The 1,114,438-nt window shown below is 44.4% G+C and overlaps 1 protein-coding gene and 2 pseudogenes across 1 annotated transcript; 2 read left to right on the top strand and 1 right to left on the bottom strand.

The window, feature by feature from the left end:
• Positions 1–246,842: 246,842 nt before the first annotated feature.
• LOC147707736 (uncharacterized) lies at positions 246,843–798,119 on the bottom strand. Its single transcript, XM_086925663.1, has 20 exons — positions 798,024–798,119; positions 789,857–789,928; positions 785,585–785,705; positions 767,914–768,016; positions 745,718–745,843; positions 720,806–720,922; positions 638,860–639,020; positions 578,866–579,006; positions 534,090–534,192; positions 529,119–529,244; positions 524,597–524,770; positions 513,965–514,221; positions 509,273–510,325; positions 422,420–422,525; positions 412,931–413,050; positions 410,073–410,075; positions 303,324–304,826; positions 294,796–294,918; positions 271,933–272,061; positions 246,843–247,061 (listed from the first exon to the last, which is right to left on the bottom strand). Exons 1-20 carry the CDS (start codon positions 798,040–798,042, stop codon positions 246,843–246,845), a joined length of 4,776 nt encoding a protein of 1,591 aa, XP_086781789.1. The 5' UTR covers positions 798,043–798,119.
• Positions 259,706–264,901, top strand: LOC147707737 (mediator of RNA polymerase II transcription subunit 8-A-like; annotated as a pseudogene).
• Positions 798,120–873,657: 75,538 nt separating the features above from the next.
• On the top strand, positions 873,658–874,185 carry LOC147707735 (KRAB domain-containing protein 2 pseudogene; annotated as a pseudogene).
• Positions 874,186–1,114,438: the final 240,253 nt, after the last annotated feature.

The following is a 1,114,438-nucleotide window of genomic DNA, read 5'->3' as shown; positions in this document are numbered from 1 at the left end:
ATTACTTGTACTCAAATCAAAGAAAGCTTTATTCCATTTTGCAAGGTATAAAATCATAAATGCTCCATATAAATATAGACATCATCATCTCATAAAAACATTAAATAGTCATCAAACATTAAAAGGATTAGGAAGACATTAAACTGGTACATTTATCAGAATAAAGCATTATTTAAACCACACCATAATGGATAATTAGTCTGTTAACATTAACTTCTGCTTCTTCAGAATACTTTTTAGGAAACCCATCATGACCATAATACATTTATAATGTCCTAATTGTAACAGGTTTAAGTACGCTGGTCTACACTGTCGCCAGTAGCCCTCTCTCAGATATTGTTTGATCCACCTTCTCTGTTCTTTCCGTAGTATTTACAGAATAAAGTCAGATGAAATTTGGATTGGGTAGACTGATTATCACATGGGCATGATACCAAAGCTCTTGACCGGTCATTTCTTACTGGAAAAGTTACTAAGCTGAAAAATTGTTCAAATCTGAACCTTGTCAGTATAAAACGATCAAAACCCACTCAGCAAATTGAAAGATAGGGTTGCATCATCAGGCTACACAACGTCATTTGATGTTGGATTACTGTACTTTTCAGGAATTCACTTGTTGATCTTAGCATTTCAAAGTGGGTCATACATATTCTTTTGAGGCTCTTCCTCGAAATTCCGCAGTTCAATTCAGGGTTACTATAAAGTTCTGGTTTTTGTAAATTAGTGAGTGTATTCTTGACATTGGCTAACCACAGAATATTATTAGCTTTGTCCAACGCCATCGCATCCTTTATGATATCCCTGTTAAAACACAGGACTTCCACCGTCCATACCCTGTGCCAGAGTAGAATTGGCTGCAACCTAATTAGATCAGAAATATATTCCAACCCTACCTCTGCATGACAATTAGATATAGACACACCCTGGGGAAGTGATAACAAATATCTTAGAAACGCGTTCTCGACTAATTGAATGGAGGGTGCATTCTGGATCCCCCAGACTCCAGCCCCATATAGGGCTATACTCCTGCATTTGGCCATATATATTTTTAACAAGATTTTGGGGGTCTTTTGCCTAGTTGCTTGGCAAAATTCATTAGGGCAGCTATTGATCGTTTAAATATCAGGGTCCTAGATTTTATGTCTGCCACCCATGAACCTGAACCATCCAGTAACACCCCTAAGTAGGAAAAACTCTTGTTACACTCAATTGAGAGTCCATCCGTCTGGATTACCATGTTTTTAGCACGGTTTTTCCCGCATTTCATCATAAATGACTTTTTGGCGTTAATGTTTAGCCCTCTTTTTTCCATGAATTGATTATATACTGATAATGCTCTTCTGGCACCTATCAAAGTGCGGGCCATAAGCACTGCTTCATCCGCATAAAGGAGTGAGACAGCCTGCTTCTTCCCATATCTGGGAGAATCAATTGTGCTGGCCTCCAATTCCCCCTCCAGATCGTTCGTGTAAATGGAGAATAGGAAAGGGGCCAGCACATAGCCCTGTCTCACACCCTTTTCGATGCGGAAAGGCCCTGTGCATTCTCCCTTATTTTTATATCTTACTCTGGCTGTAGCCCCGGAATACAACTGACGTAAGAATATTATTATAGCTGGATCCACACCTATGTTTTCCAGTGTTTTCCACAACATTGCATGGTCTGCACAGTCAAACGCCGCTGTGAGGTCGACAAAGATGGCGTATAAGGATTCTTTCTTGACTCGAGTATATTTCCCCTGGATTATTACAAAATTGAGCACCTGTTCCGCTGTCCCCATTCCCTCTCTAAAGCCATATTGAACAGGACTTGAGATATTGTTATCACTTGTCCATGTTTGAAGTTTCTTTAGAACCACTCTGCCTGCAATCTTCCTAAGAGAGTCCAGTAGGGAAATTGGTCTATAGTTAGCTGGACTCTCTCTATCTCCCTTTTTGTAGATCGGTATAATTACAGATTCAGACCAGGTTTTAATGAAACCCATTGCACAACAAGCCCGCAAGACACGTGTGCAAATCGGGGCCCAGAGATCGGTCATCGTTTTGAATATATCATTAGGTATTCCGTCTGGGCCGGGGGCTTTATTGCTTTTACTCTTATTTATTGCCATTATGACTTCAGCATATTGGATTTCTAGATCTATCGGTGTTTATTCCATTATGGGTACATCCACCTCAGGTATTACGTCAGTAAGGCCGTCCTTTCCCCCCTCTTTTTTATAAACCTTCGAAAAGAAGTTAATCCAAGTGAGTTAATCTATCGCTATCTCTATTCGACAGATGTCTTCCTTTTTAAAGTATGGGGCGTTCACTGCTTCCCAGAACAATTTGGGATTTCTGCTTTCTGACGCATTTACTAAGTTTTGCCATGCTAATTCTTTTAGCTCTCTTTTTTCCAATGGGACCTTGCTTGTTTGTATGCCCTTCGGTAGTCCCTTATTAGCTCATTATCTCTGGGTTTGGCACTAAGCGCGTTTTTAAGTTTAGCATAAACCTTTGTGCAGTGAGTATCAAACCATCCAGTGGTCTTATCACAGGTTTTGTTTTTGCTTTTAGCAAGAGAGTCCTGGATTACCATGTAATCTGTCCAAAAGCATCTAAGATTTCTTTGTGTGTGGATTCCTCGTCTAAACAGACCAGAATATGTGACAGTGATGGAGCAAGGATTTGCACGTTATGCGACTTGCTTGGATTCAAACCCCTCGCCTAACCTTTAAAATAGTAACCAACTCGTTTCGTGTATTAATATCGCACTTTCACACTACAGGCGGGTGTCCCAGAGACGCTTGCTTATGTGTTTTCTAATCCTAACAAAGCTTGCACACTGACTGGTCGCTGCTAGGCGGGATTTCAGTCTGCGCATGCGTCGGTCATACCAATGTGATGTGACGCACTCGTAGTTCTGGAGGGATTTTTTCGCACATGCGCATTATTGCAAACATGGCCGCTTTGTTATTAACATGCATCTTGCTTGCTATCGCTGCTATTGCACAAATGTCTATTTCTGCCTAACTCTTAACGCTATAGATATTATAAAGTAAGGGGTTGTAACGACCGGGTTCTAGACTAGATGGGATCAGCTCCTGAGAGCCCCTCCAACCCAGCCGGAACGTAACCACCTCCCTCCTCAGGACCATCTATCCAGGCACCTGGGTACCTACCTGAGGATGGGGGACTCGCAATATACAAGCTCATATCATTAGAAACACCACTAAATCTATAGGGATTACTAGGAATACTCACTGATTACTAAGGACGTCCATGCCCTACACCACACTCATACCTCATAGTCTCGCGACCACATGGGTCCAGACTAATCTACCCTGGGGCAGTTCTGATTATCTACCATTACACACTGATCACCATCAGTGCTCACTCGACACACAATCCGGCGTGCCTTACACACTGAGCTGCAGCCTCAGTGCTCACTCTCTTTCTATTGTGTCCACAATCCGGCGGAACTAAACACTGGTCTCCCCCCCCAGTGCTCGCTTACTTACTTTCCGGTCCACAATCCGGCGGACCTAGGCACCAGTCTCCCACCTGGTGTTCTCATTAACGCCGCTTACCAATGACGACCACTTTCCTATAAATACCTTTAGCTCTCTCTATGTTGGGAAGTCTCTCTCACTATCCACTAAAGGTTTGCTACTACAATAATATTATGGGATGGCCGAATTACTTAGTATGTACTTTATCCCTCAGTTCCAGGGCTTCTCTCTCTCCCTAATTATTCAGTTATCACTTACCTGATCAGGGGTAGCATCTGTTCAAACAGTAATACCTGACTAGGAGACAAGGTTACCTCCACTGTGTGGGGACAAAAGATATACACACTGTCTGCAAGAGTTATTCCCTGATTTAAGCGCTCCTACTCCCTTTTGATCCATCAGTTGCTACACAGCATATGGTTAGAAGAAAGGTTAGCTCTATCTTAAGAACAACACATGCACACTGGTTCACTAAGAACTGGGGTATCTTTATTACAATAACAATACACATACATAAATCTGCGGGGTCCCTATGACTAACAGGAACTTTAACACACCGCTGAAAGAAAAGGATTAGACATACAATAGCCTAGGGAATAAGAACAAGATTAAGGTGTAAGTGTAAAGTGGACTAGTTTAGACTACTCTGTAGTGCACTGTTCTGTCGAGAATAGTGTCTCCCCAGGGCACTCGAAATTAAATGTTCAATAGTTTGTTCAATAAAGTTCAAAAAAGTTCAAAAAACATGTAATTCTGTTTCAAAGCTTTTCTTTACTGATTATTCATTTCATGATTCATCTCATGGTGTATGATTATTCAAATCATTGGCCCAATGCATTTCGGGCTGTGCCCTTCATCGGGGGCCCTGTGCAATTCTGTAACAATGACAAATAAAGTACAGTTTCAACAAACAAAATGTTATCTCTACATTTGTTCAAGTAGGTATAAGCTCAGTCAAACATTGTGCATTTTTTCTATACATGCAACGAAGGAAGGAAATGGGTGTCAGTGGTATTATAGAATGGGAAACACTAATGGTGTGAAAAAATGAGTGCTCTGTATACGATGATGGTCGTGAATGACGGTGAATTGGGGGTGCCTAGGGAATATTAATAACGGTGTGAAAGTGCTCTGAAGGTTCACAAAATCTAACCTGGTCTGACGTTTGTGATGCCACACAGGCGTCAGATAATATCTGTAACGGAAAAACGAGACAGGAAAATGCAATAGTGAGCTGTGGTCGGTCTACGCGTTAATCTGAAAATGAAACGGAAATCGGTTAACGAAGCTCGTCTCCGTTTAAAAAGCGGGCTTACCGGGTAAAGAGTACTCGTCGGGTCCTAGATGGGATTCCGGTAAAGCTGTGTGCGTTCGAAAATTCTTCCGCGTTCAGTGGTTTGAATGCGGGCGGAAAGTTCCTATATTGTCAGGGTGAAGCTGATTGGCCGGGTGTGTGCGTTGTGCCAAATGTTACCATTGGCTACCCGTGAATCACGTGTCGAAAACAGTCCGTGACGTTATGTTTACAGATCGAGTGTGTTATCTGATGATCGCGTGGATAGGAAGAATCTATATGTGATACGTAATGTTCACTCGAAGGGGTACAATACTGTGAAGAGGGAACGTGGATGAAGAACAGAGTGGAGAAATGAGTGGAGAAATGAAGATAGAATAGCAAATTAAAATTAAATAAAATTAAAAATAAAGTACATAGTGTGTGAATGCTAATTAGTGTGGTAAACTCATATCTATAAACTTTCACACCAGTAGCATGTGTTCAAATGACAGGGAAATTCATTTTATCAAATCGTAATAAAACCTTTATCTACAAATAGCAACTGAATTCCAAACGTTCATTGAGACCTCTTGGGGTTGTGGATGACAGTCTATTGATCCAATATAGTTCGCGTCTTAACAAGTATTGGTCATTGTCTCTTCCTGGAAGTAATGGTGCTATTTCTAAAATGCAAAACTTCAGTTGGCTGGGATTGTGGTGATGTTCATTAAAATGTACTGCCACGGTGGATTTGCTGGATTTGAGGCGAATGTTACTGCGGTGTTCTGTCAGTCTGGTTTTTATTTTTCTGGATGTCTTGCCCACGTATGGGAGTCCACATGGACATTTAAGCATGTACACTAGGTTGGTGCTGTCACAAGTGCCATTAACTTTCAATTTGATTTTACTTCCACTAGATGGATGGTTGATTTCATTCCCTCTGATAATGGAATTACAATTTCCACAGTTGTGGCAGGCCAACGTGCCTTTATATGTAGTAGGAGTTTGCATGGTTTTTGGTTTCAATAGTTCTTTGAGATTTCTCGTCCGTTCATATGCAAATCTGGGATTTGAAGAAAAAATTCCCTTAAAATCGTCTTCCAAGGCCAGTAACGGCCAGTGTTTTAGTATGATTTTTTTGATGTTATAACTCCTGGTGGAGTATTTTGAAATGAACACGGATCTCCGTTCCTCCCTTGGAGTGGATGGTATCAAAAGTTGTTGTCTGTTCATTTGTTTTATTCTCTCCACAGCTGGTTCCAGTATGGTTGCAGGGTATCCCCGGTCCCTGAATTTCTTGATCATGTTTTCTTTCTGCTCTTCATACAATTGTGGTGAGGAGGTGATGCGTTTTACTCGTAGCAGTTGGGAGTAAGGAAGATGCTTTTTTAGTGGAGGTTGGTGGAAACTTTGGAAATGCAACAAGTTGTTTCTGTCTGTCAGTTTCTGAAATACTGTAGTGTGTAGTTTGTCTTGTTCTTTGATGATTAGTACATCCAAAAATGATAATTGTTTGTGGTTGATGTTGTAGGTAAATTGGATCCGGTCATTGACATTCTTGAGATTTTGAATGGCTGATGTTAGTTCGGTGGTTGATCCTTTCCACAGTAGAAAAATGTCGTCTATGTATCTTTTGTACAATATGAGATTGTCTTTCCATGATGGATTATTGAGAATGTGCTCTGTTTCATAGAAGTGCATGAAAATGTTTGCATATGCCGGGGCGGCACAATTTCCCATGGAGGTCCCGTTGCATTGTCCAAAAAATTCATTATTGTACTGAAAATAACTGTGGAATAATGTAAAATGCATTAATTCCATGATTAGCAATTTCAGATTTGTTTCGACCGTTTCACTGTTAATTAGTGTGTTCTCAAGTGCTGTTAGTCCTAAGTCATGAGGAATTGAAGTGTATAATGCCTTCACATCGATGCTGGTCAGGATCATCTCAGTGGTGAATGAAGACTTGTGCTCTTCTAAAATGTTCAAAAAGTGGGTGGTGTCCTCGATGTATGTCGGAATCTGTTGTACTAATGGTTGTAAATGTTTGTCAATGAATTTTCCTACTGGTTCATGGATTGAATTAACTGTAGAAACAATTGGCCGGAATGGAGGAACAGTGGGGTGCTTGTGTATTTTTGGAATCATGTAAATATAGGGTATTGATGGATTCTGTTTGATGAGGTATTCTTTTTCTTTGTTGCCAATAATTCCTGTTTCAATTGCTTTTAGAATAATGGTAATCAAGATTTTTTTGTATTCGTTGGTTGGGTCTCCTCTCAATTTCATGTAAGTGTTATTGTCGTTCACATGGTCCTTCACGTTCGTTTCATAAAACTCGGTGTCCATGATTATAAGGGCGCCGCCCTTATCTGCCTGACGTATGGTGATGTTTTTATTCTCCGACAAATTTTGAATGGCCATTCTCTCCTTCTGGGTGAAGTTGGTTCTTTTGGGTCTGGGTGCTTTGAAGATTTTTAAGACGTCTTGATTTACTACTTTTTCGAAGGCGTCAAGTACCTTATGGCTCACTGGTGGTATGAAACGGCTGGGGTTCCTGAGTCCTCTCAGTTTGTCTATTTCGGTGTCTGTAATTGGTTTTTCTACCACATTAGAAAAGAAATGTCTGAGGCGTAAATTCCTTAGGAATTTGTAAACACAGATTTGTGTTTCTAATAAGTTCGAGTGGTAAGTAGGGATAAATGATGTGCCTTTTTGTAGAGTTTTGGTTTGAAACTCGTTGATGTTCTGGCTTGAAATGTTAATTACTAGGTCCTGTGACTTCTGGTGTTCTGTGCTATACTTTCTGGTTGTTGATCTCTTGTTCTTCCTGCTTCTCCCCCTCCTGGTTCTTTTGGGCGTCCATGGCCTCTCTCTAAAAAAGGAGTCGATGTGGTAGTGGAAGTTGTTGCTTGTTGTTGGTTTGAGTCAAGTGTTTGATTTTCATCTCTGGATCTTTGAACATTTCTTGAAGTTGTAGGACCTCTTCTGTTGGATTGTGAATCATCTGATGAAGTCTCGTCCGATGATTTATACTGAGGTTTTTGTTGTCGTCTGCGGGCATATATATCTGCCCAATTGTATACTTCTCCGGTGCGGTAATCAGTGGTGTCCCTTTTAAACTTTCTAATTTTACGTTCATTTATCTCTTTGGTGTAAATATCAAGTTGTTTATTGATGTCTATTAGTACCTCGTCCCATTCCTCCTTGGATAACATGGTGTTTAATTCATCCTTGAGTGTGGCTGTTTCTTTATTTAAATCTTCAATAAGTTTGGCCAGTTCTTCTATAATAAGTAGTATTAGATCAAGGGAGCACTTATTCAATATTGCGAACCATTTTTCTGTGAAGCGAGCATTATTCTTACACAAGGTTGATTTAAGGGATATCCGTAGACCTCGTGGAATTCGCTGTGCCTTGTGATACTTTATTAAAGTACTTGCGTGTAATCGTTGGTTAACTATGCGTTTGGACATGTATAGTAGTTGCTTAATGTTTGCTTGCGTTGAACCTGTACTGGTGCCGGGGCTTTCATCCTCCTGAATTAGAGCGTAGATTCTCTTTGAATCATCTTCCGTGAATGCCAAAGTGTCGGCTCTTTTATCAGTTGAGTGAGATAGGTCGTCAAATTGCATGATGTTCTTTGGGTGCTGTATCCACTGTTTTTAGTACAGAAATTTGTGAAATCATAAATCCAAACAAATTTCTGTACTAAAAACAGTGGATACAGCACCCAAAGAACATCATGCAATCTTCCGTGAATGCCGACACTTTGGCATTCACGGAAGATGATTCAAAGAGAATCTACGCTCTAATTCAGGAGGATGAAAGCCCCGGCACCAGTACAGGTTCAACGCAAGCAAACATTAAGCAACTACTATACATGTCCAAACGCATAGTTAACCAACGATTACACGCAAGTACTTTAATAAAGTATCACAAGGCACAGCGAATTCCACGAGGTCTACGGATATCCCTTAAATCAACCTTGTGTAAGAATAATGCTCGCTTCACAGAAAAATGGTTCGCAATATTGAATAAGTGCTCCCTTGATCTAATACTACTTATTATAGAAGAACTGGCCAAACTTATTGAAGATTTAAATAAAGAAACAGCCACACTCAAGGATGAATTAAACACCATGTTATCCAAGGAGGAATGGGACGAGGTACTAATAGACATCAATAAACAACTTGATATTTACACCAAAGAGATAAATGAATGTAAAATTAGAAAGTTTAAAAGGGACACCACTGATTACCGCACCGGAGAAGTATACAATTGGGCAGATATATATGCCCGCAGACGACAACAAAAACCTCAGTATAAATCATCGGACGAGACTTCATCAGATGATTCACAATCCAACAGAAGAGGTCCTACAACTTCAAGAAATGTTCAAAGATCCAGAGATGAAAATCAAACACTTGACTCAAACCAACAACAAGCAACAACTTCCACTACCACATCGACTCCTTTTTTAGAGAGAGGCCATGGACGCCCAAAAGAACCAGGAGGGGGAGAAGCAGGAAGAACAAGAGATCAACAACCAGAAAGTATAGCACAGAACACCAGAAGTCACAGGACCTAGTAATTAACATTTCAAGCCAGAACATCAACGAGTTTCAAACCAAAACTCTACAAAAAGGCACATCATTTGTCCCTACTTACCACTCGAACTTATTAGAAACACAAATCTGTGTTTACAAATTCCTAAGGAATTTACGCCTCAGACATTTCTTTTCTAATGTGGTAGAAAAACCAATTACAGACACCGAAATAGACAAACTGAGAGGACTCAGGAACCCCAGCCGTTTCATACCACCAGTGAGCCATAAGGTACTTGACGCCTTCGAAAAAGTAGTAAATCAAGACGTCTTAAAAATCTTCAAAGCACCCAGACCCAAAAGAACCAACTTCACCCAGAAGGAGAGAATGGCCATTCAAAATTTGTCGGAGAATAAAAACATCACCATACGTCAGGCAGATAAGGGCGGCGCCCTTATAATCATGGACACCGAGTTTTATGAAACGAACGTGAAGGACCATGTGAACGACAATAACACTTACATGAAATTGAGAGGAGACCCAACCAACGAATACAAAAAAAATCTTGATTACCATTATTCTAAAAGCAATTGAAACAGGAATTATTGGCAACAAAGAAAAAGAATACCTCATCAAACAGAATCCATCAATACCCTATATTTACATGATTCCAAAAATACACAAGCACCCCACTGTTCCTCCATTCCGGCCAATTGTTTCTACAGTTAATTCAATCCATGAACCAGTAGGAAAATTCATTGACAAACATTTACAACCATTAGTACAACAGATTCCGACATACATCAAGGACACCACCCACTTTTTGAACATTTTAGAAGAGCACAAGTCTTCATTCACCACTGAGATGATCCTGACCAGCATCGATGTGAAGGCATTATACACTTCAATTCCTCATGACTTAGGACTAACAGCACTTGAGAACACACTAATTAACAGTGAAACGGTCGAAACAAATCTGAAATTGCTAATCATGGAATTAATGCATTTTACATTATTCCACAGTTATTTTCAGTACAATAATGAATTTTTTGGACAATGCAACGGGACCTCCATGGGAAATTGTGCCGCCCCGGCATATGCAAACATTTTCATGCACTTCTATGAAACAGAGCACATTCTCAATAATCCATCATGGAAAGACAATCTCATATTGTACAAAAGATACATAGACGACATTTTTCTACTGTGGAAAGGATCAACCACCGAACTAACATCAGCCATTCAAAATCTCAATAATGTCAATGACCGGATCCAATTTACCTACAACATCAACCACAAACAATTATCATTTTTGGATGTACTAATCATCAAAGAACAAGACAAACTACACACTACAGTATTTCAGAAACTGACAGACAGAAACAACTTGTTGCATTTCCAAAGTTTCCACCAACCTCCACTAAAAAAGCATCTTCCTTACTCCCAACTGCTACGAGTAAAACGCATCACCTCCTCACCACAATTGTATGAAGAGCAGAAAGAAAACATGATCAAGAAATTCAGGGACCGGGGATACCCTGCAACCATACTGGAACCAGCTGTGGAGAGAATAAAACAAATGAACAGACAACAACTTTTGATACCATCCACTCCAAGGGAGGAACGGAGATCCGTGTTCATTTCAAAATACTCCACCAGGAGTTATAACATCAAAAAAATCATACTAAAACACTGGCCGTTACTGGCCTTGGAAGACGATTTTAAGGGAATTTTTTCTTCAAATCCCAGATTTGCATATGAACGGACGAGAAATCTCAAAGAACTATTGAAACCAAAAACCATGCAAACTCCTACTACATATAAAGGCACGTTGGCCTGCCACAATTGTGGAAATTGTAATTCCATTATCAGAGGGAATGAAATCAACCATCCATCTAGTGGAAGCAAAATCAAATTGAAAGTTAATGGCACTTGTGACAGCACCAACCTAGTGTACATGCTTAAATGTCCATGTGGACTCCCATACGTGGGCAAGACATCCAGAAAAATAAAAACCAGACTGACAGAACACCGCAGTAACATTCGCCTCAAATCCAGCAAATCCACCGTGGCAGTACATTTTAATGAACATCACCACAATCCCAGCCAACTGAAGTTTTGCATTTTAGAAATAGCACCATTACTTCCAGGAAGAGACAATGACCAATACTTGTTAAGACGCGAACTATATTGGATCAATAGACTGTCATCCACAACCCCAAGAGGTCTCAATGAACGTTTGGAATTCAGTTGCTATTTGTAGATAAAGGTTTTATTACGATTTGATAAAATGAATTTCCCTGTCATTTGAACACATGCTACTGGTGTGAAAGTTTATAGATATGAGTTTACCACACTAATTAGCATTCACACACTATGTACTTTATTTTTAATTTTATTTAATTTTAATTTGCTATTCTATCTTCATTTCTCCACTCATTTCTCCACTCTGTTCTTCATCCACGTTCCCCCTTCACAGTATTGTACCCCTTCGAGTGAACATTACGTATCACATATAGATTCTTCCTATCCACGCGATCATCAGATAACACACTCGATCTGTAAACATAACGTCACGGACTGTTTTCGACACGTGATTCACGGGTAGCCAATGGTAACATTTGGCACAACGCACACACCCGGCCAATCAGCTTCACCCTGACAATATAGGAACTTTCCGCCCGCATTCAAACCACTGAACGCGGAAGAATTTTCGAACGCACACAGCTTTACCGGAATCCCATCTAGGACCCGACGAGTACTCTTTACCCGGTAAGCCCGCTTTTTAAACGGAGACGAGCTTCGTTAACCGATTTCCGTTTCATTTTCAGATTAACGCGTAGACCGACCACAGCTCACTATTGCATTTTCCTGTCTCGTTTTTCCGTTACAGATATTATCTGACGCCTGTGTGGCATCACAAACGTCAGACCAGGTTAGATTTTGTGAACCTTCAGAGCACTTTCACACCGTTATTAATATTCCCTAGGCACCCCCAATTCACCGTCATTCACGACCATCATCGTGTACAGAGCACTCATTTTTTCACACCATTAGTGTTTCCCATTCTATAATACCACTGACACCCATTTCCTTCCTTCGTTGCATGTATAGAAAAAATGCACAATGTTTGACTGAGCTTATACCTACTTGAACAAATGTCGAGATAACATTTTGTTTGTTGAAACTGTACTTTATTTGTCATTGTTACAGAATTGCACAGGGCCCCCGATGAAGGGCACAGCCCGAAATGCATTGGGCCAATGATTTGAATAATCATACACCATGAGATGAATCATGAAATGAATAATCAGTAAAGAAAAGCTTTGAAACAGAATTACATGTTTTTTGAACTTTTTTGAACTTTATTGAACAAACTATTGAACATTTAATTTCGAGTGCCCTGGGGAGACACTATTCTCGACAGAACAGTGCACTACAGAGTTGTATTTAACCCAAGTACAGTGGGTCTAACCTCAGGGGCACCACCCACCTTCAATGAACTTACCAATACATTAAACCAAAGGAGTGCGCATCCCAACTTCCAATTGGATTTATGATTTCACTAGTTTAGACTACCTCACCTATTAGAAGGAAGATTTCTCTCTGTCTCTGGTGGGATCAGGGCTCTCTCTGTCTCTCCCTCCGTCACCACAGCTCCACGCCTCTGGCTCAATTAGTTCAGCTGACAGCCTCAACTCCTCCATCTGCTTTAATGCATTCTGATAGTCTCTCTCCAGCTTCAGCAATCATCTGCCTTCTTTCTCCATTCCAGAAAACCAATAGAACTGCACTGTATTCTGCAGCTCCAGCAGACATCCTACTCTCCACTCTTCAAGAACCAAACTGACCACTCCTCCTCTTCTGCACTTCGCTGATATGGATTCCTCTCCCCTCATGGAAATTTCCAACAGAGGGCTGCCTCCCACCGAATTCCTGTGCTAGCTCCAGAGCTCTCTGTGCAACCGCAGTGGCCATCTGCTTGTTACGTCTGGACCCAAGAGACAAACACATTCTTCCGATAAGAACCAGTCCTGGCCGGTTTTCCCCTAGCACACAACAGCCTTAACTATAAACATTACCTTTCCCCTTGAAGCATCTCAGCTCTATCAAAATGGAGTCTCTCTAGTTCTGGGCCTTGTAGGCCTGAGAAGGATGAAATAACCCTTAGCTCTGTCAGAGTACCTACATAAACCATACCAATGTGTAATATAAAGTCAGGACCACAGGATCCAACCTCTACTATAGGCAAAATAATGAAAGGCAAAGCCAATAGGCAATAGATGGATTAGAGTAAGGGATCTATCATCATATAAAGCAGCTATCCTCTTCTAGGTCTGGAAGAAAGGGCTTAAAAGGGAAGAATACAGCCTATATGTGTGAGCAAGCTTAAAGTCTTTATCACTCCGAAATAGAGCCAAAAAGCCTGTCAAGACAGGGGTGTAATATAGCCAATCACGGTATACAGTGTAATCATTTCTTTCTGTGTTCCTAATTTGTTTTTGCTTACTTTTCATGTACCGCGTATCTGCGGGCCTGGGAGTGGGGAGCCTTTCCATCTTGGAAGTCTGAGTGGAACTGACCACGTGACAAGAGAACCTAGTCTTGCAGCAGTGGAACTCAGCCAGCTGGCTGCCGAAGCTGAGATGCTCCTGGGAACCTGCACTCTGACCCAGCGAGAAGAAGCTGTACTACACCTAAAAACGATACAAAATTGTTAGTCCACTGTGTGTCCTATTGTTCTCTTTTACACGTATGCCATGGGAACTGGAATGTAAGGGGTGGGTACGAAAAATGAATATTAATTGTTGGAACACCAAATTCTAGGTAGTAACAATGACCTAACCACCTCACTTGTCCAATCCAAAGTTGGGGATCCTGTCACTTGCAACATTTGTGGGTGGTCCACTGACCCGAAAACAGTATAACTAGCCTAGGTTTAGCTAGAGAAATTGTCCGACTTGTTCGAGTAGCTGACCTGTCACCGACCCTACGACTCTATAGGTGATTGATACAGAGAGCTGCGGAGCACTCTGTCCGTAATTTCCACAAACTCACTGGGGTGGAATAGTTTCAAGTGCTGGCGAAGCACTTTGCTGGGAGATTCGAAAACCCAATCGGGGTTATTGGCAGATTACATGCAGAGAGGGAGTAGCGCAGGCGTTGCATCCGAAGCTGCAGGTGTTTGGTCGTACCCTTTGATGAGCCCAGTCCTGATCCAAATCCTGAGGGGTATCCTGTCTTGACGGTCCATGAGCTGTACCTGCTCGCCTACTGGCATCCTAAGTCCTTGTCCTCGCCTTTTTCCCAACTGACCCGTGGCCAGGGTTAGTCCTCATTCCCGTCCTAGGTAAATATATATCTGTGGGTGTCCGTCTATCCTTACTCTTTTCCTCTCCTCCTTTAAATAAAGCATCATTGCCTATGTTATTTTCCCTGTCTTTTCCAAAGGATTTTACATGCAAGCTGTTTTATTAGTTATGTTCCATTTTTTCCCTTACCTGTAGGATATTATTGAACTGTTTTACTTATTCAGTGTGATCTATCCTTTAGAATCTATGCTTTAAATAGTAGATAGAATAAGGTCTGTTTTAAATCACTGATGAATTCTAGAACTCTACTAAATAGTATGTTCTTTGCCACCTTACCTGCCTTAGTATAAGCCTGTAAACTGAATAGCATGTTCCCTGTTACCCTTTTCCTGTAGTTTGCTCGCACTCAATGGTGCTCACTCTCATTCATAGTTACATTATAGTCCTGATTCTAGTTATTGATATTCTAATCTGTATAAACTTTATTCTCATGGCATATGGAATTTAACTTTTACTATATAAAGTCTTGAAAACCCTTCAGGTGTCTGTGGTTATTACAAGAAGTATAAATCGTTATTCAAATGTACAAGGTATTCTGGTTAGCCTTATCTCCTACCCCTGCTAGCTCCTGATTCATCGTGAACATAGTTACCTGTGACAAGGATTGGTAAGTCAGGTACACGGGAAATAATAGTAAAGAAAACACAAGAATTACTGATAGTGATGTGTAAGCTCGCCCGATTCACAAGAATACAGTGCTAAATGCGTTATGGGCCCAAGTGCGTACAATTTGGTGAAATAAAGAGTCGGTTTACCTGCGCGCTCTATCAGTAATTTTTGGTAGCAGTAGTATGGTTAGGACTAGTTAAGATAGGCGGATAAGATTTTTTGTGAATAAACCGTGAATCTATAACATGTGCTGCTAAAATTTTATTGCTGCTAAAAATATATATATTTTTAAAAACCGATCGGAAAGATTGCTTTGAAAATGTTATAAAATGTTTTGAAATTATCTTTTATGAAATGCTGCTATATTATTGCATGTGATTAACAAATTGTTAGTAATTGTTATATGTTGTCTGGAAGTACCCCGGGGGAAGAATAGCGGGTGGTGAGGAGAATCCACTTTGCAGTAAAGTCAGTGGCTCGAGGAAAATTAGTGCATGGTTAAGTAAAACTGGAAGCGCTAATTAGGGTTTCTGCATAAATAATTGAATAATTGACAGCAACGAGACTGCTAATAGAAACTTCGGTTGTGATATTACCTAGTAAGGGTCACACAGGGAAGGAGTAATAGAGTCATCGGAGCTTGAGTCATAGCAAAAGAGTGCGCTGGTGAAACTTTTGACTTAGTATATATCCCGGAAAGAGTGGATGAGTCGAAGAAGTAACTGGTTCTCTAATGCTTGTGTGAAAGGGTAGGCAGAAGGATCTATCTGTAGTGAATGAAAAGTAGACAGAAGTGGTTTACTTGCAGTAAAACAAAAACCTTTTTTCTGTTTAAGACACTCAAGCACAGTGGCGAATGTTATACGTTGTTAACTAAATTGAGCACTTGCACTTTAAGAAAAATTCAAAGTTTCCGTTACCTTGTGAAGGAGGGAGTCGGTCGCAAGGCTGCGGGGACGTCACTCCGTGCCGCGCTGGTATTGGTTGAAACAGTGGGCATGTAACGAAGCTGGTATTGTAAAGGAGGGGTGATTGCCGAAGCGTGAGACCGCGTCTCGCGAAAAGGCCGCGCACCCATTGGCTGAAATTATTTGCAATTAGAGCGTTGATTGGTTAGTGAAGTTTATAAGACGCTCTGGTATTGGAAGTACATTTATAAACAAAGATTTCGCAATCCGAGTTTGAAGACAGCTTGGAGAGGTGTATGTGGTATCCCGAATTCTTACCTGATCCGAAAAATCTAGGTTTTCATAAGGAGCAGATGCTCAGAGGTAGACCTTACAATATGTACGGAAGCAAGAGGAAAATGTCATTTGCCGAAAAGATCAAGAATTATTTCAAAAAAGACAAGCCCGTCAGAACTAGGGAGTGTGTAATCATTCCACCACCTAATACTCCCGCATCATTTATGATGTTTGATAAAGGGTATCATACTTGCGTGTGGTTGGAGAACTGGGCGAAGTATACTGAGGATGATGGGATTCTAGCTTTTCCTGTAGATGGTTCATTCAATGGTAGAATTTTGTTTAATTTGAGGACCCGAATGAATGACTTACATCCCCGACCCAGATTCACTCAATATGAGGCTCTAGAGGAGTGGGAGATTGAGGCTCTAGAGCGAGATAGACCCAGGATGGATAAGGGAGTGAGTAAATGGTATCCGAAATTGCAGCGAGAAACCAAAGAGAAGAAAATGAAACAGTGGAGACAGAACATGATGGTTGAGGGACTATTTCCAATGTTTGGGATGGAGAACCCTGCGGGAGGGAAATGTACTGAGAAAACCCGACACCTGATGGCTGCAGGTGAATCAGAAATTGAGTATCTAGAGGATTTATTTATGAAAAATCCCCCACCATATGTTGAGGAGCCTAGATCCCTGAGTACCAAAAACCCATTTTCAGACGTCCAAGAAGTAGAAGGGCCAGTGAGACAGATACAACAGGTATAGGTAATAGACAAACTAATAAGGACGGATTTTGTAGACCTGACACCACTGTCCCAAATTATAGACCATTCGGTGATGAAAGACCAGTTATGACAGTCCCAACTGCCCCGAGTCTGTATCCACCTTTAGTTCCGCAAGTATTACATGACCCATCCATTGAAAGGGAACCAGAAAGCAGTATACCACGGACAAGACCTCAGACTAGGACAAAGGAAGTCTTGATTGAAACAGCTTCAGGTACCAGGACGCTACAGTGGTGACTCCAGAGGAACTAGATCGATGGACCTGAGAATTAGAAAAGGAAACTCCACAGCCCAAACCATTAGATATTTACAAGCTAAGAATAGAAATAGAAGAACTAATGGCTGGGAATGTGGGACTAGATCAGTTGAATACCTTTGATGAGGATGAACTTTTGTTCATCTGTAAGAGCCTGACTAAGAATACCAGAGTGTTTCATGAGAAACTAATGGACACAGCTGCTAATATGGGAGTAGACATCAGTAAATCTAAGGTGTTACAGAAGCCCTACAGAGCAGAATTTTCAGACAAAGACTTAGAACACATGAATGTGTCTGGGAGAAAGGTACAGATAAGGGAATTGTTAAACCTGTTACAAAAATGGGGAGATTTAGACAGATGGAAAACCAGGTGGGCAAAGAAAAAGGAAGACAGTAGATCCAAGCAAACATCCTCTGAATATGCCCTAAGGGAAGCTGATAAAGCAGAGACTTTGTGCCCTATGAGAGAAGTGCCAGGAGGGAAATATGTACATGTTCCATGGTCCCGACAAGACATAGTATCTTTCACAAATGATTTCCCAAAATTAAGAGAAAAACCTGTGGAGTGCTACCGACAGGTCGAGAGGTTTGTTAAAGTCCAAAAATGCCTCTTGAAAGACCTGGATGGGTTCTTTGACATAGTAGTTCCTGTAGATCTGTGGACAGACTGTAAAATTGCTGTTGATTGGCCCAGTGAAGAATATCCCAGAGACCCTAGAACCGAAGCACCATCTCCAGACGTAATGAGACAGTATGAGAAAGTAATACTGCATTTGAAAGGGAAAGTGCCAGCTAAAGAAACTGATTGGACCCGTATAGATAGAACTACCCAAAATCGTGATGAGACTGTGCATTCCTATTATGAGCGACTCTTGCAGGTGTTCAAGACCTACAGTGGAATCAATAACATTGAAATGAAGGATATGACTTATTTCATTTACCGATTTGTGTTGGGATTGAGGCCTGAAATCTCACAGTGGATTAGAGACAATAAAATCTGTTGGCAGGGAAAACCCATAGATGAGGTCCTGAAGTACGCCAAGTACTGCGAGGACGAGATGGAAAATAAGCGAAAGGCCCTAAAGGAGAAGGTGATGTGGGCTCAGGTGAAATTGGCGGAACAACAAGAAAAGCAGTTAAGTAAAATAAATAATAACACCCCGAATACAGGTACTGGGGGAGGAGGGAAACCCCGAACTAAAATGAGTCAAGAGGAGGCTATGAAAAAGTTTCCCTGTCACGGGTGCGGTCAGATAGGGCACTGGAGAGACGAGTGTCCAATGTTGCAGCATGGTAACCTGAAAAATAATGATTTAAATCCACAGGTGCAGAATGAGGGGCCACGAAAAACCCAGCAACAGGTAAAACAGAATCAGTTGCCTCGTGCTCCTAGGCAAAATTTAAGGCACAAGGCTCAGCAGAATGAAGAGGTTGAGGTATGGGAAGGAAGGGAGGATAGAAATGCAGCAACCTCGCAATTCCTGTTGAATGATACATTCCTCTGTGATGAACCATACTGACGGGGCCTGAGGGGGGAGGGGGAGGAGTGCGTGCTTGGCGCCTCCTTACCGGTAGACCAGACAGGGCCATACATTGAAGGAAAGGTTGAAGGAAATGACGTCACCTTTCTGTTGGACACTGGTGCTACCCGTTCTACTGTGAGAACAGCAGACGTTCCTAACCTACCCCTCTCGGGAGAAGCTATCCAAGTAGTGGGCGTGTCAAACCAGATAATTAGAACTCCTGTAACTGAACCAATGGAGATTTCTATAAGGAACTTTAAAGAGATGCACAGATTTGTCGTCTGTGACTCCAGTCCTGTGAATTTGCTGGGACGTGATTTGCTGTGCAAAATGAACCGTACCATCTTTTGCACACCAAAAGGCGTTGAAATTCAGACCCCAGATGAAGATGGACTTTACAAATTAATGTTACTAAGGCCTGACTCAGAAATAAAGAAACTGACAATACAGGACTTACCTGAAGAACTCCAACAGAAAGTGATACCAGATGTGTGGGATTTCACTGGGAGAGATGTGGGATTAATGGCAAATGTAGACCCAGTTAAAATAGCCATTAAGTCAAATGCAGTTTACCCAAATATCAAACAGTATAAAATGAATGCAGAAGTGAAAGCCGGAGTTGCTATTGAAGTAAAAAGATTGCTAGAAGCTAACATTATACAGGAAGTAATGAGCAGTCCTTGTAATTCACCCATAATTGGAATTAAAAAGCCTAGTGGAAAGTACAGGGTAGTGCAGGACCTGCGAAAGGTAAACCAGATTGTTGTACCTTGCTGTCCTATTGTACCAAACCCTGCAGTGATCTTGTACCAAATTCCATGGAATGCGGAATGGTTTACCGTTATTGACTTGTGTCATGCATTCTTTTCCATTCCATTGCATCCAGACAGCAAATTTATTTTCTCATTTGAATTTGACAGTCATGTCTATGTCTGGAATCGTGTTCCTCAAGGGTACACAGAGAGTCCTTCAATTTTCAACCAGATTTTAAAAAGATGCCTTGAATCACTAATCTTGCCTAGAGAATCAGTTTTGGTCCAGTATATAGACGACCTCCTAGTGGCGTCTAAAAGTCGGAACGACTGTGTTACTGATACCATTGCATTGCTGAATCATCTAGGCAAAGGAGGACATGAAGCATCACCTGACAAATTACAGTTCTGTAAAAACTCAGTGAAATATCTGGGGCACCAGATAGAAAAAGGTATCCGGAAAGTCACTTCAGAGAGAATTAGAATAATTCGAGACATGGAGTTACCCAGAACCCAGAAAGAAGTTAGAATGTTCTTAGGAGTTGTAGGATACTGCAGACAGTGGATTGTGGGATTTGCTGTTCTAGCAAAACCATTAATAAAGATGACCAAGAAAGGAGCAAAAGATCAAGTTGAATGGGATGATGAAAGTATGACATCCTGGATAAAATTACAAAACTGTCTGTGTTCAGCTCCTGCATTAGGAATGCCTGACTATTCTAAAAACTTTGACCTGTTTTGTGATACACGAGACAATTGTGCACTCTCAGTCCTAACCCAAGAACATGGTCTGACCAGACGTCCGGTGGCCTATTTTATGGCTACCTTAGAACCAGTGGCTGCTGGATTGCCTGGATGCCTGAAAGCAGTAGCTGCAACTTGCACTAGTCTAGAACAAAGTGAAAGCATTGTTATGGGACATCCTGTAACTGTATATGTTCCACATTTAGTTGTGATTCTGCTGACCCGCACCAAGACTCAGTATCTCACACCCAGTCGGCTGACTAAGTATGAGAGAATTCTTTTAGGTGCAGAAAATGTGATAATTTCCCGATGTAACATACTAAATCAAGCAACCTTGTTACCAAATACCCAAAGTGCAGAAGTTGAGGGTGAAATTGAGCATAATTGCATTGACCTAACTGAATATAGCACTAAACCACGACCTAATATAAAAGAAACAGCCTTGCCAATAGAAGATCTTGAAATGTTTGTGGATGGCTCATGTTTAAGACATGAGGATGGGGGTCTGAGTGTTGCCTATGCTGTAGTCACTCTGGAAAAGACACTAGAAGCCTCCTATTTAAGTGAAATAAAATCAGCACAAGTAGCTGAATTGATTGCATTGGCAAGAGCCTGTAAACAAGGGAAAAATAAGAGAGTAACCATATATACTGACAACCAGTATGGTTACGGGGTTGTGCATGACTTCGGCCAGTTATGGCTGCAAAGAGAATTCATGACTTCCTCAGGCACCCCTATTAGAAATGGAAAAGTGGTACAGAACTTACTGGAAGCAATCTAGTTACCCAAAGAATTGGCGGTGGTCAAATGTGCTGCTCACAAATCTGGAAATGATGATGTGACAGCTGGAAATAGATATGCTGACCAAATGGCCCAATATTGTGCACGACACAAAATGTCATTAAATATCAAATTGTGGGGAGGCGGAAACAGCTGCCAACTTATGGTGTTTGAGAGTGTATCTAATTTTGAGGAACTGAAAGGGTTGCAAATGGCAGCAGAACCAGAAGAACAGGAAAGATGGGAGAAGGATGGCTGCCGGCCCAGGAATAGAGATGGTGTCATTGCTTGTAGTGATGGTACGCCTGTGTTGCCAGATAGTATAGTTGCTCCAATGGCCAGACTAATACACGGAGACTCACACATAGGGAGGGATGCGATGGTCCGTGTTTTCAAAGAAGTATGGTACAATTCGAAGTTCAGGAACATTGCAGATGCACTTTGCCAGAGGTGTTTAACTTGTCAGCAGTTTAACCCTGGGAAGAGAACAGTAGTGTTACAAAGTACAATTGGAAAGGCAGAAGGTCCTTTTATCAGACTGCAGGCTGACTTTATTCAGTTACCCCTGTGCAAAGGATATAGGTACGTTTTGGTTATAGTCTGCCTATTCTCAAGATGGGTGGAGGCCTATCCAGCAAAGAAAAATAATGCTATCACTGTAGCCAAATTGTTACTAAGGGAACTGATACCTAGGTACGGTTTTCCAGACACGATTGAATCGGACAGAGGTGGGCATTTTGCCAATGAAATATTAGATGAACTTTATAAAGCATTCAAAATTACCCAAAAACTACACTGTGCATACCATCCAGAGGCTTCTGGAGTAGTCGAACAGGTGAATGGCACTATAAAGCCAAGATTGGGAAAAATGTGTAACTCTACAGGATTGAACTGGATAGATGCTTTACCCCTTGTCCTGATGGGATTGAGAAGCATTCCAGACCGAAAGACAGGCCTGAGTCCCCATGAGATACTAATGGGGAGAGTGATGCGACAGGCATGGGTACCAGGACACAAACTGCTAAGTATTTCTGATGATTTGGTACTAGAATACTGCAAGCAGCTGGGTGACCAAGTGCGTTCTATCTCTCACCAGATTGAGGAAGACGCCGTCGCCTGGCCACCAACTCCAGTTCATAATCTGAAACCAGGTGATTGGGTTATGTTAAAGAAACACACCCGGAAGAGTTGCCTTGCACCGAAGTGGGGAAAACGCAGACAAGTCATCCTTGTCATCACAACTGCAGTAAAGTGTGCAGGAGTGCCAAAGTGGATCCATGCCAGTCATACCAAGCGGGTGAACGAAGAAGAAGCGACTGAGGCTGAAGGTTGTGCAGCTGAGGGGTCTCCAGATGAGGGTCCGGAACTAGCTGATGTCGAACAACCGAGCACCAGTCAAGACGAATGGTTCCCAGCAGACGATCTGATTCTTGATCCAATAAGAACCAGAAAATACTCCTACCTAGATAGAGAGTGGGATAGTGAGGACGAGACAGGAAAAGACGGAGATACTCAGGTCATCAAAATCCATGTCAGACCTGCTGAAGAACACGGTCAGATAGGGACAGACCAAGTCATCGACACACCTCCAAAGACTCCAGAAACTGAAAAGGGACAGATAGTAATTAGGGCTGAGGTTCATGCGGAAGAAAATCAAGGGTTCGAAGTGCATGAACAGGAACAGATAGAAATAGACGAACGTGTTCAGGAGACAGAGTCTGAAACGGTTGAAAGTCAAAGTCAAATCCAAAGTACCCCTGAACAAGGCCAGCTTAGAGACCAGGCGGAAGACGCTAAAGTAAGACCTGGAACTAGTCAGACAGGAAGGGACGAAGATACCGTCAAAGAAAAGGTACCACAACTGAACGAAAATAAAAGAGCTTGTGAGGAGAGCCAAACTACAGTAACAGCTAAAAGACTCAAGAAGAAGAAAAGTGAACCCAGATTCATAAAAAGACTGAGACTAAGATTGAAAACCGTAGAAGAGAAATTAGAAGACCGAAAAAGGGCTGCTAGTGAAAAGGAGAAAACAGGAGCCCAGCCGAATAGAAGAAGTACCTGGATAAAAAGACAAAACAAAAATTATCGAAACCCTGAATGGACTTACTTGGTGTTAGAGGAATTTGAAGATCTCGAAATAGGTGACGAAAGTGAGGAAGATCTGATTGCTGATCGGGTTTCTGAAGAAGAAGATGCAACCTGAAAGAACTTAGCCTGTGTAAGCCACTTGTGAAGAGACACAAAGAGGGGTTGGAAAACTTCGTTTAAGCCACAATGTCTGATTCAAATGTGAATGGAAGACCTAGACGAAATTGCTGTAAAACATGCTGTAAAATATGCTTATGTAGTGTAGCAATAGTATTGATAATATGGATAGGACTAACAGTCTTAATACCTTTCATGATAAGCAAAGACTCTAACCTGTACCCTACTAAACAAGTGACGGAAGACTCAGACATTCAACCGACAGAAGGAACACCACGATGTGTTGAAAGACGTGAGAATACATTTAGCCTTAAACAAACAAACCCAGGCGTAGATGCATCATATGAGGGAGGACTACATTATCACAGAATCAAAAACAGAACACATTTAAATGTATTTGCAAATCTTTTAGTACACTATGTAGAAGCAATGGAAATAGAAGACTATTATGTATGCATGAAACTACCCACTTCTGTAGCTGAAGGTGTGACCTATCACCATCTACCCCTAACCTATGGAATTTCCTGTAGTACATTAGCAAGCTTATTTTACAGAAGCACCTTACAGTATTACTATTCAAACTCTGACGTAATTTTTTCTGAGCTTCCTATTCGGGGAAACCTGAATATTGTACATATTAAAAGTGATGTGACTCGTTATATGGGAGAATATTTTCTGACTATAGGTGACATAGATTTAAATGAAGCACACAGAAATAAGTTGACCTGTTCAGTACATGAACAAGAGAAAATGTTTTTGAAAATGGCAGAAAAGAGAAGAGACAGTTTCCAAAGAAAGGCAAATGATAAAAGACAGAGAACTCCTAAGTGGGCAGAAAACATGGAAAGCACCTCAAATGGTGAAGCTAATCCTGCACTGTTGTTGGACTTTGAAAGAAAGGGGAAACTTTGCCTTCATAGGGAAAGGACTAGTTATTATAACAATGTATTCATCGGTTCCAGTGAATGCGAACACATTTACAAGGTAATTGGAGGTTGGGGATTCAAAAATGAGTCAGAACCTGTGTTTCCTGGAATATATTATATATGTGGAAACAGGGCTTATTTCAAATTGCCAGATCACTGGTATGGAAGCTGCTATTTTGGCATTGTCTTCCCGAAAATATACCACGTGTACAACGCCGCTGGAAGCAATGAAAATACTAATGGTTTAGTACGTAGTAGAAGAGAAAGTGTAGGAGAAATAATAGGTGATATATTTAGTGCATTGATACCTGGAGTGGGAGTGGTTCTGAATACACATCGAATTTGCAAATTGTCTACAGTAGTGGATCGGTTATCAACTGACACTGCTGCTGGATTCCTGCTGGTCAATACAGAATTGGTTGCGATCAGATCAATGGTTTTACAAAACCATCTTGCTCTTGATACCTTATTAGCAAAAGAGGGCGGAGTCTGTAGAATGTTGAAAGCGCAACATTGTTGCACTTACATTCCAGATAAGAGCATTGAAATTAAGAAATATGTGAGGAACATTACTAATTTGGAAAAGGAACTCAAACCACTGGAGGTTGACAGTGCCTAGAAGAGACTAACTGATGGTCTCTCCTCTGTAGGTAGTTGGTTTTCTAACATAGGTAAAAGTCTTGTGAGTAAAATACTGATGCCAATAGCTGGAGTAAGTTTGATTGTGCTGATCATAATAATTTGCTGCAAATGTCAAAAATGCAGAAAGAAGTATACTGTGAATAAGAGAGGAGTGAAAAGGAATGTTGATGAACTGGAATTAGAAGAGCTGAGAAATCAGATTTACAAAAGAGCCAAGAATTCCCATCCTAATAAGGATGCAGAAAAAAGGCTCAATAACAAGTTTGTGGAGATTGAAATGAATGAGATCTGAAAGAGAAAGTTGGCATCTGTTTCCATTAATAGTGATGATAGTAAATATCATCAAAGAGGGGATTGATGAAGCAAGGATTCACACGTTATGCGACTTGCTTGGATTCAAACCCCTCGCCTAACCTTTAAAATAGTAACCAACTCGTTTCATGTATTAATATCGCACTTTCACACTACACGCGGGTGTCCCAGAGACGCTTGCTTATGTGTTTTCTAATCCTAACAAAGCTTGCACACGGACTGGTCGCTGCTATGCGGGATTTCAGTCTGCGTATGCGTCGGTCATACCCATGTGATGTGACGCACTCGTAGTTCTGGAGGGATTTTTTCGCACATGCGCATTATTGCAAACATGGCCGCTTTGTTTTTAACATGCATCTTGCTTGCTATCACTGCTATTGCACAAATGTCTATTTCTGCCTAACTCTTAACGCTATAGATATTATAAAGTAAGGGGTGTAATATAGCCAATCACGGTATACAGCGTAATCATTTTTTTCTGTGTTCCTAATTTGTTTTCGCTTACTTTTCATGTACCGCGTATCTGCGTGCCTGGGAGTGGGGAGCCTCTCCATCTTGGAAGTCTGAGTGGAACTGACCACGTGACAAGAGAACCTAGTCTTGCAGCAGTGGAACTCAGCCAGCTGGCTGCCGAAGCTGAGATGCTCCTGGGAACCTGCACTCTGACCCAGCGAGAAGAAGCTGTACTACACCTAAAAACGATACAAAATTGTTAGTCCACTGTGTGTCCTATTGTTCTCTTTTACACGTATGCCATGGGAACTGGAATGTAAGGGGTGGGTACGAAAAATTAATATTAATTGTGGGAACACCAAATTCTAGGTAGTAACAATGACCTAACCACCTCACTTGTCCAATCCAAAGTTGGGGATCCTGTCACTTGCAACATTTGTGGGTTGTCCACTGACCCGAAAACAGTATAACTAGCCTAGGTTTAGCTAGAGAAATTGTCTGACTTGTCTGAGTAGCTGACCTGTCACAGACCCTACGACTCTATACGTGATTGATACAGAGAGCTGCGGAGCACTCTGTCCGTAATTTCCACAAACTCACTGGGGTGGAATAGTTTCAAGTGCTGGCGAAGCACTTTGCTGGGAGATTCGAAAACCCAATCGGGGTTATTGGCAGATTACATGCAGAGAGGGAGTAGCGCAGGCGTTGCATCCGAAGCTGCAGGTGTTTGGTCGTACCCTTTGATGAGCCCAGTCCTGATCCAAATCCTGAGGGTTATCCTGTCCTGACAGTCCATGAGCTGTACCTGCTCGCCTACTGGCATCCTAAGTCCTTGAGGGTCCTTGTCCTCGACTTTTTCCCAACTGACCCGTGGCCAGGGTTAGTCCTCATTCCCGTCCTAGGTAAATATATATCTGTGGGTGTCCGTCTATCCTTACTCTTTTCCTCTCCTCCTTTAAATAAAGCATCATTGCCTATGTTATTTTCCCTGTCTTTTCCAAAGGATTTTACATGCAAGCTGTTTTATTAGTTATGTTCCATTTTTTCCCTTACCTGTAGGATATTATTGAACTGTTTTACTTATTCAGTGTGATCTATCCTTTAGAATCTATGCTTTAAATAGTACATAGAATAAGGTCTGTTTTAAATCACTGATGAATTCTAGAACTCTACTAAATAGTATGTTCTTTGCCACCTTACCTGCCTTAGTATAAGCCTGTAAACTGAATAGCCTGTTCCCTGTTACCCTTTTCCTGTAGTTTGCTCGCACTCAATGGTGCTCACTCTCATTCATAGTTACATTATAGTCCTGATTCTAGTTATTGATATTCTAATCTGTATAAACTTTATTCTCATGGCATATGGAATTTAACTTTTACTATATAAAGTCTTGAAAACCCTTCAGGTGTCTGTGGTTATTACAAGAAGTATAAATCGTTATTCAAATGTACAAGGTATTCTGGTTAGCCTTATCTCCTACCCCTGCTAGTTCCTGATTCATCGTGAACATAGGTACCTGTGACAAGGAGTCAGGTACACGGGAAATAATAGTAAAGAAAACACAAGAATTACTGATAGTGATGTGTAAGCTCGCCCGATTCACAAGAATACAGTGCTAAACTCGTTATGGGCCCAAGTGCGTACAATTTGGTGAAATAAAGAGTCGGGCGACCTGCGCTCTCTATCAGTAATTTTCTGGTAGCAGTAGTATGGTTAGGACTAGTTAAGATAGGCGGATAAGATGTTTTGTGAATAAACCGTGAATCTATAACATGTGCTGCTAAAATTTTATTGCTGCTAAAAATATATATATTTTTAAAACCGATCGGAAAGATTTGCTTTGAAAATGTTATAAAATGTTTTGAAATTATATTTTATGAAATGCTGCTATATTTGTTTTTACAGGGTCTAATGTACTCCACTTCAGTGCAACCCCATTGTGGCGTGCCAGTGTTACATTTTGCGTCCAAGCCAATGACTCAAAAGTCGAAGATTTATTCAATTCCGATAAAGATAAATATAGGCTAATTGACAGATGATAACTAAGGCCATTTATATGGGTCACAAACTTATCAACCCTATTAGAGTGTTTATTAGGGACTAATATAAAATCAATAACCGATTGAAAACTCCGTGATACAAATGTTGCACTGAACTCAACCGTTGGTGAGGACATCATATTTGCAAACCCAAGATCCAGGGTAGCCATGATATTATTCCTTTTTTTCCCTTACTTGTACTCATCTCTGGATTACGATGTGATCAGTCGTGGGCCAATTTGATGGGAATAAAGCTTCTTTGTTTATTCTCCAACTTGTCTTTCTTATATATTTGGAATTTGTTACCAAGGAAACTTACAACATATTTTGGCGACAATATTTTTTTGGGATTGATTGGACTGCAAATATTAGCGGCATCTACGAATTGACCCACTGACCCTCGCTGCTTTATCTTACTTCTCCGGATTTGTGCTCTACTTTTCCTGATGTAACCGTGTATGTAATCGTGAAGAAATCGTAGATTTGTGAGTAAATTATCCACCTGGTCATGTTTTCTATCACACAGTTTGATGTGCATCTTTAGAAAAACAGCGATCGTACTCACTGTTGTTGGATGACGCTGCTTTTGTTATATTATGGGCACGTGATGGTATGACATGAGATGACACGAGACCGTAAGTTACGGTCTCGTGTCTGTCTCGTGTCATATAAGGGTAACGTATGTTCCAGATTGAGCATTATTTGAAGTAGGGAGGTTGGGAGGTTTGGAATGGAATGCGGGCATTACCGTATGGCCGGGAACTGAGGAAGACGTATGAACCTAATAAACCTTCGAAGATACTTTTCCTGCCTCCTAGTATCTTTCTTACACTGGTGACAACAAGGAAGACGGCGACGGGTCTATTATATCCAAGATTCGGATATGGATATTTGAATTTTTATTGGTTTTGATTTTTATTCTACATGAATTAAATTTGCATGCCAAACGATGATGTTTTGCTAAACGATGGTGTTTAGATTCATGGATTCTCATCGTTTTGCGTGAGCTTTCATCTCTGAAAGTATCGTCAATCTATTATATTTTATTTTGCTTACCGAGAGATTGAGGGTTTCACGGCTCGAGCAAGTAACTCAACAGTATGTGAGCGCGAGTTTGTTTTGACGTACCTGGTGATCTCGAGCTAACAGCAGTCTCGTGAATGAGCTCGATCATCTTTAGAAACAAAAGACGTAAACGTAAGACGCTCAATTAATAAGATCTATTTCCAACGAAGTAGCCGCCATCTTTGATTCTTCATTTATCCCACGAAGGAATCGATTGTCTGTTTTATCCTGGCTAATTTTCAAAACTGGACAAAAGAAATAGGGTAGTATTTTTGTTGTTGTTGTCATTTTGTCACCGTTCTCTTGAATTCTTGATTGAAAAGGAGTTTCATTCTTATACTAAAACAATCTAAGAGTGTCCCTATAGCATATATCTAGAAGACCAGTATAATGGTCCAAAAGAATATATGCGTCCACAATAGGACGTGTGAACACACATAACCTTTATGTTTGTCTGACAACCACAAAAACCATAGAACCTTCTTGTGTAAAGGGAGCTGAGTGCTTAGGAACAAAGATCAATAGTCTTAGTAATATATCCACACAATTTAGACAGAACACAAACTGTGCAACAGGTTACTAACTTGACAAGATTATGGTTAAAACATGTACATGTTTATTCTGCATAGTTTCATTATAAATATACACAAAAACAATTGCATATAACAATAAAAAGTCAGTACATCATAAAATGTATAGGAAAAAGTTAGTTAAAAAAGTTTACACATCAATGTATTAAAATTGTTCAAGAGAACAAAAGTCGACGCAGCGTTTCGGTGTTGGTAATGGGCACCTTCTTCAGGACTGTTTCTCTACAAAGAGATACATAATTACCATACAGAAAACATAGCAGTTCAAAACTCTACATAGTAAAACAAACTTAAAATTAGAATTGTTCTGTCAGACTAGTAGTTCATGATTCCATTTTATGCAAATCCTTTATGTAGGGGGCTATAAACCAGTATTACATTCACATATTTCATACTTCTGAAAAACTAAAATGTCTCTCTCTCCTACTGGTTCATGTTATGGTTGGTTATGGTTATCGAACATATAAGGTTCTCAGTGAGTTCCACTTTCTATTACTTACAGAGACAATGTAACAAAAAGTTGCTACGTCTCTTACCTTAAATGAAAAAGCTCAGGGATTAATCAGAGTCAACTTGCAAAGTCGCGTCCTCATATGGCGTTGCGACACTGTTCAAGTATTTGTACCAGTGTTTCTGCATAGTACTATTCATGCAGTTTCTAAACGGGTAAACGCAGATATTATTGCTACTGATAGGTATGTATTCAAATTATTAAGCGCTTTTCACAGTAGAGATGGCAAAAAATACCTGTTTAAATTCTCAAAGAAGTCCACCCTGCCTTGGGGGAGCCACCAATCTTAATTCAGGTGCTTAATGTCTACAAAGAACACACATATTTCACTTAGTGTTTTGTTGTCCTATAGCTTTAGCAATTAACTCAACTAATATGATAGCACTCACCACCTATCTCTTGTGTAATCAAGAATCTCTGTAGCCGGGCCTGTAATACTGTATTCCTCGGCACTCTTAAACTCCGGGGGTGACCTCCGGTTCAAAAGGCGATCTGAAAGTTGGAAAAATATTTTTGAAGTTTTTCACTGTTTCATTTTATAATCAAGAAAAAATTACGAATTTTTTTTGTTTAAAGTACCAACTTTCCTCTTGATCTATCATTGACAGTTAATTCTCATTAATATTATTAAGGGTAATTGATAAATTGGCAATTTTTTCTTTCCTAAACTCATGGGGCCTAGGGATTATAATACAGGGACCCATTACTACATAATTTATGATGGTAGCCATAAATAGATTGTCATGTATTCAAAATAAGCTCTCAGAGTGATGGATGCCTCCCTAGTGACATATGCCTTTTGAAACACTTGTGATATTTAATGCAAGTATCGCCGATATATGCTTGTGCTATTTAATGCACTTTTGTGGTTGTCAGACAAACATAAAGGTTAAGTGTGTTCACACGTCCTATTGTGGACGCATATATTCTTTTGGACCATTATACTGGTCTTCTAGATATATGCTATAGGGACACTCTTAGATTGTTTTAGCATCTGTTATGTTATGTTATGTTATGTTATGTTATGTTACTGGGGGTTTTGTAAAGCGCTCAGCTGCTCCGAAGAGCGCCCCGGCGCTGCAGATCAAAAATAAATACCAGCAACTAACAGAAATACCACCAGCAACGCAAAGTACTCAGAGGAAACAGAATTATTGGGCAAAGAGAAGAGTCTTAAGCTCCTTTCTAAAAGTGAGCAGGTTGGAACTGGCACGTAAGGTCAGAGGTAATGTGTTCCAAAGACGAGGGGCAAGGTAGCTAAAGGAACGACCTCCATATCGTGCACGTCGCACTGCCGGCACGATTGCCCTGGCCTTGGCAGCGGAACTCAAGGGTCTAGATGGAAGGTAGAAATTGACCCTTTTTTGTAGACACACTGCACCGAAGTTATGCAGAGCCTTGAACGCTATTGTTAAGGTCTTGAAGGTAATGCGTTTGCGGATCGGCAGCCAGTGCAGAGTTTTAAGAAGGTCGCTGGCCCTAGTTCTTCTGGTTAGACCGAATATGGCTCTGGCTGCCGAGTTCTGGACGACCTGTAGGTGAGTCAGGAGATACTCGGGGATACCCAAGTAAAGGATGTTAGAGTAGTCCAAGCGCGAACCTATCAGAGCCTGCACCGTGATCTTTCTGTGCTCCAAGGATAGGAACGGCAGAAACTTTCTCAACATCCTTAAGATGGCAAAGCACTTACCCGTCAGACCTGCTACTTGGGCCTTAAAGGAGAGAGTATTATCCACCTGAATGCCCAGATTCTTAGCTGTTACAGAATCGCTGGCTGGCGGGAACATGGCCAAAGGCCACCAGTGCTTCCATCTCGGGTTGGCGGGACACCCAAAGAACAGGATCTCGGACTTGTCCGAGTTGCATTTGAGGCCGCTTTTCCCGAACCAGTCAAACACAGCCTCAAGACACCTAAGGATGGCGGCTCCGTCAAAATCACAGCCCCTGTCACATGTGAACAGGAGCTGCGTGTCATCCGCATAGGAGACGATCTGGGCCCCATGCTCCTCCACTAGCGCCGCTAAGGGTGTCAAAAAGATGTTAAAAAGAGAGGGGCTGAGTATAGATCCCTGCGGGACCCCTACCTCAAGCTGCGGCATTGCGGCGGAGAAAGGGGGAGCCCAGATCGTTTGTCTGCGGTCAGCCAGAAAAGATTGAAACCATTTGTGCACCGTTCCCCTAAGACCAATCTCCCAGAGTCTAGTAAGGAGAAGGTCATGGGGAACGGTGTCAAAGGCCGCTGACAGATCTAGCATGATAAGCATGGCCTTTCCACCACTGTCCAGAGTTTCCTTCACAGCCTCGGTCACCTCGAGTAAAGCGGTTTCTGTACTCAGGTTGGATCTAAACCCGGACTGTGACTGGTGAAGTAAGGAATTTGACTCTACAAAGTGGGATAGGGTGGTGTGCACATGCTTCTCCCCTATTTTCGCCAGAGCAGGCAACAGCGAGATTGGCCTGTAATTGGAGTGCAGTTTAGGATCCACATTGGGCTTTTTAATAAGAGGAAGGACGAGGGCCTGCTTCCAAGAAGTGGGAACCTTGCCGGTGCTCAGGGACAGATTAATGATGGGGTTGATGATAGGATTAAGAACGGGAGCCAAGGTCGCAAGACATTTGGCGGGGCAAGGGTCAAGCGGAGAGCCTGATTTCAGTTTGGCCAAGAGGTCCAACGAAGTATGGAGCTCTAGGACAGGGAAACAGTCAAGAATGGGACCGGTTATAATTTTGTCCGGATCGGATTGGTGTAACCAGGAAACAAGAGGATCATCAACCTCAGGGCTGGAAGTAGGGACATTGTATGTTCCTTTCAAGGCTGCTTGGATCGTGAGAATTTTGTTGGTGAAAAATTCTGCTAGATCAGTTATCCACGGTTCAGAAAAGGAAGACGTGGGAGTACAGCAGGTGGGAGCGATAAACTCTTTGACAATCTTGAAAATCTCTTTACAGGAGCTATCTGCTTCCTCAATCCTTCTGGCTAGAAAGGACTTCTTTTCTGCTGTAATGTCCCGGTGATATTCTTTCACCGCTTCTCTATAGGACTGTTTAGAGGTCGCATCATACTGCCTCCGCCAGTCTCTTTCGAGCTTCTTTCAGTGCCTTCTTTTGCCCGCCAAGGCAGCGGAAAACCAGGGGGCAGAAGCTTTTACCAGCTGTGATCTAACCTGGCGAGGTGGCGCAAGGGCTGCCAGGCGTGCCGTGAGCCAATCCTGAAAGCACTTAACATCGTCCTCTAGCCTGCCTGTGAGTACACACGGATAGGTCTCTAAAGCCAGAGTGAGCATGGCTGGAGAGATTTTGTGGAAGGCTCTGGAAGTACGTGCTTCGTGCATCTGACCATTGCGTGGGGTCACTGTGTGATGTGCTATCTGGAAGTCAGCTAAGAAATGGTCCAACCAGAGGACTGGGGCAAGGGAGGATAGGGTCACTGGGGCAGTAGAGAAGATTTGGTCTAAAATGTGCCCTTTCTCATGTGTAGGTGCCTGTAGGTACATGTTGAACCCCGCGGAGGATGTCGTGTCTAGAAATTTTTGCACTTCCGGGTCCTCTGCCTTGTCCATGTGGATGTTAAAGTCCCCTAGGACCAGGCAGTGTCTTGCCCTAAGGCTAAGTGTGGAAATGATCGAGAAAAGGTCCTCGGTAAATGAGCCGAGAGGGCCTGGGGGTCTGTAAAGTAAAAGCCCAAAGCAGGATTGTTGGGGAGAGAGGGCCAGGGAGAAGGCTAGGATTTCACAGCCCGGTAGATTGTCCACAGGCAGGATCGTGCAGGGGATGTGTTTATTAATAATGAGAGCCACACCGCCCCCCCCCGCCCATGCTTCTGTCTCTGCGGAAAATCGCATCGCTCGGAGGAATGGCTATGGCCAGATCAGGCTCAGAGCCCTCGCCAAGCCAGGTTTCCGTGAGGAAGAGACAGTCCATTTTCTCATGAGCAAGGAGGCTATAGATGTTGAGGGCGTGTTGGGGCAGTGACCTGGTGTTCAGTAGTGCGCATCTGCTGCTTATAGGGGTGGGATTGCAAGGGGGAATGCCGGTGGAGCCAGGGCACCACCCACATATGGAGCAGTTAACCAGGTCCCCTGCAGAGTTTGGAATCACTCGCTGACAGGGAGCAGTATATTTGTCGTAGGAAGTAAGCTCCTCTTTAGAGTAAGTCCGCATCGTTACGTTGATAACCCACCTGGCTCGCGCCCTAAGCGCCTCCTGGACGCTGACGGGCGCAGACGGGCTGACTCAGGCTAGACTCTGGCGCTGACGAGGCGCGTCCACAAACGCGTCCGCTAGCGCGGAGGGTAACCGTATCCTTTTATGTGGGAGACTAGAGCGCTCTCACCGCTCTCACCCCCACTCGAGATGGCCGCCGTTGTGGATGTTAACCCTGCTACTCGGTTCCTTGCCCAGAAATCGGCAGGGACTGTGAGAATGCGGTGGAAGTGAGTGTAAGTGAGTCAATTGAAATGCTGAATGCACACAGAGTGAAAAAAACACAATTTAAAAATATGGCGATTAAAAGTTAAAGTTGCACGCAAATAGCTCCAATGACTAGTCGCGTGATCAGCGCTTTAGAGGCAGAATGTAGTGCTGGCAAGACCCTCAAGATCTCGCGTCTGCTGACCCAGGGGCTCCTTTTATGCGGGAGACTAGAGCGCTCTCACCGCTCTCGCCCCCACTCGAGATGGCCGCCGTTGGGGATGTTAACCCTGCTACTCGGTTCCTTGCCCAGAAATCGTCAGGGACCGTGAGAATGCAGCGGAAGTGAGTGTAAGTGAGTCAATTGAAATGCTGAATGCACACAGAGTGAAAAAAACACAATTTAAAAATATGGCGATTAAAAGTTAAAGTTGCACACAAATAGCTCCAATGACTAGTCGCGTGATCAGCGCCTTAGAGGCAGAATGTAGTGCTGGCAAGACGCTCAAGATCTCGCGTCTGATGACCCAGGGGCTCCTTTTATGTGGGAGACTAGAGCGCTCTCACCGCTCTCGCCCCCACTCGAGATGGCCGCCGTTCGGGATGTTACCCTGCTCCTCGGTTCCTTGCCCAGAAATCGGCAGGGACCGTGAGAATGCGGCGGAAGTGAGTGTAAGTGAGTCAATTGAAATGCTGAATGCACACAGAGTGAAAAAACACAATTTAAAAATATGGCGATTAAAAGTTAAAGTTGCACGCAAATAGCTCCAATGACTAGTCGCGTGATCAGCGCCTTAGAGGCAGAATGTAGTGCTAGCAAGACGCTCAAGATCTCGCGTCTGCTGACCCAGGGGCTCCTTTTATGCGGGAGACTAGAGCACTCTCACCGCTCTCGCCCCCACTCGAGATGGCCGCCGTTGGGGATGTTAACCCTGCTACTCGGTTCCTTGCCCAGAAATCGGCAGGGACCGTGAGAATGCGGCGGAAGTGAGTGTAAGTGAGTCAATTGAAATGCTGAATGCACACAGAGTGAAAAAAACACAATTTAAAAATATCATTTTTTAAAATCTTTCCCCTGGTCCCATATGTGTTCAGTAAGGGGGCCTCCTTAAATTTCTCTCTGTTTCATTCTTACAGCCATATGAAGGATTGATTAGTTTTCCTCGATAAAATTATCCAACCACTCTCCATTTCAACCATTTTCTACTTATTATATATATATATATATATATATATATATATATATATATATATGAAGAAGCCATTTCCCACGTTGTTAAGGACTTATTAGTAAATTTTCAACTGTAATTTATATATATATATATATAAAATAAAATAAAAAGGAAAAAAATGAGTGCAATTGTTCCTCCTCCTTTATTTTTAGCAAATAAAGGTGAACCACCTATGGACTGGGAGGTTTGGGAGCCTGTTTTTTGGCGTATGTGGAGGTTTTAGAAGGAGCAGAGTGCGAATCAGAAAGGAAACTCTCACTTTTGAAACATTGTCTTGGCGGAATTGGTTTAAAAGAATTTTTTTTACTTTACCTGCGTTAATTAATCCTGGTGAGAAAAATGTTTATGACTATGCCTCTGAACAAATGAAAATAAGATTTGGAAAAAAAGAATATTGTATTGGAAAGATTTGTTTTCTATTCTTGCAAGCAACATGCTGATGAATCTATTGAGGATTTCGTATCAGCCCTCGGATCACTTGCTGTTACTTGTGATTTTGAACATATCACTTATGAACAAGTGTTGAGAGATCAAATCCTAATGAGAACAAATAATAAAAAAGTTCAGGAAAGACTATGGACAACATCAGATTTGTCCTTAAATGCAGCCATTGAAATTGCTAGATCTATTGAACATTCTGAGAAGTTTGTAAAAGAGATAAGAGGAAACGAGAAAGGAGATGTGTTTAATATCTCGAAAGATGGAGATAAACTAAAGAAGTTTGCTTCACTAAGGAATGAAAATCCGAATAAAAATGATTGGAAGTCTAAATACACTAAGAATGAAAAGAAGAATACTCAATGGACCTGTTTCAGGTGTGGGAGTCCAAGTCATTTGGCTAATTCAAAAATGTGTTGGGCTATTGCAAAAATGTGTTCTAAGTGTAACAAAAAAGGGCATTTCAGCAAATTTTGCAAATCTACTACTAAGAGAGTAAATATTATTCAAGATTCTGAGGATTATGAGTTACTTTATGAAAATGATATCAATACTGTGATCAACATTTGTGGTAGTGAGGGTGTGAGTAAGTTTCCACCTTGTGATGTAATTATTGATAAAATGACTGTAAATGTTTTAGTTGACTCGTGCGTGGTACACAAATGTAGTAAAAAAAAAATGGCCAAGCAAGGAATTATTTAAACCTGACATTTCTCCTGGTGGTTACACAGGACACAAAATTGATTTGGTGGGTTTCTTCTGGAGAAATGTAGTCTTTGCAAACCAGTCGATTTTAGGAAAAATTTATGTAGCAAAATCCAGTCAGTCCCTCCTGGGATGGCCTCACCAAGAACAACTGGGAATTAAGCTCGACCCAAGAGCTGATCCTCCTGTGTATGCTATCGAGCACAATATCCTTGCTGAGCAAGATTGTATGTTAAATCAATTAAAATTAAACTTTCCTGATGTTTTTTGCGGGAAAATAGGGGAATATCAAGGATTTAAACATGTAATTAAATTGAATGATGGTGTAATACCCGTTCGGCACAGAGTGAGAAATGTTCCCCTCACGTACAGAGATAAACTCAAAACCTTACTCAAAGATTTATGTGACAAAGACATTATTGAACTCATAGAGTCGTCACCTTGGGTTTCTCCGATTGTTATTTTGGTTAAATCCAATGGCAAACTGAGACTATGTGTAGATCTTTGTAGTCTCAACAATTCTATTGGAGTTGATGCGCATCCCTTGCCAAATCTTCACGAGATGGTTTAAACGCGGGCTGGTGCAGAGGTTTTCTCATGTATTGATTTGGCTAGCGCGTATCACCAGGTGGTTTTGGATGATGAATCTAAAAATCTTACTGCGTTTATCATGCCTGAAGGTCTTTTCAGATACAAACGTATGCCTTTTGGGTTGTCAAGTGCTGCCTCAGTCTTTCAAAGATTGATGAAAGAGACTCTTGAAGGTTTAACGGGTGCCATCTCCTTTCAGGACGATAAACTTGTGTTTGGGGAAAATGTTGAAGAACATGATAAAAACTTAAAAGGGGTAATAACAGCATTATCTACTAAAGAACTTACTTTACGCCTTGATAAATGCAAAATTAGAGCAAAGGAAGTGGAGTACTTAGGGCATACCATCAGTGGTGCTGGAATGCATGTTGAAAGCATTATCAATGCACCTGTACCGTCTTCTAAGGAACAATTAGTAGCATTCTTAGGATTGATAGAATTCTATGCAAAATGTATACCTAATTTTTCGTCAAATGTAGATCCTTTTAGATGTCTTTTAAAGAAAAATGCAAAGTTTTTATGGTCTTGTGAGATGACAGAAGCATTTCAAAATCTTAAAACATTTATTGTAAATGCACCATGTTTGAAATCATTTTTCATTGGGAAAAAAATGTACCATTATGGTTGACGCAAGCAATATAGATTTAGGTGCTGTCGTCATGCAAAGTGACTGTGGGAAGGAATGGATAATTGCATATGCTTTAAGAGCATTAAGAGATGCTGAGAAGTATTATTCAGTTATCGAAAGGGAACTGTTAGCTTGTGTTTGGGGGGCAGAACATTTCAAAACATTCTTATGGGGGACTAAGTTCACAATAAAAACTGATCATAAACCTCTTATCTTTATGATGGCACCTGGTGGGGGACGAACAATGTCTGCTCGTCTCGCTCAACTGGCATCCAGACTACAGTCTTTTCAGTATCAGATGGTGCATGTAAAAGGAAAAGTGAACATTCATGCGGATTGTATGTCTAGGTTACATTCTTCTTTTGAAGATCGCATAGAGGATGATGAATGTGAAGTTGCATTTACATCTCAAGATGTGATGTTAATTTATGGGGACAAAATTGATTTGAGTGAAGAGTCTTGGTCAAAAGAACTGCAAAAAGATGTGGAATTGTCTAATGTCAAGAATTATATTTTGCAAGGTGGGCCTGAACAAAGGAAACTTTCCGGTGATATGATGAGTTATGCTAAGGTGCAAGATGAGTTAGCTGTTGAGAATGGGTTACTTATGAGGGGAGACAAGTTTATTCCTCCCCATTCATTGAGAGATATCATTATTAGCATTGCTCTTGAAGGACATTTAGGGATTTCTTTTACTAGAAGGCGGATAAGGGATTTTTTTCGGTGGCCTTGAATTGATTGTTGTGCGGAACATTTTATTCGGAGTTGTACGAATTGTGTTAACAGTGATAAATCTGCTGTAGCATTGCGATCTGAAGGTTGTCCAGTGGAATATCCATCTGGTCCATGGCGTAAGCTTGGTCTCGATAATATTGGACCTTTTGGGGTCTTACCTGAGCAAGAAAGATTTGGATTTTGTCTTAATAGACAATTTTTTTTAAATGGCCCGAAGTTAAAATGGTAAGGGACATCACGTCCAAGAATATTATAGAATTTTTGGATGAGGTCTTTTGTAGAGAAGGAATTCCAGAAGAGGTGGTTACTGATAATGGGCCACAATTTATCAGTAAGGAATTTGAGTGTTTTATTGCAAAATATGGCATAATACATAAAAAAATTGCTGTTTTCCAACCAGAGGCCAATGGCCAAGTTGAACGGTTTAATAAAGTGGTTAAGGAAGCTATTCATCTTTCTGTCAAGGGTAATTTGAATTGGCGTTTTTTTTTTTTATTATTGACAATTTGAGCGGTATCAAAAAACAAAAATACAAGTAATTATACAATAGTTAATGCAGCACAATTCATAAAAGAGATCATATCTGTTCATACATACAAATCGAAATTGGTACAACAAGCAGAATGGATGACCAAATACAGACATAAATATATAAATATGTAGAAAAAGTTAAAATTTGATCATCATTGCACATAACCTCCTAACCCCTTAGAGTTATACCAACAGTTAATAGGTTATGTCAAGACAAGTTCATTATAACAATCTAACCCAACTAATTGAAGAAAAAAATTGAAAAAAAAAAAATTAAGATACTCTGCCCTCCCTCCATTCTTTCAACGGGGCCCACATTTTGCGTCCAAAATCTCGCAGTTTCCTACCTTTATGTAAATAAAGCATAGATTCTATATTATGGATTACGAGGAGCCTGGTCAGCAACATTGAAAATGTCGAAGTAGAGGGGTCCTTCCATGCAGCTGAGAGCAGGATCCGTAGAACGTCCACAACCAGAAAAAAAAATGCTTCAGTTTCACTGCTACTAAGACCCAGCTTGCTGTCGATTCCAAGAATCATCACTGTTGGGGATAGACTGATCTTCGAGCCTAGCAATCCCTCTAGGAATTTCTCGGTTTTGATTGCAGTAAGTTTGTCGCAGAAAAAAAACATATGTAACAAGTCAGCCGAGCCTTGCTGACATCTCGGGCAATTACTATCCATCCTCATACCCCAGTCGTATAACTTAGAAGGACTATAATATAAATTGAAAACAGTTTTAAAATGCTGTGCCTTCAGATTGGAGGACCTGAGCACCTGCTTGTCCAGAGATAGCGCTTTATCGAGATCTACATCTGGATCTTTCAGTTTAGCTGCCCATGCTACCTCATGTTTCTCCAAATCATCTGGCAACTTTTCAATTAACTCCTGATAGATACCCCTGATCCTATCTCCGCCCTTCAATAGACATTCAAGTATAAAACTACGAGCGCCAAGAGCAGCGGCCGATACATCAGCCTTGAGCGTTCGCGAGATCTGAAGGTACTTGAAGTTGTGGCCAATGGGCAGATTGTATTTCTGTTGCATGGCATCAAGAGTCATAATCTTACAGTTAAATAATACATCCCCCACTGTCTGGATGCCCTGTTGTTCCCATATTTTCCAAGCCCCGTCTGCACTCAAGTTCGAGAAGAACCCTGATTTCCACAAAGGAGTATGTATGTTGATTCTAGGAATCTGTAAGGATTTTTGTAGTATTTTCCAGAGATTCCAGGCACCAAGAGGAACCTTGAGCCTGGTTTTCTTAAAAAATCTACGACCAGTTTTTCTTAATAATGCACCTACGGCTTCCTTCCCCATTAAGAGCTCATATATTGAGGGGAGGGTATATAGATCAGAAGTCGGGTCCGGAATGTGTCTCTCTCTAAATGTAGGTTCAAATAAAACAGACATCTGGGTCAATAGATAGGCCCAATGATAAAATCTTATATTTGGAACTCCCAGACCTCCATGTTCCTGAGGGAGAGTCATGTATTTAGCTGCCCTCCTTATCTTGCCATATTGCCACAGGAAGCTTTTGAAGATAGACTCAGTCTTTTTTAACACTCCCTCCTCAATTAAATAGGGGATGGATCTATATAAATAAAGAAGTTTGGGCAACATAGAACATTTGTCCTACCTATAAGGGATAGATGCAACAAATCCATACGCTTTAGGTCTGTCTCGATTTTTTTGAGGAGTGGATTAAAATTATCTTGTATGATTGACCCTGTATCTGCATTATTAATTACTCCGAGATAAGTAGCAGAGTTGACATATCGTTGATCCGTTTTTGCTATGTTCTTAGAGCATATCACCTGCGTTTTAGCCTCATTTAAGCGATACCCAGAGTTATATCCAAATTGCTTGGTAACCTCAACTAAAGTACGCATGGTCTCTGCAGGATCTGATGTAATGACTGCCAGATCGTCGGCATATGCTAGTATTTTGCTCTCAAACCCGTTGGTTATTATGGGTTTGATACTATTATTCCCTAATATCTGCCTAACCAACGGGTCGATATATAATGCAAATAAAATGGGTGAACAGGGACACCCCTGGCGGGTACCCCTGTTTATCATAATTCTATCTGAACTCAGACCCATCATCTGGATACGGGCCATCGGGTCACGATTCATGGCCCTGATAGCCGTCAGAATCTTAGGGCTGAATCCTCTCTCCAAAAGTACATCCCAAAGATATTGCCACCTAACGCGATCAAACGCTTTTTCTGCGTTGATGAGAATCATGGCGACTCCCCTCCCCCCCTCAGCATGGGCCTCAAACAACGAAATAGCTCTTCTAACATGGTCTGTCACACCGCGACCTGGAATGAACCCATGCTACCAGGGGGAGACGAGTCCACCAATGATCCTCCCTAACCTCGTGGCCAAAATGTTCGCATATATCTTATTGTCAGAGTTTATAAGAGAGATCGGCCTGTATGATCCAGTACTCTCTTTTGGCTTTCCCTTTTTATGGAAGACGACTATATTAGTATCCCTATATAAAAAACACAAGAGGGAGGTAGAGCAAAAAGGTTGGATTCCTGCTCCACAAAAATGCTTAAGTAAACAACGAGAATCCAACGCGGAGAAAGGGAGGGGGGATGAGTGATCGACAGATGTTGAAGCACTCAGTGTTTTGTAAAATACCCCTCACACACCAAAAGGCCCCTTGGTGTCATGCTTCATCATCGGGGTCTTCGCACCCCTCTAACGGGATGCGGCGTGCTGAGACCAACGACTACGCGGGAGCACTTATAGATATGACTATGTGTGGTGTGAAGTGTGTGGGGTGTATTTATAAGTGAATGGTGGGGTGTGGTGAGAAATTAAAAAGTACCTGGCACATGAGTATAAAGAAAAAAACTTTTTATTCTGAACTCTGGCTGGTACTGTTAAAAGAAGTGCAGTGTGAGGTCGAATCTGTTATATTAAAGAACAGGACCTCTGGTGTGCGTCGACATGTTTCGGAGGTAAGCTCCTTCTTCAGGACGGGGGCACAACTTCCCCACCTTACTCACGTATTCTTAATAAAACTAGCTGTGTATTTACAGAAAAGTGAATTTTTAAGGCTAAGTGTGCCTACAGGGGTCTGCTACAAGTACAATGACCTGTAGAAAGACAAAAAGGAGAAAAATAAACTAATGGTTACCCATGTAGCGGGTAGTTCAAGCAGGTGCAGTCACCTGGAACCTCACCATTTGCTTGTAATAAGCTCTGTTGAAAGAAGGGTGCTCACAACACATACAACATATAACACAAAAGTACTAGGAGTTACTGGCAATGTTAATCATACTTGTGAAGCTTGCTTGCTGGCTTCATGAGCATAAAGGAACGTCAGGGGTGTTGCTTGATTGCAATCTGTAGTGATGAATGATGCAGGTTTTAAGAAATCATTCTCACTTACTTAGGAGGAGAGGTTCAGATGGCCGTTGTATAGTTGTTCTGGTTAATACTCACAAAATCAGGACGCAGTGGTCACCGTCTTACCCCTCACGCTGCTCCGCTGTTATGAGGTGGTCAGAGGGTTTTGTGCTATTTATACCCTGTATTGTAATTGGGCGGAAACGTCTGTATGCCCAAACAAGGGTATTCCGCTCTCTGTTGTTAATTACATACCCATGTATGGGGCATCCGCTCCTCAGCCATACATAATACTTGTATGTCCGACACGGACTCACATGGGACCAGCGTCGATGAGCGCGTGTGTTGCTCTCAGGCGCATGCGCTTAGATTCTGCACTGATTTTCCATCGCGCATGCGTGTTATACTGCTGCGCTCGGTTGTTGGACACGTGTTTTTTGCGCATGCGTGCCTGTTCTCTATGCACTGCGGGGCGAGGGTAGTGTTTCGTAACCTGATTCGATGGTTTTTAAATTACGAGGGAGATAATGTTGCAAAAATAGTAGTGGGGGCCCACAACCATATCGTTTACAAGGCTAAGAACTATGCAAGTGGTTAGTTGGTTGGATCAGTATATCGCATGTCTATAATGGTGCATCTTAGTTGGATAATTGACCCCAGGGCACCTCATCATTAAGCCCGATTATATGGGTGCCAAGTCTGAATACCCATCTTTGTTCTTTTTGGAAGAGACCGTCATCAGAAGGCAGCTGCTCTATGATGGTCCAATTTAGATCATTTACACAGTGCTGTGCTGTCAGGTAATGCGTTGCCGTTTTCGTGGTGCTTTTTTTACATCGCACATTGCTCTTGTGCTCATTCATTCTTGTCTTCATGGCCCTTGTGGTCATTCCTACATACTTTATAAGATAGACCACGTTTTTGGAGTTACAGTTGGAGAACCTCCTTTGCTCCCATATAGTTCCATTGCGGAAAGTAAGTTTGGTGCTCTTCTGTGTCAGGTGGCAGCTGCTGCAGTTACCATCATAGAGCATATGGTTGTGGGCCCCCACTACTACTTTTGCAACATTATCTCCCTCGTAATTTAAAAACCATCGAATCAGGTTACGAAACACTACCCTCGCCCCGCAGTGCATAGAGAACAGGCACGCATGCGCAAAAAACATGTGTCCAACAACCGAGCGCAGCAGTATAACACGCATGCGCGATGGAAAATCAGTGCGGAATCTAAGCGCATGCGCCTGAGAGCAACACACGCGCTCACCGACGCTGGTCCCATGTGAGTCCGTGTCGGACATACAAGTATTTTGTATGGCTGAGGAGCGGATGCCCCATACATGGGTATGTAATTAACAACAGAGAGCGGAATACCCTTGTTTGGGCATACAGACGTTTCCGCCCAATTACAATACAGGGTATAAATAGCACAAAACCCTCTGACCACCTCATAACAGCGGAGCAGCGTGAGGGGTAAGACGGTGACCACTGCGTCCTGATTTTGTGAGTATTAACCAGAACAACTATAAAACGGCCATCTGAACCTCTCCTCCTAAGTAAGTGAGAATGATTTATTAAAACCTGCATCATTCCTCACTACAGATTGCAATCAAGCAACACCCCTGATGTTCCTTTATGCTCATGAAGCCAGCAAGCAAGCTTCCCAAGTATGATTAACATTGCCAGTAACTCCTAGTACTTTTGTGGTATATGTTGTATGTGTTGTGAGTACCCTTCTTTCAACAGAGCTTATTACAAGCAAATGGTGAGGTTCCAGGTGACTGCACCTGCTTGAACTACCCGCTACATGGGTAACCATTAGTTTATTTTTCTCCTTTTTGTCTTTCTACAGGTCATTGTACTTGTAGCAGACCGCTGTAGGCACACTTAGCCTTAAAAATTCACTTTTCTGTAAATACACAGCTAGTTTTATTAAGAATACGTGAGTAAGGTGGGGAAGTTGTGCCCCCGTCCTGAAGAAGGAGCTTGCCTCCGAAACATGTCGACGCACACCAGAGGTCCTGTTCTTTAATATAACAGATTCAACCTCACACTGCACTTCTTTTAACAGTACCAGCCAGAGTTCAGAATAAAAAGTTTTTTTCTTTATACTCATGTGCCAGGTACTTTTTAATTTCTCACCACACCCCACCACTCACTTATAAATACACCCCACACACTTCACACCACACATAGTCATATCTATAAGTGCTCCCGCGTAGTCGTTGGTCGCAGCATGCTGCATCCCGTTAGAGGGGTGCGAAGACCCCGATGATGAAGCATGACACCAAGGGGCCTTTTGGTGTGTGAGGGGTATTTTACAAAACACTGAGTGCTTCAACATCTGTCGATCACTCATCTCCCCTCCCTTTCTCCACGTTGGATTCTCGTTGTTTACTTAAGCATTTTTGTGGAGCAGGAATCCAACCTTTTTGCTCTACCTCCCTCTTGTGTTTTTGATATAGTCTAGGCAGCGCACAGCTTTGGGAGTTACACTCTCATCACAACACATAATCACTTACACTAGGCAGTTACAGGCATCAGCGGTCTCCTAAAGATGGAGGACGAACACGGCCTTACGTTTGGTGAGGAAGAAATTGATAAAATTCTAACGGCAATCAACCCATTCGAGGGCCTTGGCAACCCAGAGACTGGCCCTAACATCAATGATTGGAATGAAATAGTTAACCTTAGACGCAACCAAATAAAAGCAGCGCTACATGGTTTGTTAATGACGGAATACTAGGTATGGGCGGAAAATCCGTTCCGCTCGCGGATTTTGCGGATTTTCGGGAAATCCGCAATCCGCGAGATTCGCGAATCTCCCGCAAAATCCGCAAATCCGCGAGCAGCGGATTTTGCTCGCACTGCTCGCACTGTTCGCGTGAGTTCGCGGCTTCCCAGTACAACTTCGCGCCCCGCGAATAAGTGCAGAAATACGATCTTAGCAAAACTGAAACTACTTGCCAGGTTCAAAAGTTCAGGCTCATCATTAGTAGCCATTTCCTGTAGTGCTTCCTGAGGGGCCCCTCCAGAGTTCAGTTGCCAGTTGCAACTATTATGTGACCCTGCTCTGAACCTCAGAATAGTTACACATATGCCACAAAGGTCCTGAATTACAGCTAAGGGAGACAAGCAGGAGCCAGGCTGGAAGTTAAAATCCATTAATCAGCCCCTAATTCATTATTGTCAGTTGGGGCAGGGCAGGTGTTGTAACTAATTTTGCAACAATGAAAGCACTTAGCAAGTGCAAAAGATCACTAATCAGGGCGCACTAAGGAAGCAGGTGCCAGCTAAAAAAATATTCTGTGACACATTAAACAGCCCCAAATTAATTCAGGTCACTTGAGGCAGGGAAGGTGTGCTTTGCTTTGCCGAAAATAATGTACACTGGACAACCAGAGGGTGTGGTGATGAAACAGAGGGTGGCATGGGTGGGCCAGAGGGTGGCATGAGTAGTCAGAGAGTGGCAGTGGTGACAGAGAGTGGCAGTGATGAAGAAGAGTGTCCCAAACAGGCTGGACACGTAGAAACAACAAGTTCGCAAAACTTGCGACCCGACAGGTAAGTTCGCAAATTGCGAAATTGTAAAAACCCTCGCGAACTGGCAGAAACACGGGCGAACACAAAAAAAAAAAATCTGCAAATTCGCGGGAATTCGCGGATTTTGCGGATTGCGAGTTCGCAAATCCGCAAAATTCGCGAACGCGAGATCCGCAAAATTCGCCCATGCTTACGGAATACCTCAGGAATAAGATGGGACCACCAGGTTTGATCGTCAAGAACGAACCATTTATTTTCCAATCAGACACACAGTTCAAAAAGAAGTGGTCATTGATCTCCTGGCACTGCACCAGGGACTGGCTAGTCCTTATTGTAAAAACAGCAGCTAGAATCACTCAAGAATTGAAGATTGAGATCCAGAAAATTGAGGTACAACTAAGCACCTACATTTCACCAGCCGACCTTAAGATTTGACTAGATGAGCTCAACCAACAGATGACCAAGTTTGAGTACACACTAAAACAGAGCAAGTTCAATAAATTAAGAAAGGACAAGGATAAATTTACACCGGAAGGAGCATACCCATACACCAGAGCTGATTATGTGCCTAAGAATCAGAACAGTGATGTGGACAGTGATGGGTCAGACAACAGTTCATCCAGCTCTAACTCTAGCAATGGCCAAAGGTATCGACCGAACAGAGGCGGCTGGAGACAAAAAAGACAGCAGTTCCCGAGACAAAGAGGGTGGAGAGGGTACCCACCCCAATTCCCACAATACATGGGGCCCACACCATTTCCCCCGTTCCAGTTCGGCCACCCAACGAACGTTCAGGGATACTCACAATGGAACCAGGATTTTGATGGTGGTTTCTACGGCCCACAACCTTTTTTAGGCACACGCCCGGGGACACGGGGAAAGAACCGGAAGGGCAACAATGTCACATGGGAGGACAAAGACCAAGGGAACCCCCGGCAAACCAGGAGCATGACAGGCTCCCTACCCAACCAACCATCAACCAGCAACCAGAGAGGGACCTAGTGGAGAATCTCACCCTAAAACCACTGACAGAGATACAGAAAAAAGTGCTAAATAAAGGCCTTGGCTTTGTGCCTACACAGAAACCAGACATTTTTAGGGTGAACATTGAGATGCAAGAATTCATACGTAAATTGAAATTACAGGCTTATTTCATGGACAAACCATCTCCAACACCAACAACTGATACTGGCCTCAGACCAAAATCTACTTTTACCCCTCCGGTCTCCGTGCTCCCAATTGAGCTACTAGCTTTTGAAAAAGCTCTTATGACAGAAGTCAACAAACTGGATGTGTCCTCCACACGAACATTCTACAACACAACCAGGGAAGAACAACAAGCTACAAAAGCTCTATCAGAAGACGCAAGCATTACTATAAAACCAGCTGACAAAGGCGGAGCCATCGTCCTGCAAACCACAGAAGCATATGACAACGAATGTATGAGACTGCTGTCAGATAGACGCAACTACATGATTCTCCAACAGGACCCTACTGAGAGCCTCAGGATTAAAATCGGAGGTATGATTGAAGAAGGCCTAGCACACGATTGGCTGAGCAAGAAGGAAGGGGAATTTTTGGAGCAGAAAAAACCTTGCATCCCCTATTTCTATTGCATCCCCAAGATCCACAAGAACCTCACCAACCCACCAGGGAGACCGATAGTATCCGGCATCGGCTCAATCCTGGAACCCCTGTCAAAATTTGCTGACGCTTTTCTGCGACCATTGGTACAATCAACAAACACCTACCTCAAAGACACCAAAGCTGTCTTACAACTGCTACAGGATACAACATTTGACCCTCAGACCCAACTCCTAATGAGCCTAGACGTAGAAAGTCTTTATACTAGCCTACCTCACGATGAAACACTCCTGATCATCGAGGAAGTCCTTTTCTCCACACAATGGAAATATCAAACACCACGAGGGCTAGTTCTGGAATGCATCTCATTGGCTCTGCAAAAAAACTTCTTCCAATACAAAACCACGATTTATCAGCAGTGCCATGGGACCACCATGGGCAGTACTTTTGCTCCAAGTCTGGCCGGACTCTATGTACACCACCTCGAAACCACCAAGATTCTTCACAACCTGAATCCATACAGATCTAATATAAAATGCTGGAGGAGGTACATAGACCACATCCTAGTCATCTGGGAGGGTGACCGACAAACCGCTGAAAATTTCCAAGCATGGTTAAACAACCAGAACGCCTTCCTAAAATTCACGAGCTCGATCTCAGACCACATGTTGGTCTTCTTGGATCTAAATATATACGCAGAAGAAGGATGTTTAAAAACCACTACCCATTTCAAGCCAACATCCAGGAATTGCCTGCTAAGATTCGATAGCTTTCATCCCAGGCACCTGCGAGAGAACCTACCTTATGGACAATTTCTACGCCTCAGGCGTAACTGTACAGATATGTCCAATTTCAAATTGCAGGCAAAAGACCTGAAAGAGAAACTGAAACTGTGAGAGTACCCCACCAAAATCATTGACAAAGCGATGAAGAGGGCTAAGAACAATAACAGAGAGGCACTATTGGAAGAGCGACAAGAAGAACAAAATGAAAACAAACGGCCATTTTGTGTGACGACATTCAACACCATGTCCAACGAAGTATCCAAAATTGTCAACAAACACTGGAGGATACTCACATGTGGCAACCTGAACCTAGAAAAACCATTGTTCGCTCATCGTAGGGGACGCAATCTTAGGGACATGCTGGTACATACCAGACCTAAACCAACAACGATTGCCATACAACCATCCATAGGCATTCAAGGTCATTTCCCTTGCGGTAACTGCAGCAGCTGCCACCTAACACAGAAGAGCACCAAACTTACTTTCCGCAATGGAACTACATGGGAGCAAAGGAGGTTCTCCAACTGTAACTCCAAAAACGTGGTCTATCTTATAAAATGCCCCTGCAATCTCGAGTATGTAGGAATGACCACAAGGGCAATGAAGACAAGAATGAATGAGCACAAGAGCAATGTGCGATGTAAAAAAAGCATCACGAAAATGGCAACGCATTACCTGACAGCACAGCACTGTGTAAATGATCTAAATTGGACCATCATAGAGCAGCTGCCTTCTGATGACGGTCTCTTCCAAAAAGAACAAAGATGGGTATTCAGACTTGGCACCCATATAATCGGGCTTAATGATGAGGTGCCCTGGGGTCCATTATCCAACTAAGATGCACCATTATGGACATGCGATATACTGATCCAACCAACTAACCACTTGCATCGTTCTTAGCCTTGTAAACGATATGGTTGTGGGCCCCCACTACTACTTTTGCAACATTATCTCCCTCGTAATTTAAAAACCATTGAATCAAGTTACGAAACACTACCCTCGCCCCGCAGTGCATAGAGAACAGGCACGCATGCGCAAAAAACACGTGTCCAACATCCGAGCGCAGCAGTATAACACGCATGCGCGATGGAAAATCAGTGCGGAATCTAAGCGCATGCGCCTGAGAGCAACACACGCACCCATCGACGCTGGTCCCATGTGAGTCCGCGTCGGACATACAAGTATTATGTATGGCTGAGGAGCGGATGCCCCATACATGGGTATGTAATTAACAACAGAGAGCGGAATACCCTTGTTTGGGCATACAGATGTTTCCGCCCAATTACAATACAGGGTATAAATAGCACAAAACCCTCTGACCACCTCATAACAGCGGAGCAGTGTGAAGGGTAAGACGGTGACCACTGCGTCCTGATTTTGTGAGTATTAACCAGAACAACTATACAACGGCCATCTGAACCTCTCCTCCTAAGTAAGTGAGAATGATTTATTAAAACCTGCATCATTCCTCACTACAGATTGCAATCAAGCAACACCCCTGACGTTCCTTTATGCTCATGAAGCCAGCAAGCAAGCTTCACAAGTATGATTAACATTGCCAGTAACTCCTAGTACTTTTGTGTTATATGTTGTATGTGTTGTGAGTACCCTTCTTTCAACAGAGCTTATTACAAGCAAATGGTGAGGTTCCAGGTGACTGCACCTGCTTGAACTACCCGCTAAATGGGTAACCATTAGTTTATTTTTCTCCTTTTTGTCTTTCTACAGGTCATTGTACTTGTAGCAGACCGCTGTAGGCACACTTAGCCTTAAAAATTCACTTTTCTGCAAATACACAGCTAGTTTTATTAAGAATACGTGAGTAAGGTGGGGAAGTTGTGCCCCCGTCCTGAAGAAGGAGCTTGCCTCCGAAACATGTCGACGCACACCAGAGGTCCTGTTCTTTAATATAACAGATTCGACCTCACACTGCACTTCTTTTAACAGTACCAGCCAGAGTTCAGAATAAAAAGTTTTTTTCTTTATACTCATGTGCCAGGTACTTTTTAGTTTCTCACCACACCCCACCACACACTTATAAATACCCCCCACACACTTCACACCACACATAGTCATATCTATAAGTGCTCCCGCGTAGTCATTGGTCGCAGCACGCCGCATCCCTTTAGAGGGGTGCGAAGACCCCGATGATGAAGCATGAAACCAAGGGGCCTTTTGGTGTATGAGGGGTATTTTACAAAACACTGAGTGCTTCAACGCTATATTAGTATCCCTCCATGTTTCGGGGATTTTGCCCATGCAGATAATCCCATTAAACAGATCTAGTAATAGCAGAGCGACTTCAGCCGACAAATATTTACAGAGCTCCAGGGGGATGCTATCAGGGCCAGCAGCTTTACCTGCAGCCAGATTAGATAATGCTTCCCGTACCTCTTCAGTTGTTATATTGCACTCTAGGTTTGCCGCCTCAAGTGGCTCCAACTTAGGACCTGAGTCCGGGTAATGACTATCCAGGCCGTCCAAACATGCATCCCCTGCTTCTTCCCTACATAGATCTTGATAACATTTTGCGAATACCGATACAATGTCTTGAGATTCGACAAAGTCCTGTCCCTCATCATGTATGCTAGTAATTAGATTTTTAACGCTGTCTTGCCTGATTCTTAGGGTTAGTGCCCTCCCAGCCTGCTCCCCTGTCTCGTACATTTTCTTCCTGTACGTCCAATATTCTGTTGAAGCATTTTCTGCCATCTGTTTCTATAATTCAGCTTTGCTCAAGCAGATTTTGGTTTGGCTCTCATTACCTTCTCTCCCTTGTGACAAGTCAAAACAGTGCTGCTCTTCTGCCTTGACCAAATCATCTAGGAGCTTAATCTTCCCATCCTGTTATTTTTTCCTTGCCTGGGAGGTATAACTAATGACTTCCCCTCTTAATGCTGCCTTGAAAGAATCCCAGACCGAGTTTCTTGAGGCACTGTATTGATTTGCATCAAAAAACTCGCGAGCCCATGTTCGTAAATGTTCCACAAATAGAACATCGGCCAGTAGTTTTGGATTGAATGTCCAGGGCCTTCTCTTTCTAGCCACTCCTATACCGTTTTATCTAATTACCAGTGGGCTATGATCTGAGAGGACCTTAGGGAGCTTCATAATATTAACCTTCCCAATTTCTCCCGATGATATTAAAGTGTAGTCTAATTTACAGTACTTTTGGTGGAGGCATGAGAAATAAGTAAAACCTGGATCGTCCGGATGTTTTGTCCCCCATATATCAGTTAGGCCGTGTGATTGCATCGTTGATAAGAGTGCCCTGGAAACTCTTGGCTTTCTACCAGTATACGGTACATTTTTAGTCAGATCTAATGAGCTGTTAAAATCGGCACACACCAGGATAGGTACAGGCCAGGTTGACAGTTCCCCCTCCAGTATCTCAAATACTGCTGGGTCATCCTGATTTGATCCGTAGATCCCACAGATTGTTAAACCACACCCTAGTTTTGCTATAGCCCATCTTCCCGAGGGATCCGATTTAGCACGTTTAGCCCCCCCCAGGATTGTTTTACCTAAGATTACTACCCCCCTTATTGTTGAAGTCTGAGAGGAACACAACAGTATCTCAAAACCACCAGCCCGTAACAACTTTCTTTTTGCCCAGGGCAGATGTGTTTCCTGCATACACAAAATGTCAATGGGTTCGGATTTAACAAACTCTGCCAATCTGTCTCTTTTTCGCCAGTCATTCAGCCCCCCTATATTGATCGAGTATATACTAAGACTTGACATCTTTATTTTTCGATCGTCTCCTAGTTTTTGGTACCTGAAATTGATTGCAAACACTGACCATTCTATATGGATTATACCTCACAAATCTAAGTTTTATACCGCCCATTCTCAATTTTTTTTATGCTTTCCCCCCCACACTCCACCACCTGTGACCCCTTCACTCACCCTTAGAACCCATCCCAACCTCCCTCCCCTCTCTCCCCTCCCTCTCCCTCTCCCTCTAGAAGCGCTCAGACCGAGGTCTGTGCGTTGATGGAAGGGTGCAGCAGCGTGGTTCGTGGGTGCAACTGCAATTTCAACAACAAAACCATTTACATAACATATCCTACCCCCAGAACCCCCCGACCCCCTCGCCAAACTCAACAGAAAATAAAGAAAAGAGAAAAACGAATGTCATTTCAGTCCTTATATCCCACCTCATTTCTCGTCTACTTTTTCTCAATTTTTATTGTTCACAAAGAGTCCAAAAACTCCTTTGCCTTCACCTTCGATGAAAAATATTGAGTCTTGCCTTCCCTCACTACCTTGAGCTGTGCTGGATTTACTAAATAGACCTGCATATGCTTATCCTGGAAGGGCTTGATCAACTGCCGAAGTCGCCATCGCCTCTCGACCGTTGCGTGGAAAAAGTCCGGTCTGACCAAAAAAGACAGACCCTCACTAGTTCTTTTTGCATCGGGTCTAGCCTTATCAGATATGATTTGTCTGAGGACAAAGTTTCCGAGAAAAATGAAGACTGCCCTTGGCTTGTCGCTAGCTGCCCCTGGGCGGACTTTGAACGGAGTACGATGGGCTCTCTGAATTTCAGATGACCAGTTCCAGTCTGACAGCTCCGGGAATGCATTTTTAAATAAGGTGATCATATAGGCCCTGATAGCTGACCCCTCGACCCCCTCCGGAACCCCCAGGACCCGTAAGTTGTTGCTTCTTAGTCTATTTTCCATATCTTCCAGCTTCCACTGGATATCGACAACCTGTGCAGCCTGAGAGTCAACTTTGAGTGAGGCCGAAGCAGCTTCTGATTCGGTCGCCACAATCCGTTCCTCTAGGTTGGAAACCCTGTCCCCAACGTTGGCATGAGCTTTCGACAGTTTTCTAACGACACCTTGCAGTTTGCGCATTGCTAACTGTGATTTCCTCGTGTCCTGTCTAGCTTCTTCCCTGTGCGTAAGAATAGTCTGATATGTAACGTCCAATAGAGGAGGATGGGAGGCAGGTGCCTCGGCATCCTGGGTACCCTGAAGTGGCATAGCTGAGGAGTGGTCCCAGGTCAAATCCATGTGCGATGGAGTGTGGACCTTATCCTTACCAGCAGGTCTTTTAGCTGTGTTAGGGGGGGGTCTGATCCAGATCACTATCCGTCTCTATGTTGCTACCCTCTTGAGAAGAGCTCCTTTCTTAGTCAGACCACTCTGCCTCTTCAGATAGGGAATAGAAGCATTCACTACTGTCCTTCTCTTTCTCCTGCTCACTCTCCAAGCCTTCCGCTAGGGTCATTAGGGCGAGAGGAGGACATAAGAGTGTAATGTCTTTCTCACTGCCACCAACCTCTTTCGCCCGCTCCCGGCCTACAGCAGCATCTAATAACTCATTGTTTGTCAAATCCGATATGCATGCTGTTTTACATATAGCGCTGACATTAGCATCTTTGTTGGTTGCAGACCCACTGACTTGTTCCTGCTCAGCCGTCCCTGTCCCAATAGGCTCGGGGGTCCCCTGGGTTACATCTTCACCCCTTACATCAGACAGATCATCAGAAATCTCACCAGTCTGCTCAGTTGATGTACTTTCAACATCCCCCAACAGTGGTACATGTGCAACGCTAGTACCTGAATGTTGTGTTGCTTCCCTGACTGGTGAATGAGGTGCTGGAGTCGTTGCAGTTTTCTGACTTTTGCCACTGTGAGCAAGCATCTCCGATATTGAAGGAGTCTGCCTTGATCGCATCATGACCCGTTTACCTCCTTTTGTCTGTTCGGGCGTTTCTAGTTGTTCCGTTGGTGTCTCAGTCTCTGGAATAGTTTCCTGTAGGTGTACAGTATTCATCGTTGCATGGGGAGCGGCCTGAGCAGCCTGTGCTTTCCTCTTCGTGGCAGCTGCAGCTTTGGCCGCCGCACCGGAGGCCGACTTCAGAGCCATCGTCACCGCCGTCCGTTTCAAACACTGTCCAAACAGGCAGGATCCGTTTCCGAGCACTGACTCCGCTCGGGGGTGAACCGCCACCGGACTCCGCCCAACACACCGACGCCGAGCCCAGAACGACAGAGCTGCCGTCAGCAGCCACAGGATCCCGACTGCTCTGGCTGCCCCCGGGGATTGTTTCCACCTGCGGGCTTCTGCGGGACGTGCTGCCGTTTTACCGTGGCAACGACAGCCAAACATGGGTAAGCGGGTTTTGTCCCATATTAGACCAGCAGTGAGTAGTGACTACTCCCGTACAGGGGTGAGGGATCTGGGGGGTATGTTGCACCACATCGCGCTGCTGTTCCGCGGCTCCTCTCACTCAGCCGCCATCTTGCTAATTTGAATTGGCGTAATGCATTTCAATCTATGTTGTTATCTTATAGAACATCACCTAATTTTGGTACTCTAGTCAGTCCATTTGAGCTCTTAATGGGTCGGAAACCAAGTACTAGACTTACTCTATGGTGGTTAAAAAAAAATCCTAATGATAGTTGTAATTTCTCTAAGGTTGATTATGATTTGGTTCATAGTAGAGTAAGTGCATACAAGGAAGAAATGAAAAAACAAATGGAGAAGAAACAAGGGTCTGTGAGTAAGCAAATAATTTCCATCGGTGATCTTGTTCGCATAAAGAAAAAAGAAGAAGTTGTGAAAGGAGCTCCGATTTGGTCACAACCTAAGAGGGTTATAGAAGTTTTTAAGCATTCTGTTAGGATTGAAGGGGGTAGTGTGTGGAATTTGAATAGAGTTTCTATATTTAGAGGAAAAGAAGTTATTGGATCTGATGGTGACAGCAATGTGTTTTTAGACGTTAAATTAGACAGCGACCAAACTTTGCATCTAAAATCCCTTGTGATTCTTCAAAAAGAAGTGTCAGGGAGGAGGAGCTACGACAGCAAACAAGATGGCTGCTTAGGTTCCCGGCTCCGCCGACCTCCGTATTCCGCCACAAGATTCTGTACGATATCCTGATCTTACACCCAGCCTCTGCCTGGATGAAGTGTTCCTATTTCCGGTGGTGAAATCCCCAAGCTTTTATCGGTTGATTTCACAAACTTACACCGAGTTAAAGATCGTGGCCTGTTCCAGCGGTGAAGCCGAGGCCTCGAGTAACTGCATGGCCGAGTTGCAGTGCAACAACATCGGCTGAGATACCCTGGCAGGTTCCGGTCCATCGTAAAGGAGACTTTGTCTACGCCCGAATTTGGTGGCGAATGTTTTCCTTGCCCAGCGTTGAGAGAGAGGTGACCTGCTGCTCCTGATTGTGTGTGGGGATCCCCGTACCGCGGACCCGGTATAGATTCCTGCCGGGGTTTGGCGGTTCGGGACCCCGGACTGCGGTGCTGTACCGGGTTTTCCCGGCTGTGGATAACCACGGGTCGCCGTCCACGCTTGCCCTCTCATTATCCTGTTCGTCCCCCCTGAAAAAGCCAGATTCACCCGGGGAGTCGATTGTGCCTGCTACCGAACTTGATATCATGGATCGAACGGCGTCTGGGCTAACGCTGAGGTAATTATTGGCAGAACTTTGGGCATTTCACGCGCAAGTGGATGTGTTAATGACTAAAATGGATGCAAGTCTGACTGGGATTCTGTTCAAGGTACCGGACCCTGCCCCACGGTTGAACCAGCGAACAACAACCACTCAAGCCACGGCCATTTTGACTTTGTGCGAGGACCCCGTGTTGGACCAAGAAAGGATGTTAATATCGAATCCAACGGATGGCGCCCTGGAAGATGGTGTCCCCGAGACCATGAGTGTATCACCGTACCTTTCATCATCGTTGACTTTGGAGGTATCGAATGGCGTTCCCCCCCCGGAACCCTGTGTTGTAAACTCTTCCCTCATCTTGTGGTTTAATACCCCTTTTCCGGACGTTCAACGATTCCGGGGCAAGAAACATGGGGACAGTCCAGCTAGGAGAGGGGAATTTTCCGCGTGTGAAGTCCTCGTGGAGTTACTAGCTACATAGGGTAACGGTTTGACTTTCGATGCTTTTCCTCTCGTCTATGACTTGTTTGTGTCCTCATGGGTTTCGCTAGGGAGGGTTCGTGTGCTGACTCAAAAGGGTCAAGGTTGAGTCAATTGAATTGGGATGGTTTGGAACACTTGTTATGAATGTTTGAATTGTAACCGTTTAATTATAGAGGCTGGGCGGTGTATCACGGTGCCCCTTATTGTCTTTTGAAAGAGTTGCTTTACGTTCGTCTTTTGCGGCAAGGGGTGTCTGTGTTTTGGCGGGGGAGCCAAGGGGCCGGGAACATCGTATGACTATGCCCTCCTCCATTCTTCTTCTTCTTCCTTCCTTTAGGGTTTAGGTTAAAGGGGCGACAGGCATGCTGCTAGTGGGGTTAGGCAATAGCCATCGGCAGGGGTGCGGGGTGGGGGGGTTGGAGTTTTTTTTTTTATTTTTCCCTTTTTATTTTCTATGGCCTTTTTCTCCCTTCCCATATATTCCTTTAGGATCGGTATGGTCTGTGCTTTATTTTGATTTCACTGTGATCTGAAATTAGTGTCCATGCTCCTCGCGTTAGTCGACTTTTTGGGTGGGCGTTCACGAAAATGTATACTGTCTTGCTGTTTATACTGAGATATGAGCATTAACGCCAGAGTTCCACGAATGGCTGTTTCTACATGCATGTCCTGTTTTCTTGGCCTGTCCCCCGTACCCTATTGTTAGATTGTATGGCACCTGATCCGATCATTTAAATAATATAAAAAGAAGACCTTTATTATATCCTGTGAACTATCAATGCATTCTAATACAAGATCCATCCTGAATCGCTGCCAGACCTCAGGGTTGTCGGCTGAAGAGCTGTGTTGTGTTATGATAAATCGAGTTCTACTTCTGTTTAGCGGCCGGCCCCTGCGGTTGTAGGCCCATACTTGTATTTTATGAATGCTGCAATAAAGGTTTTTAAAAAAAAAAAAAAAAAAAAAAAGAAGTGTCAGAGCTCATCGCCTTCCTGTAAGTTACAAAGATTTTGTCATGAATTGAATTATAACAAAAATGAAATTTGCTATACATTTTTAATTGTTACTTTATGTTTATTCATCATATGCACATATCAGTGTATGCATTATTGTTCTTGTTTTTTTTAAATTATTTATAAAGGGGGAAGGTGTGTTATATTATGGGCACGTGATGATATGACATAAGATGACACGAGACAGCAAGTTACGGTCTCGTGTCTGTCGCGTGTCATATAATGGTAACGTATGTTCCAGATTGAGCATTATTTGAAGTAGGGAGGTTGGGAGGTTTGGAATGGAATGCAGGCATTACTGTAATGACCGGGAACTGAGGAAGACGTATGAACCTAATAAACCTTCGAAGATACTTTTCCTGCCTCCTAGTATCTTTCTTACAACTTTCTTTAGATTTGCGCATGCTGTCTTCCTTCCAGCTACGATTGTCCGCTCTGAAGTATGACGTTGTGTCTTTCACGCTAATGGAGTAGGGTCTGACACGTGATTTCGTCATCACGTTTTAGCGGCCAATTTGGGTGGTTGAGAAGGATTTCATTGCAATTATTGTAATTCATGCAGTTTTCTTCAGGGTTTGATCGGACAGTTTTCTTCAGCGCTTCAGCTATGCAGTTAATGTGATTCAAGCATTACTCTTCAACGTTTAATCTGAAAGTTTTCTTCAGTGTTTAAGCAATTATTACCAAACTTAGACATCATTTTCATTCGCATTGTGCTGGTAATTTAATTATTTTACAAGTATATTTTGAGCATTTACAAAAACCACAGTTGATGGACAGAATGCAGAACAATGTCATACATTCACCCCAGTACAGAGATCTGGGTCTAAATCCATCGTTTTTTTTGCACTCCACACCACCCCAGTTCAGACATGGCCATATGCAAATCAGTCTGACCCTGTGCCTCATGGGAACAGTCCAGGCCGAACTGCCAAGCTGCCAAGCCATGCCTTCCCTGGACCGGAAACAAGCTTCCGAGGACCGGTGTCTGGCATTCCAGCTGTCTTCAGCCCGGCTTGCTTGAATCCAGTGGTGTGGAGAGCATTTAAACATTGGAGAATTCAGGAAGAAACTTCAAACTGTTAATTTGTTTTTCTATACAGTATTTTCTTTTCACTATGGCAAATTCAAATAACAGCATCTTGTCTCCTCCTTGTTTTTTGAAGATTCCAGGTAAGCCACCTACTCCATGGCACAAATGGTTGAGAGTTTTCACTAATTATTTAGAGGCTATAGATGCTCTTGAGTACTCTCCTTATAGGAAAAGAGCAATTTTATTTAATCATTTGGGTGATGCAGGACAACAACTTTTTGCCAGTTTACCTGTAGTACAAAATCCATCTTCTGATGACACTTGTAATGTTTATACTGAAGCATTGGCTTGCTTGGGCAAACAATACAAAGATGAGCCATCTATTATGGTTGAACGTCATGTTTTCATAAAAAGGAAACAATTACCTGAAGAATCTATTGAGGATTTTTTTGCAACTTTACGAGTTCTTTCTTCTAAATGCGAATTTGGATCTTACCTTGATACTGCTCTTCGCGATCAGTTGGTGTTTAATTGCATTAACAAAAAAATTCAGGAACGTATTCGGACTTGCAAAAATCCTACTTTAGATGAGGCCAAGCATAGCGAGGGAAGCACCACGGCACGATTACCCCGCTAATTTCCGCGATCGTCACTTTACATGCACTAAGATGTAATGGAAGTCCCCTGAGGAAGGGCGATAAGCTTGAAATGCATTGGGCAATACTAGCATTCTAAAATACGAATACTATATGTTTTGAACATTCATGAAAATAATGACATGTTGCTTGAAAACTTCGCTATGAATAAATGAATTAATGAACATTCAACAAAATTGTATGAAAATTTATGAAAGTTTGGAAAGGAGTGCATGAATGGAATGCATCTTGTGTTACAGGATACATATCTTTACTTTGAAATACTCTAATCTTGGAAGCCCAGCAAGATTACCATTCACTGCACCAACGACAGTATCACAATTCTAAATCAACCTAAGTTAAAAATACTCACCAGGAGTGCGGAACCTACAACAAATAGATTGCAAAGTGTTAATTGGCCCAATTGCAATTGATGTTATGGCAGATTCTGGTTCGCCAGTCACTATTTTGGATGAGAAAACGTTTTATAACTTGTGGCACAACAAAAAGTTACTTCCTACAGATGTTAACCCCAAGGCGTCTGGTGAATACGACATTATCATGCGTTGATATGTTACTGATACTATTGATTTTAAAGGCAGTGTCATTCACACTAAGATTTATGTTCCACTTAATGGAAGGGACATCTTAGGATGGTGAGATCAAGCTGGTTTGTGTATAATATTGAAACCTGGTCATCCTGAACCTGTTGTACTTGGGGGTTTACCAGTATTTGCTATTGATGAGAACAAAACACAGGACTCCACTTTATGCATATTATTTGATAAGTACAAAGCCATTTTCAGTCATGATATTGGTTTGGTCAAAGATTTCAAACACACTATAAAATTAAAAGAGAACGTTTTTCCCGTAATTCAGAAAGCACACCCTGTACCCCTTTCTGTCAAAGATGATCTTAAGAAACATCCTGACCAATTGTGTTCTCAAGATATATTTTGTCCAGTCGAATCGTCTGAATGGGTTTCGGCTGCGGTTTCTAGCACGTAAACAATCAGGTGATGTTCGCTTAAGTGCAGATTTAAGAGTTTTAAATCGTAATATTGTAACTGATGCTCATCCTTTGCCTAAAATTTATGACATGCTTGCTAAAATAGGTCGTAGCAAATTCTTTTCTACCATTGATTTACGCTCGGCCTATCACCAGATTCCTTTGGCTGAAAAATCACAACCTCTAACCACTTTTGTAACACCATTTGGAGTTTATATTTACAAAAGCCTTTCTTTTTGCTTAGCATCTTTAGCCAGTATATTTCAAAGACTGATGGACACCATTTTTGATAATTGTCCTGGCATTCAGGCTTTCCAAGATGATATTCTTGTCCATTCAGAATCATTGAAACAACATTATGTTTTAGTTGAGAAGGTTTTGAGTATTTTACAAACTCATGGTTTGACTGTCAATAAATAAAAGATGCAATTTTCTGGCTCAGGATGTAGACTATTTAGGTCACAACTTATCTAGTGCGGGTATTAAACCTAAAACTTCATTACTGGATGCCATTAAAAATGCGCCTTGCCCATCGGACAAAGATTCTTTAAGAGCATTCCTTGGGTTGAGCGAATATTATGCTTGCTTTATTAAAGGGTATGCTTTAGTGGTATAACCTCTTAGGAATTTGTTAAAAAACATGCTAAATTTGAGTGGACAGCTGAAACACAGGATGCTTTCACTACTGTCAAAGAAATGATTATCAATGCTCCAGCAATTAAACCGTTCACACATGGTGTTCAAAGCATAATAACGGTTGATGCCAGTGGTAAAGGTCTGGTGCTGTCCTGAGCCAGCTGGTTAGCGGGCAAGAATGCACAATTGCATTTGCTTCTCGCCCGTTGACATCTGCTGAACTCAATTATTGCTCCATCGAGCGTGAAGCCTTGGCATGCACCTGGTCTGTGTAAAAGTTTTGGATGTACATCTGGAGAACAAAATTTCAGTTATACACTGATCATAAATCTTTAATGTACATGCTAGATGAGAGTTCTTCTAATAAAGCATATTCTCGTCTTGTCTGGTTATTGGCAAGGCTTCAAGAATTCAATTTTGATATTAAGTATCTTCCGGGTGGGAAAAATGTTCGGGCAGATTGCCTGTCACGCATTCCTCTTCCTATTCAGGAGTCTGTTAATTCAGATGATGAGATTGAGTGTGTGTACTCAGTTGAAGATGTTGTACAAAACTACAAAATTACACAAGAAGATTGGGTGCGCAATTTTGAGCAGGATGATTATTTACAGAATGTTAAAAAAAATTTGATTAGTGGATGGCCTATGGATAGAAGTTTATCTGTAGAAGAATAATTTTTTTTGCACAAATTGCTCCTGAATTATCATTTTCTAATAACATTGTACTGCGCCAGGATACGTTTATTCCTCCTAGAGGTATTAGGGACTGCATAATTTCTTTGGCCCGCGAGGGGCATCCAGGTACCACTGCCACTGTGAACAAAATAAAACAAAGTTATTGGTGGCCTGGTATAGGCAATCAAGTTAAAACACAATAACCAGCGCCCCGAATGTATTGGTTCAGACAAACATTGGAAGTCATCTAATTCGCCTCTTTGTCCTGTTGAGTGGCCTAGTAGAGCTTGGAAAAAAATTGGCCTGGATTTTTCTGGTCTCTTTTCAGTTTTTAATTCAGGCAAGGAATATTTAATTGTTGTTATTGATTATTTCTCAAAATGGATTTATTTTGCTTTTGTCAAAACTGCAGATGCCAACTCTGTTATTTTATTTGTACAACGTTTATTTTATACTGAAGGTACACCTGAGGAGCTTGTAACTGATAATGGATCACATTTTACTGCTCATGACGTTGACTTGTTTATAATCAAATTAGATGTCAAACATACTTTAGTTCCTTTATACAGTCCATCTTGAAATGCACTTGTTGAGCGTGAAAACCGTTTGTTAAAAGATGCTGTACGAACAGCTATAGCTAGTGGATTAAACATTCCCACATTTTTATTTCACAAAGTTTGGAACTACAATTGTACACCTCATAGCACCACAATTATTTTGAGAAGGTGGGTGTTTTTCATAAAACCACTTCATTACACAATCCAAGTGGGAACAGCGCTGTGGAAAGATTTAATTGAGTGATCAAGGGTGTTGTTCAGTCGGCGTGTAATGCTAGTCTTGATTGGGAAACTCAATTATTCAAGGCAGTGTGGGCCTATAGAGTGACAAAAAATGAGTGCATTGGCCTTTCGCCATTTGCGATGATGAGAGGACGTAAACCAAGGTCCAAATACAATCCTATTTGGTGTTATCATTATACTGTGTGCCATTGGTCTCCTTCTGCAGTTTGTGATAAATTAGTAGAACGTCATGCGAAGGCTAAGGCTTACAGTGATAACAAATGTGGATCCAAACCTGCATGTGTAGATATTGGTGATTGGGTCCGTATTAAAAAACCTTGAAGGTGAAAAAGGGCGAGAGCCGATTCTTTGAGCCGGAGGAAGTAGTGGAAGTACTCAATAATGCTGTGAGAGTTAGGAGTGGAAAGGTGTGGAACATGCATGACATTGCTTTAACTTACAAGTTGTTTGCAGACGTAAGTTCACAAACAAAAACTCCTGGCAGTTTTCATTGGTCGGATGATGACCTGGATTATAGTAATGTGGGTATGGATGGTGCTATCATGAATACTCCAAGTGATGAAGTGGTGGAAAATTTTAGTGTTCCGTCTCAGTTAGATACTCATGAGAGTTATGCGAATGTGGATGGTGCAAGTGCTTCTTCGTCTGCAGCTCCCCTGCTAGACAGAGAAGTGAATTGTGAAGAGTCTAACCTTTCTACATCTGAGGTTATTGACCACAAGTTTGGAAGATCCAGAAGACCTCCAAAGTGGTTGGAGGAATATGTAGAGGAAGGAATCAAGTCTCTGGAATCACAGTAACTGTGTAAAGCATTGTAACCATTTTTGATTATAAATATTGTAAGTAATTATTGTATAGTTATTTTATTATAAGAATGGGGATGTGTTGTATTGTTGCTTTAAGTATTGCTAGGTAACTAGCAATATTCCATATTAGAATTGTTATTTTGTTAAGAGGAATGCACTGTTCACTTTAAGTTACCGGTGCAGATGAGCTGGAAGGTTTTCTATAAGCTCCAGACAATAAACCAGTACAAATACTTCTTGCCTTGGGAATTTGTACTTAACAGTGAGATCCTGAGCATGTGAGATCCGAGTCTGTACAAGGTGGTGCATTTCTTGGACAGAGGCCAGATAGATGCGCGCGTGGACCGCTTTCGCTGCCTCCTACTTCCGTTTTCCACTTTTAGGAATGGTATGTGGGAGCTGGTGTGCGATTCTTCTTATGTCATTGGAGTTCAGCAGCCAAGCTGAGTCTTACGCATGTGCTATCTTGGCTCGGAGTCAGCCATGTTGATTGAACTCTGTGGATTTCAGTGGCGGGGAGAGCTAGGAACAAGAGGAGATGTGCAGGTAAAATGTGGAGAGTGATAATCGAAAGGTATCATGCAAAGGCAGACCGAGGGGTAAGGACCGCTCCTTGAGCCAGGTGAAGGAAACTTAAAGTGACGAGGCAAGTAGTGTGGAGAAACTTTGAAGAGCACCCAGAGGCTGCTCGAGGAGCGTAACCACATTGGTTGTAGTATATAGAATAACTTTGTGTGTTTATTCTGTTCTAGTTCCTTAGAACCATTAGGCTGTTTGCAGCGGTGCGCATGGTGCCAGCTGCATTCCTCGTCGTGGATCATTAAACACAGCGCGGTCGCTTTCAGTTTAGCGGCTGCGCTTGTTTTTTTCACTCCCCAGCTAACTCCCACGGCATCCAGCTGTCGGGAGCGAGCAGTAGCGCGCAGGGTGCCAGTTGCATTCCTCGTCGTGGATCCTTAAACAGCAGGTCACTTTCCGTTTAGCGGTTGTGCTTGTTTTTTCACTCTCCACTTCTCCTCTCTGCCCATGCCTCCCTCCTCTCCTTCCGCCCCTGCAGCCTCTTGACCTTTTCCAGCAGTTTCACATACGTATTTTCTCTCTTCCACCTCTTTTCTTGGTTTGATTTCCCTTTACATCTTCAATCAATGGCCCCATATGCCTTCCCCTCACCCTCATTCCCCATGCCCACTCATGTTAACTCAGTCTTTACATCCGCTCACAAATTCCTACCTCAGCTCTGCCTTGCCCCCCCTTGGCTTCCCTCTATCCTCCTTTCTCTCTGACCTCCAAGCTGTAGATGCTTTCCTTGCCCACTTCATAACCCTTAACTTCACCTCCCACGTTGCTTCTACGAAACCACTCCGCACTACCCTTTTAACCCTCACCCGGAAAATGTATTCAAACTCCCTTACACACACTTCCTCCCACACTCCCTTTCGCTGTCCTCCCATACTCATTTGCCCCCGACACTACAATTCTTTGCTTGAGTCCTTTCTTGCCTCTATAACCCTCACTGGGTCCCCATCTCACTTCCACGCCCCTCCCCTCGTGCATTTACCCCCTCCTTTTACTTCCCGCCAAATCCTCACCGCCCTACTTCGCCTTCCTCATTGCTCATCTCTTCCTTTACCGCCTCCCTACATCCTTCATAACCACGCCCATTCCTTCACTCACCTTCACCATCTTTACTCTCCATTCCCTGTTCCACCAGCCATAAGTCACCCCTTCTTGCCCTCGTTCAACCCCAGCTCTCTTCCACTAAGATCCACTCATCCCGTTCTCCCCATCATACTAACTTACCCCATGCCCACTCATTCCTTCGCCCATTCTGTGTCCTCGGTGTTGTACGTGTAGCAAGTGCTCCGCGTTTACCTTGTATTGTGTGCTTAACTCTATGTACTCTCTTCTACTGATACTTGATATACATGTACTCGGATATTTCTATGTCTTTTCACGCTTTTTAAACACGCTACCACCACCTGAATGACTTCCATATTGACATTGCATGCTGGATGTGTACTCTGTACTTATTTCTGTTCATTACATCTGTGCTGTGTGGCAGTCGTGTGCGCATGCTTTGTGCTTGACATGTTTTCTGTGCAATATACTACTATCTTGTGTTTCGTGGCCTGCCTTGTTCTGTGGTCTCGGTGCTGTACATCTATCGCTCTCTTACCTGTGTTTTACATGCACCCTTTCTGCCCCGGGCTTTGCGTACACTAAGCTATAAGTATGTATTGCCACAACAGGGCCCTACTGTGAACTCTGCTGTGCATATCTTTTACAACATTGTGCCATGTGCTCCATGTGTGGTGTATATTCTGTGTTCTACACTTACTCTGTGCTATACACACATGCACTCTGCTCAACGTATACCATGTTTCCTGGGTTTTACATGTATTTGTGCTCACTGCAGGGGACTGTGTTCAACCTCAAGGTCAAAGGTCAAAATCCAGTCAAATTTACTCAGCCTTTCATCCTTTCTGAGGTCAAGAAAATGAGTACTTGAAGTAAATGATGTCCAAGGAAATTTTGAGTAGAGTAAGTGTTTCTTTATTTCAAGTTCAGAAGCACCCACAATCAGATGCTCCCGCTGCATACCAGGATCTCTGACAACTGAATAACGTTGTCAGAATCCTGGCATGCAACGTTCAGCACCGGATCATGGAACATTGTTTGAAAGCATACATGACACGAGACAAGACCCTCGAGTCAAAGTACTGGCACGAGGATGCTAACCATTGTAAACACTACAACGTCTCCATCCTCACAAGAAACTATGGGGCATATTATCAAGGGGGTTTATCTCCGCTTTTTTTGGCTTTAAAAGCCAAGAAAGCGGAGATAAAATTATCTCCCTATTACCAAGCTGTCGCTAACACCAGTTAGTGACAGCTAATAGGAGATAGCAACCATCTTGGGCCCCGCTTTGCATGTCAGTGATATTTATCACTAATGACATGCAAAGTGGGCGTGCCAAGATGTTAGCGACTGGAAACAGTCCCTAACATCGCTATCTCCTATTACCAACTTTTGGAGATATTCGCGCTAAGCGCGAATATCTCCAAAAGCCAACACCTACCCTGAGCAGTTCTTAGCCATGTTATCCAATGGGAGGTGGATAACATGGCTAAGAGCATTTGCTCGATAATGCATGAATATCGCTGACTTTTCAGCGATATTCATGCATTGCGGCCGTTTTTTATCGCATTTGCGATAAACCTTGCTAATAGCAAGGTTTATCTGCGATAAAAATCGCCGATGTGCGGCGATAATTTTTGTCTCTAAACAAGTTAGAGACAAAAATTATCGCTAGTTGTTGGTAATATGCCCCTAAATACAAAGAACAACTGAGATTAGAAAACTAAATAAATCATAGTATTATTGATATAAAATCAAATGAAACAAACAAACTTATAAGAGGCGATAAATTACAGCATCATGTCGGAGCTGGTGTGCTATTCTTCTTATGTCACTGGAGTTGAGCAGCCAAGCTGAGCCCTAGGCATGTGCTGTCTTGGCTCAGAGTCAGCCATGTTGATAGAACTCTGTGGATTTCAGTGGCGGGGAGAGCTAGGAACAAAAGGAGATGTGCAGGTATAATGTGGAGAGGGATAATCGAAAGGTATCATGCGAAGGCAGACCGAGGGGTAAGGACTGCTCCTTGAGGCAAGAAGTGTGGAGAAACTTTGAAGAGCACCCAGAGGCTGCTCGAGGACCGTAACCACATTGATTGTAGTACATGGATCAACTTTGTGTGTTGATTCTGTTCTAGTTCCTTAGATCCATTAGGCTGTTTGCAACTGGCTGCAGTTAGTACTCTTATTTTGGTGTCGGTCTTGCTGGTTGGAGTGTTAACGTATTTCTTAGTGCCCTCAGACATGTATAGCCTGTTTTTACCCACCCCTGCTTAATATTTACTCTCTGTCGCCTCTTTTCACTTGCCTAACGGTTCCATTTTTCGTTCTCTACTGCTGAGCTTCCCCTGATGTTATCAGGTGCTCCATGGTAGATACTACAAGTTTGCAAATATTGCATTTTATGGTAACTCGAGTGCTGTTTTAAGTGGATCTGAAAAGAAGTAAACTGCCCTCATTTACAATGAATGTAGTTGTCTCTACTGCATCCCAAATGTGACTTGCTTAAGGCGAGCCTGTGTGAAATGCTCTAGATGTATTGTTAGCATGTTTGTATTTAGAGAGTAGTCAAACTTAAAAAGATATAGTTCTCCCTTCTACGCATTTCGATTTGTATTGTTAACGTTTTACATTTATAAAAATAAACACGTAAAATAAGTATTTTCTGTATGGTAATATTTGCTGTCATTTGACCACTCCCCCCACCCTAGGTAAAACCTAGCTGCTACCAACCCTTCCTCCTTTTTTTTAGGAAACACCATAGAATATGTGCCTGTGTCTGTAACCCATGATTTGGCGTACAATATTGTTTTAAATCCTTTTCATCCAGAGAGAGAGAGAGAGAGAGAGAAAAGAGAGAAGAGAGAGCGATAATCTCTTTCTAGACGTTGAAATGAGCCTGTTAAATCTCTAGTTCTCCTTTGCCTGCACACTCTTATAAAATCTGAAATGTATTCATTGACGAGTGAGATTTGGCTCTACAGTTGGTTATTGTGAAGCAAGTGGACTCGAGAATGTAGTAGGATGCGCTACAGTTAAGAACTTATAAATAAATAGTTGTGTAATATTCTTTACTTTAAGTGCTGCCAAATCCACAAACATGGGGCATCCAGGTATTGGTTACTCTTATAATGCATATTGCATCAGTTGTGGAGCTTAGGAGCCTGTCTCTTCAGCGGTAGAAGGAGGGGTGAGAAGGGGTGGAAATGTATAGTAACGTTAACCTTCCCACACACGTACCCACACCCACATCCACTGATACTCACGCACTGTACCTTTGGTCATTCTCCAAGGTTTCTGCCATCAGTCTAAGCCCTCTGTTACCTCGGGCCAACCAGTCACTAGACAAGTTTTGTTTCCTCTCATAATGTTTTCCAGGGTGCAAACCATCTGCCATTGGCTGCAACTTGTGCACCTGCTCCATGGGTATGCTTGTGCCCCTTATCAAAGTAACTGTCATCACTTCTATTAAGAACTTCTGTGTTTTTGCACTTGAGTGTTTGGTCTTCAGTGTGGAGCCTCCACTTATAATCACTACATATAATTTTGTGTTGGATCACTTTTAACTTGTGGCTACTTGCGTTGGCACACTCCTTCAGCTTCCAGCTCACATTCTTCGCTCTGCTTTCTTCTTTCCTGAGCTTCTCTGATACACTGTCCATTGTACTGTGTAATTTGCCAGTATCTCCACAAGGGTTTGCTCCTCATTTATAGTCCAGGGGTTCCTCCTTCTTTCCCTTCATGCAACCTCTTGTTTTTTGTTTGTTTGTTTTTTGTCCATTATGAATGGGAACAGCGGGTACTTAGTGTCTTTAGTATGAGGCGTGGGTATGCACATGACTTTCGGTAAGTAGAGTTTCGGTCTCTTCCAAGCATCAGATGTCTGATTCAACCTGATTGATGATGGACTTAACTTCTTCAGGGGGGCGGGGGCAGGGGCAACAAGCTCATTTCCCTTGCCATTCTTCTCTTCTCATGCCTCTACTCATATGTGCATGCTCTGACAGCACTAGCAACAAATCCTTAATTCTAAACACCACCCCTTGGTCTCTGCATGTTTGCCAATCCAAGGCAGAGCGTCTTCATCTTTTGGGTAGAGTTAGCCAGGGTGCCTTCATGAATGAAAGAAGACGTCAGCATTCAAACTAATATAGACCATCTGCATTTGAATGATAGTTTAAGGTCGAGCCTAGCGGAGCGCGCATGCACTGCTCAATGGGGAGGCCTCTTGGAATCACTCCAGACTTTTTTTTTCAAGTTTCCAAAACCTTTATTACTGGTTTAAGGTGTCTGACACAGCTCATTGATTGATTGATTGATTGATTGCCTACAACCATATCATGGCCGGCAGCGCCTTGTTATTGTCATCAGGCATCAAATATCAAGCAACATAGTCAGTGTGATTTTGACACAGCAAGCCGCCTACAACCACTACGGGCCAGCCGCGTTTCATAAACCATTAGTTTAACAAACAGCTGTATTGGTTGGTAGGAAAAACAGAAAGAATCAATAAGGCTTATCATATGACTCTTACTTGAAGCATGCAGTTCTCGCTCCCGATTCAGCGCTACGTACTATGTATTGTGTTGTAATACAGCACACATGACATAATTATTTCCTGGAAAGATAAAAGAACGCCAGAGAGCATATCCAGGACCCTCCCCCCGCTGACATCCCCACATTCTCTGAAGACAATAACATTCAAACAGTGTCAACAATGTTATGAACCTTGTGGGTGGCAGTAGACAGTATCAATACAAGGTAATCCATGTATAGGCTTACTAATGGTCATTCTCCTGGGGCCTTGTCAATAAGTAGGATGTTAGCGGCGACCATATGTCTCTAGGTCTGGATGCGCTAGGTAACAGTTCGGCATGAATGGCAGACTGTTCTTGACACTATATCATATCAGTAAGCCAATCCTTAAATTTGGGCGCTCCCCCCCTGCTCCACCTACAGGCTTCCCGTCTCTTGGCCATCAGTAATGCAAGGGCTATGTATCGGCGATGTGCCAGTGGCACTTTTTCTACATAACTCAGCAAAGCCAGCTGTGGCGTAGCTTCTATATGCGCAGTGATCATCACGGATACTAAACATCTAGGCCATGGCTGTTGTAAAAGTGTCTGCAGTGGTGCAAGTATCGGAGGCTCATCTGGAAAGTCGGCTATAGCAAAGGGTTCACCCACGCGGAGTCACTGGGACCTGGGTAGTATCAGTACTGAGAAAGGAGGGTCCCAGCAATCAGCAACAAATTGAAACAATTAAATAGCAATGGAAAAACTCAATGGGCCTGCATTGTTATTTATTCACAATGTAGGCATATGTTAGTCATCATCAATTTAAATACACAATCACAAATTATTACATAGTGCCCCTGGAAGGGAGGGAAGTGGTATAGTGAAGGTAGTGTGGGTATGGGATAGCGACAATATAAAAGACGGCCAAATGGCGTCACTGTACTATGTATCAAAATCAGACATAGACAAAGAAAAGGACCATTGGTTCATTAAATCATTAAGTAAAGATCATGCTCCACATATCACATTAAATGACTAAATCATGGGGTGAAGCTGAATAAACATAAAAGCTGCCGACGTATCGACCCTCTAGTAATTGCAGGCGTTAGTTGTAACCTTGCTTCAGGGTCTTCATCAGGATGGGGACGGGGCAGGCAACCGAAGGTTGCTCATCTCCAAGATGGATGATGGGATTGAGAATACTTTCAATTGAAGAAATGCTTCAGGTCATTAATTAATGATGTAAGACGGCCCTCAAGTAGAAGTTAGAGATAGTGTAGACACTTGAGTTCAGGGCAGAGTTCGGTGGTCCCGTAGCGCGTTGTCGAGTCGTCGGGAAATTACAGTCGGGGGCAGAGTGAATCTGTCTACGCCTCGACTCACGAGTCGATGCATAGACAGATTCACTCTGCCCCCGACGGCGCTGAATGTTGCATGCCAGTATTCTGAGTAGAGTAAGTGTTTCTTTATTTGAAGTTCAGAAGCACCCACAACCATATGCGCCCGCCGCATACCAGGATCTCTGAAAACTGAATAACGTGGTCAGAATCCTGGCATGCAACTTTCAGCACCGGATCATGGAACATTGTTTGAACGCATACATGACACGAGACAAGCACCCTCGAGCCAAGGTTCTGGCACGAGGAGGCTAACCATTGTAAACACTACTGTACTATTGAGTTGGTTAACCAATAGACGTCTGTTATTTAGCCAAGATGCCCCTTTGCGGTTGAAAGTGCGCTTTACAAATATACATTATGTTATGTTAGTATGATGAACTGCCCCACCTAACAATAAAAACTATAACAAAAAAGCATTAGAACAAGCAGGGAAAAATTGGCAGCACTGCATAAACAAAAAAACTAGACACATTTTTGGTGTTAATTCTGTTTTTTATTAGGGTACTTCCGTTGTATATAATGTTTTGTAGGTTATAACTCTTTTCTTATTATAACTTATAACTTTTAAACATGCTGCACAACATTCACAATGCTCTACAACACATATTAAAAACGTTAACAAAGCCTATAGCTTTGTCTAAACACTTATAAGGCCCCAAAGTCGAAACCTATTGGCTATTCCAATGCTTGTTTGAATTTGACCCAGTCTAGCTTGATCAGATACCTACAGTTAGTGCTTGCATTTTTTGACACAATTTTCAAGTAAAAATGCATATGCCCAGTTGTACTTATTATATTTTTGTCATTTTGGTGTCATTTTATTCATTCAAATATTCTCTATGTTTTTATTAAGTTGGTTTGGCATTTTGACTGGTTGTGCTTTCCCTTTATTTCAGTTTGAATGCTGCATACATTCTTTACACATTGCCTTTAAGTTGAGTTTGAGGTTCTGGGGGGATATCGGATAAATAAAAAAAAAACTGAAATTATAGTGTGCGGGGGTATTAAGCCTGTCATTCATCCCGACCTAAAGTCTTGCATTAATAATAAACCCAAAAGATACTTGGGGATATGGTTTTCATCTTCAGTTGCTGATCTTTATAGTTTGAATTTTGTACCAATGCTGCAGAAAGTCCGAGTAATGTTTGAAAGATGGAATTCCCTACCATTAACTATTATGGGACGTATTGCTCTAATTAAGATGCCTGTTCTTCCGCTGTTCAACTTTTTATTTTCAACCATTTCTTGTGCCTTGCCTGGCTCATTCTTCTCTAAAGCTGAATCTTTGTTCTCTTCCTTTATATGGGCTAAAAAGACACCACGCATTGCTTTGCACACTTTATTTGAGGATAAGGAACAAGGAGGGCTTGCTCTTCCCAATCTGAAAGACTACTATAATGCTTATTTGGCTCAATTTTTGACTAGATTTAAGGACAATACCCAACAACTTTTTATCAATTTTTTCTTTGATTTGATTTGTAAAGAAGCTCAGATTCCCTCACCGCTTCAAGTTTTTAAATCACCAAAAACAGTTAGGTATAAGGTTTTGCACTGGTTTTTTAAAAGATGCACAGCACTTCTAAAGAGGCACTCTCTCGCATTTCTCAATATATTCTCGTCCATTAGCGCCGTTTTTTCATTCTTTGGGGTGGATATTAATTTGGAGCTAGTAGAAAAGTGGCAGAAAATAGGGTTCAGGAAACTGGATGATTTTTAAAAAAATGATACCTGGATTATGGTATCAGATTTGGCGGCCCGGGTTCGGGGTAATTTTTTATTACTGGGCTCATATAAGCTGATTCATGGTGTCTTGCTTCAATTAGATCCCACACATCTTTCCCCCCCTGATTCACTATTCACTGAACTTTTTCTGTCAAAACTAGAAAGGAAGCCAAGGGAGTGGAAACGGTGTTTAACCATGAACAGGGATCTGAATTTATGTGACAAAGCATGTAATAAATGGCTAGACCAGGAAAGCATGGTATTAACGCCCGCCTTATGGAAAAGAATTAATGTGCTGAATTTCTCTGCATTAAGAGGGGCCAATTGGCGCAGAATGTTGTTTTTCAGTAAATGGCTTCTGTATTTTACCCCGGTTAAAATTAAGAAGATGTATCCTGAATGCTCTTCGAATTGTTTTAGGTGTTTACAGCATGATTCTGCTAATTGGTCGCATGTGGTTGCTAAATGTCCTAAAATTGTTCCTTTTTGGGAAAATATATTCATGTTTCTGCAAAACCAGTGCGAAATCCCAATCTCTGTTAACTATAAAATGATTTTGTATGGATTCGACCCTGAAATAATGCTAGAAGGGCAATTAGTTAAATTCATATATATCGCTATGGCTGTGGCAAGATCATTAATTCTTCAAAATTGGCGATCGCAATATTGCCCCAACGTACATGAATGGCGTTATAAAATGCAAAAAGTGAGAAATAGCGAACAAGTGTATGCTCAAAGAGTGGGGTCGATTCGGAAGTTCGAGAAAATATGGGTTTCATTTTGTATTGATGTTAATTAAGCCTGAGGGCATATATGTTTTTACTGTCATGGTGATATATGTGTTTTCTAATTTTTGATGTTCTGTGCACATTCGGGTTAATTAACGTTATGCTTTTTTGTGTCCAAGACTTCAATAAAAATCATTTAAAAAAAAAAAACTGCATACATTCTTTACACATTGCCTTTAAGTTGAGCCTGACTGATTTGTGCTAAGCTACCAGTGTTAAGAACAGGTTTTATTTAGTGATATCAGTGGTTCATCCTGACAAGGACTGTGATTATTATTTGAAGTGAATTATCACCCTTTTCAACTAATACTACAATTTTGTATAGTATACTTCAAGTACAGAATATACTAAACTCTCGGTCACTTTGAATTACAGAGAAGAAAGAAAGAAACACAAACCCTAACCGGTTTTTACTACCTTTGAAGTTCTGGAATCCTGGGAAAATCCACTCGTCATAGCGGGTCCGGTCCCCCCTATGCATCCAGTAATTGCACTTTACAGCTATATCGGGCGTGCTGTTTTAAAGCATTTTTTTTTACTAATACACCTCCAGCAACAGCCGTCTAGAGACCCTACCTGCTGTGCTTGCATATGTAGCACTCACCATTTAGATACAAGCCCGACTCGGACCCCTGCCACAGCTTCAATCTCAGTGTCTGCATCGACATCGACATCGGCTCCAGTTTCAGGAAGAATGGCTCCTAAGGTTCCGCCAGCACCCTCTGCAGCCGCTCGTGCAAGGGCCGCCAGACAAACCCAGAGGGAGGCAGCCGAACGCCGCGACGTGGGCAGACAGAATCCCGGTTCTGAAGAGCGAGATGCCGGGCGTCAGAAGTCACCTGAAGTTTCTGCCCCTCCACAAGCACCCAGGACGGAGAAGATTGGTATGTCGGATCCGGCCGGGGCCCGGAAGAAAACCGCCCGTAAGGAACCAACCGGGCCATCAATTGTGGACCTGATGCGGAAGGGCTCGAGTCTGCACCCGGGTCATGAGAGGCAGCATCAGGGTTCACCCGCACTTTGCAGCAACAGCCCCGCGCCGACTGCTATTATTGAGAGCACAGTAGCAGATGGGAACAGCAAAGAAACTGATCCAGAAACCGGACTTGCTCCTCGAACTGAAACTGAAACTGAAGGAACCCCGGATGGCTCAGCAGAGACACCTGAGATTGTTGAGGTGAGCAAATCATCAAATATGCCAAATATGCCAATTCTACACACACAGAGTAATATTGTGACTATGTATGTTAATGGGGGGCCTGAGTTATCGGAAGATACCCCCAGCTCGGGGGAGGCTGAGGACATTATTAATTTTGGAAAAGACATTGGTGCAACCGATGAAACCGATGAAACAAATAGCGGCCAGGTGCAAATACAGGCTCAAGGAGACCCTGGGGGTCCCGGCTCTCTGATCCCGGATATGGCCATTGTAGTGGGCCAAAGTGCATGCCCGAGTCCCTGTATCAGTGAGCAAACTACAGATACTGCAGCAGGGGGTGCCCCAATACAGGTACTCTCTGATACCACTACTGACTTCTCCTTGGATGCTGGCATTGCGGGCACCACTCGTGGGGTCTTGGAAAAAGATTCAGAAAAGGAGACCACAGACTTTTTTTCATTCTCTGATGATGCCGAGCTCGAGGATGAATGGGGGGATACATCGTGTCTCACGGATGAATCTGATAGCCAATCTGAAGCGGATGATGCCCAGACTGTCAAGCCCAAGCAAAAAACAGCTAGAAAACGGATTGGCAGGACCCATGGGGTAGGCCTCGACTGGGATCATTCGAACACTGAGCAACTTACCCCTTTGGTTCTCTCCACTCATGGTGCAACTACTGCCCCAACATCAGTATCTGCCCCACCATATATAGATGCTGTACTACAGGCAATTGCAGCCCATCGAGAAGAGACCTCCCAGGATGGACGAAAAGCACAAACAGCACTTCGAAAGGTGCAAGGTGTAGTGAGAAAATTAGTAAAGACATGTGGATCATTTGGCGATCGGCTAACCGAATTAGAAAATAGAACCTTAACAAATGAGACTGAGGTGGTCGCCATCAAGGAACGAGTTGAGTCCAATGAAGCACAAATTGGGGACATTCGTTGGAAGTTGGAGGATTTTGAAAATCGACAACGCAGGAACAACCTCCGCATTTTGGGTGTACCCGAAAAGGCAGAGGGGGGTGATGTTCGTTCCTTTGTTATCACTCTGCTACGAGATTCCCTCCCCGAGCTGTCAAATTGGAACTGGGATGTCGAGATACAGAGGGCACATCGGATGCCACTCACTCTGAGAACCCCCGTGAAACCTGGCGCCTATCCCAGGGCTATTCTAATTTATTTTGGGAATTTCCTACTGAGACAGGCGGTCGCTGAGAAAGCTAGACCAGAGACCAAACGTACCTTGAAAGACATCTCCTATTTTACGCGACCCGATTTTTGTCATACTACAGTCGAGAGGAGGTGGAGGTTACGCCAGCTCATCAAACCTTTTCAAGAAAAAAAGGCGACCGTTTATCTCAATAACCCTGCACGCCTAAAAGTCATTCTTGGGGGTCAGGCACGATTCTTTGATTCTGAAATCAAAGCCCAAGAATATTTGAATAGTTTAACATAGGCAGAAGTCCAATGAAACGAGGGGTAAAGTGAATTGCTGGTTTGGGTACCTAGTGTAACGCAAGTACTGAATCAGCATTGTGTACAGATGAATTACTTGTCATTAATAGGCCACATTGTGAATTCTAGTGTTTTTGTTTTTCCTTTTTTCACTTTCTTTACTTTCTTCACTGTTTTTTTTTTTTTGCGTTGTAGTTCAATGTTAGCTAGCTTACAACCTTAAGCAATCTGAAGGATAGTATGAAGTGGACTGTTTTTTTTGTACGCTTATTGTACGCTTATTGTGGCTCATTATGAGTTATGAGTTATGAGTTAGTAACAATGAAACAAAGTTTATGTAGCTGGTCTGGTGTTATAGTCGAGCTCTGTCTTATTTTTTTCTTCTCGGCTTGTAAAAAGTGATGTTTTTGTTAGCACGTAGGGGGGGGGGACTCGGTTGTTGGGTCCACATACATCGCTCTTAAGACTCTGATGGAGTCTGTTTGCCTCAATGTGGGAGCGAGGGAGGGGACGAGGGGGGGGGGGAGGGACAGAGATAGGGGAAAGTGGGTGGGAGATGGGAGAAAACACAAAAAAAAGAAAATAATTCCAATGCAAAGGAAAAAGCACTACTCTTATAAAGTCATTTCTTTTAAAACAAACATGAACTCAGAGATAAGATACAAGGGAATAATATTCAGCATTCAATGGAGGGGATAACCGTTTGGAGTTGGAACGTTGCGGGGCTCCTAGATAGGGGTAAACGTGGCCGATTTGCTGAAATAATTAAGCGACACTCACCAGACATTATATGTCTACAAGAAACCCATCTGACTTGGAACAACAGGAGTTTTTTACAAATCCAGGGGTATGATATCCTAGTAACCACAACACATACAACGAATACACGGGGTGTTGCTATTCTAGGTAAAAGGTTTCTAGGCAAGCCGGTTAAACAGGCCCGGGACCAATATGGCAGATGGGCAATAGTCGAATTGACTCTCGGAGTGACAATATGTTCGGTCTATGGCTCTAACCTGGACGACTCATCTATATTTGAGACATTAGAAACTGATCTAGCAGAATGGCCCACCCCATTAATCCTTACAGGGGACTTTAATATCTCATTAGGCTCAGACCTCAGTAACATAATCAGCTCAAAGTATTCTGGCCGTAAACCCAGGGTATTCAAAGCAATTAGTTCATTAACAACTAGTCATAATCTCGTAGATATTTGGTCCCTAAAACGTCCTGAAGATCCAGGATACACATTTTTTTCTCACCCTCACAATAAACACACCAGGATTGACTATATTTTCACTACTAGACATATTTCAAATAAAGCCACCATTACAAAATACCCGAAGCTAATTTCAGATCACAATATTTTGGCTTTGACAGTAACTATGTCTCCTACAGCCCGGAAGACTCGAAACTGGACATTTGATCGGAAATTGCTGGCCAATAGTGTCAAAGTCAAAGTCAAAGTCAAAATAACTTTATTCGGTTGTTCGAATTGACAACCATAAAAGTATTTGCACTACAGATAATAACATGACATACACACAATCTTAAAAAAATCATAATCGATTACAGATAAAAAAGATCACAGAGTTAAAAATACTGCACTATATCAAGATATTGGAGGCCCTTTAAAAATAGTATTCTTTTGACAATAGATTTAGATATTACAGTCAGAGATAATTATCCTTCCATACTGTTTCTGAATTTGATCGCCATTTTCAAAAAACCACAAACAAATAAAGTGCAATCACAATTTAGCAGCTGTAAAAAATGTTGTGCTGGACGATATTGACGAAAGTTCAATTCTTTCAAACAGGGTTTCAAGCATAACTTCCTTGGTACAGCATAAAAAGGGCAGAAGAACAGAAAGTGTGCCAGGTCTTGCGGAGACTTTTCGTCGCAGCCGCAAGCTGGCAACACTTGACCTCTATGGGAACCCCTAGGTACCGCCAACATAAGATGAAACAAGTTGAACCTGAACCTAGTTAACAAAAAACGGTCATAGCTTGACATTTGCCATGTCAGGTAGGGTTCCGTAAGTAAAGTGCTTTTAATTAGTATGTGATTGCGTACACTTTCTTTTTTTAATTCACATGATTCCCTTTCCTGTTCTCTTAAATCAATAAAAGCATTTTTAATTAAAATAAGATCCAATTTAATAATGGATTCCGGACATAAAAAGAGTTCAGGACGGCCTAAATCAGAAAAACATTTCAATAAATATTTGAGCCAGGGAATTTCCATCCTGTTATCCCATGTAAGAGCTTCCTTTAGAATAAGCTTGGTCAGCGGAATACTGTCATTTAACCAGCTATTCATCCAGCATAACATGGGATTCAGAGCAATTTTATCACTAACATACGGAACCCCCAGTTCTTCATGCACAGAAAAATTTGCTGTACCCCTTGGAACCCTTAAAATCTGTTTTAAAAAATTGTTTTCAACTATCTGAAGTACGTCCAAGGGAACATATCCCCATATTTCACTGCCGTAACAAGCTGTGGTTACACTTTTGGCCTTGTATAATTGGAGTAGCGCGGTGACTGGACAATTTCCCAGTTTTTTAGAGAAATCCAATATAGCCGCATTTACCCTTGTAACATCTCCCTTTTTTTTCTGTATCACGGGTCCCCATTTAAGTTGACTGTCAAAGAGGACCCCGAGATAGGAAAATGTATGCGTTACAGGTATTTCCACTCCTTCTACATTTAGGCGATTTGGTTTCTTAAATCCTTCACCGATCTTCATTATGTAGGATTTGGTGTTGTTAATACTTAAATCTCTAGTTTTCATAAATGTGTAAAAGGAGTCTAATAATATTTGAAGTCCGTTGGCCGTTCTAGATAAAAGGACTGCGTCGTCCGCGTATAATAAAACAGGCAGACCTTTTCGGCCAATGTAAGGATAGTCTGTGTTGGTGCTTAAGAGGGTCTCTTCCAGATCATTAATATATAGATTGAAGAGGAACGGGGCCAGAATACACCCTTGCCGAACGCCCCGAAACACTCCAAAATCTTTGGTAACTTTTAGATCCTGGGTATATCTAACATTCGCTTTGGTGTCTGAATGTATATCTTCTAACAGGTTTACTAGATTTTTGTCGACGCCCATTTTTTCCATGGCGCACCAAAGTTTCCCACGGTTCACACAATCAAAGGCCGAAGAGAGATCCATAAACGCCATATGGATCGTTCCTCTTCGTGCCTTGGTGTACTTCCCGGCTATGAGGTACAAATTCAGACATTGGGAAATGGTAGAATGTCCAGGCCTAAAGCCATACTGGATTGGCGATATTATATGATTTTCCTCTGCCCAACTAGTCAATCTATTTAGAATTACTCCTCCTATCACTTTTGCCACAGAGTTTATTAAAGATATCGGTCTGTAGCAGGCCGGACTGCTACGGTCTCCCTTCTTGAATATAGGGACTATTGTAGATACCCCCCATGACTTAGGGCATCCACAAAGCACAGCTGCATTAAGTACAGCTGTGAGTACCGGCGCCCATAGTGCTTCCCGTGACTTAAAGAGATCAGGCGGAAGTCCATCGGGGCCCGGTGCCTTATTATTTGACAGGCCTTTAATTCCTTTAACTATTTCCTCATTTGAGAAGCATAGAGATGTATCTCTGCCTATACCAGGATTATGTTCTGTCTGTGAAACATTATTTATAAAAATAGAACTAAAATGGTCTATCCATTCGTCCTCTGAAATGTTCGTGCCCACATTTGGGATGGGAGGACAGTCAAATATAGGTTTGTTAATTATCTCCCAAAACTTCGAGCTATTTTTTAAAGTCTCGGGCTCTAGGAGTGATTCCCAAACACTTTTTTTAACTGCACGCTTACGGGTAGCCAGAGCTTTCTTATATTCAGTCCGCAAGCCCCGGATGATCAATAGATCTCTTGGTTTTGTGTTTAAAGCTTTCTTGAGCTCGCGACTGACCTTTAAGTTTGCTGGCCAATAGTGATTATATTAAGTATATCAGGAGTTGGACCCAGGGTTATTTTGATATGAATCGATTTAGCGCCTCCAGAAACATAGTTTGGGACAGCTATAAGGCCGCTCTTAGGGGGGAAACCCTTAGTTATGTAGCGAGGCTACAGAAGCAACAAGCCTCCGAGCACCACAGAAAAATCTCAGAACTAGCTAACTTAGAAACAGCACATATAACTGCAATCGCTGAAAATAGGAGCTCAGATGGGTCACATATACTACGTCAGATTTTAATCTGTAAAACAGAGCTTAATAAAGTATTAACACAAAAATCGGCAGAATCCTATAGATCTCAGCGCAAGAACTTATATGAGAATGGTGAAAGGGTAGGGAAACAATTAGCCCTACGAACCAGACAGCAGGCCTCTCTGAACGCAATCTCCTCAATAAAAGAGAACAACGTAGAATACACCAAAATAGAAGACATACTTAAAGTGTTCCAGGGGTATTACCAAAACCTATATCAAGAGGATCAGGATCACAACAGTGAAGATGTCAAAACCTTTCTCACTAGTTTCCTATCCTACCCAGATAAAAGCCTTGATAATTCCACTAAGAATGATCTAGAGAACGAAATCACCATCTTAGAGCTTGAACTTGCTTTGTCAGAACTGGCGTCCGGGAAAGCAGCTGGCCCTGATAAAATTCCCTTGGAATTATATAAAGTCTTAGGCAAAATAATACTCCCTTTTTTATTAGACCTTTTTCTGGGGATACAATGGAGCGGAAGAACACCAGAATCTTGGAAGGATGCCAGTATTATTATCTTTGCTAAGAAAGGCAAACCAGCCGACTCCACTGCTTCATACCGTCCCATCTCATTAATTAACTCTGACTCCAAACTTTATTCAAAGATCCTGGCCAACCGACTGAGTAGAGTCATTGCACAACTTGTCAGTCCATGGCAACATGGCTTTATCCCTACGAAAGGTACTACCGATCATACCCGCAGAGCAATCACAATCTTCGACATCACATCTGCAACAGGGGACCAAGCTTCAATGATCCTTCTCGATGCCGAGAAGGCATTCGATCGGGTGTCTTGGGAATACCTGTGGGTGATTCTGGAACATTATAACTTTGGGGCTGCATTTATAAGAGCAGTTAAAGCTATGTATTGTAATCCATCAGCAAAATTACATTTAATGGGGCAGGAATCAGGCTTGATAAATATTACAAGAGGAACGAGACAAGGGTGCCCATGCTCGCCAATTCTCTTCGCCCTGTACATTAACCCTCTGATTCTAAATATTCTCGCCAACCCCAGAATTCATCCTGTGGTAACAGGTATCTTTGAAACTAAAGTCCTGGCCTACGTGGATGATGTCACCATTTTAACACCTGATCCGGAGACAGCCCTAGTAGAGATAGAGGCAACTGCACTCTTATTTGGGTCTTATACAGGATATTCCTTAAATAGGAATAAGACAGTAATCTTATGTACACAAAACACGATTTGCTCTGACCCCAGGCGGGTCTATAAGGCCACGTATCTCGGAGTGCAGATTGCTGCCGAAACTCAAAACATTGTCAAACTTAACTATGAACCCCTTATTGATATAATAAGACAGGATCTTGCTAGGGTAAATAGCCTTCACCTCACCATCATAGGTAGGGGGAATTATATTAAAATGACCATTTTCCCCAAAATTCTATATTTATTCCGTACCATCCCCCTATTAGTAGATGATAAATTTATCAAAATCCTCAACTCCCAAATCTCCAAATTCGTCTGGCAATATGGCAAGATAAGAAGATCACTAAAATACCTGTCTCTCCCTTACAATCGAGGTGGTCTGGCTATCCCTCAACTGTTCCTATACTATTGGGCTGCATATATTCAGCAATTTGCTCCCTTGGTTAGTCCTTTACAGAATGAAGCAGGTGCCGACATTCCATCAATATACCAGTTGGCCCTTGGCTCTAAAGCCAGAGGACTCCTACTCAGACACTACGATCCTGGATACTATAAAAAAGTCAAATTCAAGATTGTTACAGGGGCTTGGAAAGCTTGGACTAAAATAACAACATTTTTGCAAATTCCTAAATACACCCGATATTCCCCACTTTGGCAATCCTCTCTCTTCTCGCAAAACATTAATGATGGGACTTTTGCCAACTGGAAGAGTTATGGAATTACATCTCTTTTTGATCTTCTAGGCTCCGAGAAAAAACTTAATTTTAGTTTCCTCCAGACTCAATATTCTATACCCAGCAGCGATTATCTTAAATTCCTTCAAGTTAGATCAAGCATTAATCATTTGCTTCCCAACATAAACTGGAACAGAATACCCCTATTGGAAGATATTCAAAAATCTTCTTCTAGAATAGGGACATTTTATAATGCACTACTTGCTAATACACCTGATGATATTGAACGTACAGAAGTAACCTGGGCTAGCAAATTAAACAATCCAGATGTGGACCTAGACAAGGTATTGACAATGGCCTCCCAATTCTTACTTTCCACCAATCTTAGAGCTCAGCTGTACAAAACAGTTTATAATCTCTATTATACACCTGCCAAGTTGTATGCCTGGGGGAAAAATGACAGCGACCGTTGCCCCAGGTGTAAAAGCGGACCTGCGACGCTTGTGCATATGTTCTACGAATGTGACCGCTTAGGGCTTTTTAAGAAAATGATTTGGGAGTTTTGGAGGGAGGTGTTTGGACGAGAACTGCCGGAATCACCAACTATTTTTATGCTGGGATATGATTGTACTTTGAGATTGCACCACAGTGAGGTAGTAATGTTATTTATCGGCTCTGCTGTATATCGCATTATCTTGGCTACTCGTTGGAAAGAGGAAAATCCTCCATGTTTCCAAAACTGGCTTGCTAGGTTCCTGGCAGTTTATAACTATGAAACAGCGATTTATGCTACTAGGGGGCCTAAGTCCAGGATGCGGGGGGAAAAGATCTGGTCTCCTATCACGGCTTGGTCCACTCAGTCTTTGTTTAATTGATATGTATTGCTTCCTAATATGCTATTAGTATCTTTTCGACTCATGTATGTAATCTATTCGTATTTGTCGTTTTTGCATTTCTCTGCTAGATAAACTATATAATGTGTTTTCTTTTATATTTAAACAATATGGATGAATTGGAATGAAATTATTTTCTAAAAAAATAAAAAAAAAAATAAAAAAAAGGGAGTGGAAACGGTGTTTAACCATGAACAGGGATCTGAATTTATGTGACAAAGCATGTAATAAATGGCTAGACCAGGAAAGCATGGTATTAACGCCCGCCTTATGGAAAAGAATTAATGTGCTGAATTTCTCTGCATTAAGAGGGGCCAATTGGCGCAGAATGTTGTTTTTCAGTAAATGGCTTCTGTATTTTACCCCGGTTAAAAGTTAAGAAGATGTATCCTGAATGCTCTTCGAATTGTTTTAGGTGTTTACAGCATGATTCTGCTAATTGGTCGCATGTGGTTGCTAAATGTCCTAAAATTGTTCCTTTTTGGGAAAATATATTCATGTTTCTGCAAAACCAGTGCGAAATCCCAATCTCTGTTAACTATAAAATGATTTTGTATGGATTCGACCCTGAAATAATGCTAGAAGGGCAATTAGTTAAATTCATATATATCGCTATGGCTGTGGCAAGATCATTAATTCTTCAAAATTGGCGATCGCAATATTGCCCCAACGTACATGAATGGCGTTATAAAATGCAAAAAGTGAGAAATAGCGAACAAGTGTATGCTCAAAGAGTGGGGTCGATTCGGAAGTTCGAGAAAATATGGGTTTCATTTTGTATTGATGTTAATTAAGCCTGAGGGCATATATGTTTTTACTGTCATGGTGATATATGTGTTTTCTAATTTTTGATGTTCTGTGCACATTCGGGTTAATTAACGTTATGCTTTTTTGTGTCCAAGACTTCAATAAAAATCATTTAAAAAAAAAAACTGCATACATTCTTTACACATTGCCTTTAAGTTGAGCCTGACTGATTTGTGCTAAGCTACCAGTGTTAAGAACAGGTTTTATTTAGTGATATCAGTGGTTCATACTGACAAGGACTGTGATTATTATTTGAAGTGAATTATCACCCTTTTCAACTAATACTACAATTTTGTATAGTATACTTCAAGTACAAAACCTATGTTAGACTACGCATACGCACCACTGTGCCTTAGAGTGAAGTTGTGTATTACACAAGGCAGGCTAATTAAAGAGACAGCGCAGAGGGTGACAACAGCAACAGCCCGGTCTTAGTAGATGTGGCTGTGCGCTGTGTTTTCTCCCTTCTCTAACCCTGTGCATAAAATATGATTGCTGTGTTGCATGAAAAAAATGTAAACTGTCCCTATGTTAGGCATCTAATAAAAGGGGGGTGGGATCAACAGAAGGAAGAAATTCAGAAGTAAAGGGTTAAAAGTTAATCTAATGGTTGTAGTGCAAAGGGAATTAAATAAACATAACAGAAGTCAATGTTCAGGTAAAAACAATGGTCAGAACTTATATAAATAAATTGCTAACAATAATGCCAGATTTATCTGGCAAAAACAGGTGATGGTGTTGACGCAAAGTTATCATAATTGATTTGTACTTAATATTACATTAACTTGTAATATGCTTAACTATTACTTGTATGTGTGCACACATTATTTTACACTTAGATTTAGTGAAACAAGTCATTTATTTGTTTATGATTTAGCGAGAGCTGGGAAATGTGTATCTTAACATTGCCATATGTGGGCCTAGATGCCTGACTCCGTTTGTAAGTCAATGTTGTATTTTCGCTTTCTGTGCATTTTGTGTTAGGCACCATAGTCACTGTGTTTTCATTAAAAATGTTTTTGCTGTTAGCTTGTTGTGTGAAGGTTACATTTGTTGCAATTAAATTGGTTTGCTGATGATTCTCAGCACCTGCATAGGATGGGAGGCAGAGGAGGTGGATACTCCTTTGTGAGATACCTTAAAGGCCACGATGATGAAAGAGTGAAATGTGTATCTTAACATTGCCATGTGTGGGTCTGGATGCCTGACTCAATTTTTTAGTCAATGTTGTATTTTTGCTTGCTGTGCATTCTGTTTTTGGCACCAGAGTCACTTTGTTTTCATAAAAAAATGATTTTTAACTTGTTGTGTGAAGGTTACATTTGTTGCAATTAAATTGGTTTGCTGATGATTCTCAGCAACTGCACGGGATGGGAGGCAGAGGAGGTGGATACTCCTTTGTGAGATATCTTGAAGGACATAATGATGAAATATTTTGGCATTGTATTATTTGTGAGAAGGAGGTCAACACTAAGTACAGCAGAAACACTGATTATTTATTGGTTCTTACACGTGTGAACCTGTGGAATGTATTTCTTTATCTTAATTTCATATTTTAACTGTATGAAGTGTTTTAGATGGTCAGGACATTTGACCCTGTCCACCTTTGCAGGTGAACTTCCCCTTTCCCTTTCCCTCTCTCAAGACTCAATGCTCCTTATATTTTGGCTCATAGTCGTACAAGCAAGTACATTTCTCATTTTCTTGATTGGAACCTTCATTTGGTTCTACTTTCAATGCTATATATGCCGACACCATCTGCTTCACACATTTCTTGGTTACCCACAACCTTAGCTTAGCATAAGGGTATTTCCCTTTATGGCAACAGAATGTTATCCTAATTTTCATATACTGTCTTTAATAACATGTATTTGCATTTGCTGAAGTGACTTGCCTGGATTATATTCATACATGCTGTATTCAGGTGACTATTGATTTATGCCTTACTGATTTGATTTGAGATTTTAACCTTACTAATTTGAAAATAAACCTTCATGGTTTGCAAAAGTACTTTTCACTGTTGTTCCTGTGGGGCAAATAAAGCTTTTTTTAGCGCTTTTGCAGACTTTTTATACAACTATTAAATTTTATGTTAATGGGTGGACAGGTCCCGGATTCATTTCGGGAAGGAACAGTGGTAAGCTTCCTTAAAAAGGGTAAACCCCCGACAGACCCGAACTCATATAGACCCATCACGTTATTGAACACGGATTATAAAATTATTACTAAACTAATATCCACTCGTTTTAATTCTTTTTCCGCAGATTTGATTAATGGAGATCAAAATGGTTTTGTTGCCGGAAGGCAGCTGTTGACTAATACTCATTTTTTAACGGAGGCTCCTGATTTTTTTGAAGCACAAAAGGTTCCAGCATTAATTTTATTATTTGATGCTGAAAAAGCTTTTGATTTGGTGGTATGGGAGACACTTTTTGTTATTTTACACCATTTTTGCATTCCAGACGTAATAATAGATTTAATACGGAATCTTTATTCTGGGGCTAGGGCCAATATTATTATCAATACAGAATCAGCGGGACTTGTTTCGGTGAAACGTGGCACCAGACAAGGTTGCCCACTGTCCCCGATATTATTTGCTTTTTTTATAGAGCCGTTAGCTACTGCAATTAGGAAAGCTCCACTGTTACTTCCCCCTATTAACTTAATGCCTAAAATCAAACTTTACGCAGACGATATAATCCTGCTAATTAGGCCAGACATACAATGTCAAGCTCAAGCCCTACAAATTTTCGAAGAGTTTGAGGTTCTGGGGGGATATCGGATAAATAAAAAAAAACTGAAATTATAGTGTGCGGGGGTATTAAGCCTGTCATTCATCCCGACCTAAAGTCTTGCATTAATAATAAACCCAAAAGATACTTGGGGATATGGTTTTCATCTTCAGTTGCTGATCTTTATAGTTTGAATTTTGTACCAATGCTGCAGAAAGTCCGAGTAATGTTTGAAAGATGGAATTCCCTACCATTAACTATTATGGGACGTATTGCTCTAATTAAGATGCCTGTTCTTCCGCTGTTCAACTTTTTATTTTCAACCATTTCTTGTGCCTTGCCTGGCTCATTCTTCTCTAAAGCTGAATCTTTGTTCTCTTCCTTTATATGGGCTAAAAAGACACCACGCATTGCTTTGCACACTTTATTTGAGGATAAGGAACAAGGAGGGCTTGCTCTTCCCAATCTGAAAGACTACTATAATGCTTATTTGGCTCAATTTTTGACTAGATTTAAGGACAATACCCAACAACTTTTTATCAATTTTTTCTTTGATTTGATTTGTAAAGAAGCTCAGATTCCCTCACCGCTTCAAGTTTTTAAATCACCAAAAACAGTTAGGTATAAGGTTTTGCACTGGTTTTTTAAAAGATGCACAGCACTTCTAAAGAGGCACTCTCTCGCATTTCTCAATATATTCTCGTCCATTAGCGCCGTTTTTTCATTCTTTGGGGTGGATATTAATTTGGAGCTAGTAGAAAAGTGGCAGAAAATAGGGTTCAGGAAACTGGATGATTTTAAAAAAAATGATACCTGGATTATGGTATCAGATTTGGCGGCCCGGGTTCGGGGTAATTTTTTATTACTGGGCTCATATAAGCTGATTCATGGTGTCTTGCTTCAATTAGATCCCACACATCTTTCCCCCCCTGATTCACTATTCACTGAACTTTTTCTGTCAAAACTAGAAAGGAAGCCAAGGGAGTGGAAACGGTGTTTAACCATGAACAGGGATCTGAATTTATGTGACAAAGCAAGTAATAAATGGCTAGACCATGAAAGCATGGTATTAACGCCCGCCTTATGGAAAAGAATTAATGTGCTGAATTTCTCTGCATTAAGAGGGGCCAATTGGCGCAGAATGTTGTTTTTCAGTAAATGGCTTCTGTATTTTACCCCGGTTAAAATTAAGAAGATGTATCCTGAATGCTCTTCGAATTGTTTTAGGTGTTTACAGCATGATTCTGCTAATTGGTCGCATGTGGTTGCTAAATGTCCTAAAATTGTTCCATTTTGGGAAAATATATTCATGTTTCTGCAAAACCAGTGCGAAATCCCAATCTCTGTTAACTATAAAATGATTTTGTATGGATTCGACCCTGAAATAATGCTAGAAGGGCAATTAGTTAAATTCATATATATCGCTATGGCTGTGGCAAGATCATTAATTCTTCAAAATTGGCGATCGCAATATTGCCCCAACGTACATGAATGGCGTTATAAAATGCAAAAAGTGAGAAATAGCGAACAAGTGTATGCTCAAAGAGTGGGGTCGATTCGGAAGTTCGAGAAAATATGGGTTTCATTTTGTATTGATGTTAATTAAGCCTGAGGGCATATATGTTTTTACTGTCATGGTGATATATGTGTTTTCTAATTTTTGATGTTCTGTGCACATTCGGGTTAATTAACGTTATGCTTTTTTGTGTCCAAGACTTCAATAAAAATCATTTAAAAAAAAAAAAAACTGCATACATTCTTTACACATTGCCTTTAAGTTGAGCCTGACTGATTTGTGCTAAGCTACCAGTGTTAAGAACAGGTTTTATTTAGTGATATCAGTGGTTCATCCTGACAAGGACTGTAATTATTATTTGAAGTGAATTATCACCCTTTTCAACTAATACTACAATTTTGTATAGTATACTTCAAGTACAAAACCTATGTTAGACTACGCATACGCACCACTGTGCCTTAGAGTGAAGTTGTGTATTACACAAGGCAGGCTAATTAAAGAGACAGCGCAGAGGGTGACAACAGCAACAGCCCGGTCTTAGTAGATGTGGCTGTGCGCTGTGTTTTCTCCCTTCTCTAACCCTGTGCATAAAATATGATTGCTGTGTTGCATGAAAAAAATGTAAACTGTCCCTATGTTAGGCATCTAATAAAAGGGGGGTGGGATCAACAGAAGGAAGAAATTCAGAAGTAAAGGGTTAAAAGTGAATCTAATGGTTGTAGTGCAAAGGGAATTAAATAAACATAACAGAAGTCAATGTTCAGGTAAAAACAATGGTCAGAACTTATATAAATAAATTGCTAACAATAATGCCAGATTTATCTGGCAAAAACAGGTGATGGTGTTGACGCAAAGTTATCATAATTGATTTGTACTTAATATTACATTAACTTGTAATATGCTTAACTATTACTTGTATGTGTGCACACATTATTTTACACTTAGATTTAGTGAAACAAGTCATTTATTTGTTTATGATTTAGCGAGAGCTGGGAAATGTGTATCTTAACATTGCCATATGTGGGCCTAGATGCCTGACTCCGTTTGTAAGTCAATGTTGTATTTTCGCTTTCTGTGCATTTTGTGTTAGGCACCATAGTCACTGTGTTTTCATTAAAAATGTTTTTGCTGTTAGCTTGTTGTGTGAAGGTTACATTTGTTGCAATTAAATTGGTTTGCTGATGATTCTCAGCACCTGCATAGGATGGGAGGCAGAGGAGGTGGATACTCCTTTGTGAGATACCTTAAAGGCCACGATGATGAAAGAGTGAAATGTGTATCTTAACATTGCCATGTGTGGGTCTGGATGCCTGACTCAATTTTTTAGTCAATGTTGTATTTTTGCTTGCTGTGCATTCTGTTTTTGGCACCAGAGTCACTTTGTTTTCATAAAAAAATGATTTTTAACTTGTTGTGTGAAGGTTACATTTGTTGCAATTAAATTGGTTTGCTGATGATTCTCAGCAACTGCACGGGATGGGAGGCAGAGGAGGTGGATACTCCTTTGTGAGATATCTTGAAGGACATAATGATGAAATATTTTGGCATTGTATTATTTGTGAGAAGGAGGTCAACACTAAGTACAGCAGAAACACTGATTATTTATTGGTTCTTACACGTGTGAACCTGTGGAATGTATTTCTTTATCTTAATTTCATATTTTAACTGTATGAAGTGTTTTAGATGGTCAGGACATTTGACCCTGTCCACCTTTGCAGGTGAACTTCCCCTTTCCCTTTCCCTCTCTCAAGACTCAATGCTCCTTATATTTTGGCTCATAGTCGTACAAGCAAGTACATTTCTCATTTTCTTGATTGGAACCTTCATTTGGTTCTACTTTCAATGCTATATATGCCGACACCATCTGCTTCACACATTTCTTGGTTACCCACAACCTTAGCTTAGCATAAGGGTATTTCCCTTTATGGCAACAGAATGTTATCCTAATTTTCATATACTGTCTTTAATAACATGTATTTGCATTTGCTGAAGTGACTTGCCTGGATTATATTCATACATGCTGTATTCAGGTGACTATTGATTTATGCCTTACTGATTTGATTTGAGATTTTAACCTTACTAATTTGAAAATAAACCTTCATGGTTTGCAAAAGTACTTTTCACTGTTGTTCCTGTGGGGCAAATAAAGCTTTTTTTAGCGCTTTTGCAGACTTTTTTATACAACTATTAAATTTTATGTTAATGGGTGGACAGGTCCCGGATTCATTTCGGGAAGGAACAGTGGTAAGCTTCCTTAAAAAGGGTAAACCCCCGACAGACCCGAACTCATATAGACCCATCACGTTATTGAACACGGATTATAAAATTATTACTAAACTAATATCCACTCGTTTTAATTCTTTTTCCGCAGATTTGATTAATGGAGATCAAAATGGTTTTGTTGCCGGAAGGCAGCTGTTGACTAATACTCATTTTTTAACGGAGGCTCCTGATTTTTTTGAAGCACAAAAGGTTCCAGCATTAATTTTATTATTTGATGCTGAAAAAGCTTTTGATTTGGTGGTATGGGAGACACTTTTTGTTATTTTACACCATTTTTGCATTCCAGACGTAATAATAGATTTAATACGGAATCTTTATTCTGGGGCTAGGGCCAATATTATTATCAATACAGAATCAGCGGGACTTGTTTCGGTGAAACGTGGCACCAGACAAGGTTGCCCACTGTCCCCGATATTATTTGCTTTTTTTATAGAGCCGTTAGCTACTGCAATTAGGAAAGCTCCACTGTTACTTCCCCCTATTAACTTAATGCCTAAAATCAAACTTTACGCAGACGATATAATCCTGCTAATTAGGCCAGACATACAATGTCAAGCTCAAGCCCTACAAATTTTCGAAGAGTTTGAGGTTCTGGGGGGATATCGGATAAATAAAAAAAAACTGAAATTATAGTGTGCGGGGGTATTAAGCCTGTCATTCATCCCGACCTAAAGTCTTGCATTAATAATAAACCCAAAAGATACTTGGGGATATGGTTTTCATCTTCAGTTGCTGATCTTTATAGTTTGAATTTTGTACCAATGCTGCAGAAAGTCCGAGTAATGTTTGAAAGATGGAATTCCCTACCATTAACTATTATGGGACGTATTGCTCTAATTAAGATGCCTGTTCTTCCGCTGTTCAACTTTTTATTTTCAACCATTTCTTGTGCCTTGCCTGGCTCATTCTTCTCTAAAGCTGAATCTTTGTTCTCTTCCTTTATATGGGCTAAAAAGACACCACGCATTGCTTTGCACACTTTATTTGAGGATAAGGAACAAGGAGGGCTTGCTCTTCCCAATCTGAAAGACTACTATAATGCTTATTTGGCTCAATTTTTGACTAGATTTAAGGACAATACCCAACAACTTTTTATCAATTTTTTCTTTGATTTGATTTGTAAAGAAGCTCAGATTCCCTCACCGCTTCAAGTTTTTAAATCACCAAAAACAGTTAGGTATAAGGTTTTGCACTGGTTTTTTAAAAGATGCACAGCACTTCTAAAGAGGCACTCTCTCGCATTTCTCAATATATTCTCGTCCATTAGCGCTGTTTTTTCATTCTTTGGGGTGGATATTAATTTGGAGCAAGTAGAAAAGTGGCAGAAAATAGGGTTCAGGAAACTGGATGATTTTTAAAAAAATGATACCTGGATTATGGTATCAGATTTGGCGGCCCGGGTTTGGGGTAATTTTTTATTACTGGGCTCATATAAGCTGATTCATGGTGTCTTGCTTCAATTAGATCCCACACATCTTTCCCCCCCTGATTCACTATTCACTGAACTTTTTCTGTCAAAACTAGAAAGGAAGCCAAGGGAGTGGAAACGGTGTTTAACCATGAACAGGGATCTGAATTTATGTGACAAAGCAAGTAATAAATGGCTAGACCATGAAAGCATGGTATTAACGCCCGCCTTATGGAAAAGAATTAATGTGCTGAATTTCTCTGCATTAAGAGGGGCCAATTGGCGCAGAATGTTGTTTTTCAGTAAATGGCTTCTGTATTTTACCCCGGTTAAAATTAAGAAGATGTATCCTGAATGCTCTTCGAATTGTTTTAGGTGTTTACAGCATGATTCTGCTAATTGGTCGCATGTGGTTGCTAAATGTCCTAAAATTGTTCCTTTTTGGGAAAATATATTCATGTTTCTGCAAAACCAGTGCGAAATCCCAATCTCTGTTAACTATAAAATGATTTTGTATGGATTCGACCCTGAAATAATGCTAGAAGGGCAATTAGTTAAATTCATATATATCGCTATGGCTGTGGCAAGATCATTAATTCTTCAAAATTGGCGATCGCAATATTGCCCCAACGTACATGAATGGCGTTATAAAATGCAAAAAGTGAGAAATAGCGAACAAGTGTATGCTCAAAGAGTGGGGTCGATTCGGAAGTTCGAGAAAATATGGGTTTCATTTTGTATTGATGTTAATTAAGCCTGAGGGCATATATGTTTTTACTGTCATGGTGATATATGTGTTTTCTAATTTTTGATGTTCTGTGCACATTCGGGTTAATTAACGTTATGCTTTTTTGTGTCCAAGACTTCAATAAAAATCATTTAAAAAAAAAAAAAACTGCATACATTCTTTACACATTGCCTTTAAGTTGAGCCTGACTGATTTGTGCTAAGCTACCAGTGTTAAGAACAGGTTTTATTTAGTGATATCAGTGGTTCATCCTGACAAGGACTGTGATTATTATTTGAAGTGAATTATCACCCTTTTCAACTAATACTACAATTTTGTATAGTATACTTCAAGTACAAAACCTATGTTAGACTACGCATACGCACCACTGTGCCTTAGAGTGAAGTTGTGTATTACACAAGGCAGGCTAATTAAAGAGACAGCGCAGAGGGTGACAACAGCAACAGCCCGGTCTTAGTAGATGTGGCTGTGCGCTGTGTTTTCTCCCTTCTCTAACCCTGTGCATAAAATATGATTGCTGTGTTGCATGAAAAAAATGTAAACTGTCCCTATGTTAGGCATCTAATAAAAGGGGGGTGGGATCAACAGAAGGAAGAAATTCAGAAGTAAAGGGTTAAAAGTGAATCTAATGGTTGTAGTGCAAAGGGAATTAAATAAACATAACAGAAGTCAATGTTCAGGTAAAAACAATGGTCAGAACTTATATAAATAAATTGCTAACAATAATGCCAGATTTATCTGGCAAAAACAGGTGATGGTGTTGACGCAAAGTTATCATAATTGATTTGTACTTAATATTACATTAACTTGTAATATGCTTAACTATTACTTGTATGTGTGCACACATTATTTTACACTTAGATTTAGTGAAACAAGTCATTTATTTGTTTATGATTTAGCGAGAGCTGGGAAATGTGTATCTTAACATTGCCATATGTGGGCCTAGATGCCTGACTCCGTTTGTAAGTCAATGTTGTATTTTCGCTTTCTGTGCATTTTGTGTTAGGCACCATAGTCACTGTGTTTTCATTAAAAATGTTTTTGCTGTTAGCTTGTTGTGTGAAGGTTACATTTGTTGCAATTAAATTGGTTTGCTGATGATTCTCAGCACCTGCATAGGATGGGAGGCAGAGGAGGTGGATACTCCTTTGTGAGATACCTTAAAGGCCACGATGATGAAAGAGTGAAATGTGTATCTTAACATTGCCATGTGTGGGTCTGGATGCCTGACTCAATTTTTTAGTCAATGTTGTATTTTTGCTTGCTGTGCATTCTGTTTTTGGCACCAGAGTCACTTTGTTTTCATAAAAAAATGATTTTTAACTTGTTGTGTGAAGGTTACATTTGTTGCAATTAAATTGGTTTGCTGATGATTCTCAGCAACTGCACGGGATGGGAGGCAGAGGAGGTGGATACTCCTTTGTGAGATATATTGAAGGCCATAATGATGAAATATTTTGACATTGTATTATTTGTGAGAAGGAGGTCAACACTAAGTACAGCAGAAACACGGATTATTTATTGGTTCTTACACGTGTGAACCTGTGGAATGTATTTCTTTATCTTAATTTCATATTTTAACTGTATGAAGTGTTTTAGATGGTCAGGACATTAGAAGTGTCCAACTTTGCAGGTGGACTTCCTCTTTCCCTTTCCCTCTCTCAAGACTCAAGGCTCCTTATATTTTGGCTCTTAGTCGTACAAGCAAGTACATTTCTCATTTTCTTGATTGGAACCTTCATTTGGTTCTACTTTCAATGCTATATATGCCGACACCATCTGCTTCACACATTTCTTAGTTACCCACAACCTTAGCTTAGCATAAGGGTATTTCCCTTTATGGCAACAGAATTTTATCTTAATTTTCATATACTGTCTTTAATAACATGTATTTGCATTTGCTGAAGTGACGTGCCTGGATTATATTCATACATGCTGTATTCAGGTGACTATTGATTTATGCCTTACTGATTTGATTTGAGATATTAACCTTACTAATTTGAAAATAAACCTTCATGGTTTGCAAAAGTACTTTTCACTGTTGTTCCTGTGGGGCAAATTAAGCTTCACAATCAATGATATATTGCTGAATTTATGATTTTAGCCTCAGTTCAAGCTAAAGCTCCATCCTAGTAGACAGAACCGAGCTTCAAGTTTGTGTCAAATTTGTGCGCTGCAAACGCCATCCTTATCTATCCCCCTATCAATGGCAGGAGTCTTCCATTCCATGTAAGCTGACAATTTTTAAGTTAGAAATAAAAACTACATAAAATAAGAGTGGTGTGAAATAACTACCATGAATGAATTATGAATATATAAGCCACACTAATTAAAAAAAGGCGGTGGGGTCGCACACTACTCACACACCGGCGGAAGTCGCGAACACTTTACTACAATGACCAGAGTCCTTAGGGACAACTTCCGCCGGTGTGTGAGTAGTGTGCGACCCCACCCCCTTTTTGTAACTTAAAGCTCCCTTGAGCAGCGGGCTGACGAGCCTGGGATCCCGCACTTACGCGCCGGAGTGGTACTATACCTGGCAGATATTTACAGCCATCGGCGACCCCAGAACACTGCCTATCCCTGCTGACGAGGGTTGAAAACCCGAAACACGTGTCCAGGGATGGCGAAGACAGCGAAGATAGCAAGATCGAAAGATGATGCATCGCGAACACTTTACTACAATGACCAGAGTCCTTAGGGGCAACTTCCGCCGGTGTGTGAGTAGTGTGCGACCCCACCCCCTTTTTGTAACTTAAAGCTCCCTTGAGCAGCGGGCTGACGAGCCTGGGATCCCGCACCTACGCGCCGGAGTGGTACTATACCTGGCAGATATTGGCAGCCATCGGCGACCCCAGAACACTGCCTATCCCTGCTGACGAGGGTTGAAAACCCGAAACACGTGTCCAGGGATTTCGAAGACAGCGAAGATAGCAAGATCGAAAGATGATGCATCGCGAACACTTTACTACAATGACCAGAGTCCTTAGGGGCAACTTCCGCTGGTGTGTGAGTAGTGTGCGACCCCACCCCCTTTTTGTAACTTAAAGCTCCCTTGAGCAGCGGGCTGATGAGCCTGGGATCCCGCACCTACGCGCCGGAGTGGTACTATACCTGGCAGATATTGGCAGCCATCGGCGACCCCAGAACACTGCCTATCCCTGCTGACGAGGGTTGAAAACCCGAAACACGTGTCCAGGGATGGCGAAGACAGCGAAGATAGCAAGATCAAAAGATGATGCATCGCGAACACTTTACTACAATGACCAGAGTCCTTAGGGGCAACTTCCGCCGGTGTGTGAGTAGTGTGCGACCCCACCCCCTTTTTGTAACTTAAAGCTCCCTTGAGCTGCGGGCTGACGAGCCTGGGATCCCGCACCTACGCGCCGGAGTGGTACTATACCTGGCAGATATTGGCAGCCATCGGCGACCCCAGAACACTGCCTATCCCTGCTGACGAGGGTTGAAAACCCGAAACACGTGTCCAGGGATGGCGAAGACAGCGAAGATAGCAAGATCGAAAGATGATGCATCGCGAACACTTTACTACAATGACCAGAGTCCTTAGGGGCAACTTCCGCCGGTGTGTGAGTAGTGTGCGACCCCACCCCCTTTTTGTAACTTAAAGCTCCCTTGAGCAGCGGGCTGACGAGCCTGGGATCCCGCACCTACGCGCCGGAGTGGTACTATACCTGGCAGATATTGGCAGCCATCGGCGACCCCAGAACACTGCCTATCCCTGCTGACGAGGGTTGAAAACCCGAAACACGTGTCCAGGGATGGCGAAGACAGCGAAGATAGCAAGATCGAAAGATGATGCATCGCGAACACTTTACTACAATGACCAGAGTCCTTAGGGGCAACTTCCGCCGGTGTGTGAGTAGTGTGCGACCCCACCCCCTTTTTGTAACTTAAAGCTCCCTTGAGCAGCGGGCTGACGAGCCTGGGATCCCGCACCTACGCGCCGGAGTGGTACTATACCTGGCAGATATTGGCAGCCATCGGCGACCCCAGAACACTGCCTATCCCTGCTGACGAGGGTTGAAAACCCGAAACACGTGTCCAGGGATGGCGAAGACAGCGAAGATAGCAAGATCAAAAGATGATGCATCGCGAACACTTTACTACAATGACCAGAGTCCTTAGGGGCAACTTCCGCCGGTGTGTGAGTAGTGTGCGACCCCACCCCCTTTTTGTAACTTAAAGCTCCCTTGAGCAGCGGGCTGACGAGCCTGGGATCCCGCACCTACGCGCCGGAGTGGTACTATACCTGGCAGATATTGGCAGCCATCGGCGACCCCAGAACACTGCCTATCCCTGCTGACGAGGGTTGAAAACCCGAAACACGTGTCCAGGGATGGCGAAGACAGCGAAGATAGCAAGATCGAAAGATGATGCATCGCGAACACTTTACTACAATGACCAGAGTCCTTAGGGGCAACTTCCGCCGGTGTGTGAGTAGTGTGCGACCCCACCCCCTTTTTGTAACTTAAAGCTCCCTTGAGCAGCGGGCTGACGAGCCTGGGATCCCGCACCTACGCGCCGGAGTGGTACTATACCTGGCAGATATTGGCAGCCATCGGCGACCCCAGAACACTGCCTATCCCTGCTGACGAGGGTTGAAAACCCGAAACACGTGTCCAGGGATGGCGAAGACAGCGAAGATAGCAAGATCGAAAGATGATGCATCGCGAACACTTTACTACAATGACCAGAGTCCTTAGGGGCAACTTCCGCCGGTGTGTGAGTAGTGTGCGACCCCACCCCCTTTTTGTAACTTAAAGCTCCCTTGAGCAGAGGGGCTGACGAGCCTGGGATCCCGCACCTACGCGCCGGAGTGGTACTATACCTGGCAGATATTGGCAGCCATCGGCGACCCCAGAACACTGCCTATCCCTGCTGACGAGGGTTGAAAACCCGAAACACGTGTCCAGGGATGGCGAAGACAGCGAAGATAGCAAGATCGAAAGATGATGCATCGCAAACACTTTACTACAATGACCAGAGTCCTTAGGGGCAACTTCCGCCAGTGTGTGAGTAGTGTGCGACCCCACCCCCTTTTTGTAACTTAAAGCTCCCTTGAGCAGCGGGCTGACGAGCCTGGGATCCCGCACCTACGCGCCGGAGTGGTACTATACCTGGCAGATATTGGCAGCCATCGGCGACCCCAGAACACTGCCTATCCCTGCTGACGAGGGTTGAAAACCCGAAACACGTGTCCAGGGATGGCGAAGACAGCGAAGATAGCAAGATCGAAAGATGATGCATCGCGAACACTTTACTACAATGACCAGAGTCCTTAGGGGCAACTTCCGCCGGTGTGTGAGTAGTGTGCGACCCCACCCCCTTTTTGTAACTTAAAGCTCCCTTGAGCAGCGGGCTGACGAGCCTGGGATCCCGCACCTACGCGCCGGAGTGGTACTATACCTGGCAGATATTGGCAGCCATCGGCGACCCCAGAACACTGCCTATCCCTGCTGACGAGGGTTGAAAACCCGAAACACGTGTCCAGGGATGGCGAAGACAGCGAAGATAGCAAGATCGAAAGATGATGCATCGCGAACACTTTACTACAATGACCAGAGTCCTTAGGGGCAACTTCCGCCGGTGTGTGAGTAGTGTGCGACCCCACCCCCTTTTTGTAACTTAAAGCTCCCTTGAGCAGCGGGCTGACGAGCCTGGGATCCCGCACCTACGCGCCGGAGTGGTACTATACCTGGCAGATATTGGCAGCCATCGGCGACCCCAGAACACTGCCTATCCCTGCTGACGAGGGTTGAAAACCCAAAACACGTGTCCAGGGATGGCGAAGACAGCGAAGATAGCAAGATCGAAAGATGATGCATCGCGAACACTTTACTACAATGACCAGAGTCCTTAGGGGCAACTTCCGCCGGTGTGTGAGTAGTGTGCGACCCCACCCCCTTTTTGTAACTTAAAGCTCCCTTGAGCAGCGGGCTGACGAGCCTGGGATCCCGCACCTACGCGCCGGAGTGGTACTATACTTGGCAGATATTGGCAGCCATCGGCGACCCCAGAACACTGCCTATCCCTGCTGACGAGGGTTGAAAACCCGAAACACGTGTCCAGGGATGGCGAAGACAGCGAAGATAGCAAGATCGAAAGATGATGCATCGCGAACACTTTACTACAATGACCAGAGTCCTTAGGGGCAACTTCCGCCGGTGTGTGAGTAGTGTGCGACCCCACCCCCTTTTTGTAACTTAAAGCTCCCTTGAGCAGCGGGCTGACGAGCCTGGGATCCCGCACCTACGCGCCGGAGTGGTACTATACCTGGCAGATATTGGCAGCCATCGGCGACCCCAGAACACTGCCTATCCCTGCTGACGAGGGTTGAAAACCCGAAACACGTGTCCAGGGATGGCGAAGACAGCGAAGATAGCAAGATCGAAAGATGATGCATCGCGAACACTTTACTACAATGACCAGAGTCCTTAGGGGCAACTTCCGCCGGTGTGTGAGTAGTGTGCGACCCCACCCCCTTTTTGTAACTTAAAGCTCCCTTGAGCAGCGGGCTGACGAGCCTGGGATCCCGCACCTACGCGCCGGAGTGGTACTATACCTGGCAGATATTGGCAGCCATCGGCAACCCCAGAACACTGCCTATCCCTGCTGACGAGGGTTGAAAACCCGAAACACGTGTCCAGGGATGGCGAAGACAGCGAAGATAGCAAGATCGAAAGATGATGCATCGCGAACACTTTACTACAATGACCAGAGTCCTTAGGGGCAACTTCCGCAGGTGTGTGAGTAATGTGCGACCCCACCCCCTTTTTGCCACACTAATTAATTGCTGCCTTTGACTTGCAGGTGAGGTATAAGAAGGGTCTTGAAAACACCAGTCAGGAGCAAGATAGTTAACATAGTCAAAACACTCTTATAAACCTAAAATGTGGGACTAAAGACAAATGTCATGTTCCATACACACTGAAAGTAAACGATATAATCTGCCCATCTTGGAAGATTAGAAAACCAACAATGGTGTCATCCAAAAAGGTTGCACCCGTGCTTCCCAAAAATGAGAGTATCTGGCCTTTAAAAAATTGTTCAAGTATTTACTAAAGACCTAAAAAAAGAAGCTGTATATTCTATAATTGTATATGAATTACTTATAACTAAAAAAGCTAAAGTAAACTATTGATTCATCTAGAAACATAGAAAAATAATACTTGCCGTGTCTACTATTCATGACCTTGCCTTCTATGTGCAGCTTGAACTGTCAGGAAACCAGCATGAATGTACATTTCATAAAATGAACAGACTTATTAAGATGCATTGAAAAGCTTGTATAGGTGTCTTGAAAAGCATGTTGCATGTCTGCTGTTCCCAAATCAGCCAGGTCAGGTAATAGTTACAACTTTACCACACAACTGGATCTGATGAGACATATTTTGTTTAGTCCCTAGCTGAAGCAGAAAAAGTAATTAGAAAGTGGGCCATTCTGAAATTTCAGTAAAGCATGGGGTTGCTGCACTCACCTACTCTATACATTTGCATTTACTCAAATTCAGCAGTGAAGATAACTTGCTGGCGTGGGTGGAATTTTGATCTCTTGTGTGACTGCTAATGGAGGCCATGAGATATGTCAGGATTAGGAGGTCATGAATGGCAGAGTGTAGAGGCAATCCACCCTTTATCTTCCTGAATCAAGTTTATATACCAAAGAATTGGGGCATTGTTACAATGTAAGTGTGCATGTTAATGAATACTGGGCCACTGCATTATTAGATTCAGGCTGCAGACAGTCTGTCGTACAAGTGGAATTGATTAAGGAGTCTCAAATTATCCCAGGAATATTTGTTAATATACATTGTATACATGGGGGTCTAAAGACATACCCGTGGCTATCCTCTCCATAACTCCCCTTAATGATTCCTCTGCCACTATAGAAGTAGGGGTCCAACGTAATTTTCCAGAAGACCTTATGATAGGAACAGATAATCCAGCCTTTCTGGAAGTGTTCTTGTCTACCGTAGGAAAGGTCCCAGCAGATAAAGATGAAAAAAATAATGTTAAATCCAAGACCGCCCTTAAAAGTCAAGAACCTTAGTCCTTACATAGGAATTTCCGTCACACCCAATTGAATGATGCCACGTTGTAAAATGAATGGCAAGAAGCCCAAAATAATGAGAAGATCCCTAGTAGCAGATGCTCTCAATTCATTATAAGAAAAGGCCTATTACATAGGACAGGACAGGCCGGAAACAACCCACAGTTTTTAGTACCCAGTGATTTAGGGATCAAATCCTCTTCTTTACCAATTCACACCTTATGGCAAGACACACGGGCACTCATAAAAGAACCCAAAGTATTCTTAGATACTTCTCCTGGCCTGGAATCTATGTAGCCATTAAGTCATATTGACAAACATTTTAAATATGTCCGAAAAAAAATCCCTATCGTCCGCACCGGTACCACTTCAACCTCTTCCAAATATAGGAACACCTTTTGAACATGTAGGAATGGATATTATAGGTCCCCTCCCAAAGTCCAGTAAGGGAAACACTCATGCTCAAGTAGTGGTGGACTATGTTACCCATTATCCAAAGGCTTTTCGATCAAAAGCCCCACTACCAAAACCATTGCTGAGAAACTGATTGAATACTTCTCTAGAGTGGGGTTTCCACGTGAGATACTCACAGATCAAGGCACCCCATTTGTCTCTCGTCTTATGAAACAAGTTTGTAAGATCTTACATATAAATCGTATAAAAACTTCTGTATATCATCCCAAACAGATAGCTTATCCTAGAGATAAAATGGGATGCTTAAACCCACTTGCTAGCTAGAGAAGGAAGGCAATGCGATCAAATCGTTTCACTTGCCTTCTTTGTTATCCGAGGACAAGTACAGACTAGTCTTGCTGTTCTTCTTTTGAATTGCTGTATGGGAGATAACCCAGGACCCTTTTGGAAATGACCCAGAAAGCCTGGGGAAAAAGACTAAGGGGAGGAAGCGGGGAACCTGTTAGAATATACTAAACAATTAAAATCCAGGATAGGAAAACTTCGGGGGATAGCCCATTCCAGTCTAGAAAAAAGAAGATAAAGGAAAGAGACATTCTATAATAAGGGGAAGAGGTGGTGCCATCTACAGTTAAAAGATTGGGTATTAGTACTCTTACCCACAATCCCTGCCAAGATTTGTTCGGAATGGAAAGGGTCCTGCAAAACAGTAGCAAAAAAAGGGAAAATAACCTACAGACTCCAAATTTTCCCACGAAAACAACAAAATTATCATAGTAACCTACTTAAGAAATGGTTAGGTCCACCACTCCGAAGCGCTCAGGCAAGTAAGTAATTTGCTTTATTGCATGATTAATTATAACCTTTACAAACAAATAAAACATGTGTTTGAGAAAACAAAACAACATCATTATTAATACTAAAATTGGTTAAGTGCTTGTTTAAAAATTACAGTATTTCCATAAAATTGCAATGAAGTAAAAACTGGTGTGCGAGACAGCCAGTAAGGAAGGTCAGATAGCGCAAAATACAGCATCTGTCGGAATGCTAATTACTGGGGACTCCTGTGTAATCCCAGTTCCTTTGAAATTAGTATTAAGGAATTTGATCTTGATAGTGTTTTAGATTGTAGCAGGCGACAGAAAGTTTATTGTTGACGATAGCAGTCTGTAGTTCATCATCATTTGCTCTCCTGATTCGTTGCGCCCCTTGCTGAATAAATCCCACATATGTAATCATCTTGTTCCCTGCCCCATGTTGTTGAGCCTGGGATGACACAAAAAAATCATATAAATAAAATTTATGTCACTGTGCTAGCTACCAGCCCAAGGTGGCCGCAAGTGAGACTCCAAGGCGCTCAGGTGATTCTAACTACGAACCCACCCCTTTGTGCCCTATACAACTTGGTGTTTAATGAAACGTTAACCACTAATCAAAAGACCACCTTAACAAGAGATTCTTCTCCTTTGCTCCTAACTGTTTTCGGATAGACCCGGTAGGATGACTTTGGCTGAGTATTCCATGATAGCATCTCTGGGAGTGGTAGTTAAGCAAAAACTATACCAAATACTGGCTGCCTGAAGGGAGGCCATTAAAACCAAGATAGAGTACATGTTAGAGTTGGTCTTCACCTATTGTACTAGTTGCCAAACCAGATGGTTCTATAAGGTTTTGCATCAATTTTAGAGCGATGAATTCCATCTCCAAATTTGATGCATACCCTTTACGTAGAATAGATAAGCTTCTGGAAAAATGTGGAGAGGCACAATACATATCCACATTAGATTTGACAAAAAGCTACTGGCAAGTACCCCTTAGACCAGAAGACCAGGAAAAGTCAGCCTTCTCCAAGCCAGAAGATCTATATGAGTTCATCGTTCTTCCCTTTGGTTTGCATGGGGCTCCACCCACCTTTTAAAGACTAATGAACCAAGTTCTTAGGGAACACCAATCATATTCCTCAGCCTACCTAGACAACATGGTAATTTTCAGCCCTACCTGGGAAGGCCAACTTATATATTGTGGCAAGATACTCCACATGTTCATTGATGCCAATTTTCATATTAATGTAAAGAAATCCAAAATTGGTTTCCATAAAGTTAAATATTTAGGATATCTACTAGGAAATGGGATGATAGAATCACAGGAGGAAAAAGTAATAGCCACCCTAAACACCATCTTCCCCACTACAAAAAGAAAACAAGAGCCTAAAAAAGGGGTGTTTAAACAGATTCTACTTAACCCCTCAGCCAAACTCGTGAGGCCTTCTACCTTCTCAAACAACCTATCACCACTAGTCCAGTATTAGCCTCCCCAGATTTTGATAGACCCTTCATCCTACAGACTGCCGCCTCTGCGATAGGGGTGGGGGCTGTCTAGTCAGATTAAGAGCAACAATCCTTGTGTTCTTAGATGGTTTCTATCTCTTCAACCATTCCAATTTGAGGTTCAACATCAAAAGGGCTCGACAAATAGCAATGCTGACTTTCTAGGGTCCCTCTTTTTCCTGAACAGAAAAAGGTAAGGGGCGAGGTGTGTCACAGAGATTGCGACCCAAAACTAGGAGGGGATGACATTTTAGAGCAGCAGTTCCCAAACTGTGCGCCGCGGCACCCCAGTGTACCGTCAGAACGAGTCTGGGGTGCCGCAAACACATTGACACCAAGCACCTGCCCAGGATTTAAAAGGCTGTGCCTGCCCGTGGCACACGCAGTGTCTTTTCAAAAGGCAGCCACCTTAGTGCCACATTAGGCACATCACCACATTCTAGTTGTGGGGACCCCAGGAGAGTCCCCAAAGTCCGGTGCCACAAATCACTTCCGGCCCCCAGAGGAGGTACTTATACCTGCCCCTGCCCATCTGGCCTTCCTCTTTGTCCTCCTGGTCACGCCGTCGAGAGGTACTGGTCTGGCATCTGCTACATGCTGGTTACATCCCCTATTGCTTGGTGTCGGTTGTATTGCGTTGTTGGCCGGCCTATTCTGGCTTGCGGTGAGTCTGGGCCCCTACCTCCCTGCAGTGGGAGACAAGCCCACGTGTGTGAGGTAATTGTGATGGGGTCGCTGCATTTTGCAGGTGTGTGGTCCTCTTGGGCACCACATTCTCGAGTGGATAGGTCTCGTTGGCATTGCTTTTCATGCTGATGTTGAACTGTAGCTCAGAGCCTGTGCTGTTGATCACCAATGTATAGACCGAAGTACCTTCGCCTGCGCCAGGTCCTGACTGGGAGGTGTTCAATAGATTCCAAGACTCTGGCGGTAGACTGGGCGGGGAGAGAGTTGAGTTGTGCTGTGTTCAGTTGTGCTGTGCTCCCAGCCGGGCTCAAGGGGTGATTGAGGTCTGGTGGTTCGATGGTGTGTTCATTTTTGGAGGGGGAACAGTAGAGCAGCGGGGTAAGTGCCTACCCCACTTGCTGCACTCCCATGGCTCTGCGCAGCAACAATGATTGCAGATACGGGAACAGGCATTGCTGTTTGTCTGTTTTTCCGGAGAAGATGGGCTGAGTGATTGAGCCCAGTGCAGTGAGAGCGTTGATGCATTCTTCAGTACCAGCAGCGGGCTGGCTTTGAAGGTTGAATTGTAGGTTGGAATTAAGATGTTGGGGTTCCTCCTGCTGGAATGTGCTGCAGCATTGAATACAAAGTTGGTTGTCTAGTTGCATGCAGGCACCAAACCGTTGCGAGGTCTGGGGCCCACACTTGACATAGAACGGACGTGGCCACAGAACGGTTCTGTGTGCACATGTGGAGGTCTCACTATTGCCCGTTTCGCCCCTACATGGGCCCTGCCTCAAGCGGTTTTCCCCAAGGTCTATTGCTGTTGACAGAGTGGCACGGTATTCATTTGTGTACCATCTAGATAATGACCCCCCCCCCCCAAAAAAAAAATACAATTACTCTGGCTCATCATCTTCTAGTGGGTAGCTGTTGACTGTAAGATTCATTGTCGCCCCTTCTGTCAGTCCAAACCTGGGGCAGAGTGCCAAGGAGCCTATTCCTTTTGGTGTTAGTATCTTCTGAAAAGTCCACTGTGAATAACACATGGTTGATCCCGCTGTACCTAGCTATGGAATGGACTCGCTCAGTGCCGGGTTAGACCCTGACTCACACCCTATTACTGTATTTACTTGCATGTGCTATATTATAGGCTTACTGGAGGATGCTTTGTATTGGTGTTAATTTTACTTTTGCAGGTTGAGAATAATAAAATAAACTTGTACTTGGCTGTCGCCAAACTGATAAGGGGCTGTGTTTCTTTGTGAAAATGATGATTTGTCTACACTGTTGGTGGCTAACACAGAAAACCAGAATGTGTCTAGGGTGGGCAGCGCAGTAGGCGAGATGGGACCATTCACAATGTGTGCAGTTCCAAGGGTGGTCAAATGCAACCTTATGCATCGTACGCATAAAGGCATTCAGGAAGGCTACTAAGTGGTCCTTTTCAACATGCTCTGGTACCCCTGAAAGGTGTAGATTGTCTCCATGACTGCAGTCTTTAAGAGCGATAAACGTTTTGAGCAGTTGATTCAAAGTCAAAGTCAAAGTCAAAAGTTTTATTTGCATAATTAGTTAAAATTGTTACAAAATTCGCATAATAAAATAACAGTGCAAAATTTAAAAATACTGAAATTAGTGTCTCTCAGTCTCTCTTTTTGTTGGGGACTGGGCATAATAAAATTCAGGGGTTAGGGTCAACCAGTTCTCCCGCCAGCTGGCTGGGCCAGGGCCGGTCCTAGCCATGGGCGGTATGGGCAGCTGCCCAGGGCCTCGCGCTCAGGGGGGCCCCGGGCCGCCGCCGGCCCTGCAGTTGCAATATGATTGATTTCATGGCCTGGGCTGGGGACAAGCGCTGGCGCTGCGCACTGCTTTCGTCCGCGGGTCCGTCAATTGAATAATCTCGAGTGTGTGTACTTGTCAGGGGGGCCCCGCCGGGAATAATAAAAAGGAGGATGATCATGGCATGGCATGGCCTGTGGACAAGTGCTGCGCACTGCTTCCATCCGCGGGTCCGTCCGTCATAAATAACATCAAGAGTGTGTACTTGTCAGGGGGGCCCCGCCGCCGGCCGGGCCTCGCAGTTGCGGCCCGGGAAGAATAATAAACAGTATGATGGCATGCAGCATGCATTGGCCTGGCCTGGGGTCTGACAAGCGCTGCGCACTGCTTTCGTCTATCGAGAGTGTGTCAGTGTTATACGTGTTTGTTTCTCACTCAGTCAGGGGGGGCCCGCCGCTGCCCCGTGTTTAATGTGTTGCGTAACTGGTTCTCTGCACTACACCTTCGTTCGCAAGCAGCCCCGTAGTGAAAGCGGACAGGGTGAACAAAAAGGGGGGGGTGTGATGTTGGTGGATCACCGTGACCGGAATGAAGAGGCACACTCGGGGGTCCTTCTTGGGGAAGGCCTATAGTTTTTCCGAGCCGTGGGTGAGCCGTAATTACGCGGGGAGTCGCCAGCAAACAGACAGAGCTTGGCCTGCGGATTTTGGGGAAAAGCGCACAACAGCACAGTGCAGTGCATTCTTCCATCCGGTGGTCCGTGAGAGTGACGGCCGTCCAATAAATAACATCGAGGCGGGTACAATCGTCATCATTTTTTCATTCTGCGAGGTGTTTGACTTTGAGCAATTTGATGCCTGCACGCACGCACCCCCTACCCCACCACCTAGCTTGGTTGGTGGTGTGTGCGCCCTGTGGGTGACGACGTGACTGACGCAGGCGTCGCCGGCCTGCCTTGAATCTTCTTCTCAGTCAGGACTGACAGTGGCAGTGGGTCCAAGGGCCGTCACTCTGGTTGCGCGCGAAAGCGCTACCAATGACGGCCCTGGACATGATTTTTTGGGCCAGCCCCCGCTCAGTGTGACGCACTCAGCATGTGCACACGCCTGCCATACGTGACCTGGGCTGAAAGTCAGTCAGTCACTCACACGCACCTCAGCACCTGCACTTAACACGGGCAGCGGGCCGTGTGGTGAGGGCTGGGCAGGGCTGCAGCAGGCCAGGCAGGAGTCGGACGACGTCATCTCGGGGCCCCGACCGTCCTCCTCCCCGTTGAGTCCGTGTGGTGTGTTGTCTGTAAGAGTACGAACGTTAAGGTAAGAGACGCCAGACACTTTAGGGTGTGCTACAGGTAGTTGTTTATGTGTGTGCATTTTAGCAGAAACTAGATATTATCTGTTGCAGTTCTCCCCCCAGTCCTGCTTTCGCAGTCTCTGCTTCTGTACCTGCTTCAGCTTGGCCATCTTTGCTTGTTCCAGGAGGTATGAGTTACTCAAACTTTAGCTTGGGCTGTGTATTATCTGTTTTCCCCATGTTACCTTACGGATGTGGGTATGAAGGCGTCACAATTCACTTTGTCTCCTTAGTGCTTCTTTTGTGGGTTGAAGCAATGTCCCTGTTGCATGCTTCCCCAGCCCAAAGGCTCAGGCTAAGGCACGCTCTTAATTGCACCATCACTTGCTTCCCTCCGCATTATTTTACCCACACAGGGCCATGCAGTCACTTTTGTATAAGTATTCTCCCCTCCCCTTATTGGGCACTTTATCTGCTAGTGTGCTCAGTTGCAGCTGTACTAGGCCCAGAGGATCTCGCAATTCTGACTGCCTGTTGCGTGCTCCGCTGTCCTGCTCTTGCTGTCCCAGGACTGGCTAGTTGTCTTTCCAGTAGTCTCTAGCCCTATGCACTGCGTCACACTTTCTGTTGCGGTATGTCCCCACTCCTTGGCCTCCGGTGTGACATTTGTGGCCCTCTGCCTCTCATCTTCTTGTGTTAGTTGGGCCGCCACCGCAGCTCTTCAGCAGTTCTGCTCAGCCTACAGTAAATGGCGAGCCCCTGCCAAGCCCCGGTCTCTCACAGTGCCTATATGAGTGGTTGGCTCCTCTCTGCTGCAGCTGTGCAGTCACAGTCTCAGTCCCTGTTCCTGAATGTGTCAAGGCCCGGGAATTACATTAAGGGGTCTTTGGATTTGTACATAGTCATAAGATATTCTGCTTCTTTTTTGAAAATCCTACAGGATATTTCCTATGTTGGCTTGCAGTCTAGGGATGGGATCTGTGCTCAAATGTTCATAGTATATTGTATCTGAGAGGAGTTTCCAACATTGGGTACGGTAATAGTCTTTTTTCAAAAGGATGATCACTGCGCCTTGGTTCGCTGGTTTTCTTATTGGATGGGTCTTTTACATCAGTGAGTTCTTTTTCAACCTCTGGCCTGGGCAGTGTGGGCACTTTCTGTAAAGTATCAGGGCTCCTACCTCCATTAGCCCCACTTATCCCCACCTTTGTCTTAAAACACATTTTCTTCACGGAATCCAAATCATCGTTATTTATGTCTTCTTTCACTGATAATTCCTCCTCCTCATAATCCAACAATTCGTCCTCCAAACATGCAACGTTTCATCATGCAAAACCTCACTTGTACTTGGCACCACCCAATCACCCACACCCTCATCATCCATTAAATACAGATTTTTGTGTTCCCTCCAAGCTGATGTCCCCAAGCCACCCCAGACTTGACTGGTATCCGCATGTCACCTCTGGATACTCCAGTGTTGCTGGATGAAGCTATTCCGCCCAAATCTCCAAAACTGGGCATTATGGCACACACAGGGTCTCACAAAACTGTCCTGACTTAATTAATGATGCATTTGGCGCTATTCCTGAAACAATGCCCAAATGTGGGTATTATGTTACCTGTACGTCAAATGTCCTTTCCTTTGAGGAGTGGTGGGGTCAATCCAGCACTTCATCTTTCCTGGGCTGGTGGAATGAGCGGTACCACTAACTGGGATAATCGAAAGCATGATGGCAGTGCCACATGAGGTGGACTTGAAATGAAGCGATTTAAAGCACATTATTTTTTTAGAGACTTGTCATAGGAGCAGGGCAGTGGTTGCCGCTGTGAAGCCAGCTGTGAGATGCCATGGTGATTTAACTTCCTCTGTACTAAAGAATAGCAGTGCGCAGCAGCTGTCATGGAAGCTAGTAAAATGTTAGGCAGCATTTGAAGATGTGTCATTGTTAGATTTAAGGTTGCAATAATTTGCCGTACAGTCTCACCAATTAATTTGCGAAGTCACTTTCTGTGATGTCACTTAGAGGGGCCTCACATCTTCCCTTTCGCCCAGGGCCTCAGAAGGCCTAGGACCGGCCCTGGGCTGGGCCTCCTGTTCTGTTAGTTCTAGGCATTTTCTTGCTTCTGCCATGAATGTAGCTCCACGGCATGCCAGGATTATGGAGGAGCCTCCAAGCCAGCTTGTTCAGTTCAGTGGTGTTTCCCTTCAATATCCTTCATGGCTACAGTCTCAGGGGTTCGTTTTCCGTTTATGTTCATCGTTTCCTTTGTTTCCCAGCCTCGAGCTGCAGCCGTAGAGGGGCAGGAACAGGCGGATTGCCAGAACTTTTAAATTGTTTATCAGGACCATGTATCTGGGTCAGTACTAAATCTCATTGCGTTGAATATGCAATTTAACTGGTGCTCATGTACAGCTCTCTACCATCTTTGCGTAGCTCCTTTTCTCAAAGTTTTAAATTGTTGTGGATTCGAACCAGATGCCTGTTAGTGGATGCAAGGGCCAAACTTTTTTTATGGAACCAATGTAGATAAGACTTGCAGGTGGAGCAGGTGGCCGCATGCCCAAGAGGGCACTGGAATATTGTAGCCCCCCCCCCCCCCCCTTTCGATTCAATACTGGGGCACCAGTGTCTTTAAGTGGTCTTGTTATAACAAGGAGCTTCAGACCTTCTGCAGACAGTACTTGGGCAGTTAATAAGGCGAGGCTTCAATCCTGGCAGTGGCAGCCAGCTCATCTTTCTGTAAAGGATTCATGACTGCAGATTATGCGAGGCCATGTAAAAAAAGCACCTTATATGATGTTCCTTCTTAAAGCAAGAGGCTTTGCCATGCGCTGAAGCGTTACGGTAAGTGTGCAGGAGGACTATGGGAATGGTGCGTGTTACCATTCTTGAATGTGTATCCTCAGTGAGACAGGACAATGTGGAAACAGTTCATACTGCTCTTTTAAGTCTCTTGGCTTGGTGTTCTGTTAATGACTATCTAGTTTCAGATCAAAGGGCCAAGTTGCCTAATAACTGATATGCCCCCTTTTAGTACCCCTTTTGAGTTTCATAGTCGGTCATGCCTAGCTTGTTGCAGTTAGGCGGGACAAGTGGCTGAATTCCCGGTAGTTTATCCTTTGAACTGATGTTTTGTCTCTGGCACATGCAAGTAGACTGGCATGCTTTTGTGGCCCCGGTATTGTAATAGATACGCCACATGCTGTGTGAAATAATAATATTAATACTGATACTATAAAGCGCGAACAGCTACCTCACGAGGAGGTGTCCCGGCGCTGATTGAATATTGTGCCATCACAAGAACAATGGTTTTGTGGTAAAAGCTTGAGTTTTGGGGTAATGGTGCTGCTATAATGGGCAAACCTTCATTGGGATGTTTGTTGCATTATTTTCACTTGGGTCCATGCAGCGTCTGTAACTCGAGCGGTACAGTACTTGGGGAGGTGATGTGAGAGTGATTTTGACGTGGCATTGTGTGGATGGGTGGCCCTGTGGGATGCCACTAGCTGGGTGGGCTTAGGCATACATAAGTGTGTCTTAGAGCCGATGTATATTTAGTCCACAGGCAAACTGCAGCTGCATCCCTTTGGCTTGAATTAAAACTGAGGCAGACGAATGCTCAGGCACAAATTCTTAATGCAGCATGCCTTGAGGGCATCGTGCTGGGAGAGGAGGAGTGCTGTTTTTTTAATTCTTTTGACATGATATTTCGCTGCTTGGCCAACTAAGTGCTTGTGCCACCACAGGTGATCACACTTTGTCTTCATTTACTTTATGGAAGGGATGCTGCCACTGTACAGATGGAGCAAAACGTTAATCTGCTGTGGCCAGGAGGGCTCGCCGATCAGGGATAAATCTTTCTCACAGTTGGGGTAATGACTCGCGATCTGAATGTAGAAGAACGGCCGCCCTCATCGCCGCCACCGATGACATCCGAGCCCTGATGGACAATGGAGAAACAGCGGCCCTCATCCTCCTAGACCTCTCCGCGGCATTCGACACGGTCTGCCACCGCACCCTAGTACGGCGCCTCAGCAACATCGGAATCCAGGACAAGGCACTGGAATGGATCATCTCCTTCCTCAACGGAAGAACACAGAGAGTCCGCCTACCACCGTTCAAGTCAGAGGCCTCCGAAGTCATCTGCGGCGTCCCTCAAGGATCATCTCTGAGCCCCACCCTCTTCAACGTCTACATGAGCCCCCTCGCGGCCATCGTACGCAAACACAACCTCAGCATAATCTCCTACGCCGACGACACCCAGCTGATCCTCTCCCTGACCAACGACCCCACCGCCGCCAGAGCCAACCTGCACGAAGGGATGAAAGAGGTAGCCGAGTGGATGACGACCAGCCGCCTGAAACTGAACTCAGACAAGACGGAGGTCCTCATCCTGGGCCCCTCACCCTCCGCCTGGGACGACTCCTGGTGGCCTCCCGCCCTGGGCTCCGCACCCAAACCGACAGACCATGCACGCAACCTGGGCTTCATCCTGGACTCCTCCCTCTCCATGACCAGGCAAGTCAACAACGTCTCCTCGGCGTGCTTCAACATCCTACGCATGCTACGGAAGATCTTCTGGTGGATCCCCACCGAGACCAGGAAGACCGTCACCCAGGCCCTCGTCACCAGCCGACTGGACTACGGCAACGCCCTCTACGCCGGTACCACCGCCAAGCTCCAGAAGAGACTCCAGCGGATCCAGAACGCCTCAGCCAGACTCATCCTCGACATCCCACGAACCAGCCACATCTCCGGACATCTGAGAGACCTTCACTGGCTCCCCGTCAACAAAAGAATCACCTTCCGCCTCCTCACCCACGCACACAAAGCCCTACACGACCAAGGCCCGAGCTACCTCAACAGCCGGATCAACTTCTACGCTCCCAAACGCCACCTCCGATCAGCCAACCACGCCCTCGCCACCGTCCCCCGCATCCGAAGAGCGACTACAGGAGGAAGGTCCTTCTCCTACCTGGCCGCCAAGACCTGGAACTCCCTCCCGACCGACCTGCGCCTGACCCAAGACCACCTCTCCTTCAGGAAGAAGCTGAAGACCTGGCTGTTCGAGCAGTAGCGGCACCCCCCCCCCCCCCCCCAGCGCCTTGAGACCCTACGGGTATGTAGCGCGCTTTATAAGTGTCACTGATTGATTGATTGATTGATTGATTGAACGGGTTTCAGATAACCGAGGTGTAGTGTGCGTAGGGCCACGGAATTGAGAACAAACACCGCTCTGCTCCGCCACCCGCCTCTACCCCCCCTATTAACAATTCATTATAAATGACATAAAAGTAAAGAAAAAACACTTACCTGGACTGCAGCATCCCTGGGCTGCCCTCCTCTTCCTCGCCGTCTCTGCAAAAACTGTGCATGCGCACTCACCAGCCCATGCACATTTCTCACAGTAAATGCGCGGGCGCGCCCCCTTTGGCAGTTTTCGCAGAGATGGGCAGCCCGGGGAAGCTGAAATCCAGGTAAGTTGTTTTTCTTTACTTTCATGTCATTTATAATTAATTGTTAATAGGGGGGGTGGAAGCGGGGGCCAACTCCGCTCCGCCGCCGAGTGTGCGGAGATTTGCCTTCTCCGCGGAAAGCGGAGGAGGCAAATCTCTGCACAAACCTCTGTGCCGCCCGGGCTTAGTTTCAGACACTTATTTAATATCAAATAACATAAGGGTAACAAAACTCACATTGCAAAAGTCCCCATAGACGTAGAAGAGCGCACAATGGGCCCCTATTTGCTGCTCTTCCCAGGTTCTCATAAAAGCACCGTATGGCTTCCTGGTATAAATCTGGAGGTTTCTTTTGGCAAATGCCTCATAAGTTTATGGTTTAATATTGGCTTAAAAGAGAGAGATCGTAAGGGACATTCTACGCAACCTGCTCACATAATGGCAGGTCTACTCAGCCATTCATCCTTCTGAGGTCGATAAAACGAGTACCATTGAGTTTAGTATCAAGAAACATCGGTATTCAGCACCAAGATACCCTTCAGGTGACCGTGCTCACAAATGCACGTTATGATTAGCACAACCAACCGCAATACTCGTAGGCTTGTCACTAGGTCTTCTGATTGGCCACCTTACCTCGTTACGGTTAGGGACAAGAACACATGAGATATTTGCATCCGCCAATCCCAGCTCTGAGATGACTAAGCATGGTCTGATGCACTAGGTAAACCACGCTTTGTTTTAATTAAAAAACTGGGTTTTAAACGGGATCAGCGGCGAACACACCCTTGCCCCACCACACAGACAGAAGTACTCCTGGTAAGGGCAATCCTGGTCTCCATAACAATCTCTCAAAAAACGTCCAAATATACAGTCTCTTCTTAACCCCTTCAAATCTCATGATGAGCTCAGCTCGTCATGAGCCACGGTGCTCGTGTGCTCATGACGAGCTGAGCTCGTCATGACCTTTAGAACGCTCGCACGCTGGGCTAATTCCCCTGCTGTGCGAACGTTCTGAAGAAACGGGTGAGCACACGACCACCGTGGCTCATGACGAGCTGACCTCGTCATGAGCACAGGGGCGCTGTGCGTGCCCCCCAGCACAGCATGGGAATTTGCCCAGCTGCGAAGGGGTTAATGTGTTCCTTCCTGGAGCGTCAGTTAACACAAGGAACCCTCTGGTTTGTTGGTTGTATTGATAGATTGACAACATTATAGTTTAATAATTCAAACACTAGAGAGAGTTTTATAGAGTGGATATCTTGACCACATGTATTTCAAGGTGCCCTTATGTCAAATGAAGGTACAAGTAAAATTCAGACAATTGCCTAGGATCACTCAATTTGGTCAATCAGGGAAGCCATGATTAACCCCAGATTTATGGTTTCACATTACACAAGATGTCCCTCCTCGAACAAGTAGTTCTGCAGGAAGTCTAAAATAAGTCTCCAGGCCATCCAATCACTAGCAAAAATGTAAACAAAGCCAAACAAATCAAGGTACTTACTTACTGGCATATGCACAAAAGACAAACATTCACGGAAATGTGCTAAAAGAATGCATGTTACAGTTTACCCGCCTTACTACCATTGTAGCTAGGCGGGTTGCGTAAGCTTGTCTTCCTAAAAGTAGGCTGTGGGTCCAAGGTTTTGGAGAAACACTGGGTTAGAGGTATACGGTCACATCTATTAGAAAACATTCAGCATTCCCATAATTTAATAAAGGGCATGTCGTCTGTACATATGGTTCTCCTCCTGTTCTCTCCATCCCAAAAGCTCTGCCATCCACTGTCTGCATTCTGGTATACATTTGCAGAGGTTTGGCACTGGGCTACTTAGCTAGGGTGGGAACATCAGCATGGCAACACAGCATCTAAATGTCATAATCAGACTGTGGTGGGCTTGCAAGCAATAAGGACAACAAAATGAAGCAGAATACTGTGGTGTTGTATCCTTGCCCCCACACTATACTCTGAGCCTCTGTACTTTGTAACTTCTTTATTTGCACATATAACATGGAATGGAGAGCATAGGGCGCCGAGCGTCTGTCCTTAACAAGCTCCGGTCGCCAACTGCCGTTTTCCCCGTTCGCGCCTTCTCCAAAGCTCCTCCCGCGCATGCGCGCGCCTCACGCTCCAGTCTATGACGTGACGCGTCATCGCGTTCACGCTCATAGACTAGAGCGCATACTACATATCTCCCCCTTTTAACAGATAACAAAAAACATAAATCCCCAGCTCTATCTGTGTGTCCATGGTCCCCACTGTGTGTCTCTAGAGGGCACCCGGAGGTGGCCCTGCATGTGACTAGTGTCCACTCATTTCAAAGTCTCTATATCGAGAGGGCACAGTGACTGCCCTGCCACTACGGGTGTGTCTTACCGGCATGTTCTCTTCCACCTCTCTCTCTCCTCGTGATTTCTCTCCATCTCTCTGAACTCCACTCTGCACTACACCAGCCGGTGTACCGTCTCTGTCGTTAGACTCTGTGTTGGTATTTTCCGCTTCACTGTCCTCTCCTACTCCATCTGACGGGACCTCAGCGCTGTGCCCTGTATGGGGTCTTGCTTCTTGGGAGTCCACCTGTATCTCTTCCTCCTCCGATTTGGGCCACACTACTATCTTGTTGACTCTGGCCATGCGGTCTTGGGACCACACCCTGCCGTCGCTGAGGAGAGCCGCCCTGCCTCGCACTTCTTTGACCTGTAAGGGCTGGCTGTACTTGCTTTCACCTTTCTTTTGTATGGTAGGGAGTTTGACCCTGACCCATTCTCCTTCTTCCAGCTCTGTTCCCTTCGCATTGCGACGTTTGTCGTAGTGTGCCGCATAAATCTTCTGGGCCTTCTCCAAGTTGTGTTGGACCACCGCGGGGGACCATTTGCTGGTGATGGTCTTCTCCCTCCACACTACGTTGTCCCGGGTGAACGGATGTCGTCCTCTTAGCACTTGGAATGGACTGTACCCCACCACCGTGGGAGTGATCCTGTAGGCCCACAGCATACTCATCACCTCGGCCTCCCAGTCCTTTCCCTGCGTGATGGCTGCCTGTATGGAACCCATCAGCACGCGGTTGAACCGCTCCACTTGGCCATTGCATGCCGGGTGATAAACTGCCGTGTGTTTTGACTCAATCCCGTTCCTCCTCATAAACTTACTCCATTTGTCCGAGACAAACTGCGGTCCGTTGTCACTGAGGATACATTTGGGTATGCCTTCTCTTAGGAACAAGGATGTCAGGAATTTCAGTATCGTGTCCGTGTCCATGGACTCCTGTATGTCCACTTCCGGCCATTTAGAATACTTATCTATCACCACACATAAATACTTGTTCACGCCTCTGCTGTCCAGGACTGGCCCTAGTATGTCGATGGCCACGTTCTCCCAGGGGCTTTGTGGTGTGTCAAACTTTCCCAAGGCTGGTCTGAGTGGCCGTAGCACCTTGTCCGCTCCTTGGCACTGCCCACACTCCCTCACTTGTCTTTCTATGTGGACATCCATGCCTGGCCACCAATACATTTGCTTGACTCGTGCCTTGGTCTTTACAATACCCAGGTGTCCTTCATGTAGTTGTGTCAACAATCTGGGTATTAGTGATTCTGGTGGTACGACCTTTTCACCTCTGTAAACGAAAATCCCCGAATCACTCAGGGACAGCTCCTCTCTTATTTCATAGAATCTCCGTACCCCTTCAGTGAGCTTCCTTTTGTCAGGCCAACCAGACGTTAGATGTCTCTTTATCTCTACCTTCTCGGCATCCTGCTCGTAAGCTGCCGCCCATTCCTGACCGCTTATCGTCATCTCATGGTCCTCCATGCTGGCCACCATCTCTTCTCTGTCCGGGGCTTCCTCCGGCGCATCTTCCATCGCCGCCGCCCTGCTGAGGTAATCTGCAACCCTGTTTTGCGTACCAGGTAAGTACTCCACGTCATAAGTGTAATCGAGTAGCTTCAGCGTCATTTTTGCTATCCTCGGGGTCGCTGTCTCGTGGCCCGAAGACGTCAAGACTTTGATCAGGGGTTTGTGATCGGTTTGAAGTTTGAATCTGGTGCCCCACACGAACTGCCGAAACTTGCCCATGGCCCATGTGACCGCCAACATCTCCTTTTCAATAACGCTGTACCTTTGTTCCGTCGGGGACAGCGCACGTGAAGCAAAGCTGATGGTTTCAGTGGATCCATCATCCCTTTCCTGTGCCAAGACCGCACCTAAGCCCTTATCGCTGGCATCCGTCGTCACTATGGTTTTGCCCATGGGGACATACCCTTGCAGTGGAACAGCTTGGCTGATGCAGTCTTTTATTGTGTCAAATTCCAATTGCGCTTCTGAGTCCCAATCAAACTTAGTCTTGTCTCTGATGAGTTGCCTCATCCTGTATGTCCTGGTAGCAAAATGTCTCACAAACTTGCTATAATACTCGGCCATCCCGAGGAATGACCGTACTTCTTCCTTGGTGCTGGGAGCTTTGGCATTCCTGATGGCTTTCACATTTTGTTCCTTGGGTGATATGCCCAGCGTGCCGATTTCGTGACCCAAGTATGTCACTGAGTGGGTTCCAATCTTACATTTGCTCCATTCCGCTGTCAACCCTTTGCTTTGTAGCACTCCCAGGACTCTATGTAGCTTCTTGTCGTGATCATCCTTGGAGGAACCCATCACTAGGATGTCATCCTGAAAGTATTGTACACCCGAGATGTCCTTGAACAGCCGATGCATCAGCTTCTGAAAGACGGCCGCTGCCGATGCCAGGCCAAAGGGCATCCTCCTGAACTGGTAGCACCCAAAGGGCGTAATGAAGGCGGTGTACTTCCTACTCGAGGGATGCAGCTCAATCTGATGGTACGCTGACGTGAGATCTATGGTGGAGAAGTGGGTTACGCCTTTTGTCCTAGCCAGCATCTCCTCGATCCTGGGAAGAGGAAATCTCTCCACTATGAGGTTTTTGTTGAGCTCGCGGAGGTCAACACAGAGACGAACCTTTCCATTTGGCTTCTTTACCACCACCAAGGGCGAAAGCCACTCCGCGCTGTCCACCGGCTCTATGATGTCCTGCTCCTCCAGCCTCAGAAGTTCCTGTTGTACTGCCCCGCTTGTAGATATGGGTATATTCCTGACTTTGTGTACCACTGGTACTGCTCCCTCCTTGAGGACCATTTTGTGGACGAACTTGTCCAGTTTGCCGACTGTGCCATCAAAAACCTTGGGGTATGCAGATTTCCAATCTTCTTCTTTCGTGAGGGGCCACTCGTCCGTCAGCAGTATCTGTTCTTTCCCACCTGGGTTGAGTATGATTCCTAGATCCCCTGCATCTCTCCATCCCAGTACTGATGGGCCCTTCTCCGCCACGTACAGGGTGCATGTGGCCGACCTTCCTCTGAATTCAAATGTGAAGTCTCGGCACCCCACCAGTGGAATGGCATTCTCTGTGTACGAGATGGGTTTGATGTCCGGTGGCCATAAGTCTGGACCCACTACCGGAGCGAAGTCTTCTTCCCATATGGATCTTTGCACGATGGTCCAGGGAGATCCTGAATCGACAGCCACGTGCACCTTCACTCCCCCTATCAGCATATCCGTGCGAGGTTTATCTCTTCGCTTGCCAGCAACCTCCAGCACTTGGTCCTCAATGCATAGTACCAGATCGCCATCTTCCAAGTCGTCTTCCTCGCTGATGTCCGCAGTGGCTGAATCGACACACTTGTCCGTGGACTTCTTCCCCCTCTTGCGGCATACCTTTTCAAAATGGCCGACCAGGCCACAAAACGCGCATCTGGCGCAGAACGCGGGACAGCGTTTATCCTGGGCCGAATGCGCCGTGCTGCCACATCTGTAACACGAGAATTTGTTGTCCGTGCTGGGGCGGACCGTCTGTTTCCCGGTCCATCTCGAATCCTTCCTCTGGTCTCCATGCGTCCCCTTGTATCTACTGGACTGTGATGCCTCGTCGATCTTGTTGATCATCTGCCTCGGTGCACTCTCTCGTTTGGCTGCATCTGCCCCACGTTTCGACATTTCCGCCTTTTTTACCATCGCCACGACTTCCTTGAGTGATGTCTCGTTCTGCGCCCATAATTTATCTTGAACAGCCCTGCTGGTGGTGTGCATGACGATCTGATCTTTTATGTACTCATCCTGTAGAGTACCATACTGGCACGTGATGGCCAGACGTCGGAGCGCTGCCACATAGTCATCTATGGATTCGCACACCTCTTGTTTTCTCTGTTGAAAGTTATAACGGTCTATGGAGACGCAAACCGCTGGACGGTAATGGCTGTCCAAGTCATCTAACGCATTTTTGAAGACATCTGTCTCCGTTGCGTCCCTTTCCTTGGGCACCAGGTTCTTGAATACTCTCACCCCTTCCGGGCCTAAGTTGTGGAGTAACAGTCTCTTTTTCCTTTCTGGGGTGTATTCTCCCTCATTTTCATCCTCAAGTGCCTCTATGTAGTTTTGAAAGTACTCCTTCCAATCTTCCCATTTTAACTGGGGTTCCCCTGGTCTGGGCAGGAATGGGACGGGGGCCATCAGGGCCGACGCTTGATTCGCCATCTTAGCCTCACCTCTGGGATTTACCGCCTGGTTATTATGTTGGGCGAGTACACCGGATGCTCCTGCACTCCCTGCCGTGTCACTTTGCCCTCTTGGACTACCTGGGGTATTGTCCCTTACAGCCTGCGTGGGGTTGTCCGTCTGCGCCCCTTCCTCTTGCTTGGGGGTAGTGCCTTTGGCTGCCAGGGTGCTGGCTGTGGGCTCTATTCCTTGGGGCAGCACTGACCTGAGTGTTTGAGCTGTATGGTGTTCAAAATCGTGCTGTTGCGCTGCTGCCACGCCCTCTGCTCCTCCTTGTTGCTGTTCTGTCCTTCTGGCTGGTGTGGGGCTGTTAATGGGTGCCTGCTCCTGTCCACTGTGCTCAGTGGTGTTCGTGGTCCCAGCCTCGTCGCCAATGTGGTGTTGTATCCTTGCCCCCACACTATACTCTGAGCCTCTGTACTTTGTAACTTCTTTATTTGCACATATAACATGGAATGGAGAGCATAGGGCGCCGAGCGTCTGTCCTTAACAAGCTCCGGTCGCCAACTGCCGTTTTCCCCGTTCGCGCCTTCTCCAAAGCTCCTCCCGCGCATGCGCGCGCCTCACGCTCCAGTCTATGACGTGACGCGTCATCGCGTTCACGCTCATAGACTAGAGCGCATACTACAAATACTAGGCACGCATGCCCCCCTGATCGCATTAAGATGGTAGGGTGTTGGGATTTGCAATGCTATAGCGTTACATTCGCCCATATAGGGGCAAAAGGGTACTTTGACAGGAAACTGTGTAAATAGAGTGGGTTTTTAAGAAGGTTTTCCTTTTAGCTATTTCTATAGAAGATGTTCTCTCTGAAACATGAGAGTATGGGAATGGGATCCTGCATTTAAGCAAAAAAAAAAGTTGCCATTCATTCAGATGGGTTGCGTTAGTTTGTCATTCTAAAAAGTGTGCTGTTACTCCAATAGTGTTCAAAAATATGGATTTGGAGCACAAATGCTGACAATTACCTGAACACATTTCGCATTCATATTTAAGAAGGTGCAGTTAAATTTGCACATATGTTTTACTCCACATCCTCAAATCCAAAAGCATTGGCAAACCTTTTGACTCTCTACTGTCATGATTGCCTGTCCCGCTGCAGGATAACGCAGGCACCGGCAGAGGAGTATAAAGCTCCTTCGATATCTCACTAGGACTCTTCTCGTTCTAGTGTTTGGGTCCCATTTTCCTCACTTCCGGGTTCTTCGTTGTGTGTCTGGTTCACCGTCGGGAGTTCCGAAGTCTCCTGCTCTCACCACATTGAGCCCGCATCCCTCAGGCAGTTTCCTGACTTGTCTGCTCACGTCGCATTGGTTCCTCTGGCCCCTCAGGCAGCACAAATCCAGCTGTAGGTTATGTTTTGTTTCCCTGAAATACAACAAATAAAGTAATTAGTGAAAAGAGGTCAGTGTATTCTGCTTCAGATGTTTTTTAAGTTGATAAGAGAATTATACTCATCCGAGTGGAACCAGGTCCCTGGAGATCCGTTTTCTTTCCTGTTTTCCTTGCCCCTTTATGTTCCTGCAGGCAAAAGGAATGAAACAGTACCCTTAAAGTGGATAGGCTGGTACACACTTTTAGTAATTTAAGTATTGGGGCATTTAGAAGATTTACAGTTCAAGAATTCAACATTAGGAGCAAATAGTCTCAGGTGGGTGTTAAAAAGACATTTCACTGCTAATCACTAATCCCTGATCGAAAGGTACCTTGTATTATTCTTTTATTTTCTTCTGTTTAGACCAAGACTTGTGCTCTCTGCTAATTAGTTATCATCATTTGGTGGAAGGAGGGAACACTAGGTAGGGCTTCATTAATTATATAAAGATTGTAGACTGGGTATTGTAGTACTATTGTACACCTTAAAATCTTGTCACTTACACGGTCTATCTCTTTTCAGGTAAGGCTGTTTCCTGGTTGCACGATCCCGTTCTTGAGTGTCGTCCGACGTGGGACGTATTTTTCTTTTCACCCCTACCTTCCCTTCTTTCCCCGGTTTACTGTCGTGCTTTGACTTGGTTGGGTATAGCAATGACTAGGGGAAGTCGGGACCTCTCATCCTTACACGACGTTCCTGCAGAAACGTAAGTAACTTGACATATACCTTTAGCAAAAGCTGTCTATGGGCTACATACGCCGGGGTGGGGACATCAACATGGCGACACAGCATCTGAAGATCGCGGTCAGACTGATGGGTTTTGTAGGCAATAAGGATATGAAATATGGCAGAATATTAGGGGTAGCCTTAGGGGACCTCAGGTCTCACCTTTGTCTTGGTTTAGGTGAGGAGGCTCACCTGGCGTCCTCGTAAGGACATGAAACAGCTTTAATTCGATACATGTCATATGCCATCGGTCACAAGACTCCCTCCTGTCCCCGCCCAATGACCCTCTCCAGGGGGTCTATATCCCACTTGTTGGTGCGGCACAGGGTTATCAGTTTGAACACTCAAATTTGGGACTCATCAAGTGGTGGGGAGGGAGAAAGGCTTAGTCACCCCCCAAATGTAACTGCACATATTTGCACACAGTGCACAAAGCACTTGCTGGCGCTGCACATGGTTATCAGTTTGAACTCTCAAATTTGGGACTCGCCAAGGAGAGGGGGGGCAAACAAGGGCTTAGTCAACCCCCAAATGTAACTGCACATATTTGCACACAGGGCACAATAGATTATATCATCCAGAACTGTGGTTATGAAAAGAGCAGTGGTTTTAAATTCCCTATGGGGTAATGTTTCTTGCTGGCTCTGTATTCCCATACAATTGGAGATCAGCGGGTAGAGATAAGGCTATTGTGTTGGCCACAAACAATAACTTGTTAAATATCCTGATGGCCCTGGTGTTGAATTCCACTATGCTTACCAGCGAATCCTGAAATCAGGGCCTGGGCGGTGAAGGGTAAATACAGAGCTCAAACATCCCCTAATCAGAAGGTCCATAGTGGCATTAGATATGGGATACATGCCAACTCCCTGGGTTATTCGGAGGAGGCCCAGGTTCACCTGCCAAAGTTGGGCATGGACCTGTTCTTGTTTGACCTGGGTGAAGCACTGGTAACAGCAGGTTGTAAGCGAAAAAAGTTTCCTGCCTTGGTGAGGGGAGCCCTGGATGTGACGGCTGCCACATCCAGAGCATTGGTGGAGTTACAGGGTGATCCGGAGGCTGAATGGCACAAGGGGTAACCTCTTCAGGAGCACAATAGGGGTGCCTATGTAAAATCCCAGGAGCCTTTACGGCAGGACCCTGGATGAAAATGACGGTGCCACGCCAGTCCTTCGAGTGGTTGTAAGCCTGAGCAACCGGGGGTTTGTCTTGCAACGCTCCATCTCTAAAAAGGCGATGGACTGGTGGTCCGTGGTATTTAAGGGGAATAATCCCCTCATAAATGGTAGCACCGACTAGGTTGGCCACAGTGCAATTTAATTCATCAGGCAGGTAGGGTAACTTAGGTTAGTCACTGCTGCCTGCCCTTGGATTGCCCGTAAGTTAACCCACCACACTGGCATACTTCTTGTATGAAATAAAACTGCAGCAAACATTTTTCCAACACACCTGCTTTGTGTGATTATTTATTGCAGTGCATGCTATGTTCATTATGCGGGGGAAGGTTGCCTATATCGGCACTATGATTTTTTATTGCATTCTCTACAATAGATCTCACTTGGTGGCGAGGCTGGTGCCACTTAAATCATTCATCATTCCTCTGGAAAGCTGTAAGCTTATTGCGGTCGGAGCCAGAGTTTTCCATTTGCAGGCTCCCTGATTTTCTGGCTGTCTTGGATACCCAAAAAATCTGGACCACAAACAGTAACATTTAAAATAACAAATGTTATTCATCGTAATGCATAATGGTGAAAACGCAGTCATTTTTCAGAAACATTTTGGGCAAGTAACAAACTCATGCATGCTTTTTAAGTTATCAGGAAGGCATTTTATTTGTAGCTTTTTGCATATACTTAATGACCCAGGCTGGTTTTTTGATTCATGCTGTGTTTAAAAAGAAACTCTGTACAAATAATTGCTTACACTGTCATCTACTGAGCAACTTCCTTCACGAACAATCAGTGTAAGCACCTTTTTTTTCTTTTGTGAAAGGCTCACATGAACATAAAGTATAAAATCCAACCTGTGCCCGAAAAATGCTCTAATGGCTTCACGCAGTGAGACCACAGACCGTCTAATTAGTAAAGAGTATCATCTGACACCTTTATAATCCTGTCGGACAAAAATACAATTCTACACCATAAAAGTCATCATCCGAGGAATCTGAAAGCTAATCTCCCCTATGGGCAACTACTACAAATACGTAGGAATTGTACCGAAATAAGGGACTACGACAGCCACACACAGACCTTTTGTGAAGAAATGAAACATAGAGGTTATCCCAAAAAGCTTCTCAAGCATTCATATAAAAGGGCCCGATTTACACCACGACATTGCCTTTTTGAAACTAGAGAGAAGAAAGAATTGGATCGTCCGGTCTGTGTGACTACTTTTGGACCAGACACGCATAAAATGCGTCAAACAGTGCTGAAGAACTGGCACCTTTTGGAGGGATTGGAATGTACATTCCCTCACCCAAAATGTGCTTACAAAATGAATAAAAGCATAGGGCAACAAATTGTCCGCGCAGACATTTCATTACCAAAACAAAAACATGATCTCCTCTCTCTTTGGAATATGAAACCATTGGAAGGACACCACAGATGTGGCAACTGTGTTGCATGTGCCAACACTGTTGAGGGAAAGGAATTTCAGCACATGAATGTGAAATGGAAACATTCTACTTTCTCTAATTGTAAGACCAAAAACATAGTTTACCTAATCATTTGTCCGTGCGACAAGATCTATATCGGGAAAACAAACCAACAGGTTAATGCACGCTTAGGCCAGTATAAATCACGGCTAAAAAGGAAAGTACATGCCGCCCCTATGGTCGAGCACTTCATTGAAAAGTCACATACTGACAACGATTTTAAATGGTCTGTACTGTTCACCATAAACAATACACAGTGCCCTCTTGATGTCGACAAGGTGTTGCTGAAAAAAGAAGCATACCTTATCTTGAAATTTAACTCTACCCTAACTGGGTTAAATAGTATGTCTGAATTAGCTAGAGTGTGACAACGTCTGCAAATTGGATTAATTGATCTTTAATAGTTCCTGATAAATGTGCCCGGCCATGCTGCTGCCCATAACACTTAGATTGACACCCATATTCAGTCGCGTATACCCACCAAAACCAATGTGGTCCTCTCTACTAACCATAAAGAACTACGTCTCCCAGAATTTTTGAGGGCTCATCCTGCACCCATAATTCAATTCCAAGATGGAACCCGCGGCTTCCTCACTCATTCAGATGGCTCCCGACTTGAAGCGGAAGCAGATGACTGCGCGCTTGGCAAGAATCAACTACAAAGTAAGCACTTGTCCGATCGCTTAAAACCGAATTTAGAAGCTGATCCCCCATGCGAGATAGTAACCCTTTCTCCTCGCGTCTCATTCATAAACAGCGTACAGCGTATACAATCTGGACCGCCACTCACGTATATTCACCAGAGAGCCTCAAAACAGGGATTGAGTGCGTTACGAAGACCACGAATAAACAAAGGTATGACGCCCACGCCAAGCTATTTAACAAACTTTGTGTTACTCATTAAATGCCGACCGAGCTTGATACATATCTGTTTCAACAGATAATCAACACACGTAAGCCGTGAGCGGCACGACCATCCGAGCAGGACTACATAACACTAGAAATGAGGTATGTGACCCTCTGTATTAACAGTTACAATTAGCTTGCAGTCTTCCAGTGCATAAACGAAAACTGATAGTGATAGCCGTTCTTTTAATCTAGGAGCAGCAGCATTTAAACATGGCCGTACGGGCGGACTAAACACCACACGCCCCCCCCCCCCCGTTTGGGAAGTTCGAGAATACACCACTTCTCTTCTGATTGAAGAACACAGGCACATTTTGGCATGGAATAACTTTGGATATAAGGGAGAGACGAGGCCCTTAGACTTTTAACTAAAAGTCATTATTCTTTACATCCCACACAGATTATTCATAAGGCCCTGATGAGAGTTCGGGAACCCCTTTGGCCCTAACTTGAAACGCGTCGGCATTCCAGCGGGAACAGAGTAATATATTGAGTACACATTAGGATTAATGAAATAGTTCTCAATGTTCCTGGGCTTTTGACGTTGCCATGAAATTGATGTTTGTTTGAAAATGATAATTGTAATGTTTATTATTTAAATATTTGTTGGATGTTCTCTTTTTTTTCCCAATTTTGTGAATAATTCTTTAGTTTTATATGTAATGTATGTAAATGTATGAAATGTATATATATGCGCTACATGATAAGGTGTACTCTTTTTCTGCCTAAAGCACGTTTGAAATTTTGCTAAAAATAAAAATCAAGTGGTACAACTTAAGGTACCTGATCGAACGAAATTGAGTTTTAGTTTGGTCGTGATTTGATTAATTTCGTTACAATAAATAAGGAGGGGCGAACTTTTTAAAAATAGCATTTTCTGAATTGTGACTTCTGACTTTAACAATAAAGAGGATATTATATTGCAATTCTTTAGACATCAGACATGGCATTTCTACTTGCTCCCAAGCAAAAGGTATCACTTCTAAAATGTTATAAGGCAACCCAATGTTATCCTATGGGAGAGGTAGGCTTCACAATAGTGAACAATGAATTTGTTTTTTTTTCACAACCAGGACGCGTAAAACATAAAGGTACATGTTCCACTTCTTAAATACAATGCACCCTGCCATATGGGCTGTTTAGGGCCTACCTTAGGCAGGACTTATATGTATTAAAAAAGGAATGTTGGCCTGGCAAGATGTTTATTTTTCCTAATTAAATTGTCAGTTTACAAATGCACACAACCTGCAATGACACATGTTTAAAAAGGCTACTTAGGGGGCGTGGCTAACAGCCGAAGAACATGGCCGCAGCCTAGAGAGGCTTCGAGACCCTCTACTGTGCCCTGTTGATCTGATCATTAATCCGGCAGCCTACCCACCTGAACTTTGAGGCTGAGTTGGCGGAAGGCCTGCAGTATCGGGTGAGTGACTCCGAACTCGATAGGAGGACTTGTGTGGCAATGGCAACACGTTATCCTACAGCGGCCTAATAACGTAGCAGTGCACCGGGACCTGAAGTTCGGAACATATCCGGAGGAGGAAAGCGGGCAGCTGCGGTGGGCGGGGGCGGAGAGCGGCTGGAGACGGAAGGAGTGAAAGCGGCATAAACCCCTTCCTGGAGTGCACCTTGTAAGGTCTCGAGGCTCCGACTCCAGTGGACAGGCACGGTAGGCGCTTCAGTCTAACATCCCGCCGCCGCTCGCGGGCCACAGTAACATCACGCTACTGCCAGGAACGGGTGGGCGTTACAGATATCATTGGTCGCTTAAACTGTGACTCATCATCCTGATGCCCGATGTTACTCACGCCTTATTTTTCTGCAATATGTGCCCTTAAAATGCTGGTGTAACGGGGATAATTCACATCCATTGCTGTGAGGGCTGTTGAGGAGAAGTGCAGTCTGGTGCCATTGCTGCTGCATAACAAAAAGATCGTGGACCAAGGTGTCCTAATACTACAGAGCCCGTGTCAGTGGCGTGTAGGAGTGACTTTTTTGAGGATAGCTCTGGCCCGGAAGGGGTGCGAGTTGGGATTGTGGGACGGGTGCAGGGGTGTGAGAACCAACAGGCCGCGTGGGCCATAGTTGCCTGCAGGCAGGCGGCGGTGACTGGCGCTCCTGGCCCCCCCCCTTACTCAAGGACATTGAGTGCACGCAAGCCAGGTGCCACAATGAGCAACAGAAATCCCAAGGGCCTCAACCATTCCAAGCTGGACAAATACGCCTTTACGAAAGCACAGACAGACCCTTTATCCAAGGATACTCCTTCACCTGATGGGGCTAGTGCTGATGACAAACATGAAGTGACTTTGCATACATTATGACTACCCTAAATAAAGTGAATTCACGTATAGGCACTTTGGCGGTGGATCTTGCCTTAATTCGCGCTGACTTCAATAAAATGTCCACAAAATTGACTGAGGTTAAAGCTACTATGGCCACATTGACGACCAGCACGACCACCCTTAAAAAGCAAGTGCAGCAGCTCATGTCGGACAACAAATTAATGGCAGCTAAGCTGGAGGACCAGGAGGGGCGATCGCAACGAAACAACATTCGCATTATTGACCTTCAGGAACGGACAAGTGGCCCAGCCCTTGACCTGTTTGTTGAAGAATTAATCACAACTCACTTTCGGCCACGTGTCCAATTACTTCTCCGTCGAAAGAGCACATCGGGTCCCCAGAGGTAGACCTAAGCCGGGGGCTCCACCGCGTCCAATATTGGCCCGCATTTTTTATTTCAGGGACAGAGACGTGATATTACAAGCTGCCCGTACTGCCCCTCCAATACGGATAGACAATGCAACCATTACAATATTTCCAGACTACACTGCGAGAGTCAAAAAACAACGGCGAGGATTTCTTGAAGTCAAAAAGGTTCTCCGTGACTGGAGAATCAAATATTCCATGCTTTTTCCGGCCAAATTGAGGGTGGAAGCTGAAGGTAAAGCATGGTTCTTCGTGTCAATAGAAGACATCCAGGAGTGGTTGGAGGGATGGCGTAAGGCCACCCGAACAGGAAGATCAGAAGGAGATGACGCTCGAACCAGGAATCACGAGATGGGGGACGAACAGGAATAGGCCTATGTAACGGAACATGCACTATGCTCAAAGGAATTAGAGACAGAATGAAACACAGCAATGGCCTTGCTGGCATCTGATTGTAAAACTGGCCTTTGGGATTGGTACGCCATTGCCAGCAGAGGCTGCCGAGGTGCTGGGATACAAGTCCAACAGCGGACAGAACTTGCCTGGCTACCCATGAGGGCAGGGACCAACCATAACGAGAACAATGTATCCTTGCATAACTTGACCGATTTGGTCACATAACTAATGGGGAAGGCGATGTTTACTACAGGTTTGGAGGGGCTCTGGGGGGAGGAGGATGTCTACTCTCACCCCCGCCAAATGGTAAATGGGAAGGGTAATGAGCACTCTGCACAGTTGGGGTGACGGGTAGTTTTGAGTCCGTCAAGCAGGGAGGCTGGGGAGGGGGGTGGATAGGGGGGAAATGTTCTGTTGGCATTTTATGTTCTTAGTTGCGATTTTTATGAGGGCATATATGGCATGCTATTTAGCTACGATTGTTTGTTTGATATGCAGCGGAAGTGATCCTATAGCGATACATGTTACCCGTGCCAAAAAAGGTTGATGCAGGCACAACAAGGGTCTAGTTCGCAGATACCCCGGATGTCCCCCATAACTCCTTTGTTGCTCATTACATGGAATGTTCATGGGCTGGGAGATAAGATTAAGCGGGCTTGGTCTTACAATACTTAAAGAGGTGTGCGCTGGCGGTAGTCTTTATACAAGAGACTCATTTTGTAGGCTCCGCCTGTAAGGAAATGAACCGCTGGGGGTTTCAAATGGTGGCACACTCTGAGTTCTCTTCGGGTTCAAGGGGTGTTGGTATTTTAGTGCGTAAACACTTTCCCCTAATAATGAAGCAAACTCGGACAGATGACCAGGATCGATTTGCAGCTATCACTTGTCAATGGGAAGGGAAGATGTTCAATATAGTGTCAGTGTACATTCCTCCAGCCCTCCATTCTGTGGTACTCCCAGCACTTAGTGCATTTCTATTGGATCTCCCAATGGGGGAAATGCTAATTGGTGGGGACTTTAATACTATAGTTGATGGCACCCGGGATCGGCATCCTCCAAAACTGAATGTGGCAGGCACCACACGCATGGAGGGATTTCTGGATTTTTTTACAACTGCGGATAGTCTTGCAGGTGTGGTAAGCGTTGAGATCTGTCCTAGAGGTATTTCAGATCATTCCCTGATAACATTAACATATACGAACCATCACAAGGCACGACAATGTGTCTACCCCGTGTATCCTGGGTATCTGCGTGTTCCTGACATTTCTAAAAGCATTGTTAAGGCAACACCCCACTACTTTGAGGAAAACGCTTCATCAGTTCAGTCCTCTGGTACTCTTTGGGAGGCGTATAAAACGGTGATCCGTGGGCAGGCCATCTCCTCTATTGTAGGTCATAGGAGGGAAAAGCAAGCGGAGCTGGAAGCTATAGAATCAGAATTGGAAAGAGCTACTGCTCAGCATGCGCAGAACCCGTCCCAGGAAACATCCCACACCCTACGTAATAAACAATGTGAAGTTAGGGAATATCAGCAAGAGATGGTTAAGGCTTGGCTACAAGCTACGAAGCACAAGATGTATGAAATAGGAGATAAGGCAAGTAAACTTCTAGCCTGGCTTGACAAGAAGGAGCGTGCACAGAGAACTATAGCGCAGCTGCGCACTCCCGATGGTTCCCCGATGGCTGCGTCAGAGGACATAGTGAATATATTGGCAGGGTATTTCGAAAGGGTGTACGAGTAACAGACTACCATAGAGACGGATGAGGATCAAACTTATATTAAAGATATCCATATGCCTAGGCTGTTCCCAGAGGAGGCCCTCACACTGGAGGCTGACCTGACGATCGAGGAACTGAAGGTGGCTATTGGCTCCCTGCAGTCGGGGAAAGCAGTGGGTCCTAATGGTTTGCCCATTGAACTATATAAAAAGACTGCCAACACAATTGCCCCTTATCTATTAAGGATGTATCATGAGAGTCTAGAAGCAGGGGAGCTCTCGCGAGATCAACAAATTGCCACCATAGTGACGATCCCAAAACCGGGTAAGCCCCCAGAGGAATGTACTTCCTATCGCCTGATATCGTTACCTAATGCCGAAGCCAAAATATTAGCCAAACTTTTAGCAACACGACTGACCCCACATCTTGCAGCCCTAATTCACCCAGATCAGTCCGGGTTTATGCCTCATAGGAGCACTGCTCTCAACTTAAATCGGCTGCATGGAGAATTGGCTTGCATGTCATATATTCAGGAACTGGCAGTTATCCTTTCCCTCGATGCACAGATGGCGTTCGACATGGTAGAGTGGCCGTATCTTTTTGCAGTCCTTAGACACTTAGGCTTCGGCCCAAAATTCTGTGCATGGATACAGTTATTAGACACTAAACCCCTGGCTCACGTGGTGACCAACGGACATATCTCAAGAGATTTCCCGTTGATGCGTGGAACCCACCAGGGATGTCCATTATCCCCATAACTTTTCACACTAGTGTTGGAACCCCAGGCGGCATGGATCAGGTGGGAGCCAATGATTCGAGGGCTCAGGTGGACACCGAACTGGGAATACCGCATCTCCCTATATGCGGATTATGTGCTGTTGTAGCTAACATCCCCTAGATGACCCATTCTGGTGTTACTAAATATTTGCGAGATATTCGGTCAGGTGGCTGGTTACACCATTAACTGGTCCAAATTGATTTTATTTATATTACATGTCCCACCACCGGTGATTCCAGAGAATTGCCCGCTGCAGATCACTGAGGTCACCTTCAAATATTTGGGCATTTATGTCTCACCAAAGCCCGACAACTTTTTTCAGAGAAATCTTAGGCCCCATGGAGCGGTTTAGACGGAACACAACGGTCTGGCGCAATTTACCACTGTCATTGCTGGGAAAGGCAGCGCTGTTTAAATTATGGCATTCCCGCGTTTCTTGTATGTTTTGGAGAATACCCCCTTTCGCTTACCACCGAGCTACTTCAAAACGATAGCGTCGGAAGTCTCTAGTTTTCTATGGGGGAATAAACCTGCGTGCATAGCACAAGTCAGGAACTGGTATGATGGCGGTATAGCCCTTCCGAATATACAATTGTACTACTGGGCAGCTCAGTTGAAAGTAATTGACTGATGGATACATGCTTTACAGACTGACCCAGCGTTTCAGGCAGATCGGCAAGGAATGGGAGAGGAATTGGTCATGTCCGTACTCTACAATAGAAACAGATCCAGACTGCTAATTGGGCCAACTGCACACACAGTTAGTATATGGTACAAGGCGCATGCTAAGTTAGGATGGCAGAGGGTCTTCACGCAAATGACACCACTATGGACCTCACAACGGCTAGGGAGACTTAGAAACAGTAAGGGCTTTAGTAAATGGGATGCCGTGGGCATATCAACGGTGGGTGATCTTTGGAAGAAGGGCAAAATGGTCATGTTTAAACATCTAAGGGCTCAGTATGAACTCGCCTCCTCGGAGGTTTTCAAGTACACACAGATTAGGCATGCACTGCAGGCAGTTTTGACTTCAGGCACCACCTTACCGGAACCTACTCCACTAGAAGATAGATTATTGATGGAAGATGTGCAAAAAAAGGCCATCTCCTTCACTTATCGTAAGTTAGTTAACAACCTGCCGGACCCCATGCTGACACTTAGACAAAAATGCTCTGTGAATTTGGGAGAATTTGATGACTTGGATTGGCAAAGGGCACTATCATGCAATACCCTCACGTTTAAGGTTGGTACAATTAAAAATACTTCATCATACATACTACACTAGAGTGACCCTTTACAAAATATGGACGGCTTCCCATCAGTTCTGTTTGAGAGGTTGTGGGGAGGTAGGTACTTTCTACCATACTATCTGGTAGTGCCCGAAGATTATGGCATACTGGGTTAAAATAATGAGGACTGTATCACAAACTGTGGAGGTGTCTTTGACTCCGGAACCAAAACGATGCTTACTAAATATGTGGGAACCGAATGATCTGAACCATCCAGTGCAGGATTGGGTAACGTTGGGATTGATGTTTGCTAAGCGAAATATTGCGAGGAGTTGGGGCTCAAGGGAGTTACCTAAATTGCAAGAGTGGTGTAAAGACATGGATGAAGCTATGGTGGCGGAGAGGGCGGCATATGTACACAGAGGGTGTCCTCAAAAATGGGAAAGCGTTTGGGGAGCCTGGAATAAATTCAGAGGATATATATGTGAGCCTTCACGCGTGGAGATTGACCAGATGTCTGAATAAAGGAGATGGGGGGGACCGAAGTTGATGTATTATTTGTGGGATCGTTCCTATTGCCATGGGTAAGACTGATGTCAGGTATGTCATAACTATGTATGCCTGGAGATGTTGATCAAATTGTAACATGTGTGATTTTATGATGCCCCAAGTTTACAATAAACAAAACTTAAAAAAAGAAAGGCTACAATAAATGCTGCAGACCCACGAGTAGCATTTCATTTAGGGGCCCTGAGTACATGTTGCACCACTATACTTATAAGTAAATTAAATGTGGACAATCAGGTGTAGACCACTTTCATCATTTTTATGAAAAGAACACAAACATTTTAGCACTGGTGAGCAGTGGTGAAGTGCACAGAGCCCCGATTCAAAGAAAAACGAAATTTAGAAACACAAGAGGAGTAGGCAAAATATTTTGGGGAAGACCTCCCTAAGGCTGACAGTAGTATAGATTTTTGTTGGGTATTGTGAGAACTAAGATCTGCGTGGCACAATGCTCTCTTTTAAATAGTTTGGGTAATTCTAGCCGTCATAAAATTGTGTATTATTACAAAATATTTTAGTAACCTTGTCAGATGATTTCGATTCTCAGACAATAAAATGGGGCATTATGTTAGATACTAGTATTGACGTTTCTCAATTAAGTGGAAAAAAAAAAATTCCGCAAACTTGAAAATGCGAAATTGCAAGACCATATTTATAACACCACAAAAGCTATCTCTGTAGGAGTGCAGAACAAATGCTAATTTGTCAGGCTGTGTAATGCCTGGGGCAGATATAATACATACGTTTGCTGGTTTCCCCAAGCATCAAACCTGTTGGCTGGGAATATTTGGCTTTCATGGTAGTCTATTAAATCTACATATGAAAGGATCCTTGAAATTAATAATGCTAGAGGTCTGGGATGGGGTCGATAACGTAGCCATGGATATATGCACATTTTGTTAAATGATTTTTGTAGCTATTGTAACTGCCCGCATATGCATAGCAGAAAGTAGAATAGATACCTAATCCACCTACTTTTTCACAATGGCAGGCTCGTTATCTTGCTAGCTTCGAAACTTGCTTTATATAAATGTAAGGAGAAAGTCACTTGCAAGATGATTAAGGTTTTGCTACCTCCACCCTGATGGCTTGATTGCATTTTGTTTGATAAGGAGTAAATCGTGAATTCGTAAATTTTCCTTATTATTTATATCTCAGTCATAGGAATGTATTATTTTGTGTAAATATGTAAAGAGCATACATTTTCAAGTTATATGTACTATTATGCCCTATAAAAAATAACCTTCCACTCAGAGCTCTTCGATGTAAAGAATAAAAAAACATCAACAGTCTGTGGCCAGTGTCCTTCCACTGGCTGCAGGCTTCTTCCAGATACTTAAAAAAAATCAATTTTGACATACCTGTAGTGTTGCGCTCTTGTTGCCGCGCACGGCGTGAGGCAGCCCTTTTGAGAGCCGACTAGAGAGAAGTTCACGGAGAGCTCTGGACGTTCCAGGCGCTCTCCTGCTGTGAAAATAAATGTAGCTCTCCAAATCCTGACCTGTCTCCAGAGCCTCATTGGGGGTGATCTGGGAATTTGCAGTGGCTACCAGGCTGGGCTCCTGTAGAAAAAAAACCCGAAAGAAACACAAGCAAAAGAAAATCAGACCCACCGGGCATAGTGGTGACACCACGAGGGGCAGCAAAAAAGGGGAGCGAAAAAAACTGCAGGAGAGCATGACAGAGGGCAGTACCACGATGGGCAGGCAACCAGGGAGAATAAGCTTAACCAGGCACAACAAGCAGCACACGAACGCAGCAGTCCAGAAGGCTACTCCACGGGGACACCCACCATCATACGGGTAAGGAGGTAGCAGAAAGGGGAGGACACCTCACCAGAAGACCCATCGCAGGCACCCAGAAAATACCCAGGGCCCTGGCGGAGTTAGGGCAACACGGAGAAGGGGGTGCCTTAGAGCCCCAACCGACCCAGACGCACGGAGAGAGTGCAAGCGCGCCAGGCAGCCCAAGGGGACAAGAGACAGAGCCGGAAAGACGTGACGAAATGAGCGCGCAAGCGTCCTCACTCACGAAGCCAATCCCGTTCTTACCCAAACCGGTTGAACCCTTAATGAAGTGGGAGGATTGGTGAGAATATTTTATGAATTACATAGAAGCCCTGGAAGACGAGAAAGGAGAAGCATACCCCAGCAAGAGAAAGAAAAGAATATTGCTACACAACTTGGCCCCAGAAGGGATCAGGGTCTTCCAAAATCTAGTACCCACCCCCAGGCAAGCTGCAGATGACGACGTGTTCTGACATGCGATAGAGGATCTAAACAATCACTATCGGCCAGCAGTGTGCACGTCCATAGATATATATGTATAACTTCCAACAAAGGAAACAGGAAATGGGCAAATCTATAGACGACTATGTAGCTGCACTAAGAAAACTGGCGATCACGTGCAAATTTGGTGTCTTGCATGATGAATTTATAAAAGACCAAATAGTCATGCACACGATAAACAAAGCAGTCCAAGACAAACTATGTGTGAACGGAGATGTAACACCGAAGGAAGTTATTACCATGGTGAAAAAGGCGGAACTATCCAAAAGATGCGCTGACGCAGCAAAAAGAGAATCCACCCTGAGGCCCATGGTCAATAAAGTCGATGAAGCAGAACCATTAGAGAGAAACAAAGCCACGGCAACGGAAGGGAAAGCGCCGAATAGGTGGACAGTAAGACCAACACAGCAAAAAAGACAGAACAAAGAAAGCACAAACACGTGCTACAGGTGCGGAAGCCAGTCCCATGCGGCGTACGACAAACGCTGCCCGGCGTTTCGAGCGAAATGCATGTACTGTGGGATAGTAGGACACTATGAAAAAGTGTGTCTCCACAAGATGAAGAGACCAACGGTGAAATACGTGACGCATGAACCGGAGGAGGAAGGTGAAAGAGAACAGGATGAAAAGGATAACGTGCTGTGCGTCGGAGAACAAGTACTAGGCATTGACTGCAGACGCTCCAGGAAACTACAATGCGACATAGTTATAGGAGGGATACCGATTAAAATTGTAGCGGCCTCGGGCTCCCGTTACACCATCGTCCAAAGAACAGTGTGGAGCGAAAACTTCAAACCCAGCCTGGGACCGCATCTGGAACTTCCGGACATAAGGAGAATACCACGCCGGTATCCCAAAAAATGAGGAACATACCCATAGAGGTCAGGGAAGCAGTATAACAAGAGTTGCAGAGACTGGAAGACAATGGGATCATTGAACCCATAAACTACTCGGAGTGGCTAGCTCTGTTGGTGGTAAGGTCCGTCTATTCGTGGACTTACGCGAGCTAAACAAGTGCATAATCGTGGAGAAATTCCCGTTGCCGCAGATAGAAGAAATGCTGGCGAAGACGAAGGGGATAAAGTGGTTCTCCACCATTGATCTCACATCAGCCTATCACCAGATAGCACTACACCCCACGAGCCGGAAGCTGACGTCTTCGGATGCTACCAGTTCCGCCGCATGCCCTTCGGCTTAGCGTCGGCAGCGGCTGTGTTTCAAAAACTTATGCATAAATTGTTCAAAGACATAGAGGGCGTACAGTACTTCCAAGATGACATATTGGTGAAGGGCAAGGATCAAACCGACCATGACAAGAAGCTGGCCAAGTTCTGGAAGGTAATGGCCTCACGGCTGAATGGGATAAGTGTCGGGTCGGAATGACATCAGTTACCTGGGCAGAAGATGCACCTAAGGACTTCAACACAATAAAGGAAGACATCAGCAAGGCCGTACCCCTTCAAGGATATGATCCTCATGGGCAGTCCATATTAACTACAGATGCCAGTGAAAGAGAACTAGGAGCAGTCCTTATGCAGGAAAGGAAGAATGGAGAAGTACCCTCAGCTTTGCGTCCAGGTCCTTATCCCCAATTGAACAGAAATTCAGTGTAATAGAAAAGGAGATGCTGGCGGTAGTGTGGGCCATGGGGAAGTTCCGCCAATTCTTGTGGGGCACGAGGTTCAAGCTCAAGGCAGACCATAAACCCCTGGTCAAAGTACTCACGTCAAGTGGCCATGCCAGCGCAACACCTCGCATCGTCAAGATGACTCTGAAACTGTTAGACTACAGGTATGATGTGGAGTATATCCCAGGGACAAGGAATAAGGTAGCCAACTACTTCAGTAGAGCATCAGCGATGGAGGAAGCCCCGACCGGCGCAGACGACAGAGGATCTGGAGAAAGTGATAAGCGGCCAAGATTGGACAAAAGCCTATGAAGATGATCCCAACATCAGAGATGTTAAAGAATTCCTGCTACAAGGATGTCCGGAAAAGAAACATCTACGGGCGGCACTCAGGAAATTCTACGAGGTGCGCGAGGAGTTCTCCATAGGAGATCAGGGGACATTCCTGTTTAGAGGGACAAAGTGGTTCCCCCAATGACATTGATACCTCACCTGTTAGCTGTACTGCATGAAGGACACCTGGGTATCGTGAAAATGAAGATGAGAATGAAACAGATGTACTGGTGGCCAGGAATGGACATCCAGGTTGAGAGACATGTAAGGGAATGTGACCAGTGCCAGAGAGCGGATAAGACTCAAACACCAGTAAGACCATCTTTAGGGAAATTCGCCAACCCTATGAATCCTTGGGAGGAAGTGTCGATAGACATTCTGGGGCCAGTCCTAGATAACCAGGGTACCCTGAAGTATGTGTGTGTCCTAATCGACAGGTATTCAAAGTGGCCCGAGGTGCACATACAAGAGGAGATGGACACGGAAACAGTCCTCCGATTCCTAACTGTCGTATTCCTCAGAGAAGGCATACCCCGATCCATCTTGAGCGACAATAGTCCACAATTCACCTCGGAAAAATGGTACAAATACATGGAGTGGAATGGGATCAAGATGAAACATACATCCATATACCACCCAGCCGGCAACGGCCTAGTTGAAAGGTTTAACCGTGTCATAATGGGTTCTATACAAGCTGCCATTGCGATGGGCAAGGACTGGGAAAAAGAAGTGCAGAGTATGTTGTGGGCTTACCGAGCAGTGGTGCAGCACAATTTGGAGAAAGCACAAAGAATATACACCGAGCACTACAATAGGAGACGCAATGTGAAGGAAGCCTCTCTTGAAAGAGGGGAGTGAGTCAAACTGGCCCTGCTGAGAAGGAAAGGGGACAGCAAATACAGTCAACCCATGCAGGTAAAGGAGGTGTATGACAGGGCAGCTTTGCTTAGCGATGGAAACGTCTGGTCCCAAGACCGCATGTCCAAATGCAACAAGATTTTGCAGTGGACCAATGAAGAAAGATCGAAGACATCACAAGACCAAGCCCCACCCACAGACAAGGAGGTACGGTGTGGAGGAGAAGAGGACCAAGGGGCAGGAGTGAGTGGTATGGAGTTCGAGAATGGAGACAACCCCATTGCAGGAGAACATCAGGAAGAGGTTGGTGAGACTCCAAGAAGAGAGAGCCCTCTGATAATCGAAGACAGGCTGGCGAACCCGGCGGAGGGCAACCCAGGGAATGCCTCCTCCACTCCAGTAAGACGTACAAGGGCAGGCAGAGCAGTTGTGAAGCCTACCAAATACTGAGACTATGAACTGGGAGATGGGAGATGAGTGTGATCTGATGATGGACTTTAAAATTTCTATTGTTATGTAAAGAAGGGAGATATGTAGTGCCGCGCTCTAGTTGCCACGAACGGCGTGATGACGTGGCGCGAGGCGGTCATTTTGAGAGCCGACTAGAGAGAAGTTCACGGAGAGCTCCGAACATTCCCGGCGCTCTCCTGCTGTGAAAATAAATATAGCTCTCCAAATCCTCACCTGTCTCCAGAGCCTCATTGGGGGTGATCTGGGACTTTACAATACCCTCTTCGAGAATGCATGTCTCTGCTGCTGTGTCCTGCTCTCTCTTCTTGCTTTTGCCACACCTACCCCACCTCTCCCACTGCCCATTGTTGGTGCTCTCTACCCCTACCCCCCTCCTGCTGTTGCTTGCCACAAGTCACTCTTGTTTCTTTCCCACCCCGTCCCGCTGTGCGTTATCACTGCTTCTCCTCCCCACCCTTGTGTGTCTTTTTGTATTCATGCCCCCCTCTCACTGTTGCTTGCCACATGACACTCTCGTGTTTTTGTATTTAATTTATGCCTCCCCTTCAGTCTTAAAAATGGTATTACGATTCTTTTGAATACGTGTAAACATTTTTGCAACGTTTACAATCTTAAATTTGCTTCATAATATATATTAACTAAATGATTTTCTTTTAAAATCAAGGTTACACGGAACCCACTCCTTCACCTTGCAACATGTCTTTTGCGCCAGGTTTCTGCTTTTTGGTGAAAAAATGTTTTCCTTACAACCGGCATATGACGTTCCAATCCTTTCTACTGTCACACTACGGCTCTCCAGAGAGGGTTGGGGCAGGTGTGCGTACAGGAACGATCTACCATGAACATTACAAACCTCTGAAGTTCGTGGATGGGGAGATTTAGCAATGACCAATGATATTGAAAAAAATCCCTAAAGCAAATAAGTATGGTGGCGACATGCAGGGGTAGCTTTTTTTGTTGTTGAACTGACGTTGGTCAAGATGTAGATGTGATTTTTATAGTGGGCATATCACATGAGATTTGCCCCTGCCACATTAGACCCACTGTCCCCTCACCCTTACTTTTTTACCCCCAAAAATCACACCAGGCAAGTGTTTGGTCTTCACTGCATAGTATTTATTAACTTGTTAGATACCGCAATCTTTATTGTTGATGCACTGTCAACACTTGACCACATTTATTACCAAAAAGCCACACACATTGATACAAGCAATAAGGGTCATATTATCAAGAACGGCGATAAAATTAACGCCGCTTTAGCAGCAGGAAACTGACGCTAAAGGGGCAGTAATGGGCTTAATAATATGCCCTAGAGCAGTGTTTCCGAAACTGTGGTCCGGGGACCCCCAGGGGTCCGTGGCACATTCCCAGGGGGTCCCCAGGCAGCAGTTTGAAAAGCACTGCAAAGTTCCTGGTAAAACTAGCTGTTTTTGAGCAACAATAAAAGTGTCATGAAAATGCCAGTGATTAATGTATCTGCTGGAGAGAGTTGAGAGTTTTGTCCAGTGGCAGCTTTGACTTATCTAATGGAGCACAGAGGTTAATATGCCTCCTGCAAAGAACATGTACCATACATTTTGAAAAACAGTATTTTATGTGCAGGGGTCAGTGGGTTACTGCTTTTGTTACTGGGCAATTCATAAGGGACAATCGTAATCTAGCACAGTGACTTATAAACTCTCATCAAAGAGCTGCGTGCAAACTGCATGGTACAAGTTAGTAACTTATGATTTTCCCCAGTCTATAATTATCCGGATGCTGCTAACAAGGTTTATTTGGATGGAAATACATTTTTATTGTTAAAGTCAATGCAAACCACTGTGTTATGTTCTGAATCCTGAGTTTGTGCTTCACCAGACCAAGCACTCTTTAAAAATGCCTAGCAGTATGAATGACATGTGAATCCTACACCTTTGCCTTATGTAACATTTTCTATACATTAATTTTCATGTATGATTCATTGTCTCTATATGTGTGTGATGTAAAGTGCTTTGACATCCTACAATGGTAGAAAAGATGCTATAAAACAAATGAAATACATGTGACAGATGGGCTATGGAGAGATGAGAGGCACTGTTGGAGGGTGATAATAAGGGAATCATTGAAGAACCCCAACAAAGATTGTTGCATCCTGGTGCATAGTTAGGTCTTCATTTACTTTTCTTTAAAAGCTAATACAATTCATTATAAAATGATAACTGTTTTGTAGACTGCACCATTGTTTCCTAAATCTTTTTGGTGGGCGAGCCTCCCAAAGCCCCCTTTGTAGTGGTCAGGCCCACTCACAGCACTTGGTGTGCACCAAATAGGGACTGGTCTGAGAACATTTGCCAGGGCTGCTTTGGGTTTCCAGGCTGGCCCTGGCAGGAGCAGTAGCCTCGTACTGCGAAATAAAAGCAACCATTCAAAAGTTAGTCTTGGAGATGCAGCACCAACCTTCCCATTAAAATGTTTCATATTTTTGCAATTTCTTTCAATATAAAATACTAAGGGGATATTTACAATAGAATTGGCGAAGCATGTCGTTAGCCTCCTTGGCTTAACAACATGCTCCGCCACTTCAGAAATGCAGGGCTGCACCATATTTACAAGAATATGGTTCAGCCCTGCATTTCCCCCTGCACTGGTGCTACACTTAGCAGTGTAGTGCCAATGCAGGCACCCTTGCACCATAGTGCAAGGGTGTCTTCGTTTGACTGCCTGCACATGAACAATTTTGAAATGCTGTTTTGTCACTTCTATGCGTGCTGCCTAATGCACTCCCGAACCCAAAAAGGATTAGTGGTGGATTAGGATAGGGAAGTATGAGTTAAAGTTAGCGGTCCAACTTTCTAAGACAATCAAAATCCTTAGTTTACAGCAAAAGAACATAGATCACACATTATAGTCATTACATTTGATGCTATAGTAATACTAGACAGCCTCCTCCAGCACGGTCATAACATAATAGCAAAGCGATTCAATGGCAACAGTTTGAACAGACTTTTATTGCCTTGCTATGAAATCAATCATTCATACTCCCAGGAGATCCAGAAAGTTGCGGCCACATGGGTTGGTGGAGAGAGAACAGAACATCTTATAACTGGTTAGAGAAAAATACTACCTAAAGACGCTTCAATAAATCTCCGGGCAAGCATAAATCACTGTAGGGAGAGCAGAACATCTGATAACTAGCGAGAGAAAAGTACCACCTAATGGAAGCTTCATTGAATCTCCGGGCAAGCGTAAATCACTGTTAAGACTTAGTCAGATATACATACAGGTGTTCCATTTAGTGGGGAAGCTATACTCTGAATAGTTAAAAAATCTTTTGCAATTCTTATTTTAAAGCATCCATCAATGGAATTTTTAGAAAACATATTAAATGCTGATTCAGATTAACTGGATATGATAGATCCACAAGGGCATTTGTGGTGTTAGCTGACGGAGGGGTAAACGAGGGGCTCACATAAAATCACATGATATGATAGGTGATTTATAATGCACACACGGACTCCAAGGAGTATCCCTGTGCAGGCGTAGAGAGGACGCCAGGGAGTGAATTAGACTTGCACAAAGAACCAGGTTTTCAGTTTCTTCCTGGACAGCACTGGAATACTTATCAAGCATAGCTCCATCTGGAGCTGAGTCCATGCTGTTGCGCCCAGGAATGCTACCCCCTGATCTTTGACGCTGAAACTTTGGGATCACTCTCCGAAATTTGTTGGTAGATTGTAAGGGGACTGAAGAGGCTGCACGGGATCGTACATGCACAACTTTAAAGCTGAAATCTTCACTAAATGGTAGCCAAGAAACAAACAGCACATGAAAGTGAGGAATACACTATTCAATCCAACATACCGTACAGGTACCGCAGGCATGAATAGGGGACGAAGGAAAGAGCAGCGGATCTCTGGTGCGGGGAACGGTTAAATTGAGCAAGTGAACTTACCAACCGGCTCCGATTACCTCTACTTCCTTGTGGATTACTCTGTCCTGCAGTGCAATTCAATCTCCTCTCATGCGTTCCCTCACAAGGAAGTATTCTGAAAGATGAGAAAACCTGAAGAAGGATCCCACTCTGTTACAGCCTTGCATACAGCCACCCCACCCATGTCCAAAGCGTTGCACTTGCACTCAAACGGAAACTGATGGAAAAACAAATAGCACCCTGAAGGTATCGCTCAGCCAATCCAGATGTTGCTTTCTTGCTATTACACAACAAGAAAGCAGCACCAGGATTTGCTTGAGCAGGCACACTCACTGCTCATTAGGAGATCGGGGAATGCAGCTTTGATCAACCCCCGGTACCTAATGTGCAAGTGAAGCGAGTCCTCTAGTGAGCATGTCTGGCTGGTCGGAGAAAGGAAGCCAGCCAACCTGACATAAGCATTTTGGGCCTAGGTGCTCTATACTACTGGTGTGTGGTGTCAATATCATAGAACCCCCATCCACTTCACAGCCGCTGACGTCCGCGGTTGACTACTGACTGCCGCAGGTGCATGAAAATAAAGGAGGAAAGCAGGCAAAGTCAAGTGTTTTTTAAAAAAAAGTTAATATAATATATGCACATGAAAGGGGGATATAGGGGCACAAATATGAGGGGAGCAACGCCCCAGTGCTCAAAAGCAGAACCACCTCCGGGAAGCACTCTTTAAAGTGACCGCTGCCTGTCATACCTGGCTCCCTTTTAAAAAAATTCTTTTACAGCCCTTTGTTGTCTGCTGCTGAAATCTGTATGAGATGTCGGACCTTTAGGGTTCTCGAAGCTGGATGCCAGGAACATTAATTCTTAATTTTGACATTTTTAACCATTAGAATATATTATAATTGTTCAATGTATGTGGGGCAACTCCTTAATTCACTCATGCTACACCACCCAGCTGTGGTTTTAAAACGTGACTGCATGATTCCCATTATAAGGTGTGCTGACCTGAAGTGTGAATGGCCACCGATTTCCAGCCAACCTCTTTTGTACGAGACTACGTATAAATATCCCAATAAACGAGGGAGCTGCTGCTTTCAAACCATAACCTGAGCCCCAGTGATGCAACCTACACACAGTGTGCCGAATATTAAGTGCGCCATGCTTTCTCTATTGGTTGCTGTCTCTCGGTGTTCTGCTGCATACATATCAATAGACCCAATGCAAGTGACAGACTCACGATTTTTTAAGGAAAAACTGGCTTTATTTTAGCTGTCTCTTGTCTGAAATGCCTGTGCTTCATTAGAAGCCAATAGGGGAAGTTCATTCCGCCAATTTCTTTGTACAAAATCTCCAACTTTCTCTTTCTGAAATGTTAGCATGTATGCTGTTGCCATTGTCTAGAGGCCTGGCTTTGGAAGGAGCTGTACATTTTTTGCATTATCACGAGGATTTTTTTCCGGTAAATGATCTCTTCGAATTATGAACGGTTACAGAGCATCTTTTTAAAATGCACCAATTTCACCACTGCTCAACAATGTCTGCTTACTATGCTTTCACCAGCTCTTTTTATTTACCGTAAGCAATGTTGAACACTGGCCTTCCGCTGTGCAACATCTTTAAAAATCATTGACAACGCCAATAGGTCTCCCGTATATTTGTGTTTCCAATGCTTTGGCCAGCATTGACCGCATTATAGTGTTTTTAATACTTTAAGCCATGTTGCACAGCAGCTGAACTGCTGTACACCATGTAAAAAAACATTGAGAAAGCCAATAGATTTTGCTTAGGTGGCTTTGCGAGTGCTTGTTTCTTTTTCATCTATTCCATTGGCCTTTGGTGTGTATCACCACTTGTTGCATGCTTTAGTGTATAAAATGATGTGATCTACCAGCTTTCATTTCCCTTTAGCAAGAAAGTGGAGTATTATGCAGTGAGGTTGGTTAGGCTTCCCTATACAATGCTCTAACAAAGCCCCAACTAAGGCCCAGATTCATCAAACTAAAATCCGCTCGCAAAGGGGCAGATTCTCAGAATCTGCCCCTTTGCGAGCGGTATTTTTGCATTTGGGATGCATCATCCCAAATGCAAAAATCGCAATTTTAGAAATCGCTAAATTTCGATTAATTGCATTTAAGGAATCTCAAATTGAGATTCCTTAAATGCAATGCATGAAAGTTTTTAAAATAGCGAAATGCTAATAGGGCACGCAAATTACCATGAAGTACAACTTCATGGTAATTTGCAAAAACTTTGAAAAATGCACTAAAGTGCAATTTTCAAAGTTTTATGTTGCGCACACACGCCCTAAGGGCATGTGTGTGAACAACATATGTGCACATATCAATTTCAGGGGTGCAACAGGGATGTCCTTTGGACACCCCTGCACCCTTGAAATCGCAATCTCAATTTGCGAATCGCTAATTGCGATTCGCAAATTGAGATTGCCTTCCTATTCATTCCTATGGGCCTCTAGGCCCATAGGAATGAATGGGGAGATATTCCTTAATTGCGACTCGCAATTTGCGAGTCGCAATTAAGGAATTCTAAGAAATCGCTATTTTTTAAGTAATTTCTTGATGCATTCCATTTTGCAATTCCTTAATAGCGAATCGGTATTTTTCGCTATTAAGGAATCGCAAATTGGGTTGTTGATGCATCTGGGGTAAGTCCTTAGGGTTCACACTAATACATCCTTAGCTCAGACCTGGTAGTGTGGCAGAGAGCAGTCAGGCATTACTAGAGGAAGATGTGTTAAGTAATTCAGAGTACCAACAGGGACCATAAATAATTGACATGACTCGAAAGAAATCTGACACAGATTTATAAAAATAAAGAGTTTTATATAAATGTAAACAGCAAAACAAATACAATCGGATGAATTTAACTGGAGAAATGGATTTTTAACGCCTTAACTGCGGCCGTTATTTCGGTGCAGTGCGGGCATTCTAAAAGGTGGGTGGGGCCGCGTCGGCCATTGGCCGACGGCAGCACTAGCAGGTAGCAAGCCGACGGCCGACGGCAGCAATCAACGGGCTAAAAAAAAAAAAATCAGTGCATTTTACTCTTGCAAAACCTTAATGTTGCGGTCAATAGGAAAACAGCAGTGGGGATTGGTCACTTGCAGGTCAAGTTCAGCAGAAACCAGTGGGTGGTAAGGTGATGCGAGTTCCAGGACCAGGGTCCAACAGTCAGTTGAATTTCACCTGGCTCATACAGGCTAGGTGCAGAGTTGCCCTGGCTGTCCCTGGTGCTGAAGTGAGAGCCGCAGGTTTGCTGGGTTTACCACTTAGATGGTGCTGGTAAGGAAACAAATGCAAACACTCGACAACGGGGCCACTGAGCTGAGGGTCCCTCGAGGCACAGTGTCGAACAAAGGTAGTGGTAGCCGGACTGGCCACCAACAAGCCTTGGAAGCAGCAAGCACAGACTTGGGTTACTTCAATGTCCTGGAATCTGTGGGAAAATGGTAGCCACCTGAAACTTGCTGGAGGTCAGAAATACATTTTGCAAAATGCACCAAACCATTTACTTTTGGGCATTCCTTTGGCGGGCCTGGAGGCCATTGATTCTTTGGTTCTGGTAGCGTGCTTTACATGTGAGCTGCAGGGGACTAGTACCTCTAGTCCAAGGGAGTTCTGGTGTTGCCTTTGGCTTACAGAGGGGTTGTTCTTTCTTTTGGAACCAGTCTCTGTTGCTGGGTGAGCCGCATTCATGCAGTCGCAGGGTGGTTGCCAAAGGGACAGGTTCTTTGCGCCTTTGCTTTGTTGAGGACCTGAAGTTGCATACTCGGGTCTCTTCTTTGTCCTTGGGTGCAAGTTGTTCAGATCTGGGATGCAGGAGAGCCCGTTAAACCCTAGATTTAGAGAAGTCAGGTGTGTGGGTGCTGCGCCAAATCCGTCCCTGAGGTGACCACTTCCTGTGGAGGGTGGCATTTTTTCCACCAGAAGCCTCTGTTCTGCCACTTTAAAAAACGCCAGAACTCTTCTTTGACTGTACAGACCAGGTAGCCCACCCTAGGGGCGTATCTAGCCTTCTGGGATGAACACTTCCTATCTAATTTTCCTGCCTGTCTTGGTTGCAAATGTGCATGGGCAGGGGATGGGCTTTTTCCTTCTCTGCTAAGAAGTCTGATAGCATATCAGAGGCGGTGCTTGCTTTGAAGCTCAACACATTGATGTGTGTTAGAACTGGCACCATTGGCGTGGGTCTGCCCTGCATTTTTTGCCTATGCCTCCTTTGTTTTTACTGTCTGTTGGACTCCGTTTTGATGGTCTAGATGCTTTGGGCACTTTGCCACTGCCGTTCAGTGCCACAGTGCTCCCTTTGTAAGTTTTTGTTATGGATTGGTGTTTTCATGATTGGCTGATTTGATTTACTAGTGAGTCCCTAATACAGTGGACTTTGTGGGCCCAGGGCCGGTAAATCAAATGCTGCTAGTGGGCTGCAGCACTGACTGTGCCACCCACATAAGCAGCCTGTAAATGTGACTCAGATCTGCCACTGCAGTATCTGTAAGCAGTCTAGTACTGCCATGTCGACTTAGTGTGTGCCCACTTGCCAGGCCCTACCCTTCCCTTTTCTTACATGTTAGTCACCCCTAAGGGGGGCAGGGTGTAGTGTTTGTGAAAGGTAGGACATGCCCTGGTGCGCATAGCATGTCGTGATAGTGAAATACTGCCTTTTTTGTTTTTCACTATTGCAAGGCTACCTATTCCCATAGGATAGAATGGGGAGTTTGCTTATAACATCTTATATACATAATTACCCCTGGGAACAAGGTAGGAAAATTTAGTTTAGTATGCCTGAACTCAGAATGTTAAAATGCATCTTTTAATGAAGGTGATTTTTACATTCTGTGTTTGAAAACACCACTTTTAGAAAGTAGGTATTTTCTTGCTTAGCCATCCAGTGTGCCTCTGCTAGGATTGCCTATTGCATGTCTGGCTTTGGATGACGGGCTTGGGAGGAGCAGTGGGTCCAGAGAGTCCGATGGGTCAGGGCTGGGCTGAATAGACCAGGGCTGCATTTAGAGTAGGGGGAGAAGATGTCCTTTCCCCTGAATAGGCCTGGTCTGCTTTCCAAATGATGTCTCCACCGCCTGCCAGGAAGCTGCACCAGAGAGGACAGAACTGGTTTTGACCCAGCACAGGGCTTCTCTGCCACCAGAGACCAAATGATTTTGTAGTACAAACATTGGCGCCTAGGCTCCAGAACGTTAGATCATTTCTGGGAATCAAGAGGAACCTTTGCCAAGGGGAAGAGCCAACAGAAGCGGAGGAGGAATACTGCTCCTTGCTAGTTGCTGTTCGGGGTTGACCTGCAGTGGCTACTTGCTGGCAAGAAAAAAAGAAAAGGACTTTTCTGCTTGAAGAAGATCTCGAAGGGCTTCGATTGAGCTTTCCTACTGTTCTGAAGTCTCAGGGACACAAAGACTCCACCACCAGCTCCCCTGATCTTCCTTGCTGGGAGTTCTGACTTGCTAAGAGGTGCCTGCTATTGTTTTTGACCTCTGGAGCCTGTTTGCCGCTGGGAAAAGTAACGCAACTTCGAAAAGCAAGACGCATCCGCACCTGTTTCCGATGCATCACCGAAGAAAGCGTTGCAGCGCCTCCCCACAGCTGGAGACATCCACGCACGCCGCATCGAGTGCACGGATCTCCGAAGTCCAAGATCACTGCACCGATTTCAATGCAAGGCCTGCTGTGCAGCTGCAAGAATCCACTCATCGTTCCAGATCGTCGCATCGCATCTAAACGCCAAGTTTGTCTCATCGTTGGGGGACGCAGTAAGAAACCGAAGGATCACCTCCCCACGAAGTAAGAAACAACGCATCACCTCCTCTCCGGTAAGGAACCGATGCATCACCTCTCCTGCGCAGCAGTAAGGAACTGATGCATCACCTCCCCCAGAGCAAGTAACCAACATCACCTTCCCTGAGTGTAAGGAACCGACACATGACCTTCCCTGAGGTCCTTTTCATTTGTTTGCATGACGCATCCAAGGTACTTTGTGTGAAAAGTGTTGCATCTGTAATTTGCTTTGAACTGAACTATTTCTACCATCTGAAAGTCATATTTTTATCATTGTATTCTCGATTTTTGGTGTTTGGTCTTGTTTTGGTTTAGATAAAGATTACTTATTTTTATAAACAGGTGTAGTGGCCATTTGTAATGTTTTCACTGTATTACTGTATGTGTTCACAAATGCCTTACACACTGCCTCTGAGATAAGCCTTTCTGCTCGTGCCAAGCTACCAAGGGGGTGAGCAGGGGTTATTTTAGAAGTGTATCCCCCTTACCCTGACTACAAGCAAGGGTCCCTATTTGTACAAAGGTACCTGCTCCTGCCGACTAGAGACCATTTCTAACAATGTGCTACTTCACTAGCCATCCTGTCTGGGAGGGAGGTGACACCTCCCACCAAGGCAGGTCTTTGTTTCTGCCTCCTAAGAGAGTTCACAGCTCTTGGCAGGGGGTCAGATTCCTGTCTTGGTGGCAGCAGCTGTAGGCTGTCAGCCAGGGCACAGTAACGGCTGAGGCAACCAGGTGGGCACCTTTAAGGTAGCCACCTGGGAGCATGTCACATTAAATTTGACCTTGGGAAAAGATAGGGGTTGATGAGACAAGTTGTTTTATACCAAGCATGACATATTGACATATTTCATTGGACCATAACGGATCTAGCAACCTCGGGATGCTCAGGTGCCAGCCTGTATTATTCTATGCCCCCCTGAACACTTATAGTAGCCCTTCAAGGAAAGAGGCTACTATAGGGACATATAGGCTTGCATATATATGTCCACAACTTTAATATAATGTATTCTGCCTTTTGGGCTCAGGAGGTCTACCTTAAGGGTTAAAAATAGTGCTGTGACCTTGCCACTCATGGGGGCATATCAGCAACAAGAAGCGATAATTATAGCGTTTTAACTTAACACCAGCTATCGCTGGATTTTATCGCAGAGATAGCGCGCTATCAGCAACACTTATCTCCAATGCGATAGGAAATCCAGCGATAGGAGCGAAAGTGTGCGATTATTGCTGGAAACCCAGCTATAACAGCACAGCGATAGTCAAATCCTTGTTTATAGGGCAGGGCGAACACATCCCTACAATCCACCTCCCATTGGATATAATGGGGAAGTCAAATTGAAAGCAGGCATAAACAAAGCAGCGATAAGCGCGGTTATCGCTATTATTATCGTCTCTATGCGGGTTTGCCGCCAGATTGCTGATAGGAGTAAGTTGTGTTAGCAACATGTCTCATGTTATTTTAGAGAGAAACGCCCACTATGCATCTCATTAGCGTTGAGATGCTGGGCGTTAAGGAAACAGGCGCTGAGGCATGGATTCACGCGATAGCGTGACCTTGCTGATCACACGATAAAATTATCGCCGCTTTTCGAACGCTAAAGAATGCGATCATTTTATCGCGGCGCCTTGATAATATGCCCCATTGTGAGGGCAAAGCAGAGTTTGAGTAGTTTGCACTGCTCACGCAGGGCCTCATATACTATATTTTAATACACAGCAACACCGCAAGCCTCCCAGCTGCACTGTGGTGCGTCAAAATAAAAGGGCAGAAATGCACCGTATGGTGCATTCCTGTCCTCCTTTGCGCCGGCGCACAAATAGTAGCTGTGCATCGACGCAGACTCGCTTGCGTCATGTTGCAAGGATGCCTGTGTTGTGGGAATGATTGTTGTTGTGCAGGAAGGGACACCTTCCTCCACAAAAAAAATAATTGATGGCATTTTCCTTTTTCTATGCGTGCTGCAGAATGCAGCATTCATAGAAAGAGGAAAATACTAAGAGAAATACAAGTATTTCTGCTTGTTGCCCCACTCCTATGCCTCTCCTAGGGAGGAGTAGGATTCTGAAGCATTCCCAGCTTTACAAAACGTTTTTAATCTGGGAGTGTGTCACTTCCATGGGTGTTGCGTGGAACACCCACAGAAACACCCATTGAACACCTGTTTCACCAATATTTACAAGGCCATGAAAAGGCACACAGAGAAACTATATGTTGCCTTGTACACATGGCAAATCTATTGCTCTGCCGTGCCCCAAAGAAAGTGAGGCACGGGCAGCACAATGGGCTTGTAAATGAGGCCTGCTGTCATTTGTTTACTTGGATCACTCAGGGTGGCACAATCACTGCTTCAGGCACTTGTAACCCCTTTAATTCACATGCCCTGCGTACCACTGGTCCACTTACCAAGGACTTATATGAGGGTTAAAGTCCTTGCCAAATGGCGTTGCCAATTCACATATATCTTATTTTAGGGCGAGAGCACTGGCACAGGGGCCTCATTAGCAGGCTCCAAAAATAGTGTTGGGTGGCCTTACAAAAAGGGCACTTTTCTACACCTGCATATTATCAGATGTTTGTCCCAATTCCTTGTAAATGTGAGGTCACGAGAATTATAATTAAATTTGAGGTTGTGAGAATCATAAAATAGTCTGTTTCAGGAGTAATTCTCCTTAAATAGTTTTGGCACACCTTCACCTTGTTCAGTTGGCTTCTATCCACTTTCCGATGTGTATTTTACCTTTTATATCTTCCAGTTTCACCTCTATAGCAAATCTGACTTGTTTGAAGGTCTATGTGTTAACAGACTGGATTAATTGGTGTAAAATAGCACAACAATAACATGCCACAACAAAAAACAACAATAGGCAGAATTATAGAAAGTGTTCTTAGGTGTGGATATCATTTTCTTTTAATTCTTCTGATATATAACATAGTTTTTCGTCCTACAGGATAATCACAAAGTCCAAAATACGTCTCAGTTTCCCTTTTCCTTTCTCTTCAGGACAGTGTTATGCAGCGACTTTTCCTGGCCATGTTCACACCAGAATGTATCGCAAAGAGAACACAGGTAATTGTACATTAAGTGAAAAGAAAGGGCCCGATTCACAGAACTAACTTAAGACAAAATCCTAAACTTACTACCATTTTGGTATTCACAGAAGGCACTTACTCATTTTTGTATTCACAGAATGGACTTACTCATTTCGGTATTCACAGAAGTTAGGAGTCCTAACTTTAGGACTTCTAAATGGCTTCTGTGAATACCGAAAATCTTAAAGTTAGGATTTTTCTTAGTTTAGGAGTAGTAAAGTTAAGAGTCCTAACTTTACTACTCCTAAACTGAGAAAAATCGTAATTTTAAGACTTTCGGTATTCACAGAAGGCATTTAGGAGTCCTAAAGTTAGCAGTCCTTAAGATTTTGTCTTAAGTTAGTTCTGTGAATCGGGCCCAAAGAAATCTAAACAACTCTGCTTTTTCCAGTCGTTTGTACCTGGCGTCTTGTAACTAATAGCTACTCAGTTTACAGTCTCTGTAGGGCATTCTTGCTCCTTCCACTATTTCTTTCCTGGTTTCCTATCTCGTTCTTTATCTAAATTAGTCTCTTGTCATCCTATATCTTCCTTTGCTTCCCTCATAACTTTACCAAGGGAGAAAAATAAAATTGTGAAAAACTAGCTTCTCGTTGCGATCTTTCTCTCGCTCTTACTATCATTTTCCCACCTCAGCTAGATACCTTGCTATGACTGATTTCTAGAATTAATGCTTTCTTGCCCCAAGTATGTAGAGCATCCATAACCCTCCTTCCTTTCCCCATTTTGCTCCGCACACTCACTTGTAACATAGCTCGTCCCGAGCCGTAGAGAGAATCTGGTGGGCATGCCTAATTATCAATCCCAGTCTTCTGTCCCAATGAACGCTGATTCTTTTTTCTGTCTTTTTCTCGGTTCTATTGAATGTTTGTTGGGTCTGGGTTCTTTGTTTCAGGCTGTGCATTCCCTTTCTCTCCTCCCTTGAGGCTCCGCTGGTGTTGCCTTCTGTCCTTAGGGCCACTCCTGATCTTCTTTCACGTTGGCATTGTAGCTCCATGGCCTCCCTGGGGAAAGTCCTTTGTTGTAGATTTTTTATCAGTCCTAACTCCTACTTTCTGTCACCTGTCTTTGCTTCCATCCAATCTTGTTGTGGTGTGGTTATACTTCTCTTTTCATATTTGCCTCCTTACTTCTTTCCTCTCCCTTAACTACCACTGTTTTCCTTTACAGGAACTGCTGCTGTTCCTGGATGGAGAGACCACTGAATGCTGTGTCCAGGTTCCTATGTGGGACCAACTGTGCTGAACCTTGGTTTTCCAGGGATGGAATGTTATTTCCTACTGAGGGTTCTTGCATTCCGATCTTAATGGAATGTATGACATTACAACGCAAACACTTACAACGCATGATTTTACAACGCGGTTTTTACATCACAACTACCATTTCATCGCATGATTTGACAACGCATGCCAATACACCGGATTTTTAAAAACTACCATTACCACGCATTCCATTACAACGCATGTCTTTACAACGCATACCATTGAACAATGCATAATACTTTTAGGGCAACAGTAGGGTAAGTGTTGGATAGTGTAGGGGTAAAATTACTATTACCACTCCAGTGAGTGCAACAGTCGGGTAAGTGTTGGATAGTGTAGTGGTAAAAATTACATTCCCACACCAGTGAGTGCAACAGTAGGGAAAGTGTTGGATAGTGTAGGGGTAAAAATGTATATTCCTATTGACCCCAAAACCAATACTCACCCTAAAACAAAAAAAATCTCCTTACTTACATTATAATGCTTTGTAATGGCATGCGTTGTAATGGAATGCGTTGTAATGACATGCGTGGTAGTGACATGCTTTGTAATGGCATGCGATGTAATATCATGCAATGTAAAGACTGTTGTGTTGTAACTGTTGCATTGTAAAAGCAGTGTGATGTAATGGCTGCGTTGTAATGGATGTTTCTGGCCGTCACCGCGCAGTAGAGCGATTGACCCCAGCGCACCGATTTGTAATGAAGTGACCCCTGAAGAAGGGTCCTTTTTTGACCCAAAATGCATTGGGACATGAGAAAGAAATGTGTTACTTATCTGTAACTGCAGTTATCCAGTATTGGTGTCTTTCATAGATTCACATGCCTGAATCATTCCCCGTCGTCGAGACGGGAGTCTCTGGTATATAGAAAAGTAATGTCCTATAGACATATATAGAGAAAAGTAGGCCTAAGGGCCTCACCTTAGTAGCCTATCTATGTCCTTTTGTAAAAAGGACCAAACTCTAGAAGAGAGCCAATCAGCTATCACTTCCCTCTAGAACCTTCCTGTCAGGGGCCTCAGTCCCTCAGATTTTCGTACGCACTAAGCTAAGTAGGCGTGACACTGGTAGAGAGAGAGAGAGAGAGGTGAGTCCTTCCAGGGAAGGCGGGAGGGTTGCATGTGAATCTATCAAAGACACCAATACTGGATAACTGCAGTTACAGGTAAGTAACACATTTCTTATCCAGTATTATGGGTGTCTTTCATAGATTCACATGCCTGAATCAGAGTAGCAAGCAATATATTTTGCTCATTTCTGATGGAACAGTATATACAAGTCCTTAGATAATACATATCATGCGACTATAAACCATCAATAGGCATCAACAATAAGCATTAGCAAAGAAATGTGTATACCAGAAAAGGATGGATGATGGAGGAAGGCTCACCTTACTGGAATAGATGGCCTAGCACTGCTTGTCCCACTGCCGCATCCTTCATCAGCTCTGTATCAAGGCAGAAGTGCCTGGTGAAGGTATGCGGCAACTTCCATGTTGCCGCACTGCAGATGTCAATAAATGGCACTCCTGCAAATAGTGCCATAGATGTAGACATAGCTCTTGTAGAGTGTGCCCTGATTTTAGAGTGTAAAGGCTGTCCGGCTCTGTCGTGACAAAAAGCAATCGTCGAAGAGATCCATCTGGAGATGCTTTGTTTGGTAATCGGTAGACCCTGCCTAGATCTACTGAAGGCTATGAAGAGTTGATAAGAATTTCTGAAATTCTTGGTCTTATCAATATAAAACTTTAGACATCTTTTAAGGTCCAATGAATGCAGCGATCTCTCAGCTGCAGTGCTGGGATTTGGAAAGAATGATCTGAGAATCACAGGCTCATTTAAGTGGAAGTCCGACGGGACCTTAGGAATAAACCTAGGATTGGTTCTTAAAATCACCCTGTCGTCCTTAAACTGCAGGAAGGGATCTTAGAGGGAAAAAGCCTGCATTTCACTGACCCTCCTTGCTGATGTAAGCGCCAGGAGGAGAGCCGTCTTCCACGATATGTACTTTATGTCCGCCCTGTGAATGTGTTCAAAAGGGTGTTTCATCAGTTGGTTAAGAACCACATTGAGATGCCATGTTGGAGGGACCATCCGTACTTGAGGGAAAGACCTTTAAGGAATTGTTTTATTAGTCTACTAGACCAGAGGGAGGTCCCTTTCGAGGATCTTTTAAATCTTGATATCGCCGCCAGGTGTACCTTTATGGAGGAGTGGGCAAGGCCCGACTGCGCCAGATGTAGCAGGTAGGGTAAAATTTGTTCTGGAGAGGTGGAAAAAGGACGTAGACCCCTGCCCGCACATCAGATGCAAAAGCGTTTCCACTTCTGGGTATACGTCTTGTTAGTGCTGTCCGCTCTTGCTTTGGCCAGAATATCCTTACTGGGGAATGTTTAGACTGCTGAATTCTCTGTACTCAGGAGCCAGGCCGATAACCTGAGAGATTTCAGATCCGGATGTTGAACCTGCTTGTTGGTCATCGTGAGTTTAGTGGGGATGTAATCCAAAAGTTATTCATTTGTAAACCACATTCCTTCTTTCAAACGTTGTTGGCGTGCAAAGCTTGCTTCGCTCTTCGTCTCATTGCGCTGCAACATTACTAAACAACGAAGGACCCATCCTAGGTTCCACCAAGCTGCACAGCCTCATCACTGCCTGAATCCAATGAACCAAATTCATCTCTTTTAAGCTTCGTTTTCCATTTTTTATCACTAATTTTCATCCTTTTTTCTTTTATTCAATTCATTTTATTCAATCCATGTTTCAACTTTGGTGTTCAAAAAGGCTCAGAAGCATAAGGTGGGTTCCATGTCATAATTTATTTAGTTGTTACAGACCCAATGCATTTCGGGAATGAATTCCCTTCATCAGGGGCATCTAAAAATATACACAAATATGTTCGTGCGACAGAGTCCTCTGCCTGCTCAGCGCGTCTGTGATGACATTGTCCTTGCCTGGGACGTACTCCGCTTTCAACGATACGTTGTGGAGAATGAGCCAATTGCAGATCTTTTGCGATTCGCGAGAGAGTGTTAGCGAACGCGTCCCTCCCTGTTTGTTTAGGTAGTGCATCGTCGTAGTGTTGTCGGTCCTGACGAGCACTAGAGAGTTCTTGATCCTTGGCAAGAAGGACTACAAGGCAAGGAAAACGGCCCTCAGCTCCAGTAGGTTGATGTGGAGCTGCTTTTCCGGCTCTGACCATCTGCCACTGATCCTTAATTCCTGTAGGACTGCTCCCCAACCCTCCAGGGAGGCGTCTGTTGTTATGACGTGAGGAGCTGCTGGAAGCAGGAACGGCAATCCCCGCGAGAGGTTCTTGATTGACCTCCACCACTGCAATGCCTTGGTGATTTGCATTGTTATCGTTATGCCGTCTTCGAACGATCCTGTGCTTTGCGTCCACTGTCTGGACAAAGCCTCTTGAAGCAGACGCATTCGAAGACAACAGTGCGGTACGAGTAGGATGCACGAGGACATCATTCCCAAGAGGGATTTGATGCATCGGACCGGAAAAGTTTTCTTTGAAGCCACTGATGCGGCCAGAGAGACAATCTTGCGTTTCCTCTCCTGAGATGGGAATGCCTTTGCATCTTCTATATACAGTGTCGCTCCAAGAAAGGTGATGACCCGGGAGGGATGCAAAGTGGATTTTTCTTGGTTGAGTGTAAGACCCAAGTGTTTGAAGAGATTCAGACAGGCGTTGGAAGATTTGGTTGCGCTTGCCAAGGATGGCGCCTTCACCAGCCAGTCGTCTAAGTATGGGAAGACTTGGTGGCCATGCTGCCTGAGGAATGCTGCCACCGGGGAAAGACACTTGGTGAAGATACAGGGCGCCGACTTGAGGCCAAAAGGGAGGACACAGAATTGAAAATGCTGGCCCGCCACTGCAAAATTCAGGAATTTTCTGTGAGCTTTGTGGATTGGGACGTGAAAGTATGCGTCTTGTAGGTCCAAAGACGTCATGAAATCCCCCTCCTCTAGGAGACCAAAGATCTCCTGAATCGTGACCATGCGGAACGACTGCCTCTTTAAGAATGCATTCAGCGCCCTGAGGTCTAGAATGGGCCTCCATTTCTTCTCCTTCTTTTGAATCAGGAAGAAGCAGGAGTAAAATCCTCTCCCCTGGTGAGCCGACGGTACTCTCTCTATTTCTCCTTTCTTGAGCATAATTGAGATTTCTTGAAGAAGTCGACGCAGGTTTTTGTGTCGCATTGGGTGAGGAGGAGTTTTTGGAGGGATATTTTCGAATTCTATGGAATGGCCAAATTGAATCAACTGAAGGACCCACTGGTCCGTTGTAATTCTTCTCCAATTGTTGAGGAAATGGGTCAGTTTTCCTCCAATTTTCAAAGAAGGAGATGAGGGATGGACTGGCTGTAGGAATAGGTCATTGGCATCCGCCAGTGTTCTTCCGTTGGTTTTTGCCTCTAAAGTTGGACTTCCCATAAGAGGACTGCCGTCCTTGTTGTTGTTGACGTTGCTGGTATTGGGATTTACCCTGGTTATAAGAATACGAGGATCTGTTCTGAAAATTACTTCTGTAAGAGGATTGTCCTCTTCCCCTGTTCCCTCGAAAGGACTGGTTTTTAAATTGTAGCATGCCAAGCGCTCTTCCCGTGTCTGTGTCCTTTTTTATTGCTTGAAGAGCTTCATCGATTTTGGCTCCAAACAGGTGTTGTCCATCATATGGCATGTCTAAGACTTTAGATTGCACCTCCTGTCGAAATGAGGTAGCCTTGAGCCATCCCTGCCTTCGCAATACCGCTGCCCCTGCCAGCTGTCTGAATCCAGTCATTGCTACATCCATAGCACAGTCAATCAATTCAGATGCCGATGTTTGACCCTCATGAAGAAGAGATTGAACTTCCTCTTTTGTGGTGTCTGGCAGTTCAGATAAATACGGAGCAATATCTGCCCACAACTGCCTATTATACCTTCCTAAGAGCCATTAGTATTTGCCACTTTCACTGTCATTGCTGACATGGAGGAAAAACGCTTTCCTATATTGTCCAGTTTCCTGTCCTCCTTGTCTGGTGGAGCTGTCAACGGAGAGGAAGGATTCCTTGAATTTTTCTGTGCCGCCTGTGTCACCACAGAGTCCGGTTTGGGGTGTCCTGTAAGGCAGGTTGGTGCCGATGTTGGGGCCTTGTATTTTTTGTCCAGCCTTGGAACAACTGCCTAATCTCAGGCTGGAGTCTGCATCAACCGCACACCCTGATCCTATATATGATCGATTATCGGAATTGATCTCACTGTTTTCTTAAGCGGCTGCTTAAAGTCATATAGAAAACAGTCTTTTTCCTGAGACTCCATTGTTGCCGCCCTCTCCACCAGATTGTGGAAACCACCTATGTCCACAGGAGGAGAATCTGAAGTAGCTGGCTCAGTGGATGCTGGAGAAGAAATGATGTAATCATCATCGTCATCATGATTAGATTGGTCATCGTGGACCTCACCCTCTCCTGGTTGTTCTTCCTCAACGTCAGATGATTGAGGATCTGGCAATGGTTCCCTTTCCCGTTGGAGCACCAAGGATGGTGGCCTAGGCCGTGGAGACGGAACAGTCCCCGCTGCTGGAGGAGCTGATGACTCTGGGAACCTTTGTTTATAGTCCTGTATTAGAAACCTCAAATCAGACACTATAGATGCTGGTAGACAGACCATGGGCGTAACCTGCGTCTGAACCTGCGTCTGAACAGTATGCTCTTGGGCAATTTCCTTGTCCGAGCTCTGGCATTTGACCACCAGATCAGATGGGCTGTGAGCCTGCATTATATCCTCCTCATCCGACTCCTCATCTTGCAGGAGACAAGCTGGAGGTAAACCTTGCACTCAGCTTGGGGACGTCAATTCCCGTGTGACTGCTGTTTTTGAGATCTTTACCCTTAGAGAAGCGGGTTGTGACTCAGCTTCAGTCGTCAATGAAGGGCTCGTCGACGGCAGGATCGTGGACGACGTATTGTCCACAGATTGTAGCTCTTGGAACTTTCTCGTCGACGGGGGAATCGTCGTCGACTGTTTCCACTGAGTCGTCGACGACGTCTTTGTCGACGGAGTGGCCGTCGACGGTATGTCCTTCGTCGTCGTCGCTTTCATCGACGATGCCTTCGCCGACGATGTCACTGTCGACGGTGCCTTCTTCGTCTTCGATTCCTTAGTCGACAGCACACTCGTCGACGATGATGTTCTCGTCGACGATAAAGACGTCGACGGCGCTAGCTTCAACGTCGACACTGACGTCGTCACTGATGTCGTCAACGAGATCTTGGGCGTCGACGACAATTTTTTTATAATAATAATCGACCACAAGGGCTTACCCGCCGTCGATGATGGTGTAGTCGTCGACGATGAAGTGAACGACGGCGATGCCGTCGTCGTCGATACTGTCGTCGTCGAGACGTAGACAGGAGACATAGCCTTCTTTTGCACCGATGATGGCGTCGACGAGGTCGTCGTCGACGACGGCGCAGGCTTTTTGAAGGTATGAACCTCCTTGTCAGATGCTGATGACTGGGCCTCTGAAGATTTTTTTGTAGCCTTCTTTGGAGGAACGTCTGGAGGGCTAGGGGAAGCCATCCTTGGCCTTTTTTTTTTATTTTAAGTTTTTTTTCCCCCCTTTCATCCCGTGGTGGTGGGAAGAGGTAGACCATCAAAGCATACATCAAACAAGAACATAGAGAAGAAGATTATATAAGCATAACAAATATGATGAGAAAATAATAATAAAAATTAATTAATTAGTTTGCAACCCATTTTTCAAATGGTGCCCAGTTCTTAGACGCGATTAGGCGTCTTCTCTTTCCTCTGAAGGGCTGAACTGAAGTCTCGAGTTTATACCAAGCCAGCATCCTGGCTTTCCAATGACAAAAAGTAGGAGGTTCAGGATTTATCCAGAGCGACGTAACACAAAGTCTAATCATTGCCATAGATATAAAAAGAAAAGCTTGTGAATGTCTTGTTTTTTCCAAAGCCATAGAGTATTCATAGCCAGTGATTACCATTTCAGCGGTTATTTTAACAGAAATTTGAGTAATCTGCATGAGAAAAGTTTCAATTTGATTAAAGAAAAGAGATAACTCCGGACAACTGTAAAACATATAAACAGAATCTGCAGAAAGAAATTTATATCTTGCACAAAATGACCCTTTACCCCCACAGACCGCCCCCCATTTAACAAGTTTTGACGGTGTGTAATACAGATTGAACATGGACATATAACTTTGAGATCGAAGGGTGCCTGATACCAAAACCGACCTGGCTAATACAAGTGGATATTTTAGATCAATAATATGTACTCCAAATTTTGTCGCCCATTTGTTATTCTGATAATTAAAGTCATCAGGAAGTTGAGATAGAAAAGTTTGATATAAGTTGCTAATTTTCATTTTCCTTCTAATAGATTCAACCATGACAAGTTTTTGAAACATTGTTGGGTGTTGAGGAAGCTTTTTATCTCTTGAAAGATCATTGGGAGTAGTCCAGAAGCTGTTAATGGGGTATAGTACATAATCTTAGAAATGTGAAAATGTCGTCGTACTTTTTGCCATATTGAAAATAATGCCCATAATACCTTAAATTTGTTTTTTTTAAATAACTAGGTTCGAGTATACGAGCAAGTACCCCTTTTATAGGGTCTCCCAAGGATATTGAATATATTGAAGGAGAAAGATGAACTGGAAGTTCAACAGCATCCCCAAGAAGAGGGACAGCAAAATGTTGAACCATGGCTGCCCAGTAGTAAAGTGTTAAATTTGGAACTGTCCACCCCCGCGGTCCTGTGGAAGGCATGTCCATTTAGCTGCCCGTCTTGGTTTACGATATGACCATAAAAATAGTTGGCATATTCTTTCCGCTTTCTTCAAAATTAGAGATGGTAACGCGTATATTTTTCATCGAAAAACAGTTTGACTGCAATTATATTTGTTATAAAAGGTTTCATGTTCATTTAGGGCTCTTGGTCTTTTACCAAATATTATGGCTGCCTCCAGAATGAAGTTTGTAACTTGGAATATATGTGGGTTAAATGATCCCAAGAAACGCAGAGTTTTCTATGAGTTGCTGAAGGTAATGCAGGTGGATATTATCTGCCTGCAGGAAACCCATATCCCATGGGGCAATCGGGCATGTCTTAGATTTTTGGGCTACGAGTTAGTGGCCTGTACCCGACAAACCTCTACAATCAGGGGAGTTGCTATTATTTTAAAGACTGGGCTAGGACTTGTTAAAAGAGTAAAACAAGACAATTTTGGTAGATGGCTAATAGTAGAATTATCGATTAAGGGCCGTCTTTTTTCTATTTGTTCAATATATGCCTCTAATCTAGATGACCCAGAGGTCATATGGAACCTAAATCTAGAGCTAGCTATGTGGCCTCATCCGTTGTTTTTTTGTGGAGACTTTAATATAAACATTCCCACTCATTTAGATATAATAAAAGATAATATATATGTTGGACGAAAGCCCCAAGTGTATAAGGCACTCCGGACTCTCCTGGTTGAACATGGGTTGTCGGATACATGGCATTATCATCATCCAAATCAAGAGGGTTTTACTTTTTATTCGATACCCCATAACAAAATGGTCCGCATTGATTATGTTTTCACCTCTCTCCAAATTGTCGGATCTGGTAAGATTGAAACAAGAACAATATCTGATCATAACCCTATTCTTTTTAGCTTTCCTTGGGATCGCCCAATTAATCAAATTAGATCATGGGCATTCGATAGGAAACTCTTAACTGACAAATTATATCACGAACAACTCAATTCATGGATCTCAGAGGTTTTTTTTAATTAACACTGGTACTGTTCCGGCCTGTATTGTCTGGGATACATTCAAAGCCGCATTACGCGGCGAAACCAAAAGATTTGCCTCTTATCGTTGGAAGACTGAGCATCAGGCTGTAAAAACTAGACTTACAGCTCTCCAACAAGCTGAATTGGATCTAAGCTCTAATATCCGTAAGGGAGAAGACATAGCAGCCAGCATGAAATTAGTTGCTATAGCCAAATCTAATTTATTAGAACCCTTATACAAAGATATAGCAACTAAATACTTTCAATTTCGAACCACCATGTATGAATTGGGTGAAAACTCTGGTAAGGTCTTAGCAAAACGTCTACAACAAAGGGCCATAGCCAATCAGATTATTAAGGTCAAAGATAGTTCTGGCACTATTCAGGACACAATTCCCGGTGTTTTAGATGTTTTTGCTGACTTCTACTCAACTTTATATACGGAAGAAACCAATATAACCCTACAGCAACAAACTGGGCTAGATCAATTTTTCCAATCTTTGGATACTCAGAGAGTTACAAATGACCAGAATCAAATCCTGGCTGAACCTATCAGCTGGGAGGAAGTTCTGATCGCCATGAAATCTCTTTCCAATGGTAAAGCTGCAGTGCCAGATCTTATTCATCTCGAATTTTATAAGACCTTCTCACATCTATTCAGGCTGCAAATGCTAGAAGTCTTTCGTCTTGATCAGTCTGGATCAATTCCTGATTCATGGCGACACTCGACTATCGTACTTTTTAGAAAGAAAGGTAAGGATGAACTAAACCCAGCTTCATATCGACCGATTGCATTAATCAATACAGACAGTAAAATCTATTCAAGGATACTCGCCTTTCGCTTAAACCAAACAATTCTCCCTTTGGTTTCTATCCATTAACACGGGTTTATTCCCGATCGGGATACGACTGATCACATTAGGCGAGTAGTGGCACTCCTGGATTGGGCAAGGACCACAAATTCTGCCCTCGGGGTGATCCTGTTGGACGCTGAGAAGGCGTTTGACAGGGTCTCCTGGGGGTATTTGTGGTCCGTTACGTCCTGGAAGGGCTATACACCCAAATTTATCCAAGCTCTACAAGCTCTGTATATATCTCCAATGGCTAAAATCCGTATCTCTGGTAATGAATCACACTATTTTTCTATCAGCAGGGGCACCAGGCAAGGTTGCCCCTGTTCTCCCCTTCTTTTTGCGTTATTCATTGACCCGTTTTTATGTTTAATAGAAAACTCCCAGCTCATTACCCCTGTTACAGTGCATGGAACTAAATATAAGTCATTGGCATATGCGGATGATATTGTAGTTCTAACTGACAATGTCCCCCAATATTTTCCTGCACTGGAGATTTTGGCAGCTCAATTTGGTATAATCTCGGGTTACAAATTAAATATCGCAAAAACTCAAACTTTACAATCCACGGCTAAGCCTATTTCGCAAATTCCTATTACTACTGTTGCAACATATCTTGGGAGTTCAAATCTCACCTGATGTAGATCAGATTTTAGATTTGAAATATTCTTCCACTATTGATTCTCCTCATAACAAATTGAAACGTTTTGATCACCTACATCTCTCGCTGTTCGGCCGGTCTAATATCCTCAAAATGTTTGTTCTCCCTACATTTTTATATTTTTTTAGATCTATCCCATTATTAATACCATCCTTGGCCTTTTTAAAGACAGCTTAGAGGAAACTGAAGAATTCTCACCTTCTTCTGAAGATTCCAAATTGTCTCTGTCCTTGAGCCTGTTAAGCCAGAGTAAAAGACATCCTTCTCTGTCTTTAAGCGTTTTTGTAGAAAATGTTCTACACATTTTGCAATCCTTTGGTGAATGGTCTGGATACAGGCAATATAAGCAGGTCTTGTGCTGGTCTTCCACATGTAACCTCTTTTTACCACAAGAACTACATGCTCTGAAGAGACCTTTCTTCTGACGATCAGCCATATCTACTTTCTCATTAAGGTAGTCCAAAATTGTGAAGAGAAAAGTTTGAAGAAAGAAACCTGAGGGGAACTCAGGTGGAGACTCCCTTAGCACAATGTGTGGTAGAAAATCTGAGGGACTGAGGCTCCTGACAGGAAGGTTCTAGAGGGAGGTGATAGCTGATTGGCTCTCTTCCAGAGTTTGGTCCTTTTTACAAAAGGACATAGATAGACTACTAAGGTGAGGCCCTTAGGCCTACTTTTCTCTATATATGTCTATAGGACATTACTTTTCTTTATACCAGAGACTCCCGTCTCGACGTCGGGGAATGATTCAGGCATGTGAATCTATGAAAGACACCCATAATACTGGATAACTGTCAATGCTTATAATTTGGAACTCGAGACAAAGTAAAATCTACATGTTGCTATGGATGAAAATCGAGCATCATAATAAAATAATCATCAGACTACATTAAAGCTTTATGAAATTCATTGTTTATCCTGTTGAATCAGCACATAAACTATTCATAATTGCAAAGTGCTCCTGCCTGCAGGAAGGCTTCACTTCCCAGCATTCTTGACCATTTGTATCGACGGCACCCAAGGACACGGCGCACAGGCAAGGACACACACAGAAGAATTTGCCATTATTGTACATTAAAAGTGTTCTACTAGAGTGCATACTGGCCACATCGTTATTATTTGTAATGGATGTTTCCCATCTTAATGACCACCCTCCATTCTCAGGCTGATCTTCATTCATTTAACAAAGTTCACTCCGGTTGGTCCCACCTATGACAAGGTCTCAAAACCCACCCTAACAGTTGTATCTCTCTGTTGAGCCCTGGACCCTCCTCTGGGCAGACCCATGTTCTCTTTGACCATCCTACCTCAGCTGATATCTTTCTGTCCGATCGCAGAGGCAAGTGGCTCTAGCTGGTCTTCCCACCTGGAGAACTTAACACCCTTCTACTTTAAAAAAAAAATGTCACTCTTCTGTTTTTCCTTGGTATGTGCTTCAGTCTCTACTAGTCGTTTGTTCTGCCTGATCTCCACATTTGTTTCGCCTTTGCTAACATGGTTCGCATCCTTTTCATTCTGTCCCTATTGGAATAGAACCCATGCCATGGAAAGACGGACATCACTGTCCGGGACTGGTAGGCCTAACTAATGCTTGGGAAGTGGCTGGTTGCAATGATGGAAGATGAACTGAACTGAAATATACTGAATGAAACTGCCACTGGAATGAGGTAGAAGGAGAATGCGTTATCTGGTTTGCTTCCAGCTATTGAAATCACTACTATTTCCATAGGCAGGAACACATGATGGGGAAATGGGATAAGTAAGGTTGATTGGGATGACCACTGGCAGGGGAAGGTATAAATCGCAGTTGCACTAATCATTTATTCCTGTGCTAGACTGCACTTTTTTTGTATTGTTTGTTTGGGCGGTGTCCGCTTATTTCTATGCTTAAAATGAACAAATAATATAAAAAATACTACACAAAAAGGAATAGCTCCCATGTCATAGGGTAGGTCTCTTCCAGTTGTTATCTAGATCTCGTACAGTACCTCATCCCATTATTCCCTCAATCTTGGAATTATCATAAAATGAGCCTTACAGCGTTTCCCCTATTAGCTTTTTTTATTTTATGCAATATTGCTGGAGTGTGGTGCCATCTATAAAGTGTCTTTGTCATAGAATCCCTCCTCTGGTTCTCACCAGTCAACTTGCTAGAGCACAAAATTATGTTTGCCCACTGTTGCTCCCCCATAATGATTTCCATATCCTTCTCCCCATAAACTAGGAAAGGCTATTTGAGCATCCCAATAGCTCAAGTACTCAATTTATATATGTGAAAGTTGGGTCATTATTTGAGAGAGGACGAAGCGCAGTGTCAATAATAAACACAATCCTTGTCAGGATGTACCACGACCATCACTAAATTAACCTGTGATTAACCCTCTGGAACTTTGGTACAAAAGCAGTTAGGTTTAACTTAGAGGCAAAGTGTGAAGTATTATTGCAGCAGACAAACAGTAATAAAGTGATTACACAACATATGAAAAAAATCCCAAACCAATTTAGAAAAATAGAGTACATTTTAATGAAGAAAATGACATAAAAGCAAACCAAATTCAATAGTTACAACCAGGAGAGTGAATCTGGTAAAAATGGTTATTTTCCCAAAGCTTTCATATTTATTTTCAACTATTCCTTTATTATTCCCACAGAAAGACATAAAAAAGATACAGGGCAAAATTGGGAGCTTTGTGTGGGTGGACAAAGGGGTCCGCTTGACCTGGAAGAAACTTAGAAGGAAGCTACTAAAAGGCGGGCTTGCCCTCCCTGATATTAGCCTCTATGCAGTGGTATATCAGTTTAAGAGTCTACGTATGTTACTCGTGAGACCCGATGACTCACCCTGGGGTAAACTGTTGCAAGAAATGGTGAGAGTGGAGGGGGGAAAGGATGAATTCATGTATAAATTTGGATCTCCAAGATTTTTTAAGAGAGTGCGATTAAAGATTTTAAAAACAGCCCTAGAGATTTGGTACAGGGTAAGGATAGGTAGTGGGATTGGGTACTACTCGGAATCATCTCCAATTTGGGATTCGCCCGGTACTCCGGACTGTCTAAAAGACGCCCTGGCATTGCCTATTAGAAGAGATGGAATTTTGAAGTGGAAAGATTTAATGGATGAGGAAGGGATACACCCATGGGAGTATTTGAAGGTGAAGGTAGGGAATCATTTTTCAAGGTTTAAGTACCTTCAATTGGTGTCTTGGCACATAGTGGAACAGGGGGAGATGCGGAGTAACGAGGTAGTGGAAAGACTTAGTCGATCATCCATACCCCTTGTAAAGGAAATTTCGGTATGGTACCAACAGCTGTTAAAGGGCGAAGATATGTAGATACCACCGGCTGAGGGGGTATGGAATAATTCTTCACTGGCAACACAGGCAGAGGGCATGTTCGAAAAATCCTTGAAGATCTTATATAAATATGTCAAGCCTGCCTGCCTGAAAAAGAACCACTTCTTTGTAACCAACAGGCTCTACTATACCCCCTACAAAATAGGGAAGTTTGCCCCGGTCCCCCCGCCACAATGTCCGAGGTGCCATGAAGCGCTGGCGGATGACATCCATATGTTTGTTGAATGTAAATAGCTAGAGAAATGTTGGAAAGAGATAGGCCAGGTTTTGTCAGGTCTTTTTAGCACTGTGATTAATGTAAACTCCTCTCTGATCATCTTCGGGGATGGTGGGCTGTCTTATCAGACAGTCACTTTGAAAGAGAGAGGGCTTCTTCTCTACTTGATCTTATTAGCAAGGAGGGAAATTTGTAGGAGGTGGAAGGATCGCCTCCCCCCAAGTAGCGAGGACTGGCTAAATGCAACATTCAATATGGCCCGGTTGGAATATGAAAGGGCAGAGGAGAAGGCATCTAACATCTAGCACCCTCTAATGAGATGGGGAAGGAACCTAAGGTTGATCCGGACACTCCAATGATTACACCATGTCCCCGGTACTAAAGGGGAGGAGGTCTGGTGACCCAAGTTACAGTGTGGTCAGCCTGGTTGCCCACAGTGAGATAGTAAGGCTGTAAATGTTCCACAAAGACTTGACACGGTCAGATGAGGAGTAAAAAAAAACAAAAAAACAAATAAAAACAAAAAAAATAGTTACAACCAGAGATTTTGATTTTTAAAGTTTTAATGAAAATAGCGACAAGAAGCAGAAAGTGGAACTCGCGGTTACGTGGTTGTGCCACAGGTGCAAAGTCACAAGGTCAGGCCAGCCGTGTTGGAGTACAGGGACAAGCTTAGTCCGCTGAAGAGTGCCCTTCTCAGGTCCAGAGGGAAAAGTTCCATTCATGTTGGAGGAGACTACTAGGAGAGGCTTTCGGCATTAAAAAAAGGTCGATCGGTGTGGTCAGTCGTTGCTGTAGCTTAAAGATCTCGTTGTTACTGGAGCCTTTTGGTGGATGTGCAGACTGTAGCTGTTGGCACGAAATGCAGGTCTCGCATTGCTAATCATCACAGACGCTCACTGTCAGCACGAACAGCATGTCTTGCTAGAACATGTTCTAGGAGCTTTTAAGGCGTGCCCTAGGGGTGTCTTATAATAATTAAAAAATAAGTTATACTCCTGGCAAAGAGTTATATTTTACCAGGTCGAAATATCAGTTTAAAACTGCATTACAGGCTGCAGTGGCTGGCCTGATATATGTTAATGCTACTTTGGTGCAGTGGTGCAATAGATGCTGCAGGCACACTAGTAGCATTTTACTTACAGGCCCTGGGGACACGGAGTACTATTGACTAGGGACTTACAAGTAAATTAAATGTGCCAATTTGGTGTATCACGATTTTATTATGTTTGAGTGAGAGAGCACTTTAGCACTGATTAGCACTGCTAAAGTGTACAGTGCCCTAAAGCTAACAAAAACTAATTCAAACTGGAGAGGTGAACGCAAAAGGTTTGAGGGTCTACCAGTTAAGGGTGTCAGGTTTAACAATATGTTTCAATACACCATATAGGATCCCCCCTATTCCTTAAGCAGTTTTTCATTCTCGGTCATCTGACTGGTTGACCCTTTTGGTTCTTTGTATGGTGCACCCAATGTTTAAAATGCAAGTAGATAAACCACTCTGGGGCATATTACCAACGTTTAGCGATATTTATCGCTAACGATGCTTAGCAACACATTTTTTAACGCTAAGCATCGCCGGAAATTATCGCAGAGATAACTTGCTATTAGCAAGGTTTATCTCAGAAGTGATAAAAATCTTCGCGCTAACTGACAATTGAGAGATTATCGCTGGAAAACCAACGATAATCTCTCAAAGTTTGGCGTTAGCTTGATGATAGGGGCTCACAAACTTAGCCATGATATCCACCTTCCATAGGATATCATGGCTAAGTCAGGAAAATACCAGGTGTAAAAAAAGCAGTGCTAACCGCGGTTAGCATTGCTTTTTTATCACTAACAGGGTTAGGGAAATCCTTGATAATAGGAGAAATGTCACTTAACAACATTTCTCCTATTATTTTTCTCTGGAACGCCCCCTTTACATCTCATTAGAGATGCAAGGGGGAGCGTAGACAAAAAAGGTGCTAACATGCGAATTTGCGTGTTAGCACCCTGTTGCTGATAGGGAGATAATTTTATCTCCGCTTTCTTGGCTTTTAAAGCCAAAAAAGCGGAGATAAATCCCTTGATAATATGCCCCTCTGTTTTTTCTAGGCCATAAGCCATTTTATGGTAAGTACACAGCTGCCGAAGAAGTTGCTCAGTTTTAGCATTCTCTGGGCCTTCCATCTCACAAGTCTTTCTTATCTAGCCCAGGCCTGTATATGGCAAGGCCAAGATTCTCCCCGATTGTTCCCAAACTCTAAACATTGTCACTGTAATAGGGGAAATGTGAAGATTTTCTGCTCTCTGCTGCTCAGTATTTGTTGCATGTGCCACTTGGTATTGGCAGGACATATTTGAGGTCCTGGCCTCATCTCAGTATCTACCTTGCTTGATGAAATGAGTTTTGGCCCTTCTTCACCTCCCCCCAGATAAACCTATTACAAATTGTCTGAATTTTATCTATGCAGGATCTGTCTGGCCACAATGGCACTGCTTGAAACAAGTACAAGACCTTTCACACAATGGTATAAATCTGGCAGATATGAAAGTCCAATATAATACCCTGCACCTGTCTAGCATGATTAGCTCTAATCATGCCAGACATTGTGGGGGTGAGTTGCATCCCTCGATACCCAATTGACCTGTCACACCACTGGAAGGGAGTTTACTTCTAAAACGCTTTAAAATATTATACACAAATGTTTAGGTTCAGTGCTTCAGACTTAAAAATGTTTATCTTAAATCCTGAAACTGCTCCGTACATCACCAGTTCAACCAATTAAGCAACGAGAGAGTCTTTCCACCTTGACGAACAAGTTACTTACCTTCGGTAACGATATATCTGTAAGAAACATTAGTTAGTGTTAGATTCCTTACCTTAGAATATCCCCAGGCGTCAGTCTGGATCCGGAAACTTTTGCGTAGCAGTACCCCTGCGCGTCGGTAGGCGTCGTCTGCAGGCGTCCCCTGCGGCTCCGCGTCCGTCGTCGGCGTCGTGCGCCGTGATGACGTCGCTGGAGTACATAGACGCCGCCTCCGCGCGCTGACGTCAGTTCTTTGCACACAGCATTTCCGCGCCAGGAGACGCAGAGCCATGAGAGAACCAACACTGGTGCCATGTAAAAACTAGGGCCCTGAAAAGGGATGACCTTAACCCTAGGTATCAGTTCGCAGAACGGGGAGGATGGGTGGGTTCGGTAAGGAATCTAACACTAACTAATGTTTCTTACAGATATATCGTTACCGAAGGTAAGTAACTTGTTCATCTGAAAGAAACACGTTAGTGTTAGATTCCTTACCTTAGAATACATACCCCAGCAATACCAACCCCGGTGGTGGGTCTGCGAACCAATACAAACTACACCAGAAAGTCCTGGAGGACAGAACGGCCAAAGAAGCCATCCCTCCGGACTTGACTGTCCAGGCAGTAGTGCCTCGCAAAGGTGTGCAGCGAGGCCCACGTAGCCGCTTGGCAAATGTCCTGCAAGGGGACTCCCCGGCCCAGGGCAGTGGTAGCCGCCGTGGCCCGAGTGGAATGGGCCCTCAGCCCAACAGGAGGCTCCTTCCGAGCCAAAGAGTAGCACGCTTTGATGCAGAGGACGACCCATCGAGAGATGGTTCGTTTACAGACCGCCCGTCCCTTCTTCGCACCCACGTAGCCAACAAACAGTTGGTCATCCACCCGGAACTGGCGTGTGCGATCCATGTAAAATGAAAGCGCACGTTTTGGGTCCAGACGATGGAGCCGCTCTTCATCCTTTGAAGGATGCGGAGGCGGGAAGAAGGAAGGGAGGGTGATGGACTGCCCGATATGAAAGGCCGAAACAACCTTCGGCAGGAAAGAAGGTCTAGTCCTCAGAACCACCTTATCAGGATGAATGGACAGGAAAGGAGGTTGGACAGAAAGAGCCTGGAGCTCACTCACTCTCCTGGCAGAGGTGATGGCAACCAGGAAAGCCGTCTTTAAAGTCAGGAGACGGAGAGGACAAGAATGAAGGGGCTCAAAGGGAGCACACATTAGAAAGGTCAGAACCAGGTTCAAATCCCACTGAGGCATCACAAACGGAACAGGTGGAAACATGTGAGTGATGCCTTTCAAGAATCGAGTTACAATCGGGGATTTGAACAAAGAAGGCTGATCAGGAAGCCTTAAAAAGGCTGAAAGGGCAGAAAGGTAGCCCTTGATAGTGCCCAGAGCAGAGCCCTGCTGGGCAAGAGAAAGAAGAAACAGAAGAACCTCCGAAAGAGGGGCAGAAAGAGGATCCACAGCCTTTGCTGTGCACCATGCCACAAATCTGTTCCACCGGCAGGCGTATACCGACTTAGTGGAGGGACGCCTGGCTGCCAGAATAACATCACAGACTTCAGGAGGCAAGTCAAATGGCCTCAACTGCCGCCGCTCAATCTCCAAGCATGGAGGTGGAGACTGGACAGGTTCGGGTGGAGGACCGTCCCCTGCTGCTGCGACAGAAGGTCCTCCTGAAGGGGCAGGCGGATCGGGGGACCGACTGACATGCTGAGTAGCTCGGGATACCAGTATCTTCGAGCCCAGTCCGGAGCCACAAGGATAACTTGGGCCCGGTCGCGCCTGATCTTCTTCAGCACTCTGGGCAGAAGTGGTATAGGCGGAAAGTCGTATAACAGACCGCAACTCCACTCGCGCCGAAAGGCGTCGCCGTGCGAGTGCCGTCTTGGAAACTCCAACGCGCAGAACTGATGACATTGCGCGTTCTCTTCGGTGGCGAATAGATCTAACCAAGGCTCTCCCCATTGCAGAAAGATGCCTTGCGCCACGTCCGAGTTCAGACGCCATTCGTGATCCATCGAGCACCGACGGCTGAGTTCGTCCGCCCTGGCGTTCAGAGAACCTGCCAGGTGTTGAACCGTCAGAGTCACGCCCTGACGTTCCAGCCATTGCCAGAGGCGCAGAGCCTCCTGGCAAAGGGTCCACGACCCCACACCGCCCTGTTTGTTGCAGTACCACATGGCGGTGGTGTTGTCGGTGAACACCTGCACCACACTCCCGTTGACAAAGGGGAGGAATGCCTTCAGTGCCAGACGAATCGCCCGCAGCTCCAACAGGTTGATATGGAGCCGGGACTCCGCCGGAGACCAGATGCCTCTGATCTCTGCCTCTCCCAAGTGGCCGCCCCAGCCCTGGAGGGACGCGTCCGTCACGACAACGTGCTCCGGTTGGGGAAGGGAGAGGGACTTGCCCCTGACCCAATCGCGGTCCGTAAGCCACCACTGCAGTTGTCTCGCAGTGCCCTCCGAGATCAAGACGTGGTCGGACAAGTTGCCCTGATGCTGGGCCCACTGAAACTTCAGGTCCCACTGCAGAGCCCGCATCCGCCACCGAGCGTGATGCACCAGAAGGATGCAGGAAGCCATCAGTCCCAGCAGCCGCAGCGTCAACCTGACCGAAACCCGGGATAGCGGCTGAAAGATGGGAATCAAAGCCTGAATATCCCGAACCCGCCGTTCCGGAGGATAAACCCGAAACTGCGCCGAGTCCAGAACCGCTCCGATGAAAAGGAGCTTTTGAGAGGGACACAGGTGTGATTTCGGCACATTGATGGAGAACCCCAGGTCGTGCAAGAGGTCTGCCGTCATCTGAAGGTGGTGGACGACTGTCTGGGGCGAGCCCGCCTTCAACAACCAGTCGTCTAGGTAGGGGAAGACTGAAACCCCCAACCTGCGCAGATGGGCTGCGACCACCGCCATCACCTTTGTGAACACCCGTGGGGCGCTGGTAAGGCCGAAGGGAAGCACGATAAACTGAAAATGCTCCTGGCCTACCGTGAACCGCAGGTAACGCCGGTGGGCCGGCAGGACGGGGATGTGAAAATAGGCGTCCTGCAAGTCCAACGCTACCATCCAGTCTTGTGGGTCTAGAGCAGCCAAGACCTGAGCTAACGTCAACATCTTGAACTTCTCCTTCCGGAGGAAGCCGTTGACGTTCCTTAGATCCAAGATAGGACGTAGGCCCCCCTTGTCCTTCTTGGGCACCAGAAAGTAGTGGGAATAACAACCACGCCCTACTTCCGGCCCAGGAACGCGCTCGATGGCCCCCTTGGCCAAGAGGGCAGTAACTTCCTCCTGCAGAAGTGTCAAGTGGTCCCCCGACACACGGTGGTTCTGCGGTGGCATGGCTGGAGGAGAGGTCTCGAAGGGGAGGGAGTAGCCCCTTCGGACGATTTGCAGCACCCACCTGTCCGAAGTGATCGTGCGCCAGTGAGCGTGGTGATGGCGAACCCTGCCACCCACTGGCGACACATGGGGCCGAAAGCACGGACTAGGAGGATTTTGGGGTAGATGCTGCGGGGGAAGGTGTGGTCTGACCCCGCCGTTGTCCCCGACCGCCACCACGGCGGTTTCCACGGCCGCCACCGCGTTGGAAGGATTGTTGCGGCGCGTGGCTGGCAGCACGTGTGGGGGCGCCCCTTCCTTGGCCACGAAAGGGACGAAACGAACCCGGTTGCTGACGCTGGGTCGAGAGACCCAAGGACTTGGCCGTGACCCTGGAGTCCTTGAAGCGTTCCAGCGCGTGGTCCGCTTTGTCACTGAACAGGTGACAGCCATCAAACTGCATGTCCATCAGGGTATTCTGGACATCAGCCGAAAAATTGGCGGATCTCAGCCAGGCGTGGCGACGAATCGCCACCGTCGTAGACATAGCTCTGCCCAGCGAGTCGGTCGTATCAAGACCACACCGAATTGAATATTTCGCTGCATCTCGGCCCTCAGCCACAGCCTGACCGAGCTTTGCCCGCACCTCCATGGGGCATTCTGGCAGCAGCTCCGCGACCGTATCCCACACAGAGTGGGTGTAGCGGCCCAAGAGGCAGGCGGTGTTGCAAGACCGCAGGCCCAAACTAATGGACGAGAAGACCTTTTTGCCAAACTGGTCATACCTCTTGGATTCCCGGTCGGGCGGGGCCGACGGGAATGCGGACTGGGAGGTCGAGGCCTGGATCACCAGACTCTCAGGAGTGGGGTGGGTAGACAGGTACTTGGGGTCGTCCGGACAAGGACGGTGGCGCCTGGCCACGTTCCGATCAACAGGCGCACCTGAAGCGGGCCTGGACCACGTGCCCAACAGAACGTCAGACAAGGCTTCATTAAACGGCAGCAGTGGCTCCAGTGGGCATGACTGCGGTTTGAAGACCTCGGTGAGGATGTTAGGCCTCACGGCCGCGACGGGGAGCTCAAGGTGTAAGGCCTTGGCAGCCCTCATCAGCACCACAGAATAGGCAGCTCCCTCCACCGATGCCACGGTTGGAGGAGAGATCAAACCAGGGTTAGGAGAGTCGTCCAAACCACTGGCATCCCCCAAGTCACCTGTCCAGTCCGGGTCATACTGGCACTCGCGAGCCAGAGGGTCCTCGGACCCCTCCCAACCTTCACCGTACTCCTCATCCTCTCCGTATTCGGAGTCAATGATGAAGACCGGCTCCTCGGGGTTCATGGGCCCCATCGGCGCCGGGACCGGCGTCGAGCGACGCCCGTCCGGCGCCGCGTCCGGCGTCGGAGAAGGTAGGGGGACGGCGCCGCCCGGAGCCGGCGTCGGAACCCCACCGCCGGCCGGAACCGGCAGCGGAGAACCGGCGCCGCGCGGGGGCGGCGTCGGGGGTAACCCCGATGGCAACGGCGCCGGGGAGGCCGGAAGACCAGCCGGCGCCGATCCCGAAGGCCCCTGCGGCGCCGGGGTCGGAGCCGTCGGCGGCGCCGGGGCCGGAGCACCCGACGGCGCCGAGGCAGGGACACCCGAACCGCTAGGGCCCCCAGACGGTAGCACTGGGCCCGAAGGCGCCGTAGGCCCCGTCGGAGAAGCGAGCGCCCTCATGGCCATGAGGAACGCCTCGATCTCCTCAGGCGTCGCGCCATGCCCAGGGACCGGAGGGTATGAGGCAGGCCGCGCCGGCGACTCTCGCGGAGCCGCGGGGTTGGGGTCACCCGAGCCCCCGGCCGCATCGCGCGAGCGTCGGGGGGAGTCGGGGGTACGATGACGACGCCCCGACTTCTTGTGCTTCTTACCTGACGAGCCTGACGAGTGGTGTCGACTTCCGGAGCGCCCGGCGCGGCTCCGCGACCGCTCCCTCGAACGCTCTCTCGACCTCCGGCCGGACCGGGACCGCTCCCGGTCCCGACGTGGGGCCGACACCCGGAGCTCCAGTAGCTTGCGGGACCGCTCCCGCCTAGCCTTGTTGGTAAGGGCCCGGCAGTCGACGCAGGAGTCCACGTCGTGGTCAGGGCCCAGACACCGGAGGCAGAGGCGGTGATGGTCTGTGACCGACATCGTGCGCTCACAGTCATCGCAATTCTTAAACCCAGGCATCCTATCAGGCACAGTAGAGGAAAAAACAATCGAAAAACTTGGTCAAAGACCGGAGTACTGCTCTTCAGATCTGCGTCCACTGGCGCGGAAAAAAGAAGAACTGACGTCAGCGCGCGGAGGCGGCGTCTATGTACTCCAGCGACGTCATCACGGCGCACGACGCCGACGACGGACGCGGAGCCGCAGGGGACGCCTGCAGACGACGCCTACCGACGCGCAGGGGTACTGCTACGCAAAAGTTTCCGGATCCAGACTGACGCCTGGGGATATTCTAAGGTAAGGAATCTAACACTAACGTGTTTCTTTCAGATAAAAATAACAGGATGCCTTCTTCGAGAAGCATGACTTTAAACTCATCCTTCTCCTAGTTTAATATCAATGTAATGCTTCTATCATACCGAGCTAGTGGTTTCACTGTCAGCACGAAAAGTAGAGGACAAAGAGGACATCTTTTTAGCATTCCACTAGTTACATGAACCTCACATCTAGCCATTCAAGCGTATTTGACCTGAGGGTCTTTTGTAGTAAGGCATTGCCCAGGCCAAGTACCGGAGATCCACAATACCCCTGATTAAGAATCCTCCAAGAATGATGATACCTTTCAAAGGCTTTCTTATTATCCAATGCGAGTTTGACAAATACTCTACTAATATTCCTTGCTATGTCGATAAGGTGGACCACTTCCCTAATGTTGTTTTCTATTTGCCTTTGCCTCACAAAGCCAGCCGGGGTTGTGTTGATGAAGTGAGGCACTTGGCTGAGTAGACCCTCACAAGGTAGAGTCTTTCTCAGATTTAGAAAGCACTAAAATCAGTATCTTTGCCATTGAGTGAATGACTGACTCCATATTCTCTGTCATTAAATACGTCTGCGAATAAGTCTCTTTTAAAACCTGTGAACCCACCCGGACCCAGCCTTTTCCCTGTTTTAAGGCTCCTGATTGTTGGGCTTCAGGTCTTTGCTACAAATCCTACTTTACGTCTAAACTTTAATTTATTAGCCAGCAGCGTCCACACTTTATTTTGCCCTTCGCAGTATTTTTGCTGAAGTTTCACTTATGATGATTCTGCCTCTGCATCTCAGTATACTTACATAGACCTCTACATTGAAGCATCCTTCCCAACTTTGTACATGCCGGTGTTTCCATGTGTTAGTAAGTAAAAGCCAGATTCCTGGTGATAGGTGTGGCTGGATTCAAGAGTCTGCTATATTGGACAAATTACTTCCTAGTTTAATTTTTGGATATCAAACTGGGTGTTTTCAAATAAATGAAAATTAAAATACTAAATGGTAAAAACATATATTTGTTTTAATTAACAAAGAGTAACATTTAAAAACATCTTTTGTAGACAATGTCTGAGCCAAACTCATAATATTCGTCTCTGCTGATCCAGGCTGTATCAAAAGAAGGTAACTGTGCCAAATAGGACCCCCCAGTCCAAGCAGCAAATTCCTGATCAGGTAAAACTGCAACAGACACAGAGTCCACCAGATCTAAAGGCATCATAGAACAAATTTCATTTTGCAGTCGTAAAGAAAATCCAGGCAGCTGGCTACTTCCACCTAAAGGAAACGAATTATATAAAATCGAAATCATTAATATCAAGCTTCACTTTCTGCTCTAATGCATGTTACAGAAGCATTTACATATTACAAAGCATTCAAAAATATATTTGCAAATCGAAAATCTTTGCTCGTCTAGTTTCACTCACACCGGATGCACACAGACAATTGGTAAATTGCCAGATGCTTAGGAGTAAGCCAAAAAATTGTACACATTTCAAGCAAACCTCAAGAGCATGCATGTGTTGCTTGTGGCCATCGAAATTTACGTTTGTTCCCCACTGAACATGTGCAGTTTGCATAATGTGCCAAATATTCATGCGTTGGATTATGGCACTCGTAATATTTTACCCAATACTTAAAATAAATGTAAAAAATAAAAATGTCTTAGTATGCACAATGTTTCTCTTCAGGAGGTAGACAACTGCACTGTACAGCTCTCAGCCTCCAGAGTGGCAATGAGATCTACGCCTTCTGGGTGAGGCCCCAGGTGGTGAGTGACACCAGCCGAGGCAGTGCTCCGAAAGAAGTGTGGGTGTAAACCCAAGATACTACTGGCCATCTAGTCCACTGCAGCTAAAAGGGGGGGAGGGGGTGAAAAAGAGGTCTTGTGAGACTGAATTATATGCATGTGTATGTGGGTGAGAGTGTGTGTGTGTATGCGTATGTGAGTGTGGCAATGTGTGTGTTGGGGCAGTACCATCATCCGGTGGTTACCAATGACATCCGGTGTTCTCCCCTGGCTCAAGCTGGTCACACATTCCTTAAAGTGGGAATAAAGGAGACATCCTCGACGTCTGGTTGCGAGGCTAGAATACAATGGTGATCCTTGACATTTGGTGGCCATCTCTCACATAAGTTGTGTTAGAAATGGGATTTCTGCTTGGCTGAAGCTTGCGCCAAAGCCAGGCAGAAACCACCACTCCAGTCAGGGCAAGGGAGTTACACGCCAAGATAACCCCTGCTCACCCCCTTGGCAGCTTGGCACGAGCAGTAAGGCTTATCCCGGAGGCAATGTGTAAAGAGTTTGCACAACACACACACAGCTGCAACACACTAGGCACACCACAAAAAGGAACTCCACACAAGGTTATATATATAAATAGCCTTTGTATTACCATACACACATTAGATCATAATCACACAATTGCAATGTGCCAACTGGCACTGGGCAGTATTCACAGGGGATGATTTACACCAGACAGGGCCACGTGGGCCACTGTCAGAATCAGCACTTAGTAGAAATAGCACTTAGTAGAAATAGCACTTCTAGAACATAGAATCATTTTAGCACAACTCTCTTTGAGAAACATATTCACTACTCCCTCCACCCCCTGGTCCGGGTTAACCTCTGGCCAATCAACTAGTGCATCCGAACAGTCATCCACAAAATGCCCCCAACGCCGGTGAGATGGTTTCCAACGGTCCCTGAACTTCAACCTGTACTCCTCCTCTTTGGAGCAAGTGACCATGCATTGGGAACTGGGAATGGGATTTCCTGCACTGGGCTCTATATTGCTGCTTCCACTGGACTCCACCCTCACTGGGGAATCCAGAAAACTACCATTGCGCTCAGGGGATAATCTACCCTCCAGAGCAAATTTTTCTCTGGTGAAGGCCCTCTCAGCCTCCTCCATCCTCTCCTGCGCTAAGACCCTCTCAGTCTCTAGATTTTGCTTTTCAAGGCCCAACGCCTTAAGACTCAACTCCTGAGCCCATAATGCCTTTTGCTCCTCGAAGGCTAACTTCCTATTCTCCAACTCCAATTTCTGAGCTTCCATATACTCATAGCTCTCCTTCTGGAGTTTCTCTAAAGCCAAATGATGCTCCCTTTCTTCCCTCCTATCTACCCACTCCTCTGGGAACAGGGAAAGGGATGGGGCGCTGCCCCGACACTGGACGCAGCAAGGGACTCCCTATCTATGGGGTTTTCACTATCTACTGGCATCCATGTCCTGTCATTTCCTTCCACCTCTTCAGACTCTTCAGGATTCCCCTCAGATCCACCACCCTCATGGCGTGCCGCCCGGAACCTCTCCTCCGCACTGCTCTCACGTTCCCATTCATCCTTCTGCTATTGGATTAGGTTATCCCTAAGCTTGGACTGGGTGTCTGACCCACTCACTGCTATGTCTCACTCTTCACAGAACTCTACCAACTCATCCATACTGTATCTAAACGGATCACAGAAATTAAAAGCAGACTCCATCTTGGCAGGACGCTCAGAGACACGTGCAACACAGGGGACCTAACTGTCTAAGCTAAAGCAAGAGTACACAATTTAAAAATGACACTCTTAGGAGAAACAATAGAATAAAACTCAAAAACAATAATTCCCAAACATGTGATTATCTAAATGCAAAGTTTGTAGTGCAAGCAGTTGTCGCTGTGGTATTGCGCAAAAAACAAGTCCAAATCCTTCCGCTGGTTTCCAGTGTTAGAAATGGGATTTCTGGTTGGCTGTGGCTTTAGCCAAAGCCAGGCAGAAACCACCACTCTAGTCAGGGCAAGGGAGTTACATGCCAAGATAACCCCTGCTCACCTCCTTGGCAGCATGGCACAAGCAGTAAGGCTTATCCCGGAGGCAATGTGTGAAGCGATTGCGCAACACACACACACACAGCAGCAACACACTAGGCACACCACAAAAAGGAACTCCACACAAGGCTATATATAAAAATAGCCTTTGTATTACCATAAACACATTAGATCATAATCACACAATTACACTGTGCCAACTAGCACTGGGCAGTATTCACAGGGGATTATTTACACCAGACAGGGCCACGTGGGCCACTGCCAGAATCAGCACTTAGTAGAAATAGCACTTAGTAGAAATTGCACTTCTAGACCATAGAATACTTTTAGCACAAAATAACAAGTGTAGGACACAACCAGTAACCACTGGTAAAAGGTAGGTACACACTACGCAATACTAATCACCATAGGCATAGGTTACGTTGGGAAACATAAAGCATAAACTATACTAGGCAAAACAACCTCCAAAGCATGAAAACACAGTTAGAGGTATCACAGGCATAAAGGAAGTGCACATTACGCAGAAATCACATTAGGTATTAGGTAATTATCAACATAACCACAAATCACCAATCACCTTGCGCAAGAATCACAGTAGGTACTGGCCCAGGCCAACTGGCCTTCCATAGGGGCTCAAATGCCCGATGTCCAGAATGTCAGTGCCCCAAAGATCAAGCCCAACCGTGGCAGCTGCCCACTAATTGCTGGGCAGCTATGATATGACAAAGAGGGGCACTGGCACTCTGTGTGCCCTGTTGCGTCAACCTGCGTAAAACGTTGCAGCTGCCCTCTGCCAGGCGGGGCAGCTGTGAGAAATGGGGCATGGACACCTCGATGCCCTCACGGTGGAGCCTACAGGCTCTGAAACAAATATGCCCCCCTAGAACAAATTAGCGTAGGCACCACTGTGGCCTTGACCCCTCACTGGGGCCCTCCTAAACGAAAAATATGCCCAGCGTTGCAGTGGCCCGCTTTGGCGGCACCACTGAGGAAAACTTAGCCCCCTCACAGGGGACAAACTGTTCTCTAACGTTCCAAAAGTGAAGACCTTACTCACCAGGCTTCAGGGATGCTTCCTTGGTCTCCCTCGTCGTCGTCGGGGTTCTCCTCGGCATGCAGGCGGAGCTCTCCTCTAACCGTAGTAAGTCCTCCGAGTCTCCAGGCTCTTGGGCAGCACGCGGGGCTAGCCTCAGGAACCGGAGCCCCGCCCACCCCTCCATTCACTCGTCGCTCCTCCCTGGGCACCACAAAGCTCTCCCTTGCTCTTGGGGGTCCCGGGCGCAAGCCCCACCTTTCTCTGTGTCCAGGAGCGCGGGGTGGGCTTCCGTCCGCTTCCGGTTTACTTCTCCTGTGGCAGCCAATAGTAGCCGGGCCCTGGGTGTCGAGCCTCCGGCTCAGGGACGCCTTCACCAATGGCTTCTCAGCTCTTCACAGTCGAGCCCCTGGGTTGCTAGGGGACGCCCAACGCTACAGCCAATCCCAGCGTGGCGATCCCCTGATGTCAGCAACAGAGGGGGAGTGGCACTCACGAAGCTCCCGGGCCGCTGGCGGTGATTTCAATACGGGATAGGCTCCCGTTATAATTGAATACAAAGTCCCTGGCGGGGTGGGCACCTGCCAGGGGTATAAACCGTGGCACAAGGTCCCTGGCAGGATGGGCACCCGCTAGGGATATAAAACGAAGCGGGGAAGGCACCCGCTCTGGAGGTATCGGCGCGGGGTGGGCACCCGTGCCGAAAATCAGCAAAAGTGGGGGAATCCCTACGTCGGGATTCCCTCGAAAAGGGATCGTACTTCAGCGCTGCACACCACCAGCTCCTTTCTTGTTGCCCTGAGCAAAGCGCTCTTCCTAATAAAAGTAAAGCGCTCTCCACAATGAAAGTAAAGCGCTCTCTGGCGCTTCTCCACAAGGACCAAATACAGCACTCACAGGCTCTTGAAGTCCCAACTGCAAAAAGTAAAGTGCTCCCAAGTGCTACAGTCCAAGAACACGTCCTTTAGAATGTAAGGGGGGGCAAAGGCTGGGCCCAGGGGCCAGCTCACAGGCCCTCCAGCAGGGCGGCAGTCCCCGGTACTGGTTCCTCTTGGCGCCCAGAAGCAGCAGCAGACCCCCCTCAAGGGCCCTCCTCAAGTTAGGATCCAGAGAACATTTTACCTGGGGTCACAGCCCCTTTTTATACACATTTTCTTTTGTCTAAGGCTGTAGGGCAGGGGGAGAACCAGTTACAACTGGTTCTTGAGCACTTTGTTTTGCTCAGCCCCTCTCCCTATTCACAGGACAGGCTAGGGACATCAGACTAACCACAGGGGGTGGAGCCAGCATTGTGGAGGGAAGGCACAGCCCTATTCCGGCCCCAGGTGCAACTCCTCCCTCCCATCTACATGCAGATCTCCTCATTCACCACCAGGCAGACCCATCCTGACTCCTGGAGCCAGGCACACCAGTAAACTCCAGCCAATCACAAGCCAGACAGTCAATTCACGTTCACTGCACAGACATGCCAACTTCTAAAAGTGAAACTTCTACACTAGACACATTAAATCTGCGCACACCGTCGTGCAGCATTTAATCTCACGAGTTCGCACATACCAAACTCGCCCCTGCACTCCTCTCAAATCAGGAACTACCATGGACACACATATCCCCCATGCATTCCTATGGGAAGGCAGGCCAATCTCACAACATGCACTCAGTGCGCACGCACTTTACACTGGGACACCGCACGCACTTTACACTGGGACACAGTGTACAGTGCGCAGAAGCCAAAAACAACTAACACCAGGTCACATTTAAGCAAAAAGTTTAGGGGTGAACCTGATAAAAGGGCCAAGTCCAACAAGTTGGCTTTCCTGACATGGGGGAGCATCCCTAAACCTGGCAGCATTCACTTACATTTGATGGTATCGATCTGTGATACCCGAGTGTCAGATACAGATTAACCACTAATCTGAGACCCTGTATCCACAGGAAAAAAGAACAGTCCCCCTATCTCTCTGGAATAGAGTGTCTGACTCTTCAGCAGGCTACTCTTTTAACGGAAGACAGGGGAAGAATTCTTTGAGTGACCACATCAAAACAAAGACAGCTGGGATTTTGACTCCCCAAAACGAGACAAAGGATCTTCTTTTATCTTTCAAACTGTAACACATAAACGAAATAACCACCCTATTAGTATAACATATTTTTCTTATACTTATTCCACTCACCTCCCCTTATTTAAGGTGCATTCTACATTGAGGGTCCAGCACTCACTCACCATGAATTCTCCCAGAATTTATTCTCCAAAAATATAGGAGTTGAAGTCACTCCCAGTATGGCTTCCTTTAATATTGGTATTCTCTCAATGAAAACCAGAAAGTTCAAGAACAATCAGTCCCCCCAAAAAATAACATGATGTGATCACAAAATTGCGAAGGTTTTCATCAGTGCACTGACCTTGATTCAAGCGTTCTGACGTGGAATCCTCAGGGAGGGACAGAAGGGAGGCAAAGGGGGAGTGCGAACAGAGAATCCAGCGAAGTGCCAGTGGAAAGTCTCGTAACCGCCAAGGCTATGTGGTGCAAACAAGAAAGGAAAACAGGAAAAAGGGCGGTACGATGTCTGCACAGGTACAGCCTAACAAAGTTTGCCAGGTAGGCCGGTCAAGCCGGACGTGGCTCCGGGCCAATGCTCAACCAGAACAAAAACAGCAAGGGGTTGCCAAGAAACACAGAAATCCAAAACGGAGGAGTCATATTACGATTCAAAAACCACAGGGCGTGGTCACGATCCCAAAATGGAAAGGTAAACCAAGCATTGGCTTAATGGCGCGGAGTGGTTTTTAAGCGCTCTGCAAGGGACTAGGGCAGAAAATAAAGAGGATTGCTTAACCCTCATAGAGAATGCACTTTAACCCCCTCTGATTCTATTACAGATTACCGAACATGAAGCTTGAGGCCTGACAGTTCTCCCATCCAAGGGTCTATTTATCGAGCAGAGTTTTGAAGGATGGAGGGCATGAAATCTGGGTACTAAGATGGGTGCATGTACTTGATCTGCAGGTTCCCAGGAACAGTCTTCTGGAGAGTATCCCACCCAGTCGAGAAGATACTGCAATTTGTCTTTATATCTTCATGTATCTAAAATGTACCTAACTTCATACTCTATTTCATCTTGTATATTTATAGGATGGGAGGAGGTTCTGGGCTTGATAAGGAATCATACACCTTCAGTAAGGAAGTGTGAAAAACAGGATGAATATGCATTTCTTCAGGTAATTCTAAATTCAGGGTGACAGGATTAAGCACTTTAATCACTTGGTAAGGTCCTATGTATCAGGGTTGTAATTTTCTTGGACCAGTTAATCTTATATTTTTTTGTGCCTAACCAGACTTGATCTCCTGCCTCATACAATGGGGCTGGACATCGATGTTTGTCAACCTGTTGTTAATCCTTAGCATGTTACAGTTCTGGTTTTGCTTTGTCCCATAGGCTCAAAAGTGTGTCATGATGTATTTTGACAGCAGGTATTCCTGATAATCCCAATGGAAATCTGGGATGATACCGGTAAGTGAAGTAAAAGGGTGACCCCTTAGTGGAGTCCGTGGTGTTATTGTATGCAAGTTCTGCTACTGGGAGAGCCTGAACCCAGTCACTTGTAAAAGTACTTAAAAGACAACGCAAATACTGCTCTAAAGGTTGATTAGTCCTCTCTGTTTGTCCATCAGTTTGGGGATGCTAGGCTGTGGATAATCGATGATCAATGTGTAAAGCCTTGTATATCCTTTGCCAAAATCGAGACACAAACTGTGTCCTTCATTTAGGCACTATAACAGAGGGCATTCCATGTAACCTTACTCTTTGTCCAATGAATACATTTACTAATTCTTTTGCGGTGAGGAGCTTTTTTAGAAGGGAAAAAATGAGTCATTTTAGTTAGCATGTCCACAACTACAGAAATAGTTGTATAACCCTGAGTTAAGGGAAGATCAGTTATAAAATCAATCCATACTGACAGAGTGCCAGGGTATCTGAGGAATAGACAAAGGATGTAACAATCCAGCAGGGGCACAATAAGATGCTTTTTGTGTATCACAGATAGAGCAGGTTTTAATGAAATCATGTATATCTTGCGCCATCTTTTCCCACCAAAACCATCTTTGACAAGTCTGTAAGGGTTTGTCTTCACCAGGATGTGCTGCCAAGGGACTACTATGACACAATTGCATGGCATGGTGTTGCAAATCCGAAGTAGGTACTCGTAACCTATTCTCATGGTAAAACAATCCTTTGTCTATACTATTCACAGGGTTATTTACCCTATCTTGAATTGGAATTTCTGAGCAAGCCAAAGTCACTTGATTAAAAAATTCAGTAGAGTCCTCAACTGTTTTGTGCCCCACCCCGATGATTCTTTGACGTGGTATGAAAGAGATAATGGACTCTGAGACTATTTTATGTTCTTTACCCAATCTGGACAATGCATCTGCTTTGCCATGTTCTGCACAAGGTCAGTAGGTAATAAAATCATATTCACTAAAAAAAACACAACCTGTCTCATTTGTCTAGGTGTAAGAGCTCGGGCTGATCTAAGTTTCTGTGATCTGAATAGATGGTGATGGTGTGTGGTGACCCCAACAGTTAATGCCTCCATTCCTGAAAAGCAAGTTTTATAGGCAATAACTCTCGTTCTCCAATGATGTAATTCTGTTCCACAGGTAAGAGTGTTTTTGAAAAATAAGCAATGGGATGTAAACAACCGGTCTTTTTGTCTCATTGCGATAACACTCCTCCCACTGCATTTTGTGAGGCATCTGCCTCTACAAAATATGGCTGTGTATTGTCTGCATGTCTTATAACAGGAGCTGTAGTAAATCATTTTTTGAGTTCCAAAAATGTTTGTTCAGCTTCACTGGACCACAAACAGGCAATACATTTGTGCAACAACTTGGTGATAGGAGATATGATGTCAGTGAAATGATCAATGAATCTCCTATAGAAGTTAGCGAAGCCGATAAAGGACTGAACTTCTCTAACAGAACTAGGACTAGGCCATTTCACCAATGCAGCGGTCTTTTTTGGATCCATATGGATTCCCACAGGAGAAATAACAATTCGTAAGAAATCCACCTATGAAGCACGGAATGTAAATTTTGTCCAGTTTAGCAAAGAGTTGGTTCTCTCTGAGCCGCCGGAGAATCATTTTGCCATGCATCTCATGTTCTGCATCAGACTGAGAGTAAATGAGGATATTGTCTATGTAAACGATAACACATGCATCCAAGTATTCCCAAAGGATCTCAATTACAAAGAACTGAAATGCTGCTGGAGCATTACAGACTCCGAAGGGCATCACACAGTATTCATATAGACCAAACTTGGTACGGAACTCCGTCTTCCACTCATCTCCCTCCCTTACCCTAATCAAGATATAGGCACCTCTGAGGACCAGTTTGGTAAACATCTTTGCTCCTTCTCACCTGATCCAACAGAACTGAGATAAGTGGAAGAGGGTATTTATTCTTAACAGTTACCTTGTTAAGAGCACCATAGTCCAAACAGGCTCTTAAAACACCCTCTCGTTTGGATATACAAAAACAGAGGAGATGAGACAGGAGAGGTGGAATGTCTAATGAACCCTCGATCTAACATATCTTGGATATATTACCGAAGATATTCTGTTTCAGGCTTTGTGAGGGCATATATGTGACTTACTGGTAACTCTGCTCCAGGTACCAGATTTACTCTGCAATCGTAACTCCGATTCGGAGGCATACCTCATCAAACACCTCTCTATATTCTGCAAACAAAGGTGAACCGTCAAGGGAATTCATTGGACTACCCATCACAGCACATAAAGAAGTTTTCCAGTCCACAGCTTCTTGATAACAGCGCAACATACAGAATGGTGACCTCAAGGTGGCCGTGCGGGAAGCCCAGTCAATAAGAAGGTTAAGTAATTGTAACCAGGGAACCCCAAATATAGCTACAAAACTGGGTGTATCAATTAAATCAAAACTAAGAACTTCTGAATGACCATTATCGCATAACATTTGATAAAAGCAAGGATGTGTATCAAGAAAGCAGGTTTAGTCCATTGTAATTCTTGTGGAAATTCTTTATTCAAAAGTTTGTGCAAAATCAAAAGAACAACCAGCCAAAGTGTTTCATTCCCAAGATACATTCCTGGAACTTCGTCAGGGCTCTATAATGAGAAAGGCTAGTGCACGGTAAACATACATCATGTATCTGTTGTTGCCATAAGTTAGAAGGAAAGGTTTAGACGCTTATCAAGGTGTCAGACTATGTGCTTTGAATTTTCCTTTTAACTCAGTCTTGCTGGCCCTTTTGGGATTGCGGCACATCCAGGCCTAAAGCTCAACAGTCAGGGGCAGATCCAGGAAGCCCACTTCTACAGCTACTGCTTTTATCTGGTCCCTCCCCCAAACAAGCGACACATGACGTGATCAGTAAAATCGATATTCAAGACTTGTTGGTGGCCCCTGTGGCAGGTCCTTATTGCGGCAGGCACTCTGACGAGACTGGGTGTTCACAATGTTGTCACAGCTGGCCTATTTCTGTACGACCTGTAGATGACCAGCCTGGGGGCACTCCTGTCAGGCCTGGGGAGCAGCCAACCAGAATACCTTCTCTAACCTTCGGTGCATTAGCGAGCATTGACACCGACCTGTTCTCCCCTCGAAGCTTTGGCGGACAGGTCTACTTCACCAACAGCTCTCTATGCCCAGTGCACAGCAGCTAGCTATGGGCCGCCTTCGCTCAGCCTCCCTTCAGGATGGCCCTCCTCAGGGTGCAGCTAGGGGAGCGTCTGGAGCTGTGAGGAAACCCTCTGAGCCTAACTGGGCAGAACGTTCGGCAAAGCTGGACTCAATGCTGGCTGCTGTGGAATGGATAGGCGCAGCGTTGGACCATACCAGAACCTCTCTTGAAGGCAGAGTAGGCAAGCTCACCTCCGACTTCAAGCTTCTGCGTGCAGACCACCAAAAACAGTCTGAACGAATGCAGGGGGCAGAGGTCACATTAGCAGAACTACAACCTAAAACCCGCAATTACACTGCAACTCAGCAGGATCTGCTCTACCGAGTCTGCCCCCTCGAGCAGAAACTAGACGACGCAGAGGGTCGCTAGCATCGGAACAATGTGCGAGCGATAGGCCTACCGGAGGGAACAGAGGGTCAGGATGCAGTAGGATATGCAGAGACCTAGTTAAAAGAGTTGCTTCCCCAGGAGCCACTCTACCCGCCGTTTGTTGTTGAACAAGCGCACAGGGTCCCTGCTCAGAAAGCACCTCCTGGGGCTTGCCCACAGCCTTTCCTGATTCGCCTGTTGTAAATCACAGTTAAGAGGGGAGTGCGCCAGGGCTGAGTCCTGGCACCGACTCTGTTCCTCTTGTACATAAACGACCTCGTTAAACACCTCCAAAAATCTTCCCATGATTCGCCAAAAATTGGAGGTAATTTTATCTGCGCTTTAATATTCGCAGATGATACTGTCCTGCTGTCCCAAACACCCAGTGGCCTACAGTATCTACTTCATAGCCTCAAAAAATATTGTAAAGCAAAAGGCCTCAAGGTTAATCCAACCAAAAGAACATGAGGCCACACAGAAGATTTAAGAACTATACCTGAAAGGCACAACTTTGAAACGTGTATCGAACTTTATATACTTGGGAGTCACTCTAGATTCTAAACTTTCCTGGGCCCCACAAATAGAGAAATCAAAGGCCATTTTAATGCAAAACTCTATTCCCATTGTAAAAAAGCAAGCTGCAACGTCCTCAAAAGTAATTACTCCCGCGCTTGAAGTATACATCCCAAACTGCTGCTTTGTATGGTGCAGGGATATGGGGAGGCGGTTCTCTCAAATCCCTAACCACTGGTGAAAATAACATTTTGAGAATGTTTGTGGCCCTTCCTCAACACACTCTACTGATTCTTCTGACCTATGACTTGGGTATCAAACGCTTGGAGCACCTAGCTATCTGGAGAACCTTGCCATTCTGGATCAGAACTTGGACAACACCAGAATGAACTGTTGGAACTTGACACCCAAGTCACTTTCCCTTGGTCGATCCATATTAGAACATGGCTCTTTGATCTATGTCTGAGCAGATATGGGACGAATCCGAGACTGCTGACTCCTGAATCAAAACGTGAGATTAAGCTTATATTCTGGAACTTTATTAGACACAAGGTAAATTCAAACAGTACATTGGATAGGATCACCACGCAATTCCTCCAGTTTAAAACAACCCCCTATTTTGAGCCATTTCTGGATGAAATAGACCCACAACTGGTAAAGTGTTTATATCTGAAATTCAGATATGAAATGTTGTTCATCTCTAAATAGACAACGTCACACTCTACGGAGGGGGAGTCTCACTGTAGTTTATTCCAGTTGAGAGATGATGAGGATATCTCACACATTTTGGTCTTTTGCCCAGTATATAAATCATCAGAATGATGTGGATAAAACTGATAGGCAGGTGCCTTAGTGTCAGGAAACTGAATGAAATGCTGCCAATATTAAAAACAGACATCTCCCACCTCATAGTATTTGGACTCAGCCGATTCCTATTGACTATTATTTTATAAGGAAAAAGAGAGGGCAGAAATTTTAATTCTATAACTAGGACGCCAGGCCGAAGCTTCTACTTAGTGGCTATGGTGCACTATTCAGTATGAATACTTAATGGGAACAGACACCTCAATCATACACCATACTGCTACCCTCGAATTATTACTTGGTGGAGATAATAACCTTATATCTTTAGGAACATTTGCCTAGATAGGCTCTGAAGATGGCAAAACAATTTAGTGGGGTAGATAGACTGGAAGGCTATCATTTAAGTTTGTATGGTATTGAAAGTGAAATTGATAGTGTCTGTGTAATTACCCAAATATTTTTATCTGTCATCTACTTTTATAAGCTTCTATATTTTTAGAAATATTTTGATGATCTTATGAATTGATAGGCCCGGTTTCACATAGGCATTTTATTGAATTTACTTCTAAGAGCATGTGAACACTATCAACTTTTGCACCTTTTGCACACACACTCTAATCAGCTTACACTGATGGTCGAGCATAATGGACTATCGTAACAACTGCGCCATTGCACATCTATTGTATACGCACTTCAACCGAAATCGATGCTTGGTATAAGACAAATAGCAGCATGCTGCTCATGTATTGTACAAGCACTTTACATAGTAGTATGATAATAGGTTAGCCTTTAGTCTGTTGAGGCGACCCCGTGGGACTCATTTAAATCCATTGTGAATTTATACAAAACAGATGTATACTGGTATGCTGTAGCGAGCAACGGATGAGTGTTTTCTTAAATTCCTAAGTATGTACTGTATTTTATTTGCTTTTTACTTTTATGGCCTCACAGGCCAAAATAAAGTATTTTGATGATGATATTCGCCTGTTGAACTTCTGGGACTGGGATGCAGTGCAGAGGGAAGTTGGGAGACACCCGGACCCCAAGGTACAAAACGTCTCAGTCTCCCTCTTTCTGGATTATACTGCACAGGTACAGAGGGGACGCCCCAAATTCGGAGCAGTGAAACGTCAGTTGAAAGTTCAAGACCTACACTACTCGTTGCTGTTCCCGGTCCGCATTACAGTAATCCATAACAGCACATCGCGGTTCTTCGACTCCCCCTCCGATGCTTATGACTGGCTGTAGGAAAGTGGGCTGGAAACACTCCCTAGGCCCTAGGAAGACCCCTCTGCACAGAAGAAAGACAGGCTTGGACGCCGAAGGGTTAGGGGTGGAAGATCGATACTGCTGATCTCGCCCATCAATGCACCAGACCCAGAACAGATCCTATCAGAACGCCAGGCCACACTACGTATTGCATTGACCTTTCACTCCACAAGTTATCTGAGTCCACCTCTCCATCGCCTTCCAGTTCTAAAGTGGACGAAGATTCTTTGTAGGCCTGGTCCACAGATCCAGACTCTCTTTGCCCTCCAGATATCACGCCTCAGACGTCAGACAATATCGAATAGCACAACAGACTGTACCAAACTACAGAATAGATATTGATTGCGTCTCAGGCTAGAGGTGCCCTGATATGGGTGAAAGCAGGGATCCCAAGGGAGGAAGACGAGGTTGTGGTCGACCCTGCAGGGCGCTCTGTTTGTATCAAGGGTAGACTCAACAGGCAGATTCTCCTGCTATGCTCAATTTATGCTCCCAACAATGATCAGAGTGCGTTCCTCAGCAATCTTTCCAACACGCTATCCAGATGGGGAGATATCCCATGGCTACTGGGTGGGGATTCAGCTCAGTCTTGGATGTCTCGCTCGATTGCTCTTTCCCACGTCTTACTCGCACCTCTGCCTCATCAAACACGCAAGCTCTGTGCTCCTGACTGAGGCACTGGTCTCTGATAGATGTATGGTGCGCACGTAACCCGTATCTGAGGGTATATTCCTTCTACTCACTGGTTCATGATATCCATGTGCGACTGGACTGCATTCTAGCAACAGCAGCACTGCTCTCATTAATTCATGACACAGACTACCTACCCATTCAGATCATAATCTGCAGATCATGTCATTGGGCTGGGAGGAGAGGTCCCCCCTGATCCCTACCTGGCGATTACAGACGGCAGCGCTGGAAGATCAAACCTTCCGCTGCGCAGTGAAGGCGGCATTGCTTGGGTAAGGCTGCTCCTAAAGGCATGGCATGGTGAGCAAAAAAACGATTGATTTAGGCCCGGATCTCTGTACTGGGGTGATTGTATGACATTGTTCTGCATTCTGTCCATCAATTGTTCTCTTTGTTCTTTTTGCATTTGTCACCCCAAGTGGGACGGGTATGCCCAGACGTGCGTCCAGTGCTCTCCATGCCACTAGAGTCAAGGTATCCTGGCTGATGAGGGATGAAAGCCCGAAACCGGTCCCTGGGATACTTGTTTGCAGTCCAGGGAGGGCCTGGCCTATCAGTGCGGGCTGGACTGTTCCCATCGGGCGCAGGGTCAAGACTGATTTACATATGACTGGGTCCAAACTGGAATGGCATGGTGAGCAAAAAAATTATGTCATTAGGCCCAGATCGCTGTACTGGGGTGAATGTATTACATTGTTCTGCATTCTGTCCATCAATTGTTCTTTTTGCATGAGTCTCACCTGGAGCATCCGCAAACAACTAGATGCCTCCCTCACCACCAAAGAACGGAAGCTCCTTCATTGGGAAACCCTGTCGGTCACATGCCCGAGGCTCGGGAACAGCTCAGGAAGCTGTGAGCGAAGCAGCTAGAAATGCAGAACAGTTAAGCTGTCACAATTACCTTGCCCACTCCGCCCACCCCCACTCTTCATCTGACAGGACAGGTAGGCTGCTCACATTCCTTTTCAGCAGGAAAGTCCACACCACCCCCTACATGCCTTTAGGAATGAGCTCGAGCAGATGACGCACACTCAGCTGGGCATTCACGAGGCCACGACCAAGCATTACACTGCACTTTATGCATCCAGTGCGCACTGTGACTCCCAACACATAGGTCCTTTCCTAGACTCAGTGCAACTACTCACTCTATCCGTTGATCAATTTCTAGAGTTAGACTCCCCCCCTATTGGTAGAGGAGGTCCGGGAAGCTCTTGCGTCTTTAGCATCTGTAAAAAAACGGGACTTGAGGGGTTCACTACTGAGTTTTTCAAGGCTTACGCAGAGACCCTAGTACCACATCTACACATACTCAAAATATCAGTGCTTCAGAATGCAACCCTCCTCCCTCTCTCTGCGTAGCTGACATCGTCTCCCTGTTGAAGCCAGGGAGGGACCCCATGGCCCTGGGGTCTTACAGAACTCTGGCGATCCTGAACACAGATTATAAAATTCTGACGAAAGCACTTGCTAACCATCTTGCACCCTATGTACCCTCTCTGGTACACTTGGATCAGAATGGTTTCATCCCTGCCCGAAACACTGCGCTCAACTTTCGTCGCTACTTCAGGGTAGCTGAATATGCCCCACTGAGCTGGCCACAGTTGTGATGCCTTGTGCTCCACTTTGAGAGGGCATTTGATTCTCTTGAGTGAGACTAACTCTTTGCTGTGCTACCAAGGTTCGGCATAGGCCCCTATTTTCTAAGGCATGGTTCAGCTATTGTATAAACGCTACATGATTCGCGTGAAAACTGGTCCTTACATATCGGACAATATCCAGGTGGGTCGCGGGACTCGTCAATGCTACCCCCTTTCCCCACTCCTTTTCTCCCTGGTGGTGGAGCCCCTGGCGGTGTTCATTTATGCCCGGGTAGACATGGGTATTCCCCTGGGTGTCAGCACGCATATGATCTTCTTGTATGCTGATGACCTCTTATTATATGCAAGAGACCTCCACACTATACCCCACTCGCTTTACTTTGCGCTATCACAATCCGCCGAAGTATCAGGGCTGAGAGTCAATGCAGTGAAATCCACCCTCTTCCCGTTCTCACTGTCTACTCCTGATCCCGGGTACTCACTGGGGGAGGTCCCAGTGCCATGGTGCACAAGCACATTTAGATACTTAGGTATCCACATATATCGTACCAAAACTGACCTGTTCAATGGAAACATTACTAGAGCCACCTCCTCTATTTACTCACAGATGGCATTCTGGAGGACTCTCCCTCTGTCTATCTGCGGTAGGGTAGCCCTCGCGAAAATAGTGATCCTCCCACATCTTTTTTACTATTTTGCGACCTTGCCTCTTTATATTCCCCCCTCCTACTTCAGTAAACTGGAAGCAATGGTCAGGGATTTACTATGGGGAACGTCCAGACACAGGGTCTCAATTAAGAAGCTATATTTGCCGGCAGGGCAGGGTGGGCTAGCGATGCCTGATTTCAAGCACTACTAATTAGCAGCTCAGCTGCAATGGGCAGCTAGATGGCTAGCCTCTAGACACCTGTCAGACACTGCCACACTGCAACCACCAATGGAGCTCCACACTTTGCTCAGCATGTTTCACCCTTGCGCTAAGCCAAGAAGAGCGGACTCGTTGCTGCTCTCCATAGCGTACAAAAGCCACAGCAGAAGGCTATACATCACTCGTGGCACCACACCTTATGCCCCGGCTGTTCCTTTACTGTGGTCACCAAGGGAAGGGTCATACATCACAGCAGCGGAACTGCGCAGTTGGGAAACAGCAGACATTCACCACACAGGGGACCTTTTTAGAGATGGCGCCTAAATCTCATATACAGACCTAATCTCAGAAGATAACCTACCCCAGGGGCAATTCTTAACACACTGTGTGCTCATTGCTTCACTCTCAATCAGAAGGGGTAACCTAGCAACAGAACCCCCCACACACCACCTGTTGCAGTACTTGCACATAATGGGCACAGGGGGACACTTGATACGTTGGTTTGCCTCGTCCCTTCGTCAACACACTACAATCCAAACTGACCCCCCTGAAACAACACTGGGAGGAAGATCTAGTCTGTGCCCTGTCGGAGAAGTAATTGGTGGCAATCCTGAAAAGCCCAACACGAGTCCCTCGTAATCAGCGCTTCCGGCAGATTCAATATTTTATCTTCCATCGTGCATACCTCTCCCCTCCCAGATAAACAAGTATTTTCATCGCGCTGACTCCAGTGTCCCAGGTGCCACCTAACAGATGCAGATCTGCTACATAGGATATGGTATTGCTTGTCCCTGGCTAAGTATTGGACTGACATAGCGACCACTTTATCCCACTACACTAAACGTATAATTCCCTTTCACTGGGAGGTGTACGTTTTGCATCTCTTTAAGAGGACCAGGAAACACAAGGTCACCTCACGATTCTTAGACCTGGGTCTAGTCACGGCAAAAACGCCTGAGCAGCAAAAGATGGAAAGCGCCAGTGGCGCCCCATGCATTTGCCTGGTGCGCTTGTTGCTCAACTGGGCCAGAGCAGAGGGGGTAGATCTACAGAGCGAGGACCTGCTGGGGCTACATAAGTTTTCCTTAGCTATAGACTGGGGGGCTTTCGTGGAGGAATTACTGAAGATGGCTACATCCTCAGTAGACACTCGGGAGGAAACAGGGGGCTCATCAGCGCTAGGGTAACATGCCACTATCGCTACTGTGCCGCCCCATAGGGGGCGCCTCCCTTCAATCCCTGCTCAACCTGGCGCATCATACATTCTACTGCGCGCTACAAGCAGTTAGGCACTTGATACAACACTTTACTGCCTCAGGTCACAGCCGGTTACCCCTTTCCCTCAGTTAATCTATCTTGTCCTCATTTTGTTGTACCCTCTGCCCACTGTTCAGCGATCACACCACACATAGACCGGCGCTGTGGTGCACAGCAGGACGGCGGAACTTACACTAGCATTCCCTCCCAGACGGCCTGGTGTAACTGATACCCTAATTTTTTTCATACTGGACACATTACCACCTGCTATCATAGCTATATCCTTCAGCACTAGATTTGATATTGTATTATCCCCAGAACATGGTGTTGTTGATCTTTTATTGTACTGCATTGTTAAAATTGTAAATGACAATAAAATATTTAAACAAAAATTAAGGTAACTCACCTTCTTCGTAGTTTATTACACTTTTTAATTTTGCTGTTTTGGAAAGGGATTAGAAATGAAAAAAAAATATATATATATATATTCACTACCTGAGAGAACAATATTTTCTGCAAAGGTCTTCCTTAAGTCTACATCAGAACGGAGAAGGGAGCGAACCAGGCTCTCGTGAACACCATAATCATGTTTCCCAGTTAGTTGTGGCTTGAAGAAAACTTCAGCTGTTCTACAAAATAAAAATGCACAAGATCGAGGAAGTTATATTTGTAAGACTTTCAAAATAATAAAAAAAAAACATTTTAAGAAAACAAATTCCACTGTGTTTACTTCTATATATATAGCAACCCAATGGAATCCAGAATTCCGCAAAGAGCCAGTAAAAAAGGACTGACCATTTTAACAGCTTCGTCGCGGCAGAATGACGTATATGCAGTTCGTACGGTCCCTGGCTGTGAGACGCACACGCCCACCGTGATGTTGGACGGCCGCGGGACGTCTGACGCTTAGAAAAGTTTACTACATATTGTAGCACTAGGAGGTTTTGCTTCCCACCCATCAGTTGAATGGCTGTTTTATGCACTATGTAGTGAAAGGAGGTGTAATAAATTACTAAGATTTATTGTTAATGTCCCATGTTTTCCATTTACCTCTGGAATTTGTCTTCTCTAATTATATCCATTCACACCGGCGGCAATGCTTCCAAATGGATAGTAATACTTCTTGACTCAGAAATCCATCAGTTTCTGTCCAAAAACACACTGGATGGAACAAACTTCATTCAAAAGCATTGGTCATGTTGTGACATGCCCTCTATCATTAGGACATGGCTGAGTAGGCTTGTCTATGACCAAAACAGGGCCCTAGCCCATCTGTACAATTAGCCTTCAGGTGTAAAAAATGATGCATTCTCATAAACCCTCACAGCTCTCTTAGGCGAATAGGGAGTAGCACTTCAAGCTTCTTACTTTAGCTTTGCATGACCTTTTTTAGGTCTCGCCTATCCCATTCCACAAGGAATGGATAGGGGAGAATTATAGGGTTGGATCAGGAAAGCTGTAAATGTATGTAAATGTATAGGCATTTATATAGCACACTACTTACCCGGAGGGTCCCAAGGCGCTTCGACCGCTGCGAAACCCTTCCTGGCTTCCCTGAGAGATGGTCCCTTAATGGGTATCTCCAGGGTGAGACCAGGAATCCCCGGCGGTCTGGTGGGGCCGTTAGTGAAGATGAGGCAAGCTAATGCCCAGAGTTGCCGAGTGTGATCGCTGATCAGAGTGGGCACCGAGGCTAGAGAATTATCGAGTCCGCTGACCCTGGTCCAGAAACCTGCCGCGCCGGGAATCGAACCCTGGTCCCGGGCCGTCCTCTGCTCTCGGGTCTGCCGCCTCTAACCAGTGAGCCACACTGCTAAACCAGGCGGCGGATTTCGACGAGTGCATGGGCCCATGCACGCGCTTGCCGTTTGCTGCCACAGCAATGCCAAGAGCTTCACACTTCAAAGGAATGCTCTCCCCCGCCCCTATCTCCCCCCCACCAGGCTCACGCTTCTCCAGCGCGCATCCATTCAACCTGACATCTCGCTTGTCTTGTCTTTCTTTTGAGTGACATCGGACTCAATAGCGCTTCTGTACACATGAATAGAATAACGTTTGAGTGACATCGCACTGAAATGTAACATAGTGTTGCCCATGAATATAAACGTTTGAGTGACATCGCACTCAGGGACATCGCACTGAAATGTAACATAGTGTTGCCCATGAATATAAACGTTTGAGTGACATCGCACTCAAATGTAACATCGCACTCAGATGTAACAGCGGGATTGTTCATTTTGATAGAACCCTTTGAGTGACATCGCACTGAAAATGTCCAATGTCAATCTTGCGCTTGTCTTTCTTTTTTTGAATGACATTGGACTCAATAGCGCTTCTGTACACATGAATATAATAACGTTTGAGTGACATCGCACTGAAATGTAACATAGTGTTGCCCATGAATATAAACATTTGAGTGACATCGCACGCAGTGACATCGCACTGAAATGTAACAAAGTGTTGCCCATGAATATAAACGTTTGAGTGACATCGCACTGAAAATTTCCAATGTCAACCTTGCGCTTGTCTTTCTTTTTTGCGATGTCACTCAAAGTTCATGTTAAGATAGAAAAGTTTGAGTGACATTGCACTGAAAATGTCAAATTTCAACGTGACATCGCACTTAAAATGTCAAATTTCAACCTCACGCTTGTTGAGAAAGCACTTTTCAAAACTCAGTCATGCGCTTCCTTCCACTTTCATTCACCCATTATTCATCCATCCATCCACTCACTCTCCATACATCCACACTTTCATCCATCCATTCATCCACCCACCATTTCAACCGTCCATCCATACAGCCTTCCACACTTTCATCCACCCATCATTCATCCATCCATCCACCCACTCTCCATTCATCCACCCTTTCATCCATCCATTCACATACTCACCCTTTCACCCGCCCATCCATACAGCCTTGAACCCTTTCGAATATAAACGTTTGAGTGACATCGCACTCAGTGACATCGCACTGAAATGTAACATAGTGATGCCCATGAATAAAAACGTTTGAGTGACATCGCACTCAAATGTAACATCGCACTCAGATGTAACAGCGGGCTTGTTCATTTTGATAGAACCCTTTGAGTGACATCGCACTGAAAATGTCCAATGTCAATCTTGCGCTTGTCTTTCTTTTTTTGAATGACATCGCACTGAAAATGTCCAATGTCAATCTTGCGCTTGTCTTTCTTTTTTTGAGTGACATCGCACTGAAAATGTCCAATGTCAATCTTGCGCTTGTCTTTCTTTTTTTGAGTGACATCGCACTGAAAATGTCCAATGTCAATCTTGCGCTTGTCTTTCTTTTTTTGAATGACAGCCCACTGAAAATGTCCAATGACAACCATGCGCTTGTCTTTCTTTATTGCGATGTCACTCAAAGTTCATGTTAAGATAGAAAAGTTTGAGTGACATTGCACGGAAAATTTGAAATTTCAACTGACATTCCACTGAAAATGTCAATTTTCAACCTCGCGCTTGTTGAGAAAACACTTTTCAAAAGTCAGTCATGTGCTTCCTTCCACTTTCATTTACCCATCATTCATCCATCCATCCACCCACTCTCCATACATCCACACTTTCATCCACCCACCATTTCAACCGTCCATCCATACAGCCTTCCACACTTTCATCCACCCATCATTCATCCATCCATCCACCCACTCTTCATTCATCCACCCTTTCATCCATCCATTCACCCACTCACCATTTCACCCGTCCACCCTCCGACTACATCCTCTAACTCCACCCTCTGACTACACCATCCAACTCCACCCTCCAACTCAACACTCCAAATCCACACTCCAAATCCACCCTCCAACTCCTTCCTCCAACTACAAATCCACCCTCCAAAAACACCATCCAACTCCACCCTCCAACTCCAACATCCAAATACACCCTATAAATCCACCCTCCAACTACAACTCCAGCCTACAAAACCACCCTCCAAATCCACCCGCAAACTACAACTACGGATTCCAACTCCACCCTCAACATCCAACTCCAACCTACAACTCCTCTATCCAACTCCGCCATCCAACTCCAACCGCCAACTCAACTCTCCAACTCCACCATCCAACTCCACCCTCCAATTCCACCCTCCAACTCCACCCTCCAACTCCACCATCAAACTACGCCATCCAAATCAAAATCCTACATCCAAATCCACCCTCCAAATCCACCCTCCACCATCCAACTACACCCTCTAACTCCACCCTCCAACTCAAACTCCACCCTCCAAATCATCCCTCCAACTCAAACTCCACCCTCCAAATCATCCCTCCAACTCAAACTCCACCCTCCAACTCCACCCTCCAAATCATCCCTCCAACTCAAACTCCACCCTCCAACTCCACCCTCCAACTCCACCCTCCAACTCCACCCTATAACTCCACCCTCCAACACAACCCTCCAACACTGAGGTAATTGAAATTTTTATGGTCAGGTATGTCCCCTAACGAGTACCCCATCGTCTCCATGTACGAGTTAAAGTGCATGTAACTTCCCTCCGCAACCGAATTTGAAGACGCAAATACATTTGCGTCCAACGTTAACATGTCCTCTTTCAGATTCACCATAAATGGATTGATAATTCAGTTCCTAAGTATGCCGTGCCACCGTCTTTACATGGTAAACTTTCACGTTTTCCTGGCTCTGCCGAGTTAGGCCCTGATTCCTGCCATTGAACCACTTTCTGTCTCTATCTCCGACAGCTGCAACGTGGAGATGAAATGCATCCCTGACCTCTGCCTTACTTCCTGCCAAGCGAGCGGTGCCCGGCTCGGCCTGGTCTGCCTGCCAAAAACAGTATTTTGCCTTCAAGTTATCAGCGTAGCCAGCTCAACCTCCTCGAAAACACATTCCTGTCTAGTAAAATAAGTAAACAGTTCCCCGACTGCAGAGTGAAGGGCCAAGCCTTCCTGTCCTCCTCATGTAATTCATTGCTCCCGTTACCATGGTAGGCCCTGGCTCCGCGCATTTGCACCTAGACACGCATACATTCAGTATAGAATAGCCTCTGCCCGAAAGACCTTTTACTCCAGATTAAACATCCTCCAGACACAAGATATCAGATATGTTTTAGGAACAGGTCGATCTGACATGCCAGACTTATGTCTCTTCTACTAGTGTTAAAAGTCAGACCCTTAGCTTCCTTCAGATGCACGTCAATCACACGTCATATTAGCTGCGCGCGCATTCAGGCCACAGGTTTCAGCTGACTCTGCAAGAATTCTCTAAGCATCCACCCACTTATGACACTTTTCTGTGACGTCTCTAGTTCACGCCTCTGTGCACACCCATGTTCACGCCTTTATACTACGCACATGTGTTCTTATCATATACATTTCACTTGTCACGCCTACTGTATCCACTGCCATTGTGTCATTTTACTATATATGCCATGTACTGTGAATAAATCGTTGACATCTTTCCTGACATCTTCCCTTGCATATCCGAACCCTTGTATTGATGGAATAGATCTCCATTGACTCGAGTCATTTTGAATTAAAGCCCTTTCAGACTCAGACACCCCGGACTCTGCCTCTCTTTTTATTGAGCTATTCTTTAACCTGAAATCATATGGAAAACTTGTACGGTAAAATATTTACCACATAATTTGGCGCCCGAATAGGGACCCCTCCCCCACCCCACGCGCCGGTGATGCGTCGCAGGCCTTGCCCCCTGCCACGGCCGTGACGGACCCCATGCGCATCTGCAGGATTTCCTGTATCTCCCTCAGGCCCACGGAGGTGACGGAGACTGCGGTCGACATCCAGACGAGGCGGTGAGGAGTGCGGAGGATCCCGACCAGAGCCCAGCCGAGAGAGCAGTGTCCGAGGTGTCGAGAGGCCCACCTGTAGTGCCGAGGCGCATGCGTAGTGCGCAGCAGAAGCAGTGACGTCAGTCCAGTCCAGTCGAGTTTCCAAGGCCTTCCGTTCTGTGCTTCCCGGTGAGTACCGTTGCTGGGGACGCATCAAGACGGGTGCATTAATTTGTATCCGGTCAAGACGGGTTTGGGTACACAGATCCGGTCTGCACTGTTTTAGCAGTGTATCTGTGCTGTTTAGCAGTACATCGAGTTATTCTTGTATTCAACGGTTCAATTTTGTTCTCGTTATAGAATAAGTGGGTAGTCAATATCTGTTCGAATTGTTTCAATGTGTTTAATGTCGTGGTATGAATGACTGTTTGCATATTCTATTGTGTTTATTGTGTCCGATTTAGAGGCAGCAATGCCTTTGTTCTCGAAGTTACGACAGATAGGGACTAGGAAAGGGATACTTGAAGAAGCAGTTCCCATCCCACCCAGGGACACTCCTGGACATTTTATGTACCACAAGCATGGCTTAGATGCCATATTATATCTAGACTTGTGGGTGGATTACACGAAGGACTTGGCAGAGAATCAGAGATGGCCCATTACAGGGACATGGGATGCCGAGTGCATCATGAGAGTAGAGGAAGCGTTGTGGAAAAAGAAAGCCAGACAATCACAGAAAGATGCCATTGAATTGTGGCGTAAAGAATCACATAGACGGACAGAGAAGGCACTCAGAAAAACAGAGAAAAGTAGAGAAGATTCCGAAAAAGCCAAAGAAAAAGAACTACTAGAAGAAGGAGAACGAGTTAGAATGGAACAACATGATAGACAGAGTAATGCCATTATGACAGGACTGTATCCAGTCCTGGCCGAGGGCCTGCCCAAGGCGACCCCGGAAATACCGAAAGATCTGCCCCCTCCATTGGTTCCGACTAAATTACGTCATAAGACCGCAGCAGACATTTTCCTTTCTTCCTATTTAGACGACGTAGCTCCCGCATATACCAATGCACCTGCCCGTGTACCCGTACCACCTGCTGACAATAACCTACCCCACGATAATCTGCCCTCAGGTCCGCAACAGCAAACCCCTCCCGCACCACATCCCGCACCTGTTGTCACTTCCCCTATTGTTCTACCTGGTATTCATCCGCTTAATCCTTTTGGGCCTGGCGCTGTTCAGGGCCCAACCCCGCTACAAATACCGACCCTACACCCAGGTTGTGCTCAAGCCTCCGCCTCAGGAGGTGCTACAGGAGGTTATCACACCCCGCCACAGTTACAACGTGTGACAATGAGAGAATTCGCAATGTCGCGAACACCTAAAGGAGCTCCAGCCGAAAAGCTTAAAGAACAGCTTACTGATTGTAGATATGACACAGTGCCTGGCAGAACAGGACCCATGTTGTTAGCGTCCCTACGTTTAAGACGTGTTACAGATTATTTAATTTTACTGCCTGAAATGCCAGACCATCTAGACAATATATATCATTTTATCAGAACAGGAGAAAGACCGGAGAGTATTAGTGAAGCCATGTCATATCAGAAAGTTGAGACAAAAACATTACTTTTGCGATTCTTGATTAATTTTTTGATAAGGGAACAAGATCAGTCCGGTTTTCCACCAGAAGAGATGGAGAAGTTGTCAAAATGGAGTCAGAATATTGCAGAATGTAAACATGATAGAGAGAATTGTGTACATGCTATGGTTAGAAAGATCCGTAAAGAAATAATAGCAATACATGCCCGTCGAGAGCCAGAAACGCAACTTGAGTCAGACAACAAAGAAACCTCAGATGAGGAAGAACCAGAGACTACAGCAGAAACCTCGCAACTAGCAAATAGAGACATGATAGCATATGCAGGTAGAGAGAAATTCCCTAGACCATCTCCTCTTGATAGGCCCTTTGACAGACCCATTCGTTTAGAAAACAAGAAACGTTACCTTTGTCCGATACCAGAGCGATATTCCCTTGAGCATATATTCCAAAATACTGATAAAGTACTGAAAGACAGAGTAGGTTATCACGAACGCAATACCTTACGTGATCGGGAACTAGCCCGGTCCGCAGTACAGTGGGCCGGGGATGACAGCATATACAAAGACGATTTAGTAGTGCAAACATTTTTAAGTCTCACTCCAGAAGAACAGCGACTAGCTGGTATATACATGACCCAACATCTTATTATACAGTATGAAAACCAAGCATCCGATCCAGGTCCCTTATACAATTTATTGCAAGACTTACTCCTGAGAAGATGGAGAGGCCTAGGTACCGATTTAATTGAAATGATTTTAGAACAACGTCACAAATATAGAACTTTCTTGACTCCACATCTTGTTTCCGTCCCACCCCCAGTCAGGCAACCATATCACTTAGACAAACAGAATCCTTTACGAGAAGTACATCCAATCCGGAAACCTGATGATACCCTTGAACGTGTGTTCGTATACACGCCCATAACTAAAATGGAATTATTGGAAATGAAGAAAATAGTGCCCAGTCATGATAAAGACACTGCAGGTTTCCACCGTGAAATTAAAGACATGTTACTCATGGGAGATTACACTTATCCCGACATTATGAAAATATTGAAAGTGTTACTGCCTGCCAGTATTTACGAGAAACTAAAAGAAAAAGAATGGGAGGTGGGAGACAAAAAGATTAATTGGGATGCATTAGAAACCGAGGAAACTGGTCGTACCCCGGGTTTAGGACTTGGGGAGAAAACTAAAGCATTACCAGGTTTATTAGTACAGGTTTTGCCTAGACTGTTAGCAACTAAAAAGGAGGATTGGGATGCAATCTCAGCCTGCAAACAGAAACACGACGAAGACACTAGTGATTTTTATTCCAGATTCGAGAAATGTTTTATTATTAATAGTGGCCTGAAGACAAGTAGCGAGTCATACCCACACCTTTTTGTGTCAAAATTAGTCGAGAATTCTCTGCCTCAGGTTAAGAACCGTGTATTGAAAGTCGAGAGTACATGGCAAGCCAATACGCCATCCCAAATGTTACAAATGTTACAATACCACCAGAACAGAATTAGAGAGGAACATGATCACGAACAGAGACGTATGAAAGACACGAAAATGAAAATGTTAGTTGCTCAGTCGGTTCCAGCAGATGGTCAGAAAAAGGGCGCGACACAGTCAAATAATTCAGCGGCTCCCGTTAAAGGGACATGCAACTATTGTAAACAGCCAGGTCACTATGTAAACGATTGTGCAGTTCTGAAACACAATATCGCTACAGGAAAAACTAAAGAGAGACCACGTCCGCCCAGACAGGATCAGGTCCAACAACATGTTCCACAAAATGTACAACCTATGCATGTTCCACAGCAGGCCATAGCGGTACCACAGCCCCAACCCATTGCCGCTACTCAGCATGTCACACAGCAGATGTACCAGTATGCCCAATCTGATTACCCCGATTATCAGCAATACACATGAAACAGCCTAGAGAGGGAGGTTGGCTTGCCTCTTATTGAAGTTCCTGTAGATCAAGAGGGTCCTTATGAACATAGTCAAGTATTAGGGAAAGATAGAAAGTTTTTGATTGACACAGGGGCAAGCAGAACAACCATCAGTCATGAAGAGGTTCCAGGGGCACCCCTCTCAGGCTCACAGAATGTTTCCCTTGGATTTTCAGGAAAGCCTATTGTTAATGAAGTATCGAAACCAGTACCCCTTGCAGTTGGTCCATTGTCCCGAACTACAGATTTATTACTCACGAAATCATGTCCAGAAAACTTGCTTGGTATTAAGACCCTGAAAGCTCTAGGAGCTGTAATTTGTTGTTCTCCGGAAGGAGTCAGGCTGTTCCTTCGTGACTTCAAGGGCCATTATGTATTGAGAGATTTTGATCCCAGGTTACAGAATGTTCCTGCACATTTATGGGCTAAAGGCCCCACTGATGTAGGTTGTATGCACATTACTCCGTACCGTGTCACACTCAAGCCAGGAGTTATACTACCACGTATCCGACAATACAAGTTACCACCAGATGCTGTAGTGGCTTTATTGAAAATCATTGACGAGCTCATTGCACAAGGAGTGGTTGTAGAAACCGACTCCAATGTTTGTAATTCTCCTATCATTCCGATTCTTAAACGTACTGATCCAAGTGCACCTCCAGTCTATCGACTGGTTATTGATTTACGTGAATTGAATAAATGCATTGTACCACAGTATCCTGTGGTCCCGGATATCTCTTCATTATTGACAGGCCTTGATTCAGAGGCGACGTTCTTTACTGTAATCGATCTCAAGAACGCCTTATTTAGTGTCCCCATTGATCCGGAAAGCCAGTATCTTTTCGGATTCTGTTTAAATGGCCGAAGCTTCAAATTTGCACGCGCACCTCAAGGATTCACAGAAAGCCCCAGCATCTACAGCCAAGCATTGAAACGACAACTTGACAATATTCACATGCCTCCTAATACTGCCCTATTACAGTACGTCGATGATCTATTGATCACCGCCCGAAGTGAACCAGATTGTGAACAAGCCTCACTGACAGTTTTGTTTTTCTTGGTGGACAAGGGACACAAGGTGTCTCCTTCGAAGCTACAATTCTGCGCCCAGCAAGTAGTGTACCTTGGGCACTTGCTGTCCAAAGAGGGGAGACAGCTGACACCAGATCGCATACAGTTAATTGCACATCTTCCACAACCCAAGACACAGAAAGAAGTACGAGCCTTTATTGGACTTACTTCTTATTGCAGACAATGGATTCCCCAATATGCATTTCTAGCTAAACCACTCATACAGTTGACAACACAAGAGGCAGCGTCTTCGACTGTCCTCCCTTGGACTCAAGAACATACACAAGCTTTTGACGAATTAAAGAAAGCCTTATGTCAAGCACCAGTGTTAGCAACACCATGTTACAGCAAACCTTTTACACTTTTTGTCACAGAACGCGATGGCACAGCGTTGTCGGTTCTCACTCAGCTTCAAGCAGACAAACACAGACCGTGTGCTTATTTTTCGAGTACATTGGATCCAGTAGCCCAGGCCTTGCCTGCGTGCTTGAAATCAGTTGCAGCAACAGCTCTAGCAATCAGACAAAGTGATTCCATTGTATTGGGACACCAAATGACAGTACAGGTTCCGCACTCTGTGGAAGTTCTCCTAAACAGAACACAGACCCAGCACTTGACCATAGCACGACTGACAGGTTATGAACTGACATTATTCCAACCACACATAGAAATCAGACGTTGTAATACACTGAATCCTGCTACACTTTTACCATCAAGCACAACAGATCCTACTCCACATGACTGCGTAGATGTAGTTGACAGAGTTACGAAGCCCAGACAAGACTTGACAGATGTCGCATTACCCGATCCAGACCTGACACTTTATGTGGATGGTTCATGCATGAGAACAAGTACAGGAGAGCTAGTGGCCGCATATGCAGTGACCACTGAGACTGAAGTCATAGAAACACATCGCATTGACACCTTGTCAGCCCAAGCAGCAGAGCTCATTGCTCTGACCCAAGCCTGTATACGAGCCAAGAATCTTAAAGTAAACATATACACAGATTCACGTTATGCATTCGGAGTCGTACACGACTTCGGTGTCCTCTGGCAAGAGAGAGGTTTTCTGACCTCTCACGGAGCCAAAATCCAGCACGGTCCCCTCATTCAAGCACTGTTGGAGGCAATACATTTGCCTACAGCCATAGCCATCATGAAGTGTAAAGCACATACAAAGGTAACAGACAAGATTTCCCAGGGTAACGACTTTGCAGATCGGACAGCGAAACATACAGCACAGACTCATACTCATACGTCTGATGTGACAAAGACTGACGTATCATCACTGACACACAGCATGACAGTCAGGGACCCCGCACTAGATGTCATTGACATACAGACACATGCTACTGCAGACGAAATCAAGAAATGGGCTGAACAAGGAGGGGTCCAGACCGAACAGGGTTGGATGACGAGGGGAAAGAACACATGGTTCCTCCCCGACTCTATGGTTCAAGTTGTCATCAATACTGCACATAGTCCGGCACATTTAGGTGAAAAAGCTATGTTAGACAGTTTACAGAATCTCTGGTTCAACAAGCATTTACGAGCAGCAGCAAAACAGAAAGTGCGTACCTGCATGATCTGTTGTCAGTTCAATCCAGGAAAAGGGATTCCCGTAGAGCAAGGTGGATTTCATCCTCCTGACTATCCTTTTGAAGTCCTCCAGATGGATTATATCCAGATGGACAGGTGCTGAGGATTTAAGTATGTCCTCGTAGTTGTATGTGCCCTATCCCGATGGACAGAAGCATATCCCGTTCCAGATTACACTGCCCCGACCACTGCCAGGCAGCTGGTTCATGAGTTCTTCCCTCGATACGGTGTCCCCCGTGTCGTGTATTCAGACAACGGTCAGCCATTCTCGTCTGAACTTATGAAGCAAGTCTCGCTTCTATTGGGGTACCAGTGGAAGTTTCACTGTGTCCGGCATCCAGAGGCAGCAGGTCTCGTGGAGCGCCACAATCAGACTCTGAAAACTCGTCTTGCAAAAGTGTGTAAAGAGAAAGGCGTAGATTGGATAGTAGCATTGCCAGTTGCACTGTTTTATATGAGAATGGTAGCCCATTCTAGGACAGGGCTATCCCCGTATGAGGTGGTCTTCGGTAGACCTCCTAATATGTGGGGGATGCCTCTGCCGAGAAAAATCACTGATGTTGAAAGTACTATGCTGACAGATTACCTTGCTTCCTTGATGTCTGCACTACAATCATGTCGTTCACAGGTTGCTGCAGCCTTCCCAGACAACACCGAGGTGAAGCCACACGAACTGGTCCCGGGGGATATTGTGGTTGTCCGGAACTTTTATAGGACGAGCCCTTTGGAGCCCCGCTGGAAGGAGCCGAAGATTGTTTTGCTAACAACCCGGACTGCTGTGAAACTGGAGGGGAGGAAAGGCTGGGTGCACTCCAGTCATGTGAAAAGATTCCATGGACTCCCGCCAAACCCTGATTCCCAGAACTCTCACATACCAGAGACAGATACAAAACTCCCCTTTCAAGAGAAAACTCCCCAAGAGGAGTACAGACAGAAATTGAGGTCTAGTAAGTCAGACAGTTTAATTGTTTAAGTCCCCTTCTGGGTGAAGCGGTTAGGCAGTTTCTGACAATGTACAAGTTAGACCCAAATAGAGAGAGAGATAGACAGGAGATCTTGAAAAGAAAACATTACTGTAAAAATCTCCGTAGTAGGTGCATCTGCACCCTGATTATTATGTTTCTTCTGAGTCTTACGTTAATTGGCATCAGTTTGATGTTGTACATGTATTTTCCGATTGCACATTCTTTTTCTAATGACACTGCAGAGCACACGTTTAGTGAACTACCTCCACACGAACTGTCCTATCGACTTGCGCTGCGCAACAATACATTCATTCGTATGTTACACCATTCTCACCAGATCGTCCTTCCTGAGGGACCGCACCCAGGCGGTTCGGTTGGGGGATTTCTCGGCCACCCAACTCAAAGTCACTTGTGGTGTCCCCCAGGGCTCTTCTCTTTCCCCCCTCTTGTTTAATCTCTACATCTATCCTTTGATTGCTGCACTTCAACAACTGGAGGTCACTGTGTTTAATTACGCAGATGACCTCCAGCTTATCTTTAATCTGTCTTCTTCCCCTCATTCTATCTCTAATTTTCAGTCAATTATGATTTTCATCAGAGACTGGATGAACCACAACCATCTGAAGTTGAACCCAGATAAAACAGAATTGGTCCTTACGGGTGGGTCCTCCAGTCCCTGGAACTCTTCCTTCTGGCCTTCTTCTTTGGGTTCCCCTCCTGCACCTTCTTCCTCAGTTAAAACTCTGGGCATTAAACTTAATAACCACCTCAATCTTCATTCTCAAATTACTTCTGTGGTTTCTTCTTGCTTTTTTATTCTCCGAACTATCCGCTCTGTCTCTCGCTTTTTCTCTCCTCTCGCACTTAAGCTAATCATGTCCGCTCTGGTTATTTCCCAGCTGGACTACGCCAATGCCCTCTACAACGGCATCCCAGCGTATAGCCTGCGGAAGCTCCAGCTGGTTCAAAACCAGGCGGCCAGATTGGTGTATGGCCTCCCCCGATCCTGTCACTCTACTCCCCTGCTGAAAGCACTACATTGGCTACCTGTGAGGGAGCGTTCCCTCTTTAAAACCGGATGTATGGTCTTTCAGGCGCGCCAAGGGACTGCCCCGGCCTTCATCTCCTCCTTACTTAAAGAGTACATCCCTGTCCGCGAGCTTCGTTCATCCACACAATCACTCCTTCAGGTTCCCCGGTACAGACGCAAGAAATGGGGTGGAGCCAACTTTTCTTTTTTGGCACCCTCCTTTTGGAATTCCCTTCCCGATCACTTGCGCCTGGCCACACATTACTCCTCCTTTCGTAAAGATCTTAAGACCCTCCTTTTTACCCAGGCCTTTCTTAATGTAAATTGATCTTTTTTACTCTCTATTAGTCCTGGATTTTTACTGCTAATTGAGCCTCCAAAGCGCCAAGAAACCGCATGGTGTACGCTGCGCTATATAAATATTTTAAATTCAAATTCAAATTCAATTCAACAATGCTACCAACTGTTGGATATGTGGCCGACTCCCTCCCTATCAGAACTACAAGGGAGCTCTGCCCCTCTTTCCTTACCCGTTTACACATAATGGTTCCTGTGGTGCATGGTTTAGTTTAATATCCTCTTTAGACACTGAATCAAGGGTTTCCCAAGGCAAATGGATATGGGGGAACCTGAACACAGTCATGAACAAAGCATGTTTCCCAGATGAAGAAGGTCTTCCACAAATGACAGGGACCGATCTAGAAAATGAAGTGTATGGATTAGGCAATTTTACACTCAACCTCATGATTCTAAATGTTCAGTCAGAAACTAGTCCAGACTTGCCATCCATATCAGTTTTACCAGCTAAAGGTGTATTATGCGTCAGAAAAAATGGTTCAGTACATCTAGGCCATAGTGATTGCACTACTGTGGTCGAATTCAGTGATGAAGGCAAGTCTACATTCAAAGCTTCCCGACATTCCTATTTCATTTGTGGTCATACAGCTTATGTACGTTTACCTCTAGACTGGGATGGTACTTGCTTCATTGCATTCTTATTGCCACCAGTTTTTCTAGCCCCATCTGATTATCACAGAAATTCCCGCCTCAATCTCGTAAGGCACAAAAGAGATCTTCCATTCGTTGATTTTACCGAAACCGCATGGGAACAATATACAGATTTCAATAAGGGATTCTTTCCCTATTTAGGCACAGTCTCCAATAGTAAATTGATACGCAAATTAACCAGAATTCTCGAAGCAGTAGTGAATGAGACTACTTCAGCTTTGGGCAACTTAACAGAGGAGCAGTCTGCTATGAGACTTGTTGTTCTCCAGAACCGCCTTGTCCTTGACGTCATCCTGGCCGATAGGGGCGGGGCTTGTAGAGTCATCGGATCCAGTTGTTGCGTGTTTATTCCTAATAACGCGCCATCAGTCTATAAGGCTATTACCAGACTTCATGAAATTGCCCATCAGATACACCAGAACCCAGGCTCCTGGACTTGGTCCGGTTGGCTCTGGAGTGTAATAACCGCCTGGGGATGGAAGCTATTGTCATTCCTAGGGATTATATTGGCCATTGTGTTCAGTTGTTGTTTATGTCTTCAATGTGGGCCAGCGATTTGCGGCTTGTGCGCCACAGCTTGTATTCCCCGCTCAAGTTCACGTTCCCATTCCCGATTAAAGCAAGAAGAACAGATGATCTTATACGAACAGATAGATGGTCTCATGAAAATAGATATATCCTAATGGGTCCGTAGGGGACAAGGAGGGAATGAGGTAATTGAAATTTTTATGGTCAGGTATGTCCCCTAACGAGTACCCCATTGTCTCCATGTACGAGTTAAAGTGCATGTAACTTCCCTCCGCAACCGAATTTGAAGACGCAAATACATTTGCGTCCAACGTTAACATGTCCTCTTTCAGATTCACCATAAATGGATTGATAATTCAGTTCCTAAGTATGCCGTGCCACCGTCTTTACATGGTACACTTTCACGTTTTCCTGGCTCTGCCGAGTTAGGCCCTGATTCCTGCCATTGAACCACTTTCTGTCTCTATCTCCGACAGCTGCAACGTGGAGATGAAATGCATCCCTGACCTCTGCCTTACTTCCTGCCAAGCGAGCGGTGCCCGGCTCGGCCTGGTCTGCCTGTCAAAAACAGTATTTTGCCTTCAAGTTATCAGCGTAGCCAGCTCAACCTCCTCGAAAACACATTCCTGTCTAGTAAAATAAGTAAACAGTTCCCCGACTGCAGAGTAAAGGGCCAAGCCTTCCTGTCCTCCTCATGTAATTCATTGCTCCCGTTACCATGGTAGGCCCTGGCTCCGCGCATTTGCACCTAGACACGCATACATTCAGAATAGAATAGCCTCTGCCCGAAAGACCTTTTACTCCAGATTAAACATCCTCCAGACACAAGATATCAGATATGTTTTAGGAACAGGTCGATCTGACATGCCAGACTTATGTCTCTTCTACTAGTGTTAAAAGTCAGACCCTTAGCTTCCTTCAGATGCACGTCAATCACACGTCATATTAGCTGCGCGCGCATTCAGGCCACAGGTTTCAGCTGACTCTGCAAGAATTCTCTAAGCATCCACCCACTTATGACACTTTTCTGTGACGTCTCTAGTTCACGCCTCTGTGCACACCCATGTTCACGCCTTTATACTACGCACATGTGTTCTTATCATATACATTTCACTTGTCACGCCTACTGTATCCACTGCCATTGTGTCATTTTACTATATATGCCATGTACTGTGAATAAATCGTTGACATCTTTCCTGACATCTTCCCTTGCATATCCGAACCCTTGTATTGATGGAATAGATCTCCATTGACTCGAGTCATTTTGAATTAAAGCCCTTTCAGACTCAGACACCCCGGACTCTGCCTCTCTTTTTATTGAGCTATTCTTTAACCTGAAATCATATGGAAAACTTGTACGGTAAAATATTTACCACAACACAACCCCTCAATGCCACCGCACCACTCAATGCCACAGCACCACTCAAAGCCACAGCATCCCTCAACGCCACAGCATCCTGCAACGCCACAGCATCCCGCAATGCCACAGCATCCCACAACGCCACAGCATCACTCAATGCCACAGCATCACTCAATGCCACAGCATCACTCAACACAACAGCATCACTCAACACAACAGCATCACTCAACGCAACAGCAGCACTCAACGCAACAGCATCACTCAGCACCACTGAATGCCACAGCGCCACTGAATGCCACAGCACCACTAAATGCCACAGCACCACTGAATGCCACAGCATTACTCAATGCTACAGCATCACTCAATGCCACAGCATCACTCAATGCCACAGCATCACTCAATGCCACAGCATCACTCAGCACCACTCAACGCCACAGAACCACTCAACACCACAGCACCAATCAATACCACAGCACCACTCAATACCACAGCACCACTCAATGCCACAGCATCACTCAGTGCCACAGCATCACTCCGTGCCACAGCATCACTCAGCGCCACAGCATCACTCAGTGCCACAGAATCACTCAGCGCCCCTCAACGCCACAGCACCACTCAATGCCACAACACCACTCAACGACACAGCATCCCTCAACGCCACAGTATCACTCAACGCCACAGCATCACTCAAAGCCACAGCATCACTCAGCGCCACAGCACCACTCAATGCCACAGCACCACTCAACGCCACAGCACCACTCAACACCACAGCACCACTCAATGCCACAGCACCACTGAACGCCACAGCACCACTCAATGCCACAGCATCACTCAACGCCACTGAATGCCACAGCATCACTCAGCACCACTGAATGCCACAGCATCACTCAGCACCACTGAACACCACAGCATCACTCAGCACCACTGAACACCACAGCATCACTCTGTGCAACCATTCAACAACTGGTTCAAATATGTTCTCTCAATGTTTCAAGCTTTATTACAAATGTCACTAAAAGATGTTAATATTTCACTTCTGTTCTTGGATTTTCGTCACAATAAAATACACTGAACATAATCTTCACATAAGGGATTTACAAAAGTTTAAGCTACTGCCATTAGAAATTACAATAACTTTTATTTAAGTATGAATTATTTAAAACAATTAAAAGCCATTGTTATTTGTAATATCAATACATCTAAGTCACGTAAATACAACACATATTGCATTACAAATGCTATATGTATCACAGTTGCGAAAGTTAAAACTATTGGCATTGTAAATGACAAAGCTATTAATTTAGCTATTTTCAAAACCAACACATACATTTAAAAAAAATCATTTAAAATACCAATAGCTCAAACTTTCTCAATGCAAGACCTATTGCATTGCAAATGCTTGTTTCCTTCTGCACCTATCTATTGAGCAGCATAAGCATTTTTGCAACTCTGTTGCTATCTTGCTACCCTGCACGAAGCCAGCTTTTACAAAGTGTGCTTTCCAATTACTTGCCTTTTCACACATAACCTTGGTTCTATCCAAGGCCAGAATCTAGTTCAGACAGTCCCCATCACCTTGTACCATCATTATGCTTCTCAAATAATCCGACAAACTGACAAACTCTTATTGGAACTGACAATATGCCAGGTAGGATTCCACCATATATGTACAGGTAGGGCTGAAGCTAAGCTAGGTGGCATGACCTGGCAAGGTTGACTAGGTTTTTTGCATTCCAGCTCACAGTTCCTTTGTTGCTTATATGGTTTACTAACCCCTTGATACACTGAACACAGACTGGGATACACCCAACTATTACAAAACTAGTTTCTGTGGTCCATATGAATCATGTTAGCGACCCCTGTCAAGAGTGTCATGGGTTGCCTGCTTCTTTTGTTACCACTGCCCAAAGCTACCTATGGCTAGCCTTAAAAGAGCATGATTAAAGTGTAACATTTACATTCTTCAGCAGCATAGTTCGCTTACACTACACAGTGAAACAGAATTTGCTGTTTCCACAAACCTTGTACCTTCAGAATCTAATATATATTTGAAAGGATCATTGATAAAATGTAGTTTGGCACTACCAAATCAAATTCAGATGGCAAATTATTGTATAAAAAAAAGAATGTTCTGTATTTACCTGAAGCGTTCATCCCCTAGAATGATGGTTTGTCCATCTGGCAAAGTGTAAGGCACATATGTAAATGGTTCAGTGTCTGCGTTCATAGCCACATAACAGCATGTCTCCTTCATTTGCTGGACAATTTCTTGTTTGGCACTTGCTTGTAAGAGGTCTTTCTTCTCCAGTAGCTTTAATAAATCAGGAAAGACACAAACTGTAATGAGAGTGTGGTTGCCCCACTCTGAGTCCCCAATCCTGTCTAAATGATGCAGAGCTTGGTTGGCTTTAGGGAATCACGTGATACAACTAGTAAGGTTAAATTATTATATTTACATGAAGTAGCCACTTCTCCCATTAGTAGGTGTTTCGCACTGTTTTGTACATCATACAAGAAACAGACATAATTGATACAAGTCAATAGGAATCGGATGTATATATCCAATTTTCATATGATGCTTAAAACTGGTTGTAGGAAGTCCACACTTCTGTGTGGCTTTCCCATAAGTTTGTTTTACTGTTTTGGGACTGGAATTATTGGTATTGTAGGATTCATTGTTCTGGGAGACTGCTAACCAGACTAAGTGCATGTGTTCTGCCTTTAAAACCAAGACAAAGACACGCCATATGTGACTTATCACTGAAACACTTAACATAACTGTAATTGTGAAATGATAGACCATATCTCTGTATAAGCCACTCCTATGCTTTAACAGCATACCAGGAATTCCGAAAAGCTAAATAAAAAGAGATATAATATCGTGCTAGATATACATTTACATACACCTCTCCCTATTTAAAAAACAACTACCTGAAGATATGCCTTTATACAGTATCTTGTGGAAGGCAAATATAGCTTCTATTCAACTGAAGTAAACTGAAGACATAAGAACGGCATTAGCATACGGTCATTCCCGGAACTCAGCAATATCTATGCAAACTGGAATTCTAATTAATTTTGCTTGTGTGCATCAACATTTGTATACATCAAAAGTTCAAAATTAGCTTTATTCTATTTTTGTTGCAAAATCATAAAAGCACATATAAAAAACAGTCAATAAAAACATTAGAAAGATTTAAAAGTACCACTCACAAATATTTTCACTAAGCTAAAATTGATCATGTTGAACAGAAATCAAGTTGTGTCCTGCAGATCAAAATTTAAGAAGATAATAAAAAGCATACAAAAATGAACAACCTTGCTACTGTAATTTTTTGAACCAATATTGAATAGCTACAATTAATTATTTTCATGAAATTCACAGGGGACTGCAGATGAATCACCTACAGAACATAGTATTCCTCAGGCCAATGAGTATCCTCAAATAGGAGGAGACTGCTTTTATGATACATTCTGTTTCCAATTGTTTCAACTTAACAAAAGCTGCTCTGCATCCCCTTATTCCCCATTTAACAAGGATTGGCTTCAAAAACCTTTTCCTAGGGGTAGCATAAAATTTACAGAATAAGATGCAATGAATATTGGTTTGCTGAGATCAATCATCGCATGGGCACTTCACTAAATGTTTAGACCAGTCATTACAGGTGGGAAATGTCACCAGGCGGAAGTAAGTATCCACCCTAAATCTTGTCAGCAGAATTCTTGAGAAAGCACTAGAATCTAGCAGTAAATAAGGCTGGATTCCTACATGGGAAATAAGCAATTGGTTCGCCATGGCAGTTTGCTTGCCCTTTTCAACGTGCCACCTCTCCTTATCTAGATGTTCCAGAATCAATCTTTTAAGCGTGCGTCTTGGAACTTTTTCTAGACATGTGGGATTATCAAAGAATTATTTGTGGCCAATGTTCGATGCCATGGTTTTAATATACTTTAGCCATTTAATATTTACGGCTCCGTCTAGCGATAGACAATCTAAAACAACATCTCTATTTAGGGATGTTTCTGCGGTTACCCAAATTTTGGGCCATAGGAGCAGTGGCGAAGATTTAATCGTATCCTCAATAAATGGTAACCCAACTTCATTATGGCTGAAATAAATGGGCATGGATTTAGGGGCTGCCAGTAGATAACGAATAAAGTCGTTTTCAGTGTGTTGTATCTGCTCCACATTAACAGTCCCCCAAAGCCCTGCCCCATAAATGCCAGTGGGAACACATTTATTTTTATAGATTTGAATAAGTTCACGCACTGGTCGCCCACCTAGTTTCCTGGCAAAGTTTATCAGGGCGCCATTTGCACTACTAAAGGCCGATTTTCTTGCAAACACTGCCTTGTTCCAGCTCCCTCTGCTATCAAAATTTACTCCCAAGTAAGAGAAGCTACTGGTGTTTTCGATCTTGTGTTTTCCCAGAAAAATTGGCTTGCTTGATCTTATCGAGGTACTACATGGCATAGAATATGTTTTCAAGACATTTATAATTAGCCCACGGGTACTCATATAGTTTGAAAATTCAACCACAGCCCTTTGTAGGCCGATGACAGTATGTGACATTATAGCTGCGTCATCCGCATACAAAAGGATTGGGATAGATTTTCCTCCCACAGCAGGATGGTCAAACGGAAAATCCTTGAGGTGTTGTCCCACGCTGTTGCTATATAGGGTAAAGAGGAAAGGTGCCAAAATGCAACCTTGTCTCACACCTCTTTTGATGTTGAATTTATCAGAGCAGGCTCCCCCCCTCCCATACCGTACTCTGGCCCCTGCATCCCTATACAGTTCCTTAATAAATGTTAGGATCCGTTGGTCTGTGCCCATATCGCTCAATGTCTTCCATAACATGGAGTGATCCACACAGTCAAACGCGGAACTGAGGTCCACGAATGTGATGAATAGACTTCCTCTCTTTGCTTGGGTATACTTGGCAGTCAACAATGCCAAGTTTAGGCCCTGTTCAATCATGCCCTTGCCAGTACGGAAACCGTATTGAAGAATGGTGATAATTTCTTTTTCCTCTGCCCAAACCTGCAACCTGTTAAGAATTATCCCGCCTGCCACCTTCATTAAGGCATCTAGGAGAGAAATAGGTCTATAGCAAGCAGGGTTGTTCCTATCCCCTTTTTTGAAGATTGGTATAACAAATGCTTCTGGCCAAGTTGGAATAAAGCCAGAAGCATTAGCGCAATTTAGGAAATTAGTTTACAATGGTGACCATAGAGATAACTGAGATTTGTATAGGTCAATCGGAACACCGTCCAGTCCCGGTGCTTTCCCCGAAGCGCTATCCTTTATTGCCTTGACAACCTCCGCGTGCTCAAAAAAACACCCCCAATGGGAACATCTATGAACGTTCCGTCTCTACAATTGACACCGTCTGATTATTAATGACGTTCTTAATCTCAGGTACATTCGGATTGTTGTATAAATTAGAGAAATGCTTAACCCAAGTGTCCCCTGAGACAGCTATGTCAATTATACCTGTTTCTTTATCTGATAGAAAAGGGGCGTTTAATGTTTTTCAAAAAGCTATATTATCATTTTTTAAGCATGCCTCGTGAAGGTTCTGCCAGATTTCATTTTTTAGCTCTTTTTTCCTTTCAGTCAAAGCTGCCTGGTAAAGTTTTCTAGTCTTTCTTACCAGCTCCAAAGATCTGGGAGTTTCATGTAAAACAACTTTCAAATGTTGGTGTGCCCTAGAACAAGCTTTATCAAACCAGCCCTTAACTTTGTGTGTGCAATTTTTATACTTCTTCGTCAGCTGTTTTTTAATTTCGCACGTGATTTTACCGAAGGCATCAATAACTTGATGATTACCTTCAGATGGAGAGAGGCAGGTTAACAGCTGGTCATAGACTTTGGTAAATAAATTTTTGCATAAAACTTTCAGAGTTTACATTTGCCCATTTAACGGAGTAACCATTAGTACTTGCCAGGTTAATCGGGGCATTATAAGTAACTTTATTGATTATTTCAGTTCCCTTTGCTTTCAAACAGGAAGAGATGGGATAATGATCACTCAAGGCGGCGTCTAATGTCTCCCATGACAGGACCAATGGGCTATATCTAGCGGATAGGAGGGTAAAGTAAATAATAGAGTTTACCCCTCTCCCATTAAAGGTTGATTTAAACCCCTCCGCTGGTGAACAACTTTCATTGATATAGCCCAGATCAAATTCATATATCAAGGAATTTAGCAAATCCCCCAGCCTGGAATGAAAAAAGTGAGTTGATGGATCATCCCTGTTCCCCATCAGGGGACAGATGCCAGTTGCATGACAAATACAAAGGAAACAATTAAAATCACCCACCCATAAACGTGCCAAATCCCTATCCCCTGCTTTATCTAGAACCCTTAACGACTTTCTAAGACTAAGAATGGTCCCTTCCCATAAAGAAGCATGGGCGTTGTTATAGAAGTTTACAATGGCAATTTTCTTTAGGCCCGGCCAACTAACTAACAGGATCTGGTAGCATTCTGCTGAGATGAAGTTGAAAACAGTTATCCCAGATGAATTAGAAATATAGGTGCATAAGCCCCCTTTATTTCTGCCATGCTGACTTACAATAGCAGGTGAGTTAAAGGTTTGATATCCCACTAAGTTTATCTCTTTGGCCGTCCAAGTTTCTTGAAAACACAAAATATGGTATTTATTGACCATGTCTACCCACTCTAAGCGGTCCACTTTATCCTTTAACCCCGCTAGATTCCAAGACATGATCATCTGGCCATTGAAGACATTCTTATCAGCAATAACAACCTCTCCCGCCTTAGATATTTTATAAGGTGACCCTTCCTTCCTGTTTGTCACATAGTCAGCTCTGTATATAGGTGAATCTCTGTCCTTCACAGTCTCTACAGTCCTACTAGGGAGTCAGTCTACCCCCTCCAATCTGGAGGGTGTGGCAAATGGAAGGTTGCAACATTAAAAACAGGACCCGCTGTGGACTGTCTATTCGGGTACCGTATTCTGTGGATAAAAATAACTAAAATCACGGGTAGAAATACCTCCCTCATAGCTCTCAGGGTACCAGTCTCTAATGTGGTTTGTTGCCCTACGATCCCTAAAGTTAATGATGATGATATCCCCCTGTATGTCCTTCGGTCTTTGTCCCTCCCAGCCTAGTCTTCTAACGTGTAGAATTTCACCATCTATATAGGAAGGTAATGGCCTGTTCTTTCTCAGCCAATACACTACCTTATTCTTAAGGTCCTGGCATCCTTCAGCTTTCTCCACTAACAGCTCCGGTACCCCAGTGAGTACTATAACATAAGGTACCGCCTCTGGAGGGAGATCTATTTGCTGGGCTTGTCCTCTTAGGTTTTTTATCCAGGTGAGACCTACTTGCAGTATTTCCATACTCATGTCCTTGCTTGCATACTAACCCTTTGTCTCTTACTTCCCTATTTTTCATTTGTTAGAGAACTGTATTCGTGATTGGAGTAACTGTAATATTATCCCCGACACGAGGTGTCAAATCCATACTCATCGTGGGTTTAGTTGTTTTTGGCATGGACACTGGGACAATAGGGATCGGATCACGAGTGTTAACTAACAGTTCCTTAAGTAAGTCAGTATTGGCATTACTCGATTCTTGAATGGACCCCACTTGCTCTGCCATTCTCTTTACCCTCTCAACCAGTGGTAATAGTAAGGATTTGACCAATTGCTCTATATTTCTCATAGGATCCTGATGACAATGGGAATGTGTACACAAATGATCTTGGTCAGGTTTACCTTCTACAAGACCCTTATTGTTCGAAGGGGTCGTACCCAATTTAGATGTTTTTGCTCGTCTTCCTTTTTGTCTATTCCCCCCACGCTTTCTTTTAATTGGCAAATCTTAACCCTGGTAATGTGGTTGGAATAGTCTTCTTGTTGGGGGATTTACTAGATATCACTAGTATTTGTTCCTCAGAAGAAATTTCAGTTTGGGATCCTATACTGATATCTGTGATATTAGGTTCCCTAGTTCTGGCTGGTGATGCTGATAGATCTTGGAGCTGTGGAGGAATACCAATATCACTTAGTTGTTCTATACCAGTGCCATGATGGGATGGTGTGGTTGCTAGCTGAATGAGTCCCAGGGAAGAGCATTTATTCAGCAATTCGCAGGATAGGCGCCGCTCCGTGAGTACAATTTCGCGTTCTAACACTGAAGCAACCCTTGTGATGAACTGGTCAGAAGTCTTTCTGACAGACCCACCCACCAGAGACTTTCTGCCTATACTAAGCCGGGTATTCATGTTATGTAATATGGTTACAGCAGAACATACAATTATGGTGTCCAATGACCCTTATATTAACACATATAGTGCACAATAGAGATATGCTCTTACTATAACGTCCAGTGTCCCGGATGAGCAATGCAAGAGGGGGGGCCCAGTCTAGCCTTGGCCAGCCCCGGACGGCCACAGACGGTCCCGCCCTTGTCCCGGGCTTCTTCCGGCGCGTCCCGCGCTTGTCCACGCGGGACGAGGGATCAGGCGTGTCTTTATGCGCCTCCGGGCGCATGCAGATTAGGCATCCTGCCCCTGAGGATCCTGGGGCTTGTAGGCGGCAGCAGCAAGCGGACCGGCGGAGCCAAGCCCGGCCGGTCGATGGTGTAACCAAGCGGTAGGAACAGGGGGCCGGAGCCAAGCCCGGCCACGGGAAGGGAACAGCGAGTCCAGAAAAACAGTCCCACAGTAAAAACTACAGCGTCTGGCAGGCACCGGGTAACTCGGCCCCAGGCATGTCTTTATGCGCCTCCTGGCGCGTGCAGATTAGGCGTCCTGCCCCTGAGGATCCTGGGGCTTTTAGGCGGCAGCAGCAGGCGGACCGGCGGAGCCAAGCCCGGCCGGTCGATGGTGCAACCAAGCGGTAGGAACAGGGGGGCGGAACCAAGCCCGGCCACGGGAAGGGAACAGCGAGTCCAGAAAAACAATCCCACGGTAAAAACTACAGCGTCTGGCAGGCACCGGGTAACTCGGCCTCAGGCGTGTCTTTATGCGCCTCCTGGCGCGTGCAGATTAGGCGTCCTGCCCCTGAGGATCCTGGGACTTGTAGGCGGCAGCAGCAGGCGGACCGGCGGAGCCAAGCCCGGCCACGGGAAGGGAACAGCGAGTACAGCGTCTGGCAGGCACATATAAAACGTCCTTTAAGATGCAGCCCTGTTATATTACAGGACCTCTGGCAGAACATGTAACCCCCAGTCTTCAAAGGTCAAATAAATGTTCAAAAATAGTTCAAAGTTCATTTTCAAATTATACGTGACTGAAGGGTACTCTTTTCAGAGGCAAAATATCCATCACCCTATCCTTAGGGAACTAGAGGTCTTGACTACTGAAAACCAACATCAATGTAGTGAGGTCCGGCTGCACACATTTCCTATGAAGCACCACAAGAAATGTTATACCTGCAGATCCAAGACAGACGCCACCCCTCTAGATGCACAAGAGAATGTTTAGTCGCTTGGTACAAATAGACACCATGTCACACCTTAGTTCCCCCAGAGGCAGACTGCGAAAACAAGCACACATCTTCTATAACTTACTCACTTCTTCCAAGTCTAGTTGTATTCTGAGGAACTTGTGGTGGGAACCATTTTCATAATGTGAAGAAACTCATGACTGGTGATACCTTCTTATCCTGTCAACAGAATTCCCACAGCCCAACTGGTTATCTTTTGCAGTTCTTCCTCTTACTTGACTGCAAGTGACTCCCAGAAGTCCATATTCTGTCCCCATCCAAAATGGCAGAATCATTGTTGCCATGGACAGGGCTTTGAATTCCCACAAAAGTATTGTCCTAGGGAAATGAGGGAAAAACACCTGAAGAGCAGTCCTGCGGGTTTTGAAACTAAGCTTCAACCTTTTGGTAACCAAGACAGTTTGACTGGAAGTGAAGCAGCTTCAGAAGTTCCCTGCCGTTATAGCAGTGTAAATATAATATACTGAAAGGTTCGAGGCAATTCATTGTCAGGCTCATCTGCTAATCCTGTCCATTCTCCTCTTCCATATCCAGATATGTGTCCTCTGGTTTCTCCTCCAATCCTTCCTGTCATCAGGCCTAACTCTATTATCTTCTACGGTGAAGACCTTTTCACACCACAATCAAGCAGTTATCACTGGAGAATGAGAAAGTTTAGCAGTGCTGAGTTATTTAATGCTACCCTCACAGGCAAAGCAAATCCAAATGTTAAAAAAACACATTTGCAACACATCTAACAAATGAATTTATTTTTACCACAGTCACAGATGATCTAAGTAGCATTTTACTAGCATGACTCATGAAAATGGACTTTTGGGAATACAACCAAATACTGCTATCTACAAGGACTTAATGTTTATTTTAACTTCCTGTGCTAGATTGATAATTGCTAGGGCTTGGATTTCAGACAAACCACCATTGGTAACCGAATGGTGGCTCTTGATAAATGAGATATATGATATGGAATTTTCATCCGCAAAAATCCGAGGGAAACGATCCTTGAAGAAAGTGGATGAAATATGGGGTATCTTGTTTCTTGTTTCCTCCTATCGAATGAACGACTTTTTCTTTGTTATATTAGATCTGGGAATAGCTCCTATTTTCTTTCACTTTATTATTTAAGGACATGGATTTATAGCCTTTCCGCGCAGGATTTGAACTGTTTAGCACTAATCTGACTATGCTGTTTAGTAAACTCGAGGGATGACATTTGCCGATTAAGGATGCTGTTTGGCTAAGATAACTACGAACCCGGCTATTAACATTTGGGAATCCTTATTCATATGATTACATTTTGGTTTAAAAGCTGGCAGCGAGCTCATTTGATGCGTTTCAAGATGAAACTGACATATTTTTCTCTGATATACTGTAAATCCTTTGCCTATTCGCTATTTGACTACCGGCCAGATTCATCAAGGTAAGGAATTGCGAGCCCTTAATAGCGAATTTTAAGGATTCGCTATTAAGGACTCGCAAAACGGGATTCATGTAGGAATCGCAATTGAATTTGCAATTCCCACTGATTCCTTATTTGCGATTAGCTAATTGCTAATCGCAAATAAGGAATGACTCCCCATTCATTCCTATGGGCCTAAAAGGCCCATAGGTTCTGACCTTGTAAGGTGCCTAAAAGGCCCATAGGAATGAATGGGGAGTCATTCCTTATTTGCGATTAGCAATTAGCTAATCGCAAATAAGGAAGCGATTTCAAGGGTGCCAGGGGTGTCCAAAGGACACCCTGTAGCACCCCTGAAATGTAATCTACATTGGTGTTGCGCACACACATCTCCAAAGAACATGTGTGTGTGTAACATGCAATTTAGAAAAATGCATTTAAATGCATTTTTTCTAAGTTTTCGCTATTTACCACGAGGTTTCACCTTGCGGTAAATAGCGGCCCAAAATTGCGATTTCGCAATTTTAAAATGGTTCATAAATTGCATTTTAGGAATCTCAAATAGAGATTCCTTAAATGCAATTCCTCACAAATGTGCGAATTCTTTAATAGCGAATTTTGCAGTTGGGATGATAAATCCCAAATGCAAAAATTGCACTTTCAAAGGGCCAGATTCTCAGAATCTGGCCCTTTGCGAGCACAATTAAGCTTGATGAATCTGACCGTAGGTCTTTAAGGAATTGTATGTACTATAATTTTTTATTCTTTGAAAGTGCTTTATTTTTGTAATGAATGATTGCTTGTGCTGTCAATAAAAAAAATAAAAAATAAATAAAAATAAAATGGACTTTTATTCATAAGCAGACTTTTGCTATTGGACATCCTTCTTCACTTTTAGCAGTGAAACAAGCATTTGTCACTGCACGATCATTACAAAGAAAATAGTGGGCATACACAACTTTTGCACATTATTCTCTCAGGCCTGCTGGACTCTAAATCACTACTTAGCACACGTAAAGAAGGCTGTTACACAAGTCAGAGCAGTTCGATTTGACATAGGCCTGCTTGGAGCAGGAGAAGCAATTCTGGAAGGAACACTTTACAGTCACACATCTGGGTGCTGTATATGTACACTACATCTCACTTGTGCTAGTTAATGTGTATGCCACTGGTGCCTCTCTTACATCATGTTACTATGGCCTCAACATGGTGTACACTTGGCTAAGCCTCATTTGGCATACTTAATAATTCCGAACCAAAGGCCTTCCTTCACCCCAGAAGTAACAAGGCAGAGTTTGAAATCCTGTGTCTTTGTTTTCTCTCTTATCCCATACCAATGCCTCACTCCTACCACTGGCTCTCATGTTTTAGTATGTGTGAGGACAGTGAGAGATGTAAAAGAACATTGCTTCCGTTGGTACATGTGCACAAGTTTAATGCTCATCTACCACTGATTGATTACGTTATCTAAAAGGCTTTTGTAGCTATCTCAGAGATTTAGGACTGGACAGGACAAAGGTATGCAGCATCTGAAGGAATTAATACACTTGGTTGCAGCAGGATGCAAAGGTAGAGAGGTCCACCTCTGCATTGGCTATGCGACTTACATCGCCCCAAAAGAATGCCAGGGAGAATGGAAGTATGTCAAGTTAGCAGCCTTGAAAGAAATTTACTTTGTCCCTGGTCTTCCGGTGACTGTAAGGCAGGATAGTTTTCTGGTAACAGTTTTTTTTTGCATTTTAAATAGTGGTGCCGGAATCGTCTTCTGCTTATACACAGAGACTAACATGGACATTCATTACACCATATGGTCAACTGAAAAAAAAATCATATCTCTAGTTACCTTAATCTACCTTTGACCTTAATTCTGCTTTAATCAAATTTAAATTGATTTGTTTCTTGATTTTAATATCATTTGTTGCTACTTAAATACTAAAACGCATTTCAGTGCCCCCATGATTAGCGTTCTGACCTTGTAAGGTGCTAAATTAATAATTTGGTTGGGCCCTTCAACAAATTAATACTCCAGAATCTCACACTGAGGATTTGCCAGTTTCTAAACGTACCAACCATATATTACAGATATACAATGTGGAACAGAGAGAGACACATATATTTTTCCAGCACCACATTATTTGGTCGAATGGACGGGTCTGCACAAGAATTAAGGCCACGTTTCTGTGTTCATCAATTTTGCTTCCAGACCACGCCATATACTAAGGTAAACTGATCAAACTCCAGTGTCAGGAGGCAGAGTACAAATGCTCCAACGCACTTCTAAATAAAACGTGCTCCTGTTACCTTTCATGTTTATTTATAATTTAGGGCTAGGTGTACGTACAACTGGTCGCGAGCTACTAGTCGCAACTTGCGACCAGTGTGGTAATTTGCGAAGTGACCTATGTACTAATAGGTCATTTAGCAAATCACTGATCCATAGTGGGTTGCAATTCAACCTACCTCATGAATATTAATGAGGTAGGTCGCAATTTGTGACGCACTAGGATTCGCTGCAATCCAGGGATGGTGGCCTGCTGGGATCAGCAGACAACCATATCCGTTATTGTTTTTAAATGAAGCAATAATTCTTTTTTTTGCAGCCTGTTTTCCTTAAAGGAAACGGGATGTGTTTATAAACAAAAACAAAATGTTTCATTTTAATGTGCATAATGGTTTTGGATCCCCTTTTGGAATATCTCTCTTTCCTTGTGGAAAGGTGTCTATTTTGTCCATTACAATCTTGCTATTTGCACAATATGTCTTCTCTTACTTGGGCTTAGCACTTTCTTATCCTGTTCGCAGGGTTGCTGGACCTTCTTCTGCGTGTTCCAAAAATCCTTACTTATATATCCTTCGGTCTTAAGCAGACAAGATGTGTTATGTAATGTGAGGTTAAAAATAAGTTTGTGTATGACCATATTATTATCTTTACAGCCTTGAGGAAGTCACGGATGTGACGAAACACATGTTGGCTGTTCCCGTGTTCTGTTACAATGGCTCGATCACGTTATCACAATTTAAAAGACTTTTTTTTTATTTATTTGACTGAACCTTTTGTGTTTTCAGTCCTGACTAATATTGTTAAAGAGAGCTTTTAGCAAATTTTTTAATTTTGTATGGAATACATTTATAAATATTTAGATAATAAATTCTCTGGTGCTTTCCTGTGTTAAAGTAGACCTAGGTCTCATTAGTCTTGACCTAATAATGTCAATTACTTAAATTCTATAGATTTGGAGTGCCGGGGTATATCATTTTGTATACTATTTTCACGGGTTACCTGTGTTTTCTGCACTCAAGGTAGTGGGGTGTTCTCTACCCTGAGTAGCACAGTTTTACAAATACTCTTGCCTCTTGAATTGTATAAACTGTTACTTGTACTTGATAGCCCATTCCGATTTGTTCAATCATTGATTTGCGACCCCTGTATCCACCACTACCATCCTGTGACTTGTACGCCCTTCCAAATACTGAATCGAAAATAGGCTGCAAACCCAAATTGTGATTCAGTACTGTGTTATCGAATCGCAAGTTGGGTTTGATACATTAAAAAAATCCTTTTTGCATTCGCGGATCGGGCCATTTTTTACTTCAAAAGGCCTTGTATATCCAGTCTTTAATTGTTCAAAATGATTCACTAGACAGAAGTGAAAATTCCTTGTATAAATTCTCGTTGAGGCTACAGAAAAGTGCCCCACTACTACTGCTGAGATTTGACTCAAACCTCACACAAATTTCAGCTACAGCCTACTTAAAACCTATATTATACTGGATCAAAGACTATCTTTGGGAGATAGTGACCAATTGTTTGGCATCTACAATTCCCTCGGTCTCTCATGAAAAAACCTTGTTGTCCAGGTTATGATTAACTGAATATTGAATATTGACTGAATCCTTCTTATATACCTGAAGGTGCCCGACAAACTTTGTTATTGGAATGCTGGTTTTTGCACTAGAATCCCAACTGTTCCCTTGGCAGTCTCACAATTTGAAGAATTCATGGACTATATAAATGCCCCATTTTCAAGATCCCTGTTTATTAAGTTTAGGCTAGGGATCTTGTCAATTGCATCGTTCCCATGCTCGTGGAGCAAAAACAATGGTATTTCCAGGAACCTATGTCCTATGGACTTTCAAGCCTGTTGAAATTGAAGAACATGGTTTATTCTTCTATCATGCATATATAAAACACCGTGCTTGTTGGATTGCTCCCTTGTCGTCTTTTCGAGCTTGAAATTCTTCATATAGCCTTGACAATCTGCAAGTCACACAATAGGTGCAACATTGTATATTGTCTACATTCAATTTGGCACATTAGAATAAAGGCTGATCGGACAAATATGTTATCTTCAGGGTTATTTTAAATGTTTTAATACTTTAACAATTGTACAGTTTCTCCTTTGTATGCACTGTGTACTTTAGGTCTACCTACAATATGGGCAAGTTTTAGGGCGGTGCAACTGGTGCGGCAGCACTGGGTGCTGGCCTGGAGGGGGGCAATGATCTCAGGGGGCAGGGGTGCTGTGTTGATCAATAACTTAAGATTTAAAAGAACCTGCTGCAGAGTTCCTTGTGTGTCCAGCTTTCAGGCAGTAACTCTTGTGATTAATGTTCTGCTAGAGAGAGAGAGATCAGAATATTGTCTAGTTGCAGTTTTGACTCACCATAAAGTAGCCAGAGGGTTAATATGCCTGCTGCAAAGAACAGATCTGAATCTTATGTGAATACCTGAGTGGATTAGTAAAGCCAGCTTTTACCAACGCTTCAAACCAATGAAATGTATGTTAGAGAGAGCGGCTATGGAGAGATGAGGCGCACTTTTGCTGGGTGGCAGTAAGGGAATCTGAGGAGGAGGTCATGGTGTGCGTTGCCAAAAAATATTGTCACACTGGGCTCCACCAACACTAAAGTCAGCCCTGCCTACAATAGATATTGCTTTTGAGTATCCCCGAACAAGTGTGTATTGCTAGACTTCATGGGCGGCAAAGCGGACCATTTTAGAGCTTATTTGTAGGTTTGCTTTTGAGGTTTTTGTCCGTCTGGAAATTGTTTTAGCATGGAGGTACTCAGTGGAGGCTCCTCTATAGGGGCGTTTGGGCGCAGCCCCCCTGCTTTCTCGCCGTGCGAGAAGGCAGAAACAAATGGTAGTCATTACCGTAATAACTACCATTTGTTTCTGTCTTCTCGCACGGCGAGAAAGCAGAAGTTCCTGGTTGGGGGTGGGCGGTCCTGCTCGAGGGCAGGGGGGAGTGGCTTGCCCACTGTTGTTAATACTGACTGTTTGGGCAGCCTGAGGCCGCCGAAACAGTCAGTATTAATAACAGTAGGCAAGCCACTTCCCCCTGCCTTCGAGCAACACCGCCCACTCTCCCTGTTCTCTCTGTATGGTGCAGCATACAGAGAGAAAATGACCCGGGTTGGGTAGCGGCCTGACCAATCAAAAACGCTGTGGTGGAGGGGAGGGAGGCTGCCTGCAGCCTTCCTGATGACGAGCCCAGAGGAATTCAAATGCAGCGACGGCGGGAGTCTCCGGGACTCCACTAAAAGTGGGCGGTAAGTTTTACTTTTATTTTATTTTAATTTTTTCCTTAAACCCCTCCCCCTCCCATCCCCTCTGCGGCGCGACTACCCCATTTTCATCCCCCCACCCGCCCGTAATGCCGGCCGTGACTGTTCTTTTGCCTCTGATTATTTTTAGCTGCTGTTAATATACACTGCCAGCAGTCTTTCATATGCATGTGCATGTTTGTTAATGTGTACTTTCATAGTTCCCTGAACCGAAATAAAGTTGTCTTTTGATAATTTGGGTACCGATTTTGTCTCCCCTATATTTCTATCCAGCATGCTTGTTCGTCTGTATTAGTCACTCCACACTTAGAAAAACGTCTGTCAACCAGGGACCAATTGATAACGAATATAAGCATACCATGTCAAAAGCACTGTGGCACATTTGAGTCATTATCAAAAATAAAAGTTCCTCAACAGAACATGGGTGGAAGATTCATTGTAGATCATTCAAGAACCTTGTGTGTTTACTATTTCTTTTGATCTAGAAGAATATCAACGGTTTTGGATCGGGAGAGGCTTTTATAATAGTTAGCTTTATAGTGCAACAAACATGCTGGTTTAAGACAAGTTTAGACATTTTCTGCAGAATGAAGTTGTTCCTAAATGTGTTTCGTGGCAGTGACTTAAATGCACAAGAAACTTGTGTGAACTTTAGATGAGGCACTGGGGCTCTTTTCTTTCACACTCTCTTGTCGCTGTATTTCAGTGAGGGGTTATAACATTGGGGGCACCCATGGGCGGTCTTACATGCTTTGGATACACTCTTGTCAAATGAGACTTGCACAGAAACACTGAACATCAGCAATGTCCTTAGCAGGCAGGAACCCCAACCCTCGGTGCATGCGGTTGTACATAAGAATACTGTTAAGAAATACCGTTACATAGACATATTGTGTTCTAAATATCATCCACAAAGTATGGTGTAGATCAGGGATTTCCAACGAGTAGCATGGGAGCTATTGGTAGCTCGCCAGTACCTTCAAAGTAGCTCTCAGAGGTGAAGTCAAGCCCAGTAGCTAATTCATAGAGTAGGTGCCTATTAAAGAAGGCAGCACTGCTCATCTCAAGAACCTTAGAGTGACAGCGAGCCAAACCTATGGCAGTAGCTCATACTAACACTCAAACACACACTCTGTCTGCCTGTACAGCCTGCCATATGACAGTTTGTATCCAATCTCAATATAATTCATTTATGTGCGCATCCATAATAACCACTATAGCTACCTGAACACTACATCTGGTGTCAAGGACGGCCAAATGTGTATGTATGTAGTCCCCATCATACGGGTGTTATCTCTGGCATAATTGTGGCAGTTTTTGGCATAATAGTGCCAATGGCATAATAATGGTTATGTCCTTTGTGCCACAGGGCATGTCAAGATTTTAATGTTACGTTATAAGTCAGGTGAAGGCATTTAATATTGACGAACTTTATCCTGGCTTGTCCTCTGATAACCATGCCAGGAATACTTGGGTGGTCACTACTAATAAACCTGCTTAGGGTGGTCATAGTGTAGTCACTATTTAACAGTTATAGAATTTGCTTGTAGCTCATAAAGGCTTTCCTTGAGCAGAATTACCTTCCTCTCACTACAGAAAAAGTTAGAGACCCCTGATCTAGTTTGATTACCTCAAACTAGAAGCATACGCATTCTGATTATACATTGATGCTGACCTGATTTCTTCCTCCTGTAAGCCATAAATGTTTGGAAACCTTTATGATTTAATAGTAATATATCTCTCTCATTTTTGTGGAGCCTAACTTGCTTTACACAATATTGAATGTATTTATTTGTTGAGGAAACTCAGGTGTGAAGCACCAACATCCTTAGGGGATTAACACTCTGTTAATGCAGGAGCAGTGAGGAGGAAGGGTTAGACCGGGCAATCAGAACATTGTCCGGCAGGCCAGTTTCTCACAACATTAATGCAGGTATTGCTTCTTTTCGCCCCTGGTCCTCACCATGTGTTTACCCTTGAAATTCTTTTTCTTTTAGTGTGGGTATCTGAAAACGCTTTTTTAAATATACTTTAAAAATAATATAAGAAAGGATCAATCAATATACTTATAAAGCACACTACATACCCGTGAGGGTCTCAAGGCGCTGAGGGGTGGGGGGGGGGGCAATGATACTGATCGAAGAGCCAGGTCTTGAGGAGTCTTCTGAAGGCCAGTAGGTCTTGGGTCTGCTGTATGTTGGTGGGGAGGGTGTTCCAGGTCTTGGCGGCCCGGTGGGAGAAGGATCTGCCACCGGTGGTCGTTCTCCTGATGCGGGGTACTGTGGCGAGGGCGAGGTCGGCGGAGCGGAGCTGGCGGGTGGGGGTGTAGAAGCTGAGGCGTCTGTTGAGGTATGCTGGGCTGGTGTTGTGGAGAGCTTTGTGTGCGTGGATGAGGAGCTTGAAGATTATCCTCTAGTTCACGGGGAGCCAATTCAGGTCTCTCAGGAGGGGTGCGATGTAGCTGCGGCGGGGGATGTCGAGGATCAGAAGTGCTGAGGCGTTCTGGATGCATTGCAGTCGTCCCAGGAGCTTGGCCGATGTTCCTGCGTAGAGGGCGTTTCCGTAGTCCAGTCTGCTGGTGACGAGGGACTGGGTGACTGTTCTTCGAGTTTCGGTGGGGATCCACTTAAAGATCCTGCGGAGCATTCAGAGGGTGTTGAAGCAGGATGAGGAGATGGCGTTGACCTGTTTAGTCATGGAGAGGGTGGAGTCAAGCATGACCCCTAGGTTGTGTGCGTGATCAGTGGGTGTTGTGGCGGTTCCCAGTGCAGTCAGCCACCAGGAGTCGTCCCAGGCCGAGGGGTGTTTCCGAGGATTTGGAACTCCGTCTTGTCAGAGTTCAGCTTCAGTCCTCTGTTTCTCATCCATTCGGCGACGGCCTTCATGCCTTTGTGGAGGTTGGTTTTGGCGGGTGTGAGGGTGTTTGGTGAAAGAGAGGATCAGCTGAGTGTTGTCGGCGTAGGAGATGATGTTGAGGTCGTGCTGTCGGGCGATGTGGGAGAGGGGTGCCATGTAGATGTTGAACAGCATCGGGCTGAGGGAAGAACCCTGGGGTATGCCGCAGATGATCTCGGTGGCACTGGAGCGGAAGGGGGGAAGGCGGACGCTCTGGGTTCTGCCAGAGAGCAAGGACGTGGTCCAGTCCAGGGCATTCTCTTGGATTCTGGCGTCGTGGAGGCGTTTGCGTAGTATGTTGTGGCAGACCACGTCGAAGGCGGCTGACAGGTCCAGGAGGATGAGGGCCGCTGTTTCTCCATTGTCAAGCAGGGACCTGATGTCATTGGTGGTGGCAATGAGGGCATTTTCTGTGCTGTGGTTGCTGTGGAACCCGGACTGGGATGGGTGCAGGATGCTGTTCTCATCGAGGTAGCGGGTCAGTTGTTGTTGACGATTTTCTCATTGACCTTCGCCGGGAACGGGTGCAGGGAGATGGGTCGGAAGTTCTTGAGGTCCTTGGGATCTGCCTTGGGTTTCTTGAGTAAGTCTTTGATCTCTGCGTGCTTCCAGCTTTCCGGGAAGGTTGCTGTCTCAAAGGAGATGTTGATTACTTTCCGGAGATGGGGTGAAATGGCTGTGCAGGCCTTGTTGAAGACGTGGTGAGAGCATGAGTCTAGCGGTGATCCAAAGTGAATGATGGTCATGATGTCGCTGGTGTCCTCGTTGTTGATGCTGGTCCAGGAGAGCAGGCGGTTGGTGTGGGTGGTGGTCCTGGGGGCGGTGATTATCGGGCGGTAGTGGCGTTGAAGCTGTCGTGGATGTCGGCGATCTTGCGGTGGAAGAAGGTGGCCAGCAAGTCGCAGAGGTCTTGCGAGTGCGGGATGTCGTTGGTGTTAGAGCTGGGGTTGGAGAGTTCTTTCACGATGTTGAAGAGCTCTTTGCTGTTGTGTGCGTTGTTATTTAGGCGGTCTTTGATTGAGGCCCTCTAGGCAGTTCTGATGAGTTGATGGTGCCTACGGGTGGTGTTCCTGTGGGCTTCGTGGCTATCCGGTGTTCGTTCACAGAGCCAGTTCTTCTCCAGTTTTGGCATGTTCGTTTGGAGGCCTGGAGGTCTTCGTTTAACCAGGTGGCTTTCTTGCTGGTGTGGCTGTTGGAGGGTGTCTTAAGTGGGGCGAGGGTGTTGGCGCAGTTGTCGATCCATTGTATGAGGTGCGGGAGACTGTGTTTGGCGGTGAAGTTGGCGGGTGGGTTCTGGGTGTGGGTGGTGGTTTGCTGGTCTGCGGAGACTTTGCTCCAGCCACGTCGAGGCATCTGTTGGGTGCAGTGGTGCGTGGTGGGCTTTTTGAAGGTGAAGTGGATGCAGTGGTGGTTGGTCCACTGGGGTTCGGTGGTGTGGTTGAAGGTGACATGGGGGCTTGTGGTGAAGATGGGGTCAAGCGTGTGGCCGGCGGTGTGGGTGGGTGTTGTCACGAGCTGTCGGAGTCTGAGGTTGACAAGGTTGTCGATCAGGGTGTTGGTGTCATTGTTGTTCTTGAGGTGGAAGTTCAGGTCCCCAAGGAGGATATAGTCCGTGGAGACGAGGGTGTGTGTGTTGATGAAGTCGGCTATGGAGTCGCTTAACTGCGGTTGGGGTCCGAGGAATATGTAGACGAGGGTTCCTCTAAGGGTGGTGTTGGGGTCAGTGTAGATTTGGAAGTGCATGTGTTCAGGTGTGCTGAGGGTGTCGTCGGTGTTTTGGTCGAGACTCTGAGGGTGTTCCTGCGATTCCTCATCCAACGCCGTTGGTACTGTCCCTGCGGGTGATCTTGTAGCTGTCCGGGATGGCTACGGCGATGTCGGGATCTGAGGTGGGGTTCAGCCAGGTCTCCGTCAGGAAGGCGACGTCTATGGAGGTAGAGTCGAGACAGCCTCAGAGTTCGACGGCATGTTTGCGGGCAGAGCGGGTGTTGAGAAGAATGCATCTGAGGTAGTTGGGTTCTTTGGTTGGTGGTTTGGTGGGCCGGATGCTGGTGAAGCTGCAGTTCCGGCAGGTGAAGGGTCCTTGGATTGCGCTTCGGGGTGGCCTGGTAGCAGGTGTGTTCTCGCCCGGGGTTGAGTGCGTGGAGGGCGCTGGCATTGTAGCGGAGTCGGGCGTTGTGGTGTTCGTGGGGGCCAGGGTTTCTGGCGCTGGGAGCGGTCCAGGCACGGACGGGCGCAGACAGGCTTGCCTTAGGCGCGGCCGCACATCATTCACCATAAGTAGGGGAGGTGAGAGGGAGGAGCAGTTGGGAAGGGGGAAGGGCGAATGGGCGAGCGGTGGGGCGGTGCCACATGGGACGCAGTGGCGGGGAAAGTGGCCGAGAATGGCAAGCGGGGAGAAACGGTCACAGAAGCTGAAAATACATTACAATAAGGATGGTCACAGAAGCACTGACTGGGTGAGAGTTTTCTGCTTAATTCAGAGACTCTGTCCCTCACCACCCCTTGTTGCAAATATTTTTGTCCACCCTAAGCGTGGAAGGGTATACTCAGATGTGAGTCCCTTGCTCATTGCACCATCAGGATTCAAGCAAACCGGGCCGAAGACGGCTGTAATGCCAGAAACCGGTCCCCGGGAGCTTGTTTCCTTCCCAGTGTAAGAATTGGCTTTTGTAGTTTGGTTTGCCCTGTTCCCATCATGCACTGGGACAGGAACAGACTAATTTGCATACAGCCATGTTCTGAAACTGGGATGGTGCAGTGAGCTAAAAAACGGTGTTGGATCTAGCCCTGATCTCTTGACTGGGTGAGAGTTTTCTGCTTAATTCAGAGACTCTGTCCCTCACCACCCCTTGTTGCAAACACAGAAGCAAATGGGGCACAATACAAGATACAATACAGATGCAAGACTGGAACGACGAGAGGGCGAACGGGGGGCGGGCAGCGGGGGAAGCAGCGGTGGGAGAGTCGCAGTAGCATGCGGGAAGGACGGTCACAAAATACAGGCACTGAATACAATGGAAGACGGTCACAAGCAGAAGGGGCACAATGCAAGTACAATACAGAGCAAGTCTAGAACAGGGGGGGCGGGCCACAGGGGAAGCAGCGGCGGGGAGAGTGGCAGTAGCACACAGGAAGGACGGTCACAAAATACAGGAACAGAATACAATTGAAGACGGTCACAAGCAGAAGGGGAACAATGCAAGTACAATATAGAGCAAGTCTAGAGCAGGAAAGCAAACCTACGGCCTACCACTGGCCACCAGAGATGAGGCGCAGGTGGTAGCCTGCAGGTGGAGGCGGGCCTCGATTACCCTCAGCGGCAGGGGCAGCTGGTCAGATACACAGGCGCAGTCAGGTGGGGCTGCGCGGCGTGGGGGGCTACCTCCCTGCAGAGAGGGTTAAGGATGTAGGAAGTATATCTGGAGCTGGTTTTCTAAGGAGAGGTGGGTAGAAGGATTAGATATTTTATATAGCATGACTTCTGGAATTCTTGTGGTTAAAGTACAGAAGATGACCTTAGGAGACTAGAATTCTAATCAAGACAGCCCCACTAAAGCAAACTGTGTGATTGTGGCCAAATGCCTGTATCTCCATATCATTTATTTCCCTAATTTGTAAAATAGGCATAATTTGACACACATTGCTATAAGACATTTAATTGCCACTTGCAGGCGTTTTTACGCAAATCCCATAACAGAACTTCAACAAGGTATTAAAAACATAAAAAGAGAACTTCAGACAACAGCAATATGTACTATTACGAACGATACATGTATAACATTAACACCACAGTTAAAACACTTTTGGCACTGCATCTAAAAGTCATGCTTTCCAAGCCACCAGGTTTTCCTCAAGTTGAGAAACTGTCATGTTAATGTTTTTCATCATGTTCAGATTAACTGCTGATTTTTGTCTATAGCAACTCATAGTACACGTTGGATAACACACTTAACAAACCTTTCTGAGATAGTTAGTGAGGTCCTGCCCAGCTAAATTCACTCGTTGAACTGCATGAGTAAGTGCATATCCTTCATATATTGGAAGCGTATAAGTAACTTCATCGCCAGATGAAAATACAACACCTAGAAAATAGTAAATATGTTAACCCAAAGTGCTTTCTAAGCAAAGGTAAATCTTACTGACATGTTTACGTTTGTATCTGCAAAATAAAACATGTACGTCGCATTAAATAAAGGACAATCAGGTTCAGGTATTTGGCTAAAATTTAGACGCTTTCCACAATGGAAACTAGGCATTCAGTCACTGTCACTTGAAGCACTGACCTTTATAGTTTCTCCCATTCCAGGCACTAATGTATGAAAAGTAAGGCACTCATTCTGAAGTTGGGGACAGGAACAGTCCACAACTGACCATGTCTAAATTAACTTATCAGTCCTTTCAAAATGTGATGGAAAATGTTTATCTTGGATCCTCTGGGTACGGATGCTTTACTAACTTCCCTATTTTGGGTAGGTGAGTGGAAGCACGTGGTGAGGCTGACCCTGAGTACCGGCAGTCTCAATGGCCTCACAAGAAGACTAATTGAAAAGCCAAGTCTTCAGCTTCTTGAGGAATTCAAGAAATGAGAGACCCTGATGTGTTAGGGGAGGTCGTTCCAGGATTTGGCTGATTGGTAGGAGAATTATCGACCTCCTGTTCTGCTTCTGTGGATGCGGTGTGTGTGGGCGAATGAGAGTGATGCTGAGAAAAGTTGTCTTGTGGGTTGGTGGAAGTGAAACCGGTGATTGAGGTATGTGAGTATCGCAATTACACTCTGTGGACAGGGAGGAAAGGCAGGTAAAGCACACACACACCTTAAATCTCTCCGTTGTATGCATGGACACCGGTTTGCATGGAACAGGAGGCAAAGGCACTACATCACCCAGAAGTCCATGGGGCGCAGCAGGGGAAAACAGACCTGCCGTTCTCAAGGAACTCGCCCCTATAAAGCATCTCTTCCTCCAGAAGAAGGTGCTTGACTATTTGGCCCGTGTTAGTCAAGAAAGTGGAAGGTATTTCCAGATGGATGTTCATTTGTTTTGCCCTTGATTCAGCTGTTTTTCCGAGGATTCCGGAATACATCGAGCACTGCGTGTGCTATTTTCAAACCCCATCCTTTGGCCCAGGCTCCCGGCTTGGGGATTTTTCACGTATCATTCAGCCCAGGCAGGGAGGAGAGCCAGAGCGCGCTCCTCTCTAACGCAACTTTGTTTTTTTGCTGCAGTGTGCTGGGATTCAAATCAGCGCTTCCTCCTGGCATGCATTTCTGCGGTATAGTTTAATACAACTTTGGGGCATATTACCAACAACTACCGATAATTATCGCTATGTTGGTTTAGCGGCAATATTTTTATCGCCGAGCTGCGGCGATTTTTATCTCTTAGGAGCCTTGCTATTATCAAGGTTTATCTCCTAAGTGATCAAAATCGGCCGAAATGCATGAATATCGCTGTAAAGTCAGCAATATTCATGCATTACCGAGCTAATGCTCTTAGCCATGTTATCCACCTACCATTGGATAACATGGCTAAGAACTGCTCAGGGGCAGGTGTAAGCTTTTGGAGATATTCGCGCTTAGCGCGAATATCTCCAAAAGTTGGAGATAGCGATGTTAGCGACTGTTTCCAGTCGCTAACATCTTGGCACGCCCACTTTGCATGTCATTAGTGATAAATATCACTGACATGCAAAGGGGGCCCAAGATGGTCGCTATCTCCTACTAGCTGTCGCTAACTGGTGTTAGCGACAGCTAGGTTATAGGGAGATAATTTTATCTCCGCTTTCTTGTCTTTTAAAGCCAAAAAAGGGGAGATAAACCCCCTTGATAATATGCCCCTTTGTTCTTTCGCCGCAGCGCGCTGGTATTCAAATCAGCGCTTCCTCCTGGCACGCATTTCCGCGGTGTAGTGGTACCAATGCCAGGTGTAGCTCTACTGCTGTGTTTCTAACAGCGATCAGAGTATTGGCATTTTAGGACACTTCTGCTGTGAATTTGAACAGCGGTGAAGTGCCCTCTTCTAAGTTTGAATTTGACATTGCTTTCTTTTGGAACGTTACCTTGGAGCTCGCAGGAACCAGGCATTTCCTTTTGGGTCCTAGGAGGTCGTGGAGTTCTGGAGGATTGATGTGCCATACTAATTTCAAGAGTGTAGCTGCTGGGCTCCTTGTGAGTGTATGACATATAACTTAAACTGTTGAGTGAGCCTGTAGGTGTTTTTCTGTGTTGCTTCTCATACCTGTTTCTCTCTTGTGTATGCAGTTTTATTACAAAGAGGGACAATGTTCTGAAACCTAGACCAGACCTAGGAGGACAAGAGCTATCCCTGCAGAACTGTTTGTTATTTTATCCCCTTCCCTTTTCCCCGGGGTGCTCCCTTCCACAGCAGTGTTTTTCTACTCTGTGGGAGATTCTGTTCAGGGGAGTAGGGAGACTCTTCGACAAGCCATAGTCCCCGCTTTGCTGCTACGAAAAAGTTAGTGGCGTTTTTCCTTTCTTGTGCTACTGACAGCCTGACAGAATATTCTGAAACCTAGGCCAGACCTAGGAGGACAAGAGCTATCCCTGCAGCAGTGTTTGTTATTTTACCCCCTTCCCTTTTCCCTGGGGTGCTCCCTTCCATAGCAGTGTTTTTGTACTCAGCGGGAGATTGAGTTCAGGGGAGTAGGGAGCCTCCTCGACGAGCCATCATCCCCGCTGGCCGCTACAAAGAGGTTAGTGGCGTTTTCCCTTTCTTGTGCTACTGACAGCCTGACAGTGAGTTGTGTGCTGGGTAGTGAGTTGAACTCGTGAGAAGTTTGATTTGGCAGCGCTTCTTGATGGGGAGGCAGTGGAGCTCTCTGAGTAGTAGTGTGTTGTGGGTTCGGTGCGAGAGGTCGAAGGTGAGTGTGGCAGTGTTTTGGATAGTTAAAATATGTGAAGAAGATTGGTTGGGATGCCAGCGTAAAGTGCATTGCTGTAGTCCCATATGCTTGTGATTGAGGCTGATGTGATGCTGTGTCTGGTGTCCATAGGAGCCACTTGAAGATTTTACACAACATGTGGAAGCATGCGAAGTTGACGGCATTGACCTGGGACTTCATGGTGAGGTTGGTGTACACGATAAGGCCTAGGTTCCTAGCATGGTCAGTTGGGGGTTGTGTAGGTCAGATTTCGGCGGGCCACCAAGTGGAGTCCCAAGAAGAGGTCTTATTCCCAAAGATCAGCACTTCAGTTTTGTTGGTGCTGAGCTTGAGTTAGTTTTCTTTCTTCCAATTGGCCATGCTGGTCATGCAGTTTGAAGTTTGTCTTGGTGGTGATGGTGTCGTCTGAGAGGGAAAAAACTAGCAGGGTGTATTCAGCATAGGAGATTGTTGATTCCATGGGATCTGATGATGTTAGCCAGAGGTGTCATGTAAATGTTGAAAAGTGTGGGACTGATTCCGGGGATGAGGTCCTTGGGTTATGATGTTAATGGCAGGAGTCTGATTCATTGAGGAAGGAAGCTATACCTTTGTGTGCTGGCCCTTGGATTCCTGCTGTGTATAGTCTGGTGCTGAGTGTGTAGTAGAAAACGGTGTTGAAAGCAGCTGAGAGGTCGATGAGGATGAGGGCGGCAGTCTGTCCACAGTTGAGGATGAATAGTATGTCATCTGCCACAGCGGTGAAGGCTGTGGTGGTTTTGGAATCCTGAGTCGTCCAGTAGTTTGGGGCTTTCTAGGTGGTCAGAGAGTTAAATGTTGATGGTCTTCTTGATGACTTTGGATGGGAATAGGAGCAGGGAGATGCTTCTGTAGTTAATGAGTACTTCGTGGTGAGGGTTTTTTAAGGAGGGCGACAACTTTGGGTTTGTTTCCAGCTATCTGGGATGGTGCTGTCATGAGAGAAGGGCTGATGTTGGAAGGGAGCACAGCACTGATCTCAGCTCTTCCAAGGTTGTAGATATAGTGGGGGTCGGGGTCTGTGGGTGCCCCTAAGTGGACTGCCATCATTATTGCTGCAGTGTCCTCGATGGATAGAGGATTCCATGCTATCTTTTGGTAGGCTTTGGTTGATGAGGGTAGTGGGCTGGGAAGGTCGAGAATGGGTGGGCTGGGATTTAAAGTTGCTTTAGATCTTGGTGATTTTTTTGTGGAAGTCAGAGCGGTTGCGGTGCTGATGCGGGATTGAGCTAGGTCTTGGTGAGAAAGAAAAGGTCTGGTGTATTGGAGTCAATAAGGCCCCAAATCTCTGTTAGTGCTTGCCAAGTGAGCATGTTCAGGAGCATGCATGCGAGTGAGCGTTATTGTTCAGAGTTGGTCTGTGGAAATGTGTGAGTGCTTGTCTTGAGTTCTAACGTGGTGAGAGGTGCGATGTGCGTCTGGGCAGTGGGAGCGGTGTGTGGAGGCGTGTTAAGTGACTTTGAGAGCAGGCAAAGGCACCCACCAAGTACTGATGTGAGGCTCAACAGCAACGTGTATGGCGGCATCCGGGGTTTCAGCAGGTGGAGACTTCGGCAGTGTAGCTGCAGGAGATGTTTGGCCCAGAGTTCCTGGTGCTGGGCGTGGTCCATGCTTAGACGGGCTCAGAAAGACTGGTATTTTACTGATCTCTGTTGGTTGTTTACTATTAAGAATAGAGGCAGTTGGACAGAAAAAAAGTCCCTAAGCCGAAGAAGACTAGCCCTAGGGCTGATCTCCAGTGCCCTCAAAGTACATACACATATAAGTATACACTAAAGTATATACAAGAGGTCTTGAATGCTTGATCTAAAAAGGGCAGAGGTGTAGCCACAACGACAAGAACCCCTCTAAGAATAAACACCTTGGACTCATTCTCCACTCCTACGGTGGAAATGATAATCTTTCAACTGAAAGCCCCAACCGATATAACCTGGAAGGGAGCCCTTGTCTATCGCCCTCTGGAAGGGAAAAAAGACTTCAGCACTAGGCTAATGGAACAAATATTTACCTCATATCTTAACGTTAGAAAAATTCCTGCTTCAAGGAGACTTCAACTATCACATAGATAACTAAACTGATACTGACACTATGCGGCTACTAGCGGATATGAAGTCCCTCAGTCTCCATCAGTTGGTGTCAGGCCCTACCCAGATGGGAGGGCATACATTAAATCTAATTTTTACTGATGTCATTAACTTAGCAGTAGACACTCCAGCCGAGCAGATATGGACCGACCACTTCTCCATTGACTTCCACATAGATATTAAGACCCATAGGAAACCTACAGTCAAAAAAACAAACTCACAAGACATTGGAGGAAGGTAGTGCCCTCTGCCTTTTTCCCGGTCTTTATCCCTCCTACTATTACCGGACCCAAAGATATTCATCTGGCTCTGACTGCCTTCACAGATTCACTCATAAAAGCCTTAGACTCCATTGCCACGCCAAAAAAAACTAAACCACAAGGAGAAAATACTACCGCTCCCTGGTACTCTGAATCTCTAATGAAGGAGAAAGCCACAGTAAGAAGACTAGAATGCAAATGGAGGAAATCTAAAAACAATAAGGGCAAACTTGTCTATAAAGCTACCCTGAGGACATATCCAAATTACTGTAATTCAGCCAGAAGAACTCATACAGTGGAAAGAATTATATCCGCAAAAAACTCATCAATGGAGCTTTTTAAAATTCATGAAGAACTCACGAACCCAAACAGTGGCAATCATACGATACTGGTGTCACAATCTCATTGCGACAATCTCGCAGCCTACTTTGAACATAAAATCAATAGTATTTACAGCTTGCTTACAAATAAATCAGCCCCTATAAGCCAGGAACCACAAGGGGCTCTACAGTCTTGCACGCTGGAATCCTTTAGTAGACAGAGGACCTAACTCAGGCATCCATAAAATCTGGGTCCCTGGAAGATCTGGCCCCCCCATGTGGTTGCTACCCTGTTCCCCATTCTGTGCACCCCGATTACAGACCTATGCAACCTTTCCCTACAGCAGGCTACAATTCCTTGTAAATGGAAGACAGCGTGTATTAAGCCTCTTCTAAAAAAAGCCACAGCAGATCCGCAGAACATGGCCAATTACAGACCTATCTCTCTGCTTCCTTTCGTCTCCAAAATTCTAGAGTCTTCAGTAAACGCCCAGCTAGTATCATACCTTGAATCTAATCATCTGCTGGATCCCTCGCAGCCAGGTTTTTGTGCCTCACACAGCACCGAGGCTGCTCTAGTGGAAGTGAAAGACACAATTAAACTAGCACTAGACCAAGGATCCTCGGCCATGCTGGTACTTCTGGATCTTTCAGCCGCATATGATACAATCTCACATCATATCTTAGTACAAAGACTTAGGGAGCTTGGTATCAGAGGTAAAGCCCTTGAGTGGCTGAAGGACTTCTTGTCAGAGCATACTAACTAGGTCTATCTGGGCGTTCTTCCATTGGCATCCACAACCCTTAATAAGGGGATTCCACAAGGCTCAATTCTAAGCCCCACTCTATGCAATGTGGATGTGGCCCCTCTGGCAAGACTTATAGGATCATGTGGATTTGAAACCATCTCCTAAGTGGATGACACATAACTGGTTATCACCATGGACCATGATCCAACACTGACCAAATCTAAATTTAAGAAACGCTTATTAACAGTAGCCACATGGATGTTCAAAAACTGTCTACAAATTAACATGACCAAAACAGAGATTCTTCTGTGCTGGAAGGCACACACAGGCTGGTCAGTCGACTGGTGGCCATTGGAGCGGGGCCCTCCACCCATTCCCAATAAATATGCAAAGAACCTAGGAATGCTGATTGACGACAATCTCACTATGAGTGAGCATGTCAAAACGGTCACTGGACCCTGTTTTGGTCTTATGCAATCCCTTAAAAAGATCTTTCAATGGACCCCTATCCATGCCAGGAAACCTTTGCTAGAGGCACTGATAATAAGCTGCCTAGACTATGGCAATGCCCTTCTGGTGGGTATCAATGAAAGCCTCCTAGCCAGGTTTCAGGTGCTGCAGAACTCTGCTGCTCGCTTGGTCCTGAATCTTCCCCCCGTTCCCCGTTGGAGCTCTCTCTCCGCTCCCTTCATTGGCTCCCTATCAAAAAGCACGCCCAAGCTGTGCTTGGTTTACAAGACCCTGCCTGGAAATAGTCCACTCTACCTTAGGCATAAATTGCAGCCATACATTCCAGCTCGTCAGCTTAAATTGAGTGATCTATTACTTCTATGCCCCAAACGCATTCGAACAACCAGGTTTGGAAGCCGATCCTTCTAATTTCTGGCCCCCCATCACTTGAATCAGTTACCTTTATCTATTCAAGCATGCTCTGTCACTCTGTCTTTACCACTTTCAAAAAACCTCTGGAAACATGGTTTTTCACTCAGTAAGCTCTCCATCTACAGCTAACCCCTGCTGCAAAGGCGCCTAGAGATCCCCTCAGGATGATTTGTGCACCTAACAAATGGAATAAATCAAATACATTGGCACAGGTGGTGATACAGTTGTTGAACATATATGTGTTGTTTATGAGGTTGTTAGTAGGATCTGGGTACTTTAGTTGGAGGGCATTGAGCCATTCTGTTTCTTTAACTTTCTCCCAGCAGCAGCTTGTGGTCTTGCTAGACTTTGTAGAGGTGGTTGGTGGCCCAGCTATGTGGAAATGGATGATGAAGTGGTCCCTCCATGTGAGTAGAGTGATGTGGCTGATGCTAAAATTGTTGCTGGTGGAGAAGATGGGTCCAAGGTGTGTCTGGAGATGTGGTTAGGCCTTGCACGAGCTGGGTGAGGCCAATGTTCTGTAAACGTTTGAGCAAGTCCGTGGAGTTGGGGTCTGTGGGGTAGTTGAGATGAAAGTTGAGATCGCTTAGCATTATGAAGTCTCTGGTATCCATGGTGAGGGATGTGGTGAGGATGATGAGGAGGTTATTGAGGTGGATGTGAGGTCCTGAGGTCCGGCAAGCAATGGTGCCTTTGATAGTGGTTTTACTGTCTGTCTAAAGCTTAAGTGCATGTGTTCCTTAAAACTGGCTTCTAGGATCAGTGTAAGAGGTACACTTGATGATATCTTTGTGGATGATGGCGAGTTCTTCTGGTTTATGGAGTTGGTCCTGATGGATGATTTTGTTTCCAGTAGGTATGGCTGATTGTCTGGGGCTGATGCAGGGTTGAGCTGGATCTTGGTGAGAAAGAAGAGGTCTGGTGTATTGGAGTCGATAAGGTCCCAAATCTCTATTGAGTGCTTGCCGAGTGAGCATGTTCAGGAGCATGCATGCGAGTGAGGGCTATTGTTCAGAGTTGGTCTGTCGTGATGTGTGAGTGCTTATCTTGAGTTCTAACGTGGTGAGAGGTGCAATGTGCGTGTGGGCAGTGGGAGCTGTGTGTGGAGGCATGTTAAGTGACTTTGAAAGCAGGCAATGGCACCCACCATGTACTGAGGTGCGGCTCAACAGCAGCGTGTGTGGTGGCATCCGGTGTTGAGCAGGTGAAGACTTCGTCAGTGTAGCTGCAGGAGATGTTTGGTCCAGAGTTCCTGGTCCTGGTGGTGGCCCAGGCTTAGACGGGCTCAGAAAGACTTGTCTTTGGAGAGCTACAGCCTCCATTGAATAGGGCCTTGGAGAGTGGGAGGAGCAAGAGTGGGAAAGGCTGGCGGGCAGAAAAAGTCCATGAGGAGCAGAAAGACAGAAAAGTGTAATCAGCGGAGCAAGTCAGGGTGCAAATACTGACAGAATAGTCCAAGATGCAAAATGAAGCAGTAAGAGGTGCAAAAGACGCAAAAACATGCAATTAAGAGGAACAAAGGGAGCAGTTAAACAGAGACAGGAGGCAGATAGAACAGATGGCACAAACAAAGAAAAAGTAGTTGCCGAGTTGGGGCAGAACCAGCAGCTAACAGGAAAAACAACACTGGTCAAAAGGGCCTGGTGAGATCAACATTGAAGCAGAGGAGCGATGCCTGGGCACTTACTCCTATTCTACAGGATTCATCAGTGATGTAGTGATTAAAGTGGAGACACTACAACTCTTTCCTACTTGGCAAAGAGCATCGTTGGGGTGGTGCTGATGGATACAGGGATGTTGATCCAGGTTCTTGGAGCGCAGATGGTAAAGGCCTGCTGTCTTGTTTTTTCTTTTTTACACTTCTTAATCTGCAGTTTGATGGTGTTCTGGCTTCGGGGGTGTGACTAGAACCACCAGAGCTAGTGAGCCTGTCTGCAAGATAGGCAGACATGCTGATCAAGAGGACTTTGTTAATGATGCAGCTCAATTTGACGATGGTTCAGGCCGGCAAGGACAGGCAATGGAGTTACATCAGGATGATTGTGATGTGATCATATTTCTTCAGGTGCTAGATCAGATGTGGTATGGCATGAAGGATGCCTTTAAGGGGTTGAATCTGGAAGTCAATGAAGCAGAAAATGACCGCCATCACCGCAAGAGTGTGAGGGTTTGAACAGCAGTTCTGAATTCGCTTTCTAGAAGAAACTATTTGACTTTCTTTAGAAGAGAGAGCTGCTACGGGGCCATCTTTGTTTTTGCGGCAATGTTTCTTCTGGGCGAAAATTATGTTCAGGATGAATCCAAGAGCATTCAGTGAAAGTTTGTACTGTTTCCTGTGTGTTCTTCTTGGCAAATAACTGGGAATCTCTCCCTGATGCATTGAGCTTCATGCAGGCGCTTGACATTCAGGTCTGGATGATGTGCAAGAAGTATTAAAAGCTTTGGACATATGAAGCACAGGATACTTTCAAGTCGCTGGCATATTGGTGAATTTTGATGCTGTTATCTGTGAACAGAGCACCAAGTGACTCCATGTTATGGTGAAAGATGACAAGAAGTAGTATGGAACCCTGGGGAACACCAGCTGATAGAGATCTTTTGAGACCTGGAAGTGTCCAGGTGAACAAGCTGGTGTTGGTTGGAAAGTTATGAGGAGAACCAGTGAAGGTCATTGCCAATAAATCCCATTCAAGATTCCAGGGTGCATATGAGGGTGGAATGCTCTACTGAGCTGCAGGCAGCTGAGAACTCTTGCAGTATCAGGAGACAGGTTTCTCCTTCATTTGTGGGTAAGAGGGCATGTGCTATGATGTCTAAAGCAGCGGTCTCCATGCTGCAGCACAATGTATAGCCAGACTAGTAGTCGTGCAGGAGACGATTATCATTAGTCTGATCATGGAGTTGAACTACTTTTCAATGATCTTCACATTGAATCGGAAGTGAGTGATGACCCCTTGGTGGGCGAGGTTATCAAGGTCTAGTGTAGGTTTCTTTAAGGGTTGAAGGATCTGGCCTGTCTTGAGAGTTTCTGGGAAGATATCTTGAGTGAGGGAGGTATTGATAATGGAAAGTAGAGAACATCCGCAGAGAGAGCTTTGATGAAGGATGAAAGTAAGACATAATGGGCCAGATGTACATTTGCAAGCCCTCCAAATCCAATTCAGTAAATCAGTAAGCGCTAAAACCCTTGTCCTATGTACTAAAAGCATTTGGTGATTCAGGAAAATGTTTCCAAATTGCTTAACGTGATTAGAAATGAATATCAATTTGGTATTTGGTAGGGACTTATTATAGGCGCACCTTTGAAATACTGAATCTGTATGCTATGTATCAATGTTTTGAGACTAAATCAGATTGCAAAACATTGATATTCTACAAGCATCTCAAAGGAGGTGCTAACCCATTTGCAAAAGGCAACAGGTTCCCTTAGAACCCATGCACCTTTGTGAATATAAAAATAGTTTGTTTAAGAGGAGGTTCAAAGGACCACTGCCTCCTCTTAAACAAACTAAAAAAATAAACTTTTCTTTTCACACGCATCCTGCTTTCCTTTAAGGAAAAGAGACTGCATTAAAAAAAATAGATAGCTTTATTTTAGAACAATCACATATAAGGTGCACTGCTCAACCCAGCAGGCCACCATCTCTGTGATGCCAGAAAATCATAGTGGGTTGTAATTTGCGAAGTGCCTCATTAAAATTAATGAGGTAGGCCGAATCGTGACCCACTATAAGTTGGTATTTTGTGAAGTGACCTATTAGTACATAGGTCAGTTCACAAAATACCACACTGGTCACAAATTGCGACCAGTAGTTAGTATGTCTGGGTACTTTTTCATAAGAAGTGGCTTTGATGAATTTGAGTATGTCAGCAAGATCTGAGAGGGATAGGGTTTGAAGGATGACCATCGCAAGATTCTATGGGAGGAATGTGTGTGAGAAATGAAACAGGCTTGGTGTTGTTGATGAGTTATTGGGACTTCTGTACACTACAGGTAGAACAGGTATGCAAGTCTGATGCTTATGTGTGAAAGGTATAACAGTCAAGGAGCATGTGGTGACTAGATCTGACCTCTGGAAAAGTAGCCAAGTCTAGTAATGTCTGTCTACGGGATCTGCGAAGGTGCCAAACCGGGGTGCCAACTGGCCGAGGAGGACTAACACTACTCAATATTCAATGGGTGGCCAGTCTATACAAACACTGGTGATTCATTCACATCACTCTAATGCATCAACACAAGTAACATTCAGTGAAAGCAAACAGGTAATACGTTTAGGAATTAATTTAGGGAGAAGTGAGGATAAAGAGAACAGCTAACACTGACATTGGGCCCTCCACAGAACGATTGAGTGACAAGCTATGACAGCTTTCTTTGATTTATTATCTCATTGGAAAGGTGTGCACAAGTAATTTTGTTCTGGTATATTTCACACATTATATCAAAATATCAGTAGAAGCGTGTTTGATATGTAAAACCAGATGTGTGTGCAGCATAATGAGAAGTTATTAAGGTCTTTAAAGCAATTTATGCCAATGGGGCAGCCTTAATAATCAGTAGTTTATTTCTCATACTGACAGCCTAAACATCTTGTCCTCATAATGCAAGAAATAAATATGCATAGTCAAATAATGTTTTATGTTGAAGGCATGACCAGAGAAAAATGTTATTTGAATGTTTGTGGTTCATACACAGGTACAGCAAACACTGAAGAAAACAAAGAATGCAAATGTGTATGACCATTCCGTTTTGCGAGTAGCAATTTGCCCCTCAATTCCTGCAAGCCTTAGTTCACCCTTACTTGCCGTCTCGTCTTCTTCGTTCCACTACTCAGGCAAAATTACGGTTTCAAGAATTAGACTATCACAGATGGGTGGGTGATCTTTTGCTTGTTTGGGCCCTTCCTTGTGGAATTCTCTCCCCATGCCACTCCACAATGAAACTGTCTACGGGAACGTTTGCAAACGTTTAAAAACATGGCTGTTCAACCAATAAATCTCTGCTCTCCTTCTGTTCCTCTCAGGCTGGTGCGGGAAACCCTTGCTGGGTAGCTGTGCGCCTTACAAAATGAATTAACATAACAACATAACAAAATGGAATGTTCTAATGTGTCTCAGACACATTTCGCGATTCCCAATGGGATTGCAAATGACCTGCCCCATCAATACTCATGAGGCAGGTCGGAATTTGCGACCTATTGGGAATGGGCTACAATTACAGAGATGGTTGTCTGCTGAAGACAGTAGGCCACCATGTTTGTGTTTGCTTTTTTAATAAAGCAACTTTTTATGTGTTTTTAAATGCAGCCTATTTTCTTTCAAGTTAAACGGGATGCATTTAAAAGAAAAAAATGAAAAGTTTTCTTTTAAGTTTTTAAGGGCGGGCAGTGGTTCGTGGAACCACTGCCTGCTCTTAAAAAATATTTTCGCTGCCAAACACATAAGGAAAGAGGTCCTTTGGGGACCCCTTCTTGTTTGCGACTGGCTTACCACCAATTTGAAATTGGTGGTAACTGCGGGTCATATGTATCAAGCTAAATTGCAATCGTAAATGTTGAATTCACAATTTAGCAGTGTGCAATGTATCACACAAAAACCCACTCTCAAAATAAGGAATACCAACATTTGCAATTCTCTATTTTGCCAATGCATTTTAGGAATCGCAAAGTGCGATTTCTTAAATGCAATGTAAGAAGCACAAAAAAGTGCGATTTGGCCTTAAGGAATCGTAAATGACCACCAACTTCAAGTTGGTAGGAATTTGCAGTTTTCTTAAAAAAGATCTTTTTGATTTTTTTAAAGTGCCTTATGTCGCACATACATGCCCTTAGGGCATGTATGTGCGCGAAATGTTTAAACATGCATATTCCAGGGGTGCAACAGGGTGTCCTCTTGGCACCCTTGCAACCTTGAAATTGCATTCTCAATTTGATATTCTCTAATTGCTAATCGCAGATTGAGAATGTCTTCCCATTCATTCCTATGGGCCTGCTAGCCCATAGGAATGAATGGGAAGGTATTCTTTAATTGCAAATCTCAATTTGCGATTCGCAAATAAGGAATATGTAGGATTCGCAAGATGTTTCGCAAATCCTTCATACATTGCATTTTGCGATTCTCTAATTGCGATTCACAAGAAATCGCAATTAGGGATTCGCAAAATTCGTTTTTGATACATACGGCCCTGCGATTGCAAAACAATTGTACATCCCATTGCGACTCACTATTGGGAAGGGACGCCCTTGGCACGTCCCTTCCTAATAGTGACTTGCAAACCCTATTTTGTACATGCTACAACCCTTTTTAGTGTTCGCAAACTTGTTGATTTTCCATTCTGCTAAAAAAGGCCATACATCTGGCCCTTAATGTGCAAGAGTGACTCGATTTGCGGCTTTCAATCAATTGCCTATAAACAATTCAGAATAATACCTCCATCATACTACCTGTGGTTCTTCCAGATGAATACAGAGCCAGTGATGCCTGCACAGCTACAAAAGCAAAGGGGACTTGGAAAACCTCAAACATGACATCAGCCATCTGCGACTTGCTCCTTCGATCCATGGCTGCCTCAGTCAGCATGATTGGATGTTCTTCAGGATTAACACGAAGCTGGTCATAGAACGTGTAGTGCCAAATCTGCAGAACATACACACTTTATTACAGTCTTCGTACCTTTGTTGATCACAAAGACAAATGAAGCACTATGGTTTGGTGGTAGAGCTCAATCAATTCCTAAATAAAATAGATATTGGGGACACGAGAGGCCAGTACACATGTCTTTTAAGCCATGTAATTGGTACTTTTTAAGGAGAACATCATGGCATGTAGAGGTTATCCGACAGTTAGCATACGTCATTTCCGCTAGTCACTGGAATCTTACATTAAGATAGTCCTTGTCTGCACATATGAATGTACAAGTGCGAACTCCTCAATATTTCTGAGCCGATCAAATAGGTACACAACTGAAGGTTTGTCAAGGCTTCGCTGTTAGGATTATTGCTGCAGAACAATTATGTGAACAGCACACACATTTCAGATTACTACTAGAGTGCCAGCACGTTGAATGATGCATATAAAGTACAAGGGAACCCAATTTGAATTGGTCAGGGACCTTGGGAGCTAACTTATTATAAGAGACAGTGGTCCCCGAGTTAGTAAAGAATATAGTTGAAATCAATAAAGCCCCAATTGGTACTATATTTTAGCCGTTATCCAGCCGGATAGGGGCAGTTTAATATGCAAATAAATGAAATAAAACAAATGTGAATTTATTACAGTGGGACACAAGCCTGTATCCATGAACTCACATAGCAAACAAACATGGTGAAAGGCTCAGGCAGCTTGTAGTTTGTATCAAATAATTACAATAAAACAAACAACAATTGCAAAAAGGTCACCTTTAGACATAATCTATATATATAAAAACGAATGTATGTCTGTCTGTTTGTCCTTTATGCATTAGTACACCATTCATCCGATCGCCATGAAACTTTGGGAAGTTGTTGAGTACACTACCACGAAGGTTTCTGGCAAAAATAAAAATAATAAAAATAAAAATTAAAAAAAAGAAATTGTTAAAAGTTGTTGAGTACACTCACGCGAAGGTTTCTGGCAAAAAGAAAAAAAAAGAAACATTTGTTAAATATCGCCCCCCCGGCCCTCCAGGGCCCTCATAATCTTTCCAATACTGAATGTTTACAGTTTCCGGTGCGACTCGCTTTTGCAATGACCATCAACAAAGCACAAGGACAATCGCTGCAAGTGTGTGGACTAGATTTGGAGAATCTGTGCTTCTCACATGGACAACTGTATGTGGCCAGCTCACGCGTCGGAAACCCTTCTGATTTATTCGTGTACGCACCAGACGGAAAAACAAAAAATACAGTGTATCCACAAGCACTCAAATAAATAAACAGAATTAAAACAACACTTTAAAATGTTTTCCATATTAAAATGAAAAAGTGTCAATAAAAATGACACAATGTAAATTGAATGTTATCATAACAAGTTTCCCTAAATTTCCTTTCTTCTGAGATCGCAGCAATGCGTGACGGGTAAGCTAGTATCATATACAAATCACTGTGTATAAGGTTGACAACTTTGCCGACGGCGTTTCAATCCTTAATCAAGGGATGTTGGATCATCATCAGGACTTTCATCTATAGTGCCTGAAAACAATTGCCTGTAATTTACCGTAGTGTTGCCTTGTCGGCAAGACAGTATGCTGTTGCTCCAGGGTTGCAGGTATCACCAGTCGCAAGATGTGCACCTAATCAGGAATAATCTAATGGGGCTGAATGTTCAGCCGCACTCGGGGCTGGCAGTGAGCTGGCCTCGAGGTCTTTAATTCAGTGCCGGGTCGGAATTAAGGGTTGCCTGCAATGTGAAACCTGTTCTCTCAATCGAGTGAAGGCGGCGTACTGGTGTCAGTGCAATCTGGAAAATTGTCAGGCGGGACTTGCAATGCGAAATCTGGTATTGAGGATGTAGTGCGCAGTCGGGCTGGTGCATCAGTTCCAAACAGCTGCAAGGTTGCAATGAGGAGTCCAGTCTCATTGTCGAGGCTGCTGTCAACTAGGGCTGCGAGGGAATTCGACAAGGATATGTCACGCAGTTTGGGTGATGCAGCGGTTCTGAAGAGTTGAGATGTGATGTGGATCTTTGCGATGTGTCCAAACCACACAGCAGCAGCAAAGCATCGGTTCTGCTTGGATTTGCACTGTGCAGTAGAAGAGATGCTTTGGTTCCTCTGGATCCGCAGAGGCTGACACAGCACCTTAGGCTCACTTCCAGGTGGCCAGTACTGGGGTGCCACCACTTGGCAAGGTAGACTCACAGATGGCAGAGTCCAGGTGCAGATGAAAGGTTGTTGGAAGCCAGTTATGTCCCTGAGGCTTCAGATCACGAGGCCAGTAAACTAGTACTTGGAGTCACTCTGGGTTCAATAGATGCAGGTCCAGCTGTTCTCATCCAGGCAAGAGAGCAACAGGCAGCAGTTCAGCACAGCAGGGCAGCAATACATTCGGAGCAGCAGTTCAGCAGAGGAAAGTGGCAGTCCTTGTAGTAGCACAGAAATCATTCTTCCTGGCAGAACATCCACATGTCCTGAAGTGTACTAAAGAGTTTGTGTCTGAGGTCCAGTCTTATACATAGTTGTGCCATATAAGTAGGGAGAAGCTTCTAGAGGCTTGTCTTTGAATTAGACATGTGCCCTGCCTTCCTGACCCTGTCTTCAGAGTAACTACAGTTGTATAAGCCCTTTGTGTGGAGGCAGGACACAGCCTATTCAAGTGTAAGTGGGGCTGGGGTCAGCTCCTTCCTCCCATCATGTCAGTAGTGGCCCCTCCAGTCACAGCTAAGCTCCCCATTGTGTGAGGCTGTCCATAAGGAATATACAAATCCCAACTGTCACCCACATCCAGTCATGTGACCCAAAAACAAGCTTCAAGTAGTAAATGGCTGAGGCAAGAAAATGCCAACTTTCTACAGTGGCATACGTTAGGATTTTAAATTGCAATTCCAGAGACACCAAACATGAAGGCATTACCTGTTCTCATTTGAAAATTACGTTTATAAAATATAATAAGGTAATTCCAATGTTACCCTATTTGAGAGGTAGGCCTTGCAGTAGTGAAAAAGTTAAGGGGTTTTCACTACCGGGATATGTAAAACATAAAAGTACATGTTTTACTTTTTAAATACACTGCATCCTGTCCATGGACTGTCAAATGCCTACCATAGGTGTCATATATGTATTAAAAAGGAAGGTTTGGGCCTGGCAGAGGGTTTACTAAGACAGGTTGAAATGGCAGTTTAAAACTGCAGACAGAGGCTTTGCAATGGTTGGCTTGAGACATGTTGAGAATGCCACTTAAGTTGGTAGTACAATTAGTGCTGCAGGCCATGTAGTAGCATTTAATTTACAGGTCCAGGGCACAGGTAGTACTACTATACTAGGGACTTACAAGTAAATTAAAGATGCAAATTGGGTATAAGCCAATGTTTCCATGTTTTAGGGAAGGAGCACAGGAACTTTAGCACCTGTTAGCAGTGGTAAAGTGGTAAAGAGCGTAGGATCCTAAGGCCTGCAGAATTCAGGAGGTCTGAAGGCAAAAAAAGGTAGGAGAAAACCATGCCAAGGATGCCAGTCTAACACCCACCATTCACATAAGGGTTGCAAAGAAACAACCCATGGGAAAACACATTCTATAGTTAGTTTTAGGATGTGGTCCTCTGTGGGTCTGGCCAAGAAGTGGGGAATATGGAAACATGTATAATGTATGCTGTGGAGGGTTTGCCCCAGTGGAGCCACAGGCAAGCCATGTGATGAGGCATTATACCTCCAGTAATATTTTACTCTCTAGCACTAAGCAGTGTATTATTGGTAACTAACTAAATTACCATTTGTGTGAGTGGAGTTCTTTATACATACATGCAAGCTTTAAACAATTTTTAATTCAGATGATTTGGAAGCTGGTTTATACAACTTTTACAAAAATGTGCACATCAGATACAATTACATTTCAGGTGGACTACAGGGAGGTTCGAAATTATAGCCATGGTTCATTAGTACATTTCCGTTTAGGCAATGTTTAACTTGATTATACATGTACTGATAGTCATACAACTGATTACAATTCAGTCACTTTCTGTCAAATAGATTTACTGTAATCAATCAATCAGATGTTTGTTAAGCTCTACTACTCACCCATAAGGGTCTCAAGGCGCTGGGGGGTGCAGGTTCCAGTCCATCAAGGAGGGGGTCAGTCGAAGAGCAATGTCTTGAGGTTTCTCGTGAATATATGGAGAGCGATGTTGTCTGTCTGAGGTGGAGCAGAAGGACGTTCCTGGCTCTGGCTGTGAGGAAGCAGAAGGAGCTGCCTCTCGATCTGGTCTTTCTGGTGCTGGGGACCACTGCATAGGTGAGCTGGGATTGTAGGGTCCTTTGGGGTGTGTCGAATTTGAGTTGGCTGTTCAGGTATGCTGGTACAGTGTTGTGGAAGGCCATGTGTGCATGGATGAGAATCTTGAAGGTGATTCTAGCCTCGATGGGGAGCCAGTGGAGTGTGCGCCGGTGCTGGGAGATGTGGCAGTGTCTTGGCAGGTTGAGGAACAGTCTTGCAGCGCCGTTCTGGATGTGTAGTGTAGTTCCTATATTCCCAATAGGCTCTGCACATTGGAATAATATATCCTGTAGTTTAGAAGTAGGACTGAGGTCTACTAGGCCTCTACTGGTTATATTAGCCTTAATTGTGAGTGCCAGCTAGCTCAGAGGTCACTAGAAACTTTCTCGAGTAAACAAGAAGGGATTAGTTTCTGACAATCGCATAAAACATGACAACTTTGTTTCCCAAGAATAAGAAATCAAATGTCTAGAGTCGCGGAAATATTAGATAACTATTTCACACAGTCAATCGTGCATGCTTAGTTTCACCATAGAGAGACGGGTGTTTTCAATGAAAAGGTATTTATTGAACAGTCTTCTTTCTCAAGCATTGAAAATGAACTGCTACAATAGAAAAGCTTACTATGAAGTACAATGAATATAATACGAACAGTATTATAAAGTAGTACTGTAAAAGCATGATATGGTTTCTAAGCCATAAAGTGCATAAAATGTATAAAATACATAAAATACATACAGTGATAAAGGGATGACTAAAAGTACTCAACTGGTGCTTCTTAATACGCCTACCCCGGTGTACCTAATCTATGTCTAGCACGAGGGAGGAAGTATAAGAGGAGTAGCTTAAGTTTTAGGAGTTCTCTGCCAGGAATCTGATTCCAGTAATTCTCTAAGAGGTCTAATCAGCTCCGTACCTTTGGTTCTAGAATGAAGGAGGTCTTGTATCTCATTCTCGGGACTCGATTTCCCAGATACCCGCAAAGGTAGCCTGGAAACACTGGAGCTGGATTTCTCTGCAAGAGAAATGACAGAGTCTCGCAGTGCGTCTGCTGGAGAGTCGGCTTCCTTCGGCACTTGCTGCTGCAGGGCGTCGGGCAAGTACATAGTCGATCTGCTCCAAACCACTGTGTGTTTGTTTAGGCAAATCAAGGCATATTTATACTTTGAAGGTGCTGAGTTTGACGCATGTTCGGACTTAATACGCCGGGAGTTTTAGGAGAACTTAATATTCAAGCAGGGGGAAGTCCCGGGCTGCTGAAGGCGGGTTTTTCCAAGAAAACGTTGTTAATTCTTGGAGCTTAGTGGAAGTATCCATGCCGTATTTGGGCTGTATGGTTTAGGCTAAATATGGAAATGATTTCTATGCCTATATAAGGAAATGATAAAGTATACCTATATAAGGGCATGAATCGGGAAATTTATACTAGGGTCCGAGATTCCTTTACAACAGATGTTTTGAAGCTTGCGGGTGAGGTTTTTGTTTATTACGGCCTTAGAGTGCGTTGCCGTAGTCGAGTCTACTGGTGACGAGGGCGAATCGACGGTCTTTCTGTGATCGAGGGGGATCCATTTGAAGGTCTTACATAGAAGTCAGAGAGTTTGGAAGCAGGAGGATGCAACAGAGTTGATCTGGAGGTCCATTTTGAGCTCGGAGTTAGGATGATTCCAAGGTTGCGTGTGTGGTCCGTGGGGGTGGGTGGGCTTTGAGGGCGGGGGCCACCAGGTGTCCTTCCAGGTGTCGCGGTTTGGGCCCATGATGACTACTTCTGTTTTGTTGGTGTTGAGCTGTAGGCAGCTGCTCTTCATCCATTTGGCTACGGCTTCTATTCCTTTGTGAAAGTTGTATCTGGCGTTGTTGGGTTCCTTGGATAAGGAGAGGATGAGTTGGGTGTCGTCTGCGTATGACACAATGTTGAGTCCATAGGTCCTGACGATGGGGCAAGCAGAACTATGTAGACGTTGAAAAGCGTGGGGCTGAGGGAGGTCTCCTGGGGGGCTCCGCAGGTGGTTGGTGTGGGGTCCTGTACTGTAGGTGTGCTGCAAGGATAATTAGACAAACGTGTACATGAATACAATATTGTGGCTCTACCTATGGGGCCAGATTTAAAATGACCTCCTCATGTCATGGTGCTTCAATTTGATCTCCTTTTGTTTCAATACAGAAATTAGCTGCTTTCACAGAGTGCATAACTCCACTGGTGAACTTCTTCCTTTGAGCATGTTTTGCCTAGTGTCGTGTTAGAGTGCAGACAGCTCTACTGTGAATCTTTCTCAGATTAACTTGTAAAAATTTGGCCTTTGGAGATGTTTGCTGCGACTCGACAACGTGTCATGATAGCTAAGGAATTCCAGAGTTAGGATGACTTTAACACATCTCTAGCAGGGTCTGCTGACCTGATCAGCATTGTCTATATGATCACATCCCTCTTCCACGCTCCCAGTCCCCTACTCATGACAAAGGCTCAAACTTTAATTGATCATTGCCAGGCAGGACTATGTAGAAACCTCAGAACCTTTTACAGTGAAGCCAAACTAAAGCCTTAACCTACTAATCCCAATACAGCTCTCCACCCTTTTCCAAAATCACCTTAATTATGCCTCTCCGGAAGTTGTACTGAATGATATTATGAAAGTATTTCAAGATTTATCAAGGTATGGTTCTTTTTTAGGAGCAAGGCATATGTTCTGCAGTTTATGCTCGCTAACCTTTTGCAGCACTCTTAGCAGGGGAAACATCCTTAACAACGCAGGCATTACACCGCGCTGCTATTACGACGCTGCCTTTACAACGCAAGTCGTTACGACGACTTGCGCTGGCGGGCGCTATTGGAAAGGGAATAGTTAATTTTCTATTCCAACACCTTCCCTACTGTAACGTGGGCTGGAGTTGGAATTGAAAATTAAACTATTCCACTATCCAGCCCTTACAGCGCAAGTCGTTGTAACGACTTGCGTTGTAAAAACAGCGTTGTAACGGCACGCAGTGTAAAAGCCCGCGTTGTAATGCCGTACATCCTCTTAGCAGCGTTCTCCATGCCATTTACGGGTTAGTGGAGAGAGAGGTCTTAAATACTTCTGCCCACCTTGGGCACACCACATTGGGATGCAGGCAGGACTTAGGCAAGAACTGATGAGAGATGCTGCATTGCTTTATGTTCTGGGGCCCACCACACACTGAGGCAGGGAGTCTACCTATAAATTGGCTATCCCATTGTCTGCTCAGACCATGCAAACATAGGTTGAAGCCCCACTGAAAATCCCCTCATGCTCTATTTTGTGCTGTGCACAGTGGAGAGTTGTGGCATGCCCGAATCATCAATAAACAGCATAATTGACCACCCGTCGGTGCACCCTAAGATCATAGAAGTGTCAGGTAAAGTAGTAGAGAATCTGGAGAGGCATACAAAGCAGGATATTGCTACTAAGAACTTTTCATTTGCAGGTGAAGCTGTACATGGGCTCCAGAGATTGCTCTTTGGCTTTTGAGGCTATTTCTGATGATTTGAGGGTGAGCCTGGAAATTGTGAGTCAGACTTGGGCATTTGGACCTATGCCTGCATTTCAGCTTTGCCTGGACATTTACAGCTATGTGTTTTTATGGGTGATGGCTGAGCCTGGTGAAATGATGGCAGACACTCAAGTTTCTGCTTCTGATTAGGTATTTGAAGCTCTTCTGGACATTTGTTCTATTACTGGGTCTGGCCTTTTGCATCTATTTCTTGGCAACTGAGGGTTCAATTGTGCATTTGTGGGTCTACATGGTGGCATGTGATTGTTCTCTGACATATTCCTGACAGATCACAACAGTATGCATGTTTATATTTGGAAAGTATCTATAATAGATGTAAATCTGTCTTTTAAAACTCGGGTAGTGTTACTTCATGTGATCTCATAATGGTCCAATTTTTTGAGATACTGCCTCCTGTGATTTTCTGAGGAGGCAAAGGTCATGTGATGTCTATTCTGAGGTGTCATTGGAGTAAAATGGCATATGATGTCACTTTTACTCAATCGGACACTTTAGCAAATTGACGTGATGTATTGTTTACTCAATTGTTTGCATCTGTGTCTGTTGACATTGTTTTTTCTTTGCATCGCTTCCAGTCCAATAAAAGCACTTGACTGACTGACTGATAATGCTCATCTCTGCTGACTAGATGATTTCCAGGGCTTTAGCCTTTTCGGTTATATCTGTGGCAAAACATAAGCAGTCCTCTGAAAACCCTTGCAGCACACTGGCATCTGGATACTAATGAGCAATGTTGAATTAGAAATAAAAGGAGGGATTAGTTTAGAACTTCTCCAAACAGTGCACTCATTGAAAGGAGATCACCAAAGACACTTTGACAGTACTCCAGTAGTGGCTGGTGTTTTAAAAATAAATAAATAAATAAAATAAAAATAATCACATTTAGGATAAAGGGGAGTCAGACATTTCCAATGCAGATACCGAAGCAGGCGGTTCACAAAGGTCACCCCTGTATGTATTCCAGAGTCCCCAGACCTTCCCCCACTTGCCCGGACAACCCCTAGCTACATATACATTCTTTTCACGCATCATGCACCAATCTAGGTCCTCGGACAATTTGGAGAGGTCTGGGGCTCGGGTGGCTCCCCACAGTTGTGCAATGTTCCGCTTTGCCACCATACATGCCAGGGTCACCCACTGTTTCTGCGAGGCATTCAGATCAGTCGGCTCCCACACATTCAACATGCACCGATGGGCCTCTAACGGAACCTCTATCCCCGTCACCTCTTTCATTACCTCATGGATTTTGCACCAATACACACTAACAAATTTGCAATGCCACAGTACATGGAGGAAGGTTCCCAGCTCACCACAACCTCTCTTACAATCACCACTCACTCCCCGTCCCATCTTAACCAGACGAGGCCCAGTTATGTAGATCCGATGCAGGATTTTTAACTGAACCAGTCTGAGTCTCATCTGGATAGCAACTACCTTTGGGGAGGAGACTGCTTCGACCCAATCTTCGTCATCCAATATCAGACCATCCTCAGTCCACTTTTCACGCAGCCTCTTTAAGGGATCATCCATATGGTTAACAAGCTTCCTATATATTAGGGAGATAGTCTTTTCAGGCAGGTGGCCATCGAGCACTCGGGTCTTCGAGAGGCGATGCCTCTGGGAACACCTCACCTGTGCGTGGCGGTGCTCCCGGTTTTGGCCGACCTCCTGGCACCCTGTGTGCCCGCTCGATTGTGAAAAAGTTGCTGAGGCCCCTTCGCTTCAGATGGTTGAGCACAATATCTTCCACAAAAAGATCAGGTGTTTGGCCTTCTGCTTTCTCCGGCACACCAAGGATGCGTACGTTATTTTGCCGATTACGCCCTTCGTAGTCATCCAGTTTTTGGCGGGTATCTTCCCGTGCCGCCTGCAGATCACGCACTTCCCTTTGTAACTCCACCACATCATTCACCAAGCTGGATGTTTTAATGTCCAGGGCTTTGACCTTTTCGCTGGTTTTAGCGTGGTCAGTCCTCAGCAGGTTGACTTCCAACTTCACAGAATCCAACTTGGCGTCAAGTGCGTCCATTTTACCGACCATGGCGGCCTGGATGTTATTTATCGCCGCCAAGAGGTCTGTCCTTGTCGGCTTGGCAGTTCGCTTAGTGGGTCCCCTCCGTGCGGCGGGGTCCTCCTTTGCTCCGAGGGCGATCCCTTGGGCTGAACATGTCAGTCTATCTTGTGGGTCTGCACATTTTTCAGCCCACATCCTGATCTCGATGCAGGTTTTTCGGCTTCCGGCTTCGACGCCATTATAGTATTTACACCTCGCCAAGTGAATCACTTTAGTACCCCAGGGCACCACAGTATCTCCACTACCGACTCTCAAGCCCAGCACGGAGGGCAGCTTTCAATTATCTTCGCCAGACTTCTAGCCAAAGTCATTGCATCTTCAGCAAATGAGTTTCGGTTTCGGTTGTGGCTGCAACTTCCGGTTGGACTCTCAACTAGAGTCCAGGTGCACGAAGCACCGGGGTCCCCGGATGAGGTGGGGTGTAGGCCTCAAAACTCACGACGGCGTTTCGATGGGTAGGGATGCTCGATTCAGTCCCAAATTTCACCAGGGGGATCAGCGTCTTTTTCTCTACCGATTGTAGGGTTCGGGCGTCAGGATTGATTCAGGATAGGCTCGACGGAGGGACGGAGGCTCCTGAGCTAAGACTTCACGCGGCCATCTTGGTCACGTGCTTGGCTCCTCCCCAGTAGTGGCTGGTGTTGACGAAGAGTGGCGGGGTGGGGTGGGTGGATGAGGGTGAAGCTCTTCTGCTACTTTTCTTGGCAGGTAAAGGCTACCAGACTCCACTGCGGCCAATCCTGAGGCTGCTCTCATGCTTATGGTGGCAGCATGAAAGCAGCGCCAGAATTGGCCTGAGTGCCATGAATTTGCGCTCCAAGTTGGACTGGGAGCCTGTGCCTGCTGTCTCCAACCCTTTTTGTAAAGAAGAGGAGTTTGGTCCTGGGGTGCAGGGGTAGCTGGACCAATTGAAATATGAACAATAGAGAATTTGCTGGCCCCCACGTGGATACTTGTTTCAAATTTTAAGAAAACACAAACAAAGAAATTATCTTCTGCTTGTGGAGGTATTTTATTTAAACCTTTTAGAATTTTATCAAGTTTCTTTGTATATTTTCATGGGTGAGAAAGATACTTATAAACCACATTTATACATATATACAACTATTATACAACAAACATATATACAAATATAGACAGTTTATGTACAATCTTCTTTTTCAAAAGCAACGATTTCACAAACAATGACTCTTTGCGAAATATTTCTCACTTATAATTACCACAAAATGAGATAGAAGCAAAAAAAGGCAACCAAATTATTATAAGAAAGGTAAATATCCACTTTGGAGAAAAAGTCAAAGTGATAAACAATAAATTCTTGTTCACTTTCTTTTAGTGCCTGCCGACGCGTTTCGAATCTGGAGTAAAATTACAGATTCTCATCAGGGCTCTTTCATTGGGGGTAATCTGAATAAAGAATGCAAAAGAAGATCATTCAGTAACTAGATCAAGATAGAAATGACTTGTTCTCCCCTTTTAAAATTGGATGTCACTAAGCATGTTACCTTAAGCTGTGGGCAACGCGGTCCCGCGGGTCCAATACATGTAACGAAGCTAGTGAATTCCTGGGTCCTTTTAGTGTAACTGTGGACCTAATGTACGGAGTAAGGGATATTTTACTATTTACATCAAGGAACAACAAAGACAGCCTGTTTTTCAGACAAAAAAGCGATAAGTCCATACCTATAATGGTGTGGTCAGCGTGAGGGGGTTCGTTTGTTCTATTTTCGCTCTTCGCACACACACGGGGATTCCAAAAATATTCTGCAAGGTACAAAGAATAGTGCTCCTGAAAGCCCATTCTTTTTCTTATTAATATTCTACTGGGCAAAAGCCTCGAAGAAGCAGGACATACCTGTATTGTTTTCTTTAACTGCAGAGAACGTGTTTTGATCCTCTCCGATCTGGCACGCCTCTGTTATTTCAATTCCGCCGCGTGGGACAGTAATTCGGCGTCCTCTGCGGTGTTGGAGACAGCGTGTCGAATCGCGCTGTAAACCTACATTGGAATTGTTTGGATTTAGTGGGAGCAAAAATAGGGAATCGCAAAAAATCGGTATCCCCCACCCACACTCACCTTCCTCTCACTGTGGCTTTCTCTAGCAGCAAACCTTCCACCTTTACGGGGGCCATGTTTGGCTCTTCCACTATATGTAGTGAGTTGGCATTGCAGCTTGAGTTGGATACAGCTTTAGTGCGCATGATTGTTTGGCTGGCCTGAGACGGCCGGCCAAAACCGTCATGACACTGACAACAGTGCCTCTACTTCTGCAGCCTGTCATCTCCCATGGCCTCGCCCTAAAAGACTCGTCGGAAAAGGAAAAATAAAAACTATAATAAAACGTGTTTATTATCATTTTATTTTTTCTTTCCTGCCATTTTAAGGCAGCTGGCGGGGGGGGGGGGTGATGCTCAACCGCCATAGCGGAGGAGCCACGGCTGCAGTACTCTGTGGTAAATTATGCGTAAACCACTTGAACCTTGCACCTTGCACTCCTTAACCTTGTAGCCTTGTAGCCTTCTTCAAGTGATCTTGAGATTACTAATCACCAGCGCTTAGACTATTGATTGCCAGGATTGAGCTCCTCATTCAGCCACCTTGGACCAGCAAGATGATAGACAAAGACACCAATGTAGTTTTCTGTTTGAGAAGGCTGAGGCTTAGAGAAACTATACCAAATGGAACTGAATACTTTGCTGATTTTAGCATGCAGGGAAGGAGTAAAAAGGTAGGTGTAGCAAGTGGTGCCATGATACTGAACACCTTGAACATGGACCTCAGGAAAGAGCCCAAATGCTCTCAGGCAATGGGAGAGAGACACAGTACCACAGTAAAGAAGGAGGAGATTATCAGGCCTCTTGCAAGGGCTGTTCAACTCTGAATCTTGGTGCTTGGCAGTAGACAAGGAATAAGAAGAGGCTTGTTATGTTTGATTTGTTTCTTCTTGACCCTGGGCCCGGAATGGGTGGGAGAGTCCTTTGTTACCACCTTTCCCATTGACTGAATGTGAGCCTGGGAGTCTTGGCCCCAGTACTTGGGAGTCATAATCTTGGCCTCGCACTCCCTTTAAGTGTCTGCACTGCCTCTACCGACATGCAAAGAAGGCTTTTGAGATTAATTTTACACATCACCCAAACTTGTTATGGAGAAAGGTCACTGCAAATACATTTCTGTACTTAACACAGCTGCAACGTGCTACTTGAATTCTTTTTTTCACAGAAATAGTTGAATAATGTCAAATAAATGACTGCGATAATAGATTTACCAGGATCCTAAAGTTTCTGGATTAAAATAAAAATTAAATGACCTAATGTGTTCCAAGCAACTACGCCGACCTGTTGTTGCCCATCTAGTGCGGAGATGGGGCTCCATGGCAAAAGACATATAGGTGCCACCCATCTCCCTTCAAGGGAAATAAACATTTCTGCGTCCTCTATGATAGCTGGGGGTTTTATTATATAAGATGAAGAATCTGCGTGATAAAGTATTCAAAATTAGGATACTTACCTTATGGCTGTAACATGTCATTCTGACTGGGGAAAAATAAATAGGACATAGTCCTAATGGTGCTTGTACACTCATTAGAAAGTGCAGACGGTATCACTATCATAAGTAGAAGAAGTAAGCTGCATCAGTACTCTTTAAATAACGGAAGATACTGGAAGTTATGGTGTAATGGCGGTAGGGGTAATTAATATAAGTATAGTTATTAAGGCCCTATGTTTTACAAATAGAAAATGATTCAATTTTTGATTAACAGAATAATACCATGTGACTCAGTGTCTTTAGGTCCCTGTTACTTTTTATGTTTTTGTTTCGTTACTGAATGTGTAAGTCTGTATTAGCTCTAAATATAACGTTCATTAGCATATTATATGGGTCAACCAATCAATCACAAATTTATGAGTGCAGCACATCATCTGTGAGGGTCTCGAGGCGCTGGAGGTGTTGACAACTGTGTGGTGGTCCAATACCTCAAACAGCCAGGTCTTTAGTTATTTCCTTAATTGCTGGAGCGTTGGTGCGGTCCTGAGGTGCAAGGGGAGTTTATTCCATGCCTTGACTGCCGGGTGTGAGAAGGAGTGTCCTCCGTTGTTTGTTCGGCGTGTCTGTGGGGTGTCTGCGAGGTAGAGGGAGGCAGATCAATGTGTCTGGTCAGTTGATGGACGGTCAGCTGTTTGTTTATTTATGCTGGTCGTTTATTGTGCAAGGCTTTGTATGCTTTTGCCTTAGTAAATTTACTTCAGCACATATTTATGTATTGGTTTTTTGTGACATTGTGACACTCATTGGCTTATTCTTACTTTGTTGGTGGGCTTACTTTCCCTTTGTTTTAGTTAAGTCTGATAATATTGCTCAAGAACCTTGGTTTGGAGTATATTGTTTGTCATCCCTGGTTCTTGTTCTAGGGTCGCCCTTGTGGTTAGTCACTTTGTATGCTTGGGTTAGCACCTTGAACTGGCATCTCTTCTGAATAGGGAGCCAGTGTAGCTTCTTGAGATGGGGTGTGATGTGGGTCCTTCTGGGGAGGCCAATGGTGTGTCTTGCCACTGAGTTTTGTATTGTCAGGAGTCTCTTCAGATGGTATCCAATGATGGGTGGGTATGTACAGGATGTTTCCATAGTTATGAGATAAGGTTGCAAAACTCAAGCTGCTAAGTTATTAAGCAATAGATACAAAAAAGATGTAATGTGACTTCCCATCTATACTGCCAATTAATGTATTGGTGATAAAGAATACAATTTTTGTATCTAAATTTGAAGTTTGAGTATTTATTTGCTGATTAAAATGGGAAAAAGTTGCTTTGCCACCATTTTGAGAGAATTGAGCTTTTTTGTCCCGAAGAAGTTTGTTTTGAAATAAGATTTCACTAAAACGTGCATCAACATTTTTAAACTCAATGAATGAATGAAGGGATTTATTGAGCACACGGATACTCCACCATGTCCCGGCGCTGGGCAAGTGGAAAATGTCGAGGTCCATGAACAATTATTCTTTAAACAGGTAGATTTTCAGTTCCTAATGGAATAATTTCATGTCTAACTAATAGACATCTCAGGGGAAACTGAAGATCATTCCATAGCTTGGTCGCCAACAGTGAGCAGACAGACCCACCCCACCTTTTCTTTTTTGCGCATGGGACGGGTAGAAAATGAGCTGATTGCAAACGCAATGCTCTTTGCGGGCAATATTTGGTCAACTTACCTAGCAGATAGGCGAGCACCGTTATATACAAGGATGAGTGTGTGACTGTTAGTGCTTTAAAGATGATCCTCTTCTTCACCAGCAAATAGTGTACCTGATTGCGATAGTGAGTGATTTAAGGTGTGCTTTGGAAGCTTATATAGAAGTCGAATGGCCATGTTCTGGAATTTTTATTGTCTATATTTCAAGTAGTCTGGTATTCCTATATATAGCAAATTTGCGTAGTCCAGTCTAGATAGGATCAGTGCCTTGACGACGTTTTTTTGAGCATCCCTGGGTAACAGTTTAATAAATGTCCTCAACATTCGAAGGATCTGGCACACATTTTTTACTATAACAGAAATGTATTTATTTGAGAGTTAAATGATTGTCCACTATGACTCCTAGATTTCTCACTCTGTCAGTAGGGGTGGGAGCGAGACATTGGGATGGCCAGGCCCCTGACCAACCTTGTTTGGGGACTGATTCAAATAGCAAGACCTCCGTCTTGTCTGGGTTGCATTGTAGTGCGTTGGATTTGAGCCAACCCAATACTGCCGTCACACAGGCTGTAAAGTTTTTCTTAACCTCATGGTCGTTTCTGTTGTAGGTTAGCAGCAGTTTGGGTGTCTTCATCATTGGGGACCGCCTTGATACCGAAGGATTCTTCTATAAGGTGTGCCAGTGGAACCATATGTATAATAAAAATAGTAGGGCTCTGGGCTGAGCCTTGGGAGTCGCCGTATGTGACTGGGTTTGTTTCAGAGTGGAACGTTTGAGCCAGACTGCCTGTCCCCTGTGTTTTATGAAGGATTTTAGCCAAGCAAGGCCTTACCATCTAATGTAAATTTAATGGAGTCTGTAATCTCCATCAGCGTGGATTCAGTGCTGTGCCGGGTTCTGAAACCGGACTGTGAGGGGTGAAGAAGGTTAGAGGTTTCCAAGAATGACGTTAGCTGGATGTTAACTGTCTTTACTAAGATCTTAGAAGTTCCTGGAAGGAAAGATATTGATCTGAAATTTGAGTGTATTTCTGCGTCTGCATTAGGTTTGATAATAGTGGGATGACATTAGCCATTTTCCATGCAGAAGGCCCTAGTCCTGTGTCCTGGGAGGTGGTAAAAAGTTATTGGTAGATGGGGCTCAAATTAGTCCCTAACCACCTCAGAACTTGGGGGCACTTCATGACTCGGGGTAATCACTGCTTAGGCAAGCTCACATAGAAAGAAGGACTTTGATGAAATCTCTTTGATGTATGCGATTACTGAGAAAAACTGGAACATATGCAAAGAAATTAAATTAGTTACAAATCATTTTCCAAAAATATTAATTAAAAGGTTTTGAAATAATCAAATCAAAATAAGGACAAACTCATTCTAAGATGACCGCCGAGAAGGAGCCTCCGAGTAGGAGCTCCCGGTTCTGGGATTACCTTTTGGTTGATATCCCTATCTAAACTGCCCACCGGCATGCCACCTTCATCCCACTGCTCAATCGCTACGACGGCACTCATCTAAAGAATATTTTGGAACCTCTAACCTGATGAACTTCTCTCCGCGACGACCAAGGCACACAGCTGCACTGCCTGGACTGCCAGGAAGGCGCCCTGCCCATCGCTGCGCACCCGGGGCTCTTGACTTTGCTCCATCGATGTCGGAGCCTGCCGGGGGACGTGTCTCTGTGTTTCTGGTGCAGTAAGTTGAGGGATGTGTTGACGCTGATCGAGCAGTGCCATCGGCACCGGACAGCAATGGACAAACAGGAAAAAAAGAAGGGAAAATGGCGGACGCTAGGCGCTATGATGGACCCCAGCCCCAAGTAGTGCTAGGGTAACAAACCCATTCAGTCGATCTTTGCTTTTCCCTCCAGACCGCAGATCTGCAATCCCCTAGTGTGGGTCACACCGCGAGGTCCGCTGCACACCTCCCTGCCTGTGCGATGGATGCCAGCGTCAGTCTGAGGCGGCCGAGACGAATCGCACCTGCAGCCCTTCTGCCCCAGTGATCCTACCTCTGAGAGAGAAGGAAAGGGGCTCGACCTCGGCGAATTGTGGCAGAGACAAAACGGGAATCGGGCGCTGGACGAGGTGGGAGCTCATGAAGTTGGGCTCCTGACTTTAAAATGGCGCACGGCTGTGACACTATGCACCACAAAGCTCTCCACTGTGCCCCGGGCTCCGAACATCACGGACACTGAAATAAAGATAACAAAAAAAATTAAGGAATAATATATAAAAATATATATTTATCAAAAAAAAAAGCGAGAGGAGAAACAGCTGGAAGCCTCCATTGATGTCCTCATTATTCAGGTTGGCGACTTGAAGAAATCCCTCGCTAGCTTCATCAACAAGCTTGAGAACGAGTTTGAGCACCTTCCCTGGCCGTCTGTGCTGTACAGCTTTTGCTTTCTGGACAGCTCACTCCTCTGAGTAAGCTGCTGAAGAATGACAAGACTCCTCTGCTGATGATCCAGGTCATAATCCTGATTATCCTGTCTCCAGCCTTCGATGTGGAGATCATGCGGTTGACGGAGGGACGTGTCCCTGTTTTCAGCCATGAGGTGGTCCCAGACCACTCGAGGACCTAGCCAGACCCTGAGAAGGAAGAAAAGGAGAAGCAACTGAGCACAGAGGCAGCTCGTCTCATCCCTGATGTGGCTGTGAAACAGATTCAGTGGCTTAATAAGATGTGCAGTAGTCTTCTGGAGAAGATCAGCAAAGAAGAACGGGAGTTGGAAAGGGGTGATATTCCTTTAGTAATGCATCACATGGACAGGGAGTGACAGTCCAGAAGGATCCCTCGTTTGGTCTGTTGAAGAGCCGCCTCTCCGCCTTCTTTCCCTGGCGCCTTGACAGGGAGTGTCAGTCCTGAATGACCCCCTCTTTTGGCCCGGTGAATAACCTCCTCTCCGCATGCTTTCATTGACGGCGCTTTACAGGCCCGCTGTCCTCTGGGGAAGTGATCTGATCTGAGGTCAACTGTCCCTTTGACTGGTAGTGAGCCTTTCGGCGCCGACTTTCTTCATGATGCCTTCTTCTTCTTATGTCATTTTTCTCTTTCTTTGCCTAATTTGAAATGTATTAGTCTTGGTATCCCGGCTCTCACCCTAACTAATTTTTCTTTATCAGACGCCTACCATTGCATTGTAATTTTTACTTGTTCTTAATTCATGTTACACTCATTTTTCCCCTCCTGATACCTACCATTTGAATGTTATTATTGCCTGTTTCTAATATTTCTTGCATCTCACCATAATCTGGTCACGTCCCATCTGAGCTTTTGCCTCCCCATGACCTAATGGTTCTGCTTCTTCCGCACACTCCCCCTTCAACTCTCTCGCTGTTCTCCCTCTTATTTTTGACATCTTCCCCCCTTTTCAACCCTGTCTCGTGGCTCACCACTTTGTCACCTTCTCCTCCCCTGTTGTGTTTACTCTAACTAAGGTGGCCAACTCTGAACTTTCCCTCTGTACTCCAACCCTTCCCTATCTCAACCCACAATAATCTATATCTCTTGCCCCAGCTTTCAGCCTAACCTCTCTCACTCTCTGACTTCTCTCACTCCCCCCCTCCATCTCTCATCCCTCTATTCTCTGTCCCGCCCATCCGAACATCTCAGTTGTCTCACAATGCCTCCCTACAATCACACAATCACTCCACCCGACTAATTAATCACCAGGTTTGGCATCAACTCGTGGACCATCCTTTATCCTCCCAAACTCTCTAAGAATGCCAAGAAAAACCTTCAACATAAACTCTTAATTCGTCACCAAGAAACCCCTTTTTTAAACAATTACCTTAGCCTCACATCCATTGTCAAAACAAATTACATCTTCTACTCTAAACGCCCCTCTAAATGGAAATCTTCCTCCGCCACTTACCCATAACTAAATCTATCAAAATCCCTTATGGCCTGAAACTATCCACCACTCCATCCCCCTCTTTTGCTGGAGATATTGACATCTCCATCTTCAAATCAGGAAACATCCTCATTCAAGCCTCTGAAAATCACCTCACCATCTTCGAACACTCACTATTTCAACCACCTTTTCGATCTACTTTCCCCACCTCCTCCTTCGCCCTCATCCGTGCAAACACTTGAAGTCCTCACAACGACACTACTCCTGACTCCAGCCCCACCTCCCCCCGAATGCCTTGATATCCCTGAAGTCTCCCTTTCCCAGTCCTTGCATCCCACCGCTAATACTACACGTGCTCTCTCGCTTATCCCCTCCCCTTCTTATCTGACCCCCACCCTTTCCACTCCCTCTGATTCTCTCCCACCCATCCCCAAACTCTTCCCTGTTACCCCTCTTATCCCCTCCCCTTCTTATCTGACCCCCACCCTTTCCACTCCCTCGGATTCTCTCTCACCCATCCCCAACCTCTTCCCTGTTACCCCTCTTTCCTCCTCTCCCCTGCTGCCCGATCCCTCTTCTCCCCTCCCCCCACCCTCTCCTCTACCTCTGACCCCCTCACTCTCATCCCTAACCCTGCCCCCCTACCTCACTTTCCTCCTCTCCCTCAATGCATCATGCCCCTACTCCGGCCCTCCAACACACTGAATCCCCTCACTCCTTCTCCCTTGTAACGCCACGATGTGCTCCTATTCCATCCTATCTTATCGATCCTCAACTCCAAAGACATGATTACTCCTCTCGCCCCCAGTCCCCCCCTCCTCCTCCCATTGCATCCATCAAACCTCTAGTTTAGTGGACACTCACACAATCATCCTTCAGGTCGGATCCGGGAACCCCCCTCTCATACCGCCTCCGGGGTTCCCTCCTCTCCCACCGCCTTTCCTTTCCCCCCCAGAAAATTTGGAACTAACCCACATCTCCACGATCCCCCTTTCCTCCATATCGTCCTCCTTCTTAACCCAATCGCTTTTTAACATCGAACTCCACCTCTCTATCCTCTCTTTGGAACTCTCATCCCTCAGGAAAGACTTCATCTCCCTATGTGATACTAATCCTTCCTACCATCCCTGCTCCTTTGATGACCCTCCTCTTAACTATTCTCTCCCTCCTCATCAAGGCACCTCTCCTCCTGACTCCCTCTATGAGGGACTCCCCCGTAACTGCCTTCCCATCCCTCCTCCTACCTCGTCCAACCCTGCCTCCCTGGACCTAGGGGTCCCTAAGACTGCCTACCCCCCTACCCACTGACCGTTGATTCTCACATTCCTCTTCCCTCCTCTTCGGCGTCCCCTGGGTTAAACCTCATCACTTCCGCCGCTGGCTCACCCATGTCCCCCCCACTATCTCCTGCGACCGCGGACAAAGATATTCCTCACTTCTCTATTCCTGTGATACTGAGAATCAGCCACACCCCATCTCCCCTCGTTCACCTAGGCCTCCCCCGCAACGCACCACTATCTACTCTGATACTACTCCTTCCATCAACCCCAAACCCCTTAATTGCATGCTCAGCAATTGAAATCTCGGAGACTATCCTCAGTGAATCCATTGACATAGCCTTTCTTACGGAAACCTGGCTCAAGGCCCACTCCTCATCTATACTCAACATGCTCTCCCCCCCTGGTTATTCTATCCTCAGAAAAGATAGGCCTGTCAAAATCGGGGGGGGGGGGGAGGGAGAGAGGTGTCTTGCCAGCATTTATAAAGATGACCTCCCTCTCACACTTGTCATGAACTCCGATCAAACCACCTTTGAATACCTGGTAGCCGAACTTATTGTTCATGGGGGCCCCCCCTATCCGGCTACACAATATCTATCATCCCGCTGGTGACCCTATATCGTTTGTAGATGAACTGTCTGACCTACTTTCCCTAGCCTCGATTTCCTACCCCAATAACATTTTCCTCGGTGACTTCAACATTCATTGGAATAATAATATCGGCCCCTCGGTTTCAACCCTACGACAAAGGATCCACATTAGATGCCATAATCACTAGCAAAGATTTAGCATCCCTCTCGCACATTGTCCCCATTGACTGGTCGGACCATTACCTCATCCTCTTCACGATCAACAGATTCACTCCTCCCCCTCCCCCCACAAACCTTAAACTTAAAAAATTAACCAGAAACCTCCAACTTATTCCCCCAGGCGTACTTGAGTCTAAACTCAGAGCCAAACTTCAACTCCCTCCTCCCTCACAAAATGCCAACGATATTACTGAACACTACAACAAAACAATCACCGAAATCCTTGACCAAATTGCACCAGCTAAACTTAAACCTCTAAAAAAACATCCCTTCCAAATCCTGGTTTAATGCTGAACTCAACAATGAGAGACGTGCACTCAGACTGTTCGAGTGCTCTTGGAGACAACACCCCTCTCCCTCCAATCTCGCCCTCCTCAGATCCGCTAGGTCAAACTACAAAAAACACATCCTTTGTGAAAAGGCCTCCTTCCTCCGCGCACAACTCGATCGAGCCAAGAATAGACCCAGGGACTTATTCAACATAATAAAAAAACAATCCGCTTCTGCCACCCCCAAGTTGACCGCCACCTACGAAAATTCCGAAGTAATCACAAATTTTTTCTCTGAAACAATTGCAAAGATTGACGCATCCTTTGCTCCCACTCCCCCCCACAATGTGTCTCACCCCTCCTTGTCCTTCCTCCCTTGACACCTTTCTCTCCTTCGCTCCCCCGTGATCCTCTCAACCCCTCGGATCCTGCCCATCTCCCGTTCAAGGTCAACCCCCAGGATCTTCGCCCCCGTAGCGCTAAACCTAAAAACAATTCTTCCTGGCTTCATTTTAGCCCAGTTACAGAGCAAGAAGTTCTCAACATCATCTCCAAGCTCAAACCCTCCTCTCATACCTTCGACCCACTCCCCGCCAATTTGGTTCAAGATCTAAAGCATATCATCACGCCTTATTGGACTACCATCATCAACGCCTCCCTGTCTACGGGTTGTGTCCCTGTTTCCCTCCAGTTGGGCCAAATCTCACCCATCCTTATAAATTCCACAGCGGACCCTAACGACCTAAACAACCTTCGCCCCATCTCTAATCTTCCTCTTCTCCCTAAAGCCCTCGAAAAATGCGTCCTACACCAACTTGACAAACACGATGACTCTTTCTCCCTTCTGGATGTATTGCAATCAGGTTTCAGAAAGGGTTGCAGCACTGAAACTGCAATGCTAAACATAGTTGATGACATCCATCGCTCCCTTGACAAGGGTGAGGCTTCCCTTCTCATCCTTCTTGACCTTTCTGCTGCCTTTGATACTGTCAAACACTCTACCCTTCTCGATACTCTCAAAGTTCGGTTTGGCCTCAATGGCCTCGTTCTTGAATGCTTCACTTCCTTCTTCCAGCACAGATCCCAACAAATCAAAATCAGCAGTTGCCTCTCTAAACCTATGCCTGTCTCCCTGGGTGTTCCCCAGGGGTCTATTCTCTCTCCCTCTCTATTTATCCTCTTCATGGAGCCCCTCACCCTCATTCTAAAGAAAGCAGGCATCAACTACCACCTCTATGCAGATGATACACAACTTTACTGTAAAGTTAAATCCCATGCAGACATTCTACACCTCAACGACACGCTAACTAAGATTCAATAATGGTTCCATCACAACCACCTGAAACTCAACCCTAATGAAGTAATTCTCTTTGCCCCCAAAAATAACCGGCTCCCCATTCAACACTGGCTATCTGGCCTTAATGCTCTCCACTGCTCCCTCTACTTCTCTAGCGCAGTCAAATCTCGTGGAATTAGCATTGACCAAAACATCAGCCTTTCACATAAAAAACGCTGCCAAAGGAGCTCTCTTTTCACTTCACCTCAAAAAAATCAAACCCTTCATCCCTGCTGATGACTTCAAATCTGTCGTCCAATCATTATTACAGGCCAGACTCGACTACGGCAACGCTTTGCTCTTAGGCACACCAAAAGTTCACCTAGCCCCAATCAAGGCAGTCCTTAACCTTTCAGCCAGGCTTATCTCTGATACTAAGAGGCGGGATCATATCTCTCCCATCCTCAAAGATCTTCAATGGCTTCCCCTTAATGGCAGATCCATCTACAAGAACGCCTGCATTACCCACACAGCCTTGCACCTTCAAACCCCACTGTATCTCTCCCAAAAACTCCACAAAGCTGGCTGCTCCAGAGAATTGAGAAGCTCCAATGCCCTCATGCTGGTCCCTCCCTTGGTTAAAAAGAAATCAACTCAAGCACGCTCTTTCTCCTGTAACTCGCCCAACATTTGGAACTCTCTCCCCAAAGATCTACGTTGCAACCCCTCATACTTCAGCTTTAAAAAAGGTCTCAAACGGCAACTTCTCCTCAAATATTGGGGTCCTTAATCCTGTTTACCTCCTAGGTGTTTCCTTACCTGGCCCTTTTGTCATCGTGTTACCTCTCCGCTTCTTACCTGACCGGCCACCCCAGCTTAGCTCCCCACATCTACCTCTTTCCTCCTTCCTCCTTCCTCTAGTTCTCCTGTTCTCACCTCACTCCTCTTCATGTTCTCTTCTCTCCTTTTTCTCTCCCTAATCCCCACCTGACCCCTATTTCCTCCTCCCATCTACTCTGGCCTTCGCCACTTACTCTGTCATCCAATGCCCAATCTGGTTCTTATTGTTACCTCCTACATCTTTTATTTTTATTTATCGTACCTTGCTTTTCGTTCTCATATCTTACCTTTCCTTTTTGTTTTAATTTATTATTATATTATGTGATCTTTTCCCTCTGTAAAACGCTCTGATACCCTCGGGTCTTGCCAGCGCTATATAAAACTGCTTGAATAAATACAAATAAATAAATAAATCATATTCGTTTTGAAATGATACATGCTACAAATGGGAATACATTATGTTTTACAAGAATAAAAGAATTGTTTCGAGGATTTTGAGCCTTCCGGTAACCCTAGTATACCAGTATACTTGCCTATCTGCAAGAAAAAACAATAATGGCAGGTGGCACCCTGATGAACAAACAGCAAACTTGGGGACAACAATGCCCTACAAACCCTCCACTGTCGTCATGTCTTGCAGCTCCTAGTAGCCTTCAAGTTGATAGTTTGGCAGTGAATGTGGCGTGTGACTCAACTGGATAAAGACACGTGGCAAGTCTTAAGAAAACTAGTTTCCATTAAAATTACTGTTTTCCATAATGTATTTTAATATTTACATAGGAATGTAAGCACTTTCCTCGTCGTCTTGTGTCCAGCTCGTAAAAAGGAAATTAATTTACACAATTCATTACCTCATAAATCTAATTGGTTGAGTCATTAAAAGTAGCTATCTAAAATTCAAAGTTAATTGAAAACAACATCTAAATTGGCCCTTGAGGTTCTATTAGTCAATAAGATACCATGTTAAAGAGACTTGCAAAAATGTGCATTGATCATTGTAAAAAATCTTCATTTTTTTGGGGAAAAAATCCTCAGGCTCTTCAAGTCCAGATTTTTCACTTTGCATTTTAGGACTTATAGTCCTGGTTCAATAATGTGTAAACAGAACTACAAGTCCCAGACTTTAAAATAAAAATTTCGACTGGATGAGCAACTCATGCAGAGCCGTTGAACCCAGTTCTACATCTCTTTTACAGAGAAAGAAGATGAGAGAAATGTTATAATTAGGGGTCTGGAGTAATGCACAGTTACCGGTATTGCACACATACCAAGCAGAAATCGGGAAATGTTCATTGTTTTGCTTACAGTACATTTCATGATTTTACAAAAATACACATTACGAACTATGGATATTTCACAATATCAGTTGCAGTAAGTACGTGGATGGAATGGGAATGGAAGCAAAATTGCCGAATGTAAAATAGCCCGATCACTGAGAATATGGAACAAGGTGAAACAGTAGTTTTAGCGAACAATGTACCTTTTCAAGGTCAGTCCAATCTGTCACAATGCCATGGTGAATTGGATACTTGAGGGTGAGAGTACTTCTTGCGTGTTGAGCCTCATGCCCGACATAGATCTCCTTTTCAAAACAGGTTGATTCTGTCCCCTAAAAAAAAATCAAAATATATGCATATATACCAAAACATTTATTAGATCTTGTCTGTCAACCTTGAAGGTCTGCCAGGCTTCTGTACTAAACAAAAAATCATGAAAAGAATGTGAACATTCTTATGCATAAACAGAGGGGCATTTCATATTTTACTTCTGCCCCAGGATAATATTCAACATGGGGGTAATTGGTTGGCCCACTTCAGCCCCTGGCTAATGTGTCAACAACATACTTTAGCCTTGAGCTCTACTGCTTTGTGAGTGATGGCATTTTGTCTCATCATATATGCACCCAAGTGTACTTTATTGGCAGGGTTCATTGGTCACTCCTTTACTGCCTCACCCCTCCTCCCGCACACCCTTGGGGAGGGGGGGAGGGGGGCAAGGGTGCAAGTGTGAAGCACTACAGCTTTTGTTACTGGGATCGATATTGCAGAAATGCTGCAAAACTTGCCCCTCCCACCCCACTCCTAAAAAACCAGCCCGACCCTTCCAGCCTCCTGGAAAAACACCTGATGCCCGCTACAACCTGTCCGGCCCTGTTTATATTTCTCGGTGTCTGCTAGCTCACATGCCAATTTTTTTGGCAAATGTACACATATTAAGCACGTCCGATGCTTGCAGCAAGTTGATTCCGTATGCTCGTGACTGTTTATTCCCTGAAATAATTTACCATGTGAAGATTGGGATAACCCTGCTTTACTGATACCATTATGATTGACGGAGGACTCCACTACCCCTGGAACCTCTAAAGACGCTTCGATCAGCTATTCTTCTCCACTTCTAAAGACTATAACATACCCAGCTAAGACGGGTTGAACTAACATACCCATACGTGATTGAAATTTGTGGATTTATCACCACATCGTTCATGATTATAAATTCAATCTTAAGCCCTGAGGAGTCGCAGTGATTTGTTTCCCACGCGACGAAACACGTGTTGGCTGGTTGTGGAACTAATAAACTGTTATCTATCTTCCAAGAAACGGAACTGTATTGCAATTGTCTGAATGAGTGGCTCTATGCATAGAATGTTATTCATGACATAACTACTGTTTGTTACACCTTGAATGTTGTGTGCGAGGGCATTGCTGTATACTTTCTTATAATGACAGGTATTTCTATATCTGCACCTTTCCCGAATGAGAGAAATTAACCTGCATCTGGTAAAGGTCTACCTAATGCAAGATGGTGTGTCGCTGTTGAGCAAGCGTAAAATCTTAGCTTACGATAGTCTTTGGAGCTATTTGACAAAGCAAAAAAAAAGATGGACTTGGAAAAAGGCTCTGTCACTTGGGGTGATTATGAGTTGAAAATAACTGAAAGGTTAGGTTAAATTTTAATTTCTAAAAGGAAAGGCACTTGACGGATTTATAATCACTAGTTTAAAAAGAAAGGGGGTTCGAGGGACCATGGGGCAAAGACAGCTACTGGGTCCCAACAAAGGTGGGTGGATTTGTTTATGACTGGTTTCCTGGGATCCGTCCTGTTATGGATTTACATACTGGGTACACCATTTCTGCACTTGACTTTTAGTATAGCGAGGACAAGCATTAAAAAGGCTTTTCAGGGAAGTAGTGTGAGAGCGAGAACCACAACAAACAGAATAAGTTTTGTCTAGCCCAGTTCTTATATTTTGATTAGAAAGGTACTTTAATCACATAGCATGAGATGATACTACACAAAGCAATTAGGGTGATTAAACGCAGGGCAGTAATCCTGCTTGCGATCTTTAGTAGGGTGCTACACACTCTGGTACCCTCCCCCTCTAATGGAGTTTGCCAGCATATATAATCCCCTATGTGTAACAGACAAGGGACTGCTGAGAAACAGGCGCAAAGAAAAAACAGTCCTACTCAACTTAGTTGGGAACGATTTAACTTATGCCACATCTGTCTCGAACTTGAGTAGCTCCTCTAGTGTTTGAGGTGAAGTGAAGTCTCAAAAGTGAAAAAGAAATGCCCACTGGGGCTCAACATGGGGTAGTAACACACTAGATGAGGACTTATATAGAAATGTCAATACCATCTTGTCAGATGGAAAGGTACAATAGTCATCCTTAGGATGATGTACAATAGCAAGAATTCAAATCTGGCATAGGTCTACAGCAGGATATTGCATGTAATAATTGGTAAGATGCATGTACAAACTTTTTTCAACAACACTGAAGCATGAATAGCTATGATGGAAAGACCATAGCCCTGTAAAATAGTTTTTTCTTGAGAAAGAACTTTAAGTGTACCAGCTGAAGAATACCAGCATGTTTTCCGAATTGCAAGCAATAATTTTGGATTAATTAGCGGCTGTGTACACTACATGGCTTCTGCCTGACCGACTAAGTGTTTTCTACTCATAGAGGGAGTTTGTTTGGATTTCAAAAAATGTATTTAACATAAAAATGTAAGTGGGTTCCACTTATTGTTGAAATCTAATAAACAGAAAACGAAGGACAGCAGTCCTGACTCATAATGGCTTACTGAAGCATTTAACTGTTAATCTACACATGTAAACAATATCTTCAATAATTGTAATAATCTAAAATGTAGACTTGAAGACCATGAGCCTGACAGCATCTTGAGCAGGCCGAGATTCCATTTTATGTATTTTTGCAAAATCATCAACATGTCTGCCTTTGACACAGATGTTGCCTGCCCTTATCGTTCCAAGAACCTGTGAAAGTGTCAATTCACTCAGACATAGACATCAATAAGACACCTGATGCAACATCAGTCTGGAACAAGTGCCTTTTTATCTCTATTTCAAAGTCAAACCAGATTGACAGCCAAAACAGTGTATTCAGAATTTCGGTATTTTGAACTTATTTGTTTATAAGAATGTGTCTTAGATTAGCATCCCAATGGTCATTGCTTATACTACACATTTGTAACGTGATATTAGAAATTCCTACTTGGGTGATTCATTCTGGATTTGGCTACCCTGAAAGAAATAAAGTGACAATTAGATAAATCTAGATGCCCCTGGCCATGGATAGAGATATACCAAAATAATTTTCACAAGTAAAAGGTCCCCTTCTAAATGACCGTATGATAACAAACTTCAACCCCAGTCTAAAAATAAAACTTGTGGTTGATGGAAGTCCAGTTGGCATTGGGGAACTTCTCCAAGAAACATGTACTGATGCCTGGGCCCCAGTAGCATTTGTAAGCTGAGCCGTCCCAGAGACTAAAGCAGAAGAAGAAGTGCTTGAAATCAAGCCGGCTATGCCTATTTGCTCCTGTATTTGCACGGATAGGAATTCTGAGTAATGACAGATCACAAGCTATTGATGTATCTCTTTGCAAGAGCATTCCTTCACCACACCGGAGATGGAAAAATGGATCCTGCAGCTACAAAAGTATCCAATCAATGTGACATACCGCCTGGCTATGATAACACAGCTGGCTTACTCCCGCGACACCCACGCAAGTAAACACTTACTCCTGCAGGTTGAAGAAGATGCCATCTTTGTAGTGCAAATCTCCCTGTAAAAAGTAGCAGAAGCCATAGCTTATGACTCATACCTCACCTAACACTTGAGGGTAACATCCTTTACAACGCGGATGTTACAACGCGTTGCCATTACAACGCAGTTGTAACACTGCAACTACCATTACAACGCATGGCATTACAATGCATAAGCTTTTACCATGCATGTCTTCACAATGAATTTCGTATGTATTTACATGTAGGTATAAGGTAAGTATAGGGTTTAGGGTGAGTTTGATGGTATAAGGGTATAGATTTTGGAGTGGCAAGGTTACATTTGGGGTTTAGGGTGGATTTTGGTTTTGAGTTCCCAGGGTTAATTTTAAGATTTAGGGTGGGTATGGGTTTTGGGGTAGCAAGAGATAATTTTAGGGTTCAGGGTGTGTTTGGTTTTTGGGGTGCAAGGGTTAATTTTGGGGTTTCTGGTGGGTATGGGTATAAGGGTGTCAGGGGTAATTTTAGGGTTCAGAGTGAGTTTGGGTTTGGGGTTCAAGGGTTAATTTTGAGGTTCAGGGTGGGTATGGGTTTTAGTTTCTCAGGGGTAATTTTAGGGTTCAGGGTGAGTTTGGGTTTTGGGGTGCCAAGGTTAAATTTATAGTTCAGGGTGTGTTTGGGTTTTGGGGTGCAATGGTTCATTTTAGGGTTGAGGGTAGGTATGTTTTTTGGGGTACCAAGGTAAATTTTAGTGGTATGGGTACTGGGATAATAAGGGTAATTTTAACAATTTTGGGGTGGTATGAATATTGGGGTAGTAAGAGTAATTTAAGTGTTTTGGGGTGATCAAAAAAATAATATATATATATATATGTGTGGCGTGCGGGGAAATCACGGCTTCGTTTCAAGGAACAGACTTCACTCAATCAAAAAGGTTTGCAGCCTATAAATACCAGGAAGCCTTGCAAAATAGTTAATTTACTTAACGCCCACTGGAGGACTAAATAATTAAAGGAACAATTAATCACCTAGTATAAGAGGCGGAACCGGCTGATGTCTGGAAAAACTTTCCCCCGAAGAAGGCCGATGGAATGGCCGAAATGCATTGGGACTCTCAACTTGTAAACCTTGAAATAAAAAGAGATCTTCCGTGATTAGTGCGACTCATTCTTCCCTCTTCTGGGTAAGGTGTCAAGAATTGATTTACGGCTTGTCCTGCCGCGGAGCCAAGCACCTCTCCAAGAGCGCCAGACCTGCCCGACAAAGGACGATCGAGAAATCAGCTGAAAGCTTCAAGGGCAGTGGCAGCCACCAGGAACCTGATTCTGGTTCGAGTCCCCATCGCGCACAAAAGTGGCGTGCGGGGAAATCACGGCTTTGTTTCAAGGAACAGACTTCACTCAATCAAAAAGGTTTGCAGCCTACAAATACCAGGAAGCCTTGCAAAATAGTTAATTTACTTAACGCCCACTGGAGGACTAAATAATTAAAGGAACAATTAATCACCTGGTATAAGAGGCGGAACCGGCTGATGTCTGGAAAAATGTTCCCCCCGAAGGCCAATGGAATGGCCGAAATGCATTGGTTCTATCAACTTGTAAACCTTGAAATAAAAAGAAATCTTCCGTGATTAGTGCTACTCATTCTTCCCTCTTCTGGGTAAGGTGTCAAGAATATATATATATATACAACGCAATCTTCATAACCTCCAGCTTCTCGGCGAAATGAAGACACGGACCCCAGGCTGTAGTAAGGGAGAATTTATTCAACCTCTCAGACGACGCGTTTCGAGCAACTAGTGCTCTTGATCACACACCATACACCTGGTCAGCTAACAATTAAATACTTTTTTTTTAAAGTGATGCTCCACCTCTTTAGTGAGTCACGTGTTTTATAAACATAGATGAAATACTAGTCTATACACCGCATGAATGCAGACAAAAGACCAATAAGGGCACAAAAAACAATATAGCTGCATAACTGCATAATCTCCTTCAGTCATATACAGTATGACATAAAATACCCTGGAAATGAAATTTCATAACTGTTACATATATATACACCCAATCAAGTGAAACAATGTATGTACAAATAAATATAGATCTATTTACAATAATTACATATAATGTACAAAAAATGCCAAGAATTTAATTTTTTGGCCTTGATTTACATAGCACTATATCAGGTCTAAGTTTAAAACATATATAAACAGTTTCAATCCCTGTATATGGTAAATGCAATTTTGTTGTTATCAGTTCTAAAGTGCTCTAAATGCCCTAAATGCCTGCGTGATACTCATAACCATAACTAATTGGTGATTAAAAATTGCCTAAAAAATGTGATTATGAAAAAGTGAAGAAAAAACTTTTTTGAAAGAATTATTATTAATCAATATATACAAAAGTTCATCCGGATGTACACCAATAACGGATCAATAGTATCAGCTGTACATTTCATCATAGTTGAATTTTCACATCAACTTGTTCACCCATGGAGCAACAGGGGCCAATCAGGTTTCAAAATTCTTATAGAGATTCAGTTCTGGAAGTCCTTAAAAAATAAAAAACATAAATTTGTGCTAAATCAACCAATGATGAAACTACTGAAAGACACATACTCGAATATACAGTTGAAACAACTACAACAAATGGTGTAAATCTTCTGTGGTTTTAAGTCCATTTGGGTATTTGCTATCAAGCTCCACTATATATTCTGTCTCTTTCTTCCTCAGTAATTTTTCTCTATCTCCCCCTCGTTTGAGAGGGGCCACTGCATCTATGACAAAATATGTCAAGTTATTCAGATCATTGTTATGAGTTGATCTGAAGTGGCGGGCTACGGGGTATGCACTGTCGTTGTAGACTATTGCACGCAAGTGTTGCAGAATCCTGACGTGCACCTGCAATTTGGTACTACCTATGTACCGTAAGCCACAGGTGCACGTCAGGACATATACTGCAAAGTCACTATGGCAATTGTAGTTCCCACGAATAGCTTTACTGATTGGACTGAAAGGCGTATTGTAGTGCGTGGTGTTGACACCAAATTTACACGCCCTACACGAAGAGCATTTGAAAAAACTATCTTTTTGTTTGAGCCAGGTGCTGCCACCACCTAGCTCAGGACTAGTTTTCACCAAACTGTTGTGCATGCTTCTAGATTTTTTATAGGTTATTGTAGGTGTAGTGGGCAATGTATCACTAAAGAAACCATCGGTCATAAGAATTGGCCAATGTTTCTTTACAATAGACCTTATTTGTCTTTCCTGTTTACTAAAGGATAAAATCAAGCGAGGAGTATTGCTATTACTTTCTGATTCTGGTGCTTCAGATTTCAACAGAGACTCCCTAGATCTTTCTCGACTGCGTATCAGTGCACTTTCCAAAATTTTATCACTATATCCTCTAGCTTTGAGTCTGGAGATGGTGTTCTTAGCCTCATTTTCAAAACCCTCTGGAGTGCTGCTGATTCTTTTTATCCGCAGCAATTCTCCATAAGGAACATTGGCAATAACATGTTTAGGATGTTTACTACTGGCATGCAATATTCTATTCCCGGCCGTGGGTTTCCGGAATAGCGGTGTTGTCACCATGTTGGTATCAATGGTGATATGGACGTCTAAAAAGTCTGCCTGCAGTTTGCTTATGTTGGAGGTGAAGAAAAGATTTTCCTGATTCAAATTCAAAGCATCAACAAAATTAGAAGCGCTTTGTTCATCACCTTCCCATATGCAGAACACGTCATCTATGAATCGCATCCAGTATTTAACATGTTTGAATCCAGGTGTTTCGATGAGACCATGCCCCTCACACCAGCCCACGTGTAAACACGCATAGCTGGGGGAGAAGCATGATCCCATGGCCACACCTCTGATTTGTTTCCAAACTTCTTTAGCAAACATGAAAAAATTGTTGTGCAAGCACCAGTGTATTAATTCACATAACATCTTATTGTGACTGTAGTATTCGCATGATCTTAACCCCAAGTACTGTCGAATTGCTTCAATACCGTTGGCATGGTCTATAGAGGTATATAAAGACTCGATGTCAAGAGTCCTCAGACACCAATTGTCCTGCCATTGGATCGAGTTAAATTTATTCAAGAAGTCACCTGTATCTTTCAGGTAACTTGGTAAGCCTTTGACAATGTCCTGTAAAAAGAAATCAATGTACCGGGAGATATTTTCACCAATACTGTTAATGGCCGATAATTTTGGTCGGCCCGGTGTTGGAACTTTCTGTTTATGCACCTTAGGAATCAAGTACAAAATAGGTAATATCGGATGTTCCACATGTAAAATGTCAAATTCTGTTTGTGAGATGGAATTGTTTCTTTTATATGTTAATAGCATCTTTTTAAGTTCATCCTTTGCTTTTTTATATGCCATTCCATTCGATCTCACATAACAATTGGCATCATTCAATTGTCTCATTGCTTCAACAATATAATCTTTCTTCTGCCATAAAACAATATTTCCGCCTTTGTCGGATTTGTTCACCACCACTTAGTGGTTTTGACTTAACTTTTATATATATATATATATATTCACTGAAAAAAACATAGGTTTCACACATGTTATAGTTAGCTGGAGATTTCACTCATACAAAACCATAGGAATTCCCCTGTTATAGTTAGTTCAGCTAACTATAACTCGCGCGCCCGCAATGCACTGCTGATCACGTCACATACTACATCACTCGTGACATGGTCAGTGACATCACTGATGACATCTCAAATTACATCACTGATGACATCACTGATGACATCATCCAGTGAATGTGTGTTTTTCTGAAATTTAAATATGTTTTATATATGTATATGTCAAGGTCAATGGAAGAATAAATGGGTAAATAAGTGTCTAAATGTTGTTGTTTTTTTAAATTGATTGTATAACTGACTTATTAAGTATATGTTAGTGAATACATGTATTAGTGAGTAAAGTTTAAATATGTAATTATCTGTATGAGTGGGAGGATGGGTTAATAAGTACCTACATGAGTGTTTATATGGGTTATTAGTTGTTTTTTTGGGTATTAAAATGAGTGTCTGTATGGTTTGGTGGGGTATTACTTAGCGCACAGATGCATGAATGACTGACTCACTGTTTGTATGTGTTTTGAAGACAGCATGTGTGCAGGACTGTATGGGTGGATTGTTGTGTGTATGGGTGTGTTCGTGAGTGAATGACTGCCTCAATATTGTCTTTATGAGTAAGTACATATGTTTTAAACTAATATATGTGAGTATTGATGTTTTTAAGTAAGAATATATGACAGTGACAGATTGGAAGAGTTCCTGTATAAATAAGTATGTGTTTCAATAAGTGATTGTTTAAGAGAGTAAGTATGTGTATGTTTCTGTAGAAATAAGTGTAGTGGTGTGTGTAGAGCTGTATATGCAAGTAAATGGATGTTTATTTGCATGTGTGAATAACTCTATGTATAAGTGTAGGTGTGTAACAGGATGTATAGGTGTATGAGTACATATGATGAGTGAGTACATGTATGAGTGACTATATAGAACTATTGGTGAATGAGTGGATGTGTATGTAGATTTTTAAATTACTGAATAGGTTGTTCTAACTGGTATTGGTATCTCCATTTTTTTGAAAATTTTAGGTTCTATTTTTGAATGTGTGTCTATCACAGGTTATATTAGGGTGAGAGGAGGTCTGCCACTCTTTCACAAGGATGATGTCATCAGTGATGTCATTTGAGATGTCATCAGTGATGTCATGAGTGATATCACTGACCATGTCATGAGTGAAATAGTATGTGACGTCATCAGCAGTGCATTGCGGGCGCTCAAGTTATAGTTAGCTGAACTAACTCTAACGGGGGAATTCCTATGGTTTTATATGAGTGAAATCTCCAGCTAACTATAACGTGTGAAACCATTGTTTTTTTCAGTGAATTTGCAAGGTTTTTAAATGCTAATTCCTAACTATAGCGTGGCTGAAACCTATGGTTCTTTTCAGAGAATTTCGAAGTTTTGTAAATGATTATTTTTAAATGTATAAATTATTTTATTTCTTTGTTTTTATACTAATTTCTCACATTTTTTAAAAAAATATTTACATTTATTTTATTTTATAAATTATATTTCATATTCTTAATGTAAAATAAAAACAAAACTAAATCCCCAATTTTTTTTTGATAAATTTTTTCGCCATTTTTTTCCAATTAAAATCTGTATAATTCCTTTTTCATATTTTTTTGGTAATCGCACTGTACGCGTACAGTGATCGCACCACACTTTCTACAGTAAATGGTCCTCTGCGCATAGCCGCGCACTCGTTACGGATACGCTTTGACCTTCCACATCGCATCAACGCTTCTGCGTGACGTCATGTACGGCACCCCGCAAGCGTACGGCGCAAAAGTTTCTAATTGTTCAAATACATATATTTATGTATTTAATGTACATATTAAGAGAAGACATTATCTAGGACAATCATGATTTTTTAAACTTTTAATAAGCGATTATTACTTTCAAAAGCAATTACGCAAATCACAGAGGTACGTCGTACGTAAGCGCACTGTAAGCGTACGCAAACTCATGTGACCATAAAAGCAGAGTTTTGATTGGTTCATAATACTTCCTATTCCATCTGTTGAAAGACCCCTCTCATTTTGATCATCCTACTTGGACTTTCCCAGGAAAAAACATCTATTCAGTGGAGCTGTAGTCTTTTAGAACCAAACTCTATAATGGCTGCTCTTTTTGAGACTTCATCAGTACATTCCTCTGAGGAAGATTTTGTTACTGAGCCACATCAGAAAAAGAGAAAAGAAGCTTTCATTTGGAAGTTTTTTCCATTTCCGGAGGGACAGAAAAACGTGAATGTACCGAAAGTAACGTGCCAGATCTGTGAGGTTACACTTTCCAGGGGTGACCCCACTAAAAAGTACTCTTTTGAGACAGCATCAATGGTTCGCCATGTCAAAAATTTGCATCCAAATAATTATGGAAGGATGGCAACACAAAGGTTCCAGGAGAACCCTCAACCTGCAGTTCCTTCTACCTCAACTGCACCACCACCTCCTCAGAGCAGTCCGCATCCTATTATTGTGCCTCAGTTTGCGGATCTTACAATTCATTGTACATTTTGCAGATAACTCCTTTGTTACGGTGAGCAGTCTATTGACCTCATTGTGAAGAGCAAAGAAGAGCACTGTTGCCCAAAACAATAATATATTTTTTTCTTTTTTGTTCCTGTTGCAGTTTTTTTGTTTCCAGTTTCATTTTTTTGGTTTAAAAAAAAACAACAAAAAACTTCCTGAAAAAAGAAAAAAATAAATAGAAAACTAAAAAGAAAAAATAAACACTTCTCTTCAGAACTACCTCCACTGGCTTAAGAAAGAGCTATATTTCTATATTAGTGTGTAAAAGTTTGTCAGAATGAATGTGTAGTGCATAAATGAACGAATGAATTAGTAGTGTATGGTGAATGTGAAAGTAAAAAACTATAAGGGAGTGCTACAGCATAAATGTATAGGGTGTTTACCTATAGTATACTGTAGTACCTCCGAAGCACTTCAATGTAACATATCCATATAAATAAGTTACAAGTCTATGCTTCAATTTGCACTGTTAATGAAACTGCCTGGGTGAATTTGTATGTTTTAGGAGCAGATTTACAACCCCCTTGTGCCTCTTTTACACATCTTTTCCGTCACTTTTGTGATGCAGCGGCGTTGCAAAAGTTGTGCCATTGTGTCTCATATGTACAATGTGATGCATATGGAAGGTGCATCACATTCTAAAGGCCTGCGCCAGAAAGAGGCTTTCCTGCGCAGAGGGGGGGGGGGGGAGGGAGTGGAGGTGTTCTAGCATAGGAACACCTCCTAAAAGTGATTGAGTGAAATCTATAGGATTTCATTCAGTCACTTTTACGCCTATGCTACGTCAAAACCCTGCACCAGCTTGAAACAGGTGTAAGGATTGACACAGCTTTCTGGGCATAGACCCCAAGAGCATTGCTGGAGCTGCGTTGCACTTGGAACTCAAGTCAAGCAATACACCACCTTCACAACACAAATACATCACATAGCTGTGCCGTTTTTGCTCTATAATACGCTACATTGTAAATACGGTGCATCCATTGTGGTGATATCACAGTGTCATCCGTATATCCGTATCAGTGTCTCACTTTGTGTATAAGTGGCTGCATGGGGTGGTGAGTAGCTACATGAGTGTCTATATGGGTTATTAGTTGGTTTTTTGAGTATCAGAATGAGTGTCTGTATGGTTTGGTGGGGGGTATTACTTAGCGCACAGATGCATGAATGATTGACTCACTGTTTTTATGTGTTTTGAAGACAGAATGTGTGCAGGACTGTATGGGTGGATGAGTGTGTGTATGGGTGTGTTAGTGAGTGAATGACTGTCTCAACAGTATCTTTATGAGTAACTACATATGTTTTAAACTAGTATATGTGAGTATTGATGTATATAAGTGAGTATATGAGAGAGTGAGAGATTGGAAGAGTTCCTGTATAAATAATTATGTGTTTCTATAAGTGATTGTTTAAGGGAGTAGGTATGTGCATGTTTCTGTAGAAGTAAGTGTAGTGGTGTGTGTATAGCTGTAAATGCAAGTAAATGGATGTTTGATAGTTTATTTCCATGTGTGAGTATGTGTGCGAGCAACTCTATGGATGAGTATCGGTATGTAACAGGATGTATAGGTGTATGAGTACTTATGATGAGTGAGTACATGTATGAGTTACTATGTAGAACTGTTGGTGAATGAGTGGATGTGTATGTAGAGGTTGGAATTACCTAATAGGTTGTTGTAGCTGGTATTGGTATCTCCATTTAAAAACAATTATAGTTTCTATTTTTGAATGTGTGTATCAAAGGTTATATTAGGGTGAGAGGAGGTCTGCAACTCTTTCACTAGAGTGATGCCATCAGTGATGTCATTTGAGATGTCATCAGTGATGTCATGAGTGATATCACTGACCATGTCATGAGTGATGCAATATGTGACGTCATCAGCAGTGCATTGCAGGCGCGCGAGTTATAGTTAGCTGAACTAACTATAACGGGGAATTTCAAAGGTTTTGTATGAGTGAAATGCCCAGCTAACTATAATATGTGTGAAACCTATGGTTTTTTCAGTGAATTTCTAAGGTTTTTTTAATGCTAATTCCTAACTATAAAGTGCCTGAAACCTATGGTTTTTTCAGTGAATTTCAAATGTTTTTAAATGCTAATTCCTAACTATAACATGTGTGAAACCAATGGTTTTTTCATTGAATTTGCAAGATTTTTAAATACTAATTCCTAACTATAAGATACCTAAAACCTAAGTTTTTTTCAGTGAATATATATATATATATATATATATATATATATATATATATATATATATATATGCACTGGAAAACTAAACACCCACTTCCCTTACAAAAAAAGGGAAAGTTTTATCTCTACAGCCACTCTTATTTTTCACCTTGTTCACTTTCCTGTCAATCAACACATCATCCACAAATACACACACCTACGTACTGCTTTTCTTGGCTGGGATTATCAATTATTCTTCTTTAATACAAATTCAAAGTCAAGGCCCTTTATTCAGCCTTCTTCGTAACTACTACCCATCAATAGCAGTGGGTAATTTCCACACTTCCATACTTTCTACCGTCCTTACTACCGCACACTATGTGTACTTTATGCACTAGCTTGCTTCCTTAGATATGCTACTCGTTTCTCTTGCTCCCACTGCAGAATCCAACACCCTATCTGTGTAATGAGCTGGAAATCCAAAGATTCTCTTCACTGACAAGGCAGTGGGTAGTTTACGTGTCTCCAACCTTCATCTTCCACTCAATCAACACATCATCCACACATACACACAACTACTTGCTGCATACATTAGCTGTGATTATCAACTATTCTTCTATTTCATATACCTATTCAAAGTGCAGGCCTTTATCGAACAATTTTATTGTAACAAGTTCCCCAGCCGAAGACATTGTAAATTTGCACACTTGCTCCCTTTCTTGGCTGGGGTTATCAATTATTCTTCAATTTCATATTCTGATTCAAACTCAAGGCCCTTTATCAAGCCTTTTTGTTGTAACTACTGCTGCAGGAATTCTGCTCCTACGCAGAACTGTGCATAAAGACTTAGGACCTCAATGAATTATGGTGTACCAAAACTCACCTTAGTACCCAAACCCCCTACCAGACTAGCATTTAGTGACATATTGGTTCTTCGTCATATAGCAAAAACACCAATGGCTAGTCAACCCAGAACATGCGACTTGGATTACCTCAAGTAAGGTAGATTAAAAGAGCACTCTTTCATTAATCCAGGCAGAAATAATTCTAATTCTGCCTGCTTGATGTCAAGATTTGTCCAGATACTGCATTTTGGTATAGAATGTATGCTTGAATAATTGTGAGTGCATGATTGGTATTGCATTTTTTGTGTTTGCATAATCCGGGGTTGCTTTCTTTCCTTTTTGTAATAATTGTGTGTATTTGTTGTAATATGTATTTTTCACAAAATAATATATAACAAAAAAAATGAAAATATGTTTAAGAAATGAAAATGAATAAAAATACAAAAATAATGAATTTATAAGAAGTACAAATGACAAACAAAAGAATGATGAAATAAAATACTAAAATGAAAATGATACTCATTAGTCCAATTGTTATTGTTGTGCATGAATAAAGGAAATTAATGTAAACCATGTATATAATGAAAAGTATATAGGTCTTGAGGGAATTTCTTTAGTATTGGTTACCTTTCTCTCCCCTCTTTTCCCTGACCTTAAAGTAACGTTAGAGGGGTCCCCTCCTATATGTATCTTCATTCCGAATAACAGACACAGTATCCAAGATAACCTTGATGTTCCATGCTCTCACTATACACACTAAACTAGCGAGGCAGTCTAGAAATGTAGCATAACAAATTATTCTCATGTGAAACAAAATACTCAGCCTTCTCTAAACAATATCAAAATTGCGTGTCGTGTGCAAAGCAGAGCAGGAAAGCAAAAATGGTGTTTAAGCTTCTAATGAACCAATGCTAAATTAACACGGTGTGAGTGTAAGGCTCAGTCCACGACACCCTCCCTCGATAGAACCACGTGATATAAACGTGGGCCAACTAGGAACGCAGAGTCCAAGCCTGAAAAGCAGAGTCAAGCTCAAATTTGCATAAAAAATTATTCGCTGTTTGATAGAAAACAGTAACTAAATAATAAAGAATAGGTAGAAAAATCAAAGAGTCTTAATCTAACAGCGTATAAGCACAGTATGTAGCAACAGCCTCCAAGAGGAAGTCATTGTTCTCATCTGAAAACATTTCAGCCATACAATACAATAGAGGGAATGAACATACTTGTTCCTCAATGACCGGAGCCTCTATCACCATCGGAGGGAAACTCGGGTCATCTTCAATGTAACTGCGTGCCAAGAAGTCATGCGCCGCTGCAAAAACATTCCAACATCCCATTATTCCATGTATCGCTGCTAAAGCCATAATCCCGCCGCCAGAACAGAGCAAGTCATGAACCACTAGGGGGCTCATCAGCTGGTCATAATCTGCGTTGGGAGACACCGTACTGCAGAGACACAGATCCAGGGCCCAGTCGAAATCGCAGCTCAGGCAATGGAAGACAGGTTGAACGCATGTGAAAAAGGAGAATCGAAACGATAATCCATAAACTGCACTCAATGTAGCCAGAGGCAGCGCTCCGTAATAACTAAGCATTCGGTTGCGGAGCAGCAACAGCCGAGAAATATTGTCGTGTGTTGGAGGATGTGCATCCATAATTAAGTAAACAAATTAATAGAAGCACACTGGCAACTAATGCGACTATTAAGAGGAATCCACCAAAGATGCTGGAAAAAATCGAATGAAAAAATGACGAAAAGACACCAAATATAGTTTCAAAAGAACTCACAAGACCACTGCTTCTAACTTTAAAAAAGGAAGGTAACCCCGTAGTCAAGGACGCATTAAAGATACTCTGAATTAACTCCCCAAAATACAAAGGCACGTCTGTATTTAATAAATCATACACTTCTGTGCAGGTGTTTACTACATGAAGGACAAATGTTTCTCTAGCAGATGTAAGAGCGACCTCTTTTTTGAGACAATAGCGCTCTTATACGGCTCACTTGGTTGACTCTTCTTTCAAGGTCGGAATCGACGGCCAGATGGAAACATCCAGCTTCCCACTCAGAGGAGTAAACACAACTTTTTTTTAGCAAACCACACGCTCAGTTACCGTAATCATGTAACTGATGCCTGGTAACATTGCACAACAATCTGCATTATTTAAAATTAAATAAATCAGGTTTCCAGTAAACTGAACGATAGTATGATAGCAGGTGTTGCAGTGCCTTTCAAAACTCACACCATATTAGGCGCATCTTGATTACAAGAGCCATGCAATTGTATGTGTCTACAAATTAAGGAGTAATGTGGTGCTATTGTGTGATCCTCGCCATTCACATAGACTTCTTTTCCCTCCCTCAGACACCCATATGTAAATGATAATAACCAAGCTTAATGGAGATAAGCGCTGCCTAAACATCCATATCTGCCTATTGCATAGTATTACATGCAAACTTCAAACGTAAACAGGCTAAAGAGTAACGTTATGATACCATGGATAAGCTACACAGCTGAATCGGATTTCCAATGAGTGACCACTTCTAACCATTCTCATAGCGCGCCCTGTGCTCTGATTTGACAGTGAGAGAGTGATCGCACCATAGTTTGTACTGCTAATCATTCTCAGCATACGCTACAAATACGCTTTCACGTTACGCGTCGCATCAAAGCTTCCGTGTGACGCCATGTACGGCGCCACGTACGCAAAGACGCAAATGTTTTTAATTGTTTAAAAACATATATTTATGTATTTATTGAACATACTAACAGAACACATTATCTAGGATAATTCTGATTTTTTTTTTTTAAAGTTCCAATAATCCTACATTACTTTTAAAAGCAATTACACCAATCGCGATAAAAAGTCATGCGTACTCGCCTCCTAAGAACACAGTAATAACAGTGTAACAGTACGCAAAGCCATGTGACTTTAAAAGAAGACATTTCATTGGTTCATAACACTTCCTATTACAACTGTTGAAACTTCCGTCCCATTTTAAAAATTCTACTTTGACTTTCTAAAAAGAAACATCTCTTCTGAGACTCTTGTCAAATAGAACAACGTTTACCATATTAGCAGCAATGGACTCATCTTCCAGCCATTCTTCAGAAGAATATTTCATTCCTAAAGAAACTCAAAATAAGAGGAAAGAAGATCTAATTTGGCAGTTTTTTACTTTTCCAGAAGGGCAAAAAAAAAGTTAATGCTCCAAAAGTAACCTGTAAAATTTTCCAAACTCTTTCAAGGGGTGATCCATTTAAAAAATACTCCTTTAGCACAGCAAATATGGAGCAACACGTAAAGAACTTACACCCCAACAACTTTGCTCGAGCTGCAACACAGAGGTTGAAGGACAACCCACCTGCTACTGCACCAAGCACATCAAATGCTGCACCAGCATTTTCAGCAAACAGTCGACGCACACAAATTCATCCTAATTTTGCTCAAGTTAAAATTCTATACATTTATTGCAATAAACTTTTGTGTTATGGGAAACAGTCTATTGACCTGATAAAATGCAGGAAGCAGGAGCATCACTGTCCTCGACATTACTTTGTTTTTCCATTCTTTTCTTCCTGTTGGACACTACCAAGCCCCCCATTATAGAAAAAAATTGTACACAGAAATTAGCGGTTAATCACGATGGGTCAGTCAGAGTCACCAAATATTTTGGGTAGAAATGACAAGCAGAGTCGTTTGCCAGACGACTCTCGCTTTTTGCCTCATGCTAGCCGAGTGATAGACGAACCTCTGCTTGTCATTTCTACCCAAAATATTTTATGACTCTGACTGACCCATCGTGATTAACCGCTAATTTCTTGAAAGTATCTATATGTACCACATTTGAACCAGATCGTACATTTGGTGTTGCTTCAAAGAACTTTGAACCATTCTTACAAGAGTCCCCTTCTAAGAAAGATACGTTTCGTGACTCTTAGCAATCCTCTCAGCGTGATTTAAAAAACCACCTCAGAGCGTAACTCCATCAATTCCACTAAGACCATTTACTTCCTCTGGTCCTCTCAAGGGGTTTTTTCCTCAAAAATAACTAGTCCTGATGATGGTCTTGTTGACGACAGCCTAAAAGACCGAAAAGTCGACCTGTAGATCATCTCCCTAGGCATTTTTGCCACAGGATACCTAGATATATTTTTGTATTTGGTTTCCTTATATATACCTTTGGAGTTGATTTTACTGTTATGAATTGTCATTGAAATGCATATTTGTTGCTCTTCATAATAGTCTTTGTATTGTTTTGTTCAACCTGTATCCCCATTTAATTAATTTTCTCTTTTTGTGATTCATATCAATATAAATAATCCTTTTAACTTTACACCCTTCCTTGCTGTGTGCCTCATTTTACTTGTCATTTTTTAAATTTGTCAACAATGAATGTATTGTCATTTGATAATAGTGTCTAACCAAGTCATTCAGTTATCCTGAGGATACTTTGGGTTCTATTGTTAGAACTAAGAATCTAAAAAATAATTGAGTAAGATTCTAAACAAAATCCCTTGTAGCTACTCTTTACCTTGACTACCGACCACCCAAGCCTACAAGGGTAAATTTGGTTTCCACGTTTGTCTACACGATATTGACAGGGCAGCATTGCTCATTGAGATAGCAGCATTGTATGAGCAACTAGAAACTATGGGTGAACAGGATGAAAAAACATGATTGACTAATGAAATGAATGCACGTTTAAAAAAAGAAGAAGGAAAAAATCAAAGAAAGAAAAACGTACAAATTTCAAAGGGATCATAATGACTTCGAATTGGGTCAGATTTTTACATTTTCCAGAAAGTACGATCCAATGCGAGGATCTGCCTCCAAACCCCCACCGAAGTTCAAACAGAGTAGAAGGCAGAAAGAACAAACAGACTCCTCAGTCTCAACATTGAGTTCGGATGTGGACACTGAATCCGAAACTGAACGCCGGAACAATGCGGTCATGGGTGCCCAGACCAAACCGTCACCAGGGCAGGAAATACGTTTTTTATGCCAAGAAAGGTTGCAGACACTGAGGGCCTGTACTCAACAAAACTACAGCGTCAAAGGGCCAACTATAAGCGGCGGCAAAGGTACAGGGCTAGGAAGAGGCGGGAACAATCAAAAGCCAAAGAGGGGCAGGGGTCAGGGAACAACGAACCTTTAACAACAAGTGGTCAACAAAACATGACAATAATTAATCTGACACCCCTCAAACTCACCACCAAGGAGGAAAATATTCTCAATTTGGGACTTTCCTATATATTTATATTTATTTACTTACCTTGACAACTTTTACCAAGTATATGCCTATACCACACATGCATTTGTATTGTAATAACATTCAAGGTAAAGGTATATGCGTGGTAAAAGTTTACATTGTAATTGCAACATGTTGCAACAACACTTGCGCTGTAACAACTGCGTTGTAATGGCATGCGATGTATTTGTATGCAATGTATCGTCATGCATTCAACACTTGAAGCATCAAAAGAGAATCCACTAAAATAAGAGCAACAAGTGGAGGCCTACTTCTTTATGATTATAACACAATCTTTTTTTTACATGATCATTTTATTATGTTTTTGTAGTCACTGAAAAAATTCTACTTGAAAATAGTATTGGAGTTTTGGCCTCACAAACTGGTGAAATTGTTGGTCCTGAGGAACTGGTGGTGATAGAACAACAACACCGAAATGCTGCGTTGACGAATTGTTTGGATTACCAATAAAAAGATGCAAAATTGTTTTAGGATAAATATAGTGTTCACTACTATGCATTGATGTATTGGTAACAGAACCCATATGTAAAGGTTGGTAAGATATGTGACAATTTAGTCATAAGGGAAACACATTTACATTTATTTATTGTGATTTAATATCGAATCGGTTTTGACAAATGTTTTAAGGAATGCGTCATTACTATAAATTTGAAAATAAAAATCAGAATTTAGGGCCTCATTACGATGTCGGTCAGAAAGCATCCGCTGGACAGTCGGAATGTCCTAGACCGCGTCGGAAGCCTTCCGACCAACTCGGTCAGAATCGTGGTTGGATAGTAATCTCGCGGTTCTTCCGAATCGGTTCCGACTGGCTCTCGGAGAAGTCGTGTCAGTCATAACAGCATCATGCAGCTCTATGGACAGTGTTTCTGACTGACCGATTACGATGTCTATTTACAATAGTCTTTCTGAGTCAGCCTATCTGACACAAAAAAAGCGTCAAAAAGTGACTTTGGGGGCCTGCGGCATCCAGTTGGGGCCCGAAGGACGTCAGCAGAGACACATGCATTATTATCAACAAATTGTCCCATGCATTTCGTAGAAATGTTAAGTCAAATCTTAAACATGTCTGATACCAGCGGCATTGCACATGTATTTAGGACAATTTTATCGGTACTATTATCACCCTTTGAAGCAGTCCTGAGCATCTTCCTGAATTTCGTGCACTCTGTGTTCGGCAGCCTGCCTCTCATCTTGGGACTCGTAGCAGGAATTCTATTTTTGTTCCTTCTGCTCCGATATGGCAAGTCCAGTCACAAGCAATACCCAGGTTACCATGGAACAAACGATCCTGGCAATGCGGTACAGAGATAGGATTACCAAAGTCCTCGGATTGGCTCGGCTAAGAGATCTGAATACCACATGGTTTCTTTCATTCAGACAAATCTGGCAAGATTGAATCCTACCTGTTCTACGATGCCTGCTCTGCGGAGAAGAATGCGTGTTAGACGTCTGTCTCACACTCCCATCAGCAGTACCTATGAATGTCGATACTTTGCTTGGTTCGGTAACGGCTCATGCAACGTGTTGTCCCCAGCGGCTACCAATTCTGATGACGGCATTCGTTGAGACGTCACAGCAACATGCTGGCAGTGAGGTACGAGATGAAAGCGGCACACAGGTACAACATTCTGTGACCATTGCTGATCTAGACAACGATGACTGCAATGCATCTCACATATGCACTATTTCAACTTTTTCGGACATGGTCCAACTTTCACCTACTGTTGTAGACAAATTCTTTGCCAGCCTATCTGAGTTAATGTTCTCTCCTAACAATGAGAATAACTTTTGAAAACATGAGCACACAGCGTTCCCTGAACTTTGAATTCGGCCTTCAGTTTTGATAAACAGAACTTCTAAACCTTTGGAACTATTTTTTCCTCAAACGAAATTATTTTTTCTCATTCCCAAAATTTTACTTTTTTTGGCACAGAGTAATCTGCTTAAAGTAGAACTATTCTTAGAGAACAAGATTTCTATTTTTAAGGAAAAATTCTAGAGACAATATTTGAACTCAGCCTCTAGCACATGTACAGTCTTGTATAAATATGTGATGAAATGGTCTCGACCTTCTCTTCCGTATTAAGAGCCATTTCATAAATGTAACTTTTCGTGATTCATTCAGTCAGCATTTCAAATGTAAACTATATGCACTGTTTGAAGGATACCACTGCTTAGAAAACGTACAATACAATACTCATTTTTCGCATATAAACCATTTCAAATGCATTTTATGTATTTTTGGGTGGGATTGTAAACACATGCTTAGATATGTTATACTTGCTTTAGTACTTAGTAAAGATGGACATTCTACGTGGAGTGGGTGTTGTAGACAAATTTAGGGCTCTAGTGTAATTTTCCCGATTCATGCCCTTATATAGGTATAACTCATCATATCCTTATAAAGGCATCAGAATCATAACCATATTTAGACACGTCCAATGCAGTCCAAATACGGCATGGCTACTTCCACAGATTCCTAGAAATCACAACGAGTTCTTGGAGAGACCAAACCTCCAGCAGTCCGGGACTTTCCCCTGCTTCTGTATTGATTTGTCCTAGAACTCCTGGAGTCCTAAAAGAAGTGCGAGTTCTTAGTGACCTATTATGTCCAACCTTACGTCAAACTCGGCACCTTCCAGGTATAAATATACGAGCATCTGCCCTAGCAAAACACACAGTGGTTTGGAGCAGATCGACTAACTACTTGCCAGACGCCCTGCTGTAGCGATTGCCGAAGGAAGCCGACCTTCCTGCTGACGCACTGAGAGAGACGCTGTTTTTTCTCTTGCCGAGAAATCCAGCTCCGGTGTTTCCCGGCTACCCTTGCTGGTTACTGGGAGATCAAGTCTTGAGAGAGAGATACAAGACCTCCTACATTCTATAAACAAGGTACGGAGCTGATTATACCCTTAGAGAATTCTTGGATAGATTCTTGGCAGAAACTATTAAACTCAAGCTACATCTCACTTACTCCTTTCCATGTACTAGGCTTAGGTTAGGTACACCGGGGTAGGCGTATCTTAGAAGCACCAGTTGAGTACGTTTAGTCATCTTTTATCATTGTATGTATTTTATCCATTTTAAATATCTTATGGCTTAGAAACCATATAAATGCTTTTACAGTATTATTTCATAATACTCTTTTTACTGTACGCACTTTACTTTATGACAAGTATTGTGATTGTAGCAATTCACTTCTCTTGCATGAGAAAGAAGACTGCTCAATAAATAACCTTTTTATTGAAAACGCCCGTCTCTCTATTTCTCTGCACTTCTAGTGAAACTAAGCATGCACGATTGACTGAGTGAAATAGCCATCTATTGTTTCCGCGACTGAACACTCTACTTGTTTGATTTATTCTCCACTCTTTACCTAATCTCCCCGGGGCTGCACGCATTTCAAACATGTGTGGCCTCTGCATGTTTTATTTTCTTTGTCCTCCGCCGTTTACCTAATCTTCCTGCATCATATTATCACCAGTTACTGCACAATATATTAGTTTTCTCAATAAACGAATCATAACACTTTTATAAAGTTTCAGTAACTTATATTGCACAACCGCTCACCAAGATAAAACTTACAACAAAACATGAATATTAATCACATAGGCGAAACCTATTGCATTTTCCAATGCTTGTTAGTTACAGTGACTTCTTCTTCACCATCAAACGCTGACCCAGAACAAAAACTTAAAAGCACAAAATAGAGAAGGAAGGCAGTAGAAAAATATAAGTAAAAAGTGACAAAGTGAAAAAGAAAGGACGATAAAGATCCTGAAAGAGGGGGATAACGTTTCAGGACGTGTGGAGCAGTGAAAGCACAAATTAAGCACAAATCGTTATGTAATGACATTTTCACAGTTAGCCAGTGTATACGTCCTGTCACAATTACCTTCTCTTTGGTGAATCCTACAACAGTAGGAAAGACAGTAATGGGTAAATCATGTCCGGCAAAGCCTGCTTTCATCAATACTGACCCTACATCGAGTACAACTGGAGTTTTGAAATCACGTAGCTGCGAATGAACAAATTAATTTATTTAGATATTTTAAATATCCACCACATATGAATTGTCCAGCAACAGTATGTCAAATAAGAACATAAAAAAAGAAAACCAACAAAGCGTCAGGGTAATATGGATTTAAAACCAAGATAAAGTGCATACATCCATGGATACAGAGTGCAAAAAGGATACCTTCTTTACACACAATAAACAACAATGAAAGTTAGAGAACAACAATGATACAGTTGAATCTGTTGCTCAGATAGCAGTGCTTTTCAGTCCAACGTTTTAGGGTTAGAAGGCTTAATATTCTTGATAGGGCCTTGGATATGTTCCTTATAGTCTGTGATTACCAAAAGTCTTAAAATTAGGATTTTTCTCAACTTTACTACTACTAAATTGAGAAAAATCAAAATTTTAAGGCTTTCGGTATTCACAGTAGGCACTTAGGAGTCCTAAAGTTAGGAGTCCTAACTTTACGACTACTAAATTGAGAAAATCCTAATTTTAAGACTTTCGGTATTCAAAAAGGCATTTAGGAGTCCTAAAGTTAGGAGTCCTAACTTTACTACTCCTAAACTGAGAAAAAGCCTAACTTTAGGACTTTCGGTATTAACAGAAGGCATTTAGGAGTCCCAAAGTTAGGACTCCTAACTTCTGTGAATACCGAAATGAGTAAGTGTCTTCTGTGAATACCAAAATGAGTAAGTGCCTTCTGTGAATACGAAAATGGTAGTAAGTTTAGGATTTTGTCTTAAAAGTTAGTTCTGTGAATCGGGCCCAATATTTTGTTTCACAGGAAGCCAGTGGGGATCCCTCGATAGGAGGGTAATATGGCAGTGATTAAGCTTCAGAAAGATTAAGGGGGCTGCAATTCTGAACTATTTGGAGATTTAGAAAGTCCAACATAGAGGGAATTGGAGTAATCTGGCCATGCTATAACCAAAGCAATTACAACTTGGATGAGAGGATCTCGGGTGAGGAACTTCGAGATTTTCCTTATCCTACGGAGCTGTAAAGAGCAGATGAAATCACTGCACCAATTTGGGGACTCATTGACAAATGACTGTCAATTAAGACACCAAGGCTTTTTACGGATGTCTTAAGGGACGGAGGGTCTCCCATCTTGGAAGGCGAAAAAGAGGCGTTCCAGTAGTTGATCTTTGTAATGCTAATCTACGTTTATCCGCGTTAAGTGTAAGATGTTACCATTAATCCAATCCCAGATAAAATGCTTGTTATTTTGAAAGGTTTCCTTTGAAGTCAGAGAATCATCTATCTTGAACAATAGTTGCATATAATCAGCATAGTTTTAAATTGTGCAATTCAAATTTTAGTGAGCATGGCTTAGGGGATGAATGTATATATTAAAGAGATGAGGTGAGCGGGAGGATCCCTGAGATAGTCCACATTCCAGGTAGACTTTATGTGCCTTTAAAGGAGTAAGGCAAACTGATTAAGAGCGTAATGTATTTGTGCTTTTAAAGTTAGCCAGTGGAAAAGGACAGTGTTTTGTGATCATGTAATGATTTTTCTTAGCATCTAATTTGGCGCGTGACCTGTCCTTGGGTTCAAAAGACATCATAAAGACAGAGCCAATATGTCTTTAAAACACCGTTGGCAACTGCCTAGCAGACCGAAGGTAAAGAGTGTGCCTAGAAGAGGGGAGGAGGGGCATTTAACTACTGAACAAAAGGATTTTCCCTCAAAATAAACATTGACAAAGCACATACGTGTAATACAAGTAGAATTTGCTGAACAATAAGAACCATGAAAGAACTAAGGAACTGACTGTGTCTGAAATAGATTAATTTACACTACAATTAATATGTATTTGTGATTTGTTTTGCATTGTGCACCACTCACACCACACTTCACATTACTAAATAGAGGACTTGTATGTCCTGTGTACAGAGACAAGAGAATCCTTGTTACCTGAGGGCTGAAACGGGAATTTAAACATCATTTCTGACAATTTATTCTAAATCATATAATTAACCTAATAATTATACGTTAATTTGCATCATCATTTATTATTGTTTTACTAATAATCTACTCATCTACTCCATAAAAATATTTCTTCTATAGTATATTGCAGAATACTCAAATATGTTGTGTAATGTCTCTCAAACCATGTCTTTGCATTCTGAAGCGTACATATTTTCTGTAGAAAATATCAATTGCTGTTTCTCATGTATTATGCATGTACTCCACAATTCAAATGCATCTGTATACAAAAGAATATAAATAATTGAATAGTGTTATTCATTGTGTCACATTACGACACATAACTGACTACATTAAATATCTTATATTGCAAGACAATTATGTCCTAGATACTTAAAGTCTCTATTACTCTCCACTGATGATACAAAGCAATCGGTGTAATCAGAACTTGTTGCTCTAGCTGTCCGTGCTCTGTTACACAATTTCACCTGGATGTAAATGTTAGTCAAGTCATCATTCCTGGCCATCACCCGTCTACATGATCATGTGTATTATGCAAATCTGCTCCATTAGTAGTATTAATAATTTTCATTAAAAATATAGTCTATCATATCATAATTTTGTTTCTATTAATAGTGCTGCCATTCTTGCACCACATGACTATGTATTTATGTCTCCAAACATTATTGAGCATAATCCACGAACATGGTCATTTCATAGCACCATCTTACTAATATATTTTCCCTTTACATGATTACATTTCAGTTAGCATTTTCTGTGAACATTGTACAGTCTTCTACTATAATTTTTCCACTATAATTTTTCCACATATGGGGCCTATTCACATATGAAAATCTGTGCAGAGATCTCTACACACACAGACTTCATCCTACGCCTGGACAGGAATCTTTGCCTGGATGTTATTAACCTTTGATGTGTGGCAATATCTGCCTAGTAGTAGGATTTAAAAGTCTCCACTTACTTATACAAGAGGATGGAGATGCTTCCAACTTAAATTACGACCATAAAGTTACTACCAGGCTGTAACTGTAGGACAGGTATTTTATATTTCTACTTATATTGGATGTCTCTGCAGGGGAGGTGGAGATATCCACCTTCGCTATGGAAAACAGTTGATTTGGCTGTTGTGGGATTTAGTCCAATTAATGCTCATTCAATTGTTTCTACTCCTCCAAAATGACAAATGAAGGTGTACAAGCTTGTAACATGAAAAGTTTTTAAAAGGAAAAAGGGGAGGTCAAAAAAAGTGTATTTCCCAAGTTAATTCGCATAGGAACTTTGAACACGATTACAGCCCAACCCGCTGAATGGAATTACACCAAATTTGACAGAAAGCTAGCTTTTGGCCCGCAGATTTTGCTTTTTGTTATAAATGGTGGTGTAAATTCGTTCAGCAGTTGTTTAGAAATTTAAGGGAAAAAATATAGATATCTGTGGCCACGACAACTCAGCGAACAATAACAAGCTTGTGCAGAGAAATGCAGAGCTCTGATTGGCTGCCAACACTTGAACCAGGAAGTGTTGGCAGCCATCTTGGGACTCACAAAAAAACATTTAAAAAAAGAAAATTGGGCAGGGTAGGAATACTCTGACTTCCAAGTCTTTGGGACTCCCTGGGGCTCTGCCAGGCCAAAAAAGCTTTTTTTCTTGAAAACATTGCTGCAAAATCACAATATTTGCGGAAAAAAAACAAGCACTTACCTTTAAGTAACCCGCCTGGGCGCATACCATAACAATAGGAGGGGGTGCATAGGGCACCTCTTCTAGGGCTTATATTAGCCCTGGGGCCCTCACCTTCCCTGGGTACTGCTTTCAATGTATGTGGGGGGTGCCAACAAAGCACCCCCATGCCGCCACCTCCCAGGGGCAAATGTCTATAAATAAATGCAGAGGGTGTACTGACCCCCAACAACCCCGGTGACCGCCACCTCCCTGGGGCACTTAAAAATATATACATGGGCGGGCCTGTTGACACCCTAGAGATCGCCACCTCCCCGGGGCTAAACATATATAATGAATGCGGGGGCGTGCAGCCCACACCACAGCCCTAGGGACCGCCATCTCCCCAGGGCAAAACATTTAGCTAGTGAGGCCGTACGGGGCCCCCCGTATTCACACTAAATGTTTTGCCCTGGGGCTAAATACTATAAAGGAGGGGGGACAGCGCAGCTCCCCTTATGGAGCCATGGGTGGCCCTGGGGACTGCCACTCCCCAGGGCCGGCTCCTGCTCTGTCACAGGGTGCCAACCCTCGGGAGGTAGCTGTTTGCTTTTGGTTGGTGGGAGCTAAGCAAAAGCAAACATAACTCCACTTTCTGCAAGTGGAGGCTGTCAAACCTTGTCATCCTTGTCATCTTTATGAATGTACTCTATGAATAAATCGTACAAGGTAGGGAGTGCCTACATTACAAATATGTTTTAGATCATCACTTACAAGTTTGGAGCCAGGATGTTTTCAAAAGGTTAATAAAATTAATTATTGAGTATGGTGAAGGTGCACCTGCATACAGCTCCTAACAGCACTCAAAGAGTTGTACATGAATCCCTAGGAGTTTGTAGGTTTGGGTCAACGGTTTATAACTTGAATATGTTGATTTGTTCTAATGGTTACTCATATAAAGGGGTGCTGGGAGAGGCAGAACAAACTTTCCGGCTGCAGAGGGGTAAAACTCAGACACTGGATCTCCCGAGGGTATTGAAACCTATATACACATTACAATTACACTCATGGAAGCACACAAACAGCGAGATCTGAACATATGGACATGGAACGTGAATGGTTAGGGTAGCAAAATTAAGTGCACAATAGTTCTCCAGTGCCTGCGTCAGCATGCCCCACAGCTATTGTTGATGCAGGAAGCACATATCTGTGTAACCGCTATAAGACCGTAGACAGGTTTGGTATACTCTGCTGGCACATGCAAGCTACACAGCAGACTCAAGAGGAGCAGGCCTTCTAATCAAGAAACCAGTCCTGTTTATCCTTCACCGCACATGGCTTGACACCTTCTGTCGATATGTGGCCCAGTCAGGACACTGGGAGGGTGTTACACTCAACATCTGCTCCTTATACATACCACCCAAACTCCATGCAAGGACCCTCCTGGACATTAGTGCCCTTATCTTAGAGCTGCCATCTGGGATTCTTATACCGAGAGGTGACATAAATGCTGTAATTGAGGCTGGGACTGATAGAGAAAGGCTGCCCCACAGTATGAGCCAGGACCTTTACGGCCCTTACTAGAAGCAATGAAACTGACTGATTTATGGCGTGTGCACAACCCTTAGCAACAACAGTACACATACTTCTTGCCAAAGCGCAGTGGTGTTATGTATGGTACGATGTGTACCTGTTAATGCTTTGGTAGTTCTATATGTTTTGCATTTTATGCAATGATGTGATGATATATGTTGTTTTACCCTTGCACTAACAGGACAACGAGTACTATTTCAAGGGCCACATATTATGCATCACAATGTTTTCTTTCATGATGTTTCGCAACATAACAGTCGTTCTTTTATTGCATGCATTGTGAGGATTTTGACAATTGCCCAGTTGGCAAAGTAACCACTGGTTTAAGTTGTCTTTGTCTATGGTTTATGTATAATATACTCTGTATTTTTAAATAACATTGTGTGGAGTCTCCTTTGGTGGTTAATTATTGTGTTGCTGTGTGAGTGTGTTGCACAAACATGTTACACATTGCCTCTGGGATAAGCCTGACTGCTCTTGCCCAGCTACCAATGGGGTGAGTACGGTTATCTTTGGTGTGTAGCTTATTTGCCCTGACTAGAGTGGTGGGTTCTGCCTGGCGTAGGTGCTTACTCTAGCCAACCAGAAACCCAATTTCTAACAACTTATATATGTATTTCCGGGATACACAGCAAGTTCCATAGGTGGTAAGTACACTATAGGGGCTGAACACATGGCCATTCACTGAGCAAAGATTCCAATGAATTAATGGGTCTCGAACTGTTTTCTCTTATATGTGGTTTCATAGTAAGAAAGTTAGTTCACATTTTGGATTATATTTAGGAGAAGAACTGTGATTTGTAACAGGCTCTGACAGATTGTTTACTGAGAGCAGGGATTCTATAATACGAGTTGTTGTTTAACTTTGTACATAGCCACTTTTAGCACCTTGTTCACGCAAGGCACCACCCGCACTGTTGTCACCATTTAAAACTAATGTTGTGGTTATGCATCAACTTGATGATTAAAAAAAAATACAAATAACTAACTTCCTGGAAAGAAGGCCCGTCTCCAGCATTCATTAGGTTGATTAAATAATTGAATGTACTGAGGATACTGTTAATACTCACACAACGGTCACCACATAAGAGTCCCACGGAACCAGTGTTTTAGTAATATATAGACCTATGTCACGGGAGGGATACTGGGTCGGGCTTTGTTGTGAGTTTTACGTCTACTAGATGGCCATTAGCAAAAAGTTAAAATGATAATTGTGGGAAATGTTGCTTAATTGAAATGCTCCTTGTAATCTGGTTGTTTTTATGAGCAAGATAGATGGACGATCACAAGGCAGCAAAACACAGGACAATAAAATACATGAATCTAACAATTAGTGCAGTCACAGTGAGGATTGCATGTACTACTGGGGTAACCACAGGAGCATGCTTTCCGCCGTACTATTTATTTATATATTTAGTGATCTCTCTGAGATTTTCTCAAATGTAGATTAGGCACAGCACATATATCAGCCTTGTCCTGCATTATCCTTTGTGAGTTTCAGCACCCTATGACAATATTCAGCAATACTTTATCTTAATATAAACATGAAAACAACATAAACTGTGACCTTTGGGTGTCTTAAGAACGATGAAGGTGGATGAGTATTGGTATCTGGGTCCACCCACCCTCACCACTTATGAGTCACCCAGAATTAACCTCACCTAAGCTTCTCGACATGAAAGGTATGCCTGCCAATGGTCTGAAGAGTGACTTTAGAAAAAGTATAGCAGGCACTTGTCGTCTCCCCTAAAGAAAGCTGTACCTGCAGTCTAGCTGGACTTTGTAATTGCTGTCTCCTCTATTGTGGTTAATCAAACTTTTACTAGCTCTTTACAGAATCCTTGTTATATTCACCGTTGGGTAAAAATATATTGTGATGAAATAACTGCAAATATTCAACTGTTAGCAAAAGATGCCCCTTTACTTTTGTCTTTACTTTTGTTATTACTTTTGTTATTACAACTGTCTGTCAGCATGGGGGATCCAGTTATTATGTGGACCAGGATTTGTTATGTAGATGGAGTGACCTAAGACTTAAACTCCCTAGTGATATATTAGCAAAATCGTTCCCTTACGTTCTTTTATTTGGGCCATCTCCCAATACTTCATGTTAAAGGACCTTTGCTAAACCTGCTGGTGCCTAAGATGGTATGGAGCTTCGGTAGTTGTAACACCACACAACTCATTTCATATTCCACTGTGAAGTATTAGTTAAACTACAGCATCTGTTATTCCATTCCTTAAAAACTTGGGGCCAGATGTATCAATGCTTTTTGCATTCGCAAACAGGTAGATTTGCAGAATCTGGCTGCCTGCGAACGCACATTTTTTTTTCCAATGCAGCAAACCTAATTTTGCAATTCAGTAACCTGTTACCGAATCGCAAAATGGGTTTACGATTCGGTATTAGGAAGGGGTGTGTTTAGGGCGTCCCTTCCTAATACCGACTCGCATCGGTATGTATGAATGTTTTGTGACCGCAATTGCGGTCGCAAAACATTTGCACTTTATCACCTACTTCAAGTAGGGGGTAACCCATTCGCAAATGGGAAGGGGTCTCCAAGGGACCCCTTCCCCTTTGTGAATGTTTGTAAAACCATTTTTAAGAGCAGGCAGTGGGCCCACAGACCAGTGCCTGCTCTTAAAAAATTTAAAGAAAACTTTTCATTTTTCGTTTTGTAAAGCATATCATTTTCCTTTAAGGAAAACAGGCTGCTTTACAAAAAAAAATTGCTTTATTGAAAAGCAATCACAGGCATGGTGTGGTGGTCTGCTGATTTCAGCAGGACATCATCCCTGTGGATTTTGCGATTCCTAGGGGGTCGAAAATTGTGACCTACCTCATTAATATTCATGAGGTAGGTCATTTGCGACCCCCTAGGAATCACAAAAGGTGTACTATACATCTTCATACATTGCATTTTGCGATTTCCTAATTGCAAATCCATGTGATTTGCAATTACGGAATCGCAAAATGCTATCTACATATATCTGGCCCTTGGTGCCTATTGACGACTGCACTAAAACTAATCTTTTCCTGCACTCAAATTTTCTATACTGGTGTAAATCTATTAAAAAAATCGACAGCATTTAGGAGTATGTGCTAAATCCGTGGTAATGTGTTCTTTTTACATGTGTATGGTTTAATTTAGACTGCAAGCAAACTTTTACAATTATAAAAAATAAAAATAAATCACCTTCAAAGAGGATACTTGCAAGTGAGATCTTTCTGGAACTGGTGTATTTGGGGCCATTTTTAAACAAAATCCATCAGTCAGGTCTTCGTGTGAATCTTTCACTTCTCGTTCCTTTAAATTCAAGCAAGCTCCTTCCTTAGAAGACTTCGGTAGGCTTTGGCTGGAATGACTATCTGCTATATTAGCAAGGTCACACATTGTGTTGGGTGTGTCTTTCAAAGGCTTCTGTTTCTCGATGACTTGAGGCAAAGTGCCCTCTGTACTTGTGGTCAGGTATTTCAGATCTAACCCATCCCGTAAGCTATGAGCATCTTCATCATTTTCATTACTAACAGATTTTTCAAAGGAGTTACAATGATTGTTTTCTTGTTGGTACTTGCATGCAGTTATAGTTTTTGCGCCTTTGAATTTAGGTTCATAGTCAGTATCTGGAAACGTGTCTTCTTTTAGAAGATACAATGATGAAACATTTCCTGTGACTTCAGGACCTACTTCATTTCTTTTGAGGTTACCTTGAGCTGCACAAATGTGCAACGGTTCATGAATTGCATGCTCTTTAGGAGTTAAGTTATTGCAAAGTGAGAATCCCTGCTTGTTATTTACAGGAGTGCAGGGTTTTCCAACCACTGCTCTTCTTGGTTTTACAATGGGACCACAACGTTTATCAGTGGCATATATGTTTGTGTCTTCAACAGGTGATGGTGGTGGCCTTATGTTACCTTTGACTATGCTAATGAGTGAGCTGGGAACATCTTTTGGATTGTACTCACTACCTTCTACTATTCTGCTTTCTTGTTTGCATGCAGTGCTTGTTAGAATGTCCATGTGATTATCTTCTTGGTTAACTGGTTTATTCACGATCTGTTGTATTGTAGTCTTGACAGAGTCAGGCAAGCTTTGATCATGGCCAACTTTGGGCCCCTTGAGGTTTTTAGAGCAAGACCACATCCTGGAAGAGGGTGCATCCGGACAGCCCACTAAAGGAATAATAGGTTTTGAAGCAGCTATGTCACTAGATTTGGACACTAAATGTTTATGGTGGCTTTTTATTTTGTTCAAATCAGGCATTTTTCTCAGTTTCCTCTTTTTTATTAAATCCTCCTTTGCTAAGCTCTGTTCCAGTTCTTCGACCTCAATTCTCTCCCTCTGCAGTTCCGCCAAAAAAGATAGTCTGTCTTTTGTTTGGTGCAGAAAAGATTTGTGGTCTTTCACTTTCCCTCTTCGTTCAAGCTCACGGAGTTCTTCAATTTTCAGATTTTCATCCCAAATTTTCATCTCAATGGCATAGAGCTCCTTAAGTTCCACAAACAACTTGCTGGAGTGTCGCGGTTTTGGAGCTACTCTGTTGACTTCAGAGAGCATGCATCCTGGCCCTGCCGGTGCATGATCCTTATCCATAAATGAATCATTGAAATAATTCACGCTCTCTGGCAGGATCCCATCAGACCATATTTCTTCAATTCCAATGACTCCAGCATTATACAGTTCTTTTGGTGACATCGCCTAAAATAAAAAAAAGGGAATCTTTTAAATTTCCTTGACCACTTGTTGATTACACTCTCACAAATGCCTATTTAGAGCTTATTTTTTCCAGGTACTTTCCAGTAGGTCATCTTACAGCATTCTGTAGTCTCAAGTCTTGATTATATGCACAATTTATTTTACATTACATTTGTGAACCAGAAAATCTCTCATCTGCATATGCAGAAAAACAAAGAACCTTGTGCAATTCTGAAGCAAAAGTGGAGGGACTGCATGCAGCAGTATCCAACTATTTTCTGTTCAACAGAATACTCAGCTAAATGCACTGACTGTAGTAAAAAAGGTAAATGAAGGGAAGGGTCCCCCATCTTAATTGAACAGTTCAATAATTAGGAGAAAAGCTCTCCACCCGGCATATACTCATAGATTCAATGTCCCGTGCAGAACAAACTCTAATATCGGGGAGTGGGGGTCTAGGCTTTCAGAACTAGCTCCAGTGCTTTGGAAAGTCCTACCAACAAAGCTCTGTCCACTTAAAAATCATATTTGTTTCTACCAAGCTTTTAAAACTCATATATTCAGACAAGCTTATGAGCAGCAAAACACAGCATAGCTATGACTTCGAAAAGTACACTGGAGTTTGCAGCTAATTTTGGTAAATCCAGCCAATTTTTGCCACGACAAGAAGTATTTAGTGTACTGCCATGAACAATTTGGGAGATGTAAACATAACTAAGATGACCAGAGTTTTACTCTGTACCGTAATTACTTGTTAAAAAAAACGAGGGGACAGCCCTAAAGTATTTAGTCGGAGGGGTTGCCTAATGATGAGCATGCTAAATACTATGGCTGCAGAGGGCCAGATGTACGACCATTCTTTGCGGCCCGTTTGCGACCGCAAAAAAGGGTCCAGGCATGTAAAAACGTAATTTTGGGTCAATGACTCTCAAAATAGCATTTGCAACTCGCTATTAGGAAGGGGTGTTCCTTCCTAATAGCGAGTCTCAATGCAATGTACTATTGTTTTGCGACTGCATTTGTGGCCACAAAACACTCGCAGTTTACCACCTACTTCAAGTACCCCTTTGTGAGTGTTTGCTAAAATATTTTTTTAAGAGCAGGCAGTGTTCCCAGGGCCCACTGCCTGCCCATAAAGAATTAAACTGAAAAGTTTCATTTTTCATTTTTAAATGCATCCTGTTTTCCTTTAAGATAAACAGAATGCTTTTACAAAAAAACTTAAAAGTAGTCCCAGAAATGGTGGTTTGCCTACCCCAGTAGGTCGCCATCCCTGGGAGTGCTAGCCTTCCCCAAAGGGGTCGCAAATTGTGCTTGCCTCATGAATATTGATGAGGCATGCAATTTGAGACCCCATTGGGAATTGCATACAGTGTCTGCAACACTGTTGTACATTCACTTTTGCGAGTCGCAAATTGCTAGTCGCAAAATGTAATGGTTGTACATCTGGCCCATAGGTGGAGATTTGTCAGGGTTTTCAAAATTTGTACACAGTTGTTGTTATCAGTGGTTTCAGTTTCAGTGGCATAAAAAGTCACAGGAACTGTGTTTTTCAGTGATTACAGAGAAATGTGCGTTTAGTAGTTTTAACTTTGTGAACCAGCATTGCATGATGAATAGGGAGTGTATATGACACTCCTTAGGGCCCAAACAACCTCTAGAAACAATAGCAATTCTTTGGATTACCTTCCTAGAGTAGCATAAACCGCTAATTGACATCTTTAATCTTACACTTCATAAATGGTGCAAAATGTTTGTGAAACCGCACAGAACATCCCCATTGTTCAAAGGTCTTTGAGGGAAAGCAAGACTTTGAATGGGAAACCACTTTAATGTACTGAAAAAAATTAAGTGACATTTCAGAAGTATGTTAAACCTATGCATGAATATTTTTGTCCTGTGTGGAGAACCAGCACATATTGGGATAGTGAAAACAGGCATATGAGGTACAAGTTACTAAATCCGACCTCATGTATGCATTGCACATCTGCACACAGGATTTGCAGTCATAAATCCATGCAAAACACTAAAAGTTTATGCAGCCATAAATGTAAGCACTCTGAACTGACATTATCGTGTGGTAAAGCGCTATCTAAAAAAGGAACTTAAAATATCTATTTTGTTGCTGACGACCAATCAAGTCTCTTTTAATAGACCATCTGCTGATAACCTTACACCGCGTTAGGTTTTTTCTATCCTAACTTAGGGGTTCATAATAATGGTGGACGGACTGCAGTCCGTCTGCCATTGTCCTGGGGATTGGGACCGGCCGCATATATGGCGGCGGACACACACATGACATTACAATGCGACCACCACTTTGGCGGTCGCATTGCGGCGGGGGCTGCTGGCTGCAGCACCTGCCGCAATGGTTAAAATGCATGTTGTGCATTTCCCTGCACTATGTGGCAGGCACCACAACGTGCCTGCCACCTGGTGCAGGGAACTGAAATGCAAATTTCACATGCCCCTTCACAAGGAGGGCCCGCAACGGGCCCCAAAAGAACATCCCTGTTGGACTTGGCCCTTTTGGCAGGTTCACCCCTGAACTTTTTGCCTTACGCTCTGACATAGTGGTAGTGATTTTAGGTCTCAGGGCACGTTAGCACGTGCGCTCTCTGAGTGCGTGTGGTGAGAATGGGCTGCCCTCCCATAGGAATGCATGGGGGATATGTGTGTCCATGGTAATTACTGACATGAGAGGAGTGCAGGGGCGAGTTTAGTATGTGTGAACTTGTGAGGATAAATGCTGCGCAATGGTGTGGGCAGATATATGTTGACTGGTGGAGAAATGCAACTTTTAGGAGTTGGCATTTCTGTGCACTGTGTGTCTGCCTGCCTGATGTGAATTAATTGCATGTCTGGCTTGTGATTGACAGGAGCTGAGAGGTGTGGGTTGCTCCAATAGACAGGGGGGAGTCTGCCCAGTGGTGAATAGGGATATCTGCATGTAGATGGGAGGGAGGAGTTGCACCTGGGACCTAAATAGAACTGTGCCTTCCCTCCACAATACAATCAACAAAAGAAGGTTTTGGGTCCTGTCACTGACCAGCCTGGACCTCAACAATCGCTAAACAGAATAAAATGGCTAATCAGGTTTGCTTTATAATTATTTAGGACACACCCAGCCAATCTGTGCTGCGTGAACCACAAGTTTGTTTTAAAGAAAATGTATTCTCATTTTTAATTTAATTTCATTGATTTATCCGTATGTATTCAAGGCATATTTGTCAAAACAGTCGAATCAACAACAGACATTTATGTGCGCAATATATACAAGTGTAGAAAATGTTCACAATAGATACTCAAAGTTCAGGACACCAAAAAGCAAATTACTACATACAATACAAATTGAAACATAAAAAGCATTTCACAAAAAAAACCAGTCCTTCAAATTATATACCAATGGACAGGCGGAAACAGGAATACAATGAAACTGCCTGCCTATCTCAAAAAACCTGTGATTAGGTGTTTTAAGGATTGAACAGCTAGGGCCAAAGACAGTAATATTAATTATTCCCTGGCTGCACCCTTCTTCCTTGTCACAGGCTGGGGGTCAACGCGTTTCGAACCAATGATGATTACGAGGTTCTCCTCAGGACGTGGACTAGGTGAATCCTTTTCTGCAGGAAGCACGCAGGAGCTGCAAGAGTGGAATGTAGCTTCACACGATATGACATTTCTGCACTTGAACTTGAAAGCAGGGAGAAGAAACGTTGGTGAGGACGCCCGGGAGTTAGTCCGGAGGTCACAGGGGGTACTGCTCTCCTTCGCTAGAACGCTGCACTTGAACTTGAAAGCAGGGAGAAGAAACGTTGGTGATGACGCCCGGGTGTTAGTCCGGAGGTCACAGGGGGTACTGCTCTCCTTCGCTAGAACGTCAAACGGAAACTGCAATCAATCCATTCCGCGTCCGACGGAGTCTTGCCTTAAGCTCTGACATAGTGGTAGTGGTTTTAGGTCTCAGGGCACGTTAGCACGTGCGCTCTCTGAGTGAGTGTGGTGAGATTGGCCTGCCCTCCCATAGAAATGCATGGGGGATATGTGTGTCCATGGTAATTACTGACATGAGAGGAGTGCAGGGGCGAGTTTAGTATGTGTGAACTCGTGAGGATAAATGCTGCGTAATGGTGTGCGCAGATATATGTTGACTGGTGGAGAAATGCAACTTTTAGGAGTTGGCATTTCTGTGTACTGTGTGTATGCCTGCCTGATGTGAATTAATTGCATGTCTGGCTTGTGATTGACAGGAGCTGAGAGGTGTGGGTTGCTCCAAGAGACAGGGGGAGTCTGCCCAGTGGTGAATAGGGATATCTGCATGTAGATGGGAGGGAGGAGTTGCACCTGGGACCTAAATAGGACTGTGCCTTCCCTCCACAATGGCGGCTCCGCCCCCTGTGGTGTGTCTAATCCCTGAGCCCCCACCTGACAAAGGAGAGGGGAGCTGAGCAAAATAAAGTGCTCTAAAGCTCCCCTGAACCAGTTGCATCTGGTTACCCCATGCCATGCACCTTTACAGAAAGGGTTTTGCTAATATAAATATAGGGGCTGTGACCCTATCAAAATGTTCATTGTTCCTGAAGGAGGAGGGGGGCTTGCTGCTTCTGGGGCCCAGGTTGGACCGCCATGGGGGCTGCCTCCCTGCTGGAGGACCCTGTGTGCTGGCCACTGGGCCCAGCTCTGCCCCTGAACCCCTTCCTTGGACTTTGCCAGCTTCCTTGTTGTCCTCCAGGATCTTCGAGACGTGATGCATCCTTTCTGCGCACTGGGCGCGCTTTCGATTTGCTTTTCCTCAGGGAAGGGAGAGCCTGGGGGCTGCGCAGTGCTGAGCTGCAGCCCCTTCGGGAGGGAACCCCCACCATGGGGATTTCCCCATTATGCCTGCAGCTGCGGGTGCCCATCCTGCATTTATCATTGTTTCGCGGGTGCCCACCCTGCTTGAATGCTGCATGTCACCACGAGCGGGAGCCTACCCTGCGTTCTACATAGTGAAAACCGCTGGTGCCCACCCTGCCTTATGCTGCTGTAGCGTGAGCCTACCCTGCATCTCTGCCGATAATTTTACTTTGAGGAGATGTGGGTGCCCACCCGGCTGTGTATTTTTAAATCAGAGGGAGCCTACCCCTCATTGATGCATTTTTCTGTTACTTAAGCGTGAGCCCACACCCCGCGTTTCACCGCTGCAGCCCAAGCCGCTTTTCGCACTTCTCCGGGCCGTTTCCAGCGCGACCCGGAAGGCAGGCATAGTTGCCTGATTGTGGGCGGGCCCGCCGGCATCACTTCCGCCTCCCCCCCCCCGGCCAGGGGATGGCGACCCAGAAGACCGGCCATTGCCCCTACAGGGATCCTGATGTGAAGAGGGAGCCCCGCGTGCCGCACCAGGATGCCGATTCTAGGAGAGAGAGCCCCGCGTGTGCAGCCCTGTTGAAGTCCCGATCCCATATGGTGGGCCGGGTGAAGAGGAGACCCTTGGAGCCCGACCCCAGCCCCGGTGAGTGGGGCCAAGGCCGTCCTCTTCTCCTTTTGTTGTTGGTGCCTTGAGAAGGCACAGCGTCCCTGCCTATGTGCTGAGTGGCCCCTGCCTGCTAGGGGGCTGCTCCAACGTGGGAGCACCTTTGCCTAAAATGCCGCAGTGGGGCCCCGAGGGCACGGATGTGCCCGGAGCCCCCCTTGACTTTGTTCTTTCAGCTGCCCCGCTTGCAGAGGGCAGCTGCACCGAGGGGGCATGTTTTGTTTTAGAGCCTGTGGGCTCAAACGAGGGGCATAATCATTATTGAAGAGCCCAGCGAGCCCGTGCTTGCCCGTACATTTCCCCATTTTGGGCCATTTTCCCCCAGCTGCGCCACACCAGCTTGGTCAGCTGCAGCATTGCGCACATCTTCATGAGAGGACACAGTGAGTGTCCAGGCCCCATTTGGTGATCACCGCTGCGCAGCACTTAGTGCCAGCTGCAACGTTTAGGCAAAGTTCTTTTGGGGCATGTGTTGAGAGATAGGAGTGAGATGCACTCCTCTGCCCCAGCGCATTGGCGTGCTTTCTGTTCTGCTGCATTGGCAGCGTCCTGACATTCTGGACACGGGGCATTTGAGCCCCTTTGAGAAGGCCAGTTGGCCAGGGGGACTGGGAGGTTTGTAGGGCGCCAGGCCCTAATGTGATTATATGGTGCTAAGAAATGTAATGTATGTAGTATGATTTATGCACCCTGTTTTATACCTCTAAATGAGTTTTTTATGATTATGAGGTTGTTTTGCATATTATGGTTTATGTTAGTGAGATTATGTTTCACTAGGGATTGCACCTTTTTATTGTTGGCACCTATATACGAGAGTTCCACATCCTAATATCATTGGGATCCCAACACACCACTTTAAGATGGCGCTTGTCACAATGAATGTAGTCCATCGTTTATGTTCACTATTACCACTATCTTAACACCCTCACAGACGTCACACGCCGACCACACGGAGGACCCACGGCACACCGATCTTCCGGCACTGTCGTTTCACGAGTAAGTACCTCTACAGAGGACCCCCCTTTCACGATCGCGTAATTGCAAAACCAGGCACTAAGCGGCGGCGCGTCACTTTATGTATTACAGGGTTATGCGATACAGTTCAACTTCATGTGAGTTTCAGACTTGGTTCAATATGTTTATTCAGGTGTTTTTTAACAGACTGAGTTTCACACACGGCATGCGCGTTTCCAGCACGTTTGTTATTAAATCGTTTACGATCACAGTGCACCCATTTTTTTAACACGGCAGCTCCACAACTGATCAAATCACACAGAGCACACTGTTTTTATACGTTGACTTTTTGGCATAGCCCAGACCAAAATAGTTCTGAGGAGCTTTTGCCGAATATGAGTTCAAAATCATCCAAGCGTGCGTTCTTTTTGAGAAATCTGTTTTATCTTGTACCCACGACTGGTGTTTGATGGATTTGTTTACCAATTTGTTGAAAGCTTTGTGATCTGAGGAGGAAGCCCAAAGCTGTTCCAGCCCGGTATTTACAAGACTTTTTGCTAAATATTTAACAGCAGGCGAAGTCGAATACTGCTCTATCTCCCTCCACAGATATTCGTTCAGTGTTCCTTGTGCAGATTTCCTCACTTTGTCCCATACACAGATATAAGCCCCCTGACGTGCCAGGAGCTGTTGTTGGATGTCAAACTCCAGCCTAATCTGTGGTGGGGAGGTCCGCTTGGGAAGGCTAAAGATAATTCTATATGCGGCTATGATTGTGCTATCAAGTATTGTTGCATCTCTGCCTCGTAGGACATCACTTCCATAAGTTATTGTAGGAAGTAATTTGGCTCGAATAGCTTGTACTAAAGGTGTTAATGATGGACCAGATAACATATTATTCAAGGTTTTTAAAGCAATTGCCAAAGCAATCCCTTTGCCTTTAATGCTAGACCTTTGTACACTGAATCGACCGCCGTTGTCAATCTTCACGCCTAAATATTTATATATTGCCGTGTCTTTGATGCAAGATTTATTCCAGAACCACAAGAACATTTTTCTTTTTCTTTTGCTGATGGTCATAGTTTGAGTTTTCTCGAGATTTACTTTTAGATCATTTGCCTCGGAATAACTCTGTGTGGTGTTCAGGAGGTTTTGAAGCCCTACTTTAGTGTGGCTTATTAAAACAATGTCGTCCGCATATAAGAGGCATGGTAGGTTAAGCCCTCCTAGTTTAGGAGCATGTGAATTGCAGTTGGTCAAAATTGGCGCCAAGTCGCCCAAAAATAGATTAAACAGTGTTGGGGCCAAGACACAGCCCTGCTTGAGGACATTGTTTGTCGGTATGCGCCTAGACAGCAGTGAGCCGTCCCCCACCTTTATCCCTTTACAGGTCTCCGTGTGCAGGTTTATTAGCAGGTTTTGAGATCCCCCAGCTTTTTAATTTTGACCACAGAAGATTCCGGTTAATGTTGTCAAATGCCGCTTCATAGTCTATGTAGCAGAGATGTAGGGGCAGTTTTTTCGTCTCTGCCTTGTCTATTAGTAGGCCCATAGTTAGGATATTAGTCGTCGTGCCCACTGTTTTAACAAAGCCTGTCTGATAAACCGGTATCAGGGATTTCTTTGTAGCCCATACCTGCAGTTCCTCCAGCAGTAAACCTGCAAAGTACTTCGCCTCATTGTCAATTAGGGCCACTAGTCGGTAGTTTTGGGGGAGAGCCCTATCCCCTGCTTTATATATTGGGGTAATAATGGAGCCCTTCCAGGAGTCTGGCAAGATGTTCGAACACCTGATTTCCAAAAAAAGGGGTTCAAGAGCTGCTGCCCAGTAACCCGCATCTTGCTTGAAGAGGATTGGCGGGATCCCATTAGGTCCCGGAGCTCCTTCCCTTCTGCCTTTTTTGATTTGGCATTTGATGTTGTGTTGTAGCTTTGAGGGATTAATTAATTCATATTTGTCTTTAGTGTTTGTGCACAATTGTGTTTGTTGTGCATTGTCAACATTGTGGTCTATTCTGATATCTGATATAGATAAGTCCTGGTTTTTAAATGGGTCTTGATTAAAGTGCTTGCCAAGATAGAGTGCCCATATTTCCTCTGTGATGTTAGATGAAACCCCCAGGTTTGCCGGACATGTTAGCGAGTTAATGGTTTTCCAAAACCTTGCCCCATCATTCTGTTTAATGTCTGAGTGAAGTTTTGCCCACAAGTTGTCCTCCGTTGTTTTGGTTGCCTCCCATTTCAGCTTTTTTAGTTTGAATTTCAGTGTCCGAAGATGATTTTGCTTTGCTTTTTCATTGGGATCCAACTGTATTTCCCTCATTAAACGGTAAATCATGTTTTTTGCTTCCTTAATTTTTTCTCTGTGCTCTCGGGATAGATTGTCAATTTTGCTGATCTTTGCAGATGCTTTGGGCTGCATTGCATAGTTCGACATGGTGGTTGTAAATTGTTCCCATTTTGTGACTTCATTTGGTCCAGTGCGCTCCATAAAGTGTTGTTGTGCCCTTCCTATTAAAATTTCGCCCATCGCTACCGAGTACTTAATTTAAAAAAAAATTAACAGTCTGGATAGTCTCTTTTGGGCCATTTGATTGCTCAAGTGTAGGTCTCGCAATATCCAAGGCAATTTCCTGAGGGCAATGGTCACTGTCAGTTTTTTACCTATCCGGAACGAGGTTGTATGGTGAAAAAGAGGTAATGAGATAAAAGTATAATCTAATATGCTGTTTGTCCTTGTAGAGTGATAAGTTGGGGCTGGTGGACTATCCTTCACAAATCTACCATTTAGGGCTCTGATATTGAAATGTTCCAGTTCTTCGAGTGTCTGTGCTCCCAATTTTGTTTGTTTGGTTGCTTGAAGTTTCTCTTGCGGTGGAAGGTCCCAAGATGTATTTTGAGCTAAAATTGCCTCTTCTTGTGGCGTACTCATGAGGTTGAGATTGAAATCCCCTGTAAGCACAATGTTAGCTGTTGATCTTCCCATAATGCATTCCTCCAAGAAGTTGTATAATTCCTTTACTGCTTTTTTTTCCCCTTTAGGGTGGATATAAGCATTGATAAGAATGCAGTCAGTGTTGACTTTGTCTGAACCTTGGGGTGCTAGGGCCAACTTAATTGCAAGAGTAGCTACTGAAGAAGGACCAATTTTTTCTATCCTGACAAAACTAGTGACTGCTACATAAATCGCTAGACCGCCTTTGAGATGCCCGTACTTAGCTGACCTTTTGGCGTCTGTGAAAAAATGTAGATATCCCTGGAGATGTGGAGGTTCGGCGAGCCATGTTTCCTGTAGGACCACTATGTCGAAAGATCTTATATAAGCTACAAATTCTGAATCCAGCGTTTTAGTGGCTAAACCGTTGATGTTCCAGGAGCATATGCGCAGTTGGTTTAGCATATGCTCCCGTAGGTTTTGATCGATTTGTCAGTTATTATTTTTTATGGTTCTCACAATCCATCTTTGATCTTTCAACTCAGTTGAAGCTACCCTATCTGCTCCTTTCCAGCAGGTAATTTCAATGTGCTCATTGCTACCTGTTCCACATGGCCCTGCCGCGCCTCTAAGAACCGAGGTTCTGAAGCTGGCAGCGTTATCCCTGGGCTCCAGCTTTACTTCTGGGTATAGGATGTCCGGGTATCTTGGCTTTGTATGTGGTTTTATCGTGCCCCAGTTTTTAAATACCTCAGCTTCAGATAGAATTTTCTGCGTTATTGCTCCCGAGGTCCAAGTCGCCTTTGTCGCTTCCCTTCCTGTGCCTTCTAAGTCTATAAATTCAATGGACAGCAAGTCTGTGCTTGATACATTTGCCAGTGAAGGGATGTGAGATAATAGCCGTAATATGTTACTTCTATATCATGTCTTCCTTTGGAGATATAATCTGGGTTAAACCATGTAGCATCTGGGGTATTTCTTTGATCGTTTATACACCGCCCTCCATTGTAGATGTTTGTAGGTGTTTTCAGATCTACATATTCTGTTGGTCTTGTTTTTATCAGATAGGTGTCAGTTTTGGTCGCTCCGCCTGAGGCTTGACCATTGGCGCATTGGTGAGGTGCCAGAGTTTCGGAATCTGTGTGTCTCCCCCTTCTGCACAACCAATGCACGTTGCCTGTCAGATTTACAGGTGCCGATTCTGTTGTTGTGCGGTCTCCCCATGTATATAATGTGGCAGTTGCTTGATTAATAGCGTGTAGTTGGATTTCCGTCAATCCAATACCTGTGCCTTGACTTTCTACTCTTTTGTCGATTCTGTCCAGAGTAAGACCTTGTTTTATATTTTGCGGGGGATTGTGGCTGATCTTTATGTTATTTTTTAGCACATTTGGCAGGCCAGTATCAGCAAGCATTGGGCTATTCCTAGTTGGTTGTGCAAATGCTAATTGGCCGTATTGAGAGTGGGCATTTTGTTCATCTGATCCAGTGTTAGCTGGTTTCTCCAGGTTGTCAGATGTTTGGCACATTTCATTGGGGTTTTGACTTGAAGTTTTTTCTTTCCCCGATTGTAATTTGTTTTGCTCTGTAGTGGTAGATCGGCCAAAGAGTTGTGTAAATCCTTCGCGTTTTGAGCAGAGCTTATGTTTCCTGCCTTTACGCTTTTTAGCTCGCCTCTGTTTCGCGTTAGATTTTGTATCAATGTCATCTTCATCTATGGTGTCCGTTGGTAGAGGGCTCATTGGTCCCATGTCTTTGCCCGCTGTGCTTTTGTTTGGATCATTCTTTTTAGTTTGTGCTTGTGTGCCTGTGCTCATCAGTTCAATCTTTCTTAGGGCTTCTGTATCTTCACCAGTTTTTCCTTTTTCGACCAATTCTGTTTGTGTGGGAAGAGCAATTTTGGTGTCTTTTGTTGATGGGTGACCCTTTATCTCGTTGTCCAGCGTAGTGTTTTGCTGGGCAGGTCTTTTGAGTTGTGTGCACACGTCTGTCAATAGTGTTGGGAGGGAGGATGGATAGCTTGTCAATAATTGCGCCGCATCTGCACCCACTACTGGTGCTCCTCTTTATGTCTTGTAGGTGTCCCAATTTGCTCTGGAGAAGCGTGTTTAATGTGCCCAGCTTCCCATCTATGGCGACCACAAACACTGCTAAAGTGTCTAATTTCTTTTTTTTTTTTTTTTTTAGACCAACGGTCCCAGAGTTTATTTAATTTCACAAGTAATAAGCCAATAAAACATACAATGTCATAGAAACTACAATCATTACCCAGCCAGTAGCATTTTCGACATGTCGGTCATACATAGGTGAAAATAAACAGTAGCCAGGGGAGATGCATTAGTCCGCAATTATCAGTTCCAGGAAAAATCTCGGGTTGCAGTGCCTGCAGCATCTATCACTGCAGAAGGACCAATGTGGTCATGAAAGCCAACAACGTTTGTCCTGGGCTGCGTTCCCTGGTTGGCATGGATGAAGTCAAAGACAGGAGTCACATCCCATATTGCCATACGGGTCACTAGGCTATAGTCTTGTGATCGTGGCAGTATTCATTAAGCATTGTGGAAAGGGTAAACGGGGTAGGGAAAATGAACATCATCGTGAGCACAGCAGAAACAAGCTAACTGCCAACCAAAAGAAACAATAGGGGAATAACGAAAGGAGGAGGGAAAACACTTCAACAACAATCGGACTAGTGTTAGCGTGTACAGTAGTGTATCAGTGACCCTAACGGCGTATGTGACGCCTTATATGGACTGTGTGGGGGCGGGAGTGGCTGTGAATGGAAAGTTGCTGCGGCCGCGAGGCGGTGGGAGGGAATGATAGCAATTAGACTTTGTTGGGCGTTACCCCAACGGCTGGGGAGGGGGAGGGGGGGGGGGAGCGTCATGCTGGGGCGGGGGATGACTGGTCTCTCACCGCTCCGTGCCAAGGCGGTCACGTGATACCAGCCTGGGTGCAAGCCCTATGGAATGCAGTCAGGGTAGCATCCCAGTCTTGGGAAAGCGGGTACATACGAAGGCCCGCCGTCTCTTCCCTGTGTAAAGACACGCTCTCTGCGCAAGCCCAGTTGTCAAATGAGCGACGCCAGTCTGCAGGTCGCGGGGGGGCATCATTCTTCCAGCGTTTCGTGATGAGTCGCTTAGCCGTAATGAGCCCCAGGTCCCAGAAACGTGCCTGTAGTTTGGTTTGCTTGGTTCTTTTGTAGAGTCCCAGCAGGCATTCTTCCCACGTCTTGGGGAGGGCATCGCCCGTGGCTGCCGCTAACGTGTCAGTGACCGCCGACCAGTACATGGTGAGGTTAGTGCAACTCCAGAGTGCGTGTAGTTGGTCCGAGTTCAGGAGTCTGCACCTGGGGCATGCTGACGAGGTGAGGCCAAAGTAGCGGTTCAGTTTGTCCGGGGATAAATATGCACGGTGTATTATGTAATATTGGATGATCTTAAATCTCGCGTTGCGAGGAATGTTCCTTGCGCCAGCCAGTACTGCGGCCCACTGTTTGTCCGTTCATTCACTACCCCGGTCGGCCGTCCACTTCTCTCTCAGTCGTTGGGAGGAGAATTGAGTATGATAGTTCAGCGCCTGTGCCAGCCAGTGCACCAAATGGGAACCATCGCCCATCACATGTAGGTATTGTATGAGCATATGCGTGGTCGGCTCGTGAGTCAGGTCTCCCCATGTCTCCGTCAGTACACGGAGAAGCCTCGCATGTGTCAGAAACTGTCCCGCCGGCAGACCGGTGTCGGTGGTCAGAGTCTCGAAGGACAGTAGCTCCCCGTCACTATACAAGTCACCCAGACTGTCCAAGTCTGCCGCAGTCCAACTGCGTAGCTCGGATGAAGACAGCACGCCAGTTCCCAAGGGGGTCCCCAGCATTGGCAGGTTCGGGGCATACGGCACCGTGCTCTTGGTGAGTCGGAGGCTCCGCATAAAGCACTGCCGTGCGATAGCCACATGGACCTGGTCGGGAGGCCGGCCCTGGGTCAGGGGGTGGAAGAGCGTCAGTACCTGAGTCGGGGACATGGTAGTGTCTTCTGTGGCCGTGTCCATCAGGTTCTTGCCACTCAGCCAATAGGCAACCCATTGCAGCTGGGCCGCTAGGTAATATAGTTCCTGATTGGGAACCGCCAAGCCAACAGAGTCCGTGGCCGCGTAGAGGGTCCTCAGTGCCACCCGGGGGCATCCTTATTCCAGATAAGGCGCCTGGTGAGGGCTTCCAACCCCTTGAATATGCGTGCCGGCACATACACCGGTAGGTTAGCATAAAAGTAGAGGAGCCGGGGGAGCATTATCATCTTCGTCAGCGCCACTCGGGCCGGTACGTTCAGTGGGAGGGAGTTCCAGAACGTGACCTGGGCTGACAGTGAGGAGATGGCTCTCACAAAGTTGCCCTCTAGGAGATCAATGGGGTCCGATATATGAGGATCCCCAAGTACCTGAATACCGTTGGGTGCCATCGAAGTGTCTCTCCCATCATTCGCACATCACATTGTGGCATAGCGTCGCTGAACGCATAGACCCCTGATTTCGACCAGTTGACGCGGAGCCCTGACATGTCCCCGAACACCCGGAAGATGTCCGTGAGTGTCGTGGGTATATGGGCGAGGTCCCTGATATATAACAGTAAGTCGTCGGCATACAAAGACACAGAGTGGGTGCCATCCGCCAGCGGGATACCCCATGTGGCGCCGGAGGTCCGGAGCAGTTCCGCCAATGGCTCCATCACGAGTGCAAATATCAGGGGAGAGAGGGGACATCCCTGTCTGGTGCCTCTCCCAATCCTTATTCTGTCAGAGAATAATCGCCCAGTCCGGACTCGCACCTCGGGCGCCTGGTAAAGGAGCCCCACCAACTGAACATAGGCATCGCCCAGTTCATATTTTTCGAGATCTCGGAGGAGGAATGGCCACTCTACCGAGTCAAACGCCTTTTCAAGATCAAGTACTATGCACCCTGAGCGTGGCCAGGTGGAGGTCGCATAGCGTTGGACTCTGAAGAATCGAGTATGTTGTAAGACGTGCTGCGGGTGGGCACAAAGCCGTTCTGGTCAGAGTGCACCAGCGTGGGAACTAGGGGTGCAAGTCTCCGAGCTAGCGTCGCCGCCAAGACCTTGTAATCTGTGTTAAGGAGCGCCAATGGTCTGTACGATCCTAGCTCGCATGCCTCTCTGCCTGGTTTCAGCAGGGAGATCACATTGGCCTCGTTCAGGGACGCCGGGAGTTCAGCATTTTCAGATGCCGCCTTGTACACCCTCAACAGTTCGGGTATTAGCAACAAGGAATAGGCCTTGTAAAATTCGGCCGGGAGGCCGTCCGGGCCCGGCGCCTTGCCATTAGAGAGGGAAAAGATCACCTCTCGCAGTTCCTCACTAGTAAGCTCCGCCCCCAGCTCCGCCTGTTGGGCGTGAGTGGCCGCTGGTAGTTGCAGTGTCGCCAGGTAATCTGTGATTTCCACCTCGGTGGCTCTCAGTCGTGAGCTGTATAAGGACCTATAATGCGTTGTGAACGCCTCATGTATCTGCTTTTGGGTGAAGACTTCAGTGCCCTGAGTCGTACGGATCGACAGTACCGACGCGGATTGAGTATCTTGTCATATCAACCACGATAGGAGTCTGCCTGGCTTGTCACCGGTGTTGTGGGTGCGTGCAGAGTGTGCTGCGAAATTAAGGTTCTTCAGCCTCTCCATCAAAAGAGCGTGATCCGCCCTAGCCGTGATCAATTGGGAGTCATCGCCCTCCGCCGTTTCCCGCTCCTTGTCTAGCAATGTCACTTCCGCTTTCAGCAGATCCCGCTCCACCTGCCCCCGCAGGCCTGCCTGCACACCGAGACAGCTCCCTCGGGTCACTGTCTTAAAGGCGTCCCACTCAATTTTCGGGGACGAGGCCGAGTCGCCATTGTCCTCGAAGTATTGTATTATCCTCCTAGACATCTCCTCTCGGAATGGAGGATCGAGTAAGAGATCCAGCTGCAGGCGCCATGTGGGCACTGGCGGGCGTGGGCGCCTCCACCCATAATCTAGAGTGTGTGGGTTGTGGTCTGAATGTGTGCGCCCCAGGTAGTCGGTGTCTGTTACGTAAGGAATCAGGTCACGGGACATCATATACCTATCTAATCTGACGTGCAATGAGTGGGCCCCAGAAAAGTAGGAATACACCCGGGCGTTGGGGTTCCTGACTCGCCAAGCATCCTGCAGGTTCCACTGTGTCGCCCAATCAAGAAGGGCCCTGGAGGCTGCTTGGGCTGGGGCGATTGTCGCTGGAGGAGACGAGCGATCGAGGGAGACATCTAGCACACAGTTATAATCGCCACCTAACAATAGGGGCACGTCAGGCCAAGGCGCAATCACCGCTGACAGTCTCGTTAGGAACCTCCCCTGCTCGACATTGGGCGCGTAGATGGAGGCTATAACTATCTGTTGCCCGTCCAGTCTGCCCTGTATGAAGACGTAACGCCCCTCTGTGTCAATGTTGCTGTGTGTCAGTGCAAATGGAACCCCCGGTCGCACCCAGATCAGGGTCCCTCGTGCAAACTCTGAGAAGGTCGTGGCAAATATTTGCCCCCTCCATCTACGGCGAGGTGTGGCTACCTCCGCGGCTACCAGGTGGGTCTCCTGCAACAATGCGATCTGTATCTGATGTCTTTTAAGATAGGAGTACACCTGATATCTACGTGAGGGTGTGTGCATGCCCCTGACATTCCAGCTACAAAATTTAACCGTAGTCATCACAGTTTCCACCCCGCCCAATTACCCGCACACCCCCCCCAACTCCCAGCCCACCCCGGCCACACAAGAACAGCAGCAGATATCGATTACCAGTATTCCAGCCCGCCATCCCGCACAGACCCAGGGATGTAAACTGTAACATGTCAGTGCCGACACTAGTCTCAAAAAGAACATTAACAGAACCATAATGCCAAAAGGGCAACAACAAAACGTGTCGTCGCCCAAACGCTCTAATGAGCTTAATCAATCCGTGAGTTCAATGGGGGGATGACAAAGTACGTAACTCAAGCAATATAGGATAGTTCGCTAGGCCAAGAGAGCTGTGGTGCCTCCCCTCCACGGGCTGCGGGCCAAAGGGTATCAGAAGTCAATGTCAATGCCCACACTCAGGGCCAGAGTGTCCACCACCTCAGAGCTGGGATGTTCCGCTCCGGGGCCCCCTCCTCCACCCCCAGGGGGACACTCACCTCCAGGGGTCCGGCCACCCCTTCAACACAATGTCTCTGGCGTATCTCAAACAGGGTAGTTCCGGCCCCCCTCCCGGCAGTGGGAGCAGCTCAGGGTTCACTCGGGTAGGAGGGGGGCGGAAGGACAGTGCCGACCGTGTTGTCTGAGGTCTTCAGAAGTGTCGGTGGGGGTCTCCAAGCGGGTCTCCCAATGTAGTGTACAGCCTCGTACGTGGCGTCAACCGCTGCGGTCCGTCCAGGACCAGGGTGAGGGAGCTCGCTATGCTATCAGGTCCGCCGTTTGAGGTGTGACAACCGGTAGGCCCTCTGTAACTTGTTCATCCGGTAGTCCGTACAAGTATTCGTCGTCCTCGCTCCCGCTCCCGCGTGATCTGTGGCTGGCGTTGGAAATCAGGATAGGCGACTGCGAACCACTGAGCTCGGCCGCTATCCGGAGGGCTTCTTGCTGTTCGCTTTGTATTTGTTCCGGCGTGGGGCCTATTTCCGTGTCCGCGGTGGACGACCTGGTCGGCGAGGGGCGCCGGTGTCTTCGTCTGCGGGCGCCGCGGTTTCTGCGCTGCTCAGGCGGCGCGATCCCATGGCCCACATCGATTCCAGAATCCAGCCAGGTCACAGCCGCCTCAGGAGTGTCAAAGAAATGTGTCTTGTCTTGTGCCACCACCCGGAGGCATGCCGGGAACAGTAACGAGTACTTGAGAGCCAGACGTCTGAGTCGCTGCTTCACTGCCATGAATGAGTGGCGTTGTCGCTGGACTTGTACCGTGTAGTCGGGGAAGAACATCACCTTTGCATTGTCCACCTTAATGTCCGATAGTTTCGGGGTTTCGCGTAGGATGGCGTCCCGGTCACGGTAGTTCAGCACTCGCATAAGCATTGGTCTGGGATTGGAGCCCTCCGGAGGTGGGCGGGACGGCACCCGGTGTGCCCTTTCCACTACAAAGTGCGGCGACAGCGTGCCCTCCGGTAACAGTTCTCGGAGCCAGTCCTCCATATGTTCCGCCGTCTCCCTCCGCTCCCATCGTTCCGGCAGGCCTACTATGCGTACATTGTTCCTCCGGGGCCGTCCCTCCGCATCCTCCGCCCTGTCCTCATGGAACTCCACCCGGTTGAGGAGGTCGCGCACGTGCTTATCTGTCTGTACCAGCTTGGGCGAGGCCTCCGCCATAGTCTGTTCCAGGATCGTGGTGCGTTCGGAGAGTTTCTTGTGGTCCGCCCGGAGGTGCGTCAGGTCCACCGCCACCTTATCGTTCTTGGTCTCCAGCGACGTACGGGTCAACTGCATAGATTCTTCCAAGCGCTCCATGGCCGCCAGCATGGTGTCTAGTTTGGAGGCAGTCTGGTCAGCCTCGAAGTTCTTCACCATCTTTCCCTTGTTCAGTGTCCCACCGGTCCCGGTCTTCGCTCTAGTCCCCCCTGACATGGGACTGGTCAACGCTGCAAGGCAGCCGGGACGGCAGGCCTCCACAATCAACACCGCAGGGCTCTGGGCGCGTCAGCTACAAGGTCAGGCACTCTGCGCTGTCCACTCCAGACGGCGTGTGGCTGGTGAGGGGATCGCTATACCGCCCGGGCTCCCGGGATCCCGCACAGTGACACCACCCAGGGAGGGCGTGAAGGTAGCGTCGTAGTCGGTGAAGGAGCTCCTGCGCACCACCGGGTGCCACTTCAAATGTCAAAACGGCGACTCGTATCCTGGTAGGGCCGCGTGTAGGTCGGCCAAGCCGGACCACGTGGCCTCACTGGTCGCCCCCGTCTCACTGGGCCCGGGAGGATCAGTCTATCTGGGCGGCACTGGACAACTTCTATTGTGGTGTAGGGCGTCGTGTTCCTCGGCGTGAGGCGAATCACGGGGTGCTGTGTGTGGGTGTGCTCGGGATCTATTCCCGCACGGTTAGAGTCCAGCACCCCCGATGTGGGGTCGCCTACCAGCGGGGCTGCGCAGGTGTGGCTGTGGTCATTGCGGAGTATAGGCTGGGTCTTCGGGTGTGGGCCAGGCCCGACGTTGGCTAGTGATCACTGCAGGGTAGGAAGGGGACAGGGATCCAGTGCTCACGATCTTGCTGTCACTGTTGGCAGTTGCAGGGGCCCACAGGCAGCAGGGGCAGTGGGGGCCCCAATCGGTGTGATGCGGTCCCTCCCCGGGGACCGCGTGGTTCAGCGGGGTGTCCCTGGTACTTTCAGCCAGGCGGGCCGGTGCTCCAGGCCTCAGTGGCCGAGGGTGGCGCCTCCGCCTCCAGATGCAGGGGCTCTTGGGTAGTGGGGTCGCTGGAGGCACCAGGCGCAGTGGCGCGGTCCCGTCCCCCACCCCGTGCAGATCGGGGGTGGGTGTGCGTGGCGCGGCCTACCTCGTAGGGCCGGATCCCCGGACTTGGTGACTGGAGCTGCCAGACGGAAGTGGGCCCAAGCCGGGTAACCGCCGAGGCCGCCGCCGGTCGGAGGGTCCGGGTCTCCGATTTTTCCCAAAGTCGCACCGGTGAAAAATCAGGCTCTGGAGCGCACTCGGTCCGAGTCTGGGTCAGCCACTGCGGGAAATGACGGAGAAATGGCCCGTGGTAGGGGAGCTTCACTCGGAGCTCAGCCCGGGCACGTCCGTCTACATCGCGTGCTAAGCCACGCCCCCCACGGCTAAAGTGTCTAATAGCGTTAGTTGGGCGTCCATTTTCTCCGATTGGTAGTGTAATGCGTCCGCCAAGAGTTGTACTGTCCTTAGTCCATAGTGTTTTAGAATTTTTTCTTGGCTTCCAGGTGGCCCCTTAAAGTTTACTGCTCCTTCTGGCGTGCCTGATTCCGCTTGATTTTCCGGCATGCCTTCAGTTCTCATGGACCGTATGTCTGAGGCGGTCCTGCTGCTGTTCTGACCTTGAGGATATGCAGCTATAAGTTCTTCCCACTCTTCCTTCCCCAAGGAAGAGGATTTTTCAATCACCTCTGACGCTGAGCTCACTTGTCTTTCTTCTTTTCTAGGAGTCCTTTCCGTCTTCTTGTCACCAACCTCTTGTTTTTTGTAAGAAGTGTCCAGGACTATCAGGGATAAGTCCTTCTCTTCCCCACGCTCAGTTCCAGTTTCCTCCTTGTTTATAAGTTCCTCGAAACGGCTTGTGGCCTCTGGGCTTTTTCTGTTCCTCATACTGTTGCCCTCGGCATTATCGCTGATGCTGAGTATGCTATTGTCTGGTGTTCTTGGTGACCTATCCTTTGCTTTATTTGACCAGTGTACTTGAATTAGGTGGTATCTATGGTCAGTTTCTTCCCTATTATGGATCCCACAGATCCGGTCTTTCGCTTTGCCTCAGAGTTATTAGGATCAATCAATCAATCAATCAATCACAGATATTTATAGAGCGCACTACTTACCCGGAGGGTCTCAAGGCGCTTGGGGGGGGGGGTGCTGCTACTGCTCGAATAGCCAGGTCTTGAGCTTCTGCCTGAAGGAAAGGTGGTCTTGGGTCAGGCGCAGGTCGGGAGGGAGGGAGTTCCGGGTCTTGGCGGCCAGGTAGGAGAAGGACCTTCCTCCTGTTGTCGTTCTTCGGATGCGGGGGACGGCGGCGAGGGCGTGGCTGGCTGATCGGAGATGACGTTTGGGAGCGTAGAAGTTGATGCGGTTGTTGAGGTAGCTCGGGCCTTGACCGTGTAGGGCTTTGTGTGCGTGGGTGAGGAGGCAGAAGGTGATTCTTTTGTTGACGGGGAGCCAATGCAGGTCTCTCAGATGTCCGGAGATGTGGCTGTGTCGTGGGATGTCGAGGATGAGTCTGGCTGAGGCGTTCTGGATCCGCTGGAGTTTCTTCTGGAGCTTGGCGGTGGTTCCGGCGTAGAGGGCGTTGCCGTAGTCCAGTCGGCTGGTGACGAGGGCCTGGGTGACCGTCTTCCTGGTCTCGGTGGGGATCCACCGGAAGATTTTCCGTAGCATGCGCAGGATGTTGAAGCATGTCGAGGAGACGGCGTTGACTTGTCTGGTCATGGTGAGGGAGGAGTCCAAGATGAAGCCCAGGTTGCGTGCGTGGTCTGTCGGTTTGGGTGCGGTGCCCAGGGCGGGGGGCCACCAGGAGTCATCCCAGGCGGAGGGCGAGGAGCCCAGGATGAGGACTTCCGTCTTGTCTGAGTTCAGTTTCAGGCGGCTGGTCGTCATCCACTCGGCTACATCTTTCATCCCTTCGTGAAGGTAGGCTCTGGCGGCGGCGGGGTCGTTGGTCAGGGAGAGGATCAGCTGGGTGTCATCAGCATAGGAGATGATGTTGAGGTTGTGTTGGCATGCGATGGCCGCGAGGGGGCTCATGTAGACGTTGAAGAGGGTGGGGCTCAGCGAGGATCCTTGAGGGACGCCGCAGATGACTTCGGTGGCCTCTGACTTGTACGGTGGTAGGCGGGCTCTCTGTGTCCTTCCGTCGAGGAAGGAGATGATCCATTCCAGTGCCTTCTCCTGGATTCCGACGTAGCTGAGGCGCTGCACTAGGGTGCGGTGGCATCCGTTGTCCATCAGGGCTCGGATGTCATCGGTGGCATCGATGAGGGCGGTCTCGGATGGGGTGTTGATGTTGTTTGAGGTGAGGATATAGGCATTATACTGTTTTTCCTTTGCTCTTGTCCTTGTCCTTGTCCTGTAGGGACTGTATGCCACTAAACTGAAAAGGCAGGGGTAGCTGAATTGGTTCCAGGGGCGATTGTAATCCTGATTCTTCATTGATCTTTGAGAATAGGGTATCCCCTGCGTTTTTTAGAAAACAGAATTTTGTGTAAATTTTGGGCTGGAACGAAGATTGATTTATTTTTTTGCTGCTTTCTGCATTAACCATAATGTCACTTTTTGAGTTGTTAGAAACAGGCTTGTCCGATGTTATGTCTATTAAGGAGCTCTGTTTAGCTGGCGGAGACCCTTTGGTTTCCTCGGGTGTCTTAGTTGTTTATTTGTGCTTTTTTGCTCCTCCTTTACTCGTTGGGCCTCCTCGAACCCTTCCTGATCTCATTTTGTGGGCTCGGTCCCTTAGTTACGAGTTGGTAGATAGGTTGAAGGGTGTCAAGCGAGACCAAGTGGACAAATCTCCTTATGTGTCCGGTTGGTGCTGTTTGCGCTGTTTTTTTCCAGGCTGTTCCAGCTTTAGCCCCCGTATGACTTTCAGCACAAACAAGAACAAACCAGCCCCCAAAAGGCACCCCGCCAATGAACTGGGGCTGGAGTTGTTGTGTAGCCAGTAAAGTCAATGAAGTCCAAACTCCTCTTGTGGGTTAATGGCCTGATTGTTCGGCCGCTAGTTGTCACGCCCCTTTGTTGCAAAAAATTCCTGTACTCCGGCTCCCAAGCAACCCAGTCTGCCCTCCCTGACCAGCCGTGCCCTGCTTTGCTTGTCTAGCAGCCACCCGCCACCGCTGCAGGGAGTGGCGCTAGATTTGGGACAGGCTGCAAGGCGGGCAACTCGGCAATATGGTGAGATGGCAAACGGGCGGGCAATGGGCAATGGGCAAATGGCAATAGACTGAGTGGAGGTCAATTAGCTAGCAGGTTGGTGTGAGAACAGAGAGTCCAGAAAGTCCTGGGGGTCAGTAGTAGCTGCGCCTGTGACAGTTCGATAATTCAGTTGCACGATAGTGCTAGGGTCTCACCTCTGAATTACTTACCGCTGTCCGGGCGACCGACTGACCGACAGTGCGATGCAAGCGATGGAAGCTCAGCTAGCTCAGCAGATGTAAGCAGCGGGCAGGTCTCCCTCCTCTCTCAATCGCTCACAAGCCGCTCAGCAGCTCAGTGTCTCTGCGGCTCTGATGCGATGCGAAGCAGGGGTCGGGGCGGGGTCGGGAGCGGGGTCAGGAGCTCCCGTAGTTCGCAATCCGCGGTCCTCTCTGATTTCCCAGCTCCCAGGCAACCCGTCTCCGCTCTGCCCCACAGAAAGAAAGGTAGTGAGCAGCAATCCCCCCGCGGGGTCTCAACAGCAGATGCCCGCGGCGTATCGACAACAGATGCCTGCGGACCTCCCGGCTCCCGGTTCACTGCACAACCGGCCAGCAGCGACGCCTGACCAACGGCTCTCAACTGCAGCGAACACAAACAACGGACTAGTGACTTGTAACGGACTTGCGCCTGATGTGATACTGTGCCCAATGTAGTTTATGTTACTGGTTGATGCTAAGTACAGTGATTACCAGTGGTTACTGGTTGTAAGTTTATGACCTGTTTTACATTTACTAAGTTCCCTTTGTGATAGTTCTGAACGTGGTCCAGTGGGCCCTGTCAGGTGTATTTAATCCCTTGTAGATATGACCAAGTGCCAGGTGGCACCATCTATATTATGTGTTAACTATTCTAATGTGTTATCAGAGAACAAAGGCTATTTTTTATATAACCTTGTGTGGAGTTCCTTTTGTAGTGTGCCTGGGATGTTGTTGCTGTGTGCGTGCGCAAATGCTTTACACATGGCCACCGGGATAAGCCTGACTGCTCATGCCAAGCTTCCAAGGGGATGAGCAGGGGTTATCTTTGGCGTGTAAATCCCTTGCCCTGACTAGAGTGGTGGTCTCTGCCTGGCTTTGGCGCAAGCCTTAGCCAATCAGATATCCCATTTCTAACAATCCCCACCAGCTTTTTAATGGCACTTGAACCGCCATAGACTGGCTGGCAGGGATGCAGCATCCAAATCTGGCGGGTAGTGCCTGCTAGGCACCGCCACCATTTTGTGGATGCGGGCTGGGTCAGACAGGCAACCATAACCATTGCCTCTGTTGGACCCGTGGCGGATGGGATTTTGGCACGCCAGACACACTGCCCGCCATCCTGATCTGGCGGGCAGAAAATGGCCTTAAGATGATGGTAAACCCGCCACTGGCAGGCGGCCGGTAGTGGGTTCACCGCCATCGTGATGAGGCCCTTAATCATTTGGAAGACTGGGGAGAAGGTCCACTGAGTTGAACAATTGTCCCTGAGGGTAAACAGTCATAATATCGATTCCAAAATATAGAATGGACATAATATCGATTCCAAAATATAGAATGGACAAAATATCGAATGGACACAATATAGTGGTTAAAAATATCGAATTTAAGGTAAGTAATATCGATTTTCAAAATATAGAAGTCAAAATATCGAAGTATACAATATAGGCATTGAATATATCGATTTTTTAATAATATCAATTTTTTTTAAAGTGTTTTGTATGTTAGTATATGTGTGAAAAGTGTATATTAATTTTTGTAATGTATGTTTAATCTATTTTAAGTAATGAATTTTATGTTATTTAATTTTTGCGTAATTTAATTCTGTAGCGGGTTGTGGGTTTATAGGGGAATAGGGTGGGAAGTAATTTAATTGTTATTAATTAAATATTTTTATTTATTTATTGGTATTCATTTTGAATTTATTGTTATTTTTTAATTGGTAATTAATTTTTAATAATTGGCAATTAATTCTTATTAATTGGTAATTATTTTTTATTAATTAAATATTTGATAATTATGATAATTGTATTAATGTATTTTCTGTAGTGGGATGTGGTTTTATTGCGGAATAGGGTGGGAAGTAATTTAATTGTAATTAAGTAAATAATTTTTTTCATTTATTGGTATTGATTTTAAATGTATTGTTAATTAATTTTTAATTGGTAATTAATTTCTATTAATTGGCAATTAATTTTTATTAATTGGTAAATATTTTGTATTAATTAAATATTTGATAATTATGATAATTGTATTAATGTATTTTCTGTAGTGGGATGTGGGTTTATAGGGGAATAGGGTGGGAAGTAATGTAATTGTAATTAATTACATATTAAAAACACTTTTTGTGTATTGATAATTAATTTACTGTTAATTTTTAATTGGTATTAATTTTTATTATTAATTCGTTTTTGTTATTGAAAATTAATTAGTTGTTAAATAATTATGAATAGGTTATTAATTTTTAATAACTAATATGTAGTTGTATTTCTAATTAATTATTACATAATATTAAATTGGTTATTCATTTCAATTAATGTTTTATTGGTATTGATATCTAATTTATTTTTAATAATATATTAAATCATTACTTTCCCTACTGTTAAACTCACTGGAGTGGGAATAGTAATGTTCACCCTCCCGCTATCCAACGCTTTCCCTACTGTTGCACTCTCTGGAGTGGGAATAGTATATTTTACCCCTACGCTATCCAACGCTTTCCCTACTGTTGCACTCTCTGGAGTGGGAATAGTAATTTTTACCCCTACGCTATCCAAAGCTTTCCCTACTGTTGCACTATCTGGAGTGGGAATAGTAATTTTCACACTCCCCCTATCCAACGCTTTCCCTACTGTTGCACTCTCTGGAGTGGGAATAGTAATTTTTACCCCTACGCTATCCAATGCTTTCCCTACTGTTGCACTCTCTGGAGTGGGAATAGTATTTTTTACCCCTACGCTATCCAACGCTTTCCCTACTGTTGCACTCACTGGAGTGGGAATAGTATGTTTTACCCTCCCGCTATCCAACGCTTTCCCTACTGTTGCACTGTCTGGAGTGGGAATAGTAATTTTTACCCTTACGCTATCCAACGCTTTCCCTACTGTTGCACTCACTGGAGTGGGAATAGTATTTTTTACCCCTACGCTATCCAACGCTTTCCCTACTGTTGCACTCTCTGGAGTGGGAATAGTAATTTTTACCCCTACGCTATCCAACGCTTTCCCTACTGTTGCACTCTGGAGTGGGAATAGTATTTTTTACCCCTACACTATCCAACGCTTTCCCTACTGTTGCACTCACTGGAGTGGGAATAGTATTTTTTACCCCTACGCTATCTAACGCTTTCCCTACTGTTGCACTCACTGGAGTGGTAATATTAAATGTTACCCTCCTGCTATCCTACGGTAAAATATTGTACATTTTTTATTAATAACTTAAATTAATTATATCTTAATTTTAAGGTTATTTGAGTATTTTTAAGTATGTTTTAAGTATATTTATTATTTCATTAATTTTAAATTACTTTTAAGACATTTAAAAAATTCGATATTTTGACTGACTATATTTTTTACAGACTATATTTTGGATTCGATATTTTTGTACTTACCTGTTTGTAGATAGGAATTCGATATTTTGGCATTCTATATTTTGGTGACTATATTTTGGTAAGTCTATATTTTGTCATTCTATATTATGTCAGTGATCCGTCCCTGAGATATGGCAGATCCTGGGGCTGAATCTGGAACATTAAACTGTCTACCATGCATTTTGGAATACTTACTGTTCGTGACCTACAAGTCCAGGTCTATGGGTTGCATTCGGTCCTCTCTTTCAGATGACAGCTTTGACGCAAATACTGATTTGCTGATTTGAAGAGTAGTCAGCTTTAGATAAGTGTATTTAATGGCAGGGTCTGTTGGTTTTGTGCAGGGCAAGACTGGGTCCACACTAGAGAACCAAAAGCAGCCCAGGCAAAAATCCTCACTTTATCCCGCTCCCTTCATCTCCTTGCTTAATCTCGCTCTCTTTCGATCCATCGATCTATCCATCCATCCTCTGCCATCTTTTTCTCTTCTCCATATGTGATCACTTTCTACCTTACCGCTCCCTCCCCCCTCTTTCGTCGTCCCTTGAAGCCTCCCCGTCTTTGCAACAATTAACCCTGGGGAGCTGATAAAAGTGACAAAGGCAGCAGAAGCAGCCTTGGGCTTTCAAAATGACCTCCAGGGAAGCATTAAAGGCCTCTCCAGCCCTGTAGGAAAGTGCCTCTTATGACATGGTTAGCTACCACTTTTTGCCTGGAACATGATGTGATTTAGAATGAATGTTCACTGGGACCCTGCTAACCAGGTCCCCAGTACCAGAGCTCATTCCTTAAACTGCATCACGATTGGCACAACTTCAGTCACCCCTGTAAGTCCCTAGTAAATGGTACCTCTGGTATGGTACCTCTGGTACCTAGGTCACTGGGACTGAAGTGTCCACTAGGGCTGCAGCACAAATTGTGCCAACCTAGGGTCCCCTCACCAAGACCATGCAAGCTGCAATTGCAGGCTGAGTGTCTTGATGCAGAGAAAACTGAAAAGTCGACATTGAACACATCCCTGTGTGCCATGCCCACAGACACTGCATTAGGTATAGGTAAGTCACCCGTACTGCAGGCCTTATTGCCTTACGGCAGGCTGCATTATACCACATGTGTGGTCAGTGACCCTACAATATCTAAGTCCAGTGTTAGGTCTTGTAAGTGAGCATGGAAGCCATATAGAGTCCCTGGGCTGGACACCAGTCATTACGGGTTTCCCAACACCATAATGGCTTCACTGTCCCCAGGGATGTTTCGTACCAAACCTCTCATCTTAATGAATCCACACTGATGGCAGCGTTGGATTTATTAATAAATGCACACAGCGGGCAACTAAGATCAAAGGGCTTCAAACTGTGGGGTGCGCGCCCCCTGGAGGGCCGTAGCTGCATTCGCAGGGGGGCACAGATGGCTCAACAAGTACTTGTAAACAAAGATGGCCTGGAAGTGCAACTAGGCACATTTCCAGGCTGTCTTCATTTAAAAGCAGTCCTTGAAATGGTTAAAAAAACACATACATTCTCATAATGTTGAAGAATGTATTTCCATCCGATTAGCTAAACTTGCAATTATTTTTCGTTTAAGGTTTTTGCATTATTTTATATGCAGCTAACTGATAATGGAAAAACAAAACACTTACTAAATATTTTGTTATTTTTAGCCACATGGTGGCAACAAAGAACAAAATATTCTTCAAGTGTTTTGTTTTTCACTTTCAGGCATTTGCATGCAAAAATGCAAAATAATGGCAAAACCTTACACGAAATATAAATGCAGATTAAGCTAATCAGATAGACATACATTGTTTACGTTATGAAATTTCATTTGGGTAGATGCAGATGTGAGTAATAGTGACTTGTGTATTATAGTGCTACAAGGTCCCCAGCCTGGAGCAGAAAGCACTGTGAATATGCAAGTTGTTACTTGAAAAAAGTATTATACACAGTGTAAGTTAGACTGCTACAAAATGACTTGATGGTTTACAATAAAGTAAATGCTTTAAACATATATTTTAGTAATAGGTAAATAATACCCAGTGCACATATTCGTCTATTAAAAGTACACATTCTTGAACTCATCTTATAACACCCAGACATTAAGGGGCATACGTACAGGCCCCTTTCGCCACGGGAACATCACTTTTTGTGACGTTCTCGTGGCGATAGGGGCCTTCCCTTATTTACAAAGCAGTGTTAAGCCACTTAATGTGGCTTAACGCTGCCTGGTAAATAAGGCCCCCTTTAACGCAATGCTTAGCGTGAAAGGGGTGGGCAGTCAGTGTTACGGTGGGTGTTCCACCACAACACCCATTAATTTTGATGACGCCCCCTATTTACAAGGGCAGTGTAAATAGGAGGAATCGCCAAAATTAAGACCAGGGAAAAAACCTGGTCTTAAATTGGCACACAAGGAGAAATGCTTTATTTGTCCTTGTTGTTGCTTTTTTCCATGTGTGCTGCCTTGTGCAGTGATCCAGCTGTAATTTACCTGTAGTTTACTGCTTTAAAGGTGATGGACCTTTGCCACCATGTATCACCTTCAGGAGACTTTACATGAACATGGAAAATCAAAATGCAATTAAAATTTAAGCCAATAAAGAGAATTGTGAGTATTTTTAAAGGGTGTTATTCTCTAGTTAAAAGTTAAGATCCTCTGACCCTTCATTCATTAGTCAATATCAATCAGGTTACATAATTGAAAATAGGAAAAATAGAATTAATACAGAACATATTACAGATTGAATACAAGGTATTCCATAAAGGAAGGGAATGAGGCGTCAAATGTCAGTCAGAATTCTTTAAAGAGTTCAGGAAATATAATTCAAGAGTGAGTTTTGCAAGGCTAATCAATAATTAATAATTGGCAAAAATCTCCCATAAAGAGAAATAAATGCATAAGACAAATACATCTTTTCAAAACTAGTTAGTTAGTCAAAGCATAAACTTAGAGTTTTAGCATCTAAATCTAAACCTGTTCCATCAGCTGCTCTCTCTGCCCTAGTCTGTTCAATCTGTCTCTCTCTGAGAGAGTCTGCCCTCCCTTCACAACACCACAGAAGACTGGGATCTGCCTTGCCAAAAATATGACATGCAAAGCTACCCTATGCCGCTTTGAAAAAATATGAGCAAGGCCCCCTCCTCTCTCTGTCTCTCCTCGGATGCAAACTCTTTCCCAGGCTGCACCCGCGACGTTCACGTCCCTAACCCATATGATGTCTGGTCAGATCTGCTCTCTCCTTTCATCTCTTCTCTACTCTAAGCCTGCCACACCCCCTAAGGGGTCATTATTTATACTCTAATTCATGGCTGACTACACTAATAATGTTGTTGTTTCAGTAGAAACTCGCACTGTGATTGGTCAGCAAAGGTGACATGAGGGTCTCATCATCCTATTCTCATTGCAAATCGAACTTATACCAGTTTTAACAAAGGAAGCGTTAAGGCTTTATACAGTCATATGTTTCACCATCAATAATTATACAAATATTGCAACATTTAGACAGAAAAATTCAGAAAAATCTATCAGTCCATTTCCTTCTCGCTTTCACATCGCATGCAGGGATGACACTCTCCCACAAACACTGGTACATTGGCACAATGACAGGAGTGTACAGTTCATTGTGGCCCTGACCCCTGTGTCTTCACTTGAGGCACTTGGCAGTTCATGCAGCTGGCACAGTCTTCTGCGCATGCGTCTCTCATTCAGCACACTGCTAACAATTCTCAGCCATGCTGGATTCTTAGGCATCCATTTTATTTTGGGTCCAAAAACAAAACAAACACAAAAGAATATTATTTTATTAAATAAAACCCATTATGTTTACCCCTCCCATACTAGTACCCTGTATTAGTTATTACCTAGCAACAGCTATTAGTTTAAAGCAGCTTTTCTAATATTTGTGCCCAACATGCAAAAATGTGCAATGTGCAACATAGCATACACATGCACCAGTGCAAATTTTCAAAGCGTAAACAGTTAATACATACTCATAGCAACATGCTCTAATATTTTAAATAGCTTTTCATGCAAAATGCGTTTGCCCCACATGTAGTGTTGGTGCATGGTTGACTAATTAATACACATTATAAGAAAGATGTGTTATGAACTGAATATATATTGTCTAACTATGCAACAAAGCCAAAGTCTCTTGAGACGGGAACAGTGGGTGTAGATTACAAGGAAAAGGAGCTGGGAGGTGAGAGCACACATTCCATTTTATCTTCAAAGCTAACGAGGAAACTGAAATCACAAGTTGTTATATTGTAATTCTACATTTACTTATTGAAAAGCAAGGAGTACTATGATAAGCATCACAATACCAAAGATACTCTAGTTATAATTGGAGATTGGGTTCGAATCAGGAAACCTTTTAGAGTTCAGAAGGGTGAGAATAAGTTTGATGTTGCAAAGCAAGTAATTGAAGTTTTTAAGAATTCTGTGAAGTTGAGTGATGGTAAAGTTTGGAATCTCAAAGACGTTGCTTTTGATGTTTGTCTAGATCATGGTGAGGAAGTGATTGGTAGTGGCAAATCTAGAGATTTTGATTGGGTAGAGGATTATTTCGAAAATAGTGAGTTACAGTCACAATTAGCCTTGGAGGGTAGTTTGAATTCACAGTCTCGTACTTGTGTGAATGAAAATGCCTTATCTTCTCAATTAAGGGAAGGAGAAGGGTTTGTGGCTGCAAGGAGTAAGGAGGTTGGTACTTCCTTGTCAGAGACGGAGACTCATGGTGCCAGTAACATTGGTACTGACAGATGTGCTGAGTCTTCTATTGAGGTTGCTGAATGCATTAAGAGGAAAAGAGTTTCGCCTGCTTGGCTTAAAGAGTATGTTAGGTAATTGTTCTTTCGTTGTTTGGTAATGTATTTCTATTTCTATTTGCATTGTTCTTTTTCCCTTGTTTAACTTTTCTTTCCTTTTGTACAGGTTCTTTATTTCATTTTAAGGAGGGGGGATGTGTTATATTGTAATTCTACATTTATTTATTGTACCTTTAAGGCTCGTGTATTCGAATGTTGGAATGTGCCTGTGTAATGCATGTTCTACTCTGTCAGGGCAGTTAAGCCTGGTGGAGGATCTGTATAAGTGTGCTTCCTGGCGCTACCTGTTCTTCTGCTATATTACTTAATAAATATATTTAAGTAATCAGACTTATAGTCTACTTAACACAAGTTTTTCCACACTGCAAAAACACGTTAATTCAGCACAATTATGTGCTACTTTAAAAGTAAAAAAAAAACATTCTCTAAATTAAATGTACATTCTATAGTGAGGTTAAATCTAAACTCAACACATTAACATCCATGATTAATTAATTAAGCATGGTTTTAACAACATCGGTGCTATGAGGATTCCTCCCTTGCGCTGAAGTTTTTAAAAACCCATTGTTCATGACAAGCTCAGCTCGTCATGAGTGTACGAGAGGTGTACCTCATGACGAGCTGAGCTCGTCATGAGCTTCGAAGGGGTTAAATGAAAGCATTTCAGACTGAAAGCATTTTGACCAGGCTTCATTTCATGTCCTTCACTTTGCATGCACCAAAAGTCTGCACCAAAAGTGCCACTTTTAAAAAGCATTTGACTAGGCCTTATTTCATGTTTTATGTGCCATGTGTTTTCACTTGCACCAAAATCTGCGTGCCATTTTAAATGCAGTCTGTCTGAAACACAAAACAGTGCGAAGCTTAATCTTGATTAAATCTAGCTCTATCAGCAGCACACATGGAAAAGCAAAAAGCCTTGGGTTGTTTATGTGGAGGAAGTTGTCCCTTCCTACACATAGACAATCTTTAAAACAAAATGACATTTCGTGACTTCCATGTGAACTGCAATAAGCAGCACATATCGAAGGGACAAATGCCATTTAAATGAAATGAAAATGATTTTTGTAAAGCGCACATAGCTGCCCTGAGGCGTCCAAGCGCTGAGATTGCAGCTGAGACTTTGATTGCTTAGGAAGAAATATCCGCCCGACTACTGTTTATTAAACAGGAACGTTTTCAACTGCTTGCGGAATGAGGTTAGATCGGGGTTGGACCTTAGATGTTGGGGGAGAGCATTCCACATCTTGGCCACATTATAGGAGAAAGAGCGGCCTCCCGATCTTGTTTTCTTTATTTTGGGAACTGTGGCCAGCGTGGCAAGGGTTGAGCGCAGCTGTCTAGCAGGGTGGAAAGGAGTTATGAGGGATTGATTGATTGCTGGGCCTAAAGACCAGAATGCCTGATGCGCAATACAGAGGGATTTAAAGCTGACTCTTTCCCTAACGGGGAGCCAGTGTGGCCTCATTAACCCAGACTTTACCGATGATCTGCGAGGGATTTGTAGAAGAGTCCGGGCAGCGCAGTTTTGTAATAATTGCAGTTTGCGCAGAGTGAAGGCACGGGGCTCCCAAATATAGGGCATTCCCGAAATCCAGACGGGATTGGATCAGGCCCTGAACCACGGTCTTTCTTGCTTCAAAGGGGAGTAGAGGGAGGATCTTTCTGATGACTCTGAGAATGCCGAAGCAGTTGGCAGATAGTCTTGTAGCCTGCTGGTCAAATGACAGGGACCTGTCCAGCCAGATGCCAAGGCTCTTGATGGTATCCTTGGGTGCCAGAGCAGGGCCTAAACAGGGTGGCCAAAAAGCATCGATGGAAACTGGTGCGAGCCGACCCAGAAGCTTGAGCTCAGTCTTGTCTCCATTGAGTTTGAGACAAGACTTGGTCATCCAGCTCTTGACTATCTCCAGACAGCCTGCAAGATCCATGCCTGCTAAGGCGCCCCCTTCTTGAGCCAAAGAAACCACCAGCTGAGTATCGTCCGCGTAGGTAATGATCTTGGTCCCATACGGACGGACGATCTCAGCCAGCGGCCTCATATAGACATTGAATAACGTCGGGCTCAACGAGGATCCCTGCGGAACTCCACAGCCCAGAGGCTTACTGGTAGAGGTGGCATTGCCCTCATAAACCTGGAAGGTTCTGTCATTCAGATAAGAACTGAACCACTCCAGGGCTCTGTCAGATATTCCAGTGTCCAGGAGATGCTGCAAACGGATACCGTGGTTAACGGTATCAAATGCAGCGCTCAGATCGAGGAGGATGACTGCCACTGATCCTCCCCGATCTAAGATTTTCCTGGATTCCTCTGTGACAGCCAGTAGTGCGGTCTCGGTCCCATGCTTGGGTCAGAAGCCTGTCTGGGAGGGATTGAGCAACTGGTTGTGTTCAAGAAAAGTTGTTAATAGACCGTTTATATATTTCTCAAGGATTTTGGCTGCCCAGGGAAGCAGGGAAATCGGGCAAAAGTTGTTGAGATTCTTAGTGTCCAAGTTGGGTTTTTTGACAAGGGCCCTCACCATGGCCTTTATCCACGCCACTGGGACTGTGCTAGTAGAAATCGAGGTGTTAAGTACTTCTAGCAAAGTAGGAAGAATGGTCTGGTCTGTGCAACAGAGACTAGGATATGGGGAGGTGCTGGGTCACTGGGGGAGCCCGATTTCACCTGTCGCATAAGGGAGGTGAGTCGGTCCGCATTCATCAGAGGAAATTCCGCCAACACGGGGGGACAGTTGGATTTATTTTCTTGTGAGGGACATAAAGGTATCTCCTTCGAACTAATCTGCTCTGAAGGTGGAAAGGAGGAGTATATGAGATCGATTTTGTGGAAAAATAAATTAGCCAGATCTTCGCAGCGGAGCAGAGGATTATGATCGATTAGTGGAGGCGTTGGAAGGTTAATGAGGCTTTTTACAATTTTGTAGATCTCCTTAGAGCTGGAGCCGGCCTCTGCAATTTTGTGGGTATAATGTAGGGATTGAGCGATCTTTATGTCTTTTTTTATGAGCTCTGATGGCCTCTCTATAGATAGATTTATCTGATTCGGCACATCCCAGCCGCCATTTCCTTTCCAGTCTTTTGCAGTAACACTTTTCCTCCCGGAGCTCATCCGAGTACCAGGGAGCAGAAATCCTAGATCTTTTTAAGACAGTTTTCTTGATGGGGAGTGTGGCGTTTAGAGAGTTTTTTTATCCATTCATTGAACATCTCATTGGCTAGCGATGGAGTCTGACCAATCGATGGAGTTGAGCTTTGTAGCTCATGGGTCCACCGTTCCAACGGAATTTTTGACCAATTGCGTGTTTCTCGCACTGTTGGTGTGAGAACCAAGAGCTTATCAGTCTTCCATACTAACGGAATTAGTGCATGATCTGTCCAGGGAAGTGCTATTGGGGAACATACCTTCAAATTAGGACAGTTGCTGAACACCGGGTCTAGCAGGTGACCTTTGGTGTGTGTAGGGGATAGAACCAGCTGAGGCAACTGTAAAGCGGAGAAATCTCCAATTAATTTTCTGGCGATGTAATCATTTGCTTCGTCGAAATGGATGTTAAGGTCGCCTAATAGCGTGTAGTTAGAAGGAGAAAAGGCAAGGTCTGCGACCAGCGGGGTAGTGATTCGCAAAACTGTTTGGCTGGGCCCGGTGGACGATATATGAGTGCTCCGCAGAAACTTGTATTGGGGGAGAATTCCAAGGAGAAAGACAGGCTTTCGCAGTCTGTGAAGGGGTTAGGGATACAGCGACACGTGAAGCAATCTCTGAAGATGATTGCTAAACCACCACCCCTTTCATTTGCGCGGTCCTGTCTTACGATTTGATAGCCCTGCCCCAGAGTTTGTACTAGCTCAGGGTCAGAATGCGGAGTCAACCATGTTTCGGTGAGAAAAAGTACGTCAGGTCTTATCTCATCGAGTAACATTGATAATTTTGTGCAGTGTCTTGGCAGGGACCTACAATTTAAGAGATACATTCTGAATAGTTGTTGTTTGTCTATGTGGGGCATTGGTATGAGATGTATATTGCAATGCCCGCACTGGGTAGGTATGTCTGGGGGGAGATACTTATGTGCACAGTACAAATTTGCCTGTGTGTTGATATCTCGAAATTCAGTGGGTGTATAGCTCCTCACAGTTTCAATGGGAGATGTAGGGGTTATGGCCCCTGGCCCCGGCCGAACACGGACGGGCGCAGACGGGCTCGCCTTTGGCGCGCCGTCGGGGTGCCCGCTGCGCTCGTCCGCTGCGCTTCCTAAGTTGGGGTGCCATTTTATGTGGGAAGGGGCGGGAGGAGCGGAGCACTAGTCTGCTCGGCCGGCTCCTCACCCAAGATGGCGGGACCCACGGCGGGAGAGGTCTTCAATAAATGAGGTAAGACTTCTGTGCAAATGCGCAATAAACGTTTTAAAAACAAGAAACAGCAACAACGTTTTTTAAAAGAATTTAGCAGCAACTATAGCAGCACTCGCAAAAGTTACTAACAAGGTACCGGCTTCCGTCTCAGGACGAGTAATGTGCAGGAAGGGGAAACTTCCTGCACATAAACAATTTTCCCCTGCACGGTGCAAGGGTGCCTAAATTGGCGCTACACTGCTAAGTGTAGCGTCAGCGCAGGGGGAAACGCAAGGCTGCACCATATTGTTGTAAATATGGTGCAGCCTTGTGTATCTGAAGTGGCAGAGTGAGGCGTTAACCCATGACGGCTAATGCTTCACTCTGCCACTTCCTTGTACATATGCTCCTAAGTATCAAAAAGAAGAACTCATTGTCCTCATTGAGGCTCAGGTAATTCCATCAATTAAAGCTTAAACTGGCTTCCAAGCAGCGTTTACATTTGGTGATTAACCTGTTGCACACATTTACATTCTTTCAGGTAGCAGACACCCTGGTGAGAATGCCTGTTTCGTCCTTAGCTCTGTTTCCCTCTGTGAGCGTCACATTACAGTAAAACTCCTCCCCACCTCAACCCCGCCCTCCCCTCACTTTTATGCTGAGGCACTTCAAAGGCCACAATAACTGTTCAAGGATGATTGTTTTCTAGCCAAAAGTATGGAAACTGCTTTTGTAAAATGAAAAAAGCATGGGGCATGTGGGTCCTGATAGATCCCGTCCACCTTGACTTCTATTTACATGCATATGTACTTCAAGGTGAGTCCAGTGAGTGACAGGAAGGAGACCAGCAGGGTCATGTTCAGGCTGAGCACATTGATCGTCCAGACACCTTGGGCCTCAGAGTAATTGTCATGACAAAGAGGAAAGTAGTGAGATATTTGATAGCATCAAAGAGATAGCTCAGAGGAAGTGCTGCTATATCGGGGTCAGGGGTTATTTTTTTAGATTACAAATGATAGAGTCAGCTTCCTCATACAGATGCCTTGAGGAAGATGAGGAGTTTTTGGGGGCTTTTTTTGTAGGGCTTTCTAGGGCAGCAGGTGCAGTTCCATTGGGAAACAGGCTCACAACACCCCAATTATGGTCAATTTCTGTTTTGGTTTGATATATTTGTACTTTTATAAATCTCACATACAGCGTGGATTAAAAACTACAGAAAAATACCCCTGAAATATTCTCTTAAGCAATGTCCTAAAGCTCACACCTTCCCCTCCCACTCTCCCTATTCTTGCCATTCATTTTTGGAGGGGGGCCCAGCGCCAACACATTTCACTTGCAAATTAATTTGTAGACCTCTGCCTTAGAGGGTCCCCTGAAATCCTATAAAACACTGGTGTGGTCTCTCACTAGACTTAGCCAGCCTGCCACCATCAGACATGTTTCCGACCTCATGGGGTGAGAGCCTGCACTCTCAGAGGCCGTGAACAAAACCTGCTCTGGGCAGAGGTGCTATACACCTCCTCCAGACCTGAATGGCATGCAAAGGCAGGAAGCTTTAAAGGATATGATGCCTTTGAAATGCAACCCAGACATCTCCAGAAAGTGGAGGATGCCAACCCCCCTGTCCTGCTCCACATTTGGTGGAAGGACAGGCTGGAAAGTTTTCTTGATTAGGAGGTAGGTCAAGATTCAGCCAGCTCCATCCATAAGGTGGGGCAGGTGATGTGGACCCCACTTTTCAGTTTCCTACATCTTGTTGGAGAGGGAATTAGCCAATTAGGGTCAGGGTTGTGCCCACTCCCCAATGGAAGTGGTCACATAGAGGGTGTAGACAATCTAAAAGTAGGTAGCCCATTGGTAGGCTGTGGGGTTTTAGGTTTAAACCTATAATAACTGATAAAACCCCACTGAAAGAAAAATAGCCACATCCGGTGAAAACATATAAACACTGAAAAAACACCTGCACAACAACAAACTAAATGCCATTCAAAGAAAGGAAAATGAAAGTGAAAGAGTCATTTTGTTCTTACTGAAGGGGCCAATAAAATGTAACTTTGTTATACAAGCTAGTAGTAAGAAAGACTGGCTAACATTATTCTGCTTGAGTTTTGCTCTTTAGGGATGCCACTAAAATATTGTTTCTTCTTCCTTTTACTTTTTTCAGTTTTATGGCCTTTGGTCTAAAGATGCAGGGTTTAGTTTCATGTTTTAGGTTTAGTTTAATTATTTTATAAACTGTAGAGAATCAGGACATAGGAAACTCACATTTGATGCTTTGGCTGCATGTGATTCTTTCACTGATAGGTAAAACGGCTAGTTTCATAAAAATATTTCCTAATATGTGTCATTACATTTACCCACAGAGAATGGGTAAAAACCCTTAATACATCAGACCATAGTTTCTAGTGAGAGTGTGTTGATAGTAAGTGAATTGCCAACACCTCAGGCTTTAAACATTAAATGCAAGGTATAGTGACAAGTATATATATCACCAAGCATCTGGGATAGTTGTGAAAACGTGACACCAGACTTTTGGAAAACATGGAACGCAGTGTCACTTGTTATGCTCTGCAAAAAGGTTCTTTCCAAGTTCAACAAAGATTGGAATGATATTGTTTGTATTTGTAGTGATTCCGCTACATATATAAAAATGTGTGTGATTACCTGTCAAAATTGATACCCGAGCAGAAGTGATTCCCTGTAGGAGATCCTTGCCACTTGTTAGATGGTATGCTGAAAGCATCTTTACAATCTTCAGTTAATGAGGGATAGTATTGACTTTTTAGTCCATTCTGGTGCACTGTTTTCTTATGCCCAGGAACTAAAACGCAAATATTTATCAATTCGTGCTTTATGTGGCATCAAAGAAAGAATCATCCCAACTGTGTCCCTTAGCTGACAGTTCTCAGCCCAAGGGGCTATGAATGCTGAGAGGGCCTTTTCACAGAAGTTTACATTGGAAGGAAAGCACGAGCGCACATGACCAAAGACTCACTGAAGAAGTATTGTATGGTGTACTACAATAAGATTAATTTGCAAAAATCTCTTTGGACCTCATATACGCTATACGTACACTGTCTATATACCATGTTTTTTCAGTGCAGAAAGCAAGCAATGATAAAAGCAAAACGTTCCATAAACCCCGGAAAAACCCTTTTTCTGTTGTTTTTAGTGGTGTGGAAATGTGTAACCACTGATAACAACTGTTTTTTAAGATATTGAAAATACTGAAAAAACCCCACCAGAATTTACCAAAAATAGAAACTGAAAACAGGACAGCCTACCCATTGGCTACTACCTGTCTCCCCCTGTAACACCCCTAAATTTAGTGTTTAGGCAACACCCTTGGAACCTGAATTTTGGATTCAACGTATCTACAAAGAAAACAGACAAAGAAGAGCTGCTGACCTGTGAACGGAGTACCTGCTGCAGAATTTTGGTGTGATACCCCACCTGCTGCTTCAAAGGACCCTCTATCATGGTGTGCTGACTCGTCCTGCTGCTGGGAGTTCTCTGAGAACCCCGGAGCACCTTCACCCTATGATAATCACCAGAGAACTCCCCGCAGAGTTCGACTTACCGACTTGCTACTATTTTTCTCTATAGACTTTCATTGGGCGTAATTGCGCACAACAGTGAGTTATTTTCCGAACTTTGAAAATTCATGAATAAAATAGTACTTACCTGTGAATGAAGTTCTTGGTCTTGAAAATTATCTAAAAACCAGTGTTATTTTTGGAAATTGGTCTCTGATTAATTCTTGAGAATGTGTCTGATTTATTGACTCTGTGGGTACAACAAATACTTAGCACTCCCCCTGATAAACCAAGCTGCTCGCCCACACTTCCACAAACAGAGCGTTATTATTATTATCTACTTTTGTCTCTGTATACCAATCTTGGTCTCATTGGACTCTCTGCAAAGTGTTCTACATTTTAGTACACTAGACAGAGTGCCTGCTTCCTACAAGCCCTGGTTTTGTTTGACATTCTCAGGGGGCAGTAGTTACACAGCCGTTCTACACCTTCCTTTTCTCTATTTTGAAATAAGCTTATACGCATTTAAATGAATGCAGGTATATATTCTCATATGGTGGGATACTTCTATGAGCATAAGTTTTGGAAATTATTTTGAGGATTTGCTGTGATATAGAACGTTGGCGTGAAGACATAATCTGTGTTTTGTGCAGGATCGTTCAGAGAACAAATATTTGAACGTTTTGCAGGACTGACTGTTGAACATTGTGATCAACCAAAGAGGCCACACCGAAAACTTTCTAGGTGAATGAAAGACAGGGTTACTTTCAAAGCTGTGCAGAGTTTATGCTACTAAAAAAAATTGTGTTGTCGGAGTCGAACCCCAATAATTATCTAAATCCCAATAATTTATCACCTCAATAATTCCCAAAAATATTATGCCTGCAGAATTCTTTATTGATCTAGCGTTTAAAGAATACACTCCTCAAAGAACAACATTTTAGCAGAGTTAAAAAAAATAAAATGCTAGACACATAAAGACTGAGTTATAGATCAAAAATAAGCAAAAAGGATTTTTATTACAGATGAATCACAAAGGGTAAGAATCAAATTGCCATAGAGGCCCAAGGCAGTAGTACAGGAAATAATGCAAAATCATAAGCCTTACTTAAACATTCTAAAGGCCTTATTCACAAAGGTAATCTTACACTTATATGTATTCAGAAACACAGAGTTAACGGTAAGTTTACATCTGCAGAGATTCTGCAGAAAGGGCTGTGAACTCAGTACATAAAAAGATAGGATATCGTAACAATATCTAAGCGGCACCTTGCTCTACACACCCCAATGCAGACAAGGTAATCATATTTTGAGATCTTGGATTTTTGACGACATCCAATAAGCAACTTAATCTTCTCAGAATAATATCAAAATGGGTTCACAAGTATGGATAATGAGATTAACCCACCAACTGAAGCCACAATCATCATTGCATACCCAAACAATTCACCACAGAAACAGGAATCTGTCATCATAGAATACACTTATTCTACTTACTCTTCAACCTCAGAACCCTAATAATACTTACACTCGAATCTCAGGTTCACACATAAATGCAGCTTCTCATAGCACAGGAGTTTCCAGTACTGGGAAGTTGGCAAAAATCCAAAACTCCTTTCTCCTTCGATTTGGGCATTAAAGACCAGAAAGTCTTCAACAATCTTTTGGGGACCCCTTAAAGAGCAGGCACTCTAATGCTAACCATCCTCTGCTACCAACCTTTTGGGAGCCAACCCCCAATAAATATCAGAACCCCAATAATTGATCACCCCAGGAATATACAACAATATTTGGCTCCAGTATTCTCAATTCATCTAGCGGTGCAAGACTACACTCCTTATCAGAGAAACAACATTTTAGCAGCGTGAGATGAAATTAAATAATAGACACATAAGGACTGAGTTCTAGATCACAAATAGGCAAAAAAGTTTTTTTTACAGAGGATAGGAGAATAAGCATACATTGCCATGAAGGCCCGCGGCAGTAGTACAGGAAATAATGCAAAATCATAGACCTTGGTTAGGCAAACATTTTAAGTGTCAAACTCATGAAGAGTACCAACAGCATAACAGGACACGTACAAGGAAAATGGCAAAGTATCACTGTCAATGACCAAATGAAAATGAAGCTTGTGGTTAGTGCATGGGCCAAAATCATAATCATCAAAGATATCCCAATACAAGAACTTGGAAGGTTGTATAGCAAAACCGCACAATCTAGTAATAGATTTTGCAAATTCAGCATTGCATGATTATAGTTAGGGTCACATTTGGTAAATCAGAAAAAACAACATAATAATTAAAACTTTGCAGGTATTTAAACACTAACCCATGTCTTAAAGTAAGAGAAATCTTCCATTGCTTCCTCAGCAACTGAACTCCGGAGATGTATTATACAAATAAAACATTTTCTTGAACATTAGTTCATAGAACTCACACTTCTTTGGCGGAACTTCCAGCGGAAGTCGATGAAAATTATACTTTGGGTATAATATAGAATTCTCATTCACAGTACACACGTTTTAACACAATATTATACAATGCTACTTCATTGAAGTCATCTGCTCAGTGTTCTGTAGAACAAGAGAGATGGCTTTGCAGCAGGGCCCTGATTAGGAGGGCGAAATGAATAGGAGCAAGTTGAATAGAATCTAGAAAACACCATCCATTTTAAAATTTATGGTGTACCACACAAAAATGTGGCCCAACTCTTTCATAGCATAATCTTAACTTCTATATATGTCCTATACATTTAGTTTCAAGAGGAATCTCATAATTTCTTCAGTTGAGACACTATGCACCATTAAACCTATAAAATTTTAAACCCAATTTTCTCACCATATTTCATGTATTTTGAGAAAAGCTACGACAGTGTTCTTTTATTTGGCAGCGTGCTGACATTAAGGGTAATTTCAGAGATTGTAAGTGTTCTACCGAATTACGTTTGTCTCGCTGAGTCAGCGCATGCACTGCTCTGCGAGACATTTTCTAAGCTGGTTTCAAAAGTGCTACCAAAGGCTTGGCCACCAGCTTGTGATTACACGGAACAATGACGAGCAGAGGCGGAATATGGCTTTCCTCTCTCGTCATGGTGCGCGCACATCGCACACCACTCGCCAGCCTACTTTTACTTGTCCCATTGCGCGTGTGCACCACTCGCGTCCACGCGCACCACTTGCGTCCACTTTTTGCTCGCGCGCGCACACAACTCCCTCTTCTCCCCCTCCCCCACCATATATCGCGTCTTGCAGCCGCTCGCGCGCGTGCGGCCAATGAGAGAAGCTCGATTGTCTCAGTTTCCTACTGCTGACGTGCACATAGTGCCTCTGTTCCATTGTATCAGTGTCTAACACTGTTATTTCATTAGCATCCAATTTCCTTCTCATGATTCACTAGTTAAGTGAAATCAGCTGTGCAGACTGCTTGACCTCATTCTCTCGCTTCCGTCTCGTACACCCTTCAAAGCTCTCACCCCCCCCACCCTACGCTTGCGCATTCCACATTTCTCTCCTTTCTAATTTTGGATCAGCCATTTTATCGTCCGCCTGGCAGAGAACCCGATTAATTATTTAGCCAATTTTCCCTTGCTACCAAAGCAATAATTATTTGGGATCACGGGGGACTTGAGAGGATTGCTTTCACGCCCCCGACAAGGGGCAGCAGGCACTAGTCACCCGTGGATTTGCGCTTCTCAGTTTTCATTGTGAAGGTATCGCTTTTTAAAGCAAGGCGGCATGCGCTGCATCCTAATGCCTCTGTGCTGTGACTATCATGATTAGAAAACAATCCACTATATGGAGGTGTTGCGTTTATTAGTGCTACTGTGGCGCATTTGACTGCCTTACCCGCAAGCGAGTCAGGATGTCGTACGTCTTCTATGTCAGTTTACCTGATTCTCTGTCTTCCTGACTGTCTTGTTTGCCAAAAAATGTGTACGTTTTGAGGCCTTCTTCTGCCTATGGTACCAGCGACCAAGCAGGCTTAAGTAGCATACCTATCAAACAGGAGACTCTTAATTGATGGTGAGGACAGATGTTAGAAGATCCCATTAGACTGACTAGAGAAAACCCCATTTTTCGGTTTCGCCTTGGCAGCGCATGCAACGCATGCGCTGTCTCAGCAAAAGCTAAAGTATTCTGTATGTTGGCTGAAACTTCCTCTAATTTTTTTTTCAACTTGTGATTGGTTTACTTGAGCCATTGCTGTTGTTTGTGTGCTTTCTATTGGCTGTTGATTGTAGAGTTACTTCCCTGTATTCCCAAAGCAGTGGCGCCTACGGACAGTTTCCGTCTGCTCCCCTCACACTTGTTTTAATTGATTGCAGTGGGCCATCTGTTTCTCACGCCACGTTTATTTATTTTCAAGATCACTCCCTTCGTCTGTAACTGGAGACTCCCCTCTTCTGAACATTTGAAGCAGAACGCATTCCCTGTTTAGATTCTCGACAGGCTCGCCAGCAGCTATTGTAAACAGGCTGTTGGCATCCTTGGCAGGACGGGCACTACTCCCCGGAGGGATTTTGTTATCTGATATGCCGGCGGAGTGCCTGAGCCTTGGCAGGGGGACGTGTCTCACGCGGGGGTAAAACACTGAACACAGTTCCAAGTACTTCCCCACCACCCCCACAACTAAATACCACTCACCAGGGTCGTGGAGTGATTTATCAAGAGTTTCTTTTGAGATTGTTAGAAAACGCCTATGTTTCTCACGCTGCGTTTCATACCAATCTCGTCCCTAGACAGGCGTGTGCGCTAAATGTTCCTTTTGTCGTCCATTTTGACAAAACTGATTAATATAATTTGTTGGTATTTTTACGCTTCTTAAGTGTAATCCTTAGCTGTCTCTCTTCTGCCAAGTGTGTTCTTGGCTTGCGCCTCGTGTGAACATTTCCTGTCACCTACTCCTAGGTGCCTTCTCGAACCGCACCAGAGGTGTGCAGAGTGACATCCGAGCGGGGCACATGGCTCTCAAGCTTAGACAGTTAAAGCCACTGAAACTCGAAACTCGTTGGTGAAGAAGTTGAGCTTTTAAGTACCATCTTCGAATTTTGACACATCAAGCTAAAATGCATAACTGCAAGAGCAGCAGGGGATTGAATTTGTTGTTTATAACAAGCGGAAAATCCGACTGGCACAGGCAGTGCTTGAAATCGTGGGCGGAGGGGTGAATTGTTTTTGATACGATCATGATTTAAATTTTTTTTTTTTATTAAAACAAGGCATCAAGAAATACATCGGTGCATAGTACAGAAGAGGGTCGTTCACAAATTCAACATATGATACAGAAAATATTGGCGAGGGGGAGGTATGGAGCACAAATGTCAGGCAGATGCACATGTAAGGGTCATGGGGAAAGAGGAGTATCAAAGACAACAGTTGCAGGTGGTACACAAATATTTCCTCTGTGCTGATTCCAAGGACCCCAAACACTGTTCCACTTTCGAGGGCGACCCCTTGCCAGATAAACAGTTTTTTCACAGAACATACACCAATCCATACTTTCTTTCCACCCCTCTATCGTAGGTGGCCTAGCAGATCCCCACTGCTGTGCTATGTTCCGCTTAGCTATCATTGCCCTTAGAGTGACCCATCGAGTTTGTGCAGTGTTCAGGTCTGTAGGCTCCCAAATATTCAATAGACATCTCCAAGCTTCCGGCAAAAGAACAACACCTGTTACTTCCTGCATTACATTATGGACTATGCTCCAGTAGTCTATCATATATCGACATTCCCACAGGATATGGAGAAACGCCCCAAACTGACCACATCCACGCTTACACAGACCTTCCTCTGTTAAACCCATTCTAATCAGACGTGGACCCGTGACATAAACCCTGTGCAGTATTTTCAACTGGATGAGCCTCAATCTCGTCGGAATCGCAACTTCCTTAGGGGAAGAAACTGTAGATTGCGTCCACTTGCCCCTTAAATCTGCTAAAAGATCCGCTCTGTGATTTATCATTTTTTTATAAATGAGAGAAATGGTGCTATCAGGCAGATGCCCATCTAGTATTCGGTCTTCCAATGGGGACGCCTATGGTATCTCTTCCCCCTCTGGGAATACCGACCTCAATGCATGCCTCACTTGCGCATAGCAAAAATAATCCGTCCCACTCAGCTCATACTAAGTTTGTAATTCAGCAAACGACTTAACCCTTCCCTTCGCCCAAACATCGCCCACAGTGGTAATCCCTATTAAGTCCCATTTGTCAAAACCCTTCGTATTCCATAACCTGCCCAACCTATCCGATCCAAATAATGAGGTAGCCAAATTCAGGCGATTTTTCCATCCCAGTGAACAAGTAACATCGTGCCATATACGTACCGCCACTCTAGCCGGTCCCGTCAGACTTTTCTCTATAGATCTGGTATACAGCGCTCTGCTATAATTACCACCAGGGAGCAGCCATTTATCCACTGCATAACCCGGATCCGTATTGAACCCGCAAGTACCATGATTTATAGCTCCCAACTGTGATGCCCAATAGTATCTCTTAATATCAGGGAGGGCAATTTCTCCGTCGTACCATGGGTATAGCTAACGCTATACGCGGTCTGCCTTCCCAAAGTAGGCTACGCTGCATTCCCTCCACTTCTTGAAAATGTATGTATGACGGTACAACGCGTGGTATTACCACGCGTACCGTTACAACGCGTCTTTTACAACGCAAGTCGTTACTTCGACTTGCGCTGTAGGGGTGCGGACTTAGGAATAGTTACATTTACTGTTCCAACACCAGCCTACGTACAGTAGGGAAGGTGTTGGAATAGTAAATCTACTATTCCTTATCCTTGAGCGCCATCCAGCGCAAGTCGTGGTTACGACTTGCGTTGTAAAAGATGCGTTCTAACAGTACTGCGAAGTTCCCCCTCGAAAATAGCTAGCTGGTACCCCATCCAAAGTGTTCTGGAGGGCATAAAGAAAACGGGGTAGGGACATCATTTTAAAAAGGGCCGCCCGTCCTAGCAGCGACAGCGGACGTTTCTTCCAACCAGCTATGTCGCTTTTCAGCCGAGTCAGTGGAGGAAGAAGGTTTTTGTCATATCGAATTGTGGGATCCATTGAAATATAAATCCTGAGATATTTGAACCCTTCCTTAGCGATCTGAATAGGACAATTACGAGGCAGGATAGGGGTGTCACCACACAATACTTAAAGATAGGATTTTGCCCAGTTTATTATCAATCCTGAATTTCTACCATAAGAGGCCAAAACATCACAGACAACGTTAAGGGATTTCCTGGGAGAAGTCAAATAAAGTAATATGTTGTCAGCAAATAAAGACATCCGATCTTCAAACTGCGGGGACCAACGAATACCCTTGATCGAGGGCTCCCAACGGATCCAAGCCGCAAGAGGCTAAAGCGCCAGCGAGAACAAAAGGGGAGAGAGCGGGCACCCCTGTCTAGTGCCCCGCCCAAGACAAAATGGCGCAGAGACATGATTGTTCATAACAACCCGCGCAAGAGGCTCGGTATATATAGTAGACGCACCCAGCTAATGAACTCAGGACCGAAACCAAATTTAGCCAGAACAGCCCACAGATATGGCCATTCCACCATATCAAAGGCCATCGTCACGTCTAGTGACGCTATTATGGCCGGTTCTCGCAAGGTATGCACCCTGGTTAGAACCCTGTGTAACTGCCTCAGGTTCAAAGCTGCATTTCTGTGCGGAATAAATCCAGATTGGTCGGGATGTACTAGTTCACTAATGACCTTGATCAACCTACTAGACAACACTTTAGCCAATATCTTGGGTTCAGAATTCAGCAATGAGATCGGCCTGTACAAAGCACAATTGGATCACGGCTTCCCCTCCTTAGGTATCACCACTATCGAGGCCATTCTCTGGTCTTGGGGCAACTCCCCACATTCTCGAGCTTCCAAAAACATATCTCTCAAATAGGGGGCAATCTTGTCCGGTCTAAGCTTGTACAACTCGATCGGGAGACCATTGGGACCCATTGCCTTCCCAGAGTTCAAAGAGCGCACCGCCAAGGCAATCTCATCCGCGGTAAGCTTACTATCCATGAGGTCGCGATCCTCCTCAGTCAAACAGGGAAGTTGAATATCCCTCAATAATAGGCACAAATCTTCCTCCGGCCTATTTGAGACGGAAGTGTAAACGTTACGAAAATAAGCTGCAAAACTATCCACTATCCCTTGTGGGTCATTTATATAAATCCCCTCCTTCGTCTCAATCTCGGGAACCACCCGGTCCGCTCTATCCTTCTTATCAAACCAAGCAATCAGTTTACCGGCCTTGTACCCCACATCATATAGACGTCCTTGTTGTTCCCGGCTCAGGGCTCTAGCACTATCCGTGACTAGTGTCCTGTACTCAAGCTGCTTAAGTTGTAAAACATGCAATCTAGCACGGGTCACCTCCTGTTCTATTTCCATTTCAATGTTTGCTATTTCCAATTCAACTCTCACCACTTCTTCCTCTTTCTGTTTTTTAACTCCCGTGACAAGGCTTGAACTCTAATCACTGTCTTAAAGGCCTCCCACAGCGAGATCGACGAGGAAACCGAACCCTCATTTTCCTGAAAATAGTGCTCCAACGCTGTTAACAATTTCTTGCGAATCTTAGGATTACGCAAGTACCAGGGATTAATGAGGGTGATTCTACCACTCAAACCTAAGGTCATTTCAAATCTGAGCCAGAGAGGCGAGTGATCCGAAATGCCTCTAGTCAGATGCTTTACTTCAGTAATATATGACGCCTGGGCCGCCGGTACTAGACAATAATCGATTCGAGAGAGACTACCATGGGCAATGGAGTGGAAGGTATACTGTCGCTGACTAGGATGAAACAATCTCCAGCTATCCACCAGACCCAGAGCCTCCAGGAAGTCAGGCAGCCATCTTTGTGCCCGTCCCGCATCACAGGACGGAGACCTGTCCATGGTGCCGGAGACTACAGCATTGAAATCCCCACCCAGAATCAACAATCCTCTAGGAAAGTCTAAAACAATCTTCCCAAACTCAGTATAGGTAGTGGTTTGTAGAACCGGGGGGGACATGAATCGAGACCAAGGAGAGAGTATATCCCTCCCAACGTCCTGACACTGCTATATATCGACCCCTCTCATCTGCAACGACGGAGTCAACTACAAATGGGAGAGAATTTCTAAGGAGAATCCTAACTCCCCGGGACCTCGAAGTAAATCCAGCATGCGCTACCAGCCGATAGCCTTTTCTCTGCATCGCCTTACATGCGTTCCCTACCAAGTGCGTTTCCTCAAGTAGGACTACATCCGGGGAATGTCTTTTGAGAAATTGTAGGACCACACTGAGCTTGATTTTATGACCCAACCCATTCACATCCCAACTCAATACTCGCAACCTTACCCCCATCACGGAACATAAAGAAGGCCCAACCCTCCTCCAATCCCCACACCATCAATAAGCAATCTTAGAGTACAATGCCTTGCACAAACACAAAAAACACAAAAACAAAATGAACACCACTCCCCACCCCCCCAAACTTCCCATTACACTACCCCCCACCCTGCACCCCTGCTTACGACTATCAAGCCTCCCCAACTTGCAGTGTGCCTGTCGCCCGAACATCTAAACTAAACTACAAAAAAGATAAATCTGAGGAGGGAAGAGACCCACCGACAGCCAGTTGACCCCCCATAGTTACAGTGCTAAAACATTTTATCGGAAAGAGTACAGCAATAGTCTGTTCCCTAACTTTCCCCAGTTACCATGGTAACAGTACTTATTCTTGTTCTTGCGAGCCCCCTCCTTCATCTCCACTCTGTCTCTGGGGCTCTTGCTGAGCAGCTAAAGTGTCCAACCAGTCCGCTGCGATCTCCGGCTTGTCAAAGAAGTAGACTCTCTCGTCATGTTCAATTCTCAGCTTGGCCGGGTATATCATGGCGTACTTGAGTCCTGATGGACGAGTTTTCGTACTTCAAAGGGCCCCCAGAACAGGAGGCCTGGAGGATCGCATCTCTGTCCCTAAAATTGAATACTGTCGCTATCAGAGGTTGGGATGGGGCACCGACACGCAGTCTACCTCCGGGAAATCTGTGTGCTCTCTCGACGGTAAAGAAATTGCTCTGGCCTTTGGGCCTAAGATGATTGAGTACCAAATCTTCGACGAAGAGGTCTGCAGCCTGCCCCTCCGCCTTTTCCGGCACTCCAATGATACGTACGTGGTTCCTCCGGGCCCGCCCTTCAAAATCCTCCAGTCTACGGATAGCCAGGTCATTTGAGGCTGTCAGAGCCGGAATTTACGATAGTAATTCTGTTACATTATTCATAAGACAAGCCGTCTTAATGTCTAGTGATTTCACTTTCTCACTCGTCTTCGTGAGGTCTGTCCGAATCAAATTTACCTCAATAGACACAGTGTCCAATTTATGAGCCAGGGTCTCCATCTTCTGTCCGAGAGAGGACTTGATCCCATCAATGGCGACCATCACGTCTTGTAGCATCGGCTCTGCTTCCAGGACAGAGGTTTCTTTTACTCCTTCTTGTGACTTTCCCAGTCCACTAGGCGACCCTTTAGTTTGTGCATACCGGTCCATGTTTTTAGATTGGGTATACCTTCCCCCTCTAATGGATTTCGATTGTCGTTTATCTCCCTCCGGCTTGGTCGCCATTTTGGGACAATCCTTTGATCATCATCCAATTCGGGGCGGCAGTGCTCGATAGTCGTTGTAGTTGGACCAATATCGAGCCCCTTGCTTTCGACTCTTTAGGATAGCCTGCTAGCCATCTGTAGGTCCGTACTGTCCATTAATCGGCAAGAAGCCCAGGCCGCAGCACCCTCACTGGCGCGACACGCAGCCAAAATCCTCGATTTCAGGTCTGCACTCTGTTGAAGTTTCCTCATAGCATGGCCTACTATCGCCGACCAGGGTCTCAGATGATCTGGAGTGGACCCCAGCGGGGTCGCTGAGATTTCCAGGCGAAATCAAAAGTGAAACCAAATGAAGTTGCGAGGCCGGGCCAGTCACTTCCGGTACTCAGAGCCGTTGTTGTCGCATTACAACTCGGGCACAATGCCAACTTAAGCACCGGACATCCGAGAGAAACAGGCCTCAAACTTTCCGATTCTCCAACTCTGGTTTCTGGGGCACGATCGGGACGCGGTTTTCAGTATCCGATACTCCTTCGGTTCCGCTGCAAGAAGCACTCCATACTGAACAGGATAAACTACAGGATATATTCGGGGGCTACGAGGGTCTCGGGAGCGCTAAGCACACGCGGCCATCTTGGATAAGCGCGAAGCTCCTCCTCACGATCATGAATATTGAGCTCACAAGTAATACTTGAGAGTGCTCGGATAAGTATCTCTCCATCAATGTGTAATACCAACCCACTGCTTTCGTAAAAATAATTCCGATTTGGTTTGTAGCTATCACTTGTGCAATGTGTATAATGGCACCAAGGGTTTTAAGGGGCCCACTGTGGTTGCGGCAATTTTTTTCCGTGCATTAGGGCCTTTCAGCTATGCTGTGCCCCGTATTTCTTTAGTGATGTGAAGTAAATCGGCTTCGCCCTTTGACTTCTCTGCTCTTGAAAGATTTGTGAACTTAGACGGATGCTTGAGTGAGCAGCGATAAATGAAAAGACTTTGTCGTGGCCTTGGCGACGGGATGTCATGTCTTGTGCCGACCTGTAATATATCGCGCATCACCCCCTGGCCCCTGCATACTAATCTCGTCCCTAGACAGGCGTGTGCACTCAATGTTCCTTCTACCGTCCATTTTGACAAAACTGATTAATATCATTCGTTGGTATTTTTTAACTCTATCAGTTCTTCAATTTTTGTGAAACACTAATATTTCCACTAATCCCATTTTATATCGCATATTTTATGGTATAAAAATATATGTCGCATCTGGTAGTGCTGTGTGCATTTAGGAGGGAGTCTGCAGGGAGAGTTTCCAAACCGCAACAACGCACCTTCCCCCACTGGCATCCTTGTGCTAGGTCAGAACATCCACAAGGGGGCAATATGTGTGTCAAGTGCAGTTTCTTTCCATGTGTGAGTAAGGATCTTTGCAATATCTACAAAAGTGCAAGACTTCCGGGCACAGTTTGCAAGTATGTATCTCATTTCAATGCATTTCATTTAAATGCTCCATATTCCTGCACAAAATACCCCTTTTCCGATCATTAGCTTCAAACAGGAAAAAAATCCATAAGTCAGACCCTTCATTTAAAAACGAATATTAGGCCTGTCAAGTGGCCCTATGTCAAGTGTGACATCCATGCAAGTCTTCGATTTTTAGGTGAAAAAACTAGGAACATATACTAGTCTAAACCGTGTAAGAAAATACCAAATGCCATTGCAGAAATTCAAAGAGCACTTTGGTTAGGGCACGAGTCACGCAAAATATAAATGAGGGGGGGACTACTTAGTATTACAAATGCACTATGACATCAAATGAAATCTGTGCCATCTGGCTGTTATGCAACAAATGCGAAGGAGACACATGTCAGTTTGCCCCTCTTTCCTGCTCTCTCCGCATACTGTCTCACAGTTAGACATGCTCTTTCATTTTTCCATGGTCAATAAAAAGAGGACCATTATACTGGCCAATATGAATTTGTGTTATTTGCATCACTATGAAATCATAAAACTTTGTTATTCTAAGAAGTAACAGCAGTGGTAGTGACAATATTACTGTGACATTGGCATTAATGTTTGTACAAGAGGGGTGGTCCCCTTTGATGAATTCACATTTTTAGGTCGAGCCTGATCAGCGCATGCGCTGCGAGGCATGCTGTATTGGAGTATGGACCTGAAGGTCCTCCCACTCTCTGCGCAGATTTTTCATTGGCTTGTTGGAGGGTGTTGCAGATTTGTGACGAAGCAACCTAATGCATACCTGCCAACTTACACGGTGCCCCAACACACTGTCTCCTGTTGATGACCCAATATCACATGGTGGCAGGAAAAACGAGCTGAAAACAACAGTAAATAGTGGTTTTCAGTTTGTTGTCGTTCACTGCTGGTGTCCATTAAAGGATGTGAAAACACCCCAGGACATCGGCACCAGCCTCAGCTAGTTAGCTTTATTGGGGGTGGGGGGGGCTTGGAGCGAGTTGGGGGGTTCAAAAGTGCCTCGTTGTTACTTTTACCAGCCCCCCCATTCTCCTCACACTATGCAATTGTTCCTCAAGTTGACATGTATGTAAAGGGCAGCCGACCCAGGTTCGAGTCTGCGGATGCTCAAACATCCTGTGATTCTGGTCAAATCACTTAATCCCCTTATGCCCAAAAAATATAATACAACTATTGCTCATATAAAGCGCTCTGATACCTTTAGGTCGAGTTCACACTATATCTAAATCTGCAAAAAAAACTTGAAGTCTACGATGGCGTGATGTTTTTAGACTGGTGTATATTATGAAAAAGTTTGCGTCAGCCGCGAAATGAGGGTGTGTTGACAGGAATGAAGTAGATTAGGGCTCCCTGAGGGCATTTCTGCTCTGTAGCTGAGGTACTACTGACCTTCATTTAAACGAGATAACGTACACAGTTGTTTTAAAAACCTCTCTTCGGGGCCAAGTATCTGCTCTGCTATTCAGATAGATACACGCAGGCGCGGTGCGTCCATTAGGGCGTGGGGGCGTAGCCCCCCGCTCGCAGCCGCCCGCAGCTCCGACGTTTCTGAACTTAAGTAAACTGAATAGTTTACTTAAGTTCAAAGACCGACGCTGAGGGAGAACTGACGATGCATGCCAGCCAGCATGACGTCAGACCGCGGTCTGGCGTCATGTTGACTGACATGCATTGTCAGACATGGGGGCAGCAGGCAGCAGCACAACACAAGTGCGCATGAGTGGGGACGGAGGGCGAATTTTCGCACCGTGCCCACTCATGCGCACTTGTGTTTTAACTTGTTAGCGCATGCCCATTAGGAGCCCCTCGGTCTCCTAATGAGCGTGCTGCGGGCGAGGATTAACTGTGCCCTGGCGCTGCATTGAGAGAGCTGGGGGGGGGGGGGGGGTGTTGCTAGTACTAGTGCTGCTGCAGCTCAGGGTGCTATCTTTGCTTCTGATTATAAAGCATGTGGCCCTAGACCCTTGAGCAATGTATGCGTTTCCATATATTCATATATTCCAGTGCATAATTTTCATTTATAAATGTATGTTTCATTTAGTATCAAATGCACATTTATAATATATTTCTTGATTTATTATAGCTTAATGGTGCGCCAATTGCTCAAATATCATGTATTACTTCATTATAATATGTAGCATATTTTAGTGAATGTGTAATAGAACTCCTTCTAATTCTCGCATTTTCCATCATCAATCAGATGGTGCAGCATAATAACCACAAAAGGGTATTTAAGTCTGGTTCAGACACATCTTCGGGGGGAAACATCTTCTGCTTTTCTTGGGTGCTTCGTACAAGGTGTGTCCTGCAAACCTCCTCAGTGAAGGCCAGGCCTTATCTGAATATTTCACAGCCAGGGAATGGCATAATTTATATAGACTGTGGCCTTCTAAAAGCCCAAGAGCTGATTGGAAACAGTTTTGGTATTAAGCAATGGTATGTAGGCTAGATGTCTGTGTGAGCGCAGGGTCAGCAGTGTGCCTGTGTGAGTGATGTCTGTGACAGTGCAGGGTCGGTGATGTCTGTGTAAGCACAGGGTGAGCAGTGTGCCTGTGTGAGTCCAGGGTGAGTGATGTCTGTGACAGTGCAGGGTTGGTGATGTCTGTGTAAGCGCAGGGTGAGCAGTGTGCCTGTGTGAGTCCAGGGTGAGTGATGTCTGTGACAGTGCAGGGTTGGTGATGTCTGTGTAAGCGCAGGGTGAGCAGTGGGCCTGTGTGAGTCCAGGGTGAGTGATGTATGTGACAGTGCAGGGTTGGTGATGTCTGTGTAAGCGCAGGGTGAGCAGTGTGCCTGTGTGAGTCCAGGGTGAGTGATGTCTGTGACAGTGCAGGGTTGGTGATGTCTGTGTAAGCGCAGGGTGAGCAGTGTGCCTGTGTGAGTCCAGGGTGAGTGATGTCTGTGACAGTGCAGGGTTGGTGATGTCTGTGTAAGCGCAGGGTGAGCAGTGGGCCTGTGTGAGTCCAGGGTGAGTGATGTCTGTGACAGTGCAGGGTTGGTGATGTCTGTGTAAGCGCAGGGTGAGCAGTGGGCCTGTGTGAGTCCAGGGTGAGTGATGTATGTGACAGTGCAGGGTTGGTGATGTCTGTGTAAGCGCAGGGTGAGCAGTGTGTCTGTGTGAGTCCAGGGTGAGTGATGGCTGTGACAGTGCAGGGTTGGTGATGTCTGTGTAAGCTCAGGGTGAGCAGTGTGCCTGTGTGAGTCCAGGGTGAGTGATGGCTGTGACAGTGCAGGGTTGGTGATGTCTGTGTAAGCGCAGGGTGAGCAGTGTGCCTGTGTGAGTCCAGGGTGAGTGATGTCTGTGACAGTGCAGGGTTGGTGATGTCTGTGTAAGCGCAGGGTGAGCAGTGTGCCTGTGTGAGTCCACGGTGAGTGATGTCTGTGTGGGTCCAGAGTGAGTGATGTGGATGGGTGAATGCTAGCTTAGTGATGTCTCAGGGAAGCGTGAGTAATGGGTCTATGAGTGCAGGGTGACTGTGCCTATGCGAATGCAGGGAGGGAGACTTGTCTGGCTACTCTTAGAGATGTATTGGCCAAGATACCTCTTTCTCAAATGTGCTTAAGAATGCACCATCTGCCCACTCTTTTTTCAAAATGTTCTCGTGGCAGAACCCCCGAATCCCCCATAGGTGGTTGGGCCTCGCATGCTGTGCGTCGGGGAACATTACCATTTTATCAACTGACCTCGTCGAACAAAGGTGCTGCGTCCGTCCTGAGTCCTCAATCGGTCACGATCCGCCTCTGGAAATACACGTGGCTCGGGCCGATTCGCTTCGGGATGGACATTAACTGGGATGCAAGTAGGTGTAAGGCGTGACGTTGAAGGGGGTATAGCGAAAAAGTAAGGACAACTAGCCTTCTGGTTGGATAAACGTCCTGAGACAATAACTTACCTATAACTGAGGGGCAGCCGGGCAGCCCAATGAGTTAGAGACAATACGCACATTGGGGATTCCGGGATTACTTTTCGTAGAGGGTTCATGCTAACACGATACTCCTACAGAAAGTGTGGCCCAGAATCTCCTTGAAAAAGAAGAGCTGGTCGGCTTTATTTTAAATTCCACACAACCATATAGATGCAATCGACAGGCCGCCCGTATGTGCGCTGCTTTGGCGCCCTCAAGTGTCAAAGCGGACCAACTGCAGGTATCTGGAAATATCATTAACATCAGGCTTTTCAAGGGGATTGTCAGTTAAAGCATTAACCGGAAATCCTAATGCTACGTTTCTTCTCTTTGTGTTTCTTTGTTACATTTTCTTTTTCATCCGTTTTTCTCCCGTTGTCACTGTTTTTCTAATTCTCGCTTCATTATTCTTTCTCCCTCTTCTTGCTTTCCCGTTTTTGCACAGTCAAAGTCTGATTATGAAAAACAAGTTTCGACCCCTTCATATGAATGCAGGGAACACCCACCCACCTGCACCCGCCAGGTACAAATTAATTACTGGATAGCCCACATTTGGTGCATAAGAGTCCACTATGGACACTAGTGAAGTTCCCACACAAGTAGGGCAATTAACATTGCTGCTTGTTCAGTTGGGACAGAAGCTGGTTTTCCTGAGCTGCACCTGGGCCCCTTTTCCACTGATCACACAATTCCTAGAGAACACCAGTAACTAGATATCCAAAAACATGAGATATTGTAGTATATGCAAATATTGTTGTTTCTTTCTAAAGTCTTGCATCCTCAAATTATATGCTAGCTCCTGTATGTTCCTAAAATCTGGCATAGAAAACTGACCTTTACATAGAACGTCTTGTATTCACAGTTCCTTTTTCATTTTAATGGATCTTCCTTTCCATCCTCTGGATGTCGCTTCTCTCTGAGAACAACCTTCTCTAATTCACTTGGGGGCATATTATCAAGCCTGTGCGCTAAAATTATCGCCGCTTTATCGGCCGAAAACGGCCGATAAAGCGGCGATAATGGGCTTGATAATATGCTCTGTGGAATTCCAATCGAAGCCCATGTTAGATGTCTTCACATCTAACATGTGCTTCGATTGGAATTCCATAGAGCATATTATCAAGCCCATTATCGCCGCTTTATCGGCCGTTTTCGGCCGATAAAGCGGCGATAATTTTAGCGCACAGGCTTGATAATATGCCCCTTGATTTTTTCTTGCTTCAGTATCTATTAATGTATCTGTGCAAATTGCAGACAACTCATTTCTAAGATCCCAACCTCTCCTTTTTAGGTCTCGCCTTCGCAGCGCAAATGCGCTGTATAGGAGAGAGACCTTTAGCCATCGGCACAGCTATGGGGGCAAAAACGTACAAGCGTTTCATTGCTTGCAATGGCAACACATGCACGTTTGGCGATTCCCTTGCGGGAGCGTGCGGCCCTGTATGGTGGCAATCTTCGTGCCTTTCTGCACGCTCCCGCAAGGGAATCGTGCAGGCCTCTTCCCCCTGCTGCAGCACGAGGCGCGTGCTTGTGCTGTTTTTTTTAAATTGCGCAAAGCGCTCCAAAGTGGGCAGTACAGTGTCCTTGGCGCATCATTAAATGTATACATGCATGTGTGAGGATGGGAAATAAGGAAATGTAATGCTGGCTACTGTTAATTTGCTACAAATATTACACCCCCACTCCCCGTCCAGCATTCATCCCCCTTGAAGCCTTCAGAATGGGGTGCGGGCTGCGAAAGCTGGACGACACGGAGGACAGCAGTCCTGGGAAAATCTTTGCTACACTGAAGAGACCCCAGGTGGAAGCAAAGATGGATTGTGCGCACTAGTACGTCCTGCGGGACTTTACTTTAGAAGGTAATGTGTCAGGTTATTGGCTTGCACTGAATTTGCACAGTGAATGTAGATCGATGTTGTTTTATTTGAGTGCTACAATTTTAACCCTATTTAGTGAGGAGTTACAGTCAGATGCATTCTTGTTTGGGTGAAAATGCAGCTGTTTCTAGTTTATGAGGGACAACAGATAGATTGCAATGAACTCTTAAAAACATTGGTTTCATTAGGTATTCTCAACTCGAAGGAAGCTTGCTAAAATATCTTTTGTACTATTGCTTAATTATTTCATCGAACTACCAGTTAGAAAGCACAAAGTTCATCTCTCTCTGAATATTAAATTGGAATTCATTGAGTTACAGAGGACTGTAGACTGTTGGGACTTTCCTTTTGATTAGCACCTTGTCTCATTTCCGGTCAAACTTCTGTCTCAGAGCTGAAAACAGAAACAAACAAGCCCATATGGCTGGCCTCTGAGAACAGGGAAGGCTCTGTCTCCCGTCTCTAGAGGGCCACACAGTTAGATGTGCCTGTTTCCTAAACGCTTTTCTTTCCTCCTCAGTGGATTTAGCCATTTTTGGGAGAGCAACCCTGTAGCAGAACTGTGTTTTTGTCTCTCACTTATGCAGATTTGTTTAATATGCTTCTTGAAAACTGGTATTTCTGTGGATAAGATAACTCGGTATAGTTAGTAGATTGTTTTTAAAATTGTCAGTTAAATATTTTTATTTACAACATGAACGGTTACCTAACCGGGATCTGATGGTACTTTCTAGAGAGCACGTGGTTGTTTATTAAAATTATTTTGGAAAAGGTATTCCCGGTAGAAAACTGTTGATTTGAATTCACTGCCTTGTGACCCATTAGGCTCATATGTCCATGCTGGATGTATGACGTTACAACGCATACTTTTACCACGCATACCATTACAACGCGGTATTTACAACGAATACCGTTACAACGCATAGCGCTTAGAGGTGCTGGATAGTGGTAAGTATAATTTTATATTCCAACTCCAGTCCCCGTGGACACTAGGGAAGGTGTTGGATATAAAATTATACTTATTCCCTATCCTAGAGCGCCCCCCAGCGCAATGCGTTGTAATGGTATGCGTGGTAATGCCTGCGTTGTAATGGTAGTGCGTTGTAAAAACTTCGTTGCAACAGTTGTATACCGTCCATGCTGTACCTCTTCTTCAGCTAATATTTCTAAGCACCATGCATATTTTAAAATCGTTTGTACCTTTAAAATAGTAAAATTCTGCATTGATGTAATTAAATTATACAAATATTCCTTCTTTCAGGTATAGGCAGGGCACATGTGCTTAACTATAACAAGGTTTATTTATAATATTGCTAAGCTGTTTTTCACATTGATTTTTTTTAGGGTTAACAAAGGTAAATATTAATATCTTCCTAATAGACGTTTTCTAGTCCTGCATTCATCCTTTACCTGATACCACAACTTACTGTTGTTAACCATGTTTTGGGTGAAGCAAAAATACAGTTGTCAAATATTTTCCAACTGTATCAGTCTTGTTTTTTTTGCATCTTGTCATGCCTGGTAGGAAATTATAGCTTTGATTTGCCCAACAAATCAAAAGCAGTAAAAAAACGGTGTGGCAAAGGAAGTTACCAGTAATATCATTTAAGCAGACCGTAAAAAAAAAGCAGTCAATATGCACTCGTTGATCGAAGACAAAACAACTCTAAGACGCCGTGCACACGCTTGGATGATAATATAATCCTACAAAAGGCCGGCACCAGCTGCTTATTTAGGCCTTGCTTTTCCATTGCATTTAAAACTAAAGTACCTAAAGCTACGCATGGGAAAACTACCAACAAACGCCGACCAACCGGGCTGGAGGATACCGGGCCCGAAGGATTGTAATCTATGTGGTGCTGCAGTACAAGACATCATTCACTTGATCTGCATTTGTCCAGTACTGGAGCATGAGCACCAGAGTTTACTCAGGGTAAAGTTCAACGAAAAAGGTATTCGCACATGCCGCTCAGCGATATTAAATGCATTGGACTCAGTGGATCCACAATTCATTTGCCGAATAATCAAATACGTAATCAACTTTGAAAAACGTACTGAAAAGCTAATACAAGCCTGAACTTTTGAACTTTGATACTGCACTGGCTGATTTAGAATCTGTTTCCGAAACCACTATGACATCAAGAATACTTGTGCTTTTATCTTTTTAACCAATGGTTGTTTTAAACTCGTATTTTTCTGTATAACAGTACGCAAAGGAAAGTATTTTATTTTTTGGTATATTGTAACGGTTTTTATTACTATACAATAAAGAATTTATATATATGACGATAAAAAAACGGGATAATATTATGCTGATTTCTCTCTTTCTCGTCCCACTCCTTACTTGTGAGGAATTCTCTTCAAGCAGTCAGAAAGAGTTGCTTGTTCGTACTGTCTAAAAAATCTTTTCACACCCGCCAGCCTCATTCCTTGTGTAAATATCACTCTTCCCTCTTTAAAATTTCTTGTTTGTTTTCCTGTCTTTGTGACATGATGCTAACATGCTTGGGCATTGACCTTCGGAGATCTGCAGCAGTGTTGCTTGCTGTCTGAGACATTGTGATGCCAATTCTCTGTTCACAAACAACAGACGAGGGCACCAGGGTAAATGTCAGGCTATCCTGAAGCTAGAGTGAGAGATTTCGCCCTAGCTGCATAGACTACAGCAGCTCTCTTGGGCAGATTAAGAACAAGCATTGGCATAGCAAATAGGTCTCGCCTTTAAGACCTTATAAGTGTTTAGCCATGCAACAATTGATGTCGCTGCACCAAGGATATTGTGCTGGATAACTAAACACTTATAGGGTCCCAAAGGCGAGACCTATTGGCTATGCCAATGCTTGTTTTTATAATGGGATACCCCTGCAACCTAAAAGTACCTAATCTCCTCTAGCTTATCTATTAACCTAACCAAACATTGGCATAAACTCACATATCCCATTTTCTCACTTATGATTACAGCTAACTCCTATTACTTAAATCTTCCACAAGAAATTCGGGTTAAATGCATGGAATGGTCTGCTGAAGTGCACAAGACTAATCCTAATAGCCAACACAATCCAATAACACTGACCTACCCACTAACCTTGGCTTCTAGAGCAGCGTGCTGCCTGGCGTAAAGTGCCTGAATGCCTTGCCAAGGATACAAAGATCTATCTAATTACAATTGCACTTAAAATGTACTAATGTGCCAACAATTGCATTCCTGAACTTTCATAGGTGGTGTAATTTAAGGTTGGGCATAATCACTGCAGCAATGACTCAAACACTCGAACTCTGAACAGAAGAGTAACCGAAAAACCCACCCACCCACATATATCGTAGCACAGCACATAAGGCTTGATTCAGAGTTTGATGGTAACAAGAAATCGCCCACCTTCTGAACAAAGACTAAATAGAGAGCAGAAGCCACCAGCTGAATTTACTTCACAATATTATTCATATGATGAAGGAAATTCAGCCAGTGGACTCTATTCCCCATTTAGAATGTCATCCAGAAATTTTAGGAATTTTTATTTAGCACTAAAGAAAATCCTAAATATGGCGCTTACTTTGTAGCAACCAATTAACCCAATTGTTACTGACATGCACAGCCCCCAGATTACCAAAGCCCAGAAAAATCAAACCGGAGAAGGGACTCGCTGAGTGCTAAATGTAACGCTGCGCTTAGCTTTTTTTCAAACACTTTAATTACATTTTGTAACTACTAGAAACTTTTTGGGGGTCATTACTCGGTTCCAGGAGGGCTTAAGACCGTGTGGGTTTTTTAAATGTTTAACTTTCCATATCTGTACATACAACAAATAATAGATCTGAGTGAACATTAATTTTTATTGAGTGTCATACTGGGTCCGGGTTCCTGCGTTATGCCTTACCTACTCAACATAACTACCATCGGAAAATCAAGAGCACAAATGGATTATTTGGTGAACTAACAGCAGTGAAATGGTATCGAAGTCCCTGGGGCACACACGGTAAACCCCATTGGGAGATCCTGCTTTCCTCAGAACGCAGTGAAAAGGCCTCACCACAGTACAATGCTTTAATGGTGCTGTTTGACACCACTGTAATAAGTCTGATGAAGTCTAATTTAATACTAAACGAGTATGAAACCTGACTTTGATCTTTCTGGGCACATGTAAAACTCAGAGTTGCAAAGTGTGTGCACTTTGTAGAAGCATTGGTTTTTATTTAAGATTGACCCAGAAAAAAGGAGGGCGTTTACTAGTGCCCATTTGTTAGCACAGAAGGGGTGGGCATGTGTGCGAATTCCTAATGTTTCTGTAAAAGTAGAGATACTTCAAGAATAACTAATTGCAACCAAGGGTTTAGGGGTGATGGAGATACACAACACACAAGTGGGATTTCCATCAAAATGTTAGACTTTGTAACCCATGACACTTTTCTTTTGTGTTTTTCTTGTCGATGCCCATTTGTGTATTTGTGCATTGTCGTGATCGCATGCCCATTCATGCAGCTTCTTATGGAAAAGAAAAGTGACATGAGGAATAATAAAATATATTTTTGAGTTAACTTTATCAACTGGAAATTACTCTTCACCATAGTCCATAGTTTTTTTTAACTCACCTGTGCCATTACAGACAGGTACCAACCAACCAGATACAGTGTGCACTTTTGGAACAAGGGGTTCTTGGCACTATGAAGGGTAATTAAGAGCAACTTCAGATTAATTTAGCGTAAATACAAAATTGTAAGCACACAAGCACAAGAGCACTTTATTAGAAACTGTTGTTAAATGAATCTACATTTTTTTAGAAAACTCGACTTGTTTTCAAACTCTGTGATACTCCGTGATACTTGCACTGTATTGGTGGGAGGCAACCAATAAGTGGTGCGGTGGGAGAAGCTAGCTCTCCTGGCTACTTAATGACTATCGCAGAGCAGTTGCGCAGGTAACAAGCGCTGATGCATGCTAGAGGGATACTGTATTGCTAATACCGTTTCTAGACTATCTCTCAAGCACTAGAGCGTTTTATTAGAAACTGTTGTTAAATGAATCAGAATTTTTTAGAAAACTAGACTTGTTTTTCAAGTCTGTGATACTCTGTGATATTTGCACTGTATTGGTGGGAGGCAACCGATCAGTGTCGAGTTGGGAGGATCCAGCTAGGTCTTCTACCTACTTAATGACTATTGTAGTGTGGTCGCTTGGCGCGCCAAAGACAAGTTTGTTTGTACCCGTCTGCAGTTGAACGGGGCCTGGGGCAGCCACTATGCCTGTAAACTGGCATACTCCCACAGCAACCTCAGAGATCTCTTTTCAGTGAGCCCCCCCACACTAGACCCTTCTCTCTTGCCAAAACTCATTGTTAGAACTGGGGGTATCTAGTTGGCAATGGTTTACACCTTTGACCAAATAGGGACCCTTGCTTCTAAATCAGGGAAAGGGGATTACACTACTGGATAACCCCTGCTCACCCCCTTGGTAGCTTGGCAAGAGCAAACAGGCTTATCTCAGAGGCAGTATCTAAAGCATTTGTGAACACACACAGTAATACAGTTAAAACACTACAGATGGACACAACACAGGTTTCATAAAAATAATTATTCTTTATATAGACTTAACACAAGACCCCAAACGACAAAAATGCCCAATACTTTACTTAAAATAGACTTAAAGATGGTAGAAGTCACTTAGTTCAAGTTGGTGATAAATGCGACACAGTTCTCACTAAAGTACCTGGATGCGTAACGCAAAACAAACAAAAGGCTTGCAGAGTTGGAGATGCGTCAGTTCCTTGCTTCGGGAGAGATGATGCGTCGCTCCTCAATGCTTGCGAAGAGTAAGGGATGCGTCTTGGTCCTTACCGGAGAGGAGTTGATGCCTAGATTCTCTTACTGCGGCCCGGTTACGATGCAGCAAGATGGTGCCTCGATGCGATGCGACAATCCGGTGTGATGCGCTACGATGGCGCCGTTGATGCGACGATGTGAAGACGATGCGTGCAAGCCCAGTGGCCGTTTGGCGAACTCTGTTACTTTGGAGCCGCAACAGGCCCTGCTACACACTTCTCTGGTGATGCGAAGGCGACCCTTGCGGTGGCGACCCGCTTCTCCGGTGATGCGTCGGGTAACAGCATTGATGAAGGCATGCTTCTCTGGTGATGCAGCGGCGGCCTTTGCGGCGGCGACACGCTTCACCGGTGATGCAACGGCAAGAGATGCGACACGCTTCTTCTCGATGTGTCGCACTTTCAGCTCCCAGCGACATGCAGGCTTCTGCAGACAGAATTCCAGGCAAGGAAATTCAGAGGGGAGCTGGTGGTGAAGTCTTTTGTCCCTGAGACTTCAGCAGGAGGCAAGCACAAGTTCAAACCCTTTGAGTAATATTCTGCAAGATGATGAAAGTTTTTTTAAAGTTCCTTCTACTCTCCTTGGCACTGAAGACACCACTGTAGGCCAACTCAGCAACACAGCACACTGGAAGGGGGCAGGAAAACTTCTACAACTTCCTTGGTTCTTCTCCTTGGTAGAGGTTCGTCTTGTTGTTCCAGAAGTGATCTACAGTCTTGGGGTCTGGGTACCCATATTTGTACTGCAAAATCCTTTGTCCTCTTAAGGCAGAGGGGTCTGTACCTAGTCCAAACCAGTTCTCTGCAGTCCTGGAGCACTTTGTTTACAGGACTCCTTCTTTCCTTTGACAGTGTGGGCCAGGGACATCAGACACACCACAGGAGGTGGAGCCAGCATTGTGGAAGGCAGGCACAGCCCTATTCAGGCCCAGGTGCTACTCCTCCCACCCATCTGCATGCAGATAGGTCTATTCAGCCTTGTGTGGACTCACCCTGTATCCTGGAATCCCCCAGCCCCTGTCACTCACAAAACCAGACACACAATACACAAGCTAGCAGAGGCAGGCTGGATCGTTAGGCAAAAAAATCCCTACTTTCTAAAAGTGGTATTTTCAAACGCAGAATGTTAAAACCAACTTTACTAAAAGATACATTTTATCATTCTGAGTTCAGGCATACTAAACTCGAATTTCTACCATGTTCCTTGGGTCAGTTAGGATTATAAGATGTTATAATCAAACTGCCCATTCTAGCCTATGGGGATGGATAGCCTTGCAAAAGCGTAAAACCAAAATGGCTGTAATTCACTATTAGGACATGCCACACACACCAGGGCATGTCCTACCTTATACTTACAATGCACCCTGCCCTTGGGCCTACCTTAGGGGTGTCTTATATGAAGAAAAGGGAAGGTTTAGGGACTGGCAAGTGGATGCACTTACCATGTTAGCATGGCAGTACTAGACTACACACAGGCTCTACAATGGCAGGCCTGAGACACACATTACAAGCTGCTTCTGTGGGTGGCACAACTAGTGCTGCAAGCCCACCACCAGCAGTTGGTTTACAAGCCCTGGGCACACACGGTGCACTATACTAGGGTCTGACAAGTAAATCAAATATCCCAATCAGGGAGTCACTAATCAATACATCAATTTAACATAGGGAGAACTTGCACTGAATAGTAGTGGCACAGGGTCCAAAGCATCTAACAAGCAAAACAGATCAAAAACAGAGGAGGCAATCAGTAGAACATGGAAGGGAGACTCACCCCAATGGTACCAGGTCTAACACTCATTAACTTAGGAATCCTAAATAAGAACCCTTCTGCCAATGAATCACATAAACACCCTTTTCAATCAATATCGCCTCTGAAAGCAAACCCATTCCTATCCCTATTAAACCTAATTCTAATAAACTTATGATTGCTTACCTTTTCAATCAATATCTTCTCTGACAGCGAGCAAACCGACTCCCATCCCTATTAAACTTAATTCTAATAAACTCATGATTGCTTACCTTAACACCGCCTTATTGGTTAGGCACCAACTTGAGATATTCCAGCTGTTCGACTCCGAATCCCATACAAATTGCTAATTAAAGAAGCTTGGTTAGTCGACGAGTCCATTCCAGAAATCTTAGCAGCTCTACCCGAAAACTATTACGTACTTCATACCAACAGACCCACAGCCAAAAAAGGAGGAGGGATTGCAGTGGCTTTTAAGTAGCATCTTATTTTGACTAGACTTACCTCTTTAATGATCCCAACCATTCACAGCATTTTGATCAAATTAGATTCACCAACCTCCCACTTGATATGCGCCCTCCTACACATTCCCCTGGGCCATATGCACCAATTTCCCCAGCTTTTGAGAGACTCCATTTTGCTGCTAGTTATTGACCAAGCTAAAATACTACTTATTGGAGACTTCAACTATTCAGCGAGCAAGGATACCGGTGGTCAAACAACTACATGCTGACCAACATTTTAAACAGCCTCAACTTCAACCAACATGATTTTGCATCTTTACATGTCACACACACCAGGTTAGACCAGGTTTGGGCTACAAACTTAGCTCTATCCAATCTCACTGTTTCTCCTTGTGTATGGTCGGACCACCACTTAATCAAATCATATCTGACTGGCCTGACCCCACTCAAATCCCCCATGTGCCATGGAATACTCGCCAGGAATTGGATCCAAATATACCTTAACATTTCCTGTGACTTATTGCCATTTTCCTTACCCACCCCACCTAAGAGCTTAGATTAATACGAGTAGACAATATCTGACTGGTTAACTGTAGTTAGAAACATTCATGCCCCTCTTCACAAAAACCAAACAAGCCCAACACAATGAAGCATCTAATTGGAACTCAGAAGAGCTAAAAACAGCCAAGCTGAACTCTGCCGGAAGAACTACTTGCCTGACACCAAGGAAATATTCATCAACAACTAAAAACTTAACAAAAGAAAACCATGCAAGCCAAATTGACCTTTTTTCAAACAAAATCCTTAACTCTGCAAACAAAACAAAGGAGATTTTTAGCATTTTGTCACATAATTTTCTAATCCTGACAGTGTAACCCTACCTATCATCCCCACTCAAAACTTATGCGGGGCTCCGAATTTGTTCTTCATTGACAAAATCATGGTGGTAAAAGGCAGCTGTCCCCCCAGTTCACTTGTCAAAGCAACCCCATTGGAAGATAGAAATCCCACCACACTCTTGGATTTTCCCACCATCAGCAAGGATCGCCTTATGGACCTGTTGGCCAAAGTTAAGTCAGGTTTCACGAAAGACACTTGGGCCCCTGGATTAAAAAAAATAAATGTCTCTCTTCCCTGACCTGGCCATGTTCCTTCTCAACCTGTCCTCCCTGAGTTAGGGCAGTGCTTTTTACTCCTTCAAGGAGGCTGCTGTGGTCCCGCTCCCCTAAAAAACCCCGGAGAAAACCCCTTGGTCTTGTGAAATAACCGACCCATTTCCTTACTCCCTTAACTAGCAAAGTCGCTCAGCATCTCTGCTCCTTCTTAGAGGACTCTAATATCCTTGACCCTCACCAGGTAGGATTCCGGTCTGCCCTATCCACTGAAACAGTCCTCTTCTCTGTAGTAGGTGAGATGAGAGAAGAAACATTCAGAGGCATCACTCAGGCACTGGTCCTCCTAGACCTATCAGTGGCCTTCGACACAGTCAACCATGCTCTCCTGATCAATCGCGTAGAGGAAATGGGCCTGTAGGGCACAGCCCACAACTGGATGACATCTTTCCTTAAGGGCCGCTCCCAATCGGTTCGGCTCTCTCAATTCACTTCATCTAAGGTCCAGCTAAATTGTTGAGTACCTCAGGGATCCTCCCTGCGCCCCCATATTTTTAACCTGTACATTCGCCCCCTTGTAAATTCTCTAAAGAAAATGAATGTAAGAATGTATAACTACGCTGATGATTTGCAGCTGCTCTTCAATAATAACAACACCTCGGAATCCAAGGAAGTCATCCAAAATACAATGTCATACCTTCTCAACTGGATGAACAGTAACCAACTAAAACTAAATTCTGATAAAACAGAAATGATCATCACTAAAAACAAACTTAACCAATGTTATATTTTTGTCCCCCTGAGATGGGCTCTCCCCACATGCCCAAGAAAACTGTAAAAAGCCTTGGAGTCCTCATCGCAGAGGATCCCTCCATCAAACCACAGATACGAGCAGTAATCTCCTCCTGCATCCTCTAACTTCAGAGAATTTGAAAAATCTGAAAATATTTTACCTTTGAAGACATAATTCAAGTCCTCATTGCACTAGTCATTCATTTCATTTCATAAAGCTTTATTCGGAACAAGAAACAAGTCCATAAAAGCACAACATACAAAATACAGTTAAAAAAAGCGGTGGCCATACTAACGCAAACTATACAGATAAGTTAATAATAGTTAAACTGCATACTTTTCCTAGCATTAATTGATTTTAAAAGGAAGGTAGCTGTGTAAAAACAGACATCAGGGTGATGAAGGCTAAAAAGCAGTCTCATGGAGTCTTTTACAGTCCTAACTCCAAACTTTACAAACACAAGTTTAAGATAAGCAATCCACAAGTATTTATACAGTTGACAAAACAAAAGAAACTGCATAGTGCTTTGTAAACAAATGTTATCACATGGGCAGGGGCCAACAGGGGGTGAACGCTGTTGTGGGAAGACCACTAAATTGTGGACTATCCCAGTTCTCAATCTAGTCAACACATACCAGTGGGCCTTCCAAGTCACCTGTGATAAGTACGGTTGATAGCCCAAAAAATCATTTAAATCATGATATAGAATGCAAGAGGAAAGTTCAACACTGTTTTGGTGGCGTCTGTTAGCTTGGTGGTTTAAAAAAGAGTTCTCGATTTCATGTTTGGCTAGATCAGAGGCACCACAATGGTCAGTAAAAACATCCAGGCCAAAACCCTCCCGAAAACTGTCCACGTTATATTTTAGCCATGGGATCCTTTGATAGTTATCCAAGGACAAGCAATCGGATATAATTGATCTACACAATGACGTCTCTTCTTTTATCCATATCGAGCGCCAAAGCATAAGTGGTCTCAGGAGAATCAAATCAGAAAGATGGGAAATACCCAATTCTTTGTGCACTAAAACGTTGGAAACTGAGCTGGGTAGACACAGAAGTCTCTTTAGAAAAATATTCTCCTCTACTTGAAGCGGTCCCACCGGGGCGTAGCCCCAGATACCCGCTCCGTACAAGGCCGTAGATAGGCATCGAGACTGAAATATTTTAAGCATGTCATAGACACGCCTGTCACCCAACTTCGTGGCCAACGTAAATATGCCATTTGAACTCCTGGCCATCTTAGACCTTACATTATTGTGCTCGCTAGACCATTTGTTATATTTGTTGTTTGAAAATGTAACCCCTAGAGAAGAAAAATTATCAACAAGTTGAACCTTCTGCCCGTCAATGAAATATGAAAAGGGCTTCTTTCCGTTCCTCCGCCCACATTCCATTACAAAGATTTTGGATTTGTTAATCACTAGCTTTCTTCCTTTAATAAATAGGGAAAAACCATCCATCAACCGTTGAAGGCCTATGGGGGTGCGTGAAATAAGAACCGCGTCATCCGCTTATAATAAAACTGGGACGCGGTCTCTGTGTATTGTGGGAGCATCCACTGACATAGATTTTAAGGTGGAGTCTATCTCGTTGATAAAAAGAATAAAAAGCAGTGGGGCCAACACACATCCCTGTCTAATTCCACGCCCGATTTTAAACTTGGTGGTGCATTCCCCTTTGGAACCGTAACATACACAAGCACGTAATTTGGTGTACAGTCGTGCCAGGAAAAATACGATACCCTCAGGAGCCCCCATTTCAATAAGCTTGGCCCACAGGATGGCGTGATCCACTAGATCGAAGGCACTACTTAAATCCGCAAAGCAGAGATAAATAGAGCCTGTTTTTGCTAGGGTATATTTGCCGATAAGCAAGTCTAGGTTAAGACATTGCTCTATCGTTCCACGGCCTTTCCTAAAACCAAATTGACTGTCAGCCAGTATACCATTCTCCTCCACCCATTCTTCTAATCTTACCATGAGAACTCTGCTCATGATTTTTACGGAAGAATCCAGCAAGGAAATTGGGCGGTAGTTCTTAACATCCCCACGATTGCCTTTCTTAAATATTGGAATAATAATCGATTCTTCCCATGTGGGGGGCACCTCATTGCAGACTGCGGAATTAAAAATATTAGTTAAAAGTGGACCCCATGCCTCGGGTACTAGTTTATAAACATCGATTGGGACCCCGTCCGGACCCTGTGCTTTCCCCCCTTTACTAGCCCTGATACTATCTAAGACCTCTGGAACGGAGATGTTAAGTGGCAGATGAGGTCATCTAACCGTCGTATCCTCCCTTACACTGCCTGAGTCAAAGATTTTAGAGAAGTGAGAAATCCACTCTTCCCTAAGAACGGTGGTCGTTAATTCAGGGATTTTTTCATCTTTAAGAAAAGGGGAATTCATTGTTTTCCAAAACAGGGTACAGTCGTTCAGTTCAGCGGCCTGTGCCAAATTGTCCCACGCATCCTGCTGGAGCTCCGCTTTCCTACGTTTTAAAGTTTCCTTATAACTACCTCTGAGGTTTAAAACCAAGCTCTTGTCTCTGGGTTTGGCTGCTAGTGCCATTTTTAATTCTTTAGGAGCTGATGTACAGGCTTGGTTAAACCATCCCCGCAAGCGACCTTCCATATGCTTAGAGGTAATGGTGAGTTTAAAATCAATTACAGAGTTAATATAAATGAATCGTTTTATAGAGTTTGCAGTGGCATCACCGTCGTCTAAAATCCCTACTATTTCTGACAAACAACTTTTAATAATAGAACCAGACGTGATCTCAGCCTTTTCCCCTTTCCATCTGATTCTCATGCCATTAGGGCGGTGGGGTTCGATGTTATTAATACTCCCCGTATTGGGAGTCCCTTTGTTTTCCCATAGCAGGGCCTCTACAGTCAAGCAATTATGGTCACTGAGCTGCATATCTACAACTTTAGGTGCCATAATCCAGGGTTCTAGGCTAGAGGAGATACAGATGAAATCAATCACTGAGGAAGCTCCACGGCCTGTGAACGTGGGGGTGTGTTCCTCACAATCGTTTTTCTCATTATCCATAATATTCATATCGTGTCCATGGAGGAAGAGATTTAATGATTCCCCATAATGATTATGTTGAAAATGTAATACTCCCTCTCCTTCACAATTTACCACCCCGCATAGGTTTAGATCAGAAAAAGGGAAACTGGCAGCATTAAAATCCCCTGCCATAAACAGATCAAAGACGACATTAGAAGCTTTAATAATATCGTCGAGGGCACTTGATAGTGCTTTTACCGCCTGGTCTCTAGTGTTGTCAAAAGTGTTATTATAAAAGTTGATTAAAAGGATGTTCCTACCATCCGCATTGTACAACCACAGGATCTGAGAATGCACCCCCACTTTTACATATTTTTTAACCAACAAAGGAGTGGCAACAGAAATCAAAACCAGGAGGCCCCCTTTCGCTCTCCCTGACGAAGATCCATTAGCGGGTAGCTGATATGAAACAAAACCTTCATAGCCCTTAAAGTCCAGGCACCAAGTTTCCTGGAAACATATAATTTCAAATAAGGCTAAAAATTCTGTCCAACCCAGACAATCTGATTTAGACCTAATACCTGCGATATTCCAGCTAGCAATATGGCAGCTACAAAAACCTTCTCCAGAGGGTGGTCGACCACTACCATGCTGAATAGGTGCAAGCTGTGGGCTAACCTCGGGGGTAGTAATCTTGGGTGAACTCTCCATACCTCCACCAGTATCACCCACCATAGCCACAGGCATACAATCTACAGGGGTACATACTTCACTGACAATGGTTGTACACCCCAGTGGATAAAAACTCTGTCCACCACCACATGGGCCCTGCTCCTCCCTGTTAACAATAATAGTAGTCAAACCAGGCTCCAGTCAATCGTTAAGATCTAGCCCACTTAGACATTGGAAACGGTTGGAAATGTCCACCTGGAATCCACTTTGCTCACTATAAAAACCTACACCCCTCCTATTCATCCGCTCATCGTCCCTGTGGGGTTGGCCTATGCACTGTCTATAAAAATAACCCAGGGGGTGAAGACAAATACCATTCTCATTACAGGGGCGGGAGGTGGCTCTAATCAGGGTAGTAGTTTCAAGGTGGGGATTACTAAAGTTTATAAAGATACAATCTCCAGAAATATTCTTAGGGGTAGTACCGATCCAGTTGGTTCTGGTGGTGACCAAAATCTGGTCCGCCAGGGAAACTGGGAAGCCACATTCACGGTTGAGCCATGCCACGGTTTTGTGTTTAAGCGATTCCTGCGATTCATTTACACAATGGGGCCCATCTTCCCTGACTGGCGGGACGTTGGTCAGTACCGCCACATAGGGTGCACAGTCAGGTGGAAGATTCGGGTGTGAATAGCCGTGGGTTTTGGACTTCCCCCTATCTGCGTTGGTGGTCCAATTACCTGAAATCACGGTAGATGGCAGAGACGAGGGGACGGTATTGGAGCATACTGGTATCGCCGCTGTTACTTTAGCTAAACCTTTGGTGGTCGGCTGCGGAGGCTTATTAGTTTGACCCTGAACCATGGCAGCTGTGTTTGGGATATTACTTTGCTGTGAGGGCGGACAAGAGTCAGGCCGAACCGCAGCAGCTCTAGGGGGCTATTGTTGAGCTGCATGGACATACTGGTACCACCACTCGCCATAGGGGCCGGTGGGGACAAATGTTTAAACTCAAACTAGATTGCACCAATCCCCCCAAGAGTGTCAATTCCCTAGAAACTGTCTCGAGTTTATCCAATAGGGGTAGTACAATTTTTTCTAACTTGGCATCAATGATACCAATCAAAGCGTCTAACTGATCAGGAGCTAGTGTAAACTTGGTGGGGCTTATATCATCCTGGGATCTATGTAGGTCGTTAACTACTCCTTTTGATATAGAGTCTGTGTTTCTTTTATGCTTACGGGTTACCCCCCTTTTGGCAGCATGGGTCTACTTAAGTGTCTCCCTGACCTCAATACTCTTTGCACTTTAGGGGTTGGGGTGCTGGGAACTTCAGAGTTGTTAATGGAAACATTAATATCTTGGTTATCCTGTGGTATCGCCGAGGCAATGCTGCCCTGGATAATTGAATTGTCAGGAGAACCTATGACATCGCTATCATCTATAGCTGGGATGGACTGAGAGGTAGACAGGGGAATTGGTATCTCAGTAGCGATGATCGGTGGATCTAAGTCAATCCCCCGTCCCAAAGATAATCTACGTTCTTTGTTAATTTCTTCAACAACTTTCACCAAATAGTTGTCGAGTGTAGCTACAGTGGGTCGGACGTTCCCTCCCAGATTTTTAGACATTTTACAAGGGAAAAAACACTTAACACCAATACGATGATAGGAAGCCTTATGTTAAGAAAATAGATCAAATTTTTAAAAAATCCGAAATGCACTGAAATGAAAAAAAGCAGAAACCCGGTAAAAATTAATAAATGGTAGTCCGGGGTACAACTGCAATGATTAGCGCTAGCAGCTAATTCACTTATAAAAATTAGAATTACCATATATAGTCCACAGTTCTCTACGGTAATTAAGTCTGTTGAATCTGGGTACAGTCGTGCAGGGGCAGAGGCCCAGCCCAGCCTTGGCCAGTCGCAGACTGTCCCGCCCTTGTCCCGGGCTTAGTCCGGCGTTGGTCCCGCGCTGCGTCCCGCGCTGCGTGACCTTGCGCAACACTAAATACCGAGATGATGAAGGGGCGGAGCACTAGTCATCTTCCACATTGACTAAGCAAACACCCTATGTCAGGGTCTTCCAATAGGCATCAACCGCAGACTCCAAATGGCACACACAGCCACATTGGCCTTTCAACAAGCCAGTTACTGCCATAATTACCCCCTGATAAAAATCTACATTGGCTCCAAGTAGCTCAGAAGGCCATCTTCAAAACTGGATGTATCATCTTTAGAGCTCTCCATGACAAAAGGCCAGTGTTCATATCTTCCAAAATTTGAAACTACACCACCAGTTGAAACCTAAGGTCCACCTACTCAAATTTCCTAACAATTCCAAAATATGAAAGAAAGAAGCTGGGCGTTGCTAGATTCTTGGTGATACCCCCCCCCCCCCCCCACGAATGGAACTTTTTACCCTTTAACATCGCACCCATCTGTGAGAGATTCAGGCAACTCCTAAAAACATGGATCTTCAAAACAAGCATATGACTAATCCCTGGATAGCGTCCTGTGTTCATGTTACCTTAGCACCAAGAAACCTACTTGGTGCACCTGCGCTCTACAAATTCCACATAACCTAACACAAATACTTCAAATCACAAAAGTGATTGTTTGTGGTGCTGTACTGACAGAATGGGAAGTCTGTAGCTGTATGCAAAAAAAAAATTAATTAATTATGCATTATTTAAGTGTGAATATACAAACAAATTAGAACAAGCATTCGCAAAACCTACAGGTCATGCTTGAATGTGTCATTAATGTGTGCCAGTGATTGCATGTGTTGGCACACTAAAGTCAGACCTACATTGTTTGCAAATGCTTTCTAACCCATGTAGTTTGCTGAGCTGATTTATACATTCCAAATATTAATGCACTTTTGTGCTCTTCCACTTTTAATCATATCTGCTTCATTATCTTCTATTTTATTACCTTCTTGCACTTTTCCCATCTCATTCCTTGCTTCTTCTCCATCGGTCCCTGGAAGTTGCATGAGATCAAGCGTTTTAAGCTGAAAATCTAAATATTCCACTCCGTGCATGCCATATGGAGGATTTCTACCTTTGATTTTGTATTAAAAAAATCAGATGATTGAATACGAAAGGGAAAATGTAGGTTGATTCATACGGATTACCTGCCATGCTTTCAGTGCGCCTTCTCATATTGTGCCTGGAGGCAGATTAGGGACTTGATTTGTTTTGATTTGGTTATTTATAGAGCACAACTGTCACTCCAAAACAAGTATCCTGCCACTATGCAGAACAGGGAAAGGGAGGACAGGCTCCTCACTTATGTGACAGATGAACACAAGTGGGCAGATTTACAAGAAAGTGACGCATCTGTAGAGATGCGCCACTTTCCCTGCCCCACCCTCACAAACACTTGCGCCACCATGGATGCGCCGTATTTATGATACGGTGTACCATGGCGTAAGGATTGACATATGCATCAGAAATTCTGACACATCTGTTGGGGCTATAGTCAAACAAAACAGGTGATGGACAGAATGTGGATCAATGTCACACATTCACCCCAGTCCAAAGATCTGGGCCCAAATCCATCGTTTTTTTGCACTCCACACCACCCTGGGTTAGACAATGGCGATATGCAAATCAGCTCTGCCCCTGTGCCCCATGGGAACAGTCCAGTCCCAACTACAAAAGCCATGTCCTTCCCAGAACAGAGTCAAGCATCCGAGGACCGGACCGGTTTCGAGGTAACACCTCTCATCAGCCCGGCTAGCTTGACTCCAGTGGTGTGGAGTGCCTGGGACCCACGTCTGAGCATCCCCAGCGCACTTAGGGCGGAATTTGCAAACAAAACAGGTGATGGACAGAATGTGGATCAATGTCACACATTCACCCCAGTCCAAAGATCTGGGCCCAAATCCATCGTTTTTTTGCACTCCACACCACATGGCTTTTGTAGTTCGGACTGGACTGTTCCCATGGGGCACAGGGTCAGAGCTGATTTGCATATCGCCATTGTCTAACCCAGGGTGGTGTGGAGTGCAAAAAAACGATGGATTTGGACTGGGGTGAGTGTGTGACATTGATCCACATTCGGTCCATCACATGTTGTGTTTGCATATTCCGCCCTAAGTGCGCTGGGGATGCCCAGACGTGGGTCCCAGGCACTCCACACCACTGGAGTCAAGCTAGCCGGGCTGATGAGAGGTGTTACCTCGAAACCGGTCCGGTCCTCGGATGCTTGATTCCGTTCTGGGAAGGGCATGGCTTTTGTAGTTCGGACTGGACTGTTCCCATGGGGCACAGGATCAGAGCTGATTTGCATATCGCCATTGTCTAACCCAGGGTGGTGTGGAGTGCAAAAAAACGATGGATTTGGACCCAGATCTTTGGACTGGGGTGATTGTGTGACATTTATTTTATTTTTTATTTTATAAAATGTCTAAAGCGCGCAAATGCCTTACGGCGTCTCGGCGCTAGTATTAGCATATTTCAGATTGCGAGGGTTATAAGATGTTACTGGTTAAAGAGCCAGGTTTTAAGATGTTTTCGAAAGGAAAACAGCGAAGTGTGTTCCTTAATCTGAGAGGGAACCTGGTTCCATAATTTGGATGCCGCCACTACAAAACGTCTATCCCCCCATGTCACCTTTTTTGTTGGGGGGATTTGGAGCTGTTGGGCCGTAGATGACCGCAGTGTTCGGCTGGGTTTGTAGATTTTAAAAGCGTTTTTAAAGAAGTCAGGCCCATTATTTTTCAACGCCTTGTAGGTGATGCACATGGCTTTAAACTTTATCCTGCTTCTTATAGGTAGCCAGTGAAGCTCCCGAATTGTGGGAGAGATAGAGACATATTTTGGAATCCCCATGAGGATCCTTGCAGCGGCATTTTGGACAAGCTGAAGCTTGTTCACCACTTGTTCCTGTGCATTGAGCAGAAGGCCGTTGCAGTAGTCCACATTCGGTCCATCACCTGTTGTGGGGCTATAGTCAGACATTGCTGGAGTCGTGTCGCAAGCATGATGCAGCTCCAGCAATGCATTTTGAGGCCCATTCCAACTACATTGCATCACTCTTTACGCCAGCTTCAAGCAGGCGTAAGATTTTGATGCAGTGGCGTCCTAGAAGTGACGCAGTGAAATTTTGTAGATCTCACTGCGTCACTTTTACGAAGCTTTCCTGCGTGGGAATGCCCACCCTGCATACATTATACCTGGCACAGGTATAATATGACGCAGGGCTTTACAACATGACACATCTTCCTAGATGTGTCACGTTGTAAATTTGCTGCATTTTTTAGCCGCTGCTACGCCATAAAAGTGACGCAACGGTTGTGCAAAAGTGTCACATGGGGCTTGTAAATCTGCCCCAATGTATCTGAGGATCCAAAGATCCAAGTCTTCAAGTACTTTCTGAACTGTGTTTCTTCTTTTATCAGCATTAGGTGTGTTGGATGAGGTTCCAAGCTCTGGTTCCAAGGGCTGCTAAAGATTTACCTCCTTTGGATTTACACCTAAAGGCAGGGCGTTTAAGGAAATTTGCTGATGAGGATCTGAGTATCCTAGCAGTGGTGCAGAGGGTAAACCTGTTCAATAGATATTTGGTTCCAAGGTGTCTGAAAGTGATTAGCAGAACGTTAAATAGGATTCTCTTCTGCATAGGCAGCCAGTGCAGAGTTTTCAGGGCAGCTGAGGAAGATGATCTGCAGGGCAGTTTCAGCACTAAGCAGGTTGCTGCATGCTGTACCACCTGTAATCTCTTTGGTACTTGTTTTTTTACTCCTGCGAGTAGGCTGTTGCAATAATCTAATCTAGATAAAACCAGTGCCTACTGCAACTGTCTTCCTTGCAGAGAGCGCAATGTAGTCAATTTTTTTTTGTGATCAACTTTGTTTTATTGGTTTCATCAACATGGCACACAGAATCAGTCAGACAAACCCAAAATCGCGATTTTGCTCGTAACCCCCTCCCGGCCCTTACTCCAAGCCCCCCTTCCCTGGGAGGGTGTAATGTGTCCATGCAAGCCAGTGGGGGCAATATGAACCTAAACCAAGCAATTAACAACTGCCCTGCCCAACTATCCCCCCCGCTCCCTCCCCCCTCCGGTGTGTTCCGCTGCACATCAAAGTAGCGCTGTGTAGGCGTCCCTGCTGGGCCTTTAACTCTTGGTCTCTGGGTTCTTGTGAAATTCATCCACCAGGCGGAGAACCCTAAGATATTTCGGGCATGTCAGCTCGTTAAATTCTTGGGTTAACAGTGCCAAGTCTCCCTAAAGGAATCAGTCTTTTGTGTGAGGTAGGCCTGTATCCTTTCCATCCCCATAATGTACCATAATCTATGGAGCCACCCTGTGTGCGTGGGCTTTCGTGAGGTACCCCACAGTGAGAGGATGTGCTGTGTCGCTGCTCCTACTGCCATTCCCATCTGTCTCCCCTGTATTGATTTGAGTGGAAACGTGATTTTGTTCGGAAGGCCCAGCACCGCGTAGGCTGGGAAGCGGGGTAATATAGGGCCCGATTCACAGAATGAACTTGAGACTAAATCCTAAACTTACTACTATTTGGTATTCACAGAATGCACTTACTACTTTCAGGATTCACAAAGTAAACGTACTACTTTCGGGATTCACAGAATGAACTTACTACTTTCGGTATTCACAGAATAGATTTAAGACTACTAACTTTACGTCTGCACTCGGGCCGGAAATTCAGGCCCGGAGGCGGAGTTTCTGGCTTGGGGGCAGAGCTTACGGCCCAGAGGCGGAGCTTCCGGGCCAGAGGCAGAGCTTGCGGCTTGGAGGCGGAGCTTCCGGCTCGGAGGTGGGTATTTAGCCATGGCTGAAATCTCTGGGCCGGAACTCTTAAGTTCATTCTGTGAATCGAGCCTCTGTTTCAAAGTGTTGGTCCACAACCCGGAGCACTGCTTCCCAATATTTCTGCACTTCTGCACATTTCCATAGCAGGTGCAGCATTGTCCCAGGCTGGCCACAACCCCTCCAACAGTTGGGATCACGGCGCGGGCTACTCTGATGGAGCCTCTCCGGTGTTAAATGCCAGTAATACGCCACTTTCACTGCCGCTTCCCGACTGGCCACGTTGCTGGCTGTGTGGTGGGCCCTATAATAAATATCTTGCCACTCCTTATCTGTATGTGTGCGCCCTATCTCTCGCTCCCATTGTCTTTGGCCTGCGGATCGAGTTGCGGGAGGGGGGGGCTAATAGTTTGTATAGTTCCGATATAGCCCGAGCGTCTGTGCTTTTTGTAACGAGCCACTTCTTGTATGCCGTGAGGTGGCGGCCAACATGTGAGACGATGGCTGTACTCGTGAGCCAGTGCCGAAGCTGAAAGTACTGGAACCGGTATGTTTTTTCGATCCCGTACCTATCCCGTAAGGCATCTAGTGGCATGAAACCTACTGTGTCGAACAGATGTCCGGCGGACCTACAGTCCGATCGTCGCCCTTGAGGGAATGAGCTGGAGGCCATCCCATGCGGAAAGGCCAGATTATCCAGCAGGGGTGTCATCGGCGACGGGAAAGAGGTGAGATTCTTGGAACCGCCACCGCGTCCCACACCTGTAGGAGTGTCCGGGTGACAGGAGAGTGTTTGATGTATGACGGTCTATCTGGCCGTGCCAGGAACGGGACTCTCTACAGAGGCATGCCAGCCATCGCTCTATCCTGGAATAACCAACGTTTCTCCGAAGTAGGGCGGGACCATTCCAAGAGGTAGCGAAGCTGCGCTGCCTGAAAGTATCTTTGTAAATCCGGAACACCCAGGCCGCCCTCCGTGGCTGTCCGCATGGTTAAGTCCCGTCGGAGCCGGGGGCGTTTTCCAGCCCATATAAATTCTTGTATGAAGTCTTGAAATTTCTTAATCATCCCTATTGGGGGGGTGACCCGGATAGTTTGAAAAAGGTACAGCACCTTGGGCAGCAGGGACATCTTCACTGCCGCTGCACGCCCGAGCCAAGAGAGCGGTTGCTGGCGCCAATGCTGAATGTCCCCCTGTACGGTGGCAAGGAGCCTAGTGTAGTTGTGCTCGACCGTTTGAGCCGTGTTGGGTGTCAGGACGACCCCAAGATATGGCAATGACATACTGGTGGATAGTCCCCTGATATGCATCAGGCCTCTGTTGGCCAGGCGTGTGTTGCGCCCTAGGGGTAAAATCACGGACTCCCCGACGTTCATTTTAAAGCCAGAGACTTTCCCGAAAGTCTCCATTTCGCTTAGAAAGGCGAGGACCGATACCTCGGGTTTGTCCACGGCCACCAAGATATCGTCTGCGTATAAGCTGATAGTTTGCCTCTCCCCCCCCCGAAGCTGATGCCCGTGATGGACGGGTTGTCGCGTACCCGTGGTGCGAACGGTTCTATGTACAAGGCGAACAGGAGCGGCGAGAGTGGGCACCCCTGCCTGGTACCACGCCTGATGTCAAAAGGCCGAGAGCCCATTCCGTTGACCCGGATGGTTGCCCACGGTGTAGGGTAACAACTGGCGACCCAAGAGCGGAATCTCTCACCTACGCCAAATCTCGCCAGCGTTCTGTCTAGGTGTTTCCAGTCTACCCTGTCGAACGCTTTTTCAGCGTCAACCGAGAGGAAGGCCGCGTCTGATTCATTGAGGTGGGCCTTGTCAATGACGTGCATCAGGCGCTTGGTGTTATCAGCACATTGACGGTTAGGTATAAAACCTGCCTGATCGGGCTCTATGATTCCTGGAAGGCACGGGCCGAGCCTAGAAGCCAGAATCCCGGTGAAAAGTTTTAGGTCCAGATTAAGCAGTGAGATCGGTCGGTAGGCTGTGCACTGGGTCGTGTCCTTGCCCGGCTTCGGCAGGGCGATTAAGTCGGCTTCTAGCATGTCCTGTGGGATGAGCCAGGACCCTGAAAGGAGTTGAAGAGTTTAGTCAGTATTGGGGCTAGGAGGGGGCAAAACGTTTTATAAAACCCCGCAGAGAAGCCGTCGGACCAGTGGCTTTTAGCGATTTAAGGCTCGCTATCGCTGATATTACTTCCTACAAGCGTATCAGGGCCTCTAGAGACCGGGCGTTAGTCTCATTAAGGGCCGTAATCGCTGCGTCTTCTAGATAGGCGTCCCCTGCCTCGGTGTCTAGGGTCGTATCAGCTGTAAATAGGGAGGCATAGAACTCCCTGAATGCTTCTGCTATTTGATCGTCATCTCGGACCTCCCCTATAACAGGGATTGTGGAACGGAGGACTTTGGCTCTAAGCTTACTGGCCAACAGGCGTCCAGTCTTGTCCCCCCCCCCACGTAGTACGTGTGGCGGAGGCGCAACGCCGAATACTCTGTGCGGTCGAGGTCCAAGCTTGCGAGCTGTGCTCTGGCCGCCTTTAGCTTGCGCCAGATCCTGGGGGCCCCGTCCGGCTATGAACCCTTTTGAGTTCTGTCACCTGCTCCAATAGCACTTGGCGTCTTTCCATGCATTCCCGGTTGCCCGCCGCAGAGAGCGCAATAAGTTCCCCTCGTACCACCGCCTTGAGTGCACCCCTGACAGCCGACATGGCCACTTCTCCCGTGTCGTTTATGCTCAGATAATCTGCAATTCTTTTGGAAAGCTGTTGTGCTACTCCTTTGCGTTGAAGCAGGCTTTCTCGAAGGCGCCACGTACCGCTGCGCGTCCACTCACGTGGGACTGTCAAACGTACCATGACCGCGTCGTGGTCCGACTGGGCCACGGGACAACCTCGATATTGCGGACCAAGGGGGCCAGGTTTGTGGAGCCGAAGAAGTGATCAATTCTGGCGTACGTGTGGTGTACCCCGGGGTAGTGGGGTGGAACCCCCTCCAAAGATCTATAAACCCTCTACTGGCTCACCATTGTCCCCCCTCTGTGGAGATTGCCCCTGTGTCACCGAATCGCTGTCCCGACCTGTCTTTCTCAGTGCTCATTACCAGGTTGATGTCCCCTCCCACCAATGTGTATCTTTGGTTAGTCACTACCACATCTGCAAGTGCCCCTTTAAGAAAGGCTTCCTGTTTGGTGTTGGGAGCATATACGGACCTTATTGCAATCAACATATCCCCTATGAGGACATTGTGGGCCAGGAGTCTACCCTTGGTTTCTGCAATCTTGTCTCCCACCCTGCCCTTGAAATGTCGTGCAAATAGCAGAGCCACCCCTGCCTTTTTCTCATTGGTGGATGAATAGAATTGCAGTGGGAAGGCCCTGGACCTCATACGGTGCCAATCCTTGGAGAGTAAGTGCGTCTCCTGCAGCAAGCATATGGATGCCCCATAGTTCTCCAGGTAGGATAGTACCGCTCTTCTTTCGATGGGGTTATTTAGTCCCTTGACGTTCAAGGTAATAACCTGAAGCGTCGCCTCAGCCATGGATGTGTGTGTCTCTCGTCTCTCTGTGTCCTGAGCTGGAGCCCCCTCTTAAGACTCTGCCATTTCCCTTGTCGAGCAGAACACACCTGCGCCCTCCCCCCTCAACTCCGGCCCCAGCCCCCAAACACCGGACCCCCTACTCCCACCCTCCCCCTTCCCACCCCCACTGGAGACCCAACATTGTAGCCCAACTGTGACCCCCTACCCCCCGCCCCCGCTCCACCCTCCCCGTCCTCAACCCCAAATGGAAACCCAACGTTGTCTTAGTCCTGGGCCTATCTGAACACAGTTCAGGCCCACAGAGTCTTTACGTGGAGGAGTGTGTGGCGACGACGACCCCTTCGGCCCCCCCGTCTCCCCCTGACCTGCTGATCCTGAAGCAAAGAGACCCTTGTGCACACTTCTGTAAGAGCTGTTGTACCAGGGTACGTTGCGTGACCCGGGCGGCTATTCCGATGTCGCTGTGTCCCTGGATACCTCTCGGATGGCCGCCACCTGTTCATGCGCCATTATTGCTGGGTCCGGCTTAAGAGACCCCTTGGGCGAGTGTCTGCGCCCTACCCGCTGCCATCCATCGGTTAAGGTTCGTGGCGAAGACTTTGGCGAGGGTCGTTCCGATGGGTGGTCCTTCGTGGGAGCGTTGTCTAGGTTTATTCCCAGCAGTGCGCATGTGTCCTGCAGGGACTGGAGTTGTTGCAGGTCTCCGTTTCATTTGAAAATTATCCTAAAGGGATGGCCCCACGAGTAAGGAATTCCTTTTTCCCGCAAAAATGTAGTAGCAGGTTTAAAAGCCTTTCTCTTCTGGAGGGTGATGGCCGAGAGGTCATGGAACAGTGCCACCGGGTGGTCCTGGTATTGGAGGGGTTGCTTCTTGCGGGCCTCCTGCAGGATACGCTCCTTTAAGGGAAAGTCAGGAAGGAACGCCAGAATGTCCGGGGGGGGGGGGGGGCAGGCGCTCGGCCTACTCTGTGCGACCTGTCAATGCGGATATCAAAATCTTCCCCTTCCCCCAGAATTTCCCTAAATAGCCCCTGCTGGAAGAGAGTAACATCTGTCCCCTCCGCTTTAGGTGGTGCGCCTCGGACCCTTATGTTATTTCTCCGGGAATGATTTTCAAGGTCCTCCGCGTGCGCCTGTAGGTCGACCTGCTGTTCCTTGAGGCGCACCACTTCTTGCTGCAACTGCTCCACCTCCTCACTTCTAGACTGGTCGGCCTCTTCCACTGCGGCCACCCGCTCCCCCAGGCCATCCACCTCCCTGCGCAGCTCTCGGAACTCTCCTCCAATGTCTTGTTTCAATGTCTGGAAGTCCTCACATAAGGTATTAAAAAGAGTTTCCAAGAACGATTTAGTGATAGGGGCTCCCTCATCTTCTGGCCCCGTTGTGCTCTTCGTCGCCGCCGCGGTCGTAGGGCTCTTCTCTCCTTTATGGGCGCCCTTCACCAACATGTCTGTTACAGTGCGCCTACCTCTGCGCTGCCCAAACGCCATGGTACCGGCGCCCGATGTCCACAGAGAGCCTCAAAATGGCCACCACTCTTAAGAAGACTGTGCCCGTGGGGGTGCGCCCTACTGATAACTGTGGTCAAACTCCAGTCCTCTGGCCCTGATGCAAGGAGGGGTGTGGGCCGCCCTCCGTGACCCTTGCAAAGGCGCCCTGGCCCAGGACCTGTTGCATGCTGTGAAACGTGGCCTCCCGCCCTGTCCACGGGCGTCCGCGCCGGGCTGTCAGGGCCCTCAGCAGCTCTCCCCCGGGGCTACGGGTGCTGTCTGCTCCAATCTGCAACGCCCCCTAGGGTACTGCCCTAGTCGTTGCCTTCCCCTGGTCCCCGCTGTGATGCTGTGGGTGGCTGCCGCCCCTCGCTCCCGAGCCCCGGCGCCAGCTCTCAAAGCCCGGGGCTCGGCCTCCCCGCTCCGTGCTGCCAAATGCACCTCTCTCCCCGTCTGCGGGCGCACTCACCGGGCTGTTGAGGCCTTCAGCCGCTCTCTCCTGGGGCACCGGGCGCTGACACTCCAATCTTCGCCGCCCCAGACGCTGTGTTCACCCGGTCTCTGTTGTGCTGTGGGGGTTGTCAGCTGCCACTCTCACCCGAGCCCCGGCGCCAGGCCCTCAAGCCGGGAGTTTGATTTTTGCGTTGCGTGCTAATAAGTGCAGCCTCCCGCCCCATTCAAGGGCGAACCCCACCGGGTGCCACTCCAGTTGTTGTGTACACCTGGCCCCCGTTGTGCTGCTGGGGGTGAAAGCCGCCCCGCATACCTGAGCCCCGGCACCAGGCCTCAAAGCCGGGGGCTCGATTTCCACGCTGTCCCGGGAGGTGCAATGTCCGCTCGCGATCACCCTCATCGATGCTGGGCGACTTCCCAGGTGACTGGGTCCGCGTCCTCTGCTCCCTGTCGTCTCCCGATGGCCCGCACCCGGAAGCTAGGCGTCCCCAACGATCAGGGAACCTCGATCGCTCCCAAGCTTCGGCCGCCACTTCCCCGCAGCAAATGGTGGACTCCGGCACTACGGAGGAGGGGGTCCCGCTCAGGGCCGTGTTCCGGGCTCCCGCTGGCCAAAAGTGCTAGCAGGGGTGCCCCTTAGTGCGCTGGGCAGCGGCCGCTCTCACTCTGGGGGTACAAGGGCTAGTGAATGGTCAGGACGGGGAACTGGGCCGGTAGCCTCACACACCTACGTCCACCCCGGTCGCCATCTTGGCCACGCCCTCGTCAATTTTTTTTAGGTGTTTTGATTATGTTGTCACGGCCACCATCAGGGCTTGAGGTCGGAATGAGAATGAGGCATAACATTTCTCTCCCAAATTCTTAGCTACTTCTACTGTGTTTGGCGGGGTGGGTGTGTTTTCAGGCCACCATAGGCTCAGCTCAAAGGGGTTGTCCTTCCTTATCACCAGGATCTCAGTTTTATTTGTGTTGCATTCATGGTGGTTGAGCTGCATCCAACGGATGACCTCTGTGAGGTAGAATTAAAATTGCATTCTCTGTTATTCTAGTCTTTGTCTAGGGCCAAGATCAGTTTTGTGCCATCTGCATATGATGACAAAAGAGGCTATCAATGAGATGAGAGCGGCCATGTAGATGTTAAACAACAGAGTACTGAGAGATGAGCCCTGTGGGACGCCCGAATCGATGGGGGGTTCTGATGAAAGAAAAGTTCCTAGGGCTTCTGCTTGTTTGCGGTTTGTGAGAAAGGATTTTATCCAAGCTAGTGCTGTGCTGGAGATGCTGCTATTTTTTATCTGGGTGAGGAGGATGTCATGTGAAATGGTGTAAAATGTGGCTGACAGGTCTAAAAGAATCAGCACCACCTTTTTACCTTTATCTAGGGTTTATTTCAGTGTGTCACCTATTTCTAGTAGAGCAGATTCAGTTGAGTGTTTGGGGTGGAAGCCAGATTGGCGGGATGTAGTGTCTTGGCGTTCTCAAAGACATCGGTTTGTTGTCTACTCACCAGTCTTTATGTGATTTTGCCAAGGATGGGTAATAAAGATATCGATCGGAGGTTTGAAAGTATGGATGAATCCATATTCAGTTTTTTTATAAGTAGTTTGACTATTGCCAGTTTAGATTCCGCAGGGACTATACCTGTGGCCAGCGAAGAGTTAAAACAATATTGTTGATTACAGGATTGGCAATATCAATGATCTTGTGAAGGACGTGTCTGCTCAAGAGAGCTTTTTCCAAAAGGAGGTAGGAAAGGGCCTGTGTGGGTGGGACCAGGCTGTTGCGTGCTGTGAAACGTGGCCTCCCGCCCTGTCCACGGGCGTCTTCGCCAGGCTGTCAGGGCCCTCAGCAGCTCTCCCCCGGGGCTACGGGTGCTGTCTGCTCCAATCTGCAACGCCCCCTAGGGTACTGCCCTGGTCGTTGTCTTCCCCTGGTCCCCGCTGTGATGCTGTGGGTGGCTGCCGCCCCTCTCTCCCGAGCCCCGGCGCCAGCTCTCAAAGCCGGGCGCTCGGCCTCCCCGCTCCATGCTGCCAAATGCGGCCTCTCGCCCCGTCCGCGGGTGCACTCACCGGGCTGTTGAGGCCTTCAGCCGCTCTCCCCTGGGGCACCGGGCGCTGACACTCCAATCTTCGCCACCCCAGTCGCTGTGTTCACCCGGTCTCTGTTGTGCTGTGGGGGTTGACAGCTGCCACTCTCACCCGAGCCCTGGCGCCAGGCCCTCAAGCCGGGAGCTCGATTTTTGCGTTGTGTGCTAATAAGTGCAGCCTCCCGCCCCATTCAAGGGCGAACCCCACCGGGTGCCACTCCAGTTGCTGTGTACACCGGGCCCCCGTTGTGCTGCTGGGGGTGAAAGCCGCCCGCATACCTGAGCCCCGGCACCAGGCCTCAAAGCCGGGGGCTCGATTTCCACGCTGTCCCGGGAGGTGCAATGTCCGCTCGCGATCACCCTCATTGATGCTGGGCGACTTCCCAGGTGACTGGGTCCGCGTCCTCTGCTCCCTGTTGTCTCCCAATGGCCCGCACCCGGGAGCTAGGCGTCCCCAACGATCAGGGAACCTCGATCGCTCCCAAGCTTCGGCCGCCACTTCCCCGCAGCAAATGGTGGACTCCGGCACCACGGAGGAGGGGGTCCCGCTCAGGGCCGTGTTCCGGGCTCTCGCTGGCCAAAAGTGCTATCAGGGGGTGCCCCTTAGTGCGCTGGGCAGCGGGCGCTCTCACTCTGGGGGTACAAGGGCTAGTGAATGGTCAGGACGGGGGACTAGCCTCACACACCTACGTCCACCCCGGTCGCCATTTTGGCCACGCCCCGTCAATTTGTTTTAGGTGTTTTGATTATGTTGTCACAGCCACCATCAGGGCCTGAGGTCGGGATGAGAATGAGGCATAACATTTCTCTCCCAAATTCTTAGCTACTTCTACTGTGTTTGGCGGGGTGGGTGTGTTTTCAGGCCACCATAGGCTCGGCTCAAAGGGGTTGTCCTTCCTTATCACTAGGATCTCAGTTTTATTTGTGTTGCATTCATGGTGGTTGAGCTGCATCCAACGGATGACCTCTGTGAGGCAGAGTTAAAATTGCATTCTCTGTTATTCAAGTCTTTGTCTAGGGCCAAGATCAGTTTTGTGCCATCTGCATATGATGACAAAAGAGGCTATCAATGAGATGAGAGCGGCCATGTAGATGTTAAACAACAGAGTACTGAGAGACGAGCCCTGTGGGACGCCCGAATCGATGGGGGGTTCTGATGAAAGAAAGGTTGCTAGGGCTACTGCTTGTTTGCGGTTGGTGTGAAAGGATTTTATCCAAGCTAGTGCTGTGCTGGAGATGCTGCTATTTTTTATCTGGGTGAGGAGGATGTCATGAGAAATGGTGTAAAATGTGGCTGACAGGTCTAAAAGAATCAGCACCACCTTTTTACCTTTATCTAGGGTTTATTTCAGTGTGTCACCTATTTCTAGTAGAGCAGATTCAGTTGAGTGTTTGGGGCGGAAGCCAGATTGGCGGGATGTAGTGTCTTGGCGTTCTCAAAGACATCAGTTTGTTGTCTATTCACCAGTCTTTATGTGATTTTGCCAAGGATGGATAATAAAGATATCGGTCGGAGGTTTGAAAGTATGGATGAATCCATATTCAGTTTTTTTATAAGTAGATTGACTATTGCCAGTTTAGATTCCGCAGGGACTATACCTGTGGCCAGCAAAGAGTTAAAACTATATTGTTGATTACAGGATTGGCAATATCAATGATCTTGTGAAGGACGTGTCTGCTCAAGAGAGCTTTTTCCAAAAGGAGGTAGGAAAGGCCCTGTGTGGGTGGGACCAGGCTCTATGTCTAAAGGCTGAGTGTGTGTGATGTTGAAATCTTTTTGTATATTGAGAATTTTGTTCCTCAAAGAAGACAGAGATCTGGTTGCATAATGTCTGTGATGGGGGTATTTCCCTAGCTGGCACTTCAGGGTTGGTGACGGACTTTACGGTTGTGAAAATCGTTTTCTGATCATTGCTAGCATCTAGTATTTTTTCTTAAGTATTCTTTTTTGCTAGTTTGATGTGCAGGTGATATTTTTTTCTACTCGATTTGAAGAGGTTTAGGCCTTCTGAGGTGTATGCGCTCCTCCTTTTCTGTTGCAGTTGTTTGCACTGGAGGTGGAGCTCGAGCTCAGCTAGCGTGGACGTGTTACAGGGCACTGAGATTTTAGATTTGACTTATTTGTTGACAGTTCTATCAGGGTTAGCTCATTGCTAATCAAAGTCATCCATGTATGGAAGAGTTGAGTGTCTTCCAATATGTCTCCTGATAGAATTGGGGAGAACTTGTGAGTGGGGCAGCAATGACCACCATCTCAACCTCTGGTGACAGCAATTATTCATCAGAAAGTAGGGAGATTCTGCCATTCCTGAGCCATGGCGCAAACAACTCAGACTCCACCTCACTCAATGAGTATCATCAAACCCCCCTTGATCCTGAGCTGCAACCAGTGGAATATCACATACATCAGGCTTGGACTTTAGTTCCACATAGAGGTCTTTCATTCATTCTGCTTTATGAGTTCAGCTGGCAGGATGGCTCAGTGAATTAAACACTGCCCGCTAACACCTGCTGTGACTGGCAACTCCATGACCCATGGTAAACTATGCAACAATAGATGTTTTTGGCAGTAACAGAAATGTTTAGAACATTTACAAATGGCAAACACTGAAGAAGCAAGTTATCATTATATATCTACTCCCTTCACCAATGTAGTAACACCCTTGAAGCATTCAAACATCTCACTCTTCATTATCTCATACATGCATCATGCTGAGATAGTTACATATCCTCAACACATCTCCCCTTTCTCTCCTCTCGGTCAGGCAATACATATTTAAGCGTTTGCGTCTCTGTAAGACTAGATCATTGGGTCAAATTCTCAAATCAGTCTTCATCTTTAGAGCTGGTGTTAGCCAACATCTTTTGCTTTTACTAACATTAAATGTATAATATATGTAGGGGATTTCAGCCAGCTCTCCTCATTCATTGGTCTTTTATTGTGTCAAGCTCATTGTTCTTACGCCTGCTACAGCATACATCATGAGGCAATGGGTCAGCCCACTTTAGAGCATGGGACAACTTTACTGTTAGTGGCAGCTTTCTTTCCTGTCACAAAGAGCACATTCACACACATAGTCATTTCCTATAGTGTCATGGACTACCATGGCAATGTGTGATGTGTTTAGATCAAAAACAAAATTTTGGCTTTATCTAATGTATTTTTTTTTTACATTGATGACTGCTCAGCAGCTTCATCCAGCAATAAAGTTTTACAAAAACCATGACAAAATGAAACAACCTTGGACAAAGACAAAATGCTGGCAGCTAAAGCCACAACAATGGACTTTGTCAACGATTCTTTAGGGAAGGAATGTTTCGCTTTGGCTGCAGATGCTACCCTGGCCCCCTATGTGTGAAAGAAGCTTTCACTGCAGTTGTCTCGGATGTACAAGTTCAGTTTATGAAGAAAGTTTGTTCTACTACTCCTAATCCTGTAACTGTTCTGTGTAAGAGAATGTGCCTTGTAGCTGATTTTCCTGTACCTTTTTTGTGTGAAAGAAGTTTTCACTGCTGATTGTCGACGCTATTTCTGGTCTACAGGCGCTAGAGAAGGTCACCCTTCAATTGCCTGTGTTGAACCTCTAAAGACTGCGATTCAAGAATGCAATGCTGCTATGTGTGTTGTGCGTGCTGTGTGCGGGAAGCTTTCACTGCTAGGTATACAGTAGAAGATTTGTATCTCAGGGAAGTTTGAACTACTACATGTTGTGTACCTATTTGCTATGTCGGAGATGGTTGCCCTACTACTTCCCTTGCTTTGAGGGAGAGGAAAGTTTACAATGCTGTCACGTACACTGTGCATTTTGTTTGTGTAGGAGATGTTTGCGCAGCTCCTTTATATTCTTTAGGTCTAATGTGTGCAAGACAATCTGTCACTCCCCGTGAGTGCTATACCTGTTTTACTTGCATGGCCGATGCCTCTTTTGGTGCGGTTCTGTGGTTGTAAAATGTACTGTAGTGGTAAATACTCTTTAGCTACACTGACTTTGAGGAAAGTGGCTATTTTTGCTACCTGTGCTGAATGCATGAAAGAAGGGTGCTGTGGTGCAGCCTCGAGAGAAAGTGTGTGTGTTTGTGTTTATTTGTTGTCTTATGAAAGTCTGCACTCTTGGTGCCTTGTTGCTCCTGTCCCGCTTGTGATGGAAGCATGCTCATATTCTGTGCTTGGTCTAGCGTGATTCTATTTCCCTGATTACAAGTGGAAGTGATAATTGCACCGGATAAATAGCGATACCGCAGGGTATGTTATTTATTGGGTGCGTTAAATAGCACCTATTACGAGTTTCTGGGGAATAACTTGCAGAATTTGGTATTTTACGCACCAAAATCAGCATGGTACAGTAAATACCTTGCACATTTCCCCTGTTTAACTTCAGCAGGTTTAACCTGCTGAAATTTAATGAAGGGTGAAGTATTTAACGCGTTTGAGGATACCCCAGCTCGTAAATCCGACCTGTGTGTAAACAGGGGTTTATGCATGGGTCAGCATACACCGACCAACTCTTAATCAGACTCTATGTGTGTAGGTGTGAGTTGTAATTTTTTTAATGAACCCTTAATGAATCTTTTTTCTGACACAACACTCTTATACACAGGACATGTAAAACTGACTCTCCAACTCAAACAGTAATAGTTGCTGTGAAGGTACCAGGACACGCAGTACTCATCACTCCCTAAGCCACATTTGAACTTGATGGAGCGAGGTACAGAAGATTTTGTGTGTACCCCATTCAGATCAATCACCCCCATAATATAGTAATATATTAATTTTGATTGCTGTGTATTAATAAAAACACACACATTACATGTGAGAAATGCTTTGCACTAACAGGTTTGATTAACATATTAATTAGTTATGTAAAACACATGTTTAATCTATTTTGTGCATTTAAGTGATATAATAATGCATGTCTGTGTACATTGTGCATCGCATGCTGCTTTTCTGCTTCATTTTAATGGCTTGCAGTGTGATGCTTTTCTGCTAGGTAACAGTTTTAAAGGATAAATTTTAGCACTGGTGGTTGGGGGGACAGAAAACACTTGTGTATTTACATTTGCTTTTTCTGTTTATCATAGTTTTGGTTGGTTGCCAATTCCAAAATGGCTTCGCTTTTACCAGTTCTGCGCAGTACAAAAAATTTCATTTTGCTGAAAGAAACTCGTCCATGTTCTGTCTTCACTGAGAACATTTTGCAACTTCAGCTGACTATATTCGAGGACATTTGATATGAACGCTGGTGAGTGGATGTTGGCTAAAAGGATAACCACGAGAACAGCTGAATGTCTGCCAAGGAAAAAAGCAAAGTGCCTTCCAAAAATGACCACGTGGAAACAGCTGAATCACTGAAAATGAACATTTAAAGGCCTGATGAGGAACAGGAACTGTTGAACTTGTATTTATCAGTGTGTGAAACAAAGTTGTTCCGGACATCCTGGAAGTTAGGAAATGCATGGACAGTCGAATTTGTATCTGTCAACTTTTTAATCAGGAAGCTACTCATGGACATCCTGAAAGTTAAACAATATATTGTCAATTAACGAACATCCTGAGAGCTAATAATTGCAATGGCATGACCAATCAGAGAAAGGGAAACCGGAAAGAGTTGAAACATTTGAGGGTAGAGAGCCAGCAAATACAGTACAAATATCAGAGCAAAATTGGGGTTTAATGTCACAGAAGCTGAACGCAGAGAGAGATGCTGTTTACACTGCAGCTGTTTGCAGAGATGCTGGGAGCCTGAAACTATGGCAAAAGGCTCTGTTAGAATAGGGGGTCTCTGGTTGGCGCAAGTATGAACTTGTGACAAGCAGGGACCCTCTCCTCCAAGTCAGGGCAAAGGATGACCCCTTAGAATTACCCTTGCTCACCCTCTAGGTGCGTGGCGTGAGCAGCCAAGGCTATTCTTCAGGCGCTATTCAGTTAAGCATTTGTAATCACACACACAGTAAAATATACCAATCCCGCCACAAATGGACACCAGGCTGTGAGTATATAAAAATACGCTTCTTTATGAAAAAAATATATATCTCCATGCAGTTCAGACTTAGTACAAGACCAAATAACGTTTTTGTAGGGCCACAGGTTGTAAATAGGCAAGCTTCTTATGTTACAGTTCAAGTGTATCTTCTGTCTTGTTCACTCACTTGTAAGCAGTTCTCTCAGTTCCAGTTATGCAATAATTGGGGCCTCTTGCCCCGTACGCTTCCAGAGTACTGCCCACTCCCCACTGGAGTGGTACCCCTAGAAGTGACATGGGTCAGGACACTGATTACAGTGGTCCCACCCTCCAGGTCAGACAACACCTGAACCTGACTCTCCAACTCAGGGACCCAACCCTGCAGTTGAACACTTGCCTGGCGGACCAGGACTTCCCGGGGAGCACGCATGCCCCCCCTGAGGGTGGCACATAGCTCATGTGCCGTGCCAGCACAGGAGCCACAGAGGGGGGCTCCCTACACAGTGCAGTGCGGCCTCTCCTGGGGGGGCAAAGCAAGGCAGGGCAGCAGGGTGCAATCAGATGCACGGGCCCAGGCTGCTCATGTCCCGGGATTCCGGCGGGAGGGGCTGAAGTCTCCTCAAGGGCTCAGTGAAGCAGGCAGGGGTAGAGAAGCGGCCGGCCTTAGCCCTGGGACAGAGAGCGACTCCGAGTGGAGCGAGGCTCTCAAGGGCAAGAGGGCAGGCTGGCTCCCGAGTACCACGGCCCTAGGAGGGGGCGAGAGGGGGCAGACTTCACCTTCGGCGGGAGGAAATACTCGGCCTCAGGCAGGGGACGAGCCAAAGCACAGGAGAACCCACTGGTCCTGGGCTTCAGTTCAGGGGGCAAGCTCAACTCAAGCCCTTGGAGAATGTTTAAAGCACAAAGCAGCAAAGTCATTTCTCATCAAGTCTTTTCCTCTCCTTTCTCAGCAAGGCAAGCAGCAGGCCAGTCCTTCCAGCGTCTCTTCTCCTTCTAGTCGGGTAGAGGTCCTTTGTGGTAAAACAGGATTCTGATTTTTTAGGAGCAGGGCTCCTACTTTTATACTGCATTTCTTTTGTTCTGACAGGCCAGGGGGGCCTTTGCATAGCCACTTTCAGTCTCTGAGCACTTTGTTGGGTGCAATCTGGCTTCTGCTTTCAGTGTGAGGGGCAGGCACATCAGACGCTCCACAGGAGGTGGAGCCAGCATTGTGTGGACAGGGGCAGCCAGGAGTACCTTGATGATGGGGCTTCGCCCTTCCTGGGCCAGGTGCAGGCTGAGTCATCAGTCGCTCCCCAGGGGGGCGGAGCCAGCATTGTGGTGGCAGAGCACAGCCTGATTAAGAGCCCAGGGCCACTCCCACCTCCCACTAAGGTGTAATCCTTGCATTCACCACCTGTCATCCCCCAGCCCTGTCACTCACACAACCCAGACAGTCAGATACACATACTGCAGAGGCGGGCTGAAATGGTTAGGCAAGCAAATGCTAGCTTTCTAAAAGTAGCATTTGCAAACACAGGATATTAAAATAAACTTTACTAAAAGAAGTATTTTATTATTCTGAGTCCAGGCATACTAAACATTATTTTCTACCATGCTCCCTGAGCCTGCTGGGATTATAGAGTGTAATAATTCCAGCAGCCCATCTGGCCTAAAAGGGAGCAGGTAGCCTTACAATAGTGAAAACGAATTTGGCTGTAATTCACTATTAGGACATGCCACACTCATCAGAGCATGTCCTACCTTACACTTACAATGCACCCTGCCCTAGGGCCTACGATAGGGGTGACTAATATGAAGTTAAGGGAAGGTTTTGGGGCTGGCAAGTGTGTGCACTTGCCCAGCCAGCATGACAGTACCAGACTGCACGCAGGTTCTGCAATGGCAGACCCTAGACACATTTTACAAGGCTGCTTCTGTGGGTGGCGCAGCCAGCGCTGCAGGCCCACTAGCAGTATTGGTATTTACAAGCCCTGGCACTCCTGGTGCCCTTTACTGGGGACTGACAGTAAATCCAATGAACCAATAAGGAACATCAATCACAGTTACACTTTATACAGGGAGAGCATATGCACTTTAGCACTGGTCAGCAGTGGTAAAGTGCCCAGAGTCATTAAACCAACAAAAACAGGTCAGAGAGAGTATTGGAGGAAGGCAAAACGTTTAGGGATGACCCTGCCAAGAGACCCAGGTCCAACAGGCTCACTGATAACCCCTGTAGGTTGGAGATTCGTAACTGGACACTAGGCCTGGGAAAGAGACTGCGTCCGAGGAGGGGTGGGTTAGTAAGTATAGTTTTGAGGTTTAGTGCTGGGTAGGCAGGTTTTTAGTGTAGAAATCTTTAGAATTAAATGCATGTTTTAACTATGGTTTCTCTGACCTTTTTCATGAAGAATTTCTCTTTCAGTTACATGACCAAAGATTGATTGAGCTTTTTATTTAGAGAATAATGGAATTAACGTGAACCTGTATTTTCTCTTCATGTCTTTTATTAAACAGTTTTCTTGATTTATTTCCTGAATAAATGGCAATGCTCAGTGAGAATTATTAATAACAGCATAGATGCTAATTTTCTTTTATGCAAATTAATTACATAAAATCTTTTAAATGATTTCAGGTGTTTGTGATTATTTAGAGTCAATTATTTATGCAAATCAATGTATTGTTGTAGTGAGGTAAAGCTGGTCTTGACAATCACCATCAACTTGCTCAACTAATTGGTCTATCGACCTAAGTGGCGGGTACATTGATGCATAGATTAGTGTAGTAGGACTATTGATGCAAACAAGTGTTGGTGTTAAAAATCTGTGCTTAATGGTATCCTGTCATAGGAGAGAAAACACTCAACCCATTTTTGTTTATATATATATTTGCAAGGGTCTGGGTTAAAGTGTGTGTGTGTGACTAGGTGTGTTCTACTTCGGTGTTATGGGCCCACCAGAGTGACATGGACCCTGGGTTGGTGATATTTCTGGGTGAGCGCTGCATCAGATTACTTGGTAGCAGATTAATGGTTATTATTGACTAGTTTGGTGATTAGTGGTTGTTATTACCTTAGTGTATATAAAACCCCTATATTTAAAGGTTAATGTATATAGAATTTGATGCATAGAATTATGACTAACATCTGTTGAGTTCGTATTACGTTATATGTAGTCCTGAAATGGCTTCAGAGGATTGCTTGAAGCTGGCGCCTCTGTCTGCAGGCAGAGGAAGTGTGGCAAGTGAAGTCGCACAGTGCATTAGTCTGTTTCAAAAGGTAGTATCGTCGTATACTGCGGTGGTATCGTCGTATATCACTGTTTAGGGACACTATGTGTGAAAGGATAAATGCATAGCGAGGACAGTCTATAAAATCTTGGCTTTCAAGTACAGGGATCATTGCGTATCCTGATTTAAAACTTACTGCTGGGAGAGTAATAGAGCTTAAACCAAGCTTGTGAGAAGGGTAAAGGTAGAGGTAAGCGCTGCTTTATCGACAAGTGTAAAATTCTGTGGTAGAGTAGAGGTAAGCACTGCCTACCAGAAATACAGAATACTTGCGTGATTGAGAAAACTATCACTTTTGTTAAACAAAACAGATGAATGGAGTTGTTTTGTGTAAGTTACTAACCGATTCAGTTGTATATTTTGTAAATATGGCTTCTTGAAAAACCTTGTAAAGGAGGGGTCAGTCGGCGCTGCAGAAGCTGGAGCGATGTTGACGTCAAAAGTGTCGCAAAGGGATTGGTCCATGTGACCAAGACAGAGTAAGGGCTGATTGGTGCATCAGCGAAAGCAGCAAAGTAATTGGTTAAGCACTAAGAAGACGTATCTTGTTCTAATTGGTACGCTAGTGTAAACCGTGCCGTGATAGGCTGATGTTACGGAGCAGCAACAGAAGAGTGCGAAATCTTTTGAAAGACAGGAAATTTATTATATTGGTAAAGAGAGGAAAGTTTCACTGTTTGGAAAGGTAAAAAGATTGTTTGTGAAAGACAAGCCTGTAATTAAACAGGAGTGGAGACTAGTCCCTCCCCTGAGAATGCCTATATCTCATTTGGCAATGAAGTATGGCTGGCACACTTGCTTGTGGGTCAAGAATTGGGTGCAATATACGGAAGGTGAAGGTGAGCTTGCATTTCCTCCAGAAGGTTCTTTTAACATAAAGGTTTTGCGGCATTTGGGTGAAACAATGATGAAACTTAAGCCTAAACATAGATATAGACAATATGAAGCATTAATAGATTGGCAAGATGAGGCATATGAGAAAGAAAAACACAGATCAGAAAGAGGTTATGATTTTGGTTTGAATAAATATCAGAATAAGAATATTGAGGACAAAATATGTAGATGGGAACAGGTAGATGTACCAAATGATTTGTTTTCTGTCAGGAGTATGGGAGGATCTACAGGAGATAAAAATAAAAAGGAAGAGAAGCATGTTCAAATTTTAGACTGTAGAAACAGTGACTCAAAAGCTGAACTGCTAGATGACATTCTGGATAACAGATCACCTTCATATCAAGGGGAGTTTGCAACAGTGGTGCCAAAGGCATCGCCAGCAGAAATTACAGAAGTTTTCCAAACTATTCCAGTCCCCATAGGGAGTAATGCAATAAATAGACAGGAAACTGTTCAAACTAATAATGCAGTAACAAAGTCAGAACTCCTTCCAATGAGTAGTTAGCAAGAAAGACCAGTGATAAATAGGTCAAATAATAAAGAAGAAGAAATTGAATTAGCAGTCAAAACACGAAAATTGTCTGAAAAACTAAAAGAACTGCCTATGAATATGAGAGCTTTAACAGTCCCAAAGAATATAGATTCTGAAATTTCTGTTTGCAAAAGTGAGGTAGAGGAATAACATTCACTGACCATACCATTGAATGAGGTAAAACCAGATCCTATAGGAGAATTATTATCTGACAGTGTCAAGAATAAACTGCCTAGTGTGTAACAATTAGATATAATGACAGATCTAACAAAAACTCTGACTTACGGAAATGGAACTGAGATACTAACTGAAAAACAGACTGGATGGTTGCAGGGAACGGAACCTAGACAAAGATTAAACAAAGTCTCTTTGGGTCTGACAAATGAGGAGTTGGTAGAGTGGGTACAAAGTGGCTATAGAAAAGATGCAGAATGCCAACAGATGGATATTGCAGAATTAAAGGTAGACATGGAGGGATTACATTCTGGAAAGGTAAGTATGAACAGATTAAAATGTCACCAGGAGAAAGAGATGCTCCTTATGAGTAGAAGCAATGCCTTGAAAAGTAAGGATTTGCAGGAAAAACTGGAAGAAGTTACCAACGAGACAGGAGTAGAAATCTCCAAATGTAGGGATTTCCAAAAGCCATATAGATCAAACTTTACAGAGAAGGGCATAGAAAATGTAAACTAAGCTGGAAGAAAAGCTAAAATTAAAGAATTGCTGAGAAAAAGAAAGAAAGTTGAAAAATGGAGAAGCAGGTGGAGAAAGAAGAAAAAACGAATAGCTGATAGGGGATCATTAGCCGTTCCTGCTACTCACAAGTGTGAAACTGACTACATTACCAGAGGGAATTGGTTTGCATATGAATATGAGGCACAGGAACTGTCAAACGTGTATTTATCAGTTTGTCAAACAAAGTTGTTCACGGACATCCTGGAAGTTAAGAAATGCATGGACAGTCGAATTTGCATCTGTCAACTTTTTAATCAGGAAGCTACTCATGGACATCCTGAAAGTTAAACAATAAATTGTCAATTCAATTCAAATGCTTTATTCGGTATATAAAATATAACCATGTAGCAAACAGAGAAAATAATATTTTTTTACATTTTAAAGCTTTGAAAACACAGTTACCACACTAAACAAGGATGTAAACATATGTCTCCTCAAGAAGGGTAAATGTAAACATATTTTAAAAGTTCAAATTTGCGTTATTTCAGTCAGGGCATCTTACTGGTGAATTAATAAATTGATTCCATTGAACATTAAAATGATGTCAGAGTACATAAGCCCAATATAAAAATGTAAAATTATGAAGACACCTATAAATAAATAGTAATAGTACAGATTTCATATTGGATATATAGTTTCTAATTAAAAAAAATATATAGTTAAAAATAACAATATTAAAACCAATACAGACAACAACAGTATGCAAATTTGTTTAAAATTGCACTGGAATCATAATTATTCTGGATCATATAGTGATCGATTTCCTACTAGAAATACATTTTAAAATGTAGGTAGCTACATAAAAGCATATATCCGTACTATTCAGTTGGAACTTTAGCCGCAAGGCATCTGTAGTAGTTCGTTTGTTATATTTTAAAAACATAGGCTTTAAATATAATTTCCTTAAGGAAATATAAAATTTACAGAAGAGCATAAAGTGGCAGCTGCTCTGTTTAGATGTCCCATCGCATGGGCAGGGCAAAACACTGTTCCTTCCAGTATAGGGAAAAGACACAAGGTGGTGCGCAGTAACTAATCTCAGCCGTGTCAATACAAAACGATGGGAACTTCTGGTAACAGTTGTCAGGTATTGTTGGAGGCCTTCTTTATCATTGTGTTCGTTATAAAATGCGTATGTGCTTTGGCTTGCATAACTCCTTTTTTGAGAAAGGGACACCTAGTTTCGGATTAAGAAAAGGGTCAAAATCAAAAACAGACTTGAACCAAAACCGGATGTGCCTAAACCGGGGAATACGCATGTGGTGTTCCAATTTTAAACAATCCCTAATTACAGGTTGGGTGAATTCTGTTTCGGTTTTGGACCATATAGACCTCCATAGGGAAAGTGGACGTAAGGCGGCTAAGTCTCCAATATAGGGTAAGCCCACTTCCCTATGTATGATCTCGATGGAAGCAGATGCCAAGGGGTACATAGTAAGAAATTCAGAAAAAGATTTTCCTGACGTTGAATCAGCTTACAGCTGTTAATGTTATGTCCCCACAGTCCGGCCCCGTACAGTGCAGATGACAGACATCTCAAAATGTAAATATGGATCATTTCTTTTATTCTGCGGTTCCCCAATTTAGTTGCAAATCTAAAGATGCTGTTGGTGTTCTGGACATTTTTAGCTGTACACATTCTTGTTCGCTGTTGCAGCCCCCATCTCCGCAAAAGATTATCCCTAAATAGCAGAATTTCTTAACAGGTTCTAACCTGACATTATCTAAAAAGAAAGTCCTATTTTTTTTTCCCACATGCTATTGTAAACGTTTTGCTTTTATTAATTACCAGTTTCCGTTTAACTATAAATGTAGAAAAGTTATCAATGAGATGTTGCAGACCATTTTGCGTACGCGATAAAAGAACTGCGTCGCCTGCATAAAGCAGAATTGGAATGGGTTTACTATCAATTAGTGGCGAATCCGCTGCGGATGTTCTAAGTGTCGCATCTATCTCGTTTATAAACAGGGAGAACAAGAGTGGTGCTAAGACACATCCTTGTCTTATTCTTCTTTTAACTTTGAAGTAAGGAGTGCACTCGCCAGCCATCCCATAGTGTACTTTACATGTTAATGTATCATTTAGTCTGGCAAGGAAATATATGATCTCTTTGGGTGCGCCCTTGTCTATTAAAATGGGCCATAATAATGAATGTTCAACCAAATCAAAAGCAGAACTGAGGTCGGCAAAACATAAAAAAAGACTTCCATCTTTGACTGTTGTATATTTATCAATGATGAGGTCGAGGTTGATGCATTGCTCCATCGTACCAATCCTACTCCTGAATCCATACTGTACTGGTGATAAAATAGATTCCTCTTCTGCCCATGTTTCCAGTCTTTCTAAGAGAACTCTACAGTACTTTTATTGATGAATCAAGGAGGGAGATGGGTCGATAGTTGCATGCCTCTGACCTCGAGCCCTTCTTAAAAAGTGGTGCAATAATTGATTGGCCCCAGGTCTTGGGAAGTTCAAATTCAATTGCTGCATTGAAGAAGCATGTTAGGATGGGTGCCCACAAATCCATTTCGTGTTTATATAGGTCTATTGGTACACCATCCGGGCCGGGAGCTTTACCGCCATTGCTCTTCTCAAGTTGCCTGGACCTCAGTTAAGGTAATAGATAGAGGAATGGTTGGCCATAGGCCAAAGGTATCTGTAGACAATACGTCTGAATTAAAAACTTTGGAGAAGTGTTCTATCCATGCTTTACAGTTAACGTTTGAAGTTACTGCCGGTATAGAATCATTCTTTAAAAATGGGCAGTTAATGATTTCCCACAATAATTTACTATTTTTGGTGGCCGCGGCCATATCTAAGTTGTGCCATGCCTCGTCTTGTAACTGTTTTTTCCTTACTGCTAACATTGCTTTGTAATGATGCCGCTTTTCCTTAATTAGTTCCGGCTCCCTTGGTTTTATTTGTAGGGCATGTTTTAGTGAAGACAAGGCTTCTGTACAATCTTTATTGAACCAGCCCGGTTGTTTTGCTCCATGTTTGTAATTCTTGCCAGTCAATAGACCCTCTATTATTACATTAATCCTATTGATCATGTATAGCATGATTGATTGTGGAGAAGTGTGGCTCACGGTGTAGAGCAGGCAGACCCGGAAGCTGAGGTCAGACCCGGGACCAGGGTTCAATTCCCGACGCGGCAGGGTCTTGAGCTCAAATGTCCACGGACTCGATAATTCTCGCTTCGGTGCCTGCTCTAATCATGGGTTCTCACTCTGCAACTCTGGGCATTAAGCTTGCTTAATCTCCACAACGGCCCCCTGCGGCGGGATGCCTGGCTTTCACCTTGGGGATGCCCTGTAGGGGCTATCTCACAGGGAAAAGCCAGGACGGGTTCCCAAGTCAAGCGCCGGGAAACCTCCGGGTAGCTGTGCGCTCAATAAATGCAATAATAATAATAATAATAATAATAATTTCAGGGTTGGTCACGTCTTTAAGGCAATAACTTATTTCAACTTCACATTTGGCATTTACCTCTGCTAAGAGTTTATTAGGATTGACCTTTGCCCACTTCATTCTAGGTCTGTTTGTTCTACAGGCCGTGATATCCTGTGTCGGTTTACTGTGGGTTTTAGTTTTAGGACCCCAGCCTAGTAATGTAAGCGAGATACTATTGTGAACAGTCACTACTTGTTCCTCTATCCATAAGTCGCGGTAAGCAGTGCCGCTCGAAGCTAGTATGTGGTCAATATTGGAATTAGAGTTCCTACCCTTGAAAGTTGGGCATCTGATATTGCTCCTCTTTTTAGAACAATCCAAGAGTTCTAAGTCTAGTTTGGCAGCTAGGCTATTTAGTGCCAGCCCATATGTGTCATGTGGGAAATGATTATATATTATAGCGCTTCTATCCTCCTGATCATAGATGGTGCCGCAGATCCCCTTATGGGCATCTGCACAGACTTGCAAATTAAAATCTCCTACCCAGAGTATAACTGGGCAATCCCTATAATCAGCAAGTAATTTATCTATTACTGCTTCTATATCCTGTACCACGATGTCTCTGCTGGCATTAAAAATATTATTGTAAAAATTAACAATCATTAGGGCATTCGTTTTTTGGTGCTCACGGCAGGTTATAAGTGCATAAGGGCCAACGTCAATGCGTTTACCTAGTTTAAATTCTGTAAGCCCACTTGAAATCAGGGTCAACAGGCCACCCTTAGCCCTACCAGCAGTGGAATCTACAGCATTTATATTGAAGGATGTGTATCCTTTGACGATAATTTGGTCTCTGTGCCATGTCTCTTGTAGACATATTATGTCATGACCTTGGGTAATAAAGCCATTCCAAAAGGGAGTGTTAAATTTATTGTTTATACCTGCTGTATTCCAGGTTATAACATTTAGTCCTTCTCCAGCTTCGTATACTGGTTGGTGTAGGAGTGGTAACCTGAGACTAGTTGTATGAGCATGGTCAATTACAGGCATATTGTTATGTGTTAATGATACATTTACCTCTGTAGTAATGATTGTTTCCCGTCTACTTTGGATTCTATCCTGGTTAATGGCGGAAACTTTGTTATAAATTATATCTTTAATGGTGTTATTTCTCCTGTTGTCTGTTTCTCCCTCAGTGATATATTGGAATGATATGTCCACACCCTGCCTTGCTTCATAGCCTTCTTTTTGCCCAACTTCATGGCCATCATTTAAATCTTGAACCGCTTTGGATATTTCCGAGAGCACTTCAAGTTTTATATCCCTCTTGAAGATATTAGTATTAGGCTCAGTAGCTTCCATGGATTCACTATTGTATGACAGTCAAGCTACCCCCTCTAGGTTTAAAAAAGGCTCAAATCAATTTGATAGGGGTAGTTGGAACATAGCCCTAGCGAAGGGATTAGCTACATGTGGCTCCCTTCTGTATACTTGACGCGGGGGAAGGATGGGCCATGTTTTGCACCAGGATAAAATTAATGTAAATCTATTGTTTGAATGTCCCCCTCTCTCCCGTACCTAGGTTCCCTACGGATAAAATCAACCACCCAGGGGTCTTTGAAACTTACAATAATACAGTCTCCCTCCAGGTCTTTGGCAGTATTTCCTATCCAGTTTACCCTCCTAACATTTAGTATTTCCGTACTAGAGAAGGGAGGAAGTGTTCTATTGGCATTGAGCCAGTAAATAACTTTGTTCTTCAGGTCCCTGTGTGTTTCCCGTTTCTCGGTTCCAATCCAGCGAACTCCTACCATGATAATTGTGTAGGGAACTGATTCAGGAGGGAGATTTACACAGGGAACTCATTGAGAAGTATGCTTATTGTTTTTAGGGCCCTGGTCTTTAGACTGGTTTTCCGCTATTTGGGCATTCCGTTTAAGTTGTTTCTTGGCCGTAGCAACTGCCCTCGCAGTTGTATTACTAGCAGGACCCAGTAAATTAGTGTCTAACGTACTTTTATTAGTGGTAGTTGTAGCAGGTTGAATAGCAGAAGGTGCAGTGATGTTAGTTTGCAACGTTGTGCTATTACTACTGGGGACAATAGTTAGTGGGGCAGGAGTAGGTAGTAAGGCTTTTGAGCTCTTTAGGACAGTTGTTATGATATCTAGTCTGGTTGTATTTCCAGAAATTAAATTTTCCAGGTGGTCTATTTTGGAGTTAAGTTGTTTCGTCCTTTCAAGCAGTGGCAACACTAGGGATCTAATCAATTTTTCCATTTTCTCTAGGAGCCTTTCTTCACTAAAACCTTGGGTGACTGGTTGGGGCTTATCAATGACTACTAAAGGTGAACTAGGGGGCTGTTCAGTCTGTCGAGGGGCCCTTTGTACTTTTTTGATTCTCTTTGCTATGACTTTCTTTAATGGACTTGCTCCTCTTTTTCTTTTACATGGTGGGTCAGTAGTGCTAATGTTAGTAGTTTCTGATATCACAGTATTAACATGTGCTAAAGTCGCAGGTGCAGGTGACAACAATGCTGGAATGGGTGATAGGGGTGGTGAGACGCTTGAGGCACGAGAAACCAAACTAGTTGGTGTTGAATTTAGTAGTGAACGTACCTCAGCGTTATCAATTTCTTCTTGTGTTGTACAAGATACTGGGCTCAGGATGACTAGTGGTGTATTACTTAGGGCTGGTTCGGGTGTAGCAGACGAGCCAATCTTGCCAAAGGAGGAGCGTTTCCCTGTCAGCAGATCTAACGATAGACGCTTCTCTACTAGCGCTATCTCTTTCTCAATTACCACTTTAGCCCGTGTCAGGAATTGATCGATGGTACCAGTTGCCACCCCCCCAGTAGACGCAATGGTGACCTTTTGGTCCTTCCTAGATGGTCGTACCATAGTGTAGCTAAAGACAAAAATGAATTAGCACAAGTTAAACAAGTATAGGAACAAAGTACAATTACCTAAATGGTATATTCTGTGTCCTGCACAAAAGAGGGATGGCCCAGCCCAGCCTCCTATGGCCTCTGGGGGCTTCGCTCGGCGTCCCGTTCGCGTCCCGCGACGCGGGTAGCGCGGGCCATTGTAGCGCCTCCTATGGGCGGGAGATGCCGGTGGCAGCTCCTGCCGCAAAGCCCCAAGGGAATTGTAGTCCCCCGCTCTGCGGCCGCTGAAGACAAGAGCGGCGGCGGGGGGACTACGGCAAAGGAGTTGCTCTCCGGTTGTTGACAAAAACCGCTACAGGGTACAGTCTTTGCGGTTCTCTGGCGTGTCAGGTACGGGGTCAGAAAAAGATTTACACTGCTCCACGGGCAGTGCGGGCCTTTGTAGCGCCTCCTGTGGGCGGGAGATGTCGGTGGCGGCTCCTGCCGCAAAGCCCCAAGGGAATTGTAGTCCCCCGCTCTGCGGCCGCTGATGACAAGAGCGGCAGCGGGGGGACTACGGCAAAGGAGTTGTTCTCCGGTTGTTGACAAAAACCGCTACAGGGTACAGTCTTTGCGGTTCTCCGGCGTGTCAGGTACGGGGTCAGAAAAAGATTTATACATTGTCAATTAACGAACATCCTGGGAGCTAATAATTGCAATGCCATGACCAATCAGAGAAAGGGAAACCGGAAAGAGTTTAAACATTTGAGGGTAGAGAGCCAGCAAATACAATATAAATATCAGAGCAAAATTGGGGTTTAATGTCACAGAAGCTGAACGCAGAGAGAGATGCTGTTTGCACTGCAACTGTTTGCAGAGATGCTGGGAGCCTGAAACTATGCCAAAAGGCTCACTGATAACCCCTGTAGGTTGGAGATTCGTAACGGGACACTAGGCCTGGGAAAGAGACTGCGTCCGAGGAGGCCTGGGTTAGTAAGTTTTGGGGTTTAGTGCTGGGTAGGCAGGTTTTTAGTGCAGAAATCTTTAGAATTAAATGCATGTTTTAACTATGGTTTCTCTGATCTTTTTCATGAAGAATTTCTCTTTCAGTTACATGACTAAAGATTGATTGAGTTTTTTATTTAGAGAATAATGGAATTAATGTGAACCTGAATTGTCTCTTCATGTCTTTTATTAAACAGTTTTCTTGATTTATTTCCTGAATAAATGGCAATGCTCAGTGAGAATTAATAATAACAGCATAGATGCTAATTTTCTTTTATGCAAATTAATTACATAAAATCTTTTAAATGATTTCAGGTGTTTGTGATTCTTTAGAGTCAATTATTTATGCAAATCAATGTATTGTTGTAGTGAGGTTAAGCTGGTCTTGACAATCACCATCAACTTGCTCAACTAATTGGTCCATCGACCTAATTGGCGGGGTACATTGATGCATAGATTAGTTAGTAGAATTATTGATGAAAACAAATGTTGGTGTTAAAAATCTGTGCTTAAAAGGTATCCTGTCATAGGAGAGAATACACTAAACCCATTGTATATATATATTTGCAAGGGTCTGGGGTAAAGTGTGTGTGTGTGACTAGGTGTGTTGTACTTCGGTGTTATGGGCCCCACCGAAGTGACCTGGACCCTGGGTTGGTGATATTTCTGGGTGAGCGCTGCATCACACTGGGGCATTGCCTTCTCTTTCTCCGATGCATGCAGTTGTCAATTTCACAGACAGTTTCCTTATGGTCCACGTGCAACTAACAGTGAGATCCTGGCTGGAAGGTCAGAGGAGGGTAACATCTGTGCACTGGAGTGAGAACCCTGGATTCAGGGCCTGGACTCACCTCAGAGGATAAGACCCTGCATAGAGATGCTGGGCTCAGAGCCTGAACTCTCCGCAGACATAGTCTCCACTCATAGCCCAGTTAAAATAAGAACAGAAATGATAACACCAGACGGGAGTAGTCAGTGAGAATCAGATTGACAGACCCTGAAGTGAGAATGCTGGACATAGAGTCTTCACTCACAGCAGACACAGGTCCTCATTCTTTGTAGCTCAGTAATCTGGATTTGGCTAGTAAGAAAAGCTACCAACCCCATTAATACTACAAGCCGAGGTATTTCACCCTGACACTTCGGCACCTGAATGCAGCGAAGATCCCAGCATGAAATACCGGTCATAAGCACAAGGAAACACAGATTCATTGACTCTATTCCCCTCAATTCTGTAATCTAGAGTATCTTCTCCCAAAGAGTTACTGATGCCCCTGGTATTGGTAACTAAGGGTAAGCGGCCTGCACTCAAAGCAGAAAGAATAGAGAGAACTCTGCCCAATTCCAAGTGAGGGCCAAAGAACCTACGCTTTCATCAGACATAGTGCCTGCCCTCAAAACAGACAGTGCTCCTTCACTCATACAGCCACAGAGCCCATGCTCACAGCAGAGAGAGATTGCAATCACAGCATAAACAGGATCCGCACAGTTTCGGTGGGTTGGTGCTCCCTTTCTTTCTGCCATTTCCATTTCCAGTTGTGATACATTTATCCCTGTCCTGTTGTAAGACACTTTCCTCTGCCCTGTTGCGAGATTCTGGTTGCTATTCTATCACTTGTACTAATTCTATTCTGTGCTCTTACAACTGGGCTACTTTCCTGATTCAGTTCATGTTCTTAGCAAGATGTATTGCTTTCCTGGCCATTTCCTTTATTCTGTTAGGGTTCCCCGTCTCAGGCTTTGGTTTATCCTTGCTTTTTCCAGTGTTTGTTTCCTTCTTCTGTGATGCTGAGCGCTTTCCACATATCTATTTCAGACACAGCTCCTGGTCCCTTCTATTGACTCCAGGACATTTGTTACTTTGACTTATCCTTTGCCTCTATACAGCACCCTCCTGGTCAGTGTCATCTAAATGGCCCACCGCATCTGACGCCACAGTTTATGTCTGCTTATGTCTTGACATCGTGGTGACTCTGGGAGCAGTGGTGGTGGTTGATCAACTCTGATTTCTAGTAAGATGAGAATTAGGTTTGCGACAGTTGTCTTCCGATGCAGTTAACAAGAAGTCATATTGAGAATGGCAAGACAAGTGCTGCGATGCAACATCTTGCCAACCACAAATGCATGCTCTGCTGGCCAAACTTTATTGCTCTAGTGTGTACACATTTTTTTAACAGCTAATCCCGGCAGCTGCTGTGGCCAGTGTCTAGCTCATCTGATGCTTGCATGCTAAAATAAACAGAAAGATAAAGTAATATCAGAATGCTTGCGTGCTTCCACTTTTAGACCAGTTTCAACCATGGGGAAAAATACTTTCTATCACCAATGCAATCTGCAAATAATGTCATCTTTCTTGAAATGCTGTGGGCTGATACCAAAACATAACAAACACTCCATTGAGTTAATGCCTGGAGGAGCTCACCTAAACAAGCCAATGCCTGAAGGAAGCTGGCCCAACCCCCTTCTCACTAACTTATATGTCATTTTATGTTATGCCAATTTGTAAAATACAATAATCATCCATGAAGCTATCCTGGTGGTTCAGCAGGAGTATAGCTGAGTGGTCCCCATAGAGTTATTCAAAGAGCCAGGTCTGCACCTTTCTGCGGAACTCAAGATGTGCTGAGGGAGGCTGCTCCCTGTTTTTGGTGCGATGTGTGAGAATGAGCGGTCTCCTGTTCTGCTTTCGTGAATGGTGGGGATTTGTGCAAGTGAGGCTGAGGTGTCAGGCAGGTTGGAAATAGTGTATTCGGTTGTTCTGGTATGCTGGACTAGTGTTGTGTAAGGCTTTGTATGAGTGCGTGAGGAGTTTCAATTGGCTGTATTTGTGAATGGGGAGCCGGTGGAGTTCTCTGATGTGGGGTGAGATGTGGGTGCGGCGTGGAAGGTAGGGTGCGAGTCATGCAGTGGCATCTTGGATGGTGTGATATCTCTATAATAACTGCTTGGAGATTCTGGCAGGGGTAGTCAAAGCCCTCTGTAGCCAGAACCACAAATACTGGTACAGTTGTTTCATATGGGACAGTACCACAGTATGACAAAGCAGGCAATCTCTCACCAGTACCCGCTAGTAAAATATTCAAAGCTGTCATAGGGAAATGCACAAGAACAGAACCACTGGGACACCTTGCTATGTACAAAACCCCTTTACGAGTATTACTTGCAAAATAGCTTCATGACCTAAGGTAAATCACAAATAGTAGGGGGCATGAAAAATGAACGCACCATGTATTAGGGAGTAACAGGGGCATGCATCATACCAGAATTGCAGTCGTAAACCCCTGAAAAATTACCGAGACCTCATGTGGGGTGGTAACTGATTAACAAAGGGAAAGTTGTGCCCTGGGGACTGCTTCACCATTTAGGAATCATAGAGGACAGACTTGGGGGAGGAAGTCATGTTCGAAGGAACCACTGCTTGTTTACCCGATGGGTTCCTAAACAAGAAACTGTTTTTTTGCTTAAAAAAAAAAAGGATCATGGTCTATTATCGTTTGCAGACCCCCATCCTTGGCTTTGTAGCAATTCACTGGAGTCATAAATTGTGATCTGCCTATTTGGCATTCATATTTAGGCAGGCGTTTTCTGACACTCTGCAAATTTGTATCTATTAGTACACAGGTTGAATTGCAAATTACATCCCCATTAATAAATGAATCGGTGCGCAATCTAGATATCCCTGGTTTGAAAACTGACATAGTACATCAGGGTAATTGTTTAGTGCAAGTTCACAGCCACTATTAAGAGCTGCAAAACTATATCCCTGCTTGTTAGTGTGGTAGTACTTTGGGGGACTGTGAAAAACCTCAAACTAAACTCATAACAAATGGGAAATCTGATTGACTAATAATGTCCTATTTGCATGGTGCTGAAAATTGCAACAGGTTTCCCTCAAGGTATTTGTTTAGACTTCACAGTAGAATGCCAGTATTGGCAAGTTCCAAGACTTTCTAGACTTGATAACACATCATGCCTCTTTCTTCCATCACGCTACACTTACTTTCATTTTATCTCCCTCTTGCAGGTTCTCTTCCTTTCCTGTTTCCTCCCTTTGTTACTTGCTTTCTATCTCTTCTTCCTTCTTTCTCCCATTGCAGCCTTTCTCTCTCTTGCGCAAAAGTTAAAGCTGATGATAAAAAATAAGTCCTGATCACCAAACATGAGTGCCTGTGCCCATCACTTCCAACCACCGGCACAAATTAAGCAACGGACATGCCAGCGGAGAATTTATATATGTTGCAATTACAGTCTGCATTTTTTGAAGCAACGGTGGTCATGCTACCAAATACTGTTAAAAGCAAAAGGAACAAATAGGGGGTGAAATGCTGAACAATGCGCACATTCACCCTCAGTCACAAAGATCTGGGTTTAATTAATCTTTGTTTTGCTCACTACGTCACCCCAATTTGAACCCAGTCATCTGCAAATCAGTCTTGACCCTGTTGCTCCTGAGAACAATCCAGCCCAAACTGCTAAGCCAGATCCTCCTTGGCCCAGAAACAAGCATCCTGGGTCTGGTTTCGGGGTATCACCCCTTATCAGTCAGGCTATCTTGAATCCAGTGGTGCACGGGACCCACGTCTGGGTATACTGTTAAACATACCGTTCAGAAAGCAAAAAGTTTAAGATTGCAGGCATCACTCATGGTAGCACAGGCACAGCGTGAAGCCCTAGAGAGGGCCTGTTGTTCACAATACTTAATTTGCTTGAAATACCAAAGGCCAGTAAATATTTATTATGCATACATGAGAGAATGTGAGCCCAGAGCTTAAAGCAAGGAAAATAGTGGGCTGCGGGTAGGAGTTCATAAAATGATGGAAGAAAATATCAATGGATGGATTAAACACATGACAAAACATTTTAAGCTGTCTGATTGTAATGTTTGAATCTCATTGAAAAACCTACGAAGATGCAAGACTGACCCAAATCATGCAGCACAGTTGAAACTGTTTTTGCAATTCTATGTTGTTGTCATGCCAACATATATTCAATTCACATGAGGCAAAATCAATTGAACTAGGAATCACCAGTGGTTTTCAACACTGCCTGAACTTCCACCAACCCTCCAGACACCTGCGCTCCGCCTCCCTCGCCCTCGCACACACTCTGCGAATCCGCAGACGCTACGCTGGAAGATGCTCCTTCTCCTACCTCACCGCCAAGTCCTTGTAAAACCTTCCCCTGCACCTCCGAATTAAGAAAAGGAATATATAACTTGCTGTTCGACTGAGCCCAGTAAGGATTTACCACATGGATACCCTTGCCAGTGATTAGCTTTTCTCTACAAGTCCAAGTTGATTGATTGAATATACACATGAGCAACTCACCTGATTAGTGTTGATTCTACTTTGCACTCTTGACGTAGCATTTCTTTGTTTTGAATTCAGTGCTGCGTTTTTAAAAAGCACATCAAGCTCTCTTTCTTGTTCAAAAACACATTCCTCTTCCTGCAGAAAAAAGACACACCTTTGTAGCTTAGTGTTTAAAATATTCAAAAATCGTGTTTGATTGATCGTGTTTGATTGACAGCACTTCACATTCACCACTTCACATTCACAATGGCTTGATTGCTGTAAGTGAATGTTACTAGGTGAACTCACACGCTTCCCTTCCTCTGAAATCTTTAGGTCTGAGAAAGCAAAGCATTGACCGCAGCAAAATGTTTTTGAGGACTCACAAGGAGAGACATAAACCAAACAAATTGCACCGAGTAACGCCAAGTGAATGTCACATTGAACAAACATAGGGGTATATTTACAGTGGAGAAGTGTGGCTCAATGATTAGAGCGGCAGACCCTGATGCAGAGGTCTAGCCCGGGACCAGGGTTCAATTCCCCGCCTCGGCGGGTCTTGGGCTCAAAATTCCACGGACCTGATAATTCTCGCCTCGGTGCCTATTCAAATCATGGGTCCCACTCTGCAACTCTGGGCCATAGCTTGCTTAATCTCCACAACGGCCCCCACAACGCTAAGGATGCCTGGCCTCCACCTTGGGGGTGACCAGGAGTGGACGCCTCACAGGGAAAGCCAGGATAGGTTCCACAGCGGTATTCGTACAAGCGCCTTGAGACCCTTGCGGGTGAGTAGTGTGCTATACAAGTATAAATTTACATTTACATTACAAGGGCAATGCGCCACAGGAACGTCACTTTTAAGGACGTTCCTGTGGTGTATTGCCCTGCTCCATATTTTCAAAGTGGCATTAAGCCACTTAATGTGGCTTGTTACCATCTTGTATATATATGCCCCTTACTGCAGCAGCCTGCTGCGGCAAAGGTGCAGGCAATGGGTGTTGCTGTGGGCATTCAAGTGCAACACCCATTGCTTTTTGACGCCGCCCCCCTATTTACAAGGGTGGCTTAAATATGGGTAGCGGCAGAAATAAGACCAGGGAAAACCTAATCTTAAACAAGCACCGCGAGGAGAAATTAATAATTTCTCCTCATTTTTGCTGTTTGTATGTGTGCATTCTGCAGCACACATAGAAACAGTAAATCGCCATTACTAATTGTTCATGTACAGGATGGTGTCCCTTCCTGCACATAAGCAATCATTAAAAAATTACGTTTTGCAACTTCTATATGTGCTGCAATCTGCAGCACGCATAGAAGTTACAAATTGTCATTAATGATTGTTCATGGGCAGGAAGGTGTCCCTGCACATAAGCAATATAAAAAAATTATGCTTTGCAACTTCAATATGTGCTGCATTCTACAGCACACATAGAAGTTACACATTTCCATTATTGATTGATTACAACCCAAAAGGAGGCTAACTTACCTACGTATATATATATGCCCCTTACTGCAGCAGCCTGCTGCGGCAAAGGGGAAGGCAATGGGTGTTGCTGTGGACATTCACCTGCAACACCCATTGCTTTTTGACGCTGCCCCCTATTTACAAGGGTGGCTTAAATATGGGGCAGCGCCAAAAATAAGCCCAGGGAAAACCTAGTCTTAAACAAGCACAATGAGGAGAAAGGAATAATTTATCCTCATTTTTGCTGTTTCTATGTGTGCTGCATTCTGCAGCACAAATAGAAACAGCAAATCACCATTACTAATTTACAGGAAGGTGTCCCTTCCTGTACATAAGCAATCATTAAAAAATTATGTTTTGCAACTTCTATATGTGCTGCAATCTGCAGCACGCATAGACTTTACAAATTGTCATCAATGATTGTTCATGTGCAGTGACAACTTCCTGTACATGAACAATTATTCCCTGCAACAAAGGCACCCTTGCACTATGGTGCAAAGGTGCCTGCGCTGGCGCTAGGCATCTAAATTTAGCGGCAGCGCTAGAGGAAGCGCGGGCCTGTGCCACATTGTAGATATATATACAGAAAACAATATCCCAACTGGTATTATTTTCGGGCAAGTATACAGGATATCAATACAGTATTATCCATCAAAGAACAAGGAAACTCATATTGATTTTCATATGTGCCTGAAGCATCATTTTATCAGCATTTAAACTGCAAATTCCAATCAAGAAAAACTGGTCTATCCTCCGACCCTTCGAGCCCTTCAAAGAAGAACCTCTCTTCTCTTATCAAAGAGGAGACAATTTGTCCTCTCACCTAGTACGTGCAATTACCTGGCCAGAAAAAACACCGGCTCACCAAAGCATCACTGCAGCATGGGGCTTACCACCAGTACTGGGCCATTTCAAATGCCAGAGTTGTTCAGTGTGTGAGCTTACAACTAACACTAAAGTGTTCAAATATAAGGACAAAATTCACACCCTGAGAAACCATACCAATTGCAGATCTACCAATGTAATATACGCCATAGAATGCCCATGTGGACTTTACTGCATTGGCCAAACCACACAGATCATCAAAAACAGGATTGTACAACATAAAAGCCGCATTAACTGCAGAGCGCCCTTGGTGAACCATTACTTCGAAAAAAAGCATAAGGAGATAGACATGAAATGGCAAGTGATTGAACAACTAACACTTCCCACAAGAGGTGGTGACATCCGATCCCTTGTGAACAAGAGCAAATGTAGGTGGATGACCCTTTGTGACTCCGTCAACAATGGTTTAAATACCATTGATGAGTGGAACAGTACTATTTCCATCTAACTGCTTGATTGCGTCCCTCTTCTCTGAAACTTTCACCCCCCAGACTGAACCTTGCTCTTCAAGCTGCCTTTTCCTGGTCATGTTAATAGGATTCACAATGCAATTATATTACATATTCCCTAATGTGAAACTTTCACCTCCTATACTGAACTTTGCTCTTCAAGCTTTCCTTGTCATGTTTCTAGGATTTACAATGTAAATATATACATCTCTACCCCAATCCCAACAAGGTTGAAGGGTTTTTCACTCCTGTCCTTTGTACAACATTGTAGATATGGCGCATCCCTGTGTTTTGAAACTGTTGGAGGCGGCGTTAGCAATTTTGGCTTAACACAGCGCTCTGACATTGTACTTGTAAATATGCCCCCCAACTGAAAATGTCAAAGAGAGTCTTGGCAACCCAAGCAGGAGGCTAACTCACCAGCGTGACTTGATCAACAAAACCAAGCAAACATTGGAACCCAGCAAAAATGTTGCATAAAGATTTAACATCTGGTTTACATTTCAACACCTAGACTACAAATTGCAAAACCACCTTTTTCCAATACCCACTCACAAGACTAAACACCTTTAAAATGTTTTACAAGGAAAAGAAAAGCTCAGCAACCAAAAATAAGCAAGGTAAAAAATTATTTGTTTGAAATACATTACTAGAACAAAGAAAGTAACTGTTGTGCAAACAAATCGCGTTTTCAACTCACAATCCCAGCAGCAGAATAATAAACACGTATGCATCATGCAGCTACAGACCCACACCTGCATAGGCCAAATGAAAGTCCTACACCAGCAGCGCCACACCTCAAACAAAACTGAATGAAATCTGCCGACCATATGTACTGCAGGAATGATGACTTTGTGCCAGAAGAACAGCACCCATGGATGTATGTGCAAATCTGTGGCGCCATCCACAGGGAATGTATCACACCCATGGACATGGCTTCAGGGAAGTTGTTTGGAGATTGACCCCCCCTCCCCCGCACCCCCTAATAAATCATTTCCTGCCTTGGAGTCTGGGGTTCCTGAGTCAGGTCTGCTATGTCTGTGTTGTATTTTTTATTGTTGTCCGAATTTCACTAAGAGGTTTTAACTGGTTAATTTTTTGCATGAGAAAGTTAGATTTATATAGTGACTAGTTAACCAAAAATGAGCACATCTGTGCCCAGAGAAGTACTCCTTGAATGGATGAAAACTTACTACTTTATGGAACTCACAGACATTGCAAGTGGTAGGTTTGAACTGCACCAGTATCAGGTTTCTTGGCATACTATAGACAATCAAACACCCAAAAGGTGATGGGACTAATGCTTGCAAATAGTCTAACCACTGGCAAACGCTGTAGGTGGCATTCTGAACCATTATTTTTCGCCCACTATTTTACACTAGGCAGAGGGCCTGATTTAGAGTATGGCAGACAAAGTAAAGGCAGAAAGTATGGTGGGTGACCTTCTGTCAGCCACCCTGTCAACTTTCCAAAGCGGAAGTTTGTTTTGGCAAAATAAAAAACTACTCCCCGCTCACCATGGGAATTTTTTCCCATGGTGTGGAGATAATTTTTCTTTTTTTACTGTCTCCCGCTGCCTGGATATAGCTTGTGATGACAGTCAGTAAAAAATAAGATATCCAGCTGTCCACTCTAAATTGGGCAGACAGTCGGGTGGCTTACCTATGATGGCCGCTACTCTGTTGGGCCACTGGAGGAAGTTTTACACCAACAGAATACATTTTACTTTGTCAGAATAAAACTAGAAGTCCGCCTAACTCAAAATCGGGTGGGTGAATATTGAGTTTGGTTGTTGCAATTAAGTACATGTCTGCCAAACTCTGAATCAGCCCTAGAGGTCCACCTAATGAAATCAGTAGTGACGGAGAGCACAGGACCCACGTCTGGTCATACCCATCCCACTCGGGGAGACAAATGCAAAAAGAACAATTGATGCACAGACTGTTGAACAATGTCAAATATTCACCCCAGTACAGAGATCTGGGCCTAAATCCATCGCTTTTTTGCTCCTCATGCCATCTCAGTTTAAACCCAGCCATATGAAAATCAGTCTTGAGATTGCTCCTCATGGGAACAGTCCAGCCCGAACTGCCAGACCAGGTTCTCCCTGGACTAGAAACAACCATCCTGGGATCGGTTTCAGGATTTCACCGCTCATGAGTCAGGTTAACTTGACTCTAGTGGCATGGAGAGCACTGGACCCATGTCTGCCAAACTCTGAATCAGCCCTAGAGCTCCACCTAATGAAATCAGTAGTGACGGAGAGCACAGGACCCACGTCTGGTCATACCCATCCCACTCGGGGAGACAAATGCAAAAAGGACAATTGAGGGACAGAGTGTTGAACAATATCAAACATTCACCCCTGTACAGAGATCTGGGCCTAAATCCATCATTACTTTGCTCCCTATGCCATTCCAATCTAAATCTAGCCATATGCAAATCAGTTTTGACCCTGCTCCCCATGGGAACAGTCCAGCCCCAACTGCCAAGCCAGGCCCTCCCTGGATTGGAAACAAGCATCCTAGGACCGGTTTAGAGGGTTCTACTCTCATCAGCCAGGCTAGCTTGACTCAAATGGCACGGAGAGCACAGAACCCAAGTCTGGTCATACCCATTTCACTCAGGGAGACAAATGCAAAAAGACCAATTGATGGACAGAATGTTGAACAATGTCAAATATTCACCCCAGTACAGAAATCTGGGCCTAAATCAATAGTTTTTTTTCATTCCAGTTTAAACGCAGCCAAATGCAAATGAGTTTTGACATTGCTACTCATGGGAATAGTCCAGCCCGAATTGCCAGACCGGATCCTTCTTGGATTAGAAACAAGCATCCTGGGGACCAGTTTTGGGGGTTCACCCCTCATCAGCCAGGTTAGCTTGACAACAGTGGAATGGAGAGCACAGTACCCATGTCTGGGCATACCCGTCCCACTCGGGCAGTGATACATGCAAAAAGAACAATTGAGGGACAGAGTGCTGAACAATGTCAAACATTTACCCCAGTACAGAGATATGGGTCTAAATATGTGGTTTGTTTGCTCCACATGCCATTTCAGTTAAAACCAGGCATATGCAAATCAGTTATGACTCTGCTCCCCATGGGAACAGGCCAGTCCCAACTGCCTGGCCAGGTCCTCCCTTGACTGGAAGCAAGCATCTTGAGACCGATTTTGGGGTTTTACCTCTCATCAACCAGGCTAACTTGACTCCAGTGGCATGGAGAGCACGGAACTCACATCTGAGCGTACCCGTCCCACTCGGGGTGACAAATGCAAAAAGAACAATTGATGGACAGAATGCAGAACAATGTCATAAATTCACCCCAGTACAGAGAGATCTGGGCCTTTTTCCATCGTTTTTTTGCTCCCCATGCTATTCCAGTTGAAACCCAGCCATATGCAAATCAGTCTTGACACAGCTCCCCATGGGAACAGTCCAGTCCGAACTGCCAGGCAGGTCCTCCCTGGACTGGAAACAAGTATCCTGGGACCAGTTTTGGGGCCTCACCCCTCCTCAGCCAGGCTAGCGTGAACCCAGTGGCGTAGTGAGAGCAGGACCGATGTCTGGGCATACCCTTCCCAATTAGGGTGACAAAAGGAAAAGGAACACTGATGGAAGGGATGGTGAACAATGCAAATATTCACCCCCCAGTCGCAAAGATCTGCTTTTAATCCATTGTTATTTTGCTAAGCACGCCACCCCAGTTTGGACCCAGCCATATGCAAATCAGTTTTGACCCCTGTGCCGCAAAAGGAACAATACACTAGCAGCAGTTAGACTACAGACCTTGGGTAAGTGGTATACCACTTTACAAGGGGCTTTATAAGTAAACTAAAATATGCCAATCAGATGTAAACCAATTGTACCATGTTTAGAGGAGGGAGCACATGCACATTAGCACTGACCAGCAGTGATAAAGTGCCCAGAGTCCTAAAGTCAAGAAAATGCCAACAAAAAGAAGGTCAGGAAAAGGGGAGGAGGAAGTCAAAAAGTTGGGGGTAACCATGCAAAAAGGGCTCTTTCCAACAGGGTTCATGCACTCCATATGGATGCTTGCACAGTCTGTTTGTCTCCTATATACCTGTCCATGTAGCTTCTATTCCCTCAAACTTGACCCCCTTCCATGTTGCTTCCATTCCCTTGGACCCCCTGCCCAACAATGTAAGCAAATCAGCTAATCTATGACAGCGAATATGTCTGTTGTTATGGCACAGAATACACATATCCTTGTACTATAAAATGTGGCTGTGATTCTGCATGATTCCAAATAAAGAATGCTGCAGCATAATTTCTTGTCCCCCAAATATCATTTACCTGATCAAAACATTGTTTCTGCCGTGTTCGTCTACTGTGTCCAAAATACAGTGCTCACCAGTGCAGCGCCTCTGTGAAATATTGACAAAACCATGAGAGTGGCTTCTCTTCAGAGATTGAGGATCCAGTAGAACTTGAACTGAGGCTCAGACGTAGGCCTCTTACTACATTCCTCTAGGCTACTGCACTCTATGCCACTCTGCTCTACTCTGCACCACTTTACTCTACACCACTGCACTCCACGTTATTCTACTCTACGCTGTTGCACACTATGCCACTGTGCTCTACGCCACTGCACTCTACATAACTCTAATTGTGTCTGCACCACTGCACTGTATACCACAGCACTGTACGCCACACTACTCTAGGCCACTGTACTCTTCCCCACTCTACTCTACTCTGTACCACTCTAATCTAAACCACTTTATTCTATGCCACTGCACTCTACACCACTCTATCTGCAACACTCTACTCTATGCCACTGCATTCTAAGCCACTGTACTCTACTCTGTACCACTCTAATCTATGTCACTGCACTCTTCATCACTCCACTATTTACCACTCCACTTTACGCCCCTCTACTCGATGCTACTGTATTTTATGCCACTGCACTCTACGCCACTGCACTCTACAGACCCTCCAGGATTGGCAGTTTTGTAAAACTGCTGCGATTTTATCAAAACTGCCCGCGAAATTTGGAAAATGTGATTCATGCTGCAATATCCTGGGGGGTCTGTATATTGCCATTAGAGTTGGATTTATTTCTGCGTTACTGATCTCGATGGCACAGATATTTAAAGTGGGAAAATAATTCGATGCTAATCCGTAGGTCTTCTTTCGAAAATAAATACTGTTTCCTTAGTAAAAATCGATGCAACTGTTACGTGGGGTGGAAGGTGACCATTTTCGTTGATTTGAATACATTTGCATTGCTATCAATCTTCCATACAGTGTTAAACGAGGCCAATCTTTTTTCCACCGAGCCCTCAAACAAGCCTAAGTGCACTACACAGTAGTATATCGCCATCAAGGGGGTATTTAAAGAATTACACTGCAGATCATTCTAAGAGGAACTCGATCATTTTTTTTTTAAACCAAGTTTTGTTTTTTGAGTTTTATATAGCGCGAACAGACCCGAGGATATCAGGTATCAGAGTGCTTTAAATGAGCACCAGTTTCGTTACAGATTGACACATTCATTGTTAGGCATAGGGAGATTAAAAGTGATTTGCTCAGAATCATAGGATGCTGAGTGTCGTTGCCCAGACTTGAACCCAGTTCCCCAGCTTTGAGGTCGGCTGCTCTAGCAGTAAGGCTACATACTCTCCCCCTGTTTGAAATATGGACTTTTGAATGAAACCAAGGCGACACACTACATGAGCTAAGGCGTATAAGTATACCCACGTTTTGAAAAGGCATGGCAGTGAAAGCATTAAGTAGACTGAGCTATGGAGTCATTAAATCTTTGACCTTGACACTGCCTTCAGATTTTTAGGGTTGGATTGGGACAAAATATTGGTCCAGGTATGCAAAAATGTGGCGCTGGCTTTGCACCTGCCAAGGGTAGCACCATTCATCTCTGGACACGTCCCTGGCCCCATATTCTACGTAATGTGAACTGTATTTAAAGACTACTTCAAATACATTAGGTAATGTCATGAGCAGGAGCACCTACACACGTGTTTACAACACATACTGAGTAGTTTTCAGTGACATGCACACCCCACAAAACACTTTAGACACAGGGCATAATCCACTCACACTTGTGTCCATTTATATATTAAAATCTAGGGCCTCATTTACAACAAAATGATGCAGCGCAGCACTGGAAACCATTTTACTGCCCCGAGCTGCATGATTTAAGAAGCACAGGGATGCATCATATTTGAAACAATTTGACACATCCCTGTGCTTTCCCCAGCATTGGCGCACACTTTGCTGTCAAAGCAGGCACCCTTGCACCATGGTGCAAGGCTGCCAGTGTTGCTTGGATGATTCCATCCTAAAGCTACAAGCCTTTTGTGGGAGGCGATGAGGCTGGAGAATCCCTCTATTTTAGAAATCCCAGTCTCAGACTCAGAAAGTTACCATTCTGCTCTGCATCTCCCCCTATCGCCTCCTCCAAAATCTGTAACAACCAGAGTAAAAGGGCCAGTCCCCAAGGGATGTTACAAATCAAGACAAGGTGGTACTAAGGAGGGACTACCGCTGCGCTTAGGAAACCAAAGTAGCTCTCACAATGCATATAATAAGCGGCCTAAAATATATGCTACAATGAAGCCAATTAAGAAAATAACCACTAATATGGAGCGAGATAATATGAAAACTGGACACCACACAATACAGAACAAACAGTCGCTCATGAGCACAAAGGTTTAGGTAATGTTGAAAGACAAACCTCACCCATAAGATGTTTTCCACTTTCTCCAGGAGGTTCTCAATGTTACGTAGTTCCTCTTGTTCCTTCAATTCCCAATCACTGAACAGCCATTCCACACCATTTGCCAATCTGCACTCAAAAAAGTACTTTGTTTAATAAAAAACAGGTACTGTAGCTCTATTAATTTGCAATTTTTCAAATGAGAACTTGTCACCCTATTTAAACATATTGTTAAATGAAAGAGTCGAAAAACTGCCCTGCATCCTGCCGTGACTTCTTCCCAAACATGGCATGTCATCTTTGAAACAATTCCTATTTTGACTACCTATGATATATTCAAAACTAATTATGAGTTGTAATTCCTGGAACGTGAGGCTGAGCAAAGGGTTTATACGGCCATTAGAAATTCCATGTGCTGTTTTAAGATGTGTCCTTTTGTTATTTTATTTGGCCAAATACCCCAGTCTTTTTGAGTAAATTAGGCCTGTGGGTGATGTAGAGGTCACGATATGAGTTTAGAAACTGTTCTGCACATTCTATTTGTCTCAGAGTAAACAAAACTGAAACAAAATATCCAAGTTAACCTCACTGGTTTTCCTAGGAGTGAATTAGTTAAAACAAAAGAAAACATACCTTTTAAATGGGGCAGTAGGGTTTCTGCAATTTTCCACCTGATGTTCAAGTTTATAAATATTCTCTTAATATAATAATTTTGATCAGCATACACAACAAAATCCTTTAAATGATACTACTACAAGTGGAAATAGAAATAGTGAGCGGGAATATTAAATGATGTATCAAAATACAAAAGGTAATTTAGAAAATGACTTAAATGAGTTACTTTTTGGAACTATAATGGCTTATTAGGAATGTCAAAGTGCTTTTCTCTCGCAACAAAACATTCCAAAAAGATTGGTGACAAATCAACCTCCTCCACAAGATTAGATTCTTTATTTCTCCCGCCACCATCAAAACATTCGCACAGGCCCTTGCCCGCTCCCAAATTGATGCAGGTGCGGCCTTTATAACCCGTCTTTTTATTTTGGCTGTCCTCTAGATAGTTCTTCCATGCTCCTCCTTAAACCACCTTAACCTATGTAGTGTCCTGCGGCACAAAGGACACAGACGCTGGCTTTGGGAATTCTTAGCTCACTTTATTGCATCCTGTTTCTTTTTCATCAATTCCCTTACTGCCCTTTTCTGGACATAACTCCTCCCTTTCCCTTCTCCTCCCTCATCCTGCCTCCTCAGCCGAGGAGGTCCTGGTGCCTAGCATTTAAAGCAACAGTACATCTCCCCCTTTCTTAACAAAATGAGTTAATTCACTCTTCTTGCATGCACAACTGAAAAAACAAAATGTCACATAGTTACAGTTCTTCAATCAGACGACTCGATCTCTTAATGATTCGGCAAGAACGGACAGGGACATCTGGACAGTCAGGTTCTCTTCTATCATGAATCACTCTCAAGTGCTGGTCACTGCTTTCAAGTTCACACGGTCTAGTTTCACAAATCACAGGTCCAGTAAGTAATTCTTTAACTTTGGGACTGCACTTCTGAAAGTACGCCGCATTCCTGGTGATTCTCTTCTCATCCGATTCAGCGATGATCATGGTTCCCTTTTGTTTGGTGACTACCAGTGGAGTTTCATGATAACGACAGTCAGTTTTCTTTTGCTGGTCTGGTTTTACTAGTACCCAGTCACCTGCTTGAATTGAGGATGGTGCAGCTCTTCTACGGCGATCCACATACATTTTCATGGCCTCCTTCTTGAGTCGGTCAATGCCAGCTATGTCATCAGGGTCAGAGTCTTGAAATACTGCTCCTTCATTCCAGTCAATCATGGGTATTCGATTGCGCACCGGCCGGCCCAGCATTAGGGTCGCAGGGCATTTGCCAGTAGTGGAATGAGGCGTTTTTCTATAAGCTTGCAGGAATTCCTTCAGCACCATTTGAGTATCTTTCCGAGACAATTCAGCCTGCTGACTGGCTTTCTTTAATGTGGACATAAATCGCTCAACCATTCCATTGGCCTGGGGCCACAGAGGTGTAATTTTGCGATGTTTGAAATTGAGATGTTTGGCAAAGTCAGTGAAATCATGACTGTTCAATGCAGGTCCATTATCCGTTTTCACTATTTTGGGAATGCCCCAGGCGGCGAATACTTCATCCAGCTGGATGCTTTTGTTGACGCAATGAGTTGTGCAATCGGAAAACGGGAATACTCATCCATAATAACCAGGATATATTGTCCCGATTTAAATGGCCCGAAGAAGTCTACTGAGTGAAGGAAACAGGAGTATAACCCATAGACCAGAATGGGACTGGGTGTGTAAATTGTAATAAGAGACAATGTCCCACTAGGTATCAATCGTAAAGACAGTTCAAAATTATGCATACAGTACGTATTGCAAGAAAGGAACACCAGGGAGTCTTAGTACATTTTGTGAGAGGGTTATTAATCACCAATTGCATTAGACAAGGGAAGCACAGTTTAAAGGCAGCACTGTACATGAAAAAGCATCATGAAGCAACCCAAATGACACTTGGTGAAAGTGTGATGACGCAGTGATAGTGACGACGCAAGTGAAGGTGAAAAGCAGCGTGGTCGGCGCAAAGTGATAAAGACAATCAAAACAAGGCTTTCACATTAAATATATACAATTAGACATGTTGAATTTGGGATAGTGATAAGCCTATTGGTAGTGCGCCGTGAAATCGCGCTGTTGTTGTCGACGGCGTTTCGATCCTCTATAATTTGGGATCCTCTTCAGGACAGGGTTGGCGTTGAGTTAAGGTGCTGCATGGGAAAATAATTAATATTAGAAGATTGGGCAGTAAGCGGAGGCTAAAAAGGAACGTGGAAGTGTGCCGAGTGATCTGGCGCTTTACAGTTAACATGAAGTTTAAAAAGGGGGGGAGGGGGGGAGGGGTGGGTTGGGGTTTTTTTTAAAAAATAAAGGAAGAATCAATATGTGTGGCCAGTGGGGGATGGCATGCCCTTATTGGTGCTTAAGGAAGGTGAGACTGGAGTGGAGGTAGGGCGGGGGGAGAGGGGAGGGAGGGGGGGGGCAAGGGGGGGGGGGGAAAGGAAAGAAAGGGCAAGGGTGAAGTTAGACCAACCTGAGCATTAAGTACACTAACTGGATCCAGTGGTGGCTAGTGGGTCCGGGGCCTCTTACACATTTAATGGGTGTAGTTTCAGGTAATGGTCACAGCGCCTGAAATTAAGAAAATGATGCATCGATCGGTCTATGCGTTTAAACCAACAGGCAGGTGAGGTTACAAATTGTGCTTAATGCCGCCGAGTTACGGTCGGTTGTAGCAGGTACCTGAATCGCTGGAAGCAGTGCGTTGCAGGTTAGGAGTCAAGCGATCACGCTGGGCAGTTAGGCATTCTATTCCGTTTGGGTGGAGTGCCTGAAGCGGGGGAAAAGATGCAGAGAGCAATTAGGCGCTATGGTATACGGTCCGGAGTGGCGGTAACACTGGTAGCGCGTGTTGTACCAGGCAAGGGATAGTTAGTTACCTGGGTAAGTCAGGCAGCGGTTGCCGATCAGATCTGGGCAGTAGCGTCCCGTGCAGAGTAGCGGGAAGACTGCCGGTCGTGAGCCAAACCAGGAAGTAACCGATCCGGAGGGGGCGGGGCTGCAGGGAGGGAGGGGGCGGAACGGGGTGGGAAACAGGAGTGGTAGTGCCGCCCATCGGCTAAGACTGTTCGAGGGCGCAGGAAAACGTGGCAAAGGTATTGCATATATCACAACGTTGCAGTTACAATTAGGATGAAAATTTACAACTTACATCACAGTGAATATATGACCAAATTAACATTGTTGGGTAACAGTAAAAATCATGAAACGAGCCAAATCACAATCTAAACATTAAGCATGTACTCGGTGAGCTAGAAGGTTCAGAATATGGCAGAATTCTAGTGTAAAAGGTTAGGGAGGTTTATACAGATATTAGTGGTTTCACAGGGGTTGTAGTAATGGTGGTGCCTGGGAAAGGAGACATTCATGAATTTGCAAAGCGGTTCAGGTGATGACTGTACTACTCCATTCATCAAGGGTGTTCAGACCCCTATTTACGGAGTCTGTGAGTGCGATCCATTTGCATTCGGCTCGATTTAGGAGTGCGTTTATATTGCCACCTCTGGTTGGAAGTGTGAGATGTTCAATTACTTGCCACCTAATATCAGTGTCTCGGTGGCCTTTTTCAATGAAATGTGAAACAATGGGGGCTGACAGCACTTGGCAGTTGACTCGGCTCTTATGTTGGATAATGCGCTGTTTCACCATTTGTGTGGTCTGGCCAATGTAGAGTAGGTCGCAGGGACAACGGATTGCATAAATCACATTAGTGGTTTTGCAGTTAGTATGGCATGTAAGTTCGTATCTTTTCTCATTGTACAGAAACTCTTTGGTGTTAGTAGTGAGTTCGCAAACACTGCAGCTCTGGCACTTGAAATGTCCAAGGATTGGGGGCAAGCCCCAGGAGGAGGTGATAGTGTTCTGGTTTCTGGTTGTTTCCGGCCAGGTAATCGCACGTACCAGGTGATTCGCAATATTGTTACTGCGTTGGTATGAGAACAAAGGTGGGTCTCGGAATTGTTCTTCGCATCTTAACACCGTCCAGTTTTTCTTAATGATGGAACTCACTTTGTTGCTATCTGGTCCAAATGTTGACACAAAGGGAATCCTTGTCATAGGTTCTCTGGTTTTTGGTATTAGTAAATTTTCACGATGGAAGTACCAGGCACGTTTTTTAGCTCTGGTAATCAATCTACGAGGGTAGCCTCTATGTACAAGTTTGTTCATCAGGATGTCTGCTTCGCGAAAATAGTCTTTCTTCCATTTACAGTTGCGCCTGATACGTAAAAATTGACCAAAGGGCAATCCATCTTTGAGTCCTCTTGGGTGATGGCTTGAATAGTGAAGCAGGGTGTTCCGTTCTGTAGGTTTTCGGTAGAGGCTGGTCCCCAATTTTCCATCCTCGGCATGTGTAATCACATCTAGGAATGGTAGATCGTTAACTTTCGATTCACTGGTGAAGTTTAGATGTTCTTGACTGTTATTAAGCCACTCAATGAAATGTGTTAAATCATCGGAAGAACCATTCCAGAGGAGAAGGATGTCGTCAATGTAGCGACGCCAAAGCCCCACATGTTGGAGGTGGGGATTAATTGGGTTAAGGAATAGTGATTGCTCCAGATTATGTACATAGAGAATCGCAAAGTTGGGTGCAAAGCAAGCGCCCATTGAGACTCCTTTGACTTGTAAATAGTAAGTCTCGCGATACAAAAAGTAGTTGTTTTGTAAGGCAATTCGAAGTAAGTCCATGATAAATTCTGTTGGGAGTCTCGCGGGTAATGGTCTGGTTAGTAGTAGGTCCTGAATGACTTGGAGGCCTTCTCTGTGAGGGATGTTTGTATACAATGATTCTATGTCCAGACTGACCATGAGTTGAGCGGTAGTATCGAATTCTTTGTTCTCTATAGTGGTGATGAGATCCATAGTGTCTCGTATATAGGTGTCGGTTAACGGTACAAATTCTTTTATGATGGCATCGATGAATTTGCCCAAGGGCTCAAGGATTGACCCACAACCGGAAACAATAGGTCGGCCCGGGGGATTGGTGGTATTCTTATGAATTTTGGGCAGGACATATAGGACGGGTGTCCTGGGGTGAGAGTTGTTGAGGAAGGCATGTTCTTTTTTGGTAATGATGCCGAGTTCTCTGGCTGAGGATGTTGTCCTGAGTATTTTCGATTTGATGTCTTGCAAGGGGTCTTTTGTGAGAGGTCGGTAATGTTCCAAGTTGCACAGTTGCCGTTTGATTTCAGTGTCATATTGATCAATGTCCATTATGACAATTCCTCCGCCTTTATCGGCAGGTTTAATGATAATTTGGTTATTGTTTTTCAGAGACTGCAGAGCATTTTTTTCTGTTAGGGGTAAGTTATAGGGGGTGAATTTTGAAGAGGTTTTGAGATCCAGTACTTCCTTCATAACCAGTTTCTCAAAGGTCAAAATTTCCGGTGACATTTGATTGGTGGGAGGGTTGAAGGTAGAAGGAGGTCGGAATATGGATTGATTCTGGTAATTGGACTCAGTTTTGTCCGCAAAGAAATGTTTAAGTCGTATCCTTCTAAAGAATTTAAGTAGGTCAGCTTGGAGATTGAGGAAGTTCGTGCGTTCCGTGGGGACAAAGGACAGTCCCCTGGACAGTAAACGTGTTTCATCGGATGTCATGATGTGTTTAGACAGGTTGAAAATAGGGATGGTAAGGTCCACGTCCTGGGTTGCACTTTCAGTGTTTATTGTTGTTGCCCCCATTGATAGAACCTGTTCCGAGTCCGTCGTTCTCCTGGGACTTGTGGTTGGTATTGCCGGTTCCTTGTTTGGCGATTTTGTGGAGGGGGTTGGCCACGGCCGCGGCCCCTGCCTAAAAAACCGGGTGGCAAGAGGGGTTGGGGCCTGTTGCTGGAGGTAGAGGCTCCTGGATCTAGTTCTTCTGCTGATGTGTTGGATGAGTCAGAGAAAGTAACTCTTTGGTTGTTCCGGAATCTACCCCAATTTTGTGACCTTGGTGGATTATATGGAGTGTTGAAGAACTCCTCGTTTAGGTAGGGGTAAGTATTTTCCACTTTGTAGAATTTGATATCCTTCTCTATTTTGTTTACTTTTTTGTTGGTTTCAAAGGTGCAGAAGGTTTCAGTTGTTTTATTAATTTTCTCAAGGAGACTTTTTGCATCGGCCAGTGAGTCGTCTGCTGCGATGAGTTTTTCAAGTTCCTCAATTTCTTGAAGCTCCAAGCGGCTATGTTCTACGGCGGTGTCGATTCCTAGGACCATCCAATGGCGTGAGCATGTGGTGGCGAGGTGGCTGAAACTAGATCTGAACTTTGGATCTTGAGTGAAGATAGCAGGGACGTTCCTTATTTGTAAGCCTACCGGTATGACACCCGATCTTAGGTAATCTGTGAGCATTCGTGCATGGAGATCCGTGCGTATTTGCTTTTTCTTTAATTTTTCAAGTTTGTCAAGTAAAACTTTGGAGGAATTAGGGGTGGAAGTGGTCGAGGTAGAAGCAGCAGAGCCTGAAAGGAGTGATGGCCCTGTAAGCTTCGACTGAATGTACTCTTCTGAGTAAGTGAGAGACTCCTTGGACATAGTGTGTATTTACAAACTACTACACAACTAGAGGCTTGAATGAATAAAGCACATATAGTTAGTACCGTGTGGTACTACTCTCGCAGCTCAGCAGCTGCTCACTAATGAGTGAAGGAAACAGGAGTATAACCCATAGACCAGAATGGGACTGGGTGTGTAAATTGTAATAAGAGACAATGTCCCACTAGGTATCAATCGTAAAGACAGTTCAAAATTATGCATACAGTACGTATTGCAAGAAAGGAACACCAGGGTGCTTAAACTGTTAAATTAAACTATACCTATGTATAATAGTAAAAAGCCCTAGATTCATGTAAGATGACATATTTTGCAATGAAAGCGTTTCGCCAGTCTGTATCGACAAACAGAGCCACCTTGCTTTTTTGATGAGTTTGATGTTTTGACAATAACTTTTATTTTTCTATCAGGACCATGTGAAAGTTTTTTACATTCCTCTCGATTTCAGTATATTCTTTTAAAACGCAAACTGTGGGGATATTATTGAAGGTATACAGAATATGTGTTAAAAATATTCAAGTTTATAGTCTTGATTATAGTCAAAATTCTTATATCTATGAAGGACCATTTGCCACACTACAGTGTATAAATCTCGACGTAGAACCTCTAGATTATAGTTCCAAAAGCAACTTTTATGTCGCAGCATTCAGGTGTCTAATTATTTCAAGTAGTCAAACGTTCAGTCTCTGACGCACTTCTCAGAGCACCTCTTGCAACTGGAAGAGTTTGTTATTCATGCCAATTTATTTTATATCAAGGTACACTTCTGATGTATTTGTTAAAAATAACAGTTGCTTAGGTTATTAAATGGGTCATTACTGAAAATGAGGGTGTCAACTGCAAAGTGGGGACATTTGCGAAACTATATATATAATGCATACTCACATTTAATCTTCATGCCACTATCAGGAGTTCAAATGAGATGTTAAACAGAATGGATTAAAATGAATTGAACAGTCTTCTTGTGCCCCTTACAAACACGGGATGCTTCTTAGGAAATATCAAGATTGGTTTATATCCGTGGGTGAAGGCTACTGCTTTTTAAATATATTAGACCCATACGCTGATGAATATTGTTGCAGCCATATCTACCTTTTGTAAAGGCTGTCGCATATTTCCCTATTATATGATTCACAACGTGCTCTATTCTTCAAACCTCAGTACTGATAAAAAATGAATGTATATTAAATAGAGATAGTGGCCTCTACTTTTTGGAACTATGTAGGTTCTTTTTCATTTTGGAATTAGCAAATATATATTTCACCATTATGTTCTGTTTTCTTTGATAGTGAAATCCAACGAAAGTGCTTTTTTTAAACACTGAAAACATTTTAACTGCTATAATAATGATGTATATATGATTATATATCGTATTTTATAATGTGTTTAAACATTTTTTAAATATACACTCGGTAACATAAAAAAACAAGAAAGCAAATTTATAGAAAGTGCAATCTGTAATTTCGAAACAGCTGCACAAATCCACAAAGAGGATTTTTTATGTATTGAATAGACAATGTAGAGGCTGAAGCCCCAGGACTGTACGGACAGCCGTGCCATATTCAACTTTTTTAGACTTACCCTGTCCGCTTTCCTATAGTAACCTGAACATCTGCAAGATGAGAGGAGGTGTCTTGTTTGCTCCAACAGTAGAGCTCCAGGTTCTTCTGGGTTGGGGGAGGTACCCAAAGAATTGTCTCAAATGCGTTGCAGGAATGCCCTAGATCCTCACCAGGTTGTTAGGAGATTAGTAGTTGGTGGTGTTTTATTGATATATAGGGTTCACAGGCGTTTTTACTCATAGCCCTATGTGAGATGGCCCAACAGCTGCTCTCTTAAATCGTGTTCAGTATTCAATAACTGAGAAACATTGCTTCCACCTCAGTATGGACTGCATGATTGTGTTTGTGTGATAATGATGTGATACCTGAATGAGAGTTAATCTGCAGTGGTATCCTCTTCGAGGAAGTACTAAATGTTACACAAGTTGCATGTTCTTCTTATACTTGCCTTTGTGCATGTGGATAAGAAAATGTGGACTCGGTTATCCCTGTGATCTTTGCCTCAGAGAGCCTATAATACCTGAAAGGGTAGAGCCAATCCATCTCAACATACCACCTGGCCCTACAAGTTACCCTGTACTAAGACTACAATGAAACTAGTTTGGCCATCTAGGCCTCCATAGAAGAGCACATGCTACACCCTTTTTACAACAACTGCACTGGCTCCCAATAAGTCAGAGGGTCAAGTTCAAGGGGCTATGCAATGCCCACGATGTCCTCCATGGAGCAGCACCCGGTTACATCAAAGATGATCTGAAGAAATATGTGCCAGGACGATGTCTCCGATCGGCTGAGGCAGGTCTGCTGGCATGCCCACGCTTTGACAAAAATACTCTGGGGAGGGCCTTTTCGTGTTATTCCTCAGCTCTGGAATAAGCTCCCGGATAGCCTGCTGAGGGAAACTTCCTTACTTTCATTGAGGAAGGGTCTTAAGACCTTTCTTTTTATTCAAGTGCTAGGATAGGCTTACCCGAGGGAGGTGAAGCTTTTGGAATCATGTTAAATTCCAGGTTTAGGGTTTGTTGTGAGTCTAGAGACCTGTGGTGATTTGGCGCTACATAAATATAAATGAAATAAAAAATAAAATAAAAATTTGGTGCACAGCATACATTTTTCAATCGGCAACAGCCTAATCACACAACGGACACCTGGCCTGAGCAGCCGAATACTTCTCACTAACTATTTACTTCTGTTATAGACATGCCTACATGAAGTTTAGAAAAACGCTTCCTGCACTGGCTGGCTCAAGTGCTTCATCTGAAGGAAGCCCAACTGTTGATTACACCTACATTTCTGCTAGATTCCTGGTTTACATAAGTATTGAACTTTGGCAGTCAGCTCCAGTAACTAATCTGGATTTCTGACGAAAGTACGGTGGGATTAGCGGACAGCGAGGGTAAGAAAAGATCAGTAGTAACTAGGTACTTTCCAAAAGTTTAGGACCAAGACCAGCACCAGACAACAAGGTTAAGGCTACTGAACCTGCAACTAAGGCTTAGCTAAGAACTTTATTAAAGCTACAATTTGAGGATTGATTCTGCACTAAAGTCCTGAAGATCCCCAGCACAGCAGACCTGTCTGTACAACTGTTTCAAAATATCATCCCATAACAAAAGTGTTGATGATGTGCCACAAATGAGGCTGCGCTGCCCTTTAACTTGCACTCTTGTGCATCTGCCCTATAGTGCATGCTCTGGCTGCAACAAAGGCACCTGGTGTGCTTTCCGTCAATTAGGGCTACATGTGCTGAAGTTGGTACCATTTCAATCATTTTTTTTCAGTTCCAGAATTTTCAGAATTACAAGTTTTCTTGTCAATCAAACCCTAACGTTGGGTGCCCCTATTCCAGGTGGCAGCCACTTAGTTCCATGCCACCCCTGGACCAAAAAACCCCAATCAGCCACATCTTTGAACTGGACAAATTAATGACCCTCCCTAACAAACTCTGGGCCTGGTTTAGAATCTGGCGGGTGGGTTACTCCATCACAATGGTGAATGATATCCCATCCGCCAAAATATAAATCTCATAGGATAATCTGAGATTTATATTTTGGCGGAAGGAATATACGTCACCGTAGTAACGGAGTAACCTGTCTGCCGCAATCTAAATCAGGACCTCAGTTTTGTACTCACTTCACAAACTCCTGACCAGGTTGCACTATTACACCAGAAACCAAGAACTTTGACTTTACCTAGACCCTCTTTTGCCACCTGTAGCATCCTTGTTGCCTTTGATGGTACAAAATATAATTGAAAGTTTTGGGGGGAGAAGGTGTTGAAATGTTAATCTAGTTGGTTACAAGGGATCGGATGTGAGCAGCCTCTGCTGGCCTCAAGCAGTGGCCCATCTTAGTCTGTGATCCTTGTACATAGGTTGAGCATTCCAACAGTAATGTGCTCCAGCATCCAATCTATTGTGCTAAAATAATTATTTAATGCATCTAATCTAAAAGAATTGGGGCCAATAGCTAAACAAATGAAAACAGTGTATTGCCAATGTTTGCTCAAATATCTTGCAATTTCTTTTGTTTACATTTGTTTATTGGGATTTTTACAGTATTTAGTGCATATTAACATTCTTACATCATCACCTTGAATTGACACATAACTGCGATTAGGAACAGGATGAGTATACGATACATCTTACACGTGTTTCCTGCATTCCAGCCTTACAAACGAGAAAAAGAATCAAGAGGATGCATGACAGCTGTGTGTTGAGTCTTATTTCTACAAGAATCCCATCTGTTGTTCCGGACCCATTGGTATAGGTGCCTTATGCCCTGACTGAGGCCGTTTTTGATGTATTTGCAACTATAGTTCACTCTCATTGTTTCCTTCCCTATGCTATAGGGCCTGACTGCACCTGCATGTAATCCCATCTAACTAACATCGGTGTCTAAACTGCCGATATGAAGTTGCTAACTGCCAACTATGGGCGTAAAGAGAAACTAGGGAAAGCATATAGGAGCTATCAGTTCTGGCGTCGGTGTTATCGCTAATGGGGACAGTGACTTAGTCTGTGTACTGTTTGGTGGTTCGCAGGTGCAATGGTGCGCATATGACGGGGAGAGGAAAGGACCCCTGTGCGAGGTGGGACAGCTCCCGGCCTGGCATCCACATGATCGTGGGCCTAGTTTGAATGACCCTGACGCAGAATATCTACTTCTGCCGCTGCAGGTGACTGGGGTGGGGTCTGGGATTGGGAGAGTACCTGTGCTTCTGTCGGGGTTGTTTCATGTGTAAATGCGTACAGAAATTGCGCCCATTCTAAAGAAATGGGGTGTTTTCGAATGCCTTTCACTTCCTCATCTCTCAGTATCTCTTCCTCCGCTTTGCCCCATCTTTTCACTGCGCCTAGCCACGCCGCTTCCGGCGGTCATGTTGTGGCATGGAAGTGCACAGCTATTCCTCTTTTAGCTAAAAGAACGGCAAGATATTTAAAGCGGTTCTGCACTTTCTCAGTCTCCCGAGTGCACATGCTTCCCATGTGGTCGCAGTCCTAGTGTGAGTCGTCGCCCTAAGCGTTGTGTGAACTCGTTCCCAGTAACCTTGGATGTTAGGGCACTCCCAAAACATATGCTTAAAGTCTGCCTCAGATCTTTGACAGCGGGGACATGCAAAGTGTGTGTCTGGATAAAAATGGTGAAGTCGGTGTGGTATGAGGTATGCTCTGTGAAGGACATAAAATTGGATGCTCCTAAAGCGTGCATTTCTGGAAACTTTTTTGGGATATTCTAGGACAGTGTCCCATTCCTTATCATTAAGAACTCTACCCACTTCTGTTTCCCATGTCTGGCGCAGTGTCTGTATCGGGGGGGGGGGGGGTAGAATCAGCTCTTGGATGGCCTTGTATAGCAACGTGACCAGGTGTCTGCCCGCTCCCATGTATAATATAGTGTTTGTCACTGGGTGCGTTGGTGGTTCCCCTTCATTGGGGTTCCAGTAGCGCCGGCTACTGTCTACAAGTTGCCTGTGCGTAAGAAACTGTCCTGGTGGGAGTCTGTATTGATCCGCCAGCTGGTCATATGTACGAAACTGTCCCTCCTCGAACAGAGATTCCATCTCTGTGACTGCAAGATCAGTCCAAATCTGAAGGGTGCCTGCCGTATAATATTTCTCCTCTCTGGGGGAGCCCACCAGGGGGAGTAGGGGTGAGTATGGGGGTTTACCTTTGGACATGCGGTGGATTCTCATCATGCATGTGCGAACAATGGAGAACTGGAGGTGTCGGGTGCGCATGGGTTTGGTGCCGGGTAGCAGCATCCTATGAATAGCTCGGAGTGGTATGCGGCCCTCCCCAATGGCGGTCTCTCCGGTATGCCGATCTGCTGTCTAGTGTGACAACCACTGCAGTTGGGCCGCCAAGAAGTAGGACGCAAATGACGGCGCTCCCATGCCCCCCCCGGTCTGTGGGTAAATATAGTGTAGTCAGTGCCACCCTATGTCGTCCCCCCCATATCAGTTTGGTAAGCAGAGTGTCCAAATCCTTAAAGAAAGGGCGTGGTGGTATCAATGGGAGGTTAGCGAAGTGGTAAGGTAGTTTGGGGACCATAATCATTTTTGCCAAAGCTACCCACCCGATGGGGGCTAAGGGCAAAACCCACTGCTGACCGTATCCCCGCCAGTGTCCTTCAGTCATTTCCCTTAAAAAAGGTCCTCCGAAGAGTAGTACAGTCTCACCCCAAGATATCTGGGTACCTCCGTATTCCATGTGAGCGTTTGTGTTCCCACTTGGACAGAAAATGGGGCCAAGCAGGCACTCAGCGGGTACACAGTAGATTTCTCCCAATTAACTTTAAGGCCGGAGACCTTCGCGAATTCCTGCAGAGTCTCCCAGATTAGTGTTAGGTCTTGGGTGACATCTTGGACATATATAAGCATATCATCCGCGTATAGCGAGGCACAATGCACCATATCTGCCAACGGGATGCCCCAGGTCCCACCCCCCTGTCGCAGACGAATCACCAGTGGTTCCATTGCCAGAGCGAACAGCAGGGGAGATAGAGGGCACCCCTGTCTGGTACCTCTTTCTATTATGAATGAGGGGGAGATATATTTACCTATCCTGAGCTGTGAGGTAAGTCCTGAGTACAGGAGCTTCGTATATGCCGTTAGTCTAGGTCTTGTGTCTATTTTGCAAAGAACCGCAAACATGTATGACCACGTCAACGTGTCAAATGCCTTTTTGAGGTCTAATAGCAGACAAGCTGCATTAGGGAACTGTGTATTCACCCTATCTTGGATGTGAAATAGTCTGCGCAGGATCTGTGAGGTGGTACGTCGTGGGATAAATCCGCACGGATCCGGCTGGATCAATGGTGGCAGGATTTGGGCATACCGATCTGCCAGTAGTTTGCCCAATACCTTACAGTCTGCATTCAGAAGGGTGATTGGTCTGCATGAGGAGGAGAGAGTTGGGTCCCTGTGCGGTTTTGGGAATGTGACTATAATCGATTCCCTAAGGAAGCCTGGAAGCTCACCCATGTCTAATGCGGTATTGCACATGGTCACCATGTGCGGGATCAGTCGGGTCGAGAAGGTGCTATAATATTCGAGTGAGAAACCGTCCAGCCCTGGCGCCTTATTGTGTGCTAACGCTCTGATTGCCTGGGATACGTCTGCGGATATGATCTTGGCCTCTAATGCTCTTTTGTCCGATGGGGGAATTGAGGCATGCGTAAGGGACACAGGAAGCTGTTGATCAGTTGATGGTCACAATGTTCTGGGACTCAATAAATGTTCGAGTAATAATGGTGCAATATGCGCAGAATATCCAACTGCGAATGTCGGAGGGTGCCATCTTTGTCTGCTATCTCGGTGACTGGTGGCACTTCAGAGTCTTGCTGATGAGCCAAGCTGGGAGCGTCCCAACCCTATTGCCTTCCCGGTGGACCTTGGACGTGTACATCCTAAAATTATATTTACGAAGGTCTCTCAGTGTCTCCGCATAAGTGGTTTTTGCAGCTGCCACTTGAGCTGGAGTGGCCTCTTCTGTGTCTGCTTTTTTCGATATGTCCGCCAGTGCTCGTTCCGCCTGATGTAGTGCCCTCTCTAGTGTTCTGCGCTCCCCCACTATAAGTTGTATGCAATGCCCCGTGCTATGACTTTGAATGCGTCTCAGTCGATCAAACGGGATGCCGCTGTGCCCGCGTTTGCCGTGAAGTCCCCTTGCATGTGTTCCCCATGATCGTGTCTGAACACTTGGTCGGTGAGACAGTCACGAAGCAGTTTCCAGGTGGTAATGGGGGGATGGGGAGGCTTCCATTTGACGGTCACTGTGTGGAAATCATGGTCTGACAGCACCCTCCCCAAATATTCTACGTGCTGTACTTTAGGAAGTACTGTGGTTGAGCAGAGAAATCTATCCAAGTGCACTGTCAGGTTGTGTGGAATGGAGTGAAATTAATATAGTCTGGTGGTTGGCTTCGTGCGCGCCATGCGTCTATTAATGCCCAGTGTTTCACCCATGTGCGGAAGTGTTCTGTTTGCCTAAGCGCAGGTGACTGTGCTGGTGGGGGATGGGATCTGTAGAGACTAATATCTAGGACGCAGTTGTAGTCTCCCCCCAATATCCACAGCAATAGCGTGTGATGGGTTAGCATCCCAGTGAGTCGACTCCAAAAAGAGGCTTGTTCTACATTAGGGGCGTATATGCTTCCTATCAGTATGGGTTGCCCTTCTAATAACCCCTCTATCATAGCATAATGTCCCTCTTTCTCCACCATACGTTACCTCTCCTTGAAGGGGGTCCCGGGTCGGATCCAGATTAGAGTCCCCGAACGAAGGCGGAATATGTTGTGGAGCAGATGATACCCCTCCATTTTTTGTGCAAATGGTCCACCTCGGTTGCTGTCAAGTGTGTCTCCTGTAGAAGGGCTATGTGTGCTTGCTGTCTCTTTATGTAGGCAATGACTGCATATCGTTTACTTGCATTGTGCATGCCCCGGACATTTAATGTGATAAGTTTTATGTCTGTGCTACGGACGGTATTGGGCATAATGCTTTACCTCTATACCGGGGCGTCTATGTGTACGGTCCCGCCGTGCCTTCGGGCCTCCATCCCCCCGCGTGGTCACCAACCACAAATCGCGCTCCATTCTGGTTACTTGCTCCTATAGGGGTAATAGGTAAGTTGTAACATAGGGGAATTTGGGCTGAACTTAGGGGAACATTCCTAACTGAAAAGGACCTATCACACGGGGCAATACGTCCAAACTGTACATCTTGTGTTATCTTTAGTTTGTTGTTCAAGGGGGGTTGGCTGCTCCGCTTCGTAGGTTTCCAGATGCACGACTGCCCGCTTGGTAGCTCAGAATTGATGATGCCTGGGTATGTCTTTACACTTCGTGTCACTTCCTGGCTTCCGGTCTGTTAGGTGGCTGCAGAATGTTCAGGATACTACCCTGGCTGGACCCATTGAGTTGTGATAACGTTTGCTGATCGGCTTTATTCTCAGTTGTCAAATAGAGCATCTGCTGTCTGGGGTGTCATTCACGGGGGTGTGACCGAACCGTCTCCTGAGGTGTGTGCATCACTGACTTCTTCATCCGAGGTGAATATATGTGGGCCGCTATTTCTGTCTGAGCTTCCACCTGTTGAACGGGCCCTCGCCGCCGCTTGGAGAGCTCTTCTGCGGTCCACTATGATTTGGTCGAGGTCTGGAGAGCTTTTAATGTTGTGGTCCGATCTTTGACTCAGCTGTGAGATAGTGATCCGCTTCTGGTGGCGCCGTCGTAGGTTAGAAGGTCGTGGGCTGTATGTGCTTCGAAGTTCTTCTGGGTCCCCAATGCGTTGTTCCACCCAGTTGCTTGCTTTTGTATGATCTGTAAAGAAGGTCGTAGTACCGTCATGTACAACTTTTAAACGAGCTGGGAACAAGAGCGCATATTGTATGTTCGTTTGGCGTAAGGCCCGCTTAACCGCTAGAGATGTAGCGCGTTGTCGTTGGACGGCTTGGGAGTAATCGGGGAATAGCATAACCTGTTTGTCCTCCACTCTGAGTGCCCCCGATTGTCGTGCGGCACTAAGAATAGTGTCTCTATCTTGGTAATGGAACCGTTTTAGTAGGAGTGGTCTAGGTGGGGAACCCGATGCCCTGTTTTAATCTATGTTTCGGCAAAACGGATTGAGTTGGGACCCTTCCGCTCCCTCCGGTAAGTTCATAACGCAAATGTTGCTTCGGCGGGACCGCCCTTCGAGGTCATCCGACTTGTGTTCCAGGGACTTAACTCTAGTTTGCAGTTCCTTGATAGCATCTTGGTGCGATTGTACTTGTGGCTCCAAGATTCGGAGCGGCGTTCTCTCTCCATGCGTGACTTTGTCTACCAGTTTTCTGTGACCTTGTGTAGGAGGTTGAGGTCCGTAGCTAGTTCCCCAAATTTTTTCTCCATAGTCTCTCGGGAGTGCTCTATTGCCGCCAAAACTTTATCCAGCTTAAGGGACATGGAATCCGCATTGGGGGGTTCCCCTCCCGACTGCGCGGAATTGGGGTCGGGGGAGGGCTGTCTCCCGTCTACGGAAGTTGATGGCGCACCAGTTGCTCATTGCCGCCCCATGATGCTCTGTGTTCGCGCTCTCTCGTATCTACATGACGCGGTGGAGCACCTGGGAGGTCACCTCTGGTCAGCAGTGCGATCCGCTGTAGCACTGGAAATGTCGCCCGCCCTTGCTCTGGGGTTTTTCTTGTCTTCTACTGTGTCAGCGATCCCCCTGACGTAGTTGCCCGGTACGGGGCGGCGATGGAGGTACAGGGCGCGACCTGTGATGGCTCTGTTGGACGGTGAGTTATGGCACTGTCCCCACTCAAAACCCCCTCTGGGTTACCGTTACTACATCGGTTCTGCCCAGAGTCTGTAAATAGGCGACTCCCACTCCACTGTATGTCCGATGCGAAGTTCCCCAGTGACCCCACTCCGCTCTCTGGGTTCTATTCAGTACGGCTGCGGGCCTCTAAATACGATACCAGGCCTCTCACCTTCAAACGTCACATTCTTGGATCCCACGGGCGGGCCTGCGACCCGCCAGGCGGCACCTGAGTGTGAGTCTAGGCTCGATCCCCGGGATGCGCATCTCGCTGCAGTGTACTCTGTACTCTGTTGTCTGCTGCTGATCGTGCCCCCCACTGCGACTTCACTTAGGGGCACTGCTTATTTCACAGTCTCCCCCTTGCACCCCGGGCCCTGGTGCCACTCGGGGGGGGGGGGGGGACAACAGCAGTGAGGACGGTCAGGAAGTCTCCCCAGCTCGATTTGGCTCATGTGAGGCTGGTACACTGTGTCTGTGCCCCATCCAGGGAATCTGGTCTCTCCCCTGCAATGCTCTCTGGGGGGTCCAGTAGTGGCTATCTGGGCACGGGTCCGCCTCCCTCCCCCTGCGCACCTCGAGTCCCGGCGCTGTGCGGGGGAGGAGTGTTACACCTGAACACAGTGGTCCACCGCGTGTAGCTCCTGTTACGCCCGGTGCGCAGATGGGACCTCTATGCTGGGCTCCGTGCGGTCGGGGCTTGCAGGAATATCGGAAGTTCGGCTGTCCAAAATGCGGCCGAGCGGGGGGCTGCGCTCTCACCTGTCACCAATGGGCTTGTCGCACAGTCCGGTGAGCGCCGAACCTCGCCGCCAGCCGCAGAAACTGACGATCACCAGCTAGTCTCTGTTCTCCAGTGCCATTAGCGGGGGTGCCGCCATTTTAGTTGCGACGTCTGGAACAAATCAGAGGCGCCCGCTCTGCCAAATTGGTTCCACTTGGCATGCTCCGAGTTTCATCTGGTGGTATTTTGGATCTCCGCTGCTCAAACATGGTTTTTATGGGTGTTGGAGTTCTTAGGGCATCAATTATTATTAATTTTGCGGGCTGCCGAGCTGAGCACTATGGAAGAGCTTCCGCCATCTTGGTCGGTTTAGCCACACCTCGCTCAAATATCTTTCAGTATAATACTTTCACATGTATGTTTTTTCTCTGCTAATATTTGTACCTTCTGTCTACTTCTTGAGTATACAGCTCAAATCTTTGCAATCTTTCTATGATGTGTGTGAATTAGAGGAAAACGAAAACTGAGAAACCACATTCGAAGAAACCAAATCATGCAAACTAATTTTAAGGAACGACAATTTTAAGGATACACAAAGAAATTGAAAATTAAATTAAATATTTTGCAGGAAAGATAATTTTAAGGAAAAGTCCAAAATTACATTAAATTTGGCTGGAGTTTATGACTACTGTGGGGTTTTTAAGGTTCATGGATAGATAATGTTTAGGATGATGAGGGGCGTTTAGGGGTCAGAAATTATTGGAGTTCGGGCAGAGAAAGGGGTTTTTAGGTTTCAGAGATGGGTGGAGAGTAGGGGTGGTAAAGGGTTTATAGGGTTCACAGATGAGTGGTACTTAGGTGTGTAAGGTGTTTTAGGTTTCAGGGATGGGCGAAATGTAAAGGTTTTAGGGTTCATGGATGGGCAGAGCTTAGGGTTGGTGAGGGTTTCAAGGTTCCGTTATGGCTAGCGGCTGAGGTCGTGAAGAATATTAAGGGATGGGTGGAAATTAGATGTAGAAAGGTGGTTTTAGAATTCACGGGTGAGTAGTTTGAGGTGATGAGGCGTTATATGGGTCATGAATGGCTGGTGTATAAGGGTGTTAAGGGTTTTTTAGGGTTCAGGGATTGGGTGGAGTTTAGGTGTAATGAAGTGTTTTAAAGGGTATGGGAAGGGGGTTTAGGCACAGAAAGGGGGTTTTAGGATTCTGGATTAGGTGGAGTTTGGGGTAGTGAGTGATTTTATGTTTCAGGGATGGTTGATGTTTGGCCTTTTAGGCTTCAGGGATGAGTGTAGTTTAGGTGTGGTGCAGGGTGTTAGTGGGCAAGAATCTATGCTGTTTAGGGGTTATCAGGGCGAAGCGATGGATGGTGTTTAAGGATGGTGATGGGTCAGTAAATTAAAACTATCCAAAGTAATGGTTTTACAATATAAAAGCTATAAATATGAACTAATGGCCCACACGTATTAAACAAGTTTGCATTTGTAAACACTGCAAATCGGTAATTTTAGCCGATTGTGAATGCAAAATAATCTTTCAAGATGTATGAAAGGCTTTGTAGTCGCAACTAGCCTGCCTGTTACCTCCAGTAAGCCTCACAAAGTGGGATTGCTGAAAGGTGATCGCAGGCTAAGCCCCTTTCTCCACCACTCTGGAAACGTGACTCCTGGCGCACTAAAATTTGGGGTATAAAGTCCCCTTGCCTCTTGAGGGTCCCTGGGGGCCAACTAGCCCTCCTGTTACCTCCAGTAAGCCCCACACAGCAGAATTGCTGAGAGGTGGCCAGAGGCCACACCATTTTCTCCATCACTCGACAAACGTGCCTCCTGGTTGCTGCTTGGGGGATGAAGTCCACTTTAGTCCTGAGACCCACAGGATGTAAGGGGACCTCATTGTCCCACCAGTAGTGTGCTGAGAGGCGTGCTTTCAGAGTGGTAGAAAAAGGGGAGAGGCCTCTGACTACCTCTTAGCAATCCCACTATGTGGGGCTCACTGAAGGTAACGGGTGGGCTAGTTGGCCCCTAAGCACTTTCACCAGTGAAGTGGACTTCATCCTCCAACCAAGAGCGTGCCAGCAGCCACATTTGCAGAGTAGTATAGAAAGGGGGAGGGGCCTCCGAGGAGTTGCCGGCATTGTTTTTATTTTTATTTTAGGAAGGTGGCTGTGTGGCCCCTCCTTCCCTTGATTCTTTTGGGCCCCAGAGACCCTACCCCCGAGGCCTGACCCATTTAAAAAAACAATTATTTAAATAAAAAGGGAAGGGACCTCAATCTCCGGGACTAGGCCTTTGTTTATATTTAGTTTTTAAAGCGGAAAGGGATATTGTAGTTTGTTAACGTCTCGGTGATTGCCAATACAATAGGGAGTACTCCCCTTGTAATATACAGACAACCCCATTAATTAAATAATTTTTTGGAACACAGCTTCCAAGAGCCTATTTTGGCAACTTCATGGATGCATGACCAACAAGGAGGCTTTTTCATCTGTAACCCCTGTAAAGCCTTTTGAAATACTCAAAGCTGTAGAAGCTACACCACATGTAATGGGAGAACAAAACAAATTCGCAAATTCATAACCTGCACTATCGATTTTGCCAAATATTTTCTGGAATGCCCTTGTGGCCTATCATACATTGGCAGCACCAAACTACCATTGAAGATGAGAATTCTCCAACACCGATGAGCTATCACAAACAAAGATTTTAATTATCCGGAGCTCGACATTTCCAAACTATGCACAACAGCAATAGTGATCAACTAAAATTCTTTGGAATTGATCGTATTCTAAAGCACACAAGAGGTAGTGATAGAGAAAAAGTTACGGATTCTTGAATCTAGGCTCATAATTGATCTAAACACAAAAATACCTTATGGCATGAATAGCAGTGAGGAATTGTCAACACACAAAGCAGATACAATGTTATCTACTTTCCCTTCAATCATGTCTTCTGTTGTACATATATTTAATTCAGATATTTTCTTCAATCTGTTTTCACTCACTTTGGCATAGCATAGGTTGACACTCATTATTTTACAATATGGGCACGTGCCCTTGATTGTGTATTAATTGATGGATGGAATTGGGAATCGGGACTATAACAGGTGGTGTTTCTTCTGGTCACGGATATTTAGTGGTTGATCCCTTGATGCCATTACAGATAAATTATTAACTGAGCCGATTCTGGAGTTGTGCTATTGTTTAGTGCTTTTCTACACCACAGTTGACCCCAAATGAAGCCTTATTAACTATTCAGTATAGGCTAATTACCGAATGGGGAGCCCATATTTCCACACAATTGTTTCTCATTACAGTTTATATATTGGACAATATGTGTCTCCGTTAGTTGTATATAATCTCTGTGCCATCTCATATTTGCACTAACATCACACACAGGGTAACGTACTGGACAAGCATAATATTCTTTGGCATTAATGAATTAGGTCTTTCATACGAATTTGAATATGATCAATTTCAATAGAATTCATTATTATATATTTTTCATAATTTCAATTTTTTCATGAAATATAAAGTGAATTTTGGATTATGCAATATGAATGGTTCATGCATGATTGTAATGACATTTTGATTTTTCATACTATCAAGTTCACGATTTTTCGTGGTTTTTTGCTCATGTCCATTGTGACAAAGCATATTTCTATTGTGAGTGGAGCACATTGTGTAAACTTGACAAAGGCTTCCTAGCTGAAAGCGTTGTTTTGCACATTAAATGTTTGTGCTATTCACTCGGTGTGTCGCATTCTTCATTATGGATTGCTGGAATGGTTTAATGTTTTCTATAATTGAAGGCTGCTGCTACCTTCTCAGTTACTGGCACCGCGAAGCAAGTTATGGTGTCCCAGCAGCTCTTTGGTTGAGGAAACATATATATATATATATATATATATATATATATATATATATATATATATACATATATATATATATATATATATATATATATATATACATATATATATATATATGTATATATATATATATATATATATATATGTATATATATGTATATATATACATATATATATATATATATATATATATATCAAACCAAAGAAAGCAATTCACGTACGCTCTTAGGAAAAAAGGCAACCAGCAATCTTGATCTTCAGTTTTAATTCACACAACGCGTTTTGACAAAAGTCTTGATCACATGTTTGTTAGAGGATTACCGGCACGCTCCACCGGGGTGTATGCCGCCCTTCCAGGGCCCCAGTGTTCCAGGATGAACTAATTGCTTGTTTGGTTTGAGATATATATATATATATATATATATATATATATATATATATATATATATATATATATATATATATATATATATATATATATATATATATATATATATATATATATATGGAGGAAAGCTGTGTGGCCCCCTCACCTTATTAAATTACTTAGGCTCCAGGGCATGGGATTCCCGGGGACAAAATAGCTGTGGAGAGGTGATGACGTGCCCCCTTTCCCGTAAATAATATATCTGGCCCCAGGGGATGGGTTACCCAAGGCCATAATAGGCTCAGGGAGGTGGGCCACGCGGCCCCCTCCCTTTAAAATTATATATGGTCCTGGGGCTGGTGTCCCCAGGACCTGATGAGGCTCTGGGAGGGAGCCACAAGGCCCCCTACCTTTTGGTAATAGTGACAGCCCTGGGGGAGTCTCAATGTAGCTTTGGTGACTGTGATACAGATAAAAGCTGTTCATAGTAGGGCATGGATTTTGGAACAAATGTTGAGTATTTTGAGGCACTTTGCTTTCCCTGAACAGTTGTATACATATTGAACATTGTGTGTAATGAGGGTTTTCCATATATCTGTGATTGATTTTTAATGTGAACTAGGCTACCCGTGAAGTGTATGGTATAGGGACAATGTTGCACATATCACAAATGCTTGCTATATCTAAGGGAGTTTTTTTCTGTGATGGCATTAATCATGCTTTATATTATTCTGAGCTATTTTGTACTTACTTTCAGGGCTCTAATGCCATACTACTTTACAGAGAAATGTGTACAAAATAAGATTGGGTGATGCCATCAGTGATATCATCAATCATGTCATTTGAAATGTCATCAGTGATGTCATAAATAATTTCATAGAACACATCATGAGTGATGTAGTATGTGAGGAGTGCAAGTTATAGTTAGCTCTGCTAACCATAAGTGGTGAATTTCTGTGTTTTATTTTAGTTGAAAACATTGTTGTCACTATCATATTCATATATATATATATATATATATATATATATATATATATTTATATAAAATCTAAAATCACCCTACTATTTCATTCCTGTGCAATCATAGAGCAATATTATCTGCATTTTAAATATTCTTCTTACAATGAAGAAGCCCTAGGTCTTCTCGAGATGGTGATTGTTAATGATTGTGATTGATGACAGGAATAAAGAACTAAATAAACCAAAGATCAGGTGTCCACCATATCTTTTTTGCAAATTCTAATAACAACTTGATGATTGAGATGGGTAATCTCATTTTTCAATCGAGAAACTTTGCATTTTTTATGGAGTGATTGACACGTCGGGAAAAATGTGCCTCTGTTTCCTCACTCCAAGTGTAAAAATGACAAAGCTTCAGGGCGTACTTGAGATTTCACAAAATCCAATTATCGTTTAAATCTTCAAGTACCCCTATAGTAATATTATATTTGTTCTTTAATATATCATTCATATTTACTTTCCTACGTTTTTGTTGTCCATGCTATTCAAGTCTGTAGCATGGCATGAGTTTCCCTTGTCCCATATTTTTGCCTTCCTTATGTTTGTGTACATGACGCACACATTTCAGCTGTGTTTTGTAGCTCTCTAATTGACTCTAGTCAATTGGAAGCACATATCGCTCCCATGGGTCTTGTTCTTTGTGAGCCTCTTACGTTAATAAACCAACATTTCTTTCATTGTTGTATTGGAGTCCTCTTTTACCACAACCCCTCATCTGTATATAGGATTCTTTAAGTCTACCCATCCTTTGATGTGAGTGAAACTAACATTCTTGATGATTTAAAATGTTTATTTTCCACATGTTCTTGCAATAACATTTATATCACCATGCCTCAATGACTTAGTTTACTCCATTTTTCTCATGCAGTTTGTTCTCTAGCGTCCTGGGAGTCAGATTCCACGCAACCCAAAGTCTTTCTAGCATTGTTTTATTGGTGCACTGAACTGTTTGTTGGTCTCTTATCAGACATATATCCATAGTCACATTTAACAGCCAGTTTGCTCAACCGTGCCCATTGACTCATAGATCTTTTGAGGTTGGGTGCAACATTTCTGCTACTTTATTACTATGGTCATGGACTTGTAGTATAATTCTAATTGTTTCTTTGCTTCCTCATACACAACAATGATTGCAGACCTATTAACACTTGCTGCCACTTTGAGGAATTTGAACATGTTGTCCTTATTATAGAGAACATTTATTTGTAAAGCTTTATTCCTGTTGAGTGTAAAATCCTACTCATCCAAGTGCTCTGGATATTATAAAAAGAGGTGGCTGGGTGTGGGTTCGGTATGGTATAAAAAATAAAGTTGAGGCATAATAAGGTACATCAATGGTGTCTCAGGTTTGGTGATAAACAGTTTTATTGATAGTCAGAATAGCCTTGCACAGACTTAAAAATAATCTGAATTGTCTTTAAAATAGGCGTGCACCAAAGGCTAGTGGTGAAGACTTAAATATCCAGAAACCTTGTGCTGGATAATGGTGGTTAAAAAGTGAATGACATTTTTTTCATGTTTTCTCTTTTCTTTACAGTCTGTCTTATCCAGGCCCATCCTTCTTCTTCATGACCATGCTCTCCATCCTTACGCTTGTACTTCCTGGGTGCTAGAGGCCGAACACTGCATTGTTGCTTTAGTGGCTGCATGACCCGTTTTTTCTGTTTGATCTTCTCTATATGCACAGTCATCTAAGCAAGATATAAACTTGTGCACTTCTGAGGGTGTTTGCAGTGTCACATTGCCCACACCTTGTGCACCAAACGTGAAGGTCAGATGTAGTGGAGGCACAAGATTGGCACCTGATTGATGCACACCAAATCTGTGACCTCATATCAGGTAAGTGTTGTATTCTGTTTTGGAACTATGGAGTCATTGTTCCAGTTGAATGTTCAAGATATTATCAGTTGAGGCAAGATCTGGAGCAGTCAAAAGGAATTGCCATTCACTGTCCATTTACATTGGCGAATAAAGGATTTGACCAGAAGTTGGACTCTGTCTTGTGTTGTACCCTGCAACATGTGTTGGCGATGAGGAGAACTTGAGCCGCGCTGATGGACAGCACCAGTACAATGGCACCAATGCCCATTTGGTGAGATTTATGTCAGCTCACAAGCGCTAATGATAGCATGCTGTAGTTGATCTCATCCAGCAACATCCTTAAACTGTATTAGCTAATTTTGAGGTGACTATGGTAGCTTACCCTGATTAATGGGCCCAAAGGCGTGAGTGAGGGGCAGCGCATGCAAGCGGAAGGGAGCTTGACTCTACACGGGCTGGAAGTGAGATGGCCACACAGGAGTGCAACCCTGCACATGCTGAGTGCAAGTCAAGGAACTGCAAGATAGAAGACAGTGCATCATAATATAATGAGGATTGGCCACAACGGAGTCCGAGTGCATGTGCTGGCATAAGCAGCCACGAGACCGAAGGCAGCGTGTCATATGCACATTACAGTACTTTCAGAAGCCACAAAGAAGAAAGCTGCGTGTCACTATATGGCGCTTACCCGTAACTGTGGCTGCACTCAAAGTTCACATCATCACTCTCACTAGTTAAATGGCTGAAAATATTAACTCTCATTGCTAGAAAGCTTAATGCTGATTGGTTAATGACTCGCATTTGGATATTTGGATATTTGGAGGGGTATTTATAGAGCGCAGCGTTCGCTCCGGAAGGAGCATCATGGCGCTGAAAGTCCTTGAATCCAGGTCGCAGAGTGGTGGGGGGAGGCTAGATGGAAGCTTTAGTCCAATCGTCGGGAAGATTGAAAATCCATGTTGTGAGAAGTTTTCTAAAAGGCTTCTCCAGTGTCTGAAGTCTTAGGTGTCTGGGCATACTGTTCCAGGCTTTGATAGCCAGGGTGCTTAGGGTTTTTCCGCCTTTAGACTTCAGGTTGAACTTGGTGGAGGTCATGAAATTTTCTTGGGAAGATCAAAGGGAACGACTCGGGTTGTAGTGTGGGAAGCGTCTGGTAAGATAGATGGGACCTGTTTTGTTAAAGGCTCGAAAGGCAACGGTGAGAATTTTGAAGAGTATTCTCTTGTGCAGGGGAAGCCAATGTAAGGTCTTTAGGGCTGCGGAGATTGAGGATTTACGAGGTAATTTTAGGACAAGGCGGGCGGCAGTGTGTAAAACACTTTGGAGTTTGGAGAGGGTGGACTTCTTGGTACCTGCCAGGAGACCGTTACAGTAGTCCACGCGCGAAAGAAGGAGGGCTACTGTTACCGTTTTTCTAGAGTCTAGGGGGAGAAAGTCGAAGAATTTTCTCAGGGATTTGATTATGCCGAAGCATTTGCCGGCTACGGTCGTGGCATGATGGTCAAATGAAAGATCAGAGTCAAAAAGAACCCCGAGATTTTTTGCAGTGGTGACGGTCTGGGGGGGGCAGCAGAGTTGTCAGGCCACCAAAAGGCAGGACAGAAAGAGGCGTTCTTTCCGATGGGGAGGATCTCTGTTTTATTTGAATTGCAACAGAGGTGGTTTGAGTCCATCCATTGGAATACAGCAGTTAGGCAGTGTTTGAGATTGAGCTCTGCCTTGTTGGAATTGTCGTCTAGGGGGATGATCAACTGAGTATCATCGGCATATGAGGTGACGGTTATGCCGAATGATTCTATCAGGGTGAGAAGGGGGATGAGATAAATGTTAATAAGGAGGGGGCTTAGGATGGACCCTTGGGGGACTCTGGAAGAAACCGTTTTCTCATTGGATTGAAAAGGGCCCAGGGTGACAGTTTGGGACCTATCGCTGAGAAAAGATCTGATCCATGATAGGGCTGAGTCAGAGATGCCGATGTCCATTAATCTGTTGATCAGGATGGAATGGGATATGGTGTCGAAAGCTGCCGTAAGGTCAAGAAGGATAAGAATGGCCTTCTTCCTTTGGTCTTGCAGCTTTTTAATGGTGTCGGTAAGTTCAATTAAGGCAGTTTCGGTTGAATGTTTAGGCCGGAACCCGGATTGCTGGGGATGGAGTATGTTGTGGGTTTCCAGAAATGATTTAAGTTCTTTGTGTACTAGCTGTTCTGTTATTTTACCCAGAGCGGGGAGAAGGGTGATAGGACGGAGATTGGTCAAGTCCACTGGGGATTTATTAGCTTTTTTCATAAGTGGTTTGACAACACCCTTTTTCCATAAACGAGGAACAGATCCAGAACTGAGAGACAGGTTGATAATGTCATTGACAATAGGGTTAATTTCATCAATGATTAGATGGAGAATCTTAGGGGGGCAGGGGTCGGAGGGAGAGCCGGATTTGCAGGAAAGAATCGCTTCTCTGGTTTGGGTCAGAGTGACCGGGGTGAAGTTTTTAAGACTGTGAGCAGTCAAGCAAGGTTGATCGGGATGGGGAAGTTTATAGGTAGTGAGGGGAGGGGGGAAGCTTTTTTGAATGGAGGTAATTTTTTCTTCAAAGTATTCTGAGATCTTGTCGCATAGCTCTTGGGATGGGGGGATTTCGAGTTGGAGAGCTTTGGGATGGGTGAAGGTCTTTACTATCGTGAATAACGTTTTTTGCTTTTGGCTTGCTTCTTTAATGGCATTTACGTAGAACGCTCTCTTGGCCGATTTGATAGCGGAGAGATAGTTTTTCCTCTGGAGTATGTAGGCGCTGTGGGCGTCATTGTCGTAGGTTCGGCGCCATTTACGTTCCGCTTTCCTGCAAAGTAGAGGTGCGGAGGCTAAATCAGGTGTGAACCAGGGAGCTTTGTTTTTAGTTTTCTTCAGGATTCTATCATGATGATTAGTGGGGCTCCGTTTTGCGATTTCTTGTGAGAGCCAGTTATGGAAGCGGTCTGCATCTCTATCAATGTTTCCGGATAGAGAGGGGGAGTTGGTTTGGGAGATGGGATTAAGAATGAGATTTTTCTGGACAGTTTTCCAGTTGGTAGAGTGACCATGATGAGGATTGCGTTTATTGATGGTTGGAGGGCGGCAGCTAGAGATGTGGAATGGGATCAGGCAATGATCAGTCCAGATGTGGGGTAGGGGGGGCAAGGTGGTGAGAGAAGGGAAATTGGAGCAGACACCATCTAGGGTGTGACCAAGTGAATGGGTAGGTAGCGTGACACTTTGTTGTAGATTGAAAATTTCAAGTGTCTGAAGAAAATTTCTTGTTTGAGAGTCGGCGGAGGCCTCAAGGTGCAAATTAAAATTACCTAGAAGGGTAAAGTGTGGGTAACGAAGTAGGAAGTGTCCCAGAGCGTCATTGAGAGAGTCGAGAAATTTAGAGGCATTACCGGGAGGTCGGTAGATCAGACCACCTGAGAGGGAAAGGGATTGGCTGAGTTTGATGGAAAAGCCAATTCCCTCTGCGTCGATGAGAGGATCAAGGCAGAAGGTGTGACAATTAAAGGTGTTCTTCAGAATAATTGCAACACCTCCTCCTCTACCTTTAAGTCTGACCTGTCTGTAGAAGGAGTAGCCCTGGGGGAGGGCTACGGCTATGTCAGGGTTACTGTCCTCTGTGAGCCAAGTTTCGGTGATCATGAGGCAGTCAAGGTCATAGTCTATGATGAGGTCGTGAATGTCTTGACTATGTTTGCACATAGACCGGGCATTTATCAGGCCACCTTTGAAGAATGGTCGCTGGTGCTTGGGGGGGATTGGCTGGTCATGGTCAAAGGTGAGTGACCAGCGACATTTGGAGCAGCTGGCAGAACCGACTACCTTTGACAGGTCAAGCTTGCAGGAGCAGCAGGGAGTGCCTCGGAGTCGGAGGAGGTCGTTGGGTGCATACCTGATGCTTGGGGGGATTAGGGCATGCTTTCCTGCGCCTGGCGCGGTCTTGGCGCGGACGGGCGCAGACGGGCTTGCCTTAGGCGCGCCTTCGGCGCGCAAACGGCGCTCCCGCTGCGCTCGTCCGCTGCGCGTCTTATGCATGCACATTTGTAAGAAAAGGAAGGGTGTGTGGCCTCAAAAGGGGGGCGGAGTCAGCGCGCACGCCGGTGGTGATGGCGGCTGCTGGCAAAGAGCTAGGAAGGGCGCGAACAGCTATTATGATCAACTGAGCGCAAAGGTAAATGCGAGCGCTAAGGTGTGCTTTGCTTTAAAATACAGGGAAATAGTGACACCACACAAGAAGTAAGAATGCTGTAAATGCTCAAATTTTAAAAAACAAAAGAGTACCTCCAGCTCCCGGCTTCCGCCTCAGGACTGGGTCAAGGGTTTACTGGTTGCCGCTAGGAATCAGCAGGTTAAGTACGGCGGTCAGGGGGCGTGGCCTCAAAAGGGGGCGGAGTCAGCGCGCACGCCGGTGGTGATGGCGGCTGCTGGCAAAGAGCTAGGAAGGGCGCGAACAGCTATTATGATCAGCTGAGCGCAAAGGTAAATGCGAGCGCTAAGGTGTGCTTTGCTTCAAAATACAGGGAAATAGTGACACCACACAAGAAGTAAGAATGCTGTAAATGCTCAAATTTTAAAAAACAAAAGAGTACCTCCAGCTCCTGGCTTCCGCCTCAGGACTGGGTCAAGGGTTTACTGGTTGCCGCTAGGAATCAGTGGGTTAAGTACGGCGGTCAGGGGGCGTGGCCTCAAAAGGGGGCGGAGTCAGCGCGCACGCCGGTGGTGATGGCGGCTGCTGGCAAAGAGCTAGGAAGGGCGCGAACAGCTATTATGATCAGCTGAGCGCAAAGGTAAATGCGAGCGCTAAGGTGTGCTTTGCTTTAAAATACAGGGAAATAGTGACACCACACAAGAAGTAAGAATGCTGTAAATGCTCAAATTTTAAAAAACAAAAGAGTACCTCCAGCTCCCGGCTTCCGCCTCAGGACTGGGTCAAGGGTTTACTGGTTACCGCTAGGAATCAGCGGGTTAAGTACGGTGGTCAGGGGGCGTGGCCTCAAAAGGGGGCGGAGTCAGCGCGCACGCCAGTGGTGATGGCGGCTGCTGGCAAAGAGCTAGGAAGGGCGCGAACAGCTATTATGATCAGCTGAGCGCAAAGGTAAATGCGAGCGCTAAGGTGTGCTTTGCTTTAAAATACAGGGAAATAGTGACACCACACAAGAAGTAAGAATGCTGTAAATGCTCACATTTAAAAAAACAAAAGAGTACCTCCAGCTCCCGGCTTCCGCCTCAGGACTGGGTCAAGGGTTTACTGGTTGCCGCTAGGAATCAGCGGGTTGAGTACGGCGGTCAGGGGGCGTGGCCTCAAAAGGGGGCGGAGTCAGCGCGCACGCCGGTGGTGATGGCGGCTGCTGGCAAAGAGCTAGGAAGGGCGCGAACAGCTATTATGATCAGCTGAGCGCAAAGGTAAATGCGAGCGCTAAGGTGTGCTTTGCTTTAAAATACAGGGAAATAGTGACACCACACAAGAAGTAAGAATGCTGTAAATGCTCAAATTTAAAAAAACAAAAGAGTACCTCCAGCTCCCGGCTTCCGCCTCAGGACTGGGTCAAGGGTTTAAGGCATGCAAGTACATTGCTGATTGGCCAATGGACCAGCACTATAGTTGGCTCATGTGTAATACTCTGCTAATTGGTGCACTCCATCATTTGAGATTATTAATTGTCTTCAAATTTCTGCTCTCATCTTTGCATGCTTTAACAGATCCAAAGTGAGACTCACCATTTTACTGGGGCTACCAGTGAAACAATATAATAATTGTGCACAATCATGCATAATGCGAACATCCCTGCACCCTTTCCTGCTGAGTCTGGATCACACAAATTTAAGTGCAAACAATACTACACGAATTTAGATTATTATGTAATAGCAATAGGTGGAGACAAAAGTAACCGTATAAGGAAACTGGTGTTACTCTATAACTGTCTGGGTGCAGAAGGACAGCATATTTTTTATCACTTGCCTGTTGCTATTCAACCACCACATGCAGAATGGGATGTCTACCTAGAGGCCATTGACAGGCTTCCCAACCACTTAAAAGATGACACAAGTATAATCTTAGAACGCCACAGATTTTTCACACACAAAAAGCGAGAACATTAATCTAGTGAAAGTTTCTTGGCAGGACTAAGAATCCTGGCTTCTATGTGTGAACTTGACGGCAAATTGGATAATTATTTTAGAGATCAAATTGTATTCAGTTGTCTTGACAAACGTGTTCAGGAAAAGTTATTGTGTTGTCAGAATCTTAATCTTCACGAAATGTTAGAGATTGCCAGTGGAACTGAAATGTCAGTGAATGCCTCAAAAGAGTTAACCATGGGCAGAGACCTTATGAACACAGAACATGTAAACACAGTTTTTTCAAAACCTAATCTAAACCCGAACAAGGGAAAAGACAATAAAAAAGGAGGGAGAGTACCATCAAATTCAGATGTGGATCGAGTTCACACTTTGCGAACTCTAATGGATGCCCTCCAATTGGAAAGACATGTGTGAAGTGAAAAAGAGTACGGCATGTGCAGGAATGTCCAGAAAGTGGTGTTCATCAAGGATAGTGGGATTCAAAATAGTCACAATGAGGAAGTGGAAAATTTGGATAGTAGAGTGGTGCTGTCCATCAAAATGGTTGAAACGAGTCAGCACACTTTCAAGAGTGTGAGCCTGTTTGTGATGTTGGTATTGGGGAAGTAAAAGTGGGAGTTACAGTGGATTCTGGCTCTTCCGGCCCCATAATCACAGATGATTTATTCAGGATAGAATGGAGTGCAGTTCAATTATCCCCTCTGGACATACGCACAGTAGAGTTTGGGGGACACAGTATTGATTTGTTCTTTTACTTTCCGAAAGTCCCAAGACAGGGCTACTACCAGAAAAGTATATATAGCCAAGACAGGCTACAATATCCTGGGTTGGAGGGATCAGAGAGCACTTGTTATGGTGTTCAGACTGGGCACTGGATGTCCAATTTCCTTAGTCGCGCCTGTCCCTTAATTTCATTCAGTGGCAAATTTATTAGACACCCACAAGTTGCTGTTTGAGGACCGTTTACTGTTAGTCAAGGAATTTAAGCATGAGATCTTAAGGACAATTTAGTACCGGTAATGCACAAAGTCAGGAACGTTCCATTGAGTGTGCAGACTCAATTGAAGGAGCACTTGAACAACCTGTGTTCAGAAAACTTCAACAAACCAGTTGACTCCTCCCAATAGATCACACCTATCGTAGTGGCAAAGAAAAAGAATGGGGACACGAAGCTCTGTGTTGACCTCAGATCTTTGAATAAAAATATCTTTGTGGACTGTTTCCCCCTCTCCAAGATTCAGGAGATGCTGGCACAGTGGGAAGTGCCAAGTTATTCTCCGCAATAGATCTGAGGGCAGCCAACCACCAGGTAGAATTACGTATAAATTCCAGGTCGCTAACTGTGTTTGACACCCCTTTTGGTGCGTTTAGGTTTTTATGGTTGCCATTTCGCTTGGCTACAGCCACTTCAGTGTTTCACAAACTGATGCTTTGACTGTTTGGAAACAACAATCAGGTGATAGGATGTCAGGACTTTTACACAAGGGAGAAGCATGTGAGCGGGGTGCTGGAAAGCATGAAGTCTTCGAGGAATTTAATCATTAAGGCCCCAGCTCTTAATGGTTCAACATGGATGATGTGACCTCGACTGTGATGGTGGATGCTAGTGATGTGAGGTGAGGTGCAGTCCTCTCTCAGATGGTGAATAGTAAGGAGAATACTGTGGTGTTCACCTTGAGGAGTTTTTTCTCGGCGGTTCAAAACTACAGCATCATCGAGAGGGAAGCACTAGCATATGTGCGGGCAATGAGACAATTTGCAATGCATCTTTTGGGAAGAAAATGTTCACTTATATTCTTGTTATCTGAGAAGAATTTCAATAGAGGAAGTCCTATGTTGGTAGGACCACTAGCAAGGATGTATGAATTCAACTTTGATGTCAGACATATTCCTGGTGCAAAGAATTCTCAAGCAAATTTCCTCTCTAGATGTCCAGTGAACAGTGACGACAGTGGACAGAAAGATGAGCAAATCAAACGTGTTATTGGCAAGATGGATGGAATTGTGATTGGTGGAAGGATGAAATTGATCCAAAAAATGAAGGAGCGTTCTGTGTACGAAGGCTGTCAAACAGCTTTGAGGACATTTATCACTGAGGGTTGGTCTCAAGAGAGGAATGTAGGTGACGAATATAGTCTGTATTTTAAAATCAGTTGAGTGACAAGTTGTCACTGGACGGTGACTTGGTGTTGCGTGGCAATTTGTTGATTCCTCCAGTTACTCCTAGTGCTCGGTTGGCAGGGTTAGCCCATCTGCGCCACATATGCATGACAGGCAGCAAAAAGAAGGTATGTAATTATTACTGGTGACCTGGAATGGACAATGAGATCGACATGATTGTGAGTGATTGCATTGGGTACAATCAGGCCACCAAATCTTTGCAGTTTTGCAAAACTCCACTATTCCCAGTTGAGTTCTCGAATGGACCATGGGAGAAATCAGGACAGGATTTTGTGGGACCGATAAGCATGAGATATGCCTGGGTTTTTGTAGGTTACTTTTCTAAATGCTTGTGGGGATCTCTTACCGTCCATTGGTGAGTTTTTATTTCCTGGCTTGTCCCTCAACTGTTTTTGCTCCTTCTTACCAACCACTCCTGTATTCATAGCCAGTAGTGAGTTGTCTTATGACTATGGACCGAGGGCTGTTAACAGCTAGCAGTGATGTCACTCATGAACATGTACCGAGGGCTGTTACCAACAGCATTTAGTATTATTTTCTTGATCTAGCACAACTATTAGCCTACTGCGCCTTTGCTTTTTACGATTCAGTATAGATTCTGTATCGTTTATACAGCCAAATATAGTTAGTTATTAGGGTATGATTTTACCTCTCATGCATTTGGTATTGGGGCTCATTGAATTGATCTTCATATTTATGCAATATTCATAACGCCATGTGAAACACCTTTTTTACAAGCCTGGAATCACTCATGATTCTTGTGTGTTTATTAACCAACTCTGATTTCTTATGTTTGTATATATATAATATCAATTTTTTCGCCATCAGATTCCAGAATTTTACTGTATCTGTCATATTCTTTGACACCGGGTTACATGTGTCAAACCAATTTCTTTCGTATAGGTTAGTGTCTCTATAATTATCTCTGCACTATTCATTCACTTGGAGATGGCTATCTACACTATTTATTACATTGTGCGTCACACTTTGGTGCGGTGCTCTTGATTTAATAGGCACTGGGACGCTCAAGCACGTCTATTTCCACTTCGTTTTCTTCTTCAATTTCTTCTCATACTTCTTTTTCTCTTCACCACAAAGTTCACTCTTGGTTCTTTGGTTTCTAATACTTCTTCTACTTTAAAAATAGAATAATACTATTTATTGTCAAGTTTTTAGGCCCTCATATGCTGCTTTTCTATATTGTTATTTATTCAGTCATGTAATGTCATGTATATATTTCTTGTCTCGTCTCACATCCTTGAAAAAGTCATAGAACTGATTGATAGTTCTGACGAAACACGTGTCGGCTGTTTTCTTATCAACTCTAAAAAAATCTAGTGGTTGCTCTATGTAGCCCACAAAGGAACTGAAGGGTAAAGAGGACCAACGGGATGTTAAAAGAAAGCATCCAGGTGACTTTGTGTTCTGGGGAGAAAGTGTTGAAGACAGTCCAGGACAGGCTATGGAGTTACATTAACATGTGCACGCTTCCTTTGGGGTATCTCCGTTTGTGTTATTCAGAGGCAGGTACTCCTCTTGTGAACTGTCACCAGGTTGGGTTGTGGACCAAACACATGCTGAGGATGCATGACTTAAAAGAGGTGTGTTGCAAGGCGAAGTGTGGTGTGAAATCTCATTTGATGATGTCAGTGTTAGAACTTCTCTTAGGCAATCTGATGTGAGAATTCTAAGAAGTGACAGTTGCTGCGCCACTGCTGTTGGATGAGGTACTGAGATTAAATCTGGTCTTACCTCCATCTTCTTTGAGCCGTCGTTATTTCCAGACACTACAATTTTAGCAACGCTGGATGGGATCCCATGCTGCAAGATTTCAAAGGTTTTCCATCAATAAGGCGAGGACACCTCAAGGCATGTGTACGGGGATCAGAGGAACATCTCTTTGCCCTCTAGTCCATTTGTGCGCTTACCAAGTGATTGAAGGAATGTTCTTTCTTCCTCATATGCTGTGGCAACTATATTTGTTATCCATGCAAGCAGTTTGTTAGAGCACAACCATTAACTTTCAGTCACGTGCTCTTAGTTTGTTCGTAGGAACTACGATTTGCCCTACAACTTATCTTGTCTCAGCTTGAAGTGCATTTACTGATATGTTTGGTCAAGTTTGAAAATTTAAGCATGGAAGAATGTCAAATTTCGCCCTCCAGATTTTTGGGGGAAACACAAAGTCATTCTTTTAGGACAAAATATTTACTCAATTTATATTTCCAAGTGTTAGATTTCTTTTTCTTTTTGTCACTATTTTAGCCTTTGTTGTTTTGTGATTCATTATTGTGTTATTAAGTGAAAATTAAGTGAAAATGCAAAATGTAACATCACCTCCTTTTTTCCTGCCTTCCCCAGGAGAACCATCTATAGAGTGGAGCAAATGGAAAAAGGTGTTTTTCAAATATGCCCGGGTTTGTTGTACTAATCTAAGTGCAGAACGCAAATTTATTGTTACATTGTTTAGGGGCAGAGAGGCAAGATGTTTTGGAAAACGTACCTGATCTTCCTCATGCAGATGCACGTGATTTAAACAAATATGAGATTGCGATTACAAAGTTGGATTGTCATTACTTGCCACATGTGAGCACAATCTTAGAAAGATATCACTTTGGGTTAAGAAGTCAGGGTAAGGATGAATCTGCTGAGGAGTTTGTCACTGCACTAAGGAAATTAGCATCTAAGTGCAAATTTGGGCTGCGGCAGAAGAAAGGATCAGAGAACAGTTTGTGCTACGTTGCAATAGTGACAAAATACGTGAAGAACTTTGGATGAAAGATGAACCACCTCTTGAGGAGGTGCTCATTGTTGCCAAACAAGTTGAGCATATGTTGAAGTGTGTTGGTGAACTTAAGACAGAGAAAGAGACACATACTTCTAGTGGTACGGATATGGGTGATACTGCAGAGGTGAATGTAGTCAAATCTAATAGTGTCAAATCTCAAAGTGTTCCAGAAGTGAAACAGTCCTCTCAGGTCAGTGGTTCCAGGACTAAGGAGCAAAACTTCAATGTCACTTGTTTCAGATGTGGGTATAGTGGTCACAGAGCCAATGATAGATTCTGTCTTGCTTTGTTCCAAGTTTGTAATTATTGTGGCGTTAAGGGTCACTTTAGCAAGTGTTGTAAGAATCAAAAAAGAAAATATAACAAAGTAAGGAACAAGGAATCATGCCAGGAGATTGTGTTACAAGTTAAAGAGTCAGAAACATTTTTTCCCTCAGGAATAGTCAGATTCGATGGGAAAGACACTGTAATGAGGTTTGATTCTTGTTCCTGCATCACCATCATCTCTAAGCAAACGCTGTTGAGTTTGTTTCCAGATGATAAGCATCTAACTGAAATGGATATACAACCAGGAGTGTATGGTGGGAGCAAGATTGATATGATGGGTTATTTTGTAGCAATGATTGGTGTGTGTGGCAAGAGCAGAAGTGGAAAAAGGTATGTCTCCTGCATGGGTGATGATCCTTTGGGCTGAAGTCATCAGAAAGAATTGGGTGTTAGTTTACATCCAAATCAAAATCCTCAGGTACAAGTTGATCAGATTAATCACAATAATAACATGTTTGTTGAGAAATGTAATGGTTTGTTCAAAAACAAACTTGGGGAGCTGATTGGTTATAAACACAAAATTAAGTTAAGAGACCATGCTATTCCAGTTGTTGCTAAGGTTAGAAGGATCCCTATGCATTTACAAGCAGCTGTTATTAATGAACTATAGGTTGGTGATAAATAAGGAATACCTTTGAAAATGCAAATCTGTGCATTTCCAACTGTGAAGTAGTGTGGCTCACTGGTTAGAGGCGGCAGACCCGAGAGCAGAGGACGGCCCGGGACCAGGGTTCGATTCCCGGCGCGGCAGGTTTCTGGACCAGGGTCAGCGGACTCGATAATTCTCTTGCCTCGGTGCCCACTCTGATCAGCGATCACACTCGGCAACTCTGGGCATTAGCTTGCCTCATCTTCACTAACGGCCCCACCAGACCGCCGGGGATGCCTGGTCTCACCCTGGAGATACCCATTAAGGGACCATCTCTCAGGGAAGCCAGGAAGGGTTTAGCAGCGGTCGAAGCGCCTTGGGACCCTACGGGTAAGTAGTGCGCTATATAAATGCCAATACATACTGTGCGATGTGGCAGACATACATGCCCTTAGGGCATGTATGTGTGCCACATCTGCACACAAGCATGATTCAGGGTGCAACAGGGTGTCAAAGTGACACCCTGGCACCCTTGAATGTGTCCCCGATTTTACCGAATCGGTATTTACCGATTCGGTAACTGCCATTCATTCCTATGGGCCTCCAGGCCCATAGGAATGAATGGCAATTACCGAATCAGTAAATACCTATTCGGTAAATATCGAATCTTACCGATTCAGTAATTTTTACCGATTTTTATGCTACATAGCCTTTACAGATTCTAAAATACCGAATCAGTAAAATTCGGTATTTTAAAATCAGTAAATGTACTTTACCAACATCTGGTCCTATGTCTCTTATCTTGGAAGTTCAGCCTGGGGTGAAATGTTACCAGGACAATATAATTATTTATGGTTCTTACCATGAAGATCATGATCAACGTGCCCGTCAGGTGTTACAGAGGCTTCAGGATGCTGGCTTAACACTCAAAGCAGAAAAGTGCAGATTTGGTGTCAATGAAGTAAGTTATGTAGGTTATAAAATTACTTCTACAGGGATCCGACCTAAGAAAGAACTTGTGGATACAATAAAAGCTCTGAAAGAACCCAAGACTAAAGAGGAACTTTCTTCCTTTCTCGGAATGGTTGAATATTATAGTCGCTTCATAAAATACTTTGCAAGTAGAACTTTTCATATCAGACAGCTATTAAAGAAGGGCACTGATTTTGCTTTGAGTGAAGAGTGTAAGCAAGAGTTTACAAATGTAAAACAGGATTTAAGCAATGCTCCTTCGTTACAATCCTTTATGACTTCATCTGATACTACAATTGTGTGTGATACAAGTAGTAAAGGGTTAGGAACCCTTCTCATTCAGACTAGGAATGGCAAGGAAAATCTTATTGCATGCATATCACATACTCTTAGAGATGCAGAATGCAACTATTCGGTAATTGAACGAGAGTCTTCAGCTGTGTTCTGGTCCATAATGAGATTTGAACAATTTCTCTGGCGCATACATTTGATGTGCAAACTGATCATAAACCTTTAGTGGAGATATTTGCCAAGAAAGGACTTGATTCCATCTCATCCCACATACAGAGATGGGTGGTAGGTTTGCAGGATTGTTTTTTCACTGTACAGTATGTGCCTAGTGCAAGCAACTTCTCTGCTGGTTGTTTGTCTAGACTTGTTGACATGAAAGTTACCTAAACTGATGTATGTGATGATGTGGATCAGGAGGAGGAAGTGAGTGTGTGTGAGGTGACTGAAGGATCAATTAGTGAAGAGAAATGGTTAGAGGAACTTCAGAACGTTGTGACTGTGTAAAATTAGTGATATTGTCAGTTCGAGCACTAGGTGTAAAGCTCAACTTAAGGTACTTACAGGATGCTGGGAAATAATTTTGGATGAACTTGCTGTCGATAAAGGGTTTTTGTTTAGGGGGACGAGATTAATTCCTCCGGAGAAGTTGAGAAGCAGGATATTACACTTAGCTCATGTAGGTCATATGGGGATTGTTAAGACCAAAGGAAGGCTTCGCAGAAATTTTTGGTAGCCCTTACTCGATCATGATGTTGAATGTTTGATGAGAGATTGCATTGAGTGTGCGGTGGCTGTCAAGGGACTCAAAACTAATCAGCTACCCATGGTTTGCAGAACTCTTCCCAAGTATCCTTGGGAAGAGGTTGCAATGGATATTCTTGGGCCAATAAGGGGTGAACATGCCACACCATATGTCATTGTCCTTATGGATCTGTATTCTAGATATGTGGAAGTTGCATGTGTGCAGGACATCTCTTCAGCAGCTGTTATTAGGTTTCTAGAGGGTGTATTCAAGAGAGAAGGTTTTCCCAGATATTTACTTACAGACAATGGTGTGCAATTTTGTTCTCATGAGACTGAGTTGTATTTAAAAAAATGTGGTGTCGTACATAAGAAATCGGCACTTTATCATCCAGAGACCAATGGTCCCATTGAGAGAGTCATCAAAACATTAAAGGAAGGAATACAACTAGCAAGGGTGAATGGATTAGATTGGAAGAATGAATTGTCTAACAGACTTCTGGGCTATCGGTTTTCACATCATGGTTCAACCAGTAAAACTCCTTTTGAATTATTCAAAGGTAGGTCTCCGTCTACGTCTTTATGTCCAGGATGGATGTGCTGGAGCAAAGGATGTGTTGACAATACGCCTGGTTTGTGGAGAGAAAAAGAGATAGCTCTTCAATACAAGAGAAAAGCAGACTTTGATTCTCGCAAGAGTGTGAAGTATGTTGATGTAAGGGTTGGTGATTTTGTTAAAATCAAAGCTCCCAAAGGATGTGCTAATTGGTCAAAGTTTACTAGAGAATTCCAAGTAATCAAATGTTTCAGAAATGCTGTTAAGACACATGATGGTTGTCAGCGGCGGCGCGGGGCCCAGTGAGCGCTCACTTAGCCTTTCTCTCTGATTCTCGTCCATGGCTGCCTTGAAAGGCAGTGAGTGACACCGTGGCGGGGACAGGCCTCTGGTGGCGGACCGCTTCCTACCGCGGCTCTGTGCCTGTGGAGATAGTAGAAGGACCTTGCCCCGGCACCGCCGATGCCCCCACGCTCTGCCCGCCGCTCCAACACCGCTGTGATAGACAGCACTCGGAGATTACCAAGGATCACTAGAAGGGACCTCTAGGCACTTCAAGGGAGCGTCAAGGCAGGAGGTAGCGCTTAGAAGCCGAAAGGAGCTTGGTCGAGGACATCATCAGACTGTCAAGCGCCTCCTCATTCTTCGAAGTAAAGGGGTCGCAAAGACCGCAGAGCTCGAGGCAAGAGACTACGGCTATTGGAAAGCAGAGACCCTATGGCTTGCAGCCAGGTGAGGCAGAGACAGTAAACAGAGGATGCGGAGCTGTGGTCAAGAGACTGCAGAGAACGAGGAACATGAAGCCAGACACTGCAGCACCCTGAGGGAAGAGACAGACCCGTGTGCCTGAGTCAAGAGACGACACCAACTGGACGGTAGTGGCTGCCCCCTCCCCGGAGAGGAGAGACCACAGCGCTCAAGGCAGGGAAGAGGCCGTGGCTCCTTCACGCCATTGCCAAGGTGAGAGGCTCGCCTCGCGCCATCCTTTCAGGGGGCGGGTGTGGCTGTTTTATTGTGAAAATACAATATTTGATAAATAATTCAGTATCATTAGGCAGTGTACACCAAAATTCCCACATATTTGCTCAATATAGCACTGGAAAGGTGGGTATCGCTGGAGCCCAGGGGGTGTGCACCGCTCCCATCCCTCCCCCACCGAGTGACAACAGGGAGAAGAAGAAGAAACGAAACTCGGAGCGGGAATCGGCCACGAGAGGAAGAAAACAAAACTCAGGAAAAAATAAACTGGATGAAAGCTCAAGAGAAGGGGAACACCAAAAGGGGCGGGCCCCACCACTGCCCCAGGCCCCCCCCCATTCCAGTGGGTTTTTCCATCCCTCTCGGTTTTCTTTCAGATTGCGGTTCAAGGTCACCTCCAACTGTGTTTTTTGTCTCTCAAATGTCACTCCCTCCAGCCCAGCTTCTTGCTTCAAAAGCAAATCTTCGAAAGAGGTAACATGCAAATATATTCACCCCTCAAATGAACCGAGCCAGCAAGCAAAGGAACACACCTAACTTTCTCCAGCGGTTCGGTGTCTTTCTTTGCAACGTCTGTGGAATTTGGGTTAAATAGTACAACTTACAGTGCGATTTTAATTACATTTCCTAGTAAACCATTGGAAGAGGCGCTCATAAAATACTTAAGTTACAGCTGCGCAGCAAGTAGTGCCAGCTGCACCGTTTAGGCCTTTTACAGCTGCGCAGCAAGTAGTGCCAGCGGCACCGTTTAGGCCATTAACAGCTGTGCAGCAAGTAGTGCCAGCTGCATTGTTTAGACCTTTTACAGCTGCGCGGCAAGTAGTGCCAGCTGCACCTTTTAAGCAACTTCATCCGTGGGGACAGTTCTGATTGAGTTAGGACTCCCGCTGCATTGGCAGCACCATTAACACTATGGATTCAGGGCATTTGAGTCCCCCTCTGAGATGGCCAGTTGGCCAGGGAGAATGCGAGGTTTGTAGGGCGCCAGGCCCTTGTATGTATATGTGGTGCTAGGAAATGTTTTTCATGTAGTATGTTTTCCGCACCCTGTTCAGAGTACCTCTACAGGTGGTCTTAAGATGACGAGGTTGTTGTGCATATTTAGATTTTGCTAGTCAGATTTTGCTCCACCCTATGCTCTTTGCCCCTAATGTTAGTGATTCTCAGGAGCTTAGGGTCCAATAGTAGTCTGTTGAGATCATGGGCGTACAATGCAGTTGGTGCCGAATGTGGTTCTGTTAACAGGCTGGTGTTAAGTACAGTGTTCACCAATGGACACTGGGTGTTCGTTTATATTCTGTTCTACTTTGACTATATTTGCTTTGTGATGGTTCTGAAAGTGGTCAAGTTGGTCCTATCATATGTAAACAATTCCCTTGTAAATATTATCTAGTGCCAGCTGGCACCTTGTATTCCTAGATAAAGGGCCAAACAAATACCCACCTCACTTCCCGGACGGCACATTAGTTCTGATATCTTCACCTTAACGTCTGGATTATGTGCCCCCTTTATGCCCTTTTATTTCTCCTCACCACCGCTTTCCCAGTAACACCCTTCTCATATCCCCCACCCTCCTCCGCCTCATTTTCCCAAAATGGCCACCACTCGAGTTAAGGCTGAAATTAATTGCTACAAAATCATTTATCCTCCCAGCCAGACTAAAGCTGCAATAAAAAGATTGAAGCATAACACTATTGAACGTTTCCCGGATTCCCTTTTTGTGGATCAATTTTACAATGGTCGTTTTGGGAGGCTCAAAAATGATTTCATTTTCTTCACTCACGACACCCCCTCTTGGTCCACCAGCTTATACAATTCCCTTAACGTCACCTCCTCCTCCTCTATCCCTCATGGGAAACAACTAATAATGTCCCCCTTTGCGTGTTTCAACGGTTACCTCACTATCTCACTCTATAACATCGGTACTGTCATGATCCAAGGCAAAGACACCTGTCTCTCGCTCTTTGACCACGTCTTCCCCTCGCTACTCCCCTCCTCTGCAACCGGGCTTTTCCCTGACTCTCCTTCTAGCTCCACCCATTACTCCCTTTCTCCTCCCCCGACCCCCCTACACTCCAATTGGCTGCACTCTCGAGAAGCACAGGTCGGCCCTCTTCCCTCCCCCTCCCCTGTGACCTCTCCTATTCCTCCCCCTCACAGTATGCCCCCTCCCACATCACTTCAGCCTTACCACTAGCTAATACGCTCCTCGTCCAATCTGCCCCATCCTGGTACTCCAATCTCTTCTCCTCCCCCATATTCCTTCCCGTCACCCCCCGTTTTTAGTCCACCTCTCCTCCAACCTTTTCCCCAGTGAACTTTCCCTACGCTCCCCTTATCCCTCCCTCCATTCCTCTTTTCTACCCCCTCCTCCCCTCGTTATTCACACCGATTTCTCCACAATCCGACTGCATCTCTCTCCTCCCTCCCACTGCTCCAGCAATGCTGTGCTATTCCCTTTCCCGCAAGTCAAAAATTAATTCCCTTTGGGCGAATTAACGTTAATACATAAGTACTTACAGACATACAATAAACTTACCAATACCAAACAGATAACAAGGAAGCAATGAAAATAAGTGATAAATTCAATACACTTGAAAACACTATGGTAAAATTAAGTATTCGAACAATTTATTAGCATACATTACATTTGTTAAAAATTGGGAAACACATACAGGACGGAACAATAATCAATAAAATCAACATTCCAATAAAAAGGAGCTACAGGGAGAAAGGACTAAACTCAAACAAAAAACAGTAATTTTGAATTTTCCTTAGTTTCTATTCCCAGATTTACTCCTTGAGCATCGACGCGTTTCGGCGGTATAATCAATCTAAAACCGCCTTCATCAGGGCAATTTGTACAAATGTTTCCCAATAATTCTGAAAATTAAATAGGATCGGTCTTAGTTATAGATTATAAACACAACAGATCATATTTAACAAAAGCAGGTTAGAAAGACATCCTTAAAAAACATAATGTATATATTCTAATCAATTTATGAACACACATAAACATTGCTTCCAGTATACAAAACATACAACATATATCAGTTACATATAGGGCTGACCAATTAGTAGCCAAAAACATTTAAATTCATTTCGTCACATAGGTAATATTCCTCATGTTTAACTATATTATAAGAGACCTTCACTATATCAGCCTAGCTAAAGGCCAGGAACATATGACCAAGCATCACATCATGATTCAAATGTCAAATTATCAGATAGACCAGTTCTAAAACCGAGGTGGCAATACGGAGAGTCATGATATGTCACCTACCTCAGGTAAGCAAAGGGTCTTTCAATGTATTATAAGGGGTATACTGCCTCCTTATCGTTTGTTGGAGATATTCGTCCAGCGAATTATCTTCTTGATATACAAAGTATTCCTAATTGTGACATGAATGAACATCACATTTAGTATTTGTGAAGGCCAATGTATTCTTTCAAATCAATGTCCTTAGCTTGCGATCTGCCTAGGTAACATGTGTCTTATATACCAAAATAGTGTAAAGATCTATCCATACAGAATATAAATACTCCCGCTAAGGTGTTGACAGACCTGAAACAGCGAGCCTAGCCCTACTGATAACATATCCTTACACTGTCTGACAGATTTTTCAGCGGTATCATGTTGTACTAAAGCGTTTATGTCAAAGATTCTCCACGACATAAAGTGCGTGATCAATCAAAAACCACGTAATAGTGCATCTATATCTACTCTTGGCGTACCAATAAGAATGTGAACAGAGAAAACAAGAAGAAGAAGGAGCCTTATTCGGTCAAACAAGGATAGTCATACACATAAAAAAGAGTGGGACTCTCCACCTTTTACTTACTAAATTAAAATGATGACGGAATCTTTATCATAATTCCACTTTTTGTGACGCATCCAGCATAATGGCTGGGAACTGTAAATAGAAAACATGCCATTAATGGCTTAATCGAAACAAGACATAGCCCACTAATACTGATACAGATCTCTAGGTATACTCACAAAAGAGTTAAAATCAATACGTCCAAAGCACGCGGTAGTGCTGAACTGGATACCGACTCCCACCTATAGACAGAGCGGTTTACGACGTTTGTAGGGTTCAGGGTTCCAGAAAGATACCCGGGACACGAGGTGATTTCCTCCGTGTTTACCCTGTATTTAAAAAAACAACAAACAGACACAAACTGTGTCAGAAGCTTGCCCCGCTCGTAGCAACGCGTTTTAGCATAATACAACCCATATCGTTCCTTTACCTCTTTCATTCACTCACGAACGTCCCGCGTGGATGTCTGCTCCTCCTACCGGCTAGCAGCGACTGAGAAGTCCGCGCTGATATATATACACTGAACTAATTTGTCAGCGGACGTCTTAATGACGAACGCGGAAGTAATAGATACCGATGAAAGACTACCCGAGGTGCCTGCCGCGTTTATGAAACCCGTGACAACACGAAGGAAATTATATAGGCAATATATTGTTGTAATGTCGCTGAAATTGAGTTATAAAAAACACGCTATATTGGAGAAATAGTGCTACACGACAATAGATTTTATGTGTAGCAGTATAAATATAGGGGACAGATATAACTCTATAGCTGCCCAGCCATATATATCTCTCTATTTACACACTCGAGATATATACTACAAAGCTTGTGGTCATTAATGTGTTCAGCATAATAAACATAGATTCATGACTCTCAATCTCTGAAAAAATTCAAGTTTATAATAATTGCCATATTCAGATCAGGATACATTCTAAGTTTGAAAATAAAAGAATATTAAAGTAATGGCTAGTATCTATTGAAATTGAATTTCCCAAAGTTACCGGTCGAACTAATAGACCCGATAGACCTCGTGTTTTCGAGCGCCAGTATTGGTTAAACTACCAACAGGGATATCGACATTTCCCCTAGCATACTAAGTGGTAAGTAGAGGCATTCATAACTACCACTGCAAAGGGGAGATTCTAGATGTCACCCACATTCAGTGCACCTTCCTGATATACAAATACATCACTCATAACCAGGAATACTTTAGTTCCACACATATCTGTGTGACAAGTGGATATCCAGCACCTGTACCCTAAATTCCTAGATAGAACAGACAAAGTCATGTCATTAGAATAATGAATTTGTGAACTTATCCGTCACAAAGATCTATCAAAGTGTCCACTAAACACAGATACAGCAAATAAGATTAAACCGCTCCAATGATACGATCCCATTCTTCTCTTGAGTTAAGGCCCCTTCTGACCGTATCGAGGTAGGAGATATACCACTGCTCTCTCTCCTTCCTTCTGGAGACAATATTGCCACCTCTTTTGCCTATTTTTATTTTTTCCATTATAAACCAGCCAAATTCAGATTCCTTGTGTCCCTTTTCTAAGAAATGGGCAACAATAGGGGCAGTCACTTTTTTTGTTTTGATGCAATCAGATAAAAAACGTTGTGAACAAGCATTGGCACATTTTAAACTATGAAGAAGAATTAGTACTAGAGAAACCTCTTTTTGCATTCAAAAATAATAAAAATCTCCGTGACTTACTTGTTCATACCTACAAAGAGGAATCTGTGGATAGCCAAAGAACAATTAATGGTACTAGGGTCACTGGAACAACTAAATGTGGCAACTGTAACATCTGTACTCAATGTATTGTGGGATCAGAGATTGTTTGTAACACCAAGAAAATAGTATGCAAGACCCATAATAATTGTAAAAGTAAAAATGTCATCTACCTGTTCAAATGCCCGTGCGGCCTCTGCTATGTGGGAGAGATGGGTAGAGAGGTACGCACTAGGCTCCAGGAACATAGATCAGCCATCAAAACAAAAAAAGTGACTGCCCCTATTGTTGCCCATTTCTTAGAAAAGGGACACAAGGAATCTGAATTTGGCTGGTTTATAATGGAAAAAATAAAAATAGGCAAAAGAGGTGGCAATATTGTCTCCAGAAGGAAGGAGAGAGAGCAGTGGTATATCTCCTACCTCGATACGGTCCGAAGGGGCCTTAACTCAAGAGAAGAATGGGATCGTATTATTGGAGCGGTTTAATCTTATTTGCTGTATCTGTGTTTAGTGGACACTTTGATAGATCTTTGTGACGGATAAGTTCACAAATTCATTATTCTAATGACATGACTTTGTCTGTTCTATCTAGGAATTTAGGGTACAGGTGCTGGATATCCACTTGTCACACAGATATGTGTGGAACTAAAGTATTCCTGGTTATGAGTGATGTATTTGTATATCAGGAAGGTGCACCGAACGTGGGTGACATCTAGAATCTCCCCTTTGCAGTGGTAGTTATGAATGCCTCTACTTACCACTTAGTATGCTAGGGGAAATGTCGATATCCCTGTTGGTACTTTAACCAATACTGGCGCTCGAAAACACGAGGTCTATCGGGTCTATTAGTTCGACCGGTAACTTTGGGAAATTCAATTTCAGTAGATACTAGCCATTACTTTAATATTCTTTTATTTTCAAACTTAGAATGTATCCTGATCTGAATATGGCAATTATTATAAACTGGAATTTTTTCAGAGATTACGAGTCACGAATCTATGTTTACTATGCTGAACACATTAATGACCACAAAATTTGTAGCTATATATCTCGAGTGTGTAAATAGAGAGATATATATGGCTGGGCGGCTATAGAGTTATATCTGTCCCCTATATTTATAATGCTACACATAAAATCTATTGTCGTGTAGCACTATTTCTCCAATATAGAGTGTTTTTTATAACTCAATTTCAGCGACATTACGACAATATATTGCCTATATAATTTCCTTCGTGTTGTCACGGGTTTCGTAAACGTGGCAGGCACCTCGGGTAGTCTTTCATCGGTATCTATTACTTCCGCGTTCGTCATTAAGACGTCCGCTGACAAATTAGTTCAGTGTATATATATCAGCGCGGACTTCTCAGTCGCTGCTAGCCGGTAGGAGGAGCAGACATCCACGCGGGACGTTCGTGAGTGAATGAAAGAGGTAAAGGAACGATATGGGTTGTATTATGCTAAAACGCGTTGCTACGAGCGGGGCAAGCTTCTGAAACAGTTTGTGTCTGTTTGTTGTTTTTTTAAATACAGGGTAAACACGGAGGAAATCACCTCGTGTCCCGGGTATCTTTCTGGAACCCTGAACCTTACAAACGTCGTAAACCGCTCTGTCTATAGGTGGGAGTCGGTATCCAGTTCAGCACTACCGCGTGCTTTGGACGTATTGATTTTAACTCTTTTGTGAGTATACCTAGAGATCTGTATCAGTATTAGTGGGCTATGTCTTGTTTCGATTAAGCCATTAATGGCATGTTTTCTATTTACAGTTCCCAGCCATTATGCTGGATGCGTCACAAAAAGTGGAATTATGATAAAGATTCCGTCATCATTTTAATTTAGTAAGTAAAAGGTGGAGAGTCCCACTCTTTTTTATGTGTATGACTATCCTTGTTTGACCGAATAAGGCTCCTTCTTCTTCTTGTTTTCTCTGTTCACATTCTTATTGGTACGCCAAGAGTAGATATAGATGCACTATTACGTGGTTTTTGATTGATCACGCACTTTATGTCGTGGAGAATCTTTGACATAAACGCTTTAGTACAACATGATACCGCTGAGAAATCTGTAAGACAGTGTAAGGATATGCTATCAGTAGGGCTAGGCTCGCTGTTTCAGGTCTGTCAACACCTTAGCGGGAGTATTTATATTCTGTATGGATAGATCTTTACACTATTTTGGTATATAAGACACCTGTTACCTAGGCAGATCACGAGCTAAGGACGTTGATTTGAAAGAATACATTGGCCTTCACAAATACTAAATGTGATGTTCATTCATGTCACAATTAGGAATACTGTGTATATCAAGAAGATAATTCGCTGGACGAATATCTCCAACAAACGATAAGGAGGCAGTATACCCCTTATGATACATTGAAAGACCCTTTGCTTACCTGAGGTAGGTGACATATCATGACTCTCCGTATTGCCACCTCGGTTTTAGAACTGGTCTATCTGATAATTTGACATTTGAATCATGATGTGATGCTTGGTCATATGTTCCTGGCCTTTAGCTAGGCTGATATAGCGAAGGTCTCTTATAATATAGTTAAACATGAGGAATATTACCTATGTGACGAAATGAATTTAAATGTTTTTGGCTACTAATTGGTCAGCCCTATATGTAACTGATACATGTTGTATGTTTTGTATACTGGAAGTAATGTTTATGTGTGTTCATAAATTGAGTAGAATATATACATTATGTTTTTTAGGGATGTCTTTCTAACCTGCTTTTGTTAAATATGATCTGTTGTGTTTATAATCTATAACTAAGACCGATCTTATTTAATTTTCAGAAGTATTGGGAAACATTTGTACAAATTGCCCTGATGAAGGCGGTTTTAGATTGATTATACCGCCGAAACGCGTCGATGCTCAAGGAGTAAATCTGGGAATAGAAACTAAGGAAAATTCAAAATTACTGTTTTTTGTTTGAGTTTAGTCCTTTCTCCCTGTAGCTCCTTTTTATTGGAATGTTGATTTTATTGATTATTGTTCCGTCCTGTATGTGTTTCCCAATTTTTAACAAATGTAATATATGCTAATAAATTGTTCGAATACTTAATTTTACCATAGTGTTTTCACATGTATTGAATTTATCACTTATTTTTATTGCTTCCTTGTTATCTGTTTGGTATTGGTAAGTTTATTGTATGTCTGTAAGTACTTATGTATTAACGTTAATTCGCCCAAAGGGAATTAATTTTTGACTTGCGTCAACTGTGGAACCCTATCCCTTTGGTCTTGGGGTCCCTCTCTCTTTTATTAGGGAGGCTATTCCCTTTCCCCCCTTGGTAACACTTTCCATTTCCCTCCCTCTGGCGCAGCAGAACCACTTCCTTTCCTCTACTTCCCTTTCTCTCAACCCCCCTCACTCTGCCAGATGCCTGTTCCCCCACAGCCACCTCTCCTAGCAGACAGGACCTCCACAACCACCTCACCTCTTTTACTCCCAAACCTCCTACATTCCCATGACTCCGCACAGTCCTCCCCTCTCCTTCTACCCTACCGCCGCACCCTTCTCCCCCGAAATTTGTCCTTAATTCCTCTCCTCCTTGCAACACCAACAAAGACAACTCTCCCTTCACCTCCGATTGACCAACTTCCGCTCTCAACCTCCACCATTCCCCACTTTTGAACCCTATACCCCAACTCACCTCCTGTCCCCCCACCTCTCCCTGCCTTCCACCACCAATTCCCCCTGTTTCCATCGAGCCACCCAACCTTCCGTGCTCTGCCTTACTCTCTCTGGAAAATAAGCTAGGCTCTCTTATCACCTCCATCTCCCAGCTTACAGCTGCCATTTCACTTTTAAGCTCTAAGATTTCCACCCTTCCATGCACCTCTACTCCTTCCCAACTTCCCACGAGATGCACCTCGCCCCCTCTCCCAATACAGCCAAGCTCAACCTGTCGTCTGCAAACTTCGTTAACTCACACAAGCCCTTGAACAACACCCTTCTTCAACCTGCATACCCTAGTAACCCTACTATTTACACTATTCCGACCATCTCCTCTGTCAGAACTAAGCATCCACCTAAACCCTCCCGAGCACCTGCGCATAAGTACAATATCCCGATCACCCTTAAGAGCCAAGTGCCCCCGTCACCAAAACAGTCTTGACAGAGCTGCGCTGTCTGCTCCACAACTGCAGGTCTGCAGTAAAACACAAACTTGAAATCGCCGATACCATCACCCATCACAATATTGACATGCTCTTCCTCACAGAGACCTGGTTCAAAGATACCTCTCACTTTATGTTTGATCTCCTATTACCCACAGGCTATTCTATATTTAGGAATGACAGAACTGACAACACGGGCGGAGGTGTTGCAGTCATCTTTAGAAACTCTCTTCAACTTAAGGCTTCTCCTATCAGCTCCTCCCACACTTTTGAATGCCTTTCTCTTGAGCTTCAATTGCACCACCGCCACCGCTCACCCCTCAGATTCCATGTCATTTACCGCACGCCCCGGAGTGGCCCTTCGTTTATGGAGGAACTCACTGACTTCATCAGCGACCAATACTCGCAAAGTGACAATCAGACCTTCGTGGGTGACTTCAATCTCCACTGGGGCTTACCGCATGACTCTTCTGCGAACTCGCTGGCCACCTTCCTCTCTGCAAACGATCTTATCCAACACTGCACAGAATCAACACATCCTAAGGGCTCAATCCTGGACCTTGTTATTTCTAAAGCAGGTATACTTTCTATCACTACCCCTATTCATGTAGACTGGTCGGACCACCTCCTCATCCCATTCTCTCTTCAACTATCACACTCTATAACTCTTGGCCAACTTAAGAGGGCTATCTCCTGGTTCCGTGATGCTAAAAATATTGATGTTGGTCCCCTCTGTGAATCAGCTTTGTTATCACTTCCAAGGCTAGACACGGTCCTAGATGTTGACGAACTCACCTCCCAATGCCTCACAGTCCTTGCAGCCAAAATCAATAACGTTGCTCCACTCAAAAGCAAAAGGATAAGGCCCACTCCCTCAGCACCTTGGTTCAACAAATCCCTCTATGAAGAAAGGAAGCAGCTAAGATTCCTGGAGAAACAATGGAGGCAAGTGCCCTCTACCGATAATTTGGCCACGCTTCGCTCAGCAAGATCCAAGTACCACAAGCACATCTTCCTTGGGAAAGGGGCGCACTTCAAAACCCTCCTTGACTCAGCCAAAAATAGACCCAAAAAGCTATTCGATCTCATCAAGATTCCTAACTGCTCTCCCCAACCTCCAAGTTGGAGGATTCTACAAAGAGAGCAGCGGATTTTGCTATATTCTTCTATGAAAAAGTTAAATCACTTGTGGATCAGGTCGCTCATCCTACCCCTCCAGAGGAGAGCAAATCCTCAGCCATTTGGTAGAACTTTGACCCCATATCTGAAGATGCCCTACTCAAGTGCATCCGCGAAAGAAAGCCCTCCAACCATTCTCTGGACCCCATCCCCAGTGCCATTGCCATTGACTTCTATACCCATTCCCTTTCCTATTGGACCACTCTGGTCAACCTCTCCCTCTGGCAAGGCTCCCTTCCTGTTTCCTTCAAAACTGGGCAGGTCACCCCGCTGCTTAAAAAACCCACTGCTGATGCGACTGACCTCAACAACTTCCACCCCATCACTAACCTACCCTTTCTTGCGAAGATCACAGAAAGATGTGTAGCGAAACAACTCTCTCGTCATATCAAGGACAATGATCTTCTTTACAATTGTCAGTCCGGCTTCATCCAAAACTGCAGCACTGAAACAGCCCTACTGCAAGTGGTTGATGACGCTCTGAGGATACTCGATTTGGGGGGGTCCTGTCTTCTAATTCTCCTTGACCTTTCTGCAGCCTTTGACACTGTCAATCACAACACCCTCCTCAACACTCTTCAACAAAGAATGGGCATGGAGGGCACTGTGCTTAAATGGTTTGCTTCCTTCCTCTCTGATAGATCCCAAATGATCAAAATAGCGCACAGTCTTTCATCTCCTGTGGCGGTAGGTCAAGGTGTTACTCAAGGCTCTATACTTGCACCCACATTGTTCAATCTCTATTTAGAACCACTGGGAAATCTCCTAAGTAAATCCGGGATCCACTATCATCTCTATGCAGACGACACTCAAATCTACCTTCAAGGTTGCCTCCACTCACAATCTCTCCATCTACTCTTGACTCCATTCAAAACTGGATGTCAACTCATCAACTGATTCTGAATCCCTCCAAAACTGAATTCCTCCTCTTCTCCTCCTCACTCTCTCCTCCCCCGGTTCAATCATGGATGGATCAGATGAATGTACTTAACAATAAACCCATCATTGTCGACAGCGCAAAATTCCTTGGTGTCATACTCGACAAAAAACTCAATCTACTCTCCCACATCAATTCCATTGCAAAGTCTGCTCGATACCAACTGCGCCTTCTTTGGGGAATCCGTCCCTTCTTCCCGGAGCAGGACCTTATAACCCTGGTGCAATCGCTGGTCCTCTCCAGACTGGACTACTGCAATTCTCTTCTTACTGGCCTCCCCAAATCCCACTTGTCCCCCTTTTAATCTGTTCTCCATTCAGCAGCTCGTTTCATGTATGGGGCCAAAAGAAGCGACCACATCACACCGATCTCATCCACCCTCCGCTGGCTTCCCATCGAGGCTAGAGCTATCTACAAGACTGCCTGTATCACCCACAAAGCCTTGCACTCCTCCTCTCCTCGCTACCTGGCGAATAAACTGAAACTCTCTGGAGGCTCTAGTCCATCACGTAAAGCGGAAAATCTACTGCTTGAACCTCCCACTTTCAAGAAGGAAAGATCGATGGCCCAATCCTTTTCAGGCAACGCGGTGAGAATCTGGAACTCCCTTCCGCCTCAGCTCCGGACCACCGCCTCATCCTAGGCCTTCAAAACGGACCTCAAAGTTCTCCTCCTCTAAAGACACCTCCAAAAGTAATTCACGTCCTCTCTATTATCTGAAGGAAGACCTCCCATTACTGAAAATTCTATTCTCCATGACTATGGAAGTGCCTTCCCAGTGTGTTCTTGTGGTTGGAGTGTTTGCCATTTATTGCAGTATTATCCTTGTACCTGTGTTTGGTACTCTTTTGTAACATGCACACGCCACTTTTCTTTTGTAACACACTGTTTGCTACCTCTCACATTTTGCTTGCCTTTGATACTTGCACAAGTGCTACCATTGCCTACGTAACGTTTGTTCTTGTGCCTGAGTGTCTAGCATATATTGCAGTATTATACCTCTAATTGGTCTTTGTTTGCTCACAATTGTCACTTTTACCTCATGTAACTTAACGTCTGCTTTTGTAATCTGTTCACGTGTAATGTTCTCCTCATGTATCAGTTCTGATCCTATTGTGAAGCGCTCGGACGCCTTCGGGTAAAGTCTGTGCTATATAAAAACGCATAAATAAATAAATACATAAATTTGGAATACGCCATAATTCTAATTCTTCTGACAACTCAGTTTTCATGTCACATTCAGGTGTAAGTGAAGCCTGTTATTCAGTTCCTCTGTAAGTTCTTGCCCAAGTTTTCTACCAGCTCAAAGGAGAGGTTTTAGGGAAATTAGGAAACTTGCTTACCTTAAGGATTTTGTTGTGTGATGCATTCTTCTTAGTTTGTGAAGTCATTCATGACAGTTTATTTTTCATTTTTATTGTCACTTACTCTTCTGCACTCTCTTCTTCTTGTGTTGTATTCTTAGATGTTCTTTCCCTGTGTTTCATTAAGCATATATTTATTATTTCACTTTGTTCTTTATTGTAAGGGAGGGGGAAGTGTGGTGTGGAATCTCATTTGATGATGTCACTGTTAGAACCTCTCTTACGCGATCTGATGTGAGAATTCTAAGAAGTGACAGTTGCTGTGCCACTGCTGTTGGATGAGGTACTGAGATTAAATCTGGTTTTCCTGTGCATTGATCACAAAGGTAGGTGATGTAGTTGTTGGGGTGCTTACTGAAGGGGTGTCTACTGAAAGCATGAGAGTTGGGGGAGATTGGTGGCTTGTGGATGAGTTTAGAATGGAGGAGGCAGTAGAGACACAAGTAACCAGGTCAGGGTTACCTAGTGATGGTGGCGGGAGAACTGATGTAATCCAATGTGAAGGTGTGGATACTAATGTGAATCTTGTCCCTTCTAGGGATTCCTCCTATGCCATTCAAGGTGGAAGCATGAATGCAATTACTCACACGGTCTTCCATAGGAGTGGGGGGACTAAGGAACACCAGTTGCCCAAAGTATTTACATTATATTTTGAATTAATTACTTCTCTGCTGACTGTTTGTCTAGACTTGTTGACATGAAAGTTACCTAAACTGATGTATGTGATGATGTGGATCAGGAGGAGGAAGTGAGTGTGTGTGAGGTGACTGAAGGATCAATTAGTGAAGAGAAATGGTTAGAGGAACTTCAGAACGTTGTGACTGTGTAAAATTAGTGATATTGTCAGTTCGAGCACTAGGTGTAAAGCTCAACTTAAGGTACTTACAGGATGCTGGGAAATAATTTTGGATGAACTTGCTGTCGATAAAGGGTTTTTGTTTAGGGGGACGAGATTAATTCCTCCGGAGAAGTTGAGAAGCAGGATATTACACTTAGCCCATGTAGGTCATATGGGGATTGTTAAGACCAAAGGAAGGCTTCGCAGAAATTTTTGGTAGCCCTTACTCGATCATGATGTTGAATGTTTGATGAGAGATTGCATTGAGTGTGCGGTGGCTGTCAAGGGACTCAAAACTAATCAGCTACCCATGGTTTGCAGAACTCTTCCCAAGTATCCTTGGGAAGAGGTTGCAATGGATATTCTTGGGCCAATAAGGGGTGAACATGCCACACCATATGTCATTGTCCTTATGGATCTGTATTCTAGATATGTGGAAGTTGCATGTGTGCAGGACATCTCTTCAGCAGCTGTTATTAGGTTTCTAGAGGGTGTATTCAAGAGAGAAGGTTTTCCCAGATATTTACTTACAGACAATGGTGTGCAATTTTGTTCTCATGAGACTGAGTTGTATTTAAAAAAATGTGGTGTCGTACATAAGAAATCGGCACTTTATCATCCAGAGACCAATGGTCCCATTGAGAGAGTCATCAAAACATTAAAGGAAGGAATACAACTAGCAAGGGTGAATGGATTAGATTGGAAGAATGAATTGTCTAACAGACTTCTGGGCTATCGGTTTTCACATCATGGTTCAACCAGTAAAACTCCTTTTGAATTATTCAAAGGTAGGTCTCCGTCTACGTCTTTATGTCCAGGATGGATGTGCTGGAGCAAAGGATGTGTTGACAATACGCCTGGTTTGTGGAGAGAAAAAGAGATAGCTCTTCAATACAAGAGAAAAGCAGACTTTGATTCTCGCAAGAGTGTGAAGTATGTTGATGTAAGGGTTGGTGATTTTGTTAAAATCAAAGCTCCCAAAGGATGTGCTAATTGGTCAAAGTTTACTAGAGAATTCCAAGTAATCAAATGTTTCAGAAATGCTGTTAAGACACATGATGGTTGTCAGCGGCGGCGCGGGGCCCAGTGAGCGCTCACTTAGCCTTTCTCTCTGATTCTCGTCCATGGCTGCCTTGAAAGGCAGTGAGTGACACCGTGGCGGGGACAGGCCTCTGGTGGCGGACCGCTTCCTACCGCGGCTCTGTGCCTGTGGAGATAGTAGAAGGACCTTGCCCCGGCACCGCCGATGCCCCCACGCTCTGCCCGCCGCTCCAACACCGCTGTGATAGACAGCACTCGGAGATTACCAAGGATCACTAGAAGGGACCTCTAGGCACTTCAAGGGAGCGTCAAGGCAGGAGGTAGCGCTTAGAAGCCGAAAGGAGCTTGGTCGAGGACATCATCAGACTGTCAAGCGCCTCCTCATTCTTCGAAGTAAAGGGGTCGCAAAGACCGCAGAGCTCGAGGCAAGAGACTACGGCTATTGGAAAGCAGAGACCCTATGGCTTGCAGCCAGGTGAGGCAGAGACAGTAAACAGAGGATGCGGAGCTGTGGTCAAGAGACTGCAGAGAACGAGGAACATGAAGCCAGACACTGCAGCACCCTGAGGGAAGAGACAGACCCGTGTGCCTGAGTCAAGAGACGACACCAACTGGACGGTAGTGGCTGCCCCCTCCCCGGAGAGGAGAGACCGCAGCGCTCAAGGCAGGGAAGAGGCCATGGCTCCTTCACGCCATTGCCAAGGTGAGAGGCTCGCCTCGCGCCATCCTTTCAGGGGGCGGGTGTGGCTGTTTTATTGTGAAAATACAATATTTGATAAATAATTCAGTATCATTAGGCAGTGTACACCAAAATTCCCACATATTTGCTCAATATAGCACTGGAAAGGTGGGTATCGCTGGAGCCCAGGGGGTGTGCACCGCTCCCACCCCTCCCCCACCGAGTGACAACAGGGAGAAGAAGAAGAAACGAAACTCGGAGCGGGAATCGGCCACGAGAGGAAGAAAACAAAACTCAGGAAAAAATAAACTGGATGAAAGCTCAAGAGAAGGGTAACACCAAAAGGGGCGGGCCCCACCACTGCCCCAGGCCCCCCCCCATTCCAGTGGGTTTTTCCATCCCTCTCGGTTTCCTTTCAGATTGCGGTTCAAGGTCACCTCCAACTGTGTTTTTTGTCTCTCAAATGTCACTCCCTCCAGCCCAGCTTCTTGCTTCAAAAGCAAATCTTCGAAAGAGGTAACATGCAAATATATTCACCCCTCAAATGAACCGAGCCAGCAAGCAAAGAAACACACCTAACTTTCTCCAGCGGTTCGGTGTCTTTCTTTGCAACGTCTGTGGAATTTGGGTTAAATAGTACAACTTACAGTGCGATTTTAATTACATTTCCTAGTAAACCATTGGAAGAGGCGCTCATAAAATACTTAAGTTACAGCTGCGCAGCAAGTAGTGCCAGCTGCACCGTTTAGGCCTTTTACAGCTGCGCAGCAAGTAGTGCCAGCGGCACCGTTTAGGCCATTAACAGCTGTGCAGCAAGTAGTGCCAGCTGCATTGTTTAGACCTTTTACAGCTGCGCGGCAAGTAGTGCCAGCTGCACCTTTTAAGCAACTTCATCCGTGGGGACAGTTCTGATTGAGTTAGGACTCCCGCTGCATTGGCAGCACCATTAACACTATGGATTCAGGGCATTTGAGTCCCCCTCTGAGATGGCCAGTTGGCCAGGGAGAATGCGAGGTTTGTAGGGCGCCAGGCCCTTGTATGTATATGTGGTGCTAGGAAATGTTTTTCATGTAGTATGTTTTCCGCACCCTGTTCAGAAGACCTCTACAGGTGGTCTTAAGATGACGAGGTTGTTGTGCATATTTAGATTTTGCTAGTCAGATTTTGCTCCACCCTATGCTCTTTGCCCCTAATGTTAGTGATTCTCAGGAGCTTAGGGTCCAATAGTAGTCTGTTGAGATCATGGGCGTACAATGCAGTTGGTGCCGAATGTGGTTCTGTTAACAGGCTGGTGGTAAGTACAGTGTTCACCAATGGACACTGGGTGTTCGTTTATATTCTGTTCTACTTTGACTATATTTGCTTTGTGATGGTTCTGAAAGTGGTCAAGTTGGTCCTATCATATGTAAACAATTCCCTTGTAAATATTATCTAGTGCCAGCTGGCACCTTGTATTCCTAGATAAAGGGCCAAACAAATACCCACCTCACTTCCCGGACGGCACATTAGTTCTGATATCTTCACCTTAACGTCTGGATTATGTGCCCCCTTTATGCCCTTTTATTTCTCCTCACCACCGCTTTCCCAGTAACACCCTTCTCATATCCCCCACCCTCCTCCGCCTCATTTTCCCAAAATGGCCACCACTCGAGTTAAGGCTGAAATTAATTGCTACAAAATCATTTATCCTCCCAGCCAGACTAAAGCTGCAATAAAAAGATTGAAGCATAACACTATTGAACGTTTCCCGGATTCCCTTTTTGTGGATCAATTTTACAATGGTCGTTTTGGGAGGCTCAAAAATGATTTCATTTTCTTCACTCACGACACCCCCTCTTGGTCCACCAGCTTATACAATTCCCTTAACGTCACCTCCTCCTCCTCTATCCCTCATGGGAAACAACTAATAATGTCCCCCTTTGCGTGTTTCAACGGTTACCTCACTATCTCACTCTATAACAACGGTACTGTCATGATCCAAGGCAAAGACACCTGTCTCTCGCTCTTTGACCACGTCTTCCCCTCGCTACTCCCCTCCTCTGCAACCGGGCTTTTCCCTGACTCTCCTTCTAGCTCCACCCATTACTCCCTTTCTCCTCCCCCGACCCCCCTACACTCCAATTGGCTGCACTCTCGAGAAGCACAGGTCGGCCCTCTTCCCTCCCCCTCCCCTGTGACCTCTCCTATTCCTCCCCCTCACAGTATGCCCCCTCCCACATCACTTCAGCCTTACCACTAGCTAATACGCTCCTCGTCCAATCTGCCCCATCCTGGTACTCCAATCTCTTCTCCTCCCCCATATTCCTTCCCGTTACCCCCCGTTTTTAGTCCACCTCTCCTCCAACCTTTTCCCCAGTGAACTTTCCCTACGCTCCCCTTATCCCTCCCTCCATTCCTCTTTTCTACCCCCTCCTCCCCTCGTTATTCACACCGATTTCTCCACAATCCGACTGCATCTCTCTCCTCCCTCCCACTGCTCCAGCAATGCTGTGCTATTCCCTTTCCCGCAAGTCAAAAATTAATTCCCTTTGGGCGAATTAACGTTAATACATAAGTACTTACAGACATACAATAAACTTACCAATACCAAACAGATAACAAGGAAGCAATGAAAATAAGTGATAAATTCAATACACTTGAAAACACTATGGTAAAATTAAGTATTCGAACAATTTATTAGCATACATTACATTTGTTAAAAATTGGGAAACACATACAGGACGGAACAATAATCAATAAAATCAACATTCCAATAAAAAGGAGCTACAGGGAGAAAGGACTAAACTCAAACAAAAAACAGTAATTTTGAATTTTCCTTAGTTTCTATTCCCAGATTTACTCCTTGAGCATCGACGCGTTTCGGCGGTATAATCAATCTAAAACCGCCTTCATCAGGGCAATTTGTACAAATGTTTCCCAATAATTCTGAAAATTAAATAGGATCGGTCTTAGTTATAGATTATAAACACAACAGATCATATTTAACAAAAGCAGGTTAGAAAGACATCCTTAAAAAACATAATGTATATATTCTAATCAATTTATGAACACACATAAACATTGCTTCCAGTATACAAAACATACAACATATATCAGTTACATATAGGGCTGACCAATTAGTAGCCAAAAACATTTAAATTCATTTCGTCACATTGGTAATATTCCTCATGTTTAACTATATTATAAGAGACCTTCACTATATCAGCCTAGCTAAAGGCCAGGAACATATGACCAAGCATCACATCATGATTCAAATGTCAAATTATCAGATAGACCAGTTCTAAAACCGAGGTGGCAATACGGAGAGTCATGATATGTCACCTACCTCAGGTAAGCAAAGGGTCTTTCAATGTATTATAAGGGGTATACTGCCTCCTTATCGTTTGTTGGAGATATTCGTCCAGCGAATTATCTTCTTGATATACAAAGTATTCCTAATTGTGACATGAATGAACATCACATTTAGTATTTGTGAAGGCCAATGTTTTCTTTCAAATCAATGTCCTTAGCTTGCGATCTGCCTAGGTAACATGTGTCTTATATACCAAAATAGTGTAAAGATCTATCCATACAGAATATAAATACTCCCGCTAAGGTGTTGACAGACCTGAAACAGCGAGCCTAGCCCTACTGATAACATATCCTTACACTGTCTGACAGATTTTTCAGCGGTATCATGTTGTACTAAAGCGTTTATGTCAAAGATTCTCCACGACATAAAGTGCGTGATCAATCAAAAACCACGTAATAGTGCATCTATATCTACTCTTGGCGTACCAATAAGAATGTGAACAGAGAAAACAAGAAGAAGAAGGAGCCTTATTCGGTCAAACAAGGATAGTCATACACATAAAAAAGAGTGGGACTCTCCACCTTTTACTTACTAAATTAAAATGATGACGGAATCTTTATCATAATTCCACTTTTTGTGACGCATCCAGCATAATGGCTGGGAACTGTAAATAGAAAACATGCCATTAATGGCTTAATCGAAACAAGACATAGCCCACTAATACTGATACAGATCTCTAGGTATACTCACAAAAGAGTTAAAATCAATACGTCCAAAGCACGCGGTAGTGCTGAACTGGATACCGACTCCCACCTATAGACAGAGCGGTTTACGACGTTTGTAGGGTTCAGGGTTCCAGAAAGATACCCGGGACACGAGGTGATTTCCTCCGTGTTTACCCTGTATTTAAAAAAACAACAAACAGACACAAACTGTGTCAGAAGCTTGCCCCGCTCGTAGCAACGCGTTTTAGCATAATACAACCCATATCGTTCCTTTACCTCTTTCATTCACTCACGAACGTCCCGCGTGGATGTCTGCTCCTCCTACCGGCTAGCAGCGACTGAGAAGTCCGCGCTGATATATATACACTGAACTAATTTGTCAGCGGACGTCTTAATGACGAACGCGGAAGTAATAGATACCGATGAAAGACTACCCGAGGTGCCTGCCGCGTTTATGAAACCCGTGACAACACGAAGGAAATTATATAGGCAATATATTGTTGTAATGTCGCTGAAATTGAGTTATAAAAACACGCTATATTGGAGAAATAGTGCTACACGACAATAGATTTTATGTGTAGCAGTATAAATATAGGGGACAGATATAACTCTATAGCTGCCCAGCCATATATATCTCTCTATTTACACACTCGAGATATATACTACAAAGCTTGTGGTCATTAATGTGTTCAGCATAATAAACATAGATTCATGACTCTTAATCTCTGAAAAAATTCCAGTTTATAATAATTGCCATATTCAGATCAGGATACATTCTAAGTTTGAAAATAAAAGAATATTAAAGTAATGGCTAGTATCTATTGAAATTGAATTTCCCAAAGTTACCGGTCGAACTAATAGACCCGATAGACCTCGTGTTTTCGAGCGCCAGTATTGGTTAAACTACCAACAGGGATATCGACATTTCCCCTAGCATACTAAGTGGTAAGTAGAGGCATTCATAACTACCACTGCAAAGGGGAGATTCTAGATGTCACCCACGTTCAGTGCACCTTCCTGATATACAAATACATCACTCATAACCAGGAATACTTTAGTTCCACACATATCTGTGTGACAAGTGGATATCCAGCACCTGTACCCTAAATTCCTAGATAGAACAGACAAAGTCATGTCATTAGAATAATGAATTTGTGAACTTATCCATCACAAAGATCTATCAAAGTGTCCACTAAACACAGATACAGCAAATAAGATTAAACCGCTCCAATGATACGATCCCATTCTTCTCTTGAGTTAAGGCCCCTTCTGACCGTATCGAGGTAGGAGATATACCACTGCTCTCTCTCCTTCCTTCTGGAGACAATATTGCCACCTCTTTTGCCTATTTTTATTTTTTCCATTATAAACCAGCCAAATTCAGATTCCTTGTGTCCCTTTTCTAAGAAATGGGCAACAATAGGGGCAGTCACTTTTTTTGTTTTGATGCAATCAGATAAAAAACGTTGTGAACAAGCATTGGCACATTTTAAACTATGAAGAAGAATTAGTACTAGAGAAACCTCTTTTTGCATTCAAAAAGAATAAAAATCTCTGTGACTTACTTGTTCATACCTACAAAGAGGAATCTGTGGATAGCCAAAGAACAATTAATGGTACTAGGGTCACTGGAACAACTAAATGTGGCAACTGTAACATCTGTACTCAATGTATTGTGGGATCAGAGATTGTCTGTAACACCAAGAAAATAGTATGCAAGACCCATAATAATTGTAAAAGTAAAAATGTCATCTACCTGCTCAAATGCCCGTGCGGCCTCTGCTATGTGGGAGAGACGGGTAGAGAGGTACGCACTAGGCTCCAGGAACATAGATCAGCCATCAAAACAAAAAAAGTGACTGCCCCTATTGTTGCCCATTTCTTAGAAAAGGGACACAAGGAATCTGAATTTGGCTGGTTTATAATGGAAAAAATAAAAATAGGCAAAAGAGGTGGCAATATTGTCTCCAGAAGGAAGGAGAGAGAGCAGTGGTATATCTCCTACCTCGATACGGTCAGAAGGGGCCTTAACTCAAGAGAAGAATGGGATCGTATCATTGGAGCGGTTTAATCTTATTTGCTGTATCTGTGTTTAGTGGACACTTTGATAGATCTTTGTGACGGATAAGTTCACAAATTCATTATTCTAATGACATGACTTTGTCTGTTCTATCTAGGAATTTAGGGTACAGGTGCTGGATATCCACTTGTCACACAGATATGTGTGGAACTAAAGTATTCCTGGTTATGAGTGATGTATTTGTATATCAGGAAGGTGCACTGAACGTGGGTGACATCTAGAATCTCCCCTTTGCAGTGGTAGTTATGAATGCCTCTACTTACCACTTAGTATGCTAGGGGAAATGTCGATATCCCTGTTGGTACTTTAACCAATACTGGCGCTCGAAAACACGAGGTCTATCGGGTCTATTAGTTCGACCGGTAACTTTGGGAAATTCAATTTCAGTAGATACTAGCCATTACTTTAATATTCTTTTATTTTCAAACTTAGAATGTATCCTGATCTGAATATGGCAATTATTATAAACTGGAATTTTTTCAGAGATTACGAGTCACGAATCTATGTTTACTATGCTGAACACATTAATGACCACAAAATTTGTAGCTATATATCTCGAGTGTGTAAATAGAGAGATATATATGGCTGGGCGGCTATAGAGTTATATCTGTCCCCTATATTTATAATGCTACACATAAAATCTATTGTCGTGTAGCACTATTTCTCCAATATAGAGTGTTTTTTATAACTCAATTTCAGCGACATTACGACAATATATTGCCTATATAATTTCCTTCGTGTTGTCACGGGTTTCGTAAACGCGGCAGGCACCTCGGGTAGTCTTTCATCGGTATCTATTACTTCCGCGTTCGTCATTAAGACGTCCGCTGACAAATTAGTTCAGTGTATATATATCAGCGCGGACTTCTCAGTCGCTGCTAGCCGGTAGGAGGAGCAGACATCCACGCGGGACGTTCGTGAGTGAATGAAAGAGGTAAAGGAACGATATGGGTTGTATTATGCTAAAACGCGTTGCTACGAGCGGGGCAAGCTTCTGACACAGTTTGTGTCTGTTTGTTGTTTTTTTAAATACAGGGTAAACACGGAGGAAATCACCTCGTGTCCCGGGTATCTTTCTGGAACCCTGAACCCTACAAACGTCGTAAACCGCTCTGTCTATAGGTGGGAGTCGGTATCCAGTTTAGCACTACCGCGTGCTTTGGACGTATTGATTTTAACTCTTTTGTGAGTATACCTAGAGATCTGTATCAGTATTAGTGGGCTATGTCTTGTTTCGATTAAGCCATTAATGGCATGTTTTCTATTTACAGTTCCCAGCAATTATGCTGGATGCGTCACAAAAAGTGGAATTATGATAAAGATTCCGTCATCATTTTAATTTAGTAAGTAAAAGGTGGAGAGTCCCACTCTTTTTTATGTGTATGACTATCCTTGTTTGACCGAATAAGGCTCCTTCTTCTTCTTGTTTTCTCTGTTCACATTCTTATTGGTACGCCAAGAGTAGATATAGATGCACTATTACGTGGTTTTTGATTGATCACGCACTTTATGTCGTGGAGAATCTTTGACATAAACGCTTTAGTACAACATGATACCGCTGAAAAATCTGTCAGACAGTGTAAGGATATGTTATCAGTAGGGCTAGGCTCGCTGTTTCAGGTCTGTCAACACCTTAGCGGGAGTATTTATATTCTGTATGGATAGATCTTTACACTATTTTGGTATATAAGACACATGTTACCTAGGCAGATCGCAAGCTAAGGACATTGATTTGAAAGAATACATTGGCCTTCACAAATACTAAATGTGATGTTCATTCATGTCACAATTAGGAATACTTTGTATATCAAGAAGATAATTCGCTGGACGAATATCTCCAACAAACGATAAGGAGGCAGTATACCCCTTATAATACATTGAAAGACCCTTTGCTTACCTGAGGTAGGTGACATATCATGACTCTCCGTATTGCCACCTCGGTTTTAGAACTGGTCTATCTGATAATTTGACATTTGAATCATGATGTGATGCTTGGTCATATGTTCCTGGCCTTTAGCTAGGCTGATATAGCGAAGGTCTCTTATAATATAGTTAAACATGAGGAATATTACCTATGTGACGAAATGAATTTAAATGTTTTTGGCTACTAATTGGTCAGCCCTATATGTAACTGATATATGTTGTATGTTTTGTATACTGGAAGTAATGTTTATGTGTGTTCATAAATTGAGTAGAATATATACATTATGTTTTTTAGGGATGTCTTTCTAACCTGCTTTTGTTAAATATGATCTGTTGTGTTTATAATCTATAACTAAGACCGATCTTATTTAATTTTCAGAAGTATTGGGAAACATTTGTACAAATTGCCCTGATGAAGGCGGTTTTAGATTGATTATACCGCCGAAACGCGTCGATGCTCAAGGAGTAAATCTGGGAATAGAAACTAAGGAAAAATTCAAAATTACTGTTTTTTTGTTTGAGTTTAGTCCTTTCTCCCTGTAGCTCCTTTTTATTGGAATGTTGATTTTATTGATTATTGTTCCGTCCTGTATGTGTTTCCCAATTTTTAACAAATGTAATACATGCTAATAAATTGTTCGAATACTTAATTTTACCATAGTGTTTTCACATGTATTGAATTTATCACTTATTTTCATTGCTTCCTTGTTATCTGTTTGGTATTGGTAAGTTTATTGTATGTCTGTAAGTACTTATGTATTAACGTTAATTCGCCCAAAGGGAATTAATTTTTGACTTGCGTCAACTGTGGAACCCTATCCCTTTGGTCTTGGGGTCCCTCTCTCTTTTATTAGGGAGGCTATTCCCTTTCCCCCCTTGGTAACACTTTCCATTTCCCTCCCTCGGGCGCAGCAGAACCACTTCCTTTCCTCTACTTCCCTTTCTCTCAACCCCCCTCACTCTGCCAGATGCCTGTTCCCCCACAGCCACCTCTCCTAGCAGACAGGACCTCCACAACCACCTCACCTCTTTTACTCCCAAACCTCCTACATTCCCATGACTCCGCACAGTCCTCCCCTCTCCTTCTACCCTACCGCCGCACCCTTCTCCCCCGAAATTTGTCCTTAATTCCTCTCCTCCTTGCAACACCAACAAAGACAACTCTCCCTTCACCTCCGATTGACCAACTTCCGCTCTCAACCTCCACCATTCCCCACTTTTGAACCCTATACCCCAACTCACCTCCTGTCCCCCCACCTCTCCCTGCCTTCCACCACCAATTCCCCCTGTTTCCATCGAGCCACCCAACCTTCCGTGCTCTGCCTTACTCTCTCTGGAAAATAAGCTAGGCTCTCTTATCACCTCCATCTCCCAGCTTACAGCTGCCATTTCACTTTTAAGCTCTAAGATTTCCACCCTTCCATGCACCTCTACTCCTTCCCAACTTCCCACGAGATGCACCTCGCCCCCTCTCCCAATACAGCCAAGCTCAACCTGTCGTCTGCAAACTTCGTTAACTCACACAAGCCCTTGAACAACACCCTTCTTCAACCTGCATACCCTAGTAACCCTACTATTTACACTATTCCGACCATCTCCTCTGTCAGAACTAAGCATCCACCTAAACCCTCCCGAGCACCTGCGCATAAGTACAATATCCCGATCACCCTTAAGAGCCAAGTGCCCCCGTCACCAAAACAGTCTTGACAGAGCTGCGCTGTCTGCTCCACAACTGCAGGTCTGCAGTAAAACACAAACTTGAAATCGCCGATACCATCACCCATCACAATATTGACATGCTCTTCCTCACAGAGACCTGGTTCAAAGATACCTCTCACTTTATGTTTGATCTCCTATTACCTACAGGCTATTCTATATTTAGGAATGACAGAACTGACAACACGGGCGGAGGTGTTGCAGTCATCTTTAGAAACTCTCTTCAACTTAAGGCTTCTCCTATCAGCTCCTCCCACACTTTTGAATGCCTTTCTCTTGAGCTTCAATTGCACCACCGCCACCGCTCACCCCTCAGATTCCATGTCATTTACCGCAGGCCCCGGAGTGGCCCTTCGTTTATGGAGGAACTCACTGACTTCATCAGCGACCAATACTCGCAAAGTGACAATCAGACCTTCGTGGGTGACTTCAATCTCCACTGGGGCTTACCGCATGACTCTTCTGCGAACTCGCTGGCCACCTTCCTCTCTGCAAACGATCTTATCCAACACTGCACAGAATCAACACATCCTAAGGGCTCAATCCTGGACCTTGTTATTTCTAAAGCAGGTATACTTTCTATCACTACCCCTATTCATGTAGACTGGTCGGACCACCTCCTCATCCCATTCTCTCTTCAACTATCACACTCTATAACTCTTGGCCAACTTAAGAGGGCTATCTCCTGGTTCCGTGATGCTAAAAATATTGATGTTGGTCCCCTCTGTGAATCAGCTTTGTTATCACTTCCAAGGCTAGACACGGTCCTAGATGTTGACGAACTCACCTCCCAATGCCTCACAGTCCTTGCAGCCAAAATCAATAACGTTGCTCCACTCAAAACCAAAAGGATAAGGCCCACTCCCTCAGCACCTTGGTTCAACAAATCCCTCTATGAAGAAAGGATGCAGCTAAGATTCCTGGAGAAACAATGGAGGCAAGTGCCCTCTACCGATAATTTGGCCACGCTTCGCTCAGCAAGATCCAAGTACCACAAGCACATCTTCCTTGGGAAAGGGGCGCACTTCAAAACCCTCCTTGACTCAGCCAAAAATAGACCCAAAAAGCTATTCGATCTCATCAAGATTCCTAACTGCTCTCCCCAACCTCCAAGTTGGAGGATTCTACAAAGAGAGCAGCGGATTTTGCTATATTCTTCTATGAAAAAGATAAATCACTTGTGGATCAGGTCGCTCATCCTACCCCTCCAGAGGAGAGCAAATCCTCAGCCATTTGGTAGAACTTTGACCCCATATCTGAAGATGCCCTACTCAAGTGCATCCGCGAAAGAAAGCCCTCCAACCATTCTCTGGACCCCATCCCCAGTGCCATTGCCATTGACTTCTATACCCATTCCCTTTCCTATTGGACCACTCTGGTCAACCTCTCCCTCTGGCAAGGCTCCCTTCCTGTTTCCTTCAAAACTGGGCAGGTCACCCCGCTGCTTAAAAAACCCACTGCTGATGCGACTGACCTCAACAACTTCCACCCCATCACTAACCTACCCTTTCTTGCGAAGATCACAGAAAGATGTGTAGCGAAACAACTCTCTCGTCATATCAAGGACAATGATCTTCTTTACAATTGTCAGTCCGGCTTCATCCAAAACTGCAGCACTGAAACAGCCCTACTGCAAGTGGTTGATGACGCTCTGAGGATACTCGATTTGGGGGGGTCCTGTCTTCTAATTCTCCTTGACCTTTCTGCAGCCTTTGACACTGTCAATCACAACACCCTCCTCAACACTCTTCAACAAAGAATGGGCATGGAGGGCACTGTGCTTAAATGGTTTGCTTCCTTCCTCTCTGATAGATCCCAAATGATCAAAATAGCGCACAGTCTTTCATCTCCTGTGGCGGTAGGTCAAGGTGTTACTCAAGGCTCTATACTTGCACCCACATTGTTCAATCTCTATTTAGAACCACTGGGAAATCTCCTAAGTAAATCCGGGATCCACTATCATCTCTATGCAGACGACACTCAAATCTACCTTCAAGGTTGCCTCCACTCACAATCTCTCCATCTACTCTTGACTCCATTCAAAACTGGATGCCAACTCATCAACTGATTCTGAATCCCTCCAAAACTGAATTCCTCCTCTTCTCCTCCTCACTCTCTCCTCCCCCGGTTCAATCATGGATGGATCAGATGAATGTACTTAACAATAAACCCATCATTGTCGACAGCGCAAAATTCCTTGGTGTCATACTCGACAAAAAACTCAATCTACTCTCCCACATCAATTCCATTGCAAAGTCTGCTCGATACCAACTGCGCCTTCTTTGGGGAATCCGTCCCTTCTTCCCGGAGCAGGACCTTATAACCCTGGTGCAATCGCTGGTCCTCTCCAGACTGGACTACTGCAATTCTCTTCTTACTGGCCTCCCCAAATCCCACTTGTCCCCCTTTTAATCTGTTCTCCATTCAGCAGCTCGTTTCATGTATGGGGCCAAAAGAAGCGACCACATCACACCGATCTCATCCACCCTCCGCTGGCTTCCTATCGAGGCTAGAGCTATCTACAAGACTGCCTGTATCACCCACAAAGCCTTGCACTCCTCCTCTCCTCGCTACCTGGCGAATAAACTGAAACTCTCTGGAGGCTCTAGTCCATCACGTAAAGCGGAAAATCTACTGCTTGAACCTCCCACTTTCAAGAAGGAAAGATCGATGGCCCAATCCTTTTCAGGCAACGCGGTGAGAATCTGGAACTCCCTTCCGCCTCAGCTCCGGACCACCGCCTCATCCTAGGCCTTCAAAACGGACCTCAAAGTTCTCCTCCTCTAAAGACACCTCCAAAAGTAATTCACGTCCTCTCTATTATCTGAAGGAAGACCTCCCATTACTGAAAATTCTATTCTCCATGACTATGGAAGTGCCTTCCCAGTGTGTTCTTGTGGTTGGAGTGTTTGCCATTTATTGCAGTATTATCCTTGTACCTGTGTTTGGTACTCTTTTGTAACATGCACACGCCACTTTTCTTTTGTAACACACTGTTTGCTACCTCTCACATTTTGCTTGCCTTTGATACTTGCACAAGTGCTACCATTGCCTACGTAACGTTTGTTCTTGTGCCTGAGTGTCTAGCATATATTGCAGTATTATACCTCTAATTGGTCTTTGTTTGCTCACAATTGTCACTTTTACCTCATGTAACTTAACGTCTGCTTTTGTAATCTGTTCACGTGTAATGTTCTCCTCATGTATCAGTTCTGATCCTATTGTGAAGCGCTCGGACGCCTTCGGGTAAAGTCTGTGCTATATAAAAACGCATAAATAAATAAATACATAAATTTGGAATACGCCATAATTCTAATTCTTCTGACAACTCAGTTTTCATGTCACATTCAGGTGTAAGTGAAGCCTGTTATTCAGTTCCTCTGTAAGTTCTTGCCCAAGTTTTCTACCAGCTCAAAGGAGAGGTTTTAGGGAAATTAGGAAACTTGCTTACCTTAAGGATTTTGTTGTGTGATGCATTCTTCTTAGTTTGTGAAGTCATTCATGACAGTTTATTTTTCATTTTTATTGTCACTTACTCTTCTGCACTCTCTTCTTCTTGTGTTGTATTCTTAGATGTTCTTTCCCTGTGTTTCATTAAGCATATATTTATTATTTCACTTTGTTCTTTATTGTAAGGGAGGGGGAAGTGTGGTGTGGAATCTCATTTGATGATGTCACTGTTAGAACCTCTCTTACGCGATCTGATGTGAGAATTCTAAGAAGTGACAGTTGCTGTGCCACTGCTGTTGGATGAGGTACTGAGATTAAATCTGGTTTTCCTGTGCATTGATCACAAAGGTAGGTGATGTAGTTGTTGGGGTGCTTACTGAAGGGGTGTCTACTGAAAGCATGAGAGTTGGGGGAGATTGGTGGCTTGTGGATGAGTTTAGAATGGAGGAGGCAGTAGAGACACAAGTAACCAGGTCAGGGTTACCTAGTGATGGTGGCGGGAGAACTGATGTAATCCAATGTGAAGGTGTGGATACTAATGTGAATCTTGTCCCTTCTAGGGATTCCTCCTATGCCATTCAAGGTGGAAGCATGAATGCAATTACTCACACGGTCTTCCATAGGAGTGGGGGGACTAAGGAACACCAGTTGCCCAAAGTATTTACATTATATTTTGAATTAATTACTTCTCTGCTGACTGTTTGTCTAGACTTGTTGACATGAAAGTTACCTAAACTGATGTATGTGATGATGTGGATCAGGAGGAGGAAGTGAGTGTGTGTGAGGTGACTGAAGGATCAATTAGTGAAGAGAAATGGTTAGAGGAACTTCAGAACGTTGTGACTGTGTAAAATTAGTGATATTGTCAGTTCGAGCACTAGGTGTAAAGCTCAACTTAAGGTACTTACAGGATGCTGGGAAATAATTTTGGATGAACTTGCTGTCGATAAAGGGTTTTTGTTTAGGGGGACGAGATTAATTCCTCCGGAGAAGTTGAGAAGCAGGATATTACACTTAGCCCATGTAGGTCATATGGGGATTGTTAAGACCAAAGGAAGGCTTCGCAGAAATTTTTGGTAGCCCTTACTCGATCATGATGTTGAATGTTTGATGAGAGATTGCATTGAGTGTGCGGTGGCTGTCAAGGGACTCAAAACTAATCAGCTACCCATGGTTTGCAGAACTCTTCCCAAGTATCCTTGGGAAGAGGTTGCAATGGATATTCTTGGGCCAATAAGGGGTGAACATGCCACACCATATGTCATTGTCCTTATGGATCTGTATTCTAGATATGTGGAAGTTGCATGTGTGCAGGACATCTCTTCAGCAGCTGTTATTAGGTTTCTAGAGGGTGTATTCAAGAGAGAAGGTTTTCCCAGATATTTACTTACAGACAATGGTGTGCAATTTTGTTCTCATGAGACTGAGTTGTATTTAAAAAAATGTGGTGTCGTACATAAGAAATCGGCACTTTATCATCCAGAGACCAATGGTCCCATTGAGAGAGTCATCAAAACATTAAAGGAAGGAATACAACTAGCAAGGGTGAATGGATTAGATTGGAAGAATGAATTGTCTAACAGACTTCTGGGCTATCGGTTTTCACATCATGGTTCAACCAGTAAAACTCCTTTTGAATTATTCAAAGGTAGGTCTCCGTCTACGTCTTTATGTCCAGGATGGATGTGCTGGAGCAAAGGATGTGTTGACAATACGCCTGGTTTGTGGAGAGAAAAAGAGATAGCTCTTCAATACAAGAGAAAAGCAGACTTTGATTCTCGCAAGAGTGTGAAGTATGTTGATGTAAGGGTTGGTGATTTTGTTAAAATCAAAGCTCCCAAAGGATGTGCTAATTGGTCAAAGTTTACTAGAGAATTCCAAGTAATCAAATGTTTCAGAAATGCTGTTAAGACACATGATGGTTGTCAGCGGCGGCGCGGGGCCCAGTGAGCGCTCACTTAGCCTTTCTCTCTGATTCTCGTCCATGGCTGCCTTGAAAGGCAGTGAGTGACACCGTGGCGGGGACAGGCCTCTGGTGGCGGACCGCTTCCTACCGCGGCTCTGTGCCTGTGGAGATAGTAGAAGGACCTTGCCCCGGCACCGCCGATGCCCCCACGTCTGCCCGCCGCTCCAACACCGCTGTGATAGACAGCACTCGGAGATTACCAAGGATCACTAGAAGGGACCTCTAGGCACTTCAAGGGAGCGTCAAGGCAGGAGGTAGCGCTTAGAAGCCGAAAGGAGCTTGGTCGAGGACATCATCAGACTGTCAAGCGCCTCCTCATTCTTCGAAGTAAAGGGGTCGCAAAGACCGCAGAGCTCGAGGCAAGAGACTACGGCTATTGGAAAGCAGAGACCCTATGGCTTGCAGCCAGGTGAGGCAGAGACAGTAAACAGAGGATGCGGAGCTGTGGTCAAGAGACTGCAGAGAACGAGGAACATGAAGCCAGACACTGCAGCACCCTGAGGGAAGAGACAGACCCGTGTGCCTGAGTCAAGAGACGACACCAACTGGACGGTAGTGGCTGCCCCCTCCCCGGAGAGGAGAGACCGCAGCGCTCAAGGCAGGGAAGAGGCCGTGGCTCCTTCACGCCATTGCCAAGGTGAGAGGCTCGCCTCGCGCCATCCTTTCAGGGGGCGGGTGTGGCTGTTTTATTGTGAAAATACAATATTTGATAAATAATTCAGTATCATTAGGCAGTGTACACCAAAATTCCCACATATTTGCTCAATATAGCACTGGAAAGGTGGGTATCGCTGGAGCCCAGGGGGTGTGCACCGCTCCCACCCCTCCCCCACCGAGTGACAACAGGGAGAAGAAGAAGAAACGAAACTCGGAGCGGGAATCGGCCACGAGAGGAAGAAAACAAAACTCAGGAAAAAATAAACTGGATGAAAGCTCAAGAGAAGGGGAACACCAAAAGGGGCGGGCCCCACCACTGCCCCAGGCCCCCCCCCCATTCCAGTGGGTTTTTCCATCCCTCTCGGTTTCCTTTCAGATTGCGGTTCAAGGTCACCTCCAACTGTGTTTTTTGTCTCTCAAATGTCACTCCCTCCAGCCCAGCTTCTTGCTTCAAAAGCAAATCTTCGAAAGAGGTAACATGCAAATATATTCACCCCTCAAATGAACCGAGCCAGCAAGCAAAGGAACACACCTAACTTTCTCCAGCGGTTCGGTGTCTTTCTTTGCAACGTCTGTGGAATTTGGGTTAAATAGTACAACTTACAGTGCGATTTTAATTACATTTCCTAGTAAACCATTGGAAGAGGCGCTCATAAAATACTTAAGTTACAGCTGCGCAGCAAGTAGTGCCAGCTGCACCGTTTAGGCCTTTTACAGCTGCGCAGCAAGTAGTGCCAGCGGCACCGTTTAGGCCATTAACAGCTGTGCAGCAAGTAGTGCCAGCTGCATTGTTTAGACCTTTTACAGCTGCGCGGCAAGTAGTGCCAGCTGCACCTTTTAAGCAACTTCATCCGTGGGGACAGTTCTGATTGAGTTAGGACTCCCGCTGCATTGGCAGCACCATTAACACTATGGATTCAGGGCATTTGAGTCCCCCTCTGAGATGGCCAGTTGGCCAGGGAGAATGCGAGGTTTGTAGGGCGCCAGGCCCTTGTATGTATATGTGGTGCTAGGAAATGTTTTTCATGTAGTATGTTTTCCGCACCCTGTTCAGAAGACCTCTACAGGTGGTCTTAAGATGACGAGGTTGTTGTGCATATTTAGATTTTGCTAGTCAGATTTTGCTCCACCCTATGCTCTTTGCCCCTAATGTTAGTGATTCTCAGGAGCTTAGGGTCCAATAGTAGTCTGTTGAGATCATGGGCGTACAATGCAGTTGGTGCCGAATGTGGTTCTGTTAACAGGCTGGTGTTAAGTACAGTGTTCACCAATGGACACTGGGTGTTCGTTTATATTCTGTTCTACTTTGACTATATTTGCTTTGTGATGGTTCTGAAAGTGGTCAAGTTGGTCCTATCATATGTAAACAATTCCCTTGTAAATATTATCTAGTGCCAGCTGGCACCTTGTATTCCTAGATAAAGGGCCAAACAAATACCCACCTCACTTCCCGGACGGCACATTAGTTCTGATATCTTCACCTTAACGTCTGGATTATGTGCCCCCTTTATGCCCTTTTATTTCTCCTCACCACCGCTTTCCCAGTAACACCCTTCTCATATCCCCCACCCTCCTCCGCCTCATTTTCCCAAAATGGCCACCACTCGAGTTAAGGCTGAAATTAATTGCTACAAAATCATTTATCCTCCCAGCCAGACTAAAGCTGCAATAAAAAGATTGAAGCATAACACTATTGAACGTTTCCCGGATTCCCTTTTTGTGGATCAATTTTACAATGGTCGTTTTGGGAGGCTCAAAAATGATTTCATTTTCTTCACTCACGACACCCCCTCTTGGTCCACCAGCTTATACAATTCCCTTAACGTCACCTCCTCCTCCTCTATCCCTCATGGGAAACAACTAATAATGTCCCCCTTTGCGTGTTTCAACGGTTACCTCACTATCTCACTCTATAACAACGGTACTGTCATGATCCAAGGCAAAGACACCTGTCTCTCGCTCTTTGACCACGTCTTCCCCTCGCTACTCCCCTCCTCTGCAACCGGGCTTTTCCCTGACTCTCCTTCTAGCTCCACCCATTACTCCCTTTCTCCTCCCCCGACCCCCCTACACTCCAATTGGCTGCACTCTCGAGAAGCACAGGTCGGCCCTCTTCCCTCCCCCTCCCCTGTGACCTCTCCTATTCCTCCCCCTCACAGTATGCCCCCTTCCACATCACTTCAGCCTTACCACTAGCTAATACGCTCCTCGTCCAATCTGCCCCATCCTGGTACTCCAATCTCTTCTCCTCCCCCATATTCCTTCCCGTCACCCCCCGTTTTTAGTCCACCTCTCCTCCAACCTTTTCCCCAGTGAACTTTCCCTACGCTCCCCTTATCCCTCCCTCCATTCCTCTTTTCTACCCCCTCCTCCCCTCGTTATTCACACCGATTTCTCCACAATCCGACTGCATCTCTCTCCTCCCTCCCACTGCTCCAGCAATGCTGTGCTATTCCCTTTCCCGCAAGTCAAAAATTAATTCCCTTTGGGCGAATTAACGTTAATACATAAGTACTTACAGACATACAATAAACTTACCAATACCAAACAGATAACAAGGAAGCAATGAAAATAAGTGATAAATTCAATACACTGGAAAACACTATGGTAAAATTAAGTATTCGAACAATTTATTAGCATACATTACATTTGTTAAAAATTGGGAAACACATACAGGACGGAACAATAATCAATAAAATCAACATTCCAATAAAAAGGAGCTACAGGGAGAAAGGACTAAACTCAAACAAAAAACAGTAATTTTGAATTTTCCTTAGTTTCTATTCCCAGATTTACTCCTTGAGCATCGACGCGTTTCGGCGGTATAATCAATCTAAAACCGCCTTCATCAGGGCAATTTGTACAAATGTTTCCCAATAATTCTGAAAATTTAATAGGATCGGTCTTAGTTATAGATTATAAACACAACAGATCATATTTAACAAAAGCAGGTTAGAAAGACATCCTTAAAAAACATAATGTATATATTCTAATCAATTTATGAACACACATAAACATTGCTTCCAGTATACAAAACATACAACATATATCAGTTACATATAGGGCTGACCAATTAGTAGCCAAAAACATTTAAATTCATTTCGTCACATAGGTAATATTCCTCATGTTTAACTATATTATAAGAGACCTTCACTATATCAGCCTAGCTAAAGGCCAGGAACATATGACCAAGCATCACATCATGATTCAAATGTCAAATTATCAGATAGACCAGTTCTAAAACCGAGGTGGCAATACGGAGAGTCATGATATGTCACCTACCTCAGGTAAGCAAAGGGTCTTTCAATGTATTATAAGGGGTATACTGCCTCCTTATCGTTTGTTGGAGATATTCGTCCAGCGAATTATCTTCTTGATATACAAAGTATTCCTAATTGTGACATGAATGAACATCACATTTAGTATTTGTGAAGGCCAATGTATTCTTTCAAATCAATGTCCTTAGCTTGCGATCTGCCTAGGTAACATGTGTCTTATATACCAAAATAGTGTAAAGATCTATCCATACAGAATATAAATACTCCCGCTAAGGTGTTGACAGACCTGAAACAGCGAGCCTAGCCCTACTGATAACATATCCTTACACTGTCTGACAGATTTTTCAGCGGTATCATGTTGTACTAAAGCGTTTATGTCAAAGATTCTCCACGACATAAAGTGCGTGATCAATCAAAAACCACGTAATAGTGCATCTATATCTACTCTTGGCGTACCAATAAGAATGTGAACAGAGAAAACAAGAAGAAGAAGGAGCCTTATTCGGTCAAACAAGGATAGTCATACACATAAAAAAGAGTGGGACTCTCCACCTTTTACTTACTAAATTAAAATGATGACGGAATCTTTATCATAATTCCACTTTTTGTGACGCATCCAGCATAATGGCTGGGAACTGTAAATAGAAAACATGCCATTAATGGCTTAATCGAAACAAGACATAGCCCACTAATACTGATACAGATCTCTAGGTATACTCACAAAAGAGTTAAAATCAATACGTCCAAAGCACGCGGTAGTGCTGAACTGGATACCGACTCCCACCTATAGACAGAGCGGTTTACGACGTTTGTAGGGTTCAGGGTTCCAGAAAGATACCCGGGACACGAGGTGATTTCCTCCGTGTTTACCCTGTATTTAAAAAAACAACAAACAGACACAAACTGTGTCAGAAGCTTGCCCCGCTCGTAGCAACGCGTTTTAGCATAATACAACCCATATCGTTCCTTTACCTCTTTCATTCACTCACGAACGTCCCGCGTGGATGTCTGCTCCTCCTACCGGCTAGCAGCGACTGAGAAGTCCGCGCTGATATATATACACTGAACTAATTTGTCAGCGGACGTCTTAATGACGAACGCGGAAGTAATAGATACCGATGAAAGACTACCCGAGGTGCCTGCCGCGTTTATGAAACCCGTGACAACACGAAGGAAATTATATAGGCAATATATTGTTGTAATGTCGCTGAAATTGAGTTATAAAAAACACGCTATATTGGAGAAATAGTGCTACACGACAATAGATTTTATGTGTAGCAGTATAAATATAGGGGACAGATATAACTCTATAGCTGCCCAGCCATATATATCTCTCTATTTACACACTCGAGATATATACTACAAAGCTTGTGGTCATTAATGTGTTCAGCATAATAAACATAGATTCATGACTCTTAATCTCTGAAAAAATTCCAGTTTATAATAATTGCCATATTCAGATCAGGAAACATTCGAAGTTTGAAAATAAAAGAATATTAAAGTAATGGCTAGTATCTATTGAAATTGAATTTCCCAAAGTTACCGGTCGAACTAATAGACCCGATAGACCTCGTGTTTTCGAGCGCCAGTATTGGTTAAACTACCAACAGGGATATCGACATTTCCCCTAGCATACTAAGTGGTAAGTAGAGGCATTCATAACTACCACTGCAAAGGGGAGATTCTAGATGTCACCCACGTTCAGTGCACCTTCCTGATATACAAATACATCACTCATAACCAGGAATACTTTAGTTCCACACATATCTGTGTGACAAGTGGATATCCAGCACCTGTACCCTAAATTCCTAGATAGAACAGACAAAGTCATGTCATTAGAATAATGAATTTGTGAACTTATCCATCACAAAGATCTATCAAAGTGTCCACTAAACACAGATACAGCAAATAAGATTAAACCGCTCCAATGATACGATCCCATTCTTCTCTTGAGTTAAGGCCCCTTCTGACCGTATCGAGGTAGGAGATATACCACTGCTCTCTCTCCTTCCTTCTGGAGACAATATTGCCACCTCTTTTGCCTATTTTTATTTTTTCCATTATAAACCAGCCAAATTCAGATTCCTTGTGTCCCTTTTCTAAGAAATGGGCAACAATAGGGGCAGTCACTTTTTTTGTTTTGATGCAATCAGATAAAAAACGTTGTGAACAAGCATTGGCACATTTTAAACTATGAAGAAGAATTAGTACTAGAGAAACCTCTTTTTGCATTCAAAAAGAATAAAAATCTCTGTGACTTACTTGTTCATACCTACAAAGAGGAATCTGTGGATAGCCAAAGAACAATTAATGGTACTAGGGTCACTGGAACAACTAAATGTGGCAACTGTAACATCTGTACTCAATGTATTGTGGGATCAGAGATTGTTTGTAACACCAAGAAAATAGTATGCAAGACCCATAATAATTGTAAAAGTAAAAATGTCATCTACCTGCTCAAATGCCCGTGCGGCCTCTGCTATGTGGGAGAGACGGGTAGAGAGGTACGCACTAGGCTCCAGGAACATAGATCAGCCATCAAAACAAAAAAAGTGACTGCCCCTATTGTTGCCCATTTCTTAGAAAAGGGACACAAGGAATCTGAATTTGGCTGGTTTATAATGGAAAAAATAAAAATAGGCAAAAGAGGTGGCAATATTGTCTCCAGAAGGAAGGAGAGAGAGCAGTGGTATATCTCCTACCTCGATACGGTCAGAAGGGGCCTTAACTCAAGAGAAGAATGGGATCGTATCATTGGAGCGGTTTAATCTTATTTGCTGTATCTGTGTTTAGTGGACACTTTGATAGATCTTTGTGACGGATAAGTTCACAAATTCATTATTCTAATGACATGACTTTGTCTGTTCTATCTAGGAATTTAGGGTACAGGTGCTGGATATCCACTTGTCACACAGATATGTGTGGAACTAAAGTATTCCTGGTTATGAGTGATGTATTTGTATATCAGGAAGGTGCACTGAACGTGGGTGACATCTAGAATCTCCCCTTTGCAGTGGTAGTTATGAATGCCTCTACTTACCACTTAGTATGCTAGGGGAAATGTCGATATCCCTGTTGGTACTTTAACCAATACTGGCGCTCGAAAACACGAGGTCTATCGGGTCTATTAGTTCGACCGGTAACTTTGGGAAATTCAATTTCAGTAGATACTAGCCATTACTTTAATATTCTTTTATTTTCAAACTTAGAATGTATCCTGATCTGAATATGGCAATTATTATAAACTGGAATTTTTTCAGAGATTACGAGTCACGAATCTATGTTTACTATGCTGAACACATTAATGACCACAAAATTTGTAGCTATATATCTCGAGTGTGTAAATAGAGAGATATATATGGCTGGGCGGCTATAGAGTTATATCTGTCCCCTATATTTATAATGCTACACATAAAATCTATTGTCGTGTAGCACTATTTCTCCAATATAGAGTGTTTTTTATAACTCAATTTCAGCGACATTACGACAATATATTGCCTATATAATTTCCTTCGTGTTGTCACGGGTTTCGTAAACGCGGCAGGCACCTCGGGTAGTCTTTCATCGGTATCTATTACTTCCGCGTTCGTCATTAAGACGTCCGCTGACAAATTAGTTCAGTGTATATATATCAGCGCGGACTTCTCAGTCGCTGCTAGCCGGTAGGAGGAGCAGACATTCACGCGGGACGTTCGTGAGTGAATGAAAGAGGTAAAGGAATGATATGGGTTGTATTATGCTAAAACGCGTTGCTACGAGCGGGGCAAGCTTCTGAAACAGTTTGTGTCTGTTTGTTGTTTTTTTAAATACAGGGTAAACACGGAGGAAATCACCTCGTGTCCCGGGTATCTTTCTGGAACCCTGAACCTTACAAACGTCGTAAACCGCTCTGTCTATAGGTGGGAGTCGGTATCCAGTTCAGCACTACCGCGTGCTTTGGACGTATTGATTTTAACTCTTTTGTGAGTATACCTAGAGATCTGTATCAGTATTAGTGGGCTATGTCTTGTTTCGATTAAGCCATTAATGGCATGTTTTCTATTTAAAGTTCCCAGCCATTATGCTGGATGTGTCACAAAAAGTGGAATTATGATAAAGATTCCGTCATCATTTTAATTTAGTAAGTAAAAGGTGGAGAGTCCCACTCTTTTTTATGTGTATGACTATCCTTGTTTGACCGAATAAGGCTCCTTCTTCTTCTTGTTTTCTCTGTTCACATTCTTATTGGTACGCCAAGAGTAGATATAGATGCACTATTACGTGGTTTTTGATTGATCACGCACTTTATGTCGTGGAGAATCTTTGACATAAACGCTTTAGTACAACATGATACCGCTGAAAAATCTGTAAGACAGTGTAAGGATATGCTATCAGTAGGGCTAGGCTCGCTGTTTCAGGTCTGTCAACACCTTAGCGGGAGTATTTATATTCTGTATGGATAGATCTTTACACTATTTTGGTATATAAGACACCTGTTACCTAGGCAGATCACGAGCTAAGGACGTTGATTTGAAAGAATACATTGGCCTTCACAAATACTAAATGTGATGTTCATTCATGTCACAATTAGGAATACTGTGTATATCAAGAAGATAATTCGCTGGACGAATATCTCCAACAAACGATAAGGAGGCAGTATACCCCTTATGATACATTGAAAGACCCTTTGCTTACCTGAGGTAGGTGACATATCATGACTCTCCGTATTGCCACCTCGGTTTTAGAACTGGTCTATCTGATAATTTGACATTTGAATCATGATGTGATGCTTGGTCATATGTTCCTGGCCTTTAGCTAGGCTGATATAGCGAAGGTCTCTTATAATATAGTTAAACATGAGGAATATTACCTATGTGACGAAATGAATTTAAATGTTTTTGGCTACTAATTGGTCAGCCCTATATGTAACTGATATATGTTGTATGTTTTGTATACTGGAAGTAATGTTTATGTGTGTTCATAAATTGAGTAGAATATATACATTATGTTTTTTAGGGATGTCTTTCTAACCTGCTTTTGTTAAATATGATCTGTTGTGTTTATAATCTATAACTAAGACCGATCTTATTTAATTTTCAGAAGTATTGGGAAACATTTGTACAAATTGCCCTGATGAAGGCGGTTTTAGATTGATTATACCGCCGAAACGCGTCGATGCTCAAGGAGTAAATCTGGGAATAGAAACTAAGGAAAATTCAAAATTACTGTTTTTTGTTTGAGTTTAGTCCTTTCTCCCTGTAGCTCCTTTTTATTGGAATGTTGATTTTATTGATTATTGTTCCGTCCTGTATGTGTTTCCCAATTTTTAACAAATGTAATATATGCTAATAAATTGTTCGAATACTTAATTTTACCATAGTGTTTTCACATGTATTGAATTTATCACTTATTTTCATTGCTTCCTTGTTATCTGTTTGGTATTGGTAAGTTTATTGTATGTCTGTAAGTACTTATGTATTAACGTTAATTCGCCCAAAGGGAATTAATTTTTGACTTGCGCCAACTGTGGAACCCTATCCCTTTGGTCTTGGGGTCCCTCTCTCTTTTATTAGGGAGGCTATTCCCTTTCCCCCTTGGTAACACTTTCCATTTCCCTCCCTCGGGCGCAGCAGAACCACTTCCTTTCCTCTACTTCCCTTTCTCTCAACCCCCCTCACTCTGCCAGATGCCTGTTCCCCCACAGCCACCTCTCCTAGCAGACAGGACCTCCACAACCACCTCACCTCTTTTACTCCCAAACTTCCTACATTCCCATGACTCCGCACAGTCCTCCCCTCTCCTTCTACCCTACCGCCGCACCCTTCTCCCCCGAAATTTGTCCTTAATTCCTCTCCTCCTTGCAACACCAACAAAGACAACTCTCCCTTCACCTCCGATTGACCAACTTCCGCTCTCAACCTCCACCATTCCCCACTTTTGAACCCTATACCCCAACTCACCTCCTGTCCCCCCACCTCTCCCTGCCTTCCACCACCAATTCCCCCTGTTTCCATCGAGCCACCCAACCTTCCGTGCTCTGCCTTACTCTCTCTGGAAAATAAGCTAGGCTCTCTTATCACCTCCATCTCCCAGCTTACAGCTGCCATTTCACTTTTAAGCTCTAAGATTTCCACCCTTCCATGCACCTCTACTCCTTCCCAACTTCCCACGAGATGCACCTCGCCCCCTCTCCCAATACAGCCAAGCTCAACCTGTCGTCTGCAAACTTCGTTAACTCACACAAGCCCTTGAACAACACCCTTCTTCAACCTGCATACCCTAGTAACCCTACTATTTACACTATTCCGACCATCTCCTCTGTCAGAACTAAGCATCCACCTAAACCCTCCCGAGCACCTGCGCATAAGTACAATATCCCGATCACCCTTAAGAGCCAAGTGCCCCCGTCACCAAAACAGTCTTGACAGAGCTGCGCTGTCTGCTCCACAACTGCAGGTCTGCAGTAAAACACAAACTTGAAATCGCCGATACCATCACCCATCACAATATTGACATGCTCTTCCTCACAGAGACCTGGTTCAAAGATACCTCTCACTTTATGTTTGATCTCCTATTACCTACAGGCTATTCTATATTTAGGAATGACAGAACTGACAACACGGGCGGAGGTGTTGCAGTCATCTTTAGAAACTCTCTTCAACTTAAGGCTTCTCCTATCAGCTCCTCCCACACTTTTGAATGCCTTTCTCTTGAGCTTCAATTGCACCACCGCCACCGCTCACCCCTCAGATTCCATGTCATTTACCGCACGCCCCGGAGTGGCCCTTCGTTTATGGAGGAACTCACTGACTTCATCAGCGACCAATACTCGCAAAGTGACAATCAGACCTTCGTGGGTGACTTCAATCTCCACTGGGGCTTACCGCATGACTCTTCTGCGAACTCGCTGGCCACCTTCCTCTCTGCAAACGATCTTATCCAACACTGCACAGAATCAACACATCCTAAGGGCTCAATCCTGGACCTTGTTATTTCTAAAGCAGGTATACTTTCTATCACTACCCCTATTCATGTAGACTGGTCGGACCACCTCCTCATCCCATTCTCTCTTCAACTATCACACTCTATAACTCTTGGCCAACTTAAGAGGGCTATCTCCTGGTTCCGTGATGCTAAAAATATTGATGTTGGTCCCCTCTGTGAATCAGCTTTGTTATCACTTCCAAGGCTAGACACGGTCCTAAATGTTGACGAACTCACCTCCCAATGCCTCACAGTCCTTGCAGCCAAAATCAATAACGTTGCTCCACTCAAAAGCAAAAGGATAAGGCCCACTCCCTCAGCACCTTGGTTCAACAAATCCCTCTATGAAGAAAGGAAGCAGCTAAGATTCCTGGAGAAACAATGGAGGCAAGTGCCCTCTACCGATAATTTGGCCACGCTTCGCTCAGCAAGATCCAAGTACCACAAGCACATCTTCCTTGGGAAAGGGGCGCACTTCAAAACCCTCCTTGACTCAGCCAAAAATAGACCCAAAAAGCTATTCGATCTCATCAAGATTCCTAACTGCTCTCCCCAACCTCCAAGTTGGAGGATTCTACAAAGAGAGCAGCGGATTTTGCTATATTCTTCTATGAAAAAGTTAAATCACTTGTGGATCAGGTCGCTCATCCTACCCCTCCAGAGGAGAGCAAATCCTCAGCCATTTGGTAGAACTTTGACCCCATATCTGAAGATGCCCTACTCAAGTGCATCCGCGAAAGAAAGCCCTCCAACCATTCTCTGGACCCCATCCCCAGTGCCATTGCCATTGACTTCTATACCCATTCCCTTTCCTATTGGACCACTCTGGTCAACCTCTCCCTCTGGCAAGGCTCCCTTCCTGTTTCCTTCAAAACTGGGCAGGTCACCCCGCTGCTTAAAAAACCCACTGCTGATGCGACTGACCTCAACAACTTCCACCCCATCACTAACCTACCCTTTCTTGCGAAGATCACAGAAAGATGTGTAGCGAAACAACTCTCTCGTCATATCAAGGACAATGATCTTCTTTACAATTGTCAGTCCGGCTTCATCTAAAACTGCAGCACTGAAACAGCCCTACTGCAAGTGGTTGATGACGCTCTGAGGATACTCGATTTGGGGGGGTCCTGTCTTCTAATTCTCCTTGACCTTTCTGCAGCCTTTGACACTGTCAATCACAACACCCTCCTCAACACTCTTCAACAAAGAATGGGCATGGAGGGCACTGTGCTTAAATGGTTTGCTTCCTTCCTCTCTGATAGATCCCAAATGATCAAAATAGCGCACAGTCTTTCATCTCCTGTGGCGGTAGGTCAAGGTGTTACTCAAGGCTCTATACTTGCACCCACATTGTTCAATCTCTATTTAGAACCACTGGGAAATCTCCTAAGTAAATCCGGGATCCACTATCATCTCTATGCAGACGACACTCAAATCTACCTTCAAGGTTGCCTCCACTCACAATCTCTCCATCTACTCTTGACTCCATTCAAAACTGGATGTCAACTCATCAACTGATTCTGAATCCCTCCAAAACTGAATTCCTCCTCTTCTCCTCCTCACTCTCTCCTCCCCCGGTTCAATCATGGATGGATCAGATGAATGTACTTAACAATAAACCCATCATTGTCGACAGCGCAAAATTCCTTGGTGTCATACTCGACAAAAAACTCAATCTACTCTCCCACATCAATTCCATTGCAAAGTCTGCTCGATACCAACTGCGCCTTCTTTGGGGAATCCGTCCCTTCTTCCCGGAGCAGGACCTTATAACCCTGGTGCAATCGCTGGTCCTCTCCAGACTGGACTACTGCAATTCTCTTCTTACTGGCCTCCCCAAATCCCACTTGTCCCCCTTTTAATCTGTTCTCCATTCAGCAGCTCGTTTCATGTATGGGGCCAAAAGAAGCGACCACATCACACCGATCTCATCCACCCTCCGCTGGCTTCCCATCGAGGCTAGAGCTATCTACAAGACTGCCTGTATCACCCACAAAGCCTTGCACTCCTCCTCTCCTCGCTACCTGGCGAATAAACTGAAACTCTCTGGAGGCTCTAGTCCATCACGTAAAGCGGAAAATCTACTGCTTGAACCTCCCACTTTCAAGAAGGAAAGATCGATGGCCCAATCCTTTTCAGGCAACGCGGTGAGAATCTGGAACTCCCTTCCGCCTCAGCTCCGGACCACCGCCTCATCCTAGGCCTTCAAAACGGACCTCAAAGTTCTCCTCCTCTAAAGACACCTCCAAAAGTAATTCACGTCCTCTCTATTATCTGAAGGAAGACCTCCCATTACTGAAAATTCTATTCTCCATGACTATGGAAGTGCCTTCCCAGTGTGTTCTTGTGGTTGGAGTGTTTGCCATTTATTGCAGTATTATCCTTGTACCTGTGTTTGGTACTCTTTTGTAACATGCACACGCCACTTTTCTTTTGTAACACACTGTTTGCTACCTCTCACATTTTGCTTGCCTTTGATACTTGCCCAAGTGCTACCATTGCCTACGTAACGTTTGTTCTTGTGCCTGAGTGTCTAGCATATATTGCAGTATTATACCTCTAATTGGTCTTTGTTTGCTCACAATTGTCACTTTTACCTCATGTAACTTAACGTCTGCTTTTGTAATCTGTTCACGTGTAATGTTCTCCTCATGTATCAGTTCTGATCCTATTGTGAAGCGCTCGGACGCCTTCGGGTAAAGTCTGTGCTATATAAAAACGCATAAATAAATAAATACATAAATTTGGAATACGCCATAATTCTAATTCTTCTGACAACTCAGTTTTCATGTCACATTCAGGTGTAAGTGAAGCCTGTTATTCAGTTCCTCTGTAAGTTCTTGCCCAAGTTTTCTACCAGCTCAAAGGAGAGGTTTTAGGGAAATTAGGAAACTTGCTTACCTTAAGGATTTTGTTGTGTGATGCATTCTTCTTAGTTTGTGAAGTCATTCATGACAGTTTATTTTTCATTTTTATTGTCACTTACTCTTCTGCACTCTCTTCTTCTTGTGTTGTATTCTTAGATGTTCTTTCCCTGTGTTTCATTAAGCATATATTTATTATTTCACTTTGTTCTTTATTGTAAGGGAGGGGGAAGTGTGGTGTGGAATCTCATTTGATGATGTCACTGTTAGAACCTCTCTTACGCGATCTGATGTGAGAATTCTAAGAAGTGACAGTTGCTGTGCCACTGCTGTTGGATGAGGTACTGAGATTAAATCTGGTTTTCCTGTGCATTGATCACAAAGGTAGGTGATGTAGTTGTTGGGGTGCTTACTGAAGGGGTGTCTACTGAAAGCATGAGAGTTGGGGGAGATTGGTGGCTTGTGGATGAGTTTAGAATGGAGGAGGCAGTAGAGACACAAGTAACCAGGTCAGGGTTACCTAGTGATGGTGGCGGGAGAACTGATGTAATCCAATGTGAAGGTGTGGATACTAATGTGAATCTTGTCCCTTCTAGGGATTCCTCCTATGCCATTCAAGGTGGAAGCATGAATGCAATTACTCACACGGTCTTCCATAGGAGTGGGGGGACTAAGGAACACCAGTTGCCCAAAGTATTTACATTATATTTTGAATTAATCATTTAGGTTTGGGGGGATATGGAATGGTATGTTCTAGTTTAATTAATATGTTATTGTTTATTTTATTGATGATGTTATGTGGAAACATGTGCTAGTTTATTTAATTGATAATGCTATGTGGAAATATTGCTGTTGCTTATGAAGACCATGTTCTTGCTTTTTTGGTGTCCAGCTGGCGTTTTCCACTTTTGCTCTTCTTTTACATTTCTTGTGCAAGTATTCTTCATGTTAATGATTCCTTTTCCTTTAGTCTTTCTTGCTCTTCTTTTGCATTCCTGTTACAATTATTCTTCATTTTCTTTTTTTCTTTCATTCTTTCATTTCATCTAGATCTTGTCAGCTGAGGCGAGATCTTCAGCAGTAAACTGGAACCATGGCACCATGGTTCCAAAACGGAATACACCACCATCTTCCCTCTTAACAAAACATAATGAAGGGGAAAAAGAACAAGAAGAATAATTGCACCTGAAATGTAAAAGAAGAGCAATAAAGAATAAAGCTTTGTGCTCCTCCTAGGTCTTGAAAGAATGAGTTATTGTCCTAAAGTGCATTACCTGGTTCCTATTTCACCGGACAACCGTGGTTTCAATACGGCAAACAACAATCACCTGGTTTGGTAGATTTTTAAAAACACTTACTTATGTTTTCCGTAGTCGACCATGACTCTTCGAGACAGGTGCTGATCAAAGCTATCCCAATCAACAGCTGAGGTCAGGTCTTTTTTTCCTTCATTTTCCTCTCGAGCGTTAAAAGTCCTGGATACAATTATTTCAACTGGACTCCGTTCATGATCTCGGTTTTCAACTTTAGAAAGTTTATAACAATTACCTTCGTCCGTCTGAATAGCAGATTCATGAGTGAAAGAAACACTCTTCAAGCTACCTTCGTTCACCTGAATTTCTACTGATTTAGAGTTCAGTGGTTTGCAAGTGCTAATATCTTTGCACACCGATGGAGGGGCGGATGGGTCTTTCAGATGAGCAGAGCACAAGATACAAGTAGTTCCTTTCTCTAGCGGTGTAGTTGTCAGGTTACTAGGTCTTATTGTGATCTCACCAGACAATCCAAGGTCCTCAAGAGGCAGGCTTAGCCAAGGGTTCTTAGGCAGCAACTCATCTGCTTTCCTATTCACGTGATTATTCACATCAATCCCAGAAAGTCTTGTTTTGAATGCATTCAGTGTGTTTTGGAGGCACAACCACCCAATATTCGTAGTTCTGCTGAGTGGCCTCTGCCCGCTCCAAGTTGGTTTCAATGGGGCCTCTTCATGTGCCTGTGAAACGATTTGCTGTACAGTTTGGTCTGTAGTGTGGTTACTAGAATTTAGAAATGTTGCTGGGGGCATGTCTGTTATTACATCTTGGAAAGCTTTAGATTGGAAAGTCAAACAATTGGGCACTGTTTTTTTGGTAGCAGGTATGCCTTTGTCAGTGAAGGTAAACTCTTCTGGGTACTTCAGCGCTGGCGAGGTTTTGGAAAAACTCGAATCCCCTTGATCACTTTTCGGAAAACCATTCGATGAATGACAAATTCCACTAAAACGTTTAATATTTTCACCAGTTTGAACACTAGCTTCCAAAACTGATCCATTGTCACAAGCAACTAAGTTCTTTTGCCAGTAAATAGCGTGTTGTACATCGCTGTGCTGCACTTGTCCACCACATGTCATCAGGTTGATTAAAACACGACATCTAAAGGAAAAAGGAATGTTCAACAAAAAAACTTAATTGAATATTCACGCAATATGGCAGGTTGCATTATTTGCACTGCAATCTAAACATTAGTGTGCGATTAAAATTGCAACTGTGCATCAACTACAAAATGCATTTTTTAACAATACTTAGTTCACTTTACACAGCGATGCCAGGTTGAGCTCGGTGCACAGAGTTATTATGTTATGCTATTTTTATAGAAAGTACAGAAAAAATGTACAGCTTGAGAAAAACTGCACATTGCTTTGTTTTTACCCTCCTTTTTTATTGAGGTTGAACCTGAAAACTTATATCCTTTCCAGGAAGTGCCTTTCTGATTAATGAGAGGATACTCTGTTAATACTCAAGCAGCTCTTGGCGTGTAAAATATCTAGAAAGTTGCCCCATGTTACATATTGTGACTCCGCCTTACAGGCAAAGGGACAAAAGAGAATACGTGCCCAGGTTAAATCCCTAATGACACACACAGTTTTGCTGTGAAATGTTGGTAAGTACAAATATTACAATTACATAAACTCTGCTTTTTATCCATACAAAATAAGAATACATTGAAAGGTAATGAAACATGGCGGTAACCAAACACTCTGCAGACATCAGAGCCATCACGGAAGCCAGCAAGATTATTCCAAACAACTGTCCTCCCATTGCAGAGCTGGATGGGGGGTGTCCTACAGTATTTTTCTATATTCCCTTAAGAATCAATTAGTGCCTACCCAGGGTTATGTCCTGTTGCTTGAACTATGCGGGTGATCTTGATTACAGTATGCATGAAACGTTTAGCTTCATCTTGAGCTTTTCACAACTACAAGGCCTATCTCTCCCATAGGATAACATTGGGTTACGTTATTACATTTAATAAGCTGGTCTTTGTCAACAAGACCACTCCACAGGACTCCTCCACTTGGTGGCCCTCGGAGCTAGGACCAACACTCACACCTAGAGACCACACAAAAATCTTGGGCTCATTCTAGATGACAAGCTCAACATGATGGCTGAAGTCAACGCAGTGTGCACCTCTTGCTTCCACATTCCATGCATGCTGCGAAAGATCTTAAAATGGTTTCCTCAGAACACCAGACGGTCCAGCATGCAAGCATTCTTCAAAAGTAGGCTGGACTATAGCAACACTCCAGTAGCGGCTCCTCGCGGGAGTGCTGTGGGGCGGTGTGTTGGGGCGGGGTGGGGGAGTGGCAGGGGCAGAGTGGGGTTAGTAAACTCCGGCATACGGCCGAACGGAGGTAAGTAAATAAATAAATATATAAAACAAATTACATTGCGTGCGCTGCAACGACAAATGGCGATGCAGCGCGTGCAATATAATTCGTTTTATTTATTTACTTACCTCCGTTCAGCCGTATGCCGGAGTTTACTACCCCCTGCCCCTCCCCCGCCTGCCCCACCACCCCACAGCACTCCCTCGAGGAGCTGCCACTGCAAAACACTCTATGATGGAATCTCCAAACAAGTCCTATACCGGATCCAGACTATCCAGAAGAAAGCAGCAAGACTCATACTCAACCTCCCATGCTGCACCCACATTACACCACACCTCAGGAAGCTTCACTGACCCCCCATTCACAAGCATAGCCATTCCTCAAACTTCTCACTTACACATACAAAGCCCTACACAACACAGGACCAGAATACCAAAACAGCCACATACACTTTCACCAACTCACCAAACACCTATGCTCTGCCTCACTCGCACACGCTCCCTGCATCAACAAAAGCAAAACTGGAGGTTTCTCATTCTCGTATAACACACTCAATACATTGAACGGCCTCCCTCAACACATCAGAGCCTCCTCCTCACTTCTTGAGGTCCACTAGAAGCTGAAGACCTGACTCTTTGTATAAGCACCTTGGGGACCACATACTTACACACCTGCCAAAGCGCCTGGATACCCTCTTGGGGATTAGTGCACTGTACAAATCTATATAAGTGAACTTTCAATTGGAAGCAAGTAGGAATGTTGAGTTTGATCTCTAAACAATTGTAATTTAAAACCCTCTTTAATGGTAGGGTCAGATTTAAAGTCACAATTATGAAAATGCTACTTTTGGAAATTTGGCATTTTCTTGCCCTAACCATTTGGTGCCGGCAGCCTGTATCCTGGGTCACATGAACAGGTGTAGCTGGTAGTTAGTCTTTGTGTATTTCTCACAGACAGTGAGTCAAAGGGGGAATATGTGTTGGCAGGATGGGCATCTCTGATTTGATAGGGAGTAGAGCTGTCACCTACCACTCTTGCAGATCACAAAGACTCTGCCTCAGCCCACTCACAAAGGATTTCACACCAGTTTATTGTACAACAAGACAAGCTGTGCCCAGGACAGTGTGTAAGGAAATTCCCAACAACTCTGAGAGTGGAACCTCCTAGAAACTTCTACTTCAAAGCTGGCACCAAGTGTAAACAGTGGATCCTCAGACCCAACTCTTCAGTACACTTCTGGACCTGTGGAAGGCTCAGAAGAAGGACTGCCCTGCTGCCCGAAGGAATGCATCTCTGCTGCCCTTCTGCCCTGCTGCCATGCTGCCCTGCTACCCACCCTGCTACCCTGCTGCTTGAGAGAGAAGGACTGGACATGCATCTTGAACCCAGGACTACCAGCGTGGCTCCAATGGCTAGTTGGCTAATTATCAGAGCCTTAGTGACAGAAAAGGCTACAATCACCTTAAACCCAGCACCTAGACTCTGTGTGCTGCGAGTCCCCACCCCCCAGTGGTGTCATCCCAGTCCTGGACCTTTGAAAGTAGGCTGAAGGTGCTCTACCAGCCGAGCTGTGGTCCAAACAGAACTTACAAAGAGCAACGCATCTCAGCCTCACATTGGAACCACCGCTGCATGATGCATCCCTGACGCAGAACCTTGCAGCTCCTTGGAATCACCGCTGTACAATGCATCCTCTACGCAGGATTTCATATCGCAGCCCTGCAGCTTCTCGGAACTGCCGCTGTGTGGCGCATCCTTGATCCAGGACCCCGTATCACAGCCCTGGACTATTGCTGCGTGAAGCATCCTCGACGCGGGACCTTGCAACGCTCTGCAACCAAGAATTAAGGTACTTTGTTCAGCAGTCCTAAGTCGGTTCATGTATCTGGCCCAAGCTCCATTGTGGTCGGCTCGAACGTGTAACTTTGGGCTAGTTCGGCTTGACCTGATAACCACCGAAGGCACTTTGTACTTGTGCCCTACTTTTACGTAAATCTTTAAAATGGCATAGCACCGGTTCTACTAATTGGATTTTTGTTGATTTGGTATCAAATAATTTTTAAATGTTCTCTATTTTTCTAAATTAGTTTGGATTTTTTCTTGTGTTGTGTGTATACTTTATTTTTGTTTTTGTCTGACATAAATATTTTACACCTTTCCTCTAAGTTAAGCCTGACTGCTTGTGTGCCATGCTACCAGAGGATTAAGCACAGGTTAATTCTGGGGTATGCTTATGTTTCTCCCTGAGAAGAAGTGTGGTTGCTGCTTGAGAAGGGTTTCACCCCATGAACTAGTAACCCAGTTTTCAACATAAAGACTCTTACTTATTCTCAAGTATCAATATTTCCTATTCCTAAAACACAACAAAACAAAATAATTTAATTGGAATTCAGATAATACGTACCTCTGTGATAAGAGTGTTGCACGTTGCCTTTGTATTTCAGGATGCAGTTCAGACAATCGATCAGAAAGTTGGCAAAGGCGGAGCAATTCCTTAGGAGTAGGAGGGGAATGATGAATTAAGAAACTGCTCACTTGAATCTTCCAGGCAGGGTTTATAAATACTACACTGTTGGCAAAACCCAGCTTTTTACTGATTCCAATCTGCAGAGCATTCTTGAAGGAAATCTGAGTGAGAACCAGCTGGTACCACCAGGCAACCTGCAAAAAATGTGAAAAATATTAATGCACATATGGCAAAATACAGCAGAAGCGTGTGGTCTGCAAAAAAATATCATGAGATGCGCAGAAGTATCAAAGAAAAAGAATGATGGAAAATATGACTCCTTAATACACCTTATGTCAAAATATTCTCATTCATTCATTCTAATTAATTCATTTATTTATGACTCTTTGTTTTGTAGTTGCCAAAAATGTAGCAGGGATTTGATATGACAAAGTGAAATAGGAAATGTGATGTACGTACATATGTGGTATTTTGTACAGTGCAAACCTAGGTACAATTAGCATTCCAAATTATAGGTGCATAAATGAAGATGGGGTATTGCTTTGTTTTTTCGTTGTTTGCACTTTGTCCGGAGTCTGATGGAGTATTGGCTGTGGGTGTACAGAGAGTCACTGGGGTGTTGGTAGATTATGAGGCCAGTCTCAAAGATGTTGCAGTTCGGCATGGGAAGCCTGTGGATTTCTTCATGGTGGGGAAGTTGCAGCCATGTTTCTTCAGTCAACTGATAAGGCATGCATAGGATTGTAAAATGCCCTTAAGGGGGGCACTGTGGAGTGTGGGAAGCAGTGGAGCTTTGAGGTTACCGCCTAGATGCAAGGACTACTGGAAGGGTTTGTGCAGCAGTTCTGGCATTTGTTTTGGGAAGGAGTGATTTAATTTTCTGCAGTAGAAAGAGCTGGTACAAGGCCATCTTGGTTAATTGACTATGCGTTCCTTGAGGGTGTGTTTGGTGTCCAGAGTGAAACTGTGTTATTTAGCATTGGGTTGAATGTTGGGTTTCGAATCCATCCACTTTCAGGTCCCTTGAGCCAGAGTAATCCTTAAATAGTTTGCTGGTTGGCAGTGACTGCTTTCATTTTTTTCTTTCAACCCTGCCTATATGTGCAATCGTAGAAGGTCAAAAACCATATACAAGATGTCTGCTACACACAGTTTAGGGCTGAGTTTTCTAGCCCTTTTTTCGTTTAAATTATTACTGGAAAAAAGACTTCGATGTTTGGTTAAGATGGCCATTTGTATTGCTAAAATATTTCAAAAAGAGGTGTTTTTCTTGAAAAATGTTTTCTGGGAACCTGCACATGAGCACAGACATTCTGTATTTATCAATATTGAAAGTGCCATGATTTATAATAAGCATTTAGATTTTCTGCAATTAGTTGCAGATCCTACCCTTTCTTTTCTCCCATTTCTCGTGCATTTCGAGTTTCTAAAAAGCTAAATTATTTTGTTAAGTTTACCTCATTGGTGCCTACACAGCACATAGGCCATACAATAAAATAGATCATTGTATCTTAATATTCTGTGGTAGCACAATTTCATTGGAGCGGGTGACATACAAGGCATCAATCCCCGACAGTCATAAAAGAGACAAGGAGTGTATGAAGGTGAGCTAGCACTGACCCAACCCACCGACCCATAGCTGGGAAGGTTTCAGATTGCCATGCGTGACATTTTTAAAATTTGAGTGAAATTATGAGTGACATTTCAACGACTATGAGTGACACTTTCTCGCGAGCAAAAATCATGCAATTAAGATGAGGGAAACTTATAAATATCAGAAATTTCAGCCAATTGAGCAACAAGAAACTCCAAGAACTTCTTGAAATTGTTGCAGAGCACCAGCAATAGAAGGAGACTAATCCTGTTGCTGAGCATTAGGTAAAACTAAACCAGGACTAAAGGCAGCAGGCTCTCTGACTCCGTAAGGATGATCAGACAGAGCAGCCCTGCAGATCGATGCTTTTTATTATGTGAAATTATTTTGTTTCACATCATGACTCATGTTAGTAAAGGTCACGGTGGTGCTACGGGCAGGCAAGTAGAATACCTGACGCAGTGCTCTTTGTAGAAGGTCCAAGGGGAATGGGCTGTAATAATGCTGAAGGCTCAGTTCTTACCTCTCTGCGTAGGTGCTGCTGTGTGACAGTGTCTCACCTTCTGGCTGGCCTACCGGTACCCAATTTCTTTGAAAACTACTGTTCCTACATTCGCAGCTTAGGCTTTCTGCCTTTTTTTGTTTAATAAACGCATGTCACGGGAGGCAAGCAGCTACAAAGAAGTTAACAGCTCTGAGCTCTTGCTGAGTGTCACTTTTCTCTTGAAACATACTGTTTGCTACCTCCTACATTTTGTTTGCTTTAGATACTTGCACCAGTGCCACCATTGCCTACGTAACGTTTGTTCTTGTGTTTGAGTGTCTGCCATTTATTGCACTATTATAGGCTCTACTTGTTACTTTACACGCTTTATAACTTGCACGCATGCCACTTTTTCCTCCTGTAATGCGTTTGCTATCTCTTGTATTTTGTTTGCTCACGATTGTCACTTTTGCCTCATGTAACACGTTTGCTTTTTCTGTAAATTGTTATCTCATAATTTTTTCCTCATGTATCAGTACTGGCTGTTCCTATAATTGTTAAGCGCTCTGACACCCCAGGGTTGCCATTAGCATAATCTCTCGCAATGTGAGACCTATTGTACCCTACGGACGAGCTCAGCAGACAGCAATTACTACCACACACACACCTAGAGCCACACACACACACACACACACACACACACACACACCCAGAGCCACACACACACCCAGAGCCCCACACACACCCAGAGCCCCCCCCACACACACCCAGAGCCCGACACACACACACACCCACCCAGAGCCCCACACACAAACACCCACCCAGAGCCACACATACCCACCCAGAGCCACACACACACACCCAGACCCCCCCACACACACGCAAGGCGAAACCTAAAAAGTATAACAAATGAAAATGCAGAAGGAATAGGCAATATACAAAATGTACAACCTCTTTTTACAAACTACTGTAGCAGAACCACAACAGTGCTAACCTGAACATTACAAAAAAAGTGCAGTCTATTCTACGGACTGAAAATCACTTTAAATGCTTTCGACTGTCTCATGGAAAGAATATAAGAAGTGTGTACACAAAATCACAAATTGAAGGAAAGCAACGTTGGGCTGTTCTTTAAAAAAGTATGGGAGGCTCCATGCATGCATCTGTGTTGTCTGCGGCCAATGCGTGCTTTAATAGCAGGGGATCATCGCTAAAAATGTACCCATCACGCCATAAATAGGCCTACAAACTTCTAAAAAAAAAAACGGCCCTTATACTGATCTGTCAGACCAGCCAATCGGGCCAGTCCGATCCTGGTGGTCTGTGTACACGGATTGAGACTGGGCCATGTGGTCAGGTGGCACTTGAACCTGGAGCCTCTGTCTGCAGGGTCACTGTTCTACCCGGGCCCCTGGCTTGATGGAGGCATCATGGACGGTGGGGCTTCCGGAAGTGGCAATCCATGAAATGGAAAGAAGGGCTGGCAGACTGTCAACAAGGGTGTGTGGGCAGTGATGTAGAAAGAGCTTCATGGGCACTAGTTTAAGGAAGAAAATGGGCCCGCTCACATACATTTGTAATAAAACATTGTCACTAATGGAGGTGAAGTTGACCCCTCATGCCCACAGGTCCTGGCGTAAATAAGCCCCTGCTGGTGTGCTCGGCTGCTCTGATGTGCACCCTTCCTGAACCGTGCGCTATTGGATACTATTTGCAGGAGCCCCTTCGTATTGGCTGGTGGTCAGCTAATCAGCAGTGCCGAACGGAATCTAGGCACTGCTCGGCGAGGGAGGGAGACCAGCCAGGCAGAAAGATGCTATTGCGTCTGAGCGTCTTGTGAGCACCATCACTGTACCAAGCGAGGACCACCGGAAGAGAGGCCCAGTGCCCCTTCGTCAACGGGTCTCACGCTTGCAACTGCAGCTCTGCGGGGCTGATGGTAGCCAGCAGCTGCCACAACAGACACCAAGTCAAACAACTCCCTTTCTTCCCTGCTTCCCGCTTCAATGCGAAGTGGACGCATTTGCTACCTTTTCATTGGGGTAGGACGGGCCCACGGACAGCGGAAGGGGGGCGGGTGAACGGGCTCACGAACAGCGGGAGGGTGGCGGGTTAGCAGGCACATGGAGGCGAAACCTAAAAACGTAAAACAAACAAACAGACAACATGGACGCTTGCAACTGCAGCTCTGCGGGGCTGTTGGTAGCTAGCAGCTGCCACAGCAGACACCAAGTCAAACAACTTCCTTTCTTCCCTGCTTCCCGCTTCAATGCGAAGTGGACGCATTTGCTACCTTTTCATTGGGGTAGGATGGGCCCACGGACAGCGGGAGGGAAGTGGGTGAACTGGCTCACCGACAGCGGGAGGGGGGCGGGTTAACAGGCACACGGAGGCGAAACCTAAAAACGTAAAACAAACAAACAGACAACATGAGACAGGATAGATGAGACAGGCCAAGAAGAGCCTCTGGGAAGCCTGAACTGACTACTCACTCCACAGAATCTAAAGCAGACCTCTCATAATAGTTACGTTTAAATGAAGACGTGCCAGGGGGAAAGAAAAGTGGGAGGGGGAGATTGGCTTTTTTGAAAACAGAGGCCTGTAAGGGTTAGAAATGAATTGTCTGTAACTTTGGCTTAAGGGAGTGGAAGTCGGAAGGCCGGCCAAGCAGGAGCGGAAATGCTTGAAACTAAAATGACTAAATATAGGTATTTTCTGTCTTGGAGTAATTGCTTCCTACTCAGATAAAAAGTTAGTGTACCTCTGAAAATAAAATGTGGGTGGGATTAAATTTGCATGCACCTTTGCTTAATATTTTCCTGAAAGGTATTACTACCTAACCATTTTGTCCTACTCGTATTTAAGGACACATTCCAACTTTGGGTGTCAGATCTATACTTCAATGAGTGTTCATTCACTAAAATGCCAGAAGTAGTTGACGTGACTTCATCCACTTTCATCGCCATTGGCAGCACGGGGTAACCGTTTGAGACAAAGGAGCTCTACAACATCTAGTTATTTGCTTTGATGGGAGTGGTGTGGCTCACTGGTTAGAGGCGGCAGACCCGGAGACAGAGGTCGGCCCGGGACCAGGGTTTGATTCCCGACGCGGCAAAAATTCTCGCCTTGGTGCCTACTCCAACCATGGGTCCCACTCAGAAACTCTGGGCAATAGCTTGCTTAATCTCTACTAATGGCCCCATCAGCGCCGGGAATGCTTGTCTTCACCGTGGAGATGCCCAGGAGGGATCATCTCACGGGGAAAGCCAGGATGGGTTCCCCAGCGGTATACAGCGCCGGGACGCCCCTTTGCTGGGGCAGCTCTGCGCTTTACAAGTATACGACATTTAACATTTACGACATTTATAGCTGTACCAATGAATACATTTTTAAAATTGTATGTGTTACAGTTTGTACATGAGGCATTTCGTACTAGACATCAAGAGAGGGGTTTATTATTCTAACATCCTAAAAAGTCCTAAAAGTATTGAGGGCAGGAAAATGCAAGAATAACAGCACAGTAACTCAAAAGGGCACTATTTTCTACCACTTCTCTAAAGCTTCCTTTGGGGATACTCTTTTTAAGTCTTAATAGGTTAAGGCAATTGGCCCAGTATGTTTGGAATGCATAATTTGTCATAGATTGATGTATATAGTAGAACCTGCCATTCTACATCGTTCTATGTCTAATGTCCAATTATGTAACACAATTAGAACATTTGCCATTCAATGTGCTACAATCCATTGAAACTCCTAAAATCCCTAAAAACGGTATTAAACACTGTTATGTTAAAGGTAATTTTTCATACCCAGCGTGCTTTAAAATGTTTTCCTGCCACAAGTAGTCCAGAAGAATACCACCCCCCCCACCCCTTATTCTAGGTTGTCACACTACAGGAGCAAGCCCCACTGCTTGTAGTTTTAGCCTCTCCCCAAAGTTAGTCTAGTTGTGCTCCCGAGTTCGCTGCAAAAAAAAACCAAAAAAAAAAGGTGGTGCAGAATGAAGGTTGCAGCTGCGGAGGCCATGGTTTTGGCTTCGATTTACACAGCTCACTAATCCCAGATAGCCGGCACCCCGGCTCTGAATCCACCTGGCGGTCCACCGAATCACATATCCACCCCTCCCCTTAACACACGCTTCTGGGGTCTGCCAGAGCCTTGTGGTAACACAAGACCTGCTTTGGTAATGTTTAATCCAGGACGGCAGCTGGATGAAACCCTCTCGCCACACTTGAGGCTCCCTCGCCCCTAATCACGGCACACCCAGGGCCATACCTCACCGCTTCATGTGGTAACGGGACACTCAAGCAGGTCGGGGGGCGGCGCCGCGGGGGTTTATGGGGAAACTGGAGAGAGCCCGCTTGGGGCAGGCTGGTGAAGGCTGCCACCTGTTGCATCGCCTTCTGACGTCACCCAACCCAAAGCTCTGTGCCAACCAGCACGGTGCGCCCCTTGTATACCGAGGCCTAAACAGCGTGTAAAGCAACACCCTCCCCCATGCAGCCTCCTGTCCTTGCATCGGGTACTCTGAGCTCTCACCTCCTGCATTAGTCAATGACCGAACGGTCACCTCACAATACTAATTTATGGAATAACAAGGAACAGATATTGGCAGATAGACAAAACATTCAGATGCGACTTGCACTATTAGCATCCCCAAGCCCAGTTGGCAAAGGTAGGCTGGTTTCATATGAAATGAGGACGTGTCTACTTGTGAAAGGCTTTTAAGGTTGGGGGAGAGTCAGGCTGCTGTTTTGAACGGCTTGGCGGGGCTAGGGCTTAGTCAGTCACTTGTCAGACTGGAGTCCTTGAACTTATTCATAGAGCCGAGGCAGTCTGCGCCCGGGGAGTGCCTCCAGAGAGAGTCCCTTGTCAGATAGTTACCTCTGAGTGGTCTGGTAGGGCTGGTGTGAAGTCAGTCACCTGGAGTCAGTCACATGGCAAGGTCCGGCACTAGCATGCCTGCTAGGGCAGCCTATAGCAAAGTCGTTACATGTCAGGAGTATCTTAAAGGCCCGGTAGATGTCAGAGCGCATTGACGCCAGGGTGAGTGCCAGAGCAGGAATGGATTTACGTTTTTTGTTTATAAACTGAGCTGGTAGGTAGCACTGACGTAGCAAAAAAATAAAAGGCTTGACAGAGGAGGGGTGGCGTCAGTTGAACATCACACAGGAGCCTCTCAGAGGCCTCCAACACACGACAGTCATGGCTGGTGGTATTGCTGAAAAGCATGGCAAAGAAGGAGGGCTCAACCATAGGCCATGCATGTATCAAGCTTAATTTAGTAAGTCACACAACCTGTAAACACTACACCATATATATCCTGTGTTTAGTGAAGGGCGGGCAGGCACACGGGCAGTGGGAGGGGGGCGGGCAGGCACACGGCCAGCGGCAGGGTGGCAGGCAGGCACACGGACAGCGGGAGGAGGGCGGCAGGCACACGGACAGCGGGAGGGGGGCGGGCAGGCACACGGACAGCGGGAGGGTGGCGGGCAGGCACAGCGGGAGGGGGCGGGCAGGCACACGTACAGCGGGAGGGTGGCGGCCAGGCACACGGACAGCGGGAGGGGGGCGGGCAGGCACACGGACAGGGGGAGGGGGAGGGAACGGCAAGAAAGGCACTCACCTGGACTTCCTCCGGCGGCGGTCAGCCGCCGAATGACCAAATGAAACCTCGACGTCGGAAAAAATAAACCCCGCCCACCGCCACACTGACGTAGGCAAAAGGGAAAAATTCTACACAACGCCCACGAGTCGCCTCTCAGAATGACGGACGCCTCTCTCTTCCAATGGCTAGCCTCCATTTATGGAGCTAGCCAATGGAAGACAGAGGCGGAACTGAGGCCACACTGTTTCTAACATTAGATTTCGCCTGCGCCGAAAAGCTGCGCAGTGCGCAGCTTTCGACGAGGCGAAACCTAAAAAGGGTTCACCTCTCCTCCCAATCAACTATAGACCAATCAGTCTGATCGACGTCTCTCAGAAGGTGTTTGCTAGGACCATTTTGGACCGCCTACAACTATGGATGGAGGACAATAACACATTTTCCCCCATCCAGGCAGGGTTTAGGGCTAAAATGTCAACGATAGACCAGATTTTCAGGCTGCAGCTCCTCTATTGGGAGGTGGTAACGATGGGGGGTGGTAGCCTGTATCTGGTCTTTGTTGACCTTAACCCCTCCCATGCTCATTACGAGCTCAGCTCGTCATGAGCCACGGTGCTCCGGTGCTCATAACGAGCTAAGCTCGTCATGGCCCGTGGAACGCTCGCACGCTGGGCTAATTCCCCTGCTGTGCTGAGCGTTCCATTAAACGGGCGTGGTCGTGACGAGCTCAGCTCGTCATGAGCATGGGTGCACTGTGCGCACCCCTAGCCTCCCAGCACAACAGGGGACCTGGTCCCCAGAGAGGCTCTATGGAAGGTGCTTAGTTAGTTGGTACTTCTGTGTTATCTTTTATCCCTACTTAGGAAATTACACAATGGCACCTTTGCCCAAATTAGATTTGGTAAGAATGGGGATCACACTAATCGTATACTGGTTAATAGGGGAGTGAGGCAAGGATCTGTGTTAGCTCCTATATTGTTTTGCATCTTTATTGATGGCCTAGTAGATGCCATAAATAAATGTCAGAACATTGATGCCCCAATGATAGCAAGCAAGAGAGTACGAGCAATGATGTTTGCAGAAGACACTTTGCTCCTCTCAAAATCCCCCATGGGTTTGCAAATAATATTGGATGCCTTCTGTGAATTTTGTAGGGATAGGGGTTTAGAAATTAATATACAAAAAACAAAATTAATGGTTTTTAACCCCTGTAAGAATGTTCGCTCCAATCCTTGTATGAATGGTGTACCGTTAGAAAGGGTATCAAAATTGGACTATCTGGGTCTCACTCTAAATGACTTGGAAACCGCAGGTGGTCAGATCTAATCTGAAACTAATTAAGACAGCTGGGGGTCTGGCAAACCTTTTAGAAAGTCTTACCATAAACCCCTGAGTCTGGTTATAGAGATCTCTAAGACACAGGCCAGAAGCTCAGCTCTCTATGGGGCTGAACTATGGGGGCATTTGAATCTTAGGCCAATTACCCACACGGAAAATAACTTTTTGAGGCAGTTGACAGGGCTTCCGCGAAGCTCCCCTCTGCTGCCCCTGCACATGGATCTGGGGGTGAGACCTATTGCACAAATAAAATTGAAAGGCGTCCGCTCCTGTATTGGCATCGTCTGTGGGCAACAAATGAGCTGGCGGAGTACAGAGCCGAATTGCAAGAGGTACTCAGCCTACCGGGGGCAGGGAAGCTACCCTGGCTTATGCACATCAAGAGAAGCCTAAATGAGATGGGCTGTTCTGAGCTATGGTTAAGTCCTCTAACTGCCCATACCAGGGTTACGCGTACATATTTATCTACCAGGTACTGGAGGGCAAAACTTGATAACATCACAGAAGACCCCTATATTGGCTCTATGACCCGCCAGTTCATGGATATAAAAGCCACCTACCAACAAGAGCTGTGATTGGATTTCATACGTCCAACCATAGCTAGGAAACTCTACTTGCAGTTTCGACATGGCTGTCTCCCCTTGCATTCATTTGTTAACAAATAGACTAAGGATGTTCCCTTGGCCTGCCCCGCCTGTGGTCTAGCCGAGGAGACAGAACTCCATGTTTTTTTTGTTTGCGAAGGCTATTCCAAGATTAGAAGAAGAGAGCTTCAGCAACTATGTAAGAATCTTGGTGCAACTCATTGTACAGATGTGTATAGGCTTTAAAAACATGATACTAGCATGCATATAGTATTTGCTACCTCACGATTTCTTGCTGCAATGTGGTGGGCTCCTCTGCAATTTTTAAAACTTCAATGAAATACACTTTCTACAGCTGCGATCACTGATAAATTATGAAAGACTTTTCTCTTTTTACTAATGTATTTTATTCTTTTTAACCATTCTTATTTTTTTAATTCATTTTTTACTGTTGATATGAATTGCTGTCTTTTATGGTTTCACTGCCGAAATAAAGATTTTCAAACTGGAACTGTATGAGGTGAGCAATTCATCAAAGCCTTTCCCACACCTTTCCCACACATCCACACAACAAAGACACAAAAGGCATTCACAAACACAGACTCACAGACACACACTCACTTAATAGCGTTACGATGCACGTGGTAGAAACAAATAAAAATGGTTTATCCAAATACGTACATTGCAAATTAAATTATACATTTCTTTTATGAAGATCACATTGATACAGAAACCAGCAGATACAGAGAAGAAATTACATATCATATTCCCACGTCCTCTACGAAAACCTTTCCCTACAGCAGGATTAAACCAGTGCCATATGGAAACTCCGGAAAACCACAGAGCCATGCAGTCAATTTCGGGAACAAGTTGCATCCAAATAACATCACAAACTATAAAAATAAAAACAGATATGTTGCACATAAAAAGCAGCATGTCGAAGAACACATAGACTACCGCTTACTTTTTTTACCAGAATATTGTAATCACAAATTGCTGTCAAAACTTGCAAAGGGATTTCAACTGCTCCAGATAATTTCTTTTTTAGTTTGTCCAGTTTGCTTAACAAACATTCTGGCTCGTCTCCTTTGAGCTTTGCAAGAGATGCCATAAAACCGTCCGTTCGATCAATCAGAGCCTGGAAAATGAAGACAGAAGTTAAAATGTATTTTTACAGACAAAGGCTATAATCTTCCTCACGCCATGAACATATAATTCGTTTTATGATTAAATGTCATAAAACGTGATGCTCACCATGATCGTTTGTGTCAGTAACCATACAAATCATGTGGCGTTCATTCCCATTTTCTAATTGCAAGGAGAACCCACTCTCTTTGTTTACTTGCCGATTTACAGGAATATTTTCTTTCTTTTGTATATAGAAATTAAACCGTGCTTTTGAAAGAATTAGACGCAGGAAAATAGTCTACCCTAAAATGGAAAATACATTAAAATGAACATCAGCACAGGGAACAAGATACTGGAGAAGACACAGCCCACTTGATATGCAGGAATCCTCTTTCAGTGGCTTCTCCTCTAACACCAATAAACAGAGGTAGGTGCAGATAATATAATTTTACTATTTTCTTACCAATAAAGTGCATTTTGTAGAAGAAGCATGTAAGTTCACGTTTTAAAAATCTACATTTGGATCGCAGCCTACGGATACCTGATAACCTATCTTTTCAGTTTATAATTTAATGACACCCTTTATTTACAAGATAGGGCGGAGTCTATATTGGATTTTGGGATAATATTCAACTTGGTATGTTCTTATGTAAGCATGTAATCTCTATCGACAGCATGCCATCATTTCTATATCTTGGGTTTCCTTAGCATCAAGACATTTTTCGATGCTCAGAGTACTTTTCTTGGTCCGGTTACCTAAAGCCACGGTAACCCTAGATGCCATGTTCTCTTGATGAAAGAATTGGTTTTGTGGTCTGATTATAGTGTTGCCTTTTTTGGAGACCTGGAAAAGCTTAAAAGCATGGCTTCTTCTGGTACCTCAGCAATCAAGGCTCCCGATATATTACAGGCCTTTATTGCCTTGTGACATAATGAAGTGTTACAACCTTCAGAATCTTTGTGCCTTCATGCTCACTGGTACCATTGGATTGGCCCTATCACCCTATGGTATTCTATAACTATAAGCCACCTAAAAAATATAGACCTTCATGGACCTTGGGTTCTTAGGTAAACCAATTCTCTATGCACCCACCTAAGTAGCGCTTTAAATATGTCTCAGGCCCGCCACTGCAGAGCCTGTGTGTGCAGTTTTATTGCCACTTCGACTTGCCATTTAAAAAACTTTGCCAAGCCCTGAAGACCCTTTTTATTACACATACGCCACCCATAAGGTAGGCCCTAGTTAGCCCACAGCAGTAAAAGGTAGGAAATAAACTTTTAAGTTTTTTATTTCCTGCTAGTGAAAAATACCTACATTCGCTTTCACTACTACTGTGAGGCCTACTCCTCTCATAGGTTAACATTGGGAATTAGTTAATACTATTTTAAGCTGTAATGCCTGATTAGGAAAGAGTAACTGGGTCATATTTTATATCTTTAGAATGGTAATGATTAATCCACTTTACTAGTAAAGTTGGATTTAACATTACTATCTTAGAAAGGCCACTTTTAGAACGTGGATACTTCTTTGCTCTTACAGCTCTGTGTGCCTGCAGTCTCTCTCCAATACATGTTTGGGGTGGGTGACAACTACACTTTGTACATTTCCTCAAGACACCCACAAACACAGGAAAGTTAGGTGTGTCTAAGTATCCATCTGCATTCTGATGGCTTTTCCTGGGCAGGAAGGGAGGAAGGAGCTGACACTTAAACCTAAAAAAGGCAGCGTCCTGTCCCCACATAAGCTCTGATTACCATCTACAGCTAGTCTGAAGCAAGAGCTAGGAAGAAAGAGCTCCTGTACCCTTCAAAGACCCTTCTTTGAAGCCACCCCAACTTCAAAGGCACAACTGGGGATAAGTACTGGGTCTCGAATCCAACAAATCAGACAATTCCGGACCTGTACCTGAACTCTGTCAAAAGAACTGCTGTGTTGCATCAAGGACTGACACACTGTTGGACTGATCTAGAAGACCTGCTTTTCTGGAGTGCTGCCCTGCTTCTCTCTGACCTTGCTGAGGGAGAGCTGGACTCTGCCTTGCAATTGAAGTGATCTCCAAGGGCTTGTTGGCTTGCCTCTTGTTGCTTGAGACTCAAGACTATCAAAGTCTCTACACCTGCTCCTATGACTGGTTAACTGGAAGTGGACTCAGATACTTGCACCAGAGAAATCAACCAATCTCCAGTCTGAGTATAGCAAAACTGGTGAATCGACCCTGTTGCGGGAGTAGAATGAGCAAATTACTCTTGGAACCAATGCATCGCCTTGAGAGCCTGACAAATCGGAATTGAGCATCGCCGCAGCAGCACTGTGGACAGATCCCCTCAATTGTGTGGAGAAACCCGGTCCATCACAATTCAGAACCAATGTATATCAACTCAGTGCTTTGTGTTTGGAACCGACACATCGCCTCGATTGTGGTCTCGCCTTTGCCTCTTCGCTTGTCTGCACCCCGCATCTTGCTGTTGTGACCAGGATCAAGTTGCTCTGTTCATTGAGGCTGCGTTGTCCCTGTCCTCAGACGGTACTCCATCCCAATCAGCCTGAACTGTTGCATTTGCCCCAGTTCAGCGTGACCGATAACCCCCATTGGCACCTATTGTTTCTAAGTGCTAGAACTCTTTTCATACTTTAAAAATTCTTAATTTAAATTCTACTTTTGGGATTTTTGTTGTTTTCATCTTGATTTTATGATAAAATGATTGTCTAGTTTTCTAAAACAGTGCGGAGTATTTTTGTGGTGTTTTAATTGTGATACTGTGTATGGTTTGCACAAATACTTTACACATTGCCTCTTTAGAATAGCCTGTCTGTTCTGTGCCAAGCCACCAGAGGGTGAGCACATATCTTTTAGTCTGTATCCTACTTACCCTGTCTAGGATTCTGGTTCCGGCTTGGACAGGGTACATATCTCTGCCTACCAGAAACCCAATTTATAACACTTTATTTGAGGAACCAGAGATTCATTCTTGGATTCGGGTTCCTCTTTGTGATTTGATGATCTCTATTCCCAAATTAGTTTGCACTGCAAGCAAATGGGAGAAAACATTGTTGTCTTCATTTTGTTGTGCCTCGATTAACACTACAGAATCATGGTAGTGCAGTCTTCCTATATTCCCTAAGGGTTATGTCAGCAATGAGCCCACAATTACTTTGCTGAAGATATAAGTCTGGTTGAAAGAGCCAGATTGACATGAGATGGGAATGAATTACATTTTGCTTTGAGGTTGAAACAAATGGGAAACACACTGGGGAGCAGGCTGCTTTATGTGTTCTATTTAAAGCCACATAATTTAAAAATCTATGACAGATCTGTATCAGATACTCATGTATGTATACACTTAGGCCTATGTTTATCAAAAATTCATGCAACGCAATGCAGCAAGCCATCTTGCTGCACAGCGCTTTGCTGCATGAAAGGAAAGGGGCAGGTATGTGCCATAGTTACTATTTTACAGGCATATTCCTATCCTTTCCTGGTGCTGGCACACTTATGGCAGCCTAGCGCCAATGCAGATACCCTTGCATCATGTTGCAAGGGTGCCTGCATTGCAGGCAAGATTGTTTTTGTGCAGGAAGGGACACCTTCCGGCACAAAAACTATCCTCAGAAGGCATTTTCCTATTTCTAAGTGTGCTGCAGAATGCATCACACTTGGAAAGAGGAAACAAGAACAAGAAATAAAGATATTTCTCCTTGTTGCATCTCTGGTGGGAAGGTGTAACATTCTGAAGCATTTCCAGGTCTACCAATGTTGATAAATATGGGAATGTGTCAGAATCCATGGGTGGATGAGTGGGAACACCCATGTTTTGCTCATGGCATTCCTCTTTGCCTCAGAGTAACGCAAGGCAGCGATTTGCTCTGCCCTGCGTTACTCTAGATTTATCAAGCATGGCTTGATAAATCTCAAGTAGGTTTTTTGTCACCCTTGCATCCTCTTGCGTGGTGCAAGGGTGATACAAAACCTTGATAAGTATGCCCCTTAGTTACTGTAAATGCTGTTTCTCAATCTATAATGAAACTCAGGTGACACTAGTGGTAGCCCAAGCAGGACCATTTTGTAAGAGGAAGGGCCTCGTGTATTTAGCAGTTTCGGCCTTTCATAATTTCTGGAGGCCTGATCAATTACAAAAAATGGGACAGTTTACAACAAAACTCAAATTTCAAATAGATCTGATGTAGTGCTTAAAAATTGAATTAGGATCCTGGCTCTGAAGCTCTGTGGTGAAAATCATCAGCTTCAATATCCTTTATAATAGATTCTACTGTATGATATTGAGAAATAAGGATAGGTTGAAACTAAAACCCTTTATGTCAGACAGTGAAATATATTATAGTGTTTTTCTGGTCTCACCCTTGCTGGACCATGCACCTTTGTAACATATTCTTCTTTCAAGGTTTCAGCCTCCGTTGTACTGCTGCCAATCCGTACTGCATAATTTCCCAGGTATTCTACCTGTGCTGAAATCAATTCTATAACCTACTCAGAATTAGAGACATATTAGGAAGTTACATCTAAAAGAAGAAAACTTGTTTTTAATAAATCATTTTAATATTTGTGCTAATTTTATTTATCATATGTTGTTTTTTGTTTACACGAGTAATCCATAAAAACTTACAATACAAATATTATAATAAAAAGACAGAAACATAGCCATCATGGCTTAGAGCATATTAGCAGATTTACGAGAAAAAAATTGCAAATGAAAATAAAGTGAAGGATTCTCTAGTTAACACAGTTAAAAAATAACAACTTCATTTCGTCCATGTGTGTTTCCCCTTCTATATTAAATTTCATGAAAACTATATGATTTGATGTTTGAGGTAGAGTACACTGCAACTTCTCATGCAAATTAGATTCTGGCTTGGCCATAGCCATACATGCAAACGTTTTAGAAGAAGAAGGTGGGAGATAAAAAAATTGAGGAATGTATTTTTCCCATTGACTTCTATTGAAGTAGAAGCAATTTCAGGCAGGATACAGTCAAAATGAAGCTTATGTTTTTTAAATACATTAACTGTGTACAGCATGATAAGAAAGACAATAATTACAAGTATAACTTTGGCATCCTAGAGAAAGAGTTGTGTTTGGGATAATAGCTCGATATTGATAGTTATTAGACATTGTTTGGAGTCGACCCGGTCGGGAAACCTGTGTGACCTCTCCACAGATTCCTGGCTTGTGGCCGTGCATTGTCCCCAGATATCTCTCTGGTTAGTCCCCTTGCTCCCTTGCTTCCTTTCATGGGCCCCTGATTTTGCCGAATATCTGCTAGCAAACACCAGTCTATGTTTTGAGCCCATTGGTTCGTACTGGGAGGGCTCTTGTTGCCCCATGCCTGCATAATGTCCTTCATGGCACACTATTAGTGCATTATTACAGGATAGGAGCGAGCACCTCGGTAACATCTACTCCCCCAGATACCCAGGTACACCGTCCGTGCGGTAGATTGACAGGATCTCCCACTGCCTCTTTCAGATGTCCTTGTATGGTCTGCCAAAAGGCCCCCAGTCTGGCAGTTCCACAGGGTATGTGCTAATGTCCTATTTTGGTTGCATCCTCTTAGGCATCTGTCATTGGGAAGTCTGCCCTTGGCGTGAAGTCTAGTCCTTGTGTAATATGGCCTATGCAATATGTTGAGTTGAATGAGGCAAAAGTCAGTCGTAATCCCCATCTCCCTTGGGTATCTGCATGCCTCTGCCCAGCCTGCTTCAACAATCATGCCCAAGTCTCATGCCCATCCGTCCTTCAATGTGTCTAAGGGCTGGATGCAATTGTGGACTAGGGTGGCATTAATTATAGAAATCCAAAGGCAGTATAGGGGGGCTTCCAAGAGTCTGTATTCTAATGGGGTCTCTTCCACAAACTGCTCTAGGTGTCCATTGTGGCTGTGAAGGGCATGCCTAATCTGCAGGTAACGGAATCGCCCAGAATCTGCTAGCTCATATTGTGTTTGGAGGGTCTCGAATAACAACATACCTGGTCTATCTCATATGTCCTTAACTTTGGAGATTCTGATTAAGTCCCATAGTGTTTTTTAGGGTAATTTTTACCTCCCATACCATCACTTTGGTTGCCTTCTTCCATGTCTGTAAAGTGCCCCTTTGGGGCTTTGCTCTCCTATATGCCATTACGACCGGATCCCAGTGCTTCTCAAATGCCCAGTCATTACCTATCGTCAAGTAGTGTAATTTAAGATTGGGCTGAGCAATGCCCCTCTCATATGACTCTCTCATGAGGGTATCCAGTGCAATCCTTGGAATACCCCGTCTCATAACAGTTTTCTATTGGCTGTCTGCATTGCCTGGAAGAATTCCTCAGGGATTTCGTTTGGTGTATTTTGTAATATGTAGAGGAATTTTAATAAAAAAATCATTTTGTGGAGCTCTGACCTACTCATCAAGGAGATCAGCAGCTTTCACCATCTGGTTACATCTGCCTTATAACGACCAAGCACATTTTCTAGGTTCTGCGCATAAAAGTCTTTAAGACCATTTGTGATAAATATGCCTAAGTATTGGAAGCTAGACATTGACCATTACAGGGGGCAGTTCCAGTTCTCCCATCTGCGCCAGCCCATACGTGAATATGCCACCGACTTATGCCAGGTTACGTTGATCCCATAGTATCATAAAAATATGAAGGATTTTCAGCACCAGGGGGATGGACCGCAGTGGGTCCGCTCAATACAATAACAGATCATCAGTATAGAAGAAAATCACATCCTCCTAATCGAAGTCCCAGCGCAAGCCTCGTAACAGGGCATCCCTTCTACATATTCCGCTCTGGGCTCGATTGCCATTGCAAACAGTAAGGGAGAAAGCGGGCATCCCTGCCTGGTTTCCCTTCCCAGTGGGAACTCCCGCAATAATGGCCCATTAATGCGCACCTTAGCCAGAGGTGCAGTGTACAGCAGTCTGACCCAGTCCATAAACACCGAACCAAAACTTATCTTCCCTAAGAGCAATAAGGTATGGCCATTCAAGCGAACTGAATAACTTTTAAGTGTCTAGTGATAAAATCACCACTGATTCTTGAAAAACACTTGTTCTTTCAAGTACACCATACAGACGTCTAAGGTTATGTCTTGTGGCATAAAGCCAGATTGGTCGCTATTAATCAATCTGTCGCTCACCCCATACAGGCAGGTAGCTAGCACTTTTGCCAGTATTTTAGCCTCTATATTTAATTTAGGAGATGGCCCTGTAAGAGGCACATTCCCCGGCCTCTTCCCCTCCTTATGGATTAGAGCAATGTGGGCCACTTGGTTGTCTTTCGGAAAACTCCCAATGGCCAATGTGTTGTAATACATACGAAGGAGAGGATAACCCTGTTGTCTCCCCAGGTATCTGAAAAATTCTGCCGAGAGGCCACTGGGGCCCATAGTTGCCCTCCCCTTAAGTTGATGCAAGGCATCTGCAGTCTCTGTAACCTCCAGATCCTGGTCTAAAGTGGCCTTCTCCTCTGGTGCGAGGGAGGGGTTAGGGATACTGCCAATGAAGCTCTGTAGTTCATCATTTGTGTACTGATGCCTGGTAGAGTAGAGGGCCTCTGGATATTCTGTGAGCCAATCTGCTATTTGTAGGGTCATGTCAACGTTCTGCACAGTTGTCATGGCCACCTGCTGCATCCATCTCGGCCTTTGCTCGTGGTATGTAAATAAAGAAAGGAGCTTCCCTGTCTCATTCTCAACCTCGCATATTCTATACTACGTGACCCTGAGTTGCTTTCACACCTCATCTTCCTCCATCTGTCTGTATTCCTTTTACAATAGCACAAGACAATGTGCCAACATAGGTATCAGATTGTCCTGGTAATTCTCCTTCCCTTGCAATAAGCTTTGCTCCATGCTGTTTTGTTGCCTATTTTTGTTTCCTGGATATTCTAGAAATCAAATAACTCCATAATACTGTTTTGTACGACTCCCACACTGTTGCCTCGGACCCAACTAAGCTCCGATTGACAGTGAAGTAATTATCCATAGTCATCCCAAGACCTTTCCTTAAGTCCCAGTCCTAGATAGACCAAGGATCCAGGTGCTTCTTGAATGTGTAGCGAAATCGGAACAGGTACATATGTGGAGAGGCAGTTTGTTCAAGTGGAATGGGCCTAGTAGGATCTTCCACCGTATCTGGAGGTGCGAATGTGTGACATTTTAAGAACAGCTTTATTTGTCGACCTGAGCAGTCTGGGGGCTGGTAGTGATGAGGGATGGGAAGGGCTTTGTTTTCTGCCTAATGGGTCAGGCAGCTTATTTTAAAGATTATTTGTTTCCTGTGTAAGGTCTTTAGAATTGGGAGTGGCTGAGAAGGGAGAGGGCAAGTTACAAATTAGCAGAGTGGCTGTATTCTGCACGCCATGAAGTTTGGATAGCAAGGAGTCATTTACTGCTACTAGCAATGCAATCCCATACCCCAGGCAACTGGTGGTTGCAGTCTCGACTAAGGTTTTTCTAGAGTCAGATGGAAGCCATAGTAAGACTTACCTTAAGTGCTGCACTGTGTGAAGTAGGTGCTACAGTTGGTATTAACTTGGCCATTCATACATAAAGTTTGGTTGATCTTAACACCAAGATTGTCACCACCGGTTTTGGAGAGGAGGTAAGACCAAATTCTGTAGGCAACTAGTCGCCCAACCTGAGCTCCTCTGCTTTATTAAATAGTATTAGCTCAGTTTTCTTGCCGTTTAGTTGGAGACAGTTGTTGGTAATCCAGTCAGCAATTATCCTCTTGCAGTTACAAACTGAGATCTCACATTTTCTGGATCGGAATTAAAAGATACGACCTCAACTCTACGTGAACTCACTATATTTGCTAGAGGCGCTCTATAGATGTTGAAGAGTGTTGGGATCTGACAGGAACCCTGAGGGACTATCATTTCCACAATTTTTGAAATAGATCTGTTTCCACTAACAGTACTCTCTACACTAGAAAATAGAATGGAGTAAATTCATGTGTGTTAAAGTGCTAGCCAACAAACAATGTCACAAAACACCTCCAAACGCCAACTGAGATCATCAAACAAAGCCACATTCTAGAATACTTATTGATTATGATTGTTAGACATACAGGACTAGTAATGAGGACTGAGTTTTATCCCCTACACTAAATGTTACTTTTACCCATAGCTCATAGGAAGGAAATTTGTAAATAACCGATGAGAGACTTGGCTAATAGTCAAGGAGTAGAGCTCGTAAACAAATGGTCATTTGACTTAGAAATACATCATACTAAAGGCAAAACTTATACATCGAATATCACATAGAAGCAGGGTGTCTTAATTGTTAAAATAGTGTAACTATAACATATTGTATGCTATTTGTACCTGCTGGGCCTCCCGTTTGCACTCCATGTTCTCCACTGAAACCTGTGCTTTGGAAAGAGCCTGATGCCGCATTAACTCCAATTTATCGACTGCAGCTTTTATTCTAAACAAAGAAACACATCACACAAAAATAACTCATGTTTATTTGTATTCTTATCAAAGCTTAGTACAAATGATAAGTTGTAATAAGAATAGTTTCATTGAACATTGGTCCAACATCAGGTAAGGAGAACTAAAGGAGTACCCGAAGTGATGTCACATCTTTAAAACAGCTTCCCCCATAGTGAGATCATGTCAACGGAAACATGTAATGTTTGACCTGGATGACATCACAGGATGTGGTACCACAAAGAGTTTGACCTGATGGCATCACAGAGATGCCGCGTTAACATGGTCATGTAATCTCACCTGAACAGAGCAAAGGCTAATTTGTTATGGAAGTACAATCATACACCAAGGATACTCCAGTCATATGCCAGGGAGAGAAGCCATTATATGTCAGTAAGCTGCCATCACGTACTAGATGCACTACTAGTATATGTCATTGAGTGCTGCCAGCAAGCACCAAGAGCAGAGGCCTCTTATTCCCAGATAGGGAAGAGCTTGTTTTCACACTTAAGTCCAGGGTTGCTAATATATTCCAGAGACTTGCTGCCTCTGCCTCTCCTGTTGAATGTGAGAAATACTATAAGGGGTGTGGAGGAATGTACATTTTTTGATTCCTTCCTACTGAGATTGTTCCTCTTTTAGGACATGGCTGTGGCTAAATGACTGCTGCCCCTTGTGGTTTACGAGGCCTTTCAAGAATTTCACTTATTTGCAGATTAAGACAGTGGTGTATCAGTCAGTCAGTCAAAAAGCTTTATTGTCGGTTAAAAACCATAAAAGCAGAGAATACATAAATAAAAAAAATTACAGTTTGGCCAACAGTAGGCAACATAGAAAAGTGCATAATTAGACAGAAAGGCTAAAACGATATATAAAAGCATAAAAAGGTTAAAACTGATGGTTGGATATAAAACAGGCCATTGATGGGTTAAGTTACAGTTCTCAAGTTAATTCATGGAGGTATAAAATCAATTAAGGCGAGTTGGGTTTTAATTTTAGCTCCTCTAGTACACCACATCGAGAAGAGGTATCTGGAGGTCGCAAACACAGTCAGAGCAGAAGAGTCGTATTTCAGCAATCTAAACACCTCTCTGAAATCCCTGAAGCCCCTGTATCAGTTATTGCCTCTGATTGAATAGGCAGCAAGAGTTGAGATAGCAACTGAGCCCAGCATTTAAATGTTAGACCAGAGTGAAAAGAGGGCTAAACTCAAATAGAGACAGTTAAATGTACTCACTTTTGCAGAGACTAATCTACATTATCCTAAATTGTCTCTATTCATAATTTATGGAAATAATGGCACATGGTGGATTAATTGAAAAATAAGCTAAAGCTACGTGTTTTTAATCTAAAACTGAAAGTGTGGGTCCTGGCCCTTTTAAAGTTATATTTTCTGTGGCACATTCAACATCACAAGTTATTTAAGTTATTTTAGGCAGTAGCCTCAGGTAACATGTTATGAACCTTGCTTTTGTACCTGCTTTTTACTTTGGGTTATTTCCCACTCCCAGAAGCATAAATTTTCCTAACATCATAAAAAGTGTAATGGTGGGAAATGACAATGTTGCGATTCAATTGTTAAGTGCACATTCAGTGCCTTTACGGTTTGCCTTATAACCATACAATACCATCAACAGCTATCATAACATTTTTAGTTGAAGCATTGTTATGGGTTAGATCTAAAATACAAAAAAAAGTCTGAGTTCTTCCATTATGGTGACCTAAACAACCATAAGGCCTTCAATTTGTTGCCCATGAACTCATACACAAAGTCACAGAAGTAATCACAAATTATACCATTCATGACTTCAGCGAAGTCACCCAATCTGACATCACCATTGACATTACCAATGATGATATTACTAAAGTTGCTCAAGTGGAAGCTTCCAATAATGAACTTGCTGAAACCTTAGCCTTATTCAAATGGGTGTGGGTGTGGGTGCAGGAAATTGTGTTTAGCCAAGCCTTTACTGAATGGGAAGCAGCAGGACATCAAGACTGTCTTCAGACATTTATGTCCATAAGCAATACATACAGGGTATTATAGTGCAATGTAGCCGGTGAAAGTCCGTTTTTTTTTAGGTTTTGGCTATAATTAGGGGCATTTACTTGGTTTGGTTATGATATGAACTCCCTGGCCCGGGTTGTGTACTGAGGGCACGGCAGACACTGCACCCTGTATTCCTGCCCTCAAAAACCACTGCACAGGCACTTGTTGCAGTGCATTGCCTTGGCCATTTGCTGTGTCCAGTCCCTATATTCCCGGTACACGATGTGTACCTTTTGGTAATACAAATATCTTAAAAACTATACTACTATTTTTCATCACCTGCGTAACTTTGTCCTCTTTTCTTCGAACCAAATTCCAAATTTAAATGGAAGAACGTAGTTTACCGTATTAGATGTCTGTCACATGTTGTGCAGATTTATTGAATAATAGCATGAAACTTAGCAGTCTAGAAATGTCATACCATTAGTCTAATCAACTGAGCCATAACTCCATACAGTGCATATAACACTGAAGAAAAACACACCATAACTCGTGCTATCGGCCATGCTCCAAGCATCAATTTGGCAGCGGTACAGAAACAAACAAAAGAGCGATCAAGAAATGGTATGTGGTGCAAGTAATGGGATGTATGACGGTACCACGCGTACTTTTGCAACACGTACCGTTACCACGCTACTTTTACCACGCAAGTCGTTACAACGACTTGCGTGGAGGGGCGCTGGATAGTAAAATATTTAATTTACTATTCCAACTCCAGTCCCCGTGTACTCTAGGGAAAGGAGTTGGATAGTAAATTAAAGTATTTACTATCCTGGAGCGCCCCCCAATGCATTTCGTTGTAACGACCTGCGTGGTAAAAGTAGCGTGCTAACGGTACCGCGTTGTAAAAAATGCGTGGTAACCGTTGCATACCAAGTAAGGGTGTGTGTTGTAAGCGTGGATAACCTTAACTGTTTTATTTCAGTAGTTTGTCAAGTTTGAGTCAGAACAACAGCTCGCTTTTTAGCTGCGTTTTTTTAATGAATTACTTAATTTTCAACACCTGCTTTGCATGGCCTTTGGGCATCCAAAAGTCGTTGCACTCCAACTGAATGCTTGGCATGGCTTTTGACCATGTCCAGCTGTAGTTGGGTGCAAGGGCTGTTCTGTGGACAGACCTTGTGCTTAACCTGAGTGTGTGCTGCACAGCCTGGGCAAAAGGACTGCCTGCCGCTAGAACCAATATCCCAACTCCTGCCTTCCAAGCTAAGACAGACACTGATATTAGTGTCTGGCTTTGCTTTTGTTTTCTTTTTTAACACTGCATGAAACTCACAAGTGGAATCGACATTTTATGCCAAGACAGGAGGCTAGCATTATGCATGTTCAAAGCTTTGTAGCGCCCTGTTGGAAACATGATCTTTAGGTCTCAAATAAAATCTCCTGAAAGCATCAGCATTACTCAAATCAGCCACTATTAAAATCTCCAATCTTGCACCATTCAAATAAGCTTTAATAACCACAGCACCTCTAACAGAATGTGCTTTGAAATGTGATAAATTCCCTCCTGCCTCCTTCATAACTAACTTCACCCATCTCGCAGTTGTTGCAGAAGTAACCCCTTTAAAGGGCTTAACATATGATTTTAGAAGTTGATCAACTCCATCACTTCTATTCTCTTTCACTCTAGCTTCATACTCCTGTAAACAATTAACTACACATAATTTTGAATTTTTATCAAATCTTCAATAGAAAACAGCCTTCACCATGGTCTTGGTTCTTTTCCAAATCTCAAAGTGAAACCCTTCTGGTTAGTAAAATAGTCTACTTACCTCCAAAGCCTTGACATTTGACACTCTTTTAATAGAGACAAAACACAACAAAGTAGCTAACTTCCAAGAAAGCATTTTCAGAGACAAATATTTATTTCCTGGCCAAGACTGAGTTTAAACACCACGGCTACATCCCAAACAGTCCTGCATCTGGAAACTGGGGGTCTTTTTAATCTAATACCTTTCATGATCAAAGTACTCCTACAAATAGAAACACAATTAAACAAACAATGACTAGCCACTAATGCCAATCTATAACAATTTACTGTTCTATGTGACAACCTTTTTTGAAAACTTTCACCAAAGAAATTGCCACTTCACCAACCTCCAAGGGATCCAAATCCCTTGCCATGCACCAACTAAACCAGACATTCCAAGCACTTCTGTGTCTTTTATGCATTCCTGCGCCTAGGCCTCCTTGAGTAACTCTGAAGCTGTTCCTGAAAGAAATTTGAAACTTCCAGGACCCCTACAATTCCCCAAACTAGTAGGTTGAGCAAATTTGCCTCTACCAAAGGATGATCTACTCCTTCTACTCCTATCAACGAACCCTTGCCAAACGTTACCAAGTAAGGGATCTCCACCACCATTTCCAGAATCGATGGGAACCAAGCCTGCGATGAATCTATGACAAAATATCGACTACAAAAATATCGATTACATTATTATCGAGATCCTATCTCTAACAAGGTAAGTACAAAAATATCGAAAAAATAATATTGATGTCAAAAATATAGTTTTTTTAAAAATATTGTTTTTTTTAAATTAAAAAACATGTAATATGAACAAAATAATACTTATAAATTTAATAAACATAGTTAAATATATATTATAATATTTAAAATTAATAAATAATGTAATAAAAACAAATAATAATAAAGATATACATAGTATATACTTCATTAATAATACCTCTAATAAATTCTTTTAATAACTTATAAATAAATAAAAATATAATAAATTACAAATAAATTCATATACATCAAATAATAATATAAATAACAATTAATAAAAAAGTAAAACAAATAAAAAAAATTAAATACATTTTGGATAGCGTACGGGTACAAATTACTATTCCCACTCCAGAGAGTGCAACAGTAGGGAAAGTGTTGGATAGTGTAGGGGTAACAATTACTATTCCAACTCCAGAGAGTGCAACAGTAGGGAACGTCTTGGAAAGCGTAGGGGTAAAAATTACTATTCCCACTCCAGAGAGTGCAACAGTAGGGAAAGTGTTGGATAGCGTAGGGGTAACAATTACTATTCCCACTCCAGAGAGTGCAACAGTAGGGAAAGTGTTGGATAGCGTAGGGGTAAAAATTACTATTCCAACTCCAGAGAGTGCAACAGTAGGGAAAGTGTTTTCGTGAATATTTACAAAAAATGTAGAAAAGAAAAGAAAAAAGGAGGGACGGGGAGACACCAACCCTCCCTGGGAAAGCCTCCCTTTCCTTTGGGCCTTAATTATGGCCCTCTTTGAGCTCCGTGCCTAAAAAGAAAAAAGACTAGATAAGGATGCTAGTGTGAAAAGTATGTCTTAATTCTAGAATCTAGATTTCATAGGATCATTATAAATGTGTTCTCCCACAGTAAGTGTGTTTGGGTTTATGCCTAGGAGTGGGCTTGAGATTGAATTTGAATCTGGTCCCGCATTTGAATTAACAAGTTATCAACCTCTACAGGATCTTTTATATTATACATCTTGTTTCTCCACATGATTCTGAGTGAAGCCGGGAACTTCATTTGGACTGTAGCCCCAAGTGATTTTAATTCGGGCATTTTTTGACCCAACTCCCATTGCCTGTCTTGTGTCACCTTTGCAATGTCAGATCGGATTCTAAAAGACCAGTCATCTCTGTTAAATGTCCCTGTTTTTAAAGCCTCACTCAGAATCCTTTCTTTAATATTATATGATTTAAAATTCACCAGAATCTTCCTAGGGTTCTTTCTTTCTTTATGTTTCCCAAAAGGGTCACGGTGAACCCGCTGGATGTCATTTTCTAGGTCTGAAGATTTACACCACGGGAAATATTCCTCTAGTAGCGAGATAATACATTTCTTTACATCTGACCCTTCTCTGCCTTCTGGCACATTAAGAAATCTCAAGTTCGATCTCCTAGACTGGTTCTCCAAGGCTTCCAATTTTTCCTCCATACTTTTGTCCTTTGCTCTTAAATCTCTTATATTTTTTTCTGATGCTTCCACCCTCTTTGTCAAACCCACAGCTACAGCTTCTACTGTAGAGACTCTCTCATTTAGTGCCAGTAATTTTGAGTCCAGAGATTCAAACCTTTCATGAAGTTTGGTTTGATTATCTTCTGATATCCTAAATCTGGATGTCATCTCTGTGAAAAATTTTTCCATAAGGATCTCCATAGTACTGCTGCTAGACTCACAGAGATTTTTAGCGGGATTATCAGATTTGTCAGGGTTAGAGTTAGTGTTAAATATATCCAAAGTAATGGCGTCAGGGGATACAGATTTTGTAACATTCTCTATTTTAATTTTAAGAGGGGAGGAAGGAGAGGGGGGGAGCACATGGGGTTTGGGAGCAAATTAGGGAAAAAAACAAAAAAATGTCCTTATCGCAAAATAGAGGAGAAAATCGGGAACCAGATGGTTAATAAAGAGCGCCATATACCTTACAGAGGGGGATGGAAAAAAATCTGAAGAATATAAAAATAATTACCTGGAATGTTAACGGATTAAGAGTTAAGAGCAGAAGAAGGAAAATCTTTGAATACTTAAAACTTGCTGATAGCGAAATATTAATTCTACAAGAAACCCACTTAATGAAAAAAGAATGGGAAGAGATCATTAAAACTCTTTATTGGGTTGAAGACTACGTCTGTACTGATCAACAATGCGCCTCAAAAGGGGTTGTTATTCTTATAAAAAAATCCCTGAAGGCAAAAATACTATCCTCCGAGATAGACCCTAAGGGGAGATGGGCTCTGGCCAAGATTACTTGTTTCAACAATACCTTTATTTTAGCCGGGTACTATGGCCCTAACATAGACGACCCCACCCCATTACAATCTTTATACTCTCACTTAATCTCGGTAAATTTTCCTGTGATCCTAGGTGGGGATTTTAATATAATCTTAAACCCAAACACAGATCGGATACCAAAAGGGAAACAGAACACCTTGCCCAAAATGAGAGAATGGCTGACAATATATAAAAGAGATCTAAATCTCATTGACGTATGGGACGAAAAGGGTTCCAAACAGGATAGATTTACTTTTAATAATAAAAAATTGAGAATACAATCAAGAATCGATTATTTCCTAATAGATCAGGGACTTGTAGAGAATACTCATAAATTGACCCGCCTTCCCGCTCATCTATCAGACCACTCGGCCGTCCAAATGATATTAAAAATAAATTATGTTAAATCTATATCAAGATGGACTTTAGACCGTTCGATCCTCCTGGATACTACAGTAATTGATTTACTTACACAAGAGACAGATCAGTATTTTCATGATAATAATGGGAGTGCTTCACCTCAAATGATCTGGGACGCATACAAGGCAGTAATTAGGGGTAAGATTTGTAGCCTGGCTATACATAAATCAAGAGAGGCAAAAAAAGAGATCCAGAAAATGGAAGAAAACATAAAAATATTGGACAGACACATCTTGTTAGATACTTCCTCCCCGAGATGTCAAGAATTAATGAGGGAAAGGCTCAACCTGAAGGAGAAATTATCATCACTATTGGAAGGGAAAATTAGGGAAAGATGGGAATGTAGTAAACTTGCCAATTACGAATATGGAGAGGGCTGTGGAAAGATGCTCGCATGGAAGCTTAAATCAGACCAAGTTAGAAATAAAATAAATTACATTCACCCAACAGACAATTCTCAAAATGGGTTTGAAGAGAAAATAATAAAAGAAGAATTCTCGGCCTTCTTTACTAAACTCTACGCTGAGGATTGCAACCCAAAAATTGAAGAAATAACTAACTTCCTACTAACACAAAATATTCCAGTCTTAACCCCAGAGGAAAAAATAACTTTAAATAGTGAAATAAAATCAGAGGAAGTTGCCCAAGCGATTAAAGAGCTAAAGAGAGGAAAAGCAGCAGGGCCTGATGCCCTCCCTAACGAATTCTATTTAAAGTTAAAAGATACGCTGGTTCCCCATTTAACAACACTAGTCAACCAGATTTTCATAAATAATGCTAAAATTCCGGAATCATGGAATGACGCCACCATTTCTATTATACTAAAACCAGGTAAAAATCCAAAGCAATGCGAATCTTACCGCCCAATATCCATCTTAAATTGCGATTATAAGATTTTTACTCAAATCCTGGCAAAAAGGTTAGGGAAAATAGCGGGAACCTTAATAAATACTAATCAGAAAGGCTTCATGGTAGGAAGGCATTTACAGGACCTCACTCATGAGCTGATCGCAGCAATTGATATCTCTATAGCAGAAAAAATCCCTCTATCAATAATTACGATAGACGCTGCTAAAGCATTCGATAGAGTAAATTGGTCCTATTTAAATGAAGTATTAAAGAAATTCAATCTAGGGGAAAACATCGTAAAAGCAGTAGGCAATATTTATAATTCGCCCAGAGCTAAAATACTAATCAACGGCCACCTAACTAATAACATCCTGATAGGTAGAGGTACACGCCAGGGTTGTCCCCTCTCCCCCCTACTCTTTAACTTTTATATTGAGCTGATCGCAGAACATCTTAGGAATCTCCCTTCAATCTCCCCATTTTCTTACCAAGGGTGGCACAAGAAAGTCGCATTATATGCGGACGACCTTATGATCTTTACCTCAGACCTAGAAGAGGCTCTTAAAACAACAGAAGAGACCTTGTTAAACTTTGGGAGGATATCTGGTTATCAGATAAATCAAACAAAAACTGAAACCATAAGCTGGAATGAAAACTTCATATTCCCCTTTAGTAAAGATAAAATAAGATACCTGGGTATTGATCTGGAAAAGGAAATTGATAAAATTACTCAAATAAACCTACATAGGGTAGAGGTTGAAGTAAAAAAATTATTGAATGTCTGGAGAGCTCTGCCCTTAACATTCTTGGGGAAATCGAACATCATAAAAATGGCAATTCTACCAAAATTCACCTTCATTTTTAATGCTATCCCGCTTGAGTTCAATAGAGATAAGATAAAAAAGATCCAGGGAGACTTATCCAGTTTCATATGGTCATCTAAAAAACCAAGAATTGCATGGCGTAAATTAAGAAGATCAAAAGAGCAAGGAGGAATAGCAAGCCCAGATCTATTAGAATATTGCAGAGCCTTCCAATTTAAAAGTAGTAGGGTATTGCTGGGTCCATATGAAAATTACCCACTATTCTTATGTGTATTAACAAAAAATACCAGCCACTTTCTATACAAATTTGGCCATCCTAAGTTCTTTAAAAAAATTAAACTCAAGGTCCTGAAATCTGCCGCAAGAGTATGGTACTGTATCAGATCTACGTTGGATATCCCCTTTTATAGTGAAAAGGCCCCGATCTGGGATTCTCATACCACACCAGACTGCCTTAAGGATAGTTTAGCAACATCGCTAAGATCAGCAGGAATAAAGGAATGGGGTCAACTCCTGTTTCAGAATAATCTGCTTGACTGGGATATACTATCTCATCGCACGAACTTCACTCTTTCTAAATTCAAATACTACCAACTGCTGAGTTGGAGTAAGTCTCTCAAAGAAACTAGAAAAGGTAACACTATCCTGGAGACAAAGATGCGGATGTCTATATCATTTTTGAAAGAAACTTCCTACTGGTACTGGGCCCCAATCTCGGCCGGGGAGGAAGATTTCCGAATTCCAGAAGATATCTGGGGAAAAGATCTGCCGACGCTGGATACAAGTAACATATGGCAAGTATCTATGAACATGTGCTGGTCAATTGTAACATCTGCTGCTCTTAAAAGAAACCATTTGCTCACTGTACACAGAGCCTACTGGACTCCAAAAAGATTATCCAAATTTAACGGGGCCACAGTGAAGAACTGCCCAAAGTGCGGTCTACAGAGGGCTGATGATTTACATATGTTTTGGCGTTGTCCCAGCTTGTATGCCTTTTGGAATGAAGTGGGTACTACCGTAGAAGGGGTATTTAGAAGACAACTCTCTGTAAGTATGGACTTAGTTATTTTTGGGATCTCAAGAACAAATGTGGGAAGGCCTCTTACTAGAGCCCAAGAGAATTTACTTTTCATTCTGATTCTCTTGGCAAGGAGGGAGATCTGTGTAAAATGGATAACTCCGGTTCCCCCTACTCATAATGAATGGTTGGCCTCAATTTTGAAAGTGTTTAATTTAGATAAAAATAAGAGGTATGCCTCTAAAAAATATAGATTCTGGGACCTGTGGGAAGAATACCATAAGCGATGAACTAAAGGGTGTGGTACATATAACGTATATTTGAAACTTGAAGGCAACACTCCTGGCTCTCCAAATCACCTCCTCTGTTTACGGTCCAATGATTACGCTATCGCAACAATGATGAGAAAGGCTTGTAAGAGTAGCAAAAATGGCTAGCTCAACCCACTAGGAACAACCATGCCTCCTCCCTATAAGTATATGGACGTAAGGGGTTTCCTTTCTCAAGGGTGCCACGAATGTCGAGAAGGATCCCTGAAAACTCCTGACTTTTAAATGTTGCGTAATGAGGACTAAAAAAAAAAAAAAACAGTAGGGAAAGTGTTGGATAGCGTAGGGGTAAAAATTACTATTCCAACTCCAGAGAGTGCAACAGTAGGGAAAGTGTTGGATAGCGTAGTGGTAACAATTACTATTCCCACTCCAGAGAGTGCAACAGTATTTGTGATATTTGTGATAGGGAAAGTGTAGTAGGGAAAGTGTTGGATAGCGTAGGGGTAAAAAGTACTATTTCCACTCCAGAGAGTGCGACAGTAGGGAAAGTGTTGGATAGCGTAGGGTTACAATTACTAATCCCACTCCAGAGAGTGCAACTGTAGGGAAAGTGTTGGATAGCGTAGGGGTAAAAATTACTATTCCAACTCCAGAGAGTGCAACAGTAGGGAAAGTGTTGGATAGCGTAGGGGTAAAAATTATTATTCCCACTCCATAGAGGGTAACAGAAGGGAAAGTGTTGGATAGCGTAGGGGTAAAAATTCCTATTCCAACTCCAGAGAGTGCAACAGTAGGGAAAGTGTTGGATAGCGTAGGGGTAACAATTACTATTCCCACTCCAGAGAGTGCAACAGTAGGGAAAGTGTTAGATAGCGTAGGGGTACAAATTACTATTCTAACTCCAGAGAGTGCAACAGTAGGGAAAGTGTTGGATAGCGTAGGGGTAACAATTACTATTCCAACTCCAAAGAGTGCAACAGTAGGGATAGTGTTTGATAGCGTAGGGGCAAAAATAACATACTTATAAATAAATGTATTTCTTTAAATAATAAAAAAACTTAACTATTAAATAAATATAAACCATTTACAAATACCAATACATAATTATTAAAAATATAATTAGCAACATATATGTAAATAAAAAATGTATTAAAAATACCATTTAATAATATTTAATTACCAATTAATAATTAATTAACAATTATATAATTTACAAATTACATTTTTTTTTCTCCTTAATTACATTTAAAAAAACTTCCCACCCTATTCCCCTATAAACCCACAACCCGCTACAGAACATAATTATCAATTAATAAATTAATTAAAATAAATTACCAATTAATTAAAAATAATTATCAATTAATTAAAATTAATTTATAATTCCTACTAATTAATAATTAATTTTACCTAATTAAATTACTTCCCACCCTATTCCCTTATAAACCCATAACCCGCTACAGAACATAATTATCAATTAATCAATTAATTAAAATTAATTACCAATTAATTAAACATTATTACATTATTAAATTGTAGCACGGAAAATGAATATGAGGCGGAAAAGAATGTCATGAGCAGTAGAATTAGGGACCGAGGCTTTAGCAGGAAAACAATCAGACAAGTGATAGCGAAAGTGGATTCCCTTCAGAGATCGAATCTATTGCATCCAAAATATAAGGAAACTGAAGTAAATGGTAGCCAAGTCAGATTTATGACTACTTTTTCAAACCAGGCATTCAGAATAAGAAAAATCTTTAATTGTAATTGACACATTCTTAAAACAGATTCCACTCTTGATAAATATCTGCATGAGTGATCCCAAATTCAGAAGAAGTAGATCATTAAAGGATGAGTTAAGCCACAACCTTGTAACTTCACGAGACATGAGGTGGTAAGTGCTAGGCATGGGGGGCTTCACATGTATGCATTGTAAGGCTTTGTAAACAGTATTAATTGCACTAAAATCAAGGTGTCAAACAGTAAGAGAGAGTTTAAAATCAAAGGGAGCTTTGACTGAAACAGTGAGTTTTGCATTTATTGTCTCATTTGCCCTTGTGGTAAATACTATATAGGGAGCACCATATTTAAAGCAAAAAAGAGGGTGCAGGAACACAAGCAGGCAATAAGGAGAAATTATGAACACTATCCAGTGGCTCGTCATTTTAATGATTAACATGGCCTAAATAAGAACATTTTAACTATTGTGGTTTTGGATACAGTGAAGCAGCAGGAAAGGGGTAGTGGTGGAGAACGGCAACTGAGGATCCTAGAGTCAAAATACATAATAGACTTTGAAACTTTAACACCTATAGGCTTAAATTCTAGTGAGGAATTGACTGTACATTTAGGGTAAATAAGTATTTAATCTAATAATATAAATAGTACAGTGAATCCACAGACAAGTGATGACTGGGGCCTTGTATACTTATATGAGGCCCCAGTCATCACTCATTCCACTTGGATACAGTCTGTGAAGTGACAGGAGAAGCTGTTAACAGCTTTCTCTGGTATTTTAATTGAATTGAACTTGAATGTTATCTCTTTGAAGTTTGTCTATCTAATTTGAAATGTGGCCTTTTCGATGATTCGTAGCTACAGTAGTGAGTTAAAATAATTATGGTTGTTGTATGTTTTTTCTTTATATTTTTGGTCTATATATGCACACAGGTAGAAAGTACAATTGAGGTCAGAAGAATAACAGTTCAGCCAGGTTAAGAGAAGTTTCATTGTGATACTATGGACATTCACTAAAATATGGGGAAGAAGTTGAAAGATTAAAAAAAGGAGATGTGTATTTTGCGGTACCATTTTTTTGAAAACAGATTTTATTGGTAGCATGACAAAAATATAGCACGTAATGCTCTGAACACCAGAGACAATCACTAGTGCAAATGATCAATAGCACATCATGCAAACATTTTCTTAGGCGATACGTCAGAAGGAAAATGTAAACAAAGAAATGTCCAATAGTAAACCCCTCTGCCCCTGTTCACCCCCCCTCAACTCCCCCCCCCCCAAGCGTGCTGCTGCCTACTCCGTCCGTGTCATGCCAAACGCTGCATATTATAAGCCAGAACAAAGGACGTAGGGCCATCAATCCAATTCCAGGCCCCGGTAGTCCGCCCACCTCTTCCAAATTTTATAGTGCTTGAGGGGGCACCCCCGTGCGACATAGACAGGCTGCTCCAGACCCATACAATAATCCATACCATTCTGCCAGGCTGTGACGGTGGGGGCACGAGGTGCCTTCCAGGATCTCGCTATGTCCCTTTTTTGCCAGAGTCAGACCCAAAAGTAGTAAATGACGCTTATATCTATTGCCCCCAATTCCAGCTAGAACATGAAGGAGAGCGAGTTTGGTCCCTCTAAGCATGGGCGAATTTTGCGAATCTGGCGTTTGCGAATTTTGCGAATTTGCGAACTCGCAATTTGCAGATTTTTTTTTGTGTTCGCAAGGATTTTTTCCAGTTCGCGAGGATTTTGTACCAGTTCGCAATTGCGAACTTAAATGTCGGCTCGCAATAGTCGCGATTATGTTGTTTCTACGTCTGGTTCATCATCACAGGTTCCCAGCACCCTCTGTTTCACCCCTGCCACCCTCTGTTTCACCCATGCCACCCTCTGGTACATCAATGCCACCCTCTGGTTCATCATCACTGTAGATTATGGGGGGAAAAAGCAAGCACAACTGCCCTGCTTCAACTGACATGAATTAATTTGGGGTTGATTTATTAATGTGTCACTGTTTTAAAATTCCAGTCTGGCACCTGCTTCCTTATCTGGAATTTGCTTTCTGTTGCAGTTTTTTTTCCAGGACCTTTGTGGCCTACTTGTAGCTATTCTATGAGCCTGCTGTGAGGGTCAGAGCAGGGTTATACAATTGTTGCAACTAGCAACTGAACTCTGGAGGGGCCCCAGTCAGGAAGCACTACAGGGAATGGTTACTAATGATGAGTTTGAACTTTTGCACCTGCTGAATGCTTTCACTTTTGCAAAACTCATTTTTCTGCAGAACAGCATTACAGCAACTGTAATGCCCCAAACAAGCTTACTTGTGAAAGTTGATTTCTAATCCAAAAGTGATCCAAAGAAAGTCAAAAGGCCTCAAATCCAAAAAAGTGCAGGCAAATGTCAACCTGAGGAGTTATTCTGATAAAAATCATCATTTTCAGAAGGTCTATGCTGCTTGCTAGTGGATTTCTTGTGCAGAATTGCAATTTTTGAAATTTCGCGAGTGCGAGATTGTTGCAATTGCGAACTTACACCGCACGCCGCAAAATTGTATCACCAAGAAAAAAAAATCCGCTGCGTGCAAATTTGCGGATTTTTGGTAAATTCGCGAGCGTTTGCGGATTGCGAATTTACCAAAAATCTGCAAAATCCGCGAGCGTAACGGATTTTCCGCCTATGCATAGGTCCCTCTGCAACTCCCAGGCCAGCACCTCACTCAAACACCGGAACACTCTGTCCCAAAACCTCTGAAGAGCCCCACAGCCCCACACTGTATGCAGTAGCGTGCCCACCTCAGAGTTGCATCTAAGACATGTCGGGATGCAATCAATCCCGCCCTCCACAAGCGCTGTCTAGTGTAATATGTACGGTGGAGGTATCTGAACTGCATCAGTCGCAAGCGCGTGGAGACGGCCGCACCCCTGGGCCCCTCCAGGGCCTCAACCCAGTCTTCCTCGTCGAGCTCCCCAACATCCCGCTCCCATTGGGACCCAAGGTGGGCAAGATCTGAAGCGCTATGGTGCACCAGCGTCTGGTAGATCCGGGAGATCTTTTTGTCTGGAAATTCCCCCATAAAGACCTTGGACTCAATGGGACTGAACTCTGGCAGGTCTTCCACGTCACGGATGAACGGGGCAAGGGCATGCCGGAACTGAAGTACTTATAGAATTGGGTATGTGGCATGTCAAACTTCTCCCGCAGCATAGCAAAAGATTTGAGCGTTCCCCCAGACATAACGTCTCCAAGTGTGGAAATGCCTATCATGTCCCATTGCCGAAAGTCCACCAGGGCCGCCAGTTGCGGCAATCTACCATTCTGCCACAGCGGAGTCTCCAGGGTCAGGACATTCCACCACCCCACCCTGCGCAGGGCCTGCCTCCAGATCTGGAAGACCACGCGCGTGACGGAAGGCAGCGATCCCCGGAGGGGCGCCGAGTACAACAGCGTATGTAGGGGGGCAGAGCCCATAAGGTATCGCTCCACCGCGTATGCAGGATCCCCCCTGTCCACGTACCACCAGTCGTTGGGTACAAGGAGGTGCGATGCTTGATAATATGATAATAAGTTAGATGTGGCAAGACCCCCTGTATAGGTGGAGCGGAAGCACGTCCGCAGCGCAACTCGTGCCGGGGCGCCTTCCCACAAGAAGCTACTCAAGGCCGCATTCAGGCGTCGAAACCAAGTGTGCGGGACCAAAACCGGGTGGTTCTGCAGTTGATACAGTAGACGTGGGAGCGTGACCTCTTAAAGATGGCAGATCTACCCTGAATGGACAGCGGTATTCTGGCCCACACCTTGATATCCTCTCGCGTACGGTCCCAAACCGGGGCGATGTTGCGCTCCAGGGCCACCGAGGCATCCTCCGTGAGGTATACCCCGAGGTATTTCACCCCTTCAGCCGTCACCTGCAGCCCATCGGCCCACTCACCCAGAGGATGCGGACCCCCTAGAGTCCAGAGTGTGGACTTCCCGGGGTTCATATAGAGCCCCGATGTTTCTCCAAAAATTTGTAGGATCCGCAAGATTCGAGGCCCAGAGCGATCCAAGTCGGAAAGAAAGAATAACACATCGTCGGCGTATAGGGCTATTCTATCCGCCACCCCCGGTGACCACTGGAAGCCCCTCACCTGGGCGTCGATCTGCACCCACGCCGCCAGGGGCTCCATTGTGAGCGCAAAAAGGTATGGGGAGAGGGGGCACCCCTGTCTCGTTCCCCTCTGGATACTGAATGAACGGGATACACCCCCGCCGACGTGGACAGCCGCCGTCAGGTCAGTTTAGAGGAGGCGTATATAGGCCAGGAAACGGGGACCCAGATTCAGTCGACCCAAGAGAGCAAACAGGTACGTCCAGCTCAGGGAGTCGAACGCCCTATCCATGTCAGCCAGCAGTAGCGCTACTCTCTCTTCCAATCCCCGCCAGGCCGAGATCGCAACCTGGGCTCGCCTAATGTTATGCCTAGTGGCCTGCTGGGGCATGAAGCCGGCCTGGTCCGGGTGTACCAAGTCCGTAATGTGCGGTTTAAGCCTGTTGGCGAGGGCCTTCGCCAATATCTTGGCCTCGGTATTGAGAAGTGAGATAGGCCTGTAGGACTCATGTTTCTCTTGGGGTGCGTCCTGGTTTCAAGAAGACTACCACCTCTGCATGTCGCCAGTCGGGAGGCAGCAGGCCCCTCTCCCGGGTCTCCTCAATAACCGGCCGAAAGTGGGGCGTCAACTGGGTCGCAAAGTGCCTAAAAAATTTGCATGGGAACCCGTTCGGGCCCGGCGCCTTGCCCAGATTCAACTCGCCCAGGGCAGTGGCCAGTTCGTCGTCCGTCAGAGGCCAGTCCAGCAGGTCGCGGACCTCATCCGACACGGCCCGTGGCGGAAGGTCATCAATAAATCGCTGCACCATGTCGGCCGCCAGGCACTCCCGGGGCACATATAGGGACTCGTAATAGGAAGTGAAGCTGCCCGCAATCGCTCCAGGCTCCAACAGTGGCTCCCCATCAGGCGCGACGATCTGAGGCAGAGGCTGTGTATGTCTAATGCCCTGACACAGGCGATGTAGCATTTTGCACAACTTATCGCCCCATTGATAAATGCGGCTCTGAGTGGCCAGCCAAGCCTAGCGGGCCTCATCTAATAAGATCGAGGTATATTGCTGTTGTGCCAGTAGTAGTCTACGCCTGAGCAGCGCGCCATCGTCCCCCCCACTCCTATGCTCCAGGTCCTCCAATTCCGCTTCCCGCCGCACCAGGTCCTTACGCTTTTCCGTCGGCGCTGCTGAGCACCAAGAGATATCAATCCCCCTCAAAGTGGGTTTCATGGCCTCCCACAAGGTTGCAGGGGATGCCACCGAGTCGACGTTGGCGGACAGGAAGTGAGCTATTTCACGGGTAATATGGGCGCGGTAAGAAGGCTGAGTTAACTGCCAGGGCGATAGGTGCTATCTGAATGGCTGTCTGGAACGCCCAGTGTCAACCACCACAGAAATCGGAAAGTGGTCAGATAGTACCCGTGGCAAAATGTCAGCGGACATGAGCCTGCCCGCCATCGCTCGTGGGAGAAAAATGTAGTCCAAGCGTGAGAACGAGTCACGCGCGGAAGAGAAGTAAGTAAAGTCCCTACGCGCCCCACGCTTGTACCTCCAGGAGTCAATCCAGTCCAGCCCCGTGACCATTGCCCGCAGACGCGATGCTTGCCCCTCCCCTCCCACCACCCTGCCTGCAGCACCCCGCCATCTGTCGCAGGAGACGTCCATGACATCATTCCAGTCCCCCCCAACAATTGACAACGCTGTCGGCATATCGACCCAGAGGGACATCAGCTTCTCCACCAGGGCCCATTGCAGCGGAGGCGGAGCATATACACTACCAAGAACAATCATCTCACCACCTATCTCGCCCTGCACAAAGATATACCTGCCCTGCGCGTCCTGCCCCGTGCGCCTATGTGTAAATGGAACCCTCCGATGAATCTGTATGGCCACCCCCCGGGACCCTCTCGCGAAACCTGCATGATATGTCTGTGTAAAGCCATTGCGCTGGAGGCATAGCGCCTTCGTGCCTAATAAATGGGTTTCTTGAAGGAGCAAGATGTCGGTTCCCCTGCCTTTGGCCCAAGCGAACACAGCCCCTCTCTTCACCTTATCCAGCATTCCTCTCACATTCCAGCTCAGTATTCTAGTCCCACCCGGACCTACCCGAGGGTCCCCAGCATCAGACGACATTGGTGTTTCGGCATACAAATCATACAAGCCATACCGCAGGCACCAGCAGTAATGCTCACAGCGGATCGGACGCAGCACACCCCCTCCAAACCCCACCCCGGAACCAAGTCAATCTCACACCCCAACAAACCCCCCTCCACCCCCACCCCGCACCTCCCAAACATGGAAGCATCTGTCGCGGTCAGGGAGTGGTCCCGGCCCCAACGGGGAGCCAGGGAGCACCCCTTCCAATGGATCCCCACAGCACAGCCCATGTCAAACAAGGCTGTGGCCCCTTCCCAACTCTGAGTAAGCGTGGCTCCCAGCCAAGCTAATACACCCTGGTCAACAAAAAAGGAACAAGCAATCAAGAGAGCAAGAGACCATTTCTCCCAACAGTCAGGGCACATCCCCGGAAGCATTCTGCGTGGCCTCTTCGTTGCGCGTGTTGGACCGTGACTTCGAGCTGCGGTGTGATCGGGACCTGCCCCGGCGCTTCTGCTGATTGTCCGGACCCCTGTCGGAGGGCCCCCCAGTCGAGGAGTCCGATTCACCACGCCTGGCAGTATTGACGCGCACCTTGATGGTCTCATCTGTCCATTGGAAAACGGCGTCCAGGGTATGAAAGAAAAGGGTACAGGATTGGAAGACAACCCGCAGTCGAGCCGGGTACAGAAGGGCATATGGCAACTTCAGGCCCCGAAGGCGGGCCTTGGCCGCTGTGGAGGACTGTCTCTGCTGTTGCACCAATCTCGTGTAGTCCGGGAAGATAAGGATAGGAGAGTTCTCATACATGAGCTGACCCTTTGCCCTCGCCTGTTTCAGGATAGCGTCTCTGTCGGCATAATTGAGCAATTTGGCGATCATGGGGCGAGGGCGTTCCCCCACCGGGGGCTTTTGCGTCAAAGCTCGATGAGCCCGCTCCACCACGAAGCAACGTGAGAGGGAATTGGCCGGCATCCACCCTTCCAGCCACTGTGTCAGAAAGCGCTCGGCATTACCCTTCTCGCAGTCTTCTGGAAAGCCCAGGAAGCGAAGATTACTGCGCCTGGCACGTCCCTCCGCCTCCTCCGCTCTCGCCACTAGGCCCTGTTTTGTCCGCTCAAGGGCCACGACCCTCTTCTTTAGGGTGGTCATGTCGTCCTCCACGGCCGAGATACGCGTCTCTGCTCCAGTTATGCGCTCTACAGCGTTGCGCAGGTCTTGTCGAAGGAGCATAACGTCTGCGCCTACCGCCCCAATCTTGGCGTCCAGGGCGTCTCTGGACTGCATGATCGCGGCCAGGAGGGCCGCATTGTCAGGCGCCGGTGGCTGCGGCCCTTTGGCACCCGCAGCCTCGGTGAACTTGTCGATCGGGCCCTGTTTGCCCTGACTTCCACTGCCACCCCGGGTCATGGTGGACCGATGTGTGGGGCCCCACTTGGCCGTCCGCAGCCCACACCCTTCCGCTGTAGGTCAGGATTCCCACCCTATGGTCAGGCGGCGGCTGCCTTGCCCCCAGTCAGAGCCCAATTATGGCAGGAGAACGCGGGGGGGAAGGTGGGAGAGCGGGGGCCCCCTCCACGCCAAGCACTCCACAAATGTCCGGCCCGAGGTCCGAGTCGACCCCCGATGTGCCGTGGGGACTCCGGTCACCCCGGTGGTCCCACTATCTGGACACTCAAGGCCCACCGCAGCCGTCTGTGAGCACCGGCCCCGTCCACCTCCCAACCGGGCTAGAGGCTCCCCGGTGACGCGGGAACCCGCTGTGCAGGGAGACAGGCAGATGTGGGCCCCGGGGCCCGACACGACCCCCGATCCGCCGAGCAGCACCACACCTCCTCCACCTGTCCACCCCCGGAGTCCCCCTCTGACCTTTGTCTGCTGCAGCCTTATAGTTGATCCCTGGTAGGTGGCCCACAAGGAAGCGCCGCTCTCCAGGGCCGGCAACCTGATCCCTCGCAGGCAAGATGGCGGCCGCACCCTCGATCCTCCCAGTCCTCGGGACCTGCCAGGCCAGCCCCGCAGCCATCACTCGCAGCGTTGTCCTCTCGGGGGCCGCCCCTCTCAAGTCCGGGGGCCGCCTCCACACCACCGCGCCAACACTCCGGATGCACTCGGAGCCGGCGCTCAGGATCACCTCACACCGCCCCGCTCACTCGGCGGGCTACTGCAGTAATCTAGGCCCCGGATCCTTGGGCCTCACCACGCTGCCCAGCTCGCCACCTCTCCCCGGGGCGCTGCACCGCCCGATGTCACAGCGCGGGCGGCTCCGGCAGCAGAAACGGGGGGATCCGATGTCAGGGGTTCAGACCCAGCCGTCGGGAGACGAAATTTGCGACCAGGGCAGGATAAAAGTAACAGGATGGTGTTCGGCTGGTCGGAGCTCCGGCTCTAGACGACCGCCATGTTCGCTGACTAGGCCACGCCCCCCCTTGCGGTACCATTTTTAATGAATTGATGCATATATGTACCAATGTATGGGCAATATTTTGTGTCTCCTAATTCTATTAAGGGGAGCCCACCTGGGCTAAAGTTTGTGGCATATAATACTCTCTTGGACTGAAACGCATTTAAATGTGGGCAAAACCTCCATCATGGGGAATTGGTTTCAATCTAACACAATGTGCACTTGGGCTGGAAGGTTGTGTGTAAAGGAGTAACAGATGGGCCAATTTTAGAACAATAATATGCAAACATATTTGCCCCGCTTTTTTACGTAGATATTTCTTAATGCAGTAATTTAATGTATTTAATGCAATGAAATAGGTGACATTACAGTTATAAACTAAAATGCATCAATAATTCCACTTTAGACAGTCTAAGATTGACGGAACTGCAGTGATTTATTTATACATTATGTATTAAGCTAGTCCGTTTTCACTGTCAAGATTTACCTGTGTGTATAATTGAAATTGATGGACCTCGAGCCACACTGTGAACAAGCTGAAAGGCAAAACGTGTTGGTGTAGAGGCATTTTGTGCTAATAAATTAACGAAGCATCTTGGGAAGTCCTGGTATTTTCTTCAATTTATATATAACACATATATATATATATATATATATATATATATATATATATATATATATATATATATATATATATATATATATATATACACATACCTACATATGTATATATATAATTCACGAAAAGGAAAACCAGCACTCCGCTCATTGGAAATGAAGATTTATTCAGACACTGTAACAGTGTCTGAATAAATCTTCATTTCCAATGAGCGGAGTGCTGGTTTTCCTTTTCGTGAGTAATAATTTACGGGACCCGGTCCTGGCCCCGAACCAAGCACCGACTTGCCAAGTTGTTCCCTCTGCGACGGGATCGTTTGTGAATAATATGTATATATATATAAATATATATATACACATGTATATATATATATATGTATGTTTTATAGCTTCATTATTTTGGCAGTCACGTGGGTGTTCGTAATTGTATGCACTAGCACTTTAAAAAGCACTTTCACGTTCGCACTCATTGTCGAGTGAACAAGCGGCTGGGGCTGGGGCTGCGAAACGCGTCTTGACAGAACAGGAATATAAGAACTTTGAAGCACATACCTTGGGTCCGTGTTCATGTTGCGGCAAGCGGTGAGAGTCAACGGGAGTCGTATTTGGAACTTTGCATATTGACGACTACAGTGTTCCGCTCAGTCATACGCAGACCCCCTCCTTTCTTGTGGTTGGCGTCCAAAGCGGAACAGCACTTCCGGGGTAACCTGGAAGCATTTCGGTCCGAAGAAGGAATCGGACGCCTAACCACCCTGAACCCGGATTTTGGTGTCAGTTTCCTGGATACAACCGGAGTCTTCCCGAGTCGGCTGACGAGGAATATCTACCGGTTTGCGCCAGGTAGGACATTGAGGGTATTCTGGGGTGGAGGAGCGTGCTCTGATCTCCGGTACGGCCACACTTGTGAAGGACCGCTGAACGGAAATCAGCTACCATTTATTTTATTTATTTATTTATTTTATTTTATAGTTTTATAGAGCGCGAACCAGACCAGTGAGGGTATACGAGCGCTTTACAGGATTAAGGGGTAGTATACAAGCGTAGGGACTGGGGCATAAATTGGGACAGGTAGGTGGTGCATTGTACAAGAAAAGCACACTGCACGTTTAAAGTCCAGGTCACATGATATAAAAATGAATACAAGTCGATACAATATACAAGAAGGTATGCAGTCTCAAGTTTAGGTGGGAGGTCCAGGAGTGCAGAAAATGTATCCTCCGTCTAAGCCGGGGATATTGCCGAGGTGGAGAGTTGGGTAAGTCACTGCGGTAATTGTAAAGTATTTGTTAGGCGAGGAATTTTCTCATTAAGAAGGTTTTGGTTTCCTTCTTAAAGTGTGCCAAGGACGGAAGTCTTCTGATGGAGGGTGGGAGAGAGTTCCATATTCTTGGGGCGGCCCCAGAAGAGGCCCGGTTGTAGGTTTTGTTCTTCCGGAAGCGTGCTGGTTGCAGCAGCATGTCTTTGGCAGATCGAGAGTTTCTGGCTCCTTTGGATACCACGAGTTTCTGTGCAAGAAATGAAGGGGAATTGGAGAAAAGGGCTTTGTGAGTAATGCAAGCCAGTTTAAATTGGATTCTGGCCTCTAGGGGAAGCCAGTGCAGGGCTTTGAGGTGGGGGAGATGTGGTCGAATTTCCTTGAGCCAGTAAGGAGTCTGGCGGCAGTGTTGAGGCAGGCTTTCAAAGGTGCCAGGGAGTTCTTGGGTAGTCCTGCAAGAGTAGAGCATCCATATTCTAGTCTGGAAATGACTAGTGCCTGAGTTGCTGTTTTAAGGTCGGCCACATCAAGGAAGGGTTTTAGGTTTCTTAGGTAACTCAGATGGAATCTGGCTGTTTTGGCCATCGAGTTGATATGGCTGCGCATATTCAGGCTGCCGTCAAGGGTGGGGATGACTTGGCCAGCTTTGAACGAGTCGGGAATTGAGCCCTGTAGGAGAGAGGTGCTGATTATTGAGGTCCAGGAAGGAATGATGGCCTGAGATGCGGCAGCTAGGCAGTTAGAGGGGAGAGGATCATTGAAGTGATTGTTCGGTTTTAAGGAGGCATGAGTTTTCGAGAAAGAAAGTTCATCATAGGTTTTAGATTTGGACCAGTGAGCTAGGTTTTTGGGTGTGGTTTGGGAGGACAGCGCAGACAGAGAAGGTGGAGCAGGCGGATTTTGATTTTGGTTGTAAGTAGCGGATTTAAGTTCATTTTCAAGGGTAGTGATTTTGTCACAGAAGAAGGAAGAGAATTCCTCGCTTGATATTAGGGGTTTGGGTGTTTCTTTGGTGGTTTTCGCTAGTTTGTTGGATTGGTCGAACAGCTTGCGAGGTCGATTTTTGGTATTCTCTAGCTCAGATCTGAAGAATTCTTTTTTAGTATTGAGGATTTTCTTATTGTAGGCATTTCTGGCCTGGCGGAAAAGTTTTAGATGTGCTGCTGAAGGGTGTTTTTTCCAGTTTCGCTCAGTCTGTCGAAGGGATCTCCTCTCCTTGTTGAGGGATCCGCTGAACCAGGGGTTTCGGACTTTGACCTGGGTTCTTTTTAGTTTTAGTGGTGACAGGTCATCGAGAATGTCGGATATGGTTGAGGAGTAATGAGTCGCTAGGTTGTCAACCGAGATGCACTGAGGGGGCGGGGGGAGGTCAGACACACAACGCGCTGCCAGTTTCTCATGGTCAAGGTTCTTAGTGTCTCTAACCCATCTTTTGGGAATCACGGGTTGAGGTGTCCATGTTTTGTGGGTGCTGGGCAGGAGGAAGGTGATGGCGTGGTGGTCAGACCAATCGCAGAGGTCAATATAGAGAAGTTTGACCACTGATTCCTTAGCAATGATCCAGTCTAGAGTGGTGCCTTTCGAATAAGTAAGGAGGGAGCAGGCTTGGGTAAGGGCTTGATTGGCCAAGAAGTCTCTGATGGCATTGATCTGAGGGTCCTTAGGATTGTTCCAATGTAGGTTAAAGTCGCCAAGCAAAATGTCATTAGAGTTTGGAGAAACCTTGGCTGTGATGATTTCCATGAGGAGGTCCGTAAAGGAGTCGTTCTTGCCCGGGGGTGGTAAAAGATGTGAAGTTTGCACAGCTGAGACCTGTTGTTGGAGATAGAGAGCACGAGGTATTCGCAGGAGTCTGTGGGGTCCACTGGCAGTTCCGTAACAATGAGGTTGGAGCGGTGGATACAGGCAATAGCACTCCCTTTTTTCTTTGGGTGCCTATCCAACCTTACGATGGTATAGTTGGGCGGGACTAAGAGGTCTAGGTAGGGCGATGAGGAATCCTTCAGCAAGGATTCAGTCAAGATCGCTAGGTCCGAATTATGACTCAGAACGAGGTCGGCTACATCAGATGCATGCTTTACAGCTGAGCGGCAGTTTATTAGGAGGCCGGCTAGGGAAGGGTAGGAGTGATTGTCAAGGGTAGCAGCGGCGGTGGGAATTTTAGTTAGGTTGCTGTTGACCACCCCTCTGGTGCGGATGGTAGCAGATCTGTTAGGGTTGGTTGCACCTCGTAAGTCCCGCTGTCATGCTCATGCACGGCTGAACTTAGAAGTTCACCAATGCATAACTTTCTGTAAACTAAAGCTATCAAGGAAACCTGCTGCAGTCACTGCTGATTCAGGTACAACTGGCTTCCAAGTTTACAAAAAAGCTAAATTACTGCGTGCGTTAAAGCATACTTCCTATTTGCATAATTCTTCTCTCCTAGCCCACTATTAGTGTGCCAGTAATGTTTCTTACTGAGACATGGACTAGCCAGGGCCGTGGCTTTAATTAGTGGGACGGGTGCAGTGGCACCAGGCAGAGAAGCCTGAGCGGCCCCCCACTAAGCACTGATTATAGCTGTGTTTTTTCAATTCGAACAGCAGCCAGGAAGTCCTATTAGCTCCTTTGCACTATGGCCCATGACACACTGGCTACCCTACTGGGTATAGACGGGTGTAAATGAATCAACATCCTCCCTCAGAGGGAATAGGACATCTGGCACAATGTGCTTAATTTGAGCCGGTGGTTTCCGGTGCTCAGCACTGGCACTTCAGAGTGCATCTTTTCGCTCCCCTACCTCAGAAATCTGCAAGCACTTCTCCTTTCATTTCTTTTTATTTTTTGCATTATGTAACACGAATTAAGGTATCAAAGCACTTAACATAAGTACTAGTTCCATTACAGAAATCTGCCCGATGGGTGATAATGTGCTGTATGGCTAAACAATTAAAAGGTCCCAACGACGAGACCTTTTGGCTATGCCAATGCTTGTTAAAGTATCAGTTAAGTGAGCAAACGGTCCTCCAAAGGCAAAGTGTCTGGAAAGTCTTCACCCTCAAGGATATGCACCCGCAGCACATGCCCCAGTTGGAGGTATCGATAATTTTCAGTCTCTGCCAACGAGTACTCCAGATAAAGGACCTCAAACCTTATCAGAGACCGATCTCTTCACGCATCACCCAGATGTTCTATGCTTAGAGACGCTCATCGAGAAAAGCCCGCTAGGGTGCCAACCATGCGGAGCAGATCACTATTCCATTAAGGAGTCAGAGCTGTGAGTCTGTCCTTTCGACCCAGGCAGCCCAGGGTCTCTCTCCAGATCCGAGCAACCGTCCCTGTGTGTGATGGCAATCTCTTTACCAATCTTTCACAATAGAGGATCACTTCATGTCAACCACTCCCAATCGTATTTCTGTCAACCCGGTTCCTGCCTATGGGAGAAAACCCACTCATTTACCACCAGCAACTGTGATGCCCAACAGTACTTCCCAACTTCTGGGATTGAAAGCCCTCCATTGTGTATAACTCTCTGTAGTTTTTGTAGTGCACTGACGCTCCATAGGAGCAGATGGAGCTCTTGGTCTATTTTACTGAATAATTCCATTAGAATTGTGTAGGGTGTATTTTGGAGCACCTATAAAAAGCATGGGAGGGCCATCATATTACAGAGCGCAGCCTTGCCTATTAGAGACAAAAGCCAGGTACGCCAGTGTGCCACGTCATAGTGGAGTCGTTCCAGTTGGGGGAACAAGTTTCTCTGAATGAGTGACGTAGATCCAGAGATACAGGAAGCCCTTGGTCACCACCGGCACTGTGCATTCAGGGGGGAGCTGCGCCAAAGGTCTTGACACAGGAAAAATTATTGATTTGGACCAGTTAATACGGTAACTAGAGTGACTATCAAAAAGATCAAAGATTTTTAATATCGTGGCCACAGAAAAATAGGGTCTGGCAACGTACAGTAGAACATCATCGGAGTACAGGGCGACATGTTCTTCCCAGCCACCGGTGGCTATGATCCCCCCATATCAATGGGTTCTGGCAAAGCTAGACCGCAAGTGGCTCAAGAGCCAGGGCAAAGATTATGGGCAAGAGAGGGCACCCCTGTCAGGTTCCCATATGCAACTCAAAACTGGGGGACGTCGACCCGTTGACCATACCCAGGCCATAGGAGCCTGGTAGAGAAGTCTCACCCACCCACTTAATTTTGCTCTAACTGGTCAACATAGCGATTAGGTAAGGCTATTCAATACTATTGAATGCCATTTCGGCATCCAGAGCCATCAACAGCACCTGATCTGCGCCTGGCAGGCCAGTCATGTGAAGCACGCCATAGAGTCTCTTCAAATTAAGGCAAGTACTCCAGAGGGGCATAATGCCAGTTTGATCCAGACATACGATGGTAGTAATGACTTTACTTAAGCGCGTCACCAGGGTTTTAACCAACACCTTGGCCTCCACATATAGTAAGGGTTGGGCCTTTAGGAGCAGCAGATGGTAGGGGTTTCCCTTTTTGTGTGTAACCACAATTGAGGCCATGCGTTGGTCGTCTGGCAGTTTGCAATGGGTCAGCGCTGTCTAAAACTTAGCAAGAATAGGCTTAGCTACTTCATCCGCCAGCCCCGTAAACAATTCAATGGGCATGCCATTAGGCCCAAAAGCCTTGCCAGACTGTAGGCTATGAATGGTACTTGCCAATTCGTCCTCAATCTGGTCTGCCTCTAGGGATTTCACTGTGTCACTCGCAGGTGTCAGCAGAGGAATATTATGTAGCTGTTCCTCACAGTCAGTTCCCGTCCAGGTACTTGAAAAGGGGTAGAGTTCCTCATAGTAAGTTGCAAAGGTTTCAGCTAGCACCTCGCCTGTAGTCTGTAGAACTCCCCCCATTCAGGTCTCCCAACACTCACGAGTGGTCTTTCTTTTCAAGCCAAGCAAGTAGTTTGTCGCCTGCATCATACATTCGGTGTTGCATTGCCAATGCATGGGAGCGTGCTGCGTTGTCCAGCAGGATTCGCAGACGTAGCTGGTGGCACAGGTTAGCCCCCATCACCACTCTAGCCTCAACGGCGATTATGTCACTCTCTACAGCCTCACAGTCTTTTTTGGTGTTTTTTGTCTTACATCCTAAGAGAGCCTGGGCCTCTCCCCGGTTAACTGCCTTGAGCTCTTCCCACAAAACGCAGGCGGATGTTACTGTCTCCTGATACTCCTGAGAGTATAGCTCAGTGGCTTTGCTGAGCTTTTCTTTAATGTCCCTATCCTGTAGAAACCAAGGATCGAGTCTGGGGACCGAGGAGGCGTCAAACATTGGCCCTCTTAGCAAAATTCCCAATGGTGAATGAATGGAGATCCCCTGCGCATAGTGTCTCCCTGCTCTGAAAGCTTCCACCTGGGTATGGTGAGTTAAAAGGTGGTCAAGATGGGAGAATGTGCAATGGAGAAGTGCACATTTTATCGCTATTGTGGTTTATGTGCCCTCCACAGATCCACCAGACCTATCACCAACACAAAGGCCGGCAGTTGCCCTGCATCAGCCCATGTGGGTGCAGTACTTATTCTATCTACCTCAGGGTTCATGATAGCACTGAAATCTCCCCCAAGTTTAAGGGTGCCTCTGGGCATTTCCATAAGTAGTGGAAGTTTAGGGAGGGTCAAGGTGTGGAGTCTCGGCGGTATGTAGATGGAACAATAGTTTAAAGTAAGTCCCTCCCAGGGTCCTGAAATAGACACATAACTACCATGGGTGTTGTGCAATTTTTTGGAGTTGGGTGAAAGGCAAGGTTTTCTTGACAAGTATGCCTGTGCCCCTCGAATATGTGGAGTAGCATGCGTGGGCCAGCAGTTTATAACCAAATTGATCTAAAACCATTACTCCGGAGCTGAGTTTCCTGCAGAAGTACGAGGTCAGGGGAATGTCTCTGCACATATAGGAGCACTAACATGCACTTTATTTTATTCCCCAGCCATTGACATTCCATGTCTAAGCATTCAGATCTTTTAATGGTTTCTCTGTCATTGATGTAGCTGTGTAGTGTGTATGAGGTCCTGAGCAACAGGGGCCAGGAGATCGTGTCCAGGTCCCAAGCCCACCCTATGTTGTAACCTATCTTCCTGCAACTCCCTGACCAACAACAAACTATGAAGATGAGCAAATAAAATGAAGAACAACTCTGAATAGAGCAAACCAGTAACTCCCTTTCCCTGCATCCCTGCATAGTGAGATCAAAACTACCCACCACCAATATTCCCTCTAATTATTATTCCTCATGTGCAACAATAGAATGTTTGTGTGCACACTTTTTCTGTTAGTGTGCGCGACTGACTGATGAGATGTGCAACTAGACAAATCGACCAGCTACCACTTAAATGTAGATAACATGCATTAAAGTTACTCCTTAGTCACTGATTGGTAATCACACATGCACTTTCACTCATCCTTGTACTTGTGCATCCATTAATCACTTATTCATGCTTGGACCGGTAGCAGTCGCTGCGCCTCCTCTTTACTACTGAGTTTCGCTTTCCATTTAAAATTGGCGGGAGATGTCTCAATCTGTGCCTGACAGGGCTCGAGCGCTCGCGCCATCAGGGAGTACGCACCGGTGGCTGGAGGGGGCTTTGTACCCGGCCTCACTTCGGACACGCCATAAATCAATCGCAGCTGGTTAGCCTCGCGCCGCCGAGAGCCCATCTTCAACCTCATTAGCACCGCAGCCATTAAGATGCAGCGCGGAAGCCGGCTGACTCCGCTCTTATTGATGTTAGTTCTACAAAGTCCCATTAAGTTTCTCCTTGGTCATGTGGGCCTTCTTTCGGTGACTTCTTTTGGAGTAGGAGGATGATTTAATGTTTGCTAGAAACTGCTTGACATAAATCGGCTACCTAGGGTTCTGTTTTTGTTATCTGGGACCCAAAGCATTAGGGAATAAACTAAAATACATCACAGCATAACTCTCGAGGCCGGTGTTCCCGGAGTTTCCTGCACAATGTGTTATCTTCAGTGCTTTAAAGGTGGGGACACAGTTCATCAGTGCTGTGGGAATCCCTCCATAGCACCTCCATAGGGGGAAACGAAATTCAAGCGCCCCCATTGATAATCCAGCAAGGCGAAACCAGGGGACAAGTAGTTGCAAACAAGCCCGGAAAAGAGAACGGCCAGAGGGTAGATCACCAACCCAACACCTCAGCAGCCACCAGTCAACTCCAAGGTGCAGCAGGGAGCGCAGAATTGAAGTCCGCCATCAGAGAAAAACCATGGTGAGTCGTAGATAAAGGAGGGGGAGGAGGGGGAACTGGAGAAGGAAATGCATATAAAACCTGAGCAAGTAAACAATAGCAGTGTTTAAATTAAATTAAACAGTGTCTGAGTGGTGTGCGCGCGCTAAAAAAAAACAAGTTTGACGAGGAGAGGGAGAGGGAAGTAAGGGGGGGGGGCTTGCGCCTGTTTCCCTTGAGGATCGAGCTTTGAAAGCATGTTTGCAAGTTAATTGCAAACATATGGTGTCAAAGCTCGCTCCCGCAAGGGAATCGCCAAATGTGCACGAGTTGACATTGAAAGCAATGCAACACATGCACCTTTTTAGGGCAAAAACTGAATCCATTCCAAATAGTCTACTCCTATGCAGCGCATGCGCGCTGCGTAGGCGAGACCTAAAACTACTTTCTAAAAAAAGCATTCAGCAGAACAGCCTCATCACTATCAGCACACTTCAAATACTCCAGTGAAGAATTTAATGAATGCAGACAAATCCTTTGTAGTGTGCACTGATTGTACATCTCTGCGTGGAGGGAAGTCTAGGTCTGCGTGCCCGAGCAAGCGTGCAGTTTAGAGGGAACTATGCCCACCACCCCAATGTGCAGAGTACCTGTGCCCCAACATTTGCATGTAACAGTGAGGGTGCGCCGCACTGCCGAAGTGATCTGGTCTCAGGTATTGGTGTAAAGTATTGCATTCCCCAAAAATGTATTGTAAATTTTTTCTGACAGTGCCCTGGTACCCCCTTAACATGAGGCACTCCTTTAAGGGTCAAGAACCCCTCGCCAAAATGAAATGAAATGAAATTAATAAAAGATTTCTAAAGCACAGCAGTTGCCTGTTGATGTCAAGGGGCTGGGAGCAGTTAGTATTGAACGGTAAAGAAGAAGAAAGAGAAAAAACTGTTAATCCTACTACCAATCCTTAAAGAGTGAAAAGCCAAGTTTTAAGGGCCTTTCAAAATGGAATATGGGATTGGACACTGGAGTTGGAGAGAGGAAGCTAATTCCACAGCTTGGATGCGGCCACTGAGAAGGCTCTACCTCTCCAACTCGATTTTTGATGCTTGGGAACAATTAGGAGATTTCTACCTGAGGATCTCAATGATCTGGGGAGAGTATAATGTTGGAATATGTTTCTAAGGCCACTGTTTTAAAAGGCCTTATGGACAATGCAAAGAGCCTTGAATGTAATAAGTTTGCTCATGGGTAACCAGTTAAGTTTACGAATCCCCTTAGAAACTGATTGAGATCTGGAGACATCAAAAATTACTCTAGCTGCAGCATTTGGAACCAGATGCAATTTAGCAAGTGATGTCTTATTAATATCCAGGTAAAGAGCATTAAGATAACTGAGCCTGAACATAATAAGTGCCTAAACCAATTGCTCCCGTGCTTGAAGACGGATGAAAGGAAACACTTTCCTAAGGGATCTAATTATTCAAGAGCAAGTTGAAACAGTCCTGCTGACCTGGAGATTGAAGGAAATATTTTTGTCAACTAGTACTTCCAAGATTTTTAGCAGAGTCAGAAGGAATGGGTAACGCTCCCAGCCTATCTGGCCACCACAGATTGGAACAGATGTATTGTTGACCCCCAAAGATCAAGACTACCGTCTTGTCTTCATTGAGTCTTAGGTCATTTTTTTCCATCCATATGGCCACAGCTTGCATGCAGTTTTAAAATTGGGGGCAGTCACATCCATGTCCCTAGAGATAGACACAATGATTTGGGTGTAATCAGCATTGGACAATACTTGGAGTCCCAAAAGATCTTATGAGCTTCACCAGTGGGGAAACATACTAGTTGATAGTGCAGGGCTCAGGGAGGAACCCTGAGGCACCCCACATGGTTATGGACTACGAGCAAAACTGTTCTACCATAACCATATGAGACCTGTTGCTCAGAAAAGATACCAAAAGTTTGAATGGCAAGTCTGTAATCCTCATATCTTGGAGCCGCTCAACAAGCCGGGTCAGAGAAATGGTATCAAAGGCTGTAGAGAGGTCCAGTAGGACTAACGCTGCAGCCTCCCCAGTCCAATGATCCGCATGAACCAATAACATCCCTGACTGACAGGCATCACAACTTACCCAATACCAAAGAGTGACATGACAGTGCCAGGTCCATTTAGCTACAGAAATATTGTTAATTTCTCTGAAAAGGGACTTTAGGATTTCGGGCTGCCAAAACAACCAGGCCAGCTTGTGTCTGTCCCACATTCCACAGGCCTGGTCTCGCTGTCATGGCCTCTCCCCCGACCTGTTACTCTCCTTCCCTCCAGCCAGTCCCGCGCCCCCTCTGGAGAAGTGAAGTGCCATGATTTTCCATCCACCACCACCACATGGAGCTTGTCTGGTTGCAACATCATGGACTTTTTTAATTTTTTTAATTTTTTTATTTTTGTTAACAAGACAGTAGGAAGACATTGGTACATTTGATTCTTTGACTTTAGATGAAATTTCGATTCAGTATATCAGAGACAAACACAACAAATTCATTACTAATGACTAAAACCTAGATGGACCGATCTTAAAATGCTAGCACAAAATGGTGTAAGGAAGGCAGTTAATCAATGCGTCAACAATAACTGTATAGATGCTATAGCAATATTAAAGTGCTAGTGCAAGAACGTGCAAAATTGGCAAAAAAACAAGGAAGGCTAGATAAAACATTCAATTTTCTATTACAGTTCCTAAAGCCCTACTGATTTAAAATACAAAACACATCCAATTTAATAATAATATGATTCTAAAGTGACAGTGCAAAAAAAATATACATCGGTAATACTATGAAATTCTTAAAATGCTGGTCTAATAAAGTACAATAGAATACAAAACCCACCAATTTAAACAGTAAGGTTATTATTCAATTATTAAAGTGCTGTTGCAATAAAGTGCAAAATGACTGAATAAAGTGTGAAGAGTGCATTAGCAGCTAGTGTAGAACAATAGTGCGCTATCAATTTCCTTTTATAAATTCCAACTTCTCTAAATATTTCCAATTCCTTTCGAATCTTTTAATCGCACCTACCCTGCCTGCATAAGCTCTCTCAAAATTGCTTGTTCTTTTCATTTTATTGACCCATTTTATTTGACATGGGGTTACCTCAGATTTCCAATTCTGTAAAATCATGGACCGTGCTACAATAGAAGAAATAAAAATAAATGCTTCTTCAGAGTTATTAAACCTATTCCTGTCTTTACTAATGCCAAAAAGGGCCACTTCTGCTTCCGGTAGCAGTGTTTTCCCAATTGCCAGTTCCATATCATTCAAAATCCGCTTCCAAAAAGATTCTAGCTTAGGACACGAAAAAAAATATGATGCCAGCCACCCTGGCCATTAGTTTTGCATCTAAAGCATTTATCTTCATATTCAGGGAATATTCTATGCAAGGCCTCCGGGGTATAATACGCCATCCAGCGGGAGAGAAATGACATGCGTTTGAAATTAGCTGCCCGTGCTTTATTTCCTAATTGACTGATTACTTCCCAGTCTTTGTCTGACAAAACGCACTGTGTCGTTTGGTTTATTCTATCTAAATGATTAAGGATTATCTGAGGAGGTCCTGAAGGGAGTAGCCTTTTGTACCAGAATCCTATACCCTTATGTTTTTCCCCGTATAAGGCTGTTAACAAGACATTGGGTAGAGTGTCCGAGCCCCCTATCTCTTTTCTTATCAGATTAACCAGTTGTAAATAGTCAAAAAACATAAGCCGCCTAGGATATGCTCTATCTACCACTGTTTGCCAGCTAATTATCTTATGTTGAGAAAATAAGTGTCTTATTTCACAAAATCCAGCTGATTCCCATTGTAGCAGATGGTTCTGAGATATCTTAAGACCCATTTTACCACATTCTAACAATTTCAAGTAGCTAGATCCATCTGAACCACATTTTTTATATATAAGCTGCAGTCTTGAGGAGTACACTAGTAGTGTCTTGTATCTTGTTTTTGTAGGCAACTTTGCAGTTTTTAAGAAGAAAAAAATTTGAGAGCCTGCTTCCTCTAGCATTTTATCTAAAAAGAAATTGTCTCTTGTCTGCCTGGTCCTTAAAAGTCCTGCCACAATATCGAAAAGGGCTGCTTCATAGTATGTTTTAAAATGGGGGAGAGCCAGCCCACCTTGATTTAAAGAAAGTTGTACCACCGAAAGCTTAACTCTTGAGGCCTTTTTATTCCAAATACATTTTCTCATTATAGATTCAAGTTCATTAAAAAAGGCCATATTAACTTTTATTGGAATGTTACTAAAAAGAAATAAAACCAAAGGGAGTATATTCATCTTTATCAGTGCAACTCTACCAATCAAAGTCAGGGGCAATGTATCCCATTGTTCCAGCATGTTCTTTATTTTGTTTTTCATCTTAATATAATTCAACCTAAAAAGATCTTGATAGTCCCTAGTCACATAAATTCCTAAATATCTTATTGGATCACGTTTTTCTGCTTGAGACTGAAGATGTGGTGGAAGAAAATCTAAATTAGAATTTAAAATAAGAACTTCCGTTTTTTTCTCATTGATCTTATAACCCCCAATCTTCTCGTATTCCTTAAACTCTTTCATAAGATGTAAAATATTTTCTTTTTCAGAAGCTAAATACAGAACAATATCGTCGGCAAACAATTTTAACTTTGACATTCCGGCGATAGGGGTTAATATTGCATCATTATTCCTTATTTTTATAACCAACGGTTCAATAAAAAAGGTAAAAAGCAGGGGAGATAGATGACAACCTTGCCTATTTCCTCGATTTATTTTAATCTTCCCTGCTTGCCTGGTGTTGACTATAACCTGAGCTGATGCCCCTTCATAAATGTTCTGTAGCATACTAATAATCGGGGCCGGGAATCCAAAACAACCCAAAGAAAAAAATAACGCTGACCAGTTAACTAAATCAAATGCCTTTTCTGCATCAATCATTAAGATACATGCAGAAGTTGAATTAATATTAAAAAAATCTAAGGCTTGTATCAAATATTCTGTGTTCGCTGCCATGGATCTACCCGCTATAAATCGTGTCTGATCTTGATGGATTACTTCCTGTGCTGCAGACACAAATCTTAGGGCCCAAATTTTCATAAAAACCTTATAATCCGAATTCAGTAGACTAATTGGTCTATAAGAATTTACTTCCTCTGGATTCTTGTCTTTCTTAACAAAGCTGATAATAGTAGATTCTTTAAACTCAGAGGGAACCTTGCCGGCTATTCTGTTATAGTTAAATACATTTTTCAAGGGATCCACCAGTTCCTTTAAAAATACCTTATAAAATTCAATCGGGAACCCATCCATGCCTGATACTTTAGCTCCTGCTGTTGCTTTTATACTATTTTGTATTTCCAATATGCTTATTTCACTGCTTAATTGATTCCTCCTAAAATCGGAAATTTGGGGAATATCTAAATTTTCAAAATATTCCTTGATCAGTGTTCCCTCAACCTGAATATCTGTGGAATAAATTCTCTCATAATGATCAAGGAACACTTTTGCAATTTCCTCGCTCCGAGTCTCTATTCCACCCCGAGGATCTAGAATTTTTACAATGATGGAAGATTCTTGTTTTTTTCTGATTGAATTAGCCAGGAGCTTTCCCATCAATTGACTCTCCTCATAAAGCCTTTGCTGGAAGGCCTTCGAGCTATTTATCTCTTCAAGGGTGAAGAAATCTCTAAGCAATGCTTTCGCTTCTTCCCATTTATTAGGCAATCGGTTGAGCCTTAGCGCATATTCTTTTTCAGCGGCTCTCTGAAGGGTAGCTATTTGTTCCTTACGAACTTTTGCCTTATTACTAGAAAATGCTATCATTTGCCCCCTGGCTGCTGCTTTAAATGCTCCCCATATAGAGAAAGGCTCCGCTGAATCTTTATTTACTAAAAAAAATTGTTTTATCCATTCTTTAAAACCCTACCCACTCCAAATTCTGTAAAAGGGTGCGATCCATCTGCCACCTGGGGCGTTCCCTTTTTGTACCTTCTACCATCAGTTCAACTTCAATCCTCCCATGGTCTGAAAAAGGGTTGCAACCTATCCATGCATTAACAATTTGAAGTGACCTAGAAGTTAAAAAGAAATCTATTCTAGAGGCAGTGTGAAATCTATTAGAATAACAAGTATAAGACTCTGTATTGGGATTTAGGGAACGCCAGGAATCCCGTAGTTGGTATTCTATCATGAGAGCTTCCAGGACCCCTTTTGTCTTTGGTTTAAGTTGCTTCTTATTCTTGTTAGAGGTGTCCCTTTTTAAATCTTGGATATAATTAAAGTCGCCTCCTATTACAATTTGTCCTGGAGTACCCCTCAAGATTTCACTAATTTCTGTCAGGGACGAAATCTCATCAAATATTGGACCATAATAATTTACAAAATGTAATACTTTCCCCAACAGTTTTACTACCACCCAGAGCCATCTGCCTTTAGAGTCGCTTCGCACCTGCATAACTTCCCAAGGAAGACTCCTTGCGAGATAGGTAGCAAATCCCCTCTGGGCGACCCCCGCTGAAGAAAAAAACCCATACGAGAAATATCTAGGCAGAAACAGCTTTGGAGAATTGGTCTTCAGGTGTGTTTCCTGTAGGAAGACCACCTGGGGATTTAGGGTTATTGTCCATTTCAACAGCGAGCCGTATTTCTGTTTATTAAGTAACCCATTCGCATTAATGGACAGGATTTTACATGAATCAAGTTTTGTCACTGCGTTTAAGGATATTTATACATAATCTGTACCAGCCAGAATAGAAAATCAAAATAACAACCCTACTGTACTTGTATTTTTTTGCTGCTTCCCCCCCCCACCCTAACCACCCCCAGGGATGCGGGAACCCCCTTCCAGGCCACGCTGCCCCCATCCCTCCCTCAGCTTCTTCTTCGGGTGTCTTCTTCTTACACCCTGGTGTGACTCAGTAACCCAGTGTGCCCACCTCTGTTATTCCTCTTTTTTATAGTTTTTCATTCATTTATTCCTTATTTTTTTTCCTCCTTTATTTTTTTTTTTTTTTTTTTCCCCCTTTCCCCCTTTTTTCTTCAAACCTAATGTGGCAATTTTCAATTTATAAATCAGATTCCTTCTCAATTTATTATTATTTTTTTTCCCTTTCTTTCCCTTTCCATTTCCACATACTTTTCTCCCTCCTCTTCAGAGCTAAGCCCTTGCAGAAATCTCGTTGAGAAGAGTTTGAGCCTCCTCTAAATCAGTAAACAGGAAGAATTTTCCTTTGACAAGAACCTTTAACTTTGATTGTTGTGCAATCGAAGCCTGGGCGCCATTAGCTTTAAATAGTTGCAGCAATTTTACAAATTCTTTTCTTCTTCTGGCCGCTGCTTCTGTCATGTCCATAAATATTCTGCATTTTGCCGTCTCAGAAACATTGAATTGACGTTGTTGATATGCCCTAGAGAGGATTCGTTCTTTTATCCTGAAGTCCGCAAAGTTCAGTAAGATTGTTCTTGGAAATGGAGAGTTCGCAAAACGCTGTGCTGGTACTCTATGGGCCCTTGTGATCGTCAAGTCCCCTTCGAACTCTGGAAGAACTACCTTTTGGATAAAGGAGTTAGCCCATTGTACTGTGCCGGGGCCTTCTGTCCCTTCAGGGACTCCCACAATTCTCAGATTAGACCTGCGAGAGTGGTTTTCCAACTCCTCAAGTTTGTTTTCCATGGTGATCCTCCTCTTAGTGGCCTCTCTAGTTGCTCCTGATACCAGTCCCATTTGATCTTCCAGAGCTGAGATCCTGGATTCCGCTTCCACTACTCGATTAGGGAGTGATACCGTTAACTCCTCGAGCTTGTCCATTCTAGCATGAAGGGCAGCTATCTCCACTTGCTGATTGTTTTTAATTTCGTGGATCTCATCGAGAATTAAATTGAGCATTTCGCGAATATCCAGCTGATATCTCTCTTCAGATCTCTTTTCCGAGCCGGAAAGGGTAGCATCAAAACCTGCTGTTCCTGCCGTTTCTTCAGGACCGGGAGTTGTATCTTGGGTGAATTCTCCCTCATTTACTGTTGCATCAGTTAAGGGAAGCGTGATTTGAGGTAAAGTTTCAGTCATTCCGGAATCCGTAGTAGATGTTCTCAGGGGCGGTGCCACCGAGGTAGTCGCGACTGGAGGAGAGGGAAGTGTTTTTGGGGTTGTTTTTTTTGTTGCAAAAAGTGGAAAATCTTTCACCTCCTTCCCTCCTGCACCACATCCCCCAACACCGCTCTTTCTCTTCTCTTCTACCGGGGGCACTGTTAGGGCAGGAACCAATGAAGTCTTAGGGGTTAGCACTTGAGCATCAACCTCCGACTGGGGCAGAGAGTCTATGATACTAATGCCATCTATATTACCTTCCTCAGCTACTGCCTTACGCTGATCCTCTTGTAGAGAAGCCAGGGGGGGTGGGGGGGGGGGTAACGATTCATCCTCTGATGACTCAGGTGTAGAATCTTCCAAGGCAGAGTTCTCAACCCTGTTTCCATCTTTATTTCTGTCTTTGGCAGCCTTACGCTCAGCCTTCCTGACTAAGGCAAGGCGTGTTTTAGCTTTCTGTCGAGCAGCTGCTTCCACTCGGCTAAGCTTGACTGTGTCGTCACCCTCCTTCTGTGGTTTACCCATTTAAACTTTCAAAAGAGTTTCCTTTTCCCCCTTTTTTTCCTTTTTTTTCTTCCCTTATAAGTCCTTTATAAGTCCGAGCCAAAAAAAAAAATCACTCCCGCTGAGCCTTATTTATTTGAAGAAACGATTTACTGACAGCAAGAACAGTTTGAATAGGTAACCACCAGCTAAGTGTCCACACTGCCGACTTACAGGACCTTACAGAACCTCCCGGTTTTACACACCGTCCTTTCCCCTTTTAGACCAGCCTGTTTTCAGCTGACAGGCCGCCTCCCTGGTCTCCCTGGCCAGCCGGTGTAAAGACTCACAGTTTTTGCAGACTCGGAGACCCCCCCTGCTAGCTGCACACCTGCAGCACTCCAACAGGATAGACCACTAGCATGCCGAGCCTACCTTTGAGAGAGTGATTTGTGTCAGCAATTCTTTTCTCAGGGCAAAATCCGGAATTGTCAGGAAGCAGAGCTCAGATCCTGAAATTATCGTGCCTTTCCTTACTTCCAGTACACGGAGAAATGCGAAGCAACCAGAGTGTCAGAAGTTCTCTCGCCAAACAAACTCCGAGATTAGAGGGAAGCGGAACTCGGATCTGGAAATTGCCGTGCCTTTCCTTCTTTCCAGCACACAGAGAACCGCGCAGCACACAGAGTTACACACAGCTGCAACGTGTTAGTGTGCTCGCGTTTCGTTTTCACGGGGCAGCCTGCCGCTCGAATTTCACCATCACGGAAGCAGCAACCATAGGTCCTTTTCAGCAGAGAATGTACGGCACACGGCACTCGGAGTTACACAGAGCTGCGAGCTGCTGGCGTTTCATATTTCATCCTCACGGAGCAGCCTGCTCACGGACCATCATGGACCAACAGCCTGCAAGAGTCTCACAATCTCAGAGGCGGGGCCATGGGTCACGAGTCACGGGCGGCTACACAGAGGCGTGCAACTCTGCAGCCATCCGCCTACCAGATCGCTCCACAACATCATGGACTTGATGTTCTGTTCTCGAAGCGACCTCTTGATTGGTTCAAAGTTCTGTCGCAAAAGTTGCACCTGAAGGATGAAGTCAGGAAAGAATTGGATGGTCGTGTTCTCAAAATGGAGATCTCCGTGGGTAAGGGCATCTTGAAGGATTGCATCTTGGTTCCTAGCTCTATGGCGATATAGTTGGATAGTCTCTTGGGATGGAGTGTCTTCAGGATAAGGTCTTCCAGGAAGAGATTGGCACTCTGCCCCTCTGCCCCTCACCACATAAATATTGTTGCGCCTGGCGGGGTCCTCCCGGGCCTCCAGATTGGTGGTGATTGTGACATTCTGTTTGGTAAGTATATCAACCTGCTCTTCTAGTCTCTTTGTTTTGGAAAGTAGGCCACTTATCTGTGTTTCAGCTATTGTAAATTTATTGGCGATATTATGAACATCAGCTTGTTGCAGGATGACATCCACTGTGACAATGTCTAATTTAGGCTCCAGCGTACATCGGCGTTCTTTTATAGCGGCCATGATTACCCATAAAGGGAGTTCGGGCAAGAGATCATAACCACACCATCGCAGGTGTAGTGATGCCAACAATATATTTGCCCAGGTTATTTGTCTGTGCGGGTTTAGGGCCCTTATTCCTTACCATGTCATTGAGAGCTCCAGTGGAGTACAGCATACAGCAAGGGCCAAGACTGGCACAGCTCAGCTCTTCTACTCACTGTGCACCCACGGCCCCACCACAGGTTATCAGTACAGTCGGAGGGGATCCAAGGCACTGCCAACCAAACAGGCTCCAAAGCACCTTCCTCCAGCCCCCACATGTCTCCCTCGAAGGCTAAGCAGGAAAAATCTTACACAGGGAACAGCACGCTAGGGCAGTGCATAATATCGAGAGCCAGCAGCTCAGTGCCTTCTATAGATGTCACATCCCCAAGCAGGGCAAAAAGCAAGAAAGAAAAGTCCCCCTGACCAGCTCCTCAATCCACGAGACACTGCAGCATGAGTCTCCACAAGCAAGCCCCGGATGTAGGGGCCCCGCCCACACCTTCTTGGGCCCCAAGGCAGCAACAAGAGGGACCTGAAACCCAGCACAAATCTTAGTCCCAATCTGTGTTCCGCTGCTCACGCAGATATACTGCGGGGGGAGGCACCCCACCCAGCTCAGCAAGAGCATGGAGCCATTCTTGAGGCCCGCCACGCCAGAGGCCAGAAGAGGGAGGTTGCAATAGCTGCTTGCACCAGTCCGGTGCCTGCCACCACAGGTCTCACTTACTGCTCTCGCCGGGCCAAGTGTCAGGGTAGAGGAGTGTCATGTGCAGCTCCCGCAACGATGTTCCCGGGGCACTGGCCCCGGCATGTCTCGTTAACGGTCGCAACCCAGCACCGCCACAATCCAAGGCCACTGCGACTACATGCCCCCAGGATTTCGGCATCCCCTCACAGCAGCAGCCAGGGGCAGTGGCACTATATATGCCTGAGAAGGGAAACCACAACTCCGGCTCCTCCAGCCCCGGTTCCAGGGGTCCACCATCTTGAGCTGGCCTCGTGGGTGCACAGTTGAGCGACTATTCCTCCTTCACAGAGCGCCCCTCTCTGACACAGAGCTCTCAGAAAAAGACAGGTGATGTGTCGATTTCAGGTACATGCTTTTGGGCCGAGCACTGTTCGGATGTCAGATGGATGTAAGGGGATTAATCACTGACCTCTACAGCAGCTCGTTCAGTGGGCAGCCATACTTTTTGGCAGCTAGCCACACACCCCCTACTGATTGTAATCTCAGTGGGTATCCCTCAACGATCTGCCTAAATGAGTAGAAGGACAACACATCTCCAATGCGTTTCCCTTGGACATGGGAGGATGGGGCTGTCAATAATCAAATAGTCGGCAATAAATAAACATGGGCTTTGATCTATCAAACATGTCTGCCACTGTCTCCAGCTCACACTTCTAAGTGTCCCGGAAGAAATTAGAGAATTCCAACACTACAGGAGTTTCAAGGATCAGAATCTGGGCCAGAAAACTGTGTACAAACATCATGGTGGAGCAGAGTTTAATTGTCATGCATGACACATTGCGCAAGTGCAAACATATACAAAACTCTGAACGCCTTGGGTAGCTGTGGCAGAAACGGTTGGATTCAATGTCCGCCATCCTTAAAGTCACAACTCTGCTTGCAATGCAGGGATATAAAAGAATCCAGCTGTAGATAAATGGCATGCAAAGTAACGATGTGCTGAGATGCATCGACAGAGGGGCAAAGGTAAAGTGTCTGACTTGGAAAAGGTGAACTAAACTTCAGGGCAGATTTATGCTGCAGATGTAAAGTATCTTTGTGTTGCAGGGGGAAACTGGGTTGTGTTGAAGGGAAGAACTACTGATGTGTTAAGTGAGGGAAATAGGGTTGTATTGGAGTCGAAGGGTGTGCAGAAATGGATTGCTTTGCTGGAGGAGGAGGGGGCAAGTGTAGTAAGATATACCAATCTAGTTGCTGAATTGCACATTGCGATCAACCTAGTTTCCCTGCTTGACTAAATTGTGTGATCCTAGGCACATACATTATTTCACCGAGCATCATTTTTGTTCATTATCACATATGAGAGCAGTTTCAAATACTTGAACGGATGTGCATTGTACCCAAAATTTGTCTTGTGTTTGATTTAATATTCTACAACTTTGCTCTACCTCTAATATGAATGTAAAGACATGTGGACTGTATACATGACAACTGACTTGTCTCTTATTTAACTAATACCATTGCATTAGGGCAGGGGCAGGTATGTTTCTCTGGTCTCAAAAAATGTGAAGTACTAAGGTGAAGTGTGTTAATGAAATAAAGTTCAGTGACTTTTGAAGTCAAACTATCATTTGTCAATAAATGTTGAGTATATTTAATGCACTAAGATATGGGATGATATTTAACATTTCTAAATATTTCTAGATTATACGTTCAGAATTGGTTTATAGACATCCTTGCTTTCTAGCAAAGTTCATAGTTAAAATTTACTTTAAAATGTGCCATTTGTTGCTCTGTTTTTCAAACTTTTCTTGAAAGAAGAACCTTCCCCGTCCTGAACCCAGTTTATCAATGTCATGCTCCCTCGCTTTGCTTGCTCGCTACTTCAGAACCATTCCCATCTTTTATGCCTCACCACTTTCAAATCTCACCAGCCACCACTGCACAGAACAAACACCTCAATCACTCATCCTTGTATCTCGAACCATGAACACTTTAACCTTTATTCCAACCACTATCCCATACTCTTAATGTCTGAACCCTTAACCCTATACCCCTAATGTGTAACTCCTATACACCAAATCCATAAACCTTAATTATTTTCCGTTAACTCTTAACCTGGTTCCACAAACCCTTCACACTTTACTGCTGCAAACCCTTAATCATATGCCCTAAGCACTTAACGCTGTACACTTAACCTTTAGTCCTTATCCTTGACCCCTTTTTTCATTACCCTGTAAACCTAACACCTCTACTTCAGACCCTTAAACCTAAATATTTAACCCTATACCCTTAATCCCTAATCTTACACCCTTACTCCCATACTCTCTACCTTTACATCCTAACACTTAACGCTAACCCCTTAACGCCTAACCTCTATGAATCAAACCTTTATCCTATTCCTCAAACCTTTACATTGTACCCTAAATCATATACCATTAATCCCACCCCCCTTTATATGCCTTTTCACATACTCTTAACCCCAATCTTGTAACCTCTTTGGTCCTTTCATACAATCCTCCTTCAATATTCTTTGGGAATAATGAACGGTGGATCATAGTTCAAAGTCATTCTAAACCTCAGTCACCTAACATAGTGGGAGATATTTTAGCTTGCATCTCAATCAAAACATTGATAAGAGCTCCAAAGGGAGATTAAGAACTATCTTCCCGGTTATAAGAGGCTAGTGAAAAACTTGCAGACAAATATTGGTTTAACAGATTTTGGAAGCAAAAGCCCAGGATAGGACAGGAATTTACTTTTAGGCAGCATAAATCCTTTTCTCATATTGACTATTTCCTGATTGGAAATTATTGTGATACTCTAAGGTCGTAATAGGAGGTATAATCCTCTCAAAATATGCTTATAAAAATGTAAGAACTAACACCACAGCACTAAATTTGCTATTATAGTGTACAAATGAAAGTTTACAATGGTAGATTTCCAAATGAAAACAAGAATTTCACTCCCTTTGGGATGGTATGGGACACAATGAAGCATGGATTACAGGTAATTCCAAGTCACTCTTATGGGGTTTCGCTGTGAGAATAAAAAGGGATCTGCTCGAGCATTTGCATAAGATTAAAGATCTAGAAGAAGAATTGACATAAAGGGTCAGATGTGGAAAATAAGATAAGACTTTATACAATTAAGAAACATTTAATAGTGATTGCCTCTTTGCACAGCTATGATAATTACAAAAGTTGAGTGTCTTTGTGCACCACTGTGATAATGACAATTAATATCATCACCCAATGCTGCTGGGGAATCCTAGCTTGCTGCAATGCTCACATTGTGAGCTATCTGGCTATCTCTGTACATGACTCACCTTTGCAGGAGTAGATTTTTCCAATATCACATGAGATTGCATACCTTTGGATCCACAAATCCATCCACACAACCTTACTTTCAGTTTCGTGCCTTACAGTTATTTGTCAATGTTGGGATAGTTATTCTGTGCTAGTCCAACATGTTCTCAGTGGTGTGGTAGCTGCATTAAAGCCATATTTGTGACATGCGATTAGGTACCTAGAATGGCCTCATCACAGCAAACACAGACCTCCACTTCTTGAACAGGATTATATTTTGCATGTAGTGTTTTGCTCTCCACAGCCATACAAACAATTCTAATTTATAGGGATAATATGATACCCCATTGAGGTCAAAACTATTGGCCTCTGTTGAGTCATTTAACCAGATTAGAAAAACACCAATTTTCTTGTCCTGAGCTCAATTTTCCTATCAAATCTATTGGCGGCCATCAGAAATGTTGATTTACAAAGAGCTGGCTCTTGACACTTTGTTTGAAATATGAATTGAAAACAATCATATCTTCTACCACCATTGCATGCGTTCCTTTTAATGATATGAGCTTTGGGGTGATTGACGCAGAGGGTGTAATAGATATTTATAAAACACGCAGCTCTGTAATCTTTTCCTGGAATAAGAGGGCTAACAAATATTGAATATAAATAGTATGACAAAGCTACCTCACTACTACTAGAAAGAAAACAACATGTGCTTGTTTGAGAAATACATGAACAACGTTTTGGAAACAGTTGGATGCTGACAGAAATAAAGGATGCACTTGCCCCAAAGGGTTCGGTGTTTATAAATTACCATGGAGTCAGGCAAGTCTGTCAAGTAGTGAAAATAGGTTGCTTTAAAGGACATGCACACATACAAAGCAAAGGCAGTGTTGCCAGTTCAAACATATTAGCACATTTGCTAGAAATTACCGGTGTCTGTAGTTGAGCATGTTGGCAAGTGTTTGAAACATGGCCGGGCCACTCACAGCTTGATAGCAATCTCCTTTGGGCCTTTGAAGCTTTTGCACGATTTCGTTGCACTTGGAGTACAGCTTATCAATGCCGAGATCACTGAAATGCAAGGAACACATAATAAATAAATAACCCACTGCGACATCAAGTACTGCATAACCCCAATGTCAAAATAACTTGGCCATCCCACAAAGTAATGATCTGACCATGAGCACATAAAATATCAACTGGGATTCTTAAGTAACATCACAAACTTTTGATCGGTCCGACTTTTCCTCCTTTTATCTGTGGCAGAAAGCTGAAACTAGCTCTAAATGATGGGTATTCAACACCACACATGACATATTTTGTTCATAGTCAGGATGCAGTACCTTATAGAGGGATTGATCCACAAACGTACTTGTGCACACACGTCTAGAATAGATTTGACCATAGCATTATTTATAGGTGAAACAAAACTTGAATTTGTGCATAAACATGGATTTACTCACATGAACAAGTACTCCATGATGTAATTTTAAGTGTAAGTAAAGCTTCTCCCAAAGTTGGGCTGTTTGGTGTTCTAGGGCAAAGTTATGGTCTATAGACAAAGGCATCGCACTGCTGCACGAGAAGTCCTGCTTTGTCACTGCATAGCTGCTACGCGAGGAGCGCGGCTCAAGGTTCTAGTGGTGTGAAGGGTTTTCAGGGCCTACCACTATGTCCCTCAATCGTCTGCACCTGAGTCTTTCACACGGAAACTCACTTGCAGCTCTCCTGAAAGCACCTTACAAGATGCAGCAATCTTGCCAGTTATCGACTGCTCCACGAAGAACATGCCAATGTGCGTAATGGGTTTTCACATGGCAGTGTCTTGGAGCATGGTCGCGGCCCCAGTCTTGCATGCACCCAGGCATAGCATTTTCTGATTCTTACCTCTACACCTCATCCTTGCTCTTTTTGGGCATTCATTTTTGGAGGATTATAAATATTGTAAACTGGTTAGTTTTATGTTGAATAAACAGAGAAATCTAGAGGTTGGAGGACAATATTAGAAAAACAACATTAATAGGAAGTCTCTACATTTTACTTAGAATTTATTTATCCAAGATGTAGAAAAGATGCCCCTGGTGCATTTAATACATGGTCATTTCTGGGCGACCATATAAGGGTTCTGTTTCTAACCATCTTTGCGGAGTATCAATTGAGGGTCCATCTTTGTTGCGTTAATCACCCCCTGCACAGCATTCGTTTGTTTTCTGCCCTTTATAAGATTTGCAGCTACATGCATCAAGGTATTTAGGAGTCGCAAACGGTGCGAATCGGTAAATTCGGCCGTTTGCGATTCCTAAATATCTTTTTTGGATGCATCAAACATTTTTAGGAAAATCGCTATTTTTAGCGAATTCCAAAAATGCGATTGCTTTTAAGGAATCGCAAATTTGCGATTCCTTAAAAGCAATGCATGATTGCATTTAAAATTGCGAAATTGCAATTAGGGGGTGCAAATTACCACGAGGTTGAACCTCGTGGTAATTTGCGAAAAAGTTAAAAATGCTCAAAATTGCATTTTAAACACTGTAATGTTACAGACACACATGTCCTATGAAAGCCCAGTAAATAACACATAGATGGGCAGAAACATGTTGACCCCACTTTAAGTGGAAACAACCAAACCACTATTTGGTAGATTTCCCACACGCATTTTATCTATGTCAAACTGACCATTGAATAAACTTTTTGTATGGTACAGTCTTTGACATTTTTAAATCACATTTCTTTTTGACACTCTTGCCACGAAGAACCAGCTCCGCAGTAATCTAGCGTTGTAGCACACCAGGGAGGCATTCGGCTTCTCCTGGTGGGCCCGATGATGAAGCATGTCACCATCCAGGGTGGTGAGTGAGGGCTTCCTGAAAAATCCCTACTGATTTCCAATGTGATTTATCCAGGTTGATTTTTCCTTCTCTGCGTTCAGTGCTCATACACTTTACGACACTCTTCTGTTGTTTAATAAGATTGATCAGGGGGACCAAGAGTGCCCTTTACCCTCTCTCTCAATTTGTTGTTACTAATTGAAGTTTTGAACAATGATACCTTAATAACTGTACCCATGGCCTTTAGAGGGTATTTAGTTATTCTCAAAATGACAAGGAAGGGGGTGGGATAGGTCTGAGGGTGGTCTTCTGTACTATTTTTTCTCAGCATCACTGATTTGTCCTAAGGAGAGAATGACTGGGTTAAGGATGTGCCTATGTAAAGTAAAAGTGATGCCCTCCTACATGCAGATTATACAGCCCAGGGTATGCATTATGGATACAGTGCATTGTTCTATTCTGTGCCGCCATGCACAATTAAATCTATGTGCAGAACAGGACAGATTCAGAAGAGGCACATTTCTACAGTGGGCAACATTATGAGGTGCGCAAGATGTAGACAAAGAGGAATTAGAGGGGTACTATATTATTATACATTATTCTGCTGTAATGTTGCTTCTGAAAATATCTTTCAGAATTGGTGGGTACTTTAATTTCTGTTCTACGCCAGTTAAGGTTGTGGGTGGAGCCAATAGAGTAAGTAGGTGGAGTCAGTGGAGAAAGAGGGTGGAGTTGGGGGAAGTGGGTGTGACGTCCTACAAACATTTGAGCACCTGGACTTAATATTTTACAAATTAAGCACTGCAGTATATATAACAGAATTGTGACCCTCTGCTTATTATTGCAGACTAAATAATATTATAATAAAAGACTGACATCCTCATCTTGCAGTTTAAGATATACTTGAATCTGAAGAGAAAACCGAGGGCTTTACAAAGTAGGATCTAAGATGTGATGATCATTCCTTAAGGATCAGAAAGTATGATGAATGGAAGGCTTGATTCTAGACACCCTTTGGCCATTTTGAATATGCGGTTTTGTAATGCCCCTACCATATTCCAGAGGTTCATGGATGGGGTTTCCTTTGACATACTTACCCAATTTGCTAATATTTATGTCGAAAGTTTGATCCATTCGCCTGGTCTAGTTTGGTAAAGTTCGCACTTATGAATTTTCACCCTTCGGTCAAATACTTTTCAGAGGTACATGTTTAATCATCAACCATAATTTCATTCAGCCCCTGAAACTGCACTTGCCTCACCCCAAACTTCCTGATTAAGCATATTGACAGAGCTAATCGAACAGGTGGAGGACTTACATGCATTTAACCCCTTTGGTGCTCCATGAGGCACAGTGCTCGTGTGCTCATGACGAGCTGAGCTCGTCATGACCACACCCATTTCTATTAGGCCCCAGCACAGGAGAGGAATATCTCAAGCAGCTAAGGTGGTAATGATCTCAGTTTAACATGTCCATTTCGTCTACAAATATGATTCAAATAACTGAGTTTTTTTTTCTTTGGTAATAAACATAAACCCTTTAACTTTTAAAACAAAATCCTGAGTTATAGATCTCCTGGCCTCGCTACAAACTTTATTGTATCCTTCTCTGAAATGCTGCTTGCATTCATGAACTTTGCTCTCTGGACTATGCCTCTGTGTGTTCTAATAAGTATTTCCTTTTGACTTTTTACCTGGTCTCTTAGTGATCACTTTTGCGTCATCTTTAAACTTTACGAGCACTGTGATCAGCTATCACACTGACCAATCATCTTGAATATTTTACTTGTTTCTTATGCTGCATAAATCCATTATTGAGCTGAAGTGCCTCTATGAGAATAAGTTTGGGCATATCCTTCCTTTGTACATTCATTGTATACAATGATACATTAATGGCTGTTGTGCTATGTCGGGTAATTGTTTCTTCACGCCTGTACAATATATATTTACTTTGTTGCTTTTAAACAAATTGCACCCCTGTCTATGTGGGTCTGTAGATTGCTGCTGCAGTACACACACACATAATTAAAGGAGGTGTCTTTTTTAACAGTCTCATTTGCTAAAAAGTATTCAGGCCACAAAGCTGACCTGTTGCACCAGAGAAAACTGCTTCTCAAAGAAAAGCGGAGGCACTGAACCTTTGTAATTGGGTGAGAGGTGTACCCAAAGGCATGGTTCTACATATTATCCCAGTCTGGGACAAATACTTTTGTCTTCTTGGCATTGAGCTTCAGCATGTTCCTACTCATCCAGGCCTTGATGTTTGATAGACAGGCCATATTAATGTTCAGCATCCCACCAATGACTCAATGCCAATGGTGCAGCAGAGGCATCAAAGCAGCCCCCTTTCAAGCCATATGCTACATCATGCTGGCATGACAGTGGCTTAATTGCAACACCTAGGTGGACTGGGTGCCATCCAAAGAAGGGTAAAGTACATAGCCCCAGACTGGCCAAGGAGAACGTAGAACACCTTTTCTGAAACTGACCCAGAAAAAAACAGAAGCTTGTATTAAATCTACATGCTCAACTACATAAAAAATATAAGGTATCCTTTAATGTAACAGCACACGGCATCACTGTCGACAAGTCAGTTGCCTATTGCAATATCAGGTAAATCAAAGAGGTCATAACTTTTTTAGAGCCATGTGGGCAATGGCTGTTCACGATTACACTTTCCATAGGAACCTCAGAGACAAAACAAACAGAAACAAATAGGAGAAGGTTTATTCTTCCCTGTTGTGCAATATCTTGATCCAAACAATTGCCATGTGTGGGGTTGCATCTCAGTAATAATACAGATAATCAGAGACAGAAAATTTTGCATAGGAGTGTATGGATGCAAGGCACGCAACGTGATGTGCGTGGCTCCATTTTGTTCAAGCACTTGTAAGTATTACATATGGAGACTGCCTGTATGGAAACTGTTTGACACAAGTCAAATACTAGAATCTCCATAATCGTAAAAAGGAATTCAGGTATTTGAAGAACAGTTTATTATAGCGATACTATTTTAAACCAAAATATCGACTGCTAGTATCTTTGGCAAAGCATTCAGCAGTATTGCTGCTTTTCATAACTCCAGAGGGCACACTTTCCTAGTTAATACATTTCAATGTATTTGAGTTTTGAGTTTTGTGTTAACACTAGACTGAGCAATACAAAAGTTTCATAATATTAGATTCAAAATTACGTCCACTATTAAACTAGAAAGAGACTTTTGTGCAGTTAACATGTCTCAGAACTCAAACATAAGTGCTCCAGTAACATTCTTACAAGAACAGGGCAATGGTTACGCGCATTTGAAAACTATTTAGTGGCAATTGATGAGAAGAAATACGAACCAGAAAGAAAAAAAAGCCATCATGTTAAGGGATACTGGGAGTTGCTGGCAAAGAGATTTTTGATACTTTACTCGAGTATTAGGTTCCAGCTGGTCAGTTCATTCCTTTAGATGAATTTCAAGAAGCAGTTAAACGTCTAGAAAAACAGTTTGATGAGGAACCCAATAGTATGATAGGCAGGCACAGGTTTTCTATGAGAAAACAGAATGAAAATGAGAATATTGAAAAATACATCGCCTGCTTGAGGGTGCTAGCCACAAAATGTGAATATAATGATATGGTTGATGTATATATTGGGGTTCAATTTGTCTTCTATTGTTATGAGAAAAAGATTCAGGAAAGACTTTTGTCATTCAGAAATCCAACGCTTCAAGAGGTAATTGACATTGCCAAAAGTATTGAGCGTTCTTTAGAAAGCTCAAAAGAACTGTCAGCTGCTCAAAATCCGAAAATGAATGTATTTTCCCATCAGGATAAAAAGAAATATGGCCAGAAAATTGAGCCAGTAAACAAAACAAGTAATATTACAGATTCTAAAACCTTTGTCTGTTTCAGATGCGGATCAAAATTTCCCAAAGCTGATTTCCCGGGATGCCCAGCGATCGGTAAGAAATGTACAAAATGTTACAAGTTTGGTCAATTTGCTGGTGTTTGCAAACGTTTTAGACCAGGAAATTTTTCAAAAATGAAAGTGAGCAACGTTGACGAATTTGACGAGGAGATGTGTTCGAACATTGTACTTACTGTTGATGATAAAAATAGTGATGTCAAAGGACCAATTGGAGTTGCCCACATTGGTGAAGTTGAACTGAATATAATGGCAGGCTCTGGGACTCCCATCACAATTGTCTCTGACACAAAATATGAAAATAACTGGTCACATGTTGGATTTATCGCATCAGATGTCAATCCGAAAGCATATGGTGACTTTGATATAAATATATTGGGATATTTTCAAGATTGTTTAAATGTCAAAGGCAGGTCAATTTCTATAAACATTTACGTCACTGAGCGAGGACGTAATATTGTGCGGTGGAAGGACTTAGCATGTTTAGGAATTATCCCCAAATCCGGTGCGGATTATCCAATAATTTTGAATGATATCTTGCTTGCTTCTGTCCAGTCTTGTTTCCATTCTTCTTCTCAATATAGTTTAGATGCTGTTCTAGGAAAATATGAATCATTATTCGAAGATCGCATTGGGTGCTTAAAAGGTTACGAGCATTCTATCAAGATAAAGAAGAATACCATACCTATCAAACATAAGGTAAGGCCAGTACTTTTGTCAATCAGAAAAGATTTGCCAAAATTACTTGATAAATTAGTGAGGAAGAGATAAATGAACCAACTGATTCTTCCGAATGGATTTCGGCTATTGTTGAAAAAGAATGGCGAACTCCGCCTATGTGCCGACTTGAGATCGCTTAACAAAAATATTTTGGTGGATTGCCACCCTTTGCCTAAAATTCAGGAGATCTTAGTGGCTATCTCTGGATCCAAATATTTTTCTCTGATCAATCTCAAGTCGGCCTATCATCAAGTTAAACTCTCTGATGATTCCAAAGACTACACTACTTTTGTGACCGCGTTGGGTGCATTCAGATTTATTAGACTTCCCTTCGGATTGGCATCATTCGCTAGTGTTTTCCAAAAGTTGATGGAAAACATCCTCAAGGGTGTGAAGGGTGTTGAGAAATTTCAGGATGATATTTTGATTTATGCTTCTACAGTTGATGAACACAACTGCATTCTTGATACCATTCCTAATAAGCTCAATGAGAGAGGTATGAACGTAGCTAAAAATAAGTGCAAGTTTCTACAACAGGCGATTGAGTATTTAGGCCATTTTATCAGCGAAGATTGCATCAGGCCCAAACTAGATTTAGTAAAAGCTATCTCTGATGCCCCTAGACCAGAAGATAAGGATTCACTTAGGTCTTTCATGGGCCTCAGTGAATACTTCGCACGATTTATTGAGAATTACGTGGAAAAAGTGGAACCGTTAAGGTGCCTACTGCGTAAAGGAGTCAGATTTGATTGGTCCTCTGAACAGGATTTAGCTTTTTTAGAGATTAAATGTGCCATTATCAATGCCCCTAATCTACATCCATTTGACTCTGAAGGCTTTTCTTGCTGCCACAAATTTACCGGCCCTTGAGGGCTGCGCGCTGCATCCTGCCTCATCGGGACTTCCATTGCTGGCGCCACCGGACCCTTGGACCACCACTCCCTGTACCGCTTGCGGCGAGCATGCCGCTGACGTGGTTACCACGCGCCAAGAGGCGCTCAAAAGGACGTCCCGGGCCGAGACTCTCTGGGAACTGTGCTTTTCTTGATGCCACACACTTACCAGTGATCTAGGGCTGCGCTGCATCCTGCCTCATCGGGATTTCCATTGCTGGCGCCACCGGACCCTCGTACCACCACTCCCAGTACCGCTGGTAGCGAGCACGCCGCTGAGGCAGTTACCACGCACCAGGAGGCGCTCAAAAAGACGCCCGGGGCTGAGTCTCTCTGGGAACTGTGCTTGTCTTGCTGCCACACACTTACCGGTGCTCTAGGGCTGCGCGCTGCATCCTGCCTCATCGGGACTTCCATTGCTGGCACCACCACACGCTCGGACCACCACTCCCAGTAACGCTTCTGGCGAGCACGCCGCTGACGCGGTTACCAAGCGCCAGGAAGCACTCAAAAGGACGCCCCAGGCAGAGTCTCTCTCTGGGAACTGTGCTTTTCTTGCTGCCACACACTTACCGGTGCTCTAGGGCTGCGTGCTACATCCTGCCTCATCGGGACTTCCATTGCTGGTGCCACCGGACCCTCGGACCACCACTCCCAGTACCACTTGCTTCGAGCACGCCGCTGACGCGGTTACCACGTGCCAGGAGGCGTTCAAAAGGATGCTCGGGTCCTCGTCCCGGGGGACGCGCGCGGCGGCGCCAGGAGAAGCCGGGACAAGGGCGGGCCGTCTTAGGCCGTTAGTGGCCGGAGGAGGCTGGGCTGGGCCCCCCCCAAACCTCTGGAACGAACTTGGACTGTGTATTTAAAAGGTATGGAAGTTATATTGTGGGAAAAGGTTGTTAATTGTATTGCAGTTGTTTTGGGTTTGCATCATCTTGGGCTGTAAGTTAAGTCACTACATTTGAGGATTGAGCACTGTTCATTTCTCATAATTAATTTCAACATGGCCAGAAGACGAGCCACAAAAACCCTGATGGAAAAACCCTGCACTGGAATAGATACATACTTAGTAAAAGCAGTCAGTGCTTTATCTGAGGAAATTTACCGCACCGAGAGGCGTCTATCTAGGGGATCTAGTTTTGCTTGTGGAGACCAGGCTAGCCATAGTGTACTTTGGCCAGAGAAGATAGACAGAATGTATCTTTGTTAGGCGCTACTTTAGAAGATGAAATTGGTATAGCTGTTAGTGTGAATAACAATAATGACAACCCTTCTTTCATCTCTAATACACCTACTCAATCTATACTGGCCAACTCTCCCCCCCCTCCACAGTAAAAACAAAGGAATGTAAAAAGAAAATAACAGGTCAGGGAAACTTTAAGGCTAAGAAAGACAAAAGAGTTATCACACGAGGGGTCCAGTAACAACAAGTAATAAACAGGGTTTAGATGCCCCCCATGGTACATTAACTTTAGAAGCCATTTCCGATAAGCTAATTGAGCTGCATAGGCCTTTTTATGATAGGTTAGACAACCTAGCCAAGGAAGTCCACAAGTTGAGTGGAACCCTTGATTAAATGAATGCAAGGACACAACAAGATAGATTAAGGTTAGACGTAAACAGTGAGGTTATTACATTGGACCCTGTTAGCAATAGCACTTTAATTGTATCCAAAACAAATAATCACTATCTGGAGAGTCCACCCATGGAAAACCCAGGCACCAGGGGCAAATTAAAGGAACCCTCTATGCCAACAAGAGGAATGCTAACTATTGATCCCTATCTTGGTATAAATCAAAGGGAGAAATTAACCCCAGGAGCCAGCAAGCATCCAGTAAAATTTGCTACTAAACTAGGTCTTTTAGATCCAATGTCTTCCATTACAAATAAGATACCCTCATCTATCAATTTACCACCTGAATGTGGTGCTTATGTAGAGGTCCTCGTTAACGTGCCTAAATTACGGAAAGATCAGACGGAAAACCATGAAATGCTCAAGAATAAAACTATACATTGGCTAAATAATAATTGTGGCTTTCCAATGGCCGGGGCAAACCAGATTTTGCTAACTCAAATGGTGGGATGGATCGGCCCCCTCAAGAAAAGTTTTGAGGGAGATTGTATAATTATCAATTTCAGGACCCCAGGGTGGGCACGGAATACCCTTGCGAGTGCCCCTTCTCCATCACACTGGGAAATTAATACGACCCTCATGCCTTTAGGATATTTTTATAGACATCTGATGACGACCAATAATTCTGGCAGCCCTAATTATTACCCTAACTTCAATAAAATGCTATGACCACAAATACCACCACCTTGTATTACTGTCCCAATATATAACAGATTTCAAGCATTAAGTTCCTTAGAAGACAATGATTGACTCATGATAGTTTATGGAACATCTCAGAAACATAATCTAAATGGGACCTTGTATACGGATGTTGATGAATTAGTTGTAGATTACCCTCTTTATCAATTACCGGTTAAGGCACCTTTTCCTTCAATGTCGCAAGATCGTAGGAAATCCCATCTAGAATTGGCCATAACTACCACAAGAGAAATAAAATATATATCTCCAGGGGAGTTAACAGAAACCCCCATAATTGTAACTGATATATCCCCTATGGAGACCCCAGGTACCCTTTGTTAATGGTAACATAGATGACGGCTATACTCTTGTAACATGGAACATCGCAGGCCTCAGAAAGAAACAAGATACGCCGTTCTGGAGGGATTTTATTACCTTAAATTATTACATAATTTGTTTGCAGGAAACTTGGTGCAGAGAACCGATTTTTGTAGAGAGCTATACTTCGCATTGGTTACCAGCAGCTGATTCCGTGGCAGGTAGAGCAAAAGGGTGCCTTTCGATTCTCATCTCTAATAAACTCAATGCATGTAAAATTAAAAGTTGTATAGCAGTTGATATGCATAGTCAAATAATGAGGCTCCACTTTTACAAGGGCAAAGACTTGGTTTTAGTTAATTATTAAAACAACAGGTTTGATAATAGACGGGGGTCCGTTGTCTATACATTGGAAAAAGAAATTGAAATGGTGATGGAATCGACCAGCAAGGTAGCTGTCATCCTCTGGGTTGGTGATTTTACCATCCAGGCATGTCTGTTGACACAAACTAAGATTTGTGGGTTTAGGAAGGGCCAAAACGTCGACGATAACTATGACCACATGCATTACCCCCATTGTGAATACAGTACAGCCTTAAACGCACTAGTAGCAAAATTCGATCTTGAACTATTAAGCTGTTCCAAGACTAGGGGAAATATAAAATGCCCAACCTTTACTGGTAGGAATGCTGCTACTAATATTGATCATATATTGATCTCATGTAACAGTGACTACTCAAATTTGTGGATCACAGAGCAGGCCGTAAGTGACCACAATAATATTTCTTTATCACTGCTATGCTGGGGGAATATATCACCCAACAATGACGATTGTATCTCCAACATTGCCCCTATAAGACCAAACGGTATGAGGATAAAATTGGCTGGTGTTGACCCGCTAAAGATCCAAAGGGATGTTGTAACAAAATGTAGAAGGGAAATCGATTGTTGTCTTGGTGATGAGGCTAATTCAAACTCTTTGACTTTGACTTTGTAAAGATAAATAATATAATAGAAGGATTATTAACCAAGAGCCATAGAGCAAAAAAACAGGAGTATGGTGGATGGTTTGACCATAACTGTACTAAAGCCCTATATAGATTGAAACAGGCACTTGGTATCAAGCCTCGAAATACAGCCCATGCGCAAGAACTATGTCTTAATTATAAGCTAGCTATTAAGGCTAGAAAAAGAAAACTTCAAGCTGACACTTGGGACCAACTTAGCCTAGCAGCAGTCACTAATACCAATAAATTGTTTTGGGAGACAATAAATTGTCCTTTTTTAAAGGACGATTGCGTTCCAGAATTAACTTCGTATGTAAACAGCAATGCCTGGGTCGAACATTTTACAAATATTTTTAATCTAGATAGGGACGATTTGGGTTCACTGACAACTAACGATTCTATGTGGCCTATATTACCTCTGTTAATAACTGTCGAAGAGGTGCACGAAGGGTTAGTTAACAGTAAGGGGGGCAAAGCCCCAGGCCCTGAAGGGGTGCCGATCGATTTGTATAAAAGCGAAATGAATTTATGGGCCCCGATTTTAGCTAGGATTTTTAATTCTGCTGTATATCGCCCAATATCATTGTTGGACTCGTCTGTCAAGGTTATGAGTTGGATTTTGCTAAAAAGACTCGAAACTTGGGCTTCAGACAATAAAATCCTCTCACAAGTACAATATGGCTTTAGAAAGGTATTAGGAACCTTGGGACAGTGTGTCAACCTTAATCTTCTGATTAGTAAATACACATTAGCCAAAGGGGGTAATATGTTTTTATGTTTCGCCGACTTGAGTAGCGCATTTGATCTTGTAGACCACTCAATTTTGTTGTCTACATTACTTGTTTTCGGTGCCCCAAAGGAGATTGTATATTTTTTAGCAAGAGTCTATGAGAGGTTATCAAGTAGAGTACGCTATGGGCCCATGGGGGAAGGCACCCCCTTTTTTAATGTAAAAAGAGGCATCCGACATATTGTTTTCTTTATTTATTAATAAATTTGACACAACACTAAGACAGATACCTGCGGATGCCCCACTGATAGATGGCAAGGCAGTACATATTTTACTATATGCAGATGATGCTGTTTTATTATCACACACCCCAATTAGTCTCCAGTGGCTCATTAATAATTGTATACTGTTTATCAAAGAGGGAAAACTTATAATTAATAAATCCAAAACATTTGTTATGATGTGTGGGAAAAATGTTAAATCAACTAGGATTTTTTATATAGAGAACACTAAAATACAATCGGTCAAATCGTTTTGTTACCTGGGTATAACGTTTGCTGGTAATGGGAAATGGACATGTGAACATGAAAATGTGCGTTACAAGATGGGTAGAAATACAAACAGTATTTTTAGATTTTCTGCAAAATTGGGGAACCGCCGAGTAAAAGATATGGTGGCCATCTACAATGCCAGGTGTGTGTCTTCCGCACTTTATGGGGCGGGAGTTTGGGGACACTGCCATGATAAGTCACTTCAGAAAGACAAAAACACCTTCCTCAAACGTTTGTTGAGCGTGCCAACATCGGCTTCTATGGATTTGGTACACCGAGAAGTGGGAATAAAATATATCTCGGTACTAGCTGCTCTACGCCCCCTTTTATTGTGGAGATCTATTTGGTCTAAAGAAGAAAAGCTATTTACCCAATCAATTATTAAAGACTGTTTGAAGTTGAACCACTGTTTTTGTATCCCCTGGCTAAGCTTTATCCATCGTTGGTATAGTCTTTTGTTTAATTGTACCATTCAGGTAGAGCCCGAGTACGCGGCCTCAATTACTAAGAACGAGCTAAAAACAACTTTTTGAGCATATAAAAAGGTAGGTTCGTGAAAGAACAATTGGGGAACAACCTACTTTCGTATTTTATCAGCAACTAAACCTTACAAATGGCTTTCAGGTATATTTGACCGAAGTGACTAGAATTTCTCACCGTTTTGTATTGGCACGCTTAAGGTTAGGGATTGTCCACCATCTTGTGGCTTTTCTGACTATGAAAAGAAGTTCTACTTCTGTTTGCCCATGTGACAATATATCCCCCCAAAGCTGCTGTCCTTTTTTTTTTTTCTCAAAACCAACTGCTGTCATTTTTTTATTGTTTTGCAAATTTTACTCTTTTTTAAGGAAGTTTAATTTAAAACCTATCTTTTTAAAATATAATGTAAGATCAATTAAAAATGCCATGAAGTTATTGATTTCCTTGGAAGGCCCAGATTTATGCTTTTATGTTGCTTCTTATATTTTAAAATGTATAGCTGCAAGGAAATCTATCAACTTTTGAATATGTACATTTATATGTTATGACTTAAACAACTAGAAAGCACGCAAGCATTTTATGGAATTTTTGGAGATAGGTTATGAATATGTGATTTATTTATAGCATCTTATGTGATTAACTTGGGTTATCACGTACTGGTTGCAATATTTAATTTAGTATTAGTGGCACATTGCGCTTTTGCGAATTTGCACGAAATGTTAAATTGATTGCACTTGGCACTTTTTGCGATTTTGCACGAAATGTAAAATTTCTCATGTTGTTTCTATGTTACCCACGTTGCTAAGCAAATATTTGAGGCTGTTAATATATATTTTTTAACATGATGCTTATATGGTTGTTTTCGACAAACCGAATAAAGCTTTTGACTTGACTTGACTCTGAAGGCACTAATATTGTTACTGTGGATGCCAGTGCCGTGGGTATAGGAGCTATATTCACACAAAAAGTTAAGAATTCCGTTCATACTGTGGCTTTCATTTCCAGGAGGTTGCATGATTCCGAGAAGCACTACAGCACAATAGAGAGGGAGACTTTGGCCTGTGTGTGGGTAGTTGAGAAACTGAAAATGTACTTGTGGGGTAAGCAATTTGAATTGATCACTGATCATAAGCCTCTTACTTATATGGTAGACAGCTGTGGCAGAGGTAACGGTAAGGCCACTGCCAGGTTGGTTAGACTTATTGCGGAGACTCCAAGAGTACAATTTTACCCTAAAGCATATAGCAGGCAAAGATAATATTTGTGCAGACTTTTTGTCTAGATTACCTGTGATGTTTTCAGAACCACAGCTGGAAGAAGACACACAGTGTGTTGTTTCCGCAGTAGATATTGTGACAAACACAGAACAAAATTATAATGATGCTGAGTGGTTAGAACTTGTCAACAAGGATACTGTATTGAATAAAGTAAAAAAGTTTATTGTAGGTAGATGGCCACCAATAAGAAACTTGACCTCTGAGTTGAAAACATTTTGCCAGGTCAAAGATGAACTCAGTCTCGTGAATAATTTTCTCTTTCAGGGCGATATGTTGATTCCTCCATCCAAGTTGAGAAAAAGGTTAATTGAGATAGCACATAGAAGCCATCCTGGGTCTACCATGACGAAAAAGATGTTAAAATTGTACTATTGGTGGCCAGGTATGGATACTGATGTAGACTTGTTTGTAGACGCTTGTGTAGTATGTTTGAAATACGATAAACATTGGAAACCCAGGGTAAACGAGATGCAGATTGTATCCATCCCTAACAAATCTTGGAAAAAAATTGCGATTGATTTTGCCGGTCCATTTTACTTGATGGAAATTTATTGTAGATTTTAATTGTGATTACTGACTATTACAGCAAGTGGATTTATTGTGACTTTGTTACGACCATCAACACCAGTATAGTTATATCATTTTTAGAAGGACGCTTTGCCATTGAAGGACTTCCTTGTACTTTGGTATCCGACAACGGAAAACAATTGACATCGGAAAAAATGGTTTCATTTCTAAAGAGCAATGACATTTTTCAACAAAAAACTCCCTTCTATTCTCCTAAATCAATTGGAGGAGTCGAGAGGATCAACAGATTTTTGAAAGAAGGCATTCAACTTGCCATTGCATCCAAAGTTCCTGTTAAAGAATTCTTATAGGAGAAAGTAAACATGTACAATTTTACTACAAATAGTGTTACCAGCCATTCTCCTTTTTTCCTTATGAGAGGCAGGTCGTGTAAGACAAAGCTTACTCCTAATCTTGCTTGCTGTGAAAGAAATCGATCCTGTGTGGTAGAGGTTGACGACAAATCCTTGAAGGTACAGGCTCGAATTCTAGAACATCGACTCAAATCCAAAGCCTACCATGACAAAATCCATAGAGCAGTGAGAAAAAACATATCAAAAGGTGACTGGGTCATTGTAAAAAAAACAGATAAAGTACAAAAAGGTTAATCAAAGTACACTAACCCCTCAGAAGTAATTGAATCCACACACAGTTCTGTTCTTTTGGACACGTTTGGATGGAGAAGTAAAAGTGATATGGTCAAACTCAAATCTGGTCAAAGAGAACTTATTGCAGATTCCATGAGTACCACTTTAGAATCGGAAAATGATTATTTGTGGATCCCATTGGACTCATATGAGCAGGTTAGCAGAGGAACACCTACTACTCTATGTACCTCAGTTCCTGAGCAAGGGATAGGGTCTCTAAGTATGCATTCTCCATCACATGGTCAATTGCCAGACACAGATGTTCAGGACTCAGGAACAGTTAGATACTGAGAGTTCATGAGTCACCAAAACCCCTATCTCTGGATCGTGTGCACCCAAAGAAACTGTGGGGTCTGTTCCAAATGTATCCGAGGGAACATGTACCAGTTCTGGCAGAGTTTCACATATACCCTCTAAGTACAAAGAATATGTTATGTTTTAAACTTACCTGTCAATTGTTACAGTTTGGGAAAGGGAGATGTTGTACCACTATGTGTCTATAAAGATATTCAATCACACTTGGTAATACCATGCAATGTTAAACACTTGCTGGTTCCATTGTGACGCGCAATGGAACCTCTGGAAGGTATTTAGTTGACGTCATCGTATGCCTCGAGTCTTTCCCTGTCAGCTGTTCACCTGACAGCCGCGCTCGTTGCCGGCTGCTTGTGGGCCTTTTGTTACTTAAATAAATAAGCTTTAATATTACTGAAATCTTCAGAGCTTTATTTATTACCCTCCAATACTCCATGTACCTTCATCCTTAGTGCGTTCCTCACCTAATAACCATCTTGGAGGGTGGAGGCATTCCCGTGTTAGGAGCCTGCCTGAAGGTCCTATGTTGCGCTGATGCCGTGCGCGAGCAGAATCTCCAGGCAGGGTGGGCGGGGCCTAAAGGTGACAGGACGGACACAAACCCGCTTCCGAAGAACACAGACAAAAAACCAACGACTATAGGTCTCGCCAAGGTGAGTAGAGCATGCGCGGGAAAAGCAGGCAAGACCTTGTCCCTAGCAACTACCTCCATGAAAGGAGGCAAAAATATCCTCCTGTGGTTTCCAGGGGGGGGGGCAGTAGAAATCTAGGCCAGGTCAGGTGCATCGAGATTATTTATAAATGGACAACCACTCCTCTCAAGTCTGTGTATTATCTGCCAGGCTAAATTACCCCTCAAAATGATCCAACCTTTTATGCCAATGGAAGCAGAGCAAACAAATCCCTCTCTTCATGAATAAATTCGAAAAGACAAAGTGTAAGTCGCCATCTTCAACTATATCAGCTGATTTTGAAAAAGGCAAACATGAATGGGGTGTAGCAAGAGACTTATTACATTTCAATACAGCCCTTGGTCTAAGGTCCTCCACAGATCCAGAGATCCAAAGGTGCTCTTATTTTTCCCTATGAAGACAACTGGCCTTATCTTACAGGATGTTCCCTTCATACTGTTGAGGGACTGCCTCCTTCTTCATGGCATGGAAGTTCCTACATTCAAGGGCTGCATGGGCCCGACCGGACAACCAAACCTTCCCAGTCAAGGTGGATCAGGGCACTTTTCATCCACAAGGGTTCCAAGATTAACATCCTTGGGACACTTGTGAGCTCCTTCGAATGCCTCAGAGGATTCCATTCCCGATGGACTATCCGCTCCAATAGGCCACTGGGCACATTAAATACCTGGGCATCCTGGCCAGGAGGAATGTTAAGGAACTATGGCAAGCTAACTTTGGCAGCACCATAGCCTGGTTGGAGGACCGGATTCCTCTGTGGTCTAAGCTTCCATTGACCATGGCAGGACAGATTATTTATTTATTTGTGAATATTCCTATCCAAATTACAAAGGCCTTTTTAAACGTCTTCGCTCCAACCTCATCACGCTAGTCTGGGCGGGCCAAAAGCCCTGCATCGCATATGAACTACTAATACTGCCACAATTACAGGGAAGGATGGGTGGACCCGATCTGCAGTTATATATGCGCTGTGTGCCCAGGCACATTTCTTATACTACTGGACTCACCCCACACTTTTTCAACCACACGTCGCGGTCGAGACAAACAGGATCTCCCAGTGGCCATTATCTACAATGCAAATGTTTCCTCACTGCACCATCCCAGCTCAGAATCTGGCTACATGCAAATTAGCCTGTCCCTGGCCCAGTGCATCATGGGAACAGGGGTGGTGATGGACAGAGTATCTGAATTAAGCAGAACACTCCTACCCAGTCAACAGATCAGGGCTTGATCCATCACCGTTTTTCAGCTCACTGCACCATCCCACCTCAGAACCTGGCTACATGCAAATTAGTCTGTCCTTGGCCCAGTGCATCATGGGAACAGGGCAGACCAAACTACCAAGCCAATTCTTTTACTAGAAAGGAATCAAGCTTCCGGGGACCGGTTTCTGGCATTACAGCCGTCTTCGGCCCGGCTTGCTTGAATCCTGATGGTGCAGTGAGCAAGGGACTCGCATCTGAGCATACCCTTCCACGCTTATGGTGGACAAAACGATTTAGAAAAGGGGGTGGTGATGGACAGAGTATCTGAATTAAGGAGAACACTCCTACCCAGTCAACAGATCAGGGCTTGATCCATCACCATTTTTTAGCTCACTGCACCACCCCAGCTCAGAACCTGGCTACATGCAAATTAGTCTGTCCCTGGCCCAGTGCATCATGGGAACAGGGCAGACCAAACTACCAAGCCAGTTCTTTTACTGGAAAGGAAACAAGCTTCCGGGGACCGGTTTCTGGCATTACAGCCGTCTTCGGCCCGGCTTGCTTGAATCCTGATGGTGCAGCGAGAAAGGGACTCACATCTGAGCATACCCTTCCACCCTTATGGTGGACAAAACGATTCAGAAAAGGGGGTGGTGAAGGACAGAGTATCTGAATTAAGCAGAACACTCCTACCCAGTCAACAGATCAGGGCTTGATCCATCACTGTTTTTTAGCTCACTGCACCATCCCAGCTCAGAACCTGGCTACCTGCAAATTAGTCTGTCCCTGGCCCAGTGCATCATGGGAACAGGGCAGACCAAACTACCAAGCCAATTCTTTTACTGGAAATGAAACAAGCTTCCGGGGACCGGTTTCTGGCATTACAGCCGTCTTCGGCTTGGCTTGCTTGAATCCTGATGGTGCAGTGAGCAAAGGACTCACATCTGAGCATACCCTTCCACGCTTATGGTGGACAAAACGATTCAGAAAAGGGGGTGGTGATGGACAGAGTATCTGAATTAAGCAGAACACTCCTACCCAGTCAACAGATCAGGGCTTGATCCATCACCGTTTTTTAGCTCACTGCACCATCCCTGCTCAGAACCTGGCTACATGCAAATTAGTCTGTCCCTGGCCCAGTGCATCATGGGAACAGGGCAGACCAAACTACCAAGCCAATTCTTTTACTGGAAAGGAAACAAGCTTCCGGGGACCGGTTTCTGGCATTACAGCCGTCTTCGGCCCGGCTTGCTTGAATCCTGATGGTGCAGTGAGCAAGGGACTCACATCTGAGCATACCCTTCCACGCTTATGGTGGACAAAACGATTCAGAAAAGGGGGTGGTGATGAGATAGACACTCCGCAGTGTATGTGTTGGGCATGGATCGGATGGCAAAACGCACATTAATAACGCAACTCTGTGCCTCATCCGTTCCAGTGGCAAAACACCCCCTGTTAACTCCTTTACATGAAAAAGGCGTAATCAGCTGTGCCAGCAAGCTAAATATTCATACCTTTTCGTATCTCTATCTTATCCAATTCCTTGCCCCTCCAACCTCGGCAACCACCACAGGTGCACCCCTGGATGTCCTTTTGTATTACCAATTGTGTGCAACATGCCAGGCTCTTCTCAACACCTTTCCAGCTTCCCCAAAGACACTCACAGCGTTAGACCACATATACACGACACCCTCGCCCCAGAAACTGATATTATCCCTATATAACCACATGCAGCGAACGGCTCCAGCGGCAGCCACACCAACCCGAGAGGCCTGGGGGAAAGACCTCACCCTTCCCCTAACTGATACCCAGTGGGCCTTCTGCTGCAGCCACCGTGAGCTGCTTTCCACCAACTACAGACTACAACGTATCCATTTCAAATTTTTGCACCACCTACACTGAACTCCTATACAAATACACCTGATAAGGCTATCCCCGTATTCCTGCTGCCCACGCTGCCATTCACCTCAGGGGGACTTCATTCACTAGGCCTGGTATTGTCCTGCAATTGCGCCTATTGGGTGGAGATCATCTGCATAATACTGAGAGTCGCAAACATACCAACATCCCCTTCTCCACTGTTGGGGCTAGTGGGTTTTGTAAAGGATATGCCCAGTGATTCCCGTAAATTGATTGCTTTGACGCTCCTTCTCTCAAAGCGAAGAATAGCAATGAACTAGGGATGCACAGGGGCACTGTGAGCCCAAGACTGGGTCACAGACGTTACATGCTGCCAAATACAATAATCCAACTTCTGGGACCTGATGCCACTGGGTGTCCGCACCTGAGACATCTGGGAACCCTTTACCACCTATCTTCGACAAAAGGGCAACTTTTACACATGGCCCCAAACAGTAATCAGAACAGTCCTCCCATGCACTCAAGGATCCAGCATCACTCACCTGGGGGCTCCACACCACTGTAACAAAATGATGTGCTTGCATTGTACTGTTGCGCCAGGGGGCTTGGGGAGGAAACCCTCTCTGCGTCCTAGAGTTTCATGGAATTTGTGCTGTGGGTCTAGCTGTACACCAGAAGTATGTGCAATCCCCCATCTAATGTTTCTCTTTCTAAATTAAAAGCTCATGTCTGTAACACGCCAAATGTTTATAAACACAGTATTAAAAAAAAAGTTTTTTAAAAAAATGCCTCAGAGGATACACAGGAGTGGCTTTGAGCACAACCTCTATATGGTTAACCTCCCTACCCATCTCACTCCTATTATAAACATCACTTCTATCATAGACATCTGCCTGAGATGGGATCATGGCCTGTAAGCACAGGCAGATTATAGACTGTCTGTAGCTGATGTCTGACCTTCCCTTCAAGGGATGTTGACCTTATTGCATTCTCCCACAGACCCTTCTTTGTTGAGTCACCAGCAACTAACCTCATGGAAAATTCAGGCAGGCTCCTCAAGTCATCTGATCTTCGCTGGCTGTTCTGACTCTTCCTTAAGGGAGAAGGCTCAGACTTTGGAATTATCCTATCTGTCTTTACATGGATCATCTTGAGGCCCTTCCATATCTCTCAATTGAAGAATTATCTGAGGTATCTCATCATTGCCAGATTCTACCTGTTCTTTAGTTAGCGTGTCTGACACAGGTAAGCAAACTTTAACCTGCACTGCCAGGTATTCTAAGGTGAAAGTGCATCTGAAATTCTTGCCAGATGCAGTGTCTCTAAAGCAAATAGTCTGCAAAAAATATCTTGGGCAGGCCCACTGCTCGTTAGACAACTATGTCAGCAATGGTGAATGCTACAGGTAATCTAGGTGACCCTGGCTATTTAGAAAAATTGGGGCTTTGATACCTTGCCTCCACTCCCAGGGAACCTCAAACACTAGCACTACCAATGACTGTCCACTGAGGCAGCACTCATGTAACTGAAACTTTACGCTGAACATTTTAGGCATTGCTGAAATATTTGGCCAGTTATGCCTGGTGTGGCCTTATGCCAACCAACCTCACCACCCATACTTCGGTTTGGTCTTAGGCTATTTGTTGATACCGCCATTATTCCCATTCTTGTGAACCTTGAAATAGGATCAATTAACATCTAAAGTTTCCTCTTGATGGGACACAAGAGAACACTTGGCCATTTGTTTGCATTTTTGCTGTGCTGTCCTCCTTTTTTATTTCTTATATCTTGTCTTCATTTCTCCTTCAGGACTTTGCTCTTTCAGTCTGATGTTGCCCTCTTCACTAGCCTCTCCAGCTCTAACATTTTAAGCACAATCATGGTAGTATCTAAGTGTGCATGTACTACTGCGGGATCAGAGATGTGGATAGTAAGGAAAAAGGGAAGCAGGGGAAGTAGAGATCGATGAAGCACTACATTCAGTCTCTGCACTGGTCAGGATGGGTGTCATACCATCTCCGTAATTCAGCTGCTAAATCTACATTCTGTGACCCATCTACCCGACTCTATGGGCTGCTTTCAACTCACCAGGAGTCATAACTTCCCTCTCAGATTCCTCGTGGAGGTAGCTATCTGTCATTTTACTGAACATTTATTGATAGATGAACCAGTTATAGAGTCCATGATGTCTAGATTCGTTGATCAGTGACTGCTTGCCACAAGTACCTGGCTGGTTCACATGGCCTAGATAATTCATGTGCATGGGCGCAAACCATGTAAAAGTGTGGCCTGCTAGAACAAGGTCACTTAATTCTTTTTCAGGCTAGTGGCTGTGGTGCGGGTTCAGGAACTCATGGCAGGCTTCTGTGTGTCATGGGGTCAGTGGGAGGTGGGCCATGCTGCTGCCTGCAGTGACTACCATAGCAAAGTGAGATCCACTGTCTCCAGGAACAGAATTATCAGCTTCAGTGTATGTGGATTCGATAATTCCAGACTCAGAGGCATCCCTGGATTCGCAGATTTCCTCCCAAAGTTACTGCTGGATAAAATTCTGCCACACATAATGAGAAGCTAGGAAAAGAAATGGAGACAACCTGTGAGCATCTTTGGTTCTTTGGGCTCTTTATTTTAAGGCATGCTTACAAAACATACTTATTACATCACAAAGCTTCCTTTATTTAGGTTACTTAAGTTAACGTTAGAAACTGCCCGAAACTGTTGTTCATTACTTATATGTAGGGCATGAATTCCCTTCCCACCTTAAACCTAGCTTATCTCTTTTGTCTAAGTCCTCAAAAATCAATTTTTAGCTCTTACAAAAAAATTGTTAGAACATTTATGCCAAAACACTCTGACCTGGTCATGTTGGTAATTTCATTTGATCCTACTTGCACTTTTATTGTAGATTTTGGTCTCGCTACAGGCTGCTAGAAAGTCTCTAATCCAGTGCTTCCTAAACATTGTACTCACTTATAAAGCCAGTCACACACCTACTAAATCATCCAAACTGACTCTTACACACCCATTCATTCTTCAATACAGCTTGGCATATATATATATATATATCTATATGTAAATATATATATGTATATATATGTATATATATATATATATATATATATATATATATATATCAAATATTTACATTTATAGAAACACATAGTCACTGGATGAAGTCATCAGTGATGTCATTTGAGATGTCATCAGTGATGTCACTGACCATGTCATGAATGATGTAATATGTGAATGTTATCAGCAGTGCAGTGCGTGGGCGCGAGTTATAGTTAGCTCAACTAACTATAACGGGAATTTTTATCGTTTTGGATGAGTGAAATGTCCAACTAACTATAACGTCCCTAAAACCTATGTTTTTTTAGTAAATTTCTAAGGTTTTTTTAAATGCTAATTCCTAACTATAATAACTGTAAAACCTATGGTTTTTTCAGTGAATTTCAAAGGTTTTTTAAATCTTAATTTCATATTTTAATATTTATAAAACCTATATTTTTTCCATTTTTTAAAAAATATATTGCAAGTGTATTATCCTTTTCTTTAACTTAAAAATTATGTAATATTTTATATCTTCCCCCCAAAAATATGTATATCACTTTTTTTTAGAGAAAACTAAAGTCCTATACTGGTAGTCTACAAAGCTCCATCAGCACGCAAATCCTACCCACCAAATTGAAATAATTCGCATTTGGAATCCAACACGTTCGTGACAACTTGTCCCGCATAACAACATATATGGACGAGGTCGCGTCACCTACTAGTTTGGTATGCGACGGATACGCAGTACCAAGCCGCGCATTACGTCATGTACGTATGGGATCGCAACCACTGCACGTTGCGTATGCGACGAGTGCACACTGCCAGACCCTGTCTTACATTATAGATGTATGGTGTTGCACAGGGTACGCCATTCCCCCTTTTTTTTATGTCTCAAAAGTATAAAAATAACTTTAAAGTGTATATGACAGCAAGCGATAATCTAAAATATTTAAAACATTTATATATTTCTAACTGTAATAAACATATTATAGTAAATATATTGTTTCAAAATTGCATCGGTGCGGTCTCCTTCCGCATTGAGTGCGCGATTGCCATGTGACCTTAACAAAAAGATTTTGTATAGTTCATAACATTTCCCATTGTAGCAGTTGTAGTACGCCACTCATTTTAGTCATTCTCTCCAAAGCATTTCATGAGACACACCTCTTCTGCTTAGAGAGCTTTTTTGAAACCTTTTGCTAACGACACATATCTTGCACTACACAAAACATTCAACCACCATCTTCATCAATATTCATTGTCTGTAAAGTAGCCTTCCACCTATAGCCATACACCTAAAAGTTACATAACCAAATTTTTCCCCACCACCAAAGGTAACATAGTTACAAACACTGCCCACAGCACAATGTAATGCAATACGGCTCAGGGGCAGTATCATGCATAGATAATGAACACACGGACACAGATAGATAGTAGAAGTGGGTATGGGCACGTGTGCTCAACCCCTTTTTATTACTAGGGTCACATATCCAGTGACGTCTGTGGTGGATGCGTGTGGAGTCAGTGTAAACCAGCCCTCAGGGAATAGTTGCTGATATCATCAACTATAACAGTAATCAATGGATCACACACAGACATTCAATAATAAAAGAATCAATCGTTTGTGCTCCAGTAAGGTAGGGACAGCAGATGTGAAATAATACAGAAAAATATTCTATTGGAAAAGAAACATAACTTGTGGTACACTGAGACAATTAATAGATCTGAAATATTACACAAAAAGATTGTTTCATAAAGGGTCCATCAGTTCTAGTGCACTCAGATAGCCACATCAAAATCATTCAGCACTAGGAGTAATATCTATTACCATCAACACAACATTATCTGCAATAGCATCTCAATCTAAATTGTGAACCCTGGTGTACATTGTAGACCAGAGAGAGCAGTCAGCAAGGGCCCACAGCCACGTATGGTGGAATTCAGATACACAGTTTATCATACGCGAAGCAACAAAAACAGTGTCTGGAGCCTGTAATAATCTGTATGCATGGTGTAGACAGATTGCACTGGAGCAATGTATTTTCCTACAGAACTGCATCATCTACAAGACCAACTCAATCTGAATTGTGAACACTGCTGTCTGCAGTGTTAATTGTAGACAATACTCACACAGACATTTATGAATACTTTCTCTTACTTCCTTTTCACAAAAGACAACAACATAAATTGCTGAAAAACCTGCATTAAATAAAACAAAACAATTCAAATACCATTTCTGCTGTCTACAGTGTATACTATTCAATGTTCCTTTGCACTTGCAAATTAAATTTGGTCATTGCACTAAACCTATAAGTCATTTCAAAAAATGTCTTCAAGCAAGTATACTAAAAATCTAATATGTATATTTCAATAGACGTTGTAGTTACTTGACTACTGGATTCTATAATTAAACAATCAGCACTCGATCTGAATTGTGAACACTTCTGTCTGCATTGTAGGCCAGACTCACTATTTATTAACGCCTGACAGCCATGTACTGTTCAATTCGAAAGCATGGACTTGGTTGCAGCAGATCAGAGGGGGTACACAGAAATAACAACAAACTTGAACTTGTGACATCCTCAATCATAGAATCAAGACCCCATTCCACTGTTCGAACCTGCTGTACCACATTGTACTGCACCGACTACTGTCAACCAAGCACAATAATCATGAGCAGCAGTTAACTACGCAAGCACAGAGTCTGTTGCACTTCAACGGAGGGAGTTATATCAAACCAAGCAGCAAGTAATATCAGACATCTTCCATTGTGGAATCAAGACACCGTTCCACTGTTGTGACCTAGAGTTGCTTGCACTTGGTCAAAAGCGGTACACAGAAATTATCACAGACTTTAACTTCTGACATCCTAAATCATAGAATCAAAACCGAGTTTCACTGTTCAGACCTGCTGTACCACATTGCAATTTTAACTTCATGCAATGGCTGATTATTTTCCAGCATTGGTTGTCCAAGAAGATTGTGACTACATGGACCACTAGTTTCACTATCTTGAGAACTTTCATTACTAATTTCAGCTGTAGTAGTCTTTTCCTGTTCAACATTTTTACATATATAGCAAAAATTGTACATGCAACGCTACCTTTACATGTATTACAACAATCTTCGTAACAGTCAAAGTCTCCAAGTAATTCATTTTCACTACACCATGGCTTAAACAGTTGCAGAAGTGCTAAATAGTCAAATTCTCGCTTATCTAAAGTTTCACAACTAACTTTCTTGTGCTTTAGAGATTACTCTTTGCATGTTTTACTAAACATCCATGACATCCAACTACTGCATATTTTCCTTCTTTTACATTCAGTTTAACATTTCTTTTCAAGCTGTAATGTTGAAGTACTTCATACAGACATAGCTATTCCAGATCTTGACTCCTTTTCAGTTAGTATGTGTCCAACATATTAGTTTTAAGATTGTCTGTACTGTCTATTTTATTTACTGCTAATTCTTCAATTTCTTCAAATGATTTCAACACTCTATTTCATTTGCAGGCAAGACCTAAACTTACCCAAATGATTCCTTGAGACTTTGAATTTAAACTTGAGGAGCACAAGCGGTCTGAACATTCATGCAGTCATACAGTCCAATTTCTCGTTGGAAAAGCATTTTCAAAGTAAAGCTATACAATTCCTTACTAAGGCTTTTCTCTTGTGCAATTTCTTCCCACATTTCTTTCATCTCTATTTTTTCTGATTTTGTTATGTACAATATAAAATAACATGCAACAGCAATTGAGTCACTTTTAAAATGTCTGGATTGTAATCATTGATATACTTTGACACTTCTGTTCTCTTTAAGTTGTAGCTATTCTTTGGAGATTTTCGAGTTATTGGGTGCATTACAAAAGAAAAAAAAGAATTTACTCTTCCTTTACAAATGACTGGACAGGAAAAACCGAACCGACATCTGGTGTAAAATGTTCCTTTAGACTTGTATTTTCTTCTGCAATACTTTCAACAACCATGACTTTGGAAACATAAAACTTGCTATCTCAAGCTTCTATCTCCTTCTTCTCTTGGTATCTCACATGTCACATACTATTCAATGAAAGACAATACTGTTTCATCAGAATCATTTCCAAATGTAGGTTCATCCTTGATCCACAGTAGCATATGTATATGAGGTGCACCTCTTGCTTGATACTCCTTTCTCCAAAAGAAATCGGTAACCTCTCCAAAGCTGGATTCTTTTTATTGCAGATAAAAGACATTGTAGCTTGAAACCTATCATTGAAATATCTGCACACATTTACAGGATCCAATGAACACAGTTCACCACGAGAAAATTTTATATTGGAATTTGCTGCTCCTAGAAACTCAAGCAAATCTTCCCATGCATACTCTGCACAGCTAAGTGTGACAAACCATGTTGGTGTACCTAAGTTTCATAACATACACTTGAGTTCTTCATGACGACAATACCAATACTCTTTTGTTCCACGTTGACATACCATCAAATTGATAAAATGTCCTTCTAAGTTTTCATCTGTTTCTTGAACTTTCTCCACAAATTCTTTCACAGAAAGAACTTATTGATGAACTTTAGTTTTAAGTATGTGGTTCACTGCATACGCCAGAGAAGACAGATCTAAATCTAGGATCTTCAGAATATAATCTGAAATTTCAAGTGGACAAATTGAGAAAGTAGACAAGTCAAGGACTGAAGATATTTATGAACATTACACAATATATCCTTTGCATTCAAAAGAAGTAACACAAAACAGCATTGAGTTATTTGAAATGAAAAAAGCACAGGGAACTCCAATGAGTGTATGGGAGAAAAGCTTGGAAGGTCATTTTTTTTCCGCAGCTGTTTCCTAAAGGAGAAGGTGGAGGGTATAATGATCGGCCTGTCAGATTGCAGTTCAGAATATCGGTGAACAAGATTCATATTCTAAACTTATTACCTGTTCACCCACATTTACAGTTTTGTTATAAATATAGTTCTCTATAAGATAAAAGGTAGCCTTTTCAACTTTATTAACACACACAAATTCTTGCCATATTTTCCAACTTTTTAATACTACACCATTTACTAGAATGACTACTGCCTAATTTTCCTCTTTCACTACAGCAATGGTTTTCATAGTTATCTTATAATCCATAGGTAAGTACACCACTCTTCCTTCAAACCTCTTTGCAAGTCTGTTGGTGGCAGTTTACCTGTTTTAGGCTCCATCCGAATTATAGTTTGAAAAGAATGAACAAATTAAATTAGAACAGACTCATGTGTATTCAATTCTGCCAGTTCCTCAGGAATACCTACTAATTCTAAGTTATTATGTACTGCTCTAAAAGGCATTTTGTTCACTTCTAATTTGTTGTAACAATATTTACATATACGTTGATCACTACCTAACTCAAATTGACCTTCCACCAACAAGTAAAGTGCAAATTCTACCCACTTACCATTGTTCTCCTTTTCACTTTTCAAATACGAATCAACATTCCTACCTTGACTTTTATAATGAGTACGTTGACAACAAACACAAAAATAATTTTGTATTTCAGACCACACTACATTAAACTATCCAATTTCTTTTTCAAACTGATCAGTGCAAATCACTTTCCCATCTCTGCCAACATCTGTAATTGTCAAACTTTCACTTTCTATGAACCGCTTCTCAGAACCATAACATAACATAACATAACATAACATAACAGGTGTATTTGTAAAGCACACGTTCACCCCAGCAACGGGGTATCTTGGCGCTGAAATAACAGATGTATATTGTTACCCAACTCAATGGTACTCATTTTTTTCCGACCTCAAATGGATGAAAGGCTGAGTGGACCTGCCGGGATTTGAACCTGTGACAATGAGGTCGAACACAGGCCCCTGCAGTGGATGCTTTAGTCCACTGAGCCACCAGACCCAAAATATCACATTTCAATATCATCACACTTTCTTTGAACAACTAATAAAGAAGCATATAAAACACTTGTACTCAGTTCACTGAAAAATAATGCAGGACTTTTTACATAGTACACTTTCCTCACAAACTTCTGCATTTCTGAATGATGCACTGCTAACATCCTCAACTAATGAAAAACACTTTTACAAACTTTTCTTGAAAGACAAGCCAGAGAATGCCCATACTTCTCAGTATATTTTCTTACATGACATGGAGCTAGTCCTTGTAACAACTTAACCTTCTGTTTAATACTTTCTCTTCAAAATCCCAATGAATAACTTCTGTTTTAAATTGAAAGCACTATCTACTATACTTTCAATACGCTGCTTCTCTTTGAATTGAAACAATTTACTTTTATATTTGCAACATATTTTCATTAAATTCTGAATCACTTTAGATCAAAAAAGTCTCTGGCGAATTTCATGAAACTCTTTTTGTCTCCGAGTAACAGATAGTGGGCCATATGTATGAAAGTTTGGTTTTGCGATTCTCTTTTTTTTTTAAATTCTTTTTATTAGCAGCTTTTTACATTTTATTTCCCCCCCCTACACCGGGGGGGGGGATGAGGAACAGTTTACTAAATCAATTCAATCATATTTCCGCCCAGGAAAAGTAGAAACCATATATAATCTTAAAGTATAAACAACATATGACACATTATTACTTATAAGACACCTAAAGCCCCTCCCTCCTGCGCTAATATTTTTACAGGCCATATTTATCATATATACAATATATACATTGTACTTCTTCTATTTACATACTAATACATCATACATCACATTATTTCTCATTAGCACTTGTGTCCCTCCCTCATAACCCAATCATCTTTACAGCCTTATATACATTATATACATTATATTTCTTCCTTCCATTTTATTATTGGCTCCCATATTTTCAATCCTAGCTTCCTCCCGTTCCTTCCTTTTCTTGAATATATTGCTTTTTCCAGACTATATATACTTAGAACCTTAGCTAACCATTGCTGAAATACTGGTGCTGATTGCTCAAGCCAGGCTGAGGCAATACATAATCTAAAAACTGCCATAGCAACAAAAATGAAATAGTTACCCTCTCCATCCTCATTGCCCGAGTCTACTCCCAATAATACAATCGTAGGTGTTAAATTGACAGTTAATTTCAATGCCCTTTGGAGAAACATTTCTATTTCGTTCAGTACTGTCGATAGACATGGACATGTTGCAAAAATATGAATCACATCTGCCTCTAGACTTCTACATCTAGGGCAATTTATGCCGGTAGTCGCCCCCCATTGTGCTAGTTTTGCTGGAGTGTAATATAACCGATATATAGTTTTATAATGCTGAGCCTGCAAGGATGCAGAGCACAGAATATTGTTTCCTAGTTCTACTGACATATTAAAACACTCCTGTTCTATATTCAGCTTCGCCGACCAACTTTCCCCCCACTTAACCATATCATCCGGTTTTGATTCAATTAGCTCTGCATAAAACCTTTTGATAGTGCAGTCTACTCCATTATGTATTGCCTCTAATATATGATTTTTCTCAAATCCTCTCGCTCCCCCCTTTTGTTTTGCAAAAAACTTCTTATTTGTAAATATTTGAAAAAGTGCCTTGTTGCCAAATCATATTTTTCCTGTAATTGCACGAATTGTTTCATCCCTTGTGGAGCCATCAAATCCCCCACTTTTATTATCCCCTTCCGGTACCATTCTATATATATTAAATCAGAAAATATATCTTCAGGAAATGCTGTATTATCTTTTATTCTCGTATATCTATTAATTTTCCCCAGTCCATATTTCTTAGAAAAGGCCTTCCAAATATTGTGCGCTCCCCAAATAGTCTTAAATCGTGTTCTTTTAAAATAAGCTGTGTCAAAGTGTTTCAAAAATATATTTTTAACTTCTTCCCCCGTCAATAAACCATATATCGCTAATGAACCTAAATCATCTTCTCCTTCCACTTCTGCTCCACCTATTAATCCGACCATATATTGTAAGGCTGCAGCCCAGTAATAAGATTTCAGATCCGGTAATGCCCATCCTCCTCTCTCCCTTGGGAGTGTCATATATCTTGCTGCTCTCCTAGTTTTACCTCTAGACTAAATAAATCTATTTATCATTCCTTCGATCTTTTTGAACCACAGGTTGTCAAACCATAGCGGGATTGTCCTGAATAGATATAAAAATTTCGGTAATATTAGCATTTTTATGATATTTACTCTACCAACTATTGTAAGGTGTAAATTGTTAAGTCTATCTAAGTCTTTCCCCACCTTCCTTACAATAGGATCTATATTTACCTCTACCAATTTTTCTAATTCTGCAGTGATAATTATGCCCAAATATATTCCTGTCTGTACTACCCTTGAATCTTGACATACTGCCTTACTATTTTTTATAATTTGTGTTTTCCCAGTATTTAAGGAATATCCTGAGACTTTTCCAAATTTTGTAGCCTCCAGCTCCACATGTCTAATAGCCTCTGTGGGTATTGGTGTTACGACAGCCACGTCATCGGCATAAGCAAGTATCTTACAGTCCCCCCTAGGCGTGGCAACTGGAGGTATACTCCCATTTGCTTCCATTCTGCGTATTAGTGGATCCAAACATTGTTCTCCTTTTCACTTTTCAAATACGAATCAACATTCCTACCTTGACTTTTATAATGAGTACGTTGACAACAAACACAAAAATAATTTTGTATTTCAGACCACACTACATTAAACTATCCAATTTCTTTTTCAAACTGATCAGTGCAAATCACTTTCCCATCTCTGCCAACATCTGTAATTGTCAAACTTTCACTTTCTATGAACCGCTTCTCAGAACCATAACATAACATAACATAACATAACATAACATAACAGGTGTATTTGTAAAGCACACGTTCACCCCAGCAACGGGGTATCTTGGCGCTGAAATAACAGATGTATATTGTTACCCAACTCAATGGTACTCATTTTTTTCCGACCTCAAATGGATGAAAGGCTGAGTGGACCTGCCGGGATTTGAACCTGTGACAATGAGGTCGAACCCAGGCCCCTGCAGTGGATGCATTAGTCCACTGAGCCACCAGACCCAAAATATCACATTTCAATATCATCACACTTTCTTTGAACAACTAATAAAGAAGCATATAAAACACTTGTACTCAGTTCACTGAAAAATAATGCAGGACTTTTTACATAGTACACTTTCATCACAAACTTCTGCATTTCTGAATGATGCACTGCTAACATCCTCAACTAATGAAAAACACTTTTACAAACTTTTCTTGAAAGACAAGCCAGAGAATGCCCATACTTCTCAGTATATTTTCTTACATGACATGGAGCTAGTCCTTGTAACAACTTAACCTTCTGTTTAATACTTTCTCTTCAAAATCCCAATGAATAACTTCTGTTTTAAATTGAAAGCACTATCTACTATACTTTCAATACGCTGCTTCTCTTTGAATTGAAACAATTTACTTTTATATTTGCAACATATTTTCATTAAATTCTGAATCACTCTAGATCAAAAAAGTCTCTGACGAATTTCATGAAACTCTTTTTGTCTCCGAGTAACAGATAGTGGGCCATATGTATGAAAGTTTGGTTTTGCGATTCTCAAATAGCAATTTTTGGGGAATCGCTATTTGAGAATCGCAAAACGCTTTGTATGTAGGATTTGCAAATCCTACATATTCCTTAATTGCAAATTACAAATTACGATTCCCAATTAAGGAATACCTCCCAAATTATTCCTATCGGCCTAGAGGCCCATAGGAATGAATGGGAAGACATTCTCAATTTGCGATTCTCAATTAGAGAACCGCAAATTGAGAATGCAATTTCAAGGGTGGTGCCAGGGTGTCACAAGGACACCCTGTTGCATCCCTGAAATGTGCATGTGTGCACATGTGGCACACATACATACCCTGAGGCAATGCGTCACATGGCACTTTCAAAAATGCAAAAAAGTGAATTTTTCAGAGAAATCGCAAATTAGCACCAACTTGAAGTTGGTGGTAATTTACGCCCAAATTGCACTTACATTGCATTTAAGGAATCGCAAAATTTGCGATTCCTTAAATGCAATTGCAAAATAAGGAATCGCAAATTTTGCCTCAATACATCCCACTTATCTAAATTGCGATCGCAAACGCCGAAATTCTGAGAATTTCGGCATTTGCGATTGCAATTTTGAATGATACATATGGCCCACTATTTCTTTTTCATGTTTCCTTTTCCTGATATTTGAAATTGAACTCTGCTTCACCTTACTTAAAAAATTCTTCATTTCCGATTTTTCAGATTTGTTTGATCTTTTTTCATTAAATGTTCGTAATAGTTTTTTTTCAACAAACTATCTTGTATTTATAGTAGAACAAACTGTTTCTGTACTACTCAATTTTTTTTCTAATTGAAGATTTTGCGTTATGCTGAAATATATATTTTTCTTCTCTTTTCTTCTTTTTTGACTTCTTGGCATTTCCAAATTTTTATTCAATAAAATAGATTCAATTATTTTTCACATTTGTTCACTATGTTAAAATAATAACATGCAGTTACAAAACTTCCACTAACGACTGCAATGTGATGGAGCACGACAGAGGAGCACTAGGATGACAAGTAGTGACATAGAACATACAGCAAGTTTTTATTTAATTATTTACATACAACTTTACAATTTATATGTAACTGCACTACCTCGTACTTTTCACCTCTCCGCCGTAACCCACCACCCCACAGCACTCTCGCTGCAACCCACCGCAGACAACTTTTAAGATAGTATTTTACATTTTTTTAACCTATGCACTTGGATGATATTTTCAACCAAACAGCACACACAAAAATTACCATTATTAGCCTACAGTATTATCTACAACTTCCCAAACATAACACTGCACCCCGGGCTTTAAGTGGGGAGTGGTGTCTGTGGGGGTCTGAGCACCAGCACTTTATTTTTGGGGGCCTCAAAACAGGTCTTTATGGGGGTCTATTTTCTTGACTCGCAAACCTCATCCGTTTATTTTCCTTTATTGCACTGCAGTGAGACTGTGAGAGCATGCACATTACTCACTACTTAGAAGTGCAGACATCATGCCAGGTGACTCGCATTGTAGGAGAAGGGAAATCCTTTAAAAAGACACTTTTTCTCTCAGAATTTCCCTTCTCTTTTTCAAATGCAGGAGCAACATCATTGTTGGGTAATTACCAAACAGACCACCAGCCGTGCAATGCCCACCGCCCCGTACTCTCTCTGAAAGCTTTTCGGGCGCACACACAGAGCCGCACCCGAGTACTTCACAGGTCTTCAAAAGATAATTTTTTGTAAAGAAGACTTCTTTTTCACCCCTTTTTACAACCCCTACATCCCCATGCTGCCTATTACTGGAAGAATTAGGCTCCCCCGAAATGTCGCTCTGGTTGCGCCTCTGGAAACCACCACAAGCAGGCAACTCCAGCACAAACCTGCTCTGACCTTACACACTCTCTTGTTTTAGTGCTACGAAAACATACGACTTGTCTGACTCACTTAGTTCTCACACCCGCTCTATAATATGAACATAAAAGCTTTCCAATTACTTTTATATTCCCATACTGTGCTTCACATGGAAATATAGAACTCAATGTTCTCACCACCCCAAATTAGCTCTCTGGTATACTTTCTCAAATGTAAGAAGCACAGGTATTCAGGATCTGTCAGTCACGGCCTCTTTAAAACAGTGTACCTATATACAACTCGACAAAACGTTATGTTTCTAAAATAACGTCTTCCACTTAAAAGCTCCTTTACATTTCTTTTGCTAGATGTACCTTTGTTTAAAACACCACTAGAGAAGAGTGGTGTAGTATGCTCCACAAAGAGCAACTCAAAGCTTTCTTATTCTTTATCAAAAAATCTGCCTGTCAATGCTTTTCGCAAGCCTTTTCGACCCCTTAAGAGGCTGGGTGGATGAGTATAATACGTCGTATTTAGGATCGGGGGCGGACGGTGCACAGAAATAAGAATGTATAGTTGAATAAAGGGCGAATGGATGCATGGCCAGATGCACAATGCATAGATACATAGATGGATAGACAAATATATGGATGGATGGAAGGATGAATGAATGCAGGGACCAGTACTTACGATAGACGGGTGGGCTGATAGATGCTTAGGATTGGTTCTGGGACAGATGTATTTATGGATATATAGGCGTATGGCTGCATGATTGGCACAGTGCTTATAATAGGCAAGTGGGCTCATAGATGCTTAGGATAGGTGCAGGAACACAGGTAATCATGTATATAAGTAGGAATGTATGCATCAATTAAAAGATGGTTGGATGGCGCAGTGCTTTGGATGGATGGATGCTGGGCTTTAATTGGGCCAGGTCTCAGGACTGGCACTTATTTTCAGGGAGCCTCCAAGCAGGTCTCTATCGGGCTCTATTTTCGGCCCTCGCAAAGATACTCAATTTTTTTTATTGCCCAACTTGCATAGCCCACACCCCTTTAAGAGCTTTGCCCCCCTTTTAGAGCACCCCCACTTTTTTCTCCCACTTAGAACCCTAACTACACCATAGTAACAAAAAACAGTGTAAGCTTCCATTGAAATTAACAAAGGCACCATGTTTAATAATTTTCCATCAACGCTATCAGCCTTCTACCACAGTACAAGAGTGTCTATCAGCACAAAGATTTCTTTGTGTAATTTCTGTAGCTGTCTGCTGGAACACTCATCACTAAAAGGTATGAAAACATGGTAATTTGTGATAAAAACATATACCATACCATAAAGCGATTCATAAATGGGCACAATGTCACTGCAGCACCCTCTTCCCCACCAATCCTTAACTTTACAAAATCAAAGAAAGAGCAACAACAAACCTATTAGACACACTATAGCATACAGGAACTTAATTTCAACAACTGTCTGCCAGAACACTCATGAGCAAAGCGTATTAAAAAATGCAAATTTGCGGGTAAAACATATACCATGCCATAGGGCACTTTATAAGTGCTCCCAGTGGTACCACATCACCTTATCACCTTCAGTAACTCGACAGCTGCACGTTACTAAATTCTGTGTTTCAATCAGTAACATAACCACCTCCCCCATACTCACCCTCGCCCTTCCTTCACCGTACGAAATCAAACAGAAAGCCCCACCATTCCTAGTAGCGCCACTATACCCATACACAGGCTTAATTTTAACAGGTGTGTGGCGGTACACTTATCAACAAAAAGTATTCAAACATGCAATATTTGCAGGAAAAACATAAACCATCCCATAGCACAGTTAATAAATGGACCCAGTGGCACTACATTACCTTTACTAGCTACATATATCCACGTTACAAATATCCGTGTTATAATCAGCAACATAAACCACCCTTGCTTAACCTTACGAAATCAAACATCGAGCCCCAGCACTCCCGTTAACGCCACTATAGCCATACATAGACTTAATATCAACAGGTTTCTGCCGGAACGCTCAACAGCAAAAGCTGCAATTTCGCAACTCAAACATACACCATTCCATATGACGATTTATAAATAGTCACAGTACCATTACACCACCGCCACACCCGTCCTTACTTAACTTTACGCAATAAAAGAAAGAGCCCCACCAAACGTGGAAACGTCACTATAGCCATACAGAGGCTTAATTTCAACAGATATCTCCCGATACGCTAATGAGCAAAACGTATTAAAACATGCAAATTTGCGACTAAAATATATCCCATGCCATAGGGCGCTTTATAAGTGCTCCCTGTGGTACTATATCACCTTTAGTAGCTCGACATCTGCACGTTACTATATTCTGTGTTTCAATCAGCAACATAACCACCTCCCCCACAAACACCCCACCCTTGGTTAACCGTACAAAATCAAACAGAAACCCCCACCATTTCCAGTAGCGCCACTATACCAATATACTACGTTAATTTTAACAAGTGTCTGCCAGAACACTTAGCAGCAAAAAGTATTCAAACATGCAAATTAGAGGGTAAAAGATAAACCATCCCATAGCACCATGTATAAATTGGCCCAGTCAAACTACACACCTTTACTAGCTAGACATCTATATGCTACGAAAGTCGTTTAAACACTCTGTAGAGTGTATAGCAGGGGATGGGGAGAGTAAACAAAGTTCTAATTCCCAAACTTTTGATATGCCGTCCCTTTACTGTATCTATATTAAAGACATTAAATGGATTGAATACATTGACGAGTGTTGCAAAAAGCATAGTGAAAGTCAGCATCGGTAAAACCCGGACAACTTCAACACCTACATAAATACAGCACAGGGACACAGCCTAACAAATAGTATCACTTAAAATCACATATAGTTCTCTGGTCAACAAAATCATGCAGAAAATATGCAGCACATTTTCATTTCTTTCTTATCTTTCACACATGTATAAAACATCTCTTCTAAAGAAGCACTACCCAACTACTTCTATTCCATAAGAACAGACATTCATTAATGCGTTTACTACCATATACTTTAGTATATCTACCTTTTCATTAATCACTACTGAGAAACCACAAAACTATGAACTATACCCAAATGCAAACCAAAAACCATGTTAATATTATATCTCAACCTAGGATTACATGATTCAAACTATGCGTACATATAAAAGGAACGTATCACTTTTCCAATCTCCATCTCCTCTCCATGTAATCTCCAAATACGGTAGACGGACTCACAGTACAACAACCTACCTTGACTTACATTCAACTCTACCTCTTAGTGTCAAAAATGAGACCACAACTTGCCCACATAACATTTCTGGGTTTCGTTTTATCGCTTCTAACTTAATAACACATACATCTCCACCCACCCCACTGTTTCCACAAACAGTATAATTTGCAAACGTGCGACTTTTTTTTTATCTCACCGAATACATTACAACCCCAAATTAAGGCTATACTTCATTTTCAAAACCATACAGTCCTATAAAGATGACAAACACTTCTTCTTTGTGAGAAATTCCTAAACATATATAAAGTACTTATTTAACAACATCTCAGATGTTATGCTTATTTTATAACCAATATCAAACACCACACTTTACTAAAACTATATTACTTTGAAATAAAAAATACTTTCAAATTTAAAAACAGCACCTAAAATACTTAATCACTAATACAGAACACATAACACACCTTGTTCATTTCTGACTCACCTTTGTAATTGTTATGCAGCTTTCAAATGTCACACACGCATACAATTCTTTCTTTCTCACACAGTACATGTAATGCACCGCTTTCATCAAGAATGGAACCAGGAATGGCACAATTTCTCTGTGGCTCCAAACATAAATACATGTGAAGAACAAATCAGAATACTTCATGCCTTCAACGACATTACAAAACTTATTTCCATTAGCTAATTTTGAATTTTCCATACAAAAAGCTACTTAATATTCCGCGCCACATACAGGTCACAAGTTCAACCGATTTTATCACCACACTTCCTGGAACATTCTACGACACCTGTAGGTTAAAAGTTCATCAATTTTTTTCTAACCTAACGATATATTTTTGCAACATGTTATCGAACATTTAACGGCACGTGCAGGTTAAAAGTTCACAATAAGGGTCAGTTGTTCATCAGCTTTACCCCAACTCCAGCAGCACCTCAGCTTATGCCCCAGCGCCATCAGACCCGTAGGAGTCAGTGCTTTCCACTTTCCAAATACCAAATTCATTTCATAAACACAAATTTACCTTCACACTCCCAATATAACACCCCCTAAGCACCATACACAAGTTACAATGTTCAAAACAAAAGTTCCTCCGAGTAGGTATAACTACATGCTGACACTATTTGGACAGATGTGGCACAGCGGCAAGATAACATGACTTCACACCATATGGCACACAGTTTGGGATCACTCTTTCATCCCCGAGTCCTACAGCACCTCACCTTAGCAGCATAAGACTCTAGACAGTACCTCACATATTTTACGTACCCCAAAACTTTCAGACCAGTACGGGTCAGTAGTTCGTCCTATTAGTTATAAACACATGCTGACACTACTTCCACAGCTGTAGTGCAGCGGCCACGGCACATGACTTCACAGCATAAGACACACAATTTGGGCTCACCCTTTAATCCCCGAGTCCCACACCAGCTCACCTTAGCAGCATCAGACTCTAGGCAATACCTCCCTTAATTTTCATAGCCTAGCACTTTCTCACTGGTAGGTATGAGTAGTTCGCTTTGCACCCCCTCTATAGCACACCCTAAACACCCCACAGAGGTTACAGTGCTCCTACCCTCCTCTTTCCCATATTTTTCGCCCTTTTTTCCCCTTACTCGCTTCAACGGAATCACCAAATGACAGCCAACACTTCCTAGTTGCAACCGCTCGCAACGCTCGCAGCCAATCAGCAGCAAGCTTGTGCTCGTAACGCCTCAGTCAATCAGATGGCAGAATTCCCAAATATCAATATCTGTAAATTTCGTTATTTCTCAAAAACTACTGAACGGATTTACACCAAATAAACAAAAGCGTGCTTTCTAGACCAAGACCCTTCTCACTGCCAAATTTGGGGTAATTCCGTTCACCCGTTCGACCTGTAGCCTTGTCTAAAATTTCCTATGGAAATTAACATGGAAAAAACACGTTTTGGGACCCCCCTTTTTTCTAGGCCCCCCTTGATAAATCACGCCCAAACTTTCAGCATAGGAGCTGATATCCACAAAAAATTAGTTTTGAAAATTTGGCGAAGATTCGTTAATCGACGCCAAAGTTACTGGGAATAGAATGTTGCGATTTTTCTATGGTAACTAGGTCCTAACTATAACTACCTACTGGTGACCACCAGTAGGTAATATAAATATATATTGCAATTTAATGTCAGAACATGACATGCAATTTTATGTGACAAACACGGGTAAAGGGCATTGGAGTGCTTTACATAAGCATCAGAATACATTACACAAACTCAGATTAATTGTATTTTAAGCACAGGGGATTAAGTGATTTTCCCAGAACCAAAGGATGGTGAACCAATGCTTGGAATCAAACCTGGTTCTACTGGTCCAAAGTCAGCAGCTCTGGCCATTAGGTCAAATCCGAATTTCTCAATTTCTATGTAAAAGTTATACACAAGCAGTATGGTTGTGTATGATCATGTTGAGTGAATGCATTCTCTGTTGAAGTGGCTTTGTGGAGTAAAAAACACAGTGCCAACAAATACTGGAAGGTTTACCCAGAGCGTGCTTTGGAATACTTGCAAGGATTTGTTTCAGAACTGGATTTAGGGACATTTTCAGCACCTTTGGCCTGGCGGCTGTACAAACCTGGATAATCATTTTAAACATTACTTACATATAGACCAGGACTTTTGTTTTGAGTAGCAGTAAAACCATAACAACTGTGTGAAGATGGCAAATAAATATGCAATTAAAAAGAAATAGAATTGGCTTTGTCCCATTTTCCTTCTGTGTGGGCCAGCGTCAATGTGCTGCCTTTTACTGATCTATGTCCTGCAAAAGAATTGTTTGTTAATGCTTTGGCTGGAAAAGCAGACCCTTTTTCCGAAGGCGGATCTAGTCTGGTGGGACTTAATATCAATCACATTAGCAACATTCCAGAAGTTATTAAACAAGAAAGGGGAAGATCTATGCAAATGACCTGTAAACAACCCCAAGGAAGGTGGGTGATGTCAATGCATGGTTGGAGAACAGCGAAGCTGGAGGTGCACAAACAACGATCGTGTCTGTTCTTTCCGCGATTGTGACCTCACTTCCCTTGATAAAGGGCCACTGGTGTGAGAGTTGTTTGGGGGATGCTAAATGTACATAGCTATTTTATAGGTATTTTGAAAGCTCAACAATTGTGTAGGGGCTAAACCGCAGTACAGAGTTGTTTTACATTATTTTTAAACTCAAAATACCTCCAAAGATGTTTGATTTTGAACATCTCTCCCTCTAGCTTACTTATCTTAAATTCATGCTAAGCACACCCCTCCAATGAGCCTCATACAGGGCATATATGTCTGCGATTGCTGAATGTCTCCGAGAGCAGTTGATCATGGAAAACATCTTGTTCAAAGTGATTCTTCCTTTATGTTATAACAATATAATCTAAGGATTTGTTTGGAATTCATTGCTGTGGGAAAACATAGAGATCAGCTGCAGCCTTGATTCTGGGGTGAAATCCTGAATAAAGGTCTTCCGGGAACTATGTGCCATACATGTTGTTACATTAATGCAGCTGTTTTTGTGCATAGTGCTAGTCTGTTCTTTGTATTCCATTTTTATTCACAATAGCATTAAAACCTTTGCTTTTATGTTTAATTGACCTGAAATTTGTTAAGAAGCTTGGCACTATCAATTTTTGAAAAAGTGTCTTAAACCGGAACTAGGGGAAACCTTGGAGTTGAACGGGACATCACTGAAAAACTGCTGCAGTGGCACGTTAGATGGTTGCATATGAAATATCACAGCATCGCTGAGTGCAGAAATGATAAACACCACACGTGGAGATTATTCCAGTAATAACAACCTCACAATCTTAGTTTTCTACTGTGAAATATGGGGGGCTTGGGGGAGGCAGCCGACCGCAGGGAGGTCCCCCCCCCCCCCCCCCCCCCCGGGCGATTTGGGAGGGCTGTGGGGGGGGGGGCTTAGGGTCTTTATAGGCAGAACATTCCAGAATTCGGGTTGGGCTGCATACTAGTAGGTTTTTGCAGCCCAACCTATAAATTTCCTTGTCCCCGCCTCCCAGCCACCATTTTAGGTTTGGTGATCTGGTGGCTAGGAGGTTAGCTAGCAATTTTTTGTGGTAGTTTTGTGGAGTATTTTGTAGTATATCTAGGTTTAGTATTAAGGTAGCATTGGCTTTACTTTGATAACTTACTGTGGCCATGGAAGATCATCAGGTGCTAGAGGCTCTTCGTTTACTGTCGGAGGCTGGCAGGATGGATCTGGTGATTGGAGGGGGACCGGCGCGTCCCTCGCGCCAGGCCTCTGCGAGCGTTGCTGCGGCTGTGGCAGCGTGCTCCTCCCCTAAGAAGCGGCGAGCGCAAGGGGTAAGTGAACAGGGCCGTTCCCATTCGAGGAAGCCGGCCCGTCTCAAAAAGTGCGTGTGGGGGTGGTGACGCTTCTGGTGTTTTGCTCGATCCTTCTTGTGCAGTGGGGGGCGCAATGGTGTTGTCTCCGGCCGGGCACGTGTCCGAAGGCGCCCGTTTCATTGAACGCTCAGCCAGTTTCAAGGGTGCCCCTGCGCCCGCTGTGGGTCGCGGAGGCAAGAAGACATCAAAGAAGTGCTCGGTTTTCCTTTCAGAGCTTGAGCGGCGGGAGGGGCCGGGAGTCGCGCTTCTCCGCACGTGCATCGCAGGGGCTCAAATGCTTTGGGAGAGGGGAGGGTCTGCTGGGAAGCGGGCGGGGAAGTTCCTTCCTTTTCTCTTGGAGCGCATGGGCATGCAAATTCAGAGCATCAGATTGGAGGTGTGTCTGTAGGGGGTATGCCAGATGCGGTAGGAGGTGGTGTGGCGGAATCTTTGGTGGGGCAGCATGCCCAGGCAGTTGATGAGGTGGAAATGGTAGGGGGTGCTTATGGGGGTGACAGCTTTGTTGGTAGCCCTTTATTGTTTTCCGGTGCACCTTCTGAACATGAAGAAGTGTTGTCTGTTTTAGGCAGTTCAAGAGGTGAGGGGGAATGGGCTCAGATGGGGGAAGGGGGTGCCAGCAAAGGTGGTCTTCCTGATGTGGGTGGGGAACGGATAGGGGCGGGGGATCAGTAGTGGGTCTGTCAACTGATTTTTGGTATAAGGCACCTGAGGGTGGTCTCAGGAATTTTGTTCCCGGTGTTTTTCCACGTTGTGGTAGGGATTTGGGGCACATAGGTGGTGTTACAGTGGGGGGGGGGGGTCCTCTCATATTGTTCCTTATTATTCAGAGGGTGTGCATGGCAGGGCTTTGGAGGCCAGGCAGTCGGGTTGGGAGCGCTTTGGGAGATTGTGTATGGACAGGGGTGAGGTGCAGGGGGAGGGGTAAGAGCGGGGATTTGAGGAAGGGGTTTTGGGCAAGGGGATTTGTTCTGAAGTGGCAGCGGCAGGGTTGGATTGGAGTGATGATGAGGATGTGGTGGGTGACTCACCTGTGAGGGGTGCACCTCTGAGGGGTACAGGCAGGGTTTTGTTGTTGGATAGGTTGTGAGGAAGGTCAGTTGGTTCAGTGGTTTTGCAGCGGCCAGGGACAGGTGTTTTTATTGGAGGTCCCAGCACACCAGTCCAAACTTTTTCTTTACAGGGGGGGAATCGGTGTGGCGATCCGGACTCGGTAGGGCGTGGTCCAGCCCAGTTTCACCGAGGTGAAGTGAGGAGAGAGCCTAGTGTGGCCCTCTCTTTTCCACCGAGGGAGCACGTCGCGGTCAGCGCATGAAGGTCTGACACAACCTCGTTGGCCCCAACCAATAGCAGGTCTAGGTGGTCTACCTTACCGACGGCTATGGAGCTTCAGAGTCAGCGCACGGGGGTACAGACGGGTACAGTCTGCTCCCCCTCCAGGAGGACATTCTAATCAATTTAAGCGTAATGTTGCTAATGACGGGTTGGGTAAGACCCGAGGTGTGGCTTTTGGAAATGTGGGGCTTCCGGAGATGAAGTCTGTGGAGTTGGACTATGACGAGGATAGTCCGGAGGAACGGGAATTGCGAGAGGTGGAAGGGGGGGAGCCCTCTCATGTGTCTCATAGTGTTTTTCAGGTTTCGACAGTGGCACGGCCGTCAAGGGAGAGACGAGAGCGCGGCCCATCAGTCAGGACTCCTCAAGGACGGACCATGTTGGATTTTTCAGCGCCACGGGTCTGCAAGGGCAGTGTCTTTAGAGTCAGGTGAGAAGACAGTTTCACGGGCCAAACCTAAAATGATGTCTGTGGGGATAGCAGTGGAAGGGGTTGGGGGGGTTGAGGAGGGGAGATTGTTGAAAGGAAAGTATGTGAAAGACACAGGTGTGGGAAAGGATGACAGTATTGGGTCGGCGGGAGGTAAAGTTGAAAGTGGTACAAACACTCATGCTGCAGGGGAGGTTAAGGAGCCACTTGCCAGCAAAGAGTTGAAGATTCAAAAGCTGCCCTATATGGGAGTTACTAAACCTTTGGGCGCTCATTTAATGTTGGCGACAAAGGAGCGCATTTGGAAGGGTGAGTATGTGGAGATACTGAAGCTCCTCCACTGCGAGGTCAGGTCCAAGGAAGGTTCTAAGGAGGAGGAATATGAGTTGGCAAAACGCCCAAAAGTTCCATTGACTATTGAGAATTGAACGGCAGCTTTTCTAATTTATGCAAGTGTTTACTGTGAGAAATTTCCACAGTGCAGCGTTTCTATATTCAAATATATGGATGTGATCAGGAAGGCGCAGCTTACTGGAGGGGGTATGCATGGGCCCAATATGATGAAGAATTTAGGGCTCGGATGGCATGGGATCCAGAGGCAAAGTGGGGGGAGTTGGATACTGATCTCTGGCAGCATACGTTGGGGGCAGCCTCGGGGGCAGAACAATTTTTACAGCTAGCGGTCTGCCTTTAATTTATCGGCCCTTTCGGGCTAAGCCCACCCGGAGCGAGGTGGGAAGTAGTTCAAGTGCACAGTCAAGAAATGGCGCTTGCTGGGACTTCAAGAAGGGGTCGTGTGCTAGGGAATACTGTAGATATAGGCATGAATGCTCAAGCTGCGGTGAGCGACACCCTCTGCTTAAATGTTGGGGTCCCAAACCGCCAGGTGGACAACAAGGGATTCAGGCAGGTACAGGTGTTTCAGGATCAGCTCAGCAGTTTCAGGGGGGTCGGGGAGGTAGAGGAGCGCAGGGCTCTGGGCCAAAGGGCTCATACACCAGTTAAGCTGCCGCAATTACAACGGGCCCTCCAGGATTATGAGGATGAGGGTGTGAAATGGAAGCTTTTGGAGGGATTTCAATTTGGTTTTTGTTTGGGCTACTTGGGGCCAAGGCAGAGGCGTTGGGCGGACAACCTGAAGTCCGCATCTGAACATAGTGCGGTGGTGAGGGAGAAATTGAGTAAAGAAGTGCTTGAAGGACGGATGGCAGGCCCTTTTCATGACTGGCCGATCCATGATTTGATAATTTCACCCATTGGAGTGGTACCTAAAAAAGAGCAAGGGCAGCTCAGACTTATTCAACATTTGTCGTGGCGGGAGGGGTCTTCTGTAAATGATTTCATTGATGAGAAGGCTGCCTCGGTATCATATTCCTCAGTTGACGTGGCCATGTCACTTGTTGTGACTGCGGGCGCAACTGCAGAGATGGCTAAGTGTGATAGTAAGTCTGCATTTCGGCTGCTTCCAGTCCATCCAGATAATTGGAGTCTTCTGGGTATCCATTTTGAAGGGAAATGGTACGTGGACAAAGCATTGCCGATGGGTTGCTCCATTTCATGTGCTCTATTTGAATGTCCCCCCCCCCTTTTCTGAATCTATTTGAATGTTTCAGCACTTTTTTGCAGTGGCATTTCATCCACCACTCTGGACATTTACTGGTAACACATTATTTAGATGATTTTATTTTTGTTGGTTCCCCGGGCTCCGCGGAGTGCCAGGCAGCTCTGGACACTTTCCATGGGCTCATGGAGGATTTGGGTGTGCCTTTGGCTCCTGAGAAAACAATGGGTCCTGCCACAGTATTGTCATTCAGGGGCAATGTGGGCTCGCTTGCCGGAGGACAAGAAAGGGAAGATACTGGATTTGTTGAGTGGTATGTTGTCAAAACAGAAAGTGAAGGTGAAAGAAATTCAAGTTTTACTGGGGCACCTTAACTTTGCGTGCAGGGTGGTTAGAGCAGGAAGAACTTTTTGTAGTAGATTGGGCAGGGCTCTTTCTGGACAGCGTTTGCCTCACCATCGTGTACGACTGTCAGCGGGTGTCAAAGAAGACCTGCGGATGTGGGCATTTTTCCTCACTTCCTTTAATGGTGTTCCATTGGTCAGAGATGTGGATTTTCAGTGGGATGTGCAGATGTTTTCAGATGCTGCGGGCAGTGAAGGTTTTGGCCTGTACTGGAATGGGAGATGGTGTGCGGAGCAATGGCCTGAAGATTGGTTGAATGGTGGAAGGAGTATCACATTTCTTGAGCTTTTTCCTTTGCTGGTGGCATTGACACTTTGGGGGGGGATCTGGCACACAAAAAAGTCTTTTTCCGTGTTGACAACATGGCAGTGGTTGAGATTTTTAATCGGCAGTCGGCCAGAGATGAGCAGGTATTGAATAAAACTGATGAGTCTTTGTGTTGGGTTGCTTGAAACATGACATCACTTTTCGAGCCTTGCACATTCCGGGTGTGGACAATGACATAGCGGATGCTTTGTCTCGTTCGCAGTGGGGGAGATTCCGTGGACTGGCCAGGGAGGTGGACAGATCACCGACCCCAATGCTGAGACATCTGTGGCACGTAGGCAACGTCGGGTATTACAACTGGTGGTAGGTTCTTTGCCTGTGTCCACGCGTTCAGCATTTTCTTTGGCATGGAAGGAGTTTCTGGAATCAGGCGCGTGCAGGCGTGAAGAGGTTTGGCGTCGTTCCGAGGATGTGATTCAGTTCATCCTGGACCTCATGGACAAGGGTCTCTCTAGAGTTACCATTGCAGAAAAGTTGGCAGGGATATCCTTCATGGGTAAGCTTTTTTGGGGCTATTCTCCTTCGGCTGGTGAAATTGGCAAGAGAATGCTTGAGGGTTGGGCCAGGGAGCGGGGAGGTGCAAGAAGGTCTAGGGCTCCTTTATCTTGGCAGACACTGGCTCGTCTATTGGCGATTTTTCCCTCAGTTTGTAGAGATGATTTTGAGGTTTGTTTGTTCTCCATGCTGATGGCTTTCATGTTCTTTGGGGCTTTTCGGGTTTCAGAACTGTTGGGTTCTAAATCTAAGGGAGGAATTTGTTGGCGAGATGTTTTCTGTTCAGAGGAGGGTGTGCATGTGTGGCTTTCTAGCTCGAAGACTGATCAAAGGAAGTTGGGTAAAGGGGTGTGGTTGGAGGCGCGTTCACCAAGAATTACATGTCTATTGCTTCTGGCTCGCCGTTGGCGCACGCTCTCGGGGGGTTGCGATTGTGATCCTGTTTTTCAGCATATTATTAAGGCGCCTGTGACAGCATATCAGTTGCGCATGGTTTTGCGTAAAGCTTTGTAGCAGATTAGTTTGGATGGGGACCAATACGAAACACACTCTTTTAGGATCGGTGCTGCGACGGAAGCGTTTAATAGGGGTTGGTCTCGAGGGGACATCATGAGGTTGGGGCGCTGGTTGTCTAACTGCTTTCAGCGATATGTGCGGGGCAACGCGGGGGAGGCGCATGCGTCATCGTCCTTTTATTGAGTATTCATTGTTTTTCTTTTACAGGTTCAGTTGCTGGGCCCCGTTCTGAAGTGGTGACGATTTGGATAGTGGGGCATTCGTTCGTCAAATGGGCACGGGTTCAGGCAGCTCAAAGTTATTTTGGGGAGATGTAAGGTTTCAATGATAAAATGTTCAACATTGTTTGGAAAGGTAAAGGGGGGATGCTTTGGAGGGAACTGGTTCCATGTCTTGACACAGGAGTGGTTGGGGGTTGCTGTCCGGATATTTTAGTCATCCACTTGGGTGAAAATGACCTTGGTGCAACTAAGGGAGTGGTCTTTTTGCGGGCAATTAAGAAGGACTTAGCTGTTATTAAGGAGCGCTGGGCTGGTTGCCATGTTTTTTGGACGGAATTGGTTCCGCGTAGGATTTGGAGAGGAGCGGTTAATCCTAGACCTATTGATAGGGCCAGGAAGAAGGTGAACGCTGAGGTTTCCAGATTCTGCCGTCAGCTGGGTTTTGGAACAGTGTCTCATAGAGAGTTACGTTTTGAGTCGGTTTAATTTTTTAGGGACGATGGAGTTCACTTATCCAAAGTAGGAATGGACTTGTATTTGTTTGAGTTGAGAGAAGTTTTGGCTAGGTGTTTGACCGTGCAGCGGTGAGTGATATCCGGGTCCCATCCTTTTTTTCCTACTGGGGGCAGAAAGGGGGGGGTAATGTTGCCCCCCCCCCCACCTTCCTGGGTGGCGGGTCTAGTTGTTTCGGGCAGTTTGTGTCAGATTTTGGTGATTAATGGTCAGGTTTGTGTTATCGACAGGGAAAGGATAAGTTGGTCATTGGTTGACCGTTTATACGTTTTGGGGGGTTTGACAGAGGTGAAGGGGCAGGCATGTGATTGGTTAGTGGAGGGCCTGGTAAGTTATTGGAGTTGATATGATGATGTAATGTTTTATAATGATGATGTAATGTTTTATAATGTTGTTGTAATGTTTGAAATGTTGTATTGTATGGGTGGGGGAGGGGCTATGAAATTTTGGGGGAGGGGTTGGGGGGCGGGGTCATGGTTATTTAATTATTTAGTGAGGTTTAGTTTTGGAAGGCTTTTGCCAAGGTTTATTTAATTTGTGATGCCACCTGTTCCTAATAACGATTCAGAAAAGGGGGTGGTGATGAACACCACCCCCTTTTCTGAATCATTTTGTCCACCATAAGCGTGGAAGGGTATACTCAGATGTGAGTCCCTTGCTCATTGCACCATCAGGATTCAAGCAAGCCGGGTCGACGACGGCTGAAATGCCAGAAACCGGTCCCCGGTAGCTTGTTTCCTTCCCAGTATAAGAATTGGCTTGGTAGTTTGGTTTGCCCTGTTGCCATCATGCACTGGGACAGGAACAGACTAATTTGCATGTAGCCAGGTTCTGAGCTGGGATGGTGCAGTGAGCTAAAAAACGGTGATGGATCAAGCCCTGATCTTTGGACTGGGTAAGAGTGGTCTGCTTAATTTAGACACTCTGTTCATCACCACCCCCTTTTCTGAATCATCCTGTTCCTAATAAAGGGGCCTTTTCCACATTCAAATTTTTCTTGGTCTGCGTTAATCCCCCCCCCCTTGCCCTCCCTCCCAAGTGGTTAGTGGATGGTTTATAGTGGTGATTTCATCTCCTGCGATGTTAAAATGTAGTAGCAGCTTGAATGAATGTGTGACAGTGAAGGGGGAATTAGATATTAATGTGATAGCCACAAGGTGAGACAGCTGTGCTGCGTTAATACACCAAGTGAGGTAGCTGGAGGAGGCAAGAAGCAATGCAACAGGGTGCTGCAGCTGAAGTAAAAAAGAAAACACATGCAATCAACAACACAGACGGCCTGCAAACACAAGCACTGCTGCAACATAAAAGAACGAGCATGGCTCGAACTTTCAGTGGCTCGTCCACCTATAATGAAAGGCCATCCTAAAAGTTGAACCTGAGTCTTTTTTATCCTTTATCTAAAAGTTGTGTTTAGTTTAAAAACGTTGATTTTTTTTCCTTTTACCCTGGTAGCATCACAATTCTTCCTGAAGTTAAACGCACACTTCCCAGCGCATTCCTTACCACTCTGAGCCTCCTTTGTAGGACTACCCGGAAGTCATTTTGGAGCGCTCAGCGCAATTTATCAGAGACAAAAAAACATCGTAGAATAAAATAATGCCTCTCTGACGTCTGCAGAACCGGGCGGTTTTAAAGCTTCTATAGGGTAATATCAACTCCAGGCAAAATAAGCAAAGCAAGTGATAGTGACTAATGGCAACAGAATCAAAATGACTGATTAATGTGCAGTGCTTCCTACTGCATGGGCTGTGTGCCAGTCACCCGGACGCAGAGCGAAGACGAACAGTAAAAACATTACAAAACTGCAAACCTGAAATAAAATACTTAAATGAAGATCTCATGCCAAGCATGCAGCAAAGGAACTGCAGTTTAAACAGCTTTCCTCTAACATCTGTACATCGCTTGACACGTAATGTCCACCGTAAAACTCCCCGCCTCTAGGCGCTTGGGGCCACTGAGAGCATAGAATGCAGGAGCGACAAACAAGATGCGCCTTGAAACCTCCAACGCAACATCACTCAGACAGAAGCAATGTGTGCGTAAAACGCCTTAAAGCCCAGGGCTCACACTCGCCCTTCCATGCTTTGCGTGTGGCTGCTCCCATTACATAATGAAGATTATAGGCATTCACCAACATTAGTACTGTGAAAATGCACATTAGTATCCAACCTTTTTAAGCTTAGAAGATGATTCTATATCATGAGAGACAACAGGCTTCGGAACCAGCATTTTCTTTCTCCAAATTATAGTTTTCAAGTGTGTTATCTCAATGGGTTGGAAACATACCAGAACTACCGCTCCCAGAATACATGAGGCTAAGTTCCAAATGCCTTGGATTCATCTGGTAACCTTACTTGTCTCCACACACCTACAGCTACACATACAAGTAACCCACATGGCTCCATCTACAGCACACCATGATGTCTCAATACCTTCCACAGTTCAATGAGCACAACCCCAAGTCAGCCTTCACTGACCCCCTCAGCTCACTGTACTGAATTATTCGGGTTCCTTTATCCCCCTCATCCCATTATTACAACCCCCCCGGACTCCCTACCCAGTTGCACACCCTTCCCCTCCACCCTTACCTTGCGCTTGTTCACAGCTGGCTTCCAGCTCGTGGCCCGCGGGTTGACAGAAAGAATTCTACCGCGTAGCCTCGGACACGCCCTCCAGAAGCTGAAAGGCTATCAGGCAAGCTTCCGGCTTTACCATTGGAGCATTGAGCTGCCTTCCAACTTCATTGCAATGGCTCCTTTCGGCTGATGCAACTGCGGGAAAAGAACTACTACACGTGAAAAAAGACACCCATGCCTGAACTTGCGCTTTCACCCATTGGCTGCTGATAAATTGCAGACTCCCATTGCAACCGTGGTTGCGTTCTCAATCATGTGTATATTGAAGGTTTCATTTTCTTTATATTGTTGCTTTGCTCCAAGCACATGCGTGGTCGTTGGCCTTGCTAAAACGACTTGTACATTGAGACTCGAATGTGCAGCATTTTAGTGTTTGGGCTAAAAAGGGAGCCAGAGACAAGAACATATATGAAAACAAGTGCTCACCACGACGCAGAGTTTTCTGTATTTCTGCCTTAGGAACTTGGACGGACTTGGCCTGACTTCCTGGTGAAGTAAAAGGTTTATTCTTCTTTATGGGGCCATCTGTTTTGCCCCATAAAGAAGATAACAAACCTTTTACGCCAGCAGGAAGTCAGGTCAGCCAGTCCAAGTGGGACGGCTCTAAAAGAGAAAACTGTACGTCAGTAGAAGCTCTTTTCCAATGGCTGGCCACCGTTTTGCATAAACGGTGACGCCAGCCAATGGGAAAGAGGGGCAGGGCTTAAAGCCCGGTACTGAAACCATCCTAAAAATACTAAATCTCGCCAGCAAGATTGCGTATGTGCGCAGCTCTAGGCTTCGACCTAAAAAATATATATATGAGGTTAAAATAGATGCCACTGCCCCTATTGACCTTGTGGGGGGATAAGAACACTGGGAGTATTTAACGTCTAGAGGTCACTTTCCTTACCCCCAGGTCTAGCTTAAAAATACTGTGCACAGCCTCGTTTCCTATTTAATTGCCTTTGATGGCCCCTGGCCTGCCGCCCCGTCTGGCCCGGGTGAAGTAGTGAGTTATCAGGTTTTGGACTTACTTTTGGCCGGGGGAAGCTGAGATTGGTGGGCAGAGATGGAGCATAAGTTTGTCAATGAATTTTGCAAATCCCGCCAGGATCCATAGTGGGGAATGCACAAAGCATAGTGAGGAAGCTTCCTGGCACGTGCTCACTATGTGAGCAATAAAGGTCGGCTTAAGCAGTGCTCTCTGTTGGGTGTCTAGTTTGGGGCAGAAACATAGCAAGTGCAGCCATGATTCAGACCTGATACTGCACAGCCTGTATTCCACTGTTCCACATTGACCGGACCAAGCTGCGTTTAAGTCTTTTACTGGTAGCGCTAAAAGTTGCATGAACAAGATCCTCCTACTTGTTTCTGCATTCATGACTTCCAGGAGGTATGGTTGCAGCTTTCCTACCAAATAGGATTTGTTCATGCTTTGAGTCAGTACCGAGTTGTCTAGTGGCCTTAGGTCTTGCTCCCTTGAGGATTCCTTCAGTTGCCTATTTATTCCTTTCTTCCAAGCTGTGTATGATACCTCCCCTGATCGTAGGGCCAGTTCCTCTACTTGGAAGGATTCAATAGCGTCCATTAGATTGTTAGATCACAGATTTCCTGGAGTCTCAGGGATACATTTCAGATGGGCCCTTAGTGAATTAGAAGAAGCCTTTGTTGCACTGATGTAGTATTATAGTAGGGAGTCTTTACAGTCTAGAAGTGGTACAATTAATTTTCTTCAAGACACAAACTAATACTCCTGGATGGGCATGGTGCCCATACTGGAAAGCTTGAAGCAGAGTTGCATTCATGACCTTGAGTATAGGGGCAGAAGATGCACTGCTAAGTAACAAATTCAGTTGGTTGATTCCGTGAATGACTGCAGCTCCATTCTTTATCAGAGATTTCACGTGTGCCATAGGTTTGCTTTTTTCACTGAACCGAACTCCCAGATAGTTAAATTTATTGATGGTGTTGCGAACATGCTACCCAGGTGGCAAGCTAGGTGCTTTATTCTGTGTCTTCCAAAGACACAACCTTTTTCTTGGTTTACCAGGAAATGATTGTCTGCATTATAGGTGTTCAGGACAGGACAATCAGAGCTTGTTGAATTCCAGCTTTAGTGTGATCCATTATCATGATGTTGTCTCCATAATGGATAATTTGCAGTTTGTTAGACCCTGGCTTGGGGGATACGAGGCAGCTGGTTCCCATGAACTTCCCCAGGTCAGTAGTATACAGATTGAAAAGCAGGGGAGCCAGAAGACAACCCTGCTTTAGTCCTTAGTTGATATAGATTTTGCAAGTGACAGTACTGGCACAGTTTTTCAAGTGAACCCATGCCCCCGAGTATAGTGAGATGATTGCTCTTAGCAGCTTTCGGAGTACCCTCCAGGATTCAGGTTTCTTCCATAGGGTTTGCCAGTCAACCCTATCAAAAGCCACACTGTAAGCTATAAAAACAGCACATAAGCGGTAGCTGATTGCTGATTGGTGTCTCAGGACACGCAGAGCTATGATATTGTCCACTGTGGATGCCGCAGTCTGGAAGCCTGATTGGAAAGACAGCAGGACTTTCACGACCTACCAAAAATCAGCTCCCGACCAACCGGTGGGTCCTGGGCCCCAGTTTGGAAAAGGGTGCTCTAGTCCACTTCAGTGCTGTTGTTCCAAGTTCATTGCTGAAGAATATTCCTATTCCTATTAATCTGCTTTTCATCTTCCACGCAGTGCTGGGGAAACTACAATGCAAATCTGGTACAATGTCATATGTGCTGAACAGTGAGGACATATACAATTCATCTAGGTGGTTGCCTCTAGGCCCAGCAACAATCTGGCTGTGTTTCAGTGTGTCCTAGTGTTCGATACTAGTTCCCATGGGGATTCACATTAATGTGGAGCTGCTGGGAGAGAGGGTAGTTTGCTTTGGCATCCTTACCCACCGGTACCTCCAAGTGTGCTATCTGTGAAGGTTGAACATAATCTGCAGGACTGCCCTGGTGCATACAAAGACTGGATATATCTTCCCTATTTGTATCCTAACACCATTTCCACCATATTAATATTTAGTTTTACTCCATTTAATTTTTGGCATTAGTCTAAGACGTGTTTCTGCAGTGATGTCCATATGTGATACTCTTGAGTCTAATAGATATTTTAAGCCACACAGGTTGTGTTACTCACACCCGCCGCCCCCCCCCCCACCCCTCCCCCCACCTTCCTAGTTGGCGGGGTCTAGTTGTTTCGGGGCAGTTTGTGTCAGATTTTGGTGATTAATGGTCAGGTTTGTGTTATGGACAGGGAAAGGGTAAGTTGGTCATTGGTTGACCGTTTATACGTTTTGGGGGGTTTGACAGAGGTGAAGGGGCAGGCATGTGATTGGTTAATGGAGGGCCTGGTATTTATAAGTTATTGGGGTTGATATGATGACGTAATGTTTTATAATGATGATGCAATGTTTTATAATGTTGTTGTAATGTTTGAAATGTTGTATTGTATGGGTGGGGGAGGGGCTATGAAATTTTAGGGGAGGGGGTGGGGGGTGGGGTCAGGGTTATTTAATTATTTAGTGAGGTTTAGTTTTGGAAGGCTTTTGCCAAGGTTTATTTAATTTGTGATGCGCACCCGTTCCTAATAAAGCGGCCTTTTCCACATTCAAATTTTTCTTGGTCTGCGTTAATCCCCGCCCTCGCCTTCCCTCCCAAGTGGTTAGTGGATGGTTATAGTGGTGATTTCATCTCCTGCGATGTTGAAATGAAGTAGCAGCTTGAATGAATGTGTGACAGTGAAGGGGGAATCAGGTATTAATGTGATAGCCAGAAGGTGAGACAGCTGTGCGGCGTAAATACACCAAGTGAGGTAGCTGGAGGAGGCAAGAAGCAATGCAACAGGGTGCTGCAGCTGAAGTAAAAAAAACACATGTAATCAACAACACAGACGGCCTGAGTCTTTTTTCATCTGTTATGCTTGATCTAAAAGTTGTGTTTAGTTTAAAAACGTTGATTTTTTTTTCCTTTTACTCTGGTAGCATCACAATTCTTCCTGAAGTTAAACACACACTTCCCAGCGCATTCCTAACCACTCTGAGCCTCCTTTGTAGGACTACCTGGAAGTCATTTTGGAGCCCGGAGTGCAATTTATCAGAGACAAAAAAGCATAGTAGAATAAAATAATGCCTCTCTGACGTCTGCAGAACCGGGCGGTTTTAAAGCTTCTCCAGGCACAATAAGCAAAGCAAGTGATAGTGACTAATGGCAACAGAATCAAAATGACTGATTAATGTGCAGTGCTTCCTACTGCATGGGCTGTGTGCCAGGCACCCGGACGCAGAGCGAAGACGAACAGTAAAAACATTACAAAACTGCAAACCTGAAATAAAATACTTAAATGAAGATCTCATGCCAAACATGCAGCAAAGGAACTGCAGTTTAAACAACTTTCCTCTAACATCTGTACAGAGCTTGACACGTAATGTCTATCGTAAAACTCACCGCCTCTAGGCGCTTGGGGCCACTGAGAGCATAGGATGCAGGAGCGACGAACAAGATGCGCCTTGAAACCTCCAACGCAACAACACTCAGACAGAAGCAATGTGTGCGTAAAACGCCTTAAAGCCCAGGGCTCACACTCGCCCTTCCATGCTTTGCGTGTGGCTGCTCCCATTACATAATGAAGTTTAGAGGCATTCACCCACATTAGTACTGTGAAAATGCACATTAGTATCCAACCTTTTTAAGCTTAGAAGATGATTCTATGTCATGAGAGACAACAGGCTTCGGAACCAGCATTTTTTTCTCCAAATTATAGTTTTCAAGCGTGTTATCTCAATGGGTTGGAAACATACCAGAACTACCGCTCCCAGAATACATGAGGCTAAGTTCCAAATGCCATGGATTCATCTGGTAACCTTACTTGTCTCCACACACCTACAGCTACACATACAAGTAACCCACATGGCTCCATCTACAGCACACCATGATGTCTCAATAACTTCCATAGTTCAATGAGCACAACCCCCAGTCAGCCTTCACGGACCCCCTCAGCTCACTGTACTGAATTATTCGGGTTCCTTTATTCCCCTCATCCCATTATTACAACCCCCCCGGACTCCCTACCCAGTTGCACACCCTTCCCCTCCACCCTTACCTCACGCTTGTTCACAGCTGGCTTCCAGCTCACGGCCCGCGGGTTGACAGAAAGAATTCTACCGCGTAGCCTCGGACACGCCCTCCAGAAGCTGAAAGGCTATCAGGCAAGCTTCCGGCTTTACCATTGGAGCATTGAGCTGCCTTCCAACTTCATTGCAATGGCTCCCTTCGGCTGATGCAACTGCGGGAAAAGAACTACTACACGTGACAAAAGACACCCATGCCTGAACTCGCGCTTTCAACCATTGGCTGCTGATAAATAGCAGACGCCCATTGCAACCGTGGTTGCGTTCTCAATCATGTGTATATTGAAGGTTTCAGTTCTTTATATTGTTGCTTTGCTCCAAGCACATGCGTGGTCGTTGGCCTTGCTAAAACAACTCGTACATTGAGACTAGAATGTGCAGCATTTTAGTGTTTTGGGCTAAAAAGGGAGCCAGAGACAAGAACAAATATGAAAACAAGCGCTCGCCACGACGCAGAGTTTTCTGTATTTCTGCCGTCCGACTTGGACGGACTTGGCCTGACTTCCTGGTGAAGTAAAAGGTTTATTCTTCTTTATGGGGCCAACTGTTTTGCCCCATAAAGAAGATAACAAACCTTTTACGCAAGCAGGAAGTCAGGTCAGCCATTCCAAGTGGGACGGCTCTAAAAGAGAAAACTGTACGTCAGCAAAAGCTCTTTTCCAATGGCTGGCCACCGTTTTGCATAAACCGTGACGCCAGCCAATGGGGAAGAGGGGCAGGCCTTAAAGCCCGGTACTGAAACCATCCTAAAAATACTAAATCTCGCCAGCGAGACTGCGCAGCTCTAGGCTTCAACCTAAAAACTATGTATAAGGTTAAAATAGATGCCACTGCCCCTATTGAGCTTGTGGGTGGATAAGAACACTGAGAGTATTTAACGTCTAGAGGTCCCTTTCCTTACCCCCAGGTCTAGCTTAAAAATACTGTGCACAACCTCGTTTCCTATTTAATTGCCTTTGATGGCCCGGGTGTAGTAGTGAGTTATCAGGTTTTGGACTTAATTTTGGCAGGGGGAAGCTGAGATTGGTGGGCAGAGATGGAGCATAAGCTTGTCAATTAATTTTGCAAATCCTGCCAGGATCCATAGTGGGGAATGCACAAAGCATAGTGAGGAAGCTTCCTGGCACATTTTAGCATTGCATACAGTGCTGCAGCCAGCAGCTCTGTCTGCAATGTTAAGTGCCCTGGATGCGCCCTTATCCTAATTGCAGTGGTGGGACCGCCGTACATCTGGCAGGAGGTCCCAGCACCACAACGATGGCGGACGGACTGATGTTCGCCCGCCATCGTAATGAGCCCCCATGTCTTGAGAGACTTTGAGGCTGAAGCCACCCTCTTCAAGTGGCCTTTAGCCTTCCCATCTCAGAAGGTAAGAAATCTGGGCATGATTTTCAATGCTGAATTCATAGTTTTGCTGTTAATAAATAAAAAGCATTAGGGAAGATGTTCACAACTGTGCTTCTTGAATAGGATCCTGCGGTTTGTAATAAACATTGATTGCGTTTTTAAAAATCTCTCTTCGGGGCACGCTTGGATTATGGCAACATAATTCACAAAGGCCTCTACAAAGAAAGTATATAGTGGTTAGATGGAGGGCAAACCCAAGAATTCAGGCTAAGCCAGCCCTGCAAAGTGCCACATATCATTGGTTATACTAACAGAAATTCTCACCTTCTCACACTAAATCTTTTTTAAAAAATTTTAAGTGCCCCCCGCAGTCTTATGCTGTGTGTCACTTCAGCGTAAAAAGGTGTTTGTGTGCGCGTTGATGAAGCCCTGACAGTCAGCATTTAACCAACACTAGTGCCTTCAGCCAGGCCGGTTGAAGAGGAGTCGAGGAGAAGTTGTCAGTTGTCATAGTTTCAAGTTGGAACTGCCTGCGAGCTGACAGTGGGTGATCCCTGCTCTCTGTAGTTGCAGTTACCTTTAAATTTAATGACAATGAGCAGGAGGAAGGACACTCACAGCCCACTCCCTGGACCACATTGCAGGGACACCATGGTCGGTCCACCTACTGAAAGACGCCTTGGCCCGATGTCCCTGAGTTCACCACCCAGTTTGTCACCCTTAACATGCTGCTACAGTCCCAGGCCTCCCTTGTCCCCAAGACCAGTCGAATCATAAAGGAAGAGCTGTGACAGCCTGTGGCTGCAGGGAGAGCAACCCAGTAAAAAATGATTGAAGCGGAGCCTCAACCCTTTCAGTGGGGATGTAGATCGGTATGAGATGGCTCCATTTCAGCCCTGTCTTCAGTGCAAGTAAGGAAACAGCAGTATGGCTGCTGATGGAAGGGTTAGGGTCTGGGTCTAGACACCAATTTGAAAGGCTCACGCCTGCCCCCTTTGCAGCACATAACGTGGCATGTTCATTGATAATGTCCTAGCCTGCCTTAGGCTGTCCCCCACTAAAGGCTCTGCCCTGATGTGACTTTCCAAATTGTTCTCCTCAGTGATTTGTTGCAGTCCCAGGGGCAACCTCTCTGACCTGCTGCATGCACCAAGGCAGTCCTGCATTGCACAGCAAGCTGCAATGAGTGTAAGGCAGACAAAATATATCAGCACCTCAGAGTTCAGCCTACCACCGGGTCCCTTTCTGTGTCTTCCCTGCAAACCTAGCATTAGACCCAACCCACCCTGTGGCAGCATCTAGATACTTGCAATGATAATCAATTGTGACTTGCCCATGCAACTGGTACAATCATGTTTTAACCCAACAGTTAACACTCCAGGTGTGTGCGTGCTATTTCAAGTCCATATATAGAGCTCCACTAACACCAAAAGGGGCTACTTATCTCATGAATGGGAATGTGCTGTCGGGTCTTAATGGTGATAAAGTATCACTAAAAAGATACTTGGAGTAGAAAGTATTAGCATAACCTGCGTGTCCCGATGCCTGTATTGGGACACCAGTGTTTTACTGATAGGACACGCTTCAGGACACACGCATTTGACTGATACTTTTTACTCCGTGGTAGAGACAAATGGACGTATCATGGCCCAGTAACTATTAATTTAAAGTGTGGCAACGTGTCTCATTATTTAGGGTTCTAGTTTACTTTACTGGGCCCTAAGGGTCCCTTTTGACTATTCTGTTTGTCTTACTTTACTCAGCCTTGAAAAAGTTATCGAAGACTAAACACTTTGAGGGTCTTCCAATGTACAAAATGCAAGAAAAGCTAAACCATTGAACTCTAACCAATAAAATTGGACCTGCTTCTGTTAGCAGACCTTCAAAAGAGTTTGTAGTGTGCTGGGTGCATTTCTACAGTTTTGTTATGTGAAGAAGATGTATTTTTCATATACATTGTACACTATTATGGTGGCATATTGTTTTCCAGCCTGTTGAGCACACTTGACATTGAATTGTCTGTAAATACCCGTTTTTCTGGGAGATGCAGGATATTTCTACACCACTGCTACCAATTCTTCTGTACATTGGTAAAGAAGTACAATAATCTATAATACTGGTAAACTTGTAGAATACATGCGCGAGCATGAGCATAAAATATGGGTTATGTGCGTATATTGCGGCAGAGTCTGTAGGTGTGAGGACTCAGCCTAGATAACAGGAGGGCCAGGCCAATTAAAGGGTTGACCGGTCCACCAGCGTTTATAAAGTCCCACCCGGAAGCCCTTAATGCAATTTAGATTTTGGTCCGGGCAAGAATCAGGCAAACTGCGGACAAAAAAGGCTGGTGCTAATTGACAGTTACAAAACATGTGGAGTACATCTGCCGGCAGCGAGGTCAGTCTGATGATGCATTGGGGTAAATTTTGTGGAGCCTGCCCTCATTAAGTAAGGCCTATGTAAGATGCTATGTTGTATGTCCTGGAATCATGCACTGCGAGTGTCTTTGTGGGGGTATGCAGGTGCCCTATCACACTCCTTAGTAGTCAGCAGACTTCCTGTATCTGTTTCCCCCTTCTGCCATGAGGTGGCAAAGGGTCAATCTTCTTGTTCATGGTGGCTTTTGCTATCCTGGACATGAGTTTCCTGCCTGTTCCCATTATAAATAAAAATTACGAATGGCTTGGGGTTTAGAGGATGCAATACCCCAAAGGCGTTCAAGTTCCGCAACCAAACACCTATGCGCCTAGAACTGTTCCTCTGGGAGGCTGGTCTGTTCCAACAGCAGGTCAAATTGGATCAAGCTGGCAACTTGAAACAGGTCACTGGTTGAGCTTACTTAAGTTCTCCCAATGCACTACACTGAAACTATGAAGATGTCACACATAAGCAATCTGAAAACAAGACACCTATGCTTAGCCTTATCTTGGAAATATATAAGTAGGCACAATCCGGCATAGAAACACTGCACTGGCTGCAAGTTAAGACAAAAATAAAATCAAGTTCCTCTTCAATGTGCACAAGGCCTGACAGAGCAACTGCCAAAGACACCAGAAGAAGAATGGATCAGACAATACTTAACAACTACAGAGCTCCCGGTAGTCTAACAATTACAATCTGCGAACCAAATGAATGGGCAAAAATACATGGATGTAGATTCTGCGGGGTACAGGTCAGAACACTTAGCAGTTTTTATGGACAGTTTGGAAAGGCGTATTAAGCACCTCCTTTCCAGAATGTGGGCTCTTTAGGCAATATTTCATATGAGAATGGTTCCCACAAGTCAAAATTTGTGGATTCTGACAAGCTCCACGACCACAATCGTACCCACACATCTTTTCCTTTAATTTGAGGTGTTATAAGTTTTCATTTAAAATTACAGAAGCTAAATTTTAGAAGTGACTCACTATGAATTTCATACATATGACTCAAGCTTTGTCTTCATTATGGGTAGAACATCGCATTGTGGTGTTACAAATGATCACAAATTGTGTATTTTAGCGCACAATGTAGTGCATGTTTTTCACATCACTTTACTGGCTTTACCATGGAGACCGGCAATAAAACTACTGTTCGGTTCTCTGCATTGCCATTGGTTTAGAAAACATCTGAAAAAATATAAAAATATGACTTACTTTCTCAGTGAAACGTAGGTGCTTTGAACATCATGGGAAAATACGACAAATTCTCTTTTGTCACTTGGAAGTGGGCTCGTTCCCATGGCTTGGATGATGGCTATACAAGATGGCACTCGTTTGAAAACTGCAGCACACTGCTTCTTAAAGCAATCAATTTCCTGTTGGGAGAACATGTGAGTCAATCAAAAGGGGGAGAAAGAGGCTCGCAGTGGAGTTAGCCTACTTGTCTTACATAAATAACCAAAGAAAAGTCAACTCGTATTTCACCAAACTATCGTTCCAGTGATCTTGATAAGCTCAAGAAAAAACAATACATTTTCTTAAAATAACCCTCAGCCACTAAAAGGTCCCTTAGTGGCATGCTTCATCATTGGGTTCTTTCCGCCCCGGTGCGGGAAGGCGTGCTGCGACGGGCAGAGACGTAGGAGCACTTTTGGAGGTGTGAGCTATAAAGTGATGTGGGAGTGGAAGGGTCAGAGGAACTTTGGGAAATTAAAAAATACCTGACCACATGGAACCTAAACTTTATTAAATGCTGTAGCTGGTGTATGTGGGAAAAAAAAATTGTAATGAATGCGTGCCTCTCGGTCTACATGTTGCAAGCCTTGCCCCTACGGCTTTTCATCAGGACCAGACTAAATGATCCCTTGTACCACTCCTTAGGAAACCGGGTGGTCTTCTTAATTAATATTACGGTAAGATAAGGAAATTATCATGCACATACAATAACCACTAGGTATATTTCTTCAATATGATCTGGAAAGATAAGATCACATATAGGTTAATTTGTCAATGAGATTCTATTGTATAAACACATCACCAATCTGTGGAACCAAAGTGATATATTTTTATTTAAGCACGAGCAGTCTCTGTCATTAAGTAGTGAGTGTCGTGCTGCCATAATGGAAAGACATGGTTAACAAGGTATCCAGAATACAGACCAAATTCCTCCAGGGTGGCTTCCACCCTAGGGAATACCTCAGCTGGATTGTTGGTATAGACCAGCAGATTGTCCATGTATAAGGCTAACTTACACCTGTAATCCAAAACTTAGAGAGGAGTGATTAGGTCATCCAATCTCAAGGCTTGAGCGAGAGGCTAGATGTAGATGTCAAACAATAGGGGCGAGATAGGACACCCCTGCCTCGTTCCCCGTGTAATATTAAAGCTTGGTGTCAACAAGCCATTCAAAAGAATAACTGCAGAGGCACCCTCGTAGCATCTAATAAGAGTCTATATAAAAGTCGAGCCAAATCCCATCGTCTTTAGGGTTTCCCAAAGGTAGGCCCAATTGACCCGATCAAACGAACGCCTTGGCTGCGTCAAATGCAGCCACAGCCAAAGACTCCGACCGTGCCATCGCTAAATCGATGCTACCTATTAGCTGCAGCATTTGTTCCTGGATAAACCTCCCTGGGATAAAGCAAGCCCTTTTGATCTACATTTATCAGCTGCGGAACTATCTTCAGTGGCGGTTTTACCATATGGGCGGTGGGGCGTTGCCCCACTAATAATTATTGGGGGCAATTTAGCGCACAAGTTTCTGTCTATATTATTAAAATAATTTAAACTGCTCGATCGCGCTGCTGCGCCACGTCATCAAATCACGTGGTGACAGCCTGCAATGCATTGACTGTCTCTGACTCACTGTCGGTTGCACCACTGCGCATGTGGTGGTTGACCGGCTGCCTTTCTTCAGCTACTGAAGCCTGTGGCATTTGAAAAGCAAGCACCACTGAGTACTGTGTTTGCCTACTGCCACAGACCCCAGTGGTTGAAAAAGGAGCAACGTTTTTTTCATGCTCAATCCAATCCTGACGCTGCTCTCTTTAGAGAGCAGCTCTCCTCTGAAGAGAGCAGCGTCAGGATTGGCTAGGTACTGCTGCAGCATCATCATGTAGTACTACTAGTGCTGAGTTCTTGTTGTTGCCAGCAGTCTAGTGTTTCACCGCGGAGGTGGGAGCGTCCAACGTGCCAATGCCCAATCACTGTAATGGCTTAGTGTTAAGCCATTCAGTGATTGGACATTCTGCAGTTGCTGGGCGAATCGGGCCGGCTCACGTCCAGTCACCCTTCAGCACCCCCCTATCTCTGCACAAGAGCACGTGTGGTGTGCAGTCGACTCGAGGACGAGGACAATGTGTAATCGTACGTTGGAGATCAAACAACAGAGAGTCTGACTAGTAGTGAGTGACTGTGTGACCACTACACTGTGACGAGTCAACGCTTGGTAGGTGTGTCTACAGTGTCTGTAGACTAAGTAAAGTCTAGACTATCTATCTGTAATTATGCGGTTGCGGAGTTAAAGTTTAGTTCTGCCTAATAATTTCTAGTGCTACATGAATCAGATTTATGCCTAATAAGATTTATAGCGCAGCGCTACATTTTCATTTTCATTGATGGACAAATAAGGACAAAGGTGGCACAGTGCGATCGCTTGTAATTTCCCCGATAGCTCATTTGCATTATCGCACCTCGGGTAATCATTTATTTAATATCGTATCCAAGCCCCATTATTTATTAATTATTTTCTATTTAATGCAAATGTAAATTGTTAATTCCCTAATTTGTACATGAAGTTGATAGTGGACTGGGGAAAACCGGATCGTAACTGGCATCTGGGGGGCGACCTGGCATCACATGAACCCAGCATCATGGGGTTCCGCTTGCGCACCCCCCAAACCTGGGGAGCATTTTCTCCTTTCTAAGGGTCTTAATTCCAAAGGAGACTTGAACAGCGGCTCTCTTGGGGGCCTCCACGGGCGTCAGAAGTGTTGGGGGGGGTGTGTTAGAGTGCAGGAGACATGGGGGACGAAAAAACCACTCCTGCGCACTTCCACTGTTCGCAGGGCCATTGGAGCATTAAAGCCCTCCCTATGGCTGCCCTTCTTTCGACCCGCTAACTTACCTTCAGTCAGGATGGGGTTTAAAAGGTGGAACACATTCCTGAGTCAAGTGGAGGCCGTTTTATTCAAGTTTGGGCCTGGCAGGCTCCCCACTTAGCACAAATTGTTGGCCGGCCATTGTCACTGTCCAAGCGCCTGTTAGCATGGGCAGGAGCACGTGGACACAGCATAACCCCCTAACATGCGCTTTCGACTAATTGGAAAAAATGCGGAGGCTGATGGTGTCAATGGGCGTTTTTTTTTTATGTAAATATTCAACATTTGCATCTGTGGCGCTGGCTGTTTGTGATTCCGTTCACACTTCTGCCTCTGCAGTTGTAAAACAAGGAGAATGTACCCAATCAGGTATGTGTGTGCACACGTGTGTGATCTTCTCTGGGTCTGCATGGGAGCTGCACATGAGCGTTTGTGTATGTGTTTATGTGCACAAGTGTGTGTGTGTAGGTGTGAGCTTTTGCCTGTGGGTCTGTGTGTGCGTGGCTGCATCATTACATGTGTGCGTGTTTGTCTGTGTATGTGTGTGTTCCTGTCTGTGTGTGTTTGTGGTTGTCTGGGTGTTACTGTACTCATTCATTTTTGTCTGATTGTTGGTGGCTTGTGGGTCTGACAATAAACATCCTTGTACATAAACGGAGGTGTCATGTGAACCCCCAAAGCACAGAATGCTGAATGCTGATGGCCCTGGTTGCACTGGGAGCGCCTACGAGCAAGAGTAGGTAGTGCTGTCAACCAGGCTTTGAGCTTTGAACTGAAGAGTAGTCATTCCCAGCACAGTGGGCCCTTGTAAATAGTTAATCCAAGCAGCTGGCGCAGTAAATAAATACACAACCTTCACTAACACATCAATGACACCTCCAGGAAAATGTACACAAACTTTGAATGGTTTTTGTGAAAGACGATGGATTCTTTGGGAGGCTGGAGGCTATGATAGAGCTGCTTAAAGTGATATTATTAACAAATAAATACATTGACAGAAGCTGTGGTTGTCCCCTGGTTTAATTGTGCGCGCATATAGCCACAGGCCAGGGTCAGAAACAGTGACTTTCCTAAAAATACTCATCACCACTCCGATGACAACAGCAGAGGCAGAACGTTGCTTTTCCGCTTTGAATAGAATTAAAACATTCCTGAGAAATACCATGATTCAGGAAAGGCTAAATGCCTTAGCGATGCTTTCCATAGAGAGTGACTTAGTTAAAAGAATACCAGACTTCAATGTTCAAGTCATTGAGAACTTTGCTTCCATTAAAAACAGACGTGCTGATTTTATTTACAAAAAGTGAACACTCTGTTTGAATGCTGCTAGTTTGCGTCTTGTTTATTTGTTTTTATTAAAATACATATATGAGGTACTCAGCAATGCATCGTGTTTCAAAGTCTGTTATGAAGCTCTTTGGTTATGCTTAATAAGCAGCTACCTATGTTATATGACACCACTTTATTATTGTAATAACTGCACTTTCACAATTGCTTTATTAACCTTCTTGCTTTCTCAAATTTGCTTGAAAATGTACCATTTGTCCACTTTTTTTTCAAAATTTCAAAAATTCCTTAGGGGGTTCGGGCTCGCTCGCTGCGCTCGATCGCTACGGTGCAGTATGATTATCATTTTACGCCTCACCACTTTCAAATGTCACCAGAATCTACTGTTGACCAATCTCCCTGCTAAAATGCTCATAAAGATCTTATAATCGGCATTAGGTAGGGAGATTGGTCTATAGGAATTCGCTTTGAGGGGATCTTTCCCCGGCTTTACAATAAGGACTATTGTGGCCTCCTTCCAAGATTTAGGTATTCTGCCATCAAGACTGTAAATGTAATTAAATAGTTCACAAAGACTGGGAGCTAATTTGTCCTGGAGGACCTTATATATTTCCCCAGGAAGAGCATCCGTCCCTGCAGCCTTATTATTCTTGATCTTTTTTATATAGAGTTTAATTGCGTTTTCCGATATGGGAGCACCTAAAGTAGCTCGGCTGTCCTCTGTTAATACCAATAGTGCCCTATTTCGCAACCACTCTTGGATACTCCCAGGCCTAGAAATGGTGTCCTCTTTGTACAACTCAGAAAAAAGGGACAGAAGGCACTTTTGCATGTCCTCTTATTACAATATTTATGCGGGGACCCACCCTTGGAATATTGCACCTTATTATGCACTTTAGTACTATTGCACTTTAATACTATGTAATTACAAAATATTAATGATCTGTAATATGGTACATTGATTTTTATCTAAAATGTTCTTTTTAAATGTTTTTAACCATTTTTATTCATGCTATTTGTTGTTTGTGATTTTATGCCATTGTCTTTGTATGATATTAAGTTATCGCAATAAAGAATTTTGACTGACTGACTGACTGGCATGTCCTCTTGTTTACAGGAGGTTACTCCACTTTCATCAATGATCAATTCATTAATATTATTCTTGGCCCGATCAACCCTCGCTTTCCATGCCAAAAGGGCACCTGCTTTTTCGCCATACTCGTAGTTTTCCATGTTATGGACTAACCACTGGGCTCTTACTTTGTGATCTAGCTTCCCTCTATATTCCAGACGCAAATTGTCTAGATCACTAAGGACCTCTGTCAAATTATCAGGGTGACAACTCAATCTATCTCCTTGAAGCTTAGATGTCTCCCTTTCCTAAGTCTGAAATTCTAAAGCCTCTTCCCTATTCTTAGAACATATCAGACTATGTAGCTGTCCACGCAAGTGAGCCTTAAATGCGTCCCAGACAAAGTCTGGGGATTTTTAACCTATATTGACAGAAAAATAGTCTGCTGTTGAAATTTTAAGAGCATTGATGATTTCGGAGTTAGACAACATTGCCCTTTTCAGTGTCCACCTAGAGTTGAGACTTGACTTATTCCCTAAATATGAAAAGGAGATTGAAGCATGGTCCGAGAGAATGCTTGGAAGATAGAAATGTATACTAGGTTCTCCAGACCCGACCTATCTATAAGGATATAGTTGATTCTAGAAGAATGACCGTGTTCTTTGCTAAAGAACGTAAAACCTTGTTCTATGCCCTTTTTTGCTTTCCAAGCATCGACTAGTCCAAGGTCATGAATCATGTTGATCATAGCCCGACGAATATGGGGGGCACCAGCATATTGGCTAGAATTAGACCTATTCCGAAGGGGGTTAAGAAGGACATTAAAATCACCTCCGATTATTACTGAAGTGGTGAATTCTATTAATTTGGTCTGCACTCTGTATAGATAAGCTTGATCGTCGACATTGGGGCCATAAAATGAAACAATAGTAGGATTGGCTCCACCAATGGCCAACTGTGCTTATCTATCTTCCAGATTGATCAGTTGAAACTGATTTAATAGTGCCTCCAGTGCCTGATCTAATTAAAATCGCCACCCCCTTACTTTGAGCTGTCTGCTCAGAGGCGCAGTAATGCTCAACCCACCGATATTTCCCGAAGACGGCCTTACACTCCAAATGGCTCAGGTGAGACTCTTGCAGGAGACAGACCTGAGCTAGAGATTGTTCAAGAAATTTCATTACTAACCTTTGTCTACGTGGACATCGGAGCCCGTTGATGTTCCACAAGACAAATATAGTCTTGGTACTCATTGTGGATTACAGAACCTTCCTACTATCCACACCTTATTCATGCACTCTGGAAGTGGCTTACCTCCTAAGGTGCAATTGAGAATGAGGACAATTTTTATATTTTTCCCCCCTGCAACCCCACCTGTGCTTCCCCGGTTGTATTTGTTTTAAAACCTTAAAGTGTGAGTTTAAGAACAAACCCATAAAAAGCATTCGTTTAGACTAAAGGGTTTCAGAGAGCGTCATTTCCATGATGAAGATAATTAGATGGTTAGATGCCTGATTGAGCAGAAAATCTTTGAAATCTTTTTCTCTCATTTTGTAGTCTATTTTTCGCACTGATGCCTTGTGTCTGTTAAGCTGTTCAGAATATATCAGTACAGCTTGAAAGGGCCCTGTGACCCACAAAGAAATGCTGTTCAAAAAAGTTGGTGGGGCGCCGAGAGAAAAACGGCTACTTACAAATGTAAGTTTTGTATGCAGTTCATTTTGCATGGACTTGTCCATCATTTCAGACTCCTCAACAGTTTAGCTGGATAATATGCCATAACCAGTGAAACCCACTGATGCATTTTGTCTGAAATGAATACATTGTGCTAATGTGACATATACTCAGTGACTTTTTAAAATAACATTTTGGTAATGTATAGTTCTCTGTGTGCTCTACATTCGCTCATGGAATATGATGATTTGACCAGAGCTGCAGGTGGTTCCTGGTACTGCTCTGTGCTGGATATGAATAAAGCTTCCTGCTCACTGCTCTGTGGTAATGTGGTATTATTCGTCCACAGTTATGTATTGACTTTAGGCATAACAAATGCCACTTACAATGTATCATGTCACAAAATACATGCTGTAAAGTTTGGAAAGGATCCTGAAGGCACATTGAAAATCACAGATTAAAAAGGAAAGGAAGCAGTAGATCAGAAGGGTGTGGGTTCGAGCCCAGTATTGTGGTGTGCATACCATGAGGTATAGCATTAAGTATATATCAAGTTACGAAGTATGTATGGTTGATTTCCAAAGAAGCATCATGAGTTCAGAGACATCCATAATCATGCCATTGAGGGTCGGTTGAACTTTTCAACCAACTAATTGGTTTGGGGGTGGTAAGGAGTGGAGAACTTGTAGGAACTCCACATGCCTTCCAAATGTTCTTCATGTGCAAGGATATGAGTTTGGTACCACGGTTAGATACCACCTCCTTTGGGAAACCTACACTGGTAAAGAGCCCCATCAGTGCCCTGAACATGGTGGGCGCAGTCACCATCCTCAGAGGGATCGCTTCCGCGTACTGGGTAGCATGGTCCACCAAAACCAGGACAAACCTGTTGCTCATGGCTGTCCTGGGATCCAGAGGCCACACAATGTCAATGCCCACCTGCTCAAAAGAAGTGCGCACAACAGGAAAACATTGATGATGAGCCTTGCATCTCACCCAAGTCTTGTCACTTGCGTGGCAGTTAGGACAGGACCTGCAGAATGCATTTGAGACTTTCCTCATTTGAGGCAAATCAAAGTGTTTGCCTATTCTCGACAATTGCGACAAAGTCTTCTCACCCTGCAAACTGCTGTTCCTCCTAAGCCTGGTATTACCACCAGCACTTCTCCAGAGACACATGAACTCCAGTCGAACAGCAGAGCTGTTTCCCAGCATCTCGACGGTATCAAAGACTGAGCTGTGAGGTTCAAAGACTGCGGAAACCCAACACCGGTAAGCGCCCCTGGACCTGGACAAAGGGAGTCAGTTTCTTCTCCTGTGAGAGAAACGAGATGTGCATACCAAAGGCGGTAGGCCATTTGAAGCTCCCCTGCTGGAAGGCTAATCTGCAGTTCACCCTGTGGGAGGAGGTAAAAACACACCCTGCCCGAGCAGGCTTGGTGTCTGAACCCTTAGAGCAGATGCCCTCACCCTTGGGGGTCAGAAATTCGTCTGATGGCAGGCTAGCGAAAACCAGTCTGTCAGCACACTAGTGGCTGATATGTTTTCAGGGGCACCTCTAAGGTGCCCTCCATGTGCAGTCAGGCCTCGGCTCAAGAAGCCCACAGCCAACTCTACTGACCTTAAGATCTACCGGCACCTCTTACTCCTCCCCTTCGCTGCCAAAGTGTCAGAGAAAACAGTAAACAGGAAACTGACGCGATTCATCAAAGAGAACGACGTCCTCGACCCACTCTGTCCGGATTCCTAAGCAACCATAGCACAGAGACTGCCCTACTAGCCACCACAGATGATATCCACTCCCTCCTGGACCAAGGCCACTCCGCAGCCCTCATCCTCCTGGACCTGTCTGCAACCTTTGACACCGTCTCTCACCGCACACTAATAACCAGACTACACAACGCCGGCATACAAAAAACAGCCCTGGACTGGATCCGATCGTTCCTCACCGGTAGAAGCCAAAGGGTCAGACTACCGTACTTCCTCTCCGCCCCCAAGGATATCACCTGCGGAGTCCCACAGGGGTTATGTCTGAACCCAACCCTCTTCAACATCTACATTGCCCCCCTCGCAGCCATCGTCTGACAACATAGCCACAACATCGTATCCTACGCCGATGACACCCAGCTCATCCTCTCCCTCACCAGAGACCCCACCACCTCTAAACTCAACTTCCAGAAAGGAATGCAAGACGTGGCAGTCTGGATGAACATCAGCTGCCTAAAACTAGACGCCGAGAAGACAGAAGTCCTCGTCCTTGGAACCACCACTTCAGCAAGCATGGAACAACACTTGGTGGCTCACCGCTCTCGGAAGCCCACCTACCCCCTAAGACAAAGCCAAAAACCTCAGCATCGTACTGGACTCTACACTCGCCATGAACAGACAGGTCAACTCATCACCTCCAGCTGCTTCAACATCCTCTGCAGCCTCCGCAAGACCTTCAAATGGATCCGTCCCCCCCGCCCGAGTCAAGGAAGACAGTCACCCATGCACTCATCACCAGCAGACTGGACTATGACAACACTCTCTACACCGGTATAAACAAGTCTGTACGCCGCAAACTCCAAATAATATAGAACACCGCGGCCAGGCTCGTCCTAGGCATCCCCTGGCATGAACACATCAGCCAACACCTGCGGAGGCTCCACTGGCTTCCCGTGGAGAAGAGTCACCTTCAAAATTCTCACCCACACCAACAAATGCCTACACAACAACAGACTCAAATACCTCAATGACATAATAAATTTCCACGCACCCAAAAGAAATCTTCCAACCACACACTGGCTAAAACCCTGCGCATCCACAGAGCCAGAGCAGGCGGAAGAGCATTCTCCCACATTGCAGCCAAGACCTGGAACAAGCTACTGGCGAATATCAGATGCACCCCCTCCCTGAACACCTTCAGGAAGACCTAGATCTTCGGTTGAACGGATCTGCTACCCCCCCCCCCCCCCCCCCCAGCACCTTGAGACCCTCATGGGTAAGTAGTGCGCTTACAAGTCCCTGATTGATTGATCCGAAGACACTAGATGACATCAGATGGTTGTCATGCTGGTTCCTGTATCTCTCAGAGCATCCACCCTACACCCATTGATGGTCCTCTTCTGCTTGTACTTCCTAGTGTTGTCAGGCTTGAGGGTTCTCTGGACCATCTCACTGTCACTAATGGGAACCAGGGTTAACTCAGCTGGCTCCCCAACACTAACTGGGACCAGCTACTTCCAAAGCATTACACTAGTCACTCCATGTGTCTGCCCACTGGCAGGGGCTATGTCCTATTGGCACTCTTGGGTTTCCCCTTGTAGTGTCCCTCCTGATTACATGCAAAACACGTCATATGTCCCTTCCATGTAGGCCTTTCTGAAGGGAACTAACTCTTCTTCTCAACAAGGGGCTGGGAATCCTTAGTCTGGAATCTAGTTTGGGGCCCTTTAGAGAACTCCTTACTTTTTTTTGCCCCCCCTCTTCTTCTTTTGTTGGGGAGCCTGCCTACCATTGATGGAGTCTCCCACTCACAACTTCGTTTGGACCCTGGTGCTGAGCCAGAGGTCTGCCTCCTTAGCAAGCTTCCTGGGGTCAGTCAGCTTACATCAATCAAAAGTGCTGATGCAGCTCTGGAGAACATAGACTAAACATGTGCTTACATGCAATCAAATTGTACAGACCCTGATAGTCTGTTAACTCATTGCCCTACGCCCAACAATCCAGGGCTCAGCAGAAAGATTCAACACACTCTACCCAAGCCTAAGGACTAAGTTTCTCACTTCCCCTAAACTTTTGTCTACACTTTTCTGGGGGCAAACAATATCCCCTGATCAGGGCCTCCTTAATAGCGGGGTATCTTGTCCTGTACTCACCTCCTAGGGCCCATCACCTCCATTGTGAAATGCATCCATAAACCTGCACCCCATCACTTTCAGGAATCCTATGCATCTGCAACCCAATAGGCCTCAAAACACCAAATTATGTAATCTCCAACTCCATAATCAGCAAGCAAACTTTTGGATATGTGCGCCTTTCCCTCTGAGAGTACTGAAGACATGCTGCCACCATCTGTGCTGGATTCAGCCCTCTTTGCTTTTAAATCCAGCTCCTTCAAGCTCAGTTCCTGAGTCAAAAGCATCATCTGCTCCTCCAGTCAAAATGTAACCTTCCTCAACTCTATTTTGAGTGTTGCAAGCTCCCTATTCTGCTCTCTTTCTTTCCGCCTGTCTTTCATCTCTGCTGCAAACAAGCTTTTAGATGAAACACTACTGCCACCTCTGGAAGCAGTTCTTCCACCATTCAGGCTGGCACCCCACCCCACAGGCAATACTGGACCCTCCAGCCAATCCAGATACCTCCTCCTTCACACCAACATCATTCTCTCATCAACACTGATCACCAATGCTAGAAATGGGGTCTCTAGTTGGCAGAGATATGCACGCTGTCCAAGTAGGGGCCCACACTCTAGTCAGTGTAAGTGTAGTACATACTAAACATTAACCTTTGCTCACCCTCTGGCAGCTTGACACAGAGCAGTCAGGCTAAACTAAAGAGGCAATGTGTAAAGTATTTGCACACACACACACACACGCACACACACACACACACACACACACACACACACACACATGCACACACCCACACACACACACACACACACCCACACACACACACACACACACACACACACACTAACAGTGAAAACACAACAAAGATACTCCACACCAGTTTAGAAAAATAGCCAATAATTATCTGAGTAAGGTAAATCCACAATGGCAAAAATCCAACATACATAAGTCAAGATACAAACTTTTTAAAGTTAAATCACAATGCAGTGCTTGGAAGTCAATAGCTCCAGCTGGGGCTATTTGGTCACGGCTTATATGGACAAATCCAAACGTTCAGATGACCATGATTTAGCGCAGGCTGAATACAGGAATCACACAGACCCCATGTGTTTTTCCCCTGTCATTTTTGCTTCTGAACTCTTGTTTGTGACTGTGTCCTAAATTTAGTTTTTGCTGGTTTTAGAAATCTGGGCACTTTTCCACTACTGATTTGTGCTAAAGTGCAAGTGCTCCCTGTGTAAATTGTCTTTATGAAATGTTATTAATCATTGGCATATTTAATTTACTGGTAAGACCCTAGTAAAGTGCACTGTATATGCCCAGGTCTTACAATTCAAATGGTACTAGTTGGCCTGCAGCACTGATTGTGCACCCACACAAGTAGCCCTACAAACATGTCTCAGGCCTGCCACTGCAGTGTCTGTGAGTGCAGTTTTAAACTTCCATGTCAACCTGTGAAGTGCACCCACTTGCAATGCTCAAACCTTCCTTTTAGGTTTAAAGTATTTTATTAAGGCACAAAAACACGGGGAGGGGAGCAGGAGGTCAAGCAAACATACAGTACAAGAAGCGGAACGTTGCAGCGAGTCAGAAGAAAAGTAGGGAGGCAGGAAGCCCCAGAGGGTAACAAGGCAAAGAGATAAGGCAATAAGGCATTGTGAACGACCCCCCTGTAGACCCCCACCCCCTAGGCAAGGCCGAGCCAGAATAGCACCCCGCGGCACAGTAAAGGAGAAGCACACCGTTCCACCAACCCCCCGACCCCAGAAAAGAAGAAGAAAGGAAAGCAAAGGAGAAAAAGAAAGAAAACAATACCCCAACATCCCCGTCCGAAAGTCAGCATTAGAAGCATATAACCCCTCTTCCCACCCCCAACCCCCGGCCCCAGATCCGCACTTTCACTCCGCCGCAGGCGCCGGCGGCGTCAGCCTAAGGAGGCGCAAGTACCGTGGACACGTGAGCTCGTGAAATTCCGTGGACAGCAGTGCCAAAAAGGGGTGCCAGAGCTCCTCAAACTGGTCAACATTCCCAGCCACCGTTAGCGACATCTTCTCCATGCCCAGTACCTGCCAGAGCCTATGCAGCCAACCAGTGATAGAGGGGGCAGTGGGGGTGCGCCAGAGTACAAGTATGTTCTGAACGGCGGAGCCTAGCGCAATCGCAATCTGCCTGCCCCTGCGGGATTTCAGCGGGTACATCAAATCATTGGGAAGGCCTAGCAAGACATACGCGGGGAAGCGCGGAAGCTCGATCTCAAAATGCCTATCCACCTCATCTAAGACTTCCTTCCAATAGGCCGACAGCACCGGGCACTCCCAGAGAATGTGCGTGAGGGTGCCCTCCTGTCCGCAGCTGCGCCAGCAACCTTTATCGCCGATTTTGCGCATCTCATAGAGCCGCTCCGGGGTGTAGTACCAATAGGTGGACACTTTAGTGAAGGTTTCCGTCAGCCCAGTGTGGTACGCAGAGTGCCTCGCCCGATACGCATTCTTGTCCCACTCCTTGTGGCTCAGGGTCCTGCCCAATTCCCTGTGCCAGCGCTCCCTCCCTGGGTTATGGTAATGAAACGGCGGGGGTTGGAGAAACTTATACAAATCAGTGATAAGCTTGGCGTCCGAGGTCCGGGTTACCAACCATCGCTCATAGGGCGTAATCGAACGGGCAGCAACGTCACGCACTGGGGGTTGAAGAGCCCAGTGGCGGACTTGCATGTAACGCAATCTGTCCCCTTCCGTCTGGCCAAACTCCTGTCGGAGCTGCTGGAAGGGGAGCACGCCCTCCGGCCCGTAGATCTGGAAAAGCGCCCTGCAACCCGCGCTCACCCAGTGGGAAAAGGCTCCCGGCTCCAGACCCGGAGTGAAGTCTGGATTGCCAGCAATGGGAGTGAACGGCGATGGAAAAGTGGTGAGCTCACGAAGCTCACACACCGCGTCCCACACTCTTAGCGGGACCCGGGTGATAAAAGAGGCGTAGAGATTAGGCGGGCGGTGAGTGCGCCGCAGGAACGGGACCTCCTGGAGGGTACGGCCTGCAACTGCCTGGTCTTGAAAGAGCCAGTGTTTGTCCGATTCCCACCGGCTCCACTCCACTAAATACCGGAGCTGCGCCGCCTGAAAGTACTTCCGGAGGTCCGGGACTCCGAGACCCCCCGCCTCCGGGGCGAGCATGGAGAGGACCCGCTTCATCCGAGGCTTACGGCCCTGCCACACAAAGCGGGAGATGTCTGCCTGCGTCTGCCGTATCCAACCCACGGGGGGCTGGAGAGGTAGAGCGCGAAAAAGATACAGGATCTGAGGCAGTATCGTCATCTTCACCGCCGCGATACGGCCCAGCCACGAGAGTAGGCCCTTGTTCCATCGGCCGAGTTCCTCTTTGATCTTTTTGCCCAGAGAGGAATAGTTAGCTGCGACCATGGCAGGCAGGGAGGGAGCAAGCAAAATTCCCAGGTAAGGCACCGTGGAGGAGGACCATTGCAAAGGAAAGAGACTCTGAAGGTCCCGCCTGGTGTCGGCAGAGAGCGACACATCCAGTGCAGCCGACTTAGTCATATTCATTTTAAAGCCCGCCACGCGGGCAAAAGCGTTCAGTTCCTGGACGCAGGCAGGGAGCGACCGCCTGGGGTCATCTAGCGTCAGCAAGACATCGTCCGCGTATAAGCTGACAGTATGTGTGTATTGCCCCATCTTCACCCCAATAGCGTCCGGGTTATCGCGAATCCTCTGTGCAAACGGCTCCATATAAAGGGCAAAGAGGAGCGGCGAGAGGGGGCAACCCTGTCTCTTGCCGCGCTCAATGGCAAAGCTGCTGGAGCTGTGTCCATTGACACGCACTGACGCTGACGGTCTCCTATAGCAGTTAAAGACCATAGTGCGGAACTTCTCGCCGATCCCCAGTTTCCCAAGAACCAGCTCGAGATATGGCCAATGAACCCTATCAAAGGCCTTCTCCGCGTCGACCGATAGCAGCATCCGTTCCCCCGGGACGCGTGAGGCCTTTTCCAGCACGTGCGTCACCCTCTTTGTGTTGTCGACCGTCTGCCTACTGGGTACAAATCCGGCCTGGTCCGCCTCCACCAAACCTGGTAGGTGTAGACCTAGTCTGGCCGCTAAGATTCCGGTGTAAAGCTTGAGGTCCACATTTAGGAGCGAGATGGGCCGGTACGAGCCGCACAGGGTCCGGTCCTTCCCCGGTTTGGGGATAACCGACACAGTCGCTGAGAGAAGGTCCGGTGGGATGGCTCCCGGTTCGGAGAAGGAATTGAACAAGCGAGCCAGGAGAGGCGCGACAGTGGGACAGAAGGTCTTGTAAAACAAGGCCGTATAGCCATCCGGGCCCGGGGCTTTACCATGCTTTAGCCGTGCAATCGCGGAGATGACCTCCTCCACGTGAATGTCCCTCTCTAGGTGTTCCGCCTGGGAGGGGTCCAGGGCCGGGAGGGTCACGGATTCCAAATAGGCCTCAGCCTCTCCCAGTGGGGAAGGCTCTGCAGCGTACAGCGCCTCGTAAAAGGAACGAAAGGAATCTGCCACCTCCGCGTCACCGGAGACCGGGATCCCATCCACTCCCACCAGCTCCTTCACCACATTGCGTTGCTGCGCAGCCCTGAGCCTATGGGCCAGGAGCTTGCCGCACCTGTCTCCGCCGGTGTAAAAGGCATGCTTCAGGCGCAGCGCTGCATACTCCGCCCGATCCAGATCCAACGCAGAGAGGAGTTTCCGTGCCGCCTTCAGTTGCTTCCAAACACGAGGAGCCCCTGTCCGGCGGTGAACCTGCTCAAGCTCCCTAACCTGCGCCGTCAGTTCTTCCCTCTTGCGTTGGCGTTCCCTGTTTTCCGCCGAGGAAATGGAGATAAACTCCCCCCTGACGACCGCTTTCAAAGCCGCCCACTGCGTTGCCAGGGACGTGTCAGAGTTGTTATTGTGGGTCAGGTAGTCCTGGATGACCCCCTCCACTCGCTTCACAACCGATTTCTTATGGAGAAGCGTGTCCCGAAGCCGCCACATCCCTCTAGAGGGGGGGGGCCGCCGGCCAAGCAAAGATTCCGGAGACCGGTGCGTGGTCGGACAGGGACAAGACCCCGATGTCTGCCGCCGTGGCGGCCGAACAAAGCGGTCCGCTCACCAAGAGGTAATCCAACCGTGAATAAGTGCGGTGCGCGTGGGAGAAATATGAGTAGTCCCTATCGGTGGGGTGCATGGTGCGCCAGAGGTCATGCAGGTCCATCTCCGCAATCTGGTCCTGTACCGCCCTAGAAAGCTCCCCTGTCTGCGGAAAGCGCTGGGCAGACCTATCCAGAGTGGAGTCGAAGACCATATTCAGGTCTCCCCCCAAGATGATATGGCGATCGGGCGAGGCAGTAACGTCCACCAACACTGATTCCAGGAAGCGATCCTGGTGGTCATTTGGGCTGTATACCGAACCAACCGTAAAGGCAATACCTCCCAAACGCATGCGATACACTAGAAGCCTCCCCTTCTGCTCAGCATGTTTATTCAACACCTCCCCCCTGAAGGAGCTGGCTAGAAGAATGGCCACCCCAGCAGTCTTAGTCGCGGCAGAGGAAAAGAGTTGCGTGGGGAACTTGGCAGAGCGCAACCTATGGCAATCTTTGGAAAGTAAATGGGTTTCCTGCAGGAGGCAGATATCCGCCTGCGACCCCTCCAACAGGGAAAGGATCGCCCTACGCTTCACGGGGTTATTCAGACCCTTAACATTAAGGGTCACTACTTTCAGGGGCGGCATCGCCTCCAGGGAAACAACGCGCTATGCAGCGAGCGAGGGAGCAGCGGAGGGGGCGCGCGGGGCAGGGGCGCAGGGAAGGCCAGAGGCAGCATCGCACATGTTCGGACAGCTTCGGACGGGACCCCCCCACACCAAACCAACAGTTAAACCCCCCCAGAACCAACCCATGGCAATCAGCCAAAACAAAAAACAGGAAACAACACCCCATAGTCTCAGTCTAGCCCAAGTGGGCGAGTCTGCAGAAAACAGTCAAGTGGACGTCCAGCCACACACCTCCCCCCTCGCCCCCCCAGCCCCCAGCCCCAGACCAGCATCGTTAAAGCTAAGAGTCTCTCCCCCTGGAGAAAAGTTAGGCCGTTAGGGCCACACCAGTAGATTCAGGCAAGTTCCTGGCCGCAGTCCTCAGGGCCTCTGCCATGTCTGCTCTGATGGTGGGCGAGTCTGGACGACTCGCCGTCGCTGACGATTGGCGCCTCCTCGATCTCCGCCGGCCCCGCCGCTCGGGGCGCCGCCATGCGGGTGTAGCCCCTTCCTCCTCCGTAGCAGTAAGGCCCAGTACTCCACAGACATCTTGTAAAGAGCGCAGCTGATGCAGCACCCCATTCCATCGAAAGATAAGGCGGAAGGGGTGACCCCAGGAATAGGCTGTCTCATGCTCTCGCAGAAAGTCCGTAGCGATGCGGAAAGACCTGCGCTTCTGCAGTGTGATGGCGGACAGGTCCTGATAGAGCGCCACAGGTCTTTCTCGGAAGGTCAGCGGTTGCTTCCTGCGGGCCTCCGTCATAATGCGCTCTTTTAGGGGGAAATCCGGCAGGAATGCCAGGATATCAGGCGGGGGTGCCGATGACTGGCGCTGGCGGCCCACCCTGTGTGCTCTGTCAATGCGGACCGGGAAATCCGCTCCTTCCTCCAAGGTGTCGCGGAACAGGTCCTGCAGATAGGCCACTAGGTCCGCACCTTCATCCGCGGATGGAACACCTCGCACCCGGATGTTATTCCGCCTGGACCTGTTCTCGAGGTCCTCCGAGTGGGCCTGGAGCTCGACACATTGCTCCCGGAGGCGGAGGACGTCTTGCTGGAGATGAGTTATCTCTTCATCGCGACGTTGGGCCGCCGTCTCCACAGTATCGACCCGCTCGCCCAGGCCTTCGACCTCCCTGCGCACTTCCCGGACCTCTCCAGCCACCTCGGTCTTAAGAGTTTGAAATTCCTCCTTGAGGGAGCTGAATAAGTCCTCCATGAAGGACCTCGTGACTGGTGGCTCGCCCACGGTTGCGTCCGTTGATGCCCGGGAGGCCCCCGGGGACGGCTGCATCCTGTCGCGTAGTTGCTGGGACCTGCCGAGCATTTCCGGCAAGGTGCGATCTCCTCGTGCCGCGCCACGTCTCCCAGTCATCTTGGCCCCCGGTGAAGCCCAGGGTCAGTTGCTGTAGGCGAGCGCCACCGCTCGCGGGCACCAGATGTGAGGCCCTCGTCGGGGACAAGGGTAGTGCGTCACAGGCGACAAAATGGCGGCCCGGGCCTGGGCAAGACGACCCCCGGCCAGCAGGGCAGGCAGCAACGTCCAAAGTGTAGGCCTCCAGCCTCGTGCTCCCAGGGAGGGCAGCAGATGAGTCGGTACCAGGACGAACCGAGGCTCCCGTGTGAGAAGGGCGCGGGCAAGGGTCACTGGGCTCAGCTACACAAAGACAAGATGGCGGGAGGGTGGAACCCAAGAAGGCAGCCCGGGCCAGCAAGTCCGTGGGCGACCCTCAAACAGCAATGGGTCCGGAAAGTGCGAAACCGTTGTCTCCCTTCACCACCAGTTGATTTGCCCAGCTCGGGCACTGCTCGAACTCCGCCATCCAGTGCCTCCAGGCGCGGAGTTCGCAAGTCGTCACCCCTCGAAATCCAGGGTAGGGGGAAGATCGCCGGCGCAGGGCTGGGGTTCGTCGCCCAGCAATGGTGCTTGCCACCAGGGCACCGGCCAGGAAGCCTCCTCACTCCGCGGAGTCCGTCTAGTCCGCTCCCTCGGGGTCTCCGGCTTTCAGCATTTCAGCACTCGGCCCAGCCGAGGCGCGAGGACAGCGCCGCAATACGCTCCGCCTCCAGGCTCTTCTCCTCGGGGCGACCCGGGCTCCACTCCTCGGAGCGATCTCCGAATGAACTTTTCGGGGACTTCCCCCGGGGCCACAGAAGTCAAAGTGGCACCAAAATGTGCCCCACGAACTCCGGCACAGTTCTCTCACCCGCAGTGCAGCCGCGGGGGGAGAGAAGCGCAGGAATCGGGGCTCGGGCTGAGCTGGGCCGGAGGAGCTACGGGAGGAAGCGTCCGCTCACCCCGCCATCTTGGCCACGCCCCCCCTTCCTTTTAACTACATGTAAGACACCCCTAAGGTAGGCCCCAGGTAGCCATGGGCAGGGTGCGGTATATTTAAAAGTTTAGACATGAACCAGTGTGTTTTACATGTTCTGGTAGGGGAAAACTGCTAAATTAATTTTTCACTACAGCAAGGCCTATCTCTCCCAAAGGTTAGCATTGGAGCTGTCTTGTAACATATTACAAGTGTATCTTCCAATTGGGAGCATATAGGAGATTCGAGTTACGTGTCTCTGGATTCACAATTTAAAAACATATTTTTTAGTGAAGTTAGTTTTTTAATTGCAGGACTGAAAATGCCACTTTTAGAAAGTTTGCATTTATACTTAACCATTCAGTGCCATTGCCTGTCCCTAGCATACACGTCTGGGTTGGATGACAGCTGGGCTTTATGATTTTTGAAATTTGATGTCCTGAGACATGCAACGTGTGTGCGAAAGCCGCAACCTAGGCCTACACAATTTGAGACACTACATTTTTGGGATTGCGTCTCCATAGAGAAATAGAGAAGGAAGATGAAGAGGCAGTTCAAATATTTGATAAGCCATTGGTTAGCATGTAAACGGGGCTTACAGAAAAAAGGTACATAAAGAGGTTACATTGCAGGGGTGATGGGTTTTCCTGCAGTAGTTGGCAAATCAGATCAGAAGAAATGTTATTAATCTAAAGCTGAAAATTACAAAAGAAATTAGGAATTAGGAGGATAGTTTCTTGAAAGACCTACTGAATGTTAGGCCTCCTTTTTAAACAAATGGTGCACAGAGACTGCCAGTACCTGATATGGGTGCAGGCGAATGAGGAATGAGTACACAGAAATATCGGCACTTGGTACTGCAAGTGCTCCATCAGAGAGTGCATTGATGGTTTTAACTGGATCTAGTGAGGTTGCAGAGTATGTGGATACAGTTGATACTATTGTTGAAGCAGTGATTACTACAACTTCTGAAAAAAGATACATTAATATTGTTAACTTGAAAATTAAATTCGAGAAATTCTGCAAATAACAATTTATATAATTGGGATAAATGTATATATTTCGGATTCATTAAAATATTTGATCAAAGGAACAACACGATGTGCAAATGAGGTTTATAATCTTTTAGCAGATGAGTTCAGAGTGGATTTAAACAAAAATAGTAGTTTGTAAAAAATTATAAAATGGAATTGAGTAAAGCAGAAATAGAGAACATGGGTCTAATGAATCTGAAAACTCATATCAAAGATTCCGTTGAGAATATAAAGAGCTAGAGTGATTTGAGCAAATATAGAGACAATTGGAAGAAGAAAGTTAATTCTGTTAAAAAGAATACTGACATAGCAAATGAGTGAACCTAAAGCAGAATCAATGACAGGGTTTTCTTTACAAGAGGAGCATGGAGACAATTATGTGAAAATTCCTTGGTCCAAGGGTGATCTTTATGGTTTTATGACAAACTTTATGAAACTGAAAGAGGACCCTGATAAATAGGATAAGGGAGTTCACAAATTAGTGGCAATTTCGAAGGTGCTTTGGTGCGATCTGCATATGTTATTTAAAGTTGTTGTTCCCTAAGATTTATGGGCAGAATACAAGGCTAATGTTGCTCCAGGGAGTACCCGTGCACTTTATAAGTACCCAGTAACATAGTAACATAGCTTGGCTGACCAAGAACCAGTAAGAGTTTTACCACCGTCAGTGGTGATGGAAAAATATAGAGCAGTGATAGAGAATTTAAAAAAGAACATGCTAGAGAAGGAGGTAAATTGTGCAATAATAATGAGACACAAAAGAACCGAAGGAGTTGGTGTATGCTTATCAAGTTAGACCTATGCAGATTTATAGTAAGTACAGTAAAGTCAATGAGACAGGCAGAGAAGGTATTAGTGGATTCATATCAGCTTTTGTTTTAGTGTTGACCTCTAGGCTTATCTCTATTCAGCAGAGTGTAATGTGTTGACAGGCTAAGAGTACCCATGAAATACTCAATTATGCCATGTTCTTTAGCGATTGGTTTGATGCAAAGCAGAAAAAGGTAGAGGAGAAGATGATGATTGCACAGACAAAGCAAATTCTGAGATACAATAAAAATCAGATGGTGAATTCAGATATGGATTTCATGTCAACTGAAGGTTCTGGTGTGAATGTGAATTTGAATTTTGGAGAGCAAGTGATGCAAGGAGCTGGAATAAACAGTGATATGGTGCATGTGCAGGTCCAAGGTAGTGGTAGAGGGTTTGTGAATAGTTCTGGATTAAATGTGAATGTCAGTTTGCTGAAGAAGAGCACTGCATGTTACATCTGCTGGAAAATTGAGCACTAAAAGGGCAAGTGATAACAGAATCCAGATCAAATCCAACTTGATTTTATTCCTCAGATGCAGCAGAAAGCATACCAGATTCAAACACAGTCTGCTTCCCCAGCCCAACAGACTCTTAAGCAGAGTGTGCAGAATCAGCTGCAATACCATATGAACATGTTTGTAACTCCATTGTTACAGGAGAACATGAGAAAACAATGCAATACAACCCAGGGTACTAGCAGAATCCATTGATTCTGAGTAATGATTGTCCTCAGTTTTGACTGGATGTGAAGAATTCACAATGAAGGTGCCAGAGGGGGAGGAGGATTGCATGCTTGGTGTAGTCATAGCGGCAGACCAGAGTGGTCCATATATAGATGGTGAGGCGAATGGCTATCCTTTCTCATTTCTAATCTATATTTCTGTTACCCACTGCCCGTTTAGTTCCATGGGCGTTACAAACCTACCCCTCTCAGCAAGAGGGGTCCAAGATGTAGCGATAGGCAATAAACAGATTACTAACCAGATTACAACCAATGTCCCACTTAAAACAGGGGCCATTGGGGAACAGGAACCAATTCATATTGTGTGAATCAAGTCCTGTCAATTTACTTGGCAGAGACTTGCTCTGCAAGATTAATTGTATGATGCTTTGCACATCAGATGATGTTGCAATTGAAACCCAAGCTGAAGAGTCAGTGTTTTAAATAAAAATCACAAGAGTCAAGAGCTCACTTGTTCCCGGTTCTTACAAAACATGACCTGCCTCTTGATTTAAGATACAGTGAAAGAAGGTGTATGGGATTTCACAGGGAAGCAAATAGAATTAATAAAGAGTGCAAAACCAGTTAAGATACAGATTAAACCAGATGCTACTCGCCTTAGAAGTCAACAATATAAACTTTCATGAGATTCAAAAGAAGCCTGCTATTGAGAAGATGTTAGAATAAGGTATTCTATGAGAGCTGCTTGGCAGCCTTGCAACTCTCCAGTGATGGGTGTTAAACAAAATGATTGGAAAGTGGAGGTTGGTCCAAGATCTGAGAAATATTATTAAAATTATGGTCCAATGTTGTCCTGTGGTATCGAATCCTACTGTCATTTTCTTTCAGATTCCTGAGGACGCAGAATGGTATATGCTGGACTTTACCCTTTCCTGCAGGGTCATCCCCAGAATGTTTGCCTTTCTCCTCCTGCTTTTGGCTGAATATGTTTTTGTTGGCCTTAGGACTCTGTGCTATTTACCACTGCTAGCCAGTACTAAAGAGTTTGAACTCTCTTTTTAAAACATGGTAGAATTGGCTTATATCCAACCGCATATTTAATTTACTGGTAATTCCCTGGTAAAGTTTCATTACCTGTGCCAAGGACCTGTAAATGAACTGCTACTAGTGAGCCTGAGGCACTGATTGCGCTGCCCATTTAAGTAGCACTTTAAACATGTCTCACACCTGCATTGCAGAGTCTGTTTGTGGAGTTTTAAACAGTCATGTCAACCTGGCAAAATAAATATTTTGCCAGGCCCAAGCCTTCCTTTTCTATACATATGTCACTCCTAGCGTAGGCCCTGGACAGCCCAGAGGGGAAGGTGCAATGTATTTAAAAAGTTGGACATGCACTAAGTTTTACATGTCCTGATAGTGAAAAACTCCTAAAGTAATTTTTCACTATTGCATGGCCTACCTATCCCATATGATAACATTGGAGTTGCCTTATCACAATTTATAAGTGTAATTTCCAAATGGGAACAGGTAACCCCTTCATGTTTGGTGTCTCTGAAATTGTAAGGAAAAATCCAAACTTTTGGTGAAGTCGGATTTTAAGTTGCTGTTTTGAAAATGGTGCTTGTAGAAAGTTAGTATTTTCTTGTCTCAGACTTTTGGTGCCTGCAGCCTGTGTCTGGGTCACATGACTGGGTATAGTTGGCATTTGGGCTTTGTGTATTCCTCCTAGACAGTCATACACTATTGGGAGCTTAGGTGTGACTGGATGGGCTGTCACTGGCAGGATGGGATGGAGTAGCTTCCATTTGAATAGGCTGTGTCCTGTCTCCAAACAAAAGGCTGCATGCTGCTGTAGATATTCTGCAGACAGGGTCAGGAAGTCAAGGCATCTGTGCACTTCGGAGGCATGCCTTAAGAAGCTTCTTCCCACTTCAAAGTCACAACTGCGTATAAATACCTGACCTCAGATACCAGTTCTTCAGTACACTTCTGGTCCTATGGATACTCTGCCAGAAGGAAGGACTGCTGGACTGCTGTACTGCTGTACTGCTGAGAGGACTGCCACTATGCGTTATTGCTGCTCTGAGGGAACTACTGCCCTGCTGTGTGGACCTGCTGCCTGCTGCCTTCTTGCCTGGGCGGACGGAACTGGACCTGCAACATCTTCTTGACCCAGAAATGCCAGAATGACTCCAAGGACTGATCTTCTGGCTTTCTGATCTGAGCCTCAGGGACATAAAAGATCCCCCAACATCCTGCACCAGTCTCAGGACACACCTGGAGTGAGTTTCTGGCCCCCAAGTAGTGCCCCTCGGGTCCTGGATTCTTGGTGTTACTCAGTGAGCTGAAATCAGCTTTTCGACTCTTTACAACTGTGAACGGGCCTGTTCAGAACAAAGACCTTGCAGCTAGCACCACATTTCAGCACGAGGTTCTGTCAGCCCAACTCTCCACGCTACAGCATTTACCAAAGCGAGGACGACCAACGTGAAGCTCCAACAATGCCCATCCTCGATGCCTGGCCTGCTCTTCATGCTGCGCCAACACCCTCAACGATGCTGTCCCTGTGGTCCCTTCCACCACGAATGGGACTCTTGGCACGGACCTTTGAGAAGGTAAACTTAAGCAGGCCTGACCTGGTGGCTATAGTAGGCTTGCGCTCCATCGAGGTGGCCTGAAAGTGTGACTTTGACTTGGTCCAGCTCAACCAGATATTCAGAGTTGGAGCATTGTGCTTTTTGGCACTATTTGTACTAATATCTCTGAAAATTCATAAATTCGATTCTACTGATTGGATTTTTGTCATTTTGGTCTTGTTTTATTTATTACATATTACTATTTTATTCTAACTTGGTGTCTGGCCCTTTTATGTGTGGTGTTTTTCACTTTATTACTGTTTGAAATTTTGCACAAATATGTTACACATTGCCTCTAAGTTAAGCATGACTGCTCTGTTCCAAGCTACCAAAGGTTTGAGCACTGGCTAATTGAAGGTTCACTTGTGCCTCACCCTGACAAGGAATGTGGTTACTGCTAGTTCAGGGCTCACACCCCAGTCAACCAACAACCTGGTTTCAACAGTATACAGTCATTGACGTGTGCTAAATGTTCTTTTCTATTCCTCTTTATGAGGCTAACAAATATCTTATCACATTATAGTACCTCAATAAAGTCCTCATTTGGTGTCTTATGCCACAAGGGTGTACAGAACATCCCTCAATCATTTTCAGATTCTAAAGAAAAATTTGGAAAGTTTGCCATTGACATGTAATTCAGTGTTGCTGCAGTGTATAGATGATTTACTAGTGGAATCCAAGACTAAGGAGGATTGCAATTTAGATACAATTGCACTCTTGAATCAACTTGCTGAACAGGGTCATATGGTTTCACCTACAAAAATGCAGTAATGTAAATAAGTATTGAGTAGCTTGGTCATCATGTTAAGAAGGGGGAAGGGAAAGTGTTCAAACAATGCATTTCTGTAATTCTGATAAATCCTTCAACTACACTGGGGGAAGTGAAGATGCTTTTGGGACTGTTATGGTTAGTGGATTGCAAACTTTTCCTTGATTGTGAAGCCTTTACAGGGACAGTGATAAAGAAGATCTGGTGCCATTCGATAGCAAATGCATGAAAGCCTCACAAGAGCTCCGAGAAAATCTTTGTTGTGTACCCACTCTCAGAATGCCTGATTATGTCCGAGAGTTCTACCTTTTTGTCACACCAAAGAAGAATGCACTCTCTGTATTAGTACAAAACAATAGTGAGGTAAAGTGGCCTGCCACTTACTTCTGTGCTATGTTAGATCCAGGGGTCACAGCTCTTCCCGGTAATTTGAAATCTGTTGCAGCTGTTTGCCTTGTATTTGAACAGATCCAGAGAATAGTTATGGGTCATACCCCCATTGTGTTAGTACCTCATTCAGTTGAGATGTTGCTGACTCATACTCACACTCAGAGTTTGACAAACAGTTGCAAACAATACCAACAGCTGAAATATTTGAATCAAGAGATGCAACACTTTGAACCCTGCAACATTGTTTTCTGATAATTGACAATGATGAAAATGAACCGTACTGCATTAATGTACCAGAATTAGGTACCAAACCAAGACCAGACATTAATGACATTTCAGTTGAGACGTCTCATGTAACTTTTTAGATGGTTTTTGTCTGAGAGACCATCAAGGAATACTGACAACAGCCTATGCAGTCTGTCATATTTCTGAAATCATTGACATATCATACGAGTCTGATGATATTTCAGCACAAGTAGCAGAGCTAATTACCCTGACAAGAGCCTGTACGTTGACCAAATAATTGAGTGTGACAAATTATACAGACCACCAATATAGATTTGGAGTTATACATGATTTTGGGCAGTTATGGTTACAAAGGGGTTTGGCAGGGTATGCCCAGACGTGGGTCCCTTGCTCACTTTGCTACTGGATTCAAGCTAGTCTGGCTGATGACGGCTGATTAGCCAGAAACCGGCCCCAAGACGCTTGTTTCCGGTCCAGGGAAGATATGGCTTTGCAGTTCGGGCTGGACTGTTCCCATGAGGCACATAGTCAGACTGACTTGCATATGGCCATGTCTGAACTGGGGTGGTGGAGTGAGCTAAAGAAAGATAATGGATTAAACCCGGATCAGTTGACTGGGGGTGAGTGCTTGCAATGTTCAACACTCCGTCCATCATCCCCTTGGGTTTTACAAAGGGGTTCATAACATCCTCTGGTACTATCCGAAATAGATCATATATACTGGAACTACTGGAGGATATTAAGCAAACTAGAGAGATATTAGTTGTGAAATGTGTCGCTCATAAGTCTGGTGATAACAAGATCACCATGAGTAATAACTATGCTGACCAGGTTGCAAAAATGCTGTGTTCTTGAAGCATCACTGTCTAATCAGATGAGCAGAAGCAAATGCAAGTATCAGAACAATGTGAAATTGATGTGAAACTGATTATGTAAATAATGTAAGTTGTATTTTTGTTAAATCCAATACAGACCACACTGCCCACACTGAAAGAGAGAATTGCAGGAGGAAGTACTGGAGAGAGAGAAGAAAAGATGGAAATTATCTGGTTATAGGAGGAATATTAATGACATAAAGGTCACTCCAGATTATCAATATGTTCTTCTTTACTCTATTCTTCAGAATATGGCTACACACCTACGTGGTCATACTCATGTTGGAAGAAATAGTAGGGTCAGGTTGATCAAGAAACAATAGCATAATACAAAGTTCACAAGCGTAACAGAACATTTACGTCAGAGATGTAATACTTGTCAGAAGATTAATCAAGCAGACACGCTTTAGTTACCATGAGTCACATAGGCAAATCTGAAAGTTTACTTACTATACTTTAGGCAGATTTCATAGGGATGCCTGTTTTACAATGGGCTCTGATACGTGCTCGTGATTGTCTGACTGTTCTCTAAATGGGTGGAGGCGTATCTGACTAGGAGAACCTAACCTAACCTTTGACTGTAGCCAAACCCTTGCTGAGAGAGTTAATAGCTCGTTTTGGCATGCCTACTTCTATTGAGACACTGAGGAACTCATTTTAAAAGTGAGGTCCAAAAACAATTGTACGCTGCTTAACAGATGGAGCAAACACTTCTTTGCAGTTACTTACTAGAGGTAACATGTTTTGTTAAAAAGATGAATGGCACTATCAAATCAAAACTAGCTAAACTGTGTGCCCTATCAAATCTAAATTGGCCTGATGCACATCCTTTTGTTCTCATGAGCATTCGAAGTACTCTAAATAAAAGGACTGTTCCCGCCTCATTAAATTCTTTTGGGAAGACTATGTGAATCCCATATGTCCCTTTAGCAACACTTGTGTCAATAACTATTTTTTTCCCAGAGCCCATCTGTACAGAAAGTGACATCACAGGATGTCCCATCATCCGTCTGAAAAGAAAGTAACATAATTGGATTTTTCATCATCCATCTGCGCAGGAAGTGCCATCACTGGCTCCCCGTCCACAGATCCCTGTGCTTCCCCTTCCTTCAGGGCCTATGTAATGGTGGCTGCGGTGTGGAATGCACACCAGATGCATGCAGCAGATGCGCCTCTGGGACGCCGAATGCATGCCACTGGCAAGCCCGCTTGTCTGTACCCAAATCATGCACAGTGCCAGGAACCCTGGTTAATCCCCTACCCACCAACACCCTACTGTGCCCCTCCATTCTCTTAACCCTGGCCACAACTCACTGCACTGCTGCCACAACGCACCACACAACATAGAAAAAGCATTGACATGCACCTCCTGCAAGTTCTCAGGCCCTCTCCCACAACCTACACCAAGCACTCCCACACCAACAGCACCCAGCTCACTCACACAAACCAGCCACCAGCTAATTCTCACACAGATAAAACACCACCAAAACAACATGCATACTTGCATGTTCCTCAATACCCTCTTGCTCACCAAACACATCACAGAGACCTATTGTACGACCACACTCCAGACCTGCTCTTCTTAATGGAAACATGGCTAAACCCAACCTTGTCATTAGACATCCCTACAGCCATCGCTGCTGGCTACAAGATTGTTAAGAAAGACTGTCAGCACAAGCCCTATGTAACAAGCTATGCCCTATGTAACAAGCTCTTGGAATTCTGCTGTAATAAAATCACCACCATATACAGCTGTTTTGATGCTCATCCGGTCCCCGTCACCACTCAACTTCCCATCATGGCCGATGAACAAACCCTGACCTCAAGGCCTGTAGTTACCACCATCATAATCCCTGGTGCCATTAAGGTCATTCACTCAGGGGCTCCATCTGACACACTGCCCCACACCATGCCTTCACAAAGGACTCCTACTGATCAGCAAAGCACTAACACTCATCCTAAAGGCCTCGATCGACTCAGCCACATTCCCAGATACCTATAAGCATGCCCCAGTTATGCCACTTCTCAAGAAGCCATCTACTAGCCCTGCCATGTTTTCCAATCTCCCCCCTGCAATACCGGGCAAAGGTATTAGAGAAACTAATCAACTCACACCTCACCATCCATCTCAGCAAACATTATCTCCTCAATATCAAATAGTCTGGATTCAAGCCCAACCACAGTACAGAAACAACCCTCATTGCCACCACAGAAGACATCTGCATGATCATTGATCGAGGATACACAGCAGCACTCATTCTGCTGGGCCTCTCCGCAGCATTTGACACAGTCTCACACCCTATCCTCATCAGGCACCTGCACAAGATTTGCATCCAAGAACCAGCTCTTCTCTGGATCTTCTTCTTGACAGATAGAACACAAGCTGTCAACATGGCCTCTTACTCCTTGGAAGCCCGCAAACTCATCTGCAAGTGCCTTCAGGTTCATTGCTCAGTTCCCCTGTCAGTTACTTCGGCATTTAGATTAGAAAGCATCTTTGGAGGGCTAGTTTTGGTACACTCATGACATGGCTCGAAAAACACATGCGGGCATGGACGAGGCTGTCACTGTTTCTTGCACAGAGGGTTGCCATTGTCAAAATGGTTATACTCCCCCAGTTTGTGTACTTTTTCATTCACCTCCCACTTCTGCTTACAGTCCTCCAGTCTAACCTGATCACTTTGGCATGGAGCTGGCAAGCAGCCCCAGGTGGCCTGGGAAATCCTGACTCTTTCTTTTGAACAAGGCGTGTTCTGCACCACTGATATGGATCTCTATTTCTACTGTGAGCAGGCACAGTTTGCCCACTTCCTTATTCCAGCCTCACACCACACTTGATGACATTGCCTCCTGCCGTCTGAGAACTGTCCTCTATCTGCCCCCCAGATGACCGTAAGCTGAAATTGATATAGTGGCTTCCACGACTTGGGCATGGAACAGAATGCGATTGCACTCCCTACCTGACTGTATGTGTGCTCCGAATATCTTAGTGGTAGGGCATCCTAGGCTTCTTGCTCTAAATAATGCAGGTGCCTGTCAATGTGTACTGTACTTACAAATTCACACCTTCTGGAACCTCTACCCAGAGAGACGTTTCCTTATCCCACAACACATTCTCAATGGCCCTGCCCACACATCTCTTGAAGTCCTCACCTACCAGGTGAGCGATGCACCCCGAGTTCTGCACAACACTTTTCCTGATACCCCTAAGACCTTTTACACAGTAGAAGAACTGATCCTGAATCCACCACTACTTAAACTCATTAAAATACTACATGTCATGATGCAAGTCAAGGCCACGCTCTGAGTCCTGAATGCTCAGGCTGTATGGGCTGTTGACATAGATCCCTTGCTCAACGAAGAGCAATAGTGGTACTGCTGACCTCAATCAAGAGCCCTCCCCAAAACTATAGACTCCAACTGATACATTTCAAATACTTACATAGAGTCTGCAGCATGCCTGCCCAGTTGCACAGGATGGGACTAGTAGATGATGAAGCTGTCTGAGATGCACTACACAGATGGCTATCTTTTTGCATCTGGCCTAGGTATGTTCCACAGTCACACTATTCTGGGCATGGGGTATTTGACATGATTGCACTGATCACTGACCCCACTTCCTTCTGCTCTCTCCGGTTGTGGCCTTGATAGATTCTGTGAAAGATTTCCAGTGGGGATCTGTAGGCTGATTGCTATCCTGTGACTGCTGGGTAGCAATCCACTGTAATTGGCGCCTTGCTTCCTTGCATAAAAATGTGTTAAATAATGCAGTTTACTGTCAGGAACAGCTTAAGTTTGCAGAGAATTGATGCCTGTGACGTCGAGACCAAAGAACATTTGGACCCCTGGTCACTTCTTTGGTGGCCCAGGACACTGTCTCAGACCAGGAGGTGCATGATCCCAAGGATGTAAATGAGACCAATGAGGGCCTAGACTGAGCCCTCAGTGTTCTCATGTTTCCCTTATCCTGCCTCATAAACTGTCAAGTAGCCTCATGATGCTTATAAGTAAACTGAATCAGTCTCCGTCAATTTGTATGCTCATTTTCATATACTATGCAATGTTAAATGTATAGGTTGTCCTGTGCTCAGTGTGACTCTTTCCATACCTGTGTTGTTATTTCACTGTGTTGTACTCTACTTCACCCATTTCACCCATGAATAAAATAAAAAAAGGTTTATTGGTCCAGTGCACCATCTTCAACACATACATGATTGTTTTCTGTGCACATTGCATCAACGTCCTCTCCTACGCAGATGACAAGCGCCTCATAACCTCCCTCTCAGAAATCACCCCAACAAAAAAAACAAGTTCACCGCTTGCATGACTGAATTCTCTAACTGGATGAAAGCCATCTGTCACAAGCTCAACACTGACAAGACAGAACTAGTGATCTTTGGCATGAACACCTCACTATGAGAAATCCAACTGGTGGCCGGTTGAACTCAAACCCACACCCAGAACCCACATCAGGCACACCAGAATAATCATTGAAGCAAAATGGACCTGACCACAAAAGATAACGCTTTCACTGCATCCTGCTTTTGCACCTGGATACTGAGGAAGATCTTCAAATGGCTACCAACCAAAACTAGAAAAAAAGTAACTTGTGCTCTAGTCAGCAGCCAGATGGACTTGGGTAACACCAAAGCAACTCACTATAACACTAAAAACTATTCAGAACTCGGCAGCCAGACTCATCCTCAACCTCCCACAAAGAACTTGCATTACACACCTCAAGGATCTACATTGGCTCCTGTCCCAGGCCGTGTGGTATCCTCAGGATCGAACCAATGCTATATGGGGTCCACCTCTCATATACCTGAGCCGGCCCATAGGCAGGTTTCAGTAAGGACACGTGGAACACAGGGTGTATGTGCATGTGTGAAGGAAGAGCTAACTTCACCACGACTGGGTTTACATGTTTACCCACCTTGAAGGGACCAATGTATTTGGGATTAAAGATGCTATACCTTCGAAAACGCACATTGCGAGTGGAGAGCCACACCAGCTCCCCCTTACTGTACACCGGCCCTGGACGGCGATGCTTGTCGGCATGCCTCTTGTACTCTTTCTTCGCCTGTACTAGATATTTTCTGGTCTTAATCAATATCTTCTGGATCTGTCCTATCCTTTCCTGTACCTCAGGGATGCGCTTACATCTACCCGGCGCCGAGAAGGGAACAAAGCGGGGGTGATAACCATAGGTACTATAGAAGGGCGAGTGTTTCGTGGATGAATGTTGTGCATTATTATATGCTATTTCAGCCAACCACAACCATCCCACCCATGCGTCAGTGTTATTATCTACATTGCTACGCAGGTATTGTTTCAATGTTCTGTTCAGTCTTTCGGTCTGCCCATCCATCTGCGGGTGGAAACTAGTGGATACAGCAGAGGATATATGGAGAGCAGCACACCAGACTTTCCAAAATTTGGCTGTAAATTGGGACCCTCTATCCGATACTATCACCTTGGACAACCCATGGAGTCCCTCTACTTGTTCCATCAACAGAGTGGCCAGTCTACCAGCCGTGGGGATAGTTTTACAGGCAATAAAATGTCCCATCTTGGTTAAGTAGTCTACTACCACCAAGATGACTATAGGTCCTTGATCAGGTGGTAACCCGACTATGAAATCTAAGGAGAATCTTTCCCATGGAATGTCAGGAGTGGGGAGAGGTTGGAGCAATCCTTGTGGTTTTCCCGGAATCAACTTGTTTTGTGCACATACCATGCATGCCTTGATCTATTCGGATGTATCTTTTCTGACTGAGGGCCACCAGAAGTATCGTATGATCTTTTCACATGTCTTTTCCAAGCCGTGGTGGCCTGCACTAGGGTCTGTATGACACCACTGGAATACAATGCGCCTTAGTTGCAGAGTGGGGACTAATACCTGCTTCCCTTTCATCATGACTCCTTGTCTCTGTACCCATTCAGGATGACATTTGAACCACTCCTTCCACTTTAATGACTGAATCCCTCTGGCTACATCACGCAGAAAAGAGTCGCTTTGTAATGCTCCAATCACTTTCTGTGGTTCCATGATGGAGCGTTCCGCGTTGTCTTTAGGCATCACCGTGGATACTTGTCTTGTTAAAGCATCGGCTTTCCTGTTAATGCTCCCAGGGCGAAAAGTTACGATGAAGTCGTACTCTTCGAAAAACGTCATCCATATTAACAGTCTGGGGGTGAGTTGGCGAACCGTTTTCAGAAACTGTAAGTTCCGGTGATCGGTATAGACCATGACCGTGTGTTGGGCCCCTAACAACCAATGCCTCCATTCACCAAACGCCTCCTTGATGGCGAGCAATTCTTTTTCAGTGATGGTGTAGTTCTGTTCCGCTGTCTTGAGTTTTTTGGATATGAAAGCAATCGGATGCATCTGACCTGTGGCTGTGTCCCTCTGTGACAGCACGGCACCCAAAGCTACAACCAACGCGTCTGCCTCCAGAATGAAGGGAAGACAGGGATTTGCGTGTGTGCGTGAGAACGGGGGCTGTCACAAATGCTTTCTTCAACTGATCAAACGCAATCTGGGTTTCCGAAGTCCACTGAAATCTGATGTCCTTTTTTGTGAGACGAGTGAGCGGAGCTGCTTTATTGGAAAACTGAGATATAAATCGCCGATAAAAATTGGCGAAGCCCATAAAACACTGAATGTCTTTGACGTTTTTGGGACTGGGCCAATCAATGATAGCCTTCACCTTTCTTTCCGCCATTTCCTGAGCCTCCGGTGACAAGATGACTCCCAGGAATTCGACGGTGGATACATGGAATTCTCACTTACTAAGTTTGCAAAATAGATGGATATCTTTCAGTGCTTGTAAGATCAATCCTACATGTCTAGTATGGTCTTCGGTCCTTTTGGAGTAGATAAGAATATCGTCGATGTAGACCACCACTATTCGATCCAAATATTCCCTTAGAACATCATTCAGAAAGAACTGGAATGCGTCAGGCGCATTGCAAAGGCCAAAGGGCATGACCAAATATTCGTAAAGCCTGTACCGCGTCTTGAATGCCGTTTTCCACTCATCCCCGGGGCACATCCGTACTAAATGATAAGCCCCCCTGAGGTCCAATTTCGTGAAGATCACCGCTCCTTTGACTTGTTACAGCAGTATTGAAATAAGAGGGAGAGGGTACTGATTGCGGATAGTTATAGCGTTCAATGCGCGAAAGACAATACACGTCCGCAATTCACCGCTGTTCTTAGGGATAAAAAACAACGGAGAAGCAGCGGGCGAACTGGACGTTCGAATGAATTCCAAAGCTAAATACTTATCCAGGTAATCGCGCAGATGTCCATTTTCGGGTTCTGTCAATGCATATACTCTCCCACAAGGTACCACCGATCCTGGTTTTAAATCGATCCTACAGTCGTAGGGTCGTTGCGGAGGTAGTACTTTTGCCATCTTATCATCAAAAACTGATTCAAAATTTTGATAACAGACCGGTAATAAGGTCTCCTTTTCTGCTGCAGTGGCAATGTGTAAAACGTTTTCTGTGGGTATGACCTTCTTCCTGTCTTCCTTCCAACAATGTTTTCCACAGTACTCGGAATCAAAGATGAGTGTCTTTTGTTTCCAATCGATTGCGGGGTTATGTGTCGATAACCAAGGCAATCCCAAGATAATTCTATACAGGGGTGCTTGTATGATGTTAAAGGACAGGGTTTCTAGATGTCCGTTGACACATTCCACCTGATAGGGTTTAGTCACTTGGCATATGGGACCGGATGCCAATTGTTTTCCATCAACAGCCAACACCACCTCAGGAACATCTTTGAGGAGTAACCATACTCCTAACCTTTGGGCCTCCGTCTTGTCCATAAAACAGCCGGTGGCTCCAGAATCCACCATGGCTTGAGACTCATGGACCCCTTCCTCCAATTGAATCGAAATGGGACTAAAGAAATGTTCTCTTATGGCCTCAGTTTCTTGTGAGAGAGAAGGGACATACATCACGCTCAAGGACTCCCCTTCAATCAGTCTCGAGCTCCGCAGTTTTCCGACGTTTGTTTGGGTCTGGTTACTACCTCCCCTACCCGGGGTTGGTTGAATTTGGGCTTGACAGGACATTCCCTTAAAAAATGACCCTTTTTCCCACAGTATAGGCATAACCCGTTCTTTCGCCGGTGGTCTCGTTCATCCACAGTTAAGGTTGCTCGCACGGTGCCTATGTCCATGGGTTCCGGGGCAGATCCAACTTTGTCATAGGATCTAGACCTCTCGAACCGTTGTGGGAGAATGTCTCTTTTCTTTCCTTCCCCTTTTCTCTCCTTCATCCGTTGACCCAGTCGCATGGTTAATTCGATCAACGCAGAATACGTCCGTGGTTGCGGATCTACCTGTGCGATAAAATCCTTCAATTCTTCCCTGAGGCCCTGATAAAATATAGCCGATTGTTTGTTTTCAGGCCACTGCGTCTCTGCCACCAGTCTTTGAAAGGAGTTTAAGTAACCTATCAAGTCCATGCTCCCTTGCCTTAATTCCAGCAATTCCCTATCAGCTGAAAAAGTGTCTGCCCTTCTATCAAATGTTTTCTTGAACTCTTCCCTAAATGCCTCCCAATCGTGCAGTATTGGATCATCTTTACGAACAAAAGGGACAGCCCATTGTGCTGCATCACCAGCCAGATACGAGATCGCAAAAGCTACTCTTGCTTGATTTGTTGAAAACAATTTGGGCTTGCAATTGAAATGCAACAGGACTTGTGTAAGGAACACCTGTACTTTATGTATGTCCCCAGTGAACTTTTCGGGAGGTGCAAGGGGAATGGGAGTGGGAATTTTTACCACCATGGAACTAGGTTGTGGCTGCGTTATATTGCCAAAATCAAAGGGATTCCTTTGGAGCCTGTCTACTCTGGCTTGGAGGGCAGCGGTCTCATTACGTGAAGCCACTAACTCACCCTGTACCAGAACCAGTGCTGCCATGATGTCATCTAATGACGCCATCTTAGGATCATCTCTAACCAGGAGGATAAGGATATCGTGGGCCGATTATTCTGTCCCAGGCCGTGTGGTATCCTGAGGATCGAACCGATGCTATATGGGGTCCACCTCTCAACCGCCCGAGTCTGGATAGCAATACACACGCAGACTCAAGGATGGTTAAGCGAGGGAAGGAAAGGAAGGGGACAGCGGGGAGGGATATCTGAAACGAGAAAACTAAGGAGAGGTCAGAACTAACCATCAACCGTACATACTGTTTAAATATACCTGTCTGTTCCTATCTCCTACTGACCTGTAAAGGAAAATACAATATCTGGTGCACATTGGGGAGATCTGGCTCTCCGATCACATAGTCGTCTGTGAAAACATGTTAAATGCAATTGTAAGAACCTTCTACGCAAGTCGTAATACCAAAACCCAGTATACCTTTCTGCTCTATATCACCTGTGATGCTGGGGAACTCTCATTAGGCTCAATCATGACAATCAGTCGTAGAATTCCACTGTAGTTAGGAAACAGAAAATAGTGCAATAGTGTGAGCAGAATGACAAGGTCCAAAATAAGTCCTCCAATCTGGGAGAGTCAACCGGAATATTCCTGATGCTGAGATTACCAAATCATCCAACGCATATACAACCTCATGAGGGGAGTTACGTCACTCAACCTCATGTAAAGCAAAGATTCAAGAAGTTTCTCGTGGCTTGTAGTTCCGACTAGAGAGGGCTGAACCCAACTGCCTTCGCATGAACTCCCAGAAACAGGAGTTCTCCAACGCAAGAAAGTATAGGCGCCCTCCCAATAAGTCTCCAGAATCCACAAAGACCACCAGAACGCTAAAGGCTCAGGCAGAGAATTATCATTAACACAGAATAGGCTAGACGCTGTAAGTGGCAAAAGATGCAAGAACATATACAAAAACCATCCGTGTTACTGTACGAAGGTCTTTAGAAATCCCCAAATGTAAATATAGGAAAGGGGTGCACGAGGCACCCTTACCCGAACAAGAAACAAATGTCAGGACTGCAGCAACAAGGATCCAAGAGGCGGAATAATCGGCAGCGTCTGATGTTCGCTTGACTGATTTACCCGGTTTCCGCATCACGTGGTGTACGCAACGACGTGACGTTTGACACGTCGCGTCACAGAAGGCTGCCGGGAATCGTAGTTCCTGGTCAGCGCGAGACTGTGCGCGTCACGTCTTCGTGCCTCCCAACAGCTCCTGATACACAAACACGCTCAATTCAAACTCCCCACATACACATTCAAGGCACTACACAACTCAGCTCCATCGACCTGAACAAATGCATTTCCTTCCACCAACCACCCAGACACCTCCGCTCCGCAGGATTCCTGCTCACTCATATTCTATGCAACCACATGACCAGATAACGAGTAAGGGTGTTCTCTTACATCGCACCTAAAGTGTGAAATGACCTTCCACTCCACATCAGAGCCTTCTCCTCTCTTCTTGAATGGTTCAAGAGGCTGAAGACCTGTCTTTTCAATAGGCATGGTTAGGAAGAAACACCTGCTCAGCATCAGGATACACTCACGGGTGACAGTGCGCTTTAAAAATAAACATAAAATAACAGAACAATAACATAACTGATTACATTATGTTGGATTACTGTAAAAGTCTGGCTGATGTGGTAAACTCTGTCTCCCATCTAGTGAAATGTGCAATACCATCGACAAAGAAGTCCAGCGCCATGCTGTGCAGGCAGGGGTCTGAATCCTGATCAAGAAGCAGGTTCCTAAAATTGTTTAGAGCCAACTAGAGACAACACTGGAAGGCTCAAAGATCAAAACAAATTAGAGAAGAACCAGAAGCAATTTAACTTGATTCTGAAAACAATGACAGTGAATATGAATTGCCTTTACCAAAAGACCAGCAAGAAAAAGGGTGCCAAACAAAGAGTGCACATCTCTTTAGTGGATCTAGCTAGCATTTGCCAGAAGGCGAAGAAGAATCATAGTTGGAAATCTATGATCTGACCAACCATGGAAATTAATTTATTTTAAACAAACCAGAAGAAGTAAAGCTACCTTAGTTTTTGAAACTAAAGCTTTTTGAACTTTTTCAGAAAATATTGATTTTAATTTTTTTCTGAAAGAAGACAATAGAGTTCCTAAATCCTATGAAATAAATCCTTGTGAAAAAGGAAGACTTTTTAAAATCTGATTTTTGAAGTTACACTCCTGATTTTTCTTTTTCCTTAGAAGAAGATGACATACAGCAAAAGCTATAAAGTTTTTGGCATTATTTTGTTGATACTATTATTAATAGTTAAAAATTGGCTTAATTTATATATTTATTTTTTACGAAGTTTTATGTAGCGCAAACTTGACTCGAAGGTATCGGGTATCAAAATGCTTGACATAGCACCAGTTGTGTTACATGAGGACACATTCATTTTTTGGGGTTTTTTGTTAGGCACAGCATTTTATGCCTTATTTCTCTGGTTAAATATGCCTCATCTTCACACAGTGAACTGTTATTCATAATTACATAAAACAAATATGATTTATGCAAAGGGGTAGATTAGGAGATAAGTTTAGGGAAATGTATAGTCAAATTTGTTAGAGGAATACACAAGACAAATACATTTTGAGGATTGCTTTGTGTGTACATTTCATATCTTGGCATCTGAAGAAGGTTCTGCCTAAATCCAAATGCAATTATCCTACAGCCTATCAAGCAATGTAATTGTTAGCATTTATCATAAGAAAGAGTTGTGTTGCCATATCTTTCGGACTTCAATGATGAGCTCGAAGAACCGCCTGTTGCTGAAAATTCTGTGAATCATATGACTTGCCTAAATATTTGAAGAAGATTGCCCAAATTAATTTGAAAGCTAACAAAACTAATAAGAGGCATGCATGTTGTTTAAGTAAAGAAAAGTGAGAATTTGTTATGGAATATAATGAGAGTACAGTGAAAATTTTGAAAGACTGGAAATACACGAGTGAGATTGGAGAACAAATTGAAACAGAAGAAAATTTTAGAAAGTCGAACAAGCATCCAAGATTAAGATTGGAGAATGAAAGGAGAAGAGAGTTTTCTTTGGTTTGACAATGGCCTATGGGAACTAGATCAATTGAGTTTGATGGAGAGAGTGAAGGTTATAGGAGTTATGTTGTCAATGGGAAGTTTTAGGTTGGTGAAGTCGATAAGAATGTATTATGTGTGTGGTAAGACTGTTTGCTTACTTTACCCTGCCTTGCACTGCCTCGACTATATGGGCAGGAAGTTGTTGCCTTGTTTTGGTATTCCTGAGGGTCTGCCATGTAAATGAGATGAGTGATGGTGTTGGTTTAAAGAGAATAAAGAGTGCATTCAGACACATTGTATTAGCTGTCTTGGGTGCTATGATTCCATATATTGGAGTGGCTATGAATGATGTGAAGATTCGAAGATTATCTACTCTTGTAGACTGCCTTGCTTTTAACTCTGCTGGGGCATTAACCCATATAAATAATGAGTTAATTTCAATACAAATCGTGATTATGTAGAACTCCCTTGTGCTAGACACTTTTCTTGTGGAGAAAGGACAAGTCTGTTGGGGTTTGAGAGTAGGAGATTGTTGTACCTTCATAGATAACAATAAACTTACTAACACATATGTTAATAATATTACATATATCTTTGGTAAAGTAAAAGCATTTGCAGACTATGGCTTGTGGAAATCAGTGGGTTCCTGGTTTGGTGAGATAGGAAAGGGTTTAAGAAAGGTTGGTAAATGGTTTGAGGTAAGAGAACTATTTAGAGATGGGGCTGCGTCTAGCCCCATGAAACCAATCGCACAGCGTCATGCCGCCCTTGGCGTGCATATGTATTCGAAGGTTCTTTAACCATTTGTCAGTACTATTCCATATTTTTCACCATATTTTCAGCTTCTTATTTAAACATTTTCATCACATTTTTGTCCAAATCCACAGAAACCGATTCTAGTGCCAATTTCTAGTTTTCTAATATTCTGATTGTGCCGATCCGGGCCTCTTAAAAGAATATGAGTAATGCGTTGTTCATCACAAGCAGTCTTTATTTCACTTTAAAAACCCAATGCATTTTGGGCCACTCCATGCCCTTCTTCGGGGGTCACTACAATTAATAATAACAGAATCTACATATGCACTATTATTCTTAGGTACATACATAGTTGCAATTAAAAATCATCAATACTGCACTTTTTTTTAGCATAGCTTATTCACGTATTGCATCTCTCCCCTTATACTATGTCCCTCGCATACCCTTTCCTCTGCCTTAACTGTCTCCAACTGTCACTTTCCGTCCTGATGCTACTGCTGACTCTTCCCAGATGGTCCCAGTCTCTTTACCTCCCTTCGACATATTCATCCTCCAACCCTTCAGTTTACGTACAGAAACTCACCTTCAACACCCGAGTTTACTCAAAAAGTTACCGCTGTTCTAAGGGGTTATGAAAGCTTGTTGAGGCTTCTAAACGTGCGGGTCTTATGTCGTCCTTACGCTACTCATTTATGAGTTTAAAGGAACAAAACTACTGTGTATTTCCCATGCTTATACCTTACGAATCAAGCAACGTTTCCCTCACTCCGCTTCCCTCCGTACCTGCTGTGATTGTTAGTTAAAATCTGCAGTCCTCGCCATCTCTCGCAAACTGTAGATCAGTCACTTACTCCCACCCACTTGTTTAAATCGTATCACTCACGTGCTCTCCCTCCCAATCAGCTACGTATTTCAAACCTCCCACCCTGGCGTGCATTCCAACTTTTCAAAACTACATTTTCCAACATGCAGGTCCGCGGTTCGAAAGTGAATCAATTCTTTTTCATAATGTTTTTGAAAACTTTGCCACAATATGTAATTCCATGTTATCTATACTACTATTTTAAAGGTAGAACTTTGAGGCTTTGAGGCGGTTAAACTCGGGAACCACAGTGCAAATCCACACACCCGATACACCGTTGTAATCCTCAGGGTGTGCAGATGGACATAGGCTATATAAATTAAAAATAAATACCTTATTTAAAAAATATAAGTTAAAAAAAAGTAGTCCCTTCAAAGTAGCGCCGGCCGCGGCGTGCATGCTTACATCAGGAGCGGCGTACACGAGCGCGAGGAGCGGCGGAGATCAGCACGGGGAGGAGTGGCGGATATCAGCGCGGGGAGGAGCAGTGACGAGGAGCGGCGGAGATCAGTGGGGGGAGGAGCAGTGACGAGCGGAGGAGCAGCGGACATGAGTGGGGGACGGGCGGTGAGGATCGGCGGGCAGGCAGTGAGGAGCGGCGGCGGGGAGGAGCAATGAGCGGCGGATGAGGTAGGGCGCAAAGTAAGCTGTGAGCAAAGCAAACCTGAGGGAGGAGCGGCGGTGGAGAGGAGCGGTAAGCGAGCCACAGGTACCAAACGGAAAAAGAAACGTTTGCAGGTTACAAAAGCGTACAAAGTGGAGCGGTCAGCTGAAAGCTAAAATGACAATCAGGAGAAGGTAGCAAACGGGGCATTACAGGAGGAAAAAGTGACGTGGGCAGTGACGTGGGCAGGTACCAAACAGGGTATTACAGGAGGAAAAAGAAATGTGTGCAGGTTACAAAAGCGTACAAAGTGGAGCGGTCAGCTTAAAGCTAAAATGACAATCGGGAGAAGGTACCAAACGGGGCATTACAGGAGGAAAAAGAAACGTGTGCAGGTTCCAAAAGCGTACAAAGTGGAAAGGTCAGCTTAAAGCTAAAATGACAATCGGGAGAAGGTACCAAACGGGGCATTACAGGAGGAAAAAGAAACGTGTGCAGGTTACAAAAGCATACAAAGTGAAGCGGTCAGCTTAAAGCTAAAATGACAATTGGGAGAAGGTACCAAACGGGGCATTACAGGAGGAAAAAGTGACTTGGGCAGTGACGTGGGCAGCTTACAAAAACGTACAAAGTAAACATAGAGGCATAATACTGCACAACGTCAGGGCGGGCGTCTAGCCCCATGAAATCAATCGCACAGCGTCATGCTGCCCTTGGCATGCATATGTATTCGAAGGTTCTTTAACCATTTTGAGTACTATTCCATATTTTTCATTATATTTTAAGCTTCTTATTTAAACATTTTCATCACATTTTTGTCCAAATCCACAGAAACGATTCTAGTGCCAATTTCCAGTTTTCTAATATTCTGATGTGCCAATCTGGGCCTCTTAAAAGAATATGAGTAATGCGTTGTTCACCACAAGCAGTCTTAATTTCACTTTAAAAACCCAATGCTTTTCGGGCCACTCCATGCCCTTCTTCGGGGGTCACTACAAATAATAATAACAAAATAGACATTAGCACTATTATTCTTAGGTACATACATAGTTGCAATTAAACAAGGTGTGCATACCTTCATTCATTGAACATTCATACTATAACCCCACCTATGGAGTGCACCCACCGGAGAAGAATAGTAAATGGAAAGAAGATGCAACAGAACATTAATACACAGAAATTGATGGAAGATTCAGTTCATCGCAAGTGGGACTAAACTTGCACTTATTAATTATAACATGGAATGACATACTGTGGCAAAGTTTTCAAAAACATTATGAAAAAGAATTGATGCACTTTTGAATCGCGGACTTGCATGTTGGGAAATGTAGTTTTGAAAAGTTGGAATGCACGTCAGGGTGGGAGGTTTGAAATACGTAGCTGATTGGGAGGGAGAGCACGTGAGTGATACGATTTAAACAAGTGGGTGGGAGTAAGTAACTGATCTACAGTTTGCGAGAGATGGCGAGGTCCGCAGGTTTTAACTAACAACCACAGCAGTTACGGAGTGAAGCGGTGAGGGAAACGTTGCTTGATTCGTAAGGTAAAAGCACAGGGAATACACAGTAGTTTTGTTCCTTTAAACTCATAAATGAGTAGCGTAAGGACGACGTAAGACACACACGTTTAGAAGCCTCAGCAAGCTTTCATAACCCCTTAGAACAACGGTAACTTTTTGAGTAAACTCGGGTGTAGAAGGGGAGTTTCTGTACGTAAACTGAAGGGTTGGAGGATGAATATGTCGAAGGGAGGTAAAGAGACTGGGACCATCTGGGAAGAGTCAGCAGTAGCATCAGGACTGAAAGTGACAGTTGGAGACAGTTAAGGCAGAGGAAAGGGTGTGCGAGGGACATAGTATAAGGGGAGAGATGCAATACGTGAATAAGCTATGCTAACAAAAAGTGCAGTATTGATGATTTTTAATTGCAACTATGTATGTACCTAAGAAAAATAGTGCTAATGTCGATTTTGTTATTATTAATTGTAGTGACCCCCGAAGAAGGGCATGGAGTGGCCCGAAATGCATTGGGTTTTTAAAGTGAAATAAAGACTGCTTATGATGCACAACGCATTACTCATATTCTTTTAAGAGGCCCGGATCGGAACAATCAGAATATTAGAAAACTGGAAATTGGCACTAGAATCGGTTTCTGTGGATTTGGACAAAAATGTGATGAAAATGTTTAAATAAGAAGCTGAAAATATGGTGAAAATATGGAATAGTAACTACAAATGGTTAAAGAACCTTCGAATGCATATGCACGCCAAGGGCGGCATGACGCTGTGCGATTGGTTTCATGGGGCTAGACGCAGCCCCATCTCTAAATAGTTCATTCTAACAGATGGCATTGGGGTAGGCCTAATATAACCGTTCTGCACGCAATCTGAACAAAGGCAAGAGCAACAGGAAGAACGAAAGAAGTAGGATAAACAAGGTGTGCATCCTTTCATTCATTGAGGTAAGAGAAGGCATTCTGCATGTATATTAACTCCTGTAATCAATGTGTCAAATTTTTCAATAGTTCTGTTTCTTCTGTTTAAATGTTTTTCATTAATCGCTTCTAAAATGGGTCTTAATTGTGGGTGCAAGAAGGAGTCAACAAAGTCACAGTAGAAAACAGAAGAAATGGAGTTGGAAGATGCCAAAGAGCAAGTCTATGGCCACATTAATATGTTGGAAGAATCAAGAAACAAGAGAAGAAAGTGATGCATTCCATATTATACATAGTTTGGATACTAATGATAATGTAATCATCAGAGAGGCGAATTGGAAGGAGCTTTTGTGCATTTATACTACAATGGGCACAAATATCAGTCACTCTGCATCTTAATTCACACATGTATACCGACATGGTGCTATTGTAATTGAAAACAAATTATTACAGTGTTTTTAATGTATTATGATGTTTATTCAGTTTTTGCATTTGTCACTTGATACTAAGTGCAGCAAGATGTGGATTGTTTATATCTGTATCATTGTTCTAGAAGGGTTCACTGGATGCAAACTTTTTGTTACATTTGGCGAATTAGTATTTATGTAGTGGATTAGTGCTAAGGTGATAGGGTTATGTGATGTTTTTAATGTGAACATGTGATCTGTCAGAGCAATGATCATATCATGCTGACTTTGCAGTTCATGTAATTCCTATGCAAGAAAACTGGAAATAAGTCCTTGATTTTGAGTGTGAGCAAGAGACCCTTCCTGAGCCACGAGAGAAGCTGCCTGTTTTCTTACTGATTTTGCTGCACATTTGAGACTTAGCATTTTAATGATTTTTGTCCATTATCATATTATTTTGCATTTGATGGCCTAAATGACAAATTATGTCTATATACTTAAAGGAGTGTACTACTGCAATAGCAATTTACTTTTTTCTATATTGTGCCTTTAAATGTTGTAATAAACATTCAAGGTTTCCTAATTTCCAATCCCAAAAATACTTTAGAGTCAATCCTTTTTTTTATTGACTATATTTTGAAATGTTGTTTTGAATCTTATCTCCATGGACACATAGCCTCATAGAACTTGAAACTAAAACAATCCCCAATCCACGCAATGTTTGACCGTGCCACAGAAACACAGATTTCCCAGGGCCCTATGTGCCCACAGTTGCCAGGTCAGCCTTCCTAACAGAACACACAGGCCCTACTAGGCTCAGCTTTTGAAGCTTCAATGCCTGGCCGAGCAGTCTCATAATCAAATGCCCCTGAATAATGCTAATTATCGATCCTATACACTTTCTTAAGGCTTTAACAATGCAGCCAGCGTTACCCGTAAACTGACCCAAGCTTTGTATATTTATAAAAATTAATTCTTGGTGGGGATTCATCACAAGTAAATTCATATCTACAAATGCCCCATTTATGCACACCCACAGTCATTTAGAAACCGAATGAAAAGTTAAACAGGCTTCCAAAGAAATACTGATTTGTCACTTTCCATTAACATGCGTTTTTAAAGTGGCTATGACGCAGTAGAAACCCAGCTGAAGAGGATTACAGAGCTCAGTCTACGTGGGCAACGGGTTCTCCTAGGTAACATAATTGAGCAAAGTACACCAGGTTCTCTTACATTAACAAAGAATAAAGGGAAATCGAAAAAAGCAGCGTCAATGTGCTGTAGCCAGGATGTGCGATCAATCTTAAGGCTGCCTTTCTTTGTGGTCGAGAACAATAGAAAGCTCATTAACAAAAATGAAAGAGTTCTGGTGAACTGTGAGGGAGCTTTTGTGCACTAATCAAAAACATGGATTATTCACAGTTGGCAAAATAATGATTTATCACATGTATATGTTGATATAATACTATTGGCATTGAAACGATTTTTCTACGACTCGTTAAAGTGTGGTTTTCTGACTTTTGCTAGGTAGGCCTCTGCTAGGCATTGACACCATCTTGTTTAAAATGGAGGTCTCATCATGTTCATGCTTTGTCTATAATTCTGCTGCACATAATCAGGAAAGATATGGATCTGTTTATATCGAAATTACACAATTCTCGAAGAAGACCCTTTGGTACAGGCTCCCAGTGCTTAATTTGTAAAATATGAAGTGCAGGTGCTCAAATGTTTGTCGGAGGCCACACCTACTTTTCTCCGGCTCCACCCACTTCCTCCACTGGCTCCACCCACTTAGTCTATCCGCTCCACACACATCATCAACTGGCACTGCTAAAAGTCAGATGTAATACCCGATCTGAATTTCAGGATAGGAGGTTCCCCTGCCTTGTGAAAATTTTGAAAAACATTAAATCAAAAAGTGCATTTAAAGCACAATTTTGGAATAAATTAGATAAATCCACTAACACATTGTAAAGGAACAAATCCAGTGCTCTATGTGCCGGTTTGGGGAAATTGCAATAATGGGGTATCATAAGGAGGACAGGAACCTCTCCAGGCAGGTGCAGTAACAACAGGCCATGTTGTCAAAGAATTGTGAAAAGTGGAAGAGCTACTTTAGTCAACTGCTCCATTTTTTACACTAATGTGCTGCCTCCATAGCAGGTGTGAGGTCACGGCTGCCCGGAGAAAGGGGCAGTGCTTTATCTGTGCACTGACCAAGTCTGCATCTGGCGCACCCACTTAAAGAGGCCAGGCTTGTTCACTGGAATATTGGGCTGCAGTTTAAGTCCCAGGTGTTTCTAGGTTCATCAGATGCTGATGCTCTTATATCACTCCTTTCTGGTCTGATGCTCTTGCCAAGTAGAAAACCTGCTCTCAGTCTCACTGGCTATGCTGCAGCCCCACATTACTTTTTTGAGACACAATTGTGCATGTTCAAGTTCAACAGATGCTAAATGACTGCTTGCAGAGGTAACCCCTGTCAGTGCTAGTGCTCTTACTCTTTAGTCCAACTATAGTTTGTGTTTGGCTACTGTTTACTCACGCTGATGACGGGAATGTCACGATGCATTCTGCATGGAGCTTTCTCTTTGCCTGAATGTTAGCACACCTCCCGTTTTTACCAGCTCAAAGCAAGCTCCCAGCAACTGAACAACAGTTTAATGAGCAGCAAGTGTTGTTTGAATTATAAAAAGTGCAAGCAGAGGTCATGAACTTGGAATTAAATACGTGATCAGCAATATAAACACACATGTGTGAAACGGCCATGTATACATGTGTGCCTTTTCAAAACGGAATTCTGTTCCTATTCAATTTATGAATTTGAAGGTAATTAAAAAACTTTTATCTGGAATATTACAGCAATACATGGTTAAAGTTTGATCAAGTTAGATAACTTGTTGGTAATGTAGAAAGCCACTCGACCGTTCCTTAATATACTTTGAGAGCCTTAGTGGGAAAAGGTATCCTAGCAAATTACTCATCACAGCAGACCTTTGATGGATCCCCTAGAAATGTACTCTACACTGTGCAACCACTGCTTGACTGACAAAGTTTTTTTTTCTGTTCGGCATCCCAGCCAGCATTACTTGCCCATGATAGCTAAAACGCGTGACAAAACTAAATGAAGGGCAAACTGCACAGCACCTTTTGCGCCCCATCTCATAGTTTACGATGCAATGCAATTCACATACTTTTAGGTCAATGTGGTGGGCCCCAAGCACCACAGAGGTTGCAGAGATCTCCATCGTGCCCTGTAACACAGATCACACTGCAATTAAGCAGCACACTTAGCACTAAAAAAAAGAACAACAAATGTGTGACACATTACACCACGTCCAGAATCTTGTTTCCATAAGAAGGTGTTAATTTGATATGGTGCGCACTAAAAGCAGCTTTAGTAATCATTCAGTACAACAACTAGTGCCAGCAAATAATGTTTGTGCACTGGACCGGTGCAAGAAAAACTTAATTTAAACAGACTCTGGTGCAGTGCCCCACCAAGAGGCTCATTCAGAGGCCTAAGCTTCGCCACGGGCTGGGGGCAGATGTATGACTGCCGCACATCCTTTCTGTTGAACAACAAGGTCCTCCTCTAGAAGGTATTCTGTGAGCCAGAGTATATCAGGCATACACAATATTTGTTAAAATACCCATCACACACCAAAAAGCCCCTTAGTGTCTTGCTTCATCATCGGGGTCTTCCCGCCCCGCTGCGGGACCAGGCGTGCTAGGACTAGCGACTATGCTGGAGCACTTAGATATTGTAAGTGCTATGTGAAGTGTATTGAGTGAGTGTGAGTATGGACAGGAGTGATATGGAAAAGTAAGATTTAAAAGAATACCTGGCCTTATGAAAGCAAAAAATTCTTTATTAGTCATAGGCTGGTACCGTTAAAAATAGTGTGGCGGAGACAATCTAGCTTAACAATGGGCTAGTTCTCCTGGCGTTGTCAACATGTTTCGAGGCTGACTGCCTCATCGTCAGGACGGGGCCAGATCGCTCTGTCACTCACTAAGGTTGGCAACAATGTGTGCTATGTGTATATACAAGTGAATAGAAAATAGACTGCAAAATGGCATTTACTATTGAACAGTTATAGCCCTATCAGTATTTCTGAGTCGTTGGCCTGCAAAGATAAAGATAGAGCATGTAAGTATTTACTGCGCGTCCCAATGCACGTTCATATATCACCTGAGGAAGGAAAGTTAGTGACATATAAGGTGACTTTGCGATTTGCCGGTAAGATACACTTAGGTGCTGTGACCTATAGGTGAAAGGAAAAACACTACAAGACAAAACGAACACTTAACATAAAACACACTCTCTATATCGTGAAGTTCTGTACACGTCCATGGTGAGCTGTAAAATTAAAAGACTAAGGACTAAATACATACTGGAATAAATAGGAGTCAGTGCTCTATGAGCCGGTCTGGAAGAGGGGTATGTGGAACTTCCATCTGTTGGTAAAGTAAAATAAAGGTGGGGCATGCCATGGTTTAGAGTAAGGTCATGGTAGCAGGTGTTGAAAGTCTAGGCATAAGGCTCCCTAAAGCGGCTATGCCATACTTACTAATTCACGAGCAATCCTCGCATCCTCTCTCATCCGCGGCTTCCGTGGTGTGAGAGGAAGGAGAGGAGCATGCGGTTATTTACTAGAGTCAATTGGATAATTACTAGCACCTGTACCGGTAAGGGGCGGCTGATTGAGCTGAACACTAGAGCGGTGTAGGCTCAGGAAAGGGGACGGAGATGGGAGCCATCTTGGAACGGTATCAAGGATCAAAACCACGGGCGCCATCTTGGAGAGGCCAGTGGTGAAACCAAACTGGTTGTGAAATCTGTAGGCTAGACAACTTGGCAATTGTATGCGGGTCTGTTAATGCAGAGAAGCCTGTATGTGCTACGGGCGGTGAATCAGGATTCGAAAGAGTAGGGCAGACATCGTGCCTAGGAAGCGCAAAATGGGGGAATTGGGGTCAAGGTGTCACATAGAAGGAACCTGATATTCAGTTGTGTAGTTGGATCAGGTCTCATGGATCCAGTATCAAACCTCACGTCAATACGTATTATTGGGCCGATGTGAGAAGGGACCTGGCGGAACTCACTGTAGGGTTGGACTACGGAGCCCAGACGTCCCTATACGAACAAGACTGCATCACATCACAGAGGAACCAAGGACGACGATCCATGTCGCTCCTCTCTTTCCACAGCGTGGGACAACGTCGAGAGGAGGAGCTACAGAGAATGGACGAGTAAAAACGGATGCAACACAGGAAGCAGGGTCGCAGAACGTTGAGGAGGCGGAACCTGGGACGGACCACGCGGAAGACGCCGAATCTCGGAGCCGGGAGCCGGATCTGAACGCCGAGAGTCAAGAAAGCGTTGCTGAGCGTGAGGAAGACGATACAGAAAAGGGGGGTGGTGATGAACAGAGTGTCTGAATTAAGCAGACCACTCTTACCCAGTCCAAAGATCAGGGCTTGATCCATCACCGTTATTTATCTCACTGCCCCATCCCAGCTCAGAACCTGGCTATATGCAAATTAGTCCTGTTCCCATCATGCACTGGGACAGGAACAGACTAATTTGCATACAGCCAGGTTCTGAAACTGGGATGGTGCAGTGAGCTAAAAAACGGTGTTGGATCTAGCCCTGATCTCTTGACTGGGTGAGAGCTTTCTGCTTAATTCAGAGACTCTGTCCCTCACCACCCCTTGTTGTAAATATTTTTGTCCACCCTAAGCGTGGAAGGGTATTCTCAGATGTGAGACCCTTGCTCATTGCACCATCAGGATTCAAGCAAACCGGGCCGAAGACGGCTGTAATGCCAGAAACCGGTCCCCGGGAGCTTTTTTCCTTCCCAGTGTAAGAATTGGCTTTTGTAGTTTGGTTTGCCCTGTTCCCATCATGCACTGGGACAGGAACAGACTAATTTGCATACAGCCAGGTTCTGAAACTGGGATGGTGCAGTGAGCTAAAAAACGGTGTTGGATCTAGCCCTGATCTCTTGACTGGGTGAGAGCTTTCTGCTTAATTCAGAGACTCTGTCCCTCACCACCCCTTGTTGTAATTATTTTTGTCCACCCTAAGCGTGGAAGGGTATTCTCAGATGTGAGACCCTTGCTCATTGCACCATCAGGATTCAAGCAAACCGGGCCGAAGACGGCTGTAATGCCAGAAACCGGTCCCCGGGAGCTTTTTTCCTTCCCAGTGTAAGAATTGGCTTTTGTAGTTTGGTTTGCCCTGTTCCCATCATGCACTGGGACAGGAACAGACTAATTTGCATACAGCCAGGTTCTGAAACTGGGATGGTGCAGTGAGCTAAAAAACGGTGTTGGATCTAGCCCTGATCTCTTGACTGGGTGAGAGCTTTCTGCTTAATTCAGAGACTCTGTCCCTCACCACCCCTTGTTGTAAATATTTTTGTCCACCCTAAGCGTGGAAGGGTATTCTCAGATGTGAGACCCTTGCTCATTGCACCATCAGGATTCAAGCAAACCGGGCCGAAGACGGCTGTAATGCCAGAAACCGGTCCCCGGGAGCTTTTTTCCTTCCCAGTGTAAGAATTGGCTTTTGTAGTTTGGTTTGCCCTGTTCCCATCATGCACTGGGACAGGAACAGACTAATTTGCATACAGCCAGGTTCTGAAACTGGGATGGTGCAGTGAGCTAAAAAAAACGGTGTTGGATCTAGCCCTGATCTCTTGACTGGGTGAGAGCTTTCTGCTTAATTCAGAGACTCTGTCCCTCACCACCCCTTGTTGTAAATATTTTTGTCCACCCTAAGCGTGGAAGGGTATTCTCAGATGTGAGACCCTTGCTCATTGCACCATCAGGATTCAAGCAAGCCGGGCCGAAGACGGCTGTAATGCCAGAAACCGGTCCCCGGGAGCTTTTTTCCTTCCCAGTGTAAGAATTGGCTTTTGTAGTTTGGTTTGCCCTGTTCCCATCATGCACTGGGACAGGAACAGACTAATTTGCATACAGCCAGGTTCTGAAACTGGGATGGTGCAGTGAGCTAAAAAACGGTGTTGGATCTAGCCCTGATCTCTTGACTGGGTGAGAGCTTTCTGCTTAATTCAGAGACTCTGTCCCTCACCACCCCTTGTTGTAAATATTTTTGTCCACCCTAAGCGTGGAAGGGTATTCTCAGATGTGAGACCCTTGCTCATTGCACCATCAGGATTCAAGCAAACCGGGCCGAAGACGGCTGTAATGCCAGAAACCGGTCCCCGGGAGCTTTTTTCCTTCCCAGTGTAAGAATTGGCTTTTGTAGTTTGGTTTGCCCTGTTCCCATCATGCACTGGGACAGGAACAGACTAATTTGCATACAGCCAGGTTCTGAAACTGGGATGGTGCAGTGAGCTAAAAAACGGTGTTGGATCTAGCCCTGATCTCTTGACTGGGTGAGAGCTTTCTGCTTAATTCAGAGACTCTGTCCCTCACCACCCCTTGTTGTAAATATGAGCGTGAGGAAGAGGCGGGGGAAGCCGAAGACCGCTGGACGGAGGAGTGGTGGTGTCCCCCGGAGGAGGCTGGAGAGCATGCCGTGACTCAGGAGAGTTACGGTGGGGCCGGTGAGTGAAACTGGTCCGGGGAACATTCTGGGATTACTCTGTGTTATGGGTGGTGGGCGGTGGAGCGTAACTCGTGGGAGGTGGGTGGAATTGATTAAGGGGAAGAACTTCACCTTCACAAGTTGACAAAAAGCAGTGATTAAAAGCGGCACTTTGGTTGTTTATCTAGGGACAGTATTTTGGTCTACGACTATTCCTTCCCTATTACCTTCTCCCTGGCTTATCCAATCTCCTCCTTCCCTCCAACCTTCACGTCCATAATCTTTATGCACAACCTCTCACCATTCCATCTGTCGTGCACTTCCTTCGGGTGTAGGAACAAGGGTTCCTTTCGAACAGACCGACTGACGGCCGCTTTTCTCTTTCCCTCATCGGTACCTCCGGGTAAACCAACGCCACGGAGCCCTCATCGTCCCAGGAAACACATCGGCTGGCAGAAGAGGGAGAAACAACACTGAGTACCACGGCTAATCCTTTCAATAGTGAAGAGACCGTTGCTGCGGGAGGAATTGCGGAACCCATTGTGAAACCTAAAACTTTGATTCCTGACAATAAAAGTGCTGTTCGACAATATATTCAGCCTCCGCGTCTGTATATCCGACGTGCCCTCCCACAAGTGGTGTCAGAAGTGGGATCACATGGAGACATGGAGGCTGCGCTTGCTAGAATGGCAGAACACCAAGAACATTTGGGCAAATTGATGGAAAAGTTTCTACATGTCGTAGAAGAAGACCGCGAGAAGACACAAAAGGTCCTCACAGGACCGAGTCAATCACATGGGGCTGCTACGGACAAACTAGCTGAAATCCTGGGAAACCAAAGAGGACCCACTACACTTCCATCTATGGTCATGCAGAAATACGTTAGTGGAGAAGATCCTGATTTCTTTTTTACAAATTTTGAGCGTATAGCCACCGCTGCAGCATGGCCAGCGGATAAGTGGGGTCAGTATCTAGGTCCTCTCCTATCAGGGGATTTGCAGGCAGCGTACCAGGCAGCCACCATACAAGGGACAGTGCCATGTGCTGACATTAAACGGTGTATAATGGAAAGGTTGGGAGTGGATGACCAATCCTACAGGATAAAATTACGCCAGATCAAAGAGGGACCCCAGGAAACACCCCGAGCCCTGTACTTTAGGGTGAAAGACATGACCGACAGTTGGTTGAAACCTGCCACAACAGACAAAGATGGTATCATGTCTAAAATCTACTTAGAACAGTACCTGACCTCCTTCACCCACCAATCCAGAAGTGGGTCAGACAGCAACCTCACTTGACTTTAGAAACCGCGGTAGAGATTGCTAGTGCCTACAACAGGGCTCAGGAGATTCAAAAGGCAGAGAAGATACTCAATGGAGAGCCAGTGGACCGGGAAACCATAGATCAACCCGCGTTTTTATTCCAAAAAAATCCGAACCAGTAACTCTCTTACCGGGACCTATGACACCCACACCAGTATTTCGACCACCGAATCCTGGACCCCAGTGCTTCCATTGTGGCGGGCTGGGACATATTGCCAAGTTCTGTCCACAAAAAGAGGAACCTATGGAGATAGGGATAGCCAGGAATTACTACTGTTCTACGTCAGGAGAACCTCTACCCCCATATCACTGTGCAGTGAAGGTCAATGGCAGCCCACCTTGGCCTTAGCGGACACTGGATGGTGACAGAGTGTAGTTCGGCCCCAGGATTTCCAACCAAGGGTTGTAACGAATGAGGAGATGGTTGCTATACGGTGTGTGCACGGAGATGTTAAACAATACCCGACCACGCAGGTTAAAATCCAACATGTTAATGATCTGGGAACATCCCTAAAAGTAGGCCTCATACCTAACCTGCCTGAGAAAGTCATTTTGGGAAATGATTATCCCCATCTCTCTCAGATGCTAGCATATGATAATCAAAAAGGTGACGACTGGTGGGCTGAAGCTCCCTTTTCTAAAGAAGACGAGCCCAAGTGGCCAATGTCAAAACCTCGGAAAAGTAGAAAACAGAGAAGAACAGAAAAAGGGAAACCACCTACTGTGCTTCCAGCTATACCTGAAGAGAACCCATGGGAAACAGACAGAGGTTTTCGTGCCACACAAAGAGAAGATTCGGTACTACAGGAGGCTTGGAAGAATGCCCTAGACCAGGAAGATCCCCTTTATGTAGGTCCCTATTTCCTTAAGAAAAATGGGTTGCATTATAGGAAAGGAAGTCCTAACCAAACCCCACAGCTGATAATTCCTATGCCCTTTCGTGAGAAAGTCATGTTTTTGGCTCATAGCCATCTGTTAGGAGGACATTTTGGGCCCGAGAAAACAGAAAAACAGATCTTGGAGAGGTTTTATTGGCCTGGTATTTACCAAAAAGTCAAAAAGTATTGCAGAGAATGTCCCATTTGTCAGAGACATAGCCGGTACATACCACCCTGTGCACCATTACGTCCACTTCCTGTAATAGAAGAACCTTTTAATAGGGTAGGCATGGACATTATAGGCCCCTTGTTGCCGTCGAGGAGTGGATGTAGATACGTACTTGTGCTGGTGGATTATGCTACACGCTTTCCGGAAGCTATAGCCCTACGTCGCCCTGATGCTATCAATATCGCCAAAGCGATGATAACAGTATTCTCTAGAGTAGGGTTTCCAAAAGAGATACTTACTGATCAAGGAATCCCTTTTATATCAAAGGTCATGAAACAAGTGTGTACACAATTAGGCATACACCAAATCAGAACGGCAGCCTACCACCCTCAGACAGATGGGTTGGTAGAACGGTACAATGCCACCCTTAAGACAACCCTAAAAAAACTGTTAGAGCTAGAAACCAGGAAACGGGAGGATATGTTACCTTTGGCACTATTTGCCATATGATGTAAAATACAAAAAAGTATAGGATATTCTCCTTTTGAGTTGTTATATGGACATCAACCCCGTACTTTTTTAGACATGGCTCAAGAGAAATGGGAGAGCGAACCAGACAATACTAAACCCTTAGTTGATTATGTCTCCACTCTTAAAACACATCTTGGACAGATCCGGACTATCGTCCGTAGTAATCTGGAAGAGGCTCAGGCTGCTCAGAAAACCCAGTATGATAAAAAAGCAAAAGAGAGAAAGTTCGAGGTGGGAGACCTCATTCTATTGATGATGGCCTCCTCTGATCATAAATTGCTTGGCCAATGGCAGGGTCTTTATTAAATCACAGAGAAAGTCACCCCAGTAACCTATCGAATAGAATTAGATGCAGCCAGGGGAACTTCACAAATCTATCATATCAATTTGTTAAAAAAATGGGAAGGACCTATGCCTATCCTAACTGCACAAGCAGAGACCGAGACCCCCTTGTTTGCCCAGTGCATAGACACCAATCTTCCTAGCCCTTTAAAAGAAGAGTTAACCCAAAGCCTTATGCCACTCGCAGGAGTGTTTTCCCTAACTCCTGGGAGAACTACCTTGGTGGAACATGCCATCAGGACACCTGTAGGAAAGAGGGTGCGACTTCGGCCCTATCGTATACCCGAGGCACGTCGTCACACCATCGAGAGGAAGTCCAAAAGATGTTAGAAATGGACATCATTGAACCCTCTTCTAGTGTGTGGAACTCACCTATTGTCCTGGTTCCAAAACCGGACAGCTCAGTACGATTCTGTATCGACTTCAGAGAAGTAAATAAACTGTCTGAATTCGATACCTATCCATTACCAAGGGTGGATGAGATGGTAGAGAAAATAGGGAGAGCCAAATACATCCGTACCCTAGACCTGTGTAAAGGGTACTGGCAAATCCCTTTACGTCCACAAGACAATGAGAAAACAGCTTTTTCTACTCCTGATGGGTTATACCATTTCATGGTTATGCCTTTTGGCTTACATGGTGCTCCAGCCACTTTTTAGAGAGCCATGAATTGCATTTTACGTCCCCTTGAGAGGTATGCAGGTGCATACATCGATGACATAGTCATCTTTAGTGATACCTGGGACCAACACGTACATCACTTGAGCCAAGTTATTGAAACACTAGGACATCATGGTTTGAAAATTAACCCTTCAAAAAGTCACTTGGTGGCACAAACAGTGAGGTATCTGGGATACTTACTAGGTGAAGGAATGATTAGACCTCAAGATTCTAAACTAACAGCCATATCCCAAATACCCCTACCTAAGACAAAGAAAGACCTTAGGGCTTTTTTAGGCCTCCTGGGGTATTATAGGAGATTTATACCTAATTTTTCTCAAATAGCATCCCCTCTCACTAATCTCATACAAAAAGCATCTAAAACAGAAGAATGCTTAAAGCATCCCACTCCAGACATCCTAAGAGCCTTTCATACCCTGAAAGGGTCGCTCACGTCTGAGACAGTGTTAGCCAGTCCTGACTATTCCTTACCATTTGTCCTACAGACAGACGCATCGGACCAAGGGTTGGCGGCGGTGCTTTCTCAGGTATCCCATCAAGGATAAGAACAGCCAATTTTGTACATCAGTAGGAAATTGTTTCCAAGAGAACAAAATTATGCAGTCATCGAGAAAGAGGCATTGGCTGTGAAATGGGCCATCGAAACAGTGAGATATTACTTGGAAGGAAGAGAATTCACCTTATTCACCGATCATGCACCTTTAGAATGGTTATACCGAAACAAGGGAAACAACGACCGAGTGTTGAGGTGGTTCCTGGCCTTACAACCATATAGATTCCGCACACAACATCGGAAGGGGTCAGAACAAGGGAATGCAGACTTCCTGTCTAGATATCCACAAGAAAGAAACCATAGTATCAAGACACCAAGGGAAAGGGGATGTGAGAAGGGACCTGGCGGAACTCACTGTAGGGTTGGACTACGGAGCCCAGACTTCCCTATACGAACAAGACTGCATCACGTCAGGCAGGAACCAAGGACGACGATCCATGTCTCTCCTCTCTTTCCACAGCGTGGGACAACGTTGAGAGGAGGAGCTACAGAGAATGGACGAGTAAAAACGGACGCAACACAGGAAGCAGGGTCGCAGAACGTCGAGGAGGCGGAACCTGGGACGGACCACGCGGAAGACGCAGAATCTTGGAGCGGGGAGCCGGAGATGAACGCCGAGAGTCAAGACAGCGTTGCTGAGCGTGAGGAAGAGGCGGGGGAAGCCGAAGACCGCTGGACAGAGGAGTGGTGGTGTCCCCCGGAGGAGGCTGGAGAGCGTGTCGTGACTCAGGAGAGTTACGGCGGGGCCGGTGAGTGAAACAGGTCCGGGGAACATTCTGGGATTACTCTATGTTACGGGTGGAGAGCGGTGGAGCGTAACTCGTGGGAGGTGGGTGGAATTGATTAAGGGGAAGAACTTCACCTTCACAAGTTGACAAAAAGCAGTGATTAAAAGCGGCACCTTGGTTGTTTATCTTGGGACAGTATTTTGGTCTACGACTATTCCTTCCCTATTATCTTCTCCCTGGCTTATCCAATCTCCTCCTTCCCTCCAACCTTCACGTCCATAATCTTTATGCACAACCTCTCACCATTCCATCTGTCGTGCACTTCCTTCGGGAATAGGAACAAGGGTTCCATTCGAACAGACCGACTGACGGCCCCTTTTCTCTTTCCCTCTCGGTACCTCCGGGTAAACCAACGCCACGGAGCCCTCATTGTCCCAGGAAACACATCGGCTGGCAGAAGAGGGAGAAACAACACTGAGTACCACGGCTAATCCTTTCAATAGTGAAGAGACCGTTGCTGCGGGAGGAATTGCGGAACCCATTGTGAAACCTAAAACTTTGATTACTGACAATAAAAGTGCTGTTCGACAATATATTCAGCCTCCGCGTCTGTATATCCGACCTGCCCTCCCACAGCCGCATATTAGCTAAAAGACAATTAATCATAATGTGCGGTAGGGAACACAGTGGGCCCATATTTTTGCAAACAGGTAATCAATACTAATGTAGGGTAAGGAACACAATGGGCCCTAACATATTCAGACCGTTCGCTGTGTGATTAAAGTGGCAAGCCAAAACACACGAGTGCAAAGTAGAGACAGATCATGGTGCAATTAATCATTACTCTACAGTGGCATGCAGAGTGCAAAGAGCCTATAGCTAGTGTGACTAGTTCAAGTTGGAGAGACCACAACCAGTTATTATAGGGTGTTGATCTCCTGATAGAGGTTGTTACTGGCTCAGTTGGGCCCAGGGTATGTCGTCATTCAGCCCTCTGATGTGTGTCCCAAGACGAAACACCCATCTTTTCTCTTATTCAAGGAGATCTTTCTCGAATTTAATTGATTCAACCACTGTCCACTGAAGATCTTGAATACCATGGCCCATGGTTAGATAGTGGGAGGCAATCTTAGTTGTGTTTTTTTTGCAACGTATGTTGCTTCGATGTTCACCAATACGAATCTTGACTGGTCTAGAAGTCATTCCAATGTATTCTTTGGCACATGGGCAAGTGATAAGGTAGAATACATTTCTGCTGTTGCAGTTGTGAAACCACGTTGTTCCCATGTTGTGCCAGTCGAGAATTTGATTGTTTTGCTTTTACTGGTGGATTCACAAGATGTGCATGAGCCACATAAGCATGGGCGGAAAATCCGTTTCGCTCGCGGATTTTGCGGATTTTCGGTAAATTCGCAATCCGCGAGATTCGCGAATCTCCCGCAAAATCCGCAAATCCGCGAGCAGTGGATTTTATGGCTTGCTCACACTGTTCGCGTGAGTTCGCGGCTTCCCAGTACAACTTCGCGCCCCGCGAATAAGCGCTAAATTGCAGAAATACGATCTTAGCAAAACTGAAACTACTTACCAGGTTCAAAAGTTCAGGCTCATCATTAGTAGCCATTTCCTGTAGTGCTTCCTGAGGGGCCCCTCCAGAGTTCAGTTGCCAGTTGCAACTATTATGTGACCCTGCTCTGAACCTCAGAATAGTTACACATATGCCACAAAGGTACAGCTAAGGGAGACAAGCAGGAGCCAGGTTGGAAGTTCAAATCCATTAATCAGCCCCTAATTCATTATTGTCAGTTGGGGCAGGGCAGGTGTTGTAACTAATTTTGCAACAATGAAAGCACTTAGCAAGTGCAAAATATCACTAATCAGGAAGCACTAAGGAAGCAGGTGCCAGCTAAAAAAATATTCTGTGACACATTAATCAGCCCCAAATTAATTCAGGTTACTTGAGGCAGGGAAGGTGTGCTTTGCTTTGCCACAATAATGTAAAACTGGACAACCGGAGGGTGCTGTGATGAAACAGAGGGTGGCATGGGTGGGCCAGAGGGTGGCATGAGTAGTCAGAGAGTGGCAGTGGTGACAGAGAGTGGCAAACACAAAAAAAAAAAATTCACGAGAATTCGCGGATTTTGCGGATTGCGAGTTCGCAAATCCGCAAAATTCGCGAACGCGAGATTCGCAAAATTCGCCCATGCTTAGAGCCACAAGGATGGTAGCCATTTACAGATATCAATTTAGGAGGGCCACTGTCTTTCATGATTCTTGGTCTACTGTGGACCAAAATGTCTTTTAAGTTGCAACCCCTTCTGTGGGAGAACATAGGTTTCGGGAAATTCAAAGAGCCGCAGTTTAGGGTGTTCCAATGTTTGTTGACTATTTTAGTGATCTTGTTTGACTTGGTGTTGAATGTGGTTACACATATTGGTCTGGTTTCCTGTTCCTTTGGGAACGTGGGTTCCAATAGAGCCTCTCTATTATTGTTCCTTGCCCTTTTTAAGCCTTTTTTCACAATTTCTCTTGGATAGTTTCTGTGTAGTAGTTTTTGCTCGAGGTCTGTCGCTTGGCTTTTGAAATCAGTGATGTTGGAACAGTTCCGTCTGAGGCGAAGGAACTGTCCGTAAGGGGAGGTTATCTCGTAAGTGTTTCGGGTGGAAACTGTTGTACAGTAAGAGGCAGTTTTTAGCGGTAGGTTTGAAGTGGGTACTGGTATGCAGTCTGCCTCGGTTAGGGTAAATGTTTAGGTCCAGAAAAACCAAGTTTTCATTGGATACTGTGTGGGTAAATTTCAGAAATGGGTCTTGCTGGTTGAGCCAGACCATGAAATCCTGGACAGACTGGGTGTCGCCCCTCCAAATCACAAGCATATCATCAATGTACCGTTTCCATATGACCACATGATCACAGAAGGGGTTCTGTTGGTGGAGAATTTTAGTAGTTTCCAAATGGTGAACATAGAGACCAGCCAGGCTCGGGGCAAAGGTGCTCCCCATGCTGGTCCCGTGCTTTTGTAGGTTATGTGTGCCCTCATAGAGAAAGAAATTTTTCTTTAAAGCCAGACTGATGCACTCCAGAACCACATGTCTCGGGGTCTGATATTTCCATGGTTTTGAAAAAAGTACCTCTTCGATAATCTCGAGGGTTTCACAATGGGGAAGACTCGTGTAGAGGCTTTTCACGTCCAAACCAAGCAATAGGTCATGCTCGGGGTCGAAAGGTATTTCCTCAATCAATTGTAGTACTGCCTTCGTGTCTTTAAGGTAGGTGTCGGTTTGTTGGACTATCGGTCTCAAAAACGCGTCCGCGAATTTGGAGAGTGGTTCCAATATGGAGCCAATACTGGATACTATTGGGCGCCCTGGTGGGTAGGGTGCCTCCTTGTGGATTTTGAGTATGGTATAAAAATAAGGTGTTATGGGGTTGCTCTGAATGAGGAAGTCAGTTTCTTTTTTAGATACCCAATCATGGGCAGTGGCCTCTTCAACCATAATTAGAATACGGATATGGATGTCCTCAGTTCCTCAGGGCCCATTGTGTTCCTTACCCTACATTAGTATTGATTACCTGTTTGCAAAAATATGGGCCCACTGTGTTTCCTACCGCACATTATGATTAATTGTCTTTTGGCAAATATGCGGCCCCATAATATGTATTGACGTGAGGCTTGATACTGGATCCATGAGACCTGATCCAACTACACAACTGAATATCAGGTTTTTTCTATGTGACACCTTGACCCCAATACCCCCATTTTGCGCTTCCTAGGCAAGATGTCCGCCCTCCTCTTTCGAATCCTGATTCACTGCCCGTAGCACATACAGGCTTCTCTGCATTAACAGACCCGCATACAATTGCCAAGATGTCTAGCCTACAGATTTCACAACCAGTTCGGTTTCACCACTTGCCTCTCCAAGATGGCGCCCGTGGTTTCAATCCTTGATACCGTTATAAGATGGCTCCCATCTCCGTCCCCTTTCCTGAGCTTACACCGCTCTAGTGTTCAGCTCAATCAGCCACCCCTTCCCGGTCCAGGTGCTAGTAATTATCCAATTGACTCTAGTATATAACCACATGCTCCTCTCCTTCCTCTCACACCAAGGAAGCCGCGGATGAGGGAGGATGCGAGGACTGCTCGTGAACTAGTAATTACGGCATAGCCGCTTTAGGGAGCCTCATGCCTAGACTTTTAACACCTGCTACCATGACCTTACTCTGAATCATGGCATTCCCCACGTTTATTTTACTTTACCAACAGATGGAAGTTCCATGTACCCCTCTTCCAGACTGGCTCATGGGGCACTGACTCCTATTTATTCCAGCATGTATTTAGTCCTTAGTCTTTTAATTTTACAGCTCACCATGGATGTGTACAGAACTTCACGATATAGAGAGTGTGTTTTATGTTAAGTGTTCGTTTTGTCTTGTAGTGTTTTTCCTTTCACCTACAGGTCCCAGCACCTAAGTGTATCTTACCGGCAAATCGCAAAGTCACCTTATATGTCACCAACTTTCCTTCCTCAGGTGATATATGAACGCACATTGGGACACGCAGTAAATACTTACGTGCTCTATCTTTATCTTTGCAGGCCAACGACTCAGAAATACTGATAGGGCTATAACTGATCAATATTAAATGCCATTTTGCAGTCTATTTTTTATACACTTGTATATACACATAGCACACATTGTTGCCAACCTTAGTGAGCGACAGAGGGATCTGACCCCGTCCTGACGAAGAGGCAGTCAGCCTCGAAAAATGTTAACAACACCAGGAGAACTAGCCCATTGTTAAGCTAGATTGTCTCAGCCACACTATTTTTAACGGTACCAGCCTATGACTAATAAATAATTTTTTGCTTTCATAAGACCAGGTTATCTTTCAAATCTCACTTTTCCATATCACTCCTGACCCTACTCACACTCACTCAATACACTTCACATAGCACTTACAATATCTAAGTGCTCCAGCGTAGTGGCTAGTCGTAGCAAGCCCCGTCCCGCAGCGGGGCGGGAAAACCCCGATGATGAAGCAAGACACCAAGGGCCCTTTTGGTGTGTGAGGGGTATTTTAACAAATACTGTGTATGCCTGATATACTCTGGCTCACAGAATACCTTATAGAGGTGGACCTTATTGTTTATATATACCATTAACTGGAGGAGGGTGCGCCCACTGAAGTGCTTTCTAGCACTACCTCTTCACTCCCCCTTTTGATTCTTTGTTTACATCCTTTCTGTTAGACAACAATAATCTCTTGATGTCCCGCCTGACAGAATACAGGACTCTCTTTTGTATTTTGTATCGAGTATTACGAGTGTATCACTGTCCCTTCTGCCAGATACCAAGGCTGTCCAGTGTTCCTTCAGACAGTCAGGGCCTCTCTGTATGTCACATTTCAGCATATCCCTATCTCTTCTGTCACAAAGTAAACACTGTAGCGTGGATAATGCTTCAAAAGGAAATATGCCTCTTGGCTGCTGTTTGAATGATAAAACATGGCAATGATGAGGGTTCAGTGGTCCCCTTGGGCCCGGTGCCACTGCACCTGGTGCTCAAATGAAAACTATGCACCTGGGCAGACTTACTTTCCTGTCCTGTCCACAATTCTCTGCCAAACTCCAGGGTGCTCACACTATTCACCCTTCCTGCTGAACAGCGGGACTCACACACTGTCCTACCAGGCAGAGAGATGAGCAGAACTACCCCACTGGCCTCCATTCACACAGTACAGCTCTGTCTCTTACAAAGGCAATGTCTCACGTCATTTCTCTCAAGCACCAGGGCTGCCTTAGTGTGTTATCTGTCACAGAGTTAAGTTATCTCAGAGTTTTCTCTGTCTTGCAAAAAGTATAATTGTGCTTAATTCTCAGCAGGGGCTTCTAATTTGACGTTGGTTATACCATAGGGAGTCGGGACATCTCATTGTCATCTCTTTCAGATCTCCGGGACAGCCGTGGTAGCACTGAGGTCCCCTTCACTCTCTCTCTCTCGACAGGAGTTGTCTGCTGAGGTGTGTGTTTGATTAGGAGGAAAGGAGGGCGGAGGTGTGTTGTGGGATGAGGCCAGCCAATACAGGATACATTCCCACAAGAAGGTAGACTAGTTGCCGAGGGGGCTTGCCGAGCGAAGTGATGCAGGAGTCCCGGCTCTACCTCTGCTCTCTGTCGCCTTTCACGACATTTGTGTGGAGCCAGGGGGTCACAATAGGGGGGGCTCGACTCCTGCCCTGCTGGGTATCATAACTGAGTTGGAAGGGGTGAAGGAGTATCACAATTTTTTTTTTTAAAACAATTTTTATTATTTTCCAGTGTAACAAACATACACGTTGACAATCAATACGATAATAGTATTACGAAAATTTAGATAAGGAGCATCACAATTTAATATAAATGTTATTATGAGTGACATTTCAAATAGTATGAGTGACACTTTCTCGTGAGTTAAATGAAGTAACGAGGACAAGGGAAATATATAAATATTACAACTTAAAACCATTTGCGGACCGAGAAACTCTACTACATCAGAATGCAGACACAGGGTAAAGAGGCACAGGGAACTCACACTAAAACACGTAGGTGTTAGACCTGTCAGCCCTTTGGGTGGTCCCTCCTCAATTTTACCCCCTTTTTGCCTTCTATTTTTTTTTTGTCCACTACACTTCTTTTTTATGTTGACCCTAGGTCTCTGGGCGCTTCATTGCTACTAATTAGCAATGAAGGGCAGGCACTCCTCTAAAATGGAGGGAGAGTAGCAGGTCATGTACAAAATCGTGGCCTTCCAACTGCCACATTTCACCTCACAGCCTAGAGTCATAGGGTGGCATGAGAGGTTCCAGATCTTTCTGGACCTCTCCGGACACTCTGGGCATAGGCTATATATGGTGGAATGTGGGGCGGCCATTTTGGGGGGGGGTGTTCGAGGAGTTTGAGGAGCGCCTGGTGAGGAGTGAGGCAATAACGTGGGGAGGAAGGCGCACTGAGTAGGGTTGGATCGTCCCTTGGGCCGGCTACTCTTCTCTCTTCTCCACTGACGCGACCCCCTGCCTGTTGACCGAGTCCTGTTGCCATCGTCTTTCTGCTAGCCCCTTGACCCCTTCTAGCGCTCCTTGTATAAGGACCCTGCGATACCTCTGATGAGCTGAGGGTAGTTGGACTGAGAGCCAGGAAGTGGGGGTATCTGTCTCCAAAGAGAAGCCCAGAACAGTGGTAATATCAGCCTTCTCCCTGCCACCGCCTGAAGCGCTATCATCATCGGCGCTGTGAGGCCATAATTCAACTGCACGGAGCCCGGATTATTGTGGAGTATTGTTTGTCAGAGGCTAACAGAGATTTGGTTCTTCAAGCGTTCAACTAAGCTTACCGTGGGCGCCCTGGTGTGCCGTGGGGTAGGCACCTTATGCTGCCAGCCTTCGTTCCCCCTTCCCATGAGTGTCCCTGATGTGGGTTTTTCCCCCCGCTGAAGTGGTGAAGCGGGAGCTGTCAGGCGCAGCTGTCGGACGGAGGAAGTTGAGTGAACGCCGCCCGGCAAGTTCACTGCGACGTCGGAAGGGGAGGGGAGAAGCTGAAGAAGACCGGGCTTAGGCGGAGTCCTTCCCATGTGAAGCCGGCAAGGGAGAGGAATGCGGAAGCGCTGAGGAGCGTCTGCCAAAGCCGGCAAGGTGAGGGAATGCGGAAGCGCTGAGGAGCGTCTGCTGAGGCCGGCAAGGAGAGGAATTGCGGAGGAGATGAGAAGCGTCTGCTTCAACTCCGGTCAGGTCGACAAGCAGAATCCAGCCTGGAGTGGAGCCTTCCCACGCCGAAGTGAGCATCGGCTGGAAATCGGGCCCGAATAAAAAGAAAGCCTATCCCTGTGCCGGAATGCCTGACAGAACTGATTAACAGAAGTAAGCTGGGAACTTAGTCTGGCGAACTTAGTCTTCTAGGGAAGATCGTCAATAGGACATAACTTGTGACAGCGAATCTGGCCCAGGCTAAGACAGCGTCTCACAGGCTTTGGATGATTTGAACCAGCTAGACTGCGCCACGGACAGTAGTGCCTGTCTATTGGACTTGCTTATTTAGGTATTCCCACCGCTTGGGTAGAGTCTTACTGAGAGTGAGAGCCTTCAGATTGCAGCTATTAGAAGGGCTCAATTGATGGAAGTCGGGGTAACAATGCTGGCCCAGGAATAAGGCCTGACTGAGTGAGGGGAATATTCTATATAGACTAATCATGGTCTAGAAGGTTCACTGTGATAACCAGTCAGTCCAATATATTATATGAAATTATAAATTAACCTGCCTGTTTCCATCTAGACATCCAGCTGCTTGAACCTATATACAAGTATACATTCTGTGGAACTGTCTGCTGAATCCTTGTATCTTCATGTTTGTAGTGAAAATGAGTCCTCAGGGGTAATGTACCATTATATTTATTATGCTAAGTAATGAGAGGACTACTTAGAGTTGATAAGTTATCAAAGAATTGCCATGTCATGTATTTATCAAAGTAATTCAATGGTGAGGATACTGTTTGATGGATTTATCCGTGATGCAATTTGGTAACTAAAGTAAAACAGAAAAAGATAAAACTTTTCTACTTTTTCTAAAGAAGGTGTGGTGTCATTTTTGAGGGAAAGTACCTTGTGCTACTGTATTGAGTGATGCAAGTGCAACAATTTGCCTGGGAGTTAGGCTTTACCACTTTGTGCTAGGCTACCCTAAGTGGTCCGGCCACCCCGAGTCGAACAGTAGGGACCTATAAATGGGGCATAAAGGTGTATGTAGGTGAATTGGCACTGCCCATTATAGACGTGGGGCAGAAAGATGGAAACTGAAACTTGGAGAGATCAAAAACGAGGTTAAAAGCTTAAAAATGAATGTATTGTGATCGTGTGTAAAGTAACTTGTGCTCAGTGACACTTACCCCATCAATGCATTGTTGATGTAACTGCCCTCTTAATCGCACCGCTGCTGTTTCACTCGTGGTGGCAGCTGAGCTCTCCGCAAACGCCAACCACGCTGGTACTTGCCAGGGCTGGGCTGTGTCAGTCACTCCTCGCTGATTGTCAGCGAGCACTGATTGATGGTGAAGGAGGCATGAAGGACAGGCCCAGCCGCGACGTGCAGCGGTACCGCGGCCCACCCGAGAGGAGAGGACTCGAGTGCCTTGCACAGATCAGGCTTCATTCGGATTTTCACTTGGCTGCACTCTGCTATGGCAGAGCGGCCAGGCTGCTGAGGTACCTGGCACCACTCTGCAGTGGCCGCGAGCCCCATTGACTTCAGATAAGGGTGCACAGTAGAGAAGGAGACTCCTGGTGCGCGCAGACACCATGTTCTACCACCGCACTTGGAATGGGAAATATTGCGACCTTCATAAGGCGGCACAAAGGCGCTTCACAGAGAGAGATCTCTTCGATCGGTGAAGTAGGGTCAGTGGTATCGTAGGTGAACAACAGTCCACCGCAGGGCTTGCCTACTCACTCGACACAATGCGGTGCAAATTACAGTGGCATGTGACCGCCTGTGACAGCTTGAGTAGCCTCATTCATACTTTAAATGTATCGCTCGCGTCGCGCCAGCCCGATTGTGTCACACTATCGGCTGTTGCGATTGGATGGAGGCCTGCCACGTTAATACCGCGCGTCATCATTGTGCAACTATCAGCACGTTGACAGACTCTCAACAGGTGTTAGTAAAACACTGTAACCAGCCGAGCCCACAGCGAGCTCAGCCAGCCCTCAAACTTACTTTACTGGCTACCAAGCAGCGTGGACGCGCAATCTCATCTAAGGCAGGAATTACGAACACTGCACTGAGTCATTGGGTTAATCAATTATATCAATATCATGTGAATAATGTGACGTGCAGTAGACTCGTAGACCCGGCCCTGACAAGTAAGTGCCGAAGCTAAGCACCGGAAAGCACCGGCACAAATTAAGAACTTATTGTAACATGTTTCCAAGGCCTTTCTGCTTGCATGCAGTACTGCATTCATTTACAATGCTTCACTGTTGTTTATGTACCTAGTTTGTTCTGACATCCTTGGATAACATTTGATTAGAAGGACTGAATCAATGTCATGTAGTGGGCTAGCGCTGAGGTGATGGGGCTATCTGATGATTTTAAAGTCTGTATTCTGATTTGTTGACATTTTATTTTTTTGCTTACACCACAGTGACTTTGCAGTTTCCATACTCTTCTAAGGGTCCATACTCATCTATGTCATCTATGGGGAACTATGTAAACCCTCAAATTTGGGGGTGAGCCAGAATCTTGTTGGGTTCTACTAGGGATGCTGTTTGATGGATTTTTGAGCATATTGGGTACTCAGCATTTCTTTAATCTACCCAATTCTGCATTCATTACCTTTATGGTAACTGATTTTTATTTAACCCAGCAGTTTCTGCATTCTATTAACCTGTATTGTACCTTTTGAATTTTTGTAATGAATCATAATGGGTTCTCTGAATTCCCCTCAATGACTCTCTTTTTGACTCAGTACTTTCTTATTCAACTGTATTTTAGGATGTTGTTTACCTTTTCTCTGGGACACATTGGCTCATGAGGTTGAGGGTAACACCGTCCCTGATTCACACAACTGTTGGGCGTGGTTTCGAGTGTAAGGTTTTAGGTGTAGAGAGAGCACCTACAACTGGCAAAGCCAAAGGGTCTCATTTGTTTAAAAACGAGCACTGCTAAAGTCAATAGTAATGGGACAAAGTGAGGTTTCACAAAATAACATGGGCCCAAATACTGCCTCTGCCCCAAATGGTACTATGTCATGTATAACACTTTAAATCTGTCCTATTTTCAGTCAAGAGGTGCCGGTGTCACTTGCGTTACCTTCGGTCAACCTTGTATATCAAGCCAAAAGCATGATGCACTCTTCAACTTTTTATTTCACTTTTAAATTACAAGACCAGTGTCAGAAAATCATGTCAGTTAAACAGGAAGACAAGTCACTTATGACTTAGGGTGCCCTTGACAATTGTAGTGAATGTATGACGTTACAATACATACATTCACAACGCATACCATTACAACGAAACTTATACAACACAAGATCCATTACAACGCATGCTATTACAACGCATGCCATTACAACGCAGATGCTAATACAATGCATGCCATTACAAGGTAAGTATGGGTAAGTATTTTTTTATTTTGCTTAATGGGAATGTAATTGTAGTGTAAATGTTGGATAGTGTAGGGGTTTAAATTACTATTCTAACTCCAGGTGGGTGTAATAGTAGGGTAAGTGCTGGATAGTGTAGGGGTTAAAATTACTATTCTAACTCCAGGGGGGTGTAATAGTAGGGTAAGTATTGGATAGTGTAGGGGTTAAAATTACTATTCTAACTCCAGAGGAGTGTAATAGTAGGGTAAGTGTTGGATAGTGTAGGAGTGAACAATACTATTCTAACTCCAGGGGGGAGTAATACTAGGGTAAATGTTGGATAGTGTAGGGGTTAAAATTACTATTCTAACTCCAGGGGGATGTAATACTAGGGTAAGTGTTGGATAGGGTAGGGGTTTAATTAAAATAAATTAAATTAACATTAAATAAAATCACATTAAAATATATTTAATTAAAATTAAATAAAATAAAATTAATAAATTTTTAGTAAGTAAATTAACTTAAAATTAAATTAATATTAATTAAATTAAATACTTACCCATACTTACGTTGTAATGGCATGCGTTGTAATAGCATCTGTGTTGTAATGGCATGCATTGTAATAGCATGAGTTGTAATGGATCTTGCGTTGTAAAAATTTTGTTGTAATGGTAGTGCGTTGTTGTGCCCGTGTTGTGATGTATGTTTCCCATTGTAGCTATGTACTGAGATAAAACATATGATAAAAACAGATGGCGGAGTGAACGGTCGCATTGCCCCGGAGCTCCAGCCGACGGCCTATATTAGCACCGGCATATTGGCTGTATCAGCAACAGTCGGCCCGAGGCTTTCGGGAGACTTGACCCCAGGAGTGAGGTCCCGCGTTTGGGGGCGAAAAGAGGCGGCTAGAGGGGCATTTTGGTTCCGTGTTGAGAACTGCTGGCGGCGCCAAAGACCAACGGAGTGGAGAGGCCGTAGGCCGCGATCGTGGAACGGATGGCCTGCTTCTAGCCTGCCCGGGTGGGCGAGGCTACAGATCGCAGCCGGCGCTGAGGATATGCGCTGAGAGAGCGCTGGCGGAGGAGGTCCGGTGTCCCCCTGAGGTGAGGGCTCACAGCACCATTGAGAGCCTGGGCGGGCCGCCATTTTGTGAGTGGCCCGGAGCATTGGTGATGGCCTGGTGCGGGAGCGGCTCGTACGGTGCCACGTTGGCCCTGGTGCACCAGAGGACGGAGAGAGCCACCAGCGGAGCCTTGGCCCCTTCTGTGTGTTGTCTGGTGGCGGTAATTGGTGGCCCCCCGGTGCTGGAGGGACGGAATGGGACCGCCATTTTGTGAGGAGGCTGTCGGAGTGGACGGATGGCCTGGAGAGCGGCGCCTGATTGGGGGGGCCTGGAGCCCTTCGTGTGGCAGAGAGAGCACCACAAGGCAGCGGAGGTGGAGGCCCATCGAAGCGCTGGTGTGCGACGAGCCCGGGATCGGGCCTATCAGGCAAGCCTGTCGGGTGGCTGGAAAGGCCGGTGAGAGAGTCCAACAGCGAGTACCCACCGTCGCAGCTGGTGAGTGGGGCCAAGGATAGCCGAGCGGTGCTGAGCAGCGGCGCAGACTGGCGTGCCGCTTCCCACCGGACTGCAGGTCGGAGCGACAGGAGGAGCGGAGGTGAGGGGGCCCCATGTACTTCTGGCTGGGGGCTGGGCGACTGTTTGGTGGGCAGCAGTGCAGCTCTGCAGTGGCGTTGGAGCTGGAGGAATGCGGGCGCATTCTGGGAAGGCCCTACTGCAGCTTGAGGAGCTTGTAGTGCGGCCCTCTGGAGACGCGGCCTGTTGAGTCCACCGGTGCCCTTCCTGGAGGGTGGAAACACTAGTTCGCTGGAGGCACAGGAGATGCCATAGCCTTGAGCACCCTGGGTGCTGCGGGTCTTGACCGGCGACGACCTTCACACATCTTTAGCCCACCCAGACGCACAGCCTCCTTTGAGGGCCGGAGGAGGATTTAGTTGACGCCAGGTGACGAGTGGGTGTTTACGACAGAGACAAAGGGGGACCCTCTACGCTTCTCTTGAACTTCTCCGGGGAGTCACATGTCCTCCTCCAGACCAGGAAAGAAAAGTCCATTAAAGACTTGTTCGGCAAAGCGCAAGCAGATCCAATGGCCTCCACCACAGCGGCAGGGTCCCAGGGCCCGAAGCTAGGGAAGGAGGAGGGGTCGGAAACCATCACTAAGGCGTTCCTTGAATCCATGTTTGTAGCTCTACGGGATGACATTCACACCCTCAAGCAAAAGGTTGCATCAGAGATTCGGGATGTCAGGCGTGAGGTGGATGGCATTGAAGAGAGAGTTGCTGATCTGGAAGGTAAAAGCGACGGGAAGGATGTGGAGATAGCGGCTCTGCAACAGGAGATCCTCCGGATACATGACCAACAGGTGGACCTTCAAACCCATGTGGAGGACCTGGAAAACAGATCCCGGCGCCACAATATACGCATCAGAGGAGTGAAGATGGAGGAGGACACGTAATATCTCGTCTCCTGGGCAGGCCTTCGGAGACAGAGCTGAGAGTGGACCGAGCACACAGAGTGGGTCCCCCAAGAGCCCAGTCGGCCCTGCCGCCGGACATACTAGTCTGTGTCCAAGACCTTCGTACTAAAGAGGCTATCCTCCAGAAGGCGCGGCAGATGCAACCCCTGCAGTTTCGGGGACAATCCCCTGTTCTTTATCAAGACTTATCTGCCCTCACCCTACAGAGGAGGAGAACCTTCAAACCTATCACCATGCACCTCCAGCAGAGCAACATCACCTATAGCTGGGGCCATCAATTCCGGATGGTGTTCTGAATGGATAATAAGTTATACCAACTGCGTTCTCGGTCAGAGGCTAGCAAGTTGCTGGGTGTGGAGCTACCAGAGTCGGACGGTGGAGACGAGGACTCTAAGATGGAGTCTGAGGATGCCAAGCCCTGATGGCGTCAGCAGGGCCGCAGGCGCCGTCTCAGGAAACCCCGAGCTGCGGAAGTCCTGGAGGGCAGGAGGTCGACTTTGGAGGCCGTTTCGGCTGATCTTCCCGGCACACTGCCTGGATGACTCTAGACTCTATTCCTGGCCGATTGTCTGATTTCTTACGGCCTAGGCCGTTGGTGGGAGGGAGGGGCATTCCGGTTAGAGAACCACCCCAATATCCTTTCACTGATCAACCATGGTTGACGGACTATGTGGTTTTATTTTATTTTGTCGTTTTCACATGCTTTGCTGTTTGGGGATTGTTGGGGGGGTGAGGGAGGGTGTCCAGTGCTCCACGTTCGCCTTTTATCTAGCTCAGAGTGTAAGGGCTGCCTCCCCCTGTCTAGGGATAGCCTGCATTAGCGGCATCGAGCGTAGCTCCTCACGTGCAACGCTGGCCCTACTGATTACTGAAAATGCCTGCTTCCACCCTTAGAATGCTTACCCTCAACATGAGGGGACTTAACAATCCGGTAAAGCGCAGAGCGGTACTGTCCTGTTTAGAGAACTCCCAAGCCAACCTATATTTACTTCAGGAGACCCATCTGCTAGCGGGCGATTGTCAGAGGCTGCGGTCCCCCAGGTTCCCCTCTCAGTTCTTCTCTTCCTGCTCTACCAAGACAGCTGGCGTGGCGATTTTGGTGGCCCAGCGGTTTAGGGTGGAGGTATTGCATGAAGGGGCGGAGATTAAGGGGAGGCTTCTGTCCTATCGCTTCACCTTAGGCGATCTAACGTTCACTGTTGTCTCCGTGTATGCCCGAATGAAGGCCAGGAGAAGTTCCTCCAGACTGCTCTTACTGAAGCCACAGCCACTTTGGACCGTAACATCATCCTAGGGGGCCGACTTGAACCTTGTGTTTGACAACCTTCTGGACAGATCTAGTCAACGCACTCATCAAGCAGGTGCACTGTCGGCAGAGGGATTTGAGCGACTGCATGACTTAGGCCTTCACGATCTTTGGCATAGCTTTCACCCCCTGGAAAGGGAGTACTCTTATTACTCTAATGCACATAAGACCTACGCACGACTAGACTGCTGACTTCGGCCCCAGTACTCGGGTTTGCGACCACAGTTGAGATAGGGGTAGCCTCACTTTCGGAACATGCCCCGGTAATCACCACTCTCACCCTTCTACCCACATTGCGCCCTTCCAGGGTTTGGCGTCTTAGGGACACTCTCTTACACTGGGCGGATATCGTGAAACACATACAGGGCGCTATTACTGACTACCTCTCTCATAACGCAAACTCAGACACAACTCTTGCAGTCCAATGGGCGGCGCTGAAGGCAATGGTTAGGGGGGAATTTATTGCCCTCTCGACTGCAGACAATAGGGAGCGCCAGCGCAAGCGCGAGGAACTTACACAATGCGTTCGGGAACTAGAGCAAATGCACCAAAGGACGGGAGCCCCGAGAGTGTGGCGACAGCTTAAGACGGAGCACCACCAGTTAACGGCACTCGACCAAGATAGAATAGAATACGCGACCTTACGACTACGACGCGCTTACTATACCGGGGGGGGGACAGGTGCGGGCGCCTGCTGGCCAACAGGTTACGGGAGGTTCGTCAGCAACAAGGGGTCAAAGAGATTGTCAGGCCGGATGGGTCTTGCATATCTGAGGATGCTGAGATAGCGGAAACATTCCGCGATTTTTATGCTGCTCTTTATGCTGGGAGCTCGGAGGATAGCTCGACGGGAGTTGCCTTTTTAGATTCGGTTTCCCTGCCCTCTCTGACAGCATCCCAGGCCGAACACCTAGATCGAAACATCCAAACGGAGGAGGTCATTGCCGCTATTTCTCGCCTTAAATTGGCGAAAGCCCCTAGGCCGGACAGCTTCCCCGCTATTTTCTACAAGACGTTCTGCGCGGTGCTTGCCCCAATCCTTACCCGCCTGTTTAATTCATTTGCTGTGCAGGGAGCGATACCGGGGGACCTTTTAGGAGTCTCAATAGCAGTTGTCCCTAAACCTGGGAAGGATAAAACTAGATGTGTGGGTTATCGCCCGATTTCTCTTCTCAACGTTAACCTTAAGTTGTATTCAGGGATTCTGGCTGCCTGACTGGCCCCGCACATGCCTGGTCTCAGTGACCCGGACCAGACGGGTTTTATACCTGGATGCCAGACGTCAGTAACACCAAGCGGATTCTCCACCTTATAGAGAAAGCTACTTCAGTGTCTGGGGAATATATGATGTTGGCCATGGATGCCGAAAAGTCATTTGATCGCGTCCATTGGCCCTATTTGGAGCAAGTGCTTGGGAGGGTAGGGATACAGGAGAAATTTTGCACCTTTATTTTTAATTGCTACAGGTTCCCTACAGCCATGGTCAGAGTGAATGGATACAGCTCCACTAGTTTTTCCATTGAGAGGGGCACGAGACAGGGGTGCCCTTTGTCGCCCCTTCTCTCTGCCCTCTACATGGAACCCCTGCCCCAGAAAATGCGGCAGAACCCGGCAGTTGAGGGGATCAAATTTGGTGGCTATATCCACAAAATCAGTTTGTACGCAGGCGATGTGCTGATCTCCCTAACTAACCTGAATCCGGCGCGAGATTGGTAGGTGGAAGCACTACCCTCTCTCTTGGTTAGGCAAGATTGCGGAGGTAAAAATGACCATTTTAGCCCAGATCCTCTACCTATTCCGCACCCTCCCTCTCCGACCGCCGGTTGGCTGGATTCGTCAGACGCAATCCGAATTGGCCCAGTTTATCTGGAATAGCCGGAAACAGCGAATGCGGAAAACATTGGTGACGCTTGCCCCGGAGAAGGGGGGACTGGGCATCCCCGACCTCCAACTGTACTTTCAAGCGACACAATTGCACCATCTCGTTGAATGGAGCATATGAGAATCAGAGAAACATTGGTTGTTTCAAGACCAGGCGGTGGTGGCACGTCCATTGCAGGCAATTCCTTTGCAGCGCAAGCCCTACAGGCCCCCTAACTTGTATGCCTCGCACATAACCCGGGTTCCTCTTGAGGTGTGGGATCGCACACAACCTTACAACTTTCCCATCTTCCCTCACCCCGTTGGTTGATAATCCTGACTTCACCCCGGGCGCGGAAGGGGCGGCTTTGGCCCATTGGCAGACATCTGGTTGTCGGTTTTTGTATCACATGTTTGGGGCTGAGGGAGTAGTTCCGTTTTCCCAATTTCTGCAGGAATACGCTTCCCGGAGACTGAACGACTGAGATATTTGCAAGTGTGTCACTAGGCATTACATCCGCAGGTCCACGCTAGCGCAGATAGACACTTATCCTCATACGAAAGATGGCTCATCACCCGCACGACAGACTCCAAACTCATCTCCGACCTATACAAGATGTTACAGAAGACACAGGCGCACATTCATAACCCGGGCAGGGAGCACTGAGAGAGAGTGTTGGGCAGGACCCTCAGTCACAAAGAATGGGGGGAGATCTACTATAGGGCCCGACACTCGGCATACCACATGGGGCTCACAGAGACATTCACGAAAGTTGTGACGCATTGGTTTTATACCCCAGACAGACTGCATGCGATGGACCGTAGCCGAGGGGTGACTTGTTGGTGTGGCTGTGGCAAGACTGGCAACCTGGTACACTTGTTGTGGGAATGTATACAGATTCAGACCTACTGGTCTCAGGTGTTAGATGAAATAGACAAGCACTTCCAAAGCGAGATCCCGCGCTTCCCAGCTTATGTGCTACTAGGCCTCCCTAATCCCCTGACCTACCCGCTGAAATCCCGCAGGGGCAGACAGATGGCTATCGCACTTGGCTCAGTGGTTCAGAATATACTTACACATTGGCGTACTCCCACTACACTCTCCTTTGTAGGCTGGCTTCACCGCTTATGACACATACTGGGGATGGAAAAACTGTCACTTACTATGGCAGGAAAGGGATTCACCTATGACGACCTGTGGCATCCATTTCTATTGCTTTTGGCCACCGAATTCCGAGAAGTCACATGTCCCCGATCACAGAACCTCGAAAGATAGACTGTTAAGTGGTTTACTGAGGGCTTAGCATGGGTGGGGGGAGGTACAAGGTGTTAGCAACAGATAGGGAGCACTGGACGGGAGGAGGGAGGGGGGTACCAGGGAAAAAGGGATTTTCTTTGGTTTCTTTTCCCTTTGTTTCTTCTCATAGTTTCTTATTCTATGTACACGCAATTGGCGGATACTGTCTTGAGCGCTGAATCCAGGCTCTCAGCTGGCACTCCCCGGCTGTTTTGTTGCGAGTCCGTTTGAAGATAACTAAATGTACATGGCAATCCTTGCTCTTGTTTAAACTCAATAAAGATATTTGTACTATAAAAGTAGACATTTTAAAACAATATATCAGTGGTGTAAGAGGTGACAACACCTGAGAACTACACTATGTGAAGTGCCACTTGGAGAGGATGGAAAAGGGAATAAATGTGGTAAAAAACCACAGGTGTCGCTTCACCCTCCCTTTCTTCTCCCCTCTGCTTTCTCCTACTTGCAACATTATGCGACCAAAAAGGGGTAGAATGTTTCAAGATTCAAAGTCATTTATTAATGTAGTGATGACAGCCAGAAATGTGACCCTAGGTTTGGTAAGGACATCATAAGAAATCACATCACTTGATATAGGCCCAACATCAGAAGAACTGAGGACATGGATTTTGATCCAGAAGGCATCATAAGAAATAAATTACATGATATAAATGAGAGACTTTTTTTTGGTCTAGATAGCCATAACATCACTGACATATATCTTTGCTAGAATACATATCACTGGAGACACTTCCTCATTCCAACAACCTTTCACCAAAAAAGCCCATAAATTAAGAGGCTGAGGGGTGAGCAGCTTTTGTGCATTTATAAATTGAAACTATTGTAACGTGAATCTGCTCTGCAATCCTGACTGCCTGTGAAATCATTCAACACTGTAGATGGGAAACTGGAGTTAGGATCTGCAGCACTTAAAGCTTCACAGTAGCTCTATCGAAAAACTAGGGGAAAAGCGAGGGATAGCACCTTAGGGCCATATGTATAAAGCAAATTTGCATTCGCAAATGCCAAAATTCGCAGAATTTCGGCGTTTGCGAATGCAAATTTGCAAAATGGTATGTATAAAGGAAAATCTGGTGCAAAATAAGGAATCTCTAAATTTGCGATTCCTTATTTTGCAACTGCATCTAAGGAATCGCAAACTTTGCGATTCCTTAAATGCAATGTATGAAGCAAAAATAAAATAGCAAATTGTCCCTAAGGAATTGCAAATTACCACCAACTTCAAGTTGGTGATAATTTGCGAATTCCTTGAAAAATGACAATTTTTGCATTTTTCAAAGTGCCATGTGACGCACATACATGCCCTTAGGGCATGTATGTGCACCACATGTGCACCCATACTTATTTCAGGGGTGCAACAGGGTATCCTTTGGACACCCCTGCACCCTTGAAATTATTCTCAATTTGCGATTTTCGAATTGCGAATCGCAAAATTGAGTATGGGCCTCCTGGCCCATAGAAATGAATGGGAAAGTATTCCTTAATTGCGATTCGCAATTTGCTAATCGCAATTAAGGAATACTAAGAATTCGCAAAAAAAATGCGAATTTGTACATGCATACCAATTTGCGATTCTGAAATAGCGATTTCTTAAAAATCGCAATTTCAGAATCGCAAATGGGTACCTTGATACATATGGCCCTTAGTATCTATACTTGCTGAGTCGTATTTTATTTGTGATTTTCACCTCTTATTGTTGAAATTATTCTACAATTCAGTAATAAATACACCTAGGGGTTTTGAACCCAGGCATGTGTTAGTGTCTTCCAGTTTTGTATTCTTCTGGAGAGAAATAAGCAAATAGCCATCCCTTCCAGACTGCCAGGCAAAGCCCTTCCAAAACAGAACACAAGCAGTTCCAGACCAGTTTTGATTTTGTTGGGTCTCGTCAGTAAGGTATAGCTTGGATCCTATGTCACAGCGTGCAAAGGACCCACACCAGGGCATACCCCTGGCCACTTAGGACATTGCATCAAACATGCAAAAGTTGATGGGAGGAATGCTTGCAGATAGACTGAACCACTGGTAATTACTCTGGGTAGTGTTACAGCCTATTGCTTTTCACCCACTGTCCCAATCTGGTTTTTCTTTTTTTTTTAAAGAAAATCCTTCTGGTTGTTACACCTGAAGGACTTTCTCCTTTAGTGCTCTGGAAAAATCGTTCGCCACACTACATAGATGTTATGATGGACCTAAACAGTTTACCCACCGCATTAAGGGAATAAAACACTCTGGGCCTGATTTACAATAGTAAACTTACACTTCGGTAAGTTTACGATTACTTGTAATTCGCACAGCAATCTTCTGAGTAGTACCTTTACAACAGCCTATCCCTTTTTTTGCGGAGTTTCTGTCAGAAAGGCGAAAATTCAGCAGTCATAAATATGATAAACGTACACAAATTTGTAAGTTTACCTTAGTGAATCGGGCTTTCTGTGTTTACCACAGGTGGAACAGATTTGTGAGGTTTCATACAAGCACTGTCAGCTACCTGAGCAACTGGCTGAGCCAGCCATGAACCTATGCCTACATAGTTGAAGTCACAAGTTGCACAGCAATACAAGAACCACAGGCTCTCCGTAGCTGATTTGTAATTAAGGCAATATTGAGATGACTCAGCAGGATTAAAACAAGCATTGGAAATGCAATAGGGCTCGCATTAACCCCTTCCGTGCGGGCGGTTTTCCCCGCCCATGCTGACTCCGCCTTGCGCGGGCGGAGTCATGACGGAACGGTTCCGTCATCCGCACAGCTCACCCGTAGTGCATGACGGAACCGTTCCGTCAGCAGCATGGAAGGGGTTAAGGAAGTTTGAGCTATTTGTCTATAAATGATCTTTTTTTATTTATGTGATATTTTTTAAAATAGCTAAATTATTAGCTTTGTTATTTATAATGCCAATAGTTATAACTTTCGCAAACACCTATAGCATTTGTAATGCAACATGTTTTGTATTTACGTGACTTAGATGTATTGATATTACAAATAATAATGGCTTTTAACTTTTTAAAATAATTAATACTTAAATAATTTATTTAATTTGTAATGGCAATAGCTTAAACTTTTGTAAATAACTTTTGTGAAGATTATGTTCAGTGTTTTTTATTGTGACGAAAATCCAAGAACAGAAGTGAAATATTAACATCTTTTTGTGATTTGTAATAAAGCATGACAGCTTGAAAACAGCTTGAAACATTGAAAGAACATATTTGAACCAGTGATGCTGTGGTTGTGCTGAGTGATGAAGTGGTTGCTCTGAGTGATGCTGTGGTTGCGTTGAGTGATGCTGTGGTGGTGCTGAGTGATGCTGTGGTTGCGCTGAGTGATGCTGTGGTTGCGCTGAGTGGTGTGTGCATCAGTGGAGCTTAGTGGGTGCATTGGTGGAGCTGTGTGGTGGGTGCATTGGTGGAGCTTAGTTGGAGCATCGGTGGAGCTGTGTGGTGGGTGCATCGGTGGAGCTGTGTGGTGGGTGCATCGGTGGAACTGGGTGGTGGGTGCATCTGTGGAGCTGTGTGGTGGGTGCATCGGTGGAGCCGTGTGGTTGGTCCTTCGGTGGAGCTGTGTGGTGGGTGCATCTGTGGAGCTGTGTGGTGGGTGCATCTGTGGAGCTGTGTGCTGGGTGCCTCGGTGAAGCTGTGCGGTGGGTGCATCGGTGGAGCTGTGTGGTGGGTGCCTTGGTGGAGCTGTATGGTGGGTGCCTCGGTGGAGCTGTGTGGTGGGTGCATCGGTGGAGCTGTGTCAGTGGAGCTGTGTGGTGGCTGCATCGGTGGAGCTGGGTGCATCGGTGGAGCTGTGTCGGTGGAGCTGTGTGGTGGCTGCATCGGTGGAACTTTGAGGTGGGTGCATTGGTGGAGCTGTGTGGTGGGTGCATCGGTGGAGCTGTGTCGGTGGAGCTGTGTGGTGGCTGCATCGGTGGAGCTGTGTGGTGGGTGCATCGGTGGAGCTGTGTGGTGGGTCATTCGGTGGAGCTGTGTGGTGGGTGCGTCAGTGGAGCTGTGTGGTGGGTGCATCAGTGAAGCTCTGTGGTGGGTGCATCGGTGGAGCTGTGTAGGTGGAGCTGTGTGGTGGGTGCATCGGTGGAGCTGTGTGGTGGGTGCATTGGTCGAGCTCTGTGGTGGGTGCCTCAGTGAAGCTGTGTGGTGGGTGCATCGGTGGAGCTTAGTGGGTGCATTGGTGGAGCTGTGTGGTGGGTGCATTGGTGGAGCTTAGTTGGAGCATCGGTGGAGCTGTGTGGTGGGTGCATCAGTGGAGCTGAGTGGTGGGTGCATCAGTGGAGCTGTGTGGTGGGTGCATCGGTGGAGGTGTGTCGGTGGAGCTGTGTGCTGGGTGCATCGGTGGAGCTGGGTGGTGGGTGCTTCGGTGGAGCTGTGTGGTGGGTGCATTGGTGGAGCTGTGTAGGTGGAGCTGTTTGCTGGGTGCATCTGCTGAGCTGTGTGGTGGGTGCCTCAGTGGAGCTGTGTGGTGGGTGCATAGGTGGAGCTGTGTGGTGGGTGCATCTGTGGAGCTCTGTGGTGGGTGCATCGGTGGTGTTTGGGTGGTGGGTGCATCAGTGGAGCTGTGTGGTGGGTGCATGGGTGGAGCTGGGTGGTGGGTGCATCAGTGGAGCTGTGTGGTGGGTGCATCTGAGGAGCTGTGTGGTGGGTGCATTGGTGGAGCTGGGTGGTGGGTGCATCTGTGGAGCTGGGTGGTGGGTGCATTTGTGGAGCTGTGTGGTGGGTGCCTCGGTGGAGCTGTGTGGTGGGTGCATTGGTGGAGCTGTGTGGTGGGTGCATCGGTGGAGCTGTATGGTGGGTGCCTCGGTGGAGCTGTGTGGTGGGTGCATCCGTGGAGATGTGTGGTGGGTGCCTCGGTGGAGCTGTATGGTGGGTGCATCGGTGGAGCTGTGTGGTGGGTGCATCGGTGGAGCTGTGTCGGTAGAGCTGTGTGGTGGCTGCATTGGTGGAGCTGTGTGGTGGGTGCATCGGTGGAGCTGTGTGGTGGGTGAATCGTTACAGAGGGAAGGAATCTGTACTTGGAGGAAGTGGGGAGAAAATCGGTAGGGGATAGGTAGAGCTTGAGCCGGGAGAGAAATGCATCTACAAACGGCTTGCCAAAAGTGAGATTACAAAGCTTCACACACGAAGCAGAGCCGAGGAGTTTGACAGAAACAAAGGTCACTCCGGGTATGGGTACAAAGCAAAAAACTAAGTTTTTCATAAAACAAGAGAGTAAACTGGCAGTGGAACTACCCAGACTACCGGAGCAGTTTTGAGTTTCTTAGCACACCTCCGCCTGAGCCCGCATTCAAGGAAAGATCAAAATGTCAAACAAACATGGGCACTCTTCATATGCAGCTGCCTCTTCCTCGAGATGTCAGCGCTGCATTACTAGGCACTGCTCGTCAGACAATGTCCACAGGAAAAAAAGAAAATATATCCTTAAATGCACAATGAAAACAATTACGACTGGCTAGGTGATCTGCAAGAACTATACTTACAGAGGGAAGGAATCTGTACTTGGAGGAAGTGGGGAGAAAATCGGTATGGGATAGGTAGAGCTTGAGCCGGGAGAGAAATGCATCTGGGAGAGAAATGCATCTACAAGCGGCTTGCCAATAGTGAGATTACAAAGCTTCACACACGAACCAGAGGAGTTTGACAGAAACAAAGGTCACTCCCGGAATGGGTACAAAGAGAAGGGTTTAGTCCGGGAGATTGATGGGAGTGAGTAAGGGTGACGAGAATAGGGTGAGGGAAAGCTAGAAGACATTCAACCAAAAAAGGAAAAGCTGCCATGTTAAAATAAACGCGAGACAAGTGAAAGTACGGCCGGCCTGGGCAGTGAAAGGGGAGGAGGGAGGAGAAATGCGAGTCACGGCAGCAGCAGCCTTTGATGTTGCTGCCTGCCGTGCAGTGAATAATTAGGGGAGGAGAAATGCCGGCTGGTGGAAGCTGAGATGCCTGTGGGAGGGAGGCTTTGATGTGCTGGTGGCTTTGATGTGCACGCGCTTTTTGCCAATGCGCTTGCGCATTGAGCTTGCTTTTCTCGGGCACAGCAACAAGTCGCCGAGATGGTTAAGCTCTAGTTAAGCTACAATATAGCTCACCAGCTATGCGCAAGCGCATCAGCAGGCGAGCCCTAAAAAGTCTTGGAATGCAGAAGAAAATAGTCAGGTGGTTGGCATCCCTACAAAGCAGCAGCTTACTGCCGTACACGGTAGAGGTGACAAGTATACCTCCTCCGGAAATTGCTGAGCCTGCTTTATTAAGGCACCATCCACCTGCGAGCCTTGGAGGGAAGAGGGCAGGTTGGCCAGGAGCAGAAACAGCTGCACCGGCATCAACTGAAGCTGTGCATAGGCTTCCACCTCACACACTTCATGGCAAGCGTCGCAAAGCTGTGCTATGATGATTCAAAACATAAACTGTGCTGTTGTGCTGGTATATTATTAGCATTAAAAAGCCTATACAACAAACTAAACGGAAACCTATGGGCTCACTACGAGGGTCATCGTCCCGGGGATAGGGACCGCCCGCCTAAATGGCGGTGGTCCCGCACTACTAATTACAATGCAGCCACCACCATGGTGGCTACAAAATCAATTTTTAACATTGCGGCGGGTGCTGCTGGCTGCAGCACCTTCCCCAATGTTAAAAGTGCATGTTTTGTTTTTCCCTACACTATGTGGCAGGCACTGTACAGTGCCTGCCACCTGGTGCAGGGAAATGTAGGAGGGGCACCACACAAACGTGAGCCTGCACAAGGGGTTCCCGCAATGGGCCCCCAAAGTCAATCCCCGCCAACATTTGAATGGCGGAGGAACTGCCATTAAAAGGCTTGCAGATTGCAGCATCCTAATCTACCGGGCGGTGCCAGCTAGGCACCACCACCAGTTTAGGGATGCAGGCTGGGTGTGCCTGGTAATCGGAACGATTGCTTGTGGCAGACCGGTGGCAGGTGGACTTTGTGTCTGCCAGCACACCGCCCCTCATCATTATATGGCGGGCGGAGAAGTGATTGGCGATGTCGGTGAAACCACCACCGGCAGCCTGCCGGTGGCAGTTTCACCGCCTTCGTAATCACCCCCTTAGTTTTTACTCTGCTGCATCTGTTCTATCATTGTCTGCTGCTGGATCCGAACATCCATCTGTGTCTATGTGCCATTCCCACCAAACTGCCATCCTAAAGGGAACTAAGGAGCGATGCTAAATGCTGTAGAGGGGATTCTGGTGATAGGTTCTGATAGGACCACAATAATGGACAATGAATGGGCTGAGAGGAGGAAAGCCATATGAACCCCCAAGGACACGCAGTCTAGGTTAATTTACTGACGCATTGGTGGGTACCTTGGGGGAGATTAGACAAGAAAAAGAGGATTTTTATTTTATTTTAACAGCAAACATTCAAAAAGATCTAGATAATACAGAAATTCTGTTCCCTCTTCCTTCTGTACAAATAAGCTAGGCATCTGAAGGAAATGGGAAATGATGTAGGAGTAAGATAAATAGGTGCCCTGTTTTAGAACATACAGTAAAGTATCAGGAATTGGACTGGCCGGTTCCCTGGATGAGATGAGACAGGAAAAGGAGAGGGCATTCTTCTTAACAACAAACATTTAAAAACTTCATCGTGAGTGGTGTACCATCTATGTAATGAAAAATACGCATGCTTATTGTGCTTTCAAACGAGAAGTTAATTTTGAAAACATGAGCAGAATAAAAATTACCTTTCGGAAAGAAACCCAGTGTTCGTGTTCGTATATTAAGTATCCACCAAATTCCGATGTTAGCTGACTTCGATCAATATAACTGAACAGTTCAAAAGCATCATTAAGTAAAACACACTGAAAGAAAAAAAGCAATGGATTAGAGTGAACTGGAAGAATTACAGAAAAACATAAAAGCCTAACCATAACGAAAGCAAGCAGCAATAGTTATAATATCATATATTAATATTTTACAATTTTATTCTAATACACTGCACACAAAAATACATTTTTATTTTAAAATGAGTTTCTTTATAAATTCTCAAAATAATACTCCTTGTTGGTAGATTGTGCTCCTCAGGATGAAGCAGAATGCCTTAACCCCAGCACAATTCAACAGCTACCCCCAATTCTTGAGTGACAGTCACCTGGTAAAACAGGTAAAACAATATCATGTTACGTTAGGGTCCGTGAACCAAAATGTTTAAGTTTTAATACTCTAATGGAAGAATCCAAGCTCCAAAAAAAGTGTAGAAGTCCGAAGGTAGAAATCTCCACAGGGCAAAGACGTGAAAAGTATCTGACCCATTAGGGACCTTCTCTGGGTGCAAAATTACCATTTCTAGGACAGCTTCACCGCAGTTATTCGACGAGGTGGAGCCTTCTTCGGCCACAGCCTGCTGCCTTGCTCTACTGAGAATTTTTGACTTTCAATCCAGAGTCTAAATCCAAAGGTAAAACTTTTCAGCATGACGAACCTGGTCCTTGTATCCAACAAGCACTCCATTACAGTTGGAATTCATTTTTTATTTGTCCCACTCAAGCGCAACATGGTGACCGCGGTTAATGCTTTTTAGCTCTATTTTGAGTATTGAAAGTTTAACATTCATAGCTTTGTTTCTACTGATTGAACTTTTCTAATTTTAGTGTCAGTTAATTTTTTAAACGTACTTTCTTTTTCTAACTTGGTTCTTGTGTTATGTTTTCATTTTATTACAGTTTCAGTACTGTATGTATACTTTACAGATTGGCTCTAAATTAAGCCTCACTGCTTTGTGTCAAGCTACCAGATGGTTAAGCACAGATTTAGTTAGTGACTTTTGTGGTTCACCCTGACAAGGATTTGTTTATAATTTGAGGTGGTTTCTCACCCACTCACCTAATACTGCAATCTCTTACAAGCATGCTCAAAGAATTGTACCCAACTCCCCTCGTTGCCTCCAGTAAAGCCTTGATCATGTTTTGTCTATTTCAAGAGAAATGCTGGTTTGAACTGCCAGCTAAAAATGTGTATAGGACTTCCCAATTTTGAGCATGATGTACAAAGTTGTTTGCACTTTTAAAGATATCTTTTCAACATTTGGAAGAGAGAGGTGTTTGGAGTTCTTTATCCCACTTCTCCTTGTGCGCAAAGTACAGTTGGGCAGGACTAGCATTAAGGGGGGTGTAGATCGGGGATACTAATTGCCTTTGGTAGTGAACGTTTGAAAGTAATAAATCAAAGGTTGTGAGTGGTCTTGTCACACCTTCCCTGACCTGAGGATGTAAGATTCAGTCTTTAATCTGGAAATAGTGATATCTTTATCCCCTCTGGAATGTGATGTATTGCTTTAAAGATTTTAAACGTTTGGGGTTATCCTCTGTTGAAGCAGTCTAGCAGCCAATAATATCCCTAGGATTTATAATGCCTATGTAGACACTATGCAACCCTGGGGTGAAATCTGTGTTTCCTAAAATATGTGTTGGGGGTGTATTGTATGTTGCTAAATGTATCACCGTGCTAAGCTGTGCCAGGTTTACAAAGTCACACGAGTGATGGACGAAACACAAAGGTTTTGGCAGTGCTGCTTTTGGGGATCCAGAGTACTTCTGCTAGAGGGTGGGCTGTAAGGTTGTGATCTACGAAGCACCAGATTTTATTTGTTTCCCATCGGAGCCATTCAAGAGTGTAGCGCATTTGGGATACCGTATAATATTGGCAGAGGTCTGGCATCCCCAGTCCTCCCTGAACTGGGTGTTGTGTGCATGTTCTTTTATGCATGCTTGGTTTCTGCCACTCCCACATGATGGAGCTGTCAAGTTCCTGTAGTTGGGCTATTTCCCTTCTGGGAATAGGGCGAGGTAGTGCTTGGACAAGTTAGATGCTTTTATGTAGTACTGCCATCTTAAATAAGGGGGGATGCCCAAGTCATGACAAAGCATCTGTGTGACAGGATTTCTGGAGGACCTTAGTCCCTTTCAAAAAGCGTTTAATGTTACTTTGGGCATGTTCATATAGATTTGGGAACAGATACATACTGAGTTACGTTAGGCCAGGCAGTGTACATCTAAAGGGGGTTTTGTCTTTCAACTTTGCAGTCAGTGCATGACCTCCATATACTACTACCAGCCCATCCAATGTATGTACATTAATTTAGGGATCCACAAGGATCCCGCACCTCTTGCGAGCTGACATTAGTCTAGTACAGAGTGGCCTGCAGTGGTGATGGATAACAAAATGTAATTGGCGAAGGTGGCTACTTTGAAAGTGTCTTGATGGAAATCAATGCCCTTTATGGTGTGGTGATCCCTTATTTTCTGTAGGCTGGGCTCTGTTATATTCCTTATAGGTACCTTATATTGGGGCAGGTACACATCACAACATTTCACCTATATTCCTCCCTACATTACATACACAACGGTTCTTAGGCACTCACCTTTTCCCTTGATACAACACTGCATTCAGAAAGCAGGTTTTTCCCTGCTTCGATACTCATACATTATGCATGAGGCTTCTTGGAAGCACAGCAGGACTCACAAGAGGACAAACAACTCCTGTAAAATATCTATGTTAACGTTCAAGCAAGGTAGGACCCCTGGGGAGACCTGTGGGAATATATACATCATGTCTTGCTTAAAAAGACAGAGGAGACTGTGACTTTCCGGCTGATACACTGACCAGGGACGCTGAGGTTCCTGCATGCAGACGCTCCAGCTAGCAGTGGTCTAACATCCCCTGCGGGGTGTCGAACTCAAGACCAGGACTAATTCTAAGGTAATGGCTTGGACTAGATCCCAGAGGGATTCTTGGTATAACACCTACACAGATGCTAGGTACATTTGTGGTACCGCAATTCCGGACCCTGCTGTTCCACCGGCTCCGGGGTCCAACACTCGTGTTCAAAACATCGTCGTACCGTGACGAATTTGGTATCTACGGACCGGTAATGATTAGGACGTCATCCCTATGCATTTGCGTCACAATTGAGTGATGCTAACACCCTTAAATCGTAGTTTCCATCCCAAACCCTCAGACTCCATTTTGTAAACGGCATCCATCTTATGACTTGCCCTCATATATAGTCAATCGATTAAGACCGAGTTTGATCTGAAAGGACACGTCCGCCGTAGCTGACATCCCCATGACCTGGCCGAAGCTGACTCCACTGCCTCCAGCCAAACCTGTTTTGGCAGCTCCTCGCCCAGTGGCCGAACAAGATATTATCTAGGCACAACATGTCATAAACCATTCACTACATACAGACCATGTTTTCCATACACATACACCTGTCCATGCTTCTTGTTTATGACCCGTTTTATGATGGGAGGGTGCCCGACCTTACTGGTGTTACATCGATATCTGATGGGGATTCTGGATCTGGCAGAGTAATCCATCACAAACTGGACATCTAAAATATGTGCTGACCAGCATGACTTCGCTCTTTGTATTGTTACAGAAATATGTGTATAGCCATATCATAAACTCAAGAATTCTTGCCTACAGCTGTTATTTATGTATATAAGGAGAAGGCTGGTTCTGTAAAAACGAACAGTCTCCTGAGAACTTACGGCCCGTGCTGCCGTACTTCTAGGACACATGTTACTTGGTTGCAGCCAATAAAACTCGATCTCTGACTTCAACTAGAAGACTCCGTGTTTCTGTGGTCCATAACAGGGAGAACTCAGAGGTCCACGGGTGTTACCCCTGGCACCACCGGGTCCCTAAAAACCCGGCACCTCAGTTGGCGCCCAACTCGGGGCGGTATCAAGCGGTGACGGTCCAAGCCAGATGTTCGTGAGGAGCTTCGTGTGAAAATTCCAGAGGACGGCCAGCCACTTCAGCGACCCCTGCATGTCGACGTGGTTCCGAAGGACTTTGCTGCGAGGTTCCCCGCGTCCCGACGGCTACGAAGGACTGCTGCCCTGACTATCGCCCTGTTTTGGACCCAGTGATCCTTGGTAGAGCGAAACGATAGAAGAGTCTTCTAGTGACGTCACCGATCTTCAATATTCAGTTAAGTATAAGTGGAGCGTCTCCCAGTCCTTAGTTTGGTTCTTAGTTTTGGTATTCTAGAGATACGGTTTGTATTGGTTCTTGGTTCTTAGTTTTGGTATCCTAGAGATACGGTTTGTATTGGTTCTTGCAAGCACCAAAACCGAGGGATTCGTGTATTCACGATAATATCATAATTAGATAATCCCTTGAAGTTTGAAGCTAGACTAGTGAGCAAAGATGCCTGGTCTTAGCAGACTTGGAAACTTGTTTTGTCTTGGTTATAGTAAGGACTCCCGATTTGAGGATTCGTGTCCGGTTCCTCCGATTGGAACTCCAACATATGAGTTATATATAAAGCACGGAGTAGGTCCTATCACGTATAATGAGGTATGGATAAAATACACCCGCAAGGTCCCAATATGGTAGTTTTGACTCAGAAGTATTAGACAACCTCGAGGTCAAACTGTTTAAGAAGAAAGCCCGGCCGGCGATGTTTGACTCTTTTCGCCTATGGCGCAAAGAGGCCAAACAGAAGGAAATAAAACTAGCAAAGAAAAATAAAAGAGGTATGTCGATGGTGCAAGCTGCCATCGCATACAGGGATAATGAGGAAGAGCAGGAAAGTGAACAAATGCTCAGAAGCAAGAAATTAGCAATAGATAAATGCTACCCGATGTTACCACATGGGGGACAAGACTCAAAGGGAACATCCGAGACAGATCCATTAATTTCCCATTTATTGAACTCACCGCCCCCATACACATCGAGTATTGTGGGACCACCAAGGCGTATTGTTATACCACGCCCTAGCGCACGAAAAGCAGCTCTTGCACAAGCACCAGCTCCTCTTCAGCTGGTTCCTACTTCTCTGGCGCAGCCTTCTCAAGGGCCGCCGCCTTTGCTACATACTCCATCTACTTCTATGACTTCGCCTACTGCTCCAACTACTCACTATGATACTACGTCTGCTACTGCCTCGACTTCCTCTGTTGTTGCTTCAACTTCCTCTTTATATCAGCCTGTGTTTTCCGGCGCATCTGCTCCGCCACAAGCTTGTCCTTCTGTCAGACAGAGAGTGACAAGTACTGTCACCGGTCTATTCTCACCCTTCTTTGGGTCGCCTAAAACGACCCCTAAGACAGAACGTAGACAGTTGCGTAGTCAACTACCAGACTACGAGGAAAGAGTGGTACTAAATGAGTTAGCACGCAAATGGATTACTGACACTGCTAAATATGATGTTCAGTCCGTTATGGAAGTCTTCCGTCAGTGGGATGCACCCACTCAACGATATGTATTTGAAGAGATGTGCTTGTACCTCTGGGAAGATTTACGAGACAATGACCCAAAACGCAGAATGCAAGAACTAGCCCGCATGCGATTCAAATTTTACGAAGGCATGATTATAGGTGCAGATGTTGAACGAGCAATAGATCTGCTGTTATCCTATAGGAATACGGGAAATAGTTCTAGAGCGTTTGATGAGGATGATGTGTCAGATAGGAAAAAGGCGCGACAGTATCCCATGAGAGAGGTTCCTCCAGTATGGAGGGAAGGTGATGCGAATGCACAACCACCTGTTCCACCACACTTCCAGCGCGTATGGGTACATGTCCCCTGGAAAAGATCTGAAGTTTTAGCACTCAAACAGACACTACCTGATCCACGTAAAAACCCAGCAGGATATTACAAGGAATTATCACAAACTGCCAGCTCATGTGTAATGAATTTAGCAGATATAGACATGTTGTTTGGGAATGTTGTTCCGCATCCTTTATGGAGTAAAATCCGTCATGCAGATCATGATCAAGAACTAGGTAACTCATGGGCTAATATTACAGCTACTGATGCCAGACAAATTGGTGGCTCTAAACCCGAGCCCTTAATAGCAGACCTTCCCGGTAGGATTATTGCGTACATGAAAACGTTAATGCCTGAATTACCCGTAAATTGGGACAAGCTATCCGCATGCAAACAGAAGAAAGATGAGAATGTGTCTGACTTTTTCACGAGATTTGAGGAGACTTTCACTGATCATAGTGGTCAGGACATGACTACCGAGGGTGGTCAAAGACTGTTTGTAGACAAATTTGTACATAATCTGCTTCCTGAACTGTGCAATAAATTGAAAGATTCAGAGAGTGCTTGGGCTGTTTCCACGTCAGCGCAGATTTTAGCCACAGCCCAGTACTATGAAAATAGACGCAAAGACGAGCTAGATAAGACAGACAAGAAGACTAAAGAACTAAAAACTAAAGTTCTTCTCCAACAAGCCTATCCGCCTCGCACTCCTAGTCAGCCCAATTATCAGCAACCACAGCAGTATTCGAGAAACGCACAAGGAAATGAGTTTTCCCACCAGCGTTCTCCGTATGGCCCGAATCAATGCGCATATTGCAAAGAAGAGGGTAATTTCAAAAGTAATTGCCAAGCTCTTGCACGACGTTTGAACGGTGTCTCCGGCGCAAGAGGTAGAGGTGTTCAACAGGCTCCTAGAGGTAGGGGCCGTGGAAATTTATCCCAGAACACCATTTCTTTCCCGCCTCAGAATTCTATGAATAGCTTTGACCAACAGAATAATGCGTCCTCCAGGACAGCTCAGTACTATGCAGACGACTATTACGCAGAGAACGAGAATGAGGTTCATAATTGCTAGGACAGCCATGGACAAAGAGAGGGAGTTGTTTCAGTTCCAGTAGATCAGAATGGACCTTATGTTGAGGTGATTACATCCGGAGTATCAGAGCCATTTCTGCTGGATACTGGTGCTACAAAAAGTTCTATTATGCACTCAAAACTTCCTGGCGTACCTTTGTCCGGCGAAATGAATGTTTCAGTAGGTTTTTCTGGCGCCCCTGTTAGAAACCCGATCTCCAGTCCCATGCCCCTTTCTGTTGGCCCATGCGAATTAGAAGCACCCCTCATTCTTACAACAGGTTGTGGCGAAAACTTGTTAGGTTTGGATTTGTTGAAGAGATTATATGCTACTTTGTACTGTTCTCCTTCGGGAGTACAACTCACCCTTGGTAAGAAAGTGATTTCTCCGATGTATTTGTCAAAAGAAAGAATTCCAACTGAGTTGTCATCTCTTCCAGATGTACTTTGGGCGAGTGGTTCTAACGATGTAGGTTGTTTAGAAATAGCAAAATATGTCATAACATTGAAAACTAATGTTAGGTTGCCACGTATTCCCCAATATAGAATATCCAACGAATGTGAAAAGGCTCTGTTAGCGATCGTCTACGATCTAATTGCGAAAGATGTCATCGAAGAGACTTCAGGCAACATTTGTAACAGTCCTGTTTTGCCTGTGTTAAAGCGTACCGATCCTTCACAACCCCCTGTGTACCGATTTGTGATCGATCTAAGGGAAGTGAATAAGATCGTTGTACCACAGTTTCCAGTCGTCCCCGACATTACTGCTTTATTGACAATGGTTCCAGCCTCAGCCAACTGGTTTTCAGTGATTGATCTGAAGAACGCCTTCTTCAGCATCCCGATTGCCGAGGAGAGCAGAGATATTTTTGGCTTCAATTTAGGAGGACGAAGCTTCCGCTTTAAACGCCCTCCTCAGGGCTACTGTGAGAGTCCATCAATATTCAGTCAGGCTCTGAAAACGCAACTAGATACAATTGTTTTACCTGGTGGCGCGACTCTGATTCAGTATGTAGACGATTTACTGATCACTGCAGATACTGAAGAGATTTGCAAGCGAGCTACGTTGTCATTGTTGCGTAGTTTATGTGACATGAAGCACAAGGTCTCGCTTTCCTAATTACAATTTTGCCGACAAGAAGTAACCTACTTAGGTCATATCTTGTCAAAGGAGGGAAGGAGACTGACCCCAGAAAGAATACAGGCAATTGCAGAATTGAGTGTCCCAAGGACACAAAGAGAAGTGCGTGCTTTCTTGGGCATTACATCGTACTGTAGACAATGGATACCGAACTTCTCACTATTGGCCAAACCCTTGCTGACATTAATGCGTAAAGACACACCCAATCCTTTGCCTTGGTCTGAAGATTGTCAGGCGAGTTTCCATGAGTTGCGTGATGCACTATGTTCGGCTCCTGTGTTGGGCAATCCCGACTACAGCAAGCCTTTTACATTATATGTCCACGAGAAGGAAGGTTGCGCATTATCAGTCTTGACGCAACGCTTTGGGGACAAGCAACCCCCATGTGCGTATTTCTCCGCGACTCTAGATCCTGTAGCTAAGGCATTACCAAGTTGCTTGAGGGCTACTGCCGCAGCGGCTGTCTGCATCCGATAGTCGGCTGGGTTAGTCATGAATAATACTCTGACCGTAATGGTCCCACACGCAGTAGATATCCTACTAAACAGAACAAAAACGCAACACCTAACTAGTGCTCGACTATCCAGCTATGAATTGACCCTGTTAGCAAGTCACATTCACATAAAAAGGTGTGATACACTCAACCCTGCTACACTATTACCCATTCCAGCAGAGACAGATGACGTCGACAAACATGATTGTTGCTTTAGGACAGAGGAAGAGACAAAAGGGAGAGTAGATTTGAAAGACACTCCCCTTCCTGAATGTAATGATAACTTATGGGTTGATGGTTCATGTTTCAAGTTGCCGAATGGTGATACGACTGCAGCATATGCCGTGACAACATTACACACGATTGTAGAGACAGCTCGCATCCCCCAGAATTCTGCACAAGCAGCGGAGTTAGTCGCACTCACAAGAGCATGTGTGTTGGCGAAAGGAAAACGAGTAAATGTGTACACTGATAGTCAGTACGCCTTTGGCGTAGCCCACAGTTTTGGAAGACTGTGGCGTGAACGTGGGTTCCTGACATCACACGGTGTGAGAATTAAACACGGACAGCTAGTACACGACCTTCTCGAGTCACTCACCTTGCCCCTACAGGTTGCGATTGTAAAGTGCAGCGCGCATAGAAAGATCCGAGATGATGTTGGTCGAGGGAATGCATTTGCCGATGAGGTCGCGAAAGAGACTGCAAGGAACACAATGAGTCGGATGCATGTCGTAGGTCCTGCTAGATGGACCCCTGATGTGGGTATGTGTGAGGACACCATCGAAAGCGTGAAATCTATACAAGCTGATGCTACTGAGAAAGAGGTGAACGAATGGAGAGAAAGCAAGGGTAGGTTAGACGCGAATGGTTGTTGGGTCGAACTGTCGGAACATCAGCGATGGTTGTTACCTAACGCCTATGTGCTCACAGTGGTAACGATGGCCCATGGAATGGCACACATCAGTGTGAAAGGAATATGTAAGCTGCTGGCCCCAGTATGGCAGAATAGTGGTATCCCAAAATGTGCAGAGAATCTGGTCAGAAATTGTATGGTATGTTTGAAGCACAATCCCGGTAAAGGAACCCCAACCCCAGCTGGTCATTTTGCGCCTCCAACGTATCCGTTCGAGGTCTTGCAGCTCGACTTCATCCACATGGAGAGGTGCAATAACCTGAAATATGTGCTTGTTGTTGTTTGCGCCTTCTCCAGGTGGGTAGAAGCGTACCCTCTTAAGGACAACACTGCATTGTCAACTGCCAAAGCCCTTGTCAAAGAATTCTTCCCTAGATTCGGCATGCCTAGGATTGTCTGGAGTGATAATGGAAGTGAATTTGTGGGACGAGTGATGAAGAGAGTGTGTGAGTGTCTAGGCATCCACCAGAAGTTCCATGCTGCAAATCATCCCCAATCGGCAGGATTGGTAGAGTGCTATAATGGCGCGTTAAAATTGAAACTGGCCAAGATCCAAGCCAGCACAGGTCTCAAGTGGCCAGACGCCCTGCCTTTAGCACTCCTGTCTACCAGGATGATTGTCCACTCCAGATTAGGACTCAGCCCACACGAGATCGTGTTCGGGCGCCCAGCAAATATATGGGGAGTACCGAGGCCCAGAAAGCTCAGGGAAATAGAGTACCCTGCACTGTTTGACTATTTGCACGAACTGACAACTAAACTGCATGCTTTACATCAACAGGTCCACAGCTCCTCTCCACCGGTGTCTGACGATCCAGGCCACACCATCGAACCTGGCTCCTGGATCCTGGTTCGGAACTTCAGACGAACAAAGAACGAGGAGCCTCGCTGGACCGGACCTTTTCAGGTTTTGCTGTCTACCCGCTCTGCAGTACGTGTCCACGGAAAAAAACATTGGGTGCACGGCGCCCACTGTAAAAGGGTCCCTCTCCCCCTTCCGTATGACCGATGGGTCCGGCAAGGAGTCGCTGACTCCAAAACTGAGTTCATACCTCGTTTTGTCTCCTTCAGCGATGCACGATTAAAGGGAACTGGTACCGACAAAGAGAGCGATTGTATTTTGCAAGGATCTGTGACACCGTCGATGCAGTTGGACACTACAGAACCTGAAACATTGTTTGAAGATCACACCGTACCTGGAAAAGAACGATATAATCTGAGGTCAAGACCAAGGAACTGACATAACGAACCTAATACGATTTCCCCCTTTTTCCCCATGAACTATTTTTGATTCTCGCAGCTCTCTCGCCCAGGGAACTAGCTCATTTTTGATTTTCGAACCGCCATCCGGTTCTGCTGCTAGGGCCGCGGTTGAAGTCTGAGGAGTGCAGCCGGGGACGCCTAGGTCAACGGTTCTGGTCGGTCTGAGGGAACTACCCCGGATCGGACAGAGCGCACATCTTGGCAGAAGCAACCTCCCACCGCGGGCAGCAACCAGAGGATGGAGTTTCCGAGGGTAGAGAGACCTGCTAAACCCATGAACTATAAAAGAAGAATATGTACTGTGATGGGCAGGAAGAAGTTCCTGATAACATGTATTTTGATGATATGTAGCATAATGATGTTCTTGATTTGCTACACCTTATCCACGTTTCAAATCACCTTTGTAAATAACACTCAGTCCACACCTCCTCCAACTGTTTCTTTACACTCCTTTCACCCTCTACCCGAACACGAGTCTGCCAGAAGACTAGAGTTTGTAAACAACTCATTTGTCCAACTCCTCCACCAGCACCAATCTGTGATGAACACTACTAATTGTTGGATATGCGGTCTCATGCCACACACTGCAGATAAGGGCATCCCTTACTTCATCCTACCATTCAGCTATTACGGTTCTCTGTGGGCTTTCCAGACCATGTTCCTGTTCGCCCTAGAACCGTACCCGCCCCATTCCGCAGAGAGTGATTCCAGCAACAAGGCACTAGTGGTAGGGATAAGAAATATGAGTAGGGATGTTGACACGTATCAAACGATTCCTAAAGATGAACTCATTCCCTACAGTCGCTGGAACGTGACTAAATCCGGGATCTCTTTGAATAGAAGCCAGAAAACAAAGAAATCCTCCCCAGTCTGGATAGTACCCCACCGAGGTCGCTTGTGTCTGCAAGGTATTGGCAGGGATCCCAAGGCACAGTTGGGGAAGAGCGTATGCACGGAAACATATGTGTTTGCCTCCCGAACTTCCCCTCCATTCTTGGCGGCTAAAGGCACCTATTTCGTCTGCCATGACAAAGCCTATACATGGTTGCCCCCTGACTTCTCGGGCACATGTTTCATCTCGTTTCTGCTGCCACCCACCTACACGGCCGGGGCAGATTACCATCGGACAAGGACAGTTAGGGGTGTCGTGAGTCAAGACGACACTGAGGGTCAGGAGTTTGGAGACTTCGCAAAGGGTTTTCTGCCATTTTGGGGGCCCATGGTGAACAGCAGGAACATTCGACTATTAACGAGAATAGTTGAATCCGCTGTGACTGAAACGGCCGGTGCCCTTAGCAACCTGACAGCTGAGCTTCAGTCGGATCGACTTATAACCCTTCAGAACAGGGTTGCCCTAGACGTCATACTTGCAGACCGTGGTGGTGTATGTAGAGTGATCCAGTCTAGTTGTTGCATTTTCATCCCCGATAATGCTCCGACAGTATACCAGGCCATCTCCAAATTGCACAAAATCTCTGATTCCCTTCACTTAGAGAAAGGGGACTGGTCCTTGCTAGGGTGGTTCTGGGAACTGATCTCTGCCTGGGGATGGAAAACTCTGATCTTCATCGAGATGATCTTAGCCGTTCTGTTTATGTTCTGCCTGTTTGTACAGTGCGCTCCTGCAATATGTGGCCTCTGCGCTACTTCATGTGTAAGGAAGCCTGTATCAAGGGACGAATTGAGCAACAGAATGATGCTACAGCAGCATCTCCATGAATTCATCAATACTGATTTGGACTCAGATTAAAGTGAGTTATTGCCTAATATGAGGGCAAAAGGAGGGTCTGTGGTACCGCAATTCCGGACTCTGCTGTTCCACCGGCTCCGGGGTCCAACACTCGTGCTCAAAACATCGTCGTACCGTGACGAATTTGGTATCTACGGACCGGTAATGATTAGGACGTCATCCCTATGCATTTGCGTCACAATTGAGTGATGCTAACACCCTTAAATCGTAGTTTCCATCCCAAACCCTCAGACTCCATTTTGTAAACGGCATCCATCTTATGACTTGCCCTCATATATAGTCAATCGATTAAGACCGAGTTTGATCTGAAAGGACACGTCCGCCGTAGCTGACATCCCCATGACCTGGCCGAAGCTGACTCCACTGCCTCCAGCCAAACCTGTTTTGGCAGCTCCTCGCCCAGTGGCCGAACAAGATATCATCTAGGCACAACATGTCATAAACCATTCACTACATACAGACCATGTTTTCCATACACATACACCTGTCCATGCTTCTTGTTTATGACCCGTTTTATGATGGGAGGGTGCCAGACCTTACTGGTGTTACATCGATATCTGATGGGGATTCTGGATCTGGCAGAGTAATCCATCACAAACTGGACATCTAAAATATGTGCTGACCAGCATGACTTCGCTCTTTGTATTGTTACATAAATATGTGTATAGCCATATCATAAACTCAAGAATTCTTGCCTACAGCTGTTATTTATGTATATAAGGAGAAGGCTGGTTCTGTAAAAACGAACAGTCTCCTGAGAACTTACGGCCCGTGCTGCCGTACTTCTAGGACACATGTTACTTGGTTGCAGCCAATAAAACTCGATCTCTGACTTCAACTAGAAGACTCCGTGTTTCTGTGGTCCATAACAGGGAGAACTCAGAGGTCCCCGGGTGTTACCCCTGGCACCACCGGGTCCCTAAAAACCCGGCACCTCACATTTAGGTACATCTAGTTAGGGAGACATCGTAGGAGTAAGCAATTATTATCATGTATTCTATGTACCATCCTTTTACTTTCATAGTATTGTTAACCATATATCTCTGCTGGATTGGTGTCACTACAACGCATGCTTTTACATCGCATGCCTTTACAACGCGGTTTTTACCACGCAGTCCATTACAACGCATAATGCTTTTAGGCGCTGGATAGTGAATTATTTAATTTACTATTCCAACTCCAGTCCCCGTGGATAGCAGGGAAGGTGTTGGATAGTAAATTAAATATATTCCCTATCCTAGAGCGCCCCCCAGCGCAATGCGTTGTAATGGTTTGCGTTGTAATGGTTGCGATGTAATGGTAGTGCGTTGTAAAAAATGTGTTGTAAGTGATGTTTACCATCTCTGCTACTGTCTAATGGTGGTTACAGCTCATATATTCTACACTAGAATAACAACTGTTCAATAAATCCTTATTGAAACACCCACTGTTTATTCTATGTATCTCTGAGACAAACTAAGTGAGCACAAGTGACTTAGCGAAAAGTAGTACATTGTTTGCACGATTCTGAGGGATCAGGGATGTCATGTTCTGAGGTTGCCAGAAACTATTCTCTCCCCGTCAAGAGGAGATTATAGTGGCACTGTGAGCTAGCTAATGCAAACAGGCTAACGTATCCGGTGGGGGTGCTCGGAACCATTCTGCCACCAAACCCACAATTTATGTTATCCGAAACGCACAGATCCTGTATAGGTAATATTGGAACTACATGACAGTTCTAGAGACAGGGTGAAGAGCAGTTGGGAAAGAGGCCACCTTTGTTGAGTGCCTTTGTTTATCGTGATAAATGTCGATGTTTTGCCATTTATTCTTATTCTGGCCAAGATGAGGTCTATTGATCCAGACCCTAAATCCAGCACTCATCCCCGTTCTGCGCAGTATTGAACGCTTTCTCCCCATCGATTGAAAACGTCTGTCAGTTCTAATAAATGAAGAGCCCTTTTTGTGCTTTTGCCGGTCGGTCTCGTAGGGATAAATCCAATTTCAGTGGCATGGATCCACAGCAGCAATACCACCCATAAGACCGTTCACCAGAATCTGGCTGAAGATTTTAGCGTCCAGTTTCCACTGGGAGGCTGGGGTTGGTTCTTTGCCTGGTTTGGCCAGCAAGTTATTGGTTGCTTTGGCCGCTGATTGTGTAAGACCCCACTTGCAGCCCATGCTATCATAGCTCTGCGCTAAGATCTGAGCCAATGCTGGAGATAATTGCTTGTAAAATGCAGATGTATAGCCCTCTGGGCCTGCGGATTTGTCTATTTTGAGACTTTTAATCTTTGAAAGTACCTCACAAATTTCTATGGGCTCTTTTAGAGTGTCCCATTCTTGAGAGTGGTATTTCAGGAAGTGTGATTAAATGCAGATGTGTTTGGATTTCTAGTGTATCGGATGGGTCTTCAGTATATAGATTTTCATAGAAATCCTGAAAAGCTATGGATTTACGACTACTAACTTTACGTCCACGCTCGGGCCGGAAATTCCGACCCAGAGGCGGAGGTTGCAGCCCGGAGGTGGAGCTTGCAGCCCAGAGGCAGAGCTTGTGGCCTGGTGGCAGAGCTTCCGGCTCGGAGGTGGGGATTTAGCCATGGCTGAAATCTCCACTTCTGGGCCGGAACCTCTGCCTCCGGGCCGGAATTTCCGGCCTGAGTGTGGACGTAAAGTTAGTAGTCATAAATCCATTCCGTGAATATCAAAAGTAGTAAGTGCATTCTGTGAATACCAAAAGTAGTAAGTGCATTCTGTGAATTCCAAAAGTAGTAAGTTTAGGATTTTGTCTTAAGTTAGTTCTGTGAATCGGGCCCTGTGTCCCAGAACCGGCGCAATGTGGTACCGGCCCAGGTCATGTGTACAAAATCAGCGTCGCTATAGTTACACCTCGGGCAGCTATGTACTTCACCACCATAGGCAACTCTGAGTCTATGGGGTATCATGTAATAATGCGTAATTAAACTGGGTGCATTTCAACGTCATATTTTCAGAGACCTTCTTAGGATATGCTAGAATTCTGCCCCATTCTGGGTCCGAAAGATCTTTGTCCAATACCGTCTCCCCACTTCCACACAGTTTTAATAAAGAAGTACGGGCCAGCTCAGACAGTGACACAAAAAGACCACTTTACCTGATGTTTTGCTGTGCCCAAAGTAGGCAAAGGATATAAAACCGCATATGTCACAGGTTCCTCATGGCCTTATTCCACAGCTCCCTTAACATACGGACCAAGGCCTTGTACAGCAGGAAATGGCCAGGCAGAAGGCCAAAGCCCTCAACCAGATCCTCAAAAGGAGCAAGAACTTTCTGTACGTAGCAGTCCCCCACCGTCTCCAACCCAACCTCTGTCCAAGTTGTCATTTGTTCAACTGTGAATATCATCGCTACGTTCACTCTCTCCGCCAGCTCATGGTGTTCTGCTCATAGCAGCAACAGTCCCACTGACACAATACTAATATCTTGGTGCAGGGTGGCCTTAGTGTCAGCAATGGCGTCTACTATTTTGGTTAACTGCTGCTGCACCGGGTCCACCAAGACGACTGATACTGGTTTCTATTGATTTTGCTCAAGTGGATCATCCTCCTGGTCAGGTAGAGCTCCCATTATCTTCGCTTTGGCCTTACCCATCCTGACCAGGCATGGATCTTCAGCAACGGCAATCGAGGTTTTGCCGCAGGTTGCCCCACCCCAATGCGGCTCTGTAATCAAGAGGGGGTGTATGACAACAGTTTCAATGTTTCAGCAGCCTCATTAGTGCCGCCCCCATGCACCAGACTCTCTAAACCCCCAACAGAGTGGTGGGCAACTCTCACGTCCTGTCGCAGAGCTCCTGGTAGCTCCAGGTAAAAGCCAAAATCACATTTAGAAGGGAAAAAAGAAGGGTGGGCAGGCCTGCAAGCAGCCCACTCCGAGTTACACCAATCACCAAGGCTCTCACTGGACCCCGAACTGGGCCCTACCCATCCACTGCACAGAGGAGCAGTCACTACTCACGACTCCCAATTCCAAAGTCTGCGGCTCCCAGCAGGGCCATCTGCTGCTTCTTTGTCTTCCCCTCAGGTGAGGCCAGGGCCAGTAACCGGTTCCTCCTGCAATGTAGGCAGACTCAGTCCCGCGACCGGCCACACCTTGCCTCTGGGGTCTCCCACAAAAGAGCAGCTGTCCAGGCTAACTCACCCGACGATTTTCCTCTCCAGCACCAAGAGGCCGCCGTCCTGTCCAGGCTGTGATTTGCTTCCTGCGGGTCCAAGGTTGTTGGGGGATGCCAGCTATCACCCCAGGGCTTTCAGCATCAGGCGGGCCACATCGCTTACCACTGCAGTGACCCACAGGCCTCCAGGTCTCCATCAGTCAAAGTGTGGAGCCTTAAAACCGCCCAGGTCCAGCAAGTCAAGGAGGGGCCGGGCCACCATCTTAGAAGTGCAGGCCTGCTGCTTGGCTTCCCTGTCTTGGACAATTAGGTTTTCTCCCGGATTCTGGTCATGCCCTCTCGCCTCTCGTGTGTGTCCTCGATCAGGGAAATGCTCCACGTGGAGCGGCATGCAGGCAGGCACTAATATTGTAGTATATAAAATCGTCCAGCATGAAGCAGCAGGCTAACGCGTTTGCCATCGATGTCTCCCAAGCCACGCCCCTATAAATATATCTGTTGTGAACCACTTTCCGCCAATCGTTGCAGCTCTCAGCGCAGCGGGTGATGCTAGGTCTCATGAACTGACTTGTGAACACCTTTACTCCTGCAGAAAAACACTGGGCACTCCAGGCTTCATGATTTATTTCATTAATTTATTTGGAAATCAATATTCAACCCTCCAAACTAACAAACGCGTTTCGGCTCACTTAGCCTTCGTCAATGTTGTGCCATTTGACAAATCTGCATTACACTTTCCAATGAAATGGCAGCCGTAAGAACGTTTTGCCATTTAAAGATTTGTGCAGATCTGTCCGGTGAAGGTAGTGAATAAAGAGAAGGTCAAAAAAGTTTTGCTTTCAATGGAAAGTTTGTGTGACTGCTACACCAGAGCAAAGGAGCCTGTTCTCTAGTTGTTCAGTGCAGGTTCACACATCCAAACATCAGTCAGTGAACCAGAGGGCTCAAATTAGCTAGCCATGGCAAGAATATTTCTGTTGTGGTAGCCATTAGATGATGTAATGCTTGGTGCTCCTGTCATGAGAAAAGAAATGAAAGATGGCATAGGGGTCAGGGAGAGCATTTTCTGCATCGCAGGCCATGTGGAGAAGCTCCAAAGGGACCAACATCGCAGGCCATGTGGAGAAGCTCCAAAGGGACCACCAGGCCCTTAAATTTAAAAACAAACAACGCATTTTTTTTTAAGGTGGGTTGCTGACCTGGGGCTTGTTTATTAGCCCAATTCATTTTTTTTAAACACGTGCAACTGTAGTTATCTGGGCTGCTGGAAGCATGGCCTCAGGCCATGCGCCACTGATGTTGGTCTCTCATAGAAGGTTGGGTACAGGGCCTGGCCAAAACCTCAACCCTACAGCCAACCCCTTATGCACACTACTATTGGGATAGTGGTCCTTCAGCCAGTCCTTGCTGTGCATAGCCAAAGGTGCAAACCCCTATTGAGCACAGTCCTGAGGATTAACTCAAGAGCAAGCATAGGGTTTTTTTGCGCAAATCATGCTAATTTTTCAAGTTTTGCCTGAATCCCTGGCGATGCCTTGGGGATGCCATTAATTTGTATTTGTCTGTACTGAGTTTTATATACCTTCTCGATTTATAATTTGCAGGTTTGAGTAACCATGTAGCCCAAAATTTACAGTGCTGATAATCAAGGGATCTCAGGCACAAACGCTGGATCTTAATTACATGTTGTAGCCCAAAGACAGAGTTAAAAACAGCCAAACATTTTAACAAGACATGCTGTATAGGTAAGTTACCAACAGAAACCTGATTCATTAACCTATTTTTCCACTAGGGATTGTATTTAAGAGATTTTTACTTTCTTAGAAAGGCTAGAAAGGTCTACATGTGCAAACCCACACAAATGACCTTTCTTTAAGTAGGGTATATAGCAACAGTTTCAAGGTAGTGGCGTCCCTCAGAGAAAAAAATTCATAGGTCCCCCCAAAATTACAAACATACATTCTCATAATAATTCTAAAAACTCAGCGGCTCAGAACATATTTAACAAGTCAAACATTTCAGTAATGTTTAAATACCCTTTTAAAATTCCAATCAAATATGTATTCTATTGGCTGCCCGGTTTCCCTGAAAGTGTAGAAGGGGGTCTCCAACCTTTTCTGTAGTGAGAGCTAATTCTGCTTAAGGAAAGTCCTGGTGAGTTACTAGCATATTTTATCATTGTAAAATGCTGATGATATGTATTACCATTACACTATGTCCACCCTAAGCACAATTATCAGTAGTAACCACCCAAAAATTCCAGGTGAAGTTATCAGCAGAATGCTAGGAAAATGTTCATCAATATTTAATGCTTGTAATCAAGTAAAATTCAAATCATGACATGCTGTGTGCCACAAAGGGTATTACCACAGCAGTAAGTCTCCCCAACTCAAATTGAATTATCATTCAACTAACAACTTTAAATGTGTTTTAGAATTGCAATATTTTGTCATTAGCATATTAGTTTTCAAAAATTAACATTTTTTTATCAAAATCCCTTTTCACTTTGAGCAATCAAACTCAATTTTCCAGAAAAATAACCTTTTCTGAAAAAGCATTATTTTTTCTTTTAAAAATAAAATCATTTTTCACTGTTAGAAATTACACAGTCCCTAAACATCAGCTTTATGTTTTCATTGAGTACTGCCATGTAAAAGTGCCTCTCATTGACAAATTATGCTTCAAATACCCAAGTATTGGAATCATAGGCCATGCGTCCTCACCATAACACTAAGAATGGCTCTGTTATGCCAACAATGCCCACCATTAAACCAGGGATACCACTGTGCCACAGCTGGATGCCCAACATACATCAGTTATGGCCATGGTTATGGGAGAAGCGGTTGCTACTCTGTCAGGAATGGCTAAAAGTAGGCCAGTCATGCTCTTAATATGTCAGTGATGGTAGCAAGTATGCCCAAAATATTCTGGATGAAAATAATATGGCTATGGCAGAATTATACCATGAATGGGTATAATTGCGTCAGAGATAATACTCTTATGATGGAGACCAGCACAGTGGCGTCACTAGGGTTGGTGTCACCCGGTGCAGGTAATTCATGGTGTCACCCCCTCACGACTTACCACATGGACCTCCCCTGCTCTGAGTCCGCCAGTGGACACAGTTGGCAAATAACGGAAAGCAATATACAATCCTCCCTGCAACCAAGAATTTATTTCTGGTCCCTCCACTAAGGATTTTTGCTAATGGGCGTTGTTTCTACATCCAGTGTAGCTTCTACATTCTGCCACGCAAGACCACTCCTATCTGAAAGGTGCATAAAAAAGTATGGGAACTGTGATTGTGAGTATGATGGGGAAGATCAGTGAGTGTGGGAAGGGGGTCCAGGCAGGTAACTAAAAAGAACAAAATATTCTATAGCTAAAAGGTATGGCCGCTTAAAGACTGTAGAATGCAACTCCTCATTTTGCAGCACTCGTGCTCACCGCTTCCTCCATGCATAGGGGGCACGCAGCTGCCCTCCTCTGTGCCAGCCTCCCAGTAATCAGAACTGGGATTGCGAGTGCACACCATCCCTTTAAACAATGTTACAGTTTCTGCTGTGACTGCAAATTAATGTGTGCAAAACAGCGCTGTGCTTGTCCCCACACAGCTTTCATAATGATATAAGTAGAGGGCGACATTTGCGTCCCCAGCTGCTGCACTGCTGAAATGAGGAAACACTCCTCGTAATCAAACCATACTTTCACATTTTGACCCAAGTAATCCATAGTAGTGCAATGATTGTGTCCCATCTTTGTAATCCATATGTTTCAACAATTATTTAATCACTCCAGAGACAGCCAGATGAAACAAGAATGTTTTAATTCGCATTTTCAAATGTCATATGTTGCCCAAGCTTAACCATAGACATGTGCTTTCAACATTCCTTCGAACAAGCCAAAATTAAACCCAATGCATTTCGAACTCTTCATTAGTTCTTCATCAGGGGTACTGAAATAAATTAGAAAGGACCACGTAAACAAATACCCAAAAATGCAAACCATGTATTACTGCTCATTAAATGATTTAAATATAACCAGTGTGCCACCTGCTACTGAATTCCCTTCAGTCAACCCTCGTGTTACATAAATAAAACCAAATTACCATAAACTACTGCCCCACAACCCCTTCCATTACAGCCTGCCTGAAATCAGTGTTATATAAGAACCATTGCTCTGTAGACTCTCCCTTCCGTGTGTTCATTAACAAGAAACAAAGACTGAAATGCCGATGAAATGCTCTCCCCATACCCCTTGCTGTTCTCTCATTTATACCAATAAACAGTACTTCTTTTACCTTGTTACCGTAACCGGTGGCTTCAGCTATGTGTCCTCATTCTTGTGCCACGTAAACATGAACAACGTGAACACCAGCTTTTGCCCTCCCTCCTAAACCGTTCTTAAAACCTCCTTACACACGTTTTCTAAATGAGTCCTTAATTGAAACCCCGTGGCCTCCTGCATTCTCTGTGCTGTGTTTTCAAAAACTAACATCCCCATCATGCACTAGTATAGTAATTGCAAATAGTGAACCAAAATCAATGCCCAAATCCCCAACTGTGATACATTGCCAAATCGAATGAGGAATCTAAATGAAAAAATAAAAGATGTAATTAACATGACCAAATTATTATCACAGAGAGTAGGTGGTTATATGAAACATAACGCTGCCAAGATAAAACATAAATCACTCATTGCAGTGAACAGACAAATCAACCCCTCTCGAATCGTGAAATGTAAATACAACATGAAGTAGACGTAGTCCAGACTCGATGACATATTTGGCACTCCGCTCGAGTTCAAGAGATGTAATGCTGTCTCTGCAGCGAAAGTCTTCAATAATCCAGTTTTTCCAATAGCAAGTAAACTCGAGGGGTGCACGCCGCTTTAGGGACAAGATATTAGTGTTTGCTAAACAAAATTGGGATTGCGAGTGCTGCATGCACACCTTCCCTTTAAACAATGTTACCGTTTCTACTGTGACTGCAAATTAATGCGTGCAAAAGCACGCAGCCGCCCTCCTCTGTGCCAGCCTCCCAGTAATGCCAACAGGAACCAATGCCCAGGACGCAGGTGGAAGGGGGGTTGCTGCGCCCGTGGTTAGCGTTTACATCATCATGCTCTCCTCAAGGCAAGTTTCGGAAGCCTTCTTGGAAACGTCAAAAGGCCTAACCCCTTGCCCTTTCCTTTTAAAGTTTTCCTGCCTTTGGCCCGAGCCCTGAACTTTGAAAATCACACCATCTATCGCCCCACTAACCTTTTTATTTAGACTCCGCTGTGGTTGTGGCTGGGCCCCTCTAGTAGGGGTTCTGTAAATCACACAGCAGCACTCCCCTGTCTCCTTGACTCAGTGGCGCGCTTGCGTGCGTGCGTCGTGGGTGCGTCAGAGGAGCACAGCGCGGGGGCTGGAAAATGTGCTTGCTTGATTGGTGTCACCCCAATGTGAAGGTGTCACCCGGTGCGGTCCGCACCCCCCGCACCCCCCTAGTGACGCCACTGGACCAGCATACATATTTAGCAGTCTTTGACGTTAGGTGTAGCTTTAAGGAATCAACACTATTTATTTGGGAAGGACACAATGTCACACATCTTCACAAAAATGAATGTGATACTTTTAATTTTCTCTTCCCTGGATGCATACTCTCTTCTCCTCAGCTCTTTGGTTGATCATGCTCCCAACTAACACATTTTCACTCTAGTTCTTGCAGTCACACCCTTTGGTGGGTTAGCCCTGGTTAGTGATGTTACTATTCTTTGATGTCACACACAGTGCGTCTGATCGAGCAGGGAGGATAACATGGCCAATCTCCTTCTTTGGTAGATATAAAGATGGTTCATGAGGCAGACCCATAGGCCAACGCTACAGCTTCCACATGCTTCAACACCCTCCGCATACTCAGCAAGACCTTCAAAATAACCCACCCCCCGAATCCAGGAAGACCATCACCCATGCACTCATCACCAGCAGGATGGACTACCGGAACGCCCTCTATGCCGGAGTCAACAAATCTCTACTCCACAAACCTCAGACTGTCCAGAACGCCGCAGCCAAACTCATCCTCAGCATCCTACTTCGAGAGACTTCGAAGGACATTTGGATAACCCCTCACTTTGATACCTACATGACATAAACGGAAAATTACCGATGATCCATTACAGAGTGGTTACTGAAACTCTGTTTTCTTTCATTGTTATCAGCCTTGTTGCCTTGATGCCACAGGGGCATGGTAAATGCTCCTGTTGCCAAGAGCCTGGCACCCACTGTGGAATCAATTGAGGCCCCTTCCAGGAGAGCCCACCTCGCAGTTTGAAGACCTCTGTTCTGTGAAGACAATTGTGCCATTGCAGCCTTTCACATGATTGCCCTAATCAGTATTGATCATTTACACTCATTATGAGAAGAAAGGATGGTTTTCCTGGGTGTATCTGTCCTTTGTTGATGTCATTTTACATAATGATCTCCACTCCGATTCCTAAACTAATGATATCTACGTCATATGCAGGACTAATAATTATGTGATTCTCAAACAGCCTAGAATGAAGTGAGCCATTAACCACGATCTGGCTTTCACCAAAAGTCTCAGATTGTCTCCATGTACCACAAACACCCAACACATTAAAATGCATTTTCCTCCCTCTGTCTCCTATCCAGTCCAGGCTAGCCCATCACTGTACAAAAGAGACATCTTGGATTCTCAATTAAGGGAGTGACTTCGAGTTTTGCAGAGGTGGCTTTCCAAACCACCATATTTAAAGTGTGTACATGGCTATACACACTAAATATCGTGGATGGGATATCCACTTTTTTTTGGGGCTTATATACCGCATCCACTAAACTGTACGTACTCTCCAAGTCCCTCATTACAAGTGGTCCAGTGCTTCAAGCGGTATTTATCACACCTCATAAGCTCTAATTCCACTGGGGTCGTATTTTATTGGGTGCGAAAAATTGTATCTACTACAAGATTTTCCTCAATAAAGAGGCATGAACTTGCAGATTTTGGTGCTTACTGAAACTTGCATGTCCAGGTACTCACTGAGCATTATTCCACTGTTACATTCCAGCAGTTTTGTCGAATTGAATTTGAACAGTCCACCCAAAGTTTATTGTACCCTGTAGTTACTGGATGCAATACAATTTGCATAAGTAGGAATTTTGTGACTCACTTCTAATGGAGGACTTGAGCATTATTTTGAGTTTGGCAGAGCGCAAAATCTGCAAAAAAGTGCAGGATGGCTTCTCCGCCACATTTGGAGTGTAAATAACACCAAAACACTCTTAATACGCAGGACGCGGCATCTGCTACATTTTAGCAGACCCCCAACTCTAAATAAGACCCAGAAGAGTTGCTCGCTAAATGCTGTGCGGTGTGTAAACCTCTGTTTATGCATGGAACCGAATTGCGGATTTAGTTTTATTTAACGCGTCCGATAATTATTGGAGGTGTTAAATAACTCAACATTTGTTAAATTTTGGCATATCAAAATTGCAGAAATGTTGACAATGGAAAACATATGGTATTTACTGTATCATGTGGATTTCCGTGCGTTAAACACCAAAATCTGTATGTTATTCCCCATATACTTATATTTGGTGTTATTTATCGCACATGATAAATAACGTACCCGGTAGTATTGTTATTTATCAGGGGCGACAAAAAACACGTCAACTCGTGATCAGGCCCTCAGTTCCGTTTCAGTAGCCCAAAGTTGATACTTTCACTTCATTTCATAAATATTGTTTAGAAACCATCTCATCCATATATTCTCTAATGATTGTATCTACTTTTACTTACTGTCTTACGCCCCTTCCAATTCTGGAAGTTAAATAGTGCTGCCACAGACACACAGGGCATTAAGTTGTCTTGGAGGGCTATACAAAGGGTTTTGGGTCAATATCAGAAACTTGGCATGCATATCCTAAGTGTAGACTAAACAATCTGTTGAGTCACATACGTGCTGATTAAGATATGAAGTATATGAAAAAAAGCTTATGCAAAGTTACTTATCTTAATTTATTTTACAACTCTGACAGCCGTCCATCACACGTTAACACAGTTATAAATAGTAACAAGATACACAGAGCATTGCTTCAGACACACTTTCTCTCCAAGTCTTGCCAGGAATGCATTACTAAGAGCACTCCAGAGCTTACAAATTCAAATTCGTTCCAAAAATATGAAATACAAGATTTGATTGGCTCCTATATTAGATTGCAGAAAGGATCGAGCTCAACGACTGGCAAATAAAGTACAACGTATCCTTTTCATACATTGCAAAATGAAAAATCAAATCTCAATTTTCAAGTACATTTGAGTATCATACCTTAAATGGAGGTTCCAATAGCGATTTATTTCTGCGTAGACCTAGAGATTTGAATAATAACTTTCTCAAGTGTCTTTTTCGCGGTTGAAGAGCATAGAATGTTCCAATAACTCCTCCAAGACGATGCTTCACAAACAAAAAAGGAAAGTTTACATTCTACTTAAACAATCCTTTAAATTCAGAACAACCACACACACGTGCGCGCGCACACACACACACACACACACACACACCCACACACACACACACACACCCACAGCAATGTTACAAAATAGCAGAGCAAAAGCTTTGAGATTGATAGACATTTCACATTAGCATCAGGGAATCATAAGCCAGTTGCTAACAGATGTAATTAGACAAATCAGTTCCGTCAGCAGTAACATACACATTTTAAGGTTCTACAGCTTCCTTTTAATTTGTTGAGGAGGAGAGCATTAAAGAGAAATGTAATTTGCACATTTTTGGAAATTTACATTTTCATGCAGACTATCCCTTGCATTAAAATGCGGGGACTCTCAGATTATGAAAGGCCCCACTCATGTCAAATGTCACACCGCCCACCTCATATAGTGTATTAGCAAAAGGCAGGGATTTATTAGTTTGCCCTCTTCCCCCACGACAGACAATTTCGTTCTGCAATGAATCTGGAAGCTGAATTGTCCACTTAAGACATACCACCGAGAACCCCTAAGGCACAAAATAACAACATACTCTTTGGAAGCGTAGTTGGTTGCCTTGAGTCCTATTTTTAACAATGACTATAAAGATGCCCATATTATCAATGATAACGTGAATGTTTGGCTACTTTGCTAAGGGCATTTCCTTCAGTGAGACATGGGTCTCCCACCGCCTCAAACCCACTGAGTCTGGTTCTCAGCGGATCTGATTGGTCTTAAAAAAGACTGCAAATGGTTATAACGACAATGGAGGTGTGGCTATAGCACAGAAAGTAATCAAGGTTTTCATATGTCTCTACATTAAAATAAGCGATTGATTAGAGTGGCCAAGCCTAATTTCTTTAAATAAAAAATCCAGACTCTCATCTAAATCCTCGAAAGAGATTATTAAAAAAAGACCCCTCTTTCATCCTACTGAAATAAGCAATGAACTAGCTAATTGTTGTTTCCGTTTTTTTAGAGAATCGACACAGCAAATTTAAACTCACAAACTATAGCTAAAACTATCCACAACAGACACATTATCAAGAACTTCTTATCTTTAAATCACGTATTCACTAGCATTCTCCTTCTGACCCCAGATCTCGTGTCGGTCCTTACATTTTCTATCAAATAAGGAGCAAACCATGAAGTTTTCCCTGCCCATGTTATTCCTTTAGGCTTTGAAAAGCTTGTTCCTGCTTTGACTTTTGCTATGCAGAGCTTCTCTTTTGACCATCATGCCCCCTTAGTTAGAAGTATGCCAGTTGATCTGAACACTCCCTTTAACTGCAGCCCGATTTTACTGCTTTGAGTTCCCATTAAAATACTCGAAAAAATTGAAAACCATTTTGGACCCTATCGTGTTAGAATATCTTCTAATGCAAAGTAGGCACGTGCAGCAGTAGTTGATGAATTGCATTGGATATTGGAACTGCCTGCAGTTTTCAACACAATTTCCCATGAGGTGCATTTATTCAAAATATAGTTGGCTCAGTTATTTAATCTGATTAGATCCTTTGTCTGCATCTTTATGATGTACGCTGATGACACCCACTTCATTATTCGCCTTGATGAGCTGACTGAACCAAGCCATCAATTCAGGCTGGTTTGTTGAAATTGGTAAATGGATGCACCGCAATGCCCACAAGCTCAGCACTCCCACATGGAAGTGTTGGCTTGGGACAATCTAACTATCTGGTCAGGCCTTTTAGACTTTGGGGTCCTTTTCATTCCCAGCACCACTGGTAAGAATCTCGGCTTTTAAGACCAAGTACTTACTTTAAGATTTTTTTAAAATGTTGAAAAAGATTACACTTTTTCTCCTTGAATAATACCGCAGACCTGTTTTTCAGGCTCTAAACATCTGGAGACTTGATTACTTCAATAGCCTATATGTTCGAGCTCCTAAGAAACTGTCTGCAACATTCCAGTCAATACAAAATACAGCAACTGCTCCTAGGTTTTGCCATCCTCCGCCTCGTGTGTGGGAGAGAAGGAAGGTAGCATGCATCAAAAGAGAAGAGATGCACTAACGTCAGAGGACTAGGCAGAGCGCCCCATCACGTGGAGTAAATTGTTTAAGGGTCTCAAGGAATACAATTGCTTCTATGTGAAAGCATCACTGAAATGTTTTAAGCCTGGCCAGAAATATTTCTTTAGAGAAGTGGGAGTGTGAAGGAGGAACCGTCCCATCTGATTAATAGTTAAAGTTGCAGAAGGCCAATGGTTAGGACCGAATCTTTCTCAAGGGAATTTCAGTAACCAGTGGATCATATGAACAAGACAAGCATTTGGGACCTTATATGTATTTAGCTATGCAGCACATTAGCCTGGGTGCTGAAACAGCAACTGTTCTATAACATGGAGGGAAAGAAAGCACCAAACTGCGTGACACGCCAAGTATGGGAACACATGGAGAGAAATATTGCCTTTCAGCGGGAAATGGTATAGTCCAAAGCTCAGTTTTTAATATAAAATTAGGGCCTTCGGTGGTCACATCACTGAAAATACAAGATTTAAAAAACATATTATTGTCTACGGGTGCTTGTGGAAGACAATTTCCATGGACTGGAATCTAGAGAATGCTAAAGTGATTCTGGCATGTTACTGACCTCTGCTGGTTGTTTTCTATCAATAAATTTAAATAGAGGCAGTTGCCAGAAAAATACAAGCATTGGCATAGCCAATAGGTCTCGCCTTTGGGACCTCATAAGTGTCTGCTCCTAAGTTCTGCAACCTTGGGTTCATGGTAGCCCAGTTAAATGAATTGTGTTGTATTGCACACACCCATTTACTTCGTTATATATGTAGCTAGTGTATTTTATTCCTAGTTTTTACATAGTTTAGTGTGCTAGTCAGGAATGAGGCTGCCTACCCCATGTGTTAATTATGTCTGTAGCAAGTGTACCTGGTCACTTGAAAACCTGACTGCACAGCATTGAATGTATCAAATATTTTTAACCACCAATAAAAAAACTATCTTAATATTCTCAGTCTCTTTCATTTATGAATATTCAGTGTATCAACTATACAATTATTTCATTTTTTTTTACATTACCCTTTGACAAAACAAATTGATCTCATCAACATCGAAATCTTCAGAGAAAAATGATAATACAATCAATATTTTGCAAATTGATATAATCTCTTATCTTTATAATGCATGCCCAATGCATTTCAAAATCGATGTCCCTTCTTCAGGGGCCACTGTAGAATTAGAAAATACTCCTATTAAGTGTATAATAATACTCAGGGCGGTCTCACAGTATCGATCACTCCTGATTGTGATCACTGTACTTCAAAAGTGCTGGAAAGTGCACATTTCCTTAGCTGTCCTTGTTATGTAAAAGGAAAGCTGACATAGGACTCCCTCTACCAACTGCAAACATGTGCTTTTGAAAAGAAAAGAACGAAAGTATTGGGCAACCTCGAAAGATTACGAAATTGTAAACCATGATACTGTTTTCACGAAAAACAAGTGCACCCATTTTAAGTGTCTCATGACAACAGGCGAAATGTAAAAAGCATCCAGTGAGCGCAAAGCATTCCCCCACTAAATTCAGGAAACGGGCACTTACTGATGAAGATACCGAGTGTATGAAAATGCTTTAACAGCTCTATTACACAACCTGCAAAACAGTAAATGTAAGCTTCAACCTTAATTTGAAAGCCACTCTCTGCTAAATCAAATGTGATTCTTTATGTTCAAATAAAATACCTCTGCTTCTGTTTTTTCTCAAAAGCAAACCTATGAAATACTTTGTTTCCGATAAGTATACGATGAACAGACGCCGCTATCACTACCAAAAAACAGACAACAATCTCTATAAATCAATAACCTTTAGGGCATGTTCAGCCAAAAGGGGATATAGGAAAGGGGGCCGCTCGGCCCCCACGCACGCATGGCTGGGCTCGGCCCCCCCTTGCCCCTAGTGATTGGTGGGTCCCGCCATTGACCCGGAAGCGGCGTGAACGCTTCCGGGTCAAGGGGCCGGGACCAAAAGGGGGGTGTTTAAGAGCCTGGGGTGCGCGGGAAGCACCCTCTTTGTGCCCGCGCTTCCCAGGCTCGCTCCTCGCCCCGCTGTGGGGCTGTTAATTTTCCCCACCCTCCACCCCTTTTGGCAGAATTCAAGTAGGACGTTGGTAGGTATCACCAGTTATGGTTTTAATGTTTAATTATGGATGTGATTTTCTTCCTTAGGCCTTTTTTCCCGTGTACAGGCAATTTTAGTTTAATATGCTTAATTGGTTGTGTTGATGCGTATTAACTGAATTTTCTCCTTAGGCCATTTTTCCCTTCATAGGTTTGTCGTATTTATTATGTTGGTCAGGCGGTGAGGTCACAAGCGGTGAGCAGCAATTTAAGGTCCTTAGGGGGTGGCACCATTACCAAATGGGGATGCCCAAGGGGAGGGACCACTGGTCTCTCCTAGAACTTCAGGGGCAGGATATCCGCTTGCTTGGAAGGGTGCGGGGAAGGTAGTCACGCTTTCCTCTGGCTGGTAGCCACCCCGCACATACACTATGACGTCAGCAAATGGCGCAAGTGTAAGGGCCCTCCTTTTTGGTTAAATCGAGTTCACGGAACGTACAAGGGTAACCAGGAGAGGCACAAACTCTCCCGGTGACCGGGCCCTTGTCGCGCATGCGCACTCAGACGTGAGGGCGTAGCTGGGGAATGGATCTGACACCGGTGTGATACGATCCCGCTATCCTCCCCGCCAGGACTGGGCCCTCTCGAACACTTACCGCTATCCTCCCCGCCAGGACTGAGCCCCCTCGGACATTCCCCTATTTCAGGAACGGGTCCTGAAGCAGAAACCATGACGATTAGACCCCCACCCTTCTCTGTCTTACAGGAACCAACCGGAGGAAGGCATAGACAGGAAGTACATCCCTCTGACCTCGGAAGTTCCACCCCCGTGGCAGCGCCAGAACAAGGAAAAACTGAAAGCAGAGACCAGAACGCCGTCGGAGCATCGTGGCAGGTCACTCAGACTGGAGCTGAAGAAGGAGAGCAGGTGAACACTGAAGAAGACGTGTGGACGGAAGATTGGTGGAGTCCCCAGGAGGTGGCTGAAGAGTGGCCGCGACTCACTGGAGAGTTGCAGCGGACCGTGTGAGTACCCATATTTCCATCTTCAGAGCACGCTAGGTGCTCGCTGTAAATACCCTGTAAATTTCTCTCTTAGCCACAAGTGTCGTGATAGCTGCACTGTATAGTAATTGTAAAGCACCCTTCACTGTGTATAAAGCCTTCCCCCTCACGACCCTACCAAACACTCTCTCGCTTCATACCTACCCCTCCCCCTCGATACCTTGCCCCTTCCTCACGTTCTTCTTTCCATCCCCCACTACCCCGGGTGAAGGTAACTGGAGCAAATACTCACAAGAATCCCAAACAGGACTAACAGTACCTTTTTTTTCTCTTATTGCCCTCCGAGGATCCACCCCGATTCCGGACCCCACATCTACCCTCGAAGAAAGGACCCCGGACCCAAGACCCAAAGAAGACCCGGACACCCTCCTTTGGAACACTTTTGTTTGTGACATAACTGTTTTCTGTCTTGTGTGATATAAAACACAGGCATAGCTCACTATATCCGGCCTCCTTGCCTGCTTTTCCAGCCTGCGGCACACCCACAATCACATCTGGTGTCAGAAGTGGGATCCGCTGGAAGCATGGAGGCCGTCGAGAAAAGAATGGCTGAGTCCCAGGAACACTTGTGAAAAATGATGGAACAGTTCCTGAAAACCGCAGAGGATGACAGGGGTCAGTTACATGACGTCCTCAAGGGCCAGGGGAATGTTCATGAGCAAGCTATGGGAAAGCTGACTGATGCCCTAGGACAGCAGAGACCAATGATCTCCCTCCCTTCCGTGGTCCTGCAGAAGTACGTACCGGGGGACGACCCAGATTATTTCTTTACATACTTTGAAAGGCTAGCCCAGGCCGCCAATTGGCCTGTGGATCGATGGGGCCAATACCTGGGGCCCCTTTTGACCGGCAACTTGCAAGCCGCATATCAACAGGCCAACGTCCAGGGCAACAGCCTGTATGAGGATATAAAGAAGTGCATTCTGGAGCGCCTAGGTATAGACGATGAGACATACAGAGTAAAGCTGAGACAGGCCAAGGAGGGGCCCCAAGAAAATCCTAGGGCTCTCTCCTTTGGGATCAAGGATCTTGCGAATAGGTGGCTCAGACCAGAAACCTCCTCGAAGGAAGACATTCTTGGGAAGATATACCTGGAACAGTTTCTGACCTCCTTGCACCCAGCCACCCAGTGATGGGTGAGGCAACACGCCCGCCTCACATTGGAGACGGCCGTCGAAATAGCCTGTGCCTATAGCCGAGCCCAAGAACTCCAGCGAAGCAAGGAGGAACACCCTCATAGGCCCCACAACGCGACAGCCACTCGACCACACCGACCGCCACTGCCCCGGAGACCAGAGCCTTCTTACCTGTTACCCACACCTGTCCTGTACCGTCCTCCCAATCCCGGGCTCCAGTGTTATAACTGTGGCGGTTTTGGACACATAGCTCGCGTGTGCCCACAGAAGGAGGAGCCGATGGAGATTGGCCTAGTACGGAACTATGTCTGCACCACTCCAGGAACTGTACCCCCCCGTTTCACTGCCCTGTGTCTATAGATGGACAAAGCGTCTTGGCCCTAGCCGACACAGGGTGCCGACAAAGCATTCTCAGACCCCAAGACCTGGCCATCCCTGTTGGCCCTCCTACTGGAATGGTAGCCATTCAATATGTCCATGGGGACACCAAACGATATCCAACTACCCAGGTGCGAGTGCAACACCCCAAGGACCCAGGGACCAACCTTACGGTCGGTCTCGTGCCGGCACTACCAGAACAGGTCATTTTAGGGAGCGACTACTCCGGACTACCTATGCTCCTGCAGGACACCACTGACTCCCTGACCCAGTGGAGGAAAGAGGCACCTTTTTCCCAGGGACTGTCGTCCCCGGATGCGGATCCCAAACCTCGCAAGTCCAAAAATCAGAGGAGAAAGGAAAAGAAAGAACATATCAGTGCGTATCCAACGATTACTGAGGAACATCCATGGCAGACAGACAGGGAATTCAGGGCGGCACAGCAAGAGGATCCACTTCTTCAGGAAGCATGGGAAAGGGCCCTAGAAAACGAAGATCCCTTGCAAGTAGGTCCCTACTTTTTCAAGAAAAGTGGGTTGTTATACCGAAGGGGGGGGCACAACAGAACCCACAATTGTTGGTCCCTGGTCCTTTCCAAGACAACGTCCTCTTCCTAGCACACAGCCACCTTTTAGGGTGTCATTTTGGTGATGAGAAAACCAGTCAGGCGGTCCTTGAAAAGTTCTACTGGCCCGGGGTGCATCAACGGATTAAAATCTACTGCCGCGAATGCACGGTCTGTCAAAAACATAGTCGATACCGGCCCCCTAGGGTACCACTACAACCCCTCCCCATTATTGACGTCCCGTTTAGCAGAGTAGGGATGGACGTCATAGGACCCCTCTTGCCCTCTAGAAGCGGGTGTTGCTATGCTTTAGTCATAGTAGACTATGCCACTCGCTTCCCTGAAGCAGTACCCTTGCGTCCACCCACTGCCCAGAACATTGCCAAGGCCCTCATCTCTGTTTTCTCACGAGTAGGATTTCCCCGGGAAATCCTGACCAACCAGGGCACACCTTTTGTCTCAGCTCTCATGAAACAAGTCTGTTCCCAACTAGGGATAAAACAAATTAGAACGTCAGCTTACCATCCGCAAATAGATGGTTTGGTGGAGTGCCACGTTAAAGCAAACCCTGAATAAGCTATTGGGTCTAGAAGCAAAAAGGTGGGAAGAGATGTTACCGCTGGCCCTATTCGCCATCCGGTGTAAGACTCAAAGCAGCACTGGCTATTCCCCTTACGAGTTGCTGTATGGTTGACCCCCTCGTACTCTATTAGACATGGCTCAAGAGGCTTGGGAAGCGGAACCAGATCACACACGTCCACTCCCTGAATACATAGACAACCTGAAAACCCACCTGTGCACAAACCATCCAAAAGAGGCAGTACGACAAGGGCACTAGAACACGTGTCTTCGCCATCCGGGGCTTAGTCCTCTTGATGATGCCGTCTTCCGACCAGAAGCTCCTGGGACAATGGCAAGGGCAATATACCATCCTCCGACAGGTGACCCCGGTTACATATGAGGTGGAACTGGACCCCACTCGGGGTACTTCCCATATATACCATGTGAATCTCCTTAAAAAGTGGGAAGGGCCCCGCCTGGTCTTGTCCGGATCCAGGCTTCCTTCTCCTTTCCCTTTTGACCCCTGCCTTGATCCTGAGTTGACCCCAGTACAAACCCGGGAGCTCAGAGAAACCCTGTTCCCCGTACAAAGGGTCTTCTCCTCCTCTCCTGAGCGGACCACTATCACAGAACATGCCATAGAGACAGAACCAGGGAAGGTCGTCCGACTGCGACCCTACAGGGTCCCAGAGGCTCGCCGGACAGTCATACGACAAGAGATAGAAGAAATGCAAAGGATGGGGATCATAGAACCCTCAGTAAGCGACTGGAATTCCCCTATTGTCCTTGTACCAAAACCTGACGGGTCAGTCAGGTTTTGCATAGACTTTCGCGAGGTCAATAAGATATCCAACTTCGATACCTATCCCTTACCTCGCGTCGACGAAATGGTCGAAAGGATAGGCAAGGATAGGCAAGGCCAAATATATCTCCACGCTTGATCTCTGCAAAGGCTACTGGCAGATACCCCTCAGGGAACAAGACAAAAAGAAGACAGCCTTCTCCACCTCTGAGGGGTTGTATCAGTTCATAGTCATGCCTTTTGGGCTTCATGGCGCACCCGCTACCTTTCAGCGAGCCATGAACCATGTCTTACGGCCCCACTCTCTGTATGCCTGAGCCTCCCTGGACGACATCATCAGTTACAGTGATAGCTGGGCTCAACACCTAGTGCATCTTTTTAATGTCGTCACCTCCCTAGGGTCCTCTGGTTTTTCTATCAACCCCGCCAAAACCACCTTAGCTGCACAAACAGTCAAATACCTGGGGTATCTCCTGGGTGAAGGCCTGATAATACCCCAGAAAAACAAAACAGAAGCCATCCAGTCCTTCCCATTCCCTCAGACAAAAAAGGACCTCCGAGCCTTCCTAGGACTCCTGGGCTATTATCGTAGGTTTGTTCCCAATTTCTCACAGAGAGCAGCTTCCCTTCCGGACCTCTTGAAGAAATCTACCCGAACCGATGTTGCCCTGAAGAACCCGACTCCCTTATTATGGCATGCGTTTACAGACCTAAAGCATGCCCTGACCTCCAGCCCTGTCCTGGTAAGTCCAGACTACTCCCTACCCTTCATTCTACAAACTGATGCCTCAGACCAGGGCTTGGGGGCGGTTCTATCACAAAGAGACAACCTAGAGAATGAAAAACCCATCCTCTATCTTAGCTTGAAATTTTTCCCCCGGGAAAAGAACTACGCCGTGGTGGAAAAGGAAGCTCTTGCAATAAAGTGGGCTGTTGAAAGCCTACGCTACTATCTGGAGGGCCGAGACTTTATCATATACACAGATCATGCCCCTTTGGAGTGGATGGCCCGGAATAAAGGACATAACGACCGGGTCCTCCATTGGTTTCTGTCCCTACAGCCCTTCCATTTCAGAACGTTCCATCGAAAGGGATCAGACCAGGGCAACGCTGATTTCCTCTCCCGCTACCCCTTGTCCCCAACCCGTACGGGATGGACAGCTAGGGGAAGGGGATGTGATACGATCCCGCTATCCTCCCCGCCAGGACTGGGCCCTCTCGAACACTTACCGCTATCCTCCCCGCCAGGACTGAGACCCCTCGGACAGTCCCCTATTTCAGGAACGGGTCCCGAAGCCGAAACCATGACGATTAGACCCCCGCCCTTCTCTGTCTTACAGGAACCAACCGGAGGAAGGCATAGACAGGAAGTACATCCCTCTGACCCCGGAAGTTCCACCCCCGCGGCAGCGCCAGAACAAGGAAAAACCGGAGGCAGAGACCAGAACGCCGTCGGTTCGATGTTGGGGGGCCCGGGGCAGCACCAATGGGGTCAGCAGGGACAGGCTGGGATTGTGCAGTCGGGAAACTCACAGCAGACTGGCGGTGGTAGAGGAGGTAAGGGGTCTTGGCCGAAAGGCTCATACTCCGGTTAAGGTGGATCGCTTAATAGCAGCCCTGCAGAGCTACCCGGACACGGGGGCCGTTGATCGGTTGCGGATTGGTTTTCGGGATGGATTTCGTTTAGGCTATGCGGGGTCTCGGCCGAGGAGGTGGGCGGATAATTTGCGGTGTGCCAGGGAGCACCCGGAGGTGGTGCAGAGCAAGTTGGATAAAGAAGTCAGTGAAGGCCGCATGGCGAGACCGTTTGAGGACTGGCCATTGGAGGACTTGATGATGTCCCCCATTGGGGTGGTTCCCAAGAAAGAGGCGGGGCAGTTTCGCCTGATCCAACATTTGTCATGGCCCGAAGGTGGCTCGGTTAACGATTACATTGATGAGCGGGAGACCACTGTGTCTTACTCGCAGGTTGATGCTGCCATGGCCCTGGTAGTGGCTGCGGGTGCAGCAGCGAAATGGCTAAGTGCGGCGTCAAGTCGGCTTTCCGGCTGCTTCTGGGTCACCCAGACGACTGGGGCCTACTGGGGATCCAGTTTAGCGGCCGCTGGTATGTGGACAAGGCACTGCCGATGGGCTGCTCAATGTCTTGCACGCTTTTTGAGTGTTTTAGTACATTCATGCAATGGTTGTTTACGGAACGGACGGGTCACCAAGGAGTTACGCACTACCTGGATGACTTTTTCTTGGTCGGGCCCCAGACTCCGCGCACTGACAGGTGACGCTGGACAGGTTTCAGGAAATCATGGAGGACCTTGGGGTGCCATTGGCACCGGAGAAGACAGTGGGGCCAGGCACGGCGCTGTCATTCTTGGGCATAGAGCTGGACTCGGTGTCGATGGAGGCCCATTTACCAGAGTAAAAGAAGCAGCAGATGTTGGGGCTGCTGGAGGTGATGGTGGCAAAGCACAAAGTAACGGTTTTGGAGATTCAGGTGTTGTTGGGGCATCTCAATTTTGCTTGCAGAGTAGTGCGTGTCGGGCGGACGTTCTGTAGGAGGTTGGGCGCGGCCGTTCACAAGGATTTGCGGATGTGGCAGTTTTTTCTGCAGCCCTTTAACGGGATCCCCATGCAAAGAGGAGAGGACATGGTTTGGGATGTCCAAATTTTTAGGATGCGGCAGGGAGCGATGGTTTCGGGCTCTACTGGCACGGGAAGTGGTGCGCGGGGAGGTGGCTCCCGGAGTGGGCGGGGGTGGACAGAGCATTGCGTTCCTGGAGCTTTTCCCACTGGTGGTGGCGGTCTTGCTGTGGGCGTTGGAGGTTTTGGCTCATAGACGTGTGACCTTTCATGTGGACAACATGGCGGTGGTGCAGGTGGCGAATCGCCACTCCACCAGGGATGAGCAGGTGTTGAAACAGCTGCGAGTGTTTGTGCTGGGTTGCCTGCATCATGACATTGCTTTTCACGCTGTGCATGTGCCTGGGATCAACAATGACATAGCGGATGCTTTGTCTCATTCGCAGTGGGGGAGATTCCATGGGTTAGCCAAGGACGCGGATCGGGACCGACATGCATGCCTCCGCAGCTGTGATACGTAGGCAACACAGGATGTTGCAGCTGGTTCTAGGATCATTGGCGGAGTCGACGAAGACAACAAGTGGAATCTGGGGCGCGTGTGCGGGCCCCGGGGAGGGAGAGATAGGAGGATGTGGTACAGTTTATATTGTCCCTGATCGCCAAAGGTCTATCGCGGGTTACAATAGCGGGCACGCTGGCGGTGATTGCCTTCATGGGTAAACTCTTGTGGGGGTACGCCCCATCCGCGGGCAAACTTGGGACAAGGATGCTGGAGGGTTGGGCCCGGAAGTGAGGGAGGTCATATTTGCCACAACCAGAACACTCATGCTTAAATCGGCAATGTTCTCTAGCGCACGCCCCCTTATTGTAGTCCCAACAGGACCCCACCGACCCGGACTGGTTTTTGGAACCGGCCCCCACCCGTCCACAGGTGGGGTGGCCCTGAAAGGGCTGGTATATAATGGGTAACTCACTGGCTGTAAATATGGTCTTGCCAGACCCCGCCAGCCCCATAGTATGTTGCCATAGATCACAATCCAATTCGCCCGCTATCTCCTGAATCCAACAGCAAAGGGGACACCCCCGACTCTTCCCGTTCCCCCTATCCCCAGACGCCCCACGGGCCCCTTCCCCCCACCACCCCCCCGCCGTCTCCCCAGGTCCCTGGAGGCCAACCCCACCCCGTCCCCTGCCACCAAACACCGCCACACCCCGGGCACCCCCAGTTTTCCCTCCCTTGACCCCCTGCCTACCCCTCCCCCTGTCCTGTTTAGGGCCAGACCGGATGGGGGAGGGGCTAGCCTGTCTCCCAGCCTGCTCTGTACCCCTTCTGCCCCCCATCTCAGCAGCCACCTGCCCTCTCCTCCCCCCAAGGGCCTTCTTATCACTCACAGCCCCACCCGACCCATCCCTGTCAACCATAGCCGTCTCCACCCCATCCGAGCGGCCAGACACCACATGATCCGGTCGAGGGAGCTCCCTCCTCTCCTTCCTACACACCCCCTTGTGCACCCGAGCGCCCGCCTCCCTCCCCAACGGCCGCGCAGCTTTCCTATAGGCCCCGCTCCCCTCCCCTTCCATTCGGACTGCCCCAGGGGGACCGGGACGGTTGCATTTACTGCGGCTCTGCCACAAAGAGTGGCTGGGCGCACTCCCACCCCGCGACCTCCATCCGCCCGCTACCCGCCGCCAGGACTCCTCACACCACTCACTTGGGGCCGCGGCGAGGAACCGTTGGCAGCGCTCCTCGCCCGTGCCCCCGACCCGCCACTGCCCGATTCAATATCCAAGACCAGGGACGCGCTCCCGGCACCTGGCAGCCCTGGGCACCCACCTGAACCCGCGCAGCGGTGAGCAGGCTAACCACCGCCGCCACGCCCGCAGACGCATGCCGCGCCGGGCGCGCGGAGCCCTCCGGGCCCAACAGCAGGTCCATCTGCACACCTCGCCCAGCAGGCAGATGGCCTCTAAAACTCGGATATCGTTGTGCGCAGCCCTTATCGTCCCAATGCCGGACAAGTAAGTTCAACGCCGCCACAGAACCTTCCTGACACAAGACACAAAAAATGCCTAACTACAGCGCTCCCAGCCACCAGGTCACCAGTACCTAAAATGGTGGCTTGGAAACGCTGACCCGTCCTAAATACCCCTTGGGCTATCTATTTAAATTTGGGCTGACTTTGGGCTACTCCCCAGGCAGCCCAAAGCAACGAAATGGCTGCTCTCCTGCTCGCTCCCCTCCCCCCTCCCAAATCCGCCCGGGGGCAGACCTCGTGGGCTCGGCTGCCTCCCAAACCCCCCTTTTAAGCTAACACCAGTGAGGTTTGTATCGAGTGGGCTGCACATAAAATGATGGCCATATCGGTGCAAAATCACTAGTCCATCTAAACGATCTTGTAAATGTAAATGTATTGGCATTTATATAGCGCACTACTTACCCGTAGGGTCCCAAGGCGCTTCGACCGCTGCGAAACCCTTCCTGGCTTCCCTGAGAGATGGTCCCTTAATGCTTTAACCGCTGAGGCATAGCGAAATAGGGCATATTCAACCAAGTCAAACATCAGCTTGTTTAGCTGTGTTGCTTTAATGGTAGGCAAAATGTGTATACTTGCTTACATTCGGGTGCCTGACCTTAAGATGGCGAACACCAAAGAAGGTCCATGCATGTCTATACTGTATCTACACATCTAACTCAACACACTGTTTAGATCTGCTTCGAACCTGCTTTGAACCTCTAGGGCTGATACCTGTGTTTCATCTCTTCAGTTAATGCCTTTTGTGGATCACCTATTCTGTGAACAAAATCCTACCATTTTCAACCATGCGTCTGACCCCGTTGTCTCGCCCCTGGTAATATTCTATCGGATTCTGGGTGTACTCTGTGTGCATTCTGTGTACATTCTGTGAGCATTGTGCATTTCTAAGATTTCTGTGTACACAGTTTACACTGTACGCTATACGTTGCACGCTGTGGGCACCGCTACATGCTGTACGCTGTACACTGTTGCTTTCTACGCACATCCTGTTTCTGCATCTGTACACACCCTGTACCCCACACTGTAACTGGTATCTGTGCCTCTAAAATCTCAATCAGCACACAGCGTCTGCCGTAAAACAGACATCCAGCCAGATCCAGTTAAACCCAACCACAGCAAACAATCTGTGCAAACAATCTGTGCTCAGTACCTATCAAGTACCTAGCAGCGAAGTTGTGTCTAGTGTCCAATGTTCAGAGTGACCAGCTAATTAATCAAGATAAGACAACCCGTATCTAGCAACAGTCAACTTCCAGCAAACTCAGTGTATTTGAGTGTTTACTAGAAATCAGGCCCAGCCTGCACCTAATGTTCAGCAATGTATTGTATGTATTGGCATTTATATAGCGCACTACTTACCCGTAGGGTCCCAAGGCGCTTCGACCGCTGCGAAACCCTTCCTGGCTTCCCTGAGAGATGGTCCCTTAATGGGTATCTCCAGGGTGAGACCAGGCATCCCCGGCGGTCTGGTGGGGCCGTTAGTGAAGATGAGGCAAGCTAATGCCCAGAGTTGCCGAGTGTGATCGCTGATCAGAGTGGGCACCGAGGCGAGAGAATTATCGAGTCCGCTGACCCTGGTCCAGAAACCTGCCGCGCCGGGAATCGAACCCTGGTCCCGGGCCGTCCTCTGCTCTCGGGTCTGCCGCCTCTAACCAGTAAGCCACACTACTTCACCATTTTCGCAATTACCAGTGAACTACCAGTGAATAGAATTAATAACAGTGATAACTACATACTAGTGTGTTCCATTGCTCACCAGCATCTAGCAGTTACCAACTTCAAGTGCTGCTGCAAACAGAGTGAATAGAGTAAACACTGAAGAAAAAATGGTAATCACTCAAAAATGGCTGACAAAGAAGCCAAGAACCTCAAGAGACTCAAAGCCGATCCTCCAAATCCAGATTCACCCACTAAAGGCAAACGTGACATCAACGCAACAATGGATACCATATTAAGTAAATTAGCAGAGGTCCATGATCTTGCAAAATCAATGAAAGAAGAAATCTCTGCAATTAGACAGGATATTAGCGACACCGAATCAGACTAGCAGTAACAGAGAGCAGAATCAGCCAGTTAGAAGACACGAAACCAAAGTATGTAAGTCCATCAAAAACCTAATAATCACTACGGACTCTCTAACGAAACGTCTGTCAGGACTCGAAGACAGAAACAGGAGAGGGAACATAAGAATTTTTGAAATTCCTGAAGGGGAAGAAGACCATTCAGGCTTATGCGTCACTTTTTTGGAAAGCCGGTTTGCGCAAGCCACTAACTTGGCTTTCAATAAACCCCTAGAGTTTGACAGGGCCCATTGGGTTCCAACAAGAATCACGCCAAATCATAACAATCCAAGACCAATTGTATGTAAGCCTCTCCGATATCAACACGTGGAACAAATCCTTGCCTTTATGCGAAAAAATAACCATATCCTCTGGAAAAACAACAACATTTTTATTTCTCAAGATTACAGCAAAGAAACGTTGGACACTAGAAAAGGGTTCCTAGCACTTCGTCCAAGACTAAGACACTTGAACTACCAGTTTGCCTTTGCGGGTCCCGCAAACTTCTGCGTAATGATTCAGGGATCTCCACACTTCTTCACAGACCATCTGCAACTGAAAAGGTTCCTCGATGGGCCAGATGATCCTTTTATGGACACGGTGGCCTCTGGGTCTTCTTCATAATCTCTTAAATCTCCATTACATCAAATCTCCATTATATCAAGAACCCTGCAGCGAGCTGCTTAGCGACATTTTGAACATTTTGATCTTTCTTGGCCCACATATGAATATGTACTCTTCTGGCCTCATCCGAAGCTGCATGGCCATCACCTGATATTCATGAAAGACACTTTAATCTAACTTGATGTATTAATGTTGCAGGCCTTGAACCGGTAATTTCTATCCTTAAGATAGGTTGAGCCATTTGTGGCACGGTGACACAGAGACCATTTTCATATATTCCACACACTATTCATAGCGACAATATGTACTCTTCTGGTTTCAGTGGCCTTACTAACCATTGGCCTCATTTAGCCACCACTTGATCTTTATACAAGACTCATGCAAAACTCTTTAACCTATGGCCACAAACCAGATTTTTTTATACTTAATGCAGGTTGACACGAGAGATGATCTCTATTGACCTTCACCTGATCCTCAGTGACGTCATTTTAGGCTAATCTAAGCAAACTTGATGTGTAATTGGCTTCTATGTTAATGGCACAGGTCAATATCTTATAGCTGGTTTGAATATCCTGTCCTTAATAAATCTGGCTTCTTCGCTAGACCCTTAATACAGCTAGAATATGGGGTCTACACACCACTACTCACTTTACTCAGTGTTACACTGTTAAAATACGTAATGTACAGACTAGCAGTATGTTTATGTTCTGTGTAAATGGCGCAGTTCAATGATTTATACCTGATTTGAATATCCTGTGTTTATTGAATCTGGCTTTTATAATAGACCCTTATTGCAGGACGCCAGGCAACCTGTTATTGTTTAACTAGCTAGACAACCCTTATCGTCCACTAATAGTCACTGCTAGATTATGGGATTAAAATTCCATTACTCACTCCACTCATTGTTATACTGTTAAAATACGTAATGCACAGACTAGCAGTACGTTTATGTTTTGAAACGGCCCATCAATAGTTATTGCTAGATTATTGGGCTACAATTCCACTACCCACTTCACTCTACGCTAGACTGTTAATATGCAAAATGCATAGACTAGCAGTACGTTTATGTATGGCAATGAGCCATATCACATTCTAATTGCACTCAGTTCTCAGTTCTTAGATTTTAATGTTTATCATTCCTTAAACCATAGGCTGGACTCATGAGTCCAAGACACTTTTGTCTGGCTCCCATGGGAGTTGAGCTCTCTTCCCTTGTCACCATGCCAGTCATCTACCTTCAGGGTTGGGTGGGTTAGGGATGAGGGTGGGTAGGGCTAGGGTTTTGGATCTTGTTTTCCTTATTTTATTCTCCTTTACTTGCTATATTTGTCATGCTGACCATAATTGTTTTCCTTACTCAAGTGTCTTGCCTCTTTCCTTAAGTGACGATTCTCACAGCTATTTTCACAGTGATAACCTTGCACATACAGGTGATACTATATTGGAAAGTATTGTTTATATACATGACGTATCTTCTTACCCTAGTGCCATGTTCTCTCACTCAAGTGCAATGCTCTTCTGTACTATCCTTGTATATATACAGGGTATCTCAATGAAAAGTAAGTACCATATAAGTGACATGTTTCTTTACTCAAGTGCCAGGCGTTTTCACTCAAGTACCATGTTCCGCTGTGATAACCTTGTTCAAAAAGGGAACAACCCAATGTGTGGTATGCTTTATATTTTTCTCTCAAATCAAATGCTTTGCTGTGACAATCTTGAATATATATGTGGTACCTCTTCGAGTGTAAGCTTCTTATACATAACGTACAGATGGCTAATCAATTCAATGCAACTGTGTCCACCAACTTCACTGCAAGTACAAAATGGGGTTACAACCTCTTCCCATATTGTAAGTAAACCATACAAAACTTAACCCGTAGATAACTTACAATGTATATAATGCACTTAGAATGTCGCAAATTTCCACCGGTACTTTAACCCGTAGCAATCTCAAGTTAGTCTCAATGAATGTTAAGGGCTTAAACCACCCTATTAAAAGAAGAAAGATCCTTGGTTATCTTCATAAACAGAAGGGTGACGTTTTCCTACTGCAGGAAACGAAGATCAACTCCAAACAATTTAATTCAGTTAGAAATAGGTTTTACAGTGATGTTGCTGGCTCTGATGCAATAGGAAAGAAAAACGGTGTCCTGACTTTGGTAGCTTTAAAATCAAACATAGATATGGTGACAAGCACATCTGACACTAAAGGAAGGTGGATCACAACAAAATTGACAAAGGACAATACAGAATTTGACATTACTAAAATTTGTACCCCCAATAGGGATGAATCCGACTTCTGGGAAGATCTAAGCAAACAAATGGACACAATCCCAGATACTGCTATGTACATATTAGCGTGCGACTTTAACCTGCCCATGGACCCGACCTTAGACAGGGATTCACGCTGTCCTTTTCATACCAACAACTCCCACAAAGCCCTTATTAATCTTTACACATGCTTCAACTTAATAGACACTTTGAGGCTACAAAATCCCACAGGAAGGGAATATACCTTCTACTCACCCCCACATAACTCCTATTCACACATTGATTACCTACTTATTTCAGGCAACGCCAATGCCAGGATCTAACAAACCTCGATTGAACGAAGGTTGGTCTCAGACCACTCATGCATTAGCCTGTCTATTTCTGACCCGAAGCCTTTTAAAAAGAAACCTCTCTGGAGACTCAATAATGAAGTCTTATGAAAAGAATCTCTTAGACAAACCATTGAAAGCGTGATACAGAACTACCTCATGGTTAATAAAATAGGAGACACGTTGGACTTCACAAGATGGGAGACATTGAAGAGCACCATTAGAGGAGGGATCATTAGAACTGCCATGAACAGATACTCCAATAACAATCTTGAAAAATTAGAAGAAGAGATTTCTATACTAGAACAAAAACATATAAATTCCAAAGATACCTTAATCTTGAGCGAAGTCGTGAAAAAGAAATATGAGTATAATAAAATAATCAGTGACAGGGCAGGAATATGGATAAACAAACAAAAAAGCATTATGCTTTATGAATCCAACAAGGCAGGGAGAGCTTAGCATCATAATTAAAGTCTAAACTGCAGAAGAGCACAATTAAGAACCTCATATACCAAAGTGGTTTGGTTCACTCTGACCCTGACAAAATTGAAGAGGTTTTTAAGGATTTCTATTACACACTATATAGTAAGAACCAAAATCTGGATAACACAAAAACGCAGGACTATCTAAATAAATGCGCAATAATGCCCTCTCCGAACAAGAAAAAACTGAAATTAACAGCCCAATTACTGCCTCAGGAATCTAAAGCTTGATAAAGGCCCTCAAAATTAGGAAAGCTCCGTGCCCTGATGGGTTTAATGCCAAATTTTTCCAGTGTTTCTCCTTGACACTGACTCTACCACTCTTAAACTTGTTCAAAGAATTTAGTGACTCAGGCAAGAATAATGGGACACCAGCAGAAGCCATCATAGCAGTAATCCCCAAAGAGGGGAAAGACCCAACACTCCCTAAAAATTACAGGCCGATATCTCTAATTAATTTAGACTTCAAAATGTATGCAATGATCCTCACTAAGCGCCTTCAAAATCTTTTACCCAAACGCATTCACCCTTCACAAGTTGTTTTAAAAAAAAAACAGACTATCCAGTGATAATACTGGTACCCTAGCTCATGTACTAGAGAAAGCCAAACTTACTGACTCACCAACAGTCGCTATCACTTTGATCGCCGAAAAGGCTTTCAACAAAGTTGATTGGACATACTTGGAAGCAACACTTGATAAATTTAATTTAGGTGAGAATTGTAAGCGTATGGTAATGGCACTATATTTTAACCCCTCGGCCAGGGTAAGGGCTGGAGGTTGCCTCTCATCTTCTTTTAAATGAGAACTGGGAACAAGGCAAGGCTGCCCTCTTTCACCCTCTCTATTCCTCCTTGCATTTGAACCTTTCCTATATCATCTTAGGAACAATCAACAGATCACAGGGATACGTTTCAACAATTGCACGGTCAAAATAACTGCTTATTCTGATGACGTGTTAGTTGTCTCCGAAAAAGCAGAATCAGCTATCCCTTCACTTATGACCTCAATCGATGACTTTGCTGCAGTAAGGTTACAAGTTGAATAAAGACAAGACGGAGGTGAAATTCCTGAACAACTTTGGGGGGAAAGAAATGATTGGTAACTCGGGTCTCTTGTTGTCACCTAAATGCTTTAAATACCTAGGCCTAGACTTCACAAGAGATCTGATCACCACCCTTCATGCCAACGAAAATGCTCTTCTCAAGAAAATCTCTTCACTGTTAGATGGCTGGTCACCTACATTTTTATCCTGGTGGGGAAGAGCTGAGACATTAAAAATTATGATTACTCCTCTTGTCAACTATCGAGCTAGCATGCTACCAATGACGTTTTCAAATAACTTCTTGAACAGGATCTATAAACTTTTTAACACGTTCCTTTGGCAAGGTAAGCAACCCAGAATATCTATGAAAAAACTTTAATTACCCAAAGAAAAAGGTGGTCTGGGCCTTCCCAACTTTAGGAACTATCAAACCACGTATCTTTGTAAACAGGGTTCTAACTGGCTTCTCCCTCAGACTGACTACACCCCAGTCTGAATCGACATAGAAAGATCCATCATCAATGACATGCCTTTGCGTGCTCTCCTCACCATGGATATATCCTCCTTACCCCACTCGAAATTTATCTTGCTTAATACTAAAATAGCCCTACTACGATTGGAACACTTCTCCTCATTAAAAATTAACAAATCCAACTTGTCCTCTCTCTGGCACAATCCGAACCTGAAGGTTGATGGAGGTATGTTCCATCGGGAACATTGGTCTAAAAATGACATAAATCTAGTCAAATACCTTTTTACAGGAACCCACCCCTTGCCCTTTTCCGTGCTTCAGTTTCGTCACGGGCTAAACCTGATAGATTTTTATAAATTCCTAAAGCTAAAATCTCTCCTCACGATGCGCTCTATTAAACCTTCCGATCTGGCAATACTATCAAAGATGCTACAGCTACTAAAGTCAGGACACACCATCTCGAAAAATATATAAACTCCTATCCCCTAAGCCTCGCAAATCTCACCTGAAGTGTGAAGAAAAAAGGGAATCTGAAGCCAACTCTAGCAATATCCCATTTGATTGGGAGAAGATACATTTCACCCCCTTCTCGAATAAAACATCTCCTATATTATTATGCAAACCAAGCTGATGCTAATAAATAGGACATTCTGGACGCCTGAGAGGATCTTTAAACTCAATCTCAGTGAAAGCCCTACATGCTAGAATTGCAAATCTCACGTCGGTAACCTTGCCCACATGCTTTTCCTTTGCCCAATTTTACAATCATATTGGGATAAGATTAACAAATGTATAGGCAATACCTTCAACATAGCCCCCCAAGGGAATTTTCCTCTGTCCTAGTAGGTGCTCTGGACCTGAAGATCGCAGATGTGAATGATACTTGTTAGATCTTATGTTCACTTTAGCCTGTAAAATAGTTCTGAACAAGTGGAAAAACTCTAAAGAAGCCTCATTTAGGATGTGGCAAGAATGGTTATCCTTCCTTAGAGGAGCAGACAACGTCGCACTCCACGCCTCTCCCTGGTGTAAATCACACAGGAAGGTGTGGAAGTCCCTTGACGCCTTTTCTTTCTCATATGACCCTCCGTGAAAGTAGATTCAATTCCTCATAATGTATTACTTGTAGAAAGCATATTCATGATGACACTCCTGTACTGTATTGTATTTTCCACTATTGCAATTATGAAATCTGCACTTGCTTGATATACCTGGATTGTATAGTACTTTTATCACTATCCATGTGATAACTATGCTTGGCTGTCCACATGTGTGCCACTACAGCTTCACTACGATCATCATGGCAAGGCACTTGAGTAACTTGTTGTTTTCTATTTGTTTTTCTATTTACTTTGTATTTCTTATGATTTGTCAGCAATCTCATTTTCGTTTCTGGTTATCATCTCACGATTGTGTTTATCATTATTACTGTGTCACCATTATTATTTGTTCATTTTAGAAAATTTTAAAAAAATTATTTGAAATAAAAATATTTGAAATAAAAAAAAGAAAGTAGTATGTGACATTGAATGTGTACCTGTGCTCGCAGTAGACTGTTTATAATGAGAGTAAATACTTCTGTTGCAGCTGTTCTTAAATCAACAACGACTGACAGCAAGCAGGATCCAAGCTCTTGCGATCTGAAAAGAAGTACAATAAAAAAAAAAACAGAATGTGCCATGGCTCGCGGTCTTTCAAAACATTCAATAAATGATAAAGGTGCATAACCACCCCAGCACCCTGAGCTCGAACCCATCACAAGTGTAAGTCTCATGACAGGCCTGGAGCTGCAACAGCCCCATAATGTCGGCAAGGAAAGCACTGATACACTGCAGCAACAGACATTTGACCTCACAATTACTCACATGCCCGAGCACACATACAATAATCATCATTTGCAAGACAAGCACATTGCAGAATATTAGTCTAAAATATTTTCTTGTGTTTTAATTTTCATTCTTTGATCCAGCCAACACGTGTTTTGTAGTCCGGGAATAACCCACGACTTCCTCAGGGCTGGAAAGACAATTCAATGAACATACAATAGTATCCTTCATGGCAGTATTTACAATTTACATTTGTGATTTTGTGGAACCCGCACTTCAATACATATCAACATACACCAATGATATGGCTCTGAAATGTGATACAACGTTTATCAAGACATAATGTGCCACTCTGATTCCATGGTTCATTGTTTGATAATTACAATACAAAATATGATATTGTTGAACAAGGTGCACCTATGAGTATCACTGCTGGTGTGTAGCGGTGGTCGCACACAAAATATAGTTATGATTAAGTGGAGTCCAGAGTACTCCATTCAGTATCATTGCAGCTACAGAAAGGTGGTTTCACCAAGGATAGGGTGGGGAGTGCTCATATCATATATCTTCATAGTGCCAGAGAACATACAGTAGATGGCAGTAGACAGATCACACTAGACCAGCATACCAGACACTGTTTGTTTTATTCACCATAACCAGAAAATGATCCCATATTTCTACCAAGGCCTTCTGCATCTTGTGACTGTGACAGAAACCTGATAGAAGTTAGTGTAATACATTGTTGGTGCTAAGCTGATCTTATATTTTGCAAAACTCCACTTTTTGCAACGTTCTGGATAATACCTGGTAAATAATCAGGCTGAGATCTAGGGCCAGACGTATCAAGGCTTTTGCGACTCGCAAAGGCCGAAATTCGCAGAATTTCGGCCTTTGCGACTCGCAAACGGCCGATTTGCATTTAAGGAATAGCAATTATTTGCGATTCATCGTTGCTTTACCCACTATGCCATCTAGACAGAGACTAGCCATTAGACTGGGGCCTAATCCAGTTGGTACAATTGAGCCCAAACTTCTAGACCATGTCCCTTCTAGTTGGGAACACAAGCAACCCTTTACTGGTGCAGCCTTCTTCAGTCTCCACGGTGAGAGGCAGCTCAAGCCCAGTGGGACATTAGGCACTTGATAGTTGTTGGGCATATCCACTGTGCTTCAAGTGCCTCATCTAGAAAAAAAGCTCTAGGTTGAATGCTTGAATTAATCTTGACTGCTATTAATTACTCTTGCCTAAAAGGGTAGCAGTGTTATATGTATCCTATCTTACAAGAGGCTATTCAGGTAGTGAAATGATGCAGTCAGGCACACGCTAAAACCCACCATTCAGCCAATCCTGCCATGCAAATTCAGAGGCTTATGGCCAATTCCTACGCTCATCATGTTGTTTTGCAAATCCTCACTGCTTGTAGAATCTGGATGTGCACACCTTGAGTTGGCAACAGTACCTAGCCACCCAACACAGTCTTTTGAGATATCTGTCTTATGAAAGGGTGTCAGGCAGACATCAAAGAGTTAATCAGACCAAGGTTTTTGTATGTCTTGTCAGCTAATAGGCAGAGTGTTCATGGACTGTCCTTGGGCAACAAAATTGATATTTAAATGAATCACATTAGATGATGGAACATTTCCCCCCCACTGTCCAGTAGTAGTTTATAGATCAAAAGCCTTGTTTGTGGACTCAATCCCTCTGACTGACACTGACAGGAACATTTCTGTTGTGGAAGCCGTCAGACCCCGTTGGGCAGGCACAGGTCAAACAGGGCCTACTGGGCCACAAGTGAGGCATAACCTGGATGTCAGTCTTCCTATGTGCAAACTGGGAGAAGTACACCCTTTCTGCACTTGAAACCAAGGTTTCGAAGGTGAGCATCCAAAGGCTGAAGACTTCATGGAGAAGGTAACATCCTCAACTGGTCCAGCAGCAGGCTGAAGCTGACAGAAGGTTGTTGACAATGGGTCGCCGCTGGACGACGTATCGATGAAGCCAGTGACAATGGTGGGGAAAGCGCCAAGCGGAAAAAAATGGATTTTCATGTTGAAGAAGTCATCGTCATCAATGGGGTGCTGGCCATACTGGAGGCCAGTGAGGATTTCTGCCTTCTGACATAGAAGTTTTCTGGAGCTTAGATTTCTATAGTGCAAAGAGGCTGTGGATTGTAGCTGAAGAGGGCTAAACGAGGACGGAGACCTTCATTGAGATATCCTGCTGAAAAGGATTAGCTGCTGCTGAGAAAAATAAAGCGAGAGCTGCAGTAAAATCAATCCCACCGACGATGCGCCTTCATGGTATTGATTTGCAGGTCTGTCCCAGCCTCCTGTCGATTTTCAGAGCACTTTTTACTGGAAATCTTTCCAAGTCCCAGGTTCTGGGTTTTTGTAGGAGGAGCCCCAGTAGCACCACACGAAGGGCCCAAGACATGGGGGTGGCACTTTAGGGCTAGGATTCACTCCAGCGACCAGTATTAGCAGCCAGGTGAGTTGCAGGGTCTCTGGAGCTTGTGTCCATGTAGTTCAGAAAGGAGGTCAGCCCTTGCAGGTCCTCTGGTGGTCCTGGATTCAAGGAGCAGGTCCATTCTTTCTTTCTTAGGAAGCAGGGCATTCCTTCCAGCAGCAGAGCAGCAGGACAGTACTTCTTCTGGGTCTTCCACAGGTCAGCAAGTGATCTCATTTGCGGTCTGAGTGTGCCGTCTTTAATAACCAGTGTCAGCCTTTGTGTGGGGGGCAACACATGGGACACATGAGAGCCCATTCCCCTGTCCTTCCTGGGCTTGGCTCCTCAATGTTTGCGGTGACAAAACTATACTGTCAGGTTCCTTTGCGTGTGCTGCAGGCAAGGTCTTTTGAAATGTAATACAGGGCTGGGTTCAACTCCTGCCCTAGCCATCCTGCAAGCATGGACCATCCTGTTACACTTATACCCCTTTTGTCCGCATGTCTGGGAGGAATACATTTCTCACAGCAGAAGAGTCATCCACAGCTATGAGACCCGGGTGACCACATAACATGACAATCTTTGTTTTACGTACTTGCTGCAGCTGCATTGCCTCTTCCGGAAAGTTTACAAACAAAACAAACATTGGCAAAGACAATGATCTTGGTATGCTAGTGTGTGATGGTTATTTTGCTGTTCCCTGGCACTTGGATCTACTACTTTTTCCAGTTGGCAGTCAGTGGCAGGAAGACAGTGTCCTTCCACTGGCCGTACACTTCTAAGGTACTTTTTTTAAAATGTCATCCCTGCACTCCATACGAGTGCATGTGTTCCGCCTTACCATTGTCCAGTGTTTGTGCTAGCTATCACCTTCCCCCTCCTGCTGTTGTGGCCCACACTTCCTTGTGTTTGTTTACTACTCTCTCCTGTTGTTCGTTCTTTTTTAAACATTTTCTTTTTTTACAATGTTGGATAGCACAAACTCGACCCGAAGGTATTGGAGTGCTTTACATGACCACAGGTTGCATTACAGATGAACACATTCCCAGGTACTGAGTAATTACATGATTTGGCCAGAATCACAAGATGTTGAGCCTCCTGAAGAGACTCGTACCCGGTTCCCCAGCTTCACGGTCAGCTGCTCTAGTCTGTACACCAAATCCTCTCCTATCTCTATATCTTCTCTGTATTGATAGATATCAAGATCAGAATACAAGATGGCTGGCACTCCTTGGAACGCACAATTAAAATGCATTCCCATTCAGCGTTCCAAAGCAGCGCCGTCCATCTTGTACATTGCTCTCCTTCTATGTGGGCCTGGTGTCCATTTCAGCTGTTGCTCAAAATAGACAGGCTTGGGTCAGCTCCACGGCATGGTTTGCAACTGCCTCTTTATCACTGGACATAGTTGAACATGTCCAAAAGTAGGAGATAGAGGGCTGGCACACATGGACATAGCGCAGTGCATTCATTATGGTTTTCTAAGGTACATTTCAAACGTACATGCCGGGTTTCCATTAAACAGCTGTATTAAACAATGTATAATGTTTTTAAGATGATTAATTATAATACATGCTTTGGCCAGGATTGAGCATTTCCTTCTCCTGGACTATGAGAAGTCAGTCTGTTTGCTCTGGATAAACTCGACTTATGTAGTTTGCTTAGCTCCGAAGTCAGCAGCTCTGGCATAATGCCACATCCTCTCCTCTCTGCATTTCTCAGGTAGGCTGCAGTGTTGAAAGTGAATAGCTAATATATTTTTTTTAATTGTAAAAACCCATTGACAAAGCCAATAGAGTTCGCATGGGCAAAACATTTTATTTTTGCCAATGCTTGTTAAATTATATAGGGCCATTTTTCTCATCAGCTCATTTTGGGCCAGAGGACCCCATTTCCTGTGACCAGGTATATTTAAGGGGAGGGAGGGCCCTCCCTTCCTGAGCCGTTTCTGTCCCTGAAACTCCATCCCCGGGGCCGAATGCTAGAAAGCAGGGGGGCACCTGGTCCCCTCCCTAAGCTGTTTCAGCCCTGGGGACACCATACACCATCCCATGGGGCCCAAAGCATTCATGAAGGGCAGGGGGTGAGTGGTCCCCCTCCCTGAACCTCAAAAAAGGACCGGGGGACCCCACTCCATGGAGCTGCCTAACTTGCTGTGACCCAGGGAGACCATCCCCAGGACACAGCAGTGTCCCTGCGTGCACGGGCAGAGAAACATGTGTTTGCTCCTGTCTGGCGGGAGCATTTTTAAATCTCCTGCAAAATGCTCCAGCTAGAAGGGAGCAGGCTTGTGTTCTGTTTCTGTGCCAGCACTGAATAGGGTGGGGAAAGAGAACAACATATTTCTCCCACCCAGAGGGAGCAGCATAAATAGCTGCTCCCTCTGGGCAGGAGCAATAACGGTTCACGCTCCTTGCGAGGAGCTGGCTGGGGCCGCGTGGCCCTGAGACTCCCCCCGCAGTCACCAACATTGTGCATGGTGGCTGCCCCGGAAGGGGTCTGGGGGACCCACTTGTAACATGATACAGGGTCAAGAGGTGAGCCTCGTGTCCAACTCGCCTTCTGAAAAAACAGACAGCTCCAGGGGTTGGGGTCCCGGGTCCAATATAGTCCCAAGGAGGGGGGCCACACAGTACCCCTCCTCTTTTTATTTCAATACGGCCCCAGGGGATGGGGTCCCAGGGGCTTATTATGGCTCGGGAGGGAGGGCACAAGGCCCCCTCCCCTTTAAAATGTGATGCTGCCCTTGTGAAAGGCGTCCCTGAGGCCCAAGAAGGCTTGGGAGGGGATACACATGGCCCTCCTCCCCTTTAAAAAAATGGACAGCCCTGTGTATGGGTTCCCTAGGGCCTATTAAGGCTCGGGGAGAGCCCCACATGGCAACCTTTTTATTATATTTGGCCCCGGGGATGGTATCCCGAGGGCCTAATAAGGCCTAGGGTAGGGTGCAGCCTCCTCTTTTTAAATGGCTTTGTCACTGTTGGGGATGGGGTCCCCAGGGTCTGATAAGGCATGGGGAAGGGGGCTGTGCAGTCCCTTTCCCTTTTAAACAAAAAAGGACCCCTGGAGATAGGGTACCCAATTCCTAGTAGGGCTCGGGGAGGAGGAATGCATTCCCACTTCCCCTAAGATTTTGTCCCGGGATGGGGTCCCCGGGGCTCAAGAGGACTTCGGGAGGGGGGCCATCTGCCCGCTCTCCCCTTTTTTATTGGAACTGGCTCAGGGGGAGGGAGACCCCATGGGCATCATACCCCTCTCCTCTTAATATATATGTTTTGGTCCAGTGGATGGTGTCCCGGGGCCAAAAGGCCAACTCTATGCTGCACACGCAAAAGACTGTGTGCAGTATGGGTTGTCAGCCTGCTGGGCGTTTTTCCAAAGGGTTTGGCGGCAGGCCAAGCCCCCGTTAGCTGGCTGCAGGGAGTTTAAAGCAGGGCCGGGATGAAAGCTAACTCGATGCTTAGTTTGTACAATCTAAGGCCATGGGTGGAGTGGGGTTGGATGGCTTCAGGTGTCTGACTGCGGGGAGCTGGATGCATGGCCAAGCAGGGCCATGCACAGCATGGGGTTGGCTACCTCTGGGTGGCTTGTCCAGGCTCTGTTGCTAATTCAATATTAGATTATTAAATAGTACATTTTAAATAATGTATGAGATTAATTTGGTTTATGCAGGCAATTTCAAATGTATGCACTGTACATTGTACGGGGCAAATGAATTTAGGTATCAGAGAAGATGTCCCACTTTTGTTTGATTTCTAGTTTTGGTATGGTCATGTTAGAGAAATAATTTTTAAGTGGAGTAGGGGCTCTGTTATGCAAATATTCAAATTTAAGGAATAAATGTTGTAAAGACCGAGGTATTAAATGCATTTAACAGAAGACAACTTTAGCAATGTGCACTTCATTTGGTGTATTTAACCCCTTAACTGCTTGGCCTTTTTCCCCACAGGGCTGAGCCCTTTTTTGGCTATTTGAGGTAGTCTGCGCTTAGGTCTCTTTAACTTTTTTCCACATAAAGTATCCATTCCAAATTTGCGTCCTTTTGTTCAAACAGCCTGAAGATTTTAAAGGCACACAGGGTTTGTGGATTGTCTTGGAGGAGGGGACCAAGAAGGTAGGCAAAATATAGATAAGTTTGGGGATTTCTTTTTTTTAAAAGTGCTCTTGATAAAAGTGTCTATTTTTTGGGTTGCTGTGCTAAGGTCACTAACTTCCCAACTTTCAGGAACATCTAGAGCTGAAAAAAGAAACCAATTTTTTACCAAAGTTATTGTATTTTTCAAAGACGTAGCCCATTTCTCTTATTTTTTGTGCTCTCAACCTACTTCCAATTTGCAGTGGAAACTATGTGAAACCAACGGGTGATCCAGGAAAGCTATAGATTTCTGAAAGTAGACAAATTCCAAATTCAGCATAGGTCATACGTGTAGATCCCTCAAGCTTTTCCCAAATAAACCAACTTGTTGAAATAAAGTAATATTGAAAATGAGTAGGAAACAACAGCCATTTGTGACATTTTCATGTGTCACAATCGCGACCATCGCACACCAACACAACCTCAACATCATCTCCTACGCGGATGACACTCAACTGATCCTATCACTCACGAAAGACCCTAACACCGCCAAATCCAACCTACATGAAGGAATGAAAGAAGTAGCCGAGTGGATGAAGCACAGCCGTCTGAAACTGAACTCAGACAAAACAGAAGTCCTTATCTTAGGTACCTCCCCCTCCGCTTGGGATGACTCTTGGTGGCCAGAGGCCCTTGGAAAAGCACCCATCCCGACGGACCACGCACGAAACCTGGGCGTCATCCTTGACTCCTCACTCTCAATGAACAGACAAGTCAACGCCGTTTCATCATCTTGCTTCAACATTCTTCGCATGCTCCAAAAACATTTCGCTGGATCCCCACCGAAACCAGAAAAACAGTCACCCATGCACTGGTCACTAGCCGCCTGGACTACGGAAACACCCTATACGCCGTTATCACCGCAAAACTCCAGAAAAAACTCCAACGCATCCAGAACGCATCAGCCAGACTCATACTAGACATCCCGCGTAAAGACCACATCTCTAGTCACCTGAAAAACCTCCACTGGCTCCCCGTCAATAAGAGGATTACTTTCCGCCTCCTAACCCACGCACACAAAGCACTTTATGAACTTGGACCCGAATGCCTCAACACACGACTTTCCTTCTACACCCCCTCTCGTCAGCTACGATCCTCCAACCAAGCCCTTGCTACCGTACCTTGCATCAATAAAACAACCATGGGAGGTAGATCCTTCTCCTACCTCGCAGCCAAAACCTGGAACTCACTCCCCACTCACCTTCGTCTCACTCAGAACCACCTAGCATTCAGAAAGCAACTTAAAACTTGGATCTTTGACAAGTAATTCCCCACCCTTCTTCAAGCGCCTTGAGACCCTCCGGGTATGTAGCGCGCTATACAAATCTTTTGACTTTGACTTTGACTTTGACAATCGCCAAATTGAAAAAGCAGTATACCATTACATGTGCTAGACCCCACTGGCTGTGGGGATATGTTGGGTTTGCAGGTTCTCCAAGAACTCAAGGTACCTAAAGCCAACAACTGAGCTGCACCATAAAAAAAATGTTTTTATTGTGTGCGAAGTATATACCAATTCATATGGGGAAATATGTACAGTGAAAAATGGGTATCAAGGAAACCTTTGTATTTCTGAAATGGGCATAAGATGTGGAGTTTAGGAGCAGTAACTATTTGTACATCTCTGGATTTGTGAGTACCCATACTAGCATAAGATGTAGAGGGTAGTTTTCAAAAAGTCTGCTTTTTTACACACTGGCTTAGATTTGGAAAGCACAAGTGTATTAGACAAAAATAAAAAGTCAACACATTTATCATAAACAATGATATGGCAATAGGAAAGTTCAAAGTTGAAGAACTATAGATAACCTATCATAAATGATAGTGTGTATGCTCTTTGGAAAAGTATCCCATTAATTGAAAAAGAGAACACAATAAGTATAAGCAAGAAGTTATTCTCAGAGTCTTGGGTGAAACTCAGTAGCACTTATGGAAGAAAAATGATAAGCAAATCTCTGTATATTGGGCAACAAGCCTCAGAACTCACTGGCACCCTCTGGTAATAATAAATAAGATGTGACCACAAATACAAGAGAACACATAGGGAGCAGAGTAGGAGAAACAGAATTCAGAAAATGTGCTCAGGAAAGGCAGGACTAGCTTCTGAGAAAAAGAAAACGGGGAGAGATAAATGAAACAGAAAGAAGGCTCAAGAAAAGCAGGTCGGGATTCTAAGAAATAAGGAATGAGGAATGCAAGACATGATACCAAATAAGAAGACAGACCAACCTAACTAACATGAACGACAGGACATACATAGGAAAGTTGAAAAGGCAGATAATAAATTGGAGCAAGGATCTGTAGTTTTCAACTACAAGAAACTCTTGAACAGATGACAAGGAATCTGCAAACAAACAAGAAAAATACTGGAAGTATGCAGGCAGAACAAGAAACACCAGAGTCCAGGACAGTGATTATGCATACCAATAAGAACAGGAAATCAAGAAACACCAAAAGTGCAAAGCACATGCAAAGTAGGAACAGGCCTTCAAGAAGAGTAGCAAATGAGATGAGAATTCAAGCAGATTCCGTAGTAATGACAGACAAGAGAACTCTGAGAACTGAGATCCCAGAGAAGATGGAGCTGGCAGCTTAGGGATGCAAAATGAGTAGGGGAGGAGCAGAGGTGTGAGGTGAAAGTCAGGTGAAAATAATTAGCTATGTACCCTTAATGAGAGCTCCAACAATAGAGGGAAAGCTGCACTGGGAGTTGGCTAAAAAATGATTAGAGAAATTAGAAAGTACAGGTGGGGAAATAAGAAAAACAGGAACAGAGATAAGAATTGATTCAGAAGTTAGCCTAGAACCATATATGCAAGATCATTGAATTCATAAGGGTTATGAACCATGAAAAAACACAGAGCACCATCTTTTGTGAATGATCCTGGAAAGGTTTGAGGACAGAAAGACTTACAAAGACCAGAATACATAGGATGGTGGGATCGAAACTGTTTGAAATGACCATCTTTTGCATGGTACTCCCCCAGATGTTTACCTTGACTATTTCTTTTTGGGCTTTAGAGCTTTGCACACTTTACCCCTGATAAACAGTCATAAAGTGCCTGTGTTCTCCCTTTAAACATGATGACATTTGTATACAAATTGTCACAAATTGGATACAGCACCCCTTATGCCACCCACTGCAGTTTCACAGCAAACCCAACACCAGGCCTACCACTGTAGCCTGGCAGTGCAGTTTTAAAACTGCCAAATTGGCTTGTCAGAATAAACCCTGTTGAGAGGCCTAAAACATTCCCTTTAAATATTATTAACTCACTCCCAAGGTGGGCAATACTGCCCATAAGGCAGGGCACATGATAGTTAAAGGCAGGACATGTAAAACGTATTATTAAACATGTCCTTACACTGAAAAAGCCTAAAATATATTTTCAGTTTAGCAAGGGCCTGTCCACTCTATTGTCCTCCTAGTCAGTCTAGCAGCAATCCCAGTGGGAGGGAAGCTGCCCCAGAACAGGTTTTGAGTGGCCTCTAGGGTTGCCCATTTCCGAAGCCACACAGGGTGTGTACAGGGAACTCTGCCCGGGGGAAGAATAGTTCTGCCATGTTGGATTAAGGGAGAAAATGCACTGTGGCATTGTTTAAAGTAAAACACGCAGGAAGTGCTGCAATTCTGGGTAGGGTCAACCTTTGCAAAATTACCCCATTGACTAGGAAATGGCCTGAAGTTTCCCCAACCCACAGGCTAGCACTGGGCATAAATGTGGCAATACCAGTACCCCAACCCCCAGACCACTGCTGGACATAAGGAAGATTCAGGAGAGGACTGCCCTGCTGTCTGAAGGACTTAGAGGGATGAACCTGCTTTCCTTGTACTCGGGACCCCAGACGTGGCTTCAAGGGTCCTAAGGCTGACATCCTGTTTGAGCCACAGGGACACAACAACCTTCAAGAAGCCTTTTTCCTGATTATCCATCTGACAAGTTCCAACTGGACTTTCCCTGTATCCTGTTTCTGGTCTCTACTGGAGTGAGTCTTGAGCCCCAAGTGCTGCCCCCAAGCTTCTAGACCCTGTTTGGTGTCAAAGTGTGCACCTCTTGCCTAACCCTAAAACCTGGGACTTGAAAACTTTTGAGAACTCTGAGAACCGGTGGGGAACTGGGATCAACCAGCTAAGCTGATCCAGCGAAGGTGCATTGCCGATGGGACAAAGTTCCCCACAGGTCCTGCTATGTTCCTCTCCACAACAGCACATCCCTTTCTGCTGGTCCTTTCGCCACTGGAATCTGTTGTTGACAACCCCCTTTTCAAATGCAGCCTTGCACTGGTGAGGAAATCTGAGCTGTAGAAATGTTTCTAAGTACAAACGTAGAAAGTTTGCCGGCCGAAGCTGCTGAAGCAATCCAATTGAATTTGAGGGCCTCTTGGGTGAGAAATTGGTACTTTTCCCACTTAGAATTTTTTCCACCTAAACCAGTGGCTTCACGAAGACTTTGTTTACTGGCAATCTGTCGTCAACAAGCCCCTCTTTGGCTACAGCCTGCTGTCTGGTCTTGCGGAAGATTTCCAACTTCAATAAACGTTTCTGAGTACGATGCTAAAAGTTTCAACCAGGATTAACCTTTTCTCTGTATGCGTCCCGCGTTCCATCATGATCGGCCTTAACTTCCCCTGTACCAGCAACCAGATGCTCCTGGTTGACGCTTAGTGCTTTATGTTCGCTATTTGTTTTAAAAATTCTTGACCCCAGTTCCCTTTCTTGGATTTTTGTGCTTTAGGTGTCATTTTGACTATTAGAATATTTTCTATTTTTCTAAATAGGTTTGGGAATTTTCTTGCAATGCGTTTTGACATTGTTACTGTTTGATTACTGTATAAATAATTATACATTACCTCTAAATTAAGCCTGCTCTGTACTATAGCTATAGTGAATTTAGTGGTTCACACTCTCAAGGATTGTGATTAGTACTTCAGGTGGGTCTTAGTACGTGAAATTATATTGCATAATTGAGGAACATTCATTGACTGTATTTTTTTAAACATGAAACACTCAAGAATACCATTGTGCAGAGATAACATTGCCACACGTTACCAAAATCATGTCAGTTTGTCATGTTCTCCATGTATAGGGTTCATATTGCTTTTAAAATAATGTCAATCAATTTATCAATTGTTTTATTTATTGATCATTATTAATTTATGTTAACTATGTATAAGTGAGGTTTTGTAGCTCCTAAACTGAATTACTTATATGTGCTCTCAAACAGGTTGGTTAAGGACAAGGATATATATTGAAGGAAAGTGATGGGCCATAGATTAAAAAACATAGTCAAGTGGGAAGTTGGGATTTAAGCCTAGGTTTCCTGGTTGCACATTGTGCATTTAAGCCACTTGGAGTTATTCTGTTTAACATCAAGCGTCAATGCTTTGTGTTCAGTCACTTCATGAATTTTTGTTAGTACATAGTTCAATAAATAAATTTATTACACCTTAAATCAATGCAGCCAAACTGGAAGGGAGCTATAATAAGACCGCTACATAAGAAAGGGGATGTATATGCCCGAAGAATTATAGGCTAATCAACCTATTGGATATAGGAGAAAAAAATGTCTCTAAAATAATCCTTAGTAAGCTAAAAGTTTGGGTGGAACACAGGTCTATCGTTCCGGTCGAACAAGGTGGCTTCAAAGAAGGCCACTCCACGATAGATCATTGTTTTGCACTGTGGGCATTGGCCAGGAAATCGATGGAACAAAACGGCAAATTATTTTGCTGTTTCGTCGATTTCCGGGCGGCGTTTGACACAGTGGACCGAAATAGCCTTTGGGAAGTACTAGAAAACTATGGAATGCCACAGGGTATATTGAACATCTTAAAAGAATTACATAGTGGCATTGGGCCCAGGTCATTAGAGACATAAAGGGCTCATTAACCCATAAAATTCCAGTAAGGAATGGTTTGAGACAAGGGTGCGTTTTGGCACCCTTGCTTTTTTCAATCTTCTTGGCAGACCTTCCAGAGGCCTTGGAAGTTGAAAAAAATGTGAGCCCACGAATGAATAGCAATAAAGTGTCATGTCTCTTATACGCTGATGACCTTGTGATCTTGGATCAAACTGAAATGGGCCTCCAAAGGAAACTAAATGTGTTCAAAAAGTACTATGATAAAAAGCTCTTAACCGTGAATATGGAGAAAACAAAGATCCTATGTGTTGGAAAGAAGGTAAATAAGTTTATTTGGTTTTTAGGACAGGATAAATTAGACGTAGTAGGTGAATATAAATACTTAGGCCTTTGGTTTAATAGCACATTAAAGTGGAATACCCACTTGGAGGCACAAACGGCAAAGGCTTATTCATCGGTCTGTGGTCTGAAAAAATGTAATAAAGATTACGTTGGCATGTCAGACAGACCGCTTTTAAAGGCTTTTGAAGTTATGATCCCCCACAAGTGCTTTATGGAGCAGAGGTGCTTTACCTGAGTGGTAAAAGAGGGTGGGACCGGGAAGAAGGTAAAATTTTGAAAATGTTGCTGTCCTTACCAAATAGCTCCATGATTCAAGCTATTAGAATGAAGGTGGGATTGACATCAATGGATGTAAAGACTCAAATGTCATTAATAAGATTTTGGAACCGACAGGAGTCTGGTGGTGAAGAGAAGGTTTCAATTTGGGGTAGAGAGGAAATTCAAGTAAGCAGCTTACGCTGGGCGCAAGATGTGAAGAAAACCCTCCAGACGGTAGCCGCGTACTTGAAATTGAGCCTCTCCCCACCATTGTTGAATATAGTTTGTACTAAAAAAATGCTTAGAGACCAAGGGCTCGAATACTCCAGATCACAAGACATGGTCTAGCTGAGGCTAAAAAAATCGTTGAATTGGGTAAAGAATGAATGGGAAAAGGAGGTCCGGTTCCCATACCTGGACTTACTGCCCAATAGATGGCTAAGACATGACATCTTGAAGGTTCGGGTGGGCCTAAATCCATGGAAGATTGAAAGAAAAATAAGAGTGGCCCTGATCCAACCGGACGGTACTTGTAAATGTGGTCTAGGAGTAAGAAAAGATATTTTACATATACTGTTTGATTGTACATGGATTTTAGCAATTCGGAAAGCTTTTTTACGTCCAATTTTTTAAAAATATGAGGTGACCTCTCGTGCTGACGCCATTGACCTCCTTACAGAAATGTAATTTTTGGATATTACAATTGCGTTGGGGAAATTTCTGAAAGCAACAAGAGAATATGTAGTGGAGGCAACAAAGGAGAGCGGGAGAGTTTAAAATTACAGAGTATCCCAATTTTATGTTGTAAATGTGTAAAATGAATTGTGGTTTTAAATATTTTATCACTATGTGTGATCCATTGTTCTATGTATTTAGACTATTGTCTAAATAAACTTTGTTATCAATCAAAAAAAATCAATCACCTTAAATCAAACTGACACTACACATACATACATAGATGTGCACTGTCACGAGATGTAAAGGAGTGCTTCCACTGACACTGAAGATGAAACTCGGGGGCAGGATTTTTCTGTCTATAGCTATGCTATCACACCCCCTGTGTGTCCTAGAATATCTATTACCATAGGAGCAAATACTGTGTGGGATCCAAGACATCTTTAATTTGGGAATTAATTAATTGCGGACATTGTTCAGCCTCTCCTAAACTCTTCTGTTTCTCAGGGCATAGTGTTAACATAAGAAAATTGCATTTCCTCACTTCCTTTACTCTGCATGCCCACTTAACTTGACAGAATCATTTTAGGACAGGCTCAACAACTCAGCGCAATTAATTAATTAAAAAACAAAGAGGCCTTGGAGCTCCCACAGATTTTGATCCTCAGGTTACAGCACTATAAGGAGACGCATGCGATGTACAGCATGGCTTCAGACAGACATGTTGTGCCTGCCACTGTAGAATAATCACTCACTACTCCACAGCAAAATGTGTGTGTGGGGGGGGGATTATAGGGCAGATATTGTTCCCAGTGTCCTCCACTTCAACATCTGGGAGGATAAATCCTCACTGCACCCCTCCTATGCCCATGTACTCCCCTGCTTACTTTGCCTCTGTTAAATATACTAAAGTCTGATTAAAAATAAAGCTCAGAAAAGCAATCTTTGGATTTCTATGCTACGTGCTATCGTGTCTATTTGCCCATGTTACTGAGGTTTTGTTTTTAAGCAAATGCACCTGGCTCAACAAATCTCTTCTTGACTTTAAGATGTAAAAGCATGCCCCCTAGCGCCAATTTAGGCTTCAATTGATGCCATCTCCCTCAATGTTGGTGTCAGAGGCCAGCTTCGAGAATCCAGATTCTGTAGTCTACTGTAAACTTATGACTATAGGGAGAATACCTGGACAGAGAAACTGAGCTTGAAACTAAAGAAGGCTTTTGAAACTACATAGAAACAGGCCAGGTCTGGCTATGTCGGGTATCAGGCACTTTCTCCATGGGCTGGCAGAGTAGAGAACGCTTTTACTGCTGGTGAGAGCGGGTTTCGTAACTGAGGACCAGGCAGCCATGGTACCTGTCTGTTGCAATTTGGCAGTCTACAAACAAATAATGCAAACAAAATGGTTTTAAAGTGTGCCAGTTAGACCACACTCACTTCAAGACCATATGTTTTTGCATTTGTTTGTTTCCTATCTCCGACATGGTCGCTACAAGCAGCACCGACATTCAGGGGTTCACTGAGAAGGAAAGTGAGAGGTTTGATGTTGATCGGTTCTGAGAGTCCAGTACATATGAGTAAGAAGCTTCAAAATTGTAGTTCTTCATAATGTGGCCATTGCTACACATTCTTTTTAGAATTATAAATTACACCCTTCCACTGCGTGACAATTGATAGAAGAGATTCTAATCATGAACTTAGAAATGTTCATGCCCCCTGACCCCCCTGTCACTGCCCTAACAAAAATTATATTAGTAAACCAAGAGGGAAGTGAGTTGTGTTTTGTCCCCTTGGGTGTTGCTATAGAAGGAGTAGCATTACAGTCTTTTTGTGCAAGGTGTTGCTATAGAAGGAGGAGTAGCATTACAGTCTTTTTGTGCAGGGTGTTGCTATAAAAGGAGTAGCATTACAGTCTTTTTGTGCAGGGTGTTCCAATTGAAGGAGTAGCATTACAGAATTTTTGTGCAGGGTGTTGCTATAGAAGGAATAGCATTACAGTCCTTTTTGGGCAGGGTGATGCTATAGAAGGAGTAGCACCACAGTCTTTTTGTGCAGGGTGTTGCTATAGAAGGAGTAGCATTACAGTCTTTTTGTTGCTATAGAAGGAGTGTGCAAGAACAACAGGAGTAGAACCCATAAACCACGTCGGGATGGGTGTAGGGTATATATAAAACAAGAATTCCCAACAGGTATCAATTTAAGACAGTTAGATGATGTATGCAGTCAGCATTACATAAAAAAGAAACAAGGAGGCTCATAAGGTTTAAGAGCTTGCTATTCACCAATTCAGAGGGGGTGTTTCACATGGGAATACAGTTAGGCAGCACTGTACAGAGGAAATCATGTGACAACCTGAAGGTACTTGGTGAGTGGTGATATATACAGTTGGTGAAAGGTGATGATGCAAGTGCTGAACGTGAACAGCGTGAACGGCGCAAGGTGACAAAGGAAATATACAGTGATGGCTCCGCAGGATTAAGTTTTAGTCACTTAAATCATAGTATCAAACAATTTTACAAGAGCCAAAGACGTTAAATGCGCCATAAAGTTGCGCTGTGATGTCGACGGCGTTTCGATCCCCGTGAGTCGGGATCGTCTTCAGGACAGGGTTGTCGGGTTCAAGCAGTGTTGTGTGCACACTGCCGATCGCGTAGATCCTGGGTCCCAGGGCGGATGCAGCGGGAAGTCGGTCTACAGATGGTTTGGCGCAGCCGAGGGCCGGTTAGGGAGGGCAGGGCCTGAATAAATCACGTGGCCGGGGGCAACGGAGGCTCCGAACGCTTGAGAGGCTCGCTGTGGGAAGGAGCCGCTACGAGCTATATATGCAGGGTGTTGCTATAGACGGAGGAGTAGCATTACAGTCTGTTTGTGCAGGGTGTTGCTATAGAAGGAGTAGCATTACAGTCTTTTTGCGCAGGGGGTTGCTATAGAAGAAGTAGCATCACAGTATTTTTGTGCAGGGTGTTGCTATAGAAGGAGTAGCATCACAGTCTTTTTGTGCAGGGTGTTGCTATAGAAGGAGTAGCATCACAGTCTTTTTGTGCAGGGTGTTGCTATAGAAGGAGGAGTAGCATTACAGTCTTTTTGTGCAGAGTGTTGCTATAGGAGGAGTGGCATTACAGTCTTTTTGTGCAGCAGACACTGAACTGATGAATTTAAAGATGCTCTTATGTGAAGAAGGAAAAGGAGGCGTTGTGAATAACATGAAGTGCTTTGGATCTCACAATGTGGTCAAGTGAAAGCCGCTAATCAGGCAAGGTTTTCTGTCTTCACGTTGTGCAATTCAGCCACTTAATGGTTATCTCTTTCTCTCTCCCATTTTAGATCAAAGCTTAATGCTTTGTGTTTCATTTTTTGAGGCTCCAAGTCAGTCGGGTTTCTTGGGGACAACATCCAAACCTCCCTTGCAGTGGTCAGACTCGCTCGCTGCATTTGCTCTCTATGTGTAATAGGACGGCCGATCTGACAAAATTTGCCAGGACTGCTTTTGGTTCCTTGTGCGGCCTGGAATCAACATTTCACTTAAAACAAACAAATAATCTTAATGGACATTTTTTTAAATTGAAACAACAGCAAAAATTACAGAGGAAAGAATGGTCAATGGAATAGTCTTGAATACATTCCAAATTAAACGTACTCAAGCGTAAGTTGTTATAAAAACTTACTTTTGCAAACATAAAATGTATTTTATAAAATTCTCAATGCCATCAATCTGTAGACCCATCAGGTGTTTGTGATGACTTTTGGGAAATATCAGAAGCGAACAGCCGTGCTGGTCAAATCCACCTGATGAAAATGAAAAAATGCATCTTTTAGATGGCATTTCTTGCACCAGCAAAAGATTTTTTTTTACTTCTTTATTACTAATATTTGACAAATAAATAATACTTGCATTTCAGTTACAACTAAAGGAGAACATTTTGAAGCTTTAATGCGTTTGAAGACCATGTACACGATTGACAAATCAAATGTATTTTGCTGGGTCTATGAAATACACCCCAACCTCAACATACCACAAAACAAGAAAGATATCAGACCTGAGAGTTCCTACACCTGTTTATGTGGTGTATTTGATTTTTTTGCAAAGAACATATCTAGCAAGTTCAAGCAACATTCAGTCACTTCTTCAACATTCTAATTACTTATTCATAAATGTCATTTCTCTTAGCCCTTGTCATTCACATCCCAGTCGTGATGATGGACGGATCACAACTTCTCCGCCAGGAAAACCTGGGAAGAAAAACATGACTTTTCTCTAACTGGCCACATATCCGTCCTATCATTCGCCTGCCATACCAATATTACAATGAAGGCCAGACAGTCAAAGAAGGATGGGCACCTCTTAAATGACTGTCTAAGGGATGCATGGGACTAACTGTTCATCCTTCGTTCGGTTATTTCTTAAGATGCATCCCAGAGCAATACCTTCCCTCACAATAAATGGTACAAAATACACTTTCACTAAGGTACTGGATGCAAACCTCAGGACATAGTCGGACTGTGAACCTTACCCCAAACCATCTCCCATCAAGTTCAAAAATTTGAAGCCTATAATTATGCACAAATATATAAAAATATACACAGGTAGCAACAAAACTAAGCTATAAGGCCTACACATCTCGTTAGGCAGCAGGATACCTAGTTGATACACCATGGGTCCAGGGATTGAAAGGATTGTCTGCTAAACAATAGGCCATGGCAATAGTACACTTAATCCAGATATTGAAGGGGAAGCTTTTCTACCCTCTCCGTCTGCTGCGAAAGGTCACAAGTAAACAATCAAACAGACAGAAAGACTCAGGTCCCTTTGCATCCAACAAATGTTACATTTCTTCTTCCAAGAGATGAGAAGGAAAGAATTCAGGTAAACCTCCTCCTGAGCCCTGTGTTATGCTGAACGTACCTTATGCATAAAACATGGCCGGTCCTTAAAAACACCATTATTAAACTATTCGTGGAGGCTAGCATACTATTTTAGTGTGGAAGGCCTGCAGAATTTCTGAACGATGATTGGTTAACGTTTGTTTCGTAACCAGCTCCTCTCAACTTCCAGACTGACAGAGAAAACCTTCCAGGAGGATGGCAGCCCGATGAGGAGATTTAACCAGTTGAAGAATCTAAGATGATGGAATGGAGTGTCATTGTAGAAGACGGGACCATGTTCTTCATGGCTATAATGAAACTGCCACATTTACTGCCTTCTCTTCTCTGTGAATTCGATGAAGCAACATGGGAAATATTGGAAACAGAAGGAAGGTATACAGACGTTTCTGAGGTCACCTCACTGTTAAAGCACCCATCTGCCAAAGCCCCTATGTATGGACACCGTGAGCAGAAGTAGGCGACTGTGTATTGGATGTGGGTGCAAATAGGTCCAGAAACGAAGTCTGAAACATCTTGCAAACCACTTGAAAGATTACTTGAGGCCAGAGAGAGAACCCGGGAGGAAGATAAGATTCTGCTCAAGAAGTCCCCTTGTGCATTGTCTAAACACCTTATATTAGCTGCCCTAAGTGACAGGAGGTAACGTTCCACCCAGGAGCCTAACTACGCTTTCACCAGTCCCCACAACTTGGAACAAGTGCCTATGTGATGATTTGTGTATGCACTGTCACCATGCTGTTCATTCTCACCTCTCCGTGTTGGTTTTGAATACAAGAATGAAAGTGCTGTGGAGTTCACTAGACTCCTCTCAGCTCCCTACCGTTTGAGGAATAATTACTCTCTAATAAAGACAACTATGCCTCAGTTGTAAGAGACCCCACAGTGGCTTCTCTCACAAAGAAGCTGGCATCTGTGGGCACCACCACTGGTGCGGCTGGACCCCCGTAGAAAACGTCCCTGAGACAGAGAGAGGCTAAAACCATCATTGAAGAGGGATACTTAACTCCCGAGTCAATGTAATTGACATTTTGTAATGCAAGAATTAAATTGCCATGTAGATGGGACACCAGAGGAGGCACGTTGCCTAAGTCTTTAACCACAATTTAAGCCTACATTATGAATTGCTGTAAATATATCCGGTAATTTTAGCCCCCAGATGGATGGGTAAAGGCCATAAAAACATCTCTGTGGGTTGGAAAAACAGGCCCATTATGAGTTGGATCATGAAGGTCCACTTTAAAATGGGGAATAATCAGGAGAATCGGGCAGAACATATCTGATTCCTCTGCTATTCCTCATTGCCCTGCAGTATCAAATAGGATTTACTGTGACATCTTTCACAGGTTCTCCTCCTACCAGTGCAATCCACTCCAGATATTTCACATGGGCTTCTCAATGTTCCACAATCTGCCCATCATCTGGTAGGTACCTAAAGAATTGATCTTGTCCTCATCATCTTCAACCTCTGCAAGGAAACCCATGGAATTGTACTCACTAATAATAGCATCAAAATGACATAAACGTGGATGGAGTTATAGGAGCCAACACAATGTCACTTGGATTTACCCTTAATGCACCCTTCATATAGAGCCCAACTTTATGGAACAGATTGCCTAGAAAACCAACACAGTTTTATACCAGTTCTCTGTAGTAAAGAAAGTGAAACCATTCCTTCTAGACAGCTATTTCAGAACTTCTATTCAAGCACTTACTCTGGCATCGGGATGGTGGTAATTCCCTTCTTCACGGCCTTCCAGACTCTACACCGCCACTCCTTAGCACGCATTCTACAAGCTGCAGCAAGCCTCTTAAAGGACAAAAATGATATTACCTCATCACCCTACTCTAATAAAACTTTATATGCTCCCCTTACTGGCCCGCACCATCGTCAAGGCCAGCTGCGTCATCTACAAAGCCATCACATCCTGCACCCTGCCAACCTGGCTGTCATGCGTACCACCTCTGGTGGTCCTTAGCACACTCACTGCCACAAGACCATCAGTCTTGACGTAAAGAAGTTCAAGAAAGAAAAATTTGCAACAGGTCTTCACTATCTTCACATCTAGAATGTTGCTGCATTCTGTATCCAAGACTACTGCCTCTACCCATCTTCAGTGTAAGAAGGACTTGAAGTTAATGTAAAGGACACAACATCATAACATTGTAAAAAGTCTCTCAACTTCATCAGAACGCAGATTCACTATTTGATTGTATCTCAGCCTTCAACTCTTTACTGTGTTCCACTGCCTTTCAGCTACTTTTACACAAAACAAGGCAACAAATGGTAGTGAACTCATACCCGTCTTGAACCAGGACATCATGATCTTGGTGGCCGAAAAATACACACAGCAGCAACACTGTCAGGCTTCAGATAAGAAAGTGCTCGAAGGACATAGTCTGCATCCAGAATCTTCCCCGATTATGGATCCAGCATATAAAATTCCATCATAACACAGATCCAGCAGACTGTATCACTTTGCTTCTGGAAGGAACTGAAGACACTTCACTTCAAGGAACACCTCATCCACAAATAAGAATCACAGTGATATCAGATCCGAAAAGTGTATTTATACTTTGTTTCTAATTTTTCTCTGTTGTTGGACAGCTCCCTGCTGTATTTCAAGCCAGCTTTGTGCTCTATTGGTACATCTACCTACAGATGCATCCACATACAGACTGAAAGGGTGGTCTCTAGAACAAATGATCATCTTACAAAAAGACATAAAGGACAGAGGCGCTTCACATCCAATAGGTTTTTCATGGAAAATTTCATAAATGTATGGATCTGCATTCAGGCATTCAGAAACTGTCATGTGCCCAGAAACAGAATTTGAAAAAGCACGGCACAGACAGGGGAGTAAATGTAGCTTGAGGGCATGGCCAATGCTGAAATCTAACAACAGACTGTGTTTTCAAAGTCGACAGGTAAATCTACAGATTATATGGACGTGGCTGCCTTTATCTGCTACAGTGGACTTTGTATGTGGATGTTTGAAAGTCAGTTGAACATCTCACAAATAAACTTGAAGATCTTGTAGAACTAAAACACTTACCTGGGAATATGACGGATGGTGAACCAGGCACAAGAGCCTCAGGAATTTCTGGATCCATTGATTGGGATTTTTCTGGTAGGCAAAAAAGTAAAAAAAAAACATTATCAGGTAAAGCATTGGTGCACAAATGTTTAATCACTCTTCCACTTTTAGAGGAAGGCAATAAAGTCAAAAAATGTATATGGATGTTTTTCTATTTGAAGTAAGTAACATCAAAGCCCCCTCACCTGTGGCTGGACAATGACCTTTAATCTACCAGAGGCACACATGGTTTCTGACAGGTTCGGATCATTGGTGCTAAATGGTTCGAAGAACGTACAATTTAAAAACAAGCAGAAATTAAGCAATCTTGGAAGAAAAAAGCCTCTCATTTTAAAGAAAAGCATTCAAAAGTAGAAGGACACATCAATCTCAGTTGAGCACACCTATGGGCACCTAGAATTCGATTCGACACAGGAATTCTCAAAGATAATTGAAAACATTCGAGTGAAACCAAACAGTTTCTGAGGCAGGCTTATTTTAGATGCCCCACTATTTACATGCTGTCATGGATCCACAAAGACAATTTACTCCCTCCCTTCGACTACAATATACTCAGCAACGTGTGGTTATGTAGACATTATCAGTATTAAAGTATTCAATGGAATTTTCTCTTTTCTCGTTTTTAGAATTTTTCATATCATTTACGTTAATTACTCCTCATGAAAAGAATGTGAAGTGCTCAAAATGCATTGAAGAATGTTAAAGTTTTTGAATTCGAGGTTTAATTCTAAATTATCTCCAATGACCTCCTATATATGTTACAGATATACCAAAGTGCGTCCCAAACAACAAAGATGGCATTCAATCAGTTTGGTAATGCCTCCAACGACATTCTTTAACCACTACAAATCACTTGCATATCAATGGCTAAGATAAAATAAAAGGATAATACATATAAAAAGCTGGTACTTTAGAACAAAACCGACATTTTTGTGGGGGTAACTGATGTATTTATCTAAAAAATAAACCTAGCGTGTGTGGGGGGGGGGGGGGGGGGGGGGGAGGGGACGTGTGCATTTCCAGAAAATGTACACATATGACGGGAGAAATACATTTTTAGCAAAAACGAACACTAGTATTTGAGTCCAGGCAAGAAATGAGGTCTCCCAGGACGGCCACAACATTTCCCAAAACCTTTTTATATAACAAAAAATGTTTTTCTCACAAAGCATAATTTATCAAAAAATAAAGAAACACCTTTATTGCTATAAACAAGAAATAATACATATAATTACTGTTGCTTTTTTGTATTTTAAGGTAGCACTGAAGGCTACTGACAACGTATGAACGCGGACAAGAGTTCCGGAAGTCACAAAAAGCATCACTACAAATATTAGCAATTTTACTGTGGTGTGGTATAGTAGGCAAGATCAAAAACCCAAAATGCCTGGCTTTGGCAAGGTGGTGCGATTTTTAACATTTGTATTTTTTACTGAAAGCTGATGCCACAAAAACGAAAAACAAGAAAACATGCTACTGCTTAAACGTGGGAGCCACATGCTTTTAATACCAAATTTCAATTTAGGAAAAAAACAATGACATAATTTTAAAAGTTTACTACAGGGACTTTCTAACAGGGAGACGTATCTGAACAGGTGAAGAAAGCATTTTTAGTTTTAATGGCCATCATTAGAAAATATAATTCTTAATTGTGAAAAGACATGGTAATATTGGCTTTTAAATATTATAACCTGAAGACATACTTTAAGCACACAGGAATGAGTAAAACAATTTTTTTAAATGTATAATAAATGGAAAGAAAGAAAAACAATGTAAAAGTAAGCATTGGTCCACCAGACCCAGCACTGAGGAGAACATCTTTTTTAGGGGGTGTGCACATATGCCGCCACTTAGTGCAAGAAAACCAATGGCTGGAATGTTCTGATTCATTGCCATATTCTTTATGCTGGGATAGGTGAAAGAAAAACGTGAATGACAGCGGAATAGACCAATAGAAGAGGGTAAACCCAAAGTCCATACATGTATGTAAACTAGTAAGCATTGTTTATTTCTAATTGTCTATTATATGATGTTGGCAAGGAATCTAACACTGTCTCAATGCCATGAATAAAGCTGTCACTGTGCCAGACAAAGCCAAAAGTTCTAGCCTCGGTAAGGTAATGCAATTGTTATTTTTCATTTTTATTGTAAGCATGCGCACTAAAAATACAAACAAAAAATGTTACCTCCTAGGCGTGGCCACTATATGCTTACAATACATTTTTGAGATTTGAAAAACTTTCCCAGATGCAGCTTTTTTATGGGATTTTTTAGTTTCAACCTTTTTTTTATTATTTTCTTCATAACAACTTAACTGTGAGGCGTGCAGAACAACTTGGAGAGATTCCCAACACTGCTAAATACATTGAACACATAATTTCCTTCCCCACTCCCGTGCCCCAAGGCTCTTAAGTCTCTCTCTTCTCACGTGCCCCAATGGGATCCTGCATAATGCTGTCTTACTAGCATCTCTCCAGAATATCTCCTCCTGAATGACTAAATGAAGGAGTAGCACACAGTAGTTATATAAAAATATGTATTTATTAATATAACACTCTCTACTATCCTCGACACGAGGACAGAACACAAAGCACACAATACGAGATCAATAGAACAATTGAAAGTAGCACAATACACAGCGGGCTTCAGGGAGAGACCAAACCATATACTAAAATAGTGGTTTAATTATCAAAACTTGATCAGAGACAGGTCCTAGTACACGTAGAATCGCTGGGACCCCAAGGAACCCCCCAAAATGATGACACAGTGCGCCCACAGAGGAAGGGTGCAGTGAGGAAACACGACTGGGCGCTCCTTATAACTCTATGGAAAAGTCGCGCTACAAAGTTAAAGTTTAAGGAGCCATCTAGGAGGATTTCGAGCAAACCCTTTGGAATTAAGAGTTTGAAGAGACTTCCCATCCGTGGATACTGTAGTACCCGAGTTACCGACCCCAGAGGAGCCGGGTGCATAAGTCTGAAGTGGCGTCAGCAACTCTCGTCGTTCTCAATGGAAGGCTGTGAAGAAGTACTCCTGTCATGAAGGTGAAAAGTGTCCGGGGAATCCAAGCCTGGATTCTGGAAGGAAGGAACCTGAAAGCAGAGGGGACAGAGTCTGGGTCACTTCAGAGTGACCAGGTGCTTGGTCGACAAATGCCCACCGATGTCGGGTGCTTCAGGTTCAAAGAAGGGATGCTTGACTCTGCAGCCACGAGGACAAGGAGACATCGAGGATGACCAGAAGCCAGATGCAAGCTGACCCACGAAGGATGTCGAGTTCTGAGGGGGTCAGCGTCCGGCGGGAACACCAACAAACCTTGGCAAAAGCAACCCACGCAGGAAGGTGACTCAGGTTCCGGTGTGGACCAGCAAGGTCCAGGGGACTCACCAAGCAATGGGGAGTCAGGGCACATTTGGAGCAACCAGGAAAGCCAAGAGAAATCAAGATGACGCTCAGGGGGACCCACAGGTCGAATGACCAGGAGCCACAAGGGGATCTCGAGCAAGATTGCAAAGTACCAGCCCACCTAGCACTTGGTGTGAGGAGGCTTGAGTTCTTTGGTGCACTTACTGCTCAGTATCAGGACTACGCGGAGTCCAATGAACAAGCTTGGGAATCACCAACAAGCATATGCACTTGCAAATGGACGCAGTGCACATGGGTTTGGGTTACGCAACCCCCTCGAGGGATACTGGCCTTAAACTCGGTGAGAGGGCATATCGACCTCAGGAACCTTCAGGAACCCACCTCATGTGTTGCTGAAATCTTCGGAGTCCGCAGGAGCTCAGGAGCAGCAGACCGATCAGTTGCCCTTTAGGTGCCTGCAAAGCAGGGGAGTGATTCCTTCGCTCCAAGGGAGATTCTTCAGTTGTCTTTAAGGCAACACAGGTCCTGCACGGAGCCTGTATGGGGCAAAGGCACAAACTAAGCTTTTCACCGAAAGGGGGACGAAGTCAAGCCCAGTCGAGGTCCAGCGAAGTCCAGTGTGTCCAGATGGTTGAAGGTCAGTCGTTTCTTCTTGAACAATCTTGTCCACGTACAATCTAAAGTCTTACAGCCAGGTAAGCCCTTTTGTACCCACAGGAGAGAGCTTGACAGAGTCAGGGGACCCTCCTAGGGGAGGCGCAGGACAGAGGGGTGGTTACACCCATGTTCTTTGTCCATTTTCATGCCAGAGCAGGGGTAAATGGCTCCCAGAACTAGTTTGAGCTGGGATGTGCACAGGGACACCAAATGTGGCCCAAGTACAGACTTTCAGGCACTCTCTGAGTGCACCCACCCAGTCCAAATACACTAAACCCTGTCTGGGAGGTGGTCAAACCTCCCTGTGACAAGATGTCTATTGTGCTGCCTTCCTCTGCTCGAGCTTGGCTCAGCAGCAGGAGGGCAGAAATGTGTCTCTGGTCGTTAGCATCCATTTTGTGCGGTCCGGTCGAGAAGGCTGGCACCGGTTAGACCAGTGACCCCACGAAGCTCGCTTCTGAAGGGTGGATTCATACCTCCCACACCAGTTACTGTTGTGGAGGTATAATTCCAAGGTGTTTGATACCAAACACAATATGTTTCAATGCAGCCGTTTTCGAGATAATATTTACCACAAGGTTATAATGCACCTCTACCTATATGTCCGGCTGAGTCACAGACAACCCGGGACAATGGTATCCGAAGGCTGCAGAGGGGCTCTGCTCATGCAGGGGCACCCTCTCACATAAAACCCAGCACCCTGCCTTCAGGATTGTTAAGGCCTGCTATAGGGGTGACACACAAGTGTTAAGCGTAGTGACCCATAGATATAGTGAACCTATATCTAAAGTAAGTGCTGCAAGCACCATCTTAGACTGGCTGCAGTAGCACACCTCGAGTTCTATTTTGTATGGGCTCTCATGGGTGGCATAATACATGCTCCAGTCCATGGGAGGCTTCTGGGGTACCTATGCCCTGGGTACATGTGTACCATATACTAGGGACTTATAGGGGGCCCCCAGTAACCAATATGGAGTGTATCAAAGTACATATATAACCATTGTAGGGAGGAAGCAGATAGACTGAGGTCCTGATTAGCAGGATCCCAGTCAAACTAGTCAAAAACCAGCAAAACAACAGAAAAAGGTGGGGGTAACCATGCAGTCAGATCCTACCTTCCTACAAACATGAAATGGTAGTTCAATCCTAGCAGATCAACTGTTTATTTTGGTATTGAACATGAGAAAGATTGCATCCCTCCCTCTCTTTATCACTTTTCTAATAATTCTAAGGGGCCTTCTTAGTGTTGTTGCTAGTATTGCAACCCCAAATGAACCCTGCCTAATCTGCATATATCAGAGGAGAAAGTACTTCCATTAACCGGATTGATAGGACTATGATGAAAACATCTGTGTCAATATTAAGTAGCAAGATTGGGTGGCAAGTACTACAAAGAAAGAGGACTTTGCCCTGCTTCAAGAATGAACGAGATTGTTGCTTCTGACATGTGCTTAGTCCCTCCACATGCAGCTCTAGTGCCACTGAAGATCTCTACCAGGAAGGTGGCAGGTTGGAGAGGGGCAACAGTTTTCTAAAAGCTTTCAGACTTCCCAATCAACCTTATTATCTCTTGGTGGAAATCCAGGCCTTCAATTTCAACTGCACTCAGGGAAAGCCACCAAATTAAATGATAAGCCCCAGCGCAGCAGGTCAGAGGATTCAGCAGAACATAATGTCTGATAGAAGGCCTGGAAGGCGCATAGCTTTCTGTCCTTTGTATCTGAAATAAAGCTGCTTATCTGGCAAGGTTGATGCTCATTGGCCAGGAGCTTACTTGGTTTTATTACTTCCCTCAAGAAATGTAGGGCCAGATGTAGGATCCCTAATACCGGTCGGTAACGGCCGAAGTCGGCCGTTACCGACTGGTATTAGGGTTTTCTAATGTAGGGGACCTATATTTTACAGATTCGGTAATTTTACCAAATCGGTAAATTTACCGAATTGGTAAAATACCGAATCGGTATATTTACCGATTCGGTAAATCCAGATGTAGCTGGCACTTCAAAGAGTGCCACAAGCCCTTTAGGAGTCGGTATTTACCACCCAATCCTATTGGGTGGTAAAATACCGAATTCAGGTGTACATGCACATCTGTGCATGTACACCTGTGCCATGTGACACACAGACATGCCCTTAGGTCATGTATGTGTGCCACATGGCACACAAGCCTTGGAATTGGGGTGCTACAGGGTGTCAAAGTGACACCCCGTTCCCCCTTGCAGGATTCGGTATTTACCGATTCGGTAAATACCAAATCCGTATTTCGCATTGATTCCTATGGGCTTCAAGGCCCATAGGAATCCATGGGAAAAACCGAATCGGTATTTACCAAATCGGTAAATACCGAATCTTACAGATTCGGTAATTTTAAAATAAAAATTACCTACATCTGCCTCCTTCCTATTTACCTACTCTTAAATACTGAATCGGTAAAATTCGGTATTTAAGAGTAGGTAAATCGGAATTACCTACATCTAGCCCGTAGTGCCTATACTTGCCAGAATTGGAGCTGGCAGCATTGGCTTTATCGTATTCAATTGTAGAAATATGTCCCCTTCGGCTCATGAGCTGTCTCCAGCTTTTCCTGAATAGGGCTGTCCTATGCCTCTCCTCGGGTAGTCTAAAATCACTTCGAAAACTGGCTAGCGCCAGGAAGCTGCTTGGTCACAGTGCGCTTTATAAATATTTTCAACTTTCAACTTCAGTCGCTCGACTTCCCGAATCAATGTTTCACATATCATCGACTACAAGGCATCCTACGCCATCTCCTTATCTATCTATCCTGTATCATTGATCGTCATATAGTCCATTATCTACTTCTTGACCATACCTACCACAACTGGATCCTAGAGAAGAGAGTTGTTTAACTGACAAGATCCCTGCATCTCAACAAATCTTTGGAAGGCCAGAATGTAGTTTCTACTACAGACGCATGGTATGGTAGAGTTAGAGGTTTAGAGGTACCTGGTCTGCCAATTCCAGACTATCTACCTACTATTTGTCAACAAGTAGGTAGGCCATCCTAGCATAATTGTTATGGTACACCAAAAACTGTAAATAGATAATCCCAAGAGAATGGCAGTGACAGAAAAGTATCAACCAGCCCCAGATCTTCTAATTCTTGTCTCCCTGCAACTCCTATTTCTGTTGCCACTCCCTGTCTCTGCTGTGATCTGTTTTGGGGCACCTCCATCGCGATGTTAAGGCTCTGCCTATAACCAGAGCGCCTGTGGTGAAAATCAAAAATTATAGTCTACTCGATGGCTTGACTCAGGAAGTCTTCTTCTCCTACATACAATATTAAAATAGCACTGACACACCTAATTACAGCAACTTTAAAAAAGAATCATCAATAGATAAATACATAAATATGTTAATACATAAATAACAGTTATTTTAAGTATTTAAAAAAGCGCATTTTGAACCTGCTTTGTCGCTGAAAGGAACTATTTTACGCAGATGTGGACACTGTGCGTAGACTTTCTGCTGTCTCCGAAAGAGAAGGAATCCAATGGGTTAGGGGGATGACCCATTGTCCCATGGAGTATGCTGTGGTGGGCAGAAGCAAAATGTGAAGGACAATTTTAAAGACCAATAGATGAAATTCACTGGCTAAAATCACTTCTATGTATCTATGTTATGCTTGAAGTTTGTGAGAAAACAACTGTCTATCGAGCTGACTTAATGGCCATACCTAAAAACGCAAAAAGTGGTCATGGATAGAAAAATACAACTGAATAAGATGTTTTCGCCAACGACTTCTATTTCTTTTAAAACAGATATTTTACATGTGACGACCGAACAGTAAGGCACGACATCGCCTCTTCAACGCCCAGGAGCTGCCCGCCTGCGAGCCCGTTTATGATTTTCACCCCACCCCTAAAACTTGTTACGGTCCGGCTATGCGGGGGCTGAGCCAGAGGCGCTCCGGCACTTCACAAGTAAAATGAGTAGCTGGAGCAGGTGGCTTTGCCTGCCACTGACCGACGCCAGTCCTGTCCACAATCAACATCCTACAGGTGCCGAGGCTTGGCGTCATTTAACAGAAGCCATCCCCCAGAGAATAGATGGTATATCCCATTCACTGCTGCTCTCACCTTACCTGCTATGAACGAGTCCATTTCTCTCTTCGGAGGGGCTGAGAAGCGAAGTGGCGTATTTGCTCTACATTACAGTTGGCAGGTGCAGCCCCTCATTAATTCCCTGCTCTGCACCTGCAGCCGCGCGCGCGCTAACCGTTTCGGGGTTGTCAATACTCTCACGGCTGCTCGGCCCTCCGGCGCAGAGGTCCTGTCCGTCAGAGGCTGTGATGTGTTTGTTGTCCCTGGATGCGGCTGAGTACACTGCTGCTGCTTGTTCATTGGCTGACGGGTCAGTAATGAAATATGATGGCCTGTGTTCGCCACGTACTCTTCCGCCGTTTTTCATTTTATTAATTACAAATGTGTTATTGTGCAACATCTTTGTATTGTCCTAACGTACACTGACACGGTGTGCATGCAACATAGCTGCTCTATTACTATGAGAGAAGGACAGCAGCTAGCACATCCGTTCTGAGGCTGAAGCATTACTTGCACAGAGCCATGGGCGACTCTCAGAACTAAAAGGTACTTCTCTGAGAGTGAAGACGTGACCTCCCAGACCAAAGAGGGGGAGGAGGGCATTGACGGATGCTAAGCCCCAATTTTCTCATGCTCATCTTTGAAACGCGCATAACGCGCTCCCACGAGCAGGGCATTTTTACTTTTCGTTTTACCCCCGTGCTTTCTATCCTCGACCTAAAATGATAAAAAAAATAACAACGCTGATGTTAATAACTGGTATGCAGTCCCCAAAACTGGGGGCCTGTTACATTGGCACATTTAATTACATTGTATTTTACCCCTGCATAATGGGTGATCCAATTTAATTTGTTGTTTATCACATACCAAAAGGTTTGTATTTGGTCACTTGCTGGGGTCTTACGTCACTCCAAAATATATTTCTTTATGTTTTCCCCTCATGAAACCACATTATTGGTGAACTACTAAGGTTTGCCTGTAGAGTTTTATTGCGCATGTCTCCATCAATCCTCTCCCACCAGATCTGCAGTACTCTATTTCTGACCTTTTTTTGCTCTCTCCTTAGCCCCTTACTCCTTCAGGTCTATCACTCGAAGTTCTACATTCATTAACCTCCTGCTTAATGTTTTCTCTTATTCCTAACTGTAGTGTAGCATATAGAAATAATCCAAAGAAGCAGAAGTTGTGTTACAGACAATAACAAGAACTTTATTGTCAAATGCAGGACCCACGACTAATGGAGACAGAAGCCAAGTAAAGAATGGCCCAGCTGCTGACTTTAGTGCTGGAAACCAGGGTTCAAGGCTCGGGGTTGCGCCCACAGCCTGTGATTCTGGGCAAATCACGTAATCTCCCCGTGCCTGAATGTGTAATGTAAATACGGTGCTCATGTAAAGCACTCCAATACCTTTGGGTCGAGTTTGCGCTATATAAATAGGCAAAACATTTTTTTTCAAACATGGCATAGGGAATTTTACAGCGGCGGCTAGGATGCCGCCGCCCTCCTAGCCCTTAACCCCGGTCGCGCCCCCAACTGCGTCCAAGCAGCTCCTGGACACACTCATGGACCTTTCTCCTACTACTCCTGCAAATTCAGCGGCACCAACTGCATCTCCGCTACGACCACACCACAGAGTCCAGACCCCAACCACCTACAATGCATACTTCTCAACACCCGCTCGGTCCACAGACACGCCATTGACCTATGGAATCTACTAGACACCATCTCTCCAGACGTCGCCTTCCTAACAGAAACATGGATGAACGCCTCCTCCGCCCCAGACATCACCATTGCCATCCCTGAAGACTATAAGATCACACGCAAGGACCGCACTGGCCACACAGGAGGAGGAATCGCTATCGTCCATAAGAAATCTATCCGCATCTCAACCAGCTCTGACGCCAACCTCGCCAACTCCGAACACCTTCACTTCCAGATCCACATCGACCCCAAGACCACACTCAGAGGCACCCTCCTCTACAGACCACCAGGACCCCGCGCTAAATTCAGTGAAGACATCACGGACTTCATCACTCCACACGCGCTCCCCTCCAAAGACTACATCCTTCTGGGAGACCTCAACTTTCACCTTGAAAAGATCAACGACCGCAACACCACCACCCTCTTGGACAACCTCGCCAACCTCGGACTCAAACAACTGGTCACTTCCCCCACCCACATCGCAGGTCACACACTCGACCCCATCTTCACCTCCAGCAATCATGTCTCCTTCAGCCACACTACGGATCTCCTCTGGACTGACCACAGCTGCGTTCACTTCACCTACAACAAGCCAAAACTCACCAACCACCTCCAACCAACGCTGCAAAGAAACTGGAACAAAATCACCACCGACCAGATCTCCGCATCGCTCCTTCTAAAGACCCCAGCCCACTCTTCTAACCCAAACCAAGCCGCCGCCAACCTCACCCTATGGTTATCCAGCACCGCCGACACCTTAGCACCACTGAAAAAACGTCAAAGCAAACCTGGCAGCAAGAAGGCCTCATGGTTCAACGATGATCTTAAGAAGTCAAAGAAAATCTGCCGCTCCCTTGAAAAGGCCTGGAAAAAAGACCCAACCACTAGCACCAAGGACGCCTTCAAAAACGCCTCCCGCACTCACCACCAACTTATCCGAAAGGCCAAGAAAACAGCATTCAAGGATCGACTTGACAACAACGCCCACAACAGCAAGGAACTCTTTAACATCGTCAAGGAATTTTCCAACCCCTCGGCCAACTCCAACGACATCACCCCCTCTCAAGCCCTCTGCGACTCCCTAGCCTCATTCTTCCACAACAAGATTGCAGTCATCCACAACAGCTTCGACAACCAACCCGGAGACCAACCCACCCAACCATTTGCTGAACATTCTCCCCCCGTGAACACCCTTAACGACTGGAACCCAATCTCCACTGAGGACACAATCCGCCTGATGAATTCCATCCACTCAGGATCACCCACAGACCCTTGTCCTCATCACATCTTCAACAAAGCAGACTCCGTCATAGCACCGCACCTCCGAGACGTCATCAACTGCTCCTTCAACTCCGCCACCTTCCCGGAGGACTGGAAACACGCTGAACTCACCGCCCTTCTGAAAAAACCCACAGCGGACCCCACCGAACTAAAAAATTACCGCCCCATTTCGCTCCTTCCATTCCCGGCCAAAGTCATCGAGAAAGCTGTCAACAACCAGCTCGCCGCTTTCCTCAAAACCAACAAATCCCTCGACTCCTCACAATCTGGCTTCCGAGCAAAACACAGCACTGAGACCGCCCTCATCGCAGCAACAGACGACATTCGAACTCTACTGGATAATGGTGACACAGTCGCCCTCATCCTCCTCGACCTCTCGGCAGCATTCGACACAGTCTGCCACAGCACCTTGTTACAACGCCTCAATAACATCGGAATACAAGGAAAAGCACTTGAATGGATCACCTCGTTCCTCACCGGAAGAACCCAGAGAGTCCGCCTCCCACCATTCAAGTCCGAGGCCACTGAAGTCATCTGTGGCGTACCACAAGGATCTTCACTCAGCCCCACCCTTTTCAACGTATACATGAGCCCCCTCGCGGCCATCGCCCGTCAACACAACCTCAACATCATCTCTTACGCAGATGACACTCAACTAATCCTTTCTCTCACCAATGACCCCAGCACCGCCAAAACTAACCTACACGAAGGAATGAAAGAAGTTGCCGAATGGATGAAACAAAGCCGTCTGAAACTGAACTCAGACAAAACAGAAGTCCTCATCTTAGGTACATCCCCCTCTGCATGGGACGACTCTTGGTGGCCGGAAGCCCTTGGAAAAGCACCCATCCCGACAGACCACGCACGGAACCTAGGCGTCATCCTGGATTCTTCACTCTCAATGAACAGACAAGTCAGCGCCGTATCCTCATCCTGCTTCAACATTCTTCGCATGCTCAGAAAAACATTTCGCTGGATCCCCACCGAAACCAGGAAAACAGTCACCCATGCTCTAGTCACGAGCCGACTGGACTACGGAAACACCCTCTACGCAGGTACTACCGCTAAACTCCAGAAGAAACTCCAACGAATCCAAAACGCCTCAGCCAGAATCATATTAGACATCCCGCGCAACGAACACATCTCTGGTCACCTGAAAAACCTCTACTGGCTACCCGTCAATAAGAGAATCACTTTCCGACTGCTAACCCACGCACACAAATCACTCTACGACATCGGACCAGAATGCCTCAACTCACGACTGTCCTTCTACACCCCCTCCCGCCAACTACGTTCTTCCAGCCAAGCCCTCGCTAGTGTACCTCGCATCAACAAGACCACCATGGGAGGCAGATCCTTCTCACACCTGGCTGCTAAAACATGGAACTCACTCCTGCTTACCTTCGCCTCACCCAGAACCACCTAGCATTCAGAAAGCAACTTAAAACATGGATATTTGACAAGTAATCCTCCTCCCCTTCTAAGCGCCTTGAGACCCTCTGGGTAGGTAGTGCGCTATATAAATTCTCTGACTTGACTTGACTTGACTAAAGCAATACACAACTATATAAAGACTACCTACAACATAATGCTTAAACCCCTTACCACACATCCCCCTTTTCATATAAAAAAGCTTTTTTTTTTTAGTCTAAACACTTACTTTGTGTATAAATATCACAATGAGTAAAATAACTACATAAAATGAAAGAACTATACTACATAATCTCTTAGGCGGAGAGGAGCTGTCCTGATTCTGCTACTGCTCCTACATGTCCCCTCTCCTTCCCCCTTAACAGGAATAATCACATCGGATTGCAATGCAGAATTAGAAGGAACAGATGTGCAATCGCCATGACATGATAAGGGAGAAGGAGCAGGAGAGCTAGCTACATAACGAGTGGTCATGTCACCAACACCATACCAATCCTCGTTTACGCTTTCACAAATGTTATTTCTACTTTTGCGGATAATAGCTGCTTGCTCACAGGTTACTTTGACCAAAGCATTTTTGTTCCACCAACCTTTGTCTTGGAGTAGAGCTGCCATTGGTTGAAACTCATTTACCGTTTGACTTTCCGAAAAACACTGCTTCAGTGACATTTTGGAGCCCGGGCCGGGGAAGGCAAAGCCGGACCCAAAGGGGGCATGAGTCAAACGCCGCCCTGAGGCGGGAAGCCTCTCGTCTGCCCCAGCACAAGCCCAGGAAAAAGGGGTGACTGGGATTGGTCGCCCCAAGTGGAACTCGGCCTCCCCCAATCAGGGGAGCAGGACACAAGCAATGGAGGGGATTAAGAAGGGGACAAGCTTCCCCCTCAAGCATTCAATCCCCGCTGTAGTGTAGTTCCTATATTCCCAATAGGGCCTGCGCATTGCAATAATATACACTATAGATTTGACATAGGACTGAGGTCAGTATGTCTCTATCGAGTATATTAAACTTAATTGTGTGTCTGCCAGCTAACTCAGAGGTCACTAGAAACTTTCTCGAATAAACAAGAAGGGATTAGTCTCTGACATCCGCATAAACAGGACAACTTTGTTTCCCCTAGAACCGGAACAATATCTTCAGAGTCGTGGAAACAATAGATAACTATTTCACCCAGTCAATCCTGCATGCTTCGATTCTACAGAGTTGCATAGAAATAGAGAGACAGAAGTTTCAATAAAAAGGGTTTAATGAACAGTCTTATTTCTCATGCAAGAGATATGAACTGCTACAATCGTTAGACAGAATGTGAAGTATAATGTGTACAACGTGAACAGTAATATAAAATAATACTGTAACAGCATTGTCTGTTCCTATGACATATATAAAAATACATACATAAATAACACAGGCTAAAATACTCAACTGGTGCTCCTAAAATATGCCTACCCCAATGTACCTAACCTATGTCTAGTACCAGGGAAGAAGTAGGTGCTGTTTAGTTATAGTTGTAGTTCTGCCAAGAATTTTGCCAAAGGTTTCAGCTCCATACCTTAGAATGAGAGAGGCTGGTATCTCATTTCCTGGACTCGATCTCCCAACACCCCGCAAGGGGAATCAGAAGCACTGGAGTTGGATTCTTGGCAAGAGGATGACAGCTTCTGGTCAGTGCATCAGCTGGAGACTTGGCTTCCTTTGACACTTGCTGTAGCGAGCTGCGTCGTGCAAGTAGGTAGTCGAACTGCACCGAACCACACCTTGCTTTGCTATAGCAAGTGAAGGTATATGTATACCTTGAAGGTGTTTAGGAATGCCAGTATTGACGTAAGAGTCGGGCATATGAACTTCATGAATGAACCCCTAAGGAATAGATGCTCATACATAATAAATGAGTTCTTGGAAAAATCAATATCCAGGCAAGGGGAAGTCCCTAATGGCTTAAGAGTCTGGTTTTCCAAGAAATTGTTGTGACCTAGATGAACAGATGGAAGTAGCCATGCCTGTACTTGGGTAGCATTGGCGATGCCTAAATATGGACTGGATTTCTATGCCTACATAAGGGCAATGTGAATTATACCAATATAAGGGCATGAATCGGGAAAATGCATACAGAATCTAAATCGATACACAACACCCACTCCACTTTCGTATGTACGATGTTACTAAACATGTTTAACATATCTAAAACATATCTACACATGAAGTGCTAAAACCACTCCAAAATACATTAAAAATGCATTAGAATTGATTGTAGGCATATATAAAAAATGCATTTGTGCTGTACACATTAAAGCCATGTTTCATTTCTAGAGTAAACAGAACAAAATGGCTGGATAGGGAAAGTTTTGTATCATGAGTATCAGCCACGCAGTCAATATGTACTACGTAACCACAGTCTTCTGTACCAAAACAAATTTATTTGATTTTTTATCTGGTTTTTCAAAATGTTTCATTTCTAAGAATATGTTTACTTTCGAATGCTAAATTAATGAAGCACGAAAATATACATTTATGAAATGGTTCGTAAATACAGAAGAAAAAAGGCGGAAACCATTTAATGTTAGATTACAGAAACAGTTTGCTTGTGGACAAGGTCATATATTGTCTCTGGAAGTAGTCAAATAATTCTTGTTCTCTATGAATAGTTCTACTGTAAGCAGATTACTTGTGCCAAAAATGAAAAAATACAAAAATACAAATTTGGACAAAAAAATTAATCATAGGAAAAAAGTTCCTTGTTTACAAAAATGAAGGCCAAATTCAAAGTCTCTCAGAACACTGTGTGCCAAATTCAAAAGTCAGTGTTAGTGCTTGGAGAAAACATGAAATCTTCTTTGTCTGTAAAAAAAATCATCTATCATTGTAGATGACAGTTGGATTACTTTGTTTAGAAGATTAACGAACATAGATGTGATGCATCGCCTTCAGTATTGGTCGCAATAGCAATGTTCGTATTGGATGTTACCTGTGCGCCTGTAGTTTCCTCTCGTACCTCAGCATCAGCATTTTGCGTCTGTGAGATCTCAATGAATGCCCTCACCAGAATTGGTAGCCGCTGGGGACAACACAGAACATGGGCCGTTACCGGTTCAAACAAAGTATCTACATCCGTTGGGATGACTAATGGGAGTGTTAGACAGATGTCTAGCATGCATTCTTCTCCGCATAGCAGGCAACGTAGAACAGGTAAGATACAATCTTGCCAGATTGGTCTAAATGACAGAAACCATGTGGTATTTAATTCTTGTAGACGAGTTAATCTCCAATAGAGCTTTCTCTATGGTGCTTGGAGTGGCGCTGGTGATTTGGCTTGCCATATCGTAGCAGAAGAAGCAAAAATAGCATCCCTGCAACGAGTCCCAAAAGGAGGGGCAGTCCACCAAACACAGAATGCACAATGTTTGGAAATATTCCGAGGACTGCTTGAAAAGGTGCTTACAGTACAGAACATACGTTCTTAAATAGATGTACAATACCGCTCGTATCAGACATGTTGAAGAAACGACTTAACATTTCCGAGAAATGTATAGGGCAGTTTGTAGTTAAAAGGGCATGTATCTCGGCAGAAGTCCTTGCGACTTTCAGATCCAAGGTCTTGTTAAGTGAAGGCCATAGAGGCGACTCCCTGACTGTCTTGGTTTCTGGAAACAATACTTGCATACAGCAAGTGACCCTGGATGACACAGTTACTCGATATGGTATACCTGGCAAAATGCCACAGCAGCTGTGATCGTTCAACATGAGGTAACTCTCATTCGAGAGTTGTTCAAAAAATGGATCAATCACCGCAGCTGGTGAACCTTGCAGGTAACAGGATAAGTTGTTAGAGGAACCATCGCAGGTCCGTGTAAATTAATACCCTGACAAAGGAGAGACCGCTCAGTGCGTTTTCACAGTTTGTACCGCTAAGAAACACTTCAAGTCCCCCACTCCAACATCTGTGTGTGTATGGTAAATCCCAGGATGTCTTGATGTATTCTTTACCCAACCTTTCATATGTTCCTGCTGGTATGGATTTTAGGCAATACTGACAAAGAAAAATTGTAACAGGCAGAGTGATTGTTCCATGTATTATCCATTCAGTAGCTGTTTTTTCTGCTACAGTAAATGGCAATCTTTCCAGTTTTTCAATGCTCAGCACCGTATAGTCTGCTCCCCTTTGTGCCAATTTGATCTGTTTATCAGTGAGATTGAATTCTGAAAACAGTGACGTAGTATTGATTAAACACCAAGGCACATAGCCTGAATGAAGGTTTTGTAACGTCCAGCCTAATAGCATGATAGAACGTAGTTGTGACTGACCATATTGCAGCATGACCAAGTCCTGTTCCATGATGTCTATGGCAGAAGATACTATGCTGTCCAATGAATATTTCCTGGACGACAGAGTCGTTAACCCATTGTCAACTACAGAGAGAGATTTCTCTAAATTAATACAATCAATTTCTCGTATTCGTTCTGCAGTCTCTGCTTGCGTAATCGTCAATATTTCGTTATGTGCAGCATGTATACCGGCATATATAAAACGTTTTTGACACGGTTTTCTTGGTCCAAGCAAGACTTCCCTAAGATCTGTGCCATCTTTAAGTAAAGATAAGTGTTGCTTTATATCCTTAAATATTATTATTATTATTATGGCGGTCTTATATAGCGCGTAGTTACCCTGGGGCATCCCAGCGCTTATCAGAACAAAGGCAACGCTCATGTGGGTTCAGGGTCAGCAGTTAACAGAAGAGGTATGTTTTCAGGTGTTTACGGAAACGAAGGAGACAAGTCTCAGAGCGCAAGCTTAAGGGGAGTGAGTTCCAGAGTACCGCGACATTCACAGTGAACCTTCTTCCCCCTGTGCGGGCCTTTTTAACCCTAGGGGTCTTAAGCAAATGTTTTTGATTTGATCCAAGTGTTCTATTGGCCTTGTAAGGAGTAACCAGATTCTGCAGGACGGGAGGGCCTTTGCCCTGCAAGATTTTATGTGCAAGGCAGAGAGATTTAAATTTCACCCTTTCCCGCACTGGTAACCAATGCAGTGCCCTCAGTGCGGGTTTAGCCGACCGTGACATGGGGATGTTATTAAGCATTCGTGCTGCAGCATTTTGAATTTGTTGTAGTTTATTCAAAGTTGCCTTGGGGGCGCCCAGGTAAATAGCATTGCTAAAATCCAATCTTGATATGATCAGCCCCTGGATCAAAAGCTTCTGGGATAGTGGGGGAAGAAGAGGCAGCACTTTGCGCACGGATCGGAGAAGGCCAAAACAGACACCTGCCATTTTGGTAGCCTGGGTCCTAAAGGAGAGATCTTGCTCCAGCCAGATCCCAAGACTCTTGATCTCTTCCTTGGGGTTTGGAGGCGAGCCCAGGCAACTAGGCCAGACAGTCGAGGGGAGTGAGGATCCATAATGCCCCAACAGCATGATTTCGGTCTTTGAACCGTTCAGCTTTAGTGCTGACTCCCCCATCCAGGTGTGAACTTTGGACAGGCAGGAGTGCAGTAAGTGGGGACTTTCAGTGGCCTGGGAAAGGGCGAACACCAGCTGGGTATCGTCGGCGTAGCTCACGATTTTGATGTTAAATGGAGCCACCACGTCCTCCAAGGGGGCCATATACACATTAAATAATGTGGGACTCAGTACTAAATATAGATCTTTGTAGCCAATCAAGGCAGAGCTTCCCTACACTGTATGTTGTTACTATTCCAGGATGCTGTCTTTGAACATATCTTGGGTCTGGCCTAGTGATTTTAAACCCTTGTGGTTTGATCAGGAATCTATCTTGACAGTTGTTTGTGTCTGTGGGCCAGATTAACCATTTTTTCCAATCTGGATCAGCTCTGTTGTGCAGCATAATAGTATGTACGTCAACCTCCCCCTCTGAAGTGTTATCACCCTCAGGTGTAGGTGTAGTTATGGACGGGTTGTTCATGTCTTTGATCTTGGCTAACCAAAGGCAAGACGTCTGTTGAACAGTGTCATTCAAAAACCTTATTTGCTCAGGGATGATACAGGCTCTAAACATAGCTTCTACCCCCTGCACTTGCCAATCTTTTGTACCCCAGCCAGTTTGTGTCTCAATGTTGTCTTTCCAAAAGTCTAAACCTAGTGTAGACAGTTGGGCAAAATAGACTGCAGAATAAATCTGTTTGGTGTTTGTTAACATACTCTTCAGTCCTGTTTTGTTTACATTTACATTCTTCATCCCTCCTATCCATAAATTATGTGCATCTCCCGGACGCGCAGCGGATGAGCGCAGCGGGCGCAACGTTTGCGCGCCTAAGGCAAGCCCGTCTGCGCCCGTCATCGCCAAGACATCGCCTCTCGCCTGTCCCCCTGGCCGAGCTCCACGGGAACTCCATCAATATGATAGAGAACTCCTTATCGCCCTGAACCCCGGACGGAGCTGTGAAGAGACATCAGGCATTCTTGGCCACACAGGCCTTCAATGTAAGTCTTGCCATTTTACCATACCTAGCCCCGTCACTCCAGGCAGAGGCGAGGCTCGCCCAATCTTACCCCTCTCACCGTTCTCCAACTCAACGTCAGGTCCCTCACTAAACATCACCTAGAGGTTAACACCCTCCTACTTGACGAGAATCCTGACATTCTCTTCCTTTGCGAAACCTGGTTACGCGAGGAGTCGACCACCATACCTAACCTCACGCTACCAGAGAACTACTTAATGATCACCCTAAATAGAGACGCGAGAGGTGGTGGTATCGCAGTCATCTACAAAAAGCAATTCACTTGCTTCTTCACCAAGGAAGAAATTCCGGGCTGTGAAAGCGCCTGTTTCAAAATCACAACCAGCCCTCACTTTACCCTATCAGGCCTTTATATCTATCGCCCACCTGGACCTGCTTCTAAATTCATTGAAGCTCTCCTTGAGGTGGCAAACTCCTTAGTGATGAGATCAGCCAACTTCACTATATTAGGCGACCTCAACCTCCATTTTGATCTGTCTCAAGACCCCACTATCAAAAACCTTCTGGCCGACATTGCTGCCTTACAACTCAACTCTCTAATCCAAGCCCCCACGCACTCGGCTGGACATATTCTCGATCCTGTCTTCACCAACATCCCGGAGGTTAAGACAGACGTGCCCAAACCCATGGGATGGACTGACCACTATCTTATTAAAATGACTATATTAGTTATAGAAACATTAAACAAAACTGAGCCAACCTGCCGTCTAAAGAGGCCTTGGCACAAACTTTCTACCAGTGACCTACATGTTACCTTAGGAGAATTCCATTGTGAGGCCAATCAGGACATCAATATGACCTATGACGCTTTCCACGGCTGGATTACTAGAGGACTAGATGCTCTCATCCCAGCCAAATGGACCAAAGGGCGCAGCTCTCCCTCCAACCCATGGTACAACGACACCCTTAAAGCCATGCAAAAAGACTGCAAAAAAGCTGAGCGTCTCTGGAGAAGGGAATATAATAATGGGGACAAAGTTCTTTACCTATCTAAACTAAAACTTTACCACAAAGCCATCTGCGCCGCCCGCGCCTCCTTCTACGCAGAAGAAATTAACTCGAGCTCGAATCCTGCAAAAGTCGTCTTTAAACTGGTACAAGAACTACAGAGCAACAGATCTCCCTCCTCCAGCATTTCCTCCACGCAGTAATGTGACGACCTTGCCACGTTCTTTGTAGAGAAAGTACAAAGAATATACAGATCATTTCCACAACACTCCCCCAATCCGACTAACCCCACCAATTCTACCATGACACACATACCAGAAATCTCATATGAAGAACTCACTAAACTTTTCAGGAAAGTCAAATCCGGCTCCCCAGCAGACCCCATGAGACCTACCCAATTTATGGAATCTCTCGAATTCTTTCTGCCTTCCCTGGCCTCCATACTGAATCTCTCCTTCTCATCGGCTAATGTCCCGACAGCCTTGAGACAAGCTTGGGTCTCCCCTATCATCAAGAAGCCCACCCTGGACCCTTCCAAACTGGAAAATTTCTGGCCTATCTCCCTGCTCTCATGGCTGTCCAAACTTGCTGAGGCCCATGCCAACAACGTCCTGTCCCTACACATGGACCAAAACAACATCCTGGACCCATCCCAAAACAGGTTCAGACCGGGCCACAGCACTGAGTCTGCCCTCTTGGCTACGACTGAACACCTCCGGACGATCCTTGATGCCAGTCAAAGTCCTGCGCTGATTCTACTAGACCTCAGCGCAGCCTTTGACACGGTGTCCCACAACATCCTACTCAATCGTCTGGAGACAGTAGGGATCTTCGGTTTGGCCCTGGAATGGTTCCGTTCCTTCCTGAAAGACAGATCCTTCCTGGTATCAGCTACCCCATTTCTATCAAAACCCCATCCCATCAGACAGGGAGTCCCGCAAGGCTCTGCACTGAGCCCATCCCTTTTTAATCTTTACGTGCAGCCACTTGCGGTAGTGGCTAAAGAGTGTGACCTTACACTGGTGTCTTACGCTGATGATACGCAGCTGGCCATCACTCTCACGGAAGGCCCGTCCACCCCGGCCTCGAGATTTAGGGATGGCCTTGCTGCAGTGGCCCAATGGATGACGGACAACTGCCTGCAGCTTAATGCAGGCAAGACGGAGGTGCTGCTCCTTGGAAAAAACACCAGTTACTGGATTGAGCACTGGTGGCCCTCGTCATTAGGTACCATCCCACCTCCCAAATCCCTGGTCAAAAACCTAGGAGTTTGGATGGACTCCTCACTCAGCTTTCAGACCCACACAAAAAAAGTGGCAGCTACTTGTGTCGGCCTGTTGAGGAGTCTCAGCCCCATACTTGGCTTCTTTGACGCCAAGGTTCGTCAAATCATTGTCCAAGCTACGATCCTCTCCCGCCTGGACTACGCCAATGTTCTTCTTCTTGGCGCCAACAAAGGAGAGATAGCTCGTCTGCAACGTGTGCAGAACTCTGCGGCAAGAGCCTTGGTTAGTCTTCCTCGCAGATGCTTCGCTAGAGCCACGATCCGTAAGCTGCACTGGCTACCTGTCGACTCCAGAATCCAGTTTAAAACTCTCATTATGACATTCAAAATCATTAAACTCTGACGCCCAGAACTGTTGCGACCTCTCCTCACACCCTATGTACAGTGGCGCAATCTACGCTCCTCAGGCCAACACCTACTGAGCGTACCCCGCACAAAGCTCTGCCGCACTGGCGGTCGCTCCTTCAGGGTTCTGGGAGCCAAGCTTTGGAACACTCTGCCACTGAACATCCGCTCCTTGGCTGTGATGTTCATTGCTGACAAGTCTCTTTGTTCACAATGAGATGATTTGTGTGGTTTGAGGAGTAAGTTGACGTTCTTACTTACTGTGACATATCTTCCATTTATCAGCATACCCAGAGTTATTACCCAGAGCTAACCAAAGTAGAAGAAAAAATATTCCCAACACAATCCAAAGTTCAATCCATGGTGAGACTAGATACTTTTTTTTCCAGGTGATGAAAAAAGTCAGTTGCTTGTTCTTTGAAAGTTCTTTTGGCTGGCGTTGTTTCAGGTTCGCTGGGATCCTCAGAAAACGTATCACAGTTAATGAAATAGCCAGAGGCAATTCTGTCAATGGTTGGAATAGCATCTGGATTCGTTGAAATCACTGGACCACTTGATCACTTGTTACTTCGATATAGACATGTGTTTCATGACAAACTGTTATTTGGGTCTCAAGAGGAATGAGTCCCATAGCTTTATTGCTTATTCCTTCTTTTCTCCATGCATGTTCTTCAATGGTGATGGGTCTCTCAGTTTGAACCTCTTGGATAGTAGCTAGAGGCGTGCGTCTGCTACTTGGTCAGGGTCCACTTGGCCTACTGCTTAGTAACGGCCACATAGTGTGGTTTGATCAGGTCGATAGACACAAGCCTGTTCTCCTTTTTACCAGCAAGGGGCGGCAGTAAAACTGTTCTTGATCCGTGGATTGCTAGGACAGGTACTGGTTGTCTGTAAGAAGACCCAAATTCCTTCTTGTCCGCGATCTTTTCTCTGACTAGATCACCAAGCTTTGGGATCCAGACAGGCCTTGCTGGGATGGTTGGTTTTTCTCCAGTGGTGGTTGGCTTCAAGAAAATGTTGCTTTGTTTAGTTCTTAATTCATTTAAGTCCTGCAAAACAGCCAAATGATCTTTAATATCAAATGTTTTTTGTTCCACCACTGTTGTCTGACAATTAAGGTCGGGCACCAACATTCTTGTCCCAAAAAGGAGTTCATATCGAGTGATACCCCCTCGAGAACTTCTTGGCAAGTTATTTAAACTACGTTGGACACTTATTAGATGTTTGACCCACCCGTCACCCGAACCTAATACCCTAGCTGTTATAGATAGCTTTATGTCAAGTTTTTTTCTCTCCACAACCGAATTTCCCTCAGAATGGAATGGACTAGAATACCGCAGTGCAACGCCCAAACTGGTCCTGGCTTCTTTGTAAGCCTGAGAACTAAACGCAGGACCCTGGTCAGAAAGTAGCGTGCCGATGGCATATGTGCCGATAAAGACTCGCAAATCTTTTATAACAGTTCGAGCGTCAGCCGAGCGCTGAGGCTACATCCAAATGAACCTTAAACACGAATCCACTGCGACCATGATATATTTATAGTTACCATCCCTTTGTAAGGGACCGCAGTGATCCAGGTACACAGAAGCTAATGGTTTATCTGAAATTAACAGGGACGTCTGTGCAGGACATTTCACAGTAGAGACTTTCATTTTTTGGCATATTTCACAGTCCAAGACGTAGTTTCTGGTCCGTTTCCTCATGCGTGGCCACCAGTACCTCTGTTTTAATAATGATACTGTGGCGGAAACACCTGCATGTACAGAGGCCAGCCCTTCATGTGCTGCTAGGATTAGTCCTAATCTATGTTCCATGTTTGGAATGACCTGTCCCCCACTCCAGGGATTCGAGCAAAAGGAAGGTTGTTTGCATCAATTATATATGAGTATTTGAGTGGATAGTTTTGAGGTAACACTGCAACGCTGCCTTTGCATGTTGCATTGACAGCTAGCAATATTTCACTGTCTATTTTTGTTTTTGAATGAGTGATTGCAGCTACGGAAGCCGATTGCACAGCCCCCTTCGCAGCTTCATCAGCCAATGAATTCCCTTCAGCGTGAACGCCATCACGTTGATGACTCAGCGAGTGTATCACATGAATGTTTTTTAGTCCTTCTCGTATCTGAACTGCTTGTTCCCAAAGCGTTTTATGCTTTATTGTGTCACCTTTTGCAAATTTGAAACCGTTTTGATGCCAATTCTGTAAATGTTCATTGTAAGATTGGACACAATAGAAAGAATCGCACAATATCCGTATTTTCAAGTGACATTTTGAATGCTTGTCGTTCAGCTCGCAGCGCTGTACAATCTCCTTGAGATTGTGTTTTTGTGACCATAGGTCTGAATTTGCGCATATGACCTTTAACGATCACACATTCAGCACTATAAGCTTGTTTACCCTCCGTAGCAGGTTGTGTTGATCCGTCAGTATAAATTATACATTCATACTGGTCTAGAGGCAGAATTCCAGTAGGCAGAGGACATTCTTTTTTTTTTTTTTTTTTTTTTTTTGGAAAACCTTTATTGAACAGTATGTGCAGACAAATACGGGCCTACAACCCTCAGGCCGGCCTCGACAATAATGGTCACATCAGCAAGTAATGGCAACCCCCAGCGGCAAAGCGATAGAACCACATATACGTCAAGTCACGTCCAACGAAGTCATGCCGCTAGGCAACAGGATGATGAGGTTTAATTTTAAAATAAAGATCCAAAATGAGTCCATAGCAACAGGTCCGGAAGGAGATGAATCAGGGCAATGCAGTTAGGACTTATACAGGGCAGCAATCTCAAGGAGGACTAGCAAAGATTATCCAATAGGCAAGCGATCGCACTCAGTGGAACCAGGATAGTTAAAAGCATAGCAAATGGCGATCTCAAAACGCTACCCAAAAGCACCCACTCCACCCACAGACCCAAGAAAGAAGTGATGAAAGAGCTAGCCAGAAGAATAAGTGCAGGAAGAAAAAAGAGAGGAAGGAAGAAGAAAGAAAGGAAAATGAGGCCCATAGAAAGAAAAAACCAACAAGAAGATATACCCCCCACCCTACACACATGCAGAGGCTACGGCCTACCCCCCCCCCTAGCAGAGTGTCTGTCGCCCCAAAAGAGTACCCGAAATATAGACGAAGATAAAGAGAAAAATAAGGAAAAGAATAAAATGTCACGGTTGATCGGAGGAGGGCCAAGGATTAATGGAAGCAAAACATAATCGATACCTGCGGCCACCCAACCCCCGGCCCCAACCTAACACCCATACAACTTGTACCTCCAGCAATCACAAGTCCCAGTCTCAGTCTTATATGTCCCGGTGTGCAGCAAGAAAGTCCCCATCCTCAGCCTTGTCCCCTTCGAATCCGTAGTCCGATCGAAACTAGTCGCAGCGCAGCCAGTATGGACGAAATGGACCACCTTGGAGACCATCGTGAAAGTTGGGGTGCAGGAGACAAGGCAAACTGGATCGTTGCTTGACTGCGAAGAACCAGAGGACGTACCATCGCTAATCCACGGCTAAAGCTCCAGGGGGCAGAACGGTGTATAGGTTCCAAGATAGCAGCCGGCCGGTGCACAGAGAGCAAGTCCAGGAGGGCGCTCGGCAACATGGCACCCGTGAACAAAAGAAATGGGCGAGGCGGCGACGGGGACCCGAGCCCCGGCAGCACAAGAGAGGCAACGTCGTCAGACTCCTCCAGAAAAGGACCGAGGAGTACCGCAGCGGGTCCCGGGACACGTCCCTCCGCCACCGATCCGCACCCCAATTCGGGCAATCCACCGACAGTCGGCTCAGGATATGGCTTAACGCACCGCTCTGGAGAGTCATCTTGGCCAGCCAACAGGGCCCCATCGAGCTGGGCCCCCAAATCAGTAGCAAAAGCACGAAAGGCCAATCTCAGGTCCCCCAGTGCCGCCAGGATGTCACAGAGCCTCAGCGGAGGATAGAGAACGGAGGGTGCTGCTGCGTCCGCCATCTTGGGTAATCTGCCATGGAGCGCCCTCGGGATCAAGCCCCCGGCATCAGCCATCGACATCAGGCAATCTATGAAACCTCTGTGAGGTCCCGGTGGTGCAGAAAACGTGAAGGCAGCCGAATATGAAGAGGCAGGAATGCTAGGAGCAACTGTGGCGCTGGGAGACCCACCGGCAGGAGCAGGGCGCCTGTTGCAGAAGATGGCGACCGCTGCTACAAACGGCAACAAAGAAACAATCCCGGACCCTCACAGCCGGGCCGGGATACATGAAGCAGGAGCCGGCAACAATGTTGCGATCGAATCGCGCTGGGCTGCTGGCAAGGAGAAGGCTGCTACGAAAATCACACCAGCGCCGAGCTCCGAGGCCGGTGCCCCAGCTCCTTCCTCTCCGCAGCGGCCGCCGCTGTCGCAATGGTCTCCGGCCGTCCCCACTAACAATGGCCCGGCCGCTCCCTCTGCTGAAGGCCGGAGTGGTGACCGGGGTGGAACTCCGCCCTGGCAGCTCCGTTTCGGACCGGGGACACTGCAACGTGGTCAGGAGAGCAGCGCCGGGAAACGTGTTGCCAGGAGGCACAGGATTTCGAGCAGGATATCAGCGAAGGGCGCCAGGGCCGACGGAGCCGAGGAGCTAGGCGGCCATCTCGGCTGCAGGCTAGGCTCCTCCTCCGCAGAGGACATTCTTGTTCGTATTGTAGAAATGCTTGTGTTTGCAAATAAGGATCAAAAACGTATTCAACATCTGTTGCAGTAACAGAATTAACCCATTGTATCCATCTTGGATGTAAAGATTTAGCATTTGGAATGCTCGCTTTTGTCACTGCCTCTAATGCAGGTACAGGAGTTACGACTATAATGATTTTCCCGTGTGCTAGAGCTCTTTCTCTTGCAACAGCGGTTTGAACAACTGTCAGAATGTTTTCTGTAGAAGTGAATTTCATTTCTGCTTCTGTATACAAATGTGATTTGTATGCTATTGTATTTCTTCGCCTTCGTTAAAAGTTAAGTAGGTGAATCCGTATTGACCCGGAATGATTCGGATCACTAAGTTGCGTACGTTTATGCATGTTTGTAAATGTTTTGTTGTTAGCATGTCTGTTTGGAATGAACGCAAAATTTCTGTGTGTTTTTGTGTACAATTTACTATTTTGAATTCAGGGTTGATTAATTCGTAGAGAGATTTAACCATTTCTGCGTAGTTAAGAATGTAAGTTCTTTCGAAATTCAGGAAACCTAGAATCGACTGTAAGTTTGTCAGCGTTTTTGGAGGTTGGGTCAGCGCACACTTTTCTAGAAAGTTTGCTGCTGGGATTTTGCCTGCACTTGATAGCTCATATCCTAAAAAGAGGATGCTTAAATGGGCAATTCTAGATTTTTTGAAATTGAATTTATAACCCTCAGAGGCGAATCCAAGTATAATGGTGTTCAGCCTATTCAAGTGCCTATCCAAGTCATCATCTGTCAAATAGATGTCATCCACATATGACAATGCCCCATCGTCGTCAGTTTGCAGTAACTCTGTTACTGTTACTGAGAATAACCCCGGACTATTCTTGAATGCTTTAGGGAGACAACAGAAGTGACGCTGCTTTCCCATAATTGAGAAAGCGGTCAAATGCCTACTTTCTGGAGCAATGTTTTGACAAAATATCTAATGTGGTTTTATATTTTTTACACAAAATGTTATTCATTAATGCTGTACTGTGTGCATTTTGCACTGCAAATGTTTTGCAACAAGAGTTTAGATGTCTGTAATCAAATACTAGATGATATGTATTGTCTGGTTTAGAGACAGGAAACAAAGGATTGTTCATTGATGAGGTGCATGTTTCAATCACCCATTGGTATTCAAGTTGATCTATGATCCCCCTGACCTGTTTTTTAGCTTAACTGGGGACTGCCTTTGGGCAGTTGGTTGATTATTCAAGTGGATTTATGGTGAGGAGAGTCCTCATCCCATCCTACATGATCTTTGTATAATGCTGGGTCTCGGGCAATTGCCCATTTCCTGGCATAAGTATACTTTAAATGAATTGGAATATTATTAGAGAAGGCTGGCATAATGATGTCTTCACCATGTGGGCACTCCATGACAAATGTTGGTGGCCAGTCGTTTTCAGCTAGAAGTATATCATAACCGTTGGAAAATTGCTCCCAAAAGAGTGCTTTCACTTTTCTTGGTATGTCTCCCTCCATCCGGAGTGTTATTTCATTTAACCTATGTGGAGAGCTAACCCTGGTATCTGCAGTGTCAACTTCAATGTCTTCATTCAAGTCCACTGTCTCCAGAAGACCCTTCAGGTTCTGGCGAGCTATTGTGACTTCTGATAATATCGCATCCTTGAGAGCCTACCCCTATTGAACCCAACTTATTGCATTCCAGTACCAACTCAAGATTCATTGCCCCACCTTCCACTTCCCCTGTCCTGATGAAGACCCTTTAGCAAGGTTTATACCACGCCTGCAACTACTTGGGTCGAAACGTCAACACTTCCTCCAGTGTTCAGCCTCCTCCCTGATTTATCATTTGTGATTTTATTTGAGGCATGATTGCTAAATTAATTGATGAGTTATTTGTTCCATTGTGTTAACTTATCATTATTTCTGGTGTATTCAGGTCTCAGTGACCCCTGTTATAATTCCTATACCTTCACTATCCCAGCACTACCCTTCCCTAATCCATTTTCTAGGGGCATTATATGTGATTTAGTATGTATTTATTATATGAATGAGTTTTTACGATACACATTGTGATTAAAAACAATGTTGTTATAATTGTCTTTGTATTCACCCAAGTGATTTTACGGTTGAGTCAATTGTGTGATTATCTGGGACCACTTTGTCTGTATCTACCCCAATGTACCTAACCTATGCCTCGTACCAGGGAAGAAGTAGGTGCTGTTTAGTTATAGTTGTAGTTCTGCCAAGAATTTTGCCAAAGGTTTCAGCTCCATACCTTAGAATGAGAGAGGCTGGTATCTCATTTCCTGGACTCGATCTCCCAACACCCCGCAAGGGGAGTCAGAAGCACTGGAGTTGGATTCTTGGCAGGAGGATGACAGCTTCTGATCAGTGCATCAGCTAGAGAGTTGGCTTCCTTCGGCACTTGCTGTAGCGAGCTGCGTCGTGCAAGTAGGTAGTCGAACTGCACCGAACCACACCGTGCTTTGCTATAGTAAGTGAAGGTATATTTATACCTTGAAGGTGTTTAGGAATGCCAGTATTGACGTAAGAGTCAGGCATATGAACGTCATAAATGAACCCCTAAGGAATAGATGTTCATACATAATAAATGAGTTCTTGGAGAAATCAATATCCAGGCAAGGGGAAGTCCCTAACGGCTTAACAGTCTGGTTTTCCAAGAAATCGGTGTGACGTAGATGAACGGATGGAAGTAGCCATCCCTTTATGTGGGTAGCGTGGGCTATGCCTAAATAAAGACTGGATTTCTATAACTATATAAGGGCAATGTGAATTATACCTATATAAAGGCATGAATCAGGAAAATGCATACGGAATCTAAATCGATACACAACACTGCAATGGCAGGAGGAAAAGAAATCGCCGGATCGAGCAGGACTGGGGCAGCTGGAACAAGTGGCGTCGCAGCGAAAGCGAAGGACTCCGGACCTACCTTTGACCACGATCCAGATTTCTTCACCGGGACCCCAGGGTACTGAGGCGTCATCCGGAAGCAGTAAAAACGGCTTTGGGGCAGCCGCGCAGACAAAAGAGGATGCGGGCACCCAAAGTGCACTGAGGCTGTTACCAACTATAGGGTCCCCAGCTTTCCTGTTCCCGACCCGGCTTTTCGGCAGAGAGGTTTCCTGCCTCGGCTTCCTGCATCAGGGCCTGCTGAATCGGCCTTGAGGGACCTGATTTTGCTTGTGTTCTTGGCGCGGGGCTCAAATTTGGTGGTCCCAGCCTGCCCACCTCACCTCCGGCAGTTCCACGCTGCACTGTGAGTGGTGCAAGAAGGACCTGCACTGCTGGACAGTGGGGAACTTCGAAAAAATACAGGCTCAAACCAACGCCCACCCTTGGCAGCAGCAGCCAAGCCTTGCTCCACGCAGCCTTAAAGGGGCAGGACCCGGGCTTCAGCGCGAGCACATCCAGGCGTCTTAAAGGGGCAGAGGCGCGCAAGACACTGCCGGTTGCAGGAATAAGAGACTTTTTTGCTTTGGGGAATATTGAGAGGGTTTTTTCCACCGTGGATGTGGGTGATAATCTGTGAGGATTAAAACCACTACTTTGGGTAGCAAGCACAGTTAGTAGGACAAGCACCACAAAAACAAGCAGGTGGGCCAGAGCACTCTGGACTGTTGTGCCACAGTCCCTGGTCCACCATCTTAGCAACAGGCGACAGCCAGCCAGATCGCAGCAGGAGCGCCAGCAAGCGTGGGGCAGCCGGGAGGGCAACACAGCTTCCCGCTCCCTTCAGGGACACGGAAGGCGAGGCAAAAACTGCCCAGAAGGGGCATAGAAGGCAAAAGGGGGGCAACGGCCCGGAGGTGGACGAGGATCTACAAGCAATGCTGGACAGAGCCAGGGAATTGGTGGCTCTAAAAGGGCATTCATGGGTGGACCAACAGATCAAGGAGGGAGCCCATGGGAGAAGGAAGAAACAGCAACAGGTATCCCCGCCAGCACCACCCATCAAGAAACCCGGCATGAAGGGGCATGCAGCCAGAACCAAAGAACCCCAAGACAAGGGCCATGGTCCCGGCGGCCACGAAAGCGGTGAAAGGTGGGCACAAGCCAATAGCAGGAGGGCAGCATCCCACGAGCAGGTGTCCAGCTCCGATGCTGAGGAGAGCAGCGAGGAAGAGGGGTTTGTAGATAGCACAGTGGCCTCTCAGGACTCACGCAGCGGCCAAATCAACAAGGACAAGGGTAAGCACTGAAGGAGAAGCAGCGGGCGCATGGACAGGCCCTGAGTGATAGCCTAGCAGAATGGGGCTCAAGGCAAATAGTAAACCTGGGAACGCAACAAGGCGTGAGTAATTTGGCAATGCAAGGGCCCTGGACCAATCAGCCCCCTTTGCAGCTAGGGCAGGGGAGGGACCAGCAGGGTTTCCAAGGGGAGGCCTGGGGTCCACCGGCTTGGATGGGACCATGGCAGTGGCCGGGGACAGGATCTTCTTTTGGGGTAGGTCCACCATGGACCTCAGGAAGCCGGGGAGGCAGCAAGGAGCCAGGGCGAGAGCCAGACATAAGGGGTGGCATGAAAAGGGCAGCAGGCAAAGGTAAACAGAAACCCCAACTGGCATAATACGGCGAGGTGGCATCACCAGAGGGGAAGCACAAGGGGGGCAAGCGGCCTCAGACCAGCAAGGCAGGCAAAGGTGAGGTGGCAGGCGAGGGTGAAAACCCTGCTGGGAAGCCAGCCAGTGCATACCTGTGCCCATCCCCGAGCTATCCTCCCCCAACCACAAAGCTCCTAGGTTTGGCCAATCTCATGCCACTAGCCGTGAAAGAAAGGATATGGAGGAAAGAGTTTATAGACATCTTCACCCTGCTAGAGGTACGACAGGCAAGCTTAGACCTGACAGTACAGGACAAGAAAGATTATGATAGGTGGGAGAAGCGCAAACCCAGGGTATAGAGAAAAATTGAGAATTGGTTAAATGTATTCAGGACCCTGACTTGCGTTTTTGTGGAAAAATTCACCCAGAGCGAGGTGGCACTCATGTTGTACAAGCAGAAGGTGCATGAGGCACAGTTGAGGTATCAGGGAAAGGCATGGTTGAAATACGACAAAGGTTTCAGGGAGAAGATGCAAGCATGTCCAGTGATTGAATGGGACTGGCAAGGCATGGAGGGTTTATCAACACACATGGTGGCTGCCAGGGAAGGTGTCGGCTCCAGTAACAGCAACTTTCGCTCCTATGGGAGTAAGGGCAAATACGAAGGCCAAGGGTTCAAGGTTAAGAGCCAGGAAACCACCAAATCTGGTAAACCATGCTGGAAATTTAACAAAGATGATTGTAAATGAGGGGCAGGTAAATGAGGATGCAGGTTCAAACATGCGTGGGGGTCTTGCGGGGAAAACAAGCCCGTAATTTGCTGCAAGCAAGGCGATGGAGCAGGAGCAGGCAAAGAAGAACCGGCACAAAGAAGCAGCGAGTGGGCCTCCGATGTCGGGGAGCCAGGGGCCTAGGGCAGGGGGCTGCTGCTACCCACCCCTATTAAATTGAGCAGGCTGTCTTTATCTATTAGGTCAGTATCCTAAGGCAACAGACAGACGAAAGTTGGCAGAGGGTTTCACACAAGGTTTCATAATACCCTACAAAGGTCCCAAATGGACACGGGAGAGCCGGAACCTGAAATCAGTAAGGGAAAACATAAGCGTAGCACGAGGCACCATAGGCAAGAAAATTGAACAACCGCTGGTGACTGGCCCTTTCAACTCCCCCTCGCTGGAGAACTTGATGTTCTTCCTACTAGGAGTGGTACCCAAGAAGTAGGAAGGGAAATTCAGGCTGATACACCATCTGTCCCACCCGCAAGGGCAGCCCGTCAATGACTGGCTGGAACAGGATGATTGCTCAGTAGCCTATTCATCAGTAGACAATGCAGTTGACCTGATACAGCAGGAAGGAAGGGGAGCCCTACTAGCCAAAACTAACATTGAGCCGGCTTTCTGACTCCTGCTGGTTCACCCAGACAGCTACCATTTGCTAGGTTTCCAGCTAGATGGAAAATATTACTACGACAAATACTTGCCAATGGGGTGCTCAATATCATATGCATATTTCGAGGCATTAGCAGTTTCCTAGAGTGGGAATTAGGAAGAATGGCCCTGCAAGGGGGTCGGGTCCATTACTTAGATGATTTCCTGTTTGTCAGCAAGGCAAGCACAGGTGATTGCGCCCTCCTCCCACAGAGTTCCACAGCACTGGCATAGGCACTAGGAATACCACTAGCACAGGACAAGACAGAGGGCCCGGCCATGAAACTGTCCTTCCCAGGAATAGGACTAGACACGATTCCAGGGACATACAGATTACCACCCAACAAGGTTGCGAAGCTCAAGGAGATCATGGGTAGGCTGAGGCTACAAAAGAAGGCCACGCTAGGCGAGGTACAGCAGTTGTTTGGGAAACTTAACTTTACCACAAGGATGATCCCATCAGGGTGGGCATTTGCAAGAAGGCTGGCATGGCTGACCAGGGGCATGATGGAAAAACACTACAGGTTCCGCTTAACGCAAGGGGTAAAAACAGCTCTAGAACAGTGGGAATCCTTCCTGTCTGATTTCAAAAGGCATCCTAATATGAAACGAGCCATGGGTACCAGCGAGTCATCTCGAGCTGTACACATACGCAGCAGGGGGCATCGGTTTCAGTGCCATCCTAGGGACAGCGTGGATGGCAGGCGCATGGCCAGCGGCCTGGAAACAAGCAGGGGTCACAGCGAACATTTCACTGCTGGAGCTATTCTCCATAGTAGCGGCTTTTCACATATGGGCAGAGCAACTAGCAAACAGACAGATAACTCTGTGGTCTGACAACCATGCAGTAGTGCAGGCAATCAATACAGGGATGGCAAAATGCGTGTCTGTGGTCAGCCTGTTACGAAGGTTGGTCTGATGCCAACTGAGGGCAAATATAGCACTTAGAGAGAAGTGTGGCTCACCGATTAGAGCGGCAGACCCTGAGGCAGTAGTCTGGTCCGGACCAGGGTTTAATCCCCGTCGCGGCAGGGTCTTGGGCCCAATGTCCTCGGACCCGATAAATCTTTGATTCTAGAGCAATATATAATGGCCTCCAGGATGGATCTTACGTTTGTCTTAGTAAAAATCAGTTGGAAGTAGAATTTTCTTAGATGCAAAAGTTTGGGGCAAATACATAAAATGTGCATAAGAGTTTCAGTTGTAAGTACAGAAAGTCAACCACAGACTTTCCTTTAAGAGCTAAATTTCATTTCCCCTTAAATTCATAAATGGGAATATAGAACACTCTAGATCTTAGGCATTTCATTTTGATGTAGCCAGGCAAAATTTATCCAACATATTCTTGTTAATTTGATTCAAGAGTTTAAAAATGTAATCCATGCATTTATATTGCTGTAGCATGGCCATGCTATTCTTCCCTTGTCTGCTGAATAGAGGCCATCGTAGCAGACATTTTTGAGTGATTCAATTAAACTTAGCCAGCTTCTCTATGTCAGCTAGATTATGTATTTCTAGAGCCTTTTTTAATGATGGGACATTCAGTTCGATGTCATTGATGATGTTTTGTTAAGTTATAGTTAAATTAGGGATTTTAAGGTTGAGGAGTCGGTCCTTGCACACTTACATGAGTAATTCAAGCTGCCTCTGTTAGAATGACGTTACATTTTTCAGATTTAGTGATCATGGGTGACTTCAGATTTCTTGTTGGTTAGTCTAGCCTACTGTCTATTGTAACTCCAAGGTACTCGTATTGGTTTAATGTGTTTTGATCGAGGCATCTCTTAAGACCCATGGTATAGACTTGATTTTCTTTCCAAATGTCATGATTTTAGTTTTTGGCAAATTGGCGATTAATCCATTCTCCAAGTTGAAATCATTTAATCAATCTAATGAGTACTGTAGCCCTTTTGGAATTTGCAACTGCATCACCACATCAACAGGAGAGGCCAAGTGTGACCCTCCCTTATTTCCCAATTTAAGTGGTACACTGTTGTCAGATTAAAGAGACTCTGACAGATAGGCACTATATAAAGAGAATAATAAAGGGGCCATGATGGATGGAGCCTTGTTTGAGGCCGTTCTTAGTGTGGGATGGATGACAAGACAGTATGTGTTTGTTGCCAATCTATCTACCAAGGTTGAGAGTTTCCGGATCTTAACATTGTTTAGCGCTACGCCTACTGAGGCTATAAAAGTATCAAAAATGTCACTCATTATCTGGACAAAATTGTGTTTAGTTCCCCTGACGTTTTGTGTCTAGTCGCACGTTTAAGTCATAAGTGTGGTAAATCTTCGGAAAAACGAAAGTGACATAGCAACTTCCTACCCAATTGTACGGTAGGTTAAAGCAAGCTGACTTACCACAAACGTAATATACACCCTTAATGTTGACTTCTAACTCAGCAAAGATTTTTCCCGTGGCTAAGTAACTATGGTTACGATTGCTCCATTCTACGTCATCAACTGCCTCATTCACTTCTACATAGCTCTCGTCTGTTTTCCATGTCTAAGCTTACCTTGGATGCACATCCTTCTTTTCTCCTCTTTCTCGTCCTCCACTTTCCCTTACCCTACTTCAATTCAAGTCAACTTTTTTTGGGGTTCTTTAAACCTTAAAAGCACATGGGATAACAATAATTAAATTATCAAAATAACCTACTTTTCTTACTAAATGGTAAGCATGTCTCATTGCCAAAAGAAACAGGTTATATCTTGAAAGTGGTACGTTTTCTAACGGATATTCATAATTGGTTTAAAACAATTTTATGGAACCCTGGTTGTAAATCAAATTCAAGAATACGCTACATGAAAAGAGATAGGAAAAAGTGTTAGGTCGAAATAGGCTACAACCCCCACTGAAGAGGTTGGAAGATAAAAGTTCACATAGTGGTCATGAATATTCACAATTTTGTATATTTAATCAACATCAAGTAATATGCATCATAATCGAAAACACTTTGGGCCTGGGGAACATGTGAAAGCTACTCTCATGGGGCTTTTTAATAGCAGCAATACTACTGGAGAAATTTCCCTCCATTAGATTTAGGTCTAACATCCATCTAGTCACCAATACAGCTACGGCAACTACCAAAATTACCAAGACAAATTTTAAGGATTCCTGCGCCATTCTCATCTTGCACAAGATCAAGTGAGGATTAGTACTTATACCAAAGTGTCTTATTCTTCCTATCTCTACTTCTATAGTTTCTACCCTATCTCGAAAGCTACAGTGACTTTTACTAAGTCGACTGGATGCCTAAGGGCCTGCGGTCCTCTGACCATTGCCCATACTTACTCATTTGTTCTTTACTTGTCAAAATGTCTCTACAAGGGTAACCTCCTTTCTATGGGACTCAGGTCACAGACATTTGACCGGGTCAGTTAAACAGTCATCTGTTTCGTTGTCAGTTTGCACAAGAGAAGTCCAGTCAGAGTCTGCGTATTTTTTGTTGACCCTCCTTTCTCTCTTCAATCGTTTGCATCCTGCCAGTCCCACATTGTTATCACTGAATTGTGACTGTTTTTGGTGCTCTAGATCTTCTGTCTCACTAACTTCAGTTTTAGGTTCTGGTCTATTAGCCTTCAATTGCAATCTCTTCATCTGAGTACCAGCTTTGGCCAGCTGTCCTCTGAATGCACCATTTCTTCAGAAGTACTGCTTATTTCTGACTCATGGGTAACTCTATGACCTTCAGAAACAGAGTTATCCATTACTGTCTCTGTGACTCCACTCTCGGACTTTGAGGTGCTTGTTTTGGGATGCTCCGGAATGTTGGCATCAGAATATTTAAATTGAGGTGAACTTGGGGTGTTGGGGAGGAATCAATTCTCCCTCTTTCTCTACTTGTTTCACCCTCTTAAGATGGGAAGAATGTACCCAGTTCAGCAGACCGGCACACTTCACAGCCATAGTTGTAGTTAGAATGACTTGGGTTAGCCCTCTCCAAGGTTCTTCCAAGCAGGATTTGCGGACATGCCATCTCACAAGAACCCAGTTCCAGAGTTCAACTCATGGAATGGAGCTGACAGAATGCACCACATCAAACAAACCTTTGCAAAATTCGAGCACCAAGTCATCTGTAAGGTTCACAAGGGCAGCCGCTAGAACAGAAGGAATTTTCATAGCTCTACCAATTAGAAATTCATGGGAGGAGAATCCTGTCCTCCTATACGGAGTGCTTCAAATACTCTACTTGAGGAAGGACGTTGGGCCATTTGAAAGACATAAAGGCACAAGTCTTGGCCATTTTGCTTCGATCATCCCATTTACCTTCTCTACTATTCCTGATGCTTTTGGTCTGTAACTGCAGTGCAATCACTGGTGACTCCCTAAAGTGGTGCATAGCAACTAAATCATTTTGTTATTGAAGTGACTCCCTTGATCTTATTTGAGGTGAACTGGCATGCCAAATCGGGGGATCAACTCCCTCAGTATTAGCTTGGTGTCTGTCAACCTGTTCCATCTCCTGATGGGATATGCTTCATCCCAGAGGGAGAATAAACAAATGATAACCAATAAATATCTTAGCTGGTTGCACCATGGCATCCCCATTAAGTCAATCTGGAGACTTTGAAGGGCAATTGGATTTAGATATTTGAATCATTGTATAATCTCCACAACCTTTTTGCCAACATTCTCTTTTTGGCACACAGAGCATCTTTGGCATACACTCTCAGCCTGATTTCGGAAGTGGGGATTAAACCAGTATCTTTGAAGTTCAAGACCATACCATCTCGGCTTACATGGGTTGGACTGTGCATGTGCCTTACCATGGCAGGTAACATCGAATTAGGTAACACGGGTTAGCCATCACTTGACACCCAAATGTCACTAGCATCTTTCTTGCATCCTGCCATTCTCATTTCTCTTTCTCAGTTGGAGCGTCATTATGTTGTAACTCCCTTAATTCATTGAAAGTTTGTGCTTAATTCAAAAACATGTTTAACATAATCTTTCCCTCACTGCATGCTTCGCCAAAGTGAAATGTGCTGGTCTCAAGAGTGCTATGCCTGGCCATTTCATCTGCATGTTGGTTCCATCTGGTGACACAATCCTCACTGCTCCTATGGGTAGCACACTTCATCACGGCGATCTGTTGTGGCAACACATTTAACAGTTTCCAGATGTACAGACTGTTTCTAATAGGTGAACCAGAAGAGGTTAAGAAGTCTTTCTGGGACCACAATTGGCCAAAGTAATGCAGAACTCTAAAATCATAAACGTAAATAGTGACTTTAAACCCATCAGAGGTACAACAGGCTCTTGTGACAGCCATCAATTTAGCAAGTTGAGCAGAGGTTACGTGACACAAGTGGGAGGCTTCCAAAACACCCCCCAACATACAGACAAATTGAGCTGCTCTTAATATACCACGTCTGTCTCTTAAACATGAGCTATCGGCAAACAAGATCTGGTCTGATTCATTTAGGGGCACATCCAATATATCTGGCCTCAGTTTTGTGCATAATTCGGTAACATCAACACAATTGTGGTCGTCCTCGCACTTGTTTCCTGCATCTGGGGTGGGCAACAGGAATTGGGGATTGAGAGCATTGCAACGCCATAAGGACACATTCTCTGCTGCCAAAATGATTCTGTCAACGTTGCTATTTGTGAGATGCTGTGTAGGTGCGCGGGCTAAAAGGATCTCAATAGAATGGGGCACCATGACAATAAACGGGAGACCCATAACGATCCCTTTAGTCTGCTGAATACAAATGCCAGTCAACCAGGTAAAGCTGCAGCTACAGGATCAAGAGTTGCTGACAGGTAGGACACCGGCTTTAGATGACTCCATGAGTCTGTGTCAGCAGAGACAGTGTACACCCATCACGTTCATGACAGAACAGCATACAATCTTTGGTGTAATCTGGCATTCAAAGGATGGGTGCACTGCAGGGTACATTTTTGAGCTCCTGGAAGTTGTCTGCTTCAACCGCTGTTGTGGCTTCACCACAAGGAAAACATAGGGGATCCATTGTCTCAGTAGCCAACCATGTCCAAAAACATGTGCACCTTTCTTTGTGTGGTCTGGAATTTAATTTTAAGAAAACTCAATGTGCTCCTGGCCCCCTTCACAGTTTGGCGTTCCAGATATTTGACCCCTCTCAAGCAATACTGCAGTTTCTCAAGGGAAATATTGCACCCATTCTCAGCAAAATGGCTGAACAGGACTATGGTGTCTTGTCAGCAACCTTCTTTTATCATCAATGCCATGAGAAGTTATAGATGTGATGCACTGGCGTGGAACTACATGGCAGTTACAGTGTTTCTAGATTTTTCTTCAAAATTTGGTTAAGAATGAAGGGCTCTCCGTATGCCCTTAAAGAGTGAAACACAACATGAGAGTTTTCTTTTGGAACCTGGAGTCTGGTGCTTCATTGTCCAAACTAGAAGTCAAGCGGGCTTACTGGCGGTGGGTCGACGCCAATGAATCTAGAGCGGATAACTTGGGCAGGCTCACCGAGGAGTTTCGACTGCACAAAACTGTTCCCTTACTTGAACCCTACATGGACTTTATTAGAAAACCCAAAGATAGGGCATTATATGTACAGTTTAGAATAGGAACCCTACCAGTCCGCAAATGCACTTCTAAATGGAAACCCCCCTACCAGACGCCTGCCACCTGTCCGCACTGCAGCACCGAACTGGAAACTATCTCACTTGTTTTCTTTGTCTGCAGTGCCTATAATAAGCCCAGATCCAAATGGTTAAAACCTGTTTGTCTCCTCCTTGAGACCAGAGGCTACGCCCCAGCTTTAAGAATTTTGCAATCTGATCCTAACACAGTACTGGCATGCGGGGTAGCCAAATTCCTTAGTTGGGCGTGGGTGATCAGATGTAAAGCTATGTGACGAACCCTCTTCCAGGCAATCCTTGGCTCCTTATTTCTTTTAAACTCAAAGCTGTAAATTGTTTAATACTGTTTTAAACTGTCTTTTTAACTATTTATTGAGTGTTTTTTTAATAATATGAATTGTATTCTAACTGTCATGTGCTTTTAAGATATTATTATATCGAAATAAAGCTTTGTACTACTACTTTTGGAACCTGAACATGAAGAGGTATTGACTCTCTATATGGAGGGGAATGGAAAAGAAGACCATTAACCACTCAGCTTCTGGGGGAGATTTGAACAGGATCACTGCTGGGTTAGGTACCCCAGGATAGAATGGAATGACTGTTTGGTTTATTTTTTGCAAATCCTGGACAATTCTACTCAAAACTTTTTGCAAGGCCATGATCGAGGAGTTACATGGACTCCCAATGACCTCTTTCAAAATTCCCTGTTATAGCACGTTTTCAATGATTTGCATAAGGACAACTAAGGCTTTGGGTGTCAGTTTCTAAGGGCAAGTTTGAAGAAAGACTGCATCAGACCTAAGGGTGATTTCTCTTGGTGCCACATCTTTGATTACACCAATTTCCTTCCCTGTGAAATCCCAACCTTCTTCCATGACTGCACTCCTTACCTAAAGGGGCAAATCCTCTGTGGTAAAAATGGGGAACAATTAGAGTTTGAACTTAGGGCACTTGTAACTTCAATCAATTTAAACTCAGCATCTGCCACATGTGTCTTTAGCTCAACTCCACTGGAAGTGCAATATATGATACAGTTGAGCTTACACAATTGGTCTCTTCCTCCGAGATTTACTGGGCTATAAAGGTAAATAACACATTTGGTACACATCTTGTATAGACCCTATCTTCACTGGGATAGGAGTTGAAACTGGATTTGTGTGTTGCTAATTTCAGATACCCCTAAATGTTTTGTTGAGAGGGGTAGGTTTGGGACTGCAACTGTATGCACATATGAATGAGTATCTCCAGTGTTAATCAAAAAGGAAACGGGGTGACTATTAACTTCTCCCACGACATAAGGGGCACTCTGATCCACTGCCAGAACTGTGCCAAGCACGCAATCCCTCTCCCCCCTCATGCACCATCGTGGGCACGTTCAAATTTACTCAGGCTCTCAAACATGAAGGAGTTCAGTAGATCATGATTCTTGAACTGGATTTGGGGGTTCCTAGGATTGGAGCTGGAACTGGGGTTTTAGTTCTGCATCTACATGGGCACAAAAGGAGCTTGGGGCAACCCAGACTTAAAAAAATGTTTGATTCAGCTGAGGTTTAGGCATTTGGGGAATTCCCTCTCGAACCACAGGGATAGGTACTTGAGCATTGATCTGCATCTGATCAGGATTCAGTCAACACTCCCTCTTCCAGTGACTGATATTGTTGCAAATATGACATGGGGTAATTTTCATCAATGAGTAAAACCTGTTATCCTACCGGGAAACATCCCCCAATTGCACTGCTAGGCTCCCAAGGGAGGTTCAGCCAAAGAATTAGAGATGAAAGAAGAAGCCAGATACTCGAAACTAGTGAAGATGGTAGCATGAGTGAAATCAAGGGTCAACTGACGCGGTGACATTAAAAATCATGTGTGTCTCATATTGTGCCTTGAACATTTAAATAGCCATTTAGTCTGAGACATCATGTCTAAAACATCTTACCGCTGTGCTCATTGGCCAAGTGTTCTGCGTCTGTGAGATTCGTGAGTAAACGAGTTGCATGCAGCAGAAGTTAGAAATAGTCAAAGGACCAGAAGTGAACCACACGTAGAGACCGGAACGAATACCAAGTGCATCCGAAAATGAAAAAACCATGATTGTGGTGGAGTATAGGTGTGAAATAATTAAATAAAGAATATGAAAAAAAATATGTAAGAGAAAAATAATTAATTACGGGGCCCTTCCTGGAATATTTGGTGTCATCTTGAAATGGTCAATCGCGAGTGAAACTCGGAAGGTGCCATGTTGGTAAGGTAGATGAGTGAAACAACTAGGCGTTCAATAATAAGGAAGCCATGTTGAAAAAGTAAAATTGGCAGAACAAAGAAAAATTATAAGTTCCAGGACCCTTCCTGGAAAATATGATGCCATGTAGATATGGTCTATCACAAGTAAAGCTCGGTGGGAGCCATGTTAGAAAAGTAGATAAGAGAAGGGTGTGCTAGGGACAGGAAGCGGAGTGTTCAGAAAAAAGTAAGCCGGGCGGGGGCCATGTTGGAAAGTTAAAAAATAAGCCAGGCAGAAGAGAGGATAATGGTAGTAGAGAAACAAAACATGCGCCACAGTAAAAAGTGAATGAAGCACGAATAATTGCAGGTGTATCTTAATGGTAAAGAAAAAAGACAATAGAAAACGACATAGGGGAAAAAGGAAATACAGTACAACAAGGAAAGAACATATCCAAGGTAAAATTAACAAGGGATGTCAGAGAATCAGTTTATAAGAAACAACCAAATTCAATGCAATAATAGAGTCCATTCGTTTTAAGGGTATCTAGCAATTATATCCAGAAGATTTCGCTCTGGAGTAGGTATTTTGCTTGTTACAACCCTCACAAATGTTCACAGTCTCTATCACCAAAAATCGAATCTGACTGATGTTATGCTTAGATTCAAGGAAGTATGTGGCAACAACAGACTTTTAGTTCATGGTCCTGATGTTGCTTTTGTGTTCATTGAGTCTGATTTTGATTTTACGTTCAGTTTTTCTGATGTATGCCAGTCCACATGGGCTTTTGAGAAGGTAAATTAAATTTTTAGTGTCCCGGGTTGCAGTAACTTTGAGTTTAATTGTATTACCTTTCCGTGGATGGGTTATGTAAGTTCCCTTAATAATGTTGTTACAATTGTTGCAATTGAAACATAGGACAGTGCCCTAGTATTGTAGAGAGTTGTCCGATTTGGGCATAGAAAATATCTCTTTGATGTTACTACTGCGTTCGTAGGCAAAAAAGGATGGTTCTAGAAAAATACCTTTGAAGCACGGCTCAAGTTGCATCATAGGCCAATGTTTTTGGAAAGTTTGTTTGCATTTGGGACTCTGTTTAGAAAATTCAGAGACCAGAACTTCCAGTCTTTGGTGCATCTTTGAGTGGTGGTGAGAAGTTCATTGCAAGTTTTAGTGGAGTATCGTGTCGCCGGTTTGAGAATCTCTGGAGGATATGTTCTGTCAGCAAATTGTTGGAGCTTCTCGGTGGTGTTGATGGATAGTTTAGTTGGATTGGATGTAATTATTTTAACACGGATCAGTTGGGAATATGGTAAGTGTTTTTTCAAAGAGTGTTGGTGGAAACTATTGAAATGTAATAGATTATTACGGTCAGTCTCTTTTCTGAAGGTGTTGGTTTCCATTTCACTGTGGATCTTGACAATAGATATGTACAAGTAATTAATTATGGTATCACTGATATTGTAAGTGAATTCAATACGGTCATTGACACAGTTCAATTGTTGTATGGCTGTAGAGAGTTCTTGATGAGAACCTTTTGATATCAGAAAAATGTCATTGATGTATTTGACGAACATGACCAGATTGACAAACCATGAGTCGGTAGTTAGGATATGGTTCAATTCAAACTTACGCATTAACAAATTAGCGTAGCAGGTTGCAGTGCAATTGCCCATGGAAGTCCCATTAAGCTGTAAAAATTATTAATTTTAACAAAGGAAATAGCTATGGTACAATGTGTAGTGCAGTAGTTCAAGTAGAAAGATCTTCAGATCGTGATCTAATTCTGTGGTGGTTAAAAAATACTCAACCGCTTCTATACCCATGTCATTAGGAATGGATATCTATAATGACTTGATGTCAATGGTGCATGGTAAGATGTTCAGGGCACCCTCAAGGTCAATAGAGCGAATCTTGAGCAGGAAATCATTGGTATCTTTGATGTATGTAGACATTTGTTGCACCAACGGTTGTGGTGCTTGTCCAAATATCTGCCAATGGGTTTCTGAATAGTACCATAGGTCGATAAAATGGGTCTGAGTTGATGCTTCGTAAGATTTTTGTATATCTTACGCAACATGTAAATCTTGGGGGTCCTAGGATTGTCCATCAGTATGAACCATTTGTCCCCTTCAGTGATGGTCCCATTAGTAGCTGCAGCTTCAAGAATGATTTTGAGAACAGCTCTAAAATCCTCAATAGGATTTTTGTTCAATTTCATGTATGTTGAAGGATCATGAATGTGTTCTTGGACATTCAGTGAATAGAATGAAGAGTCCATAATCACGAGTGCTCTCCCTTTATCAGCTTGGCTGCAAGTTATTGAAGAATTCTTTGCAATTTTGTCCAAAATTCCTTGTTCCTTAACAGTAAGGTTTGACTGTTTCGTCCTTCTTCCTTTGAACAATTTTTGTATATCTTGTTTGATGATAATTTCAAATGAGTCCAATATTTTGTGACTGACAGGAGGCATGAAGCTACTCTTCTGTTTTAATCCTTTGAATGTGAGTTTCTTGGCAGGGTTGACTGTCCATTACGTTGGTAAAAAAATGTTTAAGGCGAAGACTGTGCATAAATTTAAAGAAACTGACTTCAAGTTCGAGCGAGATGGAAGGATCGTTTGGGACAAAAGATATACCCTTTTGGAGGGTGTTGATTTCCACAGGACTGAATGGGTAGGATGAGATGTTGATAACTAATTATTGTGATTTTAGGTTCTGTGGCTTCTGGATATTCTCTTGGAGGACAAGGGGTCAGTTCCTGTTTCTTTGCCTGTCCCGTCTGGTTCATTTGGGGCAGGTGGGTCCTGTCCTAAAAAAGAGACCTGGGAAGAAGTATCAATTCGCTGTTGGTTGCTGGTAAATAACTGTGGTTGATTCAAGGAGACTTGTGTCACACTGTGTGCCAATTCTGCGGTTACCAGTGTTAGACTCACCATCGGTGGAAGACGTTTCGGTATCCGAGGTTTTGTAAGATGGCCTGCTTTTTGGTCTTTTTGCATACATTTCCGTCCAATTATGTACCTTGCCAAGTTTGTAGGCAATGGTGTCACGTTTAAACTTTTCGTATCTTCCGTTCTTTGATTTCTTCAGTGTGTTTATCGAGTTGAAGATTAATGTCATCCAAAGTTTTTGTCCAATCTTCAGCACTAAGTTTGGTAGACAGTTCTTGTTTAAGTTGATGTATTTCACTGTTAAGCTCTTCAATTTTTTTAGATAATTCTTCCACAATTAACAAGATTAAATCAAGAGAACATTTGTTTAAAATAGCGTACCATTTCTTGATAAACTTTGAGCTGTTTTTAGAAAGAGAGAGTTTAAGAGGGATTGTTTGTCCTCTAGGAATACTTTGTACTTGATGGTATTTGATGACTGTACTAGCATGTAGATGTTGAGATTTCTCTCTTGGTTACGTACAGCAGTTGTTTAATGTTACTTTGGATTCTGCCTATACTGGAACTAGTGGTTTTTGCTTCATTAACTAGAGCATAGATTTTTTGTACTTCGCTCTCAGAGAAGGCAAACGTATAAGCACAGTTCTCTGTGAGATTAGATATGCCTCGTAAGACATTATACCAATGTAATTTTCATCAAAGCATTAATGTTTGTGCCATTTTGCATTTCATCATCCCCTCCCAAGCCCCTGTACATTCCCTCCAAAGGGCATGGCAACTCCATGCATGTTTAATCCACTGCTTGCATCTAAGTCAAATCCAGCATCGGTCACATTCACACCTCTAATTCCCCCATTCTGTGCCAACTTGGTTTGGGCAACCATAAATCACTCCTTCTATCCCTTCCACTAAGCTTCTAATAATCTCATCCAACAGGTTTGACTGCCAGAAGAATACCGCCTGCATTATTTGGGAACATGTCTCTGGCCAGAATCCATGTACAAAATCCTCCCATGTGCTCACCAAGGGGGTCATTCATGCTGCCATGTCATGTTCCCTGTATACTTGAATCAAACGCTGAAAATCTGCACGGACTGATTCCTTGGGTCACTGTTGGGTTATGAATATTTTAGGGCAATCCATTTCCATTTGAAGGACTTAAGTTTCAAGGTGGGAGATAACTGCATTGTATTTTGTCTTTACTATTGTGAATGGGATATTTGTTTAAGCAACTTTCAGGGGTACCTTTGTCAGTCAGTATGCCTGTCTTTTACAGTTTGCCCACAAGTCGTTCGGGACTGCCACTTCAAACAACATACACAAGTCTTACCACAGCACCTTAGAGAGAGTAATAATCCTATCTTTCTGAGTGTATCACTTGTCAGGGTTCTTCCTTAATTTGGGGAGTGAGTTCGTGAAATGGAAGAGATCGGCTTGAGACCATGAAACATGTACATAAGCTCCTCCCTGAACTTACCTTACGGGGTACTCCTTTACTGCCACTCCTGTGTCCCCTACCTCTGCTTCCCATGTTGTTTCCTTTCTCTATCTCACCTTGGACTTCTCCTTCTTTCTTATGCATTCGATCAGTTCCTTCTTATGTGTTTTCTTTAGCTTCAATGTCCTCAAGTCTCTGTCACCAGCCATCATTCAGGTGTTCCTTCTCAACGTCTTTGTCTTCCTCTAGAAGCTCCATCATATTTCATACCACCCACCCCCCCCCCCCCCCCACCCCTCCCTGGGCCACTCTTGTAGCTTTCTGCTTTCTTACCAAAGTATATCAATTTGTTCTCAGTGTAATGTCCTAGAAAATCTAATCCTACTTTTCCCTTGAAAATCTCTTTAATTTGGGTTTCATCTGGGCAATATTTATTCTTTGTGGAGCTGATCCACTTGATGCTAAGGTCATCTCAGAACATGTGGCCTGCATGGGGGTCTCTGCGATTCCCTCCATCAGATCTTTGGGAACTAAAACATTTTGGGACTCTGTGACTATCTGACTTCTTGGAGCGAGCTGAGTTTGAGATGCACTCAGTCCTACAGGGGGCTAAAATGGGACACACGCTAGGTTGGGTCATGGCTGAAGGGGTATTCATGGCCAATGGGATCTGTGTACTTCCTGCCTCAATGTAGTCCTGGGGCACACTCACCTTTGTGGGGGTAGCTACAGTATATTCTTTCTTGGTAAAATTTTGGGTCATATTTCCTGCTCCTAATACTGGACTATACAGAGGGTGGTCTGGAGTTTGTCTACGAGAGTATCATCTTCATTACTCTTGGGGTCTGACTCTTCTTTGAGCTTCTCTTGAGGGACAGGATTTTCTCTACCCAGGGCCACGCTGTCTATTGCAGGGTAAGCATCTACTGTCTCAATCACATCATCCTGCCACTTCTTTGCCTTTCATTCTCCTGAATATTCAGCTAAGAACAGAACTTCTGTTAGGATTTTAGTGTAAACCTATATAGCAGGGATTCTGCTCATACACAGAACTGTGCATAGAGACTTGGAACCTCAGTGAATTAGGGTGTACCAAAACTCACCTTAGTAGCCAAAATCCCCTACCAGACTAGCAATCAGTGTCTCATTGGTACTTCCATAACCCCAATGATTAGACAACCCAGAACATGGAACTTAGAATACCTCAGGCAATGTGGAAAACATGAACACTCTTTCGTTATACTCAAATACCAGTCCAAAACAGGGAGTAAAAGGAGACACGAGCAACTTTGAAATATCTATTTCTAATGCTGAGTTCTCATGCGCAGTATCTTAGCTAATACAAGCAAACATATTATAAGTAACCAGGTTATCAGCATAGTTACTATTCCATAAAATACAAAGGGAGAAAGCATGTTACATTGCTAAATGGAAACAGGTTAGAATACACCTATATCTCACCCTCCCTTGCTAGTAGGTTATTTTATATCTACAGAAGGTCTCTTGGGATTACAAGGGTTGCCCCATACATCTGGTCCTAGCAGAAATGGATCACATCAGTTTCTGCACCAGCTCTGTGCATGCGAATGTTCTCCGATTGTGCATTATTAAATGCGCCAAAATCAGAGGTGGCCGCAGCTGCATATATGTTATGTCTAGAATGCACGCTGATCAGTCCGAACAACAACCACTGTGTTGAAATAACCTTGGAGGCCTTGGCACTCACTGTTCAGACAAAGCTTACCAAGCAAGACTGCTAGTATAGAAAAACATATTATTATCGTGTGAAGCAAAACACTTTGCTTAACTCTAAACATTTATAATAATGTGTGCTGTGTGCAAAAAGGCTGCAGAAAGGAAAAAATGGCGTTTAAACTTCTAATAAGCTCATGTCAACTTAACACAGTGTAAAGCCAAGGCTCATCCCCATGACACCTCTTTATATGTTTCTAATTCAGAATCAATTCCCACAGATTCAGGGCCTCAAATTGTGTGGGTATAGGTTGAGGCTTTAAATCATACATTTTCCTCTTCGGATTCTCAAGCTTCGGTATCTGGAAAGTGCCACACAGCGACAACTGTAATTCCCCATCTTTTAGTATATTGATGCATTGTTTGAGCCACACACACATATGCAACCCTTTTTGTGCCGCCCAGCTCTCTTGCACCTGTGCCATTAGGTGGTAATCTCTCTTCTTTGTCTGGCACTGATTGCTTTTTTGAGGAGGGAATCCCCATGATTTCTGCCTTCTAATGTCAACTATGACCTCTCCTTGCCTTCCACTCATGTGTCTCTCTCACTCATGGAGTTCTCCATTTGCTCTCCATTCACAGCACAATCATGTCAAAAGTTAGCCAATCGCAGCTCAGCTCTTCAGCATTTACTAGCCTATAGCTGAGCGGCACTATGAGCGGCACCATATGACATAAACAGTCCATGCCCTGTCGAACTCTCCTGGACTCTGTTTTCTCTCACAACTTCAATATTGTCATCGTCTTCTATATAAAATGAAATCTCCACAAGAACAACTTTACTTAGAATAACACCCGTACATTAGCACAAAGCCTAGTTATGTCTCTATTTTAGTGCGACTGATAGATTTTCACAGTACACCTCACCTTAGCTGACAATACAACAATCTGAAATCTCTGAGTTAGACCTGAAGTACAATTTACAAACACAAAAAGCAATTTACACAGCGTAATCTTCAGAAATACACGGAAAACATCAAGGAAACAATGATCACTATGTATAAGAGAGTCAAAGCCACCTAATTATTCAATTCAAAATGTGGCCATTGCTTTTCAACATTTCATCTCACACTACACATCCTTTCACTTTGCACTCATTTTCACAAAATTTCCCTCATAATACTCACATTTGCATTCTCAAGGTACCGCATAAACCACCTCGACTCCTTAGAGTGTTCGCTGGTCAGCATTGGGGTGTCGACTGAGTCAACTTGAGTCTCTGGGCGCAATGACCAATACCATTAAGATACAGTTCTCAGTTTTAAGGCAAATATACCTATACAAGTCTGATCAGTACTTGACAGACCCAATTGGAATCCTCAGCTCTGCTACCAGATGTTTCAGCGCACAAACCCATACAATAAACTGAGACCTGGCTCAACCCCCACATATGCCCCAGACACTGCCATACCGATCCCTGACCGTTATAAAATCACTCATCTGGACCGCACCAGCAAACCGGGAGGAGGAACAGCCATCATCCACAAGGAGACCATACAGTGTTCCACCACCACCAACACCACCACTCCCATGGAACATCATAACTTCAAGCTCCACACAGACGACAAGACAACCAACAGAGTCACCCTTGCATACTGACCCCCAGGCCTGCGCTGTAGCTTCTGCAACACCGTTGCAAACTTCAGTGCACCCCTAGCCTTAGACGCCAAGGACCACATCTTCCTCAGTGAGCTAAATTTCCACATCAACGACAAAAACAGCGCACACCTCCTCGACAGTAGGAGCAGCCTCAGATTGACTCAGATCATCCATGACCCTACACACCACCATAGGATAAACACTAGACCCAATTTTCACCTCCAGCAATGTGTCAAATACAGCCATGTCACAGAACTCACATGGACCGATCACACCATTGTCCACTTTAGCCTCTCCAACTCCACCACTGCCACCCTCAAGATGACCAACGCCCCCCACCAGAGGAGGAAAAAATCTCAGACACCAGCTGGGTGAATGCCCCCAACATCTCCAACCCTACTACCACCACCAACCTCGAACAGGAAGTGAAAAAACAGCACCTGCATCACCAATTGCACATCGTCTCCATCAAGAACAAAATCCAGAGAAAATCCTCCAAAAAGGCCAGCTGGTACACCCAAGAAGTCAGAGCAGCAAAGCAAGACACCATATAGTTGGAGAGTTGATGGGGCATCAGCAACAACACATCCGACAAGGCAGCCTTCAAGACCTCACTCAACTTCTACCACCACCTGCTGAGGGCAACAAAGAAGATAGCCCTTGCCACATGCATCGAAACAAGCAAGCAAGACACCACTTCACCCATGAAATCCAACCTCTCAGGAGCTCTCACAGACCCATGCCTGCACCACATCTTCAACCTGGGAAACCAAAGGGTCGGCCAGGAACCCACCACCTTACTCAACACCTCTATCACCACTGCAACATTTCCCAATGCCTGAAAACACATCAAAGTCATATCACTACTCAAAAAACCATCTGCCGACCGCAGGAAACTCAAAAACTACCAGCCAATCTCCATGGTACCATTCCCAGTGAAGGTACTGGAAAAGTTCTTGAACTATAAACTCATGACACACCTGGAGCAGAATCAGCTACTCGACGCCTCCCAATTTGGCTTCCGCAGCACTGAAACTGCTGTGATCACAGCCACCAATGACATATGAACCCTCCTCGACTGAGTAGAAACAGCAGCTTTGGTCATCCTCGACCTCTTGGCAGCCTTCAACACCATATCCCACCACACACTGATCAAAAGACTCTACCACATCGGCATCCACGGGGACACTCTCAGATGGATCACCTCCTTTCCCATCTCCCACCTTTCACCTCTGAACCCAAGGAGATAACTTGTGGTGTCCCTCAGGGCTCATCCATCAGCCCCATGTTCTTCAGTACATAAATGACCCTGCTGGCCAATATCATCAGATTCCAATGTCTAAAAATATTTTCCTATGCAGACGACACCCAACTCATTCTCTCAATCACCGATGACCCCGCCACCACCGGACCCAACTTCCACTGATGCATGACAAACGTCACCTACTGGATGAAGAACAATTGCCTGCAGCTGAACACTGACAAGACGGAAGTACTGATCTTTGTCAACAGCAGCAGCACATGGAATGACTCCTGATGGCCTTGAGACCTAGAACTCAGCCGCACTCCCTCCAACAATGCCAGAAACCTCTGAATCATCATTTACAACAAGCAGACCATGAAATCACAGATCAGCGCCATTTCCTCTGCCTGATTTCTCACTCTGCGCATGCATTGTAAGATCTTCAAGTGGCTACACCTACACACGAGAATCACCGTGACACAAGCCCTCTTTACCAGCTGACTGTACTTCAGCAATGACCTCTACACAGGGCCTGGCTGTAGCGGTGTAATGATGTAGGCAGTGGTGCAAAAATGTGCATTATGTTGTTCATTGGGACATGAAGTATTGACCATTGACTTTACTTGCTCTAACGCCAGCTTGAATTCTGATTCTGTCTGGCCTTCGTTCTGAACACACAAGAAATCCCCAGGTTACTCATGGTTAGTCAGTTTATTTGCGTTTAAGATTGTTTTCCTCTTTGAGCATGTTTTTGTACACTTTGAGTTGTTTTCTATTTTCCCATGCTTCACCAAGATAAGAGTCTGGTACATGTAGCGTGGGACGCACAAGGAGAATGCGCGAGGAATCCTTTGCCTTGGAATGCTTACAGGAGCCTGGCCAGATCTGGTGAGTTTCCTTAATGTAGAGGGTGTCTTCTTGAAACGTCTCGTGCATTTAGAATATTATAAAAATGAAGGTTTCTTGGCTCTTAGACGGTATCTCACCTGAGAGGTGGACGCATCAGCTCAGTGCTGCATTTTCAGGTTCGAGGAGTCTCTTGACCCCAGGACTGTTATCTGGGACCCCCAGTCCTGGGAGGGACAAGATGAAGATATTGCAGCCGGCGAGGTATTTTCTCTGATCATTGGTATTGAGATATATGTATAGATATATAGTCATCTTTATATGTGTATTTGGTCTGTGTGCACATTCATTTATTATTTGCATGTGTTTCACCATTATTCTACTTGTGTTTTATCCTATGCATTTAATTATTTTGTGAGTGTTTCATTATTATTTGTTTGCACATATATATAAGTATATTTACATTTGCATGTTGTTTTACCTGATTCATTTGACATCTGGGAAAGTCTTCCTGTTGGAGAGTGTTGCATTCATAAAACCCCACGCTTTAATTTGAAAATCATATTTTGATGTTGCCTCATTTCATGAGTGTGCAGTCCCCTTCCCAGGTGTTTTTTCTTGCTTTACCAAGTGCCTCTGATAAGGAATGCTGAATTTCTTTTATTTGAGAGTATAAAGCAAGACAAGTGGGCATCAGGCGTTTGCCTTGGAGGCAGGAAGGGCAGGGGCCGGTTTTGGAGTTGTGTGGCTATTTTTTTTTTTTACTGCAATATTGGCCACCAGTAACAAAATCAGCAGTGCCTGGAGCCAGTTTTGTTAAACATCAGTGCTTCACAAGTAGGACCCCCACCCCCTGATTGGGGGGGCCGTTCCGACAAATTTGTCAGGGCTGCTTTGGATTCCCTGTCTCTACGTAGGAATCGCTTCATACCTTCTACAGAGACTTCAGACAATACAAAGAAAGAATGGTAACCCTCAGACAAAAAGGGCGCTCAGCAAATCCGGGGTAAGTAGAGGTCAAATGTAAAGTGGTGCTTCCAGGGAAGAGGATGCGGTTACCAACATCCACAAGGTTTTACCTCAATAAAACCACAAAACAAACAGATTCCTTCCCGAGCACTCAATTAAATTAATTTGTAATTAAACAATTCAAAAACCACTTCAAATCATGATTGGCACAAGCACAAAAGTCCAAATTCAGAATCGGATATCCCGGAATGGATGTTCCAACAACGTTTATTGCTTCACATTGAGGTTCATTCCAATAGACAATTTGTATCTTCAATAGACAACTTGTTTCTTCAAACGATGCAGCCAACATGTGTTTCGTCGTTATTACTGTACACACATTGACTTCCTCAGGACTGTTTATTCTGCATGTTCCTCATACATAAAGTTTCTTTCAATATTAGGTACCATCAGAACCATTGGTTCCGTGTAGTAGTCCAAATCATATCTCTGTATAATCACTGTTACTTGGGGTGCATCATATCCACATCTATACAATATTGTAATCCAAATCCTCTCTGTTCCAATCTCGGTGCACACCAAAATTTCACACCCAAGTTCCAAAATTCCAATATCCAAGTTCATTACAAAATGCTGCAGCCAGACTCATCCTCAGACTTCTCTGATGAACCCACATGACACCCCACCTCAGTAAACTCCACTGGCTCCCAGTACAGAAGACATGTGAATTCAAGCTGCTGACCAACGCACACAAGGCTCTGCACACACAAGGACCTGCCTACATTAACCACTGCCACCAGCCATTGAGAAGACTACGCTCTGCCTCTCTTTCATTTGCCCATACTCCCCATATCTACCAAAGCAGAAGTGGAGGACGCTCCTTCAGCCTCATTGCAGCAAAGACCTGGAACAGCCTCCCCACACACATCCGACAATCACCACACTTTTCCAAATGGCCCTCGAAACCTGGCTGTTCGAATAAGCCTCCGGGATCTGCAAGGACCTGGATACCCTATTGGGTGATTAGCTGCACTTTATACATCCTGATTAATTGATTGATTATGTATATGGTATTTCTATAGTGTGAGCTTTCAATGAAGTCATCTGAAGGCTTTACAGGGTCAAAGGCAACAATAAAATCACGTGTCTTATATGTAAGCTAGAGGTCAAGTGCTGGAATCCTTGTGAGATAGCTTAGTGGGCTAATAGACTGCAGAGAATCTTGCCTGCCCCAAATTTTAATCATAGTCCAAAAACATAGTGGATAAATGCACTTACTGGAGAGATCTGTTTGTGTCCTGCTGTCCAATCAATGTACCTCACTATATATGATACTCCGATGCTGTGTTGCCAAGCAATCCTGGTCACACCTGGTAGATTTCCCTTGGACCCTGGGCAGCGCAGGTATACTACCCGACCATTTCAAATGGTAAACTGGTCTACCTCCACTGCCAGGGTAATGGAACGTCTCCCAAACATCCCTGAAAAGGATCTATGTTAGAGAAACCTGTGCTTGACAACAGTATATTTTTCTGGATTTATCTTACCGTTTCCGCAGAGCCAGCACATACAGGGCATCTGGACTTATATTATTAGAGGCTTTACTTAGAAGCCAAAATAGTACAGAATAGATGCACAATAATGGTGTCTGATTTCAGAGTTATGGTGGCAACAGAAAATATAATGATAAAAACTATTAAAAGCGCTAACTTGTTATTTTCACTAGTTTCCTTTTCTACTAAGTCTCTGCTTCTAGCTATCAGCAGCTAAAATGTCCTCCATTGTGGGAGATAAAAAAATATCTATTGCATACCTGTTCATTCTAGAGCAGACTGGATATATTTTAAGCCAAAGGGTCCTTGGAGCCATAACTACCTGGTAAAAATAATACTCGCCTCTGTCTCTGCAAGATTCGGGTATTCCATTTGTACTGCTTCTGCAGGAGGACTATCAGAAGATGTTATTGCGATGCTGATACACTTCGTGTAGAATCTCACGGGGATCACTACAGTCCGATGTACATATAGAGAAGAATAGCAGGACTAAACAAGAAACCATACCACTGTAGATATATGGATGTATAAAAGAAATGCACACTATTGAAATATATAAGAATTTGATAAACACACCAATAAGTGATTATATGAATTATTAAATTAAAAAGTCAGCAGTTAGTGAACAGAGGCCCTAGGTGAACAGTGGTCATCAATCCACTGTAATCCATCTCCACATAATGGAGTCACCTGTCAATATCCTTTAGTCAGATTAGAGGTAGTGATGTAAGCAACCCATCCCAATTTTTCAAACTGCCAACCCGCAATAAAGGATAGGCATCAAAGTTAGCTCATTTACACTTTCTGAAAATTTGAAAAAACAACCAATGGACCTTACTGGTTTAGAACTAAAAGTATCTGAGATGATCAATCGCTTTTTTTTATTCAGTAATATCAAAAGTAAGCACGGGCTCAATCCACTGAGGAACTGCTTGTCTTTACTCCTCTGGGATTCAGGATGGTCATACAAGGGGAAAAAGTGTTGGATGGCCTTTCTTTTTCGTTTTAAATTAGATTTTGTTTTTGGAGAGATATAAGTGAATGTCGTTCCCTACCTTTTTCCATCAAACTCTCTTTTTCAGTGGAAGGCAATTCTTGGATATGTTATTCCACAGATCTGCATTATGTTATGGAAAACATCTTATTATAGGGCTAAAAAGCTGCTCCGCTACTGGTCAGATTCTTCCTTTTTTCAAGAATTTAACGTAGTACACCTACACCATTGCCTTCCTACCTTGCTGGGATATACAAACTGTTATGAGGCTAATCTTTTCAATGAATGTATGTGGTCTATGCCATTGTACTAATAGCTTACTGCCAGAAGTGAGTAGTGATATTAGTTTTTGATCTCCTGGTGCAAAAGTCCAGAGTTTAAGATCTTGATGGTAGAAATGTTCCTGATATTTTCGAAATGTTTGTTCTTGCAGTGCCTGTGCCATAACATATCATGCCAGGGTTGTAGCCACAGCTTCTTCTTGCTAATCCAGTATGGTTATATTTAACATGTTCCTTGGTTGGCAGCCACAAAAGGCTAAATCTAGTCAAAGCTTTTGGAACGTCACCAAGGCCAAACAATACTAGAGGCAAAATCAGATCCTCATCCTCTCTGTCTAGGGGCATTGAATTTTGGATCATTTGTTTGATATTCTGATGATGTTGTTCCACAAAGCCATTGATCTTGGGATGGTATTCAAGTGTCCTTATCTGTGTGATCAGAAATCAAATACATATTTATTTTAGCACCTGAGACATAAAGTTACTTCCTTGGTTGTTTATGATTTTGACAGAGAGACCCACTGTAGCAAAATGAAAGTGAGGAGGACATTGGCAACATGAACAGCCATTAGACCTTCATCTGAAAAATCCTTTAATTTCTGTACGTGTAATTCAACACACCATTAAGTTTCTATTACTTCCAGGGGGGCATTGTTGTCAATATCATAGATGTGGGGTTCTTCATTGACGAACTTGGCACTGTTGACAATATTGAGCTAACTCTGTATAGGTTCCTGGCCAACAAAAGAGTTGTAATAACAGGTATTGTGACAGTTCCTCTGACTGTGTCTATGAGATCATCTAACAGCTACTAAAACGTTTCCTGTGTTTGTGAATAAATTTGGCATGTAAGTGCTTTTTTAATCAGGAAGTAGAGCACACTGGTAGTGGACTGTCAGCCTCTTCCAACTAAACTATGGTAGCAGTAGACCTAATAACTGCACAGCCCAGTTGTGAGGAATAGAGTAGCAGAACTAGCAATAGTGATACCACAAAAATATTGTTGAATATTCAAAGGTTGCTACATCAGACGTGCATCTTCAAGTTGGGAGAAAAGACCCCACCAGAAACAGTGCATGTTTGGCCTGGAGCACATCTTAAATTAATAATTAATAAATGCAAACCAAACAATGTACAGTTGAGCCCGGGATTCCAATGTTATTGTTGAATTCCCCTTTAGAAATCTTCTTTAGAGTTCTCTCTCCTATCATATGTTTATGAAACACCTGACCGCACCCATTTGTTTCCTGTACATTGTGCCTGTTACTATTTCATTTCTTATTTGATTACAACTTAACTTACTGGAACATTTTGGTCTCCAGACTGTATTGTTATGTCATTTAAATCAGTTCCTGCTTTGCATATATACTGATTGGATAAATGTTTAAAAATAAACCTTCATGTTTGAGATAACTGAGTCTTGATCTTCATTGTGGAGCCACATTGATTTCACAGGGATAGAAATGTATTTCCGATGTTAACTAGGCCCGGGCAGTAAACTCTGCTTCGTTCGTTGAGTTTGTGGAATTTGGGCACTCCAAGCTCCATGGAGGAATGTGGAGTTTCTTAATTCCAGCTTTCAGGCACGAAGCAGTTTTTTTTCCATTTGCTCCTCAAATTTTGTTTTGGCATTCGACTGCGAGCGCCAAGAGTCTTGGGCCGCTTGCAAGTGCATGAGACTTCGCGCACTGGTAGTGAGCTCCCGCAAGACTTCACGCTCACTTGCATGGCTTCGGGCCGCGACGGCGCCAATCACAAATGGAGCAGTCGAGCAGCTTTTCTGCTGGAGATGCAGCTTAGAGGCTTTTGGAGTGGATTTTTTCTTAAACTAGCATTTGGAGTTGTTTTTTTGTGCAAGAAGCCTTCATTTTTTAAAAGTTTTTATCAAACTGGAAGGAAGTGTCCCAAAGAATCCAACTTCCTGTTCCTGTCCTGCAGGCTCCTCTCCTGGTCACTTTCCAGTGGGATTTGGAGCTGGAAGGCTCACTTTCCTTGTCTGCTGCACATATACCCTTCGATTTGAGAACTTTATATTTGTGATTTCACAAGTAAGTTGAAAAACTGGTGTATAAGGTGTTGTTTGTTTGCTTGGGTGCATGCACATGGATGTACTTGTACTTTTATTCGATTTTTAAAATGTATTGTGGTGGGTGGCCTGCAGTTTCAGTAGGAGTCTAGTAAAGAAAAATGTTGCTCAGTTCACTACATTTTGTCCATGTTTTTTTAATAAACTTGCAAAATTGATTTAATTCCCTATGTGGTCTAGTCTGTCAATGGCCTCCCAGCTAGTAGGGCCAGTACTAGTCATGGGTGCATGAAACAACCTTTTCTGTTGTGTCTGTTGAATTAAAACATCATTTAGCCGTGGATGGCATTGGATTAAAATGCAAAATGTGTTTTTGGGGGTATTTCAAGTTTTTTTTCTGAAAACTGTGCGTAGGTGGTGTAATTATATTTGATGCCTTTGGAGGATGTGTTTTGTTGTAAAATGTCTTAGTCCAGTTCATTTTCCCTTTTGATATTGCTGAATGAATGCTCTTTTTTGTGTTACCAATCTATGCATCTTCTGTCAGGCCAGTGTATGAGTGTTTTTGCCATAGGCCACCATTTGTCTTTATATCCCATGCCATGAGGCCCGGGGACATTTTGTATAGTCAGTGTTCATAGGCCTGCATGTGATCTTTGTTTTCCAGGCCTCCTGCTTGTTGCTGTGACCAGGTGGCTGGCTGTCATTTTGTGTAGGCAGCAGGTCTGCTTTAGCCATAGGCATGCATGCCTTCTCTTTCTATCCCATGCCTTCTTGCTTGTTGTGGTGACCATGTGACTGGCAGCCAATTTGTGTAGGAATCCAATGTGCTTTTGCCATAGGCCTGCATGTCTTCTTTGTTGTGGTCATGCCTCCTTGCTTTCTGTGTGAACATGTGGTTGGTGGTCATTTTGTGTAGGCAGCCATTGTGCTTTTGCCATAAGCTTGCATGTGTTCTTTGTTTAATGCCATGCCTCCTTGCTGGTTGTTGTTGTTGTTTATTTGCACATAATTTCTTCTTATTTTGTATAGGAAAAATCTTACACAGTTTAGTACATTTTCTCCATGTTTTAATACATGTGCAGTATTCTTTACATTCACTATGTGGCCAGGTCTGCCAATGTGCCGTCCAGCCAGTAAGCCCAGTACTAGTGATGGGTGCATGAAACAACTGTTTCTGTGGTGTCTGTTGAATTGAAACATAATTTAGGCCATGGATGGCATTGGATTAAAATACAAAGTGTTTTTTTAATGTTATTTCACATTTTTTTTACTGCAAACAGTATATAGGTAGGGTAATGCCTTGGGAGGATGTGTTTGTTGTAAACATTTTTAGCCCTACTAATTTTTGTTTTTTGCATTGCTGAATTACCGCTGTGTTCTCCTCTGTCTGGCCAGTGTGTTTGCCAAAGGCAATCATTTGCCTTTGTTTCCCATGCCATGTGGCCAGGGACATTTTGTATAGTCGGTGTCCATAGAACTACATGTATTCTTTGTTTTCCAGGCCTCCTGCTTGTTGTGACCATGTGGCTGGCGACCATTGTGTGCAGGCCAGTGTGCTTTTGCCATAGGCATGCATGTTTCTTTGTTGTGGCCATGCCTCCTTGATTGCTGTTTGACCATGTGGTCAGTGGCCATTTTGTGTAGACGGCCAGTGTGCTTTTGCCATAGGCCTGCATGTGTTCTTTGTTTGTCAGGCCTCCTGCTTGTTGGTGTGACCATGTGGCTGGTGGCTATTTTGCGTAAGCAGCCTATGTGCTGGTTCCATAGGCTTGCATGTGTTCTTTGTTTGTGGCCATGCCTCCTTGATGGTTGTTTTTTTTTTGCATGTAACTTTTTTTATTTTCTACTGAAAAAATGTTGCACAGTTTAGTAAATGTACTCCATGTTTTTAATACATGTGCAATCTTCTTTTGATTCACTATGTGGCCTAGTCTGCTAATGTGCCTTACAGCCAGTAACACCTGTCTCTGTGGTGTCGCTTGAATTGAAACATCACTTAGGCCATGGACGGCATTAAATTAAAATGCAAAGTGTGTTTTTTGGTGGTATTTCACTTCTTTTTCCTGAAAACAGTGTATAGGTGGGGTAATGCCTGCAGTTTCAGTAGGAGTCTAGTTCATTTTTTTGCATGTCATTTTTCTTCTTTTATAAAGAAAAATGTTGCTCAGTTCACTACATTTTGTCCATGTTTTTTTAATAAACTTGCAAAATTGATTTAATTCCCTATGTGGTCTAGTCTGTCAATGGCCTCCCAGCTAGTAGGGCCAGTACTAGTCATGGGTGCATGAAACAACCTTTTCTGTTGTGTCTGTTGAATTAAAACATCATTTAGCCGTGGATGGCATTGGATTAAAATGCAAAATGTGTTTTTGGGGGTATTTCAAGTTTTTTTTCTGAAAACTGTGCATAGGTGGTGTAATTATATTTGATGCCTTTGGAGGATGTGTTTTGTTGTAAAATGTCTTAGTCCAGTTCATTCTCCCTTTTGATATTGCTGAATGAATGCTCTTTTTTGTGTTACCAATCTATGCATCTTCTGTCAGGCCAGTGTATGAGTGTTTTTGCCATAGGCCACCATTTGTCTTTATATCCCATGCCATGAGGCCCGGGGACATTTTGTATAGTCAGTGTTCATAGGCCTGCATGTGATCTTTGTTTTCCAGGCCTCCTGCTTGTTGCTGTGACCAGGTGGATGGCTGTCATTTTGTGTAGGCAGCAGGTCTGCTTTAGCCATAGGCATGCATGCCTTCTCTTTCTATCCCATGCCTTCTTGCTTGTTGTGGTGACCATGTGACTGGCAGCCAATTTGTGTAGGAATCCAATGTGCTTTTGCCATAGGCCTGCATGTCTTCTTTGTTGTGGTCATGCCTCCTTGCTTTCTGTGTGAACATGTGGTTGGTGGTCATTTTGTGTAGGCAGCCATTGTGCTTTTGCCATAAGCTTGCATGTGTTCTTTGTTTAATGCCATGCCTCCTTGCTGGTTGTTGTTGTTGTTTATTTGCACATAATTTCTTCTTATTTTGTATAGGAAAAATCTTACACAGTTTAGTACATTTTCACCATGTTTTAATACATGTGCAGTATTCTTTTCATTCACTATGTGGCCAGGTCTGCCAATGTGCCGTCCAGCCAGTAAGCCCAGTACTAGTGATGGGTGCATGAAACAACTGTTTCTGTGGTGTCTGTTGAATTGAAACATAATTTAGGCCATGGATGGCATTGGATTAAAATACAAAGTGTTTTTTTAATGTTATTTCACATTTTTTTCCTGCAAACAGTATATAGGTAGGGTAATGCCTTGGGAGGATGTGTTTGTTGTAAACATTTTTAGCCCTACTAATTTTTGTTTTTTGCATTGCTGAATTACCGCTGTGTTCTCCTCTGTCTGGCCAGTGTGTTTGCCAAAGGCAATCATTTGCCTTTGTTTCCCATGCCATGTGGCCAGGGACATTTTGTATAGTCGGTGTCCATAGAACTACATGTATTCTTTGTTTTCCAGGCCTCCTGCTTGTTGTGACCATGTGGCTGGCGACCATTGTGTGCAGGCCAGTGTGCTTTTGCCATAGGCATGCATGTTTCTTTGTTGCGGCCATGCCTCCTTGATTGCTGTTTGACCATGTGGTCAGTGGCCATTTTGTGTAGACGGCCAGTGTGCTTTTGCCATAGGCCTGCATGTGTTCTTTGTTTGTCAGGCCTCCTGCTTGTTGGTGTGACCATGTGGCTGGTGGCTATTTTGCGTAAGCAGCCTATGTGCTGGTTCCATAGGCTTGCATGTGTTCTTTGTTTGTGGCCATGCCTCCTTGATGGTTGTTTTTTTTTTGCATGTAACTTTTTTTATTTTCTACTGGAAAAATGTTGCACAGTTTAGTAAATGTACTCCATGTTTTTAATACATGTGCAATCTTCTTTTGATTCACTATGTGGCCTAGTCTGCTAATGTGCCTTACAGCCAGTAACACCTGTCTCTGTGGTGTCGCTTGAATTGAAACATCACTTAGGCCATGGACGGCATTAAATTAAAATGCAAAGTGTGTTTTTTGGTGGTATTTCACTTCTTTTTCCTGAAAACAGTGTGTAGGTGGGGTAATGCCTTTGGAGGATGTGTTTTGTAAAAATGTTTAGCCCTGTGCCCTGTTACTTTTTATTTTTGGCATTGTTGACTTAATGTTGTGTTCCCAGTGTTACCATGACTCCTTTGTCTGGGAAGGGTGTGAGTGTGTTTGCCATAAGCCACCATTTGTCTTTGTTCCCCATGCCATGTGGCCAGGGGCCATTTTGCATAGTTAGTGTCCATAGGCCTGCATGTGTTCTTTGTTTTCTAGGCTTCCTGTTTGTTGTTGTGACCATGTGGATGGTGGCCATTTTGTGTAGGCATCCAGTGTGCTTTTACTTGCATGTCTTCTCTTACTTCCCCATGCTTTCTTGCTTGTAGTTGTGATCATGTGGCTGGTGGCCAAAAAGTTTTAGCACTGTTAGTTTTCATTTTTCCCGGCCTCCTGCTTGCTGTTGTGAACATGTGGCTGGTGGCCATTTTGTGTAGGCAGCCAGTGTGCCTTTGCCATAGGCCTGCATATCTTGTCTATGTTTCCCATGCCTTATTCCTTGCGACCATGTGGCTGGTGGCCATTTTGTGTAGGCAACCAGTATGTTTTTGCCATAGGCCTCTATGTCTTCTATTTGTTTCTCATTTCTCAATCATGGTTCTGTTTACATAGATATTTAAACAAAGAACGAGCAAGCAATTTGAATCGGCTTACCTACGGCGGAAGGATGCGTTGGAGCCTCGCTCGTGGAGTTTTAAGGTAAAAAGCGGGAGGAAGACAATGCTAGGGAAGAGTATTTCTAGTATAACTTCGAGTCCTTAAAATAACTTGAATGGATTTGTTTCTTTTCTGTTTTTCAGTATATACCGATGAAAGACACTTTGCAAGACAGCCGTCTTTTTGGAAAATTTTACAAAGACGATTTAAATCGTGTGTGCAAAAGGAAGTAAGAATACACAGGTATGTCAGGCTGCTAAATGTATTAACTATTATATACCTAAAGAGGTATAGGATTAATATTAGGTTTTTATCTTTAGATATCAAACCCAGGATTTTAATGTCAAACGCTATAAAGGAAGACTACTTGCATAGAAATTGAATACAAGGATTACATCATTGACCTTATCAGGTGAGAATAGGGTTATAGTACCAACAATGCTCATAATACAAAGTAGCCTACCAATGTAATAAGGAGATTGATATTTACAACTGGCATATATATTTTTCAGGATTCTTTGGATCATGGGCCAATAACACACCCAGCAGATCAAGTGAACTGAGTTGCAAGTAACATGAAATACGGTAAAATACCTTCTGTCTCTAATCTATGACCACTCTTCAACTGGGACAGTCAGGAGGTCCCCCTTCGAGATTATACCATGGGTTGGGTCCACATGGGATCATAAGCACATACGAGAATGAGCCCATCTGATAGAGTCAATGGGGATATTTGAAATGTTGGGGATGAGATGTATGTCATACCCATTGAGTTATTAAAACTTGTAAAATGTTCAACTGATTATGGAAACTACATAGAAATGTTTAGATTTAATGAAAGAATGGGTAGCAATAACGAATAACGAAGTTGCTGATAGTATAGTGGGTATTGAGCAACCTTTGAAGTTAAGCTTTTAATATACTAAATGAACATATTGTATTTACCTCACACAGGATTGAAATCAAGGGCAACCAAACAGTGCCAATAAAGAGAGACTTATATTTGTCTTGATAAAGATGGGATATCAATAGAACCATCGAAATGCGTCAGCGCTTCACTCAACACAATCCGTGGAATTAGCTTATCCTGTAGATAAGAACAATAGATTGTATCCAGGACTAGCTATCGTATTTTTCAGACCGGATGTGTTCCTAGATGACAAAAATGTATTGTCTTTTTATGTCTCTCTGTTGATTGTTTGTGGGTACACTTAAATAGAAATATACGATTTTTTGGTCAGTTGGACAAGATACACAATCTTAACTGTATATAAATTTAGCATTAATGTTTTTGCCATCATTCGGTTTCCTGTGTATGAAATATATGATTGTAATGATATATGAATTTTGACTTTGAAGTGATTGTAATTATTTTTATAGTATTTTTTTATTATTGCAATATCTGTTGGTTTTTAATAAAAAATATATTTTAATAATTCACATTTGTAATAGTTGTATGTACAACATTCTATGATCTAACATATGGGCTAAAAGTATTTTCTTGCTGGGTAGCCTGAGATCCAGCATTATATCTAGAATTTGAATACATTTTCCACAAAGTGACATTTATTTCTACTTGTCAGTAGCACCCTATTCCCCAGGTCTGGTAAAAAGGGTCCCTCTCTTTTTTTCTATATCTTGGTGAGGCAGCCAGTGCAAACATGTTGATGCCAGCAAGTAGTGACGTTAAATTGGATTAGTCCAGTTTACAAAGTAGTACACAATCGTTTCAGGAAACAGAGCAAAGTGAACAGCAGTCACAGCCGCAGCCAGCAATAGTACATTTGCCTGATGTTGGAGCAGAACATGAGTAAGAGCTTCCTTCCGAGGAAGAAGCTGAACCTCCTCTATTAGAATCACTGGCTCCCAGATCTCCAGCAAGGAAAATGAAGGGTACCACTGCACCATCATCTCCGAGCACCACGTCTGATGATGATAGGGACATGGAGTTGGCCCCAGTAGAGCCCCGAAGACAACAAGAGAGGCAAGTGAAAAGAAAAGGGTCCAAAAGACTTAGACTTATGGAAAGGAATGATGAGGAGGATAACGACAATGAAGCAGTCATGGTGGAAGGTGACACAGAGGAGTCGGACATTGATATTCAACCTGCTCCAAGGGATGTGTCACGGGTAGCATCACCACCAGCTCCAATATTTGCAGAGCCCCAGCTGAGACCTGCACCAACCCCTACCTCACGAGAGAGGCAATCAAGGACACGCTCACCTACCTCCTGCTCTTCTTCAGCCATTGGCAGTGGAACAGTAAAAAAGTACTCCTCTCCTGTTTGGGACTTTTTTATGGTTAGCAAAGAGTGGGAGCACATTGCAGTATGCAGCATTTGCAGCAGGACTGTTCATCGAGGTAAGCCTGGTACAAATATGATACTGAAGGCCAAACAACCCATATGAAAAAACACCACACAATCAAGAGGGAGGAGCACCTTAAAAAATTGCTGAACATGGTCATGGTGGTGAGGAGAACCGGGGAACATCATCTACAAGTCCTATCAGGGAGGAAGGCGATGAGGAAGACGAGGGTGACATCTCACACAAAGCAGTCCTGTCCACAGCATTGCACCAGAAGATTCACCCACCTCTGCAACTTCACAATAGCACAGGATTCGGAGTGAGATGGAGACACCATTGCACACAGTGACTGCCCCACAACGATGCACATTAAGTTTACCACCACCACCTACTTCTCGAAACACGCTTGTGTCAATGACCCCAGAAAAGAAGAAAATCCAGGCTACTATTATGGGCATGTTTAGGCAGGAGGGGCCCTTTGAGCGGAAACACCCATTCCCACGTTTGTACAATGGAAAGCAGGCAAAAATGTTAGTGCTAGACCTCCTCCCTTTTTCTTTTGAGGAAGGAACGGGATTCTTAGAATTTGTGGCAGCAATCTGCCAGAAATGAAAGTCACCAAATAGGACCTATTTTGTCAGAGGTGCTGTTCCAACGCTGCATCACGATGTGCTGTAGTTGGTTGGACAAGCTTTGCAGCAAAATATTGTTCACAACATCCACCTGATGACAGACATGTGGACCAGTTGTCAGGTGACCGATTACATGTGCATCACTGCACACTGGATCTCTTTTGCGGGGGTAAAGCAAAAGATATCATCAGGTCTTTGGTCTGAAGAAAGTTTTAAGTGCGTTCAGCGGCATGCAACAGTGGCCATGTTTGCCATGGAGAAATCACATACAGCTGTAAACATCTTGGAGGAATGTAACATCAAGGTGTACGAATGGCTGTGACCCAGAGGTCTCAGAATTGTATTTGTTGGCACAGACAGTGGCAGTCACATATTCAATGCCATGTCAGACGGAGGCTATTACAGGGTCCTATGTTTGGCCCATTACATCAAATCGGTGGTGTAAGACTTCATCAAAAAAGAAGACATAGACAGCAACATACTGACCACCTGCAGAAGAATCTGCACTCATTTCAACCATTCTTTTAAAGCCCGGAAGCAGTTGTGGAATATTCAGCGTAATAATAGAGCACCAGTTAAAGCCCTGATACATGAGGTGTCAACACAATGGAGTTTGACCTTTTACATTTTGCAATGTCTGTTTGAACAGAACAAAACAGATCAATGACTATGTCATGCAAAGAGGAGGGGATGAAGTTGGGAAAGCTATGACCATGGATGTGGACAAATGGGCCTAGTCAAATGCCTGACTCAGATGTTACTCCCTTTTGAGGTTTGAGGAAGTTAGCAAAGAGGATAGTACGATGGACATATCAAGAGAGAGACCTCACTACTCCAAGAGACAGGGTTATGATATGATTCAAATATCAGAAATAAATTCTCTTGGAGCACACCATACATTCATATATTCTCATACACCACCTTCTTACGGGTCATACGATTCTCTATACCAGTCTTAAAAGGGACCAACACGACAATAAATAATGCTCAAGTTTATCAAATTGTAATATTAATCATATCCGATCATTCATAAATATTCATAAATACCATCAATAAAATCAGTTAAAAACAAGACAGAAAATTATTTAGCACAATTTTCACTCATAGGACATACACATTTGTCAACAACAGGAGTTAATTTATGAGAATCAGCAGAAAGTGCGTAGTCTGGGAGTTTCTTCAACCTACAACACTATCTTCCTCAAATTTAACAAAAGTAGGTGTCAATGCATTTCGGTGGGTAATGAAAGATACAACTACCTTCTTCAGGACAAATCAGAATATATATATAGTCCCTTCTAAGAATTTACAAAGCATTGTTCTGCATAATTAATCCTGCATAAAAACATAAGACAAATATCAGCTCAGTTTGCATATAATGTGAAACATAATCCACAACAGAACATGATAACATAATCAATGTTTTAAATTTTACAATCAATCAATCAAAATATACAGATTCTAAGTATAGAGAACTTTGATTTCTATAAAGTTTTCTAAAAGTTTTTATTTGTAATTAGGGTAATTGTCTAGAGAGCCCAATCAAGTCTGGAATACATAGATCACCAACAAGGAGCCCAACTATACATTCATATTCATACTCAGTCCGTCAGTAAGGAATAACTTTATTTCACTAACACAAAGATGGCATAAAAAGTGTTCTACAGATAAAACTTTTTTCATTATTACAATAGGCTTAAATTATAAAGGTTACAGCTAAATTACCAAGAAATAAAAACATGTTAAAAATAGTATTCCTATTACTGAAGAAAAATACATATATACATTCAGTAAGTTAGTTCCCCAGTTAGATATCCAATTGGCGAATTGATCTTCTCTTTTTTAGAGCAGATAAAGAGAAGGATGCCAATGAAAGAAATGTAAAAGGGTCAGGTGATAACTGTAGGTAATAAAGGGCCACACAACTCTGTCTAAAATTCATTTTGTGAAGGAGGGGGACAAATAAACCTTCCTCTTTCTTCACAATAAAATTCACAAAAAAACAAGAAGTGCAAATCATTCTGAATTGATCTGTCATTACATGTACATAGTGGCAGTTCAGAAATTACATAGATATTACGAGGGAGTCCCAACATCAAGGGGATATAGTTTAGGCGAAATCTCACTAAAATATATCTATGTTGTAAATTAGTGACGAACGATAGATAAGTTGAGTTCGCATCCGTTTGCATTATGCTTGGGACTGCCCGGAATGCTCTGACTGTCGACAGCTTGACGTTAGAATCCTCCCTCCTTGCCTGTAATCTAGATAATAAATGATTTTTCAAATCTTTATTGGAAATAGACCAACAGGTTGTAGGATCTACAAAAAGATGATGTAACCCAGCTGCTTTAAGGGTGGATTTAACATAGTGCAACCAGCTGACATTACTCACACCATCTAACTTCGGAATGCCATTTATGATATCCCTCGTCAGTGAAAGAGTCTCCTTCCGCCAAACCGAGTGCCACATTAAAATGGGCGCCATACAAATGTTGTCAGAAATGTAAGGAACTCTCAACTCCAAATGACCATTGAAGTTAGAGCATGACTTAGGCAATGAAACTAGATTTTTCAGAAAGATGTCTTCTATAGGTTGCAGTTTTGAGCAATCTATGGTGCCCCAAACAGCAGCTCCAAAAGTGGCAGCAGGTACTGTTTTGACTTCATAACCTTTCTTTATTGCTTCAACGGGTTTAGAACCAACTTTTTTAATAAATTTCTAAAGAGCCCCAATGTTCTTTTCCATCTGCAGCCCCCTATTTATGACCATACTTTGCCACATAGTCCCTAAATAATTAAAAGAATCCAAAACTCCCAGCTTATCCCCCTTCAATATGAATTTGTAGCTGTTTCTGCTGCTTTAAACCTGCCACTAAAACAAAAGACTTTGAATCGTTAATTTTGATAACCAGCTTGTTCATAAATTTGGTATACTCCATCACTAGTCAGCGTAGCGCATTGCTAGTATGGGCTAAAATCACTGCATCGTCCGCGTATAGGAGTATCAGTACGTGTAAAGAGTTGATATGAGGAACATCTAGATTCAACATCATTAGTATAAAGTGCAAATAGAAAGGGCGCAAAGACGCACCCCTACCTCACAAACGATTTTAAAGTACCTAGTACACTCGCCTCCCTTTCCAAATCGGACACAAGCTGAGGCTCCTGAATACAAATCACGAATTATGTTAATAATCTGTATGCAGATCCCATTGCCTCCATGATCTGCCACAGCCTAGGCTGTACCACGCAGTCAAAGGCTGCCGACAGACCAATGAAGGCAATATATAGATGGCCATTCTTAGCTTCAGTTTAGTTTGCAATTATTAGGTTCAGGTTCAGACACTGATCCAAAGTGCCTTTTCCTTTTCTAAAACTAAACTGACATGGGATTATGATGTTATTCTCCAGAGCCCATTCCTCAAGACTATTTAAAAGCAACCAGCCCATTCATTTTGCAGTGGAGTCTATCAAAGATATAGGCCTATAATTTTTCGGAATTGTCCTATCCACCTTTTTGTAGATAGGGACAATTACAGTCAACCTCCACGAAGGAGGAACACCTATTTGGGAAATTTCATTAAAAACATTTGTTAAAAGCGGCGCCACAGGTCTTGATTATCTAAAAAAAGATCAATTGGGACACCATCAGGTTCCGGGGCCTTCGCACGTTTACACTGATTCAAAGCATATTTTATTTCTCCCAGTGTGAACCGGACACTTCTTCCTACACCACCTAGATTTGTGGAAGCAGATTGAGTAATTGCCTTCTCATTAGTTCCAAATACACCTTCAAAATGTGTAACCCATTCCTCCTGTTCAACATGGGTATCTATAGACATGCACTGCTCATCTCTTAGGAAAGGTGCATTAATCACAGACCAAATGCCTGCGAGCTTCTTAATAATGCAGCCTTTTGCAGATTTCCCTACCAATCTTCTATTAGGGTTTTCAGCCTTGATATCCTTGCATTTTTATAAGCCTGTTGCAATGACTTGACCAAAGTTAACCTCTTCGATGCTCATGACTGAACGGTTCCATCATGAGCGTCGGTTGGCCTGTGTTCATGACGGAACCGTTCCGTCATGAGCCCGTTGGCTCATTAGAACGTTCAGCACAGCGCAGGAATCTGCGCTGCGCTGATGTGGTTAAGTTGCGAGGTTTAGACTTTAAGGCCATGTGAAGATTTTTAAGTGATTTTTCACAATCCTCATCAAACCAGTTAGATTTTTTGCGATGCCCATTGCATATAAAACAAATTGAGTTGTTTTTAACTTCCAGTAAAACAAGCTCGAATGCTGTGACCATACCATTGTCAAAAAAGGGTCTCGGCATACCATTATCTCTGCTACTCGATTACAGGCCAAATTACCCAGGAAATTCACAGCATCAATTCTCTCCTACTTCAAAATAATCCCATTCTCCCATGAAATTACTGGATTGATATGAAGTTTTAAAAAAGGTTCCTTTTCATTAAAGAGGGGATAAGAAAAGTGATTGCAGCGTGGTCACTAAAAGCGTAAAAATTAATCTCAAATTGGGAAAAAGGCTTCCTTATGGAATCAGAGACCGGGACATAATCAAGCGTAGAGGAGAAGGAACGACTAAAAAAAGTGAATCCTAGCTGACCAGTTTAAATTTCAGAGGTATTTAGAAACACAAGATTATTTGTTATTATTAGTCTATTAGGCCGTTACCATAATAAGTATGACTAAAATGGGGGACACACTCCCCATCGTCGTCCACCAGTCCAAAGACTGATATATTTAAGTCTTATCACAAGGATGAGCATTAAAATCCCCAAACCAAATTATATCACAGGATTTAGTACATACTTTCTCCAAGTTAACAATGTCTCTTTCCAAAGGAGCCAACACTGCTGCATGATTGCTACCAAAATTGTTATTGTAAAAATTAATAAGCAACCAGTATTGGTCAACACAATACTATGATAATATGGCGATGTATTTTAAAAGGTCTTCACTTTTAAAGGGAAAACATTGGAAAGTAGGGCCAGTAAACCACCCTTTGCATGACCAGCTAATGATACCCATTCAGGTATATCGGGTCAATTTCCCATGTCTCTTGTAAGCACATTATATCTTGAGTTGTTAACAAAGACAACCATTCCATTTTTTTGATTATACTCAGCGATATTCCAAGAAATTATCGAAACAGATCCTGAGGTATTTACTAGATGTGTCGATGTCTGGGGCAAATTCGGACTGCCTATCTGTGTACTTTGTTGTTGTTGAGAAATTACAGAGGGAACAGAGACTATAGAGGACCCATTTTGCATTACTATATCATCAGCACTGTAAGCTGTTAGGCTCTGCTCATCTAGTTAATAACATACAAGCATGCCTTGCAGTACAGCAAATCTATTACTGAGAGGTAAGGGTAAAACAGAGGGAAGAAGAGACTGGTTAGATGGAAAACGAAAGGGCTTCCGGGCGTTAGTTACTCTATAAAAGGATCTGTGGTGAGGTATCAGGCTTTATAAAAGAAACCCAACGGAAGTGCGCAGATTTCTGAATAAAATGATGGGGTGCTAGGTAACATAGTTATTAGGTCGCCCACTATGTGATGGTTGTCAAAACTTAAAAAATTACAATAATCTTTGATAGTTTTGGGAGATCTTCCTACCCGGTTAACCCTCCTAGCAATAATAATATGTTTATACATATTAAAATTAGCCCCTGTGCACTTAGAAAGCCAATGCTAAGCTTTATGGATTAACTGCTCCATAGACTCAAGTTGTTTCACTTTCAGTCTGGTACATTTGCTAAGACTATCACATATGGGCTGGCTACTGATGGGAGATCTAACCTTCCTTTAGGATTCACAGCCTCTGCTAAGTGCTGGGAAATCCCCCTTCCAGAACAAGGAGCTCCACCCTCTAAAGAAGCAGAGTTTGTAGAGGGTTGGAAACAGAGAATATCAGTTGCAGAGGGATCCAGCGGGAGAAAACCTAAGGGATGAGATGAAGGAGGGTGAGTGTTCGCAGTTCCATTAGATCCTTGAGGTTCGCCATGTGACCGGGTGCAACCATAGGTATGAGTGGGTGCACCAAAAGTGGTTTGGGTCAGATTCCGATGGTGATTATTATGCACAATAGCTCTCATCATTTTAGCTGATTCTCGAGCTGAACCCGCCGAGTGAGTGGACAACCCTCTTACTTGTTGAGGGACATAACTTTCTGTGTTATCAATTACCACAGAGTGTGTCCCATCTGGCTGAGGGGTCATCCTCGCCTCCTCAATTAACTTAGTAGTATTTCGCGGGGCTTGGTTCAGGGAGCGAAAGGCCTCCATCTCCATGGAAGATAACTTTTCCTCAATTTGGGTTAGTTTATACAATATGGGGTTTAAAAGTACAGCACCATAGTTTCTTTTCAACAGGTAAGAATCATAAACATGATCATTCACCAAATGGGGTTGTTTAATAATGTTCTTAGACCTTGTAGTTCTTGTCGATCTTGAGTGTAAGGGAAGCTCTAAATCCAACTCCTCGTTCCCAGTACTTTTCTCCGTGCAAACCCTTTTCAATGTTTTTTGCTTTAAAGGACCACCTCCCTTTCTCTTCCTAGGTGGTGGTTCTGGGTTACTATTCTCCGATTGGAGAGACGCTAACTGCCCCTGAGTGGCTATACAACGTTCAGATGTAATTGCAGTGGGTGAAGACAAACTCGACATTGGAGTTTTGCTGTGCCAGGCTCATTTATTGACTGCACAGAGATCGAGGGATCAGCACCTAAGACCCACCCTCCTAAGGACAATTGTTTTTTAGCAATAAGTGAATCCAAGGAAAGCCTTCACTCAGCTCAATTTTGTGGGCAAGGACAGATTTAGCCCTTGTTAAGAAGGCGTCCAGAGTCCCAGCAGGTCCACCCCCTTGCTTTTCCTTGTAATCCCTCCTTTTGCTACTTTTAATACTTGATGAGAATTTTACGGATATGGCACGCAAACAATCAAACAACGCAAACAATCAAAAGCTAGTCAAAGAATTGCTCCAGAGAATAAGATCAGCAGTACCTTTTAACCTCTCTGTCCTGGTAAACAGATGTTAGCGGGGGCGCAGCCCAGTCTCTTCCGAGCGTGGACGGGTCCGCCCTTGGCCCAGGCGCGTCCCGGGTCGGTGTGTGTCCTAAGTAGTGCTGAAGGGCAAAGAATGCTGGGCACTGTAGTCCTCCTGCCGAGCGGAGTAGAAGTCTCCCCTCCTGGGAAGAAGAACACTTGGCTCGCAGTCTCCCGTACTTGAGTCAGGAATTCTGGGTTTGGTTTTACCATTCAGTCAAAAAGATCAATACCTTCATCTCATCTCATAAATATTAAGGTGAGGTTCCATGCAGACTGTTCTTTAGAATGTAAAAACAAGTTTCAATCCTGAATAAGAATGAAATAAAATTGTTGTAAAAATCTATCCATGCATAATTACAGCAATCTATTCAGTGGCAACCCTATTGTTTCCCTAAACATACCTTATAGACAAAGGCTCTGATATCTGTAATAATCCAGAACAAGAAGTCGAAGATAAAATTATTGATAGGGAATTCTCTACTGGTCAGTCAGAGCCTGAAAAGAGAAACAGAATCTATATGAAACAAGCATTTGCAATGCAATAGGTCTCACATTTGCTAGAGTTTGAGCTATTGGCATTGTAGATTACAATTCCTTTTATTAATGTATTGGATTAAAAAAATAAAATAAAAGGCATTGTCATTTGCAATGCCAATAGCATAAACTCTCGCAAAAGCGAGACCTATTGGCTATGGCAATGCTTGTTTACGCATTGTTGGTACTATGTTTGCTTGCGGGAGACCAGTAAGTAGCTATTCAGCTTGTTATTGATTGTTGGTTCGCAGGAGGACTGGTAACTAGCTACTACATTTTTTTATAAATTGTTGGTATGTGGGAGGACCAGTAAGTAGCTGCTCAGTTTACTATTCATTGTTGGTACAGCGCTGGTTTGTGGGAGGCCAGCAAGTAACCACTCAGTTTCTTATAGAAGGACAGTAGAGTCATATGTGTGCAGAGTGGCATGTTTGGCGTCACGCGTGAGGTTCGGGGGCATGCTCCAATCACATGGCAGCTGGCTTGTGGTGGAACCTAACCTTGAAAGTGGTGCAAAGTATAGTGCGAGCAAGACCAACAATGAAGCTGACTAGACCGTGGCAGCAAAGATGAAACACCATACAGTGATAACTTGTAACAAAGGTCAGTCAAATAGGAATACACAATTCATTGATCATGGGTTTTCATGTTTTGAGCTAAAGGAGCGGTGGTGTTGATTTCGACAAAAGGATATCTTTAAAATACACTGTAGTGACCATGGACGGAGCAGTTGAGCAGGAGAAAACTCGAGAGGGACCACCGAGTCTATTGCGAGTCAAAAGCGAGACCTATTGGCTATGCCAATGGTTGTTTGCTAATGTTGTGGAGTTGTGTTCTATTGTAAGACGAACCCTCACATTTTTGGTACAATATCTTCATTTCTTAGCATCGATGTTTTTTGCCTGACTTTCTCTTAAAAGCAAGTGACTGCTGCTTTTAGCATGGATCACGTTCGACACTTTCCGAGTCTAACATGTGCACAGTACTATACAAAATCAGGATTGAGCTCATTTGAGTGGTCCTTCTAATGTTTCCTTTCTCACTGTGCTATAATCTATGTCAAGGAATACTTTACAAGAAAGAATATGAAACTATTTCCCAGATAGCGAGTAAAGTCATTTGGAGAGAACGATCGTTTCATTTAAAGATCCCTGTTAGTTGTATTTTCATTTATTATCCCGCAAGTTACGGTTTGTTTTCATATGCAATTATTGACAATGACCTGGGGTTTACTCAATATCTCCTTCAACTTTATTGTACTCGCATTGGAGTTTGATCCCCGTTACATGCAAAATCTGTTTAGTTGTTGCTATGTCAGTGGAACACTGAGTCCAGATGTGCAGCACAAAGCGGTAACAGCCTCGAGGTTACAGGATTTTGTGTTTATCTTTTAACTTCATTTACTCTTGCCTTTGGAGCTAAGTACTCGCGCTAAAATCGAACGTTTTGGTCATTGCGTCCTTACATTTACTAAAACATTATCCACCTTCATGTATAGTTTGTTTTCTGTTCTTAAGTTTTACAAAAACATCAAAAAACAGCTGTTAGTTTAATGGGGCGACAGGCACACTGAAAGTTGGGGTGGCTTTCGGGTCTAACGCAGGGGTGCAGGGTGGAGGGGTGTGTTTTGCGGGTTTTCCGGGGGGTGGGGGCTTTTTGTCTATTTGTTTATACCGAGGGTCGGTTTTGCTGCATATTTCGATCACTGTGTCTGTTTCCTTGGGGGGGGGGCATTGCTCATGCTCTGGGAATGGGGGGTAGGGGGCTACGGGTGCTGAGTTGGAATGTTAACGGTCTGGGTGAAAGGATTAAGCGGGGGATCGTTTTACAGTATCTGAAACGTCTTTCACCTGATGTAGTACTATTGCAAGAGACACATTTTATAGGAAATGCTTGCCAGGCAATGAACAGAAGGGGATACCGCTTGGTGGCGCATTCCGTATTCACTACTGGATCGAGGGGGGCGGGTGTTATGGCTCGGAGTTCCCTCCCCTTGGAGATAGACGATACTGTGTTAGATGAAAGAGGCCGGTACGCGGCCATTACCGGTCGCTGGGAAGGGAAGACGATCTCTATTCTTTCTGTATATGTCCCACCGGGTTTACAGTCTGTCACATTTGCTGATCTGGGTAGGGTGGTGTTGAATTTCCCATTAGGTATGATGGTGGTTGGTGGGGATTTTAACTCGGTTGTTTGTGGTAGCGAAGATCGTCACCCACCCCGGACTCTTTTGAGGTCACAGTTATGGATGAGTGATTTCCTGAATGCATTGGGTTTGGTAGATTGCTGGAGACACTTACACCCCGGGCAGGCACAATATACTTTCTACTCGGGGGCACACAGAAGTCTCTCTAGGCTCGATTATATCCTATTGCCAGCGGCGCAGATGGTCTCTGTGAGGGAAATTCGCCATCTTGCTCGGGGGATCTCGGATCACTCGCCTCTCTGGCTTACGATAGGTGTACAATTGGAAGCCGGAGGCCGGGTTGCCCCAATTAACCCCTGGCACCTACGTCATCCGAAAACAAGGGCTGAGGTAGTTAAGTGTGTAGACCATTACTTTGTGGAGAATGCTGGGTCAGTGTCCTCTTCGGTGTCCCTGTGGGAGGCCTTTAAGACTGTTGTCCGGGGCCAAGCCCTTTCTCTGATTGCTAGCGCAAGAAAGTGCAAGAATAAGGAGGTGGTGAGATTGGAGACAAAAATTGCGTCGTTGGAAGAGGAGTTAGGATCTGAAGTCACACCCGAGGGTTTGCATGTTTTGGCCCTTAAACAAGCCGATTACAAGGCGCTGGTGACAGATGCGGCGAGGATGTTGAGTCGTGAGCAACAGGGGTGTTTGTACGACGTCGGAGATAAGGCTGGGAAGTTGATTGCGTGGCTGGATAAGAGAGAAAGGCTGAATCGTGTGGTGCCTGTTGTGGTGAATGAGGACGGTGAACGAATCGTGGACCCGGAGGGTATAATTGCGGTGATTGCTCAGCACTTTCAGAAGGTTTACTCGCCGGTTTCCGACAGGCCTGAGGAGGATTCACACTTGCTACTTAGAGATATCGCATTGCCTAGCCTCTCGGAGTCTGATAGAGAGCTTATGGAGGTAGATTTTTCTACTGATGAAATAGCGCTCGCTATTCTCTCCCTTCGTTCAGGGAAGGCCTCTGGTCCGAATGGTCTCCCGATAGAGCTATATAAATTGTGTCCGGATAAAATGGCGTCATACCTTCGCCAAATGTTTTTGGAATCGCGCGATCTTGGGCTTTTTCCCCGAGATCAGAGATTGGCTTCTATTATTGCTATTCATAAGGATGGGAAGCCTCATGATCAGTGTTCTTCATACCGGCCGATTTCACTCCTGAACGTTGAACCCAAGATTCTGGAGAAACTCCTGTCAAATCGTTTGATCACGGTTATTGGTGATCTGATACACCCAGATCAATCCGGGTTTATTCCTCACCGGAATACGGCTCTCAATTTACGCCACCTCCATGGTGTGCTTGCAAGGGCGGGGTCACTTCGCGAGTCGGCCATTTTAGTTTCGATGGATGCCTCGATGGCCTTCGACACGATTGAATGGCCGTATTTGTGGGCGGCACTTGCTAAATTCGGTTTCGGGCCTCATTTTATCGGCTGGGTTAAACTACTTTACGAACAGCCAATGGCCCAAGTGGTCGTAAATGGCAGGGCTTCGGAGCCTTTCGTTCTTGGCAGAGGCACACGACAGGGATGTCCATTATCACCGCTCCTTTTCGCGCTTGCTCTTGAGCCCCTGGCAGCGTGGCTTAGGTGGGAACCGTCGCTAAAGGCCATTAGGTGGTCCCCTGATTTTGAGGACCGTATATCCCTATACGCGGATGACATCCTGTTATATCTTACTTCCCCTCGTAAGTCCCTGGGAGTTCTGTTTGACGTATTGCGCTCCTTTGGAAGAAATTCGGGTTTAGCCATCAATTGGTCTAAATCCTATATCTACCCGCTCACTGCGGAGATACCACTGTTGCCCCGTTATTGTCCGATACCAGTATCGCGTGACGGCTTTAAATACTTAGGGATCTATATCTCCCTGGACTCAGCCGTACGATATGAGAAGAATCTGCTCCCGCCACTCCACCGGCTCCGATCTGACGTAGCAGCATGGTGCGGATTGCCGTTGTCCCCGGTTGGGAGAGCGGCCTTGTTTAAAATGATGTCCCTCCCTCGCTTTTTGTATGCCCTTCAGAACACGCTTGACCTGGTGCCTGCAAGTTACTTCCGGGAGATCGAGGGCCTCCAGAGGAAACTGATATGGGGCGGGCGACCTCGCATTGGCGAAACTGACCCTACCCTGGTACGACGGTGGTATTGCGCTGCCTGACATTAAAAGGTATTACTGGGCGTCGCAACTTAGTGCCATAAACCATGCAATGTACGGCCCGGTCCTTAACCCGGCATTTGAGATGGATAGATGGCAGCTCCCGGGAGGCGATTATAACAGGGCGTTGTACTCTAGGTCGGCGGGAAAGTCTCTAACTGGACCCACCAGGGTTGCGGTACGAGTGTGGGGCTCGGTGACTGCTGCCACGGGGTGGGCAGATCGGCTGACCAGAGCTACTCCGCTTTATGCGGCTGAGCGACTGGGCTGTCTTTGGAGAACGAAGGGGTTTGACATGTGGGATCTCATAGGGATTAGCAAAGTGGGGGACGTCTGGGTCAAGGAGAGGATCAAATCTTTTATGGAACTCCAACAAGAATATAGACTGGGCGATAGGGAGCACTTCCGCTACTTGCAGGTTCGCCACGCACTCGTATCCGTCTTCCCTGTTGGTACTGATGTCCCGGAGTCCTCTCCCTTGGAAGATAGGGTGCTTCACAGGGATGTCCCGGATAGCACCATCTCCCTTATTTATAAAAAGCTGATTAATAATCGCTCAGATCTTCTGGTGCGGCTTCGTGAGGCCTGTACCGGTGATGGGCTGGAGCTGGACGATGAAGATTGGCAGGCTGCGATATCCTCTCCTAAGGAAGTGGCGATCCCGGGCGTCTCCGACTGATGCAATTGAAGATTTTACACCGCGTGTATGTCATGGGTCCACGTTTGCTGCGCATGGGTTATTCTCTGGATGGATTGTGTAGGCGTGGCTGTGGTATGCTTGCTACTTTTCTTCACATTCGGTGGGAATGTCCAGACGTGGTGGAATATTGGAAACGAGTGCATGAGGTTATGGATGAAGTCACGGGTGTTTCGCTTTTGCCAGAGGCCAGGAGATGTCTGTTGAATGTGTGGGAGCCGAATGACTATAGCATAGCGCAGACTCAATGGGCCTCCCTCGGCAACATGATTGCGAAGAGAGACATCGCCCAGCTGTGGGGGTCTCCACGTGCGCCTCTGGATTCCACATGGGAGGACAACATGGATTGGTGCATGTTCCGAGAGAAAACTGTGTACATCGCCCGTGGACGACCTAAGAAATGGGGAAGGATATGGGGTCAATGGAACTCGTATCGTGGAGAAATCTGTACCCCCCCCTTTGTAGAAACAAATGTCATCCCTCAGTCCCCGTGACCGAACATTCCATACGTTTCTGTCCTGCTGTTTTTCACCTGGTTGTCTGACCCTGACCCCTTCATTCCCTCCCTCCTGTTTTCATATCCTTTTATAGTTGTCATCTTGAGTTGCTCCCCCTGCTATCTGGGACAGTCACACACTTTACACATCACCTCGGGATTAGGTTGTTTTTGTTTTGTTTTTATATAAAAAAATGTGAAAAATTTCAATTATCCTCTTTCCACTTCAAGGATATCGTCTGGGTGTATTTTATCGCTGCTGGACCCCCGGGTTGCCGGCTGATGAGCTGTGTATTACTGCTGGAATTTGATGCTCGCTGTTACTGACCGGCCCCTGTGGTTGTAGGTCTGTATTTGTATTGCTCTATCGAAATAAAGGTTTTAAAAAAAAAAACTAAAAAAAAACAGCTGTTTTCAGTAGCTAAAATTATTATTTTAGTTTGCGTCTGAATGTCACCTTTACAAGTACATGTTTTCCTTTAGGAACTCGTGTGAGAAATAATATATTTTATAACTGCGCGTCTTATGATTTTTCTCGTGATATCCCATGATATGTTTGCATTTAAAAAGCACTGTTTTGTTTTTCCTACTTCAAACCACCGAAGAAGAACTCTCAAGGCCAAAAAGGCAGAAGCACGCCGTTACTAGGAAATTGCAGCCTTGTGGGAAACCGCAATGCCTTCAAAGCGAAAGAATCAAAACAAGACGTGAGCGTGCACTGCCGAAACCTGTCATGGGGTGGGACTTCTGTTTTCTGCTGGAAGCCCGCGCCCATGGAGTGGCTGGCCAGAGGAGCAGAGGTGACGTGGGGCTCCCATGCCTGAGGGAGAGCCCCGCGGAGGCTTCAGAATTCCGGAGTGGCGCCAATGCGGTGATTGGGGCTTAGTTGTACTGGGGGTGGCGGCGGGGGAAGGGGGGTGTCTCTGTGCGCTCGTGTGTGTCTGTGTGCTCGTGTGTGTGTGCGGCGGGGGTGGGGTGGTGTGTGTCTCTGTATGTGTGCGCTCGTGTGTATGCGTGCGTGTATGTGCGCTTGTGTGTGTGTCTCTCTGTGTGTGTGCGCTTGTGTGTGTGTGTGCGCGTGTGCGAAAGCAGGGGGAGGTGAGGCTGTGTATGTTGGAGGCTTTCAAGGGAGACAGGAGATGGTGAACGCGCGCGCGACCTGATCCGATTCCTGAGGCTGCGCGTGCCAATCTCTTGTCTCCTTGTAAGCAGAACCGGTAGCAATAGGTCTCGCTGCGACAGGGCTTAGCCCTGTATCGCAGGTGCAAGACCTAAAAAGGGAGCCCAATGGAGTAGAAAAAACACTCAACCTCTTACATACATAAGGCTTTTACAACTTATTAACAAAAATTAAGTATAAATAATATGTTATGTTATGTTATGTTATGTTATGTTATGTTATGTTATGTTATGTTATGTTATGTTATGTTATGTTAGGGGGTGTTTTAAATAGCGCTCAGGTACTCCGAGGAGTGTCCCGGTGCTTTTAACCCAAAATGGACAGGGAGCAGAAAAGGGGAAGAGGGGACCCTACTGAACAAACATCCAAGATTTCAAATCCTTCCTAAAGGCTAACAGATTAGCGTTCCTGCGAAGAGTGACCGGCAGAGTGTTCCACAGCTGGGGCGCCAAGCGCCTAAAAGACCGGCCACCAACCCGCACTCTTCTTATAACCGGAACCGTGGCAAGAGCCAACGACTCTGACCTCAGTGATCTGGAAGGCTGATAAAAAGCCAGCCGCCTCTGGATGTATTTGGCACTAGTAGCATGAAGCGCTTTGAATGCCAGAGTGAGTGCCTTGAAAGCGATACGCTTTCGAATGGGCAACCAGTGGAGAGTCTGCAAGAGCTCAGACGCTCTGGTGCGCTGATGGAGGCCAAAGATGGCACGCGCAGCCGAGTTCTGAACTATCTGCAGGCGTTGGAGAAGGTACTCTGGCAAACCAAAGTACAGGATGTTGGCATAATCAAGGCGCGACCCAATAAGCGCCTGCACCGTAATTTTCCTATGTGCCAGTGTAAGCAGCGGAAGGAATTTACGAAGCATCTTAAGAAGACCAAAACATCTCCCTGTTAGGCCAAGAATCTGGGGCTTCATAGACAAGTCAATATCGATCTTAACTCCAAGGTTCTTGGCCATGGAGGAGGCAGCCAACGGTGGAAACATATTCACAGGCCACCATGAATGCCAGATGGGTTCAGACCGCCAGCCGAAAAAGAGCACCTCGGATTAACACTTGAGGCTGTTTTGCTGGAACCACTTAAACACAGCCCCAAGGCAGCCTCTAATGCTCTCCATATCGAAATTGGACCCCTTCCCACGGGTGAAAAGGAGCTGAGTGTCGTCGGCATACGACACGATCTGGGCACCAAATGACTCCGCCAGCACCACCAGAGGGGTCATAAAGATGTTAAAAAGAGTCTGGCTCAAAATAGACCCCTGAGGGACTCCCACCTCAAGTGGCAGCACCGCGGCGGAGAAGGGGGGGACCCAGACCGTTTGGCACCGGCCCGCCAGGAAGGATCTGAACCAGCTGAACACCGTCCCCCGCAGACCGATCTCATTAAGTCTGGTGAGGAGACCCTCATGGGGGACGGTGTCAAAGGCCGCTGATAGGTCGAGCATTACCAGCATAGCCTTGCCTCCTGCATCCAATACCTCCTTGATTGCTTCTGTCACTTCCAACAGAGCTGTCTCAGTGCTCAAATTAGTGCAGAAGCCAGATTGAGTACTGTGTAAAAGGTGGTTATTCTCAAGGAAGTTGGAGAGGGAGGTATGTACGTGTTTCTCCACAACTTTGGGAGAGGCTGGCAAAAGGGAGATAGGCCTATAATTGGCATGCATCTCCGGATCCAAATTGGGCTTTTTCAGCAGGGGTAAGACCAAGGCATGCTTCCAAGCTGGAGGAACCACTCCAGTGCTGAGAGAAAGATTCGATTCAGAAAAGGGGGTGGTGATGAACAGAGTGTCTGAATTAAGCAGACCACTCTTACCCAGTCCAAAGATCAAGGCTTGATCCATCACCGTTATTTATCTCACTGCACCATCCCAGCTCAGAACCTGGCTATATGCAAATCAGTCTGTCCCTGGCCCAGTGCATCGGGGAACAGGGCAGACTAAACTACCAAGCCAATTCTTCACCAGAAAGGAGACAAGCTACCGGGGACCGGTTTCTGGCATTTCAGCCGTCTTCGGCCCGGCTTGCTTGAATCCTGATGGTGCAGTGAGAAAGGGACTCATGTCTGAGTATACTCTGCCACACCTATAGTGGCCAAAAACGATTCAGAAAAGGGGGTGGTGATGAACAGAGTGTCTGAATTAAGCAGACCACTCTTACCCAGTCTAAAAAGATCAAGGCTTGATCCATCACCGTTATTTATCTCACTGCACCATCCCAGCTCAGAACCTGGCTATATGCAAATCAGTCTGTCCCTGGCCCAGTGCATCATGGGAACAGGGCAGACTAAACTACCAAGCCAATTTTTCACCAGAAAGGAGACAAGCTACCGGGGACCGGTTTCTGGCATTTCAGCCGTCTTCGGCCCGGCTTGCTTGAATCCTGATGGTGCAGTGAGAAAGGGACTCATGTCTGAGTATACCCTGCCACACCTATAGTGGCCAAAAACGATTCAGAAAAAGGGGTGGTGATGAACAGAGTGTCTGAATTAAGCAGACCACTCTTACCCAGTCCAAAGATCAAGGCTTGATCCATCACCGTTATTTATCTCACTGCACCATCCCAGCTCAGAACCTGGCTATATGCAAATCAGTCTGTCCCTGGCCCAGTGCATCATGGGAACAGGGCAGACTAAACTACCAAGCCAATTCTTCACCAGAAAGGAGACAAGCTACCGGGGACCGGTTTCTGGCATTTCAGCCGTCTTTGGCCAGGCTTGCTTGAATCCTGATGGTGCAGTGAGAAAGGGACTCATGTCTGAGTATACCCTGCCACACCTATAGTGGCCAAAAACGATTCAGAAAAGGGGGTGGTGATGAACAGATTAGAAAAACAAGAAATTGAGTTGTTAGAATTGAATATGAGAGAAAATACTGCCCTAGAATAAGCAAAAAGAAAACTTGATGAATTAAACCGAGAAGTGAATAGCTATAACGACTCTTTGGTGAACAAGAAACCCCTTAAATTAAGAAAAGTTATTAACAGGTTTAGTGTGGAACTCACTTACCCTTACTTGAATAAAGATTATTATCAACAGAAAAAAGAGCATGGTGGTGAGAAACCATACTATCAAAGGCCCTTCTACTCCAGAGGGAGAAGAAAACGGGTCACATTCCCCGAAACCTCAGGCTCAAATAGTGAGGATGAAGTACCCTCCAAGGCAGAACAGGGAGTTTACCGCCATAATCCAGATTATGGGTCTTTTTCATACCAGCGCCCAAGAAGGTAACAACACATGCGGAATACCCCTAAACAACAATTCCTGAAAACAAGGAATCAGAAATATTGGCAACGAAAACATTTCCAATCATTAACCTATCCAAAAGGGACCTGAATACTTGGGAAAGAGAGGTTTTAGAAAAGGGATTTAGCTCTGCCCCTTCTTCTAATGTTAATACATTTATTTTAGAGAAGGACCTTAAAGCTGTTTTTAGAAAAATTTGACTTAAAAGATTTTTTGAAAATAGGGAATGCATAAATAAAGAGAATATTTCAGGCCTCAAACGAAAATCTATGTACACTCTCCTTATCCACCAGGTTAATAAGAATGTTGATACATTTTTTTTTTGTTTTAAAAGATCACTTTATTTAGGGGTAAAGAGGTGTCATATGCAATACACACTAGTAATCAGTAAAGAAAGACATAAATTAATATTCCGGCAGAAATACATTGTATAAAAACTAATGATACAATCATTACAATGAGTTAAAAAGGAAAATATAATAAATATATTACAAAGTCAATGAAAGGAAGGTTAGAGGAATTATGGAGGTTTGAGTACTTCTTGTTGAGAGGGTGGCAGTGAGGAATGTGTTTTGCCACAAGTGTCAAAGAATGTTGGGACTGGTAGAACATAAATGGCGCCTTTTCATAGTGATGGATGTGGGTTTACTAGAGAATGTGTTCAGTCTGTGATTGTGGCAGACATCATACCACCAGGCCTTAAATTACATTTTTGTGAAGTCCTTCCAATTTCTTATTATTTGTTTGAAAGCAACTGCTATTAATACATCAACTAAGTTAGTTGGAATAGTATTCCAAATCGAGGAAAGGCTACCTAGGAAGATATTTGTTATAGAAAACGGGAAATGTAAGCCAAAAATTATATTAATATGAGACCAGACCTGTTTCCAAAAACTATAAACTGGAGGACACGAAAACAACATATGGAATAGATCTGCATTTGGGGATGTGCATGACCAACAGGTGTCCACTACAGTAGGAAATCGTTTATGCAAAATCTGAGGAGATAATAAAAGCCTATTATATATGTTACAGTCAAAGTGTGAAATCCCGCATTCTATAGAATGCCTAGGTAATGTATAGAATGCCTAAAAATGCCTGAAAATTGAACGTCAAAGTATGAAATGATTGATATTTTATACATTGTCTAGGCATTGTATACTTTGCCGATTGTCTGCTGGCAAAGTATATAATTCGCCTAATCCCACCATTTTAATCCCGCTCGGCAATGTGTGAAATCGGGCATTCTATAGAATGGCTAGGTAATGTATAGAATGCCTGAAAATCGAACGTCAAAATATGAAATGATTGATATTTTATACATTGCCTAGGCATTGTATACTTTGCCGGATTGTCTGTCGACAAAGTATATAATAGACCTAATCCCAGAGACAGCACAAGTTATCAGCAAGCGAGGGGCAGAGACAGCACAAGTTATCAGCAAGCGAAGGGCAGAGACAGCACAAATTGCCAGCAAGTGAGGGGCAGATACAGCACAAGTTGCCAGCAAGCGAGGGGCAGAGGAAGCACAAGTAACCAGGCAAAGAGCAGGTAGCAGCCGTGCTGTGGTGTGGGGAGCGACCTGCCTGCAAGCAGGGTCAGAGGTCGTGTATAGCATCCGGCTAAGGTTCCACAGATGCTCTGCCGTCATCCTTTCCAGTGGTTCTTGTATCACCATGTCGGAAGAGATTGTAGTGCCAAGACAGGAATCACGCCATGCTGACATGGAACAACGGTTCTGCGAATAATTATCTCAAGTAAGAGCCAATGCTCCTAAAAAGGGTGTTTTCCTAATCAAAACCAGCTATCAAAAGTAAGTGGACGATGTGAAAAAGGCTAGACAACCATTAAGAAGGAATCACAAGACTATTGGCTGGTGAAACACTATCACGTAATGATGGTCGAGAATACAACTAAGTTGATCTACCCTGTTAAAGAAGGTACGAGTGCTATTCAGTTTTACGTTGCGGACTCTGAGTTATTTGACGTACTCCATAAGGCCCATTTGGCTATTGGTCATGGAGGACGGGACAGGATGTTGAAAGAACTTTCACCCAAGTATAAGAACATTAACCATCATGATATTGAGCTGTACATTCACCTTTGTGAGCCTTGCCAGAAGAAGCAAAAAGGTGTCAAAAAAGGTGTTGTGGTCAAGCCAATCGTTTTTTCTGAATTCAGCTCCCGTTTTCAGGTCAATCTCATCGATTTTCAGTCCCATCCTGACAGAGAGTACAAGTTTATAATGGTGTACCAAGATCATCTCACTATGTTTGTAGTTCTCAGGGCTCTGAAATCAAAGAGAGCGGAAGAAGTAGCCTACAAGCTTGTTGACATATTTACGTTGCTTGGTGCTCCAACGATTCTACAGTCTGATAACCGCAGGGAATTTGCAAACAATGTGGTGAGTAGCCTAAAGGAGTAATGGCCCACTTTGAAGATCGTCCATGGTAAGCCGCGCCACTCACAAAGTCAGGGGAGCGTCGAAAGAGCTAATCAGGACATTGAAAATATGCTGTGTAAAAAAACTAGCTGCAGGAGTGAGCGATTGTGGTTCGTCCAACTTATGAAGAACAGAGCTTTTCATTCTGGGATTAAGAGGTCACCATACGAAGCTCTGTTCGGCTGCAAAGCTAGAGTAGGTCTCTTGACGTCGTCCCTCCCTGACGACGTTTTACAAGATGTAAAGACCGAGGAAGAGCTCAAAAAAATAATAATAGAGAGCGTACAAACAACACAACGCAGGAAGAAAGACAAGATGAATCAATGCAAGAGGCACAGTTCCCTGCAGAAGACATAGCTGAGAATGCAATCCATGATGGAGGAAACCAAAACAGTGATGAAGCCATGGTTATCGAAGAGCCTTCCATTTTCGTGGTTACCGAAAATCCTTATTCTTCCGCTATCTGTTGCATCTGCTTAAAAGAAACCAGCGGTGCTCATACATGTCCAAAGTGTGGCCGAAACGTTCATGCCATCTGTGGACATTCTTCTAAAGACGATGACGGCGACGTAGTAGAAGGCTATGGGGTTAGCATTTTGTGCAATGTTTACTTCAATATTGAGAAAGCTATCCAAAGTAAAATGGAATCAAAATCGAACATTGAGATTCAGGCCAAAAAAATGAAAAGGGATTCAGACAAAAAAATTCCTCCTGTGCCTCTGGGTGCCACTGTGCGAGTTCCAATTCCCGACGTCGACAAAGGGAGGGGTGACTCACGCAATCTCTTGGCAGTTGTTATGAACATGATGGAAGATGGCTTTTACCGACTTGGAACTGCACAAGGAATCTTGAAGCAACTCTACGCCAGATCACAATTCACCGTATGTCCAAAGAACTTAATGAGAATTGAAGACGTTCCTGACCACGAAATACCTCTCCGATCTGCAGCTACTTCTCAGTCCACAGGAAGCGGCCAAGGATTCATCAGGTGTATGTGCAAGACGAAATGCCAAAATATGAGGTGTTTGTGTGTGAAAAAGAAAAATAAGTGCAATTCAAAATGTCACTCTAGCCTTCCCTGCTGCAACAAGTAGGTCATGCCAGTTCTGCTTTGTGTTTCACCGGTAACAATATTCTGTTCGCATTCTTCTTAAGTCGTGAAATGTATGTACAAGATCAAAGTGCCAAAATATAAGGTGTTTTTGTGTGAAGAATAAAAGTGGGTACAATTCCACGTGTTACTCCGGCCTTTCTTAGTGTAACAAGTACTTCAATTTCAGTTTTGCTTTCATTGTTTTCCGGTAAGAATATCCTGTGCTTTATTTCATAGTTTTGTTCTTTCAGTTTCAAATGCGTATTAATAATTAAAGGCTTCTCATCTTGTTCCCTCACTTTGCGTAAATGGTACTGGTCATTCTGTATAATACCTACGAATCTCATCTTGTGCCCTTTTAACAATTTGCGTAATGGTACTGGTCATTCTGTATAATGCCTAGGAATTGTATAGAATGCCTAGGAAAAGTATGTAACATTTTCACCAAAAACTTATATTTCCTAGTTTGCCGAAAACCATCAGGTATTCTATACATTACCTAGGCATTCTATACAATACCGGGATTTCACACTTTCACTGTAACATATACATAAAACAGAGTTTGTGTTAGGCTGGCTGATCTTGAAGATTTGTGTATGTTAGTCCATATACTGTTCAATAAAGTGAGACGCCATTCTGTGTTAAAGTTTTTCTCCCATAATTTCTCAATGTTTGATTTCTGTCTTAATATAGGAGAGGATTGAATAAAGGCATATAAGGTTGACGCCTTGGGATGAGTGTGTAGAAAATTGGATATTTCCGTGTTCCTGGGGATGATAGGAGTGGTAAGGGTTTTGGTTGATAATGGCATATACAATCAAGGACAGCTTTACGAAGAATCTAAAATTTGGAAATGAATGAGGTGGGTAAAGCATATAGCTGTTGTAACGAAGAAAATGAAATACATTCTTTCTTTGAGAACAATTGGTACCCATATTATGCCACGTTGTCTCCACGTTTTCAAATAAAAAGGGTTTGTTTTGGATCAGTATAGTTTTGTTATGCCAAATTGGTGAGGTTAAAAAGGATTCAAGAGTGTCATAAAGTAAGGGGAATATAGGGCTCAATAATTTAGAAGTGAACTTAAATAATGGAGTGGATAATGTTTGGGGCTTACGAGAAAAGGAGAGATATTCTCCAAATGGAAAGGAAGAAAGGAAAGAAAGTTCAGCTAATGCCCAAAGGGGATATTCCTCCTTTGAGTCAAATAGCCAATATGAAGCCTGACGCAATAGAAATGCTTTGTGATAAGCGAAAAAATTGGGATAGTTGACTCCGCCTTCTGCTTTAGGACGTGATAACTTAGAGATAGACATACGTGATTTCTCCTTATTCCTTAAAAAGAAAGATAACACTGAGTTGATGGACTTGAAAAACTTAGTGTAAATGGAAACTGGAATATTGGAGATGGTATATAAAACTATGGGGGAAGCATCATCTTAATAGTATCCAGGTGACCCCACCAAGAAAGATAAAGAGGATGTCATCTATTGGTGAGCTCTGTGAGTCTTTGAATGCATTTATTCATGCAGAGCATGATTGTACTTTTATTGTCGAAGTACAATTTGCACCTAAATATTTAATAGAGGACGGTTTCCAAGTAAAATTAGTTGAAGTAAAATCAGCGCTATAAGTATATTTAGTCAAAGGTAAAATTTCACATTTATCGCTGTTTAGTTTGTAACCTGATATCAATGAAAAAGAAAGAACCTCTTCCAAAAAGGCAGGGATCGACTCACTGGGATTTGAAATAAAAAGCAAAATATCATCAGCATATGCAGCAAGCTTGACATTAGTCATAGAAGTTTGAAAACCTGTTATCCGTGTGTTTTGACAGATTCTTGAGAGGAAGGGTTCAGGTGCTAAATTAAAAAGAAAGGGGGATAAGGGACAACCTTGACGCACTCCTCTACCAAGACCAAAGAAAGGTGATATTAAACCATTATCAAAGACGGCAGCAAGAGGGTTAGAATATAATAGTGAAACTAGGGATATAAAATTTGGGCAAAAACCAAACCATTTAAGGTTATAGAACAAGTAGCGCCATTCAACTCTATTGAATGCTTTTTCCGCATCTAGTGCTATAGCTGCAAGGGGATGATTCAAATGTGGAGCTTTAGATAAAAAGTTGAAAAATTAGTCTGGTATTATCTTGTATGGCTCGCCCTTTCACAAAACCAGATTGTTCCTTGCCTAATATGTTTGGGACATAATGGTCTAAGTGGAGTGCTAGTGCTTTGGAGAATATCTTGTAATCCATATTAACAAGTGAAATGGGTCTGACATTTTTACAATACTTCGAGTCTTTTCCCTCTTTAGGTATTAAACATGTGAGCATCTGAAAATGTACCACCAGATTTTCCCAGAGACTGAAAGGAATCAATTAATGAGTGTTGTTTGGGCATTAATAAATGGGAGAAATGAAGAAAGAATTCAACAGTGAATCCATCTGGCCCAGGATCCTTATCTTTTTTTAAATGGTTAAGAGCATTCAAGAGTTCTTGTTGTGTTATCTTAGTTTCCAATAACGATAAACCATCAGAAAACAGTTGGGGTTTTTGTATGGATGAAAAGAAATGAGAGAATGTATGGTCTGTGGGATCTGACTTAGAGGAATACATTTTTTTATAGAATAAAGCAAACTCGTTTAAGATTTCCATATCCTTAAATTTTAAAATAGAGCTGTCATCAAAAATAGAATCAATATTTGCTTTGTTCTGTTTAGTTTTTAAATAGTTAGCTAGAAGTTTTCCTGCCTTGTTCCTACCACCATAAAATTTCGCACTTGATTTCAATAAATATAATGAAGCGTTATCTGTTGATTCCTTATTAAACTGCAACATAGCTATTGAGGTAATATAAATTTTATGGTCAAGTTGTGTTCCCTAGCGAGTACCCCACCGACTCCATGTACGAGTTAAAGTGCATGTAACTTCCCTCCTGTGTCAGCTATGAAGACGCAAATACATTTGCGTCCAACGTTAACATGTCCTCTTTCAGACCCACCATGAATGGGTTGAATGGTCCGTTCCTAAGTATGCTATGCCAACGTCTTTTTGTAGTATACTCCTACGTTTTCCAGCCCTGGCTGAAGTAGGCCCTGAATCTCTGCCACCGAGCCTCTTTTCTGGCTTCTGACTCCAAGAAATCTCTGCCCAGGCAGCCCCCGTATCCGTGAACTCTGACTTACTTCTAGCGCGGCCCTCCGTGCTCAGCTCAGCCTGCTGCCTGCCAAGATCGACTATAACCTTCGAGTTATCTGTTTCCCTCCCCGAAAATACATTCCTTCCTGCTAGCTTCAGTAAACATCCTTCCTTAGCTACAGGGCTAAAGGGCCGACCTGTCTCTATGCAAGTAATTCATAGCTTCTGTTGCCATGCTTCCATGGAAGGCCCCATGCCCCCACGCTTCTCATACAGACACTCAGGCGCTTATACACGCACTCACAGCAAGTATAGAATAGCTTCTGCTCTAGAGACCTTTCTGCCCAGATAGCTTAGTTCCTAAACATCAGATATCAGATATGATAGAAGCACAAGTTGATCTGACATGCCAGACTTCTGTCTCTTTCCGTCAGTGTAAATGTCAAGTCCCCTGCACCCCTCCAATCACACGTCATGCAGCTGCGCGCGCATCCAAGCTTCCGATTTCTGCTGACATTGCCACATTTTCTGTTAGTGCCACCCATTCGTGACACTTATCTGTGACGTTTCCAGAACACACCTCTAGTTCACGCCTCTTGATTACGTACATGTACCACGTGTAATATTGTTATCTTGTCTTCTCTCAGCTGTTACGCCTCTTGCACTGTTACTTATGGAATGAAATAAGTATATAAGCTATGTACTGTTAATAAAATGTAGCGCTCTATCCCTTCTGACACCCTGTGTGGTGGTCAGAACATGATATCTTGGTCATGACCATTCCTTTTTAAGGAATAAAACCCCTTAGAACTCTCACACCACGGACTCTGTCTTTTTCCATCCGATCTGAGTTATTATTGATTAAGTACTTACCTGCATAGAAATTAAGAGAGTAAATTAATTATTTACGTCATTTTGGCGCCCGAATAGGGACCCCTCCCCCACCTCACGCGCCGGTTGGCGCATTGCAAGCTCTGTCCCCTGCCATCAGTTAGAAGGAACCTACGCGTACCGGCAGGATTTCCTGCATCTCCCTCTGACCCACGGAGGTGACGAAGACTGCGATCAGTGCCCAGACGAGGCGGTGAGGAGTGCGGAGGATCCCGACCAGAGCCTAGCCGAAAGAAGCAAGGTCCGAGGTGTCAAGAGGCCCACCAGGTTTCCGAAGTTTTCCGAAAATTCCCGAAGTTTTCCGAAGTTTTCCGAAGTATCGAGTCGAGTCTAGTCGAGTTTTTCCGAGGCCTTCTGTTTCCGTGCTTCCCGGTGAGTACCATTGCTGGGTCGTATCTAGACGGGTTTGGGTACGCAAGTCCGGTCTGCACTGTTTTTAGGCAGTGTATCTGTACTGTTTAGCAGTATATCTAGTATTCCGAATTTCTGAATTTTTGCACTGTTACAACAGTGTATCTGTACTGTTTAGCAGTACATCTAGTATAGTGGGGTAGTCATCTATGTTTTAAATATTTTTGTGATTAATGTCGTGGTATGAATGTGATTGTTTTCCTTGTGCATTATTATCGTGTTTTTGTATAAATAGTTACATTCAGAATTAAGTATCAAGGATCAAGCATTTCAGTATCAAGTAGGCACAATGCCGTTTTTCAACAAGTTAAAGCAGATAGGAACTAGGAAAGGGATGTTAGAGGAAGAAATTCCAATCCCCCCTAGGGACACTCCAGGTAATTTTATGTATAATAAGCATGGCATAGACGCCATCCTGTATCTAGAGTTATGGACCGATTATACCAAGCACCTAGAGGAAAGATACCGATGGCCAGTTAACGGAACATGGGATGCCGAGTGCATCATAAAGGTAGAAGAAGCATTACGGAAAAAGAAAGCCAGACAATCTCAGAAAGACGCCATAGAATTTTGGCGTAAGGAATCACATAAACGTGCTGAAAGAGCACTCCGTAGAGAAGACAGACTTAAAGAATCAGAAAAGGCTCAAGAAAACGAATTAGTTACTGAAGGAATTCGAGTAAAATCAGAACAAATAGATCGCATCCGAAATAGCCAAGTGAACAACATGTATCTTTTGGCCGAAGGTACCCCTGACGCCATTTCAGAAATACCGAAAAATTTGCCGTCACCATTAGTTCCAACTAAAGTAATGCATAAGACTACTAAAGACATATTCCTAAATTCATACTTAGACGATGTAGCACCAGCTTACACCAATCTGCCTGTTCGTGCCCTGCCTATAGACAGGGACGGGGGTGGCACTCCACCCCCAGGTCACGTTCCGCCGGTACCGCAACAGACTTCTCCTGTTCCGCCAGCCCCGCCACTTCCCGTACTCAAAACGGACCTACCGAAACCACGTTTACCTGATCCACCTAAGCGACAAGTTCAAGTTCAGATACAGACTCCACAGGGAGGTAATGTACAAGCGTCCGCTTCAGGAGGTGCGACCGCGGGTCCTCAGACCCCGCCACCAACTCACAGATTCAATCTCAAAGATATGCAGAGTCCTCTCACGTACAGATCCCCCCACTCCTCTAATTCATCCCGCCTTGACACATTAAAAGAAAACATGTCAGTTTGCAGATATGATCCAGTACCCGGAAAAGACGATTTAATGATATTGGCATCATTACGGTTAAGATCTGCTACTGATAGTTTGTTATGCTATGCAGGAATGAAGGATCGTCTAGACAGAATATATGAGTTCGTTCAGACAGGAAAGGACTCTGACAGTATTAAGGATGCCATGGAGAAACAGAAAGTTGGCATGCAAGCACTGATACTACGATTTTTCATAAATTGTCTAATAAGAGAACGAGACAGGCCCGGAACAGATCAGAGTGAATTAGACGCATTGAACAAGTGGGGTCAAAATATAGCTGATGGAAGACATGACAGACAAAATTGCATAGACTCTATGTATAAGAAGATTAAGAAAGCAGTGATAGCAGTACACCAGAAAGAGAAAGAAAAGGCTTGCTCCGAGGAGGAAGAAGTACAGGAAGAATCCGAAAGAAATATAGGAACAATAGCATACGTAGGTAAGGGAACTTACCTTAGGAAGGGTATCCGTCCGGAGAGCAAGAGAGTTTTCTTCTCTGCCTTAACAAATCCGAATTCTGCTGAGCATCAGTTCCAGGAAACTGATAAAAGGCTCCGAGATCGAGTTGGGTACCATGTACTCAATTCTATGGATGAACAAGAACTCGCCCGATCAGCTGTATCATGGGCCGAAAATGCAGACATATATAATGATGATACCGTAGCACAGACATTTCTGAACCTCTCCCCCGACGAACAGAAATTAGCAGGTGTATACATGATTCAGCACCTTCTCATTAAATACAGAAAACATTATTCCGATCCAGGTCCCTTACACGAGACACTAGAAGCACTACTGATGGATAGATGGAGAGGTCTAAGCACTAAATTAATTCAAATAATTCTAGAACAACGACACAGATATGATACCTTTGTAAGCTCTGAATATGTTCCCGCCCCACCTCCAGAAAGGAAAATGTACCATATGCAGTGCGGGGGTGGTATTGAAAGTCAGAACCCCTTACGAGAAGTGCACCCAGTTATGGGTGAGGATAAAACTTTGAAACGCGTGTATGTACACACGCCTCTGACTAAATTAGAACTGTTAGAAATGAAGAAACTAGTACCATGCCATGATAAAGACCCTGCAGGTTTTCATAGAGAGCTTAAAGACATGTTATTAATGGGGGACTACACATATGATGATATCATGAAAATGTTGAAAGTATTATTGCCTACGGGTATATTCGAGAAATTAAAGGAAAAGGAATGGGAGGTGGGAGACACAAAGATTGCCTGGGCAGAAATAGAAGACGAAGAAAAGAAACGGGTCCCAGGGTTAGGCCTTGGGGACAAAACTAAAGCATTACCAGGTTTGATAGTACAGGTCCTGCCCAGATTATTGACAACTAGAAAGGAGGATTGGGATGCAATCTCGTCCTGTAAACAGAAACATGATGAAGATACTAGTGACTTCTATTCAAGATTTGAGAAATGTTTTATTATTAATAGTGGCCTCCAGCCAAGTAGCGAGTCGTACCCACATCTTTTTGTATCAAAGTTAGTAGAGAATTCCCTACCGTTAGTTAAAAATCGAGTGTACAAGGTTGAGAGTACATGGCAAGCAAATACGCCATCTCAGATGTTACAAATGTTACAATATCACCAGAACAGAATTAGAGAAGAACAAGATCAGGAACAGAAACGTATGAAAGACACAAAGATGAAAATGTTAGTAGCTCAGACAGTCCCATCCGACGGACACAGAAAGGGTACGACCCAGACAAGTCACACTGCAGCTCCCGTTAAAGGGACATGCAATTATTGCAAGCAGCCAGGTCACTACGTACACGAATGCCCAGTTCTGAAACATAACATAGCGACAGGTAAAACTAAAGAAAGACCGCATCCGCCTAGACAAGACCATAACCAGCATCAGTCTACACAGAATACACAGCCTATGCATGCTTCCTCGACTCCAGCACAGACCGTAGCAGTATCACAGCCACAGCCCATCGCCGCAACTCAGCAAGTTTCACAGCAGATGTACCAGTATGCCCAGTCTGCTTACCCTGAATATTCCCGATATACATGAAACAGCCTAGAGAGGGAAGGTGGCTTGCCTCTTATTGAGATTCCTGTAGATCAAGAAGGTCCTTATGTACACAGTCAAGTATTGGGAAAAGACAGAAAGTTTTTAATTGACACAGGGGCAAGTCGCACTACAATAAGTCATGATGAAGTTCCAGGGGCACCCCTCTCAGGCTCACAGAATGTTTCCCTGGGTTTTTCAGGACAGCCTATTGTAAATGAAGTATCCGAACCAGTTCCCCTGGCTGTGGGTCCATTATCACGCGTTACAGACCTGTTACTCACGAAATCATGTCCAGAAAACCTGTTAGGAATTAAAACACTGAAGGCTCTAGGAGCTATAATCTGCTGTTCCCCGGAGGGAGTTAGACTCTTTCTGCGGGATTTCAAGGGTCATTATGTTTTGCGTGAGTTTGATGTTAGATTAAAAAATGTACCTGATTACTTGTGGGCAAAAGGCCCAACAGATGTAGGATGTATGCACATTACACCATACCGTGTTACACTCAAGGCAGGTGTTGTATTACCCAGAATCAGACAATATAAGTTACCACCCGATGCTGTAGTGGCTTTACTGAAAATCATTGAAGAGCTCATTGCCCAAGGAGTGGTCGTCGAGACCGACTCCAATATCTGTAACTCACCCATCATTCCGATTCTTAAACGTACTGATCCCAATGCACCGCCAGTATACCGGCTGGTGATTGATCTTCGAGAATTAAATAAATGCATTATCCCACAGTATCCTGTGGTCCCCGATATCTCATCCTTATTGACTGCCATTGATTCAGAAGCAACGTTCTTTACTGTAATTGATCTCAAGAACGCCTTCTTCAGCGTGCCTATTGATCCAGAGAGCCAATATCTCTTCGGATTCTGTTTAAATGGACGCAGTTTCAAATTTTCGCGCGCACCTCAAGGATTCACAGAAAGCCCCAGCATCTATAGTCAAGCACTGAAAAGACAACTAGATTGTATTCAAATGCCAGTTAACACCGCTTTACTGCAATACGTCGATGATCTGCTGATCACCGCCCGAAGTGAGCCCGAATGTGAAAAAGCATCATTGACAGTTCTATACTTTCTGGCCGACAAGGGACACAAGGTGTCTCCTTCGAAGCTACAATTTTGTGTTCAGCAAGTTGTGTACTTGGGTCACTTGCTGTCCAAAGTGGGGAGACAGCTCACTCCCGATCGCATTCAGCTGATTGCAAATATGCCACAACCCCAGACACAAAAGGAAGTGCGGGCCTTCATAGGCCTCACCTCGTACTGCAGACAATGGATTCCCCAGTATGCATTTCTAGCCAAGCCACTCATCCAGTTAACGACACAGGAGGCAGCAACTTCGACTGCCCTCCCTTGGTCTCAGGAACACACACAAGCTTTTGAAGACTTAAAGAAAGCCTTATGTCAAGCACCAGTTTTAGCGACACCATGTTACAGCAAACCGTTTACACTTTTTGTTACAGAACGGGACGGTACAGCGTTGTCTGTCCTCACTCAAGATCAAGCAGGTTCACATAAGCCTTGCGCTTATTTCTCTAGTACATTGGATTCAGTAGCTCAGGTACTCCCTGCGTGCTTAAAGTCAGTAGCAGCAACAGCGTTAGCAATAAGACAAAGCGATTCAATTGTTTTAGGTCATCAGTTAACAGTTCAAGTACCACATTCTGTAGAGGTTTTGTTAAACAGAACCCAGACTCAACACTTGACTATAGCACGACTGACAGGTTATGAATTAACACTATTCCAGCCACACATAGAAATCAGACGCTGCAGTATCCTGAACCCCGCAACACTATTACCAACAGTTATGACAGATCCAGCCCCACATGATTGTATAGAAATCATTAATGCAGTAACAAAGCCTAGACGAGATTTAACAGATGTTCCGTTGACAAACCCAGACCTGACACTTTATGTGGACGGTTCATGCATGAGAACAAGTACAGGAGAACTAGTGGCCGCGTATGCCGTGACCACTGAAACTGAAATTAAAGAAACACATCGTATTGACACACTGTCTGCTCAAGCAGCAGAGCTTATCGCTCTGACCCGAGCTTGTATACTAGCAAAGAACAGAAATGTTAACATATACACTGATTCCCGTTATGCCTTCGGAGTTGTACACGACTTCGGAGTCCTCTGGCAAGAACGAGGTTTCCTGACCTCTCATGGGGCCAAGATTCAACATGGTCCCCTCATTCAAGCACTGTTAGAAGCAATACATTTGCCCTCGGGCATATCAGTCATGAAGTGTAAGGCACACACTAAAATTACAGATTCTGTTTCCCAGGGTAACGACCTGGCAGACCAGACAGCAAAACATACAGCACTGACTCACATCCAGATTACTGATGTGACAAAGACAATAGTTCCGACAAAGTGTATGACAATTAGAGATCCCGCCCTAGACGTAATTGACATTCAGACACATGCTACTCCAGATGAAATAAAGAAATGGACTGAACTAGGAGGGATTCAGACAGATCAAGGTTGGGTGACGAAGGGAAAATCTATATGGTTTCTCCCTGACGCAATGGTTCAAGTCATGATAAATACAGCACATAGCCCGGCCCATCTAGGAGAGAAGGCGATGTTAGACAGTTTACAGAATCTCTGGTACAACAAACACTTACGAGCAGCAGCAAAACAGAAAGTGCGTACTTGCATGATCTGTTGTCAGTTCAATCCAGGAAAAAGCGTCCCTGTAGAGCAAGGAGGATTTCATCCTCCCGATCACCCTTTTGAAGTCCTCCAGATGGATTATATCCAGATGAACAGTTGCCGAGGATTCAAATACGTCCTTGTAGTTGTTTGTGCTCTGTCCCGCTGGACCGAAGCATACCCAGTCCCAGACTACACTGCTCCTACCACTGCCAGACAGTTGGTTCGTGAATTCTTCCCACGGTACGGTTTGCCCCGTGTCGTGTATTCAGATAACGGACAGCCGTTCTCGTCCGAGTTGATGAAACAGGTTTCCCTTTTGCTAGGATATCAGTGGAGGTTCCACTGTGTCCGACATCCCGAAGCAGCAGGCCTTGTAGAAAGGCATAATCAGACGCTAAAAATCCGCCTTGCCAAGATCTGTCAGGAAAAAGGGGTCGACTGGATAGTCGCCCTGCCCGTGGCACTATTCTACATGAGAATGGTCGCCCACTCAAGATCAGGGCTATCCCCGTACGAAGTGGTCTTTGGCAGACCACCGAATATGTGGGGGACGCCCATTCCGAAGAAAATCACTGATGTTGATTGTAATATGTTGACAGATTACCTTGCCTCCTTGATGTCTGCACTCCAATCATGTCGTTCACAGGTTGCCGCAGCCTTCCCTGACAACACCGATGTAAAGGCGCATGAGGTCCGTCCTGGGGACCTGGTACTCGTCCGGAATTTCGACCGGAAAAGTCCGCTGGAGCCCCGTTGGAAGTCTCCGAAGACCGTCCTCCTTACAACCAGGACCGCCGTGAAGATAGAGGGGAGAAAGGGGTGGGTCCATACGAGTCACATCAAACTTTGCAATGAACTAAAAAACGGACTGAAACAGGACTCTGACTCGTCCACCCCCACCAAAGACTGTGTTGAAACGAAAGACTTTACCGTTACCGAACGAGAAAAGACTCCCCAAGAACTATATCGAATGAAACTCAGATCTAGCAAGTCAGACAGTTTAATTGTTTAAGTCCTCCCCTAGGTGAATCGGTTAAATAGTTTCTGACATGTATCCCCTAGATCGAGATAGAGAGAGAGAGAGAGAAGCAAAGAAATGTACATACCGTAAATCACTGCGTAGTCACTGTATAGTGACGTTGTTAATAATGTTTTTTCTAAGTATTCTAATTATTATTGCCAGCATTCTGCTACCTATATATTGGCCTATTTTCAGGCGTGAACAATCTGCTTACAATGTCTCTGCTGAACACACTTTTAGTGAACTTCCTGCACACGAACTCTCTTACAGACTTGCGCTGCGAAACAATACATTCATTAGTATGTTACATCACTCCCATCAGACGAATAATGCTACAGACTGCTGGATATGTGGCCGACTCCCTCCCTACCAGAATTACAAGGGAGCTCTGCCCCTCTTTCCGTACCCGTTCACTCACAATGGCTCCTGTGGAGCATGGTTTAAAATAATTAATTCCTTAGATCCTGATATTGCTGTTTTCGATGGGGGCTGGGTTTGGGGAAACTTGAACTTAGTCCTGCTCAACGTCTGTTACCCTGATAAAGAGGGACTTCCCACTCGAATAGGAACTGATCTAGAAAATGAAGTATATGGATTAGGTAATTACACAATTAGCCTTATGATCCTTACTGTTGAATCCGAAGCTGCTCCAGTTCTGCCCCATATGTTAGTATTACCAGTCACAGGTGAACTATGTGTTAGCAAGAAAGGTTCAGTACACGTAGGACATAGTAAATGCACTACTGTGGTCGAGTTCAGTGACCATGGTAAATCATCCTTTAAAGCTATTAGTCACTCCTATTTTGTTTGTGGTCATACCGCATACATACGTTTGCCTCCAGATTGGGATGGTACCTGTTATATTGCATTCCTTCTGCCACCTGTTTTTCTAGCTCCCCCTGATTACCATAGAAATACGAATCTAGTACAGAATAGACCCAAAAGAGATATTCCACTTGTCGACTACACAGAAACGGCATGGGAACAGTACACTGATTTCAATAAAGGATTCTTTTTCTTCCTAGGGCCTGTCCAAAACAGTAAATTAATACGCAGATTAACCAGAACACTTGAAGCAGTAGTACATGAAACTGCCTCCGCCTTAGGTAACTTAACAGAGGAGCAATCTGCTATGCGGGTTGTTGTCCTTCAAAATCGTCTTGTAATTGACGTCATCTTGGCAGATAGAGGTGGAGCCTGTAAGGTCATCGGGTCAAGTTGCTGTGTTTTCATCCCACAAAATGCACCATCTGTCTATCAAGCTATTACCCGTCTGCATAAAATTGCAAATCAGATACATCAGAATCCAGGCACCTGGACTTGGTCCGGTTGGTTCTGGACTACGTTAACCGCTTGGGGATGGAAGATCTTATCGTTCCTAGGCATTGGCCTTGTTATAGTATTCAGCTGCTGCCTGTGCCTACAGTGTGGACCAGCGATATGTGGACTGTGTGCCACATCCTGCATTGAGCATTCCAGTTGTCTCTCAAATAGTCAAAGAAAGAAAGATGAACATATAATGTTACAAGAACAAACCGATCGATTTATGAGGATCGATATATCATGAAGGGTCCGTAGGGAACAAGGAGGGAATGAGGTAATATAAATTTTATGGTCAAGTTGTGTTCCCTAGCGAGTACCCCACCGACTCCATGTACGAGTTAAAGTGCATGTAACTTCCCTCCTGTGTCAGCTATGAAGACGCAAATACATTTGCGTCCAACGTTAACATGTCCTCTTTCAGACCCACCATGAATGGGTTGAATGGTCCGTTCCTAAGTATGCTATGCCAACGTCTTTTTGTAGTATACTCCTACGTTTTCCAGCCCTGGCTGAAGTAGGCCCTGAATCTCTGCCACCGAGCCTCTTTTCTGGCTTCTGACTCCAAGAAATCTCTGCCCAGGCAGCCCCCGTATCCGTGAACTCTGACTTACTTCTAGCGCGGCCCTCCGTGCTCAGCTCAGCCTGCTGCCTGCCAAGATCGACTATAACCTTCGAGTTATCTGTTTCCCTCCCCGAAAATACATTCCTTCCTGCTAGCTTCAGTAAACATCCTTCCTTAGCTACAGGGCTAAAGGGCCGACCTGTCTCTATGCAAGTAATTCATAGCTTCTGTTGCCATGCTTCCATGGAAGGCCCCATGCCCCCACGCTTCTCATACAGACACTCAGGCGCTTATACACGCACTCACAGCAAGTATAGAATAGCTTCTGCTCTAGAGACCTTTCTGCCCAGATAGCTTAGTTCCTAAACATCAGATATCAGATATGATAGAAGCACAAGTTGATCTGACATGCCAGACTTCTGTCTCTTTCCGTCAGTGTAAATGTCAAGTCCCCTGCACCCCTCCAATCACACGTCATGCAGCTGCGCGCGCATCCAAGCTTCCGATTTCTGCTGACATTGCCACATTTTCTGTTAGTGCCACCCATTCGTGACACTTATCTGTGACGTTTCCAGAACACACCTCTAGTTCACGCCTCTTGATTACGTACATGTACCACGTGTAATATTGTTATCTTGTCTTCTCTCAGCTGTTACGCCTCTTGCACTGTTACTTATGGAATGAAATAAGTATATAAGCTATGTACTGTTAATAAAATGTAGCGCTCTATCCCTTCTGACACCCTGTGTGGTGGTCAGAACATGATATCTTGGTCATGACCATTCCTTTTTAAGGAATAAAACCCCTTAGAACTCTCACACCACGGACTCTGTCTTTTTCCATCCGATCTGAGTTATTATTGATTAAGTACTTACCTGCATAGAAATTAAGAGAGTAAATTAATTATTTACGTCACTATCATAAGGGAATGAAGAACATCCTTTGAACTGGACGTGTAGAAAGAATGCTCCAGTCTCTTAATTTCTTGGATTAAAGAGCGTATACAATTACGGGCAATAGTAAGCTTCTTTGTCACATAAGTTATAATAAAGTCTCTTGCGGAGGCTTTAAAAGGATCCCAAACCCATGAAGGAGATACGGAATATGTTTGGTTTAGGAGAAAGTATTCATCAATAAAGGTTTTAAAAGAGGAGGAAAATTGTGGATCTAAGAGTAGAGAGTTATTAAATCGCCACCTCCTGGGACCGCTAGTTTTAGGTAAGATGTCCAAATCAATTGAAATAGGGGCATGTTCTGACAATAATATAGGGCCAATTTCCACATAAGTAAGGGTTTACGAGAGGTTATGCGAAACAAAAAAATAATCAAGCCGTGACTGAGAATGATATACCGGGGAATAAAAGGTGTATTCCCTTGTAGTTGGATTACATAATCTCCAGGCATCCAAAGGTTTATGTTGTGCAACCGTGTGAATAAAAGATTTATGTCTTTTGTTAGGAATAAATGATACTTTAGAATTTTGATCTATGAAAGGATCGAAAACCTGATTACAGTCACCTGCTGAGATGAAGTTATCTTCCATGTGAAGAGTAATTTGCTTGGCTATGGAAAGTCAAAAGGAAGTATCACCACCAGTAGGGGCATAGACAATGAAAAAAGAGACTCGAACATCCTACAGCAACAATTTAACATTAAGCCAGTGGCCATCTGCTTCAGAATCTTGTGAAATACTTTTAAAGTGAAGGGATTTACGACATAACATCATAACTCCATTGCGTTTACTGTCACCGCTAGAGTAGGATAATTCGCCCACCCAACCCTTTTTTAGTTTTAATGACTCATCAGCTGTAAGATGAGTTTCTTGCAGGAATATTATATCAGCATTTAATTTGGCCAAATGAGATAATACTCTCTGCCATTTAATGGGAGAGTTGCACCCTCTAACATTCCATGAAACTAACTTTAACAGCATAATATTATAGTTAGGTAATACAAAGACAGAAACATGAGAAAATGAATATTTACAAACCAATATAATAATCGAAAAAAACATGTGATGAAAAATGGAAATATTAAAGACACCAAGAGAGAGAATTTCAAAAAAATACAAGACAAAACGGATAACAAAAAAACAAAACGAAACACATACCTACGAAAAGGGAACGGGGAAGTACATGGGAATAGGAATAGAGAAACATAACATATTATCCATGACAAAAATCCATAAAAAACAGTAAAGATATAAACAACATACCTACAGAAGGGTCAAAACACTGAAGAAGGTGGGGGGACCACATGGAACAATGACACGTCCAGACCCCATAAGGTAGGGGAAGACGTCGGAATGTAAACAACAAGAGTGCCGCTCGCAGTCGGGACAAAGTGACGGAGTGAAATCCTTTGCTGCCCCACTTTCTGGGACATACCTTCACTGGCAGCTGGGTCAGACGCCGATTTGGGGCAAGTGTTGTGTGCGGGACTGCGAGGAACAGTCTCCCCTGCGGCCAAGTGATCTGCCGCACCTGTGTTCTCTTCCCGCCTCCTCCCACCGGGTGCTCAAAAAATGACTCGCGGCCCCCGCTTCGCGGGAGCCGCTCGCAGTCGGGTCAAAGTGACGGAGTGAAATCCTTTGCTGCTCCACTTTCTGGGACATACCTTCACTGGCAGCTGGGTCAGATGCCCATTTGGGGCAAGTGTTGTCTGCGGGACCAGTCTCCCCTGCGGCCAAGTGATCTGCCGCAACTGTGTTCTCTTCCTGCCTTCTCCCACCGGGTGCTCAAAAAACGACTCGCGCCCCCGCTTCGCGGGCGCCACTCGCAGTCGGGACAAAGTGACGGAGTGAAATCCTTTGTGCTCCACTTTCTGGGACATACCTTCACCGGCAGCTGGGTCAGACGCCGATTTGGGGCAAGTGTTGTGTGCGGGACTGCGAGGACCAGTCTCCCCTGCGGCCAAGTGATCTGCCGCACCTGTGTTCTCTTCCCGCCTCCTCCCACCGGGTGCTCACAAAACGACTCGCGCCCCCGCTTCGCGGGAGCCGCTCGCAGTCGGGACAAAGTGATGGAGTGAAATCCTTTGCTGCTCCACTTTCTGGGACTAGCCTTCACTGGTAGCTGGGTCAGACGCCAATTTGGGGCAAGTGTTGTGTGCGGGACTGCGAGGACCAGTCTCCCCTGCAGCCAAGTGATCTGCCGCACCTGTGTTTTCTTCCCGCCTCCTCCCACCGGGTGCTCACAAAACGACTCGCGGCCCCCGCTTCGCGGGACCGCTCGCAGTCGGGACAAAGTGACGGAGTGAAATCCTTTGCTGCTCCACTTTCTGGGACTAGCCTTCACTGGTAGCTGGGTCAGACGCCGATTTGGGGCAAGTGTTGTGTGCGGGACTGCGAGGACTAGTCTCCCCTGCGGCCAAGTGATCTGCCGCACCTGTGCTCTCTTCCCGCCTTCTCCCACCGGGTGCTCACAAAACGAATCGCGGCTCCCGCTTCGCGGGAGCCGCTCGCAGTCGGGACAAAGTGACGGAGTGAAATCCTTTGCTGCTCCACTTTCTGGGACTAGCCTTCACTGGTAGCTGGGTCAGATGCCGATTTGGGGCAAGTGTTGTGTGCGGGACTGCGAGGACCAGTCTCCCCTGCGGCCAAGTGATCTGCAGCACCTGTGCTCTCTTCCCGCCTCCTCCCACCGGGTGCTCAAAAAACGACTCGCGGCCCCCGCTTCGCGGGAGCCGCTCGCAGTCGGGTCAAAGTGACGGAGTGAAATCCTTTTCTGCTCCACTTTCTGGGACATACCTTCACTGGCAGCTGGGTCAGAGACCGATTTGGGGCAAGTGTTGTGTGCGGGACCGGTCTCCCATGCGGCCAAGTGATCTGCCGCAACTGTGTTCTCTTCCCGCCTCCTCCCACCGGGTGCTCAAAAAACGACTCGCGGCCCCCGCTTCGAGGGCGCCACTCGCAGTCGGGACAAAGTGACGGAGTGAAATCCTTTGCTGCTCCACTTTCTGGGACATACCTTCACTGGCAGCTGGGTCAGGCGCCGATTTGGGGCAAGTGTTGTGTGCGGGACTCCGAGGACCAGTCTCCCCTGCGGTCAAGTTATCTGCCGCACCTGTGTTCTCTTCCCGCCTCCTCCCACCGGGCGCTCACAAAATGACTTGCGGCCTCTGCTTTGCGGGAGCCGCTCGCAGTCGAGACAAAGTGCCGGAGTGAAATCCTTTGTGCTCCACTTTCTGGGACATACCTTCACCGGCAGCTGGGTCAGACGCCGATTTGGGGCAAGTGTTGTGTGCGGGACTGCAAGGACCAGTCTCCCCTGCGGCCAAGTGATCTGCCGCACCTGTGTTCTCTTCCCGCCTCCTCCCACCGGGTGCTCACAAAACGACTCGCGGCCCCTGCTTCGCGGGAGCCGCTCGCAGTCGGGACAAAGTGACGGAGTGAAATCCTTTGCTGCTCCACTTTCTGGGATTAGCCTTCACTGGTAGCTGGGTCAGACGCCGATTTGGGGCAAGTGTTGTGTGCGAGACTGCGAGGACCAGTCTCCCCTGCGGCCAAGTGATCTGCCGCACCTGTGTTCTCTTCCCGCCTCCTCCCACCGGGTGCTCACAAAACGACTCGCGCCCCCGCTTCGCGGGAGCTGCTCGCAGTCGGGACAAAGTGACGGAGTGAAATCCTTTGCTGCTCCTCTTTCTGGGACTAGCCTTTACTGGTAGCTGGGTCAGACGCCGATTTGGGGCAAGTGTTGTGTGCGGGACTGCGAGGACCAGTCTCCCCTGCGGCCAAGTGATCTGCTGCACCTGTGTTCTCTTCCCGCCTCGTCCCACCGGGTGCTCACAAAACGACTCGCGGCCCCCGCTTTGCGGGGCCGCCGCAGTTGGGACAAAGTTACGAAGTGAAATCCTTTGCTGCTCCACTTTCTGGGACTAGCCTGTGCGTTCCGCGCATAAAACTCTGCCGCATGGGCGGCCGCTCCTTTAGGGTCCTTGGAGCCAAAGTATGGAACAGTCTGCCGCAAAACATCTGCTCCATAGAAAGTCTTCCGGCGTTCCGGAAAGCAATTAAAACGCATCTATTCCCTCTTCCCTAATTCCCTTTCATCTTATTTCGCTCAGGCCAGGGTTTGCGGTTTCTTTAGCGTCGGGACGCCTCATTGCTGGGGCAGCTGTTTGCGCTCTACCAAAAACAATAGAATAGAATAGAATAGCCTTCACTGGCAGCTGGGTCAGATGCCGATTTGGGGCCAGTGTTGTGTGCGGGACTGCGAGGACCAGTCTCCCCTGTGGCCAAGTGATCTGCCGCACCTGTGTTCTTTTCCCGCCTCCTCCCACCGGGTGCTCACAAAACGACTCGCGGCCCCCGCTTCGCGGGGCCGCTCGCAGTGGGGACAAAGTGACGGAGTGAAATCCTTTGCTGCTCCACTTTCTGGGACTAGCCTTTACTGGTAGCTGGGTCAGACGCCGATTTGGGGCAAAGGTTGTGTGCGGGACTGCGAGGACCAGTCTCCCCTGCGGCCAAGTGATCTGCCGCACCTGTGTTCTCTTCCCTCCTCCTCCCACCGGGTGCTCACAAAACGACTCGCGGCCCCCGCTTTGCGGGAGCCGCTCGCAGTCGGGACAAAGTGACGGAGTGAAATCCTTTGCTGCTCCACTTTCTGGGACATACCTTCACTGGCAGCTAGGTCAGACTCCGATTTGGGGCAAGTGTTGTGTGCGGGACTGCGAGGACCAGTCTCCCCTGCGGCCAAGTGATCTGCTGCACCTGTGTTCTCTTCCCGCCTCGTCCCACCGGGTGCTCACAAAACGACTCGCGGCCCCCGCTTTGCGGGGCCGCCGCAGTTGGGACAAAGTTACGAAGTGAAATCCTTTGCTGCTCCACTTTCTGGGACTAGCCTGTGCGTTCCGCGCATAAAACTCTGCCGCATGGGCGGCCGCTCCTTTAGGGTCCTTGGAGCCAAAGTATGGAACAGTCTGCCGCAAAACATCTGCTCCATAGAAAGTCTTCCGGCGTTCCGGAAAGCAATTAAAACGCATCTATTCCCTCTTCCCTAATTCCCTTTCATCTTATTTCGCTCAGGCCAGGGTTTGCGGTTTCTTTAGCGCCGGGACGCCTCATTGCTGGGGCAGCTGTTTGCGCTCTACCAAAAACAATAGAATAGAATAGAATAGCCTTCACTGGCAACTGGGTCAGATGCCGATTTGGGACCAGTGTTGTGTGCGGGACTGCGAGGACCAGTCTCCCCTGTGGCCAAGTGATCTGCTGCACCTGTGTTCTCTTCCCGCCTCCTCCCACCGGGTGCTCACAAAACGACTCGCGGCCCCCGCTTCGCGGGGCCGCTCGCAGTGGGGACAAAGTGACGGAGTGAAATCCTTTGCTGCTCCACTTTCTGGGACTAGCCTTCACTGGCAGCTGTGTCAGATGCCGATGTGGGGCAAGTGTTGTGTGCGGGACTGCGAGGACCAGTCTCCCCTGCGGCTAAGTGATCTGCCGCACCTGTGTTCTCTTCCCGCCTCCTCCCACCGGGTGCTCAAAAAACAACTCGCGGCCCCCGCTTCGCGGGCACCACTCGCAGTCGGGACAAAGTGACGGAGTGAAATCCTTTGCTGCTCCACTTTCTGGGACATACCTTCACTGGCAGCTGGGTCAGGCGCCGATTTGGGGCAAGTGTTGTGTGCGGGACTCCGAGGACCAGTCTCCCCTGCGGTCAAGTGATCTGCCGCACCTGTGTTCTCTTCCCGCCTCCTCCCACCGGGCGCTCACAAAATGACTCGCGGCCCCTGCTTCGCGGGAGCCGCTCTCAGTCGGGACAAAGTGACGGAGTGAAATCCTTTGTGCTCCACTTTCTGGGACATACCTTCACCGGCAGCTGGGTCAGACGCAGATTTGGGGCAAGTGTTGTTTGCGGGACTGCGAGGACCAGTCTCCCCTGCGGCCAAGTGATCTGCCGCACCTGTGTTCTCTTCCCGCCTCCTCCCACCGGGTGCTCACAAAACGACTTGCGGCCCCCGCTTCGCGGGAGCAGCTCGCAGTCAGGACAAAGTGACGGAGTGAAATCCTTTGCTGCTCCACTTTCTGGGACTGGCCTTCACTGGTAGCTGGGACAGACGCCGATTTGGGGCAAGTGTTGTGTGCGGGACTGCGAGGACCAGTCTCCCCTGCGGCCAAGTGATCTGCCGCACCTGTGTTCTCTTCCCGCCTCCTCCCACCGGGTGCTCACAAAACGACTTGCGGCCCCCGCTTCGCGGGAGCCGCTCGCAGTCGGGACAAAGTGACGGAGTGAAATCCTTTGCTGCTCCACTTTCTGGGACTAGCCTTCACTGGTAGCTGGGTCAGATGCCGATTTGGGGCAGTGTTGTGTGCGGGAATGCGAGGACCAGTCTCCCCTGTGGCCAAGTGATCTGCCGAACCTGTGTTCTCTTCCCGCCTCCTTCCACCGGGTGCTCACAAAACGACTCGCGGCCCCCGCTTTGCAGGAGCCGCTCGCAGTCGGGACAAAGTGACGGAGTGAAATCCTTTGCTGCTCCACTTTCTGGGACATACCTTCACTGGCAGCTAGGTCAGACTCCGATTTGGGGCAAGTGTTGTGTGCGGGACTGCGAGGACCAGTCTCCCCTGCGGCCAAGTGATCTGCCGCACCTGTGTTCTCTTCCCGCCTCGTCCCACCGGGTGCTCACAAAACGACTCGCGGCCCCCGCTTCGCGGGGCCGCTCGCAGTTGGGACAAAGTTACGAAGTGAAATCCTTTGCTGCTCCACTTTCTGGGACTAGCCTTCACTGGCAGCTGGGTCAGATGCCGATTTCGGGCCAGTGTTGTGTGCGGGACTGCGAGGACCAGTTTTCCCTGTGGCCAAGTGATCTGCCGCACCTGTGTTCTCTTCCCGCCTCCTCCCCCCGGGTGCTCACAAAACGACTTGCGGCCCCCGCTTCACAGACGCCGCTCGCAGTCGGGACAAAGTGACGGAGTGAAATCCTTTGCGGCTCCACTTTCTGGGACATACCTTCACTGGCAGCTAGGTCAGACTCCGATTTGGGGCAAGTGTTGTGTGCGGGACTGCGAGGACCAGTCTCCCCTGCGGCCAAGTGATCTGCAGCACCTGTGTTCTCTTCCCCCCTCCTCCCACCGGGTGCTCCCAAAACGACTTGCGGCCACCGCTTCGCGGGAGCCGCTCGCAGTCGGGACAAAGTGACAGAGTGAAAACCTTTGCTGCTCCACTTTCTGGGATATACCTTCACTGGCAGCTGGGTCAGACGCCGATTTGGGGCAAGGGTTGTGTGCGGGACTGCGATGACCAGTCTCCCCTGCGGCCAAGTGATCTACCGCACCTGTGTTCTCTTCCCGTGTCCTCCCACCGGGTGCTCACAAAATGACTCACGGCCCCCGCTTCGCGGGAGCCGCTCGCAGTCGGGACGAAGTGACAGAGTAAAATCGTGTGCTGCTCCACTTTCTGGGACATACCTTCACTGGCAGCTGGGTCAGACGCCGATATGGGGCAAGTGTTGTGTGCGGGACTGCGAGGACCAGTCTCCCCTGCGGCCAAGTGATCTGCCGCACCTGTGTTCTCTTCCCGCCCTCCTCCTATTAAGGAACGCCCTTCCCCGCGCACCCGGGACGCGCACGGGTGGGCACCGGGCGAAGACCGGGCAAAGGGCGGGCCGTCTAAGGCCGTCCAAGATCTTTCAAGGCCGGGCTGGGCCACCCCCCTGAAAATTGCGGTATGGTGATGAGTGTTTATGATTTCTCATTTGTTCGTTAGTTTCCCAATATTGATGTGACCCTGCTTTTGTGTTTATACACGTAAGAAGCATCTGCTATGTCTCTACGGTCTGGAAAGGACAGAAATGTAACTCTTACATCTACTGAGGGGGTGGTCACGGGAACCTTGGATCAATTTTTCAAAAGGGCAACTGTAATTTTAGACAAAGAAATGGCCCTTACCGAGAAACGCTTGTCTCTAGATCTCATAACGGGAAAGCGCTCGTCCTTAGGTCAAATTGGTTCGGTGGTCTCTCACAAAACATCAACACTATTAGATTCTTCAACTACTCTGGGCCATAGTACTAGCCTTATATTGGAAGACATCGATAATATAGAAGGGTCCCCTACCTTAAATATATCTTCAACTAGCACGGCTTCTAGTACTGCCAATAATAAGGTTTTAAATTCCCCCTTGCAACATAGTCCACCCTTAACAGTTAAAAATCAGGGACCATCAGTGAAAACTATACAAAATAAATGGAAAAGAGGGGGTGGCCCTCAGAAGGGTGGTTTGAATAAAATTCAAAAGAAAAATAGCAACATCCCTGTTCTTGACGTCACTCTGCAACCACATAGCCCGCATAGGGCTACTTTGGAGCCTACCTTACATTTCCCTAATTGTGGTATAGACGATTCTGGGTTGCTGGGTAAAATAGAAACACTAGTCAAATCTCTGATGTTTTCCTTGTTGGAGAGAACCAGGATGATAAATTCTAAATTGGACCAGATAGAGAAGCTAGTTAAAGAAAATTCCAGTACGCTGGATAATTTTGTAAAAGGAGTGGATAATCCAAAGAACCTAGCTGTTCATCTGCAAGGTGTGGAGATCGGAAATGTCCTTAGGGTGGGCCAACAAGCTACCATAGATAAGGCTAACATTCAATCTGGGCAAAAAGATATAGAGAAGCGCCCTACACCCAAAAACCTTTTAGGTACCACCAGGGATAAGGGCCCGGTGGCAGGCGCGGAGCTGAGAACGCAGCCCATACCGTGCGCCTCAGAAGGCCAGACCAATAAACAGAGAACCTCAGATAGACATGGCGCAGACCAGGGTAGATTAAAGAGAACTACTACCCGCATCGATTTACCACCAGAGGCGGCCCCCTTTGTAAGTGTCCTGTCAGGAGTGCCTGAGCTTCCTATTGGGAAAACTGAAGGGTATTTTGAACTAAAAAACAAAGTAGCCTTTTGGCTAAGTAAAAATTGACCGCTTCCACCTAACATCGATGGGAAAATTTTAAACGTTAGAAGGGTTGGGTGGTTGAGACATATGACCAAGGATATAGAGGGAGACCTGGTTATAGTGAACTTTAGGGACAAACGGGTGATTCCCTATCTCCAGAGGTGGCACTCCCAGATCGGTGATGGAGGAATAGTCACATGGGAACTAGGGGATTTTTATCCCAGACCACCACACTGGACCTTTGAAAGATGTCAAATAGGAAACACTCGAGTTGGAAGTACCTTAGTTCCTGCATTAAATGGCTGTAACATTCCTACATCAAACCGGTTTGACCTATTCTCAAGCTTAGAAGCGGTTGATTGCCTTATTAGTGATACCCCCAGCTTCCCTGTAAAATCTATCTCAATAGGCAGTGGGATAGACAAGGCGAACCTAGAAGTATTTTCGCCCTGTGCCGGGATGGACGTTTTAAATTGTGTAGAATCTGCCCCACCAGAAAGAGTTACCCATCAAGAGTGTGAATTGACAAAGTACATCTCCAAAATTAAAACAGCTAAGGTATGAGATTGTACAACATTTAATGGACCATATGAAACAGGCGCTATGGTGAGGTTAGAAATCCCAGTATCAAGCATCTCGCCCCGGAACACTACTACCAATACTGAAAAAAAGGAAACATGTCGCCTCATTTTCTGGAATGTGGCAGGATTAAAATCTAAAATAAATAATATTACATGGAGAAGTATTGTAAATGGGTATGAAATCATGGGCCTACAGGAAACATGGTTAATAGAGCCTATGCATATCCCTGGATATAAAACCTTTTTTACATCTGCAGTACAGGGGACACATGGTAGGGCTAAGGGTGGTTTGTGTATGTACATTTCTAACCAGCTTAAATATGAGAAAGTTAAATTGCTATCTTATATTAGTGATTATCAGCTGGTGGAGATAGGTATCAATAAGGTCGCCAGTGTAATCATCATAAACTTTTATAACAACATTGTAATGACAGATATTGTTCAGACCATAAAAACGTTGGGTGATGATTTAAAGCACAAAATGGACACAAACTTAAAAGATGAAATGGTCATTTGGGGGGGGGATTTTAACTGTGCTCTCTGTAAACGGGGCCGACAAGGCATTTGTGGTCTTATGTTGGACCAGGACATTAGCCTCACTCATTTTGACCATTCCACATGTGGTAATCTGTTAAACGAAATTCTCTTTTCTTGTGATTTGGGGTATGTAAATGAAATTGGCCAGATAGGATCCCCCTTTGTCCCTACCTTTATTGGCAGGGGAGCGGCCACTACAAATGATTTTATATTATGCCCCACCAGGTATGGTTGTCAGATCAAAAAATCTGAGACCCTTGATGTGGCATTAAGTGATCACCGACCGCTAACTTTGGAGATTGAAAACCCCTTTTGTGATTTAAATAGGGAATGTTCGGTTAGACAGCTAGTCCCAGATGTGATACTCGGAAGGCAAAATGGTTACTCACTTAAATGGAGCAAACTGGTCCCAGAAAAATTCTTGACAAACTTGGTAACTAAATGTACAGAAAGTTTTTTGATTTGTTTGGATGAGCAAGCAGATAGTCTGTCCATAATTAAACATTTTAACTACATTGCATCCTCTATCAGGGATACTCTGTGGGTTGAGTCAAAGAACCGGGGGAAAACAAATAGAAGATGATTTGATTCAGCATGCACAAAGGCACTTTTTAATCTTAAAAATGCCCTCCACGAGAATCCTCGTGACGTCTTATTGGTTAGAGAGCTTAGAAAAACCTATAATGAGGCACTCAAAAATTGGAAACTTGCAATAAAAAGGGATGCTTGGGAATCCCTCTGTGAGGCCTCGCTTTCCAGAGATTAATCCGCCTTCTGGAAAGCAGTAAATGCCCCCTTTCTTTATGATGTTAACAAGGCACGCATAGAAATAGCAATTACTGAGGATGAATGGGTCTCCCACTTCCCCAAGCAGAATAGTCCAGTACAAGGGACATATCATTTGACATCTGATATATATGGAGTAGAAAAGGTTAAGGATATAAATCTGGTTGTAACCTTGAAAGAAGTCATGGTGAGTCTTGGAGCAACTAAGGGTGGAAAAGCGGCAGGCCCGGATGGCATCCCAGCAGACTTATTTAAAGATAATACTGAATTATGGGGCCCTATGCTAGTACAACCTTTTAATGCTGCCTTTGTGAGGGGTCTAAACGCCTCTTGGTTTATCTCAGTAATCGTCCCAAAATTTAAGAAGGGAAATAAGCAAAATTGTGCATGCTATCGACCCATTTCCATTCTTGACGCATCCATAAAGATCCTTGGGAGAGTGATTTTAGGGAGACTCCAAATCTGGGCAGATGAAAATGGGATAATCAGTGACCTGCAATACGGATCCCAGAAGGGAGTTGGAACCACAGAACAGGGCTTATATCTATATATTTTGCACCAAAAATACACTAGGGCAAAGGGAGAACGCATATACTTTACATTTGTTGACTTAACATCAGCATTCGATTGCGTCTCCCATAGTAAACTTTGGGAAATTTTAGAAAATCTAGGGGTAGATGAAAATATCATTTGCTTTTTAAGAGAACTATATTCTGGTGCCACAGCAGTTGTCCGTTGCGGGAAGGATGGAGAATGTACTAGATCATTTGGGATAGGCCGTGGAGTACGCCAGGGGTGTGTCCTGGCCCCCTTTTTATTTTTAGTATACATTAACGACCTCAAGAGAATTCTGCTGCAGGACTGCAGGGACATGCCCATGATAGGTAAAAGAGCAATCCCTGCACTCTTGTATGCAGATGATGCGGTAATAATGGCACAAACACCTATTGCCCTACAGGGTTTGATAACAACTTTTAATAATTTCATGTCAAACCTGGATCTAAAAATAAATTGCACAAAAGCGTTCTCCATGAACTGCGGCACAAGGAGTATTAGCCGGAGAAAAACGATGTATATACATATTAGTCCCCTGGATTCCACCAAAACTTTCCCTTATTTAGGCATTCTGTTCCATGAGTCTGGCACATGGGCAAGTGCTGTAAAAGCAAGAAGTCTTCTGTTCTCAAAATCAACAATGGCCATAAAAAATTTTACTAAGAAAATTAGTAAAAAAAACAATCAGGGAAATTTTAAAAATTTTCAATGCGACCTGTATATCAGTTGCTCTCTATGGCTCAGGACTCTGGGGATATGCCAATACAAACTCTATCCAATTAGTGGAAAATATGTTTTTGAGACACATCCTAGCCGTACCTGAGAGTGTCTCGACTTATATCTGCCACAAGGAACTAGGCCAGCCACATATTGGAGACACAATCAAAATCCAGCCCATATTACTCTGGCATAGGGTTTGGACAACAAACGAGTGTGTATTAAACCATGCAATTCTGACGGACGCCTTAAAATTAGAACATGTGAATAGGATCAAATGGCTTGACTATGTGAAATGTTTTCTTGTTGAAATTGATTGCCAAAACTATTTTGATGATCCTCTCTCAATGATTAATGTCCCGAGAAAGATATTGAAAAAAACAATGCATGGAGTTCCTTGAAGAGAAAAGACCTAAGGTAGAAGTAAAGAAAAAGACTGTATTTTTACATCAACTGATATTAACTCAGGACAAACCACAGCCATATTTAACTTTGTATATGTCTAACTATGAAAGATTTGTCCTGACACGCTTTAGGCTAAACATACTTTTTAGACTTTTGAGTTTCCCTGTTATGAACAGTTGGTCTTGTGACTTAGTTATGTGCCCATGCGATGACTCTTCGACTCAATCGGATATTCATATTTTATTTTTCTGCAAATTTTATACATTGCCACGCAGAAATTTGATTGTCCCGATTCTAAAGGAAATGAATTTAAATCGATGTCGCCCAGCATTTTTTGAATTGCAGAGATTGGATACAGTTTTAACTGTTGTATCTATTTCTGAATTTTTAAAAAAGTTTTTAAACTAAGAAAATCTATTTGTATGGTCGAACTTTAATAGCTTGATATGAACAAAACTGTCTTTTTATGATATATTATGCAAGAGATCCTTCTGTAATGATTTTATGTTGTGTACTTTTATGGTTATCGCTGATTAACCGAATAAAGTTATAAATAAATAAACAACAAGTAGACATAGTCGGTGAATAGATTGAAAAGGAACCTGTAAAAAGAAAAGTAGTGATTGGTAACAGTGAACAAAATTCAACTAACTGCATATTGAAGCCTGGAAAAAGGGATAACAGTCTAACATCTTCGTTAGTGAATTAAGATATACAATCTAAGTAATTCTTAAAAAAGAATGTAAATTGCATTAGGAACACTACATCCATTTAAAGAAATGCAGATATACAGAAAGCATAAGAAAATTCATTTGAAGCGAGCATTAGACGTGTCCATCTGATCTGGACAATGCGCTGTAAAGAAGCTTCGTAACTGGAGTGGGTCTTCGTAGGTCTTTGTACTGTTATTATGAGTGACCTTAAACAAACATGGATGTAAAAGAGCGACTCTAGCTCCAATAGAACGAAGTGCAGGCCTCATAGCAAGAAATTCTTTTTGTCGATCTGCTGTCGATTTGGCATAGTCCTGTGAAAAAAGCACTGGGTACTGGAGAAGAACACTCGTTTCATGAGCTTGGCTGCCTGTAGAACCTTAAGAAGATCAGTGTATTCAAGGAAGTACAGTATGCAGCCTCTAGGTTTCTCCATGTTTGAAGCTGATGAATGCATTGGACCCAAACGATGAGCTCTTTGGATATTTAACATGGTACCGTCAGGCAAGCTAAAAACTTATGGCAGAAATCTTTGAAAGAAAGAGATGGGATCCTGGCCTTCTGAGCCCTCTGCCAAACCATAAATACGAAGGTTGTTTCTCCGATTTCTGTTTTTCCAATTTTGGACTTGTTTTTGGAGACTTGTAACCTGTGATTGGAGAGCCATTGTAGTGGTGACAGAGGAGTTGAGCGTCGCAATGGATTGCTCAGCAATGGTGACTCTGACTTCTAAATTTTTCCAGCTACCTGTAAGGACCTGGATTTTAGAGTTTGTTTCTTCTACGAATGGTCTCAAAGCTCGAATTTCCTCTAATGGAAGATCCATTGAGAAAGAAGAAGATTGCTTCAGTGGAGATGGAGGGTTTATTTTCAAGCATTTTTTTGTAGCCTTAGTACCTGCTGATGAGCCATTTGTCACAGCTGAAGCCGCCAGTTTAAGAGATGAACTTGGTGCTGGTTCCATTGTGACTGGATAAGTACAGATTTTGGTCCGTATCAAAAGTTGTTATGTAGATTTTGGTTTCACAGAAAATACTTTTTTTAGTCTGCCCCTATAAGAAAATGAGAAGAATAGCTGAAGTAAAGCCAATGAAAGAGCGCCAAAACACGCCATTCCTCAATAGATACTAAACTATCAGCTAAAAGGCATTGGGATCATAGTGGGCTAGCAAGACTGAAAGCAGTAACATCAGCCTCATTCACATTTTGCCAGAGATAAAGCTATCTGTGAAAAATAACATTACAATGTGATTGTAAAACCTGATAGAGATCCAATATAGCTTTGATTAATTCAAACTATGTATGAGGAAACAAAACCATAAAACAATATAGAGTGTTATCCAGTCATTAAAGCACGCTGTAGAAAGACCAAAGCATTATCATTAAAATGCAGAGTGAATTGTTTTGTGCCCATAAATGTATCTACATGGTGCCAATCATTACACTCCAATCCACAGCCAATTAAGAATGAAACGGTATCTGGGTAGGATGTGCAGTCCACTAGTTAACCTTCATTGCCAGGTGAATTAAAGCAGAGTATTAAGCGCCAAAGGTAATTATAAAATGTAGACAAATGACTTCGCATAACAATATTATGCAAGAGCAACCAGTGCCAAGATTGTTAAATCGTGTGAGGGATAAGCAGTTTTATTTGAAGAGGCACTGTATATTCAGGATGAAGTACGTCGCTTGAGGAGAAATACCTGAAGCAAGTCGCCCTTCGCCAACTCCTCACAGAGCGTGCACATTGACAAAATGGCGGCCGCTCATGCCAAATTCGGAAAAGAGCCGAGATTTACATAGAAGGGGCGCTGTAAAAATGCCGAAAAGCGTGCCACCTTATGCCCCACAGGTTCCGACAGATAAATGTTCAGTTTGGTGCCGACATGTCTTGTTTTGAAGCAGAAGCGCCTTCCGCCATCCCGTCACCCTCACGGGAGCTCCAAGGTAGTGGCCATCGTTTACGGGCGCAAGCCACGCCCCTCGAATGTTGATACTTTTGAAAGGGTAGAGGAGTGTAAAGTACTCAAAGCAGTTGAGGAATAATTTCCAAAGACAAAAAACATTTGCAGGAAACATAGGGAAGTGATTCTCTCCTTGAAAAATGATTGAACTATCACTATCAAACCTGCAGATAAAGGGAGGGAGGGTAGTACGTTTTGATGCAGAGGAATATGAGAGTAGAGTCAACAAACTATCAGAGGTGGAGTATCATTATATGAAGATTCTCATGAGAAAAATGGATTCCTTAAAAGTGGTAGTGGCTTATCTCTTGGAAAAAACAAAGGAATAGAATTGGATAGCGGAAGATAAGTTTAGATATCTGAACAATGATAGTTCCATCATCCCTGCAATGTATGGGCTTCCAAAAATTCACAAAAATGAAAGGGATCCCCCCTAAGACCCATTGTTAATTGTACTGGGCCTTTATTAGAGCCCCTTAGTAAATACATCAACCCTTTTTTAAAACCATTAGTCTTGAGACAAAAATCTTACAGGAACCACTCTGCACATATGATTTCTATTATCGAGGGCACTACTTTTAATGATATTTCTCAAGTATTAGTTACCCTCGATATATAGAAGCCCTTTACACAAACATACCACAGGATAATACGATTAAAGTCATCAAAAAGGTTCTTACAGAAGAGGATACTGGGGGTGTGGATAGAGAATTTATTATTGATTGTGTCACCTTAGTTTTGAGAAATAATATGTTTTTATTTAAAGAAGACCTTTAACTTCAGTGCAAAGGGACCAGCAGGGGGCCGACCCTCACCCAGCTTGGCATGTCTCTATGTAGGTGAGTTTGAGGAGAGACATATTTTCAATGAAGCAGCCCGATCTTTGAAAATGTATCCAACTGGTATCGTTTTATAGACGATATTGTATTTATCTGGGATGGTCCCTGTGAACAGTTACAAGAGTTTTCAGAATCGTTTAAATTTAGGTGACCCCAATTTAAAATTTACTGCACATTATAGCAATGCGAAGGTCAGCTTTTTGGACCTCTGTATTAAAAATGTAGATGGGACTCTGGTGGTGGAACCTTTCACCAAACCAACTGATAAGAATACCCTCCTACATTATACTAGTTATCATCCTAAGGCCCAAAAAGACAATATTCAGTTGGGGCAATTCCTTCCTCTCCAACGGAATTGCTCGTCATTATATGGCTTTTATAAACATTCTCACACCGATTTCTACCATTAACTGTAAGAAGGTTGAAAGCACAAAAAATAGCAAAAATAGGCTATGTCCCAGTAAAATGCCAAAACTGTGTAGAAAATGTTGGTTTTCTGACAAAAGTCTATCAGTCCCTAAAAGCGGGGAAATGGTGATTTCAGCCCCACAAACCCTTTGTTGATACCATTTGCAGAGAAAAAAAACAGATGCTTTCATTACCAGCACTTTTTCCCCATTTAAAAAAAAAAAGATTTTGCTATATTTTGGCTGATTTCTAAGTCCCCTCCAGGGGAATCCACAAACCCTGGGTACCTTTAGAATCCCAATGATGTTGGAAGAAAGTGACGCAAATTTGGTGTGTATAACTTATGTGGTCAAAACGTTACAGGGGCCTACGCGCGAAATACCCCAAATAGCAAAATAAAAAAGGCTTAGCACAAGGGGGGAGGGGGGGGGGAGGCAAAGCTGTGAAGGAGTTAAAAATATATTTAAACATATAAAATAACTACCATCAAAATAATAAAAATAAAAAAATCCAACAAAAAAAATTAAAACAGTCGATATTATTTACATCTATCTTTTTGCCATTGATATTTTCTAAATCAATATTTCTAAATTACACAAAAAACGATATTTTTAATAACGAAAAAACTTACCTCAATATTTTACACCATCGATATTCTTGACTCAATATTCATTCAACTCGATATTTCTACATCGATATTCTGTCTCTGCACCAACCACAGCAGCAGGCATAGGCATGGCTGTGCTGTAACATTACTCCAGGGGATCGCTCATGCACTGAAGGGGAGCCTCTGGCTTGAGAGCTCCTGACTGGGTCTGGTAGTGGGAGGGTCCATGTACTTTTCAGGGGGACACCTCAAATTTCATTACGCCACTGGTGCCCCTGCCCATCGATTTCCACTGCAATGACCTCCCTAATTAACCCTGGAACCTTGCAATATTTGCTGCCCAGCTGGGTCTAGTACTGACAGTAACAGTAGAGCCTCCTTCTACTGGGCAACTTTAAAGAGAAACAGAGTAGGACAGAGTTAGGTTTGAATCTAACCAACAGCACTTACATATAAATGTAGTAAAATATACACTTACTGGCAATACAATAAGCTGAATAGCCTTTCAAAGATTGGCATATAGGTTTTGGAAAATTTAGTATAGATTAAGAGTGCATGCTAGACTTAAAATGATGGTACATTTAAGAAGTACTTCCAAGTGTGTACATTTACAGGCATTATGTTTACCACTGAGAATAAACCTTAAATCACAATATTTCCTCTTGTGCACGTTGTTTACCTGCTTGTCAGACTGTTAAAGATTTAAAGCTTTAGTAGTTTAAGTTTCAATACTGTATTAGTTATATAAATTAATAGATTCTAGCCCCTCTTCGTTTCTAATTTAGATCCTGCAGCCCATGGCATTATTTTCCTACAGAAAACTCTCTCTTCTAAATATGTAAAAGGAACATGTACACTTGCTTAAGTATCTCGTAAGCTTTATATGTTGCATCCCCCTGACAGGAGTCTATAGTTCTAGAAGTCAAAGATATTGCTAGTGTGTTTTTAACGGATGGTCTAGTTCTTTGTCATATTGGCATAACATAGGTGTGCCTGTCTCCTTTCTGTATGGAATGCTGTTGCAACATTGGGGCTACTGATCCATCACTCTAGGTTTGTATAGCAGAGTCTCTGGGTGATGCTGTGTACCATGTAAGAGGCAGATTTCATGCACTCTAACTAACCATACGTCTGCCCTAACTAATGGTATTTCTTCCTCACCAACATGCCGTGTGTTATGATACAATAATGACAGTATGCTCCATCTAACACTGTAATCAAATCACCTCATGTAACTTCCCACAGAAAGAAGTAAAAAGTTGGCCCCGTAGGTGTAGTCCTACATATCAAACTTTATTCGAATTCACAGAGAATTCCAGTAGTATTCTCAGAAATCTGTGAGAGAACAGATGTACAAAAATACTCAAATGCATAAGTATTCATGCACATGTAATTGTTTTCAGGTGTGCAATTCTGCATGCACAAATATACCACAAATGTGTATTTGCACATTAAACTTTTTTTGTTCCTCTGACCCTTGTCATCCAATGTCATTTGGAATGTTCAATTTCCCTTCCCCTCTTGGAAACACATTTACTTCTACACTTTCCAGGAGTAAATCTGTCTTTCAACCTTTTCCTTCTAACAAGAACCATTTACATCTATGGTGCTCGGTCACTGCAATATTGTAAATGCACCTGATTATGGTTGAAAACAGATGGTACTACTGCACTACAGTGAGGTGCATAATCACACATATTATTGCCATTCTAAGGGAACCAAATGCTACGCTTTGATACCCTGATGGCCACAGTATGGCACTATGCTCTTGTGTCCCATACTCTTTTCTTGGCTTGCAAATCTCTATTCATGCATCTAAGAAACGCGTTTATAGCTTCGCTGACCTTGTTCTTATCCTCATGTTATATGAATTAAAATACAACACATATCATGGATAGTGCAGTGAAAGGGAGCTTCTTTATTTGCCCAGGTGCATTGCATTTCGTTCTAATCTATGCTAGCTTTTCTAATGACTATCCATTGTTGCCCTGTTTTTCTAATGGCTTCTTAGGGGTATCCTGATTTTTTAATGACTGCCTCCTGTTGTCCTGTTTTCGACTGACTGCCTCCTGTTGTCATGCTTGTCTAATGACTGCTTCCTGGTATCCGGCTTTTCAACTGACCGTTCGCTGATGCCCTGCTTTTCTAATGTCTGCCTGCTGTTGTCCTTCTTTAATAATGAATGCTTACTGGTAGCCTGCTTTTCTAATGACTGCTTACTGTTGTCCTGCTTTTCTGATGATCGCCGAGTGTTGTCATGTACTAATGAGTTTCTTTTGTTTTCTTGCTTTTCTAATGTCTGCCTGCTGTGGTCCTGCACTTCTAATGATTGCTCACTGCTGACCTTTTTTTCTAAAGACTGCTTACTGTTGCCTAGCTTATCCAATGGCTGCTTACTGATATCATGCTTTTCTAATGCCTGCTTACTGTTGTCCAGCTTTTCTGATGGTCGCCTCCTGTTGTCATGTATTAATGAGTTTCGTTTGTTTTCTTGCATTTCTAATGGCTGCCTGCTGTTATCCTTCTTTTCTAATGAATGCTTACTGGTATCATGCTTTAATAATGCCGGCTTTTCTGATGGTCGCCTTCTGTTGTCAGGTACTAATGAGTTTCTTTTGTTTTCTTGCTTTTCTAATGTCTGCCTGCTATTATCCTTCTTTTCTAATGACTGCTTACTGGTATCATGCGTTTCTAATGACAGCTTACTGTTGTCCTGCTTTTCTGTTGATCGCCTACTGTTGTCAGGTACTAATGAGTGTCTTTTGCCTTCTTGCTTTTCTAATGATTGCCTGCTGTTGTCCTGCTTTTCCAATGATTCCTTACTGGTATCCTGCTTTTCTAATGACTGCTTACTGTTGTCCTGCTTTTCTGATGATCGCCTAATGTTGTCATGTACTAATGAGTGTCTTTTTCCTTCTTGCTTTTCTAATGATTGCCTGCTGTTGTCCTGATTTTCTAATGATTGCTTACTGGTATCCTGCTTTTCTAATGATTGCCTGCTGAATACCTTTTTTTCTAAAGAGTGCTTACTGTTGCCCAGCTTTTCTAATGATTGCTTACTGTCGCCATACTTTTCTAAAGACTGTCTACTGTTGTCCAGCTTTTCTAATGACTGCTTACTTTTATCCTTTTTTTGTAATGAAAGGCTACTGTTATCCTGCTTCTCTAATGAAAGCATGCTGCTACCTTGCTTCTCTAATGAGAGCCCGCTCTTGTCCAGCTTTTCTAAGGATCGCCTACTGCTGTCTTGCTTTTCTAATGCCAGCCCACTCTTGACCTGCTTTCCTAATGGCAGCATACAGCTGTCCTGCTTTTCTAATGACTTCCTCCTGCTATCCTGATTTTCTAATGACAGAGAACTGTTGGCCTGCTTTTCTAATGCTGCTAATGACTGCCTACTGCTGCCCTGCTTTTCTAAAGACAGCCCACTATTGCCAAGCTTTTCCAATGATGCTAATGACCGCCTACTGCCCTGTTTTTCTAATGACAGTTCACTGGTGTCTTTGTTTTCTATTGACTGGCCACTGGTGTCCTGCTTTGGTATCAAAGTCTTTCCATCTATACAACAGTATAAAGCCTGTTTTTCATGGTGCCAGTATGGCTCACAGGTTTCTCCATCACCTTCCTGATCCGGTTTCATGTCTTTCTTCCTGAATGGAAGAATAAAGTCTGCTTGTCCCGAAGGAAGGGAAGGAAACGTTAAATTTATGTACTTCTGAAAGGCGTCCCGTGTCTCTTCTATCTCTTCCTCCAGGGCCTCTTTGCAAAGTGTCATCTCTTCGAGCTGTTCCTTAGACAAATCTGGCTGCATCTCAGCCTCATGCAAGGCAGCCTTGAGGTCTTCTACCTCCGTTAGGTGCTTTGCTTCTGCTTCTTTTAGTAGGCTTTTCACTTTCTCTTCCTCTTGGCCTCGAAAATTGGCAACTACCACCTCCATTTCGTGCTCTTTTTCTTTTTTTAACTGTTGCATACTCCAGTGGTATCTGTTTGCAGCCAGATCCAAAGCTTTCCTGAACCGTCGAAAGTGCTGCCTGTAAATATTTAGAAATTAAAATATTTTAATACATATCTATCAAGTTAAAAACATTTTTTTTAGCGTTGTGGACATGGATAATAACCATTTCCAAATCAATGAACACAAAAGAGTAATCACACGTACAATTTTCAAAACCTATCCAATGACACTGCATTTTCTACTTAATTGTCAGAAATTTCATTTTCCTTTCATTTGAAACTAGTGTATATTCATGAGACTGTGCTTAATTTGTTTAGTGGTTGTCTGTGGATGTCAGCACCACGTAATTTATGCAAGTCTTAAGGTCTATCCTGCTGACTATAGGTTCCCACTGGACCACTCCAGCCATTCAAGCACATGGGCTGGACAGGCCTTTTTTTATTCCACTGGACCCAGACGGGTCGGAGACCTTGGAGCTTGGTTATGTTATGTGTATTTCTATAGTACACTAACACCCACAAGAGTATCATGGCACTGAGTATGTGTATGTGCCTAGCTCTACCTTTGGCAGGTTGTTCAAGAAGAGAGGAGGAGGCTCTGATGTGGAGAGGGAGGTCATTCTATGCTTTGGGAGTGATGTGAGAGAGCACCCATCCTCCTGGATGTTTGCGGCTAGAAGTCCTGCAGAGCAAATGTGTCTAGATGGTTGGTGGAAGGACATGCAACTGCCTAGGTAGCTGGGACCTAAGTTGTGGAGTGAATTGAATGAGTGTGCGAGGAATTTGAATTGAGTGAATTTCTGTATTGAAAGCCAGTGTAGTTCCCTGGGGTGTGGTGCAATGTGAGTTGTCTCTGGAAGTTTGGGGATCAGTCTGGCTGCTGAGTTCTGGATGGTCTGTAGTCTTCTAGTTAGTTGCTTGGTGATCCTGGCATAGAGGGTGTTCTCTTAGCCAAACTTGCTGGTGACTTGAATGTGAGTGACAGTTTTTCTTGTGTTGTTTGGGAGCTATTTGAAGATCCTCCTCTGCATTTTCAGGGTATGGATGCAGGATGCAGTGATTAGTTTGACTTTGTGCAGCCATGTTCAGTTTGCTGTTGATGATTAATATGAGGTTCCCAAAGTGGGCACTGAGTGTGGGTCCGATTTGGCCAGCCATCAGTTGGAGTCCCACAGTGAGGTGTTGTTGCCGAAGATCACTATTTCTGTTTTGTCCAGGTTGAGGTTGACACAATTGGCTTTCATCCAGTTAGCAGCTTTGCTCATGCAGGCAGGGAACTCTTTTCTTGTGTTGCTAGTCTTGTTCGAGAGGAACAGTATGAGTTGTGTGTCGTCTACATATAAAAGGATGTTGATTTTGTGTGCATGGATGACATTGACCAGAGAGGTCATGTTCTCGTTGAAATGGGTCGGGCTGAGAGATTAATCTTGCTGGGACTTTAAAGATGAGTTTGCAGGCTTCCAAACAGTAAGGTGCAAAGCTGATAGCTTGTGTCTATCCGTAAAGCAGGAGCATATCCAGCAGAGAGGAGGTCCTTGGATGGCAAGCTCATGCAGGTGCCTGATGAGGATGGGATGTGAGACCATGTCAAATGCTGCAGAGTGTTCCTGGAGAATGGGGCTGGTGTGTCTCCTCTCTGAAGGATCATTCAGATGTCATCTGTTGTAGCAATGAGTGCTGTGTCTGTACTGTGGCTGGGACAGATTCCAGACTGCATGATATCGAGGAGCTGGTGGTTGCTAATGTGTTTGTGAGAGCCAGTTGATTCGCTTCTACAATACTTTTTCTGGGTTTGGTTGAAGAGAGAGGAGTCTGTAATTGGACAGCGTGGCTCAGTCAGCGGAAGGTTTCTTGAGCATAGGCAAGATGGTGGCATGTTTCCAGGTGTTCGGGAATGTGACTCAGTTGATGGAGGCATTGAGGATGAGTCTTAGTGCTTCACTGACTGGTAGCAGTCCTTTAATTTACCGGGCCTTCCCCAGTACGGGGCCAGTTTTGGGAGTCCTAGATGGTGCTCAAGGCCATTCTATCCTGCACTCTTTTCCCCCATTACTCTCGGAGGGGTTTAATAAATTAGCTTCGCAAATTAAATCTGGCTCTCTCCGTCGGATCCAGTAAGACCCGCTCTTTTTAGAGACCAGTCCTTTCTGGGGCCCTCTGCAGTGTGTTCCCTAATTAATCTTTCACTGGCCTCAGGTGTGGTTCCAACTAAATGGAAGCAGGCGGTGGTTTCTCCAATCATTAAGAAGCCTTCGTTGGACCCCTCGAAACCTGAAAGCTATCGCCCTATTTCATTACTACCCTGGCCGGCGAAGATTGCGGAGGCTCATGTTAACCTGGCCTTGTCAGAACATCTTGCCCGGACCAATGCCTTAGACCCCACGCAGAATGGCTTTCGCGCTGGGCACAGCACGGAAACGGCCCTATTTGCCATGGTAGAGCACCTACGTGCGGTGCTGGATGGTGGTCAGACGGCGGCGCTGGTTTTATTAGACCTCAGAGCCGCCTTTGACACTGTTTCCCACAGCATTCTGCTGCACCGGCTAGAGGAGATTGATGTTGGGGGACAGGCTTTACAGTGGTTTCGCTCCTTCCTCGACAATCGTTCTTTCTGTGTGGCCATCCCACCCTTTCAGTCCAAATTCCAGCCTCTGACCATGGGGGTTCCGCAGGGATCCTCGCTGAGCCCCACGTTATTCAACCTGTACGTGAGACCGCTGGCTGAGGTCGCTAGGCAGTGGGGCCTGACTTTGGTCTCGTATGCCGATGACACTCAGCTGGCGGTTACTCTCAGTGGGGATGCAGAACAAGACGGCCCCGGGTTTCAGAATGGACTAAAGGCGGTGGCCAACTGGTTGACGGCGAACTGTCTCCAGCTTAATGCCACTAAGACAGAGATTATGATTGTCGGTAAGAGAGTGGAGCTTTGGGGTGACAGGTGGTGGCCCTCAGAACTGGGACCAGCTCCGACTCCGGTCTCGGAACTAAGAAACCTGGGAGTTTGGCTGGACGCTGGCCTCACCTTCGTTGGCCATACTAAGAAAACTGCAGCCTGCTGTTTCGGCGTTCTTCGGGGTTTAAGACCTGCTCTTAAATTTTTTGATGCCCCAACTAGGCAGCTGGTGATTCAGGCTACGGTTATTTCTCGCCTGGATTACGCCAGCTCCCTCCTGGTGGGGGCTAATCAGGCAGAAATTACCCGCCTACAGCGGGTACAAAATGCTGCAGCCAGAGCGATAGTCGGCCTGCCCAGATTCTGTCCTGTTTCCAACGTTCTTCGCTCCCTGCATTGGCTACCAGTGAGGAAGAGAATTCATTTTAAGGTCCTTTGTTTGACTTTTAAAATTCTGAAGGGCATAGGTCCTCAGGTTCTGTCCAATTTTCTGTCCTTTTATGTCCCGACACGCTCTCTTCGTTCCTTGGGCCAGGCTCTTGCCGTGGTCCCTCGGTTCAGGCTTTGTCGTGCCGGCGGCCGATCCTTTTGTGTACAAGCCGCAGCAATCTGGAACTCCCTCCCGGTGGATATTCGTCTGTTGGAGGATCTTATGCATTTTCGGAAAGCCATTAAAATCTTTCTGTTTTAGTCTCTCCTTTTAGCTGTCCCTATCTGATTTGGTTTTTGAGTTGTGCTATGTTCTACCTTGTTAGGGCGCCAGGATGCTCCTTTGCTGGAGCAGCTGCGCGCACAATAAATACCTATAACATAACATAACATAACATAATGTAGGCATCATGGGGGCAAGGGTCAGATGGAGTTCCCATCTGGATGGTCTTCAAGGTTGCAGCGATTTCGACAATGCTGATGGTAGGCTAGAGGTCAGTGTTCATTTACTGGCTGTAATTGGTCAGAAGTACTAGGTGGCCTGTGGTCAGGATCTTGCCTCTGGGTTGTGCTCGAGGGGAGTCAAGGTGCCGGCTCATGGAGTGATCCAGCTGTTGACGGTTTTGTTGGCTTTCCAAAAGTCATTGGTGTGCTCCATTGCTTATTTTGTAAAACATTAAGTGCCAGGGCTTGCACCACCCATTGCGACTGTCAGCACTCGCAATGATAGTAACAACACAACTACTAACCATCACACTCCTACAAGTGTGACAATTCAGACTTTTCCAGGCAGCCAAAGCTATAAGAATGGCTTGGGTGGCAGGTAATAGCCATTTTAAAAGTATTTTGAATTATTGATTGGCTGTTGTTGTAGTCATTTGTAAACTATCCAGAAAGGGCCACCTTGTGGCAGACTTTCTCAAGTGCTAGTGTTGACAATTAAGTGCCGGTGCAGAGCTCCAGAAACCATCAGTTCAAATTCAGCACTGTTGTTCTCGGGTTTGAAGTCCATTCCTCTTCAGAGATGCTTTTCCATCTCTGGTGAGCGGATCCCGTGGTGGTAGGCCTATGATGGTGCAGGATGGGTATACTGAAGCAGACAAGGGTGTGGTCTGGCCAGATCATAGTTGCTGGCTGTTCGATGGTGATGTTGCTGATTGAGGAGAAAACCAGGGAAATAGGGGTACAGAGGTGTGTGTGGGTTCGGTAACATGCTGGGTGATTCAAGGTTTGCGAGTTTTACAAGAAGGGCTGCAGAAGTTGTGTGGGTGCAAGTCTTGTTGGTGAAAGTTAAGGTCTACGAGGAGGATGAAGGAGCTGGCTTTGATAATGAGGGGCGCAACTAAGCATATAGTGTCACTGGTGAAACTGGTGCAGGGTCCAGGTGGTCTATGTATCTTATGTTATGTTATGTTATGTTAAGCAGCATTTATAAAGCGCATTGACACCATACGTTTCCTGGCGCTGAAAGGTGCAGAGGTTGCAGTGAGACAGGCTTAACTGGTTTGAGTAAAGAGCCAAGTTTTTAAAAGCTTCCTGAAGTTCAGTAAAGAGCAGCTTGTCTTGACAGACAGGGGGAGGGGGTTCCACAGTTTAGGGGCCAGATGGGCAAACCTGCGGCTGCCCAACTTTTTGAGTTTTATGGTAGGGGTGACTAGCAGGTAGAGGTGAGCCGACCGGAGAATGCGTACCGGACGGTGCTGCGCGATAAGGGTTTTGAGGAAGTAAGGACTGGTGCAATGAGGGGCTTTGAAGGTCAGACAGCCAATCTTAAAGGCTGCTCTTTGTTCGACAGGTAACCAATGTAGTTTGCACAGCAGGGGTTTTGCGGATTCCCATTTCGGAGATTTATGGATTAATCTGGCAGCCTGGTTTTGTACAATTTGGAGACGGCGGAGCAGAGACTGAGGTAGACCATGATAGAGAGAATTGGAGATATCGAGGCGGGATAGTACCAGGGAGATCACTACCTGTACCAGTGCCGCATGCATGAGTAAGTGGGCAATTTTGCGGATTTTGCGCAGTTGGAACATGCTGGATGAGATCACAGCCCCCACTTGAGCCTTGTTGCACCCAGTGAGAAGTGGGGACATGTATCTTACATGTAAGGTGTTCCATGTAGATGGAGGGTTAGTCCATGTAGGTGGTGCAGCTGATTGTGTCTTAGTATATGATGGCAACCTCCAGACTTTTGCTGATGGTCTTGTCTAATGATCTTGTAGCCAGAGGGAATGGCAGTAACAATGTCCGATGTTGTGGTTGGGTTTAGCCATGATTATATGAGAAAGAGCTAGTCCGGAACATGTTTGTGCAATTTCTGTGGCATGTTTGGTGGACCAGCGGGTGTTGAGGAGCATGCATGCAAGTGTGGTGGGTAATTTGGGTGGTGATTGGTCGGTGTAAGCGAGTAGGGTGCTCGGTGCTACAGGTGCATGAGGGGTGGATGTAGCGTGTGGAAATGTTCATGAAACTTGCAGGAGGATAACATGAACACCCTTTCCATGTTCTGAGGTGCGGTATGGCAGCAGTTCAGTGAGGGGCCGCCGGGCCTAATACCATGGAGGAGCACAGCCGGATACAGGTGAGTAGAGGAAGAACCAGGGTCCACTGCACTGGGTGCAGTCCAGGTACAGATGGGCACTAACTGGCATGCATATGGCACACCAGGAGCGCACCCACTGCACATCTGCATTGCAGCCACCATTAAATAGGTCCTGGAAGGTGGGAGGAGTGCAGGATATTACGGTTGGGAACACAGTGTTGTTACTTCCTGTGCAGATGGGCCATGGGATATGAAGTCCTCTTACTTGCCTTCTTTTAAATAGAGCCCTGGTTGGAAACCAGCAGTGTCACTTACTGTGCAGATGGATGGTGGGAAGTCCAATGATAACTACAGGGCTGGGTGGAAGGTAAGGTCTGGTGCAAGGTAGCATTTTTTCACCCTTCTGCATTTGTAATTTGTTCCACGTGGCAAATTTCTTTAGGTTTGTCCACGGTGCTTGGCATAAACTAACCTTTCTGTGGCTGTATTGCAGCAGGATGATAGGAATCCGAGTGCTGAACTAAATTGGAACTATAGCATTGAGTGATTGCTGTCATTTGTTCCTAGCTTACTGTCTCTATATTTTAGGACAGGTAGAAGTAGTGATCCAGCTGTACACCAACCTGCCGACAGGCAGAAGATGGCAGTGTATCCTATCCACATTTCAGCCTGACACTGCAATGGCCACAGGACTCCAGGGGGCTCCAAACTGGGTGTGGACCAACAGAGTATAACCACACCAAAAATTATAGGAAAAAATAAATCAACAAAAAGATAGCTAGTAACATATCAAAGAAGAAAGTGCCTGCCACAATATTGTACGTCAACAAATAGATACATATTTTGACCAAGGAGGTGGCTTGGAAGAAATATGACTCAGGGTTTAAGTGGAGAGAAGCAGAAAGGTCCAAATTCGACTCAAATACCATGCTATTTCTATTAGCATATAATATGTGTATAAACCGAATCACATCTAAAATAGACATGTAATTCACAAAAACTAAAGTACCCTCAGTTGGTACTCCCCTGTGAAAGCCAGAAGCCAAGGTGTAGGCCAAGAGACAAGGGCTATAACCACCCATAAAGGTGCATGAATACTTCAGAAAGAACAACTGTCAAACGACCATCACCAAGTCGGAAAAAATGTGAGGTTGAGAATTCAGGTTACATTACTAATAAATTAACTAAACTCTGCTTTCTATTCTAACAGTGGGATAGTAGCCACGCTCTAGGTAGCAATTCTCACATGTTCTTCTATTCACATGCAAGAAGAGTATGTCTTCCAATGTCTTTTAGACACAACAACTTGCCTGTAATCTGAAAGGAGCCTTCTAAGAAAAAAATCCTTGCTTGAAGGTTCAAGGATGACACAGTAACACTGCATGTGACAGTAAAGCTTTCAGTAATTTGAACCTGAGCTTATCCCCTGGTAGCTATGTCACAGAGCAAACAGGCTGAACGTATGAAAATCTGTAAAACATTTAGAAGCATCAAGACAGTTACAAAGTAAACAAAACCACACCATAAAAACACAACTCCAATCTATAAAAATAGAGAATATTTGAATGACCAAAATGAAAATCCACTAAGGAGAACAGGAGATATGAATTTTTTAAGTTTAAAATAAAAAATACAGCCAAAAAAAAAATATCTAAGTATCAACTATGGGCAACTTGTCACACTAGACTGGGAAAAGAGTAAGGTTTAAGGCCCACTGTGATGAACCATGGGTTGGATACACAGGTCCAATTTGTCCTGGTCAGAAAGTTACCTTTGCAATAAGAATTTTTTCAAGAAGGTAGAGTCCTCAGCTAGGCAAGGCTGCATGCTGGATCCGAAGACAGGTTCATTGACAAAGGGTGAAGACTCAGTGAAGCCATCAATTAAAGCGGGAGAAGCTCTGAGGGTAAGAAGTCTGGGGCTCATGCCCTGGATGAAAAGCAACATTCCCATACCTAAGTTCCAGTCCCAACACAAACTGTAATTGCCAAGAAAATGTATCTTTAACAAATGAGACCTGACGTTGATCGGATGCTACTTGGCATTGTGCCCGGTGAAGATTTCTACCATCAGACTTAGACTCTTTTCTGGAATATGTATTTCCCGAATGTTCAATGCTGTAGCCAAAGAGGGTTTGGTGTCATCACGTGCTGGCTGGCTTCGGCCCTAGTGAATTGGATTTGCTGCTGCAGAGAAGAATGTAGCAGAAACTATGGCAAAGTCAGGCCCATCGGCAGTGCATCCTTTGCAGATCAGCTTGGAATTCCCAGCTTTTAGGTTTGGGTAGGAGGAGTACACTCTGACAGCAGCCAAGGTTTACAGGAGCTCATGGATAGGTCTTGTGTGTCAGGACTCACTCCACAGAACTCACCAGCATGGTCCAGGGCAGGTCGAGTGGAAACAGGTCAGATGGGCTCCTTTAGAAGAGGGGACTTTGTGCAGCTTTTGTATCATGCAGCTGAACAGGAAATCAGCCTATTTGCCCTTTGAGTCAACTTCTTTGTTCTATTTACAAATTGGAGCAGGTCCAGCCTATAGGGGTTTCCTTACAGACTCAACAGCAGATGCAGTCCTTATTTTATCTTGCAAAGATCCTGTAGTGTTCTGAAGAGGGTGAAGGATCAAGGATGACACAGTAAGCATTGCATGTGACATCTCTGCACTCTGCACTCCAGCAGCTAAACAATTTTCATAGTTTGCATTTTACTCCTTTTCAATTCAATACAGCTTTAATTGTATGCATATAGTTTTTCGCCTCTTCTATAAGATACAACTTTCTTCCTTATCCTCTTTAAAGAACTTAAAGTTTATGATTAATTATTTCTGTTTAACTTCATAGGCTATCATTCATCAAATCTTCTCCAAATTTCATTTAAAAACTAGCCAAAGATAAGATATGTATTACAATAACCTTATTATTTCATGAAAGCATCATTTAAAAAAAAAGATTCCCAGACCCAGATTTTTTGGCATTATAAACACTTCCAATCTTTAGGGGATTCTTCTAAAAATAAACAGTGGTAACCACTGATTTCTTTCTCCACCCATCTCTTTTCCTTTTATCCACTACATTACCTCTTATCTCCCTTCTTTATTAACATAAATAAAACCTTGACATGGTATTGTTGTGTGTCAAAAAAAATCAAGTTGCTCACTTAAACTATTTTGTAATTTTTATTTGTGGTTTTATTCTTTATTAGGTTGTATAAAAAACATCTCCTCTATTGGCAATGCAACATCCCCATACCCAACACAAACAGTAATTGCTGAGAAATGTTTCTTTAACAAATACACTTTCCTGGTCACTTGCCTTAGTTGATGGGCCATACAGCCCTGTGATCAGCAAAGGAGAAAAAGAAAAAGTATTGACAAAAAATAGGCAAAACTAAAAAAACAGACCAATGCACTATTCATGTCACCCAGCAAAATCTCACCGGGGAGGATGCCACCCAAAATAATCCAAAGAAGGTCTCCATAGCCACAAACAACTCAAAGGAATAAAGCACTCAGTCTGAGCACAACACCTGCTCATTTTTGAGAACATCCAATATTTGTGGTCAGATTCTACAGGAAGGAACAACATGGATTGTAAATAGGAGAATCCTTAGTGTTTTCATGGCTGCTCCACTGTGATCCAAAGTCGGTAAAATACAAAGGCTGTGAGGTCCTTTAAAGACATTGTGTTTTTTCACTTCCAACCATTCTGTTTTCCTGAGCACAGTCTTGTGGCTTAAATCAAAGAACAGAAGATGATGCTGAACCAGTTACATTGATTTCTTTCTGTCTGCTACATTAAATGCTCTGCCTCTGAAGTCCTCAGATTAGAGAACCTCCATGATTGTTCCACCTGCATCATCACAATTATACTTCACAACTGTTGAAAAGAATCCATACGCCTTTTTCACCAAGAGAGCAGATGCAGACATACGTCCCCTTAGGATTCTTTTTCCATTTGCACAACAATTGATTCATCAGATCCAAGAGACAGACCGCAAAGGACCCAAAGAATGTAAAGTCTTCAGTGAGGCAAGGTTGCATACTTGATCTGAAGACAGGCTCATTGATGACAGGTTGACGAAGGGCGAAGTCTTGGTGAAGCTGTCAATTAAATCGGGAGACGCTCTGTATTGGAGAAGTCTGGGGTCCGCACCCTGGATGAAATGCAACATCCTCATACCTAAGTTCCAGTCCCAACACAAACAGTAATTGTCGAGAAATGTATCTTTAACAAATGTGACCGGACGTTGATCGGATGCTGCTTGGCCTCGTGCCTGGTGAAGATTTCCACCATCAGACTTAGACTCTTTTCTGGAAGTTGTATTACCCCAGTGTTCAAGGCTATAGCAGAAGATGGTTTGGCATCATCACATGCTGGTTGGCTTCGGGCCTAGTGATTTGCATTTGGTGCGGCATAGAAGAATGTAGCAGAAGCTATGGCAAAGTCGGGCCCATTGGTGTTGCATCGTTAGATCGGCTTGGAAGTCCCAGCTTTTTGGTTTGGGCAGGAGGAGTACAGTCTGAGCAGCAGCCAAGGCTTCCAGGAACAAAGGGACAGGGATTGGGTGTCAGGACTCCCTCCACAGAACTCACCATAAGGGTACAGGGCAGGTCCAGTTAAAACTGGTCAAATGTGCTCCTTTAGGAACGTGGACTTCTTGCAGCTTTTGTATCCTGCAGCTGAACAGGAAGTCAGCCAAATGGCCCTTTCAGTTGACTTCTTTGTCCTAGGTACAAGTCAAAGCAGGTCCAGCCTATGGGGCTTTCCTTACTGGTCTCAACAGCAGGTGTAGTCTTTATTTTATCTTCCAACGGTGCAGTAGTGTTTTGAAGAGGGTGACCAGGGTTGCCATATTTATACCTGGAACTAGCCTGAGCGTGGGGGTGACTCCTGGCCCCTCCCTAACCCGTTCCTGTGTGTCCTACTGCATACAATCTCAAATTACCCCAGTCTACCCAACACAAAGATAGGAGAACCTTTCTTCCCTTGTGAAGAGCTCATGTGCCCACCCCAGAGCTGTGGCTGGGGAAATTAAATGAACAATCCCTCTTCTGTGGTCACTCAAAACTAGTTCTGGGGCATCTCTACTTCTCCGGATATTGGGGCCTGCCTGGCTAGAAAGCTGGATAGAAGTACAAAAGAAGGGACAGTTGCAGGTGTTAGGTATGTCTGCATGTGACAGGGTAGACAACTTTGAATATTAGTATGTTCCTGGACACTTCCACACCTCCCCATATCCAATGCCTTTGTCTCAGCTCAGGGAGTCAGTTCACACCTCATCGAGGAAGTACTCATCTCCTGGAAGCTCATGCAAATGGGCTTCTAGAGGTTTAAGGCAGGCATAAGGTATTTTTTAGCACAAATCTGACTTTACCAACGAATTGCGTTTGTGATAAACATTTAAAAAAGTCAGAGAATAAACTTTTTATATGGGTCCTAGATGGAGATACCATTATTTAATTTGAATATTAACTACCAATGCTTACTGAAGGAGTACCTAACCCCGCTACAGTGAAAATCACTTGTGGGGCATTGTCACTGTAAGCCTTTACACATTCTACTTTTAAATACCATGAACCCTGCCTTATTTGACATTAAGGCTGACTTAGGGGATGACTCATAAATATTTAAAAATAGGATTTAGGCCAGTCAAAAGGTTTTATTTTGACGGGTCAAATTTGCTGTTTAAACCTGCTCAGCCAGGTTACTGGTGGTAGGCAGTGAATGCTGCTATTTCATAAAGTTTATTACAAGCATGTGGAGGCCCTTAAGAGTTCTGCTGTTGAAATATACTGTACACAGGAGAACCTCTGACTGTGAACTTGTGACAGACAACACCTACTCTTACCACTGTCCAGTCTCATGGTTGAGTAGCAGCAGAAGGTGAGTGGAAATGGGAGCCTGTATCTTGTCCTTGTTGTCAGAAACAATCATGCCATATAACCAGGATCTAGAGCCACAGTTGAGCAACAAGGTACCCAAAACACCATGGAGCTTGGCTAAGCTGCTACATTCTTATTCCTCTACGGCAGTGACCAAGAACAACAAAGGGGTGGACTTCCCTTAAAACAATCAGTTCTGATGGAGCAGACCTTAGAGGGTACAGACAGTAAGTACTATTGAAGAACAAAGAAGGTTTGCTTACTTGGATGGCTCTAGGTAAGCATCTACATAAAGGTATGATGTCTTCCTAGTCTTCTCTCTAGTCAAGGACATTTCCTAGTAAATGAGGGAGGTGTAACCGAGGGTCATGGGAGAGAGAAAGGGGATGGGGCAAGAGTGAGTCAAGGGACTGGCAGGAGGTGTTTGTTCTCTCCAGGCTGGGTAGGACCCACAGCAATATATATTTATTTATGAATTAGAAATAAAAGCCTCAGAAATAGCACTTGAACAGGTATGATGTTATCTGTTCCATCCCACTTTGCACATTTAGGGGGTCATTGGCGATCCACCCGCCATCACAACACAATTTACCCCCCCCCCCATATTACTATGGCGGGTTACTGCAGTGGACGGAAGGTCCGTCTGCCGCTTTTTCACCGGTCGGCAATCGTTACGAATGCCGGCCGAGCAGAAAAAGCCCACAATATGGTGGCGATGCCTTGCAGGCACCACCATCTGTATTATGATGGTTGCGGTGGGTATGCCTTCCCATGGCGGAAACTCTGCCATGGAAAGGCATGCAGGAATGACTTTAGGGGCCCATTACAGGCCCCTGGGGGGTGGTGGGCTGCACTGGGGGTACCTATGGTACTCCCTGACATTGCCATGCACAAGGTGACAGGCACCACACGGGGCCTGCCACGTTGTACATGGCAATGCACAACTTGGGAGTTTAACATTGGGAACGGTGCTGCAGCCAGCAGCACCGTCTGCAATGTTAATGTACCAGGATGCGCCCACCAGTGTGGCGGACACACCTATGGCGGTTGGTCCCAGCTCAGCAAGGATGGTGGGCGGAAAAAAGTCTGCCCGCCATCCAAATGGGCCCCTCAGTGTCAGAAGTGGTACCTGGGCAACACATCTTTACTCCATATAGGTTCAGATCCAGAACTTTGTAGAAGGTAAGCAACAACTTATCCAAGGGTTACAGGTCCATCAACCTCACAATGAAACTGACTGACTGGATGGCTGATAGCACCAAGCAATTCAAACCTAGAGCACACAATGTTTGGCAGACCACGGAAAACACCAAGTAGCGTTAGTTCAATTGAGTGATGTAATCGCTGCCTCCAGAGTGCACTCAAATGTATTTTTATTGGCTCTCTAAAAATTCACTCCTGGGCATGACACCGAATATATATTTCACAGTGTTCTGGTTGGTTGTCCGAAGTGCTGAATAGCCCTTGGAATGAAAGTATCATTATGTTCACTGCAGGCTCCACTTCTTACTGAAGAAATGGAAATCAATCAATCAATCAATCAATCATCGCATTTATATAGCGCACTACTTACCCAGAGGGTCTCAGGTGCCTGGGGAGGGGGATCTGCTACTGCTCGAACAACCAGGTCTTGAGTTGCTTCCTGAAGGCGAGGTGGTCCTGGGTCAGGCAGAGGTGGGTGGGGAGGGAGTTCCATGTCTTGGCGGCGAGGTAGGAGAAGGACCGTCCCCCTGTGGTGGCTCTACAGATGCGGGGGACGGCGGCGAGGGCGTGGCTGGTCGATCGAAGCTGGCGTTTGGGAGCGTAGAAGTTGAGGCGGCTGTTGAGGTATCCTGGGCCTTGGCTGTGTAGGGCTTTGTGTGCGTGGGTGAGGAGACGGAAGGTGATTCTCTTGTTGACCGTGAGCCAGTGCAGGTCTCTCAGGTGTCCGGAGATGTGGCTGCGACGGGGGATGTCCAGGATGAGTCGTGCTGAGGCGTTTTGGATCCGCTGGAGTCTCTTCTGGAGTTTGGCGGTGGTTCCGGCGTAGAGGGTGTTGCCGTAGTCCAGACGGCTGGTGACGAGGGCCTGGGTGACCGTCTTCCTGGTCTCGGTGGGGATCCACCGGAAGATCTTACGTAGCATGCGCAGGATGTTGAAGCACGACGAGGAGACGGCGTTGACTTGTCTGGTCATGGAGAGGGAGGAGTCCAGGATGAAGCCCAGGTTGCGTGCGTGGTCTGTTGGTTTGGGTGCGCTGCCTAGGGCGGGGGGCCACCAGGAGTCGTCCCAGGCGGCTGGTGAGGATCCCAGGATGAGGACTTTCGTCTTATCTGAGTTCAGTTTCAGGCGGCTGTTCTTCATCCATTCGGCTACCTATTTCATCCCTTCGTGAAGGTTGGCTCTGGCGGTGGCGGGGTCGTTGGTAAGGGAGAGGATCAGCTGGGTGTCGTTGGCGTAGGAAATGATGTTGAGGTTGTGCTGGGGTGCGATGTCTGCGAGGGGGCTCATGTAGATGTTGAAGAGGGTTGGACTGAGCGAGGAGCCTTGAGGGACGCCGCAGATGACTTCGGTGGCTTCAGATCTGAACGGAGGGAGGCGGACTCTCTGTTTCCTTCCGGCGAGGAAGGAGATGATCCACTCCAGTGCCTTCTCCTGGACTCCGACGTTGCTGAGGCGTTGTACTAGGGTACGATGGCAGACAGTGTCGAAGGCCGCGGAGAGGTCAAGGAGGATGAGGGCCGCTGTTTCTCCGTTGTCGAGCAGCGCTCGGATGTCATCGGTGACTGCGATCAGGGCGGTCTCGGTGCTGTGGTTGGCCCGGAAGCCAGACTGCGAGGGGTTGAGGGATCCGTTCGTCTCGAGGAAGGCGGCCAGCTGCTTGTTGACGGTCTTCTCGATGACTTTTGCAGGAAACGGGAGCAGCGAGATGGGGCGCTAGTTTTTGAGGATGGTGGGGTCAGCGGATGGCTTCTTGAGTAGAGCGCTGAGTTCGGCGTGCTTCCAGCTCTCCGGGAAGGTAGCGGTGTCGAAGGAGGTGTTGATGATGTCCCGCAGGTGGGGTGCGATGACAGCGTCGGCCTTGTTGAAGACGTGGTGAGGGCAGGGGTCGGTCGGAGATCCGGAGTGGATGGAGTTCATCGTGCGGACGGTGTCTTCGGTGCTGATCGGAGTCCAGGCGCGGAGGGTGGTGGTGGGGGGTGGTGGTTCGGTCGTGGTGTTCGTCGGTTGAGTGCTGAAGCTGTTGTGTATGTCCGCGATCTTGTTGTGGAAGTAGGAGGCGAGGGAGTTGCAGAGGTCTTGCGAAGGGGTGATGTCGTTGTCTCCGGCGTTGGGGTTGGAGAGCTCTTTGACGATGTTGAAGAGTTCTTTGCTGTTGTGTGCGTTGTTGTCCAGTCGTTCCTTGAATGCAGTTTTCTTGGTGGCGCGGATGAGTTGGTGGTGTTTTCGGGTGGCGAGCTTGAGGGCAGTCATGTTGTCTGGTGTTGGGTCTCTGCGCCAGGTTCTCTCGAGGGCTCGGCAGTTCTTCTTGGAGCTCTTGAGTTCGTCGGTGAACCATGGGGCTTTCTTGCTACCGGGTCTGCTGGGCGGGGTCCTCAGGGGGGCAAGCTCGTCTGCGCAGTCACTGATCCACTTTGTGAGGTTGGTGGCCGCCTGGCTAGGGTTCGTTGTGCTGGTGGGAGGGTTCCTGCTCAGGGAGGACGCGAGCTGGTCGGCTGTGATCTTGTTCCAGCTCCTGCGTGCAGCCTGTTGCTGGTGGTGGTGGATCGTGGTCCTTGCGAAGCTGAAGTGGACGCAGCTGTGGTCCGTCCAGTGGAGTCCGGTGGCGTGGCTGAAGGCGATGTCCTTGCTGGATGAGAAGACGGGGTCGAGTGTGTGTCCGGCGTAGTGGGCGGAGGTGTTCACCAGTTGCTTGAGTCCCAGGTTGGCGAGGTTGTCCAGCAGGGTGGTGGTGTTGCGGTCGTTGTTGTTCTTCATGTGGAAGTTGAGGTCCCCGAGGAGGATGTAGTCAGCGGAGCAGAGGGCGTGCGGGCTGATGAAGTCGGCGATGTCTTCGCTGAATTGTGTGCGTTGTCCCGGGGGTCTGTAGATGAGGGTGCCTCTGAGGGTGGTCTTGGGGTTGATGTGGACCTGAAAGTGCAGGTGCTCGGCGGTTGCGAGGGTGTCGTCGGTGTTGGTCGTGATGCGGATGGTGTTCCTGTGGACGATGGCGATGCCTCCTCCGGTGTGGTTGATGCGGTCCCTCCGGATGATCTTGTAGCCGTCTGGGATGGCGATGGCTATGTCGGGCGCTGAAGAGGCGTTCATCCAGGTTTCCGTGAGGAAGGCGACGTCCTATTTGGCCATTAACCACAATTTAGTATTGGTTATGATGCAATAAAAAGCTGTCCAAGAATATCTAGCATTTGATCCTAAGATCTGCAGCACTTTGGGCAAAATAAGCCTAAAACAGTGAAATGAGCTGACCACTATGTTATCCTACAAAATACACAAAAGAATGCTTTATAAAGAATCTATTCAGCTACATGGAGAAAACACAGAAGAATGTCTACTAACAAGGCCACAGGCGACATTCCTAGCAATGAGCTTAGTCAGGCAAAACCGAAACACCCCAAGGAAGAAAGCTGCAGTCAAAGACTAAGCATCCTGTCATTGAACATAGCAGGGGTAAAAAAAAATCTTGAAGAAAACCCGCTCTTGATTACCTTTTTTACAGTGAAATTTTGTGTCTCCAGGAGACATGGGATACAACAACTACGCTGCTTGTAGGTTATTATGAATTTTTGTTGTGCTGCCTCAAGACAATATATATGTGGGTGACCATCAGGTGGTCTATCCATCTTCATTAAACAAGCCCGTAAAATAGTGGCCACTGAAATACCAACCGAGTCGCAAGCCCTTCAAGTTCTCCTAACAAAAGGTATAATGTTCAACTCCCTGCACCTAGGTCTGCTGTTGGTAAATTGCTACCTGAATTTCACACCGCTCCTAAAAAAAAACAGGTCATGGTCCTCCTAGTAAATACGATGGACGACCTGCCGACCAAATATGAGTCCCACCAGGCAATTATAGCCGGGGACTTTAATCGCAGGGATTTGGGCTAGCCTCTAAATTTACTCAAGCTGTCAGGTGTGGCTGCAACCCTACAGCTCTCCTATTCAACAATAATCTTAGCTCATCTCAAGTCATAAAGGAAGCTTGGTCACCTCATTGGAACCTTACTCGCACGTTTAGGAATATCAAAAGACTTTATCTTCATCAGCAAAGAGCTGGACCCCATGTTTCAAGATTTTGAAATCGACAACAGGGAGGAGAGTGATCATGAACCTGGTTGGAGAACCAACAGGGGAAGATCGCCATAAAGTCTTACATAGAATTAAAAGGACCACCAAACTAGGGGTGAAGCTCTAAACGTGGATAGAGGGAAGAAAACAGCCCACTATACTAACCAGATCAAAACCATCTTCTGAGCACTGGGAGGACCTCATATTGGACATTCAACAGGCAATGGGGAATGGACAACAGAAACCTTCCAGTCGTTTAATCTCGACCCATCGCTATTCCAAGGAGCTCATTGCGTGCAAACGCTCCCTTCAGAGGGCCCTGGCTGCCACAAGAAGCGGCAGTACACCAGGCAAAGACCATACTATCTCCTATCTTGGGACAATCTACAAACATAAAATATGGCAGCACAAAAAGGAGGACAACGAGGCAGTGTGGCTCAGAGTTTTCACAACACTAAAAGATAAAAGTCACACTAGATTGTGGAGGTATATAAACTGCCTGAGCAATTCAGGGCTCACAAGGGAAAATGGAGTGGCAGAAAAGGATTGGATTAGCCATGTGGAATGGTTATATTCATCCAGACAATCAATAGCAGCAGTCTCCTCTCTGCCCCTCACAACTCCAGATTTTGGGTCCCAACATAGGATGATAATCACAGCAGGCACAGTAACTGCCATAATCAAGAAGATGTGGAAAGATAGGGCCCCAGGGCCATATGGGATTCTAGCATCAGTTTTTAAAACAGCGCAAGGTTTTTGGCAGCCCATTTTAACACCACTTTACCATCATTCTTTGCCACAGCAATAATTCTTGATTCCTGGAGGGGTTCCATCCTTTTTCCCATTCATAAAAATGGTAATCCGCTCTAACTAAGCCAATTACAAGCTTATAGCTCTACTTGATTTGGAAGCAAAGGCCTATGCTCATATTCTTCTCAATGAGCAGGAAATATGGGTAGCTGAAAAGGGTAATATACAGCTTTACCAATCCGGGTTTAGGGCCAAGAGCTCAACAGTGGATAACATTCTATCTCTGGCTCACTTATAACACAAGCAGCCAGGAGGAAGCATCCACCCTTGTTCTGCTACTTCATTGACTATAGTAGTGCCTTCGACAGGGTGGACCGGGGCGAGCTATGGGGGAAGCTAGCTGCCTGAGGATCACGCTCCTACTTCTCAGGTCAATCACATAATTATATCAGGGAACATTGGTCCGGGTTAAAACAAGCTCCACCACTGTCACTGCCTGTGTCCCCACCAATAACAGGCTTTAGCAGGGCTGCGTTTTGGCTTCCCTCCTTTCTTACATTTATACTGCAGATATGGGAGCAGCTCTGGAAAGAGCCAGATTAGTAACACCAAGGCTGAGAATCCTGCAGTTGGCTGAAGTTACTACCATCCTGGATCACACCAGAATCGGCCTGCAGAGAGTCCTCAAAGCACTTCGATATTACAACCAAGCTAACAATCTTCAGGTGAACCAGGGCAAAATAAAGGTTGTCATATTTGGGAAATTCTGGCACAAAAAACAACTTTAATGGCAGATGGGAGACCTCCAAATTACAACAACTTTAGCCTATAACCATCTTGTAATATGGCTTTCTGAAAGCGCCAAATCGGCCATCCATTTAAAGCACCTTAGAACAAAGGCCATCACTGCGATCCACTTACAGAAGCACCTTAGTAACAGTCTGCAAAGCCCAACTGCAGAGCCCATGTTGACTGACTTGAAAGCAAAACTCATCCCGTTCCTCAACTATGGTCACTTGGCGTTCCCCTCGCGCTAATGACACAATTTTTTAATAAATTCCTAGATCAAGGCGTACAAGAAAATTCTACTTGCCCCGACAAGCAAAAAGAACAAGGTTGAGGTTGGAGATGGGCCTCGATGCCCTGACCTTGTGGCCCAGGGGGATCTAATAAAGCTCTATCTCAGGGTCTTGCAGGCCCCAGAGTCCTCACTCAAATATCATTCGAAAACCAGCTGCAACGTAGCAGGGCCTCCCTGGCAGCTTCAGCTAGCAACATCAACCAGCACTCTGAAATCAAGACAGACAGCTGGCATCTGTTTAATCTGCTTGGAAAAAAGTTGTAAAAAGGCAAGTGCTATTAATGTCCTTCGAACAGGGCATAGGAAGTCTTTGACCTAGCACCCTGGCCGAAGGGAATCGATGCATCTTTCACTTCTGGGAATGCACAGTCATACTTTAAACAAGCGATCTCAACCCAGGCCTGTCTGAAAATTCTTTTGATGAGGCTAATTGCACTGCTAATTTCAGACTTTAATCCTGGTTGAGCTCGACAAAACGTGGTAATCGACTGCAGGTTATGCAACTACCGAAAAGAATTCTGGCTCCATTTGTTGTGCTGCTGGCCTAAACTGACTGAGGAACGACACCGCCTGCTCCTCCCGCTATGTCTTTCAAAAGGGGTTAAGTGCTTTGAGGTGTCAGGCTTGTGCTTTACTGGAAATATTCCAAACACATTAGCTTGACTGGGGAAATTTACGAGTTTTATTCACTTTTCACTCATTGAAGCGAGGACAACAGCCTCTGCCCATAGAACCCAGAACAGCAGCTAGCTCTTAGGAGAGCCACCAACTGGAACTGACAAACTCAAGGGACATGTGCAGCATCCTCCATGATCAAATAACCCCAGGATATGGGGATTGTTAACTCAGAAAACATGACCATCTGCTGCACACAAATATTCTGGGGTATCGAGGTCACGAGTAATGCATGCTGAGTATGGCGATTGCATGCACAAACGGAGACACGTCATGACCGATGAACTATTGCATCAATACCATGCTGTGTTATTTTGTTTCAGATTTCCTTACAAAGAACGCTGTAAGCGAGCAAAACCGTGAGTACGCGGTGTAGCGCACAGGTGGGGTGCACCTTAGCGCGTGCAGACCTCCCGGCTCGCCTCACTTGGTCCTGAAGAAAACCTACAATTGAATAGGGTTAAAACATGTCGACCACATTTTTATTCACATTTTGATACTATTTTGGTCAATATAACCATTAGAAGTATCTCACTTGCATTTAACTGTGTTACACTGGCTCCAGAATAAAAGTTCTTGAGGGAGCACACGTTGTACACTTTTAAACTTCACGATTTTTCCCTTACACATTCACTCACAAAAAGAACCAGCTCCGCTGCAGTTGCAGGCGTCGCAGCACACCCAAGTGGTACTCGGTCACTTGGGTGGACCCCGATGATGAAGCATGTCACTGACTAGGTCGGTGAGTGAGGGGTTTCCTAAAAAGAAAAAAATATTTTTTCTTTTTTTTACATTTCTCCGTTTTGAGTACTAGGACCTTCTGTCCTGGGGCTACTCCTTCCTATGTTTGGTTAGCATCGAGATTTTAGCAACCCCAGCCCTACCAGCAGGAGGGCCTATTAGTTTGCACACAGCATATTGAACTCTACCTCTTTATATGTAAAATCTTGGACACTGTTTTTACTTTAATTATGTAGGGCAAGTTTTAACTCTTTTTACACTTATGAAATAATATAGTTTTCATTGTTTTTAAATTCCTGGAACTCCATTCTGGTCGTGGTAGTTACCGTTTTAGTTTAAGCGAAAATGAATTGTAAAGTTCTTAGTCATGTAATGGGTAATCAAACATGAATGAATAAAATTACTTACAACTGTTGCAACTGTCTACTAACAATATATAGAAGCCGTCCCATGAGCCAAGCGATGGTGAGATCATCAACACCGTAATTGTATTCCTCCAGCAATGGCTGATTTTTCTCCTGCGTACCATAAAGCAGATAACGGAAATTCTACCTTCATGGCTCCTGTGACTTAGCTCAGCACAATCTCCTTGAGGTTAGGGGCGCTAAAATCTAATGTAGATTGTCAGACTAATTTTTACGATGAGGTAAAGGTAGGGGAAAAGGAAGGCCCAATCCACCAATCCACGAGTAGGAGAAGCATTCAGTCTATATGGCCGAAATGCTTCAAGTGTGCGAAGTAGGCGGATATTGCCCAAAAGCACTGTCATTAAGCGAAGCCCAAAGCAATGGTTATTTTGTAGTGGGTGCCCACTAAGGCGAACCTGGACTGCATCAACAGTGAAGTAAGTGTCAATGGTAACCAAACAGAAGGCCTAGTAAAACTGTGGGGCTTATTTACAAGCCCCTAGCGCCTCCCGTGCTCCACTTTTCCCCATGTTAAAAGTGACGAAGCGGCGACCCACAGGGCTTGTAAATAAGCCCCTGGGTGTTTACACACCGGTATTAATCTGCACCTTGCACTCCATAATCAGAATCATTCTGGGGGTTCTATTGCTTGCATCAACTGTGACACCAAGTCCTATCTCAGAGCTTGATTGGTTTTACAAGTTAAAGTACATTCATATATTATAGAGGTAAAGTTTTCGCCACATTTACCTAATCTTGTAGTGCTAAGTAGCGATATCATCTCCTTTCTTTGGCATGGGCCCTATCCCTTAGCTGAAGTGCAAACCAGTTCCAGAGAACCAGATGAATGCAATGTGGTCAAGGTGAAAGCAAAGAGAAGAAGGAGTCAAAAATATAAGCAACTACACCGGTTACTTTGCTGCATTTGTATACAGCAAATTGTAGTTCTTGTAAGAGGCAACTTGTAGCAAAAGCTAGAGCTTGAAGGTTGTTAGCTGGTATCTCTCGGTTCCTTTAGGATACACTGTATCTGTTTACAACTACGACCTTTGGAATTTTTTATACCAACCTTCAGAGACAGAAACACTTGTCAAAGAGGTATTGGTAAATATAACATTAAAATACGAAATGGAATTGTAGATTCATAGTACTTTGTGAATGCGTTTTATATTTTTAAAGATATAACTCGGTTTACAGAGAATATATACCGTTTTAGAAGGGGGAACTACAGGCCTTTTCTGTTTTCTGAACGCGAAAGCTGTAATTTTCTGAGCTTTCTGAAGAGCGTTTACTGAATTCTACAAATGTAAGGATGCTGTTTAACTCTATTTAGTTCCATGAGTTATTTTTGGCAACCTATTAGCTCAGTATTCCCTCTTTTCTCATATTATGAATTCCTGCCAGATACGAATGTAATTTTCTTCTTTAGTGTGCTTGCTCATACATGTTTTATGTAATACGATACATATGTATTGATTATGCTCCTTTGTTGCAATGTACATATGGTTCCCTCCTTTACTGGAACTTTTGCCTTTTTTAGGTCTTGCCTGAGCCAATGCGCTTGCGCATTGCTCCGGCGAGATTATAGTAAGCGGAAAAGAACAGTCTACCAAAACTGCTGTGGATCACATACAGTTCATGTGATCTATGCACGTGCACGCCAGCCAAATAACACACCACCATTTGTCTGTGCCTCGGAATCAGACTTCAAAGGCTGCCGCTCCCCCACCACAGCAAAGCCGAGAGCTTGTTATCTTCAGTCACGCGCTGTTCTAAAGATGGGGGTTATTATTGAGCTTGCTTCCACTCTGAATTTTTCCATATTGTACATTCATTTGTACCTGCCCACGGCAGATTTTAAGGCATTAGCACGCTCACAAATCTCTGCTCATGCTCTCTCTCTCTCACACACAAACACGCACGCACATTTTCGCTCACACACACACACACACTCACACTCTCGCTCACACACCCTCTCTTTCAGTCAAACGCTAGCTCTCGTCTACATCTCACCAGAGCTGCTCATATTGTTGTTATATGCTTTTGCAAAGCATGCGCACAAATCTCTGCTCACACTCTCTCTTTCTCACACACACACACATGCACATTTCCGCTCACACACACACACTCACACTCACGCTCACACCACACACACTCTCTCTCAGTCAAACGCTAGCTCTCGTCTAAATCTCACCAGAGCTGCTCAAATTGTTGTTTTATGCTTTTGCAATACTCCAGACAAGCAGAACCGTTGTTTTAAAAAAAAATGTAATTTAATTTATTTATTTTCCTATGTATTTTTCACTTTGCGATAAGATGTGCGGTTCGGCTGGAAAAAAGATTCAGAATGTGCATGTAGCTTGCATTGTAGCTTGCATTTTTTACAATTATTAAACAGCGCACATCATCAAACATGTAAGATATTGCCACACAGATTAAATTATAGCCGTGAAATGCAGCGTGCCCGACGCTTGAGTTGCACTCTGCAGATGTTAACAGCAGCATCTGCTGAATAATAAAAGGCCATACAGGTTTCAGGATAAATTGGAGCACGAGCATAGTAGCAAGTATGTGAATGGACTGGACAGGCGAGTTTGGGAGGGCATTTTAAGAACGGTAGTTTAAGTCTGTGAACTGAATGTGAGAAGCCTAGTGCCTTTGGATGTCTAAGCTTACCGTGCCAATGACACATGGATACACGGGCACATTTGTGTGTGTACACAAGCAGCATGTATACTGTTATGAGGCATATGGGCTGCTATCTGAATCACGTGGTTTATAATCAGACTGTGCTCGAGGCATCGCCATCTCTACAAGAATCCCAAAGGAAAGCCTATGTGGCTGGAGCAAGCACCCTGAATGGTTTCTCCGGATATTTGTCTAGGCCGAGAAGAGGAGAAGGGGCATGTTGTGTGTGTTTGCCTGGTTATTCCTTACTAGAAGAGGGAAGTGTGATGCATGTGCTTGAACATTTTAACAGCAAAAGCTAAGACCGGCCTGAGTGGAACACCTCTTCTGCAAAGAGGTGGATCATAAGTTGTGTGTACCCTAGCTGCAAACATACTTGCATATCGGTGATTAAACTGGGTGCTATGGGCAGCCTCTGCAAAGCATATGAATGCATGAGGTATTGTTATACATTTTTAAGGGCATGATGGTGCAAGTCCTGAAAACAAATAAGGGATCAACTAACTAGCAGATACAATCCAGGATGAAGCTGCATAAACTGACTGAAAACTATAGCAGCAACCCCGCCCGACTTTAGCAGGGTTGTTTTCCTCACCAGTCTATGCAACCGAATCAATGTTTAGGTCTTGCCTGAGCCAATGAGCTTGCGCATTGCTCCGACGAGATTATAGTAAGGGGAAAAGAACAGTCTACCAAAACAGTGGATTAGACACAGTTCATGAGATCTAAGCGCATGCACAGCGTCAGCCACGTCAGACACCACCAATTGTCTGTGCCTCACGTCAGACTTCAAAGGCTGCCTCTCCCACCCCAATCAGACTTCAGAGGCTGCCGCACCCCCGCACCCCGTATCAGACTTCAAAGGAATGCGCTACCCCGCCCCCCGCAACAGCAATGCCGAGAGCTTGTTTTGCTTGCTACTCCTTGCCCTCTGGTCTCCGCCTGCTCTCCTGTGTGCTTGCATCTTCCTTCCTTGGCCCTGGGTGTTTTCCATGTTCTCCCATTCAGTGCCTTCTTGACCCCGTACTTGATTGCTGTCCAAGCCCCAGCCCTCGCTGCCTCTATCATTATACACTCTCCCTGTGTGTTCCTGTTTCCCCTTGCTTTTTCCCAGCTCCATCATTCTGTGCTTTGCTAAACTGAATGCGCTATGTAGCACTAAACCTTGCGTTTTCTTAGCTTCAGTCTCTGTGCTGCTGCCCCACGCCACTTAGGGACACCACCACATCACTCAGGGGCACCACCACATCACTCAGGGACACCACCACATCACTCAGGGGCACCACTCACGGGCACCACCACATCATTCAGGGACACCACCACATCACTCAGGAACACCACCACATCACTCAGGAACACCACCACATCACTCAGGAACACCACTGCATCACTCAGGGACACCACCACATCACTCAGGGACACCACCACATCACTCAGGGACACCATCACATCACTCAGGGACACCATCACATCACTCAGGAACACCACCACATGACTAAGGGGCACCACCCCATAACTCAGGAACATCACCACATCACTCAGGGACACCACCACAACATTCAGCGACACCGCCACCTTACTCACAGACACCTCCGCATCACTCAGGGACACCACCACATCACTCGGCACCACCACATCACTCAGGGACACCACCACATAACTCAGGGACACCACCACATCACTCAGGGACACCACCACATCACTCAGGTACACTGCCACATCACTCAGGGACACCATCACATCACTCGGGGACACCACCACATCACTCAGGGACACCACCACATCACTCAGGGACACCACCACATCACTCAGGAACACCACCACATAACTCAGGGACACCACCACATCACGCATGGACACCACCACATCACTCAGGGACACCACCACATCACCCAGGGGCACCACCACATCACTCAGGGGCACCACTCACGGGTACCACCACATCACTCAGGGACACCACCACATCACTCAGGTACACCGCCACATCACTCAGGGACACCACCACATCACCCAGGGACACCACCACATCACTCAGGGACACCACCACATCACTCAGGAACACCACCACATCACTCGGGGACACCACCACATCACTCAGGGCCTCCACCACATCACTCAGGGACACCACCACATCACTCAGAGACACCACCACATCACTCAGGGAGACCACCACATCACTCAGGGACACCACCAAATCACTCAGGGACACCACCACATCATTCAGGGGCATCACCACATCACTCAGGGACACTGCCACATCACTCAGGGACACCATCACATCACTCAGGAACATCACCACATCACTCGGGGACACCACCACATCACTCACGGGCACCACCACATCACTTGGAGACACCACCACATGACTCAGGGACACCACCACATGACTCAGGGACACCACTCACGGGCACCACGACATCACTCAGGGGCACCACCACATCACTCAGGGACACCACCACATCACTCAGGAACACCACCACATCACTCAGGGACACTACCACATCACTCAGGGGCACCACCACAACCCTCAGGGACACCACCACATCACTCAGGGACACCACCACATCACTCAGGGAGACCACCACATCACTCAGGGACACCACCACATCACTCAGGGACACCACCACATCACTCAGGGGCAACACTCACGGGCACCGCCACATGACTCAGGGACACCACCACATCACTCAGGAACACCACCACATTTCTCAGGAACACCACCACATCACTCAGGGACACCACCGCATCACTCAGGAACACCACTACATCACTCCGGGACACCACCACATCACTCAGGGACACCATCACATCACTCAGGGACACCATCACATCACTCAGGAACACCACCACATCACTAAGGGGCACCACCCCATAACTCAGGAACACCACCACATCCCTCAGGGACACCAACACATCATTCAGGGACACCACCACCTTACTCACAGACACTTCCGCATCACTCAGGGACACCACCACATCACTCAGGGGCACCACCACATCACTCAGGGACACCACCACATAACTCAGGGACACCACCACATCACTCAGGGACACCACCACATTACTCAGGGGCACCACCACATCACTCAGGGACACCACCACATCACCCAGGGGCACCACCACATCACCCAGGGGCACCACCATATCACTCGGAGGCACCACTCACGGGCACCACCACATCACTCAGGGACACCACCACATCACTCAGGTACACTGCCACATCACTCAGGGACACCATCACATCACTCAGGAACACCACCACATCACTAAGGGGCACCACCCCATAACTCAGGAACACCACCACATCCCTCAGGGACACCACCGCATCCCTCAGGGACACCAACACATCATTCAGGGACACCACCACCTTACTCACAGACACTTCCGCATCACTCAGGGACACCACCACATCACTCAGGGGCACCACCACATCACTCAGGGACACCACCACATAACTCAGGGACACCACCACATCACTCAGGGACACCACCACATTACTCAGGGGCACCACCACATCACTCAGGGACACCACCACATCACCCAGGGGCACCACCACATCACCCAGGGGCACCACCACATCACTCAGGGGCACCACTCACGGGCACCCCCACATCACTCAGGGACACCACCACATCACTCAGGTACACCGCCACATCACTCAGGGACACCATCACATCACTCGGGGAAACCACCACATCACTCAGGGACACGACCACATCACTCAGGGACACCACCACATCACTCGGGACACCACCACATCACTCAGGAACACCACCACATCACTCAGGGACACCACCACATCACGCATGGACACCACCACATCACTCACGAACACCACCACATCACTCAGGGACACCACCACATCACCCAGGGGCACCGCCACATCAATCAGGAACACCACCACATCACTCAGGGGCACCACCACATCACTCAGGGACACTACCACATCACTCAGGACACCACCACATCACTCATGAACACCACCACATCACTCAGGAGCACCACCACATTACTCAGGGGCACCACCACATCACTCAGGAACACCACCACATCACTCAGGGACACCACCACATCACTCAGGGGTACCACTCAGGGGCACCACCACATCACTCGGGAACACCACCACATCACTCAGGCACACCACCACATCACTCAGGGACCCCACCATATCACTCAGGGACACCACCTCATCACTCAGGGACACCACCACATCACTCAGGGACACCACCACATCACTCAGGAACACCACCACATCACTCAGGGACACCACCACATCACTCAGGGGCACCACTTTCGGAAGAATATATGGTATGGACTGCATAAAAGTAGATTCTGATATTCAACGACTTCCATGTCTGTTGTTTTCTGAAGTGTTTTGATACACTCTGTTGAACGTCAAGTTGCATACTGTTTATGATTGGTATACCAGTCTTTATATATTCATACTGTTACATGTTACTTAATGTACACTTAGGATGGAGTGACATGCCAGTAGTGCACCTGGAGTACTTGGACACTCTTCCAGGTTTTATTGTCTACATTTGTATCAGGAGGTTGACAGAGCCCCCTGTTGGGTGCACACTTTAATTTGATGACATTTGAAGAAAATAATATTTGGTTTAATTAGTTTAGCATTGAGTGCATTTTTAGCTGTAATTTTTTTGGTTACTTTTAGAAAGTTGGCATTTTTCTGCCCTTAGCCATTTGGTACCTGCAGCCTCACCTGGGTCACATGACATAATGTAACTGACAGCTAAACTTTGTCAATTCCTCCCAGACAGACACACAATAGCGCAATTAGGTGTGCCTGAATGGGCCATCTGTTGGCAGGAATAGGGGGTGGAGTGGGGCACACTCCCACTTGCAACTGAATAGGCTGCACTCTGCCTTCATACACAATTGGAGTCAGGGCGGGCGGTTCAGAAAAATTCCAAGCTCTTCAAAGAGAAACCTTTAGAAACGTCTGCCAACTTCAAAGAGGGCATCAGATATCAAGATAGGATTTTTCTTGAAAATTCTGCCAAGTCCAAAGGTAAGCACTGACCAAACCTCATCCACTTCGTGGAGAAGTGGATGAGGTTTGGTCAGTGCCTACCACTTTGTGGAGAAGTGTGGATCAGTGGTTAGAGGCGGCAGACCCGGAAGCTGGGATCGACCGTGGACCAGGGTTCGATTCCCCGCCTCGGCGGGTCTCGGGCTCAAAATTCCACGGCCTCGACAATTCTCGCTCCGGTGCCTACTCAACTCACGGGGTCTCACTCTGCAACTCTGGGCAATAGCTTGCTTAATCTCCACGACGGCCCCTCGCGGCGGGATGCCTGGCTTTCACCCTGTGGACACCCTGCCGGGGCCGAGGACAGGGGAATACCAGGACGGGTTCCCTAAGCAAGCGCCAGGATGCCCTTTGGGTGACAGGTTGCGCTATATAAATACACCTACATCTACACTTCTTGTATCCGTACCACGATCTATCACGGTCGGCCTTATTTTTCGACTTTGACCCAGTCTTGCGTGACCGGATGCTTGTGCTTTGATCTTTAAGGGCTAGTTTTCACTAAAAGCTTTAAAACTCTAGTTCTACTGATTAGACTTTTTTGTCATGTTGGTGTTAAATAATTTATTTAAAATGTACTCTATTTTTCTACGTTGGTGTGGAATTTTTCTTGTGTTGTGTTTTGACTTTATTACTGTTTGTGGGTCGCATAAATACTTTACACAATGCCTCTAAGTTAAGCCCGATGTTTTTCTGTGGCAAGCTGCCCAGGGTTAAGCACAGGTTCATTTAGTGACTTTTTGTGTTGCTTTTGTAGTAAGTCGCTACCTGCATTATTTTCTATGGAAGGTGTTGGAGTACCACTGGTTGAACATGTGTAGTGCTAGATGTATTACAAAAGCTTAAGTTACTTAAAAAATGTAAGTTACTACAAAAATGCATTTTGCGAATACCGAAAAGTAGAAAAACATTCTCAAAGAGTAAACTTACTCAAAAGTGTAAATTACTTTTGTAAATCAGGCACCATGCCGCTTTGGGCCTTCTAGGAAAAGTCAGAGAATTTATGCACAACAATGACCCTGATCTTACTTGCTCTCAGGTTAACCATGTAAATGAGCTCTCACATATGCTTCATCCAGTTGTATCTTCATGCTAGGATATAATCAGAATATACTGGCACCTTGCTTCAAACATTCTATGCTCTTTCTGCTTCTGCGTGCGCTCTGTTCCCAGACACCAACATTTCATGTACAGTCTAACCATACTCTATATCACACTGCTTCCAACTGCAAAGCAATCTATTCCTCTTGTGATTTGCAGGCAAATCGTTCCAAGGGAAGTACAGCAAGGCCATCAAAATCAGCGGCCATTTTGAGGTTAAGACGTTGTGAATATTTGCTAACTTCTTAGAAGTCATCCACCAAACATCCCTTTGAAACACTCATTTTCCCAACTATAAACATATACCTACAGAAATTCCGGATTGCTTACAGACTATCCATGATCGTAAATGTCAGCAGATGCTCGTTCTCCCTTACCAAGATTGCAAGATGGATTATGCAATATGGAGCCGGTTGTACTGTGGAACATAGACTCCTTCTTAAATACACAATGCGATCAGAGCCATGGTTGTAAAAAGTACCTTTTCATGATCTGTTGGTCTCTGAAGGCTAATCTCCTCATGTGCCGCTTGACAGCAGCTACAATATTGATGGTCTCTTCAACGCACTGCTGCATCAGGCACTGAAGCTCGACCGCATGCTCGAGCTCTGCAAGCTTTGCTACTCTCCTCATTTCTGCGCTCATCAGCTTCTGCATCTTTTCCTCGGCTTTATTTACAGCAACCTTAAACAAAATTAAACTTTGACTTAATAATGGTGGATGATAACGAATTGCACTTTCTTTTAAAATGTTGATAAGCGCATATTTCGTTTCATATGCATCAATATTGGTTTGCTAAAACCTGATTTCAATGGCATAATGAGTAAAGCATGGTGCTACTCCAATATGAACACAACAGAAGAATTCAACAACCTGCACCGGCAGCCCCCTCTCGAAGATTGTCCTCCTTCGTCCCCCGAATCAAGACAGAAGGAAAAGCTGAAGGTATAGGACACTTGGGGGCATAGTTAAAAGGACTTAACGCCACCAGAACATCTCTTTTAGTGACGTTCTGGTGGTGTTAATTCCTTTGCCTTAGTTACTGGGCGGCATTAACCCACTTAATATGGCTTAACGCTGCCTTGTAAATAATGCCCCTATTCACGTAGCACTTAGCATGAAAGGGGCTTGCAATGGGTGTTGCAGTGGGTGTTCTGCAACGAAACCTATTGATTTATGACACTGCTCCATATATATAAGGTATGGGGCAGTGCTAAAAATAAGACCACGAAATACTTGGTCTTAAACAGGAGATACAAGGAGAAATGTGTTTATTTCTCCTCGCATATTGCTCTTTCCATCTGTGATGCATTCTGCAGCACACATGGATAAAGCAAATCGCCTGGTAAGATTGTTTATGTGCAGAAAGGTGTCCCTTCCATCACATAAACAATTGCAGACTCCCATACATGACTCACACTATAAAAAAGTAAAGGAAAAGGGTATTTAAAACAATCTGTTTGAGAATTATTCAAGGGCATCAGGGCAAGACCATCTATTGAACATAGCTTTATAAGGGGACCCCCTGAAGGGAATAGTCTACCTCATACCCCGGGATCATTACCAATCATTTGAAAATTACTCAATCTATCTGAAGACAGCACAAGTGTCAATTCAATAAAATGCTTGTGGTAGTGACATCACCTACCATTTGACACGCAATGAGACCATTACATTGACAATTATCTCATGCATAGCCCCTCAATAAACCCCCTATTTTCAGTTTGAATGCTGGGGAAAAGGCAAGGATGGAGACTATAAGGAGTGCACAGGGCTTTGAAAGCCCTGTGTACTTTCTGTTCCCGTTGATGGTTCAACTCCTCTGATACCAGTGGTAGCGGAGGCAGTACATGGGGTGTAACATAAGGTAAGCCCTAAGTAGAAGCTGTTACCCCTGGCTTGAGTGGCTTGCCTGTAACCTTTACCATGATGCCTATCTATACAGAATATCAGGATGGCCCATTGTGTCAAAGGTGGCAGACAGTACTGTCTTGATATTTTGTCTGAATATCAACTGGCGGTGTGGCTGTGCACTAATCTTGCAAACATGCAAACTGGAGGTATGTAAGTGTGCAGCTGCCAAACTTACACATACTCTACACAGAAGCACAAGACACATGGTTGCACTGACAAGCTATGTCATGGGAATTTGATGCCAGCTATCTTAGCTGGTTGGGAGTCCTCTTCAGGTGCTCGCCTATATTCACAGTGGTAGTACCCAAGATACTCACTTTCCAATGGCTCCCCTGCAGTAAGAAAGGAGAAAGACTCATCAGGGCCAGATGCTTGGCAGGAACTCGGTGGGGGCAAGGCCAAGGGACTGGGCATTTATGCTCGCCAGCATAGTTGTCTGATGGGAGGCAGTGGTAGGACTTAAAAAGGACCGTAGGCTCTGATTTAGCTGTGCGGTGTTGAGGGCAGTGTCAGCACATGTTGGTGACTGCTTGTGTCTTCGTTGCCGTGCTCAGTACTGAAGCCCACAACCAGGGGTGAGAAGGCAAAGCCAGCTGGCACATGCCAGCAGCTGCAAGGATTCACACAGAAGGTGGAAGTGAGAGAGCAACGTGACTACCCTCAACAAGAGCAAGGAAGAGAAAATAGAGGAGGTTAGTGCAAGCCGTATGGGAGGAAACAAGCTAAACAGTGTGATGAGTGGGTATCCTCTAAGAAGTAAGGTGGCAAGGGAGGATCAGGCTTTGAGAGTTATTGCAAGGCTGTTGGTGTGTGAAGAACCTACTACTGCCCTGCCTCCATGTGTTTACCCTCTAGGTGGCAGTGGATACTAAGAAGTTAGCTCCTAGGGTTAAGGAGCAGCAGAAACTGCTTAATAAGCACAAACGTATCCCATCGTTGAGGTCCCACTTCTGGGTTCAATCTGCAAAGGAAGTTGATAAGGAGGCAGAGTATCAGCAAGATCAGGAAGTCCCAGAGTTAAGGGCCAGTATTAAAGATAGCATGCAATGAAGTAACAGAAGAGTGGTTTCAGTGGCAACAGGAATATTTCATGCCTGGAGTGGTGTGAAGGGCAGGACCTCAGATGTCATGTGTTAGCAGAGGAATATGCAGTGGTTGATCAGGAGGAGGGTCTGAGCCAAAGTTAGAATAACAGCGCTGTGGAGTTTGTGTGGGCTTCTGGTCCTGTTAAATAACATAGTAATGTTGAGATGTTGTTACGCACGTTAATGGAAGAGATTAGATCAAAATTTGCCAGTTCACAAAAAAATCAAAGGGATATCCAAGGTACTTGTGAAGTGCTAGAAGGAAAAATAGACAAACCAATGCAAAGAACAAAAGTCTTAAAGGACTCAGTGGAAGATCTGAGGAGAAAGGTCAAAGTACACAGTACCCTAAAACCAAGGGACAAAGACATTTGTGAGAAATTGAAAACCCTGGAGAACAACACAGTTACGGAAGGGATGGATGATAACAATTTGAGACAGTTTGTGATCAATTTACGCAAGAAAGCTATCCCACTTCTAGATCCTACTTTAGACCTCTCCTCTGATATACAGAGGGTAAACCCTAACTCTTTCAAGAGGAATCCAAACAGGAAGAACCCAATGCAGATCTTGGTGAACTTCAAGACATATTTAATCAAAGAGCAGAGACTGACAGCAGCCCTAAAGTGTGTGTGTGTGGGGGGGGGGATGGTTGATGGCCTATCCTTTAATATAAGGTCTGACATCTCGAAGGCTACTCAGGACTAGCTATTGGATTTGGGCAAGTTCATTAAGGATTTTAGAGAACTGGCAGCCACTGCCCGGATTACATTTCCAGCAGCTTTTGAGAGTAATGTGAAACAAAAGAAAACAATAAAGTCTCATAAAGCTTAGAACAGCACCTGAGGAGGAGTTCAATGGCATAATAAGCAGGTACTGATAAGGAAATCGGGTAGGGTTCATCAAGGGGGATGGGTAGAGGTTTGGGAGGGGCTTGGGGCACAGGGTGGGGAGCCAGAGGAAAAGAACAAAAACATTGTTCTCAGTTGCACCAGGTAATGGTGGGAGGACCACAATCAGAGCATCCTATGGGAGGTTTAATAGCAAACAAGAGATCTTTATGCTAGGGGGAATACCTCTTATGAGTACTGACCTGAAATGTAAATAGCCTTAGAGTCAAAGTTAGGCAGAGGAGGATTTTTGACTATTTAAAGCAATCAGATGCACAGATTACAATACTGCAGAAGACACATATCCTCAAAAAAGAGAGCTGTGAACTGTGACACAAAAGTGGATTAAGGAATTTGTGTGCACATGCCAGGCATGTTGCTCAAATGAGGTGGCTTCATGTCGAATGTCCAGCGTGTAGGATATATGGCTGAGAGTGGTGAGAGGTGGTTAGCAGCAGAGGTACTGATTCATAGATCTTTGTATGGAGTTTCTGGCTTCTACAATCCAAATAAAGATAATCCTGGCCCCTTTCAGGCTATATTTGACCAATTGCTGTTGGTCAGGATCCCAATAACACTAGGAGGGGATTTTAATGTCCTGTTAGGCACTACATTAGATAAATCCATTTTGTGAAAAACAGTTAATTCCCCCAGGTTGCAAACACAGGTTAGGCTAATGATTAAGGGATTGAGCCTATGTGATGTGTGAAGACAAAAGGCTGGCAGAGCTAGAGAATCCACCTTTCATAAAGGGAAATGTGGCCATTTTTCTAGGATTGTTTTTGTTTTAGTGGATGTGAAAATCACAAGTGATGTGAAGGAGGTTGTTCCTCTCCTAGATAATGTATCAGACCACTCAGCCGTCTTGCTCGAGCTGTCCCAGAGACAGGAAGCAGACCCCCCAAGGTGAACAGGGCATTGTTTAGGGAGCAGATTCTGGTAAGCCAACTGAGAGTGGCGACAGAATTCTTTTTAGATAAATAAGGGCTCCGTCCCATCCCCTTCATATAGTTTAGGACTCCTTCAAGGTGTTAATAATGGATGAAATTAGGAACATAGTTGCTCATTAGAATAAAAACCATGAATACGTTTCAGGAGAGTGAGGGAAGAATTTCACACTTTCAAGGGGTTGCACGAGAGTCCATGAAGGGAGAAGAGAAACAGGTCTGTCAAAAAGCAGACTGAAAGAGGATAGAGATGAGCTGTCAGGGTATTTAGAAGAGTTCATGCGTAGAAAGTTGGAACCTGGCTGGCTCACTTTCAGTATGGGGAAGAATGCAGCAAGCTCATGGCCTGCAAAACGAAAGTGAGTCATACAAGGAATTTAATCAGAGGGGTAAAGGATAAGACTACTGAGGAGGTGTTGACTGATGTTAGAGACATACAATATTCTTTTGCCACCTTTTATCAATCTTTTATTCGGAGGGGCTGGGGAAATGGAGTAGCAGATACAAGATTGGTCAATCAATGTTACAGTCCTGAAGCTGGAATCTGATCAAAAAGTTGCTCTGAATCGGGAGACGGGAAAACAGAAGGTTAGGGAAATGCTGAGAGAAAGGGAAAAAAGGCAAGGCTGCAGGACCCAACGGCTTACAAAATGAGTTGTTTGTGGCCTTGGAGGATAAAAAAGTTCCAGTGCACACTAAACTGGTGGAGGACATATTCTCGTGGGCAATACTCCTCCACATACATGCGGTGAATCCACAATTAGTGTGTTCTTAAAACCGAATAATGAACCAAAGCTGTGCGAATGTTACAGGCCAATCTCTCTGGTGAATTGTAACTATAACTTTTTCACACTAATATTAGCAAAACAGATTAAATAGAGTGATTGAGCTTTGGTTCACAAAGGCCAGAAACGTTTTATAGGGGGGCCAAAGCTGTATGAGCTGATGCACTGGCTCATAGGGACGATTGATATGGCAACATTATGGACATTTCCTCTAGCCATTCTAACGTTTGATGCAACTAAAGCATTCAACAGAGTGGGTTGTCATATTTAAATTCAGTCCTCAGGCATAATGATTTGGGCAAGAAGTTCTGTGGAGCAGTTCATGCAATACACATGGAGTCAGCGGAGAGAATCGCTATTAATGGTAGACTGACTACACAGATTAAAATAAGAAGAGGTACATGGCATGGTTTCCCGCTTTCGCCCTTGCTATTTAACCTATACATAGAGCCACTGTCAAAGAGGTTGAGGGAGAACCCTGGTATTATGTCCTTCTCGTGCAATGGCTGGGTAAGGAAGATCGGATTATATGTAGATAATCTTATGGTCTATACATCTAACCTGGTGAACTGTTACCCCATTATACAACAGATCATTAATGAATTTGGGGGAATCTCAGGCTATCTAGTTAATGTCTCGAAGTCAGAGATCATGGTTTGGAATACTCCTTGCAGCAGCTTTTTAGTGAAAAATGAGTTAAGGTATCATGTGATACAGATGGTGTAACATTTAGAGAATTTGGCGAAAGTTACTTTCAATAAGTCCATGTTAGAAATGGAGAGCTTGTTAAGAACTTGGACAAATCTTCTTCTAACAGTATTTGACAGATCTAACACAGTGAAGATGTCAATGCTACCCAAGTTTGCATTTTGTTTTAATACCATTCCATTATCATTTAAAAAGCAGTGGTTTAGTAAGCTACATGGCAAAATTAGTAGTTTTATTCCAGCCCCAAAGGGGTCAGAATTGTTTGGAAGAAGCTTAGTAGAAGAAGAGAAATGAGAGATCTAGCAGCTCCAGATTTTCAACTGTATTGTTGGGCTGATCATGGAAAAATATTTGGATGTTGTTGAAGGATCCAAACCAATCACAAACAGGTCTTATGCTACAGGCTATGCTTTAAAACCTACATCTGGAAGAATCCCACTTTTTATAAATATTTTGGGACCTAAAATTCTTTAAGAATGGTTACATTAAACACTCTTGGTGCAGCTGTTAGACTTTGATCACATATTAGTTCAGTTAAAGAAAAACCATACAACAGTGAATTTGTCCCCATCGGGAACTCGTTGAGTACTCCAGAATGTTTGTGGTATTGACTAGATATCCCCCTAATGGATGCAGGAATAGATAGTTGAACGCAGCATCTTCAGTATGAGAATACATCATCTTGCATACTTATTTAATCAATAACTGGAAATAGGTTGTTCAGTTATAAGTATTACCAGCTTTTTATTTGAACAAAAGGAGACAGAAGTTACATATCTTGGGAGTGTCAGCTGCCAGACAGCACCACCCCCCACCCTCCCCCCAAAAAAGAGATTGCATTATGGTACTGGTCAATTATGGAGGCTACAGATGAAGATTTCACTTTGCCCGAGGAACTCTGGAGGAGTGACTTCCCATTGCTGAAGTTTGAGAATATGTTGGAAGCATCTGTGCTCATTTTGCATGAAACCTTGAAATCTGCCCCTTTAAGGAAGAATCATTTGTTTACGTTGCATAGAGTGTACTGGACTCCAAAAAAGCTGACAAAACTGGGAATCATTTGGTGGAGTAATGTCATAAATGTGGGCTTGCGAAGGCGGATAAAGTCCACATGTTTGTGCAGTGTCCCACTATAAAGGCTCTTTTGGCAGAAATTGGATGAGACTCCATCCAAGATACCGGCCTGAGAAATTATGATAAGCCTTTCACCAGTGATGTATGGTACCCCAGATGAGAGTGAGCAAAATTCTTACCTGTCCAAGATACAACATTCCTTACAATTTATTTGCGTTTGCTTGATAGCACAGAGATATGTAAAAAATGAGTCTCCCTGGACCCCCAAGTACATAAAGTGGATACGGTCTGTACTGTATGTTGGCAGTTTGGGTAGTAAATGTCTGTGAGGTAGAATAATTGAAGTGTGGTTATGGGTGGATGTATAATGGGAAAGGAAGCATACTGTAAGGGCAGAAACGGAGGATGACACAGTGTTATGATTAGACCCGCTGGACAACAAACTTGGACAATTTAGTTCAAGATGTAAGCTTTGAAGAAGATCTCCCTCAGGCAGAAGTGTGCATGACTGGCCTTTCTGACGCAATATGCAACTAGAATGGCAAACCACTCCCTGAAGTGTTATGAGGACAAAAAAATGATAACACAGTTAGAGAGCGATACTTAGGACATGATCTTACCCAGCCGTGAACCAAAAGTCTGAAGAAAGGCTGCCATGAGAAAAAGTGTAGTCCTCATTCTGGGGAAAACTAGGAAATCCTACCCAGAGGGTGACAAATTTGTGGCTTGTCTTTGCTGATCCCTCCTCCCAACAGTGTTAGGTTGTTGTTAATCAACAAAAAGGTATGATGAATATGTATGCAAGTCTTTCACAGTGATTGTGAAGGCACAGCAACATATTTAGACTGTTAAAATGCAGCCCTTAGACATATTTAAATTCTACTACTGAATATGTCAATAGTAATTATATATAAAAAGAATAAAGAATATTTTTTTTAAAACCTGTACATTAAAACAGCCTTATAAATAAAGATTCAACCTTATTCACAAAGCCATGTAAGAGTATGTAAAAGAGGACTCCTGTGGTAGTCTTTTAGTACTCTTAGTTGCCTTGGTTATTAGCCCTAAAACATCTAAAATGACATTAAAACTGGAATATTTGGGTCATATTCATATACAATTTGTGAAAATAAAAAGGACTGTGCCATCTGTGCACACTTTTACTATTAGGGCCCTGGACGATTGGGAGGCTATTCACAAAAACCTCTAGGAGTATACTGAAGCATACTCCTTTAGTACTAACTTGTGCACTCATAAATGATTTGTGAATTGGCTTCTTTTTGTTTGAAAATGTATCTTTGATCATGAAACACACTTACTTGACGTATTGCATTTGTGTGTAATGGGTATCAATAGCTACAAACCCTTATTGCTGTTTTTTGTTCCTTTTGTATTTCTTCAAGAGCTGCATTTTGTTCTTCCTTTGCCAACTCCAGCGCTTCTTCCACTGCATTTTCTTTCTCTAATTCAGCCTGGAAAATAAATTACAGTTTCAGTATTATATTTTGTTTCACTCTAAAGTAATTCATGTAACATACATTTTACGAGGTATCATATCAGAAGCTCTTAGGCATGCAACATGTTCATTTAATTTTTTATAATTTAATAATAATTTATTTAACCCCTTCACTGCGGCGGCTATTCCGCCGCAGTGCTAAGGGGGCGGGGCTGCCGCGCAACGGCCGCATGCTGGTGATGGAACCGCTCCGTCACCAGCCTCAGTTGAGCTGTGCTCATGACAGAGCGGTTCCATCATGGCCCGCCCCGCTCAATGGAACGTCCACCGCAGGCGCGGAATTCGCGCCGCGCAGGCGTTCTGAGTGGGCCATGACGGAACCGCTCCGTCATCAGCACAGCGCACCCGCAGCTGATGACGGAGCGGTTCCGTCATCAGCATCCAAGGAGTTAAAATGATACAGAAAATAATACATAATGGAAATTATATAATAACATGTACATAGAATAACATAGTCAATAACACAGGTCTTGATTACGAGTCTGGCAGTCCACGGACAGCCAGACCCGTGATGACGCAGTGGTTTCGGTCTCCCGACCGCCCTATTACAATTAGGGCTGTCGGCCAGCCATTGCCCCGCCGCAGCCACCAGAGAACCACCATTCCCTGGCGGTGGTGCGGCGGTGTAGAGGGAGTAATATGCTTAGCGGGTCCGTCGCATCCGACCAAGCATATTACCAGTTTCCTTTCTGCCACGGTTTTCATAGTTGTCCCTCCTCCATGAAAACAGTGGCAGAGAGGAAACAAAGGGGGCCCTACAGGGCCTCCCTTGTGCCTCTGTGCCCTGGGATGCACACGGAGGGCACAACAATGTGCCCCAGTGTCCATGCACACCAATTCTTGCATGTGCCATGCAGGATCTGTTTTTGGCATTCCCATTGCGGTGCCCATTTTCAGGGCATTGCCATGGGAACATCGCAATCAAAGCTCGCCAGACTGGAGGAAACTCATAATCTGGCAGGTGGTACGGAGGCGGGGTGAAACCACAGTGTCTACGAAAAACATTCACCAAACTAGTGCACTATGAAATAATTGGACAAGAAAAACAAATAAATATACTTTAGGCATAAACTATTAATATAGTTCATTAAAATCTAAAGCCTGTCTTCAAAAAGTGATGACTCTGGATGAGTTACAGAATTTGGGAAAAGAAAATACTTTGACTGGGGTGGGGAGGAGCTAGTTGGGAAGAGGATGTATCATTCTACTTACATTGTGTTTCTAAAGAAAATCAACAAAAACATTCAGAAAAAATCCCTAATTTCTCCATTCAAACTCAAAAAATGTTTTTATTTCAACATAACCTTCTCATTTTTTAAGAGTTTTGAAGAGTTTTTTGCTTATTCATCAACATAAGGTTAAACAATTCCTTTTCATTTCATCCAGATGACTTTCTTGAACAGCATCAAAGCTCTACTTGCCCATAACGTACTTGTATACAACAGTACATGAAAGATACCTATTACTGAAGACCAAGAAAGTGATATACCTGCACTAGATCCACCCTTGAGCCCAAAATAGCATTACTCTCCCACATACCAGATGATGTGGCCTAAAGAATCTTCATTCAATGTATAAAACCAATAAAGGGATGAGGAGATTAAAGCAAGTTAAGACACTTTCTCTGGTGTCCAGCATGTTCCAACAATAAGGATCTGGTAGATACGTTATAAATATAGGTTTGTAATGGTCTTAATGTAAGAATATACATAGACATATCAGTTGGACATGTATTCCTTCTCTTTTCCACATGTCCAAGATGAAAGATAATTTTCTTTTACGATGAAGCATAGACCGCGCAGGTTACAGTTAAGGCAAAATTGCCCTGACCTGCCCGGTAAGGGCAATGTTGCCTTAACTGTAACATATTTGAAGATAGTAAACTCACTAAGCTTACATTCTTGGAAATATTTTGCTGACAGCATGTTTTTTTATTTTATAATTAAAAATAAACCATACTTCATTGATCCAGTACAAGTATTATCTCAAAGATAGCAGCACAAGTACAACTTCTCCAGATTATTTTCTTATTTATAAATTTGAAGGGAGCATTTGGTCTTAAAGAGACTTCATTCAATAAATAAAATGGTGTATTTCTTTCTCTTACAGTCGTACCATGTCAGTTTACTCAATGCTGGAGGAAAATAGGAATTCATCATAGATCAATTAGTACTTATTGGAGAAATTAAAAACAAGTATTCCACTGTATCATTTTCTATGTTACACAATTCAGCAATAGGGTCTGGAGGGCCCTAAAACTAAAAGTTGTGAACTACAATATTACAAAACAGTAGCAGTTATTCACTGAGAACCCAAAACCTTCTTTAGTCAATTCCTTTATTAGGTGGTAAATAAAATATATCTCTTTGAACCACTAAAGAGAACCCTTCACTATCATATTACATTTTTATGTATTTTTCTGCTAATGATTTGGGAACATTCCATAGCTTATATAAAATAATAGGAAAAGCACACATTTTAGTTGCGTTAATCATGTCCCCTTAATACAAATTTTATTATTCAAAATCTTGTCCATCTTTAGGGCTGAGTTTAGACACATACGGCCCAATTCCGATGTCGTTCGGAAGGCCTCCAAATCAAATTTGGCTTTCCCGGATCCAATTCCTAACCCTTGTTTCCGACTGAATTGTACACAAGTTCGAATGACCAAGTACAATGCAAAGGTCGCATACGCGTCGACCAAATCGTTTCTGAGACCCGAACCTGTCCGTACGGCTCGTTCGTAGGTGAATTGTGCCGCGTAATGGAGCCGAATTCTGACCGTGCGAGTACAATGGATGATGCGGACAGCTGCTTCGCCTCGGCCTCAGCGCGACAAAATGACTGTCGGAATCGTACTTTGGGGGGCCCTATGAGGCCCCCTTCACTCGGGGCACTTCGAATCTGTTGCTGGGGTGTGCCCATTGGTCCCCTTGATCCAGGCATGCACAGTGTGCAGGGCACCAATGGGTGCCCGCCACAGGGTGTACGCTTTTCCGACACGCGCCTTTTTGCTATGGGAGCCTGTGTACGCGTCTGCACAAAGGCTCCCATAGAGTTCAATGGCGGTCCAAACGAACCCAGTCCGTAAGCATACAGCTGCATCGCACTCGCTCGTGCGGTCTCCCTGAGCAAGTTTCGCTCGGAAAGGCCTCCAGATCCGGGTTGTATGGAGGGCTTTCCTAACGAGATCAGAATCGGGCCCTAAATGTTACAATTTGTCTAACATTTGTAATCCCTAGATGTTTACACCAGTAACAACCAATTAAAATGCTAGTAATTGAAATGTTTTTAAAAACACGTTTCAGAGACAGGTAGGACTTTTAATTTTTCTCAGTTAATCTCTGTCCTGAAAAGTATATGCATTCAGAAAAGTAATAATTAGCAACAACAAACAGTATGTCATCAGCATATACAATATTTTACAATTTATACAATATACAACATTTTGAGCTCAGGTCCCTCAACTTTTATCCCTGTAATTTCTACACATCTTACATATTGTGCAAGGGGTTCTAGAGCAAAATTCAATAATAGTCATCATAGTTCCTTACATCAGCCTTATTCTATACTAATAATAACATTATTATAAACTTAGCTACTTACCCCCTGAATTTAATGCATGATAAACATTTTGATAATTAATATGAAACTTATTTTTAATTAACCGATATTACAAGTACTTCTGGTGTTCCCTATCTAAAGTCTTCTGTGAGTCTGATAATATCACCTTTGTAGGAACCTTACTATTTGTAGTCAAGGTGATTGTCATCACTGAGGCGCTGATCCTTACCTGAGATAACGCACATAGCTCTCCGGTCCACCGCAATCGTTTAGTTTGATTGATTGAGTGGAGAGAGGCCTCCCATTCGTTTCTTTAAACGTGCGGGCACCATTGTAGCGGTTAGCGCTCTAGTGGTCAGACCTCCCAGGTATAAAACAACTGCGTTTCCTGCCGCGTAGCAGAGAAGGAAGCACTTTATCGTATGAATCTCCTGCCATTCGTTTTTTGATTGAATGTTTTTAAGAAATACTTTGTTTTAAATTGAACCGTGCGTGACGTGCATTTCTGGCAGTTCTCCGGTCCACCGCAATCGGGTTTTTTGATTGATTGAGTAGAGAGAGACCGGCAATTAGTTTCTTTAAATGCGTGGGGCGCCATTAGCTCTCTACTGGTCCCAGGTATAAAACAACTGCTTTTCCAGACGCGCAGCGGACCCGCTCAGCGGGTGCGCCGCTGGCGCCCTGAAGGCACGCCTAAGGCAGGCCCGTCCATGCCTGGACGCTGCCGGCTGGCAGGGGATGCTGCCCATTTACCCTCAGGGACTTCCTACTCCCATGCTGGTCTACCCTAGAGAGAGGTTGATGGAACTTGGGCATGTCTTATCCTGTACAGGGGGGAGAATCAACCTACAAGTAGCAGATGCCATCCCGACAGGGAAGTGCTCAGACTGTAGCTGGTCATTGGGCGAATATAAGCGAACCTCTTGTTTCCTACAATCGCACTTCATCTCCAATCTTTCATGTAAGAGGCATTTTGTTGGGAGAGAGAAGCAGACTGAGGGAGGGCAAGTTGTACCCTTCCAGGGGAGGCATCTCAATGTTAGATCCATCCCAAAACATGTGGCCGAAATCTGGGACTTGATAGATGATGCTAAGCCAGACATCTGTCTTTTTACTGAGACTTGGCTGAATAATGAAGCGACGACGCCAGCATTGGCAATGGCATTCCCAGCAGACTATTCTGTCGTCTGTTTGGACAGATCAGGAAAGAGGGGTGGAGTTCTGGCTATCGCCACGCGTCCCTCTTATCATATTAAGATCCTGGACACTATCTTTCCCCAATCTAGAGCTGTTGATCTTCAGAGTGCAGCGAGGCCAAGTAATTGAGTGGGTCGGAGCTCTATTGTATCACCCCCACTGGAAGTAATAAGAGAGAGTTCTGTACAACACTGCTAGAAAGGCTGGCCCCATATACACTACAAACAAATAAGTTCCTACTGGTAGGGGACTTCACCCATCATTTGGATGTTCTCTCCGACGCAGAGTCTGCCTGTTTGGTGGCAGCGATGGAATCTCTTGATTTCTCCTCAGGAACCGTTAGTCCCACACACGTGGCAGGTCATGTGTTGGACACTATCTTTACCAACATCCCGGAACTAGTAGTTGAACCTCCCCAAAGGTTAGGCTGGACCGACCACTCAGCTCTAAGCTTTTCCTGGGTGCTTACGAAACTTCCCCGACCTCTGCACACTCGCAAAGACCTTGGTAGATCTTGGAAAAAGGTGACACCCGCCACTTTCAGTCGGGCCTATACACCCCGTACTTGAGAGCTGCGACAACTGTGATACTGCCTTAGAAAGGTTCGAGGCCTCTATAACCAATGTCCTCACCACTAAAAAGTGTAAAAATCCAGGATAGAGCAGCTCCTGCCCCCTGGTACTCAGACAGTCTCAGGAGAGAAAAGGCTTTATGCAGAGCTAATGAAAGGAAATGGAAAAATACAAATCGGAGCAAGATGAATTGCTCTATCCATTGGCTCATAGAGTCTACCTAAATAGCTGTAACTTAGCTAGAAGCACCTATCAAGGCTCTTGCATTATGGAGGCAAAGAACTCCTCTCAGGAACTCTTTACTATTTTAAAGGAGTTCACGAACCGGAAGGCCAACAATCCGCTCCTGTCACCCACCCAGGAACTATGTGAGGACCTAGGGAGCCACTTTACTAATAAAATCAATGTGATCAATCGTGCCTTTGGGTCTGAAGAGGGAGACCATGATAGAGCCCCCCTTCAGGAAAACCGTTGTTCCTTGAGCTTAGAATTCTTTCCTAACATCACTAGTGAACAAGTAAGCCCTTTATTAACTCAGGTGAAATCCGGTTCCCCACTAGACTTTGTGCCACCTGCTGTTATGTCTGAGTTAACCCCGGTCCTAGCTGATGTGCTTGCTGAAGTCTGTAACATCTCGCTAGCCACAGCTACCTTTCCGCATAAATGGAAAAATGCACGTATCAAACCCCTGCTCAAAAAGGCACTAGCAGACCCCACTGATTTACAGAATTTTAGGCAGATTTCTCTTCTTCCTTGTTGCTCAAAGATCATGGAGGTACTAGTCAATCTGCATCTTTCATGCTACTTGGAACAGAAAAATATACTGGATATATCCCAGTCGGGTTTCCGTGCCTCATATAGCACTGAGGCCGCATTGTTTGAGGTCACTGACACTTTAAGGATGTCTCTGGATAAGGATATCCCAGCCATGTTAGTGCTGCTCGATCTGTGGGCTGCCTTTGACACCATCTCTCATTGCATCCTCTTGGACAGGCTTTCAAGAGATTGGTGTCAGAGGCATGGCCTTTAGATGGATTCAGAACTATTTGACTGACAGAACACAATGTGTCCAGTTGGACTCTTTTGTGTCACAAACTACTTTGGGCTATAAGGGGTCCCACAAGGTTCTATCTTGAGCCCAACCTTGTTTAATATATTGTGGCCCCCTTAGCCTCAATTATTAGGAACTGTGGGATTGAGACCATATCTTACATAGGTGATAGTCCCCATTGAGGATAACCCTGAAGTAACCAAACTAAAGTTTAGACATTGTATGACTACTATAGCAAGCTGGATGAAGAAGAATTTCCTTCAACTTAACTCCTCCAAAACAGAGGCATTGCTGTTTGGTAAATCTGAGGAGCTGTGGACTCCAGATTGGTGGCCATCAGAACTAGGAGAAGCTCCCTCCCCTTGAGGATGGGCAAAGAACCTGGGCATCAAAATTGACAACAAACTATCTATAGAAGAACAGTTGAAAATCGTGTCAGGCACATGTTTTGGAACCATGCGGATGCTCAGAAAGATCTTCCCTTGGATCCCGCTTAATGCCAGAAAGGCTCTTATTCAGTCGCTCTTAGTCAGTTGACTGGATTTTGGCAATTCTCTGCTGGTTGGAGTGAGGGAGGACCTGGTATCCAAACTACAAGTGGTTCAAAATACGGCAGCCCGCCTTGCCCTCAATAAACCAGCACAGAGCACCTCTGTACCTCTCCTGCGCCAACTACACTGACTTCCTATCAGGAAACAAGCTATCTTCAAGCTGCTGTTTGTTTTTTAAGTCTCTCCAGGGGACAGGGTAAGCCAACCTGATGAAGAAAATCGAACGTTATCAATCCGTACGACAGCTGAGATCCAGTAATCGCAATCTGCTCTGCATGCGGAGAATAAGGAAGGCCAAAATGGGTGGGCGAGCGCTTTCTCATCTGCCCCAGTCACTGGAACAACCTCCCCGATGAGATCCGCGCCTGTTCCAACTTCTTCCTATTCAAGAAACTGTTGAGGACCTGGCTATTCTAAAAGGTTCCTACTATCATTAGGGTGTTTCCTCTCAGACGCCGAGAGATCCCCTTGGGGTGATTCGTTGCGCCATATAAATGAGTAAATAAATGAAATAAATACATTCCCTAAAATTATTGTACAAGTGTTGACCTTTAACAAAACCTGTTTTGGAATAATTAGGTAAAATAGGAATAATATTGATGGTTGAAGATCTTAAACAGGATTTTTATGTCAGAATTTATTTCCCACACCTCGTTATATCATTGATTGGCTTGGGAAGCAAAGTGATCAAAGCTATGTTAATTATGCAACTTCTGTGTTAGACATACACATAAAAAAAGAACAGCAAATTAGAGATTTTTTTTCTCAAATGTTTTACAAATGTTAATTGCTAAACTCGTATAATCCCTGAGTCTTGTCACTCTCACACTAAGATTAATTCCACTATTGTGACCATCATTTATTGTAGCACTGCCTCATCTTTATCCGATTTGGGAAGCTTAATAGTGCTAAAAAATCTATGACATTGCTTTGCAAGGGGTTATTGCCTCTGAATAGAGATTTCGTATAACTGCAAAATATCCTGTCATTAATATCCTCATTATCATTTTAATGCTGTTTGCTCATCTTTTATTGCCATATTATTTTTAACTGCTTAAAGACTGCGACGTTTTTCTACCAGTATCCTCTCTCCCAATATGTCCATTGAGTAAAATAAAATGTGATTTTTATGCTCCAACTTTTAACTTGCTATTTAATTAACTCATACAGAGGACGGCGCTAGATTGGAATGTTTTGAGTTATCTCTGGAAAATGTTCTTCCACCTATTTAAATTTATGTTGTACCTGCATAAACGTTTGCTTTCTTTCTCAGGGACCGATTACGATATTGTGCGGAAACTTTCCGCCCGTCTCCTAGACAGAATCAGTTTCAGACCGACTCACGGCAGGCCGTTCCGCATGACTGATTACGATGGTTATGAACACCGTTCGGAAGAACTCCCTTTGATTTCTATCACAGCTTGTGTTCCGACCGACAACACAGGCTTCCATAGTGAGAAGGGTTGGTTGCGGAAAACCTTGCACCCTGTTTCAGGCACCCCATGGTGCCTGCCACACTGTGCATGGTTATACAGGAGGTCCTATGGGTACTCCCACGGCCCCCAACCAGAGGCCTCAGGATGAAGGGGCCCTACTAGGGGCGCCCAAAGAAAGTTTCGGACAGCTTTTCCGTGTTGGAGAAACCGAGTCGGAAAGGCTGTCCGAATCCGACATCGTGATACATCGATTGGCAATGCTGTCAGTAGACCTGTACGATCCAGCTCTGACTGACTCGGTTTCTCAAAATGGCAGTTTGAACTGAGTCGGATTGACCGAACAGTTTCCTATCCGACCGCGAGCATCGTAATTAGTCGGTCGGAATTGTTTCCACCCGTGTTGGGTTCCAACAGGGTCTAGGGGAATACAAATACCACTCGGAGGCTTTTCGCACAACATCATAACGAGCCGCTCAATTGTTATGAGTACCCACACAAATTAAAATCTCCCCTTAACATTGCTTTCAGAGCATAATAAGGAATTTGTCTATACGCTATATGAAATATTTTCCGTATGAACAGATAAATTCTACCCTTCATTCGATCCAACACCTCCCCACCTCTGTAATGAGCATCTCCAGATTGAAATGATTAAGAACTCAAAAATGGCTTCAAGCTAATAGGTGTGCATTCTTCCACTACTGTTTCATCACTTTCAGCCCCCTTTCCATCTTGAATCAATACTGAAGAAATGTATTGCTATGAAATAATTCATATGTGAAGAGCTGCCATGTACACATGAATAGAAAGAGAATTTCTTAGTCTTGGGGTGAAGAAGATTGAAGGCTTAATCCAAACAAATCATGTATATCATTTTTAAAAGTTCCTTATAGGAATTACAACTATAAAGATAGCCGTTCTAACTTAAAATTCTGTACCCCATTAAAATTTCTTCTCAACAATATTTTATCACTTGAACTATTTCCCAGAACTTTCAAAATTTCTTTGGACAAATGTATGACGAGTGGAATTAGGCACATAAATATTACATAGAACATAACAACGTTTGTACTCCTTGCAGTATAACTGTAAATAAAATATATATTCCTTCTAAGGGCCTGATTACGATGCCAGTCAGATAGCCTCCGAATGGCATTCAAATTTTCCTAAACTGGGTTGGAAACATTTCCGACCAACCGATTACGATGCACAGGTAACAGTTTGGTCATTCCGAATCGGTTCGGATTGGCATACGGAAACTCTGAGTCAGTCAAAAGCCAAATCATACAGCTCTACGGACCACGTTTCCGACCAACGTATTACAATGTCAGATTCGGACAGCCTTTACAACTAGGACCGGGCTGACATGAAAAGGCTGTTGGGAACTGACTTTGGGGGCATCTAGCAGTCCCCCCTTCATCCTGAGGCCTCTGGTTGGGGGCCGTGGGGGTACCCAAGGAACCCCCCTGTAGAACCATTCATGGTGTGACAGCCACCATGGGGTGCCTGCCACAGGGTGCACGGTTTTCTGCAACCACACCTTTTTTCAATGAGAGCCTGTGTTGTCATTCGGAACACAGGCTCCCATTGAAGTCAATGGGAGACTTTAAAAACAGTGTTCGGAAGCATCATGATCGGTCGGTCGGAACTGCGGACTGTGAGACGGTTGGAACCGAATCCGACAAGGAGTCGGGCGATTGAATTTCCAACCAACATTGTAATCAGGCCCTAAGTCTTTTGGCTTTCTTAGTAACTGGTCCGCTAAATGTTTTGTGGATTAGTCATAGTATAACAACATCTCTTGCCTTAGTTTTATAATAACTCTAGAATCCCACCCAATATATTTATTCAAGTTCTATTTAGACATTTCATCTAGAAAATGGATTTCCTGAAGATGCTGAGCATCAGACCCTTTGCTACCAATAAAAGATGAGTGCCTTTTGGAGAGCTGTTAAGGGTATTAATATCCTGTGACAAAAATGTCATCCTATTTTTTTTTAAAAGAAACAGGTCTAATAAATCTTAATTATTAGATACTGACAAGAAGAAATATATAATTTATACAAAAATGGGTAAAGTTCCCTAATATATCAGACTAATGTATTATATTCGAATGGAATACAAAAGAAGCCCTTTAAAACATCATGAAGTACATGATTAATGTATAGAATGAAAAAAGGACATATAGATCCCAAAGTTCATGTGTAAGCAGAAGAGGAAAATTATATGCATATTTTATTTTACCTAAGAGCCAACATTGAAGAAAACATGTTAAAAATTAACAATCCTAAAAGTGCATCCTTTATTTCTTCTATTAAACTAAATTAATTCTACTAAAAAAGAGCAATATCCCAAGTTATAACATCAATGGTTAAAATAAATGTAAAAAACAAAAATTAATACCAGACACAGATAAAAAGGGCTTTTAGCAGGGTTGGAAACTCTGACATAAGACACATACATTGCCCTAGGTGTTACTAGTACTATCACATTACAACTTACTTAATATCCCTGGCATACATCACATATATGGAATACAATATTCAATTTTCAAAGTTCAAAAGTACTTTCTTTAAATTACATTGATAAATATTCCATATGAACAATTATGAAAACATGGATTCACAAAAAAAGCATGATATCTTGAGTTAATATGTTTAAAGATGATTCTTGAGAAACAAAAGTATCCTTTACTTACTCATGTAGATAATTTTAACAGGATCCAGGGTCAAGTGCTGCTTTTAAAGAATATATTTTCTATGTGGGAAGACCTTTGGGGGAGGAGGATGTGGGGCCTGCCATACACATGTGAGGACACTAGGGCTTGAACAATAGTTCTAAAGTCACTTTTTGCAAAGAATGTTTTCCCTTTTTTCAGAAGGGAGAGGTTGTTCCACTTTCCTTAGAAGGGAGAGGTTGCCTTTAATTTTGTGGCCATATATTCTTTGAATTATTTGCTGATGTCAAGGGTGAATCAAGGTGACTTTGCATTTGGTGAAAGTTGGGGTTCAAGATTATCAAGGTTCTTGTCAATCATTCTTATTTGTCGTTCTTGGCAAATATTAGAAATTCTGTACTGGTTAGGTTGAGCTTTAGGTAGGTGATTGGCATCTAGGCCTGATGTGGAGGCAATTTTGAGGTGCAGGATGTCTAAATCAGAGGAGAGTTGTATTACAGTGGCGCTTTGGTGAATCTTGATGCTATTATTATTGAGTGAAGCACCAAGGGGCACCATGTAGAGGCTGATTATTGCGATGTTTTAGGATCTGCAAGTGCCCATTTAAACAAACTGGTGTTGATTGGAAAGGTAGTAGGAAAACCAGTGAAGGATGCTGCAGGTAAATCCTATTCGAGACTCCAGGACATGTCTGAGGGAAGCATGGTTGACTATGTTGCAGGTAGTTGAGAGGTCCAGCAACATAAGGATGCAGGGTTCATCTTCATCTCTGGTTATGAGGGTATTGTCTATGATGTGTAAAGTAGCGGTCTCTAAGCTTGTTAGAAATTTGGTCTCTGGTTGGCGGAGGTATGCACCCTGCCCAAGAAGGGATTACACTCATAGTCAGGGTAAGTTAGATACACACCCTAAATTAACCTGTGCTCACACTCTGGTAGCTTGGCACAGAGCTGTAAGGCTTAGCTTAAGAGGCATTGTTTGAAATATTTGTGCAATACTTAAAACAACAAAGCAAAACAGTGAAAACACCCCACCAAAATATACTGTAGTGTAATTCCTATATTACCCATACAGGACCTGCACCTTTGGATAACATAAACTGTAGGATTGGTGGCAGACTAAATCTGAGCACCCCCACCGAGTACGTAAGCCTGTTTACATTAGCTAGCTCAAAGTGCCACTATAACCTCCTCTTATCGGGGAGAGAATAGTTTCTGGCAACCTTAGAACATGACAACCCTGATCCCCCAGGATCGTGGAAACAATGTACTACCTTTCGCTCAGTCACTCGTGCTCACTTATTTTCTCTCAGAGAGTTACACAGAAGAAACAGTTGGGAGGGTTACAATAAGTATTTATTACACAGTTGTTCTTCTAGTGTAAAATATATGTGCTGTGACAACCGTTAGACAGTAGCAGAGATATATGATCAGCAGTACAGTAAATATAAAAGGATAGTACAGTTCTATTATTTTGCTAGAGTCATGCACACATACATGGATATAAAATGCATGTTAAAGAAGGCGCGCATTCTCCTACGATGCCTATCTAGATGTACCTAAGTGTACCTAGCATGTGAGTAGGTGTCAAGCCAAGAATCCCTATAGGTTTAGTCTAACTCCATTACCAGAAGCAAGAGAGTGTAGGACCCCGTCCTGGTATTGAGTTGGACACCCCACAAGGGATGTTTAGACCACTGTCAGCTGGAGCGTCTGCATGCAGGAGCCTCCGTGTCTCTGGTCATTGTGTCGGCATGGAAGTCTCGGTTCCCTCTAGCTAACACTAGCAAGAGGAGCTTTATACAGAAAGTATCTAAGGCCCCTTTGTCCCTTGTTACTTGTATTAGCCATTGTTGGGTTTGAGGGTGATGTATGGGATGAATCTTGGACGTAAATATTATGCAGGGGGATGTAGCCCCAGCCTGGTTTCCAAGAACCCCTATGAATATTCATTCATAATGTGCTAGTCTAAAGATGAAGTCATAGAATGCATTGTTCAGGGAAACCCTCCTTCCGTGCCCAGGACTAGAACTAGGTAAAGGTTCAATCCTAAAAAGCTTGTTACTGTGTGGTGTAGGGGAGGTGGTGTAGGTCAAAGGGTATGATGTTACCCGGGCCTATATTAGGGTACCTATATGAAACATACCACCCACTCCCCTTCCGAATAGTCAACAATAATAAAATGCTAGCAACTACTACATTTTACAAGGTAACAGTGCATTAAATTGTCAGTGAGCCACGTAAAAACATTGTTAAAATATTGAAATCATTTAAAAAACATTTTACGACGGGATAAAAAATGTTAAAGTCAGAATTGGAACTGTCACTTAAGCCAAAGTACTAGTTGAGTTTGTTGATATAATTCAAACCCCTACAGGCATTGAGACAGCCATGATTTTCTAGCAAGAGTTTCATTTTTTTAGGAAATGTTCCAACTTTAGTCGAGTTTGAAACAAAAAATGGAAAAACCTCATTCTTTCCCAGCGCATGATGAGTCAATTATAGATTAAGTGTCCTGGTTGGGAGACGCAACATCTTTGTTGCATGCAGCCACAGGGGACGGACCTTGTAACACCTTGAAGAGTACGTCAATGGAGTACAAATGATAATCAGCACTGCCAATAGCTGGTGTAAAGGCAGCTGAAACTGTAGTCGATACCTGGGTGTTAGTGGTACTGGTGGTAGTGCTAGTGGATTAGCTGATGCTCAACCCAGTTGTAGCAAAAGACACCTGCGGGTTTTCAAGGAATGCAGCCATCAGGATAGGAGTATGCAGGGGACGTTGCCGAGCATGGGACCTCAAGGGTTCCAGCCTCATGTTTAAGTACGCAGGTGTGTCCGTCGCAAGTGTCAGACAGAGGTCCAACATGCATTCTTCTCCGCAAAACAGGCATCAAAGAACAGGTAAGACGCAGTCCATCCAGACTGATCTAATCGATAGGAACCAAGAGACGCTCAGTTCCCTTAGGAAAGGTGTGCCGACATGTTGTACCATGTGTTCATAGTATTTCCGCTCCAGGAGAGCTTTTGCCATCTCATTGGTGATTGGGCCATCCATTGCGTAGCAGATAAATAACAATCAGGATTCCAGCTATTGAGAACAGGATCAGAGGTAGACCTCCAAAAATGCTTCCAAATACGGAGTGTATAAAATTTGGGATAACGTAGCGGGCTGTCTTAAAGGTGCTAAGGAATCTCTACCCTATGGTCTTAAATAGGTGTACAATATCACTAATATCAGAAATGTTAAAGATACGACCCACCATTTCTACAAAATGAAAGGGGCAGTTTGAATGTATAACTCCCTGTATCTCGGTCGAGGTCCTTGCAACTTGAAGATCAAAGGTCTCTCAAGCAGAGGTTAAGGGTACGGTTTTCTGTAAAAGCATGGCTTCCAGTCTGCTCAAAGTATCAAATTGTATAAAAGAAACATTCAACGAAGGCCATAGCTGCGCCTTCCTGACTGTACTTGTCGGGGAAACAATACTTGCATACAGCAAGTAACCCTGGAATTCACAGTGACCAGATAGGCAATGCCCGGAAGCATACCACAGCAACCTTGATCGTTCAGCATCAAGTAACTTCCATTTGAGAGCAGCTCGAATACTGGTGTAATCACAGCAGCTGGAGTCCCTTTCATGTGGCAAGACAAATTCGCTACTGAACCATTACATGCTCCGTGCAATGAAATGTCCTGGCACATGAGAGAACCGCTTAAAGCATTCTTGCAATTTGTCCACTTAAAAACACTTCGCGATCCCCACTCCGGCATCTAAATCTATATGGTAATTCCCAGGATTCCTTAATGTATTCCTTACCCATTTTTATATTTGCCGGCCTGCCTTTGCTCAAGGCAATATTAAAACTGAAAAGTTGTGACTGGTAGAGTTATGTGGCCATCAATTAGCCATTCAGTAGATGGTGATTCCACCACTGTAAAGGGTAATCTATCCAGTTTTTCAATACGCAGCATTGTATATTTAGCTCCTCTTTGTGTCATTTCAACCTGTCTATCTGTGAGATTATATTCAGAAAACAGAGACGTACTTTTGATGAAACACCAAGGCACATAGCCTGCACGCAAAGATTACAGCGTCCAGCTCAGTAACATACTGGAACTTAACTGAGATTACCCATGCTGTAATATGGCCAAATCTTGTTCTAGTATGGCTATTGCAGAAGATACAATGTTGCCTAAAGAATATATCCTGGAAGTCAACGTTGTTAACTCATTATCCACTACAACTAGAGAGTTCTCTAAGGTAACATGGTCTATTTCCTGTATTCTCACTGAGGCATCTTGTTGGGATATTTTCCAGACTTCATTGTAGGTAGGATAAATGCCAGCATATATGAAACGTTTCTTATGGCGATTCCTGGGACCTTGTAAAAAATCCCTAAGATCCATGTCTTGTGAGAGTAAGGATAAGAGTTGTATGACTTCTATGAGTGTTGAGGTTTCTAGCCAATCAAGGCACAACTTCCCAACACTATAGGATGTCACTACCCCTGGGTGTGCTCTTTGTACATAACCTGGTTCTTGCCTATGGATATTGAATCCTTCGGTGATACCCAAGAATCTTTTATAACATATGTTCATGTCTAAAGGCCAAGCCACCCATTCCTTCCAATTAGGGTTTGTTCTATTGTACTGCAAAATGTCATCTTCTGTTGCCCCTTCCTTTGATGTTGAATTTTGATACCCCTCCATCTGTGATGGTGTTGGAAACCGAGGTGTGCTCAGGTACTTGTTCTTGGCTAGTCCAACACAGGATGTCTGTTGCACAGTATCATTTAGAAATATAATCTGCTGTAGAATGAGGCATGCTCTAAATAGTGCTTCTGTTCCCTGGATTTACCAGTACCTAGAACCCCAGACTGATTTAAAGTCTATTGTATACTTCCATGGGTCAAACCCCGGTTCAGACAATTGGGCGATAAAGGAAGCAGAGTAAATCTGTTTGGTCTTAGTCAGCATAATTTTCAGTGCCGATGTCAGTGTCATCTTATAATAATATGAGGTCGGGTCAGTGGTGTTCAACCATGAAAAATATGAAGATTTTCTGTGCATATGTATACAAACTATTTTTGGTGGTGTAGTGCGATGTTCCCAGTGATAGTACTCAAAAACATTTCTCGGTGTAATAGGTTTGTGTAGGAAATGATGACCATAATGTTGGTAACAGTGCGAAGTGTCCTAGTCTGAAGTATCTTCTAACATTTCGGTGTTTGGAAATGCGGTAGCTTTCTCTAAATCAGACATGTTATTAACAGCTTCATTGTCCAAATCATCAGAAAATGTACTGGAGGTAATGATATCACTTAATACAATTTTAAATACATGAGAAATTTTTAAACGTTTGGTCAGGCCGAATATATCAAAATCAACCATGTCCCACACTATGCCATCCATTCTAGGAACTTCTGCTTTGTTTATTGATGACATGTCTCTTTGTTCACAATGTGATGATTGATGTGTCTTCAGAATTAAGTTGACTTTTTGCGCTGTAGAGCTTTACTGGAGGTATCTTCCATTAATTAGCATGCTAAAAGTTATAACTAAGCCTAGCCAGAAAGAATAAATAGCATCCCAGTAATTACCCAGGTTTCTACCAAAGGCGATACCAGGTATGTCTTTTGAAGAAAGTGCAGAAAGTTCTTGACCTGTTGCTTGTGTGATTGTTGGGCTGGCGTCGTTTCTGGTTCACTTGGATCCAAAGAAAACATATCAAAATTCATGAAGTAGCCAGAAGCAGTTCGATCAATTGTTGGAATTGCATCAGGATTTGTTGAAATCGCATTTTGCTCTCGTTGAGGCATGTTTGCATAAACGTCTATATTAGGTCTAATTGCAACCTGTTTATTATTTTGAGTTTGATTTTGAAGTTGAACTTCGGGTTCGACTTCCATAGCATTGTTTCATAGTCCTTCATTTCGTACTGGAGGCTCGTCAAACATGATTAGTCTTTCTGTTTGAACTTCTTGGATTGTAACCAGAGGAGGGCGTCTGCTACTGTGGAGTCCATGAGGCCTACTACTTAGTATCGGACACATAGTGTGGTTTGATTATTCGATTGAGGCAAATCTTTTCTCCTTTTTCTGGACAATAGGCGGCAAAAGTACAATTCTTGTTCCTTGATTTGCTAGGGCAGGTACAAGCCTTCTGTAGGATGGTCCAAATTCTTTTTTGTTCGCTATTTTCTCTCTGACCAGATCCCTGACTTTTGGGATCCAGACAGGTCTTGCAGTGACTGCCTTGACTTCCCCAGTGGCGGTCTGTTTTTTGTGGACGTTACTTTGTTGTGTCCTGGATTTATTTAAATCCTGTAAAACAGCCAAGCGATCATGGATATCAAATGGTTTGTCATCCGCCACTGCGCCTTCACAATCAAGATCAGGTACACACATTCTCGTCCCAAATAGGACCTCGTATGGAGTAATTCTCCCTAGAGAACTTCTTGGCTGAATATTGAGTGCTCTTTGTACCCCATATAAGTGATTGACCCAACTACCTCCTTTACCTAATGCCATGGCTGTTAAAGATTGCTTTAAGTCAATGTTTTTCCTCTCCACAACCGAATTTCTCTCAGGATGGTACGGAGAGAAGTACTGCAATGCTACGCCCATACATTCCATGACTTCTTTGTAAGCCCGAGAGCTAAACGCCGGGCCAAAGCCAGAATGTAATGTGCCAACTGAGTATGTCTTGCAAATCTTTGATGACTGTTCGAGCGTCAGCCGAGCATTGAGGCCAGACCCATAGGAATCTTGAGCTTGAATCCACTGCCACCAAGTAAATACTTATAAGCCTCATCAGATTGTAAGGGGCCGCAGTGGTCTAAAAACACACATGCAACAGCTTTGTCTGATTTTAATAACGGTGTCTGTGCGTGGCATGTTATAGTAGATCGTTTCATCTGCTGTCAGATGTCACATTTCAAGACATAGTCTTTAGTTTGTTTTGTTAGACCTGGCCACCAATAGCGCTGTTTCACAAACTAAATAGTCGCTGTAACGCCTGTGTGCACAGAGCCCAAACCCTCATGGGCTGCAACAATCAAACTTGTCTGCGATCCATATTTGGTATTACTCTTTCCCCACTCCAGGAATCTGAGCATTAGTAATGTTGCTTGCATCTAACTTATAGAAGTACTTGAGTAGAAATGCCTTGCCTCGTTTTTGAACGAGTGATTGCAGCTACGGAAGCCGTGCATACAGCCCCCTTTACGGCTTCATTAGCCAATGAATTCCCTTCAATGTGAACGCCATCACATTGATGTCTCAGTATATGTATAACTTGAGCCCTCGGTAGCTCGCTTTTCAACTCTGCTACCTGTTCCCATAGCATTTTATGCTTAATTGTGCCACCTTATGCATCTTTGACCCCGTTTTGCTCCCAATGGTATAAGTATTCATTGTATGATTGCACACAGTAAAAGAAATCACACACGATTCATCTGGGGAATTTGTGATCCATATTCACTAGTGCCAGTATTAATGCTTTTAACTCTGCCAACAGTGCTGTGCCTTTTCGTACAACTTGGATGGAACTTCCCACCCGCATGCGACCTTTAATTATAGCATTTGCTGCACAGTATTGCTGCTTACTCCCTATGGGCGGTTGAGCAGATCCGCCAGTGTAAATAATATATTCATACTGATCGAGAGGCAAGATTTAATTTGGTAGAGGATATTCTTGTTTGTATTGCAGGAATGCTTGTGTTTTTAATCTTGGATCAAATCTGTATTCAAGGTTTGTTGCAGTAAGAGAATTAGCCCATTGTATCCATCTCGAATGTAAGGCTTTTTGCATTTGGAATGCTAGCCTTTGTAACAGCTTCTAAAGCCGGTACAGGGGTTACAACAACTATGCGTTTCCCCTGAGCCAGTGCTATTTCTCTGCTGTCAGGATTTTTTCTGTTGAAGTGAAAAGCATTTTAACCTTTGTGTACTGGTGTGATTTGTATGTGATTGGTACAGTTTTGCCTTCATTAACGGTAAATAAGTCATTGACCTGCTATTACACGGATCACCATGCAGGGTACATTTACACATGTTTGTATGTGTTTGGAAGCTATCATGTCTTCTTGTAGTGAACGTAGGATATTTGTGTGCTCCTTTGTCCAATGTCTAACTGAAAAGTCAGGTATTGTTAAGTTGTCGAAAGGTTTTACTCTTTCTGCGTAATCCAAAATGTATGTTCTGACACAATTTAGAATTCCCAGTATTGATTGTAGATTTTTTAATGATTTTGGAAGTTGGACCAGCGCACACTTTTCTGAAAAGTTAGCTGCCATACTTTTTCCTCCAGTTGAAATTTCGTATCCAAGAAACAGGACACTGAGGTGGGCTATTCTTGATTTTTTTAGAGTTAAATTTGTAGCCCTCAGAGACAAATACAATAATAATGGTGCTCACCCTGGTCAAGTGCCTCTCTAAGTCATCGTCCATCAGATAAATATCATCCACATAGGACAATGATTCTTCATCAAATTTTTGGAGTAACTCAGTTACCCTTGCAGAAAATACCCCAGGGCTGTTCTTATTCCCCTGAGGAAGATGACAAAATTGTCGCTGGGACCCCAACGCTGAGAATGCGGTCAAATACCTGCTTTCAGGTGCTATATTTTGTCCAAAAAATCCATTTGAGGTATCAATTGTTGTTTTGTATTTTTTCCGCACATTGTTATACATCAATGCGGCACTGTGTGTGTTTTGGACAGCAAATATCTTTGGCAAGTAGCTTTTACAAAAATGAGTGATGGCAATGGTAACTACAGCTACATTCAGCACCTCTGTCAAGTTTTAGCAAGTATTAAAGTACACCGTCTTATTGCGTGCTCAATGTTATAACACTGTGCCATCCAGTGTCCCTCTGCACAGAAGCAAAGCCTCTAAACACATACAATGTATAACAATATGTAACAGAGCACAGCATCAAACATAATTTCTTTTATGATCACTTTCAAGTCGGACTTATCTTTTTAATGTCCCAAATCACAACATAACATATACAAATCCAAGTGGCAAGTACTTAGAAAGCCAATATTAGTGAAGAGAAGTTGACACTGCGTTTGTTTAACAATCCACAAACGAAAGATCCACAGTCGACACATGTTTCATCGCAGACACAACTTCTTCAAGGCTGTTGACAGCAGATATATCTGTATAGCTAAATTGCACAAAGATTTAGATTTATAGAGGGAAAATCTCTTGAACACAATCATTAAAAAAATATCTCTAAGGACAAACACAGAGATTCAAACCAGGTCATTTAAGTGTAAAAATATCATCACCTAAGGAGGAGGAAAAATACTGTGATCTATACAAAAGATAGTGTGATATCAGGAAGTAAATAAACGCACAAAGGAACCTTCACCATGTTAAAATCCAACTAAGAAAAAGGAGTGTTGAGATAGGAGAGGGTGTTAAACACGAAATAACAACTGTGAGAGAGTGAGAAAACAAGTGTATGCTGAAAGCAAACAAGACATCATCTTGTATCCATACCTCGATGCCAGTATTCTGTATCAATAAGTCGAGTCTAATATCCAGAGTCACAGAGCGTTCTTAAGAAGTTAATCACAACTGAGTCACGTAATCTAGTATATATGGAGAATAGATAAGTAAAAAATCATAAGGCAAACCTCTATACACAACAGGAAAGTGTAACAAGATTGCCTCTAACCTAGTTTTCAACAAAATTTGGTTTAAGTCTGGCTTAGTTAGTTGTCATGACCAAGCACACCTTTAAGAGCAAATGGCAGCCGAAATCACCGGGTAAATCTCCCCAAAAAGTTCTCTCTTTGTTGTATCAGTCATAGGGAGTGAAGCTCAGTCAATTCTGTGAAAACACTGTGATCAAATAAAAGTTTGTTCTATACGTAAACAACGTCCAAGCAACCCACGCAACCTTATAGTTCCAAAATACAAAACGCCTAACCAGTGTACCTAAAAAGTACAACACAAAAAGGGTTTGTTTGGATTTAGTGCTATTAAATACAAAATTATTGAAGCCTCTCACTTTCAGTAATGTAATGCACAGGATCCGAGCAATGTTCGTGATCCTAAATGTTTCGTCCAAACAATCATCCAAAGTTCCTAAGTATGGAACACTCCCTTCACTGCCCACTCCCTATAAGGACAAATCATACAATTAAAGTCTGTAAAAACTTTCCTCTAGCCATCCAACTGGTGAACATCAATCTAATATTTACATCCCATTTTTAGAGCTTATGTCTCTGGCTGTAGAACATGTCTAAGCTGTTATTGCGAACATTAACCCCCATCAATATACTAGGCGGTTTGCCCGTCTTCGTAGTAAAATCCACTTTAAATAATCAATTGAACAAAGATATTGTCACCCCGAGCACATTACAACCACCTCTCTATTCAAGTTCTTCAACAATACCTCTTGCATACTTAGTCGTGGTAGTACCAGCGATGAGCATATTATTGCCAAGATCCCTGCAGCTCAGAACAAACAAGCTCCTTATTTGTATAATACTAAAGCTCTCAAAATTTAAATAACCAATGCTCCCTTAATTCTCCAACAATATGTGCGAAAAACTCTCTTGACAAAGTACTGTCACTCCCATAAATCAAAAATCCCTTCCTGTGTCGTCACAGACTCTTTGTAACTGCCCCTTTCAAAATTATTCCAACACACATGTCCTGCATTCTTCTTTCCAAACCATATCAATTTAACCTTTTGCATATGTGTATTTAAGGTGTATGGTAACGAGGTCGGCGAGAGATCGAAAAATTATATCTTCTCCCCTAGGGTACTCCATAACGAATGCTGGTGGCCAATCTTGTTCAGCTAACAGGATGTCACAACTAGATGGCGGGTTCTTCCAAATGATACCTTTTATTTTTCTGGGCTTGTCCCCCTCCATCCGGAGTGTTTTTGCATGTAACTTATGTGGGACGCTCATCCTTTTGTCTGGTGTTTTCACCTTGATGTAATCATTCAAGTCCGCTGTCACCAGAAATTCCTTCAGGTTCTGGCGAGTTATAGCTACTTCTGCCTCACTGTCTAGCATAGTCAGACCCCATTCCCCATTCAGAAGTTGTGTCCTCAGAATTTTGGGCATGTCCGATTTTCAGACCTGCAAACTTCTTTTAAAAAGGAGGTTTTGATTTTGGCTTTTCTTCTTTTTTGGAAGTACAGTCTTGAGGATGCTGCTTGTCTCTGGACTTTGTATGCTCTTCTTTGTGTTCTGACTGTACTTTTCTCTCTGAGTTTTTCGATGAACCCTGAAAAGAACCAGAGGAACATGTATCAGTATCCTGATACCTGTCAGGTTTCCTAATGTTATACCTATTCTAAGGTTGTACCTTTTTTCAGAGTGCTCCAGTGGAGGAGATCTACATTGGAACTGAGATGTTTTTTCTGTATAGTTTTTGTTGTTTTTTATTATCACACGTCTTTTTAGAAGAAGAAGGTGACTGCTTAAGAAGTGCCCTTTTCAGGACTGCCCATCATTTGAGGTTTTAAAGCTTTCCTGCCCAAACTGTCTCTGCCTAATTCTGCATACGCAGTAGCAATTATTTTGGGTAGTTCATGTGGTTGGTCTAACGGACTGAACACCCTTAGGCGTTGGCAGATTGCCACTAACGCTGCTTCCCCTTTAATACTAGCTAGTATCATGGCTGATACCTGTTCATAGTTATTTAATTACTTCATCCCTAAGTTCAGAGCAGGCTCTGTCCCGTACTGTATTTGTCTTAATACATCGTATATAACCGCTGATGAAGGAATACCATGAGTTCCGGTATATAGGACAGCAAAGACTGTACCCCAAGTGGTACAATCCTCTAACTGTGGTGTTATCCCCATGGGCAAGCAGATTATTAACATTCTGTGTTTTTCAAATCGGGTAGTATTCGGGAATACTGCCTCAAGCTGAATTATTTTCTGAGCTACCCAGAATGGCATTTGTTTGCATTTTGCGGACGTTTTGCCCATTACTGCGTTTAATGTATGTGGTGTGATTTTAGTTGCTGTACTCTGGGATTGAGTTATATTTGTTGCAACTGTTGCTGGATAGACTGTGAAAGTCCTCATGACGAATTGTGTGAAGTTTCTGTAGATTTTAATTAAATCTTTGTGTTGAGTGAGCACGTCTCCGTGTAGCATTGTTTCAATGTCAGGATGAGGTGTGTAGCCTGCTAATATCAGCCATGTTGCTCCTGGTCTTCCTAACAGACCAAGTCTTACTCCTCCTCTTAAGTGAGGTAGGGTGCCTTTTACCCAGTATTGGTGCTTCTGGTAAGTGAGTGGAATATGCCAGTGGCAGTGCGACCATTGGGGCGTTGGGGCGTTGCCCCACTAGCCTGGACGACCGCCGATTGCACTGCATAATAAAATTTGTTTATTACTTTATTTCCAAATTCCAAGGCCCCGGGAGAAGCTCGACAGGATTGGGCATCCATAAGGAAGTGGGCCGGCCCATGGGGGGAGGGGCTGCGCAGAGTGACAGGCAGGCAGCGCACAGGCAGAGAGGGTGACTCACTGTACTGCGAGGGCCGTGCGCATGTAAAAGGCCGGAGTTGTCCAGATTTCGACTGGCCTGCGCATGCGCACACTTTAGACCTCCCCCCCCCCCCCCCCACCCCCTTACCACTATAGATATAGGCATGGACCCGGGGCCCCGGGTCTTAAAATGGGCAGATTTCAATCTGCTCTTTAGCCAATCCTGGCGCAGTAGCGCTGCTATCGCTGCGCCAGGATTGGCTGCTGCAGCAGGATGGTGCCTCACGTGGGTGTTGGCTGCTCTGAGCCAGACTTGTCAGTGATTTGCCATTGTCCCTCGTCACTGTGCGTGCTGGAATCATGCCAGATGCCCAGTCACAACAACAACACCATAAGTGAAAGTGGAAGTAAGTCGACTCGAGGATCATGTGATGATGCCATAGACTAGAGTCAGTGGGCGCGTGACTGGGTGAGGAGAGGTCGAGGACTGTTGTGGGACTGAGTGAGTCGTCGTCGTGACCACCAGTACTGTGTGTGTGTGTGGACTCGGACCGCCTGCTACCTGGACGGGCCTGCTTAAGCAGCTTTGCGATTGCGTGCATGTGCCCTGCTGCAGAGTCGTAAGTCATGTGATCTGCAGTGACTGGTGATCTGACTACATCCATCGATTAGCATGACCGGACCGCGTCCCCCACCCACGTAAATTATATGATCATCATGACCAACAAACTGATCTGTTGCTTCGTTAATCCTTAATCGTTATACCTACGACGCCGTTATTATTATGATGAGGGTCAGAATAGGAGGTTGTTCCTTTGGCCTTCTCACGCCCAAAACCTGATACTCCCTGCCAGTCAGTGCCAGCGGAAATTCTGCAAGCCCCCTCCGAAATCCTGTTCAGAAAAAACAAAAACTCTGTCTTTTTAGCTCTGTTTGAACCACTACTTTTTAGGGGAAACTTTTTCCACCTGAGTCAGTTTCCTAGCGCTGGGACACTTAAGGAGCAGCAATGCGCTCTATAAATCGCATTATTATTATATGAAAATCTGGGGACCTGGGTGAGATCTTTTCCAAGATATCAGACTCTTTATCGCAGTACAAGGTGGACCTCCCTGAGATGGGATACGAAATTCGATGTCTGGCAATTCTGTTGTAAGTTGTATACCAGTGCTTAATAAGAACCCGTGGTTTCCGATGCTTTGCACCAGCACTTAATTGTTAATATTGGCAATTATGATTCTACAACATGGCTGCGCTGTTTGTAGATGTTTGTTAGAGATAAGCACAACATGATGATTACAGTAACTGCGCCTCTCGACATTCCTATAGCTTTTGGGGCATGTAATAGGTTGATTTGTCACACTCGTATGAGAATGAGGGTTAATAGTTGTGTTGTTGTGTACTGTCATTTGCATTGGCAATGAACCACGCAAATTGCCTTAGTCTCCTAACGAGGGCCTTGGCATTTTTATGTTTTACAAATTAAGCCCTGACATACAGACCTTCTGCTGCTGTACGTGATGACTTGTTCTGCATATTGCTGATCGAAAATTAAATGGGTGGAAAATTATAAAATAAATTATTTTCAAAAAAACACTAAGAGCAGGTAAATTGTCATTTCAGGGGAGGAATTTGTTCGACAGCGGACAGGGCTGCTTCAAGGGGTGAAAATTCCTTGTCGGTTCGTGAAACCGGGAGGGGCTAGGGGCACGCTCTATGACAGACATCTATTTTCTAATTTAAAGCGTGTCTTGTATGTTTTATGTTGGGAATTACACCAAGTAACAAGTGTTAACATTAAGTGTTATGTTAAATCTTAATGTAGTTACCTGGCAACTGCATAGAACAACTTGAACTTCACATGGCAGTTTGCAAAGTGCTATTAACTCAAAAGCTGTGACTGGCTGAGCGTGTTATCCATGGCACAGCCCCAACTGGCAGATGTGTGGGTGTTATAAGAAAGAACAGCTCGGGGATTCTCCCCCACCCTGTGAAACCGAAGATACCACAAGTCCATGCAGGAGTCTCAAGTGTCATCACAAAAAGCGTAGGTCTCTTTCTACTACACCGAATTCCTAGATATCGATTTACCAAAGTCACAGGGGAAGTGGAAGTAACAGCCCATATCCTTAGACCACTGACATCACAGCGTAAAACTCTTGTTCCACCCTTTCCCTGTCAGCAGATAATTATTAATTCACAAATGGGATGTGTAGGTGACAGGGCATGGTCGTCTGTGTACAGAGATCTCTTGTCACATATGGAATGTGTAGGGAGCAGGAGCATGACTGCTGGTGCACAGAGATGTTGCTTCATGTGTGGAATGTGTAAGTGACAGGGGCACGGCTGGTGCTGCACAGAGATCACTTGTCACACGTGGAATGTGTAGGTGACACAGTCATGCCCGGTGGTGGATGGAGACCTTGAATGTGTAGGTGACAGGTGAGTGGCCGGTGGTGCACAGAGGGCTCTTGTCATACAGGTAATGTGTAGGTGACAGGTGCATGGCAGGCTATGCACAGAGATCTCTTGGCACATATGGAATGTGTAGGGAGCAAAAGCATGACTGCTGGTGCACAGAGATGTTGCGTCATGTGTGAAATGTGTGCGTGACAGGGGCATGGCTGGTGGTGCACAGAGATCACTTGTCATACGTGGAATGTGTAGGTGAAACAGTCATGAACCTCAATCTGTGAGGTTCTCAGCATTGTATCTTGAAGTCTGTTATAAACCTCTGTGGTTATACTGAATAAGCAGCTACCTATGTTATATGACAGCTCTTTAATAATGTAATACCTGCACTTTCACAATTGCTTTATTAACCTTCCTGCTTTCTCAAATTTGCTTGAAAATGCACCATTTTTCCACTATTTTTTCAAAATTTTCTCGGGGGGAATTCCCCTCGAACCCTCCTTAGGGGGTTCCGGCTCACTCGCTACGTTCGCTTGCTACGGTGCAGTATGATTAGCAGTTTCCGCTCACCACTTTCAAATGTCACCAGCCGCCACTGGGAATATCTATGTCTTCGAACGTACGATATTGCTCTGGTGCATCTCCCTCTATGTAAGAGTGAAATATATGTATTTGTTATTACATCTTCTGCTGAGAATGTAACTCACGAGTAGAATACCTCTGTTTTGTTTGATTCGTGTGCCTCAGTCACAAAAGCCACTACACCACCCTTGGCTTGTCAGCCATTTTTAATAGTTTTAGGGTGATTATATGTCTTTATTTCAATTGTGGTTGCATCCTCCTCATCTGTGAGGGGGAGTGTGTGCTGTAGAGGGTCTAAGACCGGAGTGGTCATTATTGTGTAAAAACACAAAATAACTTTTCAAGGAAACAAAGATAGAAGTTTGTATGCACAATTGTTTAGGAACACTGTGTCCTGTAAAGCTTGATTAACCAGCAGCCAATAAAATAGGATATTTTGTCTACTCAGCTGTGCCAGAGTGTGTGCCCACCCACTTCAGACGTCTCTGCTGTTTTGTGAGTAGGGGTCTCTGAAAATAAGCTTGACTGAACTACTCAGATTCTACTGTTAAATATGTACCCAACCAACGTTGGTGGCGCCATACTGTAGTTCCTATATTACCCATACAGGACCTGGGCGTTTGGATAACAAACTGTAGGATTGGTGGCAGACTAAGTCTGAGCCCCCCACGGATTATGTTAGCCTGTTTGTATTAGCTTGCTCACAGTGAATAGTTTCGGGCAACCTTAAAACATGACAACCCTGATCCCCCAGGATCGTGGAAACAATGTACTACCTTTTGCTCAGCCACTCGTGCTCACTTACTTTCTCTCAGAAAGTTACACACAAGAAACAGTCGGGAGTGTTACAATAAGTATTTATTTCACAGCTGTTCTTCTTGTTGAAAATATATGTGCTGCAACAACCATTAGACAGTAGCAGAGATATACGATCAGCAGTACAGTGAATATAAAAGGATAGTACAGTTCTACCATTTTGCTATAGTCATGAACACACACATGGATATAAAATGCGTGATAAAAGAAAGCACGTGTACTCCTACGATGCCTATCTAGATGTACCTAAGTCTACCAAGCATGTGAGTAGGTGTGAAGCCAAAAATCCCTCTAGGTTTAGTCTAACCGTATTACCTGAAGCAAGAGAGGGTAGGAACCCATCCTGGTCTCAAGTTGGACACCCCGCAAGGGATGTTTAGACCGCTGTCAGCTGGAGCCTCTGCATGCAGGAGCCTCAGCGTCTCTGGATCGTGTGTCTGCCTCGAAGTCTTGGCTCCCTCTAACTAACACTAGCAAGAGGTGATGTATTTATACAGAAAGTATCTAAGGTTCCTATGTCCCTTGTTACTTGTATTAGCCATTGTTGAGTTTGAGGATGATGTATGGGATGAACCTTGTACGTTGATATTATGCAGATGGATGTAGCCCCAGCCTGGTTTCCATGAACCCTTATGAATATTCATTCATACTGTTTCAGTTTAAAGATGAAGTCATAGAACGCCATTGTTCAGGGAAACTCTCCTTCAGCGCGCAGGACTAGAACTAGGTAAAGGTTCAATCCTAAATGGCTTGTTACTGTGTAGTCTAGGGGAGGTGATGTAGGTGAAAGGGTGTGATGTTACTCGGGCCTATCTTAGGGTATGTATGTGAAACATAACAATACTATACCTGGTTAGAACAATAGAGCTTGATTTATTGAACAAAACAAGACCAGAATCACATAAGTTGAACCGGGGTTATGATTTTTTAAAGAATATCCTGAAATATAGTGCTTAGAAACAAAAAGCACCAAACAGCGCTATCTGGTCACGCTGGTCCGAGTCAAATCTCCAGGCCGTCCGTGATGAAGTGCGGGTCGGAAACAGGAAACAACCTTGTACATTTGAAAAAATACCGTGGATGGAGGATGCATCGTCATTGAGAACCCCATGCAAGGAGCAAGGGAGGCGATGCGTTGTCATCAATCTGGCTAGATATAGGCGCTGCATCAATCCACACAGTCAGAGACGCATGGAGGCGAACCCCTTGTGATAAGGATGATGTGTCGTCGTCAAGACGCTTAGCCGGTGGTGCAATGTTTCTACCCAGAGCAGCGATAGATTGGCGTCACGGAGAAATGCGTCTGTTTCGACCAGCGCAACAATACCGATGCATGGATTTTGCTGGTTCAGTACAGAGAACCCCCTTCCAAGGGCGCAGGACTAGATATGCACTGCTTACCAGTGTAGGACTTGCAGATGGTAGAGTTCAGGTGCTGTTGCAGGGTTGCTGGAAGTCTTTGATGTTCCTGTGACTTCAGAATAGGAGGCAAGCAGACAAGCCCTTGGAGTCACTCTGGGTTCAAGTGGTGTAGGTCCAGTCCTTCTCACCTAGGCAGTGAGTACAGCAGGCAGTTCAGCGCAACAGGAAAGCAGTTCTCCCATAGCATCAGTCCAGCAGAGTGGCAGTCCTTCAGCAGAACAACAATCCTCCTTCATAGAAGAGTTTTCACAGGTCCAGAAGTGTACTGAGTTGGTGGGGTCAAAAGTCCTGCTTTTCTACCCACTGGTGCCTTTTAAATGGGGGGAATTTCAAAGAAGTGATTTGAGGTGCACAGAGGTCCTCCCTTCCTGACCTGGCTCCTGACACCCTCCAGTGGGTTGAGCAGTCCTTTGTGTGTGAGCAAGAACCATCCTATTCAGGTGTAAGTGTCAGCTCCTTCCTCTCATTCTGCCCAGGATGACCCATCAGGATGTGAATGGCCTATCAGGCACACCTATGCTCCCTTGTGTGTGCCTGATGAGAGGGAATGCAAAAGGCCCATAGTCACCCACCAAATACTCTTCCTGCCTAAGATGACCCATCAGGATGGGGAAACAACCTTTACAACGCAGTCATTACATCGCACTACACTTACAATGCAGTCATTACAACATCCTTTACAACGCATATCACTACAATGCAGGCATTACAACGCATACCATTACAGCGCATGACACAAATTCGCATGTCACTACAATGCAGGCATTACAACGCATACCATTACAACGCATAGTACCCCTCCACTATCCAACATTTGCACTACTGTTGCACCCCCTGGAGTTAGACTAGTAATTTTAACCCCTATACTATCCAACACTTATCCTACTGTTGCACCCCCTGGAGTTAAAATAGTAATTTTTACCCCTACACTATCCAAAACTTACCCTACTGTTGCACCCCCTGGAGTTAGAATAGTAATTTGTACCCCTATACTATTCAATACTTACCTTAAATGCAATGTAATGGTATTCGTTGAAATGGTATGCGTTGTAAAGGTAGTGTGCGATGTAATAGAATGCGTTGTAAAGGTAGTTTTTTTAAATGCGATTTAGTGTCATGCGATGTAATGGAATGCGTTGTAGTGGATATTGCGATGTAAAAACTGTGTTGTAAGTGCATGCGTTGTAAATGTATGCATTGTAACATCATACATTCATCAGGATGTGAATGGCCTATCAGGCACACCTATGCTCCCTTGTGTGTGACTAATGAGAGGGAATGCAGAAGGCCCAGCTGTCACCCACCTCAGACGTATATTGGAGACAGGCAGCAGTCACTAAAGAGCAGTAAAATGGCAACTTTCTAACAGTGAAAACAACAACAAAAGAGTGTTCCTGTTCTGATTTAAATGAAGAAAATGCACAGAGCACAAGGAACCAACAAAGCCCATTTGGTTTGTTAAGAGAGCCCTCACTCACCAACCTGGTCGGTGACTTGCTTCATCATCGGGCCCCACCGGGTGTGACCGAATGCCACCCCGGTGTGCTGCGACGCCAGAATTACTGCGGAGCTGGTCTTGTGAGGGTGGGAGGGCTATGTGAAAGATTATGTGAATAGTGTGAAGTGGTGAATTAAAATTGCCTTGTATGTATCAAAAATTCTTTTAATCAGAGATCATCAAGGACAAGGTTAAAAATGTGATGGTAAGTAAGGCCAACTAATTGGATGGTCTACTACCACTAACATTAAGTGACAACGTGAATGGTCAACATGTTTCAGCCGGTGTGGTATAATTAACCTGGCATTCGTCAGGACCTAGAGTGTAAACCTCGGCGGTATGAGCACGCTAAGGCCCACCCAACCAAAGGACTTGAAAGTGAAAAAAGTCTGTGAAGTGCAAAAAACGAGGGGGCATCACCACCCGAGGGCAGGACGGTGAGTGAGGGTTCTCTTAACAAACCAAATGGGCTTTGTTGGTTCCTTGTGCTCTGTGCATTTTCTTCATTTAAATCAGAACAGGAACACTCTTTTGTTGTTGTTTTCTAATATAGTTTGGGGACTAAGAGTGTTCATGACTCTCCCTACCTCTCTTGTTGTTGATCAGTATTTAGCAGCGCACAGCTGTGAGAGTTTTTAGATCATAAGCCTGAGGACTTGCTCCCGGCTTACCCTTACCCTCTAATTCATAGGTGTTAGTGCCACCCACTACTCACCCTCTTTCATTTTTGCATAATGGCGAATTTGGGACTTACCTTCTCTGAAGCAGAAATAGATGCGATTATGGCCGATCCTAACCTCTTTGCAGACCCGGCTATTTCACAAGCCATAGCACACACCTCAGACTGGGAGAAACTAACGGAACAAAAACGGGATCGTATTCGAACCATCTTACATGGTACGATTATGAAACAATACCTCTCTTCTAATTCAGCACCAAGAGGCCTCTTGGTGACCAATGCCCCTCGCATCTTTTTGAATGACGCACAATTTCGCAAGGATTGGGCCATGATCGCATGGCACTGCACGCGAGACTGGCTCGTTCTTATAATCAAGACTGCCCTGCGTCTGTCAGATGCCCTACTGATAGAAATTCAGGAGACGGAATCACAATTTAAAACTACCGTGACTGGTTACAAGAAGAAACTGGACGAGATCAATCGTGAACTGAATGAATATAAGGAGAACCTACTACAGGCGAAATTAACCAAATTTCAAAAAGACTTAAAAAAGTTCGAATTTAACAAAATCTACCCTTATGCTGATCCTGATTATACAGTGACAGCAAAGGGTTTGAATGATTCAGAACTGACAGATGACAACTCCTCGAATAGCAGTGGATCTAGTACAGGTTCATATAAACGAGGAGGGAGACGAGTAAACAGGGGTAACAGAGGCAATCAGAGATACCAGAACCATAACCAAGCACCAAATTGGGCAATGGCACCACATGCCGGATATGGGCCTCCACCTTCCCCTTCCCACACCCACAATTTCCAATGATGGGTTGGAACCCAGGATGGCATCAACCACCTCCCTCAAACCAATACCAACAGCCTTTTTTAGAACGGGGCCGGAGAGGCAGAGGCAAGAACAAGAGAACCTTCAACCAAGTCTCCTGGCAAACAGACGACGCTGTCGGGAACCGCACCAGGAGTCAGACACCGCAACCAGGGCCAAGCAACCAACAAGTCTAATTACAAATTTGTTGGATACTCAATTAACGACTATCGAACAACGAGTATTAGAGAAAGGGCTCGGCTTCGTTCCTACAGCCCGCCCCGATAAATTCAGGCTACACTGTGAACTCACCGACTTCTTTCAGAAATTAAAACTGAAGGCCTTCTTTGAAGGAAAAGAGGACCCGAACGCAGACTTGCGTAAAGGTGACACTGGCCTAAGACCCAAATCAACATTTGTACCCCCACCTCACACTGTACCTGCTGCCATCACAGCTTTCGAACAAGCAGTATTTCTGGATCTAGAAACAAGCTCTGAACCAAAAAGCTACGGTAATTTTAGTGCTGAGGAGTATCGGGCACTGGAAAAACTGAAGAACAATAACGCGATTACAATAAAACCTGCCGACAAAGGCGGAGGCATCGTCATCCAAAATACTACGGACTATGAAAGAGTTTGTGAGGAACTACTAAATGACACCAACAATTACACTCCACTCACCGGGGATCCTTCTCCTGATCTCCAGAACCGTATTACCAACTTGGTCAAGGAAGCCGAAGGGAGGGGACATTTGTCTAAAAATGAAGCAGATTTTCTCTCTACAAGTAAGAACATCATCCCTTACTTTTACACACTCCCTAAGACCCATAAAAACAAGTTGCCGCCCCCTGGCCGCCCAATAGTGTCAGGAATTGGGTCTTTACTGGAACCCTTGTCCACCTTCTGTGACCAGTTCCTAAAACCGATTGTTCAAAATACACCGACATATCTCAAGGATACTAAGAACCTATTACACCAACTGCAGACTATCACCTTTGAGCCGGATACCATCATTCTGGCTACTCTAGATATTGAGAGCCTGTATACGAGTATCCCGCAAGATGAAACAATCAAGGTATTAAGCGCAGCTCTGAACTCTGTCACATGGGAATATAATACTCCCAGAGAATTCGTAATAGAATGCGCAACCATCGCACTCAAGGAGAACTTCTTTGCCTACAAAGGACGGCTATTCCTACAGTGCTCTGGTACCTCGATGGGCAGCAAGTTTGCTCCCAGCGTAGCGGGGTTGTATGTGGCAGACTTTGAGGCTAAAAACATCCAGTCTATAAACAATCCGTTTGCCAGGAACATTTCGTATTGGAAACGGTACATAGAAGACGTGCTGCTCATCTGGAAGGGAAGCATGGAACGTCTAATGGAATTCCTTTGCTGGATTAACACCATCAATAGATATTTGAAATTTACCCATACAGTGAGCACCACGGAGGTGGTGTTTCTAGATGTGGTAATTATGAACAGTGGGACGACTCTGACTACCAAGACCCACTATAAGGCCACAGCTAAAAACAACTTACTACAGTTCTCCAGCTTCCATCCCCGTCCGCTGAGGGAGAACCTCCCTTACGGACAATATTTACGAATCCGCCGGAACTGTAGCAGTATAGATGATTTCAAACATCAATCAACTGACCTAACTGCCAAGCTGGTACAAAGAGGCTACCCCAGTCACATTCTCAAGAAAGGTTTCAAACGGGCACGGAACCAACCACGGGAAGCCCTCCTTGAACCGATCACAAAAACAACGATGGAAACTCCCCTGACCTGTGTAACCACCTATAGTGCATTATCCAATCTAATGAAAAAATCAATAAATAAAAATTGGAAAATCATCACAAGTACTAAGAAGGACTGGCAGAAACCTCTGTTTTCTTTCAAAAAAGGACACAGCCTAAAAGATGCCCTGGTCCACACGAGACCCAAAGATCTAACAGCTACCCCCATGAGGAGTGTCACTGATGCATGGAATCTACCTAAAGTCACAGGCCATTTCCCTTGCTCGAACTGCTCCGTCTGCCACCTAACAACTTCCACCAAATCTTTGACTCTTGAACCCGGGTAAACATGGTGGCAAAAAGTACACACTAACTGTAACTCCGTGAATGTTGTTTACCTTGTCACATGCCCATGCTCACTTCGGTACGTGGGGATGACAACTAGAAAAGTCAAACAACGGATATGCGAGCATAGGAGTAATATCAGGTGTAAGAAGTCGACGACAAAAATGAGTTATCATTTTTTACAAACCAATCATACTACCAATGATCTGAGATGGACTGTGATCGAGCAAATCACCGGGGGCACCAACATTGCAGACAGACTGTTTGAAAAGGAACAACGTTGGGTATACCGCCTGGGCACTCATGTAAATGGCCTCAATGACGATATTCCTTGGGGCTCTGTCCTCAAATAAACCTACAATACTCCCTGACTCGTTGCTGTTCCGTTACTCCCGTTGTCTGTGGGTGAATACTGCCCCAAAATCAGCTGTCCAGAATTAACCCACCTAATGATGAGTATTCACCTCTATCACTTAATACTCGCGTTTAAATAAGAGATGGGTATACTGCCCCAAAATCAGCTGCCCCAAAATCAGCTGTCCAGAATTAACCCACCTAATGATGAGTATTCACCTCTATCACTTAATACTCGCGTTTAAATAAGAGATGGGTATTTTTTCTGGGATATCTTCATATATATATTTTTTTCATGTGCTGAGTCTGTCCACATTTTCCCCCCCGTTATCGTATAGGCATATGGGTAATTCTTCAATCAATGCGCACTATGGCTAACCTGAGGTTGTTTACCTCCGACCTCATTGGTTCAACCTTCACGCATGCGCATTACACATTAACCCAAGTCTGGTTGCCTTTACTGCTTCAGGCTGACCGGCACGCATGCGCAATATGCAGACCTTCCCACTCGGAAGTGAGTATTTTCTACCCGAGGCTGTTTACGCTCTACTCCTTTTTCTACAGTCTCACGCATGCGCACCACGCACGCTTCCCAACCCGGAAGCGCGGACACGGCGATATCCAACTGAGGCTCATAAAACCGCCCGCACTCCTACAGCCCGGATCGGCGAGACCCGGCTCCGAGGGCAGATTAGGTGTATCCACAGGAGACTGGCGTTGTGGGCGTGAGTACCACCCTGGCTGCAAAGGACCATATGAGCTAAGTACCGACGCTGCTTACTGACAGTGTTTGTCCCACTTTTTCTTTCCCATCTTTGCTTCCATTATAGGATGTGCCAAATGCGCCGTCCCCTCCCTCCCGCGGTCTATGGGGTGGATTTTCATCCCTTGTGAAGTGAGAACTTACTTTTCTCACCCCTTTCTTTCTGTTTTGCTGAGTGGTCACCGGCCATTTGGCCCATTGATCGCAGAGTGATTTAGTTGTGTTTGAATGTCTTCACTGTCATTCGCCTCCTTTTTCACTTATTTCCCTCCCTGCGCACTCGCACTGAGGGTTCTTGCAGTTGGTAACCAACCACGAGTACTACATGTGAGAGTGTCTCTTCACTGTTTAAGGCTATGTTACCTACCATCTAGTCTTAGCCACAGGCAGAGCCATGCACCTCTGCTATTAGGTATGAGTTGTGCACCCTGGCACCCTGAGCACAAGTCACTGGCTTGAATCTGCTAGCCTACTGACAAAAATTTTAATTGTCTGTTTGTCTTTTTATGTCTGTTTGTATCTTTTTATTTCCCACAGGTGCTTTTTACTTTTTGTCTCTAAATTTAGAGACTTGAGGCTGTGTGCGTCCTGCCCTCGGGTGGTGATGCCCCCTCGTTTTTTGCACTTCACAGACTTTTTTCACTTTCAAGTCCTTTGGTTGGGTGGGCCTTATCGTGCTCATACCGCCGAGGTTTACACTCTAGGTCCTGACGAATGCCAGGTTAATTATACCACACCGGCTGAAACATGTTGACCATTCACGTTGTCACTTAATGTTAGTGGTAGTAGACCATCCAATTAGTTGGCCTTACTTACCATCACATTTTTAACCTTGTCCTTGATGATCTCTGATTAAAAGAATTTTTGATACATACAAGGCAATTTTAATTCACCACTTCACACTATTCACATAATCTTTCACATAGCCCTCCCACCCTCACAAGACCAGCTCTGCAGTAATTCTGGCGTCGCAGCACACCGGGGTGGCATTCGGTCACACCCGGTGGGGCCAGATGATGAAGCAAGTCACCAACCAGGTCGGTGAGTGAGGGCTCTCTTAACAAACCAAATAGGCTTTGTTGGTTCCTTGTGCTCTGTGCATTTTCTTCATTTAAATCAGAACAGGAACACTCTTTTGTTGTTGTTTTCTAATATAGTTTGGGGACTAAGCGTGTTCATGACTCTACCTACCTCTCTTGTTGTTGATCAACTTTCTAAAAGTGACATTTTTAAAATTGTAATAATATATCAAATGTTACCATTAACGGGGGTTAAATATTACAAGCTCATAGGTATCAAACATGATAGTTCCACTCCTTCTCAATCAGGAATTACACTTATTAACTGTTATAAGGAATCCCAAATGTTAACCTATGACAGGGGTAGGCCTCACTGTAGTGAAAAACTAATTTGGGAGTCTTTCACTATCAGGACATGTAAAACAATAAATGTATATGTCCTCCCTTTTACTTATATAACACCCTACCTTATGGGCTTCTTAGGGTGTACCTTAGGGGTGACTTATGTGTAATAAAAGGGGAGTTTAAGGCTTCAAAGGGGTTTTAAATGCCAAGTCGGCATGGCAGTAAAACGGCACATAAAGGCTCAGCAGTGGTAGGTCTAAGACATGTTTGAAGTGCTACTTAATTGGGTGGCACAATCAGTGCAGCAGGCCCACTAGTAGAATTTACTTTACATGCCCGAGGCACATATAGTGCACTTTACTAGAGGGATTATATTGACAAATTAAATATGCCAGTTAGGGGTACACCAATGTAACCATGTTTAGGGGAGTGAGAACATGCACTTTTGCAATGGTTTTCTTAAATTTTCTTTCCTGTCTGCGGCTGGATTGTTTATTATCATCAAGGTCTGTTGTAAATTAACAGCGATTGGATTAAGCATTAGCAGAAGACATCTTAATATCTTAATATCTTAACATCTTGACATCTTAGTATCTTAGTTTTAGCCGTTAACTTGACATTTAGCGGACTCCATTTTGTATTCACGGCAGCCATTTTGTCTGCTGCATGCTGCCTCGTGTCGACCATGTGTTTTGTCCTATCTTGCTCTTGACAGCATTTGAAATCTGCCTGGCAACAAGTTATATTTAGCATCCCCCACTTTTGCGCATGTCAAGTAGGGTCCACATCTGTTAGTGATTAGTTCCAGATAGGAATGTGTTTATCGACCCCCAGAACTGTTAGCTCCTCCGACTGATCGATTGTACCTCTCGATATTACCTTATATGTACATAAACTGCGCTCTTGTGTTTTGTACCGCCCTCTTTTGAGCCCCTGTGTCGGTATAAATAAACCATGCTTTCTTAGCTCGAGGTGCTACTTCTAGCAATGCTGAAGGGTGCTGTTTGAACGGCAGCACCACCTCATGAGGTGTAATAAATATTACTTTTTCTATTCCAGTTTCTGTGCCTACTTCTTCCTATTGATCTGAGGACTTCGTGCAGAGAAGGGCGAACCCTTTGCACTGGTGGGTCAGGCTGAGGCCATCTCCGACAAATTGGGGGCCAACACGTGGGGCTCATCAGCGACTCGGATGCCCGAAGGAGTGGTCGCGACAAAGGATTGGAATCTCGCCGTGGGCGATCGTTGCCCGAGGAGACCAGAGTCTTGGCAAACCAAGGCGTTTTTCCCCTTCTTTCCGATCTGACCATCCAGTTGGCAGCGGTCTTTGACTGAGATCTCTTCTGTCGAATTGCTGTGCAATGGCCGTTTGGTCGAATTTAGAACTTGGCAGTTGGAACCTGGACACCCTATGATTGGTACGGGCCGTTTTACGGCACGTACTATGGGTTTGGATGCCCTTGTATGGTAAGGTAGTTTTAGGAACACTTACCGTGGCATATTTGGTATTTGGTAAAGACTAGTCTTATTTGTATGAAGTATTTCTAAGATATGATATATATGTTGCAACTCATATAGGCATGCAATGTGGAGATTTTTCTTCAAGTGAGTCAAATTTGAACGGCGCAACGTACTAAAAGTACCTTACGTACCATTTGGTGTATAATACTGCATATTTTGCATTATTTCTGACATGCCTGTTGTCAGCGGACTTCGAAGGATGTGCTGCTTTTGTAATGGGGCCCGACTTAGACTTGAAGACTCGCAACCGGCTCCCCCAGAGGGGACGCCTAATAGGGACATGTAAATTAAATATGGTATTTCTTCCATAATGTACAGCACATTGTGGAATAAATACACCAAAAAGGATCCTGAGTTATGTTGGCCAATGCATGGGTCATTTGATTTATGAAAGATTGAATATGTGGAGCGATGTGTGTTTGAGCGGAAGTCTAGACGTGATGTGTTTGAATGTCTGCGTATGTGGGGGAAAGAAGTACGTGAACGAGCAAAGCGTGAGCAAGCCTTGATTGAGATAGAGCAGCAAAAGAATGTGTATGAGAAAGCGATGGAGTTGAGAAAGAAAGAAGTGAAAGAGCTGAACGAGAGAGAGGAAAAAGAACACAGATTGCAGGAATCTGGCCAATACCCTGTCCGACAGCCTCTCTATCCTGTCCTTAATAATCTACCAGATGATTTTTCGTTACTAGATCGACCTCCACCTCCGTATGCCGTTCCGTCCGCTCCGTTAAAAGGTGGTGAGGATTCCGACTCGGATCAACGAAAAGCGCAGGACACCCGGTCTATGCTGTCTGTACAACGTGCAGCCGATATCAGACAGGCTGCTCGCAAAGCATTACGTAGTACTGATCCTGCTTCCGATCTTTTAGCTAGTATACAAGGGTGGACGGAAAGGGAGCAGTAGTATTTTACTGATACATTTGCTGCAGAAGTCGTTGACATGTTTACAAAATTCTCTACAGAATTAGAACCTGATGATGTAGCAGCTGATTGTAAAAAAATGTGTGACGGTCTTTTTGATTTCTCTAAGGTGGCTGACACGATTAGACGGTTGGTAAAATTACGAACTGAGGCGGTTCACTTGAAGGAGACGAAAAAGCTTGTGGACGACGTTGCGCAGAAATCTCAGACCGGAGAGTCACAGTCGCCTATCTTCGGATCAGATAAGCAAATGGTAGTCTATGTGAAGCCCATGCGGGAAGCCGCTCCCTTGTATGTTCCTTCTAAAGGAACGGGCGATAATGACGATAAAGATTCTGCTGATGCTAAGGGTTATTTCATTTATAATTGGGTGTACACTCCTTGGAACAGGGCAGACGTAATGCCGCTTAAAGCAACATTGCCTGATCCACGTAAAAATCCTGCCGCTTTCTATGAGAAAGTTGAAGGTGCTATAAATTCCTGTACTATGACTTTGTGTGATATTGATATGTTTTATGGGTCAATATTACCACCGGATATGTGGAGGACCGTTCGTAGAATTAATGATCATGTTACTTTTGGCGCGGAATGGAAAGAGCTCGAACGATTGGATGTGGAGAGGGAACCTGCTCAAAAACTGCACCAGGTAATTTTCGATCTCCCTGCAGCCATATTAACTAAACTTAAAACAGTTATCCCCCCTAAAAAAATTGACTGGACTGTGTTAGCATCGTGTAAACAAAAAGTAGATGAATCGGTTTCTGATTTCTTTACACGTTTTGAAGAAGCTTTTCATGATTTCAGCGGTCAGTCTTTGACCGATGATAGAGGCAGACATCTGTTTGTCGACAAATATGTTATGAATTTGTTACTAGGGATAGCTAGCCATTTAAAAGCCAGTGAAAGTTCTTGGACTACATCTTCTCCAGCATCTGTTTAACAATGGCTCAATATTACGAGTGTCAAGAATTAGAAGCGAAAGGTAATGAAGATAAGAAATCGAAAGAATTAAAAACAAAGGTTATGTTAGCTCAAGTTTATGGCCTGCCTTCTAGAGGCTATGATCGAGGCGGACGTGGTTCTTTTAATCCCCCTCATGCTTGTGCGAATTTGGCTATTAATCAATGTGTGTATTGTAAGCAATTTGGTCACTGGATGGCCGATTGTCTAGTGTTGCGTGCTCAACAGGGCTCGCGAGGCCAGGGACAAATGAGGAATCATTTTGGTTATTCAGGGCCTAGGGGGAATGCAAATGATCGTGCTCGATTTGACACTAATGTACGAACACAGGAAAGGCCTAACACTTTTGACAGACGAAACCAGTATCAAATGTCTGATTATGTGCAACCCGATCTTTACGATTTAGCTCATGCATAGGATTGCCTAGGATGGGGTAAGGAATCAGTTAAAGTTCCAGTAGATCAGACAGGTCCCTATGTTACAGCACATGTTTTGGGTTCTACTGATCAGTTTCTGGTTGATACAGGAGCTACTCGTAGTGCTTTGTCTAAACAATTGGTTCCAAGGGCTCCCCGGTCTGGCGTAACTATTACTTCAATAGGTTTCGATGGAACACCTTCCCTTAGCCCACTCTCACAACCACTTGCATTTCATGTTGATAAGTTTAGTGCTCCATGTCCGTTTTTGCTTTCTCCAAACTCACCAGATAATATTGTGGGTCTTGATAATGCTCAAGTATTTCAGAGCCACAATACGATGCTCTCCTCATGGAGTGTGTGTCATTTTGAATGACAATTACTCCGTGCCTGAAAGAGCTTGTCTTGTCAAAGAGGATATTGCATTAGCTTCACTTCCTGAAACCTTGTGGGCTACCTCGGACACTGATGTGGGCCAGATGGTTATTCCTCCGGTACACATAATTGTCAAGGAGGGAGCTGTGTTACCTCGATTGCCTCAGTACAGAATTTCACAGGAGGGTGAGGAAGCGCTTATACGAATTGTAAATTATATCTTTGAGCCTATATTCAATATATTGACGATGAGCACTGAAGAACAGTCTTCTAGGAGGTAGTGTAGACTCAAAAATAGTTGTCTTAAAAGATGAGTCCCAAAACGTCCAATGAAACCAGCTAAGTTGTCATTATGAACTAGTCATGATCCACCGACAAGGAAAAGATGCAATACCAATTTTGAGTGAAGGACTGGCGTCAATGTAAGCACGTTGTATAGTCGCGTGGGGAGAGCAAAGCCACAGAATATCTAAGGGCTGAAAACAAGCAAATGGGTCCGTATGATAACGCGTCAATATATTGAATATAGGCTCAAAGATATCATACTTCAAGTCTTGTCCTACACATCAGGCCTCGATTCATTACATTTCCAATTTTTTATTTAGCCTTGAGAAAGTCTGGGTATGGATTTGTTGTACAGACGAAACACGTGTTGGCTGTTTCTGTTGATGCTCTGACTATTTTTTTATGACGCTTCTTCAATAAAAGGAACAACAAATATATATGAACTTTTTGTTGCGTTATCCTGTCCAAGAATGAAGACTGTGATATTTGGAATCGGATTTGTGTTATTTTTTTGCTACACAAACTATTGTGATAAACAAGTCATTTATTTATACTTGTGCTTAGGATTGTGCTTCTGTTGACCCTTTTTCTTGAGGTTCGAGAAGCACTTCCCGACAGTTCTGTAGGTGACGGCAATGATCTCCGACCTGGTGACCACGTTATGGTGAGAGTGTTTGAGAGGTCAAGCAGTTTGGAGCCGAGGTGGCGTGGACCAGAGCAAGTCCTCCTGGCCACAAGAACAGCGGTTTGAGTTACCAACAAGAAAAACTGGGTGCATAGTACCCATTGTTGCAAGGTATTGTCGACCTTGGTGGAACCTGCTGTGCTGACCGATCATCGAGAGATCTTGACTATGGAGAAAGGCCAAGCTTTGTCACCTAACGAATCTGTGGAGTTCTTCCCGGACCAGACGACTCCTGGAGCATCACGATACAACTTGAGGCCGAGAAAAGAGTCTACAGTTTTTTCAGAGACAGGTTGAGCAACCGCCCTGGGTAGTGGAAACGGAATGCCGATATGACAAGGAGGGGGATCAGCCCTGCGTAGTGTAGTGACACCCGTCTTGATCTTCGGTGAAGAAACCAACATCTACCTATGGGAGAAGAGCTCTATGATTATTTTTGGTAATAATGAAACAGAAACACATCTTTGGTGTTGTAGGGTTCTTTGCTACTTTGAAAATAATAGCAGTGATCACTTGGTCTGTTGAAGTGATGGTTCCTGCTCGTGAGTTGTTTGTTGCTACTACTCCAGTCCCAGAAGAGCATCAGCATTTCACTCTTCCTTATCATGAACGGAAGCATCGTCAGTTGTTTTTCAATAATACGTTTGTTCAGATGCTTCACCATACACATAGAAAAAGAAAGGAGGAACCCCTTTTATCCCACTTCCTTTTTCGCATAATGGCTCTTGTCGAGCCTGGTACACTTTTATACTTTCAACTAGGAAACCTACAGTAGGTGGACTTCTTTTTCGTCTGAATAAAGAGTGTTATCAGGACAAAGATGGGTATCCTCAAGCCAATGGAACTATATGGGAAGGGGAGGAATACCGACCGGACAATTTCTCTACACCACGTGTCTTCACCCACACAAGAGACTTTGCCAAAAATGAAACTTTTGTGGTTACTGTTACAAAGACTAAAGCAGACCTATGTGTGCAAAGTACTGGATGAATTCCAGTAGGAGTAAGCAAATGTATTACAGTATTGAATATAGATGGTGTAAATAATAGTTCGTTTTTAGCCTCCTATAACACATATCTAGTATGTGGCAGTAATGGATACCATCAATTGCCAATTGGGTGGTCCGGTGTATGTTATGTATCTTTTCTATTACCACCTGTTTTTCTGGCACCTGCATCATATCACCCAGATTTTAAACTGTATCAAAATGTTTCATTGAATAGGAATAGAAGATCACTAAGCAATGATGAAGTGGACCAAACAGACACTAGTCTACAGCAATATGTTGATTTTAATTTGGGATTGTTTTCTTTTGTGAGCGCTGCACTGAATAGCAGAAAAGTAAGATGATTAACTAGAGTTGTAGAAGCTGTCACTAATGAGACTGCTGTAGCACTAGGAAATATCACTGATGAACTGCAAGTTGCTAGAATTGTAGCGCTCCAAAATCGGATGGTCTTGGACGTTATGCTAGCAGATCGAGGAGGAGCATGTAAAATTATTGGTAGCAGTTGTTGCGTGTACATTCCGGACAACTCGTCGACAGTGTATGATGCGATTTTTAAATTACATACAATAGCTACAGATATTCACACAAAGAATGGCACTTGGTCGTTTGCAGGATGGTTTTGGGCTCTAGTCACTGCTTGGGGTTGGAAACTACTGACTGTTCTATGCATCGTTATTGCAGTGATTTTTACCTGTTGTATGTGTATTCATTGTGGCCCGATGTTATGCTCTATGTGTATTACTATCTGTATGCCAACTAAGGAGAATATTGTGAAAATGAAAGCACAACATGTACTCGATAATGAAGTAGCTGATATGATGCGATTAGATATAGGAGATGAGTATTTGGATTATCCTAGAAAAGCGAATGTCTTCAGTTAATGCTGAAAGGGTCGTCTGTTGTAAATTAAAAGCGATTGGATTAAGCATTAGCAGAAGACATCTTAATATCTTAACATCTTGACATCTTAGTATCTTAGTTTTAGCCATTAACTTGACATTTAGCGGACTCCATTTTGTATTCACGGCAGCCATTTTGTCTGCTACATGCTGCCTTGTGTCGACCATGTGTTTTGTCATATCTTGCTCTTCACGGCGTTTGAAATCTGCCTGGCAACAAGTTATATTTAGCATCCCCCACTTTTGCGCATGTCAAGTAGGGTCCACATCTGTTAGTGATTAGTTCCAGTTAGGAATGTGTTTGTCGACCTCCAGAACTGTTACCTCCTCCCACTGATCGATTGTGCCTCTCGATATTACCTTATATGTACATAAACTGCGCTTTTGTGTTTTGTACCGCCCTCTTTTGAGCCCCTGTGTTGGTATAAATAAACCATGCTTTCTTAACTCGAGGTGCTACTTCTTGCAATGCCGAAGGGTGCTGTTTGAATGAGGTGTTATAAATATTACTTTTTCTACTCCAGTTTCTGTGCCAACTTCTTCCAATTGGTCTAAGGACTTTGTGCAGAGAAGGGCGAACCCCTTGCACTGGTGGGTCAGGCTGAGGCCTGCTCCGACAGGTCTTTAGAGTGCGAGGGTACTGAAGTGATTGCTTTGCACTTGCATGTCTTGAAAAGGGGCATGGATGTTCACATATTTTTCAAAAGTGCTGAAATTGCTTAGAAGGGTGTTGGAGTCAAATTTATAATTGATTTCCTGAGAGATGAGTTCAAGCAAAAGGTTGTCCATTAAGACGTCTCAGAAGGTGATGTTGAGAAGACAAGGTCGAGGATGTGGCCTTTGGAGAGTGTTGGTATTGCAACATGCTGTACCGCATTGAGTGTGTTGATGATGGTGAGGATGTAACAGATGGTGAGGAAATCTGAGAATTCATCAATTAAGTCTTTGTTCGGCCTAGAAGGGCCCTAGATGAGATAGAAGGTGGCTGCCTAAGTTGCTGAGAGAGGGAAACGGCATGTCAGCAGCTCTGTAAGTGTTACTTGCCAAGGATACAGGACCAAGAAGAAATTGTTTTGAGAGTCTACATAAATCTGTAACAAAAGATACATTTCAGATAAGATGAACTGTCAACATTGTTAAGAGAGCTGATATTACACATCACCGACACAGCGACTAGTAAACTATGTTCAGTATATTCCAGCAAAGATCCTTCCCTCCCAGTGCCACACCCAGTAACAAAATAATCCCAAAAGATTAGGACGTTACGGCTGGCATCAGTTTTCAACATTTTGGGGATTCCAGTAATGGGAATGTGCTTTAGAGTTAGAGAACTGTTTACCTGCAGTACAGTTTAGCAGGTAGGATTGGAAAGGAGGCTATATGTTCTTGGAGTTGTAATGAAGTATATGTCTCAGGCTGTTCATTGCAGTATGTGAGGTCAGCCATCCAGATGGCCTGTGTGGGGGATTTACCCCTACCCCAGGGTCTACCCACTTGCCGCTTAGCAAGTAGCAGCGATAGCATCACTAAATTGCAAACAGATTTGGATACTGTGTGCACCGAGCCCAATAGAGCCAGCTTGGGCTCTGGTGATCTGGACTCCCCTGTCATGTTGTAAACAGTGTGGATAAATCCATCCAGAATTGGTAAATGTAAAGGCAGCCCCAGAAAAGGAATAGAAAGCTGGAGTCTGGAGCTCCGCATCACTCACAATCTGAGGTAGGCCTCAAATCCAGCTTCCATAAAGTGAGCAGTGTATGGTATCGTTTGTGCATGTAGGGGAAAGGTTTATGGCAAAGTTTACAGCTAGGTGACAGGGGAGCTGTCTGTGCGCATCAAAGCGCCTATTCTTTATGTGACAGGGGAGCCTGCAACTGCTCTTACCATAGAAGCCTGCAATCTAGTGTGTGACGCTGCACCAACACCTTCACTGCATTATAAAGGATTGTTAGCAAATGTTTAGAGGACTTTGTGGGTATTATTTGCTTCAGGGACTTTAATGAGGGTGCCTATCGGAGAAAGGATGGGAACATTTTATTGTGGCCCTCAATCCACATTAAAGAAACCTTTCTAGCAATTTGCTCAAGTAACTATAACTCACAGCCATGCACTGCTAATTACCTCCCATGATACATCACTCATGACATGTTCAATGACATCATTGATAGGATCCCTGCAACATCTGAAATTTGATCATTGATGAAAACACTGTGCATGGCGGGGGGGGGGAGTTATAGTTACTTTAGAGAACAAGTTATTGTTACTTCAGATAAGTATAACTGGTGAATTTCGGTGGTTTTGTTATTTTAAAACGGTATGTTATAACTGACATTTTAAATTAACTATAAGGCCCCAATAACCTTAGTTTTTTTTCCAGTGAATACATGTATATATAACAGTTTTAGTGTTAAAAGTTATATTAAATTAAAACTTAAATATTTTATAATTAAAAAAATAATCATTACCTTTTTGAAAAAATAAAATAACCTTTTAATGCTAAATGAAAATATATTTAAATTAATTATCACATTACACCAATACATTTACGGAATATTAATTAAATACGGAAATGCTAGCGAGGGTGAGAATTGAAAAAAAATGTTGCTTACAGAAATAATATTTATAAATTATATTTATCTATTTTAAATATTTAACGAGTGAGCGATGCGGGGAGAGCACTGTGGTGCAGTGTTTGGTGGTTCTTCGCTCGGCGCGGACAGGAGGGCGTAGAAGTCTGTGAGCGAAGGTGAAGACAAGAGAGAAGCCAGCCGACCAAGCTGCGGGGGAAGCAGACCGTAGCCGCCATAGCCGCGTTCGCAAGTGGTTTGCCTTCTTATACTGGTGGGCTGTCCTGCATCAAACTGGCCTTTGCCACATCGACAGCATCTCCAGGCCTTCTCTTGACTGTACAGCAGTCTGGGCTTTGACCGAGCGGATGGTAAGGGCACAAGTTACCATGTGGCAACCACACCCAAGGTGTGAGGATGCAGACGCCATTATGCAGGTACAGCTTGTGTCCGAGGAGAAGCCTGCTGGTTTATCCAACTTGCTATCTGCTGCATTTGTTGGATTGTTCTTGCCTTGATATTATTGGGAGTACAAGTGTTTTCTATTAATCTGTTTGCACTAAGTGCACCCGTGGAACACAGTGATTTGGCATCCTACACTTTTATCTTTTATTTGTTTTTTTGTTTTTTTAGTATTTTTTTATTTTACCTCATTCTACTTGAGAAGTGTGGGCTCATAGCTGTTGTGCTGTTAATCGTGTGTTCCAAGTGTTTACTCTAGTTCTCTAAATGCAGAAAGCCTTTGGTTGATATACAGTGGGGAGTGCCGATGATAATGAAAGCAAGAAAACTCAGCTCCGGAAAAATAATTTCCATTAGATCTTGCAGATAGACCAAATCCAATCCCACTTCTTAATAAGTCTCTTCACTTGAATGTTTTTGAATAAATAGCACCTATTCCAGCTTGTTTTTCTAAAGTGGAGGAACCACTTTTAAATCTATATCAACCATTATACAGCCATCTTTGAACCATATGCAAACTCTGGTTTGTAAAAATCTTAAAAACCAAAATGACTTATCATTGATTAAGGAACCATCTCTCGTTAAAACAAGCAAACTTAAGGGTGGGGGTTATCATTCCAGCAGCCACTGATTTTATGCTCCCTGGTATTGACATTGCCTTTAACAATAAAGTGGCATCAGAGATGAATTCACATAAGCCCCTTGCTTGTTTAATTAAACAAAAAGAGTCTATGAGACTGATTAGTGGTACACCACACTTGAATTCGATTCATAGCTCCGAGTTATCAAGCATTCCAGATATTGACTTACATATGTATGACAATCACCCTGGTAACTATGTGAAGTATTCTGAATCTCTGTATTGTATGGAGTGAATGAATGCTTTCTTTGATACTCAGTCTTCTTGAAAAATCAGCAAACAATGTGGATCCTATTCTAGATGCACTTTCCATTTTAAAGTAGCAGGAAAAGAGAGGCCTATGAATTCTGATCAGTCTGTGTCCGAGACCAGTGGTAGCAGCTCCTCTGACAAAGTCTCATAAGTTCATGCTTCTCCACTGACATTTAGAGATTGTGAGACACAAAGAAACAGGAAAAAATCAAAAGGAAAAAAGGCCTAAGGAGGAAATGTGTAGTAAAAATCCTGTGTATGCACTGCCACTGACTGTTAAAAGCGGGAAAGGCACACACAAAACTGGCAAGGAAACTACGCTTTGCTCCGATTTCAGAGATCTTTCAAGCCTTCTACAGAAGACTGTGCCCCACTGCCCCTATTACTTCACTGACCTCCACAGATCTTCAAGTCCGATCAACAGTCTTTGTATTTTAAAAAGAATAACAGCAGCATCCTCCCTGGAGGCGGAATATCCAAACCTTACAAAGAATGATAATTGGTTGTACCCTTTTGGGTCTCTTAACCCACAAGCCAAAGGGTTTTCTAATGGTAAAATTTCTGAAATGTCCACGTTTTCATTGGTACGAAACAATTTAAATATCTCAACTATGCTTCATTTTAATATTTTGTTTGACAATCATGTAATACTTTTATCTGGATCGTTTCTTTTGAACTATTTGTCTAACACTTATATATGAGTAATATGCAATTAATTCAAATTCTACATTCTGCTATGTAAACTAGAGCAAGAGTCATGTTTACTTCAAAAATTGTTGTACATTAGATTCAGCCTCTACCAACTGGCCTACTGGGTCAATTGCCATCCTCAGGATACAGATCCCTTATATTAAAGTCCCAACTAGTTAATAACTTTATGGTAGAGATAGAAATGTGGCAACACACGCCCTTGATAGACACTCTCAGAGGTGTACACAAGTTTCAATGTTGATTCTCCAAACCTGGGGGCAGAATGGGGATGTCGCCCTGTAGTTACACTTTCATCAAGGTGCTGCATCTCTAGACCGGCCACTCTGCGCCCTGCGACGGCACTCTACGGAGGAGGTCGGGCAGCCCCTGACTGAGCCTTATTAGGTTTCAGGGCTCTCCTCCCCAGGGCCAAACCAATAAAAAAGGGGAGGGCAACCATGTGGCCCCCCTACTGAGCCTTCATAGGTCCCGGGAAACCGATCCCCCAGAGCTGATTTTTGTATGAAAGGGTAGGGGCACTGCAAGACCCCATCCCCCAGGGCTGTTTTTAAATTTAAAGGGGAGGGGGCATGTGGTCCCCAAAGCCTCATCAGTCCCTGGGACCCTGGGAACCCCAACCTACAGGGACTTATTTATTTTAAAGGGGAAAGGGCCCACATGCCCCCTCCCTCCCGGGCCTATCTTGCCCTAGTGACCCCATCCCCTGGGGCCTTAATTTTAAATAAGTCGGTGCCCCATTGCCTACCCATGGCACCCACCATACACATGTTGGGGACCACCCCAGGGCACCCCGTGGCCCCAGCCAGCTCTCCGACATTGCTCCCACTGGAGGGAGCAGCTACTTATGCTCTCTCTGGGAGGGAGCATTCTGTTGATCCATTTTAAAGCTCCTGCCCACTAGGAGCAGGCTTTGCATTTGCTTCCGTTTGGTGGAAGTTTAAAGAATGCTGCCGTCAGATGAGAGCAAATCAAGTTTCACTACCCATGCCGGTTCAGGCATGAGAGCTACTGTGTCCGGGGTGGGATCCTCGGGATACAGCAAGTGAGCCTGCCGTAGTGGATGGAGTCCATTGGGCCTTTGAAGGCTCGGGTAGGAGAGCCAAGTGGCCTCTCCTCCCCTTTTGTGGACATTTTGGCACTGCTGCTGGGCTCCCTGAGGCCTATAATAGTTAGCACAGGGGGGGCCTCAATCCTCCCTGCCTTTATGGAATGCAGCCCCTGGGGGTGGGCTACCTGGAACCTACGATAGCTCGAGGAGGGAGGCTGCATGCCCCCTCCTTAACTAATCAAAGATTAAAAATGTTTTTGATCCCCAGGAGTCCTGCTGGATCATTGTTTTTCAATGTTGGTCCGGGGAGGCCTTTCTGGGTAACCCCATTGGGTCTGGCGGGCAGGGTATCCCTACCCCGCCCACTTATATCTCAGTTTTTTTTAAAGTTTAGGACAATGTACTTAGCCCCCAAGTCATCTAATGACTGCCAATAACATTTTTGTGATGTTGCTGGCAACAAATCAGAGTGCTCGCTCCCACGGATCCACACAAACTGGTCATGTAGAAATTTTGATTTGAGATTGTACACTGGATGTAGCGATGTAAGTCATCTGTAACGTACCGATCTGTTGATTATCTTGTTTAAGATAGTGGCTACTCAGCTTTTCATTTCTCTGTATTAGGGATCAAATGCCACGTGAACAAAATATGTACATTGCATTCATTTATTCATTTGTTATGACAGTGTCTGCTTCACTTTGTAACCGTGACCAAGATACTTTATATATATATATATATATATATTCACTGAAAAAACCATAGGTTATAGACCATATATAGTTAGGGATTAGCATTTACAAAACCTTATTTTACTCGCACAAAACCATTGAAATTCCATATATAGTTAGTTGCACTAACTATATATCGCGCACCCGCAATCCATTGCTAATGATGTCACATATTACATCATTCATGACATGGTCAGTGACATCACTGATGACATCACTGATGACATCTCAAATGACATCACTGATGACATCACTGACATCTCATTTGACATTACTGATCACATCACTGATGATATCATTTATGTGATAATACAATGAACATCTTCAGACTCTAATATAACCTTAGATACAATCAGTATAAACAGACACTCACAGACTGTCACTTATCCATGGAGTTACTCACACACCTACTCAGTCATGCAAAAGATTAATCACACCTCCATTTCCTCAACTATACAGTTATACACACCTTACTTATTCAAACATATACTAACACATATTTACTCTCTTATACAATCCCTGATACAAGTTCACAATGATCGATACAGCCACTCTCACATTCACTAGCTCTTATGTTCAGTTATTTATATATGTCAACTCTCACATGGACTGTGTTTTACATATGTACTTACTTTGACATGTAGCACTGAGATATCCATTCACTCACTAATACACTCATGCAGTCAGTCGACCGCCCATACAGCTGTTTCCACATGCACTTTTGAACCCATACATTTAGTTAATCAACTGCTCACACATCTATGCACAGAGTCATACACCTCCCAGCCACCCACACACATACTCAGTCTCCCATACAAATACTTGGGCAACCATTCAATAACCCATATAGTTACTCATATAGCTACTGATTTAAACATGCAGCAGTTTACAGAACAACATATATAATGATTGCCAAATTAAGACAGTTTAGTCACTAACCCATGCACTCAGTGAGACACATTTAATCACTCACTCATACAGTCAGTCATGCACCTACTAAATCCTTCATCCAGACACTTATACATCCACTCATTCTTCAATATGTAAGACATATTTTAACTTTACAGAAACATACAGTCACTGGGTGTTGTCATCAGTGATGTCATCAGTGAAGTCATTTGAGATGTCATCAGTGATGTCATCAGTGATGTCATTTGAGATGTCATCAGTGATGTCATCAGTGATGTCACTGACCATGTCATGAATGATGTAATATGTGACATCATTAGCAATGGATTGCGGGTGCGCGATATATAGTTAGTGCAACTAACTATATATGGAATTTCAATGGTTTTGTGCGAGTAAAATAAGGTTTTGTAAATGCTAATCCCTAACTATATATGGTCTATAACCTATGGTTTTTTCAGTGAATTTTCAAGGTTTTGTAAATGCAAATTCCTAACTATATATGGTCTATAACCTATGGTTTTTTCAGTGAATTTCATTGGTTTTTTAAAAGCTAATATCTATAGCTGTAAAATATATTCTTTGTTACGTGACGTATCACGTAGCCCGTGAGACGCCTCATGATGCATCGCATAACCGTGACGTATCGTCTCTGCAGCGCAAACCAAACCCGTAACGTAAGCGCGCCAGAGCACGCTTAAAGATATATATATATTTTTTTTACCTTAATTAGACAAAATCCACACGTGCACATATCACAAACGTTCCAAAAACACAATATGTCGGACTCCCATTACGCTGCCAGTTAGCTGCCCGGTTAACGTACCGGAAAGCACCTCTACCGCGAAAAATCGCAATATTTTTTTCTTTTGCCCCGCGGGCAACTTTAATAGCCCCCTCATCAATCCTAGGGGTTCACCTTACCCCTTTCCTTCATTTTCACCTTTTTTTTTTCCACCTCTTGTCTCTCGATCTCCAGACTGTTTACAATGTTAACAGCCAATCAGCTACTCCTCAGACTCCCGTTACGCTGCCGGTTAGCTGCCCGGTTAGCTGCCCGGTTCGCGTACCGGGACGCGTCTCTACGGCGAAAAAATCTGAATTTTTTTAAAAAAATTTTTTTGCCCCGCGTGGCTCTATAATATCCCCCTCATCAATCCTAGGGGGTCAGAAGGGGTCTACCTTGCCCCCTTTCCTTCATTTCCCCCTTTGTTTTGGCCTCCTCTTGTCTCTCGATCCTACCGAGAGACAAGATGGCGGCCGCTCCGGACTGTTTACAATGTTGACAGCCAATCAGCTACTCCTCAGACTCCCGTTACGCTGCCGGTTAGCTGCCCGGTTAGCTGCCCGGTTAGCTGCCCGGTTCGCGTACCGGGACGCGTCTCTACGGCGAAAAAATCGGAATTTTTTAAAAAAAATTGTTTTGCCCCGCGTGGCTCTATAATATCCCCCTCATCAATCCTAGGGGGTCAGAAGGGGTCTACCATGCCCCCTTTCCTTTATTTCCCCCTTTGTTTTGGCCTCCTCTTGTCTCTCGATCCTACCGAGAGACAAGATGGCGGCCGCTCCGGACTGTTTAGAATGTTGACAGACACCAGAGAGCCAATCAGCTTCGCATCGCAAAGTTCCGATACGCGAAAAGTACGCGAACCGGAGCGCTGCCCGGAGCGCTGTTACAGATATATATCTTGTTTAAAACGTTAATTTCTCAAAATTCACTGAAGCACATATATTGAGACCTAGCAAAGGCACATCGGGCTAACAGTCCCTACAATTTTGCCAAGTTTCGTGCAAATCCATTCAGCCGTTCGGGCTAAAAGTGAGTCCAACCGCCCTATGGAAAAATGAATGGGAAAAACGTGTTTTGGGACCCCCCTTTTTTCTCGGCCCCCCCTTGAAGAACCCCCCCCAAATTTTCAGGGGCTGCTCAGAAACAAAATGTGCCATTTTCCTGAAAATTTCAGCCAATTCCGTCCACAAACGCCAAAGTTATTAGACATAGAATTTTCAGAAATCCCATAGGGAAAAAATCCTAACTATATATACCTACTGGCTATCGCCAGTAGGTAATATATATATATATATATATATATATATATATATATATATATATATATAAGTATCTTGGTCACGGTTACAAAGTGAAGTATATATATATATATATATATATATATATATATATATATATATATATATATATATGTATATATATATATATATATATATATATATATATATATATATATATATATATACGCCACAAGACTCGTTCCAATTCACCGAACCCCTCGCTATCGGGGCTAGACAGAGATATATTATCTACTGGCGGTTGGCAGTAGGTTGTTATAGTTAGGACCTAGTTTCCATAAGAAAAGCGTTTTTTGGTCTGCAAATATCTTTGGCGCCGTTTGATGAATCTTCGTCCTAAAACACTTTTTCTCCATGTTAATTTCCAAATTTGGCAGAAAGGTAGGTCCTGGTCCAGAAAGTACTCCTTGTGTTAAATAGAGTAAATCTGTTCAGTAGTTCCTGAGAAAAGTAAAAATTTCTCCGACATACAACTGTGGCTGTGGTGGATTCGCAAACTCTCCTGAACTCGTGCCTGAGATCTGATTAGCTGCCAACACTTAAAAATAAGGAAGTGTTGGCAGCCATTTTGTGACTTGGTTAAACCGAGTCACAAGAAAAACTTTAAAAAGAGAGATAAGAGGGCATGGTAGAAACACCCTGACCCGCTAGGACTGTTCAGGGGTTCCCTCAGGAACCCCCAGGACCACAAACGCAATTGAATAATAATTAAACTGGAGTCGCGTTGGATCAGCAAGTCCCGGCAAAAATGTTTAAAGAAAAAAACATGGTTTGCTGCACTTTGTTTAATTAAGGCCCTGGGTGTGCCAGGTCCCGGGGGCAATTAACAATAATGATGGGATCCACCCATGTGGGCCCCCCTGCAGCCCTGGGGACTGCCACCTCTCCAGCCCCCCCACGCAGACCAGGGACCGCCACCTCCCTGGGACTAATGTATTGGAGTGCGGGGGGCCATGCACCCCTTGCAGCATTAGGGACTGCAAACTATCTGGGGGTATATTTAAATAAAATGCGTGGGAAGGCTCCAGCCCCCACATTCAGCCCAGGGGCTGCCACAGTCACAAGAAAAACTTTAAAAAGAGAGATAAGGGGGCAGGGGAGAAACACCCTGACCCCCTTGGCCTGTTCAGGGGTGGAAAAACCATTTGTTTAACAAAATTCAGCTGGAGTTGCGTTGAATCTGCGAATCCCGGTGAAAAAAACAAGCATACAGCGCAGGTTGCTGCGCCTTGTTTAATTAAGCCCCCGGGTGGGCCAGGTCCCTGTGGTAATAAATAATAATGATGGTGGCCCCAAGGCTGAATCACTGGAATGCGGGGGCTACGCGGCCCCCTGCAGGCTCGGGGACCACCACCTCCCTCGGGCCATATGTTAATTAAAATGCTTGGGGGGCCTTCAACCCCTTCATGCAGCCCTGGGGATTGCCACCTCCCCGGGGCTAATATACTGGACTGCGGGGGCCACACAGCGCCCTGGCAGCCCGGGAACTGTAACCTCCCCGGGGCTATATTTAAATAAGAAGAGTGCCCCAGCCAGCCCCAAGGACCACCACCTTCCCTGGGCACTATACTTAAATGCGGGGGGTGCATCCCCGCTGCCCTGGGGACCACCATCACTGCGGGGCTATTTTCAATGGAGGAGGTGGACCTTTCGGCCCCTGCTTTTGGAGTCCTGCATGGCCCGAGGTCCGCCACCCCCCAGGGCTGGCTGCAGCAATGTCCTGGGGTGTCCACCCATGGACATTGCAGTTTGGTAAGGGATGGCGGGAACACTGCTTCTGCCATCCCATAGCAAACAAGTGTAAGGTGGCAGGGTAGAAACACCCTGACCCCTAGGCCTGTTGGACCCCAAGGCCAAAAAAAACATTTTGTAAAACATAATTCAGCGGGAGTTGGGATGGAACCGTGACCCCCAGCGAAATTGTTCTTTTTTTAAGTGCGGGTTGCCATGCATGTGGCCCCCTGCAGCCTCAGGGATTGCCGCCTCCTTGGGGCCATATTTAAATAAGATGCATGGGGGGCTTTGGCCCCCCACGCAGCCTCAGGGACCGCCACCTTCCCGGGGCACTATACTTAAATGCGGGGGGGCACACGTTCCCCCACTGCCCTGGGGACAACCACCTCCCTGGGCTATTTTCAATAGGGGAGGGGAGCCGTGCATCCCCCTGCCCTGGAATCCTGCTTGGCCCCCAGGGCCAACTCCAGCAATGTCCTGGGGTGCCAACCACCGGGAGATTGCAGTTTACTAAGGGATAGCGGGAGCATGCTTCCACCATCCCATAGAAAACAAGTGTGCATTTTGCTTTTGCTTGTTCAATGCAAATCACACCCAGGGAGCTGCATGTCAGCAGCTCCCAGTGTGTTCAAAGCAATGCTGGCTTCCACAGTAGGCGGGAGCTGGCCAAGACCACGGGGGCTTCAGACATCCCCTGCGTTACCCGAGATGACCATGCCCCGGGGGATGGGGTACCGAGGCCGAAATCATATAAAGTACTCAGATGCTCATGGATACTCGTATCAACTTATATATATAGCCAATATGTCTCACCTTTCTTTTAAAGGCAAGAACAACCCTCCAAATTCAAGGATCTTTTAGTGGTTTTGTTTGGAAAAAAAGTAAACTTCAGCGTGTTCAAGTTGCCAACTTGCAACCTTGTTCATGATGGTGAACACCATTTTTTTACTTATATTTATAGTGTCACATGATATGTGTACTCAACATAGAGAAAGGAACATGGAAAATTGGTGCAATTCGTTATCGCGCCATCTTTAAACATGTTCAAGGAGGTAAATTAATTTTTAATATTTCATAATACCAGTTACTTTTAGTAAATTCCCCATCATAAAGTGCATATAGTGACAAGAAACAAATCAATCAACTACCACAATTTCAAAGTAGTTTTCTGTGCCACAGGAAATGTAATCGATAACTGGACTATATGGCATGGATTACACAGTTCCAGAATACTAATCCTAATTTGTTAGCAGATAGTTGCAGCATTGTAGGTCCAAAGAATATTTTTAAACTATACTATAGTTCTCATATTGGTTATAAAACATCCATCTTTCATTCGATAATAAAGGCTTTCAGTCCCCAAGTGATGAGAAGATACCGTACCTTCTCCCTTGATATAAGCGTCATACTCTCCCAAATGGGTAGGTAATACATTGTAGTAATATGTGCATATAATCCTATTTATATATCCAGCAAAGTTGCTAATCATTATACTCTCTCCTACTTAAGCTCTAATTGTAGAAAACTAGATACCAAATGTGATAACAAAAATTTTGAGAAGAAAAGAGAAAATAGTGTGTTCCTAAATAGAATAAAATCAGCGTCATAAGGGTGTGTGTATAGACAAGTATATAGCTCTTCATCTACATTAAAACGTGCGGCTCTTTACTGTCTAATGTGAGGATGAAATGTGTTTCTAGCTTTCTAAGTACTTTCTCCATATCGCCCCTCTCCTTCCCTTGGGGGTTTGGGCTATGCAGCTATATTTCATGTGGATGGGATTGCTCTTGTGTACTTTCTCAAAATGCCGTGCAACAAAATAGCTATGATCATTGTTGATATTTTGCAAGATACGCTTGTGCACCTGTAACGTCGTGCTGCCTGCATAAAGTTTCTCACATGGACACTTGAGTATGTAGACCGCAAAACTGGATTTGCAGGCTAGGTTGCCTCTAATCTTAATTCTTTTTAAAGGAAGTCCTAAATTCGGTCAGGTCTTCACCATTTCTACATGTTTAACACTTTTTACATTTGCAAAAACCTTTTTTGGGGGTGAGCCTTGTAGACCTGGCGTGATCAATATCCAATTCGATCCTCCCTAAGTAATACCTGAATGACTTTGCTTTTCTATATGTAATTTGAGGGTGACTTGTTGCTAGTTATCCTATAACAGGATCTTCTCTGAAAAGGTGCCAGTACTTTTGTAAAGCTTTTCAAAACCTCAGATGCTCAGGATTATATGTGGTGATGAATCTATGAGGCTGAGCTTGTTTTTTCATTTTGTTAGTCAACTTAGATTAATTGAAGAGGGATGTTTCTCTCTTATGTGTGCATGCTCTCTGCAATGCTGTTATCAGTATAGTTTGAGAGTATCCCCGCTGCTTAACGTGTTCCCTCATTTGTGCTTCCACTAGATCATATTCTTCATCTGTACTACATAAGAGTCTAGCTCTGAGGAATTCCCCAAACAGGATACTCTTAATGAGGGGGGAGGGTGGAATCTATCTGCATGTAGGATTGTATTCCCAGCCTGAATTAACACATCTAAGAATTCAATAGCTGTTTGACTAGTTTTACTCATGAATTTCAGGTTTAGATCATTTTGATTTATGTCTGAAAACGATTGACTGCTTCCTTCGTGCCCTTCTAGAGCACAAAGAGGTCATCTATGAATCTAAGCGATAATGCTATGTTGTTTGACCAATGATCCATTGTGTTCCCAACTGCTCCTCTCACCAGCCCTTATGCAGATTCACATAACTGGGGGTGAAGTAGGTGCCCATAGCTGTGCCTCTTAGCTATTGGAATAGCTTGGTATTTAATATATATATATATATTTTTTTTAATTCAAAGTTGGATTTTGATGAACAGACAGGTAAGTTCCTTTCTGGTTATGAGCAACTAAAAATCTCATTTATGGTCCGATACTAATGGAAACATTTAAACAAATACAGAACAAATATAGTACATCTTAACCTATAGAAGTTTTCTTAGATGCGCTCTGGCTCACAAAATAAAACTGCTGAACAAGCCAAACAAAAACAATTTCTGCAACAAAATGTAAAAGTGACCTTTCAGTGAGCTACACAAACTACTATTTAGAGGACATGGTTATTGGCCTCTAGGAAAAAAAATCTACATTTTTATAGTAATAATGATGGTCCTTTATTCACTTTGAGCTTCATTTATAGCAAAATCCTACTAAAAGTAGCAAGAAAGGCAAAAAAATAAACTAGAATGCATATTTAAACTTTCAAATTACTACATGAACGACTAAAGGGCACATTTATGGTCACATGATTATGTAAACCTTTAAACAAATACATAACAAATACAACAGATAAAATGAAAGAAATACCATTAAATCTGCTTGTCACTCTGTAGTTACAGTTAGTATTCCCAGAGGTAAGAATTCCTAGTTCCTTAAAAACTTTCCATCCAATTGGCAAATCACCACAAAACTTTCCAGACCTATAGTATTTTCTGAAGTTTGAGAAGATAAACTTTTGTTTCTGAAACTTTGAGGGGGTGCAAAGATAAAAGTGGGGTCCCGAAACATATTTTTCTACCATTGCATCTTCCATAGATTAGACTATTGTATTTGACGTATTGCAAAAATGGCTGAACTGATTTACATGAAATTTGGCAGGATTATACCTTGTGGTGCACAGATGATGTTTTTTGGCGACTGTAGTTAAGTTAGGTAAGTATTTTGTAAGTTATAAGGCCTTTAAACTTTGTGATATATATCACCGCTATACTTTTCTAGAATTTAACAAAAGTACTATGGTACATGGCTGTAAACACATTTAAACGTTTATAAAAAATACATAAATAAAGGTTCCTACCTATTACCACTTTCATAAAGTGGTAATAGGTAAGAACCTACTACTTACCTATATCTAAGGCCCTAACACTGAACACAGCCACAGTGTAGTAAAAACAATGCAGCAGACTATTCATTCTCTAAAAACAACCATTAACCAATTATTTACTGGCTTGTCATTGCCATGTACGTACATTGCAAAGTTACTTTGGTATACTGTGGCCCAAAAAAATAACTAAGGCCCAGCTGTATTATTGGATTGTGTGTATCCAGTAGACCTGGCCTTTTTGACAGGGTTATCCCCAAACTGTTTGCCTTTTGCCTCCTATTTTTCTGACCCTGTTTTCATTGGCTATAGGCTTCTGGGAACCTTACAGCTGCTGATCAGTGCTATATTGTATATGCTCTCTGTATAAATTGTGAAAATGATTGGTTATCCATGATTGCCATATTTGATTTACTGGTAAGTCCCTAGTAAAGTGCACGATGTGTGCCAGGGCTGTAAATCAAATGTGACTAGTGGGCTTGCAGCACTGGTTGTGCCACCCACATGCCACCCACATGCGTAGCCCTGTAAATATGTCTCAGACCTAGCACTGGAGTGTCTGTGCACGCAGTTGTGAACTGCTATGTTGTCCTGGCAAGTACATCCACTTGCCAGGCCCAAACCTTCCCTTTCCTTACATGTAAGGCACCCATAAGGTAGGCCCAAGGTATCCATGTGGGCAGGGTGCAGTGCATATGAAAGGTAGGACATGTAATGGTGTACATGTCCTATAGTGAAATACTGTTTATTTCATTATTCACTATTGAAAGGCTATCTGTTCTATAGGCTAATCATTGGCGTTGCACTGTAAAAAATTTACACGTGTAACTTGCAATAGGGTCAAGATCAGAAAATTAAGTTTAGGCTCTCAGCACTCAGAATTTATTAACTCACCTTTTGATGAAGGTGTTTTTTAATTCTGTGTTTGAAAATGCCACTTTTAGAAAGTGGGCATTTTCTTACTTTACCATTCTGGGTGCCTCTGGCTGTTTGTGTATTCAGCGTCTGGTGTGTGAATGACATGAGAGGAGATGTGCATTCACTCTATACAGTCACAGGGGGGTTGAGGTGTGCCCTACCATCACATGGCTGAATAGAGCTGGTCTGCATTTAGAGTGGTGGTAGGAGTTTCTCTTGCACCTGAATAGGCGGTGTCTTCTTTTTTCCCAATGCTGTCTCTGCCCCCTGTGGTCGTGCTGCACCAGGGAGTACGGGACTGGTTTGGACTGGGTTCACAGACCCTTGCCACAAAGGGAACAAAAACATTTTGGAGTGTAAGTATTACATCTAAAGCCCCATGACTTTAGATTACTTCAAGGGACAAGATGACCTTGCCAGAAGAAGGTCTGTGTGAGGAGTGCTGCCTTTTCTGTGTGAGAGGTGGGTTGGCTTGCAGTTGCTGCTTCTGACTGGTGGAGGAAAAGGACTGACACTTTTTACCTTGCTGTGGTATCCTGCTTGGGAAGAATCTCCAGGGGCTTGGGTGTGCTGGCCTCATGTTGGAAGTCTCAGGGATACAAAAGACTTCAGGAAAGGTCTTTGTGGGGCCTGAAAAAAACCTGCCTAAGAGGAGCAATGAAGGGCTGCATGAGGAGCGCTGCCGATGCTTTGTGAGGGGCGGTTTGGCATCCAGTTGCTGTTCTGGGCTAGAGCAGGTGAAGGACCGGACTGTTCTTCACATCGGTAGGAGAAAAGTGCAGGATCAGCTCTTTATTGATGCTTTTCTCAGAGCGCCGTGGAGCGCTGGACTTTTAGTCGTCCAGCTAGGGAGGTGCCGAAAGTAGCAATTAGCGCGTAGTGAGTGCTCCTATTTCTTTGTGGGCCAGCAACTAGTGCCTGGTGAAATTGGGCAGACTTTGTGGTTGAATTTCCTCGAAACTGCGCATGGTGAGTGCTCCAACTTCTTCTCCGTGTTGCCCAATTAACAGAAAGTCACAGGCCACATCGCAGGGAGCCATCTCTTTCATAGGAGGAAGCTAGCATTGCCGTGGCAACCGGGCAATGCTGGAGCCCAGCACGAAAGTGCCCAGCCCCGCCAGCCTGCTCCAGAGCAAGGAAGAAGGGCGAAGTCACCAGCGCGGCCGCCGTGAGAGATGGCTGCTGCATATCCACCGCAAAGCACCGCCTGAAGGCCCGAGATCGAGGTGTGTCAGGGGTGAGGCCATTGCTGTGTGCTCGAGCAGAACAGGAGGCCAGAGAAGTGCCTGTGCTCCTCCGCAAGCAGGAAGGTGAGACCTGAGCCCCGCAATGGCTCAGGACCAGCAAACGCCTCCACAACCGGAGCAGGGCTGCACAACTTTGATTCGGCTGCGCCCCAGTCTCACGGGCACACACGTGGTGCCATCTGGAAGGAGGTGGGGTCTCCCCAGTGGGCATACCTGGGGGCACTTGACACACAAAAATCGGGTGTAGGCCTTGCAGGGGGAGTCCTAATGGAGACTCCGCTCTAGGGTGAAATGCCAAGGAACTACCATAATTTAATTGGTAGGTGTACAGGTGTCCCTTTCACCTACGTATTGTGAAAAGTTCAGTAGGAAACCTAGTAAGAGCGCAGAGGGCACTAAAAGATGAGCCTACTGCTTTTTTATGTCCTGAGGGCAGGGGTGATGTTCTTTTTTATGGAATATGCACCCTATAAGTATTTGCTTTATTAGACTAAATTTGGTATTATGACAATTGTCTGGTTGACAAAAATTATTTACTATCTAAGTGATGTCATGGCAGGCACCTAGTGGCCCTCTGAATTATGTGATTTACTTTTTCTATGGGTTACATATACTGCAAAGCGATTCATGATCTGCATGATTATGTGAACATGGTTTTATGTGTTTTATATGCATTATTATGACCAGTGCCTAGTGGCAAAGTGATTCATTAAACGGTGGTCTAGTATGTGTTTGGTGTATAAATCAAAGGATATTTTAATATAACCTTGTGTGGAGTCTCCTTTGTGGCGTGCCTAGTGTATTATTGGTGTATGTGTTTGTTTGGCAAATGCTTTACACATTGCCTCGGGGATAAGCATGACTACTCTGCCAAGCTACCAAGGGGGTGAGCAGGGGTTATCTTGTGTGTGTAACTCCCGTACCCTGACTAGAGTGGTGGGTTCTGCCTGGATTAGGTATATACCCTAGCTAATCAGAAACCTCATTTCTAACAGTACCCTTATGTCACGCATGCTGTTGCATGGGCAATGCAATACTTAAGTCAGATTTACAAAATGGTGCAAGGCCACCATGGATGGCCCTAGTTTGATTGGTAAATCTGGAGAAATGCCAGGCAGCGCATTTCACTGATTTGCCTTGCTCTGCACACCATAATCTACAATGCTGCCAAATTTCACATACATCCATATGCCATGCCACTGTACTCCATTCTGTTATTTTTTAATCCACTCTAAGCCACTCCAATCTTTGGCTCTGCACTGTACGAGAATCTACACCACTCCATTCTACACTGTATACTATTACTACCGCACTCCAGTCTACACCACTTCACTGTAAGCCACTGCACTGTACGTTACGCCACTATACACTATTCCGCTCTTCGCCACTCCACTACACTATTGCACTGTATGTCATTCCACTATATGCTAATCCAATCTACACCACTCTAGTGTACACCACTCCATTCTATGCTAGTCCATAGGACGCTTCTCCTCTCTACGCCACTCCACTATATGCTATTCCACTCTACCCCACTCCACTGTATGCCACTCCAGTGTACACCACTCAACTGTATGCCACTACACTCTAAGTTATTCCACTCTACTTTATTCCACTCTGCACTATGCTACTTTACGCCACTCTACTGTGCTCCACTCTACACTATTCTGCTGCATGCCACTCCACTACATACTATTACAATGTATCCAACTTCAATCTTTGCCACTCTACTGTATGGTATTTCACTCTACCCCACTCCACTGTTAGCCACTCCACACTGTATGCTATTACACTCTACTCCACCCCACTATATACCACTCCAATTTACACCACTTCCCTGTACACCACTCCACTATATGCTACTACACTATATTCTATTACACTCTATACACCACTCCACTGTACGCCACTCAAGAATAAGCTACTCCATTGTATGCCACTAATTTCATTTAGTTTCATAAGGCTTTATTCGGAGCATGAAGACAATGTCCATAAAAGCACATCCATTTACATTACATAAACAATGATCAATAAAAACCATGGTAGAAAATTCAGTACAGAATACATAGTTAAAAACAGTTAAAAAATCATACTAGTCCTTGCCTTAATAGCATGAAGAAGGAAAGTAGCGGTAAAAAAACAAACGTCAGGGTGGGGCATGTTAAAAAGCAACTTCATGGTATCATGTACATTTCTAACTCCAAACTTGATGAAAATGGGTTTTAAAAAGGCTGAACGAAAGTTACTGTAAAGTTTACGCAGCAATAGAAAGTGCATAGTGCTTTGTGCTGAAGTATTGTCACATGGTCACGGACCAGTCGGATGTTTTTTGTTGCAGGGGAAGGCCACCAGGTGGTGTACAATCCCAAACCTTAGTCTTGTTAAGACAAACTGGTGGGAAACTCTGGTGACATAACTCAAATACGGTTGGTAGCCCACATTCTCGCAATATCTTCCATAGAGCACACAGGTGGGGAGATTGCCACAGTCCCTCCCCCGCCACTCTGTCTTATAGCTCATGAAGGCAGTCTTCATCTGGACAGACTAGAAGCAACATAGCTATCCTCACTTATATCGAGACCATAAATCTCTGAAAAACTATTGATGACAAATGTAATCCAAGGAATCTTTAAATGGTTATCGGTAGAGAGACAATCTCTTATGATGGCTCTATTTAGGGAAGTCTCCTCCTTCAACCAGATAGCACGCCATAACATTAATGGTCTTAAGGCAAACAGATCTGAAAGATATTGGATCCCAAGCTCTCTGTGCACCAGGTCGTTAGAGGCTGATTTGGGCAAACACAGGAGTCTCTTTAAAAAGAGATTTTCCTCCACTTGTAGGCTCCCTGCCGTGACGTGTCCCCAAACCCCAGCACCATAGAGGGCAATGGAAAGGCATCTCAATTGATAGATTTTTAGCATGTCTTTAATCCGTTTGTCCCCTAATTTGGTAGCAAACTTGAACACCCCATAGGCGCATTTCGCCATCTTGGCCCGAACATTGGTAAGCTCACTAGTCCAGCTACAGTTCTTCGAAAATGTGGTGCCAAGATAGCTAAAGGGATCCACGGTTTGCACCTTGTGCCCATCGATAAAATAGGAATGGGGTTTCCCTCGCCCTGTTCCACATTCCATAATGTAGGTTTTGGATTTATTGATCAACAACTTTCTATCCTTGATGAACAGCGAGAACCTGTCCAACAGGCGTTGTAGACCTATCGGGTTCCTAGACAAGATCACGGCATTGTCCGCGTAGAGTAATACAGGGACATTAAGAGCATTGATTTTTGGGGCATCTACCGCAATCGTCTTTAAGAAGGAGTCAACTTCGTTGATGAAGAGGGTAAAGAGTAGGGGGGCGAGAACACACCCTTGTCTTATGCCACGCCTGATCTTAAACTTTGCAGTGCGCTCACCGCCAGGGCCATAACGGACACTGGTGCTTAGGTTGGCATAGAGTCGTGGCAGGAAATAAACAATACCCTCAGGTGCCCCCATTTCTAACAATTTCGCCCAAAGGATTTTATGATCCACCATGTCGAAGGCACTACTCAAATCTGCAAAGTAGAGATAGAGAGAGCCTTTCTTAGCCTGCGTATATTTCCCTATTAAGAGTTCAAGGTTAAGGCATTGTTCAATAGTCCCTCGTCCCTTTCTAAAGCCATATTGGCAATTGGCCAGAATGCATTTGAATTCGGCCCATTCTTCCAGCCTAACCAAAAGCACCCTGCACATTATTTTCACTGAGGAATCAAGCAAGGAAATTGGGCGATAGTTCTTCACATCCCCCCTATCTCCCTTCTTATAGATTGGAATAATGATGGTTTCCTCCCAGGTAGGTGGGACACCCTTACATACAGCAGCATTAAAAACGTTAGTTAACAACGGGCCCCACAACTCCAGTTCTAGTTTATACACATCGATGGGCACCCCATCGGGCCCCTTGGCCTTCCCACCATTACTGGAGGTGATGCTTCCCAGAACTTCAACGGTGGAAATGTCCAGCGGAACGATAGGCCAGCAGTCCTCATGTGCACCCATCGGTCTATCCAAATCAAAGATCAAAGAAAAGTGGGTAACCCAATTTTCCACGCTAACGTTAGCCGTCAATTCGGGCACCTTGTCTTCCTTAAGAAACGGACAGTTAACTGTGGCCCAAAATAAAGAGGAGAGCGATTCAGAAAAGGGGGTGGTGATGGACAGAGTATCTGAATTAAGCAGAACACTTCTACCCAGTCCAAAGATCAGGGCTTGATCCATCACCCATTTTTAGCTCACTGCACCATCCCAGCTCAGAACCTGGCTACATGCAAATTAGTCTCTGTCCCTGGCCCAGTGCATCATGGGAACAGGGCAGACCAAACTACCAAGCCAATTCTTATACTGGGAAGGAAACAAGCTTCCGGGGACCGGTTTCTGGCATTTCAGCCGTCTTCGGCCCGGCTTGCTTGAATCCTGATGGTGCAGTGAGCAAGGGACTCACATCTGAGTATACCCTTCCACGCTTATGGTGGACAAAACGATTCAGAAAAGGGGGTGGTGATGGACAGAGTATCTGAATTAAGCAGACCACTCCTACCCAGTCCAAAGATCAGGGCTTGATCCATCACCGTTTTTTAGCTCACTTCACCATCCCAGCTCAGAACCTGGCTACATGCAAATTAGTCTCTGTCCCTGGCCCAGTGTATCATGGGAACAGGGCAGACCAAACTACCAAGCCAATTCTTATACTGGGGAGTCCCTCAGGGCTCTGCTTTAAGCCCCACACTGTTCAATCTGTATGTGAAACCGCTGGCCGCTGTCGTCAGGCAAGGTGGCCTTACCATGACATCGTACGCCGACGACACGCAGCTGGCGGTGACACTCAGTGGGGACCCTGAGGTGAATGCGCCCAGATTCCGTGCAGGACTTATAGCTGTGGCTAATTGGATGCGTGACAACTGCCTACAGCTTAATGCGAAGAAAACCGAGGTCCTGATTTTAGGGAAACAGGCGGAACTTTGGGGAGACCAGTGGTGGCCTCCCGAATTGGGGGTGTCTCCCATTCCAGCGGCCGAAGTTAAAAATCTGGGGGTCTGGCTGGATTCCAACCTCTCTTTCACCAGCCATACAAAGAAGACAGCAGCTACCTGTTTTGGTATTCTGCGAGGACTGAGACCTGTCCTCAAATTCTTCGACCCCCCCACGCGGCAACTGGTGGTTCAGGCCTCCATCCTCTCCCGATTGGACTACGGGAGCGCCCTGCTGCTTGGAGTCAATCAGGCTGAGGCTACTAGGCTTCAGAGGGTGCAGAACGCCGCTGCACGGGCCATTGTGGGCCTTCCGAGACGATGCTCCGTCTCCACCGTTCTGACCTCCCTTCATTGGCTTCCGGTCAGACAGAGAATCAAATTTAAGGCTCTCTGTCTGACATTTAAGATCCTGAAGCTTTCCTCCCCTCCCGCCCTTGCGGGCCTTATCTCTCCATATGTCCCTGCGCGGTCCCTCAGGTCTGAATCTTACCATCTGGCGATTAAGCCAAGATTCAGACTGAGTAGGATGGGAGGACGCTCTTTTCGCATTCTGGCGGCTGATTTATGGAATTCCCTTCCTGTCCACATCCGTGCCCTAAACAGCCTAACTCTTTTCAGACGCGCCATCAAAACTCACCTGTTTGCCTCTGCTAACTGATCCTTCTGTCTCAGCTCCTCCTGTTATGTTGTGGCACTTGATCAGGCGCCAGGACGCCCCTTCGCTGGGGCAGCTGTGCGCCAAATAAAAGTTATTAACATAACATAACATAACATCACTTCCACTTTGTCCCCTTTGCATCTAATTCTGGTTCCGTTGGGTCTGTGCGGCTCTATGTTAGCAATGGTACAAATTTTGGGTACATGTTTCTCCTTCCAAAGTATTGCCTCAATAGTGATATAATTATGATCACTAAGCAGATTATCCACGACCACAGGGGCCGTACACCACGTGCTGAGGCTAGAGGACATGCAAATAAAATCTATTACAGTGCTTGATTTCCTTCCCGTGAACGTGCGAATGCTTTCTCCAGAGGCGTTTTTCGCATTTACCAGAATTTCCAAATCATAGATGGACAAAATCTTATTCAACGAGTCCCCATAAGGATTGTGGGGGAAATGAAGATCAGCATCCCCAAAACAATTAGTGACTCCACAGACCCTTTGGTCGGAAAGGGAACACGCTGCAGTATTAAAATCCCCCACCCAAATAAGGTCAAAAACAACATCATAATGTCGGCCAAAGCGGTCTCGAGTGCAGACACTACCTGATGCCTAGTGCAGATAAGATATTATTATAAAAGTTAATTAAAAGAATATTTCTACCTAGCTCCTGATGAAGCCATAAAATCTGGGAATGGACCCCAACCAATACATGTTTTTTAACAGTGATAGGGAGTTCCACAGATATCAATACCAGAAGTCCTCCCTTAGTCCTACCCGAAGGGGAGGCCACAGCTGGTAATTGGTATGAAACAAAGCCATTGGGTCCTTACACCATGTTTCTTGGAAACAAATTATATTAAAAACATTGATAAACTCAGGCCAGCCCAGGCAGGCATCCTTAGACGATAATCCTGCAACGTTCCAGCTAGCAATTGAACAAGTCCAGGGGTTAAAGCTTTCAATGGGCATATTGATCAAAGAGTTTGGTCTACTGTATCCATGGGATACGTTCTTATGGGAAGGGTCCACACCCTAGCCATCAAAGACCAGCGTCACATCTCCACAGCCTCTAGAGTTGTTATTAAAATTAACTTTGGAACTGTGGTTGCCACTTATACACGCGCTAGCTGGGAACCCCGCTGTTACATCCCCCCCCATCTCCAGGGAAAACAGCCACTTCCCTAAGGGGGGATTTCGGCAGGGCAGATTCCAGTCAATCATTGGAGCCAAGACCACTCAAAGATTGGAATCTGTTGGAAGTGGCAATTTTAAAACCAGTATACAGATTCAAACCTCTACCCCCCCCCCTGGTAAGATCAGCATTAGACTGATTGTTTAGGTGCCTATAGAAATAACCTAAGGGACGAAGAGAGATCCCTTGATCTCGATAGGGAATTGAAGTAGCTCTTAGCAAGGCAGTGGTGGCGAGATGTGGGTTTCTAAAATTAACAACGATGCAGTCACCACTAAAATGCTTGCGTGAGCTGCCTATCCAGTTGGTTCTTCTAGTACTTAGGATCTCATCTGCTAAAGCTACTGGGAAACCACGCTCTCGGTGAAGCCAAGCCACAGTCTTGTTCTTCAGGGAGTCATGAGATTCTCTGTAATTGTAATTGTTATTGTGCCCAGACCCTCTAACTGGTGGGACGTTTGTTAAGACTGCCACAAAAGGTGCACAGTCCGGTGTTAGATCAAACTGTGGGTTAACAAAACGTTTGGTATTCCCTGCGCTAGGTCCTGCCTGAATCCCTGGGGCTGTGTTGGGTAAAGGGTTTCGACCAGATGTCTGCGGGGGGTTAGATGCAGTAGATACCATCTCGCAAAGACCCCCGAAAGATGGCTTAGATGTCTTGGACATAGCCGTAGGTATCACCTTACTAGAGATCTTAGAAGTTGCTTTACTACTTCCAGGGCCCTTGTCATTAACTTGGGGGTTAGAGGTTGTAGGTGTCGCCTTGCTAGGAGTATTAGGAGTTACATTACTACCTCCGGGACCCTTTCCTTAACTTGGGGGCTTATACTTGTGTTAATTTGTGATCCCAAAAGACCTCCTGATCTGACTACTTCAGCAGTGATCGTGTCAAGTTTGATCAATAAAGGTTTGACAATCAGATCAAACTTAGCGTCTATAGTTCTGATTAGGAAGTCTATTTGCTCGGTGTCTATTATGACCGAGGTGCTATCCGGTACTAATTTAGGGTCACAGACAGCACTAATTGATGGTGGATCTACTCTCTTGTTTAAGCGACTCCCCCCCCGTTTTAATTGGACATTCCTACTGTTATTCTTACATGAACGCAGTACTCTCTGAGATCTTGCGGCTGTCGGGCATTGTGCCGGTGAGTCTTGAGGGGCAGCCTGACTAGGTTCTGGGTCTATGAGAGCCACCGGGATGGAACTATCAGAGCGGTCTGGGTCTGTGGGCGCCACCAAGATTGGACTATCCAGATGGTTAGAGTTATGGCTAACATCCTGATGAGGGGTAGACAAGGAAATGGGTGGATTGGATAAAGGAGGAGTTGAGTCAGGGGGACCCCCTGACCCAAGGACTTTCGCCGTTCTTGATTAATTTTGCCCACCATCTTAACCAGGTAATTGTCCAAAGTGGCTGTCACTGGGGCATTTTTGGCTTTGGACATTGTAAATATAACCAGTTGACCTTGGTGAGCTTATAACCTGGTTCGACAGACTGGAATAACAGCAATCCTAGACAACAGTAGCATGAAACGCAGTCCCCCTTCCCCTCTTTCGCTGTTGCCTTTCCAGTGAATGTAAAAATATTGATGTCTCACTTGGGTAAATAGGGTCTTGTTACGGCATCCTGGGTAGTCGAACTCCTTGAATCAGCACGCAAGGTCCGAGGCCCAGCCCAGCCCCCTCCTGGCTCAGACTATCACAGACTGTCCGCCCTTTGTCCGGGTTTGTCCGGGCTTCATCCGGCGCGTCCCGCGCGCGTCCCGCGCAGCGGTCAGTGATGATGCTTTAAGGGACGTGAGCTAGTGGGCGAGTGGGCGGGCCGCAACACAGCTCTGCAGCTCCTGACCAGCACGACACCCGGGGACACAGCCCCTCCTGGGGCAGCAGCAGCTCCGGAAACAAAGTGCCCTCAGTAACGAAGCGGGACCCGCGCCAGCGGGTTCCGCAAACAGTAATAAGGTGCGGGTGGGCGGGCCGAGCAACACAGCTGGTGGAGCGCACGGACTCCTGGACACTGGAGTCCCGTGCGACGTGCGGCGCAGATGACCGCCCTTCTCCCCTCTGCAGCTCCTGACCAGCACGACACCCGAGGACACAGCCCCTCCAGGGGCAGCAGCAGCTCCGGAAACAAAGTGCCCTTAGTAACTCATTTGTACACTACTCCATCATGTGCTTGGGATCAGACCGGGATGGATCCCAGTACTTCCAATATGGCCATCACGACCTTCCATGGAGGATATGGTTATCCAGCTCTAGCTGCCCAGGATGGTCTCAGGAAGTCATTGCAGGTAGACCAGCATTTGAGGAGTGGAGTTAGTAAAGATGGCATGACAGAGGTTTCTGCCGGAAATGAGGATGCTAAAGGAGAGAGCCGGAGTGAGGAAAGAGAGGAAGATGCCAAGATCAGTGAGATAGAGAACGCCGGAGGCAAGGTGGACCAGGAAAAGATACCCAAATTACCAACACCGCCCAGGACGCCGAGCAAGCCAGAACACATCGGGGCTACAGGAAGAGAGAACTGCTCTGGGAGCAACACAACTGGGTCCAGCTGTCCCAGAGAGGAGACGGACGCTGCGACTCATACCGCCGCGGCCCAGGAGGGTTGTGGCCTCAGGCAAATTCCTAGTGCGCAGAAAAAAAGTGCCTCGCTACGCAGAGTTTCGAAAGCGGCGGACTTTGACTGCTAATGACTACACGCATTAATTTTAAGTGCTGGGTGTTTGCCCTGCACTGGAAAATCAACTCCAAACTGCATCATGCCCAGCGCAGGGGGCGCTGCTTCTTTTCTGCCACTCAAGTAGATTTTCTACCCGAGCTGCAACTTTCTCAACGCAAACAGAATGTTTCACAACGTGAGCGGTCGTGACCACCCACAACCTCCCGGATTGAGAAATATGACTGCCTATATTGGGAAATCTCATGCGAGGAGGATTTTTCTCGCTCGCGATCACTTACTTGGCGTTGGGGAGTGCAAGCGAGCAAAAATCTCACAGGGAGGTGGATTTTCCTCGCTCCCACTCACCAATTGGATGTTTGAGAGGGCAAGTGAAGAAAACAACTTTGCTTTGCTATGCGGAGCAAAGTTTTACCAAACTCTGCATGCTCTGCCGAGTGCAGAAAACTCTGCAAACTCCGCAAGCTGAGATTACCGCCTGGGCTTACTTTCAATGATAAAAGTCTGACCCTGTTGTCCTGTTTGACATTTCCAGAGGAACACCCAACATCCTTTTCAATAGTCCAGAGGGGAGGATGGGAAGGCCGGGATAAAAGTAGAATCAGCTTGGACCTTGGTTTGGGAAAAGACCTACATCCAGTATATAGTACTCGAACTCTGTCCTGACATAATACGTTAGTAAAGAGAACAAAAGAAAGAAAAAGAAAACATAGAATAAAGAAAACATAATACACTTACCCGAAGACTGGGACTAATATTCAAGGGTGGGTGGAGAGGAAAGGGTGACAACAATACATTGCTATTTCATTCTATGCCACTTCACTCTACGCTATTTGACTTTATGCCACTCCACTATATGCTACTCCACTCTACGCCACTTTAGTGTTCTCTACTCCACTCTATATAACTCCACTCTACAAAACTCGACTACACTCTATGCCACTCTATTGGACTCTACTCCACTCTATCCCTGTACACTCCCCTGTCCAAATGTGTAATCAACTCTATGCCCTATAATCTATTGTACAACACTCTACACCCCTCTAAGACAGTTTCCAATACTGTACAACACAGCACTCCACTCTACTGTATGAGAAGACACTCCAGTTTGTAACAGTTTCCTGGACTCTGTGCTACGCCACTCAATGTATGCCACCCCACTCTATGTTAATCCACTGTACCCTACTCTACACCACTCCACTGTACACCACTCCACTCTGCGCTATTCCACTCTATGCCACTCCACTCTTCTACACTCCACTGTGCAGTATTCCACAGTTCACTATTCCACTGTATGCTACTGCACTTAAAATTAATCCACTCTACACCACTACAATGTACAACACTTCACTCTCAGTTGCTCTGCTGTATGACACTCTCCTCCACTCTATATAACTCCACTCCATAAAAGTCTTCCAAACTTGATGGCACTCTACAGCATTCTACGCCGTTTAATCCCCGTACTCTCCACTATAAGTCTATACTCCACTCTATCCCTGTAAACTCCATTGTACAACACTCTATTCGACTATTTGACATTTCTATACCACATAGCACCACACTCTACTGTACGAGATCCCACTCCCATTTATAACAGTTTACTACCTACTCAACCCCACTCCATGCCACTCTACTCTACGACACACCAATACACACTATTGCACTTTACTCCACACTATGATACACAACTTCACTGGACTCTACTCCACTGTACAACAGTTTACCTAACTCTATGCTACTATGCAACAATCCACTCTATGCAGTTCCACTGTTTGACAAACAACTGTACTCTATCCAACTCAACTCTACAACGCTCTACTACACTGTATACCACTGTCCAAAACTTTGCTCCTGCACTCTACACTCCATTGTATAACACTGTACTATGCGGTATGCCACTGTACACCACTCTACTACACTCTGTGCCACTTTACGATACTCTAATCCATAATATGACACTGTACACAACTCTTTGTATGCCACTGCTTCCTACTTCACTCCACTCTATGCTATGACACAGTACTCTACTCTACTCCACTACTCCACAGTACGTCACTCCTCTCTACGCAAGTTTATTCCTTTGTACTCTTTAACAATGTATGCCAATCCACCCTACCACACTCGCCAAACACTGCACTGTATTGAACACAACTACACTCTCCAACCCTCAAGTAGACTGTATGCCTCTTTACTCTACTGTAGTCCACATCACTTTCCAATACTGTATGACACGTAACTACACTCTACTGTACAACACAGATACCAATTTATAACACTTTACACAATGGTATACTACACCACTCCACTCTACTGCACTCCATGCCACTATAGTCTACACCATGCCACTCTACTCTATGACACTTTACTCCATTCTTCACTACCCCACTCCAGTGTACTTCACTCCACTATACTCCACTCTACTACACTTTATCCCACTCTACACCACTGTACCATAATCTGCTCAAAGCCGCTCCACTGTCCGACACTCTACTCCACTATATGCAGCTCCATTCTACAACACTGTACTACACTCTGCTCCAATCTATGCCCATCCACTCTAGGCCACTGCACTACACTGTATGACACGCAATGACACGCCATTTAGTTTCTCACTATGATATGCCACTCCACTAAATAACACAGCTCTCCACTTTATGACACTCTCCTTCACTGTACTGTATGACATTACACTTGATGATACTCTACTCCACGATGCTCTACTTCATTCTACTTCACTGTAAAACACTCTGCTCTACTCTATGACAGTCTACGACACCCTACTCCACTGTTTGACATGCCAGTGCACTGTATAACTTGCTGCTCCAGTCTACAATGGTTGACTCCACTATATGAGACAACATGCCACTACTCTATATATCACTTTACTACAATGTATAACACACTACACTACTACACTGCTCTACTCCACTCTATTGTAATCTACAATACTCCACTCTATAACAATAGACTTTACAACACTCTCCTACACTGAACTGTAAGACGCTCCACATAACAACTCTCCACTCGTGACACTGGACTCTACAATTAGAAACACATTTTTATTAAGAAATGTTAAAACTATTGAAAGTCAATGAAAGCTTAAAGATTAGTTATAGTCAGGAAAACTTTTTTCCGTATACACACCAAGTTTAGACTACACAAACTTTAAAAAATCTACAGTTATATGTATAGCTTGCATTTCCAATTGATCCACCACCTTCAGTTTATTATAAGTTGCGCACGTCTTTACATACTCTTTTCAGCTCACTAATCAAACATCACTAACTATAAGTTGCCACTCTACCATGCACTGTGTTGTGTTACAAATTATGTAATTTGAGAAGTTAAAATTGCTATGAATGCTATGATTTCACATGCTGTAAGTGATGTAGTATGCAAGGGTATAACCAGTGCTTCCACTGTTTAAAACAGGCCTAAACTTTCTATTTTTTGCACAATTAAAGAAAAACACCTCATGTCATGTGTGTTGCATTTTTGCTGTTTCTTGCACAATTTAAAAATAGGCATAATTTCTGTTTCTGAAAAAGTGTTGCTTTTTTCTGTTTCTTGCACTGCTAATTAAAATTCTGCGTTTAATGCTGCCCAGACATTTGTAGACAGACAGCATGTTGGAAATGGCCCTTTTTGCGAGGTTATCCCCAAACATTTTGCTTCCTCCTCCTTTGTTTTTCCTGACCTGTGGTTGTTGACAATTGGACTCTGAGCACTTTACTACTGCTGATCAGTGCTAAACTGCATTTGCTTTCCCTGATTGGAATATTTGTTTTACCTGTAAAGTCCCTAGTAGAGTGCACTGAGTGTGGCTGGTAATCAAATGTTACTAGTTGGCCTGCAACACTGATTGTGCCAACCACATGAGTAGCACTAAAAGAAGTCTCAGGCCTGCCATTGCAGTGCCTGCACGCAGTTTGTTAAACTGCCATGTTGCGCTGGCAAGTGCCCACACTTCCCAGGCCCTACCTTCCCTTTCTGTGCACATAGGACACCCCTATAGTAGACCAAAGGTACCCCCCTGGGTAGGGTGCAGTGCATGTGAAAGGTAGGACATGTACTGATGTGTGTAACATGTTCTAATAGTGAAATACAGACAATTTCATTTTTCACTATTGAAAGGCCATCTAGCCTAGAGGACAAAATGGGATAGGCTGTGTACCATTTTACCAGCCTATCTTCCCATAGGAATAAGATGGAGACATGGAGTCTGGTACCCTTGAATTCAAAATTGAATAACACATCTTTTAGTGAACATAGTTTTTACTCCTGCGTTTAGAAATGGCACTTTTAGAAAGTTCTATTTTTCTGTTCAAACTTTCCTGTATGCCTCTGCCTGGTTGTGGGTTGACCGTCTGGCTTAGGGGAGTGACAGGGGCTGGTGAAGTGTCTTGGCTCCAGGGGTCTGGGTGTGTCAGCCCTAGGCTGAATAGGCCCATCTGCATTTAGAGAGGTGGGTGGGGAGATCCCTGTAGCTGAGTAGGGCTGTGCCTGCCTCCAGAAAGGACTGGCTCCTCCTCCTACTGGGCGTCTGAGGACCCTGGCCCACTTTCTCAAAGGAAGAAGTTGTGCACTGGCAGAGTGCCCCCAGGACTGGTTTGAACTGGGTCCAGAACTCCCAACACATGAAGAACAAACACTTTAGGTGAATAAAAGTAGGACTGAGACCCCTTGAAAACTAGACTTCTACAATCAAGAGGAACCTCTGCCGGACAGTGGGAGAAACTAAGGAAGATTGCCTTTGCTGTGTGCTGTGATTCCCCCCACCTGCTTGAAACCAAGAGTTTGCTGTGTGCTGTGTCTAGCTAGAGTCCCCAAGGGCCTGAGAGAGCTGGCCTCCTGTTGGGAACACAGGGATACCAAGATTCCCAGAAAACAACTTTTATCTACGAGCTGAGTGTGTGTTGGGGTGCATAGTTGGTGCGCGTGGGTGGTCTGTCCTTCGTGTGCAGTCGGCACACAAGGAAAGCACCCTTGAGGAGAAGTACGCACTGAGGGCTGGTATCTTTTCACCACCAGCCCCCGTTTTCCAAGCATGCTGTACAATCCCCCTTTTCTTTCTTCACAGCCGCATCTCGAGCTAAACAGCCTGAGGCCGGGTTCGCCGTGGAGAGAAGAGCCGCCGTTAAGCTGCACCACTGTGCCGCGCGGTGATTGGCCTCTGCTATCAGGGATTCCCTCCTCATCATCAAAGGGCCTTGGATTGGTTCCAGCCGCCCGGGAGTTCACTGCGTCATCGTGGTGCCTCACTGCCATTGGTTCCACCCGCCATAGAGTCCTGCAGCGTCATCGTGAGGCTTCGCTGCCATTGGTCCTGCCTCGAGGGCTTCCGCAGAGAGAGGAGTACTGCGCCGGAGGCCAGGGAGCGGAAAGAAGAAGGAACCTGCCTCGCCTGGAAGCCTCGCTGAACTCCCAGACTGCCCAGTGCTCGCCCCGCAGGTAACTGCTCCAGTCCATTGGAAGAGTTAGTGCCTACCACAGTGCTCAAGGAGGCACTGCCAGTGGGCTGTGTGGTACGCTGGTTTTCCTGCTGAGGTTGGCGGCAATAGCAGGTGATTTTAAGCGCGAGGGGGCAGCGGGGGCTCAAGTTAGTTGGGAGTCCCGTTTCCACCACAAGCAGCATTGCCAGATACTCGCTGCATCACCGGGACACCTAGACTACCTGAATCCTTTTAATTGAGTTCTCCCTTGTTGGGATTGCGTTTTGCATGGTAATTGAACTATATGTTAAAAGAACACTACAAGAGAACCGTTTCTGCACCAAGAATTTAATGTGTATGTTGGCATATTTGATCTTGCCTTATTTTCAGATAAAGGATCTATTTTTGATAATCATCTGTGTGATGTCCATTTGTGTTGTTTCACAGTATTATTGTGGGTGTTGGCACAAATACTTTACGCATTGCCTTGGGGATAAGCCTGTCTGCTCTTACTAAGGCGGTGAGCAGGGTTCATCAACGGTGTGTGCCCCCTTACCCTGACTAGAAGTAAGGGTCCTTACTTGGGTAAAGGTACCTACCTCTGCCAACTAGAGACCCCCAATTCTAACACAGCACATACACTGCATGCACAAACAAATCCATCAACACACAAATGCACATGCAGGCCTACATGAATAAATACACATGCACAAGTGTGCACACACTAACGTGTATGTACAAATTCACCAACACACAAATTCACATGCTTGTCTACCTCCATGCATATACACGCCCCCACATGTGTACATGCACACACAGACACGGACACAAACAAACAAATGCACATGCATTGCTTCATGCAAATACACACACACTAAAATATTATATTTTTCATATTCACTTTTCACTTTCTTTTCAAAAGGCAATTGAGCACATGTTTACACACTTTAAAAACCATAAAGGGGACATGCATAATTGTATAACATTTCCAACATAGTGCGCAGTGGGCCAAAGTTGAAGGGAAGGGCGGTGGCCTATGTAGCAATTGTCTTTGTAACCTTTATTTTAAAAGTCTCTGATTTCTACAATTCTTTCACATTACATGGTCAGGCAGGGTTAAGAGGGGGAGCTTGGGGGGGATTTTGTGATCTTTTTGATCCTGATGTTGATGGTCACCAGCTACGTCACGTCATACACATTGCATGGTGGGTTGGGGTTAAAGAGCATAGTTTGGAAACTGATCATCACCAACTTTGTAACTTATGGTGCAGTTCATGGTGGGAGTTTGTAAGCTTTGAGCCCCTGATTTTGGTAGTCACTAACTTCATCACTTCCTGTGCATTGCATCTGTGGGATGGCTTGGGAGGGTGTTTAGTGGGTTGAGGTGGAGGGTAGGGTTTGGAGGGTGATGTCACTTCCAAAGCCAAAGAGTTACTAGGTACATGGGTGACGTCACTTCTTGGTCACATGAAGTGGAAGTGATGTCACTTAGAGAGCGTGCTAGCATGATGCAGGGGCATTTTCATTTACAGTGCAGGGGTTACTGGTAACATCATTTAGGGTGGTGAGAATTCTGGGTCAGTGGTCAAGGGTCATGTGTGCCATCACTTTCTGACCATGTAGTCTGAACGTGACATCACTGCAGGGGCAGTTTTCTGTCTCAGTGTCATTGGTGATGTCCCTTCTAGGGTGGCATTTCGGGAAATGGCGGCATTTCGGGAAATGGCCTCCTTTCACGTTATGCAAACCACACCCATTTTGAGTTAGATGAAAGGTATTGCACTATACTACTTATATGCAATAAATTCGGACGAAAAGTCACCTTCCACCAAGTAGCTGTCTCTGCGATTTCAATGCTTCTTTTCTTTTCATCCTCACATTCTTGCTGAAACTGCTCATGAATGGCCGATCCAATTTCTGAAATTAGTAAACATATTAAACAGTGAATTGCAGCAATAAGCAAAAGCCAAGGCAACAGACTGGGTTATTTTTTTAATTAAAAAGATAGGCGTTAAGCATGAAGATCAGTTATGTATAGCTGTGTGGAGGCAGAGCGACTGATGCTGTTGATGAAGCGAGCTTCAGAAATTATTTTATTCTGACTCGTGAATTCATTTCCCTGTAACATGAACTAATCTATTAATGAACTGTTGCATGATTTGTTTAATTAATCCAACTTAGAATAAGATTGCACCACACTCTCAAACACGCGGGAACTAATAACATGTGCTTTTGTTGCATTTGCGAGTCTGTTTTGTAACTCATGATTAATATTGTTTCGTATGTACGTCCTATTGTCTTTGTCACTATTAATATGCGGCTGATCATTCATGGCATGTGTTTTATTAAATGTGCTTACATGTTTGTCCTATGTTGTGATTGTCTGTCTGTGTATCATTTAATCATCTTTTTACTTTTTCAGAAATTTAAAGCTGGACTATATGAAGAATGGTAGATATTTTATGTGCTGCTTTATTTGTTTGCTTCTGCTAGATGCCATTTATTAATGGGTTAATTATTAGCTGGTCGGGTGGGTAACAGAAGGGTTTATTTTACCTGAATTAATCATTCTTTTGTGTATGTTTAAATACTAGCCCGTGAGAGAGGCTTGAGGCCTAGTACTAGTACTGGAGAATATTGGTTGGCCTGTACGTGAGCAGAGTTGGAGCCAAGCGGGGGCGGAGCTAGCCGGCGTCGATGGCGGATGCGTAAGAGCGAAGCTCCTCGCACTCACCCAACAAAATCCTTAATTAATCCTAATTAGGACGTGGCCTTCGAGAGAAATTGCGGGGATCTCCACCCCACACATCGATACCGCCCCGGTGTGACTTTCAGCGAGGAACGCGCCCGGTATCCGAGCTTGGCGGACTCCTACCGCGAGCGCGTGACTGGGCCTGAAAACATCGGACTTTCCTACTTGGAGATCCGCACTACGTCACCCGACGTGCGGCTGGGGCGGGACCCGGCCCTCGGAGCTCGCCGGAACCCGGGATACAAACACCCCGCTCTCGCCCCCGGACACAGGAGAGGCCAACGGAGGGTCGCCGCAGGGACTGACAGCGGGAAAGAACCCGCGAGGTAATGGCAGCCTCTCCGGGGCGCTGGGGAAGGACACGTGGCGGAGCGGCCATTCCACACCAGTCGCACTTTGGCGCCGGCGGCCTCCCCGGGTGAAGTGACCTGCCGTGACTGGGACGGTGATTCCCAAGCGGAAAGGAGACCGAAAGCTGTGAAAGAAACGAGAGTCTGGCTGCAGGGGATCCCTCCCAGCTCCGGGGCGCAGTATAGACCCGACCATTGTTATAACGCCACAAGGCGCGGAGGACATCTTGGCCCAACCATCTTGGGGACACGCAAGGCCTGCAACATCGACGACTCAGGCGCTTGGGGAGAGCCGCCCCACTCTGCTGACCACTCGTGGTGCGTACCTTGGTGGAAAACAAGAGAGGTAGAGGCACTGAGGACCCGGAGGAGGCACACTTACACAGAGCTGGGCCTATCTTGTAGATCGGCGGACAACGCGACCACTGGAAGACGCCTGGGGCAAACACGACCTGCGCAACTAAGGTCCCCTCATCAGCAGTCATGCGAAAGGGGGACAGAACACAGACGAAGCTGTCCTTCGATCAGCTGCGGCAGAAGGAGCCAGAGCTGAGAGCAACACTCTCAACACCTACCAGTGGAGAACCGGGTACTTCTCTCTGCGCAGAGATTAAGGAGATGCTAACCACGATGGAAAAGGGTCTCCAAGAGTGTATGTCGGCCATTGGTACCAAAATCGACGCGCTGTACTATCGAATGGACCGCATGACCGAGAGAATGGACAAGCATGCGGAGAGGCTAGACATGGCGGAGCGCCGCCTGACTGAGGCCGGGGAGGCGCAAACGGAGTGGGACGGTGACCGAAAGCAATTCGGTAGATTACTGCAGGTCATCCAGGACAAGTCCGAGGACTTGGAGGCGCGCTCTCGGAGCTCCAACATCCGCATTACGGGGTGGCGGAGATGACCCATACAGGTAAAATGGAGCTGTTTGTCGAAAAACTCCTGGTGACACTTCTAGGAGAGGACGATACAGAAAAGGGGGTGGTGATGAACAGAGTGTCTGAATTAAGCAGACCACTCTTACCCAGTCCAAAGATCAGGGTTTGATCCATCACCGTTATTTATCTCACTGCACCATCCCAGCTCAGAACCTGGCCATATGCAAATCAGTCTGTCCCTGGCCCAGTGCATCATGGGAACAGGGCAGACTAAACTACCAAGCCAATTCTTCACCAGAAAGGAGACAAGCTACCGGGGACCGGTTTCTGGCATTTCAGCCGTCTTCGGCCCGGCTTGCTTGAATCCTGATGGTGCAGTGAGAAAGGGACTCATGTCTGAGTATACCCTGCCACACCTATAGTGGCCAAAAACGATACAGAAAAGGGGGTGATGATAAACAGAGTGTCTGAATTAAGCAGACCACTCTTACCCAGTCCACAGATCAGGGCTTGATCCATCACCGTTATTTATCTCACTGCACCATCCCAGCTCAGAACCTGGCTATATGCAAATCAGTCTGTCCCTGGCCCAGTGCATCATGGGAACAGGGCAGACTAAACTACCAAGCCAATTCTTCACCAGAAAGGAGACAAGCTACCGGGGACCGGTTTCTGGCATTTCAGCCGTCTTCGGCCCGGCTTGCTTGAATCCTGATGGTGCAGTGAGAAAGGGACTCATGTCTGAGTATACCCTGCCACACCTATAGTGGCCAAAAACGATACAGAAAAGGGGGTGGTGATGAACAGAGTGTCTGAATTAAGCAGACCACTCTTACCCAGTCCAAAGATCAGGACTTGATCCATCACCGGTATTTATCTCACTGCACCATCCCAGCTCAGAACCTGGCTATATGCAAATCAGTCTGTCCCTGGCCCAGTGCATCATGGGAACAGGGCAGACTAAACTACCAAGCCAATTCTTCACCAGAAAGGAGAAAAGCTACCGGGGACCGGTTTCTGGCATTTCAGCCGTCTTCGGCCCGGCTTGCTTGAATCCTGATGGTGCAGTGAGAAAGGGACTCATGTCTGAGTATACCCTGCCACACCTATAGTGGCCAAAAACGATACAGAAAAGGGGGTGGTGATGAACAGAGTGTCTGAATTAAGCAGACCACTCTTACCCCCTTTTCTGAATCATTTTGTCCACCATAAGCGTGGAAGGGTATAGAGACTAATTTGCATGTAGCCAGGTTCTGAGCTGGGATGGTGCAGTGAGCTAAAAAACGGTGATGGATCAAGCCCTGATCTTTGGACTGGGTAAGAGTGGTCTGCTTAATTCAGACACTCTGTTCATCACCACCCCCTTTTCTGAATCATTTTGTCCACCATAAGCGTGGAAGGGTATACTCAGATGTGAGTCCCTTGCCCATTGCACCATCAGGATTCAAGCAAGCCGGGCCGACGACGGCTGAAATGCCAGAAACTGGTCCCCGGTAGCTTGTTTGGTAGTTTGGTTTGCCCTGTTCCCATCATGCACTGGGACAGGAACAGACTAATTTGCATGTAGCCAGGTTCTGAGCTGGGATGGTGCAGTGAGCTAAAAAACGGTGATGGATCAAGCCCTGATCTTTGGACTGGGTAAGAGTGGTCTGCTTAATTCAGACACTCTGTTCATCACCACCCCCCTTTTCTGAATCACTTCTAGGAGAGAGCACCTTCTCGCCAATGTTCATCGTTGAACGCGCCCACCGCACTCTTGGTCCGCGTACCCCCCCCGGGCGCTAATCCCAGACCAATCATTGCGAAATTACTTAATTACAGGGACAGAGACGCAGCCCTCAAAACAGCCTGGGAGAAAGGGAAACTACAGTACGAGGGAATGGACATATCGCTGTACCCAGATTTCACGGCCAAAGTTCAAGAGGAGAGACAGCGCTTTGCCCCGCACAAACAGCAGCTAGGAGGACTTGGCTTGGACTACGCCATGCTGTACCCGGCGAAGCTCCACATCAACAGGCAAGGACACTCTCACTTTTTCTCTGACCCTAAGGAGCTACAAAAGTCTCTGAAGGTGTGGGCTAGAGAACGGCGTGGGAGTCCGGGGCCCCAGTCGGCGGAGACAGGCGGCAATAACGATCTGGAGGAGCAGGACTGAACTGGAGAAGGAGACTGCAGGCTGGAGAAGGTGCACCAGATAGACTATCCACATGGCGGACCCTCGGAGGAACGGGAGACGCTCCTGGCGCTTCATTGGACTCAGATGGATGGACCTGATATGCTATCCTGGGGTGAGATTTTTACATGATGGGCTGAACAATTGAGAGGGTGCCCTATTTTGACATTTGTGATGCATGCGACAACCAGGAAAGAGGCGCCTTTACGCCGTGGGAAACCAGCTGGGGGACACTCTTACGGGGCGGGGGGAGAGGGAGACCCTTGACATTTTGCTGATTAATTGTTTAATGGACACTGTCAATGCATATACGGAGGGTGATGGCGAAGGGGCAATTCAGTCACATTTCCTATTGGAGCCTACAGGAGGAGGCCAGCAGTGGGACTTCTTTGGCTACCTCTGCCCTAGCGCTGTCAGCAGATATGGCCCACAGTGGGCCTAGGTTGGGGATTTCATCAGGATTCCTTACGGCGGGGGGGGAGGGGGAGGAACCAGGGGACTCGGTCAGACCAGGTTGGGGTTGGTTGGCTGTGGGAGGGGGGGGGGCGTGGGAGTTCGGAAACAGGAGGTTTGGGTAGGGGGGACTCAGGTGTGCTCGGAACAATCACTTTGCAGGTGGGTGTTTTGCTGTTGCTACATGTTCTGAGTAATTGGGGTGCTACTGTGCTGCACATGGGCCGCATTGATGGGACACTTGGGTTCAAGGATGTTCAAATGGCTGTGGGATACACACCTCTCCACGATGTACGGGGGTTGGGATGTGTCGCTCCCTGCGCTGACGACGCCCTAGCCGCTGTGGAGGCACGGTGGGCGACACTTGGGGCACATGAGAGGAGTCAATGCACAGATTATGGCTAATGCACGACCGAGAGACTCAACTGACGATACTGAGTCCCTCAAAGTACTGACTTGGAACGTTAGAGGGCTTAACGATCACCGTAAACTGCGCAGAGTCCTGCACTACCTACAAAGACACCAAATAGACTTGGCCTTACTGCAGGAGACGCATCTCCCTGACACTAGTAGGATGCTCTCCCATAAGGGGCTCCAGGGGAACACTACACATGCGGGCTTCACTACACATGCACGGGGTGTCCTCACATGAACCAGAGCCAGATTGCATCTCACATTACTAAGCGCTGACCCGGAGGGAAGATTCGTGTTGACCAGATGTGTGGGAAAGGGGCACGATTTCGTGGTCATGAATGTATACGGGCCCAACTATGACTCTCCTGACTTTTATGCGGCGGTGGCTGGACGTTGTGCGGAGTTGAATTCCACCAAGATGCTATGGGGGGGAGATTTCAATTTGATTTTCGATACTGATTTGGATAGATCTGCGGGTTCGCCTAGACGTCCGGCTGCTGCAGCATTGCAAATGCAGGCTGATTTGCTTCGCCTGGGGCTGGTGGACGTCTGGAGGGAGAGACACCGAGACAGGGGGGGTTACACTCACTACTCTGCTTACCACGATATACACACCAGGATAGACTACTGGATGGCCTCACACTCCCTTCTAGAGATGGTGCGAGGCTGTAAGGTGTTGCCCCGCATGCTGTCCGACCACTCCCCGCTACTGTTGACACTTAGTTCCCCCAGGCTAAGGATACCGCCATTCACGTGGCGTTTCCCCCCGTATTCATTGCTGGACGAGGCATTCAGGGGTGACCTAGGTGAGGAAATAGACAATTACTTTGAAACGAATATAGGATCGGTATATAGTTTTCGGACGGTGTGGGAGGCGTTTAAAGTCTTCATTCGGGGGGTGGCCATGGCTAAGCACTCCGGCGTTCTGAAAACCATTAGACAGCGACTAACACACTTAGAGGGGCAAATCGCCGAACTAGAGAGGCAACAAGTGGCGGGCATAACATCTGAGGGAGCCAGAGACCTGCAGGAGCTTCTGAAGGAATTTCAAGATGAGGCAGACAGAGAGGTCCGTCACCTGGGCAAGTATGCGACAGCACGTGTGTATGGGGAAGGGGAGCGACCTGGCTCACTCCTAGCCAAGATTATGAAAGGTGCCAGGAGACGGCAGGTTGTCACAGAGTTACAATCGGGTGCGGGTGATATGCTCACGGAGGAGGGGGAGATTCTCTGAGATCAGGAACTTTTACGCGGACTTGTACACCACCAAAATATCTGGGGTGGAAGACCAAATCGATAACTACTTAAGCTACATCAAAATGCCATTCCTCGAGAACTGGCAGAGGGACTTCCTTAGATCCCCAATACAACAGGAGGAGATCTCGGACGCACTGGAAGGCATGAAGTCTGACAGTGCCCCTGGGGCGGACGGCTTGACCGTTAGTTTTTACAAAGCATTTAAAGATGAGCTCATACCACACCTCTCCTCACTATTCGATGATATCTGCGAGGAAGGCACCATGCCGCCCTCCATGAGAGAGGCCAACATCGTAACAATACTAAAACCGGGTAAGCCACACACACAAGCAGGTTCTTACCGCCCGCTGTGCCTCCTGAATGTGGATGCCAAGCTGTACGCAAAGGTGTTGGCAGCCCGACTGGCGATGGTCGCCCCTGAACTGGTAGCCCCAGAACAAGCGGGCTTTATTCCATCACGCAACCTCACATACAACATACGAATGGTGATGGGGGCTATCCAGCATACGCGGCAGGACTCCAAGGCCATCGCGGTATTTCTCGATATGGAGAAAGCGTTTGATTCTGTGGAGTGGCCATTTCTGAGCAGGGTACTTAAGAAACTGGGCCTGGGTGACCTCTTTCTACAACTTCTGGGGGCGCTCTATTACAGGCCACGGGTCCATTTAGGCGATACTGTCTCGGAGCCGTTTGAGATCAGCAGGGGCACAAGGCAGGGTTGTCCCCTCTCCCCGCTACTCTACGCACTGGTGGCTGAACCCTTGGCCTGTGCAATTAGAGAGTACCACTCATATGAGGCTATTAATTACCCCACTTATAAGATAGGGATATCTACTTACGCCGACGACACCTTACTTTATGTAAGGGATCCGGCTAACAACCTCTCCTCGGTCCTGAGGGAAGTGGTGCGCTTCGGAGCCCTTTCTGGGCTGCGAGTGAACTGGTCCAAATTAGTGGCATTCCCTCTCACTCCTGTAACCGTCCCCTTTGAAATGGACTACCCTCTCCAATGGTCGACAGACCCGATACGCTACTTAGGAATCATGCTCCATACTGACCCTGATGTCATGATTAGAGAGAATTATGGCGTGGCTTATAGTAAGCTGGCCGATGATGTTGAGATTTGGTGCAAGCTACCATTATCCCTTATGGGACGAATCGCCATAATGAAAATGGTGGTTCTCCCGAGGTTCCTGTTCCTCTTCAATAACATCCCAGTCGTCTTGTCTAAGGCCTTCTTTGCTACGTTAACCAAACTCCTCATTCGCCTAGCCTGGGGTGGCAAGCAACCCAGAGTGAAATGGGAGACTCTTCAGCTACCGTATGAACAGGGGGGACTAGCAGCGCCAGATATGGAACGATATTATAGAGTTGCGCAGGCAGCCCATCTCCACAAGTGGATCCACGGTAGTCCGGATATTCCACATGTGATATTGGAAAGGCTGTTCGCGGACCCGTTCCCCCTTCCCGCGACCGTCTGTGGCCCAATGGATCGCAGAGTGGGGACGTTAGACTCTCTACTAACTACCAATCATGCATGGCACTCCCTACTGCAGAGACAAGATAAATTGCTGCTGTATGCGCCGAACATGCCTATCCACTGGGCGCTATGGCTCCCTACATTGGCGGAAGCGGGGGTCTGCAAGGCTCTTCGTGACCTTGGTGCCCACACAATGGGGGACCTATTCGAACGTGGGACAGTCCAGACGTGGGAGCAGCTAACTAGTGGTGGAGCACAACCCCCGTTGCTTCAGCGCTTCCAATTCCACAGAGTGCGGAGTGCATTCCAGGAACTACTGGGCCCTGACTTGGAGGAACCACCGGAAGTCCCGGAGTTGTCATATGTTATTGCTGCGGCGGCACCCCAAAAACTTATAACAAAACTCTACAAAATAGGACATGAACATACTGCGGTGCGCTACACTAAAGCGCGTTTGGCCTGGCAAGCCGACCTCAACACGCAGATAGACGACAACATGTGGGCTCACTGCTGTGCGGCCACCAGAAAAATTTCTCTAAACGGACGACATCGCCTGGTCCACTTCAAATACTTGCAACGAGTATACTACACGCCGGAGAGGCTACATAGGTATGGGCTTCGCGACACCCCAGAATGTGAGAGATGCCACGCCCCCGTGGCTGACTTTCTACATGTGGCCTGGGCGTGCCCGGGAGTGCAGCGCTTCTGGCATAGGGTGTTTGCCGAAATGAGTGCAATTGTGGAGCTAGAGTTGGCCATGGACCCCGCCCTTGCCCTTCTGGGATCCATGAAAGCAGTACCTGTGGCGGTGAGGAAACTGTTGGGCATGGGCATGCTCCTAGCAAAGAGAGTGGTAGCGATGTGTTGGATGAGGGGCCCACTGCCAACGCTGAAAAGATGGTCCAATGACATTATGTATTGCAACACACAATCAGAACTATATGGCAAACTGCTCCCTCCTAGGAGCCGGCCCAAGAACTTTTGGGCCCTGTACCAGACCTACTTAAATGCCCAAGACACTGATGGGGAACCCACAGCATGAGAGGGGGAGGGACAACCGGAGCCACTCGAAGGGGACCTATAAGTAGAATAGCATTGCTGCGGCGAGGTCACGTCACTCCATGAACTTGGACACAGACAAAGCAGTCAGGGATGTACCTAACCCGTCCCGGGGCTACGGGCGGGAGGGACGGAGGGTGCAATACACTCACTTGCACATATCATTACACACAAGGAGTACCTACGAGGGAGTTGGGGGGGTGGGGTGGGTGTTCGGGGGGAGGGCGGAGGGGAGAAAAAGTTAAAAATGTATTGTTTTATACGACTATGCACAGAGCTGAGCTACGTCTGCCAGAAGAGGAACCTGTAGAATATATGCCTTGGATGCTTCTTACTCTTATTACTAGGCGCATGGTAGTTCAGCTTACAGTGATGCCGGCCCGTGATGGGTTGTAGGCAGTCAGCTCTGTATGTATTGCATTCTGTGACCAAAAAAAAAAAAAGAAAGTAGGATTGATGTAGACGAAAAAGACAAGCTCATAATGGTCATGAAGTAGGTTGCTTGGCTCAGAAATTTCATTTAAACAACATATGTGGTTTTGAGCTTAAGTATCAAACTTGCTTCTTGTATTAGCAGGTTTGTTTCTTATTGCTCAGCCTCAGATTCCGCTTTATTAGATCAAAGGCTGTCCACTTTAATTATTCTACTGTTATATCTAGTCTGTGTAGGGTGATTGACTATAGATGCTGTTGACGTGCAGCAAATCCATAATGTATGCTGTGCGACCAGCTTCCCTACTTCTTGGTTTGTTTTACCAATTTAGAAAAGATGACAAGACAAATGATGTAATAACCAACCTTCTTTGACTTGCAATTACAGAAAATAAGAGTGCCTAATCTTTATATTATTGTATGTGTAGTTTTCGCCTGTATGGCTTGGTAACATTCTGAGGACTGATGCCAGTGACTGTGGCTTAGAATAGAAGGGAGATTTCACATGGATGATGAAGTGGGATTTGCACTAGGGTTTAAAGTCCACATAAAGCCATACTAATTCATCTATGAGACATGTATTCTTTTTAAAGGAAAATAGGAGTTTTTAGATTGTGCAGTTCAAAAATGGCATTAAAGCCGACTCTAATAATCCTCATGAAATCTGAGGTATTAAACGAGTAAGTAGAGACAAAAAAAAAAAAAAAAAGAGTTGGAGCCAAGCGCAGTCATATTGGATCTTTTCCATGGAGAGCTATACTTTTGAAAGGACTGTGGCTCAGACAAAAGAGACTTGTACACGGACTGCTCTGGATGTTCTTTTTACAAGGCCAAGGAAGTGACAGAGATGATTTTGCCGAGCTTTGGAGGAAATCAGTGAAACAACTTTTAAAATTGTTGCAAACGCTCGGAAGCTGGTGTCACTCTATGTCAATGAACAATAATGTGGTGACGTTTTCTCTCTGGAAGAGGTGGTTTTGGTGGTCTGACAGTCAGCAACCAATCAGGGTGCTGAAGTTTATTAAAATATTACATTTAGTTAGACTAGCGAGCAAGAAAGGTATAAAAATTGGGCCTCTTGAGTGGAACGGGGCTGACTGTTTCCTGAGGGCGAAGTGCTATCCGATTTCCTATGGACGCGTAAGAAATTAACTGTTTATTAAAATTGTTTCCTTTTCAGGTCAGAAAGCTAACATAGGGTATAGGGTTAACGTTTTCTTAAAATTCGTTATTTTATGCAATGTTGAACTGTCGGATCTTTGAGCCAATGATTAATGAATTAAACTGAATTAATAAAATTAAATGTTTGATATTAATAAAGAGCTAATAAAGTTAATGCAATTTGAGAATCACTAACTAAACTTTTAAAAATGACAAGCTGGTCTTGTTTATTGTAGAAAGTTTAAACAACATATTAGATCCATTCGCCTCATGATTCAGCTGCTCTGTTATTCTTATGGGCCTGGTATTGATTGGTAAGTTTGGTGGTAGATAGTGACATCATTTATGCAGAATTTTAGTAGGAGCGCTGGATCAGTTTTTGGTAGCAGAGGATGGTTGTATGTTGTTTTTGACATACATGTTACATATATGTTGGTATATACATAGGATCATTGTTTAACATATGTTGAGTTTTTTATTTTGTCAGATTGTTGTATGTAGTCGTAAGGATTTTTTCCAGCAGTGTGAAAAAATTCCTAGTTATTTGCCGGCAAAGGGTAGTGTGACTAGAAGAGTTACACAGTGCATTTGTTCTGTTTCAAAATTGTGGTATAGAATATATCACGTGATGTGGACGTACAACACAAGTTTAGGGACCTTAGATTGTTTGAGTAAGTGTTATGGTTAGGATTGCCTATGAAATCATAGCATTAAGCATAGGGACTTGTTGCCCGTTTTAAAACTTTTTGTGAAAAGAGTAGTAGGATTTATCTAAGCTTAAGAGAAGGGTGAGATAGCGTTGTCTGTTCTTATCAACATTTGACGTTTTCTGTGGTTGGTTCAAGTCCTGCCAAGATCTTGTGCGTGAATGATCAGGGTTTTCGTATGTAAGTGTGAATAAATGATCGTATAGAAATAGCGTTGTCTATTTTATGCGAAGAGTGAGTTCTGAATGATCGTAAAACTATCACTTTGTTAGCGAAACAGACAGGTGGTTTGTTTATTCGTAGTTACTAATTATAATTCATTGGAAAGTTTTGCTTAAAATGGCGCCGTGAAAAAGTTTTGTGAAGGAGGGGTGAGTTTACGGAGTAACACACAGAGAAGCTGCAGCGGCAGCATACGTCATGTTGGTTCGCGCTGTGATTGGCTAACATACGTCACAGAAAGCGCACTAATTGGCTCACGTGACTGTGACGAGCTGGTACCAGATTGGTCAGTTCTGAATATTGCATTTCTATTGGAAGAGCAAGGTGGTGACGTGGCTTAACCTGATTGGCTTGTTGGTGTCTTTCGCGCACGGATTGGTTGGAATAGCGGAACACCAGAAAACATTTTCGAAGCTTACGGAACAACAATTTTAACTAAAAATCATGAGTTATTGGAGCGATAGTGTAATAAAGAAGCCTTCATGGTTTCAAAAGGTGAAAAATTATTTTAAACCTGACAAGAAAATTGAAACGCGTGGTGGTAAATTACTTCATAAGTACAAAACACCCACAGCCTATATGGAAGGCGAATATGGCTATCATACTGTAATTTGGTTTGATAATTGGATGCATTACACCAGAAATGATGGCGTATTAGCCTGGCCAGAAGATGGGTCATTTAATATGAAAGTTTTGAGAAACCTGAGAGGAAAAATGATGGATCTTGTGCCGAAGCCAAGACCTACACAATTTGAGGCATTGGTTGAATGGGAGGTTGAGATGATGGAACTTGAGCGTGAAAGCAAATGCCTAGCACCTAGAAATTCAAAATATATTTTAAATAGGGAAACCCATGAAGACAAAGTGAGACGCTGGAGAAAGGCAGATGTGTATGATGGTCTGTATCCAGTGAGAATAATGATTACTGAATATTTAGAACAAAAGACAGCTGGAAGGAGAATTGATGAGGAATTAGACGATGCAGTTTTAGAAGACATTTATGCTACTAAACGCAAACCGCCGCCTTACCAAGCAGGTTCTCAATCTACCCAAGAGTTTCTACAGGAACTTCTCCAAGTGCACCTCCTAGAGAAGCTGAAGAAGGTTCTCCCAGATTTTTAAAATTGCCTGAAAGAGTAGGGTCAGTAAATAATTGTAGTACACCCAGAGAAAATAGATTTCCGCAACAGGACAATAATTTTGTGAGAAATCAAGAGAGAATACCTGCTGTCATTCCAGAAATTTCTAGTTATAATAAAGCAAAGGAAGATTTAATTCAACAATTGGCAAAAGGCATGAAAGCAGTGACAGTACCAGTAACTATTGGTCCTATTGCACTGGTTTTTGATCAAGGAGATAATAGACAAACAGCTTTGACAGTTCCATTAAACTCAGAAATTCAAAAGGTTGCTGAGAGATTTTATTTGGAACTTTCAGAGATTTATAGAGAAAAATCTATGATGCCAAATCTAACATTAAATGGAAGTTTGTCAGGTTCGCAAACACCATCAGTGGCAGATTCAGATTCAGGTCTGTCAGAGAAAAGTTTAAACAGAATAGAATTATCCCAAAATGGATTGTCCCCTGAAGCTCCTGATTATAAAAAGCTTGATGTTGCTAAATTAAAGGCTGAATTGGAAGAATTAATCATTGGCACAATTGGTACTGACAATTTGAAACTGTATCAGGATGATGAATTGCTGTTTATCTGTAAAAGTATTCAGTGGAAAACGAAAAACAGGTATGAACAACTGGAAGAAATGGCTGCTGAGTTAGAAATTGATTTGAGTAAACAGAAAAATTTGCAGAAACATTACAGAGTGGATTTTTCGGAAAGAGACATTGATAATCTAAATACTGCTGAAAGAATGACACATATAAGAGAATTAATAGGTTTTCTCAGAAAATTAGGTGAATTAGGTAAATGGAGAATAAAATGGTCAAAGAAAGAACAGGATAAAAGATTAAGAAACGATGTAGTTTCAGAATTTCCAATGAGGGAAATATCTGGAGGAGGGTATGTGCATGTTCCTTGGTCTAGACAGGATATTCTCCTGTTTACTAATGATTTTCCACGTTTGAGAGAGAAGCCAGTTGAGTGGTATCGACAGGTAGACAGATTTATAAAAGTGTCAAAAGTTCTGTGGATTGATCTAGATGGATTCTTTGACATTGTTGTCCCATCAGATCTTTGGACAGAATGCAAAATTTCTGTGGATTGGCCAAAGGAAGAACCTCCCCGAGACCCGGTTACAGGTGCCCCAGCAAAGGATGTCATGGACATTTATAATAAAGTAATTTACTGGTTGAAAGGGAAAATTCCCCCGAAAGAAGTGGATTGGGTTAAAATTGACAGAACAAACCAGGAACCAAAAGAATCAGTTCATTCATTTTATGAAAGGTTACTGTTAGTTTTTAAACAGTACAGTGGCTATGAAAAATTAAGTGAAAAAGACATGAGCCATTTTATATACAGATTTGTATATGGCCTGAGACCTGAAATTGGTGACATGATTAGAAATGGAATTGTCTGCTGGCAAGCACTTTCAGTTGATGACATCCTGAGAAAAGCAAAATATTGCAGTGATGAGATAGATGCAAAGCAAAAGAATCTCAAGGAAAAAGCGATGTGGGCACAAGTGAAGGTAGCAGAGCAGCAACAACAACAGCTAGCTTCTATGCAGCAGCAGAATCAGGGAAAATTCCAGAACAACTTCAATAATAATAATAATAAGCCAAAATTTAATGTAAATGTTGAAGAGCTCAAACAAAAGCTCCCATGTTTTAATTGCGGCGAGATTGGACACTGGAAACGCGAGTGTAAAAACCCGCCCAGAAAATTTAAAAATAATTCGTTGAATCCACAGGTGCAGTGTGAGTTAAATCCGCAGCAACAGCAACAGCTACAGCAACAGTTAAACGAGTTAAGTCAGCAGCGACAGCTACACCGACAGATAGCGAATCAGCAGAGCCAGATACAGCAAAGCCAGTTTCAGCAGAACCAGGTACAGCAGAGTCAAATTCAGCAGAGTCAGGTACCTCAAGCACCATTCCCTGGTAGTGCTAACACACAGAGATTTTCTCCCGAAACAGGTTTCTGTGAAGGTAATTTGGTAAATAATGTGTCAAAGGTTAACATGTCAAATGCTTCTCAATTTTGGTTAAAAGACAAAGAAGAGAGTGATTCATTAGAAGATTACTCATGACGGTGCCTGAGAAAGGAAGAAGAGTGTGTGCTTGGACCCACTCTTGAGGTAGATCAGTCTGGTCCATTTGTGAATGGTAAAGTGAACGATGTTGATGTTACCTTCCTTGTGGATACAGGTGCTACCCGTTCTACTGTGAGATCAGCAGAAATAGAACATCTTCCTCTCTCTGGGGAGTCCATCCAAGTTGTAGGTGTAGCTAATCAGCAAATTAAAACAAGTTTAACAGAACCAGTAAAAGTGGAAATAGGCAACTACAAAGATAAGCACAGATTTCTAGTTTGTGACAGCAGTCCTGTGAATCTGTTGGGTCGTGATATATTATGCAAAATGAATTGCAGAATATATTGCTCACCAGATGGCATTGAAATGCAAACTGCAGAAGAAGATGGGCTTTATAAATTGACTATGCTAATGGTTGATGAGGAGAAAACATCACTGTTTCCTGTGTTCGATAAAAATGATTTGCCAGAAGAGCTCAAAAATCCAGTTAATCCAGCAATTTGGGACCTAACAGGAAAGGATATGGGTCTTATGAAAAATATAGATCCAGTAAAAATCACTGTTAAGCAGGGAATTGATTTTCCAAATGTTCCTCAGTATAAAATGAAAGCTGAGACAATTGAGGGTGTCATTCCAGTAATTGAAAAATTCATAAGTCAAGGTGTGCTAAAAGAAATTAAAAGTAGCCTATGTAACTCACCGATTATGGGTATTAAAAAGCCAAACGGAACATACAGAATTGTTCAGGACCTGGGAAAAATTAACCAGATTGTTGTTCCATGTTGTCCAATTGTTCCAAACCCCGCAGTAATTCTTTACCAGATTCCGCATGATGCAGAATGGTACACAGTCATTGACCTGTGCAATGCCTTCTTTACAGTTCCATTACATCCAGAAAGCCAGCAAATTTTCGCTTTCAGGTTCCAAAATAGGATCCTAGCATGGTGTCGTATCCCTCAAGGGTATACTGAGAGTCCATCTATCTTTAATCAGTTGTTAAAGAAATCCCTGGAAGATCTGATATTGCCTGGTAATTCCACACTGGTACAGTACATTGAGGATTTGCTTGTGGCAGCTAAAACACAAGAAAATTGTGTTACTGATACCATTACCTTGTTAAATCGTTTAGCAGATGAGGGACATAAAGTGTCTCCTGCAAAATTGCAGTTTTGTAAACAAGAAGTAAAGTATCTTGGTCACAGAATTGCAAAGGGAACAAGAAAAGTGACAATTGAAAGGATTAAAATGATTCGAGCAATTCAACCACCGACAACACAAAGACAGGTGAGAATGTTTCTGGGAATGGTTGGTTACTGTCGACAATGGATTAGTGGGTTTTCAGTAATTGCAAAACCACTTCAGAGATTAACAAAAGCAGACATAAAAGATCCAATCAGTTTGTCAAAAATTGAACTGGAAGCTTTTGAACAATTAAAAAGGAGCTTATGTGAAGCTCCAGCCCTGGGTATACCAGACTATGAAAAGGAATTTGAACTCTACTGCAGTGAAAGAGAAGGTTGTGCATTGTCTGTGTTGATTCAGCGGCATGGTAAGTTGAGAAAACCAATTGCATATTTCTCAGCTGTTTTGGATCCGGTTGCAAAAGCTTTGCCAGGTTGCTTAAAAGCAGTGGCTGCAACAAGTGTAAGTCTTGAGCAAAGTGAAGGTATCATTATGGGATTTCCTGTAAAAGTATATGTACCTCATTCAGTTGAAATTCTTCTTACCAGAAGTAGGACTCAACATTTGACAAGTAGCAGATTGACAAAATATGAAAAAACAATTCTGGGATCAGATAATGTGTCAATTGCAAGATGTGTAAATTTGAATCCTTCCACACTGTTACCAGATGGAGTCTTTACTGAGGTAAATAATGAAAATGACATTGATCATGAATGTCTGGATGTTGTAGATTACTGCACAAAACCACGACAGGACATAAAAGATGTTCCTTTACCTGAATCAGACATAGTCTACTTTGTGGATGGGTCTTGTTTGAGGAATGATGAAGGGATTCTGAGAGCAGCATATTCAGTGTGCACAGTTTCGGATGTTGTTGAAGGTTCACCTCTGGATGGAATTCGTTCTGCTCAAATTGCAGAATTAATTGGTTTAATCCGAGCATGTGAAAAAGCAGCTGGCAAAAGGGTAACCATAGTGACTGATAGTCAATATGGTTATGGCGTGGCTCATGACTATGGACAGCTATGGTCTCAAAGAGGTTATTTAACCTCTGCAGGAACACCAATCAGAAATGCAAAATTGATCAAGAGATTGATTGATGGCATTCAGTTACCAGAGCAAATTGCTGTAGTCAAATGTGCAGCTCACAAGAAAGGTGATGATTACATCACCAAAGGGAATGCGTATGCAGATGAGATCGCAAAATACTGCGCCAAAAATAATTGCTCAATCAATCGGGAAAAAGACAAAAGTCACACGATGAATTCTCTCATGCTAATTTCTGTAGTTGAAACATGGCAGGAAGTGAAGGATTTACAAGATGAGGCAGATGAGGAAGAGAAAAACACATGGTTATAAAATGAATGCAGGCAAAGAGAGGAAGATGGAATTTGGGTTTACAAAGATGGAAGGCCTGTAATGCCAGACTGCATGATTGCTGATATGGCACGGATGTACCATGGTCCAGGACATTTAGGGAGAGATTCCATGATTAGACTATTCAGAGAAACATGGTTCAATACGAAATTTAGAATCATTGCAGAGTCACTTTGCCAAAGATGTTTGACCTGCCAACAGATGAATCCTAACAGAAAGACTGTTGTAAGTTTGGGAACCATAGGAAGGGAGGGTGGTCCTTTTACCAGATTACAAATAGATTTCATTGAGATGCCGACGCACAACAGACTAAAATATGTATTGGTATTTGTTTGTCTGTTTTCAAGATGGGTGGAAGCTTTCCCAACTCGTCACAATGACTCAGTCACTGTGGCAAAATTGCTTCTTAGGGAGATCATACCTAGGTACGGATTTCCAGTAACCATTGAAAGTGATTGTGGAACTCATTTTGAAAACAGATTGATGAAACTGATTTGTGAAGCTTTGAATATTCAACAGAAGCTGCATTGTGCTTACAGACCAGAAGCATCAGGTGTTGTTGAACAAGTAAATGGAACTATCAAGAATAGAATTTCAAAAATGTGTCTAGCCACAGGAGTGTAGTGGACGGATGCACTTCCACTTGTTCTAATGTCAATGAGAAGTACTCCTGAGAAAAAGACAGGTCTTAGTCCTCATAACATCTTAATGGGTAGAGTAATGAGACAAGCATTTATTCCAGTTGGCAAATTAATGAGTATTAATGATAGTGCAATCATTGAATATTGCCAGAACCTGTCTGATGTAGTCAATTCTGTATTTCATCAGGTGGGAACAGATGTAATCTCAAAGGAGAAAGTGCAAGCCCATGATTTGTTACCTGGAGACTGGGTAAGGACCAAAGTTCATCGAAGAAGAAACTGTTTAGTTCCAAGGTGGCAAAAGGCAAGACAAGTAATTTTGGTTACAACAAATGCAGTTAAATGCAAAGGGCTGAAAAGGTGGGTCCACGCAAGCAATACCACCTCCTGAAAATACTGATGAAGACAGTGAGACAACAACTGATTCAGATACAGAAGGAGACCCAGAAGATCCTGAGTCTGATGATCAACAAGAAAATCAACATCAAGAAAATCTAGATGAGAATCAGAACTTGAATGAAGAAGATCTGAATATCGAAACTGGAGATCGAGGTGTTGATGAAGATCTGCTTGAAAAAGAGTCTCTAAAAGAAAAGGGAGATTCAGAAGAAGCAGAAGATTCTGAGCGAGACGAAAATCTGAGCCAAAATATTGAAAAGCAAAAAAGTAACTCTGTGTTCAGGAGCAAAAAGCCTGAGACTGGGAAGCTGAAGGTGATTCCTGAAGAAGAAGAAGAAGAATTACCATGTAACAGTAAGGATATTGTTTCAAATGGAGTGAAGCTGCCGAGTAAAGAAATTCCTAGGTACAGATTTGAAGTCTCAGATACAGACACTGATGAAAGTGATGAAGAATCTGAAATAAGAAAATTCAGAAAAAGAGCTTGGAAAGCTGAATGTAACGAAAGTGTGCCAAAGAAAAAGATCTTGAGAAAAGGAGATTTTTGGCCTGAAGACAATTTGAAATTCAAACTGGTGAAGAAATCAAAAGATCAAATCAACGAGGTATCGAGTCAGGGAGGTGAACCTGAAAAGAAAAACGAAAATAAGAAAATAGAAATAATCACTCAAAAGACAAAAAGAGTAGTAAAGCCAAATCAGAAATATAAGTCCCCAGAGTGGATTTATATAATAATCCCACCAATTGTAGAGGTTGAGAGCAGCAGTCAGGAAGATTTGGAAGAACTCAGTGACAAAGATTGAAATTCTTTAAGATTATTGATAAGGGTTTTGTTTCCTGGCTTAAGGCTGAAGAAAATTTGTTAGGTGACTCTAGGTCGAAGAAAATGTGTTCAGTTGGAAAGCACATATTTATGTGACACAAGGTCGAAGAAAAGCTGTTTAGGGTTTTATTCTAAAAAAAAAAAATTTTAAAAGGGGGGATATAGTTTATAGTTTACTTACATTTTATATTTTTGTTTTTTCAACATTTTTTAGAATGCCTAAATCAGATACTTCTAGGTGTTCGATTCTTAAGAGATATTGTAAAATGACTTCAATATGTGTGATATTATTAATCCTACTTTGGTTAATATTAGCTGTGGTCTATCCTTTTGATGTTAATAAGCAAAAACGTATAACTAATATAACAAGTAAGATAGAGCCTAAACATGAGAAACATGCTGGCAAGTCTAGCAGAGTTATTAATCATGATCCAGAGACTCATCAAGATAGATCTGTTGGAGATTTCTCAAGCAATTCATTTTCAAGGCTTCTGACTGAATATGTTAAAGTAATGAATGTCAAGGACTGCTATGTTTGTGTGAAACTGCCTGCTTCTGTTTCAGAGGGAGTAACCTATAATATGTTACCTCTCACTTATGGCATTACTTGCAGTGTAATTGCTAGCTTGTTTTATCAAACTGGTCATCTGGAATATTATTATTCAGACTTTGATGAGGTTTTTGAAAATCTCAAAGTTGTAAATAGCTTGAACAAAGTGAGCCCTGCGAAACAGATGAGGGAATTCTTTTTAGTTACTAATGAACTCAATTATGAGTACGCTTATAGAAATAATTTAACATGCAAAATGAGAGCTGAAGAAAAGACTTTCCTGAACATGGTTGAGGAGAGAAGGGCTGTTTACAAGAGAAATGAGATGCTTAAGCATGCCAAGTCTAAGTACTGGCAAATGGAGGACGCTAAATTAAATGGTGTTAATACTAATGCTGCAATTCACATAGACGAACCAGTTAGTGGTAAATTTTGTATCAGGAGAGACAATACGCTATATGATAATTATTTTGTGGGTGCTAGTCAATGTGAGGATACATATCGTATCATAGGGGGATGGGGATTTAAAGGTGGTAAGGATCCAATTTTCCCTGGGATTTATTTTATTTGTGGCAATAAAGCATATTTTAGCCTCCCAGACCACTGGTTTGGGACATTCTATCTTGGTTTGGTCTTTCCAAAAAATGTTCATGTTCACAGAAATGAAAAGGGTACTTTTGAATTTGGTGAACATCTGAACCTGAATAGATACAAAAGAGAAAGTTTTACAGAAGTTCTGGGAGACATCTTTGGTGCTGTTATTCCTATGGTAGGGATTACCATGATTTCAATCAAAATCAGAAAGGTTTCCACAATTGTAGATAGGTTGTCAACAGATACTGCAAGTGGTTTTCAATTAGTTAATACAGAACTTGTTGCTACCAGAAGTATGGTTATGCAGAATCGTCTTACATTAGACATTCTGCTTGCAAAAGAGGGAGGAGTCTGTGGGGTCTTACATGTCCAACATTGTTGTACTTATATTCCTGACAAGAGTCGGAATATAGAGTCACTTATCAAAAATATTACCGAGTTCCATGAGGATATAGAACCTATGGAAGAAGAAAGTTTTACTGAAAGAATTGGAAAAAGAATGGAGGCTATAAAAGAATGGTTTTCTGAAGTTGGAAGCTCCATCATTGGCAAAGTGCTCTATCCAGTAATTGTCATCATCATAGTGATAATGCTGCTAAAAATTAGCTGTTTGATTCACAAAAGGAGAAAGCATCAGAAAGAAAAGAGAAGGATTTACAAACTCAGAAAGGAACAAGAGAAGGAATATGAGTTAGAGGAAATGCGAAGGGTTCAGTTTGAAAGAGATGATCAGACAGCAGAAACAGGGGTTTAGGGAGACTAATATCAAGAGAATCCAATGTGTGACGTCTCCAAAATGGGTGAAAAATTTTCTGAAATGTTTTGGGTGTTGTTTGGTGATTTTTTAAATCACCAGATGAGGGAGTTGATGAAGCGAGCTTCAGAAATTATTTTATTCTGGCTCGTGAATTCATTTCCCTGTAACATGAACTAATCTATTAATGAACTGTTGCATGATTTGTTTAATTAATCCAACTTAGAATAAGATTGCACCACACTCTCGAACACGCGGGAACTAATAACATGTGCTTTTGTTGCATTTGCGAGTCTGTTTTGTAACTCATGATTAATATTGTTTCGTATGTACGTCCTATTGTCTTTGTCACTATTAATATGCGGCTGATCATTCATGGCATGTGCTTTATTATATGTGCTTACATGTTTGTCCTATGTTGTGATTGTCTGTCTGTGTATCATTTAATCATCTTTTTACTTTTTCAGAAATTTAAAGCTGGGCTATATGAAGAATGGTAGATATTTTATGTGCTGCTTTATTTGTTTGCTTCTGCTAGATGTCATGTATTAATGGGTTAATTATTAGCTGGTCTGGTGGGTAACAGAAGGGTTTATTTTACCTGAATTAATCATTCTTTTGTGTCTGTTTAAATACTAGCCCGAGAGAGAGGCTTGAGGTCTAGTACTAGTACTGGAGAATATTGGTTGGCCTGTACGTGAGCAGAGTTGGAGCCAAGCGCAGTCATATTGGAACTTTTCCATGGAGAGCTATACTTTTGAAAGGACTGTGGCTCAGACAAAAGAGACTTATACACGGACTGCTCTGGATGTTCTTTTTACAAGGCCAAGGAAGTGACAGAGATGATTTTGCCGAGCTTTGGAGGAAATCAGTGAAACAACTTTTAAAATTGTTGCAAACGCTCGAAGCTGGTGTCACTCTATGTCAATGAACAATAATGTGGTGACGTTTTCTCTCTGGGAGAGGTGGTTTTGGTGGTCTGACAGTCAGCAACCAATCAGGGTGCTGAAGTTTATTAAAATATTACATTTAGTTAGATTAGCGAGCAAGAAAGGTATAAAAATTGGGCCTCTTGAGGGGAACGGGGCTGACTGTTTCCTGAGGGCGAAGTGCTGTCCGATTTCCTATGGACGCATAAGAAATTAACTGTTTATTAAAATTGTTTCCTTTTCAGGTCAGACAGCTAACATAGGGTATAGGGTTAACGTTTTCTTAAAATTCGTTATTTTATGCAATGTTGAACTGTCGGATCTTTGAGCCAATGATTAATGAATTAAACTGAATTAATAAAATTAAATATTTGATATTAATAAAGAGCTAATAAAGTTTATGCAATTTGAGAATCACTAAATAAACTTTAAAAAATGACAAGCTGGTCTTGTTTATTGTAGAAAGTTTAAACAACATATTAGATCCATTCGCCTCATGATTCAGCTGCTCTGTTATTCTTATGGGCCTGGTATTGATTGGTAAGTTTGGTGGTAGATAGTGACATCATTTATGCAGAATTTTAGTAGGAGCGCTGGATCACTGTGGGGTTTTATTGTGGCACTGTGGGGTTTGTTGCACATTGGCCATACTGCTAGACCTGGAAGTCACTGGGCTTTGTGAATGTCCACTGCTCGCCCTTTATTCTTCTAGCTCCAAAGCAAGGTTTGATGCGCCTACAAATCTTTGTGGATTATTTTGGCTCAGTTAAGGATTGCGGCCATCCTATCCCTTGAGCAAGCATATTTGTATACAGGTTGGGAGCTGAAAGTGTTCCTAGTACATTTGAAATGGCCAATGGGTATTGCCAATGTACCCTTGCCACTGCTGCCAAGGAGGTGACACTATTCTTCCCCATTAGTCTAAAGATGCCCATCAAATAATCTAACGAATGGCAAACTCAGTTTCCACATCAGGATGACTTATGTTTCACCTATACGTGCAACAAAGCTGTTTGCAGCAAGATTTCTAAAGCTCACCTGAGGGAGCATCAGAGCATGTTGCAAGCACTACAGAAGGCCAAGTTGACCATAAATGCAACCATAATCAAGTCAGATGCTCCAAGTATATACATTGTACTTTGTTCATCTAGTGGATAGTGGAAAGATTTAACTTCCAGCATAATTTAAGTCCATCATCCTGAATGTATTGGACTGGGGGAAATCCCACAACCTAGAAACTTGCCACTGGGCGTTACAGTTGCATACAAGAAGGAGGCCATAGCTGCCCCCTTCATTCCTTCACCTCTAAGAAGCATCCAACAAGTTAATGTCCCCTTCTCAAAAAATTCTCTAACTGTAGACTGTAACTGTATACAGGTCATAATAGCACATAATAGTACTACTGAAAAGGAGCTTAATGAGAAGGGAAGAGAGCACACTTCAGCCTTTATTGACCATTCTCTCCTGCGCAGATAACAAAAATGGCAGTACATGTGCTTCATCATATTCTGGGTCCTAAAAGGAATCAAACTAATTGTTTTGGTCTCATTTTAATGATTCAGACCACTTTGGAGACTAAAGGCTGTAAGGTGTGAAGACCTAAACGATTACGGTGGACTATTTTCCTGTTAGGGTTGGACAGCTATATGGATAAAGGGATTTCACATTGGAAAGCTGAAAAGGTTTTCTCAATCAGATGACTGGAGGTGTCCTAATATCTCTTGTTTATTTGGAAAGAATATGCTGTAGAAATAAAGGTTCCTATAACCATACCTATTCAAACAAACAAAAAAGCACAGGGTTGTTGGTTATGCAAATGTGCTTAGTCAAATGGTGATTGAATGGATATGGTTTTAGGATACCTTCTGTGATAATTGTATGAATAGACAATATCCCGTATCCCAATAATCCCACTCCCCTCCCCAGAACAATTGGAAGTATAGGAGAGAAGTGTTTTAGAACAACGATTCCTTCACACTTCCACTGTGGTGACTTGGTCACTATCCCTCAAGTGGTCTCAACTAAGGGAAGATTACTCAAGACGCTTCACATTGTTTTGTTGATGCATCAGAAGAACTGATGGCTGTGTTGAACTGTGCACTCTAAGAGTAATACAATACATAGCAGAGGATGTCATATTACCTATCAAATGCTGTAGGGAGAGAGATCATTGTTGGCAGCTGAGTTACATGCAGGGCAAAGGGTCATTTTTGTCTGTACACTTAGCAAATTTTCTATAGATTTTCGGTGTGACAATTTACCTTTTCCAGGTGAGGGCTGACTATGTGCTTGTGATATATATGGGCAGGAGTACATCTGCTATGTGCAAGGTTTTAAAGGGCGACAGTGAATGCAACATAAGCAAGTTTCCATTCAGAAGGACTCTCCTAGTGGATGTGACGTGCAACAAGCTGTCCCATTGCCTTGCCTCAAAGGCACTTTTACTGCCTTTGCGGGTGGAAAAATCTGCATTCTGTCAGGCTCCGAAATGTACCTAGCATCACAAAACAGTTGATACCTGTTTGGCTGCCAGTCAGGTGTAGAGCATTTCTTGCTCTGCCAAGTAACAACCTAGCCCCTCCGGAATATTTGATCTCTGGCTTCCTAATGAACGTACCATTTACAGTCTTTTATTCCCATCTCCTTGTAGTGTATAAAGCATGAGAGGAAGCTGCCAGAAATCTGAAAAGGGAAACAGCTTTTAACTGAGCTCTGACTTCCAGGTAGTGCCTCAAGTTTCACATATGTACTGACTCTATACAACCAGTATCTGATACGCATTTCCACTTTAATAAAATAATCTATTCATATTCAGCTGGGGCAACATGCTGGAGGCAGAGCAGCCCACTGCTCTCCTCCTTGAGGCTAGGATTTGCTAAGGCTGAAGCTGCAGACCAGGACAGGTGGGCTAGGCATCTTTATGAGAAGAGGAACAACCATGACCAACAACAATGAAAGAAGAAACTTGTCAAGCTTTCAGAGGATTCTTTACCTCTTACTTAGAGAACTTGAAAAGTGCATTAGAGATTCTTCATTGAACACAAGTCCCTGGATAATACCTTCAATCATGCACAAATGTTAGTACTATAGCATCCATCTTGTTGTGATTTATCATTGAGTATGGTTACAAGCTACTGTGCCTATCTAATGTTGAGTAAGGTGCCCCTGGTCCCAGTGGATGCCACCCTTTTCAGTGAAAGCCCCAATTTTCCTAGGTGATTCCTGGGACCATAGCTCTTAAATGCAAATGGAATTTAAGGAATGAAGGTCATTCCAAGGTGTCATCCACATTTCTGGATTCCATTGGTAGCCGGACCCTGGAGTGGATCCAGTTAAGGTTTACTTCCCTTCTTGAACTGTGCCTGGTGCCCACACCATTACTTGCCAATGCCTGCTGTCTCCAGTACACTCATGACCTAAAACTCTGATTATGTCTAGTTGCTCCATCATCAACCCTTTTGTTTTTTCTTTAGATACCCCATTGATATACTTACAGCTGTTTTTTGGGAGTGAGAGCCACCATTTCATTACAGCCTTTTGGATTCCTTGGAACTCAATTCTTTGGGACCAGATATGTTACAGCTCTCTGAATATGCTTTAACCCGTGACAAGCACCTTTTCAATAGGAACGGCACCTTGGAACCTGAAGCCTTCATGAAACGCAAAGGACCAGATAGTCTCTGGATATAGCAAATTTCACAATGTCAGTTCTGTGAAAAACATTATTTATTGCCACAGTAGTAAACTGATTATTCTGTTTTACTGACTAAGGGGCCGATTCCGATGTCGGACGGACTCAGGTCCGTCTGACATCGGTCAGGAGCCGTAACCGACGGCCTGCTGTCGTTGGTTACAGTCCTGCAAGTACGATGCGACTGAACCCTGTTAGGTAGCACTCGTATACCTCACAATGGGAGCATGCATTCCGAGTGGAATGCATGCCTGCATTGTGAAAAGCAGAGGTGTAGTTCATCCCTGCACCCTGTGGCCGGCACACCAAGGTGCCTGCCACCGGGTGTACGGATCAACAGAGGGGCACTAGGTGCCCCCAGGCCGCCATCCTGCAGCCTTGCACCCATGGGGGCCCTGCTGGGGGCCCCCCGAGACAGTTTCCGACTGACTTTGTGTGCCGGAAACACTGGCACGAAAAGGCAGTGAAAAACTGCCATTGTACTCCCTCGGTTGTAAAGAGGCGACCAGGGGAGTACTGAAGGATGTCTGGATGGCGGACGGGTTCTCAGAGCCCATTGTAAGCCATTCGTAAATCAGAGTCGGATTCCTTTCCAACCGAGTCCATTGGAATGGCTCGGTCGGAAAGGAATCCTGCTGGTACATTCGGATGCGGTCGGAAGGGCTCCGATAATCATTCGGAGCCCTTCCGACCCAGATCGGAATCAGGCCCTAAGTCTTATAAAATAGTTTGGGTGTGTATCTCGGGTAGGACCTTCTGGGTTTCTCTGTCTGACTTTATATGCCATATTGTTTGATATTATAAATCAAGATCAATTATTTTTCTAAAGTATAAATCTGACTGGACAATGACCGTTAGAGTGCACAATTGCCCTGTCTGCTGTATCGGAGTTCCAAATTTACAACCACCTCGTAGAGTAATCCATGGCTGCTCAATCATGTACTTCTGAGCCAGAAGAACAGAGGAAGTACTTTGTCAATGCATTTCTAGGGCAGTAGTACCAATCTAAGTGGACAACAATGGTAAATGAGAGCATCAACCATGCAGCACCGCTTAAGATGCCTTTCTACCCGGGAACTAAGAGAATATACCACCCATTGTGTTCATTTAACCCCTTAAGTGCTGCGTCGGGGCGTTGGCCGACGGCAGCACTACCTCCCCAGTGCTGCGCACGACCATTGGACGTCCATTCAGCACTAGTTCCAATGGACAGCGCAGCACTGGGGAGGGATGTTTACGAGAATCTATGAGGTTAAGGCTTCTAAATAGCAGGCTGACATACACCAATAAGTGCACAAATGGTTCATTTACTAATACGTTGGGTCTCAGGCCCCTAGCAATATATCAGGTTTCAAGGCAGTGTAGACTAAAAAGCTGACACAGTCCTTCAGATTGCTCAGCACACATTCCACTTTCTTGTAAAGTGGATTGTCTTGCAGTCCAGTCCAAGCCAACTGGGCTCCTTGACTCAATCCTACATTTATGTTTCTCACAGTTGGGCTCTCAGCTACATCTCCTCTTCATCAAGGCAGCTGCTTTCTTCTTATGGCAGTATCTCACACTTCCATGGAAAGGGCAACAGCTGAAACTGGTGACAGTCTTAGTTCTAGTCTTGAGCACAACAACAATGGAAAGTCCTGTTCCTCACAAATCATCTCTCATAACTGGTGCTCTAGAGGTTTTTTCTGAAAGTCTTACAGTACAGTGGCCAATACTGGAGCACAGGGGGAAATCTGTAAGAATGAGTGCTTTATATTTAACTTCTTTGCAAACCAGAACAGGGAGTGTTTGGAGGCATTTTCCAGGGATTTTTCCCTTGGAGAAAGGGAAGTAAGAGCAGTAAATGGTCAGTAGTCACACAAAAGTAAAACCCTCTGCTGGGTGATCACAGTGTAGGCTCCATGGGCTGCTTCAAGCAGAGGAAAGCTGATCAGCCTTAGACGTAATGCAGTAAATCTTGATCTTATGCTTCTTTCAAGGCAGAGGATAGGATGCACACAGTAAATAGTTTCCTTACATACTCCATATTACACAATCACACAGCCACACTCAGGTGTAAGTGAAGGAAGATTAAGATGCCCTAACCATTTTACAGAGAGCTTGTAGACTCCTCTTCCTGGGGTACATGTGAAAGTACATAGTCCTTTCATAACTTATTAGCCCTGTCCAACAATTAGCCTGGCAAACCTAGTGAGGGAACAGTAGTCACCTTATAATATAGGTGTGAGGACATTTAAAATTCACTCTACAAACAGCAGAGTCTATCACTCTCCTGAAGGAGCATCAAACAATATGCAGCACACTGCATCATCTTGAGGTGAGGGCTCAATCAAGAGCCTGGAGGCAAAGACTACACCCAGTTTCAATGTAGTGTTTGATGATCTCAAATACTGAATACCAAAAATACTGGTTTGTAATCAGTGGGAACCTCTGAAGATCTATGTTTTAGCAGTGTTAATGTGGTACACAAACAAGGATGCGTAGTCCAGGTGTAGTAGAAGATCCCTCTTTATTATCAGGTAGTTAGGTGGCAGGTTACAGGTTAGGAAGTTACAAGGAGAAACCCCACCAGGAGAGAGCTACCAGCTCCTCAGCCTCAGATGACCAACTGACAATCTTTACACAGGGAGGCACACTAACATTCCATGATGTCACAGGACATTCTCATAATGTGGTAGAGAGGGAAAATACATAGAACCATTTACCACACATCCTCTTCCGTTAACAAACAACAGCAAGTAAGAAGTTAAGACGAAGCAGAAGAATTCAGAGGAGACTGTAGACACAAGAGCTAGTCAAAGAGACAATTTGAAAAGCAAGAAACTCAAGCGTGAAAGCAGAAACAAAGGACAATAAAAAGAGGCATGTAGAAAGATAAACATAAGATGCACAAATGGTCATGATTAAACAAAACACAAGAATGCAAATTACATAACATGCCCATCCACCCCCCCTTAATAAAACAAGGTAGCGATCCTGGCAAATCAAGCAGGGTGTAACAACTGAATGACAAAATGAGTGCAGATGGAAAGAAGCACAATACGATGAAATAGCAACCCACACAGAAAAAAGGGATGCCTTGCAATAAAGATTAGTGCATGACATGCACTAACAACCTCCCCACCAAGGGTACACCTAACAAGGCAACCTTTAAACTGTGGAACGAAACAACTCCCCAGGAAAGGGGACACCAGAGGAACCTAACACCCCTGGAACAAAGTAGACAGTAGCCACGCAATAGTGGCACAACTACACCAAGAGGTAGCGCTGACAACCCACCCCGACAACCCACATAGAGTGATGCAACTCCTCCCCTAACAAAAGGGTACACCATTGAACAATGTAGGAATTGTTCAAGATAACATCACTAAATGGCGGCGCTGATAACGCACACCACCTTCCCCAGAAAAGGGTACACAAAGAAAACTAATCTTTGAAACTTTGGAGCAAAATAGTTACATGCAAACAACCTCCCCTAATAAAAGGGTACACCACGTAAAAAAGTGTGCAATGTAACTTCTCCAAAGAGTAACGACAAGACCCTAGCAAACCACATGTAGGCACTGACTGGCACCACAACCCCACAACCTCCCCTAAGTAAGGGTACACCATAAGTACTAACCCTAAGTACATGGAAGGGGTAAAGTTAGACACAAACACCCCAGCTGTCCAAGCAGGGTGAAACACAGGATACACACACCCTGTGAGACCACAACAACAACATCCCCTATATACATATATAGGGTACACCATAAGACACAAGATGACCCTAGGAACCTGCATTGATTGGGACCACAACCTCCCCTAAATAAGGGTACACCTTAGGACTAAGATGTTGCCTTAGGAAACAAACACAGACACCACTACTGTGCAATGTAAAATAAAAACACACACAAATTTAAGAACAAATTGAACTCCAACACATGAATGAAAAATCATGAGCTCCACACTTTCCATAAGAGCAACACGAATTCGCCATATTAATAAAAAAACACACGCCACATTCCAGAACAAGACTGTGATAAATAACATGCAGTGAAAAGTTAACTGCTACGCAAATAAATAAATGACATTAGCTCCGGTGAGCGACCTCTCACCCGGGTTCATGTAGACAGCTCCCTCGGAAAGTAGCATGCCTCGAAAACGCAGTGGAGAAGGCTTCAGACAATCCAAAGTCAAAAGCTGAAGTCACAAAAGTGAAAAGTCACAACCATTCTCAAGGAAGATGAGTTCATCATGTTCAGCTGTACTCCGAACTATTACTGGGCTGGTGAAAGCTTGAGACGAGTCGAGTCACGTAAGTGAGGAATGAAAACACCATGTTCCGCTTATCACTAAACCTCAAAAATGGAACTGGCAGAGCTGCGTTTAGACGAAAGGCAGAATCACTCGAACACACTGCGCAGACCTGCGCAGACACTGCAAAACGAATGGGAGCACGCTGTCACGTCCGCACGACGCACACAGGATGGCTCCAGACACGTTGCTGCGCGAAGACTCCTGAGGGCAGCCAAAGATGAACTTCATAGACGCCGCTCGTGAGAAGGTAAGAAGTGCGCGGCTTGTGCGCATTTTGAAATTCAAACATGAAGGGCCAGTTACACCCCCAAAGTTGTACATGCGCCCCGTGTGCATAATCAATCCAAAAGATGCCGGCACAAGAGTGAAGGAGGGGCGGCCACTCGCACCCTCGAAGCTGTACATGTGCTCCATGTGGACTTCCACATTGAAGGATGCCGGCACCAAAGTGAAGAAGGGGCGGTGACTCATTCCCACAAGTGCGAAAACGGGTAAAACCCAACGGCACACTGAAAACGTTAAGAGACACTCAGGTTACACAAAAACCAACTAAAAAAAAGACTTCACTGACGAAAGTTGCTGTGCATGAGAGTGTACTGCCAGCGCCAGGGCACCTCAATAAGAGCAAAGACAAATAGTGCTCAAAATATATGCCCACACTGGTTGACAAAGAAGTAAAGTGTCAATGCACACAAGAAGACCAGGAGAGACAACAGGGTGATCAGGCCCACTGAGACAGTGGCTCTTGCAGCTGGAAACAGTCAGACTCCAGATGACAGAGGGATGGCAGTTAGAGTTCTCACAACACAGACGCCCAGGGTGGAGGCTGTCCAAGTTGAAAAGGACACTGGTGGGGTTTGCTGGGCGTTACTCTGATTTTCAGGAGGTAACTTACTTAAATGTAGAACAGTCCTTGGTTTCCTTTAATGTTGAGCTTGAATGTTCCTTCCTTGCAGCGTAGATTAGTCTAAAAACGTCGCCAAAATGTGGTACACAAACAAGGATGCGTAGTCCAGGTGTAGTAGAAGATCCCTCTTTATTAGCAGGTAGTTAGGTGGCAGGTCACAGGTTAGGAAGTTACAAGGAGAAACCCCACCAGGGGAGAGCTACCAGCTCCTCAGCCTCAGATGACCAACTGACAATCTTTACACAGGGAGGCACACTAACATTCCATGATGTCACAGGACATTCTCATAAAGTGGTAGAGAGGGAAAATACATAGAACCATTTACCACAATTAACATCTTGTCATTAAGCTTTCATCCAAAACTGAACACTTACAATGATGATTTCTTTAATCCATCTGATATCAATACCTCATTTAAAGCATGGGCATACATATTAAAATGAGATGGTGAAAGGCCTGACCTCTGCAAAACACCACTTGTGACTTGTGACATAATAGATACGAGATCATCTGGTGCCAGTGTCCAGAGATAAAATGTAACAATTAACCAAACTCCCAGTTGCACTCAATATACCATCCACCTATTCAATACAGTTGAGTAACAACAAATGGTTCAAAATTTTAAAAGTTCCAGAGTGGTCCAAATGAATCAGCAAAGCTGCTTACTCAATATCTAGAGCCTCGTGAAAACTGCTATAAAAAAAGAGTGTAATCTAAATGGCTTTGCCAGATCAAAGCCTACAGAAGGACCACAAGAAAATCATAATTAACTATATGGGATTAGAGTACATGACATGTCACTCTGTATGTTGCTGGTTCTATGTGTCATTGTAGCCTTTCTCCTATGATGCTGGTTGTGTTGGTTATTGTGATCATTCTTCTATGTCGTGATTCTATCTGCTGTTTTAGTCCTTCTTAAATATTTTTCTTTCAGATAAACAATTAATCCAATCCTACTGACATAAGTACTTTGTAATAAAAGAGGAAAAGACTTCCAGGAAGCAAACGGAGTTGGAAAAGAAAGGAGAGCCTTTATTTGTGAAGTTACAGGTTAAGGGTAAGTCACTACATACTTCCTTATTAATTAGTATCAAAATTATATCACAGTAATTTTGCAGTGCCGTTATACATATTTGCCTGAAAAGAGGAGCTGGCCTGTTTTAACTGCAACATGGGGTGGGCCTGATAAATGTTAAAGAAAGTAGACATTTTACACATGTATGGTAACTCTTTAAGTTAAGTAACTTAAGTAGATGCCAAAATGTGTTTTGGGGTTTATTGTTGCTTTTAATACACACCAACAACTTTTCATCAGAACAAATGCTTAACAGATTTCGTTAGCCGATTATATGTGATACATTCTTCAATTTGATCAGAAAATTTGAAATCATCAATTTTTGTATAGTGGATAGAAAATGTGTAACAGCACAAAGAATAAACAAATGTCATCTATCAAACATGAATTTACATAGGTTGATCATGGGGAAATTCTCTACGGTAAAGTCATTATTTTGATCATTCAAATATTCATCAATCCATTCATTTTTAGAACATTTTGTGTAAATAGTCTTTTAATCGATGCAGGCATTCTCTTACTTCCCTAAAGAGAGAGGAAACAAAGGACGTTGCATAACGTTTAAATCCTCCTTTGTAATAATATGTTCACTACACCAGTAAAGGTGTCAACATGTTTTTCCCTGGATGTGTTAATTACAGTGTCTCTTTATGACATTAACTGGAATGGATATAAATAGGGCATTGGGTAATATGCAAACGGAAATGAGATCTTAAAACCTTTCTAACAACCAGGTGAGTATGCTGTAAAAGGTGGGCTTTACCAATTTGCTATTTACAAGTACCTTAGTGAATATTAAGTGGTGCATGCAAAGAAACTTTCTTTAAAGATCTCCCCTGCTTCAATAAAACATTGGAAACCATGGTCCTCATATACAAAAAGAACAATTTACGATTCCAAATTAACAAATAATACTGATTCGCTATATAGAAATCGCAAAATGTTATGTACTATTAGTCCAGTGTCTTAAGTAGAGATTTCTTAGGATTCCAACTTAAGGATATCAGACCTCATGTATGAAGAATGCATCTGGTAAAAGGGGTCATAGTTTGGGCACCACATTTTACAGAATGCATTAGTATTTTCAATCAAACCTATGTACTAATAGGTCGGCTCACAAAATACAAAATCATAGTGGGTCGCAATTTGACCTACCTCCTTAATATGATGTAAGGAAAACGATCAAAAATGGGTATCCTTTGCCTGCAAAGATTTTATGATATGTTGAATGCAATGGAGAATAGAGTTATCCTTTGCCTGAAAGTACCTGCATCTCGACTCTGCCTATTGCTGAAAGAATGCTGGAAGAATTAGCCTGCCCCGAAATTTTAAGTAGCCCTCCCCTCCGAAATGTGGCACTAGTTGCGCCTCTGATCAAGGGTATGAAGTTTCTGTTGCTCTATAGAGGAAGGACTGTGGAAGAAGAAGGGCCAGGGATAGATCTTTATTTTTACACCAAACAGTAAAACTCCGACAATGGCGGGAATGAGTCTTCAGGGTCGAAAGGGCTTCCTGGACTGCTGAATTGACTCTGCCACCTTCAAAGAACAATCCGGGGCTAAAGGGATAGCCTTTCAAGTGCCAAACCCTGAGACTGAAACGTCTGAGGGATTCTGCCTTTAGAAAGGCGATTCTCAATAGAGATGTGTGTATCGGAACTCTCCAATGTGACTGTATCTGGAGATCCAGAAAGATGAGAATCCAGGGTCTTTTGGGTCACTCTGGAATCACCAGTAGAACTCCTGCTTGCTTTCTTCTTCGACGCTCAGGCAATTAGAAGAAAGGGAGGGAATGCGTAAAGAAGACTTCGGAGCCCGGTGACTGAGGGCATCGATTGCCCAACACTTCCTGGATGGAATCAAGCTGCAGGATTGAGACAGTGCATTCTCCTCCGTAGCAAAAAGGTCCAAACACAGGTGGGAAATGTATCACAATCTGCTGGAACAACCGAGGGCGCAGACCTAAGCATGGAACCCTCAGCTCAGGCAGTCTGCAGGCCCATTCTATTTCCCAGGAAGATAAACTGCTGTTGGAGAAAACAGGATATTCCTTTCAGCCCACAGGACTATCCGACAAGAAAGGAGATAGAGCTGGTGATGTATCACCCTGATGGTTGTTATATGCTCCGACTACCTGATTGTCTGTCTGTAGACTTACAGAGCGGGCCTGAAAGAATGGAGAGAAAAAGGAGAGCCTTCTACAAAGCAGCCAGTTCCTTCTAGTTGGAAGATTGTAGCTTCTCTGGAAAATTCTACTTGCTTTAGGCTTGCAAACCCTCCCAAACTGCTAGAGGCAGAATGTGCAGAATGAAAGCAAAAGTTGCAAGACTGCAAAAATCGAAGCGCCCAGAAGCCTGGGAAAGGCTCTTGCAACAGCTGCCAACTGCTGGACACAGCAGTATGGTCATAGTTTAACATAACAAACCTGCTGTAGCAAACCTCGAAATGGGAGTTAATAAAGTAGATTAACACAGAGAAATAAAAAAGAAATTAAAGATAGCTGCTGGGGCTAGCAATGGAAAAGGAAAAAACAGGAAGTGGTCATATCCAGTTCCTCCTTTTTGCTAGATGGGAATGGGGGCATATTGGAGGAACTTTATTTTTCTAGCCTAGGTAATGTATTCTGTGAGGCAGAGGGACAGGTTACTCTGTAGGGACTACGGCAGGAAGACGGATAAGGAAGTAATTTGCGTTTTTCTTGCTGCATAATTTACGCCCTCGGTAGTTTACACCTCATGCGTTGCATAATTCCAGTGACCCTGGGTATGAGTAATGAATCCTTAGGCCTTTCACGTTTTGCTATTATTAATGATGTTTTAAAATGATTTACCAGATACAACATTTATAATCTGATTTCAGCATGGAGCAAAAAGTACACTTCTTTCCAGACCAAGGAGGGTGTAATAAATGATAGGACCTTAGAGCTGCTTGAATAACATAACACTAATGCATCCTTAAATACCCACGTGCCAAGAAAGGGTGACTATTTACGAAGGTTTGCATTTCTTAATAAAACACTTAAAACTCCTCTAAATCTCTTACCTCTGGTTGCCCTGAATCACAAGACAAAGCATTTAATAAGTAGTCTTACCTAGTATACGCTTATGGGCGTAGCTTCGAGTTTTGAAGCATCTGTATTCACGTAAAATGTTGTAAGTGGAGGCTGATGGCTTCTCATTCGTGAGATCATGCGGTTCGTACGATTTTATCCGGCATTCTTGCGACATGATTGCATTCCATACGCGGACAAGGCAAACAAAGGCTACATCAAAGATGCAATCATTGTGTACTGCACCCAAATAAAAAACAGAATTACTAGGTCATTCGAACAACTAGCACGATGAAACGGTGGTGTTACACCTGTAAGTGATAAGGTACATCCTGGGATTAGTTTATACTAGCTGTTAAGTGCATGCGTGATGCTAAGAAAGCTTCTGTTGGAAATGCATCACGGCGCTCCACCTTTCAGTGCAATCATCTTCTAGTGCTGGGCCGTGGGAAGAGGACCACTTCTTCTTCGGTGCAGTGTGTGTGTTCCATGGCAACAGAACGGAAGCGCCATCTCCATTGTAATGTCATCACTGCATCCGCAGATGCTAGGACCGGCTCATCATTAGAAGAGTTGGTTTCAAACGAACAAAACAGCAGCTGTTGTGCTTAAATGATCGCGTATAGTACTACGTCCTTGTGATCTGGTAAAACTCAGCAACCCTCGATCATTCCGTTTGCACGCTCCCGTGTAAAAGGGTACTGATGGCTTGAAACCGAATCAGAGAAAACTGAAGGGCCAGGGACTTATGAAGAGGGTGAGTAATATAACTAATATTGCATCTGCTCATGTATATGGCGGAAGGAAACAATCGATACTTCAGCATATTTTGTAAGTGTGTATCGATGGCATTTTTAGCTAAATGTTTACATGAAGCGGCCTTTTAAGCAGCGTATCAGAAAAATCGCAAAGGTCCTGAATCCGAGTCTGGGAGCGAAGGAGCAGAATTTAACACACCTGTCGATTCCGCGACCCCCTGTCGGCTTATTTCCAGGGAGCGGTATATACATCCAATTCTGAGTTTCTCTGGTGAAAATAAGGAATTACATTCAGAATCGAGTTTATCTCTTTATTTTCTCATGTATCACATTTTTACTACACAGATCTCTCGATGAATTTCACCAGGTGCTTTCTGGATAAATCCGTCAGCTTAAAAGAGCAGGGGTGAGATAATCATTGCACTGCGCAGAGCAGACCAGCAGGCACTTCCCTTCCCAGAATCTGATGGAAATTTGGCCAGTGGTGTCTTTAAACGTGAACTGTTTTAATGCTTTTTTGGGGGGAAGGTCATACATTGGGCTCTTGGGGCCACATACATGTTAGCATACTTTATCATCCCAATATTAGAAGCAGCGTGTAGTATTTTGAAAGATGAGAAGAATCAAGTAATGAAGTTTCTATTAGATTTATTCCAAGTAGAAAAGCACGTCTGGTTAGATCCACAGCCAACAGGAAACTAACCAACAGTAAAGTATAGAACATTCAATGACAGCATGACTAGAATGTGGAACATGGCTGCATTTAAAGAATACACAAGTCTTAAAGAGATACTTACTAAAAGTTATAATCCAACACACTAAATAAATAATAAACTAACATACTACACAGCGCCATGACGCCGCAGGGCATTCGAGAGCAATATCAAATGGAAAATCAAATCAATCAGATCAGAAAGGATAATAGTAAAGAGAGTAAGTGTATGTGTATACGTGGATGTAAATATATATAGCCACTCCAACAAGGTTGATGGATTTGAGATATGTATAATTTTTGGCAGACAGACGCATTTGGACTGCCATGTCGTTCAGTATTTGTAATACTATGACTGGATTTTTTATGTTTACCATTGTTTATGTTAAAATGAATGCAATTGCTATCTTTCAACGTCATGAACAAGGCTCTGTTAGAGCTGAAACACGTAGACGTAGTTGTCTGTGAAATGCGAGCATTTGAATAAATGAATATGACAGAACCGCGTGGAGTGTCGCCTCTGGTTTACTCAATTGGAGCTGTTTAGAAGATTTAGCGTCTGGGCCCGGATGCCAGTGTGCATCCGCAGTGATTTGGCTGAACACTGCATACGCAAAGAGGGAAGTCGATATATATATATATATATATATATATATATATATATATATATATATATATTTACTGCAAAAAAACATAGATTTCAGGCCCTGTTGAAAGAAGAGACTCCACGAAGTTGAAGGTAGTTTGTGTGAATTCTTCTTTATTTAAATTCATAGTTTTCTTAAGCCATGGTGTGGAGCAGTGTGTTCCCTTGGATCACGACCACCAACAGCTGATCGAATCCACGGGAACACACACTCCAAGAACATCATTGCATTCTCATCAAACCATTCTAAAAGAGAAGACATGCTCAACATTCCTTAAAACACCAGACCACTACAACACCTCCCCCTTTAAATAAAGCAACAAAAAAACAACCAAAAAAAAAACACAATACATAAGCTGAAAGCAACAAATAAAGTTCAATAAGTAACAAAATCCCCAAACTTAGCAGGTAATCTAATGGTGCGCCCACTTCTAACAGACCTGGCCCCCACATCATTCCTTTCCACTGGGACAGCGGCACCGGAAGCTGGACCAACATATGCACTGCCATCAACGTTGGAGGCTAGAACTACAACTGCATTACCTCCACTCTGATCCTGCAACCAAAAAGTCCAATCCAATTCACTAGAACAACTACTCTTCTTCTTTTTCAAAATTAGCTCAGCCTGATCTTTTCGAAACTTGACCACCTGCCTCTTATTCCACCAACCTCTACCGTTGAGGAAAATAGCCCCTTTACTAAACTTACAAACCTGAATAGGATCATAAAACTGAGACTCACCTTTCTTAACATTAAAGGGTTTTTTGCATAATACCGAATCACCAACAGAAATATCAACATCATCCACCGACCTTTTACCGTCAAAACGTTTTTTCATCAGCGCCTGAGTACGCTCCACCTTCTCCAATAAACAAGTAGCCCGCAGTTTTACATCATTCTTACCAACCAACCAGGAAGGAAGAAGTAAGGAATTAACTTTTCTTCCTCTAAGTAACTCAAAGGGTGTCACTCCAGTGGTGCAATGCGGAGACACATTGTAACTCCAAACTTTCTCTTCCAAAACGAACTGACATCCAAACCAGAAGCTACAGCTGTCTGAATCCCTTCTTTAAGAATCTTATTACCACGCTCCACCAAACCATTAGAAGCAGGGGAGTACTTCGCAACCTTCAGATGTTTGATATCCAAGGACCCCAAAAATGAACACATACGCTCCAACACAAAATGTGTCCCATTATCAGTGACTAAACACCTAGGAGCCCCTTCGACCAAAAACAATTTCTTTAAAAACAAGATTGTATTCTCAGTATTAGGTGCATCAACAAACTTATAATACATCTATTTGGAGTGATAGTCAACCGACCGCCAGAATCAGATATCTACACTCCTCAGGGAGAATTAAATAGGGCCCAGAAACATCCAGCCCCACCTCAACCCGAGCTTGTTCAGGAAATTTGGTGGGATAAAGTGACAATTTCGGAATCTTCCAGTGCTTATCAGAAAGCAAGCACTATTCGCAACCATCAATAACTCCTCTAACTTGTGCTTCCAACCCCGGCACCAATAATGCTGTCTAATTTTCATACAAGTTTTGGTTACACCAAGGTGGCCCTCATGACCCATCTTAATGATTACTTGCCTTAGTTTAGACGGGGGCACAAATGTATCCCCTCTAAGAACCACATCGTCCTTTACAGAAAGCTCATCCGCCACCAAAACGAAATTCCTTCAATCCCCAGAAAGATTTCTCACCTCTGGCCAGCCATTTTTACAGAAGTTCAAAACTCTAGATAGAACCAAATCTTCCAGAGAAGCTTTTTTCCAGTCCTCTTCAGAAATAAGTGAACCACAGCCTTCCACTGCATCCAACATCACCACACATTGTACATCATCCTCCTCGAAATTTTCCTCATCATCCTTATCCATCAGCATTCTGGACAGACGATCTGCACGAAAATTCTTATTTCCCTGAATATTCTTAATGTCAAAATTGAACTCCTGCAGCTTGGAAACCAACCTTGTTAACCTAGCAGACATAGAATTAGTATTTGAAACTTTGTTAAAAATGAAAGCAAGAGGCTTATGATCGGTCAAAATCTGAAATTTCCTTCCCCAGATATACATTTTAAATTTCTGAACCGCCCACACACAGGCTAGCCTCTCCCGTTTGATCATGCTGTAATTTCTTTCAAAAGGCTTAAGTGCTCTTGAGGCAAAAGCCACAGTTTGTTCATTTCCCTTTACATTTTGACTAAGAACTGCACCTAGCCCATTCAAACTAGCATCCACAGTGATCAATGAAGGGCAATCATCACGGAAAGCATGCAGCGCTTTTGCAGAAATGGCTAGATCTTTTACTCTCTCAAAAACCTTGTTCAAGTCCTCCGACCAGATAAACTTTTGACCCTTCTTAAGCAGACAGCGAAGAGGTTTAACTATCTGAGCGTAATTGCACACAAATCTAGCATAGTATTAAGCTAGCCCAAGGAAAGAGCATAAAGTATCTTTGTCAGTGGGTGGTTTAGCATCTTTTAGGGCTCTAATAACTGAAAACTTTGGACTAATGCCTTTATCAGAAATCGTATGTCCTAAGTAATCAAGTTCATTCACACCGAACTTACATTTGTCAGCCCTGATCGTCATTCCATTACCTTCCAAAGTACCCAGAACTTTTTTTAAGAGAGTTAAATGCTCATCATGGTTCTTTGTAAAAACCAAGATATCGTCCAAGTAAGCTTGGACCCCCACGATTCCTTTGAACATAGAGTCCATCAACCTCTGAAAAATACTTGCTGCCGAGGCCAGCCCAAAGGGAGTCTCAGGAACTTATACGCACCAAAAGGTGTAACAAACATAGTAAGTTCCTGAGACTTTTCACTCAAAGGAATCTGGTGGTAGGCGGACTTTAAGTCAATAAGGGAGAACCACCTAGCCCCCCCCAAATTAGCCAAAAGGTCACGGATCTTAGGAAGGGGATGGCAATCCACCACAATATTTCTGTTCAAACCCCTCAAATCCGCACAGAGCCTAATCTCTCCTGATTTTTTCTCGCCACGACAATCGGGGCGACCCATTGGGAAGACTACGTTGGCTGTATAATTTTTTGATCACATATGTCAATTAACATTTTCTTTAATTCCTCCCTAGCACTCAACGGTACAGGTCGAACCTTATGCATGACCGGTTGAGCGTCAGGAACCAATCTGATTTTATGACTAAAATTCTTTATGCACCCTACTTGATCTTTAAAAACTTCCTTAAAATCTTCAAGCAAGTGCTTACAGTCAATTTCCGAACTTACCACACTCATGACCTCAATACTCCTCACCTTAATGGGATTTTCATCCCCTGGAACCAAATACAGACCTATTTTTGCCAGATCCTTCCACCCCACAATACTTTTTCCCTTAATTGCAACATAAACTTTTGTCACAATACATGGACCAAGAATTTCAACCTTTGACAAAAAGAACCCCAACATGTCAATGTCCTTTCCTCCAAATGCCTGTAGATTAATATCAGGGGGAGCTAAATGAACATCCTTGCCCCAATTATCATAAAAATAAGAGTCACGTAAAATTGTTATTTGAGAACCCGAATCTACCATCACTGTTGTTTGGACTCCATCAATCAACGCCTCGCAAAAAGGACCCTTAATCTCCAAAATATCTTCCTTATGATCCAGAGTAAGAAGCAAATTGTCAAAATCTTACGAACAGGACTCCAAACTGCTCCTCACATTACTAATCTGAATCACACTTTTTTGTGCTTTACAAAACTTTTGAAAATGGCCAAATCTTTTGCAATTCGAACACCGCTTATTCAAAGCGGGACAACTAGAAAAATTACCAATGTGAAATTTCGATCCACATCTGAAGCAAACAATTTGAGGCATTCTTTGAACAGAAACTGATGCTGTAGCAGATTGTTTTTCGCCACCCTTTCCACTAATAGCCAGAACCCCTTCTTCAGCGGAATCCTCTTGCTGGTAAACTATATTACCTTTAGCAGCACTAGCTTGTAAAGCTTTAGTAGAAATAGTGGACCTTTCAATGCCGAGGGCCAAGTCAACTACCTCCAACAGAGGAGGATTTTTACAACTTAAAATCCTTTTTTGAATTTTATGTGAAGAACAATTAAAAACAAATTGGTCCCTAATCATATCATCCACTGTTGGACCAAATTCACATGTTATAGCCAACACTCTCAATGCAGAAATATACTCCTCCACCTTCTCCTCTTCTTTTTGTTTTCGTTTATAAAACTTATGTCGCTCCAACATAATGTTAGGTGTTTCAGAAAACTGTTTTGTAAGTCTCTCTATAGCCTCCAAATAGACATTCCAACACCTATCCCAGACCCAGACCCAGATTGACCAGATGGGAGAGGAATAGGAGGTAAACTCTGGAAAATACGCTGAGCAGCCAAACCCAAACTGCCAAAAAGAAGAGCATATTTCCTCTCAGGAGAATATTCAGTTGCATCAATTGCTACTATATAGTTTTCGAAAAGCCCAAACCATTCAAACCATATCAGGTTGGGCTTACCCGGCTTTGCCAAAAATGGAGGAGGTCGCGTAAGTTGACTAATTTGTTGTTGGTTTGAAGCCATCTTCAAACTGCCCACCAAACTGCAGATACGTGTAGGATGATATAAACAGGACCTTAATGCAGACTTTCAGGCAAATTGAAACTTTGTGATCCCAAATATCTTGTTATGGATTTATGCAAAACAAAGCTTACAATAGTTCCATGAAGAATCCATGACTCAAATTGTTAAAATAAAAAAGAATCAAAAATTAATTCAAAGAAAATAAATAGAGCCAAAAACTCCGAGCTGTACCTCCAATTTGCCCAAAACAGGTGTGTGTATCACAGCGATACACAGACAACCAGCCGTGAAGCCATTGGACATTCCTGAGTGGGTATGTACTAACTGGTCTTAATGTGTCTATGGTTTTAAAAATGGTAGTCTGTATTTTAGAATGGGTGTTTCAAAGGTTGTATTAGGGTGTGAGGAGGTGCATCAGATTATCACGTGAATGATGTCCTCAGTGAAGTCATCAGTAATGTTACTGACCATGTCATGAATGATGTAATATGTGACGTCGTGAGCAGTGCATTGCAGGGGCGCGAGTTATAGTTAGCTGAACTAACTATAACGGTGGAATTTCTATGGTTTTGTACGAGTGAAATTTCCCGCTAACTATAACACCCCTGAAACCTATGGTTTTTTCAGTAAATTTCTAAGGTTTTTTTGAATGCTAATTTCTAGATATAACGGGCCTGAAACCTATGGTTTTTTCAGTGAATTTCAAAGGTTTTTAAATACTAATTTCTAACTACAATGTCCCTATAACCTATAATATTTTCAAGTAAATTTTAAAAACACGTGTATACTTTTTTTGTAAAAACTTAACAGTAGTCTTTTAGAACTTATGGCTCCTGGTTTTATGGTATTTATTTTTTGGGTATTTCCGTCTGTATTTATCCATATATATTTTAAATAATTGTATCTGTATTTACCCATATATATTTTGGGTTTTGTAAAAAATGTATTTGAAATTAGTATATTTCCACATTTATTTGTCTGATAAATATGCGCTCACGCCTGAAGGAGTGACCATTTTCAGTCATATTTTAGTGTAGTTCCTATATTCCCAATAGGCTCTGCGCATTGGAATAATATATACTGTAGTTTAGACGTAGGACTGAGGTCGACTAGGTCTCTACCGTATATATTAAACTTAATTGTGAGTGCCAGCTAGCTCAGAGGTCACTAGAAACGTTCTTGAATAAACAAGAAGGGATTCGTTTCTGACAACCGCATAAACATGATATCTTTGTTTCCCAAGAATAAGAAATCAATCTCTAGAGTCGCGGAAACAATAGATAGCTATTTTACTCAGTCAATCGTGTATGCTTCGTTTCGCCAGAGGTGCTGAGAAAATAAAGAGACAGGCGTTTTCAATAAAAGTATTTATTGAACAGTCTTCTTTCTCAAGCATAAGAAATGTACTGCTACAATAGTAATACTGGTTATAAAGGGCAAGGCATATAATACGAACAGTATTATAAAGTAGTACTGTAAAAGCATGACATGGTTTCTAAGCCATAAGTTGCCTAAAATGTATAAAATACTTACAGAGTTAAAATGATGGCTAAAAGTACTGAACTGGTGCTTCTAAGATACGCCTACGCCGGTGTACCTAACCTAAATCTAGTACAAGGGAAGAAGTAAGTGAGGTGCAGCTTAAGTTTAGTAGTTCTCTGCCAAGAATCTATTCCAAGAATTCTCTACGGGTCTAATCGGCTCGGTACCTTGGTTTTAGAATGAAGGAGGTCTTGTATCTCTCGCTCAGGACTCGATTTCCCAGATACCCGCAAGGTTAAGCCAGAAACACTGGAGCTGGATTTCTCGGCAAGAGAAAAGACAGCGTCTCTCAGTGCGTCAGCTGAAGGGTCGGCTTCCTTCGGCACTTGCTGCTGCAGGGCGTCGGGCAAGTAGCTCGTTGATGTGCTCTGTGTGTTTGTCTGGGCAAATGTAGGCATATTCATACCTTGAAGGTGCCGAGTTTGACGTATGATTGGACTTAATAACGTCACTCAAAGACTCAATTCTTTGAAAACTTCAGGAGTTCTTGGATAAATCAATATTCAAGCAGGGGGGAAGCTCCTAGCTGCTAAAGGCGGGTTTTTCCAAGAAATCGTTGTTGATTCTCGGAACTTAGTGGAAGTAGCCATGCCGTATTTGGGCTGCAAGGCTCAGGCCAAATATGGTACTGATTTCTATGCCTATATAAGGATTGGATAATGTATACCTATATAAGGGCATGAATCAGGAACATTTACACTAGGGTCCTAGATTCATTTACAACAATATAAACACTCTTAGATGATAAACTATACACAACCTTGATATTAAAATGTGCATGTTTTCTTATACGAACATATGTATTGCTCTTTAAGGCTCTTTACTGAAATTCTTTTATTGTTTTAACCCATTTACTTTTAGAACGACACACCTATTGGCCTGGTACTCATCATTGACAGCATTTAGAATCGCTCAAAAAATAACCCAATTTCCGTTTTTATCCACATTTTAAAATAAATACAGAAAGGAAAATAAATATTTTTCTGTCTGTATTTATCCGTAAAAATCAGTAAAAACAGAAAACACGGACCCCAACTTATAATGTAACAATATTTTCAACTTAATTAGCAGTAATTAACATATAAGTGTAGTAAAAGTATGACACAGAACCTTTAATACCTGACTTTGAACAACAGCATTTGCAGTTTGATTCCCGACTCCAGCAGCATCTTAGCTCACCACTATCTCACTGTGGGTAACACCTTGCTTAATCTTTCCCCGAGCGCCGGCACACCTTTCCAGGGGTAGCTTTACGCTTTACAAATGCTGGCATTTTTTTTACCTTTAACAGTATAGTGATGACAAATATTAGCACTTTTTTTTTCTTCTATTGTGAACGATATTTTTTTAATGTCTTCTATTTAGATATTTTTAATCATGAGAATGCAAATGACACAGTTTACTGGGTAACACTTTTTAAACTCTCCAACGTATGTAGATATTAAGGACCTTATACGTGGTACGATGGAAATCGAAACCTTTACAGCTTCACAGTTTGTAACTTTTCCCAACACGTGCACAAGTTAAACAGTTAAAACGTGAGCACGTGTAATCTGTAAAACGTGACATCTAAATGGGCGGAGCCACATCTTCCTTCCATAGACTACTCAATAACAAAAAACTGTATAAACCACACCCATTGTGCGATTAGTTTAGTTTTTGCGAGTTATTTCTCTGTGTCCATTCTGTGATGCAGGTTCAATTTTCTAACGTCTCACTCTTGTTTTGTGTCAACAAAACATATTCTGGTGTTGTTAGTTGTTTGATTATGGCATAGTAGATATTTATAATACGTAGCTATTTGTCAATATATAAACATATTGATGTAGACAAAAGTGTTATTGCATGTTTTTGCCTTTTTTTCTGTAACAACAGCAGCTTGTTTTCAGAAACAGACATATTACAGCAAACATTGCTCCTTTTCTGGCTCCTTTGAGCTCATATAGTGAAGTGGTGTGGCTCACTGATTAGAGGCGGCAGACCCGAGAGCAGAGGACGGCCCGGGACCAGGGTTCGATTCCTGGCGCGGCAGGTTTCTGGACCAGGGTCAGCGGACTCGATAATTCTCTCGCCTCGGTGCCCACTCTGATCAGCGATCACACTCGGCAACTCTGGGCATTAGCTTGCCTCATCTTCACTAACGGCCCCACCAGACCGCCGGGGATGCCTGGTCTCACCCTGGAGATACCCATTAAGGGACCATCTCTCAGGGAAGCCAGGAAGGGTTTCGCAGCGGTCGAAGCGCCTTGGGACCCTACGGGTAAGTAGTGCGCTATATAAATGCCAATACATTTACATTACATACATATACTGTGACTTTGTATATTATAATATTGACACTGTACTTGACCTCAGACTTGTTGGTGACACGTCGGCGCAAACCCTAAACATTTACAATTAACGTCACCACCTTACATTTGTTAGTCTGTTTTCCCCTAGGGATCATATACTGTTAATAGGTATATTATAATACGAACAGTCATGGTGATCTCAGAGAAGTTTATGACCCTTCGGCACAAAGAGTAAAGATATGTAAGCAATATCACCTGCTTCTGGCTTTTAGTCTGTTCCCCCCTTTGATCATATACTGTGAATATGCATATTATAATTTTCACAGTATAATGATCTCGGAGGAGTTTATGACCTGTCGCCATGAACATCAAACTTTTCGACGTCCCTTAGAAAAGAAGCTCAGAAAATAATTACTGCTCGAAAGTATTTTGTTATGGATCTTTTGTTCTATTCTTATCTTTATTTTCCTTTTCTTTTTTGTGTAACAATGATGTCATTCGTTATATTGTAATAGACTGTCCTATTGTTACAGAAGAGGAATTGGAGATTTGTCGGCGCCACCTGTAATACAGCTTATGAAACATTATAACGTACTTGATCAGATATTTTTTCAGTGAGCATATTTTACAAAATTGCAGGATAAAAAAATATAGCTTTCACACATACTTTGTTAATTTAAATATTTGATAAACCCTACATTTCTGAATGTTATTTTCTAATTTCTATTATTCTCAGTTGTGGTTCCTATTCATGTTCTCCCTATAGAATATATAGGACCAGTACTGAATATAATAATAGTACTATCCTATATATTCTTAAATGAGTATGTCATTTGTTAGCGGAACAGTGTCCGATCTCTAAGCACTACCACAGAAAGTTCCTGAATTCTACAAAATACAAATTTGAAAAATGATAATGCATATATTTCTATCTAATATAAAGTAATTTGTGTTTAACTGTTTTTTACTTGTTCATCTGACCTCAGATAATGTAGTGCGGTAGTGTTTGTTGTAGCAAGTAACTGATGCCCTCTTATATTATCAAGAATATGCAGCAACACTTTTATAAACTATAGCAGAAAAAATGGAGGGTGTGGCCACGCTTAAGTGATATTTTAAGAAATTCCATTTTTATTTGTTACCCCTTATATATATATACAGCGCCAGTTTCCGAATAAAGTTTATTTGTAATTGCTAAATAAAAACTGTTTCAAACCTAGACTGAAATTTTTGCTGCGCAACCACACCTCCCCGTCAGATAAGTAAACGCCACATTATAAGTAAATAGTGCTCCTAGGAACTATCCCACCCGCAAACTTGATAAAAAGAAGACAGCAAGACACTGTTATTTTTCCGCCGTGATTTGTACGCCCCACAGCAATTATATAAATGGCCCTAAAAATATATTTAACATTTTTTTACCTTCACAATCTCTTGTCCACCACCTTGTGACCACTGTACAGAGTTAATAGTGTTCCTACCCTCCCCTACTTTTTTTCCCCGTACTCCTTTGGAAGTGCGACACAAAATGCCTCACAACAGTGAACAGTTCCCACCCAATAAGGAGCAAACTTGTGCTCGGAACACTTTAGGCAATAGAATGTCCATGTTGTTCCGCAGAGGAGAAGGGACTGGCTGCCAACACTTCTACTTTTAATGCTTCAGAGCCAATGACATTAAGCTTCGGAAGGTCCCGCTTGGAACACGTTACCCCTTAAATATCCCTAATACTCCGATGAGAGGGAAGGAATTGCTGACAACACTTCTACTTTCAATGGTTTACAGCCAATCAACATTAAGCTTGGGAAAGTCCTCCTTGGAACACGTCAGCCAATCAGATGTCCCTCCTACTCTGCGGAGCGCAAGTGAATGGCGGCCAACACTTCTACTTTCAATAGTTTGCAACCAATCAACATTAAGCTCTGAAAGCTCCTCCTTAGAACACGTCAGTCAATCAGATGTCCCTCCTACTCAGCAGAGAGCAAGTGACTGGTTGGCAACACTTATACTTTCAATAGTTCCCAACCAACCAACACAAAGCTCTGGAAGCTCCTCCTTAGAACATGTCAGCCAATCAGTTGTCCCTCATACTCCACGGAGGAGAAGGGAATGCCTAGCAACACTTCTCCCTTCAATAGTTCGCAACCAATCAATATTAATCTCAGGAAGGTCCTCCTTACAACATGGAGCCAATTAGATGTCCTTGCTACTCTGTGGAGAGAGAAGTGAATGGCAGGAAACACTTCCACTTTCGAACATTAGGTTTTTTGTTGGAACACCTCAGCCAATTAAGCATTAATTTTGTTCCGCGCAGACATACAGAACACGCCCTCCCACATATTAATACATTTCCTGTAACAAAGTGACCCTATCCGTAACAAAAGTGAACACTGCGTAATAAATAAACATTATTCCACATTATATTAAAGAAAGTCGCCAATACGGCGCATTGTTGTTTTCCATGATATAATTTCCACAGCCTACTGCACCCCCCTCCCAACATGAGTGAAACCCCGGGACTGCGGGGGGCCCCAGGGAGCCCTCCGCTATTATTTTTTTAACACATACCCAGTGCTTAATTTGTGCCGGGGCTTTCCGGTGCTTAGCACCGGCACTTAATTATCAGGGCCGGGTCTACATGCAATGCAGCACTTCATTGATTTTGATAGCGCCCCCTCTGCACTACACAAACTTAACTGCCAGGAAGGGTCCGACTTGGAAAGCAAGCAGCCCTGCTATCGTCATCATTATGAGAGAAGACTCGGGAAAACTTAAAGTCAGTGTGCTGAGCTCCTTGAGTTGAACGTGAAAGTAAAACAGAACAGACTCATCGTCGCGCACTGCTGGGGCGTAACATGTGTGTGGGGGGGTATTGTGAAGCAGTGCCAGATAGTACTACTGACACCGACAGAGTGCCTGCCCTACCTACTGCCTAGGAAGGTGCTAGAGCAGTGTTCACTTCTGGCATGGCGTGCCGTGGCAAAATAAAAAAAACGTCCAGGAACTTCGGAAGGGAATGCGCCAGGAGGGAAACGTCACGCCGGTAAAACAACAATACAGCAACTGGGTCGGGTACTACAAGCAGGGTGAAAATATTTGATTGCACTGTGTGACACACTCACAGCAGTTATATTATTTATTGTTGTTGTAACTGCGTTGGTAATTTCCACTGCTAAAAACTGGGATATCTCCTACGCACACAGACACACTCAGTGTTATTATATTATGCGATAAATTAATCACTTACATGAGCGAGCCTGAGTCAGTGTGTCACAGTCCCCACGCACGGCCAGCCGGCCCCGGCCACGGCCACAGAGTAGTGGTACTCCGCCGCCGCGCTGCGGCATCTAGTGCAGTGAGTGTGAGTAAAAGTCTGACTGGTCTCTCAGTCTCTCCAAGTCCCAGCTGTGAGCCTGGTCTCATGGCCTGCACTGGCTGGGGGCGGCTGAGCCAAGAGGAGAAAATGGAGATTCAAAAAATGAAAAAAATTCAATCTTCTTTTCAATCTGACAATCCCAATCAAGGATGATGACTCAAATTCGGCAGTCAGCCAGTGTCTGTTTCTCGACTCAAGAGTCATGGCGGTCGGGCGTGGAGGCCGCGGCCCTTACTACTATCAGTGCCAGTGTTCCCTCTGAAATTGGACTGGATTTTAGTTGTGCGGGGTGGAGCTGTGTGCTGCAGGAGGCAATGTGCGCAGATTTCAGATTGCGCATTTGCCACGCCCCAGCATACCTGCACCCGCACGGCCGCACCCCACTACCACCGAGTCTTCATGGTACGGTGGCCATGGACTTTCAACTCGGTCACTGAGAGTATGTGCCAACCAGCGAGACCCGATGGCGACGTCACGTTGGTGGACTGGCAGACAGTGGCAGCAGCCAGCAGAGCAGTAACTGGTTATCACAGACAGCAGTAGTACTGAGTGCCAGCCCCGGCGTCCAAGCACCCAGGTGAGGCAGGCAACTTCAAGATGGCACTTGACTGGCACTAAGCCCCGCCGTGACGCCGGCCCATCCCCAGGCCCCAATCAGTTAATAAAGCTGGCTACAGCACAGGCAGCCCTTTGCACTGACTGTCTGAATGTCAGTGTGTGTGGCCCGAATAACTTTGTCTCTTGTAGCGGGCCACGGCGTAGTAGTACCCACCAATGCTGCCATGCGCCCGCCCCACTGCATAATGATAACATCATCAATCGTGATGCCAAGAGCAATGGGAATGGAGATTCACGCTGAACAAATCTATTTCTGGTTCTGATGGTTGAATGGTTCTAAAGTTCAACTTACTTATTCTCAATTTGGCGGACGCGAGCCGCAGCCTTTAGTTTAGTGTGGCCGGCCAGGTGGGCGGGTGGGGACGGGAGGGACACTGGTTTGAACTGGGTTTTGGTTTTTTTTATGGTTGGGGCTGCGCACAGTAGGCAGCGTGAGCCAAGCATGCGCAGTTTCATTTTTTCACATTGCGCATTTGCCGCCCACGCCCCAGCATACCCTCACGGGCAAGCCAGCCACACCCCCCTACACCGAGTCATACATCGACCTGTTCGCAAGTCGCAAAAATTCCCCGCCAGTGCCCAGCGCCAGTCGACTAGCCAAGCCAAGCCATAGTACTCGTAGTGGTACTGACTGCACCAGGTGAGGCAGGCAGGCTGACAGTGGCAGTGTGGCAGGGGGCAGGCCTAATGCTGCCCTAAGCAGCAGCCTAACTGGCAGTGCAGTGAGTGAGAGTGGGTACACTGTCTGCACTGCAGTGATTCAGAGTATATGAACTGTCTACTCTGCACTGCAGACCTGCTCACCCACCATGCCATGAATCCTGATCATCCTGATTTATGATGCCAATAATGTGCTGCCCTGTCCTGGCCCATACCAAGCCAAACCAACACTGCATTTTTTTGGGGGGGAGCGTGACGGTCGTCAGCAGGGTCAGCCCACGTCACCGTGCGTGGTGGTAGTACTGTCTTTCAGTGTAGTGTAGCATGCTGCATGAATGATGAGATCATCAGTGCACTGCCTCTGCCTGGCCAGCAGTTGCCTAGTGCTAGGCTAGCCGCCTCCTGCCGTACCCAGGCACACAGGGTTTTTTAAGTGTGCTAGCCTCACTGTGGAAGTGGAACCCCAGCGTGCAACGCGGAGTTTAAATAGGAAGAGCATTTTTATTTCTTTAGTAATTCTGGTGGTGTTTGACGAATCTGCATGATGTTAATATACACTTAAAGTTATCACCAGGCAGTAAGTAAATAGTTGCACACACAGCACACCTACTAAAGAATGAGCCCAGCATAGTCTTACAGGCTCTTGAAGCCTGCAGCGTGCCATTGTTTGTGCTTGCAAATGTGTAATGTGTAATTGTGCTGTGCCTTAATTTGTATTAGAGAGACGATGATGTGCAAAAACAACTGACAGGAGTAGGTCAGTGTCAACCTCGCAGTGTCCTCCATTAAATTAATTAGAACTTCAAAGCAATCTATAATGCGTGCCACCTGAGCATTTCATTTAACAGGCGGCCCAGTGGACTCTTCGTGCCACTGGCTTTCTTGAGTGACGCGTGTGAATTGTATTTATTTTTCCAAAGAATTAATTGCTTTCATTTATGGCGGAGGCTGGTTGAGCTGCAGTATCATATGTGTGTAGTCCTATACCAGTATTGTCCTTTCCCCAAATCAGCACATAGAGCCCTGGAAGTGCTTCAAATGCACTTTAGAAAAAAAAAGGGAAAAACAAGGTAAAGCCTACGGACCACTATTATGTCTGTCTAGTTATAAGACTGGATACCATCAATTGTCCAATCTTAAGTTAATCATTCACAAAACAAATTAATTGCAATCATTTTTGACAAAGAGTATCTCCAAGCAGATAGCCAAATGCACAGAACAATCAAATGTGTAATTCAACTTATTTTTTAATTAAACCACATTAAACCTTGATTATTGGTATCTTACATTAAACAAAACTGTACACAATTCATATATACAAACAAAACACATATACATTTGTTTTACATATATACACTTCTTTTAGGAACCAAACTCACGGTTCTAATGCCCCACTTCTTTAAACAAGGATGTCAATGTATCATTCTTTAACATAACATTCCTTCACTTTAGATCACCAAAACAAAGCAAAACTTAAACCAAAAGGAGTGTGTGAGGTTTAACCACTTTTGACCTCTCTCAAAGATAGCACTCTCTTAAATAGATTTTTTATATACAGTGTTCCACAATTTTTTGTTTTGGAGTCTTCCAAAAGAGAGTTTGCATATAGCCATTGTCTGACCTAGGGTGGTGTGGAGTGCAAAAGAAACGATGGATTTAGGCCCAGATCTTTGTATTGGGGTGAATGTAAGACATTGTTCTACATTCTGTTCATCAACTGTGATTTTTGCAATTTTCACCCCGAGTGCGCTGGGTATGCTCACAGTGATTTGCCAGGCTCTCCACATCACTGGAGTCAAGCTATCCAGGCTGAAGAAGCCTGATAGCCAGAAACCGGTCCTTGGATGCTTGATTATAGTCTAGGAAAGACATGGCTTGGTAGTGCGGGCTGGACTGTTCCCATGAGGCACAGGGTCAAGGCTGATTTGCATATAGCCATTGTCTGACCTAGGGTGGTGTGATGTGCAAGAAAACGATGGATTTAGGCCCAGATCTTTGTACTGGGGTGAATGTAAGACATTGTTCTACATTCTGTCCATCAACTGTGGTTTTTGCAATTTTCACCCCGAGTGGGCTGGGTATGCTGAGACGTGAGTCCCAGGCTCTCCACATCACTAGAGTCAAGCTATCCAGGCTGAAGAAGGCTGATAGCCAGAGACCGGTCCTTGCATGCTTGATTCCGGTCTAGGAAAGACATGGCTTGGTAGTTCGGGCTGGACTGTTCCCATGAGGCACAGGGTCAAGGCTGATTTGCATATATCCATTGTCTGACCTAGGGTGGTGTGATGTGCAGAAAAACAATGGATTTAGGCCCAGATCTTTGTACTGGGGTGAATGTAAGACATTGTTCTACATTCTGTCCATCAACTGTGGTTTTTGCAATTTTCACCCCGAGTGGGCTGGGTATGCTCAGACGTGAGTCCCAGGCTCTCCACATCACTGGAGTCAAGCTATCCAGGCTGAAGAAGGATGATAGCCAGAAACCGGTCCTTGGATGCTTGATTCCGGTCTAGGAAAGACATGGCTTGGTAGTTCAGGCTGGACTGTTCCCATGAGGCACAGGGTCAAGCCTGATTTGCATATAGCCATTGTCTGACCTAGGGTGGTGTGGAGTGCAAGAAAACGATGGATTTAGGCCCAGATCTTTGTACTGGGGTGAATGTAAGACATTGTTCTACATTCCGTCCATCAACTGTGGTTTTTGCAATTTTCACCCCGAGTGGGCTGGGTATGCTCAGACGTGAGTCCCAGGCTCTCCACATCACTGGAGTCAAGCTATCCAGGCTGAAGAAGGCTGATAGCCAGAGACCGGTCCTTGCATGCTTGATTCTGGTCTAGGAAAGACATGGCTTGGTAGTTCGGGCTGGACTGTTCCCATGAGGCACAGGGTCAAGGCTGATTTGCATATAGCCATTGTCTGACCTAGGGTGGTGTGATGTGCAAAAAAACAATGGATTTAGGCCCAGATCTTTGTACTGGGGTGAATGTAAGACATTGTTCTACATTCTGTCCATCAACTGTGGTTTTTGCAATTTTCAACCCGAGTGGGCTGGGTATGCTCAGACGTGAGTCCCAGGCTCTCCACATCACTGGAGTCAAGCTATCCAGGCTGAAGAAGGATGATAGCCAGACTCCGGTCCTTGGATGCTAGATTCCGGTTTAGGAAAGACATGGCTTGGTAGTTCAGGCTGGACTGTTCCCATGAGGCACAGGGTCAAGCCTGATTTGCATATAGCCCTTGTCTGAACTAGGGTGGTGTGGAGTGCAAGAAAACGATGGATTTAGGCCCAGATCTTTGTACTGGGGTGAAGGTAAGACATTGTTCTACATTCCGTCCATCAACTGTGGTTTTTGCAATTTTCACCCCGAGTGGGCTGGGTATGCTCAGACGTGAGTCCCAGGCACTCCACATCACTGGAGTCAAGCTATCCAGGCTGAAGAAGGATGATAGCCAGAAACCGGTCCTTGGATGCTTGATTCCGGTCTAGGAAAGACATGGCTTGGTAGTTCAGGCTGGACTGTACCCATGAGGCACAGGGTCAAGCCTGATTTGCATATAGCCATTGTCTGACCTAGGGTGGTGTGGAGTGCAAGAAAACGATGGATTTAGGCCCAGATCTTTGTACTGGGGTGAATGTAAGACATTGTTCTACATTCTGTCCATCAACTGTGGTTTTTGCAATTTTCACCCCGAGTGGGCTGGGTATGCTGAGACATGAGTCCCAGGCTCTCCACATCACTAGAGTCAAGCTATCCAGGTTGAAGAAGGCTGATAGCCAGAAACCGGTCCTTGGATGCTTGATTCCGGTCTAGGAAAGACATGGCTTGGTAGTTCGGGCTGGACTGTTCCCATGAGGCTCAGGGTCAAGGCTGATTTGCATATAGCCATTGTCTGACCTAGGGTGGTGTGATGTGCAAAAAAAACGATGGATTTAGGCCCAGATCTTTGTACTCAGGTGAATGTAAGACATTGTTCTACATTCTGTCCATCAACTGTGGTTTTTGCAATTTTCACCCCGAGTGGGCTGGGTATGCTCAGACGTGAGTCCCAGGCTCTCCACATCACTGGAGTCAAGCTATCCAGGCTGAAGAAGGCTCATAGCTAGAAACCGGTCCTTGGATGCTTGATTCCGGTCTAGGAAAGACATGGCTTGGTAGTTTGGGCTGGATTGTTCCCATGAGGCACAGGGTCAAGGCTGATTTGCATATAGCCATTGTCTGACCTAGGGTGGTGTGGATTGCAAAAAAATGATTGATTTAGGCCCAGATCTTTCTACTAGGGTGAATGTAAGACATTGTTCTACATTCTGTCCATCAACTGTGGTTTTTGCAACTTTCATCCCGAGTGGGCTGGGTATGCTCAGACGGGAGTCCCAGGCTCTCCACATCACTGGAGTCAAGCTATCCAGGATGAAGAAGGCTGATAGCCAGAAACCGGTCCTTGGATGCTTGATTCCGGTTTAGGAAAGACATGGCTTGGTAGTTCGGGCTGGACTGTTCCCATGAGGCACAGGGTCAAGCTTGATTTGCATATAGCCATTGTCTGACCTAGGGTGGTGTGGAGTGCAAAAAAACGATGGATTTAGGCCCAGATCTTTGTACTGGGGTGAATGTAAGACATTGTTCTACATTCTGTCCATCAACTGTGGTTTTTGCAATTTTCACCCCGAGTGGGCTGGGTATGCTCAGACGTGAGTCCCAGGCTCTCCACATCACTGGAGTCAAGCTATCCAGGCTGAAGAAGGCTGATAGCCAGAAACCGGTCCTTGGATGCTTGATTCGGGTCTAGGAAAGACATGGCTTGGTAGTTCGGGCGGACTGTTCCCATGAGGCACACGGTCAAAGCTGATTTGCATATAGCCATTGTCTGACCTAGGGTGGTGTGGAGTGCAAAAAAACAATGGATTTAGGCCCAGATCTTTGTACTGGGGTGAATGTAAGACATTGTTCTACATTCTGTCCTTCAACTGTGGTTTTTGCAATTTTCACCCCGAGTGGGCTGGGTATGCTCAGACGTGAGTCCCAGGCTCTCCACATCACTGGAGTCAAGCTATCCAGGCTGAAGAAGGCTGATAGCCAGAAACCGGTCCTTGGATGCTTGATTCCGGTCTAGGAAAGACATGGTTTGGTAGTTCGGGCTGGACTGTTCCCATGAGGCACAGGATCAAGGCTGATTTGCATATAGCCAATGTCTGACCTAGGGTGGTGTGGAGTGCAAAAAAACAATGGATTTAGGCCCAGATCTTTGTACTGGGGTGAATGTAAGACATTGTTCTCCATTCTGTCCATCAACTGTGGTTTTTGCAATTTTCACCCCGAGTGGGCTGGGTATGCTCAGACGTGAGTCCCAGGCTCTCCACATCACTGGAGTCAAGCTATCCAGGCTGAAGAAGGCTGATAGCCAGAAACCGGTCCTTGGATGCTTGATTCCGGTCTAGGAAAGACATGGCTTGGTAGTTCGGGCCGGACTGTTCCCATGAGGCACAGGGTCAAGGCTGATTTGCATATAGTCATTGTCTGACCTAGGGTGGTGTGGAGTGCAAAAAAATGATGGATTTAGGCCCAGATCTTTGTACTGGGGTGAATGTAAGACATTGTTCTACATTCTGTCCATCAACTGTGGTTTTTGCAATTTTCACCCGAGTGGGCTGGGTATGCTCAGACTTGAGTCCCAGGCTCTCCACATCACTGGAGTCAAGCTATCCAGGCTGAAGAAGGCTGATAGCCAGAAACCGGTCCTTGGATGCTTGATTCCGGTCTAGGACAGACATGGCTTGGTAGTTCGGGCTGGACTGTTCCCATGAGGCACAGGGTCAAGGCTGATTTGCATATAGCCATTGTCTGACCTAGGGTGGTGTGGAGTGCAAAAAACGATGGATTTAGGCCCAGATCTTTGTACTGGGGTGAATGTAAGACATTCTTCTACATTCTGCCCATCAACTGTGGTTTTTACTGTTATTTACCTAGCAGGTATCCATTCCTGAATTCGCCGGCAACAAGGCGTGTGTAAATCCCACTATTCTGGAAGATGTAGGAGTCGTGGGTACTTCCTGAGAGTTTGGCCACAATGTCTGTTATGATGTTGCCAGCGTTGCATATCACCTGCACATTGATTGAGTGCGTTGACTTCCAGTTCCTTTAAATGTGTTCTGTTGCTGCAGGTGAGCATAGTGGGATGTGGGTGCCATCTATACAGCCTATCACGTGAGGGAAGTGTGCCAGTTGATAGACATCTGTTTTGGTCATAGCAAGTTCCGCAGGTGTTTCAGGGAACCAAATGTAATGATGCATCCTCTGCATCATGGCCTCAAGGAAATTCATAAAGAAATGGGACAGGCAGCTCTGAGACACACCACCTACTGCAGCAATCACATTTTGGTAGCTCCCAGAGGCAAGCAGCTGTAGGCTGCACAGCACCTGCACATGGGGTGGGATGGCGTGCGCCCTTGGTGTTAGGTGTTCCAGGTGTGGGTGGAGGTCCCTGATCAAGTCCAGGATGGTTCTGGGGTGTAGCCTGTACCTTTGCAGTATCTCTGGCTCAGTCAGTTGGAAGAGTGTTATCCTCTGCCTGTAGACTTGCTCCTCCCTTTTCCATACCCTCTCTCCTGCTGCATGTAGCCGTAGCCGCTACATTTTGGGACATTCTTTTATAGCCTGCACCTGGTTACCACCTGCTTTCAATTCATGGTAAATACTGACTCCTAAATACCGAATTTCATGAAATTCGGTATTTTTTGGGTTTCCTACATCTCGATGGACATTTTTTACAATTTCTTATTTACCGATTCGGTAAATAAGAAATCGGTAAATAGGGATTCGGTAAATTCTGATTCGGTTGAATACCCACTCATATTTACCGAATCAGTATATTTTTGACTCCTACATCTCATTTTCCAAATACTGGTCGATAACGGCCGAAATTACTGAATTTCGGCCGTTACCGACCGGTATTTGGCTACCTACATCTGGCCCTTGGTGCCTTTCTGTATTAGCGTGGATAGCATAGCGCTAAATCGATTCTTAAAAACTTTGATAGAATAGCAGACATTTGAGGTGAGCAAATTCAGAGTGTCACTGGTGTTGTAGGGTGCTCTATGCAGAAGCTGCTCCCCACCAAAACTTGAGAAATACCCAGAGTTCTCTGCTTCTTTTTTGGGATAATTTATGCAGCACTCTATGCTTGAAAGGGTATTGTTTTGACACACCCACACCCACAGCCACACACACACCCACACACACACCCACACACATATATATATATATTTTCACTGAAGGTAAGTGATGTCATTTGAGATGTCATAAGTGATGTCACTTTTTTCCCGTGAATTTCTAAATTTTATTTAAATGCTAATTTCTAACTATAACGCCCCTAAAATCTGTGTTATTTTTAGTGAATTTCTAAGGTTTTTTAAATACTATTTGTTAACTATAACGTCCCTGAAACCTGTTTTTTTTCAGTGAATTTATATGTTTTTTTAACTAGCAGTCATGTTTGAAGAGTGGTGGAGAAAGGGGGCTGGAACTCCAATCAGTGCTCAGGAATTCTGCTTTGTAGGACTTACAGGAGGTACCAGGAAAGCCCCCAAGGTCCCTCAGAAGTAAAGTGGACTTCATCCCCAATCTAGTAGTGTGCCAGAAAGCACGTTTGCAGAGTGCTGGAGAAAGGGGGGGGGTGTGGCCTCCAAAAGCCTCTTAGCAATCCCACTGTGTGGGGCTTAGTAGAGGTAACAGGAAGGGTAGTTGGCCCCCCAAGGACGTCCTTAGGGGTCAACTACCCCTCCTATTACCTCCACTGAAACCCATACAGCAGGAAACTGAGTTCTGATACCAGGCCATGCCCCCTTTGTCCACCACTCTTCAAACGCCCATCCGGGCAGTGCTCTTGGTTGGGGAGGAAGTCCCCTTCGCTGCTAGTGCTGCTTAGGGGCCAACTAGCCTTCCAGTAAGCCCCACAAAGGGTTATTGCTGAGAGGTGGTCGTAGGCCACGCCGCTTTCTCCATCACTCTGCAAACACATCTACTGGTGTGCGCTTGGTTGGGGGACGAAGCCCCCTTGCCTCTTGGGGGTCCCTGGGGGCCAACTAGCCCTCCTGTTACTTTCAGTAAGCCCCACACAGCTGGATTGCAAAGGGGCGTGGCCTCCAACCACTTCTCAGCAATCCCACTATGTGTGGCTTACTGGAGGTAACAGGTGGGCTAGTTGGCCCCTATGGACCCTCAACATCAAAGGGGACTTCATCTCAGAGTAGTGCATTGAGGGGGTGGGGCCTTCAGTGAGTGGCGGCTTTGGTTTTTTTTTTAGAAAGGGCGACTGCCTGGCCCACCTTCCCTTGATTGGAGGGCCCCAGGAACCCCATCCCCCAGGGCTAGACCAATGTTTTTAAAAACAACTGACCAAAAAAAAGGAGGAAGGTTACATGGCCCTCCTCCTGAGGCCGATTTCGGCCCCGGGACCCCATTCCCTGAGGCCAGGCCATCTGAAAAAAATGTTTTATATTCTTTCAAAGGAAGGGGCCATGCGGCCCCCTCCTGAGGCCGATTTCGGCCCCAGGGGACCACGTTTTCTGGGGCTAGGCCTTTTTTTTTATCACAAAAAGAGAGGAAGGCCTTGCATCCCCCGTCCCCAGGCCGATTTCAGCCCTGGGGACCCCATCCATCAGGGCATGGCCATTTTCCCTATTCGTTTTTAAGGGAGGGGCCCAGCGGCCACCACCCGGGCCTTTTTTGGGCCCAGGGACCCCATTCCCCGGAGCCAAGCCATTTATCTTTTTTATTCTTTTAAGAAAGGTGGGCCCGGGTCATCTCCATCTGTTTGGGGACCATGGGGGGAACATGAAGCCTCCATGGTCCGACTGGCTCCTGCCTCCTGTGGGTGCCAGCATTGCTTTTTAACCCCAGCTCCTGTCATCCCATAACAAACTGCAATGTCTCTGGGGTGGGCACCCCGGGACATTGCTGGAGCTGGCCCTGGGGGGTGGTGGTCCACAGGGCCATTTACGGCTCCACGAGGGGGGCAACGTGGCCCACTCCAACAAAATTGAAGCCCTGGGGAGGTGGTGGATCCTAGGGGTATGTGGGGGTGCTCAAGTTCCGCCAAATTATTTTGTAATATAGCCCCAGGAAGGTGGCGGTCCATGGAGCTGCAGGGGGGCACATTTCCCCCCACATTTTAAAAAATGAGCCCCAGGGAGGTGGCAGCCCCCGGGTCTGCGTGGGGGGGGCATGAGTCTTTCTGAACCAAGAGCTACCTTTTTGCCAAATTTGGTGTCATTCCATTCAGCAGTTCGGGATGTAGCCGTGTCTTAAGTTTCCTATGTAAATTAACATGGAGAAAACGAGTTTTGGGACCCCCTTTTTCTCGGCATCTACTTCACGAATCAAGCCGAAACTTTCAACACAAAAGCTGGAGTGGGAAATTAGTTTTAAAAAGTTTGCGAATATTCGTCAAATGGTGCCAAAGATATTGGCAAAAGAAAAAACGCCTTTGAAAAGAAATATGGTCCTATCTATAACGACCGCCAGTAGGTTTTTCAAATATATATAAATACATCAACTCCACACGTCTGCCTTTGAATATGGACAGTCTCCAGCACACTTGAGTTCGCTCACAAAACAATTTATTGGCAAAACTGGTAACGCATTTCAACAGCCATGGCTGCCTTTGTCAAACCAATTGTGATTGCCATTTTAGTTTCCTTAGATACATGTTCTTAGACCTTCCACTGGCCTTAAAGTGACAATACAATATTCACACCTAAAGTGACATAGTGCCTGTCCCATTAAAAGTGACATGTGCATTTCGCCGCTACTTAATTTAACTTTCCCAACATGAAATAACTTTGGAAGCTTCAACCTACATTTTGTTGTGATAGTTGCTGCTGTACTGGGCTGTCTCCCCCATAGAGTTCTAAATAACTCTAGGTGTTTATGCATTGTTTTCATCAATACTTCACACACCTAATAAAGGGCAAGTGCCCCATACAACCTACAAACGTCTGAACGTGTGCTCATTAAGGGCCTCAGATACATTACGGGCAAGTGCCCTTGTTACGCAATGTTTTGTAACTATTACACATTCAGACAATGTTTCTACTCCTTACCATAATCTGTTAAAGCTCAAATTGCAGCAAAAAACACAAAATAAAAATGAAAACAAACAAATCAAATATATAAATTTCAAAAGAAAACCCTGTGAAGGCACATACAAACAATACATTACTCATGGTCTGGATTATTCTGGGAAACAGAGTTATATCAGCCACTTCATACGTGGACTTTGTTATTGTGAACACTCGATACAGGTACGGCATGGTTTCATAAGATCTCCTACTACACAATACCTCCAATGAAAAATTCATCCTAATGTTAAAGGTGGACATGTAAGTCCTCTTCAGTATTGAGGCCATGCGGGATCTTCGTGTTGAATCTTAAGATGTATCTTGATTCTAACGACCTCAAATATTGCTACCTCTTAGTCTTGCTAGCATTTGATCTAACACAAAATATTCTAGATTGTTAACATCACTGTTGTGAATCTGCTTAAAGTGTCTATCAACAGGATACGTTTGATCCGTGTTTGATGGCACAGATGTGTTGTAGGATGTGTTGGTGTACTTTTAGGATAGTGCTCCCTATGCATAATTTATGACAACAGCACCTCAGAGCAAAGACAACATATTCACTTTTGCATGTTAGCGGCTTTAGAATCTGCCATTTGGTGTCAGAAAATGGCAGTAGCACCTCAGTAGTGTTGACCCCAAAACTACATGCTTTAGACTTATGGCAGCGCCGAAATCCTTTACTGCCACTAAGCCGGTTCTGCTGTTGTTTTAGTCTGGGAGTGTTATTGACTAAATAATTTCTCATGGATCTGGCCTTCCGGAATGTTAGTAGGAGTCTATTGTGGATTCTGGAACCTAGGATTGGGTAACTACAGATCAAGTGCCAATGCTTTTGGAAAATGGCATGGATCTGCAGATGTTGATTACTGTAGCCCATGATAAACCTTATGGGCTGCCTTGGATCTGTCCTAAGGTGTCTTTGCTTCCCTTCTGTGAAGATGAGCTTATATCTGGGACTCTGATTGTCCCTAATTCTAGCTGACTCCAATGTTGCCTTGCTGTACCCTCTTCTTGGGAACCTCCATGTTAATTCTGTATGTGCGGCTTGGAAACGTTTTGACTCCCTGCAATTTCTCCGCATGCGGAAGTTCTTTGCTTAGGGTATGCTATTTTTAAGCTTTGTTGGATGAAAGCTCCGAGCGTGTAGCACCGTATTCCCTGCCGTTCTCTTCCTGAATGTTTTAGTTTGCAGGGTTCCATCCACCACATAGTCAGATCGAGGAACTCTACCTCCTTCTCACTTAGATATGAAGTGAAATAGAAATTCAGCTTATTGTCATTTAGTTTTTCCACAAATTCTGTGGCAAAGGATCTGTCGCTACATCATATGACAAATAAATCATCAATATAACCTGACCATAGGAACCAATTACTGGACAGCTCAGTGGCAAATTCCATTGCCAGCACCTTCTCCTCCCACCAGCCCGCTAGCAAGTTTGCATAGCTCGGGCGAAGCATGTGCCCATGGCTGTGCCCCTCATCTGCTGCTACAGGTCAGATCAAAACATAAAGATGTTGTTACAAATACACCATTTAAGCATACTTAGCAACATCTCTGTGCACTTGTACAGTGTTATTGGCAATGAACTTAAGAATTGTTATATTTGCATTAATTCGTCTTGATGCGAAATGCTTGTACATAGGGATGTCACATCACGTGTGATCATGATATAATCCCTTTGCCATGCTACAGCATAGATCTTTTTCAAAAAGTCTCCAGTGTCCCTAGTGTAAAATTGCAACTTTTTAACTGGGACCTGAAGAAAATAATCCAAATATTTAGAGGTATTCTCAAAGAAACTTCCTATGGCCAAAATAATTGGTTGACCAGCTGGTACATTGATATTTTTGTGTACTTTCGGTACTAAGTAGAGAACCGGTGTAATTGGATTCTATACTTTGAGACATTTTAATTCTGCCTGTGAGATAAATCCTACTGCTCTCCAATGATTTAAATCATTTATATATATATATCTTGCTCCCCAATGTTGAAGCAATTGCCGACACCATGGCTAATCCAAGATCAAAGTTTAATACACAAGGAGGCTCTGCTGCGTTTCGGTGGACCTTGCTCACACTCAAAGATGGTTGTTACGGTCCTGTTAACATCATAGGGATAAAAAACCACTTTGTCAATGTAACGTAAAAAAGAAATCAAAATATAGACTTTGACATAAGTCTTAGAATAATATACATTTTATTTTTTTTATTTTTTTTATTGAGAATTCATTACTGGTATAAAGAGAGAGAAAAAAAGAAAAAAAACATATCATACATTATTCCACCTGGTAAAGTTAAAAGGAGATTTCATAAATAATTATTGAATGATATACATTAATCTACATTACACATATTGATTATATACTGAGTGGCAAAAAGAAAATCACAAATGTATTGTTAAATACCTTTTGTCAAATTGTGATTCAGCCGCAATTTACTAGTTTGGTTTTGTTTGTCCATACTTAGGGGGCCACAATAACGTTCCTATTAGAACGGTTGTAAGTTTTGCTCACAGTGAGCAAACAGTATCTGTGTTATTATGTCCCATCTCATATACCCAGACAGTTATTTAGGCCAAGTGGGCCTTGTTACCCTTGGTATGGGAATACAACAGAAACGATTAATGGTTTGTTTCAAAATTACCACTGCACATAAATCCGTTCGCTTATTTGCATCACGTACTTCTGTCAAACACCAGGAGAATACATTCCCAAAAATTGACACTGAAATTAAATTAAACTACTCATAAGAGAGTGTGGGAATAGTATTTTAATAAATGTACCTTGCACCTCTGTCTACAGGAGCGGGAGTCTATAGCTAAAGATGTACCGTTAGCTCTTCATCAGAGTCAATCCCTGAGGCATTTTGGTATTCAACATCAATATGTACCTCGATTCCAATCTCCTTGATTGAATCTGTCTATTGCCTTCCCTTAGAACTTTTAGGGACAGCATCAATTACAAAATATACTACATCCTTCGCATTACTTTGATGACATTGGTTTATATGTCTTGCTACTGGGTAGCTTCTGTCATCATTGGCTATAGCTCCGAGGTGTTGCAGTATCCTGAGGTGGAATTTGTTTTTCGTGCTGCCCACATAACGCTTGTGGCATGTACATTGCAGCACGTACACCGCAAAATCAATTTTGCAGTTATATGTACCTCTGATCTTAATTGGTGTTTCTCTGAGGGGTGACTGCATGGATTTCAGGGTATGGCCACAGCGACAAGCCGTACATTTGGAGCATTTCTGAAATCCTTTATTAACTCTTAGCCACTCAGTTACACTCCTGACCTACAGAGAGTTCTGCACCAGTTTTCCCTTCTAAATGGTATAAGCGTGGCACATAGTATTTCAGGGTCTATGATAGGAGTGCTTTTCACAATGTTTTCAATTTCTGTGTAGAATGTTGCGTAATCTGGCATGGTAAAATGAATAATCTGTAATAAAACTTACAGGGCAAGAGTGATCAGATTGATTCTTACTCTTCCCTGTACCAAACAACATATCCTCTCTTTTTTTTGGGGGGGTGGGGTTTACTTTCGCCTCTGCTTTCATTAACACTTCCTGACTACAGCCTTGTACCTTCAGTCTTGTGAATAGATCTTTTTGTGCTTCACCCAACACCACCTTGCTGCTGCAGTTGCGCTTCATGTGCAAGCATTCTGCATAGGGTATTCTGTTTTTGAGTTTGGTGGTGTGAAAGCTGCTGGAGTGTAGAATGGAATTGCCTGATGTTAGCTTTCTGTATGTTTTTGTCTGAAGCTTATTGTTTTCTAGATATACCACTAGATCTAAAAAGTGTACTTCGTTTGCGCTAATGTCACTTGTAAATGAGAGGTTCAGGTAATTATTGTCGATTTCCTGTGAAAATCTTTGTGCTGACTCTAATGATCCCTTCCACAAGATTAATAAATCATTGATGAATCTGGTCCTGAGGACCACATTCTCTGACTATTGACATAGTTGATCTTGAATACCTGCTCCTTCCACCAGCCCATATGCAAAGTGGCATAGCTGGGGATACCCATGGCCATCCCCTGGATTTGTTTGTAGGTATGTTGATCAAACAGGTAGAGGTTATTTTCTTTTTCTTTTTTTTAACTTTAAAATGTGTATTTTTATATATGCAGTAAATACCAAAGAACAGAGAAGTGCAATACAATGCCTCCCACCCACCCTCCACCCTCTAATCTAAAATATGCATTAGCCACAAGCAGGAAGGTCCATTTTAGCCCCTTGACCATATTTACGGTTGCAGGCCCCCACTAGCAAAAAAAGTAATAATCTTTCAAATATACTTCTGGCCTTAGTATAAATAAATAAATCAAGTGCAAAGTTATATAACGTTATTCCACATCATCTCTCAGATATGTGTTCATTAATAATAAAGTGATCAGTGCAAACGTGCAAAAATACACAATCCAACAATAATAGTGTAAACGGAGGAGACATTTGCCTGGTAAGGCCAGACTACCAGAATTTAAAGTGCAGGATTAAAATTCGTCATTTTCTATAATGCTTTCATTTTAGAATGAGACATTTCTGTGCAAAAAAATGCAAAGGGACCAAACACAAGACTCGGTTAATTTTGCTTCCATCCCTAAATGTACTAGGGGTTAGTCTGGTTGAGACAACTAGACAGGGTTTCCCAGATGACTAAACCTCTCTTTTTGGCCCAGATACCCTTTTTGCATAAATAGCCTTTTCAAGATTACACGTTGAGAATAGGCAGGCCAGCCACTGTGAAAATAAGAGGGGGTTTGGGTCTAGCCATGCCGATGTTATGCATAGCCTGTAAATTGCCATGGCGTCAAAAATTAGAGCCCGCCACTCTTCCTACCAACAGTATCTTGTTTTCCCAACAGAATGGTTGTTTGGGATAGCAGCATATCCCGTGCTAAGACTGCCCCAAAAAAGTCTTGTCTTGAATCTTGTTTAGAAATGGCCCAAGTTCTAAACAAGTGGCAAACATGTGGATGGAATCTGCGATGAATTCAGCAAATCTGGGGCGTTATGTGCCTTTACCTGTCCCCCATTTCGCAATTCTGCTAGGTGTAAAATATAGAAAAAAGAATGTTTTGTAAAACTGTGCCTGTAACCTGGCAGATAACAAATAACTCTGAGCAGATTGCAAAGCTAGGTCAAAGACGTTGTAGGTAATATCCAATTTTTTTTGCCATTTACTTGAAATTCTAGCCATGTCGTCAGGCATTAGGCTATTTAGTGTGGAATAGATAAACCCAATGCGGGGTAGTGGACTTGCGTGGTCTATTGATAAGGTCATTTTTTACGAACCCCGTGGGCCCACTAGCCTTGCGTGATAAAAAATCCCTGATGGCAAGATATTTGAAGTTGAATTGAATCTTAAGATAATCATGGCCCTGGCCCCTTCAGTTGAATACAAGGCCCCTAATTTGAGTGTACCAGAATTGAACTAATTTTGAAGATATGATCTCCCAAAATTGTCAGGCAAGTTAGTGTTGTTATTGATAGGGGTATAATGATTCAATCTACCTAATCCTAAGAGCTTAAGTACGGTGGTAAAGACCTTGAAGGTTCCCATAAGGGTCTTCAATTTAACCATCTTATAGTACCAAATTCAAGTTGACGCCACAGGCACCCCCAGGCCTCAGACCCAAGTAATAGTTTGAAAGGAGACGGGAGTCCCGTTGTTACAATTGAGGGATGTTCCTGCATCATTATGGGGCACTTCTGCAGGACAGTGGCTCAGTAATACAATCTTGAGTTTTGAAATGCCCAGCCCCCTCTTTCACGAGGAAGGGATAAAAACTTAAACGATCTCCTTGGCGGAGGGTATGCCCTAATGAATTGAGAGAAGAGACGTTTAAATTTCTGCAGCATTAAATTAGTGAATTCGAGGGAGATGGCTCTGACGAAATAAAGACGTTTGGGGAAAAAAACATTTTAAGAACGGTACACCGGCCCACTATAGTCAGACGTAGATTATTGATCCGGTTAAGCACTCTCTTTGTCTCCACCACAAAAGGGTCCAGATTTTCACTGACTATTAAGTTGGTATCAGCCACGATATTCACTTCTAGGTATTTTGCCTTGACGACAACTCTACCATACGTCCAATTGATTTTCTTCTTTACGATAATCTGAGTCTTTCCTTTGTTTAGTGCGTACCCAGAGATTTTCCCAAAACCTTGAGCCTCTCGCTCTATAGCTATAATAGCTCACTCGGTACCAGGGGTCACTAAGGCTAATTCATTCGCATTAGCCATGATTTTAGCTCTATGCCATATCTGCTTACGGTCAGGATATCTAGATTGTTTTCGAGCTTTTTTATAAATGGATCCAGATACAATTGAAGAGAAGCCGGGAGCAGGGATAGCCCTGCCGGGTCCCACGTGTGATATCAATCTGCTCGGTTAGTTGCCCATTTATCGATGCCCTGGCTGTCGGGCTAAGGTATAGAGCTTTCATAGCTTGAATAGCATTGGGCCCAAAATACATCTTCCTCATGACGCACCAAAGAAATTGCCAGGAGACCCGATCAAATGCTTTATCAGCATCAGGATGTATTAGCGCTATCGGGTCCCCTGTGATCTGTGCTGCGTCAAACAAAGTGATGGTCCTCCAAATGTGGTCTATAGTGCCTTTTTTTGGAATGAACCTGTGCTGCCACTTGGAAACAAGATGTTCAATTTTGGAAGATATTCTGGACGCAAAAATTTTGAAGTAGATTTTGGAATCTCCATTGCTGAGTGTAATTCGATGGTAGGAGCCCATTTCTAGAGGTAATTTATCTTTTTTAGGAAGGATTATAATCTTAGCTGTCACCCAAGATGAGGGTAGGGGTGCGCTGTTAAAAATTAGGACAACCAGGGTATTAAGGATGTCTTTTATCTGAGGAGAGAAGATTTTATAGAATTCGATCGGAATGCAGCCATAACCAGCCGCTTTGCCATCTTGTAGATTTGTCAGTGCCATGGCTATTTCCTCCCAAGAAGAAGGATCCTCTAGTTGACCGTGATCCTCTGCACTAAGACGCGATAAAGGGACTGAGTCTAGAAAGTTATCAACATCTTCCCATCTGGATTCCTGTGAACCGGCACCCTCCCCTGTATACAGGCCTTGATAGAACTCCCAGAAGGCCCTTCGAATTTTATTCGGGTCACTAGTGGTTTCTCATGTGGGAACGTGGATAGAGTGTATCCCAGTGGAGGTAACCTGCTGCCTGGTTCTTATCGCCAACTGATGACCAATTAGCTCACTACATTCGTATATTTTGACACGTGCATCAGCCCATTTTGCAGCGGCTTTCTCTAGTATTAGACCGATTTATACTCTAATAGCTGGTACTTCTAATTGTGCTGGTTCAATTTCAGCCCCCATCTGAACAGCACAAATTAGTTTCCCCTCTGCCTTTGCCTGCTTGCTCTGGAGCTCCAAGATGTGTGCCTTTTCTCGTTTATTTTTTCTTAGGGAAAACTGTAAAGGCTACCCTCGAATGCATACGTTCAGTGCATCGCAAACAACCATGACTGGGGAGACCAAATATTATTTTCAAGAAAATCCAGCTTTTCATGTAAGTCTGATATCCCGTGTCGAACAAAAGCGTTCTCTCGAAGCTCCAAGATGAGACTTCTTTGCGGAACACCAAGCCCTTGAAATCTAAGATTAGCGGATTATGATCTGACACATATCGTGGGGTGCTGTCAATATCGCTATCGCCGATCAAAGAAGGCGATACCAAAAAATAATCTAATCTTGCAAAAAAGCGATGAGGGGCCGAATATTATGTATACCCTGGCTGGTTTGATTTGAGGTTGGACCAAGCATCGATGAGCCCATGTGTGTACATTAGGTTTCTTAAGGCTTGTAATACAATTGGCTTCCGGCCTGTATACCTCCAAAGGTTAAACGCCCCTCAATTACTGGGTAAATTGATGTTAAAATCCCCACATATAATAACTGGGTGAGGGGCTAATTCCCCGATATCCAATTAATTACTCCAGGGTCGTCAGTAGGGCTCCCATATATAGAGCACTAAGTGAAGGAAAATTCAGGCATTAGCCGACATTCTGCTACAACCCATCTCCTGAGAGAGTCAGACCTAATGCGAATGGGTTGTAGTAAGCAATTGCGTTGGGTTAGAATCCCTACACCTCTCACACACGCTCCCTGTGTTGTCCCCCCAATTAAACTATATCCCAGTGAATTTGAAAGGTGTACCTGCAATCCCTCAATATGTGTTTCCTGGAGGCAAAGAACGTTGGCTCCCATCAATCGTAACCCTTGGGACAACTTGTGCCTCTTCCGAGCGTCGTTCAAGCCACAGATATTCAAGGTGACAATTCTTAAGCTTGTTGCATTGGTCATATTAAAGCATTACAAAATTCAAAACTAAAGAACATAAGAACTACATCAGAAATATGTATAATGCCCAGCCAATGCTGTCAAACACCTCCTGGCCCTAAAAATACAATTATCCTGGTGATAGTGGAGCTCCAAATTTTCATTTTCAGTTTTTTTCCGCAAAATAGAACCCTATCCCCCCACCCCGCCCTATCGCCTCTTCCTCACCCTGTGTCCCCACCCCGCCAAAAATAGAGCAATAAGGTAACACCTGCATGATGATCGTGTGTAGTAAATCCCCGCCACCCTTTCCACCGTGTTTTTCAGACAGAGAATTTGGATTTCTTTAGGCCATTAAAACCAGAGTGAAACCAGAACAAGGAAAAAAAGAAGAGATATAGAACCAATGCCATGCCAGACCATGAAGCATGAGTGCAGCCTTTGTCCCTAGACCCTAGACCCTAATAGTAGCCGGAAAAAAACCTATTGAGGCCCCCCCAAGCTTAGCCCTTGCAGGAAGAATAAGTGAGAGAAAAAAAGGGGGCTGGAGGCTCTAAGTGATAGACTTATTATACATAATGTTTGCCCCTTCCTTTCTAGTCTTGATCTCGCCAGGAAATTCTTGGACTTTGATTTCAGACATGAAAGTGCGAGAGAACTCGTTCACAATGACTTTTAGTTTGGCAGGATTCATAAAGAATACTTGGGCTCCCAGCTGCTGAAAAGGGATAAATAACTGGCGAAGACGCCACATACGCTCAACCATAGCGTGGCAAAAGTCAGGCTTTGCAAAAAAAAGACACACCACCAAAGCCCTCCTGAGAGTTAGGTCAAGCCTGGTCGTAAAGCAGCTGTCTAAGCAAACATTTTCCAAAAAACACCAAAAAGGCCCTGGGCTTTCCTCCGCTGTTGTCGCTGTTGTCACTGTTATCGTGCCGTTTCTTCAAGGTAAAAGGAAAGCGATGAGCTCGCTGAACCTCGTGTTCCCAGTTCCATCCCAAGTATTCTGGAAAGGCCCCACGCAGGAGTTTCACTATGTAGCGCTGCGGATCTTCTCCCTCCACCCCTTCGGGAATCCCTAGTAGGCAGAGGTTATTTTGGCACTGTCTGTTCACCTGATCTTTGGGAGGAGCATAGATCTTTCAAAGTGGTGACTTCAGTTTCCAAGCTTTTGGTACGACCTTTGACCATGGTGACCCGTTCGCCTATGTCGGAACAGATTTTATTCAATTTCCTCGTGCACCCTTGCAATTTCTTGGCAGCACCCTTGCCCAGCCGACTGTCTAAGTGTACTTCTTCCTGAAACTGTTTGATCGATACCAGTATAGACGTCAGAGAGGGTTCTTCTGTTGGTTCTGATGTGGCTCTCACGTTCTCAAGGGTCTTGGCACGTTCCTCGCCATAAGGAAAGGTGAGCAGAGAACCGGCGTAATCCCATTTTCGCTGACTGCACCTACTTTGCTCACTAAGTGCACTCTTCCGTTGTTGTGCTGTTCCAGTTTCTTTATGAGGGTTGCTGTCATTGTTATCAGATAGATCCCCATTTCTTGAGGTGGCTGAGCAGTTTTCAGCCACGGAGTCAAAACCATCCAACACCGAAAAGAAGTGTTCACCTGTAAGTTCAGGGAACAGAGCACCCTTAAACTCCGGGATACTATTAGTGCCTTGATCGAGGGTTACACAGCCAATCGTTCTCGCTCCAACCCACCAGGGGTAGAATCTTCTTGAGCTAAGGGGACCGTCACACTGGTATTCCCATCAGTGGTGACCAAGGGAAGAGCTGCAGGCTCGAGAGTTTCAGTAGAGCAAATAAATCTCTCAGTTCTAGTCAGTTGCCCATTGGGCACTGCTGCCTGTGCAGGTGCCTGATTTTCAATTAATGACACAGCTGGCTGTTGTGGATTCAATAGTCCCAGGTTATCAGTTGCTGATGTGCTTTATTTACCCTCTCCCTCCAGGATTAGTATAGATTCTCCCTTGGGGTGGGGGTCTCACAGCAGGAAACAGTTTAGAAACAGATGGTTGAGAGCTTGTGCCCTCTTTAAATGCTCCCCCCCCCAGCAGATCTCCCCGCTATCCTTTTGTTACCACCGGCCTCTCGTTTACCTTTCTGAACGGTGTCCGGGCCGGCACCTCCGCATCAGTAAGTCCGATATTGCCAGGAGCAATTTTTGCCATTGTCCCTCTTACTCCTCGGGACAACATGCTCTGTCCGAGATGAAGTTGGGCCCGCACAGCTTCCACTGAAGTTGCAGAGAAAAGCAGAAGAGCAGCAGCAGACCAAAATGAAAGAATGTCCCAAGCCTTTTTCGAAGCCGTAACAGTCCATAAGATACCGGCTCCAATGGCGCTTGGAGAGCGGCAACGGCCTCTTCCGAGCAAACCCAGTGCCTTGTGAAGCTGAGTCCATGATCCAGGCAGCATAGCCAATCGCCGAATTCCCTCGCGGTGTGGGCGGGGGTGTAGCCGAGAGTTAAACAGCCGCCATCTTGCTCATCACCATGAAGAGGTTATTTCCAAGACACTATTCGGCCATACTTAGAAGCATAAGTGTGTACTGGTGGAAATGTATAGGTCTAGTGCCTAATTAGTGTTTCAATGCTCTAATCCCATCGACGTCTCTAATGCTCATATATAGAGCTGTGACATCTAGGGTCATAAGTAGATACTTTTCGTCCCAAGATATGTTATATATTTTATTTAAGAAATCTCCTGTGTCCCTTATGTATGAGGGTAAATTGCATACATATTTCTAGAGAAAATCATCAATGAAACTAGATCTGTTTTAAAACCACCCCCTATAGACAAAATTATCGGTTGACCTTGTGCGTTGCTTGCGTTCCTATGTACCTTGAGAATTAAGTACAGTATGGGTGTCACTGGGTAATCAATTTTCCAAAAATCAAACTCTCCCTTGGAGATCAGCCCCAAACTCCTCCATCTGTACAATTATGTGTGGAATTTCTCCTTTATACCATGAAGGCTCATTGGATCAACTCTACAGTAACATTCCCTGTCTTGAAGTTATCTATGCACTTCTTTGGTGTACATATTTAGAGGCCAAACTACTATATTGCTCCCTTTGTCAGACCACCTTACTACTATATCTTTTCTGTCCTTAACTTTCTTAATCACCTGAGAATATTGCATTCTGAGATTGTTTCTGTGTGCAAGAATTTACTACTAGATTCTATTGCACGTTGTTTTAAGTCACTTATCACATTCTCTGCAAATATGTCCAGAGAGTCTCGGGGCATGACAGGCAGAAAAATCGATTTGTGTCTGAATGGAGTTTGTATGCTGCCACGTATATCAAGTTCCATTTCTGCTGCTAGTTCTTCTACGGGTATATTCATCTGCTAAGATCCCCCTTGTAGTTCATCCAGATCTTGCAATAAGGACATGTCTTCCACTGCCAAATGTCCTGTTAATGTGATGTTATCACTGGCACTCTGTATGTGACTTGATTTTCCCTTGAAATAATTTTGTAATTTTAGTTTACTCATAAAGTGAAATAAGTCAATTCTTGTTTGCGCATAATCAAAATTAGTTGTAGAGCAAAATGACAATCCTAGTGATAAAATCTGTTCTTCTTTGTTTAATTCCATGTCTTAAAGATTTATAACTGTGTTGTTAATGTACAACTCACTTATTATTTTGGGAGGCCTTACAATCTGGATAAGGCAACGTCTACAAATAACAATCAAAATGGTGGATCTGGGTTGCAAGGACATCCAAATGTTAAGAATAGCATCAGAAAACTGGGGAGGGATAGATATTTATAACATCTATGCCAGGGGTAGTACCATAGGGAATTCACCCATTCTAGAGGCTTTGTCCACTTTTCTGGAAATACAGTCCTTGGGAAATAAAGTTGTAGTAGCTGGCGACCTAAACAGGACTTTCAAACCGTTGGACAGCTCGGACGAGGAGGATATGCAATGGGGCGTTCCAATATTAAATCTGGCTCCGGTCAAGCGGTGGAAGAAAGATATATTACAACTGAATGCCATCTGTCTGGCACAAGGATTAAGTGCCTTAAATGGGAGAACGAAGAGCGATAGGGAAGGTGTCTGTACATTCGACAATGGCCGTAGCCAAAGTCGGATTGATTATGTCCTTTGTAGCCTTAATCTGTGGCAGTTGGTATGCGACATGAAAATTGAGGGAAGACTGGAGAGTGATCATAATCCTCTCTGTGTGACCTACAATTGGTGGTTGGCCACATCTGGGAATCCTCAACTGAGTGATGGACCAATGCCTATTCTGTTTACAACAAGGGGTGGTGAGGGACATTCTGGCCAACGACATGCGCAGACTTAATTGGCCGAATGTATTGGCTAATGACGAATCTATGGCCTTTATAAGTTCTGAGGTGGATATTGCAATCACCGCTATGGAGGCTGCAAACCTTGTAATTCCAGGGTCTAGGGAAATAACTGACATACATGACAAGCTCTTTTCCCTTTTAAAACCGCACTTCCTGAGGCCCCGCTAGACAAATAGGAAACAACCACCTAAACTAGCTAGGTGGTTTAACCATCAGTGCAGGGAAGCCAGGTTAAGCTTGGGAAGAGCAATTAGGAATAGGGACAGAGCAGCGATTAGTGGGGCTAGGAAGCACTACAAGGCTAGTATATCCCTAGCAAAAAAAATATGGGACGAAAAGCATTGGGCAGAACTAAAGGAGGCTTCGGGGGCTAAGGATTCCAGGTTATTCTGGAATATCGTTAAGTGGGGTTGAGGTGGAACTCCAGACAAACCCGACAATAATGTCGCTGAGGGTGCATGGGTGGATTATTTCAAACCCCAATATGCTGAGACTATTGAGTTTAGGGATGTGGAAGCAATTTCAGCTGTATTCCCTATTGGGAATGTATTTACCCCTAAAGAAACTGAGGTCGCAATATGCACTGCCCCCGGTGGAAGGGCCCCGGGTCTAGATGGGATACCCTCTGATGTTTTTATAAACGACAAGGCGAGGTGGGCCAGGTATGTATTCCTTCTGGGAAATGCTATCGCGAAAGGAACGGCTGTCCCTGAACTATGGAAGGGAGCAACCATCATACCCATATACAAAAAAGGGGATCGGTCCCTCCCGGCCAATTACAGGCCGATAAGCTTGATTGCCACCGTCCAAAAAGTGATAGGGAGAATGGTGGTTAATCAACTAATGGATTGGGTTGATGAGAACAATGCCCTGTCCCCTTATCAGGCTGGTTTTCGGCGGGCTACAAGTACAGTCGACCAGGTGTTTCGCTTTGCTCCGCTGCAGTGGGGGACGGTGTTGCTTGGCGAGGGCAGCCTGTATGCTGCCTTTGTTGACCTGCGGGCTGCCTTCGACCTGGTCCCAAGGAGAAAGCTTTGGGCAGTTCTGAGCGAAATTGGTCTCCCGGCTGAGTTACTTACCCTGAGAATGAGGTTGCATGAAAGTAATTTTGCCAAAGTCCAATGGGGTATGAATGGCGAATCATCTGCCGATTTCCCGATTGAACGAGGAGTACGACAGGGGTGTGCAATTGCCCCCCTGCTAACTTCCGAGCTCTGTTCTGAGCTACTGTTTCCGCTCGCTTACTGCATTATAGGTTCTGCACTTTCGTAGACTTGTTGGCGTTTTATGTTGTCAAAATGTTTTGAGAAGGTATATATCCTCCCCTTCTGATAGTCCAACTTGTCGTGAAGAAATGTTGTCGCTTACCGCTTTGATGGACTGTTCATACTTTTGTGGTCTGTTGATCATTTCTGTCTGCAATTTAGCTACTTCTTCTTTGTTTGTTCTATTTTGCTCATAATTGCTTCTCTGTTGCTAAATTTTATGAGTATACGCAGCATGCACTGTGATGATTCAGCTCTATCATCCGCCCAGTCTTTGAGCATATTTGGGTCAGGATTTGCGTAGGTGGGTGCCACCAAGGTCCGAGGTCCTCTATATATCAACCTTATCTGCTTGTTCTGTTTCCAATTTTTGAAAAAGACGGACACAGACACAAATAGATAGTGCAATGTGTTTATTGCTGATTAGTCCGCCATAATGCATTCTGGTCTGGACAGGCCTTCATCACATGATGCCACTGCATTGTGGGAACAGCCTATTTAAAGTGACACGTGCCTGAATTTTACCATAAATGTAAAAAACAGACAATTAGAGTACTCTGACGGCATTATTGCTGTGTATATATGAAGATATCATTATAATAAAATATCCAAGTACACATCTAGTTGATGATTGTGTTTCGCATCATCTGGGAAATCACCAGTGAAGTAAATGTAATTTCTGAATTAATTTCTGATACCATGTGTGTGCAACAATCTGCTCAGTGTAGCATTATGGGTTTGTACGTAACAAAAACTGCAGTGAGAGTGATCTTCTGTAGTACTTGACCAAGGTGCAAAAAAAACACAGGATAGAGCAACACTAACCTTAGTGTCAACACAGACGTTGGTTCAACACAGCCACCTTGAATGGTTTGGTGTAATCCCACTGAGTAGGTTTTCTGTAATGGGAAAAATTATTGTATAGCTTTAATAGTTGTTATCTAATGTGAGAGTGACTGATCACTTTGATTCTGGACACTGTTTCACAGGTTGTAATACCGGGGCCTGATTTATTGTTTGGTGCGTGGCTAGCTGTCCATCTGGGAGGTTGAGGACAGCATGTCCACCACCCTGATGGATTGCAGTTATCTCTGTACCATCCAAAGAACTGATACCCCAGCATTTCCTTTGAGGGTATCAACATTTTGGTGGATGGCGGCTGTTGGTTTTGACAAACGCCCACCAAACTATTTACTTTCATTAACAAATTCCCAAAGTGTGAGTTTTTCTTGGGAAAACAAAGAGCTAATGACTCTCCAACTCAAGATGTTTTTTCCCTTTGGGTGGGGTTCATTATTAAAATTTGTATATTTGTCAAAACCAGGTTTTTCTGAGTAGTGATTAATAGAAATAAGGGATATGAGACCGTAGCCCTAAATAGGGCTGGCAATGTGATGGCCTTACTCTAACAGCCAGCACTCTATCAGGCCATTGGAGTAAGCTTCCCATTGACGGAGCCAACAGGGGCACCACCAATGGAAAGTTGGTGGTCGCATCACCTTTAAACAGAGAGGGCAGACCACGACTTTAGTGGACTAAGTACTCCATCACATTTAAGATGGAGCACCCTATCCTCCAAAGTATAAATTGGGCCCTGTAGGCCAGATTTAAGGTTTGGCAGGTGGCCCGCCATCCATCATTGAGACAGACAACACTAAGTCTGCCACCCTGGCAGACTACCCCCTGCCAAATTTAGAGATTACTGCCAGCCTAGTGATTATCTCAAAACCGTCAGAAGAACCACAATTAAGGGCGATCATTTTAGGCTACCTAAGGTTTGGTGGACGTCACCGTTGGTTTTGATGATTCCCTACCACAATGTTTGGTTTTTTAAAACAAATTCTCAAAAACAAGCTCCCGCAGTGGGAGTTAAGTTTTGAAAAACAAAAATGCCAATGACCCTGCCATCCAGGGAGGGTTTTTCCTTGGGTGTAGGGGGCAGGAGAGGTCATTATTTTAATGTTACTGTTCATCACTGGCAGGTTTTTCCTAATGGTGACAGACAAAATTCCTAAATAGAGTGGGCAGTCTGATGTCTTTACTCCAACAACCTATCTATCATATAATAGGTTTCTTCAAATAATAATTAAACCATGTAGTGCCTATGGTTCACATGCAAGATACATATTTGCAAGTCAATCTTTAAATATTTCCCTTTTATTTTATTTTTTATTTTCCTTTTTATCTGGTACATTTTTTTTTTTTTTTTATCCTCATATTGCGAAAATTTTATGTATTTTGGAAAGTTTGGTTTCTGCCTCTGAAGCTTTCTTTTTGTACCGTCACTGCCCAATGGTCTCTTTTGTCTTGGGAGTTTTTCCCTTGTCTTGCTCGGTCAGAGGAGAACCTTTTCCATTTACATATAAACATATCTGTAGTTGAGAGGGGGGGAGATAGCCACCTTGGCTACTCTATGAGTATCATACTCATAAACCAGAATACGCTTTCGCTTTAATCATAGGACAGTGTGTTTTGCCCTATCCTCAGAGGTCAGATGTTTTTCCATGATTTCCCAATATTTAAACCTCTTGCTAGTTTTTCCCCTTCTGTCTAGTTTATTTATCTTGATAGCTGAGTTCATCCACTCAACATGCGTCGGGGGTTGAGGACCAATCCACTTAATGCAGATCTCCCTTCTAGCTATCACCATTAATACAAAAAGTAACTTTGCTTCCATTACTGTTAATTTAGCTGTCCTCGTTATGTTATCAATCCCAAAGAGAATAAGAGTTGTACTTACATTTAGATGTTTTTGAAATATTGAGTTCAGCGTCTTACCAACTTCTTCCCAGAATATTCTCAGGGATGGGCAGCTCCAGAACATATGGACATCGTCTGCCCTTTCTTCCCCACATTTAGGGCATTTTTTGATTCCTGCATTTTTGAATTTTGAAAGTTTTTTCGGTGTCCAATAGGCTCTATGCAGGGTATACAGATGATTTCTTTTTAATGCAGCGGATTTTAAAGTTGACCAACATTTCTCTATTGAATTCTCCCATATATTTACTAGGTCTTCTAAGGCCAGATCTTTTCCCCAGATTTGTTCTACCATCTGGGAACTTTCGTCTTCTTCTGTTATAAAGGTCCAATACCATTTTGCTACCTCTTTATTTATGGGTAGGATTTTTGTCATTTCTTTTTCTATAGCCTTTTTGTCTTTATCATGTGTAGGTAATGTCTTTGCCCAGCTGTTTAGTTGATAAAACTTGTCTCCATCCTGCCAACGGGCTGCTGCACGGACGCTGTTTTCTACCTGCTGCCTTACCCTCGGAACTTGCACCCACGCCTCGCGGCCCCCGCTCCGCGGGAGCCGCTCGAGTGCTTGTGACCCCTCCTGCCTTCCTGCCTGTGGGGAGCCTCGGGAGTAGTAGACCAGGGAGTGAAGTGGTTCCATCTGGGCTGCGAGACTGCGAGGTCCAGCGGGCAGTGCGTTAACCTGCCACAGCTGGTCCTCTTCCCGCCGACTCCTCCCTGGCCCTTGAAATCGAGGCTGGACTTTGGCTGTGTGTGTCCCCATCCTGCCAACGGGCTGCTGCACGGACGCTGTTTTCTACCTGCTGCCTTACCCTCGGAACTTGCACCCACGCCTCGCGGCCCCCACTCCGCAGGAGCCGCTCGAGTGCTTGTGACCCCTCCTGCCTTCCTGCCTGTGGGGAGCCTCGGGAGTAGTAGACCAGGGAGTGAAGCCGTTCCATCTGGGCTGCGGGACTGCGAGGTCCAGCGGGCAGTGCGTTAACCTGCCACAGCTGGTCCTCTTCCCACCGACTCCTCCCTGGCCCTTGAAATTAGGGGTGTGGTTACACTAACAGGAACTATAAAGTTGGATATTCATCTCTGGCCCGCGGGACGCGCGCGGACGCGCACGGGCGAAGACCGGGCTAAGAGCGGGCCGTTTGAGGCCGTTAGAGGCCGGAAGAGACCGGACCGGGCCTCCCCTCTGACGACGTTCCCCTGCCACGACTTTTCCCTCTTAAATTTGGGGCCCTGTGTGTTCCTTCTTCCATGGCCACCAGAGTATCCAGGAGTAAGGCTGTCCAACAGTGTTCTAGCACTTTGGAAAACATTTTCCCCAAGGCCAGTGCTGTGGCCAACAAAGGTCAAATAGTGCTAGACACCCACCCTGAGGTGGGTATAGAAAATTTGTCAGTGGACTCCCCGAATTCCTCTATTGATGCTAGCACTCCACTACTTCTTGACGCCACCCATCTGTCACTCATGGATAGCATCGACCAGACTATTGAGTCAGTCCTACAACAACTCAGGACCCAGTCAAATCTCCGGAGGGATAGAGAGTCATTACGCCTCTCTGGGGTGGTAGAACCCCCTTCCAATGTGGACTGTGCGGAAACAACTGAGTCGCAGGATGTGGGTCAGGCTGTAGTCCCAACAGAACCCGCAAATAGTAGAGGGGACTACCCACCGAAAAGGAAAAGGTCAAGGAAGTTAAGAAGGGCAAAAAGGGCCAAATAGGATACAACCAAGCCAAATCTGGATGCCAGTACGGATTCTTCGGCCTCTCCTGAGGTCATTTCGCCGGGAACTGGGTCAGATCACTCCGGCCTTCCACCAGCTACAGCTGCACCAGTGTGCTCAGGGCCATTTATTTTCGGCGGGACCCCTCCTAACACCACAGACTTGCTTATCAGCTCATTCACGGACATCCTTAAGAACCTATTGAATCCCTTGTCTGTAAAACTGGACTCCATAGAAGCTAGACTTATGGCTTTAGAAATTGCTCACAAAAGAAATAGTCCTGGTCCAGGGGTGGGTCCAAATGCACATACGGTCCCTCGGGAATCAGTGGGGAATAGACCTCCTACTGCTGCAACAAGCACCCAGGCCCCAAATGTGGCACTAGTCCAGGTAGGGGTACAACACAGCAATATTGGTAGTCCTGCTCCCCAAATGCCCTCTTTGTCATCCCAAACGTCTAGGCCCCCTGTTCCCGCTCCAAGAAGATCCAAGCAACCCACACCTCCCCAACAAACGGGTGAGGGGAGCTCTGCTAACGGACACATTGGCCACCCCATGAGCCCTAACGCTAGGCGTAGGGTGGTCAATCTGCCCCCCGAGGCAGTGGCATACACGGCGATCATGGTGGGAGTCCCTGAGCTCACTGGTGATGCTAGAGAGCCGCAGGACTCGCTCCGCAATAAGGTAATTAGTTGGCTCAACATCAACAGGCCCCTCCCCCCGAACCTAAAAGGAGATGTTTTGATGGTCAGAAGGATTCCATGGATTGGAGTTACCCCTAAGAATAGGGCGGGGGACTGTATCATAGTCAGCTTCAAAAGCCCACTGGTTGCCCCATATATCTGCAACTGGTTGGTAAGGCCTGGCAAGTCCAACATTGAACTAGTGTCCCTCTCACACTTCTATCCAAATGTTTGTAATCCAGTTGAGAGTTGGACTAGAGTGGGCTTTGCAGTAGATGGTTCACGATACAGGCCCAAGCATAATGTACCTCCCGCTCATGGTAATTTCATCCACCAGAATAGATTCTCTTGCCTTGACCAAGTAGATTGACCACAAACGAGAGACATACAACAGCCTCCAGACAAATCTGCCTATGGGGTCCCAGCCAGGGGGGAAATTACATCTGTGCCCGTAACTGACAAAAGGGTCCAGGTCCTTGCCAACGAGGGAATGACCTCCTTTGGAAGTATCCCGGGTCAAGCAGAGGTATCATCAAATACACTGATCGCCCCTAACACGCAATCAGTGGAGGTGGCTGTATTGCTCACCACTCCGCCTAGTACAATTGGCCCGTCTGATCCTGACCACCCTACAGTTACTATACCGTCCCTCTCTTGTGGGCCAGGCTTGCAACCACAAGGTCCAGGGCTGAGAATCCTCTCCTGGAATGTGGCAGGCATCCATAGTAAGGCAGGTACACCGGACTGGGATCTCCTGGTAAATGGTAGCGACATCCTCCTTTTCCAGGAGACATGGGCAAGGGAGCCACAGACTAGAAGGGGGTTTGACATTTTTGAAATTCCAGCAAAGTGGAACGGGAGGGGGAGACCCTCGGGAGGTCTAGCAATCTGGGTTGCAAGTCACATTGGGTGTCAGGCGGAAAAGATGGTCACACCTTCACAGGACATTTATTTATTATTTATTTATTTATAAAACTTATATAGCGCAGCTGTCACCTTGCAGGTATCCTGGCGCTGTAACAGTATAGCTCCTGAGATGGAGAGCAGTGGGGACAACAGATAAGTAAAGCCAAAGTTTAACGTTTAGGGAAAGAGCCAGGTTTTAATCCGCTTTCTGAAAGGGAAGAGTTCAGTGATTTGGCGAATGTCGAGGGGTAGGCTGTTCCAAAGTTTAGCGGGAGCAACTCTGAAGGATCTTCCCCCCGTCCTGACCTTGTAGAATCTTGGTATTGAGACAAGACAGGCTGTGGAGGAGCGGAGGGCTCTGGTTGGGATGTACCATGTGAACATGGATCGCAGGGGTTTGGGCCCAACTCCGTGTAATGCCTTAAAGACAAGACAGAGTGATTTAAAAGCCACTCGCTGCCTCATAGGAAGCCAGTGCAGCTCGGCCAAAGCCGCAGTGGCCGAGGATCTCCTTGACCAGCCAAGGGCTAGTTTGGCAGCGGCAGATTGAGCTCTTTGGAGTCGGTCAAGCAATACAACTGGAGCCTCTAACAGCATCGCGTTGCAATAGTCAAGGCGACTAAGAATAGTACACCTGACTATTAGCGCCCGGGCTTGTAAGGGGAGAAGTGGCATGATCTTGCGTAGGGAGCGCAGGAGGGCTGAGCAGGTGGACACTGTTTTCGCAACCTGAGTTTCCATGCTAAGTTTGTCATTCATCATGACACCCAGATTGCGAACGGTGGTAACCGGTTGAGGCTTTACCGGGGCTTCAGGGGGCCAGAAATCGGCTGGGAATAAGCGAGGGATCCGACTTCCGGCACAGTACAGAACCTCAGTTTTAGAGGAGTTGAATTGCAGGGAATTTTTGTGCAACCAACCAGCTGTGTCTCTCAGACAGTTGTGAAATGATTCCAGGGGGATTGATTCTTCCCCAATGTGTGTTGCTTAGATGGCCTGGCAGAATAACATGGGCCATTGTTAATGTTTACTCGCGACCAGTTGCTGCGGCCAATGAATCCCCCACCCTAGAAGAATTGTCTTCCTTCCTAGGCCAACTGCCAGGTGACCTCAAAATAGTGATGGGAGGGGACTTCAACTGCCACTACGAACCCTTAGAAGGTCTTAAGGAGGGTGCTCTCCCTGCTGAGGATGACTACTGGGGAGTCCCACCCTCGTCCTCACCTCACCCCAAAGCTTGGTCCCCGCTGTCAGTACTACTTACGTCCCTCACCCTGAACTTTGCACTGAGGGCGTGCAATGGGCTTACCCCATCCGACACTCCCTCATTGTGCACATTCAATAGAAAGGACCACGAGTCAAGGCTGGACTATATATTAATAGACATCACTATGTGGCCTAAAGTTCACGATTTCAGGGTGCTTCCGAGGACAGATAGTGACCACAACTCTCTTTTATTGGAGATCCAGCATCCAGTCCCCGCAGCAGGGTCGCTATCCACTGCCTGTGGTGATGATAGGGGGGACATGCTCCTCACCACAAATAGGCGCCGGGTTAAATGAGGGAAGCTGATTGACAAAGAAGATGCTATAAACAAGTTATATGGCTTAGCACTCCCCAGGTTCAAGGCGGTGGATACTCTCATAAATCTACCAAGACCCCTTGACTTCAATGAGAGACTAGCTAGCATTCATCAGGAACTAGTGAGGGACCTTGCAGAGGTCTTCCATCCGGTGGTGCAATCACGAAGGAAAAAGACTCGTACCCCCACCTGGTACACCACTTCCTGTAGGAAAATTAAATCTGAGCTAATCTCCGCCATTAAAGAGGGCGATGACAAGACGAAGGTGGTAGTCCTCAGGAGGGAGTACAAACTAGCATTGGCCAATGCAAGGGTAGAGTGGGATTGGAACCACTGGCATGAGCTGTCTGAAGCCCTAAAAACTAAAGACTCTAGGAAATTCTGGGCCCTGGTAAACAATGGGACGTGGGAACTCAAAACCGCAGTAGAACCTAACATCGCCCCCTCTGTCTGGGAGGCTCACTTCGGAGCACTTTATCAAGAAACCACTCTATGGCCCGAAGGCACGGCGGTGGAGCCCTCCTGCACCCCGGATATGGTCCTGGAATTTTCCCTAGGTGAGGTGGTGAATGCACTGGAGCGTCTAGCGCTGGGAAAGGCACCGGGGTTGGACAAGCTACCCGGGGATCTCTTTAGACACCACCCTGACATCTGGGGTCCCTACCTTCTTATTCTTTTTAACGCTATATTAGGAGGTATGGCGGTCCCCTGTTCCTGGCTAGGGGCTGAAATTGTGCCGATTTATAAGAAAGGGTCTCCTCTGCTCCCGGCCAATTACAGGCCGATTAGCCTTATAGATGTTCCCCAAAAGCTCTTTGCGCGCCTTATTCTGAACCATCTCCTAGACTGGGTAGAGGATAATGACATCATGAGTCCCCTGCAGGCTGGCTTTAGAAAAAACACGTCGACCATGGATCAGATCTTCCGCCTCGTCCTCCTCTACTGGAAGACGGTGAGGTTAGAGGGGGGAAGACTGTACATGGTCTTCGTGGATCTGAGGTCAGCCTTTGACCTAGTCCCGCGCAGGAAACTTTGGGAGGTGTTGGAAAAGCTAGGAGTACCCCCCCAGTTACTTAACATCATAACAAGGCTACACGAGAACAATTATGCCCAGGTCAGGTGTGGGAGGGATGGCAACCTCTCGTCCAGGTTCCCTGTTCGTCGAGGGGTGAGGCAGGGTTGTGTCCTGGCACCGACCCTGTTTTGTCTCTTCATCAATAATGTCATTTCATATCTGGATAACGTTAAGGACAATGACGCCCCATATTTGGCAGGCAGGAGGGTTCCGGCAATCATGTTTGCCGATGATACCCTCCTGCTTTCCAAATCCCCCATGGGGATCCAGAGGATCCTGGATGGATTTGGTCTCTTCTGTCGCCAACACGGCTTGGAGGTGAACACAGAGAAGACCAAGTTCATGATCTTTAATCCACCAAACAAAACCAGGCCCAATCCCACCCTGGGTACTGTCAGCCTTGAGAGGGTGTCTACCTTCATATATTTGGGGGTAACACTGCAGGAAAATTTATCATGGGACCGGCAGATAGCTAGATCAAGGGTCAAATTGTCCCAGCTGTCGGGCGCAATCCTGAAGGTGCCCAACACCTCCACCTTCAAGCCCATAAGCCCGGCCCTTGAAACTTACAGGACTCAGGCCAAGGCAGCAGCTATGTATGGTAGTGAGCTTTGGGGGTACAAAGCAGGTAAAGACCTACTGATAGTGGAAAACAGTTTTCTAAGGCGCTTACTAGTTCTTCCACGAGCCACGCCACTCCTGCCATTGAGAATGGACATGGGTCTTCCCCCTATTGCAGAGGAGCTTGTGTCAAAGCCAGTGAAGTTCTGGCACAGGCTTTGGTCCACAAATGAACTCCATCACTACAGGGAGGATCTAACCCATGTCATGAGCCTGAACTGCAATAGCAAAATCCCCTGGCTTGCCTTTGTGAAAAATGAACTGCTCACCATGAACCTCTCTGAGCTATGGGAGGATCCTGCGCGAGGTTGTCAAAGGATCTCACGCAAAGCCTTGACCCAAATCTATAAAGACAGGTCCCTTGCACATATGATGGATGCTCAAAACAGCGGCACCCTTACAGCCCGATTCCTGGAATCCAAAAATTCTTATGTCTTTGAACCTTTTATGGATTTTATTTTTCTTATCCTGGCGAGGAAATTGTTTGTTCAATGGAGGCTAGGCACACTCCCCACTAAAACATTTACCCACAAGTGGACTAATGGGGGTGACAAAATATGTCCTTGTTGTAACACCTATGAGGAAGATGACCTCCATATCTTGTTTGTGTGCCCCGCCTATCAAAGGCCCAGAAAATATTGGATAGCGCCGCTCTGTAGAAACCTGGGGTTTAGAAAGTATACCCAGGCATTCAGAATCATGAAAACCAGCACTTCGGGTCACATTGTGTTCGCTATATCTAAATTTTTAATGGCAGTATGGCTGATCAGAAAGAAAAAAGCCCCCTGAACCATTCTACTGTTATAGCTCCTTTCCTCGCTGGATGACTGAGAATTTTATATATGTACTTTTTTAAAAATGTATTTTAAATGTATGTAATGTCTTGTACTGCATCTTTTATGGTCTATACGGCCGAAATAAAGAATTTTTGGATTGGATTGGATTGGATAAAACTTGAATTTTGATATTGTTCCATTGGAGATCTTATGCATTTCTTCCCATGTTATTAATGTTGACCCATTTAGAAGTTGACCCCAATATTTGATATTGCATTGTTTTAGTGGGGTGGCCATGGCATCTTTTAAACAATCCGGGGTTCCGGGAGAATTCCATATCGGTGCCATTGCACTATAATAAGAGATTTTTAAGATCGTTCTAATTTGTATCCAAAGTTTAACTGCCTCCTTCAGAACTTTTAGCTTGATTTTCTTAAAGTATTTTTGGTGACCAAATTTAAAAAGAAAGTGATCCTCAGCTTCTGTCATTACTTGCAGATATTCCGGGTAATATTGGTGTATTCTTAGGAGAGTCCGAATATTTTTAAATTGAAAAGCCCTACAGTATTCTGTTAAGTCTGGACTTGCTATCCCTCCTTTCTCTTTTTTCCGCCTGAGTTTTTTCCATGAAATTCTGGTTCCCTTGGAGGCCCATATAAAACTTGCAATCTCTCCTTGCAGCTTTTTTAATTCAGCTTTTTTAAATTCCAAAGGAATAGTGTTGAATAGAAAGGTGTATTTTGGGAGTATAGTCATTTTTATAATATTAGACCTCCCTATGAAGCTTAGAGGAAGGCTAGACCATACTTTAAGCAATTTTCGCACCTCTCGAGCTACTTTATTTAGATTGTTTTGTGATATTTTATCTAGATTTTGATTTACCAAAATGCCCAAGTATTTTATCTCTTCCTTTATATTGGGGCTGTTAAAGTGTGTATTCCATGTCATTATTTCTGTTTTTGCATGGTTAACTAAGTATCCTGAAACATCACCAAATTTACTGATGATTTTTTCTATAGCTGGTTTAGATTTTACATATTCATCTGTGAATAGCATCAAATCGTCTGCGTAGAGTGCCAGCTTTTTCTCCCATCCTTGATATTTAAAGGGAAATATTTCTTTACAACTTCTAAGTTTATTTGCTAAGAGTTCTATATATAGGTTAAAAAGCAGGGGTGAGAGGGGACACCCTGTCTAGTGCCTCTGCCGATTTTGATGTTGTTCGTAAGGCTACCATTAACCAGAATTCTTGATCTTGGATTTTTATAGATTTCTCCTACTGCGTGTAAAAAGGAGTCCCCTAAGTTATTTTTAGTCATTATGCTGTTCAGGAATGCCCAGTTTACTCTATCGAATGCCTTAGCGGCATCGACCGTTAGTATTGTTAAAGGGATATTTTTTTCCATAGCTATGTCTATAGTACTTATGAGTTCATGTGTTAGTTCATGTAGTTGCCTTCCTTTTGTGAAGCCTTTTTGGTCTGAATGTATAAGTTGAGATGTGAGCTTTCCCAATCTTGTTGCTATTATTTTAGTAAAAATTTTATAATCTGCATTAAGCAGAGATATCGGCCGGTATGATTCACATTTTTTGGGGTCCTTTCCTGGCTTTAAAATGATTGTTATTACTGCATCATTCCAGGTATCCGGCAGCATTTCCTTTTGTTTAAAGACCATATTTGCTAGCTCTGTTATATGTGGTACTAATGTTTCCATTAGAGTCAGATACAGCTCATTTGGCAATGCATCTGGGCCTGCTGTTTTTCCTTTTTTTAGAGATTTTATTATATTTTTAACCTCAGTTGGTGAAATTTCTTTATTTAGCTCATTCTTCTCCTCCTCCGACAGTTTTAAGACTGGCATGTCTACTAGATATCCCTTTATTTGTTCCTCAGATGGGTTGACATCTTCAGTGTATAAATTCGAGAAGAAGGTCATAAATTCGTTTCTAATTTCCTCTTCCGCTGAGGTCAGGCTTGTTTGATCTTGTCTTATTAGGGTTTTTACTCTATTTCTTGCCATGTCAGTTTTTAATTTCCATGCGAGACATTTTCCGCATCCCTCCCCGTATTCAGGATTTGCCAGCTTGCTTGCTTCCCACATAGTTTTTACTTTTTCTTCTAGAATGTCACTTAGGGAGTCCTTTTGTCTTTGTCTGTCTTTTTGCAAGCTTTCTTTTCTGTCTGGGTCTTTTTCTATTAGTATTTGGGTGTCTAGAATGTTTATGTTTTTTTCTAAATCTGTTATTTCTTGTTTCACCTTCTTTGATTTATGTACACCAAGGTTAAGTAGTTTGCCCCTTAATACTGCCTTATATGTGTCCCAAACTATTTGTTTTGAAGTTCCTGTTTTATTGTTTTCAAAAAAGTCTTCTGTTTCTTCTTTAAGTGCTTGTACAATTTTCTGATCTAAGAACGTGGCTCTCTCCACCGTAAACCTTCTATATATCTGGGCTGTCTAGATTTGTAGCGTTAATTGTACAGCGGAATGGTCTGATAGGTGGGCTGGAATATGAATTAGGTTTGTTACATTTTCCAGTAGTTTTCTGTCTACTAGGAAGAAATCGATTCTAGATTTATGTCCTAATCTTTTATTATGGAGTGTAAAAGGTTGGCTCTTGTCTCCTTTTTCCTTCCATATATCTATTAGTTCTAAGTCTCTCTTATAAATACCGATACACTCCCTCATTTTTGGTAAATTAGGTAGATTAACATTTCTTCCTGGGGGGGATCTATCAGTTTTAGGATTTAGGATGAGATTAAAGTCTCCTCCTAGAATTATTGGGGTGTTAACTAGTAGCAAATGTGTGTACAATTTCTGTAAGGGCTCGGAATCGTCAAGGTTTGGGCCATAGTACCCTGCTATTGTAAATGCGGAGTTCCCCAATTTTATTCTTGCTAGTGCCCATCTACCTTTACTATCCAATTCCGAAGATTCCAAAATTGCGTTTAGGGATTTTTTTTAGAACAATAGCTACACCTTTAATATTACATTCTTGATTTGTGCATATATGTATGTCCGCCCATCCTAATTTTTTCATGATTTGGTCCCATTCCTCTTTCAATAGGTGTGTCTCCTGCAGGATAATAATTTCGCTTTCAGATACTTTAAGGTATTCTAGAATTTTATTTCTTCTACTTTTTGTTCTCATGCCATTAACGTTCCAGCATAGTATTTTTATATTTCTATTGGTTTCTCCCATTATTCTTATTTATTTTTGTAGTTTTTAGTTTGTTTGTCACAATAGCTTCAATATTGAATTGTCGGTGTTCCATTCTTTTCCAAATTTCTTTAAATATTGAGGATTTAATTTTTGGGTTTTTTTTTCCCTATTTTGCTCCCCACCCATTTTTTGTTTTGTTGATTTTTTACTTTTCTGGTTTTGTGTTTTGTTCTTACCCTCCCCTGGGAAGCCTCCTTCTTTTTTTCTTGGGGTTTCTATCTTGACCCCTTTGGGCTTCTCCACCTTGGACCTGGAATGTCTGTTTTACTTACTTTGCGCCGGCATGTAATTTTTTCAAGTCTTTTTCAGATTGTAGAGTTTTCCATCTGGATTGTATCTTTCATTAGACTGATCAAATTTTTTACTTCTTCAGGCTCTCTAATGTTCCTCATTTTGTTACGCCACATTATTCGTAGAGAGGGTGGGAACTTCATTTGTACTGTGGCTCCTAGGGATTGTAGTTCTGGCATGAACTTTCCCAGCTCCCATTGTCTGTCCTGAGATGCTTTGGACATATCAGATCT

Source organism: Lissotriton vulgaris, chromosome 6, assembly GCF_964263255.1.
Source record: "Lissotriton vulgaris chromosome 6, aLisVul1.2, whole genome shotgun sequence".
In the NCBI taxonomy this organism is placed as follows: Eukaryota; Metazoa; Chordata; class Amphibia; order Caudata; family Salamandridae; genus Lissotriton; species Lissotriton vulgaris.
The sequence above is the reverse complement of the archived record's forward strand: the minus strand, read 5'-3'. Positions and strand labels throughout refer to the sequence as shown.

Bases quoted from the DNA above. Each gene is read 5' to 3' on its own strand.
- LOC147707736 (XM_086925663.1), bottom strand. The intron at 514,222-524,596 runs GTAAGCGGTAGT...CATTTTTTGCAG, and splicing joins ACAATATTCTGGTAAAAAAA to GTTGCCTGGTGGTACCAGCT. The intron at 247,062-271,932 runs GTACATTGTTCG...TATGTTCTGCAG, and splicing joins ATTGGACTGACCTTGAAAAG to ATTTGGCACTACACGTTCTA.